This window comes from Alligator mississippiensis, chromosome 10 (assembly GCF_030867095.1).
Source record: "Alligator mississippiensis isolate rAllMis1 chromosome 10, rAllMis1, whole genome shotgun sequence".
NCBI lineage: Eukaryota > Metazoa > Chordata > Crocodylia > Alligatoridae > Alligator > Alligator mississippiensis.
The window spans coordinates 62,514,212-63,598,403 of NC_081833.1; the positions used below are offsets into that span (position 1 = coordinate 62,514,212).

The 1,084,192-nt window shown below is 42.9% G+C and overlaps 12 protein-coding genes and 4 long non-coding RNA genes across 33 annotated transcripts; 7 read left to right on the forward strand and 9 right to left on the reverse strand.

Moving 5' to 3' along the window:
• Window positions 1-54,165: 54,165 nt before the first annotated feature.
• Window positions 54,166-68,143, reverse strand: PDP2 (pyruvate dehydrogenase phosphatase catalytic subunit 2). Of its 2 annotated transcripts, XM_014595611.3 has the most exons (3): window positions 68,071-68,143; window positions 67,735-67,805; window positions 54,166-59,611 (listed from the first exon to the last, which is right to left on the reverse strand). In XM_014595611.3, the coding sequence occupies exon 3, from the start codon at window positions 59,557-59,559 to the stop codon at window positions 57,958-57,960; it is 1,602 nt and encodes a 533-aa protein (XP_014451097.2). In that variant the 5' UTR covers window positions 59,560-59,611; window positions 67,735-67,805; window positions 68,071-68,143; the 3' UTR covers window positions 54,166-57,957. The 2 variants fall into 2 exon arrangements, with proteins under 2 accessions (XP_014451097.2, XP_014451098.2); XM_014595612.3 differs by lacking the exon at window positions 67,735-67,805 and having other exon boundaries at window positions 68,071-68,137.
• A 26,598-nt stretch (window positions 68,144-94,741) lies between these two features.
• CA7 (carbonic anhydrase 7) lies at window positions 94,742-108,297 on the reverse strand. Its single transcript, XM_006274319.3, has 7 exons — window positions 108,022-108,297; window positions 105,839-106,036; window positions 102,271-102,389; window positions 99,819-99,914; window positions 99,497-99,559; window positions 97,858-98,013; window positions 94,742-97,143 (listed from the first exon to the last, which is right to left on the reverse strand). The coding sequence occupies exons 1-7, from the start codon at window positions 108,059-108,061 to the stop codon at window positions 97,021-97,023; spliced, it is 795 nt and encodes a 264-aa protein (XP_006274381.1). The 5' UTR covers window positions 108,062-108,297; the 3' UTR covers window positions 94,742-97,020.
• Window positions 108,298-118,025: 9,728 nt separating this feature from the next.
• NAE1 (NEDD8 activating enzyme E1 subunit 1) lies at window positions 118,026-139,001 on the forward strand. Its single transcript, XM_059713882.1, has 20 exons — window positions 118,026-118,128; window positions 120,407-120,510; window positions 120,599-120,659; window positions 121,600-121,630; window positions 124,096-124,167; window positions 124,506-124,585; window positions 125,194-125,303; window positions 125,720-125,829; window positions 128,949-129,011; window positions 129,805-129,868; window positions 131,322-131,413; window positions 132,287-132,346; window positions 132,437-132,570; window positions 133,697-133,772; window positions 134,128-134,167; window positions 134,879-134,965; window positions 136,813-136,905; window positions 137,346-137,460; window positions 137,544-137,593; window positions 138,816-139,001. The coding sequence occupies exons 1-20, from the start codon at window positions 118,046-118,048 to the stop codon at window positions 138,923-138,925; spliced, it is 1,635 nt and encodes a 544-aa protein (XP_059569865.1). The 5' UTR covers window positions 118,026-118,045; the 3' UTR covers window positions 138,926-139,001.
• Window positions 139,002-139,193: 192 nt separating this feature from the next.
• On the forward strand, window positions 139,194-164,854 carry TERB1 (telomere repeat binding bouquet formation protein 1). Of its 11 annotated transcripts, XM_059713879.1 has the most exons (22): window positions 139,194-139,542; window positions 140,021-140,082; window positions 141,162-141,272; window positions 141,543-141,671; window positions 142,695-142,826; window positions 143,406-143,466; window positions 143,551-143,666; window positions 143,802-143,924; window positions 145,232-145,384; window positions 146,017-146,148; window positions 146,723-146,848; window positions 149,046-149,209; window positions 149,812-150,123; window positions 150,645-151,009; window positions 153,607-153,665; window positions 154,962-155,033; window positions 156,230-156,400; window positions 156,898-156,984; window positions 157,960-158,076; window positions 158,473-158,585; window positions 163,286-163,501; window positions 164,215-164,854. In XM_059713879.1, the coding sequence occupies exons 2-22, from the start codon at window positions 140,049-140,051 to the stop codon at window positions 164,242-164,244; spliced, it is 2,823 nt and encodes a 940-aa protein (XP_059569862.1). In that variant the 5' UTR covers window positions 139,194-139,542; window positions 140,021-140,048; the 3' UTR covers window positions 164,245-164,854. The 11 variants fall into 11 exon arrangements, with proteins under 11 accessions (XP_059569862.1, XP_059569863.1, XP_059569861.1 ...); XM_059713880.1 differs by having other exon boundaries at window positions 139,194-140,082; window positions 163,286-163,512; XM_059713878.1 differs by having other exon boundaries at window positions 139,194-140,082.
• A 2,931-nt stretch (window positions 164,855-167,785) lies between these two features.
• DYNC1LI2 (dynein cytoplasmic 1 light intermediate chain 2) lies at window positions 167,786-204,625 on the forward strand. Its single transcript, XM_006269826.3, has 13 exons — window positions 167,786-167,910; window positions 168,081-168,154; window positions 169,082-169,198; window positions 177,665-177,895; window positions 181,756-181,922; window positions 183,732-183,825; window positions 184,537-184,672; window positions 185,738-185,849; window positions 187,216-187,275; window positions 189,058-189,099; window positions 189,642-189,759; window positions 192,755-192,871; window positions 201,536-204,625. The coding sequence occupies exons 1-13, from the start codon at window positions 167,816-167,818 to the stop codon at window positions 201,640-201,642; spliced, it is 1,470 nt and encodes a 489-aa protein (XP_006269888.1). The 5' UTR covers window positions 167,786-167,815; the 3' UTR covers window positions 201,643-204,625.
• A 6,077-nt stretch (window positions 204,626-210,702) lies between these two features.
• On the reverse strand, window positions 210,703-220,412 carry LOC109284459 (uncharacterized). Its single transcript, XR_002091915.2, has 3 exons — window positions 219,717-220,412; window positions 214,252-214,353; window positions 210,703-214,015 (listed from the first exon to the last, which is right to left on the reverse strand). It is a non-coding gene; the product is annotated as an uncharacterized LOC109284459 (long non-coding RNA).
• Window positions 220,413-220,459: 47 nt separating this feature from the next.
• On the forward strand, window positions 220,460-286,995 carry CMTM4 (CKLF like MARVEL transmembrane domain containing 4). 2 transcript variants are annotated; one of them, XM_006269825.4, is made up of 4 exons: window positions 220,460-220,851; window positions 264,559-264,735; window positions 275,530-275,628; window positions 276,896-286,995. In XM_006269825.4, exons 1-4 carry the CDS (start codon window positions 220,672-220,674, stop codon window positions 277,070-277,072), a joined length of 633 nt encoding a protein of 210 aa, XP_006269887.1. In that variant the 5' UTR covers window positions 220,460-220,671; the 3' UTR covers window positions 277,073-286,995. The 2 variants fall into 2 exon arrangements, with proteins under 2 accessions (XP_006269887.1, XP_019348456.1); XM_019492911.2 differs by having other exon boundaries at window positions 220,460-220,770.
• On the reverse strand, window positions 277,097-314,670 carry CMTM3 (CKLF like MARVEL transmembrane domain containing 3). Of its 3 annotated transcripts, none has more exons than XM_019492912.2 (5): window positions 314,414-314,644; window positions 297,149-297,304; window positions 294,885-294,980; window positions 293,586-293,706; window positions 277,097-277,450 (listed from the first exon to the last, which is right to left on the reverse strand). In XM_019492912.2, exons 1-5 carry the CDS (start codon window positions 314,531-314,533, stop codon window positions 277,416-277,418), a joined length of 528 nt encoding a protein of 175 aa, XP_019348457.1. In that variant the 5' UTR covers window positions 314,534-314,644; the 3' UTR covers window positions 277,097-277,415. The 3 variants fall into 3 exon arrangements, with proteins under 3 accessions (XP_019348457.1, XP_006269893.1, XP_059569866.1); XM_006269831.4 differs by lacking the exon at window positions 277,097-277,450 and adding an exon at window positions 289,798-291,832 and having other exon boundaries at window positions 314,414-314,582; XM_059713883.1 differs by lacking the exons at window positions 277,097-277,450; window positions 293,586-293,706 and adding an exon at window positions 289,798-291,832 and having other exon boundaries at window positions 314,414-314,670.
• A 1,019-nt stretch (window positions 314,671-315,689) lies between these two features.
• On the reverse strand, window positions 315,690-320,182 carry CKLF (chemokine like factor). Its single transcript, XM_006269830.4, has 4 exons — window positions 320,073-320,182; window positions 319,127-319,285; window positions 318,504-318,599; window positions 315,690-316,104 (listed from the first exon to the last, which is right to left on the reverse strand). The coding sequence occupies exons 1-4, from the start codon at window positions 320,133-320,135 to the stop codon at window positions 316,003-316,005; spliced, it is 420 nt and encodes a 139-aa protein (XP_006269892.2). The 5' UTR covers window positions 320,136-320,182; the 3' UTR covers window positions 315,690-316,002.
• A 2,328-nt stretch (window positions 320,183-322,510) lies between these two features.
• LOC109284479 (uncharacterized) lies at window positions 322,511-327,237 on the reverse strand. Of its 2 annotated transcripts, none has more exons than XR_002091959.2 (3): window positions 327,005-327,237; window positions 325,391-325,539; window positions 322,511-323,082 (listed from the first exon to the last, which is right to left on the reverse strand). It is a non-coding gene; the product is annotated as an uncharacterized LOC109284479 (long non-coding RNA). The 2 variants fall into 2 exon arrangements; XR_002091958.2 differs by lacking the exon at window positions 327,005-327,237 and adding an exon at window positions 326,602-326,804.
• TK2 (thymidine kinase 2) lies at window positions 326,836-354,014 on the forward strand. Of its 2 annotated transcripts, none has more exons than XM_019492966.2 (10): window positions 326,836-326,978; window positions 328,243-328,280; window positions 329,386-329,460; window positions 332,804-332,857; window positions 334,810-334,899; window positions 336,976-337,049; window positions 343,003-343,091; window positions 344,595-344,674; window positions 347,301-347,381; window positions 347,781-354,014. In XM_019492966.2, exons 1-10 carry the CDS (start codon window positions 326,870-326,872, stop codon window positions 347,877-347,879), a joined length of 789 nt encoding a protein of 262 aa, XP_019348511.2. In that variant the 5' UTR covers window positions 326,836-326,869; the 3' UTR covers window positions 347,880-354,014. The 2 variants fall into 2 exon arrangements, with proteins under 2 accessions (XP_019348511.2, XP_006269886.3); XM_006269824.4 differs by having other exon boundaries at window positions 326,836-326,969.
• A 6,665-nt stretch (window positions 354,015-360,679) lies between these two features.
• Window positions 360,680-366,965, reverse strand: LOC102565681 (uncharacterized). Its single transcript, XM_006269829.4, has 2 exons — window positions 366,572-366,965; window positions 360,680-362,976 (listed from the first exon to the last, which is right to left on the reverse strand). Exons 1-2 carry the CDS (start codon window positions 366,890-366,892, stop codon window positions 361,504-361,506), a joined length of 1,794 nt encoding a protein of 597 aa, XP_006269891.2. The 5' UTR covers window positions 366,893-366,965; the 3' UTR covers window positions 360,680-361,503.
• A 7,484-nt stretch (window positions 366,966-374,449) lies between these two features.
• On the reverse strand, window positions 374,450-494,407 carry BEAN1 (brain expressed associated with NEDD4 1). Of its 2 annotated transcripts, XM_014595617.3 has the most exons (6): window positions 494,172-494,407; window positions 493,095-493,169; window positions 473,499-473,633; window positions 414,528-414,737; window positions 408,027-408,168; window positions 374,450-379,927 (listed from the first exon to the last, which is right to left on the reverse strand). In XM_014595617.3, exons 1-6 carry the CDS (start codon window positions 494,200-494,202, stop codon window positions 379,579-379,581), a joined length of 942 nt encoding a protein of 313 aa, XP_014451103.2. In that variant the 5' UTR covers window positions 494,203-494,407; the 3' UTR covers window positions 374,450-379,578. The 2 variants fall into 2 exon arrangements, with proteins under 2 accessions (XP_014451103.2, XP_059569868.1); XM_059713885.1 differs by lacking the exons at window positions 493,095-493,169; window positions 494,172-494,407 and adding an exon at window positions 453,187-453,372 and having other exon boundaries at window positions 473,499-473,586.
• Window positions 494,408-524,493: 30,086 nt separating this feature from the next.
• CDH5 (cadherin 5) lies at window positions 524,494-574,992 on the reverse strand. Its single transcript, XM_006269822.4, has 12 exons — window positions 574,810-574,992; window positions 543,806-544,004; window positions 537,536-537,824; window positions 537,326-537,442; window positions 536,456-536,623; window positions 535,853-536,040; window positions 533,289-533,545; window positions 532,449-532,591; window positions 531,216-531,340; window positions 529,865-529,973; window positions 529,335-529,580; window positions 524,494-527,182 (listed from the first exon to the last, which is right to left on the reverse strand). Exons 2-12 carry the CDS (start codon window positions 543,989-543,991, stop codon window positions 526,674-526,676), a joined length of 2,337 nt encoding a protein of 778 aa, XP_006269884.2. The 5' UTR covers window positions 543,992-544,004; window positions 574,810-574,992; the 3' UTR covers window positions 524,494-526,673.
• Window positions 574,993-675,811: 100,819 nt separating this feature from the next.
• Window positions 675,812-680,178, forward strand: LOC132243461 (uncharacterized). Its single transcript, XR_009455045.1, has 3 exons — window positions 675,812-675,870; window positions 679,567-679,624; window positions 679,845-680,178. It is a non-coding gene; the product is annotated as an uncharacterized LOC132243461 (long non-coding RNA).
• A 289,774-nt stretch (window positions 680,179-969,952) lies between these two features.
• LOC109284457 (uncharacterized) lies at window positions 969,953-974,361 on the forward strand. Its single transcript, XR_002091912.2, has 3 exons — window positions 969,953-971,228; window positions 971,962-972,153; window positions 972,514-974,361. It is a non-coding gene; the product is annotated as an uncharacterized LOC109284457 (long non-coding RNA).
• Window positions 974,362-1,084,192: the final 109,831 nt, after the last annotated feature.

Consider the following 1,084,192-nt stretch of genomic DNA (forward strand, 5'->3'; position numbering starts at 1 on the left):
ACACAAGTTTCTTAAGCAGCCCACATTTCTACCTGTCAACTTCAACTTCCCCACTCATCAGTAGGAGCTCTGCAGCTGAGTCACTCTTCAGACACTGCTGTCCTTCCCATCCACCCCCAGATGTTGTCAAGAGGAGCAATCCTTGAACAGCTTCATTTTTCAGAAAGACAGCCCTTCTTTCAGAACGTCGGCAGCGGTCACTTCACAAAGGGACGACATCACACGAGAAATACTTTGGAATTTGTCCGCACAAAGTGGTGCAGCTGTCTTTGCAAGGTCACTTACCGATTTTTAGCTACAGTGAAACTTCTTTATTACAGAGAAACAGCACATTCATAAAACTTGCCAGGCTCACAAACAATAGTCTTCTCTATAACCACACACACAAGGAAATTATGGTTTCAGCTGAAAATGTGCTTTAGTTGGAAGCATCTGCACATCATCATCTTGTGGCTGATGAGCAGCTCCACATGCAAAGAAGGAGGTAGTAGTCTCATACCAGTCCCTACCGATCAGTGTTAACATTATCTAGCCTTGCTACACAACTGGAACTAAATGGCTGCCCTTCAACAGAAATGACAAGATCTTACAGGAGTTGTGTAAGGACAGGGGCATATGTAGTCTAGTGGATAGCCCAACAGGAGATGGCCACATTCGTCCAATGTGCCTAAACTGAGGGGAAATTCCAGGAGCTTCATCCAAATTACCGGCCAAGTTGTGGTTATAGAGTCAGAGACCAAATTAGCAAATCCAAGGGGGTAATGCAGGGGCAGAGTCCAAGTCACAGACCAAAGACAAGGTTCTGGAGTCAGAGACTAAGTTACCAAAGACAAGGGGAGGTTCCAAAAAGCCAGAGCCCAGAAGCAAGGTTAAGCAGGGTCAGAAGTCAGAAAGCACAGGCTCAAGGGATTCTTCCTACAGGAAACCTTAAGTCCACCTATGGTGGCTGGCCTGCTGCTGTAGGTGGATTTAAATGGGGAGGCTGTTCTCCCTAGCAGCCAAATCAGGAAGCCCTAACAGTGGCCACTTAGCTCAGCCACGGTGGGGCTGCTGGTTGGAGCCTTTGGCAGGTTTGGCTAGCTGGGCAATTAGTCCAGGTTGGCTGCCTGTTAGGGCCCCTGAAAGGTAGAGTTCAAATACATGGGTATTGGGAAGCGTCATCCCTATTCTCAGATACATAAAGGTATCAGAGAACACTGGTGACATGTAGGGGGTGCATATGCACCCCCTGAGCGTGGCGGTGCACTCCCTGCGAAAAGGCACCGCCAACACTGCCAGTGCCCCCCCCCCCCCCCCCCCCCCAACAGCGCTATTGCTGCCTGCAGGAGCTTGCTGTGCCCGGGGGCACGCAACATTCATGTCCATGCAGCAACTTTAACAACAGTAATTTCAGTCAGTATATTTTAAAGTGTAAGATGTGTTTAGGATAAATGTGTCCTCTTGGTCAGAGCTGAGAGACAAAGGAACCTCAGGACCTCAAGTCAGCATGAGCAAATTCAACTGGGACCCCCCAAATCAGACCTGCCTGTCTCCCTGTATCATTTCAGTGTTTGGACGCTCCAGGTCTTTGCACACAATATTTACTAAATGATATCCCAGAAATAGCATTAGCTTTTATTTCTTCCATTACCGTCCACATTAATTTGTCAAGAGCCATTATGACACCGTAATTAATTACATTACTTCCTCATTACCAGTTGTGAGCATAAAATATTTCCGTAATGTTCCAAAATGTATTTCTGAATGCTCTCTTCAGCACAAGGACTGGGCAACCCTCAAGGAAGAGTAGGTGAGGAAAAGCAGAGTGTCTAGATTAACACCGGATGATAAATCCAAGCCCATCCACCGAGGCCAGATGCATCCATGTAGGTCTTGACCTAGTTCTAGGCACTTGTGATGCATCTTGCACTTCTTCATTAAACAGAGAGGATATTTAAGAAACTCTTGTTTCCATAATGTAATGGGTAAATGCACTTCCTCCAGCTACAGGCACAGATGGAAGTTAATTTTGCAAACTTCCTGCAGACTTCTGGTCCCAATGGAGACAATATGACAAAGCTTCCCACTGACTTCGCTGAAGCCAGGATTTCATCCTGCATCTTCAAGGAAACGGCTACACAAGCTCAGAATCCAAGACAGCAGAGATGGCAAGATGTTTTATCCATTCTCATGTTAAATATTCTTAGCAACAGCAACTTCAGCTGCTCCCCATGAAAAAGAAACTACTCCATGTCTCATTGTCAGGACATATTTCTCAGTTTCTTTTGTAATGTACTTCTCATAATTTCTTTATATTGTTTCTTATTATTTCCTTATTATAATGAGCTTCCTCTGAGCAGAGCAAACCACTATACATCATGCTAAACATCATGGTTAGTATACTATATATCATATTAAACAGTTCTCTCTCCCCACTGTTTCCACCCTTCCAGTACTGCATTTATAGATAATGAAAAATGCTCCTCTTAATCACTTAGACATATTTAGCTCTTTTAATCTTGGCTGTTTTTGTAGCTCCTTAATCCCTCAAGTTCCCTCCTCTGATCTCCTTTATGTCCAACTGCATCTCTTTCGTAATAATTGAATTCAGTGTTCCCTGAAGTCTCATAAGGGCTGCATGAGGAAGCAGACTCAGTACATGCCTCAGAGTATTCAATTCAGAATTACAGTGACATTTTTGTCACCATATCAGATTATCAAAGAGGAGCTGCCTTCATCAGTCACCATTTCCTTAAAAAATCTGACCTATCCCAGAAATGGAGGTTTCAGGCAAGAAGCCAGACTCTGATTTTAGTTACACTGATGTAAATCTGGACTACCTGACTTGAAGTCCTTACAATTATTTGCATTTACTCAGATGCAGCTGAGACCAAAATCTGATACCAGGTCCACTACAGAACTTTGCTGGAGCTGGATACTAGCCAGGTGGCTGCGTCTAGTTAGCCACATGCTTGGTCCAAGTAGGCTCCAGCACTGCTTCTTTCCTTGGCTGTCCTGGCACAGTTTCTAGCTACAGGCCTATTGCAAAAATGTGACCTCCCAGCCACGCTCCACAGCAGCATAAGCCCACCCTTTCCCAGAACTCCAACCACACAGGCACTCTTGGCTAACAGTTCACGTATTCAGGAACACATGACAATAGAAGCAAATAGACAGCACAGCAACAGAGCTTTGCAAAGGGTTCCATAACCCAATTGCTCTTTACTTTATCTAGCACAAGAAATAAACAGTTCTTGACAAACAAATAAAACACTGATCCACATTTTCCTGCCCCTGTTACCTCACCGCTCTTGAATGTTCTTCGGGCTTAACTCACGAGTCTCCCAAAGAATCAGGATCTACTCCTCCCATATAGTTTTTGTACATAAATTCTCCTGTAGACAACTTCTCCTCCAAAACAAAGCCATACTCTTTCCAGTTTCTTTCTTCTTTGGCCAGTCCCATAGTTAAATCAGCCCTTCCTCTAAAGAATACCTCTCTAATCTTCTCCACTGCCCTAACTGCATGTAGGATCATAGGAAAGTAGAGGTAGAAGGGACCTCACAAGGTCATGTAGTCCAGCCCACTACTCAAGGCAGAATCATGCCTAACTAAACCATCTCAGCCAAGTGTTTGTTCAACCTGCTCTCCAAGTTTGGAGATCCCACAGTTTCTCTAGATAGCTTGTTCTAGTGCTTGACCTCATAGTCAGAATGTTCCTGCTAATCTCTAACCTAAATTGCTTCTGCTGCAGCTTGAGTCCCTTGCTCCTACTCTTGTCTCCTACAGCCTCAAAGAAAAGACCATGTCCGTCCTCTCTATGATCACCCCTCACATATTTGGAGACTGTTATCAAATCTCCCTTCAGTTTTATCTTCCCCAGACTTTCAGCCTTTTCTCATAAATCGTATTCCCTGGGCCTATGGTCATTGTTGCTGCTCTTCACTGGCCTCTTTCCAATCTGCCCATGTTCTCCTTGAAGAATAGGGCCCACAACTGAACACGGTACTTCAGGTGAGGCTTCATCAGTGCTGAACAGAGAGAATCATTTCCCTTGATCTGCAAGTGATATGCCTCTTAATACAACCCAGTATATTGTTGGTCTTTTCCAACAAAAGCACACTGTTGGCTCATATTCAGCTTATGGTTTACTTCAGCACCCAGGCCCTTCTCTGCAATACTGCAGCTTAGCCAGTCATTCCCCAGTCTGGATATGCACATGCAATTATTTAGTCCCAAGTTCAGGACTTTGCACTTGTCCTCATTAATCTGGTTGGCTGTGGACTATTTTCCAGTTTATCCAGGTCATTCTGGATCCTAGCCCTACCCTCCACAGTGTCTGCAACTCCTTCCACTGGCATATTTGCTAAGCATGCACTGGATCCCATTTTCCAAATTATTTATAAAGATATTAAAGAACACCGGACCCTGGGGAATCCCATTTGATACTTCTGCCCAACTAGACATTGAGCCATTGATGACTACTCACTGATTATGATGATCCAACCAATTATGTATCCACCTTAACAGTACTTTTATCTGGTATGGATTTTCCTCTGCCTCTGATTTACCCCCATCCCTCAGACCTGCCATTGGCAATTGATATGTTCATCTTGCTTCTGCATAAAATTTTGCTACTCCAAGATACCATTTTCAAATATTGACTGGTCTGCTTTCCTTAGGCTTCAGCCATCCAGTTTCCTTAAGGTGGTCCAATTTTAGTGAGAGCCAATAAAGATGATCAAAAATGCATTCTCTCTGTTCTGGGAGCTACATGATATAATTCTAAGACTCTATGCCTGACCTCACATATACTGAGGTATTCAGTGATACAGCAATTGCATAACCTCAAGCAGAAGGTATACTACCTCAGACTGTCACATCTTTTATCAGTTTGTTGTTTCTTAGCCATTAATAGCAGATGGCTGTGCAGTGCCACAGAAATCCTGGAAAATCTAATGGTATAGTACCTAGGCATGTCTGTTTGCTGATTTGCATCATAAAAGAGAAGAACACAAGATATACATAAAATGGCTTTTCTGCCTTCAGTATGATTTAGGCCTTATACAATAGGCAGGTCACCTATTCACATGCTTCCAGCTGACTCAAGGAAGAATATCACAGGCAGATCTTTTAAAACTGGGTGCATGACTTACTAGTATAAACACACTACATGGGTATATGTATATATCAAGGGTTTGTGAAGGTGCTTGAATAGCTATCTGCTGAACTTGCAAAAAGTGGCTGAGTATCTGAGTCCTTAAACTAAGTAGGTGCAAGACTATATGTTGGTCCTGTGTCTCGAAAATGGCCGCCACGAGACAAAATTTTAGAACACTCCAACACAGTCGTGGTTCCAAAGGTCAGTAGAGGAATAAGTAAGTCTACTCTGGTTCAAATCCTGGCCACATTATAACTACCTAGGGCCTATTGGATGGTGGTTTCAATCCCACTTCTTACAGACAGCTATGTCCACTTACCACAATATATACGAGCTGAAGGGGACAGGATGGGTCTGGAGATCAAACTGCCCTTTCACTCCTAGGCTAGGGTCAGAAGTTGCACATAAACTGGTTTAAGTGATCAGAAGCTGGTTTAAACCTGTAAAAGAACAGAAGTTTGATGCACATAAGCCAATTTCAAAATGGCTGAAACTGGTTAAGATAAAATTAGTTGAATGTAGTATCAGACTTAATTCATTTAAGCCAAACCAGTTTATGAAACTTCTGTCCCAGACCCCTTCCTGGTTCAAGTTAAATCAGAATCCCCCAGCATCCCAGCATGCTTTTCAGCCCAAGGCTGGGCTGTGTGGTCTGCTCCAGAGAGCAGGGCTAGCCCTGCCCCTCTGTTTTCTAGCCAGAGCAAGGGCAAGGGTGTGGCCAGATGCTGGCCAAGCATGGCCCCCTGGGGCAAAGGGGCAGAGAGGACGTTTACTCCCCCTCCCTCTGTCCCTCCAAGGGACTGCAGCTGGGGTCTGCATGGCCAGGGCAGAACAGCCCCTGTCAGGGTCATCTCCCCCCACACTGGCCGCTTCAGTGGAAGGGCCAGCGGCATGGCCAGATGCCAGTCAGGCTGGGCTGTCACAGAGCCACAGCTGGCTGGGAAGGGCCCTGCCTGGGCTGGCCCCTCTGCACCTGCCCTCAGCAATACCCACAGCTGGCCCTGCTCAGCCCTGGGCAAGGCAGGCCGATAGCAGGGCTGGCACGGGCTGGACTCTGACAGTCCAGCCCAGCATGCATAGACAGCAGCTGGCCAAGCAGCCACACAGAAGCATTGCTCCTGCAGCTGCGGGCAGCCACCTTGGCAGCCAGACTGGGCACATGGGACGAGTTCATCTTGCCCATGGCTGCCTGGGCTGGCTTGTAGGTGTCAGTGGGCCCAGAGCCCAGCAGCTGCCTGCTGCAAGGGTTCATGTGCCCACAGCTGCTGCTGCTGCCACACCCGCTACACAGTGCTTGCTCATCCCGACAGCCTGGCCCAACCCAGGGCTCCTCCCCTCCTTCTCTGTGGGGTGGGGGGCCTCTGTGCGGCGCTACCTCAGCATCCAGGCTGGGCTGTCACGGAAGGCTCTCTCCCTCCTCCTCCTCCCCCTCCAAGGGGCTGGAGGCAGGCTGCCTCAGGGCTGGTGGGGCATAGCATTGGACCCCACTGTGGGGCAGGGGGAGAAAAAATGGCCTGGCCTCGGTACAGGGAGCCCAGAGCAAAGCTGCAGTGGACAGGGCTCTCCCGCTCCAACTCCTCCCCCATCACAGGGTGGTGGGAAGGGTCTGGTCATACCCCCTCTCTTGCTGCTCAGTGCCAGCCAGGGCATGGCTACACTCCCTCCCCACATCCAAAAAGTCTTGCAAGGGCTGGTTTCCCCCTCCCCCTCCAGGCACACTCAGGCTGGGATGCCTGCAGGCCAGGGTGGGGGCTTAAACTCCTCCCCAGTCATACTCAGGCCTGCTGGGGCCTGGCCACCCCCCAGCTCAACTTTGTTTGGGCACTGTAGAAGGGAAGGGATGGCTGCTCTAGCACCCCCCCAAAAAAAACTTTCCTGCTTCTGGCATGAGCTGCTGCAGGCAGCTTCCTTTCTGGAATCAACAGTGAATGTCTGTTCATTTGCAAATTGGGTCAATCTATGCAGGTTAGACTAACCTGCAAAGATTGAATCAATTTAGGCTTGGGCTTTTTGAATGTCTGTACTTAGCCCTAGAGACACAGTGTCTTTCTGCAAACCACAAAGGGAAACTGTCAGTGGCACAACCTCTACCATAACTGCTCTATGGATAAATAGTAATCTTCCATCTCCCAAATTACAATCCTAACACCAGGACAACACCTGCATTTATTTTAAAGAAAAGACATGGAAGGAAGAATTAATGGCTTTAGCCGCCCCCCCCCCCCCCCATAAAGCACATTTCTAAAGCCATCTTTACAATAATTTTTTTTTTTTAGGAGGCTGTTAATTAGATTTCCAGCACTGGAAATAAATATAATTAGATCGCCCAGTCACAGAGCCAGGAGTCTGATCCGTCAGGAGAAGCAGGAAATGTACTTTCTTTAACTATTCCCTGTGGAAGAAGCCGGGGTGTCTTAATTTAAGATGTCAATATTAGAAAAAAATACCCTCTTATTTATGACAGCAATGAACACACAGTCCATAGTCATAAGGCCTGGAAAATCTGTCCACTGCTTGGGGGGAAAAGGGAGGTAGTGAAATCACATATACTGTGAACCAAGATCCATACAAATTAGATAAGCAAATTCTTATTTTTAGCATTTGCCCAACAGCAAAGACAAAGGAACATTGCATAAACAACACAGAATGGAACAAGTAACCTAGGCCGAGCCAGGGCACACGGAAATAATCAAGTTCCTGTCACAGGGCATGTTTTTACAGGGACTAATGGAGGGAAGGAATCAAATAGGAAAAATACCTCTCTCCTTCCCCAGACTGTCCATACAGGAAGCAGCCCTGCAGGGTGTCAGCTGCCTTTTTTAGAGGTTGAGGGTCCTCTAATAAAGGACTTGCCCGCTTGAAGTGCACCTTATGCAGAATTTAGGTGCCTTTGTGAAAAAGTGTGATCCTGAAAACTCCCATTTAGCTGCAGCCTAATCCTGAAGGTGCTTAATTTTGCTTCAAAATTCAGCAAAAGCCTCTCTCTGTGTCAAAGAAACATCTCTGCAGCCTAGTGGTTATGGCAACGCATCACATGGTAACACAGTCACCAGGAGGTAAGGAGAGTACCAAACCCTTGAGCTCCAGGCTTGGCCACTTCCCTGGGACTTGTAGGCTGCTCAGACAGAGGGAATTGAACATGCTTCCTTGGTAAAACCACTAGGATATTACAGACAAGGACAGCATTAACACTTTTTTCTTTGACTGTGTTTTACAAGCGAGTCCTGCTCCGTTCCCTGAAAGAAAGGGCATAGGTCTTCCCGAGAGGAAAGGGTTCAAGACTGCAGATGGAAGCACCTTCAGAAGCAAGATGCTTTAGCAACCCTGTGTCCAGCTTCCCTTGTTATTTAGTGTGCTGATGTCAGGCACCTCTTTGCTCAGTGGGCTCTGTTTCAGATCCACTCTGAGGTGTTTAACTGTCCCCACACACGGTATCAGGAGTCTATACAGCTGTTACAAGGTTTTGAATAAATGGACTGTGGTGTTTTAGGCCCTTGAGTCCTTGATTGGATCTCACCCTGAGTGACTTCAGCTCCCACTGCTCACAGGACCCCACAGGACCAGACCTGTGATGTTCAGAGTCCGCACCATATACCTTATCTTATAAAATAACAAGGATGTAGTTCTTTACATTGATGCATGAGACGTGGGATCCATGCACACACACAAATAACAAGTACCTCAGGTGTCAGCTACCAAGCAGGCAAAACTTTCATCATGCCTCCTGTTCACTGCTGCATTGCTTTCATTGGCAACAGCCTGCTTCAGCAGATGCTTCTGATGTAGTTGGCTGCCACTAATGAAAGCATATGCCTCTCTGAACAAGTTAGTCTTGTAACACCCTACCCTGCCTTCTACCGGACTTCATACTAACATTTCTTCCTACCTTATTCTACTTCAGTTTCTAGAGGAAAATGCAAACACTAGCCCCTGATTTCCAGCAAAGCTAACCTGCCCTTCTTTCACTACCATTTCCCAAGAGCCTATTCCTGCTACCATCTATGCAACAGTTAGGACACCCAGTCTGTACTAGCCAGGAGATTATGTTGTTCAGCATAGTTATAATGGGGTTAGGTCTTGTCCCTGTTTACAGCTGAATCATAAGAGGTGATTGCAACACAATTAGATGTTGAAGTGTAGACAGTGGATCCGGTTAGTAATCCACCTTCCAAATATTTTCTTTTTAGTGTGAGCCCCTTAGTTAGCAACCTGTGGTTCTCTTCATGGCCTCCTAGAAGAAATTAAATTACTTAATTTCCCTTTCTATTTCCCATAATGTTGCCTTCTCAAAGGTCAAATCATTTTGTTAATCAGCCACCAGAAAGTGATGTAAAACAAATTAACTTTTTTTGGACTCTTTTGCCATGGGACACATCCAGAACGAAGGAGGATCCTTCATATGAAAGCTGGGCATTACAAGCACTGGGCTAAATTCAGAGATGGCAGAAGTCATAGCCACTTACAGGAGTTCTAAATTTGGATCAACATTGAGAAATTGTCAGTGTTTTACTGTCTGTGGCTCTGCAAAACAGGAATACAGCCTGTTTCTGGGCTGCCAGTAACGTAAGTTTGTTCATGAGCTTAGTACTGAGCAACACAAACATTTTCCAGAGCAGGATCTCCAGGTCTGTAGACCTTTGTACTGAGTTCTCCCCAAAGGCTACTTACTCAAAACTTCCCTGTTTGAGTGTCTCTTTTTATACAGGCTACATACCAAATATACACGTTTTTGAAGCTGCAGTTCTCAGTACCTTGTTTCAGAGATGTCCTGTCCTTCTCACATGATAATTCAATACACCATGCTGAAAAACAAGTTGTAAATCCACTTGAAATAACATGTTTTCTGATGAGAAATCTATCTACCTTTGCTGTGGTTACCCCTCTGGTGTCTTAGCATTGCCAAGGTGCTTTCACACAAAGCACTGAAGCATGCAGTCATACCTCAGTTGTTTGCAACAGTCAGCCAATCTTTGCATCTGTTTTCAATATTATGATAAATGACTGAGCGTTTCATACACCTGTCTCTTCTTACCACTTTCCCTAATATTCAATGACAAATCAAAACCTTTCTCAATGCTTCTATTTAAAATGTATTTCAGTGCAGTCTTTATTTATCTTACTTTCAGCCTGATGAATAACATTCATCCATTATGTCAGCAGTATTTTATAAAGCAGCACTTCTTTTCTATAATGCACTAAAACAGATAAAAAGTCTATAGCACAGTGTGTGAGGATGGTCAGAAATTAATATATTGTGGAATGAAAAGGCACAAAAACAGAGTTGTATTAAATGTTTTTAAGCAGTAAACAACCTTATTATTAAGACAGAAGGAAAACACTGCGACACGTGTTTATTTTTTGCTTGGAGTAAATTTACTTTAAATAGATTCTCTGTGAATGAATAATCTCATAAATGGATCAAGCCCCTAGGGGCAGAGTTTTCCCTGAAGACAAAGCTGGCAAGTTCTGCTTCTATCACTGCAGAACAGATAAAAACAACCTTGCAACAGCTGCAAACATTTTTCCTATAAGCTTTATTTATAAACCTCACCAACCCTCCCCCCCCTACCACCAAAAGCCCCCCAAACCAACCCAAGGTGAAAGCATTATATTACTACCTTATCCAAAGAGCTAAAAATCTGGACCTACTGAATATTTAGCTTATCAAATATAAGCTGTAAAATGTTTCTTTTGCTTTTTTTCTACCACTTAGGGATTTATTCTAACTACAGCAACACCTATGAGTAGCCAGTATAAAAACTGGATTTTCTATTTCAGGCAACAATAATTAATATAGTAAAGCAAAATCATTCTGTGGTTTGTTTGTTTTTTTACTGTTTTATCCTCAAGAACCCTTTCAGAGAGGTAGAAACCTACCTACTAATATAATTGATTTAGCTATCTATGCTGTGCTCATGACAATGGTATTTGAGGTCCTTGGAAATCCCCTACAAATACCATAACTGATTTCTAGTTTGACACACGAGGTGGGATTTCAATTAAATTGAAAGCAATGAAGTGTCTGAAGTTTCAGGCTCCTCTACACAGGATAACTCCTGCAGAGATACTTTTGATTCAAGATGGGATTTGCTTAGAGACCATTTCTCCAGAAATAATTTGATATTTATAGTATATTCACAGGAAACTCTCAGGGAGATGAATGCTATGCTTTTTTGTAAAGGTGTAATATTAATTCAAAGAAAGGCTATTTAAAGTGCATTTCAGTTAGGACCCTGGAGAAACCATTTAACTTGTGCAAAGTAAGACAGACCCTATTCAAAAGAACTGCAAACACATAATGCTGCATGTTGTTTAGCCCTGATAGCAGTAGTAAATTTATCACTGAATGACCCAGGGATCTTAAAGGGATTGTGATTTTTTTAATGCCCTCTCAGGACAGGCTATTCCTGTCACCTTCCTGCCCACTAAAGCTCTGGGGTCACAGGGCCCAGATATCACCTCTTACTCTATATCCTAGTATACAACCAGATACTGCTTTTCTTTTGTTTGGATGCTTGCAGGGTTATGACAGTGGTTTTCAGCCTGTTGCTTATGATGCAGCTACTGCCCAGCTGCCTCTAGCCTGATACTGTAAGCACCCTATCTTGATATCAGCCACCCAACAGCACTGCCAACCCCATGCAACAGTACCTACAATAGACTCGCTCTTGCCAGGATGTACCAGAGAGCTAGAGGCTCCTGTTACTTTAAAAAGCAAAGCTGCAACTAGACTTGCAAAGTAATGGCAAAGCCCTGCTGCCCAGATAGGGGAAAAGCCCATCCTGGTAAAGGGCTGCACCTGCAGTTAGTCAAGAGCTTTCTCTAGAGGGTGAGTTGGCTGCAAAAGAATAGGCAACTAGAGACCAGTGACTATCACTGCTTACTATAGCCCTGACAGCCCACAATAAACCAACAGTGCAAAGCCTAACTCCAGCAGCCCTTCCAAGTCATTAAGGCCCTAAGGAAGAACCACTGCAGGTGGTTAAGGAGCCATCTGACCCAGAGGGGGCCAGGCTTGAGGCATATGAGCCCTGAGCTGGCCAGGTAGTTGAGTCTTGCACTGGATGAAGATCTTCAGGCTAAGACAACTGCAGGGGAATGCCAGGTTGACTCCAGAGCTGCTCTAAGGGTTGTCACCTGAGCCCTGGTGTTTGACAAAGGAGCAAAGCCAAGGGAAGGGGAAGCTTTGCTGCAGATAGTAAGCTATTGGTATCATGTGCTACACCAAGAGCAGGCTAAGTTTGTTATAGGCAGGGTGTCCATCAAGGACTGGACTGCAGAAGCCAGGCCAGGCACAGTGGGCCTAGGCTAAGGGAACCAGTGGTAGAAAGGGGCTGAGGCTGGGAAGGCATAGGCCCTGACAAGGATATACAGGCCTGAGGTGCCCCGCTGTCTGGTTGGGGCATAGTGCCCACTGATGTCTAACTGGTAACCTCTGCAAAGCATTGGCATAGTGTAAGGGGCAGTCAGAGGTACAAAATTAGCCTTTAAGGCTGAGAGTGGAGACACCTGAGCTTAGTAGCCTGAGATCAGACTTGGGAAGTCTTGAGGCAATCTCCATTTTTATTTTTTTCTAAAATAAAAATAAAAAAAAAATATATATATAATGAGGTGTGGAGGCAAGCAAAGGAGAGACTACACAAAGACAGCCAGATTGGCAAGGACTGAGTGGGGGGGCTCCAGGGGCATCACTACCACCCTTGGTGGAGAACCCCATTACACAGTGCATGGGTTCACAGCAGACCTGTGGTAGCTGGGGGTTGTCCGCTTCTAGATATCTTAAATATGGAGAAGTGAATGGTAAGTTGACTCTCACACTGGCAGTCTGCCTCTCTAGTTCTGGGAATATCTCTACGCAGATTTCCAGGCAAGTGGCCTTCTTCAACTTGTTTTCCTGCCAATGTTGGTCATCCCTTGTCTGCAGCAAAAGATTCATCCCATATGTACATGGATTTTTTTTCCTGTACCCAGAACTAACAGCTAACAGATGGATGGTCTTAGAGAAAACTATATTCGTTCTTTGCCAGGATATCTATATCTCCTGACTGTTGCCACCATCAAATAAGACCAGGTCACACAGGTTCATCAAGTACTGCATAACAAAATGGTCCATCTTGGCCCTTTGGTGCTGGCCCTACCACAGTATCATTTACAACTGCTCTTTCATGAGGGTGAGGAGTCCATGGAAGGGCATAACTGTGGGCAGAAAGCCAGATACCTCATCCTGAGCTGGTACTGGTTGGTACATAGCAGGTTAAGAAGTTGTAGTCAGGGAGCATCCATGCTGTTGCTCTTGCATTTTGAAGATGGTACCATATCCTCTCTGGAAAGTCATTGCCTGGTAAACGTTGGGGTTTTTTTCACAGTAGGCCATGGATGCTGAACTTGGAGACTGTGGGGTGCCTTTCTCCCTATGTCCCACCATGGGCTGCAGCACATTGCACTGGGAGCAGCAGAGCTCCAAAAGCCCACCACCTGCTATGGATGCACCTCATGGCTCTAGCCTCTTCCATGTGCACACTCAAATCTGTGACATATGAGTACTGATAGCAACTGTTACAGTCCCAGCTTAGTAGCATCCTTGTTTATAGCCCAAGCTTAGCTTGTCATAGCTTACCTGGTCATTTGTCTGTGCCCTAAACAAGTTTTTAACACTGCCACTTAGGCTTTCTAAACCTCACTACGATTTTTCCCTACATAATACTAAAAACATCCAATTTTCCAATGATCATTACATTGCAGAGATATCATCATCTCAATAAGTGCACTTGTGTACATGCTAACTTGCCACAAGCTCACAGACCATACATTCCATGTATACTGCATGCACAACACACACATGCAAACACATGTGAGCTTCGGGCCCCTTCATACACAATCACAACCCTGCCATATTTCAGAGTCTGACATATGCTATGACATGCCTGCTTGCTGTTGGATGACATTAAGCAGTACATTCTGCCAATTCCCCAGGGATATTTCAAGTCCAAAGAGGCCAGAATTTAGGTATCTTCTCCTTCAAAGATACAACACTTACAAATATACAACTATGTCAAACAGCAACAATGGAAGAAAGGACAATGATGTGCAAATCTAAGGTTGTTGTACGAAAAGCAAGGCAGAACCCTATCTGGACCCAAGACATCAGCTAATGTCCAGTTTCACTTTTTGAGAAACTAAAAAAAATGGCTGTTGCAGATCATCTGTGCACTGGATGAGAAAGGCTCTCACAGTGCAAAGGACTCCTATGCTATTAACCTCATGTGAACGTTTACTATAAATATGGTTTAAGTAATAATTCCACTGGGAAACAGCAGGTCTACAACTTTTTTCCTAATGAAACCAGAAGATGTGATTCTGGCTTGGCCAAAAACTCTGAGTGAACCACTGCTAGGCCAAGGTGAGCTGGAACCACAGATGATTCAGTGCATTCAGAATGAGGGCTTACATAGGATGGATGGACATAGGATCACTGCATCATCTTTGTAGCCATTCTTCCTCAGGCTCACATACCTTCAGCAGTTAAATGTATTCCTACTTGAAAAAGGAAGACTTAGTGCCAGTGGAGTTAACTAGATAGTAAACTGGCATTTACTGCAATATCATTAAAAATTAATTGCAATGACTCACTGGGTCAACACCACCAGGGGGTTCCCCTTTTCTCGTTGGTGCTTACTTTAGATCCTGTTTTATTACCTAGCCAACCAAAGAAGTAAATGTCTCACTTATAGTTATATCAACCCAATGCCCTTCTTTAAACATCATATACATGATAAAATGGAAAAGAACATGCTCTGTTTAGATAACAGCCTCTTGTCAGCCTTGTGCTATTTTGAGCACCACTCTTTAAATACAATAATTGGAGCTACGATATTGGCTTCTGTCTAAACAAAGGGAGAAGGCTCTATCTAAGCCCTACAAAAATCTCAGGGTTTTTATCTAGACCTGAAAAAAGTTGAAAAATCAAATATTGTAAAAGCCATTCAAACTAAATCCGTAGTCTGAGAAGTTCAGCTCTTCCATAAGAACATACGCTTACACATGCCACTCTGTATAATTTGATGGTTCCAGTACTTAAGCATGTGCTTAACTTTATGTGAACACTCCCTTCATGGTCAGTATAAGCTAAAGTACCTTGCTAGATCCAGACCCAAATTACTAAGAATAACTGTTGAGTCAAACTTTCAAAAACGGCCACTAATTTTGCTCCTCTGCCAGATTTGTTCCCTGCCATCAGCTGGCGGCATGCAGTGTATGGACTTGCCAGAAGATCTTTTTTCATTATTCATATAGCTCGTGCTGTATTTCTGTACAGACTTTGCCTAGGGGAATAAGGGGCAGGTTTTCAAAGTCAGCCTTGGTGCAAAAAATGCTCCACCCATAACTTATTTGGGAGTGGGGGAGGACAAATTTGAGGGCAGGATTAAATTAAAACTGCTTTAGAAAATTTGATCCAAAAACTGGTTCTTGTGTGATTTGTGTCCTGATTCAACAAGGTACTGAGGAAAGTGCTGACTTTCAGGGTACTGCTCGCATGCTTCAAGTTAGGCGTGTGCTTGAAGATCCTGCTGAATCAGAGCCATAATGCCACACAAAGGTGATAAGAACTGTATCTGTTTGGCAACTGTGGCCCAGTGCAGTAATACAAAGTAGTTACGGATCTCCCTATTCACTGAGCAAAACCAAATGGTAGCTCTGACTGCTTTGCATGTGCTAGTTTCTAAACTTCTAAGGACTAGTTAAAAGTAAAGAACTTGGCGGGGTGAGGTGGAAGAGAACCGCTGTCAGCCTTAGGAGAGCCTATGATACTATTAGGAAAGAGAAAAAAACACTTTCCCAAAAGTAGACTGGGAGTATTATTCAGAATTTAGCTCTACTTATGCAAAGGAGTCATGAGCTTAAACTCCTTATAATCTACCAGAAAGCAAGAATGAACTGAAGCACTGTAGCATGTAGCTGTAACTAAATAAAAGACTGGAAATAAATTTAGGCACAGAAGGATTTCTATGAAAAGAAAGAGAAAAGCAAAGGCATGGTCAGGGAGCACAGGGGGCAGGAAGAAGAGCTGTTCCCACCGCTTTGGTTTTTTTTCAAACAGAAGATGTGCACAATGGGTCAAGTCCAGGCCTAGTATAACTTCATTGAGTTAAATGGAGTTGCGCCAGGAATTTATCTGACTCTCTGCTTCCCTTGTATACACACTGTGGGAGAGGATCAATGACCCCGTTTTCCTTTTCACATAACATCCAGAGATTGTAACTACCATCCTAAGGGACACTACCTCTACCATACATGTGCAGCATAGCAATGGTGTACCACCAGAGCATGCTACATATGTTCCTGCTGTCTATAGATTTGCTGATGCCACTGGCTGCACCAAAGGGAATGGTTTGCTGTGAGATGTTAGCAGGTTATGCTAGTTATTTTGGCACCAAGAGATGCTCTATTTAATTTTTGAGTAACTGATATATGCAAAAAAGGAAGACTAGATATGACGGGGACAATCTCCCAGGCCCAGTCACAGTACCGGTTTGCCCGCCTGTCTAGGGCAATCTGCCTGGTCTCACCTGCCATGCCTTTGATGTAAAGTAAAATGGTGTTACAATAAGTGGGAGGCTTCCCATTTAAGACCCCAATGCTTCGGGTTTATACACAACTCTGACCTACCCTTATCATGTCCCATACCTCACAGATGGCATCCTTGAGTTGCACATGTCCTTTTCTCTGGGGCTCAACACATTCACCCTGTGGGCACTCCACTGTTCTCTAGGCTTCTAGCCCCATGTACTCCATCCATTTACTGGGGTAACTGCTCTGCCCCCTTGCTGGGGCCCACACACTGCCCCTCTACTGGGGCCTCGGAGTCTTACACCCCTACAGGCTCAGGTGCGTCTCCCTGAGCGTGCTTGGCCCCACTACCCTCCAGTCTTAATGATCCACCAGAGGGTGGAGGCTGGGGTTATCAGGCGCCCCTACCCACCTTTCACCAGGGAGGTAACTGGCCTGGCATTTCTGGTGGGGCTGTCCCACCATGGACAGCCCCACCAGACCACCCTTCCCCGGCAGGGTGCAGTTTTCAGTCTTACCCTGGACCAAGCATGCCTACCTGCCCTGGTCTTGTCCCTGTTGGGCTATGTGTGGTTCCTGGGCTGCTTTCCCTCCTAGGCCTTCTATGACAACCTCCTTCTGCTGGCTGCCACCTTCATAGCAGTGTGCATGCTGACTGACCCCTACCCTCTTTTGGCTGTGACGTCCTTCCCCTCAAGAGGACCTGTGGCCTGTTTGAGGCCCTGGCCCTGCCTCCAGGCCAGTTGGGGTGCCATATGGCTCTCCGCAGCCCTGGCCTGCCCATCATGGTGGGCTCAATTGCCCTTCGGCTATGGCCCCCTTATGTTGACCAGTCGAGGGATCAGAGACTTAGTCTAGTAGCTGCTGCCCTCTGTAGACAACACGGGTCCCCTTCTGGGGCCTGCCATATGGCCATCTCCCCTTGGGCTTCCTTAGAGTCCTACAGATCTTAATAGAGCAGCTTTTCTCTCAACTGGGCTCACCTGGGCCCTAAGCCTCGCATCTGCGAGGTCTAATCAGAGGCTTGCCTAGCCCCTTTGTAGACCCACAAGCTTAGCCCCCCCTTGTAAGGCTGGACCTTCTCCATGGGGCTCGGGACCCCACTGGGCCTGTAGGAACCTCCTGCCATCCCCATAGTTCCTCCCTTACCTCCGAGGTGTTGCGAGCAGCAGCTCAGCCAGGTGTTGCCTTCTTGGCTGCGTGCAGCAGACTGCTGCTTCAGTCCTGAGAGCCTGGATCTAAAACGGGCACCTCATCAGGGCTGGCCCGCACCTGCCGGCTGCCTGCTCTCAGCCCTAAGAGCGGTGGGCACCGAAGGTGTTCCACCACAACTAGAGCTTGTTCACTGGGACACAAAATATGCGAGACTTTAGAAAATGGAGTTTGTGAACTGGTTGTACCTATATTAGGTTCCTTTGCAATGCCCAAGCACAAAAGCAGATGTTGTCAATTATATCTTCTAATCTCAAAAAATGCCTGTCTCTTGGAAAGCTGTGTTCTACCCACTGCTTTATTTTCACAAACTCCAACAGATTTCCATTGTCATCATTACTTCCCTTACTCTCTCTGTTTCTGTTTAGTGAAATATTTTTACACCATCTTCTAGGGGAAAGACTATGATATCCCTGAGCCATGCATTAGTCTCATATAAAGCAACTCTAGTGCTCCCTCATCAACCAAACTAAGAAATAATTTTTCCTCTCATTTCACTTCAATATCTTCCAGCCTTGCCTGGCACTCTCTTGAATCTCTTGGATCTAATTTCTAATTCACTTCGTATCTACAGTGGGAGTCTCAATTGCTGAGATTTTCTTGTGCAACTGTGGACGAGCGATCAGCTTCTCCATACTTCAGACTGCCCTTCTGTATCCTGGGAATAAGACTTTCCTATATCATAGTGGGGAGGTTGAAAGATAATGTAACATATCTTAGGATCATCAAATGAAATTCACTGCAAAGACCCCATCCTATGAGCAGTCAAGGCATCCACGAAAGTCAGTGAGAACTGAAGTTGTTGCTTTATGAGTCAATGTAAATTGTATTACTTTATTATTACAGGTGCAGCCCAAAATGCTTTTTCTGCAGCTCCCATTCTTCTCTCTGACATACTTCCCCAAAGCCAGTACATTATACTAACAGTAACAAGCAATCTCTTTCTCCAACATATCAAAAGTGAAAAGGAAAAGAGTTTCCATATTTTTGAGTGATTTCATGAGACTGGCAACATTTAAGTACAGCCAGTGGAATTACCAAAAATAACAAAAGAGCTGTTAATAATCCATGAGGTATGGTGTTATGTTGTATTTCAGTCCTCAAATTGGAATAATTCAGCATCCCTGGGATTCCCGGACCTTAGGAGGCCAGCACTAGAATAGCAGGGCTGCAACAGATTCAGGCAAAGGATCTTGGCTCAACAACGTATACTTGGCTCTAGCCAGTACTAATAATCCTTCACTTTCAAGAGTAGTTTGCTTCAAAACCCGATAAATGCCCACTGGAGCTTTTCAAACCCATCAAACTAGGTTTCAAAAATGTTCTCTTTGATTCGGTAAAAAAACCAATTGTGAGCTGAATTTCAAGTGACTACATGGCATCCTTCACCCTCTCTACCATAACATTAGCACTTCTTTCCCAGATGCTTGCAAGTAAATTTTATAAAAAAGGTTTTAAAAGCTGCTAAAAGGGTTGGAGTGGAGGGTGCATCCATTTACAGCCATATAAAACCGTGCTGACTTATGCAAACAGCTGCACTTGCCAAAACTGCAAGTGAATTTTCAGAAATCTCATGAAATCTCATTCCCCAACATTTTTTACCTATTACGTAAGACTCATTATTTTGGCCCAGACTCTCAGCTACATCCAGCTTTGCGGAGTGGGGGCGGAGGTGAAAGTGGGACAGGGAACGTTGCGGGGGAGAAGAAGATTCAGAGGAGGTCGTTGCTTCCATTTGGGCCATGTATGTGTCAAAATGTACCTCCGTATACATTACAAGATCCCAAAGGCTGGTCTCAGTTACCCTGATTGCTAATAGAACCAAGGCGAAAATTAGAAAACCCAAGGATTTTTAAGACTGATATCCAGCCATGCCTGGTTTTCTATCAGAAGGTAGCAGGTCACCATAGGAACTGCTAAATTGGTGATGATTCTGCCATGGCTTGCTTAGGTATAAGAAGAGAAGCAAAGATTTTTGTAGGTGATGTCTTTTATTGGGTGATATCATGATTGGGATAGACTTAGACATTAGACAAGCTTTCAAATGCAGTCTATCCCAACCATGCAGTTAGTCCAATAAAATATGTCACTCCCAGAAATCCTTGCTTCTCACATATTCCCTGGATCATCACAGCTACAACATCAATCCAATGCTACCTTAGGCAGGAGTGAGTTGTGCCATGGTCTAACAGAGTTGTTCTCAACCATCTTTGTACCAGGACCCATCAATATAAACATCAATGGCAGTGCCCCTCACTCCCGACCTGCTGCCCCTGCCCTCAGACCCTAGCCCCACAGTATGTGGGGCATGGGGTGGGTGTATAAGGGGGGTCCCAAGCAGCCCCTTGCAGGTGGGAACTCTGCCAGCCTGCAAGGGAAAAGCCATGGTTTCCCATGTTTTTCTCCTCTGAAGGAGAATCCATTTTTAAAGTTTGTTCACGATCCTTTCATATATTCTTGCAGCCCACTTTTGGGGTGCAACCCACAGGTTGAGAAATGCTGCTCTAATAAACAACACATTTCACGAGGTCCAGTCAGGCCCACACAAATCCCTGAATGGCTCATCTCCTTCTCTCTCTCATGCTGAGATAGGTTTCAAAACTCAGAAACACTCAGGTAACACAATCAGAAGGCAATGATACAGGACATGTTAGTTGGGCTTTTTCTCCCCAGAACTTGATTTGAATTACTTGTCGTGCCACATAAAATTAGTCATTTGCTGCGGCTGTTTTTTGGAAATTAGACAAGAAGGATTGATTTCTTCATTTCAGCTCATCAAGAGTGAAGGCAGGAGCAATTATTTTGATGAGCTGACTAATGAGTATTTACAGGCCAGACTTGCCAGTATAAACAGAAAAGTTGCAGAGAGTCAAGGGAAATCATTCTTCAGAGAAGGAAATGAACAGAAAGATAAAGGAAACCAGAGAGGGTTAGACTCATGTATAGAAACTTTTCTCATTGGTCACATATTATCCGGTCAGTGAAATCCAGGCATATTTTTGAGGTAGAAATAAACTCCACAGCATTTGGGTCTGACAAAAAAAATGAAGAGGAGCCATTTCCCTTCATCCAAAATGCCCTCCGAGAAATAAGACCCCTCAAAGACTAGGTCTCAGGAATATATTTGTGGAGTTGGTGCTTCCTGTTTTGCTATGCTTTATTTAGAGAACCGGTCCTATTCCCTTTGGAACTCAGTTCGCAGCAGCGCTTCTGTGGCACCACTCTCTGTTTCTGGGATTCAGCAGTTAAGGAAGGATAATCACTCCTAGCATGGACTCTATACCATGAGGTTCATCACTGGAGATCTTTACTGACATTAATTATTCAGCTCTCAAAACACCCTGGCAGGGAAGCAGGATCAGTGTTGTTATCCCATTTTACAGATAGGGACATTGATCACTGAGGCCACAGAGGAAGCCAATGTCACAGGTAAGAGCAGGGTACAGAGGTCCCAGGCTCTGCTTTGATTTTTAGGGATTAATGCACCCTGAACTCACGCGGCCCATTACATTCAATGTTTTTCTTTTGTTTATAAGCAAGCTTGGGAAAATAGATCTTAGTGGGTTGTTTTTTTTTAAACTCACAGGAAACAAGAGGCTTTTACTCAGCTCCATTCCCACCTTTCAGGGCCCTCCCCAGCTGAAGTGTTCAGAGAGGTGCTCTACACTCTGCTACACTGGTGCTTATCCGCTAGGTGTACTTTTTGACCTTTACACTTCTGCTTTGGCTGCTGAGCTACTTGATGAAGCCCTGATGTTTTGTTGGAGCACAAGGCTGGATGGTGACCATGTAGACTATAGCTATCCCTTCTCAGTTGCTTCCCTTAGAGAGGCTGTTGTGTTAAATTACCAGCTGTAAAGGGAACGCAAAAGTAAGATGAAGGTACATTTGTTTTCCTCTGGTTATATCCTCATGTGCAATGTGGAGCAGAGGTTCAGCTTCCTCTCAATGGCAGAATTACTGCTGCCACCAAGGGGTGCTCAGGAGAGTGTGCCGGGCCTCCTTGAAAGCAAGAAAATCAATCTCATCTTATTCCAGAGAGTAACTCAGATGAAAAACAGAAAGAGCCTAGTGAAAAGACTGCAAGCGGTTACTCAGCACAAGGGAAGCCTCACTCCTCCCCCTCCCTTCATCTAAGAAGTCACCTTGCACGTTACAAGTGCTTTCTCTGACTGAGTGACAGCTTGGCAGCCCCAAGGAGAATAGCTTGACTTTGGATGGAAGCTGGATCTGTGGCCAGCATATAGTTACAAAATGAGTCCTGCTTTCCTTCCTATTTATGGCACATTCCAGACTCTGCAAGGATTCCCAGAATGCTGCAACCCCTGGTTCAAAGTTATATTTGCATAGAGCATATAGGACGACTTTAAAGAAAACCCCATTGTTAGCCCAAGATGGTTTGCAGTTACAGGTATGGAGCTGATGGGATAAATAAGAAAAATTATTGTCTGACAATGCAACCTATTTATAGCCCATTTACAGCCTCAGTTCCTAATCAGAAATTGCTTTGTCATTTAGAATATTTTAACAGGCAACGTACGTTACATAGAAAAATCAGAAGTGAGATTTCTGCTGTTTTACAGCTGAATGTGGCTGTTTGAATTTAGACATTTGTTGACATTAGTTTTATCTAAAAATGTTAAATCGTGGCAAAAAACAATGACCTCAGTCACAAGGTAAAAAGTTTTAATATTTCAAAATGTCAACCAATGTCAATAATTTATTAGATTTTTGCATTTGGAAATATGACTTGTAAGAACTTTCAAAGTATTAGAAAGATTGAAGAGCAAAACTGGAGGAGAGCAAGAATTATTAAATGCAAAATAATTTCTTAATACCTTAGGGAATTGATGGGCCTAGTCCATTTCCTAGCTGTCTTCACATTACCAGAATCACCATCACAGTTCACACTAATAAGCATCTGCTTAGACAGTCTAAACAGAGAAGCAAAGACTTGAATAAATAATCTGCCCTTAAAACTGATTTTTTTTTAGCTAACCTTTCTCCTCTGGAACTTAAACTCAAACAAATGTTCAGTTAAGTCAATGGCAATCTTTTAGATCCTTTATATGAGGGGTGCTAAGGACCCTTGTCTCTCATGGCTTTAGTAACCAATGAGTATATTTTCAAAAGTATTATTAGAAAAGAGGCACCAAACTACACTATCTTTGGTACCCAAATGGCTATGGTCCTTTTCTTCTACTGTGACAAATAGAGAAGTCTAGGCCAGATGCTGATATTAATTATAGAAGTAGAGAATTTTCCCAAAGCTTTGTTTAAAATCAGAGTGGAAATAGTTCTTGTATGCATTTCATAACTATGAAATTACTTTAGTTGGAAGGTCAAATGTATGATCCAAGAAAATGCTACTTAAAAGGTATTTAAGACATAGTTGGGTGCATCTACACAAGCAATTTGCTCAAAGCAATACAATCCAGCACAGTTTGTGTCAGAGAAAGTGGCTCCCAGGTGCAGTGTTTACACACGCACCAGGGACCACAGCAGTTAGAGCCAGAGCAGAGCAGCCCCAGGCTGACAGGGGATATGGGGGTCCGCCCCAGGCCCCGGGTGGTGGTGGAGAACAGTGGAGGGGCTGGCTGCTGCCTTGCAGGCTCCCTCCCCGCACCTGGCTGGGGTGACCAGGTGCAATCTGCATCCAGCAGTCACCATTGTCATGTGCATTTAAATCTGTCATAGGATAGTACTTTTCCCTGACCGTACAATCCTACGATGGAGTAAATTAGTTTACTGTCCCCTAATTCCGGTTCATGTGTAGACAGTGATGCTTTACTGTGGATCTAAGTAGTCAACTCTGCAGTAAAGTGCATGTGTAGATGTGCCCACTATGAGTCCACATTAGGTCTGCAAGATAAGTCTGAAATTCAAAACAACCCAAAACCTACCGGTAAGTCAGATTTAAAAAGAATGAGATACAACAACATCTCAGAGGTTTGCTATCACTGTTAAGCACAGGGCTTAATTGGATCACCAAATATGGGCACTGCTTTGAGAAAAGCCTAACTGAACATTGCAGCAATAAAGAGCGTTTCTTGTCAGTGCAATTTGGGATTCTTCACAACTATGACTAAGTGAAACAAAAAAGATGTATTGATTGAATGTGTCAATGTATTATGGATGAGTTGAATAATTCTAAATGCTGTTAACCAATTTGGTTAGCTGTCAAATCAATCTGAGAACAAACTGTACTTTTGTAATATTTCATTGCAGTTTACAACACAGTGGCTAAGCTGTGTTACCAAGGGAACTAGGCAGTCTGGCAATCGGATGTATTTACAGAAAGAGCCTGTAAATTTATCTTCAATAATGGATTACATTTATCAATATAGCTGGGCGTGTACAAATATAGAATTAAACATCTTGAACACCTTCAAGAGACATTTGGATGTTTATCTTGCTGGGATCCTATGATCCCTGCTGACTTCCTGCCCCTGGGCAGGGGGCTGGACTCACTGATCTTCCGAGGTCCCTTCCAGCCCTAATGTCTATGCATCTTTTTGACTCGGTTGGTGTAAGTTAACTGTTGCAGCCAAGTAGGTAAGGAAATTAAACTGTCAGGAGGTATTGGGGGAAAAAGAAAGATGGACTATGTTAATTACAGGCAAAGCTCTCTGTTATATACACGTTTTGATACTGATGTTGATACTAATTATTCATAAAAGTCAAGCCGTGAAGTGGTCACCATTAAAAATTCAGCATTTATCAAATCATCACACTCTTTTACCTAGATCCTGTACAGTTTCCTATATTTAGAATAGAAAATAAACGGTGGGTCTCTGATACCATGGTGTGATACTGAAAGAAAATGTTCTTACAGAATTTGTATTTAGTAGCAATCCCTATACTTTTCATGTCATTTGTTGACATTTGAATCTCCAAAGCCCAATTTTTCCATTAGCAACCTCTGGAAAAGACAGCAATGCAAGCTCCCCAGTTATCTATCCTACTATTCATAGCTAACATGCTGTGCTGCAAAGTAAACCTCCATATGTAACTTCAGAAGAAGAAAGAAGTCAAGTTTGACAGTTTTAATTATCCTAGAATCACCATTTGAACTCTTTCTTTTTATACTCCCTTATTTTGAAATCCAACTTCCAGTCTCACACATTGGTTTTAGCACAATGTCCACTAGATACTGGAATAATTTACACAAGGTGTGAAGTAGTCTGTTTTTAGCTATCTGTTATAAAGTTAGCAATGTTACTATTCTTATTCGGCACAGTGTGTAAGATATATTCCCACACTAGGGGTAACATTCAGTAAGGTCACGAGGATGCCCAGTCCTTATCAAACACATTCCCTGGAAACTTGGCAGGGGCTTCACTTTTTACGAGAACTCAGGGGCAAATCAATGGTATTGTTTTTAGACTTGCTTGATTTTTTTTCCATGTGCATGCAGTAGAATTGATTCGTATAACCCTATTGCAAAAGCGAATTTGTGAGCAGCTGTGGAGAATGGAGCTGTGCTCTGTTTGGTAACATGAAGCCCGACTGGGCTTTCATGTAAATTGGTTTTGGATTGGGTTAATTCTATTGGGTTTGGTAGAGTTACTTCAGATACATAGCAGTCTAAAGGAGAAATGAGTCAGGCTTGATGGCTTTGTTCATACCAAAGAGATTTAGTTTAATTGATTCCATCATTTTATGAAAGCAGCATAAAGGATGTTTGAAACTGAGCGTGCTACACAATTATAAGAACATTAACCTCAGGGCATGGGGCAAACGTGGGAACTCATTTGACGAGCACTTGATGCAAAGACTGCTGAAACATTTTATGGCTTTTACATAACATGAAAACTAGACGACAGAGCTTTTCGCATAAACAGGATACTTAGATAAATCCTGTAAATGAAAACGTGACCCAGGAGAAGGAAAGACTTGCTAAGTGAAACAAAGCTCTGTTGGAGGGTAGCCATTTCCCTCTTTGCTCATCGCTTCCCTGCCACCCATGTCTTGGACTCCTCGTTCTGCAGTTGTTTGTGGGGAGCTCCAGGACAACACACTGTTCAATTCAGATACCAAGCACCAGGCATACTCCCTTCCCAGGACTCCCACTCTCTACCAGCCCATGCAGCTGGTGAATCCTGCTACTAGACTGCCAGGCCAGTTTGGGCTGTGTGTCTTCCAACAAAGATGGAAGTATGATTGATATATGCCAGTGTCTCTAGCTAATCAGAAACGTAACCTCCTGTTCTTTGAAAGTAAGAGAAGAACAAGAGGGGTAGAGGAGCCTATTTCAAAATAATATATATATATTTTTAATTATAAATGGAATGAAAGCCAAGGAAGGGCTGTCCCTGGCATAATATGGGTGGACCTAGGTGAATCCCAGCCCACTGAATTAGCACCCAAGTCCATCCAAATCTAAGCCTAAATTTATCTTCATTAGATTGGCATGATCTTTGGTCCCTATCCATACTGTAAGTCATTATGTAAATAGGCAATACTATAGAAGCAAAAGCATGATTATCACAACATATGAAAAAGGAAAGAGTTAACTTACTTTTCATTAAAAAAAATCTTTAACCTTTGACTTCTGCTGTCCCTCCTTGTTTTTAAGTTGTTGTCCTATGGAGAGAATTTATCCTTCTTCAGCACGAGGAAGACTGGCCCAGTGGTTAGGATGCTAATCTATGACTTGAGAGGCATGATTTCTGGTTCTTTCTCTATCACAGACTTCGTTTGACCTTGGGCAAGTTACTTAGCCTCTCTGCATTTTACTTCTCCATCTGTAAATGAGGATAATACCTCTCAAGATGGTTATGAAATACACCAAACGTCATGAAAAGCTCAGCTACACTGGCAAGAGGGGCATGTGATTATGTAGATGCAGACTTTTTTTTTTTAAATGCACTTTAACTATTTGGAGATAAACAGATAGCTGGGAGGCTGCTCACTGAATTAGTTCATCATTTCTGGGTCAGAAAAGGCAAGGTAAATGTAGACACTACAAACTCAGCACTCGGGAGTACGATGCTGTCTCATGGCATGCAAATAACTACTGGTGGCCAATACGGCATCCAGCCCTTCAGGCCTAGAAGGAAGGTTACCGCATTGAAGAGCTTTTGAGTTGTTTAGGAAAATGAAGCATTCCCCAAAAACTTCACCGAAGGAAGCAGAGTTCCACACTATAGCACCGAAGAGTAGAGGTAATTATAAAAATATCAAGACTGGTAACTTGCCCAGCCTCTTCTCACGTGAGTGTCATAGTGTTCTTTGTACAGTGTTACTCTTCAGAGATCACAGTTCGTTATCTTTCTATCTGCCTTGATTTCAAGTGGTGTCAACACTCTCGACAAAAATAAACCCTCCTGACTAATGACATGGATACTCCACAGGCGTAGAAGAGTCTTTTTATAGCAACCCTTTGATTTCAGATACTGAATGTCTGCTATTTTTGGCACAAAGACTTGGAGAAACTTTCATGATCTTTGTCCCATGTGACTTGCTTCACACACGGCTCGGTTCCTGTCAAAGAGCTTATGGCTTTTGTTAAAGATACTAGAATATGTTTATTATAATAGACATTTATACTCACTAGGGAAACGGCTGGCCTAGGAAATGGAGACTATTATCACATGTAGTTTTCTACTTTGTTGCTGGGATATTAAGGACTTGTCACTTCAAGAGTATGGTTCTGTGATTTGAGATTCACCAAAGAACAGATTTGAATTGCATAGCCCACCATATGCCACTGCCCCTTGGTTCTCAAACAAAAGGTGTTTCCTTAGTTAACTGCATGGATACAACTTATTTGTGTACACATATATTTTTAAATACATGAACATTGTACTGAAGGCAGGTCCCAGATGCACAGCCAGGGAAACGTAAGTTCTCTCCTTATTCATGGCTGAGGATGCACTGCTGCAGACTACATCTCTGTTTATGCTAATATATTTCATAGCCATAATTCACTACAAAAGCTGCTCCACTGACATCAGTAATGGTGGAAGCTACAGCATAGACCAGGCTCCTTTGATTTTACCCAGAACAGTTAAACTAGCCAGTGACCTCAGCTTTAGCCATTACTGTAATACCAAGGGATCTACTAGCTGTGAATTGTGACCATGAATTTTACTGATGGAGTCAAAGCCAGAATGTGAGGAAGGCGGTGTTACTACTAACTGTCCTGCAAAGTTTGCTAGTGCAGATGCAGTCTACTGTACCCTCAGTGCTGAACTGGAGAGAATATCTGCAAAAAAACCCAATTTCTTCTTACAAATCTCAGTATATTCCTAAGTACCAGTGCATTTGTGATCCTTATATGAAAGATTACTCCAGCTAGTCCTACTTGAGTGAATGCAATTCATTTCACAATTACTTTGAAATTATTAGAAATCTGAGCCAATTAGATTCAAAGCTTAGGGCCTCAATTGCTAAAATTGAACATAGAGCTGAACCTAGCTTTTGAATTTCGGTGCCTGATAATGCAGGCATTGTTGATCACTGAGTTAATTAAAACCTCCTAGAGATGAGAGTTCTTTTCCCCAGTCCCTCTGTCCAGCAGATTTATTCAAAGAAGCCAACTCTAGCTAATGAGTTTTATTTTTTTTAGCATGTAATCCTAGTTCCAATTCCTTCAGCTAAAAATTGTTCTTTTAAAATCAACCCCAAACTGGTAAAAAAGAAAAGAAAAAAGAAAGAAACCAACTAACGAACAAGAGAAAGAAATCAAAGGATTCTAAGAATCCTTGTTTTTCAGTCTATATTATGTAAGTTAAGAGAAAACAAATATACTGATCCTGCTACCTGCTGTGTGTTCATGTGTATCCTTGTAGTCATGCACCAACCCAAAGACTCCACTGGGATTCTTACCTTGGAGAAGCACTTGTTTAAGCATGGGGCAGCTTGAAAAATTGAACCTATGGTTTTATTATGCGCTTCTTTTCACATTGTATCTTTCACCAAATGATTTATTTGTGAAAATCATGTATAGGAAGAATGCTAGACAAAGATAAATAGCAAATCAAAATATATGAAGCCTCCCAGATGGTAAACTACAAAACAATATATAGCAATGGAGGAAAATAATTCTTTCCTGGTTAGGGAGATTGTTTTGGGGATCTGAGGAATTTCCTTGGCTTCCTTTCAGGCACATTCATGTCCAGCATGTCTTATATTTGTATTAAAACTTTACAGAAATGTGGCAGAGACTGGAGTGGAACTGCATCTTCTTACAGAAAGTCTGAATTTGGGTTGTTAAAGCTAATAATCTGCAGAAAAGGACTGGGGGGTTACAGTGGACAATAAGGTGAATACGGGCCAGCAGTGTGCCCTTGTTGCCAAGAAAGCTAATGGCATCCTGGGCTGCACTGGTAGGTGTGTTGCCAGTAGGTCAAGGGAAGTGATTACTCCCCTCTCTTCAGCCCCGGATGGTGCCACATCTGGAGTACTGTGTTCAGTTTTTGGACCCTCCACCACAGGAAAGATGTGGACAAATTAGAGAGAGTCCAGTGGAGGGCGACAAAAATGGTTCAGGGGCTGGGGGACACGATTTATGAGGAAAGGCTGCAGGAACTGGGATTATTTAATCTAGAGATGAGGAGGCTGAGAGGGGATTTAACAGCAGCCTTCAACTCCCTGAAGCGGGGTTTGAAAGAGGATGGAGCTGGACTGTTTTCAGTGGTGGTAGATGACAGTGGTGGAACCTCCATCCTTGGAGGTTTTCAAAACCCGGCTAGACAAAGCTTTGGGTGGGATGATCTAGTTGGGGATGGTCCTGCTTTTAGCAGGGGATTGGACTAGATGACCTCCTGAGGTCCCTTCCAACCTTCATTTTGTTTGATTCTATAATTTAATTTAAAACATATTAAAATGCTGGAATTGCATAGAAGGAACATTTTTGCGCCCCTCTTCTGGAGGAAACAGCAAAAACTGCCAAAGGCTTGTTTACAGGGGGACGTTAGTACATAGTCAACAAGGCAAAATAAGCTTTGCTGTCCCCTAAACGGTATCCTATTGCTCACCATACAGATCTCTCCAATTCTGCTGCCCTGTGTGTTCATAGCACAAGGCAGTGCTATAATGACACTGTACTAATTCACTCCATGGGCACTCCTTGAAAGAGGAATCTCATACAAAAACTCACTCTTTGTATGCATTACGAAGTATCCACATTGGGACTTAGTACAAAGTAGTTAATGCACTGCATATTCAAGTTCACCGCATGCTGGCATCCCCATGTAAGCAAAATGAACCCTGCCTACTTCTCACCTTACTACAACATCAGACTTCCCATAACAAGCTCTTGTTCCCACTTTAAATATCAGAAAGTAGCTACATATGACTCTGAAGTGCTGTGTGATAAATTGGAAATGTTCATGATAAATTGGAAATCTCTCCAGACTCATGTGAACCCTGAATAACTGCTGTGGAGATAGAATTACTCAGGATTCACCCCAGCATAAAAGGTCATTTCTCTTTCTACTAATGTGCATGTCAGTTTTTAAAGGGAAAGGCAATGCACTGGCCTTCTGGGGGAACAAGCAGCAGGGTGGAGGGGCCAATTCTGAACTACCTTACCCAACTGTACTGTCAGTGGAGTGATGAATGGTGTAAATGAGATAAAAAACCAACTCCTGAAACTCTTCTATAGTCTGTCCTTTGTCGGAAAGGTACTAAAATAACCATGAATGATGAAGACTATATAGCAGAATGTCATGATGCTTTTTCTACAAGTCCAGGTTATTGGCTTATTTATTAATTTTTTTTTTAATGTGCTGCCAAAGGAGAATGTTGCACTTAGGTCACCCACTATGCAAACTGTCAAGCACCTAATCTTTAGGGAGGCTTTTCTTGTGTCCCCCCACCCCCTGGCTCAGTGAGCAGAGTAGACACAAAAGGACTCTGCTGACAGCAGCACAGATGACTGATAACGGACATGTTTAGCATGAGTCTGATACTGCTCCCCCTCCACAACGTACACACGCATGCAGACAGAGGCATTTTTGTAATTAAGGTTTGGCAAGCAAGAGGCAGAAAAGTAGTCAGTAGGTGTTTTACTTAGAACTGAATAGCTCTATTCATCTGTGTAATATGTGCACCTGCCAGCCGTCAGGCAGCGCCTGCAAAGGTTTCTGTGGGCTAAGGACATCATGTGGCTCCCTTATTATTTCACAAAAGGAGAATTCCCCTCATCCAGGAACAGACCTCAATAAATAGATTTCTTAGGCGGCGCTAATGCAAAGCAGAGTACCAGAATTTCTATAGACAAGTCATGTAGCTTGGAACTGGAGTAAGCCTGACCTATTCCAAGTGCTTTCAAAATCAGAGACTCTAGAGGTTAAACAAATCTATTTTGCAGAGCTGAGGTATAGCTGCACTTGGCATACCCCTTCCAGAGAGAAGTTCTGATTCAGGCCACTTCCGCACTGACCTTTACCCTATGTGTTACTCTGCAAGGAGTAGTGCAAGGAGTAGTGATCCACAGCTCGATTTACTGTTCTAGCATCTTGCTGTGAGACCTAGAAACCAAGAGGGCTCCTTCAGAACCAGCACTGTTAATCGTGACATTATTTTTAACAGAAGCACGTATGGATATGCTACCTCTTCTCCTCTCCAAAGCTGACAAGAGATTCATAGCACTATTTTTGGAAGAGCCATGTTATTTTTACCATAAAAGCAGACATTACTCAGCAGCATCCTTTGAAGGAGTTATCTGGATTCTGTGCTCTGAATTGCACGGCTAGTGCTGTGAGAAGGGGGCTCCTTATCTTTGCTCCCCAAGAACACACTCTGCTTTAAAAAAGACAAAAAAACAAACTAAAACAAATAAGCAAAACCTCAAAGGTTGACCCCCTGACACTTTCCTTCACTTTGGGGCCTGAAAGATGGTACAGATTGTTTCCAATAAGATCCTTTTCCCTGCCAGTAGCACCCTACTCATTTGATAGCTTCAGATCATAGTTACACTTAACTCACAACTGTTTTTAGGTTAAGCATTGAACATATCCTTGGGACAAGTGTTAAGATTTTAATTGAAAAATCTGAAGGTTTTTCTGGTAAGTGGAACTGCCAACAAAAAAAAGACACTAGTATATTCATGTTCATAAACGTCCATTCAAATTTTTCAGTTTGTCAGCCAACTAATAAAAACAACTTGGGATGAGCATTGAGCTGAATAGCCAAAATCTCACATGAAAGTACATTTTGATTAGCATGGATTCCTGTTAGGTAACTTCAATATGGAATGGAAAGTCACTTTACACTACAGATTCTCCAAATCAGCTTACAATAGGGAACGTAACATAGACAAGTGAGAGGGCATATGGAAACCAAGTGCAAATCTTGCATGTGGCCTTGGAGTATGTAATGTAGGGCGAGACACTCATTGGTAATAATCATGCTGAGGAAGGGGAAGGCCCCATCCCTTCCTAGCTGTGAGAAGACTTCTCCTTCCACTTTCTGTAGCCATTTCAGCTGGCACAAGAGCCAAAGCAAGCAGTGACCTTTTGAGCACTGCTGTAACTCACTGGCCCACTTAAAGGAGCAAGGGACCAGGAACTCAACCTCTGGACTAGGGACAGAAATTACACATAAACTGGTATAAGTGATTGGAAACTGGTCCAAATTTGTAACACAACAGAAGTTCAGTGTATATAAACTACTTTCAAAATGGCCAAAACTGATTTAAGATAAACCTGGATGGTTTAAGATAAACCAGACTTAACTGATTTAGGTTAAATCAGTTTATTGAACTTCTGTCTCAGACCCCTCCAGATTCAAGTTAACTCAAAGTCCCCCAGCATCCCAGGATGCTTTGCACCTCCCCCACAAAACCCCGCTTCCAAGGTGCATGGTCTAGCCTTGGCCCAAACTGTCTGCTCCAGCCCAGAGAGAGGTGTGCTCTAACATCCCCCAGCTTCTGGCCTGGGCCACTGCAGGCATGTGTTTGCATTTCCAGAATCAAAAATGAGCATCTGTTCACTTGCTTATTGGTTCAATTTATGCAATGTTTCAATCCAAGGCCAGCCTATGAGAGAAAACACCAAAATCTTATTAAACAGCCAATTTCCATGTGCAGAAGTCATAAGACTGGGGTCTAAATGACCAACTTTCAAAGGTAAAGCAAACTGTGAAAATATAGCATTGTGATTCAGCACCCAGTCCAGAGGCCTTTAGGAAGCTTAGGAAACATTGCTTCAGCTTGATTTTGAAGTTAAGAATTCTTCTTATTTTCTTCTCAGTTTTATTACTACAAACCCAAAGAGGGAATAAAATCAAAACACACTCATGTTGGGCTATAGTACTGCTTACCCAGCCTCTCACCTCTGTTTATTTTTCTTCTCTTATGCTGTCCCCCTTTTAAAATTCATTTTTTAAATTCAGACATGGGCATGGAAGAGTCTTTTTGTTTCTTGGCTCTTCTCATGTTGCTGTTTCTTCACCTGCAGTTGTAATTCTTCGTGTCATCATAATTTTTGTCATAGCAACTAAGTGTGATGCTACAAATAGGCATTATGACATCAGGCAAAAAGAATGCAGCAGGAACTGAGGAACTGCTAAGGGAAAAGCATTCCTAATTTAACTCGTGGGGCCATACTACAACAACAACACACACGTATATATATTTACAATTGTTCAAAAAACTTTTTTATTTTAGTAGTCTTTAGTGAATTTTGGAATGTTCTGATTTTCCCACAAGGTCACAGCTGTCAAAGGACAAAATTCAGTGCACAGCTCTTAGCTAAATGTGACTGTGTTCAGTCATATTAACTAGGACAGGAGTGCTCGACCGAAGGCCCGTGGGCCAGATCTACCCTACAGAGTTGTGTCATCCAGTCCACCACAGGGATCCCTACAGGCAAGGAAATTTGGTGGCAAGGACGGGGTGACAATTAATGCTGCCACTGCTTCCCCATAGCTAAATTTCCAAACACTGTGACAGCTTCATGTGCTGTATCAGCCCATTGCCTCAGCTCTCCATACTAGTGCACTGGGCTAGGGCTGAAGGTAGCAAGCCCAAATCAACTTGTGCTGGGCTGGGGCAGTAGGCCTAATCCAAAGTGCGTGCAGTTGGGGATTCGGCAGTGGGTCTGATCTGGCATGCATAGGGTAGCAGGCCTAATCGGGCATGTGTGGGTCTCGGCGGGCAGGCATGACATGGAGCTGGGGCCATGCACTGGATTGCACCTACATGTCAACCCCACACTGGGCTGGCCCAAAGACTTATCTTGAATACCGAATAAAGCCAGTGGGCTAATCCTGAACCACTCATCCAGCCTACAACCCAGAAAGTTTGGGTATCACTGAATTAGTGTTATTACTCATACAGATCCACACTGAAAGGATAGTCTCATTCCCAGTGACATTGATTAAGGAATATTGCCAATTTTGGCAACACAACGTTTTATTACAGATGAAACACCTGCTACACACAGTGAACTGGGGCGTTGCAACTATGACACTTTAAAGAATAAAACATCAGGATTTTCATGATCAAATCCCAGTCTGCAGAGGTTTATAATAATTTATAAAGGAAAGAAAAATAGAATCATAGAAAACTAGGGTTGGAAGGGACCTCAGGAGGTCATCTAGTCCAACCCCTGCTTAAAGCAGGACCATCCCCAACTAAATCATTCCAGCCAGGGCTTTGTTGAATTGGGCCTTAAAAACTTCCAAGGCTGGAGATTCCACCACCTCTCTGGGTAACCCTATCCAGTGCTTCAGCACCCTTCTAGTGAGAAAGTTTTCCTAATATCCAATCTAAGCTTCCCTTGCTGCAAATTTTGGGCCCCCCACTAGAGAAAGGATGTAGACAAATTGGAGAGAGTCTAGCGGAGGGCAAGTAAAATGATTCGGTGACTGGAGCACATGACTTATGTGGACAGGCTGAGGGAACTGAGCTTATTTAGTCTGGAAAAGAGAAGACTGAGGGGGGATTTAATAGCAGCCTTCAACTACCTGAAGGGAGGTTCGAAAAAGGATGGAGCTGGACTCTTCTCAGTGGTGGCAGATGACAGAACAAGGAGCAACAGTCTCAAGTTGCAGCAAGGGAAGTTTAGGTTGGATATTAGGAAAGACTCTCTCGTGAGGATGGTAGTAAAACACTGGAACAGGTTACCCGGAGAGATTGTGGAATCTCTATCCCTGGAGGTTTTTACGACCTGACTCGATAAAGCCGTGGCTGGAATGATGTAGCTGGGGATGGTCCTACTTTGGGCAGGGGGTTGGACTAGCTGGACTGAGGTCCGATCCAATTCTATGAGTCTATGATTTTCTAAAACACAGGGATAATACAAAGACATGCTTGGATTTCAAAGGAAACGAGAAATGAATTTAGAGAGTTCCTTTGTCTGTGAACAGCCTTGAGAATAGTTTTGGAGCTGCCACATTGCAAATAATCGGAAAACCCTATTCTTTAGAAACTCTCCAGTGAAATTAACAGAATATAGCGTGCAAAGGCAGGTTTCTGTTGGTTGCCAGAAGTTACCTTCACTGAATTGTAAGGACTATTTCAAGTAGATGCCCAGATCAGCTACCCTGTTAATGTAACTAGGTGCAGCCCCGTGCACTTCCATGGAATTTCACCCATTCGTAGAAGCAGAGGCTGGCTCTGAAGAGGCTGACCCACTATAAACATACGGAAAGGAAAGTCGTGCTAAATGCTAGCCTGAATTTCAGCTTAGCCTCATCCCAGTAAGTTGCAAGTTCAATTTATGTTGCAGAGATGCCCGCTCCTGGGCATCCCAATTTGAAGCGCAGCACTTGCAGACTACTGGCTTTCATTTTTTCTGGTACTATTTTGTCATTAGCTGGTAGAAACTATCAGCATAAAGAGACTTCCCAGAGGATATTAGAAGAACATGAGAGAACCAGAAGAACTGCCATTTTGTGAACGGAGATTTGTCTTCTTGTAACCAAAGGTGCAGTGAATCAGAAGAACTGGAAGTTTTCCTTCCAAACAATCCACCGGCCTTCCGCAACGTAGGTACTTAAAACCCCAAAAAGGAACCATAATCCAAACATGCTATTAAATTAAAGCTTTTAAAATACTGCAGGAGGGTGGAATGAAACTAAATAACTCTCAGTCTGAACTGGATGTGCAGACATTCAAAGACAAAGTGATTTGGCCAATGTCAGATAACCTGGCATTGGTTTTGGTTTATTCTGGAAAAAAGCGTGAATAAACAAAAATAGCAGTAATGCTAGTTTGGCTTATCAGTTAAAATAAAGATGTACATTCTGGCTTTAATATGGTATACAAGCAAGACAAATACTTAAAGCTCAAGGCCTAAAACTCTGTCCTGGCTGCAAAAACTCAGGCCATACAAACTGAACACTGCAGTCAGAGAAGGTGCACAGACATTGAAATGGTAGTTGGAGGGCAAATATATTTGTGCACACATGTTAGTATGCATCTGTTTACCCTTAGCTGAAAGTGTCTCTATTGATTTATAAGCAAAATGTGATCAATGACTGCCATTTCGCTATTCTTATTCAGCTGCTATCTTGAAACTGGATTCAGGTTGTGCCTTTTTCTGTTCCTGTTACAATCTTTATTTGAAAATGAGGTTTTAAATCCCTCAATATAATGTTGTCAGAGACAGCATTAATATACTTTATTACTTTGCACTTTTCAATGAACTATATGTGATATGATTATCTGGCCATCCCTGCTGTTCTCCCTCTGAGAAGGAGAGCCAGCCCAAACAATAGGATGTGATGATAAAGGTAAAACGGCTTATAACTGTCCTTCACAGGACATCATGGCTCATCCAGTGTGTGCGTTCCTTCTGAGAGCAGGGTCTGGAGCTGGGCAAATTAGTCTGTCAACTCACCTTTCAAGTTTTGGATCATGTTGAAACAAAACAGCCCTTCTGGCCATGTCCAAACGAGCAGGGGCGCGCACTTGCAGTAGCACAAATAGTAGCGGCACAAATTTGTGCCTACTTTGTGCCATAGCACATGTCCCTGCACGTGGGCACACTGCAGGACACACTGTCCCACTGTGGGCAAACTGCCCATGCCCAGCTCCTCCCAGCTGGTCTCCACATGCTGCTGGGGCACAAGGAGTGCCTTCACGCAGGGGCTCCACAGCATGTGGAGATGGGGGAGCAGGCAGCCTTGGGATGCCTGCTGACCTGTGTCCATGTTTGTCCCAGCACATGCTAATTTTGCATGCTTTGCACTGCCTTTTTTCAGGGTTTTTTAAATATTTTTTTTTTTGCTACCAGGAAATCCTGGTAGCAAATTTTGCCCTGTGCTGCAAATTAGCAGCAGCACACACGGTTTAATGTGCAACATGTATAATTTGTGGTGCCACAAACTGCACATGCCTGCATATGTAGACACAGCCCCTAGGTTCACTTACCTTTTTTATAGAGATTTTTGGTAACAAAGTATAAACACCTTTACTGTCACAAGATAAACAGCTTTAACGTTACCTGTATCCTTTGTGCTGTTACCAAGACTTTCTATGGATTAACTGGCTGGAAGTTTTTGATCTGCTATATATTTGATTATACTGAGCTATTTGATTGTTTTATTATACAAAATCTCTTCTAATGATTTTTGAAAAGCCAAGATTAAAAAGAATTAAAAAAAAATCACTGTTGTTGGTTTACAGAGGAAGAAGAGGAGAGAGACAGCAGGAGGAGAGGAGGTGTGAGTGCAGCAGTAGGAGAGAGGTTAGGAAAGAAGAAAAAATTGTTCTTTGTTAACATATGGTATTAAAAAAATAATCAGGCTCACAAAATTGTGCGCACACGTCCTTGGATCCATCTGAGAGCTCTAGTGGCAATGCTGCTCTTTGAACCAGCAGCCACCACTTCTTTTAGGGCTAGAAAGCACCAAGCACACAGTAGATTGGCCCATAAACTCCTCAAGCCTTGGTCTTGCAGCACAACACACCCTGTCCCCCTCTATAGAATAGCAGCTGGTGTGAATAATTGAGTGTTATACAAGACTGATGTTCCATTACTCAACTTCCAATGCCAAGAACCTCTGAAAAATGTGCAGTGCTAATATTAGGAATTGTCCCATTTCATGTTACCCAGCTAGATTTCAATGCATAGGAAGCACTTTTACAAAATGGACATGGTCCCCTCAGCCTAAACCATGCAAAAAAAAAAAAAAAAAAAAAGTAATCATGTTTTATACAATTGCTGCAAATTTTATCTCATTGACTTTATTCGTGCCTGTAAAAAAATCCAGAAGCCTTTGAGAAACTCTGCTGATGGAGAACACTGTTTTTACTGATGTACATATTTTACATTTTTAAAGCCAATCTTCATTTTCTTCTGCTTATTAAGTTTCAGCTTGTGTTTGTATTGTAGGTGGTTTGTTTATTTTTCTACCTTTATAATATTGTATATTAATGCCAATTATTATTTCAGAAAACAACCACAAAGTCAAATCAGGTGGCATCAGTCAATGTTATTTGCATTAATAAATTTAGAGCACCTAGAAGATGAAGCAAAAATTAAATTACAAAAAGAAAAACAATCTCATTATGTTGCTTTGATAGCAGCTGTGAACAGAATCAACACTGCACTAATGGAAAATGTTCAGTGGATCCCAAAAGTGGCCAGATTGTATTAGAAAAATCTCTGTAGTGCTTTGAGAATTCACATGCCTTCAAATCCCTTGCGCCAGGTGCTGCCCTCGGTTATTGCCTATAGAGTTCTATTGACTTCACAGAATCACAGAAAGTTCGGGTCGGAAGGGACCTCAGGAGGTCATCTCGTCCAACCCACTGCTCCAAGCAGAACCATCCCCAACTAGATCATCCCAGCCAAAGCTTTGTCTGGCCGGGTTTTGAAAACCTCCAAGGATGGAGCTTCTGCAACCTCTCTGGGTAACTTGCTCCTGTGTTTTACTACCCCCTTAGTGAGAAAATTCTTCCTAACATCTAACCTAATTTCCCTTGCTGCAACTTGAGACTGTTGCTCCTTATTTTGCCATCTGCTACCACTGAGAACAGTTCAGCTCCATCCTCTTTTGAACCCCCCTTCAGGTAGTTGAAGGCTGCTGTTAAGTCCCCTCTTAGTCTCCTCTTCTGTAGACTAAATAAGCCCAGTTCCCTCAGTCTTTCCTCATAAGTCACGTCCCCCAGCCCCTGAACCATTTTTGTTGCCTTCCACCAGACTCTCTCCAATTTGTCCACATCCTTTCTGTAGTGGGGAGCCCAAAACTGAACAGTACTCCAGATGTGGCCTCACTAGTGCTGAATAGAGGGGAATAATCACTTCCCTTGACCTGTTGGCAACGCTCCTACCAATGCAGCCCAGGATGCCATTAGCCTTCTTGGTAACACAGGCACACTGCTGGCTCATGTTCAACTTATTGTTCACTGTGACCCCCAGGTCCTTTTCTGCAGAGCTGCTGCTCAGCCAGTCACCCCCACCCTGTACCAGTGCATGGGACTGTTCTGCCCTAAGTGCAGGACTTTGCACTTGGCCTTCTTGAACCTCATGAGATTTATTTTGGTCAGGCATAACTTGCCGCTAGTGAATCCATGCTGACTGTTCCTAATCACCTTTTTATTCTCCACTGTTTAGAAATGGATTCCTTGAGGGTCTGCTTCATGATTTTTCCAGGGACTGGGGTAAGGCTGACTGGTCTGCAGTTCCCTGGATCCTCCTTCCCATTTCCTTTTTTAAATATGAGCGCTATGTTTGCCCTTTTCCAATCACCCAGGTTCTCTCCTGATTGCCAGGTTTTCAAAGATGATGGCCAATGGCTCTGCAATCAGATCAGCCAATTCCCTCAGCACCCACAGGTGCATCCCATCCAGCCCCAAAGATAGTCAGTAGAGCTTCCTGAGTATGATTTTTATTTAAAATAAAATTAAAACAAAAATAAAATACAATCTCCCATTTTCAGTGCTTTTACAGCCAAAAGTTTCCACATCATATGGAATTTTCTATTAAGGCCCCTTTACATGTGCAGATAAAGGCATAACAGGATCTAATGCATGATCTACACAACTGCATCTTTTGACATGCCACACATGCATGGCAGGGGGCATGATTGTGGGATTACGCATTACATCCCATCCCACCTTATTGCTGGTACAGAGGAAGGCCAATCCCAGGCTCTCCCTGCATTGGCAAGAAGCAAGCTCCCATGGCTGAGACCCAGGCATCCTAGCTGAGGGGCTCCCAGCTGCAGGGGTGGCCTGTGCACCCCTGGGGCTCAAAGATCCCCACTGTGGTGATCCCTCTGCCATAGGATGATCCCTTGCCCTAGGGTGGAGGGATTCCCCTTCTTCAGCCCTGGGAGCTTCCTCAGACCCAAGTGGGTGGGATCACCTCTACAGCAATCCTCTAGTCCTGGGCATATCCCCGCACCCCCAGGGTGTGTGGTGGGGAATCACCCCTATATCAATTTTCCAGCCACAGGGGTTTCCCTGCACCCACAGGGTGAGAGTAATCACCCCTGCATCGATCCTCCAACCCCTGGGGTTTCCTGAACCCCTGAGTCCTCGGGATCATGGAAGCTGCAAACCCTTGGACCCTGGGGATTGCAGCTGCCATGATCCCTAGGGTTCAGGCATGTAGGAAACCCCCAGATCCTGGAGATCATGGCTGCCACAATCCCTAGGGCTTGGGGGTGCAGGAAACCCTTGGATCCTGGGGATCACATTTGCTGCAAACCCTAGGGCTCAGGGGTTTTATTCTGGACATGGTATACCCCTGCTGCTGGAAGCCCCACTAGCAGATGGGCTTCCAGCTACAGGGGAGACCCTGATACATGTGCAATTTAAAGCTCAATAGCAACCAGCTATAAAGTTAGTACACATTTTTGGGGTCTAACTTTATAGCTGGCTGGAGGCAAGGGACTTCAAAAACACGCTGTGGAAACTGATGCGTATGTCCAAGTGTTAGGAATTCTGCATTTTTCATTAAATGGGATCAAAACCCAAATATTTTTCCTTTTCAGTAACTCACTGATGTAAGAAAGATAGATTGTGAAGTACTTAAAGGCAGTGACAAAAAGAAATGTAAAAAATCATAGCAGGAGTCATCATAACACTCCTCTGTCACATGCCTGAATGTATGTGACATATCAGGCTGCTGCTGTAGAAACAGATAGGTGGTATTACTAAGTGGGATGGGGAAAATTTGGGTAAGCCAAAGAGTGATCATCTTGGAGACTTCCCCCAGCCATTCCCAGTTTGGCTTTGGCTGGTCTCTGGGTTGAGCTCAGTGTGAACTAAGCAAAATGACTCTCTCTGGCCAAGAATAGAATATAGAGACTGGATATCAGGTGGCTTATGACTTACTTCCTGCTTCAATGAAAAGCCTGCAGTTTGACATTTTTTTCCACCCACTGTCTGGAGATGTCTCTTCTACTTGGTCTGAGTAATTCCTAACAGATCTAGCAGCAGGGAAGATATTCTTGGCTAGAAAATGAAGTGAGTCTTTTCCAGTGATTTACACTCTAGATCCCATCAGGCCTACATGTGGCACAGATTCCTATCTTCTCATACAAAATCACCTTTGAAAAATTGCCACCAAAGTCCCAGAGTAGACAGACTCTTCTGCCAAGCACAGATCTTCAGCGTGGTGGAGCAAAGGGCCACCACTCCCCAAAAGTATCCCAAACCAAAATGGGCTTTGTCTGACTAAATTACAGGACCAATATATACTATCAGAAGTTAACAACCACAACATCATCATGTCCCAACATGAATCAGTTCCCTTAATCATGAGATACCAAACAAAAATTCACAGTACGATGTAGTCAGTCAGTCCCCGCTATAGGATGTTAGGCTCCTGAGATCCTCAGACAATGCAATAACATATGTAATAGCATTTAACAGAATACACTCTCTAGTGCACAAAGGCCCACATTTGTTATGTATTTATCCCAGTGTTTGATATGGGTGAGTTTCCACCAAGAATGAGTCCAAATTTCAGTGAGGTAGGAGGTAACCAGGATCACCTCCAGATGTGGTACAAGGCAAAAGCTGAGTCTCTTCAGAATTCAATATGAAACAAATGTGTCCTGATCTTAGTGGCACTCGGATCCTCCTACTGCACAGAGTCCAAGTCAGCAGCACTTCTACTCTAGGTCACTGCTACAGCTTTTAGCATTTAGCCCATTCCAATATGTGAGTCAGTGTTAAAATCATCCTAAAAGCATCCTAATATGCCTTTGCTAACAGGTTAAATTAAGCACATGTTTAAACAATATGCATATCAGCTTCTAAAGCAAATGAAGACAGGTGACTGGACAACAGAGCCTCAGGGCGCTTATACACGTGACAGCAAGATGATATATATGCGACAAAAATTTTCCTTTGTGTGGCTTAATGGTGTCACACTTTACACATATGCGAGTTTTGGGGGTTTTAAATTAGATCTCACCATTACAAACTAAACCACATTCCAGTGTAGTTTAGTTTGCATCGTTGCTACTTGCAATGATGCAGGCATAAATCTGTCATGTGCACACGCTAATTCGCTGAATTACATGTACTGAGCCCCTTTGACCATCGGGCGTCGCTACAATTTTTGTGTTTTGAGCCCCCTTTCTGCATGTATTTGTGTGTAATGAATGTTTTAGGACACCAGGGGTAGCTGCAGAAGCCAACATGAATCAATCTTCTGCTCACCTCTTTTTCTTACTTCATTACATAAATAATTCAAAGAAGCCGTTTTGGGTTTTTTTTGTCGTCTCCTATTTCGCTTGGTGTGGTGGGTGGGTGGGTGTCCTAGGGTGTGTTGAGTAGTGGAAGATCAGGGTGATCCTGGTCTCTTTTGGAGCTCAATCAGTGTCTGCTGTGTATGTGCTAGTGGTCTTCATGAAAATGGTGCTGAGCGAACTCCAGACCTACTACCAGAAATCGGTAGTAGAGGACAGAGAAGACGCAACAAATGTCACCTGGCACAGGGTGCGGATTTCTGTAATGGGAAAAGTTTAATCCTTTTGTAATATAATAGGTAGAGTGTAGATATACATCACCTTATATATAGAGACACATGTATTTTTACAACAACAAAAAAAAAATAATAATGTGCTCCTTTCTCCACTACTGGGGATAATGTGGTGCATGGTGTACCCTGACCTCCTCAGTGCTATTATAGAAATCCCGTGTGGTGAAGCATGCTATTGAAGGCTTCTGCTCTGAGCTTTTAACACCTAATAGGAGATTTATGGGTCCCCAAAGTTCCTTTGCAGTCTGGACAGCTGTCAGTCTTTGCAACAAGAGAGATCATCTCTGGCCCTGTTGGGTGTGTTCTGCTACAGCCAGAGAAGGGGAGGTTACAGGAAACGTCCTGCTGGGAGTGGGACCTCTGTGCCCCCCTCCCCCACACCCTGCATCTCTAAAACATCCATTTTTGGCTGGCTGCAGTATGATGGTCCCCCATAACACTATTAACTGCTTACCACTTTTACGTGAACCCAACACTTTGGGGTTGGGGTTTCTGTGAACCCCACGTGAACCTACAGCACGGCCGCTTTATGAACAGCAGGTGAGTTTTGTCACCATTCATTCTCTCTCCGGCTTTTTCTCAAATGCACAGCATTTCACACCAAGTCCTGCTGGGAGCGGTGTCTTGACACACAGGTCACTGGGCAGCCCAGCACTGTGCCATGGCATCCAGAATAAGCATGCATGTAAAATGCACAGACTTGCTATAGGTGCAGCCTGAGCCCCTCCTCCCTGGCTTGACCTGGCCTGGCCCCCCAAATGTCCCAGGTGAACCCCTCTGTCTGGCGCCAAAAGTTGCTACATTTGCGGAGCACGTCTGCTGTCCAAACTTTGCACAGACACTATAGGGTCAGAGCGGGGTGAACTTCCCTGTGGCCAGGTCACCTCAAGACCTTTTCAGCTGGCTGCGGTTTGACTGTCCCCCAAAAAGCCATTACTTCGCTCGCCATTTTCATGTAAATCCAACAAACGGTGTTCTGGCAACCCCATCACAAACCTATAGCGTAGCCGCTTTATGAACAATGGGTGAATTCCATTACCATTCATTCCCTCACTGCCTGTTCTTCAAACGTACAGCATTTCACACTATGTCCCTCTGGAAGCGGTGTCTTGACACAAGGATTACTGTTAAATCTATAAAAGCCACGTACCGTGGGATACGTTTCTCTCTGCACTTTTCCTACAGTGGTCCTACAGAGAAGACTATATCCATGGTGAACCTTTCTGAGTGGAAGCCACACTGGCTCTCAGGTTAGATTCTCCCAGCTAATGTGTGAAGTCTAGGTAAAAGAATATGGCTTAACATTTTTCCCGTGATGTTGGGAAGAGATACACCTCCGTGGTTATTACAGTCACTTCTGTCTCCTTTGTTTTTATAGAGTTGGATGAAATGAGTGTCCTTGAAATCTTGTGGAACAGTTTCTTCCTTCCAACATGTACCTCATGCAATCTTTGTAGCACGTCTTTGTTTGCACATTTGTAAGTGCCAGCAGGAAAACCATCAGATCCTGCAGCTTTGTTATTGGGAATCTTTTTGATGCACTGTTCGAGTTCCCTTAGTGTAGGTTTGGCATCCAGCGAAGGCATAACTTCAAACCCAGGCGATTCAGCTAGCATATGTTGGTCTACTACAGACTCTCTTGAGCATATCATTCCATAGTGCTCAATCCACCTCTCCAGTTGTTTCCCCTCATCAGTTATAATATTACCATCCAGGTTTTTCAGCAGAGCTGTTTTCTACTTCATTAGCCCAATGGCCTTTCTAATACCCTCAGACAACCATCTACTGTTGCCTGCATCAGCCGCTTGTTGGCTGCTGTTGCAGAGACCCAGGAAAAAATTTTGAGCACGCCTCCTGGAAGCTGTTTGAACAGCCTTACAAGCTTCTCTTGGATTGTTGAGTGAATCAGTAGTAAGAGTAGACTTGTAGGTAATTAAAGCAGTTCTTTTTTTCTCAATGAGTGGCAGCAGTACATCTGAATGGACTACAAATCAGTCAACGTTTTTCTTAGTACTCTTTCCAAAACTCTTGATTGCTGCATTGTACATACTGGTCTTCAGGACTTCCCCTGCATCTGATGCCGTTTCATTCATTCCAGCTGACTTTGCTACTTCTTCACTGAAAAGCCATTTCTTGACAGAATCATTGATTTGGCACAAGTTGATACGAGGTTGTCTGGAAGGTTTATTGTGGAGGTGGATCTTCTTAGCTTGAAAATTTCACTTTGCAAGCAGACAAGGGAGAGATCTGTGTCACAGTCTGTGCTTTGAAAGGATCGTGTATGCAGGATCTCTTTCAAGTGTATACATCTTGTCAGTACCCAGTCCAGCTGATGCCAGCGCTTCAACCTCAGGTGTCTCCATGATGTTGTTCTTCTGATGTTACCAGCAAAGAAGGTGTTGGTCACCAATAAGCCTCAACTGGCACAGAGCTTAAGAACTCTCTAACCATTGTTGTTCATACATCCAATGCCATGCCTACCCGGAATCCCAAGCCACATCTCAGGACTGGACCCAACTCTTGAAGTCTCCAAGTCCTAGGATGGGTTCCTTCCGTGGAATCCTGCCAATCAGTTCTTCCAGATGCCGACAGAAGCTGTCCTTCTCCTCATCACTAACCTGCAGAGTTGGAGTATAGACGCTGCCAAGGTTGATGAATCCCTTCTGTAATCTAGACTTGAGGCTGTAGCTTCTGCCAGAGAGCAACCTGAATAGAGCTGCTAACTAACTGTCGCTTCAGTGCGAGCACCTTTTCTGTTGGGGTGAGGTCCCTTAGCCTTTCTTCAACCAAGAATTGTCTGCAAGACAGCGAAGGGTGCAGTTTAACATCCTGCCCAGGACAACCCCAGCATAAATAAAAGAAATCCGCTACCCTTCTAAATGAGCTGCTGTCCCCTGGATCTTTCCCTGTGGACTGCTGTTTAGTAAGATATAAAGTTTACTACCATTCAAGCCCCCCTCAGCTTGCTGGCACTCCACTACCTTTGCTCAGGAATCTGTTTATTAAAAACAAAAGAAAACTTTAAGAAAGCTTACTGTTCTTCCCAGAACCATCATTAGAAGACATAATAGCTGAGTTGCATCTTTTGGCTAATAAGAGAGCCAAGATGAACGTGTCTTCAAGGAACAGTAGCAGTCATTGACTGTTTTTAATTCCACAGCTCTACATGGTGAGAGATTAGAAAGCCTTTAAGAAACAAGCAATAGTTCCACTCTGTTACAAGGTTTTTTTTCTGCACAGTACAAGTAGCCTGTCCAATCTCCCAGGAAGGAAAATAGTCTTTTTAAACTAACAAACAAAAACAAAAGTTTGCACACTTCATCTTTTTTTATAAGTGGAAGACACTGCTGCAGAGCAAAACAAATCAACTCAACGGGACATATAAATCCCACTATATTTGAAATCAGCTCACCAGAGATCAGTTAGGCCAAAGACCACATGTCTGTTTAGGATAAGACAGCTGGTGTTACTGATCTGTTGGAAAACATTCTGTCCCAGCATCAGTGCTTTAACTTCTGGAAGGCACTGTATGCCAGATGTTTAGTCAAAGCAGAATTTATGCAGTTATTCACCACTGCTCTCAATGCAAGTACTTTGTTGGATTGATGCAGTGAGTCCTTAGTGCTCTACAGCAGTGGATTGTTTTAAAATTCACCCATCTTATACTCGACTTGCACTGACTGCACTTTTTGTACAAGTCACAGTGGGAAGCTGTTTTGCTAGGTATTTCTAGCACCAAGATGTTCCTAGGAAGGGAGATATTTGGCATTTACATATCAGGAAGAAGAACAGAATTTCCATTTGCTGTAGTCCTGCTGCTGGGAGGTAAATAATATACTGCACCATAGGTTGCCAGGTCGTCCCATCACCTCCTTTCCATGCTTGTTCCTTAACATTCACCAACTAACTCCAGTTTCCTCTATCCTCTCCTGCACTCCCAGTATACATTCTCAATTCTCTCTATTCCAGATGGTTCCTTTCACCTTTGACTGCTGATACAAATATAGCCCTTCTGTAATTTAATGTTCATTTGGTTTAGAACCAATTTGCTAAGTCTTTGCCTTTATCAGTGCAAAACTTCTGATGATCAAATCACGTTGTTCTGACCATCCCTAATGAGCTAGAATGTTTCATTTAGGAGGCTCCCAGGTTCTATTTATAGCATCCTTTCCAACAATGAATTCATCTGTTCAGGAAACAAGGTCTGACTGTGCTCAAAAATAAATTATAATGTGCCATGTCAGCGAATACTAGATGAAGGTAGTGCTGAAAGAGGGAAATGAATACTTCAGACTCATTTATGATTTATGAGTTGAGAGTTAAAAAGGAAATGGCCTGTAACAAGGAACGATGGAAATATCTGCTCCTTGGAGTCTGCAGATGCACAAAATGTTTAGGTTTGCTTACATCAATAGTCCACTAGAAACACCTCCAGCTGCTGCTGCAAAAAAAGTGGGAGTCCTCAAGGAAGGGCATATTTTAAATGGAGGTTTTTGTGGCCATGGAGAAGGACGTAGAAACAGCATCATGGAAGTCCAGCAGCGCAGAACATCTAAACATCTAAGGTTATTTACACATTCACTTGCACACATACAACAGACATCTCCAGTAATTTTCTTCTCTTGCTCCTTCATGAAATAAGCTCAAAGAGCTTAATCAAAGTCCACCGAAGTCACAGGAAGCCCTTCTGTTAGAAGTTATGGAGGAGTTTTGGATTGATCCCAAAATACATATTTGCAAACTTGTATAATTAAGCTTCCCATATTCAAGTGAAGCCTCAGAAAGAACAAAACAATCTGTTTCTGCCCAAGATGGAACCCAAATCCTCTGAGACCTGCCTCAGGGCACTTGGTTCAATCTTGTTGAAGCGTTCACATCACTTCACAGATAATAATAGATTCTGCTGACAGTTGGAGCTTTTCTGCCTCCTTTAAGAAACTTCTCAATTCCTTTTGTATTTAGACTTATCACCACTTTAAAAAATAAAGTTGGGCCTACACAGGTACCTGAACCACCCAGCAGAGACAAGAGTGAAATCTTCTCTCCATTGAAATCAGCATCCAAACTCTCATTAGCTTCAGCAGAACCAGGATTTCACCCATCGAGGAGCAGGAGGCTGTAATTGTTTTCAGCTGAACTGTAAAAAAAACCATTTCCAAGGATGGGATCAATAAATGTTTTTAATTTAATACCCATATATCCTCACCTTCATTTTTTGCTGCTTGGAACACCCAATGCAATATTTACACATCACAGCCCAGGAAAAATATATTTAAATCAAACAATTACATGATGATTTCATGATTACAGAAAAGTTTTGCATCCATTCAAAGATGTCAGCATTACTAAACTCATTTGAAAAAGAAGCTGGAGCACAGGCGTTAGATTACCAATATGCAGAGCTCTTGTCCTTTTGGTGGTCTGTAGCAAAAGAGACACTAGTAATTAAGCTGACATCATGCAGAATATGTTACTAGCATCCTGAGCTTTGTGCTTGTCATTTGTATGAGCAAGCCCCTTGACCGAAACAAGAAGTGCAATTGTATAAATGAAAAAGTAATGAGAATAGATTTCAACCAGTCTTTTTTTCCCCCAGAATTCCTCTCTCTGCCCAAGTCTCTTCTAATCAGCGCACACACCCCAGAGAATGAAAGTGGCAGTCAGATTTGAAATGATGGGTGCCTCCCCAGCTGAGAAGTATACATGGCCCCCAGTCTTACAAACACAGAGCAGCATAAGTGACTGTGCGAGTCAGAGTACCCATGCAAGTAAAATGAAGCACAGAAGTAGGGCATTAGGCATAGCTGTTCAAATCCCTACCACTGGTTTCGAAGCCATTTGGTTTTTGGTGCTACATTTGCCCTCTGCAGTAGGAATGTGACATACTAGACAGTGGTTATTTTTATTTTATCTTGCTAAAATATGTCCGGCTGTATTTTCTGACCTGTCCCTGCTTTGTTGGATCATACAGCAATATTAGGAACTAAAAATTATAAGAACTAAAAAATGGTTCTTAACTTCTTAGGAAACTTGCATCAGAGAAACAGAAAATTGTTAAGCTAACTAGAAAATGAACCAGTGCCTTTTGCAGTGGAAAATTATTTTGAATCCTCTTTCAGCAAGACCAAGCTCCATGTGCAATTTGGCTTCTGTTTTCATCAGCAAGATGAATAAAAGATGAGCTGGCAGGTGGAGAAGGCAGAAGTATTTATTACTAGGAGGCAACAAAAATGGCATTAGAATGTCCTTAAAAGCCTGAGTGAAGAAACCACTGAAAAATTGATTATATTAACTACCAGTCCAAAAAAGGAAACAAAGGAAACCTAGGTCACTCTCCTTCTAGCCAGAGGTCTGAAACTTGACACAGCCGTAAAAGTCAAAATGAGACCACTCTTTCTGTGTTTGGTAGGAGGTAGCTGGGGAAAGGGAGGGTGCAGTTTGTGGTGGTCTAGGGCTGGAAGTATGCATTTCATAAAGACACTTGTCGGTAGATTTTTATGAAGGAACACAAAAGATTTGCAAACCCAACTCAGTTCTGTGTTAAATCAGGAAAGGCTTTACCTGTACACACAGGAACCAGAGCAGAGGTGTCAAACATGGCCCACTACTTGGATCCAGCTCGTGGAACTGTTGCATCTGGCCCGCTGGGCTCTTCGTGGACCATTGAGCAGGGGGACATGGCCAGTGGCAGGCTGGGCCAGTGCAAAATCCACAAGACCCACTAGGGCTTGGAAGTGAGGGGCAAGAAAGGCAGGAGGGAGCTCCAAATTCTGATTCTAGGCAATGGCTTGTCCCAGAGCCAGATGGGTTAAACAGCATGCGGAGTTGAAGAGTATCTGCCTGCAGCTTCTGGATAGTGCAAGAGCAGCTGCTGCAGCAAAGCTTTCCCCCAGGTAGGGACTTTTGTCCTTTTCCCACTTGCATGGCTGAAGAATGTTCTCAGGAAATTCAGCTGAGTGCTGCCTAGCTTCAGTGCTACGACCAGGGACTTAGGAAGGTCAAGGAAAGGGAACCATATCCCCCAGGCAATACGGAGGAGCTGGGCTAAGACCGAGCTTGAGAAAACCCGGACTGAGCCCAAGCAGCCTATATGCCAGCATCAACAGTCTATGCAAGATTTCTTTAAAACTGAAGCATGAAGTCTTTTGGCCTTCATACAACAGTTCATGTTTCAAACATTGCTTATTTTTTGCAACCACATCTGCTGTTCCAGAAAAATATCCCAACCAACAAGCATGTGCATTCCACACCCCAGCAAGCATGGAGGCAGACTTTCAGAGAGAGGGAGAAGAAACAGTTGCAGGAACCAGTTTTTCCCTATGCAAGATCAAACACTGACATCGTGTGGTCAGCTCTGGCTCCAAGTTTAAAGCCTCTCTCTGGGGATTTGCACACGGAAATACTGCAACCTGCTAACAGGGTCTTAGTGATGGAGCATAGTCACTGCAGAAAAGCTTGGGGGCAGAAACAAGTGTGAGAAGGAAGCCACTGCAGAAGTTGCTTCAGAAAGGATTAAAATATATTGGTTGTAATAAAAAGGCAAAGAATGAATGAAGAACTTGGGAGTGGAATATAAATCCTTCCACCCCTTTCACATGCACAAAAGTAACTCAGCTGACGGATGACAGCAATTGCTGATTTCTAGTCCGTCTTTGGTGCCCTGGATGCAGTGAATGTGAAGGACACCTGTTCATTAAGACGCTCTGATTTGTCTGCTCCAGGACATTGTTCTTTTGTTCCGTGTGTATGCTCAGAGACCAAGCCAGCCTGGTCACTCCACAGCTAATGCCCTGCAGGGTCCATCCAAGATTTGTTGGCAGGATAAAAGGATAAAGCCTTCACTGTCATTGCCTGTACTTTACTGGATCTTGGCTTAGAGGACTGCACAGCCTACACTTATCTAACATAATCAAGGGCACTTTACTGGTCTAAAACTTTCTAGCAAGTAATAAAAGCCTCAGGAAGTTGGGCAGAGCAGGATTTTCAGAATGTGCTCTATGATCTCATTTTTTTGGTTCTGCCTTTTCCACTGAATCGTGTTCATACACTATCACTGACCACATTTCTCTTTGGTGCACACTGCTCAGCAAAAACCAGAACTAAATTCCTCTCTCTCTTAGTATTGTGCATATTGTGCCATAAAAAACACATTGTTTTTCCAGCTCCATCCAACCCACAACATGTTCTGGTTAAATGCTTGCCCCCCTCTGCTTTATATCCCCTTCTGTTGCCCCAACTGGACAGTTACATGCATAGTTATGCTTTTAGTAATTCCTTATTACTAGCTATGGGGTCAATCAGCTCCAGGACAGATTCTGAAGTGCAAATATGACTTTCCTAAAAATAAATTAAAACAGATTCCCTGAAACTTGCATACAAATACTGCTCTTGGTGATCAGGGAGTCAAGAGATTTATTCCAACACAGTCAAATAAGAAGGATCAGGGATGAGGAATGTCTCTCATTGCTGTCCTTCCTCCCAGAGATGATGACTACATGCCCCTCCCCACCCCCAAGGGCTCTGCCTCTCCTCTGGAAGAGGGCCACCCCTGAAATACATAACTTTCCAGGTGTCTATCATCTTAGCTCTCCTCCCCCACCCCCCAACAAAAATAAAAGTTGGCGCCTACGCTTCCTCCTTTGCAAAAATGTAGCCTAGTTCTGAAATGTATGGCTCAGCATTTATCTGGGTAATAAATGAAGTCTTTCATCTGATGGCAGCCTGGTGACTTTGGATATTTTACAGTGGCACAGATAAGCTTGTACAAGGGATGCTTATTTTGCACACTTGCTAGAGCATTTAAGTTGCAGCAAACGTTGCAACTGAGCATTTTGAAACATTTGTAAGCTCACTAATACAGAATCCTTGTCCAGACAGGTATTTTGTATATACTGCGGAGAAGTCATTCCACACTGAGGTCTCTTGCGGTCGTTTTCCTAAAGTATGCGTCTCATTCCCATAATTGCTGGAAATAGCCACTGACCAATTGGCACGTTTGTTTTTCTTCTATGGGTCTGCTTTCAAGCACTTGAAGATAAAAGAAGTGTCGACACAGATGACAGCTAAGGCCTGTACCTGCAGAGTGCCACGCACCTCCACTCCCACATAGCACCAGGATGCACAGGGGTTTATGCTCCCCTCACTATGCGACTGCAGACCCTCGCTCAAATCACGTCATTGAATTTTTCCCATTCCAGGTTACGGTCCAGGATCCTGAGGCTGTGGAAAGTTTTTGGACATTTGTATTTTGATTGCTGTTTGCTTTTAAAAGACAAAAATGTAAAAACTTTGTGAGAAAGTCAGATGTTTACCAGGAAAAAACAGCAAATCACTGGAAACCTCAACTGAATCCAAAGAGGGGAATAACTTATTTAATTGCAGTTGCTGAACAGTCTCCTACTTTTGAGAACAAAGCAGCAGCAGCTTCTCTTTGGGCTTTTCTGCATTATTAACGGTCTTCCAAGACAGTCCAACTCTGTTTTTAGAGGCGAGGACTCGTCACTCAGTGACATTAGTGGGAAGACATTTCAAGTTTACTAAGAACACGTGACAGAAACCTCCACTTACGAGGACAGCAGGCAAGAGCTGCGTGCTGAGACTAATTAATGATATCTCTTGACCAGTGGAAGCACATACAGTGCCATCCTCCCCACATTATCTTGTATATCAAAAATGCTTGGGGGAGAAAATAGGCCATTACAATAGCTGTTAAATCCCAGGCACAACGCAGTGAGAAGTCACCTAGTAAATTGCAATACCTACTACTATCTCCAGGGATTCAGAGAAAATGCTTTCTCTTAGAGCTAAGGTGGGCATGCTTCCCCCTCATCCATCCATTTCTGGTCGAGATACAAGTGCTCTCGTTCTTTTCCCTGGCCTCACAGCCCCTAGGAAATGGATAGCACAGTCTAATTACAGGGAGTACTGGGGAGCAGCTGAGAACTGGCTCTTAACACCACACTACCTGAAAACTAAACTGGGATGGCTTAGCCCAATTTCACTCGCTTATGGACAGGTCCAGGTTCTATCGACTACTACAGTTGACTTGTTTGTCCATATCCTATTTTACCCCTAGCATCACGTTACCGCAAGACTGCGCTGCAGTTACTGATTGGCAAGCTTATGCTTCCTTGGCTGGCTGGCTGGCTGCCCCATTTAGATCTCAACACCACCACTGAACTCTTTTTTAAATAGACACTGGCAAGAGCATGGTAGTATAAATAATAATTATTATTATTATTACACACACACCGCCCATTCAAATATACATATTTCATATTCTGAGTTAGGCTACACCCCTCTGCTTTAGCTAAAGCAGTACTTTGGTGAGAGCCACTATTATTAACAAGGGAGTTTGTCAGACCTATACTAGCTCCCCAGAACAGCTGAGGCTCTGCTGGCTGAGCTAAATCCACACCAGGGATTTGACACAGGTTTTGACTTAACAGTGTAAGACCAATACAGCTGTGTCAGCAGAACTTATTGTAGGCAATGCTTGGGGAAGACCATTCACCAACTGGAGACACTAGCACTGTTTACAAGTAGTAAAAAGTCAATGATTATATATGTATTCCCCCACCTCACCCAAAGGAGATCAACAGAAGTAGAATTTCAAGATTTCCGAACAAGCACAAAAATATGCTGTATTAAGCCCAATTACAGATGACCCTGAATTTAAGACAATCCCTGCCATCTGCTAATAATTATTCTATACATCAAAAATGTATACGTTACAATTTTGCCATGGATAACATCTAATTATCAGAGAGACATCTTAAATTCATCCCTACCACCACTGCAGTAGGAAAAGCAGTGGCAGGCAGTAGGGGTCAGGCACTGGGGGAAGCATGAGGGGGCAGGTGGTAGAGGAGGCAGTAGGAAGGGCAGGCAGCTTGCCCCCTCACTTACCTGCCTTGTGTGGAAGGTGCCATGCCACAAGGCTGAGCTGAGGCCATGCTCCATGCCCCAAGGCACAGTGGGGAAAGAACCTGCTGGCATCAGAGGAAGCATAAATCAGGGGTTGGGAGGGAAGGAGGGGAGCTGCTCCCACCTCCCCCCAATTCTCCCCCATTGCCTCCTACTTGATTCCAAGGCAGGAGGCTTCCCCCCATAAGTTAAATGCTCCCCCCCCAAAAAAAACCCCCAAAAAACTCGCCTTGGAATGAAGTAAATATGGTATTTGATACTGACTGCTTGTTCAGACCCAAACACCTGCTGATTAAGTTACCAGAAATTGTGTTCTTTTTAGTCTCATCCTAGATTCAAGGCTAATCACCCAGCTCTCTACACCCACAGCTAGCGAAGTTCATGAAGCTTGAAACCAAAAGTAAGAAGAATCACAAGTACGGGAGTACAGGTTTTTATTTACAAAATGTTAATTCATTTCAATATTTGCAATGAAGTTAGGGAGAAAAAAAAAATCCAAACATACAACAAAGGTTTGAAACCTTAAATACAAACAAGTCACTTGAAGTACAATAGTTGAAGATTTCTCTTCTCCAAACAAAAAACATTTTTATTTTTAAATGTCAAGCATTTTAAACACAAATGTCAGAAGGCTATAGTTCAAATCAAGGACACAGTCATGATTCACAAAATATGCTTAAATGATAAGTTATCTATACCAGTACGTACATGAAGAGTCCATGTAATTTAGATTGAAGAGGCACAGTAGAGTGGCACGTGGTGAACATCCTTCAGGCTACGGGTAGCTTGATTCCTATATCTGGAACAACCTACTGCTTCCCACCATAAAGATATTGGGGAAGTTACATTTTCTGAGTTGACTCAAATTACACCAGTTAACATGTTGAAAGCTTATTTGTTCAGGATAGAGGAAGACTTGCATCATACCAACCTGTGAGAGCCATATGGTCACCATCAACTAAGTTTACCACTGAAACATGCATCTCAAGGACTCCAGAGCAGTGTATACCCGGTATGTTAATGCTGACCAGCCATGCCTTCACAGCTGCAGAAAAGGTATGACCGTTCTCTGACTGAAGTTGATGCTTACACACAAGTAGACCTAGGCTATTACTGTTGGTCTACAACAAAATGCAGGAATGTGCACACTATTATTTATGTACCTACTTGCTTTCCTGTTGCCATATTCCAAGGAACAATAATTACAATATTGCAAGTTAAACTGGGCACATACTGGCATGTAATTAGAGATAGTATCATTTCTACCGTCAAACACAATCCCCAAAACAACAATTACCGGTTTGCAAAAACAGTTCTATTTACATATGCAGTAATAAGAGTATCCATAGTACGCTGACTGTTCCATTTTTGAAAAAAAACCATGAAAACTAAGTTTGCCACTTTACCTGAACTAGAAGATATCCAAAAATTAAGAGCAAGTTATTTTAGATAGATGTTAAGTACTTGGATCTGCAATGCTGTCTTTAACAGACACAGACTTGAATTGCTTCTCAAATATTTTGCTAAATATGTTTGTTTATTTAAAGTAATCAGATTTTTGTCTACTCTACTGTGGTCTAGCACCTTTGTTTTTAGCCTCACCACTAATGGAAGAGTGCCCATATCTAGTGTGTGGTAGCCTAGATATGCATCCATCAATGGCACTACTTTTTGGTTACAGTCAGAATAACTAACCAATCTGCATATATACAGCTGCTCACACAGAGACATACAAGAAGGTACTGGCAAAGGGGAGTGCCCTGCTCAAATCATTCATTGGAAAACATTAAGGCTGTGATCAGGATTCACTAAAGAGCCTTTCCCCACACACATGCTTCTACAGCAACTCCCTCTGTGGGTTTGCTCACAGACTAACCTGCCTCTAGATCTTCTTCCAGATCTGGCTCCCTCATTCCCAAGGGAGACATCTCTCCTCAGCCCAAAGCTACCTATAACTAGATTAAGGCTAAATATCACCATTATCCATCATAAACCCCAGCAACCCCTGTAACAGCCCACCATACACATGCAAACCCTTCCTGCAGACTCCAGTACCAACCCCAAACTCTTCAAGCCCAGTGAGTTTCCTTAGAACAATGAGCACAGACCTACAAAATGTAGCTGACCGATCATGTAGTGACAGCTACCTAGCTGGGCTGCCTGTTTTGTTCTGATATGTACAAGTCAGGTGCCTTAGGTATTCTGCTTTTCAGCTAAGAATCCTTATTATGTCTAACTTATGTTCATGCAGGCTTCGATGTGTTCATGAATCAAGGGCCAAAAATCAAACAGTGATATTAGACTGAAAGGAAAAGCATGTAGGCAATCAATATAGGGAATACTGCAGCCTGAGCCTGACGCTTGCAACAAGATATATTAATTGGTGAGGTAACATAAAAAAGCACAAACTTGATTGTCTCAAGTCTACCCACAATTAAACATCCATATCTTTAGTTTTCTTTAAACACTTTTTAAAAATAATTTCCAAGGTAAATTTCAAGCAGAATCATATACATGGTTCTCTACAACCCATATTCATTCATATGCATTATTTCCAATTGCATTAATAAATGACTCGTGTTGGTGAAAAACAAACAAACAAACAAAAACACTTTGGCCTAAACTGTGGATTTTTTCCATAGCGTCTATGAGGGCAATTGTTAATGACTTCAAACATGCTGAACTGCAGAATAATTAAGAGAAAAGCTGCTGTATTTGAAATGGAGCAGAGGAAAAAAAAAATATGATCACATTTATGCTAGTTCAGTACCACCCAGATAAGTACTCTTCCTTGGTAGCAACAGCAACCAACAGGGACCTCTAGTCCCAGAATGCACGTTCTTGCAGGCTCCAATTATTCCGGGGCACAAACAAGGAAACAGTCACTAGAAAAGCAGCGTGCCAGCTTTGAAAAAGAAAGCTAGTTTAAGCTTTATATAGGGGACAAAGTACAAGAGAGAGCAATACAAATAGTTATGGAGTGCAAAAGACAAACATATAAAGTACATTATTTTAGCACAGTGCCAAAAAGTGTACTTTTAAATATAAAAAGTAATATCCAGTGACAAATAAGCATTTCAATAAATCACCAGGACAATCTGAACGGTCTTCTGTGCTGGACAGTAAGTACCTGTCTGAAAAGAAGAATGAAGGGAGAGAGACAAGCATGAAGTACTCTTTGGTAGAATACCAGCATTGCCAATTCTACCTCGTAAATGAGAACGTAAAGGCAGCAATTTGTAGAGCACCCATCTCTTCAAACAAGCATTTAGATTTCATGTGTACTTATACAATTCCAGAGGCACCTACAGAATAGTATTTAAGTTAGTTTTACAGACTGCAGTTTTAGAACACAATGTTTCATGGATCACTTTACAATATAAAAGGTTTTAGTAAATCAAACAATAAGCATAAAAATATTCCAATCAAGTACCACTGGTGGCATTAAGTACTCATTAAATTAGAAATATATAATATTTCTAAAGACTGAATTGTAAATTCTAGTTTAAAGTGCACTAGATTGTCACAAGTGTCTGTCCACACAACTGTCTTTCCACTCAATGTCACAATTTGAAGTCAGTCATTCTGGAAGAAATTATGCTTTGTTTCTTTATGCCTCCTGTAAAAGGGTATTAGTAAAAAGTAATCTAACAGTTTCCAAAACTGAAACAGTCTTGCTTTAAGTTTTAAATGAAAGAGGAAGCTCACAAGGTCTCTCAAGTTTGGAGGGTGAGCAGTTTGAAGTATCAGATACAACCCTCATGCCCAAACAGCATCTATTTGAAAAACATACTTTGAAAGAAGGCTGCTCATTTTGCATAAGACCTCTGAACAAGGGGGTCCTTCTTGCACTTTCATTCAGTTAGAGAAGATAACTATAGCTTCAACAGATGATACCACACTAGGGTACTTCAGGAGTTTGGTCAGTGGTTTCCATGGGGAAAGAATTTGGCCAGTGATCATTAATTAGACCACTGCCTTCAATCAGATTCTGCACAGCTGTTAGCAGTACAATTCTGTATCACCAGCAAAAAAAACTGGGAGCCCAGAGGTTTTACAAAACTCACAGCCCAACATTTTCAAAAGGAATTCACAGCTAGAGGACTTCTAGTAAACAGTATTTCTAACAGCTTGACTATTAGTGAAAGTAAACATTAATGGTCCCATATCAGACCTTGCCATAGCATGGTATAGCATTAACTCAAGTCCTTATTTCTTGCCTGGGTAGTAATTTTCAATTGCATCAGAATTAAAATACACCACAGTAACTGTGATGTCATCTCTATACATTCTTGCTAGGTCTTCAGGTAAAGTCAACATTGCAACCAGTTTCTCTTGGTCTACCTCTCCATATTCATTATTTCCAACTGCATGCCTTATTAGGTGAGTGGCAATATTCTGGTCAAGTGAGCCCATGCTTCTGGATTTCCTCTGAAGCAGCAGACTTTGCATATAGCCCAAGTTAACTGGCTTTTTGAGTTCTGGTTTCTGGACGGTAGACTCTGCAAGGTGTTCTGCAACAAGTTTTACCACATCCTCATTATTCAGCATGTCCCACAATCCATCCGATGCCATAACTAGAAACCTATCTTTACGTCTTAGTTTATGGTAGGTGACTTCAGGCTCTGCTGTTAAATAAGGTGGTGTATAATAGTTTGGAGGGACATACTGATAAATATTTAAAGCTTCAACATTAGAGCCATTCTCCAGAACACTCTGTTGCAGTTCCTTGCTCCATTTCAGTTGAACATCTCCAAAAGACCTTGAAGGAATGAGGATCCCCAGCAGCCGGTCATTCACGATTATTGTTTTCTCCTCCACTTTAGGATGTTCTTCCTTTAGCCTTCTGATTTCTGCTTCATTGAAGACATTGTGATCTCGAGTAAGAGAGAGCGCTGACCAAGTTCCATCTTCTTCTTGAACCCCTAAGATTGCCCTGCAGTCCCCAGCATTTGCAACATGTAAGTGGACACCATCAATATGAGACACACAGGCTGTTGCACCAGAGAAAGCCACTTGCAGGGCAATGTTTCTCATTACTTCATTTTCTAAAGGGGCCTGGACTTCCAGTGTTATGTCTGAATCTAACCTTTTGAACGCATTTATCAAGGCTTCTTCTACACTGAAACCTGTCTCTAGGTCAAGGTTTAAGAGATCTTGCCAATAAACCCTGAGGTGATCAAAGTATAATGAAGCCACTTCTCGGAACATAAGGTCATTTGGATGTTTGTACCACTGCAGAATTGGCAGGACTGGTTTCATGCATTCTGTGGCAAGCTCCATCTCTTCCAGCGCTTGTTGAGACATAAGAGAGACAGCAATATAGTAAAATAACCTCTCACTAACTGCCTGAGCACATGCATAACCACCATGGCCATCAAAGATGCCAAACATCATTCCTTTTGTTTGCAAGCAAGTGGCTGCACTCCTACGATCTTCACTGGGTGCGTTGGATGCTAACTGGTTACTTTCAAATCTCAGGACAGAATTTGAATTTCTGCCATCAAATTCAGATATTTTATGGGATAATTCACCTGCTTTCAATACATCGTTTATTTGTGATGGTGTTAGCTGAAAAGTAAAGTGCTGCTCCTCCGTCGAAGTATGTCTGAAAGCCTTTAAAGTGAAGACGCTGTCTATACTGCAGCTCATCACAACAGGAGAGAGTGGTGCTTTGGCAAACATGCATTTGCATTTCATCTTGCTTTGGTGTGGGATCCATTTTGAATACAAACGTCCTTTTCCTTGCAAAACAAAAATGCTGTTTCTTGCAGAGCTTAAAATCCAAGAGGATACAGTATTTGACATCATAAGATGGACTTTTGGAAGTGATTCTTTCAGCAAAACATAAAGTTTTAGGAGTCTGGAAGTTAAAAAATAAGATAGAAGTAGAAGTTAGATACCACACAGATACATCACATGACAACAAATAAATTATTATTAAAAATGTTGAATTGTAAATAATTTTCTGGTAGGCTATTGTGAGATAACTGTGTTACGTAACAGCTGAATTTTCCATCATTTAATTGTAAGTTAAGTGAATTTAGGAGCCTGTATTGTGAGTGCTCGTTCTACTTGGCTCCTCAGAACAGCTAGGCTAAGCTTGCCAAGTATATCAAAGCAGTCAAGTCCTTTTTTCATTACAGCAAGGCTAAAAGAAACTTCAGCAATAAGAAAACAGAAGCCTACACGTTAGAATAAGCAGAACCAATGGGTCCAAGAGCTCCGAAGAGCAAAACCTGAGTAATGGCTACCTTTAAGAGACACCTTTAAAAAAAGGGTACAACCATGTTGAGATAATAGACACATAAATACTGAAGGCTAAATGATGTCAATATAGAAAATATCAGGATAAACTGAAAAATTCGGGTTTGTCATCTGAAATCACCAAATAATTAAGGTTTGTGTGACAAGGAGCTTAAATCTTCACTTCTGGAGGATAAACTAAGCTTGGCAGGAGAGGAAGACAAACCTATGAGTATTACAGGGCTAGTCTGGGTCTACAGCCCTGGAGGTCATAACTAACCTTTAGGAATTTTGGACTCTCAGTTAAACTGAAGTTCAGTCAAATCAAGTTTTACCTGTAACCCACTTAAGCATTCATGACAGTGAAGGGCTGAAGTGAACCCAGAAGCATAGCTCCACTGACTACTGTTATCATATGAGCAAGAGAAGTTCTTAGTTTGAAGTAATTTTAAACTAACTGCACTGATCTGGATACTGACTGACTGTTTTATCTGGCAGGGACTTAGGGGGGCTGTTATACCTGTTCACCACCCCCAGAAAATTCAAAACTAGGACTGTATAACTGAAGCGCATAGGCCATACTTGGAAATCTGTTTTGAGTTGTTTCCTGAGATTACAGGCAAAGGCAAAAATGAAACCATGCACAAGGCATTAATGTAAGACCTCTGACAGAATCTAAGAAAGTCAATTAGTACAGACTCCATATAAAAATTTGCAAAGGTACCCTTAAACTGCCAAAATTGATACAGCTCACAATTAGAGTTGCCCTTGTTCCATACAGTACTTTGTCCTCCTCCTGTTCAGCGCGCTGCTAACACGTACAAGAGACATCAGGCATCAGTACTGATGGCTATCAGCAGGCATCATGACTGCCTATACACGTGCTTGGTGCTGAGGGGGGTGTTTTAATTATAGTGGTTCCTGGATAGCTACTCTAATTAAAACAGCTCATTGTCATGTGTATTAAGCCTCCACACACACTGCTCCCTATGCCAAAGCAGGCAGGTAGTAAGAGCTGTAAAAGGATATTTAACAGCTTTCCACTAGTCAAGGACCAAATTTGGCCCCAGAACAAGTAGTTAAGCATCTAAATCTTCCTATTTACTTCAGAGCTGAATTTTGTCATCTGCCTTTGCAAAACTGGTGCAAAATAATAGCTGCACTCTTAATCCAGGGCCAATTCTCACCCCAGGAAGTTTAAAATTAGGGTTGCACTGATAGAGATTTTTGTAGTCGATACTGATCTGATTTCCCAGATCAGCCTTGCAGCATGGAGAGTTGCCTCCAGCTGGTAAGTCTGGTGTGGGGGGAGGAATGAGGAAAAGGGTGTGGAGGGGGCAGATCAAGGCCCCCACAGGGAGGGAGGAGTGGGGCTGGAGTTGGGGCGGGGGCAAGCACTGCCCAGCCAAGGCGGGTCAGGCATAGGACAGAGCTGCAACTTGTCCTGGGGGTGCAGGGAGAGCAGCTCCCTCCATTGCACGCTGCTTGGCCAAGAGCTGCTGGTCTGGTGGATCATCCGGCACTTGCCTGCTTGTCCCGTCACTCTCACCACTTGTCTGGGAGGGGACAGGGTGGGGAGTATGTGCCCCCGGATCTGTGTGGTATGGGCTGGAGTCAGGGCTGCGCCAAGCTTTTCCTGGTGGGGCGGGGCTGCAGCCACAAGTTTGCCATAGCCACAGCTGCCTAACCCAGCGCAGCCCCGCCCTGCCAGGAAGAGCTTGGCGCCTCCCCAGCCCACCCAGCCCCATGCAGATCCGGTGGTACAAGCCCCCCTGTGCCCTCCCAAAGAGCATCAAGAGCAGTGACAGGAGCCATAGGACAAGCAGGCAAGTGGAGCCCCAACGAGCAGTGCATGGCAGTGGAAGGTGCCCCCGCTCCTGGAGCTTCCCGGACAAGCCGTGGCTCGGTTCCGTGCCCGCCCTAGCTGGACAGCACTTGCCCCAGCTCCAGACCCCCTCCTCATGAGTGCCTTGATCTGCACCCTCCCCCCCCCACACACACACCCCTTTCTTCCCCCTCCCCTTCCATCAAAATGGACTTACCAGCTGGAGGCAGCTCTCCACGCTGCCCGGATGCGCTCCTTGCTGCCTACCTGTGCTATGCTGCAGCTGCGCGCATGCACAGGCCATTTATCAGCCTGATATGGCTGATTTCCGATATATGAAATTTTCTTTATAATCAGTGCCAAGCCAATATCGGACTGATGTATTGGTGCACCTGTATTTAAAATGTAACACTGCTTTTCTGGAAGACAGAAAGCAGCATCAGAGCAGTAAGAGAAGTCAGTCTATAATGAGAGCTGCTTTGGTTCCAGCACCACTTATCTGAGGTATAGACTTTGTTTGGGCAGAAGCTGTCCAAGGCAACAAAAGTCCAGCTCTGCCTGTTACATAAAGTGATTTCTAAAACATCAGCAAAATTAAAAAAAATATACTGACCCAAACAAAGAGGCCTACTGATAAAGGCCAAGGACTGTGCTGAAATCCTGTCTGGTAAACAAGAGGAGCATGGGACCAGAAATCAATAGACCAAGCTTACTGTGCTATAAAAGTCAACTGCTTCAGCTTAACGAATCATACCCGGGTGAGCTAGTTTACCTCCCTCCTCTGTTGAGGGGTCCTTCATTTGACAAACAAGAAAGAAACACAATTTGAAACTGGTGTCAGGAAGTCAGGTGGGAAAGCTCACTCCTTTCAGTTCATCATGGATACCAGCTCCACCAGCTTCTCAAGTCCTGGAATCCACTTTCAGACCATTGGAGCTTTGCTGTCCTAATCCTGACCTAACCAAAACGGATCAGGCAGATAGCCCCAGTTGCAACAGCTGAAACTGGTACAGATGGCAAAGTCCCACACTTTACCTGGTGCGTGAGACTTGCTGTTACTCCCGTTTCCTTTCCTGTCTCACTTTTTGACTTCTGCTTACTAAACTTGGCTTAGCCAGCCCAAACTTTTTTTCAGCACTGTTGCCAGCCCATCACCCAGAAGGGCAGTACCCTTAAGCAGCCAGATCACTGGTAAAGTTTTGCCAGGTCTCAGAGTGACTGCTAAGACCACGTGCTCTGTCTGTCTTTTTCCAGCAGCAAAACTTAGAAAGTCAGTGCCAGAAACAGAAGCTGCACATTTTTTTTAAATAAATCTCTGCTGGTTTTTCTCCTTCCTCATACAGATTTATCTTGTTTTGTCTTCAAGGATGTAGGATCAAACCACATGAATAGCCGCTAATTTTCTCTCTTCCCCAACAGGACTGTTAATACTACCTAAAGGACTGGCGGGAGGTGGGGGACAGAATCGGGGGGAGGGTGTCATATGACAAAGGTCTCACTTCCTATTTCATTTGCACTTGATTTTTTTTCTCTTTTCTAAGAGGAGGTTAAAAAAAGATCTGAAAGGTCACGGTTTGCCACGGGATTAGGCAGGTCTAAATCTCTATAGATATGGAAATCCAAACTTCCTTTACCTTTTTGATGTTTTACAGTGACAGGGTCATTTTAAACATCTTTGAGTCCTTCAGCTCATTTATGTCATTCCAACTAAAACAGAGCACATGTATGTGGGGACTAAGCAAATACCACCTGAGTGTCAAATGACGAGGCCTAAAGACAAAGAGAGAGATGCCTTGGGCTTATGATTCTCATAATCTGTGGGCATTTTCACCATTTTCTCTCAGTTTTCTATACTGGGGGTCATACTCACCTGGGGTCCTAAGCTGGATCCAGACCACAGAGCTCCTTGAAGGCCGGATCCAGCCTGGGGCATGGGGATGGCTGCTGTGGTCACCCAAGCAGCCACAGCAGGTATGGAAGTGGTGAGGGGTTTGGCAGCAGCAGAGTCCAGAGGCACGACAAAGCTTCTGGAATGGCTACCGATGGTCATGATCACCCGGGCCCATGGGCCCCATATTCTGTGGGAGGCTACATCCCCCCCAACTTTTAGTAGCCCAGCCAGCTGGATAGAAAGTCTTTGTGGAGTTTGACACCCCTACTCTATACAATTATGCTACAGTTCAAGATATCAAATGACCAGGCTGGCAGGCCCATCACTGCCCACCCTGCTGTATATCAGCAGCTCTACAATACCTCATTAGGAATTGATAAATGCAATTTTTCTTTTTTTTTTTTCCCCATAGGTTTCTTTATCACAGACACATCCCCCATTCCACACAGTCAAGTCTATCTCTAGCACTCCAAGCAAGAGACATTTGCTTCCTAGCCCTTTAGCAGGTCCGTATGATCCTGTTTCCAGCACTATGGTTTTGTAGAGCTTAAACCTTCCTCCAAGCACACACAAATTGTTATCTAGGCAAAGTTAGACCCAAATGGCAGAGTTCTGGCATCAGAGCTGTACTGGCAAGTGAGTTCAAAATACTAGGAGGTAACTTCTGATGGGAAATGTTCTGCTGTTCATAAGCACTAGTAGAAACACTTTTTTCATCAGCAAAAGCTGTGTCTACACCAGAGATAGCCAAAAAGGAAAAGTCTTGGGGGTTGTATGCATGTCCTATCATGGAGAAGAGAGCCCAGGAGGACAGGTACAATTCAAAACACAGCCCAATTCAAACAGGCAGGCTGTTGGATAATTTCTTTTTATCTTTGGCCATCTGGTACCTCACCTAGAACCACTCTATTTTCTTCCTGCAGTGCAGTCCCATAATCAGTGAGCAGCTGTGGAGCTTTGCCATCAAATGCTTCAATATTCCACTTTGAAGAATTAAACTTGCAGATCTTCTAACTTAAGCCCAAAGCCACACCACGATTCTGGTATCAGCACACTGGTACATGTACCCCCCACAGAGCACTCCTCTGCTGTAACAAATACTACATGGATGAAGCTGGAGAAATGGTAAGCAAGGAGGATACGGAGGGTATGTCTACAAGGACAGACATCTTATCAAACTGATCCCAAGACACTAGGAGGAGACCAGAGGGCTTCTGGGAAGGGACTGGAGGACCAACAATATGATTATAATCGTAACTGGCTGTGATAGCATATTTTCACTGAGGTTGTCAGGTTAGCAAAACTTCAGAGCCACCACAGGGTGGCTGACTCACCAGATAGAGGCAGAAGTGGGTGGATGCGCAAAAGTGGAACGCATTATAGACAGGACTAAATTAAGCCCCACAATAAGGCAAAAGCTTACGTCACTGCTTTACATCAGCAGACTCCTTCTATACTAGTCTAGTTCTATGGATGCAAAGACAGGCAGGACATTATAGTCAAAAGGCCTAACACTATTCTAACAGCTCATTTTTAGGTTTTATTACTGGTCTGTGCTGCCCCATACCCTCAGTCACTTAACTGCGTCACCCTCCTCTGTACCTTCAACATTTAACGTGTGAACTTTGGCTTAACAGCCATATCCAGAGTCAGGAAGAGGAGAAAGAATAGGAAAGCATACATATGCAGGAGTTCTGGTTTGCGGCATCCTGGCAAAGACCCGAGACAACTGCAGAAATAACATTTAACTCTGACTACTCCTGTGAATTCCTTTAAACAACTAAAGACATTGGTCCAAAATACCACAGAAGACTCCTGTCAACAATTTTGCAATCTCCATTCTGCACTGGAAGGAAACCAACTCCTTTCTACCTCTTTTGCAAAATGGCACTGTATCAAAGTCTTCCATTTCCAGATCCGCCTCCCAAACAGAGTTCCCATTTCTCTGGAACTGACCAAAGTTTAGCTCCAAGCTAACAAACTTTGCCAGTGCAAATTCTGTTGAAACAGATACAATTCAGCCAAGCATATTGGCTTCAGTGAATCAGGACTTTTAAAAAATCCAGCCAAAATAATCTGATTAGCTCTATCCCTTCTCCTCCTCCCCCAAATGCAGCCTACTCAGGTTAAACTATGAAAGTTTCACAAGGGTTCATACTGTTCTCTACAAGGATGACTGTAGGAACATTTAGGATAGCAGTGTATGTGCCTGATCCCCTTGTTTATCTACTATGGAAGTATCAAACTCACCTTGTGCCCTGGGCGAGATCCAGACCATGGGGCTCTTTGTGAGCCAGATCCAGCCTGGGGCGCAAGGAAGTGGTAGCATAAGCAGCTCTTGCTCTAACCTGGAGCACAGAGTGACAGCTCCAGCACAAAGGGAGCTGAGAGGATATGGCTGCGGCAGTAGTAACAGGCGAAGTGATTGGGGGGCAACTTTGGTTATGTCTGCCTTTGCTCATCCTCCTGCTGAAGACTGCCATGTCCAGGGAGCCCTGGATTATGCAGCAGACCACTTCCCCCCTCCCTCCTCAGCCATGCCTCTTAACTTCTGGTGGCTTGCCAGTAGCCCAGGGGACCAGATAAAGGAGCTGTGGGCTGAATATTTGATGCCCGTGATCTACTATATTTTACACTCCTTTCTGCCCACTAGCATCCACTGCTAGCATCTGGTGCTGTTAGTTTTTGGATTGCCGCTTGCTCACTATACAGACCGAGTCTTACACGCTCTTTTGTGACACTGAACATACCTTTGTATGTTCAGTGTCACATGTCTTTTGTGACATTGAAAATTAAAGCCATAATTTGGATGTACACTACACTATGCTGCAGCTCTCTCACTTCTTTGCTCTTGCTTTAAACCTACTATTGATATTCAGTTTGTTGGATTAAAGCCCCAGGTTGATTTTGGCTCCAGTTCAGTCAAAGTGTCCTAATTCTTCCCCACCTACTGGAAGAGCCTTGGTTGGATGCAAGCAATCTCCAGCTGTGATTGCATAGCTGCTAGTAAAGCAGGGGCCAACCTTTTTTTGGTAGGTGTGGCACAAGTTAGCCCTGCATCCTTCTTGGGTGCCAACCAGCTCCCCTTCCCCAATCTGCTGCTCTGCTCCCTGCCTCATGCTACACACAGAGGCTGCCTGTTCCACTTGTGCCACAGGTTGGCCACTCCTGTGTTGGTACATGACCTGGAAAGGTCAGATGCTAGAACTGAACTGTTTTCATTGTCCACGCTAAGTGATAAACAAAAAGAAACAGAAAAAAGAAATGAAATTTACTCTACTGTCGCATGGGCAAACCCTATTTTAAACACTTAATTATGCTTCGTCACTCCCCCTACAAAACCTAGAATTGCAGAGAGGGGGACAAGAAAACAGGCTCAAACAAAAATGATTTTTTTTAAGGCTCCTGCAGTAACAATTTCACAAGAAACCTTAATTCCCAGAGACAAATTGAAAACTATTCCAGCAGGGTTTTAAAGAGCAGCATGTTTATCTGCACAATTCAGGTTATACGATTAAGACCCTGATGTGGGCAAAACTCTCCCCCCCACATTGCTCCAGCACCGGTGCATCTGCAACAGCCGGAGCATCAGCACAGGCCGGCAACTGGCTCTTTCTGCAAGGACACTCCCAACAACGCAAGCGGCGCTGGAGCTGCAGGAGGAGACTGCCAGACACCTCGTGATGCCTTACGGAGAAAAAAAGACTTCTCCCTCCTGGGCTTTGCTCGTGCCTTTCCCATTTCAGCTACCACATGCCAGCCTCCCTCACATTTTAAAGAAACCACCCTCTAGTTTCAGCGTAGAGAAGGCCTTACAACACCCTAGTATCTCCCGCCCATGAAGACCGGATTTCATCCACCCTCTGAATTACAGGATAAAAGATGCCGGTGTGTAAGTAATCAATAGTCACCAAAACACACAAAATCCCCACCCACCCCTCTCTCATTCATCTCCAACCTTCACGGAGGCGGAAAACCACAAGGAAAAAAAAAAAAAGAAATCTGCTGGGAAGTAAACCAATACCTTCCGTCGCTTCCTGTCGTTTTCAAACTCCGAAACCACGCGATCCCGTCCGGCTCCGGCACTGCCAGCACCTGTCATGCGCCGGGGCCAAAACAGTCCTTTTGTAAAATGGGGTGGAGCCAACCTGCGCCCCACAACGCTGGGGGAGGGGTGCACACACGGGCTCTCACCCACACACACCCCCGCTCACAGCGCGCACGCACACTCACACGTGCCCGGTGCACACGCTCACACGGAGCTGCAACTTGCCCTTGGAGGCTCGCCGCCAGCCCCCAACCCCGCGCGAGGGTGCCCGGCGCCCCGGGGAGATGCGTGAGGCCCCCAAACCCCGCTCACCTCTGGGCCGCGCGCACGCAGGAGCCGGCAGCCGCCTCAAGGCCGCTTCCGAGGGCGGCGCCTGACGGGCAGGGAGCACGGCCAATCGGCGGCCGGGCCCGGCCCGCGCCTGTGCCCCGCCCCGCCCGCATCAGCCAATGGGCTGCGGGGCCCGCCCCCGCTGCAGAGGCCGGGACAACGGCTGCTCCACGTGACACCGCGTGAGGCAATCCACGTCTCCTTCGTTCGCCGGGCTGCGGGTCCCGCGCTCCGTCCTCCAGGGCCTGACATGGGGCTGGACACGCAGGCATTTATTTTTTAACTCCAAATCACGAGCAAGGACCCAGCCCTGCGACCTGACCTCTCCGGGTGACGATGTCTGGACGATGAAGCAAGAGTTGGCAAGTTCCTGTATCTTCTTCTGGCGAATTTCTCATGCTGCTGACTCATACGGAGTGTAATGGGGATGCACAGGGGGAGTCTGCTGCAGGGGTGACCGTGATGCCCCTTACACCATGCCCCCCAGAAGATGGGCTGCCATGCGCCCCTCAGCCTCCAGCTGTGACCCCGGGTCTCTGGTCCCTGGCCTGTCCCAAGGCCATGTGAAATTCTGCCCCACTAGGCTCCAGCTGTGGTCCTGCCTGGCCTTGGGCCCACATCTGGGCCAGTGAGACATTCATTCACCCCCTCCGACAACTGCTGTTCCTGGGCTACAAATGCCCCAGCTCCCTGCCTGTGCCCCTCCTGAGCTCCAGCCTCCGGCCTCTTGGCCTTTCCCATTCAGCCCCTCCTCATGCTCATTTGTTCTGGGAACTTGCACCTCCACCCTCACTGGTCCCCAGGCCTGCTATTCCTATAGCTTCTCTCTTTAGACCAGCTGGGGCTTCTTACCCCTCCCCCCCCCCAAGTCTCTTCCACAAACACCAGTTAAAACTAACCACAGTAGTAAGCCGTCTGGCAGACACCACTAACCCCTCTCTAGGTCCAAACCTAAATAAGGGCTGCCTACCTGCATAACCCAGCCTCTTTCTACCCCAGGTAATATTCCCCCGTTCCCACCCAGGCCTGCAGAGTTGCTTGTTCCAGTGTTATCCCAGGAGCTCCTCTCCCTGTGGCTCTTAGGACAAGACTGCTTGACCAGCTCAAGCCCCAGATTTATGTGGTTCAAGCCTGGTCCCCTTTCTGATCAGGTGACTCTCCAATTGCCTCCCCCCCCAACACACTTTGCCACCTGTAGGCTGCTTTTTAGGCAGCCTCCCCTCTTAAATGGCAGGTGTACAAAGCACCTCCTCATAGGGAGTTATAGGTCTTCCACACCTGTGACAATCCAGTGCAAGAGACCTGCAGTTATTGAACACCCAGACTGGAGGCACTCTTTCACAGGCCAGCGTAAGTCAGTGAGGAAATCCAATACTACTTCTTTTACATGAGAAGTCTTTGGTTCCACATCTCATATTCAGTTTCCTAGGTGGAAGCTAGGGCTTGATCTTAAAATTACTGTAGACTGGGATAGTAGTATAAATGAGTAGGAAAAGCAGAAATGGTCCCAAAGTGCTTTGTGATCAACCTACAGAATAATTAAGACAAACAAAGGTATATAGTTCAATCAGTATTTCTGATTTTTGTAAAGTTAACAAAAACTGATTACAAGACATATTATCATATGATTAGCTTGTATTTTATACTGGCTGCTTTTTATCTTCAAGTTCCTGTATGATCTTACTGATTATTAAAATCATACTTAAACTAAAACAATACTGTCACAGGAGAATGCTGTATAAAATGTTGTAGTTGACTATTAAGACATTAATCAAAATACTACTAACATGCTCAACTGCTAGGATGCCATCTCTTCCTAAGGTTCCCTAACATTTCCTGACCTGGTTTTCACATTTGTTGTAACTTAACCAACCTGGACTACACTGGGTGTATGCTTCCAGCTGACTTTTTTTTTCTGGGAATTAGAAGTTGGGTGTAGGGACAGACTAGACATGGAGAACTGGAAAGTGAAGGAAAATTGGGACTATCTGGGCAAGGAGACTAGAAAGCTATATGGAAGGGGATGAAGACCAAGACCAGATAAGGAGAAACAGGATAGGCTGGCAGGAGAAAGGTGGTGGCAAGATGTTGGGGGAAACTTAGCTGCCAAAAGAACTAGGATAAGCTGTTGGGATCAATCCTGCCTCTATCACAGCATTCCTATTTGATGCTAGTAAAGTTGCTTAAACTAAACACTTTGCAAGCAGTTGTGACTTGTCTGCTCCTCGTTGTCTAGGTGCCTACACCTGAATCTCAGAGCCAGATTCACAGAAGTAGCAACCATTCACAATTGCAACTAAAAATAATTGAAAACCGTGGTTTGAAATTATAACATGTTATAATACAAAGTACTCCTAGAAATCAAATCATGGGTGTCCCTGACTGAGTACCCATAATCAATTCAGTACCCATATCAATAAAAGATATCAAATTCACCCAAGGAACCTTGTCTGCCTATATCCTTAGACCAACACGGCTACAACCTAAACCCCTGCATAATCAATTCATACTTTTGACCGTGATCTGTATCTCCTTCCCCATCCCTAAAATGGATATGACACCCTCTTAATTCATAGGCATGTTTGTGAAATATTCAGATACTCTGGTGAGGAGTACCATATAAAGCCTATAATTCTGTCCTTAAAGCAGGTTTTCAGCAGTAAACAAGGGATGAGGCCACACACTGAACAGTGATAAAATACTGCATAGATGCTCATTAAGTAAGCATATGCTATCCTCTGGGAAAAAAAAAATAGTGTGTGATCATGTAATGAAAGATTATCATAATACACTGGCACAAAGGGCAGCAAAAGAAGGTAGCTCAAGCATCTTAATGGTATTTGAACCCACGTGTCCCATGAAAGTGCCCTTGTACTTCCAAACTACTCTGGCATGTGAGCCCGCAATCTCTCCTGCTGATATCAAACAGATCTTTGCTCTGAGTCAGAAAGCATAGATCTGAATGTAGGTCTCCCACATCTCCAATGCATGCCCTAAACGCCAGTTACATGGTGGTGCTCCCGTTCCTCCTTTTGAGTTGCTCCCCATTGTCATTTGTTCAGTGACTAAAATCATGAAAAAAAAAGCGACTCTTTAGGTTAGAATATACACATAGGGGGTTCAACATAGGGTTACAGTCCCTACTCCAGCTGTTGTTCAGTTATTTAGACAGGGCAGGAAAGTTGTGGTTGGAGTTGGGGGGAAGTTGAGTTGAAGTTCTCAGGCTCCCCAAAACACTATCCCAAAACCTGTCTGTGGTTGTTTACGGACTGCAAGCTGCTTGAGCCTTTTCAATAGAGCTGGATATAAATTTAAAAACAAAATAAGGAATAGTGTCAGTAAGAGTATAAGGCAAAGTACAGATGGTCAAAAAGCCTGAGGCTGAATCAATTCAGTCTGTGCAGGTTAAACTAAACTGCACAGATTAAATTGAAACAGAAATCAACAGACATTTACCTTTGATTCAGGAAATGCAGCCACATGCCTTCAGTGGCTCAAGCCAGAAGCTGGGGACCGTGCTAGAGCACAGTTCTCTGGCTGTATATCCACTTCCTCTTCCTGCTGCCCCTGAGGGCTTTGGAATTTGCAGTCCAGAATCACAACAACAGAATGGTGCAGGCTTGCTCATCACTTCCTCTTTCGGCTTCCAGATGCCTCTGGGATTTGTAGTCCACAGTTGCAGCCAGCTGTAAGTTTGAGCAGGGGAAGGGGTGTTCAACCCCCCCCTCCCTGGCCCCAACCGGGGTTAGCCTGGGGGCCAGAGGAAGTCCCCCCTCCCTGCAGACTGGGCTACATCCCCAGCTGGGTTCCCCCCACCTTGTCAGCCAGCCCTCACTGTTCCAACTAGGGAGCAGAGGGGCGGGGCCAGCCCTGCTCTCTGGAGCACATAGCACAGACCCAGGGCTACAAAGCATTCTGGGATACTGGAGGACTGTGATTTAACTTGAACCAGAAAAGGGTCGGGAACAGAAGTTTCAATAAATCGGTTTGACCCAAAATCAGTTCAATCTAATGCTATGTTCAAACAGGTTTATCTTAAACAAGTGTCAAAATGGCTGAAACTGGCTTATGTGCACTGATCTTTTGTTCTGTTACAGATTTAAACCAGTTTCTGATCACTTAAAACCAGTTCATGTTGAACTTCTGTCCCTAGCTTAAGTTTTCTCCCCTTACATTCCTAACAATATCCTAAGGATTAGGAACTGTAATGAAACATGGGTTCCAGTCCCCCCAGCAGAGGTGGGAATTTAATACCTGTGGTGAATGCCAAGGTATCCTGAGGTACTGGGGAGGGGATTACTTGAGCAAGAAAGAGGAGAGGAAAATATATTTGGCTTTAGTCAAACAGCTTTTCTTCTTCTTGTTTGCTTCACTGCTGAACCAGAAAACACCTAATGATGCATATGTCCATAAACTGAACCCCTCTTACTACTAAGAGATGGTACACTGTTCCTTTCTCCTGCAACTCCCAAATTCCCCTTTTTAGATTTAAGTCTCAGGCTCTGCAGTGTTTAAGACCTAATGTTAAAGCCTGATCTGTTTTGTTCCGCCACTTGGTTTGACTGATTTTTCTAGGGAACGGGTCAGCAATCTTCTTACATGGCTAGCAGAGCCAGGGAATTTCTGCAGTGTTTTGGTGGCAGGGAGAAACAGCAGCAGTGGCATAGACTGGATAGGGAACCGCCTACACTGGGAACTTCTCTTGAGGTCCCTTCCAGCCTTATTTCTTCATGAGCTAGGCTCTAGTAGTATCCCCCTACTGCAAAACATGCAAGGAAAACATGTAGGGAATACTTTTCCAGCTGCTAGACTGTGCAACATGTGCTCTTTTGTAATGGGTTAGTTTGCTGACTAATGTGCTCACTGTGGAAAGATAATATGAGGTCATGCAAGGATCTGGATTGTATGTGCTGGGACTGGAATTGGATCAAAGGCCAAACAAGGGCAGTGTTACAAATATGTTGTCCATAATGACCCCTGCTTCTGGCCAACTGGGCCCTTAAACAGGATCATGGGGGCACAAGGAGCCACACACGGAAAACCCAGTGGTGAATGAGGGTCCAAGACTGCAAGCTCATCTTCCTACGTGTTCATTATGCATCCAATGTACTTTTGAGGCTACATAAATAATACCAATACAGCGCATCTACACGTTGCGTTATGTCATCATAGCAATCGGCAACATAGTGATCACATGAGTCTACATGTGATCAGCAGCTACTTCGCCATAATGGTGCACTCCCCTGTTTTAGCACGCAGCTACAGCAAAGTAGCGGCGAAATCTAACCAGGCGCCATGTGCATGGCACACTATGTGTGGTTACTGCACCATGCTTTAATACTTCTAAAAGGAAGTACTAAAGCACAGCACCGTAGTAACATTGCTGTATGTCAATCTGTATACTTGCCCATAGTTATTAAATCTTACCTTATTGCTGCTGCTTTTGTTCCATACCTGCCATTCAATATAATGGCTGTTAATAGGGATTGGTTAGTTATTTTGCAATGTTTTAGTGTTGTTTTTTTTAATTATGTAACTTTGCAGTAATAGAGATTTTGTATTTGATCTCAGCATAAAGGCAAAAGTCACCTTTGTTAGTCATGATCCTAGCCAGATTGAGTTTCATGGCAAAGGATTATGCAGGCATTTTGAAAGCTATTTCTGTCTCTGCTAATAGTCCAAGGGAAACGGCCAGCTCAAGGTTAGTTACAGAACACAGGGTACAGAAATGCTGACCCTGTCCCCAAAACAATGAGATTTTGTTCCACTCCAGCTCCACACAAAATTTGATCCTGCACTCTTTGCACAGGCAAAACTCAAGAGCTTTCTTCAGATTTCAGTCGTATCTCAGAGGCCTTGCAAAAGATTGTGCAAGTGTGCTGGAAGGAACTTGATCATTTACACTGGAAGTAATTCAAGGAAACTGCTCCTTCACAATCCTGATTATTTACTGATAATTGGAGAGAGAAACCTTATTTGTATCATAAAGGATTTGAATAAACATCATGTGGTGACCAGGGTTCTGCACAGTTTATTAGTTTAAAGGTTATGAGCTGTGCAGGAAGCAGTGCCTGTAGAAATCCTACAGATCTGATAAATTTTGCTTTAGGACTTCAGCATGAGGCATTCTGCAATGAATACTCTCCTTGCTAGATAGTCTCCAAGGGCTTGACTTCAGCTTGTGGATAAACAATTTAAGTTTGATAAACCAATTTAACGATCAGAGCTCCATAATCGCTAGATTCATAACAGCACTCTGGTCACACACCCACTATTTTTTTAACTTAGGAAAATAAGACACCATTTGGGAAGAAGAGAGTTAAAGTGTTTTTGAAGTACCTATGACATCTCACAAGGTAATAGGAACTTCAGTAAAAAACTTCTGAGTATGCTGATTATTTTAGTGGAGTTAAAATACACACAGTTCAGAGGGAACTTGTCAAAAGTATGTAATTCTAAGAAAGAAGCTAATAACTGAGTTTTCATGATGGAATCATAAGCAAGGCATATGCATGTCTTGCATATGTGTTTTTTGAACACTTTTTGTGAACATTTACTCCACAGGTCATGTAAGGAGGTGCCAGATGTTGCAAATTTGGACATGGAAAATCTTCACTAGCGATTAGGGTCAGATCATGAAACTGGAGAGCGGAGCCAAGAAGCAGCATTTTATCAAGCTGAATCTAAAACCAGGAACCATGGTGAAAAAGTTAAGACAGAGGACTAGGCAGCAAACGGGACTGGAGACAGGGTTATGGGCAGAGTTATAGGAAGAAGTTGGATCCAAAGCAAAAGCAGAAACCACAAGACAGTGGACTGGACAGAAGCAGGAAACAAGGAAACAGCTGAGGAAAAACAAGGCTGAGAGCAGAGTTTAAGATGGGAGCTAGGAGTTGCAAGCTGAAGCCAATAGAGCAGTCAAACAGCTTCAGGTCCTTAGAGCTAGCACTAGTTCTTACAACCCATAAGAACCATGGAGGCCACTATGCAAGTCAGTAAGGTCGCTAAAAACAGTTAATATTCAGCCAGTGAGCATCTCATTTACCAGCCTGCTATGCCATGCAGTTCAGCTTCAGAAAATGTATGTTTAATTGCAATTTGCAAACATGGAGCGAAAGCCATGAGATAGTTATTCACACCAGAACTCAAAACTGGGATCTGGATCCTTTGTAATGTTTGTTAAGGAGCTGGTCCATGTGGGCAAGCTATACCCCTCCCCAGCCCTGGACAGAGCACGCTGAGAGCATTCACAGAGCCAGGTGCTCATAAGAACTGTTTTGTTTCTTGGGCAATGGGCATATACTTTGCTGTAACACAGTATTATTTTCTGTATTGCCAAGCCTGCACAGACATAATAAGAGCTGTACTTAGTATACATTTCTTTTTCTACATGTAAAGAAAGAAAGAACTTTGGGAAATATAAAAATTGGCTCTCATTTTGCCACAGGAAAAACATTCCTTTAGTTTCATTAGGGCAAACTCCAGCCTTTGAATCTTCTCTATACGTAATCTAAAGCAAATCCTCTGGTTGGAGAAAGCAAACAAACTGGGATGAGAGTAATTGCACAGCAGATAACCATGATCAATAGCTCATTGAATGTCATCGCAGTCCCTCTGATCTCATCTCACCCAAGCTGTTACAGCAAAGGGCAAGGGTTTAGCTGCACACAGGTTGCATTGGCTTAATAGATGCAATGTAAGGAAGTCCAGTGCAATATCTTTTGCTTACAACAGACACACCAAGGGCCTCATAACAACTGCCCTTCAATACCTGGAATGACTATGGCAATTGAAAGACCACACAGGCAATTTGAAAGTGCCATATGTGTTATAATTTGAATGGTCATAGTTTCTACGGCAAAGACTGAAGAAAACATTGAAATCTTGACCATCAAATTCAATGGAATTACAATCACTTCAGCCTATAAGCCACCTCACATGAGTTTCACCTTTTATAGAGACACCAGGGATCACTTAGAATAAACCACAGGTGATTACTGGTGACCTTAAACAGCCACAGCATCCCATGAGGCTACAATGAGACCAATGAAGTCAGCAAACAGTAGAAGCTTGGTCAGAAGCATACCAGTTGAGTTTGATCTACAACCCAAAGCTACCTAAGGGCATTTTTACATGTGCTCTGGGTTGCAGTGCTGGGTGTTTTAACTAGTGAGTTGCACTAATTAAAAGCTCCTGTGCATCACAAATCAGAATCCCTGCACTGAAAAAAAAAAAAAAAAATGGCAGCGGGGCACTTTAAACTAAAGCTTATTGAACATGTTTTATTTCAAAGCACCCCACTGCCATTTTTCAACACAGGGACACACAGGAATGCTGATACACGTAATGTGGAAGACTGCCAGAGCCTCTCGATTTTTGTGTTCCAGCAGACTCAATTAATCAAGTCTGCTCCAACACGCTGGCTTTCCAGCACATGGGAGCAGGCTCCCCACATCTCTATAGAAGGCCTAAATCATTCAACAGTGGCTGTTGGAAATGAGGGTACAAACTAGATCTTATATTCACCAACACCAGCATCACTGGATTAAGTAATAAAATGGTATTAGACCCTGTCACATTCCCAGCATCGACCAACTGGCCTTCAGATCAAAGCTGCAGTAACACCTATAATAGTGCCATTTTGCTGACGTTTCAACCTTAAAAAGACAAACTGGAAAGTCTTTTCAGAACACCTTGATGCCACAGCCAAAACCAAAAATGCTCTAATTAAAGCACCCACAGCATCTCGTATATCAGCATCCCCGTGTTTCAAAGTGGCAGTGGGAGCACTTTAACTAAAGTGCTCCTGCCACCATTTTGAACCACGAGGATGCTGATGCACAAGACACAGAGGCTGCTGGTGGCGTGCTAATTAGCATGCTCCAGCAGACTCAACTGAGTCTACTCCAGCACACTGCAATTACAGCACATCAGCACAGCCTCCCCATACATCTGTAGGCACCCCCAATCCCCAAACAGGGTGACTTTTGCCCTGGGAAAAACAAACAAAACAAAAAAACCCCACACAGCAAGTCCAGCTGCTCATTTTAACTCAACATATTGAGGATGGCTTTGAAAGAGGCTAATTGTTGGAGCTCTATTTGTCGACCTAACAGCAGCCTATAATATAGTTAGCCACCAATGACTCCTTCACAAGAACCTGAAAATGACAGAAGATCTACACCTTACAGAACTGATACAAACCCTGCTCAAAAACAGACTTTTTTGTCAAACTGGATAGGAAGCGTAGCAGATGGAGGTGACACGTTAACGGCCTCCCCGGAGGAAGCGTACTTGCACCGCTGTTGTTTAACATCTATATGAATGACCAACCAAATCGATTTGGAAACAAAATGTTTAATCTTTGCAGACAGCCTGTGCATAACCCAAAACACTGGCTTTTACCATGTTGAAAAATCCTTAAGTGAAGAACTGATTGGCCTAACTTCCTACTACATTGAAAACCAATTACGTGCCAACCCAGCAAAAAAACACAAGTATATGTCTTGCATCTGAAAAAACACAAGGCCAACCACCAGATCAACTTCATATGGTCTGGGACTCCACTACCTCACTGCCCAAATCCAGTTTACCTTGGAGTCCCCCTGATCAAACCCTCTTGTACAGAAAACATAAAAGACAAAAAGCCAAGGCGAGCACTTGTTACAACATCCTATATAAGCTCACCAATCTGAAATGGAGAGCTAGCCCCTCAACCACCTGAACCACTGCTTTGGTTCTCAGCCACGTATGCTTTCCCTGTATGGGAGAGATCTGTACACACTAAGCGCCCTGACCCCATTCTGAATGATAGCTGCCAATGCATCACAGGATGTCACAGCCTAAACAGTGTGTACCTGCTGGCTGGCATCACTTCACCTGACATCAGAAGAGCAGCAGGACAGAATGATTGAGACAGACTGAAGATGTGAAACACCTGCTGTACAACCATCCCTCAGCACACATCTGAAGTTACGCAGGAGCTTCCTCACCAGCATCCAATCTTTCGACACCACACCCAAGGAGACTACTACAAATACAGAATGAGAAACTGAAGAAAATCCCCAACAGCAAAAAAGTGGACATTTCAGTGGCCAAGTCCTTATCACCAGAAGCTAACAAGCCAGGGCAAGGGTGGCATTATCTCAACGACCTATGTACTGGAGTTGGATGCTCCAAGGAACTAATGAAGAAGTGGGACTAAACTATTGGTTCAGCCACCTGTGACTGAAGCACAGAGCCTCAGACTATGCCACATCTTCTGCTCAAAGACACATGTACAATGAAAGACCTCGTAAAGTACAACAAACAAGCACAAGCATGTGTAACTAAATGGTCAAATGTGGTGTAGAAACACGAGAAGAATAGATGCAATTTTAGCTAAACTGGTGGAAAAGTCTGCACAGATGCTCTTTTGATCTATTTTGGTTCAATGTGGGTGCATTTTACTTGAACTAATTCCCAATAAGCTTCTTATTAAGATAAAGCTAAATGTATGCACCAAAGGTCTCCTATTTAACACCAGGTTTAAAATGTAACTGGTACAATTTACGGCCTTTGGCTGTGTGTTAGGGAAATTCATGTTGGTGTAAACACTGGCATTGATTCAGTGATGCAAACTCCCAAGGCAGATGCATTATACCTGTGCAGGGCAGGACCTGACCCACAGCAAATTAACCACTAGTGGCTGCATCCACACATGGTGTGGACATTTGGTTCCCTGGGACAACCAGCTGCAGCACATCTTGTGCCACCGGTAGTTGTCCCTGGAGAATGCCTGTGCCATGCGCGCTCTGATGTATGGCAGGTTACTCCAGTGGCAGTAGAGGCCAGCACTGGGCTGGCCCCAGCAGCCTTACCTGGGGGCCTCCCAGGGCAGCAGCAAGTCTGCCACACAGAGCCTGTCCCACAGCCACAGCGCAGCTCCAGGTGGCCTGGATCTGCTTTTGAGCAGCACATGCTGCCCGTGTATGTGCTGCTCTTTCTTTCTCCGTGGGTTTTTTGACCCCTGGATATCCAAGGGTCAACCCCCCACCCCCCCCAAAAAAAAACAAAAACAAAAAACCCCCAAAACCCTCCGCATTGCTCCCTTGCAGCACTGAGAACAACTGAATGTGCAGAACATGGCACCACAGATATGTCTGTGGCACCACGTACTGCATGGTCATGCTCCTCTTGGATGCAGCCAGTGTCGAAACAAGCTGCAGTAGGTACATGTCATTATGCACCACTGCAGCCCACCATGTACCACTGGAGTTCTCACCATCATAACTCTCACTGTCATGGTTGCCTAGGTAGAGGTTCCTTAGTGCTGATGGCACCTCCGTTATAAATAGTATGGCTATAGCAGATTTTTTAACTCATGGGTTTCTGTGCTATGTTCAGCGGTGCTGACATCATCAAGGGAAACCCCCCAGCATGTTCCAGACCAGCATTAGATCTGGATTAAAAAGAGGTAGTTTTCACCCAAATTCAACAGTGATATAAATAGCATATTAGGGATATGAGTCTCCTCTGAGGTCTGATGGCGGAAATCCAGAACAATCCTAGTGAAGTCAGAGTTTCATCAGGGTAAAACTGAAATCAGCATGAAGAGACTTGGGCGCTCAGGCTAGATACAGACATTCAAAAAGCCTAGGGTGGAATCAATCTAAGTTATGCAGTTTTCTATAAGTGGCATAGTTTAGATTAGTAGCAAATAGAACACACATTCACCCTATCATGGGGGAGGTGGCAAGGCTTAGACCCAGTTCCATTTTTAAGCCAGTCTGCATGCGCTGAACTTCTGTTCTATAGACCGGTTTCTGATCGCTTGCATTAGTAAAGGTTGTCGGCAACCGCAGCACTCACCAGGCGGTTTACCAGTTGAACCAGGGGGCGGGTGGATGACCAACCCGCCTTGCAGACAGGCCGCAGATGAAAGGGACACTGACTCAGTTGGAAGATAGTAAAATTGAACTTAACGTTTACTTACAGTAAGATTTCAACAGCAGTTACACAACAAAATGACAGTGGTGAAGCAGTAGTTAAAGATGACAGGTAGGAGATAGCAATTGCTTTTTCCGATGTACGTGCGGATGGAGAGCTCGCTATTCAGTGAAATAATAGCCAGAGTGTGACTATTCATATGACTATTCGGCCATGGGGACACGGATTCCTGGACAGGGTGATCAGTCCTATCCAAGGGCCTGTGTGGAACCTGGGACCCTGCGCTTTAGCGTGCTGTCCCTTTTATAAACTCTTCAACCAATCAGAGGAGGCTGCTGATTTACAGTTAAGAGAGTGTGTCTGCTGGCCAGGCAGTCACACTTCTTCTGCAGCTCCTGATCCGTTAAGGCTGTCTGATCACGAGCTGGTCAGCCTCATGATCATGAGCTCTTCACACGCTGAACATGACCTGCTCTCGTGTTCTGTGTTGGTCTGGCATGTGAGCGTTTGGTCACCTTTTCTACTCAGACAATGCCCCCTTGACCAAATGCCAGATCAAATGCCTTCAAGTTCTACTTCTCCTTTATCTACATTAGACAGTTGGGTATGTACGAAGGTCGACAGCGTCATTAATCAACGTTTAACTGTGTTCAAAATACAACAACCAATACAAACACACAGCAAAATGCCTAATAAGGGTATTAACAGGGTTAACAGCGGAGCGATTATACGCATGGCTAGTTGCAACACGGAGTTTCGCTGCAGGGGATCGTCGGGGTTGCTTGTCTCTGTAGTTGCCTTGGTCGTGAACACGAGTAGACTGATGATAAAGAGGTTGCCTCGTGACATGTTGTTGCCACCGGAGAAAGCTAAAAAAACTCAAAACTCGCGATCTGTTAGTGTTGCATTATAAATTGTGTTATATGCGTGTACTCCGTTGGCTTAGCCAATTGTGATGGGCCAAGACGATGCGTGTGGGTGTGACTGCTTCAATAGAAACAAAGTAAGTATTAGGGTAATCTCCAGCCCTAATTATAACACCCGGTGCTGGGGACGGATGTTTAGGGGTGGCTGTAGGAATGGTTAACAACACTGCTTCGTGAGGTGAATAACGTGGTTTCCAGGGTGGACGTGGTGTTGGGGTATGTTCTTCCCACAGTGACTTGGTGGCATTCATCGAGATTAATATTTCGTTGTTATACTTAATCAATTTTTGTATGACCTGTTTCCTTTTAATCTTCGTTTAAACCCTGTACAAAGATAGTCCTTGATGTTCTAATATGTGGGACTTCGGGCTTTATTACATTTATTTGGGCTCCCGTGTTGAGTAAAAAGCGTGTTGTGTTGCATCGGAGCCTCCGGGTGTGCTAACGTTGAGAGTGACATACGGGCGTTCATCACTGAAGGGTCGGCCGTTGGTGCCCGGTTCGGCGGCTGCTACTCGTTTTTTGCTTTGTTTTGTTCTGGTGATCTCGGCCTGAAACCTAGACGGAGTGCTAACTTTCTTTGTCCTTCATCCCCCAATCTACGGAGTTGGTCTTTCGTTAAAACACTTTGATTTAACAAAAACCCAAATCTGGCATGTTCTTCTGGGGTACGATCAGTTCGGGGTTTGCTAGGTGGTGATCCTCTCTGGGGTTCTGCCACTTGTACTCCCGTTGGTGGGGTAGATGCTATTTATGTCTTATGTGCCGTGGTGAGCTTTCCCAAACTGCTTAGGACATTCCCTATTGGGCCTCCCACCAACGGATGTAGCAATAGGCGAAACATGGGTGTATTGGTACCTCCATAAATTTCAACGCAGGCTTCTACTGCTGGCATAGACACGGGAATGATGCCAGGGTCATGGCACCAATGGTGAGGCCAGCTACTATTCACTTGCTGGGGGTTTAAATTTAACGGGTACCATCCAGGATTCCAAGTTAAATAACTCATTCCCGCTATGGCATACAAAAGTTGTGTAGCCGTGGGGTTGCTAGACGGATCCGCATGCCAGGCATGGACTCGAGTCACCAGCGCTGGAATCATAGCAGCACACAAAGGAATCGGCCAGACCTTGTTACGCAGTATTAGGGTGGTACCACTGTAGCAGAAAGCCCCTTTTTCCTCTTGCCTGCATTTGCTCTCCCCTCTTTGGATATGTTTCTCTTTTTCTACCTTTTCTTCCTTCCTCTCTCTTTCACTTTAAGATAAGGAATTGTATTTTAAAATTTGTATGTGTGCATTTTGTATCTCCCCTTGTAGTTTGGTATTTTTATCTATTTGTGTGCCATGGCATTTGTAGCTTATATTTTATACTCCTCACCTTTCAACTTTCAACTAAATGTGTTTTAGTAAGTTATACATTGTAACATTGTTAACAAAGGCAGGAATCAAACTGCCCTTCCCTGTATCAGGCTGGCCTCTGAAAGAGTGAGTGAATCAGTGATTGAATGTGTAACATGGAAGCAGGCAGCAATTATCACCTGGAAGCTGAACTCAATAGAAGACAGTGTAACAACTGGGAAATCTCTATACCTCACTGATCAAGGGCTAGAAGCCCTGGCCTGACTTAATCAACACCAGAGACCAACTTTTGGGCTGAATATCTCCAGGTCGACCACTCCCAGAGCCCTATTCTAAATTCATCAACGGACTCCCAAACCTGCACGTACATGCAGACGACCCCTGGGGCTGACAGATGCTGTACAGTAGCCACCGAGGGGGGGGAAGTCCCACGAGGGTCAATGACCCCTGGATTGGGCAAACCAGAAAACTGGGGAGTCACCAAAGTCTGCCAAGGACAGATAAAAGGCAGTGAAAAGTGACCCTCAGTGGCACCCTCTTGATCTCCAACTCGACCAGACCTGTCCAGCCAGAAGGACCAGCCGGCGACCCCCTTCTGGAAGATAATACCACACTGAAAGAAGCCTCAACGACAGACTCCAGCGCTTGTAGGATAGGTATACCTGACTCTGTAGCCTGCTACTGTGTGTGTGTGTGTGTGTGTGTGTGTGTGTGTGTGTGTGTGTGTGTGTGTGTGTGTGTGTGTGTGTGTGTGTGTGTGGACCAGCCCCAAGGTTTATGATTACAGTGTTTCAATCTGCCTAATAAACTAGAATTTTAAGAATCCCGAGTTGGACATTTGTAACTGTTCAACACCACTGCATGCCCCTCCGCTCCATGCGGGCTGACGCATGAGTGTGGTACATTCTTCGGGGTCTACTAGATCCGCTCCGTGTTCTAGTATTAACCGCCCTTGCCACATTGCTAGTGTTTCGCCCAGATTTATTCAGGTCTCTTTCATTATTTCTTGGAGCTCCCCTCTGGTGCGGGTGCAAAAGGTGGTGAGTGTACGGGTCACTGCTCCATCAGTGACGGTTTTGATTAAAGCTACAGGGTTCACCTGTAGGGCGGGTGTGTTTGCATCCACAGGGAGAGCGGGGTATAGGCGTGGGGTGCTGTACGGAGGCGGTTCCCTAGGTGGCGCTGTTGGGTTCTCTGCCCCTCCTGCTTCAGTGATGTCACTCGCCCTTCCTGCGTGAGTGTGCAGGCCCTCCCCAAGGGGTTTTTCACCCACTGCGCCCGGGTTGAGATTTCGCGCCTCATGCTTTAGCCACACCTTCTTTTTCCTCTGCGGCGCCATCTTGGAGCAGTGGTTTGGCTTGTGTGGCACTCCGATCCGCAGCTGTCCTAGCCAGGGTCTCCACCACGCTGGCTTGGTTCGCCGCGTGTCGCAACAGGGTGGTCACCATGCGAAACAAGACATTAATCATTTTGCCCTTTTTCCACTTCTTTGTGCCCCATTTCCATTTTGTGGCCTCCCGCCCGTTGGTCTCAAGGCTTTCCCAGAGTCCTGTTAGGATCTCATTTTCAGTGCCTCCAGGGCTGAGGTTAGGGCACCTGAATTTATCAGGAGGTGTCGCATCCACCACCCTCCTTCAGATATTTGATACATCTAGCGTATTCTTTTGCCGGGGTATGATCGCTACTATCGATGGAAGCTTTAACGCGGTGGAGTTGTACCTCCGCGGCCGTGTCGGGTGGTCGATACAGGACCGCGGGGCTTGCAAGAAGATGCCCCAAGGCTGCAGGAGTGAGGCCTATAAAGGCCCATTCTTTAAGCAGCCCTCCGGTGTTTTCAGCGGGGTGGATTGAAACATGGCCGTCTATCCTCCCGTCTGGCTGGGCCTGATGATACGCCACACGGGCCCATAAATCATCGGCACTGGTGGTCAGGGGCCTGTGGTGATTTCTCCACGGGCAATGCCGAACTAACTCGTCAGTGCATTCCTCGTTCTCCCTTTTCCCCGTGGATCCTGTTCGTGACGCCATGTCGGCAACCGCAGCACTCACCAGGCGGCTTACCAGTTGAACCGGGGGGCGGGTGGATGACAGGCCGTGGATGAAAGGGACACTGACTCAGTTGGAAGATAGTAAAATTGAACTTAACGTTTACTTACAGTAAGATTTCAACAGCAGTTACACAACAAAACGACAGTGGTGAAGCAGTAGTTAAAGATGACAGGTAGGAGATAGCAATTGCTTTTTCCGATGTACGTGCGGATGGAGAGCTCGCTATTCGGTGAAATAATAGCCAGAGTGTGACTATTCGTATGACTGTTCGGCCACGGGGACACGGATTCCTGGACAGGGTGACCAGTCCTATCCGAGGGCCCGTGTGGAACCCGGGACCCTGCGCTTTAGCACGCTGTCCCTTTTATAAACTCTTCAGCCAATCAGAGGAGGCTGCTGATTTACAGTTAAGAGTGTGTCTGCTGGCCAGGCAGCCACGCTTCTCCTGCAGCTCCTGATCCGTTAAGGCTGTCTGATCACGAGCTGGTCAGCCTCACGATCATAAGCTCTTCACACGCTGAACATGACCTGCTCTCGTGTTCTGCGTTGGTCTGGCATGTGGGCTGAGCATTTCACCTTTTCTACTCAGACGAAGGTCTGTGCCAATCTCAGTGTTAGCATGACATTAAGTAACTTGCACTGACTTGATTCTTGGCAACTATTATAGAATGACCTTTTATGCCCAGGGAAAGGGAGGAGGTGGTAGACGGCAGGTAAAGCAACTACCAAGAGATATAAGAAATAAAGGACCTGCTTTCACAGGCTTATCTTTGTGGTCATATGCTGCCTTTCTGCTTCCCCAGCCTTTGCATGCCATCAAATATCCCATCCATGCAAGTCATCTTGAAATATTTGTCCAATTATACCCTGTTTTGGATTAACACTAAGCACAAAACTTTCACCCCTGTTGTCAGTGTTGCACTGAATTAAATATTTCTTTTAAACTACCAGAAAAATCTTATTCTATATACAGTAGATGGACACACCAAACTAAGATTTAACTGGAAATATTAAGGGAGAAATATTAGATTTAACAAAGTAGTGGTGTAACTCAAGGTAGGCAAGAGAGACACCAGCCCTGGGCACTGACTTAGAGGGGGCACCAGGATGGCAGCCCCCTGGAGAATTTGCCAGGATTCAGTCTTACTTGTTCCAGGGGCAAGTAAGACTGACCACCACAGCACTTGGTACCCTTCTCTTCCCCTACTCTCCAGCACGGTGTTTTCTAAGGCTGCAGAACTGATTAGTTATGGGTAGAGTATGCCAGGATGAGGATGCTCCCAGTTTGAGGGAAAGAAAAATGATGATCGAAATGGACTTGACTGTACAACTACATCCTTGCAGCCAGTACAAGGACTTCATTTTCCTGCCACCCATGCAATTTTTTTGGTTACTGTTTAAATCAAAGCCTGTTCCTTTCTCCTTAGCCATTAATGTTTGGACAAAAGTGGATTTAACTTCCTTAATAAATTGCTTAGGAACATTTCTTAATCATGTTAGAAATGAAGGAAAACAGACCACTAGATGGCCTTTTCAGATTAATTATCTACAGCAGTTCTCATTAAGCCCCAGTCTGTGTGTACCTTCATAATAATGTTGACATACAAATAAAATGAAGTTATAGGTTTGGTGAAACCTACCTGAAATGGGTTGGTTTATCTGCCATCCTTCATGTAAAATAGCTGTAAGGAACAGTTAAGCCCATTCCCCGCAGAGCAAAAGCAAATACGACATTCCTCCAGAATCAAATGATTTAGGAAGAGGTCTGCTGAGCATTGATTTAGAGATACAGTATGGAGAGAGAGAACAGCAGCTCAGGTAAAGCAGCAGAAAACTGAAACCAGAAAAGAGAGGAGCTTTGAACCATCTGAATATACACAGTCCTTGTACATTCTTGCAAGATATTAGCATCGCTTCCTAAGTATAATAATTTAGGAGGACAGTGGGCACATGTACAGCTGCATTACAGCACATTAAGTTTAGTACCACTGGGCATTTGTACATATGCTTCTGCCACAGCGCTGGGTGCTTTTGAGAGTGCCCGGTGCTGCGGCACATGAAGTTGTATAAGTGGTGAAATGAGCATCAGCGCTGAGAAAATGGCAGGGGCATGTTTTTGAACTAAAACACAGCAGAGGTGTTTTAGTTCAAGAGCGCACAGCTGCTATATTCTGCACACTAAGTTGCATTTTACTGCTTATACAACTGAACACGAAGCAGCGCAGTGTGTCAGCTCACGTGTGGAACAGACTTGATTAATCGAATCTGCTCTGACCCACCAAATCTCCAGCACGTCACGGAACAAATAAGTATGTGTATAAGTGCCTTGTAATAACATGTACTAACTTAATGAGCTGTAATCAGTACCAGGATATGTCTTTTAGGTGATGCTAATGCTCAGTAACTTAATTCTACTGCACGTTAGTGCATTAAACATGGTTTTTGCTGTGATGCGCTAATGCACAGTACAATTGGTCTACTGTACTTCTAGCACCTTGTATAGATAGTTGCACCCAGTGACTGTTAGTTCCTCAGGTAAAGGGGGCAATGATAATAACACTCTGCACTTGGAGAACTACACACCCAAGAGGACCTCAAAGCACGTTATAAAAAAGATTAGTCTCAGCCCCTCCCATAACCATTTCCATTTCACAAACAGAAACAGGCACAGAGAATGGTTTGATGATTCTCTCAGTTCCACAAGAAGTCCTTTGAAAATTGAACCCAGAAGTTTTGAGTGCCAGACTCCCACACTGTTTATGCCTAGCTTGCAATAGTGTCACAAGTAGAGTAACGTTCATTTTTTAAACCAGGGATGTCCTAGTCCAAATGGAATTACCTGGATTGAGCTGATTTGCATGCTTTTATGCAGCACAGGAGATAAAGGACATTGCTGTTTTGGAGCACATGCCTTGCATCCTTCTGCTGCACTTAGACTTGTACAGCCTTTTACTTTCATTCTCTCCTCCCTATAGGGGAACACTAGGTGTCTTGAGGCTGGGTTTTGATTCATTTCCTCTTCTCTTCTTGGTTTTCCAGCATCACACCTGTGTTTGTACTGAACTATCAGAAGTGTGCACCTGGCTGATGAAAAGGCTGTGAAGACAGTCTGTTTCCCCAGGCACTTCGTTAAACTACCTTATGAGAATTTGAAACACGCTGTAATCACTGCCCTTGAACAAACCTGTATCTGCTCACAAGTTACATTTGCAAACAAGCCTTTTAAAACAACGTGCATGATGAAGGGCATTAAGGAACCACAACAATGGACAAATCCTAGGCAAGACAATAAACAGAGCAGGGCATACAAGGACAGCCCAAGCTAGTCTGGTAAACAGCCAGACAGAGAACTTGTGTTTGAAACTCAGAAGACACATTGGAAAGCAAAGCAGAATATGCAAGTTCAGTACAAATTCCACTGCAACTACTGGAAAATATATGGGTTTTTTAATTGATTTATAATGAAAAAAGTATAATACCAAATTAGTTTCCAAGAACAGGATAAACATTCCTCTTGCAGAGAAGCTTGTGAAATTTTAACATAGTGCCAATATAGTCCTTACTACAAAGGAATGGAAGCAGTATAGATCTTGGGGATTAAGCAATAGACTTTTCACTGCTAGCCCCTACATTCAGACTTGATCCATGTGTCTAATGACTAAAAACGATCAATGAATGGAGGCTATTCACAAGCTTAAACAAATTAGTTTTTCCCAATTAAAAAAAAAATAAAAATCCACCTAATTCTTCTAATCTGGGTAAACTATGCCATTGCTCCCATTGCTTAAGGCAGTGGCTCTCAACTTTTTCAGACTTGAGAAACCTCTCAGACTCAAGGCACCCCTGAGAAAATGCCAGCTCTTAGTTTTCACACATTTTTAACTACAAGTTAATAATAGAGGATTTTTTGTTGCTAAGAACTCAGAAAGAGCACAGCACATCAGAACACACTTAAAACTATAAATTAGTATTTGAAATCTCTAGCTTTATCTTCTAACTCATGCTTGTACACTTAACACTGCTAACATTGCATGGCATACTTAAAAGGATCTCAAAGCACCCCACATTGCCACAGCATCCTGGTTATAAATCACAGGATTAAGGGGATAGATTCCCTACTACTGTACCTCTCCCTTTTTGGAAATCTGGCTCATTAATATTAAATTCAAACCCCCAAAGATTCCCACCCAGTCATCCTCACTGACTAGTTTGAGTAACAAGACTTTCCTGTCTGCCAGACTGCATTTATCATCCTCCCTCTCAAACCTACAACAAATCCAGTAAAATTACCCTTTTAAACAAGTACCCACCACACAACCTAGCTGTTTTTCTACCTCCCACAGGCCTGGTTCTTAGTCACATTCTCCACATTATGAGACCCCTGTACTCCTTATTCCCTTCACCTGGGGAACAGGGCAAATCCTTCCACAGGTGAGGCTGAAATCCAAATCTTCTAACTGGTCCCAACAGTCTACAGCACAAGCACCACGATCAGAATCATTACCTCTTTGTCAGGATCAGCAGAGAAACCAAAACCTCAAAGAGATTGATGCTTATGGGGAATTTCTGAAAGCTGAACCCCCTGCTGCCTATCCAGCACCATGACCTTCCTGAGGGCAGGTGGCTAATTTGGGTTAGATTTTCCACTGCCTTGAAACCTGCAGTCATTAACACCTGTTAATAGTGAATGCAGAGCATGTGAGAGCAAGATGACTGGTTGGGGAAATGTAGAGGAATAGGAGTAGACCCAATTATTTGACATGGTTTAAGGCATGATGAAATTTTGCAGTTATTTGCATCTTTGGGATCCCCTGCTATTGTACTGCTCAGAGCTGTCTCTGAAAGCTACCTGTTCTGTCATTTAATTTGTTCCAGTTGACAGCATTTGAGTTGAGCAGTCAGATGAATAGCATAATGTCAGGGGGACATGTGATAATGGTTTAGCTGGAATTTTATGTGCCTTCTCTACTGCTTTGCAGAGTAGATTTAATAAAGCAAAAAAAAAAAAGAGCCACTTGTTCTATCATTGAGAGAAAAGAAGATCAAGTTGGAGGTTTGTTCTTTCTCACTAACATAGCTTTTTGAACATATTCTCAGAAGATGGGATTGTGTTATGAAAAATGGATGTTGTTTGTTGGGTTTCTGAGAGATCTGTGCTTGCAGGTACAGCTACATCCACCTTGGTATTTTGCGAACTTTATTCTGAGGGTGCTGCTCTCTATAAATACTGCTTCCAGATGATGACCCACCTAGCAAAGAGTAGGATAGCTGTAAAGATTAAAGCACTGACAAACAATGCTCATGGATATTGGTACAATAGATTCAGAAGAGGAGCACTGAAACCCAGCAGGAGGCAAAGTGATACAATGGTCTGGTAGACTTGTATTCTCACGTTTATCATGCTCTACTTTAAATGCTGAGAATAGAATTTCATTACAGCATTGCCTCTAGGTTTCATGCAAAATAAAGGTGGGGTTTTAAAATCAAATATAACGAGTTTAAATCCTACATAGGGAAAGGGTAAGGGTCTGATCTGAGACAGAATCACACATCAGGGAATACTGGAGTTGAGTAAAGAACAAGGACACCTGCTCTCACTACACTCATGTTCTTCATTTTGAAATATTCTCCACTCCCTGGTCCTTTTGTTTCAGCTGATCCTGTATTTTATACAGCAAAATGCTGCTGGCAGCTGAAAATAGCAAGATAAAACTGTCCTATTAATTCCATTGAGAAACTGTACAAGATGCTTCATTCTGGATACAACAACCCTGCTACTTTTCATTGGTCTATGCTGTGGATGTCTGAATACTAGACATATTATACCGTGGCTTAATGTAGTGGTAGTTGGTGCTCAGCTACTAGAGTGGTGAGCCTGGTGTTAGTATAGAAGAGCTTATATTTCAAATGATTGTGTTTTAATAATATTACCAAGACATTAGGCAATATCACAAGGGCATATGAGAGGGTTTGAATGTTAAAAAATATCTCTCATATTGATAGAAAATGACTATATGTGTTCATCAAAAATGAGCAGCACTCATCTATGTCCATAGGAAAGGTTTCATGACCGTGTTCTCACTTCTCTGTTTCTGAAAGGGAATTAACATTTCTTTCCTTATATGATAGACTATTATGTGCACTGTGCTGCCTCCTGGTCCTTCCTCCCCATATGCCAATAAGGTTGAAAAGAGGAGCTCAAAAGGGAGTCTGGTTCTTACATTTGTCTGGATGCTAATGCTGTACATGGACATGAAAGAGCAAGACCTGGGAGAACATGAAAACTGAAGAGCCACAGAACCTTGCTGTACCTGAAGCACTTCATCCTCATTGGCATGGGAAGGAAATTAAAAGCAGATAATTGAATTCTGCCATGACTCTGAAATGCTAAAACCCCAGAATTTCTCATGCTCCAGATCCTGCTGTTTTTGGGACTTTCCAGCTTGGACAGATGCTTCAGGAGGAATGAGGCCTTTCTGTCTCACAGCCACTTCTTCCATTTGCTCTGGTTCCCAAAACCTCCCCTGAATCAGAATAAGATATTCAGAACTAGGCTTTCTATAGTTGCAGCAGTGTCAGACCTGGAGCACAAATTGACTTGCCAAAGACTCACTAGAAGTAGAGTCCCATGCATCACATAGTCCAGGGGTTTTCAACCTTTTTTAAAGAGTGTACCCCTTCTGGTGGTGGCAGCTGGACGCAGAGTGGTGGAGGGGTGGCAGCAGCCGGAAGCAGAGCGGATGCGGGGGGTGGCAGCACCTAGATGCAGTATGAGGAGGGGGAGGGCTTGCGAGTGACAGCGTCAGCACAGGGTGGTGGATGGCAGCGTCAGCCACTCTGTGCAAGCTCCCCCCCCATGTCCTGCCAGCCGGGTGGCACCTGTGTGGCCTGCAGAGGGGAGCCGCTGCCCTCAGTCCCCCATTTCCTCCCTCCCCATCCTGCTTCTTGGAGGTGGTGGCGCGGGGTAGTGTGTGGCTGCACTCCATCCCTGCCTGCCCACACATACCCCCTAGCATCTTTCCAAGTACCCGTACTTGACAACCCCCGTTGACAACCCCTGCCATAGTCAATTATGTCTGAACAACCTGGACTTAGAATTGGATCTTGCATAATATCTATTGGGTGCCACAAGATGGTGCAGCTACTGACCACAGATCCCTGGTAAAAATAACAAGCTCTTTCTCAAACCCTTTGTTTGTCCTGCATGGCTCTATTGTGGAAGTACATGGGGTGTATGTTTCAATCTGCCCTAGCATTTTTCTGAAGCTCAACATGAATTTCCAGCCTCTCATCTCTAGCATGTGCTGTACAAAGAAACCATTGCTACCTGGCTTGATAAAGACAAGTCCAAGGAGATTTAAAGGCTGTTTTCCCAGTGTGGTTTAAATTAATGGAAAAATCTATCTGGAATAAGAAAAGCTAAACAATCATAAGTAAACCTTGTTCCATATTTAGTAAATATAGCCAGGTATATACATAGCCTTTTTCTTCAGTTGATGGCTTATATACAAGTGTATAATAGCTCCGCTTCTGATGTGACAGTTATGGACTGCCATCTCTGAACTATCCAGGAGATGGCAGTCCATAACAAGGGGACTTGGAGAATCTGTTTCTACAGAACGGTACCCTCCGAAATATAATGTGCCATTTTCAGTTACTGGAAGATCTGGATTTCCAACTTATATGATAAGTGGTACTTTCTTTAAAGTCTTAGCTGTTGGAGGCACCTGACTGTATGAGAATTTGTTTTCTTTGCAAACAAGAATTTTCTGGCCCATGTGATTGCAAAGAAAATATGAGAACTTGACTCTAAAGACTATAGCACAAAAAAGAAAATTAAATAAATTCAACAACATCAAATCACAGAACTGAATTATCTCATTAATTTTAAGCCAGTCTCCTGACTGTCAAGACCTGACTCTCAATTTTTTAATGCTTAAGGTAGTATAGAGTCATATGCTATAGATTGAAGGCTAGTTAGATGGTCCATTCCATTCTTCAAAGGTCAGTGTAGGATCATTGCTCCTATATTGTCTAGTGTTTTATCCAGTCCATCTTGAAGTGCTCCAGACAATGTGAAGTCTACCACTTGTCTTGGGAGGCTAAGCCAAAACTGAATAAATAAAACACTTCTGTTTTGCCTTGGAACAAAATTAAAAATCATCTCAAGGGAATAGAAAATTATGCAATCCTGGACAACACCCCATCACCCCCGAATGACTGTTGTACAGTTTACATGATGCTGAAAGTGTCTTTGTCATTAAGCTTAATGGTTTGGATACAGTGACGATATTTTCTTACAGTTCTGTTGCTGACTCTTCAAAAACTCAGAACTCAGATTGCATAATATCTATTGGGTGCCACAAGATGGTGCAGTGAGTTCTGGAGGGGCCTACAATTCCTGTGTCTCATATATTTATCCCTTTTATTAAAATGCTAGTGCTTTCATGCATTTCATCCCTGTCATAAGAAAATAAGGAATTTAAAGGGCAATTTTCCTTTCATTAATAGACTGTATTTCACCACAATAGGGGTGGTTTATACTCTCTAACTCAAAGCCAAGAAACATTTAAACAACATAAAAATCACTCTGCTACCACATGGGTTTTGCTACAACATTCAGAAAGATGCAACTGCTGCTCACAGAAAAATGGAAGGGAGGTAAGAACCTCAGGAGCACTGATACCTTGAAGGATCGAGTTTCTAAAACTATTTACAACATTTAAAGCCTCACAATAACCTTGAGAGGTAAATATTATCCCTGCATCACAGGTAAGGACGCTCTGATAGAGGCAGCTTAAGTAGCACGGAATGGGTATAACAGGATATGGAGCAGAATCCAGACATCCTGTCCCTTTGAACTGGACAGGGCTTCATGCATCCCTATGGGTCTCTGTTCATGAAGGAGTAGAAGATAGCTTACATTTCTTCAATTTCCGTTATATGTAAATGTCAATGCAAACATATACTGAAAATCTTAAATGCAAATAGCCTATTGCCTACATGTAGGTAGTGGTGGTTTCATGGTGGTGTTTTTAATTTATCAATAAGCCATTTGTGTTTTTTGTCTCATTGTTGTCAAAGGGCATTGTTGCATGGGCAGGATAGTGTCACAACCCAAAGTTGTGATTTTTTGTTTGTGTGTGCGCTTCGGTACCGCTAAATTATTTCCCGCCAAATTTGTCGCTTTCTTTGCATGGTAGAGCTCTCTGCTGCTAGAGAGAGCTCTGGTGCAGCGGGGGATTTCCCGCCGAATTGCAACTTCTTTGCAGGGTGCATCTCTTTTGCATCATAGTGATACACGTTGCAAAGAAGTTCCCACCATTTGTATTAGGGTCCGCACCATGTTATTGGCCGACTCCTAATTTAGGCACACGTGGCGGCTAGCGATTGGCTTGCTAGCCGTACATAAGGCTTGGGTAGTTTCGGCCCAAGCTGGAGGAGGGAGGATGAGAGAGATTCTGTGTGAAGAGCTCCAAGCGCTGTGGACCCTCGCGGACCCGACGCGCCTCCCCTAAGCAGGCAATAGAGGCAATAGAACTGAGCCTACGGAGCTTTCGCTTCTCGCCTCTCCCCATCGCCGAGCGCAATCCTAGACGTATCCCTTTCCTGTAATTTTGGACCCTGCGGAGCCTATCAAACTCCGGGGAAAACTTATCGGACCCGCGGAGCCTGAATAGCTCCGGGGAAGCTTTTCGAATCTAACTTAACCGGACCCGCAGAGCCTAGCAAACTCCGTGGGAGCAATCGTTTTGTCAGAATCCTCCAACGAGGGTTCAAGCGGGAGCTGTGCCTGGAAACTTATCCAGCCTACACCGATACTATCTTTGGGTGTAAGTAAACAATCTTTTCAATCAACCGTTACGCCTCCGTGACTAATTCTAACTCGCGTGCGCAAAACCGCCCCTCGGTTCTCTCCCACCCCAAGTGCCCGGGCTGCCGGCCACAGCCCGCGTGCACCGGAGACGGGTCCGGTACGACCCCGGTTCGCCCCCGGCTTGCCCATGGCGGCCAGAATGGGATCGGAATCACCGCCACCCATGGCGACGATGGCGGGATTGGGGCCCGGCCCGCACAGATAGCATTTTTATTCATCCCTGATAAAAAAACCTCTCAACTCTCAACATTTTCAAACCTGCCCTTACTTTTGAAAATTAACTTCTTATAGATTTTGGCTATGTGACAGGCACACACAAGACTCATCACATCCCTGTTCACCTCCAGGGCCAGGCAAGGAGGGCAGAATCCATCAGATACAGAAAGGGGTTGGCACAGAGGATCTTTATTTCCAATTATTCTGTTTATCAAGAATGGTCACACTAGGTATATCCTCACTGTACCTTGGCATGACTGGAGGGAGGGAAGGATTCCTGGGCATACTTCTCATGTTGGAAGATGAGCACAGGTTTTTCGGGGAAGAAATAATAGAGGTTCTAGAGAGCTGTCTGCCCAAGTGCATTGTTTATAATCCAATTTTGCACTGTTTCATTACGTGATATTTCAGGACCCTATTTGGACTGCAGAACACTTAAGTCAGTAAGTAGTTTGGAATCTCCCTTAATCCATTATTGACTTGCTCCAGACAGTAGTGGACAAGACAACAAAACTACATTTCTCTATGATGGTGCCACCCTGACCTCCCTCCTGTGATAGTGGTGAAAGGGAGTCATAGAGAAAGCAAGATACAGCCACAGGAAGTTTTTCCCTCTAATGCAGCATAAGAGTAGACCTGCTGAAGAGAGAGATCGAGCAAGACAACACACAATACCCACATTTGATTTAAAAAACAGCAATTTATCTACTTTGTCAAATACATTGAAAATACCGCATAAAGAATATCCTGCCTTCTGTACTAGCAGCTTGCATAACTAGCTGCACAAGTTACAATTAATTATGGCCAGTGCATTGCAATTTATAATTATTTCCCTCTTCTCTAGCAGCTTCCAGCTAAGTCATTCAAAACACTTTCTAACCATTGCTGAATTAGTCTTCACAACATCCCTGTGAGGTAGGTAAGTGTTATTATCCCCATTTTACAGATGAGGACATGGAAGGATGGAGAGTTCTAGTGAATATACAAGCTGTATGGGAAGCCTACAAAAGAGCCCTGATCTCCTTGCTCTCAGCCCTGTGCTTCAACCACAATACCAGCTTCCCTCTCTTTTTACAGAGATTTGCGCAGGAACCAACATCTCCCTTTTCTTTTCTCTGCTTCTCTTATGCTGTACAACTTGTTTCAAAATAGGAGGGAAGTGACGAGCAGCCTAACTTGAAGAAATGAGATTTGAGAGAACAATTTGGTTGTATCACTTCTACACAAATTGCATCGGCTGTTTAGAATAGGGTTGGACATTGTTGGTGACTAACTGGAATGCACAGATGTCTGCTGCAGCTAACTTCAGCACCATTTACATTAGTAGAGGCAAAACATGTCCCTTGAGATTTTTGCCAGCAAAGTGGCAGAAATTCAGATCCTATTTATATTTGGCTCATTTAGGGTACCTGTATTCTGAGGAGGTAAAAGTGCTCAGTGTTGAAGCGTCTCAGTGATTTGGAGTCCTTATCTCTAGAATGCAGCCACATCTAGGGGCTGATTCGCACCCCAGGTCTAGTCAGGTGCAACTCCATTGAAGTCAATTAATTATACTAAGGTGAGCCCCCAGAGTGGAATGGAGCATCTGCTTCACAATGCACCCCACCACCACATACTTCAGGGCAAGAAATGAAGGAAACCACATTTCAGGGGAATGCACTTCCCTGAGGTAGAATTTGAACAGGCCATAGGATTACCATCCTATATGCTACAAAAATTGCTACAAATTTGCCTGACTTGATAAGGAAACTCCTTCTGACTGAATTAAACATAGGGCACTAGGTATGTCCCCATGGTCCGAGGGCTTTGGAAAAATGCTTGATGCAGTGATCTGCAGTGAAATGGTTTGCTCGTGGGGTGCTGAGTACATTTATAACATGACATAAGCTAACAACATCATAACATCCAAATATTTAGGAGTCGTGAAATTCATGCCCACCTGAAATGAATGGAGAAAATGACATAATTCTTACTGCTACTGGTTTAGTCTTTCTGCTCAGAGATGTGAAAAGGCGACAGTAGTCAATGAAAATATGATCAGGAAATTTTCAGAATGAGAGTAATTGGACAAATAGGACAGATTCCAAAGGAAATCAGTGGAAGGAAGGCAGAAGCATCTGATTTCCTTGTCATTACAGCACATGACTGTTACTGAACTTTTCCTATCATAGCTTAGTGGCTTTTCTACAGTAGTTGATAACAGCTCTATTATTAAAAGTTTTGCCCATCACAAGCAATTTCTCATTCTAAAATACTCAGTTAAAAACATAAAATTGCATTTAATAATTCTGTAGAATTTCATCACACCATTCTTCTGGAGAGCACCTGGGATTACTAAAATATCCCAGTTTCTTAAAAATGTCCTTTTATTAGTAAACAAGATCCCATGATATTTTTTAAAAGAATAAATCTGGCCCATGTAAAGTGTTAAACCAAGAGGTACTGATTTGTTTTTCTGCACTAAAACGTGAGGTGGCCAGGGAATGATACAGTAATATCTGAAGACCACAGGTCTTTTCTGGTTTTTTGAACATGGAAGCACTTCGATTGCTGAGGCTCAATATTAATTTTCTTTTTCAAGCCTTGAAGGAAGCTCGAATTGTTCTCTCCTTCAGAGGCTGAGGGAGGCGAAAATTATTCACCATCTGGATCTTCTGGTCTTCCTCACTGGTGAAGAGAAGGGTTCGGAATTTCCCCAGCTGTAGATCCATGTAAAACAAATTTACTTTTAAAAAGGCAAATAGTTTACTGCTTTTGAAAAAAGAGCAAAAAGAAAACATTTGGTACTTTGGAAGTGACAGGGAAGGGGTTATGTGACCACTGAATTTGTTCAGTCAGATATCAGAGACTTAATCATACTGTGAAATACATCTGGGTTGGTTAAAATAGAGGATAAAGTTTCTATAGATAATTAGACACCTAAATATGAAAGTACAAGCCAACTAGGATTTTCACGTTCCTAGGTTTCAGCAAGTATTATGTAGCTGGATTTTCAAAAGTACCTAAACACTAAATATCCATTCACTAAATATCCATTCCTAAGTTCTTAAGTCATTTTACAATTCCTCATTCTAAAATATTATTTGACATATAGTGAAGAAATTCTAGGCATCTGCCTGCATTTAATTAGGAGATGGTTGCACGGATGTAAAAGAAGACAGCATTTGGCCCATTTTATCTCTGTGGAGGCATAAGCAAAATATTGGCTGTTACTTGTTGTATTCACTAGCTATCCACCCTACTCTAGCAGTCACAAATTCTGGCACTCAGGACATCAGGGAAAGACGTCACAAATTATCTGTCATTTCTTAAATCAGGCCAAACACTTAAAAAAAAAATCATGGTTTACAGATCTATTTCTGAACCCTGCAAAAATAAAGTCCAACCTGGGGACAAGCTAAATGCACTTGTACCTGTTTCTCAGAAATCCTGATAGGCTCTTTCATCACTATCCATGTTACACTCTCATTTAGAGGAGGTGTTGTCAGAGAACCAGGGTAGGTCCAATAATCTAGGCTGAAGGGCAGGAGGCATTTTGGATTGAAGCTTCTGAACTGAGCTTTTGTCCCCTGGAAAGAAGTGATAAGTTATATTTCACTTTTTAAAATATGCATTGAGAAACAGAAGTGCCAGCTAATAGCTTAAAAATTACAAAAATACTGGGATAACAATTGGTCTGTGTCTGATAACAAAAGCATTGTAAGAACAGCACTCATCTAGTATCATGAACTCCTTACCATGCAGCAGTCCCAACACCGGCTGCTGGTTCCTGAGTGTGTTAGAGGGTATGCCTCTATTGCCTAGTACATCAAAAGGTCTCCTGACAATTCATGCCCCTTGTGCAGGGCATCCCATGAGAAAATAAGGCAGAAAATCTTTGCTCTGAATGGTGCCTGGCACGAGTTTCATAAAACAGCATGTGCCTTCTAACTAGCACATGCTTTTGTGGAATTGAAGGAACTTGTCATTTTGGGGGTCTTACAACATCGGCGTCAGTGAAGAGCTTCAAAAAAGGTAAAGTGTCTGTAAAACTGCAGATTTCAGAGCCTAGGAGGAGTTAGGACAAGTGCAGCTCATGTCCCATGGCAGTCCTTCCAGTTTTCAGCTGTATCACCACAAGGGCCTGAAGGAGAAACTCTTCCTTTCCAAAGTCTGGAAATCAGATGCTGGGAATAGTTGTGACCGCGTCATCAGGACTGCATCTAATTAAAGATGTGCACTTATCCACAACATTGTAATTAACCCTCTTTCATGCACACAGGCAGGAAAATAAGCATACTTGTAAGAGACACGTAATACAGTTACAATGAGATTTAGTGCATTCGAAGCAGGGATTCTCTGATATGAGGAACTGTACATTCATAGAGGCAATACAACAGGGTGAAGTAAATTTATGCGATCATTTTTGCATGCCTTTGTATTGTGCTATTCCGATAGAGTGTAGCCACACAAGTCAGGAAAGAGTTAATGGGAGTGCTGGAAGCCTAAACAGCCTCATGCTGTAGATGGCAAGCTCCAAAGGAGAGTCCACCTGAACTGATATCTGACTGAGAAGAAAAATAACCTTTAGCTTTAACTGTAGGACAGCAGATTGGTTTGGGGCTCAGGGCCTGAGGAAGACTCCTCATGGAGAGGGTAGGCTTGGCAGAAGTTGATTGTCAACAACCAATTCTGGCTTACCCAAGCCTAGATAGGGCAGAAGTGGTTGCTTTTGTTGAGCCTGGAAAGGATGAAAAACCTGATAAGGACTCATAACATGGGCAGAAAAAAGAAAAAAAAAGTTTCTTTTTGGTTTCTTTTAACTTCAGGGGACTCCAGAAGGATCAGAACAATCCCATGACATAGCCGAAGAGGCTGGGCACACCAGGTGAAAGACCAGCAGGAGTAGCACAGTGAGCACATGACTACAGCGATGCTCTAACACTATGTGAGTTTGGGTGAGGATAGTAGGCATGTTGCTGCTTTAGTTATTTGTTTAACTTAAGCTCCTGTACAAGCCTCATGGGTAAAGGAGATTAAAAAAGGAAGAGAACGTACACACATAAAACTTACTTTAAATTTTACCATGTAAAAGGCATCAGTGAGTCTGTTCATATGACCATGTTCTTCTCCAGTCTAAAAGTGTAATGGATAAAGTTAGGTAAGAATATGGATATCATTAAGCTTGAATATGCAACAGCCCATTTTCTTCCCTGAGTCTCAACTGGGATGTTTCTCCCAAGGTAGGTTTAACTGCAACTTGCATGGAGTTATTGCTTCCCATAAAGTCATCTGCTTTCCCTAAACACCTCTTTTCAAACAGGTGTCTTGGTTCTTAAACATTTGACAGCGTGATGCTTCTTTATACATAAACACACTATTTTGGGGCTCTTACCTCCAAGAAAACACCGACGACTGCCAAGCCATCTGGAGCTGCTGCTGCTTCTCCAAATGTTGCATATTTTCTGGCGTTCCAATGAACTAAGTGGAGCTGCAGAAAGCAATATATTAGAAAGAAATAAACAGTTAATGAAAGGGGCTCTTACCAAGGTTATATCATATTTAGTAAGCAGTAACATCAGCCAATTCTAAGGATAACAGCAATGTTCAGAGGGAACATTTCCCAGAAGTTATGAGCAGAACCAACTCAATTATTAAATGAGCCTGTTCCAAAATAGCAGTCCTTTGATTGCCAAGCAACAAATATGCACTCCCTGTGTCAGCTAGAAAACTGCTCCTTTTTCTATAAGCTAATTCCAGCACTATGGCCCTGCCTCTTGAATTACCTGTTATTGATTATTTTTATCTAGTTCCTACAGTGAGCATCCCAAGTTAGAGAGACAGATGGCACCTCTTGAAGTCCCACAGCCATCTTATAAAGAACTAGAAAAGACCTCCCAGGACACTGAATCAGCCCCCTGCTTCACAAGCAGTCACATCATAAACTTATACCCGACTCCATCTTAAAATCAGTTTGGGCGAGGTTTTTCCCCCTACTGTAAGACTGGTTCAAAACCTTCTCAGACAAACAAAGCCCCTATTGTTTGCCTCCGGTTGTATTTATAGAGAACAAGCATCTCCCTTGCTCAGCCTTCCTTTTACTTGGCTAACCAAACCAAGCTAAGCTTTTTTGCATTGGGTCTGTATGGCACCCAGAGCAGGCTTAGGAGCACACCTGAGAAATAAGCCCAACCCATTCATTCCCGCTCTTGTGAGAACCTAAACCGACACAGCAGACAACACAGACAGGCCTGAGTGGTACCGAGTAGCTCTAAACACAATTCCTGGCACCAGGCTCTGGCTTTCCAGGAACACAGAACTGGGCTCCTTGCTACCGGCAAACAAAGCAACTGTGATGTAAATGAAGGCAGGAATTTACCAGGAGTCAACTACTCTGCGGTAGCTGTCTGTGCACACATTCTTATCCCACGGTAAATGAAAGCTCACCTTCTTTTATTGAGGGTTAAGACACTATAAGTTGACTTGTCATGAATGGGCTTTTAACTGCTTTTAAAAATTCTACCCCTTGTACTTAAAGTATATGTCAAAGCCTCTAATCTGGCTTCAGTAAATCATCTAGAAGTGCTATTACATCATAATATGGATGCCTAATTCACTAATTACATGACATCTGAATGTCAACCAATATCCATGTACAGCAGTGGTCACCAACCAGTGGATCTCGATTCATTGATAGATCTCGAAGCTTCTTGTGATAGATCTCAGAGGCTCTAGGAATCGATCTGAGGCTGGGGTGGGGGGCTGAGTGTCTGTGTGCATGCACATGTGCACCCCCCTCAGCAGGTCAGTCCATGGGGAAAGGAAGAGGCAGGGGCTAGATCGAGGCCCCTGCGGTGAGAGAGAGTGCCACAGAGGCAGAAGCAGTGGTAAGTTGAGTGGGGCTCCGTCTGGGTGGGACTTACCTGCTGGGGAGGTGCGCCCCCAAATAATTTTTTCTCCCTTTGCCTCAATTTCCCCCTCCCCCCCAACTTTCCCTTGCCACAGACTTACCTGCTGGGATGGGGGGGGGTGGGGAGAGAAAGGGGGAGGTAGTGGCAGCACACAGTAGATCTTGGGTTGCTTTTAAATGCCAAAGGTGATCTCCTACTTAAAAAGGTTGGACACCACTGATGTACAGGCCTAGAAGAAATTCAGTCTTCATCAGTAGCAGATCCAGGACTGCAAAAAGTGGGGTTCAGCAGTAGCAGCAGAGAGCTCACTGCGCCTGTGTCCAACAGCCAAGACTGAAGCTCTTGGCAGCAAACTGGCAGCAACAGAGGTGTGACACCCCCATGGATCCACTGCTGGTATCCATATTAGTTTGGAAGGTTTTAGCCACAGTCTAGAAGATAGGCTTCAGCCATGCATTACTGAAGTATTCACATACCCTATATAACCTGTATTAACCAGGAGATAAACAACAGGCCAGTAGCCATGTAGGGGCCTGTGAGCTAAATAATTATTTATGGTAATATCACTGATAGCCCAATACCCAGATCGATTGGATAACTGGCTGTGAGTTCACCTTCTGCAAGCTCTTCTCCATGCCTGGCTAATCTTTTCCAGTAGTTTTGTGCATTCGTGTCATGCCTTTAGCGAAACTGTATCCCACCTGGGAATGTTTACTAGGTAAGGGAAGGCTTCCCATCCCTACTCTAGATAAAGAGTAATGGCTAACAGATAGCCTGTGTATTAATGAATATAGCAATGCATTGTTTGATTAAATGCAAGGAAGGACCAAGTTGCAAGAATTCAGATCTAGAGTCAAACTGTTCTGAGTGCTAGTGTTGTTGGGATACAGCATTTGCATCTCCTTTTTTAGTTAAATTGTGTGAAGAACTTCTTACCTCACCAGGAAAAGGTTTGCCATCAACTGTATGCTCTGATCCCCGACTCTGCTTCTGCCCCCAATGAAAATGAAACTGCTTTAGCCGATAGGAACCTTCAAGTGGCCCTCCTTTGACCACTGTAAATAGAAACAGAGAAAGGAATATAAAAAAATATTTTTTTAAATCCGTGACTGGAGAAACTAGGATGAACAACAATACAGAAACAACATCTCTTAATAGACAATAGGATTTTTTAAATACATATACAGGACAGAATCCATAGCTGGAATTAACAAAATACGAAGAAAACACTGTATCTTGGCTTTGAGCGCTTTAGAATTAATAACATGCAAGTAAATTAATCTCTGACTGAAGGGTCAGTAAATCAAATTAATGGTGTGTTTGACCAGTAGTCTGGACCTGTTGGAAACTCACAAATCTCCTGTGTCACCTCTCAGAAATGTTCCTATTTTAGGAAGTTACTCTCTCTAAGAGTTTCAGATTAGGTGGGTAAGGCTGTTGAGTTTTCCTCATAAATGATATCAGAATTAACAAAAAGATTTATGCTAATCAGAGAAACATTTTATAGTATAGGTAGCAATTTATATAGAAGTTTACATGATTTGGGAGTTTTCTTTGGAAATGTAAATTTGAGAAAACAGAATTGAACAGTTATGTGCTGACGTTAAACAATTCTTCCTAGTGACATTCAGAAAACTGAACATGTTTTATTATTACAAATATCAGTGTGTGAAATAATTGTATATGCTTTTAAATCTTTAGAATTATAAGGCTCCTTGAGTCCTTGTATAATGTGGGGGCAGAGGGGAAACTGAAGAGAAGCTGTTGACAATGCAATTTTATAGTTATAGATAACTGAAGTATTTTGTCTTTAGAGTTGCTTTTCTCTTTAATGGAAGTTCCTTATATTCAGTTTTCTGTTAATACCTGATCCTGATAAGGGAAGGTAATGCAATATCTTGTACCTTTCACCAAAGGTTCTTACTTTACAAAGGAGGAGAAAAGAGATATGAAGAAAGTATATGCAAACTTTAAAATTTTTTAATAAATTTAAAATAATACTTTGATTAAACAGTGTCCATTAATACCCAGGGGATGTCAAATACATTCATTAAATAGAAATCTCATTTGCATTCTAGTAACTCCTTTGTGATTTAAGGAGATGGGACAATAGATTGTTTCTGTCCAACAGGATTTAAAATCAAATAGTCTAAATCTTCAATTAAAATAAAGGGCACAATGTCTGTAAAATACTAACCACCACATAGTCCTTTTTCAAGCTACAATATCGTCATGAACATTTTATCTGTTTACAAATTGTCCATGTTATGGATTTATTTCACTGTTCATAGTATTATCGTCTCTGAACTAGGTATTATGCAGATGATAATTTTGAGGTGTTTTCTACAACCCAACCACAGGTCAAGGTGGACTTTGTACATTAAATCAGCTTCAATACAAAAGAGCACTTAAAACGTGCTGAATTTAATAGGACTTAATTACATTTTTTAAGTTCAGCATGTTCTTACACGCTTTGCTGAACTGGGGCCAACTGGAAGCTGGTAAGATGAATGAAATACATCTTCTTCCTCCTCCTCTCCAGAAAGAGCTCTGCAGTGCCCTCTGTGCAAAGGTTGTGAGTCACTGGATTTATGCAGGGACAGCCTGAATAGCCTCCCTCCCAAATCTGCTCTCCAGCAGCTCTCCTCTCTCCTGACATCAACCCTGGCATAGCACACAAGAGGCTGACAACACTACACTGGGACAACACTACAGCAGTACAGGGCACTCTCCTCCAAGCCCTCTGAAGCTAGATGAATATCACTATTAAAGGAGCAAAGTTTTGTTGACAACTGCAGGGGAATTGTTTCTGAAGGTAACTGTTGCAAATGCACTTAAAAAAGCCAGTTTGTGAGTTGATCTCTAAGCAGCTGATTTTCAGTAAATGCAGATCCACTGTCTTTCTATACAGATCAGTAAATACACTTGAAAATGTGTCATTGGCGGAGCTGTTTGCTTGTCCTTAGGTTTTATTTTTTCTATTTTTCTTTTTCAAAGGAGATCTAGTGACTGTAATTTAAACCCACACCTGATAATGCTCAGACAATCTTATGGGATTACTTCAAGGCAACACAGCATTCCTCAGGTCATCACAGGCTCACTTCCCAGCCACATTAACAAAGGGCTTGAGTATCCAACACATCCAATTAAACTAAGGCCTTAGCACAAGCCCCTACACTGATGGATGCCCCACTACTTACTAACATAAAGAACATAAAAGCAAACTGACTAATCAGAGGCCAGTTACATAACTGTCTCTTGCTACTGATCACGACTGTTGTTTCAAATTAATGCCATTCTGTAAGTGAAGGTTTAATGTTATTGTTGTAGCCTTAACAATCCAGGGACATGAGAAAAGCAAGGTTTGTGTCCTGAGGGCTGTCCCACTGATGGCCTGCAGGTCGCAGATGGCCAGCAAGGGATTTATATGTAAGCCCTAGGGCTCTCACCTGGCTGCCACTTCTCACTTCCTTCCGTGGCAAGAGCTACAGGCTTCCCCCTCCCTCCTTTAGCTGCTGTTTCCTGCCTTTGCCCCAGCGGGTGGTCCAGTGTGGCAGCAGAGGGAGCTGAGGGTGTATCTAGGACACTCATGCAGTTGTAGTGGGTGGGGGAAGCTGCCCACACAGTCATGCATTACTGCAGGAGGGGGGAATCACATTTACACACCCACATCGAGTGGGGGGACATTGGGTGTAGTGGTAGGGGCTGCGTGTTGGATGGGGCGAGTGTCTGTGGGGCATCCCTGGTGTGATCTGCATGGCTTGTGGCTGCTGGGGACTTAGAAGTCGAACAGTCCTGGTGTAGCGAGCCCACTTACGTAGTTGGGAGAGTCTGTGAATGAATCAGAGTTAGATGGAAAAGAGAACAATCTATTGGTTACAGTATCAACATTTGCTTTTCTGGGAGTTGAGGGTGAACACTAAAAGGCAGCCGCAGCTAATACAACAGGCTCAGTCTGACTCCTAAGTAGACCTGACAAGAAAGATCATATCATTTCTGAAGAAGCCATGCAGCCAACAGGATGAGGGGCAAGACACCAAGCAAATGTGCTGAGAAACTGATATCAGCAAGAGTGCAGGAGAACCACGTGGAGGTCCAAACATCCCAGGTGACTGCCCTTCCCTTGGAAAAACCAAAGTTTCTCTTTGTGATGGTTCCTCCGGAGTTGCTTCTCCCCAGACTCCATTTTTACATATCATGCAGAAATAAGCACTCGGAAGAGAGACTGTGAGACTCAGTTTTGCCTCATAAGCCTCTGTCATATTTCTATAGCCAAAATTCAGGCCCAAGAATATGGTTAAACAAAATGCAAGCAGATAAGATCATATACCCTGAGCCTAGCGATGCCACAGATATTCTATCAGAAGATTTAAACGGGTAAAATTTGATACTGACTTCAACCTTTACTTCAAGGAAGGAATTTTATCACCTTCCTAACTAAGAAGGTGCAAAAATATGAGTCATTTGTAGTCTGACACAAGCATTCACAGCATGTAACACTCACCTGTCTTGTCATCAGCATCTTCAAACTCTACCATGACTGAGTGGCCATTATTGGAGATGCTAAGAGATGTACTCAATTCATAGGAGATGGTGAGAGGCTTCAGATGAGGGTCATAGACTGCTTTTGTGGACTCTATATCAATAGGTGACTGACGATCTCCCTGAGCAATAGGATAGGACTTGTACCATTCAGAAGGCCCTTTAAAATGAAGGGGAAAGGAAAACAGTCTTACTTTATGGATGCCATAGATCTAAAACCATCATTACAGCTGTTTAGGACATGATATGACATGAATGCCATGATCAGTGGAAATCATTTGTCATCTAAGGAGTTACCTGAAACGCTTTGCATTATGTTGCATTTTACAATTCCTAACAGAGCAGTTACCAATTTTGTGGTAATTTAGCTATTTTATACCAAACAGGCTGAAAAGAACACAAATCATTCACAGGCACCTCAAGATCTATCTATTTCCTCCCCCAGCTTTCTGTAGAAATTAAGTGCAATTCTGAATTTATTCCAACACAGACTCATTTGAAGATTTTCTCCCTGTTTATTATTTTACACACACACACACACACACACTTTAAGCTTTAAGCTTTCCTAGGTAAGACAGTGGTTAATGCTCTGCTGATTGAAATGAGATGCATATGACTCATAATCTCTCAGCTACTATGTGTTTATTTTTAAATCCATTTTATGACTGCAATAAATCTTTTCAAGACAGTCCTCACTACTCCCTAAACCGATTATGGTATCTCTCAACTCTAAATGAGCAGTACCCATGTGATTATCAACACCTTTGGACTTGACCCAGCCTAGTGGGGTGAAAGACCAGTTTAATCAGGCATTTTTTTTGTTGTTGACACTGCAATATTCTCATGCCATTTGAGATAACAAAACTATACCATTTACTCTTTTTCAACTTTTTTTTTATTAAAGTAAATACAGCAACTTAATTTTTCTATTCCCTGCTTTGGGAAAATTATACATGTTTTACAGTTTTGTATATTACAGTTCACCCGAACACAATTTTAACTCTAGCATTCTTGTTTTTGTTGAAGAGTGGAAACATTTTAATCAGGCATGGTGTAAAAGAATTACAAGATGCAATGTGACACACTATGTTGGTCTCTGTCAGGCACCAAGCACTGGGCTTATAAACTATTTACTTCCCTTTTCTCCATCTAAGGGAAGCTTTTAAAGATATATTTTTGAAATTCTACTGACTGAAGATCAATGTAATATACTTGTGTTTCCTTGTCAGCTTTGTGTTGATACAGCAGACACAAATGGTATCAGCAGAGCTATCCAGCTTTCACTCAGACACAGGGCAGCTAAAGCAATTCCTGCAAGAACATGGTCATATAGAAACTTGCACACTTGCTAGGATAACACCAAACATTTATCCATCCATTCTCTGCAAAGATATAAATATTGTAAAACACTGCAGTAGGAGGCTTTAAAGGCTCTACATTCGATCTCTCCCGCACACACTTTTTTGAGGGTGGGAGGTAGAGAAGGAGACTGACTCTACATTAAAGGTGTTGTCAAATCAGAAGGACACAGGACAACTTGTTTATTATAAAAAGCCTCCAATATTTAATACTTATCTGTACAGTTTTTTGATATTCAAGAAATATCTATAGCATGGATACCACACTTCAGTCAGCTCAGTGGGAGTACGGATATCACATTTTAGTCAGCTCTGTGGAATCAGAATGTCCATTACTGCTACACTAAATCTCCTTTACGCAAGGGATCGATTTTACACACACACACACACACACACACACACACACACACACACAAAACCCCAGCTAATCCTGTTTGCTGTCATCTTTTTAGGGAGGATATGCCTAAAATAACTGCAATCACTGAAGATTAGCAATATTCCTTCTCCCCCTAGGAAAGATGCAGGTTGCTGAAACCCAGTTCGTGACTGTGCTTGCTGAATACAGCAAGTGAGCAGCAGAAGTTTGTGCATTTCCTTGTTCCCATTTTTGGAGGATGTTTATTATCGGTTAACTTGTTAATAACCTGCTGCATATATAAGATGTCTTTAGATAGTGAAATACAGCCAGGTCTGCGGGGGTTAGCCAAGAGAACTGAGGAAGAGATGGGGGTGGGAGGAGAGAGGACACAGAGATGCATGAGGTTTGGGGGTGAGGGTTGCAACCTACCGTCATCCTCCCCATATCCCCAGCAGTGGTGACCCGTCATTATGCAGGCTGCTGTGCTCTGCCTTGCTCTCAGCTCTTTGATCCAAGTGCTGCTGATTACCTGCCTTTATAATGTCTCACTTGTGGGATAGTGTCAGTCTCTTAAAGACACAGAGCAGCTAAAGCAGTTCCTGTGGGAGGAAGCATGGATCTTTGTTTCTGAGGGTCCCAAGTACAAGGGTCCCATCAAGATTCCAGCCTGATCATTGCTGCTCATCCCATTTACCAGCTCAGCATCAGTATGGGGGAAAACTCTAGAAATCAGGGTGCTGTTTTTCATGGACTAAGGATATGCCATATTGACCAGAAACAAACACATCACTGCCAGACCAGTGGCTTGTATTTTGTGTCTCCAGAGGCCAAATTGGGGGGAAAGCATTAGCTTTATTCCATGCTCCACCCAGAAGCCCAGTCCCACCCATCTAACCTGCCAAAGGAGTGCGATGTAGAGTACATCAGAGCATGCTGATCTTAATGCCATTTTCGTCCTCCCTTCTTGCTTGTTCTGATGATGGTGACATTATCTGGTCTTTCTTGTCTGCTCCATTCAGCAGTGAAACAATGCACGATGATGATGTTTAAATAATCATTTGGCTTTAGAGGCAACACGTGTATGGAAGGAATTTACGCTTCTCAGAGGTGTTGATTCTGTCTACTGACTCAGGCAAACATTACTACATCATATTATCCTCGTGCCCAGTTTAAAGGATTTCTTTGCAATCTGTAATATAAAATGGCAGGCTACAAAGAAAAAATACCTGCCAAGCCTCCACAAAAAATGCCAGTTCAATGACTGTGTCCTGCAAAATCAAAGAGGCTCTGAAGTAGGCAGAATGGGAAACCCAGTTGCCTCTGTCAAAGTTCATGAACTCTCAGGAGTCCCTGTCAGGAGAGGGACTGGTCCTCAGCATACTAGGTCAAATGTGGTGGAGCCTGGTGGTGGTTATCTCGTGGTTTGGAGCCGACCTGTCCCACTTCAGTGCAGCTTGGGGCTGCATTTAGCACTGGTATATGGCCCCTGGGCTGCACATCGCACAGGCCATATACTCTGTGAAACCCCCAGGATTCTCCTCCATGCACTGCACAGGCTGCAAATGTAGCACATGATCCCAGCCAACCCGCTGCTAAGAGGGAGCACCAGGGGTGTGTAGCACTCTCCCAGGCCCTCCCTAGCCACATGGCCGTGGGAAAAGCAGCTGCAGGGGCCCAGGGGCCACTAGTTGGACAACCGTGGTTTATGTCAACTTAGCCCCCGCCACCCCAAAGAGACTGCTCCAAAGTAAACTCTTAAATAATCCATTCACAGATCCATTTCTGGCATTTTTTAAATCAATAACAACATACACGGTAGTACTGATTAAGATCAATGGTCTTGGCCTTGATCACATCCTGTTTGAATATGGCCTCGTGGCTGCCACTAATTCAGGGCAGATATTAGTACAAAACAAAATAACTGTGGCACATAGTGATGCATCCATATATTTTTGCAAATTTTATGGAAAACTGAATATTCCTACTATAGAACCAAGAAAAGGAAAGAGACTGGAAGGAAAAGAAAAACAAATATATTAAATTATTCATATGCAATACTCCTCTTTTTGTAGTTACTTAATACGATTTGGCTTCCTTTATCAAACTCTCTGCATTTAAACTATATTTGATATGAAATTTTTGTGTTTTGTTGATAGAAACAAATTCACTAGAAATCAGCTATAAACCGAGGTAAATATGTCCACCCCAGGGATTTTCCATTGGTTTAATCGAATCAGTTTTTAAATGTATTTGATTTAAGCTGGTGCAAGTGCGGTGTCTAGAACCAGATAGTATCAGAACTAGATTTGAAAATAATCAGAGTCAATTAGATGCAAATAGGCAAGGAAGCTCTTCTAGAAGAATGAGATAAAGCAGGAAAAGGATCAAGTGCTCATTGCAGAGTAGCTGAGAAGATGAAGGAGTATTTTAAGGGGAAGAGGAAATAGATTGGAAAAACCAATACCAGTGAGGTGGAAGACAGGCAAGTGTGTTCAGCACCTTGAAAAATAAGGCCAGGTTCCATTTCCATATACTAAGGGCCTTGAAGCCAGTCTGACAGAATCAATAGTGGCTATTGTACATTCTCTCTGTTAAACAGCATTAAGCTTTCATCTCCTTGTGTATATCATGTACATACGGGTAAGAATTTGGTTCAAAAAGAACACAGGACAATGTCTCAGATTCATATTCTTTTCAGGTATGAGAGAGTAAACAAGCTGATGCAGTGTGAACACAGTTTAAGTTTGGATAGTTGGGATCTAAGGAACATGAAAAAGGCAGGAACAACAGTAGTGGAGACGAGACAATGGCAACTTGAATAAGCAGTATAGCAGAGGAGCAAGAGACAATATGTGATCTCTTTGATGCCAAGAGATTGCAGCATCACTGATGGAACAGCAGCCTGGTGTGGCATCAACAAGCACAATTTCAGGACTCATAAAGGAAAAAATTATTATAGATGGTGAAATACTAAATGGCTGAAGGGTGCTGTGGCCCATGTTGCAGAAGTAGATTTTAGGATTGTTTCTGGTGACTAACTGTAACAGTGGTACACCTTGACACCTGATACATTTGAATCAGGTGTCAAGTGCCTTCTTGGTTTAAGGGGTGTAGGTTGTAGCCATGTTGGTCTAAGGACATAGGCAGACAAGGTTCCTTGGGTGAATCTGATATCTTTTATTAGACCAACCCAAATGGTTGGAGAATAGTTATTAAGCAAGCTTTCAGGTTCAAAAACCCTCCATCAGGCTAAGGAAGTTTCAGCAGTTTGTGTGTGCTCTTCCTGGATGGAATGAAAAGTAAAGAAGCCAGCGGCTGGGCTGGTATGCATACAAGACAGGTAGTCAGTGAAAATGTAGATTGAGGAGTCAATGGGTGAGAGACAGGTGGGGGGGGGAAGAGAGAGAGAGAGAGAGAGAGAGAAGGGGGATGAGCATTTACAGGAATGATGAACATACCATTCCGTATTAAGAAAATATAGCAGAAATACCATCAGTCTGGATGGAAGTGGTTCACCTCAAGGCCTTTGAAGTACAATAGGTAGGAGCAGATTAAATGCTGAAATTCTTACCACTTGAGAACTTGCAGGCACCTCAGGTTCCCGAAACAGTATCCAGTTTATCCAAACAGTGCATCTCTCCACTTACATTGCCATTCTTGATACAGTCAGTTGCTAGATGGCACATATAGTATAGTTTTATTTTGGCCTTATGTGTAAGTTGAATTCTAATGAGTTAGCAGACTTATTACTACCATGCAAGAACCACACACAGAACTGTAAAACAGGAAACAGATTATACACAGGAAGCAGCACTAAAATTCCAAGCATTCAAAAACTGATTCAAGGCACAAAGAAACAGTTAAAATGTATGACACTTAGTAGAAACTAAGCATACGAAGTAACTTTTAGATGATAATTTGTTATCAGTTTGATAAGGGAAGATAATAAGTGAAATATCACATGACAGCTGATAACAAAAAGAAGTGTCAACATTTGATTTCTGTAAGCAGAAATATATAGGCCAGATATTTTTGTAACCACTGACATTTCAAGAGAAGAATAAATTTACTATGACATGACAACCACAAAGCCTGAGAAAAATGAAGTTAGTAAGAGCCAAAAAGAGGAAGTACTATATTTTCTAGCAATAAAACATTCACCCAGCATCAAACATTAACTCTGTTGTATATTTTATTTCAGTGGAAATTTAGTAACACCCATCCATCCCAGTCTATAGGATGTCCTTGGAGCAGACTAACTAACTAATGTGATACATTTTATGGGCTAACAAATCAGCTAGAATGAACAGATTTTTAGGACCCATTTTAGCTTGATGGCATTTTTTTTTGCCAAAAGCGTAGTTTGACCCAGTATAAACTGGGATAATTTGATCTGTTTACTGTGATTTAGAGCAGGCTGGTCCTGTCTGAAGAGATCTTTCTGATATGAAGCCAATACTCTGTTAATACATGTTATGTATGGAACTAATCATGTTCCATAGCTTTCATGACAGAATGCTAGTGCATCTTTGCTGGTATTATCTAAATAGAAAATTTTGAATGTGGGTTTCAGAAAAAGAAGCCTTTGCTAATTCGTATTGGCATGAACTGTTTTTAAAAGTCAATACCAAACAGTGGAGTGAGAGTTGTGAAAAAGAACATAACTATATTATAAATATAAAAGTCCCCAAAGCAGCTCACTTACATAGAATTACTCCCTTGAAGACTTCAATTTCTGTACATAGCCATTAACTTCAGGAGTGTGCTACATCCCAGAGGCCCAGAAGACTCAGGCCCCAAATGAGGCAAAGACAGAGGTGTAACAGAAAGTGCTGGTGCTGTGGGTGACATTAGGGGAGGAGGAGAGAAAAGGGAAGTGAGCACTTCCCCCTCATGCAGGGGCTGTTGCAGTTGTCGGGGTGGGGTGGGCTGCTGCTGCCTCAACACAGGCTTCCTGAACATGAATCAGTGCCCAGAGCGCTGATGCTGGTGCCTCCCTCCTCCCCACCAGCTATGATACCACGCAAAAAGGAATGTCATTTTCACGAGACAGCATGCAATTTTTTTATACAAGCCCAAGCCAGAAGTCAGATCACTGGTATACATAATACTACCAAAAGGAATCAAAAAAGGTAAAGCAAAGCTAGTCCCATTTTTGCCATTTGTACAACTTACTTTAAAGGGGTTGTGACTGGAAATCTGATCTCAGAAGACACACCTGGCTACAGCCCAAACTTATCTGGAACTTCGCTGTATCATTAATTTAACAACAACAGAAAGTCATCAACACTTTCCCCTTACACTTAACTATTCCTACCAGTTTGCATTAAATGACCTGGTTTTAGTTGCCATTAAGAGGTGAGATCAACTCCTCTTATATCCCAGTTGCAGTTAGTAAGATCCATCCATCTGTCCTCATGAATTAAAGAAAAAAGCACATCAGCTTCTTCACACAGAAGTCAAATGTTTGACATCTGGGTGACTCAAATGAAAAGCCCTAACATGCTGCAGGGGTTTAGGTTGTAGCCGTGTTGGTCTAAGGATATAGGCAGATAAGGTTCCTTGGGTGAATTTGATATCTTTTATTAGACCAACCCAAATGGTTGGAGAATAGTTATTAAGCAAGCTTTCGGGTTCAAAAACCCTTCATCAGGCTAAGGAAGTGTCAGCAGTTGGTGTGTGCTCTTCCTGGTTGGAATGAAAAGGAAAGAAGCCAGGGGCTGGGCTGGGCTGGGCTGGGCTGGGCTGGGCTGGGCTGGGCTGGGGAGTCAGTTGCCAGGCTCAACATAATGTATCAAAAATCCAATGTCTATGTTTAGTCCATGATCTTTAGTATCCAGCAGGTTGATGAAATGGAGCTCATAGGCTCGTCTCTGGGAAGTGCTGTGTAAGTTTCCCTTGAGGATCAGGACTGAGAGATTGGAGAGAGAGTGGCCCTCCTGTGAGAAATGTGCCCCCACCGGTAATTGGGTATTTCTGTCTTTGATGGATTTCCGGTGTGCGTTCATTCTGGTGCGCAGTTGTTGTCTGGTCTCTCCTACATATCTTCCATCAGGGCATTTGGTGCATTGGATGAGGTATATTACATTTCTGGAGGTGCAGCTGTAAGATCCAGGGATGCTGATGGCTCTGTTGTGGGGTGTAGTAATAGTGGGGGTGGTGGAGATGTGTTGGCAGGTTTTGCATTTCTTGTCATGGCACGGTCTGGATCCTTTTGGTGTGTTCTGGGCTTGAGGAAGTTTGCTTCTGGTGATGAGGTTGGTGAGGTTTGGTGCTTGTTTGAAGGCTAGGATGGGTGGCTCTGGGAAGACCTTTTTAAGAATCGGGTCTCTTTCTAGTATGGGTTGCAATTTTTTGAGGATTTTCCGTACAGGTTCAAGGGACGGGTGATACGTCATAACCAGCGGTGTGCAATTTGTGGGGGGTTTTCTTCTGTACTGCAGCAGTTCTTCACATGGTATCTGGGTGGCTCTTTCAAACGTGCGATCTACCTCTCTGGAGGAGTGTCCTTGCTGGGTGAAAGCCTTTTTAAGATTGGTGAGGTGGCGATCCTGGGTGTTCTCTTCAGTACAGATGCGGTGGTATCTGAGGGCTTGGCTGTATATCACAGCTTTTTTGGTGTGTTTAGGGTGATTGCTGGTTCTGTGCAGATATGTGTGTTGGTCTGTGGGTTTCTTGTATACTGTGGTCTGTATTTTACCCTTCTGGATACTGATCATCGTGTCTAAAAAGGAGATGTTGATGCTGGAGTATTCTAAAGAAAGTCGGATGAAGGGATGGTGATTGTTGAATTTCTGATGGAACTCAATCAGAGATCCTGGATACTAGAGATCATGGACTAAACATAGACATTGGATTTTTGATACATTATAATCTGCCTGGCAACTGACTCCCCAGCCCAGCCCAGCCCCTGGCTTGTTCACTTTTCATTCCAACCAGGAAGAGCACACACCAACTGCTGAAACTTCCTTAGCCTGACGAAGGGTTTTGAACCTGAAAGCTTGCTTAATAACTATTCTCCAACTATTTGGGTTGGTCTAATAAAAGATATCAAATTCACCCAAGGAACCTTGTCTGCCTAAGCCCTAACATGGGCTGCTGGAACCTCCTGGTCTCTTAAAAATACATCTGGGCTTTTGGCCACTGCTTAACTCCCCAACTGTGCAAAAACTTATGCATGTGTTAAATGGTATGAACTGTGAATATGTCAATGACAGTCAATGGGATATTCACTGAATGCAGAGATCTGCACATGTTTCACCTTTCACGCGATCAGGGTCATGGATTATTTACCCTGAAAACCACAAGAGCCATGGTTACTTTTGCATTGAATAAATGGCATATAATTTTCTGAGTAATTTTATCTTAACTTGATAATTACCATATACTGAAATCATGGACATATCTTACCTGCTTTTATATATTTAGAGAAAAGCAAATCCTAGAAAAGTAAGCCTGCCGATGTGCTGTCTGTACCCCTGACACAACAGAAAAATACATCGCAGAAATACCCCAAATGCAGCAGTGCAATTTTATATAATCTATCACTAGTAAACCAGCCTTAACAACTCAAATCCCCTGCACCAATATTTAATTTGTCCCAGGTCTCAGGGGAGGCAGAATCCAAACACATTCAGTTCCTAGCAGGCACAAAGCAATTGTAAATAGAAACAGAATTTTGTGAACAAAACCAAGAGAGCTCCTAATGTCACTGAATTATTTCTTGTGTGACAAATAACTCAGAAAGTAGTCATTTGCCCTTTTCTCACAGTGCTTATCTGAGAAAATATGACACCATAAAAAAGCAGTGTAAACCTTTGTTGTCACCAGATCAAATTCAGTAGGTTCCTTTACCATATACAGAGGTTTTACCTTGAGAATGAAAGGCAGAATAAAATTGTTGTTAAAAGAATATAAAGCAGAACTATGCACAGACTTACTGTGTCCCTGTCAAAATGATTTCTAACAGCCCTCTTGGTTACCAGGTGGGTATCTCTTTTCTAATATAACAGGAACAGAAAACTATTCCTCCTCAATTGAAAATGCTATAGAAAAGGGGTCAGAGATCCCAGAAAATTCAGCAAAAGTGTTCTTGTGGGATTGTATGAAAAGTATTGACTTGGGAGTGGACAGGGGACAAGGCCTCTGGACCCAACTGTTAATTACCAGTATGAGACTGGAAATGAATGCGATCGACCTGTACATTTCACTGTTGCCAACTCCTGTAATATTATCCTGCGTCTCACTATTTTTGTTGAAATGAACCTAGAGAATGCCTAACATATTATTTTAAGAGTCTCATGATATTGAAAGCTTGCAGCTTTCAATACCGAAGTCTGCCACATGCCACCTGCTCATTATCAGCTGCAACCCTTAAAGTTGTATGGGCAACTGTAACCTTGAAGTAACTTTTGAAAACTTGATTTTACTACCTATATGATGCTCTTTTAACATGTTTTATATACAATTCCCCAGGCTTCTAAAAGACAAGGCATGTAATCATGCATTCTCTGGAAGGGTTGAACCTTGAACTTCAGCACAACCATACCTCCTACTCTGACCTAACCAGGAGGAATAACTACTATAAATAACTAGCAGCAGAATGGTTTAAGCCCAATGTGAGAGAACAGGCTGTTTGTTGAGACTATGTACTGAGTCCAGAGGCTAGTTGGGCAGAGTCTGTTACAGTTCTTTCTCTTCCCTTAGCATGTGGAGAGATAGGACTCCTAGGACCACACACTGAGTCTGGGGAGTTTCCAGGAGAAGCCTAGCTCAGTTCCCTTTCCCCCAGTTCCCTGAGTTGGGTGGCTTCCAGCTTCCTGCGGTGCCTATGCAGGGGCGGGTGAATGTGCCATAAACTAATTCTGGCAGGGATTTTTAAGAGCAGTTCAACTTGACTTATTCTTTTGCCTCCTTGACACATGGGGAAGTTCCTATTGCCAGGATACCATTGCCAGGCTGAGGAGGTAAGAAAGCTGTAAGAAGTCAAGCTCCCTCAACTCCTTGCAGTGACTTGTGTTCTGCCAGCTTCCCAGGGTTCTCAGTGCAATGTCTTCTGCTGCTTTGATGGTAACATGAATCTGGCCTTGGAAACCTCAGTCATCGTGACAGGCTGTAAAAAATTTCCTAAGGAATGGAAACAGAAAAAAAGGGAAAAGCTTGGCTTTTCACTCTGTCTCAGGGAAATCTAAATGGCATTTCACAGGGCAAAGGAAAGAATCTCCCTCTACTGAAGGGATTCTCCTTATCGCAGATCAAATGTCAGCTGCAAACAAGTGGAAGTGCAAAATCTTAAGACCAGGTCACCCTAATGGAAAATGCAGAGGTCGCCTGACAATCGAAACACGAGTGTTGCAACCAGCAACTACAGTAATCAGCAATCAAGCTGTGTCTGTTGGCTATGCGCAAAGTAGTGATTAGAGAGGAATTTTTACTACAAGCTGCCTGACCCTTCTTATTCCATGTTGTCTAGGACTATACGTTACTGCCTGCAGACTGGACCACGATGTTTGATCCTGTGTTAAGAACCTGCATTGTGTGTCCCCTTTACGACCCCATGAGGGGATGCCGTCCTACACAATGTTTTTCTCATCACTGTTTCAGTTTCGTTTCTGAATTCAGTATTTTCTAAACCAGTGCTTTTCAACCTTTTTTTTTATTTCTGGATCCCTAAACATTTTTGAACAGAGGTACGGACCCTTTGAATTGTAAGTGTGGATATTCACATACTTTTGATTGATCTTAGTCATCTTTCATGGACCCAGTGGCGACATGCAGGGGGTACACGTGGGCGCACATGCACCCCGAGAGATTGGCGGTGCACCACCTGCTGGCAGCGCCTGTGGGTGGTCACTGCTTGCCACCCCCTCCCTCGCTGCTGACACTGCCGGACGTGTTTGTGGGTGGTCCCCGATCCCCGCTGGCCACTGCCGACACCACTGGTAGCATTTGTGGGTGGTCGCCGACCACTAGTCAGCACTCACCTCCCCCTTGCCCCCAGCTGCCGACACCGCCTGTGGCCAGTCGCCATGCCCCCCCCCAGCCTCCGGGGGCACGCGGCGTTTGTGCATGGACCCCTTGGACGTAGCGCGCGGGGCCCATGGGGCACAGGTTGAAAGCAACTAAAACCCAACGTAAGTGAATCCTAGGAGGAGGGGGGTGGCAGGCGCGCGCGCACACACACACACACACACACACCCGGGAACTTTTTTTTTTTTTAAATAAATTGTTGGTGTTCCCAGCCAAATCCAGTCCAAATCCGCGAGTCGGTCCAGACGCGTGGAAAGAAGTGGGTTGAAACTGCAGCGCTTCATTGCGACGAACCAGGCAGACAGCAGCCCTCCGGCGCGACCCCAGCCGACCCCGCCGCTCCCACGGCCCATTGGCCCGCTGTGGGCCACGCCCCCCGGGCGCTGCTCCCGGCGCTACTGCGCATGCCCAGTGGCGGCCGCGCATGCGCAACAGCCCCGGATGCCGCACCATGGCGCAGCAAGGCAGAGGCAGCCTGAAGGAGCAGCGCTACGACCGGCAGCTCAGGTGCGGGGCCGGGCCGGGCCGCGGCGTTTGGCGCGGGGAGCCCGGGGGTCACCGGCCTGCCGCCTCCCCGGCGCTGCCACGGTTTAAAGGCGACGTGATCGTCGTGGAAACTGAAAGAAATCTCGTGCACTGAAAAATATGCAAAAAGCGTGGAAATCGGTGTTTTCCGTGACTTCACGTGGGTCGCTGCAACGCCCGGGGGGGACGGGGGGGCGGTCACCCAAATTAAAGCATTTCTTCATTTTGAGGCAAGCGCCCGAAAGTGGGCTCAGGCTCCCCGGGAGCGAATTGGCCAGCCGAAAAAGTGACTGTAGGTTTTGAGTCCTTTTATTGTTGTTGGCTGTACGTTGCGCCAGGGGTGAAGTTACCGTAATGATACGACGATTGTTGTACGCCTGGCAATGCTGGCCTGCTGTCTTCTGGAGCAGGGTGGGCAAAATGCAGCCTGTGGGCTGGATCCAGCCTGCCAGGGGCTTGTATCAACCCTCCACTCCACGGGGGGCTCCCACCTGCCCCAGGCCTGCCGGCGGCACTGCCCCAGCCAGGGCGCAGCGTGCTGCCGGGGCTGCCTTCCACCTGCCTGGCTGCCTGCGGGAGCTGCTCATTGTGCCAGGCGGGTGGAGTGGGTGGAAAGTGTCCTGGAGCAGGAGCTGCTGGGTTGTAGCTTTGCCCCTGACTTGGCTGAGCCTGGTGCGCATCGCCACAGCCGCCGTCGTGTCCCCGTGCTGCTCGCTGCTCGGAGCGGTGCAACAGGCAGGAGGAGGAAGAGCCGCTGGAGGCAAGGGGAGGCGAGCAGTGTGCGCTGGCTTGTGGCCAGGGTAGTGCCAGCAGCAGGTGCGGGTACAAGTTGGAGTACAGCATGAGCTGCCCTGGGCAGGAGTGGGCAGGGCTCAGCCCTATGCAGAGCACTACAGGGGCAGCCGTGGGCTGGATGGGGCAGGCGTGCACCTGCACCACCACCCGGGCAAGCTATGCTGGCGCCCCCTGACCCACCTCTTTCCCTCCCTGCACCCCTGGTCAGCTGCACACCGCACGCACGTGTGCACACCCACTCCCCACACCCCTGCCTCACATACACCCCTCACCCTACCTCCACATAATATACAAGAGTAACTTTATTTTGAACTGTTATACTATTGCCTCTCTATACATTACTCAAAAAATGCAGAAATCAGGGCAAAAAAAAATATTTTTGACATAAAATTACAATGTTATAGTAGGTATTTGTTTTTAGTATATGATTATCTGTAATTTGTTAAAATGATACCTTCTGAATGATTGTGTGCAGCCCTTGACCGCTTACTAAAATTTGTTAAGTGGCCTGCCAAAATAATGTTCCACTCCGCTCCAGAACAGGAGTGACGAGGAGGAGCTGGCGTTTTCCTCCTGTATGAAAAGCTGAGGTGCGCTGCTCCATTGTGAACTGACTCATGCTGTGTTTTGAAAAGGCTGAGAAATGTGCCGGATGGTGCCCAGCACCCAGAGCGTATGGCAGGCAGCCTGTGGCAGCCATGCCTCCTCTGTTTGGACTTTGCAATGAGAATGCCGTCCACAGAGAAGTTCCCTGGACACTTCTCTTCCCGTGGAGTCCTTTTGCATAATGGGATCCAGTTGAGTTGTTTTTAATATTGTTTGGATTTCGTTTCACCTTACTGTGTTTAATTCTGCTACAGAAGAATTGTTCTATTTGTCTGGAGTCAAAGAAATGAAATTGAAGAGCTGGTATCCCCTCGGGGGTGTCTCCGGCCTTGCGATAAACACTTTGAATTGGAAAAGGTTGAGAATCCCTGTGCTAAGCACTCTTTCAGTGTAAATGCTGTTTTGAGATCCACTGGCTTAAACTGAGAAATCCTGGGTTGCTGTAAATTTCAGCACTGTAAAGTCCATTGCAGACTAGTAAAACAAAAAAACCTCTAAAGTTTTCTTCACAGGAAGTGGACTTTCCTAAGCTTTATTTTTGTGCCAGAATTCTGAAATGACGCTTCAAACATTATGTACTATTGTTGGCTTAATATACAATAAAAACAAGATAAAAACAAAAATATTTTCTCAAACCAAAATTTCATAGAACGTTACCTTTTGTGAGAGGCTTCTGTTCAATCAAGGCAGCTTTTTCTGATGAAAGCTTTTGACAAACTTTCTGACTCACTCTGCTTATATGAACAGAAAACTGGCATGCTGGACCATAGGGAGTATGACTGAAGATTTCCACTACCTGTCACATGGTGTCTACTATCTTAACTTTTCTCTCAGTGCTTTTGTGCTGCTTGTTTTATAGGCTGTGGGGTGACCATGGACAAGAGGCTTTAGAATCTGCTCATGTTTGTGTGATCCATGCAACAGCCACAGGAACTGAAATCCTCAAAAATTTAGTGCTGCCAGGTAAATAAATCTGATTCTAAGGTTATTTTAATAAGGATTTTTATTAGGAATATTTACTTTTAATTATCTGTATTGTATTATTTTTAAGGTATCGGTTCATTTACAATCGTTGATGGGAATGAAGTCACTGGAGAAGATGTTGGAAATAAGTAGGTTTGTTTTCTATACAAATTTGTTTAATGTCTACAGTTTAAAAGCATTACTTGTTCATTTTCTGTACCAGCTCAGAGGTTCAGAATCATGTTCCAGACAAGTTCTTGTATATTTTTTACATGTTTACTTTATTCCTCATAGTATCTTAGGTGTTTACTTAGTAGTTTCTTAATTGCTCTGATTTTAAATGGATTATTTGAAATTGAATTAGTTTTTAATACTCATTTCTTCATGGTCAGGAAAACAATAGTTTAAAAAAAAAATCCAGCTAAGTGTGGTGAATCTCTTGCTCTGCTACTGTGACTGAGCCAAGGTTCACCTGACTTTGATACAGCTAAACAGTTTGTTTTAATAGCAAAAATTGTTTTATTGCCAAAAACAATTGCTGGCACTTAGCCTTATCAAGGGAAGAGTTTTCCTATAGCTGTGCTTGCATGTCTCCTGAGAGAGAGATGCATTTAGGAAAAAAAACCAAACAACTCCTCAATAAAACAGTGTTATATTGGAGTGAAACTTCTTACACTGCATATGTATAAAATCCAGGCACCCGTGCAAGGCAGAGGTAGAACCATAAGCCCACACAGCTCAGTTGTGCTCCCTGAGGCATTCCATTAGCTATAGGAGATAGAAATAGGGCCATAGTTATTCAGGGCCTAAATCTGTAACAAGTACCTTATTGGCAAAGGGAAGTAAAATGTATTGGAACTATAGGGACTGGGATGAAGCGTCTTTAAAAATCTGATCGTATAGGACTGAAAGATTTGTTTTAAAGTAGTCACATGAAGATGCTAAAGTTATAATTGAGGGAGTTTGATATTCAAGAACTTACTTTGTCATTTTATGAAGCACAGCTATGTGTTTTGTGTTACAGGGAAACTTAATAGTATTGATCATAAAACTAAAGCTTTTGTCTTTTTCTCTTGCTTCCTTTCTCAGCTTCTTTTTACAAAAAAGCCATATTGGCCAGGTAAGGCAATACTAAATGTCATTTGTATGTGTAAAGAGCTAGCGTTGTTAAAGAGATGGCCTGCAAGCTGAATCTGGCCCACAGAGACCTGTCATTTGGCCCGCAGTGCTGCTTGTGGGTTTTAGATCAGCTCTTGCATTGCATGCAGCATGCCCCAGCCTCTGCCCCATTCACTATCTGGTGCCTACTACATGCAGGGATAGAGTCAGCATGCATGCCTGCCCATTCCGGGGCATGTGCTCCACATGGACCTGGTCTGGGGGTGCATATGGCAGTGGGGTTGGGGCCAGCATGTACACTGGATCCAGTACACAGGGTCAGTCTGTGGGCATGATGCAACCTATAGACTGGCCCTGAGCCCCAGAGCCAGATTAGTTTGGTATACCCCTGATACCTTAGAGGTGATGAATAGAGTTTTACAGCTACTTGTATATAAACTTCATTTGTTCCATACTAAATAGTGAGACTGTAGAGGTTCAGGGGAATAAATAAGAGAAAAGATGAGTTTTGGCTATGTTAAGTTTTAAAGTTGGTGACTAGAAGCCCACAAGGAAGCCCATGTATTGGAAAGGCAGACTATGACCTAAATTGTGGAGGAAGAGAAGAGAAGCCATGGCTTAGTTTTGGATGGAGAAGGTTGGGGGGTATTTTCAAGAGCTTCTTAAAAAAAATATCCTGAAAATAGCTATATTCTATGTCTATTTACTGTTTTCATCACTATTCCTTTTACCTTGTCAGAGGAACAGTTTGGTAAAAATATCCCTTTAATTTCAGATTTTTTGCTGTAGTTGGCTTTGTGCCATTACCTTAAAATGAATTATCATTTAGAGTAATTAAAAGAAATAGCATTCTTGATTGTTGGTGAAACAAAATGTATTATAACAATGCTGAAGACAAAAGAATCAGGCCCTGTGGAGGATTATTATCCTTCTATTAGTAACTGCTATTGCTTACCCTTCCTTTCTCTCCACCCCAGGTCCCATCCCCTTAACTTTTATTGTTTATTCTTATGCTCTCCATCTTCAGAATCCTAGCACTAGTTAGTAGTGCTGTTACTTTCATTAGAGCTTGCTTAGCTTTTAGCTTGTAGTAGTGCTTAAGCAAGTTGCATCTGGAATTTAGTTTGCAACATGCATAGGACATTTAACTGCCCATTAGTATAGTTTACTGTGAACAAACGTGTCCGCACATGCACATCCTTACTATGCAATAAACCTCCCTAATCCTGACTAAATTTGCTACTTGCAAATGCAAATAGTAAATTTACTCAAGATTAGTAACGGCGCAGTAGTGCTTGTGTAGATACCTGACCAGGAGCAGTATGTGCTCCCAGTCAGCTGTCTGCCAGGGGATGGAAGATAGCTCCCTGCCCCTGGGAGCTACCTCAAGCCGGGGTGGGCTATGCCACAGGAGCCTGGGCAGCGATTATGTTCCCCTGCCATGGCAGCAGGGAGCTCCAAGCCCCCCACTCTGAGATTGGGATCGGGGAGTGGGAGCTGGAAGATCCTTATCTTCCAGACCCTGCTCCTCCATCATGATTGGGGAGCATGGGGCGGGGGTGGGACTGGGAGACCCTCATCTGCCCGCACCAGTCACGCAGTTGCAGAGCCAGCAGTGGGAGATAAGGGTTTCCCAGCACTGGCCCAGTGATTGGGGAGTTGGTGCTGGGAGCTCCCTGTTGGCAAGGGTAGGGAAGCCTGTTCCCCATCCAGTTCTGCAAGCTTGAAGAGCTAGGGAGCTTGTTCCCTGCTCAGCTCCACAGTTGTGGAGCTGAGCAAGGAACAGATTCCTCTGCCCTTGCTAGCAGGGAGCTCCCAGTGCCAGCTCCGCAACTGGCGCTGGGAGCTCTAGCTGCCAGCTGCTGCATTGGTGGATCAGGGCAGGCAGCTGAGACCCCTACAGTTCTAAGACGCCTGCCTCTGATCAGGAAGCTAGGGCCAGGAGCTTCCTGCTGCTGGGGCAAGGGGATATTTGTCTCCTGACCTGGTGCTCCCTGCTAGCCCTTGAGCTAGCACATAGGGAGAGCCTAGACCTACCCCCAGTGGCAGCAGGGGCTCATTGCAGAGCTGCAGAAAATGGTGCAAAGAGCAGCAAATCTGCTTCCTAATCTGTGCATGTATAGACACATGCCCGAAAGCACTTACTCCAGAGTAGTTTATACCAGACTCAGTTTAGGCCAGATCAACTGCATGTGTAGACGTGCCTACTGTTTTTAAAATTAAAAATAAGCATTGCATATTTTTAACTGGCATTTTTAAAGTAAAGCACGGTACAATTTAAGCAGAATCCTGCTATGGTGGGCAGCGAGTGAATGAGCGTTTAAATAGTTAAATGAGTTTTTTAACATAATGTACTTACTGTATTAGTAGTATATATGCTATTTTACAAATATGTAAAAGATCATATTAACTTGTAAATTGTAGATAAACTGTAGGCTTAAAAATGCTTTAATTGTTTTAAAACAGAATCGAGCCCAGAGTGCCACAGAGCTCTTACAAGAGTTAAATAATGAAGTCTCGGGAAATTTTGTGGAGGAGGTTTGTGTTCTCAGCTTGTTGCTGCATTCTGTTTTTTTAGAATGTAGCAAATATATTATATAAATGAATCATTAGTTACGCATTTATCTGTATTTATTTTTTAAACGTAAATATTTTCATGGTAATAGATCTGAAATGAAATCTCAGATTACTTGGGGCAAATCAGTTTCATGTGTGTTTAAATAACCTTTGTAATTTAATGACAACGAGGATTCAGAAATCAGTATTTTAAACGCAAAACTCATATTGAATACAATTTTAGCTTTTGACATGTTCTGTTTTTTTCTAAAATTATTACTGTATGCTTCAATCTTTGAATTATTTTGTACTTTTTTTAGAGCCCAGAAAAACTTTTAGATAATGATCCATCCTTTTTCTGTCGGTTTAACATGGTGGTTGCAACCCAACTACCAGAAAGGTAAATAATTGTATATAAAATTTTCATCCTTTGATTTTAAAGCTGCGAGCTTTTTCAGCCATATTGTGAGAATTTGAGTTATGTGAAGCAATTTTGCCTTTTGCTGTTGTGCAACATGTAAGAGCTGTCTTCATAGGCATTTAAATACGCAGTACTTTTTTCTAGTTAAGAGTTCTTTTGACACAGCTCTGGCATTTTTTACATCTGATTTGACATCTACCAGATGTCATATGTTACATATGGCTTCTAAGCTTTGTCAGGAATACCTTTTATAGGAGTTGCATTTGTCTTTAAACATGGATTTATATAATCAATTTTTTGTTTGTTTGTTTCATAGTTGTACCATTTTATTTGTATCAATGTGTTTTTAAGACTGACATAAAAAATCTGAGCTATAGAAATTAATTCAACATTAATGAACCAATGGATGCAAATTAAGGGAATGTATTTTTAGGATGGCAGTTAAAGTTTCTCTGACATAAGATGATCATAATAATACCATCGTATAATACTTCCTTCTTGCAGGAACCTTTTTTAATTAACTCTTACAGTTGGATGTGTATTATCAACTGCATATTTTAAGAAACCAATTGTATTTCCTTTTCCAGTACATTGCTACGTTTAGCTGAACTTCTCTGGAACTATAACATCCCTCTGTTAGTCTGTAGGACTTATGGATTGGTTGGCTACATGAGAATCGTTATTAAAGAACATCCAGGTAATGCATCATTATTAAAGAACATCCAGAATAAGGTGGATTTCTTGTAAGAAATGAAAGCAGTCACGTACAAGTGTTAGTTGAGTTGTTTGCATATATGAAGGATTGTTTCCTTGGTTAAAATCCCTCGTCGGTGCAGTTGGAGTTTCAGCAGTGGGCATATTACACTGGGAACTTTATGCAACAACTTGATAATCTGACTCCTTGATAAAACAGGAGATTTTTGTCTGCTTTTAAACTTCCTAACATTATGCAGTACATTTTACGATGATGCATAGTTCCCATTAGGAGAATAATTGTTAATGGGAGTCATAATTAAGCACTACATCGAACATTTATCCCTTCATTTTGAAATCTTGAAAACATATATTATTTTGCTTTTACGTAAAATAATATACCTTGTTACTTCTTTACAGTCATAGAATCTCACCCTGACAATGCATTAGAAGATCTGAGACTGGACAGTCCATTTCCAGAGCTGAAAGAACATATTCAAACATATGACTTGGATCATATGGAAAAAAAGGTTGGCATGAGATTTACATTCTTTACTTTGCATGCGAAGACAAGCCCTGTTTTGCAAGTAATTGCATGTGTATGAATTCTTCCTCTTGCTAGACATGGTACTGTGTTTGAATGGTGTTTGGGTATTACAACATCATTTTGCATAGAAAGGAAGCCACTTTTTCTGAGCTTTATGATATTCAAGTAGATATGCCATTTGGGCTAGGTCCTTTAGTGTAAGACATTATGCTGAAGGGAGCTGTGAAGTCTGACTAAACCAGAGGTGTAACAAGTTCTTTCAGTTACTAGGTTGGTGGTGGGGCAGGTTGGGGGAAGAAGTCTTATCTGCCCATGCTCTCCATACTTGAGCAGTAACTGCTATTGGTGCCACTTGACCCCTGGCAAAATGAGCTTGGGCTGTTGCCACTGAACCACAGGTAGTGGTGCAAGCTCCTGGGAGCTGCTCCTGGTACCCTGTTTGGGGCTGTGCCTTTCATGGCAAAGCCTGGAGGCGGGAAGGGGTAGAGAGGCTCATTCCACCCTCCACCCCTCTGGACACACTGCTGGATATAACGCAGCACCTGCTTGTCCCTGTACGTGCCATGGGACAGACTCCTTGGGGGCCAGGGGGCTTAACTGGCGCTCCTTCTAAATTGGTGCCCCTCTCGCTTCACCATAGTTATCCTACTGTCTAAAACAACATTGTAATTGGTCACAGAACCTGGATAGCAGATGTGCCATTTGTCCTTTCTGTGACTGGAGGAGGAAAAAGGGTAGCCCTGGGTGTCCTGTGTTGAGTCAGTTTTGGCTATGTTTATGCCCGGTGTGGGCTTTGTAGCCCAGAATATAACCTAGCATAATGAAGATGGAATGGCATGCATAAAACCAAGGATTACAAGAGTGTACAGATGAAATTTCAAGACATCCCCCTCTTCTTGACCTCTGCTGCTTTGCCATTGTTAGTGGTTTGGTTCTTTGAATCTCTCCATGAAGAAAAGTAAAAAGAGCTTCTGAGGGTGATTGTTTGGAGCCCTCAAAAAGCAAATCCCAGAGTTACAAACAAAACCTTACGTAAGTAACTCCTTAGCATTAAGGAAAGCGAACAGTTAATCCAATTAAAAATATTTTCTCAAGCCAAGTAAAGTCAACTGATCACTTGCATGTTCTTCAACAGTAGATTGCAGCTTGAAACACGAGTTTGGCCCTCCTGGTTTCATACGTAGTGTAGGATGTGACTAAGCACTCACTCATTTGAAGTTTCTACGCTGATAAGCATTAGGCATCTTAGAGCTCTGAGAAACTGCTTCGTGCACATGGGGTTATTTAGCAGGTACTTTACCAATTTTGGATGGAAGCTTGATCTATGTATTCTTTCTGCTCCAGTAGATATTATATTTTATTGGGCAACTCAAAATACATAGTTTTATTTTGAGAGCATGGTGAAGATTTATTGCCTGATAGATTACTTAGCCCACTCTCTCTGGGCAGAATTTCAATAGTCATTAAATTAGTACAGAATCAAAGCCAAGAATTATAGCTGAAATACCCAAACTGAATCAGTTTTTCTTTATAGCACAGGTGAATACTAACAGAATCTAAGTCTATGCATTTTAAGATGTAAATGAGGGAAGAAAACTCTAAATATTAGTATGGAGGACTTAGGTCTTCTCCCTTTGGATGTGTAAATAAATTTCATGCTGCTTAAACAGGTTTGGCACTGGTTTTACTTTCCTAAGGTAGGACAGGTAGAGTTACAGTATCACAGAGTAGGGCATTTGACCTTCTTTTATTAATACCGGATGGCAATAAAAAGGTAGAAAGAAGGAAAGCTCCATCAAAGCAGAGCATTCAGTCACTACCCTGATGATGCTACTAATCTGTTGGATCCAAGAGGGCTTGAAACAAATTAGTCATTGAATCCATACACAGTATAATTATAATTATGCAACTCGTTCTCCGGCATACAGGTTATAAACTAATTAGCACTTCTTTGGACGATCACTATTTTGTGTTTTTTAATCTAATAGAGGTATTTTTAAATGAACTGGGAAGCTCTATATCTGAACAAAAGTAGTGAAGGTGTTCATGTGCGACTAAGTCCTACAAAGGAGAAGACTCCATGGGAAATGTAGATCTACAAAGCTTTTGTGTTAAAAGAATTGGAATTGTACTTTGTATTGTTGTATTGCATAAACCAGCTGGGATGCCTAGGGAAATGTGGGCAGACATTTAAATCCAATTAAATTGCACAAACCATTTGCTTAATCCTATTGCTTTCTATATTAAAGCACTGCTTAAAATAAGTTAAACATGCCTACGATTTCATTTTGGAGCTGTTCATATACCTCCCTGTTGGTACCTAATTATGCAAGGTATATTGTTATTCAGAGTCCAGACAGAAGTAATTAATCAAAGAGCTATTTAAGGCATCTTTACTGTAGATTAAGTGGACTCTACTCCACAGTATGGAGTTCCCCCAGCAGAATATTAAGCATCTCCACACACACAGTTCCCTGTACAACCAGAACCTATTCCTTCATTTACTTCACCTCTGCTGAAGCACAGCGGTTTCTGCTGCCACCCAGGAGCTAGCTAATGGGTTTTCAGAATTAGCTGGCTACTAGCTACATTGCCTCCTTTCCTGGTTCCCAAATAAGCTCATCATATGTAGCTTAATTGTAGTTGTGATCCAAAGCCAGTCCAGGTCAGTTGAATTGCAGATGTGCTGTACTTAGAGTAGTGATTCTCAATCAGGGTGCTGTAAGATTGTGGTGGGGTGCCAAGCAATATTAGTACTGTTAAATATGCAAGTGTTTACACATGGGCCATAAGATAGACCCATAGGTGTCAAATAGGAATCCCCATGGTCAAAAACATTTGACCTGTTGTGGTCTTTTTGAGTTCCTTGCAACAGAAGAATTGCTGTTAGCTTTGGTAGTCAAGAAACAAACGAAAGCTAAGCGAGAGCATTCTCCAAATGGGGCCTTGAGTCTGAAAACGTTGAGAACGATTGCTTTGCCATGACTTACTGTATGCCAATATAACATTTTACTTTTGAAAGCAGGGAATAAATGAATAACCTGCACATTTTCTGTTTTTTGAAATGTTTAATTAAAGTTTCTTTTCTGTTTTCATTTGCAGGACCATAGCCACACTCCATGGATTGTGATTATGGCAAAGTACTTAGCAAAATGGTACAGTGAGGTATGTTGATAATATTTCATTTAAATAGTGCATCTGTGTGTTTGTGTGTGTGTGTGCATGTTTGTTGTCATGTGGGTTTTTTAACAAGTGTACTTTTATCCAAGGTGGTTTGATAGCAAAAAATATTGAGTGATTGATCATCTTCTTGTGTCCTATAGCCATGTTTAAATTTGAGTCCAAAAACAGGCGCATTCTATTGCTCAAACTGCAGCCTTACAAGGTCCTTGTCGGTGCTTGGTTCCCCCATATGTGGGCAGGCCAGTAGGTATCCGGTAGTCTGAAAGCTTCTTTCATATACACACAGTGTTTGTGTCGTTAGAGTATGTGCACAGTTGCATGTTAACTTTAGTCTTACCAGCTTCTGTGTGGAGGCAGTTCAGGCTTCTCCACGCTGGCCAGTCAAGCTGTGTGCTTGCAGGGAGATGTCTGGTAGTTTTGATATTCATCCCAACTCCCTCCTGCGTCATCTGTAGTCATGATTGCCACCTTTTTATTTGTGTGTCTGGTGTTTTATCTAGCCACTGCATCATAGAAAGGAAACTTTCCTGTGATTTTAGTCTACTGGGGGTGGATGGTTGATGAAAACACTTGACACTTCTTTTTTGGGGGGGGAGGAGGGGTCACATGGTTTTAACTGCTACAAAACTTTGCTTTTATCATACTGTTTCCTGAATTAATTACTGAAACAAACTATTAACTTTGATACAGTCAACCTAGACTGTAGCAATGTGACAGGTGTGTTTGTTTTTATTTGGATGGGAAATTAGATCTTTTTTTCTTTCTCTACATTTAGAAAAGTGATCAGTTACCTAGGAGTTACAAAGACAAGGAAGCTTTCAGGCAGATGATTAGACAAGGTAATACATTTTGTGGGAGATTTGTCAGTATAAAAAGACAATGCATGAGGTAAAACTTACTGCTGTGGCTTAAGGAATTACTTTAAGCTATGTCTGTGTTGATTTGTGTCCTTATAGCTAATTATACAGGACATCCTCAGTATGATGCAACTGTCTTACATGCATGGGTTTTAGGATCTTGAGTATGCTTATGATGCCACCTGTCAACACTTGTCCTTAGTGTTCTCTTCAGAGGGAAAAAAAAGAAAAATATTTAAGAAAATGTTGGTGCATAAGTTTAAAAATTTGATGAAATAAGGAAGTGGGTGGCTTTTGGTACTGGAACTGAGGCTGTATGAATTTGGCATACATTTTGTGTCTCTTGCCTGTTTGATCCACCAGAAGTAAGGTGGAATCCCTTTCAAAGATCCACACCTGAAAGTTCAAGGATTGAATGGGAATAGAAAGTGAATGATTGTTTGCCTATTTGTTTTAAATCCTGAAGGCGATGCTTCCATAGGAGGTCAGAATGGGGTTGTATAAGGTGTTTTCATAGCCACTGGATGTTTTGTAATTACTCTGAGTAGAGGACTTCATTGTTTAGAGCTATCAAACTTGGTAGGCACCTTTTGCAAATTCTAATGTTAGAACAGTATCTTTTGAAAATATAGCACTTGAATTTACTATCAGAATGAGGCTGTGGTGTTTCAGAATGGCATTTTTGGAATTAGTTTCTTGTATGAAAAAATTGATTTGTTCTTTTATGAATACATTAATGGAAGTTATTCCAAAGCATTAAAAATTGGCTTCTTTATAGAACTCAAGTGCAGTGGTTATGCTGACTTGGCTTTTGTTGCAGTCTACATCTGTAGTACTCTCTTCATCAGATATATTGGAGTTTAACAATAATAAAATTGCTGCTGAAACAGCAATTACTTAATTCCTGTAATGTTCAAATGTTGTATTATGTCTGAGTCTGTTCATTTTGTTCAGGTTGTTTTATTGTATACATATCAGTATTCTTGTGTTATTCATACAGAAGCAGTCTGTTTAGAAGGAGGATCAGTCTTATTTACCTACATCAAAATATATTCATTAAACCACTGGACAGATCTTTATTTCAAGATTTGCTTTGGGCATTTGTATAACTATAGCTTCCCTCTCTGTATTTTTCCTATATCATGGACAAGCTCTGGTATTCAGTTTATGAATGTTCATAGCAAAAAGCTTTACACTTATTACATTTTCTGTCCTGAAATGTTAAGGCATATTTGATACCTTACCAAAATACTTACGCATATGACCCATCATATTAAAAGTTCATAATGGCTCATGTAGTTTGTGATCACAGTTCCAGCATAATGTTATCTAAGAAAAGTTCAGAAAACAAAGCCTAATCAGTTACTCAGACATGTCCCTAGGAATATTGATAGAGAAAGGACTTTGCATTAAAATATTCCTCTCTTTCAAAAAGGTATTTTAAAGAATGAAAATGGGATCCCAGAAGATGAAGAGAACTTTGAAGAAGCTATGAAAAATGTGAATGCAGCACTAAGTACTACAAAGGTAAAAATAGCTTTTCAAATGCTTTAAAATATACTGAGAAAGTATGATGTGTTAACTGTATTGTTATGTTTTTTCCAAAATGCATTAGGTACCTGTAAGAAAAGAATTCCGTGGTGGAATTACCACACACACACTTAGATATGATGAAAATTGTACCATCTTCAATTCTAAGACATAGATAAAGAAATTAAAGATTAAGTAGTGGTGGCTTTCTGCCACTTTTGAAAAATCTGATTAGTTAGTTTAGTGTACGGTTAGTATGGGCTACAGTCCGCTACACTCATTTCTTATTGCTATAATATAAACCCAACAAACATTTTTAGAATAGTACAACAGGACTACCAGTCTGTGTTGTAGAGAGGGTAGAGCAGGTCCAGTTATGACAAATTGGTAGATCTTGACTGAGAAACTCACTCAACACACCTGTCCAAACTATGCCTAATAGGAGCAACTTTGCCAAACTGCTCCTGTTCTTCATATGAATGGAAGGGAGCTTCTTCTGGGGTCATAGAGTTTTCAGTCTGCTGTATCACAAGCAAACAAATCATAAATTTCCTTTTGCAAACTGAAAGCACTACATTTATTTTGTAAAATTGTGTTGAATTTGTAAATGTGTAGTGTAGCTTAGCATTTGATATAAGCACAAATATTTGCTTTATAAATATCCAGTTTTGGATTCATTTTTAATCAGAGAAAGTTAATGCTGCTGCTTCTGCTCCTGAAAAGCTCCAATATATTTTTGGAAGTTTAGAATAGATTACTCTTGTCCAGAAGGTCTAAAGTAACGTGGATATTGTATCCCCTGCATAATTACGGATGGGATAACTCTTGAAATAAAATATTTCTGTATTTATCCACATTTCTTTCTTATAGATTCCAAGGTGTATTGAAGAACTTTTTAATGATGAAAATTGTATCAATCTCACAGAGCAGGTAACAAGAGCAAGATCAAGATTCTTAAATTCTTACAAATTATTCTCTTGCGTATAGAAAAATGAACCTCTGTCCTTTGTACATTTCCAGTCACCAAACTTTTGGATTTTAACTCGAGCTGTAAAAGAATTTGTGGCAAATGAGGGACAAGGAACTCTACCTGTTCGGGGCACTATTCCTGATATGATAGCAGATTCTAGTAAATTTATCAAATTGCAAAATGTGTAAGTATTCATGCTTCTGCTTTGAAAACTATCATTTTTACAGTAATGGAGGGGCAGTTATTTCAGACTTTACATTCTGGGCCAAATTCTCAAAGCCCTTTTTTTTTCTCTTAATTGACTGTAGATAGCTTTACAGCCTGGCCATGTCTTGCTTTCTGAATAGCTCCTGGTCTGTTTTGATAGAATCCTAGCTCTGGGTCTGTCAGGTATGCTCCTAGATGCAGATAATCTCTGATATATTTCTTGGGCAGTGGGACTGCATAGTCTAGCTGTTTAGACCCTGATCTGTGCTTCAACTGTCCAGAGCCCCTTCTTTGGGCATAAACGGTTCTACCCGCTCCCACCCCCCAAACCTCTTACATGCGTCTTGTTGCAAAAACTGATTTCTAATGAACTCTCTCAAATAGTGTGGCAATCAAGTAAGTAGACCGATTTAGCAGTGGAATTCTTAAACAGCACTTAGTGTTTTACAGATCTCAAGGAAACAACTGAACACAAGCTCCATTAGTGACCTCGGGACCCAGTGACTTCTTGGGTTTGGTTCAGATTCTTCATACCATCCTTTCTGAAATGATTTGGCTCAGCAGTAAAATACCCTCTTCTTCATAGAGAAGCAGTCTCATATCAAAATATTATCACCTCTCTCACCCACATGGTTCTCTCAGAATTTCTGGGCTTCAATTGCCAACCCCCCACTCCCTGTTCCAGAAAGAGTTGTGCACTGTTGGGGACCTTTGATTGGCTTTTCACAGTTTTCTGAAGATAGCCTTTGCCAGAAAAATGGTTGTATGCATCTATGAAGAAGGTTGAACTGTGAATGTTAGGCACAAAATAGAATTTGTAGTTTGATACACACCCGTGTCACCAGACTTTAAACATAGAATTATTATATAATGTAGGTGGAATTAAGGAATTTATTTGCTCCTAAGGTAACTGATAAATATCCATGTTGCAAGCATCTGAAAATAATATATTTTCACCATAGAGTGGAAAGGATAACTTTAAGAGTTCTTCAATTTTGGACTCTTAAAAAAAAAAACCCCCAAAAAAACCAAAACAAAAAAACCAACAAAAAAACCTCTTAGATTTAAAATAACTTAGTAAGACTATTTCTTATACTTTACAGATACCGGGAAAAAGCAAAGAAAGATGTTACTGCTGTGGGCAATCATGCTGCTAAGTTGTTACAGTCACTGGGCAAGGTAGTTCTATATCAAATTCATTTCATTCTTATAAAAAAGACCATAATTGGTCTATATCCTCTGTAAAGAATAAAGAAAGAAGTAAATGAAGGAAAAGAGGAGCTGGCTTATCTACTACATTCTCTTAGAGAAAGTTACTGAAGTTCTTATGATTTCAAAATACATATGGTATGGTTTTTTTGTCATTGTTAGCATTGTATCATGATGAATATTCAGTGAAAAGGGCACTTGAACGCAACTTCAAAAAATTCTTTCTTATACAAGAATCATTACCTACTTCATTGTATTTTCTTAAAATATGAATACTCTAACCATTGTTTTATGCTGAAGCAAACATACTCTTGTTTCTTCTTAGCCACCAGAGTCCGTTACACAGAGAGAATTAAAATTGCTCTGTAAGTATTCTTGGATTTTGTATTACATCATTTTAATGGGAAAATTCACATATTTTCAGGAAGTTTTGAAATTCTGAATAATGTAGCTCTGTCACTGTTTCATGTACAGTATTGCCAACATGATATCTTCCTGAGAAGTGCTGCATCTCCCATTGACTTCAGTGGAAGTTGCAGGGGTCTCCCAGAATTAGGGCCTGTGGAAAGATGTTGGAGGCGGATGTATTGAATATTATATACCCCAAAAAATAAACTACTGGTACATAAGTTAATATTAAGAATTGGTCAGGATTTGGTCATTTGGGCAACATTTGTTTTCATTTTGTATATGAATAAATACTACAGCGTAGTGGTTCAGTGGGGTGGGGGGCAGGGGCTGTATGCAAATCATAGCAGCTTTTGGCACCCCCCTTCCCCTCCCACACACACACATTTAAGCCATCCCCTTCCCTGCCCACTCACATTTCAGCTGCTGCTTTCCCTGCTGTTGATTGCTGGCAGCAAGGGGAAGTGGCATCTGAAGCAGGGGAGCACAAGAGTACCCAGCTTCACTACAGTAAACCCACAAGGTTTGCTAAATGCTGCTCCAGCTTAAAAAGGTGAATAATCAACTTTTTTCCTCTATGTAACATTAGATATATACTGAAATGTATATCTAAAGAAATTAGGTAGTAGTGAATGCTGTAATATTTCTTTTCTGTGTTCTTTGTTCAGGCAGCAATTCAGCATTTCTTCGAGTAGTGCGGTGTAGATCTCTATCTGAAGAATATGGCTTAAATACTTTTAACAAGGATGAAATTAGTAAGGTTTCTTTTACTTGTACATAGTATTCTGTCACTATGGAACCTTTATGAAGTAGAAATTGTAAGGCTGAAAGTTGAGCATCCCTGATCTAGATAGATGTTAAACTTAATTTCCTTTAGAAGTTCAAAAATAAGCCACAGAATTAATAGTCCCTAAACTGTCCTTTGCAGATGTTCTTGTTGGTGGTAGTAATATACATAAAATGTTCACGTTGGTTACATTTTTTCTTTAAACTGTTTTTCCCTGTCTGCCTTCTTTAGTTCCTGTGACAACTAATTAAGTGCTTCCATGTAAACAAAGACAGAGCAATTGTCTCTCTTTGTTGGCCACTGAGACTTGTCATGTGTTTAACTTCTGAATAAAACAAATAGCAAGTTATCATTTAATAAAATGAGGCATGACTACTTAATATTTTTAATTATGTTAAAATAAAATTCCAAGGTAAATGTTGAAAGGGATACAATAATATTGAAAAAAATACAAACCCATCTACAATGTTTAATGAACATCTTTTCAGGCTTCTAGTAATATTTTGGCCAAAAGGCTTCTTTTTTCTCATGATTGTTAGTGTTTGTAAACTAATGTAAATATTATGTAACAATGTAAGCAATTCCTTGAATTGTTTCATTTTATGTAATGTTCTATAATTTAGGAAGTTTTTTTATCTTAAATCCCTTTGTGAGCCTTTCTAAACTTAGAATCCCTGTTACGCTATGTATAAAGCTGACTTCTGTTACATAACTACAGTCCCTACATTTTCTTACACAAAAATATCTAGCATTTTCTTTCTGAATATGCTATAAAACTTATTTGGTGACTTAAGGTATCGTATTTGAATCCAAGATGACTGAATTTAAAAAGACCCTCCCCACGCCCAATAATTAGTTATATACACGGAAACTTTATAAATTAGGTATAATTTTCCACATATAGAATGTAATTATTGAAGGATTGTCTTAAACTTGTTGCCCCACCACTGCAGGAGGAAGCAGTGGCAGGGGAGCAAGCAGTGGGGGAGGAGGGGCAGGCAGCAGGGGAATAATTGGCCCCCTGCACCTTGCGCCCTGCGCTTGCCTTCCCATCTGTCCATATTGCTCTCTCCTGTGATGCCTGCACACCTCCCCTGTGCCTTGCTTCTCTCCTACTCTTTCAGTCCTCCTCTTCCCCTTCGTACAACTGCTTGCCTTCAGTCACGGTTCCAGCCCAGGTCAGATGGTGGCTCCAGCCCCAGCCTGGGCAGGCAGCAGTGATTGTAGTGACAACAGCTTCAGCCCCAGGACCAGGTTGGAGCTGGGGCTGGAGTTTCCAGCACTGCTGCCACTCCTTCCTGGCTGGATGGGATTGGAGTCACCATGTGCTTCACGTCCTGGGTCGGAGTCAGAGGTGTGACTGAGGGTAACTGGCAGCTGACTTGAGCCTGGGTCAGGACTGAAGCTGGAGCTGCAGCAGCAGCAGCTGCTGCCTGCCCCCCCAGCCTTGTACTTAAATTCATGTTGAATGGGAGGGAGGGCATTGTGTTTGATTGGAGTAAATATGGTAAATATCCCAGCCAACCTGCTGTTGTTAAATTGGGATGTGTTACTAGTTCCAGTGAATAAAATTTATGTAAAAATGTATTGGTGTAGAATGTTAATTGTTTTGGTCATTCAGCCTGGGATTCAGTCTCAGAATGACATATCTGGTAACAGGATAAAAAAAAAAGGAAGAGAGAGAGACTATTTAGTTGTGGAAGGTGTGGCAAGGTACCTTGATTTAAAAAAACAAATGGGAAATATTCCCATCATCATTGAACTAAACTAATACTAAATCTCTTTTCCTTCCCTTTCCCTCACTTCCGTTTCTAGTTTCCAACATGGATAACCCAGACAGCGAGATTGTGCTATATTTAATGCTCCGTGCAGTGGATAGATTTCATAAACAACATGGTAGATACCCAGGTAGGCTCATACTACACTTTTAGATGCAGATGAGTTGCTTTAAGACCTACAACAATCTAATTTATAATAGTACATGTAAACTATAGGAAGCCGGTATTTTTACCAGACCAATTTCCATTTGTATATAGTATTTTCATTTTGCCAATATTGCAAAAAGTAATTTCTTCTCAGAATCTGAAAAGATTATTTTAGATTGAAATCAGTGTAATGGTTCTAACAGCTCAGGACTGATTTAAATGACATAATTTGGCCTGTTGACTGATCCTCATCAGAGGTAATTGTTGTTAGAGCTGTGTCTTCAACATAATGACTAGTTTTTGTTACCTGGTTAAAAACATAGTTATTGCAATAACAAGGTATTTATGGCACAATTAAAATGATTAAATTGTTTGATTTCTATAACGTTGCAGTTCAGTATAAAGAGAGACTTTATTTCCTAGGTGTATATAATTACCAAGTGGAAGATGATATTGGGAAATTGAAATCTTGCCTCAGTGGTTTTCTTCAGGAACATGGGCTGTCTGTAACAGTGAAGGATGACTATGTTCACGAATTGTAAGTACAGGCTGGCTGCTGGTGTTTTCTTGTGTTCATTAAACTGTCCTGAAAATACTAACTAATTTATTTTTGCTATTTAGCTGCCGCTATGGAGCTGCAGAACCACATACTATTGCTGCATTTGTTGGAGGTAAGTTTAATCCTGCAGACCTGTGCAGTGCTGCTAACAGTGACATAGTATTTGAGCCCGAATATTATTCCTTTTTCAGCGTACTTAGAGCAAACAAAGTAAATATGAGTTGTAGTCTAAAACTGTTTGGATTGCAATATTGTAAAGTCCTCCCTTCCCCCCTTCTTTTGTCCCATCCCTTCCCTGTACAATTTATGGGAATAATCGGTCTAGCAAGTGTTCTGATGAATAAATAAGGGAAAAATTACAAAAATTTAAAAAAAATTATTGTAGATTTTTTTAAAAATAGATATGTAAGACTATCTTAAATAATGAAAAAGCAGCATGGTACAGTATGACAAGTTTTAATGCTAGTATCAGTGGAGACCTGCTTTCTATGACAGTCTGAAATGCCTCTAACAAGCACTTGCCAGGCGGGGCTGAGACTGTTCCTTTATTTAAAAGCCTGCAGGAGCTATTGATAGCCAGGGGGAACAGCTTTAAGGGTAATGGAAGTATTATTATTATAAACTTAGCTTCATTGTTTGATTTCCTATAATCAGTTATTCAGGTATTAATGTTTATATGAACCATAAACATTTTCTTTGCCCTTTTAAAAAATGTCATCTCCATGAATCTTTATGGTGCTTAGCAAAATGTATGAGGACAGTACATGCCCCTAAGAGTTTATATTTCATGTATATTAGAGAGGATAAACTGGGATAATTTTAAAAATAGAGGGGAAAATGCAGAAAAGCTAATTGGAGCTGATTTGGAGACTACGTATGGACTTGGAGTTGTGAAATCTTTTGTCGATCTCACCGACTTCCTAGCTCTCACAGCCTGGGCTGCAGTCTCTCTCCAAAGGAAAATGAGACTTCTTGGATAAGGAAAAACTGGTGTGTGTGGATTGAAATAACATTTTTCCCCCCCACTCAGGCACTCTAGATGTGGTTACTTCCCTTGAATTAATGTAGAAATGTTGATCCTTTTTAATGGAAGTAATATTACTACTTTTGGCCCCAGCTCCAGAAAGCACCGGATGAGCTTCTACAGGATGTTTTATAGGAGCTGAGCACCGAGAAACGGTGTCTCTTCTTTCGTGACGGGTTCCTCCGTGTAGTTCCCACAGCAACCCCACCGTTTCTGTTCCGGTCGACACCGCGGCGGGTCTGCTCGCTCGCTCAGTGCTTGCCGTTGTTGTTGTAAATGGGCTGGTAACTTGGTTTTTGCCCCCGCGCAGGAGCTGCTGCTCAGGAGGTCATCAAGGTGATTACGGGACAGTTCGTCATTTTCAATAACACCTACATCTACAGCGGCGTGCAGCAGACCTCCGCTACCTTCCAGCTGTAGAGTCGCCCCGGGCCCGGCCCGCCGGGAAGCTCTCCGCCTCTCGCCGCCTATTAAAAGTTCTCGTTCGTCCTCGTTATGACGTCATCACGCGGTGTTTCTTATCCGGCCGCGCCGGGCCCTGGGGGCGGGGCCGAGGGCGGGGGCGGGGCCGCGCCGCTGGGGCCGCCCCCAGGTCACGTGGCGCCGCCTCCGGGTGCGTGCGCTGCGGGGTGGCGGGTGCTCCGGGCTGAGGGGAGCGGGGGCCTCCCTCGCTTGAGCACAGGGCGGGGGGTGGGGCGGCGCACAGCGGCCCTGGGGGTCCTCGGTCTCCGCAGCAGGAAGCAGTCGGGTACATCAGGAAACCAGCCTCCACCCGGGGAAGAAATGGGGCAGGGCTGAGGGAGGAAACTGACCCCGTTCCCTTGTGTTGACGGGGCAGGGCTGGTGTTACCTAGAGACTCCTCCGGCGCCCTGTCCAAAGACGGGCCACAAAAATTGCAAAAAAGTCTTAAAACTGTTGATTCAGAGATACGATGCCTTTTATGAGACTGACTGAGAACTGGCAACAAAAATAAAAGACCTTTTTCTGTCAGCTTTCAGGCTCAGGGACAGCGAGAGACGGTTAAAAGTCCCTGTAGGTAGGAAGTAAACTGTGTTGGGGGGGGGGCGGGTGTTGCACAGAGGAAGCAAAAGCTGGACATCTGCCCCTCTGGCCTGGGACCGCGCCTTCGTGGGTTACATTTTGTGGTGCGGATCCAGTGGGATTTCTCCCCAGGCGGCAGGCCAGGAGCTGCAAGTCTGGTAATTTTCGCTGGAGGCCTGGTACGGTGCCCGGGTGCTGCAACAAGCATTTCCACAGCAAATCTTCGGCGCACGTTAATTTAATAGTTTCTACGGTCAGAAGGGACCTGAACAGATCATCAAGTCCGACCCTCCGCCCTTAACACAGGCAGCAACTGAATGTAGATTGAAATATAAATTAGATTTGCAAATAGCATCAAATCAGCTGGAAGAGGTGTATTTTATGAAAACCAGCACAGCGTATTTTCAGTCTGCGCTGTGCGAGCGCGTTGTGAACGTTGCTGGCTGGAAATGTTAAGAAAACCACTTTTCTAGTTGTAGGGTCAGAACAACACAACAGCAAATGGAAAGCTTAGAAGTGCAGAAGATGGAGTGTGGTAAGATCTTTAGAACCGCTTGTGACGTTCTCCGTCTGTTTTATGCTGTTTTGGCAAATTTATGGGAGTTGGGCAACACAAACCATTGGAGGAATTTGCCCTTGCCTTGCTAAAGTAATCATAGAGAAGTAAGTCTGGAAAGGACCTCAAGAGATCCTTTAGTCATATTATCATTTTGGGTTTACACAGAGTGATGGGAATAGATAAAGTTAATGTCAAATTCAGGCATTTGACTGGAACCCATAAGAATACATCCTTTTCACTAACTATTGTTTGCACATTTCTCTCTTGCTGTCACTTCTCAAACTATTCCTTTGAAGTTAGAAAAGCATTGTGAGGGTTATAAGAGAAATACAGGACGTTTTAAAATAATTATGAATACAGTCTTGTTGGTAGTATGCCCCAGAAGTGTTCAGATGTAGATAGGTGGCTAGTAGGATTTGCAAAAATGCATATGTATTTCTCACCTAAACGTTGTGTGAATCCCATTCTGAAGCATGTAACAACACTCCTTGTATAGGGCGCCTAGATGCTCAGCGTCACAGTGCCTGCATCCTTTTGTGGATGTAAAAACAATTGATTTCCATAGATCAGTTGGGTTTTTACCTTGCATCTCCCTCCTCATACATATTTTCTGATTTAAATTAACTTTGCAGTCAAGGAAATCTACCTGCATAATTGAAGAGAGGTAGTTAGCTAACCCAGTCAACTGCTGCTGACAAAAGCTCCTGCAGCTCTGATACAGTTAATCTGTAAAGTGCAACTCTACCCTGTCTTCTCTATAACTGGAGGCAAGGAGAATGTTGAAGAAAAAAAAAAGTTGTCTTCATTCATAAAAAAACATATCCCCAGATTGTTACAGAAACTTTGCAGAGGCATGTTGAGACTCTTCACAACATTACTGCTAGATGGGGAAAAAACAGTTCAGTCTTACATTGCTCTTTGATTTTCTTTTAAAATATAATACCATGATTTTTTTTCAACATCCTTAAGAAAAAGAGTAACCAACAAAAAAGAAAAGAATAATTATAAAGGAAACACTACATTTCTGTGGAATTCATCTTGTTTTATTCTCATAGAGATGAAGACAGATCTGAACTTGCTTCTTGAATGTCTCAAATATCAAATGGACAGCCCTACTTCTCAAAAAGAGGCCTTGGTCACTATTTATTCAATCTGTCAACAAAACAGTAAGAGACATTCTATCCCAAAAATTTAATTGGGGGATTAGATTTCTATCTGGGGTTGTGAATATTGAAATAACATTATTTATTTTCATAGTACATATTACACTTTGTCACTTTTTAAAATAGGTATATCTAGAAGCCTTAAAAACACAGAAGATGACATGTCTTCTTGTACACAATATATATTCCAAACTGCACTGCTTGTTTTTTGGATTGTCACTTGAGTACATAAGATAAATTTACCTCTTTCTATAATGTCTGCATTTACTACAGGTGATGCAAGTAATTATTTGCGAGAGATTGGTGGTTTGACATTCATAACCGACCTTGCAAAGTCAAGCATGCATTGTATGGTAAAGGAAGCTGCCTTATTTACATTAGGAGTTATAATTGAAAATAACGGTAATATATAGTTATTATTTGTATTTCTAAGCATTGTATCATATTTTACTCTATACTTATATTTATCTCATCATCAAATAGTTGACTGTAGTTACAGATAGATTTATCAGGCCGCAGTACAGATCAACTTAATACTGTTAGGATGAGATTCTTGATTCCTCCATTGCCATTTTGTTCCGCTGTGGAAGCACAGGACAGCCATAAAAACAGTTCAGCTCGTCATTTGAAAATTCATCTGGGTTGTGAGAATCCTTGGGTGGCTTGGTTGCTGTATGTCACAAGGGATAGACACTGATGTAGAAGGCATGGCAAAGTAATTGCTGTACCTGGGTCCTGCTCTGTTTCAGTCCCACATTGGTATAATTACTGTAAGACATAGCCTAGAACCAGACCCAGGATCACGTAGCAACAGTCAGCCACTTTGCAGCCCCTCTCCTGAGCTTCATCCTTGCTCAACATGTTTTGGGTTTAACAGAATCTAGTCCATGGTTTGCAGATTACTTTACCATGTTAGTGGGAAATTACTCAAAAGTGCAACTTCAAAGTTGGGCTGAAAGCAGGACAGTACCTAGAATTTAACAAGAAAGGTGCTTGCCAAATAAATACTTATTGAACCATTGCTCAATAAGACAACTTTATAATGTCCAGAGGTTGGAACAGGCTCCAAGAACCTCTGAATTAGGGCAATGAGGAGGAAGTTTTCATGGAGAGTTAATACTCTGTTTCATAAAATGGCCAAATTGTAGTCAATGCATTTATCATCTTGCTGCTTAGTAAAAAGGCCAAGCTGTGACTTTTCAGCCTGGGCCCTATTCCTAGATAAGCTAGAGGAGGAGAGGAAATTCTTACAAGTAAGCATTGATAAGAGGTATTTAAATATCTCTGATATTAAGTATCAGTGCTTCATCACTTTTTCTCGTCAGTCTTGTAATAAAGCCAGTATGCGTATTATAGATAGAATTGTTTCATACTTCTACAATTTGTACACTTTAACAAGTAATACCATTTATTTCCTGGTTTCAGTTTACTGCCAACAAAATATGTGTGCTTCTGGATTGTTTGAAGATCTCATTTTGTTCTTAATGAATAAGGATTCCAGTGTAAACTTGAAAAGAATGTCTGTATATGTTGTTTTAGTATTGGTTTCAAATAATAGTAAGTGTTTTTTTTCTTTTATTCATAAAAACAAGTAATAACATTGTGTGCAACTCATTTCAACACGTTATTGTTTGTCAGCCCCTACCATTATAGCTTGATATATAAAGATTAATTCTGATATATAAATGAACTTGAGGTTACATAATAATACTGTAAATATACCATTCATTATTAAAATAGCAAAATGTGCTTTTGGGAACATATTTTTGTTCAGAAACAGGTGCATTTGTTAATGAAACAATACAAAAAATTTTTTCTCGTATTTCACAGTGAAATTTGGAAACAACACTAGAACGTTAGTATTGATTATTATTTGTATGGTTATAGTACCCAAAAGTCCCAATAAATTCTGTTCTGTTGGGCTCTAGGCAAACCTCTAGTTTAATTTAAAATCTCTTATAGTAGCAGTAAGAAAAATATAGTTAGCATTTTTTGCTATATAGCTAATATGTTTTATGTACCTTCATCTTCATTTATTTGTATATAATTGTGTGTGTGTGTGCGCGCACATGCGCGCACACACATATAAAATATATAAAAATATTTTTCCTGATACTGGTATATGATCGTTTACAGAGAGTGGGCAAACTCACGTCAGAGAAACAGGCTGCATTGGTGTTCTTCTACAGTTATTCAGGTAAATAAGCAAGGCTGTTGTTACTATACCGGCTGTTTAGCACAGGATTTCTCTTTGTCAATACATTTGGCTTTTTCTTAACAGAACAGCTCTTTCAATATCTGAGATAACTCTGTCAGATGAAAATATTAATCAACATTATGAACTGTGGTCTTCAGTTTGCAGTACTCTATGTGCATGCGTTAATAATCCTCAAAATGGTAACTATGTTTTTATCTTATTTTTTCACATGGCAGTACGTGTAAAAAGGATATTTGTAAAGTAATTTTTAGTTGATTGTCCTCTCAAACCACATATTGCATTGAGATGTTTTTGTTTGGTTTACATGTTTACAGAAGAGAATCAGAAAATTTGCAGTTCGGTTTTCCCTCAGACAAAACAGTGGCTAGATAGATGCATAGAGCCAGAGATAGTTCGTCCTATTTGTTCATTTGTTGGACTCACAGTTGCAAATAATTGTAAGTGCATGTCATCTTGAAATTAAACATTTTACTATTGTTCTATGAAACTTACTCCTATGAAATATAAATTAATTTCCTCATCCTTCCCCTTTCCCAATAGATTTATTTGCTTATCTTCCACCTTTTTTTGAAGGTGGTCAGTGACTTGTGTCGCTGGCCCCACTCCTCTAAACCCCGTGAAGACACTTGCTGAACCAGGGTGTGCCCTGTAAAAAGAGGCTGGAAGGGCAGGAGACAGAAGTGGGCATGCCATTTTTCTCCAATGATCCCTTCAGAATTTCCAGGAAAAGATGATGCAGGCACTGGCAGATCAGCTCCAATGGAGCTCTTTGCTGTGGTAGAGTGCTTTGGCCCTTTTCAGGATGGCAATAAGGTTTATGGTTTGTGAGAGTGTCTGCACATGTAAACATATTCCTTTCCAAAGTTTCCCTGGGAATATTGGTAAGATGGCTACTACAAGTCCTAGTCTTAAAAACAATAAATCCAATTAAAAACTTTGGATCTGAACTACTCTTGTCATTTGCCCCATTTAGGCATTTTCAGTAGTTGGATCAATGCAGGTGTAAAAGTACAATCAGATCAGTTTGGTGTTCAACTTCTACTGAGGGTGACTGCACAAGGTGCAGGACAATGGTGAATCAGGCTGTTTGTAAATATTGGTTTACTTCAGTCATTTTGAGAAACCTTTTCATCATGTTAATTTTTAGACTATTTTCTTGAAAAAAAAGTGTTTATAGTTTACATTTTAAGGGTTTGTTTCTGAAAAGATTATGTCCCTCTGTGTTTTGCTTCAACTTGGCAAATGCCCCTCAACCTCTTTTTATCTGTTACAGTTCATGTGTAAATATGTGACATTTACTTTAAGGTCAGATTTGGATATATGACGTTGAGTAGTACTTTACCTCACAAATATTTCTACTGGCTTCAAGTCACTAAAGTCTGTAAAATAATTTGGGAGCTGTTTTGATTAAAGCCAGTTTAAATATAAGGATATCACCACCACGACATGGAAAATAACGGCAAAAACAAAAAAATGACTTCAAGAATACAAGTACACTGTTCCTGTTTACATGGGTACATTCTGCCTGCATATTTCTTGCAAATATCCTATAAAAATGCACATCTGAATTTGCCATTTCTCTCAAATATATTAGATATCCAATTTCAGCTATGCTTTGTCGATGAATATGGAAGCAAAATAGCATGTCCACAGAAAATTGTGATAAAGTTGCTTGATTAATATGGTTTTAGAGCACGCTGATATGTAAATGTTGTAATGCAATTTTTATTCTTTTCTTATTAAGCGCATGTACAGAAATTTTTTGTTTCCATTGGCGGATTAGATATTTTAGCTAAAGCTCTTGTGAAGCTGGTAGATGACTCTTTCAGAAACTACACCAGTACAAAACTTGCAGTAGTAGTGACGAAGACTCTGGATGCCTGCATTGCTGATAACTGTGAGTGAATGAACAAACAGTTTTGGTATGGATATTAGAAGGGTGCAGGGTTGCGTAGGTGCAAACTGTAGTTTTATATCTTGGTGTTCCCACAGTGCTCACCGACTGAAACAGTAAAAAGTGAGAGTGTGAGCCTTCACTGACTCAGAGCTTGGATTGTAAAAGACTTGGGGTTGTGACCAAGTTTGATTTTTCAACACATATATATATTCAAGCAAACTTAGTTGCCTTAGTCTTGGAAGGAAGATGACTACTTTATTAGAGAGTTCCCAGCTGTTCTTTGGGAAACTTTTACAGTAGATAAACCTCACATCACATCTTCTCCTGTCCTTCCCAGATCTGTCCTCAAACTGGTAAAGAATTTGGGGAAACTTTCAGGGGTGTGTGCGCATTGAAGGCACTAATTTTTCCAGGTTCCTTGTGTTTTCCCTTGTGACTAAGGAGAATAGGGAGTTGTTGGGTCTAGGGGGAAATGTAGACCGGACTAGCGTACTTTAAGAACAGGATGCTGATTTAAATTTTGGTGTAGCATGAAGAAACTGGGGCAGCCTCATGGAGGACACCCTGAAGAAGAAAATGTCATGTTGCATTGTGCTGTGGACTTATAGTTTGATTTAATCATTTTATAATAGCTGCCATAGGTGCTGTCCTGTCAAAGTATCACATTGTGCCAAAGCTACTGAGGTTGCTGACTTATGACACTCTTGATTCAGGAGAAAAACTTAGTCTTATTCTTACTGTTGGACATTGTACAGAAGTTTGTGGTAAGATTTTGATTCTCTTTATGAATTTTGGTTCATGGATCTAATTCCTTCTGTGCTACAGTTTTCATTAAAACCGTATTCTCATTAGTGCTTCAGGGCAAAGTTCTAAATAATTTAATTCAATATCAAAGCTTAGAAAAAATGTTAAATTTTCTGAGTAGGTGATCATCAAATTTTAATGACCTACCATTGTTGCTTGCCTTGTGGGGTATCTTTTGGAGTCTTTGGAAGCAAGATGAATCCATGACAGCTATTTCCATTATAATCAGTACCTAATACCTACTAAATGCCAACCAGAATTAATAAATTGTAAAGAAAGGTTTCAGAAGGTAGCATAGCCTCATTTAATAAATATAAAAGTTTTCACTAAAGTAATGCTAACCTTCTTAAAATAAGGCTTTTGATTATAGATATGCATATAAAGTAATGCATAAATTACATGGAATTTACCTAGATAAGGCTTTAATGAACAGAGCCCAAGATAAAAATATGCTGTTGTGTTAAGATACTGTAAAAGAACTGTCAACTATGTACAAGTTAGGATTGCTTTATTTTCCATTATTGCCCTTTTTAGAAGAAAATCAGTATGATCTACTGAAGAACAATGGCCTTCCACTTATGATTCAGGTATTAACTGAGTCTCAGGATGAAGAACTAAGCAAAGCTGCTACGTTTGTGCTGCAAAACTGCAAGCAAATGAGTAAGCTTTCTGTCATGCTTTTAAAAAAACTAAGTGAGATGTTCCTAGTATGTGAGTCTTGTTGACATTCAAAAAAGATTTTAGGTGTTGGAGTGTGATGCAGTGTCATTTTTTACAGTTGTTTACTTATGTAGAATTGTTTTTCTCATGAAACATCTGTCTCCTTTTCCTTAACCATCTTGAACTGTGGTTCTCAAGCTTTTTAGAGTCAAGGCACCGCTTGGAAAATGCTAGCTCTTAGTTTTCACTCATTTCTTGACTACAGAAAAATAATAGAGCAATTATTTGATTGCAGAGAACTCAGATCACAACAGAATGTTTTTAACGCGATAGATTCCTATTTAGAATCCTTGGATTTATCTAGTTAGGTCATTGAGGGCCAAACTTTCTGCCAGGCATGCCATAAATTAAGCCTGCGCCCTCCCCGAGTGGTACTCTGATCCTCTTCCTTTGCTGCACTTGTGGGATGTATGGCATGGGTTGGTCATCCCTGGCTTATGTGATCTAGCCATTTGATGCACCTTTTATTTTGGAGGTGCTGCTTTTCCAGTCAACTACGTGGGACCACTGATATGTAACATCTTTTTCACAGAACAATTTCACTGTAAACAAATTCATGAAAATTGTAACTGCAAATGTAGCAACTCTCATTAAACATTTACCTTGCAGCTTATTTTGCACCTGACTGAACTGAAGCTTTTAACTGCAATTGCAGTTATGTATAGTTTATATTAAAGCTATATATTAGAGCTGTCAATTAATTGCCTTTAATGTATGGGCTTAACCCATTAATTGGTTCTTGCATTAAAGTTTTTAACACGCTAATTGTGCACTGTCACTGCTACATCTGGGCAACCCAGTGGGGCAGTGGTGACAGTGCAGAAGACCACAGGGCAGCCAGACGCAGGCTCGAGGCTGCTGCAGCAAGAAGGCCGGGGGGAGGGAGGGCACACACCCAGATACAGAGACACAGACACACGAACAGCTGCAGCATGCATATGGCCAGGAAAGCAGCCCAGTGGCATGTAAAGCAGCCCCAAACAGATAAGTCTGTGAGTGGATAGGGGTGGAGGGAGAGGGAAGTGGGGGCAGATTGAGGCCCCCATGAGGAGGGAGGGAGTGGGGCAGGGCCAGGGGCTGGGGTGAATGGGGCCCTGGGGCCAGGGCGGGTTATGGGATGGAGCCGCAAATGGCTCATCAAGGGGCATGGCTCCCTGCTGCTGTGAGCCATGCCAGCGGAGGCATGGAGGGCCATGTGCCCCCTGGATTGTGTGTGGGGTGGAGGTGGGCTACCTGTTGCAGGCTGGGGCTCTGTGCCCTGCTGCTTTTGCCCCAGGAGCCATGCAACACCATATTGTGCCTCCCGCTGCTAGACAGGCAGGGTGCACATGGCTAGTGCGCAGTGGTGGGGAGCCGAGCCCCTGAACGAACCACCCGTGGCTCTGTCCCACAACCTGCCCCAGTCACCCCTGCCTCTGCCACACTCCCTCCCTCCTCACTGTGGGGGCTTTGATCTGGCCCCCTCTCCCCCACTCTTTTCCTTTCCCCCAGCCCCTCCACAGATTTAGCTGCTGCTCTACATGCCACCAGGTTGTGTTCCTGTAGGGTTACAATATTTCCAGTTGGAAAAAAGAGGATACCTGGGGGGGGGTAATATGATTGGGGTGGAACAATGATATGCCTGTGCCTTGCCCCTGCCCCTCACTCCCAAGCCACAGCCCCCCAAGCCCTGCTGCTGCTCCTCACTCCTGACCCACAGTACCCCGCATCCTGCCAGGGCATGTGGGGACAGCCCCCTCCCTTGGCTCCAAACCCCACACACACTCCCACAGCCCCCCATACCTTCACAAATTCCCCCCACACACATCTACCCCAAACCCACCCCCCCAACCATACAAAGTACCTGCATAATTTTGAGTTTTTAGCTATGCGATTAAAATCACAATTGTGACAATTTTTTTTCATTATACAGCTAATTGCAATCAAATTTTTTAATAGTTTGACAGCCCTACTATATATGGAACTTTCTTTCTGCTTCATTACGTCCACATTTTTTAATTAACAGTTTGCACTTAAATAGTGATGTTAGAATGTTGATTTTTCATCTTTCACAATATTAAAAATATAAAAATGAGATGTTTTCAGTATATTATCAAATGAGGAAAGACTACATTTATTTATTTTCTACTTTACAAAGCTGAGAATTTGTCTCTGAAATTCAATGAAGATTCTTTGCATGCAAATGATACAGAAGACTTACAAATGAACCTACAAACTAGAGAAAGGAATCTAGAAGTCTACTGGAAGAAAGCAAAAGACATTTTACACAGACTAAACTTGCTTGAAAATGAGCATTATGAGGTTTGGCCAATTTATTCCAGTTATTATAAACCTAAGCAGATCTTTTCCCTCTAAGTCATGGAGAAATTTGAAGCAAAGCGTTAGAAAATTCTCAATATGAGCTATAAAGGGGTGGGGGGATGGATATCTGAGAAACTGCACCCTGTAACATTTTACTTTGACATTATAGAAGGTTAGAGATAGAAGAAGCACTCAAAGTGGAGTGAATGCATGAATAACATCCTCTTTTTAATATTTTGAGGGAGACTACAAAATACATTGTAGAAAATCTGGTTCTGTAGGATTTAGTCTGCAGTCAATTCAGTTTGAATACCGTGACAGAAAAATAATACCCAGATTTTTAAAAACATTCATGCATCTTTTAAATCTACCATTTCCACAGTTTTGTGTGAAATTCTATGATTAAACGTCTGTGGTAATTGCATGCATATATGTGTACTCAAATTCAGTGCCCAAATAAATACCTCTCTCTCTCTCAAACATACTTTTTTTTGGCTAAAGTTCTGATAGACCTCATTTGAATTGATGTACCAGATAAGTTTCATGCTTTATATGAAAATTAAAAGTATATTCAGTATAGGTTTAGGATTAACAAACAATAGGTCTTATGTTTAAAGGATACTTGCAGAAGCTTTCATACCAGGGAAACGGAACATAGTAATCAAAAGCGGTATCTAGTAAAAGCTGCAGAGCATGTGCAACATAAGGAAACAACATGGAAAAAGAATGTGTGTCAAAAGTTCTGTAATCAACGTGATAGAAATGGAGATGAAAATCCCAAATTATGCCAGACTGACAAAACCAGAAAACAGCGCTGTGAAATATCCCCAGAATCATGCAAGGAAATCTGGAGGCACGTTGATCTGAGTGTAACAGAAAGTGATGCTGGAATACACACAAAGAGCCCATTAATGGTACAAAACTCACATTGTGTTGTAAAATGCTGTATTTTCATTCATGTTATTCTTTCAGTTGTTTAACATCAGGGCTTTAGTTTGAGGCTTCGAACCAATGTTGTGAGTTTAACTGGGTGTCATCTATTGTTATTCTGCTTTTATACCATTGTTTCCGCTATTAGACTGTAAATTTGTAAAGTTCTCAAGTTTAACATGCGTTTTTGTTCTTGTATTTTTTCTCGACTAGCTAGTCCCCTTCAGCTGCAAATATTAGAGTGCTCTGTAATTGGATCACAGGCTAATTTAGGATTGACATTTATCAGTATTTAGAACTGCTTGGCTTTAGGACTTGCTCCATAGTTTACAGCCCAAAATTCTACTATGTTACTGTTCCTTTAAATTCTTTAGCACAGCCTTGCTGCCTTTCGTGTTAACTTTCATCTCTAAATGGACTCTCTTGCTTCTTCTGGTCTGTCCCTTCTAGCCCTGCACTGGAATTAATTAAACCTTTAGCATTCGTTGATATTTTTGCAATATAGGACAGAACAAGGAGAAAAATATTTGTTGATGTACTTCCAGAAGCAAATATGCCAACAGCATCAAAATACCATGAAGTGGATGCCAGTGATCAAACAAGTCATGTGGATGGACCATGTAAAAAAATGCAGTGCCCACAGATAAATTGTCAGTCACATGATTTAGTCAGTACTACAGCTGTAAATGATAAGTCACGAAAGAATGGAATATTAAAAGCTGTGAATCCAGTAAATGCTTCTATTGGGCAGAGTGAACAAAATGATACTTTATATTCAGTTGATAAACTGCAAAGAGGTAGCGTGCTGTCTCATCTTCATGGACATGAAAGAACTGCTTGTGAGAGGGAACAGTCTCTTCTTGAAACAAGGTACTGTATTTGAAGTGAAAAGTAAAAGTTTAAAACTACTATTAATTTCCAAATCAAATAGCATTTTTATTTAATTATTGTTACTAATTAAGCCTTTAGTGCAGGAGGAAGCAGACAAGTTTTTGTTTACTAAAGCTTGTAAGCAAGCTATAGTTTCCTTAGGTTGCGTCCTCTGAGGAATTGTATTAGATCTTTAGGCTTGGAAGGATGTGATTTTCACCGATTAAACAGCTATTTCACCTCACATACACAGACCGGCAGAAAAATATTTCCATCAGTAATCATCAGAATTTACAGACCCTTTTCTATAATGGAACCCTTGCCCCTGTTACTGGACAGTGGAGAAAGACAGTGTGTGGATGGGTGGGTGGTGTTAAGAGGAAAACAATGCAACTAGCTGCTGGTTCTTGCCTAATGACTCATCTGGTAAGCAAGCAGGGCTACTTAAACCCCTACTCAGAAACCAGGGGGGAAGAGGGGAGGGTATCAGTGGCTCCAGCCCAGTGGCAGCAGGGCCCTGTCCAGGCCAGGCAGACTGAGCCTGGGGAACTGAGGGTGGCCACCGCCTCTACCCATGGTCCTAGAGCTCTCGAAGTGCCATACTACCTTCCTCTTGTCCCCCGTACCTGCCTGGCTCTTTCCTGATAGATTAACAGAATGATTGAAAGCGGGTATAATTCAATGATTTATGGATATTTACTACTTATATTTTGATGTGATTTTATAAAGCTTTTAACAGTATACTGTCATTACTAAATGTCTACTCCCCACATCCCTAAATTTGCACAGTCCTGAAAATTGAAATCAATACAAATCAAAATAAATGCTTAAAAATAAACATTGATTTTTAGCTGTCAAAAATATTGAAAAATAAAAATTGAATTCTGTCAAGCCTAAATATCTTTGACATCTCAGATCAGTGCAGGAAAGGAAAACTTTGATTTTGTTGTCTAGATCAAATGGTTACAGTAATTTCAAATGAGTTTATAGTTACTAGTTAAAAATATATATTACATATTCAAAAGCATAAAATCCATATTTTTGTCCATTTGCACCCCATTTTAATCACTTCACTTCTATTGTTATATTCTGGTATGATTATGCATTTATTCTATCTCACATTTACCTACTTGAATTTTTTTTAACATGCCGCTCTATATCTGATGAACTATAAAAGTGTCTCACTTTTATGGCCTATGATTTCATGGTGCTTTCTTGTAGTAGGTTTGCAATAGATAATATATATTGCAGAGAGCTTGATGTTGCACATGCACTAATGTCCCAAATGTATTGTTCAAAGAGTATTTTGAATTATACCCATGTGACTCCCACTGAAGTCAGTGGGTTCCTTTGAGCAAAATTTGACGTATTACTGAAATCCAGAATATGTATGATGTGTCTCACTATCTAAAATAAACCTAATTATTTACCTTCAGCAGGCAGACATGCATAAATTGTTGTCAACCTGGAAGGACAGATTTTAGAGCTGCTCTACAAGAAAATTTAAGTTGTATTGTTTAAATCAGTGATGGCCAACTGTTTTGGCAGGTGTACCACAAGTGCCACTCTGATCCCCTTCCTCTTCCCAATCTGCAGCTGTGCTCTCTTCTCCCTTCTCTGTGCTCCCTACCTGATTGTGTTGCTGTGCTTTCTGCTTCCTATCTATTGCTTTGGTGTGCCTGTCCGTTCTCCAGTCTGCTGTGTGCCCATGCCGCTTGTGTTAAGCTGGTCACCCTTAGCTTAAATAGTCAGAATTGAAACTTTGTTCTGTTCTTATTTTCCTTATTCCCAATCACCTGATTAGGAAGAAAATGGATAGATAATACTTGAGTTCTGTCACTCACAACTTTATCTTGATTTATATATCAGTTTCATAACAAACTTTTCCTCTGTCCTTTTGTTTTTCGTGGTTATCTTTCCTACCCTTAAATAGCAAGACAATGAATGGTAAACTGCTAGGGTAAATAGCAAATTCCAATACATTTTAATTACATGTTTTGAATATTCCCAAAAAACAGGCTAAGAGATGTGCAGTGTGTTTTTATTTACAAATTTACTTCAGTTCTCTTCTGTCAAGTCTCACATTTTGAATATCCATTTTTTTAATGCGACTTTCTGGCTCCTACTCTTGTGTGATGCTCCAAAATGCATTGTGCTTTGCCTTCACAGCTACCATAAAGTTCTCTGGAGCATGGAAACCGGCCCATAGTCATGTAACCTATGTTCTGTTTTCATTACTATTTAGGACTCAAAGTTACAATTTGCAAGAAAGTTTTGCTTTCTAAACAGTCTCATCCAGAATGTATTTTCCTGGTAGCAAAGATAACCATGCTTCTCTAAAAATTGCCATAAAGATATGTCAACACCTCTCTTAGCCTGGCTATTTGAGGCAATTAACACATACTAGTGCAGTTTCTAGAACTTGGCATTTTACCTTTTTGAGAGGTATAGGTTGTGGCTGTGTTGGTTTAAGGACAAAGGCAGACAAGGTTCTTCGGGTAAATCTGATATCTTTTTGAGAAGCATTTAATTATAGGTTGAAGATTAATTGTGTTGTGAGCTTTGGTTTTAAATTAATAATGTATTGATCTTTTCAGTGACCATTTGTTTAAACAACCAGCACTGACTCTTAACACACGACAGGCACAAATAGCAGGTAAAAGCAACTGAAATATATTTCTTTTAGAGATACAGTTGTGTTTAATGGATTTTTGTTAGAAATAAAATATGATCAGTTTGTCTTCTCTCTACAGTAATATAATATGAATCTAGTGAATATTCTACTGTATATCATTTCTAATTCTATTATGTGCAGTATTCTAGAATTACTACAAGTATTTGGATGTTTAAATAATTATATGCAATTATGCAGTGAGAATATTGTGTTTAGTTTCCGTGCTTTAATATGTTTTACTTATGTTTTGTTTGTTTTTCTTAAAATAAATGTGAACATTGCACATTACAGAGGATTGGCCTAAATAACCATCTTGTGCTGTATCTGAAAGCCAGTTTAACTTGATAGTAAACCTATTAGTAGTTTAGTATATTTACCACATTTTGATCTGTGCACTAAGTATTACATAAATTAAGAACCTAATCATGTGAACTAGCACATGCGTAATTTCAAACCTAGTCATAGTTCTAAAAGACATAAAAGTTTAATTTACTTGAGTTAAAAATGTCTCAGTTACTTTAATGCAACTCATTTGAACTCCCTGCTTATCTAGGCTTCATTGTATGCAATAAGCTGTAGTTATCCATGTGCTTACACTAGTTTTACCTGATTTCAGTAGACCTGCTTCTGTGACTTCAGCACAGGCAGGACCAAGGTATAGAACCTTAGTGCTGATCTTTGATTCATAATCACTTCTTGTATTTATTTCATGGTTTAGATGTCATCTCTACTCATGATTAGCTTACTGACATGTTACAGAAGTAAGAGTTACTAAAGTATTTGTTATATTGTTATGTTAGAAGAGGCCAAATTGTCCTCTAACTATGCTGGTGTAAATCAAGAATAGGCACTGCTCTAATGAGTTGGGGTTTGTAGGATCAGAGTCCAAATTTGAAATAAAATACAACTGGTCTGATATCCTACTTCATTACATTAGTATGCAGAAATATATAAGGTGAAACTGGTGTAATCATGTGGAAAAATAAGACTTACTGGGTACAATGAAGCAAAGGTAAGCCTGAATTCAGTGAAGTTAATCTGGATTTACACCAAAGTAATTGAGATGCTCTTAACTTGGGTAATTCTGTATGATTTTTAATCATTGTACTTAAATATCTATATGTCTTCTAAAAATATAAAATAAAATTAAACATATGTATGCCATTGAGAAATAACTGCCAAAAAGATAGTTCACCTTTTTGATCCTAGTGAAATGTATGTATGTATGTATGTATATGTGTGTGTATATTTCAATTTTGATCCACGTCCACTTTTCAGGTAGAAATAAAGAAATAAGAAGTATTCAGACTACTTCTGCATCTCCTAAAAAGTCAGATTTAAGGTGTATGGGTAAATATTTATTTTAATCTTTTTCCTATGATTTCATAAAACATGTTATGCATAATCAGAACTATAATTGATATTACCGCTGATCTGGCACATCTACAGTTTAAAACTAGAGCCCTTAATCATGCCCCCACTACTCCCAATAAAGTGTATATGTCCCAATCTGTTATTGGGAAAATTCACCAAACTGAGTAAAGCCCACGCACTCAATTTCAGATCTACATCTCTTTGTTCTATTAATAAGTAGATAAGTTATTAATAAATAGAAGAGAGACAATTTTAAATTAACACAAAATACTTGGACAACAAAACTGTGTTCTTGCTCTTTCATCTGTAAAAGGGAGAGAGTCTGTTAAGTAGATTTGACTTCTATGAAGAGCCCGTTCAATTCATGCCCTGACTCTTAGGGGTGGGTCTGCAGTACAGCAGCCATGAGTCCCAGAACTGATACCCCCAAGCATGCCCCCTACAGTCATCCCTAGGGGCCTCTTTGAAGTATCCTGGAGCCTGAGGTCTCAAAAGTGTCTGTGAGGTAATGACACTCTAGCAGCCTTATTGGTGCATATCTAGGTGGGGAGAAGAGGATGGACAGTGTGGGCTTCAGGCATCTGTGCCAGGACACACTGCCACCAAAGGTAGACATAGCCATGCATAATCTTTTATGGATTGTACCAGAGTTAGATGCTCCAAGGAATTAATGAAGTGGGGCAATACCATTGGTTCAACCACCTGTGACTGCAGCACAGAGCCTCAGAATATGCAACATCTGCTGCAATTCCCACTGCTTGAAGACACATGCACAATGAAAGACCTCACAAAGTGTAATAAATGAGCACAAGCATGTGTAACAAAATAGTCAAATGTGGTGAAGAAACAAGAAGGTCTTGTAGGGTATCGTTCGTTAGTCATAGCATTAATGTGTGTGTGTGTACACTCTCTGAATATATATGCAATCTATGAATGCACATTTGGAGAGTTACTGCACACCATTAAGAAATCAAGTACTGTATTCTCTCACATACACATGCCCCCATTTAAAGCACATGCCTTGTTTTTGGAAGGCAGAAAGTAGGAAAAGATTTTTCCAGTCATGGCCAGCTGTGTCCCATAACCTGTGTAACCCACGTAAAAACATTTTCAGACAGATGTATGTTGTTCCTACTTTTACATGTGCTATTTCTCCAGTTTGTCTTTTTCAGGGTGTGTAACAGTAGGACTGTCTCTGAATAGCAAAAATTTTAGCAAGATGTTGCAAACTTGTCTGTACCAGTGTGATCGTCACAGAGTCATTCTGGAAGCTGAGGAGAGATACAAAGAGAAACTAAGGAAACTGGCTTTCTGTAACAACAGTAGTTCTGCACCTTATCAGAGTAATCATGAGAAATTATTATAATACATAATGGAGTAGTTTAAGATGTATTGGTTGTTAATAAGTTAGGAGATCAGAATCAGACCCAGCCAAGCGCTTTTACTCCCACTTAACTGGATCTAGTCATAACAGTGTGAGGTCAGAATCAGACCCTGAGTCCCTGGAAAGAGCAAGTATAATAGAGCTCTTCTGTATTCATTAGTACTGGTTGTATGTTCTCAATATGAGGATGAGGCCAACTGTCTGTCTCCTTAGTCAGTCCCTGTCTATCGCTATTGGGGACAGGAGAATGAAATAATGTAAAATACAAATGAATGGGTTTATGATGGTACAGCAAGAGCATGTTGTTTTAATATTACCTCAAGGATGCAAGAAGCTTGTATGTCTTGATTAAGATGTTGGGTTTTCTCCTGTAAAAAATTCTAAGGATTTTTAGAATGTAGCAGTTATTAAATGCTGGCATTTATGCTGATAACATAGTTGTCCTGTACTTTCCAGAAATAGTGTTGACCCCAATTAGGAAAGGAAACCTGAATACAGAGTCATCGACCTTCAGAAGCAGAATTTCACAGGAAAATTTCCAAAGTAAGCCTGGTCTTGCAGCTTATGCTCATGCAAATAGCCCGTACTATATGTATAGTTGTATTGTACTTGAATCCTAAAGCAGGCAGGAGAGCTAGTTTGTCCTGAAGCCCTTCGTAGTGTGACCTGGCATGCTATCTCCCTGAAATGGAAACACAGGAGACAGGTGGAACTGTCCCACACACACCTATTTCCAGAAGGAGTATGGAAGGGAGCAGGGGGTTTGGACTGGGAAGGGCTGCAGCGCAAGCTAGCTCTCCTGCCTGTTTTAAGGTTAGCAAAGAACTATAATGCAGGACGAGAGCACACACTTCTTCAGCCCTGCACATAGGGTAGTTTTACTTAGCTGTAGCAGCAGTAGCACCTACATCACTACAGCCCTGAGGGAGTCTTGTGATACCTTGGTTGACAGCCACTGGTGAACTGAAATGGATAATAATGGCAAATTGCAGCATGTAAGAATATTCTTACCAGCTCTATCTATGGATATTCTAAAAAATAATACTCCTATATCCATACTTAAACTCTTAAAAGGGTGGCCAGATTTTAAAAAATGCTGAGTATGCATTGCAGTCGACTAGTCCTCCGCACTTTTGAAAAGCAAGTCACTTATTTGAGAGCATAACTTTAGGCTCTTATTTTTTAATATCTTGCTCTATATTACTGTCCACAATTTCCAATCACTGATCATTTATTAGCTAATTGGTCTATCACTTTTTTCCAGATTCCCAATTTGATTATTTTATTCACACACATTGCCAGCAAAAGCTTTTTCCAAGTTACTGTCTACGTTTATCTTAACAATTCGTAACTGATATGACAGGGCTTCTGGGAAACAAATTGTTCTGAGGTAATCACTCAGATTGGAACAATTTTTCTTCCCATTCTAGAGGTTCTTTCCTTAAATTCTAATTCCTAAATGTTACCTTGTTTGTTGTTTTTTGTAGGAAAAAAAATAACATATTATTATTTTAAAAGGTATTCTTTTGACTCCAATGAAGAAAACCAAAACTGGTAGGTCAAATGGAAATGTCAAGCTGAACAAAAATATTCAGTTGCCAGAAAAGTATGACCTTATAGCTACATGTCCAAAAAGTAAGTGATACTATACAGTGAATTACATAATTTAATATGGTTAAATGATGCCGCTGGTTAACAGTTATGAGACTGCCAGATCTGTGCGTACTACTGTGAGAACTTAATGTGATATATGCTAGTGTATATCAACATATATATTGACATGTGGGTTTGGTCTTCTGTCATCAGTTGCTTCTACTGCTCATAAGATGACACCTTGCATATTTAATGCCACAGTAACTTTAATGAAGCTTTAGTGCTAGGGAAAAAAGATGCCTTCTTGGATTATTTGCAGATTAGACTTTTACATCATTCACCTTTTCCCATTTCTTAAATCTACTGCTGCTTTACAAGTACTATGTTCAATTGTACAGTAGACCTGTTAGGTTTAATTAACACATCGCAACTTAATAGTTCTCCAGACAGACCAAGACAATAACTTGAAGAGCCAGAAAATCAAAGAGATTCACCAGACAGATCACGAAAGCCTGAATGGAAAACGTATCTACGCATTTGACGATGATGAGGTAAGTTTTAGACAGTCAGATAGTACTGTCACAGATTTATATGCAAATCCCTGTAAAATCAATGGGAGTTGTTTTTTTTAACAAAGTAGTCTTAGGCAAGAGACCAGCACCAAAATGCACGACCCAAATGATCTCACTGTAGGCACGTCCATCACCATTGACTTCAGTCTGGTTACACCAACTGGGACATACTGAGTTTTGCTTTCATTTTCTATAGTTAACAATTTCTACTGTGTTTTTCAGCTCCAGTCAAGAAGCTAGGCAGTTTGAAGCCTGACCTTGGAAAAATTGTTTTGCCCTTGACTCCCATTAAAAATGAAGGGAGTTGAGAGGACTGCATCATGAAGGCAGTAACCAACAAATTTTCCTGTTTAAAAAAAAAAAAAAAAAGGTGTTGGTGGATGGTGGTCCATAGTTGATGCTACAGTTTCTGAGCTGTCTTTGTGATTGCAGACAGATAGTGCTGATACTTTGCTTTAAGATGTGGTTGTGGAAAGAATTTTTCCTGTATATTCCTGTTTAACCTTTCTCTTCAATTATCTGTACATATGGATTGCACTCATTTTGCACATGTGCTCTCTGCACAGAAGTTTGGAGAGCTTCATCAGCAGTGTCTGTGAAGGGTCCTGCATGCACCTTGCATGTTCTTATATGAGTCCTCCTGGAGAAAAGTGGGGCCACTCGGCTGCCACTCATTTCCTTTAACCATCCGTTGGTCTCGGGTTGGAGCACCCTTTTCACTGTCCCTTATCTAAGAGTGGCTTGTAAATGCTTTTTCACATTTAAGCCCATTGGCATTCTCCCCCCCCCCCCCCCCCCCCCCCCCCCCCCCCCCCGAATTTGTTATAGAGTTAATACAGATTTGGGTACAGGCAGTCCTCAACTTACAATGTTTTGAGTTGCAACATTTTGCACTTACACTGTTTATAAATTGACACCGTTTCAACTTTCTGAAGTCAGTTTTGACTTTACAACACTTGATCTGATGCAAAACCACACCAGTGAACAAGTGCGCTGCATCACCTATCTACCTGGAGAACATATGTCCAAATTTCCTTGGACACTTTCTTGAAGAAAGCAGACAAGACTCCAGAAAAATCTGCAGCCAAGACTCCTGAGAAGACTCCAGCCAAGAACCCTTCAAGAAGTCCAACCAAGAGCCCTTCAAAACATACAGCAAAGTCTCCACCAAGAAGTCCTTCCAAATCAATATGATTGCTATTTACAATATAAATACATTAATGTAGCTATATGACTCATCTATAATTGATTGAGTACAAAATTCTGGGTTATTTTTGGTGAAAATAGGGTATTGGGCCTTGGTTCAGGAACCAATCCCCCATTTATAACGTCGTTTCCTATGGGGAAATCGGTTCTGATGCGAAGTTTCAACTTAAGACGTGGTTTTCAGGAACCAGTTGTGTCAAGTCTGAGGACTACCTGTACTTGGTACCAGTACATATCACTTTCATGACTGAATCTCAGTCTTGATAATTCCTCTAAAGGATGGGAAGAATTATTAGGGGAGAATTATATTTGTGATTTGCAAGTTGACCTAGAAGCACTTGTAAGAAACAATGGAAGAGTCCTTTCTAGCAGCATCTGATTCACAGACTGCGAAATAAGATGAAGCGCCAATCTCAACAGCTAAAATTTAGACTGCAAGTAGTCCAGTGACTACAGGGATCACTGAGTTCCAGTAGATTAAACAGAGTTCAGTTAGTAACAAGAAGCTCAGAGGCTCTCACAAGCACTGCTTGAGGTCAAGGACCTCTGCTGCCTGTGCAAGATAGGTCTGTAGTTCCCACATTGTTGTCTTGGCACTGGTCTTCTTCACTGGTAACCAGGAAGAAAATAACTGTTAGTCACTCAAAGGATTAATCCTTGTCAGCACCGGTCAGAGCTGTATCAAGTCTCCATGTTAGCATTGCAACATTCAGTACCAACTAGCACTTCCAGCTTGGGCTTCATATGGCACAGACACATAGGACTGCTTCTCACTCAGTAATGGCATCACACTCTCTATAACTACTCTCTATAACTATGACTTCTACTATCTTTCCCAGCAGAGTTCAGAGCAGGTAGAATCTCCTCTGTTTAACCTGTTCTATGTTGTTTATATTCAAGTCTCTTCCAGTTCCTAGCAGGATTTGGACACCAGAACCTCCAAAAGAGGTTCAGAGATTGCATCCAAATCAAATCTTAAATATGGATTATGGTCACAAACTGATGCTAAACAGCACATGAACATCATAAAAAAAAATTAAAAGCAATTCAGCTGGCATGCAAGGGAATGGAAAAACAGTTTAAAAACTGACAAACTAAAAGCTGCAAAAAGTTGAGGTTCAGGATCAGATAACATTCTAGTCATTCTGATCTCTTTAATTGACACATTTCTTTTTCTGTTTCCAGTGATTTTCAGGATCCTGAGGAAGGTGAGACTGGATGGAACTCATGTAATCCTAAAAGCTCCCATGTAGTCTCACCAATTCTGATTTCCACATCTACTTCTGTCCAATAGTCAGCCCCTAATCTTTCCAAAAGGGCATAATCTTATAGAACTTTAGTTTTATTCTGTATCCTGATTCAGTTTCTCTGTACCTCACTGTGTGGATGCTATATGGATAACTTATGTCGCACAAATGGTAGCCCTTCACTATAAAGATATACATAACATAGCAGAGGTATTTTTCATCTTGGTCTGCTCTCCAAAGTGAGACCAATTTCAGCCTAAAGGCCTTTGGATTACATCAGAACAGCATATTATATTAAAAAAGTTAAGCTTTTGACTTGCATAAGAGCTCATTCAGTCAGGCCCAGGCTGCTTCTTGAGCATACATTACCAACATCCATGCATTCAGATTTGCTGAGTGGCTACATAGTGCACGTCTGCCAGTCATTATATGATAGTGTCAGAGTAGACATCAAACTAAGGAAAGCAGTTCTACAATCATTATTCAGGTGAAATCAGCTCCCACTGTCCAAAGGACCTCACTACTTACTAGAGGTGCACTGATACTTTGGTCCTATACTGGATCAGCATTGATCTAGGGAAAATTGTCAGTATTGGCAAACAGCTTTTTTTGGCTGGTGTGGCCGATAATTCCACTGATAAGTGTCCCTGTGCATGCACACAGCTGCAGCATCCATGCGGCCAGGAGCTCAGCCTGGTGGCTTGGAGACCAGCATTGGGCTGGTAATCTGTTGTGGGGGAAGGGGCAGGGGGACGGAAGGGGCATGGTGAGGGGAGATCAAGGCCCCTGTGAGGGAGGGGATGGGCTGGGGCAGGTGCTGCCTAGCTGGGGGGTGGTGTGAGATGGAGGGGTGGAGCAGCTCATCCGGTGGGGAGGTGAGTCCCGCCACTGCAGGCACCACAGGAGGGTATGGGGGAGGGGGGTGTTCCCCCAGATCAGCACATGGGGTGAAGCAGGCTGCCACCGTGGGTTGGTGCTGGGGCGGTGCCAGGCTCTTCCTGGCCAGGTCTGTGCTGGGCTGGGCTGTGCTTAGGGTGGACAGCGGTGGCACTGGGAGAAGGAGTGCAGTGAATTTTTGGGTGGCTGCAGACCCCTCCCCACATCGCGTAGATCCCCCTCCCAGCACTGCTGCCACCCACTTTGAGCGCAGCCTTGGCCCAAACCCCCGCCAGGAGGAGCCCAGTGCTTCCTCAATCCCAGCCTTCAGCAGCAGCCTGCCCCGCTCCGCACGCAGATGTGGGGACATGTGCCCCCCCTCCCTCCCACCATGCTTTCCCAGGGTGCCTGCAGGGGTGGAAGCTGTCCTCTCCTGCAGCCCTGGATGAGCCATGACTGTCCTGTGTCCTGCCTTGGCTGGGCAATGTCTGCCCCAGCCCCCACTCCACTCCCTCACTCACCACAGAGACCTCAATCTGCCCCCACACATCCCTTCCTTTCCTCCGTCCCTTCCCCCACAACAGACTTACTAGCCCGATGCTGGTCTCCAGCCTGCCTGGCTGCATATTGGAATCGGATCGGAATTTGCTGATACGCCTCCTGAAAAATCAGCCATCTGTATCAGCCCAAAATATCTGTATTGGTGCGCCCCTGCTATTTGCTGATTACCATGAGTGGAAACCTTGTGTACAGGTACTCCAAGAGAAAGGAACAGGTTCTTATGCCATAGTAACTGGTTTTTCAAGAAGTTCTATACCTGTGGATCTCGTATCTTGCCCTCTGTTCCCACAGCTTATCTGATCTTATCTGGTTCCTGAGTGATGAAGAAACTGAGTAGTAAATGTTACTCTTATGCCCTTTCGAGGTAGAGGAAATGGCCATGGAGGGTGCTTTCATGGCTCCTCATGGGCACTGCTAGTAAAGGCTTTCTGAACTCCTAAGTGGGATCCATACATACAGAACATCTTGAAGAAACAGAGTTACTCTAAGGACATGTCTACACTGCAAACTTGTCATACCAAAGTTGTGTCCTCAGAACACGGCTCTGCTCCAGGTGGGCTACTTCCTGAAACAGAGATGGTGTGGCTACTTTCATGCAGTGCTGCAGGCAAGCCGGATAGCACAGCTATGTGTTAAAAGGTAAGCTTGCAGTGTAGATGTGGCTTGAAGCAGGTAACTGTTTCTTCAGAATTATTTTAAAAATTATAATTGAGACTTGCATTATTTCTTTCACTTTGTTAGCATATAATTTTATATGATTTCTAAATAAATCAAAATAAATACTTACAGAGTAATGAAAGTCCTTCATTAGGTATGCACGCAGGAACTTTACAAAAGAGGCAGCGAAGACCCCGGAAAGATTTTACAACTGAAGAAATAAACTATCTTTTGAGTGGTGTAAAGAATATGGGCAATCACTGGAATTTAATTTTATGGTCCTACCCATTTCAGAAAGGACGGACAAATGTTGATCTTGCCAAGAAATACCACAGGCTACACATGCATGTAATTGAAATGTAATTTTCTGCTAATCCTTTATATTTGACCTCTAGTTAGTTTTAATTTTAATGTCTCCTCTACCTTTTCTGTTTTATGGTGTAAAGACCCAGGATGAGATTTTTGTGCTGTGCTTATGAGGCTCATCACTAAATTTGCACCTCGGGCGGAAGATGGGTTAAAGTTGCTTTAAGCCACCTTTCTTCCCTCCCAATATTGGATGAGACTGAAAGTCAGAATTGCCCCTGGGTTAACACAGCCCTAGACAACTGCCTACCTTAGAGCAGTCTACCAGTTGTTACTCCTGCCTCCATCTGTTCTTGTAGTGGGAGAGAATCAGATCTGGGACTTTCAGAAATCTTTTGTGCCATTCAGACCCATTACCAAAAAGTAGGATCCAGAGAGAATAAGCATTTCACTTGCAGCTCCTGTTTTTAGTGTGGTAAATTAGCTAAGGAAGGGAGGTTATGAATTCCAGTTTTAATCTCTGCTTTGACAATGACTTGTGTTACCTTAGATAAGTCAATCAGTTGATCAAAATGGCGATGAAACTTATTTATCTCTTACATGGCAATAAGAAGGGCACGGTAATATTTGTAGGTAATATTTTTACTGTGTTTTTAAATTGTACTCCTCTACAGAAGTGCTAAATTGTAGGTGTCTTTCTTTTAATTCTTTCTAGTTTTTGTCTTGACGCTTCTTTTTTTCCTTCCATTTTACAGATGAAGAAACAAAGTAAAGAAGATCATTAACCTGTTTCTGGAATGCTTAGTATTTTGTCAAAGAATTTGAAAGAACAGAATTAATAGTATAAATGGCATTTAGGTAATGCTAATGTACATATTACAGATGTTACTTCAATTATTTAATTCTTTATATTGTACTAGCACTGAAAAAAACAAAAGCCTAATATTTACCTGCAAAAATAGTTTTGTTTTGCAAACTTAAATGTAATTTTAATTTTATTAGGTACATTAGAATTGTGAAAATTCTTATGTAAAGTACACTTTATACCAATAAAATAGAAACACATTTGCTTTATTAGACAACCTGAAAAATCTCTCTAACTTGACCCTGCTATGCTCAAATAGGATACATTTGCTTGCTTTAAACTTTGATTTTGAAAAAAAGCAAAAAAGGAACAGTAGAATATAAACAAGACTATGCTAGTGAGATTGTTTTTATTGATGAACGTAAGTGAAGTTTTTCAGTTCTCTACAACAAATTTTGTTTGTTCTATACTGATACTGAGCCTTAGTAGATGGCTTTTCAATGAGTATGTAGACACTGGTCAGTGGACTTACAAGTAGTCGTCATAGCAGCCCTTTCATCCATATCCACATTATATTACTTACTATGTGATTAGGCTATCTTTGTTATCCTCACTGTTATATAAGACCTCATATTTTCTTTCATTTCCTAGTTTATTGCTTTCTTTTTGATTCTGGGGTACTGAAATGGTGTCAGAACAATCATTTCCCTTTTCAGATTTATGTTCAGTTATAATCTTTAAGAGAAAAAACAATATTTGTTTTTTCAGACTTTATGGCAGCTTTTGATTTTTGAATCTGCATCATGATCTTTCATATTGGAGTCACTTGGATTATCCACTTCATTCTCAGTAGCAGATTTTACTCCCTGTCCATCTTTCAGCAGATCTCAACCCCTCTCTGCTGATCCTTCTGTGCTTTGCTGTTACACCAAGCTGCTTGGACAATGCTCCCCAGAGCTTCAAATCCTTCTATAGTGATCGCTCTAATATCTTACCAGATGCATTTGAAATTGTAGCCATTTCTTTCAAATGTTATATTTACCAAAACTACACATATTCTGTTTGCCATTAATGCTTTTATCCAGTTGAATGAAATCTTCATAGTTCTCACTGCTAAGCTGCTGTCCAATCTTTTTTTCTTTTACTTTTGGGTATTTTTCTGTTTTCTCAAACTTGCACTGGACATGTGAAATCACCATTTAGAGAGAGCAAAGGGCTAACAAGTGATTCTTTGCCTCCCTTTTTTCCCTAATAGCATCAGAACAAGACTGTCATAAGCATTTACATTACTATCTTATACTTCTGAGGAGAGGCTGAGGGAACTAGGCTTATTTAGTCTAGGTAAGAGAAGCCTGAGTGGGGATTTAGTAGCAGCCTTCAACTACCTGAAGGGTGGTTCCACAGTGGATGGAGCTGGACTGTTCTCAGTGGTAGCAGATGACAGAACAAGGAGCAACGGTCTCAGGTTGTAACAAGGGAATATTCGGAAACACTTTCTCACTAAGAGGGCAATAATGCATTGTAACCCAGGTTACCCAGACAGGTCTATCCTTGTAGGTTTTTCAGAACCAGCTAGACAAAGTTTGGCTGGGATGATATAGTTGGGGATGGTCTTGCTTTGAGCAGGGAATTGGACTAGATAATTTCCTGATGTCCCTTCCAACTGTAATTTTCTATGATTCTATGATTTTCATCTGTTGTCAGTGAGAAACATTTGTACAAGTGTACCAGGATGGATTGACATAAATTATGGCATTTTAAATTGGCAGTCCTAAAGCATGCTATAAAACATCAAGTGGAAAGCAGTTTTTCTAAGAAAGATGCCTTCTCATTGGTTAATATAACCACTAAACAATGTAGATTTGAAAACTGAGAACTCAGAGAAGCTATAAAATTATGAGTATGAGAGCCCCTGAATGGATGATCCTGATAAGATGCATGATGTTTTCTTGAGTTGGAGACTGGGTCCCAATGCCTATAATGGCTTTGCAAGTCTCTTGCCCCCTCTGGACCCCTTGAAAAGTATATGACCGATTGTGGCATGTTTATGAAGTTTGATCTCAAAACTTAGATATTTGTTCCCCTGAATCTCTCTTTATAGAAAATCATGCAGCCTAGAACTCAAAGCTTTAATAAGAGACTCATGGATTCAGTATATACGATATATTAAATGACACCCAAGATAATACATGAGTAGTTTCTTTAAAATGTTCTGCACAAAAAGTCCTTTGAGAAGGTCTGAAATGTTGGGAGGGAGAGCTGATATGTTGTCCGGGTTGAGGTTAGCTCTAGTTCCTGTCTGATATTTAATGACTGGGGAGCTGTCCAGAGTACTGTGCGAGCCGAGCGTGGCGTTAGACTGCAGCACTCGGCTAGGAGCTCACTGCTCTTCCAGCTCAACTTGTTTCACGACCACTCCTGGAGTGAAGCAGGCGCATGCCTTGCTCTGAATATCTAGGACTTGCACTGTGCTCTGGATGTAGGAGGATCCTGCCTTTTTCACTGACCAGCTTAATATTTCATTTTCGGTTTTAGCTTGTTAGGTAAATGAGGTTACTACAGGGATCATTTTACGTTCCACAGTTAGCTCCGGCTTTCCCCTACGTACTTCTTCTAGCTGCTTCACTCGCGCCTGACTTAAAAACCAGTTCAGGAACTGGAAGCCAGTCTTGTTCCTGTGGGTTTTTGCTGCTGAGACCCTCCCTGTCCTCGCAAGGGGAAGTGTAACAGTTGTCGGGTCACGGAGCAGGGACCTTGTTGAGCTGAACGGGAACAGCATCAGCATCTTTCTCCGGGGGGTGATCACCAGGGATCTGGGTTTTCTCTGATTTAAAAAAATCCCCAATTTGCAGTTAGAAAAATGTGGATTTGGGGTTACTTTTTTATGATTCGAAAGAAACGTTACAATATATATCTATATAGAGATCTGTATATAGATATCTATCTATATATATATATATTCTTTTATATAGATATTTATATAAATATATTGATAAATTGATATATGTATATAGATTTTTGTAATAGATATATCTCTATGGAGATATCTGTCTATCTAGTAGTGGCGTTTCATTTGAAACACGGGAAATTGTGGATTTAGGGTTACTTTTTTAATCGAAAATTGTGGGGTTTTTTAAACCAGAAAACCAGCAGGATCCCTGGTGATCACAGACGGCCCTCAGAGACACGGGCCCAGGCACGTGCGCGGCGGCACCACCACCCTGGTGCGGGCGGCGTTGGGACCGCGCGGGTGCTAGGAGCTGCCGGGCGGCGGCGCGGACTTCTTGCTCCGAACCGGGGACCCCCTCCTCCCCTCTCCCCGCCATAGCTGCCCGCGCCGCTGCCTGACTGAAACGGATTGCCGCCGGGGCCCCGCCCCGCCCAGGGCTCCCTCTGCTTGGCCGCGCAGCAACGTCCGCTTGCGAGCCAGGGGGAGGAAGTTCCTCACGGAGCAGGCGCCGGTGAGGGCAGCCCGGGCCGCCGGGTGGAGGGGCGGGGCCGGGGTCCTCGCGGCCCCGGTGAGGTCACTCTTTGTGGCTGTAGTTGGCAAGATGGCGCCGGTGCTGGCGGACGCGAAGCTGCTGCCGCCGGAGGGGCCCGGCGCGGCCGAGGTGCCCAGCGAGGAGGAGGAGGGGCAGAGCCTGTGGTGAGCAGCGCGGCCGGCCCGGCCCGGCTCCCCCGGCCCCGCCCCGAGCGGGGCCCTGGCGGGGGCCGCGCTGCTGCTGAGTAATGGCGGGCGGGGCGGGCGCGGAGGGCGGGGGGGGCCGGAGCCGGGCCGGAGCCGAGCTGAGCCCCGTGTCGCTTCTCCCCGCGCAGGTCCTCCATCCTGAGCGAGGTGTCCACCCGCTCCCGGTCCAAGCTGCCCTCCGGCAAAAACATCCTTGTCTTTGGTGAGTATTCACTGCAGGGGGGTGTTTCCCGACGGGCGAGCGCACACAGCGGCGCCCGCTTCATTGTGGGGGGCTGGGGGTTGTCCCGCGGGTCCGGTCCGGTGCCAGCACGCTTCGGTCTGAAACGCGGCAGCTTCCCTGCCGTGGCAGTCGCGCAGGTGCCGGCCGCTTGAAATCCATCAGCGTTGGGCTTTGCACGCCCGCCGGTTCAGCCGAACGGGTGTTTAAAGCTGTCCGGGCTGTCACTTCTTTCCGCGTGTAGGTGGGGCCTGCTGTTGGCGTTGCCGTGGCGGGTGTCCGAGTAAATCGGGGTCTCCACTTGGGTGGGAGCTGATACGTTCATCTGAACCTGGTTTTGTTTTTAGATGGGGATTTAAAACGGCCTGGTACTTGGGGTTGTTACTAGATGCCGCCTTAATCTGAAACTTGTGGTAACGTGGTTTGGGATCAGTGGAGAACAGCTGGTTTTTCGGTCAGTTGGACTGCAAAAGGCTCGTTTGCCTGGCTGAAACCCAGGAAGTGAGTCTTGCTCCAGAGCTAGAGCTCCTGTGATTGGTGCACGTCCATATAAATTTTGCTTTTTGTTAAGTGCCTGTTCCTCAACTTTTTAGGGTTCAGCTCATTCCAGTAAGTTCATTGCTGCTTAAGATCACATGGACTATTTAGCGTCTAGGCTGCTAAGCACTCTGTGCTATTTGTTATCTATCCTTATGTTATATTCTTAGCGTATGTCTTCAGTGTGTTGTACTCTTAGTGATAAATTCAACTGTTTGCATGGAGATTTTAAAACAAGTCCTTCCCCCCTAGAAACAAAACCGGTTGCTTTGTTTTGTTTTTTCCTGACTGCTTGAGCACACTTGAAAACAACCTATTCTGCAAAGAACAGATTTCTGAACGTATCTTTTTGTTGTACAAACTTACTGGCAGGTGATGACGGTTCAGGTAAAACAACACTTATGACTAAAATACAAGGAGCGGAACATGGCAAGAAAGGAAGAGGGCTGGAATACCTATACCTAAATATTCACGACGAAGACAGAGATGGTGAGTTTGCTACGTCTGCATACAGCGTTGCACCAATCAAGTCACTGATAGGTTTTTGTAATTTTTATGCATTTTAGTAGCGTGTATTTTGGATTACACCCAAGTGGCTGGGTTAAGCGTTCCATTACTGTGTATGTTGTAAGAAAGTGATGTAGCTGTCAAAAGAAAAATGCATTTTGCACTGAGTACTCTCTCTTTCACTGTTCTCACAGCTTGGCCTCTTCAGGAGACAAAATACCTTCGAACAACATGTTCTCAGAGGATCCATTTACTTTCAGGGTAGATATTTTGCTGATGCTGATAGACTGGTAGATCATTCTAGCTGCTTATAATCGTATACAAATGCAACTCAATCCATGCTCCTGCAGTGGGGAAAAATTAAAGTGACATATCCAAGAGCATCCTGCAGTCTAAATTTGGATTTACTGGGTTTTGTAACCTTTTTTTTTTTTAAAGCAAGCTGTATGTAGGTCACATTTTCCTGTATCTTATACATGTTGGCTAAGTGGTTACTCTTATCTACATAAAAGAGACATTTCAGTAAAGGTTATTCGGTGAGTAAAAAGAAGAATAAGACACTGACAGAATTAGTTTTTCCCTTCCCCTATGTAAGAGTGCATCTCTATCTCATCCTCCTTCTCCTCCTTCCCAGAGCTGTTAAAGTACTGCTAGCTTCATCACTGTTTTTCCCAGCCCACTGGAGGCAAGACACAATGTAATGGGTAGGTGAAGATCTACTAGATGGAGCACTAGTGTGGTTCAAGGAGACCTAGGGATTCTCTCCAGTTATGCTTCTGATCTTCTCTCTGATCCTGGGCAAAGTACTTAATTTCTTTGTGCCTTATTTTTCTTGTCTGTACATGGGAATGATGATGCTGACTACTGCTTATAAAAGCTTTGGGATAAAAATGTTTCTTTGTCCCTGAAAATAGCAAGGAGGATATCAAGTACCCCAGATTCCAACTTGTGCATGTGGCTTATAACCCTTAAGCTTACATCAGTAATCGGTGGGGTGGCTCTGATGCCTTTTGAGGTTAGTACTTGGATTAGAGATGTGCTCTGTTCCCTTGTGAAGTAAGAGTAAACTGTCTTTGTTGCCAGTGCCAGGCAAGTCAGTGCCAACTAAAGACACTTCTGCTAGATGGATTTGTATTGCCTTCAGTGAGCACTTAGACATCCCCAGCTTGAAGGAAATCTTTTGTGCTTGAACTTTCATTGCTGAGGCCAGTCTTCCCTTTGAATTACGTACACCACAGAATTATGTTCTCAACATTGATACTTAGCACTTTCTTCAGTTCTGAGCAAAACAAACATGCCCTAGCTTTGGTGCAAGGGGAGGAGGAAGGCTCCTTTTGTATCACAGAGATTTTTGTTGTTATGCTCTAAGAAGGATAATATCATACAATGAAGCTGTTAGTATGCAGCTCTTTAGTGCTCTGAGGATTCAGCCATGAGTTAGGGACTGCCTGTCTGAGATGTCTGCCTTGATTCAATCAGAAATTGTTCTTGCTGTTGTCACTTCAGGACTGGTTTTCATGCCATCTTTGACTGGTGATGACTCTTTAGTGCCATTGTCAGGGCCTGTAGTCATGAGAGCTCCTTCTGGAGAAGGTTAGCTTACTTTCACCTTACTTACTGAAAAAAACACTTGGTTGTATAAAACTTCCTGGTTAGCCTTTGGGTGGCCTGGGAGGTCTGAGTGATTCTTGAACAGATTCAGGAGTGCCATCCTGGGTTCTGAAGGTCTTGCTTTCTTAGGTTCCTTTGGTCATCCTCTTTAACCTGTGGGGCTTTTCTGGCTGAGGTCCTCTCCACTGAGTTTGAAGATAATAAGTCTGTCCTTAAACCTGTTGTAGTTCCGAAGCCAGTAAATGTATATGATTCCCTGCCACGTTTGTCACTCTGATGGAGTACTAACATCTGCATTATTGCCCCTTTCTTTGACCCACCCAGTATTCTGACAGCCTTCCTCATTTAGAGGAGGAAGGAAAGGCTTTGGAGATATGCAAGAATACTTTTAATCGGGAAGAAGGGATTTCTCACTCCTCAATCCCTGTTGGGGATGTGATCCTCTTGTCTATGTTATCATCCATCAATTTGTTTGGAAACTTCAGGTATTTAGTAAAGATATACTGTTGGACTCTGCTTGATTCAATTCAAGCCTTTGCACGAGTCACATCAGTAACAGGTTTTAGCAGGGCCTGTAAAAAAACCAATTCCTGACTCTTTTATTCTCTCCTGTTGTTGGCGTCAGCAGCCAACTATGCAGTAGTAAATGTAATAAACTATGTAGTAAAATAGGTGAGACCCATCCATCAGCCAGACATGACAAAGATTTTTTTCCCTTGAAGTGAAAATCAAGTGCTCTGTGTAACTATGGCCAAGAACTAAATTGATTTGACAAAATACCAGTTTTTTCCTTGGGAATAGATCCCTTTTAATTGAGAATGTTTCTGAGGAGCAGCTAAACACAGCGAAACAGAGGAATATAGTGCTCAAGATCATACCACTAGCTTAGTTCATGACTTATTTGGCATTTTAGACCTGTATGTCAGTACAGTGGCCATCTACAATCTCCAGACTTTCATAAGACAAAGGGAAATCATCACATCAGCCATAGGTCTCTAGAACTCTTGAATTGAAGTCAGAGTAGGTAAGCCTTCATATCACTTTGCTATGCTACTGGAAACCTTTTCTAGTATCTTCAGGTTTCTCAGCCTTGGTTCCTGAAATTGTTAATTATGGGAGGACAAAAGAAAAGGAACTTGACAGAGTCATTATCTGCTTCCTCCTCCCTTTGTGTTGTCTCTGGGAGTAAGGTGGCAAACTTAGTAGTTCAAGAGTCTAGGCAGTGATGCTTATTCCCCTTGATCTATTTGGAAATTATTCAGTCTCTTTACTTGAAATAGCACTACTGTAGATTGCTAAGTATGTGCTCTACTTTGCCCTATGATTCTCGCCTTTTTCCCTCGGGATTGTGTATGGTCTAAAATGCCTACTTTTCACACAACAATTGGGCCAGTGTGTAGAAAATGCCTCTCTTTTGTGAGGCAACAGTATTGCTGGTAGCGATGCTGTCTTCTGGCTTTCCTCCCACACCAGCAGCATCTGCCCAGTTCTTGGCTGTGGACAACATCTGTCTTGGGTGCCAAGCTATTTATGCAGTCCTTTAGTTAAATAACTAGCCAGTTCGCTTCTATTTTTGCCAGACATTAATCATTCAATTTAATGTGAAAACTACTTTAGTTGCTTGGGTCTTTAGCTGTCTTGGAACACATCCACTACTGAATCTGCCTGAAAAATCTCCTTTCTAGGGTGCTGGCCCAAACTGTCTAGGTGAAGGCATTTGTTCCAGAAGAGGTTCAGGGACACCTGGGATCCTTCTAGATCATTAGCCTCAGGTACAGTTTCCTTGTAGTTTATGGCTTCTTAGCTTTTCTGCATTAGGAATAAGATTTGTTATAATGTTGTGAAATTCATTCAAAATACAGAACTCAGAGTTCCTATGTTGAAGGGAGTTCTAGGGATTACTAGGAGCTGTTCCTGAGAGTCTCTTTTCCCAGTCCATTGTGATCACCATGTATGTATCCCATCTGGACTGGTGAGCCTCCCAAGAATTGGCATCTGTAATTGGCAGTGCATGTAGGAAATTTAGTTTCATAAACTGCCCTTTAAAATGTCTCTTGCCACTGGTAAGAGGCAGTTCTTCAAGCAACAGTGCACAGAAGACTAAAGCAGGAGGCATTGGTTATGTGATATTAAACTTGGTGTTCAACTAATTAAGTGCATCTCTACATATTAGTTATAGCGTTATTGGACTACTTCATTTGCAATCCAAGTGGTTTTTGATAGCTCCAGACATGTATCCAGAGTAGCATCATTCTGTTATTGTATTGCTGTTTGTCACAAAGTTGAGTTAGTTGTGCTTCATAGTGGGTCTGTGCAAGGTCATTAAAAGATGTTCCAATTGGATTAGTTCTTCCAGCCTGATCCAGGTGCTGTTGGCACACAGGTTATTGTGGGAGCCTCCATTTTGGCTTTGGAGCTTCTGACTTGAAGATTGTGTCTTGTTTTACAGGACATGTTTTTTATTTTCTTAGTTTGGATCACAGATGTCTAGCTGTCTTCTGGGCTGATATGATTTGATAAGCACTGCAAGTTTAAATGACTCTCTACGCTAGAACCATAGCCAGGGTCAGCAACCTTTTGCTTGCAGACTGGGTCTGGCTGAATTTCCTGAAGCTGGGTATGTTGGGGGGCATGACTTAGAAGTGAGCAATATGCAAATGCAGCGCTCACTAAAAACCCACAGTTCTTTGGGTAAGCAAATAACTGTATAAAGTTAACGATACCACTAGGAAGTAGGATGGGCAAACAGAGTTTATAATTAAAAACAATGATTGGCTTTTTATTTCTGTGGTGGTGCTTGAATAACTTATGTGAATGAAAGACCAAGGACTATTTCCTGAAGTCTGTTTGTTCTTTTTTTTTAAGAGATTGTAGCTCAAGGCGCTGTTAAAGCCATTATGCTGAAGAAGAGACCATTATCTCAAACATAGATGCTCTCAGTCTCTTCTTCTGTACACTTTTTTTTTTAGCATCTCCTGATGCAAACTCAAGTATTTTGCTCATTAGCTTAACTGTATGAGGATAGCTGGATTTGCTATGCTTCTGTTTAATGAGCAGTTAACTCTATTCTGTAAAACAAAATAAAACGTAACCTTAGAACATGGGGAGAGTAGGCTTAAATTAATTACATACCTTAAAACTCTTGGTCTCATGACAAGTGCCTAGTATTGCAGTGAAAACAGATCTTGCTATAGCAGTGGAATCGTATTATTGTAGATGTTAATTTTGTAGAATATTATTTCCACATGTTAAGAGAGACAGAAGAAGTGTCTATAACTTAAAATTGTAGTTAGGTTTATTATCAGAGTAATAGTTTTGATTACACCAGTATCTACAATGCAAATAGAAATGCATCCGCCGCTATGGTAGAATTGCAGCACTTAGTTAGCAGTGCCTATATTAAACAGGACACTGGCTAAGCTAGTAGGAGAAATGTAGATGCCAGTGTACTGTATTGTATATGCTATTTTTAAGATCATGACTTGCATATAAACACTAAACAATTTTAGAAAAGCAACTTATATCATTATGTTGTAGCCTCTTCTCTCCTTTCAGTTCCTGAGCCAACTCTCCTCTTCCCCACTGGTGCCAGTGTGAGTGGCCCTAGCGGCTCTTCCTCAGCCTAATGGGAGAACACCTCTGTCACTGCAGGGACTCTGATATCAGCCATTTTGTGACATTGGGTGGGAAACAGGGGAACTGCAGTACCAGAGTGAGAGCTGGGGGAAGCTGTTCTTCCACAGGAGGAAGCAATGAAGACAGTTTGGTTGCCTTTTTATTATAGCACTAGCAAATTGTCCCTCAAGAATGATGAGGGTGGGGGAACAACAACAGAGTGCCGCATACCACCACCCTGTGCTGCCGGTGCCTCCAGGAGCAAGGGGATGGAGGGAGGCGAAAGCTTGCACGTGGCGGCTGCTGCCACCAGCCTGTGCTGCCGCTGCTCCACATCCAGTTGCATGCCACCCCCCTTCCCCCCACCCCTATTCTGCATCAGGCCCACCCCCTAGTGCGGGGCAGTGGGTGGCAGGTGCGGCTGATGAACTCAGACTGATGGGGTGGTGGAGCATCCCGGGGGGGGGCGTGTTGCAGCCAGCTGGGAGCAGGGGGGGGTGTTCATCCAGCTGGTAGAATAGGTCATGGGTGTCAAAGATGGGGCTCACAAAGCCATGGTATCTGGCCCACTGGGCTCCTGGGGGAGCTGGGAATTTGGTTGCAGGGCCCTCCATTGAATCCCAGGATATGGGAGCCCCAGCAGGGGTGCGTTCTGGTGGCAGGGGGGCAAATGCCAGCTGAATTCATTTTCAGTGACTCCTTGAGCCAACACAGCAGCTCAGGCATGGCTTATGCCGAGCTGCTTGCCCCACTATCAGAAGTGGGTCTGAATCTAGACTGAGGCACTCCCCCCCTCAATCCCAGTCCAGATCTGGTTTGAGTATAAGTGCAGCTGATAATGCCCCCTAAACTGTGCTTCAGGTTACTTGGAGCTTACAAAGGTACTGTATGGGAACAGGAATCTGTTCCAAATTGCTTATAACTTTGCCAATATTCTGTTGTATAGGCTGCATTTTTAGGGGCCTATCTTGGGCTGTTTTTTGTAAACTCCAGCAAAAATGGTTCAGTTATTACTGAGAATATGAGGGGTGGGGAATAAAGGTTTTTTTTTTTTTCTCTCTTATTTAAAAGAATTAGTTTGAAGTTCTGATGACTGGGCTTTGATGGAGAGATTGAAACTTGTCTGGGGGATTGCCTTTGTGTGAGAAACGTGCCTTTAATGCTCTAGGGGTAGAGGTAATACTTACATTTGATGTACAAGTCTGTTAAATCTGTTTGCATTTCTTTAAAACTTCTAGGGGTTTGGTTGCAAAGCTCAGAATATTCCTTGGGGGAAGCAGGGCATTCCTGGGGTGGTTGCTCCCAGCAGGGTTGACCTGTGCTAGAACTGAGGGAAGGGAGACTTTCTTCAGTTGGCAGCCTGTCAGCACGAAGCCTGACTCAAAACATGGCAAGGACAGGAGCTAGCCTGGGTTGGGGAATCCGGACAAAGAGCAGAGGAGTATGGGTGAGGAGGGGAAGGAAATGAGAAACAAAGGGATTAGGAGACCTGGGTCTGAGAGCTTGGAATGTGGTTATCTGGACTGATGAGGCCTTCACCAGAAGAGACCATCAATTCCCTGCCTCATTCATTATATACTGCAGAAAATGAGGCAGTGTTCCTCAGTCAACTTTATTCACTGTACTTCTCATATTCAGGCATGCTCCGTTCCCAAGTACTGAATGAGGAGAGCTTGTATGGAAGATGCATGGAACTGATATTTATTAGACTGCATAATGTCTGTGCAACCACAGTTCCGACTTCACAGCTTTTGCTTTCCCTTTTTTTTGTGTGTTATGTATGCTCTGTAGAAAGTAGGGAAAACAAATGAACTTATAAAGGTATCAAGTAGAAAACAAAGATTTGCATTTTGCAAGGCATGGTTATGTGACAGCCACTGCTGAAGCACGTGAGTTCACAGAATCTTAAATGTTAAAATAATTCAGAACTACCAAATTATGCACGCTTGTTAGTCTGGTCCTGCTCCTGGCCTCTTTCTCAGAAGTTAGCTTCCCTCCTACTATTACCTGCTGCTTATTTCTGATCGGTGAGCCATTTGGCATAGAAGCTGTTTCTACTCGTACCTCTCTATAGTGCCCAGCGCTTAATCATGGATGGTAACTATAATAAACTTGATGGCTAGGCTTGGAATCCAGTGCAGGGGTCAGCAGATCTTCAGCCCCTGGAGTGGCCAGCTGCCTGCATTTTACCTCCCACTCCTGATTCCCCATCCCCTCTGCAACCTGGGAAGCATCGATGTAACACAGCAGCAGGATCCACAATGAAGTAGAGCACAACTCCATCCTGCTGATTTTCCCCCCTCTGCCTCACCCCACCACCAGCTAGTTGGACCTCTTTGTGGGCCAGATGGGGCCTGCAGGCCATAGGTCAATGACAGTCTGATGTAGTGTGAATACCTACATATGACAATCAGGACTCATAGTAGAGATGATATCTTTTATTGGACCAACAGATGTTTGCAAAAAAAATTCTTTAATTGCAAGCTTCTGGGCACAAACACCCTTCATCAGGCATTGGAGAAAAGATTGTGAAAGCTGTCCTTGGAAATGAAAGTTCATATTGCATAGGATTTCACTCAGTGAAATTATCCAGTTCATTATAGTTCCCGGGTTCGTATTGCATAGGATTTCACTCAGTGAAATCCTATGCAATACGAACTTTCATTTCCCAGGAGAACTTTCACAATCTTTTCTCCAATGCCTGATGAAGGGTGTTTGTGCCCAAAAGCTTGCAATTAAAGAATTTTTTTGCAAACATCTGTTGGTCCAATAAAAGATATAATCTCTACTATGAGTCCTGATTGCCTTTTCCTTTAGACCAATGCAGCTACAACTTGGATACCTATCTACATATGATAAATTCCGCAATGCTCTGTAATCCCTGGAAAAAATTAGAGAAAACAAATTGTTCGTATGTTTTTAAAGTAAAAACAAAGATTAGCAAAGAGAATAAAGACCCTTTTTAGAGGGACATGTCCAGTTTGCTTCCTGGGTGTTCACTGCTCTTTTTTTCTTTAGGAGATGAGCAGTGTTAAGCACACACGTGTTTAAAAACAAGCAGGCTAGTTTTTCTGGTAACTCTTCTGCGCAATCTTTATTAGGTTTTGTAGTACCTTGTTGCTTTTCTCTTTATTGGTGAGCTAATATGGCTGTAGCAATGGGCCTATCAGTCTGAGATGTGTATAACTATCATTTTTTTTTTATTCCCTCCCACTCCTCCAGATCACACCCGCTGTAACGTCTGGATTCTGGATGGTGACTTGTACCATAAAGGGCTTTTGAAGTTTGCTGTTTCTGCAGACTCTTTACAGGACACCATCGTAGTTTTTGTGGTTGACATGTCTAGACCTTGGACTGTAATGGAATCTTTACAAAAATGGGCCAGTGTTTTACGTGAGCATATTGATAAGATGAAAATTCCCCCAGAAGAGATGAGAGACATGGAACAAAAATGTAAGTGTCTAATGTTTGTTTTTTTTTTCTGAAAGGCTTTTGCATCTTTAGGATGCTAACAGGAGCCATTGTTCTGCTAGACCACTTCTATATTGGCACATTTCCTTCTGATTGTTTGTGCATAGCTCTTAGGGAGGAGTAGGCTAAGAGTAACATAGAAGTTTCAACAACAGAGCTAATTTTAAAGGATTTTTGATTAAGTTTTAAAAACTCCCAATTATTAGCATAATATCGGAGGAATTAAATACTTTCAGTGAAGGGTGTAAAATATACAAGTTATAGAGTCTTGGCCCATTCAGTGAAACAACAGCACTTATGAACAATGATCCAAGTTTTTTCTTTTAAAGATGAAAACAAACTTGCATTTTTCTCTCCTCGCCATTCCATGTGCTACACATATATTCTAGAGGCGCACCGATATTATCGGTCAGTGTCGGATCAACACTGATAAAAGGAAAATTGACATTATCGGCAATTGGCACAGCCCCTGGCCCCAAGTCTGCAGCAGACAGCCTGCCCTCCCCTGTGCACAAATCCAGGGGGCACATGCCCCCTATGCCTCCCCTGGGGGTTGTGTGGAGCTGCCCTGCCATCCTCCCCATGCCCACCAAATGAACTGCCTGCACCTCCATCCCATGCCTTGGCGCGCCCCCCTTCCCCCCCCAAGCTGGGCAGCGCTTGACCCTGCCCCAGCCCCACTCCATCCCCCACCATGGGGGCCTCGATCTGCGCTCCCTCTGCCACGTCCCTTCCCTCCCACACACTTACCAGCTGGACACTGCTCTCCACACTGCTGGGCTGCATATCAGCCATAGGTATCGGGCAAAAAATCTTTATCGGCGCACCCCTAGTATATTCTAAGAAGGCCTCTTTATAAGTATTTTCTAATGCACTTCTGCTTGCCTCATTCTTTGGAACTGGGTATTCCTTGTCTATTGCAACTCAAAATTCTGACTGTGACATAAGTCAAGGGATTCTCCAAGTCTGATAGGATTTTGCTAGCCATTAAATCTCTAGAGGTTTGTCTCCTAAACTTCTCACTTGAATGTACTTTCTAAAATAATTAATTTTCTAGGTTTTAAAAAACTTTTAGGGTACGCTTGTATGGTTCTTTCAAAGAAATTCTAGACTGGGTGTGTCCACACGTGTGTTTACGCCAGCTTTAATTTACTGCGCAGTAAGCAGGAATAGGTCAGTGTCTACACATGCACGTGTTACGGCGCATTAACGCTGTATGTGGATTGACTTGGATAATATATAGCAAGCACCCACACTGTTTCACATTTGCCAGCCCTAACAAAGGGAAGTAAGGCTGGGAAAGGGATTTGGTAGTGCATGATTAAATTCTTGTGTTTGTTACTCCAACTTAATTATGAGCAGGAGAGGAATATTCATAGTTGATTCTAAAATGCTACAGCTGACCATTCAACCCAGCTGGATATTTAGGTAATGAACAACTTGTATCTATCACATCTTTATCATGGAGGTCTACATAGGGAAAAAATGTGGAAGTGCAGGGAGTCTTTTGAAATTTACTGCATTACACCAGTTTGTATTTCTGTCGTGAGGGGAAACTATAAACAGTCTGTTCAGTGTTGTAATGAAATAGGTATTTTTAGACTTTTATCCTTGGTAAATGCTCCTAGAATTAAATTTGGTAGTATTGGAGTAATGTTGTAGCTCTGATTGGTCCAGAAATTATGTATACCTGATAAAGAACACCTTGTATTCAAAAGCTTCTCCAACATTTATTGGACTAACACATAGTTGGAATAAAGACACTACCCAGAATGAATCCTTTCCCCTAGAATTAAATGGCTTCCTCTGCATGAGAATATTGTGAATATAAAATATCTGTCTTATAAAATACTTGTGGTGGTAATTAAAATTTTTTAATTTGGTTGTTCGCTGTCTTGCACTTTTTGCAAATCCAAAGCATGTTCTTGATACTAATACTGCTATGGCTTCTCCAGGAGAAGGCTTCACTTGTCCAGGCAGTATGGAAGATCTTGTTTATAGGAAAATGCATTCAGGAAATAAAGGATGTTGGTAAGGGGTTCTATTTCCAGTGCAGCATTCTTTAAATGGCATGGGGATTGAAGATGTTGGTACATAAATTAAAACAGCTTCAAAAGCTTTTCTTCTTTTCTCAGGTTCTCTTGACTTGACAATCCACTTAATTGAATTGTTAGTTCAAAGTTTTAAGTATAATTGCTTTAAAATGTATGCAGCTGAATAAATATATTTTCCCCTTCCGAATGCTTTATCCCTTTTTGAATGTGAAATGTTAGCAGAGAGGTCGTTTTTCTTTAATTATGTCCTTCTGTCTTGTCCTCCACTGCACTATCTTAGGAAGCTGTGCTAGCTTTTAATATGTTCTCAAAGGTTTCCCCAATTAGTGCAATGCAGTAATACTGACTGGCACTCCTGAAACTTGAAAAGTATTTTCACTTTGTGTTTTTTGAGATATTAATAACTTCCTGATATGGCCACAGAATCTTTTTTTTACATAATTTGTTGTAGCTCTGTGCACCTGGATCTTTTTCCAGATAATTTTAACTTCACCTGCACATCATAAAGGGTGTTGGATACATCTGTGCATTGATATGCAGATGGCATTTGTTTTCCTATAAGAGGCCACAAAACTCGAAATAACTAGTATTGTATTGGTTTGTAAGGCTGGAGTGGGCTTTTCACTTATTTACACTCTGGAACAGGTTTATATACCAAGAGTATGGCCAAGCAGCAGTTTCCATGGAGTTACAAGGTAATCTTCTGTAGGCAGATAGCAAGTACAAGCAACAGCCCTGCTTTTCTGTGTATTGCATTGGATTATATGAAGAGAAGCCTGAAAGTGAGTGGCTGAATTGTGTATGTTCATCTGAACGACCAGAACAATACTTTTTCATCCTTCCTGTATTGTGCACCTAAACACCACATTTTTTGGTTTTTAGTAGTACTTTATTTAGCTCGTAGATTTACTTTGTTTTTTCCTGGTTGCAATAAATCTACCATGCGTTGAATTTAATGGGTAAGTTTCATTTCCGAACCACAGTTTTGGTGTGGGTTTTTTTGTGTTTTTTACTTCTGGGGAGAGAATATTTTGATCAGGGAGGCTGTCTAAACATCACATTAGAAGTGAGTTGTCTACCTAGTTATGCATATCATTTGCTTTTAAATATTATGCACTAGAATTTTAGATTAACAATCTTAAAGTTTCTGAGCTGTTCCCAGTTTTGAGGATCGAGTCAGACTAATTTTTGGTTTTAGCACCAATAGATTTTTATATTAATTGATTCTAACTGTAAATACTAAAGAAGGATCATGTGGAAGTACTGAGCTGCAAGTTAAATTCTTTATGATACAATTTCTGAAAATATTGAAACTAACCACAGGTTCTTTGGTTGTTTAAGTATGCAAACCTAATTTTTTTTTTTCTCTCTCTCTTTCCTTGATGTTTCAAGACCAGAGGAGTACATTGTGGTGGCACTGCTTGCTTTGCACATGGAAAGCTCCACTGCCTTAAATCGAGAGAATATCACTTTTTCATAATGTAAAACTATTTTGATTAAACAGAATGACAGTGCTTGTTTCCTTGCATGCTCTGCATTGTAGAGCACCATAATAATAACGGATGGATTATAATAATACTACCACAGACTTGTATAATACTGCCACAGACTTCAGTCCAAGCAAGATCAGACGCGTTGTACGTGTCTCTCCCTCTCTGTTTAACCAAGTGAGATGCTGATGTGTAGTTGAGACATCCAAGTTAGTTGTAGATATATAAAGTGTTACTTTTTACTTTATTGCAAAAACTGATGATTGTCCTAGTTTAAACCATATGTCTCCTTTTGTAGTTATAAAGGAGTTCCAGGAGTATGTGGAACCTGAAGAAGGCTTCCAGGGATCACCACAGAGAAGAGGTCCTTCATCTGGTCAAGATGATGAAAATGTTACTCTGCCACTTGGAGAAAATGTCCTGACTCACAACCTTGGTATTCCTGTGCTGGTGGTTTGCACAAAGGTGAGCTTGTACTTGAGAACTTCACATATAAAGCCCTAAACTCATTGTTCATGGGTGGACCTGGGATTTTGTAAAGGTAGGGGGGACAGGAACCAGTGCTGCAGGGATGGCTCTGGAATAGCCCCTGCCCCAATCCAGCTGGCCTACATAGGGAGCCGAGACTCAGCTGGGGACAGTGGTTGTGGTGGGCAGGGCCCCCTTCCCTGTGCCTGCTCCCAAGCTGACAGGGAGCACTTGGGGGACTGGGCATGGAGGGGGAGCCTGCCTGCAGCTGCTGTCCTGGACTGAGCCCAGACTCCCTGCACAGCCTCCCTGGAGTAGGGTGGGAGTGGCTCTGGAGCTCCCCCACCCCAGGGCAGCTGGAGACATTAGGGATAGTGGCAGTCCTGGGTCGGGGAGGGGATGTCCTGCTGAGTTGAGGGCAGGGGAAGTGGGAAAATTGGGGGACTATAAAGACGTCCTCAGTGCCTTCTGAACAGTGGGTGCAACTGTGCCAGTGCACCCCCTCTGAATCTGCCTTTGCAACTGCTTTCCCTAAACCAGACTTTCTCAACCTGTGGTACATGTACCCTTTGGGGTATGTGAGACACAGGCAGGGGGTACGTGGGTACCCCAACACTCTTGCCCTCTTTTCTTCTCTCTTGCCCCTTACTCCCCTCAAAACTATGGCAAAAAAATTGGTGTGGTTAAAAAAAATTAAATTCCTCAGTGATAATTTGGTGTGCCATGCTTTATGGGGCACTGGGTTCGACCCTCCTAGCTTTGGCCAACATTACCTCTAGCCCAGGTACATACATGAATTGTGCACCCCTGGTGTAAAAGGTGGCAACCCTACCCACACCAGATCAGACATCTGTCATATCACAGCCTTATATACACAGCCCGTCTTCCAGCATATGGCACACATTAGTCTGTAAATATAAAATCCCCTGGAAAATTGAGTATTGTGGTACTTACTAAAATTTTCAGAATTTAGGGGGTACTTGCTACTTAAAAGGTGGAGAAACACTGCCCCAAACCAGGATTTATATTCTCTGTTATCTAAACAGTACTCTCAAAGTGGGGAGAAATGGCTTTCTCTTCTCAGTTTTTTGTGATGAGCTAACTAAACAAGTCTTGATTTTAAATTTTTAAAATGTATTGTGGTATACAAGGATCAAGTATGACAAGCCTGGTATTTCTAGTTATGTCGAAAGACTGATTGGAGGTTTATGACATGAATATTTTAAACTAAAAGTGGGAAGATGATAAATATTTTGCAAACATCTTTTTCTCCCAAATACATTTAAGTTATTTGAGTTCAGTAAGTGTTACTGAAGCACACAAACAAAGGTGACATTTCTCAGTCCAGTTTTACTTGTTTGGTATCTTTCTGTGTGCAACTAGTCTATGGATGACAGCAGTATACATGACAGAATACAGAAAGACTTAGGTGGGAGAAGTACTTTCATATGGCTTTTTGGTTGGGACTTGTCTTTTTCAGGATATATAAACTTTCTTTGCTCTGAAGTGCCTTTTTAAAGGGGAGGTATTTAGCAATTAATGGTTTAATGAAAATAGTTTAAGAAAATAGGCTTTTGACATCAACTCAATATCTTTTTTTTTTTTTCTTTCAGTAATAGAAATCTGAATGAGATTGTCTGTCTTTTAATTACTATGAACACTACGTATTTTATCCATTGCTGTAACTAGTGGAGTCTCCCAAACAGACGGCTGTAATAGTGATTATTAAGGCAAAGGGAAGGTCAGAGAATGAGCCTGGAAACTGGCTTATGTGCCGGTATCTAAATGTTTGTTTTTTTTTCCCAGTGTGATGCAGTGAGCGTGCTTGAAAAGGAACATGACTACAGAGAAGAACACTTTGACTTCATTCAGTCACACATTCGTAGATTCTGCTTACAGTGTATCCTTTTCTGATCTGCCGAGAGAGATGGGGGATATATTTATCAAGACTTACATGAGAGAAGTAAAATGCCCTAAGTAGAAATTACATCTAAAAAACTAGCCTTTAGTATCTAGCGATTTAATGCGTAGCATTTGCAGTGTAGTTACGAAAGCACAAGGGACTTAGTTAAATTTCCTTTTTTCTGAAGTTACACGTTTGATTTAGAGTTTTGGTAAAGGACTCAGAAATGTGATACATTTTTAAAATTTCTCCCGGAGCCTGAGTTTCTATTTGAAAACTTCAGCCAGTGTGTAAGACCCTTCTGATATTTATTTATTAGATGTATAATGCCACCCTTCCCCCAGAAAGGCTCAGGGTGGCTTACAGTAAAAGACAGGAAATTTACAAAAGCAGGAGAAAGTACTTAGTGTGGGTAGATGGTTTCAAAACTGGGTGTCTCAAGACTGAGGGCCTGCATCTTGTATCTGCTTAACCAACATGATCAGCAGCAGCTCCCTCCCTGTCCCACCAGCTCCACAAAAAGTGCTGAATGCTTGTTAGGGTTCTTTTGATGCAATTGACCCTTAAAAATAGGCATACTGGGTGTTCCTCTTTAAGCTCCCTGCTTTTGAAAATGTCACTTTGGTTACATTATTTGAAGGTTATTTTGGTTTGTATTTAATGTTTAAATACTTACACTTCCTAACTTTCCTTAAAAGAAGTGATTAGATGGTGCTGCCTTGATTTATACATCAGTTAAGGAAGAAAAGAACCTTGACTTGTTGTATAAGTACATTGTACATAAAACGTATGGCTTTCAGTTTACCATGCCTGCCTTAGTGGTAGAAAAGGATGCAGTTTTTATGTAAGTATCTTGCTTGCATCACCAACTTGTAACTGTTTCTAAAGGAACAGTTATTCCAGAAATGTTTTACTTCCTTCTACACATCCAAGTGACTCTCGTGCCTTGAGCTATTTAGTGCATATAAATAGGACATTTGAAAGTCAACTATTCTGCACAGATCATAAACTCTTTGAAGCAGACAGAAAGTTCTCTTTAAAACATGCATTTCTTAATTAGATCAAGAGGGATTTTTGTTTAGTCAGTCAGCTGGCTTATTCTGTGAAATTTAAATCTGCTTGGAAATCTCATAGTTTCATAGTAGCTAGGGTGAGGAGGGACCTGAACAGATCATCTACCCTGACCCCCTGCCACAGGCAGGAATGAATGCTGGGTTCACAAGACCCCAGACAGGTGATCGTCCAACCTCCTCTTGAATTTGCCCAAGGTAGGGGCGAGGACCACCTCCCTTCACAATCTCACTTCACAATACCATCCTTGATGGAGCAGTAAAAGTTTGCATTCATTTAAAGTACTCTGGCCTCTTATAAACAAGGCTAAAGACAACTAATAGAAAAGGAGGTTTTAACTACAAGCATATTTCAAATTATCTAATGTTCACGTCACTGTGAAAATTCACTCTGTTTACATGTGGTCGTATTTCAGCAATCTGGAAGGAAGTTTGAAATAGGTTTTTTAGATGTCCCATTCTGAATGAAGTTCCCTCTGTTCTGAATCCTTTATTTTTATGATAACTTATAGTGATTTTTCTCTTCAGTCTTGGTAGGTTTACTTGTAAAGTACTTATCTGGATTTTAAGAAAAATATTTGCGCTCATTTAGTACATCTGTGGCTCATTATTGCTGTGTTATAACATCTGGGTCACCTCCTATTCCTTACCAAAGGCAGTGTAATAGCTCTGGGTTTCTTTATATGGGCAATAATACCTGTAACATCCTTTTAACTTAAATTAATAGAAGGGTGTTGTGTGACATCATAGATTTATTACCTTATTTTCTCTGTGCTAAAAGTATGTTGTGTTTTGAGAAGGCTAATGTTTCCCTAAACTTTTTTTGTTTCTCCTTTAAGACCTGCTGGTTGGGACAACGAAAAGAAAATTGCCATTTTGCATGAAAACTTCACAACAGTAAAACCAGAAGACACATATGAAGACTTTGTTGTAAAGCCTCCAGTAAGAAAGGTACATACGAGTTAAAAATATAATTTCAGTGTCAAGAAGGCATAAACCATTTTAATTTGCTTGGATAGCAAACTAAATAGCTAGTGGCTATTAATAACAAGAAGCTTCAGCTTGTAGAGCACTTAGAAATTTCAACATTTAGTTAAAAAGTATTTCAGAAGCATTTTAACTTGTTTCTATTCTCTAATACTCTAGAGATTTGTTTTTACTCTCCAGATTACTTTTTCATCAACGAAAATACACCTGAAAGTATTTTTATTTAAAGCCTTAAATTCAAATCTATTGTTTATATGGCACAAAAACCCTAACACTTCTGAAAATATTTTTCTGTAATGTATGACATGCAGATTGCATCAGAATTGTGTCTTATTGAGTTCAATAGAAGGGCAAATTTTAGAGGAGAATAAATTAAATATAAAAATATACGTTGTACTCCAAAGTTCTTGTAAAAGAAAGAGTGAAACATAGCTGAAGTGCAAACACTTGTAAAGTCTCTGGACTTCTAATTGTTGGGCAGTAGGCACATAACAGATAGAAAACTTTCTCTGGGCTTAGGTATAGGGCAGATAATGTACAAAAAAATTAAATGGTATTCTAGGCCAGATTTGCAATTCCTTGAATATCTGGGGTGGTGGGTGAGAGAGGGTCATCTGCACACCTTAAGTAGGAACAGGAAAAGGGATTGGGCCTTCTCCACTGGTGCCAAAGTAAATAGTATAGTACTCTACTAGCAATTTCCTGTTAGGTAGAGAGCATCCTGTGTGGTAATTGTTTAGTGACAGACATGTGTTGATTGACTTTTTGGTTGTGCATCCAAGCAAGGGTGAGATACAAATGCAGCAGAGATGCTGAATGAATAGGAGCTGTGCAGCTGTTAATTAGTTAAATTATCTGGAACGTTCCCAAATTAAACTGGAAGAAAATAAGTGTCTGTCGAAAAATGCAGCACTTGGCGGCTAGTTCTGCCTTGGAGAGCTGTAAAAAATATTTTTAAACTGAAGAAAAAACATGAGTTAATAATGTATGTTTTTGAAATCCACATGGTGACACTAACAAATCCTGTTGTCACAATTTGTCCTTAATAGCTGGTAGAGGGATGCTGTTTCTTCTTTTGCTCTTGTACATCCTTATGGGCAACTACTATGTCACTCCTGAAAGCCACAGATTAAGAACATAGCAGACTTGCTGCCCAGTAGTAGACTTCAATTTTCCACCTGGTTTGGGCACAAAATATGGATTGGATGTAACAAAGGAAGTAAAGTAATGGGTAGAAAAGTGAAGTTCTCTTTCTTTTTTTTGGAGCTGCTGTTATAATCATGTACAATTTGGGTGACCGATTTCTAAAGAGAACTGTGTTGTTCAACAGTTAGTCCATGATAAAGAGTTGGCAGCAGAAGATGAACAAGTGTTTCTTATGAAGCAGCAGGTAAGAACATGAAAATCAAAGTTATTGAAATAAGATTATTTAAATAAACAGTAAACTTAAATAAACAGCTTCACTTCAAATGTTTCATGTTGTGTGAAACTTGGGTTAATACTTGTTTTCATTTGCATGGAATGAAAAGGTACAATATTAAGTTGAATAGTGTTCTACTTCTGTATTCTAATTGTGTGTGTGTGTGTGTGTGTGTGTGTGTGTGTGTGTATATATATATATATATATATATAAAAATTAAAAAAAAGTATGGCTAGAATTTTCAAATCTGAATGCTTACCTGCATGAGGGCTTTTGAGAATTTAGGAGGAACTACAGGTGTCCAGTTCTTCTGAATAGGACCACTTCTTGGTGCTGAAGTATGGACGCAGTTGCTTAGCTACGGGTATTCAAATTGGAAAAGGTGTGTTTGTGACCTCTGAGACAAAATGCTCTAATCCTTTGCAGTTTGCCAATAGCTAAAAATGTCAGGTGTACCTTCTTTAAGGCTAGGGACAGAAGTTGCACATAAACTAGTTTAAACCTGTAACAGAACAGAAATTCAGTGCACTTAAACTGCTTTAAAATGGCTGAAACTGGTTTAAGATAAACCTAGTTGGATGTAGTATCAGACTTAACTGATTTAGGTCAAACTGGGTTATGTCCCAGATCCCCTCCAGGTTCAAGTTTAACTCGCAGTTCCCCAGTATCCCAGGAGGCTTTGGAGCCCTGGGCTGTGCTGTCTGCTCCAGTGGAGCAGGGTCATCCCCACCTCTCTGTTCCCTAGCTGGAGCACTATTACTTCTCTGGCTGCCTAAGGATGGGGGAGGTGTGAGGAGCTGCTCCTGGCTGGGAGTCTCATGCCAGGCCAAAGGGGTACCTTCTCCCTTCCCTCCCCTGCCATCTCAGCCAGCCTGGAGGCTGAAGAGAGGGTGTGGCTGGGGGAATCGCCTGATTCCCAGCAGGCTGGGAGGTGTCCTCTAGTGCCTGTAGCTACTGGTATGGGCCATTGCAAGGGACAGGCTTGCCTTGACTGTTCGTAAGTGAACACTAGTTCACTTGCTTATTGGTTCAATCTATGCAGTTTAGAGAAACCTGCAAAGATTGAATCAATTCAGCTTTAGGCTTTTTGACCATCTGTACTTAGCCTAAGAGACTTGGTTGAGAACATGGGGGGTGACACCATTTTTTATTTATTTATTTTTTTTTACTTGATGTATTCAAGTACCAGACCAATGTACAAACAAATGCATACAGCATTGAAGGCAAAATAAACTGGATCAGTGTGGAGAGCAGAAACATTTTACATCATCCAGCAGAAGTAGAATGTTTGAAATTTGACTCCAAAGAGATGCCACCCTTAATATGTTGAAAGTGCACAAGACAACTTTTCCATTGCAACGTCTTAACAATAAGGTTTTAAATTGTAAGCAAATGCTGTGGCAGGAACTTTCCAGGTGTTTGGTTTGAACTGTGCCAGTTTTGGATATGCTACCTATTAAGTATACATACAAGTAATATTATAGTACAAAAATGCAGACATATTCATGTTGTTATGTATGGGTGGTTGTCATCAAGTGGCGTTCTAAGCTTGGAGCTGCTGTGATTGAGCTGTAAAAGCAAAATCGTGTATGTTTATTACATAGCATTTAATTCTTGTAGTGCCCTCTCCTGGCAAAATTTGGAAATGTCAGGTGCTTTTGCATTAATAGTCGAAAGCAGCTCGTGGTCTATCAGCTAATTACTACTTAGTTTGCTGAAATATTTTGACAAATCACTGTGTCCTCTTTGCAGTCTTACCTTGCCAAGCAGCCAGCTACACCTACAAGAGCATCAGTAAGTACATATTCCATAATCTCTCAAAAAAGGTGGGGCAGGTTTTTTTTTTTCTACTCTGGGAAGCCATTTATAAAATTTCTAAACAAGGTTCTTGAGAATCTATTATATGAATGGAATATTGAAAATAAACCCACCCTTACAGCGCATTAAGTGTGGGGTAGGTGTAATGTTCATAAATGTAACTACAAAATCAAATTTAATGGAGCCCAACAGATTATAACGTACCCATAGGGATTCAGATGTAATTGGTTGTGAAAACAGCATAAAATTATTCAAAAACTGATCAGGTGAATTGAAAATGTGCTGTGATTATCCTCTGCCAGTGCTATACCACTCTCCCCACAGCTGAATTTTTTTTCAATGCAAGTGTATACACATTAATTCATAAATGTAAAGGTAAAAATAGGTGGGATTTTTAAAAGGTGGCTTGTATTTAATAACTTTTCTTAACTCTACTTGGAATACATTAATCTGTTAGTGGGGATGTTTTGGGTTTTTTCCCTTCACTTATTTTTATTATTTGGACCATTTTATTTAAGGAATCTCCTGCACGAGGACCTGCAGGATCCCCAAGAACCCAAGGCAGATCTGGCCCTGCCAACGTACCCAGTGCCTCGCCGATAACATCAGTTAAGAAACCAGATCCAAATATTAAAAGTATGCATTTGCGTTCATATTTTGTCATGCATCTTATTAGCCTCTTAAAAATGAAATAGTTGATTCTTCCTACACAGAAAAAATGTGATGTTTACTCAGTAATCCTTCTGTTTGAGCTCTGTGTGACAGTGAATGGTGATAGAGCCTTAGTTTTGGACCTTGATTGTCAAGACACTTGTCATCTTGAAGTAGACTTTTACTTTTGCCAATACAGTCAAAGTTTTAAACACTGAGCTACTAGGACAGAGGTTCTCAAACTGTGGTCTGGTCTGCGAGCTCCATTCAGGTGGTCCTCAAGCTTGCAGAACAATTGAGAATATCTGTACTTGTAAGGTAAGACTACTGATGTTAAAATATGAGTCATGTGCTTTGATTTGTAGAACAAAAAAGGCTTATTAAGTGGTCTGCTGAGACCCTCAGCAATTTTCAAGTGGTCCTCAAAAAAATAAAGTTTGAGAACCACTGTACTAGGCGTTACCTAAAACAAGGCTCTCAGCCAGTTGGATAGTTAGAATGTGAAACCTTCTTCAGTTTTCTCTCCCATTCCCTCCCTGCTAGCCCCTTCCCCCATATTTTGTTTTTCCCTCAGTTTCTTTGGTCTTGTACCTAACTTTCAGCTTGATTGACACCTTTTTTCTGTAGCAGTGCCATAGGTATTGGTGCCCATAGTGCTTCAAGTAGCTTAGTGTTTTAAAATATTCCTAATAAGATAAAGTTTCAATTATTTTGGGCTGATGTGCTAATTAGTGGCTGGCTTCCCCCCACCCTTTGAGTGATGAAGGTAGGGGTGTTCCTCATCACCAGTCTAAGGCTTTGTACAGACATTCAGATTCTCTTGGGAGAGTTGCAGCTCTTTGTTAGTGTACAGATGTTCAGGCTTTTCCTCCTAAAGTAAAATGGCCACTGCAAGATAAAAGTAACCTAGGACCAACCAGGGTTAGATCATTCCCAGGAGAGTTTCTCCTAGGAGAGTGTGTGTACGTGCTGTTAATTGCACATAGAGGTGTAGCAAGCACTTTTAAAGAGCCTAAGGTTGGGGCAACTATGCTGATGGCTACTGGGTATGGAGCTGTGTTGCCTAACTCCTATGGCTGCCAACAGCACAGGGCTGTCCTTTTCATAGCAAAGATGCCTGACTGGAGGGGCACTACTGGCATCCTCTCTGAGTCAGTCCCCAGGGCTAGTGCTCTGCTTCTCCCGCCCTAATTATGCTGATGGTTACATACTTAAATATATGGATTGCTCCTGTTGGGGTGGCTACTGACCTGCTTCCAAGGCATATCCCACTGCAGTATGCCTGGGTTCTGTCTTCTCACTCAAAATAGCTCTATGCTGATTCATATTCAACACCTTTGGGTCTTGCGTGTGCTCCAGAAACCTTTTTGTAGCAGCCACAGCAGTTGAAGAAAGAGTGTATTGAACACTATATTTTCTTGCATCTGAGTCCTGAAAGCATGTACCCAAACTAAGAGTAGCAGTTGTCTTGGACATTGCTCTCCTCTGTATAACTGAGATAAGTATAATGGAGAAGGAAAACACTTTTAATATTTTATTTATTAACAGATTAGGTAGACATTTGCAGTTGCCTTCTGTTTTTTTTAAATATTTGTGAGCTTTCAGGCCTCCCAGTGAAAGGATCAGCTATAACGTGAAATAGCTATAGTTGCCTGAGATAAGTTTTTGTTTGTTCAGTTTTTTGTTTGTTTTTTTTTTAACTTAAAGATGGCAGAATTTGGGCAAAGTGCCTGAAAGAAACATTCCCAGGCAGAAGCTAAATTCATACAAACAAAAACCTTGTTCACACACATCTCTGTTAAAAATGAATTAGTTTGAATTAAAATGCCTTGCTGCTCTTCAGTTCAAGTCTGTGTCAGCATTCTTTCTTTGGCTTAGGGTCCTGTTTTGATTTTAAATTGGTCTGTTTTTATGAACCTCAGCACAATAGAAATGAGGTAGAAGTGTCTGCACAAACTTTTACTGAAAGAGTAACAAAAGGTGCGAATTAAAACTTGAGTTAAGATTCCTCCAGACTAGAGGATAAACATGTGATATTAGCATGTATAGATTAACATGTGCCAGCTAGCCATGTTTAATGGCTTGCTGTAGATGTTGCTTGGCATGCTAAGCTAGTTAAATTAACCCCCGCAGGTCGCCCTGGCCCTAAGCTTCAATTTAACCAATTCAGCACTTGTCAGGCTAACATATTATTGAATATCTTTGTATTTTTATATTGGGGGGAGAGTTCTAAATACCTGTCTTGCTACTGTAATAGTGCTTTACTTACTTTGAGAACTTGGTAACATAGTGCTTATTTGCTTGCGTTTTGTCTTGCAAGGGGGAATTCAAAGGATTTGCTCTGTTTTTCAACAGCTACACAGTAGAGCTGTAATTAATTTTTCTAATGCTAGAATAGCTGTAGTTTTCAAGATATACATGCTGTTTATAGATTTCAACACACCAGTTCCTATAATAAAAATTCAATCTTATTCTAAAATTGGGTTGAATACCTACGTGTTTCAGAAATACTATAACAGCTAATTTGTAATAAATATGTAAGCAAACTTGGCATGTGTACAGTTACCATTCTGTAGTAAAACCTAAAACCATGTTGTAGACTCAGGATGAAATTCTGAGAAACACCTCTGTGAAGCTCAGCCTAGGAAGTACAACTCAGGGGAAGCAAGGCACTATAAGATGTCTTTCTCTACACTGTGAGCTGCCTTTGGTGTTGGTGTATTTCAGTCTCTTCACACTGCCTTGTCCCTGGGCTTACAGAAGTTGGATGAGGGGGCAGTGGCATTTACTACTCTAGCATTGAGTCGAATAGAAGAGATTTTTCCCAAATGTAATATTTTTTTTTCTTTTGGCTGCTATGTTTGTCAGAGACGGAAATAATGTGTTTTTTCAACTCTTAGGTTTCCATCTTGAATCCAAAAATGTCTGTAGCCTGACATCCTGTTTCTATCTGAGTAATGTGTATTTTTTTTTTGTTTAGATAATGCTGCAAGTGAAGGCGTATTGGCTAGCTTCTTTAACAGTCTGTTGAGTAAAAAGACTGGTTCTCCTGGGAGTCCTGGAGCTGGAGGAGGGCAAAGCACAGCCAAAAAATCAGGTATTGAAAACCTGGGGTGTTGCAGAATATTTTGCAGTTTGTGTTTGACTTGAACCATATGCAAATGAATGTTTATCATTTTAAGCTAGTCAACTAGCAAAGCTTGACAGATGTGATTCAGAGCCAAACTATAAAGCCTTTTGAAGTTTTGCAGACTCTCAGGCTTCAGTTAAACCTGTTGTTATTTGACCCTTTTAATTGAAGTTGCACTACTGGGAAATAAAAAGCACTGAGCTTTGACTTGTATGCATGCAGAAGGTGTTAATCTACTTAGTAGTTAGGGTATTTTATTTCCAAATTCTCTTCTTATCTGGCACTTGGCCACCACGTAGTTAAAAGGAAGGAATTCGGCTTATTTGTTTTGGGCTGCTGTTTCTAATGAAATAGCTGAAATCTCTCTGGAATTCATATTTTAACTATTTAAATACTTGATGCAACAACTTGGTCATCTCAGTATTCACTGCCATCAGAAGCAATGGGTAGCCTTGGTCAAAGGACTCAATTGTATCTGGTAGTGGCACCATCACAGGGGAGATAAACCTTCCATAAATAACCAATTATAGACTAAGAAAGAGAAAAGGAAGTATCTAGAATTTTTCCACCTGCAACTTAAATGACTGAATTTGACTTTCTAATGCCTAGTGTTTATTGTACAACAATTCACCCAGAATATACAGCTGACAAAATTAGCTGTCAGGACTGGTGCTTTGTCTCCTTTATCATGTTTGCTATTGGTTTTCTTTCTCCCTTTTTCTATTGGAATCAGGCTCGTACTTACTTTCAAAACTGTCAGTTATTCAGTGAAGAAATCCATGCCTTATTTCTATTTTCAGATTTCTTAACTTAGTCATTATTGTGCTGTAGTGCTAGAACCACAGGCTTAAATACTGGGAAACATTCTTTTTAAGAGAAATAAATTACTGGAACAGACCTACTTTGATACAGTCCTGTTTGGGACTTGCTTAGGCTATCTATTCTGGTTCGCTTCTGTTCAGAAGACTTTTTCTCACTACTCAGTGGTTCCTAGGAACTCTTAAATTCCAGCCTAAATTAATTTGACACCTTCGTCCCCTCCTCCCCCATTTAGATCAGATTGTCTTTTGTTTTGGTGTTGCACTCTATAAATACATCCAGGGAGTAGTTGTGGCCCTCCGCCTTCACTTTTTTTTTTCCAGAGAAGACTGACTAACTTCATGTAGCCTCTTCCTGCATGATAGACCAGCGGTTCCCAAGCTCTGACAGATTGTGCACCACCAATTTAAATTGATACAACCTTAAGTACCACCAGCACATTTTTGTCATATAAAGTAATTATAATAAATTTGTTAACGTGTAGCACTGACAGGTTTTCCACATACCTGTACCCACAGTTTGGGAACCACCATGATAGACTGTTTCCCTAATTGTTCCTAGCAGCCCCTCTCTTTCATGTGCTCCAGTTTGAGCTTGCTTATCTTGGCCATGAGTGACCTAAATTCTATACAGTATTCCAGATGAGATATTTGCCATGGCCTTGTATGTGGTGGTATTGATACTATTGGACATATCTCCCTTGATAACAGCCTTGGGTTGTATTTGCCGCCTTTATGGCTCATGGTCATCCTGTGACTTCTGACAATGGTACAATGGACTTTCCATCATAAATAAAATCCTTTCTTGTTTCCAGACTTGTGATTCTCTTGATAGGTCTTTTCAAACAACACTGATTGGACTTTCAAGCTATATTAAGGGTTCCTAATAACATAGAAATTTGAAAAAGCTTGGGGTGGAAACCAGTGATGCTGGAGAGCCAGTAAAAGAACTACAGATATTACAAGAGATTTGAAAGGATTAATCATTGAGGAGCATATTTTTAAAATGATACTTAATTCTGGTAAGATGCTTACAGCAAGTTTTCATACACTAAAATGTTCTTGACTGATTTTCAGGTGCCCATCTTAAACTTTTTAAGGGAACCTAATTTTTAATAAGAGAGCCTTCTGAAAGTAGGAACACTTTTACAGTATCTAGTTAGTAAGATTACTTATAATCATAGAAAATTAGGCTTGGAAGGGATGACCTCAGGAGGTCATCTAGTCCATCATCCCCTGCCCAAAGCAGGACCATTCCCAACTAGATCATCCCAGCCAAGGTTTTGTGTAGGCAGGTCTTAAAAACCTCCAAGGATGCAGATTCCATAACCTCCATATGTAACCTGTTCCAGTGTTTTACTACGTTCCTTCTGAGAGATTTGTTTTCTTAATATCTACCCTAAATTTCCCTTGCTGCAGCTTGAGACGATTGCTTCTTGTTTTGTCATCTGCCACCACTGAGAACAGTCCAGCTCCATCCTCTTTGCAGCCACCCCTCAGGCAGTTGGAGGCTGCAGTTAAATCCCCTCTGTCTCCTCTGCAGATTAAACGAGCCCAATTCCCTCAGCCTCTTTTCAGAAGTCATGTGTTTCATTGCTCTCCACTGGACTCTCTCCAATTTGTCCACATCCTTTTTGAAATGGGGGGGCCCAAACCTGGACACATTACTCCAGATGTGACCTCACTACTGCTCAATAGAGGGAAATAATCACTTCCCTCAATCTTCTGGCAATGCTCCTACTCATGCAGTCCAGTATGCTGTTAACCTTCGCAACAAGGGCACACTGCTGGCTCATATTTAGCTGCTTGTCCACTGTAACCCCCCAGGTCATTTTCTGTACAGCTGCTGCTTAGCCAGTCACCCCCAGCCTGTACTGGTGCATGGGATTGTTCTGTCCTAAGTGCAGGACTTTGCACTTGTCCTTATTGACCCCCCTGAGATTTTCTTTTGGTCCAATCCTCCAATTTGTCAAGGTCTCTCTGAATACTAGCCCTACCCTCTAACATATTTACCTACTACTCCCCCCAGCTTGATGTCATCTCCAGATTTGCTGCGAGTGCACTCCATTCCATCTTCCAGGTCATTGATGAAGATATTGAACAAAACCAGCCCCAACACCAACCACTACTTGATACCGGCTGCCAGCTAGACATCAAGCCATTGACAACCCTTTGAGCCTGATGATCCAGCCAGTTTTCTAACCAGCTTAAAGTCCTTTCATTCAACCCATACTTCCTTAGCTTGCTTGCGAGAATGTTGTGGGAGACTGTATCAATGGCCTTGCTAAAATCATAGATTTCATAGACGTTGGGGCTTGACAGGACCTTGTGAGATCATCAGGTAGGGCAGGAAGTCAACCAGGGTCAGATGACCCCAGCAAGATAAACATCCAGGCATTTCTTCTTGCACCAATTCTGGGGGGAGTCTATTCTAGACTCTGTAAGCTTGGATGGTAAAGAAGTTTTTCCTTATGTCCCATCCAAAATGGTCTTCTAATAGTTTGTGACCGTTACACATGTCTTCCTTTGGGGTGCTCTGGTGAACAGACATTCTCCTAGTTCCTGATGTACACCCCTTATATACTTATAGGCTGCTACCAAGTCATCCCTGAGCCTTCTCTTTTCCGGGATGAAAAGTCCCATGCCTCTTCTCATAAGTCCTGTTCGCTTGACATCTAATCATGCACGTGGCTCTCCCCTGGACTCTCTCAAGCTTCTCTGTGTCTTGCTGTGTGCTGTAAAGTCCAGAGCCTAGAATTGGATGCAGTACTCCAGCTGTGGCCTCACGAAGGCCACATAAAGCGGGAAAATTACTTCTCAGGTCTTGTTTTAGATGCATCGGTAGACGCAAGCCAGAGTTTTATTTGCTTTGCCAGCAGCGGTATCGCATTTGTGGCTCATATTCATCTTGTGATCTATCATGACCCCCAAGTCTCTTTTGGTCATGGTGCTAATGAGGGTAGCACTGCCGAGCCTATAAGTATAATGTAGGTTCTTTCTCCTGAGGTGGAGCACCTTGCATTTCTCTGTATTGAATGTCGTTAGGTTTTGATCAACCCACCCTGTGAGCCTGTCCAGGTTAGCCTGAATCACCAGCCTATCCTGTAGCATGACTGCATTTTCACATAATGTGGTGTTGTCTGCGAACTTAGCCGGTCCGTTTCTGACGTGCAAATCCAGATAATTTCTGAATATATTAAAGAGCACAGGTGTGAGTATTGGGCCCTGGGGGATACCACTGATCACCATGTGCCATGTTGACTCAGTTCCAGCGACTATCACCGTCTGGGTCTGACCACAGAGCCAGTTCCCCAGCCATTGGATCGTAAGGTTGTTGAGGCTGCAGTTCCCCAATTTTGCCATGAGGAGATCATGGGAGACCAAGTCAAAGGCTTTTTTGAAATCTAAATATATGACATCAACCTCTTCTCCCCTGTCCAGGTGATGCATCACCTGGTCATAGAAGGAAATGAGATCTGTCAGGCAAGACCTACCTGCAATGAAGCCATGTTGGACATCTCTCAGAATGTTGTCTTCTGTTACCCTGTTGTTGATGGATTGATTTCCCCCCCCCCAAATCTTTCCAGGGATTGAGGTCAAACTGACTGGCTTGTAGTTTCCTGGATCTTCCTTCCTTCCTTTCTTGAAGATAGGCACCACATTGGCCTTCTTCCAGTCTTTTAGAACCTCTCCCAAGCACCATGAGTTCCCAAATATCCTTGCCATTGTTTGTGCTATGATGTCAGTCCACTCTTTTAGCACTCTTGGGTGCATTCCGTCCAGGCCAGCTGACTTGTGGATGTCCAGCCTCTCAAGCTGTTTCCTCACAAGATCTTTGCCAATTATAATCATATGTTAGCCTTTACCCTGGTAATCCTGCATCCTGTCAGGCAGGGTGATCCCCTTGGGCTGGTGGAAAACCAATGCAAAGTAATCGTTGAGGAGATTAGCTTTTTCTTGGGTGTCGGTTGTCAGCTGCCCAGTTTGGTTCAGCAAGTGTCGAGTGTTACTCTTTTTTTTTTTTTTCCAACTTCCCATGCATCTGAAGGACTATTTATTGTCCTTGGTTCCTGTAGCCAGTTTGAGTTTGGTTTCAGCCTTGGCTTTTCTGCTTCGATCCCTACAGGTGTGGGCCAGTGCTGAATCCTCCTTAGTGGTATTTCCTGACTTCCATTCCTTATAAGCTTCTCTTTTCAGATTCAGGAGGTCTCTGAGTTCCCTGTTGAGTCAAGGGGGTCTCCCAGTCCTTTTGCTACCTTTCCTATGGGCCGGAATGGATTTCCTTTGTGCTTTTAAGATTGCATCCTTAAGGACCGACCACTTATCATGGACTCTTCTTTCCGCCAGATCATAGTCTCTCAGGGCCTCAACAACCAACCTCCTGAGCCAGTACCAGATCTAGCAGTGCCTTACCTCTTGTCAGCCCATAGACTTCTTGAGTCAAATAGAGCTCAGCAATCCAAGTGAGGAAGCTTTGTAACCGATCCGATTTGGCTGAATGCTCTTCCCATGAGATGTCAGGGGGGGTTGAAGTCACCCATGATGACCATGCACCAAGAGCATGCAGCCTCTGCCAGTTCCCTAGAGAATTTGTGGTCAAGCTCTTGTTCCTGGTTAGGAGGGCTAGGTATATCAAGGTATATCATGTCTAACTCATATCAAGGCACGTTGCGTCGACTGCTTTTCTCATATGCACGGAGCCAGTCATTTCATCATAGAAAGCAGTGAGATTGGTCAGGCATGACTTGCTCTTGGTGAATCCATGCTTACTGTTCCTAATCACCATCATCTCCAGGCTTTGAAATGGATGCCTTGTAAATCTGCTCCGTGGTCTATCCAGGGACTGAGATGAAGCTAGCCAGTCTGTAGTTCCCTGGATCCTCCTCCTCTTTCTTAAAGATGGGCACTATATTTGCCCTTTCCCAGTCATCCAGGACTTTTCCCAGCCACCATGAGTTTTCAAAGGTAATGGCCAGTGCTCTGCAATCACATCAGCCAGCTCCCTCAGGATCCTTGGGTGCATCACATCTGGCTCCATGGATTTGTACACATCCAACTTTTCTATATAGTTCCTTACCTGTTTTCACTACTGTTGGCTGCTCACCGCCTCCCCAGACTGTGCAGTCCGGTGCAGTAGTCTGGGAGCTGACCTTGCCTGTGAAGACTGAAGTGAAAAAGGCATTGAACACTTCAGCCTTTTCTGCATTCTCTGTCACTAGGTTGCCTCCCACATTCAGTAAAGGATCCACACTTTCCCTGACCTTCCTTTTGCTGCTGACATACTTGTAGAAACCCTTCTTGTTCTTCTTCGCATCCTTTTGTAGCTGCAACCCCAGCTGCACATTGGCCTTCTTAATTTCATCCCTGCATGCCTGAGCAGTACCTTTATACTCTTCCCTAGTTGTTTATCCAAGTTTCCACTTTTTGTAAGCTTCCTTTTTATTTGTTTTTGTTTTGGCTCACTGAAGAGCTCCCCACTAAGCCAAGCTGGTTTCCTGCCATACTTGCTAGTCTTCCAATAGGTTGGGATGGTTTGTTCCTGTGCCCTCAGTAAGGTTTCTTTTAAAGTACAGCCAGCTTTCTTAGACTCCTTTTACCCCTCAGACTGGCCTCCCCTGAGTAAAGAAGTTTTTCTGTGTTGAAGAAGCAGTGCACCAGGATTACCTTCGAAAGGGTGGGAGTTTCATGTTCTGTCTTGAGTGATGAAAGACGCTATAGATTGTAGTTGATCCAAGGAGAAATTTGGGTGCTGTTTGACAGCCTCACCTGGGCTGGCGCTGTTTGGCCAGTCTCTACCTTTGCAGTTAACTCTGTAGCCACTCTTAGTTACCTTTTGGTGTTTAAATGAACTTTTCTCAGCTGCTATCTGACATTGGTGCGTGATTCTTGGTGTGCGTTTGTCTCTTTTATTGACTACTAGGGAAAAAAAGGTCCGTGTGTAAAGAAATTTTGGAATGGCAAGATTTGGCTGCGCTTTCTTGCACAATAAATGGGAATTGAAGTTTCCTGTTCTTGTTCCTTTTTTTGGAGGGGAGGTTATAAGCTTCATCCAAGGTCTTGAAGAGGCAAATGGGAAGCCTTAGCCAACTCTTCCAAGGAACTGTTCGCATTATGGAAAATATCTTTTTTTTTTTTTTAAACACACAACTTCCTCTTTATTGAGCCTGGGAAGGAAGGCTGGTTTTGTTTTTGCAAGCTTGTTTGTGTTTTTTGTTGGAGAGATGCTTTTATACATGGTGACCAATGTAGTCACAAAGTGGAGAATGATTTGGCAGCTGTCTTGTCCATTTAAAGCAGGGGTGGGCAAAATGCAGCCCATGGGCCAGATGTGGCCTGCCAGGCCATTCTGTCCAGCCCACAGGGCCCCTAAAAAAATTAGACAATTAATATTTATCTGTCCCTGACTGTCTGTCATACAGCCCTTGGTGGCATGCCAAAACTCAGTAAGCGGCCCTCATCCCAAAATAATTGCCCACCCCTGAGTTAAGGAGCTTGCAGGAGGAATTGTTCAGGAGTGTTCTGCAGACGTACAGGTCCAGTTCATGTGCCATTCACATCATACATTGCAAGACATTTTGATTTGGCCAAATTCAGTTTGTGAGCAGTGGTATGTGTGCGTGTGCGTGCATGCGCACCTTAATTTAGCATTCTCCTGTATTGCAAGGGAATTGAGTTAGGTTAGCATTAAAAGTGGAAACAAACCAGACTGACCAGACATTTTTTTTTAAATTAATTTGAGCAGCTGCTTCAGTTCCTGTGTGGTTGATAGTAATGTGAGATTTTAGTGGGTATTCGTATCTAAACCTTTTACAACAATGGAAGATAAAGGGTTTCATCTTTTACACTTTGGAAAAAGTGCTTACATTTCTGACAAGTCAAATCTTGCTACTTAATGTTTTCAGCATGTACCCTGGAAAAATCCACCTAACATTTTGAATACACTTGAGCTGGAAAACAGATGTTTGTTGAATTTTTTGGCTATGTAAGAGGTCACTGGAGAAAGCTGTACAGCATTCTAGAAGAGACAGTTTTGTTTTGAGGGCCTGTCTAGAAGCATTGCTTTTTAATCTTAATGTTTGTGTATTTTAGCTTTAATATGTATTATGCAATTCCAGATTCCCATTTACAAATGGAGATGCAAATAAATTTGTCACTTGTTCATATAAAGCATAAAAAAGTAAAACTAACACCAGACTTTCTCGTGGGAAGATCTCCAATTTAGATAAATTATCTTGAGTGTGTTTTTAATAGACCAACCCACTAAAATCAACCCTTCATGAGAGATCAAGTAGTATGCAATCTATATTCATTTTTTCCTTTAGAAATAACATTGTTAAACATTCTTTTCCTGAGAGAAATGCACTTAATTAGAGAAACTGTGATTTACAAACCAAAACTAGAATAATAATTTTGTAACAAGTGCCCTATGTATCTTGTCATCTTGTGAAACTTCATAAATGTTCTGACACAAACATAAAGACTTGATTACTTTTGAATTTCATGACAGAAACCTCTGAATGTGATTGTTCTCAAAACTTAATTTGCCACAGAGTGTAATTGCCATAGATACGGTTATGTATAAACAGCTTAATTGCGCTGTACAGTAAGACCTGATTAATTTCCCACTTTAAAATAGTAGTCTTTTCATAGACATTACTTGGAATTGGATCAGGTCCTGTATTCTTCACTAGATGGGAAAACAGTGAGGAGGTATATAATCCAATGACTTAATGATAAATGTTGTTAATGTTTTGTGCTTCGCTAATGAAAATAATGTATTGTAACTATATTATGCAAATGTTGTCTTTTTTAGGACAAAAGACTGTTTTGACAAATGTTCAAGAAGAACTGGATAGAATGACTCGCAAGCCAGACTCGATGGTAACAGCAAACTCTTCACCAACAGAAAATGAAGCTTGATAGTGCTTAAAAATGCATATGTAAATGACCAAATAACTATGTATATTGATCTGATAAGACCAGGAGTTTTCTGCTGTGGCAGATGCTATCAGTTTTCTTGGGGCAGGGGAAATGAACTTAAACTTCATTGGCTTGTCCCAGTATAAAGTGCACATTCAGGAAGTTTGCATATAAAATCCCTCTGTATAAGATAACCATGTAGAGTTTATATAGGGCAATTCTTTTGATTTTGGAGGTTAGCAGGTGCAGCTGCATTTCTTGTTATGAAGAGCACAGAGAAGCAAAATGCAGGATTCCTATTGAAATACTACTACTGACTGCACATGAAGCAAGAAAGACAAATTCCTTTTTCAGAGTTACTGGAATTGGCCATTTGTATGTTTACAAATGTATTTGTATACTTGGAAAGGGGGTGATGTAGCTGAGCATTATTAGATGAGGAAAGAAACCAAGGTAGGAGATGCAGCACAAAAAGGGGAAACAGACTTGGCTCAGTGTGGGGGGAAAAAAGAATGTTGGATGTACTGGAGAGGAGCAATGTTACTAAATCCTGTGGTTGACGTAGGGACAGTAATCACTGTTTTAAAAGGACTACTTTAAATTAGACTTATCAGCCAAACACTTAAGCGTCATGGGAAATTATCCTGGTTACATATTGTCTTTAGTTTTAGCAACAAAGAAAAAGTACAGAATGTGGATGCCCTTTTTTGGTGTAGCTGACATGGGAGAAACTATAACTTGCTTAGATCCAAGTGCCTGGCACTGTGTGATTCGTTCTTAGAAGGTGCTTGAACCTTATTGTGCACTGTAGTACAAATGGTCACTGTTCGGTTTTTATTTTAAAATCGATAGTTTTGACAACTTATTTAATTTTAAATCTTATTTTCTGATAGCTCCTGCCTTTTTTCTAAAAATGCCAAGTGGCTAGCTTACTACAAGTGATGGGTGTCGCATCATTTTACCATACTGAAAAGTGCTACAGAATACTCAAAAATATCTTTTTTTTATTTATTTATTTTTTTTTGTAACTTAATATTAGCTACCAAGCTGAAATTGATTCCTGCCTTACGCCTGGAAAGGTTGTCTTTCGAGGACCCTGTTTCCAACCACATAGGCTGGAGTCTATAGCCTGCTCCAGTTCTAACAAGAAACTGAAATTATGAATGTGTACATGGTGACTAGAACCAATGATTTTTGTTCTTTGTTTTTTCTTAATGTAGCATTTTCATATGGAAAGATGGATTGCAGTTGTCCGCTGTTGCTGTAATGGAGTTGTGTCCATGGGCACTTCAAACCATCATTCCGTAAAAAAAACAAACAAAAAAAACCCAACAACCCTCCCCCCCCCCAAATATATGGTTACTGAAATGGCACTTTGATTTTTATATAAGGTATATCTGTTTTACATATAAACACTACCATAAGTTAAAAGTACCAAGCATATTCTGTGCTCTTATTGCTGAAGGGAAAAAAACCACAATTTGAATTATGCAGAGTTTACTTTTTATGGATATAAACTTGTTGTACTAAATCTGATGTCTGGATATAACTTCCGTAATATATATTGTTACTTAAATATACAGAATTAGATTGACCACTAACAATACTGGACATAACTTCAAATGCTGTTACATCAAGAGGCTGTTTTTTTCCCTTGTTTTTGTGAGTTTGTCTAAATGCTACCTAGAAAACTAAGAGTATTTACTTGCCTCTTTGACAAACATTAACATAAGCCTATTACTTGTACCAGTTTATTTTTTAATTTTTTTTTTTTACTTTTTTTATACAAGGTTAGTTGCACAGTTGTTTAGATTAACAAGTAATCTGTGAGCCTGTGGGCTGCAGACAGGTTGTGTGGTGGTTCTGCCTGGTGTGTGGGATGCCAGGTGCATATCACCGCACCAGCAGAAGTAATTGCATACTGTCCTTGGACATTGAGGTTTTAAATTGGGGAATAAAACATCAACGGTAAAACCAGAAAATCTGAAGAAGTATATGTTCATAAAGGCATACAGTTGTGATGAGAACCTTAGTACAAGACTACAAGACTAATATTTTGTCATTTGAACCGAAAAGCACTTTCTATGCTAGTGTGGCTAAAAGTTAAGATTTGAAGTATTTTCCATTTTCATAAAAAATTCTTTTAAGATTTTATCAAAGCCAGGAAATGTATTATATTTTGTCAGTTGTGTAAAAAGAGGCTTCTGACAAAAACAAGTTTGATTTCCACTTTCTTACTGCAAGTGAATGCTCCTAGTTTGTTGGAAGGAAGTTTGTAAGTAATGTAATGTCCAGTGGTTGCCAAAGTCTACCAACTTTGGAGAGCTGCACATTTGTTTTTCTGGTGTTTTCAAGCATTGGAACCAAAGGCCAAACTGCAAACAGCCTTCACATTTTAAAGTAAAATTTAATTTTATTTGCAGGATACACTTGTATGGTAGACTGTTAAAACTATTATATGACTATATTTATATGCATTATAGTGATTGCATCTACTGTTCATGTTTAAACTAAGAAAATAAAAAAAACTATTCAACTTGAAGATAAGGCAGATATAAAGGTTAAGGATTGGCCCTCCATAAAAATGCTATGGTTATGCTGCTTGATTTTAAGTTTGCACTTTTTTATTGGCGTTTTAAAAACTGTGTTTAAACTGAACAGAATTTGTCATATTTTATTTTATTTAACTAAGTTGAAAGTGACTGCTTTGTACATCATGAACTTAACAATATACATGTTGTAAATGAAAGTTCCCTGTCCTGTACACTAAGTTTATTGATATTTTGGTTTTGGTTTTTGGTTTTCTTGGGGTTTTTTTTTTAAACTTACAATTAGGACTGCAGATGTATCGAACACAAACGTTAGTCCAACCGTATGGCTTTAACCAGGTGCAGTATGCGGTCATGTGGAATCTTGCTTTCTAGTGCTGGCGAAAATGAGGACGTCTTTAATTATTGGCTTCAATAAACACGAATCCAGACTGCTTAAAGTTGTGCTTTTTTTTCTTAACAACACCCTTCTAGAACTATTTTCAAGGGGGAAGGATAAAAGAGAAGCAAACTTGAGCTACCTCTTCATTTAGCACCATAAGCTAGCAGTAATGGCTTCCTAAGGGAACAATCCTGTCAGATCTTATGTATGCAGCACTTCTGTTGAATTCAGTGGTCATCTCTATATTACCAATGTTTGATGGCATAATTATGCCAATCAGGAAGATGCAGAGTTATACCTGCAAATCTGCACCCTTGTATTCAGCTTGGAGGCACAGGGGAAGCTGGATGAACCTATACAAAGTTCTAGTACTATAGGCCGCCTCCAGATAAGCGCAGCTGTGCGGTATGTGGTGCCACATACTGCACATTTAAATATTCTCCACGCTGCAAGGGAGTGCTGCCCATTTGTATGCCGCTCTGCTTTTTTTCTGCAGGTTTTTTGACCCTTGGATGTCCAGGGGTCAAAAAAAACCATATGGGGGGGGGGAATGCTGAGCGGCACACTCATGGGCAGCGCGTGTCGCTCAAAAGCAGAGCTGGGCCATCCAGAACTGCACTGCGGCTCCTGGCCAGGCTCAGCATGGCAGAATCGCCACTGCTGCAGCCCTGTGAGGCCCTCAGGACCCCAGGTAAGGCTGCTGGGGCCAGCCCAGTGTTGGTCCCAGCCTCCCCTACCCCACCCAGGGTAATTTGCTGTGCACCAAAGTGTGTGTGGCACACGCGTTCCCTGGAGACAAGCAGCGGCACAAGGTGTGCCACTGCTACTTGTCCCCGGGGAACCAAACATCAGTGCTCGTCTGGATGGAGTGCAGTTTTGCCAGTCTGTGCTGCGTCCATACTAGGACGGCGTTGCTGGCATACTATACTGCTGTGGCTCTATCGACAAAGTCTTCAGGTCTCGTTTGGGCCAAAGGTCTTAAGCACTGGGCCCAGGTTACAGGAATGAAAGGGAAGGAGATGCTATCCAGTTTCTATTCTCTGCTAAAAGCAATTCTGAACTCCATTTCCTAGGCTTCCAGCAGCCTTCTATCTTATCTGCCTCTTCTCCTGGGCTACTTTAGCTGCTAATAGCTAACTTTTTTGGCTCCATTTCACCCACTTGCTTGACTTTTTTCTCCCTCCTTAAATATTTAGCAACTCTTTTGCAGAGCTAGGATTTTAACTTGTATCTACCATAGAAATTCTGGTTACTCCAAATTTTATTATTTTTGTTTCAATAAAAAGTGACCGACTCCTTCAATTTCAAGTTTGTTTGCATTCAAAAATATAAAGTTACTATTGCATTCAATTCGTGTGAAGACTCATGACAGTAATAATACTGTTGGCTTGGTTTTTTAATGAGAAGTAAGCTCATAGGCATATTGCATTTTAGTAAGAGCTGATTTAATGCTATTAAAGAATAGAAAACAGTAAACTGAAACAAAAGGGCTAAAACAGTAAGAAAAAGCTTAGAAAACTTTAAAAAATGGAAGGAGAGAAGACTCGCATGAAGCAATTGGAATAAATGCAATATTATTTTTCATATGCAGTGTATGAAGTACAATGTGATGCTATTTTCTGGTCATTGCTTGGGTCAGAATTTAGGAAAAAAGGTTAAAATGGAAGGAAAAGGAGATAAATGATACTTGCACTAATGCAAACAAACTTGCAGTTTCATGTTTATGGGAACCGGTGAAAAATTACAGTATCTGAACAACTGAAATACTTCAACAAAGTGACACAAGTACATTTGCAATACTAGTACAGTGACTGAGACTATAAAGGAGAGAAGGGTGGAGGATGCTGTTCCTTTTGGCACGTTTTTGAAGTGCAGACACCAGGCTTAATTGGCTCTGAGCTAGTGGTGATGGCTGTTACTGGTGGGGACCACTGACATTTCGATTGTGTTTTTTGCAGAAAACGCAAAATTGGGCAGGCTTTGCAAAAAATGGCGGGCTTAAAATAAAAATTACCAGCCAGCAGAGGAAAGGGCGGGAAGCCCTGCAATCTTGGAGCATGGGGAGGAGAGGGAGAAGGGTTGCTCGCAGCAAGAGGTGGGGAGGCTGCAAGCAGCTGCGCTGGTCTCCATGGAGCCCCAGCCCAGCTCGTTGCATGTGTGCACCCACCACCAGCAATAAGCTGAGCTACAGTGCAGCCACAGACCCCAGTGCAGCCACTTGCAGCCTTCCCCAAGGCTCTGGACTCTGGGAAGACCCCTGCCACAGAGCCCAGGCCAGCTGTGGCCAGCAGCTACACCAGTGTCCACAGAGTCCTGGCCCAGCTCATTGCCAGCAGTAGGTCTATGCGTGCCTTGGGGCAGACAGCGGAGAAGGCACTGGGGCAGGGGCTGAGCTGCACCTGCCATTGGCATCAAACCAGGTCAGGACTCTAGTGCAGCCACTTGCAGCCTCCTGGCTGCCTGCCACAGCCAGCCTGGGACCCTGGTGCAGCTGCTTGCAGCCTCAACTTGGGTGGCCTGAAACTGTGGCTTAATTACCTTGGTTAAACCTGGGGAAGTGCTGAATAACATGGATTAATGGCTTCCCCGGGCTTAATCAGGGCAATTAAGATGTGGTTTGGGGCCATATGGCAATGTGGGTGGGGGGAGGGCAAGACTGCTGGGCCCCTCAGCAGATGAGAAACATGGGGGAACCCCCCCCACCACGTGCAGCCTGCAAAAATGGTGGATGGCCACACGATCTGCCCATGAAATCAGCCAGCTTCCTCCAAGTTCAGTAAACCCCTGGTTATTGGGTATTGTTTTCTCTCTTTAGTCTTTCTGCAGTTTTCCCCTTGTTAAACCCAGTTGCACCCATGTTAGGGTAGCTGTACAACAGCTTTTTAATTTGAGCTTTGTATTCATTTGCTACTGGTGTTAGATGGCTATGGTATATGTTCAGCTGACAGTTTTTTAATAGCTCTCCGATAGTTGGGGAAAAGTTGTTTTTGTAAGAGAATATCTAATATAGACCTGTTTCCAATTCAGGGAGGGAGCTAGCTATTTCAGCCTGCCAAAATATTTGACTCTTAGGATATAGCCTGAATTTCAGGAAATAAATTCACTCCTGTACCAAGAATTTGAGCCTGATCTTATTCTAGGTTTTTCTTTCTTTTTTTTTTTTTTTTTTGTTTTAATTACAAACATCAGAGTTATACAATCAGGGTAGGTGGGGTCAAATCAATGTTTGTTCTTTGTTGGTTCTGCCAGGAATTCTTACCTGGAAGCAGGCTACCTGCAGAAGTCATTATTTTTTACCTAACTGAATTGATTAGAGTGGGTTGTTTGGGGGGACGGGACAGGAAAGACCTGCAAAAATGTTTACTTCTAAGCAAAAAATCAAACCTAAATTATTTTGACCAAGAGATAGAATAGTTAAATCCAGAAACTGTTCACCAACATGGTAGCTTTGAGGCATTAGAGTTTAGGGGCCTTGTGTTCCTCTTCTCTCTTCTTCCTGCTTGAATATTTAAGAGATTTCTCCGTGTTGATGAAGGACATGATGCAGCCTGGGAGTTTCCTGATCAGATTATGTTGGAGGCCAGATGAAGTTTGACTGTGGGGCCTGTCCCATGGAGGAGAAAAGGGACCTGAGGGACTGAACTCCAGCTCCCAGAGTGCTCTAGTAGTCTATCTGAATGTATTTTTGTTTTGAGCTGGAAATTTAACTTGTCAGCTGTTCGCCTTTTTGTTTAACAAGCCAAATGTTCTAAAGCAAGCAGGCAGTTTTCAGAAAAGAATTGTTTTCCCAAAAGTGTCACTGGAAGAGCTCAGCCAGCTCTGGCTTCAAGTTACTTAAGAATTTGGGAACCATCCCCAGGTCTGTTTCTTGTGGAAGTAGGGGATGCTGAGCCTAGAATTAAGCAAGCCAAGCAGTCTGAATTGCTGCTTTGTGAGTCCATGCGACTGCTGTTATCCAGGTGTCTGAGAGGGTGTTTTTTTTTTTTTTAATTTCTATGGCAATATAGTCATAGAAAAATGTAACGTATAAGCAGAGCCATACTGATTTTTGCTGTAAGAGTTGCATGGGTGAAAACAACTGGGTCTAGCATCTTTGCTCCAAGAAGTTTGAATGGAAGTGAACACCAACTTGCAGGTATGTAGCAGAGCTCACAGTTTGAGTTGTGTTCAGTAAAGTTCATACATGGATTGTAGTGCTCTTAAACCTTTTTAGGGTCCTTCCTACCTTCTACAGAAGCTTTCTTCACAAGCATATTTACACAGTGGGTATTGGCCTGAGCTGAAGAGATGCCATGTTATCTGCAACTCCCACTGAAAAGTCAATTTAAACTGCAGTGCAATTTGAGCCGGAGTAAACAAAAATCCTACGTCACCACCTACACGTGCATTTAAGTGCAATAATTTACTCCACCATCAGATAGTACATGTATCTTACAGCGCCATTGAATAATCCTGTCAATTAGTCTACACTGGCCCAATTGCCACACATGTAGACAGTGACACTTTACTGCACTGTAAATTAGTCCACTGTGCAGGAAAGCGTATGTGTAGACGTGCCCACAGATTATCAGAATTATTCTGCTAGTTTTTGCTGTTTAGATACATTGTATCCAAAGAGAGATTCTTTCTCTGATTATATTTCTATCTGGCAAATTAGATCAGAATGATTATGTAAATGTAGTGACACAGAAATATTTCCATGTGCTAATATAATATGGCACAGATTAGGCTATTGCTTTTAGGATAAAGCTTGCAACTGCAAAAGGATCGTGTCATCTTTACTGCTTGCTGCTGAAAAATCTCCTGCAGCCAGTTTTTTTTTTTTCAGCTTATACCAATGTTAAAAAAATCCTTGCAGTTCTAAGCGTCACCTCTTCTGTGCCTTGGACCAAAAGCTTAATTGTACAAAGTCTAGTCCTGCTTGGAAACAATAGTATGTAGTGTGTCACTAAATACTGTACCCCATGCATCCATGCAGGTAGACTAGATGAAACCTGAAGGTTTGACTTTCCAGCATTAATTTTCTTTCAGTGTAGTGGGTTGTTTTATATAATACTATTTGTAGATTTTTTCTGTGTAGACGCAGAGAAAATTCTTGCCCCAAATTACTTGCTATCTAAAGTGTCAGTGTGAAAGTGTGCATCTGGGTAATCACAGAGATTCACACATACAGATGAGGATATACAACTTGTTTTGTAGGAGTGCACTGCACTGTCAGACTGCAGACTCACTGAGAAAGGCTACTACACACAGGCAAAGGGGTCAGGGTGACAGCTGCTCAGCTTCTCAGTTGCTTTGCTCCCCAAAAGCAAGAGGGGGAGGGAGAAGTGAGAGGAGGAGGAGGAAGGATCAAGTTAATTGGAGCAACACAGAAAAGAAGGTAAATTGGAGGCCAGACTCAGCCGGTGTGAGATTTATGCGCTCATGGCTGATTCCTCTGCAGCAATGGTTAAGCATGGCAGAATTTGATGTTTGTTTGTTTGTTTGATCATTTTGATGGCTAAAACCAATGTTTATTTCCAAGCATGTATTTGAATTTTTAGCTATTTAAAATTTTCAGGATTGCATGGAATGGGGGGGGGCAGACAATTTAGTAATGACTATACTGTTAAAATTGCATATTAAAATATAAAAAGTAGATATCCATGAATCAAAGCATACCTGCTTTAAATCATTCTGTTCATTTGACAGTATGTTTATACCAAGCTGAAGCCTTTGCTTGCAGGAAGTGGAGCATGGGGGCAAGGGCTGGGCTGGGTGGGAATTTGGCACCTGATCCCTGGCTGGGACCTGGGCAGAACAAGCCACCAGCAGCACTGGGCTGCCAGCTGTCAATGGCCCTGCTCCTCAGTGGTGGGATCCTGCAGCAGTGTCTCTTCCCTTCCAGGCTCTGCCATCCAACCAACCCCACTCCCAGCACAGTCCCCTGCTCCTGCAGAGGCTGCCCGAACTGCTACCAGAGAGGCAGAGCACAGGCGGTGCAGCCAGAGCTTCCTCCACCCCACCTTCAGTGTGTGTGTGCATGTGCACATGCATGCATGGTGTCCCCCCGTCCCAGATTTCCTTACCCCCATCCTGGATATTCTTTTCTTGATCTACTTTCTATAAATTTCAGTGATTACTGTTGGAAATATTTTTGCATTGATCTGTGAGAGGTTAAATCAACATTTATTGATGTTTAGCAATAAAAATGGAATCCTGCCAAGCCTAGCAATGCTACATCGGTCATTAGGAGCCAGGGTAAAACCTGAATCTCTGACTCTCCATAACAGATTCATGCACTTGCAGCATCCTGGAATCTGAAAGTCTCTCTGTTTCCTGATGGTCATCTGCAGTGAAGGAGCAGGCCAGGGATGGACAATTATTTTGGCTGGCAGGCCAGGGAGGAGGGGCATGGATTGTATGGGGCCTGTCTGCCCTGCACCCACCATAGGGTGGCCATCATGGGTGGGCAGCCAGGGATGCGATCGCAGGGCAGTGACGGGCTGAGCCCCGACCCCAGTCTTTGCCCACTAATCCATTTTGCTTCTGGACGCTGCTCCCTGTCCTGCCTGCAGGGGTCCCGGCTGCTCTTCAAGGAGACCTGCCCACTCCATCTGGCATCCCCTGCAGCAGGTACAGGGTGAATGGGTCTTGGGGCTCGGGCAGCAGGACCAGATTTAGCAGCAGCAGAGACCCTAGTAATAGCAGCCAAAGAGGTGCTGCTGAGGGGGCTGCCAGGAAGCCGAGTCCAGCCACCATGCACCCCAGGGTGGTAGAACCAGCTGCACATGCCATGGCCCAAGCTGCCCCACACACCTGGGCTGGACAGGGTCAAGCCGCACAGAATTCCTTGTTGGCTGGATCTGGTCCACAGGCCATATTTTGCCACCCCTGCCCTAACTCCATATTCAGGGAGAAGGATTAATAGGAACTTGAGCATTTTTTTTTTAAATAGAGATCAGCTGTGGAAAAAATAGTGTGTTGGCAGCCTGGGGCGCAGGGTACGTTCATCTCCATCCACATCGCTGCTGAGACTGTCGATGTATGTGTGAGCTTGTCAGAAAGCACCCGTCAGAAATCATCCATTCAGTTCATAAAGATGACTGAGAAATCTACTGTAGGTAACTTGGTTCCTCTAATCTGGGCTGGTTTGACCAGAAGCATGGAAATGAAAGGCTCTAACTCATAACTCGTTCCCTAACCTTACCATTTAAACCCATGCTGATTATTAATTGCAACTTAAATGTGCACCATGTACGTGTTTTCTCAAAAACCATGCAGGTAATTGTGTCACCAGACTTAAAGACCCCCAAATGACTCCAGTGGGGAACACTGCTTAAAAAACATTTGGCCTGTTGTGAGGTTACTTTGGGCCAAGAAATGAACAACACCATGAATAAAATTAGGAGGTCTGAGCCTGTGTCAATCTCAAATACTTTTAAATGACAAAAGTCTATGGGCCTGCTGCTCGCCCACTTTGTTGGGAACAGAAAATAAATAAATGCAGTGCACATACATTTACAGGGCAGCTGCCAACTAAACTGTTATTATTTTTGTCTTTAATTTACTATATTTAAAGTCCTACAGCTGTCCTTGGTGGTTGATCACTTTGGTAGCTTTCTGATTTTTGCTATTTTTTCAAAATGTTCCTCTCTCCTCTGGTGCCATATGAAAGACTTGTGTAAACAGAGAAAAATGTCTTGACTAGGGAAAAAGCCAAACTGCTCAGGCTCACAGTTTTGTTAAATGCAGAAATTAAGCACAATGGAAAAAAAAATCCAGGAAATATTATTTCTCTAATCTATACAGTAATCTTTGCAACAACAGTAGGTAGGAGAGGTTCAGAGGCATTATTTTTAAATTAACAGCATCCCGTTAAATAGAAACATATTTGCAGTTCCCCCTCAGTATAGCCAACAGAGGGGCCTTGGTTATATAATAACAAACACAGTATTAAAACAGTTGAGGTCAATTGTTTTCACTGGCCCCTTTCATCTATGGAAAGAAAGAATGTGGAAAGTGAACTCCATCTTTTCTAAACCTGCTATGGGGCTTTTAAAACTTTGACAGCTTATAAAACAGTTTACATAATTTTGCTTCCTTCTCTCAAATTCCCCCCGCCTTCTGAAAAGGAAAAAAAAAAAGTGCTTTTCTTTCAAAGGCCCAGCTCTCTCCTACACATTCTCTCTCTTTTCCCCCCTTGCTATAAAAATACTCCACATCACATGGAGCGCATGACTGCGCCCACACAGTCAGAGGGAACTACTGTTTTCTGTCCTTCCAGAGTTAAAGGAAAACTCAGCTTAATGGCATATGTTTTCCCAAGGTGAGAAGCACTGTTTGCCATGAATAAAGGAAGTGTTGCAGCCTTTTCCCACCAGACCAGTCTGTATACCGAGTGTACCTTTTCTTCGACACTTTTTATCCTGTGGGACTTTGGCAAAAGGAACATTATGACTTGAGGTCTTGTCTGCTCCTCGGGCTGTTAAAGGTCCCCTTGGCTCTCTTAACAGATACTTTTTTGCCTCTGTCTTTCTGTATAATTTCATTTCACTTTACAGTTGTGTAAAATGCCAGTTGTCTACCTGTCTGCTGTCTTTCGCCCCAGAGGTGGCAGTATTATAAAACTGTGTGTATATATAGTTCCTGAATTGCTTTGAATCCCTTGGAGATTAAAGGTGTCATGTATTTGAAGCATTGTATTTTAACAGGGTGAAAATAACTGAGCGACTGGGGAGAACTAGTTGAACCTATTAGACTCCACTGAAATACTTTCACCCTGTACTCTTTTTAAAACTGAATCTTTTAAAACTGAACTCTTTTTAGGAGTTTTAGCTTGGTTTTGCTAAGATGTATACAAACTAATGTGCCAGTCCTGGAAAGATGCATTGATGCAAATACCAACAGTGCATAACGTTAAGCACATGCATAAAATTTTAAAGAATATAATAAAATAAAGGCCAACTAATCTAAATCGGCCAGTTCCCTTTCTTGGTTTTGAAGGGGTGATAAAGATGCACAATAAAAAAATGTCTTAGGATCTTCCTAATATTTACTTGGGTCTGTCAACAATAACAAGGCATTCCCAAAAGTCTAGATGCCTTGCTATTAGGTAAACACAAAGGTTAATATTTTGCTGTGTTTAATGGGGCGGGGTGGGTGGGGGGGGGTACAGTGACTTCAACCATCTTTGTGCTCTCCTGAATCTGAAGCAGCTCTGAAGGTCGTTTAAATGACAGCAGCCTCCCCAGGCGGCACCGTGGGCCAATGTGCCAGGACATCTGTGGTGCTTGACTCCTAGATTCCTCTGCTGCCCTGCACCAAGGCTTGCCACGGAGTCTACACAGCAGCTTTGTGGCTGTCTTCTACAGCCTCTGTATCAAGGAAATACTCCCACAGGTACATAACACACTTAGGGTCCCTGCGGGCTGCTCCAACATTTTTACTCAACAGAAGGACCCTGGAATAGGAAAGAGGATCTTGTCTATGTGAGTTATGCAAGTAACAAGAATAAATCTGATGCTGCTTAGCATATGGAGATGATTGACTAACTGTTTCTTCATCTTGGATAACGAATTTTGATGTGATTTCCTTCCCCCTGACACACCCATTTTCTCCATTACTTCCTCTTAAAATCTATTCCTAAAACTGAGTGTTTTTTTCTTGTAAGTAGAAATCAGATTGAATTTTTTTTACCTCCTGAGAATCAGTTTGGGGGTGTTTTGTGTCACTTGATGGCAGCTCCATTGTGGCTAATTGCTTTTGTCCTTCCCAGTCTGTTGTGTGTTGTTACACTTCCTGCATGTATGGAACAAAATGCCCAAATCAGTACATATTTTTTAAATGGTGAGGAACATGTGGCATTTTCAGAGATGAATCAAACTTTCTGGGCAGGGATGGGGAGGAATCTAAAGCTGTATCTAATGATATGCACATGAGGCGTATCCTTTCTTCATAATTTATACCTAGAACTTGAGTCTGCTTCCCTTGTGAACTTGTAAAACCTAGGATGAACAAAACAGGTATAGATTGCCTGTAAGGGCTGAATTTGGGAAACTTTTAGGTGGTCGCAAATGGCATCTGCAATGAGGCTGTGAGGACAGAGAGCCTCCCTGTCTGCTGTCCCATGCCTTTACAAAGGTGTGCAGTAGTCAGAAGACCTGTAGGTATTGACAGGAGAGCACTATGTTGTCAGCAACGTGTGAGCTTTCAAAGATCCTCTGTATGACCCACTTTTGCAGATCGCCCTTTCCAACATTTCATGTTCCTCTCTCAGGGCTCCCTTTCCCCTTCCTTTGTTATAATGACTGCTCTCTTAGCTGAGGAGCTCTGGTCTCTGCTTGGCGAGGTGCATTGCTGCTACTTCTGAGTTGGATTAGCTCTGCACGACACATTACTGCCACATCTAGGGGTTCTGCATGCTGCAAGGACTATTTCTGCAGACCTCAAGACTAGAGGTTTGAGCTGTGAGCCTCCCCTTCTAGCTAGCACTGGATTGCTGCACTAGTCCTCACCCATGAATCTGGTTCTGTTTGTACTGATGGTCAGTATTAAGGATGTGGACAAATTGAAGAGTCCAGAAGAGGGCAATGAAAATGGTAAGGGGACTAGGGCATGTCACTTACGAGAGGCTGAGGGAGCTGGGCTTATTTAGTCTGGAGAAGAGAAGACTGAGGGGGGATTCAATAGCAGCCTTCAGCTACCTGATGGGTGGATCCAAAGAGGATGGAGCTGCACTGTTCTCAGTGGTGGCAGATGAAAGAACAGGGAGCAACGGTCTCAAGTTGCAGCAAGGGAAGTTTAGGTTGGATATTAGGAAAAAACTCTCAAAAGGAGGGTAGTAAAACACTGGAACAGGCTACCCACAGGGTTCTGGACTCTCCATCCTTAAAGGTTTTCAAGACCCAGCTAGACAAAGCCTTGGCTGGGATGATCTAGTTGGGGGTTGTTCCTACTTTGAGCAGGGGGTTGGACTAGATGACCTCCTGTGGTCCCTTCCAACCCTCATTTTCTATGATTCGATACCCAAACTTTCACCAGGAGCAGGTTGGGGCCCTCTCTCTCTGACACATATCGTAGTAATCTATAAATCTGACTCAGCAAAATAATCCTCTGCCAAAATAATTTGCTGCCATGTGACTGAAGGCTACAGAAGTGTGTGCACACTGGCATGGGGTGAAAATGAGGGGATGCAATAAAAAGTTCTGGAAGACTCGACTAAATGACATTCCTTCATCAGTTGGCTTTTATGAAGTTTTTGAATTTGAGAGGTCAGAGGGTGTAGGATTTTTAAATTGAGATACTGAAGGGAAAATTTTCTCTCCTATGTCAAACTCCAATCACTGCTCAGCGCTCTTGGAATTTGGCAGCATACCAGAGCTCCTTCCCTTTAGTAGGTCATGTGGAAATACTGGAGCATTTTCTTAAAGAAACTCTCAGCTCTTTCAAGTACTTGTACGGATGCTATTTTCCTATTTGAATTGGACCCTCATTCCTGCAGAACTTTAACAGCATTTTCCCCAGAACAGGCACCATTCATATCTGCTGAATTTTATAGATAGTTATTAAACATCTTAAATACATTAATGCAACTTTAAAAATTAGGCTTTAGGTTGACGTTCATGTTTAATTGCAGCTGTGTCAAATCTTGAAAATATTGCAAAATATGCTCAACCTATCATAGAAACTCACAAGTTTAATACTATTTTTGCTTAATTTTTTTATGTAGGTTTCTGTTAATCTGCAGTCATCCAGGGGCTTATCAAAAGATATAGATTTTCTATATGAACAGCTGGAACACGAGAGTTAATTTGTTCAGTTATGCAAGTTAGTGGTTTATGGTTATGAATTCTCTTCTCACTACCGTTAATGCCTGGATTGTCAATAGGTTAAAGTTACAACCACAGCACTGGAGATCTTTCTAAGAGTTAGTAGTTCTGTCCCAGACCAGATTAACTCTTCTGTGCTCGTGTGAATCTTTGACTCGGCTCAGCGTCTGGTATTCCCTTTATACGTTGTATTTTCTTGGAATGATACCTGTCCTGTTAGCTCCCATTAGCTACAGCTTGCCTACATGTTTGTTGATCTTTCTGAGTTATAGGTTGTCTCCTCCTACCCCTCTATTAGATTCCAGGTATGAAATCATCCTTGACAGATGCAGTGACCTGCCTATTTATTTATATAATGTTGTGGTAGAGCCCGAGATTTAGGATCCTACTAGGTGAGCCCCGGTGCACATACACAGAATGAAATAAAGTCTCTGCCCTAAAGAGTGCATAATCTTATAAATCAAAGTTTTCTTACAGGATCATGAACAGCTATGGGTGACTGCAATGAACTTTTTACTGACTCAGTATATTAAATATATTCCATACATTTACTGCATAAGTATTTTCCTTCAAACACTCCATAGCAGACTCAATAAAGGTGCCGCTTCTGTATCAAGCGGGAGTGTATGTAAAGGATTCCTTTGTTAAATGTTGGCAGAAACCACTCCAGCCTTTGCCAAGTCAATCCAGCCCACCCACCCTTCCATAAGGATGCCAAGAATTCTCCCAGTATGGCTTGGTATTGACTCCATGCCATCTACCGGGGGGGGAGCACACTTTGATGACCATGAAGCTGAAAAGGGTATGGTAGTTGTGGCTCTGCATGGTGATGTTAGTGGTTTGCAGCCCCAAGGAATTTTCTTAAAACCTCTGTGAAATCACAGTCATGACATTGGCAATTCAGTGCATGTGAAAGCATTTTTCACCATTGCTAGTAATTACACCTTAAATTATTAGAAAGGAAAGAATGTTAGCCGGGCCTTGTACATAGACAGTTAACTTTCTTTCCAGTTCTTAAAAATGCTTCATTAATATTTACAAATTTAGGCTCCTTACTCCCATTTCCTTCCTGTTCTGAGAGGGGAATTGAGTCACTGAGGAGCTAAGAGACTTGGCAAAAGCCACATGGGAACGCTGTAAGCAAATCAAAACCAGAATCCCAATATCCTGTCTTCCAGCCCTGCCCCAGAACCACACAACCATTCCTCCCCTTTGCATTGCACTAATCTTCTTTGGGGATACTTTCTGGTTCTCCTGCAACATGCTGTTGTGCTCTGGTTGAAACTACTATGAATACATCAAACTCATCTTCATGGATTATTATACATCTTTATTTTTGTAAAGAAATGTGCTTAGGACTGTTCTGTATTGTGAAAAGCCCACATCAACTCCTCCAAAGGAAAGTATAGTTGTAGAATGAAGAGTTTCCCTTTAAGATGAATTGTGAAAGCTCCACGTTTCTGAAGCATCTCATAGGTTACACAAAATCCAGACTGAAGCTATTGTGCAGTGGCAACCACTTTGTGAGAGTCTCTGATTTCCTTGGGATCTCATAGAAATATTGAAATGAGATATGGGAAAGACTGATTAGTTCATCATATCCAGGCCTCTGCCAGCATAGGATTTCCACCCTTGTACAGTTACATATCACATTGTTAGGCTAGCGTTACATGTCCCAAGCAATGGGAGTCCTCACCACTTCCCGTGGAGGCTATTCCAGATTTTCCCCAGGGTTCGGTTGTCCCCCAGCTTGTCCTATTGCAAAGGAAAGTTTAAACTACCCCTCACCCCAAAGACATTTCCTATGTGCTGTCCTTCCTGGGAGAAAATTATAGAATGAGTTAGAAATGGAAAAGGAGGGGGGAAGAAGATCATAGAAACTATTTCCAAGGTAATTTTATTTTATGCTTATCTTGTATTAGATTGTTATTCCTTTGCAAGGGAGAATGGAACAGTTATTTTGAGTAATGGCATTAATATATTGCTCTGTCATCTACTCTGGTTCTGTCCTATTGCAGGTCTTTTGGTTTTTATCTACATTGTTATTTATGTCTTTAGTTTTGAACATAGTTTGGTATTTTAAACACTGAGTTGCTGAAAGATTTTTGCCTCTTTTCTCCACAGATATTTTTTGTGGTTCTTCCTCTGTAGGGGATTCACACATAACTGAGGGGGCTGACTGCTTTCCACATGTTGGGACATTCTTTCTTGAAAAATAAATCTGTTTTTCTTACAGATAAGGAACTTAATTTGAGGAACTGAATGGGGGTTTGTCCAGCCTTCTTTAAAGCATCGCTGCTAGCAAAGATTTCTCAGGATTGATGTAGGTATCTCAGAAGAGGAAACTTTTGTTTTTGGAATATGGGTGATGGCATCAATGTGTAATTTTTTTCATAGAAGCAACTATCTTCATAAGGGTTTGGGAGTCCTCAGTTCAGTCACCATGATGTACCATCACTAAGTACTCTCTCTGAATATAGAGTATGTTAGCTTTCTCAGCTTAATTTTGAATGTGCATTACTTAGCAAATTGTTGCGTGTCTTTCCAGGGGTATGCTCATATTGTATATTTATGTACAGGAGTGAAAGAATTAAATGTCTTTCCAAGTGTAGCAAGTCCCTCTTGTATGCCAGTTATGTCATTCTGTGGCTGTGAAATCTAAGCCTTGTCTTTGAAGTAGGTTTCAGAATTTAAAATTTGACTTGAAAAATAGTTCTCACCCTCATGGAAGATCATATTGAAAATACTCAGCACACAGACTCATGTAGTGCTGTTGTCTTGAGTTTACAGACAGCCTGAAACAACCGTTCTGACAAGTGTGAACTGCCCCGTATGTTTAAAAGGATTAACTTTGAAACCTAAAGTACTTCAATATAAACATTATTAACGATTTCATTGCTGAGCGAGATTAACAGAATAGATCCAAGCTATCACCCTACAAAAATGTACTGCTTCTAACGCATCCCTGGATACCAAACACACGACAGCTCCTTCAAAACGAACATTTTCTTTTTCTATTTTTCAGCTACCTTTAATTTGGGATGTATTTTATGACCTACTGTTGTGTCACTTTACTCACCTCTCTGTCTACAACCATAAGCAAATTCCTTCCTCTTTCTTTATAGCCTTTAAATATTTACAGATGGATTTTTCCCCTAGGTGTCTCTGCAGCCTTTGGTAAGGTTATCACATAAAGAAAGAATGGGGCAGAGGAAATTTGGGGCAAAATACAGGTGATTTCACAGCAGGAGGGGAGTTTAATAAGGAAGCTGTTCCTGATACCTAAGCTATTTCTACTTTGCTGCAATGTAAAGCTATTGCTTCATGTCTTACCTTCTGTGGAAAGGACAGCGTGTTGCTTCTCCCTCTTCCCGATGGCGGTCTTTTAGGTCTCGTGTCTCCCCTTCATCCCTGTGTGTCCAAGCTGAACACGTCTAATAGCCTCAACCTTTCCAGCCCCTTGAATCCTGTCTCTGCCCCTCGAGCTCCTCTCCATCCTTCTTGAAACACGGCGCCCAGAACTACCTCCTTCCCCTCAACCATCCCGACCTACTCTCCCCTCCATGCGCGGAGAAAGTAAATGGGGATTTATTATTGTATGGTGAGAGGCATCTCACCATACAAGCCCGAGGGGCGCAGAAGGAAACTAGCAGTAAGATTAAAACAAACACGAGGAAGGGCTTGGCGCGGCCTGTCACAGACGAACAGGGCGGCCATCAGAGGACAGTCCGGTTGTCCTCTATTGATACGAAACCAGATGCCTTCATGTTCTCTATTTTTCTCTTCAAGAGAGAGAAATGTCCTCTTGAAGAGGAAAACAGAGGACAGAAGCAGCGCTTCTCGGGCCTTCCCTTTTGTGATGGTGGAAAGAAATGTTTCACGTTCCCGATCCAACTCCGGGAGTCAGTCCAGAGCCACAAGTGAGTCGGGCCCGACCCCTCTCCACCACACAGTGCCTGTGCCTTGTGGCGGCCGCCCGCGGATCGCCGGCCCTCAGCCGCAGCGCGCCCGCTCCCGCGCGCGGGGCGGGGCCTGTCGCGGGGGCGGGGCTGTCCCCGCCCCTTCCGCCGCGCCGCCGCCGGGGGAGGAGCTTGCGGCGGCGGCGGTTGCCCGGCGGTTTGGACGGGGACGGCGAGCGGCGCGGACTAGCGCAGCGCCTCGCAGCGCGGCCTCCCTCCTTCTCTTCCTCCCTCTGCGCTGCGGGGCCCGGGCGCGGCAAGATGCTGCCCCGCCGCCCCCCGCGTCCTGCCGCCGCCTCCTGAGCACCCCGGCCCGGCCCGGCCCGACCATGAGGGACGGCGAGGACCTGGAGGGCTTCGATGGCGAGGCGTCCAGCACGTCCATGATCTCCGGCGGCAGCAGCCCCTACCAGCCCACCACCGAGCCCGTGAGCCAGCGCCTGGGCGGCCTCCGCTGCGACCCCGACTACCTGCGGGGCGCCCCGGGCAGGGCCAAGGTGGCCGAGGTGGTGGGTACCGCCCCGCCCCGCCCCGCCCCGGGGGGAGCGAGGGGCCTGGGGCAGGTCACTTATGACAGAGAGAGAGAGAGAGAGAGGCTGAGGGCGCCGGAGAGCAGTGGCGGGGTCCAGAGGGCGTGCGCGGGTTGTCCCGTTGAAGGTTTGTTTGCCCCCTTTGACGTGGGGCTCCCGGGGCCGGCCTGAGCGGTTTAGGGCGCAGCCTGTTTCCTTTCAAAGGTGCGTTGCCGGCCTGGGTGGACGGCAGAGCTGTCCGGGTGCAGGCGCGCCCCTGGCCGGACGGCTGCAAGCGTGTTTTCAAATTGCGTCGCCAACAAAAAGTCTGCTTCAGTCTAAGGAAAAGGAGCCTTTGTGTGTCTGCGCCGTCCTGGTAGCTGGCGTCGATCGCCTAGCACGGTAGGAGCTGGACTCTCGGGCACTGTTGCACGGCTGCGAGTTGCCGAAGCCTTAAGGAAGGCTGTTGGTTTTTCAAGTAGCGGCTTGGCTCGTCCTGTCCCTGTGCTGACGTGCTCCTGCTGGTTTGGGGGTTCGTTACGCGCCAGACATTGCGTAGACCACTGGCCCCAGCTCACAGTTCAGGACCTCAGGTCTGTGTGCTGTCAGGGTACATCTCCAGGACTGTTGCAGGGCTGATTAGACTGAAGACGTACCTAAAGTTGCTTTTAAGTAGCTCGGATATTCCTACGAGCCACAGCACAACATAACCGTGCGGGCTGACAAGCATACTTGAGGAGCGAGGTATGTACTTGGGCAGGTGGCCTTGCCTGAGTTCGCTGCTGCCGTAGTTGCACTGCCAGCAGTACCCAAGCTGTCTACGGCACGGTACGTCTTTATGAAGTGAAGCTGAAGCCACCCCCCCTCTTTGTTGCTTAGAACTGTTTTACACGCTGTGGCTAAACCCTTCGCTTTGGTGGGAGAGCTTACATTGTATAAAGCTGAGCGTGTGGCTACGTTTTTCCAGTACGGAGGCTTAGGCTATGAGAAGAAAAGTGGGGAGGACAAGGCAACAGTAAATCAAATCAATTATTTAGTGAGTCCCAATTCTTGTGGTTGTACGCTCGTACTGGTTTTGTAAAGGTGTCTCTTTTTTTCCCTTCCTACACAAACAGAGGAAACTAAGGCTGTGTGCACAGGTTAAGTTAAATGAGTAGACTAATCAACACTATCTGCATAAATGCCTACTGTAAACTTCTGCACTTGCAGGGTTTAGACTCCATTAAAAAAAAATGGCATCAAATGCACAAAGTAATTGAATTGGCAAAAGCAGAAAAATACTTTGCTACATTTTTCAATTTGTACTCTTTTTAGTTATAGTAAACTCTTTTCTTCAACTGGCTATTAAACCATTTGGGACGGAAGAGTGTCAACTGATCATGTCCTTTTAAGTAAAGGAACACTAGGATAGCAACGTAGTACTATATTGTGCTTTTTTATTAAAGCAGTTTCATGTGTGTGTGTACATGTGCCTGAGACATTGATGTTTGTCTTTATCTGCTTATCTTTCTTTTAGCAGCTGTGTTTCTAATGATTGCAGATTTAAATTTTAGGGAGTTTTATATCCTCCAGGGTAGAGGATGGGGCAGAGTTGCTGAGAGTGATGCTTTCTAGTAACCTACCGTAACTTGCCCTAAGGTTGTCCTATTGTTTATCCTTTTGATAATTGCTGCAATAGACAACTCTTTTGGCAAGTCAAGTTAAATGTTTAACATTTTAGATAAAGGTCCCCAGGCCATGGATAGGTGAATCCTTTGTTTCTGAAGTTCAGGTATGAAGGAACAAGCTTCCAAGGTATAAACAGCAGGTTTTTTAAAAGGAAATTAAAAAAAAAAAAAAAAGTCCTTTTGGGAAGACTAAGGAAAATGCCACGCAGTAGTCAAGCTACACATGTAGGAGCTTTCTTATCTGTTGAGGAAATAATATTCTACCTTTAGGCTATTGTATTATGTAAGAAGTGTTTGTAGAATAATGCCTTTAGTGAAACTAAATAATGCTTTGTGTTTTATTAATGCATGTGGTCTGATATGTCCAGTGGGATGTGTACACTACTCTGTAAACATACCCAGCTAGCTCGGGTATCTCTGAATTACACTGCAGTAGGGAAATTCTCCTGAGCCAGAAGTTACCAGGACTTGTAGATTGCTAGCATGGGACTGAAGCATATGGTTGCTGTTATTGTGGCCTGGCATATTTGGATTCTTCATGTTTATCTAATTCATATTCTGACCAAAATGGCAAACCTGTTAAATTCTTCAAAAAAGGATTTAGAAGGGGATGAACAAGGGTACTCCAGTACATTCAAAATGTACTCCAGTCATTTATTTGACGAGCGTGGTTAGGTTTCATTATAATTGTTAACTACGCTATATATATGTCTCAATATTTTGTAAGGGTAACAATGCAGGGTTGTAACTCTGAGTGAACGGAGACCCCTTTTTTGTTTTTAACACACACAAAGATTATGTGGATAAGTAAAGAGAGTCAAGCAGGGAGAGACTGCAGTAACTAGAAGCTACAGCGGGAAGGATTAAAATAGCTTCCGTTCTTTAATGGACAAATGATTGACATATTCAGATACCAGTTTAAGGCAGACATTGAAATATATACACTTTAGTTCAGTTGACAGCTACTAAACAATGTTTACTGCTGTATTATGAGTTTTAACTTTATCATTTTTGAAATGATCCATATATACCACTATTTGTTAAGAAGAAGACTGAGAATAGAAGGAAATGTGTACCTGACAACTATAGCACAAATATTTATAGGAATCTGTTGTCTTCAATACTTTTCTTTATTAATTTTAAAAAAAGTTAGACAAATGTCTTTAATAGAACACAGTATAATACCTTAGGCATACAGTGTGATTTGAATTTTTAATAGGCAAGAAGATAGCTTAAAGTTGAAATGATCCTTGACACTTTCATCTTAATTTTTAGTATATTAAATGTATCAAAATAGTGTACTCTGGGTGTGTACTTTCTCTTGATGCTTTCTCCTTCCTTTGTGTATCAACAGGTATTTTAATACTAATCCAGTGTTTCTAGCTCTTAAATTTGGTATGCAAATTGCTTGATATCATTGGAATTTTTTAATTAATATCTGAAACCAAACTAGTTGGCTTTGTCTGCTATGTAACTGTTCAAACATTGTGAAAGAGCTACTAATCAATCCATATTTAACATAAGAAGTTTGGAAAATGTGTAGAAAGAACCACATGGAAAAGTTTAAACTAAGGTTCATTTGTTCTTTAATAGGTTTTTCTGTACAAGGAAAGGAACTTTTAAGAAATGGGTCTTTGGCTCATTCTGATTTTCATTGTGGTTCATGGTTCTGAACTATTACCCCCTCCCTCCACCATAAAGCTCCCAGACTTCTCACAGCAGAGGGGTTCCTTTTTATCCAAAGTAAAACCACTTCTTTGTCCTTTTCAGCATTAACGTGACTGAAGAAACTTGATGATCTGAGTTTTTTTGTTTATAAACTTTACAGTCCAACTAAACTGTGCACAGCCAGCAAGGGTTGTGTTATGACTAACATCAGAGTGGTGAACTAGTGAGAGTCATGACGTCTGTATCTATTTGGGATCATGAAAGCAGCATCTGATCAGTATTTGGGTTGAAATAGGGCTTACAGGAAAAATACCTCTTTTTATGGAGGTATTTAAAGGGAAGGGAGATTTGAATGTGTTGGGTTATGTTAGGGAGGAAATTTTGAAGGGGTCAGTGAAACCAGAGGAGATTAATGATGTGACTAGGTGGGTAAAGAGGAAGTGAGAGGCATGAATGGAGAGGAAGGGGGCTGTGAAGTTATGCAGAACCCTGACACCTGAGGAAGGGCAAGCTGAAGCCAGTGCAATTGCATGTAATTTTAAAAAGTGTTTTTCCTTTGGGTAGATTAAAATTCAGAAGAAAAGAACTTCTCCCTGGTGACTTTCCAGTGGAATATTATGTTATCTTATCACACAGTTGGAGTTTTTGCTGTCATTCTTGAGGACCATTGCAGAAAAGCTTCTTAATGTTTATTTTCAGTGATCTCTGGTCTAATTTTACATTTCTCAAGTATTTGGGAATTTTTCTTTCCTATAAAATCTGATTGTAGAATAGTCTCAAAGGAAAGTTGAAACTTTCCCCAGTGTGCTTTCTGAAATTCTTTCCTTATTTTAGCTCAATATTTGTCTGTTGCTGCTTAAACAAAACCTCTCTGATATTATGCATTTTTCTGAGTTAGGCAGCTAGTATCTCTTCTACCTTTCATTTAACTAAGTCAGGCAGGGCAGGCTGGCACCTTAGAGACTAACTCATTCAGAGAGGCATACGCTTTTGTAGGTGACAGACCAAGTAGGCTGCTGCAGAAGAAAGTTTATGCCTTTCTGAATTAGTTAGTCTCCATGCTGTCACTCTGGCGTCAGGCAGAAGACAGGGCAGACTAACATGCTAATTATCTGTCTCTACTTATTTAGGTAAGTTATACTGTATCTCTTGTTCCCTTGTGTCTCTCACAAGTCTCTTTCTCCATGCCTAAATGACTCCTGTGGCTGTTGCCCAAGCTCTTCAGTTTGTCTTTTACCTTCTGTTACAGCAGTTCAGGGAGCTGAATGTACTGACTAGAACAGCATATAATGTAGGATTAGGGTTACATTCTCCCTCTCTGAAAATTTAACACCTTTGAATTTGCAACTGTATATTGCTGACCTGAGATCCCTTACACCACTGTATAATTTTCAGAGTCTCTGAACTGTTTTACCTTTTACTAAAGCCAGTTGTTTTTTGGAGAGTTAAAAATTGGGATTTTGAGTTGGTTTCAGATAAGAATGAAAACTGAAATTCTGATATTCCCAGTAGTAGAGGATAGAGCCTGGGTATCTGTATGTCAGAGCTGCAGTGCCTGGTTGCCCAGGTTTTGCAGGAGCCCCCAAGGGGCATTGGCAGGAAAGCAGGTAGTTTTCCAAAGACCCCTGGCGTGTATTGTTCATTGCTTCATCAAAGACATTTGTTGAAATTGCACAGACTTTGCAAAACTTGTTAATTTCAACCAATTTGTAAATTCCAGTGAAAAAAACTTTTGGACTGCAATATGCTCTTGTTGCAAAAAACAAAAACAACCCCCCTCCCAAACCCCCAGCAAATAAAAACAAGCAAACAAACAAAAAAACCCCCCAGCATACTGGTTTGTATTAACAGGAGAGTCTCTGGCAACTCAAGGGAAACAAGTCTTCTGCTCTGTTTGGCACTGGTGAGGCATATTCATTTGTACTCAGCATTGGTCAGGCCACAGCTGGAGTACTGCGTCCAGTTCTGGGCTCTGCACTTCCAGAAGGGCGTGGAAAGGCTTGAAAGAGTCCAGAGAAGACCCACTTACATGATTAGAGGCCTGAAGAGCCAGCCATATGAGGAAAGGCTGACAGATACAGGACTGTTCAGCCTAGGAAAAGAGAAGACTTCAGGGGGATTTTGTGGCATCTTACAAATATATTAGGGGAGAGCATCAGGGGCTAGGTGCACAACTATTCACCGAAGTGCCCCAGGGGTAAACCAGGAGCAGTGGTCATAAACTCCTAGAAGAAGGTTGCAGACTGATATATATTAGAGGCCTGGAAAACATGCCTTGTGAGGAAAGGCTGAAAGAATGAGGGTTATTTAGTATTTAATCTAGAAAAGAGTAGATGGGGGGGATTTGATAGCAGTCTTCAAATACTTGAATGACAGCTATACAGAGGATGGAGATGGCCTTTTCTCTGTGTCCATAGGGGACAGGACTAGGAGCAATGGCCTCAAACTGTAGCAGAGGAAGTTTTAGGTTGGAGATTAGGAAGAACTTTGACTGTGACAGTGGTTAAGCATTGGAACAAGTTACCCAGAGAAGTTGTGGCATCTCCATTGCTGGAAATTTTCAAGACCAGGTTAGACAGGCTGGATGGTTTAGTCAGGGATGATCCTGCCTTGAGCAGAGGGCTGGACTAGATTACCTCATGAGGTCCCTTCCAGCCCTACTTTCATATGATCCTGTCTTGGGAGGGAGCCCAGTCTGCCACTGAACTTTCTGAATAAACCAGTCCATCTTTGCTTGCATTAAACCAACATGAAGCAGACTATTCTGCTTGTAGATAGACATCAGAGAAACTTGTTCCGCAGGTTCTCATCATTACAGTTGCAGCTCCATACTCATTTGGCCCGGTCTACCCAAGAAAATTTTGCTTGCACAGGTGTGTTGGGCAGGGATGTGATGAGAGGTGACCTTTGACAAACTCAGTCATATTAGTTCAGTGGCTTTGGCTGGCATAACTTGCTCCACTCAGGGGGACAGGAATACGATGTACTGGCAAAATGTAACATGGAGTAGTCGATGAAACCAGAAAGTGACAGTTTTACCTTCAGTGAAAACAAATGCACTTTCACATAATGTGTAATTAGACTGTAGAGTTAATTGAGATGAAGAAATTAGCAAGGTCTAAAAAAAGACTGGAAACTAAAATTGAGATTAAGAATATTCAGAGTTGTTATAATTGAGAATGAAAAATTGGAAGAGAGTATTAGATCCCATACATCAGGACTTAATCTATTCTCTGTAGCCTAAAGCATTTTTACACATGTATGCATTGCAGCGCTGGGTGCTTTGAAAAGCACCCAGCGTTGCGACGCATGCAGTTGTATAAGTGGCAAAATGCATATCAGCGCTCAAAAAACGGCAGCAGCACGCTTTTAAACTAAAACACTTTGACAGTGCTTTAGTTCAAAAGCACACGGCCACCATTTTCTGCATGCTGATGCTCATTTCACTGCTTGTACAACTGCACGTGTTCCAGTGCAGTTCACCTCAGCTCGTGTGTGGAGCAGAGTCGATTAATTGAGTCTGCTCCGAAGTGGCAGATTTTTGTCATGTTGCTGGGAAAAAAAAGTATATTTATAAAAGCCCCTAGAGATTAGATGAGCATGCAAATTAGTCCACGTTATATTGCAGTGACCTTACAGCTTCATCTGAAGCATCTTGTTTGGCCGGTGACAGGCGATATTGGACTGCGTAGACCTTGGTTGTGACTTAGAGTGGCAGATCCCATAGTATGTTTTCACTTTTTTTTTTTGACCAGAACAAAACCCCATAACCTTTGTGAGAGACGAATCGTTTTACACTGTTTCGTGTCAGCTCTTGAGCCGGGGAAGAGGAAGTGTACAGGTCAGAAGACGAGCGATCTTTTGGCCCTTAGATAAATAATAGAAATAATTTACCACTTGTCATCTGAAGGTGATAATGAAGACCCTCAAAGACTGAAATTATTGTCTTCTAGATTAAAATTACCACCGTGTTTTTTTCTTTTTTGTTCATAAACATGGTGATAGCTACTATGCATTTTAAAAAGATTATGCTGTATCTTTTACTAGCTAAATTTAAAGTGTCTTACCATACATGGTGCAAAGCAAAATGATTATAAGTCTGATGCCCTGGTGATACTACTTTTTGTGTTAATGCTGTCTTCTAGTTGAGTAGTTTTCCCTTTCTCATGTTTATACCCCAGATATTTCCAGACAACAATCACGTCCTCTGTTAAACTTTGTTTTGGTAGGCCAATTAGGACAAATTCTTTTAATCTCCTCTTGCTGTGGTCTTGTACACTGCCATTAATGCTTCCTTATATGACTGATGCATTACATTGGTGATGGGGTGTCATCTCATGATCAGCTGTGATATTCAGCTCTCTTCTGCATTGTTTCCAGCTCATGAGCTCCCAGCTTATGGTAGGTATCGTTACTGCTCCCAAAGTGCACAAGCTTTTATTTGAAATTCATGATGCCCTAGAATACATGTATTTTGTTGTCCGAGATAACAACTGACCAATTAGATATTGGTTCCTTCTGTGATATGTAGTCTTATACATGGGCCCCTTGTGCTGAGATTTTTAGCAGCCATTTCCAACAGCTAAAATGTTTCAGTTTTAGAAGTATTTAGAAATTCTCCTGGGGGGGAATGCTTCAATTTCTTTGAATTTTTTTAAATGATTTTCTCTTTGGAAACATTCCTTTATCTAAGGTTTTGAGCAGCTCGCATTAACATACAGTAAGTATCATGCTTAGCCTGGAAGATAATTGACAGGGGAAACATGTTATTTTTTACAATTAAAAATGTGTTTTTGGAAGGACTCGGTGCATTTGGAAAAGGAAAGAAAAGCTGCTAGGTAGTGGTCATTTCTCTGTGCATAAAAGAGAATGATTTCCTGTTTGCTATGCCAGATGGTCTTGCCACCTAGCAACAATGCAGAATAAATTGAGCCAATCTTTTTGGTGGCTTGTACATACTCTCTAGTCTTGGGTAATGGTGATATTTAGGAGCCTGTATATACATAATGGCTGTCTAAGTTAACTGATAGTTTTAGGTTCTGCCTTCCTGAAGCAATGAGTATGATTTCTGTAGTTCTCTTTCCAGCAGTAGACCTATGTATAGTAATGAATATGTTGTTAACTAGTGAATTAGCATAATCAAAAGTGTGGTTAAAGTTTGACTGTACTCTAAAAATGTTCCCTTGTGCTTCACAAGTCTTGGGTGGAAAATTTTTTTTTTTTTTTGGCTGATGAGCCTCCCTAGTGACCTACTTGTTCAGGCAGACTTCAAAATACAGGGAGAAGGATTTGAACTTTATGGTAAGCTTCAGGTTTGTTTTCGTTTCTACAGAACAGCAAGTTCAGCAGGAACTAGCCTACTCCTGCTGTCATAGTGTGCCACTTGTCTAATTCATTTTACCTTTTCTTTCAAAACAGAAATAAATCTCATTTAATAATTTTCTGTCAAACTGTGTATAGATAATTTTGACTGTGATGGAAACTCAGCAGAAATCTTAACTGTGGAACAATTGCTGTTACTCCCTAATAATATCAGCCATTGCTGTTAAATTATAGCTGGACACAGAATTGTACTTTCTTTTCTGTCAAGAAAATGAGACTCACTTCTGAGCATTCTCACACGGCACGTTCAGATAATTGCTTCTATCACTCCAAACTTTACTGCTGTGTAATTATTTCTTATATTGGTGCAGATCAGTGTAAGACATTTGATATTCACTTTTTTGTTGAAAGAGAGAGATAAGTGATGATATAGGATGTTACCGTTGGACACATATTTATGGTATTTATTTCTGAGTTGATGGCTGCTGCACTGAAAGATGTGTAGTCATCAGGGCTTCTCTTTTATTCCATCTCATAAATGTTTAATGCTAAAATAATCTGCAGAAGAGTCTTCCAACTCCTGCTGCACATTGATAGGGTTCTCCCCACTCCTGTCAAGCATTTTTTGGTTTTGAATCTGTGATCACCCGTAGTACGCAAGCTAAAAGGATACTGTAATATTTTAGCAGAATGGTGCTTAGGCTGACATGTGCTTTCTGTTACACATATTTTAAAGATTGCTGTTTATTTATTAATTAATCCATCATTATAGAGACCTTAAAATTAAAAATGTAAATTAGAATGGCCAGCTTCTGTAACATCTATAAGACAGCATGATGCTTAGTGTCAGCTTCACAGAACACCAGATATAGAGGCAGACTATGATTAAATACTGAAGGAGGATGAGGAGAGGACATGAATCAAGAAAGGGGGAGGAGATAAGATACAAATGTAGTGGGATAGGAGGAAGTCAAGATCCTCAAGACTAATTATTGTAAAGAATTTGCCTTTGAGTTGTATTCAGAATCTTTGAATTTGCCAACATGCTGTGGAGGGCATGGCATATAGAAGTGATGTGTCTTCCCAGGGATTTTACTAGCATAATAATCTAGAAAGGCAGTATAATAGAGATTTCCAAGACTTCAAGTATCATCTTAGAACTGGAACAGAAACATTTTGGCAGATGCAGGCCTAAGCTAAAAAATATATTCAGGCAGTATTTTTAGCACTAGTTTTTCCTGTTATATCCTGGTATAACAAAATTGTACATTAAAGATGACTTTAGAATAATAATAAAATAACTTTTTTTTTTTTTTTTTTTTTTTTTTTTTGGACCCTTGACATTAAACATTCACGTATCTGATAAACATATTCAAAATAAGTTACCAGATTTTTCTTTCTGGAATAAGGGTGGAACTCCCACTTATTTCTGGGGAAGTTCTATTCTTGTTCAATAGATTATGGCCTTAAATGTTGTGTTATTCACTTTATATGTGAAACTGGTTTTCTTGTGCCTGAATAAAAGATGCTTAAGATGGTGTATACGTGTTTCTTGAATGCCAATGAACTTTTTTTCTCTTTGGATTTGCAAGAATATAAATAGGGACTATTTATTGCATTAGAGCTCCATTTGATGTTTTATTAGATGAAATAATTTTTTTGGGAAAACTGTCAAGTTAGAATAAGATTGAGAGCACATGAATATCTTAAAAACACAAGGCTATTATAGTCATTTAAACATTTCCAACGTTCTTAGTTGGTTGTGGGCGTTTATTTAAGAGATCTAGGTACCTGAAACTATGGAAAGATGCAATAAATACCCAGAGTTAACCTTAATTTAGCACCCCTGATGATGTCATCTTCCAGTCTTTACAGCTTCCTTCCTTTCTTACCTTGGGCTACATCCTGAGAACTTTTTACACATCCAATTAAGTGTTTGTATGGGTAGACCTTTGGATTGTAAATGTGTTTGGAAAAAAATAATCCTTGATGTGAAAGTCTTGAAGTTCACAGACTTGTATGAGCATCTGGTTGTAAAGGTATGTGTTGTCACTATACCAACTTTTGATCATCTCATGTGAGTACTAAGTTTTTATGAGATAAGCTAACGCTCAGTTTACTGTTACTTGCATTAATTAGCGTTCCTGAATGACGGCTTTCAGTGTGCTTCTTATCGGTTCAGGGTCATTTATAAAATGCAAACTGGAGTGCATCCATCCATAGTATGCTTAACACTGAAGTTTTATAGTGTAAATGATTAAATGAAACAGTTTAGGGATGAATAAGGTTGTTCCAAAGCAATTTTTTTCCTTCAGCAATACTTCAGGGTAGAGGTAAGGTTATACGGGTGTCCTAATTATAGCCATGGACTGGTGTTCTTTTCTACTAATGCAAATTTTCTGGGAAATTTACACTGGTAGAAATCTTCTCAGGAGAGGGATCATGCAGGTGTTCCAGCCCCAAGACTTCCCTTCTCCCCTGCTCCCCAGGTCTGTTCCAGACAGGCAACCAGGCGAGGCTAGGCTGGGAGAGCAGCAGCAGCTCAGCTTGTCCCCTGATTGGGAGCAGTCGAGTTATGCAGAAATGCCCCGGACTAGGGTCCTCTGATCTGGGGAAGACAAGGAGGAGCCTGTTGCTTAGTTCCTCCCAATCACAGAGGAGTCGAGTGGAAGCATCCAGGCATTACATTTCTAGCGAGCAAAACTCATGCAGGGCAAATTGTCCAGGTGTCGAAGTGGAGGATCTTTCTTACAGATGGGGCATGTTTCCTCCGTGAGAAACTGCATGAATGCCTGTGCACCAGCAGTTTCTAGTAGGACAGCAGCGTTTCTTCTAGAAATACAATGCCTGGCCCAGACCTAAGGCTTAAATCATTTCTATTACGCTTACAGGGTGTCCGAATATACTTTTTAAAAAGTTTTTTTTATTTTTGTCTGTTTTGGATTATTACAGCGTTCCTATGAGACTTATCTGTAGGATCTGAGACCTATTTTCTGTTACCTGGAGTTGAACTTTATTTTTGTATAGATGGATAGTCAGATGCCACCACTTGTAGGGGAGCCTTTACAACTCTAAAATGTATTTTAATGCAATATTTGGCTGTCAAATAGGCTGAACTTTTATAAAGTATAAATTGAAGAGTAACTTTGTTTTGATAGTACCTTTTCATTGAGAAGCAGCTTGAAAGCATAGTGACATATTCTCTAACATGTGAAAAATATTCAGTACTTAGCTCTGGAGTTGCCTGCGGTAATGACTTCATGCTGACTTTTTTATTGATACTGCTTTATCGTTGTCAGATTTATGGCATTGGAAAATGAGACTGCAAACTACTTTCTTGTGATGTTCTGAAATTTTTCTCAGTGATAATTTTCGTTTTTAATTGATAAGATTTTTTTCATACAAGAGTCTCAAAAGGTAAAAATATGAAAAGCTTCATGTAAGCAGATGACTAAATACAAGCATAAATAGTGTTCATTTTGGCATACTTAGAAAAGTTGCAGATTAAAAACCCTTTACTTCCTGGAAGAAAGCTAATGTTTGTTTCCCAACATGTAGAGACTATGATTTTGACACCAGTAGTTGATCTGATCACTCACCTGGGTAAAAACCAAACTAGATTTATTAGTTTATTCTAGAGTAGTGATTCCCAAACAAAAATGACAGGAACCAAGGGCAGTAGGACCCAGGGGAAGCCCAGCAGGCTCCAACGACATGAGGCCTGCCTGGCCCTGCCAGCTGCGGTTTTTGGGCTGGGAACACGTGGCTGCCCTGGCATGGGAAGCTCAGGTAAGTAGGGGGGACAGGACCCTGGGCAAGGAAGGAGAGCAGGTGGGGGGGGGGGGGAAGCAGCCGCTCCCCACCCACGCCCAGTGTCCCATGCTGCAGCTGCTTGCAGCCCACCTGGGGCTGCCTGTGCCCGCTCCGGACAGCCCCATGCAGGCTGCGAGCACCTGCAGTGTAGGGCAGGGGAGCGGCTGCTTCCTCCTCCTGGAGCATGCACAGGCATGCACAGACAGCCCCAGGCAGGCTGTGAGTGGCTGCTGCATGGGACGCTGGGCATGGGGCAGGCGAGGGGCTGCTCTCCCCCCAAACCCACAGTGGGTGGCCTGTATGTACCCCCACCCCCCTGTGGGCTCCACTCAGCTCTGCTCTGGCCATGCCACTGGTGGGGGGGGAAGCAGGAGCCATCATCTTTCCCCACACTCAGCACCAGCTTCTTCCCTGCTAGCGAGCAGGGGGCTGGGGCTGTGTGCTGCCCCCCCGCCTGTACCACGGGGCTGGGGGGTACTGGGTGTGAGCGGGTGGTGAGCCAGTGAGAGTGCAGGGCTCGCACTGGTGTTTTGGGGCCAGTGCCGGTAGGGCCCGTTGCAGGATGGCAGGAGCACAGGATCCCAGCTGGCAGGGGTTCTATGGAGCCAGGCCAGCTCCCCCCTCCCTGCTGGTGCAGTCCAGCCCAGCTCCACGGACCCCTGCCAGCCTGCGCCCCGCTTTGGGCCCTACTGGTGCTGGCCCTGAGACATTGGTCCCAAGATGGTGACCAGGGGGTGGCGTACCTGTCAAGGGGTAGGGTAACTGTCAAGAGGCGGGACTACCCATGTGGCCCTTGACAGCCTGCCAAAACTGGGTAAGCGGCCCTCCGCTCAAAATAATTGCCTGCTCCTGTCTTAAGGTATCCTAGTAGAAAGATGTCCTACTTCAGATGTGATTTTCTTTTTTTTTTAATTTTAGAATTCTTTTTCATTTTATGTACCCTTGTCTTCTCTTAAATTTCCAACAAAAACTGAGAAGTGTGCTCTTTCAGAGTTTAGCCAAATGCCTTAATTCTTTAGAAGTTTAATATTAAAGGTGTGTAATTCATAGTAATGGAACAGTAGGAATCATCCCTTGAGAGGCTAATTGCCTTTTCTGAAAATCTGAATTTCTATATTGTTAATATCACTTTGGAGTCCACCCCTGTGTCTTTTTAGCCAGCTAAATGTGTATCAGTCCTCATTGAATGGATCATTTACTTTCAGATTTTTTTCTTAGGAATACCACAGTGTTGGTCATAATGTTACAGGGAGGTAAATTGCAGTGATGTGGTTCTGAGATTTGTCTTTACAATAGTTCTATTTTAGACAAAATAGCACTGTCTGACTGAAAAAACAACATGCTGTAAATGGCAGAGGAAGCTTGAAGGCTTTTTGCATTCTTAATACAGCTGGCAGTGCTGTTTAATGTTCTGTCCTTCATCTATTTTTTCAAATGTTCTGCTTTACCAGTATGTCTAAGTTTTCTTGCCTTTTAAGGCATGGCATCTGAAGAAACCTTCAGATTGCAGTCTTGGGATAAAGATATTTTGAACCATTTCCCTTCTTTATTTTTAAAAATCTTGCCACAGCGGATGAATTTCAGATGCTTTTTTATTTTGTCCTTTCGCTAAAATTCCTGTCCTATGCTAGTTTTGATGAGATAAATGCTTGCTATTTACTCATCCTGAGTCTTAAACAAGTCTTCTAGAGGTTAAATCGTGATTCCATTAATTTTAAATAGTGCTTTAACTGGACTCTGTGGTTGTGTTTAAAGTAAAGTGCCAAACATGTGCATCTTTTTGTAAACTCTTTTTAAACTTTGTTTTAAAAAACTTAAACAGAGTTATGCATCTACATTTTAAAACCAACTACTTAAGAATGAGTTTCTTCTGTATCAAGTTACCCAGTTTAAGGTATTCTTTTTAATATAGTTTCAATTAAATTACTTGTGGTGCAGCTGGGTCTATGATAAGGGTGGGCAAAATACTGCCCGATTAACTGTGTGAATGAGTCGATGATCAGTCCAGCAATCACCAACTCATAGCATAGCTTGGGTGGTGCAGACATCTTTGTGATCGCAGGCATGAACAGTGGCTTAGTTGATCAAGTGCCACTACTTGGACCGCACGTGTTGCCACAATGTCTTGTACCTGTTTTTCTGGCGGAATAGAGTGTTGGTGATGGCGAATCCACATTCTGCATATTTGGTCAAGAGGAGGATGCCATTGGAGTTGATCTTTTCCCACTCCTTCCTTGTCGATGGTTCTGTCCCATAGATTTGAGTCCCTTCCAACTCCAGCGTTGAAATTGCCAAGCAGAATAAACCTCTCTCTCTCCGAAATGCCAGAGGGGACTTGGTCAAGGTTGGCATGGAATTCCTCCCTGGTTCCTTCCTGTGCGCTGATGGCAGTGGCATGTTGGCTCCCTGCCAGGTTTGAGATGGAGAGTCATGAAGAGCTCATTAATTTGATAGGAACCTCATGGAGTTGGTTTATGAGTTCATTCTTAATGGCAAAGCCAACTCTGTGAAGTTGGTGTTCTCCTTCCTGTTTACCCTTCCAGAAGAGAGTATAAGACCACTTCCTTGTTCTTTGAACTGCCCACCTCCTGCTTGCAGGATCTTGCTTAATGCAGTGATGTCAATGTTGTGTTGCCTGAGTTCTCAAGTTACGATTGCAGTGTTGTGCTCTGTGCAATCACAATTAGGATTGTCCACGACATGTTCCAGGTCCCAAAATTGATTGTGTGTCATATTGTTTTCAACCGCAATAAATGTGATCCCACTGGACGCAATTATCCAGTCAGGAAAGAGGTAGGCAGACTATGTTTAGGGCACCTTTTCTAGGCCCCTTTCCATGTGGAGTGAGCAGAGCAGATCCTAAAGAGAGCTGTTCTGTCACAGTTACAGCTGTCAAATTGCACTCCTGCCTTGTCCAAGTGCTAGACAACCTTCTTGTAACTGCTGTCTTCATGCCAGTTCATGACTAGAAGCTCCAGGTCTTACAGTCCTGCTCCCATTGTCACTAGCTGGCTGCTGAAGGGCTTAAAAATGTGCTAAAGCGGTTTTCATGGACAACACCTGTGTGTGATTTCAGCCACATCTATCCTCTGATGAGGTGCTGTCACATGGCGAGTACAAGTTGCCACTATAATAAACCAGTTCAGCGCCCAGCCATGGGGTACAAGTCCTTAACTGTGAAGCAGGCAGAAGATTTTCTCAGCAGCTGCGAGGGTGAACAAAGGCTGCAGCAAAAATGAGATCTCCAATTGTCTTGGCTCGTTGCCATTGGATTGAGGTCCTGTTCTGGTCAAGAACTGTGTTGAGCAGTGGCTTCTCCACGATGAAATTGCAGGCAGGGGAATTTGGGGCATGTGATGCATGATTGTATTTTTCTGTCTTAATTGTCTTCCATTGGCATGGTCCTGGGTTAGTCTGTGGAGTAGTTAAAGAAAGTATATACACCTAATTGTTTGTCTTTTGTAAGGTGCCAAACGGATGCCGTTGTTTTCATTTAAAAATCTTCTTTCATATTAATTCTCTCTTCTGATTTTTATGGTTTAAATTAAATTAGAAATTAAACTAAGTGGTAGATGTTGAATCCATCAAATCTTGTATAGTCGTGGTATAAGTGATTGCATGATAATTCTTAACTGGTCAAAACTCTAAGCCCCCAAACAGTACTTTTCATGAGGTTAACAGATGCTAATGAAATAGCCATCACGTTTTCTTTTTGAGAAAAAGAATAGTGTTTTCTTTTCATTACGTAGTTTATTCTTCATTGCCACTTAAAAATACGGAAAGAAATTAAAGATATCCTCATTAAATCAACTATATAGTTGAAACCAAGCGCTTATAGAATAATTTTGGAGCTTTTTTGTAGTTTCTTTACTTTTGGTTGGTTCAATCATGTATGCTTTTTCTCTGAGAAAATATCCTTTGAAAGGATTGGAAGTTCACTTTGCACAGCCATTAGTGATGTTTGTTTGAAAAAGTCTAATGTCCCAGTTTTTTTTAGTAGGAACTTGAAACCTGGCCTGTGTATCAGCAGTGTAACATGACATTTGCTGCTGTTGTAACCCCCCCCCCCCGCCCAAATATGGCTGAAGTTATAATCCGTTTAATCTTCGCAGTTCATGCATGCTCAGAGACATGAAGTCAAGCAGCTAATAAAATATGAGATTTTCTCACTGCGCGTGCAGCCTTCCTACTCGGCTCCTACATTTGACCAAACTGACACTATGTGTCACCCCGCAAAAGTTAAATTGTAGCTCTGCCTCTGAATTTTGATGCCAGCAGACCTATTTCCTCCCCCCTGACTATTGCAAGACCGAATATAGGAAAAAGTTATCAGGCAGAGCACTGAGTAGTAGTGCATGCTAAGGGAACAAGCACCTGGGTGGCTGGAGGGAGGAGCGCAAGGTGAACTGATTGGGAGTAGGAGCCAGTTGGGATTTCCTCCCCCCCCCCCCCCCCCCCCCAAGTCCCTTGCCCCTATTTTGCAGATGAGGATCTAACTATACCCCATTGATAAGATTGCTTCAAAGTATTACTGTAACTGTAGTGATGAGTATTATAGAAATCCCATGGTGAGACTCTGGCTTCAGAACAGGATTTGAATCGTGTTGTAAACATGGTCTGAACAGTGAGGAAAGACGAGATGTTGAGTAGCTGCTTATCAAACATGCATGGTCTATTTTGTGCACTGAATGTGGCACAGGGGCCTTACAGTGATGAAATGTAATGAAAATTTGTATCATAAAACACAGGCAGAAGATTACCTGAATTCTGCCACTTCCTCATTTTTTAAATGTTTTATTTTTCAAACTTAATCTTTTAACATATTTTTGGATGCATTTGTTCTAAATACCAAAGATACTGGATTTACCCAAAGCACCTTGTTTGCCTGTGTCCTTAGACCAACATGGTTACAACCTATACCCCTAAATACCCAAGGAAGCATTCACTCGGGTTCCTGTGAAAAGAAAAGTGAACTGGTTCTTCTATCCTACCTTTGCCCTAGCTGATTATGTGGTCTTAAATATGCCATTTTGTCTCTCTCCAAAGTGAACTTGAATGTCGTTTGCCTTAAGAACATGAGTAACCAATCAGCAGGCATCAAGTAGAGATGGTCAGGCTTTGGAACGACCTACCTAGAGGAGCCGTGGGATTACCATGCTTGGAAACTTTTGAAAGCCGGTTAGACACTTGGGTAGGATGGTTTAGTCAGAGATGATCCTTGCCTTAGCAGGAGGCTGGATTAGATAGAAGATCTTGTGACGTCTCTTCTAGCCCTACTTTTCTATGATCCTAGGATAGTATGTACTTGAAAATGCCTGCTTGTTTGAAATGAAGGAAGCATTTAATGGGAAACAAATTTATCGAGTTGTCAATTTTTTTCAATATATGAAGGAAAAGAAATGTTGCCTTTATAAAAGACTTTAAAAGCTAACTGATAGAGGTGCACCAGTACATAGGCACCAATAAAAGGAAAATTGACATTATTTGCAATTGGCTTTTTGACTGATGTGGCTGATAATGTTGCCAATAAATGCCGCATGCATGCACGCAGCCATAGCAGGCACGTGACCAGGAGTGCAGCCTGGCAGCATGGGGAGCAGTGTCTAGCAAGTCTGTGGCAGGGAAGGGGGTGGGGCAGATTGAGGTCCCTGCAGTGAAGGAGGGAGTGGGGCTGGAGCAGGCAATGCAGAGCTGGGGCAGGGCATACTGTGGAGCCAGGGCTAGTCCAGAGGCCATGGGGGTGGGGTGCAGCATGCACCCCCAGGGGATGCATGGGGGGAATGTGTGCCTTGGATCTGTGTGTGGGGCAAGGGCAGGCTGCTGCTGCTGCATGCACAGGCCCGGGGACTGCACTGTCCTCTTTCCAGCGGGAGGACTGGGCTGGGGGTGTGGGTGGGGCAGGACAAGCAGCAGCAGCACTGGGAGAGGGGCTGAATTTTGGGGTGGCTGTAGCCCCCCTCCCAGCGCTGCTGCCACCTGCTCTGCCTGCCCCAAGCACAACTCCAGCCCATTCCTCCCCTCTCCCCCCACCCGCTGGGAAGAACCCAATGTAGCCTCCAGGCCCCAAGCATACAGCAGCAGCCTGCCCTTGCCTCGCCTGGGGGAAACATGCTCCCCATGCCTCCCCCGGGGTGTGTGTAGCAGTGGGAGCTGCCCGTGCCCCCTCAGACAAGCCATGGCTCTGTCCCGTGCCTCACCCTGCCTTCTCAACACCTGCCCCTGCCCCAGCCCCTCTCTCAGTGCAGGGTCCTCAATCTGTCCCCCATGCCCCTTCTCTTCCTTGTGCCCCTCCCTGCCACAGACTTACCAGCCGGATGCTTTCCAAGCTGCCAGGCTGCATATTGGTAATCAGATAGGTATCCACTGATATGGCTGGTTAATAATTACCCATTGGTATTGGCCCAAAAAATCTTTATCATTGTACCCTTACGAAATGATAAAGCAACAGAAGCCAAACAGAATTCAAGTGTTGTATTCTTGTAATCTGATTTGCCTGTTTTCAAGTGTAAGTTTTTTAGGTACTCTGCTCATTTAGCTTTCTCTGTTACTACCAGAATGTGAATTTTGATTTCATTTCAAAATGTTGTTTTCCTCATTTTAGGTCTAACCTAAAAACTCTTATGTCACTTCGTGTATTAAAAATCAGTCGGCAAGAGCTGTATTTTCAGTTTATTCCTAAAGCCCTATCTTTTCCATTAATATAGGAGACAGTTCACAAAAACCCCTTTAGTCTTGCAGCTTTAAGCATATCTGCGCTTCACATGTAAAAGAGAGTTAATGGAAACATTTTTATTCAGACTTTTAATCAGCGTCTTTCATTTTGCTTCCTGTGGTCAATTGTTGTCATACTCTCATACTTCACTAAAACTGGTATGCAAGTAGCTACTGTTGAAACCAGCACTTTTAATGCTTTACAGACTTGCTAGCAGTTGATATCAAGGAGTAAAGCAGTTGGCAGCTCACCTCCTTGGAAGATTGAGTGTATACAATAACTGGCACATTCTTTGTCAGCCAGGACCTGAGGTATTAACTTCAGGTGGTAACTCAGGTTTAAATACTAAAAGCGAAGTGTTAATTTGGTCACTGGAGAAAACAGCATATCTTGTTTCAAAAGAATCCTGGAATAAACCAGTTATCCAGACTTACTGTTATAGCAGCTGATTAGTTCACATAACTTCAGAACTTTTCATGCTTTTAAAACCATTATTATTCAGTAGGAAACCCATAGGAATTTCTCCAAATTTATGGCAGAAGCATTACCTTTTTCAGTACTGTCATGGCTCATGTAGCTGGAAATGACTGAAGAAGATACAAATGAGTTAATAGCTGGAACATGATGGAATGCATGAAGAAATGCGTGAATGTTCTTCTGAACTATTTTTATCAAGCATTTGTGTTTGGAGGAAGGGTGGATTAATATTATTCAACTGTGGTAAATTTTTTGAATATTTTCAAAACTAGATTTAGGGAAGAAACCTACTACAGCAGAAAAGTGAATATACTTTTGTCCAAAAACACTGAGTATATACAACATTCCAGTGCAAGGACTAACTCTTTTGCTTGGTATAAGGTTTCAGAATGACCTAATACTTTTAGATTGTATTTTTTTTCTTTTATAAACTGAAAATACCATAAAGGTAATAACTTGAAAAACATAGAAACTGACTTTTGGGGTAGAGGGTCGTGAGTCCTCATTCGGGTTTGTGGGCTCCAAGACCATATCTAGATTATGAATTTACTGTGTCCAGCAGGAAGGTCCTTAAACATCCCCCCACTGCCCTGCGCACAGGATTCACCCCACCCCACTCCCAACAGAAGGGAGTTGTGCTGTGTCTGAATGGCACCTTGGGCTAATTAGCGCTGCTGAGTGTCAGTGCCCTGTTGTGTGGCATGTGGGAGGGCACCAACCAGGATCTAGACATGGCTCAAGATCCTTTTTGAAAATGTTTGTATTAACTTGTAGCAGGACCTAGCTTCCCACGGGTGGCTGTGATGTTGTCTGGTGGTCATGCGCCTTCTACCCCACTATGGCTCTTTGGGGTATCCTTCTCTCTCACCTCACCTGCCACCTTGATGTTTCTTATAGAGTATAGGTAGGCTGTCCCCAGGGTCCTTAGCCAGCTGGTCTTCCCCATGCCCAGCTGGCCCCAGTCTTGCCCCTAGGGCCCTATCAGTGCTGGCACCAGTCTCCTTGAGAGCAGTATTCATGGCCTCTGTCCTTCACTGTAGCCATGTCCATGCCTTGCAGATGTTATTCTTGACTTTGAATACCAGCCTGTATGGGCTTCAGCCCTCTTGGCTTTTGCCCCTGATTTGCTGTCACTCAGGGGTGGGCAATTATTTTGGCTGGAGGGCCTCTTAATGAGTTTTGGTGAGCTGTTGAGGGCCACGAGGGTAGCCCCACCCCTTGACAGGTGCCCTGCCCCCTGGTTGCCATGTTGGGGCCAGAAATTTTACCCCTAGCCCCTGACCTCTGCCACTGGAAGTCCCTCCCCTTGGTCAAAGAAGGACTCGGGCAGGGGGGAGTTGCCATCTTGAAACCAGAAAAAAACCAGATTGTATACTAAAGTCAAACAACTACCATAACATACGTTAATTTTACTTCAAAAAATATTTTTGTCTTGATTTCCTTGTGCTTGCACAGTGTATGTAGAGTTGACTGCATAATAGCTCAAAAATAGTCTTACTCTTGTATACTGTGTGATTGGGGGGGTTGTTGGGGGAAGGGTATGTTGTGGGGGGTTGTGTGGGCATGGTGGGGGTGATGGGTATGCGGATCCCTTCACACAATCCTCCCCCCCCATGGCGAATAGCCCCTGCTGTTGGTGACAGCAGCAGCAGGCCCTCGGGGTGCTTGTGGTCTGTGCAGGGACTGCCACCTAGCAACACATGGCTCCAGCCAGTTCCAGGAGGTGGCTGCAAGGAGTGGGGCCAGGCCGGCCCGCCTCCTATTGCGTGAGGCTCCCTGCAACTCATGTGGAGCTCCCAGCACTTTTGCACTACTGGGGGGAAGCCGCATGCAGCGGAGCCAGCAGCCTGGCTTTATTCTCTGCTGACACATGCACATCACGGGACTCTGCTGGAAGTGGAGGGGAGCCCCACTCCCAGCCTGCCATCGGAGTCCCGTGAACTGCATAGAGCGGCAGCTCCGTCAGGTGGGGCTTCCCCCGGTGGTGTGCGAGTACTGGGAGCTGCATGAGTCACAGGGAGCACTACCTGGTAGACGCGAGCCAGCCTGGCTCCACTCTGCGCTGCCATGTGCAGCTCCTGGAACTGGTTGGAGCTGTGCGCCACCAGGTGGCAGCGCCTGCACAGGCCATTATCACCCTGAGGGCCTGCTCCTGCTGCCAGCACCAGGGGCTGTGCGCTGTGTGTGTGCGGGGTCCCCTCACCTGACCTACACTGACACCTACACGGGCCCTGGGCATTGGACTCCTGCCAGCCGCATGCTCCGTGCTCCCACCCAGCTGCAGTTTCCTTCCCCCACTGCCACTTCCCTATGTGCTGCCCAGAGCCTGTGCTACAGCAGGGATGCAGGAGGAGCTGCTGGAGGCCAGGGAAGCCAAGCAGGTCCCCCAGCAGGTGCGGCAGTGGCCCCACCTGGAAGCTGTGCGCGCTGGCTGGGCCGGGGCTCTCCGGTGCACGAGGGTGGGAGCAAGGCATGTGGGCTGGGCAGGGTACAATTAATTGGTGCCTGAGGGTTGGAAGAAATTGCCTGGTGGGCCAAATCTGGCCTGTGGGCTGTGTTTTGCTGGCCCCTGTCTTAGCTGCAGGTTTCTAGCCTAGGCCCACTTGCTCTGGCCTGGCTTCTGAGCCTCAGCCTTTTCTCTGTTCTGCTTCACTCTTTTGAAGTGCTGGCTCTGTCCCAGCCCCTGTCTCTTGCTCTCGGGGCACAGCTTGCCCCCTTCCTTTTGTTTTTGGCGTGCAGGCTCTACCCTGCTCAGCCCTGACCTCCAACCCTGCATTACAACCACAGTCTGGTCCTCTGGTATCAAACACAACACAAACACAAGTACCTGCTTCCAAACTAAACGTCTCCCTCGCTCTGGGTCAGTGTCACCCTACAAGCCGTTACTTCCCTTTGAGGTCTAACCTTCCAGCTCTCGTGGGTGGTTTAGGGGCCTGCCCAGCTGTTTCCTGCAGCCCCTCTATCCCAGGAGCTCTTTCCCTGCAGCCTGCAGGGCCAAACTACCTGTCTTGCTTTGGGCATGGGGCTTATATGCCCCAAAGCACTGCCCCTTCTGGTCAGATGACTCCTTAGTCATACACAAGGGATTCTCTTTTTTCCTAATGGCCAGCCTGTGCTTCCCTGCAGCTAAATCCAGCTGCTTGCAGCCTTTACTGTCAGGCTGCCTGAAAATCTTCCCTGAACAGCAGACTTATTGCAGTGCCACTAGCTTTTGCTCAGCTACATGCCTGCACAGCAAGGTTAGCTTGGGGCACTTTCCCCTTGAAGTAACAGGAGGCCCCCCATGTACTTGTTAGCATTATCCCTAAACTGGAGAGTTACTGTGTTAGGTAACAGCAACAACATATTGCATGACAGTGTAGTAAGTCTTACCAACCTGGACATTTTGTGCTTAGTTTCTGATGAATGAAACCCCCTTATAAGATTTGGCAGATGAGATGTGCATTTATCATTTTAATATGGTGGCTAGGCTAGTAAAGGAATCTGAAAGGTTGCCTTTTCTTGCATAAGTATCTTTCTTATAAACACAGTCAGCCCAGGAGATAGAAAAATAGCTTGAAAACACTGAAGTAGTGGAAAAGAATGGAATTGGAAAAAAGCTGTGCCTGAGAGTCAGTGGCTTTCACAGTAAGGGAATTCATGCAGTGTTTCATGTGAATGTGAAAGGGAAGGTTAAATCCAAACGTTGTCGTATGGTGTGTGGAAAGAATATTAAAATATCCCTATGCTATTCTCCAGTTACTGTAGGGTGCAGGATCAGACCCTTGGATTTACACGGCCATGGCAGTGAAATATGTACTTAGATCTGTGTTGGGGGAATTCAGTGCATATCAGGATGTGAAATGTATAGCTCAGCACTTGAATTTTACTGTATTACATGTGAACAGCATTTCTTGGGAAATTAAATTTTTCCTGAAGAGGGTAGAAGAGGGGATCTTGTTGCCAGGTTCTTTAGTCCATGTACTGTTGCCCAGAGCAACCAAGGTGCTAGTATACCCCTTTAGAAGTCTCAAGGGAAGCATGCATTTTCATTATAAAACAGAGCAGCCTGTCTTGTGCCTTTTTCTGGGAAGACATCAATTTTGTATTGCTTAGTTAAACCCAATCTGCATGTTTTTGGCCATTATTTGAAGTGTGATTCTCCATTACTCTCGTGATTTCCTTGTACCTACACATTTTCTGTTAAGGGTTGGGCTGTTTACTCATCAATAAGTGCTGATTAGGTTGCTCCACAGACTGACAGGAACTGCTTTTGTGGTATGATTTGCCTATTCATGGAATCTCATCCTGGGTTTGTGAATACACTAAATTTTAAAGGTAGAGTTGGTATAAAACTGTAACAGTATGGAGTTCTCCTGTGCAAACTACCTAGTGTCACGTCCATGCATACATTGCCTTCCTTGGGGCTCTGAGTCAGTGTTTGCCTGTAGTATTAGCTATAAAGATAAAAAGCAAAATTTGAGCTAAATGAGACAGTGGCTTTTTTTTTACTAGGAAACATTGTTGAGTCCTGATTAGATCTAATTAATCCAAAATCCCAGTCTTCTCCAAAAAATAGACCAGGTAATATGTTCTTGCAGAATTACTGGTATTTAGTTGAGATGTAGCCTCCTCTTGGTATTTCAAAGGAGAAATTTCAGCAATAATGCCTCATGGCAGCAGTACTGAAGATAGAGATATGAAGATATTTAAAACTGTATACCCAGATCATCAGAAGTACAGCTAACAATAACCCAAAGGTCCAAATAAAGTGATAGACACAAATTCAGAGCTTTTGACCATAGAGTCTGTTGGGTTAGGGTTCTGGTCTTGGTCATAAATTGAATATTGGCAGCTCCAAAAAGAGCTAAGGTGTGTCACTAATAATACAAACCTGTAGTCTTGAGTCTTTAAGATTAAAAATGCCATCACGTGAATTCAGTATTTTGTACGTAATGAGAGCTTACTTTAAATGATGCATAAATGCAACTTGAGAAAAAGTTAAATGTTATCTAGGTTGTTGGCAAAGAAGATATCACATGCATTTGGGGTAGCAGGGGAGACCTGAAATTAAATTTAAATATGTTCCTAATTTCTAAAATAGTATTTTGCTTTAGTATTGAAAGTGAAATAAATCTGCCAAAGAAGGAACCATGAAGAAATTTACAGGTAATTAGTATGCAGAACATGGTGTACTGAGCCCCATTTAACAGAAATTATTACTTTACCTGGATGCTGTTTTTCTTCTGTTTTAAATTACACTGGTGATTTACATTTTAAAAAGCAATGTATTTGTGCATCAATCAGTCAAAAATATTTCTTTAATTGTTCTCAAATCTGTCTGCTTAAAAGAAAGTAGTTAATGCATGTTTTGATGCATTTAAAATGCACGGCAGCAGGTATATCTTTCTTAAACAAAGTTTAACTTTGGAAATATGATAACCCTATTTAAGTTTTAAAAAAGAGGACACTTGTCGGGGGGGAATATGATTGTGGGGGGCCAGTGGTATGCCCATGCTCTTCCCCTGCCCCTCACTCCGGAGCCACAACACTTTTAACCCTGCTGCTGCCCCTTCCCTGCTGATGCCCCTTACTGCTGACTCACAGCCCTCTGGCATTGCCTGTGCCCTGCACTCCCAACCTGCAGCCCTTTGCCCCACCCTGGTACCCCTCACTCCCAAACCCCAGCCCTTCACTCCAGACCTGCATCGTTTCCTGGCTGCTCCACCCCTGAGAGCAAGGCACTGGCTCTGGTGCTGCTGGCCTGACCATGCAGCTCCCAGCTGCACCCCCCCCCGCCACCACCTTCCCCCACCGGAGGGGTAGGTGCCTCACTGCCCTACTGCAGCCCCAGTATCTTTAGACAGCTTCCTCCAGTGCTGGGAGGCACTGCTACCCGCCTCGCACACCCTGGCCCTCCGCCCCCCATCCCCCAAAGACTTACCTGCATCCAGCTGCTGAGGCTGCTCCCACCACCCTGCCTGGCTGCATGCTGGCCACGTGCACGTGTACACGCCCACACGTGTGATGCGCCCTGCCTCCAGTCGCCTTCTCCCTGCTCCACCCAGCCCCAACCAGCTCCTTGCTGGGGCAAGCCAGGAAGTGCCTTAAAAAACTTTGGTACTGAGTGGAGCAACATCCTGGACGATTGTTGATGTTTTAAAAAAACATCTGGACTGAGATGGGAGGACCCAAAAAGAGGACATGTCTGAGAAAACCAGGATGTATGGTAACCCTAGTTTTAAAGCTGTCATCTTACCTATACTGCATACAGGTCAGCTTAAACAAAAGACGCTTTCACTTAAGGCAGGGGTGGCAAAATGTGGCCTGCGTGTCAGCTGCGGCCTGCCAGGCCATTGTATCCGGCCCACGGAGCCCCTAAAAAGTTTAGAAAATTAATATTTATCTGCCCCTGGCTGTCTGTCATGCAGCCCTTGATGGCTTCCCAAAACTCAGTAAGCGGCCCTCCGCGCAAAATAATTGCCCGCCCCTGACTTAAGGAGTAATGTTGGAATATGGACTTTTCTTCTGACCTGTAAGATTGAGACATTGTTACCAGACCTACTAGCCTCCGTGTTAATGATGTATTTGGAAATGCATTTTATGTAAAGTGTCAAATGTTGATAAAGGAACTACTTCCTCCTGCACATTGTTTTAAGAGAGAGACTCAAAACTGATAGCTCCCCAAATAAGGATACATTGAAAAGGAAACCCTAACGTTTTGATCTGGACTTAGAAATGTGCCCCAAATACTGAAAATACCTGCCTTCCTATAGGACAGTTGGATGTAGTCTAGATCTAGGTTACATTTTGGGGTAATATGTTTATATTTGGATTAGGAGTAGATGATGAAATTGGCAGTAGTATAATCTTGAAAACAGTTGTTCAGAAATGTTGGCCTAATCTTGTGTAGATACTGGAGGATCATCTGAATTTACTAGGCTTGCACAATATTGAATTTGTGGAAACCTTGAAGCTGTTGTTGGATCCAAAATTGAGCTAGCAAATAAATTGCTTTAAAATTTAGGATCAGGTTTGGAAACAAAAGTGTAGGAGTATGGTTAGGAGGTAGGGGTACAGAATTAACCCTGTTAGTTCTCTTCCCTATGCAAAAATACTCAAAGTTAAAGTCAGAATTCGGTGTCTGGTATACTGTCATCTTTCCCACTGTTGTCAAAGGCACAGAATATGACTTAGCTTATCCAGGGTGTTGAACTCCAGGTGCTTGCTTGCTTTCCCTTTCTTTTCTGTTTAGCACCATTTCCGTACACACTCTAGTTTTAGGGAAAACATCTCAACATTATAGTGTTGGAGATCTTGGCAGTCGCATTTTACAGACTTCTTTATTCTTTAATGATGCAGAATAAGATGGTCAGGAAATCAGTCATTCTTGTGCTTAGGATAAAAGATGATTTCCTGCTGTAGAAACAGTACTGTGTTAAAGGCATATTATGCAAAATATTCATATTTGTGCCAGCTGTTTTAGATGTGGGAAAAGCACGTGCTTTACAAGGAATGAGGCCTATTTGGTTTCATACATAGAATTAGAACCGCTGGGCGAAGTAAATTAAAACAATAAATCTAAATTTGAAATTTTTTTTTGTCTTCAGCTATTTCTAAAATGGTGTAAAAGCAATTTATTTCTTCTATATGTAGAACATAAGCATTGTGCTGTACTGTTAATTTAAGCAGTCTGGAAATAAGCATCTCGGTAGTGTGATATTCTTACTAAAATTTTGTGGGTAGTTTTCAAGCAGGAAAAATGCTGACCATTTCGTGGTTTTTCCTGAAAACATGCACAATTACATCATTTAACCACACAATATGGCTTTGTGTGGTGCATGTTAGATAAACAGGAAAACTCTGTTATTTTTTAGTGCTTAGGTTGTTTGATATTATAAACCCCCCCCCCCCCCCCAATTTTATCTTTCACAGGAAAAATATACCACTAGCGACCTTCCTAAACCTCCTTTTTGAGCGTGGTGCCTGTCATTGTATGTATTGTGCGTTTCATGTAAATGCAGTATTTACTCAAATCCAAGATGAGCTCTTCTTTTTTTTTTTTAACATGGGGGAGGGGAGACCCTCATTTTAGATCTGAGTACAAGCGGTAAGGCCAGACAGCTGCTCCAGCTCTGGCTCTGACCCAAGGTTTGGTATGGAGTCTTAGTCGCTGTTTGCCCTTCCCTCCTAGCCTTTTTGCCCTCCATCCCCTCTTTCACCCCTTCTTACCTTGTCGTCTCCTACCATACAGCCTCTGGCCCCTTACTACCTTTCTCCTCCTGTCCCCTCCCTTTTTCCTCCCCCTCTGCTTCCCCTTGCTTTTGCTTCAGCTCAGACCTGGGCCATAGAGAATGTGTTTGCTCTGGCCCTAGCTCAGTCCTGTATTTAACGTCAGTGGCAGCTTGGGCTGGGCCCTGGAGTGGAAGCTGGAGCTGCCATGCTGCTGCTGCTATGGGCCTGGAGCAAACATGGGCTTCGTGCCCCAGGCCCCCCAGGCTGCAGGGGCACAGACAACAGGGACAAACTGTTTTTGGGTGGGGGCAGGGACCCATGGGTCAAGCTGCCTCCCCCTGCCCTTGTCTTCTTCCCTCCCCACTGTCTGCTCCCTCTGCCACTGCTTTTCCATCTGCAGCTATGGGAGGGACAAATTTAAGACGACCCCCTGATAATTAGATTCTGTACATAGAAAGTTATGACAGATGCGTAGAATTTAATTATTGAGGGGTCATCTTAAATTCAGGGTCATCTTTGATTTGGGTAAATACAATACTATAATTTATTACATCAAAAGTGCTCACATTTTATACAGCAAATGCTGTAAATATAGGCCGCATTTAGCCAGAGGGCAGATGACTTCCAGTAAGAACTAGACTATGGCAAACTCAGGAGAGTTTTATTTATTCATTTTAAAGTGTGAGACTATGATGCCTAACTTAAAAACATACTCAACCCCAGTGTAGGGTCCCTTATTTAAGAGTAAAGTGGCTTTAAACTACTGCAGATTAAGCCTCCTCTTTAGAAGCAAATGAAAGCCACTTCACTTCTGAATGAGAGTATCTATGCTGGGGGTTCAGTGTGCTTTAATTAAAATGCATTATCTTCATAGCTTTAGTTCATGTGTTCATGTTCTTGAAATTCCCCATATAGATGAACCTGAAGTGAGACTTTCTTTTGTTCTGGGATTCTAGCCTTAAAACAAAGGAAAACATGGGATTCAGCTTGGAAAAGAAGTGTAAACTATAGGATCCAATAGACATGTGGGGAGCCTACTCTGATGTGCTAAAAATCCAGTGCGTTAGAGCAGACTCTATTAATTTAGTGCCAGAGCATGGAAATTAATGTGCTCTGGCAGCCTTTTGCATCATGTGTATCAGCATCTCCGTGCTGAAAAAGTGGCAGTGGGGTACTTTGAAATAAAACTCATTCATGAGCTTTAGTTCAAAGTGCCCTGCTGCCACTTTTTTTAGTGTGGGGATGCGCGGGGACGCTGATCCTCACATCATGTGTGTGCTTTTAATTAACGTGGGTTGCTAATTGAAGTGCCTGGTGCCATGTCCTAGAACACATGTAAAAATGCCCTACATTTTTTTTTTTTTTTTTTTTTTTTAAGCATCCTTTCCCAGAATGGGTTAGAAGTGGCAGTGCACAGTCATTGTTAGCCTGCGTAATGGAGCTTCAGATGGTACTCTAGTGGGGAAGAAAACAACCCCAAAAAACGCAAGAGATTTCTGCCTTCCAGGGAGCAGCTTGGAAGAATGTTCTACCTGGTAGTTTACTTTCTTTCAAAACATCCCTTCTAGTCCCTTTATAGTTTATCTTTTAAGTTTTTGCCTTTTATTTCTTCCTTTTGCATTTCTCTGAGAATGTTATGTCTCATAGTTCCTAGCCGCAGTGATTCAGAAGCTGACTGGGATGAAAATTGTGTGACCCTCTGATGTGGTGTTAGACATTCTTTTCTGGATGGAGACTGAGAAGTTAGAGGGTAGAAAGCAAAGCATAACTACCACAAAATATATTCCATGGTATTGCTGTGTTCTTAGGCCTTTGGGTTTGAGCTGTTTTCCTTTCCTTCACTCCTCTGCCTGAAATTCAGAGGTTGGGAAAGTGGTATTGGGAACCTGCTGCTGGAGGCAACTGCAGGAGTCTTCAAAGCCTTTCCAGCCGTCTTCGTGGAACAACTTTCTGATTCTTTTTTTTGCCTGGGTAGGGCAGATGCACCTCTAAGCCTTCTGTGTGGCAGATCCTCCTTTTTGCATGGACAAAGCATGGGTCATCCTTGGCAGGTGAGAGTGTCTGGATGGAACTGACTACTTGTGCCTGCATAAGGTAGAGGCCTTTTGCTCTGTCATCATGACAAAGCCCCTTGGGGTGTGAAGGAAGCTGCAGTGTTGCCACATCTCTCAAAAAATTTGGAGGTACCAGAGAAATTCAGCCCTAGATTAGGTGTTTTCTGGCGTTTTAGAATCAGAGGGCTGGAAGGGACCCTGAAAGATCATCAGGTCCAGCCCCCTGCATGAGCAGGAAAGACATCTGGGGTCAGGTGACCCCAGCAAGGTGGCCATCCAGTCTTCTCTTGGAGACTTCTAGGGTAGATGATTGCACCACCTTTCGGGGGAGCTTCATAGTGTGGACACTTAAGTTGTAAAGATGTTTTTCCTAATGTTCAGCCTGAAACTATCTTCCAGGAGTTTGTGGCCGTTGTTTCTAGTTTTCCCCCAGGGCGCCCTGGTGAACAATTGTTCACCAAGCTCCTGATGTACGCCTCTGATATAGCGGTAAGCCACAATCAGGTCCCCTCTCAGCCTTCTTTTCTTTAGGCTGAAGAGTCTGAGATCCTTCAGCCTCTCCTCATATGGCTTGCCATGCAAGTCCCTGATCATATGGGTGGCCTTTCTCTGGACCCTCAAGCTTTAGCACGTTCTTGTTGAAGTGTGGTGCCCAGACTGGACGCAGTACTCCAGCTGCGGCTGCACCAATGTTGAGTAAAGCAGGAGAATCACTTCTTTGGTTTTGCTGGAGATGCATGCCAGAGTTTTATTGGCCCTAGTGGCTACTGCATTGCATTTCTGGCTCATATTCATGCTGAGGTCTATTGTTACCCCCAGATCCTGTTCATTTGTAGTGCTGGTCAGGTTAGCAATGCCCAGCCTGTGCAGGTGGTTCTTCCTTTCCAGATGCAGCACTTTACATTTCTCTGCTTTGAACCTCATCTGATTCGGTTCTGCCCAACGTGGTTAAGGGCTTGCAGGCCAAGCCCTATGAGGAGAGACTAGGGCACCTGGACCTCTTCAGCCTCCGCAAGAGAAGGTTGACAGGCGACCTTGTGGCTATCTATAAGTTCATCATGGGGGCAGAGAAGGGAATTCGTGAGGCTTTACTCACCAAGGCGCCCCTGGGGGTCACAAGAAATAATGGCCACAAGCTAGCAGAGAGCAGATTTAGACTAGACATTAGGAAGAACTTCACAGTTCGAGTGGCCAAGGTTTGGAACGGGCTCCCAAGGGAGGTGGTGCTCTCCCCTACCCTGGGGGTCTTCAAGAGGAGGTTAGATAGGCATCTAGCTGGGGTCATCTAAACCTAGCACTCTTTCCTGCCTATGCAGGGGGTTGGACTCGATGATCTATTGAGGTCCCTTCAGACCCTAACATTTATGAATCTATGAAACATGCCAGCCTGTCTAGATCTGTTTTTATCTGCAGCCTATTGTGGGTGTGTCTGCACAACCCCATATCTTGGTGTCATCTGTGAACTTGGCCAATGGGCTTTTCACCTCCTCATCCAGGTCATTGATGAGGATGTTGAACAGCACTGGGCCAAGTACTGATGCCTGGGATACGCTGCTGCCCACATCTCGCTAGGACGACACCGATTCATTCATTTGGACTCTGCATCCTACTCTGCAACTAGTTTCGCACATGCTTGATGGTCCCGCAGTTGAGCCTGATATCTTCCAGTTTTCTGACCAGTACCTTATGTGATACCAGGTCAAAGGCTTTCTGAAAGTTGAGGTATATGATGTCAACCACTTTTCTCTCATCCAGGTGACAAGTCACTTGATCAAGGAAAGAAACGAGGTTGGTCAGACAAGATCTGCCTGCAACAGAGCCATGCTGGCTGCCGTTCAGTATCATGCAGTCTACAAGTTTGTCATGTTAGCTTCTTTGATGAATGTTTTTAGGATTTTCCCTGGAATAGAAGTTAAGCTAATTGACCTGTAGTTTCCTGGGTCTTCACGCTTCTGCTTCTTGAAGATGGGCACAACATTGGCCCTCTTACAGTCCTCTGGGATTTCTCCAGAGGCCCATGATTTTTGAAAGACCTTTGTTGGGGGCCTTGTGATTACTTTGGCCGACTCTTGCAGCACACTTGGGTGGGGTTCATTTGGTTCTGCTGATTTATATACGTCTAATTTCTTTAATTGATCATACACCAGTTCTATAGCAGTGGTGGGAACAGTGTCAACCCCGCCCTGTTCGTTCTGTGCCCTACCTGGTGTGTTGTCCCCCTTGGTCTTGTGAAAGACCGAGGCAAAACAGTCATTTAGGAATTCTGTATTTTTCCTGAGTGGTAGTGACCAGGCATCCTGAGGCATTTAGTAGTGGCCCCACACTTTGATTAGTTTTCCTTTTACTTCCTATGTAGCTAAAGAAGGACTTCTTGTTGTCCTTGATTCTTGTAGCTAGTTTTACTTCAGTTTCTGCCTTAGCTTGCCTAATTTGATTTCTACAAATGTGCGCCATTGTCAAGTAGTCTTCCTTAGAGACTGTCCCAAGCTTCCACTGTTTGTATGCCTCTTTCTTTTTCTGTAGGAGGGTTGCACTTCCCCGCTTAGTCAGGAGGGTTGTTTTTTTTTTTTTTTACCCTTCTGCTACTTTTTCTCTGTAAGGAAATAGATTTTTTTTCTGAGCCTTAAGGACTGTGCCCTAAAGAGACAGCCATTCTTCTCGTGTTTCCTTTACCTGTGGTCCTTGGTCTCTCAGGGCATTCTCTACTAGTGATCTGAGCTTATTAAAATTTGCATTTTTGAAGTCTAAGACTTCGAGCTTGGTATCTGTTTTGTCAGCCTTGTGATGAACTGTGAATGTAATGATTTCATGGTCACTATCACCTAGGCTGCCCTCTGTTTAAGCTGGTCACAGGTCATCATCCTCTTTGGCTAGGACCAGGTCAAGAAATGCATTGCCTCTAGTTTGCCTGTGCACCTCCGGAGTCAAAAAAAGAAAAGAATAAAAGGCAGTTCAGGGCTGGTCAGAAAGGATTGTGATCTATCCAAGCTGGTCAGGCCTTCCTCCCAGGAGATGTCTGGGTAGTTGAAGTCACACATGACAACCGTGTCCCATGTACGCACAGCCTCTGGTAGTTCATGGGCGAACGCTAGGTCAAGTTCCTCCCTTGGCTTAAGCGGCCTGTAGTATACACCTACAGTCAGATCTCTCTTGCCGCATCTCCCCCGGACCTTGACCCAGAGGGTTTCAAGCTGTTCTTTTTTGGGGCTGACATCAGCCTGTAGGGAGGTGTACTGTTCCTTCACACAGAGGGCAACATCCCCACCTCTCTTCCCTACCTGATCCCTTCTGTGAAAAACGTAGCCTTTTATGGCTATGCTCCAGTTGTGAGAGGAGTCCCACCAGGTCTCCGTGATCCCTACTAGATCGTAGTGCCCAGTGGAAAGCAGGAGGACTAGTTCCTCCTGCTTTTTCCCCATGCTTCTGGCATTGGTGTACAGGCACCTAAGTCCTTCTACTGAGGTCACTGGCCGCCTGTTGCGTTGAAGGGGAGCTGTTTTCTCAGCTCCTGTAAGAGTGGCTTGCTTAGTGTCGTTGTCAATGATGCTTTCCTGTATATTGGTCCCCAGGTAGGCTTCAGTTAGCGTTTCCCTATCCCCCTGTGATCTTAGTTTTAAAGCGTTTTGTTTGCTTTTCACAGGATGTAGTAGGGATTTGGGTGGAAGAAGGAAACTCTCACAAGCACTGAGTGTCTAGAAAGACTAGCCAAGAAGTTTGTGTGTCCATAACAACAAACTTGACTTTCTGAATCTGCCCAAAGTAGACTTAGCTCTGTTGTTTATTGGGAAAGACATAAACAATTAATTCTCATATAAGAAGATTCCTTCCTGAAAGATTCCAGAGAAACATTGACTTCTCAGGACCTCTCTAAGGCTACTTTATCAGCTTCTATTTGTTTTGCCTCTAGCTGTGTTAGTGTGGATAGACTCCATGTCCAAAGTAATTTACCTTAAATGTCAGAAAGTCATATGGTCTATAAGCATCCTTAAGAATGCATTTATATAGGATGCATCACAAGACATTTATTTTGTCAGGACTTGTTATGGGACACAGTACGGTTTCAATTACCCATATACAGCTGCAGGCATGGAAGCCTTACAGGAAAACTCTTTGGGGAGAGGATTCCTCTGAGTAAGCTAACAAGAGTGCTATAAATATTGAGAGCATTAATATCCTATACTGCAAGCCACAACATTCCTTTTATGGCTGTTGTTCAAACAGTACAACAGGAGAAGGGTGGACCAGGCTGGAGTCGGGAACTATAATACGGTGACTTGACAGAATGAGGCTCAGCCCCAGCTAGCCAGGGAGCTTGACTCCAGCATATCCTGCTTTGATAGGGAATTGCTCATAAGCATGGTTTCTCAAGAAGCTGTTTTCTGAACATTGGCCAAGGGGTCTGTGCTGTCCACCTATACTACGTAAATGAATATTTAAGGGCCCCCAAATACATATGACATGAAACATACATCTGCTTTATTTTATTACAAACCTCCAAACCTAGAAGGTTGTAATGAGGGGGGGAAAATCAAGTTGTTTTTTTTTCAGGCTTGTAGAAGATAATGTCAAGAAACTTGAAACCTATTCCAAGGATTTCCTTTTAGTAAAAGATATTGTAGCCTTTCTGTGTATATATGGGACCTATGAATGGGCCTTTGCATGGTGCAGTCTAGGAGTAGGCAACGTTTTTTGGCTGGAGTGCTGAAAGACCCACAGTGCCTACTGTCAGCATGTCCAAGTCGGGTACCCCCTGACCTCGAGATTCTCCCCTGCCACGACTTTTGATCTTTAACAAAATTGGGGAGGGAGGAGATGTTGCACGAGTAGGTACCTGTGGGAAGGACCACACTGGACCGTTGTCTAATACTGGTGCTTTATTATTCTTAGTCAGGTCTTACTCTCTCTAGGAACACCCGGCAAAGGAGGCAGTTCGTTGGATCTGCCACGGAGACCCCTCGTATATTCTGGGGGATCCTCTTCGTCTGACTCGGACGATAAGTATTACATGTTATCTTAGAGATCAGCCGCTAACTGCCTCATTAGCTGCTGTTTAACGCTGATACCGGGATTCCCTGGCCGCGGATCATGCCGGCGTGCGGAGCGCGGCTCTTTCGCAGTCTGTTTTGGGTTTTTTTGTTCCCCCCCCCCCGCCCCCTCTTGTCCTCTGGTGGGGGATCGGGGTCCTGTTTCTTCAGGGCTGGATTGAGCGTTCCCCCGCCCCCTTTCTCTCCCGGGCAACCCCGAAGTGTCTTGGCCTGGAGCCGTGGCTTTTTGCCGCACCGCTGCTCCGTTCCCTGCAACTCACCATGGAAGCTGGCTCTTTAGGCCAGTAGCGATCCGAGGGGCATATCAATCCCGAAATCTTGTTGCCGTCTGTGAGGGGTGAGTCCCTGTTTCTGAGCCTACCTCTGAATCTCTCACTGCTGGGCTCCTCACCTGCTTCTCTCGGTCTGTAAGTGCCTGAAGGCACCTTCTTCCGGGTCTTCTCCCCTTCTTATCCCTCCTTCCTGAGCCTCATTGGCTCCAGAGGGTGTGGTGCGCCTTTTCCCTGCCGGATGGTAATTATCCTCAGCTGCCGACCCCTCTTAGTAACAGAGTTGCAGCTGTGACTCTGTTACACCTACCTTGGAAGGTGCTGGAGTGCCACCATGCCAGAAAAACAAAATGAGAGCAGGGGGTACACGGCAGGGTGCCCTGCTTGTGCCCCTGCCCTGCAGCCCTGCTCGTATCCCTGCTGCCCCTGCACCCCCCCCCCCCCCCCCCAGGCCTGCTGCCCCTTGCCCCTCAGCCCAGGCTCTGTGGCTATCAGCAGCTACCTAGAACCTGGACCAGCTGCAGCCAGGAGGCTGCAAACAGCTACTGACTCCCAGCCCCAGCTGCCCCCCAGACCCGACTCCGGGCTCCAGGGAGGCAGCAGATACTGGTGATGCTCCCTGCTGTGCTGCCCGCTGCACTCCCAGCCCTGCTACCATCCCCTGGGCCCTCCCAAGCGTAGTGTGTGCAACCCAGAGTAGCAGCGCACAGAGGGACTGCACAGGGAAGTTGTCTGCTGCTGCAAGTTCTGCACTGCCTGGGTCACATTTTTCCTGTGTGCACAAGACCAGTGTGGGCAGTACACAGGGTTGAGTCCCTCGCTGCTGTCCCTGCCTGCAGGGTAAGTGTGGCCAGGGCAACAGGGAGCTCGGAGCAACAGGCAGCTTTCTGTGCCCTGCCGCAGTGGGTAGGATTGCTGGTATCTGCTGTCTCCCCAGAGCCCAGGGCTGGATCTGGGGCTGGGGCTGGGGCCGGGAGGCAGCAGCTGTTTGTAGCCTCCTGGCTGCAGCTGATCCAGGTTTTGATAGCCACGGAGCCCGGGATGCTTGCAGCAGGGCTTCCATCCTCCCAGCCAGCTGCTGGGAGCAGCCCAGGCTCCATGGCTATCAGCAGCTACCACGAACCTGGGCTGGCTGCAGCTGGGAGGCTGCAAAGAACTGCTGCCTCCCACCCCAGCCCTGGCTGTCTCCCGGCCCTGAGCTTGGGCAAGACAGCAGGTGCCAGCACTGCGCCTGTTGGGGCTGGGGCTGTGGGCAGTGTGGGGCTGGGGCCAGAGCCCACTGGCAGCGAGGGGCTGGGGCTGTGGGGCCAGGGCCACCCAGCAGCATGGGGCTGGGGCTGGAGCCCAGCTGTGGGCAGCATGGGGCTGCAGCTGGAGCTGGGGCCAGGGCCCACTGGCAGCATGGGGCTGGGGCTGCAGCCGGGCTGTTGCTAGCACTGGGATGGGGCTTGTGGCAGCACCGGGCTGAGGCCAGGGCCGTGCAGGGCTGGGGCCCATGGCAGCGGTGGTGCCAGCTGGTGCTAGGCCAGGGCAGGGCCAAGGCCCACCAGCAGCATGGGGCTGGGTCCTTCGGCAGCACTGGGATGGGACTGGGTCCCGCACAGGGCCTCAGCCCCAGCCTGACGCTGCTGACGGCTCTGACCTGGCAGTGCCGCTGTGCTGGGACCGTCGGTGGTGGTGAGGGCTAGGGCCAGGCCCACTGGCAGCTGGCACCACTGCCGTGGCTGGGGCCTGGGCCCAGCCCGGCTCCAGCTGGCTGCCGGGGCTGTGTGCAGCGTTGGGGCCTGCGCAGGCCCCGGACCCATACTGACACTGCCGATGGGCCAGGCCTGGCAGCAGCACTGGGCTGGGGCTGGCGGCGAAGGCTGAGGCTGGGCCCGCTGGCAGCAGTACGTGGCTGCGGCCGGGACAGTCGGCAGCGCCCGGATGGGGCCAGGACCTGCACAGATCCACAGCCTCAGCCCTGGCCAGGCAGCGGCTGGGACTGGCGGCGGCGGTAGTGCTGGCTGGGGCCAGGCCTGCCGGCAGCACATGGCCAGGGCTATCAGCAGCGCCAAGATGGGCCGGGCCCCAGCCTCATCCTAGCACTGCAGATGGCCCTGGCCCAGCAGCAGCACTGGGCTGGGGCAGGCAGTGGCGGTGCAGGTGCCGGCCGGGGCCGGGCCCGCCAGCAGTGCCAGGATGGGGCTAGGGCTGGGGCTGGGCCTGCCGGCAGCATGTAACTGGGCCCGCTGCTGGCGTTGGGATGGCTCCGGGGCCCACGCAGGTCTGCAGGCTCCTGGCACTTGATGTCGGCCTCATAGTCGGCAAAGACCTTGAATTTGGTGGGGGTTAGGCAGGGAGAGGGGGTATCAGCACCCCAGACGCCCCGGCAAGGACCCCTCCCACCCCACGGCCTTCCCAGCCAGGTGGGAAAAGGCCCTGGTGGCTCCCTCCCGGCTCCAATCCCTCCCGTTGTGTAGGGATTGTAGTAATCCCTACACAAATCAAAGGGGGCAAGAGGGCGCAAAGGCCCCCATGGCTCACCAATAGCATCTGGGAACATCCTCCAGGAAGGAGGACCCAGGGAACTAAGCTTTTCGAAAGAATTATCCTGGCACATGTCCAGGAAGGGCCAGCAGGGGAGGTTATGCTCGGGGGCAACCAGCATGGGTTCATTAGGGGCAGGTCTTGTCAAACCAACGTGGTGGCCTTCTACAACCAGGTCACCAAGTCCTTGGATGCAGGTGTCGCGGTAGATATAGTCTTTCTGGACTTCAGGAAGGTCTTCGACACGGTCTCTCACCCCATTCTCAGTAAGAAGCTAGGATGGGTCACTAACTGGCTGGAGGGCCGCACCCAGAGGGTGGTGGTGGATGGGTCTTATTCGACCTGGAGGGATGTGGGCAGTGGGGTTCCCCAGGGCTCGGTCCTCGGGCCCGCACTGTTCAACATCTTCATCTGTGTCTTGGATGAGGGGGTAGAAAGCACCCTGTTCAAGTTCGCAGATGACACTAAGATGTGGGGTGAAGTGGGTATGCTAGTAGGAAGGAACAGGCTGCAAGCGGATCTAGACAGGTTACAGGGGTGGGCCGAAGAGAACAGGATGGGGTTCAACACTGACAAGTGCAGGGTAACGCACCTGGGGAGGAAGAACCAGCGGCACACCTACAGGCTGGGGAACTCCCTTCTCACCAGTGTTGAGACAGAAAAGGATCTTGGAGTCATCATCGATGCCAGGATGAACACGGGCCGACAGTGTGGGGACGCGGTCAGGAAGGCCAACCACACCTTGTCATGCATCCACAGATGCATCTCAAGCAGGTCCAAGGAGGTGATCCTCCCCCTCTATGAGACACTGGTCAGGCCATAGCTGGAGTACTGCATCCAGTTCTAGGCACCACACTTCAGGACGGATGTGGCCAATATGGTGAGGGTCCAAAGGAGGGCCACTTGCATGATCAGGGGTCAGCAGGGCAGGCCCTATGAGGAGAGGCTGAGGGACCTGAACCTGTTCAGCCTCCAAAAGAGAAGGCTGAGAGGGGATCTAGTGGCAATCTACAAATTAGTCAAAGGGGACCAGCAGGCATTGGGAGAGTCCCTGTTTCCCTGAGCAATCCCGGGAGTTACAAGAAACAATGGATACAAGCTAGCAGAGGGTAGCTTCAGGCTAGACCATTAGGAAGCACTATTTCACTGTCAGAGCGGCTAGGACCTGGAACCAGCTTCCAAAAGAAGCGGTGCTGGCTCCTACCCTGGGGGTCTTTAAAAGGAGGCTGGACGAACATCTGACCAGGGTCGTTTAACCCCAGTACTCTTTCCTGCCATGGCAGGGGGTCGGACTAGATGATCTCAGGTCCCTTCCGACCCTACCAACTATGAAACTAAGTTTCGTAATAGGTGCCAGTTCTACAACAAATATTAGATAAGTTGCTCTCCAACACAATTTATCTAGCCTTTTAGTTATATATTTTTTTCTGGTCTGACCTTAAGTTTGTTAGTCCACTAGTTTGTTTTTTAGCTTTCCACAGACAATTAATTTAGAACATAATGGCTAGGGACAGAAATTATATGTAAACCAGTACAAGGGATTGGAAACCAGTTCAAATTTGTAACACAACAGAAGTTCATTGCGCATAAACCACTTTCAAAATAGCCAAAACTGGTTTAAGATGAACCTGGATGGATGTAGTATATCAGACTTAACTGATTTAGGTTAAATCCGTTTATTGAACTTCTGTCCTGGATGCCCTCCAGATTCAAGTTAACTCACAGTCCCCCAGCACCCCAGGATGCTTTTCGCCTCCCCCCACAAACTCACGTTTTGCGGGGTTGGCCTTGGCCCAAGCTGTCTTCTCCAGCTGAGCAGGGAGGCGTGCTCTAGCACTCCCTGGCTTCTGGCCTGGGTGTCTGCAGGCATATGCCTGCATTTCTAGAATCAAAAGTGAATGTCTGTTCACTTGCTTATTGGTTCAATTTATGCACCTTGGACTAACCTGTGAAAATTGAATTGATTCAGCCTTGGGCTTTTTGACTGTCTGTATTTAGCCTATAGGTTTTATCCAGGTAACTTGAATGTTAGTTTTGTGGGGAGAGATTAAGGAGCTAGGGAAAACACTGGAAAAGTGATGCCTTTCAGGCAGATAGAAAGCTACTTGTTTTTACCCTGGAATAAAATCCATTTAAAAAAAAAAAAAAAGTAGTTTGTACACACAGGCCATTTGACATTTTCTTTTTGATGGCTTTCCATTTTGAAATTAAATGCTTTCATTTATTTCATTTTGTTCACATTTATACTAGTCACATGACATTCTGGGGAGTACTTTTATTGCAAAGGTTGCTAATTCAAACCATATTCAAATGTCTTGTCAGACAAATGGACTATCTAGTAAGAGTTTCACAATGCAATTAAGATGTACAGTTCTGCTTACTATGTTAACTTGTTCAGCTCTGAGTTATGAGCTCACTGGCTGGACACTGACATTTTAGTAAGTCCCTTTTGTAAATTTTTTAAGTGTATTGTTTTTAAGCAATCTGTGGTGATTGAACTCTCTCAGTACACAGTTGAAGTGTATTATGATTTTGTTTCTTCAGTGTGTATTTTTGCATATTATTTTGCATATTGTGTGATGGTTGCAAAGTATGAACTGAAATAAACTGGTTAACATGAGTATGAAATTCACAATGAAAAGAGCTTTAGTGCATTTTAAAGGAGATTCACACCATTGCTTATATATTCCTTAATTAACTGAAAGCAAGGATCCCTCTTGCAAGTTATAAATATCTTAAAGCAAGCATCTCAGCATTTTGTTGAAAGATGGCATTCTTCTTTAAAAACACTGGTGTGTTCTAATTGCATTTGGATATGTAAAGCATCCGTGGCAGTGTAACTTTGTTCTGTTTTATGATGTGATAATTTATTCAGATTTATTTTTAGTTATAGCACTCATTGTGACACATGCAGAGATGATGCATTAATAATGGAAAGGTAGCAGCAGCAGCATATGGTAGAAGTAACGATTCTTTTCAAGATGAGTGATGCAACTTATGCTTTTTGAAGTATCTCTTACCATGGAGAAAAGGAAAAAATGTGAATAAAATTCAAAACTTTGAATAATAGAAAAAATTATATTGACAAGGTGGAATTCTAAAGTTTTTGGTGTTGCTTCCAGTAAATTGATGATAATCCCAGTGAGAAGGAACACAATTGTTTAATGCTGAATGATTTTGAAAGTTTCTTCAATTGTGTTTTCAGGGTTTCCATCCTGATCTGAAGCAATTGTCAAATTTATTTTTATACTTCTTTCTTCCTAAATACACTGGTGGGCTCACATTAGCAATACATGGGCAAGTTTGAGTGAATGCTATAAAGTCTTTTGTAAGTGATGATTCACCCCATGCTACTTGCTGTTGAAATAGTTAGTTAGCAAAAATAGCTCTATATAAGTAGAATTTTCCTTACTGCGTGTGTTGCAGGTAATTTTCACCCCCTGTAATGAACAATAAAGTGCAGTCTAATAATAGTAATTGCTTAAAAGTTTTCATAATGTCTAATCTGTCATAACTTGTAAATAAGAATCTGATATCTTTTGTGCAGAGTTCATCATCCTGATGTTTGGCTGTATTTTTTATATAAAGGAACTATTTCTTTTGAAGCTTAGACCAGTGAAAGGAGTACATTAGCTTTGAAGATCTGCATCATTTGGTGTAGATGTGTTTGTTTGTTTGTTTGTTTTTTTTTTTTTGAAAAGAAAAGAAAATTGTGTGCGTGTATCAGCTGAAGAACAAAACTGTCCAATCCTCAAGGGTGTTTATAGACATGCTCTGGGAGGTGAGTGCTGTAATTAGTGAGCTGTGCTAATTAAAAGCTCCCAGGCGTCATGTGTATCAGCGTCCCCATGCTAAAAATATGGCGATGGGGTGTTTTGAACTAAAGCTCGTTTGACAAGCTTTAGGTCAAAGTGCCCTGTTGCCATATTTTAGCGCAGGGACGCTGATGCGTGATGCTGGAGGCTGCTGGAGCACGTTAATTTCCATGCTCCAGAAAACTTGATTAATTGATTTACAGCCCCTCGGAGCAGCCTCCCTGCATGTGTGTAAGCACCCCAATAGTCCATTGCATCAGCATGATCAATAGGATGCACATCCCGAGTCTTTGCTTCCCCACCCAATAGCTTGATATATAAAATAAAAAGCTTTTTATATATAAATATAAATAAACAAAAAGCTCTCTTTCAGCTGTGCTGCAGTGCTTTGTGGGTCACCAGGAGGCTGCTGTGAGTCGGTGTAGGGCTGTATATTGTCTAATTTAAAGCTGTTTGTGATAGTTGTTCAGTTCATAGACAGATATGTTTATGTTATGTAAAGAGAGGAATTTTTAATTAGCCTTGGTTTATACCTCTGATTATAATTTCCTGCAGTCCTCCAGTCACTATAGAGTCTTCCAGGATAGAGAGGTTCTCAGGTCCCATAGTCAGTTTCTGAGATGTGTAGGAAAACATCCTTTCTAGAAAGCAGTGCAGGTATTTTAAAGCATTTTATGTATAATAAAAACCCACCTTTTTTTTATAGATTACTTTTAAAAGGGGGATCTTCAACTTGAAGATTATACTTTAATGTTGGAGATTTTTACAATTATACAAGCAGTGCGTAGGGCTGATGCATACGAGTTTATTTTGCATTAATGTTTTAATTTGTGCTTTTGCATAGACTTCAGCATAGTAACTTTCACAGTATGCCCTGGAGAGTAAGCTAAATTCCAGTCTTGCAAGCCCTTGTCTGTGCTTGACTTTACATACAAGTCATGTCACTGAATTCAGTGCGACTACTTTCTGCACAGGTTGAAAGCGGGTAGGAGTTTGCAAGATGAGGATTTCAGAACTTCTCTATGTACACGAGTCTTTCTGCCAGTAGCGAGGGGATGAAGAAATAAGCATTTGCAAAGGTAGAACTGTATGATTGCTAAACTATAAAAAAAAAAAAGAAAAAATAGGCAATGGGTTCTTGGAAGAAGGTGGAACCCCTGAATTTATTTTTAATTGTTTTAACCTGTGTACATTTTAAGGTGATAATGACTTCTGAAATGAAAAGCATTTACTTTGGGATTTGGCTGAATCTTGGTACTACCAGGCAAAAATAGTTTGTTCTCTCTGAAACCTGGTCTGAGAGAGAGAGACTAAAAAATAGAGGTGCACTGATACATTAGTCCAATTATCAGATTGGCACCGATATAAAGAAAATTGATCACATCAGAAATCGGCCTGATGTGGCCGATAGCTTGGCTGATAAATGCCTGTGCATGTGCACAGCCTCAGCACGGCATGTAGGCAATGAGGAGCACAGCCCGGCAGCTTGGAGAGCTGCGTGCAGCGGGGAAGTCTGGTGTGGTGGGAGGAAAGGGGTGTGGGAGGGCAGATCAAGGCCCTCATGGTAAGGGAGGAGTGGAGCAGAGGCTAGGGCAAAGGCGGGCGGGTCGGTCACGGGATGGAGCCGTGGCTCCTGGTTGTCCTTACCAACTGTATGCAGCTCTCCAAGCTGCTGGGCTGATATCAGATATTGGATCATTATTGGCTGATATGCCTCCTTAAAAATAGTCTATCAGTATTGGCCCCAAAAATCTCTATTAGTGCACACCCAATAAAAAAGTGAAATAAACTATTTGTGTAGCCTTTGAAAAATTTTAGATATTTGAGTTGGGAAAGTGGGGTGTCCTTTTTTTAAGTTGCCCTGGATCAATGAAGCTTTAGGTGTTAGATCATAGCCATTTTGCTAAATATTATCATACATAAGTACCCAAAAGTTTTGCATTAATTTTTCTTTGTTTTTGCTTTCAAATACTGTTCTGCTCTAACCTTTGCTCTAAACTTTAAATCGTGCATTCCTGAGAGTAAACTGATCATGTTCCCAATGGAAATTTCAGGAATACTTGTGGCTATTTTCAAAATGTGGAAATCTATTTATATTTTTTCCACTTGTTTTTCTTCTTAGGTTTTGGCACTGATTGCATTCATCTGCATAGAAACCATCATGGAATGTTCCCCGTGCGAAGGCCTTTATTTCTTTGAGTTTGTGAGCTGTAGTGCATTTGTAGTTACTGGAGTTTTATTGCTTATGTTCAGTCTAAATCTTCATACAAGAATACCACAGATCAACTGGAATCTTACAGTAAGTTCACATCCAAATATTCAGTTCGTAAAAATAACTGTAAATATATTTGAAGTTTTTGTTCTTTCTTTGCTTCCTTTCTGTTACTGAGACATGGGATCCTGAATAAATGTGTTTAAGATCCGTAAAGATTATATCTCACTCATGCTCAGTTTGAGTACCCACTGCATATTCTGCCTTTTGAAATGCAATGAGATCATAGAATATTAAATTAAACTGGAACTGTGTTTACTAGGCATTCCTTCACCTCTGAAGGAAGGCCTTCCTCACAGTGTAAGTGAGGTGAGAAATGGTTCATAGCTCTGTAACAAATGCTGTCAAAGACTTGGGAATAGATTTTTGTTAATCAAGTATATTGGAATAAAATAGTATAAATAGGGAATAATATGTGTAATTGGAGGCTGGGGGAATGGCGTATGTCAAGTCTGTTTTTTAAAACGAATATGGTCTCTATATTACAACACAAAAATAGTGCCAGGAAGAAAAGAAATCAGGTGTGTGGATTTTGTGACATGCACGGATGCTGTGTGAACCCCTGACTGGCAACACGCAACGTTCAGATAGACAGGAAGGCTTCGGGGAAAGAACTGCCGGCAAGGCACATTCCTTTCGTATGAATCTTCTCTTCCTTATTTTCAAACCTTGTTGCCTAAAAAGAGTCAGCATATGGGTCCTTTAGCACTAAATATGTATTAATTTGGGGGAATCATGTCTATCTGACTCATTTGAGCTCATCTGCCTATATATTTTGGGCCCCTGCTTTGCCTTGCCACTGTAATAGTAGTCTAGTAACTGCTATCTTGGTTCTAGATGTCATCCTGTAGGCTAAGTAAATAATCCCTGTCAAACTTTGCATGTGACATTTTACAGTAAAATGTGAAAATATATGCAGGTAACTGCATATGGTCTTAATTGTCCCCTAATAGTCAATGTATATCTTTGGTACTTATAGTATACAGCCTTAATGCTGTTTTCTTTGCTTCAGACTTGATTTGGAACTCATTTTGATGCTTTTCTTAAATTCTGACAGCTATTTTAGGAATTCTGCAGACTTTCACATTTTACACAGTTCTGTGTATTATAACAAATTTTGTTGCTTCTAAAAAATGTATTTGGAGAACCATTTTCCCATATATAGTTGTATTGGTTTGGGGACCTGTTAATCATAACTGGGGGGACATTTCCTTGTATGAAGGCTGCAATTAGAAAGATGTTGGAAATTAAATAGAACATTACAGTCAGAGGCTACTATAGCAATGCAGAGATGCAAATACACAAGTCTGACACTTTTCTTTAAAAAATAAAAAAAAATAAAAAAATTGGAGTACTTTATGGTGTCGTGTTTCTTTCCTAACCTTTTTATATACCCCTACCTGGGCAACAGATTGCCTACCCAAACTGTTCATTCTCAAATAATTCTAGAAATTAGAAAGGAAAATTTCTAGGTCATCTAGCCCACTCTCCTGGGGTCCACACAGTACTGTTACTTATAGTACTTGTATTAAAATTAGACTTCTTTCTACATCAATTAATTGATGCCTCAGGCTTTTACAGTGGGGGTCACAAACATAATGAATGTGGATGTCTGTGTCAGTGAAGGAACAGCACATGCTGTTAATAGGGTTATCTTAATTTGCTATACAGAATAAGTCAGGACTGTGTAACTGTGGTCTTTTAATAATCTCTTTTAATTAATTTTTGGGAAAAGTGGGTATTTGTTTTAACCCCTATCTATTCTTCAAGTACTATTCTAACGCCCAGAGGTTATGATACAGAGTTATTTCTTTTCATCCTTTCCCCTGTTTTACTGTCCTAACTTGAACAAGTGTCAGTGATCCTCACTAGTTGCAGTAATGTTTGGTACAAGAAGAAAAATACTAACTGGGTTCTGTCTGACTTCCTCTACTGATGATACAAAGCATTGCTGTCTGCTGGCATCTAGCACAGATATATGTACATATTACATGAGCCAACACTTTGTGGCTTTTACCTGTCAGCCATTTCAGCATTAGTGTTTTGTTTTCATCCTAATTAGCAGGGATCTGGGTTTTCCATTTGCCAAGGGGAAAAAAAGGAGTAAAATGTGTCCTTTTTCTCTTTCTAAGAAGAAAAACAGAGGAAGCAGTGGGTTTCCCCTTGCAGGCTAGCAGAATTCCAGCCTGCAAGGGACTGGGGTGAGTGGGAGGAGGATGATCAGGCAGGGGGCACCATGTGCGCACGCACACATGCACATGGCAGCCAGGCATTTTGGAGAACAGCTCCATGCAGGTAAGTAGTGGGGAGTATTGAGGCCACCATAGGGAGGGATATCAGTTGAATAAAATACAACATTGTATTCAACTGATATATCTATACTGAGATATAGCTATATCTATAGTGGTGTTTCATTTTAATAATGGATAAACATGGATTTTAGGTGTTTTAATAAGAGAATTCGTGATTTTTAAACAGAAAAAAACCCAGGCTTCTTGCTAATTAGACACTCAGCTGTCCTTCTAAATGTTCTTGAGATTACATGCTATATGAAAAGAGATGGGGACTGCTTTAGCTAGAAAAGGATCTGTTGTAGAGATCTAAAAATGTTTATTTGTGACAATAAGATAAAAGAATGGATCAGTCATTCCTCTGTTAGGTTGGGTAATGTTTGATTATCCTGAGGTGTGAGAGCTGGGGAAACTGATGGTGCAGATTCCCATTTCCCTTTGTGACACAGCTGAAATGGATCTGATTCTGTAAGGATACTTGCAAGCAGCGTCCAGGAAGGTGGTGCACCTTGCAGCATATTTCGGTACATGTTCCAGATGAGCTAATTTAAATAATAAACATCAAAAACTTTTCTTTACAGTTGAAATAAATCCCTAACAACAAAATGGCTTAGCATAAGCTTTGGTGCTTGAACTTTGTCTTGGCAGCTGGAATTTGAGGAAGGGTCTCGCTTCTGCAAAACTATCTTGAAGGGCATAATACCATGGGGCAAAAGGTTACAAGACCAGGAGTGGGAAACCATATAAGCCAAGTAGTTCTAAAAGATTTGCACTTGGCTTCTTTGGCACATAGACTCAGTAATAGAAACTTGCTCTCTGTCCCTATAGAGCAGGGGTAGGCAACGTTTTTTGGCCAGAGTGCCGAGAAAACCACAATGTCTACCTTGTAAGGTGCTGGAGTGCCGTCACGCCACAAAAACAAAACTGGGGCAGAGGGGGTACGTGGCAGGATGCACTGCATATTTAATACTATTAATAATCATTAATGTTGCTTCTTTTTATTTTTATTTTTTTTACAGTAAATAGAGAGCTGGTGTCAGGCGGGGAGTGGTGGCTGCCCCAGGGCTCCGCTACTTGGGCCGCAGCAGGGGGCTCAGCAGCACTAGAGTGGGGGCCCAGCCAGCCTACACAGCTCCACAGGGATGGGGCGCAGCCACTCTGCCCACAAAGGGACACTGCTTGGCTGGGTCAGGCTCAGGGGGCTCCTGCTTGGTCTCTGTGTGCCGGGTGCAGTGGGAGTGGGAGTGGGAGCTGCAGCCGCAGGCTGTTCCCTGGGCTTGGGGAACAGCCAGTGCTCAGGGCCAAGCAGCCGGGAGCCTGCAGCACAGCGGCTCTGCAGTGCCTGCCTCAGCCCTGGCCCCTTGAGGGGAGCTGCGGGTGGGCAAGGCCAGGACCCGGGCAGGCTGAGGCAGCTGCAGTGGCTATACCCAGGTTCCCGGCGTGTCCTGTGGCCAGGCCTCTCCACCGGGGATGGCTCTGCCCTGCCTGCACTGTGCTCAACATTCAGGGAGGCCTGTCCTGGAGAGGGAAGTCCCCTGAGCCCAGCATTCTGCCCCAGCCAGGCAGCATCCCCACGTGTGCAGGGTGGCTGCGGCCTATCTCTGCAGAGCTGTCCAGGCCCCACCATGGGTGCCGTTGAGCACCCCACCTGCCCGCCCACCACAGCTCGAGCCTGCAGAGCCCCAGGGCAGCCCCCACTTCCTGCCCAGCCCCCACCCTCCTAAGAGCCCAACCGGGCTGGCTTGCCTGCGGCGCCTCCCCCCATGCCGCGCAGACCCTGTCCCGATCTCTCAGCCCCAGCACCTGGCACCTCAGTGCTGCCCTGGGTGGGACAGGGCATCTGCCTGCCTGGGCAGCTCCCTTCAAGGGCCAGCCAGGCTGGAGGGTGCAGCCTGAGAGCAAGGGGTGGGGGCAGTAGAGCACAGACAGCGTCCCTACCTGTGTTGTTCTGGCTCCACCCCGGTGCCTGGCACGGTGCTGGGACTTGTGGCTGCACATGAGAGCCAGGAGCAGCAATTAACCCCCCCCCCCCCCCATTTCTTTGCATGCCTCCCGGCGTGCTGGGAAAAATATCTCTGCGTGCCACTAATGGCATGTGTGCCGGGGGTTGCCGACCCCTGCTATAGAGGCTGATTGTCAGAAGAACCACTGGAGTTCTGCAGTAATTTCCCAGTGGTTCCGTGTCTGTCAGAACTAAGGAAAATCAAAATCTCCCCAGTACATATGGGGATGATGAATGTTCAGTGGCGGGGAGCCCAGGATGCTTGCAGTTTTAACAAAAACTCCTGGATCCAAACAGGCTCTTTGTGGTTTTGTTAAATGTGTCGCATTTAAAATTCTGTTTTCAGTAGACTGGAAACATTGATTTGACTCCATCACAGAAGCTGCAAAAATGTTTTGGTATATGTGATTTTGAGCATAAAGAATTCTTCCACCAGAACACTTACCATGTTTTCTATTGATTGATCAGATTCTGGTTGAATCTATTCATATAATTGTATAGGTCTAAAACATAAGGGCCAGCAACGCTAGAGTGGTGTGTATTGGGGTTTTTGAGCATGTTTCTGAACTGTAAGACTTGCATTAAATAACTTGCTTTATGAAGGTTTTTTTAAACATGAATGTAGGTTAAATCTTCTAATTTCCTGAAAACTTACTTTATCAACTTTCTATTTTATGAAAAGATACAGAGATGAGTTCATTTTGCATACAAATGTTCAAGCAGATCTCACCAAAATAACTGATGTAGTTCTAAACAAACTGTTTTACTCTCTTGGCCTTGGCATAATTGCAGAGGTATAGCTTAGACACCTGCATGGAGGAAACTTTTTTTAACAGTCCTGGTTCTTTCTAGCTTCCTTAGATACTGAATAGGGATATTGAAAAAATTATATATAGGTGAATTTTTTCAGTGTCCAGTGTAGTGTGTGTGTGTGTGTCCATGTCCCAAATAAAGTGATCAATAAAGCAATGTCAAAGACATTAAAATAACACTTCAGCAGAATTCATGGGCAATGTTTTTCTGGTGTAAGAATGTGTTGTAGTTGGGCTGTCTCCACGTCACACTGCATGTGAAGCTGATAAAAAGAAAATATTTAACATAGACACCAGCCATGCCACCAACATTTGATAACTAGTAGTGTTTGCAACATAAAGACAGTAATGTGCTTCAAGAGTGGAAACCCTTGGCAGAGGAGGAGGTAAGGAAAGCAGAGAATGGCCTGAAGAGTAAGGTTGAAAAGACTAAGAGGGATTAAAAGACTGAACAAGGTGATCTTTCTGAGATGGAAGATAGGTGGAAACAGAAATATTTAGTTAAAAACGGCCCTCTTTCAGATAGATTGAAAGTACTCCTTTGAGCAATGCTTGTACTAATGTCCAGAAGTAGTAGGAATCATAGATGATAAGTCTGAAATTGCCAGATATTTTCCAATGCTGAAAATCCATGTCTTTTTCTGCCCTTCAAAGTGTGGCTTAGTACATTTGGAAGTGATTCATTTGGGGGGTGCCTTACAATGGCCTGATCTCTCAGAATGTGTCAAATATCCAAAATTACTAGTTCATTCCTGGAAATATAGCTCATTAACTGCTTTGATAAGGGTAGGACAGCATCCCACTAGAACACATTTCTAAAATGAACCCTTAATTCTTTTGGTAACATAATCCAGTAATTATAAATAGATGCTTTGTTGCATGTGTAAAAAATAAATAAATGTTGGGAGGAGGTGGAGATTTGAATTCTTACATAACTGATTTGGTTCTTTCTAGGATTTATTTTTATTTCACAAACCATATTTCCATTAGTAACCAAGCTAGAAATGATCACACGATGCTAAATAACATGACTACAAAGTGAAATTATGGGGGAAACAAGGGAGATTGGATACAGTGGATTGCTTGGAATGTATATAAAACTTCAAATTGATAGCTACATGCAGGGAAAGGAAGAAAGCAGCCCAAAGATTGGTAGTCTGCAAAGATTAGAAACATGGGACACTGAAAATGTAGCTGAAAGGAAATGTTATTTTTGAGCTCTCTGTTTTGCAGAAATTTGCTTGGAGAGTGGCAGACTCAAACTTCTGTAACCAAATTATGACAAAAATGTGCCACTGAAATGTCCAGGTTCTTCTTCACATTATATGCATTCAGATAAATATTGGAATAGTTGAGTGGAATTATTGGATTTCAAGAAACAAGTGACAAAAGGAGGGTCATTATTTTTAAGGATGTACATTGGCCGATACTGATCTGATTTCCAATACAGCTGCTTCCAGCTGATAAGTCTGCTGGGGTGAGAGGGGAGCAGGGAGGGAAGGAGTGTGGGAGGGCAGATCAGTGCCCCCCACGGTGAGGGAGGTAGTGGAGGTGGGGTAGGTGCTGCCCAGCCGGGGCAAGGCAGTATGGAGCCGAGGTAATCTGGGGGGAGGGGGAGGGGTGACTCCTGCTGCTTGCCTGGGAGGGCATGGGGGGGTGGCGTGCACCCCTGGATTTGTGTGGGGCAGGGCAGGGTGGACTGCAGCTGCAGGCTGGGGCCAGGGGCCACATTGTGCTCGGGGTGGGTGGTGGCAGTGTTGGGAGGAGGATTACAGAGGGGGCTGCAGCCTCCCATCCCCTTTAGGCTGTAGTTCCTTTTCCCCTGTCTATGCTTGACACCTAAAGGTGGAGGACTTTGGGATGACTCGCTGCTGTTAGCTCTCTAGGTGCTATTTGCATTGCCCTTCTCTCCTGCTTGTTATCCAGTCCAGCTTCAAGAAGTGAGAAAAAGACACAAAAATACAGTTTAAAGTAAAAACCCATAGTCTTAATGTTTGCCCATGGAAAGATTAAAGGTTGAATGATGATTTTATTGGAGGCCCCTAAGTGCACCCTGCGGTCATTTGGAGCTGACAGATTTTTTTTTTTAATGGTGGCCATCCTTGACAGAACCAGCTGATTAGCAAGGCTGTGGCCATTGGCTATGGAGTAGCAACTGACTGCAAACTCTGTGATTCATCATTAAGGATAATTGATGCCCTGTGTAATGGGCTTAGTAAACTGGCAAGGAGCGTAGCTCTGTCTTGAATGGATAATAATGTGCCAAATATTTTGGGAGATGCTCTGTTATGTGAGCTGGCTTGACATGTTTTATCAGCAAAAAGTCAGCTGCATAATTCCCCACTCAAGCTTGAACTGAGTAATGAAGTTGATTCTCCTTATTGTAACTTTGTATGGGTAAAGCACATTGTGTTTATATCTATTGGATATAAAAATGTTTTTTGTTACAGATTTAGCATGTTGTCCTGCCCATTAACTAGCCCTCCATGAGTGTCCTTTTAAGAACCCCCTAGATCTGTGCTTAATGTGGCAGAAAGGAAGACATTTTCAATGGGACTTCTGTGCATCCAGTATTGTTATGATCTATTGCTTGTACAGAACTACTGCTACATAGAACAGGATTTGACTTTTCCTGTATGGCTTCCAAAAGAGTGGCAAACATTTGATTGCTGGTCATGCTCACCATTGTCCCCTAGTACGTCCCTCTTTTGTCTGTATACATCTGTTATCTTATGCTTAGATTGTAAGCTCTTTGTAGGCAAGAACCATCTTTGTTTTGTGTTTTAGAAAACATCTACTGCAAATGGGGTCCTAGGGAAAGTTTTTAGTCACTAGAGTAATACAGTTCATTACTTTAGAGGTTATTCTTTCTTCTATTCCCCTGCTAGCCAGCCTTGCTGAAATTCAGCTAAAAAATGAGTCTACCTCTATCCACCCTTTTCAGGTAATGGTCCACCTAACTACTAATATTTGTCCCTCAAATGGATACAAAAATGTGATAGTAGGAAGTATGTAGTGCAAAGAGGGTTTGAAAAGTGAAGAAAAAAGGTTTTAAAAATATAGCACTCTGGCATTTCTGTTTTGTCACATTGAGTGTGCGACTCTGTCACAGTTTAGCTGTACTTTTGATTCATGAAGCTAAATAGATTAGGGAATGATGGAATAAATTACATGAATAATTAGGAAGTGCCAGTAAATCGCAATCTAGAGCAGATGTGATCTGTACCCTAGACTTTACTCTGTGTTATGGATGGCAGCTTTGTACAGAGTTTTATGGCACAGCATACTGTCTCATGAGGCTGCTGTAATTTCAGCCGAAATTCTTTTATCTGTGTGATGTGGCTTTACTTTGTCTATAAATATATCAGTAAAAACTTTCAGCCACATCATGGCCAGATTTGAAACTGCTCATCTTTTTCTGATTAGTTTATTCTCTCTTATTGTCACGGTCACTGGGTTTGTCATAATACTAAAAAATAAATAAATAAATAAATAAATACTTTCCAGGAATATCTTTTTGCCTTTTGAATTCTCACTCTTGTCTGGGATCTAGGTCCTTCAAAGCAGTTGTATCATGTCAAAGTTTGAGAGTGCCATATTTTCCTCATGTATTGGCCTGGCTTTGTTGTTGATTTGATTGTGATGGGATTATAAAGCCCTGCCCTTTTATTGAAGTTTGCAACATTACCAGCATGTACCCCAACATCAGCGATCCAGTTTTGCTCCTCTATTCCCCTACACAAATCCATTTTCTACATTAACAGGAGTTTTTATTTTAAAGCATGAGCAGTTGGAAAGTTTAAGAAAACAATAAAGTTTAAACATCACACAAGGGTTAATTATAGCAATAGATTTTGGTAACAAGGAGAATGAAAACTCCGAAATAAGAATAGTAGGCTGGGATTAATATTGTTTTACTACTTTAAATGTGAATTGGTCCCATATTGGTAAGAAAAGCCTGACAACTTCTGAAAAACAGAAGATACCAGTACTTGTTTCAGACCAGTGGTTCTCAACCGTTGCAGTCCTAAAGCACACTCCACTGTTTCTGAATTCACAGGACCCAACATGAGGCCAATTCACAGGACCCAACATGAGGCCAACTCTTCTGTATCATAACTAGTGCAGGTGGGGAGGGAAGTGTGCTGAGAGCAGAAGAAGAGTAGGGGGTGGGGGGGGGGGGGGGAGGCAGTCTTTTCTGCTACTGTGGGCTCACCCAGGGGTTGCAGGCTCGCTGTTAGGACCCTGGGCAGAATCCTCATGGTTAGCTCCCTTCACCCTCTTTATTAACCTCTTGCAGGTGCTGGTGATCTGCATGTAGATCATGGCTGTGAAAGGATTAACACAGTAGCTGTTGCCACACAGCAGAGGGGTGAGGGAGCCAGGTTGCAAGGGGCATCCTGCAAGAGAACAGCCCATCCCAGTGAGTCCAGGGCACAGACCCCTGTTTTCATCCCTGACCTGCTCCCCCTATCTCCATTTTGGCTGCAGCCAGACAAAACTTTTCCCCTTGCCTCTGGTTCCAGGAGGGGCTGGAACTGTGGCAGGCAGGCTGGGAAAGGCGGTGGCAGAGGGGCATCTGCTGCAGCTGTCTTGGTTCTGGCTTACCCCTCCTGGAAACAAAGGTGTACTGGACAGTTCCACATGGCAGCGGCAGTGGTACCAGCTCTGTGGCACCCTTGAACAGCTCCCTGTTTGAGAAGCAGTGCTTTACACAACGTCTAATTGCAACTACCTTTCCCAGGTTGGGCTTGTTGAAGATAGGCCAGTCTCCTTGTCTGCTGTATGCTGCATTGTTTGACACAGAAAATCAAGTTCATAGAGTTTAATGGGGATTCTTGAATAATCTAGTTTGTGGTGTATCACAGGCCTTTGATTTTTTTTTTTTTTTAATTTTATATTTTTTTTAATCATCTGGCTAGGTCTGATGTCAGCATATTTTTAGAAAAGAAAGATTAATGATTGGATTCCAAACTAACATGTAGGCTCATTAGTTGAATTGTATGTATTGATGAAAGTGTTTCTATAGTAGAAGTTTGGGTTTCTCTAAATCTAGACGTCTGAGTATATGTTTTTTGGGACCTATGTAAATAAGTATGGTATTTTTCCTTTTCGTTTGTGTGTGCTTTCTCAACCTCCCCTTCTCATTATATGTAATATAAAATTACGTACGTACGTACGTACGTGTGTGTGTGTGTGTGTGTGTACAATACAGACGCCCATTATTCTTACAGTGCCGTAGGGTGTGTAGTACTTCATAGACAAATAGAGACTGGCACTAGAGAGTGTGCAATCTAAATATTTGTGAATATTTTCTAGATAGTGCATGAAAAATTGCTGTGGTTTGAAAAAAGCAATAGTTTGAGGGAGTATGAGATTAGTATTATGGTTAATTAGTTGGAATGGAGCAGCTTTCTTTTAACCTCAACTCTTCTAGGACAGTTTGATACACTTTTTGTAGTTGTACTTATTTTGTGCTTCTCATTACTAGTTAGAAACTGGTACAACATATGGAATCCACCACAATGATTTACTATGAGCCTAAGTAACATGTTAATTTGTGTCTGTCATGCTGCGTGTGCAAGTCATTGCCATCTGTTGCATAAAAGATAAATGTCATAAAAGTTGGATGGCTTTGAAGGTTCTGTTCTGATACTTTATCAATTAGGGTTAAAAAATGGTTGCATGTTAATTTCTGGTAACCTTGTTTTCACAGGATATGGTCAACACTGGACTCAGCACTTTCTTCTTTTTCATTGCATCTGTTGTACTCGCTGCTTTAAACCATAAAACTGGAGCAGAGATCGCTGCTGTGGTAAGAAAATAATTTAAATTTCTTTACTCTTGATGGTTACTTCTCATCAGAACTAAAGAGTGACTCTCCCCACCCACTGGCTATATTAGTGTCTGTCACTCACTCTTCTCTCTAGACCAGGGGCAGACCATTATTTTGGGTGGAGGGCTGCTTAGTGAGTTTTGGCAAGCCATCGAGGGCCACATGACAGGCAGCCAGGGGCAGACGCGTATTAATTTTCTAAAATTTAGGGACTCTGCAGGCTGGATAGAATGGCCTGGCAGGCCATATCCGGCCTGCAGGCCACGTTTTGCCCACCCCTACTCTAGACTCAGGATCTTGTTTCTCTTTCACATGTTGGCCAATCAGTGTTTTGATTTCAAGAACTTGTTTGACCTCCAGCTTAGGGTGAAATTGAATGGTCAAAAATGTTACTTTTTTGATGGCAGGAGCCAAAGACATTAAGTATTTTAGACTTAGCTGTTCAGGAAGTTTGCCAGTTTAATTAGTCATAAATGCAACATTAAATTGTACTTTTAAGTGTTCAGCATTCAGGGTATAGCTATACTGCAGCTTGAAGGTGTAGCATAAGGACATCCAGGCTAGTTAATATGACAGGCAATCCAGCCTCAGCAGCACAGAGCTCCATGTGGGCCAGTTCAGTTTGCTGCCAGCATGATACTCCATGCTGCTGCAGTTAGCTTGGGGATCTATACTGTAGACTGCACTGTAGTGCACAAACTTATCCCAGTGCATATGAAATCAAACCCGCTTTAAAGTTGTTACAACTTCCTTGCTAAATTCTTTTTCTTTATGGGGGAGTATGGGCATTCTTGAATTTCCTTCAGGATTGTACAGATATGGTAACTGCTTCTGTGCTTGACCTGGTAAATTTAAGCTTTTTATATGGGTGGTTATAATAACAGTGAAAGTACTGCAACAGCTCTAAAGAAACCTATATGAAGGAAATTGAGGGAATGGGCATGCTAACTCATTATGTCCTGTGATCAGGAGTCCAGGGCAGTTAGCCCTGCCTTCCTTGCTATTTAGTATAATGTGCCTCCAGGGATTTATGGCAGGTTTTAGCTCTAGGATCATCAATCCTAGTACTTTTCACAACTGTTAGAATGTATTTAAAAGTTGACATTTGGAGGCCCCAAGAGTGTGTCAGTGCAACAAACAGTGCAGAAGGTTACAAACCTTTGAAGTACTAAAGCTTTTCAAGGTTTTATTGGGAAACTTGATTTTGAAGTTTGCCTTTGACAAATTTTGCTGCTGTTCCTTTTAGATATTTGGTTTCTTGGCAATGGCAGTGTATGCTGTGAGTCTGTATTTAGCTGTTAAGAAATGGCAAATGAACGGCAGGCAGCAGAACAGCCGGCAGACCAGCAATTACTTGCGGGCCCGGACAGAGTCGAGAGAAGTGGATCAGCATCCTGAGATTCAGCGTTTGGATGATGCATGAAAGCTACATCTGGGGAGAGGACTGTGAGGAGGGAAAACGAACGTTTTATTTTCTCTCATCAAGTAAAGTTCATGTAGTTTTCAGTTTTCCATATTTTTAGGAAGAGAAGGGAGAGCCTGTCTTGGCAGAAAATACCTGGCTGTGTGTACAGAGAAATACGTTGATCTACATTTTGTTCAGAGTCCATTTACATGAAGGCTATAAGTACTGGCCACACAAAGCAAGATCTGTATGAAAAGTCCACGTAGGTGTCTGAAGTCTGTTAGTATTTTGATTAAACACCTGTAGGGTACTTTTTCCAGTTTCAGGCTGTAGAGACTCATCGTATTCTACCACTATCTCTTCATCCAGCAGGAATGTTGTAACCAACATTGTTTCCTAAAAGAGAGAAGAAAAACAAAGCCGCCTTCAAAATTCAGTGCGTTGCACATGAATAGAAAGTGAGGGACAGATAGCAATAACATTAGCTAGAGACCATGTACACCAATTCTGTACACTTCCTTATGCAGCTTTGCCAATGCAATTCAGTTCTCACTTCCACAGTTTATTTCTTGGTACGTTTGTATCGCTGAGACAGGCAACCATGTTGGATGTTTGAGCTGGTGGATGTGATGATGCAGACAGACCTACACTATTGACAATGCCGAAGCCACCAAATAAGCTTCTTTTATGACCTTGGCTGTATTAGAACTTGGGCTTCTACATGGGCAAAATGAGTACATATGCCTGCTCTGTGGTCAGCACAACCTAGGCAGAACAAGTATGTAGGTATCTGTGAGTGGTTTTGAATATGTTGCATAACTTTCAATAACAAAATCCTTTTTGGAATAATTATCAAATAATCATCTACACCTCAGTGACAGTTGTTCCTAACTCCTAGGTTCAGCTTTCTGGAAATGTTAGGAGCCAGAAAAATCCATCTTTCCAAGACTGCAATACTGCATTTTGCATATGATTAATGCATTTCATGGCATATTCTGGTCTGGGCTGGTCACATGACTCTCTTGTTTTATTTTTAAACTGGTTGGTAGTAACTAATGTAAGTTGATCTGTCCAATGTGGGTATTATCTACAAATGTTTTTATAATGCTCCTTTGCAGATTAGGTTGTAAGGAAGACAGTATGGTGGACTCTATTGTTTTTCACTGTTTATGTTTATAAGCCCTTCTCCCTAGTTTAAGTTTTCTTATTTACATTCCAGTTTCAGTGAGGAGAAGAATTCATGTTTTCTAATTGGAGACTATATTCTGCAATAATACAAGTAGAATCTGTTAATTGTAATTGGAAGACTTCCCAATATTTAATGTTGTCTATGTTGTTATGTCTGTTTGTCATGTGGATCATGGTTGGCACATGAGTAAGTGCACATTTCAGCAAGTTTCCTGTTTGTTGTAGATGAAGGAAGAAAAAAATCACTAGTCAAGGTCCAACCTCATAGAAATTGGGAGATCTTTGAAATCAGTGGAGTTCTGCTTGCTCGCACCTGATCTGAGTTGACTTTAAGCATTGCATTTGCACGTAGCTATTCCCAGCATACTTATACATACTTGTACCAGTAAATATTTGGAATGCTAAGTATGAAGGACAGTAAAATTCAGAGGTACTGTCCAGTCACTTTCAGGTACAACATGTGACTTTTGCAAAACACTTTTACCAACCCTACAATCATTAGAAATATGTTTGTGATTTTGTTTTTCTTTTTAACTTCCAAAGAAGATAGAGAGCTCAGGATTTAAACACTATGCTTCACTGTTCACATCTTAGGCAATGCAGCATTGTGCTAGTGCATGAAAGCCAGAAAATGGAACTGACTCATCTGTTTTTATCATCCATCATGTATGTTGTTTCCAGTCCAAGCTACATTAATGGTCAAAAGCAAACTTAGATATTTTCAAGATTCAGGTTAGTGATTAAATTAAAAGAACGTTTTAAAAACTTTTTTTTTAACTTGGTAATTGATCTCTCCTAACATTTTAATGTTATGTTACATTTCAGTGAATGCTCTAGTTGAAGGTAGGGCTGAGTTTAGAGTCTGAACACCTAACTGTTGAAGCTCACTTGAACCTACAAGTTAGCTAACAACACAGATGGCTTATTAATTTAAAGTTGCTCTTCACCAGGATTTTTGGACATCATATGAAACCTGTAGTTCGATCTACTGAATGATGGAGTTTATCATGCCTATTGGTGCTCTGTATTTCCGCTCACTGTACCGAACATTGGAGGGGTGTGAGGGAGTTTATAGATGCTGTTAATTGTTAAATGAAAATGAGTATTCATCAAAACATGTTAAAAATTAAACACAGTGACATCTAGGCTGTATAAAAAAGAGAATGTAGAAATCTTACCGAAAGCTCCAAAAAGAGACATCTGGAAGATACTGTCTGCTCCACATTTATACTTGTAGGATGGCGTTTCAACTGAAGTCATGGAGCAAACGAATAAACTGGGTGCTAAGAGCCATAACAATTGAAATGTTCCAAAAGTAACTGAAACGCTTTAGGCACCTCTTCATATGAAATACTATTTTGTAGCGTTTCACTTCATTACATATGCCCAGGGACAGTACACTGGAGCTGGGCTTACCCCTTCTTCCTCCCCATTGACTGCTGCGGCAGCGCTGACAGTGGGCCCAGCCCCTTCCACCCTTCCCTCTCCTCTATCTCTTTTCCCTATGAAGGGAGGGGAAGCTGAGACAGGAGCCGAAGGTCACTACAGCCTGCTCTAGCATCCTCAGGCCAGTGCTAAACAAGGCTGCAGGAGTTTTAAACATTTCTGCCAGGAACGGTACAGGGGATGTAAGCGTGTCCCCTGGCAGTAATGTTTAAATTTTGAAGCATTACCAATGAAGCATTTTTAAGTGCGTTTCACTTTGAAATGTTACAGCTGTTACATCTGTTCACACCCTGTGTGGCACAGTAGTAAGGCTCGTTAATGTAGCAGGAGTTTATTCCAGTTGTTGTTTAGAAAAAGGAATAAAACATGGGATGTCCCGTAGTCCCCTGGTTTTCCCTATGGTTTGTTGTTGACCTTGATTAATGTTCTGATTACTGAATAATCTTGTGCTCAGCATCTACAATTTTATGAGCTGTTGATATCTTTTAACTTGTGTCTTTCGTTACGTGGGGAAGTAGGGGAAAGTTGATAGTGCTTTGCCAGTTGATTCACAAATAGTTCTTGTTAGCGTGCATGGGGGCTGCAGATGCCTGACTAAACATGAGCAATACACTGATACCTCTAACATGGTATGATACAGGATCATACAGTAACATATAGTATGACCTGAAATGGTTACACTTGAAATACAATGTGTTTGATATGTTGTGCATAGTATCCCATTGTTTATTACTTACATTTTTACGTAGTTGAAACAGTCATTGGAGTTGAGTTTCAGCAGAAAACTAATGAGAGACAGGTCTTAAATACACTGGTAAATAGAAAAATGTGGAGCTTCCTTATTTTGGGGACCAAAGATGATGTTCGTGTAGTGCACATATACTCTTTTTAATCTGAGCTAGTGATGTATTAGTTTTGGAAAACATTATTTTTGATCTTTAATTTGAAGAAGCTGGATATGCTTGAAGCTGGGATAGAAAATCATATGTACATAGTGAACATCCCATATATATGGTAGTGTAATGAAATAAACCCTTTTCCAACAAATTTGAAATTGATAATCCTATTGAAGATTGCAGTTGGCCTTCTTGGAAAAAAAATGCAGGGATTTTTTTTTTTTTTTGTGAGATGTGCATAGAAAATACATGCTTATTAATTGCTGCTTCCTAATGGATTACAGTTTTGCTTTACCATCAGTTAGTCCTGCTCTTACTTATTTGGTAATAATAGAGGGATGATTTCTTATAGTTCATGAGAACACTGCTGAGCTTCTCAAAGGAACCCCAACAGCGTAAATGAAGCTAAATTGAAAACCAAACTGATGGACGGTGTGGAAATTGGATACGTGAAACAATGGTGAGGATCAGGGTTTTCTTGTGGGGCAAATACTGCCCTCAGATAAGTAGTGAAGTCCAGTGTATTTCAGTGTGTCGGCAAAGATAAGGGCACAGGTTTTTCCATAGTAGTATACATTGCATAAGGGTCGTATAACATGAATAAAATAGTTACTTATTGGCAGTGGCAGCTGCACATGTGGGTGGAGTTTTTTTTTCTCCTAGTAGCTCTATTATATGCACCTTTATCAACATCATGATACGTTTGACACCTGGCAACATGACCGTAGCAGCATGCAAACTGCTCTGTGCCTGAGAGAATTTTTACAGAAAACCTAGTAGAGAACCAAGCACTCGGGGGGGTGGTTGGCCTAGTCGTGTAGCTGGTTCCTTTTTCCTTCTGTCTAGTCCTCGGGTTTTGGTAGTTTTTGGACATAGTCCTCCATTCTACTTGCCTTTAGAAACCTACAGATTGTCCAGAACCTGCTCTTTTTTATTTGTGATATTGTTTGGTGATAGATTTTTTTTTGTAGATTTTTTTTTTTCCCCTCCATAAATTTAGAATCTGTTTTGCACAGAAGTCCTCTATTGTACCCCACAGAAATGCAAGCACATAGTTTAAAAGACTTGGAGAGTCTCTGTCTATGCTTCTTCCAGAGAGAGACTTCTAGCATTGGGATCTCTGAGGTCTCAGCTTCCCAGAATGTAGTGGTCTTTAAACAGTGGTCGGCCTTTATATATGACAGCCATTACTTCCAGGTATTCAAAAGTCTACAAGGCTTTGCTTGGCTCTGGTGGCAAGGCTTATTACGGTTGTTTTTCATGCTTAAGGGATGCCTGTTGTTTAAAGACTTAAATGCAGCCAGACAAGGACCTTAAAGATGCTCTGCCAGTGTGATCCAATGTTAAACTTTGTGATGAGCTTTACTTTAGGGAAGAATAACTCCTCGGGTGTTTCGTATGATTTGCATTCAGCCTGTAGCCCATGGCTTGGAACCGTCTGGGACTCCTCTGTTCTCAGCCTCCTGTGTCTGGCAGTACAAGATGCTGGAGGGAGCCGAGGAGAGTTGGAGGGACAGTCAGCAATTTCTGGTATTTTTTTTAGATTGGTGATTCTCATCACTTGGCTGTGGAAGGCTTCAATACAAATCTTCATATAAAAGTATCTTTGTTCCATTTGTAACATCGCGAGCTCTAGGGATTCTCAAAATATTCTCCTCCTTTAGTGGGAAGAGTGTGTGGATTAGTAAGAGAACTACTCTTCAAAAAGATGGCCCAGACAGTTGCGTGCATTTGGGTTGTAGAATTTGTCTCCAAACTTTTCCATGAAACATCAGGTTTAACCTTTCTAAGCAAAGGAAGACTTTCCCTTCTTGCTTTTAGCCTTCCTGAACTCTTGTGGGGGTAGAACAAGTGCTTGCCATACCCATTTCACCTTCCTGTTGCAAAGTTTGTAATTCATCTTTCTTTTTTTGATAGGGACTATTTCCCTACCTTAAGCCTTCCCATGCATGTTTGTTTTTTTTCTCCCATAATCCTTTTTTCAACTATTCTAACCCATTTCCTTTCTGGAAGTGGTGATTAATAATACAGTGGTTCTGTTGAGCACCTTTCACAAAAAGTTTGAAGAGATCTGCAATTCAAATGCTATTAAAAATAGTGTCATCCATCTTCCTGCAGATGCAGTGTAAAAACATGAACAGCTTTCAGTCTAAACAGAAGCATAAAGAAGATATAGGCCCTCACATTTAAAGGCCTGGAGCCAGATAGCTTCAACTGATATTTAGCAAATAAGTGGGCAGAATTTGATCATGACCAAAGTGTGCAGGGAGCTAATAATACTTAGCACTTACATAACTATTTTCAAAATAGCATGTGCACATTAATAATTATCAATGCGCCTGGGATGGAGGCAGGGAACGTTTTCTGCAGTCCTCCAGAAGGGGGAGACATGAGGCTAAGTGAGTCAATGGTAAAAGCAGGCTTAGAAAGCTGTGCTCCTTTGACTTTTAACCCTGAGGAGCCAGCACCATCCCTAATCAGAAATCAAGGTCATCAAAACTCATCTATGGATTTTAAAGATACACTGTTAAGTTACCCGTAATATTGATGTCATAGCATTCACTCATTTGAAGAGCAGTAGTTGCTACAGCATGCAAGTGCTGCCTCCGCCAGAAGACCAGAGGGTTTCTGGGAAGGAAGTACAGGTTGAAGGCACCAGTCTTGCAAAATGTTTTGCCCTTAAGTTATCCCTACAGTCAAGGCTGTTTCCTTGCATGGGATTTCTTCAGGGTCCTCCCCATGCAGGGGAGTGTAGCATTGTGGCCAAAACTAACTCAGACAGATGATGTGGAGAGAGCAGTTGTAAACTACTGTGTGTTTATACTTGTTCTCACATATATTGGAAATGACATATGGCCATTTTGAAATGAAACTGAAATCTGCACCGAACAAGAATGTTTCAGGAAGGGAGCTGGAAAGGTTGCTTGAAAATAGCTAATGAAGTGATGAGGAAAGTCTTCCTTTCATTTGAATGGGGGAAGTCACTAAAACTATAGGCAGAATTAATTTTAAATTGTTTTTAGTCCAGGGCTCTGCTCTGTATTCAGGAATTCTCAGGAAACTTCTGTAGAGGTTTTTTTTTGTGTGTTTGTTTTGGGTTTTTTTCTTACTGCCACTGTATTGACTGTCTCTCTTGGTCACAGGAGCAGGGGGGTTTCAGATCTGGTGGATCCGTTTGGGAGATAGTGAAGTAGTCTGGCTCTAGTAGTTTTGTTTTTTGTTATAATTGTTTAATTAAAAGAAAAAGATCTGTCCCTAATTTAACCATTTATATTTTAGAATATGCTTTTTAGGAGAAACTCTACGTACACTGTGATTATAGTGTCCTTTGACTTGGAATACATGATGAAGTCTGATTTTTCTTTTGGGATACGCAGCTTTCAGAAGTGTTCTTATATATACCCATGAATGAAAGTTGCTTATTTATCTCAGAAAATGTAAGTACATCTTGTGCTGGCATTTGCTAAACTTTCGTATCCACAATCCCAGAGGGGCTAGTGAAGAGTTGCCTTTTAATTGCTATGGGCTAATAATATTTTTTATAACTAATCAAAGAGGTTCCTTCTTAAATTATATTTGGCAAGCAGAAGATATTTAATTTTGTTTTTATATTCAATATACATAGTTACCTTGATTGACATATTTATAATATAGAGCTTTGAATTTACTATGAAGGTTTTATCTCTGTCCCATGGATTTCATGGATGAAATATAAGCCAGTTAACATATATTGAAGAATATGAAAACTGTCTTCATCGATTCATGATGAAGACATAGGAACATTTCAAAAGGCAGTGTCCAGATCTTGTAAACAGGCTTTTGGACCTTTTCCTTGTTCTTTGGTTGGGGCTGGTCCCTGCAGCTATAACAACATCTAGATGGGAAATGCTGGAGTAACTGAATGAAATACAAACATCTGCCTCTTCTGACTGGTAAGGATTATTGTCCAGAAAATGATGAATTTCAGGGTACTGTTTTTGGACAAATGTCTTAATAGACATATTTAGTTGAAACCTTTGTGTGTTTTGAAAGGACATACCCTCTAACTAGTCTGAGTTATTACTTTTGGTAACCTTTAATCCCAGAAGTGTAATAGTCTAAATATTTTTGCGATGCTATGTTGATCCTGACGTCTATAAGGTTAATGTGGTTCTGGTTAGCATTTTGTATTTTAAAACTTGCTACCTTTTTTTTTTTTTCCTACCATTAATAGTTAGATCTTGAATGTTTACTGGTTCCTACTTGTTGGATTTTGTGGAGGGACAGTGCATCTTGGCACTACTGTTAGTGAAGCTTTAAATAGTAAGTTGCAGCGCTCATGTGAGATCTTATTTTTGATTTGCACTGTGACAAATTTGCATTTTAAAATAACTCTTACACTTAAAAGACAACATTTAGGATATCCTAGAATGTAAGATTTAGCTATTTGCGAGGTGTCTTACCTGTCCAGGTTTCTTCTCTTCTACATTGGTGTCAATTGAAACTATTTGTATATGTTGGAGCTTGTAAGGGTTCAGGAACCCATGATAAAAATAGTAAAGTGTGTATTTATTACTCATTGTATTGCTCAATTTTGATTTGCAAAGTTGATACTTGTTATGTCTTTTCATGTACTTGTAAACAAATATTGGAAAATCTATTTCACCTAGGGTGCCTTCCTTATGTGATATAAGCACTTGTCAATCATAAAGGTAGAGATGTAAATGTATTAAACCAGTAAACGCTATTTTTGTAACATGGCTGACTAACACACTTTTGGCTCCTTGTTGTGTTTTCACTAATACCAGCCTTAATGGAAACCAGCCTGTTTGTTTTTCTTTGGTGCACTAAATAGTTATGTTCTGATCTTATGGTGGAACAGGAAAATTGTACCTCTTCTGCTCTGCGTGAGCCAGTTACCTGATAATGGAAAATTGTTCAAACATGGGGTGAGTGAACTAAACTATCAAATACATGTACCCTCTCCTTTGTGAGATTCCTGTTTGTGGGATGCAGATACATCCTGGGAGCTAAGTCCCTGTAAAGGAACAGACTGGAACTGTCTGATCCAAACAGTCCTGCATCCAGCTGATACTTGGAGCTGAGCTAAAGCAGACCTTCTAAAAGAAGGCATCCTGCCTTGATTGAAAGACCTCAGGTGACAGGCACACGTTCCAGTACTGCCAGTTGTGAGCATGAGCAGCAGAAGGCTCAGGAATACCAGGTGAAAGTAAAGCTTTCCTTATTTTCAAATCTGCATGGTAAATCAGAGTTATAACCATCTGTCTTTTGAACTTGCTGACTTCTAGGCTGGGCATAGTGGACTCAATTTGAGCACAATTCATCTGTGTGACCCTGACACCCCTTTCCCCCTCTGCCACTCTTGGTTTCCTCAGAAAATTGTAATCTTCTGCCGAGAAAGTATTTTGAGCATGTTTTATGTGCCATTGCAAATCAGAGCCTGATTCTGCAGACGTTCCTCAGGCAGAACTCCCTGCTGGCTTCCAGGACGGCAGGATCAGCCCCTCCCTTCCACTCCCATGTTATCTCCCCTTCGTGTATGAATGCATGTTCTGACCAATTGGTTTTAATTTAATTTTGAGAAAACTTCATTCAAGCAAAACGTGTGTATGAGGAGTTTCCAGCTTGATGTCACTTAGCTGGATTTTGGTTGCTGTGCTTGCAGCTATGTTAAATCAGTCAAGGCCATGGGCAAGATGGTTTGCAAAAACAATCGAAGGTTTCTGCTCTACGTAACTACTGTCCACTCCAAACTGGTGTCATTTTCAGTCTTGGTAATGCGTTTAACCTGAAACGGCATGTATAGTGACTGTCAGGCTCTTTTGATGCTTTGAATAACTTCAAAGGCCAAATCATTTCAGCATAAGCAAAGGAAATGCACTTCCTAAACTTATTTTCTAGTGACAGCTTATTCTTTTGTATGTTACCCACTTCTTTTCTGTTCTTATTATTGCTAAACTGCAAATAAAAGTTGAAGGATTGTAATAAATTTATTATGTGATACAGAAGGCAGTCTCTAACTTCCTATTTTATCTTGCCTATGTTTTTAAAAATACATGTCTTTATAACACAATTTAATGGTGTATTTTATCAGTTTAAAATGTCATTTTGCTTATCCAATCTTTTGTATATGGGCACAATAACTTTTTTGTAATTTCCCAATTCAAAATGTAGTATTGCATTACCTTTGAGTTTGTCTCTGTTTTTGTTGTTGTCCTTTTTGATATAATAAGATACTGAGCTCTACAAATTTTCATGGTACTCTTCTGATTGTCTTCATAGTGGTAAAAATCTGTATTTTTGTATGTAGGGAAATAGTAGTTTTCTGAACACTAATCTCTGATCAATATAGTATGGAATCATTTGTGAAGGATTTCTTGTTTAATAAATGGACATGTTAAAGTGCTAAAATATTGTCTTCATCTGTAAATGTAATATGGTAATGCAGAACTGAGTGTCATAGTTGTTAACATACTTATTAGTGTATTTAATAACTGATGCTTATGAGACATTGTCTCAGACATTTAAAGAAATTATGACTGAGTTGTGGATAATAATGAAACAAGGAGACACTCTGGATACGAAAGTTAATGGAAACCTGTCACCTGTCTTTGAGACGTTTGAGTCAGCTGTCTTTGAGTCAGCTGTCTTGGAGACGTTTCATACAGCTGAAAGCACGTGGAGCTGCCTTGTTGAAAAAGTGCTTGGCTGCGGCAGGATCTCTTAGGGAGGTTTGTCTAGTACAGCGTAACGGAGTGAAATGCTGTAGCTTATTGTGATTTGTAGAGTTGCACTTTGAAATGTAAGGAGAACCCAAAACCAAAATTTTGGAGGAAGTAAGTAACCTGCCCCCACAGACTGCTGGAGTTGGAGAGCAACTTGGCAAGAAGATGAATGTTGTCATTATATGCGCTTTTAGCATGATGAAAGTAATTTGGCTCGGCAGGTGAGAGGTGTTAGGAAGGGAAACTTCTTAAGAAATGTGTTCATTGAATGCTGTGAAAAACTCGGAAATTTGGGAGCTGTTTACAAGGTATCTGAAGAAGAGCCTACCATACTCTCTCACCCCAGCATCCACCGCAGCCTGCTCTGCTGGATGGAGGATTCGCTGAGGGAGTGCCAAGTGCTTGTGTGATGTGCTTTTCTTCAAAAAGTATTGCCAAAAATGATAAACTGCTACCAGCTGGTCCAGTTCCAGTTGGCCCACATGTCTTGCAGGCAGCCTGACACCATGGTCAGAAAGCTGGGCAGCAACACCATCAGGAGCGGGTTGTTTTCTGTACTGAAGTCGTACCCGAGACCCAGTCACAGGCAGGGACCCTGTTATGCTAGATGCTATGTAAATGCAGAACATGTTAACATGCTGCTGGCATTGTAACCCTTGGTGCTCTCGATAGTCCTGAGCGATGCCAAGTAGCTGCTGTTAGTTGTTTTGCTTCTGCCCCCCTCCCAGCCCCACTGGAAGTGATTGCTCTGTGGTATCCTAGAACAGGCTAAAAAAAATAACTGATTTAGTTTGCGATGCATTTCTGTGGAGACCTAGTTTCATTGAGGTTTAGACCACCCCACAACGGTAAATACCTTAGTTTCCAGTGACTTTTGAGGCCAGGCCACCAGAAACATACTTTATTAATACCAGATTGCAGGCACTTGCATGTTTTTCATCAGGCTAGGATCTGCATGCCCTGATGCAGCCTAGTGTTGTATCCTAGACCAGGCAAGGTGTGGGTCATTAAATGTAGGCTTTGAAATCAGTGGTTGTCACCAAGGAAAATAATCAAAAGCACAGCTCCTCTCTTTGTTTTGTGGCTTGCAGCTGTCAAGCTTGTGAGTTAATGGATGGTCTAAAAATGCTCTGTACAGAGGTGGTTGTGAGTTCCCTGCCAGGTAACATTCCTGTGCTATCACTTGCCTAGTAATATATTAGAAGACATGAACAAAGCTTCCACTGATAAGAATAAAAGGCTTTTGACAACGAAGAGTTGAGGCAAAATAGTGAGACAGCCTTCCATCTGGCCTGTAAATGGAGATCTTTTTCTCCCTACCTATATCTTTGATTCTCAGCGAGGAGCGTTAATCATGGGAGTATTATATTGTCCCTATGTAAATTTGCTCTGCACTTTGCTGTTCCAGACTTTTTCTTTATTCATCTATTGTATAGTGCTCTGTTGGAGAATTGCTGAAGTCTGAACTAGAGATGGCTGTACTGTGGGGGTAGGTAAAATTATGCCTATATTAGCATTCAGGTGCTTTGTAATTTATGGTTATCATTGTCAGAAAATGGACAAAGTTTAGGCCTGAAAACAATAGCTGTTTGATTATAACACTGTTGTTGCATTGACTGTTTCAGAGTAACAGCAAATGTCCTCACATACAGATATTTTCACAGACAATGAGCAACAAGAATTTCCATTAATTCTGGTTGGTTAGTTTAAAAAGAAATTCTACAGTCAAGAATGACATTAGACATGAAATGCTTCCCCTCAGGTCTGGGAAAGAAGCAGATAAGCTAAAATATTTAAAAAATCAGGACCTTAGGGTTTGCCAACTGCAAACACTAACAAAAGGTATGAACCAGGCCCCAAGTCATAATTAGTTTTAAATTCATGTGATTTAAAAAAAAATACTTTTCAGGTTTTCTTTATTTGGAATAAATACCTTTTAAAAACCCCAAACCCAGCAGTCTTTTTTTCAATACTGAGATACCTAGATAAGACACATAAGAGCTGATATACTCACAGGACTCCAGGAGCTGACTTTTAAAACAAACAAACAAAAAACCCCTCCAAAAGCCCCTAACATCTTGATGCTAATTTTAAAATTGTGAAGAGGCAACCTGATCAGCAGCTAGCAAAAACTGGTATCAGATTCACTTTATATGGATCTTCTGTTGGCTTACAGACTTGTCCACATGAAAAAAAAACACAATTCATTTTATTTAAGGAGAATTTGTAGCAATGGAAAAAAACTCAAGAGGCAATATCATGTCCTTCAATACTATTAGATTTCAAAGCACACAGCCCTTTGCATACCTGCAATAATTACTGAAGAGACTAATGAAATGTAGTGTATGGGCTAGAGGAAAGGTATATGTCCTTGTTAATAGGTGGGCAAGCAGTGTCATAGCGGCAGGGAGGCATAGCTGTCTTCCTGTGTCATTTGCGGGGTGCCAGGCAATGGGTGGGAGTCTCAAAGGAAAACACAAAGCTCAGCTTCTATTAAAGGAAGTTTAATGGAGCCTGCTTTATAAAGGCTCCCATGTGCTCGTTTCCAGCTGTGACATGCATTACATATCAAAATTAAAATTACAAAACAATGTAAAAAAATGATACCACAGTTCCACTAATGTCACAGTAAATGCCAGTAAACATGACAGGATAAAGGCTTAAAGAAACGAATAATTCCACACAGAAGAAGTCCTGAACAAAGCAAAGATTACGTATTGCCTTTGGAAACGAACATTCATTATTGCTGTGTATCCTTCAGAGGTCTGGAACAAGGAATTGTGGAGAAGCAAGAGGCTGCCTTTTGGATACCTCTTTATTCAGGCAGCTCTTCCTTTTGACATATGTGTGCACTGCTAGGAAGTGCCTTGCCTGTAGCCAGCTAGCAGCCAGCTGCTAGCCTGTAACTGAAATGCAAGCGATAGTTTTGTGTCCAGCAAAAAAATGCCTTTCATGTTTTACCACCTTATTCACTCTTCAGGTACCATCTGGTCTTGTGAGGTTTTTTTGTTTTGTTTTAAACTACCTGTTCCCAGACTCTGTTAAAATGCCTTTTTTTTTTTTTTTAATATAAAATTATTTCTTTGAAACAGTTAAAAGCAAATGCTACAAGAAAAAAGTCATTTGGCATAATTGCTTGAGATATGGACTGGCATTCTCTCAAGCTCTGACTATTCCAGGTAGCTTATGTTACCTGTGAAAATAGTCTCCCCTAAGAGAACCCTGTAAATGCAGGGATTTATTCCAGAAATGCTACAGTGGACAAGCTGTGTCTTCTTTCCAAAAAACCTGAGTGGGGAGGGAAAGCAAGCTTCACTGCACTAACTGTGAGGCTGGACTTCACCTCTTCACAGTGGGGAGGGAGTCTTGCCCTCCTAGGCTAGAGCTGTCCTGAGATTTGCAGAAGACTTATCTCTGTGTCGTGTCCTGTACCCCAGCATTCTTGGCCGTGTGATGGTCAGGAGCTGGGAGCCCAGATGTTCTCAGACCTGGAATACTCACTGCTCTTGACTGGAGGGCTACTAACAGTACAGATCAAGAAATAAGGCAGCAATACCTCGCTCCGAAGTCCCTGCAGGCTGCTGCAATGGCTCTGAGCCAGCCCTGCCTGGACGTTCTGCAGTAACCTGGAGCTGTAAACGGGCAGACTGTACTTGGGGCTTCTGTGAAAGCGGCAGGAAGGTGAGGTTAGGATGGTGCATCAGCCCCACTTTGGAAAGATGAGAAGGCTGGGAAGTGGTCCCAAGAAAGCAGCTTGGGAAGTCAGTGACTTGTCCCTAGCAAATTCTACAAATGATGGAAAATGTAAGGTCCACTGAGCCAGTGTCTGAGCCAAGGCTCAGACCTGCTTTGAGATTTGTTCATGTTTCACATTTCCTGCTGCTTATTTTCTCCTTGTCACATGTAGGCAGCAGACAGAGTTAAATGCAGTATGAAACCCCGTGCATTCACTATACCCTACACCATCAGTGCTGGAGATAGGAAAGGTACTGAGACTTCATCTACAAGATTACTGCTTAATCTGAAAAAAAACCCCAAAACATTAAAAGGCATTCCATGCCTCTTGACTTTGGTATAGCAAGAAAGATTAAAGCTGGAAGTGTAAAAGGTTTGGAATAAAGAAAGCATGTTAAAAGATAAGCTCTGTTACAATACTACGTTCCTGTTCACTCAGTAAATTGTAGCGCTGAACAAGGGCAGGCCAAGGAGAGCTGAGATTCATGTTAACACATGGATCTCTGCACAAGGCTGAACTGCTGCAGAATCATCTGTTTCCAAAGAAATGATACCTGCCAGGGGAGTATTCTCCTCCCCACACGTCACTGCGCCACTTGCTTTGGTGAGCCTGTAACCAGTGAGGTGAAGAGGGAGAATACTGGTGCCAGAGACCCACAGCAGAAGGGGAAAGCTGTTAGTTGGCAGTGCATTCAGCAAATAGGAAAGTGCTTGGTCCTCTCTTCCCTTTGACACCACAGTCTGTCAATGCTCTGTTCTTCAGTCCGAGTCCGAATCGGAGTTCTCATCTGAAACCAAAGAGGCTGATGAGAGAGGAAACTGAAAGCTGCACTGCCGCCCTTGCCTGCTGTTTTGACAGTATGCTCCAGCTCTGCTGATTCTCTAGCAGTGCCCTTGCTTATTACCAACTCCTTAAAACGGTTCACTATTAGAAATTGCCACCGTTACTTGCATTTCCGTTGGAGAGGCAAATTAACCAGAGTTTATTGCATTTAGCAATGTGTCTTCGCCAGCTCCTTCATAGGATTACTAGTGGAGGTCTGTTAAATGATGATTCTTAACATAGCATGGTACATCCACAAATTCTTTTGCCTCAGACAAATTCAATTTGACACCTCAAGTGGAAAAAGCTGCAGAGATGCCACTAAATGGAGGCTATCATAGAGTCTGTACTGTATGTTGTCAGGCAGGAGCCAGAACAAGGTGGCACCTTAAAGACTCATTAAGAAATCAATAAGCTTTCATAGGCGACAGTCTACTTTGTCAGCTGCTATGAATGGATGAAGTGCATCTGTGAAATAGGATGGTGTCTAGGAAAACTTCAAGCATTTCTGAATGAGCTAGTCTGCAAGGTGCCACCCTGCCCTGCCTTCTGTCCGACTTCAGACTAACATGACAAACCACCTCAATTTTGTCAGAGAGAGTAGCCACTTTGCTGCTGGCGTGGTGGTTTTTCTCATGGTTTTGCTCCTGTTTATTGCAAAAACAATATTTGAGTCTACCATATTGCCTCTGGGTGCACGTACACATTGCCGTAAAGCACACTATGGCAGTGTAGTAATCGCATGTGTCTACATGTGATTATCATCTCCGTCACTGTAGTGGTGCGCTCCCTGGGTATAGTGCGCTGCTACGGTGATGTAGTGGTGAAATCTACCTGTGTGCTGCACTCACGGTGCAGTAACCACCCGTACTGTGCCATGCTTTGGTACTTCTAAAAGGAAGTATTAAAGCAGGGCCCTGTAGCAATGTTGCCATACCCTCTGTTGAGGAGTCTAATCCTCCTAAATATCCTGAGCCTGGTAGATTTTGTGGGGAGAATGCTTTGGGTGGATTAGGAAGAGAAAGTCCGATTCTGCATCCAAAGACACCCCTCATGTTCTAGCATGTGACTGCTTAATACTGCTCGTAGTAACACACACATACCAAAAGTAAGTTGTGGTAACTAAAGACCTCATACTCCAGAACGTGATGTTGCCGCTCAAACAGAAATGGGCAATAACATTTTATCATTAGTGTTTGAGAGGTTCAGAGCTTTCCAACTTTGGCCTTTTGTTAAGCTTGGTCCAAGTGGTATCTGCTTATACCAGAAGTGAATGATGCAGCCTACATCCTGAGGTCTATGCAAGTCAGTCCTATATTAAAAAGTAATAGAGCTTTAACTGGATCCATACTATAATAAATGGGTGAGAGAGTTACTGATCTATCCTACTGAGGGACAAAACTTGTCCTTTCCCCAAGTAAAATCAGAGTATTAGAAATGGTGAAGGGAAAGAGAGTGTCCCTGAAAACCCTGAAAACATTTTGAGCTAACTGTTGAGCATTAACTATTCTGGTATTCAGTGAAGTGCAGAACAACTATCTTGGTTTGTTCAGAGCATAGGTTTCTCGTGGAAGGTAAAAAAACCCCCTCCAAATGCCAGCAAGACCTAGGCCTTGAGGACAGAGCCTGCTTGTACTTGTTAATGCTGGAAACATTTGTTGGCTGTCAGGTGGGCATCAGAGGTGCCCTTGTGAAACCAAAGGGGGTGTTTTACCTACCTTCTGACTTCTGCGCTTCGTTGTCATTGGAAGAATTGCCTTGTTTGAGAAATGTGACCAGGTCGTTAAAGGTAATGTAGAAATCGATGGCAAACACTACCGTGGCTATGAATCCAAATACCTATGGCAGGAGGACACCTTTTTATTAGCAGTTCACATCAGCAGCAAAAACGACAGCAGTTAGTTGACATAAAGCTGCGGGGGCTCAGATAGTACAGAAACAGTTTCAACAAGGGCCATGCTCAGTGTTTTGCCACTCCAGATGTTATTCTGAACCTTTGCACCTATGAAAGTGTAGGCTCATGGGAAGCTTGCCCAATGACCCCAAGACTGCCTTGTAGAGGCTCCACCTGTACCCACCATCCTGCAGTTGGCACATCTGCTCAGAAGGCACTACCGGAGACCGCCTTTGCTGGACTAACACTGCTGTTTGCCCTCTGGGCCAGAGGAATGCCCTTTAAACCAGTTTTCCATCCTAGTTTTTACCATATTATAAGACCTGCAGCTGCCACAGAACTTGTCTACTGATGGATAAGCAGTGTTGTGTCTATCCATAGTCACAGGACAAGCAGGCTGGAAAAAGTAGGAGACCTCCTGCAACTGCTTTGCAGCATAAATCCTTCATTCAGTGATGCTACCCAGCCACAAAAATAGTGACAAAGGTGGAATTAAAATCAATCTTCTTCAATATCCAGTTTGGTCAGGGCTCTGGTTTGGGAGGAGAAGCATCCCAAAATATTTTTTAAAATACTGCATGATTTTAATGTGTATTATTCATGCTGCATTAAACATTTAGTTTTTCTTAGCCTCACATTACAGATGGAGAAAACATGTCTCAGTTCTGACCACACAGTGCTGACTCTGAACTCAGTCCAAGGAAGAGCTCTTCAGGCAGGCTGTATGGTGACGTGGTGTTTAGAGGGGAAAATGACATTGCTCCTGTTTCAACATATCGGTGCCAAATCAGGCAGTAGAGGCACAAGAGGGAAAATATTTGCAGCATGGATCAGATTTGATAAAATACAATGACCTTTTCAGCCCTCTCTACAGGAGCAGGTTAAGTACTATTTACATTTTGCGGAGGGAGAAATGAAAGCACAGTAAGGGACATGCCAGGGGGAGTAGCAACATTGGGAACAGGACCCAGGGTCTGATTCCTAGTCCCTTGTTCTAAACAACAGGTTGTGTTTCTTTGCCTGGGACCGATGCTGGGCTTGGCAAAACATCGGGGTGGGGAGGTTTCTAAAGTCTGGCCAAGGACAAATCACCAAGTTGCAAGAGTGTAATAACTGTACTTACTCCTGCTGCTTTGGCTGCTCCATCTGAATATTTTGAGACTGCAGCAATTGAGATGGCAAAATATATAATGGCGGCAGTGACACAGCGCAAGAAATCCTGTAAAAAAGCCAGATGATGGTAACATGTTAAATTCCTCTTAGAATGATGTTAACATAACAAAAATGTCATTGGACTCATGTCTCGGGTCATCTATCACGCTTCTGTTCTCTCCACATACATCTGTTGTAGTGTAGCAGATGAATCTTTGATTTCCCAGGTATCAAGAAATGAATCAAACTGAAAAAGAAAGTAAATAGGCATGGAGCTGGTAGCTAAATTCTCGGTTGACCCAGGACAAGCCTCACATGTGTGAGAAGAGTATATTATCCTGGCTTGAGCCAGGAGTCTGAGTAATGCTACACCACGCTTTAAAGTAAAGAACATTTCACCTTTGAGACCAAATCAGGAATGTTTTCTTGGTGTCACGGCCATCTCTTATCCTAATGCAACCTGACAAGGCATTGGCAATTGTTGTGAGAGATTTTTCTTCTGTCAGCTGAAATGTAATGCATGCACAGCTATTGCAGAAATGATGGTGGAAAACAGCACTTTCACCTGAAATTTTAAAAGACTCTTGCGTTTATAGATGCAATTATAGGCTTTCTGGGGTGGGAGCACTTGCTTTCTATCAGTTCCTGTAACATGCTGGGGAAATGGAGCCGTGTAGTGATGCAAAACAATGATGTGCTATTATGCACAGACCCCTTGTCAGAGGGCACAGTTGTATCTTGACCCCTATTCACAGTTAGGGCTGTGTCTATTCGGAGCAGATGGGCAACTTAAGGTATTGTTGTAAGACATCCTTCAAGAAATTGAAATCGTTTGAGGTCAAACAGAGGTTGACAATCTGCATTATGAGGCAGGTGTACGTCACTGCGCAATATATGTCCCCCTGCCCCTCGGGAAGTCTCCTACATGGCTCTGCGAAGGATGCTGTAGAGCAGAAAAAGATAATTATTTAGAAGGGGCTCTCGACAATGGACCTGTGACCACCAGCTCCACAGCACTTGGATGTTTACAGAGAAAGAAACTGCTGCTGTAGTTTAATCCACTAAGGAGTCTGCCGATAGTTAACTCAAATTTCAGCAAGGCCAGTTATCGATATGCTCCGCTGAAAGGGATGCCAAACTGACCTGGACGGGATTCATCCCTTGGTAAAACCTATTTGTGCTGCTAGAGAAATGTTCCCCTTACTCTGTGTGTTTGGAGCAACAGAGACATCCAGTGGCCAGTGAGAGGCAGGAACCAACAGCTCCTGGAGGCTTCTTCCTGACGGAGACTTGCCTGTCATGGTAATGGTGGTCTAGTTCACACAGATTAGGGCTTGACTGGCATCTGACTTCCTCCTAACAGGCCGTTGTGGGTTAGCTGTTACTCTGAAGGCAGGGCGGGATGGGAGTGGTGCTCAACCTGTTTGCCACAGTGGGCAACACTTGCAGCTCTCCATGTGTTTTGTGGGCTGCACCCCCACAACTTACAGCCTGTGTCTCCATTTAACACTGTTTTGTATCTGTTATCTGATGGTAATGCAATGCAAATCAATGTGCTGTAATACCTCTCGTTTCTTTACTCAATGTCTTTACTTCCTTTTTTAACAGGATGTCACATGGACCGCAGCAGTGTACTGATTGGGATGCATGCGGCCCACGGGTTGAGAACCACTGCCTCAGCAACTGAGCTTTTGTAGGCAGCTCTTTCCCAGGCTGTACGTCTGATGACATGTTGCCTATAAAGACCTCCTGTGCCAGTTAGTCCCCCCACTACCCTCTGCCTTACTGCGTGTCTGTGCTCACACAGTGCGTCACATTGGGAAATCTCAAAGTGCATTAACAAGGCAATGATAGTACCATCACTTTCCAGAGTGTGAGGAAACTGAGGCACAGCATTGAAGGGCTGCGTTCGCAAGAATGTGCAGCACTGGCCTGGAAGTCAGAGCTGTGGCTAATTGAGCTCGAAGTAACGTGTCCAGATTGGGAGTAGAGCCGAGGTCAGCGCTCTCACTGAACTGTTGCTCCCTAGAGAAAGTGTCAACTAAGATCTTGTAGAAAACCCGCTATACTTTGTGAAGTGACAGCCTGTCCTTGGAGTGAAAGGCACTACGCAAAAGAAGTTTGTAATAATGAGGTCAAGTAGCTAATGATGAGCCTAGAATACAGTTCTCTCTCTTTTATCATCTCTTCTCAAAGTGCACAATTGAAGTTGTGCGTCTTTTGCATCCCACTTACCGACAAAGGCCAGCAGATTCCTTTGAACTTCTCATTAAGCTTCGAGGCATAGGCAAAGAAAAGGAACACTGCCATTAGAAACTCTAAGAGCGGTACCATCATGAAAGCTGCAGCTGAAGATGCAATATAGCAGATGAAGGTGATAAATGACAGCACCTGGAGTAAAAGGGAAAACATGGATAATTATTCTTGTGGCACAGCAGAGACCACCCGGGGCTCTCCGTGGGGCTGCGACTGAAAGACACCAAAGGACTATTCCCCAATCCAGCACATGTCACTTCCTGCATTTCCCTGGGGCCTCCCGCTTAGACTGGCATAAATCTAGTACAATATCATTTGTTGTGATCTATCTGATTTACTCATGTATCTGATTGATGCATCAGGATTTACCCCCATCTAAATTCCTTAACTGGCCCTGATGGGTAAACAAATCTGGCAACATAATTATGGCACCAGAGCAAGGCTGCCAGAAAGTGAATACATTAAGTGTAAGCTTTCAAACCCGGGCAGTTCCCATCTGAAATCCAAGTCATTGCTCTGACAACTCAAAGAAACTTAGCATTTCTAATCTAGTCAGTTAAAAGGGAGCAACAGCTTTTATTCTGCTGATGGATAGGAAAAGCCTTGAGGATTGCTAACATTCAAAGATTTGGGTTCTTGTTTTTCTTGCAATGTGAACTCCTTTGCTTTGGTAATGGACTTAAGTGTTCTTAAGGAAGGAGAAAGTGAAGAGATGGATAAAAAGAGCCTACTGTGCGTGCGGTAGCTATGTATTATTCCCTCCCCCACCAACACCGACACCTCCAAAATAAAATAAAATGATGTTTTATTTAGCAACACTCTTACTGAAAGGAAAGGCACCACTCTGTTATGGCTCAAAAAGGAAAGCTCTACAGCAGAGACATGGCAAAAGAAAAAACAGCCTGAATCAGACACTCAGTCGCTATGGTAGGTTTGAGACTGCTGGGCTGGACTCATGTAGCCTGTTACCCTTGGAAGAAGACTAGAGAAACTGAGGCAGACCTTCCTAAGGTTTTACTGAGAGCTCGTGACTCAGCCAAAAATGGCACCCAGTCCTGGTCCCTTAAATTTTCCTCCCTTTTTTCAAATGCTACCTCCTTTGCAAAAAAGGGGGAGACAGCAAGGCTTTGAATGTCTGAGAACAGTGTGTGTAATGAGGCAGTCTTGGGGAGGGCAGGGAGTTGGTCAGTGTGTTAGAAAACAGGATCTGAGAAGCTTAAATTAGCTGTGGAGAGAGCTACCATCAGAGCGCGGTGACAGGACGCTGACTGGGGAATGGCATAAGGGAACAGCGTTTAACAAGACCCTCAGCATAAGCAGCAAGCCCACACTTGATCCATCTGCTTCAGCCCCTGGTTGAATGGTAACGCAGGCATGGGAGGCACTTCAGCCAGAAGACTATGCGAGGGTTCAGCTTAGTGGGAGAAGCTGGGCTTGATTGCTCCTGTTCGTGCTCATTTCAGTCCAGACTTCTTGAACACACAGTAGCAAAAAGACTTAGAAAAAGAGAAGCCCTGGTGAGTACTGAATAATGCTCACTTCCTTTTTCCCATGCTGCCCTTGGACCATTTCATTCTGTTTTGTCAAGCGGGGCTCAGTTGGCTCCTTTCAAGAAACAAATGGGCAATTTTCCATTTGCTTGGATTTGTGCAGTTCTGAGCCGATGAAGATCAAGTGCCGAGCATATTAGCTTGGGGCATGGTTTGGACAGGTGCTGGTGTTTTCAAGCTGAAGCTCTCTGCAAGAGAATAGGTGAGGAGAGATCAGGATGCAGAAGGCCCCAGAAGAATTGGGAAAGCCATGCTGGAAAGGCTGTGAAGTGAGAGAAGAGAAGGGAGGTGAGAGTGTGAAGATCCCTGCCTGCATGTGTGCTGGCAGAAGAGCAGACCGAGGGCCTGGTGTGGGGCAGGATCTCTGCAGCCTGGAAGCCATTAGCTGAGTGGGAGGGAAAGGATGGAGCCCAGATGAGAATTTGTTATCGCTAAAATGCACTTGTATTTAATACTTGCTCTGAAAGCCGGATGACATCACATCCCACCTCACCTCCCGATTTGTTTTCGGGAGCGTCCCCCTGCAGCCTTGTAGCCCAGCCTTTGCGGGCCTCAGCTTCTCATGGTGAGTCTCCACAGCACAACGAAGGATCCCGCGCAGGTACAAGTGCATTGCAGAGGCTCTGCAAGGGCCAGCTAGTTCTGCCACAGCTGATGAGCTCCTCACTGTGCTAATGCTGCTGTGGTATTCCTGGGGCCCATGCCACCTTGTTCAGAGCTTGGCTATCTCTGCACACCATTATAATTGTGTGTGGCTCCAGCAATTCAGCCCTTCTATCTTGTCCTTCCCCATAGGGCCCATACTAGGCAAAACCATTAAAACAATCCACTTCACCCCCTGATTGTGCTCTGCCCAACATTGCTCAGGGGGCATACACATAATTTCCCTGTGATTCGTAGATGCTAGGGTTGGAAGAGACCTCAACAGATCATCGGGTCTGACCCCCTGCCTAGGCAGGAAAGAGTGTTGGGGTCAGATGACCCCAGCCAGATGCCTATCCAGCCTTCTCTTAAAGATCCCCAAGGTAGGGGAGAGCACCACCTCCCTTGGAAGCCTGTTCCAAATTTTGGCCACCCTTACCATGAAGAATAATCAAGGCAAAACAGGATAATAGCTACACAAAGTAGAAGCAAACCATTTGCAGTTTTGATCTGCCCAAACAGAAGCTGAAATATGCTTTTGCTGCCTTGTGAAGCAAATAAGTAGCACCACCAACTCTGGCCTGCTCCCAGACTTCCAAGATGACTTCTTTGAAGAGCAACTGATTGGACAAGCATCTCTTGACGGGTCTGTTTAAAATAAGCTAATAGCATATTAATTAACATTACTTGGTTGTGTGCCAAGCCACAAAGATTTACATGCTAGCTTGCATACCCCTTTTGAGCCGTCTCTAAGTGCAAAATCTAAGATCGCTCCTAAGGAGATGTGGGGTAACATCACAGCTATTTCACTGACTTTCCTTTCCAGTGGAATGAAGCAAGTGTTTTTCTTCTGTGTTGTTATTTTCCACGCTAAATAGAAATCAAGATATCCATAAATGTATAGATGCTGTATGCTGGGGGTTGGCATTGAGCATGTCGTGTTGGGGAGCATGTTTGGAACAGAAGAAACTACACCAGGCTTGTAAAGTCAAAGGACAAAATACCGGTTTAAGGAGCTGTTCTTTGAATTGAAATCTTATTAGAAAATGTTGGTTTAATCTCACCACTGTGATTACACCATGGTACAGTCTTGAAGCCAATTCTAAACACAGATGACTAGAGTCAGCAAGTGTCTAATACAAATGGGTCCCAGCTGTGACCTTCCTTTATTGAGCCAAATTCTATTCCTGCTAAGAAGTTCAGCTGCTGGAGCCAAGTTCAGAGGTGTTTAGAGAACATCATTGCAAAAATTAGATGGGAGTTCAAATTCTGCAACCTCCTCCTGTTATGTGGGAGGTTTCTGACCCTATTTCCAGTCAGATTACTGAGGGGTTTGCATGCTTTTTCTTTTTTTGCAGTGGACTTTTTTGTAAAGGGGATGCTGCTGCTTAAGAACAGAAAGAAGTAGGAAGCATTTGGACTGGGTCAGTGCATTTGCCGTGGTGAATTTATCTACGGGTTTGGCTGTCTGCAGCTACATTGTTTCCTGGAGCGTGCTCTATAGCAATAATGGAAGCATTGTATTTGGCATATAAAACACTAATTGCTCCTCTGAAAAGTCAGTCAGTACCCTCCAATGCATATGTCTGAAAAGCATGTTAGCTAGAGAGAGAGAGAGCGCACTAAATAGGTTAACCCCACAGAATTGATTTGCTAATTCATTAAACTAACAAACCTTCATGCTGACTCTAATCGCCTTGCAGATTGTTCCCTCTGTGACCAAAAGTAGAGGAAGCATGATAATGAGTGCAATAAATTGTCTGCCGTAAATCATACTCTGCATTTGACATGGTAAGGTTGTTCAGCCTTAGAAAGGAGTGATAACGGTGTGTAAGATTATGATTTACTCCTGGGTCCAGTTCTGCTGGGTGGTGGTTCACCTTCCTGTCCTGGGTAAAATATTCCACTTGATTCTCAGATATCAAAAGAGTTCTTTCCATCTTGGCTTGTCCTCCTTAATACCACGGAAGATGGCATTATTGATCCCACTTTTAATTTGTCTATGAAATCTCTGGCTATTTCTCTGGTGTGCTTATTATGGATACAAGACCTCCAGAAGATGGGTGTTTCAGTAAGAATTAAAGAAAAACACATCGCCCAGCTGGGCTGAGGACACAAATGACTAGAACTGAGTTCTTTTTGGAGGAAGTTTAAAGGTTCTCTGCAAGCTTAAACATAGACCAAACGTTGCTCAAGTGTGAATCCCAGCAAGATGATTGTCTGGGATCCTGTTTTTTTCTGATTAAAAAAACCCAAAAAACCCTCAATTTTTTGATTGAAAAAGTAACCCAAAATCCACATTTTTCTGTGATTAAAATGAAACTAATATATAGATCTATCTTACATATATATATAGATAGATATCTATATATCTGTGTGTGTGTGTGTATAAGTGGTGTTTAATTTTAAACATGGAAAAATGTGGGTTTTGGGCTACTTTTTAAAATCTGAAAATTGGGGATTTTTTTTAAATCAGAGAAAAACCAGGATCCCTGATGATCATGCAAATGACGAATTCCACATTTTATATTTAGAGTTCCTTCTCCTTCAGTACGTGTCACTCTTGTCCCCAATCTACCACCCACAACACTCAACTTCCTTTACCACAGATGTACAGCTCTAAAGCTCACCGCGTGCAGACAGGGGTGTGCTGAGATCCTTATGAAAGGAGGAGATGGTTTGGAGCTGGGAAGACAACAGTATCTTGTCTTGATGCATCAGAATTGTGGGGATCAGCACGGCAGCGGTGATATTCCTACATCATGACTGTGAGACATTATAGATTCTTAGGAAATTATGCCATAAGAACCCGATACTGGTTGCAGGTCCTTCCTTTTGCATGTCCTTGTTTCAAAGTATTTAGCAGAATTTGCAGATTCACTGGAGTCTAATAGGCTGCACCACGAGTGCTTCTGCTTTGGCCTCAAACTTGCAACTTCTGGATTGTTAATCAAGAACCTTAGCGCTCCCTTGTTTGCTGGTGTCAGATGGTTTTTGTGGCTGGAGTTAGGGTTTGACTGATATATGAAACCTGTTTGCTGCATGTAGCAGGGTATGAGAACTGCTTTAGATGGGGAGGGAGAGAAGAAACTTCCCCTTTCCTCCCAAAATAGAGGCTGACCATACAGTACAGAAGTCCCCAAACTTGGTGTTACAATTGTTTGCTTCATTTGCATTTTGTTCACTGTTTATTTCTGGGTTGGTCTGACTCAGCACAATAGGAAGCAGTTTTTTGCTGCTGTACTGCTTAAAAGTTCCTCTCTGAAGGCAGAGCAATGATGGGTGAGGAGGACTAGTTTATGAAGGCAGGCCACTGTAGGAGGCACAGAGGACAAAGCAGGAACAAACTGATGCAGTGGGGTAAAGCCCATCTTGCACAAACCCCACAATTACTGGGAAAATTAGACTCAAACTACACTTCATTCCATAGGCTTATCTTAACAATGTGGCCCAGCGCAGTGGGAATTTTGTTCGGAAATAGCCAGAGAAAGATGTGCTCTTCCTGCGTCACCCCCATCATGCCTTCATTCTTCTACTTTCTCTTGATGTAGTCCCTAGCTGTGGGGATGCTAAAGAAGATGGTTTGTCACGTGAGGTTTCCCAGCATCTCATGATTCCAGTAAAATGTCAGGGAAGGCAGCAAAGAAGAGGCCTTTGAAAGAGCAAGGGCGGTGTAATCCTATCAGCTGCTCAGCGGCTCATTTTGTTACTACTCTTGATGGAACCTGAAATGTCGCTTGCCTGTTTATGGAATGACTCTGTTTTGGTTCCGACGCAGATCTGAATCCTATGAAATCTCTGGAGCTCTGTAACATTATTCATTTGATGCTAAATATGACTATAGTAACACGCTACATGTAATTCCCTCTGTTAATGTACAGGCAGCATTGGCCTCTGCCTACACAGTTTCCCTTTTAACTTTAGTTGTTCTTCTCCATTTCAGCCAGGACGTCTGACAACCAAAAGCCTTAGGATGATGCATGCTCTAAACTCATTTGGAGGAGAGTACTTGCAGAAGAAAAGATCCTATATTTGTGTTAACATGCCTGAGGGGAATTCTCTAACAGCACTGGTGACTACAAAACACATACTGATCCTGGGTAAAACTGACCCATCAAATTAGACCTTGGAAGCAAAATTTGGCATAAATTACAGTTCTTTGATCTCCTTTAAAGCGTCACTTCACTGGCAAGAGAGAGTTGATTGTTCTTTCGTGATAAATGAGCCTCCTCTATGTCCTGCTCCCATGCTAAGTAGGTGGTTGTGATGGGAACTGCCCTGACCAACATCCAATAAAGTAAATGGGGAGAGTCCAGTAGACATAGATTAATACTTGATAGCTTTACTAAGAGATTCAATAGACATCATTTCAGAGAAGTTCAGGAGAAAACCGACACAAAATGGAAACCATTACAATCCAGTGTTAATTAGATGCTTGTTCATATTGCTTACGTGCTAAACACGCATCTAAAAACTAGGTTTTTCTATATGTTCACCTCCGTATACTTGGCTTGTGCAGTTTTTCAAACAAGACAATATTCGGGGCCTGATTTCTTTCCACTCTGAAACTGGCCTCCACTCTGTGAAATGGTTTTGTTTGTAACTACCGTTTGCTAACACCAGCGAGGTTACTAAGCGACCGGTGATTGTATCAGTATACCCTAAGACAGACTAATTACACTAGCAGCAACCTGTAAATTGAAGGGGTGCAGTCAACTTTGTCAAGGGCTGCTCCGTGAAGAGTTGGCGCCTGCAGTTCTCTCGCCCTCCCATTGTGTTCTCCGCTCGGAGCAGTTTCCCAGGTGGCCTCTTGTGCCGCTTTCTGACCCAGACAAGAACTTTTTATTAATGTAGCTAGCAACCATTCTTTTTAGTTTCAATTAAAGAAGAGAGAGCTACGAAACAATTAAGTTGAAAAGTTTCCAGACTTATAAACCTCTTCTTGTCTGTATTTTTTGTAAGGAGCTCTTCAAGTGGACCTGACACCTAGTACCTTAGCACTACACTGAGTAAAAATACCTATGGGCAATTCCCAGAAGGCAGCGCAATAGCAAGATGCTCTGAATCATGTCCAGATTTTAGTTCTGACACAACATTAGTCAACTTTCCAACTACAAGCTATTTTTGTTAGACCTTCTTTCCATCTTTGTTCCGCTTCCCTGTTGAAGTCCATGTTGGTTAGTCTCTGACAGATTCCAGTAGAAATCAGTGGCTGTCCTGATGCTTACACTTCTGTCCCTGTGCAGCCAAGACAGTGCCAGTCAATTTGATAGAAACACTGAGCACTGCTATTCTGCCTTGGTTGTGGCAAAAAATGGGATGGTAGTGGTGTCTGGAAAGGGAAAGGGGAAGTTGAAGGTCGGTGCTTTCCAGTCACCAGCAAAGGCAGCCGTGAGCAAGTCTGCATTTAACATTTAGCTCAAAGTGGAATTCTTCAGCGCTCCCCACGCTGCAGGAAGCAGAGAAACTTTTCTGGGCTAAGTTTGTGACAAGGGACCCTAGCCAATCTGCTCTGTTGTTTGTGACAGCAGCCTCACAGCTCTGCGTTAAAACAAGAAAATGTCTGAAGGAATGAAAGGAAGAGTCTGATGGGTATTTCTTCTGTTTAATACGGTTCCCTTTGAAGAACTTGGCACTTGGGAAATTTGCTTGTCAGCTTTAAAATCTGATGAGCAAAATGTTCATTCCCCTGACTGGTTATGATGAGCTTTCCTTTGCTGCCAGGAACAGGGCACTCTCTTAATGCTCTCCTTTAACCCTCATGCTTTAGCAGTTGCATTCTACCGAATGCCAGTATAAAATGCTCCTTCGCTGGAGTCCAGCTGGCAGAGGTGTAAATGGCAAGGTTTATGCCCTCAGCCAAACCTCTGGGGGGCAGGGGGAGGTGTCAGCATCTAGGAGGAATTGGCCTCAGGATCCGACCCTCAGAGAAGTCCTGCTGCTGTGGGTGGAGGAGGAAGAGAACCAGCAGCTGCTCCCTTAATCCCCTAGCTGCTCGCTGTGCCGGCACTTGGCCCTGCAACAGCAACATCTGCCCTGGAAGCTATGGCTATTTACTGAGGCTATTTAGAGCACTGCTGCTTTTGGCCCCAATCCCTGCCCAAGCAGCAAGACTTGCTGACAGGGCTCCATTCTGGTGTCCCAACTAAGCTGGCACCAGGGCTCATGCCCTGCTTGCCTTTGCTTACTTACACTACTGCCTGTAAACTCAACTTTCTCTTGTGGTATGGGTCAGTAGGCTGGTTGCGGCAGAGTAAGGGCTGGATGGTGAAACCCTTCCATCAGTGAGCAGTTACTGGCATGACGTCTATTGACTTCAATGGGATTGTTCACATCAGCGTTGTCCGCTGCCAGTCAAAGCTTCAGAAACTGGGCCAAAGTGAGTAACCAAGGGTACCATCCCATCCTGTAGATTTTAGAGGCACTCAGAGCTAGAAGAGGTCTGAGATATAATGGTGATATGATATACACCTAAGGCTGCAGCCTATAATTGTACCTTTTTAATACAGAAAAGGGAATATTCTTGTAAAGTTTATAAAATTACTGAATCTACTGTACCTGGGTGTCTTGAAGTGAACTTTTAAAAAAAGTCTTTCAGGTTTGAAACTCCTCACTTACCAGCAGCTAGAAAGTAAACATAGAAGAGTGGAAAGAGAAGGGGAAGAACAAGTAAAGCAAAAGGGGGAGATCTGACAAGGATTTGTGGTGAGACACCGGCTTTTTCATTGCCGCTTTTTTTGTTGTTTTTATTTTATTCTTATGTGAAATGTGGGACTTCAACATCCGTAGTGGATCTACTCCACAAGGGTAGCTGTATTACCCATCTTGTCTTTCTGCTCTTCCTTTTCTGCCATGTGCACTGCATAGAGTGCCAAAGACAAAGGCAGTATCTCAAATATTACCACTTTTTAGCAAAAAGGTGAATAATAGCACTGTCTAAAACACTGATATAAAAATTCCTTTATAAAAAATCAGCCATTGTAGGTAACTTAAAAAAAAAAGATATAATTATAAATATATAGTGACTTTTTTTTTTCAATTTTTAGTCTCCATAGGGCAAACTTTTCAGCAATTGCCTGTTCCTGAGTTTAGATGGCCAGCTTTTTACATGCACCCTGACACTGCTGCCAGTCCATTTGAAAGGGTTACTATTAAAAATGTACTGCATGCAAAGTCTCATCACACCCTCCTTGCTCAGAAGTGACACTTAGTCATTGCTTTGAGAGAGAACCCCAGCAACTGCGGCTTGTCAGTTTTGTTCCAATATGCTCTATTTCTAGGCTGACGCGAGAGGGGGTGTTTTAGGCAGACAGAAATGTTCTCTCGCGCTCAGCTGCTGAAAGCTCCACTGCTTTTGAAACTTCTTGAAGTCCTTAATCAAAGCCAGTTTCCTAGAGAAGGCATCTTCGCAGCTGGAGTCACTACAGCTTCTAAAATGCAAGCCTGACTTCTCAGACCATCCCTTCTTGTTGCTATTACTTGGCATATTTTGCGGTGCCTCTTAGGAGTCTAGCCTTGCTGCTATCCACCCCCTGCTGCATAGGAGAATTTGAGTGTTGACAACATTCATGCAACAGACTTCAGGCAGGGAAGAATAAATGGATTTCTCCACAACAGCAACAATATGCTGTTGCAAAAGGGTTGTGCTGTGCAGCGATGGTACCTTTATATATAGGAACGACTAATGAAGGAATTGTATCTAAATTTTTAAGAAGACCAGCTTTGTGTTTTATTACTAAATTTGGAAAAGCATTTTTAATGTGAAACTTAATTGCATGCATCAGCCTCCTAAATGATTTACAAAAGCCAGGAATCATTTAGTCAGTTCATTCGGTTATGGGTATAATACATAATTAGTTAAAATGGCTACAGAGGATTATGCTTCTTAGGGAAGGATCTCTTTTAGATGGTTAGGTCATGAGCAGAAAGGGAAAGCTTTTGTATCCTCTGCACTGAGCTCACACCCCCCTGCCATTCATTAGGGATTACACTAACCAATGCCAGGAAATAGTTTAGAGCTTTGCACTGTGATACAAAGTATCCACACAAGCCTGACTGTTCAAGCACCTGTTGTCTTTTTCCCCTCTTCCTTGGAAAATAGCATTTCCTGCTTAAATTGCTTAGTGATGATTAGTGCACCAGCCCTTCTTTCCCCTATTTCATCTTGTTTCTTCCTTTGCCATTATGTTTCTAAACAAATTCATCTAGCGGACTTTATATTGTTTGTAGTTCACCAGAGCTGAGAAAGGGATGGAGCTGTGGGAGTCACCATCTGTTTAATGAGCCACAGAAAAGCGTAGGAGTCTTCTTCAGAGGAGGGATTACACAACCCTTTCAGTCCAAATTTTCAGTTAGGAGTTCACATCAGAGAGGGAGACTGAAAAGAGAGAAGACAGACAGAAGACAAGGAAAACAAGCATCATGTTTTCTACATTTTTTTGCTATAAAATGCTCTAGGCACGTAAATGGGCAACTGTGTGTGGGTGATGTTCCTACAAACATTTCTGGTGTCTCCTGGTGTGGTTCTTTAGGTCCAAAGGATGTAGAGAATGTGACCAAAGGTTTGACCTTAAAACAGTGGGCAACAAAAAACATAAGCGAGAATCTTGCCAGCATGTCTTACGGAAGTTGGTAGCAGCGCTGTCTGTTAAAAGACGTCATGGCAGGATAGGTGGATTTTAAAAAAATGTATCTTTTTCTGATGGGGGAGCGTGGCGTATTTGCTGCTTTCCAAATCTTTAATACAGAGGGTGAATGGTTTGCAGGAAAAAAAATGAATATCTGAAGTGGAGCAGAATTGTACAGTATTGAGAAATAAAAGAGAGACAGTAGATAGGAAAGGGGGAAAAACAAAAGGAGAAAATGTAAAATGTTAAACAGAGAAGAATGGATAACTACAAATGGGAGAGGTGAGAGTAGGGGCAGGAGAGGACACAAAGGTTTTGTATTTAAATTCATGTACTGCATGTTACTGCTTATTTGTGGCTGTGCAGTTACTCCAGATAGAATAAAAAATTAATAAGAGAAGAAGATCAAAAAGGACTGAGAGGGAGAAGAGAGGATACTTTTCATCTGAATAAAATGTAAAATGGCAATTAACTTCTGGCAGTTATTAGATTCACCGCCAGCCTAATTTGTTCTAAATACAGCAACAGAATTCCCAAAAGCTGGCAGCCACAAAGCACACTAAATTTCTCTGCCTTTGACGTGAAAATTATATCAAAACCAGTTTCCCTATGGAAAAAAACCCTGAATGTGTGTATAAAAATTAGATAGTGGCAGTTTCATTTAATGTGAATAACAGCAATGTCACTAGCAGAGCCTGCAATGCTTTCCTCTGACCCGCTGCAAGGACAGGGACCTTCACTTTGGGTATGCTTGCTTACACGGCACACTGCAGTGCCGAGCAGAGATACCCAACGTAGCTCTAAGCCTCTATAGGGTATATTCATCCAGGTTGGGGTCTGTGCCCTGTGCTTTCACCAGTGCTCTGAATAGTGCTGTGTTGTTACACTATGCACACATCTACATAGCTCACCGAACAAGGTATGCAGGCTACTACACACTTGTAAAGTATGTTGAGCACACAAGACTAAAGGCTTGCATACCTTTCAATTGCCTTAAAGGCCAGATTCTCTTCTGGACTGAGACCTGACCAGTGAAGGGGAAAGGGATACGATGTGGGGAAGGGAATTATGACTAGTTCCAGGTTCTTGGTTCTCAAGTGGCTCCAACCCTCATGTAAACTGGAGCCTGCTTCAATTTATGACAGCTAAATTAACCCTGTGCTAGCCACCACTTGGTACAATGGGACCACGTTCCAGCCTGCTCATGTGGGAAAGTGAGCAATGGCTGATGTGAAAGCTGGCTTTTGCTAGAACAGTGGTTTTCAACCTTTTTGGACTTGAGGCATGCCAGAGCTCCTGTGAATGGAGGGGCACACCATGCCAAAAGCTATCTTATATTACAGTGCTTACTCCACTACAGAGGGACCAGGCAGGGACAAGCTGGAGCCTGCACTTATCTCTTCACACTGCAAGGATCTGGTGGCACCTTGGTTGAGAATCACCGTGCCAGAGAGACAGCTGGCAAAGGGCCTGGAATGGATGTTCCTGCTCAGTGCAATTTTCTGACCTCTTCAACTTCTTTTAAGTTGCTTGGGGTTTTTTTTATGTGTGGGTTAAGTTTTTCATCCAGTTCAGGGTGAAATCCAGTGTTTCATCCAGTGTGTTGAAGGAACGGTTGTCAGGCATTCTGCAACCGAACAGATAAGCGCTAGCCTTCAAAGATCTGCTCGGGTTTGCATAACTTTGAAGCCTCACAAAGCTGCAACTTACCAAGCAAATGAATAATAATGTGACAAAATTATCCAGCCAAAACTGGGAGGCTTATTTTCATTCTGAAAAAGGTGTTACTCAAAACCTGCATCCTACTTGTAGTAATATTTTTACATATTTTATATAAAGCCCCTTCTAGTCTTAATCCAACACTGAAACTGAGAAATCCAAGCATGCAAGAAAAATGTAGATTGATAAACTTTCAACAAACTTTACTGCTCTGGGCTATCACTGTGAATTAGGGTCCCATAACACATATTTGTCTATCTATAGTCTTAAACTGAACAACAAGAAGCCTGGGAATCTGGATACCTTTCTGTATCAGTATTCTTTATAATGCGTATAATCTGCAGCTGATCTCTGAATGGTTCTGGTTATATGGGTCCAGGATGGTCTGATTTCATGAGTCCAATTTGAAAGCAGTTGAGAGGTGTGAGACAAAGTCCGGTGAGAGTGAAGAGAGTACATCAGGGGAATACAACAGGGCCTGGGGGAGCAACTAACATCTATGAAACTACTGCACTGTCCCTTCTGCCAGGGAACAACCCACATGGGGGCAACTCAAGAGAAGTGAGGCCAGTTTGCAGCCTCCACAGCTGGAAATCCAGGTGCAGAGCACTTGGACATCTTGGTGCAGCTCTGGAGGTATGCATTTCAGTACTGCTCTGCACTTATGCTGAAAGGCTTCCCAGCCTCAGCTGATCCAGCTATAAAGTGGGTCACTTGCAGAGTCAAAGGTGGTCAGATATGACATTAGCTTTGTCACTGCCTTGTGTGCTGATGGCTACAGAAGACACACCAGCCCACTAGGCTGCCAGGCTTGGGCAAACTTTGACCTCAACAGATGGGATTTGAAAGCTGCCTTTACCCAACCTAAGCCCAAAGGAGTACTGCCTGACTCCGCTGGCATTGAATGCAGGTGCCACAAGACAGAGCAGCCCTTGTTGCCACCTGTTTGGAGCCACCAAAACTGAATCTCACCCCGTGACCCAAACAATATCCTTTAAACAGGCCATTGCTTGTAATCTTAAAACTGCCATGCTGTCTGAAGGCACACAACTTGCTGTATACATGGAAGAAAAATTCCAGTGTATACTGTACTATGTAACACTTCATACCATAGATGCTCAAGGGAGCAAAGTCAGCTGAGCTCCTGCACTTCCTAAATGCAAGTGGTTGCTCTGTCAATCTTGACTGTTGCCCAAAAGGAAGATGTTTCTGTAGAACTTTTTAAGAAAGTAAAGGGATAGCAATTCCCAGTAAGGCTGGTATAGCTATAAAACTTGATGGATCCTGTTCCCAGCAAGAACTTCCAGAGCTGATCCCTATTTCCTAAGCTACCCTGTCCACCTGTTGAAGCAAATCTTTACCTCTCTCTGTCTCAGTGTCCCTTACATCACAGACACCATGATATTTCTGCTGCCTGTGACCACAAAGCCACTGGAGTGAGAAGAGCTGGTCAGCCACCCAGCAATTACCTTCCACAGACATAGTTTGTGATTTCTGGAAACTGCAAAGCAAGAACATGGAATCCAGCTGGGTACTGCTGCCAAACTAACCATTTTCCTTTTCCTTGTCTGCGTTTCCTTCCCCTGCACTGTCACAGCGGGTAAGCAGACATGCATCGATGGTCTGTGACTGCTCTATATCTGACTAATGATTTTGGGTGCCACAGCATCTGAGTGCTTGCTGCTCAGCGCTCACACTGCAGCTAACCTCCATATTTTAAGTTTAGAAGAGAAACGAGGCATAAGAAAAAACAGATTTACAACTGGAGACAGTGTCATTTTTAAAAATCCTCTTTAAAATTCAAAACCCAACGGAAAGGATTTTCTTTTTCGCTTTCTGAAATGATTTCCCTTGGGGTTGAAAGAAAAGCCCCAGTCCTGCTGTGGCATCTGTAAAGAGGGGTCACTGTGACTGTTTAGAGTCTCCCTGAAGCCGGTGAGACTTCCTAAAGAGCACCGGGGTCCTCACAGCCCATCTGGCAGCAGGATGTCCAAAGCCAAATGTTTTGGAAAGCTTTGAGCACATGGGAAAAAAAAAGAATTATAATAGAAATGATTTAGCAGCCTTAAATATTAAATTAAATTGGTCCAGCCTCACATTGCAATGTGCTACCCTGGCTGTACTAGTGTTTTCTTCATAAACACCTTTTGCCTGATAATATCGAAGTGTGCAGAGAGAGGGTTTTGGCCAGGTGCTTGATTATGTTTTTAAAAGCCTTGTCCTGTTAAGAAGAAAAATGCATTTTTGAGTTTGACCGTTTGCCACAAGTGAAGAAGTGTAAAGAAAGGGGGGGAAACGAGAATGTGGGGCAAGATGTACAAAGGTATTTGCATGCTTTTAGAGCTTACCCGTAAGAGCTTAGAGCTTCATTTCCTCATTGTTCCCAGTATAACTGGTTGGTGGACCACAGCTTTAAATTTATTAATGCCCGCACAGAATAAAATTAAACTTGTTCACGATATACCCACTTGCTGGGTTTTTTATGATTATTTTTCTTTCCCACTGATCTGATGGTCCCTTTGTCAAATTTTGAAGTCTTTATCAAGCAACTATAATGCCTGGTGGGCAGCACTAAGGTCCAAAATGCTGTGTTCACATCCAACTGGGATCTCCAGGCAAGGTTTGAGAGGAGAGATCCAGTGTGGAGTATCTGTTAGCCACAAGAGGAAGGTCAGGGAATGTGTGGGTCCCTTACTGAATGGGGGAGGCAGCCTAGTGAGAGATGATAAGGAAAAGACTGAAGTGCTCGATGTCTTTTTTATAACCTCAGTCTTCACAGGCAAGGTCAGCTCCCAGACTACTGCACCTGGCAGCACAGTCTGGGGAGGAGGTGAGCAGCCCTCAGTGGTGATAGAAGAGGTTAGGGATTGTTTAGAAAAGTTGGATGTGTACAAGTCCATGAGGCCAGATGGGACGCACCCAAGGGTGCTAAAGGAGTTGGCTGATGTGATTGCAGAGTCACTGGCCATCATCGTTGAAAACTTGTGGTGATTGGGGGAGGTCCTGAATGATTGGAAAAAGGCAAATATAGTGCCCATCTTTAAAAAAGGGAAGAAGGAGGATCCCGGGAACTACAAACCAGTCAGCCTCACCTCAATCTCCAGAAAAATCATGGAGCAGGTCCTCAAGAAATCCATTTCTAAGCACTTGGAGGAGAAGAAGATGATTAGAAACAGTCAGCACTGAGTCACCAAGGGCAAGTCAGGCCTGACCAACCTGAATGCCTTCTATGATGAGAAAACTGGCTCTGTGGATGTGGGGAAAGCAAGTGCATAAGGCTAGAGGACATAAGAAAATTTGAATTCAGCAAGGGTTTTGATACCATCTCCCACAGCATTCTTGCAAGCAAGCTGAGGAAGTATGGGTTGGATGAATGGACTGTGAAGTGGATAGAAACCTGGCTGAATGGTCAGGCTCAACAAGTAGTAATGAATGGCTCAAAGTCTAGCTGGCAGCCAGTATCTAGTGAAGTGCTGCAGGGGTTGCGTCCTGGGGCCGGTTTTATTCAACATCTTCATTCATGATCTGGAAGATGACATAGAGGGCACCCTCAGCAAGTTCACGGATGACACCCAACTGGGGAGTGTAGTAGATATGGTGGAGGGTAGCGCTAGGATTAAGAGTGACCTAGACAAATTGGAGGATTGGGCCAAAAGAAATCTCATGAGGTTCAAGAAAGACAAGTGCAAAGTCCTGCACTTTGGGCAGAACAATCCCATGCACCGGTGCAGCCTGGGGGTGACTGGCTGGGCAGCAGCTCTGCAGAAAAGGACCTGGGGGTGACAGCAGACAATAAGGTGAATATGAGCCAGCAGTGTGCCCTTGTTGCCAAGAAGGCTAACGGCATCCTGGGCTGCATCGGTAGGAGCGTTGCCAGCAGGTCAATGGAAGAGATTATTCCCCTCTATTCAGCACTGGTGAGGCCACATCTGGAGTGCTGTGTTCAGTTTTGGGCCCTCCACTACAGAAAGGATGTGGACAAATTGGAGAGAAGCGAAAAGCGTTAGGGGGCTGGGGCACATGACTTATGAGAGAAGCCCAGGTCCCTCAGCCTATTTGGTTCAGAGATAAGAAGACAGAAAGGGGATTTACTAGCAGCCTTCAACTCCCTGAAGGGTGGATCCAAAGAGGATGGAGCTGGACTGTTCTCCGTGGTGGCAGGTGACAGAACAAGGAGCCATGGGCTCGAGTTTCAGCAAGGGGCGTTTAGGTTAGATACAAGGAAAAACTCTCATGAGGAAGGTGGTGAAGTGCTGGAATGAGTTACCCAGAGCGGTGGTGGGATCTCCGTTCTTGGAGCTTTTTAGGGCCTTGACAAAGTTTTGGCTGGGATGATCTAGATGGGGATGGGCCTGCTTTGTGCAGGGGGTGGACGAGATGTGACCTCCGGGGGTCCCGCCCCACCCTCCTTTTCTGTGTCTCTTGAGAACAAAAGGGTGCACGAATCAGTCTCGCTATCAGGTGGGGGGATTTGGTAGCCGAGGGGAGCTGGGCTCGGGGGGAGACCAGGTGCCTCCTTCCCTGGCAGAAGCGAGTCTCGGGGCACAGCGCCTGGGCAGGGGCAGGAGCAGGGGCAGGGGCAGGGCAGTGACCCGGGACAGCGGCGGTGCGGGTGGGTCACGGGCTGGGCGCGGGGCCCTGCGCGGCGGCGGGGACCTCCCGCCAGCACCCGGGCCATTGTCCCGCCCGCCCCGCGCGGCTCTTACCGCCTCGGCGGGCAGCAGCCGGCCCTTGTGCGAGCACAGGAAGTCTCTGGAGGGCAGCAGCGCCCCGAGCGCGGCCGCCGCGGGCCGGGGCTCGGGCTCGGGCTCGCCCTGCCCGTCCATGGCCCTGCCGGCGCGGCGCGGCGCGGCCGGGGCTGCTCCTGGATTGCGGGAAACGGAAACCGTGACACTGCGGAAGCGCCGGCCCGAGGCGCGGCTTCAAATACCGCAGGGAGGCGGCCCCGGCCCCGGCCCCGCGGAGCAGAGCGGAGGGGACTCCCGCTCCCGCTGCTCCCTCCTCACTTCTTCCAGCCCGGGCTGCTGCTGGGACCGACCCCAGAGCAAGCTTGTCCCCGCGCCGCGCTGGGGTGCAGGGAAATGTCATCCGTTCCCGTCGGGCCCCATCTCTGCTGAGGCCACGTGCCCGCCGTCCCCCCCTCGCAGCAAAGCTCCTGAGCAGGAAGCAGCTTCCCCGGCTTTCCACTTCGATCGCCCAGGGCCAGTGAGGAGCTTGCCCTGAAACTGCCAGTCACTGCCCTTGTGGTCGGGCTATGCAGTCCTGGATGGGACTTGGTTTTTCATGTTGTGCTTTATAAGCAGAAGCCAAGAGCATCTTCAGCAGCTCTTTCCACGGACAAGTCTAGTGCAGTTTGTGGACTTTTTAGTATTAAATACTGCTTAGCGAAAAGGTTGCTCATTTTCATTGCATATTATACTATTTATAGCACATTATTAAAGGGTTGTTTCCTTTCTAAATTAGACTGTAGATGTTTTTGGGTTGTTCACATGAAGACTCAGCAGCCAGGAGGTTTCAGTGGTAACTATCCACAGGCTCTAAATGTTTTAAGAACCAATAACTTGATGTCTCACAAAAAACTGTCATACATTTTCTATTTGCTCATGTTTCCTAACGCTACCTTTCTTATTTGCTCTAAGATGCTTTAGATGATTTTTTTTTGTATGGAAATATATACTGTTTGGAGTCATGAACACAGTAGTTAGTCATTTTAATTCAGAAAGGGAAGCGAGACATTTTTGAGTTGCACAGAACCATGTTAAAGAATTATAAAGGTCAGATTCTGATAACTTTCAGTTAATGCCTTTTCTTACAATGATCCCACTGATTTCCATACACCCACCTGTAGAATAAGGGACTATTCAACATGACAAAGTGGGTAAAGATCTGTTCTTAAATATATTTTGCGTGAGTAGAGAACATACATTTCAACTGAAAAATATTCTGACATAGGGTATGGTTACTAAAACAAAACCATGTAGATCCATTTTCATTTTCAATTTTATTGTAGAAAGAACACTTCTGTGTCAAAGATATTTCAAAAGTGAACATGTTATCCAGTTACAAAAATGAACACAACAATAATTTAAAGTTAACACTCGTGAAAGTATGTGCTATAGAAAAAGCTCATTAAAGCTTAAACACTTAAAGATTGTAAATCGTACATCCATTTAGAAAAATAGACAGGAACTTCTGAATCCTTTAGGAAAAATAGCTTACAGATAAAACATGTCCTAGTGATCAACAAGCATCTGGAGTGGAGCGTGAATTTGGGTTTCGGGTATGTTGTTTATTTTCAGTTAGTAACAGTTCTTCCCCTTGGCTGATTAAATGTAATCTTCTTGAAAAGAAAAATCGAATCCGCAATACAAAGGAAAAATGACAGAATAACAAAGATCTGGAAAAAAAAATCAGTTTCTTTAGATGAATGCTTTGGTTAGTTTTGAGTATTTTATCTTTCATTGCTTTTCAGAAACAGCGCTACTGGTCCTAAGCAGCAGCAGGTGTCATACACAACTTGCCAATTTGATTCCAGTGGTTTAATTATTTCTGTATGAAAATTTCATTTGGGATGACTGAAAAATTAAGTGGTCCCTATTTTTAAGTCAGATACTACACTATAACCTCTCTTTCTGCTCTGGCAATCACCTGCACCCTGACCTTGCTTGACCTTCAGCTGTCATCTTGAAGTATAGCAAATGATTTGGTGCCCATGGTTAACTAGACATGCTGGTTTATGCGAGATTATGCTTTCTGCCAGAGTCATACCTCTTACATCTAAATAAAGGCAGTTAACAGTTTTGGATAGCAGTAAACTGAGGAGTATATAGAAATGAGCTAGGGGGGAAAAGATGCTATCCTTCTCTTTCATGGGTTCTGAACTGAAAACACTGACATTGTTCTTTACTTAATATATAAATGTGACTTGTTATTAAACCATGAAGATAATTTATTTGAAAATTTAAAGAGGAAGAAAAATAAATGTTCTAAAGAGAAGCAAATTGATGCTTTATTTAGTTCCTAGCCCTGTTCCTAGCCCTCCCTTTCCCACCCCCACCCAAGTTTAGTCATGGGGGATGCTTTAAATCTTAGTTCTCTGGCCTGATTTGGGAATATGTCCTACCGTCTGTGTATCATTTTTAACTCAGCCTGGTAACCCATTGGGTTTGTAGCAATGAATCAGGCCCAATCACTTGATTGGTACCTGTGACTTCCCTTAATTCCCCTTCAACCTGTGTCTCCAGAAGATCAAGTAACTTTCCCACCCTTCTCTGGGAAAGAATCTTGAGTAGTTCAGCTCCCCATAATACAAAAGAGCATGAGACATCCCTCCAGCAATATGCAGAGAGTAAATCACTAGTGACGACACAGTAACTCAGGTATGACTGCAGTGTGGCTGCTGGATCCAGCTACTGATCATCTGAGTTAACTCTAAACCAAAACCCACCCTTAGATTACCAAGCCCAAACAACGGTGGCTGGCACCTTGTTATTACTATATGTTAACAATCTCAGTGTTACTTGGACTTGAGACCATGTGTTTTGTCTGCTAATGTATGAAGTTACTTCAACTACCTCCAAAGAATATGTTCTTTTGAGTAGCAATGTCTGCTTTAATTTCATTGTTAAACACTGAAACAGATGATGAAAAGAAAAGTGCATATGATTTTGCAAAACGTATGTTGCTGCTCTCTTTTCACATTTGTTACCTCAGCCTTTGTCTGTTTTTAACCCCATTTCCTTGTGACAGTCTGTAGTCTTACTTTCTAATTCATATTGTCCAATTTTTCAAAAACGTATTTCCCCCCCTATAAACACAGTGTTGTTAGTTTGAGCATTAACCTCCTGCATTATGAGAGCTGGTTGGCATAGGGTCAATCCCTCTGCCCTGGGTATCCGCAGTATTTTCTGCTATTGTGGCTATTAACTTACCTTTAAATTCTACACATTTCCTTGCTTTGGAGATGAAACTAACAGATCTGTAATCCTGCAGTAAGTGATCACTTGCTTTAGATTACCTGTAAAATCTTCTTTTTAATTTACTTGAGTTGAAAGCACAGAAACAAGGCGATTGCTCTGTAACACTCTAGGTCATAGCTTGCTGTTTGAACCATTTGTGTTGCCAAGTGGGTTTTTGTTACTGTTGTTGCTTGACATACTTAAAAATAACCTTTTTGTTTTCAGGAAGCCAAAATACCTCAGCAAGATAGTTTTTATTCCTTTATTAGTTGTCAATTGAATATTTAAAAATTAGAAGATAAATTTCTCAGAAGTCCTAGCTCATCTTTTGTGCCGATTCCTTTTTCCTCGTATTTAAAGTTACAGATAATAAATGGCCTGGAAAGGTTAATAATTACTAATTGCTGACTACTAAGAAACTACAACTTGAACATCTTTTCTTTCTTTTTTTTTTTTTTTTTTTTAGTTCTTTCCATTTCCAGTATTCCATAATATGTAGGAGGAGCTCTGGAACTGTTCTAGTCTCCGAATTTGGTTTTTAGCTGTAATACACTAGGGGTTAATACGAGAAACTAAAAATCAGTGCATATCTACTGTTGGGTTTCAATTGTGTTGTATTGTCAAGAGATGTAATCAGAAATCTAGGACTATGACATCATAGTAGTATCTAATTTATGTCTGCAGTGAAATGAACTCATTGCTTGCTAAGTCTGTTCAGCTACACACTATGAATTGGACATCAGAATCATATGTCACACGCACAGTGACATTGTTACATTAGAACAGTAACAGCGTTCAAACCATTTCTCTTAATTTTTCAAGTAGTTCTTCTACTTACTCCTCCAACCAAGGTTCCTACATTGCTCTTGGTTATTATTGCGAACAGGCCCACAATGAGGAAGAACAACGCTGCAATCAATGAGTTGAAAACATCCTGAAAAGGCATTATGAAACAATTAACTTAGTTTCAATTATATGACTAACAAGACTGAAATTTGTACAACACATCACCTTGCTTTATTCCCTGAAAGGAGCCAATATTTATTGTGTTAGAAACCATTACATGGTTTCATTATGAAGAGCAAAACTATTTTACTTTAGAAACAGATAACATGAGGCAATTATCCTAATCTGATCTAGAGTGACACCTAGTGGTTTGATGCTAAACTCACATTCCTAAAATAATCTGGGTTTATCTGATGTGATGCACGCCAAATCTGCTGCATTGTTTAAGAAAGTAGTTACATTTAAAACAAAAGCGAACTGATAAATGAAGGCAATCCAAATGCTTAACTTAAACAGACTGTATATTTTGCTGAGGGAGATCTATTAGCACCTTAGCATAAAAGAAACAACCTTAAGATTGATGTACGAATATTAAGTGTTAGCACAAGGCTTGTTTTCTTGATGCATAAATACATACACGTACCTTTGATGTAAAAGATACAAATCAATACTTACAACTAGCGGACAAAACAAGAATGTCATCTTTCTATCGAACTTTAGCAAGTAGAGCAGGAAGAACAGCAAAGTGATGATAAAGTCCATGATCGTAAGCACGAAATATGCTTCCTGGGATCTTGTGATAACAAAACACAGGAATGCTACAAAAGCAGTAATCTGCAAGAATAAAGAGACCGTTTATAGGTGTCATTTTACCGTACCATCAAAACGTTACCATTTAGTGCAAATACAGTCCTGCGCAGCTTTTTCACCCGCGAGCCGCCACCCCGAAATGAAAGGAATAACGTAACACTTGGGTCACTTTAAAACCGGGTCTTCCAGCTGCTGCTTCACGGGTTGATCCAGAATACGTCCATCCTTTCATGGACTCCCGTGGGGCCTGAACCCAGCCTTTGCCCTACCGTGTCCGCACTGCACCGGCTCCGCCGTAGGGTCGTGGCGAAGCAGGGCGGGAGGGGACCTCTCCAGAGGTCTCCTCAAGGCAGGGTCGCCCCGCTTGACTAAAGCGGTCCCAGCCGACTGTCCCGCTTGCTCTTGACAACGCTGTCATCCGCAACTTCCCCGGGAGCCCCCAGAGTCGACGCGCCGCCTCTCGCCTCCAACCCAAACGTCCTCCGCGCCGAGTCCCGTCCCCGACGGCCGCGTCGTCCTCCCTCCTCGCCGAAACGGCCTTTCACGCATTTGAAGACTTACCCCCCTGGTCCCCCCCAGACCAAACAACGCCGTCTTTGGCGCTTGCCCCCCAGCCTCGCCGCCCAGGCCTCAAAACCATTTCGGTCTCGTCCTGCAGGGCTCTTTCCAAGCCGTTTTGTTTTTCTGAGCCCTAGACCCTCGGGGTCCCGCAGCCAGTCCTGCCCACGGCCCACCCCACACGGCTCCACGCGCCCGTCGGGCCCACTCGGGCCCCCGCAGGGCACCTCCCTTCCACCGCAGCCGCTCGTACCAGGCGGGCCATCTTGAGGGCGCCCTGCATGGAGCGGGCGTAGTCCCACCGCACCTCCGCCATCGCGCGGCGGCCGGAACCGCCGCAGCCGTTGGGGCGCTCGCCCCGCCCCGCCCCGCCCCGCCCCGCCCCTCGCACGCCGGGGGGCGGGGCCACCCCAACGGCCTCCCGCCCCCTGGCCCCGCCCCGCCCCGCCCCGCCCCATGTGTTGTGCGCCGTGACTCCGGGTGGTGAATCGGAGCCAATTCAGATTGCGAATTCAGACCGGGGTTGTCACCCTGACCCCAAAGTCTAACCCTCCATCTACAAAGCTCTTGAGCAAGGAGCTGGATTTGACTGAATCATAGAAAAGGAGGGTTGGAAAGGGCCTCAGGAGGTCTCGTCTGGCCCAGCCTGGCCCTGTGCAAAGCAGGACCACCCCCAGCTGCATGATCCCAGCACGGTTTTGTCTATCCAGGTCTTAAAACCCTCTATGGATAAATGTCAGCTACCAAATGTGTCTCAGGCACCCGGCTACGAACAGGGACTCTCCGAAAGGAGCTGGATTTGGGTGCTTTCCTGCTCAAAGCTACGTTTTTAGTGACGTGTTCTTACAAGACCTCCCCGTTCCTTCCACGGGACGTGCGGCGTTTGAATCGAGGAGCTCGGATGTATTCGGTGTCAACGGTCAAATCTGTTATAAAAGCATCCCCAAGCGACAAGTCGCTTCAGCTCCTCCGAGACAGCTTGGACGTTGAGCTGCCCAGGTTTGAGACGACAACGTCTTGGCTGGAGGCAGGTTAGATTTCCGGTAAGCTGCAGAGGAAACGAGAGTGTACAACAAAACAAAACATCGTTTTTCCTTCCAGGAAGGACGTAGTATATTCCAGGTATATCTGAAGGATGTAAAATGGTCACAGAGACACTTAATGAAAGGTAACCTAAAACATACATTATCATTAGCATGCAGATGAAATCCAGGCCTCACTGCAACATGTAAAGAAATCAGGGGCTGGGACCTGGGTAAATGGCAGGATATTGCTCAAGAAAAACATACTGGCTCAAGCAATACACGATCTCTGCGTCTTCCCCGGATTCCCTCAGTCACTCTGATGTGCACTTAAAAAGTTTCGAGACGGATTTGGTCAAATACCAGTTCCTTATTTAAGACATTTGGTAATAGTTGAATGGAGTTGTGGGGGAGGGTGTTGACATGTGACTACATGCAACTGAAAAATAAAGCATTAGGTAAGAAATTTCTCCCTCCCAGCTCCTTCGGGAGACTCCTCTGATCACAGTGAAATGCCATTCAGGGTGGCCCAAGAGAGACTGTATCGCTGACATACAGTGAATGCACCGTTCCGTACTGCAAGTGCCATGCGTGTAGGGGAATGGTCTCGAGAGGTAGTATGTCACTGAAAAAGTTTCAGGGACGTGTCACTTTGGATGACCCAAGAAGTATTTCATTCTGTATCAAAATCAACGTTATTATATATATATTTTACTGTATGATTGCAGAGCTTGTTTTTCAATATTTTATTACACTTCATATTAGTGATTATCGCAAAATAGTGCAATATATATTTTAACGTATATTATGGATTTCTAAAAATTAATTATTTAAACAAGGAACCAGGAACTTTTGGATTAGGACCCTGAAACTGCGAGTAAATAATTAACTTTAATCTTGTCAGTATTTATTGGGTATAGAAATTCAATTCAAAGGCAAAAAGAGGTGACCTGGAAACATTTAAATAAAACCCAATATCCCCTGCAGGGACTTCCAGTCAAATCTTTTGGCATTGGTGCTACTGTAGGAGATAACTAGAACGTGAACATTGAGAGAGAGACATGTGACACTGGTCAATTTGTTCTAACTGAGACCCAAAAAGTAAACAAGCAACAGAGGAATTATGAAAAGCAAATGTGAGTTCCTTAGCTGAGTAGTGCAGGATGGTGGCTGTAGTGCAGGCCATCTGCTTTACAAATGTATAACTTTTCTAATTTTGACCAAGTGCAAAATTATTCAAAGTTGCTCTAAAACATTTTAACAGACTTAGAAAAATAAAAACATCCTATTTTTAACATGACTAATGTATTCTCTTCCTTTTAATGGTGTTCACTACTATGGCTGAGTTATTTGTGACTTCAGCAGAAGAGCCATGCTCAGGCTTTCAGAAACAGATGAGTTTTATTATATTATATACTGAGAGAGAGGGTTATAATTGGGAGATGACTCCATTATACAACTTCTATATAAGCAACTACCCACAGCCATGTCTATTCAACCAACACAGTAAGAGACTAAAAGCCATTTAAAGGGCTGGTATCCCCAAATTTCTAATTTTCTGCAAACATCACATTCATTTAGGGGACTGACAAGAGCCACTTCCATGTAGTGATCCCTGGTAATGTCTCTGCTGGTCAAGAGCTCCTGAATCTATAAAAAAACAAAGCACACAAAGATAAAGATTCAGGCACCATTTTTGTAATACAAAAGAACATTTATTTACATTCTTACTATTCTAGCTTCAGCAGCTCTCAGTTAGTCTCAGGGTAGGTTTTTTAATGTTTATACACCGCCTTAGTGCTAGCTGAAGTTCAGTGTTTGCAGCTGAATTTGACTACTGTCACTGCAGCTTGTTTGGTTTAAGGTCCTGGAGCTTCTGTACTCTGCTCTCTTTTCTTCTTATTCGATGGAAGATGTTCTAGCAATTCTGGTTCTCTTAAGTATGTCTCCAGTGACCTCCTATGAACAAGCAGTCACCTCTTCTGAGACTATTGCCTCTTGTGCACATGTTTTGCCATCATAGATTTGTACATTATCATGTGACTGCAAAAGTGGCAAGTCATGCATCTCTGTGTCGTAGTACCCCTTCTGTTCATTTCTTCTTCGTAGCCTCTAGAGATTTTGATCATTTGCACGCACCCTGTCTCTGCTCCGGTAGTTCAATTCTGTTTCTCTGTTGAACAACAGTTGTGGTGGTGAGAACCCTTCTTACCAAGGCAATGTTCTGTACTTCAGCAGAGCCTGGAAGAGATCTGGATTTGAGCTCTCAGCATTTTTAAGTAGCTTCTTTAAGATTTTAATACCATTTTCCACTAAGCTATGTGACTATTGATACAATGGACTAGAGAGAGTATGTTTGAAATTATAGACTTTAAAAAACCTTTTCAATTTGTAGGCATCAAAATGTGGTCCTTTATCAGTCATGATGACCACTTCAGGTACGCCTGGCAAATATTGATTTGATGTGTGTGATGACACATCTGGCCATTGAATTATCCAGTATTGCAGTTTCCAGATAATGGGAATAATAGTCCAAAACAATACACAGTTATGGTCTGAATACACAAAAAGATTGGTGCTAACTTTGGACCATGGCTTTTGAGTTTTAGCTCTTACAGGCATAGGTTGCTTAATTTGACAGTTTCTGTTTTTTGCACAGGTGTTGCACAGTCTGATAAACTGCTCTACTGCAACATTCATGCGGGGCTAGTATTCAGTTTTGCCTTGGCTTTTGCATATTTCTATTCCTACATGTCCTTCATCCATCCAGCTCAACATTCCCTGTTACACGACTTTGGGAATAATCAATTTAGTACTTTTAAATAAAATTGTACGAGGAGCATATGGTTTACTTTGAAAATGGTTGCATGGCCTAGGCAGGTGTTATGTAGGCTGTCCAGCATTCATGCATGGATTGTTTTCTGTAAAGTTTTATCCTGTGCTGTGGCCTTGACTATTACTGGCCGTGTATTATTTGACGTAGGGACTATCTTTATAAGCAAGTTTCAGATGCACTGTATCTGACTCCATACTGGGTATTTTAACTCTGTCATAGAAAACATGTCAGCTACAGCTACCACAAAAGATTTTCCAGATTGTTATTTTAATTCCAAATCATATAGTTGTAACTGAAACAACAGTTTGTGATATGGGAGGCATGTCATTTTTTTGAGGCAAGTCACTAAAGGCTTGTGATAGATCTCTGCCATGCTGGTCTCCCATTATGAATATATTACATTCCTTACTGGTCCTGGGTATGACTGCAAACTGCATGAGTGGAGGGTCTGAGGACGTGGTGGGTTTGCTCGTGGCAGGGTGGCTCCTACAAAATACCACAAAGTTGCAAGCTCCAGAATAAGGTAAGTATAGGACACCTCAAAACCCTAGCCCCCTTGCCTTACGGGTACTCTACTCCTTGGTTGGAGAAAGGCTAAGGGACATCACCATGACAGACACACACCCGCTCTGAGGTGCTAGGCAGTCACCAGTAGTTCTTATCTGTTGCTCTCTGGCAGAAGCTACAAGCACTGAGGGAGGCAATGAATATCTGGACTCAGTCTGGCCTTTGGATTGTCTCAGTGCTCTGTGGGGATGGTAGGTCTTGGGCATTCTCTATACTCTTGTCCAGGCGAACATGTCAAGGTCTTGGTGTGATGGTTGAAGGACTCTACAAGCAGATTCATCACCTAACTATACCTCTTACGTGAATACTATGATCCAGAGGATCGATGGTTGCCTACCACATTCCTTACATGCATACACACTTGTGTTGCTCCCTCTTTTTTTAACCTGAGCAATCTTTTGAAGTGCTTTAGAGAAGGGGTTGGCAATTTATGTCACATGGGCTGAATCCAGCCCACAGAGCCCTTGGATCTGCCTGTGGAGCTGGGGCTTTGGCAGCGGGAGCTTTCCTTGCACTACGTTGCACCATGACACCCCTGGGCCATGGGGAGCTTTCCCATGTGCAACCAGGTCTGGGGTGGGATGGAGAGAAACAGCAGTGGCAGCCGGACCATAGCACCAGGGCACCATTCTGGCCACCACTGGTAAAGGTTGCTGCCTGCTACTCTAGAACGGTGGTTCTCACCCTTTTTTAGACTTGAGGCTGCCCTCCGGAAGTCCTGTGAATTGAGGGGTGCCCCATTTCATAAGCTACCTTATTTATTACAGTGCTAACTTCCTTGCAGGGGGGCCATGGGAGCAGCCAGGCAGGGAAGAGCCTGAGACTGCCTTTATCTGCTTGTCTCCTCACCTTGCTGATCTTACCCACTTCCTGCAGCACCCTTCCTCCCTGGGGTTGGGAATCACTGCCTAAAGTATGCATCTCTAATTCTCCCGATATTTTTGTGACAGCACTAGCCCAATGCCTAGAAGCCCTATGTGACAGCTTGTCACCCTCATACAATCTCAGGACAGGCTCTGCTTTTACCAACTGTTTCAGACTCTCAAGTCCCCTCTGCTGTGTGTCTTCCCAGAATCAGAGAAGTTTTGCAAATGAGACTTCAGAAATACAGCTCCAACCTGGGACAAATCCAACAACAGCGTTTACCCATCTTAGAAACCGCTGTGCTCTCCTTTACTTGTGAGTCTTGTCTTGTTGCCTGGACTCTCTCGGGGTCCATCCGCACATCTTCCCAATGGGTTTTTCTCCCTGCAAGTTACTGCTTTTACTCTATGCTTCTTGTGTTGATCGGGCTTCTAGGCAAAGGAACAGAAGAGGACTTTTCTTTAAAATCAGTTCCAAATTCAATCAAGCAAAGCCCGATAGTCAAGTTCCAAAGCATGACTGGGTAGAGCTCAATCATCAAGTCTGTGTGGCTCTGCCACCTAGGGTTACCAACCCTCCAGGATTGCCCTGGAGTCTCCAGGAATTAGATATACATCTACAGGAGATTGCTGAGAGTCACTGGGGAGAAAGCCATAGGGCATTCATTAAAATAAATATTAAATGTTGAATCCAATGTATACAGTAGTCCAGTGGGATTTTAAAATGTAAGAGTCATGCACATTTGTTGTCTTGATGTAAAATCTACACACTGTAATCCATAACTGATATACATAACCATGCGGGCATGTTTGTGTTGTGTTGAGGGCACGCTGGCGTTTCAGAAACCTCCCGGAATAGATTCAAAAGAGTTGGCAAGCACTGGGCAAGTGTCCCCCCTCCCAGACCCCGATACGTCCCAAACCCAGCTGGCATCCTAGGCACAAGCCCCAGGCCTGAGCCTTGGGGTTCAGATGCCCCGGGTCTCTCCTGGCTAGGGACAGACATTACACATAAACTGGTTGATGTGATCAGAAACTGGTTTCAACCTGCAAGAGAACAGATGTTCAGTGCACGTAAATCGGTTTGAAAGTGGCTGAAATGAGTTTGAGATTTTTTTTTTTTTTATAATTTGTATCTGAGGCCAAATTAGCCAAAACTAATTTGAAATCCATGAGTCCAGAACTGTTATTTTTGGCAAACATCCTCCTCCACCCGCACCTGGGCCTTCAGATGTTTCCCAAACCTTTGGCGGGCATCCTACGTGCCCGGGGGCTTGGGGGTCGGGGCCCCCGGGGTTCTTGCCCTTGGCCATGAGGCCGCAGGAGCAAGCAAGGCAGGAGACTCCCATTTCCACGTGCGCCTCGGCGGGTCCTGAACCGCGCTGGAAGAGCAGTTCTCAAGCCACGCGGGTCAGGAAACCTGCGCCGATACATTGTACCTCCCCAAGCCGCTACGCGTGACCTGAGCCTTCGAGGGGCAGAGATCAACCTTACACTGATGCGGGTCAACGCGGTTTCTGCCACGTCCGTCCCACACCCCTGTGCATGACCACACTTTGCACGCTCACTTGCACGTCTTAGACCCTCAGCAAAACAGTGCGGAGTTTACCAACGCCGCAAAAATAAAGAATGCATTTGAAAAGGAAGCATTGCTTTTTGCAGCCCTGAGCTGCTCTCTGCGCCTTTAAGCGCCCGGCCCAGGAAGCGAGCCGGCTGCAATACGGAAGTGCGCAGGGGGGCGGTGCCCCCACCGCGATGGACCATGCGACTGCTGCTGCCTGCCTGTGCCCGCGTGCTGCGCCTCCGCCCGGGTGGCCTGCGCCCCGCGCCTCGCATGGCCGGCTGCTCGCGGGACGTCTCCTGTATGCCCGGTATCAACCTCGCGCCGCAAGCCCACCTTGGCCTCCCGGAGGCGGCGGGGGGCTCTTGCTTTGCAGCTGGGGTATTGGCTTGCAAGCTGCTCTGGGAAACGGCTTTTATTAACCACCCCCCACAAGCAGCCCTCCTGTCTCAGCGGGCTCTGCTTGGTCACCGCTGCTTCATGCAGGAAATGTGCAGCTCAGCCCTGCCCCTCCTGCCCGGCCTGGTTCTCAGCTGCAGGGAAACCCATGGGGGGGGCCGGAAAAGGCAGGTTGCACATGGCTTCCTTCTTCCAAGCGTAAACAGGGGAGAGGTTCCCTCTGCGGAAGGAAGGAAGGGTTTTGAAATGCTAAGCAACCAGCTTAGCCTTTGGTTAAAGCTGCAGTCGCTCTTTCTAGCTTGTTTTCTGCATTTAAAACCTTCGTACCTGTGCAAGGGGCCCTTCTGGGTGTTTGCGTCATTAGACGCACGCCCATGGACAGTGAATACATGAGGGGGGGAGCTATCCACTGGAAATCCGCTTGGTTTCAGGCAAAGAGTTATATAAGTTGCCTTAGTCACTCTTGCCCTGGACACGCAGTCAATTTTTGTTTGTTTTAGAACAGCACTTTTCTGGTTTTTTTTTTGTTTTTGGTTTTCACCATGGTTTGAGAGGCCCAGAGAAACAAAGAAGTAATTTATTTTTTTTTGTGCAGGTGCTTTATCAGTGCTGTCAGTTTGTGCGGTGGAGCTGTGGTCTGTTTGACTACACAGAGCTCTCTTAAATACAATTGTTCCCTACTTCAGTGATGATAATCGTAGCAGTATGTTTGTAACACTAACAGGTGTCCTGTTTGGATGTCAGACTAACTTTCCTTAGTATACAACAGCCTGATTCGTAACGTAGGATTTTGCTAGGTGGGCACGTTAGATCAGCACAGTGGTTTCCCCACACAGAATTAGCTGCAGGATGGGGGCCTGTCGTCTCATCAAGGAGCTAACAAAGGAGCGACAATAAAACAGAAAAGCCTCCTTGAGAAAGGTATGAGGCACGAGCCCGCCACTTAGCTCCTTGTACTACATGATATGTAAGTTAAAGGATAAAAAAAAAAAAATAGCCACAAGAGTTTACAGGTTATCCTACATATCAGTTAAACTAACCAGTGAACCTGAAACTCAAAACTGTTGGGTCTCACAAGAGTCTTCCTAATGACTCCGGTACCCTAAAAAAAGTATAACCTATATAACCTAAAACCGGTACTTTCCTGGTTCAAACAATATTTGCTCCTGTTCTAGATAAACCCCTGACAAATGATGGCAAGAAGAAGACTCTTGTAAGTATTTTACTCAGAACAATGTAAAAAATATGGCCTACTGGTATGTAATGATGATAGAACCCAAGGAAATGATTTTAGTCTTGTCCGAAGTGATGCACAAATAGAGTCCAGTCCTGTGCCTTCCTACCGGCAGGCTGATTCCTGCTGTAATTTGAAGTGCTCTATAACTTAAAAGACAATGAAGAGGCTTCTTTCCCACTGAGAAAATGCCTGTGTGGAATAAGTTTCCCAATTGAGTGGGCTGGTGCTCTGCATTCTTCATGTAACCTGCTCAAATAAATTACATTAATTTTGACTAAATTCTAGGTAGCCCTCCATTCACCGTTTTTTCAGTCTGATTCTTTAAACTGTATTAGATAGCTGGGCATTAGGCCCGTTATTAATTTTAGTAACATAGATAGTTAAAAGAAATTGTAATCTATTTTTGGGTGTAGAACAGTTGCTTCAAATGTAATTCACCGTGAAATACAAATTTTAAATTTCAGTCTTGGGGGAGGTGGGTAACATTTATAGGAACTGCACTGAGTGTACAGGAGCTAGCAGCAGCACCTTAACTCTTAGGTGCTATGGTAAGGGGTTCTTTGCATCCGAATAAGACATTGTGTTGGGGATGGGGAAAGGGCTAAATTGGAAGAATTGCATAGACCTAGTGGCTCAAACCTTATAGGCTTTGGGATCAATCTCCAATTATTTTAATGGCTGCAGTAAATGTAGCCTTGCTTAGGGGATTAGGACCTACATGTGCCATTGTGCACGTGATTTTGAAAGTCTGATCTCACTGAAACCAATGGATATCAGTTTGTGTGGCTGAGGCCCAGACCTGTCCTGAATGTGTGTATTTGAATATTTACTGCCATATTTACCATTTCATTTTATGCCAGCTTTCAGCATGTTACACCAATGTATTACTAATGCACTGCAATGGTGAATCACACCCCACATCTTGAACTCTAGGGGTTATATTGGAAATCATTTCATTACAGTGGCACTAGAATTGTTAAATACATTAATTTTATACATAGGGATCTTTGCATATACAGTTGCTCATTGCTTTGGTGTTACATTTCCTTTAGTTTAAAAGGTTGATATTGTTTTTCATCAGATCTGTATCGAGGGGAATATTGCAAGTGGGAAAACAACATGCCTGGATTATTTTGCAAAAACTACCAACATTGAGGTACTGGATTTTTTTACTGCTCAATCAAGTCCTTGTCTTGCAATTTATAGCATTGACAGTATTCATTAGGGCTGCGCAAAGCTTTGGTAGTTGATTTGATTCGGAGGAGATTTGGCCCGATTCAGGGACCAAATCTATAAATCGAATCGGGAGACCAATTAAAAGCTCTGAATCGATTTGAAGCATCCAAATTGATACAGAAAAGCTTTGGAAAAGATTTAGCTGCTTCAGAGATCTGGCCATAGACTAAACAGGCAGCTGACAAGTCTGTTGAGGCTGGGGGAGGGAGAGAAGGAAGGCACAGGGGGAGGGTTTGGGGCTGGGGCTGGGACTGGGACAAGTTGCCCAGCCGGGGGGTGGTGTGTGGGATGCGGGTGCAGCTTGCTCTAGGCTGAAGAGGGCAGAGCCCCCCACTCCTAGTGCTGATGTGGGCACGGTAGTGCTGGGAGCGGGCACTATGCCCTGCTGCTGCCCAAAGCGAGTTGTGCCTACATTGTGCCTCCTGTGCCAGCTGGACAAGCGGCAGCAGGGCATAGCACCCACCAGGGCAGAGGCAGGCACAGTCAGAGGAGCTGTGGGAGAAGCCCTCATGGCTGCCTGAGCCTTCCCCATCCCCCACTTGGCCCAGCCTCCCGGCACTTAAAATCTCCGCACTCACCGACGCTGGCAACGGGGATTGGGGCCTCTGAGGGCTCATGGCACAGCCCCCCCCCTGCGCAGTGTGGGGCAGTGGGGATTGACCCCCCTGCTTGGCACCCACATGGCAGCTGGCCCATGGTGCAGTGCAGCTCAGCAGGGTGCTGCATGCTATGTGGGAGCTGGGACAGCTCCACCTGTCAGCCGGAGCCTGGCACCACTCAGCCCCAGTGGCCCCAGCTCCCAGGCAGCACACAGCGCCCTGCTGAACTGTAGTGTACCCACACCATAGGGCAGCTACCACGTGGGTGCCGGGGGGGGGGTGGCGCTCCCCTCTGCCCTGCGTTGGGGGGGGGCTCTGTCATGAGCGCTCAAAGGCCCCAGTCGCCACTGTTGCAACTGGTGAGCGTGGGGCTCTTTTTTTTTTTTAAAAGTGCTGGGACTAGGCTGGGGCTGGGCAGGGGTTGGGACCAGGCAGGGCAGCCATGGGGGGCTTCTCCCACAGCTCCCTCCACCTGGGGAGAGACAGGTGCAGCCAGAGGAGCCGTGGGAGAACCTGCAGCTGCTCGGTGTGCCTGCCTCTCCTCAGCCGATCCAGATCTCCGAATCGCTCTGAATTGGCACTGAATCTTCCAAAGCCGATTCAGCCAAATCAATTCAGGACAGTGATCCGAATCTTTGAATCGAATCACTGTCCTCCGAACTGGCCGAATCTGAATCAAATACTACCCTATTTGCACAGGCCTGATATTCATGTCTTCCAAAGAATCCAAATTTCAGGAGAAGGTAGTATGAACTAAGAACTTGTTAGCCTTCTTTTTAAATTATATTATTCCCTTAAAAGCTTGAAAGTAACATAATGTGTTGTGTTATTGCCCGCTCTCATTTGGCAACCAGCGATCTATTTTTCCTTTCTGTCTTTTTCTCTCTCGCTGTCTCTCAAGTTATTGGCGTAAGAGCCATCATCGTCTGTTTTATTTATGACTGTGCTTGTGTTCAGGTTAATTCTGGCCTGCATCTTGTTAGTTATTCTGTAGAATATATTTCTTGTGTTAATAGCCTGTTAACTATCTGTGCTCACTTGACTAAAGGCAGACATGCAGTGTTTCCCTGATTTAACACCTGTTAGTTTGTGACACGGAATAGTATTGGCTACTTTTAGAGTGGAATTATGAAAAAATATTTTAAAGAGAAATTAATAGTAGGATAGAGGAAACGAAATGCACACAACACAGAAAATGTTTTGATGTTGAAACAATGCATTTTGCTAATAAAGACTTATCCTGACATAAATTAACAATAACTAGTAGAACCATCATTTTTATTCACGTTGGTTAATAGAATTTTTGTAAAGTCTTAAATGTATCCTTAATTGAAAACCAAATAAGAGAGAGCTGAAGTAAAGAAGCTGAAGATAGTTGATTACATAGCTGTAGAACTGAGGTAAAGTTATGCTGCCTGGAAGAATGCACTTATATAATTGAACTTTGGAACATATCCAGCAGATGTAGGATTTGATTTCACATCCTCTTAAACCAGGGGTGACAAAGGGATGGCACCTGGAGCCCTCTGATCCAGCCCACGGTGCTTTCCATGGGCCTTGGATCAGCCCCACATGCAGTGCGTGCGCTGACTGGTCCTGCGTGATGCATGCAGCACAGGGGGCTGATCTCTTGGCCTGATTCAGCCCATGGACTGGTTCTGCATCCCTTCTCTGACCCATGGGGATGGAGGAGTTTGATTTAAATGAAACTTCTTAGGTAGGGAAAAGACAAACCTAGTATTAGCTTAAACAAAACAGATTCAGAAAAACCTCGCTAAACATACATTTTTGTCTGCATCGAATTTTAAATGTTGTGAAACATTAATGCAGAAGTCCAGGATTCTTTATGGGAATACTAGGCATCAGGAGGGCACTTAGTAATTTGAAAGGCATAAATCCATGAGGAATAAGTAGCCATTAACTTGAACAATAGTTTGGGGTTTTTTTTCCTAGTGTGCCTGCAGCCTAAAATGTTAAACATTTAAAGGCATGTGTGAAGCAGACTGATTTGATTTTGCCAGGTTTCCCTTAGACCCTGATCCTACAACACTAGTGAATTCTTATGCTGGCATGAAGACCCTGGGGAGTCTAATACAATTTTGCCTGCTTTGGACACAGAAGATCTTTTTCTGTTTAATTTTGATCATTTATAAAAGACCTAACTGCATCTTTTAGATCTCAGAAATAAAATGAGCATTCTGTACAAAGGCATATTGCTCTTCAGCTTCTATTCCTTTGTTAACCAGTGTTGTCCTATGGGAAATTAATTTGTGGAAGAATAATCAGGTCTTTGGGATGAAACACTGTCTATATTTGGTATCCATTCTTTTCCCTCTATGCTGTTACTGATAAATACAGGCAAAGGATTCATTACAGGGAGACCTGTGATATCAGCCCGTCAATGCTTTATTTTTCTAGATTGATGAAAATAATGAAAAAGGACATTTTGGTAATGAAAACCCATGTTTTTAATTTTTATAATAGCTCTCCAATATTAAAGTTTTTAATTTCATTATTCAGTTCTTTTTAAAAAATGAATGAGTTCCTGTCCATGACTGTAGTCCTATTTTTTTTTAAATTAATTATTCTTATTATGTTGATACATGCAGATACAAATTCTAAACCACTTGGGTAATGTGAAATGAATGTCATTTTTTAAAAAAGGTTTTGACGGAACCAGTGGCGAAATGGAGGAATGTTCACGGTCATAATCTCCTGGTAAGCAGCAGGAATTAATCCTCTAAATACTGTCACTTTTTAAACAGTGTGTCCTTACATTCTCAAAGTCTAGTGTCCATTTAGCTTCATAGCCATCAATACAGCCTGTGGGAAGCATGTGGCTGAAGTCTTATGTAAGTGAAAAACCACACCTGCCACTGATGATGTTTTTCTGTGTTTGTGGGGTAAACACTGAAGTGATGCTGCTTATAAAAGACTGTACCAGTGAGGGACACAGGCTTTGACCTTGTCACTTGCTCATAGACACTGTGCTCATGCAGTCTCTTATTTTCAAGTCACAGGGACTCCTAATGGCATGATGGTCTGGTTGCAAAGAGCAGGTGGCAGGATGGAGGCTGAGTGCGGGATTAGAGATGCAAGGACCTGCTATTGTCTGACAGAGAAGTTCCTTAGTTTGTAACCAGACTCAGACTGGGACAGCTTTTTATATTCGCAGTCAAAGAGGACAGGGTTTTATGTAATTGTAAAATACACACATAGAACAGAGTGAAATAAGTGGCTGTGGGACTTCTGGGAGTGTTTCTTGACACATGAGGAAGGATAGGGTGTGGGGCAACTTCATTGACTTTAGTGAGAGTGGAGAGTGCTCATCAGTTTGCCTTGCAAATTAGTTGTCACAGTTCCAAGGGCAGCCATGCAGTGGTTGGAAACTGCCCTCTCCAGCTGGTAAATGGCTTTACTGATGAAACCAGGTGGTCACACTGAAATAAATCATAAGTTTAATTTTCAGGCTAAACTGCATGTGCACACTCTAGGGTTTGTCTGATTGTAGGCTGCAGCATGGCATAGAGATGTGTGAGCTAGTGTTACACAGCCTAGCTTGGGTACTAGAAACTACCTAGCTGTGAAACTTGGAGCTCAGAGCAAGGTAATTTATCCTGCTTCTTAGTACATGAGCCTACGTAGAACTCCTTGCTGCTCCAGCTAGATGGCTTCTGGTACCCAGGTTAACATAGGCATTTCTTCATCATGTGATGGTCTGGACTGCCACTTGGCAAAGTCCCTGCTTTCCTGAACCTACGCTGTACTGTTTGGCACCACTGTTCAGAGCTGTACTGGAGAACAGCAAATTCCTTTGGGTGTAGGTTACTGATGCTCTGCTTTCAGTTTGTTTCTCTTCCTTATGTAGGGTTGGGTGCACTTTCCTCCTACTTGGCTGTATCACCAGCCTCTGCAGAAGTACTCACCTGCTCACTGGGGATCTTTTGAGGAGGGATATGAGGAAGTTAGATAGGCATCTAGCTGGGGTCATCTGAACCCGGTACACTTTCCTGCCTATGCAGGGGGTTGGACTCGATGATCTATTGAGGTCCCTCCCAACCCTAACATCTGTGAATCTATGAATATATTGTATTCTTTGGATTTCATTAAGGGCTGACATTTAACAGGTATGGGGAAGATAATTGAAGTGGGACAGGAATACTGAGGATCTGAGAGATGTTTTGAGGAGCCATAAGGGAAAATAGTTATAATATTTTGGATAAAGGACACCTTGTTTTCAGTCTTGGTATATTCCAGCTATATCCAGATGCTCCTGCTTGCAGCATTAATGGGTGCCCTGAAAAATTGCTTCTTGACCTGGAACACAGAAATGAAGGCAATTTTTGTTAGGCGGTGAGCAGCTTGCCCTCTCTCAGAGGTGAAACTTTAGCTAGAGACAGCTTCCAGTACATGAGCCGCAACGCTGAGCATCCAGTACTGAGCACCTGTAACTCGCTTTGAATTCTGTCGTCTCTATGTGTCTCCATCCTAGGGCCATAATTCCTATATATGCTCTGCCAGATGCAGATGATCAATATGGTTCTTTTCATAGGTAAATGATATTGTTTTAGCAGCTCTGAGCAGTTATAAAGACTCATGAAATGTTTGACAGAAACAAATTGGTCTAACCTGTTTCCATTTCTATTTTACTCTCTAATCCTCAACACCAGGGTTTAATGTATCAAGATTCATCGCGATGGGGGATTACGTTACAGACATACGTACAACTTACCATGCTGGACCACCATACCAGACCAATGGTAAATTTCTGATTCTTTTTTCCTTATACCCAGAAACAGATATGAAGATGTGTTTTTTGATCAAAGATACTTTGACCTGCAGCCAACAGATAAAGATGCTAGGAAGGTGTGACTTTGTCTTCATTCTTGAGACTAGTGAGAATTTCCATGGAGCACTGCTGTTATAAAAGGCTACTAATCTCAGTATCTTTCCTCTGAAGCTTGCCTTCTTAAACTACTATTCAGGAATCACTTACCATTTTTATTAGCAAATCAAAGATTCTCCCTCCACTACATCACACTAAGTACCCTCAAAGCTACACTAAACACACCGTTAATGGGGTCAGCCCAAGTCTTTAAGACAGAACATGTTTCAGTACAAAACCTGAAGAAATGTCACTTACAAGACAGAAAGGAAAAAACTAATGAAGGCTCAAGCCCCCACCTTATATATCTATGCCAAAAGAGTAACAATTAGTTATAGAAGGCAACAACTGTATGTGGCACTTAAACAAAGAAGGAGCCCTGCTCAAAAGCAAATTCAGACAAATTCAGATGCCACAACAAACATTTCAGGTAGAAGAGTAACCTGAGACAGTATCAAGTGGCCAGAGAATGAGAAATCCAGGTCAATGAGGTCTCAAGCCAGGACAAGAACTCCTTCCACATAGCATTCGTACTGCAGGTTGGCCACCCCTGTTGTAGACCAACAGTAAAATACTTGAACTTGGCCATCATCTGATATATGTGCCGGGAGGCTTTTCCTCATCTTGAACTGCTTTAAGGAGGCCTGCAAAGTGCTGTTGTTTGTGCTAAAGTTGAGGAAGTGCATACAGCTGCCATCTGTGGAAGTTGCAATGGGGTGCCATGAAACCAAAGGCCACCCTCTCTACACCTACACCCATTTAATGTGTACAACCATTCCTGCTCCCTTCCTGTCCTTGGGTGCTTGGTCTGTTTTTGCCTTCCACATCTGTACCTCAATATCCCATACTTCATAGCACAGCTTTGGCTTTCACAGTCACAAGAGAGCCCTCTTTGTTGTACTGCTTCAAGGCAGAGGGAAGTCTCTTCTCTTGTGTTCCTGTAGATAATATAGGGGGCTAAGGAAGTGGAAGTCTTCCAGTCTTCTGGCTTACAGAGCACTCTAGAAAGAACCAGTGCTGTTATGAAACAGCTAGGAGCTGAAGGTTTCCAGGATGTCACCATGCAAAGGAGCACATACTATGCCTGACACCTGGGATTGCCTGGTTTCCAGAAGACACTTTCATATCCTGGGCATCTCCCAGCTCAGCTGCACAGAAATGCCCAACATTTCTTTTCCATTTGGGATTTTTAATATTTGAAAATCAGTTTGTCACTAGCAAGCAACATACCTAAGACCTCATTAAAACCTAAAAATTCCCTTGCATCCTACTTTCTGTTTTGCTGCTAGGCCTATCTCGCCCTCGCAGGGACAGTTGTAATTTGTGTGATCCTTAGTTCTGTGTGAAATAGCTGACTGGAAAAAAAAACTCTTCCAGTGTTGCCTCACTCCCCAGAAGAGAAGCACATTTGGGTGGTGCATCAGAAAAAGATGTTCAACTTACCAGCTGCTGTCACTGCTTTGACCTTGCTGGAGGAGGAGGAGTAGCCCACTGGAGATGGGTCTAAAATTCTTTTCTTTCCATAGCTTCTGTGATTTCCCTGTGCTATAAGCACCTACAAATTGGGCAGTGGCAGTCCTGTTCATCTGCAGCTTCTAATGGACCACAGGGTTTTTTTTCTAATTAAGTAACTGGTGATTAGCCTGCTGGTATTGGGTCTGGTGCTTCTGCAGTCAGCTTTAATCTATCTTCCATAAGGCTAGCATGTCAGGAAACTCCTGCTCTTAGAATCCAAGATTTATATACCTAATTTTTCCTGAGTGATTTCTTCTGTTCTGAACAAGCAAATAGTCTGACTTCCAACTCTGGAAAAAACCAGCTTGGTGTAGTGTAGGGCCTTTAATAATGCAGTGACCATGAAGCTGGAGGTAAAAAGACTATTATGGGTTGAAAGAAATGAACAGTGCTGGAGAACATAAACTAGTCAATGGCTCTTGATTTTATTTTGTAGATTTCCCCCATAAGAATGATGGAGAGGTCAATTCACAGTGCAAAAAACATTTTTGTTGAAAACTTATATCGAAGGTACAGTACACACTACTTCAGGTTCTTGTTTTAATAGAGCTTTTAAAGTAAAACATAAAATGGTCATCTTTGGTAATTTATATTTAAATAATTATGAAATTGGCAGTAATTGTATTAAAGAGTCAATTTTTTTGCTCAGATGTGCTGCTATTATCTTTAAGGACTATAGGTAAATAGAGTCTGGACAATTTGCCTCTGTATATATGAATGATTAGAGGAGTCTTTTGGATGAAATGTACACCGGATACTTAGGATATTGGTTTTTCAACAGATTTATTTATTACCATCATCGATGGGCTGAAGCACAACAGATATTTTATTGCATTCAAAAAGATATATTACAAATGAAGACAGGACATGAAGAGTAATGCTGTTGAAACTGAACGTGCATAAATGAACCCAGCTAGAATTTGGCCAGGGTCTGAAGCCTAAATTGCCTTTCCTTATAAATGGAGACTTGAGTGATACATTTTTTAGGACCTCAGTGCAGTCGACTCCAAATCTGGCTCATGCCAAAGCACAGTATCCTAAAATCATTCCAGATCCCTTGTTGAGGGAGAGTGCTACCTATTGATTTAGAGAGGTCACTTCCTTTCGCAGACTTGGGGTTCTTTAGGGAAACAGCCGTGTATTGACCATGGCCCAGCCCTGCTTACTTGTGTGAACTGATGAGACCACAGCCTGAGACGGAGTATGTGGAGGCAGTAAATTGACTGGGTACCAAGTGCCTTTTCATTTGAAATAACACAGTTCGTCAGTCCTGATTGTTCTTTACAATACGGACTTTTTTTTTTTTTTTTAAATAAATTGGAAATTGAAAGAAATGAGTTATGGTTTGTCATACCCTTGGCTGGGCAAAGAACATGTTTCTTGTCCTTTTCTGGGGAGAAACATCTGCTTGCCACAAGATGGCATCCATACTACACAAGCTAGTTTGTTATACGTGTGTGTGTTGAGTTGCTTCTGTGTTTTCATGAGAGTTGCTAAGATGTAAAGAATACCATCGCAGTTGAAAACTGCTGTTTATCACATTGTATCCAGAAGAAATGTACTTGGGTTTAATTTTTTTGCTTTTAAGTTTATATGTAAATCTGAATCTAAATAATCTGTTTTAACATTAGTACAAATGTTTGTGTCATAGGAACTGAAATTCCTGTCTGTTGCTAAAATGCTATGCATTATATGTGTTGGACTATATTTGCTGACTTCAAGAAAAAAAGGGGGGGGGGATTACAAAGGCCTTTACCCCTTTCAGCTCTGTATGTATGGGTGCAGAATTGGATTAGGACCGTGGTATTTATTTTCTGACTTTCTATAGTAGAACAGAAGCCAGTCCAATTAAATGGTAGCAGGTACTGCATCTTTTTTGCCTGGTCTGTGAAAGTCTTCTAAGATGAAGTGTCTTGTAATCATGTAACTAATTTGCTTAGTTATAGTTGCATTGGCTCTGTTACTGTAATTGTGTTTATTTCTAAGATATACAAGGCCAGATTTTCTGGATACTTATAAAAACAATATGAATGATGATGATTGATTTTTAAACCATTGAAAAAGTCTAGTAGTTGCACCAGAGTTTGGATATTGGGTAGATAAACAACCTGTACACACTAGAAATCACAGGAGAGATATTTCAGACACTTGTACTGTACTGAATAGCCCTAAGAACGGTGATCTGAGTGCTGTACACAGATATATACTTGCTATCTTGCTAACTAGAATGAATGCTGTGGAAGGTTTTAATGTAATTCCAGGTTGCTTAATGGAGACCTTTAGCCATGTGATGTCAGTAATATGGCTCCTTCTTCTAAGTTATCAACTAAGATATAAAATGATTTGCTTTTTAGTAATGGCAGTATGAGAACCTTACTAGAAATAAGTTCTGATTCCTTATACATACAATGGTGAGTTATGCAGTCATTCTAGTTTATGGTGACCCTTTCAATTGCTTGTAAAACTTGGTGAAATTAAGGAAAGTAACTGCTCCATTAGACCTCATAAAACTCCAAGTTAAAAGCTTGGGAAAGTAGTCACTTGCTAATAGAGGAGCCACAGGACAAATAGAGGATTTTTCTATGGAGTTGAGGCAGCCACTAGAGAATTTCTGCTACTGTTAGCTGCGTGTCTTCAGCTGAGTCTGGCTTAAAGATCCTAATCCTTAGCCAGGTAATGGAGTCAATTCTCTAGGTCAGTGGTCTCCAGCCTTTTCAATGGTGAAGATCACTTTTTAGTAGTAAAGGACTCCCCAGGATCTACTGCCACCCTGCCCCACCCTGCCCCGCCCCCAGCTGGGCTGGGGCTGCCCCCACGTGAGTCCCCTCTGCTGAGCTGAGCTGTGCCCACATGTGGCCAGCTGCAGCAGGACTCAAGGTGCAACAGCAGCTGCCTCCACCCCTGTAGAGATGGGGAGGGAGCCCCCCTGCTCCCCTGGAGGAGTCCATGGGCTCCAATCTTCCCATCACCCAGCTAGGCTGTGGCCCTACGTACCTTCCACTTCTCCTGGCTGGGCTGCACGGTCAGTTGCTCTCTGTGGAGGCCCCTACCCCTTCCCTCCCCCACAGATCGACCTACTGGGGCTGGCTTATGCACGTGCATCCAGCTGTCCTGCAGCCCAGGATCTACCCAAAGAGGCTCTGGGATCTACCTGTCAATCAGGATCCCCAGGTTGGTGACCACCGCTCTAGGTAAGAACTACCAACAGCCACAAAGAAAACCTAGGAGTAGGCTGCCAGTATTACAGGTGGGAGTTGGTTACTTGGCATTGGGTGCCTGGGAAGCTTGACTAACCTGAAAGACATTTGTAGGTTAAGACTGCTGGAACTTGATTAAGAGATCCAGATCCAACTAACCTTTCTCGTGTAGAGACTATGTACACATATGGCTAGGGGTCTACCTAAATTTCAGAGAGATTTACCAGTTTTCACCATGGGTTGATTGTGGTGTGAAGTTTTAATTCTACGGTCATTTTATGGCAACCCTGCCCCTTGGTGCTGATTGGTGGAGGGACAAGGGGGTAGCCACCTTCTTGACTGCTGCGTTTGTGCCACCCTGCCAGCTGGCACCTTGTCTTCCCACTGGCTTCCACTGGGGAGCCAGCATTTTATTTGTATTAAGCTTTTTTTTTTGTGTTGTCTTTTTGCAGATTTCAGCCACAATTTCGGGGTTTCCTCAAAGTCCATGAAACCACAAACTGAATAGGTCCCTACATATAGCAATGAGAGTCTTGGTTTAAAATCAGTGTAGGTGGGTATTTTATTTAAAGGGTTTGCTAACAAGTGCATGAAAGGCTGTATAAATAAAGGGGGTACTGAAGCCCCCGGCTGCTCTGAGCTGGGTAGACATTCTGTAGAAGAACACTGGTTATGTTATACACAGCAAAAGTCTCTTATCTCCAGGTCCATATCTCCAGTCTAAACAAACTTTTCTTCTCAAGGAAGATAACTTTTAATCCTGGAGGAAGGGACTGGGAGGTAAGGAGTTCCAGGTGTTCCTCCCACCTCTGCCATTGATTCAGGGTATGCACTCATAAAGTCACTCTGTCCCTAATTCCTCATCTCTCTCATTGGGGGAAAGCCTGTGAAGAAAGAATATTTTATAGAGATGTTGCAAGGATTAAATCAGCAACATTTACCATGCCTTTACCTTCAGTGAAAGGCATCATAGAAATGCAAATCATTCTATATTGTTATTGTGATTCCAACTCTTGTATTTAGCATTGAAATAGAAACAAGTGTTATTTTTTAGCAGTTTTAGGCATATATACATGACAATAAATATTAACTAATAATTTTTTTTTTCCATTTGAATTCACACTGGCGTTTGGGATGGGAAGTTGCTAACATTGGGTGCATTTACATGTGCTATTAGCACAGAGCAAGAAACTCCAGGACATATGCTCCCAGGCGCTGCATTTACACATGCACCCGAGACCACAGCATGTTGGCAGGGGGCTTGTGTGAAGCGGAGGCAGGTAAGCTTGTCAGCGGGGGGCTGCTCTGTCCCAGCTCAACATGCTGTGACCAGGCTGGCAGGCAGCCCTGGCACTGAAGCACCCTCATGTCCCAGCCAGCTCTGTCAGCATCTGCATGTGTGTTGCTGTGTATTAAAGGACTCTGCAATACAGTTGTACTTGCATTTACAAGTACTAACCTGCAGCGGAGTTGATTAGTTTCCTGCAGCCTAGTAGAGCCGCACATGTAGGCATTGAGACTCTGCTGTGGAGCTAATTAAGCAGCTCTGCAGTAGACATCTTTTGTAGACGCGTCCGCTATTAGATAACCTTGGCCGTACCAGCTTTACTTTGGGGGAGTCATGTCCTTGTCAGAATTTCAGAAATAAAGCACCTTTTAGTACTTTGAATCTTGTTCCTGACTTTGTGGACAGTGAACACAAGCATTTCTTTTGACTTAACTAGTATCACTCTAACAAGCAAGAACTAGCTGAATGCGAGAGGTTTGCAGAGTAGTCTTCCACTAGACTATGTTTCATTGTGTTTTATTTTTTATCTGTGTTTGGGTGCAGCCTTCTCTTTTCTCTCATTCAAGAAATAGAAATAAGGTTGAGTCTACCACTTTTCTCAAATACATATTTCTCAAATATATATGTGGTGGAATCAATCTTATTTCTATTTCTTGGCTTCTGCTTTTAAAATATAACCTTTAAAAATGATTATTGATTGTGACACAGACATTTGCTAGTTAAGGGTATTAGAAAAACAACAGTTGCTCAAAATGAATTGTTGCCTTTTTTTTTTTTCTTTTTTTCTTCTCTACAAACTGTTGAGACAAGCTGTTCATTTGGATAGCAGGGAAGGATGGGGGTGGTAGGGTATCTTTTTATTTTTTTTTTTTCTCATCACGATTTTGCTCTTTTTCTTGGTTTACTCATTATCAATATTGTACTCATCTGTACATTGTGCTTTGTCCATCCTGGCAGTGATCAAAACATATTGCCAGAAGGATGGTTTAAAAGCCCGTAGTGTCTCTTACTTCAAGCTCATCTGAGAACTGCAGCCATCATCCATTTTATTAGCAGAGAGCTGAAGGCCTTTCACATTGCTGCTTTGTATTCCACTGTGCTTCTGTTACAGAGTCTCTTTTAGGAAGGGGCTGCAGTTTCCACTGCATGGCAAGAAGACATCATAATCAAAAAATAACTTGGTTTTTCATCCTTAATACACAAGTCTTCTATTGACTTGTATTTATATGACAGTTGCTTTAATATTTTATTATTCTTATTAAGATCATTTTAGAATAGTTGTCTACAATCTTATACTGTGTGATGAATGTAGAGCTCAAATTAACCATCTTGAATATTTCAGCACTTCTCTCCTCTAATAAATCCTTCTCACATAGAAAGAAAAGTCATATTTATGTGATGCCATTAATATGAGTCTTGTTGCTCTTTGTTTGGTGACTGGAGTGTTATAATGAATTGTCAATTTTGCTTAGTAAATCAAAGCATTATGGCTCTGCACACTGCAACAGTTCAAATGTATTCGTAACAATCCTGTTGGGAGGAATTTTAGAAATATCATTTGATGCTAATTTGTTATTGTCACTGTTTAATTGTGAGTGTTGGAACATTTGCCTACTTAGTTCACCAAGTAATTTTGTTTTTATTAAACAACAACAATAATGAAACTGTTAACTATTAAGCAGCGAGGCTTATATTGGTCAGAATTCATTTAGGGCCGGAAAATAATTCTAGCTTTCCTTGCGTTCAGTCTGAGAACATTGTTATGGGTCCTTGTGTGTCTAGGGAAGTTATGGGTCAGCATCTCATTTCACTTATGCTGGAGTAAATCAGGAGTAACTTTAGTGAGGTCACAGGTTAAACGCCAGTGCAAGTCATGTGTCTGGAAGCTTAGAATGGGACCCCATATTCGGTATAGTGAATGGCTGTGTGATAAAGGATGTTTATATATAATATAATGGCTCACTTTTCTTGTTTGCAGTGGGAGAATGCCAGAAGTGGATTACCTAGTACTAACTGAATGGTTTGAATGGATCAAGAAGAATATTGATGTTTCAGTTGACTTGATAGGTAAGATATATTGTTTGTAACCGTTGCCTCCCTTTTGTGTGGATTTTTTGTTTGTATTAGGGTAAAAAAAAAATGAAATTATAGATTGATCTATCTGTCTCTGTGTCAGGACACTGTTTGTGTCTGCCACTTCAAGGGCCTGAACCCAGCAGCCGGCAGATGCCAGATTAGGGCAGCCATTTTGGATTAAGGGCTGCCCATATAAATAGGGCATTTTGCTGCTGGAAGGCCAGGCAACACCACCTCCTGTCTGCAAGGCTGCTGGTATTAACTGTAGGTAAGGGCAGGAGCCGTAGCGGATGGTTTGGAGGCTCCTGGTCCTGGGCATGACCTAAAACTGCACCCTGCCGGGAGTGGGTAGTCTGGTGGGGCTCTCAGTGGTACGGGAGCCCCCAGGAAATGCCAGGCCAGTTACCACCCTGGTGAAAGGTGGGTCGGGGCACCTTAACCCTAGCTCCCACCTTTGGGTGGGTCAGGTGACAGTGGAGGTAGAGGGGGCCAGGCATGGCTACGGCTACCTGAGTCCACCTGAGGAGGGAAGCCCCAAGACCCCGAGTAAAGGGGGCAGTGTGGAGCCCTGAGTAGAGGGGGAGAAGAACTAGAGGGCTGAGAGCCCAGTACACATACAGACCCTGAGTGTTACCCTGGAAGGGGCCCGAGTATGCTTAAACCTGGTCAGGTAATTGGTTGGCCACTATCCCGGTGAGGGTCATGGGAGAGGCCCAACAGACGGTACGTCTGCCACCCAAGGAATGGACTAGCTAAGCCTATGGCCAAAGGGTGCCCGCTCCTAGAGGGAGCAAGGCGGCATAAGTTGTCGACGTGAGAGAGAGACCCTGAAAGAGAGGGTGGAGTGAGTGAGGCCCGGGTGAGATGCGGGTGGTATGAATGTGCGTGTGACTGAGGCCTGACAGCATGGCCTAAGCATGCTCCAGCTGTAGGCCAGGGACACGAACATCTGGATGCCATCTGCGAGGCTTGGGCCATGGTGTAGGGGAGGTACGGAGCCATAGACACCCCCAAATATGGGGGTGCAGTAATGGGCAGCCTCCTGCCTTATTTAACAGCATATTATTATTCCAACAAGGCATGGTGGGTGAAACAGGCGAGCGGCGTGTCCAGAGGCAGGTTGGGGGCTAGCAGTGGCTAGCAAGGATACCCACTTTGCCACAATCTCTATTGAGTTCTACATAATTCCTATAATACTAGAAACATTTTCTTCATGTATGTGTTGGAGGGTGGAAATGCCTTTGGAATGCTTGCTGCTTCATTGCTGTGCTTCATCTAAACTTCACCAGGACTTTGGAAATGGTTGCTTTCCTTTGAAAGCAAATCCATTGGTTTCATTGCTGGCCATTCATTAAAACAATAATGTGGAAGTCTAGCTCAAGTCAGAGGTTTCCTGTATAGATAATTCTTGCATTGGTTTTGAAGCAGATTCCTTCTCCATTTTCTTTCTAAAAAATGATCTTTGTACATATCTATTCCAATGTTTTATGGCAGTTTATCTACAGACTTCTCCTGAAATTTGTTACGAGAGGTTAAAGAGGAGATGCAGAAAAGAGGAAAAGATCATTCCTATGGTAAGAAGACCAGATCCTTAGGAAGCAAACTAGACTGCTTTGTGTTTGGCTCATTTTGGCTATCATGTTGTGTGCTCAGTTGTAAAGTCTTGGTCTTGCTGCAGTGTGATCCAGCTGGTTCCATTTGCTGTAGTATTAGGAGTTAGTATTCCTAATATCAAGAAAATTAGGGTTTGAAGGGACCTCTGGAGATCATCTAGAAGGGCTGTGTGAAATTTCAGCAGCCATTTTGTTTCGGAGGTGTTTTGGGCCGTTTTGACACCCGGAACACCGAAACCGAATTGAAATGGAAGGCTCAGAAACACCTCGGAAATGAAACCAGGCATCCAAAATGTTTCAGAAAATTTCGCAGTTTCGGAGCTGGGCTTGCAGGGAAACAGCTGTATACTGCTGCCGTGCTGTGCAACTTGGCTCTGCAGGGAGTAGACATCTGTGGCAACACGAGGCTGCACCGGGCATTCAGTGGTTGCAAGGAGACCCCGAGCACGGATCTCTGCTTCCTGCAGAGCCAGGTTGTGTAGCAGGGCAGTGCTGATCCATACCATGCGACCTGGCTCAGCAGGGATCAGAGATCTGGGGCAGCATGAGGCGGGCAGCGGTGGTGAGGAGACCCCTGGCGCAGATCTCTGCTCCCTGTGGAGCCGAGTCACGTGGCAGGGAGTAGCAGGCTTGCTCGCTGCTCTGCGCTGCTTCCCTGCCCTGCGACCCAGTGTAACAGGGATCAGAGATCTGCATGGGGGTCTCCTCGCCTGCATGGAGGGCAGTGGCCCTCCCCCGGACGAGCCACCCATGGCCCTGCTCCCTGCTGGGGCCCTGCAGCCCTGTCCAGCTGGGCAGTAGGGCTGTGTGAAGCTTGCAGCCCATTCGAAACAAGATTTGAAGGAGATTTGGCAGAGCTGAATCTCCGAAACAGATACAGCTGAAACACTGAAAGGAATCGCTGTCCTCCGAAACGTTCAAATCCGAAACAGAATTGAAATGCAGCCGTTTCGCACAGCCCAATCATCTAGTCCAAACCCCTGCTCAAGGTAGGACCATTCCCAACTAGATCATTCCAGCCAAAGCCTTGTCTAGCTGTGTCTTGAAAACCTTTAAGGATGTAGAGTCCACCACCTCTCTGAGTAACCTGTTCCAGTGTTTTACTACCCTCCTAGTGAGAGAATTTTTCCTAATATCCAACCTAAACTTCCCTTGCTGCAACTTGAGACAGTTGATCCTTGTTCTGTCATCTGCCACCACTGAGAACAGTCTAGTTCCATCTTCTTTCGAACCTCCCTTCAGGTAGTTGAAGGCTTTATAAGTATTCCTTAATATAGAATAAGAAAAAAGAAATAGTATTAGGAAGAAGAGGCAGGCATCTTTGTAGCATTATAGTCTAATAGTGTGTATTCACTCCTATTTTTATTTAAAAAATCAAAATGATTATAGGTGCTATTTTGTTCAAGTCCTGAATGTTTGCAGTTCTAGTTGGATAGTACTATGGAACAGTTTTACGTGAAGGTCCCATACCAAAAGGTCTTCTATTAATGAAACACTAGGCAAGAAGTAAATAGGATAGCATCAGGAATGGGCTGCGTATTACAGTGTTTTTACAGTTGTGGCAGGTGGGTAGGTGGAATGTGTGTGGTGAATGGAAGCAAAGCTAAATCCAGTACCATGTGAAATTTTCCCTTGGAGAATAAGCTCTTTCTGCTATTTTACTGCAGTAGCTTTGAAGAGACAGTGTGTTACTTTGCAGTGTCTCTCCTTGTTACTGAGAGAAAACGATTGTGAATGTGAAAGGTTAAGTCATCTCATGAACAGCTAATAGTGGCTGACAAGCAAAAATGCTTTTAAAGAAGGTGGGTGGAAGTAGAAGAAAATTAACTGGGACTGTTAGGGGGTGAAAAAGTATCTGCAAAAAAAGCAGCTCTGAAGTAGTGTTTCATTTCTCCTTTTTGTCCTTGTTTCATCCTTCCATGGTGGTCATCTTTCTTTTAGCGTTAAGTTACATGCCTTCCCTGGAAGAGAAAATAGCAGCCTTGATCTTGTCTGGATGAGGCCCTCATTGGCTAAATCAATATAATGGTATACGATAATACCTAGTTAAGCTCAAAAACTTGTGATTCTTCATTTCTTTATCAGTGGGAATAAGAAAAGGCTGGACATTGTAAATAAGGAGAAATTATGAGATTCCACCTCCTGTTGATTCAGTGTGGGTTCACCATGACGTGGCAATGGCATCATTTCAACGAGTGCTGCTTGCTGAAGCTAGAATTAAAAGGAGAAAAGAAAAGAAAAAATACCCAAACCCTAAATGCTTCATATGATATTTGCTTTGAATTGCAGCAAAGCTGCTCTCTAGGAAGAAATAATTTAATCAGAATATTGGGTAAAGATTTCTGACATGTTGTGTGATCTGTCATGGCAGTGAAGTACATAATAAAAACCTGCATGACTCCATTTGCCAAATTGCCCATGAAAGCTAAACTTTTATGTTGAATGTTTGCTGGTATCTGTTGGGTATGTGCAAAATTTATGTAAATCATTGACCTCTTAGTTGACTTCAGTTTGTTTAAATGTATGATTTCTGTAGTTATTTATAATGTATGTATGAATTCATGTTGTTTGAATGCCTTTTTTGTAGGAATATTTACAAGCTATCCATGAGCTCTATGAGGAGTGGCTCGTTAAACAGACACTCTTTAACGTTTCCTGTCCAGTTCTTGTGAGTATAGTTGATCAGTTATAATCGGTTCAGCAAAAGGGGGAAAAAAAAAGGGGAAAGCCTCAGTTTTTGAATTTTAACATTTTGTGATTTAGTTGTGAAAGTTACAAATGTATTTTTCCAAAACTTGGAGGCATTGACATATGTCCAGCATAAGAGTTTGAACTTGCAAAAGGGGGCTGGTGGAAGGGGAAGGGACTACTCACAGTAGGAAACACTGTTTGATTTTTAAATCCTATCCCTGCACTGAAAACAAACTGGCCAAGTACCTAGGAGTGGTTCATTCTGGGCCCCGTGCCATTGTTTGATTCTTAAATGCTAGAGCTGCATCATCTTATGAAATGATGGAGCATGTTTTTGCAGAGCATCTCATTCTAATGTTCACTTCCTGTTTTCCAGGTGATTGAGGCAGACCACGACTTGCAGAAAATGACAGAAAAGTATGAAGAAAATCGCGACCGAATATTAACCCCCTACAGTCTACAACAGTGCTTGTAGATAACTGGCTTTGTAGACAGACTGCTGAAAACTTGTCTGCCCTGATTTTAGGGGAAGTCTGAGCAACGTTTTCCAACATGTTGAAGTCTCTCACTTGGAATTTTGTTTTGCAAAGCACAGGTGACGGCTACAAAGCCAAGTGGGCCATGTTTTTTTCCTTTTGGTCCTTTATACTTCTGAGGTCCAGTGCAACTTTACTGTTCTCAGATTGTCTGACAAAATGTTGCTGTACTTTACTTCCTTACTGTCACTGCTGCTTACTGTAAATACCTTTCAACATTACATTTCTCATCATAATGGTCTTTTATTTACTCTGAAAAATAGCCCATATAGAAGATGGAAGTGTTCCTCTGTGACCAGAAGTAGTTGGTGAATAAATAGGTTATGGTCACACAAAAAGGGAAAAAGCCTGTTTACTGTACTAAGTTATGAGTCTGAATCTGCATGGCAGTGCAACCACTTCTGATTTTTAGTGGATTACTTTGCATTTAAATAACATCACAAAATCTTGATCCTGCAGACATCTATACATTTGAATAGTTTAACTTAACTACTCAGGTATATAAAGTTCTGCTGAGTGTTTGCCAGACTGGGATCTAAGAAAGTATGGGCCAGACTTTCAACAGCACTCAGCATCCTGCTGTTCTCATTGAAAGTGGCCCCAAAAACTGCTGAGCCAAGCACTCTTGAAAATCTAGCTCTTAACATTTTTTCCTGTTGTTGCAGAGTCTTTTTAAATGTAATTGTAATAACAATAACCGTTACATAAATAATTTAGTTTGTGAAAACTTATTTTGCACTTCTTACGTTGCTATATTAGAAGTTTGCTAGACCAGGACTTCTCCAGTCAGCTTATGGAGGTGGTTAGGTCAAGGGATGTTATTGTCATGGGTGACCTAAACTTCCCAGACATTTGCTGGGAGGAGCAGACATTCAGGTCTGACTGCTCGCATAGGTTCCTGGCTGTATTACAGGACCTTCACCCTATCCAGGAAGTATACAGCCCCGCTAGGGGTAACGCCTTGCTGGACCCGGTCCTGGCCACGGGGAATGACCTGGTGAGGGGACTGCAGGTCCTTGACCACCTGGGCAATAGCGATCATCACCTGCTGGATTTCATTATCCAACACAGGGCGTCTAGGGCTCACACCAAGGCTAAAGCCCTTGACTTCAGAAGGGCCAACTTCAATGAGTTCAGGAGACTAGTGGGGGAGGCACTGAGGGCCCAGAAGGTATAGGAGACGGGAGTCCACGAGGGATGGTCGTACCTTAAGGGGGCGATCCTCCAGGCCCAAAGGATGACAGTCCCTGAGAGAATCAAGGGGGGTAAGAGTGCTCAGAAACCCCCTTGGCTCAGCAAGGGCATACAGGAATGCCTGAAGACTAAAAGGGAGGCATACAACCAGTGGAAGGGAGGAGCTATCACCAAGGAGGAGTACTCCTTGGCCCGGGAGTGTAGGAGGGCTATTAGGAAAGCCAAGGCAGAGATGGAACTCAGGCTAGTGTCCAGGATTAAGGACAACAAAAAGTCCTTTATCAAGTACATTAGGAACAAGAAGAGGGCACCAGGCAATGTAGGGTCCCTGCAAGATGCAAACGGTAATCTTGTGGCTATGCCAGACAAGAAAGCTGATATTTTTAACAGTTTCTTTGTCTCTGTTTTCTTCAACAGGGACCAGGACATCCCACTTACCAGAGGTAGGGACAGTCTTGGGGATAGCTCTATCAAGCCTTCAGTCAGCACAGATGTTGTTAGGGATCTTCTGGAAGGGCTGGACATTTTTAAAACTGCAGGTTCAGATGCCCTTCACCCAAGGGTGTTGAGGGAGCTGGCAGGGGTCATTGCGGAGCCCTTGGCCCAGCTGTATGAGCATTCGTGGTCATCTGGCCAGGTGCCAGGGGATTGGAAACTGGCTCATGTCCCAATTTTCAAGAAGGGGAGAAAGGAGGACCCAAGTAATTATAGGCCTGTACGCCTCACCTCTGTGCTCGGGAAGATCTTGGAGAGAATCATCAAGGAGCACATCTGTGGGGGCCGGCAGGGGAGATCATGGTCAGGGGCAATCAGCATGGGTTCACCAAAGGCAGGTCCTGCCTGCCCAACCTGATTGCCCTTTATGACAAAGTAACTAAATCCTTGGATGATGGTGTCACTGTGGACGTAGTCTTTCTAGACTTTAAGAAGGCCTTTGACACTGTCTCTCACCCCATCCTCATCAATCAATTAAGTGACTGCGGCATTGATGCCTGCACAGCTGAATGGGTAAAAAATTGGCTGATGGGGCGCACCCAGAAAGTAGTGGTGGATGGGTTGTACTCAACCTGGTGAGATGTGAGCAGTGGGGTACCTCAGGGCTCGGTCCTTGGGACTATACTGTTTAACATCTTCATCAGCGACTTGGACGGGGTGGAAAGCACGCTGTCCAAATTTGCTGATGACACTAAGATGTGGGGCGAGGTGGACACACTTGAAGGGAGAGAGAGGTTGCAATTAGATTTAGACAGACTACAAAAGTGGGCAGATGAGAATAGGATGGGGTTCAATGTAGACAAATTCAGGGTGCTGCACCTTGGGAGAAGGAATCCACAGCATGCATACAGGCTGGGGAGTTCCCTTCTTGAAAGCACAGAGGCGGAAAGGGATCTTGGAGTCATTATTGACTCCAAGATGAACATGAACCGCCAATGCCAGACCGCAGCCGGCAAGGCCAGTCATACCTTGTCACGCCTCCAAAGGTGCATCTCTAGCCAGTCCAGAGAGGTAATACTCCCCCTCTATATGACTTTGGTCAGGCCGCAGTTGGAGTACTGTGTCCAGTACCGGGTGCCGCACTTCAAAAGGGATGTGGCCAGCCTGGAGAGGGTTCAGAGGAGGGCCACGTGCTTGGTGAGAGGGCAGCAGGACAGGCCCTATGAGGAGAGACTGAAGGACCTGACCTGTTCAGCGTCAGCAAGAGGAGGCTGAGGGGGGACCTGGTGGCTGCCTACAAACTCATCAGGGGAGAACAACAGCAAATAGGCAGAGCCCTTTTCTCCCCAGCACCACCTGGGGTGACGAGGAACAATGGTCATAAGCTGATGGAGAATAGGTTTAGGTTAGAGATCAGAAGGCAATATTTTACAGTTAGGGTGGCCAAAATCTGGAACCAACTTCCCAGGGAAGTGGTCCTCGCCCCTACCTTGGGTAAATTCAAGAGGAGGTTGGATGATCACCTGTCTGGGGTCTTGTGAACCCAGCATTCATTCCTGTCTGTGGCAGGGGGTCAGGCTAGATGATCTGTTCATGTCCCTCCTGACCCTAGCTACTATGAAACTATAATATAACAGGATTATTTTCTGGGTGTTCATGTTAATGATGGTCCCTTGTAGCTCCAGGTCCTGAGAAAAGAGCAAAGAGCACATAGAGGAGATTTAATTCTCCCTTTGTTTTTTTTTTCGTCAGAACTATTCTGTGCTGTTTTTAACATGTTTTATGAGTTGCTTCCTGGAATACCATTGGCTTTGCACTTTTAAGTGAGCAGTCTTAAAGTTTGCTTGCTCTTAATTTATTATGTGTAACTCAAGCTTCGCTGATTCTTGAAGTGCTGCACTTCTTTTATTGTTCTGTAAAAGCTTTGGTTGCTTCATGTGTTGTAAGCCAAATTCACGATGTATTTTTTTTAAGTCTCACATCTGTTTAAACTAACATAGGAAAAAGCATGCATCTACATGGGCATGTCCTAACTCTCTAGAGTTTTTTTCCTAAAGCTAACTTATTTAAAGCTCTCACACAACATTCAACTTACTTTATGCCTAAACTGGACTGTTCTCTCTTTTTTTACCTACAGAAATATAGCCCTGATACTTCTTTGTATGTATTTCTTGTACCAACAGAAAATAAACTGTTAGATACAATTTTTCTAATGCTGCTTATACCAATAGCATTTTGTAGGGCAAGACTAAATGAGTTACTCTTTGAAAGCTTGTGAATGCAGTGTAGAAGCTTGCTGGTCCTACTCTAAAGCTTTCAAATTCCAGCTGAACAAAAGAATCAAGCATTTCTGATTACCTAGTATTTTAATCAAAGGTGTTAAGTGATGAGGGAGCAAATACTCATACTTGAATGCCTGTGAAGGTAGGCCAAACAACTTGTTCCTTAGAAGTAACTCAGCATATTGGAAATGTTCAATAAACTGCGTGTTTCTTCTTTATAAGAAACTCCAATTAGTATGTACATTTCAGAAATTAATTGTAGACTTTCTTTTTTCTTTTTTTCCTGTACAATTGTCTGATGAGCCAGACACCCCCCCCCCCCGAGCCTCGGTGTGCTTGAGCCAGTTATCTTTGAGTTGTTTTTTTTCATGCTTGCTTTCGAGAGCATTTATCATTCAGTTCTCTCCTCCACCCTTCTTTTCCTCCTCTCCCATTGTAACAAAACATTTTGGACAGCACTGATGGTTATATACAATTATCTAAAATGCTTGTCTATAATTTATATTTGTTCCATTGATTTTTGAAGCTTACATTTATAAGGACTGTAAAGAAAGGGATTATTTTACTTGTATGTTGTATACTATTTTTCATGTTCTTTATCTGCAGAAATCTCTTGAGTGTTTAATAATTACTGGGAACAGAGCCAAAGTTTATATGACTGACCAGGGTTAAATTTCATTTTGCGTGTTAAACTTTTTCAACATTAAACCAACAAGACTACATGCAAGTTCTTTGGGACTAAAACAAAAAAAATCTTGCATCTATGTAAGGAAGGATCTGTCACCAATTGTTTTTAAGCCTGGTATTTTCCACGAAAACTCTATTGCTAAAGGTGGTGGGGGACAACAGCAAAAGCCACAAAAATGTTCCTTTTATGTACATCTGAAACTAAATGTCATTGCTAGAGGGGTTAGCACATGGAATACGATGCAAAGCAGTATATAAACAGGTAACTGCTTGTTTTTTAACTCTGACTCTTATTTAATTTTTACTTTTAATCAAAATATATAAAATCTTTGGAAAAACCTTTCTTACTCAAGCCTTGAGCTTTTCAGTTATTTGCTTGCTCGCTTGGGTCCTAGAACAGAAAGATATAAGGTATGCATCTGCATGTGGAAGTTCTCCCAAATTTAATGGGTGCATCTACACATGCAGTTAATGCAAAGTAACTCCAGCACAGTTTGTGTGGGGCTAGGTGGCAGGCAGCCTCTGCACTGTAGCACCCTTGTGCCCCAGCCTGCCCCAGTCACTGTCTACATGTGCATTTCAGCAGTTTGTGCCAGAGTTCGCTGTTCCCAGGCACAGCATCTAGATGTGGCCTGGGCCAGCAACACTTTGAATCGGAGCAGAGCAACCCTGTGCTGGCAGGAGGCATGCGGGCTCAGCCTCAGATTCCCAGTGGCAGCATCTGCTAAAGTGTGGGGCTAGGTGGCAGGCAGCCCCTGTACTGTAGCACCCTTGTGCCCCAGCCACCCCTGGTCACCGTCTACATGTGCATTTCAGTGCAGTTAAGTACTCTGCTGTAAGGTAGTACTGCCCCTGACAGTACTATCTTTCACAGAGTTAATTAATTAAAAAAATCTTGCCCTGATGCTAGTGCGCGTGTAGATGGCGATGCTTTATTGTGGAGCTAATTAGTTTATTCAGCAGTAAAGTGCATGTGTAGATGCACCTGATGGGACTTCCTTGTTCAGCATATTAAACTTGATGTTGCACCCAGGGCCTAGCTGTTTGCACACACGTGCTGAACTGAAATCTGTGCAATGGCTTGTGAATAAAGTTGAACTTGGAGTATCTGAGTTAGAGTACAGTGCTGTCCCTGCTTCAGGAAGCAATGGTTAGACTGTATGCTAATCCCTTTGTACATGAGTCTTTTGTACTTTGTGAGAGAGATTTAAATTTGTAGTGGAATTTATTGTCTCCTGGTGGACTGCTATATATTTTATGCTCATCACTTTAAATATTATCTAGGCAGATGTTACCTAGATGTACATCTACAGTGTCCTATTAAGTGTTAGCAAGTAGATGTGTATAGGTGCTATGCATGTGTGAAGATTGGCATGTGGATGGACAGACTTGCTTTATTTCCGACTGTTAGGTTGGCCTGTTGGAGAAATGTATACTGCTGTTAAACGCTGTCATTAAAAGCATTGTCTTGTCTTAGTCCAGCCTTTTGTCTTCTTTCTTTGGCGTGAATGAAAGATTATCTTATTTCATAAGAGGCAGGCTGAGCTGATCCCAGGAATATTTCAGTTTTGCTCAAATAGATGCCCTGTTGCAAGCTCTTGCTGCCCTGACAGACAAAGATCTTAAATAAAAGTATCCCATTTTACCAACATAAATATTTGTCCATCCAGAAAAGGCAGCTACCTCTACTCAACCCACTTGCTTCCCAGTGTCTTCAAGGAGGAGGAATGGGTCTTACAGCATGCCCTGAATTAAGCAGACCTGGTGCTCAGGGCCCCCTTCGTGCAACGGCCTTGTTGTCAGCTTGTTTTTTATCTGGAATTTGAGGGCAGCGCTCTTCCCTGGGGTATGGAGATTTATGCATACCTCATACTTGTGAAGCAGAACGAGGTGAGTGTTATTTTGGCAAATGACAGCATCTTGCCAAATGACAGCATTTGACAGAGCTGACAAACTGCCAGTTCCTACGAACAGAGCTGCTTGCGGAGAAGCCAGTTCAGCAACAAAAACTAATAGAGTCCCTGGGGAGGTAATGCAAAAAGTGGGCCTCTACGGTTTAGTTCAGTTACTGTGTCCATCTTCAGTTATCCCTCCTATGAACGGCGGCTAGGAGCGTGCTCTGCAGTCTTTGACTGGCTCGTATGCACCAAATATTTCTGTTACACTGGGAGAAGGGCTCTGGTGCAATCTTTTGGACTGTGAACACTTTTAGGCAGGCAGCAGCCCTTAGTCTGTTTGCACAGTACCTGCCGCAACAAACCGAAACGTGGAAAGCACAACTCCTTCAGCTGCGGGTGGCCTATTGTGCCCAAAGCTTAAAAGCTGGATGCACTGCTCTCCCCAGACCCTTTTGTTGTGTAGTTTTTATATATTTCTCTTTCCTCTCTGCAGGGAATCCTATGATTTAAAAAGTCATAGCTTTCATAGCAGGCGCTTCCTAGGACTCTGGCCCTGAGTATGTGTTATCACAATCTTGGTTTCAGGCTCCTGGCATTTATCTAGCTGGCCTGCTCCATAATGAAACACTTCCATTCTTTTATTAAAGAGCAGGATGACTTTTATTCCATTTGGTCTTGACTGAGAACGACACGGGTTACAAACCAGAGTTGTCAGTTAGTGTCAATGTTAAGGTGCAGAGAGGAAGATCATGACAAAGGAAGTGGGTTTTAGAAACTACAGGTTTTTATTTATAAAGTATTGGGCACTAGAAGCATGTGTGTCTGTCAGACCTCCTCCCGGGGCTCGTCTCTCCTGTTTCTCTCTTACATAATCTCCAATGTCTTAAACCTATGCATATTCTAATTAGATATTCCCTTCTTGACTCTGCTTAGGGTGTGGTGGGTGTTCCCAACACTTGAGATTTAGTTTTCTTGGTTTTAGCTTCTTCACAAACATTTATTTTCAACCCAAGCCCTGGTTCTGTAGTGCAGCGTCAGGGACATGATGTGAATGCAAAGAAGAAAAATGACTAGCTTACAAGACGCAGAGGGAGAGATTGTGTTGAGTGAGTAATATCACCAGCTACCAGGGTTGGGAGCTTGAGCTCTGTGTCTGTTCTGCTCAAAAGAGAAGGCTTGTAATCCAGGACACGGGAGCTGAGCCATTAAAGAGGCTAACACAGCCACCGATGGGTTTGGGAGCATGTCTTTGTGGAAGACAGGCATCCAATCAGTCAGTAAATCCCCGTTCAACAGACAATCCCCAGACCAGCAGTACCGGCTGTAGCACAATTAAAGTCATCTGCTCACACGAGAGTATGCACACTTTTTTACCCAAATAGAGTTTCTGTGAAAAAGAGACCTAGGCTGCTCTCCTGCAAGCTGTCTGCCAGTTTAAGTATTTGCTGTAATGCAACTTACCTAAGAAAAGGGAGGTGAAACCACCAGTTGGCACCACGTGAGTGGGGCACGCTGGCAGATGGGGTCAGAGATTGCATGTGTCTTCAGTGACCTCCCTGTCTGTCCATTCAGCCTTTCTCACAGTTGCTGACCACTTTTTAAATGGAAATCTAAGGCTATCTCTGGCTGGTCTGTCCTGTATCTGTAACTGCTGCTTGATCACTGCAGTGTTCCTGGGCCCAGAGAGTGTGCAAGAACTTAAACACAGACAAGTGCAATGCAGTTTAACACCCCTTTGAAAACATGGGTGCCTGGGTCTAACCAACCTCAATGTTATAAAAAATTATCAACAAGTATTTATACATGAAAATAAGCAACTCTCAGGTCTGAGCCAGTTTTTGAAATAAGTATTAGTTTTGCTAAGAGACAAATTGTTTGAGATTTGAAACATTAGCATTAGAAAAGAGCTCTCTCTCTCTCTTTCATTCTGATTTATGCAATATTTTAAATAACATGGTTCAGAAATTCAAATAAAGGTATTATGTTAAAGTACAGTATCGGATTACTGCAGATGTTTAAAAGCACAACTGAAATAAATGCAGCCTTCATACATTTATTCTGGGGACAGATTTGCATGCAATGTCTGGCTATTCAGTCTCTTAGTGATGCCAGCTCTCGTAATCCCTGCCCCCTCCCAATGCTATTCTCACAGTATTTGTGTTTCCCCTCTATCCCTCTTAAATCTACGCCTCCTGGAGGTATACGCATAGGCAAGAATCTCATCTCTTATTCTACCCTTCAAGGAAGAGAAACTTTTGTTCTACAAACTGAAGATTCAGAAGTAAGTAAATAGAAGAAAGTAAAAAGAAATTGGTTTTTAATCTCAAGATTTTTGAGGCCGACTCATGTTTTGTTTTTTTGTTTTTTTGTTTTTTCAACGTTTGTTTGGAAATGTTGGGTTCTTATATCTACACTTTAAAAAGATAGGTGATTTATTTATAAATTTAAGTACTCTAAGTGAGTAAGCACAACTTTAGGAAGCAGTGGATTTAGGCACGTGCTTTTTGTAAGCCACAGTATATGTGTCTGTATCTATGTCAGGATTCAGGTATGTTCTGGAAAGTTGTACTTCAGTACATTGATGCCTATTAAACATTTAGCAATGTGTTCAGCTCATGAGGAATCTGTTGTTTCAAATGCTTATAACCTGGTTATAATAATTTTATCATTTGTCACAGTTGCTGGCCCTCCCTCCATCAGATTGTGATGGCAGATCAGGAGAGCATCTCATCTCAGAGAGTAAGTAGATGTGGATGGCGATACGAGCCCTGCATCGATGATGTTAACTGGCGGCTACGGAGCTGGTGCAGCCAGGCAGGCCTCGGGTTCCTGGACAACGACCCACAGTTTTGCACAGGGGACATGCTTGGGAGGGATGGGCTACATCTCTCCCCTAAAGGCAAATGTGTCTTTTCTTCCAGGTTGGCTGATCTCGTATGGCATGCTTTAAACTAGCGTCGCCAGGGGATGGGGCCACAGGAGGACACCTCTCAACCAAGACGGTTGACAAGCACGAGGAGAACCCAGGTAAGTGACAGGGGTCCGGATAGTCCTAAGAATTGTGGGGTGGTGCATGCATCAATACAAGGCCTTAAATGCCTCTACACTAATGCTCATAGCATGGGAAATAAGCAGGAGGAACTCACCCTCCGGCTAGCTAGTACAAACCCAGACATAGTAGGGCTCACAGAAACCTGGTGGGATTCATCCCACGACTGGGCGGTCAACATTAGGGGCTACAGACTATACAGGCAGGATAGAACGGGGAGAAAAGGCAGGGGTGTGGCGCTCTACGTCAAGGAGCAATACACGTCCTCAACTAACAAGATGGGGACAGAGGAGGGGCAGGCTGAAGTGCTCTGGGTCAGAATACAGGGGGTTGTGAGGAAAGGGACTTAACGGTGGGGGTCTACTCCAGATGACCCAGCCAAGGGGAAGAGCTGGACCGTGAATTCTCGGGCCAGCTTGCAGAGGCACTTAAGGCAAGGGACATCATCGTGGGTGATCTAAATTACCCGGACATGTGCTGGGAGGAGCAGTCAGCCAGGTCGGACCACTCACAAAAGTTCCTTGCTGGGATACAGGACCTCCACTTAACCCAGGAGGTGCACAGTCCCACCAGGGGAAATACCCTCCTGGACCTGGTTCTAGCCACAGGTGATGACCTGGTGAGGGGACTCCAGGTTCTTGACCACCTGGGTGACAGTGATCATCACCTACTGGAATTCACGATCCAGCGCAGGGTGTCAAGGGCCTGAAGTAAGGCAGTAGGCCTTGACTTCAAGAGGGCCAACTTCAACGAGTTGAGGAGATTGGTAGGAGAGGCACTGGGGTCCTGGAGAGTTGGGGAACTGGGTGTCCAAGATGAGTGGTTGTTCCTTAAGGAGACGATCCTCCGAGCCCAAGGGGTGACAGTCCAAACGAGGATCAAAGGGGGCAAGAGTGCTCAAAAGCCCTCCTGGCTTACCAAAGGCATACAGGAATGCCTGAAAGCCAAAAAAGAGGCGTAGACCCAGTGGAAGGGAGGGGCTATCACTAAAGAGGAGTATACCTCCATCACTCGGGCTTGTAGGGGGGCTGTTAGGAAAGCTAAGGCAGATACAGAACTAGGGCTAGGATCAAGGACAACAAAAAGTCCTTTTTTAAATACATAGGGAGTATGAAGAAAGCACCGGGTAACGTGGGGCCCCTGCAGGATACTCTTGGCAATCTGGTGGTTGCACCAGAGGAAAAGGCAGGCCTTTTTAACAATTTCTTTGCCTCCATTTTTTTGTGCAGGGACCAGGACTCCCCCACTGAGATTCAGGATGGACTCAGGAGAGACTCTGACAGGCCAATGGTCAGGAAAGACCAAGTTAGGGAACTTCTGGAGGGGCTGGATGTGTTCAAATCAGCAGGTCCAGATGATCTCCACTCCAGGGTGCTGAGGGAATTGGCAGAGGTTATTGAGGGGCCCTTGGCACGGCTTTACGAGAACTCATGGTGCTCTGGCCAGGTGCCAGATGACTGGAAGAAGGCCAATGTGGTCCCTGTTTTCAAAAAAGGGAGGAGGGAAGACCCGGGCAACTATACGTCCATTAGTCTTACTTTGATCCTGGGGAAGCTCTTTGAGAAGATTATCCAGGAGCACATCTGGGAAGGACCAGCAGGGGGGACAATGCTCAGGGGCAACCAGCATGGGTTCATTAGGGGCAGGTCCTGTCAGACCAACCTGATTGCCTTCTGCGGTCAGGTCACAAAATCATTGGATGCAAGTGTCGTGGTGGATGTAGTCTTTCTGGACTTCAGGAAGGCCTTTGACACTGTCTCCCACTCCATTCTCATTAAAAAGCTAGGCAACTGTAGCATTGATGCTTACAGTCAGATGGATTGCAAATTGGCTGGAGGGCTGCACCCAGAGAGTGGTGGTGGACAGGTCATATTAGACCTGGCGGGATGTGGGCAGTGGGGTCCCCCAGGTCTCGGTCCTTGGGCCCGCACCATTTAATCTCTTTATTAGCAACTTGGACGAGGGGGTGAAAAGCAGCCTGTTCAAATTTGCTGACGACACCAAGATCTGGGGCGAGGTGGACACGCTAGAAGGGAGGGACAGGATACAGCTGGATCTGGACAGGTTACAGAGGTGGGCAAATGAGAATAGGATAGGATTCAATACTGACAAGTGCAGGGCACTGCACTTGGGCAGTAGGAACCAGAAGCATGCCTATAGGCTGGGGAACTCCCTTCTCAAAAGCACAGTGGTAGAAAGAGATCTTGGAGTCATTATCGATTCCAAAATGAACATGGGCCGCCAATGTGAGGACGCGGTCAGTAAGGCCTATCGCACCTTGTCATGCATCCACAGATGCATCACAAGCAGGGCCAAGGAGGTGATCCTCCCCCTCTATGCAACATTGGTCAGGCCACAGTTGGAGTACTGTGCCCAGTTCTGGGCGCCGCACTTCAGGAGAGATGTGGCTAGCATTGAGAGGGTCCAAAGGAGGGCCACTCGCATGATCTGGGGACAGCAGGGCAGACCCTATGAGGAGAGGCTACGGGACCTGAATCTGTTCAGCCTCCACAAGAGAAGGCTGAGAAGGGACCGGGTGGCTATCTACAAACTTACCAGAGTGGACCAGCAGGGAATGGGGGAGACCCTGTTCACCTGAGCACCTCTCGGAGTAACAAGGAATAATGGCTATAAGTTGTTAGAGACTAGGTTCAGGCTGGACATTAGAAGGCACTATTTCACAGTCAGGGCAGCTAGGATCTGGAACCAACTTCCAAGAGAAGTGGTGCTGGCTCCTACCATGGGGGTCTTTAAGAGGAGGTTTGATAATTACCTGGCTGGGGTCATTTGAGCCCAGTATTCTCCTGCCCAGGGCAGGGGGTTGGACTTGATGATCTACTTAGGTCCCTTCTGACCCTACATCTATGAATCTATGAATTATAGCTTTAGTAGTATAGCTTTGAGCCTCACTCCACATGCATGCTGAAGGCCATCCTCAGCTGTTTCTGGTGGTTTGGGCTGGGGATTCAGAGGTGGCTTGAGATGAACGCTAGCCGTGATGCTCCCTTATGTGCTGTTGGTTGTGGTCCTCCTGGGCTCAGGTGAACTGCAGCTGACAAGACCTAGGTAAAGTCCCAATCCAGCCATCAGATCCCTCTCCCTGGACAAAGCCCCCCTGATTTCAGTGGGATCCTGAGAAGACAAAGTTCTAAGTAAGGGAATCAAATTTCAGAATTGGTCCACAGACACCCAACTGTTTTTGATTGTTTTATTTTGTTAAGGTGCTACCAAAGGCAAATGTTATTGTAGAATTACAATAAGTATACAGAGAAGACCACAAAGATTCTCCTAATGCAAAAATACATCTGAAAAAGTCTTAAGAGTTTTTGTTCTACCAGTAGTGGTTTCCATGTTTTGTTTTTCTGGGGTTTTTGTTTTTATTTTTTAATCTACACAAACTTCCTAAACTTAATCTTTCAGGTGAGAATGGCAGGAGAAATATTAGCTGAATGGAAAACATCTCAGGAATATAATGAACAACTGAAAACACTTCAGCCATGACTCCGCCAGGACACAGTGGAAGCTATAAACAGAAAACTTCCTCTTCAAAGCTTTGTTTCTCTTATTCCACACCTATTTTGGACCCTATTTTTTTGCTGATGTAAATCCACTGCATTGCTGCAAGGACACTTTTTTTTGTTTCAAAGAGCTACAAAGTGGCAGTGTGCGCGTTTTAAAAAAAATACTGTTGTAAGGCAGGTGCAGCATCTCCAGAGGATGCTTAACTTCTGACCTTACATCAAATACATTTGTGAATATAGCCATGCTTTATATCCACATAATTTAAAGACTGTTCAGGACTTGGACCCTAAGCTCGTGTTGCCACGGTGGGGGGGGAAGCAGGGGGAAGTGAAAGCCAATGCTTAATGGTCCTTTCTTCACTACTATAGGGCGCACACTATTGATATAACAGACTTAACTATATTTGCTCAAAGAGAAGCAAGACAGTAATTGGAAAGACAGGTATGTTGCAGAGCAAGAGAGAAGAGCACTGGTAGACTTGTGTGCATTGTATGCCTTACTGGTCATCATTGTTGATAATCACATAGTCCTCAGGGTTGGTTTCATTTATTTTTGCAGTGCAATTCTCACAGTTCACTACAGTGTCACATGAAAAGGATTCAAGAGAGCCTCCTTCAGGTGCTAAGAGGTTCCTTCTGCCATGCGCAGTGGGGTTGCTACCTCCTGGAAGTTGAGCATCAATACTTTGAGGTGGGATGTAAGTGAGGTGTGGCGGTTCTCTAATGTGTCTGATGCCCTCTGGAGCTGAATGTGTACCGGGCGCATCCATTAAGAGTCTCTTGTTCTCAGAGCAAATGATGGGATACTCGGTGGCCGCAGGTGTATGACAAAGTTGTCTTGATGAGGACGGGTCAACCTGGGCAGTCTGGGCATTCGTTGCATATGTGCATTTCATTTTGGTACTACTGCATTCTCTTATGTCCTTATCATTTTTACTTGTGTATGTTATAGACTCTGGTTGTGCAGTTTCCTCCATGGGATACATCAACCCTTCCTCTCTGGCTTCCTTGATCTTTTGTTTGCTAAAGGATGAAGGCACTTCGCAGGCAGCTATCTCTTCCCTGGATAAACTGTGTTCTGTACCAAGAGAATTGCTATATACCAGGGACTTGAGCTCCTTGGGTTGATCTGCAGGATCAGGGTGCATGCAGCCCATGGCATCCTTAATTTCTGCTTCAATTGCTTCTTCTGGGATCTCTTGGACCTTATAAATATCAGTGTCATGAAATATTGCAAAGGCTCGTGGTCCGCTTGCTCCTGGTGAGAGAGGAGTGGGACTGACTTTGCCTGTTGTCGACTGTGCTGCGATCGCCAAAACACGTTCTTCGCTCTGACTGTCTCGTGGCTTTTCAAAAGCTGTCAGAGGAAGATTCTCATTGAAAATAGGCTTGTGTCTTATGACAATGTCACTGTATTTCTTCAAGAAGTCCTCGCTGTCTGAATGCTCTCGATGAGAGCGTACGGAGCCCTTGCCTTGCCTTTGGCATCCCTGAAGTGTGTGAGTGGATGGAGGGGATGCTAACCAATTGAATTCCTCTTTGATCTTACTATTTCCAGCACTTTCAAAGGATATCTCCTTGTTTGTTGAAGACTTTTCCTGAGTGGCAAGGCATGAAGGTGTCTCGCTATTTTCTTTTTTTCTTTGGTTTTCAGAGTTCTCGCTCTCGGGGGATTGACTCGCTCTGTCCTCATTATCTTCCTGACACCAATGCATCTGTGCCCTCTTCTGTAAGATGTCCCCGAGATCGCTGTGTTTTTCTTCGTTTGTCATTTCGAGGATCATTTCGCACTCGAGTCTTGCAAGGAATATTTCAAATGCAGTCTGCTTTGTCTCTTCCTCATTTATCTTTCCCGCAAGCGAAAACTCTGTTGCTGTTGTTGCAATGTAGCCAATTTTCTCCAGCAGCGTTTTCACAACATCCTCTGGGAGCACGGATTGAATGCAGTAGACAAAATTACCTGTGAATGTCTGAAAAAACACATGGTGAAAAACAGCTGGACTGTGTGGTGAATCATAAAGGGGAAGGTCCCTTTCAGCCACTTCCAAATTACTTTACTTTAAATTTTTTAAACACTATTTCCCCACATTTGCATTGCCAAGTATTAAATTTTGAGTTGAGGCATGTCCTACAAACAACACTGGCAACCTCTAGAGAAATACCGCTCAAGAAACTGGTTTCAAGGGCGCTCCTTAAACCAGCCAAGGCCCTAGCCTATTGCCTCACTAACTGGAAAGCAGTAAAGGGACATCTTTTTGGTCAGCTTAGACTAGTTTTCTCTTACTGTACTTCCTTAAAAAAAAAAAAAAAGGGATATTTAAATTAAAAAAAAATAAATCTTGAAATAAATTGCTGAAGTCTGGGCTTTTCCTGAGGGAATAGACCAGAGTGACTCAGCCTGTTAGTCATACTGTTTAATCTGTGATAGCATTACATCACTTTCTTGCTTCACAGTTTAGTGTATCTTCCTCCCGCTGCCCTTCACTTCCTTGGAGTTAAGTTGCCATCTCTGAAAGGATTTCCTTACATCAACGCAGCGAACGCTCTCCTAGAGGATGCGAACGCGTGTTTTGTGTGTAGGCTGCATGCACAGCAGCATGAGTCACAGAAAATGATGTCCTTGTTATGCTGCGGCCCAGGAAATAATGTTCAGTTTTCTGAGCTTCACGAGGCAATATGCTTCTAATCTTGAAAGGAAAAGGAGCTTTTTAGCCTGAATCCCTAGCACATTAAGGACGATGTTGACCCGAACTCTTTAAGGGTTAGCTTTTCAGTAACAAGATGACTACTAGTTAAGGCAAAATAGGAAAGAGGTTGATTTAAGACTCAAATGGTTTGGCCTCAGCGTCTGGGGGTCTGACTAAGGGGTCTTTTTCTTTTTTTTAAGAGTATGGGTGCTTAGCACTTTCTGAGGAGACCAAGCTGGGCTCCTTTAAAATGGCAACTGCCAGAATTACTTGTCACTTGAAAAATTATTGGTCTAAGGCAGGGGGTCCCAGCCTTTTTATGCTGAGGACCGGCAAACTGCAGACTGGAAGTGACCGTGGACCAGCAAACTGCGGACCAGCAGCCAACCGGATAAAAAGACTCCCCGTAGCCTACCAGGTACCCGTATAAAAAAGGGTTGGCTGCTGGCTCACAGTATGCCAGTCACTTCTGGACTTCCGGCCCGGCAGCCAACCCTCCTGCGGACCGGCAGCAAACCCTTCACAGCCCGGGGATTGGGAACCACTGGTCTGAGGCTTTAAACGTAAATGCTGTTGACAGTTGCTTTTACGAGCTGCTGTCCAGTTGTTGTCCCCCAATCTTAGCCTGTAAGCTCTTTGGGGCGGGGGATGATTTCTTGTTCTGTCCTTCTTTGGACTTGCTGTATCACTTTTCTCAGTTCTTTAGGCTCTGTATTCCTGCAAGCCTCTTCCTTGCTAATACCCTATTTCCCTCAGGCTGGCAGTTACCTTTCCCTTTGGCAGTGCTCAGCCCTCCCTTATCTCCTGCCTTTGACATTTTTAAATGTGTATATATATATATATGCCTGGAGAACAGTATGGATGTATGAGCAGCAGGTTATCTTTTTCCTAAAATGATCAATGTAATGAATTCAGAATCCAGGGCCTGAAGGGGCGCTTTAATTCCAAGTATCTTTATGCCATATACCACAGCAGCCTGGATGGACTCCTGAAACTCCTGTGTTGCATGAACAGAGATGATTTTCCCCCACCCCGGTAAGAGCAGTGGAGCTGGTTTACAGGCCTTGCTGTGCTTCCCCTGTCTACTCTTTGCTTCTCCCTGCAAGGGGGCATGGAGTAGAAGTTAGTGATACCAGCACCAGGTCAAGGCAATCCAGAACCCTTCTTGTAATTGTGACAGCATGTCTGCTGCGCCGTGGCGAGGGTCCCCCAGGCGCTGTGCTGGTGAGGCTGCCAGAGCAGCAGGTCTGAGGTTTAGCACTGCATAGGGGCAGTCTTTTCCAAAGATTAGAGATGGGGCAGCTATGATGGATGAGCTGAGCTAGTACCAATTCTTCTCAATACTTGCACAGAAAAGGCAGAGAGCAGCAGCATCACTGGGGAACTCCAGTGGGAGCCACTATCTTCCCTAGGGAGGTGGGAGTCCAACCTGATTTGCTGATTGCTGGCTTGGCCAAGCATACTTCAAGTTTCCCCTCTCCCTCAGTAAAGGTGTCTGTAATTTTAAATCCCTGGACTCACTACTAGGGATCCTCAAGATCAGCCAGGCAATGGATTTAGTTTCCAGCTCTGCATGGGGGTCTAAGATGGTGGTTTCTCAGGGGAAGCTGAACCTGAACCGGAACCTGGCTTCTCTGGGTGCAGGCAGCCCGGGCTGAAGGATTATACTGGTGCGGCAGGTTGCTGCGCGAGTTGCTTCACTAGCATATGGCATGTTACTGAAGCTGGGCTCCTAAAATCTGAGCTTGCTGCTGTGGGCACTGCTGCTAATTATGCAGTGGAAGCAAAGGCAGAAATCAGCTCTGAAGCAGCCACAAATTTTTATAAGTGAGAGTAATTAACTGGACGAGCATTGCCATGAATTCTCCATCACTGGGAAATTTAAAATCCTGACTGGATTAGTTGTTTTTTGGTGTTTTTTGTTTTTTAAGGACATGTCCTACCCTCAGTGGGACCTAATTCAGGCACTCCTGCATAGGGGAGACAGACCACAATGGTTTCCTGCTTGATTCTAGCTAGGTTGGTGCATACTGCCTATCCCCTTGGCTCACGTGATATGAATGTGTGTCTGGCTTGATGCTTTCTTATCCTTAGACGAAGGATGCTGTGGTAATACAAAGTGCTGTTCTTGCTTTGCCTTTAGTTGTATTTTGTACACACTTCCAAAAATGAAGCACCATTCACAGCTTGGGCAATGCAAAGTCATATGGCAGCTTCAGGACCACATACTTTTAAATTGATGACTTTATAAAATTACCTGATCCCTTGAGAACTTAGTATGCATTAAAACAAATCAAGGAGAGCTGGGAGGTTATTTCAGTATTTTTGCTGTGGAGCATTACTGCAGTGCGGCTATAACATCTGAAAGGAACCAACAGTCCGTTCCCTACGATCAAACTAATGGGACTGGCTGTAGCTTTTGCTCTCCCTCCCTTATTAGCTCATGAACAGCATAAAATGTGCTTGCCCCTTATCACTAACCGGTCAACCTAAATTAAGTTTTCCAGACACACCCAAGTGAATTAGGAGCTCCAGCTCCATGTTCAAAAGTGACTTGGATGCTTTGTGCAAGTCTCATTTAAAGTCTCACAGGTCAGATTTGCAAAGGTTCGAGGTGCCTGAAGGTGCAGCTAGGGCTCTTCTGTGAGCCAGGTGTCGTATCGGTTCCTTTGGGAGTTTGGTGCTTTTGCAGATCCCACCTTTGTCTGCCCATTGAAATGGAGGGGAATATTACCATTGGACTTCAGAATTTGGCTCTGGCTCAAAATCATTAGGCTGCAGCACTTCGAATGAAGCATTATGCTAACAATTCATTCCCCCCTCCCACCCCAGCTTGCTTAATTCAATGCTACAGCCCTGGTGCCACTCAGTAGCCTACCTTCAGCGACTTGATTTCTTTTCTCCACGGGAAGAGGAACAGGTTGACGCAGAGCAGCTCCAGGAACTCGAAAGCTTTGATCAGGTTTCTGAGAGTGTTGCCTCCCTGCTCCTTTTTCATCTTGAAGCAATTCTCTGCTATGCCATAGAAGTTAAACCTGCTAAAAGACTCGCCACCCTCCAGGAAGTGTCTGGCTTTTGTTTTGATCGTTGTCTCATTGCAAGCCACAAGTTTTCCTTCCAGCCACTTGGTGCCATAGTATGCGAGATAGTCCATCAGAAGGTCCTGCCTGGCTGGCGCTGGCCCCTTCAGCTCCTTCATGGTTTTAGGAGCCTCTCCCTACCTAGTCCTGCTCCTTCAATGTCAAGCCCTGGGATGGATTATTTCTAAACGAGGAAGTGGCTCAGGCTCGTCTCTGACCTGTCATTGGCCTGCTGCAGACCCTGCAGGGAAGGCAGTGGTCGCCCTCTGTGTCAATCAGGGATCAAGTTGCACGGACTCTTGTGCAACCAGGAAGTCCAAGTCGCCGGCCTCAAAGCAAAAGCGAAACCTGCTTTCAGGCTCTCTCCCATTCGTGATCACACACCCTGCTCCGACTGCTGCAGCTGGGGCAGTGCCAGGGCAGCACTTTGGATTATTGCTGCCCTATGCTGAAAGCCGTAGTTACGCCCGAAAAAAAATAATAGGACAGTTCCTACTGCATGGAAAAAGAGTCTAATGGCCTGTAACCTTATGGGAGAGGGTCTGCTAGAGGCTGGGGATGGGGAACCCTTTTTAAATTGGGAAGAGATAACACTACTTGTTCAAAACCCACTTGCTGTGGTCATGTCATAGACTCGCTGAAATCCACTGCACTTTTGGTGCCAGGCTTGGGCTCAGCCCCATGTTTAATGCAGCTATGAACAGAGGGGTCCCGCAGCCTTTGCAAAGGCAGAAACCTGGCTGACTTTTATTTGAAGCAGAGCAGGGACCAGAGCCAAGTGGCCTGAACAATGCTTGAGCAGTGCAGGAAACCCGGAGGTCTGCACAGGGAGGGTAGAGAGAGAGCTCTGCTTGCCCCTCTTCACTTTGCTTCCCATCTTTTATGGTGCGGCCTGTCAGAGTCCAGTGAAATCTGTGAATTGTGCTAAATACCTTGTCACAAGGACACGGGAAGGGAAAGGAAAGGAACGTCGCAGCAGAGTCTGCTACATTGGAGATCTTGCTTCACTTTTCACTCTTACTCTGACCATGAGACCAGAGTACCCTGCTGCTCTGACCTGCCTGTCCTTGCAACCCGTGCCATGACCCTCGGTAGGTGTTGCTAATCGTCCAGGTGCAGGGCCCCACGCTGGGAGCCACTGGGCCTGCCCCTGACAATGAACACATTTAAACGAGACCGTGTGATCTTCATGCCGGGCTGGATCTCCGTTCTCACAGGTTCTCTGGGCTTTGGCAGCAGGGCAGAAACTCTGCACTAGCTTATGAAACATTTTAAAAACTGGGTGTTGCTATTGCCTGAAATAAGGAAATGGCTACTGCAGCATCTTCCTTCTGCTGTTTGTTTGGATGCTGTTTGTTTTACTCTGCCTCTCTATCTCCAGGATGAGAGTGCAGGCAGTGGTTGAATTAGGGGTCTCTTTCCTGCTACCCCCTTTGTGGGAAGATGCCTAATCTAGCTTTTGGGTGGATGTTCGAGCCAACACCTGGAGTTTTATAGGATAAAACAGCTGTCTGAATTCTGGTATGCTTGCAGTTGGAATCGGGATCTGCCCCAATTTGGTTCCCCAGCTACCGTCTGTTTGCCTTCTGGGGGTCTAGCAGGACTTTGCGGGCCAAATATTGAACTAGTGCAATTGGACACTGCTCCACTGATATCCTGGGAATTGCATTCACTGATAACCAGGTTTGGGGCCCCTTAGTGGGCCTATTTCCTACTAGAGGTGATTCTGGTTTCTGCAAAGATACTGTTTCCAAAGGACTGTTTTCCTGTTCTGTCTCTTTGCAAATGCTGTCTCCCTTGATTGGATTCTTGTGCAAATCCTAGGCTCAAAAACACGATCCTTTGTTGCTCCCCACACGCACAAAGATATCTCTGTCCCATTGCGACAATGGCTTGGCCCCTGATTTCCTATGTTGGGGGCCTTTTCATGAACACGTGCTTTCTGAAGGTCCCAGAGGTGAAATGTCATCAGAAATGATTTACTTAGCAGTTGTGCTGGGTAATGGCTATATAGATACCATTGATCTTGCTGTAGGAAAAACATACCATATGGTAGGCCAGGGGTGGGCAAAATGCAGCCTGCAAGCCAGATGCCATTCTTTCTGGCTTGCAGGGTCCCTAAAAATTTTAGAAAATTAATATTCATCTGTCTTGGGCTGCCTGTCATGCAGCCCTCGATGGCTTGCCAAAACTCAGTAAGTGGCCCTCTGCCCAAAATAATTGCCCGCCCCCATGTTAGGCGGTGGCAGTTGTGACACTTCTTTGTCTCTTCCCCTAGTGTTGTACACACATACGAAGGTCATGTATGGCACTGCTGTGAGTGGTGTGCCTATGTGCAACTCTGCTGCACTGCTCCGTAAGCAGGCTACTATTGATCCCAATGAAGGATCAGTGTGTGTGTATGTGTGTGGAGTGGGGGGGGGCACTCCCCATCCCTCACCTTCCCTTGTAGGGGACCAGAAGAGGTCCAGGTTTTCTGTTTGCTGCAGGGAAACACAGATTTACTCTCTTTAAGGAGAAAAATGTGGGAAACAGTGGATTTCCTTTTTCAGGTTTGCAAAGTTCTGGCCTGCAAGGGGCTGGGGGGAGTGGGAGGAGGGCGATCAAGCAGGGGGCACCATGTGCATGCATGTGTGTACACATGCATGTGGCAGCCAGGCAGCCTAGAGAGCAGCTCCCGCAGCTCTTCACGGGTAAGCTGGGGTGGGGGGGGAGTGAGGTCTCTGTAGTGAGTGAGCTGGGGTGGTGTGTGGTGCCTGGGGCTTGGGGTCTGGGTGCAGGGCAGGAATGCGCAGCCAAAGGGCCCGGGCCAGGAGTAAGACGAAGCCACGAGTGGCTCGTCCAGGGGATAGCAGGGGGGCTGATTCCCCGCCTCTGTGCACACTCATGGGGAGGAATGGGAGGTATGTGCCCCCAGATTTGTGTGCAGGGTGGATGTAGGCTGGCCACTGGAAGTTTGGGGCTCCCTGCCCCACTGCCCTTCTCCTGGAGGGCTTCCTCAGCCCAGTGGGTGGGACCTGGCATGGCAGGGAAGGGATGGGGTGGCTCGGTGCTGCTGCCAGGAGCCTCATGCTGCCATGACAAGGTGCCCCCTGCCCACCCAGCAGCAACGGTGGTGGTGACAGAGTTGTGCTGCCCGTTGCTGCAGGGTGGGCAGGGGGCACCTAGCCATGGCAATGCGCAGGGCTCCTGGTAGTGGCACTGACCCTCTCTGCCCTGCTCTGTCCTGCTGGGCTGGGTTTTGCCTGCTGGGCCACGGAGGCCCTGGGGACAGGGCAGCACATTGGGGAGCCCCAAGTCTGCAGATGCCAGCCCACATGCACCTACCCCGCCACCAGTCTTTGCTCCAGCCATGAAGGGAGTTCTGAGCTCTGCTCTGGCTGCAGCAGCCACTACATCTCACAGGTAGCAGCTGGGGCTCAGGTGCTGCTGCTGGGGGGGAGGCAGAGGGTTGTGAACCTGGGTCCCTGGTCCCATAGACCTGGCAGCTGGGGACCCCCTCTGGCAGGGCTGGAGGGGCCAGGTGGCTGTGGGTGGGTAGTCAGGGGCACCAGCAGGGCCCAGGGGGCTGTGGGTGGGGAGTGAGGGGTAATTGCATGGCTGGGCAGTGATGTATCAGGGCTGCTCAGCACCACAAAGCAGTGGGGGGGACAGTCACAGCTGGACCCATATCCTGGTGAGTGAAGGGGGCAGGGAGAGCTCTGATTTTCCATGATAAAACCCCCAAAATGAAATGCCGAAACTTGTATTTAAAATTTATTTTATAGAGATTGGCGCACTGATAGGCTTCCAAATTGCTTTAAAATTGTAAATATATCAATAAAACATTGTGTTCAATTGATATGTCTGTCTGTCTGTCGACGTTTCATTTTAATCGTGGAAAAACGCGGAGTTTAGGTTTTCTAATCGGAGAATGTGTGATATTTTTATTAGAGAATTTGCAATTTTTAAACAGAAAACCAGGATCCATGGTGACCAGTGATGAGGTGTTAGGAACTGGTTGCAAGAGCTGATGTAGCCTAGAAAGAATAAGTTTGGCAGAAAGATTGAGGCCAGGAATGAGGATGAGAGAGAGAGAAAAAGCAAGAGAGACGACCCATATACCACACCCAGGGAGCTGTGCCTGTTGGGGCAGGATTGGTGCATGTTCACAGGGCAGCATGAAGAATCTTGCTCTGCTCCAGCTCCAAGGAGTCAGGTTGGCTCTGCAATAAAGCCAAGCTGCGTGGGTTTGTATGCACATAAGGTGCTGCCAGTAATATAAGTCACTGTTTTCTCAGCGATGCACCGATACATCGGTCCAATATCGGATCAGCAACAATATAAAGAAAATTGACTGTGTCAGACATTGGCCTGATGTGGCCAATGATGTGGCTGATAAATGGCTCGTGCATGTGCACAGTCGCAGCGCAGCATGTAGGCAACGAGGAGCACAGCCCGGTAGCTTGGAGAGCTGTGTCTAGCTGGTAAGTCTGTTGTGGTGGAACGGGAGTGGGGAGGGGAGGGAAAGGGCCTGGGAGGGTGCAGATCGAGGCCCCCATGGTGAGGGAGGGAGTGGGGCAGGTGCTGCCCATCTGGGGTGGAGTGGGGTGTGGGATGGAGTCATGAGTGGCTTGTCTGGGGGTGCCAGGGGAGGGTAGCTCCTGCCACTGTGCACACCCCGGGAGGGCATGGGTGCGGGGAGGTATGGGGGGGAGGTGTGTGCCCCCTGGATCTGCACAGGGCAGGGTGGGCTGCCACTGCAGGCTAAGGCTGGGGAGGTGTGGGGGTCTTCCCGGCAGGGGCTGGGCCAGGCTGCACTCGGGGTGGGCAGCAGTGGTGCTGGAAGGGAGATTTGAGGGGGTTACAGTAGAGTTTGGGGTGGCTGCAGCCTCCAAAGCCCAGCACCACCACTGCCCACCCTGAGCACAGCCCAGCCCAGCCCCCGCCAGGAAGGGCCTGGCACCTCCCTGGTCCCAGCCTGCAGCTGCAGCCTGCCCTGCCCCACGTAGATCCGGGGGGCACACTCCCCCAGTGTGCTCCCGGGGTGCACACAGTGGTGGGAGATGCCCCCTCTGTGGCCCCCAGATGAGCCGTGGCTCCATCCTGTGCTGGACCCTGCCCCACCTGGGCAGCACCTACCCCAGCTCCACTCCCTCCCTCACCGCAGGGGCCTCGATCTGCCTCCCCACAACACCTCTTTCTTTCCCCCTCTCCTTCTACCACAACAGACTTACCAGCCAGACGCTGCTCTTCAAGCTGCAGGGCTGTGTATCGGAAATTGGATCAGTATTGGCCAATATGCCTCCTTAAAAATTGGCCATCGGTATCGGCCCCAACAATCTATCGGTGCACCCCTAGTTCTTCTACAATGTTTTCTAGCATAGACTCTAAAATATCTGGCAAAAAATAATTTCGACTCCTGCCTTTGTAAGATTTGTCCTAAAGTCTTAACAATCTTGTTTTGTAGGAACATATGAGACCCCTGTAAAATACATTGGGACACACTTGGTAAGGATTCAGTTACTACCAACAACCCATGGGCTTGTGTCAGTCTCCAAACTGGACGGTTCCCCATCAGAAGCCTTCTTTTTTAAACAAAAGCAGTTCCACAGGCCGATGTTCACTTTCTTGATGTTCAGCCTGTGCATTGCTCGTTGCTTGATTTCTTATCTAGTTTTTGTGAAACAGAAATAAATTGGGCTTTAGCCTCTTGCCAAAATAAAATCCTGTTAGGAGGAAAACTGACCCAGTGCCTTTATTCCTACAGTGACCATCACAACTTTGTTCTTTGTTGGCAGTAACACCTGCAAAAATGACCTTTCTGCCGTGAAGCAGCAGTGAGAACCCACCTGAAAATATCAGTAAGCCCGACTACTTTCCAGAAACTGTTCCCCAAAGTTCCTGTCACTACGACAATGATTATTGTATTTTTTTTTCTTCAAACATCACAACAAAGCAAAAACCTGGTCATTATTTCCCAGAAGGGTGAGAACAGTGTTTCAGACACAACAACGGATTTAATTCAGCTCTTGCTTATTTAAGCAAAATGTGCAATGGACTGTAAGTGGTGTTGTGCCCAACCATGTTGGAGCTGAACTGAGCCATCAGCCAGAGGGCCTGATTCTGTACTACCTTTGAAGAACACACGTTGGATGATTTTATGCTGGCAGAGGCTATTGAAATCCATTTATGCGGTAGTCAGACTAGTATAAAGCAATGGAATTAAATCCTAAAAATGGGCTGTGAACAAATTGACTTGATCATCCCAGGCACCCACTGGTATTCCTTACACGTGTTCAGTATTCGGCGTAATGTGCTTTTCCATCACTCCAGGCACTTGTCTCTCTCCGGTGAGGTGGAGATACTTACTTAGAAGTGTACCTGTCCGAAGTTGGGGCTGTGCTGAAGAAGCTGACTTATACAGCAGTAAGACTACCATTAGATATATTGGAAAACTAGCTAATGCTCCAAAATGCCTTCAAAAGCCACAGAGCCACGTTCCATCACTCTGTCTGCATTGTGTCCTTGCCCTCCTCTTCTTAGGAAATGGTTAGCTCTTCAGGGGCAGAGACTTTGTGCCTTACGGGAAAGTTGAGGGAAGAGAAGAGGTGCTGCTAGCCCTGTCGCTGGTCATGAATCGGGGCCCGTGGCTACTGTTCTGCTCAGGACAAAAGAACAGACTTCCCCAAGCGCACAGCTGCTCACAACATCTGTTAGGTCAGACAGCAAGAGGCACGTCGGGAGGGGGTTTGTACAATGTGCGTAACACAGGAGCCACATTTTCATTTCTTATAGGACCAGATGTGTGCTTTGGGCTGGGTCCAGTTCTGTCTACTGTGGAAAGGCTCTAACAAAAACCAGCTAGACTGAGATCAGGTCCTGGAAGAAGCTGTTTCATTGACTCCAAGCTGACAGGCACAGCAGCAAGACCTACCAGCCACTCCTGTAGGTGAAAAGGCTTGGGTCTGGGGACCAGTGCATGCAGGAGTCAGGCCCTTGGTGAGGATTTGACCAGTTGTGTTGCGATTACAGCGAGTGCTTGTTTTGGGCGGTAGCACAACTCTCCGCTGACTTCAGCACTGGCAAGAGGACTCGGAGTGAATCCCTCATTGGCTCTTCCAAGGCTCTAGGGTGAGGTTATTTGCTACTGGCCTATTTGAGAAGCACATTTCTTCTCAGTGTTTCTTGGTGCTGGGGATGATGAATAGATTCAATTTTTTTTATTTTCCTTTTCCTGCCCCCGGTTACAGCCAATGGAGCCTGCCTCTTCCCTGTGCTCTAAGCCATGACTTCAGCACCCCATAGAGAGGGTCAGATTGCACTTTTTGCCCCTTACCCTGTACTGAGGGTGTGTAAAGTGAAATATTTTTATGCCCAGGATTTGTCAAGTCCACAAATTGTCAGCACAGACAATAAAAAGCAAAGGGGTTCCAGGATATACATGTGTATATTCTTTACTAAAAGTTCTGTCTTCAAAGGTTAGGATATTTAAAAAAAATCCCCAATCAGAGATGAATACAAAGGCTTGCAATGTGAACAACAAGAAACAGTGTCCCCAAACCTTTTTCTTCCTTATGCTGTTCCAATAAGCAAAAGGGCCATGTCCTGCTCTCCTCCAGCCCGCAGGACACTGTGCAAAGTTGTGTGAGGATTTCAGGCAAAGCCTGGCAGCCGGATAGAGTCAACTATCAGGGTTTTACTTTAGTAAGAGTTAGGTTACACCTTTATTGAAAGAAACGAGAAAAAAATTTGTATCATGTAAAGTTATCATGTAAAAAAAATTACAGTAAGCGCATTACGCTGGTAATGGCAGTAGAATCTATTGCAGAAATGCTACAGTTGCATTCAAACTTCTGTTTACAGACTTTTCTGGCCAAAATAGCATTTGAGTTGTTTCCATCTGGATTTACCATATACTCTAACACTAGTAATGTTTAGCTTTCATATGTTATGTCAATAAGAAGATGCACAAGTTACCAAAAATCACTCCTGCAAATCATTTTGCTGGGATACTATTGCAAAGTTATTTAGAACATTTATTACACATTCATACTTCTAATTTGGAGGCAATTTTTTAAAGTAGCCAAGTTTAAACAATTATTAACCGAAGCAATTTTTTTGTCACAACAAATATTTCTTTAAAGTAACTGTATGGCAAGATGACCTACCATGCACACTGTGCTATGTTACTTACAGAAATACTACAGTAAATGAGAAACAGCGCCCAATAAGGCCCAAATCAGGCGAAGTATGCGCTGTGCTTCTGTGCTCCATATGAACACAGACACTGATGTTCTTGTTGGCTTCCGTATCCCTCACTGGCAAAGAAGCTGGACATATTTTTGAGAGATTAGGCTCTCGGAGTGAAGTCTACATAGTCTGAGGAATAGAGGAATTTATTTTATAAAACAATACGCCACAAGGGGGAGCAGACAGCTATTTGTAGACAATCTGCTATCTGTAATCCAGATTAGCACACCAAGGATATTTTAACTCTAGTGGTTGACAAGAGATTTCTATAGTTTGAGCACTGGGGACATTTCTATTACCAGTCAAAATACAGCTCTGCCATTTTTACTAGTAACCCGCTTAAAATGAGATTGCTGAAAAATCTTAGCCCTTTTCTACAAATGGAAAATGAATGGAGGGAAATGAAATGCATGAAAGCGACACTGGCAGGTTAAAAATCATATACTTTAAAAACTATTAGCTGTGTGTTACCTATCATGTGCGAAATGTCCTTGGCTTCGGCTAGCTAGGGAAAAAGCATGCTGCAGGAACACCATTTCACAGCTAAAACATGGAAATAATTTTTTTTAGAACTATATTTTAAGTTCTGTTACCAATGGGTCAGTTTTTGCCACCTTCATCTGGGGTAAGTGGGTTCATTCACTGGGTCTGATTCTAGCAGTACCTTAGGTAGAATCTCCTTTTGCCATTAGTCCTACTGCCAGCAGGCCTACTTGGCAAGCAAGCTCGTAGTCAGTGGGGGCGTCTACATGAGACTCTAAATGCACAGTAGGCTAATTCTGTTGCTCATTTGTGCAGCAGGCAAAAACCGTGCTCATGTGCCATAGAATTAGTCTTTTGGGCATTAGCGTCACAGAGAAGTGTGCGCTGGCGCTATTGCACGGTAGTGCCAATTTATGATGTATGAAGTTCATACCTGTTGTTACAGGCACTAAACTTAATGTGCTGTAATTTCGGCACATTAATAAACATGTAGACAAGCCCAGTATAAATAAAGGTGGAAGACCCTAGTTCAGGGGCGGGCAATTATTTTGGGCAGAGGGCTGCAGACTGAGTTTTGGCAAGCCTTCGAGGGCTGCATGACAGGCAGCCAGGGGCAGATAAATATTAATTTTCTAAATTTTTTAGGGGACCCTCAGGCCAGATAGAATGACCTGGTGGGCTGCATCCAGCCCCTGGGCTGCATTTTGCCCACCCCGCTCTAGTTCATGCAGTTTGCAGGGTTTTTTTTGTTAGCATTAGATCCATAAACTAGTTCATTTCACTTTGGTTTTTACTTGGTTCTATAAGTTTCTCTCTCTGTTCCCAATACAATAGCATGGTGGATTTTATTGGCCTGTTGGGAAATATTTATATCCGAAAAAGAAACCTATTTTCATACTTACTTTATAAATAAAAGTACCTTATGTTTTAATTTAGGGTTTGTTGTTTGTTTGTTTTTGCAAAGTGCCAGTGCCCATTAGCAGTTTCAGCTAGGATTGTTAATTTACATCTCTTTTTGGGTGTGACATATTGTGAAGGCCAAAAAATCCTGTTGAACCACAAATGAGTTCTCTATATCAGTGGGCAAACTATATACTAGCCTTATTTATCTAATGGCATGCCTCTATGAGGCTCTAGCTAAAAACCCGACACTTCATACACATGATTCAGTCAGTAATGCTATAATTTACAGAGCAGAAATAGCTATGAAATTACTGTCTTCCTTTCATATTAATTAAAACTGTATCAGTTTTTGGAATGTTGTATGCTGATTCTAATTGAAAATTGTACATCATGTCCAGGAAGTTTAACTGGGATTCTCATGCTTTGGATGATATTTTCCGTCATTTTAATGTACTACTGGTTTTAATTAGTACTTATTTGTCCTTCCAACAGGATATTCAGCTGAGAGTCTTTTTTGCCAATACAAAAATTGAATGGAATTATTTGCAAGAGATTTAAAGAAAATGGGCCAGGTACACTGGCTTCAAGGGAGCCGCAATGACTTACACCATTTGAAGATCTGGATCTGTAGCTAGGCAGAGTTTATATACCCACCAAGCCATAATAAATTGAACCTTCATATTTACAGAGTTTTCCTGTGCTGTCATTAGTAGAATATATCCATATTTTCCGGATGGGGGTACAAGAACTAAGTGCAGATGCTAGATTTATGGAGAGCTACATTGCAGTGAAAAGGATCAGAACTGAATAAAATAATTTTGCACAAGGTATGTAAGATCTGTAATGTCATTATGCATGCCAAGTCCTGATACACTTCACACTTTGGCAGTCACTAGAGGAAAAGGTTATGATCCTTTAAACCCACTACTGGCTTATAACTGAGAAAGAGACAAGTTAATTCCTGGAGATACGGTTTTGCACCAAGAGAATTGGGATGAAAATACCTTTTGGGCTAAGTACAGACGATCAGAAAGCCCGAGGCAGAATCGATTCAATCTAGGCAGCTTCCTCTACACTGTGTAGGTTGAACCGGTAATGAACTGAACTGATATTCAGTTTTCAATTGGGAAAGGCAGGGGAGGCCTGTACTCACTGAGGCCAGTATGCAGGGGGCACTGGAGCATGTCTCCCAGCTTGCTGGCCATTGCCAGCCTGGCCAAGCATCCCCAACCTCCTGCTTTCCCCCCCACAGGGAGTTAAAACGAGGCTCCTGTCCTAGTGGTGGCCCACCTTGGGGGATCCTTCCCCTTGGAGCTTCCCCCAGCCCAGGCAGCCCTGGGGAGCTAGGGCATCACCCCCTTCCCCTTCCCAGGTGCTGATTGCTTCAGCTCCTGCCCCAGGATGGAGGGGAAAGGAGTCCTCCAGGCCAGGTATCTGCCCATGCAACCCAGCATAGGTACCCTGGGGAGCCCCCACCTCAGGGTCCTTCCCCCCACCCCAGCCCCCAAGCTGGGGGCAGCCCCAGGGTGCTATGGGAATTATTCCCCTCCCAAACCCCAGAGCTGCTTGCCTTAGCTGCTGTGAGTCTCAGGGGTAGCTCAGGGCACCCTCAGGGAGCAGAGGGAAATTCTTCCACTCCCCTGCAACTAGTTTTGCCGTAGACTCGGACTCGCAAAACAAGCAGCAGAAGACCAGGAGAATTTCCGTCTGCTCCCTGGGGCTACCCAAGACTTTCAGGGGCTAAGGCAAGCAGTTGAGGAGGAGAAGAATTACCCTCAGCTCCCTGGGGCTGCTCCAGGCCTGGGGACCCTGGGCTGGGGTTGGGGGAAGCCCCCCAAGGCAGGAGCTCCCTGGTGCCCCCTTGCTGGGTTGCATGGGCAGGCACCTGGCTGGGAGGACTTCTCCATCCCTCCTGTAGCAGCTGCTGAAGCAATCAGCAGCTGGGAAGGGGGAGGTTGGAGGGCTACCGAGGGTTGAAAAGCCTCCACCACAGGGCTTTCCCTCCCCACCATGTGCTGTGTAGACCCTGGCTAGGGGATCTGCCCTCCGGTTACTATGGGTCAACAGAATCAGGCAGGAAGCAGGCTAAGGAGCAGACGGGCAAGGCAGTCTCTGCTCCCCTGGAGCAGACAACATAACCCAGGGCTGCAAAGCATCCTGGGACGCTGGGGGACTGTATGTTAACTTGAACAAGGAAGGGGTCTGGGACAGGAATTGCATAAACCGGGTTGACCCAAGTCAGTTAAGTCTGATACTACTTCAGCCAGGTTTATCTTAAACTGGTTTTGGCCATTTTGAAAGCAGTTTGTGTGCACTGAACTTCTGTTCTGCTATAGGTTTAAACCAGTTTCTGATCACCAAAACCAGTCTGTGTGCAAATTCTGTCCCTAGCCTTAGGATTTCAAAATACTTCATGCCACGGTTAGTTCTAGTCATCATGCTGTGATAGCAACCCCATGGGTATCAACCCCAGGCAGAGCTTCTAGAAAGATGGAGGATGCTTAGTATTTCCAGGGATATGCTGCTATTTCTAGAAAGCCTGCTTTTACTGTTGTTGAAGGGGAAAGGGCACTCTTTGGAAAGGCATAAATAACATGGGTGAGACCACCATATAGACAGCAAAATACCCTTTCCTTCCTTCTGTTCACAGTATGGTGCTAACAACCACGTTCTCCAGGCACTGTTCAATGTCTATTTGAAATATATTTAATTGAAAAATGCTTTTAAAGTTCTAGTTTTTATATCTTATTACTAAGACATTTGGTGAAATGTACTGACGCCTACAACAACAACACAAAGCTCTTTCTCCTTTTGCTCTACAACATGCAAAGTACCATAAAATCAACACATAGGCTCGACTGGATAACATGTATCTACAGTAACAGTGGCTGACTTCATTGTGTTCTCAGATGCTGTGAAAGGGTAGGATTCACTGCACGTCGCTGTTGTTTTTATGCTGCAGTTGTTTCTGTGTAACAAGTCGGGAACAACTGAAAGCTCAGAGATGAAAGTTTACTGAAACTTTCAAAATTTGCTGTAAAAATTTTTTAAAAAAATCCCATTGCATCCCCACATAAGATATAAAATAGGTAAAACTTTTACAGATTTTATTCTTCCACTGAAACCTCTTTTTCCACCTCAATTGGTCATACTCCCCCTGAAGTATGATGGGAAGAGCCACTTTCATTTACATGATTTGGTTGAGAAAGGTCTGGTAGTCAGGTGAAGAATTTTTCAGTACATCCATTGGCACCAATGGGATGGGGACGTTCTGTTCACATACGACAGTCTCGTAGGGAGGGGCAGCCTCCAGGGTGAGAGATGACAAAGAAATGGATGAGATGGGCTGCTGCAAGTCCGGCAGTCTGACTGGGTAGTTAGCAGCCTGTCCTGTAGTCCCAGAAGTTGCTTCCTCTTCCAAGCTAATGTTTATAGAGAAGTCGTTCCTTCGACAAGGATCTCTCAGAGAGTAAGGTGGTGGATCATCTGTAGGAATGTATATTTGTGTTGCTCCTGGTCCCACACACTCGTCATAGCTGAAAGAAAACACATTCTGTATTATGCTTGCAGGAAAGTTGTTAAAGAGGTTCATGTTCGGGTAAAAGGCAGCAATGGGGTTATTTGGTATTTGTACCTCACCTCTCCTTGCCACTTGAGAAACTCAGAGCACAAACATTTAAGTACAGGTCTTCAAATATCTCAAGTTAAGCATTAATGAGTCAATGAGATGTTTCAGCCCCAGGCCTTTCCCACAGGAGGAGGTCATCTAGCATGCAGCAGGCCCAAGGAGCCCTACAAGGCTCCCTGCTGGGAAGAAAGTTATTGCAGGCCTAAATAGGGGACAATTGCTGCTTATTATTTTCCAGTGGTGTCCATTTTGGTAATCGCAGTCCGTATGCATAGTAAAAGTCTGTCCCTGCCCTAAACAGTTTGTAATCTAAGTAATAGTAAACAGTTGTCTAAATAGCCAAGGTACAGCATGCGTGAAAAAAGGACATATGATATTACCCTCATTTTACAGACAAAGAACTGAAGAGAGCAAGCCCATAGCGGAGCCAGGACTCAACCCCAACCTCCTGGGTCACAGTCCAATGTCTTCACCACGACGAGCTCTTTCCTCCCTCTACTATCCAACTGGGCTATCTCATTTCTTCTGGCCTTTATCTAAGGGAGCCAGGGCTCTACCCATTCCCCACGAATCCTCATCTTGTTGCCCATGTTTGTTGCGGGGGGAGGAGAGCAGTAGGCAGGGGGTCCTGCTCTCCCAGCTGTGCTTGGGTCTGTGCTGCATGGAGCTCCGCTCCAACTATAATGTCTCCTGCACCAACTTCATCCTCTGCTTGTTGGCTCCTGCTCTATGTGCACCGACCACATTACATTTGGCAAGGAGGTCTGACGGTGGTCCTGACTCCATGCCCTGAGTCATTCTTAGGCTCTAGGACTCGCTTACTAGCACCCATTCACACTTAAAACTGTTTCATTCTCAGGGCCTGCACTGAAGGCAGGAGAAATGAGCTTTGTGGGAATGGCCCAGGCATGCCATGGGGCAGTGCAGACCAATCCACGTTCCCTTACACGACTATTTTAAGGTTGGTCACCCTAATACAAAAATGCTGAGGTTTCCTGTCCCAACCCCATTCTGCCTAGCAGAGCTGCTGACCAGCTTTGCTGAAGCCAGACAAATTAAGACAGTTTCTTCAACCATATGAGTTTTTGTGTGATGTCCCAAGCCATTTCCCAAAATCTTGTCTACTTAGGAAGGGCTTGATTATACCACGCAATTCCCTAGCGAAGAACATCTCAGTGAGACTGTGCTAGGCTCAGCATCATGCTCGGTGCAAGCAAGGGCACTAGAATTGGTCCCGTAGGTGAAAGGTGAAGTGAGAAAGCACAGCCTGCATTGCTAATACTGGTTAGCCAAACCCAGTGGATGTTTCTATTCTCCTCTTCATAAAGTTTATTTTATCCCAAGGTTTCCTCCCCATTAGAAAATATATTTTAACCTGTGTCTTAAAATCTTGAACTGAGCTCTTGAATATTTAAAAAAAATGAAACTTGACAGATTAAAGCTGAGTTCTTTTTATACAGCACTTGGAGAAAAAAACCCACAGACCACTCCCCATTAATCTCACTGAAGCATCAAAAACATATTTAATCTTTCTTTGCAATAAAATCTGGCCCTGAGTTCATCAAGGACCTGATCTGGCAAAGCACTGAGCACATACAGCTCTCCATGAAGGCAGTGGGAATGGAGGATGCTCAGATCCCTGCAGGACTGGGTACTGTGAAATATGCACTTAGATTATTTTTAAAGGACTAGGCTCTGAACCATTGAAGTCAGTAGAAATCTTTCCCTGATTTCAATGGACTCGATCAGGCTGATGAAGAGTACCTAATCCAGATAAGAGATGCTCAAAAATGTTTCTAAAATCAAAATCTATGAAAAAAAAAACTAGGCCAGGATCTAAACAGCTTTAAAATGTCACAGCTCCATTGATTTCAGTGTGGTTTCACTCATTTATACCAGCTGAGGATCTGTCTCATCATCTCCAACAGTGTATCTCAACTCCAGTAGTTGCAAAAGTCAGCTGGAGACAATAATTAGGATTATGCTCTCATGCTACAAAATCCCTGGTAGCAGTCCTCTGCAGAAGTCAGAGCAAATGGTTTGAGTTTGTAGATAGTGCTTGTACAAGCTGTCTGGTGTTTGGGTTATTTCAGACCAGCAGAGCAATGAGGTGAGTGAGTGTAAGACTTGTTCTCTGTGAGCTGCCTGTTGGCTTCTGTAGAGATGGTTTTTGCTAGAATGGCTTGCTGCCGCACTGCTCCTAGTATTGGATAAGAAGTAGCCTTCAAAATCGGTCAGTTATGGCCACATAGGTAAAAATCAATGCTTTAAATACCAGTCTGAAACCATGAGCCAGTCAATGGTATTATTCAAGGACCAGTATCCAGTTCTGTAGTAAGACACTCAGTTAGCAAGAAGGTTTCCTTAAATTTTAAAAGATTACGCTACAACTCCAGCTAAAACGAACAGCAGTGGTCTGCTCCCATGATGATGACAGCAGGAGGTACATCCATCCCCTGTTTTCTGATCATCTGTGGTTCTTTTTCTAGGATTAAAAATCCTCTCTTTAATATCTAGGATGAATCTAATATCTAAAAGCCTGACTGGGATAAGCAGCCTCTTGTGGAGCAGACTGAATAGACTTTTAAACAGCAAAACAAAAGAAAGAAAGAAATGGCCCTAAGCAGTACTGGCTTTTTGTGTGTTTCTCAAAAGACATTTTTCTTAAGTTGTTCTCCACTACTCTTTTGCCTCATGCATGAGGGGAGAAGAAAAAACCCAAACCACACCAGTACATGTTTAATCACCTCATGCTTTTCAGTGATCAGGGTTGCATTTAAAAGATCTAGTAGGGAACATATGCCAGGTTTTCAATTAAATATTTTTTTGGCACTCTCAAAACTGAATCGGCAGATTATCATTCTTAAGCAGTCAACTATAAATAATTCAAATAGTGTATTTTTACTTTAGAAGTCAGAATGGCGTTTCTGTAATGAAACGCAAGTGAAATATCTTGATATTAAGGCTGAATGTTGCTTTGAAGCATGCATGGTGTTCAGCTTGGATCCTACTTTTGCTAACAAAGCACAATAGAGTCTGAAGACTGCAATTATTATTGATGCTACATGGTTCAGTGAGGATGCCAAGAAGTGGGTTTGCCAAACATTTTCCATTATTATGTAATAAGGAAAAAAAAAATGTACTCATTCAATGAACACTATCTATCCTGTGCTCTGAACGAGGGTTCAAATGCTGTGGGGAAAATATAGCATGTGATTACATAATCAAAGACTCATGCATAAGGGTTGGAGGGGGGGGAAGGGTAAATTAAAGTGCCATAGACAGCCCTACATTTGTACTTCCCTGCCTTTTGAGTGTTTGTCTTTGCTACTTTGACATTCTGGCAGATTCAGACTTTTTTCATGTGCAGTTATGCAGGCAATATTGTAAAATAAATAATGAATGATCTATATGAGACCATAATAGGTGTGAATGGGGCATTAAAATGCTCATGCTGAATCAACTCAGCTCTGCAAATCCTCACTCATGTGAGTGCTCCTTACTGAAGCAATAGTTTTAGCCCATATGGGCACTGGTAGCAAGGTGATACTATTTCAGAGGCCACTTACGTTTGACAAAATGTTTCTTCTCAGTTTTAGAAAGATGAAAACATCTCAATAGGGATCACTTGGAGCATATCTCTTTCATTACCCTGATGCTCCCAAGACTACTGCGGAAGTGGTATAAATGTGCCGTTAATGTACTTCTCTAGCTGCAAATCTGGGTGGCTTGGTTACTAGGCCTATGCGAATAGGGAACTATTTGATTCGGGTTTGGATTTGGCTGATTCAGATGCCAGCGATTCGATTTGGAGCTCTGAATCAGTGTCCTGCTTCGATTCAGCCAAATTGGCTCCGTAGCTTTGGAGCCGAGTCAGAGATTCAGCCATAGGGTATAATGGGGGATCAATGAAATATCTATAACTTTGTTGTTTTTTGTCCAATCTGGATGGAACTTGCAGAGGTGGCAGGCTTCATGCTCTCAGCAGAGGCTACCAAGTTTCAAGGAGACAGGTGCAGGGCCTTGGGGGAAACTGCACCTCAAACTGCGGTCAAGCAAAACTTGTGCCATGAGTGACACTGCGTGTGTTAAGGCGCAGTGGGGTGACCCATGTCATGAGTTTTATCTGTCAGCAGCCAGAACCCCCTGCACCGATCTCCTCGACAGCTGGCAGGCTTCATGGCCACAGCAAGGGCCACCATCCCTGCAGCTGTCACCCCGCTGCACCTTAACGCACGCAGTGTCACCCATGGCACGAGTTTTGCTTGTCCACAGCTTGAGGTACAGTTTCCCCCAAGCCCCTACACCTGGAAACTTGGCAAGCTTTGTGGCCTCACCGGGGCCACCACCCCTGCAGGTTTCACCCCCATGTGGTGTAACACATACACATGACATGAGTTTTGCTTTCAAGAATTTGTGGTGCAGCTTCCCCCCAAACTCCTGCTCCTATCTCCTTGAAACTTGGCAGGCTTTGTGGCCTCAGTAAGAGCTACCAGCCCTGTAGTTTTGACCCCACTGTGGCTTAACACACACGTGACATGTGTTTTGCTTTCAGAATATTGGGGTGCAGTTTCCCAGAAACCCCTGCACCTATCACCTTGAAACTTGGCGCACGTCGTGCTCTCAGCAGAGGCTACCATCCCTGCATGTTTCATCTGAATAAGCCAAAAGACAACAAAGTTACAGATATTTCATTGATTCCCCATTATACCCTATGACCGAATCTCCAAATCTTTTCTGAATTGATTCGGAAAGCCTAAAACTTCCTGCAATTCGATTTGGATTCGTAGATTCAGCCTCCAAGTCATCTGAATCATCTCCAAATCCGAATCATGATTCAAAGCTTTGCACGGCCCTATTGGTTACTATTAATTCTATTGTAGAGGATGCAGTGGTAGTAATAAATCCCTCCCCATAAGCAAATAAAACTTTTTATAAAAACAAAGGACTGTGGGAGAGGAGACTTAAAAGGACCTCCTGGGCACTGAGTCCAGTCACCTGCTGCTGCAGGCAACTATGCTATATAATCAATCGCTCTCATAGACTTCCTTAGCTCCATCTTGAAACCCTGCCCTGTTACCCCAGAACTTCACTGCTCTGTTGGTTAGGAACATTCTGATTTCCAGCCTTGACTAATGCACGGCCAGATGATGGGAAGCCAGTCTGAGGGGGAGAGGAGTCCAGGAGAGCTGGCTGTACTTTAAAGAAGCCTTACTGGGAGTACAGGAACAAACCATCCCAATGTGCAGGAAGACTACCAAGTATAGCAGAAGACCAGCTTGGCTGAGCAGGGAACTTGTCAGTGAATTAAATCACGAAAAGGAAGCTTATGAGAAGTGGAAACTTGGACAAACAACTAGGGAGGAGTATTAGAGCTTGCTTGGGCATGCAGGGATAGAGTCAAGAAGGCCAAAGTGCAATTGGAGTTGTAGCTAGCAAAGGATGTGAAGGGTAGCAAGTAGGGTTTCCACAAGTATGTCACTAACAAAAGGAAGATCAGGTGAAGTGTGGGTCCCTTACTGAATGGGGGAGGCAACATAGTGACAGGGTGCAGAAAAGGCTACAGTGTTCAATGCCTTTTTTACCTCAGTCTTCACAGGCAAGGTCAGCTCCCAGACTACTGTACCAGGCAGCGCAGTTTGGGGTGGAGGTGAGCAGCCAACAGTGGCAAAAGAACAAGTTAAGGACTATTTAGAAAAGCTGGACATGTACAAGCCCATGGGGCTGGACGGGATGCACCTGAGGGTGCTGAGGGAGCTGGCTGATGTGACTGCAGAGCCACTGGCCATCATCTTTGACAACTCATGGAGATCAGAAGAGGTCCTGGATGATTGGAAAAGGGCAAACATAGTGCCCATCTTTAAGGAAGGGAAAAAACAGGATCTAGGATACTTCTGTTCCTATAATCACTACAAACCAGTCAGCCTCACCTCAGTCCCCAGAAAAAACATGAAGCAGATCCTTAAGGAATCCATTTCTAAGCATTTGGAGGAGAAGAAGGTGATTAGGAACCATCAGCATAGATTCACCAAGGGCAAGTCATGCCTGAGTACCCTCATTGCCTTCTATGATGAGATGAGTGGCTTTGTAGATGTTGGGAGACCAGTGGAGGTGATGTACTTATATCTTTAGCAAGGATTTTGATACAGTCTTCCCACAACATCTTGCAAGCAAGCTAATAAAGTATGGTTGGATGAAAGGACTATAAGGTGAATAGAAAGCTGGCTGGATTTCTATTCACCTTAGGACCATGAGTCTCAAGTTGCAGCAAGGGAAGTTTAGGTTAGGTATTGGGAAGAATTTTCTCACTAGGAGGGCAATAATGCACCAGAACAGGTTACCCAGAGAGACCATGGACTCTCCATCCTTAGAGGTTTTTAAGACCTGGTTAGACAAAGCTTTGGCTGGGATGATCTATTTGGGGATGGTCCTGTTTTGAGCAGGGGGTTGGACTAGATGACCTCTTGAGGTCCCTTCTATGATTGTATGACACTTGTTCTGCTTACATAATCCTTAAATACATATTTTTCATCCCTGATGTAAACACCACTGGGTTCACAGTTTTATAGCAAGATCTATCAGACCCTTCCTGAGTGGTTAGTGCAGGGTTTGGGGGGCAGGGAGAAAGCTACTGGGAAGCAGCCTATGAAATAATGGGCTGTTAAGGCTGTGGGGTATTTATGTATCAAAAGGCTTCCAGTGGCCTTGAGCTGAATCTTTCCAACCCTGGGTTCCCAGCAGGGGCAGTTTGTGGTGAAATTTCACATTTGAGGAAAGAAGGTGGAAGAAGCCCCTCCATGTTACTTGGCTGAGATGAATCCCACGCTGGGTGGCACACCCAGGGCATCTTGGAAGCAGGGCCTATACCATTAAGCCCCTGGCAGAAGTTACACTTAAGACATGATTAACTAGTTAATCGCATCTTGGGTGGCAACCTGGCCACACATACATGCAGTTAATGGTATGATAAAACAGGAAATAAGCCACACATTGTTACACAAAGTATGTGTGATGACTTTGTGGCTGGTTCCCACCATGATGTAAATTGAGCATGTGGCCAGGCTGATCCGCTGATCGGGGTTCCCAGCCTTGATGGTGCACTGGAGTCAAGGTCTCCAATGTGCCCCTGGGGCTGAGAGTGTTGATTGCCTGACTGGCTTGCTATTTGCTGGTGCAGAGGTCATGATTACTGCATGATCACAATTACTGCAGCTCCCTACAGTGCAAACTTGTACTACTTCTGATCCCATAATTGTACCTCCTGCCATTAACATGAGCATGGCTGGAGGTGCGATTGTTGGGATTGTCAATCAGATTCCATCATGATTTTAACTAAATGTTTGCCAGGAACTTTAGGTCCTTACTTTATTACTGGCTGCAAACAGAGGACTTGGAGTGGGGAAGGGAACTGCTCTGTTGGGAGCATACAGGAGCATTCGAGTAGGAGACAAGCGTGGAGGGGGAAACTGCTGGGCTGATGCACTGTCCACCACCAGGGAGGGAGGGAGGGACCAGTGTGAAGGGCCAGTCCTGAGCTACTGGACTGTTTCTGCTCACTCTTTCCCCCTTCCTTCTTCAGGTTAAAATGGGAGTAGTTCCGTTTCCCTCCTCAACCTGAAACCTATTCTTCCTCTTGTTTTAGCCTCTCTTCCCTGGTGTGGAGAGGAATAACAGGAACATGGCATCTGTCTCTGGGTCCTAAGAAGACAACAGGATGGTGGTATCATCAGCAGTAGCAGCAGGTAGGGCGGCCAGCACTTCGGGAGTTGGTGCGTTCATGCTGTATGTGTTGACAGAGATATAAATTGGGATGTGTGTGTGGGAAGGGGGTTGGGGAAGTTTGCATTGTCGGAAGCTGCATTAATTGAAGGCAGAAGTGGGCACCAGCTTGTGTATATAGAGGTGAAGGGACTGAACAAAGATTGTCTCTCTCTTTTGCGCTCTAAGTGACTAAAAGGAATTATCTGTGGGGAATGTGTCTTGCCAAAAAGGTCGGATTCAACATCATATCTTTTTTTTTCCATGTGTGAATTTGCTTTGCAGTCTCTAGCAGGTTAAATTTGGGAAGGATGGCTGTTGCACAATGCCTGCATTCCATTTCATGTTATACCATAATTGTATATTTGGGTCTTTTGCCAGCCATTGCAATGGTTTGTGTCATACACTGGAGGGTCTGTAGACTGAGTGGTAAGAGATACAAATGTTTTGTGTCATGCTGGCTTTCAAAAAGATGGGTGGTGGCTTGGAGGTGTTCAGGGTACAGTTGGAAAGATGAGCAAAAGTCCTTGAGAGACTCTTAAGCAAAGGGCAGGTGGTCAGAGGTGCAAGGTTTAAAACAGAGAAGTCAGCTCCAGAAAACTAGAATGTCAGTGAAGAGAGAAAATGTATACTCTTTCATTAATTTAGTACAAGAGCATGGGCTGCTACGGAGAGATTTGTGAAGCATTTCTGTAGAATCAATGTTCTCAGGCTTGGTTCTATTTATCCCTTTATTTTTTATAGCAGGACCCTATACATATCGCTTACAACTATTAATGTTGTAAATGTGCCAAGAAGTGTCATTGCCTGTTCTGGACACTGCCTGCCAGTTCTTTATTTTAATTAAACTTGTCAATAGCTCAGGCTCAGGTTACATAAACCTAGGCAAGGCAGTACATCGCCACTAATTTCTTGCGTGAATTACATTGTCAGGGATTTCTTGTCAATTCTATGCAGGGTTCACATATATCTAGAGTTTAAGTGTGTTATTTAAATGTTAGCAACAGAAGTCCCATTCTTTGAGCCTTTGTCCTGTTTATTTTGGAGAGTAAAATGTTCTACAACATTTAGGTTAATCAGAAATGTCAACAGCCACGCAACCTCCCTAGGGTTGGGTCAACCACCTTTAATGCAATAAGAATCAATGGGAACCTGTCGAAAATGAAAATGGAAATTGTTGTTGCTAATGTAAAATGGGGTGGTCATGTGACAAAGAATGACAAACAGGAAGAGAAGCGGTGCTGGCTGCCACCCTGGGGGTCTTTAAGAGGAGGCTAGACGAATACCTTGCTGGGGTCGTTTGACCCCAGTAGTCTTTCCTGCCATGGCAGGGGGTCGGACTTGATGATCTGCTCAGGTCCCTTCCGACCCTACCAACTATAAAAATTATAGTCCATCCTAAACGCCTAAGGACAGTGTGAAAGCAAAACATTCATCACCCCCATTTTTAAATATGGGAAAGTAGGGATGTTTTAGATGACAAGAAGTCAGAGATTTTTCCAAAACAAAACCCCTAATCCAGCTAGCACTTTCACTTTCTTCAGCTCAATGCATGAAAGAGCCCCTGTTGATTTTGATGGGACTAATCACAGTGGTAAATCTAAACACATGTGTAAGTATTTGCAGGTTTGGAACTAGCTTGAAATTATTGTACCCTTCAAAAACAGTTGGCACACCATTTCCAAGGTTGCATACATGGAGAGAGATCCTTGCGACCAAAAAAGCAAATGCTTATTGGAATGACTGGGATACTGAAATGCAATGAAGAGGGTTCATGCAGACGCTTGACTGGGATGCTTTAGAGTAGTGAATGTCAAGCAGGGTGCCACAGCATTGCGGGTGCCTTGAAATCTTTTCAAGGCTGTCATGGGGTGCCACACAATGTTAGCACTGTCAACATGCAAATAGGATTTACAACGTAAACCCAGAGCTTTCAATTAGGAATCTACAGTGTCAGAAGCATGCAGACCTGTTGCGGTCTTTCTCAGTTCTTTGCAACAGAAGAACTGCTTTATTTTTCTGTAGTCAAAAAACAAGTGAAAACTAAGAGCTGGTGTTTTCCAAGGGGTGCTGCGAGTCTGAAAAAGTTGAGAACTGCTGGTTTAGAGAAGGGTAGTTAGCTGTGTTCGTTTAATCAGGGACGATCCTTCCTTCAGCTGAGGGCTAGACTAGGTGACCTCCTGAGGGCCCTACTTTTCTATAATACTATGATTTTATTACACATGCATCTCTTGTGAATATTGTGGCTTTTTATTTTTTTTAATAGTTTGCCAAATTGGTTTCTTTTTGTTTCCAGCCTTCTTGGGTACAGCCCTTCTGAAGTATTTCTTTTAACCCTTTCTTTTTTGTAATTACAGTACATTAAGATACAGTGCATCTTTATGGACCTTCCTGACAGAGAAAGGAGGTCACTGACCTTGAGACATACTTTCATCTGTATGTCTAGGCATTGGTTTTTAACAGAACGATAAGTTCATTCTCACTACGGATGACTTTGCTGTCATCTTTTAAGAAACTGATGTCCTAGTCGTCATAAGGAAAGTATAGGTGGTAGAGCAAGAGCATGTGATCACTTCCCAAGAAGTGGGGGGTGGGAGCAGATCCATCACCTGATCCTCTTGTCTCGGAGTGTTGTGTCTGTTGCGGGAACAAGGCAGGAAGAAAGTCACCCCCCAACCACGTCACCTCTCACTCCAAATTGTATCAGGATAGGTTTGTTGCTAAGGGAACACACAAGAGCTTACTTAACTTTGTCATTCAGAAGTTATGACGGTCTCACTAGGAAGAGAAGATAATTTGTTAGGAAGTAAACAAAGCATAACTGATAACATGAATACCAATCTGAGGCATGGAAGTGTTTTAGTTTTTAAAGATTTTGTGAAATAAGCACTCCATAGGGCCTGCTTCTCCTTTCCTTTACAATGGTAACTCCTTTGGTGCTGCTTGTATAATTTCACTTGCAGGAAGTTCCTATCACTCTCTGGAATCGGGTCATGATAAGCCAGGATTTTTTTTTTTTGGCCTGACTAGCCCTGAAAATTGGAAAGAAAAGCAAGTTGGGGAGATAAATAAGTGCCTGCCTTTATCTTATTTTCAGCAAGCACACAGCACAGATGGGCAGCAGATATTCATCTGTTCTGGATTAGAGACATTTATCATGGCCATCTCACTAGGATTAGACCCCATAATATGAGTGGAAAAACAAACTGCAAACAAAGGAAAACCGTCAGTCAATAGCAGGTCATTTGAGTCTTCAATGAGATGTCAGTCAAAGCTTTGTCTTTTCAGATCTGTTGACTCTTCCAAAGAAATAATGATGCTCAGACTTGAAAAGGTTGGATTGTGCAACTGGGACTCCAGTGCAGTGAATGCAGCAGTAGGGTACATGGATGTGAGAACAGTGAGTTCCCTCCGACGAGCGGCTGAGATCCTTAATGCCTGTTGCTTTCAGCAGGAAGGAGCAGCTTGCAGAGTCATGCAGCCTTGAGCCCAAGGAAACCCGGCCAGAACCCACTGAAATTATGGGGAGTCTTTCTTTTTGGAGTTGCCCTGATCCCTAAACAACCTGCTGCACTTGCAGTCTATAGTACTAAAAAGAAAATACTCCTTTTAAAGAATTTGAACTTACGGTTTTAGAACCGTGACAAACTGGCTGTGCTTTCTGAGTTAGAAAGCTTGCCAAACTCATGAGTGTTTAGAAGAGCTTAAAGTCAAATTAAAAGGTGGAGAACTGAACACTGAATTAAAAAGATCCAGAAAAATAAAGGCAGTTAAAAGAAGAGCAGTGTGGAGCAGTGTGGAGCTGTCTAATGAACCCTCTATTTAGATAGAGGAAAGGATCCCCTCGGTGCTGAGGGGTGTTGGGAAGAAATGTACAAATTCATTTACTTTCACGTCCAGGAAACAGAGCGGTGTGGAGCTTGCTTCCATCTAGGAAAAAAACTGAAATAAGCATGAGAACCAGATCCAGACTCTAGGCTCCTCCTCCTCGGCACTGTCTGATCATGTCTTGTGTATGATCGGGACAAATCATGTTGAGGATACCTATTTCAGGCCATCTGTGACTCTGGGTAGTTAAGAGATATGGGAAAGTATCATCTAAGCAGATGCCTTAATTTCGTATGACAAATTTCAGCCTGGACTAGTTTTTCCATACCAGTTATAAACCCTTGATAAGCTGTGTTTCTCCTATGTTAGCATAACCATTATAAATGGCAGTGGCACTATGGGCACTGCTATAATAATGACACCCGATTAAGAAAAATGTGCCTTCTTAAAATCATGTGTTATGGATTACTTCTATTTAGATTCAGGGCATCATATGGGAGCTGCACTTCTGAAAACCAACAATATCCATTTTAATATATCATTGTAGTGGTTAATATTCTGGTATTTAAGGAGCTCAGAAAAATGATGCACACTATTATGATGGGTGAGAGTGTAAAGTTCTGAGTAGGACCATACTTCTAGGAGGGCATGTTTTGATTAATTGTTATCTTGAGTTTCCCAGCAGATTAAGGGCACGTCCTGCTGAGGCAGGCCATAGATATGCTGATCACTGGAAAACCAGAGGGGAATTTGGCAAGGATTTTTTTTCTAAGAAGAAAATCAGAAATCATTTTTAGTAATAGCATGGTGTTGGCCCAGTACTGTACTACTGATGTCACTGGGAATGTTACCACCAATTAAGCTAATCTTCTGACAGCCTCATTTATGTGTACCTTTCATTGCTTAATCTTGGGGCCTTTTCGCCATGTAATTACAGCTTCCAACATTTATAAGAGAGAGCTTTTATTACACTCATTTTACAGGAGAAATTGAGGCACAGAGAGGCAAAGGTCCAAAGCCCCCTGATTCGATCAGTCTTTCCAGTGATCACAAGTGTCTCTGGATGGGGCCCAAATACAGCATGTCCTGGCAGAACCCAGGGGTCCTGACGCCTGATTTACAGCATTTACATTCTTAAAAATACTGACTGGTGGTTCTCAACCTTTTCTGACTCCAGGCACCCCTCATTAGCCTCCAGGCACCCCTCCAAAAAGGTCAGCTCTTAGCTTTCACTTGTTTCTTGATTATGCAAATATAACAGAGCAACTTCTCTATTTCAAAGAAGTCAGAAAGCATGCAATATGTCTGCAAGTTTTTGGCACTGTTGGCTTCCTATTTGAAATGACTGGATTTGTTGCATGAGCCAAATGTAGATGTTTCTATACGAGGCAGTAATATTGCACACCACCCTGTGGTACCCTTAGTAGGATTTCATGGCACCCCAGGGTGTTGCGGCACTCTGCTTGTGACTTGCTGACCAATACAGTATTGCTAGTAGCAGTCATAAAAGGTGCTCCCATTGCTTCACATCCTTGAGGAGCCCAGCCCCATTCAGGGAACCAGATCTTTTTGAAAGGGTTGAATTTCCTTGAAAGTTTTCTCTGATTCCAGATTCCAAGGAAGACAGATGACGGGCCTCCAAATACACTGAGGGATTTCACAGTATCTGCTTGCCATATAAGAATGTGAAAGTTAAATAAGTTTTTTCTTACAAGATCAAAATGAATAAAGAAAACAATTGTCCATTAATAGCGAATGCAAGGAGCTAGCATTGTGTGGAGCATAAAACTGAGAATATAACCTTGATCTCTTGAGACCTAGTTCAGTACCTTAGCTCCATAGTGGTCATTGTTTCCCCTGCCTGGGGTCAAAAGCATCTGAGAGATCTCCCTGCTCCTCATTGCTCCTTGTCCTAAGCTACAGTGTACTGGCAAAAATATAGGCCTAAAATAGAGATCCAGGAGCTAGTCCTGTTGAAAGACACTTTCAGTCTTGCTCTAGACCTCAATGGGAGCAGAATTAAATTAGCATGGCTAAGTTGGCTATGGAAATTTTTGAGGAATGATCTTTAAATAGAACAACCCCTCCCCACCCCCCCTTAGAGAATAGGGTGTAAGATGAGTGATAAAAAACATTCAAAAGATCTGTTAGGTGAAGTGAATGGATGTAGCTGTCACAAAGTATGTCACAAAGAGAGATGCTGAACCACATCACTTGAGGATCTGACCTAGTCCTATATTGCCACCTGAGGAAATTTAAGATGCCAGTCTAGACAGTCTGGCCAGGATTGTACTTCTAGACGTTGACCTCCTGAAGGCCAGTGTAATAATATCATGCAACAGGACAGTTTTCCTGTGCTTACCAGATGGGCCATTAAATGTACGAATCATCTAAGAATCCCTTAGCAGCAAATATCAACAAACTAATCAAAAAGCAATTAACCTGTTTCTAATATTAATTAGAAATGATACAAGGAGGGGTGCCTTAAGGGAGCAGAGACTCAGAATTCTTGCAAGGCAGGATTACCAGCTTTGTATCACGCTGTGATATGTGCAAGGGTTGGAAGGGGCAGTTTGGGGGAATTCTTGGGTAAGTGGTTGCCTGCGAATGTAAAGGACTGTACTGTATAGTCCAGAAGGACCCTCTGTTTCATGTTCCCATGTCCAGTATCTTGGACATGTAAAGGTGGCCATATTGTGCTTCTCCTCTACAAAAGGGGGTGATAAAACTCAAAGCAGTTTCCACTGGTTCATATGCTGTCAGATTTTTTCAATAGGATTTTTAGCCACTGAACAAATGCTTAGGGAGACAAGGTATAAAGCACTAGCATTATGTATTTCTGTTTATACAATGTGTGTGTTTATTTTGCTAAATATTCTAAAAGCCTAATAAAATTAATGTGATTGGGCTATGCTGACATCTTTGTTGTATGGGAATCTGGATGGAGCAATTAAAAATTATCTGGGTGTACCCAGGAGTTCCCATTTCATGCTTGGCAAGCTGGTGTTGTAACATGCCAAATTCTCCTGGCCTTGTATAATTGCCAGAATTCATTGCCCTTGCCGGGGGATAAAACTCAATGTAGTACATTTTTCAAACTCATTTAGTCCGGGCCTGATTCTTGATGGAACCAGAGAGCAGGATCTGGCTTTGTTCCACCTGAATTAATACAGTTTAATATCCTCTTTGGGAGAATGGATGTCTGAGTAAGTGCAATTAGCTGATTCAGTCTCGCTTTTAAAGGGATCGCAGCTCGGGTTGGAAGACCATGTATAGGCAGTTTTACTATTTAAGATGAAATTCTCCATGGTCTGCCCTAAACAGCTGGGTTTGATCTGTACACATGATGGGCTGCTAGATTTCTCAGTAAACTGGTGAATTGCTTTCCTTTGTCAAAGCAACAAATTGAAGCACTCATCCATGCTGCATATATATATATATATATCAGAACTTTTTAAATATTAATCAATGCATAGATCTATATACATTGATTAATATTAAAATAGATATGGTATATGGGTGTGTGTATGACTGAAAGAGGGAGGAGGGAAAAGCGTGTTGGGTGTGAAGCCATTGGCCCTCAGTAGGAGTTAGCACAGAGCACTGCACAGTCCTCTTAGTTCAACTTAAAAAAGGTCAAGTGCATGGTGTTAGCCCTTCAGATCACTTTGGGCTTGTTGGCACTGCAACAGCAACAAGTCCCAAGCATGCAGAGCCCACCAGTGCCTGCAGCCATGCGTCAGACCCAGAAGTATGCTGAAGAAGCTGCATCTCCTGTTATGCCTGTTGGAGAATGAGGGCTGGAGAGCAGGGTTAGAAGAACAAGCCTGGAGCAACCTCCCAGATTCTGGGTCTCCTGTATGCCTGCAAGTGTGGATGGGTGGGGCCGGCTTGATCCCTGCTGGTGCTTCAATTCACTATTGCTGCAGTGTGGACAAGCCTGAGACCGGGAAACATAAAAGACGAAGCAAAGGTCTGGGATGAAGACAGTGATGTATAACTCCCCATTTCAGGCAAAATGGAACAAAGCCTCCATCCAAATAAAGCAAAGCAAACCCTTGCTCTGGACACACAATCCTCCCTTGAAGGGATGACAAGAGAAAGAACAAACATTGCATGACAGATGTTAGTCATATTACTTAATGGACTGGAAGGTGCTCAGCTACTATGGTTACAGTAGCACTCTACATAGAACAGAATAAACCTTCACCTGCAACAAGCCTGAGTACTGTAGAGATTAGGATTCATTAAGTGCTTACTAGTTTTGATGATCAATCTGTTTTTACACATGCAGTGTCATTATTCTGAGGGGATGGACAAGGTGGCCGGGTAAAGGATCCCTGGGTCTCAAAGAAAGAATCAGTATTGCCACTGGTGACTGCCAGCTCGGTAGAATAAATGAGCGGCTATGAGGTCTTCATCACAGTGGACTAAATTTCACTGTGAAGTATAGGGATGTAGTCAGTCATGTGGCTTCCATTAAAATTATTCTTTCAGACTCCTTCACCTCTCTTCTCTCAAAATGCACTTCTCAATGTCACTAATGCACCTGATAGTGACATGAGTCATAGATGAGAAAGGCAGGCAGTAACCTTCATTGCCTGAAGTACTGTATGTGCCATTAATAACCAGTTGCTAAGAAGTGAAAAAGCACTTAGTCAGGAACAGTGAAACACTTTTCTCTGCGCAGGAGGTAGAAAGGTGATAAAACTCCTTTCATGCAAGGAAGCTTACATTACCTTACCACTAGATTTATTTTGTTTGTTTGTCTTGTTGAAAATGTTGCTGTATAATTTCATGGGCTTTCTGAATCCTGTTGTACCCTCTGCCATTGTATTTTTCTGACGGGGAGGGTAATATTTACTTTTCTTTGAAATACTTTGAGTTCATGTCTTTATTTTACTTATAAAGAAGATGATTATGGGCACTGATAATAGATGCCCTGTTACAATGACCCCTACTCTGACTCTAGTTTTGAAGTGTATTACAGAGATAATGTGCCACTAAGGTGGTAATCCGGTTTGTGCTGGGAACTTCAAAATATCAGTTACGATGTCTTTTTGTTGGCTCATGTTTGTTGTCTTCGTATGGCAGAGAACATCGTGCTCTGGACTCCTTGCCAGGCCATGTGAGCCGTCTTTCTCAGCAAGAGTGACTGGAATGTGAAGAAATCGATCCCTTTCCCTCTTTCGTAACCGGGGGTTTTAAAGTTTCAGGATTACAGCTGCCACGTGAAACATCCCCAGCCTTGGGAGCATGCTTGTGCATGATCTAAATGGACTCTAACATACTGCCGAGTGCCATTTGGACTCTGTTTAGTTCGTACCTGTCTCTCCTTTTTATTACTCATGTGAAATTGATTTGACAGACGTTCACACTGATCCCTGGTTCATTAGAAAGTCATTAATTTTGCAAAGGGGATGTTTATGGCTATAAGCACCACATATCGAGGGCTGTCAAGATAAATTGACCAAACTACTGCTGTTTAACTGCCCTGGGAGTGTGGCAGGACTATGACCAAACCGAATGCGTGGCATTTCTCTAAATGATTAGGAAAAGCATCTATAGCAATAATCAAATTGAGCCCTAAATGAGATCTGTGGCTCAGACATCAAAGCAATTAAATTATTACAATCCCAAGGCATCTTTCATAAATTAGGTTCCCAAACAGAATTTATCTAAAAGAGTACTCTTCACTGGACATCCTCCTGGACAGCTGCATGTACATGGGGCTGCTTGAATAACTATTGCCCAGGGTAGACTAATTCTGCAGCCTGTTCCTCCAGGAAATCCAGGGTATTGGGCTCATCGGAGCTCAAGCTGAGCAGCGAAATAGCGAGCGGTTTCCTGTTGTTCTGAGAGATTTGTGAGACGCCAGTTGTACGATTACCAGGTCAAACTGGGTTTAAAAGGTCATTCAGTTTTGCTCTCATACAAGGCTGGCTGCCCTACAGGGCAGCGCTGTGCTACCTCAGCCAAGCCTAGAGGATTTCTCTTGTGTGTTGGGATCCCCATCATAGTTGCCCCTATACTAGGCATAGTTGGGATGGGTGTCCTCTTGCTGAAATGCCTCCTTGGAGTGGCAGGCAGCTGTGTAATTTCATTCCTAAGTGCACATGTGCAATCCTTTCTTTAATTTACGTGTATGTATAAAGTTTCTGAAGCCAGTGATCAATTTTCTTTGGCTGCCTGGGGTGACTTTATTTTGGCTTTGACTCCTCAAGACCCCTATTCTTTGGTCTATTTCCCTAGTTGACCACCACTTCTTTTGTTGGGTCTAGAGACAGAGTTCTTGAGTGCTCCTTTCACTGCTTACAATATTTACAGGGGAAAGCTGTACTCTGATCTCAAAGGCAGCTCTTCCAATCATTTCTTATGGAATTTAGCCTTCCTTAGACTGGTGCAAATTTGCCTCTGAGTGGGTGTTTGTAGTTCAGGCCTGATCTTCAAACCATAATTGACACCATCAGTCCCACCGACTTTAACAGGGCATGGGTAAGGACTTGCAGAATGAGACCCTTAAGCGTGCTTTCATATTGGAAGAATGCTGCGCTTGAGTCATTTCCTTGCAGTAGCAGGGGCTGTACAACCACCCTGTATGGTGGATTTTGGAAACTGCGCTTCTCAGACTTCAGGCACGTTCTGACTTGGGGATGCCGTCAAGCTGTGAGCTCTGTTACGCCCCCAGTTCCAAGACTAGGTTAATCTCTTCTCAAAACTGAAATAGGTTGGCATAACCTATGCAAAGAGAAGTGGAAAGCTGTCTTGTGCTTTCAGCCTGCGACCTGCCCACAGCCAAGCGACCTTCTCCTACTTGTTTTCCGATTTAAAGCCTGAGCATGAAGCTTAATGAAAATGATAGTCTAAAATGATTATAGTCAGCCCCTGGCCATGTGCAGGCTAGATACTTACTCCCAGAATTCTCTGAGTGGATGATTTTAGCAACAATAACGTGTGCAAGAAGGCTCAGCTCAGTAGCACCTGATATGGGGTGATGTAATGCTTCTGCCTCTTACAGGACGTTAATATTAGAAACATTAAGCGAGGCTAAGTTTTTGGTGCTTGCTCCTGGCATTACAGAACCAGCTTTCATTTGCACGTCTTTCACTTCAGATATATGCTACATATTAATTCATCCCTGCAGTCAATGCAGTGGTTCCCATTCTGGCCACTTCTGCTCCTCATTCCTTCCTCTCATGCTTATGCCACAGTTGCTTTATTGATTCGTGGGCATCTTAGATTAGCTTTAAAAATTCCTGTGAAGAAGTCCAATAAGTCAGCCAACTTATCCTTTGCATACGTGTTATTTAAAAATGTTAATGTTGTACATGCTGCATAATAGTTTGAATTTATAGTAACTATCACAAGTTTAAACCATAAATAAATATTTGACAGGACTAGACCTTGCTTTTCCTTGCTCTCAGGCCTTAACACAGTGCCTAAAACAGTGCCTCTTGTTAACCATTACCAACCAGAAGAGTCCCCAATCCAAATAACTATTTGGTTGGCTCTCCTCTTCAGAAGATGGATGCTTTTATACAACAGCCCCACAGCATAATGTCAGAGTTGCTGCACAGACCTTCTCTGGCTCTCACCCACTAGACTGATGTTTTGTATTGGGTATTTCAAAATGTTTGTGAAGAGAAATATTTTAAATGCTTCCCTACATAACTTCCTCTATCTTATTTTCAGTCATTTGCGAAGCCCCTCTTTTTTCCTGAAGTTTGCTCCAAACTGCGTCGCTAAGATATAAGATTTATTCCGTTTTTGACTATTTGCCAAAAGCATTAATTTTTTCCTGCTTTAATTAACTGTGGCAGTAGCAAGGTAGCAAGAACATAAGAAAAGCATTAATAAAAAAAAGCATGTTTAATTTGGATTTATTATGCAGGCTTTCTGGTTAATTTGATCAGTGTTTATTTGCATATGCAGAGTCAGAGCCCAGGCTGCAGCACAGCTGCATCCTCCACACCCTGTTCTGGTCTTGTATGGAGCTTGGAAAGGTGGCCTGAATTCAGTCAAGATGCCAGAGGGGATGGTCCCTTAATATAATATGGAGCATCGTGTTATAGCCAGAAACATATAAACCACTGGAAACTATCAAAGCACAGAGATATTCTAGCCAGACAGTCACTATATTAGTGTGGAACTACTGTGGGAACTTCAGGTTTCTGGTGGTTTTGAACTGACAGTTCAGAGGACACTGCCAAACCCACCTGGTTCAAATTCACCAACCTTACACATGCAGGTAACTGCACAGTATAAGTGGGAACTTTGTTATCGGTAAGGGTGCAGTACGGTGCATTAGACTGGTCCCTAAATCAATTTACTCTTGTAAGCAGATTTACATGCAGCTCTGTGGATTTAGATGCAAGGTTCTGATTTGATTCCACACTTCAGTCCAAATGCTTTGAAAAAGATGCACGTGGGGAAAAAACCCCATTAAAGCCTCATATGGTTCTGAGAAAGTTAATAGCTTACTGTTTGAAGGGATCAACAAACTGAGCAAAGAAGGTGCATGTAGTATATGAACCATAGGATTGGAAACAAAGAGATCTATCTGCTATAAAGTAGGGTTATGGGATAAAACTGTTCACTCACAGAATAATTGGGGCAGGTAGTAAAATGTTACACTTCCAGTCACAGAACTTCTCAAATTCAGCCCTAATCATTGCAGCCTGATCAACTTATTGTATATTTGTTCATATATCTCTGTGTCTTTGTCTTTTCTTTGACTAAAATACTTATTTAATTGCATTCTTGCATGTTTCTGTTTGGTTGACTTGGTACAGAAGAGATCTCGGTGGCCTACTTTCTCAGCCATTCAGCCAGCTCTCTTCTGTCCCTGCTACATGTTTAATTTGTCCCCAAGGACTCCTAGAAATATCTTCATAGCCTCTGTTTGAGGATTACTCTTATTTAACAAGAAGAGAGAAAAACCTGGCAATAATTTTGAGTGCATGGAATGCCAACAAAGAAAATACGTGTCTAAAGAGAGATTCTTTCTGGTTACTCAAAAATAAATACATTAACTCATGACTTTTACAGATGTGTGCAAAGTTAAATACAAACATATTCCCAACATCCTTTCTAAAGATAAGAACTACCCTCCCTTCCCACTCCCATAATATTTAAATGATCAGAAAGGTGCCCAGTTGAGTGGGGGTGGGATATAGTTCAAGACAGATCCCATGAAGAGGACGCTTATGGCCGCTTCATCATTATTTGCTGTTGTGTGGTTTGCACTACAGAATGCCTAAAGTGATGTTCTTTTTCAGATGTTTGTCTTGGTTCAGTACAGTGAGAAACTGAATCCCTTCATTTATTCGTGCAAATCGCCTGACGTGTGCACAGAGCATGGGTGACCTGGAGTTGAGATTCTTGTCACCCATGGTGTATCATCCAAGTAATGACCTACCCTCAGACGCTCAGAATCACTGGCAAGTTGCTAGCTAATTTCCAGAATTGCTCCCTTTGGACGAGATTCCTTCTGGCACTGTTCCCACACCAGCCAATTAGTACAGGCTGACATTTAAGGGATGCTGCTCTCAGATGTGGTCCTTCTAATAATGCCAGCCTTCAGAAGGGCATGTTTAGATGTAGGTTAAGTAACCTGCCCTCACACTAGCCCTACTCAATTTTCAGAGGTTACTATGGAATGACTCATATTTCCTCTACTCCCATCTCCCCTAACGTCAGGAGGTGAGATTAGAGTACTATGGCCCTTTCTGGTTATGGCAGTATATATACATCTAAACAATAATACTAATATTCTCTACCAAGTAACACTTTAGGATATGTCTTCATGGCACGATGCAGTGCAGTGCAGATGCACCTGAGCTTAGAAAGAGACATTATGCAGGGATGAATGCCCTGCCAATGTGGCTGTACTGCTTTTGGGCCACCCAGCTAACTTGTTCAGAACTAGCCCAGGTTAGAGGCATTGCAAACTCCTTTAGCACCTGAGCCAGGTGGGGTAGGAGGTTATGCAGACCACTGGACAGTGGGGACAGAGTCTTATGGGTCCCTGCTCTCTGCAATCAAGCCACAGCTGCTGCTGCTGTGGTTGCTGCTATAGTACTGTAGGCTTGGGCTGCTGCCCCTGAGGCAGGCTTACTGCATACCAGCTGCAGCAGCCCCATGGTGCAGGTTCCCTGGAAGCTGGCCCGGGTGCAAGGGTTCACTCCCCCATCCCTGCCAAGACACCCTACCAGGTCCAGGGAGGCACCTGCCATGGCAGAGACTCCTGGGGTCATCCTGCTTGTTCTCTTGCTCCCCAGATACATTGCTGAATGGGGGGCTGTGCCCACCTGGCTTCTACAGCCAGGCAGTGTGGGGCTATTCCTGCTATGGCAAAGATTCACAAGGTGGGGGTGATTCTGGTGCCCCCTCAAGGTAGCACGTGCAGCCGGGTATTGCTGCATGGGTGCAGCTTGAGTGTATTGTTACTTCCAGAGAGTAAGGATTTTGCCCTCAGAAAAATGGAGACTGGGGTGAAATTTGCAATGTTCTTTCTTACTGTATTTGACAAAGATTCCTGCCAAGGGAGGCACTGGATAGGAAATGCAATATATTTGCCATGCACAAGGTCATGTAAACCAGAAGTTTTGGGCAGCTCATCCCACTTGGTGCCTCCCCCAACATCAGCCCTATACAGAGAAGTACGACCTCTCCAACTAAAGATGCCTGCCTATATTCCCATGGGGCTATTCCATGAGGTAGGGTCACCTGGATCAGACACCTTTATGCCCAGCCACTTCCCCAGGGTCACAGCTTGGAGACTCTGCCTTGGTTGTTTTTCACCCGAGGAATCCCACAGGCAGAGGGAATTCTCAAGGGACCAAATAGAAGTTTAAAGCTGTTTAATGTTTGACAGAATGGCATAAAGCAACATGAGAAGCACCACAGATCTGCACGCTGGCCCCAGGGACATTGCATACAGAGACAAAGCAGTTCAGACTCACCAGCCTTGCAAAGCTGTAGCGAAAATTTATCTTCTCCAGCACAAAATCAATTCTCCCATCTTTACTACATTGATGATGATGATAACTGAAAAGCCAGTGATATTTTTTTATCCATTAAAAACTGTTACATGCCCTGAGCAAGTTGGCAAGTAGGGTTTTGCAAGGCTAATGAAAAATATTTTTTGATGGGAGCAGGGTTTTATAGTGGAAACACAATAAGTAGTGAACCAGGCAGCCCCAGGTTGCTGGATCAGGATAAGAATACTGACAGCCACACTTCTATCCTAAAAGGCAATTACTGGTATTCTGCTATACACTAAAACGACTTGTGGCACTAAACAGCTTTAACTGATAAATACAGGATGGACTTTTCAAAAGATGCTGCTTCTGCAAAGTGTTAGAGTTTGAAGGCACAAAAGAGGTTGGGACTGATTCAGTGTCTCCTTGGTACATTAAAAATACAGCTGAAGCATTCCAGGTGTAAGTTGCTTTCCCCCGTCTCTATTTATTAATGCATATTAGATGTATATTGATGCACATTGATACAGTTAATATGCTAGGCCAAGCAACTTACAGCGAGAATAGAATAGTATTAAAAATAGTGGTTCGGGGGCAAGGAAGGATTCTGCAAGTGGATGCTCTGGCTTGAAGTTCATCTTCAGACTCCATTAGTTTCACTGCCGGGACTACCTGATTAACTGCACCTAGTTAGGAGGGTGTATTAATGACTTGTTAATCTTTGCTTTTACGATTGCCATATAGAAATTCTAATTTGGCATTAAAAGTTATTTGGTAAAGATTGGCTGTGTATACATTTAAAGAGTTTCTAGAAAAATCTTAGGTATGAAAAATAAGTTTTCATCTAAGTCAATTCTATAAAATAAATAAATAAAATAATTGAATTGACAACAGAGAAGGAAAGCTTCATATAGATTTGCAAAATTGCTTATAGGATTGGGATAAGAAACCCCCTTTTTGTGTTATCCATAATGCAAGATGTATCAAAAGAATCAATGGTCTCTAAACTTATGTATGAATTTTCTTGTATGAAAAACATGTAGTAGCACATGCACGCAGAAGCGCATAACCGATGTGTGGGGTTTCCTGAAAAAGTTTGGTATCGGGTCATTTAGCATGACTTTCCTCTCTCTGTGCCTATACCCATTGATACTCTCTCACTAATTCAAGCGATGTCTCTAAAAACACCTTTGGGGAACAAGGATGAGTGAAGTGTTGTTGGCGGTAAAGGTCTCCATTTGTTGTTGACCCTAGAGCATGTGCAGAGTTACGGGGATGTGTCAGAATAATGTATGTTCCCTTCCGTTCTGTTCTCTGATAGAACAACAGGGTTAAGAAGGCTGAGAAATGAGACTCGCTGAACAGTGCAGAGGAGCAGAATAATTGAGGGCAAAGGTTTTTCACACTTATTACGTGGCTTTTCTGCTCCATTTCTATTGCTGTGAGCCCAACAATCTCAAGGTCAACAGCTAATGTAAAATGAGAGTTTAAGTATATTTTTAAGTGCATTTTATTGAGAGCTTTTCTTTGTTTCACTTGACTCTGTCTATATATAATGTGTACATATGGACAGATTGAAATGAAATGGCCTACAGTTTTACACTTGCAAATGACTAGTGCCAGTAACCATGGCTATGGATTTGTGCGCTCTTGTGTTATGTACATGTGCTTTGAGTTGTGCTAGTATGTGTGTGTGTTTCTGAGTTGTGGGCATATTGGATGATCTCCAAGAAGTCTCTAAATAATCTTAATTATGTCTGTAATTTGATGATCACAAAATCTGCATGTTTAGCTCGTGTGTGTGTGTGTGAGGCACAGGGAAGAGACTGCTTTGCAAGTGTGAGCTTTGTGCGTCTTCATGTTGTCTCTGTCTTAATCATATGTGAATGAAAAATAAAAATGAATATGCAACATTAACCATAACTCCATTTTTTTAATATCGACCAGTTTACTTCAAATATTATCCCTTGCACGCAGTGGTATGAAGAGATCTGGTGAGGAAGCTCAGTAGACTGACACAGAGGTGAATCCCCTTATATTTAAAAGAAACAAAAATGATTCCCAGTATGCAATCCTGGCTTTCATCCAAGCCTGTTCTGGTTGAAGGCATGGGCATATGGTGCCTGCTGTGAGTAAAGTAGCTTGGACACTCTTCTCTGTTGGGGATTCTTCTGTAATCCAGATATATGAGGAAAGGCCCAGGACTGTGTTAAACCTCCCCGTCCCCATTACAGATCAAAAGAAAAATATTAACTCGAGTCATTTGAGAGTCAATTGTCTTTAACAATTTCTTTGCCACCATCTTTTTTGAGCAGGGACCAGAGCATCCTGCCCCCCACACTGGGATCCCTGATGTACCCAGGGGAGGCACTGCCAGGCCCAGTGAGGACCTAGTCAGGGAACTTCTCATGGGACTAGACATGTTCAAATCAGCAGGTCCTGATGATCACCACCCCAGAGTGATGAGGGAATTGGCAGATGTCATTGCGGGACCCCTGGCACAGCTTTACGAGCACTCATGGTGCTTTGGCGAGGTGCCAGAGGACTGGAAAACGGCCAATGTGGTCCCCATTTTCAAAAAAGGGGGGAAGGAGGACCCAGGAAACTACATGCCTGTTAGTCTTACCTCGGTCCTGGGGAAGCTCTTTGAGAAAATTATCCAGGAGCACATCTGCGAGGGACCAGTGGGGGAGATCATGCTTAGGGGTAGCCAACATGGGTTCATTCGAAGCAGGTCCTGTCAGACCAACCTGGTGGCCTTCTATGACCAGGTCACAAAATCCTTGGACACGGGTGTCACGGTGGACATAGTCTTTCTGGACTTTAGGAAGGCCTTCAACATGGTCTCTCACCCCATTCTCATTAAGAAATTAGGCAACTGTGGTGTCGATGCCTACACAGTCAGATGGGTCGCAAATTGGCTGGAGGGCCGCACACAGAGAGCAGTAGTGGACGGGTTATTTTCAACCTGGCGGGATGTGGGCAGTGGGGTCCCCCAGGGCTCGGTCCTTGGGCCCGCACTGTTCAACATCTTCATCAGCGAGTTGGACAAGGGGGTGAAAAGCACCTTGTTCAAATTCGCGGATGACACTAAGATGTGGAGAGAAGTGGGCACACTGGAGGAGAGGGACACGCTGCAATCAGACCTAGACAGATTACAGGGGTGGGTGGATGAGAGCAGGATGGGCTTCAATACTGACAAGTGCAAGGTGCTGCACCTGGGGAGGAAGAACGAGCAGCGTACCTACAGACTGGGGAACTCCCTTCTCGTCAGTACAGAGGCAGAAAAGGATCTTGGAGTCATATCGATTCCAAAATGAACATGGGCCGACAGTGTGGGGACACGGTCAGGAAGGCCAACCGTACCTTGTCATGCATCCACAGATGTATCACGAGCAGGTCCAAGGAGGTGATCCTCCCCCTCTATGCAGCACTGATCAGGCCACAGTTGGAGTACTGCGTCCAGTTCTGGGCGCCGCACTTCAGGAGGGATGTGGACAGCATCGAGAGGGTCCAGAGGAGGGCCACTCGCATGATCAGGGAGCAGAAGGGCAGGCCCTACGAGGAGAGGCTACGGGACCTGAATCTGTTCAGCCTCCACAAGAGAAGGCTGAGAGGGGATCTGGTGGCTGTCTACGAACTGGCCAAGGGGGACCAGCAGGCTATGGGAGAATCCCTGTTCCTCTGAGCACTACCAGGAGCTACAAGGAATAACGGCCATAAGTTGACGGAGAGTAGATTCAGGCTAGATATCAGAAGGCGCTAGTTCACTGTCATAGTGGCTACGATCTGCAACCAACTTCCAAGGGAAGTGGTGCTCGCCCTTACCCTACCCTACTCCTTCAAAAGGAAGCTAGATAATCACCTAGCCGGGGTCGTTTGACCGCAGCATCCTTTCCCGCCCATGGCAGGGGGTCAGACTTGATGATCTGCTCAGGTCCCTTCCAACCCCACCAACTATGAAACTATGAGAGAGCTGGATAGAGGTCTGTGCAGAGTACAAGCCAAGAGTGCCACTTTCCAATACCCATTTTCTGGAGATACCAGTGAAGGTATGCCACTTGAGACTATTCTACTTTCTTACCCAGGTTGGGAGTGAAAACTGCTCTACTTCCTTATCCACTTTGAGATAGAAAACGATTACATTCAGGGAAAATTCCACATTGAGACATCTTGTTTGTTTTAGACTATCTTTCCTGAAATTTGAAAACTGTGGAAGAAAAGTGGTTCCTGTAATGCTGAGAGGCCCTGAGTAAGGTCAGGCCTTTTTTGTGCCAGCTGCTGCATATACCTACCGTAAGAGATGGTTCTTGTTCCAAATAACTTGCCACACATGCAAAAGATGAGAGAGAAATTTTCTACAGCTGGGGAGCTGAGATGTGGAATCATTAAGTAGCCTGCCCAAGGTCACATACAAAACGTGTGGCTGTTCCAAGAACTGAACCTACTTTACAAAGTTTTGATTCAACAATCTTGATGCACATCTTCAGTACATTGCTTAATAGATGGTAAGAAAGTATTGGCCCTTATATGTGACACATATAAAGATGGGAATTGGGAAGAGTTGGTTTGCTTTTGTTACTAGACAAGATTTGTTGCAAATGTCTCATGTAGATATCCTCCAAGCCAAGCAGCCTTTTCCTACCATATTCATAAACAATAGGTAGATTGCACAGCACCCAAATACAAAGAAATATTATAAAAATTCAACACTTATTTTAAAATAGTATAAATTTAGGCAATTTGACTGACTTTATGGAAACTACTTCCAAGCTGTGATGAACACAGCAGTATTTAGTCTAAAGGCCTTCAGCCTTGTCTGTGTTAATTCCCATCTGGAAGCACTTGATTAATAGCACAGGATTCTTGCCTTTCAAAAGTTGAGAGGCATGGTATGATGTGGTGCCTGGGACAGGACTGGACTTAATGGTTCTTGCATTTCCTTTCAGTGCTACATTCCTAACTCATCAAAACACGCTCGGCTGAATTATAACTTGGTGGGCAAGATTCTCGGCTGGTGTAAATCAGCCTAATGGCTAATGACTTTATATTCAATGAATTTCCAGTGATGTGTACCAGTTGAGAGTCTGACCTACTGGGTTTTAAATTCAATTAAAGTAAAATATAGGACCGAGAGCATATCACCAATAAAAGCCTTTGTTCAGCTGTCAAATAAAACATTCATGTTCAATGAATATCTACAAGTTAAAGTTGCCTAACAACATTTATTTGGCAGCAACATCTATAAAAGTCCAAAGCTAATTGTTTCGGAGGGAGGAGGGAAGGTATGATTTTATGAGAGAGAAATGTATAAAGTCCATTAGTACTTTAACCTAATGGATTTGGATTGCATGACGTATGTCTGGCAGGTCTATCTCACCACCTTACAGAACTGGCAAGTCCAATAATATCAATTCCAGATACCAGAAAAGTGCTTACCATGGCGGTGAATCGGGATACATGACATTGACCTGAGAGAGAGTGTCCATGTAGGAACCAAAATCAAATGCTGGTGGGAACTCCTCGATGCAGGTAGATCTTAGTTCTCCAATTGAGCCGCCATAGGAGAAGCCATCTGGAGCTATGAAATGAGCAATTAGTAATAAGTCCTTTTTCATGGTAGATTCCACACAGTGCTGCTCTAATTTAAAGTGTTAGCCACAAGTGAGAGAGAAAATCAATTTGACACAGCAGGGTTATCAGTGATATGAGGCAAGTAAGACTTAAAGGAATAAAGAAATGCCCTGGTAGCAATTGCAAGCCCATGAAAACTAAATCAAAGCTACTGTGTTTCAGGATGTGGCATTGGGAATACACACTTGGGTACTTCTCTGCAAATCTATGAGTGGTATTGAAGTCCTACTCATGTGCCCAAAGGTAAAGACCTTTACAAGTTCTGATGCACACTACCTCAACTGCTTGCACTGTTTCTCCTAAGCCACTGCAGTTATCAGGAGCTGCACATCTTCAGCTTCTCTCAAAACAGATTAAAGTTAGGTGCCTAACTTTGAGAAACTATGTTTGAAAAAATTGAGTCTTCAACATGAGTGCTCAGATAAAGGGAGGAAATGGAAAACAGTCGTGCTGCAGTTCCCTGACTGTACCTTCACGGGGGAAAACTCGCTCCCAAACAGATGCCAGAAAACTGGTTCAAACAATGCGTAGACAGGAAGCACTGAAAAAAGGGGGAACAGCCTTTGCTTGGAAGGGGCTGGTCACCCCAAGAGCTGAAGTGGGAGTGGTGAACTAGTCAAGCTCATCTCAGCAGTGAATATTAGGCCTACAAGCCTGACCTATAAGGGTTGTTCCTGAGATAGAAGAAATTATTAGTGTAGAGGGAAGACTATTGGCTTAGGTTGCATGGGCAGATGAAGGCCCTGTGCCCAGACCTCTCAGCTGCACCTCTTTGTGCTGTAGGCATAGCATAGTCTCTGCCGCAGGCCTCTTCATTGCATTGCCTCTCTGGCAGCATCCATCCCGCAGAGACGGGCACCAGCTGGTTGGCCTAAGGGAGGAAGCTCCAGCAGGTCCAGGCACCTGCCGCCTCTGCCTCCCAGCAGCAGAGAGAGAGGCTTTTAGCAAGAGAGCCAGGGCTGAGGCAAAGAACAAGGAGACTTATATTATTGTGAACAAGAAGCAGTCGGAGACATTGGGCTCTTCTGTGGCTGGGAGGCTCCAAGGAGAGAGCACTGCCTTTCTCTCGTCGTCTTTTCTCCCTGCATTCGGCTCTGAGGGAGCTGGAGTCCCTCTCCAAACTGCAGAGCAGCCCGGGAAAAGAGGAGCAGTGAGGACCAACTTAGGGGTGGCTGCAATGGAGCTGTGCAAAAGGGGAGCATAGTGTACTTGTATTGTAGGCGGGGGGTTTGTCTGGCCTGAACTATGTATAATAGAGGCAGTCCGGGTAAGGGACACTTTTCTTTCTTCCCCGCAGGTCCTGGGAAAGGCCCACTAGTTTCTGGACAGGACCATACTCCTTCTTGCCTCCACTGATAACTGACTACATAGCCTTATTTAACTCGCCCAGCGAGGGATGTTATTTGTGTGCAATGTCCAGAAATGAAACGCTAATTAGAGATGTGGTTCACAGAACACGGTTTTGCATAATTGTAGCCTGAAAGTGTAAACAGAGGTGGGGTTTGCCTTTTAGTAGGTAGGAAAAGAAAGCTCGGGTTCAGTGTGCTGCTTGCATTAAAGGTCACACAAAGCGGCAAGTAATGTCAGGGTTGTCACTTGCCCATTGCACAGGTGTTACCTCTGCTATGGAAATCTAATAATTAGGGCTGTGCAAATAATTGATATTTTTGGTTTCTCTGTCAAACTAAAAAACTTGTGGGGGGTGGAATCCTAAAAAAGATTTAGATTGAATAGATTGAACTGAATTTTAAAGTCTTTGTTTTGTCTTGTTAAAACAAAACCCTCATAGATGATATGTTCAGCAAAAGCTTATATTTGATTAAATCAACCCCTGCAAGCATTTTTTAAGAAAACAAAGCAAGCAAAAGGCCAGCTGCATCCAACTGGAAGTCAGAGTGACAGTGCCTTCTTTTTCTCTTGTAGTTCAGTAGTAAGGCACTTTCTCGGGACGATGGAGACCTCAACCTTGGTTCAGTTGACTTGCCCGCCTGAAAGGGTATGAAATCCCACTTCTAGTTCCCATGAGGGTACCATAAGCACAATGCTACATGGTATTCTGCCACGAGGTAGGAGCAGCAGGCTCTCCGGCTCTCCTGTTGATGCTGTTCTACTTTGCGTTACTAATTAAATACTCCTTAGGGAATGGTCAAGGTGAGTGGCCCAACCACCAGACTAGTGGTCATTTCTCTCTCTGGTTCAAGGTATGGAAGTGTTTTATACAAAGTGGAACAGCTCCAACATGGTCTGGTGAGAGTCCAGTGTTTAGGGCACTCTCCTGGGAAATAGGAGACCTTGGTTCAAATCTACTTTCTGCCACACTCTAGCCAGGGATTTAAAACACGCTCTCATTTCTCAGGCAGAGAGACCTCCCATAGACCTGCTGTGACTGTTGGGTGATGGCATTCTTGGGCTGGTCTCCCTTAGCCTTTCCTGCTAGACCTGTTACACTCGCTATGACATATTTAACTATTTACTGACTTATAAAGAAAGAATATATAACTTGCTACTCTGGGTGGTAGGATGCTCACCTGGACTTCCCTATTAGGATCCTGGTTCAAAGACTTTGGGGAGGTAAGAGTTCAAATCTCCTCGGGGACAGGAAGGAAATGAACTTCCTTTTGGGGTGAGAGGTCAACTCTGTAGTTGCTAACTAAAAGATGGAAACAGCACTACTTCAGTTAAATTGCAATAGTTTTAGGATGACAAGGACAGCGTATTTATGTGAATTTACTATTTGACATAACTTTGTGTCCATTTCTATTAGCAATGTATTTATTTTGGTGTTGGATTAGAGGCCTGAAAACAGAAACCAAAGTTTGAGGTGATAGCATCATAGCGAGAAATCTATAGAAGTCCAATAGCACGAGGAGATCAATACTGAAAGGACAAATCCCTTTTAGGAAGAGCAGTCAACACATTTTTAGTAATAAAGCATCTGATCGATATGGTGAGGCAAGAAACACTTTGCTGCTGTTACAGACACCACATTCCCTGGGAGGAGAATGACTCATAGCAGTAAGTTCTGATCCTGGCTTCGGCAACCACACAGATGCTCTAAAATAAGATCGAAAAAACTGCAGGCCTGAGAGGTACATTGGTTTTAAGCTACTCCCTAGTTTAAATTACCTAAAGCTTCATGCAGCTTTGCCTTTTTAGATACCAGCAAGGATGCAGATTAGCTTGTCACTTCTAGGAATGGACGTTTAGAACTGGAAAGGCATCAGGAATGGGAAGGGTGAGGAGCTAGGAAGAAACGTTAATTGTATTAGGCAGTAATGGGATGAAAAAGCTGGAGGTGGATTCTGTAAAATTCCCCTGGCGGTGTCTTCTCCAGACACTTCTATTCAGGAAAAAAGTGCTGCAAGTGATTTCAGCGCTGCTCTAGGGTTTCTTGCAGGTTTTTCTGGCAGTGTGGGTGTTTCCAGAAGGCTGGTAGGAAATGTTATTAGACTGCGGTTCCCAGTCAGATGATGCTTCCACCAAACAGCAAAGAGGCAAAATCCGTCTGATAGTGGATTTGGTCTGTAACCTTTTTCTCCCTCCTTCAGTTATGAGATGCCGATCAGTCTAGCTGCACTTTCACGTTCACAAGTATTACAAAAGATTGGCCAGCATGTTCTAACTCTTGTAGTTTTTTTGGTAGTTTCTGTTATATGAACAAAAATATCCAGGACAAGTTGTCCTCAGTTCCCTCTAGGAACCAACAAGAAGATGCTGTTACTGCCTGTCTGGTTTTGTCAGGGACATCATCTGGCACTTGATTTTGCAGGTGGTTACTCCACAAACAGGTGCACGTCACAGGGTGTCAGCATTATTGTGAGGCAGCCTCAGCCTGTTCTTTTAGGGAGCTGACAAGGGCAGTCAGGTGTCACAGATGAAGTTTAACTCACTGATGTAGAAGAACAAAGTGAATAAAAATCCATTTGTGAACAAAAAGCAGCTGCTGTGAACTGTGTGCGCCTGCTTTCCACTTGCTAAGCAGTCGATGAGAGGCATTTCAGCACTTCTTCAGCAAAGCCGTACCTTGCAAGGTCTGCTCCAGTCCTTAGCTCGTCGGAGTTGGAGACACTGTGGATGTGGAGGGCAATGACGACTGCCACGACTCCTTTGCTATAGGATTTAAATTGGAGCCCTAAAACTGCCTTTCCACAAATGCTGTTAGTCAAACTCCTCAGTGATGGAATACCTTCCAGAAGACTTGGCTGAAACTCAGAACTGGTGTAAACCGATTGCCCTGAACTGCTGAAAGACAAGTCAGAGTTAAAATATTTGCTCTTTAAAATAAAGCAGCTTCAGTCTGTGACTTAGGGCTGTATATGTGTGTGTGGAGAAGCCAACGTTTTCTTTAAACAGGGTTGTAAAAGCAATTTTTGCCTAACTGTAAGTATAGGGTCAGGGCATCTTTCCATTCCTCGTAAACTGTTTTTTCCTCAGGCAGTTTTCATCTGTGAACATCTTCAGTTAGGTTTTCAGGATCAGTCTAACGGACCAATTTAATTCCCCGTAGAATCCTACCACCGCTCTGCCCACCGTCCCCATGTGCCTTGGCTTGCCTCAATACATTTAGCAGGCCAAATGCACACCAATTCCTCGTTTTCACTTGTGCCACTGGAAATGCACCCAGATGCTACCATGATGTGTGCTGATATAAAGCCAAGATTATTACTACTAAAAGATGCTGTTGTGTCTCTTTTCTATTTCACACTATTTTAGAGATGGAAAGCCTTTCCTTCTTTTTATATCAACCTTTCTCCTGAGCTGACTTTGAGGTTTTAGAATAGAGCTGAAATTAAGATAGCTAGTTTTGTTTAAGCAATGAAGATGACAGCATTTTATTATAATGCACAGCTCCTTATCATGCCCCCAGATCTCTGTGTACCAGGCTTTATCACTGATACAGCAACCGTGGTGCTCTGAAATTGGTGATTTAACTGCTTGCAGAGCCAAATGAGAGAGCAGCAAAATAAATTTTACAAAGCAGTAGATATTGTTTTTCATTTTCTGCAATAGATTAGTAATCTTTTTAAAGTGTAGCAGTTCTGAGAGATGTGCAAATGTGAATATAAAATTAGGTAAAAAATGCATGACAATATTTATATGCCTTGGATGAAAAAGCAGATAGATCTGTATTAAACTTGGAGAGACTGATAATTTATTTTCTCTGCTTTTAAAGATTAAATATGCTGCTTAGATTTTAGTTCTGCTGACTTTAATGGGGGGTTGCTATTTCCCTCAGTAAAATCAGGATTAGGTCCAAGGTACTCTTTAAAAAAATCTGTCTCGGATGTACTTTTATGAAATCTGAGTGGTACCTTCAAAATGCACAGTAAATTTATATTTTTGGGTAGATTATTTTTTCTTTCAAATGATAAATGTTAGAATTGTTTTAATGTAAACCTCAAACAAAAATTGGAATAAGGAAATCCCTATACATAATCTTTGTTTCATGACAAATTGCAAACAGAGGGTGAGACCTTTGAGCGGTAGAAGTTGTTGATGCTTGCTTGAATTCGGTGATGTTTCTACCCGACTTGAAGCAGAGGATTTATACTAACTGAAGCTCTGGCCTCTGGGGTTACTTTTTATATGCATGCTAGCATTCTTCTTTCCAAGTACGGAGGCCTATTTTCTGTTGTATGTAATCTGGATGAAGTGGTTCTCAACTTCTGATCTGCAAACTATAGAATGGCCAAAAAGTCATCCTGTGAAGGACACAATGGTGAAGGATTTTGGTCACAGGAATTACTGGGATATAGTTTGGTGGTGTCACAGCGAGGTGATTAGTACCACTGGGGCAAGGCTTATCAGGGTTTTATCATGTATTGACCCAACACTGCCACCACTGCAGCACTACATCTATTTTTTAATGTGCACAGAAAAAGAAGGGACAATTACTAAGTTACTCTTACAGGCTAGATGAGACTGTAGAGGAGAGAGAGCTCCATGATCTGTTTTTCAATAAACTGCTATAAAATGGCTCTTTAGCAGAGAGAAATAAAATTGGGCCCAAGGTTATTACTGGATATCAGCTGAATACAGCAGTAAACTGGGAGGTTACGGGGAGGGGAGGAAATATAGAGTACCAAGGAAAAGTAAACACTTGGACTAACAGGAGCTATACTATTGGTTCTGACATCTTCATTTTGGCCTTTTAACGTATAGCTTTTCCTACTTCTGAGCCACCACAGAGATGTCACTAAAGAAAACAGGCTGTATTCTTCTGTCTTATCTATTAAATGATGGATCTGCAGTTTCTGTGTGCAATCCCTGTCCACACTTGCATAAGAAGGTTAAATGCGTCCTCACCATAATTAGCATCTCTTCTCATATGAGGGTGTCTTAACCGTCCGTCCTTTCGCAGGCTGCCCACGATGATTGTAACGCAGGATAGAAACAGCACGAGTCCAATCACCACTCCGGCCACCAGCAGGGGTGAAACCAGCAAACTGGTGTCATTTCCATTTCCACTGTAGCTGGGGAACTCACTGACGGGGCTGCTCTGGTTCGAGTGAACTTCTGCACAGCAGAGAAAGAGAAGGAAAGAGTCGATGATGCTGAAAGGGATGCTCTAACTGTGGTTAGACTGACACAGAAGCTAATGATATCTGAAACAACATACAACAATACTGAGACTTCATGTAGATTTGCACCCTACCTCGGTGACTGATTTGTGGAGTTAATGTGTTCGACTATGTGAGAAATCTCAATGTACAATTTATGATTTCTGGTAGATATTATGAATCATTGAACGGCTCAGTGTATGTGGAATCCACCATGTGCTGGGACAAGGGACAGGGTGACAGCTTATTCAGGTGGAAACACCTTGAGGATTATGCATTGGCAGAAGTGGGGAGAAACCAGTTCTTCTAAGTAATCTTCAGGGAGGGAAAGTGGAGAATGAAAAATCCCCAGTAGCAGAACCAAGGATGTAGGTGCTGGTGTGGGGGCATTAAAATTTGGGGAATTGACAGAGAAGGATGAACCACTTTAGTCAGGAAAGAGAAGTGGAAGAGCATGCTTTTGTAGCTGGGGGTCCTGTTTAATTTGTGGAGTAAGTCAAGGGCACAGCAAGGTGACTTGGGGCAAGACAGATTTACATTTGCATTCCATGATTCAGAGGACAAGCCATATGCTGAAGAAGAGGAGAGAATGGTGCCCTACGCCCAAAGCACTCTCTGAAGTAGTGAGGAAACTCCAGCTGCTTATACATGTGCTTGTTACTGTTATAATTAGAACACATCAGAGCAGGCTTGATTAATTGAGTCTGCTTTGCATTCTAATTATAACCCTGCATCACCACAGCATCATGTGTGGTATTCAGCCCCTGTGCGTTTTAAAATAGCTGTGGAGCGTTTTAACTAAACCTCATTGAATGAGGCCTAGATAAAGCATCTTGCAGCCATTTTTAAATGTGCAGGAGCTTAATACACATGACAGCAAGTTGTTTTAATTGGGACAGTTGCCAGAGAACCACTCTAAAATGCACCTCGCCCATCTCCGAGCATGTGTATAGGCAGCTTCAGTATTTGTCATCTTGCCTACATCTCTGTGTATGTTATGCTAAGTAAAGAATTACTTAGAGCCCCTTACAAAGCGCGCACGTGTGTGTGTGTGTGTGTGTGTGCGCGCGCGCGCGCGTGTGTGTGAGCTTGCTTCTCACTAAGTTGTTCCCAACGAGGTACATTTTAAAATCTGTCTGCTCACACAGTTGGAGTTTTTGGAAAAGTTTGCTGAAGTTACCGGGTACGTGTGGGTGAGCCTGCTTTTCTTTCAGAGACCTGAGGAAGGGTGCTATGATACCCAAAAGCTTGTCTGAGTCCATCCCAACCACGCAGTTGGTCCGATAAAAGATATCCCCCCAAATCCTTGCCTCTTGCATAAAATCAGTTTGGTAACTTTATCAATGCTGATGGACAGCAGCCTGCTTGTAGGGCAGCACTGCTGCAGGCTTACCCAGTGCTTGAATCTAACTCAGTGGTTATGATGATCTAGATACTCAGCATGTCAGTACTTTAACAGCACAAGTTTCTTTTTGTGCAGCCCAGTTTTCCATATACTTTCAGGGAATGTGCTAAGGAGACTTGACCCAATTTCTTAAAGATGTCTAATAACGAACAAACAAACTTTAAATTATGTTTACATTTTACATTAATTGGTAACTATGTGCACAGAAATGTTGCTGTTTAAAAAAAACCAAAAGAACACCATGGCAATGAACAACGAAAGGAAGAGCATATTTAAATAGCTTTTTAGCTCATACAGCTTGTAAAGTAAATGCATAAGTAGAAGTGGGCTAAGAGCAGGGGCAATGGGTGAAATTCTACGGTCTTTGTTATGAAGGAGTACAGACAAGATAATTATAATGGTTCCTTTTCATCTTAACATCTAAGAAATCTTTGAAGTATAAATGCATTGCATTGAATGATTAACCCCGCCCCCCATCTTTAAGGTTTGTTTTTTCTGCTGGGAATTTCCCTTTTTTAAAAGAAATGTCAGAAGGTATCTTATAGAATAAATAGCTTTTGGCCATACATTTTTTCAAGCAGACTTTCTATAACCAGCTTCAGCACAGAAAGTTTAGGCATTGATGCTTCTGGACTGTAATGAATTCAAAGTCAAACATAAACTTTAGTTCTGTGAACTCCAGCTTTCAAGTTCTGCAGTGATGCCTGTAAGGTTAAAATGCTCCACAAAGCCTCCTGCAGAATGTACAAGCCCTGCCTGGGGAGCTGCTACAGATAACTGGACTTTTACTATATCAAAATGGATGCACCGACTCTTCTGGTTTCTTCTTATTTGAAGCTGCTACTGCTTTCTGCACAAACTAGAGGTAGGCCTCTGGTCTGCAGCTGGTCTCAGCCCACTTAATCCATGACGCGGTTATTTCTAAAATGCACAATGACCGTTGTGGCACATAAAAAGCACATCAGGGAAGTCTCAGGTCTTCATGGAAGTTGCAGAACTGAGATTATAGCTTTGCTTTTAGTTGGGAGATCAAACTGACTAGTGGTGAAGTGAGAGCTAAAAAATGTTGGGGGACAGTCTTGTATTGTACCTCCTATGTGCTTTCCCCCCTTCCCTGTAACGAAAGCTGTACAGTAGCATGAATAAGTGTGTGTTGTTTTTTGTTTCTGTTCTAGGACATGGGCTTTGTAAATAAATATATTGTCCAGTGAGAATGTATGGATTTCAAGGGGGGGGTTTCCTTGCAATTTTTCAAAACAAATACAGGTTTTTATTGATTAAAACAGTAATTTCCAGATCATTTTAGTTGAACAATGCATAACAGTGTTGCCCTGCACTTTGATTAGAGCTCCTTTGGCATCGATATTGCTACCACTACAGTTTTCTCCTTGTTATGATTTGCAGCATGGTGAAATCTCTCACTACTTACAGGAAAAGGCTATATATAACCCCACCGCTCCCTGCCTTTTCCAGATCTATTCCTAGCTGATGGCTTTAGCTTCAGTAACAAACCCACTCCAACAGAAAGCTGAAAAGCAGACAACCAAAAAAAAAAAAAAAAAAAATTGAAACCACAGCTATCATTTAGTCTGATGTAAATATTATTCTGACACAGGCTATGGCAAAATTTCAGGGCAATTTTTTTCAGTTCAGTGCATACTTTTATCCAGTATGGACCTGACCCACAGAAAAATTCCAGCTGACTGTACTCAGAGGTAGATCGGGCTCTTTGTGTGGCAATGCAGCATTTGTATCTGTGAAAAGTATGCTGGAGTATCCACTGGGACCAATTTTCAAATATGACACAGGCTGCACATTAAAAATTTGTACGTTTCCATTCGTTGTGCCAAAAGGCAATTGAGCATGGAACCTGGGTATTCCCTTTCTGCAAATACTTTCATTAACCAAATTTGTTCTTATGAATATTCCCCAAAAGCAAATAATGGGTATTGCAAGTCCCACAGAAATGACTTTGTACATTTTGTTGAAACAGATGTTTATAACTTTCCCACAGTTTTTGTTCCTTTAGGACATTCTATTTAGTGTCTTGTAGGCACAATGAGATTGCGGATAAGACGGGCACATGGTGGCTTTGTGCCCGTGTATGTTATCAATGGCTGACACTTGACACACCGAGAGCTGACTGGAAAAATAAAATGAAGTAGGAATTTGCATATAATATTTCTGTTAATTCCTAGCTAGCCTGGACTCAGTTGGCTGAGAATACTTGTGGGCGATTATAATAACCTTCTAAGAAATAAACGCAGCTTTTACAAAACATTGTGCATCTAAAGGAAAAACTGCACTTTATCTAAAGGAAAAGATACGGATAAAGATTTATTGTGTATCTAAAGGGCAAGCTGACTTCTCTGTGCAAAATTAAGACCAGATGAAAACTATTCTGCTAGGACTTGTAACTCAACTGGTTTTTGGCATGCAGCATGTACTGAGGTTTATTTGATCCTGTGGATGCTGCACTTGGAACCAAAAAATTAGCAAATATCTTTGTAAAGCTGGGAACATGGGCTCACTGTACAAAATGTGGAGCTGTCCCTGCCATCCCACAGATTTTGGTATGGCCAGTTGTAAAGCTAGGATCTTGTTGCAAAGTTAGGATTGAAGCTTGGGAACCTAACTTTCCTAAGATTGGTGTATTGATATTGGATCCCTAATAACTTGTGTAGGCTAGTTTCCTAGCTGCTAATGAAATAGGATATTGCCCTGGAAATCTTACACTTCTCTGAGCCAGTTACTCAAAGGTGCTGCCCTGCCATCAGCCTAACTTCAGACTGATATGGCTAACTACTTCTCTCTGCTAAATAGATTATGGGTTAACAGTGATGAAAAGGAAGCTCACAGAAAAGAAGGGTATGTAGTTTACCTATCAGTGGGTGCATCTATATGTGAATTAAGGCGAAGCAATAAACTCTGGAGCTGTTTGAGCTGGAGTAAACTGCTCCCAGGCTCAGCATCTACACTTGTGCCTGGGATAGCAGCAATTTGAGCTGGGGCGGAGTAGGCAGGGGGCACAGGGAGTCAGCCCCAGGCTCTGGGTGGAGGCGGGGGCAGCAGAGGGGCTGGCTGGGGCATGAGGGTGCTGAACTAGGGGAGTTGTATGGTTAGGTGGCAGCCAGGACTATGGCCCTTGCCTGACCTCTATCTACACATGCATTACAATGCAGTTAATTACTCTGCTATCAGATAGTACTGTCCATGATACCAGCTCATGCATAGACAATGATGCTTTACTATGAAGCTAATTAGTCTACTCCACAGTAAAGTGCATGTGTACATGCACCCAATGTCTCCATGTTTCACTTGAAAAAGTACCTGGTGCATTAGATATACTAGAATGTATGTGTACAACTCTTTTGTTGATTTTTTTTTTCCCCCTCCACTATTAGGCAGATAGCAAAACCTAACCCAGAATTTGGCAGCAGGTCCAGATATTCACATTTGCATGGGGAAAAGTGGGTTAGAGTTTGAACTGAGGGAAAAAAAAAGGCATACACACTTTTAACCATTTGTATTTGGTAACTTTTCCAGCAAGTTGATGCTGGCAGTGGACTGCAATAAACTTTTTCTTCCTGCTGTGCACCATGTGAATTTTCACATGATTAAAGAGGAGAAATAAAACATTTTCTGAAGGGGTGAATGCATAGGTCCAGTTGGCTTGGACTGCAGTTGTATGGACTCACCAGCTCTGGAAATGTGGCCCAGAGTAGATGCAGCTAGGTTTATTCAAATGTTTATATTTATAATATTATATAATATATAGTATAATTATAGTATAATATTATGTTAGCAGCCTGCAAAGATGGAATGAAGTGTTCATTTTGTGCCCACCATAATGACAACATGATTTGATGTTGCCCTAGACATGAGCAGGCAGTGTCAGCAATTTGAAGCACAATAGAATTAAAACCACAAAGATGCTGACATGTTAACCTCCAGATATTTATTTTAGCCAATTAGCAAATGAGAATATGGGGTAACTAAAGCAGAGATCCTGCTGTCAATTTGACTAATAACAACCCACCTTATTCAAATCCAGCTCTTTAGCACAAATAGTTGGACAGACAAGGCTAGCTGGGAGTTCTCCAGACAGTCTGTTCCCTAGTCCCTTTCCTTTACCGTAGTTTCTAAACAAGACAAGCTTAACACTTTTTCTCCTTAAGGCTGGGGTAAGAATACTGTTATCATACATCAGATCAGATGATAAAAAATATGACAGCAGTCTCAAGATGTCTCATGTTTGAAATACTAGTTGTAATGCACACAGCCAATTCACTAATAGACTTTTCACTGAAATCCTATACAGATTTTTAGAAAACATCAAAGTCTTTTCATCCGATGAATTTTAGTTCTTAATTGCTGCAGAATTCCGAATGAGATAAGATTTAAAGCGAATGGTCAAGTCTTTGAGCTATTACGGCATTATTTACTGGCAAAGCACCAGTTGTCTTTTCATAAAAATGAAAGGCGTGGTTAGATTTATACTGGCATAAACTCAGAATAACTGCAGTGAATTTGAATGAAGTATCTGCAATCTGTACCTCTCCCTAGGAGATTACAGTCTAAGTAAACAAAAATAACAAAAAAACTCTTCGCAATTCAGAGGAAGGTTCTAGGTCAGGGGCGGGCAATTATTCTGGGTTTACTAAGTTTTGGCAAGCCTTCGAGAGCCGCATAATGGGCACTCAGGGGCTGATAAATATTAATTTTCTAAATTTTTTTAGGGGGTCCCGTGGGTCAGCTAGAATGGCCTGGTGGACCGCATCTGGCCTGTGGGCTGCATTTTGCCCACCCCTGTCCTAGGTTATTATTGTCTTATTTATTTTTGGTAGTGGGCAGGGGATGGGATTTTTTAGAAAGTTGTTTAATTTCTGTGGACTTCACTAAAGTATCCCAGGATGGGAATTCAAAAAAAAGCACCCATTAGCCTATCTCTGCTCCCACTGAATTAATGCTTATTATTAAGCACTGCCTTCACTTATCATTGACTTCATAAGCTTAGCTCTGCTTCCTGTGGTAGCACTTTTGAAAATCCCACCCTATAAAAGCATATGACAAGTTCCTGTAGTCAGGATTTTTTGAGCCTTGTAAATACATACACATTAATCATTATCACATATTGTAAAAAGTGAAAGGGAAACCAAATCTGTTGTGATGGGGACCCAAAATCTATGCAAACTACATGGCTGTGATTATTAGAAGGAAAAAATTAATCACAATCCAGAATGGGGATGCACTGATCACAAATATCAAATATGCAAATATCTGGAGTCTGCCATTTTCTCCTTAGCAATTTTCTTATACAACAGCTCAAAATATTCAGATTACAAGTGAGAAACTTCGACAAGTGACAAAAATAGTAGAACAGTAGGTCCTTCCTCAGAGAGAACTATCTGGACAAATTTGTGGAGATGGGGTTTTTCTCTCTGTAGCCAACTGCTCAAAATTAAAATATACCAGTTGGCTTGATGTAAGCAGTTAGTGAGTTTATTTAGAAGGGTCTAAGGTTAGACTTGTACCTGTTAAGACTTACACCTACTCAAGAAAGGAAACAATAATGCATTTCAAACTTAGATCAATAAAACAGCAGCACAATATGCTCATAAATGCCCTCGGGCATTTATAGACCTAGTCCGGGAGGCGGTGGAGGTGGGGGGTGCTTTAATTAGCACTTCTCCGAGAGCCATGCTAATTAAAAGTGCCTGGGGTGTCAAGTGTATCAGTGTCTCTGTGCTGAAAAATGGCAGCGGGGTGCTTCAAACAAGCTTTAGTTTAAGCACCCCACCACCATTTTTCAGCGCGGGGGCACTGATACACTTGACACTGGAGTCTGCTGGAGCACTGTAATTACCACACTCCAGCAGACTCAATTAATTGAATCTACTCTGATGCACTGTCATTCCAGCGCATCGGAGCAGCCTCTCTGCACATGTATAGGAGCCATAGGGAGCCCTCAGACCAAGATTTTGGTCTTGGATCCAGCCACTGCTATTCCTGTCCTAGCAAAGTTCTGTGACTCAGATGGATGAGGTTGAAGACTGATATAAATACATCAGAAGCTTCAGCAATTTCAGTTAACCAAATATTTTATTTGCTGTGGAGGAGACTTTTCTGACTACTTGGAAGAAAAAAATCTGGGAATAGAAGTTACTGTTTTCCAGAATTCTTCTACAATGTAAATTGTTGTTCTGCCTAAAATCACTGTGGATATGGTGTAATGGAAAAACCATCACTGGCTTGGATGGGAGGATACATATAGACTAAGGATAAAAATCCTATTATGATTAAATTAGGTTTGAAGAGCTTTTTCAGCATGCTCTTTTTTTATATAGCCTCTAATAAACTTATTGGAGCTAAAATATACTGGGACGCTAGTAAAGGCAAGTAAATGGCTGGTTAGCTTTATGAAGTTTTACACGTTGTTTAGTTGTAGAAGCTATAAACAGATTCTTCACATTGCTTTCAGTGGCAGCCCAGTGTGAGCAAGGGTATTGGAGTTGTTTCATGGGGGGAGGCTTCAACTCCTATCAGTAGTAAGCTGAAATAGAAATGATTCGGTATTGTTCATTCCCCTTCTGTATCCAAGGAAGTGTTTCTTCTTACAAGACGGAGAGACCATTTATCTACAACTCCCTCATGGCTTTTCTGAGCTGATCAAACTTGTCCTTTTTATCTCCTGTTGCTCATTTTCATAAATCTTTCTTTTTTATGTACTTAATAATCCAGTCGAACACAGTCTTCAGAAGAAGCAGGATCTATTGCGTTATTACTGTTATTAAAAGAAATGAATTGCTCCCCTTAGCCCAGCTCCTAAAAACAACAAGCAGTTGATAAGCTTCCTCTGTTACAAACCCTGATATTATTCTTAACCTAGTCCTATATATTTTATTCTCCTGAGTAGTTGCATTGACCTCCAAAAGAGCTCTTTTTATTTCTGAAAATTAAAAATTTTCGTTAACAAAGAACTACTGGAAACAAAATATATTCATATTACTATGGGCAAAACATTTCCACATATTTTTTTTATCTTACCCAAATTTCTCTTAATTGGTAATTTACATATTTCTGCATGGCAAAATGATTTAATTTCCTCACTATGAAAAATAAGAAGGAGACATAAAACCCACAAATACATCCTCAGGAACAGAGTATCTGTCATTGTGGTAAACTATTATTTTTTTTCATGAGATTGGATTCCTACACCTTGTTTAAATATTGCAACCACTCTATATTTATGTTGTAAAATATGCACTATATTGGGGACATGTCATGAAGTATTGCTTTTATTCAATGATGGAGTTGAGATATCTCTATGCCAAATGCACCACGAAGTGCACATTTTGGCCATCACTGCCATGAATAGGATTTGCATATTCAAGCAACTAAACTGAATGTTTTTTGTGAGGGATTGCCTAGCAAGCAAACATGAAAGGGCCACATGCAGCTAAAGTGAAGCTTGATTTACAGTGGAAAATTGTCTACACTATTAGCTCAACTCACCACAGTAATATCTCAGCTTGCAAAACCCTAAAATATCTGTTTTACATAGCACTTGTACCGTGCCCCGCAGACTGACTTAGGTAGGTATATCTATTCAGATATGTCTGAAATGAACTCTCAGAAATGCTTATCCTATAGAGATGCTGCTTTATGCTCTTCTTATTTGGTGGAGAACAAAAAATAAACCTATGTTGGTCCCTGTGGCTAGGGACAGACATTCAAAAAGTCTAAGCCTGAATTGATTCAATCTTTGCAGGTTAGTCTAACCTGGCTAGGCTAAACTGGTTTGTAACTGCACAGACATCCCCTTTGGACTGAGGAAATTTAGGCACATGCCTGCAGTAGCTCAGGCTACAAGCTGGGGGGCGCTAAAGCAGCCTTCCCTTCCCTTCCCATCCCTTCCCTTCCCTTCCCTTCCACAGTGCTGAGCTGAGGGGGCATGGCCACCCATTGATAACTAAGCATTTATCAGCTGTTATCAGCATTTATCAGACCATCAGAAAACAAAGCCTTTCTCATTAGTTCAAGCTCTTCTTAAACAGCTTTTTCCAAGAAAGGAATGGAGGGACATTACCAGCTACCTGCTGATTAGCTCCAAAAAGCCCTAAGTGGACACTGTCCTGTCTGCCTTACACAGAAACCTCTCAGCATTAGCTAGCATACCACAGGCTGGCTACAGTCCATGCTGTGGGAGGGAGGGGAGATCCATGCTTGAGCAGCAAGGGGGTAGGGGCAGGGGGAAGCCAGGCAGATACTGCTGTGCCTGTAAGTCTGCTGGAGCTCCAGACAGGGGGCAGAGGCAAGGGGCCAGCCCAGCTCTCTGGAACAGAGAGCCCAGCCCAGCCAGGAGAGCATGCCAGGATGTTGGGGGACTCTGATTTAACTTAAACCAGGAAGTGGTCTGGAACAGACATTGCATAAACCAGTTTGGCCTAAATCAGTTAAGTCTGATAGTACATTCAACCAGGTTTATCTCAAACCAGTTTCAGCCATTTTCAAACTGGTTTATGTGCACAGAATGCCTGCTCTGTTACAGGTTTAAACCAATTTCTGGTCACTGAAACCAGTTTGTGTGTAATACCTGTCCCTAGCCTGTGGGTTTACTCCTGTCTTTGACATCCTGGACAATGCCTTTCATTCCCTGTGAGGCTGGGGCCTCATAAAATATAGCCCTTTATTAAGAGCTAATAACTGGCCTTCATCCTTTTCCAGCTTTGCAGCTTGTGTTGTTGCTGGGGTAGCACTGAGGCCCATTTTATAAATGTAAGTCGTCCCCTCCCTTTTCCCCTAAAGGAATATGCTTCTGAAAGCACGTCAGCTTTCATAGTGTGTGCATTGTGAATTTGTGCCAGATGACTGTGTTCTTTTTAATAATTGATGGTGTTTTTCTTTGTCATCTATAACCATAGAAGATAAGCTAAGGTCAGAGTCACAAGAGTATTTTGGCATCTGAATTCCCATTTTAATGAAATAGGAGTTTGGGCATAAAGTATCTTAGTGGATGTGGGCAGCCCTAAGGTTGGATCTTCAGTGACCTCCACATCCCTTAACTTGCTCTGAAAATCTCACTCTGAAACAAAGAAAAATGTTGATCCCTGCATTTGAGGGGATGGTGAGGGGGAAAATGGTTATTGTTTGCTACATTGAAAAATGGTAATTGATGCCAAAGTGCCTGCATGTTGGAGGAGTGGGCTGGTCATAGTATACAAAACCTCATGCCTTTGTGCATTTGTTAGGAATCACAGAGGGAATGAGGATAGAAGCAACTTCCTCTGTCAGAGCTGAAGCATTTTGGCAAGGCAACGGCGCACTGGCACTGTGTTGAATACATTTAGTGGATGTTCTCTGCAGCTGTCAATCCAGAACCTCCCAGGAGCTTTACATTTGTGAAACAAACAAAAAATATTCTAGGACTGAGAATATGGGTGCAGGGGGCTTAGTACATGACAGTGGTGTATTGTGCATACTTTATAAGTAGGCATTTTTAAATTAACACAATCAGGTGCATCATGTATCTAAGCAATTTGAAGTATATTTTGAGATCCTTATTTTCCCTAGCTGAAATAAATGTAGATTAATTTACTGAAGAATGATGAGATGCACTTTCAGGTTCTGCTGAATATGCAGCCTTTTAATCAAGGAGAGAAGATTGACAGATGGTAAGAAGGAGTCGATAGATCCCACTGAGCCACAGAGATAAGACAAATTAGTGGAACTGATGAAGACTGTGTTGATCTTGCCTTGTGAGCAGCTCCTGTTCAGAAATAATTTTGTTTGGTCAAAAATGGCCAGTGGATTCTGTACTCTGCTGTACTGTGAAATAAACCTCTAGCTGCTGCAAGAAGACTGTTACCATAATGTCTATTCTGTAGCTGCCATGCCTGAATCCACACAAAGAGTATGGTGTGTGCATTACAAAAATCCTTCAGATCACAGGAGCTGGCTGTGTACTAAGTGTCACCACAGTAAGTGAAGTAATATGGTTTATCAAATTGTATGAAACTGCCCCATCTGGATGAGGTTTTGGAAAGCGAGATCTGTTGGCTTCAAAGGCACTATACCTTGGACCATAACAAGAGATGGACCTTGCCTATCACGCATACCAAAGTATTACTTGTCTAGGAAAATCCATGAGTCACAGCCTTGTCTTAGTTACATCACTACAAATGTGGAGCAACTTTAGACGTAAGTCAAGCCTGTAGTTGGTACTGGACTGTTTGGGCCTTTTCTTTCAATCTAGGAGCGACTGACTGAGTGGAGGTCTAGACTGCAGTCTTCTAGCAGTGGGGACCATTTAAAAAAATGCCCCAACCTACCCCCCCCCAAATGTTGGGAATTTATGAAGTAGATTAATGTGTTTTTTTTTTAAACTTTCAGATTCCAAATTGAAGGAAAGCATTTTAAAACTTGGGAGTAGGATGGTATAGTTCCTATAAGAAAGCCTGTAAGAGCCTTGTCTTCAACCATGTTCTCTTGGAAAATTGGTTGAAATCAGTGTTTCTGCAAAACTTTTTGAATCTGCATTTTCTGATTCTGTCTGGAAATGTCCGAGCAGCTCTGCCTGTCAGTGGTCTGATATAAAAGGGCTGACATGACCTTCACATTCATAAAGCAGAGAGAATCTTTCGTTTTTATTGAGATCTTTATTTTTTGTCTTTCTGAAATTAGTGGCCAGTGTGTGTGTTATGGCTGTGTTGTTTTTCGCTTGGATCATAAAATCATAGAGTAGGGCTGGAAGGGACCTGTACTGCCTGCTACAAGTCTGTCTCATGAATGAGCTTGATCACATAAGATAATAAAATGGTTGTGCTGACAACATGTATAAGGCAGTGAGAATGGGAGGCCAACGGGATTTGGAACCCTTGAACAAAGATTGCAGGGGGTGGTAACAATTCTTATTGACTGGTTGGGGTAATATTGAAGAAAAGGCCTTGTTAGGGCAGTGAGTGGTGTTAGGGGTGATTGATGGGAGGTGCTTTCCTAAATCCGTGTAGCATTGGAATGTTATCTGGAGCAATCAACTAAACCATTAAGGTTGGGGACCGTTACGCCTGGGGACAAAAGTAGTTGGTGGTGTGAGTAGCACTGTTATAAAATGAAGTTCTTCTGCAGGAAAAATAAAAATACGAAGCAAACGTTAAGAACTACCAACTGAATGGCAACTCAGCTATGGGAACATCATGCAGCAAAGCTATATAATCCTAACAGAAACAAGATAGATAACTGGTGCCTTAGGGTACCTAATATGTAAATAAGGTTATAGCTATAGCTGCAGAATCTTGCTCCAAAACTGTCTTAGGGCTGTATATGCCTGCCATAACATAGGGATGAGACCCATCATCTGACCTTTGTTACAGGCTGCATTGGGCTTGCTGGTATCTCTGGTACCACTAGCTGCTGTTCATCATCCTGCTATAAATTTGGGGATATAAACTAGCTTCAAATATGCTCACTGGGAGGTTCTGTACTGCTGTCATTTGGGTTCTGGATGTATTGCATGCTTGCTACTCATCCCACACAGAAGCAGGGATTGGCAGGGAAAAGGCAGTGCAGTGAAGTGTTCAACTTGATGGTTTGTCTCATTTGCAAAAAGGAGATAAAACATATGATCGTACATATGAAGCCTATGCATTCGCAGCTCATATCTAGAGCATTATGTGAATCCAGAGCTGAAAATTTTTCACGTTACAAAATTACTACTGATTTTATTTTATTGTTTTATTCCTCATAAAGAATATAAGATCAGGCCATTTGTGGTAAGCAGTATTAGACGATAGAGTTAATAAGTTATGAGAGATCAGCACAATTTCAGAGCAGAAGACAATACACAACAGGGTGTGCAAAACGGGTTCTATTTGATTTGGATTTGGCCTGAATCAGGGGACAGTGATTTGATTCGTTGATTTGGATCACTGTCCCAATTCGATTTAGCTGAATCCGAATCGGAAGATTTGATGCTGATTTGGAGAATCAGTGATTTGGTGTTAGACACAGCTTTAAATGTTATTTCTACATACCTTGAGGTACCAGGTGCAGCTCATGAACACTGAGATGGTGGGGCAAATGGAGCATCCCACAGGAACGGGGGGGGGGGGTCCCCTGCACACTTGGCAGCAGACCCAGAAGTGGCCCTGAAGTACTTCTGGTCCACTTCTGGGTCTGCTGCCAAGTGCTCAGGGGACCACCCCCTACGCTCCCCCAACCCGGCAATTGGCCACAGGGGGACCCAGGAGGCACCAGTTGCTGAGCCGGGGGGAGGGGGTGGGAGTCCCCTGCATGCTCTGTAGCGGACCCAGAAGTGGCTGGAAGTACTTCTGGTCCACTTCCGGGTCCATCGTTGAGCACACTCAGGACCCCCCCTGGCGCTCCCGTGGGATGCTTCATCAGCCCCAGCATCTCAGCATCATGAGCTGCCTGGTACCTTGAGGTATGTAGAAAAACATATAAAGCTGTGTCTATATCTGAATCATCAAATCTCTCTGAATCAATTTGGAGGGTTCTGATTCCATTTGGAGAGTTTAAAGGGTCTCCTGATTCGATTCGGAGATTCGGCTGCCAAAATGGGCCTAATCTTCACTAACTGAATCAGCGGCTGAAGCTTCGCACAGCCCTAATACACAACAGCTGAGCACAGCCTGTGACTAGGCTGTCATTAATGAACCAGTCACCATTCACTCTGATCACTGATCAGTTCTTTATGACACAAGAGGGGAGGGGAATATCAGAGAAGTAAGAAGGAAAGAACAGGTTCAAACAGAAGATCTTTGTCGTAATCTCTGCTCCTGAATGCATTTTGGTTCCTAGAATAAGAGTCCTGCAGGTTGTCCATTGGTTCCTTTCAAACAAATCCATCTGATCTTAATACAGAACTGAAGTGTACGTGTCTTATGTTTGTCAATAATTATGATCAGCAGAAAAGAAATGAATATTATTACATTATTGACACTGAAGTAGAACAACAGAAACCAGTAGAAGCATGGTGAATGCCCCTAAAAAGTCTATTACCAAAGAGAAATTTAAGGGTGCCATGCACCCAGCCCCAGTCGATATTCAATTGTATTTACATCTCCGGCTCCCTTAGACATCACCTTTGAAAATCCCACCCTATGTATTCATCCACCTATATGTACCATATCAGGCTACAATTGTAGCAGGATGCTTTTCAGTTTTGGTAGATAAAAATGGAGATATTGAATGGGGCACGCCTTCTACTTGATTCATTCCCTATGTATATATTTGGAGAATATGTTTTGTTCAAAGAAGTAGCTGATGTCATCAAATTTTTGCACTTTTGAGGAGAAATTTATATAATAGCCAATATAACTTGGGTTTGTGCAGTCCAAACTCAAACCACAGCCTGAAGTGGAATGACCTCTCAACTAAAATTAACTTTCTCCATACTTTAAACACCACCTCGTTAGTCCATCTCTCTCTTTATATGTTCTAATCGTAATTAAAATTTTGCAACCAAGTAGTAGGCAGCAAATCAATATCTCATTCAGAACAAGCGGCTGCCAGTTTTAGGGGCATTTCAGGTTTATCAGATGCACTCAATATAAATAGCTTTAGGTGAATTTGGAGCATGCTTACTGGTACAAAAGCTACCAGTGACCTTGAGAAGCTCATCCAAGGCAAAAAGGGTGGCCCATCCTCTGAGATATCTAACTCTGCCTTTTTTATCTTGTCTGCTAGCTATCAGATAATGACTTTTCTCCTCTTGCATTGACATCCTTATTATGGAGCCAGAATGAATAAGATTGGATCACCAGCAGCCTACAAATTGAGACTGTCAGAAGCAAAGAGAATGTAGCTGCATAAGGCCTCAGAAAATAAATCTTTTCAGATGCCATGGCTTTAGGGTATTATGTTGATGTCACAGCAGCATGTATAGGTGCTGTTTCAAATTAACAGGAAAAATCTTCCAATTTTCAGACCTCTGGCCTATTTTATCAACATGATGAATACCACTGCAGTGAAACAAATCACTCTGGAGGTAAAGCAGCCCACCTTAGGAGGGAGAATATATTTCTTTCCTCCTTTTCTCATCTACAAACAACTTTGAGCGAATGCAATTTCATAAACAAGACTCAGGCTTAATATTTCTTTCCAGAAACTCTATATTAGGACTTAGAAGCAAATATGATGCAAATCCACTGATACCAATTAAAAAGTAACTCTACTTTCACAAGTTTAAATCAAGTCCAGGTCAGTAGTGACTCGCACTGGAATAATTTCTTTCTTATGAGAAATTCTGGCATTTCAGCATTCATTTTCATCCTGAACTGGGGTGAAATGGCAAATTTATGGGATAGGAAGTTCTGAAAAGCTTTGGGAAATGTTTCGCTGTTTTGTCTGAGGTTGGCTGGATGTAGAGCTGTGCCTGCTTGGCCTGTTACAGTACCTCCTGGTTAGATGCCTTAATGGCCCTATTGCCTTGACCCTGGGCTCCATGATGCACAAGGGTGCTTGGGCCAGAGCAAAGAGAATGGTGCTTGAGGGGAGATGGAGTCCAGTCTGTAAGCCACAGTGAAAAAATTGTGCTAAATTAATTTTTTGCGTGGAAAATTTTGAATGGTCCAAAACTGCATTTTCTATTGAAAAGACAGTGACAGAAAATTCTTTAACAACTCTAGCAATGAACAACAGTTACTAGCTATTAACTTATTATTATATTAGTATGTTATTGCTAACCCATGCATTAAAAATTGTAAGGGCCTCCCAAAATATGGCTCATGAGACCTTAAAAAAAAAACAACTTTTGGATTATTTGAACCATTAAGGGACATATTTTCAAGGTTTTCCTTGCAGCCAAAAAGATTTTTATTTTTTTGTTGAAAGACAGATGTCGTATACTTAGGTGATTTCCAGGCACTCTGGTGATTATAGAAATATAATTGTAATATAATTGTGAGCATTGACAATGCTGTTGAGTGGCCTACGTGAAATGAGCCCTATAGCTTCAATCCAGTTCCCAGGGGGCAGGTCCCCACTGCAATCCTTGAGTCATAATTCCTTCCCTAGGAGTGCGGGAACTATGTGCTGGCTCTTATACTGACCATGTCCCCCCCAACCCCCACCCTGTGGCAAATAAATAGGGGAAAAACATGAGATGACTGACAATTCTTATTTTCATTTTTTGCTGAGTATAGAAAATACAGTAATAATAGAAATTGTTGCTGTATAAGTAGGCACAAAGGCAGAACTAGCAAGTGGCCGAACCCACAGATCATCCTGTCTCAAGGCAGGGTGTCTCTTTCCTGCTCTGTGATTTGAAATGCATGCGATGATTAGAATGATTTTGCAATACTACTAAAACTGACATTGATACTCAGGGAATTCGTCATCCCAGTTGCTTAGGTGCCGGTGGGAGTCACCAAAATTCAAGGACAGCTAGGGGTCTACTGCAGAGATTAAAATGATGGCTGTGAACAATGTCAGGGCTGGAAGGAAATCTACCCTTAAAATGATACTGGTTGCTTACAGGAGGTCTGCATTTTGAATAGCAGCTCCAACTTATCATGCAGCATATTACTGTTTCACATTCAAGGGTGCATTTGGGACTAAACCCCTTCCTTCACTGTAGTGAACAGCAGTGGGCTGCAAGCAAGTTACTTGCAGGTGGGGGCAGGGAAGGACTTATGTTTCTCTTGGAGTGACCTAGCTACTTGCCTTGTGCACAGGGCTGATTTTACAGTCTCAGTCTGGCTTTAACTCAGCAAATAATATGATTCCAGTCACTGAATAAGGACTGTGACTTATAACAGAGAAAGGGACAGAAAAGAAGGAAAAGAAGTGAGTTATAACAATAGATTACTAGAAAACTATGTTGTATATATTCATTTATAAATAAATATATAAAACATCTATTTTCCAATTTAAGGCTCAATTTCACCCAAGGGTTTTGTATGTCAGAACCTGGAAGATCTTGAATAGGAGAGTCTGCAGACAGGTGCAGTTTGCAGAAAAGAGTACTGGCTACAATTTATTCTCTGCCCCAAATCAAAAAAAAAAAAAAAAGAACGGTTTAATTGCCTGCTTCTAAATGTGGCTGATGAGGAGTCATGTGCAGGGTGGCAGGGAAGAACTGTATTGATTCTCCATGGTTGTTGACAGCTCTACTTGCTCTTTTTGCATCTGGGTAGCAAATAATTCTTCCCGAACCAGGTTGAAGACACCTAGAACAACCATTACTTTTTTCTGTTTTCAACCACGCAGTTTTATAAAGAAATAGGAAATTTCCTGGTGGATCGGTGTGACATCCTCACTGCTGAGTAAGGAGGTAATAGAAATCAAGCAAGATGCAGAATAAAACTAGAACAAGATCCTTTGGCTTTCTCTTTCTTTTTTGAGCCAACTGTTTTTTAGGCTAGGTCCTATTTAAAATGTTTGTTACAGGGAAGTTAATTAAATGTTGATATACAAAGGATTTCTAATACTTTTGTAATGAATGATGTTCAATATATGTTTGAACATCTTACGCCCACACAACGTTTGACAATATCTCATATGGAATACAGAGTATTTTCCAAATGCTGCAAACCTTTAGGGCATTTAGAATAAAAGGGACCATTGTTCAACCTAAAAAATTAACATGCAGTACAGGGACAACTTTAATGAGAAGATATAAATAAGAGGTGTTGAAGGGATATTGCTTGTACCAACAAAGAGAAAAACCCATGCTATTTATCTCTTCTCCTGCTGGTATCATTCACATCCAAGATGTTTGTTTTTGCATGCCTAGGCCAATGTTAAAGGTTAGCAATTGTTGATCAAAGAGGATATAACATAGCAGTGATTCATATAATTGGTGTTCCAAGCATTTTAGATGGGGAGGAGTAATGGGTTTTTGGTCATGACCCTGCACTGGGATTTAAATGGTCTCAATTGTATTCCCAGGTCCATCACTAACTCACTATGTATCCATAAGGAAATCGCTGCATGCTTCTGTGCTTTTGCATTTTCATGTGTATACTGGGAATGCCATTTATTCATTTATGAGATGTATGCAAACCCAAACAATTGCATAAAGATATTGCATAGATTAATGAATATTTGAAAAGTGCTCTGAAAGGAAAGACATCTTCCAGGTAAATGCAGTCGAAGTGTACATTGGGAGGGGTTGTTAATTAAGACCAAAAGAGACTCTCCCTGCAGTATATGGCATATGCTATATATAGCCCCACAAAGCTTCACCAATGGACTTCAATGGGAGAGGCTCTGTACTGTGTGGGTTTCTGTAGGATACAGTCTCATGTTCGGGGTCACCAGCATTGAGCCCAGGGCGTCCTATCGAACCAGTGAGGATTCCAGCACTGCCAGCCCAGAGTTCAGCAAGCACGTGAACACTTGCTGCCTTCCCCCAAACTATAAGACTGCCTTAAAAATTATGACTGCACACAGTCTCTAAAGGTTGTAGCAGGGGCTGTCAGGGAACTGGCACAGCCCAATAGTCCTTAGGCTGTTTTTATGTTGTAGATTTAAAGCAGCTTGGAGGCAGCTCTGTAATATGCTGGATAGAAACACTAACTGCTCCTGTGGAAAAGTCTGCACAGCATGCTATGGCTGTATGCCTTCCTTTTGCCTTTTATGCCGAGGGCTTTAGGAAACTGGTGGTGGAACAGTCCATGCATCTCAATAGCCCTGGGAACTCCTGCACACTGGGAAAATTCACAATATAAAGATACCATGGGCTTTCCAGGCCTTTCATGCTACCAGAGAGGCATGGGGGCCTGGATGTGACCCAGGCTGCCTCTGCTGTCTTGATAAAGATAACAAAATGACAGCTGCCTTGTATAGCGGCTGATGTGGAGACCTGCCCTCCTCGTTCCTTCCAAGTGCCTGGCCAAGCATTGTAGACCCTGGTGTGCCTTAATATACATTGCTGAACATTGATTTTCATCCTGACCGTTTTTAACAGCAAGGGCTTTGACAACGGCAGATTAACAATTTAAAACAAAATGAATTTAGAAAAGGAACTGCTGAATCTCCTCTCTGGTTTTCTCTCTTATCTGTCTTCCAGATGCATCTTATTTAAGTGCTGGGAGATAACAGTTACACTGCTGGATTCATAAAGAGGCTGATAGGATTCACTAATCTTGAACAATAAAGTGCTAAATGTTCACAGAGAGAGAATATTTAGTATGTTAGAGTCCTAGAACATGGGTGAGTCCAGATTTTCCTTCAGTACTCAAAGTTACATGAAAGATGAGCTAGACTTACAGCTGGTTCAGAAAGGCCTGTATATCTGCACATGAACAGTCTGTGCAGACTTATATGTATATGCATCTGTAAAGAAGCATTTCAGCCAAGGAGTTGGATTATTGCACATATAGCTGTTTGACTGGCTATGTGTTTGAAAGTATGCATATGTCCTTTTACATTCTTATGTACGGGCAGGTAAAGTCTTAAGTTAGAATCAGTTGAAACTCTATGGCCATACACTTTTAAATTGCACTGTTAACTAAACAAAATTGTAACAGAAAAATAGCCACTATTTTATTCAACTTGTCAAAAATACAACGGGGAGGTTTTTAACAAGCAAAAACTGCCCTAGACTGCGATTCATTCCTGATGCTATTACTGATGCAGCAAAACCTAAGGAAGAAATAATAAAATTAAGTGCTATGCAGCATTGGAAATTCTGGCAAAATCAAATACGATCTTTCTTTCTAGTGATGTCAAGAGCAGCTCCTGGTGAGTCTTATCTCCCTGAGACTCCCTGTAAAGGGGTGAAACTTTCTAAATCCCTCATGTTTAAGCTCTTAGGGAGAAATCTTTCCACACTGCCACAACATGCGTTAAACAAGGCAGAAATACAATTCTGCATGGCATAGAGTGGATATTTCTGCGGACAGGTGGAGGAGCCCAGATTGGTGGAAGAGAAGTGACTCCTTGACCTGCAGCTACTAACACCCATTACTCAGACCCTGGACATTGGTAGGCAAATGAATGCTTAGGACACCACGTGTTTATAGATCTTGTACTCCAAAAGGATTACAGTGAGAGTAGCGTAGTAAAGTGGCTTGGTTGTTCAAACAAATAAAAATAGTTGAATTTTTTTTTATTTATTTAAAGTGCATTTTCTTTTATTGAAAGCATTTTCACTTGAAGGGTAGCATGAACTCAGGGTAGCAGTGAGCACTGACATATCTTGCAGTAACTCCAGGTAAAATAGGCAGTTTATCAATTATTAAGGAAACCAGCAGCAATTTCTGGATCTATTTGAGAGACAAGCAGAGATATAAGTGGTAAACTCAGAGCGATCCTATTGCCCTCAAGCAGACATGAAATAAGTAGTATTAAGTCAAGGTGGCAGCCATATAGGTGTTTATCAGAATTTACAAAATCATTAACTTTGCAGCACCTCCTAAATCCAACTGGATGGAGAAAGTGCCCTGGGAGAAGGTATGTTTGCTTGGCATTGTCATATATTTTTGTTAAAGGTATGCACGGCTCTAAATTCTGAACAAAAAACATTAAAAACTGCTTTTAGGAACAGGCTGTGTAATCCTTTATCAGGCCAAGCAATTCCTCATGCCATTGGTTTTTCAAGTACTCTCGATGCCTGATAGCTAGATCCGTAGAAAGAAAGGGCAAAACTTTTTTCTGTAGTAACCTGGGGCTATGGGATGGAAAGAGGTTTGTTGTTAGGCTACGAGCCCCTGCCTTGTTTGTGAATTGTCTTTAGTTATGTTTCTTACTTAAAAGTTGTGCACGCTCAGCAGCGCTTGGTTCAAGAAGGCTCCAGGAAGCCTGAACTACTGAACTGTGTCCACCTACTTTCTGAACTTCGAGTGTGCTTAGTTAGCACACGGGGGATACACAGATGTGGCACCAAAGTTGCAAAAGACGTGATTCTGCGGTGATAGGTACCGTGATTGGATGAAGCTTGGGAGATTGATAAATGTGCATCAAAGTTATGATTGACAAGAGCACCTGTTGGTTGAACACATGATTGACATCGCCCCTAAGAGTCTGATTGTGATTGAGCGCCATAAAAGGGCTTGTACCTAAGGGGGTGACTGGGGGACTGGGTGTGCGAGTACCAGTACAAGTGTGGTCGGGTACAGTAGTGTGAGTCGTGGCGTCTGGCTGAGAGTTTCAGGCAAGACTTGAAGGAGACATCTGCTGTTGGTGCATCTTTCCGGGGAGCAGAGCAAAGCTGCCCAGAGGGCACTGGCACCAGTGTTAGATCAACTGATCACTATTTGGCGACCACTGCTGCTATTAGGAGGGTAAAGTATCACCCATCCCTGATAAAGAAATTAAGCCTCGGTGCGAGGGATAGTCTTGGCAGGGAGGAGGAAGGTAGTACAGAGCGCCCTGCTATTGTGGCTGGCTGAGCCTGTGAGTCTCTGCCAAGATAAGACTGTGTCTGCGACTGCAACATCACTGCAAGTCCAGAGCGAGAGGAGGAGCTTTGCTCTTTCTCTCTCTCCTGTATTCCCCTTTCATTCCTCTCCCTTTTCTGTTTGATTTTGTAATTACTATTGTTCACTGTTATCTGTCTGTTGACATAGTAATAATAACATAGTCTTGTGGTTTTATACCTAAATAGAGTCTGTTGAGTTCTTCTGAGCCCTTCATAGAGCCCGGTTAGAGCCGAGCTGAAGGTTTAGACCCGGTGAGACCTCCATCCCTTTTATTCACTGGGCAGTTATGCTAATTGGCTTAATTAGATAATTTGCATATCCACCTCTAACACCCTGCATCCCATCATTTCTCATGGAGAATGAAGGGACTGAGTCTGGAGCAATGTTTTTCTATTTATTTTAATAGGAGTATCAACATCTATCTCTAATCAAAAAGCTAATGAATATCATGCATGTATAAAATCATCTGGCCCTCTTGTATAGTAGCTGTGTTAGCATCACTTGGAGAATCATGTTATTCAATAAATATCACACAAAAAATCATTACATACCATGGTCCTGAGCATTACAGTATTTGTGGAGCTGTCTTAGAAGTCCACGGGAATCATTTGGGTCAAGGGGCCTAACTTTAAGTCCCATCTCAGCTTGGGTTTCAGCACTGACATATGATGGAAAAACTAAAGAAACCATTTCCCTATTGTTTTTGAGATGGATACTAACTCCGGTTAACAGCATCCTGTGAGCCTCTTCAGGGGATGAGATCACAGGTTCGGACAACCACCAGCTGCCACATAATCTAATAAAACATCGGAATGAAAGGCAGCACAAATGGTGGGTGCAGATAATGATTGCTGGCCATTAAACCTGAACCTGAGCAGGATCCTGAACAAGAGGTGCTGAGCAACCCTCAGCTCACCTTGGGTATTAGCAGGAGCTATTCTAACCTGCCTTAACAGTTCGTTTTCTCTTTAATGAAATGGATGTTTACTCCATGAGCTACTTTGTCAAGTGTTAGACGAACCAGAAATTCATTTACCAAAGAGAAACAAACACTTACCAAACCTGGAAAGTTACTGTGGCTGAGACATAAAGTGAAAAAGGGAGCGTAATATATTAATTTATGACACTTGTCGCAATGATTACCAACTGCATTAGTTATGGCCCCATTTCCTCTGATGAATCTGGCATAAGATGGCATTTTTACTACTCTGATGCATATGAAATGGATATCATCAGTGAAAGATGGGCTCCCTTTAATTTCTCTCATGCTGCCTTCACACTACCCTGAAAGAGTTTCCATTATTCACCAGCTCTATTGCAGTTTTGTATGAGGAATCAATACTCAGATGTTCTTTCAAATTATCTTGGGCACTGTTTTCTCTAAATTTCAGTTTTTTACAAATAGAAACTGCACAGGGACAGAAACTTCAGTGCCCACCCATTCCAAAGGCCAACAGGCTGTGTCGTGGGACTGATTTGCAAAAGTGTGTGCTTGCAATTGGGTATGCAACAATTTGCATGCAGTTACATGCCTAACTTATGTTCATAATGACCCAGGCTAGAAACCCAGGTCAGGTATTTGAACATAAAAATAGCCAGTTAGATGGAAAATTGATATTTATTTATGAATAAACCTGATTTGCCCATGTGAGAGCACCTGTAAATTAGGTACACAACTCTGTTCATGTTTTTGCACGCAGGATGGCATACGGTTGAAAATAGAAGTTGTATTTATTCTTATTTTATTGTTGTAGTCACTTTTTAACTCCCAGGCTATTAAAATCTATTAAAATTATATGAAAATCCTGGCAAGCTATGACTGAATTTTTGTTTTAGTAACTTGAACAAAGGTGGATAAAACTGCTGTTTCCTTGTGGCTGCACTTAAATTTTCTTGAAATCATAAAAATTAAGTGCTGCAGTCAGTATCCTTGTTGAGACCAGTTAACGAAACGTTCTTCAGGACACTGATTTATGAGCACATTAGAAGCCACATTACAGAAATGAGAAGAAAAGGAGGGAGGAGGGAGAGAAATGCTGAGATTAACTTCTGGTATTTCCCTGAGAGCTTTTCTCCTTGGGTGGGGAGAGGGCAGCAAGAGAGGAGGACAGGCAGTCATGGAGAAGATGGCAAAAAATATTCTACCCCTGCTCCAGAAAGCTACTGAAACAGCTCCATGCCCATGAATATTTTCCAAGTTCAAGTTAGGTCAATGGAAGGAGCTGCTGGAGTAGACAGAGAAGTGGGTCAGAGAATAACAACTCAATAGTTTTAAATACTGTATAATGCATGGAGATGATGGGCAAATAGCCCAAGGATAAGGATTTCTGAGGGTTTAGTTCTTTTCACTTTATGCACCAATGACCTGGAAGAAAGCAAATTTAAAAGGCAACTAGGGTCAGAGTCAAATCAGGAATGCAGATAGAGCTGGCCCGACACGTCTGAGTATTTAGTGCTGAGGTAGGGAACCAAAACCGTTTATAAATGGGAATGTGAGGTGCAAGTGACATAACCTGAAATAAATGTTCAAGAGTTCTTTGGGATTTAGGCTCATAGCTGTTGATGTTGGTCAAGCTGAAACAGCAAGTAATACAGTACAAACCCCAAGGAAAAGTTGGGGGTGGGCCTGCAGTATCATAACATTATAGCAATAAAATGCATTGGAGACAGAGGTTACATTTTTAGTGCTAAATATGGAAAAGCTTCATATTTCAGTGCATGTCAGATTATTTCAAAGATTGCAGATACAGAAAAAAGCTGAAGAAATTAGGTAGCTATTTTTTGCATGACAGGAAACCTGCTGAGGTTTACATAAAAATAGTTGTGACAGCACGTGTGCATGAGTGTGTGGCAGTGTCTGGTGATTTCTTCCACTAATCAGAGCACAAAAGGTCTGTGCTTAAGCCAGCCCCGTTGTACTTTTTCTGAGGACAAATGCAACTTGAGTATAAATTTCAGGAGCCCAGAGTGCAGAGCTGCCTTATTATGCCTCTGATAAATATTTTTTTACAAATCGCAGCATTCTTGTTTGAATTATGATAAAATAAACCAGATACAGAGCAAGAGGAACAGAAGAGGCATCTAGGGACTTGCAGCTGAAGAGAATCACAGGGTTTTCATTTGTTATTCCATCCTAAAAAATATAAATCAACTAAGGCCCACATTCAGTTCTGGCGCAAGCTCCCCTAAAGGCAACAGCTTTGTAGCAGGGAGAAATTTGGTCTGTAACCCATAGGCCTTTGATTTAGCCAGGCATTTTTACTGATTTCCCCCCCACCTCCGAATTTATTGCATGTCCAGGCAGACTTCATTATTGAAGAAGTTACCAGGTTTGTATTATAGCTTTTCTTTTGATTCTTGACTGTGTTTGAGGAGCTCTCAATGGATGGTTGCCAGTTTATAAATGTCAGTGGAAAGAAGGAATTCAGGCAAACTAATAGGGAGAGACCTCAGCTCTTTCTGCTGTGAGCACTTTTTCAATAGGATGCTTATTCAGTGGTAGTTCAGCCAGAGGATAACGATGAATAAATCACAATTTTGTAGAACTGCGGAATGATTCACGTTAGCATTAATATTTAAAAGTCAATATCTCGTCTCTCTATTTGATCGGTTATAAATGTGTAGGGTATGCAAAAAGAAATTCAGTGGGATGCTGGCCTTGGAAAACATTCTTGCTTTTTCTTCTATTTAAGGATTTGCACTTCTGTAGCAGTATGTCAGATGCCTGCAGCCAGGGGGTAAAGAGAAGCCTCATCTACCGTCCTGTATGTTTTATTCCAGGTTGAAATGGGTTGGTTGACAGTAGGCATCTGCTGGCTTGTAAGTCTACACAGGGACAAGGAGGCTGTGCCTCTTGTGTAACAAAAGTCCTATTTTGTGTGGCTCAGGGTTTCCACAGGTTTATATCAATGTTATGCCTTGTGAGAGGCATCAGTGTCCACTGATTCTAGGATACACTGTTACTTTCCATGTAAGGATGTCAGCCCTGCCCAAATGGTGGAATATACTTGGGTTGGATATTATCAAACCTGGAATGGACTGGGACCTAGTAACGGAGCTGGGCATCTAAATGAATCAACTGCCCTATACGAAATACTATAGGGTTGTCGCTATGGATGCGAATTCTCAGTATGATGAGTAATGCTGCGGGCATTTTGGTACTTGCCTCTCTCAAATGTATTTTTGGCAACGGTTCAGTGATAGATTATAAACCACTTCTAAAATATAAAAAAAATGTTCTTATAATATAACATTACTATAAGCAGGTGCCGATCATTTGTAACTTTGAAGGAAGCAGAAACAGCTTTGAGGAGAGACTTGCATGCATAAGTCACCTTCTATTTTGAGAGTAATTGGGTTATACTAGATTGCATTATATGCTTAAAAGATACAGAGTTGGGGTAACTTCCTGCAATTTTGGTAATTGCTGAATCATAATACATGCAGGCACCGAGACTAGTGCAGGCTGCATTGTTACTTTTTCTCTCATCCCAGGTTGCCTTGTACACATTTCTTTTTTCTGTAACATTAATATACAGGTTTTTTTCCTGATGCATAGACTAATTCTGTTTTCATACACATCAATGTTCATGAAAAACAACACCTTAGTTGCCAGTGCATACATACACAGCCATATAAAAGTGGTATCAGATCAGAATTGGGATTGACTGCTCAGGTCCACATTTTGACCCTCTCACTCCCTGACTTATGATTTTGCTGGGACTGGATAAGCAAGGTGCAACTCAGTCTAGGCAAAGGAGGGGGAGGGATTAGGCTGCTGAATTGATTTATTTTATTTTATTTTTCAGGTTGAGGAAAGGTGTTTGTTTGAAATGTTATCAATTTTTTAAATTTATAGTTTTTATTTTTTTGCGGCTGCTACTGCTGAATGCTACTACTGAATGACTACTACTGTCATCTTATTTACCATCTCTGTTTACTTTTCTTCTGGCAAGGAAATGTTCAATAAATATAATATTTAAAAGTGGTAGGAAAATCAAATAAAATGGCAATTCTGCATCTTCAGCAGCCTTCAGTTTTTGTCAATTTAGAGAGATCAGGGTGTAGATTAATAATGCTATACTTCAGACAAAGCTGCTTCCAGTCATCACAAACTGTTTATCAAAATCTCTAAATCAAAGCATATAACACCAAAGTGGGCCGGGACTTGGCAGGGGTAAGCAAGAAAAACTCCCAGGAGCTTCTCTCTGATTGAATCTTGTAAAAATGACTTTTTAAAATATTGCCTATAAGAGATTATCAAACCCCTATAGAGATTAGATAAAGCAGTTTGGGACATCCAGGCTTTTATTACATTTATCTTTTCCCACATTTGTTTCACTTTTGTAATGAAAGAAACTATGTTGCAAATAGAAGTGGGTTAAATTATTTCATAGAACAGTTTTATTTCTGAAAAATGACATTTTAATTTGTTTGAAACTATCTGTGAATTTGGGTTGAGTCAGCAACTTTCAACTTTGCAGTTGAAAATGACAGAAAACATTTTGACTTTTCAAAAACTCTTTTTCTTTTTGTTATTTTTAAATAAAATGGTTTGATTATTTTTTTTATTTTGAAATTAAGTTTCCAGACCCAATTTACTTTTTAAAATTATAGGAACAACAATGGGTTGAGCAAAACATTTCATAGGCCAAAACCAGGTTTTTGGTGGGTTTGGTTTGTGAAGGGGAGCAGGAGAGAAACACTTTTATTTCAGGTTTTCAGCTTGGCCACTGAAACAGAATAATCAGTTATTCTTAGTCATCTAGTTAATGAAAAGCCCTAACAAAAATACATTGTGATGAAAATTAAGTAGATGTATACAGAACTTGAGACCACAACTGCATGATTTGTGATAGTGCCACTATGCACTATTATGGAAACTCTTCCTAGCTATTCTGCAGTTCTATTACTAAGAATTATCCTAATAAAAGGCAGATGGTCCTTCTGTTTTAATTTGTCTCAGACTTTTACTTATTTTTCCAGCTGTCCATTAGCACCCTAAGAAGTTAAAAAAAGAAAATCCTTGGTGCAGATCCAAAAATATTCCTTTTTGGATTGAACTGCCTGCCATCTGCAAGCAAACTCTAATAGATCTTTAGTGCTGACTGGCTGACATGGGAATGCTCAGCCTTATCCGTAGCATTCAGGAAAAGTAAGGGAAGAATTTAATGGAGCTGCATTGTAGGTTAATTCTCATGGATCTGATTTTATCTGGCCTATACGTCAAACAAAATTGCAATCCCTTCCATGATGGTACTGCAGTAGCTACTTTCTTCCTACACTTTGTGGGTAGTCAGGGGTCAGGGAATGGTTTCAGAGACCACAAGGCAACCTCAACTTTGGAAGTCATGACTCTGGACTGTAGGGAGCGCCAGGCTGCAGTGAACACCAGGCCCCGGCTACTGCTGCGATAGTTTTGCGTTGATTAAACAATTTGCTTGTTATGCAAAACCCCCCAGTGCTGTAAGTATATCAACAATATGTGGAAATAATAGCACATAGATCTGAGAGCAACTGTGAAGAGTTTCCAATAAATCTGGTTGGGAGTTTTCTATAGGAATGGTTTTCCAATGGAAATTTTGCTTTCTTCAAAATAGTATTTCCCATGTTTCCAGATGTCTTAATCAGCCCTTGCAGCCTGCCAGGCTCTTGCCTAAAATGCTAGATTGCTCTAATTCTGTGTGGAATCAAGCAGCAGTACAATTCTGCTTGAGTTTAGCTCGGACAGAAGTTGCATATAAACAGGCATAAACCACTTCCAAACTGTAACACAACAGAAATTCAGTGCACATAAACCACTTCCAAAATGTCCAAAACTGGTTTAAGATAAACGTGGATGAATGTAGTATTTGACTTAACTGATATAGGTTAAATCGCTTTATTGAATTTCTGTCTCCATCTCTTTCATGTTAACAAAGTCTTCCAGCATCCCACGATACTTTGAACCTCCACCCAAAACTCCCCCTCCCGCAGGGTGGGCAGGCTAGCCTTGGCCAAGGTGCCTGCTCCAGCCAAGCAGGGAGGTGTGCACTAGTGCCCCTCCTGCTTCTGGTCTGAGCCACTACAGGCATGTGGCTGCATTTCTGGAATCAAAATTAACGTCTGTTCACTTGCTTATCAGTTCAATCTACGCAGCTTAGACTAACCTGCGAAGATTGAATTGATATTATTGAAGTTATATCATCTAATACATGAACTCATGCTAATACATACTTGCTTACCAGTAGTTGTTATACATCTCCTTTCACATTACTGCTGAATCTCTTCCCAGGATCAGGGGATATACTCTTAGCGGTATGGTCTAGATGAAGTCATGTGGACATGACACTTACATGCCTTGATGATCTTCAGAGTAAATATTTTCTGCCAACAGAAACAGCCTAGAAAATACACGTGATCTGTGTTCAACTCCAAGATTTTCCTTTATATGGACTCCATCTATATGATCCCCAGAGTACTTTTGGTATGAAACTTACCTGATGTACTTAAATATAGAATGCACCTTGTAGATCTGAACTACATGGGTAAAGAGGACTAGTTAGCAATGTTAATTTGAAGTCACGCAGAGGGCAGGGTAGAGATGCATCTTTGCAGACTAACTGAATTAGAGATGCATAAGCTTTTGTGAAGGAAAACTTACTTTGTCAGATGTGAAGGTTAACATTTGTTGAAGTGAACTCTTGCTCATGAAAACTTATGCATCTCTGAGTCAGTTTATAAGGTACATCTCTACCCTGCCTCCTGTCTAACTACATAGAACATGGGAGAAACAAGTTCAGATACAATTTGATGTGAATGACCAAAAGAGCCTGTGTGTTCTGGTACATCTCGTTGTGATGATGGTGTACATATCACTGGGACGATTTAGTAAGTAAATCCTTGGATGATGGTGTTGCTGTGGACGTAGTCTTTCTAGACTTTAAGATGGCCTTTGACACTGTCTCTCACCCCATCCTCATCAATAAAGTAAGTGACTGTGGCATTGATGCCTACACAGTTGGATGGGTAAAAAATTGGCTGATGGGGTGCACCCAGAGAGAAGTGGTGGACGGGTTGTACTCAACCTGGCAAGATGTAAGCACTGGGGTACCCCAGCGCTTGGCCCTCAGGCCCGCACTATTTAACATTTTCAGCAGCGACTTGGATGAGGTGGTGGAAAGCACGCTGTCCAAGTTTGCTGATGACACTAAGATGTGGGGTGAGGTGGACACACTTGAAAAGAGGGAGAGGCTGCAACTAGATTTAGACAGACTACAAAAGTGGGCAGATGAGAATAGGATGGGGTTCAACGTAGACAAATGCAGGGTGCTGCACCTTGGAATCCACAGCATACATAAGAATAAATAAGAAGGAATCCACAGCATCCATACAGGCTGGGGAGTTCCCTTCTTGAAAGCACAGAAGTGGAAAGGGATCTTGGAGTCATTATTGACTCCAAGACGAACATGAGTCGCCAATGCCAGAACGCAGCCAGCAAGGCCAGCCATACCTCATCATGCTTCCAAAGGTGCATCTCAAGCCAGTCCAGAGAGGTGATACTCCCCTCTGTGCAACTTTGGTCAGGCCGCAGTTGGAGTACTGCATCCAGGACTGGGCACCGCACTTCAAAATGGATGTGGCCAGCCTGGAGAGGGTTCAGAGGAGGGCCACCCGCTTGGTGAGAGGGCAGCAGGACAGGCCCTACGAGAAGAGACTGAAGGACCTGAACCTGTTCAGCCTCAGCAAGAGGAGGCTGAGGGGGGACCTGGTGGCTGCCTACAAACTCATCAGGGGAGATCAACAGCAAATAGGCAGAGCACTATCTTTTCTCCCCAGCACCACCTGGGGTGATGAGGAACAATGGTAATAAGCTGATGGAGAATAGGTTTAGGTTAGAGATCAGAAGGCAATATTTTACAGTTAGGGTGGCCAAAATCTAGAACCAACTTCCCAGGGAGGTGGTCCTCGCCCCTACCTTGGGCAAATTCAAGAGGAGGTTGGATGATCACCTGTCTGGGGTCTTGTGAACCCAGCATTCATTCCTCCCTGTGGCAGGGGGTCAGGGTAGATGATCTGTTCAGGTTCCTCCTGATCCTAGCTACTATGAAACTATGATGGAGATCCTCCAGGCAAGAAGGGTATTGCTGATTGAACAACTTTTTCAAATGTCTTGGATGGGTTCCCCACAACCTTTCTACCTCAGAGAGGCTGAACTGCTTCACTTCTCCCTACCTAACATGGTGACAAGACTCAGGGTGCTCTCAGGACACTTCTGCTCAGCAGAAAGGGAACATGGCAGTGCTCCATATACAGACGTTCCTTCCATTTATTTTTGTAGTTGTTTCCACTGCTTTCATTTTTTATCATACAGCATGTATAAACAGGCTGCCCCTATAAATAACTGCCCCTATTCATGCTAAGTTTGGTGTCACGACTAGAAATTATATGTTTATAATTGGTGCTCTTGAGTCAATGAACGGTGCCTCTTCAGCTCAAGAATACTCAGTGACACAGATTCCAATTGTGGGAGTGAATGAATTAATGAACAGAGGAAGGCCCTAATGAATGACAAGTGACTGCATTGTTGTGTGTTGTTGTTTGCTGTCACACATTTCAGACTAGTAAGCTGTAATAGTCTTTCCAGATTGTGCCTAGCTTTCATGCGGGTGTGCAGCAAGTAGCGGTCTTCCCTGCTACTTGCAGACCTAGCACCAGGCACAACAGCAGTTCCTGCATTAAAGTGAGAGACTGAGTCTTCTGTACTCCTGTGGAGGTGTGGGGTCTTCTTCCTTCCCTATATCAGTTTTTAAAGGGGAGAGTAGCTAAGTTCAGACAGTCAAAAAGCCGGAGGCTGAATGGATTCAATCTTCGCAGGTTAGTTTAAGCTGTGTAGATAAAACCAATATGCAAGTGAACAGACATTCACTTTTGAGTCTGGAAATGCAGCCACATGCCTGCAGTGGTACCAGAAGCCAGGGGTGCTAGAGCACGTCTCTTGGCTGGAGCAGACTACTTGGGCCAAGGCTAGCCCACCTACCCTGTGGGGATTTGCAGAGGAGGTGCAAAGCATCCTGGGATGCTGGTGGACTGTGAGTTACCTTGAATCTGGAAGGGATTCTGGAACAGAGATTCAATACAGCAATTTAACATGTTACGTCTAGTACTATGTCCATCCAGGTTTATCTTATACTTTTTGAAAGTGGCTTATGTGCACTGAACTTCTGTTGTGTTATAGATTTAAACTGGTTTCCAACCACTTGTACTGGTTTATGTGTAATTTCTGTCCCTGGCCTGACAGAAGAACACCTATACTCTACCACAGATAGATATCTTAAGATAAATATCAAGACCTGGCTGGGTGGACAAATTGCCTAGTCTGAACATGACATTCAGTTGAAAACTCTTTCCATTTCAGCAACAGGGTGGCATTTATTTTTGAAATCTTTGGACCTGTGTCACATTCTCATTCTTTCACTCTTGGGTTATTTACTCTGTAATCATTATCTTTTGAGTCCTTATGCAAGGTATTTTAACATAAATGCATCAAACCAACAAATACATGCATATGTGGACAGGGTAACAAAAGTAGTTGCTGTGCTCTGTTACTGAATTGAGAATAATTTGAAACTGGACTGCCTACCATCTGCTTTTTTCTTAATTTTGACTTGTTATCCCTTAATGAAGCACTTTTCTTGTTTTTAATATAGCTAGCTCTACTGAGAGCATACAGCCTTTTTTCTGTGGTTGTGACAAGGTATACTGCATGTTGAGACATGGTTTGCATGTTGATGTGGAGGTAGAAGAAGATGCTGTCAACAGCAGACTTTGTTTAGCTCCTGACTGTGAATGCTACTTTGTGTCCATTAACCAGTATTACTGAAAATTCATTTTCTCTGAAATTGAGCTCAGATGAGACCTGAAAGAAAGGGAGCCAAAGCTGCATTACTTCCCCTCCCACCACCTTGTATCCTTGACCTATGTGAATGCCACTTGAACCCCTGCTGTTTAGAGTGGATAGTAAATGAAATTCTGTGAAGTCCTGCTCTGTGGTGCCTAACCATCAAGGGCAGATTATATGGGTTGGCTTAAGAGACACGGAGTCATAGAAGGCTAAGAGGACATGTCTCTTTTTGGACTTCATAGCATAGTACAGGGGATTACTTTGACAGAAGCCTTTCTCCTAATGGTACTGCCAGCATTAGCTCTCTCCCAGGACTGGGCAATGCATCTGGAGCTCACAGGGCCATGGCCTAACTCTACCTTAGTTTAGGGTTCCTCCTGTGGGAGGCCCTGGTATTAATGCTAAAGAATGGGGTTTTGAGTTTCCCAAACACCTAGCTATTGTGATCTTGTACTGGTACGAAACAAGAGCTCATGCTTGCAAGAAGAAATGATCAAACTAAATGGGTAGAGTTTTAGCACGATAGACTCTGGCCTTTTTTGGCTCGTTCAGTCCTGAAATCCCGTGTTGCCCTCTATTTGTACCAGCATGACAAAGTACTGTCAGAAGTGTGTTTTATTGAATGGCTGCTGAAAAGGCCAGCAGCGTGCTAATTGCACTGCAGTCTCCTGGGGACGACTGGTTTTGCTGGCCTCTTGGGTCTGTAAGCTAACATGCCAGAGAGTTTTGCCAGGCTGGGGTTTCAAATGCATGCATCTGTCATTTAAAAAAAATGCTACTACAATGGCAACAACTCGCAGTCCCCTGAAGCTACTTACTTGCTTTGTAATTTCAAACAAACTGTGCAATTGGTGCCTTGCTACTGCCTGCCACTGTCAGATGTTCTGCTTTATGTTCTGCTGTAATTTGCTGCCTCTGCATGTATTTTTCTGCTTTCTTTCCTTCTGACCTTTTGAAGGGTCACGAATTTGAAGCACTATATAACTGAAGCACTGTATAATTGATCTTATAAGCACTGTATCTGTTTCTTTATGATGAGCAATTACTTCTGATGAATATTGCCTGGGTTGTATTAAGAAGGACAAAGGAGGTAAAACAGAAAAAGCAGATTTAAAAGCTGAGAAGGATCTTTCCCTGAGTATTTTATTTTGCATGAGGGATTGCTCTGTTGCATCTCCTATACCATACCCTGAAGTAGCTTTAGTTTCTAAGGAATATATGGTGCCTGTTTCTGTTTTCTACCCCTGTTGTTTTGCTTTATATTTCCAGCTAATATTGCTTTGATTTTTTTTTTCCTGTACAGTTTGATTTTTGTCCTAATGAAGTGGTCTTTTCTCAACCTGAAGAAGTTAAGGGGTTTTAACTTTCCTCTATAACTTATTCATTTCTATCATCAGAAAGTCCCATAGCGTATCGTCAGAGTGAGGTGACTACTACATTGCACCTGATCTTGTCAGTAGAGCTGACATGGGAACACTGGTTTAATACCCAGGGCAAAAAAATGTTTGGAGCCCAACTAAGACATGTGAGCCAGCTATCGTCTGTCTCCCTGGAGTGATGGGTCCTCTATTTGTACTTTCTTGACCAACCCCTTTCACCCTTCTTGGTTCCTGTCCATAACTCCTGGTATTAAGAATCAGGATTTCTTGGAGCGATGTACATTTAATATAAAAGAGCTAATTAACTGCAAGCACTAGGATGCAAATGTCATTCTCTTGGCTTTAGACACACTCGTCTCAAGCAGCAGACACGGATCTTTGGACTCCTGCCTCTGAGCCAACAATTTCAGATGGAGAGGAAGAGAGAGAACACTATTTGTAATCCCCTGACAAATGCAAAGAAAGTTGTTGTCTCCTCCTGCTGCTTCCCCGTGAGTCGGTGGGATAATTCACATTTCCATGACACTTACAGAAATCTTGCCAATGGCACTGAGCACTGCAAACAGTTTGTCAGTTCTGGCATTTTTTCTGTGGAGAATCCCTGGAGCAGCTTTTTGTTCTCATAGTCCAAAGGACTATTTTGCACACATTTGTAGCATCTGAAATTAAAGTTGCTTTTTCAAAGATACTCGATTGCTCTTCGGACAATTAAATGAAGCGACCAAACTTTCCAATTGCTCAATGCCCAGTGGCTCTGACTCTTCTCAGATGGACAGTGGGAACTTCTGTACGTGCAGTTAGCTTGCATTGACTTGGATGCCTGACCAACAAAGAGATCGACTGTCTCAACTTTCTTTGAAGCCAGCTAATGAAGTTTGTTGGGGGAAAGGACTTGCTGTAACCTTTTGTAGTCTTGGGAAATTTGTGGAAACATGCTGTCCCCCGCTGTGTGGAGCGGTGGAGTGGCAGAGAAGGGGATTGCTGAGCTCATAGTAAGAGAACTGAAGTTGCTGTTGCCCTTCTTCGTGCTGCCTTTCACCTGCAGCTTTTTTTCTCCTCCCTTCTGTGCAGCAGAATGGTTGATATCAGAGGGATATTGTTTCTTTTGTTCATTTATTAACAATAATTGCTAGTTCTGGTGAACTGCTGCTACAATGACTGGAAAAGGCCAGAAATGGAGGCTTTGCAAATCTGCCAAGATACCTTTATCCTGCCCCCTCTCTTTTTTTTCCTACTGCCACGCTTCTCTGGAAATACAGGAATCATCAGGACACTCAGCCAAAACGACCCAAATCCACCCAAATCATTCTGGTCATGGCTTAAAGTGGATCTAAACTCAGGGTTTTCAGAAGCCCTGATTCACTGTATTTTTTAAAAAAAATTGCTCTCAGTGACATTTTCCTTCCTGTTCTCTACTCTGCTGTGTATAGTATTTCCTAGGCCCATGCAGTGCTTCGCCTCTCGGTTGCATGCAAGAAGCTTCAAGGGTCTTCCAGCTTTATGTTTGCCAGTGCAAAGTAATGAAGAAAAACAGGCATCATATTGGCACTGTAAATGTGCAAAGCTGTGCCCCAGGCCCCACACCATGTGATCCCAGGAACTATCCTAGTTTGTGATCCACTGAAAAGAGCAGTGAAAGCACCAGGCTGGAATTGTGCAGGTTTTGCTCTTAGCTCTCAGTTCAAGAAAGCTCTGAAGCCCGTTTCATTTTCAGCACATACTTCATGTCATTGGAAAAGAAGCCCCTGCGTGGGTGCTCTGTGAATGGTGCTGAAACTGCTTGTCTGTTTTTCCCCATGTACAATACAGAAACCCACCAGTACCCTCCCACCTGAGAGAGATAATTAGTCTAACTTAATTTATGTTTCTGCAACCTTTTGAGAATGTCTGCACTGAAAATGAAAAATTATTCTATTTATTATTACACTATTAGCTCATATTCTCCCCTGAATTCATTGTATTAGAGTTGACAGAAAAGATATGGGCGAGGAAAAAAGTTTCTGACTAGCAGGACTGTATTTCTTTATTTAGGGTTTAGACAATAGTTTTCTATAATCTTCATTGACTTGCCTTGTGTTTACTCCCTCCTTAAACCTCAATTGTTCTGGAGAAAAAAATAATCCTTCCTAAGAAATGACCTAAGATCTCTTAAAATGTAACAATAATATTCTGAGAGGCAAGGACTTCTTAAGGTGATATCGGACCAACTGTGTAGTCGGGTTGAAGTTAGATAAGTTTTCAAATGAAAGACATTCTTCAACACAACTACATAGTGAGTCCAATAAAAGAGATCACCCAAAGAAATACTTGCCTTTCACATAATTTCTGGACAATCACAGCTACAACATCATTCTTATGCTACCGTAATAATACTATTTAATATTTCTCACAATCACAGTGAGTTATTAATATCCTATAATAGCCTCTCTACTGGATAACATAGCTAAGTATTGTTAGCTATGCATGGCAGATAAATTCAGGAAGGGAGGTCCCTTCTTCAAGTTCACAGAAGGGGTCATTAGACTCCTAAGGGGCACAGACAATATCCTGACACGTGCGTGCACAGATCATCCAAAATGAGGAAGCCTGATATGACTGGCAACACCTAACCCCCAAACAACACTAACGGAGTCAGAGAACAACAGTAATAGTCAGCCCTGACAACACTGGTGACTCCTGTAAGACCTACAAAGATGTATAGCAGAGCTAAAAACGCTGTTTTAATTACCAGTGCCTTGAGGGCTAGTTCAATGATCTCCACTGACAACGTTTTTCCTTTAAAAGGTTGAAGCATATGAACAGCCTTTTAAAATAGATGTAGCAAAACTGACCAATAATCAACCTTGGCAAGAAAGGGTATTGAACAACACTGCACATCAACAAATGAAGGTCTGAGAGTATGCTGAATCAGCTCAATGAAAGTAGCTTCTTCCAGGCTCTCAAGTTAGCCCCTGAAAGTATAAACAATAATTTCCATGAAGGAATGGGATACTGTTGTTATGAGCCAGGATCATGCCGCATGGAATATGTGACATGTAGAAGATTTAGAATCAAACCAATCCAGCCAGAACCTCTGTGACACCTTCTTGTAGTAGTAAATGACTGGAAACGGTAGTTTTCACAATAGACTAATTCTTCTAATATAACATCACTAAAGGAAAATACATGAATAAATGCCAATTCAGAAGATCAAGTGAGAGATATCATTTTTACGTTGTGTTCAGGACAAGCAGAGAGAATAAACAACATTCCTATAAGTATCACTGAATCATAGAAAATGAGGGTTGTAAGGGACCCCAAGAGGTCATCTAGTCCAACCCCTGTTCAAAGCAGGGTAATTGCAACTAGATCTTCCAGCCAGGGTTTTGTCAACCCAGCCCTTAAAAACCTCCAAGGATGGAGAGTCCACCACTTCTCTAGGTAACCCATTCCAGTGCTTCACCACTCTCCTAGTGGGAGAGTTTTTACTAATATCCAACCTAAACCTCTTTTACTGCAACTTGAGACCGTTGCTCCTTGTTCTGTCATCTGCCACCACTGAGAACAGTCTAGCTCCAGCCTCTTTGGAACCCCGCTTCAGGTAGTTAAAGGCTGCTATCAAATCCCCTCTTCAAGTCTTCTTTTCTCCAGACTAAATAAACGCAGTTCCCTCAGCCTCTCATCATTAGTCATGTGTCCCAGCCCACAAACCATTTTCATTGCCCTCCACTGGACTCTTTTCAACTTGTCCACATCTTTTTTATAGTGGGGGGCCCAAAACTGGACACAGTACTCCAGATGTGGCTTCACCGGTGCTGAATAAAGTGGAATAGTTACTTTCCTTGATCTGCTGGCAGTGCTCCTACCAATGCAGCCCAGGATGCCATTAGCCTTCTTGGCAACCAGGGCACACTGTTGACTCATATCCAGCTTATTGTCCACTGTAACCCTCAGGTCTTTTTGTGCAGAGCTGCTGCTTAACCAGTAAGTCCCCAGGCTGTACCGGTGCATGGGATTCTTCCATCCTAAGTGCAGGACTTTGCACTTGTCATGTGAAATCATGAGATTTCTTTTGGTCCAATCCTCCAACTTGTCCAGGTCACTCTGAATCCTAGCCCTACCCTCCAGTGTAACTATTACATGCTCCAGCTTGATGTCATCTGCAGACTTGCTGAGGGTGCACCTCCATCTTCCAGATCATTAATGAATGTTGAATAAAACTAGCCCGTGAATCGATCCCTGAGGCACTCCACTAGATACTGGCTGCCAGCTAGACACTGAGCCATTTATTACTACTTGTTGATCCAGACAATCCAGCCAGCTTTCAATCTATTTTATAGTCCATTCATCTAACCCATACTTCCTCAACTTACTTGCAAGAATGCTGTGGGGGATGGTGTCGAACTCGTTGCTGAAGTCAAATTTCCTTCTGTCCACTGCTTTCCCCACATCCATAGAACCAGTTATTTCATCATAGAAAGCAGTCAGGTTGGTGAGGTATGACTTGGCCTTGGTGAATCACTGCTGACTGTTCCTAATTAGTAGCACAGGATGAACTTCTGAAATCATATGGTACAATTTTTCCAAACTGTCATTAAATGGACAATTTAAGGGTCAGCAGGCCTCTATTGGCCTATGAAATCATAAGCATTATCTGCCAAATTTCCCCCCAAATTGAGAGGCAGATCTGAATTTTGTACTCTGAAACTTTCTCCTCATTAGGCAACCTCATATCCCCAAATGTAAAGCAATACTGTTCAGTCCCTTCACAACAATGGCCCTTCATATACTAATGCCTATCTCTTGTACAGAACTTTTCATCCCCCAAAGAACTGCAAGTTCTGATATGGTTTTGGTGGCAGAGTTATGTCTACACCAGAAACCTAGATTGCGCTTAGTTAAGGTGCCTTAGTTAAAGTGGTGGCAGCCCTATAGTATAGATTAAGTATTTATTCCAGACAGTCTATGGCAATTTGTGAAGGGCAATCTAGTGGATTATCCATGAAGACCCAAGCCTTTAGTCTGCATCTGTAGAACTGGAAACAGAATTTGGCCTGTCACTAACACACACTTTTTCCTGAGCTTATGGCAGCTCCCAGACCAGTATTAACAGTCTTCTTCTTGAATTCAGTGCTGAAATAGCAATGAGGGATTGGAAATAGAGTAGGATAATTAAAACCTGGTATATTTATACTTTTTTCTTTAAGGGGTGGCAAGACAATATTGGAAAAACACATGCATTCAAAGTGCTACAGGTCACCACTGTCTTGCTAAGTGTATTTTCAAGGAATTTATGGTTAACCCTTAAGCAAAGATTGTACATCTGATTTCCTTTTATAGCAAAGGACATATTAGTTTATTTTCTCAACTGGAACAAATGTTTGAGTTGCTTTTTCTGAGCAGTTTCTTTTAAGTACATGAAGCACAAATACTTTTGTTAAGTCTTAGAAGAGGTTCTTCTGGTGCAAGACAAAATTGCCATCAACTCCAATATTTTTAATAAGTGAGAGATGTGTAAGAATCCAGTTGTTGTAGGGAATTGGGTTGATTGATATAGGAAGGTGTAACAGGTTAGGTGCCTGAGGACCGTTGTGATGCATCCGTGCTAGGCTCTCTCTCTGCCCTCTCTCAATGTCTCATCTTGTTTTCCTGCCTGCCATGCCTTGATAGAAACTTAATGAAAGGGAGGCTGCCCACAGAGACTGACATCTATGGTGCCCTCTCTTCTCCAGTGGCTGACTCTCTTGACCTTGCTTGCCTTAAGGGCATTAAGCTGCCCCCATAGTCACGCTCATGGCTTGCAGATTTCATGCATCCAATGGGACACTTGCTCCCAAAGCAACGAGGCCAGCTCAGGTCTTTATTCCCTTGTTGGGGCTTCAGTCTTCTCAGCTTCTGCCCCTGCACTCTAGCTGGTCCCTTAGCCAAGGTCCATTGTTCTGAACCTGGCTTCAGCCCTTATTTCACCCCCCAGGACCTTTATCTCTGCCCTAGTCGGGGCGCAGGCTCCCTGGTCCCATTTGCCTCTCATAGGCTCTCAAGTTTCTGTCCTCCTTGGGCCCCATGGCCCCAAGCTCTGCCCCTCTCTGGGCTATCTCGGCCCTTCTCAGGCTCTGGGCCCCTTGACCCCCCCAGTTCTGCCCCCCTTTAGAGCAGTACTGGGCTCCTTGGCTCCTGTCTGCACCTTGAGTCTGGCAGGGCTCCAGGCAATCGTGTGCCCCACAGGCACCATGGGATCTCCAAGCCACCCCTTTTCTAGTCCCATCCAAACCACCAGTTAAACCCAAGCATAAACTTAAGCTTTCTGGCAGTAACACAAACACCCAACCCATCGGCTGCCTATCTCACTTCTTCTGAACCATGAATCGGGTCCCTCTGGTTGCATTTCCAAAACTCCCTGCCAGGCAGTCATTTCACAGCAAGGCTTCCTCACCCTGCTGCTTCCTAGGTCTAACTTCCTGCTCTGGCTTATATACTACTAAAGCCCTGCCTCTTCCTGGTCATGTGCCTCCACTGTTGGCTGACTTGACCAAAGGGCTGTTCCTTAACCCCTGCTCTGCTGGTTGCCTGTGCCTGTGTCTGTGCTACAAAAACCGTGCCCTTAAAGTGGCCACACCACCATCCAGTAACAGTGCAAGGGTTTCCTGTTACAGAAGGATAGAGAAATATATTCATACTAGAAATGTACTTTAAATAACTGGTAGTGTAAGCGTGGTGTGGTTGCCACGATGGTCCAGAAATGGTTTAACTCTACTACACAGTTGGTCCAATAAAAGAGGTGACCTAAGAAATGTTCTTTAAATATTTTACATTTTATCCCACTAGACTATATTTCATCGTAGTTGTGCAGCATTAAACTTAAACCATTTCTTTAATGCTAAAAATTAGGCCACTGTCAAATATGTTAAAGAAGCACCTTCATTACATCTCTGAAAGTAGAGAAAACTGCTATATTCTGGACAGTAACAGTACACTTGAGCTGCAGGGAAGTCTGACCCTGCAAGATGAAAAAAATCCCTATTTTGTCTTGATGTCTTTAAATTAAGCACTTCTCTCCTGTACAACAGTGGGCAGGGCTTCAGCCTCTCCAGCCTGTGGTTAAACATATCAGGATGAGCCATGCAATAAATGTGCGCACACACACACAACCCCTCAGGTCTGCACCTAGCTACTGTCACCCTGCAATATACAGCATCAAGAGACCACAGTATTTGCATTCAGTACCCAGACCTGTATTGTATTACTGTTGTTAATTATTTCTATTAACATAGTGCCTAGGATCCATTCTTAGAACAATGGGGCCCTGAGCCTCGCAGGCTCACAAACACAAAACAAAAAGGATGCATGCTAAGAAACTGTGGTTTGACTTCCTTCCCTAACCCGAGATTAATTATGGACTTCCTGCCATAAAAAATCTTGCTAAGGATAGGTTTTGGTACTTAGTGGCTGCATCTAATACAGTAAATACAAGTACTGTCTTGCAGTAGCATTCTTTAGTATGCAGCAATGCACATGTAGATGCTGATGTGGCTGGCTGGGGCACAAGGATGCTTCAGTGCAGGGCTGCCTGCTGGCTGGCCCTGCACTGGAGCATCCTCATGCCCCAGCCAGCCCCTCTGCAGCATGCTGAGCTGGGTCAGAGTAGCCCTGGGGTGGCAGGCTGATCTCTGGGGCTCCCTGCAAGCCGGGGTTGCTCCGACTCGGCTCAATGTGCTGCATTACAGGGCGCGCGTCAAGATGCGGCACTCAGGAGCAACAAACTCTGGCACAATATGCACTGGAGTTTATTCATTCACATAAATTTCATGTGACAACATCCTAAACAACTGCATCCTCCAGGTTTGGAACTATGTGCTGGGTGTGCGACAACAGTCTTACCTGGCTTGCATTCATGCAGTCCTCTGCTGGATAGGACACGCTGATTTAGCCAAGATGAACTCATTTAGGGCCTCAGTGTTTCCTCAGCTGAGAAAGCCATGCATCTCTTCAATGGTGACCCACTGGAGCATCCTTACATGCCAACATTTTCCCTACACACTTTGTTTTGTGGAACTGTGTGGGCTGCCACAGTCTCCCTGGGTGACCTGTGTGTCATTCTTGCAGCGAACCCATTGAAATCTTGGCTCATCCTGCCTCCATAGAAATTAAAGAAAGATTGGGGATATGGCACTTACTTACACAACCTATACAAAGGCTAGCAGCTGGTACTTAATGTAAAAGAGTTGAGGGGCCATTCTAAATAGTACGGTCAAATTCTCTTAGCTGGTTCACAACAGTGTAATTCCACCAGTTTTCAAGGGTGTCACACCACAGTAAAAGTGGTAAGAGTGGAGAATTTGGCCCCATGTCTGTTTTTCTCTCTCTTCCCCTTTTCTGTTGCTGCATCTACAGAGAAAAACTGTCAGCCATGTCTTCTCCCTTCTTCAGTTTCCTTTCCAGCTTCCAAAACAGAGCACTGCAGAGATAGGAGCAAGATGCGATACTACTCGGATGTTAGGCAGTTGTGATTTAAAACACTTCTATGTTTTTTCATGGTAGGCATCAGCCAGTTAAACATCAAAAGTGAAACTGATCCAATAAACTGAAATAAACTAAAAACTCAATTAGTACAAGTGAAAAGTGAAAAGCTTTCTGAACTTCAACCCCTGAATCTTAGAGACTCTGCCCATTCTATATTCAAGTCAAGGTCCCATTAGCTTTAGAAAGTCCCATTTAAGTAAGGAAGTTGGTTGTAATTCTGGAAGGTGCTGCTGAGTGACCACCTGTGCCAGTAATGTAAGTGTAAATGCAATCCTCATCCTCTGGCAGGGCCGTCTTTGGCTTCACTTTCCTGAGATTGGTGAATTTGTGTGTGGTCTCATTATCACACCAGTCTTTTCTTCCTCCCAGACTTGGGTAGGATCTTCCCAAAGCACAAAGTTAGAATTTGTACAAAGACTTGGGGTATAATATGGCCCTGGTGTCTTGGTCAAAAATATCTGTTGCTTTTCTGTGCTAGCTGCTTGTGACAGGGAAGTCAGTTGCCAGAGGAGCTGGTCTGGGCATTCATGGTTTTTGTTTTTTTTTCTACCTAACTCCTCCCCAGCTTTCTTTCCGTTGGTCTAAATAATCATGCCAAAATCCCCGTGCCTGGGAACTAGAAACCGGTTACCAAGGGCCACTGATTGCTGGGAGCATGAAGAGTATCATCTCCAGCAATCCATGAAGTTAACAGCAAACTGAATAAAGAGTAAAATAGGAGTCTCAAGTGAATAAGAATCTCAAGTGAACTAGCTTGCAAGTACTATCTTGCAGGTAGCTACGCAGATAATAACTAGTAGCTCATTTATGTTTGTTTTAGTCCTCTTTCCCTAACTTTAGCAGGAGCAAAAGAAATAAAACTCTTTTTCCCTTTTGGATTAGAGCACCTCATCTCTACTTGCAATATCAATGGTAATCCAACCCCTGCCCCTTTGTTACTATGAGAACAGTTTGGGCACTGACTGGAGCAGATGACACTAAAACACAAGTGTTAACTAAAGCTGGAGGCAGCTGTAGCCGAGGTGCTCAGTGCACACCAGACTCTAGGCCTTTGACGAGAGACTTCCCACTTCCTGTGAATAACACTGCTTTGGCAAATGAAGCCTTGGCTCATTAGCAAGTACTGTATGGTATTTTGTCTTGCTTATCTCAGGATAATCAGGAAGCTAACCCACAGCGTGTCCTTCTTGAGAGCATGGAGGAATGTAGGCAGTGATTGTAAACCCCATCTGACTTGAGAGCTGGTTATTTCTCCACTTTTTAATAGCAGAGTTTAGCTTCTCATTAAGGTCAGTGGAGGGGGGACTTCTTTTCCCATGATGGATGAATGGTATCTCTGACAGGCAGGTGTCCAAGGTGCTCCTAAGTGGCTTCGAGCAGCTGGCTCCAAGCAGACCCTTGAGAGTAGGGTCTGGATTTCCAAAGAAGCCAAAGGAAGTTGGGTGACATCTGATAAGAAAGCCCAGGTTAAATGCATTACAGTTCAGATAGTGTGTTTATATTTTATCTTGGAGAAGGGAGTAGGCCTGTGCGAAGCGGCTAGCATTCACTTTGGATACGGCCTATTTGGAGGACAGTGATTCGATTCGGTGATTTGAATCACTGTTCTGAATTGATTCAGCCGAATCTTATTCTGAGATTCGGCTACTGCCGAATCTCCGAATCAGCCAGGCCAGGTCGTCCCACACCTGCTCTCCCAGCCTGGCAATGGCTGCCTTGCCTGCCCCAGCTCCTGGCACTTGGGGGAAAAAAAAATCCCTGGCTCAGCGAGTGCTACCGGGTGGGGGTGGGGGATCCCCACTGCCCCCCACCATACCATGCTGTGTGGGGGGCTCTGCAAGAGCCCCCTGACTCTGCTTGCTCCCCCAGCCCCGCCACGGGTGTCCCACCTGCCCCAGCTCCAGCCCTTTAAGAAAAAAAACCTGAAAAACCTCTAGATTCACCACTCCTGCTGATGGCGGGGCAACCCCCACTGCCCCCTGCCATGTGGGGGGCTCTGCATAAGCCCCTGAAGCCCCAAGGCTGCTGCAGGAGCCGTGAATCCTGGGGCTTTTCTTGTTTTTTTTTTTTTTTTCTTAAACGGCCAGAGCTGGCCCAGGCAGAGCACCCGTGGGGGTCTGGGGGAGCAAGAGGGAGTGTGTGGGGGGGCTCATGTAGAGCCCCCCATGAATCGTGGGGCAGTGGCGGGCAGCAGTGATCACCCCCCCACACCTGGCAGCACCCGGTGAGCCCTGGGGCTTTTCTTTAAAGTACAGAGTTGGGGCAGGCGAGGCAGCCATGTAGGGGCTGGGGAGTGGGTGGGGTCAGGGGGGCTGGGGGAGGGGTCGGGGGGCTGGCAGGGGTCCCCCCCATGGTCTCCTCCCCCCTCCCCCAGCGCCCCTCCCCTGCCCCTAGTACTTACCACCGGGGACTGCCCGAGTCATCAAAGATTCGGAGAGCTTTGAATCAGTTTGGACCTTTGAATTGGTCCCCTGCTTCGATTCGCATTTGGAGATTTGGCCAACGAATTGGGCCGAATCTCCTCCAAATCGACTCAACATCCAAAGTTTTGCACAGTAGGTAGGGAGAAAGGAATTATGGAGGGCCGAACCAAGTGCTGAGACACCGCCACTAGAGGGAAATACAATGCGTGCACGCTAAGCTTGCATCAGAATTTGGCCTAGGAATACTAGGGTCAAAATGATCATTTGGTCCATCCAGTGCAACCATTTAGGCCCCCTCTACATGTTACAGGTATTGCACAATTAACTGGTTAATTGCACAATTACCTGGAGACCAGCCACACATTCAAAGTACCTATCCCACAACAAAAAGCTCCAACCAGCTATAAAGTTAGACCTTGAAAATGTATAATAACTTTAAACTGGCTTCTAGTAAGGTTTAATTTACACGTGTAGCAGGGTCTCTCCTGCAGCTGGGATCCCATCAGCCGATAGGGCTCCTCGCCACAGGGTCCACCATGCCAGTGGGAAATCTTCAAGCCCTGGGAATCATGGGTTCTGTGATCCCCAAGGCTTGGGGATGTGTGAAAACCCAGGGTCCAGATAGGGCTCTGGGTCCCAGCTGCACATTAGACACATGTGGGACCCTGAGCCTCGCCAGGCACAAATATCTTACTCCTCATCAAAGGGGGTCTCGGCTGTGGGTGCCTGCTTCTTGTAGATGCTGGAGGATCCTAGGATTGGGCTCCCCCTACACTGGCAATTAGGCGCAGTTGGATCTAATGCATGATCCCACAATTGCGTCTCTTGTCATACACACATTGCATGGCAGGAGGCACGATTGTGTGGATTGTGAATTAGATCTAGTTGTGCCTTTACTTTCAGGTGTAGAGACGGCCTTAGTATGGGCCATCCATGTTTTTTGTTTTCAAGATTATACGGTATGTATCCTGTTAATCTGTTCTAGGACACAGTTAACAACAGTACTTCTCACTCCACTTGCTGTCTTATTCCTCTTCCCAAGTGCTCTTAGAATAATTAGAAAATTCTCTGAATGTATTTTTTAAACTCTTTCCTCAATATCACCCTATTTTCCCTTGTCCTGCTCATTTTGAGTTTTTCACTGAGTGCATATCTGCAGTATTACTATTTCTAAATTGAAATGGGTGCCTTGGGTACTACCACATCCTGGTGATGGTTAGTATCAGTAGTCTCTCTAACAGACACCACTATATCTGGTGTTATAAAAACTAGAACAAAAGGCTCTCATTTTTCCTTTTAGCCATTAAATGACTGAATGCAGAATATTAGCTTAGGCATTAATGACACAGTGGACAGGAGGTGATTTGAAAGTCATTTCCCTTCCACTCTATCATTAGTTTACTTCAGTGATTGATGTGCTGCCAGTGTTTTAACAAGGGTCTCTCACAACAATTTCCCTTTAGCCTGTGATAAATCCTAGTGTCCCTGGGCTGTGTGTGCATATATGGAGAGGAAAACTAATAGGTGGGGAAATGTATTAATTTGTTTTCCCATTTAAAGAAAAAATGCTGTCTCCAGGCCATAATCAGTGAAGGAGGCAAAAACATTGGGCACTTCTATGAAGTTCACTAGCTGGCGGTCTTTATCCTTTGTTCCTGGAAGCTGCCTTGAGCATATTGACAGCCAAATACACGGCAAGACTCAAATTGAAATGGTGCAGTCATCTGGAGAAAGGCTCTGTCGAGGGCCCTTGTATTCATGCTGGGGGTGTTTTATCATTCCAAAGAATCTGATTTATTCTAAAAGCAAATGTTATGAGCTACTCTAATGCATCTTAGGGACCATGAGGCACTGGTGAGAAGTCATCTTTGGCAAGGAGGATTTAGGAGTATCCATAGGGGGGTGAGGAATTCCCTTGGATAAACAGGGAAGACATTGGTCCTCCCTTTTTGACCACCACCTATTCGTGAGGCTGTTCTACAATATCCTATGGTCCGCGTGAATGAATGTGCTGTGCTGATCAATGAAAGTTGCAGGTGCTCGCCCCCCCTGGAAATCTATTTATGCCTGTATTTATATGAAAACCCAATAATCTAAATGGCCAATGACAGGCTTCTCTCTAACTAGAAACAATTAAGCAGCTGTATTCCTGCTCCTGCATGCATTGGAAGTAGTAGAGGGTGAACCTTACTGCTTTCCACAACTGATAGACTGTTTGTTTGTTTTTTAGGCCTCTGGCAGACATGCAATTAAAGCCACCTCCAGGGGTTCAGCTGATTTGGGCTCCCAGCCACGGGGGTGCATAATGCTTCTTTGCAGCTGGGAGCTCAGATCAGCTGATCGAAGCTGCTAGACATGGAGGATCAGTAGATCCCTTGACTCCAGCTGTGCCCAAAGGCTAGGAGCCCCAGTCTGCCACTGCTTCCAGTTGAGGGGGTTTATCAGAGTCAAGAGCTTTGAACCCCTGTGGATGGGAATGGCAGCTGATCATGGCTCCCAGGTTTGGGGGCCCAGCCTTGGAACCCTTGACTCCAATGGGCCTTGGGGCTGGGAGCAGCAAGCCACTAATCTGCACGTAGCCTTCGGAGTGCATGGGAGTCAACAGCTGGGAGCCCCAATTAGCCTGGCCACACATTCAATTAACGGTCTGATGGAAATTAGCCTTAAAGTTATTACGCATATTTTGTGTAATAACTTTCTGGCTTATTCCTTGCTTTATCCTGTTGTTAATTGCATTAATATATGGCTGGGCAAATACTTTAGACATGATTCATTGGTTAACCAGGTTTTAAGTGTAACACATACCAGGGGCCTTACTTGAAGCCCTTTATCTGACTGAAGCGTAAGTTTGAAAATGAAGTCACTGAGTCAGATGCCACTGAGTGTGGGGTGTGTTTCTTGTGACAGCAGAGAGATCCTAGACATAACCAGCATCTGCCCAGTAGAGCCCACATTATTGCTGCAGTGTCAGTCAATTAGTGGGCATTCTTCCCCGAGAAAGGAAAGTGCAGCAAAAAATGAAAAAGCGGAGCAGAATCCCACAGACAAGTAGCTATTGGGATAAATGGACTTTGGCAACAATTCTTAGTACTATGTATAGTATAGTATAGTATAGTGATATAATGCACATCTGCAAAATACCCAACAGTATCACCTGCTGCTTGGTAATGCAATTAATTGATCCTATTATAAAAGTGCGCCGCTAATTACATGGAAAATAGTTTTCGTGCAAGCAGCACTCAGAGGATTCAGTTGACATCTGCTGCCTTGTTTCAGCCATGTACAACATGCTTAATTCTTCATTCCTGCCTTTGGAAATGGAGATTGCAACACGAACAGCATAAAAATAAAAAAATAAATACATAGAAAATCTATGATCACAGTGATCTTTTTGGTAGATGGATCCCCCTGTCATCTTCACAGAAAATCAGGAGGGCTCAACTAGTCTACATGCAGCAGGATGGACCCACTGACCATACTCCATTCAACGCGCACTTCCTTCTGCCTGGTCCTGTTTTCTGTACTTTAATAGCTCTGATTCCTATAGGCCTCACAATCTTGAACACGTTTTTCTTCAGAGCGCCCCTGAAAGGGAGGAAAATTCTAAATTCCCCTTTGTAAAATGGACATGGCAAGGCACAGAAAGGCTGAGTGAGGCTTACCCAGGATCACACAGGGAGGATTGGTGTGAAGCAGGGACTGGGAGGACTTGAGCCAATGTTTGCACGTTCTGTATGCAAGGCTAAAGCAGGATTTGGGATTAAGCACTTAAGCTATGAAGTAAAGGAGAAAGTCTGCTGTATGCAAAAAGCCAGTGTAAGGGCTGTGCAGCACTGCCATGCCGTTTTCACCCTCGCAGGACTTGTTGTCGAGTGCTGCATCAGCCTCTGGCTGCCTTTCTGAACAGGGGAAGATTTTATTCTAAAAAGCACAAAACCTACTATGATGAAAACACTAAACCACAAAGGAATTATTATATTCAAATAAGGGAAAGAAATGACATGCCAGCCACATCACTGTTCTCCTTTCCATGTGTGTGGATGGAAGCTTGTTTTGACAGAACTCTATAAAGCTGAAATATCACTGTTTGCTTCTTTTTTATGCTGAAACTCCATCATTTGTGACATCCCTTAGATCCACTGAAGCTGGTAAAGGCTGAAATTCAACCTGTCCATACAGTAGTTTTACATCATGGTTTATAATGAGAATTATAAACCTGCATCCCAATGGAAACTCATTTTCAAAACCATCTGCTTAGTATCCAGAGATTTTCAGTTAAAGACGACCATATTGCATGGCAGAGATTTGGACTGTAGCCTTCCTTTGTTTGGGGATTAGAAAAAATAGACAACAGCTGTTCTTTCCTCCTTTTATTCTATCCAGTGAGTCCATCAAAATTATGGAACAGGTAAGTAATGGGCTTCACTGCAGAGCAATAATGCACATTCTTAAATACAGGCTCACGATGGAATTGCTGACTGCAGGCATCTTAACAGCATCATCTGAAAGGCGAATAAAGGCAGAGAACCATCCTTTTGGATTCCAGTTTTTTCTAGATTTGAACTTGGATCTCCCAGGATGTAACAATCAATCAAGCTTAATTTAGTTCTCTCACTAGTCTTTCAATTATGCTGCCTCTGGGGATCCTTTTGCCAACAGCTCTGGCTCAGAAAGAGAGATATTAAGGCATTCTTTGTCCTTTTAGGAAAAGGAACCCAGCTGAAGGTCAAAGTCTTCACCATGAAATCACTAGTTCGTTTTTTATGGTTTGTTTTTGTTTTTGTCTAGCATCTGGCCATGTCCCCAGGAGACGATGGCAAAATCAGATTTTTCTAGTGCTCTAGTTCTCCCTTTATCTGCCATGCTGTTGTTACAGACCAGCAAGACAATTGAAGATTTACAGTCAAACAGGCTAGGACAGACAGATCACGATCTCAGCTACACCAGTTTAAATTCAAACTAACTGCCTTGACTTGAATATCTCCTCTTTAGATTTTCATCACTAGACTTTATGCATTGTTCTTTAACGTCTACAGAAGCGTTTGTCAATAATAAAGTTTATAAGAGAAATGGTGCTGATGCCTGAAAAGTATATGAATTAATCAAAGTGGTTTGCTATCTTTTGTAGGAAAAGCAAGCTCTGTTAACCAGATTTTTTTTTCTTTTTTCAAAGGCTTTTGTCTCTATTCTTTTAAATTCATAAATGAAAATGATGATAATCCAAAGTCTTCTAAGATGTTAAAACACCCAAAAAAGGTCTTGTGTGACACATCTAATTACATTTTTAATCAGCATCTTTAAACATCATGACAAACTCCTTGTCCAGGAACATACAAAAGGAAGCGTGGTATGGATTAAGCTATTTTAATGGTGTCTTAAAGACGGCTGTTACCAGGGCTGAAATGGTAACAATTTAATTAGGGGATTTCTCTCGTTTCCTGTTGTCTCCATATCAGTTCTATGAAGGTTTTGCCATTTGTAATTATTTTTCTAAGTAGTCAGATATTTACTTTTGCAATTGAGGGTAGCATGACCTGTACTGAGACATGTGTACACTACAAATTAAATGTATAGCATGGCAATTCTGGCAAGTGTGAAAGTGCACGGGTAACTCAGTTGTGGGAGCCCAAACCCTCCATTCAAATGGAAAGGCTCCAAGGTCCGAGTGTTCTCACTGTCCATTGCCTTCAGTCGGTGCTCAGGGCTTTGCAGGATCAGAGCCCAAATTTGGGAAAATAATAAAGCAAGTTATTAGTGTGAACATAACTAAGGTCTTTTTTAGCCTGCAGGTCAGACTTTCTTTGGTCCCCAAGGCTGCCTTGCCTATATATGTGCTTGGGAGTGGGGTAGGGAGGCATTTCAATTAGGGCATTTCCTGGAGAGCGGCTCTAATTAAACTGCCTCACCATTATGTGTATTAAGCCCCTGCACGTTTAAGAATGGTCGTGGGATACTTTATCTAAACCTCTTTTGATGAGGTTTGGATAAAGAGCCCCTGTGGCCATTTGAAAATGTGCATGGCTTAATACACGAGACAGTGAGGCGAGGCTAAAGTATTCTAATTAGAAAGCAGAGTAGACTTGATTAATCAAGTCTGGTCCAGCACATTCTAATTAGAATACCAACAAGCATGTGTACAGGCAGCCCAATTTTTTGCGCACACAATCTACATTTGCTCATGGAAATCAGGTTTGTAATTTATAAGTGCAAATGCCAATCTAAATGTTGTTTCTGCATGGAAGCTGTAATTGAAAAGGCACCCCCGTACATCTTAGTGAAATGAGGACTGCAACATTCATGGAAGTACCAACTCCAGTTTCCCTAAGCACACAATCCACTTGTCTCATCCTGTTTTGCTAATTTGCATGGTATTGCTGTTTTACAGCTATTGATGTTACTTTCACTTCTTTTGGGGGATTGTATTATTTTCTTCAGGAGTAGTATATTTGATTTGATTTAATCTGTGGCTGTGCATTAAAACCTATTTACCATGATAATACTCCAAACTAGAAATGCAACACTAAACCAGGGAGGAGAGAATGCTGCTGCCATTGATTAAAATGCCTTTGTTTGCATTCGGCAAACTATTTTAGACCAAAAATACTACAAATAGAGGAAAATAAAACTATATAGAGCATTGTGACAGCAAATTTGCATTGTGTTTTATATATGGGACAGCCTTATCTCATATCTGATGCAGCTACAAACTATGCGGGGTATTTAACTTATTTGTTAAACTTTAGATTTTTGGTATTCTAAAACACCACTAAAAGATGCTTGGGTTTATAAAGAATGAGAGCAGAGACTCCAACAAATACATTAAATGCAGGAAAGGGAGAAAGATCTAAAGTACCCAAGTGCTATTGTGTTTGTAAGTAAATTAGATGATGATGAAAAGTTTTCAGCCTGCTTCTTCATTGAAGAAGACTTCTAGGGTCTTAGTACCACTTGGCCCTCACCTGAAGCAATCAGCTTAAGGACACCTGCCTAAACCATCTCTCAGTAACTTGAGGAGTGTTAACCCCCTCCCCCCCCAACAAAACAAAACAAAACAAAACAAAACAAAAAACAAACCAAAAACCAGAGCAGTCAGAACTAAAAAAAACCCCACCCCCCTCAGTAAACCAACCGGGAGGAAAAAACCTGATGACATGACCTACAGCTTTTTATTCATGAGAACTTCCAGTGAACTACTTTTGTGTCAAGTGTGACTTTGCTACCTCCTAACATTTTCAGGTATGGTGCTGGAATTAATTGGTTAGGCAGTTTAATATATAATGAAGGGAGGTTTGTACAGTAAGTGCCTTTGCACCTTACTTCATGCCCTACGGTAAAATAATTGTCTGATAAAGCTATTTCTGATTGTACCATGTGTTCAGAAACAAGGGTGATGAGAGGTATGTAAGAATTCTCATACACATCCACAGGACCTATTTTATGATTTGTTGGGATACGAATTGATAAGTAGCAAAAATGTCATGATACAAATAAGTCAGCTCTTCTACATGTGCATGTAGAATGAAGATATACAGTATTAAATCTACAGGCTGACCACAGGCAAATTTTTACTCTACAGACTGATTCTCTAGTCTCTCCCATGTGCGTACACAGGCAAATTCTCAGATGCAAGTCCTTGTTATAAGTGTTGTGTATATCTGAACATCTAGCTGTCAGTGTTTTATAGCTATTGCTCTTCATCATTCCTAAAAACTGAGACTGCTTCCCTTATGCTGCAATGCTGTCCAGGCTGATGCAAGATGGACATAAATGGCAAGCTGGTTCAAGTTCATATTGCTGAGATTTTTTGCCGGTTCTGGTGTTTTAATAGCCCTTGTTATTATTCAGCAACACTGGCACAAGTTCTTTGACTAGCAGAGAGGTGGAAGTGCCTGCTGTGGCACCTGTCTTGTCTGAAATTCTTTTGTGTCCAATGAGACTACTATGAAATGACAGGTACTAGTATCTAACTGTATGACACCATGCACTCAAGTCCAGCTGTGAACAGCAAATCAGTCTTTCCCTATAAAAATAATGAATTCTTCCTCTAGGCAAGTTTTGATTTGTAGGTGGCTCTGCCATAAACTGGTGTGACTGTAATACATGATCTGTTATTCTGTGTGGTGATTTTTTAGCATTTAACTCCCATGACATTTTCAGAGCAACTGTGAGACTCACTTAACCCTGTCTTTTGATTAGAACATTTTATAGGGCTTTTTTATTATTATTAACACTAAATGGATAGATTTGCAAGTAGATTTAGAAAAATCTTTTATATTGAAAATGTATGCTACGTCTGTCTGTGTGTATTCAATGCTTGAGACGCGTGTAATTGGTTGCTTTGTCCACTGTATGCATGCTATTTGGAAATAACATGAAACTTTTGAAATACAGGACTTCCAGAGAATTTTTAAAATGACTGGAGACTCGTGTCTACAGTCTGGACTAGGAATCACCAGTTCCCTCTCATTGGGTTTCTCACTCTGTTGCAATACAGCTCCTATCCCAGGATTAAGTTACAAGAAAAAAGAAACTGGGTCAGGTCTTCATCTCATTGCAACTTGCTTCTCCATAGACACCATTTGCAGATATTGCTTCTCTTTATTTCCTCCTGATCACTGGGATGGTTGTTGTTGTGGGACTTTACATTTGGTGCAAGGTCAAGCACCCAATTTCCTTCAGACTGCGTGCTGATGTATGGGACAGGTACTACAGCTGGGCAGTGAGTGGCTGGGTCAGGACCCTCGGGCAGCCCTGCAGCAATTTACATTGGCACCTCGGCTGCAACAGAGATGGAAATGGTTCTTGTCTCCCACTTTACACTGTGATAAACCCAAAATTTTTCAAATTGTGGGAGTGGCTCACCTCTACCTGGGTGGCTTAATGTAAAGCATTGATTTTAATAAAGATTCAAATCAGCAGGCAGGAAACCCTGATCTAAATAATCAATGTTAATTGTTTTTACATCTATATTTTGTAGCTATTTACCAAAAGAACGTTGATTCTCTCTGGTTGGTAGTCATTAAAAGATGATAATTTTTAGGTCAATATAGTCTTTGCACTAACTTTGCTACTGCTGTTTGCCAAATAGGAGGATATACTACAGATGTATACGCATTTTTTAAATTTAACATATGTTTATTCAGATGCTTAATTTTTTTAAACTTTTATATTATGGTAGAAAATGAGTGATGCATTTCTTGTTTATTAGATGACCATTTTTAACTTGTGGCATTCAGCTGTATTTGGATGGATCCTGGAATTTGATTAAAATGTACAAAAACAGCTTTTTAAAATGGGTTATTTAATGAATCCATCTTAAATATGTTGGCTACATTAAGAAGCCATAAGTTCATGGAAAAATTAAATCCAACTGATTTAATAAACAGAGGAAATATTATCTTTAGTTAGTAAGCTAAATTGATTTTCCTGGTCATCATATCCTTCGGGTTTTTAAAACTAAGAAATCTGCTCCTGTCAGATGCATTTTTGTTGATAGATTGGAGAAGTGAAAATGAGTCTTTCTGCTTTTTCACCTTTGCATTAGCTCCCCAAATTTAAATGAACTGGCTGTTGAATAGAACTAGTTAAATAAAGTCAAATGAAAGAAACACTCCCTAGGCTTGCAGAAGTAGCTATGCTGGTAAAAAGGTTGATTTGTCCAAGTCTTTCAGAGGCTTTGCCAGTGACTTCTTCCAGTTCAGTGGTTTGACTTTTTTTAAAGCTTTGGCAGAAAACATGTACTGGTTCAATGTTGTTTTATTTAATTTTAATTATTTGAATGAAATGTAAGTGTAAGCCTTAAAATAGCTGCCATAATTTCACACTTAATTTAGAAGAGGTTTATTTTAAAAACATATTAACATTACATTGAAATTCAATTTAAATAAAATTAATCCTATTTTTAAAATCCATGTAGCACCTGAGAAGTGGGCTGGTAGGTGCTCAGGTCACTCACCGCAGATGTGGGAGACCCAGACACAAGTCTTGCAAGTCTGAACTAAGCAGAGCAGGACCTCAACACTGGTTGTCCATAGTCTAGGGAGCCGTCCCCTAACCACTAGGCTGTTTGGGGTGGGTCAGTCAGTCCTATAAAGCTTCCCCAGAACGATGTACTTCTATGAATACTTTTTGTTGAAATGGCATTTTTCAATGAAAAATTTCTATTGACAAATTCCTGACCGGCTCTAGCTTTGGCTTAATTAGGCTTATGGCTGAGAACCATACAAATACAGATTTCCTGAATATGGTGGTAGTGTCCTTATTAAATGCTCAGCTACAAACACACAGCCTTTCTGCACTCAGTGGGTCTGAGCTAAGGCCTGTGCTGTTTTATGGCCGTGCTGTAGGCCTTATTGAATAGACTTGAAAATGTTAAATCTGGAAACTCCTGAAGAGATGGTGTGTGAGATTGAGCTGCATGTGCACTGAAGCGGGAAGCTGCTAGATGTAACTAGGGAGGCCTGATATATGCCTGGTGAGAATGAGGGAGGTTTACAGTACTTACAAGCCACATATCTGGTTTCCCAGTTCCAGACAGGATAACAGAATTACAGATTTCATAGACATTAGGGTTGGAAGGAACCTCAGAAGATCATCCAGCACCCTGCCCCAGGAATTATAACAAACAAGCTAAAATTATGGGGCATTAAGATTAAGGGTATAAAGATAATTTAGGTACCAGGTATTGCCTAATTAGAAAAACAGGTTTGGCACATGAATAGTATTCTGATTGGCTAGTAAACATATGACTCACGCATGACCTAAGTAGCTAACTATGTATTAGCTAATGATTGGACTAACTCTATCCATGGGTACATATATGCAGAACAATGGAAGACTTGGTTCTGTGTGTTCTTACACTATTCCTTGTCAGCCAGCCTGATCACCTGGCTGACAGCAAATAAAGCTAATTTGGTTGTACTTAACTGGGTGCATCTAAATGAGATGCTTTACTGTAGTTTACTGCGCAGAAAGCATGTGTGTCTACACGTGCACATGCTTACTGTGCAGTAAAACTTGCTAATTATTATTAAATCTGTTACTTGCAAATGCAAGTAGCAAATTTTCTTGTGATTACTAACTGTGCACTAGTGGTCGTGTAGATGCATGACTCGGAGCAAATGTGGTCCCAGCCAGCCGGCGCAGGAGATTGCTCCCTAACCCCGGAAGCTGCCTGTTGCTGGAGGGGGACGGGGGTCTGGCACTGGAGCCCAGGCAGGGATTATGTCTTCCTGCCCTGGCAGCAGGGAGCTCCAAGCCTCCCCACCACTCCTAGATCATGATCAGGGAGCAGGGGCTGGGACATCCTTATCTCCCAGAGCCAGGTCTGTGACAGTGCAGCTGGTGCTGGGGGATCCTTATCTCCCAGCCTGAGCTCTGCAGTCACGGGGCTGGCAATAAGAGATCCTTATCTCCCAGCACCAGCTCTGTCCTAGGACTGGCGCTGGGAAAGCCTTATCTCCCAGTTTTGGTGAGTTGTTGAGGGCTGCAAAAGTAGCTCTGCTCCTTGACAGGTTCCTCTTGGGACAGAAAGTCCCTCCCCTAACCCCTGACCTGTGTACTGAAAGTCTCTCCCCTTGCCCCCAGAAATACTGCTTTTGGGAGGAGAGGGGTTGCCATCTTGGAACTGGAAACCCCCCCCCATATCATATATTAAAAGTCAAACATCATGTTTTAATTTTATTACATATTTTTGTTCTGATGTGTGTGCATCTGAGTAGTGTATATAGACATGATTACGTAACAGCTCAAAAATAAAGTCTTATTCTTGTATATTGTGTGGGGTGTGTGTGTGGAGGAGTGTGTGGGCTGTGGTTGGGGGGGTGTAGGATGAGGGGTGTAGGTTATGTGGGGTGTGTGTGGGGTTTGTGGGGTGCAAGGGAGAGTGGGGGTGTGGGGACCCCCATATGCCTTCCCCCCCCAAATAGTGCACAGCCCCTGCCACCCGCAGCAGCAGGAGGCAGTGGGCCCTCGGGGTGTTCATGGCCTGTGCAGGCGCAGCTGTCTGGCAGAGCCCAGTTCCAGCCAGTTCTGGGAGCTTCATGTGGTGGTGGCAAGGGCCAGCCTGCATGTATCACGCGGGCTCCCCACGCTTCACGTACAGCTCCCAGGACTCGTGTGCCACAGGGGGAAAGCTCCACCTGATGGAGATGGTGGCCTAGCCCTGCTCCCTACCGCCACATGCAGCTCCTAAGACTCCACCGGGAAGCAGGGAGCAGCACGTGGCAGCAGGGAAGTGGGGAAGACAGCTGGCTCCATTGCATGAGGCTTCCCCCCAGTGGTGCGAGTCCTGGGAGCTGCAGTGCACGTGAGCTGTGGGGAGCTGCATGCAATGGATCCAGACCAACCTGGGCTCCACACTCCTGCTGCCCCAATGGGTGCAGGCCCTGGGGTCCCAACAGCCCCAGTGCCACACTCCATACTCCCACTCTGCTGTAGCTTTCCTCTGCTCACTGCTGCTTCCCTACTTGCCCGGAGCGAGCGGTGCAGCAGGGACACAAGGAGGAGCTTCTGGAGTCTGGGGAAGCTGAGCACTTCCCCTGGCGGCTGCAGCAGTGGCAGCAGCAGCCCTACCTGTAAGCTGTGCATGTTGGCTGGGGCCCTCCTGTGCACGAGGGTGGGCATCTGTGGGCCACATCCAGCCTGCCCCTGTTCTAGGGACCCCTGGCTGCCCAGCATCCACACTGAGGCTCTTTGCTTCTCTGTCTGAACTTCTGTACACGTCGGTTTTTCTCTCAGGAAAACAAACCTGGGAGAGTTGTCTTGGATGATATCTGAATGTATGTATGCAGTCTTTGGGTGACGTGTACGTGAGAGTGTTAACTGAAAAAAAACGATGGCCATAGACACTCCTGGCATGTAATGAATAATAGAGCATGCTCAGTCCTATTAGCGCTTTGTTGGGTGGGGTGGGGTTCTGACACCAGCTCTCCTTTGGGCAAGATGCTGTCAACAAAATATAAATATTTAACTGAAGATCTCCTGAAGTTTGCAATCAGCAGTTTAGTGAGAACAAAAACCAAGGAACAGGCACATTTCAGGTGGTTAAAATTGCTAATAAATGGTTATCATGGACTGTGTTGCACACTTTTGTTCTTCATCTATACTTGATATTTTATCTGAATTTATTGACTAGAATCAGCAATGCCATAAAGTACCTGAAGAGGACAATATTATTTTTTAGGCATATTGTTTACAGCTTGCACCATACAGTTCCTTTGAATATGTTGGATGTCCCAGCTTTTACAGTCATTCCCTATTTTTTCCCCTTCAATAGTGTTTTAACAGATTGAGGATTTATTTATTTATTTGCGTTAACATTTCCAAATACCGAGTACCTGGCCTGTAGCTACTTCTCTATTGGTTTCACATAGCTGCTAATACTTAATCATACCCAGCACCAATGAATGGCTTCTTAGAGATTCCCAGCTTTTGGCTTATACTTCCCTTTTATCCGAAACTGGAATTTCAGCATCCTTCACAAAACGTTAGCTCAATGCATTCTTAGCAAGGCTAGGTCTCTTATTTCTACTACTGTTGATATTTGACCACTCTTCCACTTCAGCATAAATGAAATTTAGACAAATAAATATAAATGCAAACATTCATATCTGTACAGCCTCAAACCGAAACAAATCTAATGAGAGGTTTAATACTGGAGAATGATTCAATAGGAACACAGATTTATGCTCATAAACCATTCCCCACCCTTGGATTTAGGAGGAAATTGAAGGGTAACTCACTTGAGCATGTTAGTTTGATGGACATGTAGTCTCTTCCACAATCTTTCTTGTAGTGACAGCGCAGCCAGTTCAGGAGGCAGAGTCCGTTACCACACTGGAGCTCCTCTTTTTTACAAGGCAGAATGCTCTGTTCATCTGAAAAGAAGAGAAACAATGGATGGCTTTGGCAGCGCACATTTCCTACCTGGGTAACAATGCTACAGCTCTCTGGAAAGCCAATTTTCCTTTTAACCACCTTTAAAAGGCTTGGGAGAGCAAAAAACTGCCTCCTCTTTGTCAGATATCAAAACCTAAGACCCAAACAAATGCGTGGTGCATTTTTATGAATCATTTATATGATGCTACAGACAAATGAAGCGTGGGTAAAAGCTATTAAGCAAATCACAAAGGACACAATTTTCCAAAGTCTTTGACTCTTATGTGACTTACGTGCTTTAAAAAAAAAGTCTACTTAGTGTTTGGTGCAGTCAGCTTGTGTGCAAAAAAGACAGCAGAATAGGGAATAGGGTGGTCTAACAGTCTGCATAATCATGAAAGGTTGAGGTAGCTATGGATGGGAACTTCTAGAGATCCTTTTCCCGTTTGTAAAATACCATTAATAGAGTGGAACCAAATCCTACTGCGAGTAGTTGCGGGGCAGGAGGTGGTGGTGGCGGCTTGTTTTTTGCTGTGACCCGAATATCAGAACAACTTGAGTTGGGCTGACTATTGAAGAATAATGCTCATGTTTGGGTTCACAGAGACTTTTAGGACCAGCACAAGGTCTTCTGTTGAATGCAATCGCTTGCTCTTTTATATTTGAACAGCCTGAGACTTTCTTCCTACTTGAGGAATGAAGCATGTTCCTGTCACTACTCCATAGCCCTGCCCATGACTATTCCAGATCCTTGAGGAACAGAAGTTGAATATCAAGCTCCCCCCTCCCCACTCCATTCATTACAGATGAAGGGACATTTTCCCTTGCCCTATAACTGGCGGCTGTGTTAGACCCCACTCCACCAGCAAAGTAAGAAGGAATAGTTCTCTATTCTCTGTCATTAGGGAGACACTGAGGTTGAGGCTTTATCATTTTGAACCTTGAAACCAAGCCATTTTGAATCCTGAGAAGGATGAATTTAGGGATCAAATGTTTAGGTCTGTGCTTACTGTACCAGAAAATGGTCATTCATCCCTTCCCAGAGGTTGGGAATTGTAAGAGAGCACACAACATAAATTCAGCTCCTGACTGGCCACTTCACCCAGTCATTTTATGGGATATTCACAAACAAACATGTGAGCAGCTACTGGTTCTCATGTTGGGGGAACAGCTGGTTTTCATATAAACACTCAGATTGTGTACCCACATCAGACTATAAAAGCATCCTGCTATTTATCTCTGGTTGTTCTCTTTGGTATATTAGTTGTCAAGTTGTGGAAGAAACCGTGCCAGGTAGAACACAGGTGATGTCTCATACCATGCCATTAATGAACAAGTTGAAAAGAGCTGTCTTTTAGCTTTGAAATCTGTCCAGATTCTTGATTCAGTACTTGTGAAGTACAATCACAAAAATGGGGAACGGTCTGGAAAGTATTCAGGAAAATAAATACCCACAGGTTGTCAATACTTTCTTTACAAAAACAATCTGGCCCTTCTGAAATTTCTGAAAGATGCTCATTTTTGCAAATGTTTCAAAAACTGGGGCAGGGGGAGCAACGCAGCGTATAGATAGATGTCACCTTTGTGCCACAGTTTTCATGGTGACACATAGGGAAAGCAAACAGATATTTATACCATTTTTCATGTGACACATGCCCAAATTGGCACCCTCAACAAAAGGTGGTAAGAGTTTCTCTTGCTTTATTGCAACAGACATCTGTTAGGTTTTGGCACAAGGTGTGGGCACCCTGGGCAGATGATCTTTTGTTCCCTGGGAATTCCCATAAAGGATTGGGCCCCTCAAGCCGTGGGAGCACCTGTCCAACTTTCCCTTCTTTGAGGTGTGCCACAGGGGACCTCCCAGGCACATGTCTGCAAATGGCGAACACGTCACCCATTGAGTCACCAGGCTGATCAATGGGCGGGACAACAGGTGATGTGTGTGTGGTTCATCCAATGAAGTGGATCAGCTGTGCTGGGACACATCCTGGCACAGGTGACCCACTTCATTTAGTAACATCTATTGATACCCAAAGACAGCATAGAAAAAATGGTCAGCTATTATAGAGTAAAATAATAGTTTTGTTGCTAATTAGTAATAAAGACCCATAAGCATAAAAAAAGGGTCAATTTTACATTCTTCCCAGGTCCTAAAGCTGCACTTAAGTCATTTTATCAAACCATCCTTAACTTTCCAAATTAATGAAAATAAAAATCAGACCTCAAACTGAAAATACCAGCTCTTAGAAGCAAGAGAGCAGGAGACCAATGTGGAAATCAGCATCCAGCTGAAAAGAGGCATTCTGATTAATTCAGGTTTTTGTTTGCTCTCCAATATTTTTAACTCAGAGCCTTTGTGTCAGCTCTCATAGCAGGAAAACCATGCAGTTAGGAGTAATTGTTCATGATTTCCAATTCTCCACACAGCTGCTCCAGTGGAAAATGTCAGAACCCCCAAATGCATTTATAAATATCACCAGCATTGACAGCACACTGTTACTATATGTCTTAGACCATACACTTGTAACTTGGCAGGTCTGCACTCTAAAGGGTAATAATCAGATAATTTAGTTTTGTTCTTTTTGCATGTTTTGGATAATGTTTCCTGAATAGCTAGGGCACTTGTGGCAGTTGCTTAAAACATGAACTTGAGGGATAAGAACGTGCCCCGTAAGAGAACAGAATTCCCAGCAATCTAAAGATTTACTTATTTTAACAGCAGCTAAAATATTTAATAGGGAAGCAATGTTAATAACATTAATATGAAGGGCCAGCTTTGCCCCTTGAGGAAGTGGGATCAATTTCATTGACTTCTTATCAGTCTAAATTTGGAGAAGCAGACTCCTGCAAGACCTCTGAGCAGGTGCAGGGAAAATGATAGCAATGAAATTACTCTTGAAAAATATATTGGAGGAAGTGGCCAAGCATTCCCCACTGCTTAAGTCCATTATTTCAGCCTCTAGTTTGAAAATGTCTATGGACTTTTTCCAGTCCACTCCGTTCCACCCCCCACTTCTCTCTCTCTGGTCCCTAGCACAGTTCCCCTCTGTCATACTGCAGGATGTTACTGCTATTCTCTGCGGTTTCTGGCACCTAGAACTGCTAGCTTTTCTCTTGTCTTTTCTTTATTTCAGTTGTCACCTAAAAAACTCATCTCTTCCCTCACTCATAAATCACTTCTAATTTCTTTCTTCTTTTAGTAGTTATTAGGATGTGTAGGCCACTTGTTGGTGTGCTGTGTTGTATTATCGGTGTAGGAGAACTCTGTGAGCTATAGGTAACAGTGGAGAATTGTGCTTTGGAACTGAAAGCAGTACAAGCTGATCACATCTGGAAGACAGCAGGCAGGCAAAACTGACTCCCTGTCTCTTGCCCAAACTGGGCAGTCCCTGTTTTCAGGATGAGGCAGGGGGCTTTGCTGGTTCCTGGCCATTTCTCCTTGCTGCCAAGATGAGCAGTGGAATGGTGATTTAAAAGCTAGCTGGGACAGGGGCTCCAGGATCTCCCTAGCCTGGCTCCTGCCAGCTCCTTCTTGCCACTCCACCACCCAACTGAGCAGAGAGGTGGTGATTTAAAAGCTGATGGCTGGAAGCAGGGTCCCCAAGCCCCAGTTGCTGGCTTTTAAATCATCACCTCACCACTCACCAGGGTGGAGGGATGGCAAGAGGCAGCCAGGTTGGGGCAGTTTTCCCCAAGCTCCAATCTCAGCCACTGGCTTTTAAGATACTGGGGAAAGCCTCCACACACCTCACTCCTGGTCTCTCTGGCTTTTAAACTGCCACCCCCCCGCTGCTCAGAGGAGTGGTGTGGGAGGGGAGCAATGGGAAGCTGGAGGAGCTGGGAACTATGTGTGTGAAGGCTTACCCCAGTCAGTCCTGGCCTCTTTAGCTTCCTTCCAGCTGACCCAGAGCTGTGTGGGATGAGGCAGATTGCTGTGGCTGCAAGGCTCAGGAGGCAGATCAATGCCCCTGCCTTGCCCTGTACTTCCTGGAGCTGCACAGAGCAAGGCAGGCTGCAAAGCTCTTGCTGCAAGGCTTCTGGAGCCTTGCTACAGCAGAGGAGTGTGCTCCTCCGCCTCATTATGTTCCTCTGGCTCAGACTGGAGGAGTGCAAGGAAGGGCTGTTCTTCTGCAGGGGATACTGAGTGTTCCCATGCTGGCTGTCTGTGGCTTTTCAGCAGATGCCAACTGTGCCTTGACAGCCTGTCCCCTTCCCAGATAGCGGAGAGGACAGGCTGTCAATTAATGGGCTCCCCTAAGGGCGAGGGTGGCCCAGAGTATAGTATGCGGCTGGAGGAGCAACTGTATGGTCCAGCTCCTGAACTATTTTCCTACTGGAAGAAATTTCTTCTGGTGGAAATGAACATCTGCTCACACCCTGTGCCTTACTGCAAAAAAAGAGATATACCCTGAAGGGTTTCCATTGCTGCAAAATATTTATTGTAAGTAAAGACTGAAGAAGCCAAAGGATGAAATGTGGGCAAGGAACTAATTTAATTCTGTGTTAACCTGGAGTAAGTTGGGAAGAATTTAATGGAGAACACCCATTTTTTACATAGCACTTTTTGTCCTTAGATTTCAAAGCGCTTTCCCAAGGTGGGTAATCATCCTTATCCTTATTTTAAACTGAGGCATGAGACTGTAAGGACTTCTTCAAGGTCATCCAGCAGGCAATGGCAGAGTTGGGTCTGCAAGAGGGGTAAAATGTCCTGTTTGAAATTATTACAGGTGTTATAATGCTAATAACTTGAACTTAGTGCTGATGGGATGAGTAATGAGTAATCAAATTTATTTTGCCTGGTGCATTTAATTTAATATATTTCCTAAAGACACAAGGGACCTCATGCCATTCCATACTTGTAAGTGCAGGTATAGTTTAAATTATGCCACTATATTACAGAAGAGAAGACTGATATGGGATTTGATAGCAACCTTCAACTACCTGAAGGGTGGTTGCAAAGAGGATGGAGCTTACTGGCAACGTGTAGGTGGTGCACAGGGGTGCACATGCACCTCCTGAGACCACTCGTGCACCCCCTGTCAGGCCACGCTCCCTGTGTAGGCAATGGGCGGGGAGCAGGTGGGAGTGGGGCTGCCAGCAAAAGCAGCTGCACCACTTCTGCAAGTGGCCGTGAGACTTCTGGAAGTGGTGCAGCCACTCCCCTCCCCCCACCCCCCTTGCTGACTGGTGTGTCCCCCCCGATGCAAGATCAGTCGCCTATGATGAAGCTGGACTGCTCTCAGTGGTGGCAGATGACAGAAAAGGAGCAACAGTCTCAAGTTGCAGCAAGGGAAGTTTAGGTTAGATATTAGGAAAAACTCTCTCACTAGGAGCGTGGTGAAGCACTGGAACGGGATACCTAGAGAGGTGGTGGGATCTCTATCTTTGGAGCTTTTTAAGACCTGACTCGACAAAGCCCTGGGTGAAATGATCTAGGTGGGGATGCTTTTGCTTTGAGCAGAGGGTTGGACTAGATGTGACCTCCTGAGGTCCCTGCCAGCCCTAATTTTCTATGATTCTATAAAAGTAACAGACATGTCTTGTTTGATTATCTTTTGTATCACCCACTATAATGGATCCATTAGCCTTCCTATACCTTGTAGGTCTCTTGTACCTTCTGCCTCTGATATCTGGAGTACATTTATATAATTTACTCATTTTGTTCCTTGGTTTGCTGGAGCTGGAGCTATCCCTGGAGAAGTGCTTTCAACTGCATACCCTCATGGAGCCTAGCAATTTATTAACCTTGTTTTGAAAAATGATTCTCTTTCTGCATGCTGAACCAAATGCAGGAATCCTGAAGTGAAAGCCTATGGCCTGTTCTACGCAGGAGGGCAGAGTACATTATTTTATTGGGCTCTTCCAGCCTCTTCAAATCTGTTTAAATGCTTTAAGTAGGGAAATCATTACATGGTGACAGAAAATAGGGATGGTCCATCCTGTGAAATGCTGTACATGTTGCCTGATGCATGTGAGAGCTTTGTGCTCTGGGGACATCCAAATAAAGAGCCTCACTCCCCTTTTACTGCCCTTCCCCCCGACAAGGAATCAGCTTTGTACAATTTACAGAACATCCACTTGTTTTGACTGATGTGTTGCAGAACCTTAGTAGCCAATATTTGTGTGAATACAGAACGAGGACAACATGTACATCTATACTTAAGCACGAGCATGAAAGCACCACATTTCAATATGCAGTGCAAATGGAGTCTCATTCCCAACTGCATTTTATTTTTGATACCTAGAGACCAGAAGCAGAAAAGCATTAATGAAAAATTCTCTTACAAGTAAGTACTACTCTAGACAGCTGGAATGATGGTCCCCAACAGTGACACTACTCAGTCATGTGATAGATATCACTCAGAAAACTGATGGATCAAATTCCTGTTGATATTTTTAATCCAGGAGCAGCAGATTTTGAAGCAGTTTAGATTTTTGCAGTATTTGTTAGTGTGTGTAACAAGACAAAGGTACCTATATTCTACCAAACAAAATGACTGAAATTTAAACTTGTTCCTCCACCATATAGATCGGTGTAATGAGGCCAGCAGAGCTATCCCAGTTTACATGGGCTGCCAGCATGGTTTTATCTGCCTTGCACAGAATCATGAGGTGTCTGTAAAGTGTATAAAAGAAATTCAACATTGATTCTGCTTCGGTTTCAACAAGCGATGTATTTGTTTCAGCAAGGAACAAATGACTTTGGCTTGCTTATTGAGTAGCCAGTGAATGTGATCCAATACAAAGATTAATCCAATTTTGTATGTGATCTAATGCTTTGTCAGAAATTAGTGGTTTTCCAAGCTGACATTTCTTTTTCTCAGCATCAAGCACAACAGGAACTTTTGGGAGTTACTGCTGCTACCATGACTTAGGGGTTGCCCCTTCTTCATTTCTCCCCCACCTCTGCTTGCTCCTCATATGTGTGTCCAGAAGAGGAAGCACCTTAGTTGGATCTGGCTCACCTGATGTCTGTAGGGATCAGGTGCCTTACTGAGCCTTTTTTGGCCCTTTTATCTAACAGCTGATTGAATCAGTTTTAGCTGAAAGCCTCGCTGAAACACCTTATCTATACAGATGCTGCAGAGCCGGGTCGAAGTAACATGCTGCTACTTGTGGTAAAGCAGAGGGGGTTTTTTTTGTTTTTTTTAAACATTACAATATATGTCATATCTGTTTCATGGCATACATACACATTTGTTTATTTTCCTAAACTGTTCTTTACCCTAGTAATCAAATTGACTTATTCATATGACTTAGTTGGGTACAAACTTCTGGTATCAACCAGCTAAATCTGAAAATGTACCAATTACTCACCAGCAGAATCTCAGTTTTGCATAATCCACCAGTGCCTCTATACTCAGTATTGGGTTTAAAATCCCAACCTCAGTCTTGAGCTGCATTCTGGTTTCGAAGCTACTCTTACCTATAGGAGGATCCTCTGGTGACACAGGGATGATTTAACAATACTTGTGCCTTGGAAGTACTCCATATACTTGGAAACCCAAAGCAGATCTCCTAAATTCTGTTTATGTGACAGTAGCAAAACACCAGGCCCAACAGACTTGGGTCCTGCATTTTGGGGAAGTTCTTGTTGGTAGGGTCTAATTTACCGCTGTAGTATTTCAATTGTATCAATTGAATTCAACTGAAATCCAAAGAAATGAATAGAAACACTGGCTTAAAGTAGAGGAATAAAGCAACAAATAAAGTCCCAGATCAGTCTGAGCTTAATGACTGGCTGCCTCTGTCTACAAAAATGAACTGGAACACCTGATCCAAAGATTGTTAAATATAGGAAAAGTTCGGATTTAGTTTTAGTATTTCTTTCAGGGAGGTCAGTGGGAGTTGCATCACCTCTTAACAGCATAGTGTCTCTGTTCTGACATTTCAATTATGCATTGTCTCCTACTCCCTCAAAAAAAGTGTGGGGGGGGAGCTTTTAAAATGGATTTTTTCTTTTGTAATTTCTAAGTCTTTATTAAATTGTGCTATAAGTTCTTAAACTATAAATAAAAGGGGGATTGTGATACATTACAGGAATACAAAGCGATGCTGATGTTCTGTTGTTTGTAGATATTGGGAAAGCTTCTGATCAGGGTATGATGTTAAGTAATGTACCATGGGGCTTGTGCTCTAGCACACAATAGAATGAATACATTGTAACTGCTGTGTCAATCTTATTATTGAATACCATGGTTTCCTTTCCTAGGGAACATTTGATTTCACAAACATGCAATTTGTATAAAGGAGCTGGATTGTTAGCATAGTCTAATGTACATTTTGAAATGATGGAAAAGGATAAAATAGCAGAGACAAGTCATCCTGAATGAGAACTATGCAGAAAGGACTCAGCTCTCCATTTCAGTGTGACACGTCTCCTGTTGGAACTGCATCCCAGACAAAGCACAGATGTTACTTTGGATAACTTTCTAGACAAATCTATGGGAATGATGATTACTCTAACTGGGGGCCAGGTACTGCTGTGGCACCAGACACGATAGCATGTCTGACAGGCCAATAGTATTAACTTGTTATCCATGGCTTCTGTTGTCCAGTTGGCCTCAGGATTTAGCTTTCACTTGCCAGATGGGAAATAAATGCCAGCATAGTCACAGCATGAATCTGCTGCCTGCAGAAGGAGGTACCCAGACCAGGATGTGGAGAAGGTCGTGGGCTGTGTTGATGCTCTGGGATACACAAGCATGATCCGTGATCCATAGAATCAACGTTAGCAAATCCCTGGCTCCTTCTCTAATGGTCTGGTCTCTAACCCCCGTCTCTGCGCAAAGAGCTTGGGTTGAGTTTATAGGAGGAGCTCAGGTCTTTTAAAGGAACTGTCATTCTTTAGGTTTCATAGACCCTCAGGCAAACAGACTGCTCCGGAGTGGTATCCTTATGCACGCTGCACTGCTTTGGACAGGTCGCTTTATAAAGTGGAATCAGTGCAGCCATATCTGTGGCAGTACCAACTAACCCACCCCCATAGTCTGCCAGTGGCACTGCAAGGAAGCTGCAGGGATTCTCACTTTTAGTCCTGAAGATGCTACTTCAGCTCCCGATAGCCGCCTTGCCATACAAGTGGGTACTCATTCAAGATTAAAAAATAAGCAGACTTTCCACAAAGGAATTGAAAGGAACCCCAGGGAGCTATTGTATAGGTTGTATAAAGTTTGATTAACTTTCTGTTGTGTAATTTCCCATTTCCACACATCTCTAGGGCCACCAGTAACCCACACACAAAGGGTTCTCCTGGTGTTTCTGACCGTACAACATTTTCAGCATGAATTTAGCAAGCTCAAAAGTTTGGGATCAGCATCCCAGAGGGTTCATCTGGCTCCTCTCTTTCCTTTCCTGGCAGGGGGCACAAAACCAATCTCAGCCACATTGAAAATTGTGGGGAAATACAAATAGGAGAGATACTTGGCAACTGTGTCTTACAGCATTTCCTACATATGGCATGTGAGCCTGGTGGGGTGTGTTGTTGGAGGTGACAGGATTCACACCAGCAGTGGAAATGTATTCATTGAGAAAACAGAGTAAAAGGATCAGCATGGATGGTGCCAAGCCCCAGTGAGGGAGACAAAGGAAAGTCGAGTCCTAGGGCCTGTCAATCTTCAGCGCACACGTCCCTATCTTCTTCCCCATTATGTTCATTTACATACTTTCATGCTAAAAATATAATTAAAAAAGAAGACAGATGGCAAGTGTAAAAAGCCCAAAGGGAATAAAAACAATGGAAAGAAAATATTACCAACAGAAAATAGTGGAGGAAAAGTTATCAGTGAAACAAATAAGCAAAGAATTGACATCCAAGCCTTGGAGTAGGAACTTTATTGGTAATGTGTCCACAGGAGCTTCTGTATCTCATTGAACTGCAATTTTGATAGCTAACCCTTTGAAAAATAGATTTGCTGAGTGGTGCACAGCCTGAAGCTGGGTGTTGTGCAGTCATGCCCTGAGTCCTTGCCTGTGATAGTCATTGCTAAAAGTGGGAGAAAATGATGTTCACAAGCAGGGGCTGGTAGTTCCCATGTCTCCTCTGTGTATCTCTGACTTTCTCACTGTTGTTTACCTTTGCTGCATTCCCACCAATATTTTCCTGTCTCTCCTGTCTGCTCGAATCAGCAGTTCTCAACCTTTTTGGACTTGAGGTACTCTTCCATAACTTCTGTGATCTAAGTGGCACCCAATTTCAAAAGCTTATTGATATATCAGAGTGCTTACCTCTTTGCAGAGGGACTGGGTGGCGGGGGTAGGGGATAAGCCAGGCAGGGGCAAGTATGAGCTTCTGCCTATCTGCTCATCTCCTTACATCTCATGGCACCCTTCAAAGGATTTGGCAGCGCTCTGGTTGGGAATCACTAGCTCAGATCATGCTTGCTAGATCATTTGGTGCTACCATCTGGATTTGCTTTTTCTGAGTCTCCTGTGCCATTCTGATGCTCACGTCCTCTTTCGCAGCATAACCTTTGTTTCCTCAGGCCTCTCTCTCCTACTAGAAGCCCTGTGTGGGTTTCTGTCCACCTTACTGAGCTTCTGGCATCCCATGCTCCATTTCAGACACTTAGTCTCTATATATCCTCCCCCAACCTCCTGCAAAAATTCAGCAACAGGAATCTCTTGTCACCAGCAGACACCATTACAGTAGTGTTGAATACCACGCTGCCCCTGCCTACAAAGGCAACAATCCATAACTGGAGTTGCTAGTGTAGTGTTAATATGAGGAGGAAAATCCCCTTGGCTTTGCCTTATCTAATTCTTCTGCCTCCCATGTGCTTAAGATGACTCTGAAACATGGTAAATGCATGGAATCTGCATTTCCGTGCAGGCTCCTCTGTGGCTGCAGCACTCTGTTAAGCCTATCAAAGATTAAAACAATCTTGCTCCTAAAACACAGTCAATCTCAACTGAAATGTGGGATAGGAATGGCCAAAAAAAATGATAGAACATTGCTTAGGACCCTCAGGCAGGATGACTGGAATAGACTGGACAATACAGTGATGATCACAAGAGTAAGGACAAAAACAACATGATAAGAACATCCCTGGGAAATGCCATAAAGGCAGCAGTGGCTGGAATGAACATCATAGCGGGTTAATGAGCGGTACGTGTGGAAGGTCAGGGTTCCTTGAACCTCTCAGTAATGGATGATACCTTGCTTTGATGGTATACACTGAAGACTGCTGAATCCTATGGTCCTGTCAAAATGGTGGAGCAAAGTTAAAGTGGCTTATTTCCTGTTTGACTCTTCTGTCCTTTTTCATGTTGTGTACATGAATGCAGCACAATGAGGATTTGGGTTTTCATGAGGCTCATGACCAAAATTGTATTTGTGCTGTGTGGAAAGAGCTATTTCACTGCCAGAAACAGAAAGGCAGAGCTGGAGAAGTAAGGCCTTCTTTTCCAGGGTACAGATACAAAACCAAAGCCTTGCAGAACCTTGGCATGACTCTAGCTCTGTGCGATAGGAGACGAGAGTGGTCTGGTGATTTGCTTAGATTTGTAGTTTCCTGAGCTATTTAAGGGAAACTGTGTGTGTATGTCTTAGAAGTTCCTATGCAAAGTTTATATTGCTTTAACTGTCCCAAAAGAATTAAAATATAAACCAAGGTGCTCATCAGGATGGAGTTTTGGAAGAAGCATGAATAGATGACTTGGAAGGCTCTGGAGTCCTGCACTGGTTTGTAAGCCTGGACCAGTTAGGTTACCATGTCCCAAAGAAGGGAACTGGACAGGAGTGTGCTCTCTGAGTTAGACAATTGTATATGTCTCTGCCATTGCTCTTGCCAGTATAGTGTAGCCCAAAAATAACTGAATTGTAGTCCATCCCTTCAACACCAAAGCTAATACAAGACAGTAACTAATACTATATATAAAGGATCATGTTACTGAGAGGAAGCATGGGCACTGGATGGGAAAACTAGGTTCAATTCTTTACTCACTTCCTGTATGACCTTGGGCAAGACTCTATTCTTGAAACAAGATACTTGAAATGGGAATTATTTCCTCTAAGCCAAAGAGGAAATACAAGGAAAAGCAGTCTAAAAAGAAGTGGTAACTGAGAATCAGGGAATGATAAAATTGCACATATTTGACAAATTCTTTATATGTACTGTATCTTTTTTAAAATGAAGAAGGAAAACATTTGCCTAAAGCAAAAATCATGGGTTTTGTGATAGAAGGAAAAGGATTAGCATGTGTACAACTAATAACAGTAATTAAAAGATAAGAGACTTTTAAAATTATAAAAAGGCACTTGGCCCACAAAACACATCATATAGCCAAGATACATGCTTAAACAAAAGTGCTTAGGCAGGCACTGGAGTGGCTTGAGCAGTTGCTCAGTTCAGCACAGATCCCTGAAGACTACAGGTGCCTCACATAACTCTATTATTTTAAAAAGTGCTTGTAGGGATCTTGTGGAGCTATACACTAGTTACTAGGCTATGGCTGAAGTCTTAGAGCTAAATTTACAACCTGCATAAACACCTTTAAGGTCAAGAGAATCATCTGCATATACCACCTATAAAGCTGTAGGCCAGATTTTTAAATATATTTACCATATTTACTCAAATATAAGATGAGGTTCCCCCTGCAACTGGCATGGGGAAAAAGCCCCCCTCGTCTTATAATTGCATACAAGGATCTCTCACTAAATACATTATCTACTTTAAGCTGCTGCCAAAAGCAGCATGTGCTCAGCAATGGAAACCAACTATGAAGTTGATTTAAAGCCCCCACTGAGCCTGACTATAAAACACATGGCCCACATTAAGCAAACATGCTAATGGGAAGATTTTTTTTGTGTGGTCCTTTAAAAAAGAAAAAAAAAAAAAAAGCAGGGGGCAGGGTCACAGGGGTAGTTGCTTCTTCAGAAGGGAAAGAGCATTGGGCCTGGAGGTATTGCACTAAAAAGCTGGCACTCAGAGAAACTGGAACAAGTTCCGACGCCCCCTCCTGGTGCCAAAAATCCTAATGGAGACCTACTGCAAGAATACGTCAGCGTAGCCCATCTGAATAAGACATATAGTAGTGCCCATTAAGGGTAGTCCCCATCACCACTGACCCTTTTTCAAGTCATGGTGAACCACAATATTTCATACAGTTCACCCAGAATCCGTTTGTCACCCTCTCTTTCAGTCTGGTGCATCTGATTAGTGTGACCCCACCCTCCATGCGCCTCATCTTCATATAAACTTTTGGAGCACCCCAATACTTGTAATAAGAATGCCCAGTTCCAGTCTTGAGTGGGGACTACTCAGAACATGAGTCCTTTGTGGCGGGTATCTGGAACACACATGCTGAGCAGTGCTGAGTTGTGAGGTCACTATGGCTTGACCTGCTGTTGACTCTGGCGGGGCCCAGCTCAATGAGGTATGTGATAAACCACAAACCTTTGGCTTTAAACTAATGTAGGTAGGTGCCAAAGTGCTGCTCAAATGTGTTTATGGAATACCTGTGCTAAAACTTGCAGTAATTAAAAAAAAAAAGATAACATGCATCAATTCTGGAAACAATTAAGTGTATGGATACTATATGCAAATTGCTGTAGCCATGTTTACTTTCAAGGTTGTTGTTTTCAGATTTACTCCTCAGTAGCACATGCTTAGCGAGAACAGGGTCTGACAGTAAGGAGAGAGGAAAAAGCTGGAGGAAAGCAATGAGCAAAGGGCTACCTGATCCCCCAGATTTATTTTCCCCGCTATAGCGGTGAGAGGGGGACAAATTCAAGGCCAACCTCCAATAAGTAGATTCTCTACCTGGAAAATTATTAAAAATTTATAAATTTCTTATATATAGAATCTAATTATTGGGGAGTCATCTTATAATCAGGGTCATCTTCTATTTCAGTAAATATGGTAGGTACATAACAGTGCAGTTAGCTGTTTTAAATGTGCTCTAAGTCCCATGAGAAACCAAACTGTTCTTGAGAAGTGTCTGACCCATTAAGGTGCTTTTGGAAATCTTACTTAGCACTTATCTGCCTGATTATAGCTGCTTACAGGTGTTAAAAAAACAAACAAAAAACACATTTTACTGGAAGAAGCAGTACATTAGTTCAGCCCAGCTCCACAGCATCTGTATAGACTGGGTGCTTCACCGAGGCTTTTTGGTACTTTTATCTAAAACTGATCCAATCAGCTATTAGATAGAACCTCCAAAACCCCCCCACTAAGGTACCTGATCTATACAGATGCTGGGCAAGCCGGGTCAACTAACGCAATGCCTCTTTTGGGTATGTGCTGGACTCAGCCTGGGAGTGTGCCAAGTTTAAAGTAAAGTGCTGTTTTTGGGGGGTTTTTTAAGTTTGTAAGCAGACTATGTGCCCAAATACCTTCGAAAATATGGCCCTTAGGCACTGACAGGATGCAAAACCTGTTGTTGTTTGGACCTTTGGATTATCAGTCCCTGTGCAACTGGAGGAAAATGTACCACACTCTGCTCCACCTCATTCCTCACTGTCTGGATCAGATCCTGCCCTCATCAAAAACAGACAAAGGAAAATGTCCCACTTACTTCAGTGAAAAGAGAGTTGGGCCATGTACCTTTAGTTAGGCAAAACACATTCTGATCTCATTCTCTGCAGCATCCAAAAAAAAAAAAAAAACCCAGGAGGGGAAAACTGTTGAAATTAAACCACCAAGTCACCACTTAGAGTAGAAATGAATGATTTGGAGATGAGTCAGCTGAAGTTCTAATAAATGGGATGAAAAAGTAGTCAGGTTTAGTGAGAAATTGATACCTTCCTAGTACAGACTGTAGTCTTATGTGCATTCAATGTGAAGAAATTATACTTGATGTGAATCAGTAGGATGAGCTGAAGTCATTGTAAAATGAAATGGCTGCACGTTGGTGCTGAATAGGGAAGAATTTATTAGGGGAGAAGATAAAGGAATTACTGGAGTTTAGTTTTGGAGGCTTGTGAATAGCCCTGACTTGTGTATATCATCACCACTTTTGCCATTAAACCAACGTATTTCCTCCTTTTGCACAGTGTGCAAGAGACCTTGGGGGTAGCTAGTGTGGAGGAAAAGTGAGAGATTCCTTTTAATCGCTCTACAAATTATCTGTGTAAAAACAGATTTCAATTAAGGAGCTCTGGAAGCAGTCACACAACCTGACTGTTCCTATCTGCTATGGACTAAGTTACTGTTGCACGCTTAATAGCTGTATTCTTGCCTAACCTCCATGGGCACCGAGTGGTCTCACTGCAGTGAAACTTGAATGACTACACTGGATGAAAAGTGGACCAGGATATGGGGAACCTCTTCAGGTGGCCTACTCCCCCTGCCCTGCCTGCCATACAACAGTTACCTAGGGCTGCTTTCGTCTTCTTGTTGCAAGAACAAATGTTGGAGAGGTGAAGGTGGGAAGAGTTGGCCTGGCCTGGGTAGCACAGTGAAGCACAGCTCAAAAGGAAATGCGTTGGTGGCTTAATCATTGAATCATAGAAAGTTAGGGTTGGAAGGGACCTCAGGAAGTCATCTAGTCCAACCCACTGCTCAAATCAGGACCATCCCCACCTAGATCATTCCAGCCAGGGCTTTGTCAAGCCGGGCCTTAAAAACATCCACAGATGGAGAGTCCACCACCACTCTGGGTAACCTGTTCCAGTGCTTCACCACCCTCCTAATGAGAGAGTTTTTCCTAATATCCAATCTAAACTTCCCTTGCTGCAACTTGAGCCCATTGCTCCTTGTTCTGTCATCACTGAGAACGGTTTAGCTCCATCCTCTTAATCATCTGGGCACTTTCAGTGGCAGTGCTGCACATGCAGGGGGAAAATGCTGCTGCAGGGGCAAAATCCTTGTCCCAGCGCACATGACTACACAGCTGGGGTGAGAGGGCTTTATACTTTTTATTTTGGCTACTAAGCAGTAGCAGAGCCAAGTCAGACTTGCAGGATGTGGTGGAGAATAACCTGTGGATTCTACAGAGTTCACCTGACCATATCCCCACACTTCCTTGGGATCTGTGCTTCACTGAGCTTAGTGACTGCGGTCCATGAGCATCAGGTGTACTAAGTCTGGGTCTCCTGGGAACTGCACTGATTTTGCTATGTTTGGAGCCTACTGAGCAGGAGTAGCAGGGTTTGCCACCAACAGCAGATAGTTCAGGTTGAACGGGATAAGAATTTGGTTGTTCATGAGTTAATGCCTGCTCAACCTCTACCCTCTTTGGAGTCACAGCTGGCAGCTCTGTAGTCAATGACAACCCAGCAGGGAGCCAGCTGGGCTGCTGCTGTGTGTATGTGAGATCTGAGTAGAGCATTGCAGGGTCAGGCTCCTAAGCACCTAGTGAAGGATGTGTAGGATTAGACGTAGGATTTTCTGCAGAATTTTTTCAGCTGCTATCTTTTGATGGCCCTGCCCTTTGGCTCCACTCTAATGCAGGGACAAAGCCATTGTATTTCTGAATATTTGTGTCCCTTTATGCTTTTTGTGAGCTAAATCTTTTAAGTGAGGGCAAATTTTCAAAACCTGCTAAGCTCATGAGGAGGCAGTACTAACAATGAATAAAAGCATGAGTTTTAAACAGGCCCTCCCCACAGCTTGCCTACTGTATACGCTTATTTATCCTGACTTGTCCAGACAAATGACTACTTACCTGACTCTCTGGTTATTCATTGTGCTCTCTGGCACAATACCTGATTTGTATGGACAACCTAATTAAATTGACTAAAAATTATGTGAATAAAAGCACTTAAATTATATATTTTTTGCAGGAGATGATCCTAAAGCTTGTTGGACAGAGGTAAAAGACTGAAAGGGAGGAAAGCTAGCTTGGAATAGACAGAGGAAGGTAGTTAGCCACATTAATCTGGATCAGGCAGAATAAAGGGCCAAGTTGCACCTTACAGGCTAACTCATTCAGAGATGTTTCAAACTACGAACCATAACCATAAACTTATGCATCTCTGAAATAGTCTATAAGGTGCAACTCTGCCCTGTTTTTTGCTTAAAAGGGACAAGTTGCTTTCTTTGCTAGATACGTGAACAATTTTGGCCCATGTTCACCAAGGCATTTCCAGTAAGTACTAAGGTTTGTGACTGGACACTCAACTAAAACTAACAATGATTTTGAAGTCACTGTACAGTCATTTTAATAAACATTTTCCAGAGATGTTTACCTTTCCATTGAGAAATCAAAACATTGTTTTTGGCCAGCAAATTTGTCAATGAACACTCTGCAACTTTGTGTAGCTGAAAACCTATTCTTCTATTTAGTTTCAATACCGAATTTCCACCTATTGCTATTAACATGGGAGTTGAGACAAACATTTCATGCTGCCACAATCCTGACTTTTAACTTGACTTTGACTCTGTGTCAGTTAACTTCTTTCCCACAAGCAGTGTGACTAGGAAGCAGATGGTGGCTCTCCTGCCATTTTCTAGTTCTCAGAAGCAGACTAGGAATGACAGAGAATGGCAAGAGAGTTGTCATCTGCTTCCTAGTCTTCCCAGTTCTCTGGCAGTAATCAGCACCAGCCCTGTACCTGATAGAAAAGCCTTCCCCCAGTGTATCAGTAAGGCTGCACTGGTTGGCATATTAGGGATTACAGCCGCGGTTCTTTCTTCTCTCTTCTGCATGGAAGAGTTGTTATTTTAAATTTTAATTCATACTACAGAGCATTATATAGGCTGCTCTTTCCCCTAGCAGGAGCCCCAGACAAGCCACATTTCAAGTTTATGACTTTGGCCCAGCTATTAATTACCTGCCGGGGAAGGAATGGGGAGAGTGAGATCATGATTGTTAAGGCTATGCGAAGCTTTGGTTCCTGATTCGATTTGGCAGAGATTTGGCCTGATTCGGTGCCCAAATCTCTGAATCCAAATCAAATTTGAAGCCCCTTTAATCTCTCCCGATCGATTCAGGCAGATTCAACGATTTGGACATAGACACAGGTTTAAATATTTTGTCTACATACCTCAAGGTACCAGGCGGCACGTGATTGCTGCAGTGCTGGAGCGCATGGAGTGTCCCACAGGAGCACGGGGGACTCCCCAGTGCACTCAGCAGCAGACCTAGAAGTGGACCAGAAGCACTTCCGGGTCCACCAGGGAGCATGCTTGGGGGCCCCCTGGCTGGGTGACTGGTGCCTCCTGGGCCTGGGGGGCACCTGGGGTCCCCCTGTGCCTGATTGCTGGGCAGGGGGGGGCCTGCCAACATGTTCCCCGGCAAACCGTGTCCAGGTTCCCTGCCAAACACGCTGAGGAGCCCCCTGTGCTCCTGTGGGATTCTCCATGCGCCCCAACACCGCAGTGATCACGAGCCATGCCTGGTACCTCAAGGTATGTAGAAAAACTTTTAAAGCTGTGCCTGTGTCCGGATCGCTGATTCGCCGAATCAGCATCAAATAGTCAGATTCAGATTTGACCGAATCGAATTGGGGATGGTGATCCAAATCAACGGATTGCATCACTGATCCTGATTTGGGCCACATCCAAATCCAAATCGAATAGGGCCTGTTTTGCACACCCCTAGTTACTAGGCCTGGATGGGGAGTGGCTTCATTAACTTTGGAAATTATTTGCGTCTGTCCCTAGTAAGTGACAGGACAGCTGGTCCAACGTCTCTCAGACTTCAGACTTGTCTGTCTAGCAGACCTCGACAGTCATTTCTACCATGACTAGGATCCAGCCTTTAAAGTTTCATCATGGAGGAGTTTGTTTTATTTCCATTATTTCAGTAATCGTTACCTTAAGTTACGTTGTCTGCTCATATGCTCAGTTTCCAGAAGCAACCTAGCAATTCAACCTTCCTTCATGGTGGTTTTTTCCTTCTCTTTTTTCACCTATGAGGCTCCTGATCAGAACTTGTTAGCATGAACCCTGGCATCCATGTGGATTTCCATTGACGTTAATATGCTTAACATCCAGGAGAGATTTAGGACTTTTAAGTTTATATTGCCTATTTAAAAAAAAATTCATTTAACTACTACAAAAGAAACCATAAAAAAGAAAAAATATTAAAGCAGTTATGGCTCAAAGATCCTGTATTCTGATTTGTTTTGGTCACTGAAAGCCATTTTGAGCCACTTCTGCTCTTACAGTGATTACTGAAAATGGTAGGGAATTTCTGGATAAGTGGACATCTTGATGTGAATGTATCCAGTTTGCATATCAGTTGTTGGGGAAGTCCTAAAGTTGTAGGTAACAGTGCTGAAAGTAAGAAACTTGCAAATCTATTAAACATAAATTAGAAAAGTACTGTACTTGGCACCAAATTTTACAGGCCCCATTCAAACAGAGGTTCAGCTGCTTTAAAGATTGCAGAATTTAGCCCTAAATAAATGAGGATAGCCCTGTTAGTATAATTATTTTCTTAGAAAGCTACTTGCTTTTTACTGGATTGATGTCTTATCTGGTAGAGGGCTTTAAATATAATATAGCTACAGCTGTACAGAACTGCAAGGCATGCCATTAAAGCAGTTTTAAAAAAAAAGGACTACTTACAGAGATTGGAATAATTGCTGCCTATTCCAATACGGATGGAGCTTCCAGAGATGAGGGGAAGATGGAAGAAAAGAACTAAGGAGAGAAAAAAATGAAAAGAAAAGGTCCTTAATAGCAGTTTGTTTTGTTTTGGAGCCAGATGTCATCTGATGACACATGGTGTTGTTAAAGTGCACCCACACTCTCCAGTGACAGGATTGTCTGTTCAGACCGTGAATCCATTACAGATGTAGTTTGAATGAGCACAAATAAAATAAATGAGTTGCTGCTGTATGTTTTTGGGAATAACTCCATCTTAGTTAGTAACAGTACAGCTGACTTGGATGCCGCAAAGATTTCCAAAGCCACGTTTAAACAACGAGTTATATAAACGTGCTAATAATTGTTGTTAAGTCATTCGTCAATCACTGAATTAGCGCTTCCCATTGTAAAACAAAACAACGGGTTCCTAATTTGCTACCTTCATCCGGCACAAATGAGGCATCGATGTGTGTCAAACGGTCAATATGGAATTTTTAAATCTATACTTCCCTAATGTATTTCATGCTTAACACTGATGAAGTTGCACTTTTAAAGACTGAATCTCACTATTAAAAACACAGACATTTTATACCCAACCCAAATCCATGTACAACGTGGCCTCAATAACACCCGCAGCCCCCCACCAAAAAGTTTCCCTGCAGCTCGAGTCTTGTTGTGGCTACAAAAGACCCGCCGGACTGCAAGCAAATGCCGTCTAGCGCTGGCACAAGAGTTTCGAAGATGTAAATCGCATTTACCTGGAGCACCGGCGGGTTCCTCACAAGCCTGCCCTTACAGCCCTACTTTTAGGCAGGGAGACATTTCTCAAGCACCGGCTGCGTCTCCCCGCTGACCAGGCAGCTTGTGGGGAGCTGCCTGCGTGGGGACAGCGAGAAGTTCCCCTGGAAATCCTCCCTGCCATGGCCACGGCGCTGCTGGCGGAGGCTGCCGTGCACGGCTCGGCCCTCCCGCTCCCCTGCAGCCGCCGCCGGCTCCCGCGGCCCCCGCTCCCCGCAGGATGCTGCAGCCTGCCCGGGCTTTGTGTCGGCGCCTTACCCGAGCACACGCAGGCGGCCGTCTTCTCCATGCGCCCCGGCGGCGGCTCATGGGCGAGGAGCCGAGCGCAGCCGCCCGCAGGAGACGCTCCTCGGCCCCGGCCCCGCTGCCGGCCCCGGCCCCGCCGCCTCCCGCGGCCGCGGCCGGAGCAGCAGCATTGGCGGCGAGCACCCCGCGCCCATGGGCTCCGCGGGCGGGGCGAGGGAGGCGGCTGACCCCCGCCCGCAGCGCCACGAGCCCGGCCCCGGCCCCGGCGCTGCCTCCTCCCCGCCCGCTGCACGCGCTCTGGCCGGCTGGCCGGCGGGCGCAGCCGGGGAGCGGGAGGCGGTGCATCCTCCCCTGGGCTCCTCCAGCACCTCGAGGCTGGGCCTCCTCCTCCCCCGGGGGCCTGGCCCCTCCTTTCCCAGGGCTTCCCCAACTTTTCCTCTGCCTGACCCCGTTTATGACCCCCCCACACCCCATCCGCAGACCCCCCCAGTGACCCCCAGCGTGGGAACCGTCGCTTCAAGCTTGGGAGACAGGCAGGGCGGTGGGACACGAATGCGGTGTGGCTCCGGAGGCGGGGAGGGTGGTGGGCGACCTGGCAACGTTGGCAGCGTCCAGCAGCAATTGTGGACCACCCGCAGACGCCGCCGGTGGTGTCGGTGGCAAGGGAGGGTTGGCGAGCGGCGACTGCCTGCGCCTTCTCACAGGGGTGCACGTGCATCCGCATGCACCTGCTATGCATCGCCTGTGTGTCAGCAGCAGTGGACAGCTCAAGGACTGGGTGGAAAGCCAGTGGCTGGAAGCAGGGAAAGGCAGGGTGGGGCCACCAGCGCTGAGGTGTTGTTGGCACATGGGAGGGTCGTGCCATGCGGGGGCACTGAGGATGGCTGCCACGCGCTGGAGCGCAGGCTGCAGTAGATGCTGCGCTGCTGGCAAGTCTGTCAGCCCCACTGGAGCATGTCCCCCAGGGACAGTCTCAGTCATGTCTGCCTGGCAGGAATCCCACTCCTTAGAACAAGGGGAAGGGCTAAATCACCCAACGCTAAACATTAGGCTGCCTTTACTTCTCACTAGATGTTTCTTTGCCTTCCCTTTTGCTGCCCTTATGTTATCCCTGCAAACATCCTCAAGACCATGCTGTTATCCTCCCTGAAATCTTTCCCCCCACCCAGCCCTTCCACCATACTTACAAACCACTTGAGCGGTGAGGCAGGCATGAGTTGGGATTTGGTGCTGCTTGTATTGCTTGCAACCGTCTTCCTGCTTGTCTCTCGCCTCCACCTACTGGCTGGAGTACTGTGTCCAGTTCCGGGCACCGCACTTCAAGAAGGACACGGATGAGTTCGAGAGGGTACAAAGAAGGGCCACCCACCTGGTCCAGGGCATGGCGGATAAACCCTACGAAGAGAGACTCCGGGAACTGGGCCTGTTCAGTCTAAGAGACGGCTGAGAGGTGACTTGATAGCTGCCTCTGAATGAACACCAAGATCTAGGTGAGCAACTCTTCAGGAAGGCACCTCAAGGGAGGATGAGGACTAACGGACATAAGCTTATAGAGCATTGGCGACATGTAGGGGGTGCATGCGGGTGCACGTGCACCCCCTGAGAAAAGCAGGCAGGTGGTTGCTGCTCACCACCTCACCCCCGCCTTTGCCGTCAACACCGCTGGCAGCCACCACCGCACGCCTGCCACCAACAGTGCTGCTGTCACATACAGGAGCTTGCCGTGCCCCCCCAGCCTCTGGGAGCATGCGGCGTTCATGTTAGAGAGGGTAAATGCAAGCTAGATATAAGGAAGACCGTCTTCTCTGTAAGGGTCACCAGAATCTGGAACACACTCCCAGCGGGGGTGGTGTGATCACCATCTTTGGAGGTGTTCAAGAGGAGGCTGGACAGGCACTTGGTTGAGCTTGTCTGAGTCCAATAACTTCCTGCCCATGGCAAGGGACCAGACTTGATGATCTTACAGGTCCCTTCTGGTTTTACGATTCTATGATTCTATAACGTGTGTCACCCTCACCCTTGTAAGCCTGTTCCAGCATGGACTGCTTCTTTGTGCTAGGCACCAGTCAAAAGGATAGAGTGTGGTCCGTGCCTCTAGGAGTATGTTAGGTGAGCCTCTGCAATTAACATGCCTCTACACGTTACCTTTATGTAATACTTCAGGGCAAAATGTTAAGAATGTTTTATCCATTTTAAAGTTCAAGAAGAATTTTAGGTAGAATGAACATCAATTTCGGTTTCAGCTAGGATTTTGGCAATAGCATTTCATTGTATAGAAAATAATAGTTCTGGCCAAGACCTACAAAAGCAGAAACCTATGTTTAGACTTCAACGTCTGGATTCAGATAAGAAGACTGCCTAAGCACTAATCTTCTCCCATTTATTTAATTGGAAAGCTGTTTGGTGCTCAGCCATTCTGAGAAACGTTTCTTCTGTAGGTGACTAGCTTTAGGCCCCTAACATTGAGAACCTCAGCTGTGGACACTCGATACTTTTGAGAAAATGACCGCTTTTATTTGGATGCTAAGGCATGGATCTAAGAGTCTGAGCCATGTTTGACATGGCTGTGACATGCAGCGAATCAGTGTGATACAGCCTAGATTGAAATTCTGCAGTCCCTGCTCTCCAGACATATTCACTATCACTTAGTGAAACTGATAGGTTTGAGAGAAGGAGAATCATGGAAAATGTCAATGTGTGACCGTTCTTTGCACACATTTTAAAATATGAACGTTTACTTCTGAAGAACCTTTCCATTTGGCAGCATAACTCAAGCATAACACAGCTTTATTTCTAGATCATAACCTATTGCGCGCAATATGATCCAATAAAACCTATCATCATGGCGTATGAATATCTCTCTCTCCAGTCTGTAACCGTGACAGTGGACACACATTACATAATATAGATTTTGCTTATGGCTGCTGACCTTGTTCATTTACCAAAAATCATTTCAGAGGGCCTTTTAAAGATGAAGATAATAGGGTGCCTTCTTTTGTGCTTCCCATTTGTTTTCTGGGTCATTTGTGCACTTGAATGAAACCTTCACATATTGCTGAATTCAGGTCAGACCTCTATTTGAACACTTGGTGCAAAACTTCAGCAACCATTTGTGGTCCCTGGGCTATACTCTATGGGAATAGCTATATTGTTACTCCCTCATATTTTGCTCTTTTCTTTGGGCAAAACAGATCCTTCATTATAAAAAAAGAGAATCTCAGGGAAGATGATACTCACACTTCGGTTTACTTTTGCATGAAAACTGTTAGGTTTTCATACAGAGAGCTAAAGTAAGGACAGAAATACTCAGAATTTCACATACCAGTGCTTGTTCAAACTTAGACTAGGTTGTCTCTTTAATAACATCATAAAACAAGGAGCATCTGTATTTCAAGGCAGTCTTTCCCTTGTGATTTACATACTGTATTTCCATTTTATTTTCTATCAGTCTTGCCAGAATGTTTTCTTCCTAACCTTTTGAAATATGGATCTTGACTGACTGTTTGGAAACTCAGATATATTCACATTAGAATCACAGTGATGTTCATTATGGATGGAATTGTGAAAGGTTGACATTCCTAGTGACTATTTTCTCTTGTACCAATAATGAGCAGTCAGTGAGGAGCTCTTGCTGAAGACAGATAATTTTATTCCTGGATGATTTTACATTTTCTTCAATCCAGGGACTTCATTATGGCTAAGCTGCACAGTTAATATAGGCTACTGAAATGACAGGGTTCCTCAGCCACATTTACTATCTCCTGTGATTAAGAATTTTCTTTGGATTGCTGAGGCTAAATGCTGAATTAAAGCTAAGGAGTGGTTGTGATGTGTTACTATGTGGATGGCCACATTTTTGACATAGTTATCCATTTGTTGTAAGACAAAATTAATTGCCATTTTATAACGAGAACTCTCTTTGATAATTTTAATATATGCTTAAAGAGACATTTGGGGGATAATATTTAAATACATTCTATTATATCGTATTGCTATGGAAAAGATTGTAATGAAATGCATGTTCTTGAATTATTGGATTATGTTACTAGCCTTTGGTAGAATACCCTGCTGTATTGGTATAAGAGCAGTTGTTTAATGGCAGTTGGGGCAGACACGTACATCTTTTCTCTGACTGGAGAAGTCCAGGTCTTGTCTGCAATATCGTTGTTGACTTACCATTAATGAAGTGCCAGGAGTGGTAGAATCCCTGGAAATACTACAAGAGAGTATATACAGGTGTTTTCCTACCATGTAAAACTACCCATCTTCTAAGTCTGGTCTGCCCCTGTATTCCTACCGTTGCTAGCACTGACTCTAGGCTGGCAGTAGAAGTGGTGAACCTTCTTCCAAGTGTGGATCATCTCCAGAAAAGTTGACTCCTGTAGGCATGGATTAAAGTTGAACCTGACACAGAATTTCCAATTTGTTGCAGAGCAGTCAAATGATCCTACATCCCGCCCTCCCTTTCCCACCCAGTCTTAAGACCCATGCTCAGCTAGACTAATCCATATTCAGTTACAAAAGAGGCCTTCAAGATGGGGCTGGTCTGGTTTTGGACTGGGACCCAAGTCAAATTGCACGAACCAAAAGTATAGGAGGACAACAGAGAAAAAAAAGAGAAGAAGAGGCTTTGATGTGCCAGGAACAATATGTCCAGGGCCTTGTCTGCTTCAGGGTTTCAAAAATGGCAGCAATGGATTTAGCTGAGCTGGTTCTAACTAAACCATGATCAACCCCCTCAGGTAAAACAGAGCTGTCCAAATGACAGTCCCAGAGTGGTTCAATCAGGGCCCATAGATCAGGGCGGGCCATTATTTTGGGAGAAGGGCCACTTACCGAGTTTTGGGAGCTGTCTAGGGCCACATTGGTAGCCCTACCCCTTGACAGTTGCCCCACCCCCGGTTGCCATAGTCCTGCTCAGCCCCTGACCATTGCCACCAGAAGTCCCCCCCTTTGCCCCGGAAGTACTCCTTTTGGGAGGAAGAGTGCTGCAATCTTGAAACCGGAAAAAACCCAAATTAAATACAAAAAAATAAAACATCTACTATAACTTATTTTAATTGTATTTAAAAATATTTTTGTACTGATTTATGTGTTTTACGAAGTATATCTAGAGGTGACTGTATAATAACTCAAAATACAGTCCTACCGCATGTTGTGTGTGGGCAGTAAGGGGGTGTATGGGTGTTGGGTATGTGAGAGGGCATAGGGTTATGGTGGGTGGGGTGGGAGAGAGAGACGGGGCTGGGCTGCTGGCTTCATCACATGCGGCTCTAGCAGACTGCACGCGAGCCTCACATGATGCAGCCTTGCAAACCCCACCCCAAGGCTCTGCCACTCGCCGTGCTGCTCCCTGTGGCCCCTGCCACTTCCTGTGCCACTCTCCATGGCCCCCACTGCTTGCTGTGGCCCCTACCACTCACCATACTGCCCCTGCAGCTCCTGTTGCTTGCCATGCTGCTTCCTGCACCACGCCCCATGGCCTCTGCCACTCCACAATGCCCCTGCTGCTTGCCATGGCCCCTGGTGCTTCCCACGCTGCTTCCTGCAGCCCCTGCCGCTTGCTGCCCCCGCCACTCACTACACCACTCCATGCGGGCCCCACCACATCCTGCACCGTTTCCTGCAGCCCCTGCCACTCACCATGGTTCCCGCCACTTCCTGTGCCATTCCCGGAAGCCTCCGCTGTTCGCCACGCCGCATCCTGAGTCCCCCGCTGCTCACCACACCACTGCCTGCAGCCCCTGCAATCCCTGCCACTTGCTGCACTGCTCCCTGCTGTCCCTGCCATTCACTGCTGCCCCCACCACTTCCTGCACTGCTCCCCACAGCCCCCGGCCATTCCCCATGCCCCCTGCTGCTTCCTGCACCATTCCCCACAGGCCCACCACTCTCCGTGGCCCCTGCCGCTTCCCCTGCAGCTCTTGCAGCTGCCCACAGACCTACAACTGCAGCTGATTCCCTCTGCTCTGCTGCCCACTGCTTCCTGCTCTGGCTCCAGCCTGGCCCAGCAACCACCATGGCACTCCTGACTGCTGGGTTGTTTGCAGGTGTTTCCCCTCCCCCCCCACTCCATCCAATCTTACTGTCCTTTCCACTTGAGAAGAGAGAGGGGTGGAGGAACAGCTCTAGGGTCGCGAGGTCAGAAGCTGCAGAGGCTTCTGGTTGGGGGCTAAGGGAGGGAGAGGGGTGGGGGGCTGGGAGCAGGGTGTAGCTGGGCAGCATTGCTGCTCAGCCACAGGCTCCTGCTGGGTCCTGCTGCTGCTGGTTGCCTATCATCTTTGGCAGGCAGCCAGGGGCAGATAAAAATTAATTTTCTAAAATTTTTCGAGGCTCCTGTAGGCTGGATAGAATAGGCTGGTGGGCTGGATGCGGCCCGTGAGCTGTATTTTGCCTGCCTCTGCCATAGATGTATACCTTAGAGTCATAGACTGTAAGGCCAGAAGGGACCTTGGAAGATCATCAGGTCCAGCCCCCTGCACCAACCAGGAAGCATAACTGGGGGCCAGGTGACCCAAGCAAGGTGACTGTCTAGTCTCCTCTTGAAGATTTCCAGGGTAGGTGATTGCACCACCTCTGGAGGGAGCTTATACTACAGTCTAGACACCCTGACTGTGAAAGTTTTTTTCCTAATGTTGAGCCTGAATTGATCTTCCAGGAGTTTTTGGCCATTACTCCTAGTTTTCCCCTTGGGTGCCCTGGTGAATGGTTGCTCACTGAGCCCTTGATGTACTCCCCTAGTGTAGTGGTAGGCTGCTACCAGGTCCCCTCTCAGCCTTCTTTTCTTCAGGCTGAAGAGCCCCAGATTCTTCAGCCTTTCATTGTATGGCTTGCTATCTAAGACTCTTGATCGTATGGGTGGCTCTTCTTTGGACTCTGTCAAGCTTGTCCCTGTCCTTGTTAAAGTGTGGTACCCAGAACTGGATGCCATACTCCTGCTGTGGTCTCACTAGTGCTGAGTAGAGTGGAAGAATCACCTCCTTGGTTTTGCTAGAGATGCATTGATTGATGCATGCCAGAGTATTAGTTGCCCTACTAGCTACAGCATCTCACTGCCAGCTCATATTCATCTTGTGGTCTATTATTACGCTCAGGTTCCTTTCATTTGTGGTGCTGGTCAGTTTCGTGTCACCATGCCGGTAGGTGTGTTGGGGGTTGCTCGTCCTGTGGCGGCACACTTCACATTTCTCAATATTGAACTTCATCAGATTCTGATCTGCCCAACTTGCTAGCCTGTCTAGGTCTGCCTGCATCTGCAGCCTATCTTCAAGCATGACCACACTTCCCCATAACTTGGTGTCATCCACGAACTTGGCCAGTGAGCTCTTCACCCCACACCCAAATTCTTAATAAAGATGTTAAAAAGTACTGGACCAAGCACCGAACCCTGCGGGACACTGCCTACACTGCCCACTTCTCACCAGGATGACACAGGTCCGTTCACTACAACTTTCTGGGTCCTGTCCTGCAGCCAGTTTCTCATCCACCTGACTGTCTCAGAGTTACTCCCACATTCCTCCAATTTTCTTGTGAGGACATTGTGTGATACTACACCAAAGGCCTTTTGGAAGTCAAGGTATAGTTAACCTGCTGTCTCATGTCCAAGTGGCAAGTTACCTGGGCATAGAAGGAGATGAGGTTGGTAAGGCAAGACCTGCCCACAATGAAGCCATGCTGGCTGTCATTCAGAATCTTACCTGCAAGCTTATCGCAGCTGAACTTTCCTAGGATTTTCCTAGGATTTTCCCTAGGATAGAAGTTAGGCTGATTGCCCTATGTGTCTAAGTTAAGCCATAGTTAGCTTAAGTCTTTCTACCCTAAAAACAGGAGCCTTTACTATTTGAGTTATAGGACCTATGTTTGAATCTTGCTGTCCAATGTGATTAGTTGTACCCTATACTCGGTTAGAAAATGTCAGAGTGGTCTTCACAGACTAATTCTCTGATGAATTTGAAAATTCAAGCCACTGATTTCTAAGAGGGGAAGAAAACTCCTGGACTTCAGATGGAGCAGGAACAGGAGAAAAAGTAGTACCATATTTCACAGTGTATAGGTCGACACAGTGTAGAAGTCAACCTAATTTTTTGGATCAGATATATGGGGTTGAATTACACTGGCCCCTGCAGGCCGGGCACCTAGGGGGTAGACATGTGCTACAGTGTCGCTCACAGGGGATGGGGCTGGGCTGGGCTAGCTTGGCCCCATCCCTTGTGAGCAGTGCTGCCTGGGCCATGCTGGCTGAATGCCAAGCCCTGTGCTGCTCACAGGGGATGGGGCTGTACCAGCTGAGCTCTGAACCAGGCCCTGTCTGCTGAGAGTGGTGCTGCTGAGCCCAGCCCTGTGAGTGGTGCAGGGTAGGCTCTTGGCTGGCATAGCCCAGGCAGTGCCGCTCGGAGGGGATGGGGCTGTGCCAGTTGAGCGCTGAACCTGGTGCTGCACACAGGTGATAAGAATGGTACCGGGCTCAGCTGGCGCAGCCCCATCCCTGTGAGCAGTGCTGCCTGGGCCATGCCAGCCAAGCACTGAGCCCGGCCTTGTCCTCTGTGAGTGGCATGGCCAAGCACTGATCCTGGCCCCATCAGTGTTGGGTTCGGTGCCCAGCAGCACAGCTTGCAGCAGACAGGGCCAGACTTGGTGCTCAGCTGGCGTGTCTCCATCCCCTGCAAGCAGTTCCAGGCTTGAAGCTTGGCTGACACAGCCTAGGCAGCACTGCTTGTAGAGGATGGGGCTGTGCCAGCTGACCACCGAGCTCCACCCTGTCCCTGTCCCCTGCGAGCGGTGCTGGGCTTGGCACTCAGCTGGTGTGTCTCCATCCCCTGTGAGTGGTGCTGCTTGAGCTGTGGCAGCTGAGCATCGAGCTCAGTGCCACTTGCAGGGGATGGTGACACGGTGTATAGGTTAAGGCTGAATTTTAAGAGTTAAAAACACTGTGAAATATGGTAATTCCTAGGAAATCAGTGGGTCCTAGGCCCTGGGAGCCCCATGTGCACAAGCTCTGGACCTAGGCACTACACAGCTGAACTAATTAGTTTTGCTAGGAAATTAGTTAACTCTTCAGGGCCATTTAGCATGCATGGTTCCATGCCTGGTTTTGGGGGTCTCTACGGTCTGCCTGCCACTGATTTCAACGGGAGCATGATGAGGTCCTTGGTGATTTTAATTTTCATAGGTGTTGCAATGAAGATATCAGATATCAATTCCAGCTTGATTTATTTACTTAGTTCTTCTGACTTCAGTGGGTCATCTTGTGTCAGTTGAGTGAACAGCATTTGTCTTATGTGGGAACAATACAAGGCATGTAAAGGGGGTTGACTCCAGTGGCAGCATTTCCTGGCCTAGTTTTTGGCCAAAGCTGGTAGCTTGCTTGCAATGTAGTTTTCTCAGTTCTATCCAGTGAACGCATGGAGGGATTGCATTTCTTTTAAATATGGCTTTATTTAATTTACCACCTTTTCTTGCTTTCTTAGATTCCTCTTAATGTCCTCTTTTAAGCAAAGGAACTCAGAGCAGTGAATCCATTTGTATGTGAGATCTGTTGTAAAATGTAACTGTATTTCATGAAAGGATTAGGATGAATTGTTAGCTGTTTAAACTCTGTTTATTTGGTGTTCTCTAGATCACATTTCTAAGAAATCTTGGGATGAAAATAGTCTTCAGCTATCAAAACAATTTCAGCTGTCAGGCCAGCAATTTTCAGGCAAATAGGTTTTAAATGTAATTAAAAAGAAATGAATTCCCAGCATGATGCTAAAGATCTGCTGAGTTTCAAAATGTACTGTAGAATCATTAATAAGAGGGAGTTCTTACTTGACTGCGTATATTTTGATCAAGGGGATAGAATTTAAAAAACTGTATGTACACATTTGGAGGTAACTCTTTATTGGATGAAATTAAAAATTATTTAAATTAAACGAAATTAAATTATTTTTGAAGTTTATTTTTCATTTGTAAGGCATACAAGGCAGCTTTTAGGAATAAATCTTGCCAGGAGAAAGACTAGTTTTTAAAACTCTCAGTATAGAGGAAAAATACCAATAAACTACTATTTTTAAGTTCTACCATAGGTCCAAGATGCTGTCATTTGCACCAAAATGGAACCTGAAGCAATGAAATCGATAATTTAGAGTGAAATGGTCTTAACTCAATCTTCTGAACTAATGTATCAAAGAAATCTTCTCTAGGAATTTAACACCATGCCAAAATCCTCAAAAGCTGAGTACTATTCTTTCTGTTTTCTTGAAAGCCATCAAACAGTGTTTCTTTTTGACCTTTGTAAAAACAAGCATTGCTTCTATGTTGAGGAACAGGGACAAGGCAAATCCACTTTGCCTATGCGAAGATTTTTGTGGGGAACAGACTCCAGTCCTCAACATGTGCACATTTACTCCTTCCTGCACAAGGAAGCATATTCAGTGGAAAACATTTGTGTCCTAGGTTGTTACTGAAAAGCTTTCAATTATTTTCCCTGTCGGTCTGTCTCTTCTGGAATTTCCTGGTGTCAAGCTCATGGTAATGTTTAAGGTCATTATAGAGAAAATTTGATCTTCATTCCAAATCTTCTTTCCCTTTTGTTTTCTAGCTCCTTCATTAAATTTACAGTTAATTATACAATTTTCCTTGTGTTGAACTCTGAAAGACCTTAAAACAATTGGTGATGATGCAGAGTCTTCTTTTTCATTGCTACTTGCATCAGTCCATTATAAGTTCTAGAGTGATTCTTGCTGGAAAACGGCCATTAGATGATGATGATGATTAATGATGATGATGATATACATTTAAAGCACCCGTATATTATATAATATTACATTGTGTCATGCACAGAGTTTATTATAACTAATTCATAATCATCCTTTGCTTTTTTATCCCTAAATATCCCCAAGAATCTAACAGACAGGCCCATACTAAAAATTGTGTAGCTGAATCCTACATGTTCTGATTTGCAAGTAATGTAATAAAGCAGTTATATTTATCCCAAAGAGCCATTGTGGTGGTCCAAAGCCTGGGCATGGATTTCCTTTAAGAGTGCTATGTTTTGAAAGTTTTCTCCAGGCCTGGGGGAATTAGGAATCTGTTCTCCCTGAAACAAAACACAACAGGTATTCAGCACCAAAAATAGCAGAAGAGCTCAGAAGAGGTGAACTGAAGAGGAAAGGGAGACCCAATACTGGGAGATGGATGTTTCTGAACTCCTTGTTAAGGTGACTGTTTTGGATGCTCTGGGTTTTATGCTTTACATCTGTGCAGCTGGATGCTAAGGTAAAGAAGTCATCTACATTACATCTACATTACAAGTCATCTTTTAAAAGTTTTTTTTCTTAGATAGCTTTCAGGAAAAATGCCTGACTTACTGGATTGTTTTATAGGTCTAGCTTCTGAGTTGAACCAGAGCTTTTCTAAGTTACATAGAAAATAGATGCAAATGAGAAAAAGCACGTCTAGGAGGTGGTAAAAAATGGTCACTTAATTCTGAATGGTTACTAGCCCTCTGTCTAATGCCCTCTGAATTGTATAATGCACCTTAAAATGAGAATATTAAAAAAAACATTGCTTATGAGGTCTTTGGGTTTTCCAGTAAACAACAATTTAACCAAGGCCATGCCTAGGGTTTCGGTAGCTTGTATCACAGGAATATCAGAGGCAGTAAGATTTTTTTAGGATGTTTTACTGTGGTTGAAATGAAATTATAGAGCACACAGTATCAAGTTCTTTCAAGCGGTGTGCCAGCAGCATCCTGGAACCTTTGGGATTTGCCCATATTTTGGCCTAATACAGTCAACGGCTTAACATTCTCCAGATGTGGGGATGCATTGGTGTCTATATGATAGCATTTCTGGCTACAGTGAAAATACACTGAGAACAAACTGGAAGGAGTGTTTCTATCCTTCTCAGCACCTACAAAGCAGGGATTTTGTATTTCTAAAGAGGGCCACCAAAAACTGCATGTAGCACTTGCTCTTTCCATTGCTCTTTTTCCTGTGAAGCTTCTCGTCCCATGCTACACTCCATTCTTGTCTTGCACTTGGTCCTGAAAAGAGCTCTTGGAGCCCCCCCATTGGTGGGTAGTTAAGTCAAAGCTATTTAGTAGGGCTGCACGAAACACCATCGTTTCATTCTGAGGTCCATTTCACTGTTTTAAAGGGACAGTGTTTCATTTTATCATTTTGTTTTGAAGCACTGTCCCCTTTTGTTTCGTTGAGACTGTTTTGCTGTTTTGACGAGATTTGACGTTTCGCCCATAGGCTATAATGGGGAATCATGAAAGTGCCTAAAACTTTGGCATTTTTTGCCTGATTTGGATAGAAATTGCAGGGATGGTAACCCCTTATGAGGGCATGAAACCTGCCAGGTTTCAAGGAGATAGGTGCAGGGGTTTCTGGGAAACTGCACCTCAAACTGTGCAAAGCTAAACTCCTGACACTTGCCGGCAGCATCAGCCTCCTCTCATCCAGAGGGTAGATGCGGGCGCTTGCACTCCCGGGAGGGCTGCAGGGCTGTGCCGGACTCATCCCAGGGGTGCAGGCCCCCAGATTTGTGTGCCGGATGAGAGAAGGCTTAGGCTGCCACTGCTGCCTGGGACAGGTGGCAGCAGCAATCTTCTCCGGTGTTGGGTGCAGCCACAACTAGCGCCAGTCCCAGATGGAAGAGGCAGCCTCCTCTTATCTGGGGTGCAGATCCAGGGGCTCACACCCCCAGGAAGAATCCAGCATAACCCTGCAGCCCTCCCAGATCCCCTGGATCTGCGTACTGGATGACAGGAGGCTGCTGCTGCTGCCTGGGACCGGCACCGAAGCCAAGTAAGCCTGGCTTCGAAACTCGAAATGTTTCAAAACTTTCCAAACATTTCGAGTGCCCTTGTTTCGTTTTGAAGCTGTTTCAAAGCCTTTTGTTTCATTTCAAGTTCACTGTTAGGAGCTCGAAACACTTCGAAACAGCTTTGAAATAAAACACCCGGCGAAATTTCACACAGCCCTACTATTTAGGCTGCAACACTGTTTCTTTGCTACACATTACATTTTCTTCTTTCAGACAATTAAAGCTCTCCATTGTTAGAAAATGGCAAAGTAGTACCTCTCCCAGAGCAACACAGCTATTCTTCTTCCATCTATCAGGCCCATACAAATGTAGTATCTTCCAGTGCAAGGCAGAATGCACATAAACACCTGAGCAGCACAAAGCGTTTCTTCCCCACTGGAGTTGAGGACATCACCCCATGATATGTAGAGCGAGTTGGAGACAGGGATTTGAACCACAGGAGCCTAAATTAGGCTGTCAGTCAAACTACCGCAATCCCACTGACTTTACTAGAATTGCATAGACATAAAAGAGGACAGATTTGGGCCCTGGGTACTTTTGTCACTCTTCTGAGCGGTGGACTCCATTTTAGAAGAGGAATTGTTGGAAAGATAGTGGAGAGAGGAAAAGATTCTGAAGGTGGCTGGTTCAAACTTAGTAAAGCTTTCATTAAAAAGATCTGATCAGTAACCTCCAGTAGCATCTCTTTATATCCTGCCAGATTGATTCCTTTGTAAAGTGAGACATGAATTTTCTTTTTAAATCTTGAATGGTTAAAATGTCAGGCAAACCCTTACAGCAGTGTAACATATTTTCCTGTATTAAAGTAGATTTTAAACAACACTGACCTGCAAAAAGCAACATGCAGTAAGATGATAAAACTGGCAGTTAATATAAAATCTCACAGCAATAAATGAATTGGAGAGGCTGGGAACCAGGGCAGCTAAGTGGCTTATACAATTGTTTGTAGAAAAATGTAAGGTAGGCTTAGGGACAAAGGAACAGAGAGAAGAGTGGAAAAAAAATGCATTCTCTGGAGGTATACAGGGTAAAACACTGTGAGAAGAAAGAGGCAGATAAAACTTTGTGATACCTTTGGCATAGCGCTTAATACAGCCCATATAACAAACAGTGGTATGGTCTGAGTTAATCAAAAGATATCAAATGGAGGACAGCAGAAATTAGTCTCTTGTACTCTTGAAAAGGTTGGTAAAACTACAGGTAAGAGTTTAGTGCATTAATACGAAAGTCAACTCCTAACCTGACCAAATATTCTCAAATAAAAGATAAAATTATGGAGAAGCAGCCAGGGTAGTAGATTAATGAAGACTAATCATGGGCACAGGAGAGTGAAAACTAATGTGAATTCCATGGGAAGGGGGATAATTAAGAGGAGAGCTCATACAAAATTGAAAAAAAAAGACCAACTACAGAGATAAAGCTCCACCAGTATGAAAGTTATTGATGAATAATAACAAGTAGGAAGGAAACAGTTGTAGGTTCCTTAGTGCCTAAAAGGGCATCAGCATTCAGGAGAATGGATAAAATACTGTAAACACTTATGGCTAAATCCTGTTTTCCTTCATGTGACTAAACAGTATGTGCACCACCATTTTTGGAACTTACACACAGCTCAGGATTCTGTTTTATCCTGTGATGAAAAAGAAACATCCTGTACTATGTACCTACTGGAAGTAAAATGTAGGACTGACCTGCTCACCTTCATATCCAACACCCTCAGGTTCTAACCCCTGAGGCTAGGGCAGACATTACACGTAAACCAGCTTAAAGGATCAGAAAATGGTTTAAACCTGTAACAGAACATAAGTTTAGTGCACATAAACCAGTTTCAGAATGGCTGAAACTGGTTTGAGATAAACCTAGTTGAATGTAGTATCAGGCTTAACTGGTTTGGTTCATGCAATGTCTGTTCCAGACCCCTTCTTGGTTTAAATTAAACCAGCATCCCAGATGCTTTGCAGCCCTGGATGGGGCTGGGTTGTGCTCTCTGCTCCAAAGAACAGGATTGGCCCCACCCCTCTGCTCTCTATCCAGAGCTCCTGCAGACCCAGAGCTCTGGCAGAGATTGCAGGCACAGCAGGGTCTGCCTGGCTTCCCCCTATCCCCCACCTCTCGCTGCTCACTGCTCAAGCATGGATGACTCCCTCCCACCCATCTCCCACAGCACAGACCCCAGCCCCATGGACTCTAGGCATGTGGTATGGTAGCTAATGCTGAGAGGTGTCTGGATGTGTGTCTCCAATTTCACTGGGACAGGCAGACAGAACAGTGTCTACTTAGGGCTTTTTGGAGCTAATCAACAGGTCAGCTGGTAATGTCACTCCATTCCTTCCTGGGAAAAAGCTGTTCAAGAAGAGCTTGTACTAATGCGAGAGGCTTTTGTTTTGTTGATGGGCTGATAAACACCGTCATATCAGCCCCCTGCTGGCTGCCTCCCCTGTCAGGTTTGCAGACAGTATGAAGAAGCAGATATAGGGAGACTGAGCAACTTAGTATCATCAACAGATATATGCACTGCATACCTCTCCCACATACCTTGCCTCAGAGTGCTAGGTGGAGTCTGGGGTCTGGCAACAGTTCCGTCCCTTGATCAGTGAGTGGGGAAAAGCCTGAGATTGTGCAGGCCAGGGTGGGGGTTTACATCCTTCCCTAATCAGTGTGCCCTGCCAGAGCCTGGATAAACCCCGCTTCAGCTCAGCATTGTAGAAGGGGAGGGAAGGCTACTGTAGCACCCCTGGCTTCTAGCATGTGCCTGCATTTCCTCAGTCCAGAGGGAATGTCTGTACGTTTGTAAACTGATTCAATCTAGGCAGGTTAGACTAACATGCAAAGATTGAATCAGTACAGGTGTAGGCTTTTTGAATGCCTGTCCCTAGCCTTAGAGACTCAGGTTCTAGCCTCCCCCCCAGGTCATTTGAACCTGCATCTCTCGGTTCCTAGCAAAGTACTTTAAATACCAGGCTATAAGGTAGGTATTACCCAGGCCCTGCTCCAGCTGTCCTTTTGAGGTTGGCACACTGGGTAGTCCAAAAAGGAAGATATGAGGGGCCAGTGAGAGCAAAGAGGGGTCTCAGTAAAATATTGAGACTGGGGGGGAGGGAGGGTTTCTAGCTTTGACCCCTGCTCCCAGTGGGGAAGAAACTTCCCCAGTGCCGTTTATTCTTTCTATCCAATGAATAATAAATACAAGAGGCTGCAGGCCAGCTTAAAGAAGAGGATTGGAGAGTGGTCTGGATAATGCCCAGCCCTTGGTCCCTGCTTAGAGCTTTGCTTGGGAGCAGGAAAGGCCGCTTCAAACCCTATTTGGCTGAAAGGGGCCTAGAATCTGGATCTTCTGTTTCTTGAGCAAGTGTCCTAACCACTAGGCTATTGGGCTAAAAGCTCAGGGCTCTCCTTTTACTTCTGAGGGATGCGGCACCAGTTAGTCATGATTTTTCAGCAACTAAGTTATTGGAGTTATCCAGCCTTGTGTGTGTACTTAAGTGTAAATATTTCCTGGTGTACCTGCCCCACAGATATCCTGTGCTCAGTTGACTGGTGTGAGCAATACTGAATCCCAAGCTGTGTGTACATGCCCAAAATGATAGTTAAATAGTGCACAAGCTATTTGAGCTCATAAAGCAAAGTAGGATTTAACCACATTTCTGCAGCTCTAGCTGCTTTAAGGTGTGGTATAATGCATATTGACATTAGTGGGGGGATTTCTACTGGCTTCCTTAAATCCTGGGCACAACCGTGGAACAATGGGTTTGTGATTAACCCAAAGCTTGAGCTTGCCTCTGATTAGCCAAAGAGTTGATCAGGGCTCACAAACATAGGCCAATGAAACCATGGGACAGTATGTCCTGACTTTACTGGTCATTTCCCTGAAAAATAAGTTTTCTGTTGTCCTGTGTGAACGCTCAGGTGGGTTCTTCAGGAATTGCTTTGCTCTGGTTGTTCCATTGATCTGGTTGATCACTAGTGACTCGGTGCTATTAAAAACAGTCTTTTAAAATTAAACAACACCTATTAACACATACTGACAACTCCTGCCATACGTATACTCTAAGGGTGACCTTTCCAGCATATCACTTCCAAGGCTAATTTGATTATTCTGTTTTGTGCAATTGGAAGAAGTTGCTATGAGACAGCCACGCATCATCTCATCTGTAGTTAATAGTTCTTTCCAATGGATTAAGAGATGCAGTTTGGAAACCTGAACCCAAGATGCATTTATTTCTGTTATAAACACATTGAGTGGATCTGAAATCCACATCTGAGTAGTGATAGGAGACTCTCCAAAGGGCTGCATTTGCATTTCAGTTTTAAAAACTGAAGCCTGTTTCATCTGTGCTCAATTGAAAGATTCATTCTTTAGCAAATGGCATGTGATAGGTTTATCTAATGTCATGGCCAAATTCCAACTCAGGAAATTGCATTCTATCTAAATACATTCCTGATTCAGTTTCCTCTCATTTTAAGACCTGCATTACATGCTTTGATGCTGGAAATCATAGGCCAGGTCGTTGGAGGGTATAAAATCACTGACCTTAATGGAACCATATTTATATATTTCGATTGAGTATCTGGCCTGATATCATCCACACCATTTCCTGCTGGATACTAAATTTTCCTTGGAGATTTCCTGTCCAAAGACCCACCAGGCCAGTTGGTACTTTCTAGAAATTTGACAAAAGTCAGCATAGGATGATATTGTATGTGAAATACTCCGCCTGCTCCCATTGGGTTCAGAATGTTTTCAAAGACCCAGAGTCACTATTAGGATGCTTTACTTTAAAAATATTTTTCTCCTATCTTTGGGGTTACTGGTTTCATGAAATATGATTTCTGTGAAAACTACAAGCATCATTAAGTCAGCTGCATCCATCTGTCCCTCTTTCTGGTGTGCAAACCACAAGGGTAGCTTTCCAAAGCTGTCACAAAACAGTTGCAGCAGGCTCAGTGAAAAACATTGCAGTTTCAGTGTCCACATTTTCACTTTGTTGTAATGCTGACATCCAGTATTAGAAAGGAGACTGATCTTATGTTGATATTTCCAAGACCATTTAGATCTCTGGTCAGCATACAGGATACTATAGTTCCTTACTCCTCATGTATTTCTGTACCGTTTCATTCAAACAACCTGAGCTTGGCAACCTAAGCTTTCTGGGGACATGGCACCTTGGAACAGCATGGCAAAGCTGTTCCAAGAAATCTACAGCTTTTAAAGGTGACTTGTAAGGGAAATGCATTGAGTCTGTGCTGCTGTTCAGTTCTAGATGATATATTAAGGAAGCCTGGGAACCAGATTTTAAAAAAGCAGCCCAGTTTTAAACCTGAGAAGTATCACAGACATCAAGTCTTGTTATCTTTGTTTTTGCTGTTTAAGGTCAGTCACTCTAGGCATTCGTTTTCTGGGGACATGGCACCTCAAAAATTAGCAGCTAATTGGGGCATTTGTACACCGGACCACGCAAAACTAGTGGAGTGTTTTTAAAAAATAATTTCCAGAAATCAAGCAGTTTTTTTCAACTATCAGCCTTTTTGTTTGAATGTCTGCCTTCTGCTATCCTTGTTCACAGTTGATTGTGGGTGGGAAGTGAGACCCTGGATTAAACCCCTATTTAAAATTTGTTTTGGGATGTGATGCTATCAGCATTGACAGAGGTGGCCTGAGCATAGATCTACATGGTGAGATTTTATTCATTCTAATTTATGTACTTTGATTTATGACAGCAAGTCATTGCACTGTTGGTGGGCCAGATCACTACAGTGCATCAAATAACACCCTCAACACTGGAGCTTTTGTCCGTTCTTTTAAAGATTGGGGTTAAATTAAAATAGAATAATAGAAAATAAGAAGTATGGATGGGAAGGACCTAGGCAGGTGATTTAGTCCATGACTCAAGGCAGGATCACCTATACCTAAACTGTTCCTGACTGATATTTTCTCTGACCTGTTCTTAAAACCCAGCAATAATGGCAATTCCATAACCTCCTAAGGTAAGCTGTTCCAAGGCTTACCTCTCCTTATGACTTAAGAAAGATTTTTACTCTAAATCTCCCTTTGCTGAAATGTAAGTCCATTAGTTCTCACTCTATCCCCAGTATACAAGTTGTATAGTTTATAACCATCCTGTTTGCTGTAATCTTTGACTTATTTGGAGGGTGTTATCACGTCTCCTCTCATTCTTCTTTAAAAACCACTTCCTATAATCCTTCCTCAGAAGTCATGTGTCTAAGCCCCCTGATAATTTTTTGTTGCTCTGCTTTGGACTCTCTCTTAAAGTGTGATACCCAAAACGGGACATAGTGTCTGAGCCAAGAACTACCAGTGCTAGGTTGAGTGGAAGGGTTACTCCATGGCATACCTACAGTATTTCTGTTTGTGCAGTCTACTTTGGGGTTGGGTTTTTTCACACAAATGTGACAGGAGTTTAAAATCAATCAAAAAATAAATAAATTGTCAGGTCCCCCCCAGTTTAAAAAAAAAAAAGTTTTGGTGGCTTTTTAAGGATAATATGGCCTGTGGGTTAAGACCTTGTCCGACCTCAGGCTCATCAAATAGAAGACAACTAATCAAAAGGGAAGCTAAATCCATCTCCCTTAAAGTACCTGTTCACCAGGCACAGTCACTGAAAACAGAAGTCATCTAAAGCTTAAGCAATGAGCACATCCCTCCAGTCACAAAGATGGACTGCGGTGACACATCCTTCTGCAGCAGCAATGTCTCATGAGACGGGGGACTTGAGGCAGACAAGGGGAGACCCCAGCTGACACACTGGCTGTAGAGGGCTTGCTGCAGTCAGATCAGACCTTTGCAGGCTAATCCAATCTCTTCAAGGACCAGTTGTGGCCTGCAAAGCCATAGGTTGTTGACTCCTCCTATAAAGCATTTAAACTGTACCCCAGGTGGCAAAAGTAGGCTTTGTCCAAACCAGGGTGGCAGAATGAGTTCCAGTGCTGACAGGCCGTCACAAAGGATGCCCTTTCAGCAACCCCTTTATTTTTAACTGGGGATGGCTCCAGCTCCTCTGCTAATTGCAGCAACTCATGTGTCTCAAGTCAGCATGATGCAGGTTGTAAAGGGGTTTATAGGTCAAAACTAATACCTGAAACTGTACCTGGAAACTGAAAGATTAAATGTATGAATGTGGTATGATATGCCACCTCCTAAAATGACTGCAACGTGGTCCATGAGCATAAGTTTGGGAGTAGATTTAAAGATTATAACACAATTGGGCAGTGATTACACAGGCAGAACTGTGACCTCTTGATTTCTCCCCCCGCCACTCTTTTTTTTTTTTAGGTCCATTACTGGTAGCACTTTGAATACAGACAGGGCTCAGGATTATTTGCAGTTGTTTTCAGCCCTGCTCAGACAGGAGGCAAGTGCACCAGAGAGGTGAGTTAGGGGTATTCATTTGCTAGTATTGACAAGGTTATATATATAGTGCACCATAGTAGTCTAGTCTCAAGTTAACCAAGGCATGAATCATGGCAACACATTCTGCTGCCAAAAGCATTGGCTACAGCCTCCCGACAGATTTAAGAACGAGAGAGAACTCGAGTAGATTTTCAGCTTTCAGATTTGTGCTTGCAGTGCTGCCAGGGAGAATAAAACATTGTTTATCTTGTAAACAAAGCAAACTTGATTTCCGAATCACTGAGTGAGGATAAATATGGAGACTTACAATGTCATTTTTACCTTGTCAGTTCCCCGACTACCATCGCACTTAAAAGTGGCAGGATATGCCTCCGAGCTGTCATAATGGAACATGTTACCTTGAAACACACCAGCAAAACAGATGTTTTCATGATAATGATCCAGAAAATAGCTGGCATCACTACTTTGCTACTGATTTTTTTTTTTTTTGGTTCTTTTACTCTGTTGTTTTGGTGACATAGCACAAAGCAAATGTTTGCAGCTGCCATACACGTGCACCTGGTATGGGAGGCATTGATAAGAAGATTGCTGATGAGGCTTGATACGTCACATTTTCTGTCTATGGAGGGAGAAAGAATGTCACTGGAAAAGCAGGGAGGCATGAAGGGAGGTGAAGCATGGGGTGGAGAAGTGAATAATGCCAAGGAATAGGAAACACAGCACATGCATGCTATGTTTGCATGTGAATGGGCGGGATTCCTATAGGGAGAGAAGGACAGTAGTGTCAGCTTTGCAAATGTGTATCCTCTCTTCAAAGCAAGAGAGGCCCAAGTGTCAAGTTCTTGGGGTTTTTTGTTAATCTTTTTAGTAAGATGGGGTGCTGGAACAGTACGACACAAGCAATCCATCATCTTGCCACTGGCAGGCTCAGTGAGGCTGAGGGGGAGCTTCAGGAGACCCTTCATGTACTACTTTGTGTGTGTGTTTGGGGGTGGGGAAGGGAACATGAATACTACCTCATTCCTTTAGCTCCCCAGTGAGTACCAGTTCAAGTCTCTTGTTTAGTGCAGAGGGGCTGGAGGCAGCGATTCAGCTCCTTTGGAAGCACCTTGCACCTCAAGGGGAATGGAGAGGATTCACTAGTAATGTGCTGAGTGCCGTGGGGTGATGTGCTATGGAGGCAATACTGCAGCCTTAGAACACACACACATTTATATTTATCCTTACTGATGTTTTCATCAAAACACAGCGCAGACTACAGGAACATGTATTCAATAAAAAACAGCTATCAATGCATTATTTAACATGCTGCCTCATAGCGGTATTTAGTCTGGAGCTGTACCCGTCTTTGGTTGTAATTACATATTTGCTCTACCAGTAGGGGCTTCATAAATGGATTTCAAAGCCATGCCGAGGACAATGTTATTAGACTGATTCGATATTACTTTCAAAATCACTTTATTTCAGGCAATGTGAACTGACAACAAAATGAAAATATGTCTCAGTTACTTAAGATATTTTGTACATTTTCTTTCTTTCCACTTTAGCTGTGCACTCAGGTGTCCCTGGATTACAGGAGTGCGTCATGTGAGGAACCCTGCGTGGCTGTTGCACTTAATATAAACCAAAACCAAAATGTATTTAAATTGTTATAGATGTATGCCCTATGGCCAGAATCTTGCGGAAAGGATGGGAGAGGGAAGGAAGAACTGTGTTAGTGAAAAGGGGAAAATGCTACCACAGAGAGCTTCATTTGCATTGTTCAGCTACCCCAAATCTCTAGAATGACACTTGAGAGTTCAATACATATGCACTAATGTGTATACACACACACACCTCTCACTATGTATACATATGGATGTAAGAGGGTGCGTGTGTATATGAGAGAGCTTTAATAGCTTTACTTATCAACTTGGATTTTGTAGAGTAGGAGAAAAAAGTCTTTCTTGGTATTTCTAAGTAGCCAAGAAATTGCTTAAGGGTTGTATGGACTTCTGGAATTGATTTTGTGAGGATCTTACTGCAAGAGACAATGCAGGCAGAGAATTTGGCTGTGAGAGGTGAAGTAAGAGCTGTCACAGATGACTTGCTGAGTGGACTCCCCTGGGGCCCTGCCTACTCAGTACCTTAATAAAACTGAATCATTAAGGTAGATCAGGTGGTGGCACATCCGGGAGGGCCCAGACAAGCAGCTCCCTTGGGATAGAGACAGAATTATAAAATATTTGGACTATTGCTACTTGCTGATCCAATCTGTGAGAAAGGTTATGTGGTGTCGGTGAAGGGTCTGTTTTTTTGTGCAACACTTACTGTTGTGTAAGACGGGAGTTGCACTGAGTATTGCCAAAGTAACGGAGGTCAGGGGAATATTTGCCCTTCCTTTGCATATACATCCTGTGGCTAAGTTTTCACAAGTGTATGACTGCCTTGTCTTCCTCTAGTAACTTCATTGTTTGTACACACTCTGCAAGCACTTGTGAGTGGGGAAATTCTGCTTTTCCATGATACCCCAAAACAGTGCTTTAATTGTGTATGTTACATTTAGTTTATCATGGTAGAGCTTAATGGTCAACTGATTGACCCTATTGGCTAGGGACAGACATTCAAAAAGCCTGAGCCTGAATTTATTCAATCTTTGCAGGTTAGTCTAACCTGCCTAGATTGAATCAGTTTGCAACTATGCACTGGGGAAATGCAGGCACATGCCTGCTGTGGCTCAGGCTAGAAGCTGGGGGGGGGGGGCACAAGAGCAGCCCTCCCTTCCCTTCCACAATGCTGAGCTGAGGTGGGAGGAGGAGGGGCCAGGCCCCGGGCAGGATGCTCTGATTAGGGAGGGGTTCAAACCCACCCCTGCCTGCACAGTCCTAGGCTTTTCCCTGCTTGCTGCTCAAGGAGCAGAAGTGTTGCCAGCCCCCAGCCCTGGGCTAGCACTCTGAGGCAAAGAGGGGTGGGGGTGTGCAGTGCATGCATCTGTTGATGCATTTTCAATGCATCAAAGCTTTTCAATTTCCCTCTCCCTGCTTCTTCATACTGTCTGCAAACCTGACAGGGGAAGGAGTCAGCAGGGAGCTGATAACACATCATTTATTAGCCCATCAACAAAATAAAAGCCTCTCACATTAGTACAAGCTCTTCTTAAATAGCTTTTCCCAGGAAGGAATGGAGCAACATTACCAGCTGCCTTTTTGATTAGCTCCAAAAAGCCTTAGGTGGACAGTGTTTTGTCTGCCTGTCCCAGTGAAATTGGAGACGGACAAACACCTCTCAGCATTAGCTAGCATACCACATGCTTAGGGTCCATGAGGCTGGGGTCCATGCTGTGGGGGATGGGAAGGAGTGGGGGATCCCAGCTTGAGCAGCAAGCGGCGAGGGGGAAATTGCAGGGGGAAGCCAGGCAGACCTTTCTGTGCCTGCAGACTCTGCTGGAGCTCCAGCCCAGGGAGCAGTGGGGCATGGCCAGCCCTGTGGTGTGGAGCAAACAGCCCAGCCCAGGGCTGTATAAAGGAGGTGTGGTGGACAGGTAAGAAGGGCAGTTGTGGAGTGAAGTTTGAGAGACCTTGAGGGACTAGGCAGAAGAGCATTGGAGCAAATATCAGTCAGCACCAGACAAGGAATGTCCTGTCACTATGGCAGTATGTTCTCTAAGGCCATGTTTGTGTGGTCTTTGGAACAAGCCCAGAAGCACTGCTGAGGGAGACAAATCCCACCTGTACCTGAGCCCACAAAATAGGCATAACTGATGGGTTGGACATGCACTGAAGTGATCCTCTCTCTCACTGTGTCTGTTGAGACTGATCACAGAGCTGCAAAACGCCCTGAAGGCCAGCTAGGAGCATGCTCAAACAGTCTACCCTGTCTCATTTCGGGTTCAAGCGTCACTGGAAAGGGCTACTCACTTGGCCCTTTTCACCATATCAATCTAGCCCGAGTGGCTGAAGGTCTAGCTCTGGTTACTTCTGTAGTTGTTTTTACTGGTTGAGTCTCTAGCTGGCTCCTCCCTTCAGTATTTCCACTGAGGTCATGTGATGAAGGGGAGGGGAGGCAAGATATGGGTCCTACTATTCCCAGTGGTGGGGCAGTCTCCCCATTCTGGGCACTAGGAAGAAGTGTGGTCCCCTTTCCTCCTTCCAGTCTCTTGCTTTGTCTGCTTCTTCTATCAGCTGTTCAGCGTTCCCAAGCTGCTAGGTGGAAGCTGTTTAGTTATTTGTCAAGGGAGCCCCAAGATACATTTGCTCTCACTTACACATGATAGAAGTGTTTCCCAGGTAGAGTGTAATCATATGGGGGACTTTTATAGGGGCTGGAGCTAGGAAGGAGTGCTAAACCACTTCAGAAGGAGAAGAAAGGAATAAGACCAAGAACTATAGAGTTTTCTGGGTAATGGAGCTTGCTTGTTGGGAGTTGCAGCCAGACCCATTTTAGTTGCAGCACAAACTTTATAGCCAGGCCTAGCATCCTGCAGTAGTGTTATTGTACTGCAGCTTGCATCAGCATTTCCAACATGAATGTGCCTTCTGGGATTTAACTTTGCCTTAAATGTTTGTGTTTTGCTGCAACATGTCATGCAGTGATTTAAACTTAGTGCAAAAGGTCCAACACTGAAACTGCTTCCCCATCAAAATCAGTGGGGCTGAATGAGCAAAATTTGGACTAAGGGGAAGCTTTACAGGCTCCCATTCCTATGCAATGTATATAAAAGGTATAAATAAGTAAATATGGGGTGGCAAATCACAATTTGAGCAGGTACAAACCCTGGCTGTGCTGTGTAGCTGCATTGACTCAGGAGCAGGACAGAGCAGGTTATGACTCTAGATCACAGTCTGGTTTCTGCTTCTCCTTCCCAACCTGAGGAAGAATATAACCTGTGCTATCCTGTTTGTTGATTGATTTACTCCATTCTCCATACAGGTGCAGCTGTGTTGGCCAAAGTTTTGAAGGCAGGTGAAGTCTGAGCTCCTTTTTTAATGCTCACCTGCATGTGATAATTGGGGGGGGGAGGACAAGGACAAGGACAAGGACAAGGACAAGGACAAGGACAAGGACAAGGACAAGGACAAGGAGGAGCCTGGGGTCTAAATCAGCATGGTAAAGGGACTCTATGAAACTAGTTGCTTAGAGAGAGGGGGAAGTAGGAGACTTTAAGCTACAATTCTTCCATGCCTACAGTATTGCTCAGTGACTCGGGAGTCCTCAGGACAGTAAGCCTCCACAGTCACGTCTCTAGCTTGCTGAGATACTACATTAGCTGTAAGTAAAAATCTTTTATATAGCATGTAAATATAAGGAAGTCTTCCAGTGCTGTGGAGATATTTAGTGTTCAGTATTGTTTCTCCAATTCAATAAGATGTACACCTCAGGACTTGAATTTCCCTTCAGGAACATTGAATTATCAGATTAGTCTAGTTTAAGTTTCACATATTTTTTCTTCTACTCTCTTGTTCTGGATTAATATAGATTTTTGGAGCCAAACAGTCTTAAAAGAAAAGAAAAATTCACTCAGGATCCTTCCTAGCCAGAAGCCCTGAGGCTTAAAGTGAAGAATACAGCAGTTGCAGAGACCAGAAGCAATTGATAAGCTGCCTTTATAAGAACATTGGTTTGTTGAGCTTTGCAGCTTCCAAGACATCAGATCATATCTCCCCTTTAAATTCTGTCGTAAGACCCTTCTTTTCTGTTCAGCTTCTGATTGGCATCCTGAGTAGTGTCTTATGATCTTGTGTATTAAGGATGACATCTTAATTCCATTACCAGATCTTGCCATTTTTAATAGCTAGAAACCCCTCATTGACTGTAGGGTCAGTGATGTATTTACTAGGCAACAGCAGCTTAGTATCAAAATAAAATGTATTGCATGAATTTGTTGCACAGTGTAAGACACTAGAGAACATGCATTATAGTTCCCCTTCTGGACCCGCCCTACAGATATGGTGAGTCTGTTACTCTGAGTCCACTTAGGGAACATTAACTCTTCAACTCAAGCTATAGCTGCTCTTGCTGCTTTCTTCTGAACTGTTCAGATATACATCAGTGCAAAAGGACTCCGTGCCTGAAGAGCATGATTGAGCATACCCCATGTAGATAGTATCAAGTTCAGAGAACATCAAAGCCTGACTTAGCACCTGACTAAATGGCGGCCTCTCTTTGTACTTTTCTATTGCCGGAAGGAACCATTAAGGCTAGAGACAGAAGTTACACATAAATTGGTTTAAGTGATCAGAAACTGGTTTAATCCTGTAACAGAACAGAAGCTTGGTGCACATAAACCAGTTTCAAAATGGCTGAAACAGGTTTAAGATAACCTTGGTTGACTGTAGTATCGGATTTAACTGATTTGTTTCAAACCAGTTTATGAAACTTTTGTCTCAGAGCCCTTCCTGGTTCAAGTTAAATCATAGTCCCCCCAGCATCCCAGAATGCTTTTCAGCTCTAGGCTTGCTGAATGCTCCAGAGAGCAGGCCTGGTCCTGCCCCTCTGCTCCCTAGCTGGATCAGTGAGGGCTGGCTGACAAGGGGGTGGGGGAGTTGAGCCTGGCTGGGGATACATTCCAGTCTATGGGGGGAGGGCGGAGGACTGTCCCCTTCAGGCAAGCCCTGGCTGGAGTCTGGGGCTAGGGAGGGGTTTAAATATCCTCCAAATTTATTGCTGGCTACAATTGTGGACTACAAATCCCAGAGTCACCTGAGAGCAGGAAGAGGAAGTGATGAGCAACCCTGCAGAATCCTACTGCTATAATTCTGGACTGCAAATCCTGAGACCTTGGGGGAAGCAGGAAAAGGAAGTAAGCACAGCCAGAGAGCACCCTGGCTTCTGACCTGAGCCACTGCAGGTATGTGGTTGCATTTCCTGAATCTGTTTCAGTTTAATCTGTGCATTTTAGACTAACCTGTAAATACTGAACTGATGCAGCCTCAGGCTTTTTTGCTTTACCTAGCCTATATTACCTGCCACGTGAATTTAGCAGGTCTGTAATGAAATTAGCTTAAGGAGTCTGCTTACAATATGAAATCTGAGTTAGCTTTTGGGGTTTTTGAGTGACTGTGTGTAAAGTAAGGGGCACATGCAGCTTTACTTAAATAATTAAAAGGCTAACTTGTAAGACCATCCAGCATGTGCACATGCTGAATGACCATATGATCACTTTACTCTAAACTTTGTTCATAACATCCTTCCTGTTTTGTCACCCTCCCTTACAGTGATATGTTGAATGTAGAGTCCAAATCTTCTATGCAGATAGAGTACCTATGAATAGGTCTTTAAATGTCAGTGGGAATATTCCTGTTAACAAGGTTTCTGCCAGGCAGGAAAATGTCCTTTCACTAAACTCTTTGGGATTCTGGGAAGTGTCTTGTGTTTTAAAGTCTGCTATAAGTAATGAAAAATAACTAATCATCTCCTGAGATGCCCCATAGCACCACAGTGTACCCCACAAGATTTGTCAACACCAACACCAGAAGCAGTGGCCTGTGCAGAAGGTTTGACTGGAGACAGGACCAAGAAGAAAAATTAACCTTCCACCCCTAGTAATTAAAATAAACCTTAATACTTGTTCCTGGAGCATGTTACATCTTCAAAGGCTGTACACGTGTTAATTAACCCTTGCAGCAGCATTGTGTGGTTGATTGTGATCCATTTCCATGTTGATGATGGAGGGAATTTTAAAAGCTGCACTTTTAAAACTGACCTCTCATTCTAAGTGCCATAGTCTTTACCAAAAGAATATTAGGGATCGCTTTTTGGAATCCAGGCCAAAATTACTAACCCAACATCAAAAAGAGAATTGATGCAACAGCCAGATAATACTTTCAAGTCTCGGTCTCCTATGCTGGTACAGGTACATGGCAATATTTGATAACAGAGAGCATGTGTGGGCATAGTATTACCACCCAGAATGGCAAAGGCAGCTGACAAAGGTGCCATTGGCATAATGCAGTTAGCAGCCTGGGAAAAAATAAGCAGTTCAGTACTTGCCAGGTAAGCTTGGAGCTGGTGGCAATCTTAGTATCTTTGAATTGTTTGTTTTTTATTCTTGCTTAAGTTTTAAAAAGGGCCTTTGTGGGATTGCCACACTTTCCTTCTGTTAGTTTTCAATAAATAATTTTATAAAAAATGAAATAAAGACCGTGCCCCCAATATCTGGAAAGCCACCCCTAAGAGAAAGCACTGCAGAACCAAATTCTGGTTCCATTGTAAAACAATAGACATCAATCTTACTGATTTCCAAAAGGACCAAAATTAGAAAGAGGAATTTGAATCAAATTCCCCCATCTCTTCTGCCCTCCTTAGCCTTGTCCGGCATCCGCATCTTTTCATTCCCTTCCACACAGCTCCCCTTTGGAAAGAGATAACGATTCAGTGATTTCTTTCTGAATGTAACACATCATATCATCGTCTCAGCTGGCTCCACAAGCCTTGGGGACACACTCAGGAATGCTGGAAAAAGCAAGCCTTGCGGGTTAACAGCCTGCAAGAATGTGTGCATTCTTCTCTGAGTTCACTGTCAAGGCATGAAAATGTCTGTAGCATTAACCAGTTTCTTAATAATGTTTGTGTGAACTGATGTAACAATACTATGGAGGCAAGTTGTGGATCTGTGCTGTGGAGTCCAAGTAGCTGATAGAAAAAGCAGATTTCTGACAGTAAAATGTACTATGTGGAACAATGCAGCCTAATTCTCTCTCTCAGTATTACTGGAATTGAGTGCCACCAGGTGTTCGTGTATGTGCATGACAGAGAATGCTGATTGCACTCAGAATCTTCTTCCTTAGTTAGCTTTTATGAAGGATGCAATGGGCAAAATGTGCCTGTGGGGGCTAGAAGAAGAACTTAGGAGGCATAAAAGTGCTGACAGGGCTTAGCTAGGAGCTTGCCAGAGCAGTCATGTATGAAAAAAAACTAGTGGGGATGCCCTTGAGGGGAAGAGGAAGTTCTGTTTAGCTCTTTCCTTTTCAGAGTAGCAAGGAAATGGGAGTCAGGAAGCAGTAAGAAGCTAGGAAACCAACCATCTGACCTATAGCTCACAGGGGACTTTTCTTTTTTTACTCTTTTCCTCTTTCTGACACAGGCTAACGCTATTCCTTTGTTTCCTGTTTTCCTATTTGTCTTAAATGCAGTGAAAAAAGCCATGGTCCTTATTCTGGGTTTATTGGGTTGGGACATGAAATTTAGACTCTGTGGCCACACAAGTCCACGTCCAAACAAGCGTGGATGTTTGGTTCCCTGGGGACAGCTAGCAGTGGCACACTTTGTGCTGCTCTTAGTTGTCTCTGGAGAACGCCTGTGCCCACCCGCCCTTTGGGGTGCGGCAGGTTACTCCGGGTGGGGTAGGGAAGGCTGGGGTCAGCATCTGGGCTGGCTCCAGCAGCCTTACCTGGGGGCTAGGGAAGCTACAGATGTATCACTCCTGTAGCTGGGAGCCTGGCTGGAAGCTGGCAGTTGGTTTTGGGTGGCACACATTGCCTTTTTTATGTGTGGGTTTTTTTGGGCAAACTTCCCATTAACCTTGATGTGCTAGGCTGGCACTCTTTGTGTAAATGTTTCTGCATAAGATGGATACTTATATAGGTTTTTCCAGGTCTGTATTTATGATAGCAATAATACCTTCAAGATGCAGGAGAGTTTTGTGACAGCTTTCTTGCCAGCTGTGGGACCTCCAGCTGCGATTAGAATGAACTGCAAAATTTCTGTCTTTGACCTAAGCCAAAAGGAAACAGTTCTCTTGAATAGGAAAGACATGGCAAGTAACATGACATCTGAATGGTTTGCACTGTCATTTACAAAGTAGGTATAAAATGCTGCACATCGCAATTACAGTGTTTTACATTTACCATGCCCAGTAAAAAATATATATTCAATTGAATGAATAACACTCCAGAAGACTTTTAGTAAAAGTAGAATTTTTCCAAGTAGGTAATCAAAATGTTTCATATTATTAAAATCTATATAAAATACAATCACTAATCACTGGGGAAAATGTCTTAAAAAAGCAATGGGTCCCTTCATGAACTAATATCTACATTTCCCTGTATTTTGATTTCCTAGTGCCTTTACTAAGAGATTCCACCGATCTGATATCCAAGTTCATTAGAGCTAGGTAACCCAAAGGGCTGGAATTGTCAAATATGTACAGCTTATTAATACAAAGAGAAATAAAACTACATTTGACTTTAGCTTTTATGTAAGTAAAAAAAAATACAGTACAGTATTATAAAAAGAAACCCAGTGCAAACATTATGTACAGTTGAGATCAGTACAGTGTTTCTTTGCATAAATTTAAACAAATTGCAAAAAAATTGTTATAGGAAATACCAACATCTACAAAAGTAACTTTAGTTGTTAATCTAAACAGTTTCATAACTAACTTTACAGTTTTGCAATTCAGCATGTAATTATTCATGAAAATCTTAAAATATAAGTAGTATTAGTAACATGTTCCCTAGTTGAACCTCACTAACGTATACTGCTGACTGGATTTAGGAAACTGGAGCCTGAGTGAATGAGTGCAATAAAAATAAAAGCAAGGATAAATAATCCAAAATTTGCATTGCGCACAACATGATCCAAAGCCTAGTCAAGCCAATGGAAAGGCTCCCAGGAGGCTTTTGGTCAGGCCTGTGTTTGATAATTGTAGCACAATCTGAATTATTGATAATAGCATTGAGCAAGATATGGTAATTTGCTGTATAGTAGATTTAAAAAAATATTGACATGTTAATAATGATACCATGCAGCACTGCCTTGCTATTATGTCCTTGCTAAGAAAGCCTACCGTGTTTTGTGTCTAAATTATGGGGTATGTGGATTAGCAAAGTGCAAATTAGTGAGATTCCACTACTCTGGTTAAAAAAAGTGTTATCTGGGTTAGTTACTGTAATATAAAATCCAATTTTAAATAGATCAACTGAGCTAAATCATACATTTTCAGTACAGAGTCTGCAAAACTGGGTATCTGGTTGGCAGGGCCCTGCTTCCAGTAAGATTAGTGGGAGTCTTACATCAGTGAAGGCAGGAGTTGGTCCATTGCCATCACAGGAGATGGCATTGCAAGATCACGCAAAACTGAAATATGTGCTTAACGTTAGGAAGTAAACTCCATTGTCCTGAACAGGATGACTCCCTCTCATGTAAAGCTAAGCATGTACATGCCTCAGGCACAAGGGGTTATTGCACCCCAAAATCTTGCTTATGTTCATGCGTTGGTCTTTTATGACAGACAGTGAAGTATGTAGGTCTATGGTGTTCTGCCTTGGAATTCCCTACTATTTTTTAAGCGGAAATACCCATTCTACAGTACCTGCTTACAAAAAAAAAGTCAATAGTTTCACAGTAGTGAGGCCCTTTAATTTTTTTTCCCTGAAATAGCAACATTCTATCAGCTACTATGAAAAGAAAACTTACTTAAAAAATTAATGAAACCCAACAAGCTGCTCAACCTGTGACACAGTGGTTGCAATCTAGTAAAACCTTATAAACCTGAAGTCCTGACATTCCCTCTGTTCCTTAAGCTTCCTGTCCTACAAGAGATATTCATCTCAGCAGCACTGAGATCCTTAGAAAAAAAGACTCAGTGTGCTAGTAAGAGGAATGTTAATGCTCCAGGACTGTGTCTAAAATATACAGTCTGGCTGTTAATATTGATAATGATCACTAAAAATCCTGAAGAGGTCTGTGTTTCACCAAGAATCCATATTTGGATCAGAAGGATATTGAAGAAAAGTAGTCAGAGGATTGCAAAGAAGGGAAAAGTCCTGCCTCTCTGAATAGGATGAAATAACCTCTAGTATTGAATGATAGACATTAGCTTCTCTTACTCTGCTGTGTGTAGGGTTTGTCCATGCAAAGTGTTACAGGAGGCAGGGTAGACCTATGGGTTGGGGAAACAGGTGGCTGCATAATGTTCCTAGTCTGCATTTCTAGACCCTTCTGCTCTAACACTAGATGATCTTGGTTGTGCATTTAGAAACTGGAAAGGGGAGGAGGAGAGTGGAAGGGAGACATGAAATAGGGAAGAAGTCATAGACCATGTGGCTTCTGCCCAGATAAGTGTCAAATGCTTCTCAGTAGTGAATCAAAAGGAGTGTCATTGGAAGAACCAGTGTCCTCCCAGGTGTCAAGTCTGGAGGAGTGGGGCAAGAGCTGCAGTATCTTTTTTTTTTCTTAAAGGATTTCTTTGTACTTCTTTATTATCCCAAATGCTTTGGGTTTCTTAGTTTCTGCAATCCTAGTGGTAGCCAGTACTGCCTGGGTAAGGAGCTGTCAGTCTTCCTTTGTGCACTGGCAGCATATTGGCTTTACTGTCTGTTGCTAGGGGGAGGGGAAACTCAGTTATTTTGGACTTAATAGACAAAATCTATAGTTGGTTCTGACCCATACAACTCAGCTAACATTTTAAATCTGGGTCCCCAGTCATTTAGAAAGTCATAATCAATGTCTGAGTCTGAGGACCCCGACTCCAAAGAACTGAGAGACTCTGCAATGGACTCAGCTCCTTCATAGCCATAAATGTGAAGGGTGTCGTATGGCAGCAAATCCCCATCATTGTCAGCTTCATCCTTCTTCACCTCAATCATAATTTCCATTTCCCCAGTGCCAGAATGTCCACTTTCTGTGGGCTTCTGGATCTGTGCATACGGGGAGAGCACAGGTTCCAGGTTCAGCCTGGGTGGCTTCATGGTGTTCTTGCGGGCGGAGTTGAGCACAGACACGTCGTAGCTGGTGGTGTCCATTTCGCCGCCCCCTTCCTCATCATAGGTGACAAGCTGCTCATGGATTTCTGCCACATTATTCCTGAGAACATTCAGGTCTTTCTTATGCCTCTTTCTCAGGAAAAGTAGCAACGTGATTACTGCAGACAAAACATGGCAAATTTATAAGTGAAGGTAGGTGGAAGTAAGTGGAGAAAATACAAACTGCATTCAGAACTTAACACCATCTGAAGTTCCACTTACAGGAAATATAAGAATTCAAAATGGCATTTAACTGTAAAATCTGCTTATACACATGCATCTGGACTAGGGACAGACATTCAGAAAGCCGGAGCCTGAACTGATTCAACTTTTGCAGGCCAGTCTAACCTGCCTAGGTTGAATCAGTTTGTAACGGGACAGACATTTTCTCGGGACTGGGGAAATGCTGGCCCATGCCTGCAGTTGCTGAGGCCAGGAGCCTGGGCCGCTGGAGTGTGCCCTCGGCTGCAGGGAAGTTGTGCTGGGAATGCGTGGCCAGTTTGCCACTCGGTGTGTGCTCAGGGCAGCACCCAGCAGAATAAGCCCCCTCCTGCTGGGAGGGAGCTGGTCCCAAGCACAGACCAAGTGGTGGCTGCAGACCAAGCGGTGGGCTGACTCGATCTCGACTCTTCCTGGCAGGAGGGGACTTATTTTGCTGGATGCTGCCCTGAGCGCAGACCGAGTGGCATCTGTGGCCAGGCCGGGCAGACCCGATTGCAGAGCTCCAGGGGCAGAGTGGGGAATAACCCCACTGCCTGCCCCCCCTGCCCCAGGAGCCCTGCCTGCGGTGTCTGGCCCCGGCACTGCCCCTGTCCAGCTGCTGGAGCAGTGAGGGGGGAGTGACTGTGATGGGAACAGCAGCCCCCATCCCCATTTCCCCAAGCACAAGCCTCTTCCAGGTGGGGTCCGCACTGCAGGACTGGCAGAGCTGCTACGGAGCAGGATGGCGCTGAGGGATCTTGGATGGCTCTGGCCTGCTCTGGACACCAGTGCTGCCATGTGCATCCTGCTGCAGCTCTGCCCACCCCTCCAGTACAGTGCCCCTGCCAGGAAGGGGCTTGCACTCCTTGACATTATGACAGGGGCTGAGGCCCCCAACACTGGCCCTGCCCCCTCCCGCTGCAGCGGCAGGGCAGGGGCATGGCCAGAGAGGGCCCTTGGGGGAGGGGGGAGGGGTGGGGAAGCAGGGACAGGGGTTATTCCTCCTTCTTCTGCAACAGACATTGCTTAAACTGGGTTGAGCCAAAGTAGTTAAGTCTGATACTACATTCAACCAGGTTTATCTCAAACCAGTTTCAGACATTTTAAAACTAGTTTATGTGCACTGAATGTCTGTTCTGTTACAGGTTTACACCAGTTTCTGATCACTTAAACTATTTTATGTGTAATGTCTGTCCTTAGCCCTGGACAGTAGTGGTCAGCTGTAGTGCTCATATCTGTGTCTCCTTAGAATTTTATTTTAATAGCATCTGGAGACTGACATCCTACATTCATTAAGAGAAAATAGGTCCCAACAATGTAAGCTCTTCTCACACGACCTTCCATTGCACCTGACATGGAGGATATATCCTTTGATAGTGGTTGAGCCTACTTTTCTGTCTTGTGTTTGGCTTAGTGATGTGAACACTTGGCCATCAGACACTGGACTTAGATAACCCAATCATTTTACATAGGACATCAAACAGTAATAGCTTTCACCCTTCTGTCCAGTCCAAGCTCCATCACACAACCCATCCATTGTGCCAGTAATTCCACATTAAGTGCTATTTTAATATCTATATATATTTTTTTACCATAATGGACTCTTATGTTTCTCTAGCTGGATTTTAGATGCCAGTTTTGCAAAGGCAATTTCTCCGCTTCCTTCATCAACAAAATCCTTACATAGATTACAATAACCTATGGTTGCTGTAATGTAATACATTATAGTAAAATTTATACTGTTTTTATCGTAGTGTTTCATCTTGTGCCCATACCATTTTGTATTTTTGAGACAAGAAACCTGTTACCTCTCTGAAAGAAATCAGCTCCTGTCATACAGCTGCCTAATAATGCTGAGCAAATACTACTGTGGCAAAATCACCATTGCTCCTTAGAAACTCTTGTGATATGCCAAGCAAAAAGTAAGGGTTTGCTGAAAGAATTTATTCAGCAAACTCCTTTTAACGTGTTCCTGTCTTCCTGGTCACTTGATGAATAGAAAGCTCCAGAAGACCCCAGTTAAAAACCATGCCTCAAAAACAAAATACATTTGAAGTATCAAATATTTACCAATGATTGTGAGGATGCAGACAAAAATTGCCACCAGTGCCTGAATGCTAACTCCAACTATCTTAGCACTTGCTTCGCAAAAAGTGACCTCTCCTCTTTCATTACACTTGCAGATGCTGATGGGAAGTGTGTTTGTGCTGGTAAGTGCAGGCTTGCCGTTGTCTGATATCATAACAGTCAGGTAGTGGGTTTTAGCGAGTTCGCGATTAAACTGTCCATATTTGACAGTGACATTTGCTGTATTATCTGGAAAAGATAATGGCATTTAATTAAGTGGTAATCTAACAGCCTCATTTTCTTTATAGATTATTAGTCATCTGATGTGTCTTCCCCTGAGGCTAAGCATGTCTTTATAGAGCGCACAAACATTTGAGTGACCACAAACACTTTTTCAGTAGGTTGAGCCTTAATAACCTGTTATAAATCTCAGTCACCCATGAGGACCCATCACAGTCCTTGTGGCTTTCATCCCATACTTCCTAAATCCTCTCTCTTCCTATCTGAGGAAATTCACTGAAGGGATACAGTACCATGATTATCAGACAATGTGAAGTTGCTGTCTTCTGTGGCCAAGGAATATTTAAAGTAAACTCCAGGCAACATTTCATCCTTGTCAGTAGCTGAAATCCTGGTGACTACCTATAAAGATTTAAAAGCCCATCATAATTTTTAGATATGCACTAGACAAAAACACTCACAGTAGCTTAAAGTTGGACTTCATGCAGCATTTGCAGTAAATATCAGGACAGAGCTGCCTATGGGGGCTCCTCTCCGCACTGCAAAGGGGGACTAATATGCCTAGCACAGTCATATAGAAAGAGGAAGCTTCCTTCCCTCATATAACCAGTCAGACTCACTGCCTGGTGTAGAGCAAAGAACAAAGATACTGGTGTATAATATCCTTTTACTGCTCTCTCCCAGCATAGAGGTCTGCATCATGGCTTGTGTATTCTCCACAGCATTGGGCAGTAAGATCCAAATTGCCTCAATTTAACAGAGGCAGGTTCTTGCTCTTTTCTTCATGGCTATATTATGGATAACTGCAAAGTAGCCATAAAAGAACAAGTTAATACTGTAATCATTTAACTATTCTAGGGGCTTAATGGATTCAGGAGCTGGAATCTTGTTGAAACTTATGCTCCTAAATCACATACTTACTTTTGAAATCCCCCCTCTAAGTATCCAATGCACAATATATCGGATGCAATACAGTAAACGAATATGTATGACAGGACCTATAAATTGGACGCCAAATGTGCATTAAAATAAAATTAAAGGTCAAATTCTACCCTGGGGTGTTCTGCTCATATCTTCCCTTTTGGCTTAATTTGATACTAACACTATAAAGGAACAAAAATCAAGGAAACAACAGGTAATTGTTGTGAATGTGTCTCTGAGTCTAAACAGCTCAAAAATACAAATGCCAACTTTGTGGTACTGCTGGAAACTATAACTTGGTGCAGTAAAGAATATACTCAGATATGTTTTCTGCTGGCTGTTTTAACATAGCATAGTTTCTGCATAAAGGAATACTGGGCAGATGATGGAAATAAGTTGCTGGTGCTAACTGCTATCTTACAGGGGTTAAATGAATTATGATATAACAGCTAATACATGTTCATACTACTGACCTTGTGTTAGATGGGGAGTGGTTATGCAATCTGTATGTAGGTGGGAATGGATGGAAATCTGTGTTGTAGCATCCAGAAAAACTGTAGCAGAGTTTGTTGCTGACAGTTTGGGCATATGTGCAGTCATGGAGCTGTCACTAAAGGCAAATGGAGATCTGAAGCTTGGCTTCTCAAATTGAGAATATTTTTTTTCCTCATGTGACTGCAGGCCTATAGTAAAGTATTAGCAAAAAGACCTCTCATGCATTACCTGTCCTGGTTCAGCATTTTCGCATACTCTGGGCTCCTCTGGATAAGTCAGTTCTGGAGCATTGTCATTCACATCAGTAACCTGGATATGAATGTGCGCCTGCGATTCTTTGTCTGACAGAGTATCTGAAATTATAAACATGAAATTATTAATAAGCAAAATCATTTTAACACCTAAAGTCTGCGTCCAAGAGCCTTGTTTGCACTTGGGTTCTTCTTCTGTCCTTCTGTGGTACTTCAGCACAATATACAAGGACACCACAGAATATGGGGCTGGGGTCTATTTATTTTTCTCCCTAGTTTGAGTTGTTAGATGTGAACATGATCCACTTGTAGTGTGTTTGTCTTTCCCAAGCTTAGGCCCACCCATCCAAAAGAAAGAGTTGGGAAGTTGCTTATGGCTTTGTGCTGGACCCTGTGTAGGCATCCTAGTGGCCGTTCCATCCAAGGGCAAACACGGGGATGAACGAGTGCTACAAGTTCTGGCTGTAAATTTTTCCCAACTCCTGCTTGGCTTTTACCATGGGAACAATGGAGGGGTTTGGCCTGTGAAGTAGTGAATGTGGCTTCTCTATACATACAACCTTCAAATGGGGACATAAATGGTGGGGTGGAGAGGAACTCGGGCTCGCTAACATGAATACTAACACATTCATTTTCGTTATGGGTGTGGAATCAAACCCAAGAATTTTTAGTTTTACTGCTACTTTGAGCACTGAAGTAGAAGTTGGGACCAGGCTGGGCTACAGTAAAGCTATGCAAAAGTGCATTTGGTTTAGCAGGAGCATAGTAGGTTTTGAGTGAAGGAAGAAAAGGAGTTTTGTGCCTTCCAGCATTAGCAGATTTGAATGGCTCTGATACGGCAGATCTGCCTTTACATAGGTCCTTCTGCCTTAAGATGCTGAAGGAATAGCTGCTTTTTGGAACATGGCACTCATGGGATTCAGTCCTGCTTACTGGCCTCAAGACTGATCCACTGGTGGCGTACTTGTCCTTCTTGTGCTTATCCTGGTTAAGAAGGGGTGTGATTTTTCATAGTAGCAATGGACCTGTGCTGACTGAAATGTTCTTGGCTCCCATTGTAGGTATGGTTTGATATGGAAGTTTGTAGCTCAGAAACAGCTGATGGAACAATTACTTTATTCAAAGGGGGGGATGTACTAACTTGCTACAAATACTGTGTGACACTTTTCCCTTCCCCACCTAGGAACCAGGTTTCTTAGGCAGCACTTACTCTTGTCAACAAGCTCCACAGCTCTTATGGTTATGTTATACCAAGCACTGGTTTCTCTGTCCAGAGCCTGGTTGAGAAAAACCATTCCCGTATCTGATATCTTGATGTAGTTTCCAGGAGGGCTTGATATTCGAGGAATATATCTGCATTTAGTTAAAAAATATAAATCTTTGTCAAAATCATAATGGTATTAAATTGTGTAATATTTAGTTCTTCATAGGGGAGGGTTAGTACATTGTTATATGATAAATTGAATTTACTATGCAGTTCTGATGCTTTACCTCCATTTTGTCCTTTTATCTGTGCCCACTGGGACTATTTATAGTTTCAAAAACTGCCCATTAAAAATCTTTACAGATGCATGTTTCATTTTATTAAAATCCTGCCCTGCATATAGAACTTTCCCCTCAAATTATGCAGACTCTAATATAGTAGTGCAACGCATTTTGTATTGGTTATAGAGGTTCCTGCATTTGCTTTAATACATTTTGGTTACTACTTTGCCAATAGTCTATTTTGTTTTCACAAAGATACTGAATACCATAAAACCTTACAAATACATTCTATGGACACATAATGAAAGAAATACTCAGCAATGTGCAGTTTCACTAATGTGCGTGTGCCATCAGTCACTTCCTGTGGTTTTTATGTGTTGGTAATCAGACTGCTTGTGTGCAGTTTGTTGTACCTTTATTCAGAGTTGTGGTGTTTAAACGTGCAAATTAGATATTTTTGCATATGTACTTTTGAAACTTCAGTTATATCCCCATGTCTCTTGAAACGGTCAATAGTTCAAAACATAGTTTCCTAAGGCTAGTGTCATGTCCACCGTGGTGTTACCTAATTGCCCGATTAGCTGCATCAGGATCCCTTGCAGAAACTGTGCCGATTTGCTTGTTTTTCTGAGGGTTATTTTCTTCTACTTTGAAAATATATAATGATTGAGAGAAGACAGGAGGTTCATCAACATCAAGAACTTCAATAGTAATCGATGCAATGCTTTTGTTTCCACCAGGCTTGTAATAACGAGGAATAACTGTTGGATCGGTTGCTTCAACATTAAACTTGTACTCCTTTATTTCTTCATAGTTTAATGGCTAAAACGAAAGATAAATGTAGATATCCATGCTTTGGTAATGTCTGAGCACGTGTAGCATTAGCATTACCCTGAAGAACCATACTGGAAATATTAACATATTCTAACTAACCAAAAGGCTTCTCAGTTTGGCTTGCCCACTATGCGCAAGATGGAATTCAGCATTAATTCTACATGTTGTATAAGCAGCTGAACTTAAGGACTGATGTACATTTCTTGGCATAAGAGTGGTGTGCCATTCAGTGCCAGAAATATCAGCGTATCCATGAGAAAACAGTTTGATCTACAGGAAAGAAAAATTTGGCTGCGGTTCTTTTTTTTTTTTTTGAAGGGTCAACGTTTTGTTTCAACATACAAGCTGTGAACCTAAATGGCTTTTTTATTTTTTAAAGTCTGCTTAGGGCAATGGAAATGTTAAAATATCATAGAATCATAGGATACTAGGGTTGGAAGGGACCTCAGGAGGCCATCTAGTCCAACCCCCTGCTCAAAGCAGAACCAACTCCAACTATATCATCCCAGCCAAGGCTTTGTTTAACTGGGTGTTAGAAACCTGCAGGGATGGAGAGTCCAACACCTCTCTGAGTAACCTGCTCCAGTGCTTTGCTACCCTTCTAGTGAGAGAGTTTTTTCTACTATCTAACCTAAACTTCCCTTGCTGCTACTTGAGACCATTGCTCCTTGTTCTGTCATCTGCCACCACTGAGAACAGTCCAGCTCCATCCTCTTTGGACCAATAAAATTAGTATGAGTCCCTTTATCCTCATGTATTGTTGGCACCAAGTGGACACTTGCCAGTGTCGTCTCTGCCTTCAGAGGGCAATACACCTTTGGCACATCCCGTGCAGATCAGGGCAACTGATCCTGCTAGCTTCTATTGTTGCTTCCTCCCCCCCTTTGAAGACCTGTTAATTACTTCTGGGTCTCACCCTGACTCCCTCCACAGGCAAGGTCATTGTTTGATGCTTGCTTTGTCCTTGAGGTTTCCTTTTATAAAGCTGATTAGTCTTAACTGCCATTCCAAAACAAAACCTGCTTGGTTCACAGTCCAATCAACTGCACTAGGCCCATTTGGAGCAAACAGGTACTAGACGTACACAGTCCCTACAAACAGAACCCCAGATGTTCAAATACTCGCCTTGCCTCATCAATTTGCATCAAATCCCCGCCCTTAATTTGCAGTTTTAACAGAGGGCCCTTAATGCTGGTCCTCTCAGAAATTCCTGGGCTAATTTAAAGAACCTAAACATTTCTGACCCTCATGGCTCTGGAGAGAGGCTTGAAGACATGAAAGAAGCATACCCACACAGTTCATAAACCAGTAAGTAAACAAAAAGACTTATTTTTTATTAGGTGTAAGCCTAATTATGATTTTTTTAGGGGAGGCAGGTTTTTGAGGGCCTAAAGCTGACAATACTGTAGCAAATGTAGAGAGTCTCACCGTTATAAGTGAAATAGGGGAGCCACCTGTGATAAAGGCTCTTTGGGAGAGTTCAGACTCCCTAATAGCAATTGTTAGTAGTAATGGCAAAACCCTGAAAAAAACTAGGCTAGTGTGGCTCAGAGTAGGCCAAGTGTTAAACACATAATGGAAAACAGACATTGTCTTTGTGCCACCATAAGAATTTGTATGGAAAAGCAAATGGATGTCCATGCCTTTGGACCACTTGTCATTTGATTGGGAGGTCTCAGCACGGAGACCGGATCGGAGTTGGGTTTCCCTGCTTACAGATGTTCCCTGCAGATGCATCTCTGTTAAGTGGGAATGCATTGCTCATTGACCCAGCAACAGTAGGCAATGTGCATTTTGCCTGGTGAAGCGGATGAGCTGTGCTGTGATATGTTGTGGCACAGCTGATCCACTTCGTTTGGTGATGTCTATTTCTAGCCAGAGAGAACAAAGAAAGCAGACAGACCCTGGGGGTTGGGCGTATTTTAGAACACAGATATTGCAGAACGTGATGATTTTTTTTTTTTTATTTTGTACTTTGATGCACAAAAAAAATCAAAAAAAAAATCATTGCTTCAGCCAAAAGATCAAAACATTAAAAACAGTCACTCACAGAAGCAGCTACATAACCGACTTAGTAAGCTGATATCTGACAAAATAAGTCTCTTTACACTCTGTTGAGGATAAAAGTTTCTAACCTGATGATGATGATGAATCAACTCACTCGTTGACTTACAAACTGATAGAAACATTGGACTGTCGCATTAGTACTGTTTTGAATGTGAATTCTAACAGCAGCCTAGATGTCAACTGTTAATGCTATGTATAGCAATTCTTTTTTATCATGGGGAACCATACCTTTTGTGGCTTAATTATTCCTTCATTTGTGGATGGAATTGTTATAATCTTAAAGGTATCCTGGAAGTACCCACGGACAAAATTGTATGTGGTGTTTCTGTTTTGTGGCTCATCAATATCTACCACTTCCAACCTGCCAACTTCACCTTTTATTGGGGTGTTTTCAGGTACTTTAAAGTGAAACGATCCTGTTAAAAAAAGCAATAGCGAGTGTTCGTTAATTTTTATCCATAATATAAGTCATTAAGATCAACATTTTTTTCACAGGTCACAGGGAATCCAAAGGTTACTTATCCTTACAGACAAAAGGTTTTCTTTTCTTTTTGTGTTCAATTAAAAAATCATGGCTCCTCAAAACGTCAAAATGCAGTACAGAATGAAGGAGATAATATTGAATGGGTGCATTCTGTTCTAGATGCACATCAAAGCTGTGCCTGAAGCAATGGGCCAGGGTTGGAGTGGAATCGAAAAAATGTGTTGAATTTACAATATTTTTAATACTTTTTTAGGCAGTAATACATTTTGATTGTATGAACTCTGATGAAACCATTTTCTGTTTTGACTATTAATTCTGCAATGAAATATCACGTGCATAACCCTTACCTTTTTTAAACGTTGGGAAGTTGTCATTGATATCCAACAAAGTAATAAAGACTGTTGCAATGCTTGCTTCCCTACCAGTATTCCCTAAAGATTCTTTTGCTTTCACAAGTATTTTATACGTAGGTTGAGCTTCTCTGTCTAAATTAGCAGTGGCTGTAGAAATCACACCTAAAAAAGCCATGTGAAAGATGATTAGACATTCTAACAGGACTTGATACTTAAACTTTATTGCAATTTTTTTTTATTAAAGGTCATTGATTTTATTAGATTTATTGGTCTATATATGCTGTGGTGATAAAGCTAATCTCTGCAGAAGGAAATATTTTGGATATTTGATAGAATATTTTATCTCCCTAAATATTAAGTATGTGTATATATACCAACTAAATACATATAACTGGTGGAGTCAGTGCAACTAAAAAAAATAAAAAAAACCCTTGCGGGTTGTTCTCAGTTGTTACTGTGCTGCCTTTAGTACATATAGATATACTACCTTTGTTGCTGTAACGTTGGTATGCATGACTGCAGTCTCCCCAAATTCTGCTTTGATCTCTTTCCCTTACATGAGCTTTTGCTCTGCTTTCTGCTCTTTGCCCCATGCTCCCTAGCCAAGGTGCTGCTCTGCTATCTCCCTTCTCAGCATTCATCACACAAACGCTTGTGGTTTATTACCTTACCTTCAGATTTCCAAATAATAGAGAGAGTGACATTTGTCAGTGTTGCTAGTACAAAACATCCCTGAACATATATAAATTCTTGCTGATAACTAAACTTCTAACTTATTCTCCAGCTTGTCCACAAAGATTAAGGCTGAAAGTTGTGACATTCCTTAAAGTAGAAGGTAAAAGTTGAAATGTGTATCATACCTACCAGATTCATCAACTGTGAAATAGTTTTCTCCTTCAATGACTTGGTATATGACTTTGGCATGATCTGCAATTGTTGGGTCATCAGCATCCACTGCTGTCACTTTGGTGACCGAAGTTCCTAGAAAAAAAAATCAAATGATACATTTATTTCTTTTTTTTAAAAACCCTCTACACAGAAACATAAGCGTAAGTGAGTAGTTGAAACACCTACCTACTGATGACATTTCTGGCACAGATCCATTAAACACTTTTTGTACAAATATGGGGACATTGTCATTAATATCATGGACTTTGATAACAAATGTGGATGGTGCCTCCATCCGTTGGTTAGTTATTTTGTCAATAATAAGAGCTGTCAGCTCGTACTCCGATTTCTTTTCACGGTCCAGCCTCTCGAATGCATATACATCTCCAGTCTCTTCATCAACTTTAAAAATGGTGTTGGCATATTCCCCCTCAAGAACGTACTTAGCATTCTTATTCCTTACACTGGATATGATCTAGAAGGTATAATTCACAACTTTAAAAATGAGCTTTCAAATCTAAAACAAGAATGATATCTACACAGAGATGTTCATAATTGGACAGACAGAACTATGCAATAATTCAGAAACTAGTGAAAGTCATTACTTTTGCACATTTATGAACATTTTCATTTGTAAAACTGCCAAGCAACAGTTACGAGTCTAAATCAGATAATTCTAGCCTAGTTTTCCTATGTACCTTGTCAAATTATTATATGCACGAAGTGAAGTTTCTCATGATGGATATCTGAGGTCATTTGATACAACTTTTTCACTATTCTATCCTACTGGCCATCCTGTTGGTAAATTAACCCAAGTACAGAGATCATTCATCCATTGAAGATGATTTGAATTTCCAGGCCTAAATGCTGGAACTGGAAGATGCCCTTAAATTTTTTTGGGGTATTTGTCAATAAAAATGTTACCTTATTGTAAAAACAGCTAATCATTTTGAGTGCCCATTTGAGACAAAAAAAGAAACTACTTGGCATATGTCTTCTGAAAGGCAATCTCTGTTTCTCTAAATGAACATACAAACTGACTCACCCTAAATCACTGGATCTTGCTCTCTCTGGATGTGTCCAGATGAGTGCACATGTGTAGGACGTGGCACTGCAGACTCGTCTGCAGCATTGTACACCACACATGAAGGTATTTCTCATGCTGCTAATTTACAGAGTGGAGGTGAGGAGGGGGTTGACAGCATGAGATCCCAGCGTCAAAAAAACCAACAGTAAAGCGGGGTGGTGTGGGTGGCGGCAGCGTGTGCTACTGAAACCAGAACCTGGGTGGTCAAATAATAATAACAATAATAATAATGAGTATTGACCTGCTTGCATGCTCTGGCTGCTGGCCAGGCTCCCTTTGGCCAGACTGCCATGGCTTCAGGCCCTGGAGGCCCCCAGGACCCCAGGTAAGGCTGCTGGGGCAAGCCCAGGTGTTGGCCTTGGCCTCCTCTACCACTTGGGGCAATGTGCCGTGTGCCAGAACACACAGAGACAAAGAGCAGTGGCACATACTGTGCTGCTGGTGTTTGTCCCTGGGGAAACGCACATTCCCATTTATGGGGACGTGTCCTCTGTGTTTAAGTTTCTTTCCTTTAACGGAATAGTTGTAAGCCTCGTCCAAGTGTTGAACAATAATAAATATATGACCGTTCAACTGAATAAATAAGCATATTTGATGAATAGTTGAGGATTTGGATATTTTCATCAAAGGAAACCTTAAATAAAACTTACAACTGCACTGATTTTTTTTTTTTTTTTTTTTTGGCTAGTGCCAATTATCTCAGAGGTTTTAAATCATTGGGTGAAATTCTGTCCTGACTGAGGTCAATAGTAAAACTTAGGGGGTTAGGATTTCCCTTGAGTGCAGAGCCCCTCAGCATGGTATGTTGCCTGGCACCATAGTAAATATTAACTGAGTAATAAATAATCAGCTGTTATTTGGCTTATAATTTAGACCACACTATGCTAGGCATGTTCAAAACCTCCAATAAGATTTAGTCTCCACCTCGGAGAGTTAATAATTTAAGAGAAAGAGTAACAAATTAAAGAAATAAAAACAAACAGAATCAGACAATCAACTTTTAAAAAATAATTGAATGAAATATCAAATGGAATGATACATTGTAATTAATTTGGAGGTAACTATGATTTTTTTTCCATTCTGATTCCTTTTGGCAGGTGCTTGATAGGAGATTTATGCCATTTAATGACATCTACCATACACGGATTTCTCTATTATGTTAGCGTTCTTAGTACAGTTGACATTTACCAAGAATGAGATCATAATGAGGTCATAATAATTTGCAAAGAATTTCTAGTCCTATGTTTTTGATGCTATCACAGGTTGCAATTGCTTTTGAGTTCAGAATCTGACTCTTCTGGCTGTTCATAATTTGCTTTTGAACAGTCTTTGCTACATATCCTTGTTTTCTGTGATATCATGAAAACTCTCTTCCCATACTCTACATTTCAAGTCACCTATATGGCTTCCTGATTTGTAGGTCTGATGAGGAATAGCTTAGAAAAATTGGCAAGAACTCCCACTTATAAAAAAAGAAAAAAAGAAAAATCACAGTCTGGTCTGCGCCTTCTTTCTCAATCTTTTATTTACTTAATCAGTGTGAAAGTGTAGGGACTTCCAAAATTGCCTTGGTTAAAAGTGTGGGATTGAACCTACAAGGAAAGCGTCCAAGGTCACAAAAGATAAAATCAAAGTGTATCAGCATATTCCTGTAGCTGCCACTCAGTTCTGCCATCCTGTTGCTGTGGCCTTTTCAAAAAAGCTTATCGAATGTTGAATCCTGCAAATGCAATCCATTGAACACAGACATTGCAAAAGTAATCAGAAGCACTCCACTGTTGAAAGACCACAGAGCATACTACAAAGTGAATTATTCTCTTATTTAGGACAGCTCCAGGAATAGAAGTGTTCTCCTCAATCTCCTGCTGAATTGGTCTGAAATGAAACAGAGATACCCTCTGTAAGCTTAGAGTACCCGCTGGCCTCTTTCTCTCTCTCTCTTGCTCTCTGGCAGTAAACAGCACTGATCCAGAATGGTCTGCTTCACTTTACCAAGACAGGCTGACAGATGCTGATTGTTGTACATGGGAAGAAAATGTACAACTGCATTTATCTGAAAAGTGTCAAACTAGTTCAAAACTGAAGGACAAGTTTGGAAGAACTTTTCCTGAGCAATATGCAGTTAATCATACAATTTTATGAGCAGTGGCCTGGGGTAAATGAGTTTGCAAGCAGGTCAATACTCATTATTATTATTATTATTATTGTTGTTAACAATTAATTTCTTTCATTAAATTTGAAAAAAACCTTGGGACCACAAAATTCCCAGCTGCAGCACTATGGATTTCTGTATAATCTGATGTGCACACACACTGTTTAAAAAAAAAAAGGGGCAGGAAAGCCAAAGTAGACAATAGAATAAGGGTAATATTTTAAAAAACACCAAGTGCTGGCAAAAGTCTGCAGCCTTTCAAGTCAATGGTAAACCTGCCCTTTATTCCAACAGTTATAGAGTTAGGTCAATACAGAGCTCTCTTGTAATTTCCACCCTATGTGTATTTTAAAGGTTGAATTATATATTTACAATATAAAGAAAACATGTTGGATTTAGCTGCTAAATCTTTATGGTTATAGTTTGATGGCTTGATGGAGGGGAAAAAAAGCAATCCAGAGACTGGAAACCTGTTTGCAGTCAGTCTGGAGAATGGCTGACAGGTTTGACTTGCAACTCTTTTTAGATGTCATGGTGAATGATTTTTTTCTTATTAAAGAGACTTGCAGTCAGCATTATTGTTTAATTAGAGGATGCAAATTTGGCACAGGCACACAAATAAGGAGACCAAGTACTAATAAGTATACTAGTATAAAATTATAAATTGGGCAGTCTGTAGCTATAAAGGAGTTAGACTTTTAATTCTTCCTAGATTCTCAGCAAATCATCTAATCTGCCTTGAGAACAAGAGTTTCCTGCTGGGATCTGATCTATCACTTTGAATAAGGGCCTATAAATGAAACCCATGCAGCCAGATATAAGAAGAACTTTTTTTCTTTTAAGAATTGGTAGAATAGCATTTTGGGTCCCATACCAGTCCTGTTGGATCAGGCCATCAGTCTATTAATAAACCTATGGCACCATCCTGCCCTGCCTTCTGCCTGGTTTTTATACTGATTATAAATTATACTGATTATACCTATACCTTAGGTAGCTCCATTAGCTGTTTATGCTGCATATGTGCACAAATAATTTACTGCATTACAGGAGAACACAAGTGTTTCATTTTTACATCCAGTATTCTTTGCACATCTTGACTTTTGACCCAATTAAAAAAAATAAAAAGATGTGCACAAATAAAGCCTCATTCATTCCAATTATTCTTAGCATTTTTAATTGGCACAGATTTGTATCTAGGAGTCCATAATGAAATGCAAAATCATGAATCTGCAATTACACACTTTCAGCATTTTACAGCTTTGTCTTTTAAAAATGAAGCACAAGTTTGGTAATTTTATTTGTTGCTTTAGGGGGCAACTATGGTATTGCAGCACAATGAATAGATTAAAACTATTTTGGAAAAACAGATTTCTGAAAGGATGCAATATTGCTTGTTGATGGGACAAATTGTTGCCTTGAAATACTGTTGTGATTGCCATACAAGCCTGTCCACTTGCAGATTATACATGTTCTAAACATAACTGACTTTCAGTTAGAGTAGAGGCTAAATATGATTTAACAGTTTGAATGAGGGGTTTTGGTTGTATCCGTGTTGGTCTAAGGACATAGGCAGGCAAGGTTCTTTGAGTAGATGTGATATCTATTATTAGACCAACTGAGCCTACCAACTTCTCTTCATAAATCTACTGGATACAAAAATCAGGGACTCAATATAGACATTGGCTTTATGACACATTACAACCTGCCTGACATCTGGTTCACCAGGTACCTGCCTGGCCTAACCACTTACATTCCTCTTTTCACCCATCTTTTCTCCCCTCCCTGACTTTTCTGTCTTTTCTCTCCCTGATTTCTACTTCATTGAGAACCTCTTTCTAACCTTGTATTATTACTACGTATACTGTAGTGTTTCCCTTTGGCCTTTTCTTTTCTTTTCCCCCCTGCTTTCTCCCCACTTCCTTCCCTGGTTTACATTTTTTTTTTTTCCCTTTTTTACCTATTAATCTTTTTACTACATCCTCTCACACTTGGAGCTTCTCTCATTCTTCTTTTCCTGTCCCCAGCTATTTTCTTTTTCACAGACAGCCTCTTTTCTACCTCGTATTCTATCACTGTAACATCTCCCTTTAGTCTTTTTTCCCCTGCTTTCTTCCCCCTCCCCTTTCTGCTTTACCTTTTGTCTTCCTAATTTCTACCTATTTACATTCTCACTGACATCCTGCCACAGATGTAGCTTCTCTCATTTCGAGGAGTCTCAGAACAGCAGAGAATCCCTATGTCTGAAGAAGGGTGATTGCACCCAAAAGCTTGCCAAGAACTTTTTTCCAACTACTCAGCGGGTCTAATAAAAGATATCACATCTACTCAAAGAACCTTGCCTGCCAGTTTGAATGTTAAATTCTCTTATTCGATACAAGTAGTATGGGGGAAGATGTGTGCAAGTGTAAGGATTTATTAAATAGTTTTGCAAAACTGTCCAAATTCACTCCAGATATTTGAAAGTTACTCTATAAACAGTGAATATAAGCAAGCATTTGGTCCCAATGTAATATTCTAATATCTAGAGTCATTGATGAATGAGGAGAAAGGAAGACATGTGCACTAAGCTTCCTAATAATTACTCTATTGATTTACACAGATAACGATTTCTCTTGTAATTAGGACTTGTCTCTGCTATTGAACCACACACTACCACTTCCCTCTTGCTAACTTTCCCACTAAGAGGAGAACAGCTGACAGAATTTTAAAACATATTAAACACAGGCACAAGTTAATCTTTGAACTAAGTCACATAAACCAAATCCTTAGTTGGTATAAACTGGCATTGCTCCTTTGAGAGTTAAGGGAGTTTGGCCAATTTATATTGGATGAGGATCTGCCTCCCCTGCCCCCAATACATTCTGAAAAGACAGTTTTCTGAGCTATCAGAATGGTTATTGTAATATTAATGTATACAATTTATATAGTCTTCCCTCCTTCAGTTTATCAACAACCTTTCCTATTTTACAGATTTCCCCATTCACCATTCTGAAAAATCAACTTTATATTGCACGAAGAAGTTATTTCATCATTTATTACAATAATAGTCAAGCTTTTACAATATACAACTCCATTGCTTTGCTATAAAACCTTATTTTAGTTCCTTTTTCTTTCCATCTTGCCTCAAAGGTCAAGAGGTAAGTGTTCATGATTCTTATATATTGTCTTAATTTCTAGCTGTTAATTGCTGGTTGACTTCCAAAAGCATATTATTTACCTTCCCAACATAATGTGGTAATGGTAAACTTATCTCTTCCGTAATATGCATGTAATTCCATATCCAGTCTCTCTTATGTCGTTTATGGGTGGTGCTGTTTGAAAAGTTTAGTTTTGTCTGTAGACTTTCTTTGTAAGCCAAGGTTGGCACCAAGACCAAGGAAAAAAGGAGAATAAGATCCTTCATCTTCTTTCACAACCTAGAAAACACAATAAAATGTGAGACTAACAGGAAAAGTAGGACTGAGATGTTTCCAGCAATGGTAAATCAATTCTAGGTGTATTCAAACCCACAAAGCTTAAATTTTGCTCAACTCCATGGGTGAGCTGTTAAATCTACTGAGCTCTTCCTCTCCCCTTTTATGTCAGGCTTAAATCCACTCAAATTTTGTAGGTTAATCTTAGTTTAACTACATGAAAATTCAAGCCATTTATGGTGGTCCAGCTGAATTGTTTCAAAACAGGAATTTCAGAGAGCAATATTTCAAAGGATATGAAAATATTTCCTGCAACAACACCAACATTGTCAATGAGAAAATCATAGAAAATTAGGATTGGAAGGGGCATCAGAAAGTCATCTGGTCCACAGCCCCCTGCTCAAAGCAGGACCATCCACAACTAGATCATCCCAGCCAAGGCTTTGTCAAGCCTTTTCTTACAAATCTCCAAGGATGGAGAGTCCACAACTTCTCTGGGTAACCTGTCCCAGTGCTTTACTACTCTCCTAGTGAGAAAAAAAGTCCTAATATGTAACCTAAACTTCCCTTTGCTGCAATTTGAGACCATTGCTCCTTGTTCTGTCATCTGCCACCACCGAGAACAGTCTAGCACCATCCTCTTTCAAACCCCGCTCCAGGTAGTTGAAGGCTGCTGTTAAATCCTGTCTCAGTCTCCTCTTCTCTAAGATTAAATAATCCCAGTTCCCCTCAGTCTTTCCTCATAAATCATATGCCCCAGTCCCTGAACCATTTTGGTTGCCCTCTTCTGAACTCTCTAATTTGTCCCCATCCTTTCTGTAGTGGGGAGCCCAAAACTGAACACAGCACTCCAGGTGGGGCCTTACCCATGCTGAATAAGGGGAATAATCACTTCTCTTGACCTACTGGCAACACACCAACCACTGCAGCCCAGGATGCCATTAGCCTTCTTGGCAACAAGGGCACACTGCTGGCTCATATTTGGCTTCTTGTCCACTGTAACTCCCAGGTCCTTTTCTGCAGAGCTGCTGCCCAGCCAGTCAGCCCCCAGCCTGTACTGGTGCATGGGATTGTTCTGTCCTAAGAGCAGGACTTTGCACTTGTCCTTGTTGAACTCCATGAGATTTCTTGTGACCCAGTCCTCCAATTTGTCTAGGTGACTCTGAATCCTGACCCTACCCTCCAGCATATCTACTACTCCCCCCAACTTGGTGTCATCTGCAGACTTGCTGAGGGTCATTGAAGAAGGCATTGAACAAAACCAGCTCCAAGACTGACCCCTGGGGCACTCCACTTGATACCAGCTGCCAACCAGACATTGAGCCATTGATTAGTACCCTCTGAGCACCAATGCTCCAGTCAGTTTTCTATCCAATTTACAGTCCGTTCATCCAGCCCGTACTTTAGCTTGCCTGTGAGAATGCTGTGGGAGACTCTATCAAAAGCCTTGCTAAAATCAAGGTATACCACATCCACTGGTCTCCCTGCATCCACAGAGCCATCTGTACAGTACACTGAACTTCTTTAGTTTGGTTACAACATAAACATTTAATTTTACTCAGCAGATCCCTGTTCATGGTTTCCAGTCTTGAAATAATTTTACTTCTGCTTGTTTCTTGTTAAGAGATTCTTTGTTCCCAAATAAACTGGTTTGCTGTCTTGTGGCTGGGTTTAGAACTGCAGCTTCATCTCTTTCCCCCCATAAATGGAGAGCTCAGAGAGCTACCTACACATGTTGGCGCTCCAGCTGTCAGGAGCTCCATGTGTCCATGAGCAATGTGCTCACTGTGCAATCATAACACAGCCAGAGGGATGTGTGTGTGACTGCACTGTGTCACCCCCTCACTCCCTGCTTGGAACCACCACACCTTATCCCTGGCATTGTTTGGCCATGACAATTCACTTTTCAATATTTAGTTCTCCACAGACAGTCAAGAAAAGCATTCTTGAGTGTGAACACAGGATAGTATGTCCTGTACAGCCTGTGGGAAGAGCCAGAAGCAGGAACTCCTGGTGACTTAGCAAATGAGTGAAGTGTGGGACATATCATCCATTCTTACCTGCTACCCAAGGTAGCATCCAGGTCTGAGAAGGGGAAGCAAGCTACACCTTGTCAAGTGCTGCAGTAACTTCCATCCCCTGCATCACCCTACCAGAACAACAAATAAATGAACTGAATCACATTTCCTTCCTCTAAGTGCTTTTTGGGTGGAGCCGCTGTATGATATCCCTGGGTCTGAGTCTATTTCTGGGTTGAAGACACTTCTTGGGCCAACAGACTAAACTGCTCTCTTTTTAAAAAAGAATAATAGAATCATAGAAACAAAGGAAATGAGGGTTGGAAGGGACCTCAGAAGGTCATCTAGTCCAACCTCCCATGTTCAAAGCAAAAACATCCCCAGCTAGATCATCCCAGCCAAACCTTTGTCAAATTGGGTCTTAAAAACTTCCAAGGATGGAGATTCCACCACCTCGCTAGGTAACCTGCTCCTGTGCTTCACCACCCTCCTGGTGAGAGTTTTCCTAATGTCCAACCTAAACTTCCCTTGCTGCAACTTGAGACCATTGCTCCTTGTTCTGTCATCTGTCACCACTGAGAACAGTCCTTCTCCATCCTCTTTGGATCCACCCTTCAGGAAGTTGAAGGCTGCTATCAAATCCCCTCTCAGTCTTCTTTTCTCCAGACTAAATAATCCAAGTTCCATCAGCTTCTCCTCATAAATCCTGTACTCCAGCCCCCTAACCATTTTCCTTGCCCTCTGCTGAACTCTCTCCAATTTGTTCACATCCTTTCTGTAGTGGGGGAACCAAAATTGGACACAGTATTGCAGATGTGGCCTCACTAGTGCTGAAGAATCACTTCCTTTGATCTGCTGGCAACACTCCTACTAATGCAGCCCCACATCCCCATAGACTTCTTTACAACAAGGGCACACTGCTGGCTCATATTCATCTTATTGTCCACTGTAAGTCCCAGGTCCTTTTTTGCAAAGCTGCTGCTTAGCCAGTCAGTCCCAAGCCATGCAGAAGAATTGATAGGAAACACTTATCTGTATTGGAGGGAGCTAGCTGCATGTTGTTGGTAATCAAGACCATCCTCTTTTGAACCCCTCTTCAAGTAGTTGAAGGCTGCTATCAAATCCTCTCAGTATTATTTTCTGAAGCCTAAATAAATCCAGTTCCCTCAGCCTCTCCACATAGGTCATGTGCCCTAGCTCCCTGAACCATTTTCGTTGTGCTCTGCTGCACTCTTTCCAACTTGTCCACATCCTTTCTATAGTGGGGGGCTCAAAACTGGACACAGTACTCCAGATATGGTTTCACCAGTGCAGAACAGAGCAGAATAATTACTTTGCTCAATCTGCTGTCAACGCTTCTACTAGTGCAGCCCAGTATCCCATTAGATTTCTTGGCAACAAAGGCACGCTGGTGACTCGTATCCATCTTATTGTCCACTGTAACTCCCAGGTCCTTTTCTGCAGAGCTGCTGCCCAGCCAGTCAGCCCCAGCCTGTACTGGGGCTTGGGATTATTCCATCCTAACTACAGGACTTTGCATTTCTCCTTGTTGAATCTCATGAGATTCTTGTGTCCCAATCCTCCAGTTTGTCTAGGTCACTCTGAATCCTAGTGCAATCCTCCAGCATATTTACTACTTCCCTCAGCTTGGTGTCATCTGCAAACTTGCTAAGGGTGTACTCTATGTCATCTTACAGGTCATTGATGAAGACCTTGAACAAAACTGCCCCCCCGGACCAACCCCTGGGGCACTCCATTTGATACTGGCTGCCAACTAGACAATGAGTCATTGATTCTTACTCTCTGAGCCCAATGCTGCGGCCAGTTTTCTATCCACCCTACAGTCCATTTATCCAGCTCATACTTCCTTAGCTTGCCTGGGAGAATGCTGTGGGAGACTGTATCAAAAGCCTTGCTGAAATCAAGATACACCACATCCACCAGTCTCCCTGCATACACAAAGCCAGTCATCTCATCATAGAAGGCAATCAGGTTGGTCAGGCATGACTTGCCTTTGGTGAACCCATGCTGACTGTTCCTAATCACCTTTTTCTTCTACAAGTGCTTAGAAATGGATTTCTTGAGGATCTGCTCCATGGTTTTTCCAGGGACTGAGGTGAGGCTGACTGATCTGTAGTTCCCTGGATCTTCCTTTTTCCCTTTCCTAAATATGGGCACTGTGTTTGCCCCTCTTCCAATCATCTGGGACCTCTCCTGATCTCCATGAGTTGTCAAAGATGATGGCCAGTGGCTCTGCAATCACATCAGCCAACTCCCTCAGCACCCTTGGGTGTATCCCATCTGGCCCCATGGGCTTGTTCTTGTCCAGCTTTTCTAAATACTCCTTAACCTGTTCTTTTGCCACTGTTGGCTGCTCACCTCCTACCCAAACTGTGTTGCCAGGTGCAGTAGTCTGGGAGCTGACCTTGCCTGTGAAGACTGAGATGAAAAAGGCATTGAGCACTTCAGCCTTTTCTGCCTCCTTTATCACAAGGTTGCCTCCTCATTCAGTAAGGGACCCACAATTTCCTGATTGTCGTTTTGCTACCAACACACTTACAGAAACCCATATTGTTACCCTTTACATCTCTTCCTAGTTGCAACTCGAATTGCACTTTGGCCTTCCTGACTTCATCCCTGCACGTCCGAGCAATGCTTTTATATTCTTCCCTAGTTATTTGTCCAAGTTTCTACTTCTCATAAGCTTCCTTTTTGTGCTTTAGTTTGCTGACAAGTTCCCTGCTAAGTCAAGCTAGTCTTCTTCCATACTTGCTAGTCTTCCTGTGCATCGGGATGGTTTGTTCCTGCACTCTCAGTTAGGCTTCCTTAAAGTACAGCCAGTTCTCCTGGACTCCTTTTCCCCTAAGACTGGCTTCCCAAGGGATCCTGCCCATGAATTCCTGAGCGAGTCAAAGTCTGCTTTTCTGAAGTCCAGGGTCCTTACTCTGCTGCTTTCCAACCTGCCTTTCCTTAGGATCCTGGACTCTATCATCTCATGGTCACTGCTGTCCAAGTTGCCATCTACTACTACGTTCCCCACCATTTCATCCTTGTTTGTGAGCAGCAGGTCAAGAAGCACGTGGCTCTAGTTGGCTGCTGCAGCACTTGCACCAGGGAGTTATTCCCAATACTCTTCAAAAACTTCCTGGATTGCCTGTGTACTGCTGTATTGCCCTCCCTGCAGATATCAGGGTGATTGAAGTCCCCCATGAGAACCAGGGCTTGCGATCAGGAAACTTCTGCTACCTGTTTGGAGAAAGCCTCATTCACCACTTCTTCCTAGTCTTGTGGTCTGTAGCAGACCCCCACCACAACATCACCCTTGTTGCTCTCCCCTCTGACCCTAATCCAGAGACACTCAACAGGCCTATCTCCAGTTTCATACTGGAGCTCTGAGCAATCATCTGGCTCTTTTATTACATAGTGTGCAACTCTTCCTCCTCTTCTCCCCTGCTTGTCCTTCCTGAACAGTTTGTACCCATCCATGACAATGCTCCAGTCATGCGAGCTCCCACCAAGTCTCTGTTATTCCAATCATGTCATAGTTCCTTGACTGTACAAGGACTTCCAGTTCTTCCTGGTTCTTTTCCAGGCTCTGTGCATTCATGTACTGCTGAGGTGACTAGCCAATTGCTCTACTTTTCAGGAAGAATGAAGCCTCCCCATTGCCCCCTCCTGCTTCTGCGTCCTTCAGGTCTCTTGCTTCCCTACTTGCCTCTGGGCTTTGTTCTCTGCCCCTCTGTGAACCTAGTTTAAAGCCTTCCTCACTAGGTCTTAAATGTACTCTAAAAAGTTGACTGAGATTTACTGGATGCTGCTCAAATATCTGGGAGCAAACTAATTTTTATTGCATTTATTCACTATTTGTAACTGTGTTGAACAATTTTTACAAATTCATTTTGGCCTGTGGATTACCCACAGGCAGTTTTCAGAGATATGGGATATTCAAGCTGATTTATGGTTTATCATGAGTCACGTAGTATGCTTCATCTTCCTTGGTCACATGAGTCTAATTCTTAGAATTAAATGTTGGATGCAAATATTGTACTATTTTGGAGTTTGTGTTCCACATATTGTTCAGTTGTAGCTTCTTTTACAAGCTTTGTTTTGAACATAGTTTCTGCTGGCAGGCCATTGCACTGGAATGGCTATGAAAAGTAAATATGAATGAGAGGCCAATGTGATGAAACCAGTTCTGTTACACATTCAAGTGAACTTTTGTGGAAAATGTTTGTGGTATACATTCATTGCTAGTTCTGTACACCTCACCTGCTAATTCAGTGTTGTTAGTTTGGTTAAAAAGTTGAGTTATCTATCCAACCCTTTCCATGAGGATTTGTCCTATATCTGCATCCTATGTAGAGAAGTAAATCAGGTCCAGTACTTGCTTTAAGTGAGTGACTACGCAGTTTAATTTCTACAGTTTATTTCTTCTCATTGAGGGATCCCAGAGTAATCCTAATTAGGGAATCCTTGTGATTTTTAGTTTCTGTACTCAGGAATATCTTTAGGCTAACTGAAAAATAATGATGGTAAACATGCCAAGTAAGAAATTTGGCTGTAAGTAATGGCCACAAATGAGGTTAGGGACAAAAATTCCTTGATCATCTCTTAACAGGTTTTAAAATGCATTTCTTCCCCACATGAACTTTTAAATTAAAAATGATTATTTGTTTTTGTCACTTTTTTCACAGGCTATTTTTGGTTTATTAAAAAAAAAAATTGGAAGCCAATTTTTTGTTTGAATATTGAAAATTTGGCTTTCAGATTTTTTTCAAAACTGAAAAATGTTGATGAAAAGTGATATTCGGGGCCAACTCAAGTTGCATTCCTTTCTAAAGGGAATAAGAGCTTGGAAGGAGCAGCAGGCAAGCTAGTGAATGGGAGATTAGGTATTAGTAGAGTAACACCTCTACACATCAGGATAGAAGCCTGTTACGTACTGTTCGGGGAGACGGCACTTGAGAGAGAGAAGACCAGGCATGCTACCCCAGCTGCTGGAGACCCTGCATCTCACTGAAGAGCCTGGAGGTCTGTGAGCCTTCAGTAGGCAGGAATTAGGTAGGGAGGCTGGAGAGCATTCCTGCTATGAGAAACTGTGAGCAGGGAAAGGAGTAAGGACCCAGCACCAAGGACTGAGAGTCAGATGAGAAGGCTGGTTGATGTTCTCTTTTTCTGGTGAAGTTGATAAAAAAGAAGAGCCAGGAAGGGAGAGAAATGTTTTTTATTAATGTGTGTACGCAAACATGTTTGTAGGAAATGTTCCAAATTTTTGGTTTCAATCTGATCTGGGCAAACATAGATTTAAAAGGAAACATGTACTTTTCTGTGAACTGGAAATGTAGGTCTCCAGCTATGTTTGCACCACCTTCTCCCCTTTAGAACAATCAATAGGCTGGAAATCACCCAGGTTCAAATCCCTGCTTTGCTTCGGGAGTTTAACCTGACTCTGACTTCCCCCTGAGTGCCCAGACTATGGGCTATTCTTGTTTTCTCGATCCCTCTCTGTGGATTTGACCAGAAATTCTTTTTTGGAGCTGAGAAATCTGCCTGAGAAATTTCACTGAAGTTTCTACGTTTTTTGTGAAAACTTGTTTGTTTTTAAGAATCAGAATTTCCCAAGAAAATCATTTCTACAAAATATTACTCCCTAGCTCTATTAGAAAACTGATCTGGCATTTTGTCAGATTTAAAGTTGTATGATTGTCATTGTATCTAACTGTAAATATTCCTCAGAAACATTGAACCACATTTGGTGTCGTTATACCCATTTAAATCCAAAGAGACTAATGAATTCAGTGAAGTTATGCTGGATTTATTCTACAAGAAGGATCTGATCTGTCTGCAATCTACACAGTAATTGTATATGTTGTCATATAGAATCTGTCGTAGAAAGTTTTCTCATTTATCTATCATCTATATTATGCCTATGAACTTCAAAGGGTAAAGACACATGAATATAATAAGTAACAATAAATAATAGAGCAAGGTAACCATGATAGGGACCATACCTTTTTCTTTCTATAGGTGTGTGGCTCAATGCACGCTCCATTTACATTGCAGTTATAGCACAGCCTTATGTAAACCTAGCTAAATTAAAGTAATTATAGTAATACTTTACGTGTATAGAACCATTTTCATCCAGGGATATCAGACGCCTTTACAGACATGCACTGAGAGAGCCAATTCAACCTCCTATGAGTCACAGTTGGTAGAGGGTAAACTATACATCTTACAAATTGCTAACAAGAAACGGCGAAACCTTAAACGACTTGTTTATGTTCTGGCTATGGATCGGGGTTAAAACTAGCAACAGAACCTCAGACTCTGGCCTCCCAAATCCCATTAGGCAAGATTTCTCTTGTGAATCTTAATGCCAAACAAAGAGGCAGCGTAGAAATAGAAAAACATACAGAACATATGGCATGTGTCTCTTACAAGAATGGTCCTCTCGTGTCTGTTGGAAAATTAAATTGATCTATAAGGTGAACTGGAGCTTTTCTATATTGCATCACTTTATTTTGCATGGTCATTTTCACATCTGGTTTACAGATTTGAGAAGTGGTCTTCTTAGATGATCTATCTTTCTGAAATGCCTGTGGCTACCTGAAAACTGATTGCAGCCTCTGAACAAATCTAAAAGTGGATCTCTGGATGTGGACTTTTAAAATAAATATCTGTATCTGTCTGTTTCACCAGCATTTTTATAAGCGTGTTGTTGCACTGGAATACATACGCTTACTTCAGGATCATAACAGTAATTCCCCAAGCTTTACTTCCTTGGAAAATTAGTTTATATAGTTGCTCAGTTTTCAGTCTTAATCATCAGGCCCATGTATAGTTGTGGTTGAGGAGGCAAGATGCTACATCCCAGCCCTGCTTTTATTGGTGTATGCAGAACCTTATATACCTTTTCAGAAAAATAGCCTGTGGGCTGAAATTGTCTATATCTATTTTCAGTTGTCTGATTTCTGGAAACGGTAGCAAAGTTCTTATTTTTCCACTAAGTAAACATAATATTTTTGTACAATCCAATATTATTCAGATACCTCCCTCTACCTGGAGCATGCAACAAACCAACAGCCTTTTAAAACTTCAGGCTTTCTGTGGACTGAAGCTAGGAAAGGTGTAACATTTGTGTTGGGAGAAAAGCATTTTTCCTGGCAGAAAAAGTGTGCTACTGTTCAAAGGCTTTTTTTTTTTTTTTATTTTCAGAAGAAAACTGGCTCTTCTGTAAAAAGTTAGATCGGTTACTATGATGAAGATCTCCCTCCTCCCACTTTCACTAGAATAGCTGCCCAGTTTTCTCAGGTGTGGAGGACATGTAATATGCCTCAGTTCTCTGCTCTCCCTCCCTCCATCCCTCCAGGGGAGAGGGCAGAAGGGAGAGCACTGGCCCTCTGATAACCCACCCAGGGGCAAAGGGTAGGGACCCTGTGGGGACCCTGTATAGAACAACCGCCCACCACTCAGCTGATAGGTGGGAGGGGGAACATCCTCCTCCTGGGGAGAGGGAGCCCTCCTAGGGGTCCAGGACCCCCCCTGGCCCCTCCATACTTCCTATTCAGCTGAACGATTTGTAGGGTGGTGGTGGGGGGGGGATGGTAGTAGTGGGGAAGGTGGGCAGTGGCTGCCAGGTCCTCTGGGCTTGGGAAGTCTTGCTGTTGTAGCAGATGCCCTTGCCTCCTCCTGGTCACCCTAGCGTGCAAGGAGCAAGGGCTACTCTCTTAGTTGGGAAGGTTCCCAGGAGGGAGAGTGGCCCCTCTTCCTGCTAATCAAATGATTGGAATCACTCCCTGGCTATCTGGGCCAGCCGTGGTTTTCAGCACCTACCACCTGCCCCTTGAGAGCCTGCCCCCTTTGCAGGCAGGGGAGAGGACAGGCTGTCAATGGGCTCCTGTAAAGCGGGGCTGGCCCAGACAGCAGCCCTCTAGTCGGAGACGGACACAGGCTTGGGTGAACCAGGCGACTGCCTAGGGCCTGGACAGAATGGGGGCCTGAAAATGGTAATTTAAAAATTATTATTATCATTATCTCTGGTGAAGGGGGGCCCGATACTAAGTTTGCCCGGGGCTGCCAGAAGTCTAGGTACGATGCTGTCTCTAGTGCTCCCTGGCTAGAAGGTTTGCTTGTGATCCTCTCCACCTACGGGGCTTGCAAGCATGTAGGCAGAGAATTTCTTATGGGTAGAGCTGAGTGTCTGTCTGTGGCCTGAGTCTTCAGCCATAGCTGGTGCCTGTATCGCATCTGAAGGAATTTGTTTTAAGAAGGAGCTGAAACTATTTGAAAGCCTGTGCTGTTTATAGTGAAAGTATATTGCTTTTATCAGATGTGAGAGCCTGTGCCTACATTTACAAAGTAGGACAGCAATGTCAAGAAAAAGCCTGGGCCTTCTGGAAAGTAGATCAGTCCTAATAAAAATAGGACACCTGGTCTGCCTATTGCTATTGGCTAAATGTAGAGCACATTAAAGAATGGGGGTGGGGAAATGCTGATTTTCATGCTTTTCTTGATGTTTTGTTTTATGTCAAAAAATTCCAGCAGACTCCAACGACAAGTCAATCCCCATCTTCCCTCCCCTGCCTACTGCAAGCAAATGGACAGGTAGCAAGTGCTAAAGATATATGGTAGCAGCAGTTAGAATTGCGGGAGAATCTTAGTGACAATACAGAGCCTGTCCTGCTTTCCAGAATCAAACTTGCTAAATCCCAGGTTTGAAAACTGGAGGAAATATGAGGAGAGTGATTTTAAATAAAAGCCTGACATGAAGCCATCAAGCCAATGGGGAGTGAATTTAGAAAAGCAAATAGTGTTCTTCCTGCTCTAGTAGACTGACTAGTTCAGGAATACGGTTAGGATAAAGCTCATGCAAGTGAGTCAAAAGCTCTCTTTTCTTTCTCTCTCCAGGAACCTTTTATTGCAAATGGAGACATCTTGAAAAATCTTTTGCAAAAAATCTGTTTATCATACGTAGCCGCATCACAGTGCATCTAAAGTGTGCTATGTGTCTGTGAGTGTTGGGGTCTTTTATGTTTGGTTAGTTGTTTTGCATGCATGTGCATGTTCCCCATGGGCGCAAAATGGAAATCAAAATCTAAAGTCATATTCATTCTCTGGGTCTGATACTGCATTTCTGGCCAAACAAATGGTTGGGAGTTGTCCTTACATTGAGATTAGGACAAGATATTTTAGCCAGGTAGAGCAGGGTAAGAAAAAAATGTCATGGTGAATGGGAGGGCAGTTAGGGCTTTTGCCTTTTGGTTTTGTTTTAAATGAGAGTCTTGAGATCAAATGAGATGGATCAGTCAATTAACACTTCTGTCCTAGCTGGGTGGCCATCTTTTCAGAACTGAACATGCATGTTTTATGTCTCTGGCTAGATTGGACTGACTGCCTCTTGAACAAGTCTGTCTCATGGAAGAAGTACCATGGAGGGATGCTGGACCCGACCCAGGGTAGTTTTGCCAAACTCTAGGTGGGGGTGAATCTCATAAGAGGCAGGAAGATTTTTATCTCTTCAGTGCTAATACTGGTCTTTATGGAACAAAGGAAAATGGGAGCCTTTCTCAGCAGAGAAATGCTGGCTGTTCTTTAGTGTAGTATGGAGGAGGGTTTAATTCTGATCACTATGCAATCCCATGGATTTCAGTTCACATCTGGCTCCCCAAACTCCTCAGTACATGTTTACCTTGTGAGCATTCAGACTAGGATTTAATATTTGGACAGCTATGCTCTAAGGCCCAGATCCTCAAATATATTTAGCGTCTAGCTCCTATTGATTTTCTTTAGATTTCTAACCATGTTTTTTTTTTGTTTTGTTTAAAGCCTTTCATATCTGACATGTGTCTGAAGTTCAGAAAGTAGAACAGCATATTTCAGTCTTGTTAGGGACAGCATTTAGTTAGAAGCCCTTTTTGCTCTGTTCATGCTGGTAATGCACCTCCTAGTTTACTGTCATGTTTACAAATGTGCAGTTTGTTGGTTCATAATTTATCCACATCACCCTTGTATACGTGCCTTATCAGACAGGTTTGTTAGAAAAGTTGCACGCTTGCTGGAATGGACCAGCTCAGGCCTGACACAACCATGCGGTCCTTTGTGGAAATAAAAACCGAAGCCTGACAGTTTGGTTGTCTTTTTAAACTCAAAGCACGGGTACCGATAGATGGGTTTTCTGAGAGGCACGGCAAAATCTTGAGGTGTAACCCCTTGTACATGGGGTGTACTCTGTGGGGATGCTAACCACTGTCTGTAGTGTTATAGAATCATCCCTCTTCCCCTGTCGCTTTGTATTTACAATCCTAACAGGCAGCATAGATTTCCTCCTCTTTAGGGTGAGGGGGCCAAACATTCACCTCATCTGTATATATGAAAATAGGCTGTTTCTACATCACCTAAGTGGGATCATAATGTGGTCTGGGACATATCCACTCAATTCTGCAGAGGGAAGTCTACAAACAGGAGGATATGTTTAATTGGAAATTTAAAGTGCACAAACTGTTCTTGCTTTTGAACCACTAATGAATCATTTTACTTTCAGGTTGCAGTTATTTTTTTTCAAGAGTGCTTTCTGATATGGAAATTCTGCTATGTTACTTAAGCATGAGAGTAGGTAGAGGAAGGAAGTAGAAATAGTTATGTTTTAGTTATGGAGCTGGGCAGTCTAGACCCTGTTAAGGCACGTAGACTTGCTAACCTGACACTTTTAAATCTCTTCAGTAGTTAAACAGAGTAGAGCATTGCCGGAGAAAGCCAGGCATTGCCTTCTATGGGGAGAGAGACCTATATATAATGCAGGCAAGGGAAGAACTTTAAATCAAGAAAATATGCAGTAAAGCCATTAATTAGATTCTCAACAGATCAGCTGTGCAATAAAATGGTCCTTATGAAGGATCCCTAGTTTCATTTCATATGAGAACCTTAGCACAGCTAGGAAGTAACATGCCATTTATGAAACTGCTGGATTTTCATGTCTCAGAAGACAAATGCATACAAAAGGCTATTTAGTGCACTGCTGTCTAACCAGGTGGGTTAGGAATATCTACTGTTCCTCACTCTGTATGCAGATCCTGTCTTAGGCTGGGTGAAGACTCAATGATCCAGGTCCTAGGCTACTGCTAGATGGTATCCTATAAACTCTTGAGATAACTGGGAACAGGAGGGGTAACCAATTTTTGAAGGCCCATGCTGGCCTGTGTCAGCAAAACTTGCACAGCTGCCCTATTTACAGGGGACACTGCTCCAGGCAGAGACTTCTGGTGGAGCATTTTCTTGAGTGACCCATTCTGACAGGAAGCTGTCATTTTGGCCAGCTGGTCGGGTATGTCCTGCCTAGCATTCTTGCAACTCTGGTCCACCCAGTAGTTGTGTTTTTATTACAGAAACCTTCTTTGAGTTGATGCACAAATTAGATTTAAAATCCATTCAAAATGTGGTAACCCTAATCACCCCTCCACTCCATTCAAACTGTACAGGGCTCTTCTGTGTGTACCTCACACATATTAGCATTAGTAATGAATGATAATGTGCTCAGATACTGAGGAAGGTTACTGGAAGTTTTTGAAGGGAAGTACTTGCTAGAAAGAGGGAGAAAAGGAAACATATTAGCTGTAAAAGATTAAATGTCTCAGACGTGCTGACAAGGAGAAAGGCAGACGAGGTTCTTTGTGTAAATGTGATATCTTTTATTTGACCGACTAAATAGTTGGAGAAATTTGTTCTTTGCAAGCTTTCGAGCACAAACACCCTTCTTCAGGCATAGGGAGAGTCTGCAGAATTCCTCAAGAACTGCACCATCAAACCCATGCTATACTTAACATACATAGATGACATCTTCATCATTTGGACCAAAAGTCTACAATCTCTGATCCACCACAAATTCAAAAACCATCACCCCTAGGGTTACCATATGTCCAGGTTTTCCCAGACATGTCCTCTTTTTCAGCCTTCTCATTTCTGTTGGGGTGGGTTTTTCACATCTGACCAAATGTCTGGGATTTAGCTTTGCTCCACTGGTGGGTGCAGGGGGAGGGCAATTGGAGGCAGCAGGGAGCACAGATGTGCCTGCCTGCAGCTGCGGAGGTACGCGCAGACCCATGTGGTGCTCCGTGCTGCCTCTGATTGCCATTCTTCTGCTCCCATCAGAAAAGCAAAGCAAAATCTTAGACATTTGGTCAGGCCAGGGGGGTAGGGGCTGGGGCTGTGAAAGGGTGGGGTGTTGCCTGCCCCTCCGGTGGGGGGAAGGGGTGGAGCGTGGGCCCTTTGAGGGCAGTGGGGAACTCTGTGGCCGGGCTGGTAGCACAGGAGCCAGTGCCTGTGCTCACAGAGGCTGAGCAACCAGGAGATGCTGCCCAGGTGGGTGGGGAGGAGGGCTGTGGCCATGCTGCCTGGCACGGTGTGGCATCCCCATCCCAGGGCAGGGATGCCACAAGCCTCCCCTCCTCTTCCCTCCAGCCCGCATCGCAGCCGGACACACTCTGGCACCACCTGCATGAATCAGATCCACCGTGCTCTGGCCTGATCAAGATGGGGACAGCTGGGGCCCCTCCGGCAGGGCTGCGGTGGGGGGAGTGATGGGCACCGGCAGGGCTGGGGTTAGTGGGCCAGGAGTGAGGGGCAGCAGCAGGGCTGAGCTGGCTGCAGCTTGGCAGTGAAGGGCAACAGAATGGGCAGGAGCAGAGCGCTGGCATGTCAATGCCCCTGCACTGTCATATTCCCTCTATTCCCCTCCTCCCCCCCCACACACATCCCTCACATGATAGGTGTCTTCTTTTTTGGACCTGAAAATATGGTAACCCTAATCACCCCTCCACCAGACTCTCTTGAATACTCCAGCACCAACATTTCCTTTTCAGACACGATGATCAATATCCAGAATGGTAAAATACAAACCACCAAATACAAGAAACCTATGGGCCAACATCCATATCTGCACAGAACCAGTGATCACCCGAAACACACCAAGAAAGCTGTAACATTTAGCCAAGCCCTCCAATACCACTGAATTGGCACTGAGGGGCAGGCCCATAATTGTCACCTCACAAATTTCAAAACGGCTTTCACTCAACAAAGACACTCCTCCAGAGCAATACATTGCACTTTTGAAAGAGCCACCCAGATACCACATAAAGAATTGCTGCAGCACAAAAAGAAAATCCCCATGAATTGCACACCATTAGTTATAACATACCATCCCTTCCTGAACCTATATGGAAAATCCTCAAACAATTGCAACCCATACTAGAAGAAGACCCCATTTGTAAAGTTATCTTTCCAGAACCACCCACTCTTTAAACAAGCATTGAACCTTGCCAGTCTCATCACCAGAAGCAAAATTCCTATGGCCCCAAACACAGCAAATGGATCCAGGCCATGCTGGGATAAGAAATGTAAAACCTGCCAACATATCTCCACCACCCCCACAATTCCTACACCCCACAACATAAGTATCACCATTCCTCAATCTTACACCTGCACCTCTAAAAATGTAATATACCTCATCCAGTGCACTAGATGTCCAGATGTAAAATATGGAGGAGAAAGCAAACAACAATTGCATACCAGAATGAATGCATACTGAAAAATTATCAAAGGCAAAAAGACCCAATTACTTGTGGGTGCATGCTTCTCACAAGACAACCACTCCACTCCACTCCAATATCTCAGTTCTAATCCTCAAAGGGAATTTACAAAACACCTTTTATAGATGAGCCTATGAACTTCACTTCATAAAACTACTGGATACTGTTGGAACCCATGAGACCTTCAGGCTTGGGTTTAACCTTTGTGGTCAGCTCAAGCTGCATGCTTAGCTTGAATTGTGGTCAAGACTTGCATCCAGTGAAAGGACCAAATGGAAAAATACTGTTCCTTACTTGAAATGAAGCAGGAAGTTGGCAAACTAAATTGAATAAATATAACCTGGGCAAAAGAGGAACAGTCGGAACAAAACCTACCCCCACCTAAGAATAAAAAATTACCTCAGAATAGAAAATAGTAGTTAAAGCAAACCATATTTGGCAAACAGAAGCAAGATTATTAATATGCATTAGGAGGAAGGCTTAAGTTAATTTTATGTATTAAAAAGTGCAAGCTATATGTTATAGAAAAAAGAGAGGTGAGAGAATGCATCCTTCCGAACACTCTTGAAGAAAGCCTGAAGAGATCCTCTCATCCATCCAAGATCCTGTCTGAATATCAGATGCGGGAACCAGGAGCCCCAGACAAGACGTCATGGCCTGAAGTTCACAACATTTTGGGGTGGCGAGCATCTACTTTGACTAGCTACAAACCTAAAATTGTTAAACTGCTACTTCAATTTTAATTAGAATTGTATCTGTTAGGGTTCAATAAATTTGCCTTTAAGACTAAGACAACTGTGTCTTAGTTTCCTTGCCTGGTATAAGACCCATTATAGTGTAATAGGGATGCAACAATACAAAAAATCACGGACTAAATATAGACATTGTGGATTTATGGCATACGATAACCTGCCTGCCATCTGATAACCTCAGACCTGCATTTTCCATATTGGCTTCTATTCCATCCAGGAGAACAACAGTAAAACAACAGTAGACTCTTCCTATGCCTACAGATCTGTGTTTGTGCCCCAAAGACTGCAAAGAACAATTTTTCCGACTGTTTATTTGTTCTAATAAAAGATATCACATTTACCCAAAGAACCTTGTCTGCCTATGTCCTTGGACCAACATGGCTACAACCAGCAACCCAAAAAAGAGTAAGATTTTTAAGGTTAGGTTCTATTTCATGTTCTTGGACTTTGCCCAACTGTTGAACAATTTGAGGTTTACTCTTACTTTGCCCACTCACAGGATGAAAATTCCCTCACTGTGATGGGGCAATGGGCTTTAGTAAAATATTTTTGTTCTAAATGTACTCCTGTTGTAATAATGTGGAGTGTTTCAATTTCCCTGATTAACTTGTACATAGCACAAGAAGAGTTAATAGAGTCCTGTTAGATCCCAGGATTGCCTAGTGTAGGCCTTCACAACAAAATGGACCTCTAGTACCAGTACCAGAGACTTGAGTAGCCTTGATGACACTTTAACAAGGCGGGATTTGGTGTGACACTAGGGCTAAGTACAGATAGTAAAAAAGGCCAAGGCAGAATTGATTCAGTTTTCACACGTTAGTCTAAACTGTGTAAGTTGAGCCACTAAGTAAATGAACAGACATTCACTTTTGATTCCAGAAATTCAGCCACATGCCTGCAATGGCCTAGGCCAGAAGCCGATGGATAACAGAGCATGCTTCCTGGTTCAGCTGGAGCAGACAGCTTGGGTCAAGGCTAGCCCACCCAGCCTGAGGCAGGGGGGGCTTGCGGGGAAGGTGCAAAGCATCCTGGGATTCTGGGGGACTGAGAGTTAACTTGATTCTGGAGGGGATCTGGGACAGAAGTTCAATAAACCAGTTTAACTTAAATCAGTTAAGTCTGATACTGAATCCATCCAGGTTTATCTTAAACCAGTTTTGGCCACTTCGAAAGTAGTTTACATGAACTGAACTTCTGTTGTGTTACAGATTTGAACCAGTTTCCAGTCACATATAATGGTTTATGTGTAATTTCTGTCCCTAGTCTAGGAAACATCAAGGGAAGCAGACTGAGACAAGCATCAAAATGGACAGAGCACTTTTGCCTTTTAAACAAACCCCCTTAACCATGCCCAACTCATCATCAGAAGCAAACTCCTCATTGATTAACAGGCACCAAATAGGACACAGCTCTGCCTTAAGAATTAATGTTAAATATGTCAACACATGCCTGCTACAACCACAACCAACACCTTCACAAGAAACTATTACAATCCATAGATCCTAAACATCTATCCCAGAAAGTTGTATATCTCATCCAGTGCCTCAGATGCCCTCATAGAAACTATGTGGATGAAACTTAGACATGAACTATATTCCAGAATGAATGATCACAGGAAAAAGATAAGACAGTGACATATGAATGTGGATAGGAGAACACTGTACAAAATAACCACTCTCTTTCTGACCTTGCTGTACTCGTGCTCATGGGAAATCTACAGAACAGTTTCAGAAGACAGGTTTGGGAACAAAAAATTCAAACCTTACTGGACACTAAAAACTAGGGTTTAAACAGAAACATTGATTTACGGCTCAATATGGTCTACCTGCAAACTCTGCTAATCTCTCTACTTTCTGCAGGAGATAACAGCCCGCTTCTCTTTTGATTGACTTTGCTCTTCCACTACTCAGGCTTTCCTTTCTAATGCATTTCTCCTGTTAGCTGCTCCTGGTAATGTCTCTCTCCTTCTACTTTATACCCATGGTCCGTTCCTCCAAGAAGGCTGTTTTTATTTACGTATATTTCTTTGAACAGAGGCCATTTTTCTATTTGCTGCTAAGCTCAAACTGTGTCTGCTTCTTTCCCAGACCCGAGGAGGGGTATCCTGAAGCTTGTTTAAGATCTCTCCCACCTACACAGGTGGTCCAATAAAAGATATTATCCCTCCTTGCATCTTGTATTTCTGTGGAGATACCAGTATGACCAGGAGATTAAGCAGGGCCAAGTTCTACTTTCTAATGTGCACCCACCGCTCCCAAGAAGAAAATGCAGTGGTGGGTGGAACCACTCTCAAGAAACCAAATACTCTGTTATTTAATGTGCACAAACAGATCAGCAGACTTGTTTTGAAGCAGAATACTTCCAGTTAGCTCCGTATATTATTTATACTGTCACATAGCTCTTCGTATTTTGTTGATTCAGAGGATTCCATTTTTAAAATCAGCAAGCTCATGGGACCTATGACTAATGTGATTTCTTGGTCTGGAAAATATTGTGGGGGGAAAAGTTGCAAGTGATACAAGATTTACATTTTGGCCATGAGTGTTTTGATGACAATGGCCAAATGCAATCAAACTCCAGGCTGTGTTTTCACGGTTGAATTATTTTTCACCTCCACCCATCTTATTAGATCACTCTGGAACAAAAGAGCTGCATTCAATGCAAACTGAAAACAGAAAGTAAAGTTAACAGCAACATTCTCCCTAGGATTTCTCCTTCAGAAAGGGTAAAAAATAAGGGGCAAATATAGCCAGGGAAGATATTAATAAACTTACTGGATCTGGAAAGTTGTTTAAAAAAAAATGACAAGAAGTTGCAGAGCAGGGAGTAAAAACTCAAGCAAGTGTTATCTTTTTACACACTTAGATGTAAAAGGTAGTGAGTGTGCATAAGGCCTTCTCCCAGTTGAAGATTTTCACTGATTTTTTAGGATATAGTGGGCGCGTCTCCATGAGACGCTTACTGCGCGGTAGCCTAATAACGCTGTGCAGTAGTGTGAAGTGTGCTGGTCAAAAGCTATGCTAATAACCTACTGCACAATGTTATTAGGCTATTGATCATTAAGCATCACAAAAAAAGCCATGCCCTGGTAGTTACTGCACATTCAATTAGTATTTCGTTAAGTACTAAAGTAAATGTGCAGCAACTATGGCGCGTTAATGAACATGTAGATGCATCCACAGTCTTTTTTCTTGTCCCTAACCCTTCAGGTAACTCTTCCTTCTAAGCACATCTCCTTTTTGCTCTGGCATTGGAGTCTTACTTAGTCTCTTGCAATTCAGTTTTTGGGATCAGCTCAGGAATCTCCAGCTGTTTCCCAGAAGAACTCTTGTGTTTCAGTGACCTGGGAATCATTTAAAATCCCTTCTATTTTCATAATAGTCTGAGGAGAAACCTAGAGGGCATCCATTTTATCTGCAGAATACTGGTTTTGCCCTGACAATCTGACTTTGTCTGGTGTTTCCATATCAGAAATGCACCGGTGTCTGGGTTTTGTTTTTATCTAATTCTTTACAAAAGTTCAATTCGGACTGGGTGATGGACCGAAACTATCTTCACTAGTCATCTTGTTTCCTTTACACATCCTTCCTGCTGAAGGCCTCATTTTCAACACAACAGCCATGAAATATGAAATACCGTATATGAAATATGATAGTCATAAGACTTTCCACCACCTAGCAGAAGAATTCTTGTAAAACTTGCATTTAAATGATAACCAGCACTATCTATACATATAGACATGCTATATGTGGGTAGGCTGCTTTTTATAAACTTTGGCCAAAGTCCTACATGTAGAGCTGATTGAGAACTTTCTATTAAATAGGTTTTTGTTGAAAATGATGATTCATCAAAGCAATACTTATTTTGCAAGAACAAACTATTTCTGATGAAATGTTAATCAGGAAAGGATTCTTCAGTTTGGAATTTTATAGTGAAAACCACCAACAAACGTATGTCTGGGTAGAGCTCCCAGTCTGAACTGCTTGGCTATTAGATGTTTTGGTTTGCCTTTTTCCCTAGTGTCATCTTCTCTTTTGCTTAATATAAATAACTATTCACTGGAACATGGAACTTGACCTTAGTCTCTTAGGGCATTTATACCCATAGCTTTTCATGCTGTGATGCACCGGAGATCCAGTGCATCGGAGCAGACTTGATGAATGGAGTCTGCTCCTCGTGTGAGCTGACGTGCCTGGTGCTGCGTTGCTTGCATTTGTATAATGGCAGTGGTGCGCTTTTGAACTCAAACACCTTCAATGTGTTTGAGTTCAAAAGCGTCCTGCCACCATTTTCTCAGTACTGACTCGCGTTTCACCATTTATACAAATGTATGCAACGCTTTCAAAAGTGCCCAGCGTTGCGTCCCACAGATGTCTAAAAATACCCTTATATCCCAGACAGAAAGCGGTGTTCACCAGTGCTGGAAGCTGAGCAAGTAAGTTGGAGGGGTTGGTGGGATGGGGGGATTTGGTTTGCCAGGGGTTAGAGGGACTGCAGGGCTAAAAATAACTCCAAGTCCTGCGAGGTAGGGATGAGAGCTCCCTCATCCCCCTGAGCCAGCCTCCCCATGGACCCCGCAGATGCTTCTGATCCTGCCAACCGCTCCTGGACCCCAGCAACCCCCTCGCCCCTGTGGACCCTGCCTCCCTCCCTGATATCCTCTACAGACCCCACTAACTGCCCTGTGGACCCTGCCTGCCTCCTCTGTTCCCTCCACCCCACTGCATCCTGCTTGCCCCCTCCCTCAACCTGCCTCACTAGCCCCCTGCATCCCAACTTACATTAGATCAGGTGGCCATTTTTAACTCAATCTAATGCCCCCTAACCTCCCTGAATGCCTGTGTACACCTTTACTGAATGAGAGATGCATAAGCTTTCATGAGCCACAGCTCACTTTGTCAGATGCTACCTCTTTGTATCCCACGTGGTACCCAAACCACTGGTCTGTAGAGTCAACCTCTCTTTTGCTGGTCCAATAATACAGAGACAACAAATAGCTTCAGCAGGAGAAATCAAACATGTATACATGAGAAACAGGAGAGGGATAGGGCAGTGATCCCAGGCAAGAGTCCTTATTACTTGGCTGTAGTCATTCTCTTTCCCTCTATGCTCTTTTTTATTTTTATTTTTTGGAAACACTTCCCAAGTTCTTTTGTCTCAGCATAGAAGGGAAAATTTCTACAAAAAGCCTTCCCTGTGTCCTGCTCTAATTAGAAACCAGACTCTTTTCTATCTGTGGTAAAATAAAGTGAATGTATGTTTAACTCTTGCCTTTGTATATGTTAGCCAAGGCTGTAGCTGAGCTGTAAGAACTGGTACAAACCAAAATAGGAAAAAGGTGCTTTCTGTGGAGCAAGAATGATGTATTGCAAACCAAAGCTTTTGTTGCTTTCTTGTTTTAAAATGGAGGCAGACTTCAATGACAGAGAAGCTTCATACAGCAGTTGGATGTGGAGTTCTGAGCAAGGGATGTTGATCAGGAAATGTCCCAACATCCGGGCACCTGTACATGATAAATATCATGTTCTTTTAAATCTCCCTCGTGATCTTTTTCATAGGGCACTTTTAAACTAAATCAGCTTCTTACATGTTGGTGCTTAGGGTAATTAAACCTAACGTTTGTTGTCATAATTTGAAAAGAAAACAGTAAAGATATTATTGCTATCTATTCTGATAGATCCCGCTGCACGTGCCTAATTCTTTCTGTAGGAGTAGGTGGCTGCAGACATCAGGGAGGGTGAATCTATAATGGTCTTTATTGGGTGTGTTATGGACCAGCGTCCTATAATATTCAGCATTCTTTTTGTTTTAAATACTCATGTCATTCTTCTCTGCTTCCTGTAGTTAGCTAAAGAGTTTTCCAGCACAGGCCTAATTAACCTTTCAGACCTTTTCTAGTCCCCCTGTGCTCACAAACCCTCTATGTAGCATTTCCATTGTTGTAGACACCATGCATTATGAGAGAATCAACTGAATGACATGGTAGGAGAGTGGGTTTTTTCCCCTTATATTTATCATGAGCTTTATACTTTTTTGTTCAAAAAGCCCCAGCTCCTGGATCTGTGTTTTTATACACTGAGTTGTTGTTTTGGTTTTTTTTCAGCCTGACTCATACTTTTTGAATGGTTTTGGCTGGTGATACTGTGTTTGCTTTGAAGAACTTGAGCCCTTTGCATTTTAGAACCTAATCTAGATATGGAGAAAACATCCAGCTGAGAGCCTTGTTACAGGGTATTTTTGGGTGGCTCCTGGAGCTCTTACCTCCCTGGATTGTCCACCCATTAACACCTGAAACTAGTTTTAAGGACTTGTTAGGCAGCTCAAAGTTATGCCACTCTAGGGCAGGATTCCCTCTGGTCTGTGCTACCCAGCTCGTGTTATGCTAAGGTGTAGCCACTCTGGCCCCCTGCCCTGGTGGCCTAGATCAGGCCCACTGCCCTCCCCAGCACCTCAGATCCCCACTCACTACTCCTCCCAGGAGGGTTACCATATTTCCAGTATCAAAAAAGGACACCAGGGAGGCGGGGGGGGGGGGGGGGTGCTTCTTTTGAAAACATGTCATCTTTGTTCAGTAAAATCAAAGAGGAGACCATATAGGGAATAAAGGGCAGGTCACGCACACTTGCAATGAATCAACATGTTTCAAAGGGGAAGCTTATCCATTTCCTCCTCTTGAAGGTGTATGTCACCTTCCTGGCTTGTTACTGGTAGCACTGAAACTATACTAATTATGGGTCATTAGCAAATTCTAAGTCACTAGACTACAGAGCTTCTAAGTTCATGAATGACTCATGCCTCCTGAGGCTGGGGGGCACAGTGACCGCCCGCAGGCATCAGAGGTGGGGTGGAGGGGATGGGGGAGTGGCAAGTGGCGATTGCCTGCAGGCGGTGATGAAGTTGTCGCCGACAGCAAATATCGGGGGGGGGCATATGCCCCCACCCCATGTTTCCCCTACACGTCACCTATGTCTATGTTTGTGAAGTAGCGTGCTTTGCATCATAAAGCTCTGTAATGGTCTAATCATCTTTCTAAAGGGAAGCTGCATTCGTGTAACATTTCCTATCTACTGTGTCAGTCATTTCCAGACTGAATAATTCTTTGTTTAATGGAGTCTAGGGATTTTTTTAAACATTATGTTGGTTGACAGTATAACATAAAGTATAGTGGAATCTATTGGCGTTTCAGAAGGAAGGTTTAAAAAAAGAACGGAATGAATATTGGTACGTATAACATGTATTCATTACAAATATGGGGCTCCTAGGCACTATGGAAGTATAAAGCTGAGAACATGTAAGTTGGGCATAGTTTGAATTTGGAGAATATAGTTCTATAAACCCTGTTTTCTCCAAAAAGGATACAAATAGACCAAATTCAGTAGTTTATCAGCAGGGATATTGGTTTTCTCTGTTAAAAAAAAAATCCCAAATTCTTTGAATAAAAAACCCAATAGCTGTGTTTTTCTGTGATTAAAATGAAACATCCTTATATATATAGCTATCAGTTGAACACAATATTTTGTTTATATCTTTCTAATTTTAAAGCAATTTGGAAGCCTACCAGTGCCTCCATCATTATAATAAAATAAATTCTAAATATTTTGGCATTTGATTTTGTTTTTTTTTTATCATGGAAAATCAAAGCGCCCCCTGTCCCTTTCGCTTACCAGGATGTGGGTCCAGCTGCAGCTGTCTCCTCTGCTTTCTGATTCTGAGCAGCCCTGATATGCCAGTGCCCCTCACTCCCAAGCCACAGTCCCCCCACTCCCTGCAACCATGCTGGTGCCCCTTACTCCTGAACTGCAACTCCTGCCTACCCCCCACTTGCTTCATCCTGGCAGCAGCTCACCCCCTGCACTAGGACACAGGTCTAATTGCAGCTTCCCCCCTGCTGATTTGTGCCGATGAGCAGCCCTGACATGCCAGTGCTCCGGTCCTGCCCATGCTGTTGCCCCCATTCCCAAGCCACAGCCCCTCAGCCCTGCCAGTGCACCTCACTCCTGACCACAGGGCCTGCCCAGCCTAGAGCTAATGGCAGCATGCCCTACCAGGGGCAACACAGGGCTGCTGGGTGCCAACTGGCACTGCCTGCAGGGCTCTCCTCTGTGCAGCCCCTCAGCTGCTGCTGTGAGATCCCAGGCAGAGGCCATGCCCCTGCTGCAGAGGAAGGCAAACCTCCCTCCCCAGTCTGTACCGATATGACCAAAGGAAAAATTATTCCTGACCCCAGTGCAGCTTTTGTCTGACCCTGAACAGGAGGGGCAAGACCCCGCAGCCAGGACCCTCTGGGACTGAGTCTCAGCAGGAGCATTGGCATATCCCTAACCCATGGCTGACTACCCTCTTCTTGAACACCTCAAGTGCTGGAGAGTTCATAGCTTCCCAGGGTGTCTGTTCCACTGCTTTCTGGTCTAACTGGGGTTTGAACTGGAATTGAACCAGAACTTAAGAACTGGTTTGAACTGCTGATTTATTTGAACCTGAACCAGAACTGAACCATCATTTGTCCACAATGGGAACCAAGCCACACAAAATCACTGAGGTCACCAGTTAGACTTGTGTCACTGGTTAGACCAGGGTAACTGGTTAAATGGGGTCACCAGTTACCCCACTGGTCAGATTGAGATGACCAGTTCAGGCTTCATTAAAACTGCCTATAACATTTTTTTTAAACTATAAAACCCACTGGCTCATGTGAAGACACACAAAGATAAAATGACATACTTGCTGCTACCACAAAGACACATCTCACTGCTCTATCACGAATTCTTGGGATTTTCTCTGAACCTCCAATTTCTATCACACTTTTTTTCTCTCTGGCTTCTTTAATCTATATGATTGATTAACAGAGAATGGAATTAAATGCAGGTAAACAGCTGTAAATAAATACTGTTGCTTTCTCAGTTAGTACACCCCTATTCTTACAACTACTTATGTTTCAGGTCAGCTAGTTCCAAATGCCCATTTCCAAAGCTTGCTTAATACTTTATGAAGTTGCAGCGTGTAGGATGTGGAGTAGGACTGGGGCAGGCAGGCTCCTAGGGTCTGTGGAGCGATGGGAGGCTAGGGGCATGCCTGCAGGAGGTGTAAAGGGATGGAAGGCTTGGGGCAGGCTCCCTGGCTTGGAGGGGGCAGGCTGTAAAGAAGTCCCTAGGCAGCCCTTCAGGGTGGGAGGGGGCTAGGGCCACAGCTGGGACCACCCTAGCCACCTCTCTGGGTTTGGGGAATAGGGTGGGGGCTGGTGACACCCCTTGCTGGGTCCGGCAGGTGGTACAGTTTCCTCTGCCCTGCGACCATAACCTATAAGTAGAGGGTAATTGCCCAGGGCACTGCAGTGGTGGGGGCGCAGGCATGGGGAGGGGTGGAAGAGGAGGCAGTGAGCTGGAGGGAAACCCTGCCAGTGCTTCTCATTCCTGACCTGCAGCTCCCTGCCCCTCCCCAGCCATGCTGGAGGGGGCCCTCAGTGTGTGGGGAAGGGGGGTGGGTGTGGAAAGAAGTAGCTTCTGTGACAGTGTCCCATAGGCAGGGGAGCAGAGTAGCTGCAAGCTCCCTGCAGCCAGCACCTCCTGCCTGGGCCTGGCCCCAGGAGCTCAGGGTACCCTGCCACCTCCTAGCCTGCCCCTGCCAGCTGCCCGTTAGGAACTCCCCCCAAAACATGATCAGAGGTCAGGGAAGCAGACCCTACGATGACAGGCTGAGAGCCCTGGGGCTCTTTAGCTTGGAAAAGTGCAGGCTCAGGGGTGATCTGATGGCCACCTATGTTTATCAGGGGTGACCACCAGGATCTGGGGGAACGTTTGTTCACCAGAGTGCCCTAAGGGATGACAAGGTCATATGGTTGTAAACTACTACAAGATCGTTTCAGGCTGGACATAAGGAAGAATTTTTTTACTGTCCGAGCCCCCAAGGTCTGGGATAGCCTGCCGCCGGAGGTGGTTCAAGCACCTACATTAAACACCTTCGAGAGAAAATTGGATGCTCATCTTGCTGGGATCCTATGAACCCAGCTGATTTCCTGCCCCTCGGGTGGGGGGCTGGACTTAATGATCTTCTGAGGTCCCTTCCAGCCCTAAAAGAAAATTACAAAAATTGCAAAAAAACCCCCAAACCACCTGCTGGCAGCTCAGTCGATGCCCCCAGGCCCTGGCTCCTTCCTGAAAAATGAATGCACAGGGTTGCTCTCTGTGGTCGGCACTTGGGTGAACAATGGGGCCTGAACCCTCCCCACAAGTGCACGTAGCGGTGGGAGGCCACCCCTCATGGGATGAACCTCTGCCCTGGGGATGAGCCACTTGTGGCTCTGTCTTGCTCCCCAGCTGGGCTGTGCGACTGTGCATTCCCCTTCAGGATGAACTGCCCCCCCAGGACCAAGCTGCTTGTGGCTCAGTCCTGCTCCCTGGCCGGGCCCTGAGGCCACGCATTCCCCCTGGGATGAACTGCACCTCCCCTGGGACAAGCTGACCATGGCTCCATCCTGCTTTCTGGCCGTGCCCCATGGTTGCATGTTCCTGCCTGCTTCAGCCATGCCAACCCATTTTTGCCACTGCTCCTGCCACCTGCTGCAACTTTTTCAGTGCTGCCCCCCTTCTCCCCCCTATCCCATAGACATATGTGGATGGAGCTGCTTCCACCACCCTTCCTAGCTGTATTGCCAGCCACATGTATGTGCATGCAAACATGCATGTAGCACCCCCTGCCTCCAGTTGCCCTGCCCCCAATCCTGAGCAGCTCCTTACAGGCTGGAATTTTGCCAACCTGCAAGGGGAACCCGCGGTTTCTTACTTCAATGGGAAAACCCATGTTTTTCTCCTTTCATGGGGACAATCCATGAAATGGAAAACCAGGATCCCTGCTTATCTGCTGTGGACTGCTCCACAGTCCCAGGCTTCACCCTCAGAACGGTGGCCTGGAAGCGGGTACTCGAGGAAGTTTAGGGATTCCACTGATTGGAGTGATTGTGTGGTTGGAGTCAGGTCAAACTAGTCTACTTCATTCATTAGTGTTCATTAACTTGTCCCTCCATCCTCCCCATGCCCCCCCAGCTGGAGATTCAGCCCCCAACCCTCTGCAAACATCCCCATCCCCTTCCTATCTGGAGAGCTTGGAGTAGCTGTTCCTGACATCACAGGAAGTTTTGAGAAAGCACCAGAATTCCCCGTCCTACTGCCATTGCTCAGGCAGTTTGGAGAGGGCTGCCCCAGTAGAGCTCCTCTCCTTTCCCCTCCCACTTGCAACACTACCACCTGGGTGTTAGAGCACAAAGCACATCCAATAATATACTGATGGCACAGTTTATGGGACTGATCCTTGTTATTCTGCTCCCAAGGCCTTCATAAATAAGTGACTCCAGGCGAAAGCATGGGAAAGAGTGCAGCCAGATTGGCAGGCATACATAGAATATATTGAGGACTTAAAGTAAAACTCAACAAGCATTGGCACTAGCAGATTCAACAGAAAAAATTTTAGATTCCCAAATACAGATTCAACATATTCACATCTCCCAATGCTGGGATAGGACGACTGCTGATCCTATCACCCTGTGACTCTAAATCTTTTCTGTTTGCAGCCGAAAGGGTCCTAGGGCAGGTCCACCAGGCTTGTTGACTCCACAACACCACTAGAAGTTATTAACCTGATTGTACAGCAGCGCTGAGCAAACACCCTCTTCTCTTAGTAGTGAGCCAAACTAAATTTGGGGTCTAGACCTAAGCAGGGTGTTTTTGATATTCACATACAAGTCTGATTCTGGAGGGACTTTTTCAAAGGCATCAGTGGGAGGTAAGAGCCCAACTGCCACTTTGAGTTGATGTGAATTGGGTTTCTGAGTGTCTTTTTGTGCCTTTACAAATCTTCCCCCTCTGTAGCTTGGCAAATCTCCAATTTGTACAAATAACCAGTTTCTGACACATAATAGTGCAGGAAGAAAACTAATCATCCCAGCATGCGTTGTGTGATAAACTATTAGGGCTCATCTCATTTTAAACATCCAGGAAAGAAGAATGGAAAGTACCCTGTCAATCTTATGTTTTTTACCCAGCTTGAAATATTCCCACTTAACACAGATATCTCATGAAGTTAGCAGGAGAGATTTTTTTTCTTTTCCTGCTTGCCATTACAATTTGGACCTTTCTGAAATAAATTTCTAGAAACCAAAATGATGAAAAGATGGCTACAGTAATCATATTGATTAATCACTTTTAAAATATGTCATAACTAAACATTAATAGGCTTTCCCTTCCACAAAAATAATGCACTATCTGCTTGCTTTAAGTGTTTTAGATAAGTAACCTGACAACAAAAGGTATTTCTATGATTTTTTTCTCTCTTTTTCTTTTGAAAAGGGAAAGTATTCTCTTTTGAATATTAATTTATATTCTTATAGTCTATCTTGGTAAGGGCTATAAACCAGATGAGCTTCTGAGATAGAAAGTATACAAATCCATGTACTTATATCCTGTTTTGAGCTGCTCTATTCCTCTCAACAAAAGCAGGATATGAGACAGGCATGTTCTTTTGGCAAATATTTTTCAAAGCTATTAACTATTTAAATGAAAATTTCTCTGCATCTACTTCTCCTTGGGTATTGAACCTAGCTTTTGTTCCTATACAAAATATCCAGATTATTCAATGAAATAGATCTGTTGTGACTCAATTTGCATTTTAAATATTGAAATGAAGGTTTTAACATAATGTTGAAGTACTATTGTTATAAAATGGAAAGCATCAGCTGAAAAATATTTCAGTTTGCAGTGCAGTTACATTTCCAAAGCCAAATAAATCTGAGCACTCCATACAGAGCTCAGATTAGCATCAGAGTACTGAGAGTTTATTTTTTGTATTCCAGTTCATTTGTTTTATTGCATGCAACCTCTTTGACTGTTCTCAGTAGGTTGTGGGGAACGGAAACAGAAGAAACCTAGCCTTATGTCCTTTTCTTCTTTAGTTTGCCCCTTGTTTCAGGATTCAAAGCCACCCTTAAAGATACCAAACCTTTTTAAAGCAAGCATTTGTATTGCCGTATTAGTTGTTTTGATTCATAGTATTAATTAACATGTTAAGATTTTGTATATATCTTGAGTTGCTTCTGTTAATAGATTTTCCTAAATTTTCCCCACAAGGAATCACAGGGTAGGTGCTTTTATAAATGTAAATAACAACTACTATAATATCAGCAGTTATAATCAGAAGAGGCAGAAATGAATCAAATAATCCTACTTAAGTTAACTTCAGTAGCAGCCAACTTCAATGCTTTGAATAGCTGAGACTTCTTCAGGTTTTCTCACAAAAGTTCAACCTATTCTGTCTTTTTCCTGAAGCCTTCATTTTTTCCTTTTCTTTATACAGCATTAAACACAGCACAGTAAGGCACTATATCTCCTGACGCATGGACTATAATTTCAACCCAAAAAGATGCATTTATTCATCTCTTATTCATAAACATTTGTCTTTGCAAACTTGTTAGTCAAGGGATCTCCTGTGTAAAACATTATATGCTTATGGCAGCATAAAAACCCTTTCAACTGATGTCTTGTGTCACGGCTTTCTTCATGAAATAACTTACCAGAAAACATGGTAAATTTGGACAGCTGAAAGCCAGAGGTTTCCTAGAGAAATCTATGAGGTTTTTCCCCTAGTTGTTAAATGAGTGTCATACAACTTGAATGATCCAAGGTAACATTTTCAAAAGTGCCTAAACCAATTAGGTGCCTTAGTTTCATTGAAAGTTAGTGGAGATCAGGCTCCTAAAATGCATGATTCACTTTGAAAATAAGACTTAGGAGCATAAGTCACTTAGCTGCTTTTGAAAATGTCACTAAGTCTTTAAAAGTGAACCTCCTGTCATACAGATCTGCCTAGTGGCAGCCAATGAACATAAGAGGTGCTATCCTTTGGTTCTTAGCTCCAACCGTACTACAATTCCACTATTTCATTTTGAACAGAAAAAGAATGCCAAGGACCTATGCAACCTTCATCCAATATGTTTATGTCTAAAAAAAGCAAGATATAACATCGTGTATTCTAGTTCAATGACAAAATATCAAGCCTATTGCTGTCTGTAATGCAACTGGAATCCCTTCTTAAAGGGTCCCCAAGTGCAATTTGTTGCATTGATTTCTGTTTTTCTGTTTTATTGAAAACATCTACTGGCAGCATAATTTGATCATTTTGAACCAAAAGAATCACTTCTTTGAGTCTAAATATTCTTCACAGTCTGGGACCATTAGATGCAGATGTAGAGAAACCGATTCTCCTCTCACTTCAGTGTTAATTGGCAGTAACTCCATTGGTGTCAATAGTTATTCTGCCAGCGATACTGGGCCCCAAGGGTGCTCTAAATACATCTAACATGCAGAACATGAACTTCAGAATCATCAAATAACTTCAAGCCAGTTCCAAAGTGTCAGCTATCTGGGAGGAAAAATTCTTGAAATTAAAAGTAATAATATCCTCTGTCCCTTACCTGATCCCCAGGAGTTGGTGAAGCTTCAGTTTTATCCCAAATTAAGAACATGAAATGAACAATATCCAGAAATCATGAGCACCACTCGGAGAGTGAGGAACAGATATAAAATCAGGATTTAATTTCACTAGGTAATACTGGGAGTGTTCAGCTTTCCAGTCTCCAAGGTTTCCCAGCTGGGGGTCAGCTTTTCCCATCCTGCATCCCTGCATCCTGTTATTGTTACAAACCTTAGTAATGCCAGTGAGAAAAGGGAGTGGAGGAAACAAGATAAACTTAGAGTCATTTTGCTAGACTTGCCTTTCAGAGGGTGTAACAAATACATATCTGAATAAAAGGAAATGGCCTGTAAGAGTAATATAAAGCCAGTGCTGTTATTTAGTATCTTTCTTACTGATCATTTTCATTTTAGGGGTTATTAAAAATCCTAACTTAGCACTTGTTTTTATTTTTATTCTCACTATTTGAAGAGTATGGTCTCCGGCTTATTTTCAGATTTGTTTTCCCATCAGGCAGATGGGAGTGTTTTCGTCTCTCCACCAGGATTATTCCACCACCCACAAAGGCTGAAAGTCCATCAAACAGGAGTTCTTATAAAAAGTTTAAGAGCCAATCTTTGCTAGTGTGAGAGGACTGGGATATATTGAAATTCTGGGATGAGCCGCATGCTGGTCTTGGTAACAGCTGTACAGATTTGATAGATCTGGCTTCAGCAAATCAGAGAACAGAAATTGGTTGCAAGTCTCCAGCCCAGTGCCAACTTCTTTGCCTTGCACTTTATGTAATGATCCCAACCTGTGCATGGTAGACAAAACACTGTTTAGATTTTATGGACTATTCCAGAAGTGGAAGTGATGACCCAAGATGTAAGGCAGTAGAGAGTTGGGCCCCAAGATTCACAAACAAAAAATCTTAGGAGAAGAATCACTGAATAACATGTATTGCCTTCATTGTATTAGAAATTTTCAAGTGGAGGAATTTTTGGGAGAGAGGAAAGGGGAAAAGATCAATGTTCCAAGAGGAGAGCTTGTGTTATGCTAGCCAGCTTGATTTGCTGTTTAATTGCAGACCAATGAGGGTTTAATTTTGGCCTCAGTGACTGCAATGAGTGTTGAAATTCTTGAAATTTAAGGTAGGATATAGACCAGTGAGCTCAGCATGATAAGCAGATGGGCCTTCCTACAGCTCAGGCAGAATGCTGTGATCCTGCTTTTGAACAGCAGAACATGCTTTACTTTTGCTGCAGCTTAAAAACAAAGAATGTCTATACACTATTTTGTATGTTTAAAGGAGGAGGAAATTTTAAATTGACTAATTCAGGAGAAAGTCTAAGAAACACGAGTCAACCCCCCCCCCCCCAAACAAACAAACAAAAAAACAAAAAACAAAAAAACCCCAACAACCCCAAACAACCAAAAAACAAAACCCAACTAATTTTGAGGTGTTGTCACCACATTGTGATGTATGTTGCACATTTGGTGACATTTCTTACGGAAGGCTTTAAATAATAATGATCCAGAGTTAAGTACTCTCACCCCTATTCTTCATCATGACTTAGCACAGGTAATGGGATTGATTTCCTAGCTTTCCAGAAGACTGAGCTTTGGTTACATTACTGCACATTTTTATGACATGCAGCAGCAAAGACAAATGACTGTTTTAAAATTTTGATACATTAATTATTCAGGAAGGTTAAGCAACTAATGAGGGGACATTTTTCAAAACCTTTTTTTAAGGAGACTGATTACAATTAAGTTTCCTTGCAATAAAATAAGCCGCTCCTATTTCATTGCTGAGGAAAAAGAAGAGGGAGAAATGGAAAGGATATTGCTGGGAGGTTCCCAGTGAACTGTAGTTATCTGTGGAGGATAGGCTGGTACCCAGGGCAGACAACAATCCTAGATATCATTTACTTTTGCAAATGATTTCAAGTGTGTTTGACTACTGACGTCCTTTGATCTTGGTATCTGTGGAGAAAACATGCTTGTTAGCTAGCCTAAACCAAGAATGGGGAAAAGAAAAGAGAGCTCATGTTCCTTGATTTAAAAAATATATGCATCTTCTACAATGGTGCTCTTTAGTTCTGCAAGTGCATACAGTTGGATTGCTGTTCTATCAACTTAAGGACCTTAGAGCCTGATATAAAGCGTGTAATGATTTTTCTTTGCCTTTATGGGCTATGAATGAGTCCCATTGTAACAACCTGGTTGTTAGTTAGATTTGATCATCCAGGTCTTTCTTCCCATGCATGTACTAGAACAATAGGTCTGAAAGGCAGCATTGAGATCCATGATTTGGATCAGCCAATTTTTTGTCAAGTCAGTCTTGAGGCCACTGGGATCATTGGGGCACTTTAGATGCTGTAACAACTAGGGCTGTGCAAAATTTCGCCAAGTGTTTTGTTTCGAAGCTGTTTTGACACATTTTGAGCTTGAAACAGTGAAATTGAAATGAAACAAAAAGCATCAAAACAGTTTTGAAATGAAACGAAGGCACTCAAAATCTTTTGCAAGTTTCAAAATGTTTCGAGTTTCGAAGCAGCCCAGTGGTGGGAGGCAGGGGAGAGCCAGGGCTGTGCTCCGAGCGGCTCCGCAACCCCATGTAGCTCAGCCCAGCGGGGAGCGCAGCCCTGGCTCTCTCTGCCTCCCACCACTGGGCTGTGCTCCGTGGGGCTGGTGGAGCTGACCAGAGGGCAGCGCCAGCTCTACCCACCTCCCACCTCTGGGTTGCGCTCTGCTCGGCTCAGCCAGCCCCATTGAGTACAGCTCGGCGCTGGTAGGTGGGCAGAACCAGCTGGCTCCACCAGCCCCACAGAGCACAGCCCCAGCTCTGCCCGCCTCCCACCACTGGACTGTGTTCCGTGGGGCTGCGGAGCTGAATGGAGTGCAGCGCCGGCTCTGCCCACCTCCCGCTGCTGGGCTATGCTCCGATCAGCTCTGCCAGCCCCATGGAGCTCAGCCTGGCAGTGGGAGGTGGAGCACAGCACTGGCTCTGTCCACCTCCTGCTACTGGGCTGCGCTCCATGGAACTGGCGGACCTGATCAGAGTGCAGTGCCGGCTCTCCCCGCCTCCCACTGCCAGGCTGTGCACCAGTCGGCTCCGCCAGCCCCACGGGGCCCAGCCCCACTCTGCCTGCCTCCTGCTGCTGGGCTCTGATCTGTTCTGCCAGCCCCATGGAGCACAGCACTGGCTTTGTTTGCCTTCCTCCTCAGACAAGTGACAGAAGCAATTTTCTCTGGTGGTGGGTGCAGCCTGCACCCAGCGCTGGTCCCAGGTGACAGGGCAGCCTCCTCTCATCTGGGGTGCAGATCTGGAGGCTTCCACCCCCGGGAGGGCTGCCAGGCTGTGCCAGACTCTTCCCATGGGTACGAGCCCCCGGATCTTCACGCTGAATGAGGAGAGACTCAGGCTGCCCAGCACCGGTCCCAGGTGGAAGGGGAAGCCTCCTCTCATCTGGGGTGCAGATCCAGGGGCTCACAGCCCTGGGAGGGCTACAGGGCTGTGCTGGACTCCAGGTGTGCGAGCCCCCAGATCTGTGCTGGATGAGAGGAGACTAAGGCTGCGGCAGCAGCAATTTTATCCAGTGCTGGATGCAGCCTGTGCCCAGTGCCAGTCCCTGATGGGATAGGCAGCCTGAGCCTCCTTTCATCTGGGGTGCAGATCCGGGGGCTTGCACCCCTGGGAGGGCTGCTGGGCTGTGCCAGCCTCCTCCCGGAGGTCCGAGCCCTTGGATCTGCATGCCGGATGAAAGGAGGCTCAGGCTGCCTATCCCATCAGGGACTGGCACTGGGCACAGGCTGCATCCAGCACTGGATAAAATTGCTGCTGCCGCAGCCTGAGTCTCCTCTCATCCTCCACTCTGAGGTTAGTTGAGTTGCTCTGCATCATCGGTGATTCTTTGGGCAAAGTGATCTGGTGGTGCTCATCTCCTCTCCAGGCATGGATGACATTTGGCTCACAGGGATCTCATGCCCTTTGACAGGCCTTGTTTTTAGTTCGCTGGGTGTCCACATCCCTCCTCACCCAGACTAGCCCAGGTTGGGGTGCCAGTTTAGTCGCCGACAACCTGGCCATAGAACAGGCTGTATTGGTTTACGTGGTACCAGATAGTAGACCAAGAGAAGCCTGGCCTGACAGGTCAATTTATTATACTCCTCTGAAAAGTCCTAGCGAGTTTAATGTTTGATGTCTTTATAGACTTTTTCAACCATTGTATGCAATTTAATGGAGAATTAGTTCAGAATTCTGTGGGGTACATGGACTGGATTAGAGAAATATTTCTCGTATAACCCACTTGCATGTCCATAGAACCCTTTCATATTATACTCTGGGTTTCCTCTCCGCTGAATTCTGTCGGACTTTTCTTTAAGAGATAGTGATGACGTGATATGCACTTGGGCATTTTAAGTTAAACATTCTTCTCCAAATAGAAAGCAAAGCTCCTAACCTTTTAGGCTCTTAAATCACCAGTTTAAGTCTAGGCTTTCTCACTGTTATGCTTTCTGGGCATCATGTACCAGGTTTGCAAAAAAGGCACTTAAATAGAAGGGGTCTGGCTTTCAGAGATGTTAAAAACCTGTAATTCAATTTGTAGGTAAAACAAACTTAAAATGCTGGAATACTCATTTTCTCCTAACTTTTGGTTTCAAACTGTCCTCTAGGTATGCAGAGAAAATCTGCAGCTCTGGGGGTTGGCTGATTGTCCACATTATCCTCGTTACTGGGGAAGGGCCTCTAAACAGAGCTTTGTATGGAACTTTAGCAGATTTACCATGTACTTTGCCTTTTCCAACTATGTTGGTAGTACTGTAGTTCTATTGCAGGCCCTTCATGTGAAGCATACTGGGTAAAGGTTTGGATTTCTGTCTAAACAGTGAAAGCTTCTAGAAAGAGAAGGAATCTACGGGTGCAGATAGACATGGGATCCTTAGCAAGTAGTATGTTGCACTCAGAGTTGAAGAGAAGTAATGCTCAGTATGAGAGGGAAAGCACTAGGAAGTGGCTGACTGCCTTAGCAAAAGATGTTGTAGTATTGATTCTGTGGTGGTTGTCTACATCCATAGATCTCTTCTACCTTAAATGATATTTGGTCTTTTCCCTTGATGACATGTCTCTTCAGGGCTTAGTCTGAAAAAAATTGCTGTGGAGTAGCTATATACAGCTTTTTCACCTTGACTCCTTTTGTTCCAGTTCCACTCTTTGTCCATTAGGTATTCTGGATTTGATCTTTATGCTGTTTTCATGTAGAACATTGGCTTAGACCATTGCAGAACACCTAGTTCCTTCCATTTCAGTTTAGTTTAGGCAAGTACTTCTATCAGCTCTTATGTAGTTTAGGTAAATAGGAAAGTAAGACTAGAAGGGCTTCCTGGACTACTGAGTCCAGCTCCCTACATTTTGAGGGCAAACATTTTGAAGGAATCCCCTGAAATGCCACTTCAGGCCCTCGCCTCAACTTAGTGTTGATCTCAATATAAGCAGATCATGTGAACCGCTTTTGATTGTAAAGATCAAAGTTGTTAAACAGCTTCTTTTTTTTTTCTGGAGTCAGGAACACTCAAGCTTTATTTCTGAGAGCTGCCAATCCAGCTATGGTTGAGCGTGATGTTTGCCTGAATCCAAACAAGCATATCTGTTTTGGCTTTTACTAATGAGAAGCACGTTTCAGTGGGCAGAGATTGACTTTTCACTTAGTACAGTGAACACAGTGAGCCTGATTATGTTCTCAGATCCATTAATGTAGATGAGAAGTAACTTCACTGAAATTGATGAATTTATACTTTTAGAAAACCATGCTGAAACCGATATAGTCTTTCAGGTTTATATTTTATGATTACAGTCCTATTTACCACATGCTGGGTGACTTGGCCAGGTGACTTGAAACTAAAACATCTTTCTTTGTGTGGCCAGCCAGATGACAACATGCATAATAGTCTGTATAAGTGTTGTATAGTCTACTATTTTTCAGTGCTCTAACTCTGGGGGAGGACTGCTGCTTCAGTCTTTGCTATTGCAATCTGTATCAATACTGATTCTCCATTACTTTTCCCTGTTATATACAGGGAACCAAATGAATATTTATGGGTGCATATACATGTACTAACTTTCTGACAGTTAAGCTGGCTTAACATTTTTAAGTTGCCTTAACTGTCAGAGTGTACACATGTATGGGGAGCATAGTCAACTTAAATGCGGTGCAAAATAATACACCTTCAAGGTGTATTATCTTGAGCCACATTAGTTAAGTTGACTTAGCTCACAAGATGGCTGCCACCATATTAAGGAGTTGTACATGTGTGCACTCCGAGGTGGCTTAAATTAAGTTGCCTTATTTGAAATTGCCTTAGTACATGTGTACACACCCATTACACTAGGGTAAATCCAGAAGAAGTTCTAATATTTTGAAAGCAAAATACATCCTTCAATTTAAAGGAATTTCTAATCTGTTGCATCTCATTGTCAATGTGCAGTTTGCATGCAGGACAGTAATTCTCCAGCTTTAGAGACTTAAAGGAGGGGTAGCATCTTATTTGATGTCCTTGGAAGGCATTTAAAAACTCTCTAGGAAGCTCTTGCTGTTGGTTTTTGGGTCGCTGTTGGGTCTCTGTTGTATCTGCCTGCTTTTCGAATTTGATTCCTTTTAATAGTCATTGAAATTGGTGGCTTTGCCGATGTGACACAAGCAAAGAAATGTTATCTTTTACACTGACTCTGCATTTTGGGAGCTGTTTTTATAATCTTGTATTGTTTTGAATTTTCATTCTAGGCCTTGATTTTCAGTTTTGTCTCTCATTTGACTAACAACCCATTAAATTTGCCTGGCAACACTCAGGATAACTGTAGTTGTAGGGCCCAAATCCCGGCTGGCCAAAGCAGGAAAAATTCCACTGAAGTGAATGAAAGCGTATCCCCTCCGGGTGAATTTAGTACTTGGTTTTTAATGATGCCATTTAAAAGTGGATTGCTTGTTTTAGGCAATTTGGTGGGGGGTGAGGGGAGCAGATGTAACCAAACTGTTTACTACAACAGCTCTTGTTATAACAAACCATTATGCAATTATAGCAAATTCTGATTTTTTTAATCACAAACATGTTGTCAGGTTTTGACTCCCTTTGGGTTGGGGTTTACACTTAAGCTGTATACGCAGAGTCTGTCCCCCATGTGTGTTTTGCAACATAATTTAACAAGGCAAAGGCCAGGGCCAGTATGTTGACCTCATAAAACTTAGCTACAAGGTGAGATACAAGTGAAGCTATGCCAGGAGTTGACATTTAATCACAATGGTAATACTTGTCTCAGGTTTTTTTGTCAGACCAGTGAAGAATGATGGCAAGAGCGCAAGCAATTTGCACCCGTTACAAAAATAAACCCCAAACTGCTAATTTGAAAAGTTTAGATAATCATTGTAAAATTCCACACATTTTAAATGGAGTGCAATTGTATGTGACAGCTGTCGAAGTCCCCTCTCAAAGCAGCATTACTTACTGTTAAAAATAACAATTTCTACTCTGTGTGGCAGTTCTTAATCTCAGCAAAAAGTTTTATTATTATTTCTGGGACTTTTAATCAGGGCTGGGGAGTGCTATCAGTCACTTCCATTTACTAGCTGTTTCCCCCTTTGTCACAGACTGAGGTTTGTATTCTGGAGCAGGTCTGACTTCAACTTCCTATAGTCAGATTTGTTAAACAGGGGAATGTACCAGTGAACTTTTTTTTTTTTTTTTTAAATGTAAGGTGTGAAGAAACTACTTAATTTTGTTTCAGCAGGCTAATGGAGGCTGACACCTGCCCTGTATATGTAAAAATAATTGTTTCGGTAATGTCTTCAGCTTGGGCTAGTATAGCTGCATTTGATTAAACTAGATCCCAAATTAAAGATAATCCTATACCTCTTAATCAGGCAAAATTCCTGTTGATTTATTGAAATATATAACAGTTTTAGCTGCATCAAGACTGAGTTAGGGCTGCAGGCATTTGACTCTGAAACATTCAGCAGGACATGGTCTCACCAGGAAAACCGTCCTATTTCCTTGCTTATAAATGACAAGAACAAACAGAATTTCGAAAGGTGGATTCATATTCCCCTGGGACTCTCACTAGCACTGTCAGCAAGACCTATAAAATGAAGCTCTACCTCACTACTGAGTTGACAGTGAGAATTGAGCTAACGTGCAAGATAAAGCCATTTTGATTTGCTTATTAAAATACCAATGACAGGCATTATAACAGGCTGAATCAGACCCAGGAAACCCTAAAATGGGAGAAGCAGCTATACTGCAGTACAGTGGAGCTGGCTAGAAAGTGTTCACCAAAAAATTCACATGCAGTCTTTTTGTTCTTTAAGATCATTACATTTTCCTTTAGAAAAACAACAACTTGCACCCTCAAACTGCTTCTGCCCAATCCCACCTTTTTCCCCAATGTAAACATCTGCTAAGATTGAAAAATATTACTTTTCATTGATTTTTTTTTTTCTACAGCAAACCCTCCTTGTTTCTCCCATTTTTGGACCAGTAGTGTGCCACTGGTGAATTCAGGTGATCCATTCTTGCTTGCCAGCACTGGACTCCATAGTTATTCCACTGCTGAAATGAGGCAGTACAGACTGATGAGCCTTTTTAAAGCACTTTAGGATATTTGGATTGAAAAGCACCGGGCAAGTGCAAAGTACTATTACAAAAGTGGTTTTTGTAATCAAAATTCCATTTCAGTATGTAATAAGAAGAAAGATTAAATAGTTCTTGTTGAAATAGTGGTGGTGGTGTGCCTGGGATGGTCCAACGCCTGTGAATTGAGGTAACATCCTTTACTAGACCAATGTGGATAGTTAGGAGAGATAGGAAACCAGCCTTTGGGCTTTGAGGGCCTTTTATCACGTGAAACCCCAAAGCTTATCTCTTGTCCCTTCCAACTATATAAACTGGTCTCATTGAAGGTCTTATTGCACCTCATCTACCTCGTAGAGATATGCAGTTCTCCCATTTAATGGGCCAAACTCTGGCATCTGATAGTTGTGTATAGTTTTTAAAGATGTAGCTGTTTAGCTGCTGGCAAGTCACTGATGTTTGTTTGACATTTGGATTGATCTGCTTTACTGTATCCCAGTCTTCTTCATTCTGTCACTGGGTGCGCTCGGTAAGATTGTGATGGCATTTAGCTCCCTCACCCTATGCTCCAGGCTGAATAGCCTTGGGGCAAGGCCAAAATCAAAAGAAACTGAGGGCAAAGGTTAAAAACTTTCAGAAGTTTTTCGTTTTATTTTCCTCGGTTGGAGAGGTTGCCAAGTAAACTAAAATCTGACATTTCACTCTCATTGTTTTGCAAGAGGCCAAGAAGGGATAAAATGTCAGATGTCTGCTTGATCTGCAACCAACTAAATAAGTAAGAAAAGCATGAAAGGCACCAGTCCCAAAAGTCAGGCCCATACAAATACCTATTATTCCCATTATCAGTTGCATTTAATCAATGGAGGTACTTACATAAGGAAAGATTTATGTCTTGCAAGGACTAAACAGCTATTTTAATGATGGATTCAGTGGATAAGTGTTGAGGTGATGTTGTTGCCATGATGGTCCAGGAGATATATGAAAGGCAGGAAATCTTGTGGGTGATATCTTTTATTGGACCAACTTTATGGTTGCTATAGACATACCCAAGCATTTGGGTATCACAGTACCCTTCATCAGCTGTGTAACTTTGGGGAAGCCTTTTCACCTCTATTCCTCTTCCTACCCTTTGCCTATATTGTTCATTTAGATTACAAGCTCTTCAGAGCAGGGCCGGTCTCTCACTAGGAACTGGAGCAGTATCTTGGTGATTTCCTGCACCAAAAATGTATCTGAAATAAGATAGAAATGTATCTTAAGATAGATTGGGGCCTGGGCAGCATAATTCAGGCCTGAGCTAGGATATGAAAACTTCCCTTGCTCCCTTCTCTCTCTTCCCCTTCCCCAAGATTTCTAGCTTTCATTTTAGATAGGGACCAGGTAAGTTTAGATCCTAAATAACTGATGCTCTTTCCCCAAAACCCAGGATTTTGCTGGGGTTTTGTTTGTGCCAAACACAATACACAGGAAAAAAGAAACAATTACATGCTCTGTACATGAAAGCTGAGTCTGTTTATGGGGCTGTGTTTGTGTATTAAAGAGAGCACGCCAAAAGAGGAGTGGAGAAAGCTGTCCTGAAAGAGATTTTGCTAAGGGGTATGATTTTGGAAGCCAATGCACTAATGCTTCATAAATTGGTTCAGTGACTTTTACTCATTTATATGCATTCTCTTTGTTATAACCCCAGACCTGTGCTGCCTTATTTTTGGTATGGCAACAAAACATTGTGCAAATGCAGATGGTTTAAGTGTATGACTGACAATCCCCCATGTATTGTTTCTGTTCTGTATTCTAAATTGAGCCACTGCGTGTATGCATCAGAACTCTTAATGGGTTGGATACCAACTGAGGGAGATTTTTCCCCCCTGTAGAAACAGATTCATCTGATTTATGGCAGCTAGATATTTTTTAATTGCACATTTGAGGCCAGGTTTTAGCTCTGGTCTTAGTGTGTATCCTTCCACTGATGTTAATGAAGCTGTACTTGTTTACAGATGACTTAATTTACTGTTGGCCTTGAATTTGGATTGACTAGAAAATTTGCTGTAACTAGTATTTTATTTGTCTTGAGAATTGATGGAAATACAATCCTTATTTAATTTTTAGGGAAAAATGGCATTTATAATTATCTGTTTTTTGTTGCATGTTTCCAAGAGCAAATGGACAGTCTGAATCTTAAAATCTCTAAAAGCTAACTTTGGACTTACACTTTTCTTTATAGCTTCAGGGCTAAGTACAGACAATCAAAAAACCCAAGGCTGAATCCATTCAATCTTTGCAGGTTAGTTTAAGCTGTGTATATTGAACTGATAAGCAAGTGAACAGACATTCACTCTTGATTCTGGAAATGCAGTGGCCAAGGCCAGAAGCTGGGGAGTGCTAGAGCACACCTCCCTAATCTGCTAGAGCAGACAGCTTGAATCTGGAGGGGAGCTGAGACAGAAGTTTAATAAAGTGATTTAACTGAAATCAGTTAAGTCTGATACTACATCCATCCAGGTTTATCTTAAACCAATTTTGGCCATTTTGAAAGCCGTTTATGTGCACTGAACTTCTGTTGTGTTATAAATTTGAACTGGTTTCCAATCACTTATACTGGTTTATGTGTAATTTCTGTCCCTAGCCAACCTGAAAGAAATATTCTGCAGAAAGAGGTTGTGGAGGGGGAGAGATTAAAGGCTGGCCCCACAAAAAATTCTGAATTTCAGTGGTTATAATTTTTTTTTGTTTGCTGTTGTGGAAGACACATTTTTAGCATGTAGTTTCCCTAGGAATTGTTCACTTTTATAATTTATGCTATGTCAGGCATGTGTTTTCTTCAGTCACATGTTATTCTTTCTCTTGCTTCACTGTATTAGAGCAGGGGTGTCAAAGATATGGCCCATGAGCTGGTTTTAGGTCATGGAGCCCTAGGATATGGCCCAGGCATCTCACACTGATCTTGTGCATTGTGTGTGGCATGCAGTACACTAGCCCTGGACCTACATGCTGCATATTGCATGTAGAGCTTGTCTAGGTTGTGCTGCAGGGGCGCCCACACTGGACTGGCCCTGCATGCTGGCTCTGGGCCTGGATTGGGCCCACAGACCGTCCCTGTACACCAGAGACAGCAAGCAGGGCTGGTTCTATGAGCAGTGCAAAACTTTGATCAAGGCTGGTGCTTGCTGCATTTGGGGTGTGGGGCAGGACCTGGCACATGCGCAGCACACAGTGTGGGGTACCAGTAGTACCAGTACAGAGCACACACTGCATGGAGTAACCTGCTAGAATGGCACTGCATGCTGGCTCCAGACTAAAGCACAATGAAGGCTGAACAAACAATATTTGGTGGGTAATGAATATTGTACCAGCAAAATGACCATCTTTATCAGCAATTTTGTATCTTTCATTTGTGTTTTCATAAATAATTTAGGTAAAATATTTTACAATCAAATCTGTAGGTGGATAGAATTTAGGTAAAATTAAGAGATCATTTTCAACTTTTTTAACCTTTTCAATATTACAGCCAATTTTCAGATAAAGTATTCAGTTTCCACTTTGGTTTGAGCAGATGAACATTTGGAAATGCCGCTGGGCAGCGTAGCAGGGCACTAAGGCACCTGCCACTCATAAAACAGCCATAATTACCCAGGTGCAGGTTGCTAGGGGCAACCAAAGTGAGCTAGTGACCCACACCTGCCAGCAGTCAGCTGACTGGAAGGGGCAGGGCCTGGCTCACATTTAATCCTCAGGGCTGAGGCCAGGCAGGTAGTTCCCTGCCAGCAGCCAATGAGGGGAAGGAGCTGTCCCAGAGAAGAGAGGAGAGGCCTGACTGCAGGAGCAGCTTCTGACACTACTGAGGGACGGAGTATCCCCCAGAGTATCCCCTGGTGAGCACGATGTTTTAGCTGAGCAGCTTGAATTTATGTTACAGCCCAGGGGCTTGTGTTTTGTTGCTGTTTAAGGACCGGAGGTTTGGGTGAGGCTGTTAGGGGATGAAGGAGGCATCATTTTTGGGGACCCACTCTGGAGTGGGAGCCCCGGCGCCAGTGAGGGCAGCTTTTGGGGGCACAGGCTCCGGTGCCAGTGAGGGCACAGGTTTTGGGGGCACAGACCCCAGTACTTGAGGGATGATCGTAAAGGGCCGGAGAGGCCTAGTGCACCTGGGGGTGCAGGTATATTTTTGTTTTTGTTTGGACTGGTGGTGTTGTGCCCTGGCTTTGAACTTGCATCTCCCTTGCTGTGGGGCCAACGCCCGTACCTCTGGGCCGGGGAGTGCCATGCTCCAGAAGGGAGGAGGAAAGGGGGCCATGAGCCTCCAGGCACTGAAAGGAAAAGCTAGAGCCTCGGAGTCAAACCCTAGTTGGTGGGTTTGGACGGAGAGGCCTAGCTAGAGAAAAAAGGGGTCCAGCCATCCTAGGAGAGACCCCAACATACCCAGTATAATAGGCAGTCTCCTGCTCACATAATAATTTTCCATCAAGGTGTGGCAGGCAAGATTAGGGCGGGACAGAAGGATTCCAAGAGGGCTCCAAGGGCACCCCACGCAGAGGGCATGAATAACCAGGAAGATGGCGCTGGGGAAGGCGACCTGCTATAGGCAGGCAGGTTTTATTTATGCTGTTTTTGTGGGTGTAAAATTTGTGGCAAAATTGATGTAATCTGAAAATCTGGCTTTATAAGTCCTGATTTTGGTCAGGAAGGCAACACTTCACAAGGGGATCCCAAAAGTGTATGATTTAAGATGGTCATTAACACCAGAGCATCTGAGTCTTTCCTGCCATCATAGAATCATAGAAGTAGGGTTGGAAGGGACCTTGTAGATCTTCAAGTCCGACCCCCTGCCTGGGCAGGAGAGAAACTGGGCTCAAATGACCCCAGCCATGTAGGCCTCGAGCTGCTTCTTAAAGACCCCCAGGGTTGGAGCCAGCACCACTTCCCTTGGAAGTTGGTTCCAGATCCCAGCTGCCCTAACTGTGAAGTAGTTCTTATGGATGTCTAATCTGAACCTGCTCTCCAACAACTTGTGGCCGTTATTTCTTGTTATCCCAGGGGGCGCTGGGGGAAACAAGGTCTCCCCCAAACCCTTCTGGTCCCCCCTAGTGAGTTTATAGACGGTCACAAGGTCCCCCCTCAGCCTTCTCTTGTGAAGGCTGAACAGGTTCAGGTCCCATAGCCTCTCATTGTAGGGTCTGCCCTGCTGTCCCCGGATCATGCGGGTGGCCCTCCTCTGGACCCTCTCAATGTTGTCCACATCCCTCTTGAAGTGGGGTGCCCAGAACTGGACACAGTACTCCAGCTGTGGCCTGACCAGTCTCGCGTAGAGGGGGAGGATCACCTCCTTGGACCTACTTGAGATGCATCTGTGGATGCACGATAGGGTCCGGTTAGCCCTGCTGACCGTGACCTTGCATTGTCGGCCCATGTTCATCTTGGAGTCAATGATGACTCCAAGATCCCTTTCTGCCTCTGTGCTCTCAAGAAGGGAGTTTCCTATCTTGTAAGTGTGTTGCCGGTTACTACTGCCCAAGTGCAGCACCCTGCACTTGTCCGTATTGAAACGCATCCTGTTTTTGTCAGCCCACCCTTGCAACCTATCCAGGTCTTTCTGCAGTCTTTCCCTCCCTGCTAGCCCACCTCACCCCAGATTTTGGTACCATCAGCGAATTTGAACAGGTTGCTTTTCACCCCGTCGTCCAAATCGCTGATAAAGAAATTGAACAGCGCGGGCCCAAGGACCGAGCCCTGGGGGACTCCGCTGCCCACTTCCCCCCAGGTCGAATATGACCCATCCACCACCACCCTCTGAGTATGACCCTTCAGCCTTTGGCTTGTTTCATTTGATGGCAGTGTAGGTGGTACCTACTTCTTCATTAGTGCTGTGTGTTGCATCTGACATTATACATGTTGTGCTTATTGTTATGGGAGGTTTTTTACACATTCTATCATGCTTTAAAAGTACCTTGTGTTATAGTGCATCTTTTATTTGTATAGTTCTTTCTCACGGTGGGATATGAAAGTACCTTACAAACTGATAACAATACCAAACTGGCGCAGAACAAACCATTTTTCACTGAACAAGTTTTATGGGTCCTACAAAATACAGGAACTATGCTACATATTTCCGAGCTCCATGCACCTATTAACTATTTACAGATATATGGATACAGGGCACTCTGGTAACACTAAAATTTACCTACCACTGAAATGCCTGTGCTTGCAGGGTATAATATAACACGCTTAACCATTCACAGCAATATTACACAGTAACTTGGGACAAGAAATAGAAAAGAAAAAAAGAATTTTATCTGTTCAACCCTTTGGTGGCATTACTGTTTCTCTAGAATAGGAGGTGAGGGAAGGCATTCCCAAATGACCTATTGGAAGCTGATTTCAAAATGTCTGAGTATATCATACTGTTGTATACTGACTTAGCCATAGACCATTAGAATATTATTTAGAATATTTGTTTCTTAGAATTTGGGTCAAATCTGTACCTAGGATCAGAATAACTAGAACTTTAAGAGAGTTTAGATCAAACTCTGCAGCTTGGTTTTATCCATCTGTCAGGCATGGCAGGAAAGTCCTTAGATGATCTCTGTACAGTACTTCTAAATATATGCTGTGATGGACTGTATTTTAACTCATTTTTATTTGCTCAAAAGCACCAAGAGGCTGCTACTGAGGTTCGTTCTAAATTACACCTGACAGCAGTAGTACCTAAGAGACTGTTCTGGTAGATGGACTGCTATGTCCCAGCTATTCCCTGAAGTCATGCCTAGTTCTTGCCAGCCTGCTCACATCTGGAATGACATGAGTTGGGGACTGAGAAGAGAGAGATATGTTGCCTGAATGCCATCTGGGATTTCCCTACCTTCAGAGAATCCTAAATCAGTTTCTCAGCTGATTTGTGACAGTGGTCTGAAGCAAAGTCTGTGAGAACTGGGATCTGGACCATGAAATATACATTTGACTTAGATAAATGTCCAGATGTTAAGATGTTTATCCAGCCAGAGCTTTATCTGAGCTATTGAAAAGTACTGGTCCTACCAGGTTGTCCTGAAAATCTTAGAAAAGGGCCTTTCTTATGACATTTCCAGTATTTCCTGTTTCTGGTCGGTGTGGCAAAGCAGCAGGAACAGACTTCCTTGAAGAATGTTGTTGTTTCTGCTCTTGGCTCTGACTGGGGCCTGCAGGTGCAGAAGCAATACAACAATGACAATAGTTTTCTACAGGTTTCCTTTAAACCTTTAGTGAGATTTGATTCAGATTTGGATCAAATGTAGGGCATTCTGACAGTCCCACATATTAATTATCTTTGGGAAGCATTATAATGTACTTGGTACTCAGTGGGCACATCTACATATGTGTTTTAATGCAGCATTTCCCAACCGGTGTGCCGTGGCATATTGGTGTGCCACCAGGCATGTCCAGGTGTGCCACAGCATTTTGGGCTGGAGCCACTCCCCCTGCTTGGCTGGAGCCATGCCTCCCTCCTGCTGCTGTGGGCAGCCAGACAGATGGGGGTGAAGGGGTGGGGTGGCGTGCCTCCAGCCAGTGACTCAAATGCCTGCTTCCCACTGCTCCGCAGAGTTTCACTGCTCTCTACCCCCCCTCTGGTCTTTGGCGTTCAGTCACTTGCCACCTGATCCCCCTCTACTCTGCTGTTTGCCCCTCATGCCAACCCACCGGTCTGCAGTGTTTGCCCACTTGCTACCTCCCCCCACCCCACTCAGCCAGTGTGCCGTGGGGTGGGGGAGGCCATGGAAGTGTGCCATAGGGTGAAAAAGGTTGGGAAACACTGCTTTAATGCACAGTAACCTATTTTCCTGCACATTAAAGCATCATGTCAAAACCCGTGCTAATATGCTAGTGAGCAATAAAAACAAGCTACTGCACATTAAGCATCCCTAAAATAGCATGTGCTTTTGCTGCTGCACATTAGGGCATCCTATTGCACATTTATTTAGTACCTCACATTAGAGGTACTAAATTTAATTAGCAGTAGCAATAGTGCATTAAGGAATGTGTAGATGCGCCCAGTTAAAACAAAACTGCATTGGGGAAGATGGTGGCAAACCACACTGGAGCAGTGAACTAGGATCTTCTCTTTAGGTTACAATTCTGGATGCCATCTGCTCTAGTGGTGTCCCTGGGGGAAGGGAGAGTGGACTCTTAGGCAGTGCCATCCCTGGGGGGGGGGCAAATTGGGGCAACCGTCCTGGGTCCCCCGCTTTGGGGGGCCCTGTGGAGCTGGGTGGAGCAGCTGTGGCAACTCTGTGCCACTACCGTCAGCTTTAGGTCCAGCCGCTTCTTTGGGTCCAGGGTGTGTGGGATCAGAGTGGGGCGAGGCCCCGCATGGGCTGATATTTCCTGGGCCCTGCACCCTGGGTCGGCTCTGCTCTTAGGGATTAAAGGAGAAAAGCAGACCTGCATGAATTTGACTAAACCAATGGAAATCTCTCATGGGAAACATGTTCTTATATTTCATGGATAATAATAAATAAGTTGGGTCAAATTCTGACTCCGTTAATGACACAAATGACCCAGAGTAGCTCTACTGATGTCATATACCAAATCCAGCCTTTTAAGTTTTTCACTTGGTAGGACTATTTCTAAAACACAGGTAAATAGAAAAATCTGCTCAGGGTTCTTTATCCTTACATTGTCCTTAGTAGTTTGGATAACCTAGGGTTTGGAAAAAAAACTCCCAACCAAAAATACCCTGCTTTATTTTGACATAATGATCTGGTAGGAGAAGGGAAACTACAGAGAACAACTTCCACCATAAAGTTTAACCAATAACTAAGGAAGCTTTCTACGTGATAAAAAAAGAACAGCACTTCCAAGGTCTGGATCGGCTTTACACAGCATGATACAAAATACAGTATGGGAGCTGACACTGGAGTTCAGTATATAAATAAGGAAATATGTGCTGTCAAATATGATAAGCTTCATAAGGCCTGGGTGACTAACAGATTTAGTGAAAGAATGATCTAATTAGCGAAGAAGATTCTTTTACCTGCATTCTCCCTATTATAACAAGAGGGATGCACACTGTTGCTTCTGTGGGCTGAGCTCTGCACCCAATGAGAGAAAAATATATTACGTTGCTGCCTCTGATTTATGTAGGTAGCTGCCTGGGGCACTGGAGAGATTCCTCTGGTGGCAACACTAGCATGGGGAGGGAGTATATGGAGTTGGGAGAGACCAAGAAGGGGGCAGAGACAGGGCATGGTGGGGATCTGTACATTCAGAGCTGTTTTCTCCTTTACCCTCCAGTTACCTGTTAATCTGCCTGTTTGTTCTCTCCTTCTCCCTGCCCCCTGAAGTTTACAATTCCCCCCCTACACCCCAGCATAACCTTTATCTCTCATCTCCAGGCTGGGAATCGTTTTGCCTCATCACACCCATGCCCCTTCTCCTCCACGGTTGTCATGTGCAGAGACTGAGCTGATAAACCCTCTTCCTTTCTCTCCCTTCCTTCCAGTCCCTGCTGCTTTTTCCCTGCCAGGGACCTAACTTCCTACCTCTAGATAAACCGCCCTGTAAGGCTCTTCCAGTCCTGTTAAACTTCCAGTTACAAACTCTCCACCCAGCACGTTAAGTCCTACACTTCTTCCCTCTCTTCTTTCTCCTTCTGTGTAGGTAGTCTCAGGGATGGCTGAGAAGTTCTGGCTGCAGCGCCAAGTCAAGTGGGTAGTATTGAACAATGCAAATAACTTGAAATTCTGGGAGTACTTGAATGCAGTGTTTAAAGTTGTTGTGCTGCACATAGAAAGAAAAATGCTGTGAAGCTGAGTGAGGGCTTTACTTTGTTGATAATATTTTGGCTCGATCCTGTAGAATACCGAACACTCTCAACTACCACCGACTTCAGTGAGAGACGCAGGCTCAAGACTGAGAGCTTGATCCAAAGCCTGTTAACCTGTTTTGCACCTGTATGGTAATTTTTGCATTGGCTTCAGTGAATTTTGAGTCTGGCCATTAAACATGAAGCTTAGCAAGGGTAAAACATGTTTATTGACTAACTCAAGTTTACTTTAATTCACTTTTAAAAGTAGGCTTACCTTAAATTTATGATCCAGGTATGCGCTGAGACTCTTGAAACAGAAATGTGTTTGATGTGAATTTATTATTTAAATGTCCTTGCAGTCTTTGCAGATCATGTCCCTTTAAGAAAGGCATAAGCTTCTCACTCTAGATTCTGATATATACACTGTAATTTTATTATGATACAGAGCTAATCCTACTCACTGCACTCATGATAGTAATTCTGTTCCCTTTAATACAGCTGCTTGAATGAGTAAGGCCAACAGAATTTTGGTCCTGCTACTGTAGGCTGATGCTTTGCAATGTATCTTTGCTTTCTTTAATCATACTATTTACAGGTGTTGCATGATTTGCAATGGTACAATGAAGAAGGAAAAGAGAGACATGAAAGTAGCAAAAAATATAGTGATGTTTTTAAAGACTTTTATTATCCTTTAAAATCAAATATTGCATGCAGTTGCCTGAAAGCAGAATTTGCCATTATTGATTTCACTCAGAGATGGGGGACATTTCCATATACTTTCACTTACATGTACGATATAACTCAGCAGACCGTCTCTTCTGATTATCTAAACTATGCAAATGTTCACAAAGCACTCTATCTCACTTGCAATGAAAAAGTAGAACTGATGCTGCTGCAAAAACATACTAGGGAAAGACGGGAGCTGTATTCAACATGCTGTTACACAAATGCAACCTGGGAGAAGCCCTGCTGGCTCTAAAGGAGTTCCTTCTTGCTTTACACCAGTGTTACTAAGATCAGACTCTGCCCCAGTAGATGCAGCACTGATGTACAGATTCTGGGAATTCCTTGTTAATATGCCATGATCTAACTAATAGCCGGTTGAGGTGATTTCTCTTCTGCTGGAGTTCACCCCATGAACTCCATGTATTCCATCCTGTTACATCTTCCCTGGGGCTCATCAAAGCAGTTCTCTTGAGCAAACAGGGATGTACTGGGTAGAACCAAGCGTTGAATATTCCAAGAAATGTTTCCTGGCTGAAAATAACCCTCCCAGATCACCTTACAGGCTCTTCACCTCTCAACCCAGCCCACATTTACAAGGTAAAAACAGTGTAGGTGCTATTAATATACTCTGTGCATTTCTTCAGAACAAAGGCTAATCACTTCCCACAGAGTTGTTGATTAAGTAGCGGCTTCACTCCTAGATTCAATGAAAGAATTTTTGTTCAAATGGGAAAGCTAACAACCAATTGCTTATTCCCTTACACTGATCTCTGTGGCACATGGTCTCCTTGTGCAGAAGCTGTTCATTACAGAGCGAGAGAGAATTTTATTATGCAGGTCTATAGAGGGTGTCACTTTTCACAGCACAGTTTTATTTTCTCTGGGGCAAACTTGTCTTCACAGAAAACAACATAAACCATAAAACAAACAAATGCATAAGCAACAAAAAGTTAAATCAAACCCTGCGGCCGTTTCCCAGACCCTGAGAGGGCAACTCTGCTCTATGCTGCCACCTAGTCACCACAGTCTTTCCTCTTTCTTTCAGCTCCCCTGCCTGGGAACTTTAAACTTCCTCTAGGACCAGCCAGTCATCCCTGTCAGCTGGCCCAGGCCTCCTAGGCAGACAGGTAGGCTATCCTCTTCTAACCACCTGCAGCTGGGCTGCATCCCCTGTTACACGGTCTCTTCTTAAAACACTGGCTGTATGTTAATCTGACACAATAAATAAAGAAACATTTTGCTTTCACCCCCCATCTGCTTTAGAAGGTTCCTGCCCAATCTGGTTATATAAAAGCATGGTAGACAACCTGAGCATGGTGCGGGGACCGGGGCAAATCGACCTGTGCGGGGCCCTGCCCCCGGATACAAGGAAGCCGGCACTGTATTCAGTGGCAAGGGGGGAGATGGGTGCTACACAGCCAGCCGTGAAGCTGGCAGCAATACTGCAGCCATTCCACCCAGCTCTATGGGGCCCCCCAAAGTGCAGGGCCTGGGGTGGCTGCCCTGATTCACCTCCCCCCCCCTTCCCCCCGCCCCCCCAGGATGGCCCTGGTAGGTTTGGGAAGGTAGCAGCAGTTTGCTAATAAATAGCAAGAGCTAATAAAAGCAATAAATAAGCCCAGATTGCAGAAGATGTGGACCCTGTTATGCACCTCACCCCTGTGCTGAAGTTTTCATCATTAAGCAGTAAGATGGGATCTCTTGAGGAAATCCAGAGTTCATGAACATGCTCTGGTTTGTCTTGGGCTTGGAGGTAGAAGATTTGGCCATTAGTGGAGATCAGGGTTAGATGGAAGGAGCCATGTAGCAGCAAATCCTATGGTCCCTTCTCACTCCTAGCCTGCCCCTACATGATGGCAGGTCTGCTGTGGCCTGATATGGCATGTACCAGTCACTATACTAGTGCAAGAAACTGAACTTGTCATACCTCTTAGGGGAAGCATGTAACTTCCTCACAGATGAGAATAAACTTTTATCTAGAATTGGGAAGTTCAAGTCTCTATGAGGTGTATGTAAGTCTTTTCATGTTTACGTGTTTTAGGAGCTCTTCCAAAGGGTGACCAGCCCAATCCCTGGACATTGGCATTTAAAACTCTCCATTCATTTATTCCCCAACCATTAGTTTGTCACAGACTGTTACTGTGTTCCTCAGGTGTTGGGGTAAGTAACTTTACAAAATGGACATCTCTTAATTATTAACCATGTTTTTTAGCTTTACATTTGTCTGGTCAACTAATTGAAACAGACTTCTTTGGGAAGAAGTACTTCCCAACACTTTCCCATCTCCTTTCCCTGCACCCCCCTCCCCCCATCCCTCCAGTTTCCCATCAGACAAATCATTTAAGATATTGATTTCCTTTCCTTCTCAACCCCCAGGAAAACTTGTGCTTCAATTCAGTGCAACAGCATGTTTGCTAGCATTTTACTGAAATACTTTGAACATTGTTACATGTGAAAAAAGGATTTTTGTTTCCTGTCCTGAGCACTGTAGTTATAGCTTGTGTTGACCCATCTGGGTTTCTATCTAAAGGATTTCCTTTGTATAACAAAGCTCGGGACTGGGTATAAATGACAGGAAGCACATTGTAGTTGCACTCTTGCTGAAATATGCTGTAGGCTGCTGTAAGATTAATGCGTATTAAACCCTTGATACCTCAATATATGTATTCTTTTTTGGAAATGTTTCTTTCCCTTTTTAGAGAGGCTATTGGGGAAACAAAAGCAAAATGAGCACTAGACAGGGTTAACTTATAACTAGATAGGGCTAACATATTTCAATTTATACTGGTAACAATGAGAAATAGAAGATTTTGGAAGAGAGAAAAGACGATTTGCACTTTAAAAGTAAAGAAGTTTGTCATTTTGGTTGGGTTGGTACATTTACTAACTTATGAGCAAAACTCTCCAAGCTGTGGGATTCTTAACCAGCCCTGTAGTCAATGCAATTTTCCTTTTGAAATCTATCCAAAACTAGAAGGTGATTTTACATATTTGTTTTTAAATTGTTTGAGAGAATTTATATGCATATACTCAAAGATGAGAACTGTTTGTGATTCTCCCATTCAAACTGTTTTCTGTTTGTCATTCACTGCATCTAGCTTGATATGCTGGATGCTATCCTGAATACATGTCCAAAATGGGTGAACAATGGTAATTAGGCCATGTAATCATTGGTATGGCTGAATAAAAGTGTGGGAAGAAACCAGAGAATGGAGTCAATGAAAATGTATTCAGATGTTTGACCTAAAGCCTAATGGATTGATATTTCTTTCATACCTTCTTGTAAGATAACAACATTATTTTTAATTTTTTTGCTGGTAAAGCTCAAAGAGGACGCCTACTTGCTAATGTGTGTTATCCATACACACACTACTAGCTTGTGTGACCAAAACAATTGTGGCACATTCTGAACCTCAAGGACTATTGGCAAGTTGGAGGGCTAGTCATCATTTTTTAAATATGGACCATAGCCATTACAATGACACAGTCAGTTTTGCTGCTTTTCACTTGGACTTAGATACAGTTCTGTACAGCAGGTTTGACTTCCCCTGCTTGACTGAGTGTACAGGATGACTTCCAATGAGCTTTGCAGTTCTGGCATAAAGTGCAGGCTGTGTAAATGGCCAGTAAAGACATCTGATATTCATCTGTTTCTTACTGAATTAAAGAATATAAGCATTCTTCTTAAGCAGTTGTGCAAGTTTCTGGCATATCTTAACATATACTGTTATTGGTTCATATATTATTTTTCCTTGCCATCTCATGTCTACTATTTGTAATACTGTTGGATCTTGTCTTAACTTAAATAACAAACACTTTGGGGTGTGGGCTTTTCCCACACTGACTGTACTAAGCCCAATAGGACCTATATCTCGAGTGTGGTGTCTAGTTGCTGCTGCAGTTCAAGAATAGCAAAGTAGTAATTCACATCCTTATCAAGACGATTACTATTTGGAAGGAGACCCTATTAAAACAATACACTGTTAATAGGGACACTTATTTCTCCTCTTTTTCTGGTGATATCTATGATGGAGACAAAGGGCTGCATGTGAAAAAATTATATATTATATATATTATATAGTTAAAATAGGTTTTTTTAACTATATAATATTCTGGATCAAAATATCAATTATTATAAAAGAGACTGAATTCTACCGTTACACTCATCCCTGTAATAAAGATGGAATTTGGTCTAGAAACCTCTCTCTAGAGCAGGGGCAGGGAAAGTCTGGCTCCCAGGATGGATCAGGCATATGGTGGACTCCATTTCCCAGCAGTCCCTGCCTATGTCACTGCAGCTGGTTTCAATGGAGACCCCAGGAATGGCAGGGCTGTGACAGTGCAGGGCCAGGGTTTCCCTGGAGACCAGCCCCAGCAGGGCTGGCAGGGCATGCGGTCAGGGAGGGAACTGCTCCGGGGCTGGGATCTTGTGACAATGACAGTGTGGTCCACAGCCAGGGCAGAGCTGTGATCAGCTGCCCACATGGCTCAGGCAGGGGTGTGCAGGCAGCAGATCGTAGCTCTGACCCATGCTGTCACTGCTTCAAGATCCCAGCCCCAGCCCTGCATGCCTTGCCAGTGCTGCTGGGGCCAGTCTCCATGGAAACCCTGGCCCCATGCTGTCACAGCCCCATTACTCCTGGGGTCTCCATAGAAACTGGCCACAGCGATGCGGGCAGGGGCTGTGGGGAAATGGTTTCCAGCTGCCAGCCAGATCCAACATTTTTCCCACCCCTGCTCTAGAGGTTAGGGGAAAGGGAAACCTACAGCTGTGTTATGGGAGCGTAAACCTAGCTAGCAAGTAAGCTCTTGATAATTACAGTGTCTTCAGGCACTCAACCCTATTGTGAGACTAAGTTCATTGAAGCATGTGTGAGCGTAAAATAATTTTTAAATAGTTTAAGATTTGGTAGATTCCCCCAAAAAGCAAATTCTCTAAGAAATAAATCATTATTGTGGCAAAATGTGTATCTTCAGATCTAGCAATATCTCCAGCAACTGTTCTATCTATCTGGCTTCCTACATTTAGGGGAGGATTTTCAAAAGCATTCAATGCTGTCCTAACTCTACTCCCATTAAAATCAATGATAGTAGAGCTAGATCGTGGAAAATGCTTTTAAAAACCTCAGGGTCAAGGTATGTTCCCTGTCTCTTTCTCTGTCCCGTGCTTTCCCAATACGAGCAAAATCTTACCTACTGTTGTTCTGGATTTTCAAGTATCTTTATACACAATATCTGCTTTGATGTTTTGCACGCATGAACAAAGAAACAGATGTGTAACTGGCCACATGTTCAAATATCCTGTTTGCGTATGGGTATAGGTTATAGCTGTGTTGGTCTATGGGCATAGGCAGACGAGGTTCTTTGGGTAAATCTGATATAGTTTATTAGACCAACTCAAATAGTTGGAAAAAATTCTTCTTTGCAAGCTTTTGCATACAAACACCCTTCATCAAGCTGAGGAAGCATCTGCAGTTGGTCAAAACAGCAATTTTAAAAAACCAAATAGCTGTATTAGCATTTTGAGAATAGGGGCTTTTGCAACTGTTTAGTAGTCTGTTCCTAACAGAGTAGTCCTGCCCTATCATAGTTTTATCTCTTATGGCTTGAGGCAGCTTTTTAGCAGGCCTGGAGCAAATCCTGAAATCTTTACTAGACAAAGCTCTTATGGTTTATCCTTCTGATTTTTAGGAAGGCTTTTGTTTGACTAAGGTGCATAGATACTTCGGGATTTGACGTGGGCTAATTATATCCTAACTCCTTTTTGTTATGGAGCGAAAAACAGAAGGTAATGCAATGAAATGTAGGACTAAGGAAACAGCCTGTAGTTGGTAGACTTGCAGGGTCTGCAATCTCTTTAAGATTTATTTTTATGTAAAATTGGCTTTGGCAGTCTATAAAAATGAGATAAAAGGGTAACTGGAGATATCGTGACGAAGAGAATATGGAGTGAAACAAACTGATCTTGTATATAAAATATTTTGTAGAAATGGCCTGTTTATGAAGTGAGGGTCACATTTATATTGGAACCAATATATAACATCAGTCTAGATTTTTTTTTTGTTTTTTATTTGGATAATTTGCTTTCCTGGTGTTTTCTCTGAAGAGGGTCTCTATGTTGGAAGAATGTTAGGATTTACGAAGCAATAGTGCATGGGTACGTGCAGGTATTACACGTAGAATCTAAATAGGGTTAGGTTGCTCCAAGTGCTTGAACTGTACATACATTTTGGGAGTTCAGATTGGCAAAAAATGGCTGGCTCAGTCTAGCTTAGTTTACCTGGAGAGGTGTACTACATCCATCAGGCTAGCCCCTGCCTAAGTGAATGTATGTATAGGTTTGGAGGGCAGCCCTAGGGCTGGGAAAGCCCAGGCTTAGCCTCAGCCCCTGGTCTTCACTTTTCCTTGCACCTCTCCTCGTGCCAGCCAGGCTATTTTAGCCTTCCAGTCTCTGGATGAAGGCCCCCCCCCCCACACACACACACACACTCCCGGGACCCAGCAATCCCCAACCCCTGCCCCTTCCTCCCACCTGGCAACACCCCTGTGGACACACTAGCCTCACTGGTTTTACCTGCCTCTTCCCCTATCCCACCATGGCCCCCTGCACTAGGGAATCATGTGTGCACAAGCAGGGATGTGATCTATGATTATGCAGCTCTAAAGTCATGTGATTATAGATGGGGTCCTGGGAATGTCTGCACATGCCTGATGTTAAATAATTATATATCATTAATTTTAATGTTGTAATTATGTGCTAATTAGAGAGCTGACCTAGGTAACATTTTAATAGGACATATAGGAAAGCTTGAACCATGTGTTTGTGTTTAGTTGTAGAGATTTTTGTGCACTTTTCATGACCTTTTCTAAATACTAACCCAGAGCTGCTTTTACTGCAGCATTATCTTTCTTTCATGCTGTTTTGTACACAGTGTGCAGGCCAGCCCTCCATTCCAATGCTTGAAAAATGAACCCCACCTTTTGTGAGTGAATCAACTTTTAAGCATAGGAGGGAAAACACATTGTATCATTCACCTCCTGGGTAAACCTCCTGGGAAGCTGGAAGTTCAGGGAAGTCATAAAAATGTAAACTGAAAACCAGATCATTTTAAATATGCATCTTAGCTTTGAATGGAGAACATTGTAGGTAATTTGGAGCATAGTTATCTGTGGCCAGAGGCTATTGCATATCTCAGCAGACCAAAGGAGACATGTAATTTATTATTTAGATGCCAGTGTGAAAGAGAAAATGGCTGTCTCCAGATTCTACAGCAAAGCAGCTAGTTCAAAGCTAATATGTTTGCGATGCATAATCCATATTTTTTCAGTGGTATGAGTATGGAAAAGACCAAATGGCTTGGGAGATATGTAACAGGCTGCTGACCCATCCACTCGCTCCATAACGTTCAGTGGCTTAAGAAAAATGATTTCATGGCTCCAGGCTTCTGAGCCGCACCACAGCTGGGAAATCCATGTTGGAAATTTCAAAAGTAAAACTAAAGATTGAACAGGCAGCAAGTAACTAAGCTACCAATGCATGGGTTGCTTGAACAACTGCAGTCCTCTTCTTTAAATGTAGAGAGATGGCAATTCTGAACTGTTTATGAATTCCAGTTATTTTTAAGATTACCTCTATTCAGATAGCTAGAATACTGGATGAATATTGTAGGCATATGGACCACTGAGACCCCTTTGCAGAACTCTGAAGGTGTTTGCTGGTATTTGTTGCTAATGTAGCAGGCTTACCTTTTCAGAGCTTGGGTTGACTCCCAGGATCGAGGGTCTGTTGTTTGATTGATGAGCCCGCCCAGCAATCCGGAGGCAGTGCAAGGGAAGCAATGCCCCACCCTTTTCCGAAGGTAGGGGGCAAGGAGCAGCTGGACCTGAATCGGAACTGCACCAGCCAGGTCTGGAGAACTTCAGGGGTGGGGCCCCTGAAGAGTGTAAAAGGGGAGCGTGCTCGGCAAGCTGAGGGAGAGACGACAAAGGACGGTGAGGAGAGAGGAGCTCCGGAGACAGCCATCCTCGGGACCCTGCTTGAGTTTCAGCGGTGCACAAATCAGCGCATGGAGATCAGGTTCTAGGAGCTGCTCAAGGCGGCTAGAGCCTGCGAACCCATCAAGCAGCTGGGCAGTCGGTGTGCAGATTGGCACACAGAGAGCTGGCCCTGGGAGCAGCTCGAGGCTGCTCGGGCCCTGCATGGTGTGCAGATCGGCGCATGGAGAGCTGGCCCTGGGAGCAACTCGAGGCTGCTCAAGTTAGCCCCGGCTCTAGGTCGGATAACCAGAGTCCTGCAGTGTGGCTCAGCATTAAACTAAAAGAGCCCCAATGCCCAGAGCAGGGCCCGGAAAGGGGAAAGACCCCTGGTGTGAGGCTGGAGAACCAGGGCCAGTGAGAGCTGGGCTCCCATAGGAGCTCCCTGGGTGCCCAAAGCGGGGCACAGGGCCCAGAGGGAAGAACCCTCAACTCGAGGCCAATGGCTCCAGGAAGCCTGAGACATTGTGGGGACCCAGAGACCAGATTGATAGCCCCAGAGGAAGGACCATGAGTTACTGGGAACCCGGGTCCCACAGTGGAGGTGCTCCAGGCAAGAGACCCTGGGGGGAGTGGGCCTAGGGGGAGAAGACCCTATACCATTTGAGGGACCAAGTGGTTGATAGGATGCATCTAATGTCTGGTATAGTGATGTTTCCTATTCGGTATCTATTGTTTTTGTTGGTGTTATAACTAGTTGTGTGTATTAATTCTGTATAATGGGCTCTGTAAGGATGTCTTTATTAGCTAACCCACTTGTGGTATAAACTTGCTGGATTCACTGTCCTGGGATCCACCCCTCTTCTGGGCCTGAGGCACAGGTACTTACCTGCATGCCCTCCCTAGGGCCGACTTCCTCCAGCTAACAGACCTTTATATGTACATTTGTATTTCTATTTGTAATTATATCTGTTTTAAAGAGTTATATATGTTGGTAAATCAATAAATTGCATATTGTTAAGAACTTTGGGCTTGGGCTAACTCTATAGAGGAAATTCTGGCATCCCTCTCACAGCACCCCCCTCCTGCCTACCTGTCCCATCCAATTAAGAATAGGGCACACCAGGGTGTACCTAGGTCACACTAATATCACTTTCAGTATCATACTGTGGAGAAATAAATTTGCATCTTTGACTAGTGTTAAATTCACTTAAGGAGAGAAGAAGAAACTGCTAAAATATTTTGTCATTAAAGATTCTGAGTGTTGTTTCAGGTTTTTTCAAAATCTGATTGTGTTAGTTCCTGATGTCCTGTGTATGTCTCCAAAAGTGTGAAGCTGGTCTCAGAATTACAGAACTGCTGATGAAACTGCTAGAATTTTCTCAGTCCTGTAACGTCAGTGACATTATACACATGAAACGGACAAATAGCACTGGGCCAAAGTAGCTGCCATTGTTATCCTCTCTTTTTAATCCCTTTTGAGTCGTATTAGGAGGACCTAGAGCACCATTTTTACTTATGAGGTTCATGAGCTTTTGCATGAGTTTTGTCTCATTGCTATACCTATGAAAATATATCTCAAGTTCATAGGAGCGCAGCAGGAACCTGAGGTGTAATTCACTCCAGCATGTATCAAAACTAATCCTTTTAGTGCATTATGAAGAAGTGAGATAAAGTTTGGAAGTATTTCAAATAATATTCTACACTTGCATTTCTAGACAACTGAATGTATTCTAGTTCAGTCTGTTGTTACTAAATGGCTTCAAAGAAGCTCTGTTGTGAAAAATAAATCAAGGCAAGATAATGATTTCTTTGTTTGGAATATTATACATCACTAAGCATGGTTCATGACAAGATGTATGGTGATGGCAAATGAAGTACTTTTTCTGTTACCTCAAACATAATCTACTTTTTGCACAGCTGAACTTATTTCTTAACCTGTACATTAGCTTGCTGAAGAGTAAAATATTAAGCCTTTCCTCATTTGACTTGGTCATTCTTTTTTTTTTCCACTGCATAAAAGAAAAAGCAGAAGCACTTCACTGAAGCAGCTATATTTAGTTGCAAATCTAGATGTCGGGAGAAGGTAGGGCACGGTGGCATCTTAGAAGCTAACTAGTTCAGAAAAGCACGAGCTTTTATAGACAATGACCTACCTACATGAGCTTTCATAGGCAATGACCAGGCGTCTGATGTTGTTGCCTATGAAATCTCATGCCTCTCTGTACTAGTTAGTCTCTAAGGGCATCTATACACATGTTTTAATTAGAGCATGGGGGGCGCTTGAATTACAGTAGCTCTGAGAATCACTCTAATTAAAGTGCCCACAGCGTCATGTGTATTCAGTGCCCCACGCTTTTGAATGGTGGCGGGGTGCTTGAACTAAAGTTTTGCAAGCTCTACAAGCTTTAGTTCAAGTGCCCCTGCTGCCATCTTGAAGTGTGGGGACACTGAATAGACATGACACAGAAGCTGCTAGAGTGCACTAATTAGCACGCTCTAGCAGACTCGATTAAACTGCTAAAAATGAACCCCACCTTTTGAGAGTGAATCAACTTTTAAGCATAGGAGGAAAAATACATTGTATCAACCACTGTGCAGAACCTCCTGGGAAGCTGGGATTAATCGAGTCTGCTCTGATGTATACTAATTCCCTGCTCAGATGTCTGGCACTTGTGCAAGTGCCCTCAGGGTACAACCAAATGTTTGCAGGACCTGACTTAGATTTAGGTGGCTTAGTTTAAGCTGCCTAACCCCAAATCAGGATTGCTGCTTGCAGGCAAGGTGTGGGAAGCCAGAGGCAAGTCACTTGGGCATGTGGGAGGGGGAGGTGGCAGGCCTATGGGCTGTGGGTGGGGCTGGTGGGTTTGCAGGGATGGGGGCTGTTTGGTCCCAGGGTAGGTGAGTGAAAGGGGTAAAAATAGTTTGATCAGGGCCTGGGACTGTGCTGTGGGACTGGGACTCTGCTATGAATGTGTACAAGCATTCGCTAGCCTTGGTTAACCCTTGCTTAGGTTGGGTTAATCCCATGCTGATCTAAAGTTAGTTTTTGTCTAATAAGAATTAACTCTAGATGAGGGGTGCCATTTTTAGGACGTCCTAAGCCCTGCAAATGCCAGCACACCTGGGCATTTAGATTGTCCTAACCTTGATTAGGGGGATCTAAATGTAACATTTGTATGTAGCCTCAGGCAGTGTTTTTCAGTCATTTTAGACTCTAGGCACTCCTCCTGTGAACTGTGAGATATTCCATTTCTAAAACTAATTTATTTCAGTGGTTCACTCCATGCAGAGCACATGGGCTAGGAGGTATGTGCGTGTTGCAAGGGCTGGTGGGGAGGAGTGGCAGGGCAGGGACAAGTATGCACTTGCCCTTGCACAGCAAATCTATATTGTTCATAACTTTCTTTCTTTAGGAAAATAAGTAAAAGCAAAAACATGATTAAATTTGGCACTTTAAATCAATCCAACTGGTTCCTCACCATTTGAGATGTTATGAAAAAAATGATCCTCAAGTTTCATTTACACATTGAGATTTCTTACCGGCCTTTTTTTTTAATGGTCCACCCAGTGCTTACATCTTAATATTGGCAGCTGGAGTTCAGGAGTCAGTAAAACTTCTCGTGGAAAGGTGTGGAGATGCCCTCATTTAGGTGCCAATTATGTGCAGTCTACCCTTTTCCCTTGCCTTGGTCATGTTTTCTGTGTGACCCCTTTCACTCTGTATTTCCCTCCTCCATGGGGAAATCACGGCTTGTGCAATGGTACCTGGCAAAGCAGATAAATAATTCAAAAGCCGATGCATGGGTCAGTTGGCAGAGCATTGCTAAAAGGAATATACCCTTTTGAGAATGAAGGCTGGAGATCTTGCAATGAATGCTTGCACTATTGAAAAAGTGTCTCTTGCTTTTTGCCATTGTAGTTATTCCTCTAGGAGACCCTTTCAGTGCTCAGGTAGAACTTTACCAGTGACTTTCCCCTGAAAATGTTTTGAACCACTTGCATAACACAGTTTTGCTGCCTAACTATATTTGTTGCATTTGCTCCTGTAAAATGTCATAATATTAATATCAATCTTTCGCAAATAAATGGAATTGGATTCTGATACCCTTACTTTTGTTGAGCAATGTAACTGGTACCATTGACTTCACTGGAACTACTTGTATGGTTAAGTTATACTCAATGTGAGCAAGGTTTTTTTTCGAGTCTAATGCTTTTTGTCTGAGTTACTCAAAATGCTCAACTGCTCCAGATCCTCCACTGATAAATCAATGTAGGTTCATTGACTCTGATGATCCATTTACCATTAATGTGCTAGTTAAGTGGCTTGTTATCTTATCTGCTTAAGAGATCATCTGATTTTGTTTTGGTTAGGTTTATTCTTGGAGAACCCCTGATTGAACTAAGTGGAAGTGGGGTCAGTGGGCTTTAACTCAAGACAGATAATGTTTAATTAGTCAATTTTATAACATCTATTCTAAAATATTCATATTGCTAGAAAGAAGAATTTTCAAGAGTGAACAAGATTTATAGACTTTAGAAATTCTGCAAACAAGGTAAGTCAATTCCATTTAAACCTGACATTTATTAAGTGTGGGAGGTTTTCAGAGCAGTGAAATGCTTGGTTTTTTTTGTTTTTTTTTTTTAAAGAAACGAAATCACTGTAGTACAGGGGTGTCAAAGATCCAGCCCATGGAGTGATCTCATCCAGCCCACAGTGTTCCCTGCTGCACGGGGCCTGTGCTGGCCCTTGGCAGCATGCAGAACCCATCTGGTGTGGGCTGCTTGAGACTGCTACATGCAGTGCCTACTCCAGACCAGCCTGGCTGAATCTGGGGCTGATCCAGGTCAGGCTCACTGTTAAGCTGCCCAGGCTGCATCCAGCATGCTGGGCTGATCTGGTGTGGGTGCTGCAGACTGGACCTGTGCATTGTGTGCTGCTCTGAGCTGCAGCTGGAACATGCGGTGAGTGGAGCTGGACTGGGGTGCGTGCTGTGTGTGGTACCCCTGCTGGACTGGCCTTGTGTGTTGGATCCAGGACAGGTCCAGATTGGGCCCACAGACCAGCCCTGCCCACTGGATCCAGTGAGCAGGGCTGGTTTGGTGCAGGCATCACATGCAGTTTATACCCCATGCCAGCCCCAAATGCAGTATTGATACCTGATACATGGAAGATATTGAATTTTAGCTGATTTTTAAAAAATGAAATCTTCATCCTTTCTTCAATGCCCGATGAAGGGTATTTATGCCTGAAAGCTTGCAATTAAAGATTTTTTTTTTTTTTTTGCAAAAATCTTGTTGGTCTAATAAAAGATATCATCTCTACTATGAGTCCTGTTTGCTTTTTCCTCTATGGCTACAACATGGATATCTTCTCTACTACCACCATTCTCTAGAAATAATGAATGGAACAGATTGCACATGATGATCTGCTCTTACATCCTATGCTTAGCAAATGTGATACTGATGCATCTTGCTACATTGACAACATTTGTGATCGTTGCTTCATTTTTACTAAAAGTATATATAAATAATTTGTAAAGTTAGTATAGTTACCATGACAGTTGTTTTACTTACAAATATATGGTAACTCGTAAATATGAAAGTGAAAGAGAAGTATAATGAGCAGGGATCCTAGTTTTCTCTGTTAAAAAATCCAAAAGTCTGATTAAAATACCTCCAAAATCCACATTTTTTCACAGTTAAAATGAAATGCCACTATATATAGAGAAGTATCAGTTGAGCAGAATGTTTTATTGATATATTTACAATATTAAAGCAATTTGGAAGCCTAGCAGTGTATCAGTCATTATAAAAAAAATAAATTCTAAATGCCTATATATTTTGGCATTTGATTTTGGTTTTTTTATCATGGAAAATCCCTCTGCCACCTTTGTTCACCAGGACATGGGTCCAGCTGCAGCTTCCCCCTCCCCACCTGCTGCTTAGTGGCAATGAGCAGCCCTGACATGCTGGTGCCCTGCCCCTGCCCATGCTGTTGCCCCTCACTCCCAAGATGTGGTGCTAGCTAGAGTAGCACTACTGAGCTTGTAAGTTTGTTGTGGATTTTTCCTCCCCAGATGGAGCACTTCACACTTCTCAGTGGTGAATAGCATCTGATTCTGGTCCACCCATCTGTCTAGGTCCTCCTGGACCATCAGCCTACCCTGATGCGTGGCTGCACTTCTCCACAGTTTAGTGTCATCGGTGAGCTTTGCCAGTGTGCTTTTCACTCCCACATCCAGATCATTGATGAAGATGTTGAAAAGCACTGATCCAAGTACCAAAGCCTGTGGGACTCCACTGGCTACCTTCTGCCAAGTAGACACAGATCCATCTGTTACTCCTCTCTGGGTCCGACACTGCAGCCAGTTTCCCACCCACCTGACCGTTGAATTATTGAGCCCATAGTCCCCTAGTTTTACCTTGAGGGTTTCATGGGACAGCAAGTCAAAGACCTGCCTAAAGTCCAAGTAAATGACATCAACCTTATCTCCTTTATACAGGGGGTGAGTAACCTGGTCATGGAAGGAGATAAGGTTAGTCAGACATGACCTACCCATAAAAAAACTGTGCTGGCCCTTGTTCAGAATTTTGCCTTCCACTAGCTTATCACATATGGACTCCTTGAGTATTTTTTTTTAGGATGTTTCTTGGGATTGAGGTCAGGCTGATTAGCCTGTAGTTCCCTGGATTCTCTCTCCTCCCCTTCTTGAAGATGGGCACAACATTGGCCCTCTTTCAGTCTTCTGGGACCTCTGCTGAGCACCATGAATTCTCAAAGCGGTTTGCCAGTGGTCCTGCAACAACTTTGGCTAGTTCATTCAGCACTCTCGGATGAAGTTCATCTGGTCCTGCTGACTTATATATATCCGGCCTCTCTAGCTGTTCTTTCATCAGCTTTACATTGTCTGTTGGTAGGTGATCATCCCTACTGTGACTATTTTGTGTCATATGTACATTTGGCAGGCTATCACTCTCAGACTGGTGGAATACAGATGCAGAGTACTTGTTCAGGAGTTCAGTTTTCTCCTTGGTGTCAGTGATCAGATGTCCAGATGCACTGAGCAGTTGTCTCACATTTCCACTGGTTTTCCTCCTATTACCTACATACCTATGGAAGGACTTCTTATCCTTGATTTTGGTTGCTAACCTGAATTTGATCAACAGCTTTGCTTTTCTAATCTGCTCCCTACATGTGTGGGCAAATCTTATGTAGTTCTTCTTGGGGCTTATTCCTAGCTTCCATCATTGGTAATCCTCCCTTTTCTTTTTCAGAAGATCTGCGACTTCCCTATTGAGCCAAGATGGCCTCCCAGCCCCTACGCCACCTTTTTTGCGTAAAGTTATGGACAACTTCTGTGCACCAAGGATTGTGTCCTAGAGGAATGACCACCCTTCATACACACTCTTTCCCTGCAGTCTATGATCCCATAGGGCATTACTCACTAAAACCCTTAGCTTTCTGAAGTCAGCTTTTTTAAAGTCAAGAATTTGTACGTTACTGGCAGATTTCCTAGCCCTATGATGGACAGTGAAAGTGATAGTGTTGTGGTTGCCTAGGTTACCCTCTATCATCAGATCACTCACCAGGTCATCCACCTTGGCTAAAACTAAATCTAGGAGGGCATTTCCTCTGGTTGGCCCGTATACTTCCTGAAACAGGTAGACTTCATCGATACAAGTTGGGAAACTATGTGACCAGTCAGATCTGGCCGAGTGTTCATCCCAGGAGATGTCTGGCCTATGACGACCATATCCCATGCTCTTGCAGCCTCTTCCAGTTCTCTGGAGAATTCCAGATCTAGTTCCTCATCTTGATTCGGAGGTCTGTAATTCCTACAGTTAGGTCCCTTTTGCTGCATCCTCCCCATATCTTACCCAGAGGATCTCAAGTTGCCTTTCCTTGGTACCAATTTCAGCTTCCATGGAGGTGTAAGGCTCCTTTACATATAGAACTATACCTTCACCCTTTTTCCCTGTGCAATCCCTACTATGTAGGGTGTAGCCCTCTATAGTTATGGTTCAATCATGGGTAGAGTCCCGCCAGGTCTCTGTTATCCTTATAATATTGTAGTCCTTTCTGGAAAGCAGGAGGGCCAGTTCTTCCTATTTGTTCCCCACATTCCTGGTATTTGTATACAGGCATTTGAGCTCTCTGCTGGAGGTCCTTAGTTTCCTGTCATGTTGAGGGAGCTCCATTCCCCCAGTTCGTGCTTTAGTGTCAATCATAGAATCATAGAAGTAGGGTTGGAAGGGACCTTGTAGATCTTCAGGTCTGACCCCCTGCCTGGGCAGGAAGAAAATTGGGCTCAAATGACCCCAGCCAGGTAGGCATCAAGCTGCTTCTTAAAGACCCCCAGGGTAGGAGCCAGCACCACTTCCCTTGGAAGTCGGTTCCAGATCCTAGCCGCCCTGACTGAAGTAGTTCTTACGGATGTCTAATCTGAACCTACTCTTCAACAACTTGTGGCTGTTATTCCTTGTTATCCCGGGGGGCGCTGGGGGAAACAAGGTCTCCCCCAACCCCTTCTGGTCCCTCCCTAGTGAGTTTATAGACAGCCACCAGGTCCCCCCTCAGCCTTCTCTTGTGAAGGCTGAACAGGTTCAGGTCCCGTACCCTCTCATTGTAGGGTCTGCCCTGCTGTCCCCGGATCATGCGGGTGGCCCTCCTCTGGACCCTCTCAATGTTGTCCACATCCCTCTTGAAGTGGGGTGCCCAGAACTGGACACAGTACTCCAGCTGTGGCCTGACCAGTGTCACGTAGAGGGGGAGGATCACCTCCTTGGACCTACTTGAGATGCATCTGTGGATACACGATAAGGTCTGGTTAGCCCTGCTGACCGTGACCTCGCATTGTCGGCCCATGTTCATCTTGGGAACAATGATGACTCCAAGATCCCTTTCTGCCTCTGTGCTCGCAAGAAGGGAGTTTCCCATCTTATAAATGTGCTGCTGGTTACTACTGCCCAAGTGCAGCACCCTGCACTTGTCTGTATTGAAACGCATCCTGTTTTTGTTAGCCCACCCCTGCAACATATCCAGGTCTTTCTGCAGTCTTTCCCTCCCTGCTAACGTGCCCACCTCACCCCAAATTTTGGTATCATCAGCAAATTTGAACAGGTTGCTTTTCACCCCGTCGTCCAAATCGCTGATAAAGAAATTGAACAGTGTGGGCCCAAGGACCGAGCCCTGGAGGACTCCGCTGCCCACTTCCCCCCAGGTCGAATATGACCCGTCCACCACCACCCTCTGAGTACGACCCTTCAGCCAATTTGCAATCCATCTGACTGTGCAGGCATCGATGCCACAGTCGCCTAGTTTTTTAATGAGGATGGGGTGGTAGACAGTGTCAAAGGCCTTGCTGAAGTCCAGGAAGACTACATCCACGGCGACACCTGCATCCAGTGCTTTTGTGACCTGATCGTAAAAGGCAATCAGGTTGGTCTGACATGACCTGCCCCTAATGAAACCGTGCTGGTTGCCCTTGAGCATCATCCCCGATGCCGGCCCATCACAGATGTGCTCCTTGATGATTTTCTCAAAGGGTTTCCCCAGGATTGAGGCAAGACTGGCAGGCCTATAGTTGCCCGGGTCCTCCCTCCTCCCTTTTTTAAAGATGGGGACCACATTGGCTATCTTCCTATCATCTGGCACCTGGCCCAAGCACCATGAGCACTCGTAAAGCTGTGCCAAGGGCCCTGCAATAACCCCTGCTAGCTCCCTCAACACCCTGAGGTGGAGAGCATCTGGACCTGCCAACTTGAACACATCCAGCCCCTCCAGCACTCCTGGTCCGGTCCTCCTCAGCCTTAGGTCTTGAGGCGTTCCCCTCGAGTCCGTCTTGAATCACGGTGGGGGAGTCCCGGTCCCTGCACAAGAAAACGGAGGTGAAGAATTTGTTAAAGAGGTCTGCCTTCTCCTCTGGCGCAACCACCAGATTGCCCAGCGTATCTTGCAGGGGCCCCACATTTCCCGGTGCCTTCTTCATCCTCCCTATATATTTGAAAAAGGACTTTTTATTATCTTTGATCTTGGACGCTAGTCCTAGCTCTATGTCTGTCTTAGCTTTCCTAACAGCCCCCCTACATGCCCGAGCAGTGGAGGTATACTCCTCTTTGGAGATCGTGCCCCCCCTTCCGCCAGATGTATGCCGCCTTTTTGGCAACCAGGCATTCCCGGACGTCCTTGGTGAGCCAGGGAGGCTTTTGGGCACTCTTGCCCCCCTTACTTCTTGTTGGGACCGTCACCCTTCCTGTCCTTCCTGTCATCTCCTGTTCTAATGGTTGTTTGTTTGCTGGCCCCTGGGCTTGCCGCACTCGTTGTCTCCCCATGGAAAAATCTGTGTTTTTCCATGTTTTTCCACAGGAACCAGACAACCCTGATTCCTGATAATGAGTCTTGTATGATTGTGCGCTATTAATGGTATAATATTAATTCTTGGTACTTCTGTAGTGCCTTTCATCAAGGGATTCCTTTAAGCATGCTAATTAATTATGTTTCATGGCAGCCTCAGGAGGTGGTAATGGTGAAGCCTTTCATTGGCCCAGAAAAAGTTAGCTCTGGGTTAGGAAATACTCTTTTACCTTATTCAAAAATTGCTGAGTGAGTTGTCCTCAATTTTTTTTTTTTTAGCAGTACCCAATTAAAAATTCCTCTAGAAGGAAAATATTTTATAAAATAAAACAACCAAGTGGAAGTGGATTGCTTTGTTTAAAAAGATTTTCCAAACCTAATTTTAACAGTGTATGTAATTAACAAATGTATACATTTTTGTGATATTATAGTTTGGAGGAATTGCTTTCTTTTATTTAAGGTCAAGCTGTTTTATATTACCATCACCTCTATAAACACAACTAGATATGGAAGAAGTCATCAACTGTGGTGTATAACTTCAAGCATAAAGATGTAATGGATTTCCATTGGATTATAAATGGCAATGATTGGAAGGCTTTCAGAATCTTGTGGTTTTGCCATGCATGAATTATGGCATGATCTTTCACTAGTAGAATGCATATAAATATCCCAAACCATTCTGTATTGAGTTATGTATTCTCCATTATGTCTGTAGTATACTTAGCAGTGAAAATATGGGAATATAAATGACTGCACATTTTAGTAAAAACATACATTTAACATTTGTGTTTACTGGCTTGTGTCAGAATAGGAAACCTAACAATAGATTCTTCCTCTATAATTCTGTGAGACTGGGCAGAGCTATGGTCTCATTGCACAGTCATTGTGCATAGTACTGTAAAGATTTGTATTAATCACTTATCATCAACTTTCAGTTGACGGCTTCCATCATTCCCAGCCCTCCTCATGCGGATGTTTAGGTATGTTTCTGAGGCAACAAGCCCTTCCATCCCCTTGGCTTCTGCACTCAGGATTCATTACTTGAATGTAGAAAAGAGTGGAAAAATGAAAAACAGTAACAAAAGATAAATAAAGAGAAGACATATCTATGGCAGTACAGTGATTAGCTTCATAGTCTGAAGAGTAGTAAATTATCTGAGTAGTCATAAAATCTGTAATGTTCAGCTGCCTGTCCTTGTTACTACATATTCTGTTCGAATGCAACTAGTGTGGTTTCAACCTCAAGCTGTTTGTTTCCTGTTGATGTCTCATATGCACGAAACCAGAGTTGGTTTAACCTTCAGGCTTTCTTTGTGGAGAAACAGGAGACTGATATAATATTTCATTGAAAACAGAGACAGACAAAATTATGAAACATTCATACCCTTTTAGTGAAGCTTGCCAGCATTTTATAAAATGTCACCCAATATAATTCAAACAAAGCACTGTCCCTGTAGCTGTCAGAAGTAACAAAGACCATCAAAATTGCAGTGAGGAGCTTTAGGACAAAATGTTTCTAAGATACCTCTCATCTTGTTACAAGATCCTACAGGAAAAAGTATACTCATAATGTTTCTATGTGTATCATGTATTGCTTATGAACATATATATATGGCACTCATGTAGGGATATCTGTGATTAATTTATTTTGCAGCTTTTGTTGTGGGTTTAACATACAGGTGTCATTTCTGTACCTTTTTTCACTTGGAAAGAAGCTCAGCACAGCACTAACTTTACTTCCTGAAAAAGTATGTCTTTTAAAAAGACTGTACCACGGCTAGCAGAGATATCGAGGCTGCAGTCCAGAAAGATTCTCCAGTAATGGGAAAGATGACGGAAACTCTTTCCTGCCATAGATTCTGCTTTTAATAACTAGTGCTTTTTGCTACGGGGTTTGTTTACTTTGAGCTGTTTTTATTCTGAATGGCTTCTTTAGCTCCGATTGCCCCTCGCAAAAACTTGTAGAAAAACGCTAAAGAAAAAACAGTACAAGAAAAATCCCCTATACAACCTCTTATTCACTTGAAAGGGTTTTGGGTTCAAGCTGCTAGAGGTGGTTCTGAATGCTTAAAGAAAGTTGCATATCATTTCTTCTTCTCCTGTTGTTAATGAACTTCCATTTATAGTTATATATGATGACTTCATTTTTTTTTTGTCATGCCAGTTAGGTAGACTGATGCAGCAGATGCAAACTATTTATGAGGCTGTATTCCCAAGGCTTTTATGCGTCCTCTAAATTTGAAACTTTGGAATGAATTTTGGTGTAAATGGCTTTCACTACAACATTCATAGAGCAAAACAGCATAAAATGGGCACCATTGGTTTGCAAATTTACGCAAGTAGGAACAGAAGACTGCTCTTCTTTCCCAAAGGGGCACTAATGTGTTGTTGTCAGATCTCTGTTAAATCTCTGGTATCTGAGGATTTGTTCTTATACTTTTACCTCTGTAGTTATTTAAATGCACTTTCTCTGGTAAATCCCATCACAAGGTCTCCGGTGTGCTGTACTTAATTATTTCAGTGAATGAAAAGGACCTTTAATAAGTCCTTCTGCATTAACCATATTTTCAGTAGTAGCAGGGATGGTGCATATTAGGTGCATATTAGGAATCAAAACTTGTGGAAGAGGTGATATCTTTTATTAGACTGACTAGATATTTGCAGACAAATTATTTTATTTATTTGCAAGCTTTTGGGCGCACGCACCCTTTCATCAGGCAAAGCAGAGAGCAGAGATTATAAAAGTTCTCTTCGGTAGAAATGAAAACGAATTCATTTTTACCTAGGGGAATTTTTACTATTGGTAAAAATAGTCGGTCTAAGTAAAATGGTAAAAATTGGTAAAAATGGTCGGTCTAAGAAAACTTGTCACCTCTTCCACAAGTTTTGATTCCTTTTGCCTCTAGACCAATATGGCTACAACCAGAATACCTGGTGCATATTATAACATGCATGCAGTGGACATTTTACATTAGACCTAAAAATAAATAAATAACCCCAACAAATAATAGTACCTCAGTATACTATACTATACGAGGAAGGTCAGACACTGCTGTAATTGTACTTTGTTTCTTTCTTACTCATGCGAACATATTTTCAGCAATTGTTTGATCATAGTTAAAAGACTTTCATAGCTAAAATGATTAAAACATGTATTGCCATGCTTTTCAGTGAGCTTATCTTTTGGATTTGAGGGAAGAGATACCTTTGGGATCATAGTTAAGCTTTCACTTTATGATACTCCAAATATGTGCTTGGGTGCAATTTTTATTTTCATGGGAAATGCACTTTACTTTTAAGGATAAAGGATAATGTCAGTTTTAAAGGAAAACTTGGAAAGGTTCACTTTTTTTCTCTGGCTGAAAGAGTATTAGAGCCATATTATTTAGCTCATATCCTGTGGGACTTTCTCTAGAAATGATTCAGGAATATTGTTGCTGTGGAAATGGCAGTTTCCAACCAATAAAAATTCTCATATAAAAGTTCTTCCTGCTGCCACAGATCTTCCTGTTCTTCAACTTCACCCAAGGATGAATGTTGTGTCTGAGTAAATACTAACAAGGTCTGAAAAGATCAAAGTCGCATTTCTTTAAGATGGTGAATGTACAGTCATTAAGCAGCACAGTGGTGCAAACCCTGAGGCCAAATATTCAGGGACTATAGGGCAATGTGACATGTTTTAGTGTAAACCTGATCCTATAGGAGCTTTTATTCATGTCCTTGTTTTGCCTGATTGAATACTACAAAAGGACTTTCAGGATTCAATGTTTTCTAAAAAAAGACTATTGTCTACTTTATATTTATATCAAATGTACCTAAAAAATCCAAGTCTTGATAACTGCCTTGTAAAATGGGGGTGGGGGTTTTGTGGGTGCAAAAGTCCAAATGTACATAATCGATATGCACACCTGCAGAGCGCATACCTTGGCATTTGTTTTGTCATACTGCTGTACTGCACTGAATCATGCTCAGATGCTCTGGTTCAGTGCATAAAGGTGAACTGATGGGAGCTAAGCATTGAAGGTGCATTTTAAAGCGAGATTTGAGGTTGTGGCTGGAACTGTGGCTCAGAGTCTGATAATTAATACTGCATGCAGTTGGTATTAGTGTAGTGGGTGGATGGATGATAACTTGTATCAGTTAGATAAATAGGCACTGTCAGATTAGGTGTTATGTAAGTGTTGCATGGATATACTGTTGTCTTAAAATTAGTATGTATTAAGGACCTTGGGAGGCTATAAAGCAAACCCCTTGTGTAGGCAGAAATGGCCACCTAAGTAAGGCCATTAGCTCAGCAGCTAATATAATGAGAAAATATTTAATAAGAACAAAGCTGGAGCCGATTATTTAGGAACTTAGCAGATGTGGCTATCTATAATTGTGTCCCAGTACCACCCCTTGCAGTCTAAAATATTGCTTCAATTATTAGAAATCAATCTTTCCTCTAACTATTGAGAGTTGGTAGGGGTTTTACAAAAAAGTGGAAGTTTATTTTCAGAAAGGTCCAGGGTGGTGGTTTCATCCTCACAGGATTTATCTGCAAACCATATACTCAGTCTTTCCAGCCCTGCTAGGTGTTGGACGTGCCTGGCAAATGGAGATCAAGCCTGTGAATCTGTGTGTACTTAGTGCAAGCATCTGTGTCAATACAAAGTTAAGGCTTTAATTTTAAACCCATATAAATCTAATGAATTAAAATGATAATTGTCAGAGTCAGGGAGAAAATATCAGTTTAATTGTGGGACATAGACACTTATGCAAGCACTTTTAAAGAACATGACTAGAAAAAATGACTTTGTTGAAAGTTTCAAACATTCATTTTCCCTCTCTGTTCCTTGAAGTGAATTCTTCTGCAAGATATGTAAGCTATAAGATGTCAATTTTGTCTCATGTAAATTCAGGTACCAATTGAGCAGTGATCGTCTCATGAGGACCAGAGGCTGTTTAATACTATGCAGAACCCTCAAACTAAGCTCGCTGAACGTATTGATTGCCACTGCCACCTAACTAGTTTTTATCAACTTCACCACTTCAGAACAGAGCTGATGTTCAATTTGACTGAGCTGACAAATTTCTTTCTGCAAGCTGAATAATCAGCCAGCCATGCACCTGAAGCACATCATAACTTGCATTTCTGTTACGTTTGGAGTTGTCAGATCAGTTTCAAGGTTCTGAATAATTTTGTAGCAATTCTGTTCAAATCTTGATTGAACACTGCACCTTGGAATATAAGTTACTTTGAAGTAGGTGTAATTATAAAATTCCTTAGCTGAATTTATATTGCAAGGTTCACCTGTCTGTATGTGCATTTTCCTGGGGATTTTGAAAGCGGATGCATTCTGTCTTCAACTTCTTGGATTTCTTCCCAAAAGGTGTTGTAGCTTTTATCTAATTAGATAAACTGAAGTGAATCAGGCGCCATTATAATGGAAGATCTGACCTTCTGTTGCTGTATTGTCCAACTCTTGCCAGGTTGTGGAGAAATAAGCTACTGTGCTTTTGGGGTTTTAAATTTACCTTTTTTTGATGCTGAATTAGGTTATCTGAGGTTTTATTCTGCCAATTTTATCTTTTTTCAGAACTGTCACTGTACTCTTGCAGGCTCTCAACTTGTATGTGGTCTAAAGTAGTTCTCCAAAACTGAAGCAAGTATTTTTGCATAGGGAGCTCATCGTGTTGGAGAGAGGTCGTAGACACTTGTGGATGCTGTCAGTTGCATCCTCAATTATAGCACCATTTTGGCTGATATTCTAAAAATATTTTTTAAATTTTATAAACAATGTCAAGAGTGCTATTAAAAACGTTATTCTGGAATACCAAGTTCAAAGTATGCCCATAGCAATGATCATATATAGCTTGTGGTTCATCACCTTGCACTTTGGCTGCTTCACTCATCTTATTCGTAACACATCACAACACTTTTAGTAACAGTTGTCAATCTTCAGATTTAGGTGGAAGGGACCACGTGAGGTCATCTAGTCAGGTCTCCTGTTAAACGCAGGATCATTCGTGATTAAACCATCCAAGTCACGTGACTGTTTAACCTGGTCTTGAAAATCTCCTGGGATGAAGAGTCCATAGCCGCTCTAAGTAGCCTGTTCCAATACTTACCTACCCTGATAGTGAGAACGTTCTTCCAAATCTCCAGCCAAAATTTCCTCTGCTGTAGTTTGAAGCCATTACTTCTGTCCCTTATTGCACGAAGAAGAGTCTATCTCTATCCTCTGTATAAATACCTTTGGAAACTGTTATCGAATTCCTCTCAGTCTTTTCTTCTCCAGACTAAAATCATATTTCTGTAATTACTGATATGATTACCTGTGCCCATTACTCTGGCAAAATATTGCAGTCCAGTGAGTTCATCTGAAGATTTATGTTGTTGTCCTCATATTTTGTAAAACCACTTGCTCTTTCTTGGGGAAATCTATTTTGCTTACCATAATTTTCACAGAAATGTCCTTTGTGATTTCAAGAGCCACATTTTCCATTATTTAACTCTGCTTGTGAATTTATTTTGACTCTTCTCAGGCCTGCTTAAATATCAAGATTACTGGTTTATTCTGCCTGCAAATAAAGCAGCTGACTGGAGTTGCAGCCAGTATCTCCACTTCAGGGAATATTTTGAACTTGTTCAGTGTAATGGCTTTACATGGTAAGCCCTTGTCTGGCAATATGATATTAGATTACTTATTACTTCTATTAGAATCTTCCTGCTTTCCGTATTCTGCGCCTCCTGCACACCTAGCACATTACCAATATCCTGTGTAGTCTTTTTGTAGGATAGTCGCCAGTTCATGATGACATGAAAACCTGTGGTGCCTTTTAAATGTGTCTCAAGCCTTTTCCAATTAGAAAATCCAGACGAGGTGAAAGCTTTGTCTGTATGCTTAGCCCAAAGTAGTTTATGTCTAAAAGCTATAAAAAATAGAAACAAAGTACCCTGTCATGAGTCTCAGAATAATGGAGCTATTGGAAATCATCAAACCAGGATGAGCAGAAAGAATGGCCTTGTTTTCCTTAAGTTGCACACAGGGAAAGACTTAAGCCATGATTGATGAGGTGTCTGAGAAATGCTAACAGTATCTGGCATACGGTTCCTCCTTCAGGTGATGGTGGAGACAGCTTAGTACTACAGTCTGCAGAAGCTGAACCAATGTTGTTGTAAATTAAGTTTCCTTCTTTGCTCAGCCATATTTTAAGAGATTTCATTTTAGCACCTTGAAAATTGTGCACTTTTTTTTTTTTTACTGTGCATTTAGTCACTGCTCACTTAAATAAGAATGGTATAGGATTGCCAAATTAAAAATGCATGCACAATGGTCTCTGACAAACTAACTGGTCTTCTATAGTCACTGAATTCTTCGTGGCAACTTAAGTGTGGCTTATAATTGATGTATTTATTATATTGGAAAAGTACTCTTATTTTTTGCTTACGTAACCTACTGGGTTCCTTTTGTATCAGAGATTCTGACAAGGAAATGTATGAATAAGATCATTGTTAAGCAACCCTTGACTCCCAGGCATTCAAGGACTAGATTCAGAGGCTGCAAAAAGTCAGTGGAAGAATAATACCTGGCTCCATGATGTCTGGTCTCCCCTGACTCTCTGTGAAAAGAGCACAGGGGTTAGGGACAGAATCAGACTTAACTGATTTAGGTCAAACTGCTATATGAAACTTCTGTCCCAGACCCCTTCCTGGTTCAAGCTAAATCAGAATCCCCCAGCATCCCAGCATGCTTTGCAGCCCTGGGCTGGGCTGGGCTGTGCTGTCTTATCCAGAGAGTAGGACTGGCCCTGCCCCTCTGCTCCCTAGTTGGAGCAGTGAGGGCTGGATCACTGCCCCCTCCCCCCCTCAGGCAAATCCTGGCTAGGGCCAGGGAGGGGGGTTAAATTCCCCTTCTCCTGAGTATGGAGCTGCCCTGCTGTCTGCCGTTTACTGCTGGCTGCAACTATGGACTATAAATCTCAGAGGCACCTGGAAGCAGGAAGAGGAAGTGATGAGCAACCCTGTAGAGTCCTGCTGCTGAGATTGTGGACTGCAAATCCCAGAGTTTGTGGTGGCAGCAGGAAGAAGAAATGAACACACAGTTCATGCTAGCTATGTGCCAGAAAGCCATGCTGTAGCACCCCCAGCTCTTGGCTTGAGCCAGTGCAGGCATGTGGCTGCATTTCCTGGATCAAAAGTGCACATCTGTTCATTTGCTTATTGGTTCAATCTTTGCAGCTTAGACAAACCTGCAAAGACTGAAGCAGTTCAGCCTCAGGCTTTTTGACTGTCTGTACTTAGCCAGGGAATTTGTACAGGCCCAGAGGGGTAGAATCTATTTGGACCCAAAGGGAAAGAATCAGCTGTCCTCGCGCACAGAAGAGGAGGCAGTGCATGAGAGCAAGCCTGCTGCAGGAGAAATGGGGAAAAATGGGCATGTGAGGTTACCCAGGCAAATAACATTTTGTTTGCAAGCAGCAACCCTGATTGCCCAAGCAATTTCCTAGCCAAGGAGGAAAATCCGCACCTTGCTTCACCTAGCCAGTTCTGGTCTCCACTCTTTCCACTTATTATTTCAGTCCTACTCTCCTTGTCCAGCTAGTCTTAATTTCTCCATTTGGCTTTTCTTGTGCCACTTCCCTGCACATATTCCAGTTCCCCCAAAGCCACTCACAGATGCCTCAAACCCACCCAGAGCCTCCTCTAATCTACCTTTCCTTTGTAGGCTCATCATCCAATCTATTTTCTCTCATTTCCTGATTCCAGTCTCCGTTACTTCAGTTCCAGCCCTATTCCACACCATGGACCTTGTCCCAGTCTTCTCATGGATCAGCAGACCTGGGCAGTTTTTTTCTTCGTGCTCTTTTGACTCATTGGGGGATTGGAGAGCACAGGAGAAAGTGGCTTGGTGCTCTCAGTTCTAGAGGCCAGCTTTAGCCAGGAACCAATGGCCGAGAGCTGCAGAGAAAAGGTGCTCTGCTGGGATGGAGCGCTTGGGGAACTGGCCTGCGGAGCTCTAGCTCCGAAGACTTGTAACTTCAAAACATATGTGTGGATTTTCATGGAGATAGCATAGGAAAGCCAGTCCATACTGTATTTCAAGCTAGGCCTCCAAGTGCATTCAGGTGCTACAGCTTCTCAAGGAAAAGGTGATAATATTTTAATGGGTATTTTTTTCTTCTATCTTTGTTTTCAGAAATGACTGAACTATTTTGGCTGAAATCTGTTCCCTTCCATCTCCTCCCAAATCAACCTGAGGCAGACACCCAGCATGTAAAATGTCAACTCTACTAGTTAGAGTTTGGCAAAGTTGTAAACGACTGAAAACATGATCCCATAACTGGAAGTGTCAGCAACCTTAGTACTATCCTGTGTTTCCAGGCCAGCTCTGTAAGCATCTCCCTTAATTTGACATTGCTGTTTTTCCATCTGTAACATGGCTTCTTTGAACTGCTTCACCTCACTGGTACTACACAGGTCTTTAGACCAAAATCTTTATTGTAGCAAAGTCAGTGTTTGCTTTTGTGCAGTATATTTAAAGCCATTGGGACCAAGAATGATAAAGGAAATCTATTAAATAGATCTGCACCTGGCCATGCTGCTGTACTGTGCCAACTGGCACTATATAAATACCTTAGAGTCAGGACAAAATCTCTTCGGTGCTTGTTTCCTACATTTTCACTGTGCAGTGTACATAACAACAAAATCCAGCAGGAGAAAGATCTCTGCAGCATCTGAAGGGCAAACAAAGGAGAAAGAAGCTTGCTTAGTGAATCTTGTTTGTAGTACGCGGGGATCAAAGGAGACAAAATGCAGTGTAGTGCACTGTTTGTAAAATAACGATTCTAATTACCGAAGGTGGTGCGGCATCTGTGCCTCTCTGACAGCTGTGTGGAGAATCAGAAGAGTGGCTCATGTTGCATTAAGTTGTTCATTATTAATTCTTCCTTGAGGTAGGCAAGTTCAAGCAATTTAGACTCATCTTTTCCAGAGACAGCTCAGGGACTAGGAATGATTTTAGGGAGCCTGAGTCAAGTTGAAATACAATGGGGATTGACTTGGCCAGATTTTCAGAGGTATTTGGGCACCTACACACTTGAGGGCTTTTGGAAAAAATTGCATTTCAGGCAACTTTTTCATTCCTAAAATGTTGCACATGTTATTCAATAAGAGAAAACACTGACATTACTTTAAACACATTGAGGTAGTTTTGGGTGTTCCACATGTTAGGTTACTTTGTTAAAATGCATACTGTTATAGAATCATGAAAATGGTTCAGACGCAAAGCAGTTATTTGGTTTTTGTGTATCTAGGATATTATATGCCAGATCCTCACCTGAACAATGATTACTCCGGACAGAGAAGTCTAGTTCAGTGTTCACCAACAGTATCACTTTTTAAACCACTGGTGCCATATAGGTATGCCTCCTTTTCTTATGGTAGTACTAGCCATTTGTTACAACTATGACTACTACCACTACTAAGTAGATGTTTCTATATCACCTTTCAATCAGAAGTTTCATAGCAGCTCAGAAGTCTAAATTAACTATATGTCACAGCACTCTGACTTTAAAATCTCACGTTATACCCATTTCACAGATAGGAAAACTGAAGCTAAAATACCTTGATGAATACATTGTTACTTGGGCTAAATACAGACACTTGGGGGCACTAGGGGGAGGTTAAAGTGATTCAACATGGCTGCCCAATATCAGGTAAGTCAGGATAAGGAGGCTAATGAGGGGCTTAGGGGTCTGCTGGGGGATGGGGAGAGGTGTGACTCATAAGAGGTGACCCATGGGTAGGGTGGGGTCAGGCATGACCCGTGGGTGGTGTGGGGTCCCCCCAGTGAACCTACACCCCGATCCTTCCCACCTCTCCCTGCACTGGGACTTGCTTGGGTCCATTGACAGTGAATGCTGATAAAAGCAGCTGCACCTGGAGCAGCTTGTGGGATGGGGGTCGAGAGGGCTGGCTGGTCAAGGTTGGGGATGGGGGTGTGTGAAAAGAGCAGCTGCAGGGCTGGGGCTAGTGCCTGGGTTTTCCCCGCTCTGGGGCTGCACGAGGAAAGTGTACAGAAGTTCCAAGCACCGGTTTAACCTAAATTGAATAAGTTTGATACTACATAGATTCAGGTTTATCTTAAACTGGGTTCTGCAATTTTTAGACTGGTTTGTGTGCATGGAACTTCTGTGCAGCTACAGGTTTAGACTGACTGCTGGTCACTGAGACCGGGTCTTTAAGTGCAAGATCGGCACCTGGATGAGCTAAGTTTAAATTAGGAGGTCATTTTGAACCTGATTTAACCTCCCCTAATATCTGTACTTAGCCTTAGACAATGGACTATGGAGTAAGCGGGGAATAAGAAAAACTTTTTACTCTTGCATATGAGCTACCCGTAGGTCAGTGAAGGCCAAACTTTTTGGAAGGTGTGCCACAGACTAGCTCTTCACCCTTCCTAAGTGCCACTCTGATTGTCCTCCCCTGTCCTTATCGAGTCAGTGGCCAGGCTGACAGTTTTCTTGTCCCAGAACTGGCAGGGATTAAATGTGATCTGAATGAGCAACTGCTGCCTTTCCAAGGCATTAGGGCTGCAGGCAAGCTCATCTTGTTCCGCTACTAGTGTTGGGCTGTGTGTGGGCAAGGCCCCGATACGCAGCCTGCCTTTGAAGTGTCATACTCATTGCTAATGTGAGGCTCTGTGCTGGTGACTGCCCTCGAACTGTTAATTTCTGCAAATGGCAACATGTTTTAACAACGTATTATATGCCCTGTTAATACTGTAACAAAGATTGGGATGGATGCTGTGTACTACATTGGAGAACAGATTTTTATTTTTACTGCACAGTACTGTGCCAGCCTAGCAGAACTTGCTTGTCTTTGAGAAATGCCTTTATTAGCTGGCTGCGATGCATCGACAAATTGGGCCATGCCAAATGTGCTTGCGACCTCATGCTGAGAAAATGCTTTGTAGCTCCTTATGCTCACCTTAAAGTAGCCTGTACTTTATACCATTCTTTACACTTACCAGACCTATTTGCATTAGCTGTTATTGTGCCCTTGCTGTCTATAAATCCATTTATATCTCATATATATATATATATATATATATATATATATATATATATATATATATATATATATATATATGTAGTAGTTGGAAAGGCAGTGGAATCACAGCGATGAGATATATTTATTAGTAAATAAATAAATATTTATTTATTTACACCAGCCCTGACTTAAGTAACCTTTCACATTATTAATTGTTATGCTACTTCTTCCATTAGGTAGATTTTCAGCTGATGTAAATCAGCATAGATCCATTACAACCGCTGATAATGTGGCATGATCAGTATCAATTACACAATATATAGCTGTGTCTAATTACAGCTTTTAGTAAACAGCAGCAAGTGCAGTAAGGCAAAAACAGCATCTGCAAAATACCTTTTGAGGCCCTCAGTTTTGATCACATCAAGTTAATCCACTCATGCCTGACAAGAGTAATAGGATGTAAATTGGGGAAGGAGTTTAAAAAATAAAATTGCATCACTATATTGAAATATGTATGGTCCTAGACAAGATGCATTATTCACAACATCAAAATAATCCATTAGCATTTGAGCTACTTGTCTCATGATGGTTGGTGACATAAATTACAGCTTAACTCTTTCCAAAGATTCGACAGTTGTTTTTCACTGGTTGCGTCTACTAGACGAGATGCTGACTGCGCCGTAGCTTGTGACGACTGTGCAGTACTGTCACATGGTGGGAAGCATGATGTGACACGATTGTGCAGTTGTCGCAAGCTACTGCACAGTCAGCATCATGAAAAAGCCGTTCCTTGGCGCGACTGCGCAGTAACTCTGGTTACTGTGCAGTCAGCGTCTTATGTAGACATGGCCACTGGTGGTTCTGCATACATGTATGGGGTCTGGACTTGACTTTGTTAGGACCGTCATTAATTCCTATGCCTGGCATACTCAGATTACAATGAAGGGAATAGCCTGACTGCATGGAAGTCAGAGATTTACAGTGAATATACTGATACTGAGAGTACCTCTTTCAAGCTGTGCTAGGAGATGTTGTGCACTTAGACACATGCTGTATAACAGCGCCATTCACATGTACTTCCAAATTCCATAAAATACTTTGTTTTCATTTCTTTTCCTGTGGGGAATGTGGAGAAGCTACCAGATGCTTTGTTATTGTTTTGCAAAACAAGTTGCATACCATTCATATATTTTTTCCTCCTTGTTTCTGAGGATTAAAGCTAAACAGTGGTGCCTGTTTGAAATATTCATTAAATACTATAAATAAGTGAGCTAGAGGGGGCTGAAAATACAGGACACACTTTCTCATGGTATAAACTGATGCCAGAGCAGTTAAAGTATCTTACTACAGCTCTGGAGGCATGAATTAAGCCCTGCCCTGGACTCATGCCCAGTGCTGCCATTGATTGACCCAGCTGTCTGGCCATTTGGGCTGAGGAGGCAAAGGCGGCTGGAGATGATGATAGCTGAGTCGCACTCTTGCATACTGTTGGCTGCAGAAGCTGGTGTGCTTAAACCATGCTAACCCAATAGGCTGATGGGCATATGACTTTTGCTTTAATATACAGGTGTCCTTTCATTCAGCGTGGAACCGTCAGGCGCCATAATGTTTTCCTCACCAAATTTAAATCTATGAAATAAATAAAATTATTACTGCATATTATGGTATTGAAAACTCAATCCTGATCCTTCTAAAATGAATAAGAAGAGAATCCAGCCCATAACTGTAACTGCAGGAGGCAGGACAGGGTGGCTGGCACCTTATAGACTAACCCAGAGAGACAATAGCTTTTGTAGTCTACTTTGAGTAAGTGGCAGCCTACATAGCCAGCTACCTCTCTTTAATTGCAGTGTTACATCTGTTAGATCATGGAAACCAGTCTTCCATAAAGTCTGCTGTAAAAACAGCAGAGAATAAAACTCCCTTGTCTCTCAGATGTTAATTACAATTTTTTAAATATTCTGATTTTCTACAGAATCTTCATAAAACTGCATCTAAAAAATATCTTTGTAAAAATATGCAAAAGGAAAAGATTTTTGTGGGTGGTATTGCTCTGCTCTGAAAGGCAAAGGCATGAATGAGACCTTTTTATTTAAAGCTAAGTTAAGTACATGTGCTGGAGAAAGCACTTGTCAGAACCCAGGGGACAAATGCTGCTACCTTCCTGACACGGAGGAGTACCATATTCCATGGGGAATCCCACTGAAACAAGTGGGCCTACTTGCTGAAGGAGCTACTTTGAGCCAATACAGCTGGAAGAATCTAGCTAAAATTTCCATGTTTTGCTATGTTACATTTTTAGCAGGAAACATCAGTCTGAAAATTTTTGCTAAATATTTTACTGTGTAAAATTCAGCTGAATGACATTCAATGCAACATACTTTTTTTCCCCCCTCCAAATTTCACAGTAATCTCTGAAGTCCTTTATGTTGCTTTTGCAAGTGGCTTGCTAAACAGCTCTGGTGAAGGGGGATTTCTCTTGCTGCTTCTTCGGCAAACTTTTCACTGCTCTCTATTCTAACTTAATGCACTGATCAGACAGTCTGCCTAGCAACCAGTAGATACACAATAGATAGGTAGAGTGGAAAAGCTTTTATTACCATCAGTTATTGACACTGAACATCAAACATCTGTCAAAGTGTTGGCATATCAGTGGGTGACAAATGTTGTAGGTTTGGATATTATCAGTACAATTTCTTGTATATGCCACGTCTTAAAGGCTAAATTGTGATCTTTTACTGTTTGCTTAAGAGCTAAATTGTAATCTTTTCCATAAACCCTGAGTTTCAGGACCAGAAGGAAACCAGGGACCATATGCTGACTATTGTTCCCTGCCTGCCTCTTGCTTTTGGAAGTAGTCTGAGCCGTCTGGAATCTTTTCTAAGAGAAGAGCTGATGCAGTCTAGGAGTGGGGGAGGTTCCTTCTGATTGCTAAAGTTTCATAGGTGGGGGGGGGAGTGAGCAGGTTTGCAGCTGGGTCCTGTTTCCTGGCAATGATTGGTTATAGTCCAATTGAAGCAGGAAAGGAGAAAGGGCTGGTAGCTGCAGTGAGACTCCCTGACTCTGAGCTTGCTGCTGATGAAACTCCAGCAGCACTGCTTAGGAAGGATATTACTGGATTCTCCAGTGTATTGGAGTAATTTTTTGGATGAAGCTCTATGACTTTGGTTCCAACCCATCATTGCAATTGTGCAAATAAATACTTGCACCATTTGCAAAGCACTTTCATCAGTATACAGGATTCACCCATCTAAACACCTTGTGCCCCTGCAATCTGTCAGCCTTTCCCATGTCTAAGGAGCTACAGTCCTGTGATAAATTGCCTATAACTTTTGTGGCCACTCAGCGGTCACTATAGCTAGCCAAAATAAATCTATGATCCCTGTACTGTCCCCAGTACAATGGCTCCCAATCTCATATTGGAACTGGGGTGGTTACTGTGGCACAAATAATGAGAAGCTACATTCAGAGTTTGAATTATTCTAAAAGCAGTGGCCAGCAGCTGAATGAAGGCATGGGGGCTAGATTGTCTTTCATGTGGCTGTCTTCCCACATAGTAAATCAGTACTTCATGCTGCATCTGAAATAAGCTATTTAATTACAAATTAATAACACCTGTAAGCAAGAGAATCTGATGCATATACGTTCCAGTTTCCATAAAAGTGAGGTCTATTCCTCAATGCAAGATGAAAATAAACTACAATATTTGTTCAAAAGTCGCATAATTTATTTCTGTTCTAATTTGTGGTGTTTTACGGCAATAAATGTCATAGTCAAAATAATATGTTTTAAGAAGAAAACAGCATGTTGGAGATGCAACCTAATCTGTTCTGTAGGGGATCATGCCTGGGTGTAAACACAATATATTATGTATACACTTCCTAATGACTATCTTTTTTTTTTCTGTTTCTCACCTTAGACGAACAAAATAGTTCATACTAGCTTTTTAAATAGTAGAAGAGAAGCTATTCAGAACAGCACAGTCTTCTTTTCAGGTGAGCTCTTGAAATGTATGCAGCGGGAGCAACTTGGAATGTAAATGGAGACAGTTTATATATGTAGATACATGTGTGTATGTAATTATGAATGTATACATAATAACAAATCTACAAAGTTGGCTGAAGTAGGAAAAAGCCGTGGGGATGCTAATCAGTGAATAAATAGAGAAATATTGATTGTTTCAAACTATAGCGTATGAGAAAATATTTCTCCATAAAAGTTATAATGGATGTTATTTCCTCTTGTTTTATTATACTGTAGCTTGTTAGGCATTTTGCAGTTGTGACAAACAAACTCAGGAATTGCCATTTCATCAATAACTAAATTCAATAGTCAGTTAAGGCAACAATCTTGACTTTGAATTCCATTACAGCTCATCGGTTTAATGCTATGGTACAGAACTTCAGGCCACTTTCTTATATATTGGAAAGTATGAAAAAAAATAACACTAATTACCATATTATAACCAGCTTTCTTGATAACCAAAGGCTATGAAAACTGAATAGAACACAGGGGAAATTGTGTTCCCATGAAATAAATTAGTCAGAAGGACTCTGGTAATCAAGAAACATGTAGGTATATAGTACTAATGTATTCAGATATTTTCCTTTATTTAAAGTGATTGGCAAACAGCCAAAGTAATTCAGACGATGGGGTGTTGCATATTTTCAAAGGATTTTAGCTGCATGATATCCATTGACTTCAAGTGTTAAAGGAAAATGGATCCACAACTCCAGCTATGAATGAATTAATAATACTTACATCTCTAGTTATTTAATACCGCAAAAGCTGTTTGGAAGCACAAAGTACTGGCTTGATGCAATTTGCAAAATTTTGCAGGATAGGCGCTGGGGTGATGAAAAGAAAAGCAGTCAGCAGGCTGACATTTTTTAAAAGAGCGTGATAAACCAAGCTAAATAAATACCAGTAGGTGCCTCCAAAAGGGAGAGCCCAGAGTTCACTCTGATGAGGGCTCAAATGTCTGTGGGTCACGTTCTAGGAAATCTGTCTCTGCAGATTTTGCTGGCTGGCACCCAGAAGGTGCTGCATGCCATCACATCCTGCAAGTAATTGAAGAATAAAATCATTTTGATGTACAACCACCCATGCTATCTTTCACCCCCTTTTTTAGAATGAGTGCCTTGTGTGTAGTGTTTGTTCCCCTACCGCACACCGTTTAATCACTCGATGATAAATGTTCCACTTCTCTCATGCTGCAGCTGCCCCATGCTGTCATTACTTGTTGTTCAGACAGCAGAATCCACATAACCTCTCCATGTAACTGCCAGTGCTTCTGTTTGTGCTTTGTTGATGATATTACCAGGCTTTTGATTGACTGAATTTCAGAGAACTTAAAAAAAAAAAAGAACTTTGAAAACCTTGTACTGTGTAGTAGTCGTGGCACTATCCTGCTCCTGCTAGTTATGTCTCCTTTTGGCAAACCTTTGTGAGTATTGGGAGGGTGGCATCAATTAAAGTTGATTCTGCCATGCTACACAGCTCAGTGGGAGGTGGATCATCTCACTTTTATCAAGGTCCTCCAGTTCAGCCTTGCTTAGACTGTGAGTTGGGGGGTGACCGAGTGGATGGGGAGGGGAGCTGATGAGCGGCAGCTTGTATATTGACTCCAACTCTTGCCCCACCTCCTTAGTTAGAGTAGCTGGCCAGGCATAGTGGAGAGGGAAATAAGATGCTTTGTAAAAAGAAGCGGCTACACCTACTTCTCAGCATGCTCAAAACAAGATGGAGTAGGAGAAGAATTGTGACAAAGTCACAATTTGTTCTGGGGTGTCTTGTGCAGCGAGGCTAGCTCAGCTGTATGATCCTTTTTGGTTAAGGCAGAGTATAAGGCCACATTTTAATCCCAGGCAAAAAATATGCAGGATTCACCCCTTGCCTCCACCCCAAAATCCTGCATTTATCCTTTGCTAGGGAGCCAGTGCTGTTCCCAAGACTTTGGATAGTCCCAAGAGGCTTGTAAAGAAACGACTTTATTCCCAGTGATGCTGCTGATTAGGTAGATAATTAAGTGGAATTCCCTGTGTATACTGTGCAATTAATACATCAGGAAGAGAATATAAAATCCTCAGGGCAATGGAAGGGACTTCATCTTTACATTTAAACGTACCTTTACAGTTTAAAAATAGCCCCTGAGAATGGATATTTTATCTATCTCAGCTGTTCAGCAATTTTTAACTGCATTGTTAACAGGTAGATGATGACATCAGCTCTCTTTGTAGTTAAGAAAACAGTCCATATTTAACAGGAACTTTGGTTTGTTTACAGTGGGGAAATATTTCCTATTTTACATTTGCTAGATCATTTCTCCCAATAATTTCTAGATGGCATCAGTTTAATGTAGTAGATTCTAGAAATCTACTGTTTAAATTAGAAAATAGGTTTGAAAAAAAAACAGGTCTTTTAAACTATATTTACTGGGAGCTAGGGACTACCTATGAAACTTAAGCTGGCCGATATTACTGCTGAAATGACCACAAATGGTTGAAACTTAAAGGAGCATTGTAGAAATCGGTATTTATTCTGAAGAACATACTGGTGTTGTTAATTGATTCCATGGCTTTTTTTCTCTTGATCCAATTTGGTAACTCAGCATTTAATATGTGCCTCCATATCACTCCAGCAGTGAGATCTGTCCTCTGGGTCAGGCTTAGCATTCATTGATGTCAAACCATCCTTTCTTACATGCACGTAAAGTCAGTGAGGAAGAAGTGAGACACCCATGGTCTTGAGTACCAACACCATGCAGCTAGTTCCCTCCACTACAAATAGCAGTGTTTCCCATCAATCCTTCTGTACGGCTGGGGACTGACTGGCTAAGCAGCAACTCTGCAGAAAAGGACCTGAGGCTTATAGTGGACAATAAGCTGAATATGAGCCAACAGTGCACCCTTGTTGCGAAGAAGGCTAATGGCATATTGGGCTTCATTACTTGCAGCAGATCAAGGGAAGTGATTCTTCAACACTGATGAGGCCTCATCTGGAGTACTGTGTCCAATTTTGGGCCCCCCACTATAGAAAGGAGTGGATAAATTGGATAGAGTCCAGCAGAGGACAAGGAAAATGGTTAGTGGGCTGGGGTACAGGATTTATGAGGAGAAGCTGATGGAACTGGGATTATTCAGTCTGGAGGAGAGAAGACTGAGAGGGGAGTTAATGGCAGCCTTTAGCTACCTGAAGGGTGTTTCCAAAGAGGATGGAGCTGGACTGTTCTCAGTGGTGGCAGATGACAGAACAAGGAGCAATGGTCTCAAATTGCAGCAAGTTTAGGTTAGAAAATAGGAAAAACTGTTTCACGGGGAGGGCAGTAAAAACACTGGAACAGGTTGTAGAACCTCCATCCTTGGAGGTTTATAAGACCCAATTTGACAAAGCCTTGGCAGGGATGATCTGGGTGGGGCTGGTCCTGCTTTGAGCAGGGGGTTAGACTAGATGTGACCTCCTGAGGTCCCTTCCAGCCCTCATTTTCTATAATTCTATGATTCTGTGGCAAAGAACAGCACCTGGATGAGAAGCAATTGGCCGAAGCAGAACTGGGCCATTCCAATGCTTCTGTTTCTGCCACTTGCACTGCTTGAAAAATGCTTAATCCAGGAACAGGTGGGTCCATTTTAATCACATGTCATGATAAAGGCTAAACCCTCCCAGAAATCTGAAATTGGGCAGTAGAGTTGTTACAGTATAATTCAGAAGTCTTGCCCTGAAAAAGTAAGTACAATAATAGCCTGTGCTTTATTCAAAGAATAGAAAGCAGAAAAGCCCAAATATAAAGATAATTTTTTTTTCAGATTGTCACCACCAATGTGTCTGAAGAAAGAAAATATTGATTGTAAAGACAAGATATGCAAGACTGTTGTTTTTTAAGAAAAGCCATAATTTTGCTTAATGCATTAAAGAAATTGTTCAAAAGGAGTACATCTGCCTGAAGATATGATCCTTGTAATGTTGCCAAGGTCACTGAGGCAATGTAACCTCCTGGGAAAATGCTAGCTATGCAAGTTAAAACTGTCTGAAGGAAACATTAACTTCTACATCCAATTTTCAAAGATTAAAAAGAAAAGAAAGAGAGAGGGAGACATTGGAATACATGTAAGTTGCTTCCATGGGTCAGTTCTTCATTTATTTTTTTGCCTCCACTATTTTTGAAGTGCTATATATACTTTTTTGTCACATAACTGGAAAGTTTCCCAAAAAGCAGGGACCAAATGCTTTGAACATGAGGCAGAATATTACAATGCCCTTCATTTCCTTCAGATTTAATGGAAATCCTAGATAAAGAGTATGGACAGATGTTTGGGGAGGCTAGCAGGAGGTTATATTGCATTAAAAATAGCCACCCAGTCTAATTTAGTTTACCCACAGACTTTACACTTAGATTCCTGTTTAGGTTGATCTAAGTGTGAACTATACAGAAGTTCTAGGAAGGTTAAATTGGTTAAAAAAAGTGGCCTGGTCCAATTTAACTGTACACTAATGTGCACTAAGTTAAATCAGGTAGGGCTACACTAGAGGCAAAATACAGCCCATGGACCAGATCTGGCCCGCCAGGCAATTTCATCCAGCCCACGGGTGCCCACCCATCAATTAATTGTACCTTGCCCAGCCTGCACACCTCTCTCCCACCCTCGTGCGCAGGAGGGCCTGGCTTGACCAGCGTGCACAGCTGCCAGGTGGGGACCCTGCAGCCATTGCTGCAGCCTCTGGGGAACCTGCCCAGCTTCCCTGGCCTCCAGCAGTTCCTCCTCCTGTCCCTGCTGTAGCACTTGCTCCAGACAGCAGGTAGGAAAGTGGTGGTAGGCGTGCAGGCAGGAAGCTGCAGCTGGGCAGGAGTGCGGGGAGTGGGGCTGGTGGGAGCACAGAACTTGGGGCCTGCACCCGTGGGGGGGAGGGGAGGGGAGGGGAGGAGGTGAGCAGCAGTATGGAGCTCGGGTGGGCAGGGTGTGGGTGTGAGTGTGTGGGCACCCCCTCACACTGCCCCCCCATGGTGCATAGCTTTTGCTGCCGGTCATGGCAGCAGCAGCGGGCTCTCCAGGTGCTCATGGTCCGTGCAGTCACAGCCCTCTAGCAGCGCACAGCTCCAGCCAGTTCCAGGAGCTGCACATGGCAGCAAGGAGCAGAGCCAGGCCGGCCCGCCTCTATCACGCTGGGCTCCCCACAACTCATGTGCAGCTCCCACTTTGGGGAAGCCCCACATGATGGAGCGGGCTGCCTTCCCCTCTCTGTGCTGCCACATGCAGCAGCCAGGACTCTGCTGGGAAGCAGGGGGCAGAGCTCCCCTCCACTTCCAGTGGAGTCCCAGGAACAAAAAGATGTTCTTTGCCAGGAGCTTATAGCCTGAGTATAACATAAGAGAGGTAAATACAGATGGATGTTGGAGTATAAGGAAGCAATGAGAGAACATACGTCACCAAAACCAGTGCTTTACTTTAAACTCCGTGTGCCACCAAGCCCAGCACATGCCTAAAAGAGTCATTGTGTTATTTGGATCTGGCTCTCCAACCATCTGTATAGATCAGGCACTTTAGCTGGGCTTCTTTTTGGGTATTTTTATCCGATAGCTGATTGAATCAGCTATTAGATAAAAGTGCCAAAAAGCCCCACTGAAGCACGTGGTCTATACAGATGCGGCAGAGCCGGGTCAGGCTAAAATGCTGCCTCTTTTGGTAAAGTGTTGTTTGGTTTTGTTTCTTCACCTCTGTCAGCAGCTGCTAATAATAATAATAATGATAATAATAATAATAAGTAATAATGACCTAGTGTGGCTGAGTTCATTCCCCAGCATGGCATAACTTATTGGTGAGCATCTAGAACCGTACTGTCTGTGGGTGGCTACATTGCCTTCATTTGGGATGTGGTATGCACAGAATAGTTATGCCATGCTCCACTGCAGCACTCCCCATTACAGTCCTTTGATGGTGCAGACCAGCTCAAATGTTTAGGGTTTGATTTTCAGACCCCAATCTCCAGTTTGCGTGGACTGACATGTTTATGAAGGCTTCTATGCACACATCTAATTTGTAGCTTGGAGACTTGTGTTCAGAGAGAACTAGAAATCAGCCCCCTAAACTCTCAAACATTGCTGTCTTAATCGGCAAACATTGCAATTCTCCATAGAGAACAGTATTGACAAGAAACTTAATTAGGGTTAAGTTCTGCCTTTGGATACACACATGGCTCCCATTCATTTCAGTGCCTGCCATCCACATGAAGCTGAGGGCATAATTTAGACCTAGGCAAACATGTGGGGTCAGATTCACCACTGCATTAACCCACTTAGCTTCCTAGGACTTACAGCAATGGGAAACTGAAATAACACAGCAGTGAATCAGACCCATTAACATCAGAGCCCATAAACTGCAGCAGTCTTTGGGGAGAATTTTCCCCCCTCTAAGTGGATCAGAGTGGAGCACAAAGAATTTACAGCATTTCCAAAGACTACAGTCTTTTCCTTACTAATGGAGGAGAGGATTCATGCTGATCTAGTTGTTTTTTCCTATATTCACTAATTGACAAGAAAAGCTTTTGAGTGAAGTGTTAGGTTGGAAACGAATGTGGCACAAGTGAATATATTTTAAACAATTGGGATCAAGCAGAACTGAGTGTATCTAACATGTAAAAGGAAACCAAACGTACCGAACTCATTGCTTTTAAGGGTCTTTACAGCAGTACATAGATCGGAACATCTGAGGCAAACAGATAATCAAATTCCAAAATAAAGTGTGGATGGAAGAAAAATAATGAAAGCAAGTATTAGTAACTGAGTAATCAAAGCAGATGGGGCTTGATAGGCCCCCATCAAATAGTCATATATCTTCAACCCTTTGTCATTGCTAAAGTTTGTGCCCTAGTGTAAGTCAATACAGAACTTATATCATTATTTTTTGGAGGCAGTGCAGCTAAAAGTAGCCATGAGAAACATTCTTTCTCTTCAGAGTTTCCTGCAGTGAGATTGAAATACGTGTTTCAAATATGTCCTTTTATACCTAGTTCGATGTGGATACCCAGTAGAGCTCTATGCTAAATGTGCTGGTTTGGGCAATTAACTTTTTTTTATTTTTTTCTGGCTTCAACTCATTTGGTTTCATTGCCTCTAAAGTTTCACTTTAACTTTTGAGATCATTTGTATAAAGATTAAACCTGAGTGTAATATTTCACAGGCAGAGGTGCAAACAGAACCAAAGAACGTGCAAAACTCAGGTTCCGACTCATTTTTTCATATGGGGCAAAGGTATACAAGTTCCATAACGTGACTAAAAGGAATATCTTAAACCCAGTCCCAAGACAGTCATTTTTATTTACACACAGCAATTATTTTGGCTCTGGATTTTAATGATGGTTCTGGAGGCTCAATGAAAATGTACATAAGACTTGGCCACTTCATTTCTATTTGTAAGCCTTGAAGTGTCTGGGAAGTTTCAGGATTTGGGGTTTATTGTTTGAAGGGTGGACCATTCCAGAAGGTGACATCTGTAAAAATGTTATAAATAGGTATTCCTTGGTCTTTTAATTTCTTAATTAAATGTCTTGTTTTTAATTTTTTTTAAGGATTAATTTTTTTTGGAAAACTGATAACTCTTTTACACCTATAGTTATCTATGTCTGCAAGTGAATCCCACAACATTACTTATACCTGCAGTTATCTACAAATACAAAATAATGTTGGGGTAGGTATCACAATGGTCACAAAGTGTTTCATAATGTTTGAGCAGTTGCTCACAGTCTTGGCAAGACAGTCTTTGTTGCTTGTTGTCCATTCGGTTAGACATAGCTCTAGGATGGGGAAACTACAAGCAGCAGGAGGTTTTCCTCTCCACCTTGTCTCTGATTGAAGTTGATTCCCAAGACTTGTTTTCTGGCAGCTGGAGGATTTGTGTTGGGCTAAGAAGAAATTGCCTACATGCTGCCTGTAACCACATCTATTTTAGGTCAGGTGTAAATAAAACAAGATGTACTTACAGTATAGATTTCATAACAATGATGTTTCCTTTACTGGAAAGCCAACTTGCAAGGTCCTAAATACTTGCTGCTGCTTGGCAAAAGGATCACCAGCATCTCATTCCACTTTTATGTAATACTGTACTTGTTTTAGTGATGGTGAAATGGAAATGGAGAAAGGAGGAGTAACTTGCTCAAGGTCACACAGCAAGACGGTTGTGACATGGGCTATGGGCACGTCACTACCATTCTATCCATCTTCTCACACCATTTCCTAAATGGGAGACCATCTTTTATTTCAGTATCAAAATCAGGTAGGTCCTTGAGGCAAAGAAAAGATGTTTTATCGTACAGAAAGTAAAGGAACAGCAGAATGCTAATTGCCTGCAGCAGAGCAGTCAGGAGGTGAAAATCTGAGGCCAAAGCACTGATGAGTTTTTATTCAATATCCTTATTACAGAGAACACTGTGTAGCTGATGGTTTATTTTGCAGACCTGATAGAAATGTTAATACATTGTATGTAGCACTGCAGCTGTCACTGAGATGAAAAGCAAGATGACCTATTTTAGAAATATAGTATAAAATGAATTTTGCAGACTTTTGCTGCACTTGGCTTTTCTGAGTACCATGCGGATGGGTAGAGATGACATATGCTTATTGTTTGAATGGGTGCTTTCCTGTATGCATTGCAGGTATGTGGTTTGTAGCTGGGAGCATCCAATGTGAGGGCTTAAGCAGAACAGATAGGTAAAGGTGGGCTTTGTGGAGTGAACAGCTCTGAAAGGTCAGTGGGCTAGTTGTGAACACTCAAAATGCATAGTTGAATAGGCTAAACTGTGTCAGTCTCTTTCTGGAATGTGTGGACATTTCCACCGCATTTTAACTGTCAAGATGAGTTATTTTTGTTCATGAAGCTTAACATTTGCTTGAGCTGTAGTTGTGAAAAGGGCCACGTGAGAACAATATGTCTGACAAGGATAAATTGTATTATCCTGCATTACATATGAGGTCAGGCCTCCTGCATTACGTAGAACCAATGCAGCTCTCATATCTCTATAATGAAGCTCGTGTCCATCTTTATTTTGAATACTGAGTTGTAATATTTATTTTGTTTTTTATGAAGCCTAAATTCTCTTTCCTTTAATCAAGAAGGGAGGCCATAGCACTTGACAAAAACTTACTGACCAAATGGAGAAGGGAATATTTCTATTGTACTTGGATCCTGAGTTCAGCTTGAACCATTCAAAGTGTGGTTCTGCGTTTTGCTATGTTTGTGTGTGAAGACTTCCTTGTGGCGTGTCCGTTGTGTTTGGGATATTTTTAAAGCTGCAATGTTGGCAGTCCTGTATGTAACAAAGAAAAATTATTTGCTCTTCAAAAGTGTGTTACCATGTTGCAGAGATGATTTAGCAGGATGAAGAGACTGTGTTGCTCACTGTTGTGGAGACAGAACATTAGCAAGTGACTTTTGCAAGCTCCCAGGAGCTTCTCCTGAAGGGCACCACTGGGCGTTAGATGTCTCTGCTTAGATCAAGGAGGACCAGCACATACTGGTACATAAGGTATCCTGTTTATGGTGAAGTCTATCACTTGGTTTCCAAAGCAGCTAGTATTGCTCTTGGCTGATCGAAGTTTAGGAAGAGCCTGTCAGGGGAAGATTTATCTCCCCCAGGGTCTGCATGACTTGCAGGTGAATTGATGAGAAAACTGAATGGGTGCAGTTTACTGTAATCATTGTAATTATGATGGGCAAGTGTGAAGTCTGGATCCAAATCAGGGTTCAGATTTCTCAGACATTATAGCTGTGAGGCTCTCTCTGGCTGACAGGGAATTAAACCTAGCTCACTGTAATCTGTGGAAAATAATCATCTTCTTTAATGGCTGGAAAGAGCTGTTGTTAAAAATATTAAATAATTAACCTTTAGTCTTTAGAAATAGGAAGTTTAAAAATGACTTGAGTGTCTCAAATTTCAACAGAGGGCAGTATGACATTATATTATATGCATCTCCAGAGCATTTTCTGTTGTGGTGATTTATGTGAAGATGCTTCCTACAGTGTCCTCATTAAGCTTATTATAGGAGTAATAGCACTGCTGAAAGCACAGTGAAGATGTAAAACGGAGGAGATTTTTACTAGGACTGGATGTGATAAAGGCTGGATAAACCTGAGATCATTTTAAGGTAATGGGTAGAGTCAATTACTGCAGCATCCAAGACTTCATGTGTAGCAAAATGGGTCTGCAGCAGGACAGAGGATTCAGGTTGTTAATGGAGATAAGCTCACGGCCGTGAAATATTTTAAAACTTTTACTTCCGGTGCAGGCTGCAAATGGAACAATAGCGCAGGAATAAAATTGCTAAGTGCCATTATCATGGGTTCATGATGTAGCATGAATTTCAGCTACATTAAATTTTGTTATAATTTGTATAGATTATAATTCATGTTGTCTAGCTTCCCAGAACCAGACCACATGTTTTACTAAGATCTCTAGACCACCCTTTGGTTTCAGAACTAGACCCTAAATTGCCCCTCTGGCGAGGCTCTGCAGAAGGTGCAGAGGTGCAGACAGACACATCCCATCAATGCCCAGTGCAGAAAGCATGCCATGTTGGTGGCCTGTGATCGTGGCTGCGGCCTGCTGCTCTCCAGCTCTTTTTGACAGCTGAATTGGCCGAGATGGGGACAGGTAGGAACATAGGCCTGAAAGGGAGCACGTGGGCCATTGAGTCTGGCCTCCTGCAATTGCAGACAGCCATATCATTTCATTCCCCCCATAAACTTACCAAATGCTATTTTAAAGCAGACAATGCATAAAACAGCCCTGTCCTGGGGTGTGACTGAAACTTAGCTTCAAAATACAGGGAAGGACAAAGCCTCCTGTGTCATCTCCACTCTGTTGAGGCATTGAGCAGAGCGCAGGTAGGCTAGACAACTGGCCAAAAAATATCTAGTTAAAAGAACAGCTATTTCCTTAGTTAAATTGAATAAATAAAAACAATAAGTCTGCCAGGAAATGGCTGAATATATATATTTTTAAAGGAAAACAATAAGTATTAGTTTTGTACACCCTTAGAAACTCCATGTTTTGTAATCTTGACTGCTAGCTCTACAGCAGTGGTTAATTAACAAACACAATTCCCAGAGCTGTGTTGACATTAATAGTTGATGCTGGTGCACAAACAAAGATGTTTTGGCATGAAAAGGTGCTTTGGTAGTTGAAGTTGTTGCTGTTGTTAAACAAAACAGCAGCATTAATTTGAGCTCCATTCAAAACATAGGAAAAGAAATCAATGTTTATAAATGGAGGAGAACAAGAGTGTTAAGGGGGAAATGTGTTTCTTAAAGTTCTTGCAGTGAAATGTTGATCAATGGTGAGCCAAGTATTAATAAAAGTACTTGCAGTAGATATCTGGCTGTTACTTTTTTAATTGCATATGTGAAAGAGAAGGGTAAGAGCCTGTTATACACACACAAACTTCCTGCAGTGTGAGTAGCTTCACAGAAGGTTACATGCCATTTGTGCTTGCTTAAACTTGCCAATAATGTGGAATCAACTGGAGATCTACGCACCTAAGACAGGACTCTACATATCATGGGCTTTTATCTCCCCCTGCCCCATCTTATATCAGATTTCTTCAGTTTGTAACTAAAATGATTTCCTTCTCTTACCTGATACAGCTGCAATTACAAACTGAGAACTAGTAACTAAACCTGCCCTCTTTGTCTTCTGAATCATTGGTAACAATGCCTTGGAAGACTGATTGATGCCTGAATAGAAGTGTGTAGATATGATTGACAGGATAATTTGAAGGTAATGGGTAGGGTGTACTATATAGGAATGCTGTTTCTTACTCTGTTCCCTCCACATCCTTTACGCATCCCTGTGTAACCTCAACTGCACATTACACCCATACACAGTGTGACCAGTTGGACCAGAGCTGTAATTACACAAGCCTTTTGAGCAGGTGAGAAAGATGTGGTGAAAAAGAGGTGACAGGTGGGCAGGGCAGAGGGAGGGGAAAAAGCCCACCCTTTCATGGTAATCCCTCAGGAGAGGTAACAAGAAAAAGGGAAAAATTACATGGTTTTTTGAAAACTTGGTATTAAACTTCAGCTACTTACTATAGTAAATAGTATGAGTATTATTCACTGTAACACAATATATGCTATATTCAATATAATACAGTGATACTATACACTATTAGTTTTGTAAACATTATGCACTGTAATGCATGTGAATCCTGAAATGGGATCCATAGCCACAGAATTTGCATTTACAAATGGCCATAGAACTGGTAGCATGTGCATGTTTTTCCTATGAATACCTGACAAATCCCAGTAAATACATATGCAAATATGCAGGTATATTTGGCTATTTCTCTAAGTATGACTTTTTTTTTTGGAAGTCTGAACCTATCACTTTCAAATATATTTGTTGTCTAGAGTCTCTAGTCAGCTCTGCAGCAAGCATGACTTCCACAAAATGGTGCATCTTCAGTACTGTACGTGCCTCCAGTCTAATAGTTTGGCTGGAACCTGGCTGTGCTTGTTATGGAGTTTGTGGGTGGTTAGGGGAGCGATGCCGACAGATTCTTGTCTCCCCTTCATTTATAACTGTAAGTAAACCTACCAGCTACCATCCTTCTCACTCGGAGATCCTTTTGTTAGAACTATTGCTGCTGTTCCATCCAAGATCAACTAATCCTAGTTTTGAGACAGCAGATTCTTTATCAGGTTCCTAATTTCTGCACTTTTACTGAAATTAATTAGGAGCATTATTGTCTTATAGATTTCACATTTTTGCTGTTGGGTCCCCTGTTCCAGAATGCTCTTAAAAAGCCATGCTTTTAGCCGAGAAAAGGAAAGCTATTATATTCAAGGTTGCAGTAGACAATGACAGTTAGGCATTAGATCACTGCCTACAATTTTTCAGTATTGCCATGAAAGAGGGAAGTTTATCTGACTTTCCTGGACTGCATTTGTAGTTGCCTGGATTGTTTATGGAGCTGTTCTGCAGAGGTCGCCTGTATTTTGCAGCGGCTGTGTGAAATGCAGAGAAGGTCCAGTAGAGGGCAGTAGAGTTCCAGGGTTCACGTGTCATTTCAGTACGAGTTGCAAGCACAGTAGAAAAGTCTTGTGACTCTTCCTCCATCTATCAACAAATGTATGACAATGTCAAACTGTAGCATTTTATAAATGTGAACAAAATACAGTTTAACAATCTGATTTCACCCCATCTCCAAACTGCTTGCAGACATTTTTTTCTTGACAAAATGCCCATTGAATCGGAATTCACGTTACAGTTTGATTTAACAACATATGTAATTTTTTTCCAGTTTGGAAAAAAAAAAAGTATCTTTCTAACTGGTCATGTAGAATGACAGATGAACTGTTCCAAGATATTGTGGTATGCCACTCTAGTGTGATTTATTGTATTAGAATATTTGATGCTTGGCAATGGTCTAACTTTTTTTTTGTCTTAGCTACTGTCTAAAATATAGGGGCTGTGCATGTGTCTAATGTTAACTACAATGCACCCTCTGAAGTTATTATCAAAGCACTGTCTACTTGCATATAGAACAAGCTATTGAAAGATGCTAGTGGATGGAAACATTTCTTTTACCCTTAGGCTAATATTTAGTATTCTCAAGGTCAAATTTAGGAAGATACAGAGGAAGACAAAAGCATAGGTGCTGTCAATTGTATTTTCTATTGTCATTTAACTGTAGCCTTCAAATCAGAATTATTTATATCTCGGGTATGCCTTGCTCTGACCCTAAAACTGAATTCTACCCTAATTCAGAAAATCCCTTTGCTTTGAGCTGAAAACCCAGCTGCAAGTTTTTCTCTGATCCACTCTCTCTTGTGCATGTTAGACTACTAGGAAATGTCTGAAGTTTTCTTAGCCTGATTATGTTCACCACATTTTTAATTACAGTTTTTCTGCTCTGTGCTTATTTGATCTTTTTGATACCTGGAGAGTTATATGTAAAAGACCGCTTTCAACTCAGCTCAAACATGACCTTTGGTCATTGGATTCTAGACTATTGATCATGGCAATGATTTATATTAACATATAAGAAAAAAAATCCAAACCAGTGCTTAAAGTAATGTTTAGACTGTGATGTAAATGAACAGAAGCTAGGAAGCTGCTGGTTAAAAATGAGCTTATACTTGATTGCTTCAGACATAGGCCCACTGCACCCATGTTCATAGTTGTGTGATCCCGTTGTGTTCATTAGAGTTACACATGCAATACATGTTTGCAGCAGACCAAGTTAAGGACAATCAGCCTTCTCTCTGAAAGTACTAGCTTTAGATGGCTTGGTTTGTCAAAACTGATATCAGAATAAACCTTCAAGTATTCGTGTCAATTCCTCTGTTACACTTGGAGGGTACTAGAAAAGAGGAATAAAATATCAACCCCCCCCAAAAAACCTCCACCCCCCCCCCCCCATTCTTTACAACCTTTTCAGCCTGAGGGATTATTCATTCTTTCAGCTGTAACAGTTCCATTTATTGCTAAATGCCACTAGCTCGCCACGTGTCCTTGAACATGTCACTTAAGCTTTCCTTACCTCAATTTCCCTTTTTTGCCTCAATTTCCTATTTGTTGAGCAAGTGAGTGGAGAAGGTAAAGATTTCTTGCTCCTCCCAGTTTTTATAATACCAAATTTCTTAAATATTAATAGAAATCTAAAGCCCAATCCTATTAAAGTCCATGGAAAAACTCTCATGTGCCCCAGGGACATCACAATTTGGCTCTAAAAGGATCTTGCAGGAACAATTTTATGATGGCACAATAGCATGTTTATTTTAATTAACTAATTGTGCATTATTACTACAAACAGAATTTAAAAGAAAATCTCTTGAACAGAGTCTGTAAGAGTTAATCTGGGATATCATGCAAGTAGGAATTTATAAGAAGTTTTAGAAGTTTTCTTTTTTTATGTCAGGCTAGTAATTATTATCTCTATTGCAAGACATGCTTCATAAACACACAGAGATGGTGTCTGCCTTTAGGATATTTACAGTTCAATACAAAGGCCTGTAAGAAGTCTTCTCCATGAAACTCAAGCCAGGCAAAATATGCCTTATGTTAGGCTTCACTATAAATTGGAAACTAATCTCTAGTTCCCTGAAAGGTTTGTGACCCTTTAAGGTTACTCAGGTCTAATTTCAAGCAAATCCCGAGTCAATGCAGTTTTTGACACACATTCTGTCTTTTGCCTTGGTCATCATGAGACCGTTCTAATACCCACTGTAACAAAAGACCATCAGTGGCAGTGCAAATCAGATTGGTTTTTGGTGAAGTCTTCAGTGATTTATTTTTGTCAGGATGTCAGTGTCACTGCTGGGACCATAGCATACCATAGCCAAAGTTTTCAAGATGAACATATATCATTAGACACTACAAGAAAACCCTGCTTTTCAAAAGTGATGTAAATAGAGGCTGTATATTTAGAATATCTGAAAATCAAGCCATTTTCTTCGGTGACAGAGTATGAGTTCCAGGCTCCCAAACTACGAAAGGTTCATAGGATCATAGAAAAGTAGGGCCTGAAGGGACCTCACAAATCCTTCTAGTCCAGCCCTCTGATCAAGGCAGGGTCATCCTAGACTGGTCTGTATACATTTATTTATACATATGTACATGGATGTGTGGGGAGCAGGGGAGTGTGGCCACACACCCCTTTGGCCATGCGGAGTAAGGGGTGATCTCCCCAGTTTATCAGCATGGTTTCGGTGCCCACGGCATGAAACACAGCCACCTCTTGACCCCACCCCTGGGTCCCAGAGCCATGCCAAATCACCCGGCACAGCAGGAGCTGTGCTGAGGAGCTGGTGAGCTTAGAGAGTTCACTGCATATGAGCCACACAGCCAAAGAGGGATGCAAGTGCACCCCTGGATCTGTCCCCCCATATGCACATAATATATATTATTAGATTAGCTAGTAGTTTGATGCATTTAATAATAAGAACCTTTTTACAACTGGGAAAAATGTCAGAACTCTGACATGCTAATTATCTCTGTCTTCTCTTACCTTACATGTTAATGACTGCGTGTGTAAGTTAAACATGGGCTTCTTTAGAGCTTTAGGGAGACCCGATTTTATTCCCCAATTATGGATTATTTTGCTACTCAAGTGAGACGCATTTTATAATATAAAATTTGTAACCCAATGTGACTTGCTATGTTGACCAGTTGTAAGAAGTTCTGAATTGCAATATTTTTTTCACTGCTAACATCCTGATTTTTTTTCCAGTTCATCTCCAGTCAGTAGAGGACTTCAGCATGTGCTTAACTTTAGGCATATTTCACTGGGACTTAACCATGCCCTTTTGTGCTTTGCTGAATAGGAATGGATGTTGGCAAAGTATTTGGCACATGGTGAATTGTGTTTAAAGCGCCTTCCAATTGCTTTGCATACAAAAACACCATCGAAATGCATAATTGCAATGTAATTTTCCTGCCTTGGTCATATATTTCAGTATTCACTTTTAAAAAGTTGGTGCTCAGTCTGTAGCTGTTTCATAGAGTTTCAGTATTTTATATAGCGTTCCATTTCTGTTCTCATACTTTTCAACACCAAATAGCTCAGTGGGAACCAATCAGGGCGTTTGACAAATGTTTAGAATGCTTATATCTTCCTTCACTGCCACTAAAACTCTCATTCTGTTTTCTGTATGTCAAACGATGTGTGCAAGCAATAAGCTTGCCTCACTAGCAGTCAGTAGGGGAAGAAAACTAACAATGCCTTTTCCATCTTTATGGATGAAACAAATAAGCAAATGTATTAAGCACAGATATTTCAGGCTTTTTCTTGAGTCTTTCCAAGCTTTGCACATTTTTGTCTTTCTTCTCATTATAAATATTGCTCTCCACTCAATTGCACAGGAATGTAAATAAATATTTTTAATGTGGCCTATAATTAGACAGGGATGAGAGTTATGATAATGCTGCTCCCCCCCCACCATCCTCATCCATCTTTCTTGAAGAACAGCTCACAGTACATGCTATTGCCTTATTAGGAAATGAAATTTTTCATCTGCCATTCAGGGCATAATTCTGCTCTTATTCTTTTTTTGGACATATCTGCTCTGCTACGGCCACCCTGGAGGCAACCCTGCTTTATACTGGTTCAGGCCTGAGCAGAATCTCGCCCTTTATCTTTTGTCATCATCTCTTTCTTTCTCAGCAACCTCCTTCACTGCTTGAAGCAGGCTATTCTGTCGGCTTGGCCTCCTCCATTTTTTTTTTTTATTTAGAAAGGGCTCTCTTCTCCAATTGAACTAGGTTTTATCTTTCTACTTGATTCAGCATCAAAAATAAAGGCCAGGCATTGCCCTTGATCCCAGTGAAACTCTGATACATCAAGGGCACGCGTTGCCCTAAGAATACAAATGACCTGATTACCACAGGTTATGTGCTGTGTTCAGATCAATGTATGCGCTGCAAGTTCTGTCCGAGGAAAACATATAGGTGTTGTGTGTAAGCCAGGGCTATTTTCAGTAGTGCCGTAGGGCTATATTCTGACATCTGGTGTCTCTTTATAAGTAGGACCCTTATTTAGATAAACATGTTGGCATGAAGCATTGAACATCATGCAAAATAGCATAATAGTCTGTTCTTTATGTTGACTATTCAGTAGTTAATTCACTTCACCAGAATCACGCACAATAAAGGCCTTAGCTGTCTTTAAAGGGACTCAGTATTGACTCCTTAAGGCTTTATGGAATGTTTTAGCAATTGTCCGGTGTCCCATTCTCGGATAAAATGTATTGCAACTGTTTTCTTTGGGGCATAATTCTCCTTTTGGATTCACTTGGTCGTGATTAGTATCTCGGTATGTATCACTGATAACAGAGGACCCACACAATGCTGCTCAGTAGCTCCAAGTAGACAGGCTTGCTCTAGAAGGTAACCCTGATAATTCTGGGATGAAAAGAGAGAGAGCGAACCTTTGCTATTCTAAGAAGCCCAAGCAGGTTTTATTTAAAATATCCTTTGGACAGTGAACAGCTTTGGAAAGCCTACCGCAGGCAAATGTCAAGGGTTTGGTTATTATATAAGACTGCCCCCTGTTTCTTTTGGTCAAGAGTGCTGAGAGAGGAAGTTGGAAGAGATGAAACCTGGCATTTATAAGTAAGTAGGGAAATGCATGATTTCTCCACGGGTCATCTAAACAAGCAGTGGGAGCAGAGTTGAGATCTGTCTGATGCTAATGTACATTACGTTACAGAACAAAACTCCACACTTTTGCTCTACTAGTGGCAGTTTTCAACAGAGATACTGTAATGAGTTGCACCTGATGTTTAACCCTCATATTAATGAACTCCGTGGTTGCCAGGTAGACAAAAATCTAAAAAGGGCATGGTGTATGACAAAAATAAAGTCATAATGATGTTTTGTGTCCTTAAATTGGATTTTGTTATTGATTTTGAACTTACGTGATTAATTACTCTCCTGATGCCTGGATTGTGTCTCTGGCCACAATGGGGGACACGTGCAGAGTGCAGCGGCTCTGATTCTCCCTTCCCCAGCCAATCTGACTGCTCCGTATGTGTGGTGGGATAAGCTATGCCCCCACAAAAGTGAATTAAATTAGTTCTCCTGCACCCCAAATTAAGAGCAAGGAAGTACTTCGTGTCGCCCTTACTAAATAGCTGAGCCGAATAGCTCCATCTAGCCAAGGAAACTGTGCTTGCTACAAGACTATTTGCATTGTAAAGCAGCTAAAAATTCCTATGAATGAGGCAGGGAAAATGTTCACAAAGTTTTGTCTGAAGATAATTCGAGCGGAGAAGTTTTTGACCATGTAGTTGTTGGACCTGTCTATCTGGAAGAAGTCCAAATGTAGCACCGATGGAGTGAGTTGATAGTGTAACTTTGTATAAAGTTTTCCTGCTGCATTTTAGGAAGAAAATAAATAATCCAGAGTAAAGGTTATGAGTCCCAATGGAAAACAACACTTTAACCTAACTGTATGTACAGGCTGGTAAATATATAGCCTTATGTCAAAGAAAGGAGAACTATAAATGCATATTAGCTGAATCTCTGCCAAACAGTATGACTGCAGTTGGATGGTCTTTGTGACAGAGAAAGTACTGCCTCATGTCAACATAAATGCATGTATTATTTTCATGGGGGGAAAAACAGAACTCTAGTTTAGACATACAGCCTTGCTGTATATCAGAAATATAAAATGCGGATTGTCTAGATTTCAAACTCAAGACTGTTTGGAAAGAAGAGATGCACTAGTCATCCTGGGGTGTCTATGGCAATTATATGTACCTAGTTTCTCAGAGTGGTTTATTTAGTTTTATGCTTAGTTCTTGAGGAGGGGGGAAACAGAAAAAAGAGATGCAGAGCCTCTACCTGCAGCAGGGATCTTAAAGGACCAGGAGGGTAATTCAACTTCATTATTTGCCAGTGAGACAAGTACAGAGTAGAAAGTGTACAAAGTTAGTTTATCATTTCAGGACAAATGATTGTGAATGAGTATCGAAGAAAATCTGCCTGTCTGACAAAAAAAAAAACCTAGTAGACCTTCAGTAAGATTTGCATCATGTTTACGCTTGATTTTCTGCAGCAGTCCCTAAAGATAATCTGAGAGTTATTCTTCATTTTAGCTTAAAAAAAGGGGAAAAGGCTTAGGTAAGGAGTGTAATTGCTCAAACCATTAAGGTGAAAATAGCTGCTGACTGGAGTTATTCTCTTGTACGACAGGATGTAAGAATTACAGTCTGGGGTGTGATAGCCTTTCATTAACATCAGCACCCAAGATAATGATACAAGTAAAACTGTTGTACTTTATTACATTCTTGCTGTCATTTAATTGCCTGATAATAGGTTTTCATAACAATAGAGGCCCAGAGAAAGTTGGCTGGAGCAATCCCAACTGGTGTATTAACTAGCAAAGTTGCCATTAACAAAGCGGATTGTTTGGGGAGGACATTCAGAACAGACAGCTATTATTTAGGGAAAATAGCTGTGGAGCCATGTCTCAAGAGAGGAGCTAAAGTTCTCATATTTAATATGAACTATATGAAAAACATGCAAAAAGATTCCCAGGACTGGGTACACAAAAGAAACACTAAGATGTAAATACTTTGCAACAGAACCATGTTGAACAATGCAAGTGCTGTTCAATGGAAACTGCTTTTAAAAATATGACCATAAAGCAAGTTATTTTTTTAATAACCTTTACCCTGAAGCAATCTATTTTTGCTCTATACCATGGATATGTTTTGTAACACACACACACACACACACACACACACACAAACCTCACATTGTGAATACAAGCAAGTGACTACTTATGAATAATAATACTAATCAGTATTAATAATATGTGTGCATGCAATTGTATGCTTACATATAGAAAAATGGGGGCTGTAGATGCAAATTTTGAAATGTTGGTGTTTGTTACATTTCCTGTTAAAGAGGCGTAGTGAGATTTTCTTTGCACCAAAGAGCTCATCTCTTCTATGATCACAATGAGATGCAATTTTAAGAAAATTAACTCCTACAATGAGATGGGCTGCAAGTTAAGTTTTCATTAGCACTAGAGGCTTTGCATTTTGATAAAATCTCCATCCAAATGATGTCTACGTAGGGGAACAGCAAGTGTAAACACCATGATTTTGATTCTGGGAGATGGGATTGAAGCAGGATAAGGATGTTATCAGGAAGAGATTTCACACACAAATTGAAGATATTCCTGTCAATCAAACTTGTTTTCCATTTGTGACCTCTAACTCTCAATGATATCCTTTAAATGGATGCCATAACCAGGTTACAAAGAGCTAAGGACCTGAAAAAAAGAATATTAAGTAACATACTATATTAAAGAGCCTTTTTCCCCAATGCATTTATAGAGGAGAAATCACAATCCCTGCTTTTAGTATTTCTGAAATTGCTAAATGCCCCCTTTTCCCTTTGGAGGATATGTTTCTTGACACTGCAAGCAATAGGCTATATTGCTTTTTTGCAGTTTTTTTTAAATCATGTTTTTTTTGTATCATCATTGCCAGGCATCATGAAAACCAGAAGTAATAGGATACATCTGGATGTGTTGAATACATTTTTTTCTTCCCCTTGATATTTAATAGCAATAGGATTAAATACCTAACTAACCTGTCAGTACTATGACTAGCTTTTATTTCAGTGTTTGGTGTCACACCCATGCTTTGCTATGTCCCTTTCTCTAAAGGAGAAACTTCTGTTTCCATAGGGTTATGGAGACTGCAGCTGGAGTGAAGCAGTGCATAATGTGTCCGTTGTTCTCTGTTGTACATATGCTTGTATTTTTTATTTTAAGGCTGTATTTAAACTGGCATCAAATGTATCCAAAAACAGTACCCCTGAAGCAATACAGTGCCTTTTACACTGTAAAGGGATATTGAGGTTATTGGCACTGGATTTGGACCCAGTCCCTATACCTTCATTCTGGGTGAGCACAACTCTTAGACCAACCACATCATGTGCTAGCTGATAATAGGCTAATTTATTGATACAGACCAATAACAAAAAGCAACAATACAAACAATCAAGCAATTCTATATCTACCAATCCTAGGGCTGTCATTGGAGTCCAAGTACATCTGGTCAAGATGCAGGCTTCACTCTGAGGCTCTCTCTCTTAGGTGTCTGCAGTCTGGAGGTGGTTCGCCGGGGCCCAGAGCCCCCCTCTGGTGGGATGCATGAGACAGGGTGCTGGTATGCCCTTGGTCTATGGTGGCCTTGGGGACCCATTCTGGGGAATGGGGATGGGGACCCGCTCTCTGGGAGCAGGATGAGGAAGGACAGGACAAAGGGAGGGACCCTTTGTTACTCTCAAGGCTCTGCTTTTGTATTCTCCTTCCCCTTCGATGACTCCTGATGACTCTTCATGTGTGGCTATCTCTGGCTGGTTGTCTCTCTGTGGTCACAAATCCACGTATCCTTCCGTGCCTTCTCTTAATTCGGTCTGTTCCCCCAAAACCGGGACTCATGCCCCGCTCTGCTCTGGAGCATTGTAGCTGATGTCACTTATCTCGTGTTATGGGACAGTGTGGTACATATTTCCTTGGTTCCTAGTCCACAGGCTATGTGTCCTTGCTGTGTTAGACAACATGTCTGCCTTGAAGGCTGTGATCTCATGTCATGGTATGCCCCCCTCCATTCTCAGGCTGTGTCCATCCATTGGCCTTGTTGTGCTAGACAGCCCGTCTGCTTCCAGGGCAATGTGGAACTGTGGGTGTGAAACCCAGGCTCTTAAATCAGTTAACCCCTGCTGTCCATTGTGAACCATTATAATGCATAGATCTATACCTATAAACCAATTCTCCAAACCCCCAGACCTTTAAATGCCATTATTAAGCCAACAGGGGTGTGGCCTTGATAGGTCTCAAAAGTTAGTTGGCAACTTCAGTGAAATCCTGGATGTGGTTTTAAGGATCTGACCTCTGATTCACTGCTAAGCCAAGAGGTCCAACAGGGCTGGGGGAAGGGCATGTGCTATTCCATGAAGGCAACTGCATGTCAGGCTTGCAGTTGCACCAACTTTAAGGCCCTTTTACAGTCTGATGTGGCCTTGATGGACTCAGAATAAGTCTGAGATTCTGGCCACATCTCTCTGCCCCCTTCCCCCTCCTGCTCCCAATTAAAAATAACCATTTAGAAATGACTGGTAATCCTGATGTTTCCTAGTTTTCATTTACCCAGTCCCAGTACAGTGAAGTACTTGACTCATGCCTACCTTATAAGCCCATGAGCAATCCCATTGAAATCAATGGGACTATTTCACATGGTTGCAGCTAGACACGGGGTAGCTGAACTTATTTAAATGGTGACCAGAGTGAGGAAGCCACGCAAGAGAAACCTGATAATATGTTCTAGCATGAACTAGGCCCTTTAATCAAACGGAGATCCTTTACTGATTTTGTAACAGACACCCCAATAATACTTTGGATTAGTAAGGCAAGAAAACTTGGATAGAGACTGCACAACCATACACTGACTATATAGACCATAGTATTCTCTGGAGCAAATGGTTGCATTCTGAATATGCTGGGTGAGGTGAACTGATAGAAGCATTTGACCACAAGTGTTGTTTGGTGCACACTAAACTGGCCATTGTCAGTGTGTTGTATTTTGGTGGAGAACAGTTTGCTCATCCTTAGGACAAAAGCCCTAAATACACGGAAAGCAAATCAACTTCTGTTTTAAAACTTTTGCTTTTATGTGTTCATAAAAGTTTATCTATTGTAACTTACTGTTTATGTTTTTTTAATCTTGTACAACAGTTTTCCTTCGTTAAATGCAATTAAAAGGATGCAAAACATTTTTCAGTAAAAAGCTAATCTTCTGCAGAAATGGATCATTGAATGGCCCAGGCCAGGCTAAAACAATCAAATACAAGTCACGGATGTTAAAGATGGAAAAAACGGCTAGATTAGTTAATCCCCTACATATGCAGAAATTCTACGATTAATCAAATGGTGTGGTATCATTTCCAGTCTGTACCCAAACTTTTCCTTTGAACACTGTTCCTGTTATTTGAGTGGGGTAGAGATGCAGGTGTGTGGTGAAAGAGAAGAAAAGAGAAATGGAAGATATATGAAACCATGTGATGTTTATCCCCTGATGGAGGAATCCAAGCAGCAGGTTAAAAGACACAAGAGGGGTGAAAGACCATCCTCCGTTGGACCAGTAGTAAAACCTGATTAGATCAAATTTTAGGGCTTTTATCCAAATCATAGGATCCTTCTGGAAAATAGTAGGGGTCCTAAGCACATATTTAACTGAAGCTGCTTTTGTGTTTGCATTTTTTTTTAATGATTAGACCAGATTCTGTCTCTTAGGACTTCCTGCAAAGCCCACTAAAAATAATAGAAAGATTTTCATTGACTTTATGATTGAAGTTCTGACCCAAAGCTCATTAAAGTTTCTTCTAAGAGGTTTTAGAAGTTCTCCCATAATGTGCCATTTCATCCCAGAGGTTTGATAAACCTGAGGCTTATCTCTTTGTTTGCATGCTGTACCTCTGAGCTACATTCATGGAACTGCCCGCCTTCCTGGATGAAAACTACCCCAAAAAAAAAAAGACTGAGTCTGCTTTGAATTGCCAGGTATTAATTTAATTTTAGGCATAGTTTTGTAAGTATTTCCCCCCCTAGATTTTTGTTGTATATGTGCTATCTAAGTTCAGATCTCAGAATGGAGTCTGTGTAATTTTTTTATACAAGCTTTCTTGAAGTTCATGAATAAAACGTTGCCCTTAATCAAGATTTGTTATAATGGCTGGGAAGATTATTAATAATTTATAAAAGCTATTTCATGTAATTAAAAGTGGAGAATAAAGTATTATTTTACAATTATGCTGACAGTCTGTCTTTGATCTTGGAACCTTTGCCAAGGTATGTTAGCAATGAAAGAAAATGCCCTCTTATTTTAACCTCTGAGTAAAGCTATCATTATGTTTACTAAGCCAGAAGTGCCCTGTGAAAGTAAAGTACTCTGCTAATTGTACTCCAGGATAGGATCTGCTTGGCTTTTTTAACCTTTCTTCCCACATCTTGTCACTTTTGAATTACAAAGCTTTAGTGAATAACGTGAAAACAGGAGAAGGGAATAAAATTGCTGTCATTTTATAATTCTGCAAAAATTTAAATAATTTAAAAGGTTAATAAAATACAAATGCATCGTGGGCTGCTTTTGTCAGCTTACCATGTAATTCCAGGCACATTATGATTGTGGCTTGATTTAAAGGAGAACGCAGTGCTTTTTCTCTTTAACTTTATTTCACAGCAAAGTATTAGATGTCTATAGAGGTAGAATTTGGCCCATGTTAAAAGAGACCACATTAAGCTATCTTAATATCCTGCCGAAAACAGCATATCCAACAATGCTCTTTTGTTCTGCTCTAAGGTAGTCTGGTACCAAATTTCAGCTTGTAAAAGAGTTTATCTGCCCTGAAGTCAGTGATGTGGCTGCAGCTAATGAAGACAGTGCATTACAGTCTTGGCTGCACAGAGCTCAGCAAAGACTGCAGAAACTGGCTGAGGGAATTGGGTAACTACATGGGCAGCTAGCAGTGACACCACTAGCAGCAGCTAAGGAAAGCTGCTTTAAAGCTAGCACACATCCAGAGGGTGTGACCATACTGCATCCCCAGCCCTCCAGGGCAAGCTGCTGTTGAGCACACCCTGCTCATCTCTTACTCCCCCATGTCAAACCTGGAAAGATGGTGCTGAAGCCTTTCTGAAGGTGTCCTGTGGTGTCTGCTCTCAAGCATGCTGGAGCTGGAGGCTTCACAGCCACTCTTCTGGGCTTGGTGCATGCAAGTGGGAGTGAGTGGAATATACTTGAGACCTCTCCAACCTGCCAGGGGCAGGTGTAGGCAAGCCCTCACTGACCCTGTGCTGAGCAGGTGCTAGTTTCACTGGTCATTTGGGGTCTTCTGGAATTCAAACCACATAATTGGGTGCCTAAAGGAGGATTTTGCTGTTTAACTTTAGGTACTTAGGCTTGAAAATATCTGCTCTCGATCTTCAGCAGTTACATGAACCTAAAAAAAGTGCTGGAGACGAGACTTTTTGTTTTTGAATGCCAGATTTTTGCAAAGCAAAATTTAGTGCCCTCTAATCCTTGGCAGTATTTGATATTATTCATGATGAAGGTTAAGCAGGGCATCCTTCACGGCACATTGAGCGTTTCAAAACAATTTTAAATCTGGGTAAAACTTGCTAACACCTTCTCTTAGAAATTATTTTGTTTACAAGTGAAAGGAAAGCATGGAAATATATGTGCCAAACAACAGAGGGCTTCCTATTTTGGTACAGTCAGATCTGGAGATGACTGTGGGTCACTATCCTCCTCTTTCATATTATTGGGAGCCAGCCTCCTTGGCTTGCTGCCTTGTTTGCTTCCCCCTCACACTCACGTAGACTGTTTTGTCATGGAGCCTGAGCATGTGGTTGCTATGAAGTCCCCTGGGTTTGCCTCCACATTGCACCCCAAACAGCCCTGTTTTATGGGGCATGCATGCCTCCCTGCTCTTCTACTAAAGATTTTGCTATTTATGAAGCATAATTCGATCTGCCTGCTTCTACCTCCAGGTAGCAGCAGAATACCCGTTATCCATAGGTTATTACCTGACTTCTTTCCCTTGCATTTATCATGTTATTAATTCCTCTTCATAATATTAAAAATGTTAATTCAGTGTTTGCTAAGTCTCCTGTTTCCCAGTGAGAATAAGACCAAGCTGTTTAATCTTTCCACACAACCCACTGCAATTTTTGAGAATTGTTATCATTTTGATTACTCTGTAATGCACCTCCCAGAACAATTATAAACTCTGTAAACTCAAACTGCAGCAAGCTGTTTGTCAGGGATTCAGACCCTGGTGAACAGGCCTTGGGTAAATGTGCCTTAAAATCTACACTTGCTACTCTGCCTGTATAATAGTGTATAGTCATTTGTTTGTGAAGCTCTGGAAGATGTGTCTTTAAGTACAGGTCCTTCAGTTTGAGGACAGAAAATAGGCCAAGTCAAAAACAGCTTGGAGAAAGCCAGGATAATGAGCAGCTCTATGAGAAATCAGATCTGATCATGAAAAGCAATATGAAGTTTATTAATGAATCCTAGGCAAAAACCATTGAAAATTAAAGGTGCATGTAATAAAAATGACCATTGCAAATAAAAGTACAGTTTGTATAGGAGGCAGCCACCCAGCATGCAGAGCCTCATTAAGGGTGGTTTTATGATATACAGTACCTATATCTCTCTGGACAAGCAATATTCTGTTTCTGGAAAAAACTTGTCAATTCACAAAACATGTGATTTGGTTCAAAAGGACCGATTGCTCCTTAATCTTTAGTGGCTGCCTTCGTACTCTACCAAATAGCAGCTTTGAGGAGCTGTCAGCCTTCTGAATTGACTAGCGGATTTTGTGAGTTTACTGATCATTTTAAAAAATACTGAGAGAGACCTTGCTGCTTCCAATGACGTTTTTTAAATCTCTTGCAGCTCTATTTCTTGCTGCCTGTGGTTTTTCCACTTTTAAGGGTAACTTCTCATAAGGGAGGCATTCCTCCTTTAGGGGAAAACCAGGGTTAAAAACGGTTAATAAACAAGAAAGTTGTTGGGTGCCAAGCTACATAAATAGAGGCATCTAACTACCTAAGAGCAGTACAGGGGTGGGCAATATTACTATTTAATATAATTGAGGCTCATTTTGGGGCAGAATATGAGACCAAAAGAAGAGGCCATTTTGAGCTTAACATACTATGCACCCCTCTGAGACTTTGATTAGGCTCTTGCTATGGTTGAAAGATTGGGAGATCTTTTTAAAGCAAGCTTGCTTGCCAGGCAGATTTTTCTCAAGCTCTATAGTAAATTGTACTCTAGTGCTTCACATAATAAAACAATCATCCCACTTGATTTATATCACAGGTTTCTACCAAGGCAGCCTAATGTCCTGTTTGCCTGTTTCACAGCACATTGGACCGAAGGTTTTAGAGATGCTCTGTAACAACTCCCATACAGGTAAGCATGCTTTAAAACCTTTCTATCAAATACAGTAGATATTTTTGTCTTTTGCTCCTTTGCTTCAAGGTTTACTACTCCATATTTATTACTAGGCATTTTAAATTGTTAGCCCAGGATTACAGTGATTTCTGTACTTTTTTTGTCTTTTCCATGATCTTTGTTGGGGGGAGACAGGAGACGGGGTGTGTCCCAGTAGAGTTTCAGTTGCATTTTTGGAGAGGCTACAGTCTATATTTGGGTTGCCTCTGGAAACCAGAGGTTTAGGCACACACCTAGTAAAAGCTGTCATAACATTCCCACTTGGGGCCCTTTCATGAGGATAATCATTTTGCTAATCCCCAGATTTGTGTTAATGTCCTGGGCAAAAGAGCCTGGTCGCACGAGCCAACACCAGTCTTTACAACATGACAGCTGTTTTCCTTTGTCTCAGCTATTATAGTGATAGGGACCAAAGAAGTATTGAGCTATCTACTTACCTAGAATGAATCTGTAAGCAGACCAATCTCAGTCTCTCTCTCTCACTTCTTATAACAACCTCCTTGTGTTTTCAACAACGTATGAATGTCTGAAGACTCACTTGAGATGAAACTCTCCTCTGACAACAATATTTTGCTGTCTGATACTTTCATCTGCAAGGATTCGCCCCTTCTAATCTTTTAGAATTTCTTGGGGCTCCTGGAACCCAGACAGATGACTACGGTGGGGAGAATCATTGCCTTTTACTATGGGTTTTCCTTGAAGCCAAAGCTAGCTTATATTACTTAAAAAGAAAGAAATTTAAAAACAGCAGCAACAAATAGAAGTCGAAAGAGCTCATCCAAAGAGCTTTAGTTAAAGTGCCTCCGCCACCATTTTGAAGTGTGGGGACGCTGATACACGAGACTCAGAGGCTGGCTGGAGCATGCTAATTAGCATGTTCCAGCAGACTCTATTAATCATGCCTTACCACTGTAATTACAGCACATTGGAGCAGCCTCCTGGCATGTCTACAAGTACCCAGATTGTCAAATGATTCATGTGCTTTAAGGACTAGGAATCAGACAGCAACTTTATAACAAAGGGGAATATCATATTTAAAATGAATTTAGTCACAAATGCTGCTGGAGTGCCAACTCTGGAGACTGAAGCCTCTCTTAATCTACAAGGCAAGGAGAGCAGCAAGGGAAATTTTTTGTAGTGCCCTCTTAGTGCCAATGTGTTTGGAACAGACCCTCCAGGATAAGACTACATTAGGTCCTTCTGTCTCGCAATCCAGAAGTGCCAGGTCTTTGTATAAACTCTTTTTTTTTTTTATAAGAATGTGGTATAGTTTTGTAACACTTGGTACAGCTTTACATAAATTAAATATCCTTAGAAACAGAGATACTGTATATATATAAATATATAATTGTATTATTCCTTCCAATGGAGGCAGAGCTGCCCTCCTATTCTCCTCCAAATACAGTGGTAAGTTGTGCTTAGCTAGTATACCTTGTAACAGTGCAAGTCCCCTGACCTCTGCTCTGGGCTTATCTGCTTCTCATCGGGGAAAGTAAGCACACTTCTCTTCTTACACAGGGTTGGAGGGCATGATCCGAGGCCCAGTGATGTCATACCGTAATTCTTTTCTCAAGTTTCAAACAAGAATTGTTTTGGAAAGTCAAACCACACAAAACACAAGCTGTGACTGATTAGCAAAGGAAGAAACACATGATAAAAATAGAAAAATGCTCTTACCGTAGAATTTGTTTCACTATTGTATCTGGGCAGGAGATGGTGTTTGAATGTAAGATACCCTGTGCACCATGAGCTAAAGCATATACTTTGCTACCCACAGTGGCTTACTTCAAGTGGCTTATATTTGGCACAGTCAGTGTGTCTTTAGATTACAGAAAGAAATACTATACACAGGGCTCTTACTGCTCCTCTCAGACTTAGCAATTAGGAAAAATAAAAAAATTTACCAGAGCCCAAGATCTCAGATACAGTTGTAAACACAGGGAGAATGAAGGGAAAAGAAAATTATAGCGGCCCTAGTAAAGCACCATAATTAAGGCTGAATTGCTTTTTCAATTATATCATTCATGAAGCTGAATGTTGAAATAAGTGAGGAATGAAAATATCAGGCTGAAACGTTGGTAGGGCAAATCCAATTTATTTCTTTTTTCTTTACCAGATATGTGGGGGAGGCTGCAACTGGGGCTCTGATCTGGGCAGTTCTGACTGTGGCCACACCTAGTGCCCTGCCTCTCGGGGGAGTTTCAAGCCAGAGAGAGGCAGGGCTGGCCCCAGCCTATCAGAAAAGAGAAGTCCCAGCTATTGTTCTCCCTTGCCAGCAGAGTTGAGTTCCCCTTTCCCTTTGGATTCAGTGTGTACACAAGTGACATTTTTCTTGTGACTGGCCCCTGAAAGTGCTCTACAGCCATGGCTTAATACAGGTGCACAGCTGCAGAGTGCTTTTAAAATGGACTTTTGCATGAAAAAATAACTGGTGAAATAAAGGTTGTCTACATCAGAGCACCGTAGGGAACTTTTGTTTTCTCTAGGGTTAATTTTTCATGTGACACCCCTGGGGCTGTCAGCAGAAGGGTGGAAGGGGAAGTGGTAGCTCTAAGCTGCTGGATGCTTTTGAATGGCCAGAGCTCAGGGGGAGGGGGCGGGATGGCACAGAATCACCTTGCCTTGTGGGTCTCCCCAGCTACTCTGACTGGGGTATTGGGGGACAGCTCATGAGGTGAAAGGCGGGTTGCTCCCTTTCCCCACCCCCACGTGGGTCTCTTGACAGTGGCAGCACAGAGCTGCTGAGCTGCCAGTTGCTTTTTTTTTGAATGGCAGCAGCTGATGGGAGGAGGGATGCAACAGAGCCCCTTTGCCTTGTGGACCCCACCTGACTGAAGTCTCCCTAAAACCCCAGCTGGGGATGGGTCCCATTTCACCCTACCCCCGCCCCCAGCTCTGGCCATTCAAAAACAACTAGCAGATAGGAGCTGTCACTCCCCCTTGCCTCCCTTCCCCACACTGGCAGCTCTGGAGCTGGGTGGGTACAGACTGGGGAGAGGGGTAGTTTGGCAGCCTGCTCCAAGGGTGCTGGAGTGCCCCTGACTACTGGCCAGGGCCAGTGCAGACAGACTCTAGTCCCTCCTCCCCCCATTCGTCTGTGAGGTCAAGGGGAGCTCTAACTCATGGTGCTTTACGTAAAGTGCCATGAGTAAGAGTGGGGTCCTGAATGTCTATAGGAACCCATAAGGAATAGAAATACCTTGAGGAGGAGAAAACTTAGATGTCAGAGAGAGCACAGGGTGGAAGAAACAAGTCACTAGAGCATGGAAGAACAGTGAGGACCCTGGGGCAGGTACAGGGGTACACCTTGGGGATATGACTTGGAATCTAGAGGTGTTATGGGGAGATTTTGGATCTGTTCAGTCAGATATGAGGAAATCTGGAGAGAAGATCTTGAGGCAGGCACAGCAAGGGGGAAGTTTGGAAAGGATAGCTGAAGAGCATGGGCCACTGGCACAGGAAAGACCTTTGGGAGAAGTAACAGCATCAGTCATTTCAGAGGTGAGAGGAGGTGGAAATTTGGGGGGAGGATCCTTTTATAGGAGAAGAGCTAGGAAACCCAAAAAGAAAATCAATAAAGCAGGAGTAGAAGGAACAGTTGGTAGTGGATCTTTAACAGGTGGCAAGATGAATGAGTTTGAATAGAGATGCTTTTTAAGGAGGAGGAGGAGAAGAAAAATTGAGAGAAAGGTAGAGAGAACAGGATGATGGGGAATGTACATTTTTGGGGTGTGGCATTTTCACCAGAGATTTGGGAGACTGTTCGATTTTGGGAGAAAGCTGGAAAGTGGGATTTGGGGGGAAGGGGTGGAGAATGTGAGGGTTGCAAATGAGGGAAGTTGCAGTATCAGTGAAGCAGAAAGGAGATAATATTAGTGTAAAAGGAAGCTAGCCTCATGGAAGTAAAGACCTCCAAAGTACCAATGTGTTAGCAACATTACTCCATTGATGGTGTCAGTGGTAAAACCATGAACCAAAATGATACTATTGTGATGGAAACATATGGAGAGGTGGAAAGTAAGTGTATTCCTAATGTATAATGGGGGTCTGACCAAGAGAGTGTAAGAAACGGATCTCAAAATCATACTATCTCCATTATAGTTACAAGAAAAAAGAATTAACACAATTTATACTTTGCTTAAAGACAGGTGGGCAGATGTTGCCAAGTTTTGGGTTAAACATTTGCCATTTAGCGAGCAGGAGACTGTTTTGGTGCTCACAGGCTCCAAGCCTGTTTCCAGATCTACACTCTGGGCAAAAGATCTCCATTTTATCCTTTTCTTCAGTGTCATGCTACAAGTGATCTTCTGGGTCTTCCTCACTGCCTTCTCTTGTGCTTCTCTGGTGATTCTTCACTTTTGATCCCACTTTTGATCCCACTGTATCCTGCCTCCTGCCCTTCCATATGAATAGTCCTATTAGGCAATAATACATAATCCCTTTGGTTTCCATTCATACCACAGGGAGAAACCCTCAGGATGCCTACAGACATTTAGGCAGCATGTCAGGGAGGTGCTCTAACTCATGGTGTTTTATGCAAAGTGCAATGAGTTAGAGCACTGCAGAACCCAGCAGGGATATGCCTCTTGGCTGGGGCACCCCTGGCCAGCAGGTGGGGGTACTCCAGCACCCTCCCAGGAGGCTGTCAAACTGCCCATTTCCCCAGCCCTGTCTCCCCCTCTGCCCCAGTTCGAGCCACTGGAAAGCTGAGTTGACAGCTGTGTGCTGGAAAGCTGAGTTGACAGCTGTGCTGCCCCTGTCATGAGGCTTGGGGAGGGGAAAGGAAGTGACCCCCTTATCTCACAGCCCTCCCACGCAGTTACTTTGGCTGGGGTACTGGTGAGACCTGGATTGGACCTGTGAGGTCCCTTCCCCCACCCCCTGCCCAAGCCTTTTGACAGTGGCAGCATGCAGCTGCCAGTTCAGTTTTGCCATGGCAGGACCTGGCGGGGGGGAGGGGGGGAAGAAGGGGGTGGAATACAGCCCCTTCACCCCTCACCTAGTTGGCCTGGCCTAGCTCCTCCAATGCCATAGCTGGGGAAGTCAGTGGGGGCCAATGAGGTGGGGGGGTGGGGCTCTGTTCCATCCTGCTTCCCACTCCTTAGATCTAGCTGCGGCGAAGCCAAACTGGCAGCTGCATGCTGCTCCTGCAGGCTTAGGAGGGGGTGGGGAAGGGAGCCTGCCCCCACATCACAACCCCCTCCACGTACCTTGGCTAGGGTATTGGGGGAGCAGGGCTGGACTTGTTAGGCAGGGGGCTCTGTTCCCTAAACCCCCTACCCAAGCCTTGTGACAGCAGCAGCACACAGTTGCCAGCTTGGCTTTGCCATGACCTGAATTGGGGCAGCTTGCCTTGCAGGCTTGGGCTGACTCCCCCAAGACCCCAGCAGGGGTACCTGTCCCCTGCACTCTCACCTCTATCCCACTCCCCCTCCTTCCCCTGATGCACAGGAAAGAGAATTTCTCCTCTGTGACAGCCCTGGGAGCAGAGCTGGGTGGGTGCTCACTACCATGAGCACCTGCCCAGCCTTGCAAAGGCATATGGGATGCAGGCAGAATTGCCCACACTTAACCCTTGCAAGGCCCCTGAACAGAGCTTCCCTAAGGTGCTCTGTTCTATAGCACCTTCAGTTAATAGCTGATATAGCTATTTTTGTATGATCAGCCATTTTATTTGATATAGCTGATATGAATTGTTTGTATGATCAGCCATTTTAAAAGCACTGCAGCTGTGAATGTGTGTTATGTCATGACTGTAGAGTGCTTTCATGGGCCGTATTGTGTGAAACTTGTAACTTGTGTAAGTGCCCTCAGAGATGCAGGCCTAATCCTTATTCCAGCTTTTTGTGGGGTCTGTATTTGGGATAGCAGCTTATACTTTTCTAGCTTTCTCCAAAGGAACTTACTGGTAATTGCTTTTTCATTTATCATGAATAGGTGTGGCTGTTATATTCACCAGCTTCTATGAGATAATGTTAACCTTCCATATCAGTGTATCTTCAAAGTGTCATATAAACACTAACCCTGTCAATGGGTGTTCCAGTTGTACTTTTCAGATATTAAACTGTATCGCTTGGAATATAAAATAGAACTATTCATTAAAAGAAGCATTTGATTGTACTGATAAGACACCATGATAGAGATGAATGATGGATTGAACAAGAAAGTAGATATCAGCCCACAGCAAACAGCCGTGTTATATAAAATGTGTCATATACCTTCAAGGACAAAGATTCGTAAATCTAATTTTTCCCTAAAACAGGGTCCAGTCTGATTGGAATACATAGGAGTCTTACCCTTGATTTCAGCAGCAATACGATTGGGTGCAAAAGGATTTTATGCCATTTTAAAAGTATGCTAGAGACAGTCTATATTTTTAGTCCATTCTTTCCATATGTGATAGCTTATTTTTACACATACATGTCAGCCCATTAGAGGGAATCACTATATTTTATCTAATATGCTGCAGAGAGGTGGCATTTCCCTGTCATTTTGTAAGATTGAGTCATATACTCAGTAAGTCCATGGTTAGTGTCATGCTGCAACAGAATGTTTTAGACTTGTATGAAGTTGTGGCATAATGTTGTAATGATTAAGAAAATCTATCCTTAGAGCTGATAATATCATTGCTGTTTTGGGTGCTTTCTTTATGCTTGACTGTGACTCAAGAATAAAAGTTGTATTGAAGATGTTTTGCTTTTAATTGTATAGAGTTTTAGAAAGAGAGCGTTTGTGACATCTGATGAGTGCTATAGTTGTTGCTCTTGCCTATGTTTCCAGCCGTCATGTAGAATAGCAGCAACATTACAACCCACTCAGGTGTTGACTTTGAATATCAAAATATGGGATTTGACATCCAGGGAAATCATTCTGCATTTAAAAATCAAGTCCACAATGTTGTGTGCATATTTTGTTAACTCTATAGCAGCAGCCAGTATCAAGTTGTAAAAATTACCCCCACTGACACTGTACACTGAACTAGAAACAACTAAAATTGGAATTAACTTGCCTTATTTTTTTTATTTAACAAAAAGAAAACTGTAATGGCTACCCAATTATTATGACCAAACTGTACTGAGAAACAAATATTTCCAAGATCCTAAGCAGGGAAATTGAACCTCTGGGAAGTTAAAATTTCTTCTTACTTGACGACATTATTGGAAATATCCCTTTGCAAAGACATTTTAAATTCCTTGATGTTACTTTGAGAGAAACAGATATGTTGAAGACATGCCAAGGAAGGATGTATGTGTGAGTGTGCATGTGTGTGTGTGTATACATAGGTCTGTGCATTTTTTTTCAAAGCATTGGTGTCTATATAAAATTTGATTGCTCCCTGTCTATTGTGTATGTGTTTGTTAGGTCTTCCATTCCCTAGACAGTTATGAAGCACATCTGGTATGAATTTATGGGAGAGAGAAAAGCTGTAAAAATATATCTATTGATACAATTTTCAGGTATTGTTTAATTCATGAATTCTTCCTTGGGCTTTTGATTTTTAAAAATATCCATGCCTTTCTTATCCCTTCCTTGCTCTGTGGGGCCACATCCAGATGAGCATGGATGTTTGGTTCTCTGGGGACAAGTAGCAGCAGCACACTTGTGCCACTGCTGCTTGTCCCTGGGAAACGCCTGTGCCATGTACGCAGGTTACTCCAGTCGGGGTAGGGGAGGCTGGGGCCAGCAACTGTGATGGCCCCTGAAACTTTGCCTGGGGTCCTGGGGGCCAAGGAAGCTACAGCCATGGCACCCCTACAACTGGGAACTTGGCCACAGCTGGAGTGTGGCTGTGGCAAGCCAGGCTCCAGTATTGGGCAGCGTGCGCTGCTGCCACATGTGCCACCCTGCTTGTTTTGCACCACCCTGGGAGCTCACCCCCTCCCCCCGCCCCAACTGCAAGGTAGTGGCATGGGGAATACCTGAATATGCAGTGTATGGCACTGCGGACAGATCTGCAGAGCCACATACCGCCGTGTTCATCTGGGTACATTGTGGAAGACTGTTTTTCTTAGCTGAAAATTTGGCTGGTTCCAAAGCCTATTGCAAAGCCCAAATAATTATTGGGGTGTGGGTTGGAGCGTAGCTCATTTGTACATTTCCTTGGTGCCAGCGTTAAGGCCTAGTTTTGTGGAACGCACCTTGTGAACCCCCACAATTTCCATCGATTTGGGAGGAAATACAGAAACACAGCACCTTGAAGCAGGTTCTCCTGTAACTGGGCTGAAAGAACAAAAATTGATGAATCAAGAATGAAGCAATTTCTTTGATCTGTGAGGGTGAAGAGTTCAAATTCCCATCTACCTTGGACAATCAGATGAAGGTCCCAATAATGGTAAACATTTTAAGATCCATGGAGTATCTAAGAGCCAAGATAGACTACTGTTAAGCCACAGCCTGTACTGCTTCACAACCCGTCTACTTCAATAGGACTAACCATATGAAATCAAGCAGGATTTGAACTGTCTCTCTGACTGAACTGATTCCTTTATTTACAATCCAGTCACTGTTGTACTGTTTGTTTCTTTTAGTGATATGATTAATTTTGAGGCCAGAGCCTCAGTAAAATATGTTGTTTAGCGTTTTGCTCTGTTTTTAATCCTGGCCGGGAGCCCATAATAGCTGCGGAGGTGAGAAGGCTAGGATGTAGCCTAGGGGGAAAACATGTCTCAGAGGCACTTGTACAGTGTTTATTTTGGCGCTCAGCTCTTTCCCAGTGCAGAGGCGTGGTAACCTTGGCACTTTCCCCTGAGCCCTTATAGAAACATCTAAGCGAATTTAGTAGAAATTTACCTCTCTCTTTTAAATTCCATTGAATAGTTAAAAATCCTAGAGAACAGTCCTTTCTCCAGTAATTTTTTCAGGTTTAGGATAGGATCTATAAACTGTTAGGTTTATACAGACCCTCTACTAGGTTTCATGTCTTTATTTTGTTTGATTTTTTCCAGGGTGTTGGGAAACTAATGAAATGCAGTGGAAGTATGTCTCTTTGGTTTTGGTGAGAAGCATTCTTCACTGCAAAGGGGCACTGAAAAGCCAAGAGCCAAAGAGCAGGTTGCCTGGGGTGGGATGGGTAGAAATCTTTTCAATAAACTTTATAGTTCTGCCATGCAGAATGTGTCCTCCTCTCCTTATAGGCGCATCCTCTCTTTTGCACTGGTCTTCATCAGTTCAGTCGGGAGGCCTTCCCAAGGCAGAACGAGTTAGTAGGCCTGTGCGAAGTAGCTAGTATTTGCTTTGGATTCGGATTCGGCTGGTTCAGGGGACAGTAGTTCAATTTGGTGATTCAAATCACTGTCCTGAATCGATTCAGTCGAATCACCCAGGCCCATCCTCCCCTCCCCGCTATCCCAGCCCCACCATGGCTGCTTCACTGGCCCCAGCTCCATCCCTTTAAGGGGAACCCCCCCCCAACCCTGGACTCACTGGTTCCTGCCTGGCAGGGTGGGGGCGATCCCCACTGTCCTGTGTCACGTGTTGGAGCTCTTCCACGAGCTCCCCCAGGCCACTGGTGAGCCCGGGATTTTTTACATTTTTTTTTCTTAAAGGGGCAGACCTGTGGAGGGCAGGGGCAGCCATGGGGGGGGGAGCGGGGGGGTCAGGGAGCTCATGCAGATCCCCCCCATGCAGCGTGGGGCAGTGGGGGGGCAGTAGAGATTGCCCCCCTGCCCAGCAGCACCTGGTGAGTGGGGGCTTTTTTTGAAAGCCCTGGGAGCTGGTGTGGGTGGGGCAGCCATGGGGAGGGCTGGGGGAGCAGACAGGGGATGGGGCCTGGCAGAGGTCCCCCCCATGGTCCCCTCTCCCCTCCTCCAGCCCCTCCTCCCCCATCCCCTTACCAGCTCCAAGTCTGGCTCCAGCTCCCTGCTGCAGCCAGCGGGGACTACCTGACTCATCAAAGCTCTCTGACTCTTTTCTGAAGAGTCGGAGAGCTTCGAATTGATTTGGATCTTTTTATTGGTCCCCTGATTCAATTAGGATTTGAAGTTTCGGCCACCAAATCAGGCTGAATCTCCTTCAAATCGAATCACCACCCAAAGCTTTGCACAGCCCTACTAGTTAGAATGTGTCATAGGGCTAACTGAAGAGATGATCTAAAGCCCAAATATGGATGAATTTGAATTATTTCTATGTAGAAAAGTGTACTCAGACTTAAGTCAAGGCAGGGGAAAACATAGCTATGTTTGCTTTATTATTTTCACGGACTGAGATATATAAAACAAATGGAATTGCCAGGGTTTAGGTATTTGTTTGTCATGTTAATGGGTTACTAGCAGGGATCCAGTCAAACTTGGTAAGAAAAAGAATGCAGCATTACCATTATTCAGCATCTGCAAACGTTCCAGGAAAAAGCATAAATAAGTCAGGGGAAATGTACTAGTAATATAGGAATCACAGATAGATAGTTGTGAGTAATTTTCACAGACTTTGTTGTGATGTTAAGCAACATGTGCTGAATTCATTTAAATTATGATGTCATATTAAATAGCACCGCAATCCTATCTGGAAGTCTTCCATTTGAGAGGGCAGCATGGATTTGAGTCCATGAATCTATTCGTATAGATCATTTTCTATAGAGGGATTCAGAGTTTTGGTCCTTTGAAATTCTGTGCATCTTATAGGAAGGGAAAGTCTTTTAAAAAAAGGAACCCATTGCTGTCCACTGGAATTTTCCATTTCAGGGCAAGAAATGCTCTGTAACATTTTTAAGTGCTGGTACATTATTCCATCTTTCAGGGGCCAAACACAAACATAGGTGAACAAATATAATGTGAGAAAAATAGTCTAGTCCTTTTGCTAGTTTTGGATATCAGAAACCATTGGCTAACCTAGCAAGTGGATGATGAAAGGTCAGCTAGCACTTCGGCAGTTAATTAAACTGTTTTGCCCTTTTGGACCATTTTCCTCATCTATCTGGAGGAGTGTTCGTGAAAAGGTCTCAATTAGGCCAGTGTATAGCTGGAGTAGCCCGACAGACTTCACACATGCATTGGTATGCTTCCCCTGTCCGAACTCCCCAGCCTCTGCCGCGTTCAGAAGAAAAGGAATCTGTTATTTAGTAGTTTTAACCAATTTATCTCTTAAAGTGAATTTGGACAAGGATTCTTGTTCTGAATGCTACTGTCCTGGTTGTATTGCCTAAGCTATGCTATGTTCCACACCTTGTGTAGCCCAACACTTCAAAATTTTGGAGGAAAACCTGGAAAAATCCCTCCAAAGCCTGAGGTGAGACTGCTGCAAGTGGAAGCTTTTCTACCTTTGCATACCTTTAGCCATTACCACTAGCTGTCTGCTTTGCACTTAGAAGGGCACCATTGTTCTTCCTATCTATGCCCTTCTTATTGTTAGCATCTTCCTTATCAGGTGAAGGAAGCCTGTTTTTAGAACAGTTTGTAACTACTTGTTTCTATGACGCATCGATTTGGACACCATGGCAGACTGTAATGACATCCTTGGCTATTTTGCTTGGCACCATAACTCAGTTGGGATAAGACAATCCATATCTAAAAAGGAATCTGCATTCCTTTCAGAGATTAAACTCTTCTTACCCACTGATCTGGAGCAGCAGATGCCATTGGGGCTTATAAATTCCCTAGATCCATGGTGCAGCTTCTGTGCTCCTCCAAAGGAGCTCTAACAGCTGTGCAAAGGACCCTCGGGTGTGTCTGAGCCTTGAAGGCAGGTGCTGGCTGCCACAGTTCAACAGCTTCCTTAAAATCCAATTGGGAGATGCAGCTGAGCAAGGGGAAAAAAACAAAGATAAACTTAAAATTAAACTGGAGGGGGACCAGAGTTAAAGGGTTATTAGTCTGCCAGGCAGGTAGGAAAACATATGTCATCACGCAGATAAAAATGCTGACTGCCTCTTGAAGTGTGTGTGCGTGGGGAGAGACTCTGAGCTTGCCCCATTGATCTGAGTGCATTGGAGGAGGCTTAATACTTGGAGGATCAACCCTTGAGTGAAGAATCATAGACAAAGAGGAAAAATACAGATTTAAAACCAAGTATCCGATAGGAAAAGCAAGGCATGAAGATAGTGAAGAATATCCTGCCTTGCCAAAAGGAGTGAACAGCATCTGAAAAAAAAGCAGCAAAACAATCAAAAGCTGTTTATGCCTTCAGAAGTGAGGAAGAACCTTACCTGCTCATGAAGCGATGCAATGCAACGGGAGGGTCGCAGCTGTCACAGGTCTTGGGGCAGCGTCTTCATGTGCAGCCAGAAGGAAGATGGAGCACTGCTCTACTCTTATGTCTACACAGATGCAATAAATAGGGTAGGTTTAAAAAGTAGCTTTCAGCCGGCTTGTTGCATAGCTCTGGGGAAGCTCTTTCTGCATGTGCAGAGGCTACATTCATAGTGTCCAACCACGCCTGGGCCACTGGTGCTTCCTTTCATCTGAGTAAACTGCAGAACTGGCTCTTATTTGCCTCTGTGGTACCGTGTCTTGAGCACAGGCATGTCCATCTGTTACACTTTCACAAAAGAAGGGACCTCCTAGCCTGGCTGTCCCAGGCACTCAAGACCAATGCTGACACAATGACCTCTTGCTCTTTCAGCTTAAACACCTTCTCCTCCAGATCATTCTAGGCTTATCGGGACAAAAAATCCAGTTGAAGCAATCATGAGCCCACACACTTTCTGAGGTTTCCAGAAACAATCTTTATGTTAACTAGGGCAAGAACTATACAGGTATATGCAAAGTAATGAAAATGTGTGTATTCATTCCCCTGCCAGAGGTTCCCCACCACTCCTGGGTGCTCTTTGTCTTGGTCAAAGTTCTTCAAGAAGCTCCATGATCCTCCACTGTGTACTTAGTTGCTTCTTTACATCATGGGACTTGTCGTCTCTCTCCTGTACAGCCAGTTTCCTTTATCCTCAGCTGATTCCACTCTCTAGATCCCACTTGTCTCCCAGATCTCCCTTGTGGACTCTGCTTGCCCCACTGACCCTCCCCAAACTCCCTCACTAGCTCCCCCATCCCGTCTTACCTTAGATTAGGTGGCCTTTTTTAACTTGATTGAACCTCCCTGAATGCCTGTATGTACCCTTGATTTCTCTCAAGAGCAAGCCTGAAGTAAACAGGCTTCCTAAAGCACCAGCATAGGTAGAGCCTAATAAATTGTTAGTGGTATGTGCACCCACCTATATTTCTCATACAAAAACCTAAGCAATCTGTTCTTTGGCTTGGATGTGTGACTTGCATAGGGCAGTGTGTTCTGCCTTCAGATGAGGGCTATTGTTTCAGGGTATTGTGAACCTTGCAAAATGAAGCTCTTGGTCATTATGGGCTCAGCTGGCACAGCCAAGCGGACCCAAGGTACCAGTTACTCAGATCACGAGAGCAGGGGAAAGAGCATTTTTCACTTGGCTGCTACATTTTCCCTCTGCGCAAATAGGGGTGTGTGGACTGAGGCTTGGCTCTGTCTCTTCTGCATGCTGCCAAGCAGAGATGGCAGTGCAGCGGGGAAGTATGCAGCAACAGATAAGGACCTAGCATAGTGTACTTCTGCCTCGTGGAAGGCAGATTATGACTCTTCGAGTCCCACTCAGCCTTCTCGCCTGTTCCAGGGACAATGCACCAATGTGTTGCAGAGCTCAGGTCAAAGCCATATTGAACCCATACTCTAGTCCCATTTCAACCCACAAAACAATATTTTTTTCATTCCTTTACTTATTTAATTTAATTTAATTCTTTCTTTACAGTGGCCAGACTGAGCAACATGTCGCTTTTATTAAAATATTGAGAAAATTCCCTAATTTCTGTAGTTTATTGCATTAAAACCCCTATCCCTGAAGAAAATCATGGTGTCCTTTCCTTGTCATCATATATTCAATTGGATGCATTATTATTGTTACTTAAATTTGCATGGCATTTGCCGTATTAGAAAGCAAAAGAATTCTTTTGTTTTTGCCTTATCCTGGCTTGTGAATAAGCATTGGCTGTAGGGAATTCCCTAACATCATTCAAATGCTTGACTCATCACTGAGTGATCTGTGGGCACAGAGGGTCCTACTCTTTCACTCTGATGCAGACCCTTGTAATATAGTTAGATCAGATGCTTATTATCCAGACTGAGCGAGGGCACATGACATCTCAATTAAAAAGGAAACAGTACTCGGTACTCTGTATACTATGCTGTGAAAAATATGCTGATAGACTAACACAAGGGGAAAAACTGTTCTTTTTTTTTTTAAACTTAATCAGTAGTTCTACATGGAGTTATTTGGAAGTTGATGCCATTTTTCATGTTGTAATTTTGAGCAACCGATTAATATTTATTTGATGTTGGGCCTAGTCTGACTAATGGGTGTGTAGGTCTGCAGACTTACCGCCTAACCCTGAATTCACCCAGTGGACAAAGATCTTTCTGCAAACCATGGGAGTTGTGTTAATGTAGGAAATATGAGATTGGACTAATGCTGCACACCGATTTTTACCTTATTTTATCTGAGAAGGAGATTCGTCAAAGTGGACAGAGATGTGAGACTCTAAGCCCAGAATGCAAACAGCACTGGATGGCATATCTTTCTGTGAATCTGTGTATCTCTCTATATGTTTGTGACATTTTTTTTTTATTGTCTCTCACGCTGGAACCATAGGCTGTTTTTAATCTAATCATGAGCTTTGCATGCAGTGTCATTGCTTGCTAAATAATTTCTCCAAATGTTATCAATTGGGAGGGAAGGGAGAATGAAGGCTGGTGAAAAGAGATGACATCTCATTGACAAAGGTTTTTGAGATATATTACTTTTGCCTATGTACCTTTTATGGCATCTACTCTTTCTTTTTGATGTGAGCTACTGGTGTTCCATTTTAATAGGACGCTTTTACCATAAGAACTTATGAGAGTGTTGTGAATAAGAGATTTTAGTTTATTCTTCCTGTCAACTTCGTGATTCTTATAACTCTTTTTACCTTGTTCTCTCCATAAACCTCTCCTTCAAAGTCCTGCACCAGGAAATTTGATTTTTCTTTGAGATATAGCAAGATCCCTCTAAAGCTTTTTCTTTTTAATGGTTCCTATAAGACTTCCCACAACAACGGACATTTTTATGCATGTTTATATTTGATTTAAATGTGGAAAAACTTCAAAAATAAGAAAACAGGTCTGCCCTCATTTTTGGCCCCAATCTTGGAAAGGTTAGCTATCTCAGTGCTATCAAGAAAGCATTCCTGGCTTTGGTAGAAAATGTAGCTTTTCAATTTATTCTGGAGATTCTCATTATTTCCTGTTATTCATCTCTACTACGCCCTACTCATAACAGTAAGGAACCACTACCTTACCAGTAGTAATCTTTATAGAGGAATTATTCAGTTGGGTTATGTTCTTGGCTATTAATTGGAGGCATTTATTTTCCGAATTCATTAAAAATTTCTTTTTCAGTATATAATTGTCAAAACTTTTCATCATTTTGTATCAGGTTATAAAAGTATTACAAGCAGGACATGGTTTGCTCTCTGTGCATGTGCATCACCACTATTCCCTCTTCAGCTTATGTGGGCAGGAAAGGAGGTGCAGGTGGTGAAGTCTTGGCTTTCTCTGCCAGAGCATGGCTAATCTGGTGTGAAGGGTTAAATAATTTAGATTCATAGATTCATAGATTCATAGGTGTTAGGGTCGGAAGGGACCTCAATAGATCATCAAGTCCGACCCCCTGCATAAGCAGGAAAGAGTGCTGGGTCTAAATGACCCCAGCTAGATACTCGTCTAACCTCCTCTTGAAGACCCCCAGGGTAGGGGAGAGCACCACCTCCCTTGGGAGCCCGTTCCAGACCTTGGCCACTCGAACTGTGAAGAAGTTCTTCCTAATGTCCAGTCTAAATCTGCTCTCTGCTAGCTTGTGGCCATTGTTTCTTGTAACCCCCGGGGGCGCCTTGGTGAATAAATCCTCACCAATTCCCTTCTGTGCCCCCGTGATGAACTTATAGGCAGCCACAAGGTCGCCTCTCAACCTTCTCTTGCGGAGGCTGAAAAGGTCCAGGTTCTCTAGTCTCTCCTCGTAGGGCTTGGTCTGCAGGCCCTTGACCATACGAGTTGCCCTTCTCTGTACCCTCTCCAGGTTATCCGCATCCTTCTTGAAGTGTGGCACCCAGAATTGCACGCAGTACTCCAACTGCGGTCTGACCAACGCCCTATAGAGGGGAAGTATCACCTCCCTGGACCTATTTGTCATGCATCTGCTGATGCACGATAAAGTGCCATTGGCTTTTCTGATGGCTTCGTCACGCTGCCGGCTCATGTTCAACTTGGAGTCCACTAGGACTCCAAGATCCCTTTCCACCTCCGTGCCACCCAGCAGGTCATTCCCTAGGCTGTAGGTGTGCTGGACATTTTTCCTCCCTAGGTGCAGCACTTTGCATTTCTCCTTGTTGAACTGCATCCTGTTGTTTTCTGCCCACTTGTCCAGCCTATCCAGGTCTGCCTGCAGCTGATCCCTGCCCTCCGGCATGTCCACTTCTCCCCATAGCTTTGTGTCATCTGCAAACTTGGACAGAGTACATTTCACTCCCACGTCCAAGTCGCTGATGAAGACATTAAAGAGTATCGGTCCAAGGACCGAGCCCTGCGGGACCCCACTGCCCACACCCTTCCAGGTCGAGACCGACCCATCTACCACGACTCTTTGGGTGCGACCCTCTAGCCAATTCGCCACCCACCGGACTGTGCAGTCATCCACATCACAGCCTCTTAATTTGTTCACCAGTATGGGGTGGGATACCGTATCGAAGGCCTTCCTGAAGTCCAGGTATACGACATCCACCCCTCCTCCTGTGTCCAGGCGTTTCGTAACCTGGTCATAGAAAGAGACTAGGTTGGTCAGGCACGATCTGCCCGCCACAAACCCATGCTGGTTTCCCCTCAGCATAATTTGCCCTGCCGGGCTCTCACAAATGTGAGCCTTGATAATTTTTTCAAATACTTTACCAAGGATGGAGGTGAGACTGACCGGCCTATAGTTGCCCGGGTCCTCCTTCCTCCCCTTTTTGAAAATGCGGACCACGTTAGCCCTTTTCCAGTCCTCCGGGACTTGGCCCGTGCGCCACGAGCATTCGAATATTCCTGCCAGTGGCTCTGCAATGACGTCGGCCAGTGCCTTCAGCACCCTCGGATGGAGCCCATCCGGGCCTGCCGACTTAAAGGCATCCAGTTCTTCCAAATGACTCTGCACCACCTCAGGATCTACGCATGGAAGTCTGGCACCTTGCTGCTGCCTCTCTACAACCCCAGTGAGAGACTTGTCGTGCCCCTCGCTTAGGAACACTGAGGCAAAGAACTCGTTGAGGAGTTCAGCCTTGTCCCCTCTATCTGTCACCAATTGCTTCTGCCCATTTAGCAGGGGTCCTATTCCTCCCTGGGCCTTCCTTTTACTCCCAATATATCTAAAAAACAATTTCTTGTTGTCCTTTACTTGGGTTGCCATCCTCAGCTCCATGGTAGCTTTGGCCCGCCTAACTGCCTCCCTACAAGCACGAGCAGAGGAGGTATATTCATCTTTAGTGATCTCACCCTGTTTCCACTTTTTATGTGCTCCCCTTTTGGCCCTTAGGCTGCACTGGATTTCTCTGGTCAGCCATGGAAGCCTCCTGGCCCCTTTCCCTCTTTTGCCTCGCTCGGGGATCGTCTTGCTTTGTGCCCAAAGGATCGTTTCCTTTAGGCACAGCCACCCTTCTTGGGCACCCATCCCATCAAAACTCCTACTCTGCAGTGCTTCCTTGACTAATCGCCTGAGTGCATTGAGATCAGCTTTCCTAAAGTCTAGCACTTTCACCCTACTAGTTACCTTACCCACTCGCCGTCTTATGTTGAATTCTATCATAAGATGATCACTGTCTCCCAGATAGCTACCGATTTGGAGGTCCCCTATCATGTCATCTCCCGTTGCCAATACCAGATCCAGTATGGCATTCCCCCTAGTGGGACCATACACCTCCTGTGTCAGGTGGAGGTCCTGTACACAAGTTAGAAACCTGCGTGAGCGATGGGACCTTGCTGTCTGCGTCTCCCAGCAGATGTCCGGGTAGTTTAGGTCCCCCATGACTACCGCCTCTTTAGCTTTTATGGTCTCCGAGAGTTGTCTCAGGAGCCCCGCATTTTGTGATGTTATTAAAAAAAAAAAAAGTCTTTGGAGTCTTTGGATTCTGATTGTCTTCTGGGATAGTTCAGCTATGCACTATCTATCCCCTACTCGAGATAATTTGGATTTCCCAGGTGAATGCACACAAAATTCTAGTTGCCAGAGGCATAAGCACTAGTCCTGTAGTGGGTGGCTTCATTTAGACCAGTGGTCACCAATCAATGGATCTCGATCCACCGGTAGATCTTGGAGCCTGTTGGAGTTGATCTGAGGCTGGGATGGGGGGCTCAATGCCCACGTGCATGAACATGTGCACCCTAGCCCATCAGGTCAGTCTGTGGGGGAGGAACGAGGCAGGGGCTAGATTGAGGCCCCCGGGGTGAGGAACAGTGCTGCAGAGTCAGGAGCAGAGGTAAGATGAGTGGGCCCCTGGCCAAGTGGGACTTACCTGGTGGGGAGGTGTGCCCCCAAATAATTTTTTCTCCCTCTGCCTTGACCTGCTCCTTCCTTCCCTCCACACAGACTTACCTGCTGGGTGAGGTGGGGATGGCAGAGCACAGTAGATCTGGGGTTGCTTTTAAATGCCAAAGGTGATCTCCTACTAAAAAAGGTTGGAGACCACTGATTTAGACTGTCAGTCTAGTGAAGAAAAACAAAGGGCGCTTTTACAGATGATGGTCATCACAATGTATACTTAATGAAAGTGTCATTTGTGTGGCTTAATGGTGTCACACATTACACATACACCAGTTTTGGGGGTTTTAGGTGAGTTTGCACCATTGCAAACTAAGCTACATTTGGATGTAGTTCAGTTTTCAATGATGTGTTGCAGCTGTCAGCTTGCCCCCCGACCATAAAGGTGTCAGATCTCAGAAAAAAGGATTGGGCCCCTCACCGCTTGTGCTTTCAGCAGGCTCCTTATGAAGGCGGAAGCGGTGAGGGGCCCAATCCTTTTTTTCTCAGTGGAGCCTGCCTCTCTCTCCTATAGCCAGGGGGTGAGCTGCCAGTGGGCTGAGCAGCCTCTGAGCTGCAGCAGGGCCCGGTCCTTCCTTCCATGGTGGCAGTGCCCCCTGAGGCTGTCTGGGTGGGCTGCTAGTGGGCCAGATACTTTCCCAGCTTGGAGGCAGCACCTGGCCCGATCCAACTGTAACCAAAGCCCACCTGCTGGCTCAGGGAACAGTTGGGCCAGGTGCTGCCTCCGAGCTGGGGCAGCACCTGGCCCGCTAGCAGCCTGCCCAGGTGGCCCCAGGGGTGGCTGCTACCATAGGGAGAAGAATCGGGACCTTGTGTAGCTCAGGGGCCTGCTTGACCTGCCAGTAGCTTGTCCCCCAGCCATGGGAGAGATGAGAAGACTCCGCTAAATAAAAAGAAAGGATTGGGCCTCTCACCATAATGTGACGCTATAATGTGACGGAAAAATTGAATGGTGGGCTTCAATTAATAACCCCCGTTTCAATTTAGAGGACATAGAATAAAAAGGACTAGACCCTGAAAGACCCTCTGAGGAGAGGTTGAGAGATCTGGATCTCTTCAGCCTATATAAAAGATGACTGAGGGGTGACCTTGTAGCCACCTATAAATTTATCAGGGGAGGACAGCAAGGAATTGGGGATGCACTGTTTACCAGAGCGCCCCAGGGAGTAACTAGGAATAATGGGTGCAAACTGGTGGAGAGTAGATTTAGGTTAGACATTAGGAAGAAATTTTTTACAGTAAGTGTTGCAGAGCACCGAGATGCCCTGCTCCTAGAGAGGGGAAACTGCCGGGGAAAAGAGCCCTAGCAGGAAATAGGAGTCCACCTGTGGGTTGCCAGGGGAACTGGAGGGAGCAAATGACCCACACCTGCCAGCGGTCAGCTGCCTGTAGGAGGCAGGGCCTGGCTCTTATAAAGCCCAGGGCTGAGGTTAGGCTGGCAGTTTCCTGCCAGCAGCCAGAGAGGCAGGAGCTCCTTCAGCCTTGATGCGAGAAGCAGTGAGAACAGCAGGTACTGCTTAAGCAGAGTTATGGACGGCAGCTCTAGAGCGTTGGTGCAATGTGGTTTAGCCAGGGGGCTTATGTTTGGGTTACAGCCAAGAGGCTCAAGTTTTTGTTTGGTGTTGATGTTACACTGGTGGTTTGGGTGAGGCTATTAGGGGTTGGAGGAGGCCTCACCGGGGACTCACAACGAAGGGTGAGGACCCCGGCGCCAGAGCAGGCGCAGCATACTCGTAGGGACCCACAGGGGTGTGGGGCCCTAGTGCCAGTGAGGGTGCAGTATTCTCAGGGGAACCCCAATGGTGTGGGGACCCTGGCACCAGTGAGGGCGCAACCTACTCGTTGGGGACTTGCAGCGCAGTGTGAGGACCCCGGCACCAGTGAGGGCGTGGCTTATGGGGTGCTTAGACCCCAGCCCCAGAGAGTGGGCATTTGAGAAGCCCCAGTGTGGGCATAGCAAACCGTAGAGAGGGGCACTTGTGAGAAGCCCTAGCATGGGCATGGCAAGCCCCAGAAAGGGGAGTGCATAATTGAAGGAGCCCAAGTTGGGCACGGCAAGCCCCAGAAAGGGGGCAACATTTGAGAAGCCCAAGTGGGGGCGTGGAGAGCCCCAGAGAGGGGAGCGTATTATTGAGGAGCCCAAGTTGGGCACGGTGAGCCCCCAGAGAGGGGGGCAACATTGAGAAGCCCTAGCATGGGCATGGAGAGCCCCAGGAAGGGGACAACATTTGAGAAGCCCAAATGTGGGTGCGGAGAGCCCCAGAGAGGGGAGCATATTATTGAGGAGCCCAAGTGGGGCATGGCAAGCCCCAGAGAGGGGGTGTTATCGAGAAGCCCAGTGCAGGCGTGGTGAGCCCCAGGAGGGGGCACTATTGAGAAGGCCCCGAGAGAGGGCGACGGCGCAGCGAAGGCCCGGAGTGGGAGAGGAGAGCCTCAGGAGGGGGCGGCCATGTACGTAGAAAGAGAGAGAGACGAACCAAGGTCGATTCCAACTGCGAGGCTTGGGGTGTGGTATCGGGGGGGGTGGTTGGGGCCACGCATAGCCCATAAGGCTATGGTGCCCCAAAGCACCCATTTGTAAGACAAGACCCACGAGGAGTCTGGGAAACCACGGGGTCTGAGTCAACTTAGAGACATGTCCAAGAGGGCGTAAGGCAGCCTCCCAACCAATTCAAACCATCAGAGACATGGCGGGAAAGAAATAGAGGGTGCCCTTGGGCCAACTTGACACGGAGAGGGGGCCTCAAGGAGATCACGGCCCTCCTACAGGACCCCGCTGTGACAGTAAGGGTGGCCAGAGTCTGGAATGGGCTTCCAAGAGAGGTGGTGCTGTCACTTAACTTTGGAGGTGTTCAAGAGGAGGCTTGGCAATCACCTGGCTGGGGTCATTTGACCTCGGTCCTCTTTCCTGCCAGGGGCAGGGGGTCAGACAAGACGATCTATTGGGTCCCTTCCAACTCTGTAATCTATGAAACCCCCACCCCTGTCACGTGTACAAGAGCCCAAATTGTTTAGTGATTTCATTGAGCTGAAATGAAGCCTGTGGGAGTCAAAAAAGCCATTTCTCTGCTTTTTTCCCTCCATAGTCTTATATTAGCAGAAGGTTTGTTGTCCCAGTATCTTAACTTTGTATAGTAGATAAAAGTATTGCAAATGTTTATCTTGTTTTTCTTCTGCGTTCTATGTATTGAAATTCCTCATTGACTTAGTCTGAGAGCCATTCACAGGTTACCCTGCTGATATCGTTAAGAACTGACCAATAACACCAGAAATTATCCATGTTTCCATTCATGATAAACAATGGCTTGTTTTTGGTGTGTGGTAAGGGCATTCAATAACACATGGTTAGATGCACCTGTGTAGTTACATACCAATCAACAGAGACTCAGTCAGATTGGGAACACAAATTTCAGTACCCATGCACAGAGGGGTAACCCTCCCCCCATGACCATTTTGAACCACCTGATGCTATGTTCATGCTTGTAAGTAATTGTCCCTCAGTAGCGAGGAATTGATCTCAGTGACCCCAAAGGTCCCTTTCACTCTTCTGGCTAATGTGTCCATGTCTTTTACATTAAAAAGAGATGAAACATGCTGCTACTCAATCAACAGGTATATAATTAAAGTTTGTTGTGCCATTTTAACAAGGCTTTTCTTTTAAATAAAAACAAAAAAAGAGAGAATAATGTTTTTTCTCTCTTCCTTGTTACTTTCTCCCTCCCCCTCTCCCAGTCCTTTGCTTCATAGATTAAAAGTTAAAACCTTTCCCTTTGATATGGGTTTGAAAGTCGTGCTGGTGTGTTTTTAAGGAGGAAACATAAGGAAATAAACATGGGGAATACTCCACTGAGATCAGTTGACTTAGTTTTCCAGCCATCCCTCTCTGAGCTTTATATCTATGGGTTATTTCTTAACCAGGTATCATAGTGCCTTTTTATGTTAGCAGTATGGCAATATGCAACAGGCAGCTCCTCTCTAGAAAACACCATACTAAAAGTAAAAATGGTGGGAGGGCAGAAAAGGAGAAGGGACTGTAATAAAAATATGAGGGAGAGACGTGCAAATGAGTGAAGAGTGGCAATTTTTACATTTGATCAACACAGGCTCAGTCTGGAACCCCTTGGGGAAAACAATGGCAAGTTTTTAAAAGGACTTTAAAATAATAAAGAAAACAAATGTCTATGACAGATTAATGGGTTGTAGCCGTGTTGGTCTAAGGACATAAGGACTTTTCATTCCATCCAGGAAGAGCACACACCAACTGCTGAAGCTTCCTTAGCCTGATGAAGGGTTTTTGAACCCGAAAGCTTGCTTAATAACTATTCTCCAACTATTTGGGTTGGTCTAATAAAAGATATCAAATTCACCCAAGGAACCTTGTCTGCCTATGACAGATCAAAGAATTGTATTCATTCTGTGTTGTAGTGGGATCAGATCCGGTGACCATTTAACTTATTCCTAATTCTGCCCCTGGAAAAATCATTGGACATATCATTGATTGCAATAGGGGATATGACCTAGGTTTAGACCGCAAAACCCTGGCCTTCTAATTTTGAGAGTGCTGTCTTACACCCACAATTAATTGTAGATGTAATTTGTAATGCTTAAGTTGTTGTTCAGAAATCTAATTAGATTCCTCTCTGGTATGTAATACCTGTGCAGTTAATCATGCATCTGCAACTGTGGGTGAAGTTATTTGTGGGTATAGCATTTGTGCTCACAAATTGGACTCCAGGTATTTAATTAAAAAAAAAAAAAAAAGGCTTCAGCTGTATCAAACTGGAAGTGGTATTTTTGGTGTAGCATGTTTCTTATACAAGACTGTACATGTTTTTGCTGCAAGTATATAGGGAAACATAAAGTATGATGTATCCATGCAAATATGTTAAGTCCTTGTTTGTAAATAGCACAGTGAAATCAAAATACTGTGCATCTGTCTGCATTCAAACAGAAGAGATGAATGGCTGAAGATAGTGTCAATACTAGTAAAAGATAGCTAGTATTCTTGATAAAGTTTGGCAGTTTCATAAGCATAGCACCTACCAATACAGTGGTAGCAGAAAAGCTTACCGCACTCCACAAACTGTATGATGACATATTATACCAAATAAATTTTTGTGGTACTTTAGGTTCATCTAAAGGACTATGGCACGTAAATCCACAGTGAGTCCCAGAACATAATCCATCCAAAATTTGTTTCTTTCAGGGTTATAAGAAACATTATGTACCAAAGGAACTCCTATCCATTATGGAGTGCTTGACTGGTAAGAAATATTGGATAGTACATTCAGTTTATACTTGGTAAGAGATGAGATGCATTTGGCTTAAAATATGATGGCAGCAAACTTGGTAGCATTTGAGTGTATCTGTAAATTGGCAGAGACTATTCATCATAGTCTGATGAAGGGGTTGGTATTTTTGGTGGTAATGAAATCCTACTATGAGTCATACATGTCACAAATGCTACTCTCTCTTGATTGACAGGTTTTACAAAAGAATCAAAATGAGCTGTGGCTGTAAAGTATTTCATCCTCTTAGCAGAAATATTGTAGGCTCTTTCCTGAGTTACTGCCAAAAAAATAAATTATATACTGGATTTTTAATATTGATAGGTAACTCTTCCTATCTTGAATAGGAAGATGTTTTCTTGTATGTGCCTCTTAATTACTGGAAAGGCCAGTAATAGCCTTATGTGCATCATTAATATTGTAGCTGAGAAATAAATGCCATGCACTCAGGCTTGTCCTAATTCAGTTTCTTCTGTGGACAGTCATTTGATATATCCCCAACAGGATATTAAATTATTAATCTAACCAGATATACCAGTTGCTTTGCCTTGTAGGAAATCCAACCTGTGGGTCAGCATACTTATTTTTCTCTTTTCACTAAGATTTCAGATATACTTATCAAGGCTTATGCCAATGATAAATTTAATAGCAGCTATGCTTTCTGTTTTCGAGAATGTCCCATAATGGTGCTGGGATTTTTAGCTCTAATTAGTAGGGGAAAATATATATTTCTGGACGTGGATTGTATACTTGGGGAAACATCCAGCCTTCTTTAGTATTGTGCTACTACTGGTAAGGAAGAATGGAAGTGAATTGTGAGATGCATGAAGGTCTCTCTTCTTCAGTCACCAGGACAGTGCCTATGTGGAAGATTATCTTCCATAAAACTTCATTTATGTAGCTTAATTGAGTTCTGTTTGTTAAAATGGGTGGGGAGAAAGGAAGGATGCAAATGAGCTACAACTTGAGCAGGGGTGATCTGTCAGATGAATGGTTTTAAATGTTTAGTGAAGATGGTGAGGGAAGTTCACTGTCATTTTGAGACTTCATGCTCTTTGGGCCGGAGACTGCGCTTTCCTTTTGTGTTTGCTAAGCTGCTAGTATGGCCTAGGAGATGATAATCACACTGATTCACTGAGGTACTTAACCCATGAGAAGTTGCACTGAAGGCAGTGTGGCTATTGTCATGCTGAAGTATCCGGCTGATTAAAGGAACAGGTTTCCTAAATATTCTATAAAATATATAAATGAAATATTAAATGTCCTGTAAGTACATTTGACAGTTAATTTCCTTCCATCCTTTGCATGTCCTTCCTGCCTCAATGTGTGAAAAGACATTTGTGAACATCTGTTTCTGCATTAAACAATAAATCTTATATGTAGCAAAATTTAGCAGTCAGGTGATATTGCATGTCCGATATAATTAATTACTCACCAAGGGCAATACATTTTTGTGATGGGCAACTAAAATTATTGCTTCCCCTTTCCCTCAACCTCACCATCTTTAAAAGACAAAGAAGTAGGTGTTTTTCCTTGGGCCAGTAAACTGTCTTGATGGTTTTGCAAAGCTGGTCTACTGTTATAGTGTTGTGGCCAGATTGAATCCTTACAGAAGACACTTGTTTTAAGTGTGACTAATAATTTACCTGATTTTAAATTCTGGTGGTTATATGGTTGCATTCTCCATTTGCCAAAATTGATGACAGAAGATAGGTTGAGATATTTAAAGTAATAGTCTGCCATGCTATGAATGGCTGGTTAAATTCTGCCTTGTATTCATTGCTCCCACTAAGTTGCTAGGGATCTATGCTTTAAAATGCCAGATCCTAATAACTATTTTCTTTTTAGCAAAAAGAGAGATCTTGCATTACACAGTGCTTTGTCCAAGCTCTGCTACAGATACCTTGATACCTCCTGCAAGGTAGATAATGATAACTTATTATCACATTATGACAGCTTTTCAAACAGGTTGGATTTATGAAAGCACTGTGCAAAATTTAACTTTCTAAAGTTAGCTTATAATTTGTCCTTTTGGGAGCAATAAAACAACAGCGTGATGCATCTCAATTTTCAGAACAATAAAACACACCCTTTTATCTTTGTGAGATGCTTCGTGCTGCTAGTGGAGGGCAGAGAAGTTCAGCCACTGGGAATCCAACTGACAATTGTGGGCTTCCAGACTGCGAAACATGTGGGTTTTTTTGAGCAGTCTCAAATAGAGGACAAATATTCTATGCGCCTCCTCCATGAGTAGGGAGGAATGATGGCAAGTGGCTGTGATCAACTGAGAAGAACGTCTCTTTACTTTGGCTACCCATTTAACCTAAGACGTCTAGCTTTTTCTGCTTGGGATGTATATATTTTTTTTCCTGTTGGCTCTTACTTACTGTTTAGGACTTAAATACTGCCGGAATCAACTCAACAAGAAACCTTTCAAAATCCACAATAAAGCCAAATGCTCCATAGCCAGGATATTCTCTTTGTTTAATTTCCCAGAACTTATCCTTGGCTCACTGTATACTATAACAACAATCCCTCCATGTAAGAAAATACCCTGTAGATTGACTATCGTAAAATAAGCCTAGCACTTTCCTTTCTTTTTTCTTTCCTTCAAGTGAAGGTTATTAAACCTTCTATCATTCAGGAACAGATCTTCTGATATAAGGTCACTGTAACAGGGCTCCCAATATTAAACCCCAATATATTTTTCTTCACTATAACAACTGTTTATTGCTCAAAGATTGTTCTACCTACACAACAACCAGCTGGGGTTTTCTGACTATTCTAAGCACTAATTGGAGATGATGTGGGTAAAATGGGAAGAAATCAGGATCCATCTGCCTCAGTTCTGCTGCAGGAGCTTGAAGCTATTAAACAAAAAATAGACAGTTTTTTTTTTTTCCTGCCCAATCTTTCAGAAAAGTTTGTTGATTCTGTTGTAATAAAAACATGATATATGTTCTTTGACATATAAAATAATTGAAATAAAAAATAATTTCAGAGCTCTTAGTTGTCTTTTATAATCCTTAATTTGACTTACAGTTAACATAGACTATAGCCTATTATTATAGGCCCTCACTGAAGCCCTCATTGGAAAAACTGCTATTAACTTGAGTGGGCTTCGGACCAAGCTGATACTTCATATAGGGTGATGTGGCAGTGGAGCACGATCAGCTGCACCCCCAGTAGGGCTGAGGCTCCCAGATTGTGGCCCGGAGGTGTCAGGTGTGCCGGGGGACACCGGCCCCAGGTTGAGCCTGGCTTATAAAGACTCGGGGCCCGAGGGGAAGTGTGGAACGTGGTGGTGGTGTTTAAACCCCCCAGAACAGATAGGCGGGAGGACCAGAAGTGGCTGCGGCAGCACAGTGGCAGCCGCATGCCTGAAGGATTGCCCTGGCAGGGGCAAGTGGTGGGAACTGCAGCAGCAAGTTGCTCTCATCGGAGCAGGTTTGGAGGAACTGGATAACTCACCAGAAGGTGGGGACTGGTCCTCTGCAGTGACGACGGCTGAGGACAGGCCAGAACAACCTGCAGGCAAGACGGAACAGTTGTGAGTACTGGAGCAGAGGGGAAGGGGAGCCAACTTTCCCTAGTCTTGGCATATGGACTGTGCTTTGATATGGATTTTTACCTTCGAAGCAGAAGAGACACACTTGTGCAGAGGGTTTTGTATCCTTTATCCTCAATGCCAGAAAGAGACTGCTGAAATTTGTCTGGACATTTTTGACCTCTGTTTGTCATCTGGGAGGTGCCAGGTGGGGTGTAGGTGAGGCAGAGCCCCAAGGCGTGGGACCCAAGGTGCCTGCGTGAGGGCTGTATGAGGGCATGGAAGATCTTTATTTTCTATAACACCAGGGACGTGGCAAGTGAGAACTTATAGCACCCACACAGACACATGAACTGACAAGCTATCTACATACCGGGAAACGAGTACAGTCTCTCCGGGTGAGAAGTCCCGTTGGGCATCAAAGGACAAGTGCGGGAGGTTACAAGTGTATACAGAAGTGTTCTGTGCACATGTTACAGTCAGTTTGGAGCACTTTTTATAGCACTATAAAGTTATAGCTCTTAAACATGACAGAAGGGCAGTATTTGGTAGTGGGGAGGGAGGGGGCTCTGAGCCTCCTTGCACTTTCCAGGCTAGGAGACGGGGGGGAGCTTTGCAGCGTCCTGGGGCTTCTCCACTGGTCAGAAAAGTGCCAGCTACGGAAATGATTTAAAATGCTATAAGTTGCTAAAATGCTATAAAATACAATGCTTCAAATTTATATATAACTAATACTTTATTTAACAAGGGTTAATTTAAGGCAGTATACCCATTTTAAAATTGCTGTAAAGCTGTGCATTTCTGTTAAGTCACAGGAATAAAGCACTTTAAATGGTGAAAAAAGCAACTTCTATATATACCCAGAAACTTTAGGCCTAAACAGTGTGTCAGAGGTGTAGCAGGGTGATGCAATGGTGGCTGCCAACAGCCAGCAATAGCAGCTATTTTATCCTCTGCCCCCACCCCACTGCCCCAGGGCTGCTGCCTGGTTACCTTCCTCAATTAGACTACTGGCTTCATAGGCACCAAATTTTATTTTTGCTTGGGGGAAGGGCGGGGGGGCTAAGATGATGGACATGTGACAGCCCTCTTTTAGAGTGACCATCTTTTCAAAATGGAAAGGTGAAACACATGCCCAATGGGCTCTGCTCAGCTCTCCTTCTCTGCCCCCCCCCTCCCCCCAGGGTACTGCAGGAGGAGAGCTGAGCAGAGCCCTTTGGGGGGAGGGGCAGGGGCAGATGTGGGCTGCCTGCTGTGGGCTAAGGGATCCCCACCCTGCTGCCCTCCCCCTGGGAGCCCTGTGTTGGATGCATCACCATGGCAAGGTACCCCTTGCCTGCCTGGCAGCAGCAGGGGGCACAACTTTGTGCTGCCATCCCTGCTGCTGCCAGGTGGCACCTCGCCATGGTGGCATGGCTAGTGTGGAGCTTCCAGCAGGAAGCAAGGAGCAGACAGCCCACATCCACCCCCACCCCATGCACAAATGTGGGGAGCACAAGCTCACCCTTGCCTCCCTCCTCGGAAGTGCATAGAGTGGCAGGGAGCTTCTCCACCACCGGATGAGCTGCCTGTGGCTCTGTCCCACGACCCCGGGCCCCATGCATCGCTCTGGCTGGGCAGTGCCTCCAAGTGCTGCCTCTGCCCCTCTCCCTCCTTCACTTACCTGCAAACAGCTGGGGGAGCTGCTGTCCACCACTGCCTGGGATTTTATTCCTGGCCATGTTCATGCGCACGGCGTCCCCTGCGTCCCACTTCCCGTGGCCCTTTGCAGGCTGGAACTCTGTGTCGGAACGATCTTGTTGGAGCACTCTACTTCAGGAGGCTGCAACCCCTGCCTGGCCAGAATATGGTGGGCCTGTGCTGCTATCAATTTGGTCTAGAATCACTGTAGTCCAAACCGCTCGGATGGAGTGCTCTCGCCTGCTATGATTTGCTGTTATTACATAAATTCTTGGAAGCTGGAGGAAATAGACTGATGACAATACTAGTAAGTGTAGTAACCTAACCACATCAGACATACTTCAGCAGGAATCGTCTGTGTTTCTGCCTCTCTTCAATTTTTGTGGGCTCTGCACAGCTCTTAGGTCAGGTGCAGGCTGATTGTGAAGGGACAACTGCATACAAAATCTCAATAATGGCTGCTCCTTGGGCGTAATCCTGATCCCAGGCAAAAGAAAGAAAATATAGCAGATTAACAAAATGCAGTCCACAGTCTTCTGCCGCTGTGAGGATGATGCTCCTGTCCGTCTTGTACTCTTCAGTTCTCCTCCCCTTTGATGCAGTTTAGTAGGGGTTCCTCACTCAAAATGGCCATCACAAATACTTAATTAACCCAAGGCTAAAAAAGAAAATACAAGCCCTGGCCCATCCAAATAAACAACTTAATTACTCATCCAAATTCCTTGGTTTTTGGTCAGGGGTAAGGCTGCTGCTACTCATCCTCACAGTCCACTTTCCAGGCATCAGCAGCTGGAGACTCCTGCTTCTCCTGAAGCTTCACTAGGGGTCTGCCTTTCCCTTCTCAGAGGATCCCACAAGACTCTTCAGTGGCCTTTCAGCCATTACCAGCGTTCAGGCTTGCAGTTCTACCATTTTGGAGGACTCTCACTTCTGGGTTCTGTCTATACCAGAAATGAGAGCACACTGTTCTGACAGCATCCTCCCTGCTCTGTCCGTAACCAGGGCCCTAAATAGCTGTACCAGGTGTCTCTCCTCCAACCTGGAGGGAGAGGCTACCTTTAAAACCCTGTGCCTTGGGTGTGGTGTGGTGCATTGGCTCTGGTGAGTGCGGGACTGCTGCATAGCCATTCCCGGTGTCTCTTCCCTGCTTCCTGGGGGATAAGCAGCTTCCTCATACTCTGCCAGCCTGTAGGGGAAAACCTGCCCTTTCCCGTGTTTTTCTGTGGTGAATAGCAAACCCAGATCCCTGCATGATACTGGGAATCTGGGACAAATGCTGTCTCAGGGTCATGCAGCCGGGGACCGGGACTTGATGTTCCAATTTCAGGACTGTCCCATGCAATTAGGGATGGGTGCTTACTCTATCCTCTTTTGGAGGAGGACCAGGGCCCTTGGGCCCCTACATACCCAACACCTAGGACTGGCTTGTATGCATGCAAGTCTTTGCATGTGGATAGGAAAAGCTATCTTGCAGCCTTTTTGGAAGATTGAAAAACTATGTTGAAGCCCTTTTGGAAGATTGGAGATGCTGTTATAGCATTACTACTTATGGATATATCCCTTTCACTGTGTAGCATGAACTGAAGTCAAGCCCTGATCTATTTCTAAGCATATTCCTAGAAAATATCAGTTGGAAGGAGAATGGAAGGGTGCAGATTTTGTACTCTGTACTTGGCTTATGGGAAACTTTAACAATAGTCACTCTGTGCGAGAGAATACCGTCTACACTGAATATTGTGAAATGAACCTGATACGAGTGTCCATGACTTACAACTGTTAGAAACAGAGTGCTGGGCTAGGTAAACAGTTGATCTGACCTGACGTGGAAGTTCTCACGTTCATACGTACCCTGATCTCTCTCCAAACTGTGGAGTAGACTTAGGCATGTCCTGAGTAGTCAACATGAGAACACACGTGAAATTTTATTCAATTATTCCCCAAAATACCATTTTATAAATCAATCCTTCAGTTCTACAAAGTGCCAAAACTTAAAATAGTGATTAAATTGCTGAATGTGTTGAATAAAGTATTAAGGATTATCAAGTCACTCAGCTGCACTCTGGAGTTAACATCCTCCACAACTCTGCATTGCCACTGCCAGAACTATTGAGGTAGTTATTTTAAGGAAAGGCCTAGGTCAAGAGATAAAATTCATGTGCATTCAGGCATAGAAGTCAATGAATAGAATGGAGATAGTCTCTCTGATTTAGTTAGTCTATAAGGTACACATCTACCCCACATTTTGAATGGATACGATCCCATTAATTTCAGTGATGATCAGACGGGGACCATACTGTGCATCCATTGCATGTTACACTTACCCCAGGCAGCATAGCCCAGCAACCCATAAAGGATGTGAAGGAAAAGCCTGCTCTAGAGCTCACCATGTGTACAGGCAGCTGAAGTGCAGCGAGAAGGAAGGGGGCAGCGGCAAACATTGTATTAAGAGCTTGTATGCTCATCCCAGCCCACCCCAGAATATACATTATTGGAGCTCTGAAGCCAAACCAAACTGGCCTAGATAAATGGGAACTAGGAGGAGATGGAGAAAATATAAACTGTAGGAGAGGTATGTAAGAAGGGAAAAAAAACCAATGAGATTGTTGTGGAATAGGGTAGGAAATTTAGATGTTTCTACGATGCTTTGTAAATGTCATGTACCGTGTAAATACTGTTTGTGTTGTTCCTAGTGCCAGTTGTGACAATCATGGGGGCTAGGGATAGATGACAGGCAGGCAAGGAACAGGGAGAGGATGACAGAAGGTAGGGAAGGCGACAGAAGAGAGATTATTTGATGGGTGAAGGGAAAGGAGGGGAAGAAGTTAGGGACAGCTGAAGAAGGAAAACATCAAGAGTTCTAAAAGGAGAGGAATGATTGATAGTGGAAAAAAGAAGTATGCTGAAATGGAGAAAATATTGAAAATGAAACGGAAGGGAACAAGATAAGAAGTGAAGATAGTACAAGAAAAGAAAGAAAATGCAAACTGAAGGTTTCACTTTTCACTACTTCCTTTTATTTTTATAAAAATTTTGTGTCTTGCTGATAGTGAAAATTGCTGATGGGGGTGGGGGGGTTGTTTTGTATTTGAGTAAATATGTTAATTGATGAGCACTTGCGGCAGTTGACAAATATGATGGGATTCTTGGTTCAAAGCTCAGATGATGAAAAATCCTAGGAACCTTTCTTTTCTCAGTTGTGTTATATAAATTTGATTGTTTGGTAGTAACTATCTTTAAGCATCGTCTAAACTGACTTTTCACATAGCCATGTGAAATTGCTAGAGAATGAAGCAAGCTTGAAGCCAGATGGAGCTGCATCAATCTCCTTAAGGAGTTTGAGTGATTTAAATTATGTCTATCACTCCATTTTTTCTCTTCCTTTTTTTTTTTTTTTTATTTCTCAAGTTTTCATTTACTGCTCACTATTGTGGACGATCTTCCAGGGTAAAGGCAAATTAGTGAAGGTGTGTGTGTGGATGTGTACACCCACATAGCAGTGGCAATAGCATATGTATTGGGAAGAATCCCATGCCCCTGAAATTTAGGAATAGCGACACTACTGAACATTTTCTGGCAGAGAGAAAGACCTACTGGGGACCGGAGTGACATTAGCTGCTGACGCTATTTTTTTTTTTTTTTTTTTTTACAATTTCAGATTATGCAATGCTGTGAAGCAGAAACAGAGACAGAAAGAGAGTTTAAACAGTTCACATCCTGACAGTTGGTATTACTGAGAGAATGTATGTAAATGGCATTAAATTAACAGGTTGTATCCTGCCAAGCTTCTCCTTAATTGATGTCATTTATACTTCTTCTGTCTGCATTGTAACAATAAAAATCCTGTCTCTCCAAGGTCCTTTGCTGTTCAAATAAGACAATGCAAATTCTCAGTAGTTCTCCAAACCCGAAGTAATTTTTTTCTGAGACTGGAGCTGATAAAACCTTAAGGCCCATTCTTGCATGGTGCTGAATGTCTCGGCCCTCCTTGTCTTCAGAGGGATTTGAGGCACTCAACACCATGTACAATAAGGCTTTTTGTTCCTGCATTTCAGTTTTTACAAGAAATGTATGGGCCTTGGCTTTCCTTGTGGGCTTTGGCTGAAATGACATGCTGTCGTGTGACCACTGCACCTAAGTACAGACAGTAAAAAAGCCCGAGGCTGAATTGATTCAATCTTGGCAGGTTAGTCTAAACTGCACAGATTAAATTGAAACAGAAGTGAACAGACATTTACCTCTGATTCAGGTAATGCAGCCACATGCCTGCAGTGGCTGAGGCCAGAAGCTGAGGAGGCGGCAGGGGACATTAAAGCACAGCTCTCTGGCAGGTAGCCAGCATAAGCTAAGTGTTTCCTTCCTCTTCCTGCTGCCCTCGAGGTCTCTGGGATTTGCAGTCCTCACTCACAGCAGTAGGACTCTGCAAGGTTGCTGATCACTTCCTCTTCCTGAGTTTAGTGCTTCTGGGATTTGCAGTCCAGTTGCAGCCAGCACTAAGTTCGAGCAGAGGAAGGGGGGCTAAACAGAGGAAGGAGTTGAAGGGATGTTTAGCCCCCCTTCCTTGCTCCAGACTCCAGCTGGGGTTTACCTGGGGGGGTGCAGTCCCATTTCCTCCTCCCTCTACCGTCACAGACTGGGCTGCATCCCAAGCCAGTCTTGTCCTCTCTACCCCTCACTGCTCCAGCTAGGAAGCAGAGGGGCAGGGGCAGGGCCAGCCCTACTCTCTGAAGCAGACAGCCCAGCCTAGCCCAGGGCTGGAAAGCATGCTGGGATGCTGAGGGACTGTGATTTAACTTGAACCAGGAAGAGGTCTGGAACAGAAGTTTGATCAACTGGTTTGACCCAAATAAGTTAAGTCTGATACTACATTCAACCAGGTTTATTTTAAACCAGTTTCAGCAATTTTGAAACTGGTTTATGTGCACTGAGCTTTGGTTCTACTACCAGTTCTTGATCACTTATACCAGTTTATGTATAATTTCTTTCCCTGGCCTGTCTGTTATCTCATTTTACCTCCTCCAAGGGGTAAAGAAGGACTTGAATTCTTCATAGGGAAGCAAGGAATCTCACCCTACAGAGATGAGGGCTTGCAAGTCTGCTTGGGGTATATATAGCCACAGCTGCAAGGAGCTGCTCAAGTGCTTCATCTTTTTGCTGTGGCTTTTATTTCAAAAGGTGCCACTTCCATAGCCAATTGCACCAGAGCCATGATGAGTTCTTGCTGAATGGAGAATTGGTGCCCTTTTAAGTAAAAGCTGCAGCCAACAGTTGATCAGCTCATCCTTAATTTTGTCACTGCAAATTAGTTGGATTGCTTACCATCCTGATAGGAAAAGCTTTCTAAGGTCCAGGATAGAGAGTCCTTACTAGGCCTGTGCAAAGCAGCAAGTATTTGCTTCTGATTCAGATTCATCTGATTTGGTGATTCAAGTCACTGTCCTGATTCGATTCGGCCAATTTGGATTCAGAGATTTGGCACGGATTTGGAGATTTGGCCACAGACTATGTGGCTAGGTGGGGTTGACTAACGAAATCTCTCCCCCTGGGACTCTTCTGCCACGCCTTGATGCAATGGAAGAATAAGCAGTTCATTCCCCAATGAGAGAGGGTGTAGTAAATCATCCCAGAAGCAGGATAAAAGTAAATTGGTTTATTAGTGAATTCCCAGCAGGGTCCGGGCAACCCTGGCAGTTATCGCAGCATGTGGTCTTCATTCTCCCTTCACCGCAGTGCAACCCACTCCCCTGAGCCTGTCAGCTTGCCTCCAGACTCTCTCTCTCTTCCCCTTGTAGGCAGAGCTGTCCCCAGGGGTATACAGGGCCTGGGGCATATCAGCCTGTGCGGGGATGGGGGGTGGTGAGCAGCCGGAGCGGGGCGGGGTTGTGCTGCACAGCTGCCATGGTGGAGCTGGCAGTGCATGGTGGCTATGGTGGGGCCTAAACACCACTGTTTGTGGGGCCCCCGAAAGTGCAGGGCCTAGGGCAGTCACCCTGATTCATCCCCCCCTAGGGATGGCCCTGCTTGTTGGTATTGGCAGATTCTTCCTCCATGGGATTGCCTTTCCATCTGAGGATCAACCCAATATGCATCTCCCCTCTCTCACCTCTTTGTTTGCCACCCAGTCAGTCGGACTGATCAGCGATCCGCTCCAGTGCTGGGTTTGCTGCTCCTGGCTTTCCCCACGGATTCTTCTCATGCTGTGCCCCAGGGGGCAAAGAATAGCCCCCCGGCCATGGTTTTAATAGTCGCTGGCCCTTAATCAGGTGAAATTCCCCTCTGGTGTGATCCCTATCCCAACTGTGCCTATTAAGTAATTATCCTCGCCCTGTCCCTGACCCGACTTTCTTCTGCATTGGCAACTCAGTAGCAACAAACGAATAGGGCTATTCCTTGCCCTGTTACCAACTATCATGGGGAATCACTAAAATACCTATAACTTTGTCATTTTTTTTGTAGATTTAGAACAAAACAGCAGGCCTGGTAGCCCCTTCTGAGGGCATGAACCCTGCCAAGTTTAAAGGAGACAGGTGCAGGGGTTTCTGTAAAAGTACACCTCAAACTGTTGAAAGCAAAACTCATGAAAAAAACTGCAAGCCTTCTGTATCTCCAAATCTCTTTTAATCGATTCAGAGGCTTCCGATTTGATTTAGACCTTTTAATGGGTCTCCTGATTTGTTTTGGATTCAGAGATTTGGCCGCCAAATCGGGCCAAATCTCCGAATTGAATAGGCTACCAAAGCTTTGGACAGCCCTGGTCCTTACTCTGATTTAGGCTCTTTTCTCTATCTCTTCATCCTGAACTTAAGAAGGCTTCTTGTTTAAATCGTTAGGCTTCTTCAAAACATTTGATGTCAGTGAATTGGCATAAAAATATTTTGTTGAAAAAATCCTAACCAGCTGTATTAATTGCTACGATAGACATTTAGGAAGTCTTCTATCTTCCTGGTGTTTTGCTAATTAGAAAGAATTAAAAAGAATGGACCCACAGGATATTTTTAGTTTGTTATATGAAGTCCCTAAGTTGTCTTTGACCAAATACACTAGAATATTTTTAAATGACACATTTAAATGATCGCTTCTTGGCCTCTTATGGCCTAAGATCAAGTGTAGTACCTAGAAGGATGTGGTTAAAACAAGGGATTTAGGATTAGGTCTCATGGATTTTATTTCTGGCTTTTGTCATAGATTTATTTGGTGTATCTGCCTCAATTTTCCAACTCTAGATTAGGTGAAATAGAGAAGGTTATTGTGAAGCTCACTTACCATTGCCGAATTCTTTGACAAGGGCAGAAGTATCTCGGTATACTAAATCCATAACTGAATGTACTCATTATTTCTTGATAGTATTACTATAGTACCATGAAACCCTGTGCATGGATTGCCTTATGCTTGCTGCTGTAGGAACAGAGACCGAAAAGACAATATACAATAAATAAAAAAGTAGGTTTAATAGGAAATGAAATGGAAAACTACTGTCAGAAGTCTGAACGAAACATTCCTCTACATTTGCTGAAGGAAGTAATAAAAGCAGGCAACACAAGAGGCAGGGTAGCAAGAGGAACCTAGGATTCATCATGACACGGCTGAGTGCATCCTGCGAAGTGCTCTTCAGTGATAGTCAGCCCCTTATGTAACTGGATCTATACAGCTTCAAATTAAGTAGTAAAAATATCTCTGTGAATGCTATTATCTGAATCCAAATGCAAAATAATTATCCAGGGCATCTACAAATTGTATTGAAAACATACCAGCCTAAACATAAATTCTCCTTGACCGCTCTTACTGAAGTAATTGAGGATAGTGAAATCATAGTGGTGTTTGACTTGGCTATTCAGAGAAAGTTATTTATCCTGCAAAGGGTGAGTTCTTTTTCTTTGTTTCCCCAAATGAAAGCTTATTAATCAATATTAAGCTCTTAAAATAGCTTCACAAACCTTACACCTTGTGTTCCAATTGTCAGATGCATTTCTTTGATCTGCCTTCTTTAATATAAATGCATAGCAATATATATGTAAAAAAGTAATAAAGCTTCAAACACAAACACCCTATTCCATGGCATGCATTTCTGCCTCTTGGGAGAGGATCAGAGAACAAACATCATTCGACTGATGTTAGTTGCTTCTCTTAAGGCACTGCTGGTAAGTGCTCAGGTGCTGCAGTGATGAATACAGCACAAACACAAGTACAGAATAGAATGGAATAGATCCTGACTCTTCTAGCTTTAGCAGGAGCTGTATTTTGCTATCATTAGTCCTTAACGAGACTATGTCAACAGATGAGAGCCTATTGCTCATTGTCTCTCATCATAGTACAATCATCTGCCCTCCCAGGGGAAAATGGACATGAGGGTTTTGATTTGGTGCCCATCAAAGGGAGTTTTTCAGTTGACCTCAGTAGACTTCAGATTAGGTCTACAGAGAATACCTTCAGCTTTCAACCACGGTAGCATCTGAGGGAAGGAAGTTTTTTGTAAATAGACTTGTAATGGTGGGTGGCATGTCCTGAATACATGTGGGCATTTCATGTGGAGTAGGCCAGAAGATGGTCCTTTACCAATCTGTAGGTTACCTTAAAATGTCTAATATTTCTGAATAAAAGACACTGCGTGGATTAGATTTGCACTGGTACTTCCGACGTGCTGATAAAACATCACAACATGTCAGCTGGCACTTGCTGCTTGTGTGTGTGTGTGTGTGTGTGTACGGTTTTGCAAAATGTTGTGGGTATATTTGTGGGGTCCACTAAAATTTGTTGAAAATATGAATCTACATGATTTACAGGTCTCCCCTCAAGACCACTTCCTTCAGATAAATATTCCTTATTTATTGAAACAATAAATAGTCCTAAAAATGCACATGCAGATGCTTTTCCTCTAACTGAAGGCAATACGTTTTATGGAAATTGAATCTGAAAGGTCTGAGAATCAGGAGGCACTCTGGCCTGGCCTAAGAAAATTGCAATTTAAATTGAGGTGTCAAAAACCTGGGGAATGTTATCAGATACAGTTTCTTTATGTGGTAACAGTAGCTCAGTAATTCCTGAAAAAGACAAACTTTCTAGGTCCTGGAAACCGAAATAATAGCAGTCATGTAAACAAGAGTCAAGTATGATTGGTCTTGACATTTTAATTTGCTGCTTGTTAAAAGTCCATTTTCTGTGGCCTGAACAGACTAAATTGGAATGAATTTGAACACCTCACCACAGAAAGTTTGCTAAACCTGCTTATAAAATGGCACAAATGTTACATACCAAGAAAGAAAATTTATTATACAATTGCCTTCAACTGACAGGATCTGTATTTGTTATTTTTCTTTGGTATTTTTATTGATGCTGTTGCCAGGAGTATCTCTTTTTATTGGCGATCTTCACTTTTAATCACCTCCAATTGACATCATAGAATCGAACCTATTGGTTATTGACCACGGGGTTGTTCTCACTAACTCAGGCATATGTCAGAACCTATAGAATTACCTCTTTACTGTGGATTTCTACTGCTTGTTTTAGTAATCAGTCATTTTTCTGAATGCTCTCTACGATTCCCGTTTTTCGACTCGGACATCTGAACTTTTTCTTTCAATTTTTAAAACACTTTGTAACTCATACCTGAGGAGGTGTAATAGCAAGGTACAATTTATTTTGGAATACAAGATGATATAGGACTAAATCTTGTTCCATTTACTGAAAAAAGTAGATCTTTTGGCTTGTATTGTTAATAGTATGTTCTTTAAAATAATTTTAGATATGGCCAGATGGACAGGTATTTAGAACTGAAAAAAGACTGGAAATGGGGATGGTGAGAGAGACATCAGGCTTGTACTGGATTGGTAAAAATATCTCTTCTTTGCTAGCTTCTCAGGAGAAAATTTTACTTTTTCCTTCCTTCTTAAATACAACCCAGAAACCGCTAGCAATGCCAATATGTCTTTTACCGGCATGTAAAATAATAAGCTCTTGTGTTTCTCTAATATGTATGTCATTTTCTTTTTACAAATGGACCATTTGAATGGTATTGCCCTAAAAGTTATTCCTATTGAGTGATGCCTTTTGAAAGTATTATTGTTAAGATTCTGTCAAAATTTCTGTTATAAATCTCTATTTTAGCTGCAATTAGAATTTGGCTGTAAAACATTGATTGTGACTGGATCTTGTCATATTATAAAAAAAAATACTTTTACTAACCCATCATTAGAATTACTTCAATCCTTTTAAAGAACAGGATAAAGGAAAACATTTTTTGTCTTTATTTTTTTTAAGATGAGGCAACAGACATTGTCACAAACTAGAACATCACAGCTGCTTAATAGTTTCTATTTTTTGTTTTATTTTGAAATTTTTCTATTTTCCACAAAGATTATGAATGCCTATTTTGAGAGAAAAATAACGGTTATATGTCAGTTATGAAAGAGGTGGCGAGTCTTGCCATGCATTTGGCTCAACTGAAAAGCAGCAGTGTGACAGCGCTGTAGCCTGAAGTCCTCTACTTATTCAGATATGTCACAGAGTAGAGACAAACATTAGCACAAGGTCTTGCCAGTCTGCCCATGGTGAACCTGGTCCTGAAGGCATCACCCCTAATATGAGAAAATAATTGAGGAGGAAACATAACCTTTTGTTGCCACATGAAAGGGATTGAGATTTTCTACTCCCTGTTTTTGGTAATACCCTGTTTCCAGTTCTGCAGTGGAACACAAATGCAAATTATTTTTGTGTAACACTAATTATACTGTAATTATCCTTATGTCAACAATATTGAAAAGAAGTATTAAAGGATGCTGTAGTGGGCAGTCATATAAACATAATTTGGCAGTATTTGGAAACCTTATAGGGTCAGAAGATACAGTGTGCTGTTCTGGATGTAGCCTTTTTCTCTTTCAGCAGTGGACATAACTTCCTTGACTGTTCTTTTGCTTTCACGAGATACTTCTACATATAAAAGCATTTATGCAGAAGTTGTCATTTCCAGGGGAGATAATCACTTTTGGTTACTTTGAGCCAACGTGGAATGGTTTGTTTAATTGCATATTATGCAGTGCCAAAAAGAAGGAAGCTATTTGTGTCACCATTATGCCTACAGTGCATTAACCTGTATCAATCATCTACATATACTTGCTGCATTTTAAATCAATGGTTCCTAAAATGTTCAGCACAAAGTGTGATTTAAAGTCAGGTTCAGTTGGATATGTTTAACAGTGCTTTTAAAAAGTTATTACCAGCTGCACTTGTAGCAGAACGCCCATGCTGTTTATGAGTTGGCTGGTATCCTGACTTTCATGCTATCCAGATTATTTTTGGATAGTTTGGCAAATCTGTAGTTTTGGGCAGTTCAGCACATCTCTTCGTAATACAACATAAATTCAACCGTAAAAACTAATGGAGTGGAATACATCAAGGTTTTAAAGACTTATGGCCAATACCATATATTTTGTGCAGTGAAAGAGGCTATCACCATAAGATTTGTCATACAAAACTCGACCTGAAATTGAAAAACTATGCAAGCTTTCGTATAATGGCAATCTGTCTTCAGTGGAGAATGATCTGAGTTTTATTGAAATACAATACTTACAAGTAAAATCTGTTGTGCGCAATAACTTTGGGAACTAAACAAATTTTCTCCTTGCAGAAGGGCACTGCAGTAGAGAGGAGTAAGAAAAGCGGAATTTTAGACAGAAAGTCTACACAATGGAAAAATGGAGACCTTGCCAATTCTGGTAGTCAAAAAGTTTCCCAAGTGACTAGCAAGGGCCTCCAGATCCTCAGGTCATGTTTGATCTGCAAGAAGCCAAAAGCTTTTGTAAAACAACCTGCCCGGCTCTGTTTAATCCTTATATCTTCTCACAGGTCAGTAACACTGTGAAATGGGCTTAGGGGACATTCCTTTGTCTGAGCCATATTTCTTCTGAGCATCAAATTATTACCTCCGTGGACTGTACCATGACCGGTTTGATCAGTTTTCCATAGTGCCTTGCTGTTTAAGTGACAGGTAGTGCCTAGGGCTGTGAGAAATAATGATGATGATAAATGTGTATTACGAGGCAGTTACAAGAACTGAGTTTTTTGTAAATGCCAGACTGGTCCCCAGACTACATTCAGAGCTGACTACAACTGAAGTCCCTCCTCTCTGGATAGAGGAAAGCCAGGAACCTGGTATACTAGAGCAGGGAAGGAGATTTTTATTTAATATACTTATGTGTGTGGGGTGTTATTCTTTTCTTGCAGCCATTTTAATATAGTATTTGATGAAGTCTTGGTCCAGTGAACGGTTGTTTCTGTCAACCACTTGCTGCACAGTTATTGTCAACACTCTTCAACACCTATGGCTGCAAGTGGTTGGTCACCTTGATGTTAGTGATATGGAAGATGGGGGAATTAAATTAATAACCCCAATTCTAGTTTCAGCCACTTGTCATCTGTTCCTGCTCCTACAGGTCTGAGATGTGTCGTGACAGGTTTTCCCTATCTGTCTAGATGCCTTATGTTTACAGCCATCATGTGGTATCTGAGTGCTTCCCAGGATTCTGAATGACAAGTGAATATCTTCTTAAATGGCAGGAACATACGAGCATGAATTAAAAAAAAATATATTTTTGGAAGACAGTACTCTTGGGAAAGTCATTCCTTCGCTTTCTGTGGCAGAACAGGCTGGCATTTGCAGTCAATTGGCAGAGAATTAGTTGAATGCATATAGAACAATATATATAGGCAATTATTTGGGTTGGTGGGCCACTTAATGTGGTTTGGTGATCTGTTGAGGGCCACACCACCCTTGCCATTTCCCTGTCCCTTCTTCTGAGGGCTGCGACTAGCATGGAAGCCTGAACCCACTTTCAGCTTTAGCACCCCACCTATGCACAGCTGGAGTCCACCTGCCTGCGACATTAGTGTGCCCCTCCCTCCCCACCCCACAGTCTGGATGTCGGCAGCATCCACAGCTGCCCAAATGTGTCTGGCAGCCTCCGAGTCTGGGTTCGGGGAGGTGGAGCAGAGCATGCTATAGCTGCAGGTTGCAACCAGCATGGAAGCCTGAACCCACCTACAGCTGTAGCATGCCCTGCATCCAGAGTCCCAACTCAGAAGCTGTTTGGGTAGCTGTGGACATGGTTGGCAGCTGATGGGTCTGGACTTGATGGTGGGGTGGGTGTGCAAGGCATGCTACAGCTGCGGGTGGATTCACTTTCGTGATGGTGACAGCCCCAGCCTAGAGAGAGAAAGAGAGAGTGCTTGACACGTTGGAAGCAACCCCAGCCACTCGGCACCATGCAGCTGCCAGAGTCACCATCTGCCTGTGGGCCAGATCCAATCAGTTGGCAGGCTGGATTTTGCACACCCCTGATGTAGAAGATTCACACAACTGTTACTGATTTTTTCTTTTTCAGTTTCTAAATGGACTGTACTAAAGATCTCAAAATGTTTTACAAATATTAATTATTTATGCCTAACTGCTTGCTTATTAGCTAAAGAATAATTATAGCTGCTTTTACAAATGGTAAACTGAGTCATGGGTTAGTTTAAGGCCTTGTTCTAAGAAAACACGTGGCTTTGTTTCGGGTTTTAAACCTCTAGCCACAGATTAGACCCATTAAAGTCAACTGAATTTCCTAATCGGGGGCTGAAAAAAATGCCCTTTATTCTAGCTTCCACTCCCCTCTTTAACCGCTGCATTATTCTTACTGAGGGGGAAATTTAGATGCTCTTCCCTATTTACAAAACTATATGTACAACAAATTCACTTTAGATAATTCTATAAAACTCTAGGAAAGTAAATTGTAGAATACGAACACCTATTATCCAAGCCAAAGGATTAGCAATTATAGGTTCAACTTGATCCAAGCAATAACTGCATGTGTAAAACTAGACATGGTTAGTGAAGAAGAGACAAAAGCAGTCATTTCATTCTAGTCACAGTCTTGTGCATTACTTAGGCTATGAACAGTATGTCTAAAGGCTATAATGATTCTTAGTTCCATGATACTGTGGCATGTTACAATGTGGTTAGGGTTTCAGTTTGACAACTAAAGAAAGAAAAAATCACTAAGAAGCAGAAATTCTGCACTTCAAAATACTGGGTGCATGGAATTAATATGTTTCATGTAAGGAAGCGGTTCTGGAAAGCATACTTGAAAGAGATCTGCTTCAATATCTTAAAACCCTTAGTATGTTTAATCTTATGTTTTCAGTATACTCTGTATCACATGATGTGTGGCTGTTATAAAACAAACTACATATAAATTGTGTAGTGGATAATAATATTAATGTATTCTGAATTTATTAGTTTTCAGTCTTTCCTCAGAGAAGCTGATGATGAATATTAAACATAAGTGCTGTCACAAAAGCAATTCATATCATAGTTTCAGATAATTTGTAATATAGTGAATTTTTTGCATTTAATGAAAAATCTTTAGGTTACATACAGCAGTTGAAAATGAGCTTCAAACCTGTTCTAAGGTACTAAATTAATCTCCTACGGTAGATAAATATGGGTATTTTTGTAAGTTCTTTATTTGGTACAGTTCAGATGTAACCAATATTTTCTGAAAGCTGCCATGCAGTCGGTTGTCACTGTTATAGGAATTCTTTTCTTTGTCTTCATGGTCTATAGATTTGTCTCACTTTGAGGTTTTTTGTGTAAATAATTCAAAGTGTTCTTTTCATTTTTTTATGATCTAATCAGTATGTATCATGCATTTTAATATAATAACAGTTACTAATTACTTACTGCCATTATTTATTTTCTGTAATATATGAGAATTAAATCAGGATGATATTGGTACCTGTAGAATTGCCAAGGAATTGGTTAGTATTGTAAAAGTGGTTTTACTCGCTCCTTTTTTAAAATAGTTTTTAAGACCCTAAAGTTTAATCTCCTTATTTTTTTTAGATTTTTCTTTTTCCCATTGATAATTAATTAACTTTCTGTTTGTTATTTTTCACCTATTTTATTAAAATAATTCATATGTGACTGTGTTTCCTTTTCAGTGTTCAAGAGAGAACCAATTTTTTTCTGTATCTCAAGCTTTTCTCTCCCAAATATTTTGATTTTTAAAACAGCCCTGAAGATACAGGACCAGATTTTCCACTGGTATAAATTCAGTAGAGCTACAGCTAGGTGAGGATTTGGCTCAGATCATCTTTCTTTCCCAGCCAGGATTAGAGCCTAAGCAGAAGGGACCAAAGTTCATTGTGTCACTCAGGCCCCTGGCAGATGTAACACTTAAGATGTGATTAATCATGCCTTAAGTCAGGGGTGGGAAAAATATGGCCCACAGACTAGATTTGGCCCACCAATTGAGTGTATCTGGTCCCAGGCTGCACCTGTGGTGCTCTGTATGGGACTGAGGCCTGCCAGGGGTAACCTGCTCTGTGCTGTAGCTGGCACCTGCCCTGTGCCCACCAACGGCACTGCTTGGGCCCCAGCCAACACGCACAGCTTCCTGGCTGGCCTGCTCCTGCTGCTTTTGCAGCTGCCCAGGCACTGCCTCGCTCCCCTGGCCTCCAGTGGCTCCTTCTCTTCCTGAACCTGCTGCAGGGCTCCAGCTCCCAGCCACTTTCCACCAACCTGCCCAGCCAACAGGCAGCCACCTATGGGCAGCCAAGGGAGTGGAAGGCATCCCCACTGGGAAACTGTGCGTACTGGCCAGGCTGGGGCTGGGGTGGTGCCATCAGCAGGTGTGGGGCTGGTGCAAGCGGGAGCACAGTGTGGGCCGCCCTGGGTGGGAGCGGGCAGGGCTCAGCCTGCACCTGCACTGCACCACCTGAGCAAGTTCTGCTACACGCGTCCCCGGTCCCCCTTTCTCTCTCCCTCTCTCTTCCCACCCCTGGCTGGCTCTAGAGACCTAGCACATGGGAAGCCCCCAACACAGACACACACATTCACCCTCCCATGTGCACCCTCCCACACACCCTAACTTTCCACACCCTGCCACTCCCACACTCCCCTATTCTCCTCCCCTTCTCCACCTGCAGTATACAAGTTAAGACTTTATTTTGAGCTATTATGCAATCACCTCTATATACACTACTCAAAAAAGCATAAATCAGGACACACACATTTTTTTTTAAATAAAATTAAGATGTCATAGTAGATGTTTGATTTTTAATATATGATTTGTGTTTTATCTATAATCTGTTAAAATGGTATCTTCTGAAAGATTTTGTGTGTGTGGCCCTCAATAGCTTACCAAAACTCATTAAGTGGCATGCCAGCCAAAATAATTGTCCACCCCTGTCTTACATAGTAACCCAGCCACAAGTTTGTGTAGTTAATGATGCTATAAAACAGGGAATAAGCCACAATTTTATTACACAAAATATATTAAATAATTTTGTGTCTAGTTTTTATCGTGCCTTAAATTGAATGTGCTCATAAGTATCAGTCAGTTGATTGGTACTCCCAGCCTTCAGACCACACCAGAGCCTTAAAGGGCTCCAATGTGCGCCCAATGTGCTAATTAGCTCATCAATAATTCTAGCATCTGGAGTTCCCAGAGTCTTGAAGGGCTTTGGTGTACTTTTGAGACTGGGAGGACTGATCAGCTGATTGCTGTTCCCTATCAATCTTGATCCCAGGCTCACCCTGCACTGGCAATAGGGTACAATTGGGATCCAATCCCACAGTCTTGCTATACAATATATATGGTATGGCAGGAGGCACAATTGTTGGGATCAGGGATCAAATCCCACCATACCTTTAAATGATTATCTGTTAGTGTCTCCTTCCTGTTCTTGAGGGATTGATTCAATGTGTAAAAGTATAACTTGGTACCTATGGGCACCTATACACATGACAGACCTCTGCTCTGATGCATGCTAATTAGCACACATTCGAGCAGACTCAATTAATCAATTAATTAATTAAGCGTGCTCTAGCATCATCTCTGTTCTGTGTATTCACCGTCTTCATGTTTCAAAATGGTGACAGGGGCACTTTAACTAATGAGCTTTAGTTAAAGCGTCCCCATAGCCATGTTGAAGCGTGGGATGCTGAATACACATGATGCTGCTGGTGCTTTAATTAGAGCAGCTTCTGTACTTTAAGAAGGCCTTCGACACTGTCTCTCACCCCATTCTCAGTAAAAAACTAGGAGACTGTGGCATTGATACAGGGCAGCCTAAGGGCCAAAAGGGGAGCACATAAAAAGTGGAAACAAGGTGAGATCACTAAAGATGAATATACCTCCTCTGCTCGTACTTGTAGGGAGGCAGTTAGACGGGCCAAAGCTACCATGGAGCTGAGGATGGCAACCCAAGTAAAAGACAACAAGAAATTGTTTTTTAGATATATTGGGAGTAAAAGGAAGGCCCAGGGAGGAATAGGACCCCTGCTAAATGGGCAGAAACAATTGGTGACAGACAGGGGGGACAAGGCTGAACTCCTCAATGAGTTCTTTGCCTCCGTGTTCCTAAGTGAGGGGCACGACAAGTCTCTCACTGGGGTTGTAGAGAGGCAGCAGCAAGGCGCCAGACTTCCATGCATAGACCCTGAAATGGTGCAGAGTCATTTGGAAGAACTGGATGCCTTTAAGTCGGCAGGCCCGGATGAGCTCCATCCTAGGGTGTTGAAGGCACTGGCCGACATCATTGCAGAGCCACTGGCGGGAATATTCGAACGCTCGCGGCGCACGGGCCAAGTCCCGGAGGGCTGGAGAAGGGCTAACGTGGTCCCCATTTTCAAAAAGGGGAGGAAGGAGGACCCGGGCAACTATAGGCCAGTCAGTCTCACCTCCATCCTTGGTAAAGTCTTTGAAAAAATTATCAAGGCTCACATTTGTGAGAGCCCAGCAGGACAAATTATGCTGAGGGGAAACCAGCACGGGTTTGTGGCAGGCAGATCGTGCCTGACCAATCTAGTCTGTTTCTATGACCAGGTTACAAAACGCCTGGACACAGGAGGAGGGGTGGATGTCGTATACTTAGACTTCAGGAAGGCCTTCGATACGGTATCCCACCCCGTACTGGTGAACAAGTTAAGAGGCTGTGACGTGGATGACTGCACAGTCCGGTGGGTGGTGAATTGGCTAGAGGGTCGCACCCAGAGAGTCGTGGTGGATGGGTCAGTCTCGACCTGGAAGGGTGTGGGCAGTGGGGTCCCACAGGGCTTGGTCCTTGGACCGATACTCTTTAATGTCTTCATCAGTGACTTGGACGAGGGAGTCAAATGTACTCTGCCCAAGTTTGCAGATGACACAAAGCTATGGGGAGAAGTGGACACGCCGGAGGGCAGGGAACAGCTGCAGGCAGACCTGGATAGGTTGGACAAGTGGGCAGAAAACAACAGGATGCAGTTCAACAAGGAGAAATGCAAAGTGCTGCACCTAGGGAGGAAAAATGTCCAGCACACCTACAGCCTAGGGAATGACCTGCTGGGTGGCACAGAGGTGGAAAGGGATCTTGGAGTCCTAGTGGACTCCAAGATGAACATGAGCCGGCAGTGTGACGAAGCCATCAGAAAAGCCAATGGCACTTTATCGTGCATCAGCAGATGCATGACAAATAGGGCCAAGGAGGTGATACTTCCCCTCTATCGGGCGCTGGTCAGACCGCAGTTGGAGTATTGTGTGCAATTCTGGGCACCGCAATTCAAGAAGGATGCGGATAACCTGGAGAGGGTCCAGAGAAGGGCAACTCGTATGGTCAAGGGCCTGCAGACCAAGCCCTACGAGGAGAGACTAGAGAAACTGGACCTTTTCGGCCTCTGCGAGAGAAGGTTGAGAGGCGACCTTGTGGCTGCCTATAAGTTCATCACGGGGGCACAGAAGGGAATTGGTGAGTATTTATTCACCAAGGTGCCCCCGGGGGTTACAAGAAACAATGGCCACAAGCTAGCAGAGAGCAGATTTAGATTGGACATTAGGAAGAACTTCTTCACAGTTCGAGTGGCCAAGGTCTGGAACGGGCTCCCAAGGGAGGTGGTGCTCTCCCCTACCCTGGGGGTCTTCAAGAGGAGGTTAGACGAGTATCTAGCTGGGGTCATCTAGACCCAGCACTCTTTCCTGCTTATGCAGGGGGTTGGACTCGATGATCTATTGAAATCCCTTCCGAACCTAACATCTATGAATCTATGATACCTACATGGTCAGATGGGTTACTAGTTGGCTGGAGGGCCGCACCCAGAGAGTGGTGGTGGATGGGTCTTATTCGACCTGGAGGGATGTGTGCAATGGGGTTCCACAGGGCTCGGTCCTCGGGCCTGCACTGTTCAACATCATCAACGATTTGGACAGGGGTGTAAAAATCACCCTGTTCAAATTCATGGATGACACTAAGATGTGGGGAGAAGTGGGCATGCTAGAAGGGAGGAAAAGGCTGTAATCAGACCTGGACAGGTTACAGGAGTGGGCGGATGAGCACAGGATGTGTTTTAACACTGACAAATGCAGGGTACTGCATCTGGGGAGGAAGAACCAGCAGCATACCTACAGGCTGGGGAACTCCCTTCTTGTCAGTGCAGAGGCAGAAAAGGATCTTGGAGTCATTATTAATGGCAAAATGAACATGGGCTGATGGTGTGGGGACACGGTCAGGCAGGCCAACCACACCTTGTAATGCATCCACAGATGCATCTCAAGCAGGTCCAAGGAGGTGATCCTCCCCCTCTATGCGACACTGGTCAGGCTGCAGCTGGAGTACTGCGTCCAGTTCTGGGCGCTGCACTTCAGAAGGGATGTGGACAGCAATGAAAGGGTTCAGAGGAGGACCACTCGCATGATTGGGGGCAGCAGGGCAGTCCCTGTGAGGAGAGGCTAAGGGACCTGAACCTGTTCAACCTCCAGAAGAGAAGGCTAAGGGGGGATCTAGTGGCCGTTTACAAACTAGTCAGGGGGGACCAGCAGGCATTGGGGGAGTTCCTGTTCCCCCAAGCACTCGCAGGAGTGACAAGAAATAACGGTCACAAGCTGGCAGAGGGTAGATTCAGGCTAGATATCAGGAGGCGCTACTTCACTGTCAGAGCGGCTAGGATCTGAAACCAACTTCCAAGAGAAGTGGTGCTGGCTCCTACCCTGGGGGTCTTTAAAAGGAGGCTGGATGAACAACTTGCCAGGGTCGTTTGACCCCAGTACTCTTCCTTGCCATGGCAGGGGGTCGGACTTGATGATCTGCTCAGGTCCCTTCTGACCCCACCAACTATGATACTATGAAACTCAGAGATTTTTTAATTAAAGCACCCCCTGCTCCCATCTTTGAGCACATATATAGATGCCAACTCATCCTTGGATTGTCAAGGCTCTAACAGGGAAGGATCCTACCATAAAAAGTTCAGGAATTTTCAAAGGAGCCTAACAATATTAGATGCATAAATCTCACTGGAATTCAGTGGCAGTTTGGTATTCTACTTTTACCCTTTTAACAACTCCAGATGAAACCTTTGTAAAGTGAGATTCTACAGTAGAGTACAGTGAATCCACAACCCTTTTATATACATTGTCATTCATGGCTGCATGCAGAAGTTTATCTGGCTCTGTGAGAGATGTGCTTATTAGCTATTATTGAGATGAAGTAATTTTTTTGCATAAAGAAAATTTGAATTAAGCAAGGCTTTTGATACCATCTCTCACAGCATTCTTGCAAACAGGCTGAGGAAGTATGGGTTGGATGAATGGACCGTGAGGTGGACAGAAAGCTGGCTGGATTGTTGGGATCAATGGGTAGTAATCAATGGCTCAATGTCTAGTGGAGTGCCCAACGGATCAGTCCTGGGGCCAGTTTTGTTCAGTGTCTTCATTAACGATCTGGAAGATGGGATAGATTGCACCCTCAGTAAATTCGCAGATGATACCAAGCTAAGGAGTATAGTAGATATGCTGGAGAGTGGGGCTAGGATTAAGAGTGACCTAGACAAATTGGAAGATTGGACCAAAAGAAATTTCATGAGGCTCAACAAGGACAAGTGTAAAGTCCTGCACTTAGGTCGGAAGAAACCCATGCACTGCTACAGCCTGGGAACTGTAGAAAAAGACTTGGGGGTATAGTGGAGAGTAAGCTGGATATGAATCAGCCGTGTGCCCTAGTTGCCAAGAAGGCTAATGGCATACTGGGCTGCATTGGTAGGAGCGTTGCCAGCAGATTGAGGGAAGTAATTATTCTGCTCCATTCTGCACTGGTGAGGCCACATCTGCAGTACTGTGTCCACTTTGGGTTCACCCACTATAGAAAGGATGTGGACAAGTTGGGGAAAGTCCAGCAGAGGGCACTGAAAATGGTTCAGGGGCTGGGGCACATGATTTATGAGGAGAGGCTGAGGGAACTGGAGTTATTTAGTCTGCAGAAGAGAAGACTGAGAGGGGATTTGATAGCAGAGTTTAACTACCTGAATGGTTGTTCCAAAGAGGATGGAGCTGGACTGTTCTTAGTGGTGGCAGACATGGAACAAGAAGCAATGGTCTCAAGTTGCAGCAAGGGAAGTTTAGGTTGGATATTAAGAAAAAACTTCTTCACTAGGAGGGTGTTGAAGCACTGGAAAAGATTACCTTAAGAGGTGATGGGGTCTCCATCCTTAGAGGTTTTTACCATCTGGCTTGACCAAGCCCTGGCTGTAATGATCTATTTGGGGATGATCTTGCTTTGATCAGGGGGTTGGACTAGATGACCTCCTGAGCTCGGTTCTAACCCTAATTTTCTATGATTCTATGAAAATTGGAGCTGTTGTCAGGATTTAATTTGCAACAATAATTTTCTGGGAACACTGGAAGTTTGACTTAGGCTTTTAGATGCTGTAGGTGCACCTAAAATGAGGGTCTGAATATTTGAAATAAGGGCAGATATTTGCAAGATGGCTCTAATAAGTCTTTAGCATTGCCTGGCAGAAGACAAGCACAAGCACTGAGGTTTTACCTTCACAACAGTGCAATTTTTACCAACAAAAGTGCAGGCTTGCATTTGTTATTTTATGGGAACTTGGAATTTTGTGGTTTGACCTAGGAAGGTTAAGGTCATTACATGAAAATATGCATGAAGATGGTTCAGGGACCATAATCAGATTTTGACCTTATTGGTGTTATAAAGCTCTGGTGGAAAAACTATGTAAGCTTGGGCAACTTGACCCCTGGTCTGGACACAGCTCTGCCAGAAGGCGGCAGCTTCTGTTCAGGGAAACTGGTGTAGTTCAGGAGGCAAAAAAATCCCTTCTTCAGCTGGCATTACTGCATTCATGCCAGGTGGCCCATGCCACCAGAGCATTGCTGCCTTAGCAAAAATGACAGCAGCCTTGTGCTATAGACAAAGCTTTTGAGATCTCAGAAGAATGATCTTTCGTTGGTGTACGCTAAGTGGAGTTCACGTTGTCTTCCAGGGTTCAGTTTAGTTATGTCTGAATTGCACTAGATGAAGCTTGAAATGTATTCTTTCAAGTCATCAAGACTATTTTCATTTCCCCCAGCCTTGGGATTTCACAAGAAATTGCTTTCGCCTTCCTTTCAGTCATCAACGAGAATTTTCTAGCAAGAAGAGGGGATTTCCAACAACCAGCAAGACCATCAGCAGGTTAATGAAAGGGGTTAATCCCACTGCCTGCCCCTGTACAGCTTCAAGGAAGACCCATCACACGCTGGATATGGGTGTGACACTTTTTGTTCTCCAGTTAAATAGTGGATCTCTACTTTGTTGTGATCACAGCTGGCAGATGTCAGACAATAATCTCTTGTTAATTCACGGTAATAATTAAAACACTTTTCTTTAAAGTATAGACCTCAATTTTCCAATCTCTATATAACAAATGTGTCAGGGGATTTTTGTAAAAGGAAATTTCTGAGGATTTCCTTCATGAGATTCCCCAGCTGCCTGCCAGGGTGGGAAAGTAGCTCCCTTGTACAAAGGGCTCATGGTCTGTCCCCAAACCTGGCAGATTTCAGTATAGTCTATGGAAAGTCTCGAGTTTCTTCTTCAGCTCTCACCTCTGACTGCTTCTTCTTTAGCCCTGATTCCTGACAGTATGACTATTCAAACAATAGTCTGAGACCTCTGTGCCATGATTACCCCAGATAGCCTGGGTCCATGGAAAAACTTTAGGTTTTCTGCGCATTCTTCTGTCTTCAGCCCTGCAGTATCCCAAGTCCAGCTCTTTCACTTGTGCAGACACTGCTTTGTAGGGCTTGGGAGAAAAAATGCTACGGAGTCTCTGTTGCATGGGAGAGGGGAGACTCATGAATTTAGCTTCTTCTCATGCATAGACTTGAGTGGGGCCATTTTCAGGCTCATAGAAATCAGCTAAAAACAAATATATATAACCAGACCCTGGTGGGTAGCAGCAAGAGGTAAACTACCATAATTGTAGCTCTGGATCCCCACCAACATGTTAAGCACCATGCTGTCGTAGCCTCCTCACGTCAGGTCCATTTCACGTGCAGCCTAAAGCACGGCCACTACCTAGTGCACTGTACCGATGGACTTTTCAGCGTTGCCCTAACTCTTTACCCACTGACGTTCATTGGACTTTTACCAACACTGCACACCTTTGAAAATCCCAATGCATTAAGCAAAGGAGCTAAATTAGTGGCAGCGAAAATAGGAAATAGTAAAAACTGCATCCTAGCACAAACCATGTTTGCAGTGATTTCATTTTAGACACTCTCCCCTTATAGCCAACAAGTAGTTGTCTGAAATGTCCACAATCATCATTGCTATAAGTCCTAATGTTTTCACTGTTGAACAAAATAAACTAAAAAAAGCTCAGTTGATTATTAAAAATCTAAACTGTAATTTAGAGCTCCCTGTTCCTATCTATCATAAAGAAAAATAACATTACATATGTTTACTGCTCTCACCTGGTTCCCTTGCACCATACATGTGTTCTGCAGGATATTAAAAAATCTATGATGCACAAGTGAGTCGTAAGAAGAAAAGCAATTACATCTCTATCTTTATTCAGTGCACAATCAGTACTGGGCTGTTCAGACAAGGATATGACATTTTCAGGCAGACACTGTTATTGTTCTACACACTGTGCAGTTTAGGATTTTTAATAACGGCTTTCTTGCGAAGGCCTTTCTAAAATATTTTTACATCTGTTCAGCTAAGCAGTCGTGTGTGAAGGTACAACGTAAGTGAAGAACTATAGTTACTGAGAGTCAGTGCTCCTGTGCATGTGGAAAAGTAACAGTAATTCCCCTGCTCTCTTCCCCACAGATGCATAGCTTTTCTTTGGCTGTGGGGTTCGACTCCATTATTCCCTTTCAGAGAAACAAGCTAGTGGTTAAGTAGCAGAGCTGGAGATGAAACTGATAGTTTTTTTCAGGGAGAAAAAAGCCACATTCTTGTAGATCTTGACTTCTACATGCTCTGACATGTTCTTCACCCTTTACACAACTTTTATCCTTGCCCTACTGACTTTGGCATCAGCTATACCAGCTAATCATCCCTCCGGACCTATCTGCCATTTGAAAGAGCCAAGGAATGCTGAATTTTATGGTGAAATAGTCATGTGAATCTAGTTTGCGTGGAAACTTATACAACCCCGAGAGGAACCTGTTGCATACAATTACTTTTCCCAGATACTTTCTCTACCACAAGCAACTTCAGTCAGGCAACATCTATAGACAGCTTACAATGTCACTGTATAGTTATTTTCCTCCTGCTGTGTTAATCTCTGTACTACATGGTGAAGTGGGACATTTGCTCTCTGGTGAAGGATCTTGTGACAGGAGAAAATGAAAAAAAGCCTGTGGCGTACTCACTGATAAGCAGTGTTAGCTGTTAGGGCTGAGTGAGGTTATTTTAAATGTTCTATTTACTGAAAAGTCTTTTAAAACAATTGAGTGACCCTAAAAATGAAATTTTTGTTCCTCTCCTGTACTCCCTCTTTGGTCACTGAATTTCTCACTCATACTGAAACTACCACTTTCAGGTATCATCATAATAAGAATAAAATGAAACCCTACCAGAACCCATTGAGGCCTGACTGCCCCTTCCGGTTTCTTTTTCCAGGTGGCCCCAATGACTTTTCAGGGGAATATGCTCAATTTACTTTGCTCGTTAGCTGTCCAGAATACTGTATATGTTGAAGAGTTTGGGATTCAAGTAACAGACTGGGATTGCAGCCATGTCTTAAATCTTCAAGGATAGCCTTGCTTGAACATTATATGGCATAATAAATTTACCTGGGACGATGCAGTAATAAAGTTCCTTAGGAAATCTATGTACAATGAATTATTTGTGAATGACAGATGAGGACTTTAGGTCCTGAAATTTCCTCAGTAGTGGTTTGGCAATCTGATTTGATGAATGGGATGTTTCTGCCTTGATGTTTTATTTGTAGAGTACAGTGCTGGGTGCTAGGGGTGGTGTTTTCTCAAACAGTGATGGGATCTACACAGGAACATAACATTTAATATTCCATTAGCTAAAAACAATTGTTAGAGAGATGGATAAAGAGATAGGGGAAATAACAGCACTCCTCTTCTTATTTACTTACAGGTTTTATTGATAGACTGAGATCTAACCACACAGGGTAGGCACAATTTTAGACTTTCATTTCCCTGCTGAATTCACTAAAAGAAAACTCTCATGATATATAGAGGGGAACACAGCTTTTATCTTAATGCACACTTACTTCTCCTTATGGTTTCCATTGTTTCATAACATTAATTGATTTACTCCCTTCATCTGTTTTCCTCCTCAAAAAAGTAAAAAACAAAACCAAAACTCACCCCTTCCCAAACCAAAAAGTTATCCCAACCTGCTGTTGCAAACGCCTCCCACCTTTTACATTTTGACTCTTTTCTGTTTACTTCTAGCTTTCTCTGTGCCCCTTTTCTCTAACCATTGCAACATTTTTCTCGTTAATAAGAGTGGTGAATTGTCTCACAAGACAGCGTCACTGGTGAGAGGTTTGGGAGAACAGCATGTAGTGTCATACTTCTAACACTTACGTAGCATATCTAACCTTTGTTGTCTTGGAAATGGGTAGTTCTAATGTTTTTCAGGATTTGGAGTCATCCACCAGATATGCCACTGCCTAAACCAGTAAGCAATCTTCCATATGCAGCTTAGGTGGGACCAGTAGCAATCATTTCCATTTTAAAGGACCTCAGACAAGTGCAAGTGTAAATTTAAGTATAATTTCTGCTTATGAGCAAAGTTAGTTTTGTAAAGTTTCTGCACTAAAATGATTCAGATGTTTTTGAATACAAAGAAAATATGTGTGGGGGCAGAATCATTTAGTCATTAGAACTAAACATTGTGATTGGAGCACAAATTAATGGTTTGGGGCAGCAACCTGGAATCTGGCAAGCACATAATCCTTGAGTTGGAAATGTGCATTTGGGGCATCTGGTGGATATCATTTTGATTGAATCAAGTTATTATGGTTTACGAATAGATTTCTAGCATCCACAATAATATTATCACTAACTGTCTCCTAATGTCTTGTTGCCTTTCTCCAGGCATGTGTAAGTAATTTGAGTGAAAGTTTTGATCTCAGATGATGTAGCTGAATAAGCATTTTCTGACTTCGACTCTTACTCTCCCTTTCAAAGTTTGCTTTCAGTGTGCAGAGACGATAGAATTAAGAGAGATGGCAAAGGGTCGTCTGTATAGAAAACTTATCTATAGCCCAGAGCCAAGAGAATATTTTGATCTGATGAAGTGTTAGCAGTGAAAATGATGATAATGTTTATTCATACCATTTTAAATAGTAATAGCAGGGTGGGAACAACATTCAGATGTCATTTATAACCTTTCAAAATTGAGTAAGGCATTTTGGAATAGTTTATTGTACAGCTATGATATTTCAGCCATACAGTCTAATATGAATGCAAGAGTTTGGGTCAAGGCACAGTAAATGTCCGTCTGGTTTTGAACTGTACCATTGCTTATGTTACCAAGCGTGGTTGGATGTTAACTAAAATTGCTCTTAGATGTTAAATTCTATGTAGCAGAATCTGAAATTATTAGTTCATCATGTAGATGCTCTGACCATTTTTGATTTAATACAAAGAACTCTTCTGGACGTTTTAAATAGCTTTGGAAAGAAGCTCTGAGAGAGAACTTGGAGAGCAATGGAGTACTAAGAAGATATTTCAGGATGCTGACAGAATTTGGGGGTAAAAAGACCTTATTTAATTATTTAGGCAGAGAGAGAATATTCTGGGGAACTGGTCTAAATATTTTGCCCTATGTAGATGGAAAAAATAAACTCCTCGTGCCAAGTAGTTTGTGGTTGCTTGCAGGATAAAAGAGAGAGAGAAAAAAAGCCCAACATCTGCTTGGCTTGTTCAGCCAAGAATTTGCCTCTAAAACACAATGACAGGAAGAAGCCCAAGTACTAAGGTCAGGATGTATAAGAGGTATCACTTCCCAGCTGATGTGTAGGTGTATTATATTTTGAAAAACACATCTCTAACTAGATCTTAGTGTGAGGTTCCTTTGTTTATCCCCAGAGGACATAATTTTTTAATTACTAAAAGTCTCTTGGCTAGTTGGCTGTTGTTTATTATGTGTTATTTAGCATCTTTTTAGTGCAGCATAAGTGATTTCTGTATAATTTTTTCCATATCCCATGCAGTGATAATGGGCTCCTTCATGCTGCATCTCTGAAGGTGTGTTGGGGAGGACAAACCCTCATTTACTCTACACTGAGTGGCTATACCTCTTAATTGTATTCAAAGTGTGGACATAATTGGGGGGGGGGGAGCAAAGATGCAAACATGTTGGACACTTCATATTCAAATTCTGGAGTTCCTTCTGTCACAAATATTGGGGTGTCATGCAGATTTTCTTGTGCTTGTTGTATTAATATACTGCGTGTGGTCTTGTTGAAAAGCCCACATTATGTTATATCAATATATATTGCTTTTATCACTAGATTGATTGTTATGCTGTCTGTATATAGCTTTATTATTTTTGACATGGTTCAGCCAAAGGAACTGAGGGATGCATACTTGGTAGTAGGCAAAATTGCTAAGTATCTCTTGCCATTGGGTTCTAGGGCAAGGGCAACTGCTGCTCCTACAGCCAGAAGGAGCCATTATAGGGAATGGCAACAAGACATTATCCGTTTGTAATGGAAAAATCAACCACTCAGTAGCAAAGCAATCTGAGAGAAATGACCCATTAGCCAGAGGAATGACAGTTATCCTACAGAGAGAAATTTGTAGAAAATTGTGAGACCCATAAGTAATGTGGACAGTGCTGATGCTAGGGGAATGTTTTTTAGGGGCTGTCTGTGAGGTGGACACCAGGATTTGTGGGCATCCAGAGATGCAGCCAGAAGTGCAGCTCCCCACTATAACTGAGAATGCCTTGCAGGAAGCGTTCTGAGTTGGGGTGCACTGATAGAAATTTTTGGGGCTGATCCTCATATCCGATTTTTAAGGAGACATATCGGCCAATACCAATCTGATTTCCAATATAGCATGGAGAGCTACCTCCAGGTAGTAAGTCTGTTGTAGTGGAAGGGGAGGGGGGCAGATGAACCCCCCACGGTGAGGGAAGGGGCAGGCACTGCCCAGCTGGGCCGGGGCAGGGTGCAGGAGGAAGGTGCAGCTCTTTGGTGGGGGGGCAGCTCCCGCTGCTGCTTGCACCCTGGGAGGACAAGTGGGGTTTGCTCCTGGATCTGCACAGGGCAAGCGGGTGGGCTGCAGCTGCGGGCTGGAGCTGGGCTCTTTTCACCAGGGGCTGGGCTCAGAGTAGGGGCTACGGAGGGGTCACTTTAATTGTTTCATCTCCTTGCTGGGTGCCTGTGGTAGAGGGATCTCTAGGTGAGTGATATTCCAGGCTAACCCGTCCTTTGGAAAGGGAGACCTAAAATTCTTTCACAAATCAAGGGGAAGTCACTTGGAGCTGGCAGAGATTCCCATGCTGCAGCTGTGAGGTCTGGTAAAAGGCAATGGAGCTGAGGCTTGTGGGGATAAGGAGTTACCCCAGGAATATTGGTCTGATCCTTGGGACAGGCAGCAGGACAATGGGGAGAAACTTAGGGGTCTGGTACCCTATGGATGGGTTTGTGCCAGCTTCCTTTAACATTAAAGCTTTCTTTGACTTCATTTTCGTGGCACTTTCAAGGGGCACTGAAACTTGGAGGGATGGAAACCTTGAAGTATGAGAGAGCGTTGAGAGGTATGGGTGCCTATACATGAGCAGCGAGGCTGCCCTGACACGCTGTAATTACAGCACTCTGGAGCAGACTAGATTAATCGAGTCTGCTGGAGCGTAGTAATTACCGCACTCCGGCAGACTCCAGCATCTTGTGTATCAGCATCCCCACACTTAAAAATGGTGGCGGAGCACTTTAACTACAGCTTGGTTGACAGAGGTTAGTTAAAGCGCCTCCACCACTATTTTTAAGCGCAGGGATGTTGATACATGAGATGCTCTAGGCACTTTTAATTAGAGGGGCTCGTGGAGGTGCTCTAGTTAAAGCACCTCCCCCCTACCACACCTGGAGCATGTGTAAACGCCCTATGTGGCCAAGCACAGTTACTACCTCTCTGTCCTGCAAAGCTCTAGCTTAGTCCATCCTGGTATTGGTTCAGATGGCGTGGTGAGGAACCCTTTCTGTGAGGCCCTGGCATTCACCAGCCAACAGCTATAGAGCTAGTAAAAGACATGTGCTTTTCAGTATTCAGGGAATTGCCTGGAAAATGCATTGTGCATTTTATTGATAGTGGGGCTCCTACCCATTTTAAAAGCTCTCCGCAAGTAGAGCTTTTTGGTTCAAATCCTAACTGGGCATTTCAGGCTGTTTCTGTGTCAGGCTGTTAGCACTCTTGGGATCCTTCAGCGTGGAAAGCACAACATCAGTGTAAGTGGTTATGAATTGCCTGTCACTTCCATTGGCATATTGCCACAGCAATTGGTGTGCTGGGTTTCGTTTTTACTGCTTTTGATGGGGCGGCTTGTTTTTGTTTATGACAAATGCTTCATCGCCAGTTCTTAATTTGAGGGCCTCGTTGTACAAGCTGTCCTCATTCTGGGTGAGCACTTTGAGAGTGTATCCCTGAGGAGGCATTCAGCAGCATGGGCCAGGTTTGCACAACGAAGCTGGCAGTAAATTGCAGGAAAACTGTAAAAGGAGCTGAAAGCTTTTTTAGGAAAATTCTCTCTCTCTCTCGCTTATTCTCCTCTCCCTTCCCTTTCTCCTTCTCCCTTAACTCCTCAAATGTGAGAAAAGACAGTTATAATCATAGGTGCTGACTTTTATTTTTGCTGGGAGGGAGGGGGGAGGTGGCTAAGACAATGGACGTGTGAAAAGTTTAATGCATTTCAGGTGACAGCCTTCTTCTTGAGTGGGGCCAGGGCCCTCGGGCTCCCACGTACTGCTCTGGTGGTCAGTGTATGTGCTTTGTCTCCTCTAACTTGGATCACAGATGTATCCATGTCCAGTTTTAAATGTTTTTGCTATACAGTGGTGGCATAAGTAGATGACATTCTGCACGGTGGCATGATATGAGGATCTTCTTCTGAACGTTGGTTCTGATTTCCCTGTTTAGTTCTGCTCTTGGAGCAGTTTGCATTTCTTTCTGTATGTGACTTACGATGTAATTACTTTTAGGGTCACTCCTCCATTGCAGGCTACCGTTACAAGCACACGGAGGCAGACCCGTGGCTATGAAAAGCAAGTCTACTGGATAAATGACAGCAGGCTCAGAGATTAGAGAAAACTGTTCAGACCAACAAAACAACTTTTCATATAAAATTGCTTTATGAAAATAATTTATGAATTTAATTTAGTATTTCTCAATTTTTAATTTCATAATGAGGAACTGATCTATTTCTATGCAATAAAATTGTAATTCCCTGTAACCCTGCCAGTTGCATTTATTGTGTGATGCCGGTGGTCTTTAACTTTAAATTAGTTCTATTTCTTCACTAAAATATTTACAGTTCTCTAACAGCATCACAGCTTTAGATGGAAAAGCCTTATATAGAGAAGTTGATCCTAAGACTGAAAACTATGATATATGAAGATTGTCTAAAATACCTATGTTGTAGAATACTTTATCTCAGTGTAAATGCATCATGGCATTAATTGAATTTTATATTTATGCTGGTAGGATAAAAGAACAGCTTGGCTCTGCCAAATTTTTTCATCCTCTAGCATGTAAAAAGCTATTGGAGGCACAGAATCTAGGATTTTATATTAGTAGCACCAGGTTAAATCCAAAATTATAAAGTTACACTGAGTTTGCCCTCATGAAAATAAGAGTAGATCACAACCTAACCCAAAGAATTTCTTTGGCTGGAGTATCTTCGGCTCAAGCCTAATTAATAAGTAAGGAAGGGGGTGTTAAAATTAAAGATAACCTCATAATTATTCCATAGGGAGATCTTTTTTTCATTCAGCCATCATTACAAGAATCTTATGTAGGAGGAACAGTCCATTAAACATAATAGCTCAGATGAAAAAATGGGGACTAGAACTGTAGAGAATGGAATTAAAAGAAAAATTAGAGTCTAGAAATAATGGCACGTAGAATTTAGCTCCCTTTAAAGAGAAAGATTTGTGTGTCTGAGGGTGGAAATAGGGCCTTAATGTTAAATAAGAATCATTGTGCAGTTCCCATGGATGTCACCAGTTTTCCACAAACTTCATTGAGTTTTATCAGGCCCTAGGTTTTTCACAGATGGGCTATTTTTACTATTCTTTTTCCTTATGTTTTTATGCTCGTTTTTTAGTGACAAAGACAAGAATACAGGGCTGTGGAAGAAACACTGACAGATTCATAGCTGTGAGGTAAATCACATTTGTTCCAGTCATTCTTTACTTAAAGTAGCTGTAAGGATCAAGGGGTACTCAAAAAAGGAGAACATCAGAAAATTAAGATGCAGAATGATAGACAGTACAACATCTCTATTAGAAGTGGTTACAAGTATAGAAGTCTGTATACTGAGGACCTTACATGGTGTATGTTGTATGTGCAAAGCAAAGTTTGTATCTTGATTAAACAGCCTTCTTTTCATTTGAGCTAAGCAGATGGCACAACATTCACAGCAAGGTAGAGTGTATTACAAAATATGGTCTTGCTTCAAAGAGCTGACACCTGGTCTGCATCCCACTGGGAGAAAAACATCCAGAAATTACACTAATGGACTGAACAATAGTCAAAAAGAGAACATCATTTATTACGCAGAGAACTGGGTAATATTATCTCCCAGACTTCCTGCTGTCAGTCTATTTACTCTAGTCTGTTGGTGCCTAAGTAGTGATCACTTGAGGCAATACATTAAGCCTTGGAAGGAACAATATATTTTACAATTAGGTTAGCAAATACAAGTAATGATGTACCTCCCTGTTGATAATTACAAATCAATTATATTCTATGCTTTAAAAAGTTATACGTCCTACAGTGGTTTGCAAAGCAAATATTATGAGAAAGATGGAAGACCTTAAAGGACAAGTATTAGAATGAGTGCAGTGGTTAGCAACAAAAATGTTTAACCCTGAAGCATTCCTTCTGTGAAAGATGGATTAAATTAAGGTCAAAGCAAACTGCTGCTAAACATGGTTCGTATAAGAGAGGGAACATCTTCAAGGGGAAAACTAATAGAGCTGAATGTTTATTTCTAATGAGTTGAAGGTGCAGGCTTTGGTCCCACATTCCTTTTATACTCTGTTTATTGTACTGTGCAGGATTTTCCCCAAGCCAATGTGCAATGTGATAAGTATGGAATAACCTTTTTCATAATAAACCAGTGACCTACAGGCTCTGGATTCCATAGATCATTATTTTCATTACAAATATGACTGGACAAAAGTAACTTGTCGAAGGAACAATATTGAAATTACCTACTGTAGCGCTATCTGCAGGTTCATGAAATCAGTTCTCAAATAATCACAGTTAGCCAGTTTTCAGTACAATAAATATACCTGGAATAACACAGAAATGAGAAAAGATGAATGGGCTAACGGAAGAAAGGATACTTATTGAAAAACAATTACAAAAGAGGTTGCTTAAGGAGGACTGCATGCTTTTGCTTTTCATAGAGCACAGATAAGCAGGTTTTATGTGAAATATATTTGCTGTTCATCTGTCAAAGTAGAGTAACTGCCATAAAGTTTACAGTATAAAACAGAGCAGCACTGGAAATGCTTCTGAAATATGTGATATCTTTTAATAGGTGGAAATACTGTATACATTTAGATATTTAATGTTTGTTTTTATTTTACTTTGAGCATTTTCCTTAGCACTTCTAACACTTCTCAATGCTGTTTTTATTAGCCTTAAAATACTAACAAAAAAAGTAAGAATGGTTGCACATCCAGTGAAAAGATTTGAGAGTTTAAATTTGGGATGGTTGTTATACGTGGCAAAATTGCTTGATTATTACCACTTTGATATGATAGCACTTAATCAAAATGTTGGCCTGCATTAAACATGCATGAGTCTAAGAGTCAGAAAACCACATCCATTGCATGTAGTTTGTATATAGGAGTTTGCTTACACATGCATTAGGATAACAGTGGGCGCGTCCACACGATGCATTACTGCACATTAGCTTAATTTTCTGCACAGTATAGATGAGTGTCTACATGTGTGTGCCCTTACTGCACAGTAATTTCCCTTAATCGTGCTTAAATTTGCTACCTGCATTTGCAGGTAGCAAATTTAAGCACAATTAGTTAATGCGCAGTAACGCACATGTAGACGCAACCCGGCACTAAGTTTGCTGTCGGGTCTGCCCTGCCACTAGGGAGTCGGCCTGAGGCCAGCCCCAGGGCTCCTGGCTGGGAGCCTTTCCTGGCCCAGGGCTGGGTTGTGTCTGTGGTAGCCCCTAGCAGCAAAGCCTCCAGACATTTTATGCCCTAGGGCACACGCCACAGACAACCTGTGGGAACTGCAGGCCCTGTGTGTCCCCTTGGGCAGGCCACAGCCCTGCTGTGTCTGTCTCCCAGCACAACAGCACTGCTGGTGAGGCTGTGGCTGCTGGTTATTGCACCTATGGATACTGGCTGAAACTTGATGGAGCCTCTGCCCAGGCCAGCCAGCCCCAGGGCCACCTGCAGCCAGCCGAGTGCAGCAGGATCAGCAACACCTTCCTGCTGCATATCCCCAGTAGCCTGCCCTATGACTGCAGGTCCTGTGGGGCATGGTCTCAGCCATTCACCTCCCTGTCCCTTGCTGTGCCCCTGTGCTGGGCACTGCTGGAAGTTGCCCAGGACTGGCAACAGAGGGACAGCCATGCAGGGCCTCAGAGAGCCAGCACAGGACCCAGTGGCATGTCCTCCTCATTTTCCCCATCCAGCCCTGGCCTCACCTGTGTGCACACACCTATACCATCTACCCAGGGCCCCAACTGGAGCCTGGAGGAGACTGGCAACCTCATGGCACTGTGGGGCGATGCAGAGGTCCAGAGGCAGTTTGAGTGGGGCGGGCACAGTGGGTGCCCATGACCAACCACAATTGTTGGTCCAGTCATGCCGGCAAAACTATGACCTTTATGTAGCAGTTGACACAGATTTTGGCATCCTGGGACCCAGGTTGCAACCCTGTGGTTTTTACCAGAAGCGTGGCATGCCCAAACCCCTGCCCTGCTCTGACTCCTCTAGCAACATGTCTGGAGGCACTTAGTACCCCAACCCGCCCAGCTCCCTGGCTGCTCAATCCAGTAGCAGCTTGGAGAGCCCTGGCCAGATGCTGCCTTGGCATGGCGCCAGACCCTGCCATGGGGAACAGCCAGCCATGTCACTGCTGGTCATCAAGAGTGTCAGCTCCTCCTCAGGGCAGGCCCTTGATCGGGCGCCTGCCCGCTGCAGGCCATGGACACTGGGTGCAGCTGGATGCCGTTGCTGACGGAGGACTGTACCGAGCTGCCAGCCTTGCCAGCTCCAGACATGTGGTAAGCCTGCACTGGTGGGAGAGCTCTCCCAGCCCCAGTTCTGCCCCTGCCCCAGTCCTTGGTCCCTGCCCCCACTCCCTGCCTATCCTGCCTGCACTCCCCTTGGCCTGGGATCCCCTCCTCCCCTCCACAGCATGCAAAGAGGTGGGACAAAGTTCAAAACTTAATTGAGCAGCCCGTTTCCCTGCAGCTGGACAGGCATGGGCCTCTCCCACACTGAGAAAGGTGTTGATGCTGGCAGTGATCTCTTCCTCAGCTGCAGGGGGCAGGAATGTATAGTGCTGCCACAGGTAGCCCTCCAGGTAGCAGCAGAGGTTGCAGGGTATCCCAGGCTTCCCCCCACACTGTCATAGCTCAGGGTCCCAAAGCAAGAATGCAGGTATGCTTAGGGCACTAGGAGGATCATCATCAGCAGGATGTAGTGGCTCTGGGTACCCCTCAGCCTGCACAAACAGCTCATTGTGCACTGCCTGGGGCACACACAGCAGGGGCACACTTGGAGTGCAGTGTTGGTGTGCTGCAGGGGCTGGCCCCAGGACGTGTTCCTGGAGCGGGGAGGGAAGAGGTGAGGCCAGCTCCTAAGCCCAGTTGTCTGGGAGCCCTGTGCCCCTTGAGCCCAGGCACTGTGGGCTGGGTGGCAGCACAGCAGAATGGTTGGCCTGCAGGGATGAGGTGGGGAATGGGGCCTGTCCCAACCTGGGATGGGGGTGGGAGGGGCAGACAGCTGCCTGCAGCCAGCATTCAGTAGTCCAGTGGCCCCAGGAGAGCTCATGAGGATGGGGGACTTGGCCAGCAGCTGCCTGGGCCCAGGCTTGCCTGGCCCAACTTACGGTCCCTGGGCACCCAGGCATGGCCAGCCCCTGATCTGAGGTCAGTCATTGCATGTCCCCTGGTGCAGAGCATCTTATGTCTGAAATGTTGCAAACTCTCATAAAAGACTTTTGTCTCGTGCCTTGGCAGGGCCAGCATCTGAATATGGGGGAGAGGCCACCCTGCAGACATGCCAGCTGTGCCAGCAGTGCATGTAGGACCGGACCCTCTTGCTCCAGCAGCTGGTGGTGGTGGCTGAGGAGCAGGCTGAGGTCTGGTGGCAGGAGGACCTGGGTCACCAGGAGGGGTGGCAGGCACAGGATATCACCAGGGTACTGCCCAGGAGGAGGTGTGGGACCAGGTGGAGCTTGGCCTGGTACTCCTGCTCCTGGACCTGGAGTGGGAGTGCCTCCGGCTCCTGAGGAACCAAAATGCCATCCAGACCCAGGCAGTGGAGGCCATGGATGATGACTGCCGGACACTGGACACTGTCCTAGCTCTAGCAGTCTCATGCATGACTCCCACTGCCTGGCCCCCTCCCACTGCCTGGTCCTAATTGCAAAGGCCACCTGACAGTGGCCTGCTGCCTTGTAGCAGGTCCCTGCCTAGGCCTGGGAGGAGGTTTTCCACTGCTTCCAACCCACAGGAGCTCCTGGCCCTTCCCCCACCCCTGGTCTGCTACCACCCACCTGGCCTCAGCCCCACTGCTCATCCTGGCTCCATGTGTGCATGGAGCTGGGAGCAGCATCAGACCTTGACACTCATCCTGCTGGGCCTGGACTCTGGCAGCTGGAGGGGGAGCCACCTGCCCTGATCTGGAGGAGCACCAGCTGCTGTTACCCCTGGGCAAGCCCCCTACCTGCTGTGGGGGAATGGCCCAAGGCCAGGGTGCTGGCTGCCAGACTCTGCCCCCTAGGTGTCATCATTGGCAGTCCCCAGAGTTGAGGATGATGTCCATCAGGCTTGATGGGTCCTCAGGTGACTGAGGAGCCCGATTCTGGATACACATGTTCTTCAGCAATGGGGGCATTTTGCTTCATGGGGGAGTAGGCTTCACAGCCCTGAGTTGGTCTCCTTCCTCTTCTTTCGCCACCGCCATTCCATGTCAGTATCAGGTCATTGGGCCTCGAAGTGGTATGTGTCTTGGTGGACCAGGTGAATGGTCAGTGTGCGGGCCGGGAGCGATCCGCGGCCTTTTTTGTGCACGCGGGCTGTGGCCAGCAGCCCGGGCATGCGGGGTCGGAGAAAACCAGGGGCGAGCTAGAATTAGTCACGGACGCTTAGTGGTTGATTTAAGATTGTTTACTTACACCAAAGGTGGTCGTGGTGTAGGCTGGACAGTTTTCCAGGCACAGCTCTGCTTAAATCCTTGTTTGAGGATTACGACAAGCTCGATCTCCTACGGAGTTGTCGAAGCTCCATGGATCCGTCTCTTTTTGCGCGCAGGGAGGGATACGTCTAGGAATCTATCGGCGACGGGGAGAGGCCAGAGGCTGATCAGGCCCCTGTTGCCTTTTAAAAAATGTGTTGGGTCCATAAGGATCCGCAGTGCTTAGAGATCTTCATGCAGGGCGAAGGTTTTTTCTCTCTCTCTCGAACTCTGACTTGGGCGGAAACCACCCAAGCTCTTTGTACGGCTAGCAAGCCAATCGCTAGCCGCCACGTATGCATAATTTAACGTGAACCAATAACGTGGCTCGAATTTCAATACAAATGGCGGGAACTCTTTGCACCGATCATTTCTTAGATGCAAAAAGAAATGCACCCTGCAAAGAAAGCTACAAATTTGGCGGGAATTCTCCTTTGCACCAGGGTTCTCCTCTGCAGCAGAAAACTCCACCATGCAAAGAAGCTGCAATTTAGCGGGAAAATAATTTAGCAGTGCGGAAGCACACACAAACACGACAATCACAACTTTGGGTTGTGACAATCAGCAGCTTGCTCCTCCTAGCCATTGGTGTTGATGCCTCTGTGCTTGAGGGTGACCTTGAGTATGTCTCTCTACTATTTCCTTTGGCTGTCCTTTGAGTGTTGGCTAATGGAGAGCTGGGAAAAGAGAATCTGGTGAGGGAGGCAGTTCTCAGACATCCAGACACTGTGGCCCATCCATCAGAATTGATTTCTTGAGAGCAAGGCTTTGATATTGGTGGAAGCAGCTTCATGGAGGATGCTTGCACTGGTCTGGTGGTCCTCTCATTTCATCCCCAGGATTTGAGGTGTCCCCACCCCACAGCCCTCCACTCTAGGACATAAAAACACAGACTCTTATAAATAGTTTTGAAACTGGAAAGAGGGTTTTTTATTGTTGGTGGGTGGGGAGGGTGGTGGAAGGGCTCTGTTTGTTGGGGGGGCAGGGTGAGGGGGCTCTGTGTCAAGGGGGACAGGATGAGGGTGTGTGTCATGCAGAAAATAAAGATTTTTTTGTTTGAACATGTGTCTGGCTTGAGAGTGGTGCTGGGGGTGGACAGGGGGCAGGGGGTCTGTGGGCAGTGGGGCAGGCAGGCTAGAGTGGGGAGTGCTCCATGAGGTGGTATGCCACAGCCTCCCAGGCCCAGTGCCCTGGGCCCTGCTGGTGGATGCATGGCTCACTTGGTGCCTTGCTGGTGGGGGGCACCACAGCAGCTGCTGCCACAGGTTGTACTCCTGTTGCCAGGCTGCCTCTGCCTGGTGTGCCTCCTCTGCCTAGGCTTCATGGAATAACTCTACCTGGTCCTCACAAATATTGTGCAGCACACAAACTGTGAGCATGTTGTTCTTGGCCACTTCAAGACAGGCAGTGGAGGAGCGCCAACAGCCTTTGAGGCAGATGAAGGTGCACTTGATGAGGGCACAGGTCTGGCACAGGCACCAATGAAAGTGGGCCTGTCAGGGGTTTAGGTAGCCTCATCAGCCAGGGCAGGAGTAGGTACACTGGGTCCCTTATGAGCAGGGGTGGGATGACAACGGCACCCGGTGCCAAGTGCCCTCTCTGCACCAGTGCAGCCAGTCCAGAGTACCTGAAGACATGAGTGTTGTACATACTGCCTGCCCAGCTGGTGCTGACATTCGTGAACATGCCCCAGTTGGTTCACAACTGCCTGCAGGACCACCGAGTGGACCCTCCTGTGGCTATAATAGGAGCAGTATCTGTGGGGTGGGCAGATCACTGGGATGTGGGTGCTGTCTGGGGCCCTGATACACTGGGGGAACTCCACTGCATGGAACCCTGCCATCACCACCTGGGGATTGCGGACATGGAGGACGGTGTCTGCCAGCAAGTCCTGAAGGGTGCCTCATACCTCCAGGATGGCATCCCTGGCAGTGGCCTTGCCCACACTGAACAAGTGCCCCACATACTGCAGGCTGGTGGGCATGGCCAGCTTGAGCAAGACCAGGGCTAGGTGGGTGTTGGCGTAGAGGACCTGGCATATGCCAGCGTCCTGGTACTTCAGGTGGGGCTGGAGCTGGCGAAGCAGGATGGCGAAGGTGGCCTAGGTCAGCCAAAAGGCATTGATCCACTGTTCATCATCCCAATGCTGTTGCACCAGGCATTCCTATCAGTCCTGCTGGGATGGTGGGCCCAGAAGTGGCAGGGCTGGAGGCCGAGGAGGGTGACAGTAGCCCCAGTGGTGGCCTCCTGGGGCCCCTCATCAGTGTTGCAGGCAGCAGCAGCTGTGTGGCAGCAGGGACCCTGGGGGGACTCATGGCAAGCAGGCAGGTAGTTGCTGCATGTGTAGGAGTCAGGCAGAGCGAGATGGCTGTGGGCCAGCAGAATGACTGAGAGGACCAGCAGGATTGAGGGACCCTGGTCCTCGCTGTCAGGGCCAAGGGCAGTCATAGCTCTGGAATGCAGAGGGGTCACAAACACAGGTGCCATGTGCTGCCTCTGTGCATGCTATGCTGCTCCTCTGAGCACAGGAACTGGCTGCCCAGAAAGCACAGAGTGGGGCCGTGTTTTAAAGATGGCTGCCAAGTGCTGGCATCTGGATCTGGCTTCAAACATGGCAGCCAAGTGCTGGCAGTTGGGGCTGGAGGCTAGAGTTCCCCACAGTGGTCACAGGAGCACATGGCAGTGCTGGAGGGACCCGGCACTAAATTTAGTGCCAGGTCCCTGCACGTATGGACACCTACCCAAAATCACTTACTGCACAGTAAACCTAGTAACGACTAAATGCATGTGTCATATGGCAATGAACACAACTTATTGCATGTATCATTAGCCACTTTGTTCATGCAGTCATATAACTGCATGTGTACTGGTATGTTAACTTATTTGAAATCCAGTTTTTTAAAAATTTTAATATAGGATAATACCTTGGATGTCTCTATTTTATAACACTTTTAATAAAAAATCAGCAAGAGCAAAAGTCAACACGATTCATTGGTTTTTGCCTGCATTAATTATCTACACTTTCAGGACCACAAAAAAATGACAACATATAAAAAAAAATGTTCAGTGCTTCATTAAGACATGCATAATATTATGAATATTGGAGATGTATAACATTAATGTATAATTTATTGCATATAATATAGTTTGGTCTCATCTGAAGATCATCATGTGCCCACAAGCGGGATAGCTTCCATCCTCTAGGAAAATACATGAGGAAAGCACTATTGCTAATTTGTCTCCTGCTTTCACTTTAGAAGTTAAAAAGGAAAGAGAAGATGAAACTCTAAAGTGAAAGAGTAAAAAAAGAAATTAAAAACCACAAGTTGACAGTGAAGGGGTCCCACAGTGAATTTGCCGGCATCCCATTTCACGATGTGAGTTGCTGATATTGCAGCTTTGTGGCATTTCTCATCAAATATGACAGGCTTTATAGCAGTTCTAAATTGGAGTGTGGAGGAATGTTCAAGTTGTTAGGAAGGGAGCATGGCAGACAATTGCTGTAGAGCTTGTTGTCACTTTTTGTCTCAATGAAGTCTAAATACTGTATTATTGTCTGTTTTATTGACAGCAACGGCAAAAGCAAGCTGAAAAAATCCTGTTCATTTTCTCTGTGCTGCGGAAATATTATCTTAGTTAATTCTCCATATTTTGCTTCTAAGGGGGGATATGCGATGACGTCAACTTTCAGCCTCACAGTTACTGTCTAGAGCTTAGACCCCAGGATTAACATGAGCCAAAATGCACCAAAATGCAGCTTTGGATCTGCAATGGCTGAAAGTCCTTTGATCATGCCATCTGTGGTAGCTTTAGACACTAATTCTGAGGGAGGAAAACATTTGACAGGAGGCAAAGATCTTCCTTGCTACTGAAGTAGCACTATAACCCGGGCAATTGTTTAAGTTAATACATATATTTTATACAGTCTTTGTTTAGATGTGCTAGACACTTCTCTTTAGTTGTGGCCTGTGACTCTAGTGCACAATAGACTTATACTTGGTATCTCTTTTCTTGCCTTGAGTAGTCTTTCACAAAGTTCAAAAGAATGGGGGGATGAAGTAAGGCTATACAGTGTATAAGCAGTAGGCCTGTCCGAGTAGGCAGCTATTTGATCCGGCTTCGGCTCCAGCCGCTTCGGATGCCAGCGATCAGATCTGGAGCTCTGGACTGGGTTCCTGCTGCGATTCAGCTTTGGAGCTGCCTTGGAGATCTGGCCACGGGGTATAATGGGGAATCAATGAAATATCTATAACTTTGTTGTTTGTTGTCTGATTTGGATGAAACGTGCAGGGGTGGTAGCCTCTGCTGAGACCATGAAGCCTTCCAAGCTTCAAGAAGATCAGTGCATGGGCTCGGGGGGAACTGCACCCCAAATTCTTGAAAGCACCCCTGCAGCTTTCACCCCGCTGTGCTTTAACACACAGTGTCACCCATGGCACCAGTTTTGCTTGTCCGCAGCTTAAGGGGCAGTTCCCCCCAAACCCCTGCACAGAACTTCTTGAAACTTGGCAGGCTTTGTGGCCTCACCAGGGGCCACCACCCCTGCAGTTTTCACCCCCCTGTGGTGTAGCACGTGCATATGACATAAGTTTTGCTTTCAGGAATTTGGGTGCAGTTCCCCCCAAACCCCTGCACTGATCTTCTTGAAACTTGTCTGGCTTCATGCTCTCAGCAGAGGCTATCCCCCCTGCAAGTTCCATCCAAATCAGACAAAAACCAACGAAATTATAGATATTTAATTGATTCCCCATTATACCCTATGGCTGGATCTGCGAGGCGGCTCCGAAGCTTTTCCGAAGTGGTTCAGAAAGCCTAAAGAAGCCAGCGCTTCAATTAGGACATGCACGGTCCAAAACCTCGCATAGCCCTAATAAGTAGGAGAGGACCAGGCCTGGCAATCAGATATTAAGGACTGAAACACTACAGTCCCATACATTGAAAATCGACTTCTAGAAGTGAACATACAAAAAACTAGAAGTCTTGGTTCCAAAATGATACCTTTTATTAGACCAGCTGGAGAATGGCAAGAAAATTGGCCTTTTCAGCAAGCTTTCAGGATCAAAGTCCCTTCGTCAGGCTCTGGGAAAAGTGTAGATGGTACAAGATGGTAAAAAGTCCCCATAGGTAGGAAATAAACTTCATTTTTGCACAGAGGGAGCTGAAGCTGGAAGTCTGTAGTTCATGGGTCCATGAGAGTGTCTTTGTGAGCTGTGTTGAGTAGCTCTTTGATGTGTTGATCAGGTAGAATTCCTTCCCTGGAGGTGTCAGATGGCAGGCAGGGAGGCAAAAAGACTTCCTTGTTGTTCTGCAATGAAGTTCAAAATCCAAAATCGGCTAAAATTCAGCATCTTCCATGTTTCAGTGGTGTACTTGGTAGCCGCGTTGGTCTGAGACAAAAAGACATACAAAAAACTGGAACTCTTGGTTCCAAAATGATACCTTTTATTAGACTTTTATTTTATTACACTTCTAGAAGTGTGCATTTGAGAACAACATAGGAGCTATTAGCTGTTAATCTCTAAAGCAAGTGCCTGTTTATCTGCTCAAAATCCTTCCTTACTTCCAGAGTTCCTCTGTCTTTGCCATGCTTTGATTTACTCATTCTGCCATGCCACAGCGTTCAGTGTCTGCACTAATTTCTCCTCTTGAAAATAGTCCTTTTGGCTACTGCAGTCCAGAAGGCTGATTTATGCAAAACATCTGCTTTGATATCCCTTAAGAAACACCTTTCATTTGATGCCCAGGATCAATAGCTGACAGAGTTTAACACAGATTTTGACATTTTTAAAGTAAAATACCACCTTTGATGTGTGATTTGTGACATGTGTTGCAGAACCTAGGAAAAAATCTATAGGGCAAATATGTGAACATTGGGGGTAGAAAAAGAATTAAACTGGCCTTGTTCACATGCATTAGCGTGTCTGTAAGATTCTCAGATTCAATGAGCAGCCATTTTGTTTGGTACATTTAAAGGCATTTAAACTGAATAACATTTTTTAAGGAGGATGTGGTGAGAATCTCTTGGGGTTCATAGCTTTTCTGTTGCCTGACATTTCTGTACTATAGGCTAAATGGACTGCTGAGCCTTTTTATACCCATTTAGTGGTAAAAACCATACCAGAAGAGAATCATAGTAGGCTTCGCATGTTGTGACACATGTTATTTATTGACGATTAAGAAAAAAATCCAGCAAACTTTTTGCCTCACATACAAGGGCAGTGGATTTAGAATTTATGATAGCTGTCGTTCCATTCATTTTGGTTTGGAAGAATAGTGAGTTTTGCACAGAGACACAGCAGTGGCTGAAGGTGGGTTTGCATAGGTGTAAAAGGGGCCCAAATTAAAAGTGCAAGCAGAGGGTACAGGGAATCAAATTTATTTGAACCATGATCTCCAGTCACCGGAAGAGGGACTGGCTACCCAACCGAAGGAGGTATCATAGTAGTTAGGGTCAGAAGGGACCTTAACAGATCATCAGGTCTGACCCCCAAAGTGTTGCTCAATCATAGCAATCGCTGAGGTCAGGGGATCATCAACCTTTTAGAGTGGTGGGCCAAATTAATACAGCTCTGTATAAAGATGGGCTGCCATTTGCTACCCAGCTGTCGCTGCTGCTTCCCAACCCCAACCACTGTGTTTGCAACCTGGCTGCTGAGTCACACCCACCTCTCAACTGCTGCCCATGTCCTGGCTTCACAGGCTACATGAAATTGTTTCACAGGCTGGATCTGGCCTGCAGACCATAGGTTGCCAGCCCCTGCTTTAGGTAACTACAGGTTTGGTTATCTACAGCCTGCACTTGCTTTGTTGTTATATTCTCTGTATCAATAGACAGGCTGGAGATTTGTCACTCTGCAAACTGAAGGGGCCAAATTTAAATCCCTAAGCTGGGGTAATAAAACAGTGATAGTCTTAGGCTTTGGTAATAATTCTGGCTACACAGTCTTTGCACTGTTATCAGTTCCAACTGTATTTGGCCCCATTTTCTAAGAAATATAGAATTCAATGGACAGAGACGATTCCTGGTTGTAAACATATAGTAGTTACCTTCTGGTTTTAGCCCATCTCCAAATAATCTTTAGTTCCCTGCCAGGCTTATATTTTGGGAAGAGTCATGCCCTCCATGTACTTTTCTAGATGGAGCTGTTACATTTAGAGGAGTGCTATCTTCACACTACAATTTGTAAGCAAGAAAGTAACGTGTAGATTTGTTGCTATTTTTCTTCACTGTAGGTAATAGGTAATGATGGCTTGACATCCCATTTTTCCTAGAGTGAGCCTGGGTTTTTGTGATCTATTAGGAAGGGAAGAGAGATTAGTGCATTGATCGTTTTATCCTGTGTGGGGGCAACTTGGAGCATTTCACAATGTTAAACAACATAAAATATAAAAAAAGAAAGTATATAAATTAGCTAAAAGTGCAATCAAAGAGATACCATAAACCTGCTGTATAATTTTATAAAGCTGCCAGATATTGTTCACAGCTTAACTACATGGCAAGGAATTTCATGTAATTGGAATGTATGTAGATGAGGGGCATAACATTTAGGATGAATGAGTGCCAAAATAGTAGTACAAAGTTCCTTGGGTGAATCTGATATCTTTTATTAGACCAGCCCAAATGGTTGGAGAATAGTTATTAAGCAAGCTTTCGGGTTCAAAAACCCTTCGTCAGGCTAAGGAAGTGTCAGCAGTTGGTGTGTGCTCTTCCTGGATGGAATGAAAATGAAATGAAATGAAATGGTAGTATGCACGTATTAGGGCTGCGTAAACCTTCGGTCCCTGATTTGATTTGGTGGAGATTTGGCCTGATTTGGTGGCCGAATCTGTGAATCCGAATCAAACAAGGAGACCCTTTAATCTCGCTGAATCGAATCAGAACTCTCCAAATCTATTTGGAGAGATTCAGAAAGATTCAGAAATTTGGACATAGACACAGCGTTAAATGTTTTTTCTACATACCTGAAGGTAGCAGGCAGCTCATGAATGTTGCGATGCTGGGGCGGATGGAGCATCCCATAGGAGCACAGGGGGTTCCCCAGTGTGCTTGGCAGTAGACCCGGAAGTGGACCAGAAGTACTTCCTATCCACTTCTAGGTCCACTGGTGAGCACACTGGGGGGCCCTCCTGCACCCCGCCAGTGTGGTGACTGGTGCCTCCTGTGAGCTAGAGTGCTACACCCACCCCCCTCGGTGCGCTCCCTGGTGGACCCGCAAATGGATGGGAAGTACTTCTGGTCCACTTCCGGGTTCACTGCTGAGCATGCAGGGGACCCTCCCGTGCTCCTGTGGGACTCTCCATCTACCCTAGCATCACAGAGTTCACAAGCTGTGCCTGGTACCTTGGGGTATGTAGAAAAAACATTTAAGGCTGTGTCTGTGGCTGAATTGCTGATTCTTTGAATCAGCATTGAATCTTCAGATTCGGATTTGGTCAAACTGAATTGGGGACAGTCAACAAATTGAATCACTATCCTTGATTCAGGCCGAATCTGAATCGAATACAGCTCTTTTCGCACACCCCTAGCACTTATGTTATTTTCAAAGGTCTGGCTCAGTGGAGTGCAGAGGCAGTCCAGGAAGAAAAAGAATAGAAACCTACAACTAAGAGAAAGATGAGTGGTATGGAAAATGTTCACTAGAATCTATGAAGTCCTTGTCCTGACCCAGGGAACAATTCCTACCTGAAGGCCAACAAACGCTGTTAGATTTCCTCAAAGCAAGTTGTGGATGAAAAATCTTGCAAATTGTATAACACCCAGCTAACAAATCATTTTAGTTGCTTTAATATACTCACAGCTTGGCACAACATTACTATGTCTATTCTAAAATACTCTTAATATATTACATTAGCTGGACCAAATGCACACCTGATATAACTGGATATACTTCAACTGTTGAATCTTTTTATATGAACTCTGAGCTTCATTCTTTGTGGATAATAGTTCATCTGATATATAGATACCTACACAGAGCTGTATTCTTGTTCTTTGCCAATCAATGGCCTCAGTTTTATACATATATATTTTTCATATAAATGTATATATATCAACACACACGCATGCACACACAATGCACACCAAAGCAAACAGCTACAGAGTTAATAATAGAGTTAATCTTCAGTGTAGCCTACTCATGTGTCCAAAAAAGCCTAAGACTATTTTCTTACCACAGGCCTTTTAGCCTGCCTGTATATGGACTTGGAGGTGGGGGTGATTGTGTTTTAATTACAGTGTTTTCCAGACAGCTGTTCTAATTAAAATGGCTTAGTGTCGTGTATTAAATCCCTCCTACATTTTAAAATGACTGTCAGGGTGTTTTAACTAAAACTCATTTGATGAGGTTTAACTAAAGCACCCTCTTGGCCATTTTGAAATGTTGGGGGCTTAATACACATAATGCTGAGGCAATGCTACAGCATTGTAAGTAGAACATCTATAGACAGCCTTAGGTACTCATACAGCTTGGTCTGGGCCCCATAAATTAATCCAACCCAGAAATAACCAGCTTTAAAACATCATGACATTTCAAGCTCCCTTCTCCCATCCCATTCCATTTTAGGTTGCTCTGTTTGCTTTGACCAGGTACCCAAGCATAGGTTTTTCTTTCACCAGACGCTGGGCATATCTGTAAGAAGAGCCCAAAGGAAATGAGGCATAGTCCATCCCTCTGTCCAACCCTCTGTCCTCCTGCATGCCATTGCCAATGACTTGCACACAATTCTGAAATATTAAGGGGCAGACTTAACCCTACCAAGAGGGGAAAAATAGAGGATGACTCCTTGCCTCTGAGGCTAACGTAAATAAAGCATGACATTTTATTTTGTGGATGAGTCATCATTTCTGTTCAGTTGGAGGCACATAGGGAAAGATGAGTGGGAAAACTGTCTGGCTGACTTATTTTCGATGTGTGCTGTGCTTCCTGAAAATAAACTCTAGGGGACATGTATGCACGCTTGACTGTAAATGATGCATGACCCATTAATGAATTGAATCCATCCATACAGAAGTATAAGTGTGCAAGATGCATCACATATTCTGCAAAAAACCCCCAAGCAAACAAAAACAAAAGCCCTGCACATAAGCAACTTGCCTATGCAAGTGTCATATCAACAGAGGCGGACCTAGAGGGGGTGCAGTGGCATGGCTGAACCCTTCTTTCTGGCCATGCTACAGGATCAGCAGCCAGGGGTGAGGGGAGATCCTGTCCACTCAAACTGGGCTGCATGGGGCTGGGCGCAGCCCAGGACGTAGAAGCAGCAGTGGCAGCGAGCATGTTCCCTGCCCTTGTCTGCTCCCCTAGCAAGTTCCTAGGAGCAGGAACAAAGTTGGAGAGCAGACCTGCCCAACACTGCCAATGTTGCTGTGGTTCTGGGTGAGTACAGCAGGGCTGGAGCAGGCAGGAGCTCCCTTTGCCCCCAGCACAATGGGGACACTACCAGCAGCAGGCAGGGGAATAAAAGGGGAGGGGATATGCCTCTGTATGTATGGGGAAAGGAGGGGAAAATGCTCACCTTCTTGGAATTTAAGTGTCTGGTTGCAGCTCCTGTGGTGCAGTCTGCCTGCCTTGGTGGTGGTAGTGTGGAGGAAACTGGGAGTGAGGACTACAGCCACCCTTGGAGTACCGGTCACTGCAACTGTACCCGCTCTGTAAAATCCTGGACCCATTTTGCATATCACATCATGGCATATTTAATTTACGAAGAGCTGTGGGTTTCTAAGCTCTTCAAAGCAGGACCTGAACTAGCACAATGGGTCCTGATCCTGATTGAGGCTCCTGAATCCCATGGTAAGAGTAGAGTAAATGATAATGCTATTCCTCATCATGCAGAGCTTTCTAGAGTTTATTTTCTTAATCCTTCTCAAGAAAGCCTCTTAAAATGTATTCTGCTTTTGCAGACTTCTCAGTACCCCCACTGTGATTTTATTCTGAATTACAACCCAAACACTTTTGTTTATTATGTTTCATGTATCATAAATTCTAAAAAAACACAGGTACTTTGCAAGCTTTAAACCTTATCTATATAGCACTGCTTTAGACATGGCATTGGTTCAGGCAAAGCTCTGGCCTCAAGTTCCATGCAGCTCTTTGGAAGCTTTCTCGAGCTTCATATTCATCTAGAATGAAGGTACCAATCTACCACTTGCAAGCTGCATAGTCTGTTTCTTTGGGACTCCTAACCATATCCATCAACAAAACTGATTCTCCTCTCGCACTTTGTGAGAGTAGAGTTTAACCCAAGGGCTAGGGACAGACATTCAAAAAGCCTGAGCCTGAATCGATTCAATCTTTGCAGGTTAGTTTAACCTGACTAGGCTGAACTGGTTTGTAACAAACCAGACATCCACTCTGGACTGATGAAATGAAAGCACATGCCTGCAGTGGCTCAGGCTAGAAGCTGGGGGTGTTAGAGCAGCCCTCCCTTCCCTTTGACATTACTGAGCTGAGGGGAGTGTAGCCAAGCCCTGGCAGGACCCTCTGATTAGGGAGGTGTCCCCCCTCACCCCTGATGCTCCTGACCAGAGAGGGAGCCAGGGACTTGATAACATAGCATTTAGTTACATACATGGAGATGATAGCAATTAGCATCCCATCAGCAAACAAAAGCCTCTCTCATTAGATCAAGCTCTTCCTTTTCCAAGGAAGGAATGGAGGGATGTTACCAACCACCTGCTGAATGCTACAAAAAGCAGTGTCCTGTCTGCCTTTGTCCTGTCTGCCTTACACAGACACCTCTCGGCATTAGCTAGCATACCACATGCTGGCTACGGTCTGTGCTGTGGGACAGGGGAGGCGGAGAATTCCTGCTTGAGCAGGGATTGGAAAGGAGGGGGGAAGGGAGGGAGCAGGAGGAAGCCAGGTAGATGCCGCTGTACCTGCAGTCTCTGCCCGAGCTCCAGCCAGGTAGCAGAGAGGTGGGGCCAGCCCTACTGGGCTGGAGCAGAGAGCCCCACCCAGGGCTGTAAAGCATCTGGGATGCTGGGGGACTCTGGTTTATCTTAAACCAGTAAGGGGTGTGGGACAAACATTGGATAAACCAGTTTGACCCAAATCAGTTAAGTCTGATACTACATTCAACCAGTTTTATCTCAACCTGGTTTTAGCCATTTTCAAACTGGTTTATGTGCACTGAATGTCTGTTCTGTTACAGGTTTAAATGAGTTTCTGATCACTTAAACTGGTTTATGTGTAATGTTTGTCCCTAGTCCAATGTGTCCAAGCTGCACACAGGTTGCATAGGGCTTGTGTGTAGCAGAAGAGCAAGGTCTTCTTTCAGGGATCATTTCTATAGTCACTAGAGAAGTGTGTCTGGAAGTGATCCACTCATTTGATAGGGTGAGCTGTGGCTTTACTGATGTGATTAGCACAGTGTCAGAGCTCAGTGGGCCAGGACCTCCATTGATGTAAATTGGTGCCTTCTTGTTAAAGTCAGTAAGGCTTTGCTAATTTACATCTGCTAAGAATCTGGCCATAGTCTCCATTGTTCAACCACTTAGCTGTTGTAGTGGGTTATAGTCCAGCTAAGCAGTTGGGATCTTGTGACCGTATAAGGACTCTTGCACTTGTTGAAATACACTCAGATAATTATTAAATTATGAGATACTAACTCAAAAGTTATTACACTCTTGATCACTACACCCGTGGATTATCTTCAGTCCGTACAGGGTGGGATTCCTGATTTTGAATGGACACATTCCTTATCAGAGCAGTCTGGCAGCAAAATCTTTGCTCCTTGTTAAAATAGGTTTCCTGGTTCAGGACCTTGGGAAAAACCTCACTTTCGCATATCATTAGCACACTCACTGGCCAGGCTAGGGAAACACCTAACTTCTATGTAGTAGCCACAGCCCAGGCAGTTCCCTGGGAACTGCAGCTCTTGAAGGATGTTGCATTTCCTCTTGCTGCTTAACTGAGGTCAGATTAGCGTTGTGTTGTACTGTGAACGTACATGAGTATCGCTCTGTGATCTTCACTGGCTGGCTGTGGATTTCCGGGTAGAGGTTTAGGAGTTTGTTCTGACTTTTAAAGCCCTAACTAGCTTAGGATATAACCACCATTTGCAAGAAAGAGCTTTTCTCTCTATGCCTTGTTGTCCTTGCTTAGATCTATGGGGCTACTCGCGGAGCATTGTCAATGAGGGGCTCTGCAGCTATGGACTGGCTATTCTCTGTGGCTTGAAATAGCTTGAATATGACTTCCAGAAATGTTGCAAACCTCATCTTTCCATTGCATTAGGATTTGATATAGGTTGGGGATACGAGATCTAAGAAAGTGTGTGGTAGGGGAAAGGGATTTGGTGGAGGGGTATCATAAACTGCATTGCTGCATCCTTTAAGTTACATCAAGGATAACTAGAATGTGTGAAGGAGTCATTTCAGCATTTCTATAAATAAGAAAGATGAGACTAAGCTCTTGAGTGAAGTACAATAACAAAACAAATGAAGATTTTCTATTGAATTTTTACAATTAAGATTAAGGTAATTATTCTTGATTTTTTTATTTTAACAAAAAATAAGCATTCATGCAGTACCCACTTATTAAAAATCTTAAACACTATCATTATTGAATATCTTTGCATAGTCTCAAAGTAAAATGAGAAAAAAATTTCTAGTAAGCATTGTAACAGCTGGCTGTCTTCTGCTGAACAATGGCCATCAAAATATCAGCTATCAATATATAGGAAAGTATTATTTTTTATATGTCTAGAAATGTTTTTAAAATATGCCTAACATTTAATACTATTATTTATTTCTGTTTATGAAGCTGTAAATAAGAGATTAGCTATGAAATATTCAATAGTGAATACCCTTACATCTTGAAAAGTGTTTCTACTGTGTGAGAATAAAGTTTTAGTTTCTGTACAAATTAGCTGAGGTAAGATTATTTTTCCTCTGTTCAAAATAAATTCTTAAAATAACATCTTCCCTTCCATTTTATATTGTGTCCGATTGTTGTGGAGCAGGATATAAAGTATATTTAAGAAGGTGGAAAAGTTGCGTTACTCAAAGAATCTAATTTTAAAGAACTCCTACAGTCTGAATCACAGTTTATTTTTGTTTTGTTAATTTTGCAGCATCTAGGCAAATGTTAGCCAATTAAAAGCAAGTAAAAAGAAACAAAAAACTTCTGATTTATACTATTTTTCCCATTTTTTGTCTATGCGAAGAAAAATAGTCTTTTAAACAAAAGTTAATTAATGCATGGTAACATTGTAGAGCAGAAAGGATAGTTTGTAGTTTTTTTCATTTAAGTTCAGGTAAATGCTAAAAAGGAGCTCATAGTTTATCATACACATGACAACTACTGCTTTGTCTTCACTAGGATTTTTACCTCATTTTAGTTGCTATGTTAGGTGCTTTCTTACAACTTACTAGCAATGCATGCACCCATAATGAAGACAAAGCCTCAGTGTTTTTTTGGAAAAAGCGAGTCTCACAGAAGGTTTAGGTTGGTGACACCATGGCATGAATTAACACCCCTCCCCCCCCCTGGATTTTGTACAACTTCACTTTTCATGATATCACCTAATACAAGGGTCCTGAAGCTAGAAAAGTACCAAAAGGTCTTTAAAAAAATATATTGTTAATGTATTATGAAATTCCATGCCCTGTCATTTTATATTTTCCTGGCTCACCCATCTCTGCGGTCGTAGTATCACTATGTAATAGAGCATGGCAGATCATAACTTGAAGTAAGACTACTCCACATAGTTTCAAGTAGCACTTCCATTCCATTGAATAGCAGGTATCACAGGCAACAGTATCTTAAAAAAAATGAACGCTGTTGTTCATTTTGAATTCCCAGTGGGTATTTCCAATTATGGGCTTTATGTATTCCTATCCAAACATCACAAACGAAGATTCAGTTTTTGCGTTCAGGGTCTTGCCTTTACAAAATAGCCTGTCCCATACACAGTCAATCAATGCAGTGCCCTGTAATTGTGTTAAGACAGCATGGCAGAAATCTGTTTACAGCTATCTGTCCATCCATCCAGAAACAAAAAGCAAGCACTGAAAAACAAGACTGACTGTCAAATTGTAAATGCTTTCTCACAGATTCTTTACAGTATGTAGGATATGATCAAGGCATGCAGGCTGCTGTTTAGAAGTCAACGTCTGCAAATTGTTACCATGTAATATTACCTGAAATAACACAATTATTTTCTACTGGGACTGTAAGGAAATAATGTGCGTTCTTACACATTCTCTGTTACTATTTGGGAAGATGGGTAGAGACTGCGTTTTGAGCAGTGTAGGTTTCTGACGGATTGGATTTTGTGCAAGCTGCTCTGCTCCATGGGCTGTCAGAAGAATCAGTCAAAATCCACACGGAGGGAACCAGTGTTTCTCTTCCAGGGTAGACATACTATAACAACAGTGGAGAATCTACAGGCCTACTCATTCGAAAAAAGAAAAAGAAAAACTACCATAATATCCAGGAAAAATGCAGTAACACTTTAAAAGTTATTAAACCAGCGCTCATATTATAATTCATGGTTTTAAGAATGTTTTAGAAAGTTTGCCCAATTTTAACGACAGGGAGGGGGATGACAAAGAGCTATAACTTTGAACAAGGAGGTTTAAACAATACATACATTTTTCCTACTAGTATTTTGACATGTACTTGGTTTATGCAAGTGGACAAATAAGTACTTCATTCTTTTTCTAGCTGCTGCTGGTAGGGCCTGGGCAGGTTTGTGACTGCTGATCTTCATTACAAAGAAATGGCAAAACATATCAGTTCATGGCTTTGAAGCATTGTCATCCAGGACTTTTTAATCTGGCAGAGCATAATCATTTCCAATGTGTTTATTTTATATCTCACTCCAAAAGAGAGATGTTACCTGCTTTGATGTCTCTGTTGGTTTTGCTGCAGGAAAAAAACATACAAGTAACTAAAGCATTTAAACTGCCTTAGGGTCCTCAGCCTCCTGCTCAGTGAAGCTTCACTGTGACCAGAGGTGCAAGTGCATTTCAGCCTGTCAAATCATAGGATGCTAACGATGCATTACACAAGACCCAAGTTAACGTGGAGACTTTAATTCCTCACCACAATTAGTTTTAGCCTTGTGTTTCCTACACTGTTTGTGTATAATTTTGAGTGTTTCTTTGAATATGTGCTCAAAGGTAAAAACAAGCAGGGTCTCCTTCCATTGTTTACAGTGTAGTGTGTCTATTCCTCCAGAGATAATACTGGAGATATATCTGAGAAGAGGAGTCATATATTATTGATCAGCAGTTTGATTTGTTTGATTCCAGCAGGTCACTGTTATCTTTTTTTCTTGCTCAAAAACCATGAGGTTGGACAGTTCTCTCTGCTTGAAGTTTAATTTTTGTAAATACTTGAATTATTTGCTGGTTAAATAATTTAATGAACCTTTTTTGTGATACACTTCATGGCCATCAAATATTAAAGAAGTCCCATTTATTAAATATTTGTGTTTGTTTTTTGGAGTGCATGCATTCATTGTCCTTGAGTGTTTGGTATTTTATGGTGTTGAGTATGTGGCAGGGCACTGTTTGTGCCTGCCACTTCAAGGGCCAGAAGGTAGCAGACGGCAGGTGCCTGATGAGGGCAGCCATTTTAGATTCAGGGCTGCCCATATAAGCAGGGCAGTTTTGATGTTGGGGGCCAGGCAACAACAATGCCTGGCCAGAGGGCTGCTGATTATCATCTGGAGGTAAGGGAGGAGCTGTAGGGGATGGTAGGGAGGCTTGTGGTCCTGGGTACAACCTAAAACTGCACCCTGCTGGGAGTGGTTGGCCTGATGGGGGTCCCAGTGGCGCAGGAGCCCTCAGGAAATGCCAGGCCAGTTACCACCCCAGTGAAAGGTGGGTCGGGGTGCATTAACCCCTAGCCCCCATGACTGGGTGGCTTAACCCTTTGTTTGGAGGGCCCAGAGAGTGGATCCTTGGAGAGAGAAAAGGGCCATAGACTCAAGGCCTGTCTGAATTTCACCTGACTGGCCCATGCTGGGGCCAGGACCTGAAGGGTCGAAGGGCTGGGGGCCCATTGCGAGGAACGCCCAAGAGCAGAGGGCCTAGGGTTCCGGCTAGCCTGGAGGTGGGCCAGGGCTAGAGAGTCGAAGGTCCCAGTGGGGGGGATCACACCTGAAGGGGAATCAGTTCAGGGAGCTATGTTGCCTAATATGAAGGCGGATGAGACCGCCTGATGAGAGGATTCCAGGTGGGGTTCAACCAGGAGGATTCTGGGGCCCAGTGTGGGGGCCGGTGATTATGAGAACATCTAGATGCCATCTGGGAAGCTTGGGTTGCAGCGTAGGGGAGAAATGGAGCCACAGATAGAGCCCCGTAGCATCAGGGCATGAAATGGGCAGCCTCCTGCTTAATTAACATCTATTAATTAATTATAACAACAAGGCGTGGTAGGCGAGAACACGGGCGGTTGGCCCAGGAACAGGTGGGTGGGCCACAGAGAGATTGGCTCTGAGCAGGCCCCCTGTTACAGAGTACTTAATACAAGTTCATCTTTCAAACCTGGAAAAGCCTTGTACCATCTGTCTGGTATGCCTCTCTCCATCAAACCATGCATATTAACTCCTGGTTTCTCAAGGTGTTTAAGCAACTTTCAAACTTAAGGATATTAGAAATCCTATTGCAGTCAATTGGATTCTTCTGGAGTGACTATCTGTTTAATGTTGTGAAAAAATCTATTTAAGACCAATGTCACTATGGCTTTTAATATAATAGCTACATAAACTTTGAATTTTTAATGGAACATCATTTGGGAATCTCATTTTTATACCTTGGAGTATTTGGGATGTCAAGGTCAGGCTGTAACAGTTAAGGTTTTCATTAGGATAAAAATATGTTGTTAGAGATGAGCTGGATAAGTGATGCAAACTGTCATATTCTGTGCCCACAGATAGCTGCCATCTACTCAAACTCATCAGCACTCTGGAACTAGATCACAAAGAAAATGAGGGTCACATTATTCCTATACTATGCAGTTTTACTAGTTAAGTTTCTTAAAATAAACCTCTCATTTCAGTAATTACTGGTTTCACCATTGCTAATACCATAACATATTGCTTTTGTTTTATTCAACAAGAAAACAGCCAAGTGAATCAAAATGATGTATTACAATAATTCTTTGCAAGACATCTTTTAGAATTGTCATTTTTACCAGTTTTGTGTGCTACGATAATTGCAGAATCTAATAAATAGCACTTCTATTTAGGAAAAAAAAAACTTGCACAAAGAACATAATTCTCCTTGGTGAGCAGGTGGTGTTCCCAACATGATCCCAAACAGTCAACATACTGTTGATTCAAAACTCATCTCCCTCCTGTCTCTGTGAACAAGAGAACTAAAAAAACCCCACAAAACCAAGTTCCAAAACTTATAGGAATCTTCCTAAAGGGACTGCTTGGCCCCAGATTTTCACGAACCAGAGAGGAGACTCATGCTTCCTTTTTAAATCCAGAGCAATCTTATGAGTTATCTTTGCCTGAGTGAGTCAGCACGTTCCAGCATAGGCCAGTGAAATGGATAAACTGAAGAGCTCACCCACCCCCATAGCGAAATTAGATTAGGTAGGTATTTGACTAAAACTAAGAACTATTCCAACATAAAATGTGGGTTAGTTTAGAGTTCAGCCTACTCCCATGCATTTCCAAGCAGGAAAGAAATTGCAGGTGAGTCAACGTTCATATTCAGGAAATGAATTTAATGTATTAGCCCGCTACTATCATGAAACATGGCCACACTGACGCACTTGTGCACTCCCAAAATCACATCCCGCTGTTTCTGCTTTTCCAGGTATCTCTATACCGCACCGCAGTGTGGAAATAGACATCTCTTTTTGTTGCATTTTTGCCACCATTAACATTTTTATGGCAGCACAGTGAAACAAAAGATGTCCATGCCCTTTGTTGTGTTACAAAACCCCCAAATTTGCAGCTACAAGAAAGGTGGTATTAATTTGTGCCACTGTTTAGTAGCAGACATCTATTTACTTTGTGGCTGGAGAGCCTGCCCTTTCTAGCTACCTCTGGCAGGTGCTATGGGAGTTTGAGGGGGCATGCTCCTGTGCACCCTGGTAATTGCTATGCAGCCTTGGGCCCCTCAAGCCCTGGGAATACCTGCCCAGCTTCCCCTCCCAGAGATGTGCCCAAGAAATCTCAGGGTATGTCTCCTTAAGCGGGGAAAACTGATTCCTGGCATACGGAGACATGTTCTTGGGATTTTCAGGGTTCTGGAAGTGGCTTTCCTGCTTTCAGAGATGTGATTTGGGGAATCTTGGGGCACATCTCTGCCGGCCAGAAACCCCAGGTTTCCCCACTTAGTCATGCACCAAGATTCCCCAGGGCCTTTCTCTTTAAGAGGGGAAAGGCTGGCAGGAGCTCCCAAGGCTCAAGGGGTCCAGTCCTGCATGGGAATTCCCAGGACATGCAGGAACAAGCCCCTCAAGCCCGGGGAGAACATGTCATCCAATGTCCTGCAAGGTCAATGGGTGGGACTATAGGTGACATGAATTTTGTCCACTGAAGTTGATTGGCTATACCAGGATACATTCTGACATAGCTGATCTGCATTATGTTTCTAGTAGGGCTGTGCGAAGCTTTGGGTGCTGATTCGATTTTGGGGAGGTTCGGCCCGATTCGGTGGCTGAATCTCCAAATCCAAATCAAAGCAGGGGACCAAGAAAAAGGTCCAAATTGATTTGAAGCTCTCCAAAACTTTGGAAAAGATTTGGAGAGCTTCGATGCTTTGGGCAGTCCCCAGTAGCTGCAGCAGGGAGCTGCAGCCAAACTTGGAGCTGGTAAGTAGGGGGTGGGGGGGACAGACTAGAGGAGTGGGGAAGGGACCACGGGGGCACCCCTGCCAGGCCCCATCCCCTGCCCACTCCCCCAGCCCCTCTGAGCCCTGCCCGCTCCCCCAGTACCCCCCCCCCCCAAGGCTGCCCTGCCTTTTCCAGCTCCCAGTACTTAAAAAAAAAAAAAAAAAAGCCCCATTCACCGGGTGCTGCTTGTGGGGGGGGCAATCCCCGCTGCCCTCCACTACCCCACACTGCATGTTGGGCTCTGCATGAGCCCCCAACCCCCGCTCACTCCTCCAGCCCCCACCATGGCTGCCCTGCCCACCCCAACTCTGGCCCTTTAAAAAAACCAACGAAACCCCCCACCCCAGACTCACCAGCTCCTGCAGTGGCCTCAGGGCTTTGGGAGGCTCATGTAGAGCACCCCACATGGTGAGGGGCAATGGGGGACATCGGGGATTGCCCCCTGTCTGGCAGGAATGGTGAGTGTATGTGGGGGGGTCCTTAAAGGGCTGAACTTGGGCCTGGTGGTGCAGCCATGGGGGGGGCTGGGACAGCAGGGGGAGGCTGGGGGACTCATGCAGAGCCCCTCATGCAGCGTGGGGCAGTGGGGGGCAGCAGGGATCACCCCCCACACCCAGCAGCACCTGGTGAGTTCGGGGTTTTCTTTTTCCAAATGCCGGGAGCTGGGGTCGGCAGGGCAGCCATTGCCAGGCTGGGAGAGCAGGCAGGGGATGGGCCTGTGTGATTTGGAGATTCAGCAGCAGCCAAATCTCCAAATCGATTTGGGACAGTGATTCGAATCACCAAATCAAATCCCTGCCCCTTGAATTGGCTGAATCTGAATCCAAAGCGAATACTAGCCGCTTCACACAGGCCTAGTTTCTAGCATAACGCAGATCTGCTATGAAACATATGTTTTTAGCTACAGTGCACAACCTGGCCATACCCTCACGCTGGATTCAGCAGTATTGTGATGTGGAGAGCACACATCAGAGAATTGAAAATCATGCTGCCACACTGTAGTTTCTCCCTCTGAAGCTCAGTTTCACACATGAAATAATAAGGGTCTGGCAGTCTGAAGAGCCTTGAAAACAAGAAATCTTGAAAGCCAGCTAAAATTTTCTCTGTTGATACTGTCAAGTAGATCTGATTCTGTCACTGGCTTCCTGGTTTTATTGGCTTGCTGTTCTCTTGAGATACTCTCAGCCTGCTGTGCTCAGTTCATCCACATCCTCTGCTTCATTCAGTTTCCTTCTTGTACACTATAGCTTATTAAGTTTTAAAAATGGACCTTTTTTTTATCCATCCATAGTGTGTACGTGCAAAATCACATGCTCTAGCTTAGAAGGAAAAGGAGGAGGAAATAGGATGATTGAGGACATCAGCGTGTAAGGGAGAAGAAGATTTCCCCTGTTCTGCAGGCAGGCCAGGAGTCAGGCAGAAGTGGTAGGAAGGAAATTGTCCTCTTTCAGGCTTCCAAAGCCCAAGGAGTCATCAACTGCCTTGTCATTCAAAGTGTGAGGTGTGTCAACCATTTGTCAACTTAGGCAAAACTTAGGCTGGCAAATATATTTACCATACAAATCAGATGCTCTCAAATAGCAGAGCATGTTGAATGTCTTTTAGCTCCTCTGTACACTTTAATCTGGGGGAGAATAGGAGTGTGCATTAATGGGAATGAATTTGTGGGGATTTTTTTTGCAATGTAACCAGTTTAGCTTGTCACTTTCTTTCTAACTCATTGTGGGTTAGGACAACCCAGAATTCACTTCTTTATGTGCTATCTATGTTGCAGAAAGTACATTTTTACATGAGCGTTATTATTCTGTTACAGCACTGCTTAATTGTTTTGGGAAGCACTATTTTAGTAGGCAACATAAACTTCACTGCACTAGCAGAAAGGCTCTTGTAGGGATATAAACTAGCCTGTTCTTACTGTAACAGAGGTTATGGCGACTGGATGTCTAACTGATTTTGAAGTCCTGGTTGAAATTAGTGGGAAAAGACTTGTGCCATTCTGGCACTGTCATTCATAAAAAGCACACTTAATTTTGCATACATGTAAAATATGTGGTGCCAGTGAAGTATTTGCCTACTCCTATGTCTCTGTATGCAGAAAAAGCAACAAAAAAAGTGTCCTGTGCATTCCATACATGCCAGTGGACACATACAGAGCTATATCAGTCTGAAATATCAGTCTGGACTAACAATAACCATTGTTTTTGAATGCGGAATATCTTATCTAGCCAGGGCCCCTGACAACTGCCAGAGGTAATTCTTTCATACAGGATCCTCTTAATCTGTCTTTAATTTTTGTTGTGCTTCCCTTCCCACTAGTTAAGACTTTTAAATCAGTGGTAGTGAACATGAATTAACTCTTATATAGACAACCAACCCATTTTGCATTGACTCAGCATTGATTGATGGGGTCACCATTCAATGCAAATCAACAAAAGCCAGGACCTGATGTTCCACATCAGGATAGTCAAATCGTGGCTTAAAACTGGAGCTCTGATCCCATAAGTTTAATTTTGTGGGCAAATTGCAACTGCCAGCTCTTCAATTTGATTGGTTCCAAGAACAATCATGCATAAGAAATCGAAAATGCTTGAAGGCATCAGTCGTGTAAATATATTAGTGTACCATCTGGAGTTCAGTGACCTTGGACACTTCACTCGGCCTGTGTATCTCATTGCTGAAATTAATTCAGCTATTAATACTCTGTGGCGTTCCTACCTTCGAGTAACCAGGACTTGAGCTCTACTTGGTATCATTCAGGGAATAAGTGACATGATTAATAGTATATGAAATGTGCATGCTAATAATTTGTTATGGCACTTATACAACAAGTTCAAGTTAATAAATATGGAATTTTTCTAACCTCCTCTATGGTGTATAGTATAGGAAGGCGAACAAGCTTTCAGTTTTTTTTTTATGACAGCCTCAGTGAAGCATAACAACTAATTTTAGAGATGTTTGCCTTTGAGATATTATCTGATTAAAAAAAAACCCTCACAGCTTGTTGTACCTTAAGTCATTATCACATTTTAAGGCAGCATTTTCTGGATTAAATTATTATAACAGGGGTGAAGTAAGGATTTCTTAGGGTGATATCTTTTCTTGGACCAACTGTATAGTTGTGATAAAGTTAAAGAAGCTTTCAAATATAAGACATTCTTCCTCATGTCTTTGGATCACAGGTAGCCAACACACCATAATGAAAGACAGCAGTGGGGAGGGTTTGAGAGAAATTCCTAGGGGTAGCAGATGCACAATTAGCAGAAGAAAAGAAGAACTGATTACTGGGAGATCAAGGCCTATCAAAAGGGCAGACAATCATTCTCATCTTTTCTGTATGGAAAGAATTCAGGAATTGGGCAAAATACAATGTGCCATAAAACTGTTATCAATGTTTAGCTCCTGGCATAATTTCTGAACCGTCATGCCATGACATTACTCTTTCAGTATAGTATGGGTGAAATATTTTATGGCCAAATTTCTTTTCTTACACAGGCAGACATGTTTCTTTTGGTAAATCTGATATCTTTTATTAGACCAGCTCAAATAGTTGGACAAATTCTTCTTTGCAAGCTTTTGGGTATAAACACCCTTTATCAGGCTGAGGAAGCATCTGCAGCTGGTGTGTGCTTTTCCTGGATAAAATGAATAGTAAAGAAGCTAGGGGCTGGTAAAAATGCAAGAAAGCCAGTCAGCTGAGATGTAAATTGAAGAGTCAGTGAGTGATAGATAGCTGGTAAATAGTGGAGAGGTACCTGGGGAGTTGGATGTGAGGCAGGTTATAATATGTCATAAATCCAATGTCTATATTTAGTCCATGATTTTTTGTAACCAGTAGGTTGATGAAGTGAAGTTCATAGGCTCATCTGTGAAAGGTGTTTTGTAAATTCCCTTTGAGGATTAAAACTGAGAGATTGGGGAGAGAGAGTGGTTTTCTTGTGAGAAGTGTGCACCCACAGGTAATTGGGTATTGTTGTCTTTGATAGATTTCCAGCGTGCGTTCATTCTGGTGCGCAGTTGTTGTTTGGTCTCTCCTACGTATCTTCCATCATGGCATTTAGTGCATTGGATGAGATATATAACATTTCTGGAGGTGCAGCTGTAAAATCCAGGAATGCTGATCGTTCTGTTGTTAGGTGTAGTAATAGTGGGGGTGGTGGAGATGTGTTGGCAGATTTTATATTTCTTGTCATGGCATGGTCTGGATCCATTCAGTGTGTTTTGGGCCATAGGAGGTTTGCTTCTGGTGATGAGGTTAGCAAGGTTCAGTGCTTGTTTAAAGGTAAGGATGGGTGGTTCTGGGAAGATCTCTTTAAGAATTGGGTCTTCTTCTAGTATGGGCTGCAGTTGTTTGAGGATTTTCTGTATCGGTTTGAGGGAGGGGTGATATGTCACAACCAGTCTTTCTTACACAAGACTTCCCCTCAATACAGAATCTGGTCAAAAGCCTATTGAAGAGAGGGGAAAAACTCCCATTGTCTTCAGTGGGCTACAGAATAGATTCTACATAGCACTGTTTTTGTGCATATCTTGTGATAAACAGGATCAGATCATCAACAGGAGCATAGGGCACTTGCCACCTGATAGTATCAGGCTTATAGAACCCAATCCTGTACAAACGCATGCACATATTTAATTTTATGAAAATGAGTTGTGTTGTTAAAGTCTGTCAGACAGTGGTGCAGCTAAGGTGGGGTGACTGGGGCAGCTGTCCCAGGTACCTTTATGAAAGGGAGGGAGGCAGAAAACAAATGGGCATTGACACAGCTTTATGATTTTAACATAGGTTGCCTTGATATCAAGAAGGTATTGTAGTACTTTAGAGAGTGTGCACAGACAAAGGATGCCAGTAATTAAAATTAAAATGTTAGAAATTCTCTGTAGAGGCAGGGAGAAAATAATCTTATAATGTAACCCATTTTGCTCAAGCATTATTTCAGTCTGCAGAATACTTGATTTTAAACTATTAAATATTTCAGATCTGTCCTAACATACCAACTTTTGTTTTACATGGTGCTTTTAAAAAATGTCTCTTCAAATCAGTCAGAACATCATTTATTGAATGCCACAAATCTTAGACCTACTTCACAGCAAGAGGAGAAATATAGGATCAGGGACTTTACAAGTGCTGTAGGCAGCAGGTTCTACCTCCATGGGTAAAAGAAGCAGCTGCCCATTTCATATAATTTATGCTACTTTTTAAGATCTCTTTGCAAAATGAATAAACAGTCTAAATCTAGTCAGTGCCTGAACAATCTTGATCCACTTGGTAAAAAGTGATCCCTTGGTTTTCTGATATTCATGTGAGCCCAACATTAAACCTGCTCCAGTGTCTGTATTGGTTACATCACTGCCTTTTGGAAATGTGCTCTTCTGTATTCTATATTCACTTTTGCATGGGACAGGAATAAAAAACTGTTGGGCCATTACAAGTTAAAAATAGGATCAAAACATAGAAACATAGAAAGGAAGGAAGTATTAAATGAGAAGAGACATGCATTATTCATTTTAACTGCAGCCATAAAATTTAATCTGTTCAAAATATCAAACAAATGATAATCAAGGTATAATATCAAAGACAAGATGCTGCAATGGTTATGTGAATTGTCCTTAGGCAAGGTGGCACAGCACTGTGACATTTGGAAAACATGGCTTTGAGATCCGTCAAGAACTTTATTTTGTTTAAACGTGTGTACACCCATTGTAATCAGCAGTTGAAATTCTTCCCCTGTTAATCAGTTGTAACACCCCTAGCAAGGCTAGGATTCCACTCAGCGGCTGTGTCTATGTGAGACACTGACTGTGCTGTAGCTTGTTACTACTGCGCAGTAGTGTTGTATGGCACAAAGCGTGATGGGATGTTACTGTGCAATAGTAACAAGCTACTGCACAATAGTAATGAGCTACTGTGCAGTCAGCATCACCAAAAAGCCATTTGGGGATAGTACTATGCAGTAGCTCTGGTTACTGTGCAATCATTTAGTACTTCTGTATGCAGGACAGTCAGCATATTGTGTAGATGTGGTATGAGAATACATAGGCGAATCGCATGCTGAAGTATAAATCAGTATTTTAAGGCATCTACTTTATAACCTTGGGAAAGGGACGTCAACTCTGGAAATGTGCAATGCAACATCAGTAAAACAGTTGTCCTAATATCGATCTATTACGCAGGAAGTTTCAGAGGCTCTTGTTTGTCAAGCACCTTGAGATTTTTATATGGACAATGTAATGGAGAAAAAGGACATAAATCTCGAGACAGAGGGCCATTATTCTTAAAGTGTATAAAGAAAAATGCCTACCAATAAACTGTGAACATCCTAAGTGGGAGTGTCAGTTGTCTGAACAAATGCCAATTTGTTATGAAGATGGTGGTCATTTGGGGCTGAACATACTGCATTTCTAGCAGTTCTGCACATACAGTCTCGACACTGGTCCAGAACAGCTAACTACTCACACTCCTGTAAATCCTATTTTTAAAGCACCAGGGTCCCTAAAAGTTGCACCCTCCTCTACTCACCTGTTTTACATAGCCAAGCCCCTCCAAGCTAGACTTTGTGGTGAGTTGTACAATTCACTACAGTTTTGAAACAATCCAGTTAAAACAGCCCATTCAGTCTCATTCACAGTTTTCAAAAATATATTCTAGGGAAATGTCAATGAAAAAAAAAATCTTAGAACCATTTAACACCAACCTTGTATCTAGAATAATACACCCTACATCTTCCTATGTAAAATGTGCCCTTTCTAGTTTAACAAAATGGCTCAGAAAATAATGAGGAGCTGCTACAGTTGTGCTATTTTATAGCTCTTGTTTTTCCAGTTCTTGTTTCACTTAAAATTACTTAGATGTGTAGCAGAATTTTGGATCTGCCAAACCAGTGAATGCCTGATGTTATGTTACATGTACAGTATGTGACATACTTTGAGCTTGATAAAGTAAGTTCAAAACCAGTAAAGCTGCTTTCAGAGATGCTGTAGAACTGGGCATTAGTAAGTCAAGGGTTAAAAAACCAGCCGATGAAGACTAGATAGCATAACTTTTCTGATAGTTAGTGAATATTTTTAAAGAGGTTGAATTGGTACAGAATAATCAAATCAAGTAAGAAACAGACTGGCCTAGACTTTTAAAGATATGTACACAAACCATGCTAAAAGAAAGTGTTAGTCATTTACGTGGTTATCATAAAACTGATACAATTAGAGCTAAAGCTCCTTATTGTGAAGGGTGATAAGAATGCTCTGAACTAGGGAGGAAATGACTGAGGACCCAAACTTGCAATATGCTGAGCATGTTTTGAGAGCTAATGAGTGAGCTTAGCTCCTACTGAAATTCAGGGGAGCGGAGGCTGTTCTGTATCTTCCAGAAAGTAGCCATCAATTACAGGATTCGATGCAAGTTCTCAGTAATGATGCTTCATTTGCCCATTCAAGTGCCTCCCACTTTTTCTCTCCTAATATTGCTTTGAAATCACATTCTTTTTTCTATACTGGCTAAAAAGAACAATGCTTTGAACAAACAATGAGGGCTGATTTTAGAAAGGCGGTGAGGATTACTTGGTCATTGCACTAATGAAAAATATTCACATAGGGCAAATAAGAAAGCAACCTGGTAGGCCTTGATCATTTTACAGTTAAAATATAAAGTTAAAAAACCCAGTGGGTAACAAGGAAGAGAATGTGAAATACCATGAATATTCTGCATTGTCTGTCATGTATTTTATATTTAATTTAATATATCTATATTTGAGATAAAGAGGTGCTTAGAATCTTTCCCTAAGTTTTAGTTATTTATTTTTATAGTTAGGGTTCATACTGCAAAAATGAGTTGCATGTAATGTTGGAATATTTGTACTGAATTTGTATAAAATCCTCTGAAAGGCATAATATCCTAATGCTTTGTCAGGGTAATGCATGAGAAACCCATCCTGTACAGACAATAGCATATCGCAGATACTGTGGCAATGCAGACTTTATAAACTGAGACACAAAACAGTTGGTTTTTTTTCACCTGCCTCAAGTCTACTCAGAACTGTGACTTTTTCATGACACCCTTGATAAGAAAAATAAGAAATAGCCCAGCAGACTATGTTCTAGCATCGTTTGAAAAAAGACAATGACAAAAAGAATAACAACAACAACAAGAAAAATACGTAGCTCAGTTGATTTTGGACAAAAGGGATAATTGAAAAATAGTAGAAATTGCCTTAGGAGGTATTAAATATGCTTCAGGCCACTACCATTCCTTTTTGTGGGTTTAATCTCTTCAGTGATTATGGTCCTCTTGCTTGCTAAAGCCTTCCCTGTGTAAAATTATATTCCAAAACAGTATAATATTCAGTTTCAGACAACCCATAGGCTGGTAGTGCAGAAATTGTTTGGTTCAAATTTCAATGGAAATTTCATTTTATTAGATTTTTGCAAAGATTGCTTCTGAATTCTGATGTGCTCTGTACAGGACTTAATACTGTAACCAATATTGAAAGCAGTGTCAAAGAACACGCCAGTCATCTTGCTCTATGTCATTAGAGTTTGCAATGCCGTTGCTTTGCTTTTAGAACATGAGATTGGAGAGGGAGGAGATTTTAGATGTCCTTTGGTGCTTGGGAAGCTCTGCCATTGCACAAACCCTATTCAAATTCTGCTCAGGACTCTGTTACTGGTGTTTGATTTCCTTTTGGAAAATGCTTCATATAAATAATAGGGCAGAGCATGTTAGTGCATAGCTCATGTAGTAGTTATGGAAGTCACTGCTTTAGGGCATCACTTATACACCTCCCCTTTGACCAACTTCATATTAGCTCAGCATCACCACATAGTACTTGGAAGGTATAGACACAGCAGGTTTCTGTGCTGTCAGCCTTGCTTACTTGAATTGTTCATAGAGCATGTATATACCACATTTTCTTGCATATAACATGCCCCAAATAAAATATGCACCTTGTTTTTGAAAGGCAGAATGAAAAAAAGAAAAAATCTCTCCTTGAGTGTCTCTTCCAGGGATGAGGCAGGGGATGAGATGGAGAAAGTATCCATAAGCAGCAGATAGGGAGCCCTACATGTAGCATTCAGCTGTACATTGACTTTCTCCTGGCAGAGGCTTAAGCAGCAGAAAATGGTATTACCTTATTTCCTTAATTATAATGCACACCCGAATTTCCAGCAGCTGAATTTTGAAAAAGAAAGGTGCATGTTGTATGTGAGATAACACAGCAATTTTTTTTTTTTTTATATCACTGGAGCAGTTTGTGAGTAAGAATTCCCGTGGAGCTAGGTTGTCCCATTAAAACAATATTCTAGGGGTTTTTGGAGATTTCCAGGGTCTCTGTGAATCCTGGCGATTTATGTAGTGTGACTGGCACATGCCACTGTGTTGTAACTGTGATTATTAGTTACCCAGCTGAAAGGTGGGTGAGCCAGATATTTGTGTGTGTGCTGCACACCTCTGAAACCCTGGTGGTATGTACCTTAGTGCTATCATAGGTCTCATGTCCTATCATTACTTAGGAGAAATTAGGTGTCAGTCTGACCCATGGTGTTTTTGTCATTAAACTGGAATGCTGTGATAGATATCTATATCTATAGCGATATAGATATCTGCATCTCTATATATCTCTATATATCTATATCTATATATATTTAATTAAAGGAGAAAGATATAGAAACACTATAAAAATAAGCCCCCTCTTTCTTTCCCATGTCTTACCTCCCACTTAACCCCCATCCTCCTGGGGCCTCATTCTCCTTTCACAAGATATCAGTAGTCGCTTGTATTCTGCAGAGGGAAAATAGGGCCCCTGGATTTTAACAGACTACTTGTAGGTCTTTTGGCAGAGTAAGTTGGTATTTCCGTTCACAATGCCTCTAACCAAACCCTGACCAAAATAGCTGACTTTGTCATTTATTATTGTGCCTTTACCTCCCTCCTTCTGACCCTTAAGTTGAAACAAACTCACTGTTTCTCACACACAAAAACTCTGTTAATGAGCTGCAGTAAAATGTCTGGATAATTTGGTCATTTTGGACCCTGTTGCATTGTAGAAACTCTACACCAAGATAAGTGATACTGGCTGCATACTGTGGATAGGAAATAGGATCCTTTGTTGATAAATAGTACTGAAAGGAATGGTTCCAATTAAATCTGAGGAGCATGAATGTAGATTTCTTTCTTTTTGGCTTGCTTGTGTTTTTAAGTTTAACTTTGCAGGCAAATTCTGAAAATGCATACATGGGAGATTGAATCTTTCATTCTCTAAATACTTGCTGAAATTGCATAAACACCTTGACAAAAATGCTTTGGAGATTTGCAGGGTCAATGAAGGGGACAATGCAAATAAAAATAAACACTTCAGCTTTGGAATTGTTAAATAAATCAATCTGCCCAGTAAAATACAGTATTTTGGATCTGTTTATATGACATTCCAGAAAGGGTAGTGTGGAGCTTTAGATACAGGGAGAGAAAAAAAACTGGCTAAAAACGCAGTTCCCAAACCACAGGCATTTTATTGAAGGAAGAGGAATAGACTTGGCAGACAAAACAAACAGTACATGCTATGTATTGTACAACACAGCTCGTTTCTTTTCTCATTTCAACCCTTAACTCGAATGCCACCGACTGTGATTGAGCAAGAGGCGATTCATAATTCCTATATCCCCTGCCTTCTGGCCTCATAGCAGTACCTTAGATAGATCTTCTCCTAACCTCCTTTCACCAGATCTTTTATCTGCAGTTGGATCTCATGTGCCTCGCACTGACACTAGGTGGAAGAGCTCCTTGAGGAATAACTTTTTCTATGTAAGGGCTTGTTTACACAGGTACATTTCTGCTAGAGCTATTCTGGTATAGCTCCCTGTGTGGATGCTCTGTTCCTGAAAAAAAAAAAAAAAGATTATTTCAAAATGGAGAAACTAGTCTGGGATAAGATTATTTGGGTAAATTTGATATTTTTTATCTCAGTTGGTTTAAAAAAAGATATCAGATTTACCCAAAGAACCTTGTCTGCCTATGTCCTTAGACCAACATGGCTACAACCTATATCTCTGGGATAAGATTTCTTTTCTCTTCTATGTGTAGACAAGCCTTAACATCCTAAAATACTAGTCTTTAAAGGAACTAGTGACCATAAAAAAAAAATTATTCTCAGATTTTCTGGCAGGCCCATAGCACAGTGAATTCTGGGCTTTTCTTGCCTTTGTGGAAGCACCTGTACCTATCCTGTGAGGTGCGTCTTAATGTTTCCATGGGATCTTTTACAGTCCCAGTTATTTTATGAGTGGACAGCGTGTTCCTAGTGTTGTACAACTGGGACTAGGGTAAGGGCAACCACTCTCACCTGCCACACCTTGTTCTTCTATGTAACTTAGAAGGAAGATCTTAACCCCCGTTGGTGCTGACCGTACGCCAGCTCTGGTGCCATCTTCTGGGGCTCTGCCTCCCCTACACCGCACATTATACCAACCTTCGAGATCTCCAATAGATGTTCAGGGCACACAGACTATGCTTTCATATTGTGCCTTCTGAGGTAGGTAATGTATGTAAAACAAAATAACAATATGCAATTCAAATATCACTCCAGAACTTAGTCCCTCTCAGAGTCCTCAAGCTTGGAATTGGACCACCCAGGTCTTTGCCTTGTGAGACCCTTTTTACTTTAGGGTTCATAATAAGAACAGTCCCCTGTGAATCACTTTGGTCCACTGTACTCCCGATTCTTCTCTATCTACTTTTTTAGGTCCAGCACCCCTGGTCAGGCCCAAATCCTCTGTCCCCAGTGACCAGGACCAACCTGTGGGTAAGTTGTTTGTCTCCTCTGAGCCACCTCCGTGGGTTTGCTGCCAGCAGGCTGCTTTCCACTATTCGCCCCTCTTGGGGCTTCTGGACCTCACTTCTGGTCCTCTGGTCTCCTTGTGTCAGGCTGCTTTTAACTCGGGTGTAGGGTTCTTGCCCTTTAAGTGTTGGCAGCATGCACTTATAAAGCGTGACCACACCGGCACTGGGGTTTCCCCGGTGCTCATCTTTTTCCTCAGCGCCGCTTTTTGCTGCCACTCTGCTGCCTTGCACCAACTCAGCAGGTAAGGTCTTTTTCTTCTTTCTTCCATGTTGTCACAGCCTTATACAATCATTTTTTGTGGGTGAACTAAACTATTTCCCTTGTGTGCAACTCTTCTGTTGAAGAAGCCTGCCTGTAGCCAGTCGGCAGAAACCAATGTGCTACATTGCACCTGTCCCTTTGTCCAGGACATTGCAGACATTTGCCCCGGGCCATGCCACATTCTGGGAGAGGAATATTCCTAGGTAGTTATTTTAGATAAACTGAAGTGTATAAGTTTGTCACTCCAAAGACCCTGTACATTAGCATTTGAAATGGGTTTAAAATCCTTTCTAAATTTTGCTTTAACATTTCAGCTACATTATTTTCTGGTGTGCTGTTTAAAAGAATGGTCTAACATTGGTCTTGCTCCCTTTCCCACTGTTTGGCATTCACAATAGCAACCATATTTAAAATGACAATAATTCAATCGAATTATTTGAAATGCAGTTTATTAGGATAATCAAAATATTGAGCTACATATATTTGTTGCTGGTGCAGCAAAAAGAATTGCTCAGTCAGTGTTTCATCATAAAACATGAAATGCGCACTGTGAAAGTAAGCTTTGTGCCAATAGGGAGGAGAAGAGGAAAGCCCAATCTTCAGAGTCAAGAAAAAATAGAGAGGATAAGCCATTTATCATAAAGCTGTGATGTGAAGATAGTATCTTTACAATTCCCCCTGGAATTGGTAGAACTGGTACGAGTCCCTCTACATTTGATATATTACTCTCCCAATCACTGGAGCACTGAGCACTTGCATGTTTGCAATCATTAAATTTGATGTTGAATTTTTTCACAAGAAAACATCATCAACAGAGGCACATGTTTTTATGAACAATGAAAAATGGCCTTACATTATCTGTATGTGTATCTTGTGTCAACTCTAGATCATTTCTGGGGCACATTTGTGGGAGGAGAAGGGTACCTTAGAAAGCATTTAATCACAGTGTCAGAAAAGGTAAGCTGAATGGGACCTCAAGAGGTCATCTAGTCCAACCTTCAGTTCAAGGCAGAATCATCCTAGTCAAGTAGCTGGTGATAGTAGTTATTCGCCATGCGTTGATAAGAAGATGGCAGTCTTCCAGTAAATACACAACTCACTGGTGAGTCCATAGTTGACTGAGTCTATCATCTGATGACAGTATGTGATCTTATTCAGCTGACAGTGTTGTCTGTCCAGTAAAATAAGATACCTAAATCTATCCGGTTTAGGTTTGGACAGTTTCCTTAGAAATACTCCATCATCAGAGTGCTAAACATTGTATAATATCAGCGTTTTGTTGGCACTCTTTTAAAAAGGCATAGGATGATTGTCTAGTAATGTTGTTTTAAAATGCAATCCTCTGTACAAAAATAGACTGTTTAATATTTGTTTCAAAGATCTTGTCCACATCATGATTATCAAGATTTACTGAGATTATCTCTTTTTTGATAGTCATTGCAAAGAAATGTCATAGATTCGCTACATGGATAAAAGTATATATATTTAAAATTTAACTACTGGGGAAAATCTAACTCTAGTGAAATTATACTGACTTCCTTAGAATTATACAAGAGATGGATTTGGCACTTTATTTGTACATTATGCAATTTTCCCCACCTACAGTTTGTGTAATTACATGTCCGGGTAGTTTTGTCACTTGTTCCAAATATTTGAAGATGGACTCAAAGGGGGGAAGCATTCAATATGATACAGGAAGAATCTTAGAGGTATAGCCTAAAGTGACAATTGCTTTTGTAGAGAAGAAAGGCTAAAATGCTTAAAGAAAATGTTCTGTTTTCCAGAAGTCTGTGTTTTGGTTATTCAAAGTGTTATTACCTTTATCGAAAAGATCCTAAATTCTGAAACTTGAGTTGTATGAGCTAATAAAGGCCTAACTGTCAAAACTGGAAAATAAAAAACCTACCTAGCATAAATCTATTCTGAGCCACTCTGTGTAATCCAGAAGCAGGGAATTTCTAAAACAACCACCCAGAAGAGGGCAACCCTTTCCAAAGGCTTGCTTTCTAGACACCAAAGCAGTTCTTTTGAGAACTGCCCACTGGATTAAGTCTAGCTGTTTACATTGCATGGAGAATTCATAGGGCACATCTACACGAGGTGCGTTAAAGCACATTAGCCTAGTTTGCTGCACAGTATGGGCATGAGTTTACATGTGTGCACCCTTATAGCACAGTAAAAATGGCTAATCTGGCTAAAAGTAATACCTGAAAATGCAGGTATCAAATTTAGTTGCTATTAGTTACTGTACATTAATGCACATGTAGACATGGCTCGGCACTAACGTTAGCACCAGGTCTGCCCAGCCCCAGGGCTCCTGGCTGGGAGCTTCTCCTGCCCTGGGGCTGGGCTCTCTCTCTGGCAGCCCCTAGCTGCAGACTTTAAAAGCCTTGTGCCTTGGGGAGGCAAGGAGCCTGAGAGAGCCTGTTTGACCACAAATACTGAAGGCCCTGTGTGCCCGCTGGACAGGATCCAGGCAGCCTCTGCCAGTTTTGTCCTCTAGCCAGAGCTGCTGCTTGGCCACAGGTGAGTGCTTTAAAGGGCTGCAGCCTGCTGCAACCCCTCCCCAGCCCTGAGATCTCCCTAGGGCTGCTCGCTGGCTGTCTCTGGCAGCAGGGCCAGCACCTCCTCCCTGCAGCTGCTCACTCCCAGCTGTGTCTCTTGTGTTTGCAGGTGCTGTGGCACACTTGCTTCTGCTGTGCAACTTCTAGTCCCTGGCTGTGCCCCTGTGCTGAGCACTTCTGAGTGCTGTCTAGAGCTGGCCACACAGGGACAGCCATGTGGGGGCCCAGAGAGCTGGCACAGGGCACGATGTCCTCATCATCCTCCAACTTTAGTGCCAGTTCCTTGCACATGTAGATACCTGCCAGAAATCAGTTACTGCACATTAGGCTAATGCACAGTAATTTTAATCATGACTAATTGAAATGTAGATGAACCATTATTCATTTAAATCTATTAGGAACTAAAAATTCTCGTCCTGAGAGGCACTGATCGCCCATAGCTGCCATTGACTCTCACACGCACTAACTCACCAATTTGGCCTCTTCGTTCTAAATGCAGAGCCAAATTCATCCTTCCTATGATATTCAAACTCAGTGAAACCACCCTAAAGGTGCAGTCCAGAACAAGAAATTGTATTGCTGTAACCATCAACGTCACATCTTAGATGCCTTACTCTGGGTTTGCATATATCAGGGTCTATGAAAGGTCATGGTCTATGGTGAGAGGGTGCCACCAGAGCAGCAACAGGCCTGCTGACTTAAGTTGAAAAAGAGGACAAAGTGCCCCAATTTAAAAGGGAACAATTTTAGTACAGGGAAAAAGATACAGGGAAGGGATTCAGAAAGAAATACTGATCTGATACTCCCATAGAGGGTCCAGAAAATAAATACACAAGAGTATCATAGCATCATACAAAATTAGGGTTGGAAAGGACCTCAGAAGGTCATCTAGTCCAGCCCCCTTGTACCAGGCTTCAGACTGGCAGCTTGGAGCAATTAGCCAGCTGGTAACAGTCTGACTATCCACCTAAGGGGTAGAAGCTGGCCTGGAAATAAAAGGAGACAGGAAGAGGAAGTGGGTAGGAGGATTTAGTGGGGAGGATGTTTGCATGGACAGGGAGGGTACCCCAAAGGAAGATGAGAGGGTGAGAACTAACTCTGTCTGGAAGTATTTATTTTGGGAATTGCTTTGTATTAGCAACTGAGCCCTGTGATGCAGATTAACCTGGGGCACATGCTACTGGGCACATGTTACAGGTGTGTTCACGTGGATTGTTTGCTTTTGCCTGAGCCCTGGGAAAAAGGATAACCCAGGGCATTACTGTTTGTGTTACTGAGCTCAGAGAAAGACTGTTGCTGGGGCCAGATTAAAGACTTCAAGGACTGATTTGGGCCAAGCTTCCTGACAACCTGCTACACCTCTCCTCAAAGCAGGACCAGCCCCAGCTATATCATCCCACCCAAGACTTTGTCTAGCCAGGTCTTAAAAACTGCCAGGGATGTAGATTTCATAATCTCTCTAGGTAAGACTTTCCAGTGGTTTACTAACTTTTTCCTAATATCCAACCTAAACTTCCCTTGCTACAGTTTGAGGCCATTGGTCCTCTCTCTGTCATTTCTCACCGCTGAGAACAGCCCAGCTCCATCCTCTCTGGAACCACCTTTCAGGTAGTTGAAGGCTGCTATTCAATCCCCTCGGTCTTCTCCAGACCCTTTCCCTTCCCTTCTCCAGTAGAGGTGCCCCTGCACAGAAAACAGTCTGGGCCTCTGACTGAGAGGGGGAGAACTTGCTTCTTATATTTCAATTGCTCAAGAAGATGCTTTAAAATCCCTTTAGGACCCCTGATTACAAAACTCTGAAGGCTGTAACTTTAAGAATACTTTCTTTTCCTCTTTCTTCCCAGCACTTGCAATACCGTCTGTCCCTCAATCAGACAAGTGGAAATGGCTGCTGGTGCTACTGGGGTGTCACACTGGGAGAGACTGAGTTGAGGGCATGCACTGAAGGCAAGAAGCACCAGACTGGCCAAGTAGCTTGCTCTTTTTGCATTGTTGTCAGGAAGTTTCTTAAAAGTATTTCACCCTGTTGATGAAGGAGTTCACAGGGTGTTTCAAATGAGACCTTTAAAACCACACTCATTTAAACTGTCACACCTTGAGAAACCTAGGGGAGCTTTTCTTGAAGCAAAAATTTTCCTGTGGCTGCTAACTCCTTCAAGGTGTAACATCTGTCAGATGATCTTGTTTCTCTCCAGGTTCTCATAGCAGGGGGTAGGAGGCTTGTTACAACTTGGAGAAGGGCTCTGAAAAGTCAGCTGATTTGACTGAATAGACTGACATATAGTTAACACCATTATGTCATTTTATTTAGCAGAGCATTTGGGTACAGTGGTTGAGCTGGGGTATATGAACCCAAGTTGTGCATTGTCACCAGCTTCTTTAGGCTCTCTTACTCTGTCACTTAGGCCCATTTCCAGTTACCACTAAGTACGTTATTTCAAATATTTCTGCTAAACTTCAGTTTTGCAGACAGACATTTAAGGAGTGGATCAGTGATTTTAGAAAAGAGTATAATCTTCTTAATGCTTTCAAGGAGACTATTGCACTCAGAGTAAACCTAACAGCTTTTGGAATAAATGATCTAAAAAGGAAACAATATTAGTATCCTCTATGACCCCTTATGAATACTGAAGAATTGCAAACAGTGATATTGTAACCAGATGTACAGTACAGAAATGATTTTTTCTGGCCAGCCAAACCACGCTCTAGCAGCACGTTAGAAGGCAGAACGTCAAGCTGAGCAGGGCTCCTGACCTCTGAATAAGTGATGAGCCCAGTTCTTTTTCTCCAGACAGCATTCCTTTCCAACCACATCAGGAAAAGTTCCCAAAAGTATTTACTTTTGATTTCAATTTCTGCTGACTATAATGGTATTGCGCTCCTCCACATAAAACGTGTGTTTGTGAAACACTGGTTTTTATCATGGAAGCTTTTCTAGGGCAGGGTTTTAGATAATTGCTTTTAAATTCAGATGTCATTAATGCCAAATAATATTATTTTTCCATGCAGTCAGTTTTTGGCAGGTCATTTCCTAGGCATATACAGTTTGCAGTGTCCCACACACAGACTTTAGTGTATCTCAGCTGTGAGACATGCTTGTAGGGAGGGTACTGTACTGCAAGAGGTAGGGAGAGTATGTTCTCTAGATGAGTGAATATACAATATGTCGGCTCAAGCCTCCAAATGGTTTCTTTTAATTCTTTGCCTCTGATTCATTTTCTCAGTCTTTGCATGGTGTTTTATTCCTATGTCTATCTGTGTCACACTTCTTTTAAAAGCAAGACTTTATTAGCAGAAACTTCTGCATTCAGAAAGAACAAATACCCACATACTGAAGGCTCTTTTGAGCCACTTCTCCACTTTTTTATTCTCCTTTAATCTGGATAGTCCTGTGGATAAAACAGATCTGCATGTTAGGCTTGTTTTTGGTTCTTGGTTCCTACATCACTTTGTGCCAGTTGTGTTGTCCCTTTCCTCAGCTGTAAAATTGGGCACAAGTGGAATAGGATTTTCAAAACCACCTAAAGGAGGTGGGGGGTCCAACTCCTATAGAAGTTCAATGGGAGTAAATGACCTGCCAATTCCCATGTATCTCATGGGAATTCTGTACACTGGCCATTTACAAATAATCTGCACCCATCTGCAGTTGCTGGGTGCCAAATCCAGTGGTTCTCAACCTTCTAGACTCGAGATGCCCCTTGAAAATGCCAACTGGGTTTTCAGGCAGACAAGGTTCCTTGGGTGAATTTGATATCTTTTATTAGACCAACCCAAATAGTTGGAGAATAGTTATTAAGCAAGCTTTCGGGTTCAAAAACCCTTTGTCAGGCTAAGGAAGTTTTAGCAGTTGGTGTGTGCTCTTCCTGGATGGAATGAAAAGTAAAGGTTTTCATTCATTTTTTGACTATGAAAAAATAATAGCAATTTGTCTCCATATAACTCAGAGAGATCACAACTGCTCTGACTGTCTTTAGCGCTGTTGATTCTCGTTTGAAATTTCTGGTTTTATCATGTGAGTCATGTTTGTATACCTAGCAGTGCTAACATTGTGTGGCACCCCTGGAAAGATCTCAAGGTACCCCAGGACGCTGTCATGCTGTGGTTGAGAATCTCTGGCCTAATCCTTTAAATTTTAATGCATTTTAATGAATGAATGTCAGCAAAGTGCTGTGAGGTCCTGCGAGGAGTGTGCTGTAGTAGTGGGAAGTATTCCCACGGGGACATCTGACCCGTGGATGTGATGCGAGTGAGTAGCTCTGATGGTTGGCTCATAGGGACATGTACAAAATTTTGGTTTTGCCTGGTCTGAAAAGCTCACTCATCATGGTTTTTCTTTAGGTTTACTGTTAATTTTGGGAAGTAAGTATAGAGCTGCCTCTGGGAGGAGTTCAGCTCGGCTCACACTTGCCCAGTCAGCCCAATGTGATCATTACTGTGACTGACATCAAACAGCATATTTTATATAGACAGTTTGGGGTTGTTTTTTTTTCTTTTTTAAAAGTGAATTTTATTTCTGGTGAAATGTGCCAAGGTGACTTACAGGCTTTGCTTGCTCACTCTGGCAGTCCTTGCTTGTCTTCCTTCTCCTGACTACTTCCTGAGATGGAGACAATAGTTCAGTACCCTTGCCCATTCAAAACTTGGTGCCTCAGCTAAGAAAGGCCAGAGCTAGCCACTTCAGAGTGCAGGCATCTGGGCTGCTGACACCTGTCCACTAGAAATTCAGAATCCATCAGTTTAAGTTAGCTGGAAATTTTTTTTCTTGCTGCCAGCTTGCTCTGAATTTGAATCAGCAGCCTAGAGGCAATACGTGCAGATGTCAAATATATTGATCATACAATATTAAAAATGACAAGTAATGTGTTTTTATATTTAAAGTTGTAATAACTGCTTTGAGCAGGTTATGAGATCATCTGAGAATGCAGTGTATCATTACAATTGACTATCAGGTAAAAAAAAAAAAATATATTATTCTCCCTTTAATTTTGGGATCTCAGGTTGTAGAGGAAGAAATTGGTGGGAACTAGGAAGGAATTGACTTCATGGCCTCAGTCTTTAACTAATGTTGTCTGATCTGTGACCCAAAAACTCCAGCCTTGAGAGAGGTATTGCTAGGACAAAATTTACATCTAATTATGAAGCACTGCCAGGGAGTTCTCTGAGCCCACACCCTGTGATGGCCGTCATCACTAAAAAGTTTGCACCTGTTTAAGTGCACTTTATCCAAGTCATGTCCTCTCTTCTCCAGAGACTATAGGGGGACAGGTTTAGGAGCCTGCTAGCATGTCACTTAATTCAAGAAAGTCTCCCCCCATTTTGGATCCTTTGTCACTGTCTGAGCAATGCAAAAGGCACAGAACAAAGGATGCTGCAGAGATGCTCAGCATAGGGTGTTGCTTTGACTGCTGTGAAACCTAGTCTGCAGCATTTAGACCCAACTGCTATTCTATACTGCATGGTAGGTAATAACACAGTCAGCTTACTAGGCCTGGCAGTGGTGCCCTCCAACATGCTGCACTGCTCCTGGTTGACTGCCCGCTATCCTAGAAGCAGCGTAGCTGACCCATTAGCTGAAGGATGGTGATTTTGTTGGTGACAGCCCCAGAGGGTTTGAACTGTACCTGTTCCACCTTGAAACAGACAGTTCCCTTTGAATGCTGTCCCATAGACGTTCACCATTTTCAAATGAAAACCTGTGCATTTTGATTAAGGAAGGGTTATCTATTTCTGGGATGTATTTGGCAGCTGTGTTGGTCTGAGACAAAAAGAAATGCAAAACTCTAGAGCTCTTGGTTCAGAGATGATACCTTTTATTAGACCAACTAAGAAATTGCAAAAAATAGAATATTTTCTGCACGCTTTCGGGCTCACATGCCTTTCCTCAGGCTCAGGGAAAATTAAAGATGGAAAAAAAGTCCCCATAGATGGAAAATACACTTCATTTTTGCACAGTGGAAGCTGAAGGGAGGAAGGCTGTTCCTCTGGGTCCATGAGCGTGTCTTTGTGAGTTGCTCTTTGTGACACCCCCAGGGCAGGAATCCTGTCTTCTCTGCACATCAAAGAGCAACTCACAAAGATACGCTCATGGACCCAGAGGAACAGCCTTCCACCTTCAGCTTCCTCTGTGCAGAAATGAAGTGTATTTTCTACCTATGGGGAATTTTATCAACTTTAATTTTTCCTGAGCCTGAGGGAGGGCGTGTGAGCCCGTAAGCTTGCAGAAAAAGATGTTTTTTGTATGATTTCTTAGTTGGTCTAATAAAGGTATCATCTCTGAACCACGAGTTCTAGAGTTTTGCATTTCTCCTTATCTGTTTCTGACACTTTATAACCTGGATACGCGGGGCCTGGGTTTCAGTCCTTCCTCCTGGGAGCAGAGTTTTTATCCCAGTTTACTTTGAGTCAGGACTGTTTTACTGAGTTGCTGTTATATCATACTTCAGGTTATCAAAGCATGGGAATAATGAATAAATAAATAACGACATCTTGGTTGCCCAGGTGGCCATCTCCCCTTTGGTACAGCAAGGAACGGTTTCTTTTCTTCTGTCAGTGTGGCCCAGGCACTGCAGTCAGTGCGCTCTGATTTCCTGGCAGGGTCAGGTCTCTGTATAATTGATAGAGCTCATTATTGGGTCTTATGAGTCATTCTTGTGTTACAGGATTGTACAGGGCACCAAGTATTTTATGGAAAACCTTCATTTCAAAATGATTGAATAGTATCAAACTGTGGTACTGGGTTAAATTTTTTGGGGATTATGTTTAAACAAAGTGTCTAGGAGAAAAAAACTTCGAAGACAGATGTTAATGAGGGTGAGGGAAGGGGGAGCTCGTTATGTCAACTTTGCAAATCCTCCTTGTAAAGTTTGGAACAAAGTTGAAACAAACTGTTTGTTTCAGCCTTCAGTATAATGCTCCGATCTAGTCAAACATTCAAGTACGTGGCCCCACTGAAATGAATGAGATTATTCACATGCTTTAAGTGAAGCACATGCTCCAGTGCTTTGCTGGATTCGGGCCTAGCCCTGCTATAGCCATTAAGTAATATGGACGTTATTTATGCATCTGAAGAGAAGAATGGGGAGGCCTTTCTTCCTGGGCCAGACCCCTCCCTTTTGCTTTTCTTTTCCCTCCTATTTTAGTACTCTACCCCCTCAGCTGTGTTTGCACACAGGCCTTCCCATCGTGCAATGCCTGAGTTATTGTGTGAAGTTTGGATGCAGCGCAGGGTCTGGGTCCTGAGAAGTCATTCTTTGTTTTTCAGAGGAGAACATGGGTGAGATGGGATAACACAAAATTGATTTTAGGGCCATTTGTGGAAAAGGCTGTGTGTGCCCCAGCCCGGAGCATATGAAAGCAGAAATTAGGCGTTGTATAAAGTTAAAAGCAGAATGCATTCTTTCCAAAATCAAAAACTGCTGATGCTTCCAGATTGTATGCCAAAAAAGTTTTATTAGACTGCCTAGGCTTTGCACTTTTTCCAAATCCTTGCAAAATGGAGAGACCTCTCTCTGATTTTCTTGCCAAGTCTAAATATGAATCTACTGTTTATACAGATTGCATTGACTTTAACAAATGATTTATATTGCCTAGTTTCCTCTTGGCCTGTATATCAGATTTAGAGACTGCTAAGAGAGTCCTGCTTTGCTGTGTCAAGGACATCCATCTCCTCAAACTCCATTTGTGTGTGATTCATATAAACGGTTTAGGAACCAATTACAACCCAATCCTTTTAGGAAAGGCAGGTAAGATGAGCTGACCCTGTTAAGTGATATCCATGGACAAAAGAAGCTTTCCCCTTGATTTGATCTACTTGAGTGCTATTTTGGATCTCTTGATAGTCACTTTTCATACCAGGTGACAGCTATGTTAAGAGCAAGACTTAATTTTCTTGTTTATTATGCAGGGGTTCTTTCCTGAGGGTAGGTATTTATCTATTACAGATCAGGGATATCAAGTTGAAAAAGGTTGTGACAGTAATTGAAGCAATATGTTGACCTGAATATTTGGCTGTTAGATTTTAGTTGCATATTGTTTTAAAAGCAACTTGACAATTTGAAGGAGTAGAAATTGAAGCTATTCGTTGATTTGATATTTTTTTTCCTTAGGCTCAAGCAATAGAGCACATGCGGCAGAAGTGGTATTATTTCTGGCCTTGTATTTGCATATCAAAAGATGACATTTCAAAACAGAATCTCTAAAACGAATTGGTGGTTTAGACTCACTTTGCCATATGTGAAATTAGAGGAACGTGAATAGCTGTGTTTCATTAACTATTCCAGGACAAGACATTTGTCTAATGGACCTTTGAATGCTGCAGTTTTAAATTTGATTTGACTGTGTTGAAAATAGGGCTAGCACCCAGTGATGCAAACAAAAAATAGGGTCATTTAGAAGGATGCAATGTTTGGGGGTTTTGATTTTTTTTCATTCTTCCTGCAACTGCAGAAAAGTCAATAACTGAAAACTTCTCCCTAGTTCAAGGGAATTTCAGTCTGGTATCTTCTTTTTATCTCAATTCCCTTGAAATTTTTTTCCCATAGAATGGTTAAGATTAATTTTGGTTGTGAAGTGAGCAAAGCATTTAGGTCCCGTCCCCCTTCCCCTCTACCCCCCCCCCCGGTAAAAATCAATACAATTCTTGAGATTTCTGACCTGTAACATGAATTTGTCAGCTTAAGCACTGTGGAAAGAGGTTAAAAACCACTGGAGAGAGGAATCCAAAAGAGCTGACAAAAGTCATTTTATTAACCCATCTGCCTCTCTTCTCTTTAGAAACCTATCGATTGCAAATATAGTCCTGCTTCTTGCTGTAGAAGAATAAATGTTTGGGGCACGGACTGTCATGCACTTTATGTCTGATAAGTGTCTTGTACAATGAGGCCCCATTGTAATGGGGGCTATTAGGCGCTACTGTGGCATTTGCTCATATTTTACTATTTCTATTCCAATAGTGCCTAGGAGCTGTGGTCATAGACCAGGGTCCCAGTGTGTTGGGTGCTGTACAGACACAGAATTAATAGACAGTCCACGCCCTGAAGAGCTCTAAAGATTTTATCGTTTCAGCATCCGTGATCAGTTATTTCACTAGGGCATGAAGGGTGCGTACAGGCTTTGCCGTACCTTGCCTACATTCATGCAGCTTGCTTTAAGCCACATAATCATAGACTGGAAGCAGCATTGGCCAGCGGTGGGAGTTGTTAGGGGAACCTGATGTAAGTAACTTAGGGTGGGAATGGGGAGGATGGGTCTGCAAGGGCAGGAGTTAGGATTGGTGTGGGGGAGGTTGGTGAGACTGCAGGGGCAGAGAGGTTGGGTGGGCTAAAAAAATAGCCCAGTTAGGGTTGGGGGAGGGTAGAAAGACCACAGCTCTAGGGCTGGGGCGAGCAGTTGAACTTTGCCAGCCCCAGGGCTACACTCGAAATCTGTAAAGACTTTCACTAGTTTGGGTTAAACCATTCTGGATTTAAGCACAGCTCCTCAAGTGAACCAACTTAGATTGGGCCTGCCATTTTTGGTCCAGTTTAAACCCCCCAGATGTTTGCACAGAGGGGCATTTAAATGTAGTGTCTGCATGTACCCTGAGGCTAAATACAGACAGTCAAAAAGCCTGAGGCTGAATTTATTTAATCTTTGTAGGTTAGTCTAAACTGCGTAGATTGAACTACTATACAAGTGAACAGACACTTGCTTCTGATTCTGGAAATGCAGCCACATGCCAGAAGCCGGGGGGTGCTACAGCTCAGCTGGAGTGGATAGCTTGGCCAAGGCTAGCCTGATCACCCTGGGGGGGCGGGGGGAGTTTGCGGGAGAGGTGCAAAGCATCCTGGGATGTTGGGGGAACTATGAGTTACCTTGAATCTGGAGGGGATCTGGGACAGAAATTCAGTAAAGCAATTTAACCTAAATCAGTTAAGTCAAGTCTGGTACTATGTCTATCCAGGTTTATCTTAAACTGGTTTCGGCCATTTGCAAAATGGTTTATGTGCACTGAACTTCTGTTGTGTTACAGATTTGAACTGGTTTCTGATCACTTATACTGGCTTATGTGTAATTTTCTGTCCCTAGCCTTATTGGCTAGCTTAGGTGTCCCCATGGCTCTTATAAACTTTGCTTTGTGAATTCTACTCCTGGAACATGAAAGCTAGTGCATGGCAATACTCAGCAGTGCCCTACCTGCACCCCTTTGGGCATCTGGTGCCAAATGGCTTTCCTCGTGTCACATGGGAATGTTAAGTTACTGCCCTAAACACTAGACAAAGCTTCCTCTTAAAGCAGATGGTAGAATGGCATGAAGAGATTGAAAAGTGAAAGTAGGGACCTGTGTCTATATGGTTACTTATTACGAAGTTCATGGGTGCCTTTACAAATCACACAGCAACACACAGCCTTTGACAGGAGGTTAAAAAAAAGTATAACAAAGACCTGAATAAAGGTAAAAGAATTGCTGGAGAGCCAAGAGAGGGAAAAGCAGAATGAGAGTGATGTCTCTGCAGCTACTTGAATTGAAATATCTTTCTCGGGGGAGAAAAGTCAGATGCATCATTTAAGTTGTCATCCTCTATCATATCTATCAGCTTGTTCACACATATTCATATGCTCGCTTCTGTTTTGTATTATTTTGTTTAAAGGTGCTGAATGCTGCACATGTTCAAAATGGTGCTACTTGGGCACTTCAAAACCGTATTAGTGCATCATTCTCAGATACTTCTTCAAGCAAGAGTCTTTGTTGTGAAGGGTACAATGTTTTAAGATGCTTATAAGCTCTGTCTCTGTCATTCTTTGAACATCACAGCCCGACCAGCTCAAAATATCTCTGGGAGTAAAGAGCTCCTGGACACTTTTTACATTTTCTTTGAATTTGATTTATTTGACTTCAAGTTTGCATCACAAGCCTCGGTCAGAACAGTCAGTGATCAACTTCATACAGAAGCAAGAGGCCAGGTTGTCAGCTAGTGTAAACTGTCAGAGTCCCACTTTACCACCAAAAGCCGTGGGCAGCCTTTTCAGAAAGTCGGGGTCTTTAGGCTTTCAATTCCCGCAGCTTTGCTTTTATACAGAATAGAAGCTTCTAGCAACTCCCTCCCTACCCTACCCTCTCCCACTCCATCCTTTTTCTACCTTTAAGAAATGTTAATGACTTGATTGCCACACTCCTGATTCCCCTTTCAGCTTTTGCCTGCAGTGTCTTGCACAAAAAATGAATTATTTTGGTCCAATCCCATTCAGGTCTATTTTCTAATAGCATGCTGCATTCTCTTTGAATAAGAGCGGTTCCAAGATTTTCTTGTTTCCAGACTTTGAAATACAAAAGTTCACTTCACAGTGAGTGCTAATTATCCCTCATTATGCATGCAATGAAAACAAAACAAAAAAAACAGCAATGCTTCTCCTACACATTTGGGCTCTCTCTCGCCAATCATATGTACCCTTTGTTTGGCACCCTTTTCCTGAATTTCAGAATGCTTTTGGCTCTGCTTGCTTTTGAAATCAGTCAAGACTTGTTTTCCCCACATTGCCTCCAGAGCTCAGTGTTAGGTGGAGAAACTCACTTCCAGAATTGACCTTTAGCAACAGCACAGCAGCAGTTTGATCTTCAGGGAAACCTCCTATGGCTTTGTACCCCAGAGTCTGATCCTATCATTCAATGACACTATCAATGAGTATAGAAAGAGCACAAAGCTGGGTTGTGTTCAGCATACATTAAGCAGCCCTCCGAGAGTGTCAGCCTCAGCCGTGTTTGTTCTGTAGAAAGATAAATAACTTTCCCAGTGTTATTAATAATCCTAAGAGGTTACCCCAGAAAAATGGAAAAAATGAGAAGACTGAATAGAAGTAAATGGAAAGTGTTTAATGTAATGGACCCTTGGAAAAGATATTGTGTACTTCCAGTTCTGATCAGTTCAGACGGGTAGAGCTCCACTAGTGACTGGATCTGCAGATAAGGAATAGAATGACTGGCTTCTGCAAATTCAGAGTTTCCTACTTGGATAAAATATAGTGAATTCTGCTACAGTTCATTCAAGAAAGGATAAAAACAAAACAAAAACCCTCCGTTTTTTGCAGGCAGAACTCTGCTCTCGTTCCACGTACCACGTCCCAGTTATCCACTATTTATTCTGAACTTATTGCTTGAAATAAATTCCCACTGGCACCAATGGGAGTCCACCCAGAAATAGAATTTCACATTATTGATAACAGCTCTGTGGGTTAGGTTAGGAGAGTAGGTTAGGAGAGAAGTGTGCTCAAAGAACCAAATCCTGTGGTCTTTACTCACTTTTTACTGAGGTAAAACTATTGAGGGTTTGACAGAAGTAGCTATTACCTCCACAATCAGATTTTTTGAGTTCCTTTCCTTTCCAAAATGGAAAGTAATGAAAAGAGGGATGAAACTCCACATACAAGCTCTTTGGAGATTAAAGTAATTTCAATAAAATTGTATAAAACACTATTCACCGAATCCTAATAGTGCTGTTTAACTTACATTTTGGGGAAACAATAAATTACATAATGATAGTTTTGCTCAGATTGGCTAAATCATTACATGTAGTAAAAATGTCAAGAGCCAAAGTAGTCAAAACCAAACACATCACAGTTCTACCATCCCCTTAAAGCCCTGTGTATATAATACATCTTAAAAGAAAAGCATGGAGTAAAAATATCTAAACAATCCTAGAAATAAGGCTAAGGATTGTCTCTTTTTTTATTTATTGTTTTATATTTTAATGAAGCTATTTGGCTTCCCCAGGAGACTGTAAATGTATAATTAACCAAAACAAGATTTTTGTAAACTTCTTGTGATTAATCTCATTGTTTTGGAGAGATCAGATACACTTCTGTTGATATAAACAGTAGTTTGATCATGGTATCAAGAGTAAATCGATAGGCACAGAGCATGGATCAAAACATTATGCTAGGGACTTTCAAATCAATATTTTCATGAGGAAAGCCAACAACTGGGACTGCCATGTTTAAACTAGATGAATTAAAGACACTAGTCTCAATAGCCAGTTATATCACCAAATCAGGATCATGACACTTAAAGCGTATTGCCTTTTATACGACATTGCCTGTATACGACAGTGGTCAGGCTGCAGTTGGAGTACTGTGTCCAGTTCTGGGCACCGCACTTCAGGAGGGATGCGGACAGCATGGAGAGGGTCCAGAGGAGGACCACTCGCAAGATCAGGGAGCAGCAGGGCAGGCCCTACGAGGGGAGGCTATGGGACCTGAACCTGTTCAGCCTCCACAAGAGAAGGCTGAGAGGGGATCTGTAAACTTGTCAAGGGGGACCAGCAGGCAGTGGGAGAGTCCCTGTTCCCCCGAGCACTACGGAGAGTAACACGGAATAACAGCCATAAGTTGACCGAGAGTAGATTCAGGCTAGATATCAGGGCGGATAGGATCTGGAACCAACTTCCAAGGGGAGTAGTCCTTGCTCCCAACCTGGGGGTCTTCAAAAGGAGGCTAAATAATCAACTAGCTGGGGTCATTTGACCCCAGCATCCTTTCATGCCCATGGCAGGGGGTCAGACTTGATGATCTGCTCAGGTCCCTTCTGACCCTACCAACTATGAAATTATATAGGAGCTTTCAAACACCTGTAATGAACCTTTAGAATGGATGAGGAAGCTACAATGAAATCAAATAATGGGAAGCTTTACACTATAGTACTCAATCACTTGACACCAGTTGTGCACCAAAGAACAGTGGCCTAGATGATCTTTCCCAAGACCCATACATAAAATGGACCCTCTGATTATAAACTTTTCAGTTCCTGGATGGATGAAGGGTGAGGAACATTTGCATTCGTTCTCTGATTTTGGACTTAGAAGATAGGTCCTGGCAGCTGGAGATAATAGAGGTGAAGAAGCAATGGGTATGTAGGTGCTGATACTGTCAGAAGCAATGCACATAGCTCTCTGCTTCTGACCTTGGGTGGCTCCAAGCCAAGATTTGACCCTGTCTACAGATGACCTTGGATTCCTGTAGTCACCAAGGGGCTCTTCAAGGGGCAGCTCAATTTGTACACCACTGAACTCTTTTCCTGATTGGAAAGTCAGGCAGAGACACTGAAAGGTCCCAACTAGTGATTTCCTTCCCCTTGTTTTTTCAAAATCTGCAGGTGAGAGGATGATCCAGTCTAAAACCCCGGCTTCTCTTTCAATCTGTAGTCTCATGTTGAAGTGATTTTGGTCCTGATATTTGCCCTCATGGTAAGGGTGGCCAAAATTTGGAATGGGCTTCCAAGGGAGGTGGTGCTCTCCCCTACCTTGGGTGTCTTTAAGAGAAGGCTGGATAGGCATCTAGCTGGGGTTATCTGACCCCAACGCTCTTTCCTGCCTAGGCAGGGGGTCGGACCCGATGATCTGTTGAGGTCCCTTCTGACCCTTGCATCTATGAATCTATGAATCTCACGCTTCTTCTGCCGTTCCATCATAAACACTGTTAAATCTGAGCATTTCTCTCCATGGAAAAGTTGTTTCTTACTAAATATCCTAGTATTTTAAAAACAGAACAACTCCCTTCCATTTTCGTTATATTGGTTCAAAGCTTTTTGTATTAGGGTAGCTATTCCCACAGAGGAAGTTGAATGGGTTATACCAGCGGTGCTCAACCTTTTGGCCTCGTGGGCCAGATGAGTGAGATGAGGCCCATCTGTGGGCCTAGCACTGCCCCTGCCCACCAGGATTGAATCTTGGGGGCCTGGCACCACCCCTCTCAGCTCCCCCACATCAGTATTAGGCCTTGGGAGCTCTGCTCTGGCCCTGTCCAGACCTGCACACTGGGATTGGGTGTCCAATCCAGTGTATAGGGACTACCCACAGGTCTGGAAATTTGGTGGTGGGGGAGCACTGCCACTGCTTTCCTGTCACCAAATTTCTGGATCCATGGGGAATCTCACTGCCTGAATGACATCAAGCTGCCGACCAGATCTGCTTGTGGGCCAGGGGTTGAGCACCCCCGATTGGAAGGATCTTTTAAAACTCAATCCATGCAAAATGTCATACTGGTATAACTATTTCAGAAAAAAAATCACATCACTAATGAAAACTGTTGAATTCTTACAAAAAACTGGATGTTACCCATGCCTGAATATAGTGGAAACTATTTTTGTGGATTATGTTAAAGACTGAGTAGAAAAGATGAAATATCGTTTAGAACAGTTTCATTTTGATTTCCAAAAGGATCTCTCCAAAGGACTCTGCTTTGAAATATAAATTCACCCTCCCTGCCCCTTTGCACGGGCAGCTTTTGAAAACCTGAGAAATATTCCTTTTATAATGCAAGGAGGAGCATTAACTGTGTCGGCTTCCTAGGTGGTCACATTCAGGTTTGGGCTTATGCTTGTAAATTAATTTCTATTCCTGGTTCTTTTTGGATGTAAAACTGTTTAAAAGTCTACAAGTGAGAGAAGCATTTGAAAATGTTTTGTTGAGGCATAATTTATGTCCATTGTTCTAAGTCTTCATGAAACCTATTGATCAAAGTACTTTACTTTTTTGTTCAAAGCACACCCCACCTTCCTATTCTGTCTTTTTCAATCATTTTGTGGCTAAAAAAGCATATAAGGGTTGCATTCCCAAATGCAGCCTATAAGAGTGCATCTGCAAGGAGGTGCACATATATGTTATTATATAAAACATTTTAGGTGCCGCACAGAATCAGGATTTTTTACTTGGAGATAGTTGCTTTTGTAAACATGAAATGGAGAGAGTCCATAAGGGCCAGATTTTTAAAGGCTTAGAAGCCTAGTGGGATTTTCAGAAGTTCTTGCGTGCCTTTCACTGGAAATTTGGCTCCCAGGCGAATTCGAAACTCCCACTAGAAAGATAACCACAGCTTTAGGCCTTCAAAAATCTGTCCCCATCATCTTAAATATTTTTATGGAGGAAAAGATAATATTCACAGTATTTAAGCTTTTATCATCCATACAATTTAAATGAGAGAGAAAAAGCAAGAAAGAAGACTGTAAGTTTTTTCCGGCCGGCAGAGAATATATTTTGAATTATAGATGAAGCCAGTAGCACCTTCTGTTAAGGTTGCCTGATACATCACATTATGACCTTATTTTCAGTTGCTTATAACTTTACAAATCTTTAACCATTTAGGCTGAAATATTTTATTCTATTTTGCCTCAGGCTGAATTTCTATGAAAAGCTTTTAGCTCAGACTGCTCAGTCATTTCCAAGAAGGAGGCTAAGGAAAAATTCAGCTTTGCACCTTTTAATAGTATAGATCCAGTTCTTGGGAGCACCTGTGCTGAGTTCAGTATGAATTCGGATGGGAAGGCTGCAAGTTGTCTTTACTATCTGCAGGGCCAAGTGAGACCTATTTTATGCTATGGTGGATGCCATTGGTTCTCAAAAGATCAGCTTGATTCAGGGGCACTACTGCTGTGCCACCCATTTCTCAGCCATGGCAGCTTCTCCACCAACAGAAGTTGCCTCTTCACTGTGGAAATCCATCTTCAGCTCATCTGCGTGGCATAATATGAGACTGGCTAGTCAGGCCTGCGATTTTGAGTTTGCAAAATGAACAGGCACAAGGCTGGAAATCAAGCTTAGTGCTTGACCTGAACTTCCTACCGATGCCCTAGAAGCGTGAGTTTATGCAGTGGCTGCTTCAGTTTTCATTGTGAAAAATAGAACATAGGTCCTGTCTTCATTTTTCCTAATTGGCAACATGATCGTCCCGGGGGAAAGAAAATTATTCGCTGTCGCAGGAGGTTGGGAGCAGCAAAACATTTATTGGCAAGCAGGTGGCTAATCCACTTGATGTAGCCACCAAAGCTGGCTCCAAATATTTTATTAATCCAATAAATAAATAAATAAACAAATTCTCTCTCCGAGCTCATAAGCAGTCTGAAGCGGAGGCTTTTTTTCAGGCATTGGTTTTGAGTGTAAAAAATCCTGAAATTTGAAGTAAACCTGGATCAGACCCCTAATTCATCAATGTAACTAGGATGGGGTGATAGCAAGAGACAGCACCAGTACTGATTTGCATGTGGCATTCAAATGGTAGCCCTTGAGAAACCCATGCAGTGGCAGCAGCTGACGTCTCCCACTCCTGCCTGCTTTCCTGCTCAGAGTGCCAAAAATGAGGAATACGCTTTTTCTCTGCTCTACATCCCATATGGTTTCCACTTAAAACCATTGTTCACATTGTCCACCAACACCCCTTTCAGGAGATGCATCTTGTTCTGCCCCTCTGTTTTGACGTTTCAAAACTAGACTCTCTTTCAGAATGCATATTAATTCCAGTTAATAGACACCCCTCAAAATAATACATATCACAATTGTATTTACTCAAAAGTCACATATCTGAAGGTTGTGCTCCTTGATTTGTATTTCTTTATTTTGTTTTTAAATAATATGAATGCACCTGGCCAAGCTTCTGAGTACCCTAATTCAGCATAAAATTAATTATTTCAGCAGGAACTCAGCCAGCCAGACTTTTACAGGATCTCTTTTCATTTATTCCTTTCATGAATATTCCCTAAGTTATGTAGGGACTGTTGCCCATGCCATCCAGATAATTAAGTCTATGATGTGTGAACCTCATAGGTAAAAGTAAAATGTTTGAGCATATAACAGTGCTGAAAATGAGCATAGTGTGTATGCATTTAGTCTATAAGCCCTACTCTTTGGGGCTGGCCTTGAAAGGGCCCAAACGGTGAGAAATGAGGGAATTCGGTGCCTCTGAGGATGCTCTGAGCACTTTCTCCCAAAACAAAAAACCCAGAAACTGTTTTGTTTGGTTATACATCATAAAGCAGGATTGAGATGGGTTGTTGAAAGGGTCTCCTTTATCTAAGGTTATTTGCAGCCCAAAGAAGATATGGAAGCTGTATACTTAATACTGTTTGTGCAGCAGGAATGGAATTAACTCTCTAATATCCAGCAAGGCAGCCATGGATCTGATATGATGCCCTCTCATTGAGTTAGAAGAGCTTTGTATCAGGCCCTATAATAGGCTTCTTTGTGGAGTTTTATATTCCTGTTAACACTTGCTCTTCCCAGCCCACAGGGAAGCTTTTCCAAGAAGAAAAAAAAATCATTGCCAGAAAGTGTTTATCTGCAGACATGACAGCAACCTTGATAACATTAGGGAAAAGATAAAAATGTTTATCTCTGTAGTAATATATCCTTATCTTTAATTAAGACAGAGGATCATAAGATCATTTTTAAGATAGCAGCTTCTTGTTTGGATGAGATTCTTCCTGAAACTCAGCATTCATGCCAAGAATTTTTTTTTTTTTAAACTAGGGTTTAGTGTAACGTAAGACAATTTACAAAAGTGCTTCATTTTGTGCACCAGCTCAGAGGCATCCAAGATCAGTTCTGGTTGTTTCCTTTGATGCAGAAAAAAGCTTTTGACGGAATATAATGGAGCTATCTATTACTAATACTGCAGTGGTTTGGGGTTGAAACTGCCTTTATTCAATGAAATTGCATGACCTCAGCTAGCAGTGGTTTTAACTAGAGATAGGGTCCAAATAAATCCCCTGGATCTGAGCTTTGAGTAGTTTCAGAATGCAACACTGTAAGAATTCAGATATCACAGGCAGCTTTTATATCTTTAATCTCTCTTTCTCTCACGTGCACATGCGCGCACACGCGGCATTATAGAAACTTTTTTTTAGATTGAAAATTAAGTGCTCAAAAGTTCTGGATTTCAGAATTAAGGCTGCAGCTTCCCATTATGTACTTTGTATGTGTGTAGTGTAGTGGGATCTTTAATTGCATAATTTTCCTTATTCCACAGTCTCCTTTGGAGGCTCCTTATGTTTCCCAGTCATCTATTAGCTCCCAGTTCCAGTCTCCTGGTTCAGCCTTATTTAGCCTCCAACTCCCAACTCTAGATTCCCTTTCCTTCCTTTACCTTCATTTGCTTGGGACCAGCATGAAAGAACTGGAGAGATGGTTTCACTGTCTTCAGGCTTCTGAGTAGATTTTTATATGCCATGTGTCATTTCTTCTGGATACTGACATTTGAGTAACTATTTGCCAGAGCTATAACTATGTTTTTTTATTACTGTGTCAGTTAAGAAATTCTAATTTACTCTGTCCCAAACAAAATAGTTTCGGATTGCTTTAGTGGATGCCTGGTAAATTGTATTGTTTTCATTGGCATTTGGATAAAACACCTTTGGAATACGAAAGGGTAGCATAAATGAGTAGCACAGACATTATTGGAAGTCTCCCTATCTTTCAGTGTACCAAATAGGAAAGGCATATATTAATTTGTCAGCTCTTCAGAACTCTCATAAATAAACTGGTTTATTGAGAGAGATCCCACCTGTCACTTACTGCAATTCAAATACAGGGTATAGATTTAATAAAGTTATATGCCACTTTTAATTTCTATCCTTTTCCCATTCTATTTAGTTGATCTAGACTAATAGGTTTGTCTGCTAACAGCAAGCAGACCCCAAACTGTAGTGATTTTTGAGTTTCTTGATGTATGATTCAGATTTTCCTGATAAATAAGAGCACAAGTCTCTGTTTTTTCATATTTACTTAGTCCTCCTGTAGCTGTAAAAGTAAAAATGCTAACTGAATCGTTGGGCTTAGACATTCTTAGGCATTACTGTAGCATTTCTATGATATAAAACTGCTGAAAAAATTCTGATGTAGGACCTGATCCTGGGACTGATCAGCACCTGATCATAAGTCACTTTGGTCCAAGGCACTCTTTTTCAGTCCAGGAAGGTTCAGGGAGTCTCTAATTTGTATCAACAGCAAATGTCTTTACGAGACGGATAACAGTAGTACTGGGGAGGCAAAGGTTTCTCCGCTACCTACACACAAATCTGTAACTTGTCACTAGTAGGAGTAGGTGGAATACATCTCAGATCAAATATAAAACCTGGGCATGTCTACATGTGAAATATGGTGCATGCCTAAACTGCAGCGCTTATTGCTCTGGAGTTTATTGCTCCTGGCGTGCTGTTTGAACGTGCACCTGGGAGCAATAAGCTCTGGAGCAATAAGCACCGCAGTTTATTCACGCGCAACACGTTGAGCCAGGCTGGAGCAGCCCCGGCTTGCAGAGAGCCTGGAAGGGGTCAGTCTGACAGCCTGGGGCTGCTCACCCTGGCTCAAAGTGCTGTGGAGAGGCTGGCTGGGGCATGAAGGTGCTTCAGTTCGGGGCTAGCAGGTAGGCAGCCTCTGCACTGAAGCACTCTGTGTCCTAGCCAGTAGACCTGTGCGAATAAAGAAGTATTCGGTTCAGATTTGGTCAATTCAGGGGACAGTGATTCAATTTGGAGATTTGGATCACTGTCCTGAATCTATTCAGTTGAATTAGCTTCCCTTCTGAGGGCATGAAGCCTGCCCAGTTTCAAGGAGATAGGTACAGGGGGTTCTGGAAACTGCGCCTCAAACTTCTGAAAGCAATAATTGTGTCACTTGTGTGTATTAAGGCCTATTTGAATGAAAACAGAAGGGATGGTAGCCTGTAACAGGGGACCAGTGCCAGTTAGATCCTGGTGCCAGTTAGATCTTTGCCCATCCACCTGTTTTTGGGCCAGCCATCCGCCCCTCCTTTGCTCAGGTAGAAACAGCTCACAAAAGGGACAGAAAGATTGCAGACAGAGGCTTATATGCTGTTTCTACATCCCTCTCCCAAGAGCACTATGATTGGAAGGGGATTCAGGGAAAGATCACAGTCACTGCCCACCTACAGATGTCACTCTTTTCCTACCCTGCTCCCCCTCCCTCTTCTCAGTTTCTGTTCCCCTGAAAGCCTGCCTTCTGAATATCTGAATCTTTTCTGAATCAATTCAGAGGGGTTTTTTGGTCTCACAATTTGATTCAGATTCAGCAATTTGGCCTCCGAATCGGGCTGAATCTTTTCCAAATTGAATCAGTGATCGAAGCTTCACACACCCCTACTAGCCAGCCCCTCCAGAGTCTACATGTGCACAGCTGCATTCTACTCTGCATCAGGATATTACTTGTATCTACAGGTATTTGCAAGTCCTATCCTGCTGCAGAGTAAATTAGTTTACTCCATCCTAATAGGAGCGCATATGTAGACACTGAGACATTTACTGTGCAGCTACTTAGTCAACAGCACAGCAAAAATCTTGTTTAGACACCCCCCCTGTTTAGCTGCCTTTGGATTCCCACTATAATGCCCCTAAAAATGGGAATCTATAACACCATACTGCAAATCCAGTCCTGTTGGCTGGAGGGAGATGAGGAAAAAAGAGTCATTGCTTTATGAGTGTGCTTTATATTATGGAAAGTACTCCAGATACCACAGCAATGAGTCCTTCTTCTGAACTGACAGAAGGAGTTGTGAAGTCATCACGAATGACAGAGAAAACAGAGTTGGTTAGTTGTAGGAGCATAAACCTTCAAGGAAAATGTGGTGTTGTGCCAAGTGTTCTTAGTGATTCAGTAAATGGGATATTTGCCTTTGAGTGAATTGTGAACCAGTGCTCCAGCTTGCTGTGATATGCTATTGATGAAGCTTTCTTCTGAACTGCATGTAAAATAGGGCCTTAACTACCTATGTGCATTAAAGATCCCTTGGACCTCCTTTCAAGGGTAAGTTCATAGACTCAGAGAAGTAGGGTTGGAAGGGACCTTGTAGATCTTCAAGTCTAACCCCCTGCCTGGGCAGGAGGAAAACTGGGCTCAAATGACCCCAGCCAGGTAGGCATCAAGCCGCTTCTTAAAGTCAGTTAGTCCAAGAACACAAGCCAAAGTTCAGCCTTAGTAATTACATTGTACCTACTGTAAATTCCCCCTGGAGTTTCAGCTGGCTATGGTATTACTTTTAACTTGTTGACCCGAATTCTTGCATGGTGTTGTTATGTGCCAGCAAGCAGCTGTAGCATTCAATCCATGAAGACATTTCTGGAGTAAGTGGAATGATTTTTGTAAAGAGATGTGCATGGAGTGCTTTGGGTTGAATAAAAAGTGCAAGAAAACAACATCATATTAAAAACCCCATGTAAGGAATAACTCCTAGAATATATCACAGGGAGCAATGTAGTACAGAAGCAGAATAGCTGCATGGCGTGGTGCTCTGCCTCCACTAATTCACTCAGTTTATATCTATAGATTGTTGCATTGTGCCATGTAAACATACCCATAGTTTAGCAAAGAATCAAGCTGGCTCTTGGGAGTTTTGTTAAAGGAGGTGACGTAGAGGAGAATCATAGATTCTAGGTAGCATGCCCATGACCAGTCACTTTCCTTCCTTCTTATGTAGGGCATAGTCTTGTGGAAAGCTTTCCCACTTATTCTGAGATGTGGAGGAAAGTGCTATGGAGTCATGTGACCATCTACTGCTTTTCACAAGGAGAGATGAGGTCAAATTGGGCAGGGCCCTTTCCTTCTCCTCCAGTGTGTGGATGAGGAACACCTAAGCTGGCTTTAATGTTTTACAGGAAACACAAGCAGGTTTTCTGAGTTTTTCTTTAGTGTCCTAACCACTTGTTAGACCACGTGAGCATTTTCCTTTGTCTTCTGAAGAGGAGTGGGAGGATAATAATCAAGGAAATACTAAATAATATGAAGAAAAGAAGGTACTACTAGCAAGATGATAAATAGGAATGGACAAGGTGAAAGTACTGTATTTATTTGAATACAAGACAAAGTTTTTCTCCCCAATTGGTATGGGGGAAAAAGCCCCTCATCTTAAAATCGTATACAAGGAACTCTCACTAAATACGTTGTCTATCTGCTGCCAAAAGCAACATGTGCATTATATTAACCTGCTGCCAAAAGCAGCATGTGCTCAGAAATGGAAACCAACTATGAAGTTGATTAAATGCAGCCAAAACTGAGCATGACTATAAAACACATGGTGCACGTATGCTGATGGGAGCCTACCACAAGGATGGTTTAGTGCAACCCATCTGAATAAGACATATGCTAGAGCCCCTTAAGTGTAATCCCTCTCACCACTGAGTCTTTTTCAAGTCTATGGTAAGCCACAACATCGCATACAGTTCACCCACAACCCTTCTGTTATGCCCTCTCTTAGCCTGGTACACAAGAGTAATGTGGCCCTGCCCTCCATGAGGTCCAGGTTGCCCTGTGCCTCATCTTCATCTAAATTTTTGGAGCATTCCAGGACTTATGACAAGAACACCTGGTTCCAGTCATGAGTGGGGGGCTAATTAGCACGTGCATCCTTTCCAGGGGGGAGGGAGGGTCTTTGGAGTATGCACTCATATTGAGCAGTGCTGTGTTGTGGGGTCACCATTGCTTGCAATGCTTTTGATGCTGGTGGAGCCCAGCCCAGTGAACTATGTGGTAAATCATGAACCTTTTGGCTTTGGATTAGTACTGTGCATATTTTATATTAGATATAGTAGGTGCCCAAGTACTGCTCAAAAGTGTGTTTATGAAACATCTGTGGTCAAACTTGCAGCAGATTCAAAAAAAGTAACACGCTTCAATACTGGATGAACTAAGTTTATGGGCTCTATATGCAAATTGCTATAGCCATGTTTACTTTCAAGGTTATTATTTTTAAATCTGCTCTTCACTTCCATGTGCTCAAGGAGAGCAGGGTGTGACAGTAAGGAGAGAGGGAAGAGGCTGCCAGGGGAAAAAGTTGGGGGAAAGCAGAGAAGAAAGGGCTACCTGATCCTTCAGATTTATTTTCCTTTGTGTAGCAGTGGGAGGGGGAAAAATTCAAGGCAAACCTCCAATAATTAGATTCTGTACCTGGAAAATTATAACAAATGTATACATTTTTCATATACAGAATATAATTACTGGGGGTGGGGGGTCATCTTATAATCAGGGTTGTCTTCTATTTGAGTAATTATGGTACATAAAATAATGAATAGTATAGAGATGTAGCTTAGAAACTGCTGTCCTACCTGTCTCATAGGATAACAAGGAAGGGTCAGTCAGTAAAATGGAAAGGTAGCAAATTCAAAATTGATAGAAGGAAATACATTTTCATACTGTGTGAGATTAAACTGTGGAACTCATTGCCATGTGATGCCACCCAGGACAAGCAGCTACATGCAAAGGAGGGATGTATATTTTATAGGGAGAGCAAGAATATACAGGGTTGTAATAGAAAATATTAGAAAAGAAGATTGTTAGAGAAAAGGGAGAAACTCATTCTTCATGGGGACCAAATTACCTACATCTATGTAGAGAGGTGTTTGTTGCATCTTCCTTTGGAGCATCTGGCTCTGGCTGCTCTTAAAGACAGTATTTGGAGTAGACCGACATTGGGTCTAGTCCAGTCTGGCAGTTTCTGTGTTTTTATTTCTACTTTGACACAGATTTTCTCCAGGAGTACTGCAAACAGATCAGCTAGAAATCTTGTATCCTGAGAAATATTTGTTGGAAGAACAGCTGTGAAATTTGACAACATCACCATGGTCTGCTTAAATGGCTTTACAGCAATAGCCCTTCAGTTAACCTCAAATTATTTAATATCTGGGAAAGTCTTTCAAGAGTAATTAAAATGATGTTTTAAGAGTATTTAATATTTTATACATGATTTTTTTTTTTAAACGGGAGCAGTGAAGACATTGATGCCAAAATTGAAAATCTGGCACTGGACATACACTCTAGCTCCCTGGTGCATAAATTTGCATACACATTTGGAGAAGTGCAGTGCTTTATTTTAATGAGCAGTTTGCTTGTAAAAAAATAAGCAATTCAAGCCAATTGCCATGAAAAATATAAAACTGAAGTTACTTTTTAATTATCAGCTAGGATCATTACAGTTGTGGCATATGTTGTAGGTAGCCAATTATGAGCTATTAAGTATTTTGGCACTAATTCTTCTGTCTCACTAGCAGAGGGCTATTCTATTCCAACATGTAGACTTTAGGTTAAGCTTAGTTTATAATCTCTTATCATTTTGTAAGATTTAAGGACTGTTAAAGAAAGTTTAAGGTTCTAGTTTTATTCTCTTGACTCAGGCAATATATCTATACAGTAGAAATGTTACCTTAGTCAAAATCCAGCAGTAGGCTCCTTATTAGTAACTGGAATATTTGTAAAAGGATTAGTTGTAGTTATAGTCACCATGCAGCATGAGGGATCCTAACTTCTCATGCAAATTCTGGGATTCCATAGATAACTTCAGGATCACACAACAGACCTTTTGATTTAGTGTACAGTGTGTCATTCCGTAATCCATATGTCACTTGTAGGAATGTAGTTAAAAACTAAGGGCCAACTTTTGCCACAGTTAATCGCTGAGGTCTGGAATAGGTGAAACTTGCTACACAGCATAAGTAGGATTAGTAAAGTCTGGCCTTCAGTGTGATTTATTCTGGATTTTTAGTAAAGTACCATGTATTTCATGTTTTCATTCATATGTAAAATGGTCTTTCTACGGAGTTAAGTATTAGATGAAGCAACAAGCAAAACTGCACAGATGGTTGCTGGGAATAGCAAAGTGGGGCTGACAGTTAGGAATATGGCCAACTAAGCAAAGTCCTCCTGCTTTCTACTTGTATGGTACAAGATTTCCCCATAGGGAAATCTATGAATTAAACCAGCCTGATTTACCTTCATCCTATTTTGAAGCTGTTAACCCAAAGGTCTTAATTTCTGTCTCCCTTCATCTAGGTCTTCAATTTCAATGTCTGCCATTTTTACTGTTAGATTCTCTTTCTCCGATGATTCATTAACCTTCTTGTATGAATACTAATATTTTAAAATAAGGAACTTAGGAAGTGAGGGTAATTATACAGTATTTGAGATTAGTAATAAATAGCTGACATTATGTACATCATCCATATAATTAATTACCATGTTTCTGATGCATGATATCATCCCATTTATTTCAACAGCAATTAATGTGTTATTTTGTCATTTTAGTATTATCATATCTTTCCTTTCGACAAGTTAATAATAAAATGACAAAACAGATCATCAAATGCTGTTGAAGTAAGTGGGTCTCCATTATACAACAAACACATTCTTCACCAGGAGCTGCCAAATGCAGTGGAAGTTACATGTAGGAATTAATATAGTGAAAATGCTGTCACTGCTTGTAGAGAATTCGCACATGTGACTATCACCCACAGGCGATGCATGTTCAACTCTGTCCACATTTGTCTCTGAAAGAAATGGAAATCTTTTGTTTAGTTTCAGGTGCGTGTAGCCTGCTGACTTCCATGCATTCAATCAGTGCTGTAAGCCATCTCACAAGAGAAGAGTTAAGTGATGTGAATAGAGAAGCACTCAGCCCAGTCCCCTAACCTCCCATTCCCAATTGCACCACTTTTCTGCACTGTGGATGAAGGTGAATCCAAGGAGGGAAGGTTGAGAACGGGGTCTTTTACTCCATCAGTAGTGGCTATTCTCACCACCTCTACTTTATTACTACAGTTCCTCCCCCTCAGCTCTGGCCTATACTTTTCTAAATACTTGTTCATCCTGTGTTTTTTCAAATCCCAACCTGAAACCATCATCCCATACCTTCCCAATATTTTTAATAATGAAATTGATGCTATCCAGCAAGAGCTCCCCTTATTTCTTCATTCATGTCTTCATTCCACCATATTCTTGTTCACCCATCCCTCAGCCTGGACTCTGACATCTCCTATCTGTTGTCTGTCTCGTATATCCTATTCTGTCTTCACAGCTTTATAATGTCAGTCTGCTTCATTCTATACCACCCTCAGAAAACATGTTCCAAAGGAGCCTAGGTACTGAGTGAGAACATCCACTTTACTTTTACGTACGTGACTGTCTCTTGCTAAAGAATGCCAGAAGGTTGTTAGCAAAAATCTCTTTGTCACATTAGAAAAATACAATCTGTAAACATAAGTCAAGTTGGTTTTTGAAAACTCTTACAATTTGGCCAAATATAAATATATATCCATGGAAGTAGTAAAAAGCATGTCTCTGCCTTAGGGATGTCTAAAGTCAAATTTCAGTTTTCTGCAATGCCACTGAACTGCTAGGATTATTTAAGCCCAGCCCAAACCACTGAAATACTAGGGTTGTTTAAATAAAAGGCTGTTGTCTTTATTTTTAATGGCAAAAGTCTGATGTACATTTGTATTGTACTAAAGCATAGCAGAACTACTTTTATTCCAGATTTTTTCTGAAAATATCAACTCATTCACTGTGGGTGCTGTGGTTCCCTGGTGTATGCAGACAGACATCCACATATATCTGTGTTTATTCATATAGATTCACTATTTAATATTATGCCTTATAATTTAATAGTGAAATAGCAGAGAAAAAACTTAAGGGTTTTTTATTATCTAACACCCTGGCTCTATAAAGACTTATAAAAGAAAATGTAATAAAAATGTGCAAGTAAATGTCTGTTTGTAATCCCCATGGTCCCTACCAGCGATCACAGTCTATTGTTCCTATAGCCTAAATAATAGCTGGTAAATAGAATTATGGTTTCGTTCACAGCTGTGACATAATGTTGTACTTTACTACAAGTGCAACTGTATTCCTTTTGAAAGGGGCTAAGAACAATGTAGAAGGTGCATTCCCTGTGGGCCCAACAGCCTAAGATAATAAAATCATGGTCCATTATGTTCGATGGTGTCTACAGAAATAAATTCCTTGCATTAAATATGACATAATACTTATTTTAGAAAAGCTACATAAAGAGAATTTGCGTTGGGATGTATTTAAGGAATAGGTTTTATGTGCTGCATAAACATAAGTGCCCAGTGGCTCAACTATATTAGTTGCGCACATGTAATAAACTGTGGCGCAGGTCCCTCAGGTTTTTAAAGCACAAATAGACTAAAAGGAACTACTGTCACCTTTCATTGTTCATCATTTGTGCATGGAATTGTTCCCTTCTGTTCTTCTAAAAATTATAAGGGTATTTCTAGAGTTTTGTTTTCACATGATCACTGTGTCCGGCAGAGGGCATATATTAGTGAGAGTTCAAGGGAGGATTTCTGTCTCTCTTTTCTAAATGTCAGGGTTTTTTTGGATCAATGGTCAGAGCATATGTCACACTCAATTACACTTAAGTAGAGCTTCCTTGAAACAGTAGTTTATCTTATTTCTATGGCACAACCACAAAAACAATACCCACCTCCTCTTCCCCCCCCCTCCCCCCCCCCCCCGAGTCCTCTGCAAGCAATTTTATCTGCCTCTCTTTTTGTGGTCCTTTGTTAAGGTTATCTCTGGAAGTCTGAAATGCCTTACTACCCATGGGTATATACACACACACTAACTTTCTGACAGTTAAGCTGGCTTAACTTTTTAAAGTTGACTTAACTGTCAGAGTGTACATTCAGAGATTGAGAGACTGGAAGGGAACCTCAGAAGATCATCGGGTCCAGGCCCCATACATATGTACGTGGCGCGGATTTGACTTCAATGCAGCTCAAGATAATACACTTCTAAGGTGTATTATCTTGAGTTGCATAAATTAAGTTGACTTAGCTCACAAGATAGCTGCCACAATGTAAAGGAGCTGCATGAGTGTATGCTCCGACATGGCTTAAGTCAACTTATTTTAAATCAACTTAGTATGTGTGTATGCATGCCATGAGGTATCACATGGATTATGACAGGGAGAACTGAATGGGAGAAAATCCACAAAAGAGAAGGTATCTGTGTTACTATCAGTAGGCTGGAAACTATATGCTGTTAGGTTTACATAATTTTCTCTCACCCTTTTTGGCATCATTTCTACTGCTGTTAATTCTCTCAGGAAGAGGAAATCATTCCAGGAGAGGTCTAGTAACAGACATGTCTCTTAGGGTTGCCATTATCAAAGAAGTACAAGGCAGTTAGGCACTGCTATAAAATTTAAATGGGTATTGCTTGCCTGATCCCTTACTTTCTGATGTCAGATTGGTAAGGCTGTCAACATAAATAAGCCCCTTGGCTAGGGACAGAAGTTACACATAAACCAGTTTAAGTGATCAGAAACTGGTTTAAACCTGTAACAGAACATAAGCGGTTCTGCCTCCCTCACCTCCAGTGCTACTGCCGCCCCTGCCCCTGCTGTGCCACTCTGGGTGGGCTGGCAGGAAGCTTGGGCCCGGGGGCTTCTGCCCAACACATGGAGCTACGAGCTTCTACCAGCTCCGTCTGCCTGGCGTGATGAACAGCTCCTGCGGGTGGGCAGAGTGGGTGGAAGGCATTTGGGAACTGGACCTGGAGCTCCATGAGCTGGGCAGAAAGCCGCCAAGCTGAAGCTTCCCACCCACCCACCCAGAGCAGCACAGCAGGGGCTGGGGCGGAAGTGGCAGCTGGAGATGAGGGAGGCAGAACAGCTTTGTTGGCCTCAGCCCGGGTATAGCTTGCCGTGCGGCTGCAGCTGCCAGGTGCTGCATAGGATGGGGCGTGGTAGTGGATGCTGGGCTCCAGGCCTGCTGATGCCTCTGAGCTGGCCTGGGCAGCGTGCTGCCTGGCCAGCTGCTGCCTGTGCTGCCAGGCTTGGCTATCACAGCTGCAACAGTTGGGAAGGGCCTTGCCCCCAGGGTCAGGCCCTTCCCCGCTGGCTGCAGCTCCATGACAGCCCCACCTGGCCTGTGCGTGGGAAGCCAGAAGCAACTTGGCTATGTAGCTCCTGTGGCCTCAGCCTAGCCACAGCCTACTGGGAAGTGCCTGGTCCCTGTGGCCCAACCCAGGCTGGCCCCTCTATATTGGCCCTCAGCAGTGCCTGCAGGCCAGTCTGGCTCGGCCCCACAGCCCCAGCTGGAGCCATGGGCAGATGGCAGGGCCATGCCAGCTGGCTTTGGCCAGGCTCCCCCAGGTCAACTTCCCTCCAGCCTTACGGCTGCTGAGGAAGAGAAGGGAGGGTTGCTCTCGTGCCTTTCAGCTTCTAGCCTGAGCCACTGAAGACATGTGCCTGCATTTCCAGAATAAAAAGTGAATGTCTAATCACTTGCAAATTGGTTTAATCTATGCAGGTGAGACTAACCTGCAAAGATTGAATCAATTCAGGCTCCGGCTTTTTGAATGTCTGTCGCTAGCCCTTGGTAACAGGGTGGTCACTCTCACACAGTTTGGAGATTAATATTATGCACAGACCACTGAGCCTTCTGGTTAGCTCTTTTCTGATTCTGAAGCTCAAGGCTGGATGGAAATAATAGTTTGTATCACAAATCATAGAACTTAATTAATAACTGCTAATTCTTTCACTTCTAGCTACAGATGCAGGACCATTGCTGTGTGGGAGGCAGGGAACATAAACTCAGAGAGCTGTAAACAAGGGAATTATGTGAATAGAAGATTTTAATCATTTCCTAATCTTGCCAGGCACAGCAAACAGAAATCTTAAAAAATGAAAACTTTGCAAAATGGTACCGCAACCCTTATGCTCTCCTCTTGGCATACAGATCATCACGTTGAGAGGATGAAAGCCCTGAGTCACCAAAGCTTTTAACCACAGCTTTAAACACATAGGCACACTCATAAGAGTTTTGTGTATATGCTTTGTAGATTGAAAAGCAAACAAAACCCTGGCTCGCATCTATCTATGCGTCTCAAGCAAGACCTAGGAAGGCATCCTCCCACTGTACTAAGCCCTGGTGAGGCCGCAGCTGGAGTACTGCATCCAGTTCTGGGCTCTGCACTTTAGGAAGATTGTGGAGAGGCTTGAGAGACTCCAGTGAAGAGCCATGTGCATGATCAGAAGACAAGAGAACAAGTCTTATGAGGAAAGGCTGAGAGACAGGGGACCATTCAGCCTGGAAAAGCGAAGGCTCAGGGGGGACTTGGTGGCAGCCTTTAAGTATATTAGTGGGGTGCACAAGGAACTGGGAGAATGTCTGTTCACCAGTGCACCACAAGGGAAGACAAGATCTAATGGTCACAAACTCCAGGAAGACCCTTTTAGTCTGGACATAAGAAAAAACTTCTTTACCATACGAGTCCCCAGAGTCTGGAATAGACTCCCCACAGAAGTGGTGCAAGCACCTATCCTGGACACCTTTAAGACACTTGGATGCTTATCTTGCTGGGGTCATTTGACCCCAGCAGATTTTCTGCCCCTTGGGCAGGGGGCTAGACCCAATGATTTGCAAGGTCCCTTCCAGTTCTAATGTCTATTAGTCTATGAATATGTCTAAAGTGAAGAATCCTTGAATCTGTTCTGGTCCTGTGAATAAGTGAGCCATGAATTCATGGCATGATGCAGCTTTGCTGGTACTAACTAGTATCGCCCTAAGGGCCTTGTTGCACAGTCATTTTGGGCAGTTCCTGGAGCTCATAACCCCTGGATTGTCTGCACATTAACACCGTAAAGTGGTTTGAAGTGCTCACTATGCAGCTCAAAGTTACACCACTCCAGGGCAGGATTATCTCTGATTTGCGCTACCTAGCTCCTGTTCCATTAAGTTGTGGCCACTCCCCACAGATGTAGTGCCCCAATTGAAGTCCTCCAGTATCCCAGGATCTCATACTCCTTCCCATAGGCAGTGACACAGCAATGAAGTTTGGCACCTGGGGCAAAGCCCATAGTGGCAGCCAGCCCTTGCCCCATGCACAGATCTGGGGGGCACACGCCTCCCCATGCTTGCCCAGGAGTGCGTACTGTGGTGGGACCCACCCTTCCCCCATCCCTGCGCCCCCCCAAATGAGCTGTGTGTGGCTCCATCCCATTCCTGGCCCTAACTAGGCAGCACCTGTTGGCACCCCTTTACTTTGGTGCCCGGGACAGTTGCCCCACTCGCCCCCCAACCCTCTTCCTACAGGACTGCCCATAGGCCAGGGATAGATGTCTGTCCTGACTTGCCAGTCCCGTAGTAGCAACTCACAGCTACAGCTCCTTGTCTTGCCCCTGCTCATCAGGCCTCTAGTGGCAAGTCACAGCTGTGCAGGTGGGGGACAGTCAGAGAAGGTTTCTAGACTGCTCCAAAGTACAACCTAGGGTAGGGTGTGACTGCTCCAAACTACAACCTAGCGCTAACATCAGTCAACATTTGTGTGGCTCACAGCATAAAGTGTAACAAGACCCTAACACAGTGAATACAACTACACTGCTTCTGGTACCTGTGCTAGCTTATTCAGATCTAGTTCAGATATTTCCATATAGTGCTGAGAGTAGAATAGAATAGCTATAAGACCATGCACCATAGAGTCAGATAATGTGAGATCTCCTGCATTTTCAAACATGTTATATTTTGTTATATTCCTGATGGTAATTCCCATTTTGTCAGGTGTTTTTATATCCAGTAAGAGAAACAAATATAACCCCATAAAGATTTCTAGGTTTGATCCTATATGAAGCTGTTCTTTATTATATATAAGGCTGTTCTTAAATAATCAGAAGCATTTGGTTCATGAAGTGAGTTAAAAGAGAACCAAAAAACATAAAACAGTTTTGCATGTTTTGTTGGTCTAGGATTAGAATAAGCAATACTGTAAGCATTTGCGAACCTTGAGAGAAAGAAGGAATTGCTATAGACTGCATACTTAAATGCCTGAAGTATGATTGACTGGCTTTCTTGCTTAGTTTCCAAAATCTATATTATAAAAACAGAGCTGTTTCATAATAGTATATGCTTTGTAGATTGCAAATAGGCTGTGATTTATTAGCTAATTTAGCATTCCAGTGACCTTAGCTAATTTAAGTAATAGGTATCAAAGGAGTGTGTATAATCCATGAACACATCACCATTTCTGTGTTATTATCTGCTATGTAGCATAATTAGCAGTTAACTCTCTTGTTAGCCTAACCGATCAGCAATATAAAGAAATAGAAATACTTCCGGCCAATATGTGATCTGAATTCAGGGAATTTCCTTGATTTACTGAAGTTGAACATGAGAGAATCTTAAAAGGCTCTGAAACACTATTCTAGCATTTGGATTTTAAGAGCAGTATGTAGTTTTTCAAACCAAATGGATTACTTCATACAAAGGCAGAGTCAAGCCTTTCTACAAAACTGGACTCTGGTTGAAGACCTGCCTACTGATCATTCCTGGTCCTCATATGCAGAAATTTAGGAAACAGGAGCACAAGGAGCTTAGTTGACACATCCAACATAAGGGAATAGAGAGAGGCAGCTGGGTCCTCAGGAACTCAAATCTAACAAAATTATAGGCTGAGAGCTGTCTTTTCCTCACTATTCACACATCTCTCCCATTTGGCATATCGGGTTATCCTAAAGCAGCCTGAGCCATGCAAGTTGCTCTTCCTTGTCTATGTTGTGCCATCTAACAAAACTGAATTCTCTAGGAAATCAGCGTATGGACCAGCTGCCTCTGCTTATGGGAAGTTGAGAGATCAGAGTCAGGTGCAGAGGGCTGGGAGTTAGCACCTTGGACTTGTGGGATGGTGCTGGCCAGCTATTACACTGTAGAGATGGATAAGTGAGCAATGGTAGACTCAACCTTATCCCTGAAAGGTCATCAGATCTTCCAAGGAAAGACTGGACTGCTGTTAGGGTACAGCTAAAGGGTTTAGGGGTAAATGGCTGATTAATATAGACCGTAGGAAAATCTAAAGGTCAGTCCTAACTCAGTGTATACATAACTTTAGGCCAACATTAAAAAAAATAAGACCTATGGGTAGCTGCTAAGTGGTCTGATTTTTAAAAGTGCTAACACCAAGCACTTCTACTGAAATGAGTGGCAGTGCATTTGAAAAAACCAGGCCTTTTTAAAGGGGTATCCTGCATCAGCTCTTTAAAATACTGTCTCCATTGCTGGTGTCTGATCATATTTCTGAATAACTTTGAATTATTTCTTTCTCTCTGATCCAAAGCACTCTTCTGCTGCAGGCTTCTTTGTCTCTAACTAATATTCCATGTTGTAAGGTAATCTTTCCCTTCCCTGAGCTGGTTACCTCTGCTTCTTGCTCTGCCTATGTAATGTTACTAGGAGTCATCACAAGACTCTGGTACAACTCATCTGGCTAGTTCTGTGCTAAATGCATGGTCAGCTTGAACTGGAGAGAAGTCTGTTACTGGTTGTGGTGCAGTTCTTTAACAAAGCTGTTGCATATCACAAGTAAAATGTTTGCTGCTTTGTTCAGTCTGGCTGGAATCGTTACACAGATGCAGTGCTGAAGCCTAGAGCGTACCAAGGCAAACAAAACATATTAACATGCTTTAGGAAAAAAAAACCCTGCACAGTGTCAGGAACACCACAGTCCCAAGCTCTCTGTCTTCAGGTCTTCCCTTTAACCTTCCTTGTTACATTCTGCTTTCCTCCCTTTGTATTTACCTTCCTTTTCAATCTTGTAACAATGTTGCTTATTCAGAGGAAGCCTGCCTCCTGCAGTGCTCACTTTCTAGTAGCATCAGCACACAGACACACAGAGCAAAAGGAAAGGAGGGGAGTTACTTTCCTGAGTGCTTTGGAGTAGGTTTAAACTGAGATTTGTTCTTTGATTTCTGCTCAGAATGAAGGCATCCATGCAGATAGCGACTATGGAAATATGTGCATACTAGTATAATGTAATGATAACTCTCCTAATTCATTTGTCAAGGAGGTATAAAACATGCTAAATCACTTCTTTTCTAGTCAAGAATCTAGTTGTTTCCTTGTTTCTGTATGGGTTAACAGGTAGCGGTATGCTGATCTTACCTTCCCCTTTCCCCCCCTACTTCCTCTTGTCATTTCCTAATTTACTATCTATTTTGGGGAAGTTTGGCCCTTTGGGTTGATGAAAGATAATAATAATCCAGGACTCTTTGATGACCCCATCTGTCCTATATAATGAATGCACTGAGTTTTGTGGCTTGGAGGTAGTGGTTTTCACCTTGTGCAGTAGAACAAAAAAAGGAAGAGAGCAGAGGATTATTTCCAGAATGGGCTAATTCAGTTCTGCAATCTCATTTACATTCTCTGTTCTCCTACACAACCAGCAGTGGGGACCAAAAGGGACAAAAATCACTCAAGAAGTTATTTCTCTCTATTACAATGTGATAAAGCAATGCTGTATAAATCAGTCTGGACTAGTTCTAACTTGAAGAGTTGTGATAGCAGTAATCACCTAAATACATTAGAAGCTATCTACTTTTTCTTTAGGATTCTCTAATCCACGCTGTCTGGCTTTTATAAGCATTTAAATTATACAAAAACAAAGGAGGCAGCCCACAATGAATATTCAAAGAATTGCCCAAGCCAACCAAACCAGGAGGAAATATGGTCCCAATTCCCAATAATAACCACCCGCATCTGATTACAATATAGCCTTCAAACATTCAGCAAAAGCTTGAGAAAATAGATTAACTTTATATGCCTCTTCTGACTGCAATTGCAGTACTATCACAGAGGGAAAGAAGTGAAGTGGTCTCTGTAACTAGGCCAAAATCTTTAATAGGTCAAAAGCAATACTGCTCACTGTCAGGAAACATTCAGGCAGCCAATGCAGACTACAGAACCAGAGTAATATGCTTCCATGAGTGACAAGTCCTATGTAGGGCTGTTAAAAAGGTCCTGTCTCTTCATATTAAAGATAAATTATATCAGCTGGGACCCACCTTTTTGGCAGGTGTGCCACAAATTAGCCTTGATTTCTCCCTGAGTGTCACATTGATCACCTTCCTCTTCCCAAACTGCTGCTCTGCTGTCTGCTTCCTACCTGTTAGCTGCTGTGCTGCCGGATCTGCTGGGTGTCACACATACAAGCTGCCCTTGACACTTGTGGCCTCTTGCCACAGGCCAGTCAACCCTGATGTATATGATCTTTAAAAAAAAAATGGTAATGAAGGGCAGGTGCATCTCATGACTGTTGTTACACTACTGTCTCTTCTGCTTTTCCAAGATTACCACCATTACCTCTGTATTGTAGGGATTGAGGGCTAGCCAACAAGACATCATCCAGTCTTAGTCCAGATTAGGCACAACTAACAGGGTCAGACAAGATAGAAACGCAGAGTTGGTTTCATCAGTCAACTCAAGATGCGTTCTAAATATCCAATCATATCGGCATGCAGAGGACTTTAATGGCCCAAAATATGATACACCTGATCTAAGTTAGTTCACTTGAGGAGGTGCACTAAATATAGATTGAGGTTGGGTTAACCTGATCAAAGAAGGGGTTAACCCAGTCCTGTGAACACCTGCACATGTTCACATCATAGCCCTGGGGCTGAAAAAACCCAGCCCCAAAGACTGCACTTTTTTTCCTCCCTCCACCAACCCTGCCTGGGCTATTTTTAGCCTCCCAAATGCCCTCCCCCTGGACCCATCACCCCCGCTCCCCACCATGGACTTGCCAACCCCCTCCAATCCCACCTGCTTCCCCTCCTCTCAAAGCTACACTGGCTTCGGTGCGCTGCTCCCAGGAGTGGTGAACAGCTGTACACGCTGCTCCCCGCAGCAGCACATTGCTACATGAGCCATTCCCAATCCAGGTCTAGGCAGCTTAAAGTAAGATATGCAGACCAGGCCAGGCAAACACTTGTTCCCACCATGGGGACAGACCTGACAATAATATCTAACAGTTGCCTTATTTGTGGGTGGTGAATTCTAGACCTTCTTGTTTGATGGAGATATAGTACAGAAATTGTTGATGGCTCTGGTTGATGATCTTTCCCTGGCAACAGAGAAGTGTTAGGTGATCTGAGTGACTCTCTCATTTGTCTCTGAACTCTGGGTTCAAGCAGGCTCTATCTGGCCTGCGGTGGTGCTATTTCCAGTCTGCAAAGACTTAAAAATATCTGAACTATAAAACAGGGTACGCTGGGTCCACTCCTTCATACTTGAAGAAACTCAGATGAGCTGCACCATATTCCTGAGTCAAACCCTGTCCAGTTGTTTTTGCTAACACTTAACTGATGTTCAGTGATATCTCCCACATGTTCAATGAGCCAAATCCTGGTTTTGTAGAATGTCAGAGTTAATTTTGACACTAACTTTAATAGTGCCAATTTAGCTTTTTTTTAAAGTGGTTTTGATATGTACAGGAACTACAAGTGTTCCTGCTTACAATGGATATTGTAATAAAATTACAGGAAATTTATCTTTTTTTATAATGACTCTTGTCCTAAAAAAATTATAAAGCCCTAGAGACTGGTTTCCACTGATAATTATCAACAGATATTATTTTATAATTCATTTAGCGGCATCAATATTCTAGGAGCTTATATATATGTGTGTGTGTGTGTGTGTGTATATGCATGTATATATACATATATATATATATAAAGTATATTGTATATTGATATGAATGTGTATATATATGTGTGTATGTATATATATTATATGTGCATATTGTAATATGTATGTATGTGTGTGTGTATGTATGTATAAATAATGTACGGTCCTCTGAGTTCACAGTCTGTGAGTATACATCTCAGTATGTCATTTTAAAATCGACAGAACATATTTTATTCTTCAAGATGGATTTTCCATTGGAAACTGCAAAGAAACTGTTTCTTCTGTCCCATTGCTCAGGAGTGGCACTGGATTTTCAGTTTTTGGCAGGCTAAAATAGTAGTGTTAATGGATATTCATTTACAGCCCCATGTCATGTATGCACAGCCATAAGATGACTGTAATTTAAAATTTTTAATTTAGGACCGTAACCCATATGTCTCAATCTCATTGTCCCATCTCTCATTTTCTGCTTGTCATCAGTGCCTGTAACTCCCATATGTCTTTACTCTGTGCTCTTACAAGATTTGCAACTCCTTTGTCATACCATGTTGGTTATTTATCTCATGGGGATTCACAGGCCCTTATTCCATTTGTTTATCCAACATGTTCCTCGGTGATTCTTGATCCCTTTGGCAGTTTGGATATCTGACCAGAATTACTTTAAACATTCAATGCCATTATGAAATCAACCTGTTTTCTTTCCATTCCAAGAAAATGCAGAATTTTAGCCAAAAACACCTCAGGAATGGAAACTGTTTGACTGTGCATGCAGACAATGCTGATTATCAGCAAAGTATGGCCACACTAAAGTTTGCCACTAAACTCCCCTACCATTACAGTGAGAGAAAATTATTAAATAGATAAAGGGAACTCTTGTTAAGTAAAAGATGCTATCAGTGATCAAAGCCAGGAGAAGGATTTTTCAGAGTAACACTGGCAAGCCACTAAATAGAGCTGCTGATTGTCCATGGAACAAAAGAAAATATATCAATTGGATTTTTGCCAGCTGTAGCCACTTATGAAAAGACTCTCTGAAGAGACTGCCTTTTTTTCTTCCATCTACTGTATTTGAGGGAACAAAAGAGTTATGCAAACAGTTAAAGATAATCTTATTATATGTGCTTGCTTTGGAGAACAAGGAAAAGTCTATGAAAATAGTCTAAAGGAAGTTTTTTGTTCACTTTCTTCAGTGACCCACTGGAGAAGAGCAAAGATACAAAAGGCTAATATCCTAAAGTAATGAAGTGAATGAAAAAAGAAGCAACAGAGTAAGAAAGAAGTGCACCAAAGTTGGGAGGACATTACTTCATTTGGCAGACTCCTAGGGAATTTTGGTACCCAGTCTCCTGTCAAGTCAATAGATCCACTAGTGCAGCTCCCTGGAGGAATGGTGTAGGGCAGAATATCAACCCATTAATTTTTTCAGTACCGTTATTTCCATTGCAACTAATAATCGGTTAGCTCACTTTATGCAAATTACAAGTAGATCTGCATGTTACTAAATTTAAAGAGAAAAGCAGCTTTGGAGCAGATTTTAATTTCATCTGTACTGTTGGAAAACAGGAATAACTATCAGATTCCATACATCAGTGCAAATCCAGACTAATTTAACTTAATGCAGCGACCACTTAAGTAGGTGCCTAACTTCAAGCATGTGACTATTCCTATTGACTATCCCTTGGTGTTGCTGGAGCAGAGTCTTCTACGGGCATAACTAAGAGCTGAACTTGGCGTAGAGACCTAACTGGCAAATTATGTTCTTAAATGATTTCATAATCACCTCTGAAGTGTTTTTTCTGATTCTCTTTTACAGCAAAAGAGATACTTTAAAGTCAGTTTTTCCCCTCTTCTGAGGCTGCGTGGTTCTCTTGTGGTTTCCCCCTATTATGGTTTACAATTGTTACTCTGATTACAGCTTGAAACCTTGAAGAACTGCTTTAAACAATGTCTGTTTTACTCAGGTCTTGGTATTTCAGAGCTCACATAACTCGGGTATTCTCTGTAGATTTAAGTAAATTTCTTGCATGGTTTGCTTACTGAATACTTTTGCCCAAAAGCCAGAAAGATTTGATTCCCTTTTTTCTCTCTCTCTTTCCCCCCTCAACATTTTTCCTCTCAGTGCTTAGTACCTGGTGGTTAAAAATATTAAAAGCTTGGAAGGAAAATAAAAGCCTTTAGTGTAGAGTAAAGAAAGAAAGAAAGAAACTAGGCAGAGGAATATCTGAGAACTGATTATCCTGTTTCAACTTTCTGACAAGAGTTGCCTCTTGTTGTTCAAATAGTTTTCAGTATTCCAGATTATTTTTGTAATACATTTCAACTGGGTATTTTAACTTGACTTATTTCATCGTCTTTAGACAACAATAAATAATACAATTCAGTTTTACAAGAGTCCCTAATTTATTTAATAGCTTCTGGTTTCACTGGTGGTGGAGCTTCACTGATTTTAAATTAAGTCTTGGAGTAAATTTAAAATTAATGAAATTTAAAGCTGTGATTTGTTTAAGGATCCAGAACATTCACTCTTTCATCTATTCATCAAGCTCTTTAATTACCTCGTATGCATGAAACCTGTATTATGTCTTATTATTGAGAGATTAATTTGATGAAAACCTCTGAGCGATACATCATTAGAGTGACTCTTGGATAATGTATAGTATAACCTTTTCTACTAATCCCAGCACAAAAGGAAAGGAGGAAGATGACAACTTCTTACCAGCTTTTCATCCCTGCTATCCCCCTTCAGAATTATCAGCTGCTCGCAGATAGTTTGGCTATGCCACTATTTTAATGTCTGATTCTCAGGTGTGCTGAGCTGTCTGCTGCTTTCACCCCGAGCTACATGGAAGTTCAGGTTCCACTTGAAAAGTTTCTTTATTATTATGCTTCCATTTCAGCAGTACATAGAGGCCCTACTGTGTTAGACACTACAAGCATATAGTGAAGAGTGTTTCTGCTGTGTATAGTTTAGCATCTAAAAAACCATGACAGACAAAAGGTCGGATTTCCCCATTTTACCAAAGTAGAACTGAGACACAGAATGAGCGACTCACCCAAATTGCACAGAGTTTGCAGCAGACTGGGGAATTGAATCTTCATCTCTTCAGCACAGTAGGGCAGCTCCATGCCCTGGGCAGCTTTAATGCATAGGGCAGCATTGCCTGTAGTGCTGTCGGTGGCTGCAGCTGTCATAGCGGGAAGTGGGCAGCCAGGTCTGGCGCCACTCAGGGCACTGACAGGTCAGGAAACCAGGAGGTCAGGCTGCAAGTGGAGCCTAGGAAGGAGCCAAGTCAAGAAGCTGAGAGATCAAACAGACAGTAGAGCTGAGGAACGAGTCAGAAGGAATAGCAAAGCAGTCTAGAGTCAGGTTGAGCCCTGTTGCCCAGGTACATCCTGTTCTGGGTCAGAGGTTTATATGGGGGAAGTGGAGGGCCGCCAGCCAGCCAGCCACTGTGTGACAGGGAGTGAGCAGAGGTTAGACCCTGCTGAAGGCTTCAGGACAGCCTTGACCAGCTTGGGTGACTAGCCATGGGATGGCAGACTTGGATGTGCAGTAATACTGCCAAGCTGAAGCCACAGGTTTGGGTCTGTAGTCTTCACAATGGTGTGGCTGGGTAACAGCTGCTATTTATGCACCCTCTGACCCCCTCACCCTGAGGAGATGACCTGGACTGCTGCCCTGGTCATGCTCCCACCTCTCTCTTAAGTTACACTACTGTTTCTTGGTGCCAATTCATTGCCTTAACTTTTTTCTGATCATGAAACAACTTGTATGGAACACCCCCAAGAACAAATGATTTATCAGCAAACCTTTCCTTCAGTTCTGCATAGGACTTCACTCAATGTAGTAGAGATAGTATTTGGCAAAAATTCTGCTACAATAACAAGCTGAGCCACCTTTATTGGTAGTATTTATGGTAAAGAGCCTCATAGTGCAAAAGGTACTTTACAGATAGAAAAAAAGCAACGGGTTCCTATAGTATTTACTGGCAGAAAGAGCATGCCCGTGAAGGCGGTGAAAACAGAACGTGGGCTAGTTGATAGAGCATGGAATAAAGTGGATTTTGAAGGAGGAGGAGATTTAAGGACATGCCAGTGACACGAGGACTAAAGAAGCTGTGAAGTGAGATGCAGAGTTCAGACAAGCAAGGGATGGGGGACCAATAATAAAATGAAGGCAGGTTTCTGGGATGGATGCAAGTCAATAACAAGACTCAGTGTGATGGCAGGGCAAGGAAGGTGAGTTTGGGTAAAATGTAGTCTCTTTCTTACAAAACAGAAGGTCCTGGATCTTAAATGCAGAGCTGGTCATATCACTTGCCCCCAGACAGCTTTCACTGTCAGCTTCATTATCTCTCTCTGTTCCCTTCCATTTCCTCTCCTCATTCAGTGTTCCCTTGTCTCTTTTTTTTTCTTTACCAACTGTTCCCTTGCTCCCAATAATTTACCCTTTCTCATCTCATCCTACTCCAGCACTCCTTGCTGGACGTATACAAACTTCATGATAGTTAAAACTAAGAAGACATTTACTAACCATCAAATTTGATTAATTTGTGGTTAAATCCTGTCCCTAGCCCTTTATATGCATTTTTTTTTCTCTTTTTAGGTCCTGATTCAAAGCTCATTACAATCAGTGAGAGTCTTTTCATGCATGTCAATAGGGTTGGAGAAGCCGTTTGCATATAACCTCTTTGAGGTACAGGCCATGTCTTCGTATGTGATTGTACCGTATGTACCACACCAGGTACATCCTCAATCCTTATTGGAGCCTTTGGTTGCTTTACAAAATCCAAATAGTGAACAATTTTTACTTGTCTAATGTGGGTGGTTTATTGTCCTCATGTTTGGGTTCAAAGCGTAACAATCAATGGCTCAATGTTTAGCTAAAAGCTGGTATCAAGTAGAGTGCCCCAGAGGTTGGTCCTGGGGCTGGTTTAGTTCAATGTCTTCATCGGTGACCTGGAAGACAGGATGGAGTGCACCCTCAGAAAGTTTGGAGATGACACCAAGCTTCAGGGGAGTAGTAGATACACTGGAGGGTAGGGCTAGGATTTAGAGAGACCTAGAATAATTGGAAGATTGGACCATAAGGAATCTCATGCGGTTCAATAAGGACAAGTGCAAAGTCCTGCACTTGGGGTAGAACAATCTCAGTCCAATCCCACTGGTACAGGCTGGGGTCGACTGGCTGGGCAGCAGCTCTGCACAAAAGGACTTCGGGGTTACAATGGACAGTAATCTGGATGTGAGGTAATAGGGTACCCTGGTTGTGAAGAAGGATAACAGCATACTGGACTGCATTGGCAGGAGCATTGCCAGCAGATTGAGAGAAGTGATTCTTCCCCTCTATTTGGCACCGATGAGGCCACATCTGGAGTCCTGTGTCCAGTTCCCCCTCCCCCTTTTACAGATAGGATGTGGAAAAGTTGGAGAGAATTCAGTGGAGGGCAATGAAAATGATTAGTGGGCTGGGGCACATGACTTATGAGGAGAGGCTGAGGGACCTGGGCTTATGTAGTCTGGAACAGGAAGACTGAGAAGGGATTTAATAGAAGCCTTCAACTACCAGAAGGGTGGTTATAAAGAGGATGAATCTGGACTGTTCTCAGTGGTGGCAGATGAGCAATAGTCTTGAGTTTCAGTAAGGGAAGTTTAGGTTAGATATTATGAAAAACTCTCTCACTAGGGGGGTATTAAAGCACTGGAACAGGTTACCTAGAGAGGTTGTGGAATCTCCATCCTTGGGGGTTTTTAAGATCAGGCTAGCCAAAGCCTTGGCAGGGATGACATAGTTGTGGCTAGTCCTGCTTTGAGCATGGGGTTGGACAGATGGCCTCCTGAAAAGTCATCATTTTCTATAGTTCTATGATTTCAATAGCAACTATTCAGTAAAAAAATTTAACCAGTGGCTTCAAAACTTTACCACTTTATTTCTAACTCTGTAAATCTGTACTGTAAATGTTCTATGCTGTACAGTAGCTTGTACAGTAGTTTGCATAGTGAGAAAATCAATAAATTCCCCTTTCAGCCTGTTGGATTAATAATAGGAATGTTTTATTCAAAGCTATCCAGTTGTCATAATGCTTGAGGATTTTTCACTACTGTATTGTATTAGGTTAATTACAGCACCATCAACTGAAAATGCCTATGCCTGCAGGGTCTCCAAGAGCTCCTGTGTACCAAATAAATACTTTGCAGTGTGCTTTGTTGAATCTAATGTGACAAATGTTGCATGTCCACCATCGTTACAATGCTATAAATTTCTTAAACTAAACTTTTCACCTAAAACCACCAGACACTTGCTCAAAAACTTTGTAAAATCATATGCTTATTTGCAATTCAGATGTTAAGTCTCATGCTCTTTTCTTTGCCTATGCTCGTTAGATCATGAATACTTGTATGATAACAGAATCTTTGTATTTTAAGCAGGGAATAATCCCTGCTTCTATTTTTCATCTGGAATCACAATCATCATCATATCACAGCAATCAGTTTCGGTGTCATGAAGCCATAATTATCTGGATGAATAATAGACAAGATGAAATGAATTCTGAACAAAATAAAGACCTTTATTAACATAAATGTCCTTCATGATTAGGAATTGGGGAAGAAATACAAGAAATATAAATATATGTGTAGAATATGTTGTATTTTAATATATACATATACCTTTATGTTTCTGAATGGAATGTTTTCATAATTTTCTCAGTTTCAGTTTAAGTTGAAAGAAAGAAATTTTAACACACCTAACTTAGGAGGAAGGTAGGAATAGAGGATCCAAACTTGCTGAATTTCAGTCTAATCTCTCTGCTAAATTAAACTAGCTATACTGATTCTCATAAACTGGTATATTTGAAAGTCAAACTAGATTTGTTAATGGATATCTTTACAGCATTGGAAAGCAAACATTTCTAATATATTGTTCAGGTAGAGAAGATTGCAGTAAAGTACAATTTAATACAATACACATGTTTATTGTACATGTAATTATATTGCTGTATTAGACTTGTCCATGTTCTAACAAATGATGTGACGTGTTTGCACAGGAGACTGTATTTTGATATATAAAGTGTGTATAGAAGTAAGGAAAATGTAATCAGTGGATACATAAAGTGGATGAATTAGTGAACAAAAGCATTGCTACATCATGAACCTTCTACCCAAGTACACATACTCTTGCATGCATGATCACTGAAGATCAGGTCCTGACAAGAACCACGTCATCTATAGCTGGGTACTGCTTGAACTACAGCTAACTTTTGAGAAAACTGGACTTAGTACCAGATAAAACATGTTCCAAAAGCTTGGACAGATGTAAGATGCTATATTCACCTCAATAGGGTATTAACTCGGATGCCTACTGACAATTAGATGCCAACAATTTTAACTATTTCATAGCTGATTGCTTTACAAGAAACATCCAACTGCTCTCTTATTCTGGAAAGACTGAAGGTCTTTGAGTACTGTTCCTCTTTCCCTTAAACTTTTCCTTTCAGTTAAACTAAAATGAACTTTTGCAGATATAAGCTGTGCATAAAAACAGCAACATAGCATACCTTGCAAAATAAATTATCTTTATCTGTAGATAATTATCATGCCAAATGTATGTTTTAGGCCCTTGGCAGATATTCAGTTAAAGGTACAATGGGATCTGATGTCCAATTCTAAGGGGCCCTCTAGATATTCAGGTAAAGGTGTGATAGGATCTGATGTGTGATCCACACAATCATGCCTCCTGCCATGCCATTTGCATGGCAGGAGGCATGATTGTGGGATCCAGCATCAGATCCAATCACACCTTATTGCCAGTGCAGGAGGAGCCTGGGACAATGAGGGGTGGAGGAGGGTCAGCTGGGGCAGCATGTGGGACACTATCCTGATTGCAAGGCTCATCAGCTGCAGGGCTCACAGCTGAGGCAGCTGATGATGCACCCCTATGGCTGGGAGCCCTGGACACACAGTCAATTAATGGTGTGATAAGAAAGAGCCACAAAGTTATTCCAGATTTTTTGTGGAATAACTTTGTGGGTTATTCTTTGTTTTATCATGCCATTAATTGATTGACCATGTGGCTGGGTCACATTTTAAGATGCGATTAACGGATTAATCATACCTTAAGTGTAATGTCTGTCAGGGGCCTTCTTCAACTACTTTTCAATACTTTATTTAAAAATTGTCTGAAGAGTTTGTATGGTTTCAGTTTTTTTCTTAGAGTCTGTTAGGCTAACTATTCTTGATACGTAGAATAGGTCAGGGGTTTTCAACCTTTTTTCATTTGTGGACCCCTAAACATTTTTGAATGGACGTGCAGACCCCTTTGGAAATTTTTGAATGGACGTGCAGACCCCTTTGGAAATTTTAAATAGAAGTGCGGACCCCTTTGAATTGTAAGTGCAGGTATTCACATACTTTTGTTTGATCATAGTCATCTTTCAGGGACCCCTGAGAAATAATCTGCAGACCCCAGGGGTCCATGAATCACAGGTTAAAAACCACTGGATTAGGTTAAAGACATTCACTGCAGATATTTGATTTTCAGAGTGGGCTGCTTTGACTACTATTCACTCAATATTTAATCATGCAATATCTAGTCTATGACATGGTGACTGTAAATCTTACAGTCAAGTTGCCATTGGGAATATTTGCTGTTCTGAGGCTGCTTAAAGAGGTTTAAAAAAACCCAAAGAACCCCCCCCCCCTTGCTTTACCAGAAGAAGCAGCTGTGCAGCAGCTGTATAGATTGGGCACTTCAGCAAGGCTTTTTTGTGCTTCCATCTAAAGCTTATTCAATCAGCTATTAGATAAAAGCGCCAAGAAAGCCCCACTAAAGCACTTGATTTATACAGAGGTTGGGTGAGCCAGTCCACCTAACACAATGCCTCTTCTGGGCATGTGCTGGGCTCAGTGCTGGGGCATGCCAAGTTTAAAGTAAAGTATCATTTTGGGTTTTTTTATTTAAACAACTGTAAGCAGCCTGAGTTGCAATCATTTTCTGGAAATATTCTCTCATACTTACTTAAAGCTTTCAGTTTCTGCAAACATTTGGCTGGTAAATTTACTTGCTGGAACATTTGTGTGATGCAAATGCAGGAGAGGTGCAAGCACAGTCAAAACAAATAGGGTTTTAAATTCAAATGAATGTTTTTTTGTCAGAGTTTGCTACCTCTCATCATCAAAGTTGAAAGACAGGACATTATGCTAAAGTATGCCAGAGTCCTCTCCCCAGATATTGGGTACCTAAAATAACCGTCCCCGGTGTTACTGCCTTGACTGGAGAAAATTGACTGATGCTACAATACATATTAGTTCAGGTGTATCAGGACTTGCTTTCCATCTTTCTATAATACACCAATTACAAAACTTAGACTGTGTGTGTTGGCTTGAAGAGAACCTTCCCTGCATTTGGTTTCCTTACTAAATGGATGATTTGCAACCCTTGTCGTGCACTAGCAGGGTAGTATATTGTGAAAAATGGCGCTCCCATCCTTGGAATGGACCTTTGAAGCCAGACAATTGAATGGCTGCATTTCTTTCACACTAGAGGAGAATGATCATCCTTGTTTAAGTCCACCTCCACTGTGACATATGAAATGACAGTGAGCCAGACGCAGGAGCTGCATTTGTGAATATGGTAAAAGTCAGAAGGGAAACAAACTCATTACAACAGAAAGCCAGGGAGTTCTCATTTGCCTCTAAGGTAAGCTCTGCCTCATACACTATGAAAAACCCTGTCTTGGAAAAGACCCGGTATAATTCAGCATAAAAGGATGCATAAAGATAGTTTAACAAAAGCAGTACTGAAGGTAAAGGCTGCTGAGATACAATGCTATAATGCTAAGTCTCCTGAATTACAGTGCAGTCCCTTTGAAGAAATTAATAGCATCCTTTTAATAAATCATTCAATCCTTCAATCTAACGTAAGTGATTTGTATTAGACCATCGCATATTGTAACTTATTTTATGGAAAAATATTTTGTGTGTGCATGCATTTGGGGGTGGGGAAGTATATATGCATGTGCTCATGCACACAATGCTATGGTTCCTGATAAGCTGGGGCAATATATTGTACTATATGGAATACAATATATTGCCCCAGGAAATCTGGAGTACAAGCTATAAGCTCCAGTCTCTTGACAGACAGGTCTGTGAAGTTTGTTTACCATCTATAACTGCTCCTGCAAAATGAAGCTGTGCCAAGTTCCTGCAGCAATGGAATACAAAGATAACTACTTCTTTGGACCAGACACTTATGTGCCAAGAGACCATAAAAATATGCAAGGATTCTTCACTTGCCTCTTTTGGCGCTCACATTGAGTTTGCTTTATGATACTTTAATATCACAACTTGTAATTTTAATGAACTTGTTTCCATGATGAAGACTCCAATACCCATAAAAAATTCAAGCGATACGATGAACTTTTTTGATTTCTGCTAAGTTGGGGAAATGTGTGGTGGACTGCTTTTTGGATCAAGCTACATAGCAGTATATATGCTTATTTTTTGATGCACTTTTTTGACTAAAGTGTTATTCTTGTTGCTGATTAGCAGTTTCTAGAATGAAATTGTTATATAATTACAGCCTACCATATCATGGTTACAGCTTTGAAAGGCAGAGGGATTTGTTCATTTAGAAGGACTCCAGGATCAGGCCCAATGAGAATGTAAAATGTTGGGAAGACCATAAATGTCCAATTATTTGACTGACATTACAATAGATTGTTTCCCTGAAGCAGAAAACATAAATAATTCCAGTCTTCATGATCATAAACTAGTGCTTTACACTTCTGACCTCTTTCTTCCTTTCCCACATTGTGCCATTAATGGCTACATTTTAACTTCTTTAACCATGAAATTCAGGCTTCCATTGACCGAATAAGCATTTATCCAGGAAGTCTCCCAAGAACTGTCCTTAAGTGAACAGATCTTTAAAAAATCCCTTTCCAGTAATGCAGTGTGCATACTTCCATTCTGAGACTGGGCTTCAGGCTTTGGGGAGTTCAGCACTCGGCTGGGAGAACGTTACGCAGTTCAGCGTGGTCACTGCACTCTAGCTTGAGGTCTTCGCTGTCCCACAATTTGGAGTATATTAGTCCAGAGTGTGAGTCTTCGAGACAGTGCTCATTAAAATGTGCATAATTAACAAAAATAGAAAAAACAAGCATCATTGAATTTCAGAGAAATGCCCTAAATTGTCCTGTTTACTTCACAGGCCTAGCATTTAAAATCGTCTCTGGCCTCGAAAGGTCTTGCAGAGTTGGCTTCCTGACAAGAAAGTGGGAAACTGAAATCTTTAGTCTCTCTTCTGCGCAAATCTGAAATTCATTGCCTGTGGCGGTTCGTCGTGCTCGATCCATCTCAGCTTTTTAGAAAAGAAGGTTCAAATCTTTCTTGTTTTCTTTGGCTTACTCTGACTGACAAAGCTTTTCCCATGTGATTGTACCTTGGGACCCCTGTCTGGAAAGGCACTATACAGTATAAGCACCATTTATGTTGCATCATATTAGAATGATGACTGATTTCAAGTGCCCTGTTCTTGAAGATTTTGGTCTAAGTCAAGTTGTAAGGACTCAAATGCTTTACTAAACCAAACCCAAAGATTTCCCTGTCCAGTCTCGTTTGCTTATGTTACCCAGTAAAGCTGCCTGCACAGTAAAAATGAGTAGGAGTTGAAGTGTATAATTTGTGAAAATGTTACAATTGATTTGATGCTGAAACATTGAAGAGGTCATGTAATTATATTCTGAACCACAGTATGTAAATCCAGACAGTTATTCAAGAGCCTCACATGTTTAGATTAGGGTAAAGGTGAAACAACTTCATTAAAATTGTTTTGCCAGTTGCTTCTTGTGTTAGGGTTTCTGTGGTTGAAGCGTCAGTGTTTCACAGCTAGATTCCCTATGCTGTCTTACTCCAAGGACGAAGAACTCTGGTAGATGAAAGGAAGAGTGGCTTTTCTGAGTCGCTTAGATTTTCTGCTAAAGGTTAACTATATTTTGTGTGCTATGAGAGGCAGCAACATGAGCTGATGCAGGCAACATGTTTGTCTCCATGGTCCCAGTTCATTTGCTTTAAGTTTCATTAAAAAGTTCATTCTAATTTCAATACAGGCAACATTTCTATATTTCTTCAATAAAAATAGGTCACATTTGAATAATTATCCTGCCTTGCTACTAATGCTAAATTGTGCTAGGAGTTCAGTGGCAGTGTTATGGTATACGGATGCTTTGACGTAATAGCTGCTGAATACCCTTTATTAAAGAAAAGAAGTAGGTTTGTTTTGTAATGTGATGTCTGAGTTGTCAACAGCTGCTTAAAAGGGTTTCTTTTTAGCATAACAGAAAATTATGCTGAACTCTATACTAATATCTTTGATTTTTTTTAATATGGTTCACAGGGAAGGGCTCTATTGTTTCACATCTGTGTTGCTTTATAATGCAATTGTGTGTGTGTGTGTGTGTGTGTGTGTGTGTGCAGAAGAGGAAGGATGTGATCGATTAATGCAAGAGCCTTGACTGAAGACAGTTTTGAACACTGAAAGAATATTAATTTAACAAAACAGGTGTTGGAGTATTTTAAATGTTGGTGATGAGCCATATGGGAATTTAAATTCTTTTTTGTTATTCATTTATTACCTTTGTTGCCTGGAAGTTTTTGTTGTAATCTATTGAATTTACTTAGTAGATGCTGATAGTTGATTGCATTTTGTAACATTTGAGGCCAATTCCCCAACTGTTAATTGGCGTAACCTTGATTTATATCTGGCTTTCCATTTCTAGAACAAATTTTGTATATCTGTCATACTTGTGGCAAAATGCAATGCTTCTTATTACCTTTATCATCCCCTCTTTGTTTGTGTTTATCTGTCTTTCCTTAGCTTGTGCTCTTTCTTGGGCAGGGATCATTATATGACTTCCTTGAAGGTTTGTAGCATATAAGACCATCAACAAACAATAAATATTAGTAGTACAAGAATAGGCTACATAGAAAAGAGAATGATCCATTATCTGGATAAATATGTAATAGCACATCTTAATCAAGTAAACTCTCTGGTCTCTTGAAACGTGTAGTTGTCCATAAATAAGCAGTTATTTTAATCATTTCACAGGTATTCTTCACATGTAAGAATTATGTTTTGATTTTCAATCATACTATGGAATTTGTCTCTTAAAGGGCACTCAGTTTACAGATACTGTGAGAGAGGAGAAGAGAGAGAGAGGGACAATCAGCATCCTGGACTTACCCTGACACTGGAAACACCTGGAAGCGGTGTGCAGGAGACATCCTGGAACTTCCTGAGCAGCGTAAGGCTCCAGTTCATTGGTGGAGAGCATACTAGGCAAGATACTTTTGGCCCTGGAGAGGGGCATAGTGGTTGCAGCATACAGCGGAGGGAGAGGGCTGAGCAGATTCCAGACAAGGAGCAGCTGGCCACCAATGCAAAGCAGCTAGCCCAGCCGAAAGGGCATGGAGCTTGGAAGAGCACTAACTACAGGATTTAGCAGCCTGCAGGTATCGAACCAGCAACCTGTGCTTCCACCTGTACGATGGAAGATGTGGCAATTCTCAGGTCAGAGGGACCCTGGGTGGAGACAGATCAGGGAGAGAAACTCAAAGCTGGGACACTGTCTCAAGCGTTGGGTCTGCCCCAGAGGTTAGAGCTCAACTTAGGGCAAGTCCCTTCAAGTCCCTTCAAGAAAGACTCTCGTTGGTCCCAGAGTAATTGTTTGAGGTCCCTAACCAAGAACTGAAAGCCACTGGGCTTAGTGGGACTGAGTTAAAAGTGTTAAGTGGCAGGGCTAGGACTTGTTAAGTCTACGGCCCAAAAGGGCCCCTGTTGGGGAAGGACACGTTTTGATGGCACCGAAGAAGGAGAACATTGGGAACCTGAAAGCCATGGGGAGGCCAGCACTACAGAACAGGTAAGGAACAAGAAGGTAAGAAACAATGGGCCCCATGGGACTGGGAGCAGGGGGAGCAGCAAAGGCACCAGTCGCAGGGCTCAAGTGCCTATATACTAATGCTAGGAGCATGGGGAACAAGCAGGATGAACTAGCGCTCCTGCTTGCACTAAACACCTATGACTTAGTGGGGCTAACAGAGACCTGGTGGGATTCATCCCATGACTGGGCGGTACATATTGAGGGCTATAGATTGTATAGAAAGGACAGGTCGGGGAAGAAAGGGGGGGGGGTTGAACTTTATGTCAGTGAGCAATACACATCAACCCTCATCAAGACAGAATCCGAGGTTGAGGAAGTAGAAGGATTGTGGGTTAGGCTACATGGGGGGCAAGGAGAAAGGGATTTGGTGGTAGGGGTCTGCTACAGACCCCCACACCAAGGGGAAGAAATAGATGCGGGGCTCCTGAGGCAACTCTCGGAGACCATAAAAGCTAAAGAGGCGGTAGTCATGGGGGACCTAAACTACCCGGACATCTGCTGGGAGACGCAGACAGCAAGGTCCCATCGCTCACGCAGGTTTCTAACTTGTGTACAGGACCTCCACCTGACACAGGAGGTGCACGGTCCCACTAGGGGGAATGCCATACTGGATCTGGTATTGGCAACGGGAGATGACATGATAGGGGACCTCCAGATCGGTAGCTATCTGGGAGACAGTGATCACCTTATAATAGAATTCAACATAAGACGGCGAGTGGCTAAGGTAACTAGTAGGGTGAAAGTGCTAGACTTTAGGAAAGCTGATCTCAATGCACTCAGGCGATTAGTCAAGGAAGCACTGCAGAGTAGGAGTTTTGATGGGATGGGCGCCCAAGAAGGGTGGCTGTGCCTAAAGGAAACGATCCTTTGGGCACAAAGCAAGATGATCCCCGAGCGAGGCAAAAGAGGGAAAGGGGCCAGGAGGCTTCCCTGGCTGACCAGAGAAATCCAGGGCAGCCTAAGGGCCAAAAGGGGAGCACAAAAAAAGTGGAAACAGGGTGAGATCACTAAAGATGAATATACCTCCTCTGCTCGTGCTTGTAGGGAGGCAGTTAGGTGGACCAAAGCTACCATGGAGCAGAGGATGGCAACCCAAGTAAAGGACAACAAGAAATTGTTTTTTAGATATATTGGGTTAAAAGGAAGGCCCAGGGAGGAATAGGACCGCTGCTAAATGGGCAGAAACAATTGGTGACAGATAGGGGGGACAAGGCTGAACTCCTCAACGAGTTCTTTGCCTCAGTGTTCCTAAGCGAGGGGCACGACAAGTCTCTCACTGGGGTTGTAGAGAGGCAGCAGCAAGGCGCCAGACTTCCATGCGTAGATCCTGAGGTGGTGCAGAGTCACTTGGAAGAACTGGATGCCTTTAAGTCGGCAGGCCCGGATGGGCTCCATCCGAGGGTGCTGAAGGCACTGGCCGACGTCATTGCAGAGCCACTGGCACGAATATTCGAATGCTCGTGGCGCACAGGCCAAGTCCCGGAGGACTGGAAAAGGGCTAACGTGGTCCCCATTTTCAAAAAGGGGAGGAAGGAGGACCCGGGCAACTATAGGCCGGTCAGTCTCACCTCCATCCTTGGTAAAGTATTTGAAAAAATTATCAAGGCTCACATTTGTGAGAGCCCGGCAGGACAAATTATGCTGAGGGGAAACCAGCATGGGTTTGTGGCGGGCAGATCGTGCCTGACCAACCTAGTCTCTTTCTATGACCAGGTTACGAAACGCCTGGACACAGGAGGAGGGGTGGATGTTGTATACTTAGACTTCAGGAAGGCCTTCGATACGGTATCCCACCCCATACTGGTGAACAAGTTAAGAGACTGTGACTTGGATGACTGCACAGTCCGGTGGGTGGCGAATTGGCTAGAGGGTCGCACCCAAAGAGTCGTGGTAGATGGGTCGGTCTCAATCTGGAAGGGTGTGGGCAGTGGGGTCCCGCAGGGTTCGGTCCTTGGACTGATACTCTTTAATGTCTTCATCAGCGACTTGGACGAGGGAGTGAAATGTACTCTGTCCAAGTTTGCAGATGACACAAAGCTATGGGGAGAAGTGGACACGCCAGAGGGCAGGGAACAGCTGCAGGCAGACCTGGATAGGTTGGACAAGTGGGCAGAAAACAACAGGATGCAGTTCAACAAGGAGAAATGCAAAGTGCTGCACCTAGGGAGGAAAAATGTCCAGCACACCTACAGCCTAGGGAATGACCTGCTGGGTGGCACAGAGGTGGAAAGGGATCTTGGAGTCCTAGTGGACTCCAAGATGAACATGAGCCGACAGTGTGACGAAGCCATCAGAAAAGCCAATGGCACTTTATCGTGCATCAGCAGATGCATGACAAATAGGTCCAGGGAGGTGATACTTCCCCTCTATAGGGCGTTGGTCAGACCGCAGTTGGAGTACTGCGTGCAATTCTGGGCGCCACACTTCAAGAAGGATGCGGATAACCTGGAGAGGGTACAGGAAAGGGCAACTCGTATGGTCAAGGGCCTGCAGACCAAGCCCTACGAGGAGAGACTAGAGAAACTGGACCTTTTCAGCCTCCGCAAGAGAAGGTTGAGAGGCGACCTTGTAGCTGCCTATAAGTTCATCACGGGGGCACAGAAGGGAATTGGTGAGGATTTATTCACCAAGGCGCCCCCGGGGGTTACAAGAAACAATGGCCACAAGCTAGTAGAGAGCAGATTTAGACTGGACATAAGGAAGAACTTCTTCACAGTTCGAGTGGCCAAGGTCTGGAACGGGCTCCCAAGGGAGGTGGTGCTCTCCACTACCCTGGGGGTCTTCAAGAGGAGGTTAGACGAGTATCTAGCTGGGGTCATCTAGACCCAGCACTCTTTCCTGCTTATGCAGGGGGTCGGACTCGATGATCTATTGAGGTCCCTTCTGACCCTAACATCTATGAATCTATGAAGTAGGCCATTAATACACACTGATTTGTATTGTAAATTCCAAATGAATTGATACAATCAGCTGGACTACTGGTTGCTTGGATGCCAGAAGGGTCAGACTAAGAGACCCCTACTTTAATGGCTGTTTAGGACAGCATGCATATTTTGGGTCATCTGGTAGTCTCAACAATATTCATCCTCATCTGAGACAGGATGTGGTTTGGGTGGGGTAAAGGGGAGGTTGGAGCCCCACAAAGAGAACAGGGCTAGGGATGTAGAAGATTGTAGGGAACTGCCTCCTAAAGAATTTACAGCAAAGTCGTGGCAGGTAAGAATTCAACACTCTAAAGGTGGACCGAATGGCCTAATCTAGGTCCCACCCTGTCACCACCAGTAGGTCAGTGATCTGTGGGAAGGCATTATAAACCATACAACACCTACAGCCAGCACAGATATACAAAATGCATTTTCTAGACAGTTATATTCTTCCAGTAGGCTGCTACTAAAGGTCTGTTACTTTGCATTTTGTAGGACATAAAAAAGTAATTTCCCAAAGCATTGTTCAGGACGTAACTTCCAACCCCCCCACCACAAAAAACCTCACAACAAAAAAAAACACCCCAAAACCCCAGACAATGCCATGCTAAGAAAGTGATGAATGGCATTAACATAAATACGAGTACTGATCATTAAGGACATTATCCAGTTATTACTTAACTGAAATGTACAGTTGTCTTTGGTAGCAGTTGGTCTGGGAGCCAGGTAACATATATCTCACCTGATACAGGTAATAAATATCATAGAAGGTATTTTGCGAAATTTTGCAAGTAGTTCACATAAGTCATTTTCAAATCTTGCTGATTGGTGCATTTTTGGAGCTCCTTGAACCCAGACTACTTCAGACAATATGCTGTGTAGCTGATATCTCTCCTCTGTGAACAATGACAAAAGGCTCAGCATATTACAGTCAAGACAAAATACCAGTACAAGCTGTTATGATCTGGTTTGTTAGACAAAATCATCTGTAAAAATTAATAGAACACTGAAACTAGTATTGCTGCTGTTACCAAGCACGTGAACTCCTGTTCTTTGCAATGAGCAACTGAATGCTGGCTGTTTCTCTGTATTGCAGGTTGCATCTCCTTTCAGACGTGAAATAAAGAAAGGACTGCAAGCCTACAAATAGCAGGTCTTGGGCACAGTGTTGATGGAAACGATAGAATAATATGCTCTGAATTTTGGTATGTAGCAGGCTTGGTTGGTTTAGTGTGACACAAAGGCTTCAACTTGAAACCTGCTTTCTCAACTATGTTTTTGAAAGAGTGGTCTGAAATAGTTGTCTGTGGCTGTGGTATATTGTTTTAACCTCTGTGATAGCCCACGTTGCTAATACAAACAACCAAAGAAATGCTGTAATATTCCTATTATGAAATGTTCATTTTTTGGTATCAGCAGAATTTTATTTCCCACCCCTCCTCTTCTTTAGCCCTTATTTTTACATTATGCATCAAATACGTGGAAGCAAGAAGAATTTTTTTTGCCAAATTTTTGTTTCTGTTTTCTCTTGTCCTAGAAATTAGGAAACGTTAAAAGATAATTTACTGTTGGAAACATGGAGCCTATCTATGTTACTTTTAAGGAAATGGTGTCCTTGACTAATTTTATGCACTCTGTGTTGTATTGGTTCCTACACAGTCTCAAAAATGGAATTTTGGCTGCCTAAATGTCTGCTTATATAGGGGACTATCTTTATGGACTATCTACGAGTGAATAGGTTGCATTCTGTGTGAAACTAGCTCTCTCCAGACTTTCAGAAGGGATGGAGAGCAAAGAGACTGAGGTACTGACTGAAACAGTTGAAACCATAGAAGCTGAGAAGTTCAAGGAGTTGAAGAAGTGTCATGTTTCCTTATGGGATGAGACTATTTTCATTTCTGGACCAGCTGACTTCAGGGACACTGATTATAGATATGCTGATAAGCAGAGGTCCAAGAGATTTCTTGGAGGAATGAGGGTCTTAGCCTTCATAGAAGACTGCCCAAATCTCCCATAGCCAGAAAACTGAGACAGGGCATGGTATATAGTTGGTCTAGTTACATGAGTCTACGTATCTCTTGTATTATGTAAAGGAAGATACGAGTGATAATTTCAGAAATTCTTCTGCAAAGTTGGTGTCGGTCTATTTGCTTTAACTGTTCCATGTCCCTGAACTGGTACCCAAAGATGGTGGAACATTGGTAAGGATGTGCTTAAGCCACCTTAACTGAGAGTCTTGGAGGTGAACACTTGTCTTTGCTTGCGCAGTTGGTTTGAGGGTACCTTCTCTGAAAGGGGATTCCAAATTTGCCAGAGAGGCTGAAGACAGATGCTGCAGTTTGCTTGAGGGAAGTCAGTGGGCCCATCACTGCCATATCTAAGCCCTCTACTATGCTTACCTTAATTAAGTTGAATAAGGAGGAGAAATTATCCTAATGTTTAATGGACTGGGAGTTTGAAACCTAGAGCTTGAAAGAATTACCATCATATAGCAGGGGTGTCAAATTCATCCCAAATTAAATATATGGGTCTGGCTGTACCAACCAGATTGGGCCCACAGACTGCCCCCCATACCTGCATGTTAGGGCAAGTGCCCACTACAGCTGGTCTGAGATGGCACAACTCACTTTCATGCAGTACCCACCCCAGACTTCATGGAGCAGGTGCTGTGTGGTGCCTGTCCCAGACTGGCTAGAATGAGCAATATGTGAGGCTAGTGTCCTCATGATTTTGCAAATTGTTTGCATTTCTAGTGGAAATAGTCATTAAGTTTCACCAGCAAAGTAACTAGAATTTATATATTCCCTGCTTGGCATCTCAGTCAAGATCTACATGTCATCACTTGCGATAATGACCTAGATGAGGCAGGTTTTACAGGAGAAGCACACATTAGGAAATGAATTCATTTGTGAATTTCCCAAAATAAAATATATTCATTGGTATGTCCTTAATTCTTTCTAACGGTTTAGAAAAGACACAGCTTTCTTGCACAATCCTTGTATTACCTTGCTTTGGAGCAAATTTTAGAATATGGCTATGCATGAGTACTAATCTGAGCATTTGATCTCAGAGTAGGGGTGGCCCAAGGAGGAGCACTGGGTTGGTATTATGATTCCTTGACTTCCTCCTTGCTCCTCAGGGCAGAGAAAAGAAATAAGCTACTTCACTCTTTCTGTCATATAGGTTATGTGTCTCATTTCCTGACTAGTTAAGATGACCAGTTAGGAGAAGATTAGAAGGGGAATTTGGAGCTTCTGTCTCCAAACCTACCTGCTCCAAGTAGAAAGAGTGGACAAGTAGTTCCTGATACAGTCTGAGCAGATCTTCCTCAGATGAGCAGAGCAGATCTTTTGTGCCTATTTGACTAGACAGTTGCTAGGGATAACCTACCCTATGCGGAGAGGAATCAAACAAGGAACAGAGTGTGTGCTTGTGTCAGTGAAGGGATGGGAGCAGATGCTACACTGAACTATGATGTGAACTGATTTGTGAACTGTAATCACTCAGATCTGTACTGTACCTGAACACTAATGGATTCCAGTCACTGTGATATAAAATAAAATCGACTCCAGGATGGTGGATTAGCAAATAAATTATGTAGTGCATCCCACAATTGCTTCAGTAGACTTTTGCTTTCTGGACAAATGTTTGGACTTGTTGGCTGTTTCATGGTTTATTTCCTCAAGGTTTTACTTCTGTTCTATAGAGTTCATGAACTTGGTTTAATTGAAAATAATGCTATTAGAATGAAAGAGCAAATTAATTTCAGTAGACTAAGTGGTCCCTTTGAGGATCGTGGACTAGGTCTATTGTGTAATCTTTAGTTTGAAGTACTGTACCTGTGTTCTTTCAGGACTAAAGAACATGACAGTGTGTTTTACCCAGGTGTTTAGATACTCATATGGGGTTTGAGCCAAAGGAAGTAAATGGGAGTTTTATAATTGACTCCAGCAGATGTAGGATCATGTTTGTGGTAGGAGGGTATTAAGAAAGAATGATTAATAATAATAATAATAATAATAATAATAATAATAATAATGTTTTCTCCTGGACAGTCTCATTTTAAAACACCTGTTCAGCACTTTGGTCAAATGGACACTGGTGTCCATTTTCAGTAGGAAACCCAGGCAGAGATATAACTGGTTGTGCGAGTGCCTTTGAGAGCAACCACACATGGGATAGCATCAGTGGGCAATGCCACGATATGGTAGTGCCAGCAGCACAGTTGCTACTCTTTGCCCCAGCCTAAGGTCAGTGATGGGGCTCATGCCCTGATCACCTCCTCCTCTTTGTTACACTAGGGCACATGTTTAAAATGGGACTGGCATAGTGAAAAGGGCATGAAAAGGGTTCTGTGGGCATATTTCCTCCCTATCTCTCTCAAATACAGAAATCTCTATAATTTTTACTTTATGAAAGGCATCACTAAGGCTTCCTAACTGTTGTGTGTCAGTGATTTCCTTATCAATTTTGCCAAATTTACAAAGTAAAGTAAGACTTTTTTTCTTTAAACTGTCAGCCCTACAAACTGAGTGTCTGATCCTCAGCTGCTATAAACAGATTGACTTCACTTTCATTTTTTCACATCAATTTCTGTTTTGGCTTACAAAACAAGCAACCATTTTATTTCAGAAATATGAATATTTTCCTCTCAGCTTCAGTCTTGCCTTTTAAATATCAACCTGTTAGAGCTTTCTTTTTCTTAAAAAAGAGAAAAAAAAAAACCACCCTAACTTATTTTTAAGATGACAGTGCACCATTTTAAAAAGCAGTATTTGGTTCAGCATACACAATTATTTTTCTGAATGTTATAAAATAAAACAGAAAAGATCTACGTTAATTATAAGTCACTGCTCAAAAAGACATTTTGCCACAAAATTCAGAGTTACTCAATATGCGTAGTCACTTTTAATGAGCCGAATTCGCTGGTTAAATTAAAATGCTATTTTCTTATATTCCATAAGAGCAGGGTATATGCAACTGAACGAAAATAAAATTGAAATTTACATTTTCATCAGATGAATAACCAGCATGCTGTGGACTGTTCAATTGCAATTTATGATTATGCAAATGAACCAGGTTTTGCAACTCGAATATGTACGGTAAATGGGAGTTCCATTATTGTGTATCAAAAAAAGCCATTAACTTTGAAAATTATATACAATTGACATGAACATTTTAAAAATATGTTTAAAAGCTGCTAATGCTCTCTGTGTTTTCCTCCCACATGTGTATGAAATAATTGAGTGAATACTTAATTAAATGAGATCTGCCCTTCTTTGGGGTTATATATCGTCCATAGCAACTTGCCAGTTTCTTGAATCTATTCGTTCGGCAACATCAGCTAAAAATGCTGACTAGTTCTTATCCTGCAGAGTTATAAAAGAGTTAATTTTGAGTATTTGCTATTGAAAATTTAGGATGGAATGGTGATCTGTGACTGGGTAGTAGGTCCCATGGTAGCTTTTTGTTCTCTGGATTGAGATCAGCTCTCAGTTTTGACTACTCAAACACATGAATCAGGAGTTGCTTCCTGTGCTTCCACTCCAGTGTTTGGTGATGAGATAGATGTTACTATCTTTTCTCCTATTCAGCAGTCCCTCTTCTATTAACAGGCACAATGAAATCGTGTAGCTCAAAGAGGGATAACTGAAACTCACCCCGTGTATGCTTGCCAGTGCTCCCATTTGCTACAGTCTTCATGGAAAATGAACACAGAGGCCACATCCAGATAAGCTAGCATGTGCCCATTGTGGTTTCTCACAGTTGTTTGAGACTTTGCAAGAGGCACACTGGGAATGGAAAAATGTTCCCCGCACTGTATATTTACAGAGTCGACTCTAATTTTGATACCAGGAAATCCCAGTATCAAAGAAAAGCATGCTGAAAAAAAGTGGCACAAGCTGAGAAAAGGCAACCGGAGGCTGAGTCCTCCAGAGAGAAGTTCTGTCACCCAGCCAGAGCATCTCTATGGCTGCTCCATGCCCCTGCTGCCCCAGTGCACTGCCTCATCATGGGGCAAGGAGTGGGGCAAGGCTGTAGCAGTGGATTGACCCAGGCTCTGTCCCATGTAAGCAGGGACATAGGGGTGGGTGGTCTGTGGGAGTGGAGATGTGGGAAACTGTGTGGGAAGGATGGGTCCCCCACACACCCTCCTGCATGGTGCACAGTCCCCCTGAAGCAGCAGCAGCAGTCATGGCACTCATGGCCACTCCTGGCAGAGACCCTTGGCATCTGCAAATCTGCTGGCTCATACCTTCTGGCATGTGGCCTCAGGCAGGACCCAGCTGCTCATGCTGTTTCCCACAGCTTCTGGCACTGCATGGCAGAGCTGCATGCCCTTGGGTCAGCCCCACTTCACGGAGGCAGAACCCAGGCTGACTTGAGGGTGCACAGCTCTGGTGTGCAGTGCCAGGACCCAAGAGTGACAGCATGATGGCTGGGTCCTGCCCAAATGCATGCACTGGTGGGTCCAGGCCTGTGCCTTGTGCAGCTGCCAGGGGCCTCTGCCTAGAGCAGCCATAAGGGCACTGCTCCTGGAGGAAAGCTGTGCATTGTGCAGGGGGGATCCACCCCTACCACACAGTCTCCCTGCACCCACAACCTCCCCACAATCCCTACACCCCCACCCAGAAACCCCACACCCACAAACTACCCCCACCCACATACCTACAGACCCCACACCCACTCCTAGACCCACACACAAACTCCCCACACCCTTTCCCTCCCAACTACCCTGTAGAAGAGCAGAGGGAGTGAGAGGAAGAAAATCCACACCTGCTCCTTTCCCCTCAGCACCTGTAAAGCAAGTTGCCTCACCAGTGAAGGGACAAGCCAGGAGCAGCTGAAACAGGGCAGCTGGAGAGCCTGTCCCAAGGCAGCAAACCCAGGAAGTCCCAGGACTGGTCTGGGAGCTCAAGGGAAACAAAACTCTTACCTTCAGAGCTCTACTAAGCTGAGGTGCAGACTGTCACAACAGGGAAAGCATAGGCTCCAGGGAGCACACATGTGTTCTGGCCCCTTTTAAGTTCCCCCTGGGAAACAGAGTCCTTGGGAGGGAAAAGCCCTATTTGGGAACACTAAAGCTAAGCTAGATCAGCCTGTACAGTTTATACCCTCACTTGATTGCAGTTCACCCCAGGTGCTTTACATTGATACAAAACAGGCAAGCTGCACCTGGAGACCAGAAGCCTGTGCTGATAGGCTGGGAGTACACGGTGGAGAGCCCAAAAGGACGCAGGAAGTGGTGAGAAGGGGAACTCTACACTGGAGAGTAGTGGAGGCAAAGGGTGAGGGAAGCCCCTGCTCCTATTTCTTTATTTTGTTTCTAATGGACTGCACAAGATTCCTGAAAGTCAGCCGGGAAGGTACTGAGGGCTGCTCCTGGCTGTGATGCCTTAACAGCAGGAGTCTTTGCTTATACCGGAGGGTTGGGGGGGGCGGGTACTGGAGTTGGAGGAGCCCCCTGTTAGGCCTGTGAGGCTCTATTACAGGCCATAACTAATTATTTTGGACTATGAGAGACATCCTTGGTGGCCAAGTCAGTTTTTCCTTCTTTAGGAGAGAATTCTTCAGTTTATACCACCAAGTCATGGTGGGCAAGTATCCTGAGAAGTTATTGTACCCCTTAACAGGGTGCATGGTGCTGGCTGAGCCATAGGAAAAGGTGCATGACCCCCCCCCCCCCCCAAAATCTCACACCCTGTGTGCCCAGCTGTCAGATGGGATGGGACCTGCTGGCGGAAGCTGCAGCTGCAGGGGCAACAGCCATATTGTAGCCCTCCCCCATGCCCACACCAGTACCGGGACATGCAGTCCCAATCTGGGTGGGGGGGCTCCTTGTCTCAGGAAGCACTTGGGATGTGTGGTGGGTTGGGGGTAGGACTGGAGGTGGCAGCAGGGGTGTGTGTGTGTGTGTGTGTGTGTGTGTGTGTGTGTGTGTGAGAGAGAGAGAAAGATGGGTGTTGGGGCTGGAGGAGAGCTCTGGGTAGGAGAGGCTGCCAGAACCAGGTGTAGAGCCCCCTTGAGTCCCTGGAGCAGCCTTTACAGGGGGAGGTCAGCCTGGAACAGAAGGGGCTTGCTCAGCCCAGCCCCTGAGCCCGAGTCAAGGGTTTCCAGGAATAGCATGGGGGTCACTGGGGCTTGGGCACAGGCACAGGCAGCAGAACATCAAGGGCTGGTGCTGCTCAGAGCCACACAGCAGTGGGTGAGACAGCTGCAGCTAGACCCGTGTCCTGGTGCTGGGATGGAGCTGCTGCCAGGAGGGAACTAGTGGGGAGCAGGCAGAGCTGCAGGTCTGGATAAGGGGCACTGGCAGGGCTGTGGGTTGGGAGTGAGGGGCAGGGCACTGACATTCCAGTGCTGCTCAGTGCTCCACATCCTGGTGAGCGAAGGGGGCAGGGGCAGATCTGATTTTTTTTTTTTCTATGAGAAAAAAACGAAAAGCAAATGCCAAAGTTTATAGATATTTAGAAATCATTTTATTATGATAGAAGTACTGATTCCAAATTGCTTTAAAATTGTAAATGTATCAATAAAATATTGCCCAACTGATTTCTCTATATATAGTGGTATTTCATTTGAATCGTGGAAGAACATGAATTTGGGGTATTTTAGTGAGAGAATTTGGGGTGTTTTCATCAGAGAATTTGCAATTTTTAAATGGGGAACACCAGGATCTCTGCTGGTGAGGCAAGTGGCAAGACCCAGGCAGAGAAGCCTGCCTAGGGCCAGCACTGGGAACCTAGCTGGGGGGCAGAGGAGGTGGCTGACCTGACCATTTAGGGCCAGGAGGACACACTTTGACAGTTTGAAGCGGGCCATGCAACAAGCACGTCTTCTGGGCAATAGCTGCCTAGATGGCAGAGCAGGTGCACCAGAAGACATGACAACAGTGCTGCCTGAAAGCAAACTGTGCAGCCACAGCTCACTGGCAGCTGGCCCAGAGGTGCAGGAGGCTGTTCTGCAGTGCCCCTACTATAGCTCAGGCAGCTGTACAGTCCCCTTCCAGGTCTGGCAGGTGTGCAGACATGGGACCACAGGTCCAAGGGCTGAGGATGCTGTTGCAGATGGAAGCAAGTCACAGATAGGCAGTAGACCCCATTGCTACAGTGGGTAGAGGTTGCAGGGGCCCTAGGTCAGGGCTGCTTCAGCAGTCCAGCTGGCACAGGTGTCTCCAGACACCAACTGGCCAGGCCTCAGAAGGTCCTGTCTATTTGTAACATTCAAATACTGTGGGCCATAAGGCCCACCCGGCTAACTAGTAGTCCCTAGTGTATGGGGGCTAATGGGTGAATGCTACAACAAAATACAGGACAGGAGTGATGTGAGGGTCAAAGGGTCAAAATGTGAAAATAAGTGTGCCTGTGAGGGACACTGAACAGAGCCCCCCCGCCCCCGCCCTGGCCGCACCCACCGGTGCTCAAAGGCATCCAAGGAGCTGGTGGATGCTGCCTGCTGGTGCTATGCCCAGAAACATGCACGAACAAGTGAGAGGAAAGCAGTCCCTCAGTCTCCAGGCACCTTCCCAGCCAGAGCCCCCTTCCTGGCCAAGTACAGGGCCCACTTGGCCAAGGCCAGGAGGAGGTTGACCAGGAGGTCCCGGGACTTGGTGGGGCTGCAAATGGGGTGACCAAAAACAAAAGGGTGGGGGGTGAAATTCAACCAGAGCCTCAGGAGGAGGTTCTGGAGGTGGAGGGGGCCCCAGAAGCTTGTGAAGGCAAGTAGCCCTGGAACTGTTCTCCAGGACAGCTTTTTATACTGGTGGGGCCAGCACCTATGCCTCTAGGTCCCCCTGGCTGAAGAATCAGGAGGAGCTAGGCAGGCTTAATTTGTCCCAAGAAGGACAATTTGCCCCAAGCTAAAGTGCACATTCAGGCACGTGTGCTGAGGCACAAATCTCTGGCACAAATTTGTGCCGCTGCTATTTGAGCTGCTGCAAGTGCACATGCCTGCATGTGTGGATGCACCCAGAGAGGCTATGAACATGGTCACACGCATCCAGTGAACTTTCTGAATGAGGTTTTGCAGAAAATACTTTGCAATGTTCCTAACTGATTTGCAGGTATAATATGGATTGCTGCTTCTCAGTTTAAAGTTCCACAGAGAACCACAGTACGCAGACAAACAGACTTGACTATACATTTTTTTAAATGTATCCATTAAAATGAGGAGATCTTAAGAGAATTTTCTGTGGGTTTCTTCAAAGAGAGTAATTTCCTCCATACATCCATGGGTTACTTTTGCCTGGTTTTGTTGTCTTTTGAAATGAAATCACCTCATCCTAGCATCAGGCTGATCAAAGTGAAAATTAAACTGGACAATTCCAGTGGGTAGCCACAATCTTGAAATATATTCAGCAACTGGTAGCGTGTGGCAATTTACTGAACTTGCTGTATATACTTAACAGATGCAGCACTCTTTAGTCAACATCAGCATTATTTTGAGGTTGCAGTCAATCTCTCAAAGGCAACCAACTCCCTGCCACGTATTGCTAGTCATTGCCAACCCTCTGAAGGGAAAGATGCAAGTAGACCACAATGATAATAATAAAAGAATTATCACATATCCTAGGTTGCTTTTGTTTTTTTGGGTATTTTTCCCTATTGACTTCCTCAAAGCAAATGCGTTCTTTTGTTAATTTTTACTCAGACTGGGTTGGTGGAGGTGTCATAGCTTCTCTGGCTGTCAAAATCTTAAAGGTCAGAGTCTGAACCCCTTGCTTATACTGCATTTTATTTATTTCAGTGGAACAAGTCATGCTGTAAGTCATTATCTACATTTAGGGGGCTGTGGGTCACTCTAAACAGATGGATGTTGTGGCAAATTAAAAAGAATGATCGGTCCCATTGAAATAGATGGCATCAGAATCTATCTCTAAGTGATTGCTCTCCTTCTGGTATTTGATCTGCCGATTTGTGCTGTAATAATTTCCAAATCCTTTTCTTCACATTAGTGAGATGGCAGAAGAGAATGGCAGAAACATCATAAAATAAAACATGTTCATGATGTCTAGCTACTGAGACTGACCCTTATCACACTAAGTTTAGCAGCCAGTTGGCTGCTCCTTCCTTGTCTTGTCTTCCTTATTCCATCTTCCTTGGCGATTGAAAATGTGCTATTTTTAAATTAAAATCTTTGTCACTGGGCTGTCATTAGAGTTTGCTCAAACTCTGTGCCAAGATCAAGAAGTCTATGAGGTTTGTGCCAGCCTAAGAAAAAGGAGACTGGAAAGAAGGTGTGAACATGCTCCGGAAGAAAAAAATGACCATTGAGAGAGAGGTACAAAACAAAATTGGTCATCTAGGGCTCGCCATCCAGCACAAAAAATAAGGATACTGGCACATAAGAATCTAGCTCCATAAAAACAGAAAAGTAAAACTACAAATGATTACACTTGTTCATTAGGAAAAAAACATTAAAAACTTATTAAAAAGGAAAAGGAAGAAGGCATATTGAATCACAGCTATCCAGGATGTGCTTTGACTTTTTCAAGCCTGCACTAGAATATTCCTGGACTTCATGATCAACATTTGCTCCAATGGCTACTTACTTGATATTCAAGAGACATGTGGGAAGATTTTGGGCTGTCTTCCAGTTTGGAAATTACATCCCAGTTACATACCTTACTGATGGCAGATGGATGGCTGCCCTCAAATTTGGAATTGTCCGAACTTTTCCTAAACTAGTGTGACCACATATTTAATTATCATATGCTGCACAACTCAAACCATTATGCTTTGGATCAGAGCTACAAATATATCCTTCAGGCTTAGCTATACTGCTGGGTTTTTTTTTTTTTTACTGTAAGGATGGTTAAAAGTTGTATTCTACAGTAGGTGTTAAATTAGGCAGAACTTTAAAACCAATTTAAACCCTTTTATACAACATGGATGGAGTATATAGCAGAGGGCATACATTTATTTGAAGTATCACTCTGCCTTTTTAAATGGTTTCAGCAGCTTGGCAGTACTTCTCAGGGTGAGCATTTAGGTAGTGTGAGCCTATCTAGATGACATCACCCATGAAAAATTTGTTTTCCCTTCGCTGCTTGATCCAGCACAAGGACACAGATGAAAGATCTAATAGGATGATGTCTGCCTGTTGACTTGTAAATATATATATATAAAAAAGACATATTACTTCCAATGGCTCTTGCTTAAGTTGCAAATTAGACAACTGCTTCTGAAAAGCAGCATTAGTGCAGTCTTTTCTACCCCCAGAGTCTTTGTCACAAAACAGATTGTAGCCCAGATCTTTGTGTTTTTTGATTGTTACAAATAATAAGAACCAAGACAAATGTCTTATGTCTTGCCTGCCTTCTCTAAATTTTGCTAAATTAATCTCATTAATGCATACCAGAAATACTAGTACATGGTTTTTTGTATTCAGTTACAGTACTGGTTTAGGCCATTTGTTTGGGGGGATAGAAATAATAATAATCCTCCCTCTGTATCTAAGGAAAAAGTCCTTTTTGGTATCTTTTAGAATACATTTTTAAAGCTGGGAGCAATGGTTTATTTATTAATTCCCATAAACTTCCACGCCTCTGTTAACAAACAATATATGGCTAGAAACAATACGGACAGCATAGCTTCTAGCTAACTTCTGTGCATGAAGTTTGAAGTTTTTGTGTTGTCTTAGGCTAAGTACACATGTACAAATAGCCCCTGGTGAAAGCGCTCTATTATTCTTTAAAGTGCTAGAAATTAGAGCGTGAGTGAACTGAACAGATGTTTGCTGTTCGGTGTGGGGGGGGGGGGGAGGCTCAGAGCCTGCCCACACTGGCCATTAGGAGCACTCCTGCATGTCTCCCAGGAGGCTGCCAGTGGCCTCTCTCCCCAGCTTCGCCCTTCACCAGCTGGTGCTATCAGCAGCAGCTGGGGGGGGAGAGACCCCCTGTTAGCAGGCAATTAGCGGGAAAATCAAGGCAACCAATTAGAAAGTGCCCAATTGTTTCAAAATCGCTGAAGGGACGTGGTTGACAGGGAGCTAAACAGGCCTAGGCATAATAATTAACTAGGAAAATTATACACGACCATAAGGGACACAAATAGGAGGGGTAATAATTGATTATATTCTTAACAACCAACCATAACATCAACAATTCAATACTACCAACAACCGTGAGCAACAAGGGGCGGGGGAGAGAGAGAGAGTTGTTCTTGTTGCTCATTGTTGTTGGTAGTATTGAATTGTACAGGAGAGTTGATTACTGTTGGGAGAATGTGCGTGTGTATACACATACATACATATATATGTATATGTGTATATATGTACATACTTACATATATACAACAATGAAGCAAGCAATGAAGAAATTCCACATAGAAGGCACCAGCGAGCAGTCTTGGGCTCTCGCTCCCAGCACTCAGACACTGTGGCAGCAGCTCACACCCACAAGGGATACTGGCCTGTACGATCCTCACCCGAGGAACACAGATAAACACACGTGGGAGACTGGCCACCTCGACCCTCATCCACCCTGCGTTTATCCCTCTTTCAGCTAGCCACTTTACATCACTCAGATGGCCTCAGTGGCTTCCCACACTTTCTGAGGCTTCACTATGCAAGCTCTCTTCCTAAACTGAGTCAACTCCTAGCAGAGATTAAAAGTTCACCCAGTTTGCAGCTTTCTGGCTTCCAGCAGGGAATGCTGTGAATTGGACACCAGCACCCTGACCTCTTCCCTGTGTCCCCTCCTGGCCAGGCAGAGGCTTGCCAGGGCTGCTGTTGGGGGAAGAGACCCTAGACCCCTCTCCCTGCAGCCCCCACTCTCAGGCTGTGTTGTGGTGTAGCCCAGCAGGGGCAGCCGCAGGGAGAGTGACCCCAGAGTCCTTCCCCCACAACGCCTCCTGTACTGTGGGGTTGGCGGAGTTACAGGACAGAAATGTGTGTCTCCCCCACTCTCTGGGGGAGTCACTGACTGGGTCAGTAATAGCCACTGGGGCAGGGCAGGCCCAGACTTGGGCAGAGAAAATTGTGCCCTGTGCAACACCACCTGGGATAGCAACCATCATGCTCAGTCTAAGTTGACCCTCGATGAGTCTGGACAGACATTCAATAAAGCACTCTAACAGAAAGCGCTTTGGGTTAGTACACATTCATTGGGGGTTAACTTAGAGCAGGCTCTCCCATTTTTAAAGAGCTCCAAGAGCCATGAATGTCTGTTCAGTTACAACTTTAAAGCTCTTTCTGTCTGCTTAATGTGCAACATGTGCAACGTCTGTACCTAGCCTCAGTGGTTAAGTGGCAGGAGAAAACAGTAGTCAACTCTCTCAGTCCCACCTACAACTTATATTAAAATGTGTTGGCTTGAAGGGAATAAGAAGCTTCAATTACACATCTCTTGCCTCAAAGCCACTTCTGATAACTCCTCTTTGTTCTTAGCTTGCAGGTGTCCTCTGCTCCTTGAAGTGCCTGATTGCTTTTATGTATGGAGTTAAAGCCACTGTTTTATCTGACATTTAATGCAGGCTGTATCTGCTTTTTTCCTAGCCCTGAGGAAGGGTACTTTATGCCCCAAAAGTTGTCTAACATCTCTCCCAACTGTTCAGCTGGTCCAATAAAAAAATATCACTGAAAAATCCCTTGCTCTCTGTAGAAGAGAAAGTATGCAACTCTTGGGAAATAAGCTAGTGTTCATAGAAGCAGATCTTTGTTCAGGTGGCCAGCTGAAACAACTGGGCTATCTGCCTGATGGATATTTAAGGAGAAGGAGAGGAGGCCAGGTTCAACACTCTCTGGCCATTACTGTCCAGTTACATTCTGTAGATCTCTTCCACAACTGTCTTTGTCTCTGAATCTGCTGTTAATATAGATATTTTTAGCTTTTATGTGAGACTTTTTCATCTTCTTGTTTGATCTTGAAATAAAATTGCAATCATGTGTTTGTGACTCAGGAATCCTTTTGTCTGAAAATGATAGTGATTAAACATTAGGCTACCTCCAATACAGGCTTTAGGAGCAGAAAAGTATAGTCGTTCCTTACATATATGCAGCCCGTTCATCCCAAAGCATCTCAGTTGATGACTTTTACAACAGTGAAATCTGTGCAGATGTAACAAGTTATCTGTCCTGGTTCTGATTGTAATATTTGGTAAGCCCTTAGAGGGAAGACTGATTGGAAAGCAGCGCTTTAATTGCAGAAACACCAGCTCAGATTTAATACCAAGAATAACACTTTCTGTCATGAACAGAACTTTCAACTTTAATGCACCTACTCCTAATAGTGTTTATTATAGTCATGGGGACTACTCATAACAGCAAATGTTGTAGCGTACAAAACTGAAATCCATTCACCCGTTATTAAAACATATTCATATTTTTCAGTGTGCACCAGTACTACAGAGGAGTACAGAATGGGAAGTGAAAAATAATCCTCTGCCAACCTGAAGCTGCCTGGAGAAATTGCAGTTACCTAGGATGCTAGAGGCAAGCATATTGACTATTGCAAGAACTGTTGGGGGAATTGTTAGTAACAACAAATACTCAACACTTTGGTTTTACACCTCATCTGACATCTGGGCTCTGAGAGAAGAAGCTGACACTGAGATTCAACTAGCTTTGGTAATTAGCAGAAACAGAGGTAACAGAAAGTAGGAAAACAACATGAAAGGTAAACAGATTGATATTTGAGGAGATGCTTTCAAGATTATTCCAGTGTGAAAGTTCTTTTTAAATTACCGATTGTGATCACACATACATTGTCTCATGTTATCTACGCCCCCTTGTTCTTTTCCTACGCCTCTTTGTTGTTGTGCTTTTAAACCTTAATCATTTTTCCACAGAAATGAAAATTGTTATTAGCATCTGTTGTGTCTGCATAATTACTGTGCCTGTTAAAAGGCTTATTTTTGTTATTTCCAGCTCTTTTGTGCAAATCCCTCCATTGGTAATTAGTATATCTTACAAATACTGGTAGGGGGAAAAGGATCCTGAATTTGCAGCATAAAACTTGAATTGTCCTCCGATGACTAATACTATAGCAGGTACCATAAAAATACAAGTAATACAAAAAAGAAATAATCCCAGGCTGTGTTTTACTGTATATGTTGCCAAGGAGATCTGGCTTTGAGAATAAATTTGAGACCCTTGCTCTTTGTATTGCCTATAGAAGAAATTGTCAAGGAAGCAATGTTTTCTTTTCAGATGTACAAATTTCTTTATTTCCCTTATTGTCTTCTTGCTGAGTGGTGTGGTAAGTCTCAGAGAAGACTGCTGACTTCCCATCTGTAGGTGAAGTTGCATGACGGTAGCCGTTGTTAAAACATCTGGAAAAGATGGAGCCATGAAGCGTTATATAGGATGTAAAGTCTCTGAGCATTGATGTGTTAGGACCTGACTGTGCTGACTCGCACCTTGCGTGGTGACTTACGGCTACATAAAATGAGTATGATGTGGTTCGCAACACGGTTGTTTTACATCCACTTTGTACTCGTGTAAATAATTCCAAAAGGTGCCAAAGAATGAGCTTATCAGACCTTTAAGAGTGAGATCCTTGCCTGGCTCTTGGATGCAGAACTGCTGTTGTGGCTGTAATGTATTCCCTTCTTCTGTCCCCAACACGTGGCGCATGCTTGGGAAAAAGATGGATGTCTCGCCAGCTGCTAGAATAGGTCATTCACGAGTAAGCTGATGAATGTATGTAGCTGGCCCTTCCTTGCTGTCCTCTCCTCTTGTACTCTGATGTTTTCCCTCTCTTTCACAGATTTACAAAACAATACTCAATGAGCCTGTCACCCCCATGGCCTTGGTTTTGGGTATTGATATGAGTATGTTTCCTTGATGGAGGTTTGACAACCCTTGACTGTCTGCTTAATACAGTAATCTGAGAAGAATAGGAAGTGTTACACCACCTGTTCTCCAGGTGGCTTGAACTCACCAATTACATTAACCTTTGGAGTTACGCTCTGTGTCCTTGTACCTTTGTAACCTTTAAGAGAAGTTAGGACAGAGTTTGCTGACTCGCCAGCTGTCCTTCAAATCTCACCCTAAATCACTATTTTTACTTTTAGGATGGGGTTAGAAAGCTCAAAGTCACTAATACAATACAAGCCTGAGGAAAACAGCAATCATAAGAGAACTTGAAAAGCAGAATTTAATATTGATATAAAGCTGCACAATTCAGCAGAAATAAATATTGATTGTTTGGACTCTGATAGAGCAGCTGGGAATCCTGGACTTGGAAGTATGCAGCTAAATGAATAGAATATGCACAAAGAAATTAAAAATGCAGAAGTAGGTTTTTTTGCTGGTAATTCTGAATTCTCCTGCTTGCTTATTGGTTTATGCTGTCATTTTCATCAAGATATCAAGTTAAGTTTCCCAAATCTGCCCCTGTTCATTTAATCTGATACCTCTGTACAGCACTAACCTTGAAAGCTAAATGTCTGTCTTAAAGGGACAACTTTCTCTTGTTTTAAAGCCATCTTTCCTAAGCAATAAGACCAAAATAGGTCCATTCTCTGAGAGCCTATAATATGAAGCACAAGTCTGAAAAGGAACTTAGAAAGCTGCCCCTGGAAGAACTTAAAAGGTGTCAATTTTTCTGCTATATAACAGAAGCTCATAATTAATTTAAGTGAAATTTGTTTTCCAGTCCACAAGTTTTTGGGTGTAAGTGTGTCCTCTGAGAGAAACAATAGGAAACAACCTCTGTTATTTTTGATTACCTTTGTGTTTTGCTTTTCACTTATTATGCTAATTTTATGCTAATAATGTTCCTACATTAAGTTTCACTTTATGCCGCATAAACTGACAAATAGAGCAATATTTATCAAACATAAATATTAAAAGCTCTATGAAGACTTTTAGGCTGTGGCTCTAATTATTATGCTAATTTATCCTTAAATTATACTTGTAGTACCACACTACAGTTCACAGTTTAGCATGGCACAAAAGTGGTAAAAGACCACAATTTTATTCCTTAATACTAGTAATTAATTGCATACAAAGCCTACCTGTGAACAAAGAACCCTGTCAAAAATCCTGGTTGCTGGTATAAAGGTAAATTTTTCATTTTCTGGGCAACTATTCAGTCTATACTAATTCTCCCACAAATATTAAAGAAATGTCTGGTGATCTTTATTTAAGGGAAAGTCCAGACTTAGGATGTCATCTTTACCAAGTCAGCCATGCCCATAGTTTTTACCTTCATGCAGGTAAGCCTGGTGAAGTTCATTGCTGCTTATGCAAGGTGAGTAAGATTTGGGTCTTGTGCTCTTCTCAGATATTCCACATATGGGATCAAATTAAGTTTATGCATGTTGACATCAGTGGGGTTATATTAGTGTCATAGAGAGCCAACTCTGGCCTGATGCATAGAGAATTCATCATGACCATGGAGAAGGAGCCCTACTAGTGGATGAGGACCCCACTGTACTAACTCCCATACATGCTAAGGACAGATGTTGTCTTCCCCAAACAGTTTATGATCTATATATAAGACAATAGCTACAATAGGGATGCAGATAGGCAGTGGCTATGTACAAGCAAACAATAAGATTATATTGATCAGCATGACAGGAATTGGTTCAGTCCACTAGTAGTCCCACCGTTGTCAAAGTTTTAAACTTATTGCAGCAAAGGGAGTGTTAAGGAGGGATTTGAAGGGGAAAGATGAAGTGGCTTTGTGCTTTTTTTACAACAAGCTCTTCCCTGGCACGCAGGGCAATATGAGGAAAAGTATGATAAGGTTGGTTTGAAAATTGAGGAAGTGGATATGGGAACTGAATCAGAGGCAAGAGTCAGCTTTATGTGACTGGAAGATGAAATGTAGGGGGAGGACAGGCTGTGAACAGCCTTGAAGTTTGGGTTTATTAACTCAGACCTTATCGTGAGAACAACAAAAGCCTGCATAGTCTTAATGAATTCAATGGGGCTGCTTATGTGCCTAATATTAAGCACCTGTGTAAGTATTTGCAGAATCATGGCTTTTGTTTCATCCATAGTCACCTGGATGAAATGTCCTGAGAAACTTCCAAGTTTTTAATAAAGCTGCTTTTTTTTGCAGATACCTATAAATGTGGAAGCATTCAACAGGAATGCTTCCTTTATTACAAATAAATTGCCTAGCACTGATTAAGCCCATACTTAAAAGACTTGACTAAGACAGGCTTTGTCTGAAAATAAATCCCTAGTCCTCTCCTGTTAGAGCAGGGGTAGGCAAAATGCGGCCCGTGGGCCAGATGCGGCCTGCCAGGCCGTTCTATCCAGCCCGTGGGGCCCCTAAAAATTTTAGAAAATTAATATTAATCTGCCCTGGGCTGCCTGTCATGTGGCCCTTGATGCCTTGCCAAAACTCAGTAAGCAGCTCTCCGCCCCAAAAAATTGCCCGCCCCTGTGTTAGAGGTTATAACATGTCCTGTGAAGGTATCTCAAGCAGCAGTAATAACAAGGTTTAAAATGTATGTTCTCTTCAGGCTGGCATAAAGATACGATCACAGACATACAGTTGATTTTCCCCAATAGAGGGTTTCATATATGGAAGCCATGATAAGTGAAAGTTCTATAACTAATAGCTCCAATAGACTCTTTAATAGCCCCACACCAATCAGAACATATTGGGAAGGTTTTGTGCAGTATTTTCTCCATCTGGTGTCTTTTAAACTGGAATCAAATCACCCTGTTGGGATGTTGCTAAGTTAAATTGAAAGGTTTAGCTGACAAGGAAATCTGTAAAATAAAACTGTAGTCAGTCAGAGGAATCAGTTTACAAAGAAGGGATTGGTATAACGTACAGGACAGGAGCAAAGTGAGCTGGATTTAGGGACAATTATACAGCAGTAAAAGACATCAGATCAGCTCCTTGTACGGTTGCTCAATCATTGTTGAGGAGGAAAGGTTGATGACAGTATAGACAGAGTAGCTGTATAAGGTGTTTAAAAATGGATTGGAGGTGAACATAAATAATGCCTAATTTGGTGGAGGGCTAGGACTGTAAACTGTGCAGAGCGGATTAATCCACTGTGCAGTAAGGTGTCACCGTGTAACTATGTGCTGCAGCTACTGCACAGTTAATTAGAGTAATGTGTAGTTTTCTACTACTGGTAAATGCAAGTAGTAGATTAACTCCATATTACCTACTGTGCATTAGAGCACATATAGATACTGACTGGGAGCAATTTGGTCCTGGTCAGCCCAGGCAGCTGGGGGCTCCCTACTGCCAGATGTGAGGGGCAGCTGTCTCCCTTCCATGTGGGGTTTGGGAACCTCCCAATCCCCAGGTGGGTGCCATTCAGCATCTCTACCTTGTGGGGACCGAGCCCAATCCACACGGGACAGCTCTTACCCCACCGTGTAAGGATTGGAACCAGCCCTGTACCCCCTGCTGGCCCTGGGCTTGCACCTGGGGGATCCGGGAGCTCCCTCTGGATGCTGCAGTGGGGCAGAGCAGGGCAGGGAGAAAGGAGCATCCCTGGGCTCAACTGCTTCCATTGGGAGCAAATTTGCTTCAAAGTGAGCACACGTGTAGACCCCTTCCCAGGTGCAGTTTACTGCACCTTATTTTAATGTGCAGTTACCTTACTGTGCATTAATAGCACATGTAGATGTGCCCAGTAAAAGACATTACCCAAAAAAACCTTGCTTCTCACATATTTCCTGGATCAACATGTCTAAAACAACACTCCAGCCATATCAATATCACCCCGGTCACCTTCCTCTGCATTTGCTTCTCTTTTCTCCATTTTGCCTTTTTTATCACAATCCTTCAAAGACTTGGAATCAATAGGATCAGTCACTTGCTTATATTGGCTTAGAAACAGTATTTAAAGGCCTGTTTTTTGGGAATTGGCTTATAGGTATACATATATGCATTATAAGGGGTCAAGATGGGCAGCAAGGGTTAAATGGATTTCTAAGGAGCTTGGGAGGCACACACACAGCTTCTCATGGCCCTGAAAGCAGACAGGATGTCTAACACAACAAGGACACACAGCTTGGGAACCAAAGGAAGTATTTACCATACTGTGTCATAACATGAGATCAGTGACTAGCAACAAGGCCTCAGAGAGCAGGGGGTGAAAAGTCCTGGTTTGGGGGAACAGACCAAATTAGGAGAAGGCCCAGAAAGCTACGTGGACTTGTGACCACAGAGAGACAACCAACCAGAGATGGCCACAGATGAGGAGTCATCAGGAGTCATCAAGGGGGAAGGAGAATACAAAAACAGAGACTTGAGACTTGAGAAGGGTCCCTTCCTTTGTCCTGTCCCTCCCCGTTTTGTTCCCTGAGAGGGGTCTCCATCCCCATCCCTGTTCCCTGGGAAGGGTCCCCGAGGCCACCAGAGACCGAAGGCATACCAGTAGCCCATCTCATGCACCCCACTGGAGGGGGCTGTGGGCCTCGGCATTCCACCTCCAGACTGATGGCACCTAAGAGAGAGAGCCTGCATCCTGACCAGATGTATTTTAACTCCAATGACAGCCCTAGGATTGGTAGATATAGAATTGTTTGATTGTTTGTATTGTTGCTTTTCTGTTCTTACCCTGTATCAATAGACTCGCCTATTATCACCTGACAGGTGTTGTGGCCCGGAACAAAGGTGTAGGGGCTGCATCAAAATCCAGTGCCAACAGCTTAAATTTAGGCCTGTGCCTAAGTTTTTGGAGGCTTGTGGTGCCTTCCACTGTAAGGGACTGTCCAACTGTATGTCTCTGTGTTTCTTACCACATTTTGGCTCCTTAATAACAATTTTAAAATGTAATTGTTTGAGGTAAAACGAACAACTTTTAAAAAGATAATACCTGTTACTTCTCCATGTGAGAATCCAAATGGAAAATAGTTTGATGTCTTTTTGGGTGTTATAATTGCCAATTAAATGTTTAAAAATAACAAGAAAAAGATTCTGCTAAAAAGATTCAAAAGCAGGTGGTAGGGTTACACAACTAGCTGCAATCTGAAATTATGTTTTGTTGAGAACCAACTTTGCTTTTCAACTAGTCTTGTATTGATTCCATATTCATAGCTGGAATTCACACTGACCTTCATTCATTGGAGTCATATCATCACTCTTCAGCTCTATTTATAATTGAATAGCACAGAGGCAGCGAATAATGAAGCACTGGACCCACCCCCTGCTCCCCTGAAGTCCCTCTATATTACTTCTCTGGAAACTGGCATTAGTTACCTTTGTGATTTCTGTCTCTCTCTCTCTCTCTTTTTAAAATAAAACGGCATCATCTAAAGGGAGTAAGATCTTTAAAGTGAATCAAATATTAAGGATGAAGACAGCAGTATTTATCCTGTGTAGTCACGTATAAGAGAACCGGTGCTGCCTCCTACCAAACAGTGCTAGAGGATACCTTTCCAAGGGCACGTCTGTCCCTACAGATTTTAGTATCCATTTTATACTTGATTAAAAGTTCATATTTTTATTGCAACCTTACTGTTTTTTCACCGACAAAACAGAGGCTGAGAAAGCAAACATTAGCTACAACTTAAGGCAGCAGCCTTGCACCAAAAAGAGATTGTGGGGAGTCAGAAGTCTTGTGCTCACTCATTTGATGAGTGCAGCTCACTACCTTCAGGGTTGCATTGTATTTTATATACTGCTGATCAAGTGGAGGAATTCCCCATCTAACTATTCCAGACTTAATTAAACAAACTGCATATACATCTAATTTTGAATATCTCTGCACCTTTTGAATCCTTTTTGTTAGTTTTGGAACAGAACAAAGCATACAAGTAGAAGCAATGCTCAGCCCAGGATAATTGTGAAATCAATTGGTATTTCTGAGGTTTGGAGTAATTTACCAGAAGAAAAGAAGAGTGCAATATATTGCATACAAATCCTTCAAGATAGGTAATGTGCCAGACAGGTTATTGCATTGTAGTAGCTTGATAAGGATGATTTAACAGGGCTAAGAGATCATGTCTACAGATCATAGAAGGAAAGAATTCTGAAGACATAGAGGCATGCACAATAAAGGGATAAATGTGTGTTATCTTTTTCAAAGGTTTGCACTCAGCCTGTGATGGTCGGTATTGTGTCTTTGTTCTACCATCACACCCCTACATGGTTATTAGGTCCCAGGGGAGAGATTGCTAGCTATGTTAGTCTGAAGTCAGTCAGAAGGTAGGGTAGATACGCACCTTAATAGACTAACTTAATAAGATATATAGAGCGAGAGCACAAACTTTTGTGAACCCAGGTTCACTTCATCAGATGCATGGCTGACTCTTAGTCTGGAACTGACTGGGTTTTGAGTTCTAATAGACAAGTACCAGGTACAAACCTGGAATAAGTATTTTGGATATTTTAGAGTATGCTACTAGGTGTGTTAAGGCCCGAACTCTCATTTTACAGGCAGAAGCTGAACATGTAAACGTTGGGACTGTATTAGCTTGCAGGTAGAGATCCCAGTATTTGCATGATCTACCTAGTTGTGCAAGGGCCATGGTTTATACTTTACTTTAACTTAGGACACCTATTCTGCAGGTATGTGTGCTCACAAAAAAGAAGCAGCCCTTCTGATAATGTATCACGAACACAGCCTGTATTTCTGCAATTGCTTTTGTCAAAATGTCTTATTCTCCAACTTCAAAGCATCTGCCATAAATTGCCCAGGTCCATTTTACATTCATTACCACTCACAGAGCTGCTATAGTTGAATTTTTTGTAAACTACCTAGTTGTCTTCTGACATTTTGTAAATTATTCTGACCTCAAAAAAAATTCTCAAGGAGCATTTTTTATCTCATGCTTTAGTCTTATTTCCAGAGAACAATATCAAATGATTATTGTTCTGTCCTTAGGAAAATCCTTATTTAAAAAAAAAAAGGTAGATCTCTTGTTTCCTTATTTGAAACATTCATTTCATACCTGTAATTTAAAGGGCCGGTGGGGGAGAGGGGTGCGGAAAATAACCATTTAGAGACGATTAGTTAAATGGGGCAGTGCAGACTAGGAATCAGGCTCCTAAAGTGTTTATGCATTAGCAGTTTGGTGTTTCATACTATGGCTAATTTTACCATTTACAGAAGAGGAACAAATTTCTTTTGTATAAATGTAATTTGAAGCTATAGGCCTTTAATTAAAAAATATATAACCAATTTAATGGTCAGTAAATAGCTATATTAATGTTCAAATAGGCAGTTGTACCCAATAACAAATGAAATTCAAGTTCTAGCTTCACTTCAGGCTGCTGACAGCAAAATTAGTTAACTGCTGGTGGTAACCAATTTGCTGAGTGTTAGAGCACAGTTAGAGCACAAAAGAGAGACTTATGTTCAAGTTAAAGAATATCAAGTATTGTTTTGGGGCAGGTGACTGCAAGGGGAAGAAAGAAAGAAACAGAATCTGGGCTTAATTTTAGACAGCAGCTTTCATTGCCTCCACAATTTTATGCTTGCATCTTATTATGGGCACATCCATTTAATTTCAACTCTTCTTTCTTATATTTATGTGTTTATATGGTCTATGTCATGATCATAGTTGAGTGATTCCCAAGTAGCAATATCATTTACAATTTCTCTCTTGCTTTCTTCTTTCACAGTCTTCAGGGAAATAGTTTGATTAATTCCTAAGTTTTCATTCCTTCATTTGTTTGTTTATCTCTGTGAGTGAGAGGATGTGCTGCATAAAGGTGTGTGTGACTAAATTACCGAGGAAAAACTAAATCAAAGAGATTAAATTTGCTTGCTTCCAATTGCAGTGTAGTGTAAGTATACCTGAGCCAACTTTAAACGAGCTGTTGTAGGTACCAAAGAAAGTCTTGCTGTACAACTCACAGCAACCTTCAGTATACACTTACCTATAGTCCCAACAATGGTAAAATACATATATTTTTAAATCTCTTGTGTATTCAGTAGTGAGCTTCAGCTTATGGCTAAATTTTATCTGCAGGACTCATGAACTCCCCTTTAATTGTTCTGATGATTTAATTGTTCTCTAACTGTTGCAGTTTCTTAACTTGAACAACCTAAAAAATATCGATCATATTAATATGCAGTGCTCATCACAGAAAGCGTCTTTCTTACAGGACACCATTTACTTTGTCAGGGTATTGTAAAAAGTTGAAGCTGAATGGTTTAGTCAGTTGGCCATCCACAAGAAATTTACAGTAGTACACGTACAGTCCAGTACTTAGAGGGGCATAATATACCCCAAGGCCCCACACAGTGGAGAGGTATCTTTAATTTTTGGAGATTTTGTGATGCAGCACTAGCCAATGTAGGACTTTCTCATGAATTCCTATTTACTTTGACTCACTAATGGATTTTCAGCAGCAATAAAAAATTATGGGTATAATTTGAGTCTCACCAAAACTGGAGGAAGTGAAGGTTCCTAGTTCCCTCCATATCAGATAGTTTTCACACTCTTTGTATGGCATCTGGGGACTGGCTTCAGGTCGGCTCTTTAGACAGAACTTTGTAGAATTTGCTGCCTCCATGTGCCAGAGCGATTGTCTTTTTAAGGAGAACTTTCAAAGGATTTTCCATATATTTTTAACTAAATGTCTCAAGGCCTTCATTGGCTTTATAGCTTTTTCTTTCCAAAACTGAGTCAAAAGCTAGGGACAGACATTACACATAAACTGGTTTAAGTGATCAGAAACTGGTTTAAACCTGTAATAGAACCTGTTACAGTTCACATAAACCAGTTTGGAAATGACTGAAACTGGTCTGAGATAAACCTGGTTGAATGTAGTATCAGACTTAATTGATTTAGCTCAGACTGGTTTATGCAATGTCTGTCCCAGACCCCTTGCTGGTCTGAGTTAAATCAGAGACTCCCCCAGCATCCTGGCATGCTCTCTGGGTTGGCAGGGGATCTGTGCTCCACAGCAGGGCTGGCCCCTCCACTCTGCTCCCTGGCTATAGCTCTGGCAGAGACTGCAGGCTGCTCCCCTCCCCTCCCTGCTAAGCAGGAATTCCCCCCTCCCCTCTCCCTTGCTGAGAGGTATCTGTGTATTAGCTAGGAGACCACATGCTGGGTCCATGCTTTGGCAGCCTGGACAAAGGCAGAATCAACAAGTAGCTGGTAATGTCCCTCTGTTGTTTTCTTAATGGGGTGATACACACTGAGAGTGTTCTGCCAGGACCTGGATATGCCCCCCTTATCTCAGCAGTGTGGAATGGAAGGGAGGGCTGCTCTAGCACCCCCCCCACCCCGACTTCTAGCCTGAGCCACTGTAGGCATGTGCCTGCATGTCTGAGATGTCTGTGCCCTTACAAACTGAGTTAGCCTAGCCAGGTTAAACTAATCTGCAAAGACTGAATCAATTCAGGCTCAGGCTTTTTGAATGTCTGTCCCTTGCCAAGTAGGCCTCTAGATATCCTTGTTTTGGGTATTATCTATATGTGGGGGGTGCTTGTGAGGAAAGAGAAGAGCTCCAGAGAAGTAAAATGGCCCCACCTGAGTTGCAAAGAACTCTGCAGGGCTCCTTTTTCACCCAGTGTTTCAGGAGGGGAGGAGGAGTCAGCCAGAACTCCAGGATAAAAAGAGACCTGGGACACGCAAAAAGGGAACACCAGAAACCGGAAGGGACTGACTCAGGCAGAGAGATGGAAGGGACAGCCGCAAGTGCTGAGAAAGCAGCAGAGACCGGGTTCAACTCTGTGGAGGGAGCTGCCGGGGGAGAGAACCCTGAAGAACCTGGAGCATTTTGTACTGAACTAACACCCTGTGGAACGGGCGAGGGTGTAGGGATTGGTGGAGCCCTCACTACAGTAAGACAGAGTGCAAGAGCAAAAGTGTCAAAACCCATGTGCCCGGCATTCTGTTTACTCCTATAACAACAAGTCGTGGCAGGAGAGATCACGGACTTGTGGGAGAGTCCAGCAAGATGTCGTGGTGGACTTCGGCCCAATAGCCAAGGTGCTAAAACTGTCTTGGTGCAGAGGATAGAGTAAGAAATATAAAAAAGAAAAAAACCCCTCTCAGACAGGAGGTGAGAACCAAAGATTGATGACATACAGAATGACAAAGACAAGCCTCTACCACAGATAGGGGCAGGACTTTGGGGTGAATGCCCACCATTGGACAGTGTTTCCTGTGGAAATAGAGCTATAGAACTCTACTTCCTCTGCAAGCACTGACAATAACCTTCCTTGATCATGGGAGGAATAGGTTCCAATGTGACTTTTTTGTAGCCATCCTGAGCTGGTAGATCTTTGCAAGCTGTGAAAGCTTCATGAACTGAAAGTGTACAGGTAATGCTATCAGCTATCAAATCCTACAGACCAAAGCATAAGTCTTCTGAGAAGTTATGAAATGAAAATGGGAAAATGACTTTCCCTATATCACCTGCACAAAGAAAAACATTGTGGTGAGGAGGTGAGGAAGGGAAGAATTTCTAGGATACAGTGAAGCACAGCATGAAGTTACATGTCAACTAACATGACTAACTGGCTAAGTTTCCCTGACATTCAATGTCATGGCATGATTTGGGACAATCTGAGTATCAAGGCTGTACAGAATATACTGGAAAAGGGTATTTTCTGTGAAATAGTATCACCAGCTGTAGCAACAACAAGATAACTGAATGAGGGCATTAACATGCACACACTGCGCACTGTGCCTGGTGGGTTGGCCTGTGCAGCCACAAATGAATTTGCAGAAAATGAATGGCTCTTGATCTGGCATCTTTGGGACTGAAGGGCTGACAAAAACAAAAATGATACTGTTAATAGAAAAATGAGGCTGCAATTCTTTTGGTAAAGCCTAGGGATCTAAAGCATTGATGGATGCATACTAAGTGCTGGAGAAAAATCTTCAGTAGAGGAAAATAGATCTGAGATAGGGAGAGAAAATAAACATCAACTGAATATTTATTTACTTCATGCTCATTTGAGTATTGTGTATGCACTTTTACCAAATAACTTTCACCTGTTTTCAAAGTGCCTTGTTCTCAGACTTGAGCAAGTGACCTCATGTGATATCTTTGTTTAAAGCCCTAAGCACTGAAGTCACTTTTAGTTTCCAGGCCTTTTGCAGAGCTCTTGTTTGGAGTGGTGTGACTCCCTGTTCCTTATGCAAGGCTGAGGGATAAAGAAATGGAGGAAGTGTCATTTCCTCTAAGAGAGGAGAGTGAGCCTGTTCATTTGTTTCACAAAAAAAGGGGGGGGGGGGACTATACTAGGAGTTTCACTGGCAACTTGTGAGAATTTATTTTGGGTACTGTTTTCTTATTCACTTCTTACTAGGGTTGTCAAACGATTAAAACATTTGATCATGATTAGTTGTGTGATTAAAAAAAAAAGTCACAATTAATCGCTATTTTAATCGCACAGCTAAAAACTCAAAATTATGCACAGCTCACAACTTTGTATAGTTGGGGGTGAGGGGACATTTTTGAAGGTATGGGGGGCTGTGGGGGTATATGTCGGGTTTGGAGCCCAGGGAGGGGGCAGTCCCCACATGCCCTGGCAGGATGCCAGGTACTGTGGGTTCAGAGTGAGGGGCAGCAGCAGGGCTGGGATGGGGGGCGGGGGGGGTTGGCTTGGGAATGAGGGGCAGGGGTAGGGCATGGGTATACCACTGGCCCCCCAATCATATCCCCCCACACCAACAGGTGTCCTTTTTTTGAAACTGGAAATATGGTAACTCTACAGGAACACAGCTTGGCAGCATGTAGGGCAGCACCCAGCAGGTAAGTCTGTGGAGGGGAAGGGGCAGGGGGGCAGATTGAGGCCCCATGGTGAGGGAGGGAGTGAGGTGGGGGCAGGGACTGGGGTGAATGGGGCCCCGGGGCTGAGGAGAGTCATGGGATGGAACCTCTGGAGGCTTGTCCAGGGACACGTGGGGAGGGGGGTGGCTCCCTGCCACTGTGTGCACCCCCAAGGGAGGCATAGGGGGCATGTGCCCTATATTTGTGTGTGGGGACGAGGCTGGTTGCCTGCTGAAGTCTGGGGCTCTGCACCCTGCTGCCTTTGTCCTAGGAGCCTCACAAAGCCATGCTGTGCTTCCTGCCGCTGGGCGGGCAGGGGTTGCACAGTTAGTATGCAGCTCCCAGGGCAAAGGCAGAAGGGCACAGAGCACTAGCCAACCTTTGCCCCACCCCAAATCTGGGGGCACATGCCCCCCATGCCTGCCCCAGGGGTGTGTGCAGTGGTGGGGAGCTGTGCTTGGACGAGCCTCCCACAGCTCCATCCCATGAACTTCCCTGGCCCTGGGGCCCCATTCACCTCATCCCTTGCCCCTGCCCCACTTCCTATGTCACCTTAGGGCCTTAATCTGCCCCTCTTCCTGTCGTCCTGCCCCTTACCCTCCACAGACTTACTTACCTGCTGGGCATTGCTCTACATGCCACTGGACTGCGTTCCTGGCCACATGCAGGCTGTGGCTGCTTGCGTATGTCTGTGTGTGACTGTTCATGCATACCTCCCCCACCCCTCACCTTCCTGCTGCAGCAGCCTGGAGTTTGCGTCCGGGCTGTCCTGCAGTCCTCTGCACTGCCACCGCTACCCTGCTGGGTGGCCTGGAGGCAGCGGTGATGGTCGTGGAGCAGAGCCCAGGCATGGGCTCCAAAACCATGAGTAAGTTTAATACATTTTAAAAAATTACATGAGAACCAATTAAGGTATTAATCCCACATGTTAATGGTGATTAATTGATAGCCCCACTTATTACATATTTAAGGAATATTTGAGGTTTGAGTAATTTCATAGATTTCATAGACATTAGGGCTGGAAGGGACCTCGGAAGATCATCGAGTCCAGCCCCCCGCCCAAAGGGCAGGACGTCAGCTGGGTTCATAGGATCCCAGCAAGATAAGCATCCAGTTTCATCTTGAAGGTGTTCAATGAAGGCGCTTGAACAACCTCTGGTGGCAGGCTGTTCCAGACCTTGGGGGCTCGGACAGTAAAGAAATTCTTCCTTATGTCCAGCCTGAAACGATCTTGTAGTAGTTTGTGACCATTCGTCCTCGTCATCCCTTGGGGCGCTCTGGTGAACAAACGTTCCCCTAGATACTGGTGGTCACCCCTGATAAACTTGTAGGTGGCCATCAGATCACCCCTGAGCCTGCGCTTTTCCAGGCTAAAGAGCCCCAGGGCTCTCAGCCTGTCATCGTAGGGTCTGCTTCCCTGACCTCTGATCATGCGCGTGGCTCTTCTCTGGACTCTCTCAAGCTTCTCCACATCCTTTTTGAATTGTGGAGCCCAAAACTGGACGCAGTACTCCAGCTGCAGCCTCACTAAGGCCGAGTACAGGGGGAGAATGACATCCTGGGATTTGCTTGAGAAGCATCTATGGATGCAAGCCAGTGTTTTGGTTGCTTTACTAGCCGCAGCATCGCATTGCAGGCTCGTGTTCATCTTGTGGTCAATCATGACCCCCAAGTCTCTTTCTTCCATAGTGCTAACCAACATAGCACTGCCGAGCCTATAAGGATGCTGCGGGGTTTTTTTTCCCAAGGTGGAGAACCTTGCATTTATCGGCGTTGAACACCATCCGATTCTCATCTGCCCACTTGCTGAGCCTGTCCAGGTCAGCCTGGATCACCCGCCTGTCTTCTGGTGTGGATGCTTTGCCCCAAAGTTTGGTGTCATCGGCGAACTTGGCCAGTCCGCTTCTGACTCCAGTGTCCACATCATTAATGAAGATGTTGAACAGTATGGGTCCAAGGACAGAGCCCTGGGGGACCCCACTGGTCACAGGACACCACGATGAGTGACTTCTATCAATTACTACCCTCTGGGTCCGACTCCGGAGCCAATTTTCCAGCCAGTGGATCGTGGGGGACCCAAGGCGACAATTGGCCAGTTTCTCCAAGAGATGATCATGGGACACCAGATCGAAGGCTTTTTTGAAGTCAAGATATATGACATCAATCTCATCTCCCTTGTCCAGGTGATAGGTCACCTGGTCGTAGAAGGAAATGAGATTGGTCAAGCAAGACCTACCCGCAACAAACGCGTGCTGGCTATCCCTTAAGATGTTGACGTCGGCCAGTCCATTAAGGATGGCCTCCTTAATAAACTTTTCTAAGATCTTCCCCGGGATAGAAGTCAGGCTGATGGGCCTATAGTTAGCCAGATCCACTTTCCTCCCTTTCTTGAAGATAGGCACCACGTTGGCCTTCTTCCAGTCTTCGGAAGAAGACCAACTAGATCCCTAACTAGATCATCCCAGCCAAGGTTTTTTTCAGCCAGGTTTTAGACACCTCCAAGGATGGAGAGTCCACAACCTCTCTGGGTAACCTGCTCCAGTTACTAGCCTTCTTGTGAGAAACTTTTTCCTAATATCTAACCTAAACTTCGCTTGCTACAACCTAAGACCATTGCTACTTGTTCTGTCATCTGCCACCACTGAGAACAGTCCAGCTTCATCTTCTTTGGAACCCCCTTCAGGGAGTTGAAGGCTTCTATCAAATCTCCCCTAAGTCTTCTCCAGACTTAATAAGTCCAGTTCTCTCAGCCTCTCCTCATAAGTCATTTGTTGCCAACCCCTCACCATTTTCTTTGCTCTGCGCTGGACTCTTCAATTTTTCTATACCCTTTCTCTAGTGGGGGGTCAAAACTGTACACTGTACACCAGATGTGGCCTTACCCTGCTTCTTGTCACTAAGCTTACAGTGAAGGAAGGTGAGACAGAGTTTCCAGGCAAACTCCCTAATGAACTCCCCCTAACTGTAGTTAAGCAAGGGGCTTAAGTATTGGTTTAACTCTTGAGTTTTACTTACACTAAATATTTGTAGGTTGGCTACTCATAATTAAAGAAGGAACTTACCTTAAAGGCTTCCCTTCAAAGTGGCAAACAGACCTGTGAACTGACTTGTGAACTTCCCTGTTTGCTGTCCCTATTCACTTGCTTCCTGGTCAACTTGGGAGTCTCCTTTTATACCATGCTGGGCCTAGACCAGCTCCACCCCCTTGTTATGGCTTTTGTCACAGGCAGCAATCACCCAGCAATCACTTAGCTAGCAGCACTCCCAGCTACTCAGAGCCCACACCCAAACACACAACCGATGAAACACAAACATGTTTTTGAGTCCTGTGTATGTCATTATTTGCTCACTGCACTGCTCAGAGCTTTCAGTTACCCAGCTAGGCTAGGTACAGAAATTATGCATAAACTGGTATATGTGATTCAAAACTGGTTTAAGCCTGGAATGGTACAGATGTTTAGTGCACATAGGCTGGTTTAGAAAAGGGAAGAATATGGTTTAAGCTAGATATGGATGGATGTAGATTTAACCAGTTTAGGTTAGACTGGCCTGTCGAACTTCTGGTCCAGATCCCTGCTGTCTTCTCCCTCCCATCAAGATAGGTCACAGTCACCCAGCATCCTAGGCACCATTGTGGCCCCCACTAATGCTATCTCACAGGGTAGGCAGGCTAACCTCTGCCTATGCTCATCTGTTCTGGCCAATGTGGGTTGGCCCCACCCCTGGGCTGTCACAGGGCTGAGGCAGCAAAACCACTGTTCCCCATCCCTGTGTCCTGCCTGTCAGCTGGGTGGGCAGTGGGGGGAGGTGGGTGGGGGGGATGCAGGAGAAAGGAGCTCCTCACCTTGGCCCCCTCCAAGCTAGGGTCTGCTCAGTTGGAGGAGCCTGTACATCTGGGCCTTTTCCCCCACTGCTGCCCCTGCTCAGTGTACTCCCCTGGTTGGGTCTGGTTGGACCAGGTTGACACGGCAGGGACCCACCCCCCGCCCCCACATCATCCCCATACTATGGTGGGGCTGGGGACAGATTGTGCTAGCTCCCCTCTTCCTTGCAGCTGACAGTAGGGTGTTAGGGACATATGCTGGGCAGCCAGTCAGAGATGGCCCCTGCTCAGATGTGCTTGGCTGCCCTTGGCAATGTCCTTCAGGCTAGGAGGTATGCAGGAGCGCCCCCCCCCCCTTCTGACCTCAGCCACTGCAGGCATGTGCTTGCCTCCCCCCACCAAAGGGCAAATGCAAGTTCCATTCGCTTGTGATCCAGTGTACACAACTTAAAGAAACCCAAGAAGATTGGATTGGTTCCCCCTTGGGCTTTTTGAATGTCTCTACTTAGCCCTAATGTGTTTGGAGCTAAATGATTCCCATTGGCATTAATGATATGAGGGCCATGTATCATCCCATCATCAGAAAATACTAACTAAATAAAATGGGGTGACCAATGTCTCCAATCTATATAGTTGCTATTTCTTTAATAAGAAAGAGGCAGAATGACATCACTGCTGACCTCTCTCCTTGGAAACTACGATCACATCAGCACAGTCAACACCAAGGCAATATCTAGCTTTGGGCTGTGAATGTTCTGATAAGGCCTTTCACAAAGAAAGCCAAACAAGGGTCTCCAGAAACCAGTTCCCTGCTGATCATGGTTTAAAATAATCAAATGCTGCTGTCAGACCAGCAAGTGCTACAGATAGTTTCCTTGCTCTGTGAACATATGGAAAGAATTATCCTCAATAGATAAGTCAACCCTGAAAACCTCTGTGAAAATACTCTTCTTCCCTGCTCAGTTCTCAAACCTGACAGGTTAAATATTTGGAAAATATGCACAGGTGACATAAAATAGTTCTGGGCAAAACTTTTATCAGAGAATAAGTTCTCTGAAAAATATGTTGTAGTGATACTATGTATTTGTGTATGTAAATTGGATTTGCAAAGTAGTTTTGAGCAAGAAAAAAACCCCGCTTAACAATTAGATTCATGGAGGACAAGATAGTTTCCTTTTGTCCAGCAGCTCAGAGAGAATTTTCTAACCACCAGCCTAAGGGTTATTTCATCATGTGATGCTCTTAGTCTCTTTCGTTTATGCAGTGACACTTTGCAAAAAAGAATTAACTATTCGATAGTGCACCCAACTATCTCATCTCACAGTTGAAACGCTCAAAGTCGATTTTAGGTGGATTGTCTCCCCCATCCCTCCCGTTGAGCTGTGCCACTTAGCACATATGGAATTCTTGCCTATTTATTTACCTGGAAAGGGAGAGAGAGAGTGATTCTCTAGCCTGGTAGCTGGGATACTACATTGAGAGGTGGAGTACTTGGTTTGTAATCCTTGCTCCAATAAATGTCTAATGGTTTATGCAATGAGAAACAGCTTTAACTGGAGAGATTGGAAGCACCTTGTGCCAGAAACAAAGCATTATAGCTTGACAATTAGAACGCTGCTCGGGGAGGTGGAAGCTGCAGGCAGAGCAGAGACTTGAAATATAGGTCTGTGGCATCTTGGCCAGGTACAAACATTACACTTTTACTGGTATAAGTGCTTGGAAACTGGTCTAATCCCATAACAGTACAGAATTTTGGTGTACACAGACTGGTTTAAAAATGGTGGAACCAGATAGACCTGGATGAATGTGCACACAAACTTAATCGATTTAGGTTAGAACAGTGCATCAAATTTCTGTACCAGATCCCTTACCAATTCAAGTTAAGTTGCTGTCTGCGGGCATCCCAGGCATCTTTGCAGCCCTCTGCCAGCACTGCCCGCCCCCCCCCCCCACAGAGCCATGTTAGCACTTGCCCCACACTTAGCTGTTCCACCCTAGTGCCCGGCCAGCCCTGTTTCCACGCTCTCACAGAGCTGAGTCATCACAATGGCTGACAATGAAGGGAGATGGGGAGAGGGGTGCTCTGCTGTGCCCTGCAGCCCAGTCACGCTCCTTGGGGCTGCACCCACTCATGGGGACATGGGGGTTCCTGGGTGCATGTATGTGAGCTCACCCAGGGACCCCCATGCCCCTGTGAGTGGGCACAGCCCCAGGGAGCATGACCAAGATCCAGAGGATGGGTGAGCATGGTAGCCTCTGTTGTTTGCCTGCAGTTGACACATACCTGTGGCTGACAATGATGAGGAGGGGGAGGAGGAAGGGTGCTTGGCAGCTACGCAGGTATCTCTCAGCTTCTCTCAGCAATCTCTGCCAGCCTCAGGAGCCTGCTGGGAGGCATGCAGGAGTGCCCCAGCTTGCTGGCCTCGGTCAGTGCAGGTAGCCTGCATGCCCCCAGCACCCACCAAAGGGCGAACGTGTGTCCTGTTCGCTCCTGAACTACCTACACCGCTTACAGAAACCTGTGTACGTTTGATTGATTCTGCCTCAGGCTTTTCAAATGTCTGTACTTAGCCTTTGAGTTAGTATCTTAATGACTGAGCTAGTGGTTTAAAGGGCACCACTACTTCAGTGTTTCATTTCAGGTCAAATGGATTATTTTACCTGAGACAGAGCAACATCTCTTGGGTTTTCCCTTCAGCAAACACACAAGCAACCCTCCTCCCCCCAGCAAAAAATCCTACAAATTATTTAATCCAGTTCAATTGTGGTTTTTTGCTTTTTGGATCGGTTTTTTTTTTTTTGGTGGTGCAGTCAAATTGAATAATCAAAGATCATCCCTGTTTTCTTGTTTTAAAAGTTAGGAACATTATTTAATGGTTTAACTTAAAAGACAATCTTGCTTTCTTTATGCTGAGTACAAGGGTATTAAGTAATGCTATGTAGAGAAAAAATGCTCTAATTCCGACTGCAAAACAAGGTCCCATTAGGGGAGCTCTGGCCTTTTGTAATTATCATGGGAGTTAATTGCTTCTGAACCTGATTCTTAAATACCACAATAAAGTGCAGCAAAATGGGCTTGTCTAGCCACTTATGGTCAGGATTGTTTACATCAACATTATTAGAAAAACAATCACTTCCAATTATTACATTTTTCCAAAAATTAGCAGAGCTTTTGTCTTGCATGGCTAATTCAAATTGCTGCCAAAGTGCCCTCCAATGAATATATCTTTTGAATCTTAACAGTTTTAGATGGGCTCTCCTGACAGTTTCTAATAAAATCATTAGAAGAGTTGGATATATTAAATCTAAATGTGTCATTTCAATAAAACCCTTCTCCTTCCCATAAGAGAAGTAAAAGTGTATAATGTGGATTGCATATTTACATTTTATAACATCTGGTGACACGTCCCGTAATGAGTATATAGCATGTGTTGTGTTTCACATTTTAGCACTGATTCCAAGTGGGGAAAACAGGGGTTCTGTAAATCTCTAGGACTGATACGGCTATAACTTTCATGTGTCATTATTGTAGCCTGAGCTGTTATCAGGTATGGCTCTCAAAGGTATCAAAATGGTATTTAGATGATTGCACAATTACAATCTGAAACCATCTTTTGCAGTTTCATATTATGTCTTTAAGGACGTTTGATGGGATGACATATGGTTTGTGGACTGAAAATATCTTGGTGATGTCTGAGCTAACTGAGGGTGATCTTGTGGGAAAAGATGTTGTCCAAGAGATAGATATGTTCACTACCAAGTATGTCCAGTTGCCATGGTTATTTCATGAAAATATATGTATATCTAGTTAAGTCTTTGTACAGCTTAATGTGCACCATAAATAAAATGTATGTCTGTAAAACTTGCTACATGGAACAAAACCTTTATAATCCTGCAAGGTTACCCTCCCATGCAAGGTTTAAAATCAAACATACACACACACACACACACAAAATATAGTTTGCAGAATGCAGAAAAACAAGAGCAGCCAAGGCTGCAGTACTTGTCTTTTGACTTAATATAGCCAACTGAAGAAAGGTTGAAAGGTTGGAATGAAAGCTGAAAATCATCTGTGGACACAGGCTGGTGAGATTAAATAGTAGAAGGTAAATACCCCAATGTCTATGTAACCAACACCTGCTCCCAAATATTTACCCCTAGGTGTACACTGGAGGACAGAACAGGAAGAATTTTGATAGCTGTACAGGGATGACTGCAGTGGGTATGACTGTGAACACAGAAGGTTTTGTTCATCTGCCAGGAATGACATTTGCATATAATTAATCTGGTTTTTAGAAACTTCCCGTATTTACTCATTTTCAAGATGAGGTTTTTCTCCCTATTCAGGACAGGGATAACAACGCCTTATTTTAGAACCAAGTATTAGACTGCTTCAGCCAGAAATTGTGGGAATTGTGGCTTGGCAAGGGAAAGCAGTGACACAGCTGCTTGCTGCATTGCGGGGCAGGAGCAGGTGGGGACCAGTTTGTCAGCTAGGGACAGTGGTGGTGGTACACGGGTTCCTCCCTACAGTGTTTGCTCCTGGTCAGTAGGGGAGATGCTGAGGGCTGTTCCAAGCCTTGCCTGGGTTCCTGGGTGTAATTGTAACATGAATAGGAGGGGGATGACAGCCTGCATCACCCAGTTGGCATGGCATTTAGATCACCAGAATGTCACTGACGTGGCTGCACAGATGCCTGTCCCTCTTTTACAAAGTGCAGGTTTCAAACCATAGTGTTTGGTCACAGAATATTATCCGGTTCAGAAATGGTGTACTGGACCAGAGGCCTGTGTGTAACCCCTTCTTTTACCACCACTAAAATCAGGCATTTATACACGCACTTTTTTTGTCCTGTGACGTGCCAGAGATCCGCCGCACGCAAGCTGTGGTGAAATGCGCTGCGCTGCGCTGTGGGCAGTTGCATAAGTGGCGAAATGTGCGTCAGCGCACAGAAAATGGTGGCAGTGTGTTTTGAATGAAAGCACCGCTGATGTGTTTTCTTTCAAAAGCACGCCACCACCATTTTCGCAGCACTGATGTGCATTTCACCGCTTATACAACTGCAAGTGTTGAAGCACCAGACGCTTTTCAAAGCACCCAGCACTGTAGCACTTGCACATGTAAAAATGCCCTGTATTTAAAATAGATTCAAGATCTTACAGTCTAGACAAAACCACTCTCCACTTTTTGCTGCACTGGTCCAGTGTTCAGTTTTGGTCTTTGTTGTGATAAGTGCTAGCTGAAAGCAGCTGTGGTGTTTTTAAGTCAGTTTTTTTCTTTTGGTTGAGGCTGACTCGTTTGTGTCCTGAAAGCTTTTTGAGCCTGTGCTGCCCATGTTCGAGGTGGTAAAGAAAAGGAGAAGCTGCTGATGTGACAGGGGGCTATTTTGTATTGATTTTGCATACCACCTGCAACTGGATGGCATTAGTAGTAGTTCCTGATGCTGCTGTTGCTTTGAAGGCAAAAGGTGTTAATGTAAGATTATGGCCCGGTTGCTAGTCTTTGCCAGTAGGTCTGTCTATAATAATTAATGACAAATTTAGGACTTTCCATGTGTGGCATCTAGTTAGGTGGATTTGGGTAAATATGGGCATTTACATTTCTTTTAAAGCATTAGCAAACCGCTACTCAGGGGTCCCTGTCCCAGGGGGTGTCTATGTAGTGAGGCTATCTTGGAGCCATGCACTCTGGAAGCCTGAGTTTTCCACTCTTCTTCTAAGAAACCAGACAGATATTTTGTCAGCAAATTCAGTGACAGTTTGTCGCCAGGGAGATTTCCATGAAATATTTTGATAAATTTAAAATTTCTGACCGCTTTAAAGCATATGTATCTGGAATGAAGAAAAGATCTTAGATATATTATGGCTTATAGTCACTAGACACCTTCTCGAAATGTCGTTTATTTTATTGGAGGAGGTAGTTGGAATATATCAATATGATTCATGTCTTTTGTCAGACAACTAGTAGTCACCTGATAGCTTGACTGTGGCAGAAACCATGTCAAAGATACGGGAAACAAACACTTTCCGTATACTGCCAATAAGAATTTCAGGAATGGTTTACCACAATGTGTGCAAAGGAACAAATGGCCATCGTGAGGGAAAGCCTCTTTATATATTGATATTACTGAGAAATTAGGGAAGTGTTACAGAATGATTTGGGCATATTATTTAGAGACTTAAAGCAAAATTGGTAGGGTACATTTTGTGAAACCATAAGGGTGCCATTTCATATGTGTACCAATTCCCAATCCAAAGTTTATAGTTTGAACAAACAAAATGAACTGCTTTCATTTAGTAAGTTCAGGGATGTATAACTCTCTAATTACTAATAACTAATAACTCTCTAATTTTTTGTTTCAGAAAGGTTCTTACCAAGACCTAATTGAGCATGCTTATGTTTATTAATTTAGTACTACTACACCCTTTGTTATTCTGCCATAATGCCACCAGGGAACGTGACACCACAGATGAATTCTCAAGCTGACTGAGAATTCATGCTTTTCAGTAGATATACTGTAAAATTTAGCACAATGACTGAAATCTTTCATTTTCAGTAACTATCAGGGGAAAAAATCTAAATTTTCAAGCAAGAAAGTAACTCTGAAAAAACATGGTCTTCCACAAAAATTCTGTTGAACAATCTATTGATAGACATTTTTCCAGTACCCTGATCATTTATTTTTGTTTGTTTGTCTCATTTTTTAAAGAAAGCAATACATTAAAAACAAGCCATAAAACTACTAGTTCAGTTGCAGTTGCTTCTGCTGACTCCCCTGGTGGGGAGTTTCCAACACATTATCATTTTTCAATGAATGAAATCTACTTTCCTAGGAAGGCTGAAACAGATAATTGTGGATCTTCATAGTTTCATAGCTGGTAGGGTCGGAAGGGACCTAAGCAGATCATCTAGTCAGACCCCCTGCAATGGACAGGAAAGGATACTGGGGTCAAATGATGCCGGCTAGGTGACTGTCTAGCCTCCTTTTGAAGACCCCCAGGATAGGGGTGAGTGCCACTTCCCTTGGAAGTTGGTTCCAGCTCCTAGCCGCCCTGACTGTGAAGTAGTGCCTCCTGATGTCTAGCTTGAATCTACTCTCTGTCAGCCTATGGCCGTTGTTCCTTGTGCAGTGGATCCTGTTTAATTATAGGTAAAGTAAGATTGTAATAATAAAGGAAAGTTAGTTTAAAGATAAGTGAGTCCAGTCTGAATAAACAAAAAGTAAGTAACCCTGCTGAACGTGGCAACGGTCTCTACCGTTTATTTCCTTAAAGAAGCCTCTGGAGTGAATTTGCTTAAAAACACTGTCTTTTAACCAGCAACTTTGCTTGAAGAGTGTTTGAGATGATATCCAGTAACATCCAATGGCTGGATTATGGTTATATTTGTTGCTATTGTTAATTGCTCTTAATTAATGGAAATTAATAATCTTGCATTAAGTTAAATCCCAGACAATATCAATACTTTAGCTTAGCTCCCTCTGGAACACACTTTCAAACTGCTTGGGTCTTAACTGGAGAAACTGTGTAAGATTTCTAATTACAACAATATTTCAATATTTGGTTAGAATTGAAATAAAGTTAATCTAGTTAATGGCAATGCTTATACAAGATTTTTTCTCACCAAGCAAGCCTGACATTTGGTAGCAGCAGTATTTGTTTTTCGGTGTTGGGTTTTTCTGGCTTTTGTCCTTGTTCCTGATCCTTGTTTTCTCCTGAAATGTTTCCAGGTGGTTTCTTTGTTTCACTGATCATTCTTTTTTCTTGTTTATGGAGCAAGTTGCCTTTGGTTTTCCTTTTGCTCTTTATCTCATTTTTCTACATTTACTGCCTCATTCAAAACCAGTTGAAGTCAGCTGAATTTATCAAGGCCCTGGTCTAAAACCACTATCATTTGAGTAGTAGGAGTAGGAAATTCTTCCCGGACACATTTCTGACCCTGTGGAGATGGTCCTTAGAATATTTTTGAACTTTTATTTTTATAACTTTTTCTCCTGATAAATTCCTTTTGAAGAAATACATCAGTTCATATGGAAATAGAATATCTAAACTACAGCAAAGCCCTTATCATTTTATAGTACTTCTAAAAATTTATTGCATTTAAAATAAAATAGCCTCCTAAAATGTGCCTGCTGTTAAGCAAACCCTCTGGACTCTTCTTGCATCTGCCTAAATTTGGTGAATAAGTTGCATAATTAGGTTACCTAATTTATACCATATTTATTATATGGCTATAGAGTAGCTTCCTGAGTGTTAAGGAAATGTTAATGAGTTATAACACAAATCTGTGCTCCTTATATTTGTAGCAAGTATATATCACTTAAAAATAAGTTGTATTAAGAAACAATGTCAAAGAACAAGAATAGGGAATTCTTTGACTTACAAATGAAATCTTTCTTATAAGGGAAAAAAAGCCCATTATTAAGCTTAAATGAAAACATAACTTTACATTCTTCTTAGGTGCCTAGAGATAGGCTAAAATTTTGTACCTTAAATAAAAATAACAACTTTAACAAACTCTGGCCTATGTTCCTAACTATATACTTTTTTTCTTCAGAATAGATCTCCCTTTAATCTTCTCATTGTTTATAAGTGACAGCTCTTAATGTGAACTTTACTATGGAAAGTGTCACAAATGAGAAGATCTTCACTGTGAGTTTAAAAATAGAAATTTACCTTAGAAGAAGAAAGGAAAGGTGTTACCTTGTTATATGGATTCAGTGGTAACAGCAAAATTTGCCACATCATGCAAGATTTGTGTTTGTTTGAAACTGGCATTTCTGATTAAAAATGGGCTGTCTTAAAAATGTGAAAGGAAATCTTTTGTGTGTGTGCACGCGCGCTGTTCTTGGACCAACTATAGTAATAGTGCTGTACTTGGCCATAATGCTTACAACATCACTTTTCTCTTAAAAACCCATTTTAGGCAGTAGCTCATATCTGCAATTTAGAAAATGTGCACCTGATCTTTGGCTCTGGTACAACCAGTCAGCTTGAGAATTAATCTGTGCTGTCACATAGCCTGGTGGCATTGTGGCAGAATATTTGTATGTGTCAGTCTGTTGTTACTAGTACAGGTATGGATCACTGGAGTGTGCCTGAAGTACTGCTGAAGCACTTCAGTCTTAGCTGCTGCAGTAGCCTTGTTTGTGCCATTTTTAAGCTGGACATAGCCTAGACCAGCCCAAGGGGAGTGCAAATGCAGGCCTAAGACTACTGTGATTTTTTTTTTGGAAAACCTTTTGGCCCCAAGTGTCCCCAGATCAGTGAGAAGCAAAAAGGAATCTTAAAAACTGTGATCCTACATCTCCATGTCTTTGGGCACATCTACACAAGATGCTACCGTGCAGTAGTAATGAGCTACTGTGCAATACTGTTGGTAGGCATGAACTGTGACACATCACTACTGTGCACTAGTAATGAGCTGTTGTGCAGTAGTTCATTGCTACTGCGTAGTAGTGTCTGAAGAAATCCATGCAGGGACAGTACTGCGCAGTAACGCTGGGTACTGCGCAGTCATTTAGTACTTGGTTATGCAAGTACTAAATGACTGTGCAGTAACAACTGTGCAGTCCACCACTTGTGTACATGTGGCATCTTAGGCACAGCTAGAGATTTTGCCCAATAAATTTAATATTAATTGCATGGATTCCTATGATTTGACCTAAGTGAAATGTAATGGAGTGATTATTAAGGGCCAGAGAAGATGGGACCAGCCAACCCTGTCTGTTGTTGCTGCTGTTTGTTGTTAACAAATAATAATAATTAACCATCAGTATTAATAAAGATGTTGCTTTAAAGAGCTCAGAGAACTCAGCTAGGAAGGATATGGGAGGGAAAACATGGCAGAAAGGCAAAAATGCAAAGTCTTTAGGTTCTGGGCACTTGCTTTGGTGGAGGCAATAGCAACTTACCAAGTTTTCATATTTGATTTGAAAATAGTGCCCTGAAGGAAAAGCTTGACAAGACTTTGAGTGTAAAGTTTGTTCTACATAGACAGATGTGGGAGCCCACTAGCTCATAGTCAGGAACAGGAAATTACCCTACTGGTTGTGTGTAGTTGTTTGACTTTCTGACACCTCCTACTCCATGGATCCACTAATGAGGGACAGTGAGTGGCTCTATTATTTGTTTATTCTGGGAGATCTTTATGAAGATGAGAAGTCTATCCAGGTGCATGTAAAATGAAAAGCAAGCAAAAAGTTCAAGAGAAACATTATATTAAAAGGGTAAAGGACCCTGCTACAGTCATAGAGAGGAAGGTACATGATTCCAGCAAATTAAGATAGAAATTAAACTTCAATTGACCTGTAGTAGACAGCCATTATAGTACAAATTAATAAAAAAGAACAATTTGCCCTGTGGGTACAATGAAAGCTTACATTGGTTACAAATGAGGAGAGTAGACTGAAAATAATTTCAGTGTATTTTTGCCATTGGACATTGTAAATACAGATGTAACATCTTCAATATCAGATACAATAGAGCAGAGTTAAAAGATCAATATAGTTCTTGGATTAGACGTGTAATATGTTGGGGAATGTGGTGGGTATGAGATACTACGTGACTACGGTAAAACAGGAGCAACAGAGCATAACTCTTGACAATAAGGAGAAAATGGATTAGCAGGCATTTAGTAATCTCAAATCCCATATCAGTTCCAGAAGGAAGGCAGAGGAGCATGCATGTAGGTCTGGAGATAATGCAAATAATGATTTTGTCAAGTCAAGTGCACATGCTGGCCAGGCATGAATGAGTTATCAAGGCTTTGTGAATAACGTTCTAGCTATAAGCTATAAATCAAAGTGCAATCATCAATCTATCTAGAGAAGAAGACCCAGAATAGTTTAGTAGTAACCCTGTAGTTGATACACACATGAATATAGAAAATAATGAGCCTGCCAAGTTAAAGTAAGAGTTTGCTTTGGATAAACAATCTGTTCGAATTTGGGCAGGCTGAATGGTAAAGCTAATTGACAGATTTGTCTGTCACATGAATTATCTCCGATTCAAAGCTTTAGAAAAGTGGGCAGTTTTTTGTCAATGATTGTAGGTCAGTATGATGAATAATTTATGTGGCTGAAAACTACCTAATGTAATCATCACACCTATCTTATTATTTATTATAAATTATTTGTGCTGCTGTTCTGCTGATGAATCCTAATCATGGACAAGACTGGTATTATTTTAGGCGCTGGCATAGATACAGAGCAAAATGATGGTCCCTGTTGTAAAAAACTTACAAACTAAGTCAAAGAACAGTAAGAGCAGATGGATGCAGACATTCAGTGAAGTACATGGAAACAGGGAGACAGCACTGGTCTGATTTATAGGCAGTGATCTTAACACTACAAGCAGCCCTACAGTTGTCAAGTGTTTTGTAGGCATTACAGAAAAAAGAGGATTTTAAGGGAGTTTTAAAAGGAAACCAATGCATTCATTTTGCTGATGCTTAGGGGACCTCCTCACAAGAGCAAGGGGGAGAATAGGAGCATGCGCACAGATGCTTGTTTGAAAGCTTACCATTGTGTGCCAACTGAAGGTGAGGACTAATGCCTTAATATAGAAAAGAGCTAATAGAGCAGGGGTAGTGCGTGAAAGTAAAGGCTTATGTTTGATGCCATAGAAACTGGGGAGCCAGTGGAGGATGCAAAGAGAGGGTCAAAATGAGGGACTAGGACAATGATTTTTTGTTTCATTCAAAGAATGAGAAAGAAAAAGAAACAGACCAGCAAAGATGACTAAATGCTAAGGAAAAGGCTCTTTGATGATTATTTTTTTGTTACAGATATGTCTATTTGCTGTTTCTATGTTGTTCAGTGAGAACCTATACCTATCCAATATGTTAAGATGATAGCACTGTTATTCTATCATTAGAGTTGTTGTTTTTTTCTGTTATTGGTTTTCCCAATGGTATTTATTCCTGTGAAGTTTAATAACTGTACAAAACATATTTCAGCCACAGTCAAACATAGGCAATCTACCTTTTGCCATTTCTTTTTGTGTCACATAAACAAAAATGACTTTTCACTGAGGACAGGTCAATCAATTTTCCCAAAACGGTAGTGTGTCAGGTAAAAGGTAAAGGGAGAGTAGTAAATGTATGGCTGTTTTGCACTGTACTCTGGTGTCTGCGCTCAGTCCTTGTCCTGTGGTCACTTTCTTAGGAAAGTAGGGCTGGAAGGGACTCAGAAGGTCATCTAATCCTACAGGTTGCAATCCATTGGAAGTCTGCCTCAGGAGCCTGCAAAGGAAGTAGTGCCAGGTCCGTGCTGAGTGTTTGTGAAAACCCCTTTTGAGGCGTTTGGGCCCCTTGCTCGTCTGTGTTGAGGACTTCAGTGGATAAGGCAGTCCTAGCAGTAACATGATGACTCTCACTTGACACATCAGGAATATAAATCCCCATTGTCTTCTGCATCTCAGTTTCATGCATGGTACAAAAATGGAGTGGACTGTGGAACAGATCTTCCCGCTGAACCTTAGCATGAGTCCAGGGACAGCTAGTTCTCCTTCACGGCTCATTTCAAGAAACTATCTGAGATCATCCAGGTTTTTTGATCCTGAATCTACAAGGTGCTCAATTCCTGGCCTCAAGTATGACACCTTGCCAGATCAGAGTTCCTTAGACTATACCCAAATAAAAATCACATGCGCTATTCTGGACACTCATCTCTTATCCTGCTTGGACTAACAGACCTATTTCGGTTCTAGAACGGGTCGCATAGATTTCCATGTCATTGGACTGATTCCTCAAACCTCCACTTGTTTTTATACTTGAAGTAACTGCATTAGCTTGAATAGTATCCATGCATCTCTGACAGTGAGGGGAGTATGAACACAAAACTCTAAAAACCTAATTAAAACAAAACTGAAAGGAAAATAGGTGTTAGTTCTGTTCACTGGAAATTAATTGTTTGCTCCAAATGATCTTGCGCAGTGTAGGCAATCTTCTAAAAATAAAAAGTGTTGGTAGGGGTGGCAAATAAATACTCCTGCAAATAGACTTTGTTTTTAAATACCTGTTATTTCCCTTCCATTTATGTATTTATTATGGAGAAAAGATTTCTGTCGCCTGTGAGGTTACTGCATGGAGAAAATTACCAACTAGGCACTATAATTACATCAGGAGAGCACCAAATAAGACTGCTTCACATTATTTAGACAATTTGATTACTCTTACTCATGATTTCAGAATGTGATAATCTAAGTGTTGCTCTAACTGAGTGCTCAACCATCCTCCACAGTCATTTATATAAATAAATGAAATGTCAAGTTGAAAAGTTCCAGTTTTAGAGCTCCTGAAGTTCCAGGTTGCTGCCCTGTTAGATACACTCTGTAAATGTCCTTGTTGGCTAATGTATACTACTGAAATTCTACCTAAACAGTAAGTTTTCTGCTGTATCCCTATATTTTAAAAAAGGATCTCTTTCCTTTTAAACAGCCAGAGAATTCATAGCAATTCCCATACACAGAAACATCAGAAGCACTAGTTTCTTCTAGTGGAAAAGAGATCCCCAAAACATCGAGTTCAAGTAATATAGGCCTAACTCAGAAAAAAAGGTCTACAGACCTTTTGTCTTCCTAAGGGAAACTAGAGGAACTAGTTATAACGGTAAAATAAATAGTTGCATATCAAAAACATGACAATGAAACGTAACTGGGAGACTGCGAAAATATTGTTCTGCAGTTAAAATATATGAACAACAAGAAGGTGCTTGTGAGCAAACAAGGCAGTTTTGACAATTTATGCCTGAGAAGGTCGGCTACATCTCACTAAAAAACAAGTCCAATAATCACAATAAAAGAATGCCCCAAAATATATGCTTTCACAACTATAGAGAATGTTCACATATCACATGTAAGCAAAATAGGAATGCTTGTTACTCATCTGTCATTATAAAAAGATTCCACGTTTGCTTTAAAAAATGTTCACATCGGTATGTGAATGGCCTTATGTTTCCTGGAGTCCAATTTCTACAGTTCCTTACTTCCATAGTGGAATGAAGCCCTGGACTTTATCCAAAAGCTAATAGAATCCATCTGATTTTTGTTTATCATTCATGAATACAGGTCTTGAACTCCTTTTTGAAGATTTAAAAGTGAGAAACAGTTGTCAAAAGAGACCCTAAGCTAAGACTATCTATAGCATATTTAGTTTGCATGACAACAAGTGGAATATCTCAAGTTCTAGCTACCAAGTCAATTGTATTTTAACTGTATTTTATTTCACCAAGAAATTAAGAGAAGACGTATATATTGTTTATCAATGCTCTCTTGAAAAGGATTTCCTACTGGTAGATATTTGAAATTCCAGCTGTACAACAGAGTCTAGTTGGGTTAAAACTATTTCGTGTCTTTTGTCCAATGTAAAATGTGGCATAATTCCAGAAGTAACTGCAGCTCCAAGCATGTCATTAAAACAGGACCTGCAATCTACCTATTGAAGTTTCAGACTAACAATATTGAATAAATAACCAGAAAAGCTGTATATAAGCTCTCAAGTGTAATGCACACTTGACCTCTCTGTCTCCAGAAATGAAAAATATTGAGTTTGGATTTCTCTGCCCCACATACTCTTACATCTAATTAACGAGACCACACTTTGACTATTTAAACTTCGACAGGGAGAGAACAGATTTGGAGAGGAATTTCTGTAGCGACTGTTTTCGATAAAATGGTGAGCTATGGTCATAGATGGTCAAGGTCAAAGTATGGCATGCCCAAATAACAAATCAGCAATGTTTACTTTTTTTATTAAATGATAGACAAGAGGAGAGTAGTGAGGCATTTATATGCCAGTCAAGCTTCTAAATTTTCATCTATTCTCTCTGTCTTGTAGTGAATATTTACTTATAGTTAACATTAGAAGTGCACATGCAATAAAACTATATTATCATAATATTATTATTATTATAATACAGATTGAAGGAGGAATAGGTAGAGAATAGATAGGGATCTATTTTCCCTGTGTCCCATTCTGGTGTATGGGGTTGATTTCACAGTGATGTAGGAGCATTATGGAAACTGTGGTTATGGAAACTGAAACATTAATGATACACTCAAAGAATTAAGGACGAAACAATGAGCAGCCTCTCCAGGATGTATGGAAATGGAAATTCTTTGTAGCTTTTAATTTTATCCAATCAGGCTGGATATTTTGGGGTACAGCAAGATACAACTCTTTGACCCCAGGATGATCACTCATCAGATTTTAAGCTTCTTATGGCATAGCTAACTTAGCTTTAGGAATTTGGAACAGTTTTTGGTGTTTAAAAAATCCAATCAGAGCAACTCGAGCATGGAACATTTCACTGCAAATAATTATAATCTTGCAAAGTTATCCATAATTGAAAAGAAATTCCAGGTCACCATCATTTAGTGACAAGTAACAGGTGGGAAGCTAAAGGTGATAGAGAAGCCAAACAGCAGCATGGAAAGAGATGACAGTATATAAGGAGAGAGAAGATGTAATGAGAAAAGACTGTAGGACCTTTAATGATATGATTGACATAATTTAAGGATGAGGTTTATTATGAGCAGGAGGGAGAATACTTCAGTTTAGTCATAGAATTTTGGATAGGATGAAGAGTGAAGCTGGAGGTGGTGTAGAAGCAGGATATAGTAATTGAGGTGAGAAATAACTGGGTTATGGAAAAGGCTTACAGTGAGTGGAAATGATGGAATTTGTGAATGTTTTTAAGGATAGAATGATGAGCATGGAAGGCGTTTAGATCAGTGGTTTTCAACTTTTTTAGACTAAAGACACCCTTGGAAAATACCAGCTCTTAGCTTTTACTCATTTTTTGACTATGGAAAAATAATAGAGCAAATTTAATGTTGCAAAGAACTCAGAAAGATCACTGCATTTCAGAATGTTTTTGATGCTGTGGGTTTCTATTTAAAATCCCTGAGTTTATCTTGTGATTTATATGTAGGGGTTTGCGGAGCTAGCAGTACTAATACTATGTGGCACCCTACAACTCCTTTAAAATGATCTCAGATATCCCATAGGGTGCAGCACCTGGGTTGAAAATCACTGTTTTAGGTACAGAGAGAGGAAAGGGGGATAAAGGGTTGTTCAAAAGAAGAAAAGGAAAAGATGAGAGAAGCATTATCTAGAAGAAGCTGAGACCTGGGAAGTGTCCTAAGGTATGTCTGTACTAGGTAGAGAGTCCATACTGTGAGTAGTGGGATGGACTGTGGGGCCCCCTACTAGGCCTTGTGTGAAGTGGCAAGTATTCACTTCGGATTCGGGGGACACTAATTCAATCTGGTGATGTGAATCACTGTCCTGAATTGATTCAGCTGAATCTGATTTGGAGATTCGGCTGCTGCTGAATCTCCAAATCACAGAGGCCCATCCCCCGCCCGCTCTCCCAGCCCCAGGAATGGCTGCCCTGCCCGCCCCAGCTCCCAGCACTTTGGAAAATAAAGCCCCAACTCACTGGATGCTGCCAGGTGGGGGGTGATCCCCACTGCCCCCCACTGCCCCATGCTGAATGGGGGTTCTGCATAAGCCCCCTAACCCTCCCCCCTCGCTCCCCCAGCCCTCCCATGGCTGCCCCGCCTGGGCCAGCTCCAGCCGTTTAAGGAAACTCCCCCCCAACCCCCCCCAAAACTCACCAGTTCCTGCCCGGTGGGGGGGTGATCTCTGCTGCCCCATGCCATGTGGGGAGCTCTTCCACAAGTTCCCCAAAGCCTTGAGGCTGCTGCAGGAGCTGGTGAGTGTAGGGTTTTTAATTTTTTTTTCTTAAAGGGCCGGAGCTAGGGCAGGGGGCGCAGCCTTGGGAGGGGGGGCTGGGACTCTGCGGGGGGGTCAGGGGGCTCGTGGCAGAGCAGCAGGGATTGCCCCCTTCACTCATCAGCACCTGGTGAGTGGGGGCTTTTTTTTAAAGCACTGGGAGCTGGGGTGAGTGGGGCAGCCATGGGTGGGGGCTGGGGGAGCAGGCAGTTGATGGGGCCTGGCAGGGGTTCCCCCATAGTGCCCTCTCCCCTTCTCCAGCCCCTCCCACCCCTTTCTTATCAGCATGGAGTCTGGGTCTAGCTCCTTGCTGCAGCGGGCAGGGACTGCCCAAATCATCAAAGCTCTCTGAATCTTTTCTGAAGATTCAGAGAACTTTGAATCGATTCGGACCTTTTTATTGGTCCCTTGATTTGATTCGGATTTGGAGATTTGTCCACTAAATCAGGCTGAATCTCCTCCGAATCAAATCAGCACTCGAAGGTTCGCATAGCCCTACCCCCTACCTAGGTCTGGGGCTGGGAGAACTCCATCCCTATTATGATAGTGCCCTGTGCTTGTGTGCACTGTCTGCTGTTGGTGAGTACCAAAATTGTCTTGTAAGTGTGGTAGAAATGGGTCTGGGGGTCAGTACAATCGAGGTCTTGGAATGTATTCCTAGTTGTTACATTGTAAAGTAGGTTCCCTTATGCAAATTTGGGTTATGCACTGTTTTCCAGGAATGCATGTACAGCATAAATCATAAACCACCGTATATCTAATAGTGGTTTAGATGCTGTGTGAGATATTCAACACGTTAATATGTACAACATTGTGTCTTCTTTCCCAAGTTAATAAACAGCACATACATTTTTCTGCTAATTAAATGTTAACTTTTTAGTCTAAGGCCAGTGATAGGTCAAGAAGAGGTTACAAATAGATATTACTTGTTTTCTCTGGGGCCCTAAACCATCAATTGGCTTTATATTTCCTCTGACCTGTCTCATTGCAGTAGTATTGTGTAGCTAAATGAAAGAGTATCTTTCATTATTAAAACAAAAGGGCAAGTAAAGGGTTAGGAAATTGATGATTATATACAAACTTGTCCATTAGGGTGGAGAAAAAAATCAATGTATCATAGTCTTCCTAATATAATTAGTAACTTTAGTAGTGTGAAAATAGCTATATATATTTGCTTTGAAGGGCCCCAAACAGATGGAATTTATAGTTGTAGGATACTTTTTCATTAAAATGTTATTATGGCTGGTTTGGGCATCTGAACAACAGGCAATTGGGGAAATAATTTAAGACAGTTAAAAAAGGCAACTAACAAGACATATCTAAGATATTTTTAAGCTGGTTTCTTATTATTCCTATGTTTTGTGTTTACCTGGTTTGCTAACTCTTGAAGGCAAGGAGTAAGGATAACAGTTTTAAAAGCACCACAGTGGTTTAGGAACCTGAATCTCACTTTTGAAAATGACTTAAGGAAATAGGACAGATTTATAAAGATAGTGGCCTAACTGTGTAGGTAAGTCCTTTATGGGATAAGAAACACCTGGGTGGCTGATATCCATTAAAGTCAACCAGCACTGGGTTCTCTCTTGAATATATAGACAGTTCTGGCCCACAGGTACTTAAGAACATACAGCACATTGACCTGAACAGTTCCTAATTATATGAAGTCCCTTAATGAACATTTTTCACCTATAAGGATTAGAGTTACAATACAGACTGAAGGTGCTTGCACACTGGACGTGGCTTCTTATGACTTCTGACTGTTTCTGGTGGTTAAAGAACCTTTGTAGAATGACTAACAGAATTCTTTCTGTTGTTTCCAATGTTTTTTTTCCCCACTCTGGTTACAGTTTCTGGAAGTGAAATGTGGCAGAACATATAGGGCAATAGTTTGAGAAAAGGTTCATTTTAAAGGGTAATCTAGCAAAATGTGAAGGCCAGATATGTTTTACAGGGTCTGATTTACAGGAAATGTAGCATTACTTATGGGGCAGCATCCTTGAAAAGGTTCAGTGGCATTTAAATAAACTAATAGAGGAAGGGTCAGTCTTCTAACCCCAAAGCAAATGAAAGGCACAATGACAAATGGAAGTTTTGTGCACTTCAGTAAGAATAAAGTGAAGATATTCCATATGAATAGAAAGAAACCCCCTGCGTTCCATCATCTAAGCGAAATCTTTGGATCTTCCTTACTATAGGCGAGTAGATTTACGACTTAAATTAATTCATCTCATGAAGGGCAATGATAATTGAGACCTCTTCCTAAGTTTTATAGCCTGAATACTAATGCAATTAAATGCTTAAAATTAAGAACAGATAAAAACTGGATCTGACAGTAGTAACTCCATAAAGACAAATTGCAGCACACATAGCTAGCGTGTGAATTTGTGATTAATTTATACAACTGTTTACAATGCACTAAATAGCAGCATGCCAATTATTATGGAAACAAATTGTGTTTATATTAGCATGTCTGAGGTGATCATTGATCCTAAATAACATTGTTTGAAGAGAGCATAATGAACAAGTAGCATTCTGCCCTGGAGGTAGCCCGTGAGTTGCCAAATGGGAAGTGAAACAGGCCAGTTGTGTTTTTCATTGATAAAATGGGAAAAGAAACAAAAACAGCCTGCTCACTTTTTGTCAGTAGGGCTTTTCTGGTTCTTGCCACAAGCAAATAACTTTTCATCGACAAAAGACAAATGTATGTTACACGGGGGGTGAAACGAATAGAAAGGGAAATCTTTCTGTTCCAAAATGATACACTTTCCTTAGCAAGGAATAAGGCATTTTCCTGGTACTCTGGGAACTCCGTTGAAAAAGTACATGAGTTGGGTGAGGAGCGATGATAAATAATCACAAAATGCATTTGCTTCTTCCGCCTTGCTGTTCATTATTTCCATTCAAGATACACAAAGTAGTGAGGGCCATAGTGAGGGTCTTTCTGCTGCCGAACTCTTGTTTTAATGGTAATTACAGTGGGAAAAGTTGCAGTTACTTTGTTATTCTTAATTAGTGATAAAGTAAAGTGAGATTTGTGAAAGCTTTGCTTTTGGGATCTGAGCATATGACTGGAGTGAACAGCTGCCAGTCTTGTTCTCGATATATTAAATTGTTGGCTGAGCAGAAGGTACCTTTCATTGTCTCACTTTTGGTTTAAGTTTCAGCATATGTCATCTTCTGCTTGCAAAGGATGTGTAAGGCCACAGCCATTTTATCCCTTATAGAAAATTCCACAGGATTCAACAATTGTTCTGAATATTGTGGGATAATAGTTGTGAGAGAGGAGCGTTCTGGACCATTACTCTAAGTCCACAAACAATACTTCACAATAGAGCCTGCGTGAACGTAGAATCGTTTTCTGTGGGAGGTAATGAAGGCAGTTATAGGTCTGCCATTGGGAAAAGAAGCACACGTGGAAAATGGGAGGAAAATAACACACAAGTAAACTATATTTACTTTTGTCCAAGCCACACAACCCTCACCTCATGGACATAATAGCTCTTCCACAAGAGACCCTCACAAAGCCCCTCGCAAAGGGTGACCAATTCAATGGTTCTGGCTGCTCAGTGAAATGCTCACATTGCAATCAGTGATCACAGAGGAGCAGCCAGATTGTATTTAACAGGTTTTCAAACACGGCCTCAATGAGGAGCACTTCTTAAAGTGCCTTTCATTAATGAGCAGATAAACCAAAGGGAAGTGAGCGTACCCACCGGTAGTGTCAACATGGAACCGCAGCTGTCTCGGGAGACGTTTAATATTGGATCGGTTAAAACACTAGGAAATGCATCTGAAGGCTTGATTTTGTAGTGGTGAAACATGGAGAGAAAATGATAGTGGGCCAGTTTTCCAAAGGGGCTTAACATGAGCTGATTGTATGATTTTAGCAAATATTAAGAGTAAATGCTGTATCTTAGATCTGGTGATTGAGACATAGGCATTATTATTTTTTTGCTTGCTCTGTTCTTCACGGGTGCATCTACATGTGCCATTAAGGCGACATGATAAACTCTGATGCAGTTTGCACTGGAGTTAGCTGCTATCAGGCTCAGTGTCTGCACGTGTGCCTGGGACCACAGCAGTTGGAGCTGGGGCAGAGCAGCCCCGGGCTGGCAGCAGGCTTGGGGCATGAGCCCCGGGCTCCCGGTGGCGAGTTGGGCAGCAGAGGGGCTGGCTGAAGCATGATAGTGATGAAACTGTGGAGCCACATAGCCAACAACCTGAGCCTGCTGCCAGCCTAGGGCTGCTCTGTCCCAGCTCCAACTGCTGTGGTACCAGTCTCCATCCACACATATGTTTCTGCACAGTAGATGACTCCATTGTAAGATATTACTGTCTCCAACAGTACTGTCTTATGGCGGAGTTAATTAATTTACTGGCGGATGTGTAGACAATGTTTTTCATTAGTTAACTCCACAGTAAAGTGCACATGTAGATACACCCCATGATTACAAAATTACATCTGCAAAACCAGATGCCGTATTTCAAAATAAGGCCAAATCCTTTTTTTTCCTTGTCACCTTCTTTGACTTGGTTTGAAGTTCCTATGTAGGAGGGCTGCTGGTGATTTTACTTTTTGATCAATGGCAATTCTTTCAGTGGAATAATATCAAGAAGCTGGTTAAGTACTTCCTAGTGGGCTATAGCTTAATTGTCTAAAATTTGTTTGCTGATGACAGTTATTTGCCTTTTTCTCTCCTGCTGTTCTAATAAACAATGTAGATTCAGTCACAGGCTCTCCCTGTTTAGTGCCATAAAAAAGGGAAGAAAGGGGTCTCTTTTATTTTAGAAGGCAGGCTACAAATTTCTGAAATAATTATCTCGGTTTGGCAGATTCTTGGCTTGGCAATTTTGCCCTCGAATTCTGAAGAGGAAAGGTGAGACTAAAGATGCAGGGGGAATTTCATTTTTTTTCTTTTAATTTTTTCAATAAGCAAGACCCTAGAAGCTTTGCATTGCTGAAGCAAAAAGGATTTTTTTTTTGTTCTTTGATTCTTAATGATTCTTTAATTGAAAACTGTCAAGAACTGTACTGAGACTTCAATGTTTCATCTTTTTTAGTATGACTGAAGAGATGTGATAAAAGCAACCTGTTATACTACACAATAAAATGCAGAGAGGTGGAGAGGGAAAAGACGAAAGCTGTGTGATATAATCAAAGAAAAGGGAAAATGCAGTACCATACATAAATACCTCTGAGAAATTTGTTAAACAAACTCAAACCCTTGTATAATTAGATGACAACATTTATTTTAAAATATGAAGTATGAATGTGACAGCACTATAATTTATCTTAAATAATTTGTTCACACCCAGGAAGGCAAGATGCAGTCTTGGAAGTTCGAATATTTAGGCTTTTATTTAACATCTAAATAGGGAATGTAACTGAAGTAAAGCTTTCTACAAGTCAGATTTGGCATTTCCTTTTGAGATTAAAGAGGTTACTTGGTTTTGTGAGATAATTACTGTCTTGCTATCTGATTTACTTTCATGTAATCTTGTTGAAGGCTCCTGTATTTCCCACTGAATGCAGGGCTGTTGGAATGCACAGAGCCAGCTAAAGCGTATCAGGACAGGCCCGCTAAAAGGTGTTTGAGGGCAGGCCCTTCAGCCTTCAGGTAATCAGTTCCTGCCCACCTGCAGAACCAAGTGAAGAATTCCCTGTGAGTAGGGCAATCGTGTAGTAGTGCAAAGATAACAGAATAAAGTGGATGCATCCTTCACCAGCTGCCTTTTCTACCCCTAAATAAAGTAAGAGAACATGTCAGGAGTGGCATGAGCACCCAGGGAACCCACCTTCAGCATAGCTGATGCCTGCGTGGTATAAGCTCCATTGTAGCTTAACATTTGCAGAAGGTCTGGAGAGCAAAGTATTGGGAAGTCAGTATCTGCCACACTCACCCACTGCTTGTGTAAGGATTTTGCAATGCCATGTGCAGAAACCCTTTGGGTTCACCCCCCCCCCCCCCAACCTGGTTGCTAGGATAGTACTTTTCTCTCCTCGATCTCAGTGGTACACACCACATGCCCACCAGCCACCACCATATCCCCACCAAGCATACTCAAAAGGGTCTCACCGACCTTCCCAACCTGGACACATTTTGAAAAGTTCCCATATACAGTAAAATGGGGTTACACTTAGAATTAGTGGAGCTAGTAAAACTGATTGGAAAATAAAGTGCTGCTGAATATGAATAACAGAGGTACAACATTTAGTTCTTGGCTTTTACCACTAACTGTTCCTATTATTAATTGTATTGCAGAGAGGCTCAATGGCTCTAGTCAGGAATGGGCCCCTTAGTAGGATTCTTATACATGCTTAAAAGAAGCTACTGGGCCTATTCCAAAAGCATAAGCCTTGTATGTAAACACGATTGCTTAGCATTCATTGCTTTCGGTGAATTTGAGTGCTTGCATGGTGGATGCTTTTACTTTTTTAGTTCCTTCATCTTCAAAGCACAAATGATATTTACCCCATGAGTAAACCCATACAAAGAAAAATCTGAAAAACTCTTTAATTGGAGCATCCTATATAATTGAATAGAGAATGATACTCCAGTGATAGAAACATATTGGATAATTAAGAATAGCCAAAAAAAGAACAAAAAAAAGAACCCCTTCTCTATCACAGTTTTAAAGATTTTTGAGTAATTTCTGTATAATCATCTAGGTTTCCATTCCTAAATTCTATAACCTATTTCTATAAGAGGCAAAACTAGCATTACCACTCAACTCCTTCATTAAACTACCACAGATTAAATTAATTTTTCAATGAGAATTTCAAAATCTAATGCCACTCATGTGAAGCAATATCAAAAGTAGTGTTACTGCATATTCCTGCTGAAATGCATTTGTTTGCTACATTGCATATGGCACGGAACCAGAGGTAAGAAGAAATATGTATTATATTACATCGCTGTGATTATTCACATGGCACCATTTGTTTCTTTTACTTGGGAAAACACCCATATGTACAAATTAAAGTTAAATTTCCATAGCTCTGTTATTCACTTCTATGAACATTCACGCCAGTGAAATTCAATCTGTGAAACTTTTCATGAAAGAGCTGCAAAAGGTAAGTCAGTGTGACCATAGCATATGCTATAAATATCTAAGTGATTATTTATGGTAACTTTTTGCAGTATTCACTGGTTCTAAGTGTACCATATGCCAACATAATTCGTGACATTTTGAGCTCTTTTGGTTTATTTTCTATTGTTTCCAGACTCTGATATATTTTTAACCCTGGCAGCAGAAAAAGCTTGTACATCTTCTAAGATCCATCTGCCACATAGAATAGTTTTAGTCTCAGAGTTAGAGATCCTTTCTTTGTAACCAGCTTTCCCCCTCTATATACTATAAAGAGCTTTTCCTTTCTCCCTCTGCTTTTATTCTTGCTGCAGGGTCTATTAAGAATCTCTACATCCATCACTGATATGTCATCAGGAATTTGAAATTTCATTGAAATGAAAGATAATCAGCTTTATGTTATTTGTTTGTGTGGTGTTGAACATATTTTATCCTTAATAGATAGAATTGCTCTGCACCAAGGGCATCCCAACAGGAAATCATTTTGATTCTCTATGGTGACATACCTTGTGTAGCTTTCCTGACATAATACAACATTACTGTTCTGTAGTTTAGATCTCTGGAGGTAGAACTCATACCCACAAAGCGAGAGCTATTATATATTCATGAAGCTCTGAATACATTAACTATGAATCTGTTGCTTTGTCAAGTCCTTTACTAAGAAATTTTAAATTCAGCCAGATGGCAGGTGTTGTGTCCTTCTTCTTGAGTAATAGGGGAAAGCTCCCAACTCTTGATTTTGATGATCAGTAAAGATCAGTACAATTTCAGTCCACTTAAATAGCTGGCAGTCCTGGTGGTTTTGCTGAACAGAGTTTTCATTGCTAATAAAGCTGGGTCAGGAGTTTTCTAATGGAATAGGTTTTTATCCAGAAATCATTAGAAGGCTATTGACTCCCACATGTTATTAAGAGGGTTAACTAGCAGTATCAGACGGTTACTCTATATCAGAACTGTATCCCTTGATGGGGATGTGACACAATGGGTTTCCTAGGTATTTTATGACAGCAGAGGAGTGCAAAGCTTAGGACTCCTAGGTTCAGTCCTGATTTTAGAGGGGAATGTTCTCCAAAGCTTATGCATCCGTTTCCTCCTGTCTTCCAAGGCCTTGGAACAGTCCTGCCATGATGATTGCTTTAGAGCTAGGGAACATTAGGCCCTGGGAGCTCCAGTTGTGCCTGGAAAGCTAATTCTGGTTGTGTAATGGGTAGCCTGGCAACCCAGAGAGCTTGACGTCAAGCTTTTAGGGTTCCTGGACTTTCTGTTCTGTTGCTGGAGCAGTGGCATCTAGCTGTACTGGAGCTAAGGTCATCAGGGATCCTAATGCTCTGATTCCACTGTGGTGAACTCCTGATTTGGGGAGATTCCCCAGCCTAAGGATTTCCTTGGACTTGGGAGAGCTGGCTGCTGTGTTTCTTCACAGAAAGATGAAATGGGAATATTTTATTATGTCCAAAATGAATGTTCTTTTACAGTTTCCTTTTTGTAGATGGTAAGAGAGTTTTTTTCCACCTTGCTTTTAAATTGCATCTGGTATTCCACATGCTTTGTTGTTGTTCTTCTTCTTAATGGCTGTCAAGGCTTCTTGGTAAGTTCATGGATCTGCGAGGTAGTCTTTAATGGTGTGTTGTAAGGCTTTGGTGGTATTGTTACCAACATTAGACTCTCAGTTCAGGAGCTCTTGAAAGTGCTCCTTCCACCATCTGTCTTTAAAAAAAAAAGTGTTTTTCTAGTGATGGCTCCTTGTGTGCTTGGCCAATAGTTATTATGAAAATCTGGAAACTTGAACAGATTCCCAGTGACTTGAGAGATGCCAAAATTGTTACCGTACTCAAGAAAGGAGATAGATTGGATTGCAGCAATTATCATGGTATTGCACTCATGTCCATAGCTGGGAAAATCCTCACCTGCATTTTCCTCAATAGACTTCCTTTCCTCACTGAGGAGATTCTACCGGAGTCCCAGTGTGGTTTCAAAACGCTTGAAGGTACAATAGATATGATCTTTGCTGCTACACAGCTGCAGGAGAAGTGCCATAAGCAACACAGAGATCTTTACATGGCCTTCACTGGTGTGACTAAGGCCCTTGATTCAATCAACAGAAAGGTCCTATAGAAGATCCAGATGAGATTTGGATGCCCACCAAAATTTGTAACCATTATCAGGCTCCTTTATGACAAAATGACAGCAACCACCCAAAGCAATGGCTTGGAAATTTATCCCTTCACTATTACAACTGGAATCAAGGAAGGATGTGTGATTGCACCAACACTTTTTCCATCGATGCCATAGCTAGTCCACATCTTACTGTGAAAGCAGAGCAATGCTGCCTTCACTCCCCCAGAACAGGGATTTCCAAATCAGGAGAATGGGTGGATGACATGGCCTGGCTGCTCCAGTCCCTTCCCAAACCAGTCCTGGGAGGGGACTGGAGCAGTGGAGCCAAGCCCCCTACCCGCTCTCCTGACTAGGTTTCCTGGACTGAAGAGTGGGTAGGGGGTTTATTGTGCCACTCACTCTGCTTTGCTCCCAGCCACCAGGAGTGAAGTGGAGAAGCAGCTGCTCCTTGCTCCCCTCTTGCCTCTCAGTCTGGGGTCCCGAGTCTGAGGAGCAGGCAGGAGGCTTTGCCTCATTGCTGCGGGCTGGTCCAGGGAGGGGAGTGAGGCACATTTTCCCCAGACTTGGGTTTCCCTGCTACTCCACTGCCTTGGGAATAGGAGGACTGGAGCAGCTCCTGCTCCTCACGCCCTTACTAGACTGGGATAACAAGGAGCAGGGGAAAGGGGCAGTTGCAGGCTGAACTCCTGTCCTGCTCCCTGTCCTGGAAACATTTCTAGCAGTGTACTTTTTTGAGAAATTCCTACCACCAGAAACGAATGTCTGTTCATGGCCAGTTTCTCACTTGGAGCTAAAAAGCTTCTGTATCCTAACAAGATCTTCACAAATCTTATGACTTCCACAGTGACGTTTTCTCCATTTTTTTTTTTTAGCAGAGCCTTTATTCAAAGGGTAACTGAATTTCAATTGCTAAAGGAAATTTCCTGTGGAAATTATACTCTATAATGGGCTGGTGAGAGGTTAATCTTCAGTCTTCCTTACTCCCTACTCATTTTGAACTCCAGACAGACACTGAAGAGGCAGACCGAGATAGTTCACTTCAAAAGACATTTTCATCACCACTGGTTGTTCTTATTGATTCAGTTGTTCATGAATCATTTAGAGATCCTACCTATGAACACAGCTTTCAGACAGGATCCCTGATGTTACTAAACACAGATATATAAACCCTCTCCAGCAATATACCCCATTAATAACTAGTTTGATCAAACACCTATTTTAGATATTAACCTTTTTATTGTGAAATGCTTAGGTTTTCAACAGAGTTGGGTAGAAAATTCCATATTTACTATTTTTTTTGGAACAAGCATATGTAATATAATATAAATCTACATAATTAAGCAATAGTAACTGCATTTTAAACAACATTTTCTCAAGTCAGACACTCTAAATAAGGGAAAACCAGATAAGTTGCCTAAGCAACCTTAATTCAAACAACTTGCAGATGTGCATTATGTAATAATGATGAATATGTAATCAAAGAACACAATGCAGATGCATAGGGAGCAATTTTTGTAATTTTTAACCTCAATTGTTAGACCTGAATTCTGCCATTTCCTAACTTTTGAAGGCTCGAATTTGTAATCTTAACAATTTTTTTTGGATATTTCCTAAGTTTTTAGTAATAGTGAATTGCAAAAAAATCTTTGATATGGAACCTTGTTCACTCTCACAGCTTGGGACCTTTAGATGAACCTCCCAGTCCTTCCCCATTTTAGATAACAGAATAAGAGCACCGACAGGCTATTGTACTTTATATAGGGCAATGTTTAGAGGGAGATTTGACATACATTTTGACAGTGGTTTTCACAGTTATCTCTGACAGATTCAGAACTTCTGGATTCACATATATGTTCTAGAGCAGTGGTTCCCAACTTTGGGCTTGTGACCCCATTTGGGGTCTCACTGATATAAAAGTGTCGCAAAGATGCTTGACAGTGTTGATCGATTATGATGAATATGCTTCCTGTTTATAAATATTCAAGTCTCGTGTATGGCAGTTATTTGTCCAGTTGTAGCTTTGACGCAAGGTGCTTTCACGTTACAGGAAGCTGACATAAAATCAGTATGTTGATACATTTTACATGACAGAGAAATCTAACATGGATGTTTTTCTCCAAAAAGTTTCTGTTTTGAGCTTTAGCAATAACACTAATGACAAAGATGAGAATCAGAAACAACAGGAGTGTAAAATATGAAAGTGGAAATTTGAGGAATCCTTCATTGAGCTTGGATTTACAAATACTTAGGTAAGTAGGGAAGAAAGGCTGCAGTGTGTTTTGTGCCAGGCTGTTTCGTCTGCAGATGGCATGAAACCCAATAAACTTCAACGTCACCTGAGTTCACAACACAAGGAACGTGAAGGAAAGCCAAAGTGCTTTTTTGAGTAAGATGAAAAAGACTTGTCTTGACACAAATTAAAATGCCAGACCACCATGTCCATGTCTGTGCAGTCACACAGCACCTCATTTGAAAAATATAAAGACCATATTTATGACTTTTTGATCTTGTCTGCATGATTTTGGGGTTGCAAAAAATTTCTAGTGTTTAAATGGGGTCATACTGAAGAAAAGGTTGGGAAGCCCTGTTCTATATTGCAGTGCTTGCAGACCCCTTCTTTTCTGTCTCTCCCAAGTCTCTGACCACTTCCTCCCCTGTTGCCTCCAGCTTTTCTATTTCTGCTTCCCTATCCCTATCTGTCTCTGTTCTTTTAGTGGTCTAACTCCTGCTTGAGCCCTCACCCTCTTCTAGTTTCCTACCCTCTTCTCCTTTTGGTTCATGTCAGTCTCTGGCCTCCCACTTCCAGGTTCTCACCTCTTTGTATTCACATTTTCCTTCTCCATTTATTTTGGGTACCATCTGAGGGAGTATTGAAGGGGTTTATGGAAGATATCATGTTAGTGGTGGCATATAAAAGCTTGAACATGCCTAGTTGCTTTAAGTTTCACTTGCAGTTAGCATGCAGCACTATGATGGTAGTAGAAGGAGTAGAAAAATCAGTGCCATGCAAATTTGTCAGCCTCTACTGAGCATATGTGCTCTGTATTTTTCAGAGACTCACAACTTGTCCAAATTTGGGTGGATTTTCATTAAATTAGAAAAGGGTACATTCTGAATAACAGCCAATATAAAGTTTTGAGTCCTTAATCAAAAGCAGGGAGGTGAATAATTTCTTTAATAAAATGACTAAACATGTTTAACACAAGCAAAGCAATGTTTTTGCCCATTTTCTCCTCTGAAATAAATGACTCATGTTTGCCGAAATTTTAAAATAATTCAGCCTTGAGGCAGATGTCAACAAGGAACAATTAAAGTCTGTAAAATTATAAGGATCTGAAAACAGGTTGTTATGGTAAAATAGCATCAACTGAACATTGCAACCGGCAGCACGTACACCACTCTAATGACATGCAATAATAGATACTCTTGCAGTTATTAGAATTTTTCTTAAATTCCAGTTTCAGACTGGTAAACTCCAGGTTCTCTAGTACATGCTACCAAAAGATGCTCCTACAATGCTCTTTTGCATTAGCTGAACTTTTATTTAGATTGCTAGACTGAGCGCAGATATTGAGAAAGAAGCATTTCCTGAAGTGCCATGAGTTAACGGCAGCTGTTCAGCAGTTATACATTATACAACAGTTTAGGACAGGAAGTGATGACAGATGGTGTAGGTAATATTTAAAATGGATAAGTTGGAAGTGGGAGACAAGTGGAAGAACATTTAGGCAGAGTGAGCAAGTTGAGTTATGGCCAAAATGATATAGTAAAGAATACTACAAACGAGTTCTTTAGGATAATCAATAATGTCAGATGGTTAGGATCTGATTTATGCGTTGTCCAAAAATAAGATAAAGGTACAATGCTCCTTAGTAGGGCTGTGTGAAACACCATTGTTTTGTTTCAAAATCCATTTCACTGTTTTGAAGGGACAGTGTTTCATTTTGTCATTTCATTTTGAAGCACTGTCCCCTTTTGTTTCACCAAAACTGTTTCGCTGTTTCAATGCGTTTCGATGTTTTGCTCATAGGCTATAATAGACAATCATGAAAATGCCTAAACCTTTGTCATTTCTTATCTGATTTGAATGAAAATTGCAGGGATGGTAGCCTGTTCTGAGGTCATGAAGCCTGTCAAGTTTCAAGGAGATAGGTTCAGAGGTTTCTCAGACACTTCACCTCAAACTTCATAAAGCAAAACTCATGACACTTGCTGGCAGCGGCAGCCTCCTGTCATCCGGCAAGCAGATCTGGGGGCCCACATCTCCAGGAGGGCTGCAGGGCTATGCTGGACTTGTCCCAGGGGTGCAGGCCTTTGGATCTGAGCCGGATGACAGGAAGCTGCTGCTGCCTCCTGGGACCGGCGCTGGGCGCAACCTCAGAACTGAGGAAGACGGATGCTGCTGCTGGCCCCAGGCAGCAATGGCACCCTCCTGTCATCTGGCCTGGTGGTAGGAGGCAAGGGAAAGCCTGGGCTGCACTCCAAGTGGCTCCACAGCCCCATGGAGCTTTGCCCAGTGGTGGGAGGTGGAGCGCAGCCCTGGCTCTGCCTACCTTGCTGGGTTGCACTCCATTGGGCGGCAGAGCTCCATGGAGCTCAACCCGGTGGCAGGAGGTGGGGACAGCCGGGGCTGTGCTCTGATCAGCTCCGCCAGTCCCAAAGAGCTCAGCCCAGTGGTGGGAGGCGGGAAGAGCCACCAGGCGGCTTTGAAACTTGAAATAGTTTCAAAAAGTTTTGAGTGCCCTCATTTCATTTCAAAGCTGTTTTGAAGCTTTTTGTTTCATTTCAATTTTGCTGTTTCAAGCTTGAAACGCATCAAAACAGCTTTGAAATGAAACACTGAGCAACATTTCGAATAGCCCTACTCCTTAGTACTATAATGGGGTATTCTAAAATACATTTGAGCAAACTACTGAAATATGAAGTAGAGAGGAGAAAAGGAGGCTAAATTCATTGGATAAACTATTTGTTGTAAATGATTTGCTTGCTTGTATGATATATGCAGTCTGCTTTCCTGTGAAGCAATGTATGTGAAGAACGAGTTTTACAATATTTATCAGGTTGTCATTCCTTTATTTTCCACTTTTTAAATCTTTTCCATTCTAAATGTGAAAAGGGGGAAATATTCAGTGAATCTGTAGTATTCTATATCTGCTAAAATAATAAAAGGCAATTATAAGAGCTTATAATAAAGCCTTGTCACATTGTTAGATGTGTTGTATTTAAGTTCCCCAAGAAATTGAGCCCATAATTAGTACTCTCTTTAAACTATGCACCTCACTGTCAAAGAAAAATATGGCTCTTAATCATACCCATGATCATGTTCTGCTATCTGGAGTGGAAACATGACAGGCCAATCAGTTTTTTCAAAAATATTTAGAAAATGAGTATAATTGTGGGAAGTCCAAGTAAATAAGTCCTTTTCTTCCAACTTCTTCACAGAGGGATGATTCCTCTTGCTGTGTAATTATCTCTCTGACTAGTGCCACACCATAAACTGAAAAAACCTAGATATTTAATAATCTAAGGGTGCTTTCTTTAGAAAAGGAAATGGGCACGTTGTGGCTTAGTAAATTCTAGTGCTGGGTGTGTCTAAATTAAGAAAATAGGGTTTGTTTGTTTGGTTTTTTTTAAATGGTGAGCTAAATCAAGTTACTTAAAGAGTTTATGGGATATCCCTTAGCACAGAGACAGTTTATTATCTTTGCCATCCTGCTGGCTGGTTGTGTTTTAGCTTAGGCTATCACCTAGGTTTCAGCATGAACAGTGAATACAATTGTAAAGGTGTTAAACTATGCCCTAAGTGGTGTTAAAATTATGTTTCACATGGTTAGTTGATTCAATTTAAAAATACACCATTTCTTGTATTCTAGGTATAATCTAGATAGACTCCTTGTGTAGTCAGTTACATCTGTGCAATGTGAGAGGTAGCGTGCTAACAAGCCATGCTTCTCCACTCACCGGCACCCTTGTTGACTATTTTACACTAATGTAAATGACCGTACAAGGTCTAAATCAGGCCCCAAATCCCAAATGTTGAGGCTGGAGGACAACATGTTGTGAGGCCTGTTTATTACCAGGTTTCGAGGTTTTTGTTGTTCTAAAGAAATTAATAATTACTTTCAAATGAGAGAGAGGCAGAAAACATGAGAAACTTTGAAATGGACAAATGGAAAACTGCTGAATAAGATATGCATGATTAAGTATATGTGGCATTGCCTATGGACCTGGAATAGACTAGAACTTCTACTCAAGCCTCAGAACAATGCAGAATTGTTGCTCAGTATACAGTACATCAGAAAGATTTTTCCAAAGTCTGAAACAGCCATTTTAAATAAGTAAACTTGCATTGTTCCACGGTGTAACCATAATTTATAATATTAAACAAATTTTCATAGATTCATAGATTCATAGATGTTAGGGTCGGAAGGGACCTCAATAGATCATCGAGTCCGACCCCCTGCATAAGCAGGAAAGAGTGCTGGGTCTAGATGACCCCAGCTAGATACTCATCTAACCTCCTCTTGAAGACCCCCAGGGTAGGGGAGAGCACCACCTCCCTTGGGAGCCCGTTCCAGACCTTGGCCGCTCGAACTGTGAAGAAGTTCTTCCTAATGTCCAGTCTAAATCTGCTCTTTGCTAGCTTGTGGCCATTATTTCTTGTAACCCCCAGGGGCACCTTGGTGAATAAATACTCACCAATTCCCTTCTGTGCCCCCGTGATGAACTTATAGGCAGCCACAAGGTCGCCTCTCAACCTTCTCTCGCGGAGGCTGAAAAGGTCCAGTTTCTCTAGTCTCTCCTCGTAGGGCTTGGTCTGCAGGCCCTTGACTATACGAGTTGCCCTTCTCTGGACCCTCTCCAGGTTATCCGCATCCTTCTTGAAGTGTGGTGCCCAGAATTGCACGCAGTACTCCAACTGCGGTCTGACCAGCGCCCGATAGAGGGGAAGTATCACCTCCCTGGACCTATTCGTCATGCATCTGCTGATGGACGATAAAGTGCCATTGGCTTTTCTGATGGCTTCGTCACACTGCTGGCTCATGTTCATCTTGGAGTCCACTAGGACTCCAAGATCCCTTTCCACCTCTGTGCCACCCAGCAGGTCATTCCCTAGGCTGTAGGTGTGCTGGACATTTTTCCTTCCTAGGTGCAGCACTTTGCATTTCTCCTTGTTGAAGGAGTGTTTCCTCTGTGACAGGTCCTCACCCTGCCACCCAGGAAGGGCTGCACCTGAGCCTACTCACCCACCAGAACTTGGCTGTTCCTGGTACTTCTAGGGGTGTTGCTCAGTGATTCCTACACAGGCTCAGGAGCACCTGCCTTGGTGCATCTTCTGTGGGGCTCCTCTTACCCTACACCCCAACCCTTTCCACTTAGGTGTTACTGTAGATCCAGGCCCTGCCTTGATGTAGTTGCAGATTTTCTCATGTAGCAGCTTGACAGAGCACAGGTGCCACAGGGTTCTCCCCACAGTTTTGCCACTCTCCAAGAAAAATACCAGCACGAGAAAAAACTTAACTTAGAAGGGCTCAGTCTGAGCGGTGGTCAGGGCACCATTGCCCCCATGTTGAGTTTCTCAGTCTTGAGCACTGGGGATTGAGGGTCTGTTTCCCTTGCCCTTCATCCCCTTCAGGTTACTTGGTTCTTTTACCCTAGGTTCTTTCCAGTCAGCCAGTAGGCCAAGTGTACCAGGGCCTCAGGGTGCTCGCTTCCTGGCCTGCTCGGGCTCAAATATCATAGCTGCCCCCCATCAGCACACTTTAGGCATATGGCTCCACTGTGGGCGGTGGTGTGGGACTTGTGAGCTGTCCCTCCAGAGCTCATCTTTGTCGGGTGCACGCAGGGCCCACTGGGATGCACTCTCCCTTCTCCTTTTGACTGTTGATTCTCCAGGAGGTCCTTCCTCTGCAATGGTGAGTACGCTCGTCATTGTGCCATGTCATCCATGAGTGGGGTTGAGAGGCTTGGCGTTGCCTCTGGGCTCCAACCCTCCATGGACTGATGGGCTCCTCTGGCTCAGTCTGGGTAACTTGTTCTTGGTGCATGAAGTTGGTTTCTGGCTGGCTGTGTGAGCAGCACCTGGGTTTTCCCTGGCTGCCTCCTGTTGGGGCGTGCGTGCCCCTTAGTCTCGGTTACCTCCTGGCTGAGGCATGCATGTGCTGCTTCCCTGGGCTCGCTGACTGGGAGAGGAAGTGTCGGGTTGCTTCCGGGGGTGGCGTCTGGACACATTCTACCTTCCTCCTGCCTCTAGGATAGTTTTAAACATGTGGCCTCTGGGCTCTGTGCCAATGGGGAGTGGGCCTTCAGCTGCGGAGTTTCAGCTGAGCCGTTTGCATCCTGGCCATCTGAACTGCAGAACCGCAGTAAGTTGGGCGGGGGCCTGTTACATCCCCCCTTTTTGGTGTATGCACCCATCAGATATTTACAGGCTCCTGTCACATTTTACCTTAGCTATCACTTGGCCATGTTAACTTTCATAAACATCATTTAACTTTTATAAACTTGCCATATGTATAGTTTAGTGGTTAGAGCTGGGGATAGTCACTGACCTGATGGGTGAACTTGGTAACTCACTTAACAATTCATTGCTTGGATTTTCTTATCTGTGATGTGTAGTGGCACTTTACTTAACCTAGATCCCAGTGGTACTGTGTGTCTTAATAATATCTATTGGTCTTTGATAGCTTTGGAGAGAACGCACCGTATACAGTGTATTTTTAAGGGCCAATTTCCTTCTGAGTCCATGGCTTGTGAGTGTAAATAAAGGCACTTTTTGCTAGTTTAATCAGATGCTTACATACCTTAGTGTGACCTCAAAGGCATTTACAAGATTGCAGATACAAAGACAGATTCAAGTTTGAAATACAATACTGATGTTTAGCTTCATAAAATATTTTATCTCTTTATATTTTATCAACTTATTTTGTTACTATAAATTGAATATGGATATAATGCACATTTATTGGCCTAGGTTTAAAATATGCTATTTCACTTGATGAGCCAGTAGGATGAAACTGAAGATTTACAAGATAAAGACAATGTCATCTTCAAGACATTCCAAGTAATATGGAAGATACTTGAACAGATATTAGTTTCCCACTGTGCTCAGTTGTTACACAGTAGCTAATTAAAAGGCATTTGACAAGCACATAAAACTGAACAAGCAATGTCGGCTGGAGTCCCAAGCAAAATAAAAAAATAACCTAATAATTCCAGAATTCATTTAGACCTGAACATTTTGATTGTAAATGGTTAATAAGATGTTTGTTGAACTGTCATGTTCAGATGCTTTGCTATATAAAGTAGTACATGACCAGTTAAACTTTTCTCCTATGTAATAAAATTATACAAATCTAAATTATACACACGTTCCCAAGTTCCTAGACTTCATTAAATACTAAGGGATTAAAAACTTGTATAAATTAATCAATGTGCTATAATCCTAAAAATTATAAAATGAGCCCTTGAGGAAGTAATGTAATACTAGCTTTTTAATTAGTATGACACCAGAGATTCATTGTTCTATAATGTAAGTCATATGTTTATGAATTGTGCTATCATTTTAAAATAGAAAAACCTACAGCATTTGTACAAGATGTAAGTAGGTGGCAAATGCTTCAGGGCTCAATCCTAACTCATTCACATGAGTAACCTACTCAGGTGAGTAATCCTATATTCATATGACTAAGGCTATACTCAGGAGTAGGTATTTGCAGGCTTGTACCCCTAATGAGATTTTGGGTCATGTTCTAGTTTGGCCTCTCTTTTGTAATCTACATTATGACCATCGTCTGTCTTTTCCTGCTAGTTTCAGTGGAGATATTATCCTGAGTACTGGTTGCAAACTCAAGGTTGGTAAATTCATGCCTGTTTGTTTTAAGAAGCAGGCAACCTGGAGCGTTGAATCAAAACGGGTGCAGTCAGTTTGAGAAGGGTCATGAACATAATTTACTAGATTCCAAATATGGACTATAGCTTGAGCGACACTGGGTCACTGTAGCTTTAGTCTGGTATATCTAATCTCTCAGTTAAACTAGCAACAGCAATACTCAGGATGTCGGCTGCTCCACGTAGAAAACAAGAGCAAAGCTAACTGTTGTTCATGTAACTGATTTAAATTTTCACAAAGATTCTCTCAAAACACATTGCAAATAACCAATTGATTAAATGGTTCTTTATTGAACAGTGTCCACTGTGTAAATGGGAAACCAGTGGGTGGCAGAAAGGTGCAGGTGGGTAATGCGGGAAGCCATTTAAATAGTGCCATTTGCCAAAGCCTGTTGACATGTATGTTCATCACAAAGTCCTAAAGGCAGATGCTATTTTTCCTTTCATTTCGAATGGTATCAGTTCTGGAAAAAAATGCTTTTAAATCTATCACATCTTGTGCGCAGAAGCTGATTTTCAAATAAGATGCTTTCTGTTCAAAATACTGGAAGGAAGGGATAAATCAACTTCAAGTTTTGAACATTGCTTGCAAAACTGCATTTCATATGTAAAATGAGCCTCATATGATCAAATGATTATTGAAAGAACACTTCAAGGAAGTCCAAATTATGAGTTTTTTGGCGTTCTGTACTAAAAAAATACACTAACTGAACCATTTTTGTAAGTACATAAAACATTGCTTCTAGGCTACCAACTTGTATTTCATGTTTCAGTTCGATGCATTTTGAAGCAGATGAGACAGTAAATCATGAAAAATAGGGTTTAGAAAAGGTAAGTCAGTTTTACTGTAACTATAATATCTGCTACAGTCTATAAACAGGACATGTCTGTGGCTGGACTGTGAAAAGGTCAGATTCGTTTCTTAGCTACTTAATTTACTCTTAGGAAGAAAAAATACAACAGCCTTTGAGCAAGAAGCCATATCCAAGACTGTAAGAGCCTTATCTCTCTTTACATGGCACGAATTGGGTGAATGTATTAGACTTAGTTTTCACACTTATCAATTTGAATTTTTAATTAATTACATGGTTATATTTGTACATTTTTTGCTTTTCCTTTTCATAAAAAAATAAAGCCACCAGCAGATAAGTTCATATGAATAGTGAATGATGGGCGAGTGATGTTCATACAGTTCCCTCAAATTTCCATTAAAAATAGTACCTTGAGGAATTCACACCAGGAGCCTGTTTCTGAGAATTACTCTCACATAGTTTAAGAAATAGAAACACATCTTGTGACATACGCAGTCAATCAAAATGGGTAGGACTTCAAATGTTGAATATGCACAATGAACAATGGCCAGTAGCGATTCAGAAAACAATATCTATTAACCATTTTTTTAAAAGGAATAAAATCTCTTTGTTTACAGACAATCCCAGAAGGAAAAAAAGTGAATTTACTAAGTCATCAGTTACGAATTATTCACCCAACATATACTACTCCTTAGCCCCTGATTAGCCTACTCTTTGCACAAATGTGGTGGAAAGTTTTCCATCATGGGTTTAAAAGTTTAAATATCATACTTGATATTCCACCTGTTGTATCACTACTTTGTTAATCTCCTGTATTCCCCTCACTTACCAAATACAGGTGTATTTGAACATTTCAGTAAATCATATTTAAATACAGCATTACCCATGTCCAAAATATATATTAAATGTCACTTTCTGTCTTGGGTTAGAACTTGAAATCCAAGCTGGATAGATCCTGGAATATTATTACTTTATAATGGTTGTTGGAAGGTTCACAGTGCGTGATGTAATGGTAATCTCAGACCTGTTTCTTGGTTGTAGAAGTCCATATCACAAAGCCATCACCTTAATTAGTGATAATTGGCCTACTGGGCTGCCTTAGCTGAGGAGCAAATGGCAAATGTACTAACCTCTTGCTCCTAAAGGAAATTTGTCCTCTAGGTTTAAATGAGACATCCTGAAGTACAGGGAGAAGAATATACTAATTGAGCTGTGTGGAAAAATAGAGAATTTCAGTGCCCAATGCCATCAAACTGCCAATTAGAGCAAAGTACGGTTAAGTTTTGGTGTTAAAATGCTTCCCAGCCCTTTAATAATCTGTGTTTCTTCAGTTTATGCACTCCATTTTGCTGGCAATTGCTTTTGACTCTCTGGCTATCTTCCAAGCCAATAATGCTGACCAAATTATTTTTGTAACATGCAGATGCTAACAAAAGGGCGCCAGGTGTTGTTTTATTATAATAAAGATGTGCAAACCTTTGCATCTCACAAGTTATTTACCTACATAAATCATCACAATGTTCTTTACATCGCTTTAGTAAATTTTGAATAACAGGCATCAGCTGTTATCAGTACATGCCCTTCAATTTTTGCCCTAGGCATTTTGCTTTGGGCTTATTGGCCCTCCTGTGACCCATAGAGTCATTCACTAGGTCTTCTTTCTGATTTAAACAATTACTGAGTGATCAGAAACAAAGACGTTCAGTAGCTTAATTGCTAAACACTACCTATAAAAGAGAGTAGGCAGGTAGTATCCAAAGGGAGGCCGTATTGTGTATAAATGTTATTTGGTAAATTAGATGTAAATAATTCCACTTAATTTCTCTCTGAAGTGGTAACCTTAGGTGACAAGATGTAATGATGAAAAAAATATTAGCTAGTGTCACATAGTTTTCTTTCTACTGGTAAGTTAATCAGCAGTGAAGTATGGGTTTGGATGAACATGCAGCCACAGACATAGCCATCATAATGGTGAAATGAGAAGCTGTTAGTGTTGGCAGCCCTGGAGGTAGGACCACTTATACAGTTGTTCTTTACTGTATTGTTTGTATTACCAAAGTACCTAGGAACCCTAATTATGGAGCAGGATCCCATTGTGCTACATTCTGTACAAACAGAGAGCAAAAAAGACAGTGTCAGCCCAGAGATCATAAGAAAGGATGTAACAGATGGATACGGACAGAGTAAAACAAGAGCACATTGGTCAGCATGACAGACTGTGTTCTGAGCCCACCAATGGATTATTAAGTTTTTATTCAGGCTTTACAACAAATCAGTGATCATTGAATCATAGAAAATTAGGGCTGGAAGGGACCTCAGGAAGTCATCTAGTCCAACCTCCTGCTCAAAGCAGGACCATCCCCAACTAGATCATCCCAAGGCTTTGTCTAGCTGGGTCTTAAAAGTCTCCAAGGATGGAGAATCCACCATCGCTCTGAGTAACCTGTTTCAGTGCTTCACTATTGTCCTAGTAAGAAAGTTTTTTCCTAATATATAACCTTAACCTTCCTTGCTGTAACTTGAGCCCATTGCTCTTTGTTCTGTCATTTGCCATCACAGAGAACAGTTCAGCTCCATCCTCTTTGGAACCACCCTTTAGGAAGTTGAAGGCTGCTATTAAATTCTCTCTGAGACTTCTCTTTTCCAGACTAAATAAGCCCAGTTCTCTCGTCCTCTCATCAAGAGTACTTTCCCCCAGCCTCCTAATCAATCCCCAGCCTCTCTTCAATTTGTCTACATCTTTTCTATAGTGGGGAGCGGGGGGTGCAAAACTGGACACAGTACTCCAGATGTGGCCTCACCAGTGCCAAATAGAGAGGAATAATTACTTCCCTCTGTCTGATGGCAGCGGTCCTACTAATGCAGCCTAGTGTGCCATCAGCCTTCTTCACAACCAGGGCACACTGTTGGTTCTTATTCAGCTTATTGTCCACTGTAAGCCCCAGGTCCTTTTCTAAAGAGTTGCTGCTTAGCCAGTCGATCCCTAGCCTGTACCGGTGCATGGGATTGCCACCCAGACATCAAACCATTGATTACTACCCTTTGAGTGCACCTTACAGTCCATTCATCCAACCCATACTTCCTTTGCTTGCTTGTGAGTATGTTGTGGGAGATCATATCAAAAGTCTTGCTAAAATCAGGGTATATCACATCCACTGCTCTCCCCACATCCACAGAGCCAGTCATCTAGCCATAGAAGGCAATCAGGTGGGTCAGGCATGACTTGTCCTTGGTGAATCCATGCTGCCTGTTCCTAATCACCTTCTCCTCCAAGTGCTTACAGATTAGGGTAGCCAGCCCTTCTGGATTGGCTGGGAGTCTACCAGAACTGGCATCAATCTCCCAGTGATTATTGAAAGCAATTTGGGAGATTTTAATAGGATATTTAAAAAAATGAAATGAATGACATTGTCATGTTGGAAAAAAAAAATCTTCTGGAATAGCTTCAATAAGAGTTGGCAACCCTATTAGAGATGGAGTCCTTGAGGTCCCACGCCACGGTTTTTTCAGGGGCTGTGATGAGGTTGACTGGTCTGTCATTCTCTGGATCCTGTTTTCCTTTTCTTAAATATAGTCATTATATTTGCCCTTTATCAATCAGGTAGAATCTCTCCCAATCACCATAAGTTTTCAAAGATAAGGGCTAGTAGCTCTGCAGTCACATTAGCCAACTCCCTCAGTACCCATCTGGCCCCATGGACTTGTACATATCTAATTGTCTAAATAGTCCTTAATTTGTGCCTTTACTACTGTTGACTGCTCACCTCCTCCCTAAAATGTACTGCCCAGTGCAGTAGTCTGGGAGCTGACCTTGCCTGTGAAGACTGAGGTGAAAAAGGCATTGAACACTTCACCCTTTTCTACATCCCCTGTCACTAGGTTGCCTCCCCCATTCAGTAAGGGACCCACAATTCCCCTGACCTTCCTTTTGTTGCTGACATATTTGTAGAAAACATTATTACCTTTCATGTCCCTTGAGAGCTGCAACTCCAATTGTGCTTTGGCCTCTATATGGCAAGGGGCTTGAACAATCCAGTTGTAAAATCCCAAACATGATGTCGTGACAACTCAATAACAACTGAGATTGGTAGGTTCAGGATGATGAAACTTCTCATTCCCCATGCTATCCTTGTAGCACATAAAAAACTATTTAAATATAAGGCATTGCTTTAGCATCATTCAAACTTCACAAAAACTGTGGCTTCTTTTCTTCCTTTAATTTATTTTAGTCTTGCTGCTGTACTCCAGTGGTTAACTTGCTGGTCCCTTTAGGCCTACAGCGGGAGCCCCTGTAGGAATACCTCAGAAAAAATCCCAAGTAAACCAGAAATGACCAATAACTTGGCTAGTCATGTCTATTAATTGCCCAAATATAATTAAATCTTTACATCCTCTTTTAATACCCAAGTGAAACTCAGTCTGCAAGTGAAAGGAGAACAGTGACAAAAAAACCCCCAACCCTGGTCTTACCCAGTTCACTCTCCATTTTAGCACCTACTCTCTGCCCCTCAGTGACACAGGATACTGGGCAAGATGGACCCATGGTCCATCCAGTAGATGACAATTCTTATATTCTTAAATGCAGATATCCCAGAGTTAGGTAGTTGCAAGCACTGAGTATTTTGTGAATCCTAGTTGGCTTCAGCAGTTTAATCAGGGCAGCACTTTTACCGCTGCTTCCATTAGACAGCTTTTTTACAGTGAAACAAAGGATATTCCATCTGGGAATCCAATGTAAATTTGCCACAGGTAGAGACCCCAAGTTTTAGCAGTATAAACCTTGGTTGAGATTTAAAAAAACATTTTTTTTTAAGTGCTGCAGTATCAGGCCATTTGTAAATTCAAATTCATTATTATAACAGGTGTCTTGCTGTGTTCATGGTCAATATTGTGATGTAAAAAAGTACTTAATTGCACCTACCAGTTTCATCTGTTTAAACTGATTTTACACACATCTTATAGTTAATGAGAGGATAGAGCACCTGCAGTATTCATTAACGGCAATTCTCTAAAATTTTCCTAATCATGAAACAAACTGTTTCTATTTGAGCTATATTAGTTTACAAAATAAATGACATCTTGTGGGGGGCCTTTTTGGGAATTCTAAGAGCATGATGATTCTGTCTCCAAAGGATGCGGACAAAGGGTTAATTAATGTCTGTAACGTTTTTACAGACAAGCCAAGCTAACTGAGTGAGGCAGATTGCAAAATCCAATTTAAGCTTTAATGATTATTTTACTGCATGAAATTACAGACTTTCCTGACTTAATGCATGGACTGGTCATCCCTTTTACAGTCCATCTCTACCCTAATCACTGTCATTGTTTTTTTTTCCCAGAGAAAGGAAGGCTGAAAGATGACCTATTACTAGTCACAGCACGTTGCTTTCACTGATTGGAAGGCAGTCACACACCACCAAGCATTTATTCTGTTTACTGAGATGTAACACTAAGGAACAGCAATTCACACCTGCAGTGAAGCTGTTATACTTCCCATCTCTTTTCTTTATTCTATTTTTATCCTTGTTCATTTATCCTGTTTTCTTTAAATCCTCCCCCTGCCTTCTCTTATGATGTCATTCTTGACACCTTCCTTACACCTGCAATAAAGGGTGCATGGGATGGTGGCACAGTGTTTTAGAAGATGCTGAATGTACAGACACTGCCTGTAACAGACATCTTTTCCGTCTGTGCAGCTTGAATAGATGCCGTCTAGCCAATGCATGCAGTACTTAGCTAATTCCCAAATCAGATATTCCACAGACCGTGAAAACTGTACAAGAGATCTCCCTCTCAATGCACCAAGCTGTTGTAAGGGACCACAGAAATCCCCACATTACAGGTACAATTTGACTTCTTTACTGGAAGACTAATCTCATGAAATACTCTGTGCCTGTGAATCACTGAAACCTAGTTTGTCTGGAAGTATTTCCATTAGACCAGAGGAATCATTGCTGGTAAATGTGTATCTGTTGTACCAGCCTTGGCTTCATCTGTTCAAAAGGAGATTTCAGGATGCTAATCACTCAGCATGATTAGATTTCTGAACCAAAAGAAAATGTGTGAGCAAGGACTCCAAATTGTTGTAACATTTTTACAAGAGCCTTCCCTCCCCACCTCCCCTCACCGACTACTCCAAAAGCCATAAAACAAACCCAGAAGGATGCAGATGACTGTCAGGTTTTCCTAAGCACGTCCCTTAGCAATATGTCAGCTCTCAAGGTAAGCAAGACCAGGCTAACAACTGCAACTTTTCTACATACGGTAAGAAACGGGGACTTGGATGATAGGAAATATATTTGAATTGGTTTTAAGTATTAAATAATGGATATGTGTGTGTAGCATATTCAAATGTTTTCTGAATTTTTATGTTGAAGATTAAATTTTTCATTAATATTCCACCCCTTCAGTTGTGCCTGGGGACTGTTAATTATATTTCTGAACTTCTACCAAATAAAATCTCCACAGAAAAGTAACAAGAAGATAACGCTGTAAGTAGCTAATTTCCAACCCCCCCTTGCCCCCTCCCCACTATCTGCTATCTCTAAGCAATGTGTTATTAGCCACCTACCCCTGGCCTAAAAACTGACACGACTTCATTTCCACATTGTGCTTAACCTCACCATACATTCATTTACTTCTGAGCATACATTCAAGCCAGGGCTTTGGCACAGGATTCCTTAAAAACATCTTGAAAATTAAGTGCATTTCAAATGAGAGCAGTCATTAGTTAAGTTAAACAGCCATAAGTACCCCTTAAATGTTTCAACGATATGCCACTACAGCTTGAGGTCTATCTTTGATCATTTTGCCCAGGTCATGCCCGGGTATTGTATGGATGCTTGGGGGAAACAAAACACCACGCTTTCATTCCTCCAGTATCCCAAGATTCACAAGTCCCAAACACTCTACCCCTCCTACTAACCAAATCTCTAGTAGTCCCCCGTTTCATGCTGAGATTAGCCCTCTCGACATTTAGCTTGCACAGAGACCATGCAGTCCAGTTGCACAGTCTCACTGCCTGGGTCTCGCTGCTCATGTTCAGCACAGAGCCTCTGGGGCTGTAACCAAGGAAGATATGAGGTTGTTTCTTCCAACTGTGTGGTCTCCCTGCCCTGGGCTCTGTGCTTTGCAAGGAGCTGCAGGGGCTCAATTCACTGGAGACCATGCTGTGAGGGAAGCTTGCCTTCCCTGGTTGCATGGTCTCTCTGCTGCAGGGCTCCGTGCTGAGCGCAGAGCACCTGGGATCAATGCAAGGGAGATCATGCAGCTGGGGAAGCATGCTGTTCCTGGCTACATGGTCTCTCTGCTGCAGGGCTGCATGCTGAGCGCAGAGCGCCTGGGATCAATGCAAGGGAGATCATGCAGCTGGGGAAGCATGCTGTTCCTGGCTACATGGTCTCTCTGCTGCAGGGCTCCATGCTGAGCGCAGAGCACCTGGGATCAATGCAAGGGAGATCATGCAGCTGGGGAAGCATGCTGTCCCTGGCTACATGGTCTCTCTCTGCTGCAGGGCTCCATGCTGAGCTGGGGCTCAAACAACTGGAGACCATGCAACGCAGGGACTCTGGGACCCACTGCTGTTAAACCCCACAGGGAGATCCTCGGGCTGCGGAAAGGATACTTTCCCTGGATCCAGAGTCTCACCTCTTGAGGGCTCCTCACTGAGTGGGAGACTGCAAGGCTTAAGTGCAGCAAGATCTTGATGCTGGGAAGCATGCTTCCCTGGGTCCAGGGTCTTTCCTTACTGCCTCTCAGTGGTCTGGCCTGGGTGCCCTGTGGCTCCACTCCTGCCTGAGGTGATGGGGACATGCCTCCCCTCAGCCTGATGGAGACCTAACCCCCCACAGCCTTCCATATCCCCCCCTATCCAGGACCAGACTTAGTGCTCAAGGGAACACTACCTTCCTCCACCCACCTGGCCAGGGGAGAACATAGGGGAAGGGCCATGTCCCATGTGAAACCTTAAATTCACCTCAAGTAAACTGAGCTTAATTAAAGTTTTTCTACACTTTGTGCCAGGTTTAAAGGCACAGGCATCCCTGGAGGGGGGCCTCAGGTCCTGTTTTGCAGGGCTCTTTGCTGGCCACTTGAGCTCCACTCACCAACTCCCTCCCTCCCAGGATGGGTGGGACCATGGAGGACTTGTGAGAGGAAAGCTGGGGTCCCCTAAACCCTCCCACTCAGGACAGGACCACTGGGGGCTCTGCAGGATTTGTTGCAAGGAGCTTTGTCTTGCAGGTCCCTTCTCCCTCCCCCAGCCAGGATGGCAATACATATCCCTCCATGCCTCCGCAGCCCCTTTCTCATCTGCATGCCCCCCCCCCCCGACTTGAGACCCAGTCCTGGCTCCCCAGCCTTCCCCAGAGAGGGCAGTGCCAGGGGGCACAAGGCCAGCCAACTGGGCTGGGCTAGGGGCTCCCCAAAGCCCAGCACTCTACCACCACCCACAATTTATTAACACATGTCATGACAGAGTCTTTATTGTTTTCAGTTCTTTTATTACATTTCAAATCAAAATGCTTTAAATAATTATATAAAAGTGCTTTACATAGACCATCCTCTGGCTTCTTTACTTTTCATTCCATCCAGGAAGAGCACACACCAACTGCTGACACTTCCTTAGCCTGACGAAGGGTTTTTGAACCCAAAAGTTTGCTTAATAATTGTTTTCCAACTATTTAAGTTGGTCTAATAAAAGATATCAGATTCACCCAAAGAACCTTGTCTTACATAGCCTTAAAGGATTTATGTAGACCTAGGTGAGCTGATGTAGACCTAGGTGAGCCCTCCGTGGCTGTATCTTCCCTCCTCCATGCCAACCAACCCCCTACTGCTGCTGGCTGGCCACTTCATTGTGCTTCAGTTTCCCTGGCCCTGCAGACCCTGTTTCTCAGCTCTGCCCTGGTATATGTTCTGTGCCGTGCAGTGAGCATGTTGGTTCTCAGCCTTGTGCCCTGGCTATTCTTCCCCTCTTCTGTACCCCGGGCCAGGACACCTCCTCCAATCCAGCCAGCGCAACCCCTGCTGCCCCTAATCCAACTCCTCCACCCTACCCAACCCCAACTCACTGAGACATATGCAAGATTTCAGTCCTTTAATTACAACCTGCCCCCCCAAAAAACTTAATTCTCTTTACCGCCCCCCTCCAAATAGTTTTTCAAGATTTCTCCCTCCCCACCCTCCACTCTGGCTGGGATTCTGCTGGCTGTGGAGGGAGGGAAGCCACAGATCCCATGCTGGTTTCTCTGCTTCTGGGCTACATATCACCTCCCCCAATCCTCTCCTACTGCAGGGGAGGAATAGAGAGTCCTGGCTGCTGTCTGTGTTCCTGCTCACCAGACTCAGTGGCGAGTCACAATTGTGCAGGGCTGCAATGACATGATTCTTTGGGTAAATCTGATATCTTTTATTAGACCAACTCAAATAGTTGGAAAAATTATTTTTTGCAAAGAAGAATTTTTCCAACTATTTGCATTGATCTAATAAAAGATATCAGATTTACCCAAGGAACCTTGCCTACCTATGTCCTTAGGCCAACATGACTATAACATATACCCCTGAAATGACATGAAGCCTTCACCTGAGACTGTTCTAAAAACACCATGATTTTCTGACATCACAAAATTCCACAGATTTCTTACATTTAGACAAGTAACCTGTGCCAAAGCTTCAGTGAGGTGGTGGGGCAAAGTGATCCCAAAATACTGAGCTTCCCTAACTCCTGTTGTGAACTGGAACTAAGGGTGCTTCTTGCAGAATGAACCCCTTTAAATTGTGGCCTTTCTAATACTGGTTGTTCATACAGATTCAGCAGAATGCATATGGCAGTAGATGTCTCTGGTACAGAGCAGTTACTGAATTTTGTAAGAGGTTCATCCTAAACATTGCAGAGTTCAATACTGAATGATGAGTTGATGCAGTAATTAGTGCTGAGCTGTTAGCTAATGGAACAAAACTGTCACTTCATTTTGAGAAAACATTCTGGTTCTTATTTCAGTCTACTTGAACCTTTATATTCCAAAATGTATTTTAAAACTTATATAGACAACTCAGGACATTGTTTCATCTGAACATTTCTTTAGGGGTGCTCTGTTATGGCTTGTTTCCAGAATTCAAGGCTCTGTCTTTACTGCAAATTACAAGTATGTGTTTTCTAACATCAGTGCAACTACACTATTCTCGGAACAGTGCAAGTGCCATTGTGAACTTAGGCTTATGCTATGATGCTAATGGCTACCTAACCTGGCCTACATTCATGCTTATACTTTGCAGCCTCTCTGATTTTGGACAGTGGATGGGAATTTTTATAGAGCCACCTAGCCCTGCAGGTGAGCTGTGGATAAAATTTTTGTTTTTTGTCAGACGACAGTGTAGAATTAAGGAAAAGTGAAAGGAAATTCCAAGTAGTTTGCATAGGTGTCTAACTCTTTCTGCTAAGAGTTTAGGTCACTGTACAATCTTTACTCCCTGAATACCAAAATACTTTAAGCCAAGTGATATATTAATGTTAGTTAATCCCTGTACTAACTACACTCCTGTGTAGAATGCTGTGGGTTCCTATAGCCAGCTTAATAACAGTAATAATTACTGTTTTGAAGAGATTGGGAAATAATTTACTAAGGGTGTTGCTTTCAAAAGGAGCTAAGATAGTTGGGGTTAAGCCCCTTTGAAATGTCTACTATGGATTTTTTTGCTAAATAAAATATGTCTCTATTAAAAATTCACAGGAGCTGGTGAAGATAAATGTAGATCCAGAATTATAAATTTACAGCATTGTTGGTGTCTATCTGTAGTTTAATTGCAGTATGTTTTGTTGTGGTAAAAGCAACATCTAGATCCATAGCCAGGCTTGCCTCTTCTTACAAGCTTCAAGTTTTGTATTGCCACTTAAACTTATAAGAACGTATAATACAATAACTGGGCCAAATATTTTCAACATATTTTAACCCTCTGTGTTAATATGCTGCTCAGATTTTTTTCTTGTTCCTGAGTAGTGGTACTTGACAAAGTGCCCATTAAACTGAATGTTACTTAGCATTGTCACCAAAGTTTCATAATGAGTTTTATTATGAAATAATATGTCCACTGGGGCAATTTTATGGTGTCAAGGTTTATGGAAATGACACCAGTGAAACCCTCTGGAGAGTATTATCATTTTATGATTGTGTCCAAGTTATGCCAGTACAAACAAATCTTTAAAGTAATTATAATGGCAAAGTGCAAAATGAAATGAAATGATCTTTGTCCAGGTATATGTGGAGGCCATCATGATATAACAGCAGTGTAGTAGCTATACATGACTCTAGAAAGAGTATTAAAATGTGAAGGCCAAACAAACCTCATCACTGTAGTTTATAGATAAATAGTGGTTACATTGAGTGTGGCAAATTATTATTGGTGCTGGAGAGGACTGTTTTATAGAAAACATGACATGAGGCTATCATTTAGGATATTATTAAGACAGAATCATCAATCTGTAGTCTGAAAAGGGGCCTTGTTAATGGCAAAATATGCTTCCCTTTCAGCCTCTGCTGTAGTTGTACAGGGACAAGCTAGTGTAGAGAGGTAACATTTCTGCTTGCCCTGTTGAGCCTTGCCTCTATTTCAAATTGGCCTGTAAATCAAGGTTTGCCAGTCTAGCTGGTCACTGATGGCTGAATCCCCAGTCAAAAGCTGTGTATTATAGGATAAGGATGAAAAAATACATCGGAGATTTCAGAGCTGCATGCAGTTGTTCATTGTTCAGATTGTTCTGATTTTCCTCTTTTTGTTTTGTCTGTAGCAAATGCAATTTTCTTTTAGTCCCTGCCTGCTTTTCTTGTTGCTCTCATTAAGGATCATCACACCCTCTAGCAACCAGAAATGTGGAGCTTTGAATGAGAAGCATCAGTGAGGACCTTATACAAATCAGACGGTAGACCCGCTATGGTACAAATCAGCTAGGAAATAATCACTTCCCTGTCTGGTTTGTATATATTTGGAGAAATGGAATTTATTGGGACCTGTGATTTGGTGGTGTGTCATCTTTTCTTATCTCAGCATCGTAACTAAATAAAGTAATTCATTTTTATGATTTTTTATGAATGTTCATGGTTGAAACGTGAGCTGCAATCCATACAACATCTTGAGTTAAGTAAGAGAGGCTAAACAACCTTGATCTAACACAAAATTTCATTCTTAGCCCGTGGATTCAGGTCTTGTGATTTGTTTTTCTGAGGTCTGTTTGCATTTAATATATTGGGGAATTGCTGGATTTATTCAGTACAACTTCTTTATTTCCCAGTCAGAAACCCATGTGTATTTTTAAATATTAACATATGCTGCGGTATTGTTGCAGCTAATTCATCAGAGAAACATCCTTGTAATGTCTATTCTATCAACTGAAATGTAACCAAACTTTGATTCCTCTCCACATGGTAAGTGCAAGTGACAACTTTTAGGATTGTGATGCATTTACCACTTCCAGATAAGTACACGGGACAAAGGACATTTTCCCTCAGGGGATTCCACTTTGAAGTTCACTTCCCCTGGGTAATGCCGGTGTAGCCAGGATGTCTGTGTTTGTGCAATGTGCACAGAGGAAAGACTCCGTTCCAACCCAGAGCCAGGACGTGGGGTTTCAGTGCTTGCAGTGCTCCTTCAGTCGGTGTATTGAAGGGACACCCACAAGCCAGTCCATTTCACTTGGCAAACTGTCAAACTGGATCCAAATATTTTCAGAGACATCTTGTCCTAAACCTGAGCATAGACTGCCTGCTTTAACCTGCATGAGATAGCATGAAGACCTCTTCCGTGTGGCCCTAACAAAGGACCTGTCCCCTTGGATCCAACTTGTTTGAAGTATGGTATTGGGGCAAAGGAGTCAGGAAGAAGGCCTTTATCTGCAGCTGGAAATCCCTCAGCATTGGAAGGCACTGGCCAATGAAAAGGCCCCATACCAGTCCCCATGCTCCCCCAGCACACCTCATTGAGTAGGAGGTAGTTTGGAGTTCTAGAGACATCCTGTCCTAAATCTGAGCCTACACTGCTCCCTCAACATCCTGGAGTAGGTCTTGGCAGGTACATGCTGATTTCCAGCACTTGCTGGCTGGCAGACAGCCCTTGGGAGACTTTTGCTAAGTGTTGCTTACTAGATTTATGCTAGAACCTCAGTCACCTCCCTTACATCTTCAGTGATTGCATATAGTTCAGTCTGCTCTATTTCTTCAACAGACTGCTGGTTTAATAATTTTCTAATCCATTATCTTGGCCTAAACTGTAAATTTGAGTTTTACTGTAAGCTTGTAATATTTTAAATTCCTCCTATGCTACATTTGGCCTCTACTGCTCATCCTGTTTACTGGGACATAAAACAAAAGAACAATAATTTTCACTAGAACACACCTGCAATAATGGCTCACAGTATTTAATTTTTCCCTTGGTTTCCTGGTAGACTTTGTTTTGACACCTGCAAACAACCTTTTCCAAATCAAAGTGAGATTTTCTCTCCATGTAATTCTGCCACCCAAGTTGATCTGACAAAGTCCAACTAAGAAACAGAGCAATTATAAACACAGTTTCTTCTAGTGTTTGTTCTGTTTTTAGCTTTGCTATTCTCCCAAGTAGAAACCTATGTCTAATGTTTCAAGCTTAGCATGCTAAATTAATAAAAACTGACAATTGGACTGAACAGCATAAAATACAACCAAAGAATCCTTTTTGATCTGACTTAAACACATCATTTTGTCCTTAAATTATAGACATTTTACTCTCTTTGACACATTTTATTTATTTATTTAACAAGGTAACAGTAAAATACGTAACTGGAATGATAAACAATTTTTTGGCTCTGGGAGCCTTCCCTCCCCCCCCACCTCCCCCCGAGACAAAAAGAACAGTTGTTGTTCTTGTACTTCTTTCAATAGACAGAATTTGTAAGCTGAAACTCCATAGGGTACTTCCCAAAAGCAACGTACTATAGTGAGAAAAATGAGGCATGAAAGGAAGACAGTTATAAACTGGAGGTCTGGGTTATAGGTCAATAATTGTGTCCATGTCCACATGGTGTCTGAAGTTTTACACATATTGGCAGGAATGATAGATTAATGTAAGCCCGATAAAATTCCCTAGAAATCAGCAGTGTTACCAGAGAGGTAAATGACTGCTTAATTTGGCTGGGGTACTGGTATTAACTATAAGTTATGCGTACCTGGTGCTGTTTTATATTATCCTGTGCCAGCTCTCTTTCCCTTAACCTTGATTTGTGAGGTTAATGTCACAGTATTTCCACTTGTCAGGCTCATAAGAGTACTTTGCTTCTACTTTGGCATTCATGGGTTAGATTCACTTCATTGGCAGAATATCGTGTTGTAGGTACTAGGTCAACAGCCGTTGCCATGCTACAGATGTCTGGATTAGTAATCTTCATGAAAGTGAAAATATTTTCTTTTTTTCTGCTTTTCTTTCTCTTAAGAGGTATGCTGAGAGTAATGTGGGAATTGTTCAGCCTTAATGCCTTGGTAGTACGCTAGGAATGCCTTATTCAGAGTGTGAAGGAGAGGGGAGGGTTTGTTTTTACTCAAAGTAATGCACAGCATCCTGTAACAAATAGCTGCAGAATTTCAGTCAGTCTCTGGGTTTAGGGGGGTTTGTATTATATTTAAAGACTTATCCTAATACATTTCACTAAAACTGTGTATGACTAACACTTTGTATTGGTCACACCATCTCCAGCCATGCTGCTTGACTTTATTGTGTCTCCATCAATAGGCTGTTCCTGTTAAAATATTTTTAAAAACAATGGAAAGGAACATGTGAAAATCTGTCCTTTACTAGACTTCTTTTCAGAGACAGAAATGTTAAAGATGGATGACAACCTTCCATTATTACAATTAATGGATTTTATCCATGGTTTACTTGTCTTGTTGTAGTAAGAAATAAAAAGCAAATATGGATTTGCTTTTAAGAAATTCATATGTCATTCATTGCTAAAATAAATGATTGTCCTAGATGATTGAGAGGTGAAAATCCAGTTCATTGACTAAATAACTGTTTGAACAAAGTCTGTAAAAGGCCAGAGTAGAATCTTTAAGGCATCTGACAAAACTGACTGGAACTCCATAAATGAAGGAAAGAGGGAATTTAAACTGGCACATATTGAAGTTTATGAGAGCATTTCCACTGATTTCAGTGCCAGTGATTCACAACAAAGGTGCCAGGGCATGCTTGGGTGCTGCCAGATCCTTTGAAGAGTGCTGAGGTGAGAGGAGATAAGCAGATAAACTAAGTGGATAAGCACAGACTCAGGCTTGTTCAGGCCCAGTTGATTCTACACCCCACTGCCCATCCCATTTACAAAGAGGTGAGCACTTTAATATAGGCAGACAAGGTTCCTTGGGTGAATTTGATATCTTTTATTAGATCAACCCAAATGGTTGGAGAATAGTTATTAAGCAAGCTTTCGGGTTCAAAAACCCTTCGTCAGGCTAAGGACGCTGCAGCAGTTGCTGCGTGCTCTTCCTGGATGGAATGAAAAGTAAAGAAGCCAGGGGCTGGGCTGGGCAGGGGAGTCAGTTGCCAGGCAGATTGTAATGTATCAAAAATCCAATGTCTGTGTTTAGTCCATGATCTCTAGTATCCAGCAGGTTGATGAAATGGAGCTCATAGGCTCGTCTCTGGGAAGTGTTGTGTAAGTTTCCCTTGAGGATCAGGACTGAGAGATTGGAGAGAGAGTGGCCCTCCTGTGAGAAATGTGCCCCCACTGGTAATTGGGTGTTTCTGTCTTTGATGGATTTCACCTCAAAGAATATTTCCACGACCACACTGAACCCACTCCCAATGACAACTCATCCTCTGACATCATTCAAGAAAAGATCAATGCCAAAAAACCCCCAAAAAATCAGATTGGACACCTCGCAGTGGACGAAACCCTAACCTTGACCGCTACATTGACTACTTCAGGGAAAGAATGAACAATGAAATAATCAGCAACATGCGCCACCACAACAACCTCTCTCTACCAGAGAAAAAGGCCATAGAATCTCTAAGATGTAACCACCAAATAGTAATAAAACCAGCAGATAAAGGAGGAGCCACAGTCATCCTAAACCATGAGGATTACATAAAGGAAGCCAACAGACAGCTCTCTGACACCGCCTACTACAAAGAACTACAAGAAGATCCCACTCCCCTTTTCACCAAAAAACTCAACAATACCATCAAATCATTTCCACCGAGATTACAAGAAAAACTACAGACCTTGATCCCCCCACTACCTAACCCAGGGACTTTTTACATGCTCCCTAAAATCCACAAACAAGGGAACCCTGGCAGACCTATCATATCCAACCATGGGACCCTAACTGAAGAAATATCAGGTTTTGTTGAATCCATCCTAAAACCGCTTGTCACCCACAGAGCAAGTTTTGTCCAAGACACCACAGACTTGCTACGGAAACTTAAAAACATAGACCACATTCCCAGCAACACACTCCTAGCCACCATGGATGTTACCAGCCTATACACCAACATCCCACACCAGGATGGCATCCATGCCTGCCTTACATATCTACAGGAACAAGATTACAACCCAGAATACAGACCCAAAGATATCACTGAGCTTATACACTTCATCTTCACACACAACAATTTCACTTTTAATAATCAACACTTCCTCCAGAACTGCACCATCAAAACCTTGCTGTACTTACGATATATCGATGACACCTTCATCATTTGGAGTGAGAACCAGGAATCTCTAATTGAGTTCCACCAGATATTCAAGAGTCACCATCCCTCCATCCGACTTTCTTTAGAATACTCCAACACCAACATCCCCTTTTTAGACACAAGGATCAGTATCCAGAAGGGTAAAATACAGACCACAGTATACAAGAAACCCACAGACCAACACACATATCTGCACAAAACCAGCAATCACCCGAAACACACCAAAAAAGCTGTGATATACAGCCAAGCCCTCAGATACCACCGCATCTGTACTGAAGAGAACGCCCGGGATCGCCACCTCACCAATCTTAAAAAGGCTTTCACCCAGCAAGGACACTCCTCCAGAGAGGTAGATCACACGTTTGAAAGAGCCACCTGGATACCACGTGAAGAACTGCTGCAGTACAGAAGAAAAACACCCACAAATCGCACACCGCTGGTTATGACCTATCACCCATCCCTTGAACCTATATGGAAAATCCTCAAAAAATTGCAACCCATATTAGAAAAAGACCCTATTCTTAAAAAAATCTTCCCAGAGCCACCCATCCTAGCCTTCAGACAAGCACCGAACCTCGCCAACCTCATCACAAGAAGCAAACTTCCTCAGCCCCAGAACACACCAAAAGGATCCAGACCGTGCCATGACAAGAAATGCAAAACCTGCCCCCACATCTCCACCACCCCCACTATTACTACACCCCACAACAGAGCCATCAGCATCCCAGGATCTTACAGCTGCACCTCCAGAAATGTAGTATACGTCATCCAATGCACCAAATGCCCTGATGGAAGATATGTAGGAGAGACCAGACAACAACTGCGCACCAGAATGAACGCACACCGGAAATCCATCAAAGACAGAAACACCCAATTACCAGTGGGGGCACATTTCTCACAGGAGGGCCACTCTCTCTCCAATCTCTCAGTCCTGATCCTCAAAGGAAACTTACACAACACTTCCCAGAGACGAGCCTATGAACTCCATTTCATCAACCTGCTGGATACTAGAGATCGGGGACTAAACACAGACATTGGATTTTTGATACATTACAATCTGCCTGGCAACTGACTCCCCAGCCCAGCCCAGCCCAGCCCAGCCCAGCCCAGCCCAGCCCAGCCCCTGGCTTCTTTACTTTTCATTCCATCCAGGAAGAGCACGCAGCAACTGCTGCAGCGTCCTTAGCCTGATGAAGGGTTTTTGAACTCGAAAGCTTGCTTAATAACTATTCTCCAACCATTTGGGTTGGTCTAATAAAAGATATCAAATTCACCCAAGGAACCTTGTCTGCCTATATCCTTAGACCAACACGGCTACAACCTAAACCCCTGCACTTTAATATATAAATTAGTTTTTGAAATTGGGTGTCACTCCATTCACAAAAGTTATAGAAGGGTGCCTCGTATCCAAAAGGCTGAGAACCATTGCAATAGACATTGGATCCAGCACATGAAGGCTAGGGACAGACATTATACATGAACCGGTTTAAGTGACCAGACCCTGTTTTAAACCTGTAACAGAACAGACATTCAGTGTACATAAACCAGTTTGAAAATGTCCAAAACTGGTTTGAGATAAACCTGATGGAATGTAGTATCAGACTTAACTGATTTGGCTCAAACCAGTTTATACAATGTCTGTCCTAGACCTCTTGCTGGTTTAAATTAAGTCAGACTTCCCCAGCATCTGGACATGCTCTCTGGTCTGGGTGGAGTTCTGCTTTCTGCTCCAGTGAGCTGGGCTGGCCCCTCCCCTCTGTTGTCTAGCTGGAGCAGGGGTAGGGTGTGGCCAGATGCTGGCCTGCCATGGCCCCTGAGGCAAATTCCTCCCTCTGCCCCCTCTCCTCCCTCCCCCCCCCACTGGTAAACCCTGAGGACTGCAGCTGGGGTTTGCCAGCCCCAGCTGCACCTCCACAGCTTGCCTGCAGCCAGGCAGGGAAGGAGTTAATTCCTTCCTCTGTTCCCTCTCTCCCCTGGAAGCCCCAGGGTTTGGCTGCAGTCTCTGCATCTTGCGGGCAGCCAGGCAGGGAGGAGATTAATTCCACAGTGTGTCCCAGAGGGGGAGAAGAGAGGCAAGCTAGTCCCCTGTGTGCAGATTCAAGTCCTGCACCTGTGAGGCCAGAGCTAAGACCTGCAGGACCAGACTGAGAGGTGGGAAGTGTTGGCAAAGACCTGACAGTCATCACACCTGCTGGAGATGTAGTTAAGGGAAGTTGCAGACAGCTTCACCAAAGAATGCAGAGCTACTTTTACATTATAAAGCAGAACTTGTAAAAGGTAGGAATACCGAAACAAAGGCTTTCTGAATGCCTGGCTGTAAGGAGACACTCTGCTGTCAGGGTTAGTAAGACTAATTCTTGTCTTCCTGGTTTACATTTTAAGTTAGACTAAGTTGTGTATGCTGTATTTTACTGGGCTGTACCTTAGCTTAGGTGAATATTTTTGGTAGTTCCCTGTTGTATACTTTGCAAATTGCTGTGTTTAATATGTGCTTGCTTCAGAGAAAGGACTTTTCCCCCATCCCCACTCCTTAGTCTGGCAGCAGCTGCCCTCCTCCTCCCCCCCCCCCCAGCTGGTGGCTGGCATCCTGTGTGTTGTGCTAGCCCTGGCTGGTACCTGGCCACACCCCCTCCACTCCAGCAGGGAAGAGTGAGAGCCTTGGAGGGTGTCTCTCTTGCCTCCCCTTTGGCAGTGACTGGCAGGCATGCTTTTGTGTCTCCCAGCTTATGATTTGTGCCACTGCAGGAATATGGCTGCATGTCCTGATTTAACAGAGAATGTATGTCCAGTTATTAATCAGCTTAAGCTGTGCAGCTTAGACTAACCTGCAAAGAGTGAATCAATTCAGGCTTTTGGAATGTCTGTCCCTAGCTGAAGAGAGCTCCTCTGTTCTCACAGGTTCTGTGGCTAGTATTGTGCCATGGAAAATTATCAGATACACTGTGTCATGTTTAAGGGAATAGGATGTTGAGCTAGGCAAGAATAGGACTGAAGGCAGAAAAGGTGAATTCTGCATGATGGTTGCAACTAACCATATTTATATCAGATTTAGTGCATGAATTTTCCCCTGCAAATCCTGATTAGTCATACTTCTATGTATGAAGTGTTCTGAGCATTCAAGAAATACTTATTAAAATCCCAGTAATTTTTTGATGATGAAGATAAAGACATTTACCAAAACACTATAGAAATGCTTGGAAAATGCATTTGCCAAGTATTTATTAAGCAGTGACTACAGTTAACTAGACAAAACTTAAAAACTTATTACAGGAAAAAAGGGTAAGCGCAGTTAAGAAAATAATTTTAAAAAACAGTTCAAGTGTTTGGTAAAGACTGAGTCATGTTAAACAATCAAGCAAGCAGAATTTAAACTGTCATCTAGAGGGATCAGCTGGATTGTATTTGAAGGTTACCTGACATACAGTACTAGAGATCAGAATCGCTAGCTAGATTAAGATAGACTGACCCAGGGAAACCACTGGCTTTTCATAGATTTCATAGACATTAGGGGCTGAAAGGGATCTCATGAGATCATTGGGTCCAGCCTCCTCCCCTCTCTCCCCACCATAGGCAGGAAGTCAGCTTGGATCTAGTGACCCCAGCAAGAAATAAATCTAGCTGTTTTTTGAAGGAATCCAGAGTAGGTGCTTGCACTACCTCTGGGGGGAATTTGTTCCAAACCCTGGACACATGGCCCATAAAGAACTTTTTTCTTATATCCAATCTAAATAGGTCTTCCTGGAGTTTATGGTTGTTAGACCTTGTTATCCCTTGGGGAACTCTGGTGAACAGATGTTCTCCCAGGTCCTGATGTACCCCTCTTATGAAGTTGTAGGCTGACACTAAGTCCCCCATGAGCCTTCTCTTCTCCAGACTGAAGAAGGCTTTGTTTGGTAGGGATATGCTGAAGTTGTGTGGACTTTGAGATAGGTAACATATTGTAATGCTTAGTATAGAGTGCCAACCACTGCTAAAGTTATAAAAATAGAGGGTGATTTGGCAGCTCACCCTGACAGTCTTAGCATATTGGCATTAACTGTCTGGAACAAACAAAATGGCAAGTTTCTCTCAGTAAGGCTTTTCTGATTAATTAATAAAAATATATATATTTTTTGTAGAAGTAGCACATTTTTATTTGGATGGAAATTACATTGCAACTTTTCAATATTTTTAGATTTCCAAGCTTTCTGTATTTTAGTCAGGAGTTTGCACACCTAAGGGATTGGCATTCTACTTAATGACATAGTTTGTTAGCCATATTCAGATTTGTTAGCCATCACTGATCATAAAATGCAAGTATTTATATCTCTGGGGCTGTAACAGTCACTACATTCCAGTTATCAGTGAAAATGCTGTGCTATATGTTGCTGAGCTTGTTTTCTGTTACACACGGGGAATGCTATGAATATTTATACATTTGATTTATAAATTCCTTATTAAGAGGCCCATTACTATGGGGAAAACAATTTTTCCAGTTACGTGGAGAATGAATTCTTTTTCCCTTCTAATATGTAACAAATACCACTGTTCTCAATAAATGTGGGGTCGTTCCTAAGCTTGTTCAGGTCCTAGGTTAGAATTCATTACAGCCCACTAGTGATAATTGTTTTCACATACATAGCACCAATTATCCCTGGATTTCAAACCACTGCACAAATATGATTACCAAATAAGCTTCAAACCACTCTCCTGTGCTATAAATGAAATATAAAAGGGTCATTCATGCATCACTGGGGTGCAATGTGACAACATGACAAAATAATTGAAATTGCAGTAATTAACTGAGTTGGAATTTGGCCAAGAGGCTGAGCTCAGCTCTGCTACTCTTATGAAAATATGATATCTTTTAGTAGCCAAAGGTAGTTAGGACCTTTTTTTACTGTACCTAAAAGATACCTCTCTTAATGGCATAGCAGCTCTTAACAGAAGATGGGGGCACTGGTTCATAGGTGACTGAGTGGAAAGAGAGTCAGCAACTGTGTCACCACTATCATCCATGTTCATTTTGCTTCATTAGCCAGATATGTACTCAGGTCAGTTTGTGATCTGACAGGGTCAGTGCAAGATGTTATGGCTACCAGTCCCATAAAATCAGACTCTCTGGATGCATCCGGATGAGTGCAGATGCGTGGTATGTAGCACCACAAATGGCATATGCAGGTGTGCCCCTCACTGCTACCTTGCAGTGCAAGGAAGGGGAGGGGGTTTTGACCCTGGGAGATCCCAAGATTAAAAAACCCATGGCAAAGAAAAGTGGTGCAGTGCATGTGGCCCAAACTGGAGCCTGGCTTGCTGGAGCCACACTCAGGCTGTGGGCCAGGTTCCCAGCTGCAGGAGCACCATGGCCACAAGCTCCTTGAGGCCCCCAGGGTCCCAGGTAAAGCTGCTGGGGCCAGCACAGTTGCTGGCCCCAACCTACCCCACCCCGCCCCACCCAGGGTAACCTGCTGCACACCGGAGTGCAAGTGGCCTGGGCATTCCCTGGGGACAAGTAACAGCAGCACAAGGTGTGCCACTATTACTTGTCCCTGGGGAAGCAAATGGCTATGCTTATCTGGATGTGGCCATAGTGACTCAAATGCCAAGGTAAAAAATATTAAACTTAATTTGAACCATACAGTTTGGAAGCAGTAAAGTTTTCATTAGACAGATGTTTGAAAAGTAAGGAAGGAGGAGAGACCACCAGGGTTATTGGTAATAAGGCAAAGATGGAAGCAGAAAAAAAAATGTTTTCAGGGAGAATGAGCTTAACTATATATGTTGTTCATCTTTTGCAAGTGAAGATGACTGCATCCAGTGGGGTAGAAGGGGGGTGGAGAAGAGAGAAAGGAAGCAGGAAAGAAAAAGGGAGGGAGAAAGTGAGGAAAAAGGAGAAAGAAGAGAGAGGAGCGGGGCTGGATGCTCGGTTGCATGGATATGCAGGTGACTTATACGTCCAATCTTTGCCCTGAACAATCTGCTGCAGCAGGGGAAGAACAGCAATAAGAACTGGATATGAGAAGTCTTCATTTTCCTGGTCATACACTTTCTCACTGCCTCTGCCATGCACCGCTGCTCAAAGGCCAATGCTCTGGACCTATGACCTCCAGGATGGATGGTCATGAGTGATTTGCTCCCATGACTCTGGGTCAATGCCGAAACTCTTTAGGGACAACTTTAGGGTGTCTTTGTACCACTGCTTTGGTGTGCCACAAAAGTGTACTCCATTTGACAGTTTGCCATAGAAGATTTTCTTTGGCAGGCGAGTGTCGGGCATTCTTGAAAGGTGGCTGGCCCATCTTAGCTGTTCTGGTTTCAGTAGGGTATGGATACTGGGGAGAGTTGATCTGAGCACCTCAGTGTCTGGAATCTTGTCCTGCCACTTGATCTTTAGTATTTTTCACAGGCAGCACAGGTGGAAGTGGTTTAGTTTCTTGGCATGATGCTGGTAGACAGTCCAGATTTGCAGGCATAAAGGAGGGTTGAGAGAATGATGGCTTTGTAAAATGTGATAAAGACAAAACCCTAGAGGGGGACTCACCTAGGGTTGGAGATCAGAGCCAGCGCGAGACCATGCTGAGTGAAAGGAGCAGCAGGCATGGAGCTGCGGCAAGAAAAAGTGCCACAGCGGAAGAAAAAACATCAAACAGCTGAGTTGGGAGGAGCTGGGATTGGCTCCTGTGCCGGCATGGTCATGCTGTATGGCCACGTGCTGGCGCCGATTCACTGGCCGGCCCATGGAACCAGGGAAAGAAAGCATGATGAACAGGAAGCCCAAGGGACTGGAAGTGTGTTCCCCTGTGGGCAGTCAGTGTTCCAGGGCAGAGCTGTGACCCACAGAAGTCAAATGGTGGCAGCCTCAAGAGGGGACTGAGAGAGAGAGTGTGAGCCCAGGAGGGCACCATTACTTACCAGAAGCAGATCCATGGATTCCAGATGTCTTCCAGGCAGACTGGAGTGTCTCGGAGCCTGTGGAGGGAAGGAGAGACAGCTGTCCATGCCACAGAGATGACAAGCCAACAGGATTGAGACTGACACCAGGAGACACAGTTAACCTGGGAACAGATAGAAGATAAGTCAGTCCCTTGGAGGCAAGTGCCAAGTGTGGTGAACTGATGTCCATACACGGCTTACCATCTCAGATAGTTAAGATGTATACCAAGACTATGACTCAGGCCTAGAAGACCAGGATACAACATCATTGGTTGGCGTTAGGTGGGGTGTAGGGGAGGTGGAGCCCCAAAATGGGAAGATCAGTGAAAGGATTGAAGGAGGAGACCATGCGAGATGGAACGTACATCTTCTTCCCTACTAAATATATTTATTTCAGCAAAGTCGTGGCAGGTGAGAACCACTGAGGGCCCTCTGGAACCTGTCTTGATCACTAATTATCCTTCCCATGGACAACGGCGACATCTGATAAACTGGCATGCACCAGGTGCTCTGGTGAATGGCATGGTCACTTACAAAAACCTTCAGTTTTGTTGACATTCGGCAGTCCCAGACCAACTTACAGAGTCTATCGAAGGCCATGCTGGCTTTTGCTAGCCTCACATTGACTTCATCATTGATGTGGAGAGCAGGGGAGAAGGTGCTGCCTAGATAGGCAAATTTGTTGACCATCGGCAGTTGTTGGCCTTTAACTGAGATGTGTGATTCCTGGGGTGTTGTGCCAGGCGCAGGTTGAAACATATATATATATATATATATATATATACAATTGTAGGCAAAAAAACTTTCCAGAAGCAATATTGTTGGAAACCCCCTTGCTTCTACAGTAAAAATGAGAAGATCTATTCAATTCTGTCCTGACTACTATGCAATTTAGAGACTGTTTCACATATGCAATGTATTTGCACCACAATCTTTGGGTTTGGCCTCAAATTTTTTTAAAACGCACTCAAGTTCTGCAGAGTAAATAGGAAACACAAATCTCTCCTTTGTAAACACACCTGGAGATTGTGTTGTATGTACTGTATATGTTGAAGAAACAAAAATACAGCTACAACAGCTTCAGACCTCTACATGGGGCAGGAGTAAGTGGTGAGAAGTACTAATGACTTAATAGCTGTGTACACACATTTAAATAATCTCGGAGAATTCTCCTGGTAGAAAAAATTACTCAGAGCTGCATGTAGAGGTATTTGAATGCTGAAGCCCTAAAGAGTGGAGAGTTTGCAGTGTTGACAACATACAGATTGGGGTGGGGGGAGTGGAGGGGCTGTGCACACATCTCAGAATGCTCTGCAGGCTCCCTTAGTCTATCTGGTGACACATGGCAGCAGTGCATAGGGCAGCTTTGATTGGCTGACTTAGACTTCTCATGGTCTATGGTCTATGTTTTTCTGTAGAAAAATGTGAGGACTGGGAAGGGGGCGTGTTCTGCTCCCTGCTGGAGCAGCAAAATCCAGCAAGTGCCCACTGTCTCTCTGGGGGAGGGAGAGGAAAAGGGGCAGGGAATACTAGAGGACTAAGTTTGCTTCTGACAGAAGCCACAGCATGTACAGACCTTCATTGTCCCAAGAGAAACTTTCCTGGGAGTAATTTAATGTTGGTTGTTACCCAGTTTATTTGTCTTTTGGAGCAGCCATTTTTACTATGAGAGAGGAAAAAACCCACTGTCTCTACATCCTGTTTCATGTTATATAGTTCCCTACATTTTTTACCTGTTGAGTTCAGGGAAAAAAATAGCCAATCTTTAAGTGGGGAGGAAGGGCAGCTTATTGTGACTGACCACCTGCGTTTCAGTGTGAGCAGGTGGCAGTTTGCTCATTATAAACCGTATGCTTGTTCTGACCTGTCAGTAGATTTTGCCTGGCAAAAATACTTTGACAAAATAAGCATGTGCCCTTTAGTTGGCTGATTTGTAGTGTCACCTACTTTGAATGTAAAGGCTTCACTTTAGTGTTTAGGTGCATACGTTTCTGTGTTACAGAAACGTAACAGCATGCCTATTCCAACTGACAAAAACAGGCTCCCTGCTGACAGTTTAAAATTGCATGCACTGTTCACTTGTTCATAGACAGATGAGAAAAGGATGATGATTCGTCTCATTCCCAGGTGTTTAATATAGCAATCGTTTATAGCAAAAAACAGACTGATGCTGTTAGGCAATGGGATGAGGGAAGAAAGTAGCTACTTTTAAAAATTAAGGCCAATATTTTTAGAAGAGCTCAGCACCCACAGTTGAGATGAGTCTTGTCACAGTTCAGCTTCTCTTTTGGTACCTAAATGAAGTGTACAGATTTTTGGCATTTCATTGAAAATGGCAGCTACTTCACCCTAAGCATTTGTGAAAATCTGGCTGCTTCAGTTAGGTGCTTAAATGTCAGCTGAGAGCTCTTGAAAACTGGCTGTTTTTTTGGCTTCCTCAGTTAGATGCCTAGCTCTTTTGAACTTCTTTTCCTGTACATTTGATATTTGAGATCCTGGTAGACTATAGGGTAGTCTTACCTGCTTCTCCCCTTATGGCATAAAGGATTGGTGGGACTGGAGCCTCCAATTATCCTTAAATGCAATGTTGGAGAAATGGTGTCTGCACTTCTTAGCAAGGCTCTGAAGGTTGAATAGCTTTCTGCTCCTTAATATGTGTTGAAAAAAGGTTACTGAAAGCCTTCTGATTGGTTCTGGAAACTATTTTGTTTCAGACAGTTTTTGGGTATGGCTATCAAATATTTTCTATGGGGGGGTTAAGGCTGGTATCTGTTTATTGGTCCAACTGGACTTTTCATACATTTGTCTTAGCCTGCATTTTCTTAGACTTTATGTTGTAAGCACCTAAATAGTTAACGTGTATCATTTTTCCAAGAAGGGTGCAGTCAGAGCAGTAAGAAGCACGCAGCAATTGTTTGTCCTCAACAATGCATGTTAGCCCTTTGGTGCAGAGAGTTGAAAAGTCTTTTTTTTTTTAACAGTTGATGAAATGGGCTCTCTGGGACACTTGAAAGATTCCAATATCTTTTTTATCTGAAACAAGGATGTAAAAAGCATCTGGGAATAAAATATAGCAGAACAGACGAGACACAGTCTGTTTTCTACGATGTGAAAATAGAGATTACTGTTCATTTTGAGACTATTTGGTGCTCTAAGGGCATTTTATCTGTGTTGGGACACAGCAAAGTGTGCTTTTAATTAGCAAACCATGCTAATTAAAAGTGCCCGCCCGTCACGTGTATCAGCATTGCCGCACATCCCCATGCGGAAAAAATGGCAGTGGGGCACTTTGAATTAAAGGTCATCAAACATGTTTTGTTTCAAAGTGCCCTGCTTCTGCTTCCTCAGTGCGGAGATGCGTTGTGACGCTGATGCATGTGACTGCCGGAGCGCATCAATTTCTGAGCTCCAGCAGACTCGATTAATCGAGTCTACTCTGATGAACTGGATTTCCAGTCGGTCGGAGCAGGCTGTGCACATGTGTGTAGGAGCCCTATGGATTTACTTGGTGCCTAACTACAGCTGTATGGGCCAGAAGAAGCACAAGGCCATGAGAACACTACATTTCTGAAGAAAAGGGTGGGGACATAGATAGTGATGGTGAATAATTGTAAAGGAAAGAAGAAATCTGAGCCCTAGGATGTTTTATTCTTTTTTTTATGTTTCCCAAAGTTTCCTCACAAACTGGACCTTATTATACACCTTTGAATTCTTTAATGACAGTGTAAATCACAGTTGGCACTGATCATATTCACTTAACCATTCTAGTCTATTTTAGAACTGTTAAAAAAAATATCCATCTGCTAAGGCTAGCGAGAGGTGTCTCAGCAGAGAGTTTCCATTTTCTCGACAGCCATGTTAGATGTTTAGAAAAGTTTCAGGCACATTAAAGTGTGAATTCAATGTGTGTGTTAAGATGGGTTAAAGCTCTGTGTGGATGCTGTCATTCATGAGTAAAGCAGCTCTAGATTGATGTAAATTGAGAATTAATCTAAAGTGATCAAAGGCCACTTTAGTCCTGATTGGTATCATGCACATAGGGAATTACATGCTCTTGAACTGATTGTAATAATGATAGGAGCTTTGGGTGGAAACCAAAGCTACCAGATGTGTTGTATGGGGTGGAGAGTTGGGGGAGAATGGGAAAGGGCAATGAAGTAGGAGAGAGATGCACTTAGACTAAGAAGCCATGCAAACAAGCACATCCACATATGTTTAAGTTACAATTTAAATAAAGAGTTTAATACAAAGTATCCAGCTTTAGACCCAATGCATACACTGCTGATATTACATTAATACTCATTGACCTCCCACTGTAAGTTGATTTGCCTAAACTTTAATGTATGTCACAGACAACAGTACAACACTTTGGGATGATAGGGATACCGTTCCCATTTTGAGCGTTACTGTATTGTGCTAGAAGATCCTTTAATTTTAATGCTCAGCACTGAATACGCATGTGCATAGCTAGCATACAGGTGTTTGGAAAATTACTGTAAAAGTATATTAGCTCTTGTTAGTTTATGGTACTGACTCTGCCAATAATATTTATAGTTATTCTGAATAACTATATAATATTATAATTAATCAGAATATTATATAATATTTATAATATTGATATTTATTTGCTTAGTACTGGGATTTTTAGAAATTAATTTTGGTCAAATGTAATTTTGATGCAGTTTAAAAAAAATTAAAAGTAATAAAAATGTTAGGATTATGACCAATTGTTGTTGACATTAATTGCAGAGAAAAATGTGGCTAAATTAGTCTTAGGTAATGGATCACACATTATCCTTCTTTTACATATAGGAGAGGAGTAATGGGAAACCTCATTAATGATGATTTTAATTTGCTGAAAAACTTTCCCAGAGAACCCTGTGTAGGTTTTCTTTTTTTTTTACTTCTGCTTAAGAGAATCAATAGACAGCTGGTCCTTCCAAAGATATTTATGTGGATTTGTCTATGGTACATGAATAAAAGAGTTTTCCTAATTTTGTTCCAAGTATTTGTAAACGTTTACCGTTCCACCAAGGTGAGTATATGGCTACACTAAGAGGTTTTTTTGTACTTTTGCTCAAGTTTTACAGCAGTCACTTAAATACCTTTGTGCAGACTCTATGTGGCAAAAGACTTTGCTTAACAATGGCCAGAAACACATTAGACACACATTACGTTAGCTCAAGCCTTTGTTCAACATTTCTCCCCCATATAAGTCATGTTAAACAACCATATAAGTTATGTTAAACATCCCATTCTCCCAAGTTCTGTGTATTATGGTTCTTAGTGTCTTTTGGTTTCATAAACTGTCAATCCTAACCTGCTCTAAAACAAACTTCACATTCTGCATAAAGTCAGAAACTCTCTTGGTTTCATTCATAACTATCAGTGAGATAGCAGAAAGTAATTCAAGCCTTCATTCCAGTCTGGGATACTCTAAGGCAGTGGTTCTGAACTACATGTACTCCCAGGGAGTACGTGAAGCCTCATCAGGGGGTATGCGAGATATATTTCATACATCATCTAACACAGGTCGAAGGACCTAAAAAATGTCTTGATAATTTGAAAAGTCTTTGTACGAGTATCTTGCCATTTTTATAATACACAATTATGAATGCTGGGGTCTTGTGAACCCAGCATTCATTCCTGCCTGTGGATGCCTAGATGATCTGTTCAGGTCCCTCCTGACCCTAGCTACTATGAAACTATGATTACACGTAGTTTGACGTAAAAACTAATTTTTCATTGAAAGGGGGTACGTGAAGTCTCACTCTGAGACTGAAATGTCGACTGAAAAAGGTTCAGAACCGCTGCTCTCAGGGCTTGAACATTCAACCAAATCAAGTTTTGTGAGTGATGTCTTTTGCATAGCTGAGATAGACTTATACAAGCTTTTGCTTGCAATGCATTCTTCTTCAGGTCTGAGAAAAAAGTAGGCACAGCAGAGGTTTAAAAAAAAAATGTTTAGAACCGTGATACTGGAGAAGAGCAAGTTTCAAGCAGAGCATCAAATCATAGAAGAAAGGCTTGTTTGATTAGTGAAACATCAAGATCTTTCAAAAATGAAGAGAGCTTAGTGTGAAAAAAGACTATCAGATATCAGGATAGATTATAATATGCCATGTCACTATTGGTGTCCAGTCCTTGGTTCTTAATGCCCACCCAGCTTTTAATTTTGTTCCCAACCTTGCCTTCTGAATATGCTTTGTAAACTTCCCTTGGTCATGAGGATGATGAGGTCAGAAAGTGAACGGGTGTTCTGTGAAAAGTGTTCTCCTACACCTGTTTGAGTGTCTTTGTCCTTAATCTTTTTCTTGTGATCACTCTGGTGCATAGTTTTAGTCTAGTTTCATGCACATAGGTTTAGTCTAGTTTCATGAGGGCATCTGGTGTGCTCTATGAGATGTACCACATTTTGGCATAGGCATCCATGATTCTCATGGGCTTGGGGGGTGTTGACTGTTATAACAGTGGAGATGTATTGTCAGGTTTTGCAAGATTGTCCCATTCAGCGTCTGCTGAACAGAAGGGAGTTTGCTTTTGATGATGGGCTGGGGCAAGGCTAGGTGGTTGTTCGAAAGCCAGTAGTTGGGGGTGGAGGAGGGCAGGGCTTGAAACATTTCTCTCAAGGTCTGATCTTTATTGAATACAGGCTGTAATAGTTTGATTCTTATTACCTTTAGGTGTGGAGTGGTAATTGATTATCTGGGCTTGTACGATCCTGTGGTGCTGGGGTACAGTACTTTTTGTATTGTAGCAAGCTATTGCAGAGTGTTTGGCTGGCTCTTTCCGACACAGGCTATTTCTCTGCTGAACTGTCCTTGTTATATAAAACAGTGTTCAGGTTGGCAAGGTGGGTGTCACAAATTCTCCTCAGACTAGATGAACTGACATCTGGGGGCCTGAGTGTAGATTACAGCTTGTTTTTGGTGTGTTTGGGATGGTTACTGGTTTGATGGTCATGAGTATGTATGTTGTGACTTGTATTGTGCCATCTGAGATGTGGATCATGATGCCTAGAAAGTTGACATTGGGCTAGGAATATTCCAGAGAGAATGGATCAAAGGGTGGTAGTTGTTAAACCTGTGGTAGAAGTTGATAAATGAGTCCATGTGTTTAGTTCAGACGATAATAATATCTATGTAACGCAGGTAGAGTGCAGGTTTGGTGGAGTAGTTTTCTAAAAATTCCTCCTCCAGGTGGCTCATGAAGAGGTTGGCATTTTGAGGGCATCTTTCTGCCCATAGCTGTGCACATAGTTTGGAGGAAGTATAGATGGTTGAAAATGAAGTTGGTGTGAGGATGAAGTGGATAATTTGTGCAACATGTTGTAAACTTGAGTGTAGTCCATGTTTTTGTAAAGATTTCACGTAGGCTGCTCACAGCTTTGTTATAAGAGATTGGACTAAGCAGCCGCAGTTTCAGAGAATTAGCAGAGCCCACTTACCTTTTTTCCAGAAGAATCAGTGCCTGTTAACACAATAGTGCCTGTTAACGTGGTTAACAGATTAAAATTTAGACATCTTGTTTGGAGAACACCAATTCAGCTTGAGCAAGACTCATTTAACATCCAGGATGTCTGGACTCAAGAGTGGCTCAATTCATCCCCCAATACAGAAATTATTACAAATCCACCATTAGATCAGCTAGCTTTGATCTCCCTAGATATCTTTGGTCTTCTCTAAACTGAATCAAGACATGGCAGGTGTGGATTTCTGTTACATTGATGGGGCTGGACTAGGTCACCGAACTGCGACTGCAGTGCCTCTTTTCAAACTTTGAATCACATTTCTCTGAATGCCCTCTTCATGCGTTTAATGGAACCCTGTGGGATTTGCACAATACTACACCTGAGGCAATCATTTGGCTGAAAAATGTGGACATCAAATTGTGAATATATTTCTCCTTGCTCTGAGTTCACTGTATCATCATACGTTAAATAAATAAAAAAATACAGTAGTGCATATCAGGCTACACATGCCCTCCTTTTTCAAATACATTTTAATTTTGCTGGTCAAGATACGTTGCATAACTCTCATAACAGCTAGTTATAAGCTCTCAATTTGTCCTTCATTTTGCTGCAGTATTTTGCTTCAGAGGCTAGCTTTTAAACAAGTGTCTTAATTTAACTTTTAAAGTCTCCGGGTTGTAAAGATGACAGTAATCTGTATATATACAAGTTACACATTTTGTCTGCTTCTGTATAATAAACTACCTTCCAGAAACATCTGAAATGACAGCAGAGAACTTTATTTTTCCAATGAGCAATAAAAATGACTAAACAGCACAACAGTTAGTGTTACGAGTTGCAGTTAGGTATTGTGATACTAAATTGAGAACATGGTAATAACTTTTCAGGATGTCCAACTTATCTATCAAGCCTTCCATAATGCATACTTTAACATAGTTTATTGCTTTAATATTATCCTGCTAGCTATTTCAAATCATAGCATGATGAAATTCCTTTCAAGGAAATTCCGACAGTGTAATGAAGAACAATGTTTATATAAGAGTTAATGATACATTCCTTCAGCTAAAACTGAACAACTGGAATTTTTACATTTTGTTAGCTGGAGATATACAAAGGCTAATCATTTTGGTCACCAAACCCAGCTTGTAACTTTTCAGACTATGTACATGTGCCTGAGGGCAAAATTGAAATTCTTTGTGCTTCATTCTAAAATTGCACATTACAAACAACAATAAAGGGTTTATTTCTGTGGGAGTGTGTGATGCATCATACATTATCATAATCTGAAATATCTTGGTGCATAATTGCTGATCTAGATATTTGGTACACTAGGGATGGCACTGAATTCTTACAAAGTTGGTAGGCATTCTTGAGAGTCTATTCAGGCTGCTATAAGCCTGAGAAAAGGCAAAAAAATTAGACTCCCAGCATAACCAAATACTTCACTTAGTACATTTTAAAGTAAATGAAGCTAGTGGGAAAAGCCAGCACAGTAGTGAGCTTGAGCTTGGTTTTACTGTTTCATCACTTTACCCGTTCCAGCGCTTTGACACTCGTAAACTTTCTATGTAGTTGTTATGAAAGTTAAAGGAAAAGTGCACCCATTTTTCTTAGCCCCACAGTCTAAATGTTCACTGGGGAACTAGTGAAATCTATTTGGCTTAATAAATGTTTTAATTACAGTTGGTATTTTGAAGCCTAGTGCTGAGAGAGACCATTACACTGGGAAGAAGTATCTTGGTGAGACCATGCAGGGGCCCAATAGAACATATTGTAAAGCAGTTTCTGCAATTTCAATAATGGTTCCCTTGAGAATAACTAAAATGTAAACATAATTGTTTAAATATCCCAGTTCTTTGTTATGAGCAGTGCTGGAATGGCAGGGTGTGAAAGGACCTTCCAGTTTTTTTCCAGAGTTCAATTTTCCTCTTTTACAACAGGCAGCAGTAAAACTGTGAGTATACCGGAGCAGCTATGCTAGTTTCTTTGAAATGGCCTGCCCTACTGCTCCCTGAATGGGTTGCAGGAAAGCTCTGTGGTCACACAAAGGCTCGGCTATGTAGAGCTATCTAAGTTTATGTCATTGAGTGGGATGCGGCCAAGATTTTGGACATTAGTACATTAAGATGTTAGTATATTGATATATTCCGAGATTCCCAGCTTTCATTGGGAAGGTAGCTTTTGTGCATTTGGGTGTCAATCAAAGCAGGTTTCTAACAGTGAGCCAGCATGAAACACTATTAGGTATTCTCCTTTAAATTCCATCCCTGCAATGATTTAAGTACATCTTTAAATCTCAAACATGAAAAGAGCCACTGAAGACAATAGGGCTACTCATATGTTTATAGTTAGGGACCTTGTAACTGTTTGCAGGATCGGAACTTTCTTTGTACTTAGAAGTGTGTTTTTAGAATGCACTTGTTTTTAAGAGTTACTAATTAGTTTTCAGAATGTACTCAACTGTTATTATTCAACTGTCCTAAGAAAAATATTAATCTTTGGTTCAAATATTCATTATTATTACGCCATACATCATGTTGGAAAGTTAACATTCTTGAATCAGAGAGATGAAATTAGAAACATCTTGAGACGAGCCCTCTTGTTATCAATCATGTCATCTTGAACATGTTTAGAAGCTTGCTGCTGGCGCCAGGAATGGATGTTTTATTCAAAAGAATGTATTTAAAGAAAATGACAGCACTTTTCAATTTTGACTTTTCTAAAACAAGAAATCTTTCAAGTATTCCAAGCCATGTGGATTTCAATATTCCAGTGATTAAGACTATTTTCAATTATACACGCTTTTTTCATTTTTTTTATATAGCTTTAGGGTAAATTTTCAACACTCTGCATGGGAAATTAGACACACAAATCACTTACAACTATTAATGGAAATTGCACAGACGGTGGTGGAGATGGTACAAATCAAGAAGAACCAGTGTAATCCATCCAAACTCTGAACCAAACCTATTATGAACTTTGAAAAATATGGATAGCTTTGTATTTCCAGTTGTCTTTCATTTTTTGTGTAGCTCATACATCCTACTTCCAACTAAGGAAGTGATGGTGCCAAATGGCCACAGGAAAATGTAACAAATGAGTTTTTAGAGAGATTTTTAATGAAATTGTCACAACAGGTTCATGTATCCAGGGAGTTGTGGTTAGATTTGGTTAAGTATTGAGGCCTGATGATTCTTGGCTGAAGCAAACCACAGAACTTCTCCAACTTTGTACAGCTCAACTGCCAGGGCCTGCCAGGCCTGGTCTGGGATTCTCCTTCAGGCAGGATTATCAATGGTACTAAAATGTATAAAAAACACATGCTCATTAGTACTCAAGGCCTGTTTAACATGTCTGGCTTTGAACTCAGTTGATTGCAGTCTGCATCAATCCATCAGTCTATGCAAGTAGGATGCTTTCTCCTCCAAATTATATCTGAACGTTTGCTTCTCTAACAAAGCCCATATGAAAAGGTACTTGTGATAATTTGATACCAGTCACAGAGATTAAGGGAATGAGACTCTGAGAAACTGGCAATATACAAAGTTTCTGAAAAGAACTGCCCTACAACTACAAATAACATGACCTAAACAACTGACAATTGGTTATAGAGACTTTCAAAGATTGTAATGCCATCTGACGATTCTTCATGATGTACCGTTCACTTATTCTTAATATATGAAATGTATTCATATGAAGTAGTTCAGAACAGTGTCACTAAATTTCAAAATATATTAAAATAAGATCTCCAAAAAATATGGTCTTAAATAACCTTTCAGGGATCTTTGGACCAAAGTCAGGTTGGATGTAATAATAACTGGGGGAACTGTCTACATACAATTTATGACTTCTGCTGGATGTTATGAAATTGCCACATCATTAATATCTCAGTGTATACAGAGTCCACCATTTGCTCTTGGCATTCTGTGACATGCCTTTCAAACCAAAATGTTACAGGGTTATCACCCGTTTCAGAAGGCAGCCCCTTGAGACAAATGCTAAAGTGGGTGCTTGACCTGTGAAACCAATTTGTCTGAAGGATAAATGCTTGGAGCAGTGGGATTTCCCCAGAATAGGAACCAGATATTGGGTGTTGCTTTTGCAGACTGAGGGCTGTCATAGACATGGCAAGGTGGGGACAAGCGATGGGTTGTTTCTCATAGTAGTGAAGCATGTTTTTTGTGGTGACACCAGTGAGGTGAGAGTAGCAGGAAACTGCCACGAAGAAAGACTCTGCAATTTAGGTAAGCCATGAGTTGTAGGAGAAGAATCTTGGACGTGGTAATGACAATCAAACACTCCATACTGGTGAGGAAACTGAGGAAGGAAAATGCATGTAGGAGCATTGTTCATATAAAGATTTCTTTTGTGTTACTTATATAATGAGTCATTGTATTTAGAAACCTTCTCTTTGTGTATGTTTACTTTGGATTGTCACATGCCCTTAAAGATTTCAGTTTAAGCCCTCGGTATCCATACAACTGGAGTGTTGAAAGAGCATGATAGTGTTACTGGGGGGTCACAGAAGTCAGCTCTTGGGAGCTAGTCACCTGTTCTATATGTCCCACAAAGAGGTGCTAATCAAAGAGCCTGCACCCAGGAAGACGTGTTTTGGAAACAAGATGGAGTTAAGTTTTGAAAGCTCATGCAAGCCAAGCACAGTGGGGGTCAACCTGTTTGGCAGGCATGCCACAAACTAGCCCTCCACCCTCCCATCTTGCCCCTTTCCTCTGCCCAGTCTGCTGCTGTGAATTCTGTCCCCTACTCTGTGCCCCTTCCTGGATCTCCTGCTCTGCCTTTTTGCTTCCTGCCCTATTTCCTGTTGTGCTACTTGTCCCTTGCCTGATGTCACATGCCACACACACACAGGCCATCCGTGCAGCAGGCTGGCCATCCCTGGGACCCAGCAGCTTGGAAATCAGTTAGAGTTGTACCAGGATTGTCATGGCCTGGCATTTGTTTTTTCTAGGGATGTTTGCAATCAACCTTTATCTGTGGTCAGAAGTGTTATAAAATTGTGCTGGTAAAAACATGGACCCAACTCAGGGTCTTGATATGAATCAGTACTCAATCAGCACTCACTGGATTGAGCTTGACTTCCTGCAATTTAAGCAGTATTTTTGATTTTGCTTTAATATTTCCTTTGCTAGGCAATTTTAAACTGATTGGACTTGAGCTCTTATAGTGCCAAGTTTTCAGGAATTCTGCCTGAGTCAGTCAGATACTGAAGACCAAGCCAACCAGAACTCGTCCCGCATTGACCATTGTTTTATAAAACGTGTGCAGCTAAAAGTGAACGTGTTTAGTATGTTCTTTGATAGTTGTGCTCTGTGAAGGCAATGCTTATTTTCAGGTGTCCGCACAATACAGGTGTATTAGAGGACTGAAGCAGGGACAGATGCTTGAAGGTCAATGCTTGTCTCATTTAGCACTTGCGCAGCTGGCAATCTCTATCTGTAACACTCTGGAATTAACATCATTGTTTTAAAACAATTACGTTTCAAGAACAATGTGTGTCTGATTTATGGTACTAGTGCTTGGTGTGGGAAGGTCTGTCTGCTCATTTAAAATATGTCAGGCTGCCTGACATGGTGTTGAATTACTGTATATCTGTGCCAGACATTACTGCAATTGTATTAACAGTTCGACTGAGTGAAAAGCAAGAGACTTTAAATTAAAATGGCTTATATTCTGGCTTCAAATCATCTTCTCCTCAGAAGACACATCTAAATAAGGGGAGGAAAGCCTTTTTAACCTGAAATAAAATGGAGATGCTAGTGTAGATACTTAGCAGTCCCCAGCTTTTGTGGTACTTTGACAAGCAATATAGTGATTAACAGAAGACTTTGTAGTGTTATTATGACAGCAGCTGTTCAAATAACTGATTTTTCAGCTTCATGGTGGTTCAAAGAAACTGAAAAAAATATTTTGGTTCAAACTCAAGCTGAAATTATTCGGAATAGTTGGTGAATTGGAAAAAAAATGTTTTGGATCAAATGAAACATTTTGTATGATCCAAAATGAAATATTTCTTTTATATTTGAAGCATTTTCACCAAAAACAAAGACATTTGGAAATGAAGGGATTGACACACAGGAAGCCTTAGATGTCATTCACAAATTTTCATGTGTCAGTGCCCTGTGGTAAAGGTGTTCAGCTGGCCCTGGGACATTCCTATTCCAAATCTCCAGACTCTTCGTCTTATTCAGAGCAGAGATTTCACTGAAAGTCTTCTGCCTTCTCAGAGAGTGTCCTAATTGTTGGGCTATGTGGTATTGTAGATAGGTTGAAGCTGATCCACTTTGTCTAAGCAAAGTGTTCATTAGAGTGGGGACTAAAATCCGAGTATGCTACCCCGTTGGTGAGTGCCTTGACCATCAGAGTCCATGGATATTTGGAGAGCCACTTTCTGATTGACTTAATTTTTGGTTTGATTACACAAAGTAGAACAGAAAAGTTATACAAAGTGGTCTCCCATGTAGCATGTGAGTGGTTTCCCACATGCTGAAAGAACGGATTAAGAACTACTTAGAAAAGCTGGACATGTAGGAGTCCAAGGGGCTGGATGGGATGCACCCAAGGGTGCTGAGGGAGTTGGCAGATGTGATTTCAGAGCCACTGGCAATCATCCTTGAAAACTCATGGCAATCAGAAGAGGTCCCAGATAATTGGAAAAGGGCAAATATAGTGCCCATATTTAAGAAAGGGAAGAAGAAGGATGCAGGGAACTACAGACCAGTCAGCCTCGCTTCAGTCCCTGGAAAAATCATGGAGGTGATCCTCAAGGAATCCATTTCTAAGCACTTGTAGGAGAAAAAGGTGATTAGGAACAGTCAACATGGATTCATTGGGTGCAAGTCATGCCTGACCAACCTGATTGCCATCTATGATGAGGTAATTCTCTCTGTGGATGTGGGGAGACCAGTGGATGTGGTATACCTTCATTTTAGCAAGGCTTTTGATACTGTCTCCCACAGCATTCTTGCAAGCAAGCGAAGGAAGAACAGGCTATATGAATGGACTATAAGGTGGATAGAAAACTGGCTGGATCATCAGGATGAAAGAGTAGTAATCAAGGGGTTGATGTCTAGTTGGCAGCCGGTATCAAGTGGAGTGCCTCAGGGGTTGGTTCTGGGGCTGGTTTTATTCATTGTCTTCATCAACAACTTGGAAGATGGGATGGAGTGCACCCTCAGCAAGTTTGCAGATGATACCAACCTGGGAGGAGTAGTAGATATGCTGGAGGGTAGCACTAGGATTTAGGGTGACTTAGACAAATTGGAGGAGTGGGCCCAAAGAAATTTAATGAGGTTCAACAAGGACAAGTGCAAAGTCCTGCACTTAGGACAGACCAATCCCATGCACCAGTACAGGCTGGGGGCTGACTGACTGGGCAGCAGATGTCCGCAGAAAAGGACGCGGGGGTTACAGTGGACAATAAGCTGAAAATAAGGTGCCCTTGTTGCCAAGAAGGCTAATGGCATACTGGGCTGCATTGGTAGGGATGTTGCCAGCAGATCAAGGGTGATTATTTGCCTCTATTTAGCGCTGGTGAGGCCACATCTGGAGTACTGTGTTCAGTTTTGGGCACCCCACAACAGAAAGGATGTGGACAAATTGGAGAGAGTCCAGTGGAGGGCAATGGAAATCGTTAGGGGGCTGGGGCACATGACTTATGAGGAGAGACTGAGGGAACTGGGCTTATTTACTTTGGAGAAGAGAAGACTGAGGGGGGATTTAATAGCAGCCTTCAACTACCTGAAGGGGGGTGCAAAAGAGGATGGAGCTGGACTGTTCTCAGTGGTGGCAGATGACAGAACAAGGAGCAATGGTTGCAGCAAGGGACGTTTAGGTTAGATATTAGGAAAAACTTTCTCACTAGGAGGGTACTAAAACTTTGGAACAGGCTATCTAGAGAGGTTCTAGATTCTCCATCCTTGGAGGTTTTTAAGAACTGGCTAAACAAAGCCCTGGCTGGGATGATCTAGTTGGGGATGGTCCTGCTTTGAGTAGGGGATGGACAAGATGACCTCCTGAGGTCCCTTCCAACCCTAACTTTCTATGATTCTATAGCAACAGTGCTCAAAAGGACGATGGATGAAACAGCTCCTCAGTGAATATACTTATATACTGAATAACAGCTAAGTCCCCATGTGACTCAACCTCAAAGGATGAAAGTATTTGGAAACAACCGAATGAGACATTTTGGCATTTCTGGTTGTATTTTCTTTTTCTCTCCTAATCAGAGTCTTTGCTAAATATGATACTCTATTACAAATATTTTAGGTATCATATATGTTTTCAGCTTCCTTGAGCCTACATTTTCATGGAACAAATTAAGAGTTAAAATTTTTTGTCCATCTCTAGTAATACCACAGGTCTTGAGGCCTTTACTCAATCCTTTGCGTTCATTTGGCTTCAACAGGTATAGTCAACAAAGTGTTGGAAGATTAGTCCCTAAGTTCTGCTCCATGCCTGTACCATGCTTCCTATTCCTGCAAATGGGAAGATGGGGAGGGGACGCAGAAATAGGGGAAAGGGAATTTTTGCATAAAAAGCTAGATCTCTGTGGTTGAAGAGATTATCTGTTCTTTCTGTTTTCATCACCACTGGGAATCATAAAACCTTTGATGCTGTGAGCCTAGCTCTGACCTCATCTCATTGCTTCTTTCTTTCAGCTGCCTTTGGCCCTGCCAGCTCTCAGCTCACTGGCAGCAAACTATACTATAAAATTGAGTGCTGGCTACAAACAGAAAAAAAAAGTGAGGGTCTATGATCTCTCCTCTTCCTTGTTCATGTTCAGCCCAGTGAACCCTCCTACCCATATCCATTGTGGGCATACCAGTAGAGGAGGATCCAACATGAGGGTTGTAATGATTACTATCACCACCCCATCAGGTTACACTTTAGAGTAATCATTTTGCCAGTTTAGTAGGGAGTCATCTCAGTCAGCATATAGGTGCTCTGAGTGTGTCATCCACAGTGCACACAGAAGCTACATTTGTGTCTGCTGTTCCTTGCTGCCTACATCTGCTATATAATGACCACAGGTCATTATGCCAGTTAGAGGATGCATAGAGCTGCCAGTCATCCAGAGCAGCACAAAAAGTAAATGTGGACATGGACCAGGGAGGAAAAGGTGTAAGAGTCCAAAGTGAAGGCATAAACAGAAGAGGAAGCTGGCAAACATCTGGGCAGAGAGAGCGATCACTGATTTCAATGAGTCCTCACAATGTATCAGCCTGCTTTTCAGGTCATTTTCTTGTTGGTCCTAGTGAATTTTTCATACTTATGTCCCAATTTTTCATACTTATGTCCCAATTAGTCTTAGGTTCCAAATACTGTCAGATGCTGGAAGTGCCTGGGTCCAGTGAAAAGGAGACACAGAACTGGGTGTCATCACTGTATATATGATGCTCAAGCACAAACTACATTAGAGTCTTATGCTAGGTTCACAAATATTGACACTACTTTGCCCTTTGGCACTCTAGAGATAAAGTCCCTCTCTGAGGAGAAGAAATAACTCATCGCCAGTCTCTGGCCTTTGTCTGAAAGGCACATGGACAAGTAGATTATGGTGTATTTGTCTACTGTTGCCCTGACATTTAGGGATTGGGGCATGCGTGCAACTCACAATATGGCTTATTGACTGCTTCACACAAAGACTGGTTCCAGTGTTCTCCACCAGGAGATGGAAACATCTGGGTTGAATCTTGCCATTGTTCTCTCATTCCTGCTTCCCAGATGCTGAAATTGCCTATTTTACAATTTTTCCTATTAGTAAAATCAATAGATGAAATGTAAAGTCTTACTTAAACAATTAGCTGTTCTTTAAATAACTTCTGCTTTTGACCTATCTCAACACTGAAAAACAACTATTTTTTTCTGTGGTTGATAAATGAAATGGATAGATTTGATAGAAAGGCTAAAAAGACTTCAACAAACCAGATGATTGGAAGATAGCCAATGTGGTCCCCATCTTTAAAAAAGGGAGGAGGGAGGACCCGGGCAACTATAGGCCCGTCAGTCTTACCTCAATCCTGGGGAAACTCTTTGAGAAGATCATCAAGGTGCACATCTGTGATGGGCCGGCATCGGGGATGATGCTCAAGGGCAACCAGCACCATTTCATTAGGGGCAAGTCATGTCAGACCAACCTGATTGCCTTTTATGATTAGGTCACAAAAGCATTAGATGCAGGTGTCACCGTGGATGTAGTCTTTCTGGACTTCAGCAAGGCCTTTGACACTGTTGACTACCCCATCCTCATTAAAAAACTAGGCGACTGTGGCATCGATGCCTACACAGTCAGGTGGACTGCAAATTGGATGAAGGGTGGTGGTGGACGGGTCATAGTCGACCTGGGGGGAAGTGGGCAGCGGAGTCCTCCAGGGCTCGGTCCTTGGGCCCACACGGTTCAATTTCTTTATCAGCGATTTGGACGATGGGGTGAAAAGCAACCTGTTCAAATTTGCTGATGATACCAAAGTTTGGGGTGAGGTGGGCACGTTAGCAGGGAGGGAAAGACTGCAGAAAGACCTGGATAGGTTGCAGTGGTGGGCTAACAAAAACAGGATGCGTTTCAATACTGACAAGTGCAGGGTGCTGCACTTGGGCAGTAGTAACCAGCAGCACACTTATAAGATGGGAAACTCCCTTCTTGAGAGCACAGAGGCAGAAAGGGATCTTTGGAGTCATCATTGACTCCAAGATGAACATGGGCCGACAATGCGAGGTCATGGTCAGTAGGGCTAACTGGACCCTATAGTGCATCCACAGGTGCATCTCAAGTAGGTCCAAGGAGGTGATCCTCCCCCTCTATGCGACACTGGTCAGGCCACAGCTGGAGTACTGTGTCCAGTTCTGGGCACCCCACTTCAAGAGGGATTTGGACAACATTGAGAAGGTCCAGAGGAGGGCCACTCGCATGATCCGGGGACAGCAGGGCAGACCCTACAATGAGAGGCTGTGGGACCTGAAACTGTTTAGCTTTCACAAGAGAAGGCTGAGGGGGGACCTGGTGACTGTCTATAAACTCACTAGGGGGGACCAGAAGGGTTTGGGGGAGACCTTGTTTCCCCTAGTGCCCTGCGGGATAACAAGGAATAACGGCCACAAGTTGTTGGAGAGTAGGTTTAGATTAGACATCCGTAAGAACTACTTCACAGTCAGGGCGGCTAGGATCTGGAACCGACTTCCAAGGGAAGTGGTGCTGACTCCAACCCTGGGGGTCTTTAAGAAGCGGCTCAATGCCTACCTGGCTGGGGTCATTTGAGCCCAGTTTTCTTCCTGCCCAGGCAGAGGGTCGGACCTGAAGATCTGCAAGGTCCTTTCCGACCCGACTTCTATGATTCTATGAAACCTTCTCAATCATGCCATCATAAACCCTGAAGTTAAAAGTACAGTATGGGTAAACTGAAAGTTCCTTAAAAATAAGGTGGGGAGCATTCAAAATAAGGAATTACTTAAGTCCATTTAAATCACGCAGGCTGTGTGTCTTCTCAAGGTGTTTCCTTCTAATCTGATATGAGACGATTTGAATTATTGTTATTACAGGTGAAAATGAATGACAGCTACCTTTGTGTGGCTTCCTCCAATGAGTATATTTATAAGGAATAATTATTCAATAAATGTATATTAAGAGCTAGCCTGAATATAGAAAACTGAAGCCAATGTCTTGTTTCTGTTTAGCCAGTATCATCTGATCCCCCTCACCCCAACCTTTTTTGTCAGTCTTATTCTCCTTCTATCAACCTCTGTGTATTGCTACACATGGGCAAGGTGGGATGCATCAGCAATGTGCAGCTTTGATGATGGATCCCAGTTTCATAGGTTTCATAGGCATTAGGGCTGGAAGGGACCTCGGAAGATCATCGAGTCCAGCCCCCCGCCCAAAGGGCAGGACGTCAGCTGGGGTCATAGGATCCCAGCAAGATAAGCATCCAGTTTCATCTTGAAGGTGTTCAATGAAGGTGCTTGAACAACCTCCGGTGGCAGGCTGTTCCAGACCTTGGGGGCTCGGACAGTAAAGAAATTCTTCCTTATGTCCAGCCTGAAATGATCTTGTAGTAGTTTGTGACCATTCGTCCTCGTCATCCCTTGGGGCGCTCTGGTGAACAAACGTTCCCCTAGATACTGGTGGTCACCCCTGATAAACTTGTAGGTGGCCATCAGATCACCCCTGAGCCTGCGCTTTTCCAGGCTAAAGAGCCCCAGGGCTCTCAGCCTGTCATCGTAGGGTCTGCTTCCCTGACCTCTGATCATGCACGTGGCTCTTCTCTGGACTCTCTCAAGCTTCTCCACATCCTTTTTGAATTGTGGAGCCCAAAACTGGACGCAGTACTCCAGCTGCGGCCTCACTAAGGCCGAGTACAGGGGGAGAATGATGTCCCGGGATTTGCTTGAGAAGCATCAGTTAGCCATGCCTGTGCAGTTTCCTCTTCCAGCTCTCCTTCCATTCCATTCTCAGGGTGTGGGTGTAAGAGGAAAGAGAGAAGTGCTTAGCCATGTTAGTCTTCAGTTAGGCAGAAAGTAAGGTGGGTTTGCATTTTACAGACTAACTACATCAGAGATGCATTCATAAAAGCATCTTACTTCCTCAGGTGCTTCATATGAGGCAGTGCCTTCTTGGCAATGAATGAAGCAAGCAGCTGCTGATGAAAGCTTATGCATCTTTAATTTAGTCCATCTGTAACAGGGGTGAACAATTTTTTGGGCTGAAGGACCACTTAAGGAGCTTCAGTGAGCTGTTGAATGCTGGGAAAGAGGGGGAGAGGTGCTGGAACGGCAGTGGAGAGGACAGGGGGCAGCTGATCCTATCTGGCCTTGGCCTGTCTGCACCCACCAACAGGGGTGCTAGACAGAGTGGGTGGGCAGGGTCTTCATGGAGACTGGCCCAGGACCTCTGCAGGAAGGTTATGCTTGGTCAGGTGCATGGGCTGGGGTTGTGGGCAGGCAGCGAGTGGCATCTGGGAGTTGGACAGGTAGGCAGGACCAGACTTGTGGGGTGGTGACAGCATGGGGCCTGGAGCAGAGCTGTGATCTGCTTCCTGCAGGTCCCTGCCCGCAGAACTGGCACCCATCACAGGGACGTGCAGGGTGTGGATCGCAGCTCTGCCACAGCCCCCAGCCCTGTGCTGTCACTGCCCCTCAACCCTGGCCCTGCCCACACATCCTGCTCACAGAGGCTGCTCCCCACCCACCTGTGGCCCCATCCCATTCACCCAACCAAATGCATCCTGCCCACAGGAGTCCGGGGCCAATCTCTATGGAAACCCCACCTGCCCACTCCATTCAGCACCCTCACTGGTTAGTGTGGGGTGGACTGGCAGTGGTCGCTAGGAAGCTGAGCCCAGCTGCTGCGCCACCCCTGTTCCACCACGCGCCCAGGGGCAGTGGAACTGGCTGCACGCACCATTAATCCAGGCTGCCCCCTATGCCTGGGTTGGGTGGGATTGAGACACCCGGCACAGGCTGGACACAATCCAGCCCACAGTCTGGATCCAGCCCACAGTCTGTATTTTGCCCACCGCTGCTCTATAAGGTATAAACTTACCCTATCTTCTGCTATAAGCGGAAACCTGGGACTCTTGTTTCTTCAATTCCTTTCTATTTCCAGATTCAGAAACACTTCAGATGTCAGAGTGCCGAGCTGCTAGTGTCACAGTGTACTTGCATCATCTTAGACGCCACGTCAGTGCTGTAGCTATAGATTTGACCACCACAGTGTTTTATAGAAAATATAATGGTGAGGCAAACTCCTCTACTTTTCAGGCTTGAAAGGAAGTTATTGGAATGATGTGTCCTGTACAATGTATATCTAGTGATAATAAATCTTCTGGAGAAGAGTCACAATTTAGGAAACTGTAGACAGGATATTTTTATTTGCTGGAGACACTAGAAGGTAGGCCTTTTTTTTTTTACAACAAAGTAGAACACAAAATGTCCAAGGTTTCTTTGAGGGCAGGAAGAAAAAAGCATTCATTTTCTCATCCAACCCTCAACTCATATCCTGGAGACAGATATTTCTTTACATCTTTCCTCCTAGCCTTGTATTACAGAAAATCATAGAGAAGATAAAACAGCACAGCTTTGAGACGGCTGTGTCAGCTTGGCTCAAATAGCAAGTTTATAGATTGAGTTTACTTTTTGGTTGTAATATGCAAGATTTTGCCACTGTTCAGAGCCGGTTGAATCAACAGGATTGTGGAGAATAACATCCAGAGTAGAAATCTTTTTATCTCAAGTTGCAAGTGATTAGTTTATAACAGATATAGCATTATCCTATTCTAGTATGGTTCAGAACATCTTACAGAATCAAGAGAGGAATTCACTAGAAAATGTTATATTTTAAAATGAAAAAGGTTTATGATGTGGGTGGATAAGAATTGTATAGCCTCTGTAACAGCTTCAATCCAATCTATACTTTAATATTTACTCCATCTTAAAATGTCAGGTTTATCTCTAGCTCTTTGATTAAGGTCTGTCTTTCAGCTATAGTCGCATTTTCTTCTGTCTTGATTATAGATCAGTGTTTGCTCATGAAACCGTTAGTAGATTCTTAAACAGTCTTAATAACATTATCCACCTTTTAAAGTTCCAGTTCCTACCTGAGGCCTTCATTTAGGTTACCGAGCTTTAACGAAAGACCCAGTTGAACTGAAGAGAGAATATTCTTTATTTCATTTATCCATTAAAGCTTTTCTATTTGTAATTATGTTGGTAAGGTAAGCGCATTGCATGAACTTATGTCTGAGCTCCTACTTACAGTCTTTCACAAGGAAAAAATAGCTTTATGTCTCCACTACATTTTTCTTTATGTAGTCACAGAATTCTGCATGAATGAATCCATAAACTCATAAAGTACGTTCCTGTGCCTTATGCTATGCAAGCTAAATTACATATTTCATATGTAAGGGAGCTTACTAGATTACTATTTAGATAGGACCAGGAGCTTAGAGATCCACCAAAACCATTTGTCTCATGTGAAGAGAATAAATGGGTAATGTGTTATCTTGCCCATCATTATCCAGATCCTAGAAACTTACAGATTAGGTGTTTTTCCCATTCCTCAAGCGATAAAATCCCATTCTGCTGGTAACATGATAGTTTCATTGACCTGCCTCAAACAAATTTCAGTCACAAAAGTTAGCACAACTGCTGTTTGGGGGCTCTAGTCACAGCCAGACCTTTCATCCAGACCCAGTGCTCAAATGGATTAAGTGATTTTGCAATCAATTTTCAATGTGTACTCCTTGTCCCGCGTTTCTTCATGATGTTACCAGTCCCCTTGGGAAACCCGCCAATCCACTCAGGACATGGGATACACAGAGGCCGCTTGAAGGAGAAATGAAGATTAATTAGTTGAGTTCTTTGAGATGGACATTATATTTTCACGCTGCCTGCCCAACTTTCCTTATTCTTTAGAGGCTTCTTTAGGGAACGGACAAGACAAAATGGTAAGAAGCAACTGAATGTCCAAAGAAGTGCCTAGTCTTATCTCATGAACAGTCAGGCATCACATGGGGTGTGGTGACCAAAGTTATGTGAGCATGCCAACCAGCACTACTAGACAAGTGCTACCATCTAAGTCACCCAGAGCTGATGAATCCTATCGGGGGGATTGTGCAGAGTCCATTTCTTGACTTTCATATCAGTAACTCTCTTGTTTTTAAGTAACTTCAGTTTTTTTTCATCCTTTCTAATGTGTTACCAAAGAAACCAGGAAATTTTGCAAAGGTTTATTTTAAGCACAATTATAACTGTAGGGGAAAAAAATCCCAAATTAATTTGCAGTGCATGTGTGTCATGTTTGTTATTTCTGTGCGGTCTTTTAACTTCCAAACCTGTCGTGAAAGAGAGCTCTTGTGCTTCTACCTGATCTGTATAATAGTAGCATGATTTCTATGAAACTGTTCAGGAACCCAGCATGGAAGATTTCCTCTCAGACAGCAGTTACCCAACCAGTTTTCCCAATTTCCTCAAAACATAAAAAAAAAACTTTTGATTATATGGGGGAAAATATTAAGCTAGGGAAGTGCAGGTTATTCATGTCCATTAATCATTTTTCTGACCAGGTTTTATTATCGCTTTTTTACAAACCAAACTATAAATATGAGGAACATTTATAGGTCTGCAAGAAGTGCCTGTGCTATAAATACAAGAGGAAAGCAATGGAATCTTTCTTCTGCCCTCTGGACAGGCTAAAGTCTACCCAGAGATGCACACACGAAGCTCCAGCTTCAATTGTTTTTAGCCTTAGGCATTTGTCCGAGAGCAGGATTGGGACATGCAATGTAACTTCCTCTGTAATGCAACTGGCACAAATTAGCTTAGTATACATTAAGTAAGCTGTTCCTCATCTGGCTGAGGAACTATCCTCAGCCAGATTTTATAGCCGTTCTCCAGGTAATCAGTGGCATTCCTATATGGCAAAATCCCACCTGAGTTGCACCTTTTGGACAAAATTCTGACCTTGGTTGCATGGAGACTCCCATTGATTTAACTTGATAGAAATTGGTGTCTCTTGCATACATCCAATGGCACATGTGGCCTTTTCTAAGACTACATAGAGAAGAATGATCTGTTTTCTAGGCTTAGGAGATACACCAGCATTTGCTTTTCAGATGTTAGGTTTAGCCTTAAAATGCACTTGGTTAAGACCGAGGGAAATGTAAAAACTAAGAGTAAATACACCAAATGAAACAGAGTCTAAGGGAAGGAGAGAAGTAAGAGTTAACTTTGTCCTTTAATTTTTGCCAGATTGCATCTAATTTTCAAATGTTTTCTGGGGGAGTATCCTCAAATTTCCCATCTCCAGCTGGTTTGGGTTTCAAAATCTCTGTAAAATTAAGCCCGTTTCCTTGGTAACTATCCCACTCTCCTGCCCTTCTATAGGGACAATAACTTCTCTTTCCTGAGCAGTGAGGAAGGAAGGAAAGGTGAGAGAAAAGGAGAATCCCAGCCCAAAGTGTGCTCTCTGTAGATGGTTGATTCTGTCTGCATCTGGAACGCAACATGGTTTGTCCTGAGTTTGATGAGTTTATATTGCTATCCATTGCAGGCACAGTTGTGTTTTCTTAATTGTGCCAGAAAAGTAGGACTAGACAAGGCTTTAAAATTCAACTCACATCTTATGAGACTTCCATATTCCTTCCTTTAAATATACACAGTGTGAGGCCTCTGGGGTCCTTCAATCTCAGTGAAAATCAGAGCTTTCTTTCTCTTCTGTTGTGACCAATTTAGAAGATTGCTCTGAAGGCTCTCTTCATCTACATCACACATGACTGTCTGAGCTCTGCAGCATTAATGGGCCCAGGCTGTCACATATGATGATGTGTATGCTGCACATAATGTCTCACTTGGTAGTTTCTGTGTGTGTAAAGGACCAGTTTGCCTAGCCCTAATTCACTGAAATAGGCTCTCTCCTGAGTCTATGCTACTTAAAGAGGCTCCCACTACAACTGTAATACCTATAAAAAGGGAGAGTCATCTTAAAATGACAAGTCTAAAAACTACTTTTCTCCCAACAGCAGACTCCCTTCTTTTCAACCATCTGATTTATTTATTTAAAGAAAACGGTGATTTTCCATAGCCTTCCAAGCTGCAGAGGCTGAATTCTGGACACAGCTTAGCCATACATTTTTTATTGAAAGGAATTTTTTGAAACATATGTTTTTGAAACAGATTTTTTGAAACATATGTTTCCCTTAAGGAATGAAAGAGGCAGCCAGATCTACAAGGTACAGTAAGGGTTGGCATTGGTTACAGGATACAAGACATACTTGTGATGGTATACAATTCTTTTCATCTATCCTTTGCATTTGCCCATCTTGTTTTGCTGTTCTCCTTGGTTGATGGAAATCTGTCATATAATACTCGCATCATATAATCTGACTTGTTCTTACACATCTCCCAAATGGACTGTCATTTCCTATCGTGCTTCAAGGTACGAATGAAGAGCACAGTGGTCAGGGATGAATGCCAATAGACACGTGCTATGAAAAGAGCTTCTAAGTCTTAGAAGCATAGTTGGTTATGCATTAACCTAAAGTAACAACGTGTTAGTAAGGTTTGTCATCGGAGTGTGAGTCTTGGAAGATTTCTGTTAACACTCAAGTGACCCTTGTTACTTGAGATCATCTAGACTGGGGCAAGCTAAGATGACAAGCTATAATCCAAAGAACCACACAAAGAGCAAACAGGAGACTAATGATACCTCCAGTGTGCATATCATGTTTACTTTGACTTTTATAAAGAGGTAATTTGCAAGAGTGGAGATAATCCCACTATACTTTATAATTTAAATGTCAATCGGAATGTATGCTGACATGCAACTGATTAACGGCAAGCTTTGGTGGCAAATTAATTAGTATTTAATCCAGAGGCTCTATTAAGATGCAGTGTGATAAAAATAATGTTTTTTTTCCAGCAGTCATTCAATTAAAATGCACAAACTATCTCTGCAGGTTTTTCTGAGTTTTGCATGTTTTATTTAAAAGCTAAATAATCGTTTCTCATTTATATGAAAACTGGCATACACACAACAAACTCTCAAGATATAGCTTGGATGAGAGTATTCAAATGGATTAAAAATGAAGTGCTTATGATAAAAGAGCAATTGTATGTTTTTAAAAGAAAAACAAATGCCAATAAATATAGCTTAGATGTGGCTTTCTGTTTGTTGATCTTAGCATCTTTTTGTGTATTATTTATATTCTCTCTCTCTTTCCATTTCTTTTTGCCAAGTGCATGGTGCTTAATTTTTAGAATATCATTTAGTTTTTAATGCTTCTGTTTCCATTCTGAAATCAGTGGCTTAAGACTATGTGACTTTAAAGAGGATTTTTTTGTGCTCCTTGATGGATTTTTGTGTAAATAATTTTTTTTTTTTTTTGCTTTCCTTTCTTCCTCCAGCAGTCCTTCGTCAGCTTCATTTCTACTGGAACCAATAAGGACATTCTCCTCTACTGGGAAGAGTTATTATGCTGCAAACTCCCCAGTGGAAAAAATGCTAATGTAGATTTCTTATGATCATAGCCCCTGTTCAGCAGGAAATCTCACCAAATTGGTTTCTGGGAGAAAAAGTTGTTGAGCAGAAAACAAGAATGGACAATGGCACCATTTGTTAGTAATCCCATGTTTCTCTTTGTAAGGAAGCTACCCAAAGATGTGACTATATCTTTTTGCCCTGTGACAGAAAGTGTTGTCACATATGGGTGTGTTGCTTCCCTGTCAAGCAAAAAATTGGCAATCATTTTTTAACTACCTTCTTTTTGTTTGTATGCATCCTTTCAGCCACAGGTATTATGCCAAGTATAAACATTTTACATTTTAGTTATAGTCCTGCATTTCAGATCTGCTTTAATTTTTCTAAGGTATGCAGGTTGTAGCCATATTGGTCTAGAGGGAAAGGCAATCAGGACTCGTAGTAGAGATGATATCTTTTATTAGACCAACAAGATTTTTGCAAAAATATTTCTTTAATTGCAAGCTTTCAGGCACAAACACCCTTCATTAGGCACTGGAGAAAAGATTGTAAAAGTTCTCCTGGGTAGAAATGAAAGTTCATATTTCATAGGATTTCACAGAGGGGTCAATAGATGGAAAACTCCTTTGGGCAGTCAGTTCATATTTTTAATTTTTCTAAGAATTAACCAAAATATCAGGGCACTATCCACACACTTTTACAGTAGAAGATGTTAGAAGAGACAGTAGTATCTCAGTAAATGAACTCTTTTAAAGCCCAAAAAAGTCATGTGGCTAGTCCACAGGACTAATAATCATAACAAGCCCTGCCATTATAATAAGGGGAAAGTAGAATTAACCCTAAGGTATATTATATTTACCAGAAAACTCAGTGAGTAGCTGCATTAAACAGAGTTCATTGCTAATTATGATACAATTTTTGGTTACTATATCTTATGAGCTAGCCCAAAAACATGTATTCTTTATGTTGCAGAGACACAAAATAAGAGACTTTTCATATCATCACTTTCCAGAGTATCTATTTAAATGGGAATGAATAGTATCGAAATATAACACTTAAATTTAAATGGTAGGATTTTTTTAAATTCCTAACTCTCAGGCAGGTCTTTTGTATTTGCCTGCATGTTTTATCGTTGCTTACCATCAAAATCACTGTTGCTGTTGTTGTTCCCTGTCTAGATTCAGAGCTACCTTGACCTGGGATTTATTCATGCATTATAACTCTGGTAAACTAACTTTTTCATGCTCGTTGGTGATTTTTCTTGCAAATGTAATTAGATTCTAACATCAGATTCTCAACAGGTGTAAAGCACTGCAGCTCCATTGGGATGCATGAGACTATGTCACTTTACACAAACAGGGAATTTGACCCCTAACCTTTACTAACATTAGTAACAAAAAGCAGCTATACATGAGAGCAGGGCCCCAATATGAAAACACCTTTCAGCATTTGTGGTAAGGTTACTCAGGGTTTATGTTGTTGCAGACTGTACATATGCTGGCCATTTAAATAGCTAACACTGCTTTACCCTGCCTAATATTTGTACGTTCAGTCTCTGCTTTAAAAATATTTTTCCTGTATTGCAGTTTTTTCCTAGACTTCTTGGCCCATTATCAACCATCAAAGTCAGCCCTACTGTTGTTAAATGTCAGCAATGCAACCACCCACACGAGGAATCAACACCTCCTCTCTCTCTGTCTCCTTCCACATGGCAAATGGCAGGTTTTCAGGAAAAGGACAACAGGTGGCCTCCTGCTCTCAGTTGGCTTCCAAGACGTCCTGATCCTGCATGGATGTCATCCAGTCCCAGAATCCCCCCTGCATACTATTTTCAGTCTCAGCCATGGTAAGAAACATGTTGTTGACAAAAGACTACTCTCTTCAAGTTTTTCACCTCCTTGTTCAGTCCTAACTCAGGAAAAAACTTGCCCTGAAGTCAGTGGATCTTTTCAACAAAATAGACCGGAATACGCTACACAGGTTTGATTCTGAACGAGGCGTATACTTTTAGGACCTATCTTTATCTGGATTACTTTTGCATGATTCTTACCATGGTATAAATGGCCTGGATTTTTACTCCAAACACTAGTCAAACCATGTTTGATCATTGAGAGATTTTTCCTCCCATCCACTTGTTTTCTGTTGTCATGATACCCTGCCCTATCTTGTGCAGCTTCCAAGGTCAAAAAACCGTTTGGTGAGAAGGAATCTTTTCATGGAGCCTGGTTACACTGCAGTGACATGTATATACCTGAGCTAGCTTTAAACTAACTAGCTTGCAAGCTGCTAATAGTCTAACCAGTGCCTCATGGGGTAAGAGCTGGGGGTGGAAAATCCACCCAGGACTGTGAGGAAATGTTCAGGCAACTGGTCCATGCTGAGCTCCATACTGTTGCTGCTGCAATCCTTGAACTAGACACTTTTTAGGCAGCTAAGTTAGGTCTAAATGACTTCAGTGCAAATATATCCATTACGACATGACTCCACCTTACTTATACAGAGCCATCGGGTTTGGATAGCTTAGATATAGTTAAGGGAAGCAACCAAACATCTGTAAGATGTGAGCTTCGCCCAGTGCTAATTTCTGTGGCATTGCAAAGAAAGGCACAAGCTTTTGAAGGGTCTGGTCTCCAGGAGCGCTAGAGAAATTCAAGCATGAACTGGACTTTCAGGTGATTGAAGGCAGAAGTAGAAAACAGTTCTTTATTGTTTAGTCCTGCCACCAGTGTGCGCATAATGGTCTGAAAAGCATGAAGTAACGTTTCAGCCTGCTTCTCTAAATACTGACAGGAAATCTCCTCCTAATTTGGTACGTTTTTGTTCTTATTGAGATTTACTGCACTGAGCAAAACATTCAGAATTACCCCAAGTCAGGTAGTATGGGGATTTTCAGTCATCAGGAGCTTGCAAGCTCATTATTTCACAGGATATCATCGTTTCACAGTACAAGGCTGCTCAATTAAATTCTTAATGAGCTGATTACTGGTAGGATTCTTTTCATGAAACAAAGAAAACCCTTTATCAGGTATTCAGACTTGAAATTTCACCCCTATTACCATGCATGTGGGTATCAGGCACATCATTTTATTTAAGCAGGGCTATATTATTCATCACAGTTCAAGCTTATAAAAGGATTTCCATTGAGTTGATCAGATACGTTTGACTTTGCTGACAGATTGAGTCAAGTGCCTTTTCATTTTGCAGATTGATTGGAATGTGAGATTAATTTAGTAGCTTCTGAATCACTTTGCTATAAACCCTTTTATCTCCATACCTTTTTCTGTCTGGAAAATGTTGAAGAATGATGCTATCTTTTTATATGGTGCATAGTAGAACAGCGGTATGGTTATGGTGTATAACTGTCTGATAATACTATTAAAACCCACAAATTATTATACAATGAAATTACCAGAGATAAATTCAAGAGAAATAGACTTCATTGACTTCCTATATATGAAATCAGGGCCAGAAACAGAGAGCAACTCTTTCATTAAGCATTGTTCAGGAAGCTTTGTCTGTTTTGTCAAGTTTAGTAGAATGAGAGAAGGGCTGTCTTTTGATTTTGGATAGGATGAAAGAGCATTTACTGGAGAATGGAAACAAATGAGAGACACAACCCAATTTTCTGCATGGAGATCAATGGAAAGTCTTAGGCTTCAGCCAGATTTATATAAACCTAGTTTAAGATCTTGTAGATGGGTCTTGAGCATTCAAAAATCATGAGTGAAATTCCCCCAAAATTATCTTAAAATTCTAGCTTCAGTTTTTAAAGTTCTTCCTGGCAATACTCAGCGCTAGAAACTAGAAACTTAATTCCAGTTTTATAGAAAAGGTGACATTCTCATGCAATCTTTAATTCTTGTAGCTGAGGCTTTAGGAAAACTGAGAAATATCACAGAAAAATAGTGAGAGTTAGCAACTCTGAGAAGGCATTTGTTAACCTGGCATATTTGTTTTTTTTCAAAAATTTCTCTTTGGCATGAAATATGGCTTTCTCTACCTGCATAGGTAAAGATTTGTATGAAGCCTTGCACTGACCCTGACAAAAATTAAGCAGCCAGTGAATAACTGGAAGAAGCCCTCATTATCAAAATCAGTGATGATTGTTCTGGGAATATTTTATGAAGCACTGGACAAGCTTACCTGTGTGATCCTGAACTCCTTAATCATTTTTCACAGGTAAGTCTAGAGAAGAAGACTGCAGACAAAATTCAGTCATGGGTGGGAAATGAGAACTACAGCACACTTAGGACCTGCTTACTGCCACAGGTAATCAAAAGCACCTTTTAGTCTCGAAAACACTTTAAGTCCAACACATAGCTAGTTTATCTCGATCAGAGACAGCTCTGACCCTTTGCACATACAGTTCAGCACAGAAATGAGTTAAGGTAATGAGAAAAAACATGCACCTCACATGCTATGGTTTAATATTATTGTCATAAGAAAGTGGAAGAAATTGAATTCCAGCGTACTGTCACACAACTGCTAAAGAAAGGGCAATTACATATTTCCTTTGAGATGCCACATTTGTCTCAAGGCATATTCCTGTTTGACCAATCACTAAGAGAGATCAGGATCTAAGCTGGATTTGAACTTCCCTGTACTTTCCAGAATTCATGAAAGTATAGATCCTGTGAGTTTTATTTGGAAAAGGATAGGCATTTAAATGAGGAAGAAAGAACATTTAGTCAGGACCATTGTGTACTTTATTATCAGGAATGATGGTACCTTAATATTAAAATGGTAAGTTATTACCAGTTACATGGAAGCTGGAAATCCAAGATATGAAACAAGCAAGTGAATGTTTCCTCCACTATTTATATATCTGAAGTGCTTATGATAAAGAATATTTCCTTCGGAGAGCCACAATTAATTGAACACATGCAGGTTCACTGTATTTTTCCCTCAAGGCATGTTCACTTCAGTGTTCTCTCCATTAGTAAATAGCATTATCTCCACCTATTCATAACTAATCAAATTCCCTGGTTCTGAAGTGAGCAGTGTGGCCCAATGTCTGCAAAAGTGGAATACAATAATGAGGATCGTCTAGGAATTTCTTATAGTTTTCTGCACACTCTAATTCTACAATCTGGTTCTATTGTTTCAGTTCCTTAATTGTTTCTGCTAACACTTATATCCTGAACAACCTTTGCAAGGGATGTATCTATTTTAAGAAAACACATAAAAGCTGGCAATTAAATTGTCTTATCAAATTTTTGCAGCGCATTACATTGTTCAGTTGCACAGGAAATGATTAGTGTCAATAATGTAGGAAGGAGACTCTGCAATAGGAGCCCAGGTTTTAAAGCTGTGATATCTGGGGAAAACTCGCGTGTTAGTTTTCAAAAAATTGGCAGTCATAAATAGATTCGCTGGGGAACTAAAAAGGTGAACACGTTTTAGTAAAAGCAAAATTGAGGTAGCTAGTTGTAGAATAGGGGAATCTTTGGAGAGGAAATCTTTGGGGTGGATCAGACTAAAGAACATCCTGCTATTTTGCAGGAGAGGGAACAAATTTGTCTTAGAATCAAAGGGGTTGAATTGATTTAACACTGAGCATCAACTCATGAGTGATCTACCTGCTTTTATGGCTACCTGCATCATGGTTCACACCTGGGATTGTGATCACTGCCAAGCAGAGTCAGAGAGAGGAGCGTTGAGCCTGCTCACGCCAATGGACTGGCAAGTGCAGAGAATGGGAGTAAATAATAGTAACCAAGGAGGTAGTCCTACTTGTCTTCTGGAGCCAGGGGAAAGAAAAGACATTGGTTACCATCTAGGATCCCTGGGATAGCATAGCTCTTTGCTATCCCTTATGCCAGACCAGATTGCATGATGCCAACCTAGCCTTCAAGGATCAGCTGAATGAGTATGGGAGAAGAATACAGTTCTCTCACACTGTTAAGCCCAAACCTACAGGGAGAAGCTACCTCTGCTAAAGAGCAAAACAAACTGTTTCTACTGTTTCTATTGTTGTTGTTATAGTATACATATTATATATTACAATATATGTTATGTTGTATATGATAATACATGTAATAACAGTGTTTTTGGTGGTGATGGCTTACCAAGAAAGAAATGGACTGGGCTGCAGATGAAATAATCTGCAGCAAAAGAAAGAAAGCTGCAGAAGCTGCAAATATGTGAAATGAAGAGAAGCCAAGTCTGCTTTATATGTTAAAGGAACAAAAGAAGAGAGGAATGGGTAGTGTAAAAATGACCGTGAGGCCAGATGCACATGTATCGATAGTCAGCAAATTACATTCTCCACACCGTTTAATTTGCATACTACTGTTACCAGCTAATAGGGCTACTTGATTGTCGGAGGCCTGTGATTTGCACTTGGAACCCCTGCGTTCCAGCCCTGCTATTATGCCCTGCGCCTGACGGTGCCCATTATATTCCTCGTGTGGATCTGTAGTTTACATTACAGATGCAAGATGTCCCAGTTGATCTGTTATTAATCTCCGCTGTTTTATCAAACAATCATGAGTCAACCCTGTGTTAGGGAGACATAAAATCTACTACCCCCACCATGCTTCTTCCTGGGGTTGTGAAAAGTATCCTGGTCTCAATGATGTTAGATCATCACTTTTAGATTGTCCCTGTTCTCCTTCTGGTTTTCTAACACCACCTGGTGTGCTGGGACTCTTTCCTCTGCTCTATCACATGTTTTAATTTCCCCAGTAGGGCCATCTCTGCAAGATGAACTCCGCTGAACAACACTGAGATCCTGTGCAAAGGAGACTGACTTCTGTCCAAACAGATAGAATTTCAAGTCTGCAGGGCTATCCATAGCTCAAGTAAATTTGCTGGTTTTATTGCTCTTCAGCCTTTTGTTCACATATTTGGGAGAAATACATTGCCTGTGATCAATTTGTGGGCTAATAATTAGTGAAGAATTCAAGCACGTAAGTTGGATAGCTGCTCACAGTCAGCTTTGCACATGGATGCAGCGTCTCTGGGATAGAAGGTTGCTAGAATCCGAAGACCATAAAAAGTTGAATGGTGTTTTGAAATGTGATTTTTTTTTTTGCCTGTAAGATCATTTAGTGAAGGTAAATAATAAACAGTAACAAGAGATGCATCTCGCCACACTTTGCAATAAATTGCTTCCAAATGTGTGTGTGCATATACAGGAACTTAACTAAACATTTGCAGGCACTTTCTGCATTAGGTATTTTTGAGTTGCTTTTTTCCCCCCCCTGAAGTCTTCATTATAATTAATTATTGTCACAGCTTTGCTCTGGAGAAAAAGATATATTTACAATTTTGTGTTTTCTAAAACATCTGATTTTGCATGGTTTATATATGAACTTATTTCTGAACATCCCTGTTTGAGCTTACAGACAGGCAGTCTAGCTCTTCCTTTTCAATAGCCACCAGCTGTGTTATTTTCTTTCAGTCATTCTGCTAATTTTTCCATTTTGTAATAGCTTGAGAGCTATGTTAAGGTTTGATTCTGTTTAAAAATCAAATTACAATTCTGAGTTCTGTAGTGTCTGTCATTTTTCAGTAGCATTCATTGACTGACTCAGATTTTCTCTGTAAAGATTTTATGTGATCGTCGCAACCTTAGAAGTAAAAGAACAGTTAATCCAAAAGAATCAGCCATTTCCCACTTGCAGCTTGCAACAACTTGGTTCTATCCAGTTTGCTCTTTAACCATTAGATGTTATGGGAAATAAATATATTTCCTCAGGTTTTGTTATGTTGTATAATGTGGTTTTGGAAAACAGCCGAACTTTTGAAGAATCAATTTTCCTAACCGCTAACGCTGTTGGCTTCGAGCCCTGCTTCACTTAAACTCCTGGTTGGTTGCTACCAAATTACTTGAAAGAAATATAAGATTTGTAAAGAGAAGGAGAGCATCTTTTTGAGATATAAGGTATAATGCACCTCTGAATTCTTCCAGTGACTTCAATGGCTCTTGAATCAGGCCCCAAACAGAAAAATCCATCCTCCTTCTACAAGTTGTTTCAACTATTGACCCAAGATAGTACCTAGACATTTTCTGGTAGCAACCTGAAAATTTCATGTCTAATCCTGGATGCCAATACTTCCCAAAATCTTCTAAAGCAGGGTATATATTTTTCTTTGGTAAAAGGAAAATGAACTGCTAACACAGATAATGGGGGAAAAAAGATTAATTTTAAAATATATATTTCTCGTTGGAAGGCAGGGTTATATTTAAGTTAAAGAAGCCAATGTAAGTCAGGCTAGGGATCTACAGGGCTGAAACCGGTGTTTGCTATGGATTTCTCACTTCCTTTATTGACCCAGTCCTTGGCTGCATCCAGACAACGGTGGCCATGTGGTATGTGATGCCGCAGATCTGTCTGTGGCACCACACACTGCACATTAAGGCATTTCCTCTGCTGCTACCTTGTAGTGCAGGACATTTTTTGATCCTAGGAGATCCCAGGGTCAAAAAAAACTGGGAGGAAAAAAAGCAGGGTGGTGGCAGCATCACATAAAGTCTAATTGGGTTAAAATCACTTCTCGACCTTCTCATGACTAATCCCTTTTGAGCCCCAGTTTTACTCTGGTAGCTCTGCACCTCTAGTAGACCTACCACTGCCAGGTCCACTTCTCCCTACTCTTAGCAGCCTACAAGTCCTCTATCTTCAGTCCTCAGTCCAAACCCCTTCCATGCCCCATCTCAACATCCAGCCAATTCCCTTCAGCCTTCGTACTTTCTTTTCTATGTCTAGCAGCCACACATTATGAAGATAGTTCCTGTAGCTTGGCAACTGTAAAAAAACACAACAACCCCCCCCGCCCCCCAAACAAAACACACAGACTATGCTGAGCAAAGCCCTCTAACCAGTAAAATAGGAGTCCTTTGAAATCCAGTACGATATTCTTCAAGCAACAGAGGGGTTTGGGTTGTCACCAGTTTCCCTGTACAGTAAGTTACCAATTTTACAGCACGTTAGTTTCTGGTGAGCCATCCCTATGGTTTTTCATCGTTGCAATTATATTGTAAAGGATAAATGGCGGCTTCTCTTTAGGACAGCTGTCTGTCATACTGAATATAGAAGATCCTATCTTAGTTAATCGACAGTTTTGTATATGGTGGACGTTTTGAAGTTGGTGGTAAAAGTGGAGTGATGAAGGAATTGGACTATTTGATTTTGGCAAGAAGCTGTGGTAACGCTTGCTTTTTCTAGTCTGCATAATGTATCAAGGAGGTGCACCGCATAAATGAGTAATGAGAACTGTAATAGAGCAAATAAACCCTTCCTTAAATTTTAACCTATTCTGACTCAATAACTTTTAAGGTGCAACACACAAGAATGTCAGAATAAAAGACAAAAGAGTAGTTTTCTGATGAAGAAAAAATCTTGGAGGCAAACAGAGAATTTTATTCTGGTCTTAATTCGTTGTGCCAATGTTGTTTTACTCTCTGAAGAAGAGAAGACCAGTGGGATAGGCTATGTAAACTGATGCTGCAGGCTGGGCTCATGTGGAATACAAACTTTTCAGTCTTCATCTTAGGTCCTACTTTCCAATATAAGCAATGTCATTTATTTAACTAAGAAAAGAGCAGGGACCATTTGTGTGGACTTTATGGTTGCATTTGAGTTGTTTCTATTCTTGTTCCTGCACTGAAGAAAAAGGTATTCACCGTCTGTTGAAATCTCACCCTGTAAACAATACTAGTACTATGCACAGGGGACCAAGCATTGCAATCAATAATTCTTTTTTTTATTCCTAGGTTCCCCTCTACCTATATGAATATTTGTTGAGAAGGTGTCTACCTTTTGTAGATGGATGAAATGTAATACAAGGCATTTGAGTGACTTTCCGAGGGTCACAAAGAAAATTAGTGGCATGGGGCTTGATACAAAGACCCCTGGAGTCATTGGGAGGCTTTCCATTGGATAAGACCCATAATAAAGAATACATCTGAGGTGCCCCTAAGCAGGAGACCAAGTCTGTTATGCTATATTTGCTATACAAAGTGAAACTGCCTGCAGTGTTAATTACTAGATATTGTATCTATTTAACATCAGCTAGAAATGGCCAAGTATTTTCCATTGGGTTAATTTTTCAACATAAAATGCTGTTTTCCAGCATAAAACTTGGATTTTTTTTTTGTTTGTTTGTGATTATAGGTGCCAACTTTTATTTTTGCTGCGGGGGGGGGGGGGGAGAGGCTAAGATGATGGACATGTGGAAAAGTTTACACATTTCAGGTGACAGCCCTCTTCCTGAGGGGGGTCAGGGCCCTCGGGCCCCCACATAGTCAGCACCTCTGGTTGTGATAATGGAAATGATGGCTGCCTATGTGCAAAACGTGAGTTCATTTCATTTTCTGCCTGCAGGCTCTTGATGAGTGCTCTGGTCTTTTGCCCCTCTTGTTCTCAGCCTCCTCATCTTTCCTGCATCCCGGGCTGACTTCCTTTACTCTCTCTTTAGCAAGAGATTAAAATAGACAAGCTCCTTCTTGATGGGAAGCTAGTAAGCTTAATACTTCTATTGTGGTTCTTCTTCAATGGGGTTTTTCTGGAAATCTTTCCTATGAAAATATGTTTTCAGCCGTGCTCACACCCAAAATTTGGGATGATATTTTTTCAAAGATACGAATTTTTTCACAGGAAGGTATTTCCAGTCTCCAGCTAGCACTAATAAAAACTTATTCTTCCCCTCTTTCAATGTGCCAAAAGGAGAAGTTAAGACACATATCATAACATGCCCTAACTTAGTTTCCCTACTGTGATCCACCAGTGTCGTGTTCAGCACGTCAAAGCTAAAATTTTTAAAATCATTTCATTTTATAGAAAGATCTGAGCAAATATCAGGATTAGGAATAACCTTGACAGCATCAATAGCGCCACAAAAGCACCAGTTATGAAAGTAGAAGAATATATAATGTTCGAAGCTTTTTCAGAAAGACACTTCCCTACCAAGATGAAGCCAGTATGAATTGATATTAATGTTCTCGTTAGCCAGGGTCTCATGGCAGCTCAGGCTACTATAGCACATAAATCCCTGTGATATGAATTTATTTTGGCTTCTTCCTTTCTCCAATAAATTGTGTGTATTTGTGCTAATAAGATGAGACGAATATAAACCGGTTTTCTACTTTAAGCTTATTTCCCCTCTGAACTCAGTATAATCTCTTTTCCCTTGTCATCAAGTTAAGTAATAGCACAAGTGCTAACCCACCCTTGTGTTGTTTCTTTGGAGATGTCAGATGTACTTTTAGGTATTGTTTTGTTGTGCCTTATAGTTCACAATGTGCTCTGCAGTAAAATGACCAAATACTTAAAAACAAAGAAACAAATAAATAAATGGAACTGAATTCTCTGAGTACTGTACCCCAAAGAAGTCTACAGTTACCAAAGAAATGCAAATATCAGAGTAAGCGTGATTTCAGTAAAGTATTTAAATCATGCTTATCCTTATGAGAGACTTAAGCCAATGCTTAAATGCTACTTTGAATCAGGACCTCAATCTTAGTGAGTTAAAGGCCAAAGACAAGATGTGACACCACTAGGGCTAGGTATAGAAATTATACATAAACCAGTATAAGTGATCAGAAACCAGTCTAAACCTGGAACAGAATAGAAGTTCAGTGCACATAAATTTAATTCCACCATTTGTAAACCAGTCTAAAAAATCTGGATGGATGTAGTATCAGATTTAATTAGTTTAGTTTAGACCAGTCTATCAAACTTCTGTTCCAGGTTCCCTCCTGACTCAAGATAGGTTGCAGTCCCCCAGGATCGCAGAATGCTTTGCAGCTCCCTTCTGCGTTGCAAGATGGGTAGGTTAGCCTCCACCAGTGGTCCTCTGCTTTGGTGGAGCTGGGCTGTCCCTGCCCCTGGGCTGTCACAGAGCTGAAGCAGCAAAGCCTCTGCTCTTTAGCCTGTGTCCTGCCTGTACATGTCAGCCAGGTTGGGGCAGCAGGGGGAGGAGGGAGAATGGAGCCTCCCACCCTGGTTTTGGCCTCCCTGAGCTGGGGTATGCCCAGACTGAAATGGCTTTCCCCCAACCCAGCCTGGCTGGGTGGCTGCTCTCAGCAATGTCTGGTAGGCTGGCAGGCATACAGGAGCACCCCCTACCTCTGGCCTTATCCAGTGCAGGCAACTAAAGAGCAAACATGAGTTTTGTTTGTCTTTGGTCCTATCTATACAGCTTGGAGTAACCTGTATATATTGGATCGATTCCACCTCGGGCTTTTTGACTGTCTGTAGTTAGCTTATGTTTCCTGCTGAAACAAGATGTTCAATAAATAAATATTCTTCCACCTAAGAAAATACTTTTAAACCTAATTGTTGGGCTGTGTCGGAGCTGGTGCTGTAAGGCCCAGGCCCCCTCCGGCCTGGTGTCTTCTCAAAGAATGACATCAGGATGTGGAAAGGCTGGCACTATCTCCAGCTGTGCTGTGGTGTTATCTTGCCCACCAGGACTTTGGTCTTCCTTCAGTTAGGGAGGTGGTTCCACTGGGTGATAAGTCCAAGCCTGTTGGAGCAATTTCTTTGTGGGGCTCCACCTTCTTTACACTCCATCCTTACTAATTCCTTGATGCTAATTCAACTTCTTTAATTTAGGGGACTGGCCCCCTTGCAGCCAATTTAAGGGCTCTTCCTAGGCTGCTGGGATCTGGCTCAAACCCTCCAAATTGATCCTCTGATAGTCAATCCATAAGACAGGTCTGTCCTATACACTGTTCACACAAGGCTCATTTCCTTTCATCAATGAACTCACAGTCCTTCAAGATAAGGTAACTTGAATCAGTTTACCCCAGTTGCTAATCATGTCACGCAGGTACATAGGTCGATGTCTTCTCTCACATTCAGGGTTGCCACCTGGTATCAATTCCTTAGCTGAATGCAAAACTGGTGGGTTCACTTCAATCTGGCCCATGCATCTTGGGGTTGATCCACCCTCTGTCAGTGCACATTAACAGTCCTGCATGGAACCAAAGAAAAATAAAATAAACTTAATTCCTCTTTTCCTCTGGGGTTGATCCCCGCCCCCTTTTTATCAATTTGTTTAGGAAGTCTCAACACCAACTGAGGGAAAAAATCAATTAAAAACCTTTTGCTTGTGCTTCACTGAGGTTGATTCTGTGTCATTAATTCAATTTTCTTAGCAGTCCTCCTACCAGCTGGCTGGAGTTGCCATGTCCCCAGCAGGCTAGTGGCCCCATGCCACACACCACTCATACCCCCAGGTACCTGCTTATTTCAGGGCTTCACACCAGCACCTAGCGAGTTTCCATGGCCATCTGTTGGGGATCACAGTCTTCATGGGTGTTCATTCAACCATCCGTACCTGTTGCCGCACACCCTTCACCCACTGGTATCTGCAGGCTGGCGTCGACTGGAGAGTCCTCTGGTGTTTTCTCTCTTCAGACACTGCAGTCTCTCCCCAGCTGACCCTTTCTGCGGCCAGAAGTACTGCTTCTCACTCCCTGAGTACCAATCTGAATGGAGCACTTGCTCCGGAAATGAGGCATGGTGCCCCTTGCTCCAGCTGTGATCCATCTCCCCCCACTAAGGTATGTGAAGGGTGATTGTCACCCCAAGTTTCCCTTCATCCCTGGGGCCTTTCCTTTTACAGGCTGAAAACCAGAAAGGTGAATTGTCCCCAGGAGTTGTTGTTGTTGTATATGTTGTTTGTCCAATAAAATTCTCTCACATCAGTCAAAACTGATGAGCTGAAACTCATCAGTTCATTACATTTTCTCATGGTAATGTAGAATGGGCTCAAATTAGTTAACTATGTTTTAAATACAGAACATTTCTTCACTTGTGCTCTCATGACCTTGAACTTTTGTTTAGAAACAGTGTCTTCAGCAATGGTTTACACACCACACGCAGTGTGAAAAAGACTGGTGTGAAAAAGCAGGCCTAGCAAAAAGAAGTGTATTCTGAGAAGTCTTTGCTGGTGGTTAGGTGTTTGGATGCAAGGCCTAGGTATGTAGGTGAGAAGTATTGCTCACTGTGACATTGTTGACTTGCTAATTGCTCTTGGTATTTTCTGAATGTGTGACTCATGCACTTTTTAACCAAACAGATCTTTATATTAGGGATCAGGTAAGCTTGAGTGTTTCCTGGATCTATCTACCCATGTATTCCATACGCTAAATTCCTCATTTACTGTAACAGTGTGGTGGAGATAGATCTGAATTATGTACAACTTTGGAAGTAGTGTTGGGTTGGCAGAAGTCACATGCCTGTAAGAAGGAACCAGGAAGAATTTTCCTTAGGTATGCATTTCCTTTGGTGAATAAATGTAGGATTTTGTCCCTGGCCATTTATGATTACTAGTAGAGAAGAAAGGTGGAAAGAGAGGATACTTTTGCTGACATGGAAACATCTATCTTTACCATATTTTCATGTTTATACATGCTAACCCTTCAGTTTTGGCTGGTAATCTAATGACATCAAAGGGCTCTGCTCTACCTTCTGTCCTTTTAAAAGCCCAGATCCATGAATTGTTCACCATTTTTTACATTTATAGTTGCTATTTATTTTTCTTTATATGTCTAGTACTAAACTAATTTCTAAACTCATTTTTTATTCCTACTATGTTAAAATCCCCAGATCTTTATGACTCTTCTGCTTTTCTTTATGGTTTTATTAAGCCATGTCTCATCTTTTGCAAGACCTTTTGATTCCCCAATATCTCTGGCCCCTTTAAAGTAGTCCCTTTCAGCACACACAAGACTCTGATATCATGTTATTATATGTTCCTTTACATCTTTACATTTACAGTTGCATTGAGTTACCTTTCCTGACCATTTCTTTAAGAATGCATCCAACAGGTGGATTTGTCCAAGATACCACAGCTTTAATCCAAAGACTTCTGCTTAGATGCTTCCCTTCTATAGTCACTGCTAATCTTTTCCTTTGCAGTTGAACAACTTAACAGGCTGCAAGAATTTGATAGGACAATGTAATTGTCAACATTGAAGTATCTTCTCAGTATAGCTGCAGTACTACCAAAGGTGATGCACAAGTATTAGCAGAAGAACTTAATTAAAGAACTAAAATAATGGCAGCACATCAGAGAACTACAGTGTGCAGAAAATGACAAGCCATTCTTACGACATTTCCTTTTTTATGTGTTCAGCTTTTACAAGTGTTGCAAATAGGCTAGATAGTACTTTTTATAAACTGACAGAATAAAGGGAACATGTTTATGTGGAAAAATAGCCAATTTGCACAAACTGTACTAATTGTTCATCATTGTACTATTATCCATATAAGGCTCTTTTCAGCTTTCACTGATGCACATAGAATTGCCATAGAAATGAATGAAATCACGTGTGTGCATGGAAAATCATATGTGACAATCTTGCAACTGTGTGGGTAGGTATTTGTTCACCCATGTGTCTATGAAAATATGTAGAAAAGTATATGAACCAATAAAGGGACGTGGAGGGCTATGGAAAATGAGCCTAGCATAGTCCAAGTAAAGATAGATTCAGACTAGTTGCAGCTAATGCAAATAAATGCAAAAGCTTTCTTTTAACACCAAAAAATGTGTTGTAATAGTGGGGAGATTATCTGGATGTAATAGAGAAAACTTCATCACATGTAATGATATACACAAAAAGATATCAGTGCAGTTACTGTAATAGGGAAAAGATCCTGTAAAGACTTTAAAAAAGAATACTTACCAATTAACAGAATTTAAGTTTAAATATCAAATAGAAAGTTCCAATTCCTTCAAGCTTTTCTGAAGCATGACATGGTTTGGGGTTATTCATAGGCATTAATTAGGCCAACAGGTATAAGAAAATCTTCACACATTTTAGGCTGGCTGGAGGCAAGAAAGAGTGTAGAAGCTTTTCTGAATAATTTCTCAAGGCATAATACAGTCTTAGGAGGAAGAAAATTGCTATTTTGATACAGTTGAAGTCCAGATGAGAAACTGTCTCATGGTGTCTTGGTCTTGACTCTGTTACTTGTTAATAGGGATGAGATCAAGATGTAGTTAATTAACAATTAATGGAAGTTTTTCCATTGACTTCAGTGGGACCATGATTTCTACAAATATAACATATTTGTTACCAGATTTGCCCATCACTTTGGGGTGCGCTCATTCATTAGGGATATGTTTTTAGGGTCTTTGTAATACTATTAATGTGCTGCTTGTGTTACTCGTGTTTCTATACGGAGCTGTATCTCTCCCTTCTGCAAGTTCTCACCCCCAATGGAGCTATCTTGCAGGGCTCAGTTTCAATGGGACCAGGTTCCTCCAGACACCAAATCAGTCATACACACACAAACACACACAGATTAACGTGACATGCCTCACCCAGCAGGTTGATCAGCATTGACAGGCTGACACCCTCATATGCCAGGAATCAGTTCATTAAGGTAACAATAAAATGCAGTCAGACACAAGCACACAGGTGAACAGAATACCTCTGAATCCAGCTGGGTGTCCAGCTGACACCTTCATGGGCTAGCATAAAGGCACGTCAGAGCCAAACTGGGTCAATCAGCCTGTACAAGCTTATCCACGTGTTTCAAACTCCGTACATCCCAATCTTTTGCCCTAACTGTCCTAGTAGTGATAGCCTCTTGATGAGCAGACCCCACAGTATTTCTGGGCTTCACAGGGATCTTTAGCTTAGGTAAAAGAAGCATTGCTGCAGAGCAAGTGGGGAAGGAGAAGTAGAGAAGGAAGAATATACCCAGTTACTACCAGTTTGACTGTAAGTTATTTATTGCTGAGTATATGAAATGTATAATGGTACTACTAATAATAGACATGCAAAGGAAAACAATCAAAACAATTACAATACTACCCTGGTTTCACTAAGTATTTGGGGAAACTTAGCTCAAGCTTGACTAATACAATTCAGGTTCAGAAATCTATGCCTAGAGAGAAGAGAAAGAGAGCGAGAGCGAGAACTAGGGTTTCACCAGTCCAAGGCACTCGGGTTTCAATGCTGACAGATAAAGTTCTTAGCACAGTCCTTGAAGGGAGATGATCTGTTTCTTCCAGCTTCTCGAGAACAACAATGGATGGTGTCAGAGAGGTTTTTCTCTTGAAGCACACCGTTTGCTGCTTTTATAGCTTTTTTTTTTTATACCCTCATTTTAACTTCTTCAAAGCATTCTTTTAATTGTGTAAATAATTGTCTTTTCTATGGCAAGGGGTTATCTGGTTTGGAACATCTCAAGAAACTGATTGACAACCAGGAAAAACATAAGTTTTTAAGGAGTAACCAGACACTTAGGAGCCAGCTTGAAATTCTTATAGATAGTAGATATATACTGGATGGGATACCTCATTGTTTCTTCTCAGATAGCTTGCAGCATCAGGGTTTTGTATTTTTACTTGTTGTGAATAAGCCTCAGCTTAGCATGACTTTTCTATGGAATTTCCAGATCTTACTGTATTCTTTTAACAGACTTAAGGGGATTATTGGAGTGTTCATAAACTTTGTGGGGAGGACTTCCACCACTCATCCTGGGAAAAATATGACAGCATTTGTGGTCAGAACTCCAATGGGCTGGATGCTGTGATGAACCCTTAACCATCGTTCAAAAGTTTCCTATACCCTCTCTGACTTGGTCTCTTGCCTCAGCGTTCCCTAATCCAGCAACTGAGTTTTAGTCAATCAAGTTTAAATAGGCCTCCCATACTGGGACCAGGGAATGTATGGCCCAAGATGCCTATTAAACTTTACTTCTGCCTAGTTCTGATTAGATAAGGTATGTGTGTGTGTGTGTGTGTGTGTGTGTGTGTGTGTGTGTGTGTATGTGGTGGTGGGGGGGGAGGGGGAGGGAACTGGGTGCCAGGGCTCCCTCAGGAACACAGAGCTGACAGGTAACACATATATCAACAATAAAGCAGTTCCTACTTTCCTGGAAATTGGAGTGAAAAATACTCATGTACTATAATAAGTTAAGTATTGGTTACAGTACATCTAAATATGGTATTGATATATGATGTGATCATCAGAGATGGCTAGCAGCATATAACTTTGGTATTTTGTCCCCTCAGACAATTCAAAGTCATTGTTGTTTACTATTAAGAAACTACATATCAAATAAATGTAGGAAGCATCTCATGAATTTAGTTTTACCCTTTCTTATTATACAGGTTTGAATGTAAAAAAATGCTTCAAAGTATCAGGATAATCAATTAAAGCCAGAATAGTAGGTAATTAAAATTGAGTGGCCTTTTTTATCTGGCTGCATCCAGTTATCAACCAAATCTTATTAAATATTAATGACTTCACAAAGCATTTCTTACACTACTGTTGGTACTCTGATAACCTAATCTCCATAAACCAGTGAGACTACATTGAACTGGTTAGTCTTGTCAACTTTGGTGACTGACTACACTTCTATAAATCTGAGAGAGACAATTCACATTTGCCTTTAGAAGTGAACCACATGAAAAACACTCTGCCAGGAAAAAAAATTAAAGATATAGTGACTTCTCAATAATATTCGACTTACTACTGACTGTTAACTAGCCTTTTCTATTGTAGTACATGAGTACAGTAAGGATGAGTCAGAGTTTGAAATAACCTTAATTTCCTTGCTTTTGTGGGAGCTATAACCTGAGTCTTTTTGCTGAGCAAATTCTAACCAAGGGCAAAGGGAGTTTTATCTGAGTAAATAAAACAGATTAGACTCTTAGGTCATGTCCAGACAAGCATGGCCATGAGGTATGTGGTTCTGCAAACAGGTCTGTGGTGCCACATACTGAACATTGAGATGTTCTCTGCATTGGAAGGGCATGCTGCCTGTGTATGCACTGTTCTGCTTTTTTTTTTCCTGCATTTTTTTTTGATCCTTGGATATCTAAGGGTCAAAAAACCCTGTGGAAAAAAAAGGTGGAGCAGTGCATGCACAGGCAGCATATGCCATTCAGAAGCAGAACTGGGCCACCTGGAGCCATATTCTGGTTGCTGGCCAGGCTCTGCGTGACAGAATTATGCTGCTGCAGCCCTGGGAGGTCCCCAGGACCCCAGGTAAGGCTGTCCTTACCCCACCTGGGGTAACTTGTTGCACACCAAAGCACACGTGGCATGGGCGTTCCCTGAGGACAAGTAGCTACTTGTCCCTGGGGAACCAAATGTCCATGCTCATCTGGACCTGGCCTCAATGTTTTAATACTTTACCAGATTGTGTCACAGTTTACACATATTGTAGAAGTCCTTGCTTCTGATTGGCAATAGGTTGCAGTTAATCTGTCAGGAACAGTTAGTTCCCCTTTGGAACTCGCCTGCCACACCTTTGATGTTAAGAACAAAACCCAAAAGGAAGATGTAAATCTCAGGAGCAGATCAGCTGGTCCTTATTGCAACTTAAGTGGCCACCTGGCCTCTTTGCAGGGCTCCTCTACCCCCATACCCTGCCCTTACCACTCCAAACGTTCTGATGTTATGTGCATTACAGACTTCGTTCATCCAGGGTCTGACCCATGTGCCCCACAGCCCCAAGTTTCTCAATAATTAGTTGCACTCCACTCAAAGGACTAACAGTCTTGCTGGCCTGAATCACTTACTCCTCATAACCTGGGACACTCCTCTCTCAGATTACCCCAGGTTCATTAAATCAATCTGTTTATGATCAAACTCAGGTGTCAGACAGGCTCTTCTAGGCATTACCTGGCTCTGCCCCCAATTAACACAGTCCCCAACAAATCCCACTTCAAATTAACTCCTCTTTACAGGGAAGTCCCTTCTTCACAGGGATGACTTTTGTTCACCTCCCTGCTTCCTTTCCTCCTCCAGGTAATAGGTACAGAGAGTGCTCACTCACTGCCTGGATCCTTGCCAGACTCCACAGGATGCTCCTGTAGCAAGCCTCACTTTTGGTAAGTCTGGTCTCCTGCTCTATCACCTGTCACACCTGTCAGGTAGTTCAGGAAATCACTGCACTTCCATGCAGCTGCATGGGCTCTCGCTCCTGCTGGCTTTCCCTTCTGGGGAAAGATATCTGCCCAACCCAGCGTTTAATCTCCCAGGCTGTTGGCCCTGCCTATCAGCAGCACTTCCAGTCCTTTGCCTTTCCCCACCACAGTGGATGTTAATAATTACAACCCTGGGCTTCATGCCCCTTGTAGCTAATTGTTTGATCATACAGAAGCTTCCCCCTCTGTGGCATTTGCTTGTCATTCAGTCCTTCATGGCAGGGCCTAATTGCTGTCCTGTCACAATACGATATGTACAATCGTGCTAATCTCTTCCTAAATTTGAGTTTTAGATCACTGGCTTCACACGTTATACTTCAAGGTGCTATGTGTGTCAGGCAGAAGGGTCCAGAGAATCAAAGTACTAGTTCTGTGCATTGTAAGCCTGCATGGCAAGGCATAGTGCTATGATTTTGTCTGACGTTCAGCAAGGGAAGTAAAACTCCCTGTTCCCACTGAAATAATCAGGATGCAACATGGGCACGAGGGGACAGAGATAGACAATGGCCTGGGCATAGAGTAAGAATGAATGCTTCCCCCCCCCCCCGCCCCCCATGTAGCTAGTCTAGAAACAAAGGAAGGGCAGTGTTGCATACCAGGAAACTATAAAAGAGAGGGAGATATTAACTGAGCACAATGCAATATGTATAACAGCATGATAGAGATTAAAAGTCCATATTTTTTCAGTGTCTTCAGATGGAATCCTGTATATTCATATGTAAAAACAAAGTAGGTAGCAAATGTGCTTTGTGGGTAGGTCATGTCCTCCAGTGTGCCACAGAAATTCTCCTCTCATGTCATCTAATGCTCTGATATATATTAGTTTAATAGGAGTCTTTCATTCACAATGACTTTTTTAAGATCACTTGTTTTAAACTTCCGGTTGGGCCTCTAAGATTATTTGGTAAAAAGCTCTTTAAAGTTCTTTCCTAAAAAAGCTTTTGATTTTTTTGGGTGGGGGCTGAGAGTGTTTTTACAAAAGTGAAAGTGAATGTGTTTTGATACAATGTATTGGTGTGCAGACAGAAAAAAAAGGGGCTGTGTCATTTCAAGAACCTCCCTGTCCCTTTTCTTTAGGAAGTGCATTAGAGATCAGAGAAAAGCAAACAGTTAAAAGATGCATCAGCTCGACACTGTCAAAATTATTTTGAAGTTTTGTTTGAATTTGGTCCCCATATCTCTCTCTGCTTGGCCCCCATATCTCTCCATCTCCTTTGTGAAGCATACAGCTGTGGTTCTGTACTCCCGAAAACCCTGAAAATGCAAAAAATCAAAAACATTGAGAGAGGTGGGGGGAGGAAAGGGGGTGAGGGGAGAATAGTTGCTGTTCTGTTCCCTAGACTCTCTCTGCTTAAGAGCTCTGCTCACTTAAAAACATTTCCCAGCTTCTGAAACACTTGATTAATGTCAATTGGGGAAAAAAGATAAGCTCTTAAAAGTGCTAATTTGTGGTTCAGAAAACTTGAATAAGTCTAAATATGAAACTCTCTGTTAAAATTGTATTCATGATTATGGGACTTGTTTAGAGAACATTTTAATGTTTCATTGCATATTCTGCATTCCTACATGTGCCTTGTTTCATGCACTGTTTTAAAGCATTCATTAGTGTTGTGCTGCAGCTCAGACATATACCCCCACGATCTCCAAACTGCATCTTACAGGCTCTCGAGCTTTTTAAAATTCTCCTTCAGATCAGAGTTTCTGTACTCCCTTCCCCTTATCTTTCTTTGGTCACCTGAAGACAAACAGATTCTTAAAGGCCCTTGCCCATCCTTTCTGTATTTGGCAGCCAAATCAATACTCTTGTTTGGTTAATATTCTCTCATTAGTAACTTCAAGGCTGAAATCATCTTTCCCACCCCATTTCTTTCTTCTTGTCTTGCAGGCAGAAAGGCATATCTAAGCCATCCATTTCCTACTCTTCTTTCAACTCTTCTCTCTTTTTCCCAGGTTCTTTTTTGTTAGAAAAAGAAAAATCACAGTAGTTCTTTCAAACAGTCCGTGTTCTTTTCTCTCCCCCTGCCTTTTCCATTCAACTCTGTTCTTTTCTTAGTACATTTGTGTAACTCATAATATTAACAGAAGTTATGTATTCACATTAACAAGAGAACTTGCTCTTTCATCTGACACAGTTTCCAGTCTGCCCTTGGGCTCCTATTATACCTACATTCTACAATACCTTATACACGCATGCATAGACACTAACATCACACTGCGAAAGTTATGATTCATTGACCTCCTTCTACACATTACTTTACATTTCTGCAGTTCTGTTTGCTCCGACGCTTAGAAAAGTTTATTTTTCACACCTGCTCAGAGGTGCAACTTTTTATCCATTCCTTTGTGTTCCTCTCATTGTGAGATTAATGAATGCAGGCAGGTTTGCAGAGAAGAGTGAGCCTGCAAGGTGAACTGCAGCAGGCTCTTGAGTACTTGAAAGCTTTCTCAAATGAATATTTAGTTATTAGGGCCCTGAGCCCCTTCCTTCTATCACAAGTATATCATACATCACATAAAAAGTCAGGGCTGTCTTTGAAATGGTTACCATCTTTTGCCATTTCTAAAAATGGTGATGTATTTTCCTCATCTAACTGGCAACCTCAAATGTCAAGGCTTCTGTTTCAGCATCAGAGCTAGTTTCAGAGCTACACTCAAAATCCTGAAACTTTAATTTTTGATCATGTATCAACATCATACTAATGTTGATCCTTGAGATGACCAATTGCATGGATCAAGTTCCCTCAGTCTCTAAGGGTATGTACAGGAGTTGCTCTTTCACCATTTATTGCTGCGACTTAACAGAAGTGCATGGCTTTACAGCACTTTAAAAATAGGACAGAGCTTTAAATTGATCCTTGTTAAATGAGGAATTAAATTAGAAGCTCTGTATTTGGCAGCACTTCAGCAACCAACAGTGCTTTAAATAACTTCTGTATGCTGGTCAAATTTCTGACCAGTAGAGAAGCCGCAGGAGGTTGTGGAGCACCCCCTGCCTCCTACCCTGGAAAATGCAGGGAGACTCGGAGGCCTCCTGCAACAAACATTGCATTTCTGTCATGTTTAAGAGCACTATAACTTCACAGCTCTATAGAAAGTGTTCTAAATTACAGAGCTGTAAAACATGCAAGGAGCACTTCTGTTCACATCCTAAAGCTGCTAGTAAACAAATGCAGTCACTCCCCAAATGATAAAATACAATGTCACGAGGCCATTTTAATGAATCCTGCTGCTTGTCCCACCTTCTTTATTTAAATGTCATGCATTTTTTCAATAATAAGGCTAAATGATTTATTCTGAAATACTAGTGATTTAATTACTGTACAAAAGTACATAGCCACATACAACAGAGACATTTTCAGAAAGACATTAAAGGGGAGTGTGGGAGAGCTGCTATATGGGAACTTCTGACACAGCAGCTGAGTGCAGGGCCAAGATACCACAAATATCCTGTATGTCATGTGAACAAATGAAAATCTGATCTTGATGGATGGCATGAAACCATGTTCATAACAAATTCATTTCCAGGTGCAGCCATTCTCCTGTTCATGAAAACCAGTTCTACTTTTAGTAGCACATGCTTGGCCCTAAATCCTACAGTGTTTTGGATCTGGAACAGTTTCATTGATAAATCGTGGGAGAAAGAAGAAGTTTTAATTTGCCTGTGTCATTGCAAAGTATTGCATCACTGAGCGAGAAAGATATGGAAGAGAGAGAGAGTGGGGACTGTCTGGAAGCAATACTGAGGACTTGGGATGCTCAACATTTCATGGGAAAAAGGCCTTTGAGCACACTTATGCCTACCTCCGATATCACCTAGGACATAGCAGGGGTGGGAAACTGTAAAGTCTATGAACCACAGTGTTAAAAATGACTAGAGAAGCTAAATACAAACCATTTTAAGATTCTATGAAAATATATATCCTATTGGGCCGGCTTTAGCAATATAGGACGGATCTGTCAGCTTGCAGGGTTCCAGTTTTGTAAATTAGTATTTTATGTGTTTGAGACAGCTTTAGGAACAGATATATTCCCTCTCTGCAACTCTTAAACTCTCTGTAAATTCAGCCAAAGTAGATCTATGTATGGCAAAAACGATTATGCTGATTTTATTTCCAGATAGCCCTCTGTTTTCTTGCTCCTATTTGCTATGTAAAATTTGCACATTCCTCTTTCTATAACGCTTCCCAACCTTCTATCTCCTGGTGTCCTGCTTAAATTTTAGCATCTACATTACTAGGGATGAGTTTGGACAGCAAATATTTGAGCCATTCCTCCTACCCCTTCTCTGCCCCTTAGATTAGCCATTTGCCAGAAATAGATAATCTCCTAGGGCCTAGGGAAGCAAGGTGGCTGACTTGGCACATTTCTATTCCCATGATTATGTTAGACTCTTCAAAGAATTGACCTTTGTAGAGTATTAGCCCATTAGTTGTATTATGTTAGCTACAAGAGGAGAGGAATTATTTAACATCTAAACTTAATGAGAAAAATAAGCATCTCAAGATTTAAAAAAATTAATTTTCTATGACCTCCAGCCACTTAAGAGCCATTTAATCTCTAGGAGCATAGAATCAGAAAACAAGGGTATGCTCCAGGGATGGGAGGAACTTAGAGAAACCTCATACTTCCAAGAAATTACTTTGGAAAAATATAAAGATGACAGTTCCTTTGAAAGTACAAAGGCTTTTATAGTGAAGACTACTGTAATAGAGGCATAGATGGTTGCATCACAGGAAAAAAACCCAACTAATGCTACCAAACCCCACAACAAGAGAGTTGAAATACTCACAGAAATGTTACCATTGTAAATTATAGCCAAACATGGATTTGTATTTAAAAAAAGGAAGAAAGAAAAATAACAATGTATAGGAATATAAACCACAGTGAGCAGACTAATGGTATGTATTGATTTCTTTGACCTCAGTAAAGACTTAAAAACCTCTGAGCACATTGACACAAGCACTGAACAGAGTGCAGGTTTTCAGAAATGATAGATTAAAGATCCCAATTCTGCAAGGAGCTGAGAAACCTCAGCCTGCATTGGGCAAACACCAGCCTCATGCAAAGCCCTGATGGAGAATAAATATTAGGACATTAACTATGATATAACTCTACTGGTATAAGGATAGGCTTATCAATTCTAGTGAATCATTATATTTTGAAGATGTTATGATGTACAATAGCTTTTCCCTTTGCTTACTGAGGAGAAAATTTTCCTTAATAAAAATGGTTTTCAGCATTTTCTGGCTCATTAATGCTGCTATACTGTGAGCAATCTCCTTTATCAGCTGACCTTGGGGTCCTGGAGGAGGGAGAAAGGCAAAGTGAGTGCTTTATTATACTTGATAGACCATGGTTCTATGTAGCAGTGAGGACTGAGTTTGGTGGGCTTACCTTTATATTGATGCAGAGATCCAAAATCTTAAAAGTGCAAGTGCAGCCTTTGGATGCCTGAAGAAATGAGTGTTTCAAGATTGCAACGCCAGACCCAAAACCAAGCTCATGGTTTATCAAGCAATTGTGATCCACACCTTACTGTATGGAGCTGAGATGTGGACAATATATAGAAGACACCTTAAGTCATTGGAGAAATCACAACAATGGTGCCTGCAGAAGATCCTTCAAATTGAGTGGGAGAACAGGTGCATCCTCTTGCAAGCAAACACCATGAGCATAAAGGCAATGACCATTTGACATCAACTTCACAGGGCTGGCCCCATCATCTGGATGTCTGACTCCAGACTCCCAAAGCAAATTTTCATCTTCCACCTCAGTCAAGGTGTATGCTCAAGAAGAAGGCAGAGAAAGTGCTTCAAGGACATCCTCAAGGCCAACTTGAAAAAAATCACTAACATTAAATCAACACTAATTTGTGGGAGACTGTCACCCAGGACTGCCCCAAATGGAGGATGAGTCTGCTACAAGGATCCATGTATTTTGAAACCTCATGATGACAACAGCAGACAGGAAAGTGGGAATGGCAGAAACAGTGTGTCATGGACCAAATCAAGAATCCGGAGCCACTCACCTTGTGTGAAAACACGTGCCTGAGTTGTAACAGAGTCTGTCAATCCCAGATAGGCCTCATTAGGCATCTTTTGACCCACAGATAAAGCAATCGTGAAAGACAATCATCCTCAACTGTGAGGGATTGCCGATGAAGCAAGGCCCACTCTGTGGCCGGTATACCTTGTTTTGCAGCTTAGTGTGTCTGAATTAGGAAGCCACAGGTGGCTTTCTGTGTCATTCCATCTCTACTTATTCCAAGCAAAGAGCTAAGATATATGATTTTGAGCCCAGCAGGAACAGTCATGTAAATGCTTGGCAACTGATACAAATTAGGATTGAGACCTGAAACTGTATTTTGTTATAATAAGGATATGAATTACCTTTTCAAAATACCCTTTTCCATTTAAGCATTTTTTAAGTTGCCTACGAGATCCAGAAAATAGGAATCACTAAATAATACGATCAAACTCTGACTGCTATGGGATGCTAGTCTATTTTTTTTTTTTTAAGTACACACCATTATGTCAAAAAGGCTGGTTGAGGAAATGCACCTTTTGCTCTAAGAATGGGAAGTAGTAAAATAAGTAGGAGTTTGTATCACATTTTGGACTTGCCCAAGAATAAAGCTCCACCTTTTGCAAATGAGCTTTACTTCTGTGGGGCAGAGCTGTTGTTCACAGTCCCCATTCTGGAGCTCTAACAGATCCAGGGCTTAGGCCATTAATTAACCTTGAATATACAAACTAAGACCTTCACATGACTTTTCTCATATATCAGATCTGCTGAGGTGTGGATGATCCTGCAAGGTCAATGCCTACTGCCTACGGAGAATAAAAAATGGGAGGAAGAGAGGACATTCTGACAGAAGAAGGGGTGTGGGCCAGAATGGAAGAGAGGCAGTAAGAGGGTAAGCATATTGTGCAAAAATCATCCTGTATTCTGGATTAATATCTGCCGGAGAGGTTTTCTGGGAGAAGACACCTTCCCTTTTCATGTAATAAAGACAAGGCTGTGTCAGAGATTGCAATGCCAGAACTGATGGACTGAGTACCAGCCCCTCCATATTATTAATTTTGAGAGAAGACAATAGGATTTAAGCATTTGTTTATCTTTGAGCACTTCCTCTTTGACTTCAATAAGACTTGAGTGGTTGCTTGCATGCTTTTCTAACTTAGGAGGGACTGCATTGGTTGTGCATACGACCAAAACAGTGAAACTCCGCATCAGAAGGGGGTCTCTGTTGGTTCTGAAAGAGAGAAAAATTGTTCGCAGGTCAGGGAGGAGCTAAGAGGTCCACACTTCTCTGGGTCTCCTTCCTCCAACACACCATGCAACTGCTGTGGAATATCAGCAGATGGAATTAGGCAGGGATAAAGGGCGGTTTATTGTCCCAATTTACATAGAAAACTGCCTGCAAAAGACTTTAGCTCTTTGGCTTTGTGCAAAAGAAAAAAAAAATCATTTTTGAGAATAATACCTCATACAAATGATTTTGGGCTGGCTTTGCTGTTTATGATATTTTCCCTTTTAAAGCAGCCTGAGGATTAAATGCTTGCTTTTAATATTTGGGCGTAACATATCCCTGATAATTAGATGTCCCAGAACTACATTATAAGTAGGCCACAAGAAAAAAACATTTCTATATTCCATCAACAAATGAGGGTCCCTCTAATCATTTTAATCTGCAGGAATAGTGCTAGTTCATTTAAGGACGTCCTTTTCTTAAGCAATGGTAGAAAGAATTATTCCCTCATGAATTTAGAAGGATGATTAGAAAGAGACTTTTTCAGGATGGCTTTAAAATGAAGAATGTAAATCATGTTCTATGGGAAGAAAAAGTCAGATCAGGCTACGAATGCAAATCATATTCAGGGGAAAAATTCAGATCAATATTAGAATCTGCCTCATGTGACTGCAATAGCATAAAATTATCAGTTAAGCTGCCTGCAGAAAAGACAGCTGAGATGAAAAAGAGGTTTTGAACGAAACCTGGCTTATTGGTAATTCAGTACAATTAGGTTAAATCACTACCCAAATGGGGATATAAACTTTTATATAGATAGATGTATAAATAGATGAAGAATGCTTTTAGTATATGTCAGGTAAGTTATTATTTCATTATGATGGAGGGGGAAAATAAGTTGATTAGCACACTAGAAGAAGCCAGATTTTCAAACCTGGGAAGCTCAGCTCCCAGTTTGACAACAAATGAACGGTTGGTTTTCCAGGGGTTCTGCGGGCTGGGTGTCGATGATCACTGAAATTTCTGCTCTGTTGGAAACTCTAACTTTTCCAAAAAAAATGCTCATTCAGGTTCAGAAAGAAAACTAGGGTTTTCAAAGCTTCCTGGAGAAAAATCAGACTTTTTTGTTTTGGGAAAAGCAACTTGCTTTGCTTTAAACCAAAAATGGAAGTCCAGATTTCCAGGGATCCCTTGGCTGAGTGTTTAGACTGCTCCTGGGGAAGCTAGGAAAAGCCTAGGAAGTCCCCTAATGTGAAGGGGGGGACATGAGAACTTCTGAGAACCAGGATTCATGGTGTCATGAGGAAGGGTCCATGGCATAGCAGACTCAGGGTGAGGACCCTGCAAGTCCAGATCACCTGAGTAACCTGCTGTGTGAAATTAAGCAGCCTTGATTGCTACCTGTAATGCAGTGAAAGCTCACTGAAAATGAAATATTTCTGCAAAAACTTTGGGTTTTCAAGAATTGTTTTTTCTTTTTTTCCTGATCAGGTATAGCTCTAAGCTGTTTTGGAAATCTGGCAGTAAGTGTCAAAGGGGAGTTGTCAGGGGCAATTTAAAAATCTGGCCTAAACGTAATTCCACAAATGGTACATGCTTGATGTTTAAGCTGTAACTGGTGAACCAAAATCACATGATATTTCCACTGTGTGCCAGTTTAAAACCTGAATTCCACGCATATTTCTGAATGGAAATGTTCAAATCCCAAATTTTGCAATAATTAAATAATAAATAAAAATAATAAATAAAAATAATTAAAAAAATCTTGATAGCTTGAATGTTTGTGGAAAGGATGTTTGTGGACCCTTTTTATTAAGAAAATGAAGAAATATTTACTGAATGTGGTTTGCAGTAATTTCCAAGATGTACATGTGACAAATTCATAGTAAAATATATGCGAAAAGGAAAGTAAAATTTAGAACTGCACCAGATGTAAAAACCAATGCACCACAATTTGCAAGAAAAATTACCAAAGTTTACAAATTATATAAATTTGCTGCACACTTTGAAAAAGAGAACCTTGAATTTACAATTGGATGAATAAGGATAAATTACTGGGGATAAATACGAGACAACTGGTTCACCAGAATTCACCATATTCTGCTCCACTGCACTTACTCTTCAGAAGTGTAGTTCTGCAGAAGTCCATGCTGTAAATATCCAGGTAAAAAATGGTCATATTTCATATGTCATATTTCATTTATCGTCATATTTCATATGGCATTCAGATTTCATATGTCATATTTCATTTATCATCTAAATAGATAAAACCCAAATCATCAAATCAAACAAAACTAGAAGCTTCTGATAAGAATCAAAATATACAATGTACTTGCATGCACTGTGAATTTTAGATTTTATATAATAAATTGCTCAGAGTACAATACCTCTCCAGTTCAGCAAAGCACTTAAATCTATGACTGAGCTCAAACATGAGAAATCCAGTCCTTATTCAGCAGATTACTTACACTCGTGCTTAAATTTACGCCTGTTTAGATTAAGCATGTGATTATGCGGTTTGTTGATTTAAAATCTAAATGTCCTCCTTTGCTCTGGAAATTCCAATACCATTTAAGAGAATGACGTATACTTGATTTAATATACATAGCAATTTCTCTTTCTTCTTTACAAGCTACTCATATTCCTGCACAGTTTCAAGGTCATTCATTACATAACCATCGATTTCCTCTTTTATTCATAGCAGCTTGCCTCTTGAACTTCAATCTTGAAGTTTGTTGTACAGAGCATAAAGTAACTCCTCTGTATACATATATCATGTATGTGGATTACACACAAACTTTAGGGATTCCACAGGTGACTTAAGTTTTAATTCTGCTAATTATAATAGGTGGTCAGATGAAAGAGAGAATAAACAGATTTAATTATCAGTCACTTTTGAAAATCCTATCCCAACTTTTCAACTGACTTTGAATTGCTTTCTCAAACTTGTGCATCCATAACCTGCTTTGTACACATTGTACATTTGCTTTGAGGAAGTAGTCTTACAGTTATAAATACACACACGCACACACACACGCATGCAAATTTCAGTTGCTTACACAAATATGTGTATTTATGCAATTCTGTAGGTTAAAAATTAAGATGAAGGTAATAAAGACATACATTATTAATTACATATAGATATTTTACATTGATATTCATAACATTTTTTTGGCTCTCTAATACTTCTTGGAATGGTAGCACCATGTCAGCCAATCAGTATTTCCTATGGTGTGGTGTCTCTTTTCATGGCAACTTTTCAGTTTTTCACAGAAGTATCTGTGACAGGGGACATTAAATATCAATTTCATCTGGAACTGTCTGTAAAACAACCTCCTCTCCTTTTCTATTTCCAGCACAAATATTTCTGTGTGCTAAATGCCAATTTCTGTAAATATTTACGCATGTGACTTGAGAAATCGTGTTTCCACAAACACGTTAGACATGCTAACATGAAAGAAGCATAGATCTGACTGAAGCAGATGCAAAGGTTGAATGTATGTTTTTAATTTTATTCAAGAGTCTTTCACTTGTGTGATATCACAGTATGTAGCTTACATGCTTAATGTTAAATACAAACTATGCTTCTATTAGGATCTAATGAAACAGTATACAGTATTAACCAAGTTCCGGAATATATGTCCTATTTAGAACTTAATTTTCTGTCGTAGATCTCTTGCATTCAAATTTGCAAAAATTATACACGTATGAACATCAAGCAATGAACTTTGTGTCAAACAGAGAGCAAAGGTAAATGTGATGAAGACCTATACCTTGCAACAAGGATGCTTAAATTTAATTTTTTTTTTTTTTGCATTGTGTCTTTATTCTAATAATGCCTATGAAACTATAATAGTAATTGTGGTCCAGATTGCACATATTGTGTATGTGTTAATGTGGTGAGTCCTTTGCATAATCCTCTTTGTCACTAAGGATAAGAATACCTGACAGAATGAAGAATCACTTCTCTCAGCATCAACACAATTAGGGGACATGCTCTTTGAAAGAGACCTGATCTCAGAGGTTAGTTTCATTTCTGCAACAGAAATGAGAAGTAGAGAGAATGACCATTTTCCTCATTTATAACATTTTCCACTTGCATTCATCAAATTGGATTCCACCTGCAGAAAGTACATGATAGCTATCATCTGTTGAAATAAGATAGGCACAGGCTTGCCACCCCTCTGTTGATAGCTACCTGCTGAACGAGAGATTGAAGCAGATCTCAGGAGACTTTTAGGGCAGTGTAGTGGAAGGGTCCTTCCTTAGTGAGATAAGTTTTCTCTCTCTCTCCCTCTCTCTCTTTCTTTTTCTCTTTTGAACCCCAAGCTTGGGATTTCATGAGATGGATGGGCATGATGATGGAGCTGATTCTGTTGTTTTGGGACGGAAGAAATCAGAAGTACTGAATAAAGTGAAGATGCCTTGCAAGACATGTGTGGCAAATCTGGGGGTGGAAAAACTTTCTTTGCTTACTGGAACTTCTAATGGACTCCTTTATTGTTTATCTTTTCTTTCATGTGACCCCCTATTATGATTAGCAGAATGAAAATTGAAGCTAAAGTCTCTAAAACTAGTTAGCCAGATAGGGCTTGAAATGAGGGACATTAGGAAGAACTGAACTGAACTGAACTGGACTGGATATTAGGAAGAACTTCTTCACAGTTTAGACTGGACATTAGGAAGAACTTCTTCACAGTTCGAGTGGCCAAGGTCTGGAACAGGCTCCCAAGGGAGGTGGTGCTCTCCCCTACCCTGGGGGTCTTCAAGAGGAGGTTGGATATGCATCTAGCTGGGGTCATCTAGACCCAGCACTCTTTCCTGCCTATGCAGGGGGTCGGACTCGATGATCTATTGAGGTCCCTTCCGACCCTAACATCTATGAATCTATGAGCTAGGCCTACTGCTGATGAAAATAAAAAGAGGGAGGAAGAGATCTTCTGAGGAGCAGGCTGCCACCAAACATTTGGATATAGGGAGCTTTTAGAAATTGAACCAAAAATGTGTTCCTCTTGCTAATATCTTCCTTAGTTTATCAGTAACCTTCATAAGGAAAGGTTAGTTTGGGTCAGTCACTTTTTAGTTGTTTTTAGAGGACAAGTGGTTTCTTTACAGGCAGACCTGAACCAGGCAACTCCCCAGGTGAGCAGGGAGCCTGTGATCAGGGAGCCAGCGAACAGAGACTGCAAACAGGGAAAGCAGTTTGCAGGCAGTTGCTGGAGGCAAGAGGAGAGGAGGAGGAGAGAAGCCAGGCACCAGATCCTGCCCAAGGAAGGTAAGTGATCCAGCTGCCTGTACCTTTGTTTTTGCTGAGTGTTTGTTTGGTGGGCTGTGTGTTTTTGGGGCATGTGCTCTGCGAAGCTGGGAGTGATTGCTGACTGCTGACTGATTGCTGATTGTTGTGGAATTGCTGACTGCTGTGTGATTGCTGCCTGCACCTGATAGAAGCCCTAACAAAGGGACTGAGTCAGCCCAGGCCCAAAAGGCTATAAAAGGAGACTTTCCTGGTGACTAGGGAGCCTGTGAGCAGGGACTGCAAACAGGGGAAGCAGTTCACAGGTCAGTTCCCTAGGCCATTTCATGAGTAGTAGCATAGCCTATTACCATACAATGGTGGGGACATATTGTACCACGTGGCTTCCCTTCTTGGCCCCAACTGGTGCTCCTTTCCCTTGCACCACTGAGGCCTCCACCCAGATGGAGCCCCTGGCCCTGGGCTGCGGGAGCTACCTAGCACGCTTGCCAGCAACTGGGAGTGGGAACAAGGTCACCCCCACCAGTGCTCCTTAGTGAGGTCCCTGGAGTCGCAGGTGACTGAGCCCCAGGCCCAGGTAGGCAGACTTCGTGCCATCAGGTCCCATGAGCAGGATGCCATCAGGGCCCTTGAGCTGGAGACTGATGACTACTACAGTCAGGCTCTTCTCCTGAAGAATGAAAAAGACAAGAAGATAGAGGAGAAGGTAGCCATACAAAAGGCTGGCCAAAGAGACCCACCTGGAGCTACCTGGAAGAAGGTTGTCTCAAGCTCCAGGACATGCAGGGCTAGGGCTGCCTCTCCGCTGACATTGCACGACAGTTATGCTCCCCTCCCCATGCATGAGAAGACTTTGATGGAGATACTGGAAGAGGAGGAGGAGGTGGGTAAGCAGTGAACTGCCACCCCCAAGAGGAGAAGCAAGGTGGTCGGGGGGATGACTCCCTCCTGCAGGGCACCAAGGGACCCATCTGCCATATGGAGCCCATGAGTTCTGCTGCCTCTCTGGGGTCCATATCTGGGATGTTGCGGAAAGGATCTCTAGGCTCATCCGGCCCTCCGACCACTACCCCATGCCTACTTATGCACATGGGCAAGTAGTTTTTTTCCTCTGTGCTTACGGTTACCAGCCATGGACCTAGGAGGGAAGGATGCATCGAAGAAGTGAACCAATGACTCTGGCAATGGAGCTACCAAGAAGGCTTCAGTCTCTTTGACTGCAGTGCGCACTTCAGGGAGAGAGGACTCCTGGGAAGGGATGGCATCCACCTCACATGGAGGGGTAAGTCCCAGTTCTTGGCCAGGATGTCCAATCTTTTAGATAGGGCTTTAAAGTAAGATCACCGGGGGATGTTGAAATATTGACTGGAGCATGCCCGGGGACCAGCACACAAGAAAGCTCTGAAGTTGGGGACACTAGGAGAGCCACTCTTGTAAGAGCTGAGGGAATGCTCCTCCCTCAGTGTGACAGAAAATTGAGGGTCTCAGTTGGAGGACTCAGGTGCCTGTACACTAATGCCAGGAGCATGGGAAATGAGCGGGAGGAGCTAGCCCTCCTACTCTCCAGTGGGCATTATGATCTACTAGGGATTATGGAGACCTGGTGGGACTCTTCACATGGTTGGAACATAGCCATAGAAGGCTAACCTACAGAGAAGGGACTGACTAGGGAAGAAAGGTGGAAATGTAGCTCTCTATGTGAGGGAGCAGTACACCTCCTTGAAGGCCGATATTGGCTCCAAAGAAGAATGGCTTGAAACTCTCTAGGTCAAACTACAGGCAGGGGGTGCAGTGAGAGAGACCTAACTAGTAGTAGGTAGCTACTACCTAACTGTAGTAGGTGTATACTACAGGCCACCAAACCATGGAGAGGAGATCAATCTGGAGTTCTCTCAAGAGCTGGAAGAGCTGTGCATGCATGGGACATGGTTGCCATGGGTGACTTCAATTATAAAGATATCTCTTGGGAGAAACAAGGAAGGATAACAAGAAATTGTTTTTTAGATATATAGGGAGTAAAAGGAAGGCCCAGGGTGGAATAGGACCCCTGCTAAATGGGCAGAAGCAATTGGTGACGGACAGGGGGGACAAGGCTGAACTCCTCAACGAGTTCTTTGCCTCAGTGTTCCTAAGCGAGGGGCACGACAAGTCTCTCACTGGGGTTGTAGAGAGGCAGCAGCAAGGCACCAGACTTCCATGCGTAGACCCTGAGATGCTGCAGAGTCACTTGGAGGAACTGGATGCCTTTAAGTCGGCAGGCCTGGATGAGCTCCATCCAAGGGTACTGAAGGCACTGGCCGACATCATTGCACAGCCACTGGCAGGAATATTTGAATGCTTGTGGCACACGGGCCAAGTCCCAGAGGACTGGAAAAGGGCCAGTGTGGTCCCCATTTTCAAGCAGGGGAGGAAGGAGGACCCGGGCAACTATAGGCCAGTCAGTCTCACCTCCATCCTTGGCAAAGTCTTTGAAAAAATTATCAAGGCTCACATATGCGAGAGCCCGGCAGGACAAATTATGCTGAGGGGAAACCAGCATGGGTTCGTAGCAGGCAGATCATGCCTGACTAATCTAGTTTCTTTTTATGACCAGGTTACGAAATGCCTGGACACAGGAGTAGGGGTGGATGTCGTATACTTAGACTTCAGGAAGGCCTTCGATACGGTACCCACCCCATACTGGTGAACAAGTTAAGAGGCTGTGATTTGGATGACTACACAGTCCGGTGGGTGGCGAATTGGCTAGAGGGTTGCACCCAGAGAGTCGTGGTGGATGGGCCGGTTTCGACCTGGAAGGGTGTGGACAGTGGGGTCACGCAGGGCTCGGTCCTTGGACCGATACTCTTTAATGTCTTCATCAGCGACTTGGACGAGGGAGTGAAGTGTACTCTGTCCAAGTCTGTGGATGACACAAAACTGTGGGGAGAAGTGGACACACCGGGGGGCAGGGAACAGCTGCAAGCAGACCTGGACAGGTTGGACATACGGGCAGAAAACAACAGAATGCAATTCAACAAGGAGAAATGCAAAGTGCTGCACCTAGGGAAGAAAAATGTCCAGCATACCTACTGCCTAGGAAATGACCTGCTGGGTGGCACAGAAGCAGAAAGGGATCTTGGAGTCCTAGTGGACTCCAAGAGGAACATGAGTCATCAGTGTGACGAAGTCATCAGAAAAGCTAATGGCACTTTATCGTGCATCAGCAGATGCATGACGAACAAATCCAAGGAGGTGATACTTCCCTTCTATCGGGCGCTGGTCAGACCACAGTTGGAGTACTGCATGCAGTTTTGGGCACCACACTTCAAGAGGGATGTGGATAACCTGGAGAGGATCCAGCGAAGGGCCACTCGTATGGTTAAGGGCTTGCAGGCCAAGACCTATGAGGAGAGACTGGGGCACCTGGGGCTCTTCAGCCTCCACAAGAGAAGGTTGAGAGGTGACCTTGTGGCTGCCTATAAGTTCACCACAGGGGCACAGAAGGGAATTGGTGAGGCTTTACTCACCAAGGCGCCCCGGGGGTTGCAAGAAATAATGGCCGTAAGCTAGCAGAGAGCAGATTTAGATTGGACATTAGGAAGAACTTCTTCACAGTTAGAGTGGCCAAAGTCTGAAATGGGCTCCCAAGGGAGGTGGTGCTCTCCCCTACCCTGGGGGTCTTCAAGAGGAGGTTAGATAGGCATCTAGCTGGGGTCATCTAAACCCAGCACTCTTTCCTGCCTATGCAGGGGGTTGGACTCGATGATCTATTGAGGTCCCTTCCGACCCTAACATCTATGAATCTATGAAACACCCAGCTAAGTAGGATCAGTTACTCTGCTTCCTGACCTGTATTGAAGAGCTCTACCTGACTCAGGAAGTGCATGAGCCAACCAGAGGTAATACTCTCCTAGACTTGGTCTTGGCCAAAGGAGACTATCTGGTGAGTGACCTGAATATAGAGGGTAGCCTGGGTGATAGCAACCATGAAACCATCATGTTCACTGTCCATTGCAAGGCAGACAAATCAGATAGCAGGGTTGAAATCTTGGACTTCAAAAATGCAAATTTCAACAAGCTTAGGTCACTAGTAGGGGAAGTGCTGCAGAACCAGGTTCTGAAGGTGAAAGGAGTGCATGAAGAGTGGTCATTCCTTAAGGACATGATCCTTGAAGCACAAAGGAAGTCCATTCCCATGCGGAGGAAGGTAGCAGAAGGACTGGGAAGCCCTCTTGGCTAAACAGGGAAAGCATGGTCCTTTTAAGAAAAAAGAAAAAAAGCATACAAACAATGGAAGCTTGGGATATACCCCAGGAGAACTATACAACAATGGCCCACGCTTGTAGGGAGCAGATTAGATAGGCTAAGATGGCGACTGAATTTAAACTAGCAACAGAAATGAAGGACAATAAGAAGTCCTTCTTTAGGTATGTAGGGAACAGGAGGAAAACAAATGGGAGTGTGGGGCCGTTGCTCAACAACCCAGGACAGCTGGTTACTGACACTCAGGAGAAAACTGAACTCCTGAATGACTACTTTGCTTCAGTATTTCACCGGACAAAGGGGAAAATTATTCTAGATAAGGTTCAGAATGGGCATGGTGGGAATTACCACCTTCCTACTGTTGATGTTGAGCTGGTGCATGATCAGTTAACAAAGTTAGACATTTATAAGTCAGAAGGACCAGATGAACTTCATCCAAGAGTGCTGAAGGAGCTGGAAAAAGTCATTGCAGGGCCTCTGGTGAAACTCTTCCAAAACTCATGGCACTCAGGGGAGGTTCCTGAAGATTTGAAAAGGGCCAATGCTGTGCCCACCTTCAAGTAGAGGAGGAGAGAGGACCTGGCCAATTAGCCTAAATTCTATCCCAGGGAAAATCCTGGAAAAATTCATCAAGGAGTCTATGTGCTTGCAGAAAGTAGGATTCTGAATGACAGCCAGCATGGCTTTGTCGCTGATAGGTCTTGTCTTACCAATCTCATCTCCTTCTACGACCAGGTAACTCACCATCTGGATAAGAGAGAGGAGGTTCACATTGTATACCTAAACTTTCAATGATGTTCTTATGGGAAAACTGGAGGATTGCAGGCTTAACAGTGAGACAGTTGGGTGGGTAGGAAGCTGGCTATGAGGTAGGACCCAGAGAGTTCTAATGAATGGATCTGTGTCATTCTGGTGAGAAGTGGTCATTGTGTCCCTCAGGGGTCTGTGCTTGGTCTAGTGCTTTTCAACATCTTTATCAATGATTTGGATGTGGGGTGAAGGGTGAAGGGCTCCCTGACCAAGTTTGTGGATGGCACCAAGTTATGGGGGAGCATGGTCATGCTTGGAAATAGGCTGCAGATACAGGTGGCAAGTTGGGCGGATTGGAACCAGATGAAGTTCAACACTGAGAAGTGTAAAGTGCTCCATCTGGGGACAAACAATCCCCAACATACTTTCAGGCTCGGTGGCACAAAACTGACTAGCACCATGGCTGAAAGGGACCTAGGGGTAATAATAGATCATAGAATGAATATTAACCGTAGGTGCGATGCTGTAGCCAGCAAGGCAAACAATACTCTGGCATGCATCAACCGATGCGTCTCAAGCAAAACCAAGGAAGTGATTCTTTTGCTGTACTCAGCATTGGTGAGACTTCAGCTAGAGCACTGCATCCAGTTCTGGGCACTGCACTTCAACAAGGACGTGGAAAAGCTTGAGAAAGTCCAGAGAAGAGCCACCCATATGATCAGAGACTTGCAAGGCAAGGAAAGGCTGAGGGACTTGAGTTTCTTCGACCCACAAACAGAGAAGGCTGAGAGAGGACCTGGTAGCAGCTTACCGCTATATCAGGGAATATATCAAGGGCTCAATGAACAACTGTTTACCAGGGCACCCTCAAAAACCAGGAGTAATAACCACGAACTCCTGGGAGACCGTTTCAGGCTTAGCACTAGGAAAAACTTCTTCACAGTCAGGGTGTCCAGACTGTGTAATAAACTCCCTCCAGAGGTGATGCAATCACCTACCCTGGAAATCTTCAAGAGGAGACTGGATGGTCACCCCACTGGTGTCACCTGACCCCAGTTGTCTTTCCTGCTAGTGCAGGGGGTTGGACCCGATGATCTTGCAAGGTCCTTTCCAGCCCCTTACAATCTGTGGACCAGTTCATCAATGATCCAAGTCCTTGTTCTTCAAGGACTGTAGGAACTGCTTGGTTTGGTAGACCAGGAATGTAGTCCAGAGGTTCTCAAACTATGGTCTGGGGACCACCACTGGTCCATGAGCTCCATTCAGGTGGTCTGCAGAAAGGTGACCTAAAGCTAAAGCTGACAAATATTACACCTGACTTCCCAGAATGTTGCTTAAAAAAACAGGCACATCCATCGCGTTACAAAGGTAAGACTCCTGATATTAAAATACGAGTTGTGTGCTTTGATTTGTAGAATAAGAAAAAGATTATTAAGAAATTGCCGAGACCCTCAGCAATTTTCAAGTGGTCTACAAAAAAAAGTTTGAGAACCACTGTTCTAGACTATGGCAAAGCATATGAGGAAGGACTGCCAGGAAATACAAAAAGCACCCTTCTCTTTATAGAGAAAGAAGATCACCTAAGTCAGATATTGCTCTGGAAAAGGCCCACAGAGAGGCAGTTTATATAGTAAGCTGAAGAACTGTGAAGCAAAGGGAGGGAATGGCCTGATGCAATCCTGAAAGTTGGTGGTGGGATCAAGTTCTTGTTAGAAGCCAAAGGAGGATGGAAAAGACCCTTGCATTGCTTCTGCGTATCCAAGAGGATGATTGAAGGGCTACTGGTTTTATTTGGACTCCATGGAGGAAGACATTTTAGATTTGTGGAGGCTCGAATAAGCACATCTTTCACAGGGAAGCTGAAACAGGAGATGTATATCCATGCCGGAGCGGGAAGCTACCTGGTGCCTGTCACAGTAGATTTATGTCCCCATTTCAAATTGAGTGTTATTTAAGATATAAAAAATCATTAGATAAAATGTTCAGCTTTAATTCTCTCTCTTCGCTTTGAACGTAAGCTTGAGCTAGTATAGAGCAAACTCCCTGTGGATTGCAATGCTATTTCATTTTTCACCCAATAAGAGATTGCGGGAGTTCTGGTGTATGACAGTAATAGAGAGATGGCAAAATGCAACCAAGCATGTGAAAGTAATCACATTCTATGCTAATGGCACAAATAATGCCTGTTTAGTCCTCTATAGCATGTTTGCTGGGGTGAGTCTGATCTGGTTTTGTGTAAAATGAAAACTTCTCTGTAGGTTAAACTGCATATTTTACATAAATGGTCTGGTGTTCAGTAGACATTTCCACTTTAGTAAGCTGCCATGCAACTTGGCAGCTTCTGTTCAAGAGACATCTTATTTTAGGATAGTATTGGTAGTATACAAAATGACAGAGGAATGTTTTCAAGGCTGTGTGTAGGTTTTGGCTGGCTGCTTGGGCTGGTTATCAGTTAGCCATGGGAGACAATGTTGACTGGAGTGATTCCAAATGATTTCAACAGCACTGACTTGGAAAAGTCACAGGAATGAGATAGAAGAAAGTATGTGACAGCTCCAATTAAATAGGAACAGACATGTGAGCAGGGGACTCATTGCAATCTCATTTTTTGTGAAATGCTAGAAGCTTTTACCTATGTGTGATGTGATATAGAGTAGGGCATGTAAGGAGAAGAGACACTGCTGTTGTTCTGTGGAGGTGACTATATGTGGATTATAACTCCATTTATCATATAGTAAATAAGACACAGGATTGTCCTCACCTCCAGGTGCCACATGTTTGGCTCTGATCTTCTGCAGCTCACTGTTTCTGCAGAGAGGTTTAAAAAGCATGCGAGTGAGCATGTGTTTTGTGATAGTAGAATCGGTTGAAGCAGATGTTTCCAGTTTGTTGAGTCTCCTGAAATTTCAGGGAAAAAAAAACTTTCAATGGGGAATATGAACAATGCTTTTAAGTTTTTAGAAATTTGAAAATGCATTTGTGGTCAATCAAAATACTTCATTTTGATTTTGGCTTAAAAAGCTCCCTGTTTTTAATAAATTCAGGGATATTTTAAATGGAAATCTATATCTAGCCAGACAAAACCAAACCTTTTTTTTAGAACTTATTTTTTGAAATACAAGTCAGTGAAATCAACACATAATTAAACATGCATCATTTGAATCCATATCTTTTTCTTGAAAAAAAAAGTTTGACATACTCTGTTGGTTGTAGTGGGATTAGATTTGTTACCTGCTTCAGTTTAATTGTACATAACGTGAAGCCTGGGAGCAACTGAGCTGAGCAACCAGCCTGAGCTCCCGGACTGCGCACACATCCTGTCCAGACTATTCCTCCTGAATCTCTGGATGTTCTTTGTGGCCCCAGGAGCACCGTGGAGCATTCAGTGATGAGACAGAAGAATTGTTAGACGTTCTTGTAGGGATCAATTTTAGCAGACAAGAGGCATCTCCAGGTGCTGTGTTCCACTGTTTGTAAAGATGTCCCTGGTTTAAAAGAACAGCATGATACTTATGAAACTCCAATTGGGCATGATTGCCCATAGTAAATCAGGACTACTTCCACTGCAAACCATGGGTTGTAAAACTGCTGAAAGGAAGAGACGAATTAAGGGCCATGATCTACGGTATTTTTCTCAGTAATTTTCTGTAAGTATTCATAGGAGTAGGATTAGCCTCTGAAAATGCAGACAATTCCCATGATACAAGCCTTAGGTTATTTGAAATCAAGGAGTCCCCTTTCTTTACTAGGAGTACTGTATAATGTATTTACAGAGGAGGTGTTACTTTGAAGTTTGGTTCTTGTCTTTGATCAAAAGCATACAGCCTCCCTCATGTCTCTTGGAAAGAGACAGTAGTTATATTGCACTGGTGTGGTTTCTTAATGTTTTGGACAGCAAAAATGACATTTACATGAAACAGCAATCCTGGGAACACACAAGATAAGACAATTTCAACTATGAGCTGAGGAAATATTTCACGAGCAGTCTTTAAATCAAGCAAAAGTAATAATATGTCATACTCACTTTGCCTCCCTTACCTGCTGTTAATTAAAGCACTGATAAAGGAAGTCTGTCAACATTGATAGGATGAAAAGTAAAACATGTGTTTAAATTTTTCAAGATGAAAGTATTGTTAATTGGAAATACAGAAAAGGGGGTTTTGTAAATGCTTTTAATTTGGCATGCTTGTTTAAGGAGTATGTATATAATAGGGTAGTGCAGCTCTGAAGCCCTGTCCCTTGATGGAGGTGGGGGACATTTTCTTTTCCTAGGCAGGATAAAGAAAGCAGAATGCCACTGGTCATTAAGCAGTGTCCTCTGTATAAGACTCTCAACAGAGCGCTAGACTTGGCAGCCAGGCATGGCATTAACCCAATGGAGCCTTTTGCTTAGGACATAAGCCTTAGGTGCTTCTGATTCCCCAGTGCGTGTGCTTGCCATGTACATGTTATCGGCCTGCAATTCACAGCCTTTCTGATCAGTTAATGGAGGAGGAAATGAAAAGCTTATCTGCATCACAGGTATGAAAAAATATCACTGAATCATTGGGATCCAGTCCTGACGTTATATTTCTCTTACACAGGAGTACACGGGAGACCTGATTTTAAAGAAAGAAAATAGAATGCCATTGCTAACATAGTTACTGCTAAGACTATTTAAAGAGCTTGCTGTACTGCAGCACAGGGAATTAACACTTCTATTTACAATGCACTGACTCTTCTGTAAGTACTACTTCTAAGCAGTTAAATGCATGGTGAGCATTGTTGGTCTTGAAGAAATCTGTGAAGCTCTTAAGAATACAATAGTGTTTCACTAGAAATACTGTTCTAATACTCATAGTGCATGACTGATGTTGTGAATGTTGTGATGGTCCTGAAATTATGCATTTGCCTCTGTTCAAATAATGTAAGAGCTTTTAAGCAAACTATGCAGGAGCCCATGTATGGCAACCTACTAAGAAATGGAGGGGAACAGCACAGAGTTTGGAGGAGGTACAAGGAAGTTGCTCTGCATGTATCTGGCTAGGTATCCTAAGATGCAATTGGGACAGCTCAGTAAATACTTGGTTTAATAAAGAACTAGTTAGTTAATTAAGAATAGAGTCCCCATATGGTTTTTGGGTATACAGTAAATGAAACACTGCAGAAGGACTGTCTATTTTTATGGCTCCTTCAGTGGAGAGTGGTGTTATTTATTAAGAGTCTTTTTTTTAAACCCCCCCAACTCTAGTAAATAAATTTTAATTCTTCATAGTTGTACTTCCAGTAACGATGTGCCAATGAGAAGTGAAGCTGCTTCATTATTCCAGTGATTCTTAACCAGGGTGCTGCTTTGGCTGTGAGGTGTGAAGAGATAAGCAGATACATTAAACAGATAAGCACAGGCTTAGGCTTTTCCCTTCCTGGATGATTCCCTACCTGCACTGCCCAGCCTCTCTGCAAGGAGGTAAGCACTGTATATATAAAATATATATATTTGTTTTTTGTTTTTTTTTAAATCTGATGCCACTCAATTCACAAAAGCTATAGAGGGGTGCCTCAAGTCCAGTGGGGGGTACCTCATGTCCGAAACTGTTCTTCAAAGGAATCAAAACTTATGTCACAGAGAAATGTTAGGGCAAGAGTTGGCAAATGCTTTCACAGATTGAATCACATTTTAATACCGAGATTGCCTCAAGTACCATGTCTCCTCCAGGTCACAAATTATCTCCCGTTAACATATCTATATAGCAACTGTTTATGGGGGGAATAAACAAATAATAAATAAATAAATAAAGTGATATTTAGGAGATAGTTTATTTTACAGAGGTCTGATGCAATTTAGCGGCTGTCAAGGAGAAGGAATGCCACGTGCCCAGCCAGCAATCTGTGGATAATGCTCCCCAGCAGGATACAGAGTGAGAACATTTCCATTATGGCATTTCCCTTTTGCTTTTCCTGGTACACCTGAATTAAAAACACCGGAGTGCTGGTTCTGGGAGCTGCATTAGGTTTTTCAGTCACAGCATATCGCTGCTTCGTAATGGAATCCAAAAAGGACTAATGGCCAATCTAATTCCCACTGGAGCCTAGGGGAAGACCCCCTTCAGCTTTCCTGTGGACTGTAATGTTCCTTAGAGGTTCACAGCTTGAAAGCTGCAACAAGAGAGTCACTCTTGCTCTCTTCTCTTTTACAACAGTGTTTTTTTTTATGCCACTGGAATCATGTGTCTGACATTTTCTGCTTTTCTTACAACTCTTCTCATGAGAATGGTGCACCTTTATTTTAATGCTTGTGGTTTTTTAGGACAGACCAAATACGCTTTTGAACTGGCTACTCTTTAAAATTGTCCTTTCTAATAAAATTATTTACACAACACTATTTGCATGATTTTAGTGATATATTCAATCAAGTGCCCTCAACGCAGATTTCTTTTAGGAGGTGCCTCGGGCATGGTATAATTTCAAATGATGCCCTTGATATATGGCCTGATTTTTCAAATTGCTGTGCCCCTACAAATTCCACTGGAGGTGCAGGTAATCTTCACTTTCAGAAATCAGTCGCCTGCCTTTTCCTAATAGAGGGTGGAACGATTACGACACACGCGTACTCTTCACTTTTTTAAGACACTTTTTAATTAGATGAAATAACAACATTGCCATTTTGGATGAGGAAATTTTTTGACCTTTCAGTTTTCTGTTTTAGGAATACTTTGCCATTTCATATTTTCCCCAAAGAACACCAAGGGTAGCAGGGGAAAACTGGAATGTCCACCCAATCAAATGAGGGTATGTTGAAAAGGTCAAAGTAATATATAATATTATAATAAAAAAGGAGCAGATGAATATAGAATTAAAGTTCAGAGACTTTACGTGTGAAGAGAAAAAAAAGGCCTCAGTTCTGGAAACAGCATGGGGTCGTGGTCAATGACACGGTGTGGAAGTTCCTATGTAATTCCTGTAGCAGGTTTGGGATAGCTTTGTGCTTCCAGCATGAGGCGAAACTACATCCCAGAGTTGCTAAAGGAAGTTGCAGAACTGGAATTTTTGCAATATTTATACCTCTTCTAAATATTTCCCAGACTTAATGCATATTAGAGAAGAGACACAAATAGAAACTAACATTGTATAATAACTTTCATGAAGAAGGGAACTAGCACTTGTTTTCAGAGGTAAGATGCAAAGACCGGTGACTGTCACTTTAAACAAGATTCAGACAATCTGTAACTCCGACTCTGTTGTGCAGGTCATCAGCGCTGCCCCAGAAGAGGGTAGGCTGGATAAAGAAGGGGCATTGGTTAAGTGACATGAGATCTAACAAAATGCGAGCTTGCATGGGTATGTATGTGTATGCAAAACAGAATGGTTGCTTCCTGTGCCGCATGGCTGCTTCACAATCTCTTTGCTTTAGCTTTGCAACATATCTTTTCTGTTTCCTATGCTCTCTTTCCAATGTACCCCAGCTCTTTCATAGTCTTTATGCCCCACTAATCCATTAGGGGTGTGCAAACTGGGCCGTATTCGATTTGGATTTGGCCCGCATTGGGGGCAGTGATTCGATTAGTTGATTTGGATCACTGTCCCTGATTCAATTCTGCCAAATGCAAATCTGAAGGTTCGATGCTGATTCAGAGAATCAGCTATTCAGCCATAGACACAGCTTTAAACATTTTTTCTATATACCTCAAGGTACCAGGAGGCTCATGAATGCTGCAGTTCTGGGACAGATGCAATGTCCCACAGGGGGCCCCCCGCGTGCTTGGTGGTGAACCTGGAAGTGGACTGGAAGTACTTCTGGTCCGTTTTTGGGTCTGCCGGGGAGTGTGCTGGGGGGCCGCCCTGCCCCCTGCTCCCCGGCTCAGCAATCAGCCATGGAGGGATCCTGGGTGCCCTCCGAGACCCAGGAGGCACCAGTTGCTGAGCTGGGGGGGTGCATGGGGGCTCCCCAGTGTACTCCCCGGTGGACCTGGAAGTCCTTTTGGTCCACTTCTGGGTCTGCTGCCAAGAGCACTGGGGAGCTCCTTGCACTCCTGTGGGGCACTCCATCCACCCCAGCATCGCAGCATTCACAAGCTGCCTGGTACCTCGAGGTATGCAGGAAAAACATTTAAAGCTGTGTCTATGTCCGAATCTCCTAATCTTTCTGAATCTCTTTGAATTGATTCAGAGGATTCCAATTCAATTCAGAGAGATTAAAGGGTCTCCTGATTCGATTTGGAGATTAAGCCACTGAATTGGGCCGAATCTCCATCAAATCGAATCACGGACTGAAGTTTCACGCAGCTCTGTAATCCACGCCGAAGATCCCCATCCGAAAAGCTAAACAGAAGAAGCAGTTATGTTGCTCCTGGACTGTAGCACTAATAAGAAACTTGCTGACAATCATCCTGCTTGTATACGGTTTTCACATCTTTTTCTTTTGATTCTTTGCCCTGTACTTTGCCTTGTCTAACTCAATAGTATGTTCTTTGAGGCAGGATATATAACTGTATATATATATATTTGTATATATACTATATTCATGTATATACCTGTATCTGTATATTGATGCTATGCCTGGCATTACAGAGCCATATTTTCTGTAGCTTCTGTAACATGGACCATTCAGCTCACATGACATTTTCATCAGTGGAAGTCAAAATAGGTTATAAAAATGAAGTATATATTTTGATAAATGGGGAAGCTAAACATTTTCCCTTTATGACTGCTGAGGAACAAGAACTATGGATTGTGAGTTGCACTTCCCTCCTGTAATATAGCTTCCCCTTCAGGGAGTTAGAGGATACAGTGAGCATCTATAAAGCCAAAAATCAAATGGAGATTAAAATTCCTGGGAGAACTCAGGTGCCTCTGAAATCAGAGTGAGTTTTGGCCCATAGGTCTTAGTGATAAGAATGTAAAAACCTTCACTCCCCAAAGTTGCATTCTATGCCAGATCTATTTGTCACAAGTCTCTACAGCAAAGGGAAATAGCTTTTGATATTTTCCTTTTCCACATCAATACTCTGCCTTTGTTATTCTTCAAATGCTGATTTCTTCATGCTGCTGGTGTCCCTAGAAGTGTAGGATGTGAGACGTGAAAAGGAAATGCGGGAAGTATTCGAACAAAGTAGTTTGGTGTCTTACAAATTCCTGCTCAATTGTATGTGAATATACACAGTGAAATCTCTCTTCATTATGCATTGTGTGTTATCAGCTTTAAAGCATAACAACACTTTACGCTGAATATTGAAAGCCACATTTGATACTTAATTACAACACTGGAGTAACTCAGTCATGCTCAGCTCTGAACAGTTGCTGCTGGTCATCTTGTTGCTTTTTAAAGAACAAAGATAGAGCAGAGCAGATCTCAGTACATGAACAGCTGGGGAAAAGTGAAACTGTGCACACATACAAAATGATCAGCTATGTCTCATATAATTTGTAGCAAGTACATGGTTACAGGTTTCATGACAGAGAATAATAGTGATCTACACACGCACCTTAAGAATTAGTACAAGGTAAATTAGCAGAGAGACAGTGCTTGCCAGGGGCATTCTTTTTGAAGTGTCTGGAGAATTTATAAAGGTTTTCAGGATGGGTGCATTAAGTATAACCAGTCAGCATTGTTCTGCAAAAAATCCAGATTAGTGTAGATACTGGGGGAGGGAAGGGGGGGGGGGGTGCATGCGCACATGTGCACACACATATCTATAGGCACTTTGGAAATTGCCAATTTTTATAAAATAAATAAAGATGACTTTCTATGTAAATAAATTGCTTTATTTGATTTTTATTTAAATATCTTGAAGGTTTTAAGCAGAACCAATGTTTTGGCCCTCAGGCATTTCCCTTGACTGCTTAGGAATGCCTACAGCGAAGTACTGACTTGGTTACAAATGTGAAAGCTCAGTTTGTATGAATGCTGCAGATGCTCTTATTTCTCAAGAATGAGAAGCAATTCCAGGGCCAATTCTTCTAATGCTAATTTTTAAAACAGATCACGCATGGAAACAACAGGAAAAAAATTTCAAAGGCTTTTTCTCATTTAATGTAGAATCTTAGAAAGGGGGATACTGGTTCCAAAACAGTCATCAGGGGAATGACCCCCTTTCTTGGCAAGTGGATAGAATATAGGCTTGTGGCATCTGCAGAGAAGGCTGAATCTTCTAGTTCATATTCTGTTATACAAAGTGTACAGAGAGCTGATTATCTATGGGAGTTGGTAATCATTGACTGAATATTTTGTTCAGATGTTTTTTGGTGATTCATGGAATACTTATCGAAATTCAGAAAGCACTTCATGAATCAACTAGGAGCAAAAAAGAAAAAAAAATTAAAAGTAATGAGCTCATCTCCATAGAAATGGGACAAAGCACGCTGGTCGGTCAAACTATTTTCAACACTCCTACTTTCTACACTATTCTTCATTTCTTCTGCATTTATTTCATGCATCATTATCTTCCATCTTCTCTATGCCTAAGGCATACCATTCAGTGTTTGGTTCTATAATGCGCAATTGTTACTTCTAGGTGTTTCAAAAGGGTGAAAAAAAATGAGCGTTCAGGTTTCACTCAAAAGCTTGATGATCATTTTCTTCTGGGAAACCCATTTCTCCCAACCAACCAATTACACACAATGTTTTGAGTTAAGCAAAATTTTTATATGCAAAGGCATCCACATTCCCACTGGATTCTTAACATGATCTAACAATATCGCAATCATATTCTTTCAGCTTTACTCCATGAGACATCATAAAAGCCAACAGTCGTATGTGTCTTTCATATTCCAACCACACCACCACACTTCAGTGTTTTCCATTCCTTCAGATTCACTGCTAACAAAGATGAAAGCTGGGGTCCTGTGAACAAAACCTGAAGCATCTAAAATGGATTAGTACCTCTTTGAGGCCTTCAGTTTGTTAGAGAGAAGACATCCACTTACAGTTTTGTACATCATAGGGTGAGATTTGCCTTGGCAGATTCTAGAGTAGTAAAGTTGCACTTAGCCACACTGCAGCTGGGTACAGAAGGTCAGGCCTCTGTCTTGGAGAAACTCAGATTATTTCAGAGGAGAAGAGGAAGGAGCAGGAAGAGATGAAATTAGTTTACACCAACTTTCCTGATCACTTTCTAAGGGTGTATGTATTGTCAGGGAGAAAATGGCTATAATTAGCTGAAGGGAAAATAGGTCTGTAGATATAATAGTTATGGATGCTCAAAAATACCCTTGAACATCACTGTGACAATTAAAAATCAATAAATTACAGGGAGTAGAAAAAACAGGAGTTGGCATTAAATTTGTACCTGACTTTAGAATATACAGGGCTAAGTTGGGTACAAATCTTGCTACTAAAAGCAATATCTAGATATATATTATGTCTAAAAATGGATATGAATCATACAAAGGGAAATAGAAGCTATTTAAAATAGCACAGCAGCTCCTCACAATAGCGAGGACAGAAAGTCAAGAGTATTTGAATACCTTATCTAATTGCAACTGCATCTCTTTAGGAAGTACTCCATCTGAAAGGTCATACTTGCTAGACTAAAATCAGAAAGAGAGGTAATCAATGCTTATTGACTTTGATGTTACACTTAAAATTATTGTCTTCAAAGCAATATCAGTGCAAAAAGGCATGCATGGAAGCAAGATACTGAAAATATTTCTAGAATTGACACAGTTTGGAGCTGCTTGCTCTTCAGATTTGGAATCTGCTACACTACTGAAATTGGTTTATTACTACAAAAAAATCCCCAGAAACTCAAAAGACTTCCATATATGTCAAGAGATCAGAAAACAAATACTGAGGAACAGTGTTCAGAAAAGTCTTATGCTTTGTTATTCTAACAAAATGAAATTATTTATAGTTCATGATCCCATTGGACTTCTTCGTTTTAACGGCTGTCATTTAGGACTGCATTGTTGTCCTTAACCACGTACAGGAAGGTCAATTCGCACTGAAGTTAATGGGAATTCAGTCTGTGCATAAGTGCTTTCCTGAACTGTGGCCTATACTTTTGAAGATTCAGTGTGATACTGCAGACCATTCACTACATTATCAGAGTATGCATGAACATTTCTTTCTCCTTTTGTTAGCATCCTTGAAATAAACAGTTCGGACAATGTTTTTGATCATATTTTTAACAGTCAGAAGTGAAGTAAAAATGAGAGAGAGAATGACGCACAGGAGCAGTAAAATTATATCAGATATTCTTGTTTTGTTGTAAATGCCCTGCAATAGGAAGACATCTTGAAAGAGGCAAGAGAATTTTAAGGGTAGAATTATGTGATAGAAATATAGGTGGAGAGCTCAGGTAGTTGTTCACAATAGATTGGGGACTGAAGAGGGGAACTAAAATGGATAGGATACACATCACTAGCGAGGCTTCTTAGAAATACACTGCTCATATCATTCTAAGTGAGAAGACTAAAGTTGGTAGAGTACCACTGAGTATGCTGTTAAAAATTATATTGATGCTCACTTGTGTCACAGGTAACAGGTCAGGTACAGTTTGCCAAGTCAGAGGAACATAGAAATTCTAATGTACTTGATTGTAAGGGGGAGGAGAAAACTAGGGCATGGTCTGCTGAACTATCATCGTTCATAATATGATCCGAACTAATTCTTGCTGTAATGCAATTGAAGAAAGTAGATTTATACTAGGTATAAAATTCATGCTATATAATCAAGACCAATGAATTGTTCTCCATAGCTCTTTAGGTGAAAATACTTTGTACAATATAATTTAGTCTTGGGTAAGACCTCTAAAACCTTACAGCCTGTGAAATAATTAGACGTGGAGCCAAACCATCCCACAAAAAATGTTGCAGAATGTAACCCCCTCCAACTATGGTTTATTCTGATGTCACCTTATAGCAAGTATCACTGGCTAATTGTAAGTCTTAAAGGCCTTGTATATAGCCCTTTTCCTGGAAATACACAAGGAAAGAGAGAACAAAATATGATATAAAGTCCTCTCTGTATTTTAGTTTTTGTTGAACGAAGTGTTCTTTGTCCATGCCTAAATATCAAAGCCAGCAGGTCTGGTTCTGTATACACATATAACTCCTAGGATGAACAGACATAGAATGGGGCAGCATACCTTAAGGGAAGGTTTAAGCTTAACATTTTAGGTGTCCAACAAGTTCTTTCAAGCCCACCCATAACTCAGCTGAATGTGAATTGAGCTATAGTAAAAAAAAAAAAAAAAAAAAAGACGACTCTCAAATCCCATCAGAAAAGATTACATTTTATAAACTTGTCTATGGACAATAATTGGCATATTAGAGTCTTACTAGTAATTCACTCTACTTACAGTAACATTTGGCATGTAAGACATAAACGTTACTCATTTTGAGATGTCATTGAGCCAGACTGTCAGAAGTGATTTAATTTTGCTTCTTTGCTTGGGGCCTGGAACTAGTAAGTACGACATACAACTCCTCCTTTCTTCCTTTTGAGCTGGCAGCACTCAACATCTTACAGAGCCGGTGTCCTGTTTCTTGTATGCTCCTGCTGCAATTTATCTGCCACGTCATTTTCTATTTTAACACAGCTCAGCTATATTACTGTGTTGCTAATGCAGGAAATTTAAAATATAATTTTCTTTTTTTTCTCTTGTAACACGCTCCGAATCACATTGGTAGCACATGTGCTTACGCATTTGAGGCTATGACTCAATATCCAAAGCTTTGTATGAAGATCACAATTAGAGATTGCTTGAGATAGGTGCAACAACTTGAAGGAAGGTTTTCTTTGGATGAGATGTTAGACTTTCCTTTAGTGGTAATAGTATCTAAGGATATGTTCTATATCAGAGGTGCTCAACTTTTTTGTCCAGCAGGCCAGATGGGCAGTGCCCAGTCCCAGTGCCCATGGGCTGGATACAGGCAGTGGACCTAATATGCCAATCTGGGCAGGCATGTCGAGGCCCCATCCAGCCATAATGAGGGGTTCAGTCCCATCCTGGCTCTGCAGCAGGCAGAGGAGGGGCATGACCCAGCCCCAACTCAGCCACAAGTGGTAAAGGAGTGTGGCCCAACCCAGTGGGAGGAAGGGGACATGGAGCCAATCCAGCCACTAGAGGAAAGGGGGCATGGCCTGGCACCAATCTAGCCAAGCAGAGGGAAGGTCATGGCCCAATTCTGACCCACTATGTGGGGTTTGGGATTTTGGCAGCAAGGAAGGGTGACAGTACTAATTGCCATTGCTCCCCCCTTTGCCAAATTTCATGAGTCTTGGGGAGCCCCATGGGCTGGATTCCAAGGCCACTTTTGGCCCATGGACCAGAGGTTGAGCACCCTATTTGATATTGATCTTCGGGGTTGACTTTGAGGGTCCCCCTCAGCTAGCCTGAGCCAAATGAATTGCCCCCTTCTTGTGTGTAACTTACCTTATGGCCACTGAATATTGTGCTTTCTGTTTCTTGAGCAAAGCCCTTTTACGAATCAAACTGAAGGCTACTTGCCTTTCTTTCTGTGTTTAGATCCAGTCGTGGGGTGTACAGACTGGAAGTGGAGTACAGATGGACTAGAGGTCAAGAGCAGGAAGCTGTGGGATTACTGTTGGTGGATCTTCTGTCCAGTGGCAATGCACAAGAGGTGCACAGGGGTGCATGTGTACCCCCTGAGAGCGCTGGTGCACCCCTGACAGCCAGAGCTCCCTGCTTAGGTGACGGGCAGGGGTGACCGGCAGGAGTGCTGGTGCTCTCTCTGTGAGTGCCAGCTGATGAGTAGGGGTGCCAGGAGAAGCGCTGCTGGCACTTCCAGGAGCACTGCTGGCAATTCTGGGTTCCCCACTTGCATTTATGCGTTGGCATGATCAGCTGTGTGCCCCTCCCCCCGGTCAGTGAGATCAGCCGTGGGGGGACTCCCCCCAGTCGCTGACTGGCTGTGGGGAGGCATGTGCCCCCCCGACTCAGGAGGCACCAGTTGCTTATACTCTTGTGCTTGCAGTTTGTTGTGCCCAGGTGAGGTTTAAACATGCTGGGAACAGGGGTGGGCTAGGAGGGAGACACTGCCTCAGGCCCTGGAGGCCAGGAGGTGGTGGACTACCACTAGGAGTCAGACTTAGGAATTTGCAATGAAGATGGTTGGTGTATAGCAGCCTGAGAGCCTAAGGCTTTGAGATAAGACTTCTAATGCTCTTTCTCTAAGGGGGAACCCATATTTCATTAGGGTTTGTTTAATGTGTTCGGATAAAAAATGATCTAACTGAAGCTGTTGCCATGAATTCTAAAACTGAAAAAATGTATGTGGAAGAAAAGAACCAACAATACCTTTGATTCAAAGTTGTCAAAAAGTCTGTCTGTCCAACTTGACCTCTTTGCTCTTGTTTGTGCTAAATGATTGTGTTGTGTCTCAAAACAGATTTTAAGCTCTCTGGATCAGAATCTTTGTGTGATTCGGTTTTTTCCCTTTACCACACTGTGCTCTGATCCACAATGTTCTTGGTCCTGATTCTTCCTATTTTGCTCACTACTCAAAGAAGGCCAGCTGAAGAGGGTGCCAAGAATTCCTCTACCAGGTAAGACATGCCAGGCATAGAAGGGGGAGGATGGGGTACAGTGTTTTTTTTGATTCTCAGGTGGCACAGAAGTCTCTGGCATAATCTACAATATCCCCTGTACTGGCCCAAGATGAAAGGAATGGAAAAGTGATTAAGAGCCTTTTTTCCCTTCTCTTCTCAGCCACAGTAAGCATAAACACAAAAATCTGGTCCCTTGTCTTTTGTATGGCACTTCCTTTGAAAGCGTTGGGTCTGCTAATCAAACGTCAGATAGAGTCCGATGAAGAGGTGAGATCTTATTAGGGTTGTGTTTCTTACTGTGATATTGTAGAACATTGTCACGGTGCCAAAGGATATGCTAGTAAACACTTTCTTTGTACCTGGTGAGCTTTTAAAGAAAAAAAGACTAATTTCTAAGTTGAATTTCAAGATGTATATAATTAAAAGAGATAAACCTTTGCTGGAGATGCAAAAGAAGATACCTCGCAATATAAACTAAGGGTAATCAACCCTCTACTATTATTTATACAGAGCATAATTTTATTACCTTCACTGAGGATGAGTAGTACCTTGTTTTGTAAATCATTCCACTTAAATTAATTAAGCACAGGATATAGCGACTGAACATGAGTAGAGGTATTGGGATCTAGTCCATGAAGTGTGTGTATACTTCTGCATTTCCTTCTTTCTGGTAGGAATCTTACACAGAGATGATAGTAGAGAATATGCAATAACTTGTTAGATTTTAATTGGCTTATCTCCTCTAAAGTACCATACAGACCATAAAAGAGGTGAGCTAATAGCACAATGCCAATAAAATAAATCCAGCCCAAATAATTAGTTTTATTCTTGTTTCTTTTACTTTTTCTCTTGAGGGTAATATTATGGAGACAAAGAGCAATTGCACAGACTTGCTGTAGTGCCTGGAGTTAGAATTAAGTCAGGCTCCTCCCAGCTGAAAATCATCTTGGGGGTTACAAAAGGGAAGGGGAACTCTCCTGTAAAAACCTTTATGGTAACTATAATTTTTCAGGCTAATTGTTGGATGATTTTTTCCTTCCCTGACACCTACATCTAACATCATTCCTCTATAAGGAAATTCTGAATGAGGATACCTTACTGAACACAGATGAAGGAAAGTTTCCTTAGCAACAGGAATAACATGGAATGATAAAAACCTCTCTTGTGGCCCTACTTGGTTTTGTACAGCACAGGAGGCTCCCCCCCACTTTTGCTTCTGTAAGGTACAAAGTCTCAGAGAAGCAACTAGACAAACCTATGCCCAGTTTCAATTTTTCAAGCAAGTTATGGTGAAAGAATAATATTCATTCTGCAGGCATCATTCAAATACTTCTCAGTATATTCTAGGTTTGTACAATTCCTTCAGTAGATAATTTGTTAAAGCTTATTAGCAAATAATGTGTGATTTATCCTGTGTTGTATCCAAGGAAACGTGTAATTAAACATGAAAGTAATACTTGGCACCTCTCTAGTACCTTTCTATCCATGCTTCACCAACTTGAAAGATGTTGGGCCAGATATTTAAAGGTATTTAGATACCCTAAGATGCATCTAGGTGTTTTCTGGGATTTTTTGAAAGACCCCATATTCAGTGCTCTCTATTTATGTTCTCCATTTTGCAAAGTGAAAAACCATGTGTAGGAAGTTTACCCGTGAGGCTTCTGAGCTAGCCATGATTACAATCCAGGCTCATGATTCTCAGTTCTCTGCTTTGATAATTAACCCATTTTTCCTCCTGAGCTCAAGGTTGGTTTATCATGGACTCTGGGAACTCATTAGTGCTTCTTCCAGGTATGTACTCCGTGGTAGGGAGTACATTTACCTATTGTCCTGCAGCAACACTATACCTTGATATATGAATGTTGTTCTCTCCCTTCCTTTGTCTGCTTCCCGTACATATAAGAAGAAGGCTGGAATGCAGGCCTGGATGAGTGTTCCTGGATCATAGAGTCCCAGGCCCTGTTCTTGCAGACAAACATCTGTTATAATTCTTTCAAAAACTGATCAAGCTCCATTTAGTTTTTTGTCCCCACTTCTGCTCTTGCGTTATTAATAGACAGTAGTCATGTTCCCTCTTGGTTTCTATTCATTAAACAAGCCAAGCTGTTTTTTTAGTCTCCTGTCTGCAGCTATTTCAGTTTGAGTTCATCTTTTTTTGGAACACGGGTGACCAGACTTATGCACAATATACAAAAAAACCTTTTCTGGCCCTCATGCTGGTCCTATGTTTCACTCGACTTGCTCCAAATCTGCAACCTAGTTACACAGAGTGCAGAGGTCTATCAATTCAGCTGGCCACCGGGGGCAGCTGCCAGACAGGGGTGCAGCAGCAACTTCCAGCTGTCACTGTGCCACCAAAGATGTGACAGCACAAGTTTTTTCTGTCCTGCAACCCCACCCTCCAAGTTGGCACCCAGAACGCCTGCCTCAGTCACCCTGTCCTAGTTACACAACTAAGAGTGTGTAGCCAGGAGTTCCCACATGTGATGCACTGAATTTTATTAACACCCTTATGGGAAGAAGTCATTAGTACTGGGCCCAGCAACCCTAGCTGATTTTGTTGAGTGTTCCCTAAGGAAGGAGTTTTGAACTGGGGCCTTTGTTGGTTGAATTCCTTGACGTGATCGCTTGTTTTTTGGGGTTTTTTTCTTAGTGTGGTCTAGACATCTTAACAGGAGAAAGAAATGTAAGACAAAAAGGGCATGTCCAGACAAGCGCACACATGCCTCTTGCCCCATCTTAAACCCCTTTGAGGTGGGGCAAGAAGCACATGTAGGAATGAAAAAATGTTTCCTCTGCTGCAAGTCTGCAGAGCGCAGAGAATATTAGATCCCTGGATATCCAGGGGTCAAACAAAAACCCAGGGGAGAAAACTGGGTCAGGGCACAGTCCCAAACTGTGCCCTGAGGCAACTGGAGGCTCCAGAGATGCTCTGGCAGAGTGCCAGAGTGTCTCTGTGATTGGCCTTTCCCCACTTCTGAAGCATGCTGCCTGTCCATGCTGGGCAGGCAGCGGTGCAAGCTGCAGGGACCCAACCCAGCTTTTGCCAGGTAAGCAGGGCGTTGGGGGACTGGAGGAGGAGCGGGGTGGGGACCTCAGGAGGCTGGAGACAGCAGGGGAATGAGCAGGGGGCCGGAGACAGCCCTGGAGGCATTCCCTTGCTGTCTCCTACTTTCCCGAGGCTGGAGACAGGAGGGGAATGTCTCCGTGGCTGTCTCCATCCCTATGCTTCTTGTCTCCAGCCTCAGGGGAGCAGAGAAAAGAGCAGGGGGCTGGAGACAGCAGGGGGATGTCTCCAGGAGCAGTCAGCCTCCTGCTCCCTCCTGAGGCTGGAGACAAGCAGGGGAAGGAGCAGGGGGCTGGAGATGAGCAGGAGGATTGAGACAGGCCTTTGGAGATAAGCTGGAGACTTCCCCTGCTCTCTCCAGCCTCCTGCTCATTCTCTGCTACTGTTGGTGAGCATGGTGGGGCCGGGAGAGCAAGCGGGGAGCTGGGAGAATGAACAGAGGTTGTGGGGATCCAGCATTTACCAGCTGTTTTTTCAGCAATTGCTTTTGTGAAGCTTCAGACCTCATCTCCAGTAGTGAAGGCATTTGCATCATTTACATCACAGCAGTGCCGAGGCCCGGCCTCACCCGGAAAGTTCAGAGCTTCATTTTGCTTGGCATTGTACACACTGCATGAACATGGTTATAAGATGCCCCTTGCTTTTGTATTGGCTTTAGATAGGAAAGGCAAAGAAAGGATTGTTTTAGACTCATAAAATCCTTGGGCTGGAAGAGCCCTCAAGGGTCATCTAGTCCAACCACCTAAACAAATTCAGATTTTGCTCTTCCTAAGCCACCCTGGGCAGATCCCCATCCACCTCTTTTTGAATGCCACCAGAGAAGGGGACCAGTGAAGGGGATTCCCAGGTGGCTTGTTCCATTTTCCTCCTGTTCTTAGACTTATAAAATCCTTTCTTTCCACCCTGGGATTTCATCTAGATCTGCCTCACTGCAATTTAAACCTAACTTCTGCCATGGTCTCATGTCCTGCTCTCTTTGGCAAAGAAGAATAAGAAGAACATAGAAAGTGCTAGACTATGTCAGACCAATGGTCTGGTAAATCCAGGCAGGGTAGTCCATGTGCTGGGGGTGAGGGGTGGGGCAGGGGACCATTAGTGTTGAGTAGGGGGTGCACATGCACTCCCTGAGCATAGCGGTGCACCCCCTCAAAAAAGGTGCCGCTGACACTGTTGGTGGTGCCTGTAGGTGGTTGCCGCTTGCCACCCCCCACCGCCAGTGGTGTCTGTGGGCAGTCAGCAATCACCACTGGCCACTGCTGTCGCTGCCAGTGGTGTCTATGGGTGCTCGCCACTCACCACCCCTCTCCCCACTGCTGACAGTGCTGGCAGTGTCTGTGGGAGCTCCCTGCTTACCACTGCCACCACGCTCCCACTGCCACCAGTGCTGCTGTGCCCTGCCAGCTGCCAAGGGCATGTGGCATTCATGTAGGGGACCCACCCCTCCTAAGCAGCCCCCACACCCACAGTCCCCCTACACCTACCCACACAGTGACTCACCCCCCCACATCCCTCCACAACCACCCACATCCCCCCACCCCCCTTTCCACCCCCTCCTGCAAACTCCACATCCCCCCCATCACACACCCACCATGTGATAAGGAAACCCAAAGCAAACATTATAATATATGAATTTAGGATTCATAGGTTCATAGATGTTAGGGTCGGAAGGGACCTCAATAGATCATTGAGTCCAACCCCCTGCATAGGCAGGAAAGAGTGCTGGGTTCAGATGACTCCAGCTAGATGCCTATCTAACCTCCTCTTGAAGACCCCCAGGGTAGGGGAGAGCACCACCTCCCTTGGGAGCCCATTCCAGACCTTGGCCACTCTAACTGTGAAGAAGTTCTTCCTAATGTCCAATCTAAATCTGCTCTCTGCTAGCTTGTGGCCATTATTTCTTGTAACCCCCAGGGGTGCCTTGGTCAGTAAATCCTCACCAATTCCCTTCTGTGCCCCCATGATGAACTTATAGGCAGCCACAAGGTCGCCTCTCAACTTTCTCTTGCGGAGGCTGAAGAGGTCCAGGTGCCCTAGTCTCTCCTCGTAAGGCTTGGTCTGCAGGCCCTTAACCATACGAGTGTCCCTTCTCTGGACCCTCTCCAGGTTATCCACATCCCTCTTGAAGTGTGGCACCCAAAATTGCACACAGTACTCCAACTGTGGTCTGACCAGCGCCCGATAGAGGGGAAGTATCACTTCCTTGGATCTGTTCAACATGCATCTGCTGATGGACGATAAAGTGCCATTAGCTTTTCTGATGGCTTCGTCACACTGCCGACTCATGTTCATCTTGGATTCCAGTAGGACTCCAAGATCCCTTTCCGCTTCCGTTCCACCAAGCAGGTCATTTCCTAGGCAGTTAGGTGTGCTGGACATTTTTCCTCCCTAGGTGCAGCACTTTGCATTTCTCCATGTTGAATTGTATTCTCTTGTTTTCTGCCCATATGTCCAACCTGTCCAGGTCTGTTTGTAGTTGTTCCCTGCCCCCCAGTGTGTCCGCTTCTCCCCACAATTTTGTGTCATCTTCAAACTTGGACAGAGTACACTTCACTCCCTCGTCCAAGTCACTGATGAAGACATTGAAGAGTATCAGTCCAAGGACCGAGCCCTGCGGGACCCCACTGCCCACACCCTTCCAGGATGTATTTTATTATGATGCTAGAGACACTGATAGGCTTCCGAATTTCTTTAACATTGTAAATATAACAATAAAACATTGCCTATCTGATCAATCCCCCTTTCTCTCTTTCTTTTGTTCTAATTGTGGAAGAATGTGGATTTTGGGATATTTTAAAAAGTGAATTAGGGATGCTGCCTCAGCAGTCTAGCTGACACAAGGGGCTAGTGTACCCAGATACCAATTGCCTGGGCCCCAGAAGCTTCTGAGGTCAAGTAACCCTGAGCTGCTGGCCAGGGCAGGTTTTTGTACTGCTGGGGCCAGGACAGGGCAGCTTTCAGGCTCTAGCTCCCCCTGGCTGCAGATCTGGGAGGAGCCAGGCAGGGCTATTTTGCCCCAAGTGGCACAATTTGCTCCACAACAAAGTGCATGTCCAACCATGTGCGCTGAGGCAAAAAGCCCTGGCTCAAATTTGCACCACTTCTATTTGAGCTGCTGCAAGTGCATGTGCTTGCATGTGTGGAAGCACCCATAGAGTGCACCTTCATAATACCTATAAGTCCATGTTGCCAGCTGATGGTCTACGTTAACCCACGTTTATCCTGATAGTATTTCAACTTCCCTTATTCTATTTATTTCAAAATGACAGTTAAACAAATTGACTAGTTAAATTACTATGACTGAATTACCTATGGTTTTTCATACCTAGCAAGAAGTGGGCATTTTATTAAGTAGGGAAATAAATAAATTAGGGAAAAAATTGAAGTCAGCCTTTGGATGTTAAATCTTTATTAGTATCCCACTGTGCTATTTTGCTGCCAATTTACATTACCAAAAGACAATGTTTAAAAGCATTTAAAACAAATTAGCAACTCTAGTTATGTTCTCACATGGAATATACATTTAATCTCTACTTTTCACTGTATAATGACAAAAAGGCATAACAGACACAGCACTAGGGCCAGAAGAGATTTAAGTATAATGAAAATTTAATTACCACAATGACTTACAACCATATTATTAATAATACAGCACACTTGATATATTTTTACATGTTTGTAGTGTGCAATACTGAAAGATAATTTAATGTGTCAGTTACTGGCAAAAATATCTCAGAAAGTAAAAAGGGTAGGTATTGCATCTTGTTAGGCAATGGACATTTAGAGAGATAAACCACTTAAATTGAAAGGTAACACATTCTACATACTGTCTCCCATGACAGGATGACATTTTAAAATCCTTGTTTCAAGTGATGTTAAGCAAAATGAAGGACTCTATTCTGCTAGGGCCCAGATAGAGACTAAAAGTGACATCATGGTCTTACTAAAATAAAAGGTAAAACACCCATAGGGTTTTTTAAAAAGTGACTTCAGTAAGGTTAGGATTTCACCTTAAGGATCTGCTTCTAGCTTAGCCAATGTGTGTGTGTAGAGACAGTTCTGCATTCAATGGCAAGACATAGTAATAGACACAGTAAATCGATGGATTTAACTTATAATAGGGTGTGATATCAGTTGAAGGCAAGTGACAGAGATGTTGGAAGTCATAGGTTCTGGGACTCTTGGGAATAGGAGTAAAAGGACAACACTATAAAGGAGCTCTGGTTTTTCTGGAAAGAATATGGAGGGAAGAGGGTCTTGATCATACTTTCTCTGAAGAACAAAAAATAATTACTGTGGGCCCTCAACAGGAAAATATAGCTTGGTACAAATATTACACTTATACTGGAAACCGGTCTACACCCATAACCAAACAGAAGTTCAGTGCACATAGACCCATTTAAAAATGGTGGACCCCAGTCTAGGATAGACTTGGATGGATGTAGTATCAGACTTAGGCCATTTAGGTTAGATTGGTCTACTCAACTTCTGTACCAGATCCCCTCCCAACTCAAGTTAGGTTGCAGTCTGCTGGCATCTCAGGTGCCTTTGCAGCCTAGCCCCCTGCTCCCCACCTTGCATGGAGATGTGCTGGAACTTGGCTTGCACTCAGCAGCTCCAAACTGTCAGCCAAAGGCAGGGATGGAGGGGTGGGGAAGGGAGTGTATGTAGCTAACTATTTTTCTAACTTTATACAATTTTCCTGGGTGGGAGAGTGGGAGAGGCTCTCCATAGAAGGAAGAATCGGGTCCCTTAGAGCTCCAAGGAAAGTGATTACTGCAATTGCACTGGGTGCCTGCTGCCACTAGCTGCAGTTTGCTAGAGCTCTGAGAGGCCTGATCCTTCCTTCTGTGGGGTGCCCCTTTCCTTGCCACATGGCATGAGGGTGAAGGTACTTGCTGTTGGGGGAGGTGGGGAGGGCTGTTCAGTTCTGGTCTAGCTCCCTGGGGCTGTGCCAGCTCATGCAGGACCAGAGCTGGGCCTGGCCAACAAGGTTGTCATGTCTGTGGCTGACACTGCCAGGGGGGTCAGGCTTGTTTGTGTCTAGCAGTAAATTGAGATGGCCCGGCTGGGGAAGTTTTCTGGGAGGCTTGCAGAAGCACTCCCAACCTCCTGGCTTTGGTCAGTGCAGGCAGCCTGCGTGCTCTCTCCCCCCGCCCCCCCCAGTAAAGGGCAAACCTCTGTTCTGTTCACTCCCGACCTAACGTAGGGCACTTAGCGTAAAGTGCAAAACTTAGATTGCTTCTGCCTCAAGCTTTTGAATGTCTGTCCTTAGCCTCTGAGTGCCCAACTGAGGAAGAATTGAAACCCTACATGAAGGATAAAGGCCTTTAGAAATGGATGATGAAAGGGGGCTTTGTGGAGAAAAATGTGGAGTGGTCCAAATTCTGGATTCCATCCCGGGGTCTAAGGGTGGGAAATGACAAGAAGCTCCCTTTCACTTTCTTAGCATCTAAAGGCGGGGCATAAATGCAGAGGAGATTGAGGAAAGATGGAAATCTCATTTTACTCTCATTGTCCATGAAATGGGGGTGGAAGAAGTTTTTGTTTTAGACAAAAAAAGGCAAACCACTTGATTAGTGACAGGGTCACAAAAGCAGTAACTGTCATAGCAAGAAAAGAAACTATGATTACATGTTCTCTGGGATGCATATCTTCCCCAAAAGTAGCAGAGGTACGTGAAGAGGTAAGAACGTGGCCTTGTTCTCTGTATCGCTAAACAGAGCTGTTTGCACGCAGCTCAGTAGGTTTGCTATTCTCTCTTAGCCTGCTATTAACACATACCCTGAATTCTGATATCAGTCTGCGTTCATTATCTAAGCATTTATTTGTATGTTATATTGAGTGTCCATCAAAGTTGTGGGAACTGCATATGCTAAGTAACCCCAAAAAGTAGGTCCATAAGATTTCACTCTTATTTTGATGCACATTATGGCTAATCAAGGTGTCATATTATCAAGAGGAACTTAACTAAAAATGGAGACTTTTATCATTTGAAGTACAGGAAGTTCTTTTTTAGTTACTAGCTGCTATTATATACATTTGAGCAACTCTAGTTTTGTTCAGTGGAGGGCAGTCAAAAATATATGTGCTAGTTTACTCCTTAGTACAGTAGTCCTCACTAAGCGAGCACTTCTCTGGAAGAAAGCAAAATGTTCACTTAGCCAATATGTTCATTAATACACAGTTGATCACTGGACCCAATATATCAATTAATAAAAATGCATTTATTACTTAGGTCACGATGCAAATACATTAAAATATTAAATTAATAGAATGGGTAAGACAAAATAAATAAATAAAATAAAATTCACGCTTATTTTAAGTACTTGTCTTGTACGTGCAGGTACTATTAAGCCAGTACTGCATTTTTACCATGTAGCATGGAACATAATTTAATGTTAATAAATTATAAACTACATTAAATTATGTTCCATGTTATATGGTAAAAATGCAGTACTGGCCTAATAGTACCTGCGCGTACAAGACAAGTACTTAAAATAAGCATGAATTTTAACACAATAGTTATTAATATAGCATCCCCCACAAATAAAAATGCAATAGGAGCTTGATATTAATAATGAATACAAGAGTAGTATTCAAAACATATGTCAAAAAGGCTATTCTTTTAGACAAAGTCCATTTCACCATACAGGTTGTCCACGAAATGGAAGTGTTATAGGAAGAGTTCATATCCATGAAGCCTACTGAACTTTGATAGCATGCTAAAGACAATTCTATTCAATATACAAGTGGTCTTGCTCAAGGGCCCTGTTCTTAACCAGGACTAGTACAGAAACTTGTAACCAAAAATAATTATCAATAATGCACTGCAGTCCAATTGAATTCAGCTATTTACATCTGTAACAGCAGCAACAGCCCCTGCTGCATGAGGTGTGGAATATCTGTGGGGTCACTGATCTTCAGAAATTAATTAGGATGTAACAAAGTCCAGGATTTTTCCATAGCATGTATTGTATATTATGATTCATCATGTGTACTCTGATTGATTGGCACAACACATCAGCATAGCCTAGATATATTTTTTCCTCCACGCTGTTTGAAGGCTCTTTGTGTGCTCATTGGATATGAGGACAGACCTTGTCACAGTACTGCTGCTCACATTTCTTTACGCTGTGCTAACCCTTTCCGTCGACATGTCACCATGCAGTAAGTGTTATTTATTAATTATGCTGACACTGGCAGCAAAGCAAAAATGTTTTTGTAGCTTGAAAGAGAACATGCACCTTAACTCATTGTGCATATATACCAACTCTTAGCTAGCCTGTTTTTGCATGCTTATTTCCTCCAGCCAGTTGTAAGCACTACATCTACTGGTGGGAAGCATATATTTAATTACATATAACAGTGTCACTTTATTCAGTCTAAAAACCATTAAGACATACAGAATACAGGAATCAGTTCTGCACAGAAAGGAAAGTAAGGCCAGGATAAAAACATTCTTAATGCTACAGGTCCTGAAATTTATAATGCTAATTTTCATTAGCATAGAAGAAAATATATTTATAACCCTCTTGCTGCAAACTTTGAAATTATAGCTTGTCTGAGTCTCTACAGAGCCTAAAACAATAGCTTCAGAAAGAATGAGGTGCTCCACTCATCTTAACTGGAGGCTGGTTCTCAGCTGAGCTGATGGACACTTACAATGTCCATTCAGTAGAAAATTGACATTTGGGAATTTGTAGGGTTTTCGGGTTTATCATTCCATTCAATGTTCCATTCAACATACACTCTTTTAAAGCGTCAGACATACTCCACCTTTTTTATTCCCCTTGCATCTTAGGGATTTCATTTCTATCCCTGCTTAACCTTCTTTTTTTTCTAGTGAGTGCAGGATTTTCATCTTAAGTTGAAAGAGTTTGTTGCGCTTAGTGGAGTTTAAAAAGGCTCATTTTTCTTCAAAGCTTACAAAACTCCTCTGCCCCCCTAATATATTAATTACAGTTAACATATTTTTCAAATGTTTAACCTCCATGAGCTATTTTGGAATACTTGTCATACTGTTAAATTACTGTAAGATTGCCTTTAGAATGGAAACTACATGGTTGCTACAGATTCAGATCCCCAGGATATAGATAAGCAAGCTTTCCCATAATTTATTACCTTGATCGCTCCGATGTATTTAAAATTGAATATATGTGTCTTTCCAGTTTGCTTTGCTCAATTACTTTTAAATACTATACAGCTCTGTTTACAGACACCTTCCAGACAGGAGGAAGAGCTGCTGCTTTTGAGATTACAACTAATGCCATTTTTTCATGTACTCTAAGACATTATGCCAGCATCTACTTCAGTCTGACCCCTTTCCTTATACCTATTGCACACCAATCTGTTTAGCAAAGTAACATTCATGGTCAATAGCCTTCATGTAGATGTTTAACTGGCCTACTTAATCTTTAAAAGAGATATTACCTTAAATGAATGTCAGTGGATTGTTTCACACATTTCATGATAAACATTGCCACTGGAAATTTTAAAGTATGCATATCTAAATGTCCCATATGAAGCCATATTGTCCAAAGGAGGGACAGACATGATTTCTTTGTAACCAAAGCAATGTGTGGTGCTGAATGCTGGACTGATCACCATCTCATCATCCACTCATTAAAAATCATGATTAAACCAGACGGCGTCTGAAAGGATGAAGTGGACCAAAGCGCCTTAACACTGAAGGGCTGATAAATGACGGTACTAGGCTGTCTTTTGAAAACCATATGAAAGACCAGCTTCACACTATATTGCTCCATTCTGACTCCATCAAAGCCAACTGGAAGTGGCTCCATGAAGCAATACACTCTGCAGCCCTTGGGACCAAGTATACACAGACACCAAGACTGGTTTGATGAAAACAACAAGGAGATACAATGGCTTCTGGAAGAGAAACTATGTCTCCACAGAGCCTACCTCTATGATTGGTGTGTGTCAGCACAACAGGCTTACAGCTCGATACGGAAAACCATTCAACACAAGCTGCGAGGGATGCAGGACATATGGTTGAGAAACAAAGCAGACTTGATCCATCACTGTGCTGACCGGAATGATGCAAAGAAGTTCTTTGATGCCATAAAGGCTGTCTACAGGGGCATCTCCCTCCTTTCAACTGCCAGAAAGATACTTATGAGAGTCTTCCTCAACCGGTTGACTGACCATCTAAACGACCTGCTGCCTGAGAGTCGATGCAGCTTCAGAAAAGGAACCACTGACATGGTGTTTGCAGCCTGGCAGCTTCAAGAAAATTGCCAGGAACAGAACGCTGAACTTCTCCTCACATTCATCAATCTACCCAAAGCCTTTGACATGGTGAACTGCAAAGGTCTCTGGGAAATCATGAAGAAGTTGGATGCCCCGAAAAATCCATCAACATGGTTAGACAGTTCTAAAATGGCATGATGGCACACATCCTTGTGAATGGCAAATGCTCTGACCCCTTTCTGGTCACAAATGACGTCAAGCAGAGCTGTGTGCTTGCACCTACCCTCTTCAGCATGATATTCACTGCTATGCTGCTGGGCACCTTCCAAGATGATGACCTTGGTATGGGGATCAGGTACCGTTTTGAAGGAGAAATCTTCAACCTGCACGACTCCAAGCGAGCTCCAAAGTCCAGACAGCCAGGCTTCATGACTTCCTCTTCACCGATGACTATGCGTTATACACAGGCTCACAGGCTGACATGCAACAATCCATGGGCCTACTCTCATCAGCCTGTGACAACTTCGGACTCACTATTAACATGAAGAAGACAGAAGTGGTGTTTCAACCTGCACCTGGCACAGCATCCCAAGAACCACATGTCTCAGTTAAAGTCCAACAACTTTCGATGGTCAACAAGTTTGCCTATCTAAGCAGCATGCTCTCCCGTGCTGTCCACATTGATGATGATGTCAATGCAAGATTAGTGAAAGCTAGTGTGGTCTTTGGCAGACTCCGTAAGTCGGTCCGGGACTGCAGAGGCATCAGAATGTCGAGAAAACTGAAGGTTTACAAAGCCATCATCCTTCTGACCCTCCTTTATGCCTGTGAAACCTGGACCATTTACCAGCATCATGCCAAGAAACTAAACCACTTCCACCTGTGTTGCCTGGAAAAGATACTAAAGATCAAGTGTCAGGACAAGATTCCAGACACTGAGGTGCTCGGAAGATCAGCTTTTCCTAGTATTCGCACCCTGCTGAAACTGGCACAGCTATGATAGGCCGGCCACCTCTCAAGAGTGCCTGACACTCGCCTGCCAAAGAAAGTCTTTTATGGTGAATTGTCAAGTGGAGTATGCTTTCGCAGTGCACCAAATAAGTGGTACAAGGACACCCTAAAGGTGTTCCTAAAGAGTTTGGCCATCAACCCAGAGTTGTGGGAGCAAATTGCTTGTGACCATACATCCTGATGGTCCCAAATTCAGAACGGAGCACTGGCCTTTGAATAGCAATGCACTGCAGAAGCAATGAAGAAACACATGGCCAGGAAAACGAAAACCTCCTGTATCTAGTCCTTATTGCTCTTCTGTTCCTGCTGCAGCAGATTGTTCAAAGCAAAGATTGGACTTATAAGTCACCTACGTACTCATGTGAACTAGCCCCCACCACACTTTGTTTCCTTCCATTTCTGTTTTTTTTTCTTTTCCTTCTTTCCCCTTTCCTCTTTTCTCCTTCCCTTTTTCTTTCCCACTTCTTTTCCCTCTTCTTCCCTCCCCTCCCCTTGCTAGATGCAGTCATCTTCACCCATGACAGGTGAACGACACACCAACCCACTGCCTCCCCCCTAATAAAACAAAACAGAACAAAACAAAACATTTTGGGATTAATAGGAATGGTTCTATATGATGATAAAATGAACCGTAGAATTACATACAGAACACCACAGCTGTGGAAGGTGCTGCTTCTAGAAGGTATAAAGATGTAAATGTGATTTAAATTATATCGAAAAAGGTGACCAACAGTTATAAAATCCCATTTTTGAAAAACTGAATTCAAGATTTGCGTTCTTTTCTATATCAGATCTTTAAGCTCTCTCTGTAATAAAAGGTGAAGAGGTGACTTCTGCTATTTAAAAATGAGGTTATTGCAAAATGTAGATAGAGCTATAACTGAGCCTCCTGCTGATGCAAGTGAAGAAAAACAATTAGTAGAACACTTAAAAAGGCTAATCTAAAAGTGTGCCTGGACAGAAAGTTCTTTCCATTGGTACATTGGCATCGTTAATGTTAATCACAGTCACTTCTGCAGATATTGTAAGAGTTGCAAGACTGGAAAACTCTGCACTGTGCCAACGAGACCCCATACAACAGACTTTCTAATCACAACACACTTTTGTTTGTGCAATTATACAATGCACACATGACTGTACATGGGCATTTCATGTACCCTACAGGAGGTATCAATTTATTAAGCATCTTGTCAGCTTGGGCAGAACTATATAATTTTGCCAGCAGAACTCAAGTTTTGCTGGCGGATAGCAACTGCCAAAAGGAAGCCAGGAGAGCATATGTATAGTGTAGGCAAGGCTGTGGTTTGCACTTGCAAGATCTATGTTGTAAAAAAAAAGGTGAAGTAGGGCCCTCCAATTGTGCATACAAATCGGCTACTTGGAGACTCAAGTCTGACTATCGAATTCTTATTTGAGCCCTTGTTGGGATGGAGGCTAATATTGTGTGCATGTAGCCCAGTGTCTTCTAAAGAATAGCACCTCATGCGGCTCTGTGTGCACCCTACACATTTGTGTGATCCCACTATAGAGAGACTACAAGATGAGGTACATGGGGGAGGGATGGCAACCCCAAATGCTTCTCAGGTATGTCTGCTCTGCAGTCTGCAGGCATGATTGCAGCTTATGTAGACTAGCTTTAAATCAGTTCAATCAGACACTACTAGCAGGCTAATGATAGCAGCTGGGCTGAGATATAGGCGCTGAAGTCCATGATCCAGTGCCATAGCAAGAGGGGGCGACCGCTCCCGGCACTGAAGCAAAGGGGTGCCAACAGGTGCTGCCCAGTCAGGGCGGGGCATAGGACAGAGCCATGAGTGGTTCATTTGGGGGGCATGGGACAGGGGAGGGTGGCTCTTGCTGTTGCATGCACTCCTGGGCAAGCATAGCCCCCCCCCCCCCCGATCTGTGTGCGAGGCAAGGGCGGGCTGCCACTGTGGGCTTTGCCCCGGGTGCCAAACTTCATTGCTACAGCCCTGCCATGATGCCTCAATTATACTAACGGGGTTAAAACCAGCGTGGGTATTTGTACACGGCCTGTAAGCACACTTAAGACTGCATTTAAATCTGTAGAAGATGCATTGAGCATACAATTGAAAACACGCTTTGTTTGATAATCAAATAATATGTCTGATGAGTCTAGGCCGATGGGGAGCCAAAACTGACCCGGCAGTCCCTTCAGTAAAATGCCTCATTGAAACCAATGGGCCTTACTAGTGCTACAAAAAGGATTTGGGAAACAGGAACTGATTCTGTTGCACAAACCAGAATCACCTGCTGATTGGCTGGAATTGAAGACAAAATCCTGAGCAAATTAGTAGGGCTGAAGGGAGCATACAGATCACAGACTCGGGGTGGCTGTGGTGAAGTTCTGGGAATTTTTTAGAGATGCATACACAGCCCCAATGACAGTCAGTACTAGGGAAACCAGCTGAGGGCAGCCTCAGGTAGTGGCTGAAAGCTAAGTAATTATATAGCAAAATAGACCATGTCTGTGTTTATTAATGGCAATCAAATGATTGCCTGGGTTCTCTAAATCCTGAGATGTGCCTGTCTGCATAGAGACCTCTGTGTGCTCCTGTCATAGCTGTCAAACATATTAAAGTGCTTGCTGCCAAGTTTTGTATGAAATTTCACTTTCAAAATGTAAAGTATCATAGACCTGAAAAAAGCAAAAGCCATCAAAGGCAAATCTAAATCTAAAACAGAAAAGCTGCATAATTAATGCTGGAAAAACATTCTTAGTGTGCACCTCTACGCTAGCAGCTTTCGCAAACCTTCTTTTCTCCAGCAAGAGGACCATTCCTGCTAGAAGAATTATCTGCGTAGCATTGTTTTAGCCTGCCCTTCAAGTCCTGCATTGAAAAGGTAAGAAAGGATCTCCTGAAGGATTGTGCTGGCAGTCCTTGTCTTGCCATTTGTGCAGTTTTATCTTGCTTAATACCCTGCAAGAACGTTGTCTATAGAATGTAAATTCCAGTGGATGCTAAAAGGATCACAGTTACATAATTACAGTATCCAATATCAGACCTTTTTAAAAACAAACCACACCACAAAATGCCTCAAGACCTTCACCAGCTGAAAAATGCATTGCTATGGGTCACAGCTGTGCCCAACAAGATTACTGGACACTATCATATGCTGTGACTGTAAATGAGTGAAATGGTGTAATAAAGCCAAGCCAATTCATAGCTCAGCCAAACCTCTGGGACCTAGTGTTAGAGGTATTACCTATAGACAGTAATTTCTCAGTTTGCCCATTAGGTTTACCCTTAGCCATGAATTCTCTTGATTTTATTCCCTCCTGTAAACTGCTTTGCTTTTCTTTCTCCCTATTGTTGTTTCAAGGACAAAAATAAAAAGAACTGAGATCCTTTGTAAGTTATACAAAAATGCTAGAGGAGAGAAATCAGATAATACCACAACTCTGTACACTAAGAGCTAGTAGGGTTTTTTTAATGCAAAAAAGCCTATCAAACAGTGTGGAACCTCTAAAATGGCCTTTCAGAGTGAACCTCTATGAAGTCAATAGTTTTGTGTGCACAAGGACTTCAGAATTTGCTTCATAGCAGTCAGGAATGGAAAAGCCATTTCACTGCAATTTCTAATCTACTTTAGCTTTTACATCTTTGAGCCAGCCTTATTTTAATGGAACGCAGACAACTTCTTCTGTCGATCTTGAAGCACAACTATAATGTCATTACATGCAATATGCTGTTAGTTTACTATTCAATACCAAGCTTAATTTACTATTTTATTCTAAATTGCCAATTTCTTTTAATATTGGCCTAGCTCCCAGAATACTGTTATAGTGCTGTTTCTGATTAGAGGTCCAAAGTATTTGTTAAAAGAGAATTACAAAAAGTTCATTAATTTTTTACAGGTTCGTGTAAAATTACTTGAAATTAGGATAAATTATTAAGAAAATAAAAATGGTGACAGCTCACAAATAGAGTGGCTACATTTGCTCCAGCATACTAAACATTAAAATTACAATATATCTGTGTTCAAAATCAAATTATACCTCTGGGTTAAAAAGTGTCAATACTTAAAATTATCTCTGTGTGTGGTATGTATGTTTATATAATGATTGCTGCATATCATTTTATTCCACAATAGCATTCTCTTTTATGGTGGTAGATCAACTATAGTGATTTGTGATACTGTATTTACTGAGAGATGTTCTTGACAGTCTCGTCTTTACCATGCAGGCAAAGAAGTCTTAAAATATTTAGGGACCTATCTGAGTTAGGCTGTGACAGTGGTTATTTTGTGGCCCATTTGCAGGGCGCAGTGCCAGTTCTGTGGGCATTTTGCAGTAGCCACGCCCCTTGCCGCTGATTGGTGGAGGGCACCTTCCCTCAGTCTACATCACTACCACATTCTTTGCCCTGCCCCTTGCCACTGATTGACGGAGGGTGCCTTCACTCAGTCTACCTCACTGCCGCTTTTTTGGTTGATTTCACAGGAACTTGAGGCCGATGTCGGATTTCCCAGTAATCATGGACAACATTGTTTTTTGCAGTTTCCATGAAATCTGTGAACCTGTGATTTAAGTATTATTCCCTAAAAATATTGTATAAGTTATAGGGTACTTGTGTTTAAGTAGCTCAGTGATTCCTAGACTGTGAGTTCTGCACCAATATTAAAGAATAAACTTGTACCACAAAACTATCCGTGGTATTTGAACAAGGACAGTCATAAAGACAGGGTCTGAACAAACTCTGAAAACATAAAACTTATGTATTTTGGGAACTGAACAGAATGTGGTGCATCTTCAAAGGAATACTAAAAGAAAGCAGCAGGGAGCATTCTGCAGGACAGCGGTATCATACACAATGCTGAAAAAGCCTTGAAAAGTTTGCTGGGTTTTTGGTTGTATCCATGTTGGTCTAAGGACATAGGCTGGCAAGGTTTTTTGAGTAGATGTGATATCTTTTATTAGATTGAGTATTTTATTAGACCAAGTTGGTCTAATAAGAGATATCACATCTACTCAAGAAAACCTTGCCTTGAAAAATTTGGAGATACATGGACAGTCATATGGAGAACAGACTATTTCTGTCTCTTTTATTAGGCACTGAAATGAGCTCCATCATTTCAGTAGCCGAGATCTATTTGATGGTGTAAGCAAAAGAAACTAATACTAGCACTCGGTGTCATGCTTACCACTGCAGTTCCATGTCTCTCAAACAATTTTAGGTAACCAGGATTTGCCCCTGGTTTCTCATCAGAGTTGAGTAACCTGAAAACACTAGCTAAGGCTGTCAAACCTGAATGATTTTGGCATTGGGTTAAGAGCACAAGTCGGGAACTGGAAGTGGTGTTCTAACTACTCTCAGCAATAGCTGGGTGACTAAACCAGGATAAGGGTAGAAAGGCTAAGGTGGAGGAAATGGATATTTGGGGATCAGAGAGAAATTGCTGAGCTAGCTTCCTTTTTTCCTGCCCTTTAGAAATTCTTTGCATTTCTTTTCCTCTCATTTTGTTGACAGGATTTTTCTCAGCCCTTGACTGAGGCTATCATTACACTTCAGCATTTGCCCGGTTGCAATAGCAACACTTTAGAAATAGTCAACAACTATTAGAGAGAGTGAACATTTTTCCAGCAAAAAAACCCATATTTTGCCAATGCCAAAGGAGAGGAAATGTGTATATATGGACAAACCACCAACTCTTGTCTGATTTTTATTATAATCAGCTGTGAAAAAAAATGAAAATTCAAAAGCATGAAGAAAACATTTAAAAAATAGTTTGAAAGAAAATATATTGCATTTTAAGCCCTGAGAAAGTCAAATTAAATTTGAAATGTTCTTGGTTGTTTGTTTTTTTTTAAAGTAAAATGTCACTTTTTTTTTTACTAGCTACACTTAATGTAGACCTAAGTTAGCTGAATTAGGAACTGTGTCTGCAGTTCTAACTTTAGTACTCAGATGGGATGCAACCAAAACAATGAGACCTGGTTTAATGAAGAGACTATTTTCAATCTGTCCTATCTCAGTCTGCTTGACATCCTCTATAATGTATTCTTACTGGGTGCATCAGGGAAAGAGTGTCACTGTCTCATGAACAATTTTATTAAGGTTTTCCTTTGGATGCTTTGGAAAATCTATAGCATATCAAATTAAGCTGAACTTTTGAAAGAGTTGGTTTGGTTTGGTTTGGTTTGTTTTTGCAGGGGGCGGGGGTTGGTTTTAGGACTAATGAGATACAAACATTTTTTTTAAACCATTTCCCCCCAGTAGTTTTTAAAAGTATTGCTTGATTGCTCCATTTTCCTGTAGTACTATGTAAAGCCTGCCATACAGAACCCGGAGTCCTTTTGCAGAAACAAAGGAGGATGCAGCGTGACTCAAACTAAGGTTTTGTCTGTGCCTTTGGCACATGTACTTGCAAAAAATGAACCTTTGTGTTGTAATCACAAAAAGCAGCTGTATGTCTTTCACACACCATGTACAAAACCAAATGCAAATGTTACTACAGCTGTGTGGAGAACACAAATTCCATTTTGCAGAACACTTTTTAAAATTAGCTTTTGTTCTATTGGTGAATGAAACAAAAATTTCAAAACTCAGTGAAAGAAAATTCTGAACACAATTGGTTTTTTTTGGATCAAATAGAATACATCCCCCTTTTTTTGTTCCCAGAGGACTTCTGAGAAAAAATCAACCAGTCTTGTACCAGACGTCATTTACAATAGAATTGCATTTTTTAGTGGAAAATGGTTCCATTAGTTTTTCTGACCAGATCCATATGTTGCTTTCTAAATAGAAAATTTAACATACTCATTTTTACACAACTCCATACATGACCATTGGGTAAATCTGGCACCAGTTTAGCCTGTTGGCTTCAGTAAGGGCTTTATCCGAGTGCAGTGATCTGTAACACAAACTGGAGAATTGGGATGTACAAAGAGAAAACATAGGGTGTATTTTATTTATTTATTTATTTATTTATTTATTTTTAAATATTTTTCTTATTCATAAGCCAAATCCTCCTCCCTCTAAAAATATGCTGAAATACAACTGTGGGAGACAAGTTTCACATGAACTCTCTGGCAAAATTAACTTTTAAAGCCAGACATTTTACAATGTTTATGCAGTCATCTTCTTCTTGTGAGTTTAAAATACCTCTTGGTTTGCTTTCTCCTTTTTGGCATTCAGGTCCTGAAGTCACTTTAATACATTGAATTATTTCTTTGTTCAAATAGCTGAAAAGCAAATAAAAAGGTAAAGCACTGTGTGTTCAGACCTTCAGAGTGAAAGAAATCTGGGCGGTTAGTAGAGGTTGAGGTCAAACACAGTTAATTTTGCTATATTTCTCCTTGACATCCATTTATTGTGGCTACAACTTGTGGTATTACTACACTGTTAAGGAACTGTGTTCTTTGACACTGACACGTTGAATTAAAACTCTGAGATGCTTAGTACTAAATTTCTGATCCATGTGAGTAAGTAGATGTAGACAAGAACCTTTTTGGACAGTGTGTTGATTTGACTACTTCACCAAGCTTGGCATCCTCCACATAAATCCTAGATGCTGAAGAGGCTTGGATTGTTTTTATTTACTACAACATTTATTCTCAAAGTACTATGTTGCACATATTATAGCACAGTACTAATCAAAGGTTTCTAGGCTTTGGTCTGGTGGAAGCTGAGCAGGACACAAAATATCATTTCTTTATGGACCAGGAGATGTTCTTCTACTGCTCATGAAGGATGAAGTCAAGTGTTAAGACCCAAATGCAGACTTGGAGGAACGACATAGCATAAATGCATCCATGTTGGGTTTTGGTTTGGCCCATTGTGAAAGGGTGTTTTGCAGAATTAGGATCTGGAGCAAGAGTTTGGATTTTAAATGCATCCAAAACTAAATCTTTAAAACAGAGTACAAATGAAGAAAGCTAAACCCCATGGGTTATGATCAGGGACTGGGTATGATGTGGCAAACCAGCCTAAATCCTACAGCCAGGTCCCAAGGGTTGCTTTTGTGGAAGTTCTTACTTCTTCCCAGCTTTTGTGAAAGGCAATACTTAAGTTAATAATACAAGCCACTGATGTTTAATTTGATACACAGTTCAGTTTAATTTTTGTTCCTCATATTTTGCAGATTTTGTTTAAAATATCATCTTTAGATTTCTAAGTTAACAAATTGTTAAGAACAAGGCAGTTTGTACTTCTCCAACCTGTTGTTTCCAGCTCTCAGGAAGTCATCACTACATTTCTTTCACCTCAATCTACCTTTAAAAAAATTCCATCATTCCAAATCCCAGTTGATTATGTAGAAAAGGGAGATGCTTTTTGGGGTGAGCCATGCTGAAGCAGCCAAAGTGTACAGACACAAATACACCAGATGATGATGTGATTTCTTGGAGTTGGCTTCATAAGATCTTATGCCTACAGTTTAAATTTGAAGTGGCTAAAGATGTTGTGACACACGTGATAGAAGAACAGAGCTGTTCTGATGATGTAGATGTATTTTAGCAGTGTTCACAAGTTTCAAGTAAGATTAGGGACCAATTGTGCAAGGTGCTGTACATACAGCTAGTGTGACATGGTTGTTTTTATGAAATGCTTAAGAGCTACAGAGGCAGGACAGATAGAGGAACTGAACTCAGATATCCATGGTCCCAGGCTAATGCTTTAATCCTAACCACATTCTTCTCCCTTTGAAGATGGGAGCTGAATAGAGGCAGTCCTTTAATTGATGCATTAGGACAGTAATGGAGTTACATCACTATAATGCAGACTATCATACTGATGCTTGATTTAATTAACCTGAGCAATTTTTGAGCACTCACTAGTAACCTTTAAGAAGCAAAAATAAAGTGAGCTTGAAAGTCTATCATTTTATTTGCATGTGCTATATGTGATACTTTTCCTGGACTCTATTAATACCTCCTCCCCCCCCGCAATAACCCTGCTAGTTCATCTTTTTTTTCTTAGGGAAATCCTTTCTCAAGGTTCTGGTTTTAATTTTTCTTCTTGAACATACCAATGCAGAAACAAGGAAAATACATTTCTTTAAAAATACCATAAATTTACAAAATCTCTCTTATGGTTTTGGGTTAGTCCCGTGATTAGAAACCACGAAATGTTCTATCTGAATTAAAAAAAAAAAAAAATTCTGTAATGTGTTTATTTTACAATAAATTTACTAAAGTGTATATGCAATTATAAAATATACAGACCTTAGTATTGGTATGAAAGAGAAATCACATTTCTTTCTTTCCTTGTATTAGACTTGATGTGGAAAGGAAGATGAGACTGCTATTTGTAAGAAGTATTTTTATTAGATCTCTGTATGTGGGGTGAGTAACCTGGTGTAAATTCTGCTTACTTCAATGGTACCATTAGCTGATGATTTGGGCATTTCCGTTCATGTCCATCATCTCATGTGCATGTTCACATGCTAACATGTGTGCATAAAAATAGAAGTTTAATTTAAAAATAAAAGGTAGTACACATTGGGCACATCCACACAAGATGCTACATAATGTTGGTGGGCACAAACCGTGATGCCACTGCTACGTTGCTGTGGCAACCCGCTCCCTCACTATAGTGCGGTACTACAGTGACATAGCAGCTAAAAATAACTGTGCGCCACTGGCACAATGCAGTATGGGCTGTTACTACACCATCATTTAGGACTTCCAAAAGGATATGGACGCAAACAGCACAGGGCTCAGCAGCCCACACAAGGATGGGAGCAGGGAGAGCGGATAACACACTTATAGGCTGGGGGATGATCTTCTCAGGAGCACAGCAATGGAAAGGGATCTGGGAATCATAGCTGACTCGAAGATGAACATGAGTCATCAATGTGACAAAGTGATCAACAAGGCTAACCGCATTTTATCCTGCTTCAGCAGATGCATGACAAACAGGTGCAGGGAGGTGATGCTTCCCTTCTATGCGGCACTGGTCAGGCTGCAGTTGGAGTACTGTGTCCAGTTTTGGGTGCTGCACTTCAAGAGGGATGCAGAGAATCTCGAGAAGGTCCAGAGGAGGCCACTCGTATGTTCAGAGGCCTGCAGGCAAGGCCCTATGAGGAGAGGCTGAGGGACCTATATCTCTTCAGCTTTCACAAGAGAAGGCTGAGAGGTGACCTTGTGGCTGCCTATAAATTCATGAGGGGAGGGCAGCAGGGAATAGAAGATGGTCTATTTACTAGGGCACCCCCTGGAGTAACTAGGAACAATGGCCACAAATTGATGGAGAGCAGATTTAGGTTGGACATTAGAAAGAACTTCTTCACAGTCAGGGTTGCCAGAATCTGGAATGGGCTTCCAAGGGAGGTGGTGCTCCCCCCTACCCTGGGGGTCTTCAAGAGGAGACTGGACAAGCACCTCGCTGGGGTCGTCTGACCCTGTGCAGGGCAGGGGGTTGGACTCGATGATCTGTTGAGGTCACCTCTGACCCTAACATCTATGAATCTATGATGGCTCAATAACAATAGCGCCATAGGGGCATGTTTAGATGCATCCACTGAGAACAACAATAGCAAGCGCTGAAGAGAAACTGAATGGTCCTGGTTTTAGCCCATAATATTGGAAAAATGAGTCTGTGCTACCTGGTATAACATGTTGATGATAATAGGTTTGCAGAGTCAAAATGGTACAAGAAGTACCAAAACAGCTGCTTTTCAGGAAAGGAAGTCAGTAAAGGTACAAGGGTATAAGACACAATTCAGTGTCTTGCAGAGATACCCGAGGTATCTCTAAATAAGGTATTTTGGGTTCTGAAGTTTATATCGTTGTGCCAGTGTAGTGTTTTGCTAGGGTTAATCATCCTTGTTCGATAGTTTGGTTATCTTTGTTGTGCCATACACAAATACTCTAAAAAACCTCAAACATCTTTTGAGCAAAAACCCAGACTTTGTTGCTTGAGGAACAAGGCCCCAGTTCAGCCAAGTAGTTAAGATGTCTGAATAGGCCCGTTAACTTTGATGGGATTAAGGTTAAGCATGTATTTAAATGAGTTGCTCAACTGGAGCTCAAATGAGGGACCTGTTCACCAGAGAAACCTTATGTTTTGGTAAAGAATGCATTCCAGGTTTTCATTCTATACTTTAGTGAAGCTTTTTTTTTTTTACTCTCTCTGTATAATACTCTGCTCTCTTTTCTAAAACTATGCAGTATAAATCTTTTATGCTTGCCCTTCTAGCCATACCTTTTAATCCCAGGAACAACCTCTTTATCTTTTCAGGTGTTACAACATCATTTTATAATGTAGTTACCACCACTGAACATAAATTCTAAGTGAGTCATACCAGCTGTTTAACCTTATCATAATTTTCATAGATTTACCCTATAATCTTAAATTACCTGTAGTGAGCATCCTAATTTCCTTTTAAAATGACTTCCCCGTATTGCCTAGAGACAATACATAGAGCAAAGGCTTTCCATTACCCTCGGGGGCCTGCCTGTTAAATTCCATTCAGTTTGTACTTGTGGTTTTTGAAGTTGTTCCAAAGCATATCCGTTTACAGTCTGTCAGCAAGGAGACATGAGGTTAGTATTTGTTTTGTTGCTACAGTTTTTAGCAGATGCAAATGAAACAGTTCCTATCTACATGCTTGTTGTGTCTTTTCATTTCCCCAGGCTTGTCCTGCGCTAGATGTCCTACGTGTAGCCTGAAATCCCCATCTCATTTTGGTGATTAGGGCAAATCCAGCGTGGTGGTAGGATAAGATTTGGGAATGGACCATTTCAGGGGCCTGTATCTTCTGTGCATTGTAAAGGCTGTTTCTACTGGGATTCCTTATGCCTCAATATATAGGTTGTATTTTGGGGCAGAACAGAAAAGTGAGAGTATGGACTGCCTGTTGCTGCATGTTTCTTCCCCCCCCCCCCCATCTCCTTCCATCCCATCCCTTGGATGGTGACTTTTGGATGAAGATACTCTAGGCATTACTTTTTGGATGAAGATGCTCTAGGCATTACTTTGGAGTAGCCTTCAAAGTCTAGCTCCACTGAGCTGGAACTGTAGGTGGTGATGGCAGATCAGTCTCCTTAGTCCCTCCCTCCCAGCCCTCATCATGACTGCAGCCAAACTGGAGCTGGGTATTAAGGACTTTATTGACCCTTGTGAGCTGCCAGGATCAAACCTTGTACTGCAGGTTAGCTGAAGTCAAATTCAGCTTAGACACTTCACCCTAGACTCGGTAGGATTTAAGTTGCCTTTGTGAATTCGATGTAATATCTCATTGATATAAAATTCACAAGACTGATACGAAATGCACAGCTCTTCATATCTTCTACTATTAGCATGACAGCTCTTCTTTCACACATTTTATCCTTCATTTTATGATAGCTATTAAAGACTTTTAAACACTCTTTTGGTTCCTTGAGGAATATTTATGCCTCTTACAGGACTCTTGTGAGGTGAAGAAGCAGTTATCAGGAGCATGCTGGGAAATGCTATATTAAGGAGATATTAGCAAGCTGTACCTACATGATAATGACTTTGGTGCTTCATGTTTTACACATCGGTTTATGTACCTATCTGAGCTGTTTACTTTTGGGAACTAAAGATAACCTGTAGAATTTGAAATGAAATGGAAAATTTGACTGTCTGGTAGATAGGATTAAGTTAGCGCCCCCCCCCGCAACACAGTACTACTGACTTTCTTTGGTAGGAAGAGATGCCTAGCATTGTTTTCTCGGGTTTTTGCAAAAGGGATTTTTGAAGAATAATTTTGGGTGGGTTTGTTCAAAAGCAAACTGTTGAAACTCAGCAGTGCTTTTGTGTGAGAGAGAAGAGGAATCTGCTTTCTTTTAAAATGTTCAGGATACAGCTCTAAATATTTTGCCTACATCTCATTTGATTTCTAACTCTTTTAGAACCCATTCAGGTTGATGGAAACTGAGTGTATAGAGCAGTATTAAAAACTTAAAAAGAGGTTGGAGGAGATAGAAGAGCAAGAGAATGCGCAGGTCATCAACAGAAGGTTTAGAAACAAATAAATATACAGCTCATGCTGAATATTGTTTCATAACCCCTGGGGTTGGGAGGCAGACTTCTATTGTTGGGGAACGACTACTTCTATTTTTGCCTTGAGGAATCTCAAAGTCTCTCGCTAGCCTAAAGTTCTACCTATTGTTTAGCTTGATCCGCTCATTTTCTTACTATGGCTCAGTGCCTTAGGTATCCATTCAGAAGGAATCTCTCTCTTTTCACTCCCTTATTCAACCTGAACTTTCTTAAAAATTATCAATGCTTTCATGCATTTTGATGCTTTTATTCAGGCTGCACAGGAAAGGAAAAAAAGAGAGAGGAATCTTTCCTTTTCCTTAACAGCTCTTTAAAATGCTTAAATATCCCAAACTGATGAGAATACACGTTAATATTGAAAATTGTATTACAGTTGCACTTTGAGCAGGCTCCATTATGCTAGTCACTGAATAAATGCACAGTTTATAAAAACAAAAACTTCTTCTTGTGAGCTCCTAGTCTCATTAAAGGCAAAGGATGAGAGGAAAAGTAGAGAAGAGAAGAGACTTGAAGGTCCCATTTGAAACTAATGGTGGATCTGGGAAGAGAATTTCCCATGTCTGTTGGGAACCAACCCAGTGTCGTGTATACTACAGACCTCTGATGAGCTGAAATGAGTAACTTGTATGAAATAGGCTCCATGAAGAATAAAGGACTAATTCCCACCCTGCTTGATTGACTTAAGGTTCACTAGTATGAGGCTTACAGTCTAGGAAGCAGATGTTATGGGAAAAATAGTGAGGGAAAATAATCCTTCCAGAATAATAGCTTTAAACTATTTGCTAACAGACATCATATGTCATTCCATCTCCATCTTACTTTAATTGATTTAGAAGTGTTAGGCGTTTATTATGTATGAATTTATCTTTTGCTGAAATCAATCTCTTTCTGCAAGCTTGCTTTCCTCTTCTTTAAAGTCAGCTAAATTCTGCTTACAAAAATTAAATGGCTCCAGGCTGAACTAGCACTGAGTTGATTACATAACACAGTAACAGCTCAAAAACATTGCTGGTATAGATTGACCTCATCTGACCTGGAAATGCCAATCCATTAAAGAAAATAGTGCTTGTTTCTGACAACAAATAAATTTTAACTTGCACACTAGAACAGACCAGCCTTGAAAAGCAATGAAATGCTTTCCCATGGTAATTGTGCCACTATCTGAAGCAAAAAAAAATGGAAATGTCCTGTGTATCAATCTAATGAGTCGTTGTAATTAACATGCATGTGAGTTATAGGCAAAACAGCTTCTCAACAATGCCCCTATACAGCCCAAAGTGTAATTAATATAGTGTAATGTAGCTTGTTTGCAGTATATTGTAGTAAAAACCCAGCTCTCAAGAATGACCCCTTTTCAACTATATTTTTTTACAAAAAATGCTATGCATTTAATAAAGCTTCTTTCTGAGGATGAGGAAATTGTCCTGTTGGCTACAATTTACGGCCACATAAATAACTTTTATACAGGGGTTGGGGGGGAGGGGGAAACAGGTGATCCTAAATACATAGGTCAAGATTAAAAAAATATAGAAGCCTAAATTGAGGCCTGATTCAAAGTTAGTTGAGAGACCCCAGCAAATTTCAGTTTATGTTGAGTTGGTCTCTTAGGTATGTCTATGTGCACGATGCAGAACTACAGAGCGATCTACCTGAATGAGCTCAGGTGCACAGGCACATTACTGCAACACAACACACAACTTTTCATGAGGGTTAATTAACCCATGCAGAGACGGGCTGGGTATGTCCACTTCATTTGTGCTGTGTAGATGTACCCTTCCGCTTTTAAATGGCCTAGCTTTTCACAGTTCTTTGAACCTATTTGTCTCAGTCAAAGAATCTGAGGATTTATCAATCTGGCCAGTTAGTCATAGCAAATATTTAGGAATCTACCCACTAATTCAAAGCCCACAGATGTCAGTTAAGAATCTTTGTTGAAGCAAACAGGGCTGAGTTTAGGACCATTGCTTGCTTAAAACTTGTGGACCCTGAGAACTCTCTCTGTCAGATATTATTGACTGAATATGTGTTGTTATTGGACTCAGTGGCATGGTAGATAAACTTCTGCCAGGATGTAGATCAGACATAAGTAGATGCTTTAAGGGCAGTGTGATCACTTTCCTAAATTAACCAGCTCCACTCAATACTTTATCTCCACCAGTTCTTGCATTCTGGATATATTTAGCTCAAAGACACAGGTTTCTCAAATGGCAGCGTTCAGCGAGTGACGGAACCCACCAGATTACACTGTCTGCATTTCCAGTACAAACTTAATAGCTTTAAAGTCAATGCTTTTTCCTTCCATTATGTCAGGAAAGTAATTTTGTGCAATGTTCTATTATTAGAAACAGTAGTGGAAACAGGACAAAGATCCCTGCATAGGTTTCGGAGAAGAGTTACTTTGATGTTATCGATATCGCATTATATTGTGTAAGAGGCAATGTTACACTGGGGAACTACTCACTCTTTATGCAGAGCAAGAATTTTTTTGTAGGCACTCTGACTCTGTTAACTGCTTTGTAAGGTTAATGACAGATCACACCATTTTATTCAATAACAAAGCTACATAGGCATGTTAGGTATTAAATAGAAATACCAGTTTGGAAGATTTCTAAGGGCTATGACTTCAGTCACAGTCATACCAGTATAACAGCTCTGATATCTTTCCCAAATACATTGTTCCTTTGGCTCATGAGTCACCTGGTATCTGGGCAACATTCACTGTCATTTTTACCTTCAGTTCTCTGCCATCCACCATTAGAGAGAACTTCTCCCAGGATGACTCAGTAGTGTAGCTAGGGGTGGACAAGAAGAGCATGAGCTCCAGGAACCGACTATGGTGAGGGCACCAGATGGAGGCAGAGGAGCACTGGAAGGGATGCAACTAGAGCTCTGGCTGCACGGAGCAGGGGAAGAGCGGGGTGGAAGCAAAGGGCGTTCAGTCCTTCCTCCCTCCACCTACCAATCAAGTGTTTGTATTGTGTGGTTCAGCACTGGATTCAGTGGTTCTTATAGGCAGTACAGGCAGGGGAGATGCCTCTTTGGCTTTTCTTGCTCCATGCAGCAGGGGCCTGTAGCTGCCCATGGATCTCCCCCACCTGTCCCCTAGGTCCTGGATGCTTACCAGAGCCTATAGCTGCCCAGTATGCAAGCCCTATGGGGCATGCCTCTGACTCTAGTTTGATCAAACCCAGGTTTGGTTCTGCCTCTCTCAGGCAAACTCTAGTCTGGATCACCTTCTACCTTCTCAGTGGGATTATCCACAGAAACTTCAGGCACGTTAAGCTGCAGCCTTGCTCTTCTTGTCACACAGAACCCACTTTAATGTTATGGCCTAACAGAAGGTTAAAAATATTGGCTTTTCTAGTTTATATTTCAATTTGCAAGTTGGGGGGCAGGAAGCTAGTCTGAAAGAAACCTTGAGGTTTCTTGGGCATCATATTCAACAATTCAATAAATTCCAGCCAATCTACTTTCAGTCTCTTTCTGACAGATGCCCTTGACTTTGACTTTCCTTTACCTGAGATGGAAGTGAAGCATAGCACAATTAAATCAGAGGGTGAGAAGCTGCAAGGTGTGCATATATTCCCCAATGAAATCCTCCTTGCAATGTGGACAGCCAGTTGCCCAGATTAGCAAGAGTAACACAGTGTTTTTTTCATCCTCTCACTCCAGTCAGCACTAGCTCTTAATGTTAAATCCATAATGAAGAATGTTCCATCAGCATTTCAACGATATTTCTGACATTGGAATGAGTCTTTCATCCCATGTACTTTCAGTGCATTTAAAAACCTGAAATTGTTTTCTGGACGGTAAAATATCTGCATTTGAATGAATTTTAACAATTCTTTTATTTTCTAATTTGGAGAGAAAAGTGAAAGCTTTTTTCTTGGACTGACTCTGGCACATGAAGGGCAACCCAGAGCACAAAAGGGCCTTTACAGTATGGCTACACCCATGATGTTCTTGATGTAATAATGCTGGCAAATGCTGATGAACAGATGCAAATGTAATTGTGAGGATTGAATTGTGCCTATAATGCATTCACTCTAAATCAGTTTTCCCTGTTGCATATTAGAGCTAACCAGTGCTTTGTCCCTGGGTGGATATGCCAGGAGACAGATACCAGTCTGGTTGTGCAAAGGGGCAAGAAGGGTTAAGAGGGCATGGGTATAGAGGCTGATCAGTGCTGACCCTTTTGAAGGATAATGCAATGCCATGTGAGTTCAGGAGTGAAGCAAATGATAGGAGGAGACTGGACTATATCTCTTGTCTCCAGCTGCTTGACTTAAATTACAAGAAGGGAAACAGGGTTGGTATCCACAGGTTCTAATGACTACTCTTACATCAGTCCCAGTGCAGGTCTGCAATTTAGTGTCCTAAATCCAGCTGTTGTTGAAGACATGGGGAATTTAACTTCAGGGACTTGGACTGGGTTTTGGTACATGCATGAGTGCACGTGTGTGTGTGCATCCAAGTAAGGGCCAGGTTACAGGGCCAAAAGCTGACAAAACCACTTCTATGAAGGGTGCAGCATGCACTGTCCACAGCAGAAAGAGCTGAGAAGAGTCCCTTTATATTTCTGGCACTGTGTTTACTTATTTACTAGCTGGAGAATAAGCAAAATTTATTCTACAGCAAATATTTCAAGCAAGTGACATCAATCCCCAGCTGAGATTTCCCTGAAGCATGAAAATAATGCAATGCAAATGTCTGGCCAGCATCTTTTGTGCTGAAATAAACATGCACTAAAACAAACAGTTTTAGAGAGAGATACAGAAGCCATACTATTACTCGTATTAGAATTGCACTGAGGCCCCTTAAGTTGAGGTGGTCCTTTGTGCCGGACATGGGCCTAATAAAAAATGAGACAGTCCTGTCCCAAGGAGTCTAAATAGGCAAGGCTGACTAGGAGAAGAAAAGGATATAACATTAAGTGACTATACAAAATACCATGCTACTGCCACAGCAGTTTTGCTGCATGGATTCTTCTTTAGGGGGAGTTTTGTTGGGAGGAGGTAAGTGAACAGGAAGTCAAAGGAAGGAGTGAGGCTGTGAAGGGAAAGAGTGAAAGAATGGCAGAGAGGACTGGCAAGGGGAATAATGTAAATGCTGTCTAGAATGCAGCTTGCAGAGCAGACAGTGTGTGTCTACACATGCAATGAATGCATATGAATGAACTCTGGAGCTTACTTGTCTGAGTTTATTCATCTGCAGTACATGGAGCCCGGTTGGAGCAGCCCAGGCTGGCAGAGGACCCTGGGGAGGTGGGGCAGGGGTCAGCCTGCCAACCCAGGGCTGCTCTGATGGACTCCATGTGCTGCAGAGTGGCTGGCTGGGGCACAGAGTGCTTCAGCATGGGGGCTGCCTACCAGCTAGCCCGCACTGAAGTTCCCTCCTGCCTCAGCCAGCCCCTCCACTGCACGTGGAACCAAGTCGGAGCAGCCCCGGAACATGGATGGACCATGGTTTTATATATTTCATTAATTTCTGGATTTCTGGATTTATTGTGCTATACCCTTACACTACATCTGAAAAGTGGTCATTTTGTATTTGAATTGGGAGGCAGGGATAAACAAGAATCCTGCAACCATATTTTCCTACAGGTATCTTTAGCAATACCAAAGAGGAGTTGAATAGTACAGAAAAAATATGTTTACCACCATGGTGAATACATTTTTTCCTCCTATTTTAAATATTTATCCTGTTAAAGTATTATTATAAAATAAACAGAAGTGGAAATAACCAAACCACATATTTAAAATTTGGAGGAAAAGTATTTGTTATTTAAGGACTTAATCCGTTGTATGTCAAGCCACCCTTAAAATTTAGAAAAGTTACAAAGCTGAAGTTGAACGACTGTGGTGTGGATTATTTGATCTTATTCAGCTCTTATTTCTGGAATATGGGGGAGTCGCAGAAATCCTTCAAGTAAATGGAGTTCTGGATGTTATCTTGTGTGAGTGTGATATCTTGAAGCACAGATTAGCAGTTGGCTGAATCACTTTGCTGGCAAAGCAGCAGAATTCTTGAACTTTGAATATCTGGGCTGTTTCGGTTGCATGCCCAGAGGAGACAAATTCCATCTGTAGATTGGGAGGAAGTCAACTGCCCTGAGCACAATTGTCCTTTCATAGCACCAACAGGCCAACTTAATTAGCAGAAAATGATGGCAAAAAAGAAGTTGTTTTAAAGCACTAAGAAATCATTAGCTTCAGTAAACAGTCGGTCTGGATCAGTGTTTTCGTAGGTCAGCTCCAAGGCCATTTCTAACAGCTTAGTCCAAAATTAGGCAATTCCTGGCTTTTTTCTTACACAGCATTGGGCTTTGGGCACTTGGGGCTTTGTCTGTTTTGAACATCCCTTGAGCAGGAAGTACTACTGCTTCCGTACGCTGCCTCAAGCCAGTGAACAGGGGTAGCAAACAGGGCAAGCAGTTTGCAGGCAGTTGGCTGGTGAGTTGGCAGGTCATTTTGTGCCTCCCCAGCACCCATTTGAGGGGAAAGCCTTTCAGTTTGGTGTGAGAAAGCAGGGGAAAAGGAGCCCTCTGGGGCCAAGGAACAGTAAACAGGCCAGCTTCCAGGTGAGTTTGCTAGGGAAGGTGTGCTTGGAAGAAGGGCAGTAAGAGGGAAGAGGCAGATTAAGAGACCCAGGGAAATGGCTGGAGGATATTGCAATGCCAGAGCCACTATCACTGTCTCTGCTTGCACCTGTGAGGTTTCTGTCCAGGCAGGACCGCTCACCATTGAGACTTCCACTTGGGTCTGGGTTTGGCAATGTGGTGTCTGTGGCTTGAGGGTTCCTTCCGGTGACGGCTAGATGGGGAAGTGCCTGTGGTGTGAGCGGTGCTTCCTGGTGGTGTCTCTCAGGGAACAGGCAAGAGAATTACAGGAGGATGTGGTGAGGCTCTGAAACATCCTCTGCCATGAGGAGTTCATCAGTTTGATGCTGGAGGACACCTCTGGGACTGTGGAGGAAGAACTGCCACGGGCACCGCTAGAGAAGGGAGAGGATATGGACTCCCGGGAAAGTGGAAGCTTGTGACCTCTGGCAGCAAGCAGAAATCTTCATCCCCACCTGCAGCTGTTCATCTGGAGAATAGATATGGAGCATGAGTTGAGGAGCATGTTTTATTCATGGAGGAGGACAGGCCAGGCCTCCCCAAGATGGGAAGGATCAAGATCACTGCCATCAAGAGGAAGTGATAGGTGGTCATGGTTTGAGACCCTTTTCTACCGGGATTGGAGGGATCCATCTGCTGACCTAACCTGTTGTCCCAGGAAGTCTGCTGCTTGCCCGGAGCCTGGATTCAAGATGTCACAGAAGGATCACCAAGACTCATCCCGCCCTCTGACTACTACCCCATGCTGCTCATCCATGTGGGCACCAGTGATACTGCTAGGGGAGACCCTGAGCAGATCAAAAGTCAGTACAGGGCTCTGGGTGCAAGGGTGAAGGGGCTCAGTTGTTCTTTTCGATCCTTCCAGTCAAGGAAAGGAGACCAGGCAGGAGCAGGTGCATCCTGCAGATCAATGCCTGGCTGCACCGGTGGTGTCGCCAGCAGGGCTTTTGCTTCTTTGACCATGGGATGATGTTCCAAGAAGAAGGATTGCTAGGAAGAGGTGGGATCCAGCTGATGAAGAGAGGGAGGACCATCTTCACAGACAGGCTTGCTAACTTAGTGAAGAGGGCTGTAAACTAGGTTAGCCAGGGGATGGAGACTAAAGCCATGAGGTAAGTGGGTGATCTGGCGTAAGAGCAAGCATGAGGGAGTAACGGGGGAAGTGCTCTCATACTTCCTGAGAAATCAGGGCAATTCACCAGTTACCTCAATTACCTCTACACAAATGCCTGGAGCCTGGGAAATGAGCAGGAAGAATTGGAAATCCCTGCACAGTCACAGAACTATGATGTACTGGAATAACAGAGACTTGGTGGGAGCTTGCATGGCTGAAGCACTGTCATGAATGGTATAAACTGTTCAGGAAGGACAAGCAGCGGGGAAGAGGAGGAGGAGTTGCACTTTATATGAAGAGCCCTATGATAGCTCAGAGCTCCTGTATGAAACTGGAGATAGGGCTGTCGAAAGTCTCTGGGCTAGGGGAGAGCAACAAGGGTAATGTCATGGATGGAAGGAAGTGGTGGCTGAGGTTTTCTTCAAAGAGATAGTGGAAATTTTGTGATCACAGGCCCTGGTTCTCATGGGGGACTTCAAACACCCTGACTTCTGGGAGGGCAATACAACAGTGCGCAGGCAATCTAGGAAGTTGTTGAACAGTATTGGGGACAACTTCCTTGTGCTTCCACCTTCCTTCGCACCTCTTCTTTGTGGCTGGAGTGGCCAACTAGGGGCCATGCACTTCTTGACCTGCTGCTCACAAACAAGGTTGAATTGGTGGGGAACATAGTAGTAGATGGCAACTTAGGCAGCAGCAACCATGAGAAGATAAGAGTTCAGGGTCTGAAAAAAGGAAGGATGGAGAGTAGCAGAGTAAGGACCCTGGACTTCAGAAAATCAGACATCAACTCATTCAGGGAACTCATGGACAGGATCCCCTGGGAAGCCAGTCTGAGGGGGAGAGTTTAGGAGAACTGGCTGTACTTTAAAGTAGCCTTACTGAGAGCTCACGAACAAACCATTCTGATGTGCAGGAAGACTAGTAAGTATGGAAGAAGACCAATCTTGCTTAGGCCACTCTTCAGTAAACTAAATCACAAAAAGGATTTTGTGCAATCCAGAGGGTGCTCGGGGAGTTGAGTGATGTGATTGCAGAGCACTGGCCATCAACTTTGAAAACTGATGGAGAGGTCCCGTATGATTGGAAAAGGGCAAATATAGTGGCCATGTTTAAGAAAGGAAAAAAGGAGGATCCAGGGAACTGCAGACTGGTCAGCTGCACCTTAGTCCCTGGAAAAATCATGGAGCAGATCCTTGAGGAATCCATTTCTAAGCACTTGGAGGAGAAAAAGGTGATTAGGAACAGTCAGCATGGATTCACCAAGGGCAAGTCATACCTGACCAACCTGATTGCCTTCTATGATGATATGACTGGCTGTATGGATGTGGGGAGATCAGTGAATGTGGTATACATTGATTTCAGCAAGGCTTTTGATACAGTCTCCCAGGAAATCTAAGCAAGTACAGTCTAGATGAATGGATTGTAAGGTGGATAGAAAACTGGCTGGATCATCAGCATCAGATGGTACTAATCAATGGCTCAATGTCTAGTTGGTAGCTGGTATCAAGTGGAGTGCCCCAGGGGTCTGTCCTGGTGCTGGTTTTGTCCAGTATCTTCATGAAGGACCTGGAAGGTGGCATAGAGTGCACCCTCAGCAAGTCTGCAGATGACATAAAGCTGGGGGGAGTAGTACATGTGCTGGAGGCTAGGATTCAGAGTGACCTAGGGAAATTGGAGGATTGGACTAAAAGGAATCTCATGAGACTCAACAAGGACAAGTGCAAAGTCCTGCACTTAGGGCAGAACAGTCCCATGCACCAGCACAGGCTGGGGGTGACCGGTTGGGCAGCAGCTCTGCAGAAAAGGACCTGTGGGTTACAGTGGACAATAAAGTGAATATGAGCCAGCAGCGTGCCAGTGTTGCAAAGAAGGCTAACAGCATACTGGGCTGCATTGGTAGAAGTGTTGCCAGTAGGTCAAGGGAAGTGATTATTCCCCTCTCTTTAGCACTGGTGAGGCCACATCTGGAGTAGTGTGTTCAGTTTTGGGCCCCCCACTACAGAAAGGATGTGGACAAATTGGAGAGAGTTCAGTGGAGCTGAGGGGGCTGGGGCACATGACTTATGAGGAGAGACTGAGGGAACTGAGCTTATTTAGTACAGAGAAGAGACAACTTAGAGGGGATTTAAGAGAAACCTTCAACTGCCAAAGAGGATGAAGCTGGACTGTTTTCAGTGGTGGCAGATGACAGAACAAGGAGCAACGGTCTCAAATTGCAGCAAGGGAAGTTTAGGTTAGATATTAAGAAGAGTTTTCTCACTAGGAGGGTAGTAAACACTGGAACAGGTTACCCAGAGAGGTTGCAGAATCTCCATCTCTGGAGATTCTTAAGACCTGGCTAGACAAAGCCTTGGCTGAACTGATCTAGTTGGGGATGGTCCTGCTTTGAGTAGGGGTTGGACTAGATGTGACCTCCTGAGGTCCCTTCCAGCCCTCATTTTCTATGATTCTATTTCTTTGTATGTCTTCTGCAGAAGGTGACCTACGCTGATAATAAGGATGAGGTGATGTAGCCTTGACAGGCCACATCAAGATAAATGTGGAAAGAAAATCTACAGTGCTGATAGGGATTCCAGGGAAGGATGTGGCCCCTTAAAAAGAGGACAGTGGTATGTGCCACCAGGAACATCCAAAAGAGTGGGAGAGAGTCTGTAGCAAGAGGAACAGCAATTTTAAAAACAAAAGAAAGAAAAGGAAGTAGCTGAAGTATGAGAAAACTGAAAACAGTTTGGATGTCTGCTTGTAAGGAAGCTCAGCTACACTTGGGGAAGCAATAGACAGGGAGGACAGATGAGATCAGAAGAAATCCATGGAGCCAAACCCAGAGAGAATCAGGATCTGCAAGAAACAGAGGCCTCATGACAAATACAGCATAGTTGTGGTCTCATATTTGTGAATGTTTCTGTAAGTGTGGAAAGTTACCACAGATCATCTGACTTCCCTGCGTGATTTACATATAGCCAAATAGATTTAGCCATGGCTACATATACCCACCAGTCGCTTTTTCAGTAAAAATAGTGAAAACACTTTTTTTCAGTACTTACATCTTCTAAAAAGGTGGCTACACTAGCTGTGCTGTTTGCAGTGTTCATCTTCAGTACAAAGTGGGCATGTGTGTTGTGTGTCCAGTAAGCTCAGTTACTTTTTTGCAGTTAAGGGACGTAACTATCACATAATTTTAGTATTTTCTGCTTAGTATACTACCTGTTTGTAAATGAAATTCATTCCTCAGACACGTGTATACACATCTCTTAGGATACACAGTTTGTAGCTCCTTAGCACAAGCCTTAGTTGTACTGTGGTTACCTAAAATACCCAGACTGAGGAATGAATGTGTGACCTCACCTACCCACTCACCACAACTAAGTACAGCGTCAACAAAAGACAGAGGCCCCTGTTGCTTTTGCAGAAGGATGAGCACTTCCACCTCCGTTTTAAGAATGACAATACTGTCATTTGCACCAAGGACATAGGGTTAAGAGTCTGAGATGGTTCCAGATGGGGAAGCTGCTGAAAGAGCAACCTGTTTGCCTTGAGACTGGCGTGCACAGAATGTATGGCTGGACCTAACAATAGCTGGAGAAAGATGGGATTGCATGGATTCAACCCTGTATTGTGTCCTTGCATTGGAGTTTTGCAATTTTGTGCCTTCTTTTGTTGATAGTAACCAAGGAAACAAAATTTCCAGTGGGGGCAAAGTGTCTGTGAAGAGGCTTAAACAGCAGTTTGCTGCCTTGTGACAATATGAATTTTGATGAGCCAAATGTTTATTTCTGTTTGTTGTCTTAGGTTTTTTTCTAAAAGGGCACAGAATAGAAATAAGTCTCACTTCACAAACAATTTGCTTAAAAAAAAAAATCCAGAAATTTGGACAGCACTCTTAAGCTAGTAAAAACAGCCTTTCTTTTCATGAACACACTCTCCAAAGGCAAAAGCAGATGTCTGTGCACCATCAGCTGGACTAATGCTATGGAATGTGCATTGTATGTGGCAAATCCCTAACATCCTGCAAAGCTAATGGGGAAATGTACTTTTGGGGTCTTTTTTTCTCCCCATGAGTTTCACCAATGGCAAGAACTTTTCACACACTTCTCTCTACAAGTACTAATGAGCTATGGGTACTTTGGTTCTGTCCCATCTCTGATTACATTCAGCCCTCAGGCAGTCATTTATACCCAGTAAATCTACTGTCAGATTATAGAAATCTTTGCAGTAATAGATTGTAATGAAGATTAAGCTGACAGGTACATGAGTGATTTATTACAGATTACTGTGCAGTGGTAAAAACTTTTTCAACAGGCACCCCTGTATAATGAGAACCATTATATGGCTGTGTTCAAGCAACAGCCTCTAGGGGAATGGCAAGAATTTAAAAAAAATCCCCCAGCAAGCAAACAAAGACTGTATGAGAACATATTGCATTCTCTACATCTTCAGTTCTCAGAAAACCAAATGTTGAAGCATGTTAAATGCTGGAAAGTGAAGGTGTCAGAGAAGGCCTGCCTCAGGGCCCCACTGCATGTGCAGGTAAAGGTGCAATGGGATTTAATGCATGATTCACACAATCGCACCTCCTCCCATGCCACATTTGCATGCATTAGATTGCATTGTGCTTTATTGCTGCTGCAGGCAAAAAGAAAGCTCCCACCGCTGGGAGCCCCCTCACCTGATGGGTTCCCAGCTATGGGCATGCCTCATGTACTCCTGTGGCTGGGAAAGGCAGTTGCCATGGTCTTCCAACAGCAGAGGTCTGTGAAACCCCTGAGGCTGGGAGATCGCAGCCACTCCCTGTGGCTACCAGAGCCCAGCTGGTTCCCAGTACAAGGAGGCACAAGATGTGGGACTCTGGCAGTTGCAGGTCCCAGAGTTTGCAGCTGCTGGAGCTGAGAGTCTTTTCAATTGTGGGACTCTCAACCCTGGCTGGGGATGGTACATCCCTGTGGTTGGGAACCCTGTCAATTGACAGGGTTCCCAGCCATAGGGGAGACCTAAATACGTGTGCAAATAAACAGTGTTATAGGTACTTTGCACATCTAGCTGGTAGCTTTGCTGTTAATTGTGTGATACTTGTAACACATAGAGGGCGCCTGGGATAAGAAAATAGTTCTCGAGAAGCTTGATCCAATGCTGTTGACCATTCCTAGAACTCAGTCAATGGCTTGGGTAAGATGTCTTGCAACAGACTGTAGGGATATAGAGGATCAGCAGTGTAGCCAACGGTTAAGCTCTGGAGACGTGGAATGGCTGTTGTATCTATGCAGGAACAGGCCAGAAACCCCCCACCTCATCTCTGCAAGGGTCCAAATAGCTTTCAAGGAGAGCTGTACAAAGAGGAGGAGAAGTCTCTTCAAATTCAGTCCTTTTCTCCCCTTTGCAGATTGTTGCTATATCTAGGGGCCTTTGTAGCCATGGAGCAGGGAGGAGGATTTGTCTGTTAGGATGGCTTCACAATTCCCAACATTATTTAAAAAAAAGCCATTTTCCAGATAGATTTTGAGAGATTCTTTGACGGATGAATACCAGAACAGTGCGCACATTGGAAATTCCTGTTGATAGAGAACCAAGCCTTGATTGACATATATATTTTTTGTTGATTTTTATCTTGTTTTTAAAGGCCAATATGCCTCTTTTTTAAAATGAACCAGTAACTACAGTAACGTATCTAAAGAGAAACTTTCCACATATGCATTTTGAAAGCTTCCCACCTCCATCAACAGCAGTTGCCACTAAAGATGGTGATAAATACAAATCTTTAACCAATTAGATGCTTTTCCCCCAGGCAGCTCAGATATGTTACTTTAGTCAGTGCTGGGAACAACTTGCCATAAAACTTGGCTGTTCACTTTTGTACTGCTGTTTCATGGGTGTTACACTGTGCACAAATTCCTTGTTTCGGTCCTGGTTAGGAGGCCAAAATGTGGAAGAGGCTCTGCTGGATGATGCAGCTGCAATAGGAAGTAACAATATATTGTAGTATAGCTTTGCATCTAGTATGGTGTAAAAGTACTTACTTTACTGTAGAGCACACTATAGCACTGCAAGCAGATGAGTCCCTCAGGGCTACCAGTCTCTTAAGGACTGTGCTCAAACAAGAACATAATACACATCTAAAGGCAAGACACAGTGGGAAAACAATGTTGAGCTAAAATGCAGAAGATAAAAATAAAGTACCGTTGCTCTGTGATTCAGCTCAAAGTTTTCAGCTCCATTGCCAAAGGCTGGCCTCCTCTTTGGTGAACCGTAACCTCTCATGAAAATAATTTTTAATTCTTGGTTGACAAACCTACAGCACTGAGGTGGATCCTCATTAGTGTAATTTGGCCTAATTACACTCTCTGTTGACTTCAAAGAGTCAATTATACCCACCCGATGGATCATTTCATTGGAGCTATCCCAGCTGAGACAAGTAGGGGGTCTTACAGTTTAAGGAAAGTGCGCTTTGGATCCTGATATTTCTTGGAAATCGCAGTTCTTTCAGGAGGCTGTGCAACTCGCATGCGTTTTTGACTCAAGATTTTGAAACTCCTCAGCTTACCAAATACACACAAAGGTCAAGCAAGTACTGAATACTTAATGCAGTACATGAAAGTACAGTATATTCTGCTGGGCATCGGCGTGATCTAATTTATTTCCACCCAATGAAGGATTTACGTTGTTGGAGGGTCTATATCTTCCAAGTTATGGGTCACTTCTTTACCATATTGCTATCTATCATGCTGAAAAATTATTCAGCTCAAGACACTAAAACTGTTCTTATATCCTGATCAGGGAGCTCTTGAAGATGAGAATGTGACATGTTTGGATATATTTTATGCCACAAAATATTCTCCATTTCAAATATATGTGTTAAAAGGCCCTATGATTTCGTATTTGTAAAGTGGACATAACTGTGCTTCTGCAAAGAGGGCATGAGGCAGTTTCAATAACAAACACCCTAAAATATGAAGCTATATTGGAAATTATATAAAAGGGCAGAGAACCTGATTATTTGGTTAAAAATTATGCTAATTTCATGAGCCTGCTATTTGCAGAATTATATGTGGATGAATAAGCAATAGAAATTGTCTTTGTCTTCATCTTCTGCAGTCTAATTTGATTTTCACTTCATGATGCAGGATCATAAAGCAAGAAAACAAACAAACAACAACTCCCCCCACCCCAAAACACAGACCCAGAAAATTAATTTCCTGGCTCTAAAATTAATGCTAGGACTGAACAAAACTTATCCTGGATCCTCGATTTAATTTGAGTTCCTCTGTTGTTGGTCACCCCACCACAGTAATACTTTAGCTACAGCTGTGCACACATTTCAATTATAAACCCTCATTCTCTGGGGTTTTATAGAATTTCATGTTCAAAATTCCTGCTGGGCTGAAATTTGGTATTTTTTAAAACTTTTGTATAAAATAATGAAAAGTCCAAAAGGGAGTTATGAATTCAGACGCCATAGGGACACGGAAATCCATAGGCAACTTAACGCTGAGTTCAGTGGCTTTGGAATAGGTCTTTAGTGCCCTTCTAAGTCTTGTTTTAAAATACCACAGAACAATAATCTCCAATAGAGAATGACCTTTAACTACTGCAAACCTCACAAATGATGAAGATATTAGGTCTGCCTTGCTTTCCAGTTAATTATTTGTGTTGTGGTTGCAGTTTAAAAACCTCATCATGATCAAGATTGCAAGTCTGGAAATACAGAACAAAAAGTCTCTGCCTCCAAAGAATTTAAAATCCCTGTGGCTTGACTCAGAATTCCCTCTTATCTCCTTGCTGTCTGGCATAATGATTTACTGCATGCGTACACCAGTAGAAGGTTGCTAACTTCCTGCACAGTGACCCTCCATCTGCTTGGGAAGGAGTAAGCAGCTGTGGCACTTCGGTTTTGAGCAGAGCTGCTTCTGTGTGTCCCAGGGAGTGACAAAATAGGAGTTCTTCCTCACTAGTGCAAGTCACGGTTTGGCCCCACGAGCTTTTGAAAGTTCTGTGCTTCATGCAACCTAAATGTTGCACGGGAGGGACTAAGTTCCTGCTGTGCGTACCAATTGCTATGCTAATAATGTTACGGAGTCGGCTGACTTGTTTTGTCTACATACTGCATTAGCCAGCAGAAGCTCTTTTGGGGAAGGTGAGTGCTGGATTGATCGAATACGCTGTTAACACAAGAGGTCAGTGTTCAGATGCATTGCGGCTGCCTCTAGCAGGAATGTTGTCTGCTCCAGTGGAAAACTCCCCCGTTTCATTTTTCCTTGCTTCAGGATTGTGAAATTAGTTTGTGGCTTCCTCAGAGACAGGCAAAATTATGGTTTGGCTCCAGACAGGACACATGTGTGCACAGAGAGTTCAGGATACTCGTTGAATGTATCTGAGGAAATCAGATATTGTGGCTGTGCTATTACACCAGCTTGGGCTCTGATTACTGGGATTTTTGAGACATTTATGGAGTAGTTGGGCATCTCTTTGTTCTACCAGGCTGACGTTTCTGGGGCTTCCACTGGAACCAAAGCCTTCCATAATGATTTTAATGGGAGTTAGATTGGACCCCTGTGAGCAGCGGATACTTTTGTTTATAAACCCATGTTAAAGGGCAGAGAAGTCCTTTCTTTTTTCATCTTAATGCTTTAGCTTGTAGCAAGACACTTTAGGAGTGGATGGTCATTATGCCAGGAAGGGCTTTGACCTCATCAGCTAAGAAGGGTCACTCCCTAGTTACTTTTCCCCTGAAAACAGACCTGCAAAAATCACCTAGGTACTAGAGAGAGTGGAGCTGGTGACTTGAATAAGGAGCTTGGCCTGCAGTAATGATGACAAGTCCCAAACTCGAAAAGAACTTAACCGAAAGTCCTTAAACCTCGTAAGCCGTAGGGTTTCTGTAGCTTTCCAATAGTCAAAACATGCCTGGACCAACTCTAGGAGCCAGGCTTTTTTTGTTTGTCTTTTATTTTTTAAACATCTTCTGCCCACCTCAAGCCCCCCGCTTCCCCGTCTCCCCAGCCACCTCCCTCTTGCTCAGGCACCAAAATGAAGCAGCAAGCAAACTGACACTCTGCCGTTGATGGCAACTCCTGGGAACTAAGGACTTTGGCCCATCTTGTGGGTACCTACCAAGTTCTTTTGAAAATCAGATGCTGCAAAAATACATATTTCCTTTGCACAACTCTCTGCTTTCAAGAACAGGAGAAGAGGCACTGAACTCCTGTGAGGGGCTGTTTTTTTCTACAAGGTTTCAAATAAGTTCCGGATCAGTATGTGAACCAGAAAGGATAAATCTCAGCTGAACGGAGCTATCCAAACCATTTGAGATTTGCCCAATATTAACCTGAAACAGGTTACTGAGAGCTTGATCCTAGATTATTTCTCATTAGATGCATTGAAAATCCACTGCACAGTATTAGCTCTAGCACAGGCTTCTGTAAAACCAAAGAAATGCTGAGGCTGAACAATCATGTGGTCTCATTATTGTCTGAGCTCTGAATTCAGGCTTTTTTCTTTCTTTTTTTTTTTAAGTATAATATTTAAAAAAAACATTTGAACTAGCACAGGACAGACACTGGGATTCAAAACTAAAGAAAACAAGCTTAACAGAAAAGCTGGTATTGCTTAGGCAGAACAATTATGTGGGCAGCCGGAGGAGAGAGAAAATACAGGCAGCTCTCCAGGGTAGGATTGAATTGTGGAATGGAGACTGCTTAGCTTGTAGCAACATGCAATGCATAAAAGTTCATCAGAGAACTTTGATCACTTTATCCTTCATCACTTCTGCTGCTTTATTTTCTCCCCTCTCTCCTTCCCCTCTGTTTGTTTCACCCAGGGGTCTACAGCTCTGTAAGTTTAAATGAAAATCAAAAGAGGAATGCTGTCTTTGTTTTTAAGGGCCACTTGAACAGCCTGACCTCTGCAGTTGCAGGGCAGAGAATTCATGCTTAAAGTAGGGGCTGCCAGTATACTAATTATACAGTGATGGCAGTCTCTGTATAATAGCAATTTTCACTCAATTACTCAGTGCACAGTGTCACTGTTCTAACCCAATTAATTTTTAAATAACATTCTAATTTAAAAGAAGGCAATATGCTGCTTTTCACCAAGTTATCTATAGGGCTACAATGGTTAACTTTAATTTAGGGGACCCACTTCAAAGTGATATTCAATAACTATGCGCGCAAACTGACAAAGAGAGGAGCACAACAAAAATGACCAGGCTGCAGAGACGTTTTGGCACCAAAATATCTTTCGAGTGGGTGCTTCCAAGTGAGTCACTGGTGAGTTTTTAGAAAGACTTTTTTTAATGTCCTGTCTCAGTATGATTTAAGTTCTACAGATAAACTTTCACCCATGTATTTGTTCAAAGGGAAGTGATGTTTTACCATGCCTGGAGTTTAAGTGACATGAATGACTGTGAACTACATAGGAGTTTCTTCCATGGAAGAAAGCTGACTGCTCCATTTCCTTGAGTGACTTGGTGTTGCATGCACAAGATCAACCTGCAGGGCCTTCCTAAACAGATAGGTGTGTGTCACAGCTGATTCTCCAAAGGGGAGCAGTGACTATGTAGTTACTGTTAATGGGAATCCCAATATGTAATGGAAGATATGAGCATTGAGGGTGTCTGTACATGAGCTGGGAGGCTGCTCCAACGTGCTGTAATTACAGCGCAACAGAGCAGACTCAATTCATCAAGTCTGCTGGAATGGGGTAATTACTATGCTCCAACCAGCCTCCACATCTCATGTGTGGTGGGCATGCCAGTAGCAGCCCGGCTTTCCAACCCAAAAGGGCTTCAAGCCATTGGTGGAGCATTTCCACCAATCAGGTGGTGGTTAAGAAAAAGCTGCCCTGCCCCTGCCTGGGGCGAGGCAAGGAGCCTGGACCTGGATGAGGACTATACTGCTCTTCACTCTGATTGGTCCCTTTGCAATCTGGGGGCGGAGCCTCTGGAGGGTATAAAACAGGGGTGAGCAAAATGTGGCCCGGCGGCCAGATGCGGCCCTCCATGATGTCTTATCTGGCCTGGGGGGGGCCCTAAAAAATGTAGAAAATTAATATTTATCTGCCCCTGGCTGCCTGTCATGCGGCCCTTGATGGCTTGCCAAAACTCAGTAAGTGGCCCTCTGCCCAAAATAATTGCCTGCTCCTGGTATAAAAGAACAGTTTGCCTGGCACACGCATATGCTACGTCAAGGGACAGAGAAGAGAGCGGGTAAAAGAAGAGCTGTGGAGAGCTGCCCAGCAGGGTGAATGTGCTTGCCCTCAGAAGAGCCCAAAGACTCCTTCCCATCACCGGATGGGGAGCAGCAAGCGGCCATGTCCCAGCCCCACTCCTGAGGAGCAGTGCACAGCACAGTGCATGGGGTGGGACACTGGGAGCCATTTGAGGTGGCTTGGGTCTCCAACCCCTGGCATGACACCAGGGGGAGTCAGTGCAGGTGGCACTGCATGGTGAGTCCAAGTTGGACCAGGATCCTAGGAGCTGCATGGGGCAGTTTGGGTCCAAGCCAGTTGGTGCACGGGCAGTGCACAAGCCAAGACCCTGGAGCCCTATGACGGGGCTTGGGTCACCAGCTCTAGCATGAAGCCAGGAAGCTGCAGTGCAGGCAGTGCTGCATGGAGCAGTCTGGGAGTGGATTGAGGCCCTGGGAGCTGCATGGGGCGGCTTGGGTCTACAGCCCCTCTGGCACGAGACCAGGCATTTAAAGAGGAAGCCTTGCATGGAAGGTCTTGGTCAGAACCGAGACCCTGGAACCCTGCAAGGTGGCTTGGGGCTCCAACCCTGGGAAAAGGAGTAAAGCCCTCGGGTGCACACCCTGCAGTGCGCAGGGCCACGAGAGCCGGTGGGCCCAGAGGGAGGCAGAGACAGCTGGCACCTCAGCAAAAGAGGTAACAACTCACCAGATGAGACAAGGCCCCTCCAGCAAGGCCCCAGAGTTGTAAGTGCCCCCCCAGGAAAAAGGACTCCCACAGGGGAGGGGGAATTCACCCGTGTCACTGAGTCTGACCATTGGAAGGGAAGCCCAAAGGAGCAGGGCTCCCCAGGTTTGGAGGTTAGGTGGTTAAGAAATATTTTGGCTGGGCTGAAAGGGAAGCCTGAAGGGCACCGGAGGAGCTTCTCCCTCCCCCTTGCAGCCACGGGAACGCAGCCAAGGCTCCAGGGCAGCCTAGGTCTTTGTGTCCCAGAAGAGTTAACTTGTGTTTAAGGGTTGTTGTGCATTATATCTCATAAAAGTGTGCCCTATATTTTGTATGTTTATGAGTGCAGGTTGCTAGAGCTTAAGATTGTTCGAGTAAATGGAGATTTTAGTCAGATCTTGTTGGTCTAGTTGTTTAAGATAGAAGTAGAAGAATGTATATATTTGTATGTCTATATTTGATGTTTATGTGAGTGACTATTTATAATACTGTTTAATTTTGATTGAAATCCTGAACATTGTTGTATTGCTTATCTGTATCTTGAAGGCTGGATTAGTAATCAATAGACAATACCCCTAGTTTTATTGTTATGTATATTTGGAAATTTATGCTTTTATTGAGTATAGGATTGTACTATTAGCTAGAGTTATGATATATATATATATATATATATATATTAAACTACAACTTTACAAATATAAAAATACACTATATATTTTTACAATATATATACACTATATATACACTAAATACACAATATATATATAGTGTATTTTTATATTTGTAAAGTTGTAGTTTAATAAAGTTTAGAGTGTATGATATTACTGAAGGCCTGCTGGGACCCTCTTTTATTATTTATCTGATATTTAGCAGTGATTTATTTGTATGTTTAGTGATAATAGCTAAGTATATATGAATAATCAGGTTTAAAGTGTAGTAGCATATGTAAATATATGTATTTATGCTCTTGTTGATATTTATTTTCTAATGTAAGTACATTTGTATATAGTTAAGTTATAAAGTGTCCTGGCTTTGTTTTCTACAGGGGAAGAAGGGAAGCTGTGTACAGCCAGCAGTTTTCCCCCCACAGCACACTTGCCCTGCTAAAATTTCTCTTCAATTGGGGAAGGGAGTACACAACCAGGTACACCCAGGTTAAACATGTATCAGTGCCCCCATGCTTCAAAATGGCTGCGGGGGCACTTTAATTAAGCTTGTCCAGCAAGCTTTAGATAAAGTGCCCCTGCCACCATTTTGAAGCACAGGGATGCTGATACAAGAGATGCCCTGGGCACTTTAAATCTGATTAAAGTGACCCCCACACTCCAGAGCACATATAAAAATGCCCTGAGTGAACAGATCTAAACCATTGGCCAAATTTGTCCTCCTCTTAAATTCCAGGTAAGAGTCTTGAAATCACTGGCAGGGCACTGGGTGCCTGTCAGGATTGGATTTGGCCAAATGTGCCTTGTATTATTAATAGTCCTTTGCCTAGTAGGATCTCTGTAAATCAGATTGTGGTCTCTAGTACTGTGGTATATATCTAGAGTGACACTGTTCATATTAGTTTGGATTTACACGAAAGGAAATGACAGAAGAATCAAGGTAAAGACTCCCAGCATGTGACAATACAAAGGGCTAGAGGATGTGGTCTGGCAATTTACTTAGGATATTTTAACAATTGTATTAAAGGAAAGTACATTCTGACCACTAATTATCTGTGCTATTAAACTGTCTGTGGCTCTCTGTGTTCACTCTCTTTCATTTTGAAAGGAACTTTAGATGGAGTTTGTGCAATCTGTACCTTATGGCATGTTGGTGCTTACAAGCAGAGGTTATCTAATAATCAGAAGCTAAGAAGGGATGCTCTGAAGTCTCTGTCTTAACTCCCACATCTATCTATCTTAGGTTTTCTGTAGCACCTATCATTGGAGTATTTAAGTGCTTAGGTGACACTAAGGTGATTTAGCCAGTTTATTAAGGACTATACTAGAAGAGAGAACTCATCTGATATATGTTTAAAAGGTAAAAGAACAAGATAGTCTAGTAATGTCTTCAAACTATAAATGGGTAGTTTCAGAGAACATGCCATATCTTGCTCCCAGCCAACTTGTCTATCCAAGAGTGAGTTGTGGTCCTTATTGCCCAGGTAGGTTGCAAAATGGATAAATGAAATTTGAAGCGGCACTACTGGGCCTGGAAGTGAACAAATTGAACTTAGAGGTAGCAAACCACTGAATGGGAATCCTAGAATGGGAAGTGGTGAACGCTAGAGGATCAAGGCTGCTTAAAGACAGAGATAACAGGGGCTAGGGGGTTACACGGGCTAGATATTACACATAAACCAGTTTAAGTGATCAGAAACTGGTTTAAACCTGTAACAGAACAGATATTTAGTGTGCATAAACCAGTTTGAAAATGGCTGAAACCAGTTTGAGATAACCCTGGTTGAATCAGTATCAGACTGATTTGGCTCAACCCCTTGCTGGTTTAAGTTAAATCAGAGCCCCCCAGCATCCCGGTATGCTCTCTGGGATGGCTGGGGCTCTCTGCTCCACAGCAGGGCTGGCCCCTCCCCCCTGCTCCCTGGCTAGAGCTCAGCACAGACTTGCAGGCACAGCTGAGTCTGCTGGCTTGCCCGTGCCCTCCCCCACTTCCCACCCCCTCTCACCACTCGCTGCTTAAGCAGAGATCCCTTCCTCCTCTCTGCCACAGCAGGGACATAGCCAGCATCTGGCATGCTAGCTAATGCCGAGAAGCGTCTGTGCATGCCTCTCTCAAACTTCACTAGGATAGGCAGAGAGAACCACTTAGGGCTTTTGGAGCTAATCAACAGGTCAGCTGGAAAGCTGCTTAAGAAGTTTGAAGTAATGTGGAGAGAGGCTGTTGTTTTGCTAATTGGGTGATAAAAACTGTTATTAGCCCCACAGCTGGCTTGCTCGCCTGTCAGTTTGCTGCAGACAGTATGACAAAGCCGGGAGGGAGATTGAAAGGCTCCGTATCATAAACAGATGCATGCACTGCAACCCCCCTCCTCCCCCTTGCCTCAGAGTGCTAGCCCAGGGCTGGGGGCTGGCAACACTCCTGCCGCTTGAGCAGCCAATGGGAAAAAGCCTGCAGGCAGACTTCCCTAATCAGGGGGCCTGGCCACACCCCACTCAGCTCAGCTCCCTGCAACAGGGAAGGGAGGGCTGCTCTAGTGCCCCCCAAGCTTCCAGCTTAAGCCATTGCAGGCATGTGCCTAAATTTCCTCAGTCCAGAGAGAATGCCTGTCCAGTTTCAAACCAGTTCAGCCTAGTCAGGTTAGACTAAACTGCAAAGATTGAATCAATTCAGGCTCAGGCTTTTTGAATGTCTGTCCTTAGCCATGACGAGTGTGCCATTTAATAATAAGGAACACCTATGGTAGGTGCAGTGATAGAAAAAATGCTCAGGCCTTTTGATTTACTATGTCAGAGTGACACAGAGATGGGGTTGCCTCCCTTTGTTTGGAAATTCAAATTTGTAAAAGAATGATGGTTGTTATTATAGAAGAACATCTGTCACAGTACATATAGTATCTAAAATGAAGCCGTGCTGCAACTGTGACTGGTGTTGCTACTGCTTCACTATGGTATTTTGGCTTAAAGAAAATTGAGAGAATTTGATAGGAAAAAAGGGAATATGAATAGTTTAAGAAAGATATTGAGATAAATTTCTGGGTCAGAATACTATAATTTAGGATATTTAGTTTATTGTTGGTACTGCCTAGGCATTATAAATACCCAAACAGGGGCCTTGATTTTTCCCCTATTTAATTATTTTCTATTGCTCAGGCAATGCAAAGGGCCTGTAAACTGGTGAGATCTTTGAATACAGTTTTCCCCAGCAAGTAAGGAGTCTTGAGTGGAGATATAGTCAGAGTAACTGTTTTCCATACCACCCATTGCAACTTCATAGTATCGAGGAGAAGTTAGAGATGTGACAAAGTATGCCTCTGGTTTTGTTGAGTCCCTGTTATTTGTGACATGGCAGTTGGCCCCTTGGTTATGTGTATTTTAGGCTGGCAATGGTTGATCCAGATCCAACATTAAGAGCTAAAACTGGCCTCTTTGTCTCCGTTTCCCTTTGCTGTGCTCAGCAAATATACATTATAGCAGAAAATCTGGCTTTTTTTTAAATTTCAGGAATTCTGTCAAAAAATTGAAAACATTTAGTCAATGCCATGGTCTATTTGATCACTAAAAAAAAGTTTAATAAAATTACAATCTCCAAGTGCACAGGTGAGTAGAAATTGATTTGGTTTAAGAGGTTAGCATACAGAGTATTTTTCACAGCCACTCTAGAATTTTTTGTCTTTCCTTTATTTTACTGTTCCACTCTACTTTGGCATTACTTTCATGTGACTCTTCCGATCAAGTGATGCTATTACAGTTTAGTTGTAAAATATTTTTCTGTTGATGTTTCCATTTAACTTTTCTGTCTCAGGAGTGTGAAGTCCAATTTTACAGTTCAAATTATAAATGCAGCTAGATGAAAGCATGTACTTATTTTTCTAAACTGCTTAATTGGCTTGGGGAGGCTGTCTTCTAAGATTGTTTCCAACAAGGCAGAGCAGAAGGCGTCAATTACAGGCAGGCCCAGGAAGGTGGGAGGTGGATTCATAAATTCTTAAATAGGAAAAAAAAGTATTCAGATTTGATTCAAACGATTTACCACCTTAATGTATTCTAATTCACATTACACGGATTCACATTACAGGGTAAAAAAATATAGCTAAATTACAATTAATCTAAAGAAAAGAGAAGTTGCAGAGATGACGTTACTACATCATATGAATTATTTTATGTGTTTCTGGGATTCCAGTATATTTTCTGTCCAAATCTGTAGTCTTGGAGCAAACCTTGCTCCATGGGTAGAAATAGATATCACCAAATGAAGCACTTTAACTGTGCCTTGGCACAGCTGATCCATTTAATTGGGCAAAGGACACAATGTCTGTTTTCCCACCTATTGATACTGCAGGACAAAGGATGACATGTTCTCTGGGGCTTGAGGGGCCCAGTCCTGCACACTCTGGGAATTCCCGGGCAGGATTAGGCACCTCAAACCCTGGGAGTATCTGTCTAGCTTTCCCCGGAGATCCCAGGGACACATCTCAGTAAGTGAGGAAAGCCAGGCGAGTGCTCCCAGGGCTCGAGGGCCCCAATCCTTCCTAGGAATTCTCAGGGCATACAGGATTGGGCCCTTTGAGCCCCCAGAGCATCTGCCCACGGAGGCTGGAGAGCATGGAGAGGACCGGGCTGCCCACACTCTCACACCATAAAGTAAACAGACATCTACCACTAAATAATGGCACCAATTCATAGATTCTTAGAAAATGGATACCACCTTCACCGTGGTCACTATTTGTGGTGTAGCAAGACATATGGATGTCTGTTTGCTTGTCCTTTGTTCCATCCTAAACATTTTTATGGCAGCACAAAGGCAACATTTATTTCTACGCTGTGCTGGATGCAAAATTGCCCCCTGTGTTGAGGGGTTATGTACAGCCAATGCAACACTACCCAGTTCAGATTTAAGCAATGGGGGAGTCTTAATGATGTGTGTGGGTCCACTGTATAGGGGGAATATTATCTTTGTGGCGAAACACTTTTTTTGGTTGTTTGTTTGTTTTTGACAAAATACATTGACCAAGATCCTGATTTGGTTGAAGCACTGCGTAAATTTAGATGCATCATCGATACTATCCTTGGGTCAGTAAGATCATTACATTGTTAGTTTTGGCTGTGGTTCTCCAAATGGTTTTATTTCATGTTTGTATCTGCTCTGAAACCAGGCCAGAGAGTTATGAATTTTCATGGCACTCATCTATCTCAATGATCTGAAGCTTTAGGCACCTTGCATTGATTAAAGCACATTGTAGGGACAAACAGCTGAATATCTACGATGTAAAAATTCAATTCCATTTTTGACTGACCGCACTAACAATAATAAAACAACTCATCAACCCATAAGCCTGCAACTAAAAAGATGTTCATCATGTGCTAGAAGGCAGGGTAGATATGCACTTTTATAGATTAAATAAGATATGTAAAGAGAGCACAAGATTTCATGAACCCAAGTTTGCTTAAGCAGATGCTGTGAGAGAACAGGCATAAAACAGAGTATAAGGAGGAGGGAGAAATATAATACAAAATGTGCTGCTCATTTTCCTCACCCACTTGAAGTCCTCCAAATATTTGATGGAAGTCAGAAGGCCCCAGTACATTCACTCTTAAACATTTTGCCTGTCGAGGCTTCATCCACACAGACAACTAAACGAAATGCCCTTCAGCGCTTGTCAGCTTCACTCTGTAAGATGCTGGCGGACTGTTGTTTCTCGGTACAAAGCACTGAGTATGGTGCCTTTGTAGTACTTCCAGCTTCTGCTGACCTTTGACAAGACAGAGGAACTGGCTACTCAATGCCAGCTATAGTCTCCCATGTAGTAAGATGATATGTGAGTACTTTAAAAAAAATATTTTTTCCTATTAGATGCTAGGTGGTGGGAATGATGTTTCATTTTTCACACTGCCAGGAACCAAGAGTGTTTGTCAGGATGTCAAAGAAAAGGCAAGTATAAGCAAGAATGACTTCTGAAGTAGAGGGAAGAAACTTCCCTCTGGCGGAGTCATCTCCAGCCACTGGGCAGGTAGGAGAGACACCCACCCTTTGAACAGACTGGCAGGTATTCATAAGCATTTGATGTTTTCTGAACCAGTTTATCCATATCAACCCTTTTCTATTATTAACTCTTCCTGCTTCAAATAATTCAAGGCAAGCAATGTCAAGCTGTTCTGTAATACTGTTTTGCTCACAAACCTTTTGTGTGCCTACGATATTAAAATTTTAGCACTTGCATTCTAATTGGCTGGCAGTTCAAAAACATTTTGTTGGCTCTGCATTTCTAAGGAAGCCTGTTTCAAATGGTTCAGAGCCACCGTATGCCTTGAAACACACCAGAGGCAGGCATGCACCCTGTGGTAATCTCACACCCTGTTGCTTGCTTTTGCTTACGTAGTGCACAATTTATTGCACCGCATTGCTTCAATGATTAAGGAGTGGATGCAGAGATAAAGCAAGGAAAAAATATTAAAAGGAATGGTTCTATGTATGTATATAATTAATATATCTGGCATCATACTATTAATGTCAGCTCTTTGGAAAGCTTAGAGAAAGGTAAGATCTTGGCAGAGGTAACCCCTGACTACAAATACGCTAGTTGGAAACAAGCTATTCTGCATTGATTCCTTTTATCAGGACTCTGCATCCGAAGTGCTGAATACCTACTGCTGCACAAACATCTGTTTCTCTTCTCCAGGGCTTTTTTCCAGACATAGAATACACGTTTTGGTTTTGGGGAAGGGTTATAAATCCAGTGTACCATCAAGGAGAGGAAGTAAGAGTGGATTGACTAACGTGTTGTGCAAAAGGTCAAATAGACAACTCTGCTTACATTCTAGTTTATGGGCTGTACTGTAGTCTGCTGTGGAACAGACTGAAAAGATTGTACAGGGTATATAAGCTAGATCTGTGGCTAGTGACAAAGAGAACCTATGTAAGCCAGTTGAGAAGAACCACGCAAATCAATATGGACGTAAAGATTAGGGTATTCATTGGAGTAAGGCTTATATTTGCCTTTTTCTAGTCTTAGGTCTGCTGTGTGCTGAGGCATTTTCTAGGAATAAATTAGAACAGCCTCAAGGGAAATGTATAAACCCATTGGCCAAAGTTAAGGTTGCATGAAATACACAACTCTTTGTCCTTGGTAAAATCTCTGTTCGTTAGGCGGGCAGTGTGCATTTCATGCTGTCCCTCGACTCTTCATTTCTTTGCAACTTCCACTGTAATTGGAGATGCTCCTTCTTCATATATTACATATAAGATGGCTCTGTGTTGCCACAGATGATGTCCTCAGAGCTAGGCATGATGGCTTGAACAGCAAGCAGTTGAGCTTTCACTTGTGAAGAAGGTGAAGGAGATTAAGTAGACGGTTGATAGAGGAAGATGACTGTTCATTAGGGTGGCTATCATAGAAGACATTCTGGTTTAGTGCTACTCTGTCTTCTATTGATACAAAACCCAAAGCCATTATGTCCTCTATTTTTCTATTGAAGATATAAAGGTGTCAGGTTTCGTATCAATAGAGCACAGAGGGCAACCGGCCTGTCCTCTATAATGGCCACCCTACTGTTCATTGGGTGATGCTGGAGAAGATCATGTGGGCTCTTTGCAGTCTTTGGAATGAAGAGCCTATCAGAATCGGTAGGGTGGCATAAACTTTGTGGCTAATAGGTCCTGTTTGGCTTTAATTAGACTGCCAGAAAAGGTTTGCAGTCTTTTACATTTTATCCAGTTTGTCTCCTCAGTGAGTCTTATATGCAGTTATCCAATTTCCAAGAACAAAATTGAACAAGCCAATCAAGACCACTGCAGTTTACCTCAGGTCTCAGGATTTCTGCCTTGCAGTAAAGGACTCCTGCTAATTCATTCTCCCCCATCAGATGTGCAGTACTGTGAATGTGAACCTTTCCCTGTGTAATTAATCCATCCTCTCATGGACAGAAGTAGGGAGTATCTTCACATGGACGAATGTGAGAATGTGTAGGAGGCAGGGAGCTGTGCCCATGCACGCAACAGAGCTGAGCCAGAAATTAAATGTAAGCCAGTAACAAGCTGATTAACTGACTGTTCTTTTCTGATATATGGCAAAGTGCCCTGCAGTCCAAACATGTATGGGAAGAGTGTGAAAACGTTGAGCCTGATTAAAATGAACTTTGGTGCCCACTGTAAAGCTCCTATGATCGTTATGTTCAGGGGCTGGAGAGAGGTGGTCAGAGACAGTGTATGCTGAGTTTGTAGAGGGAGGTCTAAGACTCCAGTCTCTACTGCAGTGTTGTACACAGGGCACTCGTGTGGCATTGGCTCAGCGGGAAGTGTTGCTTAGCAGGTGGGGGTGGCTGTATGCTGTAGAATCTCTTTCACTGGGGTTTTTTAAGAAGAGACTAGATAGATATTTGTCTGGGATTGTATAGGAATAATATAGCCTGTGTGAATGCAAGGGGTTGAACTAGACAACCCCCGCAGTCCCTTCCAACCCTACGATGCGATGAATGCAAGTTGTGGTAAAATGTATACTGCTTTCATACCTCATTCCCTTGTCTACCGTTATCTCCAACTTTTGACTTGTTTGTTCAAGGAGCTGCTCTGGGCAGAGAAGCATATAAGTAGTCAAGATGAAGTTCTCACACGAAATCAAAGGAATTCAATTCTATTTTATTTTGCAAAAGATGTTGTTCTTCAGTTGGACTTTCACTGATAGCCTGTCCCACTCAAATTAAGTTGCGGCACAACAGGTTCAAAAGCATAAGTGATGGATGGCTCTAATTACCTTGCTTGTAAAAAGAAAACAAATCGGTAATTGTTTTTCTTTTCCTTTTATCCTCTCTAGCCCAGTCTTTTTCAAAATCACCTTAAAGGGGAAAAAATCACTTCTCTTTTTGTTTATGTTTTATTCAGGGGCTCCAATGTTTTTCTACACCTTGGTGTTTACAGCTCTCTGCATATGACATTATCATCACTTGCTGTGCCCCACGCACTAGAGGCACAGTAGGACTCAGAAAACAGACAAACACAGACAATGCAGGAAACTTAAAACCTTCAAAAATAAAAGCCATTAGTTAGCAATTATCTTTATTTTTAATGCTCTTTTCAAACACAGTCCCTTTTCATCTGTCTCTGAAAGTCAGCCAAAGCGGCCTAGTTTACTCTCCACCACTTGTATGGAAATCAAACTATCATTGTTTTCTTTTAAGTCTGAAATTTAATTAGAGAATTACAGCAGAGAAAAAAATTGCCAGAATTAGAAGACAACAAATAATTTGATCACTCTCTTACCCTATGGACAAACTGGTACAGTAATGACAGCACACACAGTACCACTAAAAGTTCAAATCTTTTGAAGTCTGTTGCTAGCAGCATAAAATATTTAATGACAATATGTTTTAGATTCTATGTTTTTAACCATGGCTTACACCTCATTTACCTCCAGTTAGGTTTTAAAAGGAGAAACTCCCCTTTTTCTGGGAAAAGGGTCAAATCCTTTGTTGTTACTATAAATCACCTCCTATCTGTGCGGTGTTGAGAAAATAAAGCTTAAACTGCAGTTTAATAACATTTATTTTTTGAGTTAGGAACTACCAAGGCCAATTCATTTCTCAGTTCCCCGAAACTCTAGGATGTAAACCACGAGATTCCATGCTGACCTCTGTCTTTCTGCCTCAGTAATTTCTCCTGATGAGCCTATCTATACATTTATGATCTTCTGAATGAATAATTGCTTCCTGCTGTCTATTCAAAATTTCTCTCTCCCTCTCTCTTTAAACGCTTACTTATGCCTCTTTCTTCTATTATCTTCACAGGACAGCAAATAGTAGTTCAACTTGATGTTATCTTTTCCATTTAACATTTTATATGATTCAATTTAATTGCTCCATAACTATCTTTTCTCCTAGGTTACATAAAGCTGCAATGTCTCTTTTATTTTGTCTTGATCAGGGTAAACTGCCATTGCATTGTTGCTCATATTTTACGGTGCATGCCACAGTTTTGAAATGGGCCAGTTTGTCAATACTGAACTGTATGTGCTAGCAGGATTTCATATGGGAGCACATTTTGCTCTTTCTTAACGTACCCAGCCATTTGAGGTACACACGTAGGAGGATTAGCATTCTCTATATGGTAGAGGCTTTTTTTTTACATTGAGTGTCAGTGGAGCAGCACCTCATATAAGGCTGGTGGGGACAGGAACATTTATCCTGTGTGAAGATTCATCTGTGCCTGTTTATATGAAGGGGGAGTGAACAACTAAATGAAGAAGCAATACCTTTGCTTTTGGACTACAGCCTCCAAAAACAGAGTGAGGCTCAGCAGTTGTTGGAATCAGGCCAGGATTCTTTCCTCTTCCTGGCCTGTATGCCCCAGCCTAGAAGAGGGGTGCTCAACCTATGCAATCACATCTGGCTTTGGGGCTCCCCATGGGGCAGTAAATTTGGCAGTGGGGAGCAGTGGCCATTAATATGGTCATCCTACCCATGTCAAATTCCCTAAGCCCAAGCCCTGCATTGGTTGTTGCAGCAGGGCCATACTCCCTCCCCTGCATCTAGATTGGGGGCCAGACTATACCCCGCTCCACCCTGTGGGGGCAGGTTGGAACAAAGCCATGGTCCCCTTCCCCTGTGGGGCTAAGTCATGCCTTTTTCCCCCATGGGGCTTGATTGGGGGTGGGCCATTCCTCTTCCTCTCTATCCCCCCTCAGCGAGACCGAGCTACACCCCAATTCCCCCCATGGGTCTGGGTTAGGGCTGAGCTGCCCTGCCCTACGTCCTCCTCTGCATGGCTGGATGGTGCCCACCGCATCAGTTCCAGATAAGGACTTACCAGCAGGATTTGGCCTGTGGATGGGTGGGGTCCTGCACATTTGGCCCTCTGGGGAAAAAGGTTGTGAATCACTGGCCTAGAAGCAGGATGATCTTGGCTCTCAGGATTTAGCACTAAGCAGTGTCTTAGACTCAGCGGGGTGTCATCTGTATCTTAGCTGCTATTTGAAAGATGGCAAACCAGATCCAACCTAGATCTATTCCACCTTCCTTGTTAAAAGAGTTTGATATCAGAATGACCTACTGAGTGGTATCAGGTGCAGTACACCCACGTTCCTTCTGCCTCTCATTCTATATTTTTACTCAACTTTTTTTACTGTTCTTTAATTTATTGGGTATTTCTGTACCAGAATTTCTTTTGAGGTTTGAAATTTCAGTTCAAATGCCAGTGTTGTTTTGAGGACAGGACTGTTATGTTCAGAGATTATGAAGGAAATAGTAGAAAGGGGCAAAGAGAGAAAATGTCTTATGGCAGTGTGGAGCCAAAAAATTGAGTCTATCTGGCCCTTGGCCATTGATACTAGGGGTGAAATCTTGGCCTTCCTAAGGGGCTATTAAACTTTGGCTGAAAAATTGTTTTCGATATAAACCGTCAGTGGCAGGACTTGGTCATGGGTACTGCAGCCTCATCAAAATCCAGCCTGTACAACTTTCAGAAGTTTTTTTTTTTCCACCTCAGGAGTTATAACCCTTTACAGCCAACTCTAAATTTTAGTGAGGGCCTAGATGCTCCAAGGCTGAGAATCGATGTGATAACCTATGACTGCATGCACTAATAGTGGGCCATGAAGCAAGGTCCATGTCTGAATTTTGGGCCAGTTCTGGGCCAGTTACAAAGTTCTGGTCTGGTTAAGTTTGAAAATTTTCCCAAGTTCTCCATGTCCCTGGGTTTTTGAGTAACAACTGGACCCTATTTAAAAATAGTAGCTTTTTCTTACAAATTGAATTTCCATAACTGGACAAGATGGAGTTAACTACAGTCATTCCTAGAAACTGTGAAACATGTTCACTATAGCCTGACAAAGGTGTTTAAAATCTCCATATACAGTTCTGCTTTCTAAGCAGAGATCTTAATCTGGAAATAGTACGAAAGTGATAAAAAAAAATTTAGTAATGGATACGTTTTCTCGGATGCATCTCTTATTGAACATTTGTAGCAACCAAGACTTTTTATATTAGAGGATCTTAAAATGGAATTATTGTCAGAATTAATCATCAAAGGAGTCATCATGCTTAGCAAGTGCTGGGGACCAATCAGTAACATTTCAATCTTGCTCAGGTTTAAATCTCATAAATTTCCCAGCCTTCCATGCCTGAACATTGCACAGTCTGTTAACACTGTTATACTGCCAAGAGAATTAGATAACACTGTTATATCTGTGTGACATCTGCATAACAGTGAAACCATATCCTGCAAATGAAAACTGGTCAGTTGTTTAGTGTTAGGTATGTTCCCAAATATATGCAATGCATTTTATCAAACGGTCTGTCAAAATCTTTATAAACTTGTCTAGATACTGAACAGTTTGTTTAGTTTTCCAGACACTGGTTGGGAGGTTAGTTTATAAGTGGGTCAGTCTTCCCAGGGGAAATTATAACACAGGCAGGAAGCTGCAGAAGAGACATAGGTTCAGAATGGGACTGACCCTGTGAGGTCAGGAAACCCTCAGGAGACCAAGGAGAGAAGGCCACGGGGCCTGAGGTAGTTGCTGAGAGCCAGAGAAGTGAAAGGCCAGCAAATGAATTGAGGCACAAAGAGTCTGCCTGGGGAAGAAACGTGACCGAAGAAGAGGTAGCATGGGGGCTCAAGGCTGTAGTCTCTGCTGCTTTTTAACCCACTCACGTGACATGTAAGTAAGGGTAAACTTGCTTAGATCTGCCACTGTCAGCTACGTTCGCTCAACTGCTTCCTTGCAGCCATTGCCCAAAGCAGTCTGATCAGGCAGTGGAGATATGCTATTCCATCCAGGAATTATTCAAAGCCATTCTCATGGAGGCATTGTCTGTGATTCTCCAATGGATCCGTGTGCCTTGATGACTCAAAGTGACATATCTTTTCCCACTTTCTCATGCTGCCTATTGTGGTACCTCTCCTCACAATTTTCTTCTTCTGCCCCCATGGGAAGGAGATGGTGTGATCCAGCCAATCTAGTCACAATCTTTGATGACACCCTTTCATCTCTGATGACAAACAATCTTTCACAGCACTTTGTCGAGAGAGTCTTTGGGGCCGTTTCTCTCGCTCTCAACAGATTCTTCAGCGGGGTGCCCTTTCTCCCCTGTTCCTCAGAAACAGCTTTGGGGGACTACAAAGCGGGGTTTGATCCCTTTATCATCACTGACAAATAGGGACTATGGGAGAGATGGGCCCTTTCTACTAGCCTTGGAAGTAGAAAGGAAAAATTCTTCAAGGGGCAGGGATGGTAAAAAAGAAAATCCTAAAATATGTGTAGAGGGGGCTTAAAGCTCTGAATGAGGTAATCAACCCTAATTTTCTGTGATTCTATGATTCTAAATGACCTGCACGCCTTCATTATATAAATAGCAGCTGATTCCTTCAAATTTCTGGACACTGGATTAAAATCTCCTCATCCCATGATTTAGGTTCTTCTCTGATCCAAAGCCAGAAAGGGCCTGCTTTGGTACTGTTTCAAATTCAAATATCTGATTTTTTTAAATGTCTGTTCTTGTGTGGCCTTTATGGGGGATAAACTTGAACATGTCTCCTTTGTGTAAAAAAAAAAAAAGAAAAAGAAAAAAAAAAAGAAGAAGAAGAAAAAAAAAAAGAAAAATGGCCAAAAATCCAAACAAAAACCAAAAAAACCCCAAACATTTTTGGAAACCAGTCACTAGATTTTCTCTCTATTATATCTGAGCTAGGGACAGATTGACTCTTGGACTTGCTGCTAAATTCTAGCCTGACCTTTAATTTCTATTTGAACTGTATCTACTTAACCTATCTCTCCTAAAGAGAAACAAGCATAGGTATAACCTGGGAAGAATGTGCCCAGGGACAGCCTCTCTCATCTTTCCCCCACCTCCTTCCTTCCCTCTATCTTCGGGTTTCAGCACGAGACAGGGCACAGGAGCAGCAGCAAGAAGCAGGATTGGGCAGCATGGCCACATCCCCACGAGCAGGATTTGTGCTGCTCCTTTTTGCCCTGGTGCACGGCTCTGCATGTGGGGTTAGTGCGGGGAAAAATGCTCCAGGTGGGGATGGGGAGCTGGGGCCAGCACCTGGGCTAGCTAGAGCAGCCTTACCTGGGAACCTGGGGCCCTCTTGGGGCAAATTATCAGTGTGGCAAATGCCTGCATGTGTGGCGCATGTTGTTTGCAGTGCCACAGATGGGTCTGCGGCACTGCAAACTGCTCATGCTCGCTTCTCTGGATGCACCCTGTGTGTCATAGAGTGCAAGGTATTCTGGGAATTGTGGTTTTCTAGAGGGACAGTGGGCTTCACTGCTACTGGGAGGAAAATTCCCCTCATTTTTTGCCACTGAAGTCCATATTGGGAGGGGAAAAAATGTGCTGATTTCAGTGGCAAAAAAAATGAGTCAATTCCTCTTTCCCCAGGGTAGAAGGCAGGGTAAATTTGCACCTTATAGACTACCGTGTGCGTTTCCCTTCATCCCACTGCCTACACCAGGTGCTTCCTACAGCTGGAAAGCTCAGGCAGAGCAAGAGGTAGGAGGGTAAAGGGCCCTTTCCCTGTCCTGCTGGCACCCCTCCCTTTACGTTGAGACCAAAGCACTTGTTCTACTTGCCAACCCCACAATGCACTACTGGAAATGAGACTCTTAGCTTCTGGTAAAAGGGTCTTGTTTCTGCAAATTAGTAAGGTACATAAGCACATATCCTTTTTTAAGCACATGATTAGCCCATTTGAAGCCATGTGCTTGAAGTTGGGTGAGTGCGTAACTGGAGCCATACTTATGCTGTCTCAAGGCCTGGTCTCCAAGGAAAGTCAGATGAGATCAAAAAGCCTCTCCTCTTGGCATGCAAGAATATCTCTTTTTTCTGAGTGCTTTCTGTTTCAATTATGCTACAATTTACCACTTAGCATATAGTGCATATATATTCTTATGTAAGACTTCATGAACAGATAACAGAATTATCAACAGATCTTTTAAGATATGTCTATTAACTACATTCTGTCAATTTTATTTTATGGTTACATTGCTCTTTTTAATTTACATTCAGTTACGAAGATTGTTCCAGGACTGATTCTGGTGACAGTCACTTAATTTTGCTTTAAATTAGGTGTACTGTATTGCAAAATCTCTTTTCCATATTCATTTCTTCAACTTCTTTTTAAACTTATTTTCTTTTTCCCAGTTCTCTTGCTATCCCTAAATCCCTATGGATTAGAGCATTAGATGAAGACTCTAATCACTGTTTTAGTGAAAAAATAATGAAACAGAACACTGCTGAGATTACAATAAAATCTTCAGCAGACATAGTCTGTGTGCCTGAGAATATGGGGAGGAATTCTTCTGTCTGGCTTCTGAGAAAATTCCTCATAAGAAAGAGTGTTCACTCTAATTAAAAGAAAAGAACAAATTTAAGAAGGTAGACAAGTGCTTCAAAGCATCCCGCAGAGGAGTCCACAGGGACGCATGTTGGCCATTCTACAGGTAGATCAAAGTAGTGAAGAGACATTAGCCGGGTTTATCCCTTTTATCTAGTTATTCTGTACTGGTGCAACAGATCTGCTCTTAAAGCACGAGAATGGCTGAGTAGAGTATCCTTGGTTGATGTGTTAGACAAAGGAAAGGAGAGAGAACAAAGAGTTATCTGTAATGAAACTGCAATAACTGGCATGAATGTTAAGGAATGGATGAAATGCTTGATAAAATGAGGTCCTTGTGCAGACTAAATATATTATGGAAGATAACAGGATCTCATTGCAATAAAACAGATGAATCCTATTAAATTGCAATATAAACATGATCAGGAATTCTAATATATTAGCATCACTGATATCTTTCCAGTCCAGTGACCTGGTCAGCAATGTTAGCCTTATATAGTTGCTTTCCTGCATGCTAAAGGCTTTGGATACTTTTCCAGATTCAGAGCTGTAAAATGTCATCTTATGAATAGGTATGAGAAGAGGGGGAAAAGTCAGCCTAAGTGATTTTTAATTTGAATGCAGATGGAGGTAGTATAGAAGAAAAAGCACTTACGTACGAGCAGCAGTTAGACATGCAAATTTGAGGAACTAACTCACAGTAGACTTGTACACTCCATTAAAATCCACACTAATAATACCCTGAGTAATGATCTGAGGTTTGAATTAGATCCTGTAAGACACATATCCCTACTATTGCAGTTGTGACCATGTATGAAGGTCCAGTAGTTAGATGCTACAATATTTTGCATTTGCACTCCTTTCTCTAGATGGCACTTACATTTTTGTGAGTCATTTCAAAGACAGTTAAAAAAAGAGAACAATTTAGCGTACAAAGTTCCTGAGGAAATAGGCTTGACTACTATGCTTTTTATTTAAAATTTGTTTCAGTGTTGTACGTATGGCTAATATTTAAGCAAAGTGTTTAAATGTAAATGTTTCCCTTCTACATATGAAGCATTTTGAACATAGGTGAAGGCTCTATATAAGTTTTGCTCTTGATATTTTAGAGTCAGTTGTTTAACACGCAAAACAATGGTTTTACATAGGTAGGAAACAACCAAGAAACAAAACACAAATGGCCATAAAACCTTGTGACTGACAGATGGGGCTACCATTCTGCTCTCAGAGCATCTCCACGGTTGGCCCCTCACCCTGGTGCTGAAACATGGGGCCAGCCAGGCTGCGTGTTCAGCACGAGGGCTCCAGTGATAGTGAGTAAGGGGTTGGGGGGGCTGGAGGAGGGGGGAGGGTGCCATGGGTGGGGACCCCTGTTAGCCCCACTCCCCCAGTCCCCCCCCCGATCCCTGGTTGGCCCCTCCCCCCAGCCTCCCCAATCCCTGCCCAGCCCCTCCCCCCGCTAGGCCCCCAGGCCCCCCCTGATCCCTGCCCAGCCAGGTTCTGCCACCCTTGGGGGTCCCTTTGCCACCCAGCTGGGCTGGGCCCAGGACAGCAGGACCCAGTGCAGTGCGCAGGGACTGCGTGCTGGGTTCTGCCACCCTCGGGGCCCCTGTGCCACCTGGCTGGGCTGGGCCCAGGGCAGGGACTGTGTGTCAGGCCCTGCTACCCTCAGGTCCCCTGTGCTGCCCGGCAGGAGCAGCCCCAGGGCCAGCAGGACCCATCTAGGCACAGCACGCAGTACCAGCATGCTGCACCAGGTCCTGCTACCCCAGGCCCAGCTCGGCCAGGCAGCACAGGGGCCCCAAGGACAGCAGGTCCTGCCACCAAGGGCCCAGCCTGGCAGCACAGAGGCCCCAGGACCTGGCTGGGCCTGGCATGTGGTACCCATGTGCCATGCCGGGTCCTGCCAGCCAGGGCCTGGCCCAGCTGGGTGGCAGACAGTCTCCAGGGCCGTCAGGACCTGGCTAGGCCCAGTGTGCAGTCCCTGTGTGTCCCATCGGGTCTTGCTGCCATGGCTCAGAGTGCCCCACTCCCGCTGAGGTCAAGTAACACTGAGCTGCTGGCCAGGGCAGGGTTTTGTACTGCTGGGGCCAGGACAGGGCAGCTTTTTATACTGCTAGGGACAGCATAGGTGCTGGCCCCAGGCTCTAGCTCCCCCTGGTTGCAGATCTGGGAGGAGCCAGGCAGGGTTATTTTGCCTCAAGTGCCACAATTTGTTCCACAACAAAGTGCATGTCTGAGCATGTGCACTGAGGCAAAAAGCCCTGGCTCACATTTGCACCGCTTCTATTTGAGCTGCTGCAAACGCACGTGCTTGCATGTGTGGATGTGCCCTCGGAGTAGCAAAAAAAAGTTTGTAAATGTAAATTTGAAAAAAAGGTTAAAAACCACACTCCACGTGGCTTTATAGATACATGTGCAGTGCTTTCCATTTGTCGTTTGCCTAATTTATCACTTAATCTAGTAACCTGGGATGCTTGTTCTGTTGAAGTCTGCTGTTATCATAAAGTAAGGTTTATGTTCATTTACATCTGTTGAGTGACATGATAAAAAACTGAAAACAAGATGGCTCGAGAATGCTTTGCCTTTTTTTTCCCCGAAGTTCACTTAAATACTTCATTGTTTATATTACATTTTCTTTCTTTTTATTATTATTTAATAGAACGACTTTTTGAAATCTTAGAGGGTTAAGAGATCACATTCTTGCACTGCAACAGAAATTGAAAATGTAATAATGCTGTGAACTTCTGGGTTTTATTGATTTCTAGGATGTAAGGGCTACCCACCTACTGAACAGTTGCAGGGGATGACCTTCAGATGTAGGATACTTCAGTAGTAATGTACCAATCTTTATGGTCTTTGGTGGATTCCAACTTGGCCTGAGCACTTTACAAAAATGACATTAACTGTATAGCTAAATCTACCCTTCTTTACCATTGCGGTTCCTCAATTTCAACTCTCCACCCTTCATAATCTCTCAGTACTTCTCTACTATTTCAGTACAGCATTGATAACACTGCAAAAGGGAGCATAAAGTTTGGTTCAGTCTGTAATAGGCACTTTTGCAAAGCTGTCCACTTTTCTCATGTCCCCCCCCCCCCATTTTCTTTAACAACAAAATTCTAGTTCATTGACATGTCACGTTTCAGGAACTCATTTCAAACTGTTATGGCTGCAACATCCAGTCTCACCTGTGGAGACTGTAGTCCCTAAAGAGTAGCAAGGACTTCAGACAAGCTCTTAGCTAATCTATTGAATTACTTTCATTTTATGCCATAAGAAAAATAGGATTTTTAGTATTGTCTTACATATAGCTAGTATGCTCATGATACGCTACAAATTGTGCAATGTTATTCAAGAAAGCTTTCCAGGAAACCTTCTCTATAATGTATACAAAGAAAAGCAGCTACTGAAATATTCATAGTGTGTTGTTTGAAATATCTTGTGAATAATGGGCATATACTGTACCAGCAGGTATCCTAAAATAACTTAATAGTACAGCAACCCATAATACTAGGTGATGTTACTTCTGGGAATGGCTGCAAACAGCAGAAACAGTCATTAGTTGGCCACATGTCCTTTTGTTGCTGAATTACTTAAATCCCCGCTCAAGCAAAATTCATAATGAAGATATTAGCTGAGTAAAGACCGAGTGTGACAGGACATATCCTAGGACTGCCATGGCACCCCCTTGATGGCCGCCTTACTCCTGACTGGCCTTAACTCTGGTCTCTCAGGGTGCCTGTAGATAAGCTCAGAAGCTGCTCCTACGTAGCGCTTTGGAGCAGACTTGATTAATTGAGCCTGCTGGAGCATGGCAATTACTGCACTTCAGCAGCCTCCTGCATCTCGTGTATCAGCATCCCTGTATTTCAAAAGGGCAGCGGGGGTGCTAGAACCAAAGCTCATTCAAGTGCCCTCTCTGTTCTTTTGAAGCTCAGGGATCCTGATACATGAGACACTGTGATGCTTTAATTAGAGTGGCTCTCAGAGCCACTCTAATTAAAGTGCCATCCCCTCCACTCCCAGTGCACGTGTAAAAGTGCCTCTGGGTCTTCCCTTGAGATCTCACCTGCCATGCCTTCATGTTGCTAATGAAGAAGGGAGGCTGCCCTTAGAAGCTGGTGAGCTCTTCATGTTCTTTCTGCCCCCCTTTTTCTATTCTGCAGGCTCATCCTAGTCCACTTGGCTTGGTGTTCACACCCCAACCCCCAAAGTCTCTCTCTCTCTCTCTCTCTCTCACTCTCTCACTCACTCTGGCCAGACAAATGCTGGGCCCCTTGGACCCTGCCTGTTGTCCTGGCTTTAATCTGTTCAGCCTCAGTCCCTTTATCCTCTACCTGAGGCCCCTCAGCCCAGGTCCACTGATTCAGGCCCCAGCTCTTCAGGCCTCAGCCTTGCAGCAGAGGGTACCTGCCAGGTACCCCTCTTGTGGCCTCCTCAAGCCCTACAGCCACTCTTAGTCCTCTGGTTATTCAACAAAGGGTGCATCTACATGTCGCCCTGTGTCATTGCAGTGACGCACTACATTGCTTTATGATGTGCTATGGTGATGTAGCAAAAGGAAATACTAAAGCATGGTGCAGAAACAGTGCCACTGTAGGCAGGTGTGTAGATGCACCCAATCATAAACAATCATAAACAAACTGCTTTCACACTGTCCATCAGTGTCCTATCACGAACTGTAATTTCCAAGGCTAGGTCCTCTCTCACCCTTGCAGGTAGCTTGGGCACCTCTAGGCACTGCTTCCCACAGTCAGCTTCCATAGGGGGGCCCCTCTCCCTGCAGCCTGCAGGGTCTGACTGCCCGCTTGGTTTCAGGCCCTGGGCTTATGTGCCTAGAAGCTAAACCTCCTTTCAGTCATGTGCCTTCCCCTGCATAGGGGTTTTACCTTCTTAATTATGGTCCAGCCTGCACTCCTGAAGCTGTGGCCCCACACAGCCAGCTTAGCCTGCTGCATCCTCTTAAAAGGACAGAGGGACCTTGACTCCCTGGTACACTAAGTGAGAAGTGAAAACAATCGATCGGGAAATAACATCTTTTTATGACTAACAATGCTGTGAGTGATTTGATTTTTGTCGCCTTCAACTTGTTTTTCTAGTTCACATTTGTTTTGTGAAAGCTCAGATTCATCTTGTTTTATTTAGGTGAGCATTTTACTCAGCTGAGAAGATTTGCCCAAAATGTTAGTGAATAAGAATGTGGTAGAGAGGTCTTGGGTCCACATGGATCAGGTATTCACTGAAGTGCATTGGCAATGCGTACAGGGTGTGTGTGCAGCTGCTGAGACTGGCCGTGCCCTCCACAAGAGAAGTGCCGAGGGCACTTCCACCAGCAGTGGGGATCAGCCTCTGGGGGCAGTGGAAGTAATGAGGCTCAGCCTCCCCAGATGTCAGGGCAACCTGGCTGTAGGCTGCTGCAGCATGGAGGAGGGGCACACCAGGCTTGCAGTTGGTCCAGCACAGCAGACAGGTAGGTAAGGTTTCTTCTTCCTTTAGTTTCTGGGCTGGGGGAGATCAAGACCCCCACAGTGCAGGAGGAAGTGGGGTAGGGGCAGGGCCAAATCATTCACTCCCCCGCCCCCCCGCTGCACCGGGGGGATTGTCCCATGACCCGTTCACTGAGAATGGGGCCCTGGCTGGGCTAGGTAGTGGGGCCCGGTAGCTCCCACTGCTGTGCACACTGCTGGAGAGTTGGGGGAGGGGCGGCACATTCCCCCAACCCCTTGGCTCCCCGGCACTGTGACTCTGCAGGAGCTGCCAGGCTCTTCCTGGGGATGACTTAGATGGGGCGGGGCAGGGATTCTGAGTCCCGGGGGCTCCATCCCCTCTGGCCTGGTGGCACAGCTGAGGTTGACTCCACTCCAGCTCTGGGCCCCCTTGGGCGGTGCAGGGCTGAACCCAGACCAGGGCCAGTGCAGGGAGGCAGTCAAGACCAGTGCAGGGCTGGGGGGTGATGGACGCCAGCAGCAGGCAATGATCCCTGGTGCAGGGCAAGGGGCAGCCACAAGGGTGCAGTGGATCCTGGCCCTGAGCCTGATCCCTGCCTGGTGCCACCCCCAGCCTCGTTCCCTCCCTCCCCAAATTGCCCTTTCCCATTCCCCCGTGCTCTCAGCTCCCTCCAATTTTTTTTCTCCCTCTGCCCCTACCCCCTCAGTTGGCAATTGGCTGCCCACCCCCAATGTTAAGAGGCACCAGTTGCTTATGCTGAAGTGCATTGTTCTTTTGAGTCAACATGGATCTGGGTCTGAACTTCATGAAAAGTTGGATACAGATGTGAATTTCAGCTTTGTCTCAGACTTGTCTGCATCAGAAAAAGTACTATGTACCTTTACCTTGTACTTTTTTCAAGAGAGGTAGCCCTTTAAATTGAAGGACAAATTCTTTCTTTTTCCTTAACATTTTTTACTATTTTATTTTCTTTTTTCCAGTATTGATTTAGAATGAAAATAGCCCATTTTAAATAATGCTTTCTAGTGTTCTTTGATTTCTAAAGTTTAACAAATCCAGGACTGTTAGCTGTTGTAGGTTGCTGACCTGGGGAAATAACCATCAATGAACTAGCTGATAAAAACAACACAAGTTTCTCACCATCAGTAAAGTGTGAATGTGATGTTGAGCAGAAGCTAATTTTTACAAAGGGGGATGCAGAAGCAGTGACCAGTGCTGCAGGGGTGGCTGTAACTCCTACTCCCAGCCTCCTTCCACCCTCCCACCAAGGTGGGCAGATTGTGCTGTGGGAGCATCAGTCAGGAACGTTGTAGTTCCCAGCACAGTTGAGAATTCTGCCCCCTTACTATAGTCTATCCCCTCCCTGCTTAGAGTCATGTCCCTTCTCCCCTTTTCCCCACCTGCTGCTGCTGTCCCTACTGTCTCAGGGTGGGGGAGGAGAGCTCAGCTTAGGACAGCAAGTAGTGATGGGTAGGCAGAGTTCCCTTTCCTTGTGCCAGCTTGCAGACTAGCAGGGGATACCTAGGGGGACCAGGTAGAGAGTGGGGACCCACCCGCATACTGCTGCTGCTCCTGTTGTCCCAGGCTGAGCTCATCCCCCATGAAGCCTGGTTGGAGAGGGTCAGGAGCTTCCCTTGCCCCTGGGACAGTAGGAACAGTGGCAGACTGGTGCGGGGTGGGAATGGAAGGGGAAGGGAGTAGAGGGGAAGGGGATAAGATGAGGAGAGGAGGGTGTATGCCTCTGACCATGGAGAGCAAGGCAGTGGGGGAATTCTGACTTTCTTTGGGGCCTAAAAAAATCCCTGGGAGCTGTTTCTGCCACGTGTCCAGAAAGGGGGAGAGGTATAGCTATGCCACTGTACCACCTCTGCATCCATGCCTGATGTTGAGCTGGAAATATATTTGGGGTCCTCAGAATTAGATGATTTTTGGGCTAGTGCACATCCATGAGGAAAAACAGTGTGGATTAATATATGATAAGGCAGGTGAGTTAGTTATACCATACTGTTGCCTGCATAAAATGAGTTGCATGGACGTCCTACTTTCCAAAAACGAGTGGTATGAGCCTAGCCTAGAACATGCATGTCATTCAGAATTTTTTAGATTTGAATAATTTAGTTTTCTAAAGATATCACTCTGCATAAAATGTGTTTTTTGTGTAAGTGGCTTTTCTTTGAGCAAATCATGTTGACAGTAGTATAACCATAATAATTATAAATATTATAGCTATTGCCTTATACAATTGCAAACATTACCAGCTACTTTCACTCACTAATTTTAGATTCCTAAACACAGTTGAACCTTAGTTATAGAATATTTTAATGTTTTGTAAAGAGGGAGCAGGACTGCAGCTTTTGGGAGTTGATTCCCTAGACTTTGTGTTTTTACAGAAAGAGAAGGAGAACTTGTTTGAAACTGCCAAACTTTCCTGGTTAGGATATTATCAGATATGAGCAGAGAATGTCCTAAAATCCCTAAATGTAACTTTTCTGTTCATTATTTGAAGGCAAACAACAGCAATTATTTCTCCCAGCACCCAATATGACAGATTGTGTTGACATTCTACTTCTTGCAAACACATTCCTCATAAATGGACATACTATGGACTTCACTGAGATGACTCATGCACACAAGGCTGAGCAGGTGCTGGATCATTCTGTCCTGTAAACCTCTGTGCATTTAACATGCCTAAATTTCAGATTAGAAAGTGGATAATCAAAGGAGTTGAACATTTATCCTTTGAACATTTTGATTAATGTTGCACAATATTGAAATGGACTGTCTTGAAGCTAATGGAAAATGAAACTTTTAGTGGGTTGAACTGATCATATGTGTAATTTTTCAATGTGTTTAGGGCAGGGGCGGGCAAAATACGGCCCATGGGCCAGCTCTGACTTGCCAGGCCATTCTATCCAGCCCGTAGGGCCCCTAAAAATTTTAGAAAATTAATATTTTTCTGTCCTTGGCTGCCTGTCAAAGCTGATAAGTCACCAGTGGCAGCAGGACCCAGGACGAGCCAGGGGCAGGACCCAGTGGCAGCAAGAACTGCCTAGCCCTGTCCCTCCCCCCCTTCCCCCAGCTGGAAACTTCTGTCTAGCAGAGTCTTCTGGCCTGGGACCCTGGGGCTGTTCCCCCACCCTCCTGTTATCTGAGAGAGAAGAATCAGATAAGAACAGGTGGACAGGAGAGAGAAGGTTCGCTGACACAGCAGGAGCCAGCCTGGCCCAGCTGGTACCACATGGTTCCCAGCTGGCTCCTGCTGCACCATGCAGTCCCAGCCATGCAGCTGGGAATTGCACGCTGTTGGAGTGGCAGGCAGGTGGGGAGTGGGAAGTGGCATAAGTGGGGAAGGAAGGGAAGCAGCAGGAAAGGCAGTTGTGGCAGGTGCAAGGGGGAAAGTGGCAGTGGGTGGGAGTGCCAGGCCTGGGGGTCAGGGCTGGTGGCAGCTGGGAACTGTGGAGTCCGGGCTGGCTCCTGCTGTGCTCTGCAGTCCCGGCATTGCAGCCCGGTATTGGGCACTGCTGAGAGGTGCCCGGCCAGGTTGGCCAGCTCCATGTGACATTGTGTGGTTCCTGGCTGCAATACTGGGACCACAGAATGCAGCAGGAGCCAGCCCCCATGGTTCCCAACTGGCTCCTGCTGCCACCTCTATCATGGGGGCCATGCTCCTGCAGATCCCACACTGGCACCTGCACTGGGGAAAGCCCCGTGGTGGAGCCAGCTGCCTTCCCCACCCCCTGCTGCACAGGTCCATGGATTCTGCCAGGAGTGGAGGGAGTCCCACCCCTTGCTTCTCTGCAGAGTCCAGCATGGGGCTTCCCCCCAGTGTGAATGCAGGAGCTGCAGGTGTGCAGTGCAGAGCCCCCATGATAGAGGCAGCTGAGCAGGCTGCACTCCTACCCTGCCCTGTGCATAACGCTGGCTGGAGGTGTGTCCCACCTGGTGCCAGTTACTGTGCTGGGCACAAGCTACCTGAGCCCCCTGCCTACTGCTCCTGATGGCAGTGGGAGCTGCGTGCCATGCGGGGCAGTGTTTGGCATCCCCACACCCTGAACCCTCCCTCACACCCCACAAACTTCACACACCCACACCGTGCACCCACAACCCCCCACAACCCTCCACATTTACACACACTACAATATACCCTATGCTCCCCCACTCACCCCACCACACACACCCCCACACCCCACCATACACACAATCCTCCCCACACTCCACCATACACATCCCCCCATGCCTCCCACACAGTATAAAATAATGAGACTTCAGTTTTGAGTCATTATGCAATCTCTTCTATATACGGTACACAAACACAACCCATGGCAATTATTTTTTGTAATAAAATTAAAATATGTTTTAGTAGGTGTTTGAATTCTAGTGTATGATTTGGTTTTTTTCTGGTTCTAAGATGGCAACCCCCCCACCTCCCAAAAGGAGTATTTCTGGGGGCAAGGGGAGGGACTTCTGGTGGCAAAGGTAAGGGATTATGGGGGTGGGACTTCCAGTCCCAATATGGCAATCAGGGGGAGGGGCAACTGTCAAGGGGAAGGGCTGCCCATGCAGCCCTCGTCAGCTCACCAAAACTCGTTAAGCGGCCCTCCAGCTGAAGTAATTGCCCACCCCTGGTTTAGGGCATATTTGCAATAATATTAGCCTGAGGTCATTTCATAGATTTCATAGACATTGGTGCTGGAAGGGACCTCGGAAGATCATCGAGTCCAGCTCCCTGCCCCAGGGGCAAGAACTTAGCTGGGGTCACAGGATCCCAGCAAGATAAACATCCAATTTTCTCTTGAAGGCATTCAGAGAAGGTGCTTGAACCACCTCCGATGGCAGGCTATTCCAGACCTTGGGGGCTCGGACTGTAAAGAAATTCTTCCTTATGTCCAGCCTGAAATGGTCTTCCAGGAGTTTATAACTAATCGACCTTGTCATCCCTTGGGGGACTCTGGTGAACAAGCGTTCCCCCAGATCCTGGTGAACACCCCTGATAAACTTATAGGTGGCCACCAGATCACCCCTGAGCCTGCGCTTTTCCAGGCTGAAGAGTCCCACAGCTCTCAGTCTGTCATCGTAATCTCTGTTTTCCTGACATCTGATCATGTGCATGGCTCTTCTCTGGACTCTCTCAAGCTTCTCCACATCCTTTTTGAATTGTGGAGCCCAAAACTGGATGCAGTACTCCAGCTGTGGCCTCACCAAGGCCGAGTACAACGAAAGAATGACATCCTGGGATTTGCTTGAGAAGCATCTATGGATGCACACCAGGATTTTGCTCACTTTACTAGCCACAGCATGACATTGAAGGCTCATATTCATCTTGTGGTCAATCGTGACCCCCAAGTCCCTTTCATCTGTAATGCTATCCAGTGTAGCACTGCCAAGCTTATAAGGATGCTGTAGGTTTTTCCTCCCAAGGTGGAGAACCTTGCATTTTTTGGTATTAAACACATCAGGTTCTCATCCGCCCATTTCTTGGGCCTGTCAAGGTCAACCTGGATCACCCTCCTGTCCTCAGGTGTGGATGCTGTACCCCAGAGTTTGGTATCATGGGCAAACTTGGCTAGTCCACTTCTGACTCCAGTGTCCACATCATTAATGAATATGTTGAACAATATAGGCCCAACGACAGAGCCTTGGGGGACCCCACTGGTCACAGGGCACCATGATGATTGAGTTCCGTCAACCACCACCCTCTGGGTCCGACCACGGAGCCAATTCCCCAGACAGCGGATCGTGGTGGACCCGAAGCCTCAGTTGGCCAGCTTTGCCAAGAGGTGATCATGGGATACCAGATCAAAGGCTTTTTTGAAGTCAAGATATACAACATCAATCTCCTCTTCCTTGTCCAGGTGATAGGTCACCTGGTTGTAAAAGGAAATGAGATTGGTCAAGCAAGACCTACCCGCAACAAACCCATGTTGGCTATCCCTTAGGATGTTGCCATCAGCCAGTTCGTTCAGAATGACCTCTGTGATGATTTTTTCTAAGCCCTTCCTTGGGATAGAGGTCAGGTTGATGGGCCTGTAGTTTGCTGGATCCACTTTCCTCCCTTTCTTGAAGATAGGCACGACATTGGCCTTCTTCTAATCTTCGGGCACTTCACCAGAGTGCCAGGAGTTCTTGAAGATCCATGCCAGGGGCTGAGCTATGATGCTAGCCAGGTTCTTGAGTACCCTGGGGTGTAAACCGTCAGGGCCAGCTGACTTGAAGGTGTCCAGCCTCTCAAGGTGTTTCTTCACAAGGTCCGCATTGATGGAGGGCAAGGAATCTCCCTCACCCGGGCCTCCCTGTTCCATAGTGGGCGGGGCGCCCTGTGGGATTGATAAAAGACCGATGCAAAGTACCCATTTAGTAGGTTGGCTTTTTCCTGGGCGTCAGTTGTCCCTTCTGGTTTAGCAGGGGTCCAATGTTGCCCTTGCTTTTCCTCTGGCTCCCTGCATATCTAAAAAAGGCCTTTTTATTATCCATGATCCTAGTAGCCAGTTGGAGTTCAGTCACAGCCTTGGCTTTCCAGGTTCACTCCCTGCAGGTCTGGAGCACTGTGGAATATTCCTCCTTGGAGGTGGATCCCATCCTCCATCCTTCGTAGGTCTTTGTTTTTATTCGTAGGAGGTCAGCTAGTTCCCTGGAGAGCCAAGGGGGCTGTTGCTGCCTTTCCTCTGAGACAGAATAGCATTAGCTTGTGCATCTAGGATTGCTCCCTTGAGGAGCAACCACTCTTCCTGAACTCCCCTCCCCTTTGGGTCATGGCTGTGCATTGACTTGACAAAGCAACGAAATCTTGCAAGACTTATTTGAATGCTTCAGATGCTACCTGAAAGATAAGATTGTATTTATTGCCTTGTATCAGAATTATTTTATAAACAAATCTGAGGGAAATAATTCGATGAATCTCAAAGAATTATATTTGTACTTAAAAAGAGAGAAAGAGAGATCTAAAATATACTTGGAGCTAAGGCTTTCAAGTTTGACTCAGCTTCAAAACTATAAAAGGGCAATGTTTAGGTCCCTTTGCTATGTCGGAAATGTTTCAAAAGCCACTGATCTAACCATTTTTGGAAGTCTTTGGATATGGCAATTTCCTCCATTAATGCAATCCTGAAGGAATAGTGTCCAGCATATAATATGAATCTGAACGCTAGATCTGATTTAATATAAAACCTCAACCTTAGACTAAACCTAATATAGTTCCAGTCTACATACAGGCTGTAACAACTACATTTAAGTCCCATTTCTAAATAAGTTTGTGGACACTTTTTTCAAAATAATTTCTCTCTTGACCTCAATTTTCAGATGTTCTTCCACTTCCCCCACTTCCCAAACTCTGAATATGGGTGCAAGCCTAGGTATTTTATCTCCATGAGATGACAAGTACAAATTATGTACGTAATGGCACAAGTATTCAGAGTTTTACCAGCGGTTCATTTTTTAAGTGAAATTTTTGCAGGAACACATCACCCAGAAAAAAAAGAGGCTGAATCTTGTTCACAAGTTGCCCCGGAGTGTATAATAACCAAGGAGAATATTTCTTCTATAAATGAAGTGTAGCACTAAAAGTGAAGACTAGAATAAAAGATAAATTTGGGCAAAATTATCCAGCCTCTGGGAGTTTGAAATCCTTCATTTGTACTGTCTAGTTATAAATGTATGGTTAATTAAAATACTGTCTGCTAAGACACTGGAGTTTGTTCTACTTTTTCATACCTCAACCATCTGCTTGAGACAAAGCAAGAATTTGAAAGAACTACATTTACCATTCTGAATAAAAGGTGCGAGTTACTGCTACAGAACCCAATGTAGTTGTGGTGAGTGCCCAGCAGTCCTGGTTATTGGTGAAGCCTAAATGTTAAGGGTAAGTTTTTAAAATATGCCTAAGGTTCCCAACTCCCGCTGACTTTTGCTTGCTTGGCTTGGTGATTGTAAAGCATAAAAGCTACAAGACAGGTGACCCAACTTAATATAGGAAATTAATACGCCATTGGGGGATCCATTATAAAACTACATGAGATAGACAGGGGGAACTCTACGGTTCCAAGGAGAGTATAGTAGGCTCCAGTTGCTCCAAGATCCACTGGAGTAGCAAAGAGGAAGTAGAAGTAATAAGGCCGTGGGACACAATGCAGTTCTGTTTAGATTGCACTTATCCTAAAATAATTTCTTATTACCTATATACCTTTTGTGTCATCACTTCTGTCTGAATAATACAATCTTTCATCCACACCTAGGGAAATAAGGCTTTGCATGTGCACTGCCAGCATTGTGTCCTACCGTACACTCTCATTTCACGCTGCGAGACACAGAGAGCAAATTACAGTAGTGGAAGGGGACAGCCTGTTGGCCTCTACTTTGATTAGGTGACGGTATATTTTCATAGAGACAACTGCTGTTTATTTCCCATCTTGCATACTGCAGTGTTCTCACTTTTTCCTCCCACACTAAGCAGTACTATTGTACTAAATCTAAAGTGCATTTAGAAAGCAGTGTGTCACCTCACCCATGACTGCAACTAACACTTTGTGTTTTCCAGACTTGAAATACAATATTAAAGGTATTCCTTATTCAGGTTAACAGATTATAAAGCTAGAAGAGAACAGCTAGGAAAGGGATCTTGGCTGGCTGACCTTCTGGATGGCATAAACCAAAAAATACTGTCCAGTTATCCTTGTATTGAACTCCAAAACAATATGTTTGCATCTCTTCCAGAAAGGTATCCATCTTAATTTGAGAAATGGAGAATCCACATAGTACCTTAGTAGTTAACTTCAATAGCTTTATTCTCATTTGAATGTGTCTGACTCCATTTCAGCCACTGGTTCTTGCTATATCATTCTCAGCTATACCAAACAGTACTTTAGGGTCAGGTATTTTCTCCCTGTGAAGGCACTTGTAATCAAGTCACCTCTACTGATCTAAACTATGCCATTTACAGAAAACCGCGGAACTTAGATCGATTCTGCCTCAGGCTTTTTGAATATCTGTACCTAGTGTTTGTCATCTTTTGATAAGTTTTAACAGACAGAATTTATTCATTTTCAATATAAAGCATTTTTTCAGCCCCTGTAGTTGTATTTCCATGTGTTGATCCCATACTAACTTTCAACAGAAGTCAGGCAGGCAAGCTTGCCAACCACTTTCACGCAGGTCTTCCTGGGTTGCTGGTAGTCTATGGGCAGGCTGTTAGCGTTAAGGACTCCTCGGCTCTCCGGACTGTGGGGCTCCCAGACATCTTGGGTTGCCTAAGACCCCATTCACCTGGTAGCCCACACTGATGGGGAGCTTCCTGGACTTTCAGCCCTTGGTCACTCCACTCCACATGTGATCAGCTTGTCAGTTTGTTAGGCAATGTGGTTTCTTGCCTCCCAAGAGAGGAAGGGACGGGGGCTTGGAAGCCTGTGGTCCTACTGCCATGGAAACCCAGGGAATTAGCCTGACAGAGGGCCACCAAGAAATGAAACGATAGTTCCTGAAGAGATGGGCTGCTGGTCTGGCAGTTGGCTGTGGTATAGAAAAGTTCAAGTATATTTTATCGGGTGAAAAACAAAATATTCCTCATGCTTGGGCAGGTGACTTATTTAAGAAAAAATGTTTGAACTTTCAATCTGGTTAGGACTAAATACTTTTGTCAAATACTCTATTTTTTTTAATTTAGGGGAAAATTCTGTTTCCTGGCTAGGTGTACCTATTTAGGTGCATGCCAACATCTGACATTCATGTGTATACACAGGTCATCTTGTTCCAGTGAGGTTTTGTAGGCCCCTAGTAGACACACGTTTGAACATTTGGACCTCGGTAACTTATGGGAATCATTAGTTGCTGTAAAGTCATTGGCCACTGAGCATTTATGACCATTCATGTCAGCTGAGGCCTCTGCTCCATTGCTTGAAAATATATGCCATATGTATTTTGAGGAATGATTGTGAAATTTGCCCTACTGTTTGATTGGGAGAGAAAGGTGACTACTGAGTTGTGCTGTGACCTCTTTCAAACAGTGGTCTGTCTAACATTCGCACCATTTGGCCTCATATACAGGGGTAGTTGCATACCCTGTCTGTAGGGACCTCTGTAGGATCAGACCTGGCTTTTATTACTTCTGAAAGCATCCTTAATATAAGTTTATCTAATCTAACCTTGACAACTCCAATGACTTTGATGCAAAAACCTCTCTTAGCAGCTTGTTCCATTTCTTGAGTGTCCTTTATAAAATGTTTCCTAATACGTAGCTTTTCCTCAGACTACAGCTCCTATTTTCCAAACCTTTTATCACTTTAGTTGCTTTCCTCTAAACTCTATCCAATCTGTCCTTCTCCTATTAAGTGTGCTGCTGCAAAACATATGCACAGCTCCAACTGAGGTCTAATCGATGCTGAGTGGGGCTAGATAATCTTGCTTATTTTACTTGCTTGCTGCTGCGACCCAAATAGCATTTGCTTTTCATGTGACAGTGTCTTATTGTTGACCTGTATTCTATTTATTATCTACTATGACATGCAGATCCTTCTCTGTGGCACTAGACTTTAGACAGCTTATTCAGGGGAAAAATCCTAACAGCCTTGTTCAATTTTAACTCTGTTCATACTTGAGCCAAGTCAGTTGATTTCAAAAGAGAGTTTGCCAGATGAAGCATTGAACAAAGACTTCAGGATCCGATCCCCCACTGGTGCACTTGTTTGTTCTTTTCAATAGGAAATCTGACATTTATTTTTGCTGAATCTCTGAATGTTTTGATTTGATTATTCAAATACATCAAGATCTTCAGCATGTTTTGGATGTTGTTTAGATTGGTAAAATGTTGCCTTTTCCCTCCCTAAGTAAAATTGTGTATGTGTAGTTTTATTGCTGATTTGGATGGTTTAGGGAAGGGGAAAGGAAGGATCTAATATGCTCAGTAGCCAAGTAGCATCAATTTTCTACAAAAAGATGCCAAAAGTGCTAAAATTTGTACATACCTGACAAAAACACCACCGATTTATATTTCAGATAAAAATACTTAAGGACAGAAAACGGATACCTTGGCATAGACTAGGGCTTCTTCTTCTACTGGTTTTCTGTTAAAATGAAAGGATCAGTCCAAGAGAGAGCCTGAAAAACTAATCTGATATGACTCTGTTCTTGTATTTGAATCAGATGATATACAATACCCTATTTCCCTATAGTATTTGCATGAAGCCTACAAATATTTGAACTGATTGCGCTTCAGTGAATGCATATGCGCAGCAATGAATCACCTTATGATGGGATAAAATTAAAATCAATTGAAAAAGTATTCAGGGATCTTTCCAAAATGAGCTTTGGGGGAAAAGTCCCATAAAATTGCAAGGTAGTTGCTATAGCTTTAGTAGAAAAATTAATTGTGTTTGAGATAATTATTTTTCTGATTTTAGTTTTACAAACATGTGGCATGAAAGGTATAGACCCTTCCAAGGATATTTTTTACCCTTGAGGAAACTTGTCAGCATGCTTGTTCTTCTTTGAATATAGTTAGTCACAACTAAAACATTTCCACCTTAATAGATTGCTATAAAACTACAATAGAAGGAAACCTATAGAAGAAATGAACAAAACAAAAAAGTTTCAAAAATAAAACTGCAGTGTCGTTATGAACATTTCTCCTTTATAGGCCTCGCATTCATCCCTCCTGTAACTTTGACTTCACCGATTTCCAGATTTACTTCATAGCTGAATTTAATCAGACATACATATTGTGCACTTCTCTTTGGGATGTCTTCTATGGCTAGGGACAGAAGTTACAGATAAACCAGTTTAAGTGATCAGAAACTGGTTTAAACCTGTAACAGAACAGAAGCTCAGTGCACATAAACCAGTTTCAAAATGGCTGAAACTGGTTTAAGATACATTTTGTTGAATGTAGTATCAGACTTAACTGGTTTGGGTCAAACCAATTTATGCAACTTCTGTCCCAAACCGCTTCCTGGTTCAAGTTAAATCACAGTCCCCCAGCATGCTTTACAGCCCTGTGCTGTGCTGTCTGCTCCAGAGAAAAGGCCTGGTCCCACCACTTTGCTGTCTATTTGAAGCAGTGAGGGCTGGCTGACAACAGGGGTGGGGGTGGGAAAGTGATTAGTCCAGCTGGGGATGCAACCCAGTCTGCAGAAGGGGACTGCCCCTTCAGGCAAACCCCAGCTGGGGTCTGGGGCCAGGCGGAGGGGGTTAAACACCCCTTCCCCTGCTCAAACTTATTGCTGGCTGCAAATGTGGACTACAAATCCCAGAGGCACCTGGAAGCAGGAGGCGGAAGTCCTGTAGAGTCCTGCTGCTGTAATTCTGGACTGCAAATCCCATAGACCTCGGGGGCAGCAGGAAGAGGAAGTGAACACGCAGCCAGAGAGCATCCCCCAGCTTCTGGCTTGAGCCAGTGCAGGCATGTGGCTGCGTTTCCTGAATCAAAGGTAAATGTCTGTTGACTTCTGTTTCAGTTTAATCTGTGCAGTTTACACTAACCTGCAAAGACTGAATCTATTCAGCCTCAGGCTTTTTGACTGTCTCTACCTAGTTTATGTGTTTATGAACTAGTGTAGTGAGGAAAAAGTACAGGAAATTATTATCCCATCTGGGAATTACTTGCTGGATTTAAAAACTCTGTACTTGCCTTATATTTTGATTAAAATAACATTGCACTTAAAGTAAAAAAAACCTTTTTTTCTTGTAAAAGGCATTTTCTACCAAACATACCACATGATGGCCACCAGAGGTCTTGCACTGAGATGACTAGTGACTATTTATGTCCCTGAATTCATCATAAATGTTCCTTAGTTGCTTGTCCCAAGGCAGAAGATCATTGGGTGGGCACCCTGCTGCCAGTATAGAAGTCATGGCCAGAGGACAAGGTGGGAGGAACAACTGTGTAACTAGACGGATTCCAAGCTGACACATTGACTGCTAGAGGCCACTGGAAACCGAAGTAGCTTAGAGGCAACCTTGAAAAGCATCTTTACAATTTAGCCATTGACTTTATAGTGTTTTGGTGCTGTGTACTTATAACAGGTAGGTCCAAAGAGTCCTGAAATCTATTTAGGTTCAGAAAAGGGTTTCACCTTTCAAATGTAATGTTACTCTGCCAGTAATATATTCAACTCAAAACATAACTGTGAATATCTGGGAATGGTTAGCATTGGCAGCTTGATCAGAGATAAGAACAGAGATAGATACTTTGCTCAAACTGGTCAGTGTATGTAAGTGTGGAAGATGTATCTGTTGAGGATTAATGATAGACTGCATTTTAGTGTGATTTCAGGGTCTTGTCCAGTACCCATGAGAAGCATGCCTGCATTGAGTGTTTTCTTAATAATTCTTATCATGGCATCTCCCCTGAGGCAGCTCCCCCTTGGAGCACTGGTATAGAAAAGGCACTACTGGCATTTTTACCATCCTGTTGTTCTTGGCTTTGCTCTGAATAAATATAGATGATGTGAATTAAAAGCACTGACTGCTGCTAGCAAGTGGTCTACACTAGGCAGCTGTCATTATCACTAATGTAGCTGCACCAATGGGAAATTGTAAGTAAAAACTCACTTTGGACAAAGCTGCAGGCTGTGGGTTTTGCATTTGAAACTGCGACAAGTTTGGGCTTGAAATTACCCCTCCGAACCACTGGATGATTCTTTTCATCAAAATCTTTGAAAGACCCTTTGGCTCTTATTAGATTTTCATTAAGTGTTTTACAAAATCTATTACAGAAAGCCTCATAAGAAATGGGAGTGTAAGTCATGGAGATGATTAACAAATTGACTTAATGAACTTAGCTCTGAACCTCTTAGACCCACTGTGGAGTTCATCCTACCCTGAAGTACTAGCAAGAAATACTTCTTGTGTGACAGCTCAGAACAGCGTAAGAAATAAAGGGAGAGAGATCAGATGGTCTCAGCCTTGTTCCTACTTTTTTGAGAGTGCACATCAACAAACCATACTGAACTGTCACTAATTTGACAGCTGTAGCAGTGAAAAGCCCCATAAAACCAGAATAAGACACTGGGACTAGTGCCAGCTGAAGGCAGTTTTACCTTGAAAAGACTAACTCTGGGCTATGTGATTGAACAAGAAGTCTAACATGGATAAGCCCTTATCTCTCATTTGCATAGGAGCTAAAAAGAAAGCAACTGCTTAGTCCCATTTTATTATTTGTTTGCACTAGTGTAAATATCAGAATTGTAATGCTAGATTAATCTGTATGAATTCTGCCAGCAGAAAAGCAAATCAAGATTCAAGCTCCAAAGCAGAGAATGCTGTTAAAGATTAACTGAATTAGGTTACTGTATAGCAGAATTTATAAGACAATGCTTTAATTTTCATGTTTGCAGCAAGAGGACATTATTTTACAGCTTTTTAAAAAATCCAATATTTGATTTATTTGGCTTTTTATAGAAGGTGCAACTCCTAAGGGTTTTATAAATAAAGACCTAAAATCCTATGAATGTAAGTAGGGAAATGGAGAAGTGTAATCGCCACAAACCTAACCAAGACTGGAATTTTGGCTAGGAACACAATACATCTCACAGCTAAATGCTATGGCACATTTGAGTTGCCTAGCCTCTAGGAAAGGAAAAGAAATGCATAAAAACAAAGACTTGTATAGAAATTGGAACCTACAGTTGACTGGACACATTGGCATCCCCGAGTATTATATTTATTAAAAATGTTGTTAAAGCGAGAAAAAAGGATTCCAGCAAGATCACATATCTAGAGAGCAAGGATGTGAGTTCAGGTTAGAACACACTCAGCAGCAATCCTTGCTGTATGGGTCCCTGGTTATAGTTTTGCCTTACCCCCTTTTTGCGGTAAACCAGAATCTCACTAATCTTTGCCTTGTTAATTCATATTTCCACTTCTCAGCAAAAAGAGAGAGATCCCTTTAGTGCCTCATAGTTACACATCAGTTCTCTAATAGGTTATTAGAGGATTGTTATTGCTTTGAAGAATTAGCTTGGCAAATAATTGTGGCCCCAGGAGCTGAGCAGGGATTGGGTTGTGACTCCAAGTTGTAGTTCACTTGCTGCTGCTGCAGCTTTGCTCCATGAAGGATGGAAGTGACAAAGGCCTCACCAAGAAAAGGGCGTATATCCTAATTCAGCCATATGGTGGGAGGGCATGTCATTGGCTCTGTCTGTTCTTCACCCAGCTGCATGAAAGAGGAAGTAATAGCTCCTCTTATACATGCTTTATTCACATTTTGGTGTGTGACAGGTTGAAATGTCAAAGGAGTAAGGATGCTCCTTATGTCACTTCAGTGATCATGGGGGTCAGTAAAGACAGTCAGGCATGAATCAGAACTAGGCAACAACTTTTTTTATTGTGGAGCTGCAGTCAAACCTCATCAGGATCTCCAAGCATTTCCAGAGAGGTCTCAAGACCTTTCAGAAGAGATGGATGTGGGCATTTCTCAAAAGACTGTTGTCACTTTAGTACTGGGACTTGAACAAGAGCCAGATCACCAAGAAACCACCTCCTCAGGTGTCTCAGTGTCTGATGCTTTTCTGGCCTGAAAGGAAAATGAAACCTCTGGCAAGACTCATAGGGCGCCTATACACGAGCTCTGATCGACTGCATTTCCAGCACATTGGAGCAGATTCGGTTAATCAAGTCTGCAGTTGCCACACTCCAGCAGCCTCCCACGTCTCATATATCAGCATCCAAATGGCAGCGGGGTGCTTTATTTAAAGCTTGTTCAGGGAGCTTTAGATAAAATGCCCCCGCCACCATTTTGAAGGATGAGGATGCTGATGCAAGAGACGGCAGTCTGGGTGATTTAATTAGAGCACCCCCCCCCCCCACACACACGTATATAAACACCCATCGAGACTTGCTGAAAGAGAGGCAGAGAGAGAGGAATAGGAAAGTGAGTGGTAAAGATTCATTTCAGTGTAATGTGCTAAAAACCTCTCCTCTGTAGATGTGTTTGGGATTCATAGCATTTGGCAACATGTTTCTTCTTCTCACAATTATACTAAAGCCTTCCAAATGCAGCACAGTGTCTGGGGCCATGTTGCCTTCCACACATATGTCTTGCCTGCTGGCTCATTTTCTCTCTCATAGCAATGTTCTTGCCAAGGAAAAAATCCACTCTGTGAAGTGGCTTTTTCTGGCCATATTCTTCCACGTCTAATGCATGGACAATCCCCTTCAGTGTGTTCAGCTCTGCAGACGGGGCCTTCACAGTTTCTGCTGGCCTGAAGACCTGGAGTCTCTTCTAGGGGCGAGTCTCCATCACACAATCGTTTTTTTTCCCCTTGTAATGCAGTGGCTGCAATGCCACAAATAATCTTATCTCTAATCAGACATTCTGTCAAGCACTCCGTTATTTTAGTTCAGTGAGATATTGATCTCCACTTTCTCCTATTGTTTGTTTGCACATAAAAAAAAATCTGTATCTTTCAAGGCTTTAATACTTTTTTAGCTTGTAATACTGTCCAAGGAGGGCAGTATTGCACTTAACTGCATATTTTGGCCTTCTATGAAGGTAAAGATGTTAAACAGCTAGAGTCTTCCGCCCCCTCCAATTCAAGAAAACAGAGTTTGACTTAATCTTTTCTACTCTTTTTCCCCTATGGCTCCTAGGTACCACTCAGACGTGCTTCATTTGCTTTCAATTCCCAACTTCTTAGGTTCACATCTCAAATTCTTTCAAGTTCTTTCTCATTCACCACTGCTGACACCATGTGGTAACCATTGGGGTCAAGAGAGCTGGGCAGAAATAAGAACTAACAAAAACCTTTCATTGTAGAGCTGCAGGCAAGCCCCTGAGAAACTGCTCCCTGAGGGGGGCCATCTCCCAATTTCCAACTCTTCTAAGGGCACGTCTCTAAGCTATAACTTTTATCACTGGTCACCTTATGCCCCTACAAAAGCTCACAGAACAAGCCTGACAGCCTGTCCCTATGTTGTTGTTTTTAAATCTCTTATATTGCCAAGGTAAAAATATCTTGACATTTGCAATGCAATTCAAACATTTCCAAAGAAGCAGTCGTTTTCGAACTGAAAGTAGAACTTTGAAAATAGTTTATTAAAAATTGGGCTTCTGTCTTCTCAGATGATAGCAGCTCAGTAGGTGTCTGCCCTTTTAATTACAGGATTGTGAAGCAGCACATTGGATCAATACTTCTCTGTCAGTTGTCAACATAGTGTATTCCAGCTCTTTTGAGGTGCTCCACTGCAGCAAACTCGTTTCATGAATGGGATCTAATACTTTGAGGTGCCCAGTATCCTCACTATGCTCCACTTTCACTTGGGTTCACCTGTAGAACCTCAAACCCTTCAAATGGCAAAAAGTCTTGCCTGTCATCTGTTTGTCTTGCAGGAGGATGTGGTTTTAAACGTAGGTATTTTCAAACTCCGACGTGTAATGGAAATGTAGTAATTGCTCATCACATTGCATCCAAAAAACCTGTAAAATCAAGTCTCAAAATACAGGAAATGGAGAATTAAAATTGCCCAGGTAATCTTAAATTGGTGTTCTTGACAGCAGGCATTATGAAAAAGTCCCTAATTATTTAACTGCCATTTTAAATTGCATAAGAACCATCTGAGCTACAGACACTGCCATTCTACAGAGTCAAGAAATTGTACCTGAGGAAACAAGAATCTGCTGTCTTGGGCTTTCTTAAATCCTGCACTATTTTCAGTGACATCTGCTTATCTGTTTTAAGGATAATTTGTTAGTCAAATAAATTTAAATTGTTCTTCTAGTGCTCTTTACATTTAGTACTGCATTAAACTTAAACATATGCAATGTAATGTCCCCAAAGCATTATGCACCATTTGTTCATAATAGTATAAAGTAAAAATAAAATACAGTTAGTGATTTTGGGGGGAGAAAGCTTTGAAGTTAACACAATGGGTAACGATAACTGAATAATACCTGATAATAATACAAGGTTATAGGGCGACCTTGTTTATTACACTTACCTGTTGTTACCAGCTCGGGCTTGGCTCTGGGTGTGGGTATACTGCAAACTGTAGCATCTTCTGAAAAGAACAGAAAGGCACTACATAAATCAAACTTGTGCCTGTAACCTTTTTGCAGGCGCAAAGCAGGATGATTTTTGCAAGTACAAAACAATAGTTACAATTTTTGCTGTTACAGATTGTGCATGGAGAAAACGAGACTGTGATTTAGCTCAGTGGAAAATACAAGCATAACAGGGGACTGCCCACAGTTCCTATTCCAAAAGGAGGGAAAAAAAAGAAATAAGTCCTTACCGGAATACAGAGCCAGCCAACCGTTCCCTGCTGAGTGGTGGCGGAGACTCCGCTGGGGAAGCAGATGAGATTCCCCACTACATGATGAGGCCAGCACTGGGAGCCAATGCTGATTAGCCAACAGGCTAGAAGACGGGGAAGAAAATCTGCTGGGACGCTGACACTGGGAGGGGAATTGGAGCAGGCAGTAAAAGGCTGCTGCACGGTCTAGGCCAAAGCATGGAGCAAAGTTGAGGGATCAGAAAGCCGGGAGCAGGATCAGTGGGGCAAGTCTCAGTCATGGCTAGTTAACAGCGGCTGGAATAGGAGCTGTAGCTGCAGCTAGGAAAATGGGAAGGGGTCTGATCTGGGATCCTACTGGAAGGGAAGATAGTTTAAGTCAAGATGCGATTACCTGTCATGGAATTGGGATTCAGTGAATGGAGAGACCCATGGGTGTCAGGCTAAGGGTAACCTAGGCCGGCTGGCTGAAGAGTGATCTGGTCTCTATAGTCCTCTGAGCAAAGGAGATGCTAATAGATTGAGAGTGGATTTGCTCCTTAGAGAGGTTTGAGTGAGTCCCAACTGATGACCAACAAGTCCTCCGAGGAGAGAGGGAGTTGTGTAAGGACTGACGGCAGTTGAGATTCCTTCCAGGAAAGAGGGATGAACATAGATTGAGGGAGGATGAATCACTCCTCAAAAGAGAAATACCCATATGAGGGTGAACCGACCGTGCAGAATACAAGTCCAGGCAAATTTCCCAGCTCACTCAAGGAACAAGACACACTGACAAAGGGAATCAACACCAAACTGACCGGGTATGGTGAGGAGGACCGGGACAAAGACTGGAAGGGACAGATGCCTAGCAGATGTACTCACTCGCAATAAGTCTTTGATTTGAGCTGACTGGTGACAACTTAAGTACTACACAGTCTGTCCAGTTAGAAAATTGTGGTTCTTTCACGTTCAGGAGGAGTACCCACCATCTAGTTCTTAAGGTCCTTTCCAAAACCCTAATGTACAGTAAACAGCATGAAGATTTTGGTCAACCTTGACTAAATTCACATATTTAGTTTTAACTCTCTGAATGTGCTTTAATTTTATGCAAAGAATTTTTCTGAAATCAAAGCTAGTGGCTTGCTAAAGGCTAATTGTCTTCAGAGATGCCAGGATTTGGCCACTACAGCTAAGTATAGACATTCAAAAAGCCCAAGCTAGAAGCGTTCTAACTTTTGAGACTTACTGTAAATGCCCAAGGTTAGGTTGGGAGAAAGCACAAAACACATTAGTCCTTGTGGGAGGAAGTGGGGGTCTTGGAGCCTGCCTGCACAGCCAAAGCCCAGAAGGTAACCCCCACATGCCTCCCAGTATGCCCTGAAGGCTCCCTGGGCTGCCAAAGACTCCTGAGCAGAGCCAAATGGCTAAGCCATCCGTGATTGGCTGGCAGGGATATCACGGCCAACCAACTGGACCTGATGTGGCAGCAAGTCATCATGACATGCTCTCTCAGGGCCATGAGCCACCAACCAGCCATGTCATACATGGCCTGTGCCCAAGTGTGTGCTTGTCCCCGATTCCTGGGTTCTGTGTGTGTGCGTGCCTTGGATGGTTGGATTGTGTGTGTGTGTAAGCATTAGCATGTGTCCTGGAAACCTTTATTCCCTCCCCTGCCAATGCTGGTGGCCCCAGCCCCACATAGTGGCAGGCTGTCTAGATCTGTGAAGCCTTGACCAAGTAGCTCCTCACCTTCATTGATTGGGTGCCCTTCCTGGATGAGAAGGCCCAGAGGGCTTTGAGTTCCCCCACACTGGCACTGGGCCACGGATCTCTAGGCTTGGGCTTCTCTGGCTGTGTCATGGGCATTGTTGACCACAACTCAGGGTGTCTGGGCACAGATCCTTTTCCTCGCCCCCTGCCTAACCTGCTCCCTCCAGTGGCACATACTGGGGTGCAGGGGAATCCAGCTCAAGGAAGAGACTTTTTAAAATCAAATGTTGAAGCTACCAAAATTTTAGTGTATTTATTAAACAAAAACTGTGGAACATTGCCTGCTTCAGAACTTGGAACCTTCTTCTCAGTTAACATTGAGAGAGTGGGGAAAGACTCTGGCTGCACTGTGTGATTATGACATTGAGGGGAAGAGTGGGGTGGGCAGCCACAGGGACTCAGTTTAACAAACATGAAACCTTGGGGCCACAGGGGGAATGCTGCCCCTTGGTTTAATTAGATGTTGCAGCTGGCAAAGTTTTCGTGTGCATAATAAATACTGTGGAATTTACTGTTCAGAACTTGGACCCAGGCCCAGGGGGCTGCCTATCCTTGCAGAGGCTGTGCTGCTCTCCCATAGTGGGACACAGACTGGAGTGGCCTGGGCTGGTGGGCTGCCCTGCTTCCCCCCACCTTTCTGAGTGTTTCTATAGTTTCATAGTGCTTAGGGTCAGAACGGACCTAAACAGATCACCAGGTCCGACCCTCTCCCTGGGCAGGAACGAGTGCGGGGTCATAACACCCCAGCCAAATATCTATCCAGCCTCCTCTTGAAGACCCCCAAGGTAGGAGAGAGCACCACCTCCCTTGGGAGACCATTCCAGAGCCTGGCAGCCCTAACTGTAAAGTAGTGTCTCCTGATGTCCAGCCTGAACCTTCTCTCTAAAAATTTGTGGCCATTATTCCTAGTAACCCCCAGTGGTGCCTGGGGGAACAGAGCCTCCTCCAATTCCCACTGGTCCCCCCTGGTGAGTTTGTAAATGGCCACCAGATCCCCTCTCAGCCTTCTTTTGTGGAGGCTGAATAGATTCAGGCCCTTTAGCCTCTCTTTGTAGGGCCTGACCTGCTGCCCCTTGACCATGCGAGTGGCCCTCCTCTGGATGCTCTCAATGCTAGCCACATCCCTCTTGAAGTGCGGAGCCCAGAACTGGACACAGTACTGCAACTGTGGCCTGACCAATGCCGCTTAGAGGGGAAGGATCCCCTCCCTGGACCTGCTTGTGATGCATCTGTAGATGCACAACAAGGTGCGGTTAGCCTTACTGACAGCTTCCTCACATTGGTGGCTCATGTTCATCCTGGAGTTAACAATGACTCCAAGATCTCTTTCTGCCACTGTGTTGATAAGAAGGGTGTTCCCCAGCCTACAGGTGTGTTGTTGGTTCCTTCTCCCTACATGCAGTACCCTGCACTTGTCTGTGATTTCCATCCTATTCTCATCTGCCCACCTCTGTAACCTGTCTGGATCTAGCTTGAATTTTGTCCCTCCCTTCCAGTGAGCCCACCTTGCCCCACATCTTGGTGTCATCAGCAAATTTGGACAGTGTGCTTTCTGCCCCCACATCCAGGTCGCTGATAAAGATGTTGACCAGTACAGGCCCCAGGACAGAGGCCTGGGGGACTCTACTGCCCACATTCCTCCAGGTCAAAAACGACCCATCCACCAGCACTCTCTGGGTGTGACCATCTAGCCAATTTGCCACCCATCTGACTGTGTAGGCATCGATGCTGCACACCTAGTTTTTTTTAAGAGAATGTGGTGGGAAACAGTGTCTAAGGCCTTCATGTTCTTTTCTGGGACTGGCCTGGAACCTCTTTGGGGCCCTGTGCCTACACCAGTCACAGCCAGAAGGCAGGGGTAGTGAATTGTCTCTGAAAGGAGGGATGAGTCAATGCCAGCCCTTGCAGTGGATTTTTGGCATCCTGCTCCCCCTCCCCTCCCACATATGTTCTCCCTTGCTTGACATCTTCCTGGCTCCTTGGACCCTGGGTCAGGGTCTCCCATCTGGGCTCCCCCACCCCCCAGCATCTCCAAATCAATGTGTGGTGTAGAGCATTCCCCTGCAGTTTCCATCCAGACCATACCCCTTGGGATTCTTGGGTCAACCCAGAGAGGATTCCCTAGAGTGGGACTCTCTATGCTGGTGGAGTAGGCATAGGTCTTCTCCAGCAGGGCAGTGGTCTTCCTGTGGGATGTGGCACTGATGCTACTCAGGGATATTGTAGCTGAATCCCAAGTGGTCTTTGGGCCTGTGCATAAACTCTTTATCCTGGTGCTGTGCATCACACAGCTCTAGTGGCATGAGTGGCTTCTCTCCGACAGTGGGTGGCCACCTATAGACCTTGTTTCTGGACCGTTGTAGTGCATTGCTGGGCCTGGAAGGCTCGTTCAAGTGTTATGGTAGTGTGGGTGCAAGCAGTCGCCAATTTGTCCATTCCAGGGATGGGGTCCAGTTGTCAATTAACCAGACTCATGGTCCTATTCAATGTAACACAGACAAGAAGTTCACAACAACGATAAGGCATACCAACCCTGATGTCTTAGCTTCATTCCAGGCCAGTGGCTTGGGGGCTGGGCACGAGGTCAGTGGGGAGCATCAATAAATCAGTAGTATCATTCTTCTACCTGGACAATTGTTGAGAAAAGAGCTTGCTGTTTATCAGGGTGGGCAACTATATCCTTTCCTATCAGCATACCCCAACTTACCAAGCAATCACATTAGAACATTCCCTCACCCATAAACATCACATGCAGAAGGTCAGCAGTAAACTCTGAATGGGTAGCAGCTTTAAGAAGTTTAGCCAGCATGATATGGGGTGCCAAGTTCAAAGTGGTCAGAGTCATCACACTTGCAATGGTATATGCCCCATCAGGTAACTGTGGTCTTATATGGTCCAGAAGCTGTTGAACTAAAAACCTGAACACTACGCTAAACGGTGTGTGGAGACTCATAAAAAGCTGCACGATTTATACAAGCATAGATGTATTCCCTGTACTCTAAGGCATTAGATCAAGTGACGCAAGAAGACAGATCCTAACCGCTCTCCTGCTGCTTGGTTTCTGGACCCATGGAGAGTCCTGCGAAATCAGGTACTGTGCACTTTTGCATTGCGCTAAATTTAGATAAGGGATGGGGTGAATGGAAATGAAATGATCATTCAGAGTTATCTGGTCTGACATCTATTCCTACAACATTTTATACTGATGCCAAATGAGTTCCCTATTGGGCATGACCTTGACAGAGAAATGTGGGTCATGCTGAACAGACTGAGATCTGGATATGAATGCTTGAAAACAATACTGTACAACACGAACATCTTGGACATCCCCCTGTGTGAATGCTGTGTCTGACAGCAGAGCACTTAATCAAAAGCTGCAATCTTTACAAATGCCCGGATGGGGTAGCTGGTCTCCATACACTGAGTGATAATACCAGACAGTGGTTCATAGCTCGGTGGAGGGAACAAGGGAAAGGGGACTGGGGGGTTGGAAACAGGGGCTTCACTGCCTTGGGTCACTGAGAGCCCAGAGGTGGGGCCGGCCAGGCACTTGGGAAGACCACCCAGGCTCTGTCTGAGTCTATAATGCTGCCCAGGTAGGTGGGGTGATGTTCCATGGGAATGCGACCTACTATGAGTCATGATGGGATATGGTACAGATGTTCGTTACGGTGCTCTAACCTACAGCGCTGAAGTCTGATGCCCCATCCATCCAGGGTTATCTTAGAGGAGTTCCACCATTTTTACAGTTCTCTGTGTGCCCTGACAGTCTAAGTATAACTTCTGTAACTAGTCTAATTTACTCCTTCAGGTAGAGAAATTCTGGAATAGATAGATACAATTCAGGCACTATGTTTACTGATAGATTTTTTTTTTTTTTTTTGTTTCTTCATAGGAGGGTGCAGATAAGTCTTGTAAAATTGCATATCACTGTCAAAAGGACACTTTCTAAGAAGAATCTTCAAATTTTATGACAGAACTTTGCGTGACATAATGAGTATTTATGCTTGTAGAATGCAGCTCTAGACATCAATGAACAGATGTTCCTTTGAGAAACTGGCAGCCAATGTAATCAGGTGTACATAAGCTGATAACATAAAAATATTGTACGGTTCTTTTGCTGCTGAAAAATAATCAGTGAATTTTAAAAAATGTTTTTTGCTTTTATTTAATCATAATGGGGGAAAACTGTTAGCATCATACTACTGTGTGTTAATTTGATTTTTAATTTTTTTAAAATCTCTTTTCAGCATAGTATTCGTTAATAATCGTTTTTTAAAAAAATGTGGTTTCTTTCTTTTGAAACATTTCTCTTGAGAGAGGAGAGGGAGAGAGTTAGTTTTGTTAGTCTGTACTGAGGCCATCCTGCTGTGTCTTTAGAGAGAAGTCAACTGAACACCTGACTGAAAATTATATCTTTTACTTTTGGGGGAAAGGAACCCAAACCAGCTCAGGTATTGGCTCCATTATGCTTTTCATATTAGCTTGTAATTGTCTGCTATGTACATGTATGTATTCATATAGGCGTATGTACAGTCCAGCAGTGTTTTTACATATACGTGTGTGTATATGCATAGATATTTATGTGAGTGTATGGCTATAATGAGTTTAGTGAATGATGTAATTTGACAAATTAAGCCTCATTTTCTACCTATGCATAGCCATGAGCTGATTGCTCTTTCCTTGAATACATTTGCTCTTCAATGTATTAAGTGATTATCTCTTGAAATTTTTACCCAGTGCACTGATGGTGGACGTTTGACATTCAAGCTATGGCTGAGAACAGCTAGATAAGTCACATCCCTAGATAAGAAAGCAATCGCCTCCAGCACAAATACTTGTGTCTGTGAATTTAAAATTTGGTTCTGGGACCTTGCTAATGCTAGGAAATATCTTCTAAAGTTTTCCTCCGTTGCGACTGTGACTTCAGCTTCACAAGGGATAGCACTTGTGAAAATAGTGTTATAATTAAAGCACTTGCTACCACCAATATTTTACAGTGTAACAGTTAGACCCGGTTCTGATCAGGATTAAATATCATGGTGCTTAGAACTCCAATAGACCTCAAGAGTCCTATTTAGGCTTAGAACAGTCCTACTGTTCCATTTATGAACCATGCCAATAGTAGCAATAGGAAAAAAAATTGTAAGGGTACTGAAAGGTCATACATTTGATCTCTCGCCTTAATAGTGGGCACTTTCATTCATAGATTCATTCATCCAAATTCACTTTTATCTATAGAGATGATTTTGAATGCAGGCAACAGTTGTCTTATTTTAGAAGCTGAAGGATCAAAAGGAAAACTCACCTGATTTAAACTGTCAGTGATGTCAAAATTGCATACTTCATTTGGCTGTTTGTATAGAAAATGTGTGATTTGGTGTAGTTTTGCAGAATGATGTGGTGTTTATAGTTTACAATGGTAACCTTTGTGAGTAGTTCTATGTAATTTGTAGTGTGAAATATACTTGCTAGGCATCATAGCTAATTTGGTATACTTCTTTGGTAGCTTCAGCTGGTGACACCTGGAACTAGAACTTAATGGTTTGGTCTTGAGCTCATAGAAGTCCATTACTGAAATCACTGAGAGCTTGTCATATAGGATCAGAGCCTAAATGAGAAATTTCCTGATAGGAAGTGGCTACCTAACTCTCTTAGGCCGTATTGAAATTCCAGCGTAAGGATTCTGCTTCTAAGGGAAAGTCCGAGGAAGGTACCTACCATCTTTCCACTGGGTAAATTTCTCCAAGTATGAATTGCATCTTCCTGTACCAAGAAGAGATGATTTGATTCACTGGGCCTAACTAGTTCGGTGTTGTTGGTTTAATGTGTGATTTTCAAACAGCTGTCAGATTCTGCTTCTAAGTCTTTTAATTTATCTTAGAAATAGACTACCCCTACATGAGGTTTAGAGAAAAAAGAATAGTTGTACAGCCAACTAAGAAGCTATGCTGCGTGGTTGGTGGAATGTTGCTCTGAGTCATGTGATGGTCAGCCATGGTCTGATTCTGGTCACAGTTGCCAATCATTTACTGAGAAGCAAGACATAAAATGGGAGAAGGGACAGTGTTTCAATTCTTTGATTTAGTAAATTGGAAATATTATTTTACATGCAAATTTTAAATGAGGGTATTTCCATTGGGAACAAATATAAACAAAGAGTGGTATGTTTCTTCTAAAAGAAATGCAAATGACTGGATAGCAAAGTAAGATGTTATTTTTCAGTGACTTGTGTACAATACCGCAGCAGTGAACGTACATCATATTTGACAGGTAAAAGGAATAACATTTAACAGAAGCAAGTTACATTTTGGAGATTTAGCAAGTTTTAGTATTTTTCATTTAAAGAGGTTCTACTCATAGTAAAATGTATTCAGTGGGCGATGGAAGGACAAGAGGATACCAGAAAGCCCCATTGAAGTTCTAACTATTTTTCTGAAGCTGCATACAGTTTAGGCAGCCTGTCAGGGAGGGACTCTATCTAGGGTGCTTCACACAAAGTGCCGTGAGTTATGGCACCATTGAACCCAACAGGCTAGGGGTGGGACTTTGAGCCTGCCTGCACTGGCCCAGGCTAGCAGCTGGGGGTGTTCCAGCAGTCTCCCAGGAGGCTGCTAGACTGCTCCTATCCCCAACCCTGCCCCCCCAGGAGAGGTGGGAGAGGAGATGAAACCTCTCACTGCATGGTCCCTCCCTACTACCCCTGCTGATGTCTTGCAGGGAGCCAGGTTAGGCCCACATAGTGGGGAGGGAGCTCCTTCCTTCTCCCCTCATCTTGAGGGCACCAAAGCACCAGCCATAGCTATTGTGCCTGGAGCTGGGGCAGGGGAATGAAACCAAGCCTCCTCTACCTTGTGGGCCAGGCCTGGCTCCATCCAAGACCCCAGCAGGGGTAGCTGGGGGGAGAGGGGAGGGCACACGTGGCCAGGAGAGCTTCATTACCCCATCCCCCACCTCTTCCCTTGTTGTCCAGGAAGGAGAGGGGTTTTCTGTCTTTTCTCTGTTATAGCTCTGGGGCTGGGCTGGGCCAGTGCTTGCCTGAGTGAGTACCAGCCTGGCCCTGCAAAGCCATGTGGGGTGTGGATGGAATTGCCCAAAATTAATCCTTGCAGGTAACCTATACACCCTAAGGTGCTGTGCTCTAGAGCGCCTGTCTGATGTCTGATACTACATCAGACAAGAGTTAAATTTTTGTGCAATCAGCCATTTAAAAAGTTTTCTTTAGCCATGAATGTTTGTTGTCTTATGACTACAGAGTGCTTTCAGGGGCCTTATTGCATGAAACATTTAACTTCTGAACATTCCTTAAGTATCTTTATTTCTTATTTTATCTTTTTTTCTTTCTTTCTATGTCCATGTTTTATTTCAGTATAAGAATTGGGGGGTTCTGATCACCAGAGGGGGCTGAGAAATATACGTTTTTGGTCTCGGTATAACTCCCATGGTTTCAGTTGATTTGCTCCCACTTTTGTCAGTAATTAAATTTGCCTTTGGTTATCACAACTCATGAAAAAGCACTTCAGACTCAACAGCAATAGAAAATACTAGCATAACAATTTTCATGTTTAAAAGTATGGAGGGAAAGAAATGAAATCTTGGATGAAGGATGCGGTTCTTGATGTAGGCATATATTTTGTAACCTGTGACATCAGTTTGTTTGGACTACTTTCCATACAGAGTATTACTGAAATAATTTTCAGTGGAGCTGGGGTGGGATCTGATTAAAATGCTAAATCTTCCTCAGCTTCCAAACTCTTGTGTATCTTTATTATGTGGTTTTCTCTACATGACTCTCTGTCTCTATGTGACTCTTTGGACTCCTGTTTGTTATAACTATTGAGCTGAATTATCTGTTGGACTGCATCATTTGAAATAGCAACACAACACGGGTGGAACATGCTACCAGGCCAGAGTAGTGTAGTTTTACATCCACTTTGTACTAATTTAACTGACAACATGAAGTGTAAAATAAAAAGAAATTAGGCTCACCTCCTTTAAAACATTTTTACTCCTACTAACTCTGTCTACCCTCTATGGTTAGCAGTTGCATGGAAAATGCACCGTGTGTGTAGTTTTAGACTTGAGAGGTTAAGTTTTCAAAGTACAAATGTATAAGCAAGCTCTAAAATGTGTGTGTCTTTCTGATTTACTGGAGTCTCTTCAGAAGCAGGCTGGTATACAGTGGGTACATCTCCATGAGATGCCACAATGTGCAGTAGCCTATTCTACTGAGCATTAGCACATCATGGCAAAAACCATGCTAAGGCACAGTAGAATTCATCTACTGTGCATTAAGCATCACAAAAAACCCTTTTGCCTTTGCTACTGTGCATTAGTGCATGTAGTACCTCATATTAGAGGTACTGAACTAAGGGTGTGTGTAGGTGAAACAGGGCCCTAAATGGAAGTGGTGGGTCTTAAAAAACACTGCTTCAATTTAGGGCTGATTAAACCTCTGTGTCATGCACACACACTGCTGACTTACCTGCCTCTCTGGTGGGTAGGGGAGGGTGAACTGCCAGCGGGTGGAGCAGTCCTTGGGCTGTTGGGTCAGGGGAAGAGGGGCTGGTGCTTCCCTCCATGGCAGCATTGGGTCCCCCCCCCCCACCAGGCAGCACCTGCTGGCGGGGAGGGGGGAGGGGGAAATCAGGATCACTGTTTTTCTTGGGCAGAACCTGCTTTCCCAGGCTGCTGCCAGGCTGCCTGGAGGGTTTCCTGCAGAGCTGCATGGAGCCTGGTGCTTTGCTCTGTAGCTGTAGGGGCAGCTACAGAGCAAAGGAGGAGTTTTAGTTTGTCGCGCCCCAAGTCATTTAAGGTGCATTACGCTGCTGAATTTGCTACAGCAGCTGGAATTAATGCGCGATACGCTCCTGAGGTATGCAAACACCGACACCATTAAAATGGTGCAAAAGCATTTAGCCTGCTTTAAAGTGTCGTGCACACACCCCTCTTGTTTTGTCTACACGCGGCCTTAATGCACAGTAGCAAAGGTACATTAATGCATGTGTAGACATGCCCAGTGATTGGATCTAGGTCAGGGGCGGGGAACTATTTCAGGTGTAGGGCTGCTTACTGAGTTTTGGCAAGCCATTGAAGGCCGCATGACAGACAGCCAGGGGCAGATTAATATTAATTTTCTAAATTTTTTAGGGGCCCCGCAGGCTGGATAGAATGGCCTGGTGGGCCTCATATGACTCGCCACATTTGCCCACCCCGATCTAGGTTGTGCAGATACATACAACATGGATATTTCGCTGGGTGTTGGGACAAGCAGCAAAAGAATATCAGCTTGAGTTACAGTAGGAATGTTTGGTATATAGTAGTCGATTTAAAAGCTGTTTCAAAAGAGTTTCAAAGATGCAAATAATTCTCACATGCATCTGTAGACATGGCAAAGCACAAGATTTGTTGACATTGGGGACTTAAGCTACCTTGACAGCCACCAAAGGCATACCTGACCAATATTGCATGCTATGCCCTACACCTTCTGTGCCTTGGCTACAGCAGATGGCACACTGTGGAGGGGCAGTTTGAGATTTTATGCCATGGGAGCAGGGTGGGGGCAAGAGATATCACCCCCTTTTTTTGCCACTGACATGTATATTGAGTGGCCAAAAAACCACCAGGTTTCATTGGCAAAGAAAAAAGGACTGACATGTTCCCCCCCAAAGTAGCAAACTGTCAGCTGCTCTTCCACTGTGCATCACCGCTACGCACCACGGCTACTTCTGTTGCCTTCCCTGCTGCCAGGCCCACAGCTGGAAGGTGCAGGGTATTGGGGGAGGGAGCCTGGGAGGTTGCCCCTACCTGAGGCAGCACTTAGGGCTTGTGCTTCCCTCACCCACCCGTTGTTACTCTACTGACAGAAACTGCCCATTACATTCTGTGCTGGGCACACCTTGATATGGAAGGTAGAAGAATGTGAAAATGAAAGTTGACTTTAATTAAGTGAATGATTGAGTTTGGGTTTATAAGCTAAAGAGAGGGGAGGGAACAAAAGAATAAGGACTGTGGATTTCAGGGAGGCAGATTCAGCAAACTCAGAAAAGGTATGTAAGATCCCATGGTTTTGAGAAGAAAGGCATTGAGGAGAGTTGGCAGTTTCTTCAAGAAAAAATGCAAATTAATCACAATATGAAGGAACTATAGTAAGAAATAAATTGCATAAATTTAAAGCACAAGCTCTTCAGGGACCTGAAGCTCAAGAAGGAATTGTACAAATGTGGTAATGAGTTCAATTTACTAGGCTTTAAAAGTACTCTGCTCTTTTATTCTATAATTCTGGATCATGCTTTGTTTTTCTGGACAATGTGATTGTTTTCCCATCAGTAAGGGTAGATTTATGATTTAGCAAGACAGAAATGTCACTTAAATTGAAGTTTCTTGATCTGCTTTGTGGTATAATCTACAATATGCCAGAAAAAACAAGTCACTAAAGCAGGCTTTGTTGTCTCACTTTAAGAAAAAAATGATGAAGGCTACTGCATTCTACCCCTTTGGGGCATTTCTTTTTACATTAACCTCAACATCACAATAGAGCTGTCTGGATGATACAGCATTCATCTGTAACAGGAGCAGTGAACATTTACTATTTAAGGGCAGAAAGGATCCTTTGGTATTTGACTCACTCTAATTTTTTTCCTTGAGGTCCCAGACTTAATGTTTACCTGCTAATGAATTTGCAAGTTGAGACAAAAGTAACATAGTTGGGGCACAAGAAGTGGGTATTAAAAATAACTGCTTGTTAATAGTTATTCATTGCATCAGTATTAATTACGTAACAGTCATGGTTGAAGTAAGGAAGGGTGAAATGGAGAAGATTCCCACAAGAGTGTCTTCTGTTGGAAAATCTAGAGAAAATAATTGGAGTCTTCACAAAATAAAATGGCTTCTTTACTACAACATCCTACCAAAACGTTTCTTGGTAGCTTCCCCTAAAGGATAAGAGAAACAAGCATTAGCCAGAGAAGACGGGAATGGAGAGGCCCAACCTTTAGCAGTATGTAGCACCCACTATAGTCTTTGATTCAAGATCATATGTGCAAATGGAGGTGCACGTGCACGCACGCACACACACACACACACACACACACTTGCACAAAGAGCATGTTTTCTGCCACTGCACATTCCTTTTGGCAGTTACATATTACTCATTTAATTTATTATTCCTTTTTGTGTCCATCATATTTCAAGTTCATTCAGTGGAATGAAATTGCAGTTGAAAAAGATAAATTCTGAAGAACTTTGAGTTGCAATTTAGAAAAGCTCTGAATGGGAAGAGAGTAGTTCTGAAGAGAGATGTGTCCCATATCCGTATCATTAATACTTTAGCACTTGTCCACGCTCATAAAAAAGAAAAGATGGATTTAATTGTTACAAGAATACAATGTTTCATTTGCAACTCTTTGTACTAATAATAGTTCTGTACTCTGATATCATGGACAAAGCTTTAAAATTTAACACTGAATTTTCAGACACTTAGAAGAAAGGGGTGAAAAGTGGACTTAAAATTGGCAGGGTTTTGTTAAATCAATCATGGGTATGGGCAGGTGCTTTTTAGATGGACATCTCTCTGTATCCTGTTACCTATTATTTTTTCTGTTTGTTTTTTAATGAAATATACATTGCAACCAAGTATTTATTTTTACAGCCCAGAATACTTTCTAGCCACAAGATTGGGTAATGAAACAATTACTTACACAATTTCTGGAATGATTATGGCATCTGGCTCAACTGTGGTGCAATACCTGGGTTGCAATACCTGCAGCATGTTGATCAGATCTTGGAGCACCCAGGAAGTGGTGAGTCCCAGAGTCACTTGTAGCAGAACATGCCCTTGAAGTGTTCTGGCTGTAACCTTTTCCCAGGAGCTTGTGTGGTCATTTACCCACACAACCTGGTATCATGGTTACTGACTGTTTACACAGATAGCTGTATATTAGTGATGTTGCATTTAAATCATGGAAAAATGTAGATTTGAAGTTACTTTTTGTAACCGAAAATTGGGGAGTTTTTTAAATCAGAGAAAACCAGGATTCCTGCTGGTGACCCATCCTGGCCTTTTTGTGTGCAGTCCCTGTCTCATCTTGGGTCTTGAGCTCTCATCAGTTTTGTTGCAAAATCATGCAATTCTTTGATCTGTGCCATAAACATCATTTTCTGTATGTCTGAGTTAGCTCCTGGCAAGCTATAAGAAATAATGGCCACAAGCCAGCAGAGAGCAGATTTAGATTGGACATTAGGAAGAACTTCTTCACAGTTCGAGTGGCCAATGTCTGGAATGGGCTCCCAAGGGAGGTGGTGCTCTCCCCTACCCTGGGGGTCTTCAAGAGGAGGTTAGATGAGTATCTAGCTGGGATCATCTAGACCCAGCACTCTTTCCTGCTTATTCAGGGGGTCAGACTCGATGATCTATTGAGGTCCTTTCTGACCCTAACATCTATGAATCTATAAGCTGTGGTCAGTGACCAGATAAAATTATTTAGGAAAAAAGATCTGTGTGTGTGTGTGTGTGTGTGTGTGTAGTGTGTGTCTGTGTGTATACACACACAAACACCATCTATTTGCCAGTGTGTCTTCTGTAAAGCTTACCATCCCTTGGAACCTGGGAAAGGACCAAGGCCCAGATTCTACTCGGCTCATTGAGCATATGGGTAGCCCTAGGCACCTAAGTACAATCCTATTTTACCTTGCTTGAGTCCTTGAAAATCCATTAATACATCTACTTTTGTAACACACTGGGTGTGTCTACATAAGACACTGCTGCATAGTTGTTACTGTGCATTTATTTAGTACTTGTATTAGCAAGTACTAAATAAACGTGCAGTAACCAGAGTTACTGTGCAGCAGCACCAGTGAACATCTTTTAGGTGCAGCTACTGTACAGTAGCCTAATAATACTACTTAGTAGAGTATTAGTATTGTCCATGCTGTGATGCGCTACTGCGTAGTATTTTTTTGGCTACTACACAGTCAGCATCTCGTGTAGATGCACCCACTGTCTTCCTAGCCTTAAGACTAAGTTACAATAAAACAACGAGCAGGAAGGACCCCCTCCCTTTTTGAATCAATTGGTTTTCAGAGGCTCAAGCATAGTATACCAAGTTCACACTTTAACACCTAATACGTGGAATAGGATCTGGCTCTAAACACTTCAGATATTCCTAAAAGACTGTCTTTGTGTTAATCTTTTCCCTTCAAAAACAGCTCCTTGAAAACTTCTCCTTTTCCCAAGCCTTTCTAAGTGTTTAGTATTCGCTTGATCTCAGGACCTCCAGCTTTGGCAAAACAACTATGTGACTATAAGTTGGACCCTGCACTTTGCTGTTAATTTGCCCAGAGTTTTTAAATGACCTAGTTTTTATATTCGTCATGTGGCTACATAGGCTTCATGAAATTATTACATAGCAGTTCTCATCCTTCACCTGCCAAATTATCTTACTAAACCAGAAATGGTGCTTTCTACTACAAGAAAAGAAGGTTGTGGTAATGTACTAAGCATCTTTAACTTCTATGGCATTAATGTGATTATAGGGCAGTTAGCATTTTTACATCTAGAACCTTTAACTAGTGTTAAGAAATAGCACAAAACTTAGCACTCCAGTAGCAATATACAATGGATGATTGAAGTTACATGTGGGATTTCAAAAACAACTAAGACATAATTGAGATCAATGGAGTTTCATCAGGGTAAAATTGGACTCTGGAAGTGATGAATCACGTCCCCATTACCATTACCCAACTAGCCGGGAACTTAATATCTGGAGATACAGTAATTATTATACAGGGAAAAATCAAATCAAATAAATCAGCTAAATTTTCACCCTTATTCCTTGACTTCAATTGTCTGTTTGATACCAAAAACAATGCTATGGGATTATTTTCATATGGTTTAATCATGACCATGGATAACTGTTGGAAGAAGTGTAATTAGTTGATGCAACAGTTGACATAAGATGCAGTTGACACAATGTTTTTTATGCATCATTATTTGTAGACATGTAGTAAAGCAATTAATCCTTCATTAGTTCTGAATTATTTTAGATGCTTTGAAATACTTATGTATTTAATGTTTAATCATCAAGGAAATGTATCTTCTAATGGTGTTAACTTCAGGGACTTAAATTAAACATGCTCCCACGAGGCTCATTTCAGTAAGATAAATGGCCTCCACAGCTGCTGGGCCACAGAAGCTCTTGTGAGGTGTTTGAGGATCTTCAGAAGTACAGGCTGCTCATTCATGATTCTGCTCATTTTCCCACTCCTCAGTGTAAAAAATGAACAGATTATGTTAAATATTTTGTTCTGCCACACTCACTGGAGTGGAGCTGCTGAATTCATTCAGCTTGAATGTTGTGCATGCTGCCTTCACTAACAATCTCAGGTACTTGGTTGCTGCAACATAAGGCTGGAGTAGTTGTTAAGTGTTTGAAATTTACTGCACAGCTATTCAACAGATGGACTTTTTAAACATTGGATGGAAATGGGAATTGAGTGAGGACTGGCAACTTTTGCTGTGGGCTAGTTTATTTTTCAAGCTTGCTTTTATGTCAGAACTACCATGTGACTTAATGATTTCCTGCTGTCTGAAATCTTTCCTTTCCTTTATCACAGGCATCTCTCTCTCTCTCAAAATCTCCACTGAGTGCCAGCAATTCCATGTCAGAATCCTAATGGAC

Bases quoted from the DNA above. Each gene is read 5' to 3' on its own strand.
- PDP2 (XM_014595611.3), bottom strand. From the start codon at position 59,559: ATGATGTCAAATACTGTATCCTCTTGGATTTTAAGCTCTGCAAGAAAC.
- CA7 (XM_006274319.3), bottom strand. From the start codon at position 108,061: ATGACGGGTCACCACTGCTGGGGATATGGGGAGGATGACG. The intron at 102,390-105,838 runs GTGAGTGTTACA...TTCTATTTACAG, and splicing joins AGATGCTGATGACAAGACAG to TGGTCAAAGGAGGGCCACTT. The intron at 97,144-97,857 runs GTACAAGTGCAT...ATGGATCTACAG, and splicing joins TCAGGATTTCTGAGAAACAG to CTGGGGAAATTCCGAACCCT.
- NAE1 (XM_059713882.1), top strand. From the start codon at position 118,046: ATGCGCAACAGCCCCGGATGCCGCACCATGGCGCAGCAAGGCAGAGGC. The intron at 131,414-132,286 runs GTAAAAATAGCT...TCTTTCTTATAG, and splicing joins CAGCACTAAGTACTACAAAG to ATTCCAAGGTGTATTGAAGA. The intron at 137,594-138,815 runs GTAAGTTTAATC...GCCCCCGCGCAG, and splicing joins TATTGCTGCATTTGTTGGAG to GAGCTGCTGCTCAGGAGGTC.
- TERB1 (XM_059713878.1), top strand. From the start codon at position 140,049: ATGGAAAGCTTAGAAGTGCAGAAGATGGAGTGTG. The intron at 150,124-150,644 runs GTACAAAACTCA...TTTGCAATATAG, and splicing joins ACACAAAGAGCCCATTAATG to GACAGAACAAGGAGAAAAAT. The intron at 151,010-153,606 runs GTACTGTATTTG...TGATCTTTTCAG, and splicing joins CAGTCTCTTCTTGAAACAAG to TGACCATTTGTTTAAACAAC.
- DYNC1LI2 (XM_006269826.3), top strand. From the start codon at position 167,816: ATGGCGCCGGTGCTGGCGGACGCGAAGCTGCTGCCGCCGGAGGGGCCC. The intron at 177,896-181,755 runs GTAAGTGTCTAA...CTCCTTTTGTAG, and splicing joins GAGAGACATGGAACAAAAAT to TTATAAAGGAGTTCCAGGAG. The intron at 189,100-189,641 runs GTAAGTACATAT...ATTTTATTTAAG, and splicing joins CTACACCTACAAGAGCATCA to GAATCTCCTGCACGAGGACC.
- CMTM4 (XM_006269825.4), top strand. From the start codon at position 220,672: ATGAGGGACGGCGAGGACCTGGAGGGCTTCGATGGCGAGGCGTCCAGC. The intron at 264,736-275,529 runs GTAAGTTCACAT...TTGTTTTCACAG, and splicing joins AGATCAACTGGAATCTTACA to GATATGGTCAACACTGGACT. The intron at 275,629-276,895 runs GTAAGAAAATAA...TGTTCCTTTTAG, and splicing joins GAGCAGAGATCGCTGCTGTG to ATATTTGGTTTCTTGGCAAT.
- CMTM3 (XM_019492912.2), bottom strand. From the start codon at position 314,533: ATGGACGGGCAGGGCGAGCCCGAGCCCGAGCCCCGGCCCGCGGCGGCC. The intron at 297,305-314,413 runs GTAAGAGCCGCG...CTTTTACTCCAG, and splicing joins GGCTGCTGCCCGCCGAGGCG to GTGCTGTCATTTATCACCTT. The intron at 277,451-293,585 runs GTAGGTAAAACA...TCTCTCTTTTAG, and splicing joins CGAAGCGCAGAAGTCAGAAG to GAAACAATGTTGGTTACAAC.
- CKLF (XM_006269830.4), bottom strand. From the start codon at position 320,135: ATGGCGGAGGTGCGGTGGGACTACGCCCGCTCCATGCAGGGCGCCCTC. The intron at 318,600-319,126 runs GTAAGTATTGAT...ATGCCTTTTCAG, and splicing joins TCTTGTTTTGTCCGCTAGTT to GATGTTTTCAACTCATTGAT. The intron at 316,105-318,503 runs GTAAGTAGAAGA...TTTTTTTTCCAG, and splicing joins TAGGAACCTTGGTTGGAGGA to ATCTTTGTTATTCTGTCATT.
- TK2 (XM_019492966.2), top strand. From the start codon at position 326,870: ATGCGACTGCTGCTGCCTGCCTGTGCCCGCGTGCTGCGCCTCCGCCCG. The intron at 326,979-328,242 runs GTATCAACCTCG...CTCCTGTTCTAG, and splicing joins GGACGTCTCCTGTATGCCCG to ATAAACCCCTGACAAATGAT. The intron at 334,900-336,975 runs GTAAATTTCTGA...TTTATTTTGTAG, and splicing joins ACCACCATACCAGACCAATG to ATTTCCCCCATAAGAATGAT.
- LOC102565681 (XM_006269829.4), bottom strand. From the start codon at position 366,892: ATGAAGGAGCTGAAGGGGCCAGCGCCAGCCAGGCAGGACCTTCTGATG. The intron at 362,977-366,571 runs GTAGGCTACTGA...GTGTTTTTTCAG, and splicing joins AAGAAATCAAGTCGCTGAAG to ACATTCACAGGTAATTTTGT.
- BEAN1 (XM_014595617.3), bottom strand. From the start codon at position 494,202: ATGGAGAAGACGGCCGCCTGCGTGTGCTCGG. The intron at 493,170-494,171 runs GTAAGGCGCCGA...TTCTCTCCTTAG, and splicing joins GGCCGCCTGCGTGTGCTCGG to TTCTTTTCTTCCATCTTCCC. The intron at 414,738-473,498 runs GTGAGTTACCCT...TCTGCTGTGCAG, and splicing joins CATCAAACTAACATGCTCAA to AAGTTCACTCGAACCAGAGC.
- CDH5 (XM_006269822.4), bottom strand. From the start codon at position 543,991: ATGAAGGATCTTATTCTCCTTTTTTCCTTGGTCTTGGTGCCAACCTTG. The intron at 532,592-533,288 runs GTAACACCACGG...AACTAAATGCAG, and splicing joins GCAGCTAATCGGGCAATTAG to ATATATTCCTCGAATATCAA. The intron at 529,974-531,215 runs GTAATGCATGAG...AAATCTTTATAG, and splicing joins AAAATGCTGAACCAGGACAG to GTAGTCACCAGGATTTCAGC.